The sequence below is a fragment of the Emys orbicularis genome, chromosome 3 (assembly GCF_028017835.1).
Source record: "Emys orbicularis isolate rEmyOrb1 chromosome 3, rEmyOrb1.hap1, whole genome shotgun sequence".
Taxonomy (NCBI): Eukaryota; Metazoa; Chordata; order Testudines; family Emydidae; genus Emys; species Emys orbicularis.
The window spans coordinates 111,708,828-112,862,260 of NC_088685.1; the positions used below are offsets into that span (position 1 = coordinate 111,708,828).

Genomic DNA, 1,153,433 nt, shown 5'->3' on the forward strand with positions numbered 1-1,153,433 from the left:
TGCACCGATTTTCTCAGCCACTCCAGGACGGACCGAACGGGCATACCACTCCATTGACACAGGTAATGCTCACCCAATTAGAACCCCACCCTACCGGGAGTCACCTCATGCCCAAACCCCTATACAAAGGGAGATCCAGGACATGCTACAGATGGGTATAATCCGCCCCTCTAATAGTGCATGGGCATCTCCAGTGGTTCTAGTTCCCAAACCAGATGGGGAAATACACTTTTGCGTGGACTACCGTAAGCTAAATGCTGTAACTCGTCCTGACAACTATCCAATGCCACGCACAGATGAGCTATTGGAAAAATTGGGACATGCCCAATTCATCTCTACTTTAGACTTAACAAAAGGGTACTGGCAAGTACCACTAGATGAACCCGCTAAGGAAAGGTCAGCCTTCATCACCCAGGCAGGGGTGTATGAATTCAATGTACTCTCTGGGGCCACCTTCCAAAGATTTGTAGATGGTCTCCTACCGGGATTGGGAGAATCTGCAGTTGCCTACCTCGATGATGTGGCCATTTTTTCTGATTCGTGGACAGAATACCTGGCGCACCAGGTGGGTCAAGGTGGGCCAAAAGTGGCCGGTTCCAAAGTCAAAGAAACAGGTCCAATCCTTCTTAGGCTTGGCCGGATATTATAGGCGATTTGTACCACACTACAGCCAAATCGCCGCCCCGCTGACAGACCTAACCAGAAAGAAACAGCCAAATGCAGTTCAGTGGACTGATGAGTGTCAAAAGGCCTTTAACCAGCTTAAGGCAACACTCATGTCTGACCCTGTGCTAAGGGCCCCAGACTTTGACAAACCGTTCCTAGTAACCACAGATGCGTCCGAGCGAGACGTGGGAGCAGTTTTAATGCAGGAAGGACCGGATCAAGAATTCCATCCTGTCGTGTTTCTCAGCAAGAAACTGTCTGAGAGGGAAAGCCACTGGTCAATCAGCGAAAAGGAATGCTACGCCATTGTGTACGCGCTGGAAAAGCTACGCCCATATGTTTGGGGACGGCGTTTCCAACTACAAACAGACCATGCTGCGCTACAGTGGCTTCATACCGCCAAGGGGAATAACAAAAAACTTCTTCGGTGGAGTTTAGCTCTCCAAGATTTTGATTTTGAAATACAACACATTTCAGGAGCTTCTAACAAAGTGGCTGATGCACTCTCCCGGGAAAGTTTCCCAGAGTCAACTGGTTAAAAATTGTTCTTGCACTGGAACATATTGTTAGTTTTTATATAATCAGTAGTATGTCTAAAGGTACATGTGTCTTATTAACTCTGTTTTCTCCTAGAGCTCCAGGAAGAAATCACAGCCAGTGTGGAACCGGACGTCCAACACTATCCGTGATTTGGGGGGCGTGTCATAACTATAAAGGGAAGGGTAACAGCTCTCCTGTGTACAGTACTATAAAATCCCTCCTGGCCAGAGACTCCAAAATCCTTTTACCTGTAAAGGGTTAAGAAGCTCGGGTAACCTGGCTGACACCTGACCCAAAGTACCAATAAGGGGACAAGATACTTTCAAATCTTGGGGGGGGGAAAGGCTTTTGGTTGTGCTCTTTGTTTAAGGGGTCGTTCGCTCTTGGGACTGAGAGGGACCAGACATCAATCCAGGTTCTCCCCATCTTTCTAAACAAGTCTCTCTCATTTCAAACTTGTAAGTAAAAAGCCAGGCAAGGCGTCTTAGTATTACTTTGTTTTCTCAACTTGTAAATGTACCTTTTACTAGAGTGTTTATCTTTGTTTGCTGTACTTTGAACCTGAGACTAGAGGGGGGTCCTCTGAGCTCTTTAAGTTTGATTACCCTGTAAAGTTATTTTCCATACTGATTTTACAGAGACGATTTTTACCTTTTTCTTTAATTAAAAGCCTTCTTTTTAAGAACCTGATTGATTTTTCCTTGTTTTTAGATCCAAGGGAGTTGGATCTGTATTCACCAGGAGTTGGTGAAAGGAAGGAGGGGGGAAGGGTCAATTTCTCCTTGTTTTAAGATCCAAGGGGTTTGGATCTGTATTCACCAGGGAATTGGTGAAAGGTTTCTCAAAGCTTCCCAGGGAAGGGAATTAGCTTGTGGGAATGGTGGCAGCGGACCAGATCTAAGCTGGTAGTTAAGCTTGGAAGTCCTCATGCAGGCCCCCACACTTGTACCCTAAAGTTCAAAGTGGGGATACAGCCTTGACAGCTGCTTTCAGCAATTACAGGTGCTTAATAACAGTTCAGTCCCTCCAAACTGTGGCCTTGATTCAAAAGCAGCATTCAACCCTCTAAAGACCATCCCCAAGAATGTACTTGGGCACACAGCCATTGCATCGTGAACTCCATGTACTGCTGCTCTCACTCTGTTTCTCTGAAGGTAGAGGTAGGACATATGTAGTCACTTCTTGACTGTTTTAAAAACTCCAGCAGAAACCATTTTTAACTGAGCAAGACCTGAGGTTGAGAGCTGAATGTTCACCCTTCATTTTAAGACAGTCTAGGAAATGGAGGTACCAGGACTTCTGGGATTTTTACTGGGGTATTGTGGGAGTTTGCTATATTCTCAGAAAATGTCTAGTTTCCCAGGTCTTTGAAATCTCCCAAAACCCACTGTTTTAGGGCGCTGAATCAGGAAATGAGATTGCAACTGCACAGACATGGGACAAAAACTGAAACTGAAAAAACAGCCTGGCCAGTGTGAGCATACTGCCCTGTTGATAACTTACATCGGTGGCGTCCCACCAGTTCAATTATTAGTGATTCATTTTGTTTAGACAAAATAGGAGAGGTTCATTAGTTTAATAACTTGGGTGTGAACTGTGAATCCAATTCATATTCTTAATAGTCTCATTCTTCTTCCAATAAAGAGAGAGAAAGGTGTAAACTCAATTTTGTCTCTCAACTTCAATGCTCTTCATGTTCCCTGATTAATTCTCAAGTTGATTTCTTTTCCTGGATACACAAACTTTACACTTTTTTTTATGAAGGAGGAGTTATTACAAATTGTTTGATAGGATACAATATATAGGAAAAGGAGGGTACCTTCCATCATTCTGTTCGTAATACACTAATTTCAGCCCAGTGATTTCTAATAGTTGTCCTTAATTAAAAAAAAAACCGACAACCTGAAGGTGCTGCTGCTTCCATATAAAATGTTTATACAGTAAATGAAAGACCAGAAATAATTCTCAAATAATACCTAGTAGGATACAACAATGATAGAGTAATAGACTATATACAGTTTAAGTAAACTAGTCAGAGTTAAGTTTGTCAGTTATGACAGGTTAAAATAAGACACATGGCCAAATTCAAACTAGTGTAACTCCATTGACTTTCAGGGGTATGCAGCAAGGATAAATTTAGCTGTTACATTAGAAAACTACATTTAAAATAAAATTCCCTGTTAACAAAAAATGAATAAAGCAGTAACATATGAAACTTGTCAAAATATTTCAGACTGACTTCAAAAAACTCTCTCAAGAATTAGCAGCAGTAAGTTGGTTAAGAAGAGAGAGAATCAAAACAAGAACAGGCCATGAAATGAAACCAGAAAAAATGATAGAGAAACAAACCTCTTGGAGTGCTAAGGTTCTTCTGAATTTTAGCTTTTTATATATGGGATGGACGGTGCATTCTAGTTACATGTTTAAATGTAGGTGTAACCTTTGCTTCCTATAGCAAATCTTCTCTTGCTGTGAGTGATGTAATATGAGCCTCTTAGTGTTATTTTGCTGGGGTTGCATAGTTTCCATCATACCTTTCCAAGAGTACACCTGTGATATATGGCAATTAATTCACCCAGCTTTCTCCATTATATTTTCTAATCTCTGCCTGTTGGTGGTTAGTCTATTCATTAGCTGTTATATAGCACGTTTTATCTATAGTGTGCATAGGAGGGAAGTATTATCATTCCTGTGTTATAGATAGAAGTGCTGAAAGGTGAAATAACTTGTTCAAGATCACAAAGTCAATGGCAGAGCTGAGCCTAGAACTCAAGTCCTACTGTTGTCTAGCCCAAGGCCCTGTCCAGTGGGCCACGCTGCCTCTGAAAAGGTTCTACCCCTGCCCCACTCAATGAGTGAATAGAATACTGTTGTGCTAATTTTATATAAATATAACATACAGTATTTCATCCTGCCTGATTCGCACACATTGATTTCAAATGCAAAACTCCCACTGCTTTCCACGCAGCAGGCTCCAAGAGACCCACTTTCCATGCCTGATAGCTATAGTCCTGATTTGCACTCAAATCTTTGTTAGAAAGAGTCAAAACCATCACGTCATGTAAGATCTGAGGTTCTACCACTTGCCTGGTCTCTCTCATGCTGTCACCACAGGCTTTCAGTTAGTAGCCCCTGATTAACATAGTAAGCATTACATATTAAAATAATTCTGCTCTACATAGCTTATTTTATTACAATAAAAAGTTGTTTATAAACTACATGGAAATATTACACAGAGAAACTATTTTAGACTTTAGGTCTCAAATGGGATTGTGAGAATTGACAGACGTTATGAGGTATTTTGCCCTGTTGTACTGTATTGCTTTAAAGTGACATGTAGGTTCATATTAGAGATAGAAAAGAGTGATTAGATCATTGTCTACTCCAAGCACAAAAACTAGTCTTGCAGTAGAGGACATATTAGATATTAAAGTGATATGATGGTGTAACCCACTGATCACTGTGTGGTGTCTCTCCCTATATGCTCATTCCACAGAGGACATGGGTTTGCTACAGAGCCTGCCTCTTTAACTCTAGTTGTAGGGATGAATGTAATCAGCACTTGAGGTCACTAGTTCAATCCTAAGTGTCAGCTGTGATAGAGGTTATCTCCAGGAAACAAGATGGATTCACCAAACCAGCAAGAAAATGCCCAGGCCTGAAGAAGAGCATTGTGTAGCTCGAAAACTTGTCTCATTCACCACCAGAAGTTGGTCCAATAGAAGATATTCCCTCACCCACCTTGTCTCTCAGGCCTAATTAGGTAACTTATCCTGCCTGTTCCTGAAAAAAGAGCAGGATATGTAAAACTTAGTGTACATCTACTTTGCAACCATGAGGTGTGATTGCAGCTTGAGTAGACATACCTGAGCTAACTTTAATCTAGCTAGGGTCCACAAGTAGTGAAGTTGCAGCAGTGCGCGCCAGCTCCATGAGCAATTAGGGTGCTGGGCGAGCTGGCACAGCCCACGCTAAAGCACACCCTGCCACAGCTTCATTGCTCCAGTACCCAAACTAACTAGATTTAAGCTAGCTCACGTGTGTCTATTTGAGCTGTAACCACACCCCATGATTGCAGTACTGATGTACCCTTTGTGGTTTTGGTTTACGCGAAGGATAAACATCAGCAGCACCGCCATGTTGGGAAGCTGACAATATAAGAGTGATGCACATAAATACTACAAGAAAAATCAGCTGCTTCAGTACTCAAGTTGGGGAGAAGAACAGTTACATGATGCTGAGCTCTGATTTTAAGATCATCCTTGTTCTAATGTGTGTCATCCCCAGCTGTCTCCCTCTCTTTCCTTCCCATTAACCCCCGCCATTGGAAGCACGGTTTATGGTGTGCTAACACTGGCTGTGTATTAACCAGACTAGTGACAATGTGTATGTAACTCATGCTCAGTTATTGAACCAGAGGAGTTCTGTGAGATGCATTACTGTAGTGATAAGTGTAACTTCACTTTTCTGTTCTAAATTTGTTTGAGACTTTATTACAGACTCCACCAAGATAAAGGATATAAGGAGTGGTGGTGTGAAGTGAAATGACAAAATTGTGTTGGGAAACTGTCATAGAGGTAGCTTGATTTGTATGCTGAGGTAGCTTAATGTGATTTAAATCAACTCCCTTTGTTAAGAGTCTACCTGGGGCAGAGTAGCTTTTCAAAAGTGCATTGGTGATTTAGGAGCTTAAGTCCTCTTGATTTTTCCCATCAATCATTTAGGCACTTTTGAAAATTTTGCCCAGGATGCTATTATAACTTGATCATCTTGTTGAGTTTACAAAGTGCCCCGACTTGAAGTGAAATAATATTAATACTCACAATGGGGGCACCCAAATTTACAACTGTGCAAAACCAAATGCATAAATGTATACATGACTTATGCAACTTTGTATTAAGGTAAGCAATTTTGCTGTGCTGGTATAGGATAATCTACACTAATCCATACTTCTGTTTTGCATTTAGGCATAAATGAAACCCTCGCAATGGAGTTGTGTCCGATAATCTAGAAAAAGAATAATCCTGTTTACAGAAAAAATACACAGGTATGGGGCTATATACTGTACAGAATACTGCTTCACACTTATATAGTACTTTACATATTCAAAGCTATCTAGAGATTAATGTTCACACAAACCTGTGAAGTAGGTAAGTATCACTATCCTCATTTTACAGATTGGGAAATGGAGCTAGGTAGGTGAAATGACACCGCTGGGATAAGAATTTGGGAGTTCTTGGTTTCCAGACTGGTCTCCCAAGCTCAGATATTTCAAACACACCCCCAGCATAATAACGTCACTTCACATATCAACATTTTCCTTCCACTGACATGACGGCTCGCTCCTAAAGCAGCTCAGTCACTGAAATCTTTGCATAAAAGAGATGGTCTGTTGAGGCAAATGGGCAATGTGGAGGAAGCTATTGTGTGCGTTGTTCTTGTCCTATGGATGAACACACCTCAATCTCCAGGGCTCTCAGTGGAGGCCTTCTTAACAACACTAAATTTACAGAAAAGAAAATCTCCCCCTGCCCCAAACTCCTACTTTAAAATAAATGACACAAATCTTTAGTTTTTGTAGTGTTCTGAGATTCTAAAGATAAAAGTTCTTACTGGATACATGGCGTGTGGTGCCCTTAATGATTCAATACAAAACAGGGCCTGTGTTCAGGCTTCCCCTACATTTAAGCTTTCAGGAATGTTAGAAGCTAATTTTGAATTTATTGACAGGATTAAAATAACCAATTACCTTTTTCATTAGAATGTTTTAATCACCATTACCTCATGCTATCTAGAAGCTCTAGTAACACAGGTGATTCATGCTACTTTTTATTTGAATTTGAAGCACTCTTCATTAATTACAGAAGACTAGCACCCCTCTAGAAGACACAATGCTGTATTTCAGAATAGCTTGAAAGCAGGTATGGGGACAGGTTCTCTTGATGGATCGTAAATCTGAACATTTCCATACAGAGCATGATCATGATTCTAGCTCATGTGTTGCATTTTCTTTTAACCGTGACCTTTAAGTGAAGGAAAATTATTAAATATTTAGTTACACCTCTTTGCAGAAGTTCAAACCAAGCTGATAAAATGCTCATTAATATTATATGTTTAGATAATGCCTATAAACATCCATATTGTTAAAGAGAGACAATAGTGGATGAAGCAAAGTGAATACAATATGCAAGATTAGAAAGGACAACACAGTAAATGAATTAATCTAAATCTACACCCACACAACAAATTTTTAAAGCTTTATCCATAACGTCCTAGAATAATTTAAAATGCACGACAGGCATACACTATCATTCTCGAATTTTTCAGAGAAGGGCTTTTTTTAGTAGTTCATTAATAAATCAATCTCTTTTTAAACAATGGGACTTGAGGGCAGAGAGCACCTAGTGGGATTTAGACTTTACATTTCTATGTTTTCTTTTGATCCAGAAGAACATAATCAGCAACAGCAGCAAACTAAAAACACAGGATCTTTGTGAAGTGGTTTACGGGAGATGGATGGACCCTGAAGGTTTTCTTTAAAAAAAAAAAAAAAAAAAGTTTGTAGTGTGGTATCTTTTGCAATTTGCATGAGTTCACCATACCTTGTCAGTTGATGGCACTTTGACACCTGAAGACATTTAGAAAGGAAATATATACAGACAACTTACAAAAACAAAAAAGAGCATATTTCTGTTTTGGTTTATACATATGAATGTAACTTAATGGCCAGATATAACCTGTTAAATACTACTGTGCTGAAACCATAAATATAAAATTACTTAACATTTTCATACCTGCTATATATTTATCCAACTTTAGTGGGGGTTAGACATTGTATGTAGCTGTGGAAGAGACACCGTGGGACCTTGTCTGATCTTGCAGTCCTTCTGGATGCAGACCAGTCATTGACTGCAACAAAAGCTACCATGCATATGTTGAGGACTGTAACATCAAGCTTATGTTGCTAGTGTAGTTTAGCTGCCAAGGAACATTTATGCTACAGATTGTTACACTGAATAAGTATCAGAGGGGTAGCGTGTTAGTCTGTATGCCACCAGACTCCTTGTTTTTACAATGAATCACTTTTCTGGATGAAACAAAGGCCATCATCAACCAAAAGTGAACAGAGCTTGCTTGGATGGGGAACATAATCTTTACTGAGGCTATGTCTACACTACGGACTGTACAGTAGCACAGCTGCACTGCTGTAAGGTCTCCTGTGTAGTCACTCTATGCCAGAGGGGGAGAGCTCTCCGGCCGGCATAATTAAAACACCTCCAACAAGCAATGGTAGATAAGTCAGCGGGAGAGCATCTCCCGCTGACATAGTGCTGTCCACACCGGCGTTTTTGTCAGTGAAACTTTTGTTAGTCGGGGTGTAGTTTTGCCGACAAAAGTGCTAGTGTAGACATAGCCTGAGAGTTAGATTGTGCAAGGGGCTGAGTGTGCTGGAGTCAATGGGACTACTTGCGCTTAAAGCTAAGTATAGGCTTAAGTGCTTTCTTGGATTAGGCCCAGAATGCCTAGCATCTTGCAGGATCAAGGTCTAAATTAAAATCAATGTATTGTCTTAACCACGTATTGCCTCTTCAGAAAAAGCCGTTTATACAAGACATCTATTCTTAGGCTACGACGGTGGTAGTTATTTCCAGCCCTGGAGAAAACACCGTATCTCCACACACAGCAGAAGTGCACTTCAAAAAAACAAATTCTAGTTCAACTTAGTCACCACAGCCATATTTTGTTTTCAAAAAAGTGAGAGGAGATAAAATAAGTGAAGGAAGTCACAACTTAAATTAAAAATTCTTAAAGCTCAGTGATTAAGTGCTTGCCATAAAAACCTACTGGACCCTCCTAGATTCTACATATGAACAATGTTCAAGTCATTTGTATAAAATTACTGCAAGTCATGGCTCATTTAAAAAGTTATGTTTCCCACCCTCACCCCCATAGCAGCCATCATGTTTTGTGCCTGTTATAGATACATTTGTATTTCCACTGGAGAACACTAGTTCAACTATTTGGTTTAAGTGTAAAAACATGGAGGGTATTGAGGGGAAAATATGGCATTGTTGCAAGTGTCATATGCTACGAAACTAGTAAGTATTATATAAAATACATCTATTCATTCTGTTACTTCCTGGAACATTCTACAATGTTTATAATGTCCTTTTTAAAAGTTCTTAAGATGGCTTAGGGCTTTTCTCCTTTGCAAATCTGGGTATGAAAAGGAGCCCTAAAAAAGGTGGTAGTTATCTGAATGCATGGTGAAAATGAGGCAATGTTGCAGAATTTGTACTGGATGGAAAAGAATGTGGGACATGATGAAGCTGGTTTAAGGCCACTCCACCCAGAGCTAGCTGTGCACCTTGCTGTTGGCTGAGGCAGCTCAGCCTGTGTGGTGCTTCCTCCTGACCAAATGCCATTGTGATGTCCCCACTGTTATTCTGGTTATCACTCTGAGGGAACTGCCAGAAACCCAGTATATGAGTAAGATCCATGGAGGGCATGCTAATAGATTCAACTGTTGTCACAGCCTCCTTGTGCAATATGTACTTGCCAGCATCGCCTGCAGCCCCCGAGGAGGCTTCTTCCAGATTGACTTTGTGAGGTTCTGGTAAAGGCAGGTCCTCGAGCAAATTCACATTATGAGCTTTACCATCCACTTCGATGGGTAGAGTTTTGAGGGATGTTGGTGCAAATGAGGTAGTACTCAGTTCATATTTGTTGTGCCGATGAAGATTCTGGTTGGTAGGAATTGATGGTGGAGATGGTTTAGAATGAGTGGCTGAGAGACTATCTACACAGCTCATCCTTAGCAAATGAGGAGGTTCAAAGGGATGAGTAGACTGTAGGCTTTGTTGACAGTGAATATGTGGGCTGCTATACTCTTCTGCTTCTAATGTGTTCGGAAGCCCATGCTGCATAGAAGCCCTCTCAGGAAAAGAGGACAGGATACTGGCATCTTCCTTCAGTCTGAATGGAGAAAAAGGGGCAAAGAGACCCTGCAAGTCACCATTCTGCAACCTGCCCTTCAGCAGCTCTTGTGGATGTGTTTTCTTCATGTGGCGAGTCAAGTGGTCCTTGCGCCCAAATCTCTGGGCACAAAACTGGCACAAGAAGTCCTTGCAGCCTGTGTGAACCACCATGTGACGCCGCACATCTTTGCGGGTATAGAAATAGTGTTCACAATGGTCACACTTATGTTTCTTTTCCTTGGTGCTGCTGCCTGGCTTCCCTGCATGAGTTTTGAGGTGTTCTAACAACATTTCAGTGCCTCCAAACTCTTGGGAACACACCCTGCAGGTAAGGTCCCCACTGGTGGCTGCATGAAGAGCCAGGTGTCGTTTGTAACCCAGCTTGGTGTTGTACTTCTTGTCACACTCTTCACACTTGAAGGCCATTTTGTTGGGGTCATGAGTCTGAAGGTGATTTTTCAGATGGTCCTTTCTGTGGAAGGTCTTTTCACAGTAACCACATTGGTGAGATTTCTGTGGAGAGTGGGTGGCCGAGTGCCTAAGACAGAAGAATAACAACATGTTTACAGAACTCATGCACACAAGTGGGATACAGCTTCACAATATGAAGGCACTTACGCTCTCTAGGGTAACAGTTTTCAAAAAGCCAGACTCTGTTAAATAGTAAACTGGTGGGTTTTTTATAGTCTGTAGAGCTAGATGAACATTACTGCAAGGAACACCTTTTGAATAGCAATTATAATTGTACTTGAGAGGCAGAGGCTAGCTAGTGCCTAAAACAGAGGACTGGGAGTTGGAATACCTATTGTCCTGCCACTGACTTGTTGGAATACAATGGAAAACTCATTTATCCTCCCTGTGCCTGTTCTCTCATCTGTAAAAGGGGTATAACACTTACTCTCAGAAGTGAGGTGTGACGTAATCAATTTAATGTTTGTGAAGTGCTCAAGTTCCTTAGAAGAAAGGAGCCATATATAAGCCCACCTGACTTGGGGCTCAGGTGTATGCACATGCTATCAGAATGGATACTTATAAGCAACAGATGGCGGTGAATCTGTTTTATTCACGCACCTTGAACAGCATTTATTTAAATCTTAACATTCTATATAGAAATATGACCAATGGAGTTTAGTGAGTAGTTGTCACTAGTGCATGCCAAGAAAATACATATTTTCCTCCCCAGACCCCCACTGGGAAGGGCTGCTATCCCTTCAGGAGATGTACCTTATCAGTTTGTATTTGGAAATGAAAGCTTTCGTGCATCCCTGCTGGGAACACCTGTAGGGACGCTCTCCTGTGTGGGCATAAGTGTGGGCTGTGAGCTTTTCAACAGAAACAAATATCTTCCCGCAGAGGCGGCAGCGATAACTGTCTGGCTGCTTCGCTTCTCTTTCCTTTAGTAGTGAAGACTGACCATTTCTCCATGTAGGCACAAATCTCACAATGGAACCGCAAACACTTCCTGAGCTGGCACAGGTAGACTTTGCACTAGGGGAACAGGAAATGGCCCCATAGCACTGGACAATGCTTGCGCCCATGCCAGTTTCACTCAGTTTGCCTTTGGTTTTGCCCTTTGCTTTTAGAGGTTCTAATTTATTTGCTGGTCTGAAGCTGGTGAGAAGTGCTTTGTCTTTACTGATGCATTGGTGAGATTCCAGCAGAGCTAAAGTCCCAAAAACGTTACTACAATTGGAGCATATCCAGGCGTCGGCACACTCTCTCTGCAATGAGAACAGAAACAGTTCCCTCAGATTAACCATTACAAAGAGAGAGAGGTCACATTCTTCTCACCAGCCCTATGTTGTCTTTGGTCTTCCCAAGGCCTCTCACTTCCCTTGGTGACAGGCGCAGGCACAGCACGTAACTGTGCCGCCCAGACTGCTGTTCAGTTGGAGACATATTAATCTTAGCTGTGTACAAGCATGAAAACAAATGATTGGGTAAATGATTATTTCCATGTTGTTGTCTGGTGTTTATTGCTATTCTAGCTCTTGTTGAGCCTTTGGTGATTTTTTTTTTTTTCCTCTGCATAGTAAATTTCAGTGTCTCTGTGCTTGTTCTTATTATGGAAGCGATAGTCACAGTTCCATAGTTAAGACTGAGTCAAGTTTTCCACTTAATTTTAGACTGAGAGCAAACTGTGATACTGCAGCTGTACAGAAGCCATGGGCCTGTGGGATTATTCTGCCAACAATGCAGGGTGTCTGTCTGTCTGTCTGTCTGTCTGTGTCTCTCTCTCTCTCTCCATAGAGACATGGAGAAAGAAGAAAATAATGAGATGTAATAGCTTTTGTGCTTTAACACGGGGGGGGGGGGGGGGGGGTAGGGGGCGGGCGCTGTAACATGCAGCACATGTATGCCAAAGAATTAGGACATGACATAAGCTAGAGCAGTGAACGGGTGAAAGGAGAATTTTAAGGACTGGTGTACTCAGTTTCCCAAGAATATATGCCAGCATGCTAGTCTTTCCAGAGTTTACCATTACATGCCAACACTGTATCGTGCCCTGTTTAGAGTACAAGTACAGTACACAAAGTAATAGAGCTGCAGGTAATACTTTTCTTTTGCTATTTGATTGAAACTGTTAATTCAGTGTTAGACTAGTTGACAATCATTTTCTGTCATGTGAACTGAGGCAAGGTGAGCAGGTAGGTTTTCTGAGATGAGGTCAGGTGTTGGCTTGGATGCAGTCCTTGGACACTTACTGTTGTTAAAACTGGTGATAAAGCACAGATATCAGATTCTTCTTTGATGACAACTGCAGAAGCTTCCATAAACTTGGCGTAATCTGCAGCATACCACACTTTTAATTCTGTGTGGGGTTCAATTGGCTGTGAATGGAAAAAAATCCCCAGTATTTACTTGTATTGTCTTTGTTTCTATAGGAAACTTTTACATCTTATTTAAAACAGGTGGTAGTCTAGTTGTTACCTTTACAGCAACTGTTTTCTTCATATCTGTTTAAACCATTGATAGCTTATGTGATGCTGTATGGAATATGCCCATTTATAATATTATTGATACCAATATTATAAAATTGCAATGAATTTTACAAGATGTGCCATGTAAGGTATCAGTGGAAAAGTTCTGATTTGCTAAGTTTGATGGCCTTGTTTATATGTGTGTATCATCTTTGTATCGTGAGTTATAAATATGTATGATATATCTGCATCTCCAACCTGTGCTGTTTCTGGATGACATTGCTGAGGCCAATCTGTCTGGGACTATCTAGCCTGTTGGATGGCCAATCAAGGCCAATCAGCTCTACAATTAACCCATTGAGAGAAGGCAGGAGCTATGCCTATGAGTCAGCAAGACATGTAGGGACATGCCTGTGGACAGGGGATTACAAGAGCTCTTTCTTGCCCGTGAGCTTGGGTTTGGGACAGAAGATGTACAGGCCACATGGCAAAGGATATTGAAAGGCAGCTGCATCTTCTCCATTTTGTCTTCAATCCTGCTTCTCACCTCTGGAGTAACTTCTCTACGAACTGAAGCTTTGAACAAAGGACTGATAGACCCATCCAAGCTTTGGATGTGTTCCAGAGGGACTCCATAAGCCAGCAAACTCACCAGTGCTGCTAAGAACCTGATATATGGACTCTGAAATCTTATGTATGTATATAATTGCTTTCACCATTTAATGACTCTCTTCTCATTCTTTTCTAATAAACCTTTGGTTTTAGATACTAAAGGATTGGCTGGCAGCGTGGTATTTTGGGTACGATCCAACCTAATATTGAGCTGGTTATGTGGGTGGCCCTTTGGGGGATCAGAAGAACATTTTGTATAGTGACTAGAGTTTTAAATAACTTCTCACGTTACTGGACCTATTTGCTGATTGGGAGCCAGAGACTGGAATTCAAAGGGAGCTGAGTGATTTCTTTTTTTTTAAGCTTCCTGATAACCAGTGTGGGGTCAGGAGCACAGTTTTGGGAGAATCTGCTCTCCTTTTAGCAGCCTGCCCTGGCCTTGGCATTTTCAATGTGGGCTACCCTAGGCACCGTGGTTCACAGCTTAGTTTCAAAATTCAACCTTTTTTTTTTTTTTAAGTACTGTTCAGTGTGAGTTGAAAAATCAGTTATTTATTTGTACAATTCCTAAAGACAGGGAGGAGGAAATTTAACAAAGGTCACTGAGGTTAAGACTAATGTAATCATAATATATTTAGCCAATAATAATGCAATTACAGAAAAATACAGAGTGGGCAGCACTGAATACATTAGCATTTCACTCTTATATACTTCGTTAAATTATTTCCATGCTGCTGTGCAGGAAACAGCAAAGATGATCAATGGCTGGGTCTTGTGCTACAATGTGTGACTTCTTTACATCAATATTTTTGTTTTTCTCTTGCATCAGTGTTTAACATGGGAATGATGGGGTAATACACAGAAATTCTTAAATGGCCAGACTGACTTTGAGCATGGATGATGCTTACTCACTTGTATACTGTGGGATTTTTGTTTTTAAAATATGTGTTGTAGCGATTTGTCATTCGCAGTAGTATTCCACCAAATTCTCTAACAGTGTCTTCTAGTCACTCAATAGGCAAGTGAAAGCTAAAGAAGTGTCACAAACAAAAATGACATACATGTACATATACACATTTTGTAGCAGCAGTTTTGTCTCATTGCAGTTTCCTTTCTTTGTTCCAAACTGAATCTTAAGGATCTTCATCTCTGTATTATAAAGGGGAGGGGAGGTGTCACCACTTTTTACCACTATTAACAGATGTTATTTATGGTGTTCTTTCTCCTGCCTATAGGAAATATCTTCCTCTGTGACAACTCCATGGCTACTCTATGAAGCAAACAGCAGGATGTGCTTTAGTATAGCAAGTGGTCCTCTCTCTCTCTCCCAGGAACAGTTCATTACACTCCCACAATACAATGAGCAATGCTTTTCCTCAGGAGTGAGAGGAGCAAGGTCACTATTGAACCAGCCTCTCATATGATGCAGAATACACCCAGGCTAGTAAGACTCGATCCACCATACCCTGTTCTTCATGTTAGATGTGTGTGTGACCAAATTTTCTGCTGGAATAAATGAGCACAGCTCCATAGAACAGCGCTCATTTACTACCTGCAAAGAATTTGGCCTGTAACATTTAAATTATGCAAGAAAATATAGCTTGACTAACTCATTATCACAACCTTGAAGGGAAAGCATTAGGGCTGTTGATTAATCACAGTTAACTGATGTGATTAACTAAAAAAAATTAATTGTGATTAAAAAAATAAATTGTGATGAATCGCACTGTTAAACAATAGAATACCAATTGAAATTTATTTAATTTTTTGGATGTTTTTTTACATTTTCAAATATATTGATTTCTATTACAATACAAAGTGTACAATGCTCACTTTATATAATTTTTATTACAAATATTTGCACTGTAAAAATGATAAACAAAAGAAATAGTATTTCTCAATTCACCTCATACAAGTACTGTAGTGCAATCTCTTTTTTGTGAAAGTGTAAATTACAAATGTAGATTTGTTTGTTTGTTACATAACTGCACTCAGAAACCAAACAATGTAAAACATTAGAGCCCATAAGTCCACTTAGTCCTACTTCTTGTTCAGCCAATTGCTAAGACAAACAAGTTTGTTTACATTTACAGGAGATACTGCTGACTGCTTCTTATTTACGTCACCTGAAAGTGAGACCAGGCATTCGCATGGCACTTTTGTAGCCGGCGTTGCAAGGTATTTACATGCCAGATATGCTGAACATTTGTATGCTCCTTCATGCATCAGCCACCATTTCAGAGGACATGATGCTCGTTAAAAAAATAATGTGGACTGAACTCCTTGGGGGAGAATTGTATGTCTCCTGTTCTGTTTAACATACATTCTGCCATATATTTCATGTTATAACAGCCTTGGATGATGACCCAGCTCATGTTTGTTTAAGAACACTTTCACAGCAGATTTGACAAAACACAAAGAAGGTACCAATGTAAGATTTCTAAGGATAGATACAGCACTCGACCCAAGGTTTAAGAATCTGAAGTGCCTTCCAAAATCTGAGAGGGACAAGGTGTGGCGAATGCTTTCAGATGTATTAAAAGAGCAACACTCAGATGCAGAAACTACAGAACCCGAACCACCAAAAAAGAAAATCAACTTTCTGCTAGTGACATCTAACTCAGATGATGAAAATGAACATGCGTCGATCCGCTCTGCTTTGGATCGTTATCGAGCAGAACCCGTCATCAGCATGGACGCATGTCTGCTGCAATGAAGGTTGAAGCATGAAGGGACATATGAATCTTTAGCACATCTGGTACATAACTATCTTGCGATGCTGGCTACAACAATGCCATGTGAACGCCTGTTCTCACTTTCAGATGACATTGTAAACAAGACGTGGGCAGCATTATCTCCTGCAAATTGTAACCATACTTGTTTGAGCAATTGGGTGAAGTAGGACTGAGTGGACTTGTAGGCTCTACAGTTTTACATTGTTTTATTTTTGAATGCAGTTATATTTTGTACATAATTCTACATTTGTAAGTTCAACTTTCATTATAAAGAGATTGCACTACAGTACTTGTATTAGGTGAACTGAAAAATACTATTTCTTCTGTTTTTTACAATGCAAATATTTGTAATTAAAAATAAATATAAAGTGAGCACTGTACACTTTGTATTCTGTGTTGTAACTGAAATCAGTATATTTGAAAATGTAGAAAACATGCAAAAATATTTAAATAAGTGGTATTCTATTATTGTTTAACAGTGCGATTAACGCAATTAATTTTTTTAATCGCTTGACAGTCCTAAAAAGCATTTGTTTGTGCTTTCCAAATAATGATAATACTACTGGTTTTACTTGTATAGCATAGATGTAATCATATTTTGTATAAAATCACAAAAGTACTGCGGATTGCTCCAGAATCCTGAATACAGATCTATTATTCACCTCTACAAGACAATGTGACAATCTGTTACATGTTACCACCTGTCACTTTTTACACTAACTTTCTTACGTAGCCCAATACTAATACTACTTCTATAGCACTGTATATCTTAAAAGCACTTTACAACCATTAACTAATTCTTGCAACACTCCTGTGAAGTAGGTAAGTATTATTCCCATTTTACAGATGGAGAAATGGAGAGAAATCAGTTAAATAACTTGCCTAAAGTCGCACAGAAAATATGGGGCAGAGCTGGTATTAGATATTGTGAGTTCCTAACTCCTAGGCCTCTAAAGTATGACTTCTTTAGACATGATATACAGTAGCTCAAGTAAAATATGGTTAATAAAAAAAGCAAAACAAGAAAAATATGGCACATTTACTCCATTACTAGAAAAGCTTCAGCTTTGTGAGATGGTAAGAGAATAAAATTGCATAGTCTTATAGTAAACTAAGATTTACAGCTGCTGTAGTCTTTATAGTGGTCAAAACAACAAACAAACCCAAGAAGCAAGTTGCTATATATGAAGTGGGCATTCACCCACGAAAGCTTATGCTCCAATACATCTGTTGGTCTTAAAGGTGCCACCGGACTCTCTGTTGCTTTTTACAGATCCAGACTAACACGGCTACACCTCTGATACTTATAAATACAGAGTTTCTCTCAGAAAAATAATAATCCAGAGAATCTATCAGAAACTGGTCACCTTGCAACAGGATCACAGTGCTAGAAATTCTGAAAAGTAAGTCTCCAACTAAATCACTGTTCTCGAGTATAGTATTCAGTACTGCAGAGCTTTCAAAGTTTTCTGTTTAGTATCCAGTTTCTAAGCAACTGGTCTCCAAAAAGTTGTTTCATTATATAAGTAAGAAAAGAAAGGTACTGTTTGTCCTTTCCAGAGCAAAGCTGTGCTGGATATAATACTGCTAGAGCAAGCTCCTCACAAACCAATTCAGATTAAAAAAAAAAAATTATAACAGCCATGCTTAAACTACAATTATCAACCATGCTATTTGAGTTGTTTTTTTTTTTTTTACCACCACTATCCTTTTCTTTCCCAGCCCTTGCAGCAGATTCCATGACACATTAGGTCTAGTCCAGTGGTTCTCAAACTTTTGTACTAGTGACCCCTTTCACATAGCAAGCCTCTGAGTGAGACGCCCCTTAAATATATAAAAATGTGTTTTTAATTTATAACACCATTATAAATGCTGGAGGCAAAGCAGGGTTTGGGATGGAGACTGACAGCTTGTGACCCCCCCATATAATAACCTCCCGACCCCCAGTTTGAGAACACCTGGTCTAGTCAGAAGGCCCAGTAAGCAGCGTGTTTGATTGACTGAACATTAAGTGTTATGAAGAGATGTATGTAATGGAGAGGAGGTTACTTAACTATAATCAGCCTCTCATCTGTAATGAGGTGAGCCAGTCTCCTCAGTTTTTGGTTACAGTAAGCTATCATTTGAATAGTAGTCATGTGAGGTGGTGTAGCCCTAACTACCTTAACAGTTGTGAAGTAGACTTCTCCAGCGTACTGATAGGCTACAAGGGTCTGTTCTTCCTGGTTCCGGGCCAGTCGGACAAACATCATCCAGTTACCACAGTCTTCATTGGGAGCATCCAGAAAGTACTTTCCGCCGTCCTTCAATATCTGAAGAAAAAGGAGAGAGGTTATGGGAGAAGGGATGAGTTACAACAGAGCTGTGGAAAGGAACACACTAACCTTTTTTTGTTGAATTTGAGTCAGGGACAATGCTTTTTATATATTTTTTTCATACAAAGATGTTTTTAAAAACAAAATAAGTGACACTTAAATGAGCCAACTGAAAAAAAAAGTTAAGACTGTACAATTTCTGAGGGGCCCAGGTATAGAAATAACCAGGTATTTGTTTGAAATATGTAATTACAGGTTATATTATTTGACAATTTTTAGAATGATGTAAAAAGATATTTTAAGGTTTAAGCCTAAGCAGACAGGGAGAAAGATAAGTTTTGAACTGTAATGCATTTCTTAAGTGCTTGATATCTCAACCTTCAATGCTGTACTGAAGTTCTGTTTTGCATGGAACAATAATATAATTCACATAAGTCTAATGGGATAACATCCAGTATACTGATATGTCAACACTCATCCCTCTTGACTGACCACATGCTGTATTCCCATAACAATAAGGACATCATACTAATGAATGACAATGCCTGGAAAGTGTCTCATTCTCTCTGCTTTACTTTATTCCTTCTGGATTCCTTTTAGATGGAAAAAGAAAGGAATGTGTTGGGCAAGAGGCTTCAGATCTGCTGCCAGGATGTCACCCTTCAGTGACATACACTGAAAGATGGATTGTCTTGCTGTAGCGGTATGTCCATTTTCAGTATGTTGACATTTCATGCACAAATATGCCATTTATCTGCTCCACTGGTCATTTGAAAGCTCTTGAGAGTTAAGCAGCAATTATGTGAAACACTCTACATTTCCATTGCCTTTGGGAGCTTTCCATCTAACATTGTAGTTGCTGATGAAAATACATTTCTGCTGCATAAATGCTGGTCTCAGTCACAGTCAGGGTTCTGGCAGACAGAAGGCAAAGCTCCTGCTGTTGTGCTGAAAGAAATTCAGGGTAAAGTCTCACGCCATTCTCTCCATCTCATGAGGTAACTCATCAGCCATTTAGAATATAAATCTTAAGATAATTAAGGGGATAGAGGGACTGACAGAGGAATTGTGTAAAGCTTGGTTAAAAGGCAGCTAAGAGGAGGAAACTAATGAGTGTTTGATTCACTCAAACTGGCATAGTTGTTATAAATTATACTCCCTGCCCCAGTACAAGTTGCTGTGCCTGGAGGGGGGCAAAGGTGGGTATTCACCCCCAGAAGACGGGTGGGTGTTGTTTGCACTGTCAACCTCCCAAAGGGGTTCCATCGGAGGACAGCTTTAACTTGCTGGCAGAGGCTATAGGCAGCCTTTGCTAGTGGGGTTCCTACGAGGTGCATTGTATCAGCTACTGCTGGTCACTTTCAGGGTGGCACTGGTTGTCCATGGGCCTGCCTGCAGATGGCTAGGCTAGCAGTGGATAGTGTAATCCAGAAGGGATTCAAGGCTAATAACTGTAAACAAGTATTTTTTAAATTTAAACAAAGGTGTGCTTGACTAGGATGGTACATGCATACCTAGATACAACTGTACACAACTTTAAGATGTATATTATTTATTTGCATTGTGGAAGTGCCCAAAAGCTCTCATCATTGTGCTGGGCACTGTACAAACTCATAGGAAGACATGGCTAAATAGCTTACAACCAAAATAAACAAAACAACAACAAATGCTATAAGCAATATGTCAAAGGTTGTCTCTCTTGTGGTTTACAATAAAAAATATTTGCCCCCTATTATCCTGTTTTCCTCAATGAACAGGTGCCTTAACCAGTTGCTGCCACTATTGCTGACTCACCCACAGAAAAAGATTAATCTTTGGTGTGAGTGGGTTGGTTTTTTTTTTATAAAGTCAAATGGTGCCTGGATTACTGGTTAGTGAAAATATAAAAGGACAGACTTTGCCAAAGCTCTGCCTGCTCTTTCAAACCCTCTGGAAAAATTTCCTAACAGCAATGACTGAGGAATAACACTCCCATTGAACTAGTGGAAACCCCTGGCTATAGACATTTTAAAAATAGATTGGACAAATTCTAGATTGGGCAAATACAAGCCAGCACCTCAGCATTACACTAGAGGATCAACTTGGTCTGCATCATATATTATGTTTGTATCAAATTATGCATCACTAGATCAAAATTGGAAAACCAGTTGGCAATTAAAGTTACACTGACCTGAAAATCATGAAACTTTGGACATGACTGCATGTGCAGTATGAATACTCTTGCATATGAAACTTGAATAGGAAAGAGAGAGATGGTTATGCCACTTGAAATATTACAAACCCTGGTGCAATAGTTTAGAACCCAGCAAAGAAAATCCTCCAAAGCCCAGCTGAACCTCTGAGTTCATTACCTGTAAAACTAGCCTGTTGTCATCATAGTGGGTAAGTTTTGTAGATAGTTTCCCAACATAAGGACCAAATTGTGTTCTCTTCTGTATAACTTTCTTAGCAAACACTCCAAGGACTGTGAATAAAAATAAGACCAGTCTAAGAAGAATATGCACATCATGATCTAAATCCCAAATAGCTTCAACTGAGGGAAATGAACAAGTGTAAAATAGGATGGACACATGGAATTCCTCTCCTAGATTCAGGCTGAGGAATAAATCAGGCAAGTACCTCTAATGCAGAGGTTCTCAAATTGGGGGTCGTGACCTTTCAGGGGATTGCAAGGTTATTACATGGGGGGTCTTGAGCTGTCAGTCTCCATCCTAAAACATCACTTCAGCTCCAGCATTTTTAATAATATTAAATATAAAAAGTGTTTTTACTTTATAAATGGGGTCAAACGCAGAGGCTTTCTGTGAGAAAGGGGTCACCACTACAAAAGTTTGAGAACCACTGCTCTAATGGGTAAAATTTTCAGTCACTTTTTAAAATGGGACTTTGGGTAACATTTCCAAAACCACCTAATTCACGGTGAATTGCCGATTTTCCATATTAAACTGTGGGGCTAGAAGCATGGAACAGTCAAAATGACATGAGCATCAGCAGGGCTATTGTAAGCTACTAAATATCACTTCCCCAGGGTTCTGCACTTTGGCATGTTTGACAAGGCTGTCCTCTCCAGCAATCAGTGTGTATAGCTATGAAAGTACAAAGTAAGCTCTCTTACATGTTCCATTATTCCCCCATATTAACACTGATAGTTCTGCACAGAAGACCTTCATTTTCTGCAGTACTATCCAGGCAGAATTAGAGTTATATAACAATCATTGGGGAATATCTGTAAATTAGCAAGGAGTTTGTAATTCCCCCTCTCTCTCCAAACTCCAACAAACTACCATGTGGCCTGAAAGAAACAATACAATCTTTCTACAATGCTGACAAGGTGAATTGTACTGAACCTTCATATGCCATCTGAATTTTGTTTCTTTCATTGCTACTTTGTTTATTGAACCTCTTTCCCCCTTTGCACGCCTATGTCATAATTAACTGAAGTATCTATAGGTAGGACTACAATTTTGTCATGGAGGTCACAAATCATGAATTTGAATAAAATCAATGAAATCTTAGAAATACATTTTGATGAGGCCCCCAAACCAAGTGACGTTGTCACCAGGTGCATGGGGTCACAGCACTGCTCAGGTTTGGCCTGTCTGCCCCTCCGTCTCCATCAGTGGTGGGTTCTAGGATTTAGCTGTGCTCAACCGAAAATTAAAATAGGCTGTTTAGAACTATCTGAACAAAATGCCACCTCTAAGTTACTTCTGAAAACAAGCAGTGTTAGTACCTTTTTGTCACTTCTTTCCCAAGCCATAGCCGGAAGAGCTACGATACTTACTCTGTTGGTTCCCAGCTCGCAGTTCCAGCACTCGCAAAGTGAGGTAGTGAGGTAGGGTAAGGCGGGCTCGACTGGGAATAACCCGGTCTTTAACCCTGATGAGTGGTCCATGGAGTTTGCATTCTCCTATAAGGCTTTTGCTGCAGTCCTCACACCCTATAAGCCAAGAAGAAAGTTCCCAATTACAAAAGTAATGTACTATCCCCCTATTCCCAAGAAGTTGAGAATGAAAAGGAGACTGCAAAATAATATCTTACACTTATAGCACCCTTCATACTGGAGGATCCCAAAGCCCTTTGCAGACTTAAACTGATACACTAGGTAAATACACGGCTCACTTCACCCTCAAATGAAATACAGCCACCTCAGGAGAGGCACACCGCAAAAAAAATTCTGCATTTCCATGGACACAGAATTTGCCCCTTGCTGCAGAATTTTCTGCTGCCATGAAACTTGTCACATCTATCCCCTCCTTTCACTCTCAGCATACATCTACACTGCAATAAAACACCCGTGGCTGGCCATGCCAGCTGACTCAGGTTCAGGCTGTGAGGTTATAAAATTGCAATGTCCATGTTCAGGCTCAGGCTGGAGCCCAGGTGACCGGTTTTTTTTTTTTATTGCAGTGTAGACACACCCTCACATGCCAAAGCAGAGCAGGGAAATTGTGCTAATCAGTGCTACACTCCCGCTACCTGAGCTCATGCAAAAGGAGTACAGGCCAGCACTGATCAAATGACTGCTCCTAACCCAGCGGTCCCCAAACTTTTGAGGTCCACGCCCCCCACCACCCCTGAGCTAGGCTCAGGAGTGGGGCCGTGGCTTGGGGGAGTGGGGGCGGAATGCGGACAGGGTTAAGGAGGCCCAGGCTGGGGCTGCAGATGGGGGTGGGGCAGGGGCCAGAGCCAGGGCTGTGGCTGGAGGTGGGGGCCAGCAGTCCGGCCCTGCAGCCAAGTGCGGCTCCACTCCCGGCCTTGCCCCCAGCCTCAGCCCCGGTTTGGGAATGGAGCCGTGCCCAGTGGCTGACGATTGGGACAGGGAGAGGCGCGCACAGGGCCAGGAGTCGGGGACGCGGCTGGGGGCCGAAACGGAGCAGAGCAGGGGGCAGGGAGGGGCTGTGTGGTGCTCCTTTCCCGACCCCATTGGGGCAGGCCCGGGCCCTGCAGCACCTCCCCAATGGTTCTTCATGCCCCCCAGGGGGTTGCGCCCCACACTTTGGGGATCTCTGTCCCAACCTCTAATGCTGCAGGGTCCTATCTCATCACAAATACATTTTCTCTGCATTAGCAGCTGCCTAGAAAAACTGGGAGAGAATTTCACCCATCCCCTTACCTGCCCAACCTGTGTGTGCATATAAGGATTCTTCACCCTGCTGGCTCTTTCGGTCACGACTAAGAAGGAAATGTGCCACCTGCTGCATCACCAACAAATTTCCCTGAAGCACTTGGCTTCAGGACCCAGCCTGACCACTTGCTTGGCTTGATAGATCTTAGCACAAAATAGTTATACTGCGTATTAACATAATACAGCTTCACATCTCCTCCTTACCGCTCATAAAAACCATACCTAAAATGGAGAACTAATTAAATCAAACTATTTTGGAAAATGTTGTGCTATTTTTGGATTTTTTATGCATGTACCTTTATGGATATGATTGTTTCCCCTGTTTAGGGTGTCTTAGGGGGTACTTTGGAACATATGTCCCCTCAAAAGATTGGGTATTTTGAGTACTCAACTTCATCAGAAACAGGTAACTGACATCAAAAAATCAAAGCAGATTAATCAAGACATTTATTTAGACCTGTTTAGCACTTATCTGCCTTTGTTTATGTTGTTTTCCACAGAGAGAGAATTAAAATGATAAATCTATTATTCTAGAACATGAATGCAGTTTGATGTGAAAAACAATTAGTTTCTCCAAGTGCTGAGATTAAACAGACATTAGCAAAGACACTTGATACAGGGTTCAAATAATTGTCTGTGCATGGGTTTAAGTGGGTATACAATTTTATTTGCCAAAGTATTTGAAAAAAATGTAGGTGTTGCATGTTGATGGGAAATATATATGCACACAAAATTCTCAAAAAATGTGTTTACATGTTTTGAATGCCAAACTTCAAAGGAACTGCACAAAAACTATATATACACATGTTCTTAAAATTTGTAAGTGAGGTACATGTTTAATAGTTTATACTACTGAGTGTAAATCAAATTTTCAGTTCAGTGTATAGCTGTTAAGCTCTAACATGTCAAGATCAGCAGGAAATGTGTGGCTGAATGACTGCGCACCACTTTAGAAATGGGCCCTTAGTTAATACCATAGAAACATGCTTACTACCAAGGACTCTAGAATTCAGGTGAGAACTATTCCTACAATGAATAAAACTGTCCTTTTTTAAGGAGCTACAAAATCCTATTGAGGCACAAATGCTCAAATCAGTATAATGCCTGTGTTCTTATGCAGCACAAAAGACTATTTTCACTCTTTTTTTGCCCCCAGACAGCATTATCTTTAAAACAAATCCTGCTACATTAACCTTTCACTTTAGTCCATTTTAAAAGACTGATTAACAGTATTTAGGCAGTTATACTCAAACCTTAAACTTTTCAATTTTAAAATCACTTTGTTTACCAATATTTAATATAGTCCCCTTAAAGAGTATAGTTAACATCAAAGTGATACAGTATGTTGTTCAAGAAGATCCAGAAAACGAGCTATGACCTTTTGTTCAAATTCTCCAGATACTCACTTTCTATATGCAATGCAAATCACCTATCAGGGTTATAAACAAACCAGTTGCAAGAGATTAGTTAACTCCACACAAGTTTTTAGGATTTGGTTAACTTTCAACTAAACTATGCTGGTGGACTATGCAACTGTGTTCAGTAGAGAACTCTGCATACCAAAGGTGAAAGTACATCCCAAGATGGTGGGGAGGAATCAGAATATTTTAAGATGCTGAATAGTACAATAAAAGTGAGCACTTGCATAGTTAAAAATTCCAGTGCATCTTGGCTATGTGTCGAAAGAGATTTTTAAATCGTATGCAGGTTCTGGCCAAATCTGAACTTCATTAATATTTATTTCTTTAACACTTAGAACACTTACCAGACTTCTTAGGAGGATGTGTCTATAATATATGCAGTATTAAATAAAAACTCCAGAGTAATTACATGAGTTTGAAATCAATCAAATTGTGCCCTCTGGTAATTCCTGCATAGTTCCTTTTGAAATCGAATGGAACCACACGTGCCTTCAAAAGCAGAATCAGGCCCAATAACTAACTAAAATGGAAAGCTTAGGCCAAAATTCATATTTAGGCACCTAAATAATAGTGTCCTGACTTTTTTGTGGTGCTGAGTCCCCAAAACTCCAATTTATTTCTGTGGGAATTGTGGGAGTTCAATATCTCTGAAATTTACAGTATTGCCAATCCCAAGCATTCAAAAACCATAAACCATTACTGGCTAAAAAAAATCATTAGACTTTAATAAATAACAAATTGGGATCTTTTTAAATTTCCCCTCATGATGTTGACCTTTAAAGGTTCGTGTTTTCCAGTTAATTTTGGCATTATTGAAGGCTAGAAACCTACTTTTGTTTTGTATGTTAAATGAAAGCTGAGATTCTCACATAGTAAATTATTCCAGAAGCTTGAGCTACAGAAAAATTACCAGTTTCAGAGTAGCAGCTGTGTTAGTCTGTATCCGCAAAAAGAACAGGAGTACTTGTGGCACCTTAGAGACTAACAAATTTATTTGAGCATAAGCTTTCGTGGGCTACAGCCTACTTCATCGGATGCATGTAGTGGAAAATACAGTAGGAAGATATAGATATAGATATATACACAGAGAACATGAAACAATGGGTGTTACTATACACACTATAAGGAGAGTGATCAGTTAAGGTGAGCTTTTATCAGCAGGAGAGAAAAAAAAACTGTAGTGGTAATGAAAATGGCCCATTTCCAGCAATTGACAAGGAGATATGAGGAACTGTAGGGGGAGGGGGGAATAAGCATGGGGAAATAGTTTTACTTTGTGTAATGGCCCAGCCACTCCCAGTCTTTGTTCAAGCCTAATTTAATGGTGTCTAATTTGCAAATTAATTCCAATTCAGCAGTCTCTCGTTGGAGTCTGTTTTTGAAGTTTTTTTGTTGTAATATTGTGACTTTTAGGTCTGTAATCGAGTGGCCAGGGAGACTGAATTATTCTCCAACTAGTTTTTGAATGTTATAATTCTTGACGTCTGATTTGTGTCCATTTATTCTTTTACGTAGAGACTGCCAAACCGGACAGGTAACATTGCCCAGATTCATCAATCTTGATTGATAAATAAATGTAAAATATTTTTAGCAAAGTTAGGAAACCAGCGAGAGTTTGAAGCACTGCAGTGGCTCAGGTTCTACAAAAAATTTGGGAACTATTTCCATAGGGCAAAAAGTTATTTTTTTTTTGTTATTACTCCTTGGCTGTGCAGTCACACTGCCAATAGTTGAAATTGATTTTTTTTTTTTGTTAGTGATACTGATCAAGTACATTTCATTCCAAAGGCATACAAATTAACCTCACTTAAAAAGCCCACAAAATTTAGCTGCAAAACAAATTTTTTCTTGCTATATATTGTTTTACGTATTTGAAACTTCCATATAGCTGGGCTTCAAGAAAGCATCCATCTCTTTGTGATTTAACTTTAGAGGCATTAAAATAAATCACCAACAATCTGTATGTCTTCTGAGGCCAGCAAAAGTGTTAGGGGTCCTAGTTTGGCTTCCTGAGCTAAGGTGGAATAATGGTGGCTTTTGTTTCAGATTGTAATGCCACTGCTAGAAAAGAGACTGTGGGCTTTGTTTTGTGCAAACCACTGAAAAACACTGCCAAAAGCAGAAAGGAGACAAAGAACTGCTATTATAGGGAGGATGTATCTAATCACAGAGTCAGTGACCTTATCAATCCATGCCATTCCTCTGTGATTCATCAAAACTGTGAACTCTTGAACAACCCTTTTAACAGTCCCCAGGTATTTGCCCTTTAAAGAGTTAGCTGCTATGTAAATGGCCTTGCTGACTCCTCCCCCTGTAGGACTGTAGGTGTCAGGAAGATTCTGGAAGAATCGCAGCAGAGTGCAACTTTTAATAGTGTCAGGGGTACAACCGCCAGAGCAGGAAGCTGACCCCTCTAGGGCTAGTGAGAAGGCAGCGGTGGGAGGGAGGTCCTGGGAAGGGAGAAACGGGAGAAGGTGGAAAGACGAGAGCAATTTATCTCCTTTGAATGCCTCCTCAAATTCATTACTCCTAACTAACTAGCAACATATCACATCATAATCTCCACTCAGGCACCCCCACTGCCAGACTTTATTTTAACCAACAAGTGAATGTAGCGTAACTAAAATGTTTGCAGCCTAAAATTTTCTCTCTCTCACACACACACACACACACACACACACACACACACACACACACACACACACACACACCCCATCGATGGTCACTTTATAAAGGGCTTTCCTAAGCACTTCTTTCTCTCTTCTCCTGTTTGATCACCCCACTAATATTAATGTGGTGCTGATCATTACTCATGTTTCTATATAAATTAGATTGTAAAATCCATGGGGGTTTTATTTGTCTGTCCTGAGATCGCCATGTATCTGAGCATGTTACTAAAATCTGTTGGCCTGAATTTCAAAATTGAGTTACCAGAACTCTAGTTGAAGTCAGTAGGAGCTGCTGATACTCAGCACTTCTGAAAATTCAGCCCCTGTAAATTCTACAAGAAATCTAAACAAAGTTTCGTCTTTGGTTCTCTTTCCCAACCACCATTCCAACATAGATAGAGGTTGATCATTGTGTGTGTGTTACTGTTCTATATACTACCATAAATATCTTTGACAGTATGCAAATAAAGCGTCTTCCCTACAAGCAGACTAAAAGTGCCTAAAGTCTATATGGAACTAGAAACTTCACTTCACAGGCAATTTATTTGTGTGTGTAATCACAGTAAGCAACTTTTTATCACTTTTAACTTCACTATTTCTTAATGAAACATTTTCTAATGTAGTATCTTAGTAAAGATTATGTTTCTCCTTGAAGACTTATGAACACGCCAAATTTGAATGCTTAAAGTAAGACACCAAAAAAAAAAAAAAAAAAAACACCATCTTAAGCAAAACATTCAAACCTGTAAAGCATTTTTCTTGCTCCTACATAGTATCTTAAAAAAAATCCACTTGGCTTCACCCAAAAGTCTCAACAACAACGACAAAAATCACCTTTAGGCTCTCTGAAAACAAGCATGAGAAATTTCAGACCAAACTTTGGAAAGTTAGAAGAACTTAAAATAGGGAGGAAAACTGCATAACGCTATCTTAGGCCTAGTCTACACTACAAAGTTAGGTTGACATAAGCTGCCTTGTATCAACCTGGCTGTGCATGTCTACACTTAAATTTATCTCCCACCAATGAAAGCTCTCCATTATGCCAACATAGTAACACCATCTCCTTGATCAGTGTTGAGCCATGGTCTATGTACTGAGGTCAGTGCAGTATGAATGTAAACACTGTGTTACCTATATCGACCCTAAAGCCATGTCTACACTACACAGTTTTGTCAACCTAAGGCAGCTAACTATGGAGGTGTACACACTGCAATGCTCCTCCTGCCACTTTAACTCACCTGCTATGCCGACATTAAACTGCCTCGGTGAAAGGAGTAGAGCTTAGGGCAACAAAATTAGAGCAACGCAGTGTCATTGTAAACACTGTATTGCTTACATCACCCTAAGTGGCCTCCAGGAGGTATCCCACAATGCCCACCATGACTGCTTTGGTCACCATTTTGAACTCCAGATACACAGGTGAACGCCCCTCCCCTGTTAAAACCCCAGGAAGTTTTGAACTTGCTCTTCCTGTTTGCTCGGTGGGGAGAGCTCACATAGCAACTGCCCAGCTGAGCAGGCCAGTTCCATGCAGCAAACGTGCTCCTGCCTGGAGTACACGGGAGGTGGTGGATCTCCTGGGTCTGTGGGGAAAGGCTGTGCAGGCACAGCTCCAGTCAGCTGCAGGAATTTGCTTGGGGCATGGAGGGGAAGGGCTATGATAGAGACACGCAGCGGTGCTGGGTAAAATTCAGAGCTGTGGCAAGCATAGCAGAAGGCGAGGGAGGCAAATATCTCTGGTGTGCAGCCACAGACATGCAACTTGTAACAAGGAATAGTCTGGGGTCAGGGTTGTGGTGGTGAATAGCCCTCCCCCCGCCCTTCCCCATTGAGCTCCTCTTACAGCCTTGTGTTCATAACGCACAGCATGATACTGAAGAGCAGTGCAGGACCCATGCTTTCTGACACAGATGGCTGGCTCGCTGGTTACCAGGGCAGTTGAAAAGCAGCTGGGAAACCTAGTAGGATGCCCATGGAACCTGCATCATGTGATGCTGAACCTACCCCCATGAGGCATTGCAAACCCTTCTCAAAGCACCCTGCGGCCATTTGCACAGTGGGATAGCTACCCACAGTGCACTGCTCTCTGTGTTGATGCAAGAGCTGCTTCTGTGGATGCGCTCCGCTGAAATAGGAGCATAGCGTGGACATGCAACAGCAGTTTAATTACAGCAGTGGCTGTACGTCAATGTAACTTAAGTCACCTTAACTTTCTAGTGTAGACATAGCGAACAATGCTCCAGCTGCTGTCCCACAATGCCTGACACTGACCGCTCTAGGCACAATTGTGAACTCCACCGCCCAGGGGACACAAACACCTGACTCACCCCCTTTGAAGCCCTGCGAATTTTTGAAATGGCTTTTCCTGATTGCCCAGCTTGGCACGTATACCCAGCAGCTCTCCATTGTTGTGTGCAACTGCCCTGCTGACCCTGCCAGCTACATGCGCCAGACGCACTCCTGCCTGGAGTAGACAGAAGATATTGGAGCTCCTGGGCCTGTGGGAAGAAGAGGATGTGCAAGCACAGCTACGAACCAGCCACAGAAACATGAACATCTATAAGCAGATTGCACAGGGGATGCAGGAGGTGGTGTACGTCAGGGATCAGCAGCAATGCCCCGTAAAAACAAAGGAACTACAGCAGGCATATTAGAAGGCCAGGGAGGCCAACAATTGATCCAGTGCTGAGCTGCAGACCTGCTGCTTTTACAAAGAGCTGCATGCCATACTTGGCAGAGACCCACCACCACCCTGTGCATCACTGTGGATACCTCTAAGGAGCCCAAGTCACAGGACCGTGGTGTGAGCAGTGAGGAAGAGTAGGAGGATGGGGGACATGCGACTGTCAGTCCTAACAGTCAAGCACATGTGAGCCTAATGCAGGGGAAGGAACCTCAGGTAAAGTGTGCACATTTATTTTCCATTACAGTGATGATGCCTCCAACTTATCAGGACACAACTATCAACTTTTTATTAATTTACTCCTACTAGAAGATGTAGCAATACAACGAAGAGAGGTAGAGTTTATCTGCTTTTCATTCCCCTGTACTGTTAGCGGGGGGTGAGGGGAAGGCAGGCAAAACAATTTGTTTATGTACACAGGTATGTCCCTTGAATCTTCCTGAGAGATCTTGATGAAATTTTTATGGAAGTACTCTGCAATCCACTTCTGAATAGTTGTAGGGATAACAGCCTTATTTCTTTCTCCATGATTTTGTTACAGAATAAAATTATATTATTTGGAACGTAATTCACCTTTATTATTTCACTAAATATGCTGTGAGGGCTCAGCAGTTCTGAAAGCAACCCATTACCTGTTACTGCACAATGTCACACAACTAATAGGGTAATTCACAAACTAAATTAATTGGTGCATTGACAATGCTGTATTTCTACATGTACATCAATCACCACACGATTCCTACCAGGTCACAAAAGAGCAGGACCAGATAAAGCACACCACAACAATATACACACTACTCTGGTTCACTGTTAAAATTATCTTTCAAAGGCTCCCTGAGCCGTATAGTTCTGTGTTGAGCTCTTCTAATAGGCTTTGTATCTGGATATCCAAATTCAGCATACTACCTCCGCTCTCCACCCCAGTGGAAACTTTTGCATCACGTATATTATGCAGGACACATCAGGCAGCTATAACCATTGGGATATTTTTCTCACTAAGGTCCAATCTTGCGAGTAAACAGCACCAGCGACCCTTCAAACCACCAAAAGCACATTCAACTGTCATTCTGCATCTGCTGAGCTGGTAGTGCAATCGTTCCTTGGTGCTGTCAAGATGGCTTGTGTATGGCTTCATAAGCCAGGGGAGCAATGGGTAGGCTGGGTCCTACAGGATCACTATTGGCATTTCAACATTCTCAATGGTAATTAAAGTCCCTGCTTGTAGCTTTCTGAACAGTCTTGTGCTCTTAAAAATGTGAGCGTCATGCATCCTCCCTGACAAGCTCACACTGATGTCATTGAAACATCCTGGTGATCCACCAGTGATTGCATAACCATAGAAAAGCAACCCTTTCTATTGATGTACTCTGTAGCAAGGTGGTCTGGTGCCAAAATTGGGATATGCATGCTGTCCGTTGCTCCTCTGCAGTTTGGAAACCCCGTTGTTGAAAATTCATCCATTATGTCCTGCACACTGCCATGAGAGCTCATAACTTACTGCAAGTAGGTGTGCACTGAATTAAAAACATTGCCAGGAAAGAAACATGTAAGTTACGCAGTCCCAATATGGCACCAACTTCCTGGTGACAATTTACACCAGTTCTATATATCCTTTTAACTGTGCTGTTCAAGTAAAAAATGGATAATTCAGTTGTTTCTGCAATACAGAACATTTTGTTATAGGAAACAGACATGGACATGCTTTGTTCTTTACAGAGTGTTAGTTGTTGGGAGTGAGAAGGAAATGTGTTTTGACAGAAAAAAATATTCTGCCAAAACATTATTTCCCAATTTTAATAGTAACTTTAACATATTGTTCCATGCCATTATCCCCTTAAATTATTAAGTGTATCTAAACAAGATTAATGGATTCCATTTCAAGTTTACGGGACTATTTGACAATGTGTAAGCATGTAAGAAAAAGCACAGAAACTGCAGAGACTTGCCATGTCACTTAGTATATCCCTGCACTGGTTAGTACAAGATTGTCCCGCTGCATTTTTGTTAGTGCTTTGTCCACTCTATTTTTAAATGTCCCAGATGATGTGGCTTCTGTGTGTTCCCTTGGAAGCTAATAAATAGTCCAACAGATCTTGCCCCTAGGAAGAATTTTCTGATATTTTGCTAAATTCAGCATTGGCCAGGGTGAGGGATAGAAGTGAAGCCAAACATATCAGTTCATACTTCTGACATCCAAACAGAAAAACTGTTTCTGGCCATTGTTGTTATCTTTTGGCTACCAAAAAAATGGGGTCTTTTCCTATCAAAGGATTTAGCAATGGTACATCACTCTATGCTGGACTCCTACAATCCACTACTAAGGGCTGACCACAAAGGCATGTACAACTTTTAGCTGATCCAAAATACAACAGCTAAGTTCCCAAATGGGACGGATCATTGAGAGTACAGCTCACCTGTAGGGTTTTCACTACAGTGGCTCCCTCATCCAGTTTTGGATCTGGGTTAAGGTCCCAGAGCTCTCCTTTTGTAAACACTCAATGGACTTAAGCTGACTACCTCAGGGACTGTCACTTTCTTTTTGCACCCCACTGTGAATACTATAATTACTTGCACTTTTTCAGCTGACTGAGCCCTGGGTAAAACTGTCAGGCATCAAATACCTAGCATTTTCAGCAACAGGCCTACAGCTGTGGAATTCCCTAACACAAGAGATCAGGATGAGTTTGTGGCTTGTCTCTTTGCAAGCACAACACAAGATACACCTCTTTGGGGAGGCCTTCCCTCAATAAAAGAACCTACAAATGGCCAGTAAATTTTTTCTCCCCTTAAGGGATCTTTGTCTTAGAATGACCCAAAGGTCTACCACCTAACAGGAGTAGAAAAGAAGGTCCATAATTGGATATGGTTAGGAGAGAATGTGAACCATAGTTAGCCAAAAGCATAAAAACAAAAGCAATTATTTAAGTATAGCAGAAGCAGAAAGCCTACATGAGAATCAATGGATCTACCCAATCACGAAGGCCCAATTGAGGAAGGGCAGAACACTGCAGAGAAGCTAAATTATTTCTCAGCATCACTCATAATTGGAGATGATGTTGGGGAGGTCTGACTTAACCATGAGATGCTGGCCTATTCCAGTGCCTAATTTCCTGCTGAAAGGAGAGTCTGGAACCCAGTTTAGTGAAATAGCAAAAATTCACCCCTTCTCACCAAATAAATGACTGGAGGGAAGTTGCATAGGCAGATGACTCCATGAGGTCCACTCAGGCTTCTTAGCTTTGTCCTCTGACTTATCCATTTTGAAAGCCTGGCTGTCTGCTTTTGAAGTATAAGCCAAACTAAATCCATGTGTTGCCTAGAAATATTATACAATACAACTGACAGCAAAAACCCTTTGAACAAATTCATTTCAACTACCATAAGACAGGAAATTCTACTATAGCCATGTGTGACGGGTTGGATCACAGAAACCCCCTTGGGAGCTGCCATCCAATGTACCAAGACTACTTCTGCTCCTGTTTTCCCTGCCAGCTCAGGACTCCAGCACCCTGTCTTGCTGAGTCAGACACTCCTGTCTGGCTCCAACACAGACCAAGGGTCTGAATCACTTGTCCTAAAGCTGCAAGTTTACCCAAAAACAGCTCACAGGAGTGTGCTTGTCTTTAGCACTCAGATGCCCAACTCCCAATGGGGTCTAAACCCAGATAGATCCATTTTACCCTGCATAAAGCTTATGCAAGGCAAACTCATAAATTGTTCGCCCTCTATAACACTGATAGAGAGATATGCACAGCTGTTTGCCCCCCCAGGTATTAATACATACTCTGAGTAAATTACTAAATAAAAAGTGATTTTATTAAATACAGACAGTAGGATTTAAGTGGTTCAAAGTAGTAACAGACAGAACAAAGTAAGTCACCAAGTAAAGTAAAATAAAATGCGCAAATCTATGTCTAATCAAACTAAATACAGATAAGTTCCTCACCAGTTCCAGAATGCTCCCTTTTACAGGCTAATCTCCCTTTAGCCTGGGTCCAGCAATCTCTCACAACCCCTGTAGTCACTGTCTTTTGTTTCAGTTTCTTTCAAGTATTCTGGGGGGGTGGAGAGGCTCCTTCTTTAGCCAGCTGAAGACAAAATGGAGGGGCCTCCCCCAGGTTTAAATAGACTCTCTCTTGTGGGTGGAGACCTCCCTCCTCCCTCCTATGCAAAGTCCAGCTCCAAGATGGAGTTCTGGAGTCACCTGGGCAAGTCACATGTCCCTGCATGACTCAGTCTTTACAGGCTGAAGCCATTGTCCAGATGGTATCTTGCATGTCTACAGGAAGACTTCTTATGTGGATTGGAGCATTCCAAGATGCATTGTTCCCCAAGTGTTTCCTGATCAGGTACTTAACCTGGCGAATTCCTTTCTAAAGAAGCTGACCAAAGGCCTCCCAAAGCTTACTTAGAAACCAAGCAAGCATACAGCCCATATTCTTAACCTCAAGTAGAAAATGATACATATATATGTACAAATAGGATGAATAGATATAGTAGACCATAACCTTTACGGAGATATGTTACCTGGCACAGGCAGCACAAAACATATTCCAGTTATGTCATACATACATTTATAAGCACCCCCTCCCCATAAAGCCTTATGGGGTACACCGTCACACCATGTCTTTTTACATTTTCTGTGTCCTCCACCTTCAAGTGACCAGTTCAATTCTTTGAAAGGCCAACACCAATTGTTCACACAATTATTACAAAATAATTTATGAGCACATTGAATGTAGAGAAAAAGCACTCCTTTTAGAATGTCTAACTGCAATAATCTAACCTCTAAATAGGTTTCTGTGGCAAAATGTTGTCCAGATGAGCTGTATTTAAACTTTTACTTTGTTCTGCAGGTGAAAAGGCTAGAAGTAGATGTTAAATGTAACCAATGAACAAAGATCAAGATATACAGTACTCCCAATCTTGGTCTAACTGCAATTGTAAGATTTGCATAACAAACAAGTAATTTATCCCAGAGTAAACTGTTCTGTCCTATTATTGTTTAGTTTTTATGTAGTGGAAGGCTTTTTGATGGCTGAAGAAAAACATCCTGGGAGAATTTATTTGTCTAACATACACTATAATTGCAGTACATATTACATCATATTTGTTTTCTATTATACTGTGACCCACAATATTTCATCTGATGGAACGTAATAGTATGAACAAATCCTATTCTAAAATTACAAGATACTTAAGAAGAATACAGCAGCAACACTAATGGATGCAAGTCTTGGCTCTCCTTACTTAAGAGTACACGAGGTTTTCTCGCTTTGTGTTTGCTCTGAAGAGTTCACTGTTGGAGAGCTTGAAAAGCTTGTTTCAGAATGTAATTTCCTTGGCAGAAATTCAAAGTACTCAATTAGTGAACAGTTAATCCCAAGTAGTTTTCCCTTTACCTTGGCCCACATCCACACATTTCCATTGTAGAAAATGTGTTTGTGAAAGAAACATTCAATATTCTAAGCTTTGCGTGCACAGTGCATTTATATGTAAAGTATCTGAAGCTCTGAATTGATTAATAACTAATTCAGTTTATATTGTGGTAGAATAGCTCATCAACTACAATTATAGAATTATGAGGCAAAGAACTTTATTTGAAGTATTTTAATTTGTCTAATTTTTTAGTCTCACTAAAATTTCTTGTAATTATTGAATTTCAATGTTTAGCTTTAGTAACTGATTCCTTATCTAACAAGAAGAATGCAGAATGTTTTTTCAAATTCTCCATGACTTCATTCCTTATTTTAGTCTTATGTAGCCTTAATTTTTCTATGCCATACAAATAGTCTTACATTGAAAGAGCATTATGTTTGGGCTCATGAAAAGTGCTACATAAGAGCTAAGTACTGTTATTATTATTGTACAGTTAAGCACTTAAGTCAGGAAATGACAAAATGAAGGTTGTGAATGCATAACCTTAACTCTGCCCACTTGTGTGAATGCACTAAGCTACAATCTTTAATATACATCACACATTGTATTATTAGATAAATGGTATGGCACACTATTTTCCATAATCGTAGATCCAGAAAAACATATAGAAAGAAAGAGGTTAAGTCTTCAGCACTTTAAAACTCAGATGCCTTTCAATAAATTTCAAATAGTGAATGCAAATTCCATAATTTGGAACTAATTAACTAAACATCTCACATCCATGTAGTCCTCATGTCTGCCACATCCTGCAGGGGAAGGCACAAAGACTTTCTTCCCCAGTTGTGAAACCTTTAAGGCAGTGGTTCTCAACCAGCGGCATGCATACCCCGGGGGGTATGCAGAGGTCTTCTGGGGGTACGTCACCTCATCTAGATATTTGCCTAGTTTTACAACAGGCTACATAAAAAGCACTAGCAAAATCCATACAAACTAAAATTTCATACACACAATGACTTTTTATATTGCTCTATATATTAAATGGTAAAGTAAAGTGCATATAAGTCCAGTATTACGCATGTGTTTTATGTCATTTACTGATGCATGCAAGCACGTTAATGATGTTGCAGTTATCATGATGTGCATGCAGTTGCGATGTAAAAATGGATAGATGTTTAAAACGAAGCGGTAGTGGCAACAGTGAAAATTTTAAGAAATTGAAAATGACTGGAAAAAAAACAACAACCCATTGTCAGTTCTGCAAGGAATATATTGCTTTTGAATTCACATCTACAAATAGTGATCCACCTCAAGCTTTGTGTTTCTTTTGCAGAGAAACTCTATCAAATAATAGTATAAAGCTGGCGCATTTGCAATGACATTTGAAGATAAAACACCTTGTGCATAAGGGTAAGCCAGTAGAATTTTTTCAAAGAAAGTTTTATGAGTTCCAGACTTGCCAGCTTAAAATGAAAAAGCTTAAACTATTTCTGCAAAAGCACTTGAAGTTTCAAATAAAGATCATTTGGCCCATTTGACATCTGAGTTCAAGTCACATTTCCCCAACATTCAACACTACTCAGCTCAGCTCGACTGAGTAAGAAACCCATTCATTTTGTTAGATGTTAGCAGCATTCTGCCAATCAGCAAGAAAATCTTCTTAAGCTGTCCTCAGACCGTAGTTTGCAAATGAAGTTTAATGACTCCACACTAACCCAGTTCTGGTGTTTAGTACAGAAAGAGTACACTGACCTTGGGAACCATGTTTTGGATGTTGTTACACCTTTTGGGTCAATATCTCTTTGTGAAGTCTCATTTTCTGCTATGACTGCCATCAAAAACAAAGAGTAGAAGTAGACTCAATGTGGAGAAAAACTTAATTGTTGCTGTTGTTTCACTGCCTCCCAGAAAGACAAAGCTCACAAGTGAAAAACAGGCTCGGGTATCACACTGAAATGTAAGTACAATATTTATATTCCAATCGATTTTATTTTATAATTATATGGTAAAAATGAGAAAGTAAGCAATTTTTCAGTAATAGTGTGCAGTGACATTTTTGTGTCTGATTTTGTAAGCAAGTAATTTTTAAGTGAGGTGAAACTTGGGGGTATGCAAGACAAATCAGACACCAGAAAGGGGGTACAGTAGTCTGGAAAGGTTGAGAGCCACTGCCTTAAGGTGTTCCTGAGTGGGTGTCTTCTAATAGATTCTCCTAAAATATGTAGGAGAATGGCTCCCTCTGCTGAACTCCTAAAACACACAAGAAATGGGTCTTCCAGTTGCGTCTAATAATCTGTAGGAAGGAGCTCTACTCTGGCACATTTTAGGAGATTCACAGCTGAGGAAAAGCCATGAAACCTACCTTCAGTTTTGGAGCTCCTAAGGTGCACTGGAGTGGGGTTCACTTCTGAACATTTTAGGAGGTGTTCAGAATGGAACCACTCACTTATATACAACAGTTTAAATTCTGTTTTAAAATTTAATCAAATTTAGGTGGCAGGGAGGGTGTGTGCGTACACGTAATTGACCTGCACACACATCCCACCTGCCACATAATTCTAAAGTCATTCCTAAAAAAGACAAAAGACTGCGCTTGTATTTTACACTTAGGAGTTTAGCAGCTTGGAAGTCACCAAGACTTCCCAGCCATGCCGCTTTGCCCCAGCTATGCCCTCTACATTGGGGGCTGGCATAGGAACTGCTACGGCAACCCTGCACTAACAGAGGATTTAGGGAGCTGGTTCTGCTGCCTTCCTAGCTGCTTTTCAGCAGCCAGAGTGAGGGCTGGGACCGGACCCAGCGTGAGCCTCTGATTTAGGAGGGCCATGAGAAATAACCTTTGATTTTAAGGTTTTGTCTCTTTAATTGCATAAGTTAACACATTTATATTACTAATAATGCTTTACTTTATTAAAAGTCAGTGATCTTAAAATTCCAATTTGTTATTTATGCACTACATCCAAGCTGAGAGACACAAAAAGTAATCAATGGAAATAAATGAAATCCCTTTTTTTAAATGGACACTTTCATTTTCAGGTCATTCTTGCTTCTGTGTTTAGATTTCAAACACTGCAAGGGAATGTTTTCTTAAAACAATTGTTCTCATTTGTTTTTAAATACAGTAATATTTATTAGTTTTTATTTTTTTAATAAAATATTGATTTTTCCAATATTTAAATCTGGGGACAGCTTACTTCACAATTGTAATCAAAAACTTGAAGTGTTCACTTTATGAAAAAAGTTATCAAATCAAACTCTATGAAGTTGTTCTTTCAGATTGCTTTGGATATCTGTTATACATAGGCTTCGCAGAATTTGCCTTTTTTTTTTAAATATAATTTCAACAGATAATATGGACATTAAAGAGTTTTTCATCTATTTAAATTTTCACCAATGTGCAAAATTATGGGTTTTAAGCATATTTTTGATTTTATCTATTTCAATTTTCACCATTATTATGAGGGAAGGGTCAGACAATTATTTAATAGCAGTAGACAATGACATTCAAAAAGTTAACGCTTTTTAAAGCAAATCTTTCCGTTGATATATCTTGTAAGTACCTTTTTCAATTCAACAAGTATAATTCTGCGGTTTCTCTTTTCATATATATACATGCAGTATAGGAATAAAAACAAAAACATGTATCAAAAATAATAATTAAAAAAAAAATCAATTTTCCCTCTCGCCACTCATTCACTCACCCACCAATTTTACAATGGTGAAATCATCCTAGATGGTGAATGCAGCAAATTTTCCATTTTTATGAAAAATACAGAAATAGCATATCGTGGTAACATTTATAAAAAGAGAGGTGATTTCAGACACTGGAAGGCATATCAAGTTTAATTTTTCTCTGCTTCTTTCAAACCAAATAGTTTATCCAAATTTTCAGCATTTTTCTCCTGTTGAAAATTAATTGAAATCTAACTTTCGGTTGTTTGAAGGGTAAGTAAAAAACTATCCTTTTCTGATTATTCTCAAGGCTAAAATATATGTGTCACACTTATGATGGGCTACAATGTTTTTTGGTTGCTATCAGAATTCATATGCATAATAGGTATAGTTCAAATGAACTCAATTCCTGTAGTCTACATGTAATAGTTTCTAATAAGCATGAACAAAGATACTTCCCTCATTGCTGAAAGTTGAACCCGTTTCAAAAAAATCAAATTGAAAAATAGTTTGACTTGTTTTCAGCTTTTCTCCTTCCTTCTCACAATGGTTTGGCATGAAGTCACATAAAATTACTTCCAGAAATAGTGGGGGAAGTTAGCAGCAGAGTCAGAAAAATGATTGCCAATTTTGTTGAAAAAAACAGTTTATTGCCTTATTGCATAGGTAATCTTCTGCTGGTCTCAGACACTATGCAATTCCCTTTAGGGAGACTTTTTGCAGATTGATTGTTTTTCTTGCCAAATCTCCTAGTGAATGATACTTACATGAAACAACCCCTACAGAACACTGGCATTTTCCAGCTTTGACCCAGCCAAATGTGCACTTAGGAGTACACAGGCATATGTGCACAGCATCCAAAGGTTTAACAAAGCTGGCAGTTTTACTTATGGATAGTCCATGATTTTGGTGTCAACACTCTGAGTTCAAGCCTGCATGCTGAAAAGTGAGGTGCAGAGACACAAAACACCAGTGTTAGCCACCCAGGATTTGCTTAGCACCTGACTTTTTAGGGGGCTGGTGGAGGGTTGTTGGGGTATATGTTGTCTTCCCCTCCAAAAAAATTCTGAACTGGAACCACTTGGTGGAGAGGGTCTGGGGCGAGGAGAGGTGGGGCACAGATGGGGAGAAGGGAGTGCGGGGCAGGGGATCCTCTGGAGTAGGGGGAAGACAGCAGAAGTGGGGTGGGAAGGGCTATTGAAGAAGGGTGGAAGGTCTGAAGCAGGCAGCAGGACAGGGGGTGGGAGTGGGAGTCAGGACAGCCCTGCCTAGTTTTGGGCAGAGAAGTGTGTGAGGGGGAGGGGGAAGGGGTCAGAGAAACATTGCTTCTTGCAAAAGGCTAACCCAATCCCACATTATTTTTTACAATGTGATATCACATATATGAATAATTTGTATAGGTTATTTAATATGTATATCTGTAACTCCTCAACCCTAAAAAATAATACAAGCTCTATGTGCGGGTGTGAATCATGTGCATTAATTAGGTCAGTGGCTTTCAAACTATTCACCAACACACCCCTCTTTTATCAAAGGAAATAAACCAGGAGGGGGGTAGAGTCAAGGCAGTAATAGAAAACGGATGACAGTTTCCCTATCTTCCGGGTGAGAGGAGGGTAAGCAGAGTCTCCATCTGAGCAGCCAGGGAGAGGCATGCATTTTTATGTAGATTAAAAGTTGACTTTTTAACCTAAAATTCTCGCACGCGCACACACTGGCAGAGAAGAAGTGGGGAGTTTAAAAGTCAAGAGACAGACTGAAAAACATTCAATGTTTTTATTTTTAAACTCATGATTTTCCAGGGTCTGACGCATGACTTTTGATTTCTTAAGGTTGGCAATACTGGAAATGGGGCCAGATCCTCTACCTCAGTGCTAAGATGCATGGGAGTCAGAGTCCAGGGGTAGCCAGAACTTTACGCTTCAGTGATCCTGAGATCATGGAATGGCCCTTCAAAATAGCTAGAACAGCCTGTTGTAACATACTGGGGCTGAATTAGCTCCTGGCCACCCCTGGGACTGGGGGAGTTTGATTAGGACTCTCCACCTCCCCTCAGGTCCCACACTGAGCAAGGACCTGGCCCAGGGTTCTTTTGGTGGTACAGCAATTTAAGTACAATCTTGAACGTGCTGAACATAGCTGTAATTGTTGTTTTCCATTTCTCTCTCAGCATAAGGCACAGAAATACAGGTTCAAAAGTTTTGGCGAAGATTTGCAAAAATAACTAGTGCTTCAGTGAGTGCTTTAATTTTTGGGTGCTTAATTTCATACCTCCAAACATTTAAAATTACTAAAACGGGACACAGCACCACTCAAATTTAGAGCAGGCACCCCTCCTTCTACAGAGGGGCAGCCAGGTCAAACATGCGTGGCGCTGCGACCCCATGTGCCAGGTTGCAACACTACTGGGTTTGGGAGCCCTCTCAAATGAGGTCCCTGGAGCAAACTTGTCCCTCTTTCTCTCCCCCTCCTCCTCCCCCCCCCCCCCCCCCGCAAATGTGGGAAATGTTCTCCTTTAACTGGGACGGGCAGTCAAAGTGAGACATTTTCTGCAAACCCCAAGACTGTTGGGAGGTCTGCAATCTTATTAGGTCCACTCTGGGCATATGCTGTCGTAAGATGCCTCAGAATTACACCAATAAATTTCCTAGACACAGAGACAGAACAAATAAATATTAATATCAGCATTTAATAATGACACTGGGAAGAAGTTGGCAAAATAACAGTTAGAAGCAGGGCCTTAGGTATTCTATATCCCCCAAATTTGCTATGGAATCCTCCGCTTGCTACAAAATTATGTTGTAGAATCAAAACGCCCATTTAAAAAAAAATGTTTCATGCTTTTCTTTGTGAAGAAACTTTTATAATGGGGAATACTGAAGCTCTCTCTTCTGGGTCAAAACAATAGATCATTAGTGACTGAAAATTATTACCAGCTGACAACCAGATGACCTAAATGAAATTAAGTTGGTGATCTCACTCCACTTCCTAGTATACAGGTCTCCACAGTATATTTTTAAAAAGCCAACCATCCCAATTGGCACATGTTGGCAGGCTCAGCAGAAGGGTAAAGGACTGAGTGGGTGTGGAGAGTGAACTATCCTCTCTATAGTGGTGATTCAGGGAGTTGGCATGATGACATGAGGAGAAGATTGTATTTATTTTCTGATTAGAAAACTTCAGCCTCCGGAGTAGAAAGTCTGACACCTGCTACCAGCACTAAATTCACTCAAAAGAAAAAAACAGACATGTTTGTAATGAGTTCCAAAGTGTATGTTTGGATAGGATACTCACACATGGACAATCTTGATCAGACAGAGCCTCTTTTCATAAAGTTCTTCTTATAAGTGAAGGTCATTACTTGGCCCAACAGTGTAGCTTTGACCTTTATTACATCATAAGTGATGTCAAAGAGGCTATAACTAATGGATAAAACAAAAACATTCCCTCCCAACAGATATTTTCAGTTAGACTAAGAAATGTCTAATTTATATAACAAGCAGGGTCTTTTTACTATGTGTTTTAGTTTTAACTCAGACGTGGCATCTCTCAGCTCTATCCTGGATAAGTCTGTTTTCTGTTTATTCCTATTGCATGCCTTGTTTCACTGATCAGCTCCCTAAGATACCAGCCCTGCAAACATTTACACGTGTATTTTACTTTCTCCACAAGAACTTTAAACATTTGCTGTACATCCGAAGGGAAGCATAGGCAGAGTTTTTTATTTTAGTTTTGGAGTGGAGAAGTTGTGTTATACATTAAATAAAATTGAGAAGTCCAGTTCATAAATAAAGCAGCAATCCTGTCTTTCCAACCAAGGTGCTGTGTTTCCATTTACTTGTCTTATTGTACTTCTAGACAGTCATCATTACAGGTCCAGAATAAACTTCTAAGGAATTACATTTCTGACAGCTTCCCAGATCTTAGCAGGTTCATAAGACAATACTCTAAATCTAATGCCTTGCCAGCTAGGTTGCTAAAAAACTGGCAACCAGTTTTTCTAATAAATAGCATGATTGGTTGGGAGACCAAAACAAAATTAGCAGTGACTGAATTCCTCAGGGCTTGGATTTGGTCATAATCTGTGAAGACTCCATACAAGAATGATCCTTTTTGAGTAGAAGGGGATTTTTGAGTAGATGTCTGTGAGTTTGAGAGTCACATACGCATACACCTTTGGTTTTAATAAAGACTTTGTTTTCTCCTTCCCGTAGTTATACTGTAATCTGAGTTTAGAGTGCCATTTCACTATAAAGCCCTGTTAATTCTCTCATTAGGAAACATCTGCAAATGAAATAAAACTAAAAGTGAAGAATACAGTATCTGGTTAGTGAAAAGATATAGCTTTCTAGTCACTTTGGCCCAGATCCTCAAAGGTGTTTGGGCACCTAAATTCCAGTGGGAATTAGGCACTTAAATACCTTTGAGGATGTTTGCCTTTGTTCCCAATGTCCCATTCCTGCCTAGCGTATTGCTATACTTGCTTCCACTGTACTAATAGAGTTAGAGCAAGTGGTGATCTGGGTGCATTTTTTTTTTAAATAAATGTTGGGTCAACAAACATAGCAACCACTCTGCTTGAGGTGCAGATTTTTACTTCTCTGCCTAAATCATGTACAGAGGTGTTTGGGTTTTTGTTTTTGTTTTTTTTTTGGGGGGGGAGGGTTGGGAAGGTGGGGGTCCTGAAAATGTTGGGGATATAAAAGCAAAACCTGCAAACTTACATACATATACTCTGCAATACCACCATTTCATTCACAAGATCTCAAAGCATTTTACAAGCATTAGTAAATTAAGTCTCAACACCTCTGAGAGATAAGTAGGTAAGAGTTATCTGTTCTACAGAAGAGGATACTGAGGCAAAAAACAATAAAGTTACTTGCTCAAGGTCCTACAGCAAACCAGTGCCAGAGATGGGACTATAGGCCCAGATTGAACAAGTTCCTTAAGCATATTCATAACTTTAAATATGTGAGCAGTTCCATCAAAGTCTATGGGATTATTCATGTGCACTAAAGTTACACTCATATTTAAGTACCGTACACTGCTGAATCAGGGCCATAATGCAAGAATCCTGACTGCCGCTTCCCACTGTAACTAGTAGGCATCGTGACAACTATCATTTCATCTCAAGTTTGCACTTGGATTTAAGTTGGTATATAAGGAAACTACTGGTAGGTTGTATAGCTTTTTGTCTTCAGTCAGTCCATCTGTCATATCTGAAAGGTGTAGTTTCATGAGCCAAAAGCCTTTTACTTTGATCACCACTGAAACTAATACAAATACGGTCAGGTTTTGTTTTTTACTGTTTTTATTAGTAAATGTACATTCCAGTTACTTGGGGGATTCCTTTCCTCTGACAACTTTGAACATGTAAACAGAAAAACATTGGTCCTTGGTTATCTTCTTCTCTATATTTTTACAGAAAACAATTGGCACCCCAAAGTCATCAAAAATTATCAGTGATGGCAAACCCTACTCCTGCCTTTGGTGCACCTAAATGGAAAAGCAAAGGTAGAGAGGTTTCTTTACAAACAATACTTACGTTCTGAGGATTCTAGGTTTCCTGCTAAATAGGGCTATTAATCAACTGTCCTATCTGTGAATATTAAGGTGGTGATATACACTGGTCACTGAAAGATCCAATGCAATTCAATTAATTCTCATACATGTAAAGAACTGCATATAAATACTACAGCCTACAGAAATGAATGAAGGGTAGGGACTTAATTTAGAAAGAGAGCCTTACATGTCAATCAAAGGAAAATCTTTCATTCTATTTCTAGTTATTACCTTTTTACTTTCATTAAAAGTCCTCGTTATTTCTGTTTTTGTTTAAAAGAAAAGCTAAGAAACAAGCTAGTGTCATTTATATGTTTCACGGGAAAGAATACAGTGAGATCAAACTTTTTGCATTTAAAAATAATACAGTATAAATACTTCACAAGCCTATTATGTGTAGTAAAACTGAAACAGCTCTTACCAGATTGCAAATTCTATTTTTAGACAGAATTACTCTAGTGCGAGATGGCAGGAAACATGTCATCCTCCTTCAGCACTATTTTCCAACTACCCCCATGTTAAACTAAAGTCTAACTTTGCTCTGCCTTGTTTTTACAAGAGGACCCATTCAGTACCATGTGCTCCTTTCAGCTGTCAATAAACAGAAGCAGCGAATTCCCCAGGGCTTCACAAAGCTAGTTAGGCATAGCCATTCGGTTTTTCAGGAAAACAGGGCATTCATTTCAGAGTGTTCCCGAGGAGCCAATACAACAAAGAGATCAAAGACCCACCTCCTCTCCTTCATTGTTTTCACTAGGCCTGGCCGAGATGAACAGCGACAGGTTTCCTCAAGACAAGGAAAGGGCCCTGCAGACCACCTCAGGGTTCATTCAAATTCATCTGCTTCCTACATTCCAGTGACAGTGCAGAATGCTAACCGTGACAAACTCACACATTCAGACAGCATAATATACTGCCCACTAGTTCATCCAAGGTAAGAAAGAAAAACAAGCTCCAAGGGAAGTTACTTACTTCCCTGGTCAGTCAAGCTTCAATAACTGTCTGACATTTCATAAATAAACTTCATCTCTTTTCTTAATTTCCCAGGTTCAAGGCTACTAGTCAGAGTTATTTGCTGTCTCATTAATTTATCATATTAAAATTTCATTATGACCTTGGTTTTCAGTTTACTTCCCAAAGTTTGTTGACACTGCTACTGATGTTCGAGCTGTGGGCATGTTCGTCTGTATTATGTGTCTGTGAAATTTCCTGTAGAATCCACCCCTTGCAGCAGAATTGTATTCTTAAAATTTCTAAGAACTTAAGATTTCTTCTTTATTATTATGTTTCTAGTCCTCATGTTTAGGAAGATAACCTTGAAAATGTGACTGGACTCTGCACACAACATGAAACAAGCCCCGAGAGATATGAACTGTGTCATTCATGTCAATGGAGTGTTAACTCTGGAACCTAAAGGAAACATCTTAAAACGTCAACTGAACTATTTTTACTGCTAATTATTTTAGCAGAACCATCCAGCTAATTCACTTAACCCAAAATGCCTCCATTGAAGCCTCAAACCCCAAATTGTCCTCTGGCCAGCGGCCAAATCCTCCTGTCTCCCCACTGATAAATGCCAGTGCTGCCAATGTTATGATGTCAATAAAAACATCAGTATCATATCAAAATCTGAAAATGTAAAATACACGTAATTTAATATCAAAATACATGAGGCTACTGCACTGTTTGTCTTATTCATTTTCATATTTAATATTTCAAGAAATCTCTAGTTTTTATTTAAGCTGCTGCAGAACTTTCAGTTCACTGCACCAGAGTGTTGCAGAACTCAGGGGACTGTGCAGCAGAATTTGGATCCAACTTGATGCACCATATACATATTGGTGTAATGAATGAAGTTACCCATACCCATTGGCATCACCTTCTGTTCTGTATACCTTTTATTTAAAAAGATGTTATCAATGTACTGTCACTGGGTCCTTCAACTACTCTCTTTCTTATAGCATTCCCTACATGTGGCAAGATTCATCCTGATCTTTGCTGCCAGAGAGCTGCAGGGGCAAGCATCCAACCCTGAAAATGCAGTGTTCCCAGTAGAAATTGCCCTGGTTCTTGATAGTCTCCCTGCAGCCCCTAGGGTGTCAAATAACAGCGATGAAATTGATTCCTCTTGTTAATTTCACTCTGCTGCAGTATGTGAAAGACAGGAGCACAAGAAGAGCACTGTCAGTCAGCAGGCTTAGGAAGACAGCAGAGCATTGTTTTATATTCAGTTCTCTCTAAGACAGTTATCTTCGCAACCATTTTAATTAAAACTTAGATTCTGCGAACGCTGATGGCTCTCACTCAGGGAAGCTTCCTACTCATCATGGGGGGGTAGATTTTTTCAAGTTCAAATATATATCGGTCTAGATTCTTATGCTATGCCCATCACTGTGTCATCTGAGTGTCTCACAAACTTATTAAAGTGAATACAAGAAGAATGTGTCTCCCTCTTTGCACCCCATTGTTTTAGGGGATGTGTGTATGTGCGCGTGCACATGTATTTAATGTGAATTTTGTTGAGTTACATAAGAGAGGCTTGGTGTGAGGTTCACGATCTTCCTGATCTCTTTTGGAGATAACTCCATAGAGGTGAACCAGCAGCAGAGAAAGCTTTCTCCTGCACATGCAAGTTTCACTGCTGAAGTTGACAGTTCCATTGCCCAGAGGACGGTGAAAGTAAGCTGGCTTCTCCGGCGGTGATTTAAAGGGCCCAGGGCTCCAGCCACTGCAGGGAGCCCCGGGCCCTTTAAATCACCGCCGAAGCTCCGGCAGCTGGGCTCGGGCGGGCATTTAAAGGTCCCGGAGCTCCGGCCCCTGCGGGGAGCCCCGGGCCCTTTAAAGCACCGCCCAAGCCCCGCTGCTGGAGCTCCGGCAGCGCTTTAAAGGGCCCGGGGCTCCGCACAGTGGCCGGAGCCCCAGGCCCTTTAAATCGCCTCTGGAGCCCTGCCGCCATTACCCCAGCCCTAGCCCGAGCCCTGCTGCAGTGGCGGCAGGGCTCCCACGGTGATTTAAAAGGCCCAGAGCTCCGCAGCGGCCGGAGCCCCAGGCCCTTTAATTCACCCCTGAGCCCCGGGGCTCCCAGCCGCCTCTGCAGCTGGTAGCTCCAGGGTGATTTAAAGGCCCTCAGGCTCCCAGCCACAGCCGGAGCCCCAGGGCCTTTAAATCTTGAAAGGCCCCGCCCTCTTCCGGTTAGGGTGACCAGATGTCCTGATTTTATAGGGACAGTCCCGATTTTTGGGTCTTTTTCTTATATAGGCTCCTATTACCCCCCACCCCCGGTCCCGATTTTTCACATTTGCTGTTTGGTCACCCTACTTCCGGTTGAGGCCCCGCCCCGCTCAGGACTCCGGCCTACCGGTAAGTCCTTCAAGTTACTTTCACCCCTGCCATTGCCCCAATGGACTGGAGCCCTATGATCATGTAGAGTAGCCACACCCTCAGACAGCTGGGGCCAGTCCCATAATGAGCTTAGAAAAAGAGGAAAGGAACCTTGAATTTGACCTGATACTCACTAAGGGCTTGTCTACACTGGCACTTTACAGTGCTGCAACTTTCTCGCTCAGGGGTGTGAAAAAACACCCCCTGAGCGCTGCAAGTTTCAGCGCTGTAACGTGGCAGTGTAGACAGTGCTACAGCGCTGGTAGCTGCTCCCCTCAGTGGAGTGGGTGGTTTTTTTACAGCACTGGGAAAGCTCTCTCCCAGTGCTCTCTCCCAGTGCTGGTGCCGGGACTACACAGGCACGTTTAACCTGGCTAGTGAAGACATGTTCTAAGAAGCTAGGAAACGATGGCCTAGGGTTAAGCAGGGTGGGCCTAGAACACCAAAGACCCAGGTTCTAGTCCCTGCTCTGTCATAAAAGTCCTGAATGATCTTGGGCAAGCCACTTAGTGTCTGTGTGCCTCAATTCCCCATCTACAAACTGGGGAGAATAGCACTTCCCTACCTCACAGAGGTGTTGGGAGGATAACTACCTTAATGACAGAGAGGCATTTAGATATTACGGTAATGAAGGTCATATAAATACACAGAAAAGAGTAGAGAACTGAAGTAATGTGCATGTGCTGCTGAGAAAGAATCTGTTGTGTTCTGAACCAGATGAAACTTTCTAAGTTAGCTATTACAGGAATGAGGCCTGGAGATCATGAATGTATGGATCACCATGGCCAAGTCTAATCCAGGAGGTTTCTTGAGTAAACCTTCCAATTTTGTTCATTAGAAGACTAGGGTTCTTAGGAGCTATGGCGATATAATTACATTATTATTATTTGTAATACATATGATAATGTTTAGCACAGTTGAATTGGGGGAAAACAGATTAGTCATGCTTTTATTACTCATTACACTTAGATGTGATTGGGAACTGTGTGTCAAGAATTGAGCAATACATGCTGGCAAGCTCCCTGCCACATGGCAGATCTGGTTTAGAACTAATGCTCCAAACACGGACCACTATTTGTGCCAGCCTATCATGACACAAAAAAAAGTCTCTGCTTCCAGGAAAACACTCTCTGGAGCAGAAACAAAAGCAGCAGCATTATGATGTCAATTACAAATCAGAAAAACAAGATGCTAGGAGTCCAAAACCGGGAGTTTTCCTTGTTACACACGATATCGCCAAGTATATACATACATTATAAATCTTTACGTCTGAAGTTTTCCTATACTTGCTAAACAGCACTAATTCATCCACCAGTCTCCAATTAGTTGCTGCATGCATAAAATGTACTTTCTCAAATAACTGTGTTAAAGCAGGTATATCACCTCCAAGATTAGTTGCTATCTGCCAACTATTAGCCTATATACATCTATTATCTGGTTTCAATTTGCAAGAAAAATCTAAATTTTCCTTTATTCTTTTTATGGAAATCACTCACATCTGATACAATACATTTCTGATATTTCCCTCCCCTACAGGTCACATCCCCTCTTTTCCACAGTTCACTTCTTTAGTGACCGTGTTTCACCTAAATATGGAAAGGCAGATAACTAAGCACACACAGACAGACAGACACACGGTAGTTTATTGTTTGCGTGAGATAAATGGATAGAATATAAAAAATAAGTAGAAATTAATTGGCAAGAGTTTATCATAGGCATCACAGATGAAGTGGGTTTGCAGGAAAATGTAAAGGAGAGAAGAGTGATTTTGCATACCACCTCAGAAAGGGCTTTGTGGAAGAAAAAGTAGATGTTTACTGGAGATGTAGACAGCCCACCACTGGTAGAGTGAGATGGCAGGGTGCATCACAATAAAAGTAGTCTAATACTTGGACAAGTCAAAAAAGTCAGGCCGGAATGGAGTTGTGTAGGGACTTGAAGGCAATGCCAAGAAGCTTGAACTTGATGCAGTGGAGCGATTCAAAGAGAAGGTAGTTTTTAAGTGAGATAAATCTTGGGGTACGCAAAACAAATCAGCCTCCTGAAAGGGGTACAGTAGTCTGGAAAGATTGAGAGCTACTGCTGTATATAGCACAAAATAGAACAGTTTTGCTTTAACCATGTTAACAGACAAGTGTAATGTAATCACATGCCCCAACACTCCCACACTCGTACAGCTCAGTCCTCAGCAGATAATTCTGTGATCTTCAGGAATATGTACCGTATATACTCGATCATAAGCTGGTTCGCTTATAAGCCGACCCCCCCCCACACACACACACACAAGATGGATAAGTAAAAATGGAAATTTTTTATGACCTGTTCATAAGCCGACCCTATAATTCAGGGGTCAGCAAACTTTGGCTCCCAGGCCATCAGGATAAGCCGCTGGCGGGCCGAGATGGCTTGTTTACCTCGAGCGTCCACAGGCATGGAGGTAAACCTAAGTAACAAAGTGTCCCGGCGCGCCAGCTGCTAACCCTGACGGGCCGGGACAGCAACCGGTGGGGAAATGTTTTGGGGGGGAGAAGCTGGGGGTCAGGGAAGTAACCCCTGTGACCACCCCCCACATGACCCCACCCCTAGCCCGGGAACCCCACTCTCTCCCCATCCCATCCCTTCCCACCTTATCTGGGGAGGGCCAGGGGAGGATGTCTCTGGCCTGGCTGGAGCTGCTCCGGCAGGCTGGGCAGCACGGCTGCAGCATGTTCCAGTGCACTGGGCCGGGCGGCGTGGCCACAGCCTGCTCTGGGGGGTGGGGCCGAGCGGCATGGCTGCAGCCTGCCAGCCCTGGAGCTGCAGCTGCTTCGGAGGCCGGGAGGAGAGCAGAGTGGCCAGAAGTGGAGAGACTCTGGCCATGCCTCTTCCCTTCTGGCTCTGCTGCCTCTCCTTGCTCCCTCTGTTGGGGGGAGGGGCTGTGTCCCACCTCTCCCTCTCTATACCCATTCCTAAGCCGATCCCCTTCTCTGGTGCTTCCCTTTTTTACTAAAAAAATTTGGCTTATGAACGAGTATATACGGTAAGTACTAGCTTGTTTGCCGCCAGGCAATGTCCTTCCCTTTGAATCAAGTAAAGGGACACCATCAACTTGAAATCTAGTCAGCCTAAAAAAATGTACTTAAAAAAATAGTCTCAGTTGCCACACCTTCCTTGAGCTTCTCTGACAATTATTGTGGTTTTACAATTCTATTTTTCTTCTTGTCTCCCCTCTGTCGCTGTGTGAAAGGCAGGTATACAACAAAGAAAACTGACAATAGTGAAATAACTAATATAGAACATGCTGTCAAATAAAGAAAGAAAGAAAGAAAGAAAGAAAGAGATTATTGTAATCGTAGGTTCACTTGCAACAAAGGCAGATAAAACACTTTTAGACAGAAGTGTGATTTTTAAGTTGATGGTGTCTCAATGAATTTGTGTCTGTTCTTCAACTGATTTTCACAACTTTAATCACGGCGAGTAGTACCTTATTCCAAGAGTAGTCTCACTCACTAACAATAGTGTTCCGCAGATGTCTCACAAAATACACCAACATAAAAATAGTTCTTCAATTTAAAATGAAACATCAGTCCTGAGCACACCTGACCATTCTAATAAAGCCATGTGGTACTAACATTTATTAGGAGGGAAGTTTACTTACATAGCAGATCCATGGATATGTTTACAGATCAGGCAAAGGAAACCTAAAATAAAGGAAATGGAAAAGTTTAGTTTTCTATAGTGGAAGTATCAGAGGGGTAGCTGTGTTAGTCTGGATCTGTAAACAGCAACAAAGAGTCCTGTGGCACCTTATAGACTAACGGGTGCCACAGGACTCTCTGTTGCTGTTTATAGTGGAAGTGTTCATGTTTAACCCTGAAAAAGACAATCATATAGAGCTAACTACAGAATCATAATATTATAAGCTACAGACACACAGATACATCCTCATGTGTTAATTTTGTTGTAGTTGAAAGAGTCTTACAATGCAAGGATCAGCACGGGCAATTTGAAGTGACCCTTAAATAGTTGTTCAGTTCCTTTATAAGTCAGAGGGATCTTATCTGCAGAGGTTTAATAAGGAAAGAATATCATACTTTGGAGAGCAAAAAAAGAGTAAAAATCTTTATTCAGTAGAAAGGATTCCCTCTTTAATTCACAAACACTCCCAAAAGGTCAGCAAAGTGTTTATTTTTAATGAACCCAATGCTATTCAAAATAAGCCATCCTTTGTTAATATTTGGCATAAAAAGAGCACGTCCTGATGCCTCAACTTTTATGTCCTTAACTGCCATTTTTGTCTCTGAATCTGTTATTTCTGGGCCTGATCTTGGAGTCCTTTTCACTGGCTAAGCCAAAAGGAGTTTTGACTGAGTCAAGGACAGCAGAATCAGGTTCTCTGTTAGCAATTTTGTAAGTCTTCTGGGGACTTCTGTTTTTCTGCTAAACTCTATTCATGTTATTTCATACTCCCACCCACCCTAATTATTTGTTTCATCCACCTGCTGTATCCTAACACCTAGATTGCAAGCACTCTGGGGCACAGGCTGTTTCCTTTGTTATTTGTCTGTACGGTGCCTAGCACAATGGGTCCCTGATGCTTGGATGGAATGCCTAGAGCTGTGTAATACAAATAATAAGAAGACAACACTACACAGCAATGAAACAGCCCCACAGCCAGAGCCCCGCGAGCCCGAGTCGGCTGGTACGGGCCAGCCACAGGTGTCTAGTTGCTGTGTAGACCTACCCTTAAAGGCTTCAGGTGGTGGATGAGAGTACAGAGACACAATTGTTAAAAATCAAGCGTGAAATCCTGCCCCCACTGAAATCAGTAGGATTATGCCATTGAATTAAATTGATCCAGGATTTCATCCTCACTTTTAAAAATAAATGAGCTATTAATAAGATGCTTCTAACGGAGACATTTTGGGGTTGGGTATGGGGACCGATGACATTGGTTTGAGACAGAGGAAGTGACAGAGGAAGAGGATGTTTGGAAGGATGGATGGAAAAAGAGCATGAGCAGGGGGACAGGCATTAGGCCCAAGGGGAGAGAAAGAAGTGGTAAATTCAGTAGCTGCAAGGCATGGTGAGGCAGGAAAATCAGTAACATGTCAGTGGTATTAAAACTAGCACAGAAAGATTGTGGTTGGCAGTCATTACACTGTTGTTGGAAGCCCATGGCTCTGCCTCTTACCCCTGGCTGCCAGGGAACTGAGGGTGGTGCCAGACAAGGCAGTGTTCTCCTGACATCTTGGGAAAAGTATCAGAGGGGTAGCCGTGTTAGTCTGAATCTGTAAAAAGCAACAGAGGGTCCTGTGGCACCTTTAAGACTAACAGAAGTATTGGGAGCATAAGCTTTCGTGGGTAAGAACCTCACTTCTTGCATCTGAAGAAGTGAGGTTCTTACCCACGAAAGCTTATGCTCCCAATACTTCTGTTAGTCTTAAAGGTGCCACAGGACCCTCTGATCTTGGGAAAAGGCATTTCTCCCAGGTTGGCTGACAACAGCAGAGATTTCTGGCTGAAGCAAGCATCCCCTGCTGACAGCCCTGAAATTATGTGAGGACAAGTCATCATCTGGGTAAAAAACCCCTCCACATGCCGATTGGAGGTGGTGGGTAAGAAAAGAGGAAATGTGTCTTCCTTTCCCCCATACACACACATCATCTCTGCAAAAAGGTAGCATTTAATAATTCTACTCACCCTACCATTTCCCATGTAGGGCAACTACATGAGGGATAACTGCAGACTTAGGGTAGGCAGCAAAGGAAGAGAAGAGGAACAGGATCCACTGGCCGGTGCTAAAATTGGCACAAGAACTTCATTTACAGGAGGTCTCCACCCCACTAAGCAGGACTGCATCCCCCACAGAATAGGTGACCTCTGCATCCCCTTCTGCCTGCACCCTGCTGAACAGCCAGTGGGAGCTTACACACTTCTTACAGACTGTGTAAGCAGGCCACAGATTAGTTTGTATTGTTTCATATAATGGTCAGAATAATCAAAAGTGTATAATAACACACATGCTGTGTAGCTAGACCCCAACTCTCTCCTCAGCAACAAAACATATTTGATTTTGTTCTCGTAAGGATTATGGTGTCCCAACTTCCCTTATCTTCCTTCCATATTGTAGGTATTTGTTGATTGTCCTAAGCCATATGATTCTCCATGCTTGTTTTTTTCTCTTTTAACTATCACTGACACTTTTGTATTTGCTTGTCTGTATTTCTTCTTATACAGTTCCTGCTCTCTTTAATTCATAAAAGGGGAGGTATATCATAGTAAAGTAGAAATTGTTTAAGTATTAACAGAGTCCTAATGGGTAGAGACTAATATACAAGACCAAATTTTAACTTTGGAGGCACATGCACAGCTCCACTGAAGTTAAAGGAAGCTTCACATGTGTGTCCAAGGTTAGGATTTGGCCCAAGTTAAGAATAATACATCAGCATTTTCTGAGTGAATCTTGCTGAATATTTGTGTGTATTTTGGGTCTATCGTATATAGCGTAGAACAGCAAACACTAAACATGGAATTGTAAGTTACTGGAAGAGGCTATTATATTTGCTATAGGATTTTTCTTCAGTATATGGGACTACAAAATATTTTAAAAAACAGATTGCAATTTCCTTTGGTTATGCAAAGAACTTGATCCTTAGCAGACAGAAAACCTTGTATCCAATTTTAGAGGGTTGGCTTGTTGACATAGCAGAAGTTGCCTGATGTGGAAATCTTATTTATAAGCAACAAAGCTAAAGAATTTCAAATGTCATGGGAGGAATGTATCTCTTCCATACAGGATCGCGCAGATATACAACAAAGGAAAACATGAAATCACTAGGTAGATGATGTGGGTGGAAAGTAGTGAAGCAGTTCAGGATTCAGTTTCTCTAATGTGTTGTGCATAGTTTTTTTATAGTTTTGTGGTATTGTTTTAAAACAAATAACATGGCTGCTGAGGAATACTTTTCTTTATAACTTATTTTTAAAGGCACCTCTAAAGGTTATAATGGCTTGATTTTCAAATAGTGTTGAGCACCCTCATTATTCACTGATCTCAAAGATCAATCAGACTAGGAAACTCCCATTGACTTCAGTGAGCTTAGATCAATGGCCTATGTTTTGCCCAAGCTTACATAGAGTGGCAGAGTTGGAAATAAAACCCAGCCATCCCCTGCACTAACCAGTACACATATCCACAAATTCGCAATAATCTCAAAATACTGACAAATATATTCTGCTTCTGAGCAAGCTCTATCAAAGTCTTATTTTAGCTAAAAATTACGAAACTCAATGGCCAAGGTCCTGTCCATTACTGCACTCTTGTCACACACACAAGCTTCCCCGTTCTGAGATGCAGCATTGGGACTCTCACCATGGTTTTCCCACCATTATGTCCTTTGGATTGCTTAATGGTATTCTGCCCTGACCAGCAAGGTCTCCATGGCAGTAGATGTACCAAGCAGGGTCCTTGCTCATCCTTACTGCATTAAGGAAGGCAGAAGCTCTATAGAATAAATTTTAAAAAGTTACATTAAAATCCAATTAAATTGCAAGTACATCTGAGAGAACCTCAATATAAAGTTATAATCTAGCAGCCAGGAAGCCAAAGGAAAAAAAGGAAGTGTTCAAATCTGACTGACAAAACAAAAAACTATCAGTTTGATTATTTCCCTCCAACTTTTAAGCTTCTATGCTAAAAACATCAGCTGCCTAAATTCATAAGATATTAAAAGAAGCACGGACTTGTGGTTAAGGGCCAGGACTAGGACTCAGGATATCTGGGTCCAATTCCCACTTTTGCCACAGACCTTAGGCAAGCTCTCTGTGCCTCAGTTCCCCACTTGTAAAAGGGTAACAACAACACTTCATTTCTCCCATCCTTTGTCTGTCTTGTTTATTTAATCTGTAAATTCATTGGGGCAGCGGCTGTGTCTATTTATGTATGTGCGTACAGCACCTAGCGCAGTGGGGCCCTGATCTTGGATGAAGCCTCTAGCTGCTACTGTAATAGTAATAATAATGTTTTTAAGTTGATAATATACTGGGTAACGAATAATAGGATACAGCGGGAGGAGAGTCTCTGCAATAATCATAAGACCATTTTAAATTTTGTATTTGGACAGTAAAAACATAACTTCATGAAATTGCTGTTAAGGATAGCATACAAAGACAATTAGGGTGTGGTTATATGCAGCTGGGAGCATGGCTCCCAGCACAGGTAGACAGACACATGCTAGCTCAGCTTGAGTTAGCGTGCTAAAAACAGCAGTATGGCCACTGCAACGCGGGCAGTAGCCACCCGAGTACATACCCAAGCCACCACCCGTGCTGTTGCAGCCACACTGCTATTTTTAGCATGCTAGCTTGAGCAGAGCTAGCGTCTGTCTATTTGCACCGGGAAACATGCTCCCAGTTTTTGTATAGACATACCCATAGGGACTGACCCCACATGCCTTACTCAGACAAAACTGCAGGAACAGTCCCAGGGTTTGATCCTGCAAGGTACTGAGCCCTCTGATCCTGATCCAGCAAAGCATTTATGCACATTATTAATTTAACCAGTAACCTGTGATCATTTACTTCAGTGGGACTACTTTGTGTTTAAAGTTAAGCATGTGCTGGATCAGGGCCAGGATGCTCATCACCTTGCAGGACCTAGTCCCACAGAGGGGGTATTATATGCAGATAGTTGTTATAGGAATCAATGAAACTAAAACTAAAAACAATTCCTAAAAGTGTGAGTTTTTAAATGACAAGTGACCTAGAACACTTGAAGAGCTCTATGTAGCTCAAAAGCTTGTCTCTCTCACCAACAGAAGTTGGTCCAATAAAAGATATCCCCTCACCCACCTTGTCTCTCTAAAAGACCCAGACACATTTCTAAAATAATATATATTCCAAAGCAGAGGGTAAGGAAATCTCCATTTCAGTGTGCCTGCATAAACAACATTGGATCACCAGTTCAAATTCTGGATTTAACTAGAATAAAGCAAATGAGAAACCCATTCATATGAAATCATGTGAAAAAGGATTTTCTCAGGTTACGTCCTTCCGCAGCACATCAACTAAACTATTTTCAGTGTTTTGGATTTGAAGCTGAATACGCATTTTAGGATAGCAGGAGGGACACTCATCACAACTTTACTCAACTTATTTGACAACACAGGGGAAAGGGGGGAGGGGGGCGGGTTTTTGTTTTGTCTCTCTGAAGCATTGTGCTCCCTTGCAACAAACTATCAGAAAAGGCCAACAAGCTTTCTGGAGCTAAACAGTGGTTTTACAAAAGACTTGGCTCTAACACTGTGTTCTTTCATTTTCCTACACAGCTCACTATGAAGAAATCAAACACTACAGGCTGCCAAGTTTCCAAACATGAGGATTCAAGATATAGTAAAGAAGAGAGACATATGCCTGCATCCTACCACATAGACCAATCATGCCTTGAAACTCCCCCTACACCCCACCCCACCCAAAAAAAGGGTGGGGTGGGAATCTGGTCATATGTAACAACTATTTCTGTAGCAGAAATAAATCATAAAAATAGATTTGCCTTATGTAAACCAACATGTTAATTTAACATCTTGCTTAAATTATTTTAGAATCCCTCAGTTTCATATACTCGCTACTGATATTGCAAATACCTAGCACAGCGCACATAAATGCATTTCCTGCCCTGTTTTATGTACTTGTTTTGTCATTGTTAAGTATAAAAAAGAGGAGTCTAAAGTTACTGAGCTATGCCATAAGATTTTGTTAAAATTACAATAGTTTGTCATTTTTAAACCTACACACATCTTTTTACTGATTTAGGCTCCAGTTCTGCAAAGGGACTATTCACTTCCTATGGAAGTTTTGCCCAAATAAGGACTTCAGGATCAGAGTCTTGATATCTTCACAGGTTATTTGTATATATATTTTTAAGATCTGTCATACACTCTTAAAGGTGACCTGTAGGGGTTGAGGAGAAGGCTGTGTCTCTTCGGCCTCTTACAAGACTGTTACATAAAAGAGAGGTCTGTATATAGCAGGGTAGGCAAACTTTTTGGCCCGAGGGCCACATCTGGGTATGGAATTTGTATGGCGGGCCATGAACACTCACAAAATTGGGGTTGGGGTGTGGGAGGGGGTGAGGGCTCTGGCTGGGGGTGCGTGCTCTGGGGTGGGGCCAGAAAGGAGCTCAGGGTGTGGGAGGGGGTTCCAGGCTGGGACAGGGTGTTGGGGTGCCGGGGGCGAGGGCTCTGGCTGGAGATGCAGGCTCTGGGGTGTGGCTGGGGATGAGGAGTTTAGGGTGCAGGAGGGTGCTCCGGGCTAGGATTGAGGGGTTTGGAAGGCAGAAGGGGGATCAGGACTGGGGCCAGGGCATGGGAGGGGCTCAGGGGTGCAAGCTCTGGGCGGCACTTACCTCAAGCAGCTCCCGGAAGCAGCAGTATGTCCCCCCTCTGGCTCCTACACAGAGGTGCAGCCAGGTGGCTCTGTGCACTGCCCTGCCCACAGCCGCCTCTGCAGCTCCCATTGGCCACAGTTCCCGGCCAATGGGAACTGCAGGGGCAGTGCTTGGGGCGGGGGCAGTGTGCGGAGTCCTCTGGATGCCCCTATGCGTAGGAGCCAGAGGGGGGACATGCCGCTGCTTCTGGGAGCCTTGCAGAGCCGAGGCACGTGTGCACAGAGCGGCCCCCAACCCCGCTGCCAGACTGGAGCGCAAGAGTGGGTCAAGCCCCAGACTCTGCTCCCTAGTGGGAGCTCGAGGGCCAGATTAAATCAGCTGGCGGGCCGGATGTGGCCTGTGGGCCGTAGTTTGCCCACAACCTCCCTAGGCAATTCCAGTGCTGAACCACCCTGACAGTTAGGAAGTTTTTCCTAATGTCCAACCTAAACCTCCCTTGCTGTGATTTCAGCCCATTGCTTCTTGTCTTATCCTCAGAGGTTAAGAAAAACAATTTTTCTCCCTCCTCCTTGTAACAACCTTTTATGTACTTGAAAACTGTTATCATGTCCCCTCTCAGTCTTCTCTTTTCCAGACTAAACAAACCCATTTTTTTTTTCCAATCTTCCCTCATAGGTCATGTTTTCTAGACCTTTAATCATTTTTGTTGCTCTTCTCTGGACTTTTTCCAATTTGTCCATATCTTTCCAGAAATGTGGTGCCCAGAACTGGGACTAATCCAGGACTATTGCTAAGCAAAGACTTCTAGCTAGACATAAAGAATTTAACATCTAGAAATGAGGAGCAACAGGACTGTTGATTTATTATTAAATATTGGGATCCTTAACAGTGGATCCTAATTAAGGTAACTGGTTTCCATGATATGTCTCAGTGCTTTTCTGAGTCTTTCCATTTTCCCCACAATTCCCAGAGGTATTAAGGCTTCTGCTTTTAATCATGCCTGTGCTGATACATTGACTATTGAAGGGGATATGTTTCAGTACATAAATTCTTCAACACCTGTCGGACTGACTTTCAGGAGAGGCTTACTTAGTTTCCCAGTTCCACTACTAATTAGGGTGTTATATGATGGGGTGTGTACCCCACACAGGCTCTGAAAGCATTAGTTGGGCCTGAGAGGCCAATTAACATACTGAGCTGCACCTGGAGGGTAGGTCAAGCTTCACTTGAGGCAGCTGAGAGCAGAAGGGTGCTGCAGAGAGAGTGTGAAGAACTTTCCAGTCACTCTCTGGGATTAGAAAGTGTAGTCACCAGGAGGGTTAAGGAGGAAGCCCAAGGGCAAGAGAGTTGGTTTTGGGATCCTCTCCTAAGTAGAGAGGTCTGGTAGGCGGCTAGGAGAGACGTGGAGCAGGCTTTGGTAGGAAGCCCTGACAAAAGGATCAGGAACTGAAACTGTAGGGAGAGAGCCCTGGGAGGCATTCCATTAGGGAACAGAGCAAGAAAAAGTGGAGAGGGATGTAAAGTTGAGCCCAAGGTAGGGTGACCAGATTAGTAGTATAAAATATCGGGATGCGGGCGGAGCAAAAAAAAAAAAAAGAGTTTTAAAGGGGCCTGGGGCATTAGCAGGCCCCGGCCCCGCGCGCTGTTCTCCCAGCGGAGCCTCCCGCCCCCCGGCCTGCCACGGGCATATGCGGGGCACGGTGGGTCCGGGCGGGGGCAGCGCGGAGCGGGCAGGAGCCGGGTGGGCGGCAGGGGCCGAATCCCCGCTGCTGCCAGGGAGCCCCGCGCCTCTCCCTCCCGCTCGCGGCTGTGGCTCCTTCCTGGCGGGACGCGCCTCCCGCTGCCCCGGCCACATGCGGCGCGCGTCCCCCGCGCCTAGTCTCCCTCCCGCCGGGAAGGAGCAGCTGGACGCGCGCCGCATGTGCGCGGGGCAGGCCGGGGGGCGCGTCCCGCCGGGAAGGAGCCGCAGCCGCGAGCGGGAGGGAGACATTTAATGTGGCAGATATCCTGTCTCCTAGAACTGGAAGGGACCTTGAAAGATCATCGAGTCCAGCCCCCTGCCTTCACTAGCAGGACCAAGTACTGATTTTGCCCCAGATCCCTAAGTGGCCCCCTCAAGGATTGAACTCACAACCCTGGGTTTAGCAGGCCAATGCTCAAACCACTGAGCTAGAGGCGCGGGGCTCCCTGGCAGCAGCAGGGATTCGGCCCACGCCCCCGCGCCGCCCACCTGGCCCTTGCCCGCTCCGCGCTGCCCCCGACCGGACCCACTGCGCTGCCCCGCGGGCTGCAGGGCTGGAGCAGCCTCCAGGCTGCGCTCCCGGCCCCGGGTGCAGCAGCCCGGGCAGAAGCCCTCTGGCGCGGCGGGGGGGTTCACAGCTGAGCCCCCCGTCTCCCTCCCTTGCCAGCCCCCCTTTGCCCGCCCGGTGCCCGGGTGCCGGAGCTGACTCACCAGCTCCAGGATCCAGGCACCACCGCCACCCCCTCCCTCCCAGGCTTGCGCCGCCATGCTGCAAGTCTGGGAGGGAGGAGGAATGCTGCGTGGTTGGGGAAGAGGCGGGGCCAGGGCGGGGATTTGGGGAGGGAGCCAATGGGGGAAGGAGGGAGCGGAGCCGGGGCGGGGGGGGGGGGGCGCGAGCGCCAGAGCGGAGGGCAAAATTTCTTTTTTGTCCAGTGTCCCGACCAAACATTGGTCGGGACACGGGACAAAGAAACAAATATCGGGACAGTCCCGATAAAATCAGGACGTCTGGTCACCCTAGCCCAAGGAGGAATGAGAAGTGGGTTATGTTTATATTTTATGGTTTGGGAGTTTGTTTTGAGTGTGAAAACCCTGGCCCTGAATGAAGGTTTAGCCTAGGAAGGGGAGATCCTGAAAAATGCTGGATGGGGAGCAGTCTAAGGATGCAACAACAAGATGTTGTGCAGAGCAGTCCATGAGCTAGAACCTGGTGTAGTGGGAAGGCCTGGGTTCCCCTACCAGCCACCAGAGAAGTGATCTGAAGACCCAGACATGGGGATAAGGATGACTGGGAGCTCTAAGAGAAGGGTGTGAGGACCATGCAGCCCAGAGGTAGGGCTGAAGACCTTTTTTTGTAGGAACACTGGGACTCTTGTTCCGTTGGACTTTCTATTACCTTGAAAGCAGTGAACTTAAACCATGATCTGATTGGAGGGCCAGGTTATGGAAAGAGAGACCACTGTCAGGTGGGAGAGACCGTCGGCAGGGGGTGCAAGAGAAAAGAGAGTGTATTACATCTAGCTACAAGGGGGGTTGTCAGTGATGAAACACTTTTTCACATATAGTACTATCATACACAAATGTTCGGATCCTTCATGTCCTTTCCTCAGATCCTTCATGTCCTTTGGTCCCAGATGTTAAAAGACCAATTTAAGATCACAGTAAATACCCATTTGAATGTGCCATGGATCAGGTGTTAACATTTAACTCTCTCTAGCCTTATCTATGCTAGCATTTTTCAGGAAGTCTCCAATCACTGCACTAACACTGATTAAGTTGCCCTGGTGCTAGCAACTGTAGAAGTACTAGTGTAGGAATGGGGCATGTATTGTTACCACCATGTCATCTAGTCTTGCAGTGAGCCATGGTGGCCAACCCAGCAGTGAAAACACTGTCTAAACCAACATTCTCACAAATGTCGCCACGAGTGGAACTGCAACAGTGGGAGACTTCCTGAAAAATGCTAATGGAGACCCAGCCTGTCACTGAACTTATATGTCACGGAAGCAGGGGACATATGTTAAAACTACTTTATTGAACTTGTAGAATCAGTCCCTGTAAGTTTAAATAATAGTTCAAGAGTTGAATTACAATTTGTGGAGTGAGTTTATTTTTCTTCTAAGCAAAAAGAATTAGAATACAATTTCTAATTTTAGGGACATCCTTTCTGGGGAGTATTTGGTGTGACAGAAAAATCCTCATTTCCCAAGATTGCATATTTCCCTGACCATCAAGAATATTACACATTTACCAAAGTCCTTTGGCTATTTTCTTCCCTTTCTTCTTGTTTCTCCTATTAGATAAATCAACCACGCAGCACTATGATAACAGAATGAGAAGTATGGCTCATGAGTAACTGCTGAACAGATACTGGCACTGGGTGAAGAGTCAGTATAATTATCTGTTTCTCAGATAGAGGAGAGAGAGTTCAAATTGGGGAGTTTGCAAACATCTAGAGTTTGGGTTGATGTCCCTCCTCCCTGACTTGAAGACTAGTAATAGAGACATAACGAGACCCTTTCTCATCTTGAGTGCTGGTTGGAATTGTTACTTAGAGACTGTTAGTAATGTCCACATTCTGCCTGGCTCTTGAACTGGTAAGGAGAGGCTCCTTGAACCTTTGTTCAAACAGGAAGCCAAAATGTAGCACTAAGTCTACAATACTCATCATGCTAGTTTGATTACGTAAAATATTAGCCCTTGCTATTTCATCTTTCAAAGTAAGATAGCTCTTCTCTTGACTGATGCAAACAAACCTGAAGCTCGGTTAGATAAAAGAAGGTTGGCTCTTTTCTGTGCAAGGTTCTCTTAAGGACTGGGGAATGCGGAAGGAATAATGAAATCTGAGTCACCCTGTATTAGAATAACAAGGCCCATGGCTCAAGAGCTCTATAGGGAGGCAGAAGGGGAAGGAAATACCTTCACAGAATGAAGGAGCTCTGAGAAATAAGAGTACAAGCGACAGACAGTTATTTTCCATGTCTCTGTTGAGCTAGAATGTTGAAATTTGGTTCACTCATTCATTATTCAAATGTCAACTACAGCAGAATCTCAACTATGACCATTCCTTCAGAGGTCACTGAAAGATCAAAAGTCATTCTTATGGGATTCACCTATTTATATACCCCTTTTCAGGTATAATCTTGAACTTTATTTAATTCACATGCTACTTTTCCAGCATTGGAGAGAGAAAGAACCCAGGATTTATGTAAATTCATAATGGAAAAGAGACTCCAGAAGAGGAAAAGCTTGCAAAAAGAATCCAAAAAAATCCTAAATTTGAACTTTGACCTTTCAATAAGAGGTCACCAAAAGATCATCAGTCTTTCTTATTACATTTCAACCAATCATGTGCCCTTTTTAGCTCCCAACTTGACATTTGATACATTCAGTATGGGTCACTGTGTCATGAAAGAACTGGCATTTGACATTTCTATCCCTAGTCACCAAAAGGTCACTCTAATTTACAACATTCCCTCTGTGAGGTGGTCATGTTTGGTTTGAGGTCTCCAATTTGGAGAAATTAAGGTCATTTAAGGGCAACAGCTGTAGAGCATTTAAGAGATTTAAGCTAAGAAAATTGTCAGCAGTGAGCAAGTGTGTGATGTTGATTGTTAAATCCACTCAAAAAATGGACTTCTATCAACTAATTAATAACATGCACAGGAAACTATCCATTGTGTAATGTTTTTATATTGGCTTTCTAAAATGTTATGCTGCTACCAAACTTTGAATCTGCTGCAGATGGTTGCTTTGGAAATATGTAACTACACTGTAGAACTTACCAAGAGGAAAGCTGAAGATTGTTCCCTAACCAATTGTTACAATTGGGGATGCTGGCATGCAGTAAGGTGTGGAATCAGCTTTGGTGTTTTGGTACCTAGAAGGTAATTGAGGCTTTTGGAACTGGAGAGAGAATGTCGTATCCTTCCCTCCCCTTCTTGGGCAAGGACAAAGATCAAGTTAAATTTGAAAGTTCTGTGAGGAATTCCTTGTTCTCCACCCTAACAATCTTTGATAGCTGCTGGCTGCTCTACTACACCCTCTGATGGGGTATATACCTCACAGGCTCCGAAAGAGTTAATGTAGGCCTGAAATGCCAATTAGGGTACAAGGTTGCACCTTGAGAGTGGGACAGCCTTAATTAGAGATGAAGCCCAGCTGCATTGTGACTATAAATGCAGGAAGTCTAGAGCAGAAAAGGCTGTAGGGAGGAGAAGAAGAAATTCTGTATTCACTCTGCGGGACTAAAGTGAGCTTTATTCTCCTTGTTTCCCCAGGGGAAGAGCAAATGCTGAGATCCTCACCTGAGCAGAGATGGCTGGCAGGAAGCCAGGAGCAAGACAGAGAGGCCACTAGGTGGCACAGGCTCTGATGGTGCATACACCCTGAAAGAAGGACAAGAAGCAGACTTCCAGACAGTGAGCCCTGGGAGGCATTTGCTTGGGAAATAAAGCAAGAGAAACAAGACAGGGACCCAAGTCAATACCAGGCAGGGTGGAAGTGGGTTTAAGTTTATATTTGTTGGTTTGGGATTTTGTTGGGGATTCCAGGGGAGGGCCCTGGGTGTCCTAGCCTTGAAAGTAGGGTGAATTTAGAAAAGCTGTAGGGGAGAAGTCCTGAGGAAGGCTATGGTAGGAAAGAGTCCAGGAAGGCAGCAGCAAGCAGTTGAATAGAGCAGACCTTGGCTGCTGGTCACAGATTCCCTGGACTAGAGCCCAGTGGAGTGAGAGGGTGTGGGTTCACTTACTGGCATGAGGCTGAGGAAGGAGATAAGAATGGCTGAGAGGAGGGGGTTGAGGACCTTTTGTAAGAACATAGCCTTTTATTTTATTGGATTTAGTACCCCAAGAGGGGTGGGTCTAAATTGTTGCCGGTCTGGAGGGCTGAGTTATGGGAAGAGAGAAGATCACAGGGTCACAGCGAGCTTTGGCAGGGGCACTAGAGAGGCGAGAGCCTGCTACACCACATTCAGCTACGAGGAGGCACTCTAGCAGTGAGTTCTCTCTCTCACCCACTTTCATCTCCAATATCTGCTACTATATAACAAAAGTTAGCTGGATGTTTCCATTCAAATAGTCAACAGTGAAATACTTAATCATGTTAGCAATAATGTAAATGTCAGTTTCAGAATTCCCACTCCTTTGAGAGAAATGAGAGATGCAATTCAAGCTTATCTCAATGCTATTGTTTCAGGTTCTCTGCAAACTCCAGCAGAGATTATTGAATGGGTTCATATTTGGAAGGTTATCTTCCCTGAAAATAAAGGGCTGAAGAATTATTTCATAAAAATCAGATTCTAGATCACAGTTATGTTCAGGGCTTTTGTGAGGATCTGCTGGTCTGGAACCTGGATCTGCAAGCTCCTGGGCAGTTGCTGTGTTCACACTGCCACCTCTGTTGAAATAGAAAACAGCAGCCTATGATCCCTACAGGTTCAAGCAACATGGGATGGCCTGCCCATAGAAGTCCTGACTGGTAGAGCCTACTGTGTTTCCTGATTTCCCAAGGTCTTAAATAGAGTGCCTGGGCCAAACACCTGCAGCCTGTCTGTGCAATTAGGCAGATACCTGGCTTGCTGCTGCAAACAGACCTTGCTCTGCACTCCTGATGCCTTGCCTTGCTCTTGGTATCTGGCCTACTCCTGATCCTGGTTCCTGATCCTTGCCCCTTAGCTCTACTCCTGATGCCTTGCCTTCCCTTCCCTCAGTTCCTAGCCCCCATCTCCACTTCTGACTTTTTGCTATGCCTCTGTTCCTACTTCAGCTGGTTCACTTGGCTCTGACCTGGTACAGCTCATCAACCTCGACTATGACTTGATTCTGTGGCACAACACTGGGATTGACTGCTGCTTCTGGCCATGACCCTGTAGACTGAACACATTCAGACCACATTCTCATGTCTGCTCCAGCCAGCCCCTGGCCTTGATCTGCTGCTCCTCCCTCCCCCCAGTAGCTGGGGTCCTGACAGCTTCCAATTTTTTACTTTTAATCAATAAACATTGATTAAATACCCCAAAACAAAACAAAAATGGTGTTTATCCAATGAACACCAGAAATGGTTACTTACCCAAAGTCTTGTCTACATGGAGCAGTAATGCAGACTATGTTTTTAAGCTAACAAATGTGTGTGAGAGCAGGACCAATTTAACTTAAATGTATTCTATCATATAGGACCTGAAAGCTACATTGATTTGGGAGTTGCTAGCTGTACCAAAATAGCTCCTAGGAACCAATAGGGAGTTTTAGGCCAAGGTTTTCAAAACTGTCTAAGGGATTTTTGGAAGCTCGATTCCCATTAAAACAAAAGAGAGATAAGCATCAAACCCCCTATGCACCTTTTGAAAGTGCTGTGTTTAAGGCACGGTAGCTGGTGAAGCAGGACTCAAATTGAAGAACATGGTGGTATGTTCAAGCTCTGCCCAAATGAGATACCAGCACTACTGATGGTGCAGATGTTCAAAATCTAATATGCAAGCTCTGCTGGTCCCTTCACAGTGGGAGGGAGCAAGCTCAGATATGACTTTGGGCTGTATTAGGATGGAGGCAACTTAGACCAGCTACCAGAATCATGTTATGGTGTCAGAATCTAAGCATTTATTAACAAAAAAGTATGCTTCTAGCCCTTGCGGCAGTAAACAAAAGTATGAAAACGTGAATTAAGTACACCTCTACCCCGATATAACGTGACCCGATATAACACGAATTCGGGTATAACGCAGTAAAGCAGTGCTCTGGGGGGGGCAGGGCTGCGCATTCCGGTGGATCAAAGCAAGTTCGATATAACGCAGTTTCGCCTATAACGTGGTAAGATTTTTGGCTCCTGAGGACAGCGTCCTATTGGGGTAGAGGTGTATAACTAATGTCTTCCTGAGTCTGCAGCGCTGTACATGTAGACAAGCCCACAGAGTTTTCTCTCTCCACTTGAAATTCCTGGATACAATCTGGCAATAAAATAAAATTGGAAACAAAATATTTACCTGAATTTTTTTTTTTTTGTTATGTATGTTGTTAAATTTAGTAGCTGAACTCCAGGGCTACCTGTACTGATTTCAAAGCAGACTAACCTTCCTCCTGTCTTAACAAGCAGCAAGTAAGAAAAGTTATCAGGAAAATAGCAGCATCCTTGAGATAGCTTTCAAGAGGTGTTTCCTGGACTACTATTTTTGGTACATTTATCTACCCCAGCGAAGTTGAAAAGCACTTTTTTTTTTTTTTTTTTGCACTGGCAAAATAGAACCAAAATTGTCTTTGCTATTTTAGTGACTTGACTAAACTATATTTTGTACTACGCTGCCATATGCTGGAGTATGAGTGTAAGACTGCTGTCCATTTAAAACTCTTGTGAAAATTAGAGGTGAATCAAATGAGGCTATTCCAAATGAGAACATCTTAATATAAATAAAATTGATGTGGGACCACTAGGGAATTACCTGACAATGTGTGCTTTAATAAATATGGCCCTGATCCCACAAACATTTCATGCACAGGAGTAGCTCTAGTGAAGTCACGGATACTACTTATATCTGTAAAGCTAAACATGGGGGACATGGATCAGCATTCACATTGCACTTCCCCTCAGTACCCAGCCCAAGCTGGGGAAGCTAATGATCCAACCAGCGGACAAAATTCGGTGATGAATCCAGGTCACGTGCCACCTGAGGCATGTTGCACATACACTAAGAAGAAGCCGCAAACATGTGCATAAGTGTTTTCAGGATTGGGGGCCTATATCTACCACTGTAAAGTATTTGAGACAGTAATTGTCTTTTTTTTTTTTAATGGGGGGTTGGATTCTACCCCTATTACTACCTATAATCCATTTTGGCGGTGTAAAGATGTCATAAAAGGCTGGGAGTGGATTCTCCCAATCCCCCCATGCAGCAGCAGTGTAAGACTGACATAAGCAACCTTACATTGCTTCCCCTCTCAGAGGCTGTGGTGTAGAGGGTGGGCTGGAATGTGTGTGCTTGTGACACTCAATGCTTGGGGGATTCAGGACTACAGAGAAGATTACTGAATTCAAAGAGAGCTAAAGATTGTCTTTAGTTCGGAAGAATGGATCTGTGCACTATTGGTGGGTTAGGGTGTATTTTTGAAAAATAAGGTGCAAATGAAACATCTCCCTACTAAAAATGTTAGTTTATAAATAGATAATAGAGAGAGGACATATTAACCTTCCATCACTGATTTTAAAAAAATTCAAACTCAGTATTATTTAAAACTACACAGTTATTATGTGGGCTCTATGGACACTCTACCTGGTCAAACTCTGAGGTTCAATTAGATTGGGGTTCTAAATTATGTTTTGTTAAGGTCCAAATTTCTTGGCCAAGATATAGTTAAGGTCCAGACTCCAGAGAAAATAATTTAAAAAAAAAAAAAAGGAAATAAAAGATTTTGGGGTCCATTCAAGAGCATCTGGCAATCTAGATTTAGCCCACAGTCTGCCTGTTGACTACCCCAGGATTCCTTAAAAACCTATTTGGAAAAACTACATACCTCTCATTTTTGCTGTCAGTTGTGGCCCTAAGTTTATTTTATATATTTATATATATTTATTTTTATATATATGGTCTAAGAACTAGTTCTGGTTTAAAAGCTAGAGCAAGACCTTGAGACCACTAATATGGCAACTGACGTATTAAGTGGAGTTTCATGACAAAAGCGTGCTGTGGGATCTACAGTGGCTTCCAATAGGTTTTCAAGTGGAATTCTAGCAGCCTAAATCAAGATGCAGGACAAGTGACTGTAGCCATTTACAACAGTGCAAAGTAGGTGTCAAATGCTGCCATTCTGACTTGATAGCATTGCACACTCACTTTACAAATGGTACAAGTGACTACACAAGCATTGGAGTAACTGAAAATCAGGCTCAAAGTGTTATTAACTTTGCAACTAATGAGTTGGGACTTGGAGTTTGTCTTCACGTACGCTGATGCAGCTGCACCGCTGCACTTCTTTAGTGAAGACACTACTACACCCATGGGAGAGCTTCTCCCGTCAAGACAATTAATCTGCCTCTGCGAGTAGTGGTGGCTACATCAATGGGAGAAGCTCTCCCACTGACACAGCGCTGTCTACACCAGGGGCTAGGTCAGCATAATTACGTCAATCAAGGGTGTGGATTTTTCACACCCCGAGTGACATAGTAATAATTTACACTTATAGTGTCTTTCACCAAATGATTTCAAAGCACTCTACAAAAGTTATTTGCATTATTTGCCCCCTTTGAAAATGGAGAAATTGAGATACACAGGTGATATACACATGGCATGCAGGAAGCAGCAGTATTTGGACTAGAAATTAGGTCTCCTGACTGCACCTTCCCAGAAAACTTAACTTTTTGTTTGCTGTCTTTGTAACAGAGCTTAAATTCTAACTGAACAGTTTAAAAAAAACCCAGAATATCATGAGGCAAATTCTCCCCTAAGATACGTGCACAGGGCTCCCTTAGAAGTCAGTGAGAGCCAAAGACATTCAGGATCAAAACTGACTCCCCTATCTGAAGTGAGATGTTCGTCTCTATACAGTATTTTTATAGAAGGATAATTCCACATTCCTTAAATTGTAGTACGACTGCATTAGTCAATGGGAATGTTTTGAGTGGTGGTTGCAATAGTTGGCCCACAGAAGGGTTTTTTTAAGGAAAACATAAAGCTCTCATGTCGAAACATGAAATTTCACACTGCATAGATGCTATAGAATGTGTCAAAACACAGTTAGCTACTTCACGTCCACAGACTATCTTACAACACATTTACCACGGCAAAATATAAACTGGCAAGAACTGGGTATAGATGAACAAAAAAACAAAACAAAAAATCTGTAGCCTTTTTGTTCATAAAGTCAATAGAAGTTGTATCGGGCCCAAACACATCAGCCCATCCTCAGGCTTTTGTAAAAAGCAAAGAAGAAAGACAAGTGGGAAAACCTGGCTTGTGGTTGGATTTGCATTCCACTGAGGGCAGAGGTTGAGGCTTGTGGATAAAAACATTTGGAGAAGAAGAAAAAAAAAATTTTGGAGGCAGATGCATGTGCAGTAATTTGCTTTCCTGTTACTCAATGGAGTTTCCTATTCCTCAGAAGGCATTTGTGATTACACAGAAAGTGGTACTACTGCCTGGAAAAGGAAGGAGGCTGTATATGTCCGTAGCTGCACAGCACTCAATGGTGCTCCAGGACCCTGGTAAGGGTATATCACATATAACATGAAGATATCTCACACTTTGTCCCCCATACCTCTTAACTGCCCCCAAATTTTGAAGCACATCATTTGTTTTAGCCTTAATGTTACCTATGTTCTACACCAGTGGTTCTCAACCAGGGGTACATGTACCCCTGGGGGTACACAGAGATCTTCCAGGGAGTACATCAACTCATCTAGATATTTGCTTAGTTTTACAACAGGCTACATAAAAAGCATTAGCCAAGTCAGTACAAACTAAAATTTCATACAGAGAATGGCTTGTTTATACTGCTCTCTATGCTATACTGAAATGTAAGTACAATATTTATACTCCAATTGATTTATTTTATAATTATATGGTAAAAATGAGAAAGTAAGCCATTTTTCAGTACTAGTGTGCTATGACACTTGTATTTTTTATGTCTGAGTTTGTAAGCAAGTAGCTTTTTAAGTGAGGTGTAACTTGGGGGTACACAAGTCAAATCAGACTCCTGAAAGGGGTACAGTAGTCTGGAAAGGTTGAGAGCCACTGTTCTACACAAATGTATAGTGTCCCCTACTTTTTAATGTTGAAAAATATTTACATCAGAAATATGAAATCATTAACTGAAGTTACAGAAAGTTATTTACATGGAAGGAAGGATTCCCCAGTATTCTAAATTTCCTGCATGAATAATTCTTGTCTTTGTCATACACTGCATCCCCCATTTGGACCTTTGTAGGTTTTGAGGAATGTCACTTTGTCCAATCCTTTGTATTTCTTTATTCTAATAGTGGGCATATGTTGTTCTTCCCCTCTGCATCCCCTGCCCCTCACTCTGAAACTTGATCTGATTGTGCAGCTCTTTACTCATTTCAAGACTAACAAGGAAATGCCAGTGCGTATAAAAATCAAAATCACCACCCCTTACACACACCTTGCAATCCCTTCCCACCTCTCACTTCAGTCAACAAGGGAGAATCTACTTTCCCAGAATACTTTGCAGGAGAAGAAAAAAAAAAGGTGTACATCATTGTCCTCAGTTGAGTTCAATACACAATACTTTACAAATGGCAGCAGCAGCTTCCGCTTTAGCCCAAGAAGGTGGTAATAGAGAAAGGAGGGGTGGGGGAGAATAAAGTCTCAGGGAAAGCAATAAGAAACAGAACTATCATGTGTGTCTCCTTTAAATCTGTGAGGATAACAGGTCCTGACAATAGAGCATCTTTCCCCTCCTGCACTCAAAGTAAGTTGCTAACTAGCTATCAATAAACATGCTGTCACCCATATGCATCTCACAAGGCCCCAAGGATACGCCTGCAGTGCAATAAAACACTTGTGGCTGGATGTGTTGACTGATGGGCTCAGGCTGCAGGGCAATAACATTGCAATGTCGATGCTCAAACTGGAACCCTGATGGGGTCCCAGAGCCTGGGCTCCAGCCCAAGTCCAAATGTATACAGTGCAATTTTATAGCCCCACACCCCAAGACCCACGGGCCTGAGTCAACTGACAGGGGCCAGCCCTGAGTGTTTTATTGCAGTGTAGACAAACCCTAAAGCCTATATGTCTACACTGCAATGTAAGCACAGGGTTTGAACTCAGGCTCAAGTGTAACCTCTCTTTTGTCCACACACAAATAATGCCAACCCAGGGCTTAGACCCATGGTCTAGGGTTGCCAACTGTCCAGGATTGTCCTGGAGTCTCCAAGAACTAAAGATTAATCTTTAATTAAGGATAATGTCATGTGATGAAACCTCCAGGAATTCATCCAATTGAAGTTGGCAACCATACCAGGGTCCCAGGAGTCCATGGAGGAGTGAGGGGGACAAGCCGGGACACTTCAAGCCTTATTGCTTTGTACTGTAGATGTAACCCTATTGTACTCACCAAAAGTATCCCACAATTCCACAGCTTGTCATTCTTTGTCCTTGGGACAGTCAAGTGTTCCCACACTGCACCATGAACAAAGGGCTAGAGCAGCCCCATTTTGGGAGTGCGCTAGGAAGTCTGGGATAAGGGTGGTTGAACTCAGCTCACCCCTCCCCCCCATGCAGTGCAGATGCTGGCGCTGCTGGTTGGGACCAATGGTTCAACAAGTCATAACCTGGGGTTACAAATGAATGTAGACACTCAAGCCCTAGGTTAACAAACCCAGGGTCTGCTAACTCCAGATCTACTAACCCTGGCCTGAATGCAGCACAGACATAAGACTCCCAATCCCTATGCGGGTCCCATTCTTGCCACCTGGCTATTTAGCCTGTAAGCGCCTAGGGACAGGGAGTGTGTCCTGGGCACCCGGTAACAACACTGGGGGAGCAGGGGCGAGGAAATCTCTCTACCCACGCGCGTCTCACACTTTGCCCCCAGCCCAGGCAGCCCCTCCAGGGGAGCAAGAGGGCAGCGCCCCCGCTCGGCTCACCTGGCGCTGGCCCGCAAACAGCCGCCTCACTCCGCCCCAGGCTCCCCAGCAGCGGCTGCCACTCACCCGCAACTCTCGCTCATCTCCCGGCTCCGCTGGGGCCGGCCGCCGGCTCCAGGCGCTGGGGCTGCCGTCTCCCGGCGCGGCTGCCGCTTCCCCGCCGCCGCTGCCTCCTCTGCCCTGGGCTAGCGCGCGATGCAAATCCCGGGGAAGGCTGCGGCGGGGAGCTCAACTGCGGGCGGGCGGCCGCCGGGACAGCTGCTGCAGCTGCGGCGGGCGGGGGACTTGCCCAGGCACGGTGGGCGGGCGCCCCTGCGTTGTTTGGCCGCTCGGCCGGCCGGCCCTGCCCCCGCCTCCCACTCTCTGCCCGGGCGGAGCAGCCCCCGCTCTGCGCTCAGGACAAGCCGCAGGGCTGGTTTGGGGGCGAGGTGGGTGGCGAAGCAGCCGGGGGGTGAATCGGTTCTGTCTCCTCGCGGTGTAACTGCGGAGTCACTTCCTGGCGGAGCCGGAGTGAGTGCGGGCGGACGCTTGCCGGCCCCGGGAGAGGGTTGCGCCTGGAGCACAGCGCTACAAAGCCCCGTAGTGCTTCTCCAAACCAACACAGCTTTGGGCCAGTGAGCAGCCCCGCTGAAGTCCTGGTGCACAGCTCGGTAGGTATTGGTAGGATCGGGACCTCAGACTGTTGACACAACGGTGGTTAATGCTGGTCTACTGCTCTAGCTGGCCCCAGCCCTAGTTCTTCAGTGCCTCTTGTTTCAACTCCAAAATTACCCATGTGGTTTCACCAACTCCAAGCCTTCAAAATCGTGAGATTGGCTTTGATTGTGAAAGAATCATGAGATTTAAGAAATAACTAGAGGATTCTTTTCCATTTGTCTTGATGTTGGAGGTTTTTCCAGCTTTTCTCTGCCGGCTAGAAACTGACTTTATTAGGAAAGGACAACTGAGACTTTCAGCTCCAGCAGTTGGGAACTTTAAGAAAACCTCCAAAATCACTAGACATGATAAAATTGCAAGAATTGGTAATGCAGCCTATGTTCACCACAGATGTGGTGTTCCCTCGCTCTTATTGCAGAAAATGATTTAACAGAAATTCAAAATCATGAAAACGAGATTGGAGAAGGGTTTCTTTGCACTAAAGGAAGGAATCACACAACATTTTAAGTATCAGAGGGGTAGCCGTGTTAGTCTGGATCTGTCACAGGACTCTTTGTTGCTTTTTACAACATTTTAAGTTTCCTGAATGAATCCTTGTTTTGTGTCCCTTATTTTGGGTCTTTGTCACACATTATGGCACACTTTTGGGCCTTGGCTGGTTAAGAGTTGTTATTACAATATTAACCTTAATCTATATAAAATCTTCAAATTCTATATACATAAACAGGGCTTCAAGCAGTTAGAGGTATTTTAAGCACTGTGTTCACAGAAGAATCATAGAAGATTAGGGTTGGAAGAGACCTCAGCAGGTCATCTAGTCCAACCCCCTGCTCAAAGTAGGACCAACACTAACTAGGGTGTTGTCTACCACTGCTTGAAACAGAGCTACATTATACCATGATTAAAATGGTGGCACCTAGTCTACTAATGGCTTCCACACATTTAAACAAGTTCTTTGTGGTTCTCTGTAACCTGTTGCACTCTGTACCCTCCAACACTACCATACTAAAATGAAATGTTTAAAATGCAAATAATTTTACTTCCCAATATGGGTTCCAATAATGCTTCCCACTGAGCCAAATTTTGCCATCAGTTGATTTTTAATGGTAAATTTTGTCTGAATAGGGATTGCAGGATCAAATTAAGTCCCATTGCAGCAATTTCTTTACATTTCTCTCTCTTTCTCTCTCTCATACAATTTCAGCCCCATGCTTACATCTACATTTTCTGTCAATTAGGGTGAGAGAAACTACCATACCACAATATTGAAAAAACAAACATTTTAACCACTTAAACCTTGAGATATTTTCATTTATGATTGCCAATGGCATATTATTATATAGTAGGCAGCTGTAAAAAGCAACACGATTATTTTCAAACCATTTTTGTATCCAAAATAATCTGAATTATTTTAAACTCAAATGATCAATTTAATCTTTGTCTCAAGAAGATCTTTAGTAGCCCAATCCTGCAGTCTTCTGGGTAAGCAAAGCTCCCACTGAGGTTTAAGTTATTTATTCTAGTTTTGAAACAAGACTGCATGAAACTCATTTGTAGTATTTCTCAAATTCTTATTTCTAAAATCCATCTTTTCATGTGAGATTTAGCTATTTCTATTAATCTTATGCCACTGTGTCTTTTTATGTGTTCAACGTGAAGGACTGCCAATCTAGGAAAATTTTAAAACTACTTAAAACTCCATTTTTAATTTCTCATAGCCTTGCCAGTTATACAGCTTACCAAAATATTTATATTTAATGTTTATTTCCTTAACAGTCCTCACCTGCTGTAATTGAAACTTCTGCAAAGTCACAATTATGATGAATTTTCATATCACTGTAATTCTCCTGGCAACAGACTAATCTAAATTCAGGATTTAAGGATCAAACAGAGAAAGAGTTGGAGAGTAGTTGGTTGTGAAAGGAAAGGAAATAATAATAGCACTGGGAATATCTAAATTACTGTCAATTTCTTCTTGCATTAAAATTCTTTTGTCAAATATGCCATGGAATGAAAGTCTCTTTTTGAAACATTGCCAGGAAAAGTAATTAGTTCCTGTTACTGCTGGTCCATAGATATTTTGCTGAACTCCTGCTGTGCAGGCTAATCCTAATTTTGTAGGAAAAATGGATTTTCCCCCTGATCTTTGAAAATCATGCAACACTGCTTTAACATTGTCCATTACCCCACCCCAGTACCTGATTCCATTCACCATACAGTATTACAATCAAGTGCTGGACCATGTGTCAAAGGGAATCCATTGAAAATGCTCACAGTGGCCCCAAACATTTTAACTAAAGTGCTGAGGTTAAAGTAAGGAGAATGTGGAAATGGCAGAGGAGTGCAGCTTCCTGTGCTAAAATGAAAGGGGAGGTTCCCCTCAACCTGTTTTGGGTAAACAGGGCTCCTCCACAGCTCCCCCTCTTCCTTGGCTGGGGCAGAAAGAGCTGCCCGTCATTGTTAAATCTACTTTAACCACTGTTAAGATGCATGTTCTTCCCTAACTTCATGGGAAGAGGGTAGCATTGATGAAGTAATGGCAAAATTTAGTCCCTGGCTAATGAATGGATGGAAGGTCAATCAGCCAGGAAATAATCTTAAAGCCAAGGAACCGTAGTCCAAAGTTGTAGTGTGTGGTGGTGGCGTTTGGGGGGAATTGTTGGGTTTTGGTTCCTTTTTTTCCCCGTGGGTAGGCAGTATCATCAATGAGAGCAATAGATGTAATCATTTGTATGTATATGTTCTATTAACCATTTATAACTCTCTTCTTTTCTTTTATTAATAAATCTTTAGGTAGGTTACTAAGGATTGGCTGACAGTGTAATATTTGGGTAAAATCTGAGATTCATATTGACCTGGGGGTACGTATCTGATCCTTTGGGATTAGAAAGAATCTCACATATGGTGACATGGGTTTTCAATAACCTCTCACTATACTAGATTGGGTTGTCTGGATGGGAGCCAAGGGCTGGAATACCTAAAGAGGACTGTGTTTGGCTTCTAGTTAACCAGTGTGGTGCTGCAGAAGCTCTTGTTACTGGATTGGTAAATCTAATTATAGAATAAACCACCAGTTTTGGGGAGATTGCAAGAAATATGGCAGACAGTCTGCTCTGAGTGTGGTATTCTCAGTGTTGCCCATCTCAGGCACCTGGACACAGTATTATCTCTGTATTTGGCACTGATGTGACATCTGCAGGAATACTGTATCCAGTTCTGGTGTCCACCATTCAATAAGGATGTTGATTAATTGGAGAGGGTACCGAGAAGAGCCATGAGAATGATTAAAGAATTGTAAAACATGCCTTATAGTGATAGACTCAAGGAGCTAATTTTATTTATCAAAGAGAAGGTGAAGGGGTGACTTGATCACTGCCAGTAAGTACCTACCTGGGGAACTAAAATTTTATAATAAAGGTCTTTTCATTCAAAAAGGCAAAGTCATAACAAGATCCAGTGGCAGGAAGAAGCAGCTAGACAAATTCATACAGGAGGTCAGACTAAATGATCAAAGTGGTCCCTTCTTGGGCTTATCTCTGAATCTAATATTGTAAATTCTGTAGCTCAAGTAATAAGTGGTATAAGTTTGTGCTGCAACACTGAAGGTTCAGGGTTCAAAATGAGCTGAGAATGCATGATTTATTTGTTGGGGAGGGGAACAGAATTTTTTTAAACTTTTTTCTGTTAAAAAAAACCCTAGGAAATTACATTTTAAAATAACCCTTATATTAAAAGAACATTATTTGAATTGGAAAGTCAAGTACTTGAAAGTTGGGAAATGCCAGATTTATGATTTCATGTCCAATCTTAATTCTGCCTTCTCATGTGTATGCATTAAGGTAAGTGTTTAATAACTTGATCACATACCATTTTTTTTCACATGACCCTACCTGTAAATAGGTAGACGAGAGGGCAGCATTAATGTTACATGGGCAGCTGTACACATGTAATTTCCTAACTTTTAAGTATGTGACTTTGCTATCTAAATGTTATTTTAACTTTTTATTGGTAATTTATATTTATTTTATATATTGCTGTACATATATAATGAAAGGTAGAAATGCATTACTTAACTTTTCAAGTAAGTGTTATATGAGTGTCATGTATGGGCTTTTCAAACAATTAAGCTTCATCACTGCGAACAAGGCATTCTGACCAATTTTACAATTAGGGATACTGTGTCACAGAGTGATTCCTGGCTGAACCAATGTCAGCTCTGTTGCAATACAACTTAGTAATATAGTTAAAACACGACTTACTGTCATTTTTATAGCCAAGATTAAGCTATGTTATAATACAGTAAGGAGATCACCGAGGTATGTGTCCTCTAAGTCAGTGTTTCTCAACAACCGGTCCATGGACCGGCACCAGTCCCTGAGATCTCCCTGACAGTTTAGGAATGCAGCAAGTCAGTCCCTGGTATCAAAAAGGTTGAGAAACACTGCTCTAAGTGACATGCTCCAGGACGCACAAGTCAGTGGTAAAACCAGGAATAGAACCTAAACATTTTGGCTCACACACAGTTACCTGCTCTAACTTCTGAAATAGCACTCTGTCGCATTACCAGTAAAAGAACATAGAAGGAATAAGACAGCCCCATAATACTGGACCAACATCTGCTGGTGAAAGAGACTAGTTTTTACGCTACAGAGTTCTTCTTAAATTCTGGGAAAGGTACTAAATACAAGGTGGAACAGATTGTTTAGCATAAGTAGTATGAAGAGGTGTGCCTGGCCCTTCAAGACCTCCAGCTGGAGGCTCTGTGGTCATTCCACACTCCACCCCAGGAAAGGAGCAGCAGAGGTGGGTCCTCCAGTCCCAGCCAATCAGTGTCCAGCAGGCTCAGATAAAAGGAGCTGCAGACCTAAACAGGTCAGTTCCTAGCTGGGACCAGAAAAGCAAGGAAGGGTGCTTATTGCTGGTTACAGGTACTCAAGAGGAGAAACAAAAGATGGGTTCTGGTGGTACTTGCATTTAGCAAGGAGGAATAGGCTTTGAGAACTTCAGCCTTGAGGTAAGGGTGAAGAGAAAGAGGGTATGTGGGAAAAGGCCCAGGAAATAGCAGAAGGAAACTGAAAGCAGCAGTATGTGGTTGCTGTGTATAGGATCCCTGGGCTTTGACCTGGAGTAGAGGGTGAGCCTGGGTTCTACCAACCTACTAGCAAAGTGGCCTAAGCCCCAAGAAGGGGTGGCTTTGATGGGGAAATAAAAATGAAGAGCAGGACTTAAAGGGGCCCAGAGATGGGGCTGAGGACCCTAGTGAGGACAAAGAGTGTAGCAAATGCATTGCTACCCCATTGCTATCCATTTTAGACTATGTGACTTGGCCAGGGGGCTAAGGCACTGAAGACCTGCCTAGTGAGTTTGGCAACCTACAAGGGGTGCCAGAAGAAAAAAGATTTCAGCACCACACCCAGCTAACAGGAGGCATTCATGAGAGGTGAGTGTCCCGTCCCTCCACCCCGCCATCACAAGTAGTTAACACATTCTAACTTTCAAGGTGGAGTGCTCCTTAACACCTCTGCAGTCATAGGACAAAAAAGGGAGATTAGTGGGTTACAGATTGTTGTAATAAACCCTAAATCCAGTGTCTTTATTAAGACCATGATGTTTAGTGTCTAGCAAAGTAATGAATTTAAGCTCCTAGGTGCCTCTTTTGAAGGCATTATGCAGGTTTCTTTTTAGGATGAGGACTGAGTGGGTCAGATATAGAGAGATCATTTTGTGAAAAATGTTTGTCTACAGGTGATAGTGTTTTTGTCTCATTTTTCTGTGTGTGCTCATTTAAGAGTACTATATAGTAATTGTCTGGATTCACCCACATAGTTGTTACTGGGTTATTTAATGCACTGGATGAGGGACACCACATGGATCTTAAAAGATGTTTGTGGGAGGGAGGTATTGATCACTGTGGCAGTGGAGATATGTCTACAGGTTTTGCATCTGTTGTTCTGGTGCAGCTCGGAGTTGGTGGGACCTGGTCTGTGAGGACCTTGCGTCTGATGATGTTGGGCATTGTTTGAAGGCCAGAAAGGGGTGAGGGGGAGATTTCTTTCAGGATGCAGTCCCCATCAAATATGGGTTATAATTGTTTATTGATACCCCCTCTGGAATGCTAGGTGACAGCTAGAGGTGTGCATTGGAAGACATCAGGGAGGGGGGGCTTTTTGTTTGTTCTTTGTTTTGAAGAAGGTTCTCTCAGGGGTATTTAGGTGGCCTGTTCCATGATGTGACCTACTTCTCTGGAGTGTCCTTATTTGGTGAAGGCAGTTTAACATTTGTTAAAGCGTGTATCCTGGACTTCCTCCTCTGAGGACATTCTGTAGTATCTGAGGGCCTGGCTATAAATAAAGGATTTTGTGTGTGTGTGTGGGGGGGGGGGTTTACTGGATCTGTGAGGGTAGGTGGTGTGATCCATGGATTTTTTTTGTACATAGTTGTCTGTAGGGTTCCATTGTTGAAGCTGGAAGATTGTGGTGGCCAGGAAGCTGATGCTGGTGCGGGAGTATTGTAGAGAGCCTTTGATGGTTGGGTGGTGGTTGAACTTGTGGTGGAAATCTATGAGGGAGTTTAGGTCGCCCATCCAGAACATGAAAATATTGCTGTATCTCAAGTTTATCATTGGGTTTATGGTGCATTTTTCCAGAAATTCATCCTCAGGGTGGCCCATGAAGAGATTGGCATAATGGGGAGCCATCCTATGTCAGCCAGTCCAACACGAGAAACTTAAAATATTGGCTTCTGCAGCTAACTCAGTCGTCTTCACCTTCATTTTCCTGTTTGTTCATAATCTGGAAAAGAAAAACAAGCTTTCCTGCTTTTTCAGGTCCCAAACAATTTCTCAATTTGGAACGAATTAGTCCAAAGGAAGAAAATATTTTCTACACCGGCAGAACTACTGCTGTTAAAAGTGAGATTATCACTTGAACAGTCTCTGAATCCAAGTCAATAGGAGTTTTTTGTCCCTAAAGACTACAGAATTAAGTCAGAAGTTAGTAAATGTCAAGGGCTTGTATTAGATTATATGCAGTGTACATAATTTATCACCCTTTTTAAAAGCTCCTTTATAATTTTTAAACAAACTATTTTGACATCAAATGTTTCACAAGTAGAGCAAAAATACCTACTAAAACCCCTTTGCTTTTATTTATCCTTTTTGACAGAAAAAAAGGATAACACTGCAAATTTGCATCACTTATTCCTTGTTTTGTAATCCTTACCCACATGAGAAGTCCCACTTGTTTCAATGGGAATACTTGAGTAGGAATTCTCATGTGAATGAAGGTTTGCAGGGTTGGGCCTTCAATTTATAACAAATTTGAGCTTGCGCAAAATGAGATGTTACTTCTGGAGTATTCATAGCCTTAGCAGTCCAGTATTTTTCATAATACCCTTACAGACCTTTAAACAAAGGGGTGGCTTTTGGACAAGAGGCATTTTTAATTAGCCTCTGGCAAATTAGGTGTCGTAGCATCACTGTTCACTAGCTATTCAAACCTTCATATCAAAGCATATCCCTTATAATGTGAGACCTGAATATTGAGTGGTCAAACAAAAATGAGTTAGGATAACCTGAGCCCTAATTTCTCTGGTGCATTTGTTTTATAATAGCTTAAGTAGTTTTGAACCCTATCAAAGATCTGAGGTGTGTGGTGGTGGTGTTTTAATTCAAACCTTTAAGTTGTCTAGAGTATATGAATTCAAATTATATTTTTTGTCTTTTAAAGCAAATCCTTGTAGCATTATAAAATAGAATGTTGTATTAAATTTAGGGCCGTTGATTAATCTCAGTTAACTCCTGTGATTAACTCAAATTAATTGCAATAAAAAAATTAATTGCAGTTTTAATCACACTGGTAAACAATAGAATACTAGTGGTGAACCACGGTCACTAGAAGCTGCAGGGAGCCATCCTGTGGACGATCAACATCAGCAAAATGTCTCACGGCCCGCAATCAGATTACCCTGATAGACTGCATGCAGCCAGCAGGTTGCCCACCACTGATGTAGACCCTGCTGATGCACATTAAGTTCCCTACTGCACTGCCCTAAATAGCATTTTTAATGTAATATGGACAAGAACATCATTGTTACACTAGATAAGCCAATTGTTAAAGCTTCCCCATAAAACACTTCATAATGTTTCTTCAGGAATGGATTTAATAGTGGGCAAGGTGGAGCCTTTGGATTCTTCTTTCATTTTAAGAGATTCAACCTACCTGCCATTTTCAGCCCAAAGGATTACAGGACTTTCCTGGCTTCCTGTCTGCCCATGCAGGGGCCTCCTCACCCTCACTCTACCCCAACCACTCCCCGTTGAGTCTTGCCATTGAAGGTCCAAGTTACCAACAGTGCTTTTATCCTTCAAACTGTGGACTTCACATATTTGCGCATCATCTGGCACAAATAACCACACTTTCAAGAACACCATCAATTTTAAAAAAAATAAACTATTTTAAACTTAGTCACTTGTTACACCGTGTACTTTGTCTTCAGATAGGAACTGGAAGCATTATTTGTGTAAAGCTATATCCGCCTCAAACACCATTTTTACCTCTATACATTCAACGTACTGTAAGTCAAATGCTAACAGAACAAATATTGGCTAATCACGGCTACTTCTAGAACAGGGTCTCTATTTAAGGCCTTTTCTACATGGGGAAAGGTTCAGTATAACCTAAAGGTGTGACTTTAAAAGTGATGGAGTTATACAAAAACCTCCTCCCCACTGTGGCCACTTATAGTATTAAAAGCTGGTGGTGTGTGTGTGTTTGTTTGTGGTTTTTGTTTTGTTTGTGGTTTTTGTTTTGTTTTTGTTTAGCTTGTTACGGGAGAAAGGATTTAAGCTAAACCAAAGTCACTCATATGGTATCAACACAGGGGAGTTCAGTGATATAACTGGTAACTCATGAAAGCAAGGCCTTAACTGTTGGTTTAAAAAGACAAACTTTATATCCAGATATATTGAATTGTAATGAAATGCATTTCTGTATCTACCCTGTGTTAGATAAAACAGATTTGCTGAAGCTTTATTTTTAGCTTCTGCCTGTGTCCAGCCTACATATGATAATGGTGTATGCCCTATTAAATAGTTGAATTAACAGATTCTCCTTCATCTCATATGGAAAGGGTCATTTTGGAAACACTTTTGCCGGAGGGAAGTGACAATGCAGCTCCGAGCTGCACACAGTACTGAACCTCCGCTTCCTGAACTAGAAAGACAAACCAACACTTCAATTTGGAACTAAAAAATAAAGGAGAGTGGCCATTAGCATCAAGTTCCCAAAATAAGAGCTCCATAAATGTTATAAGGTTCTACCTCCCAAAATTCAAACTATTTGTTTTTGCTGTTGCAAGCAGTATGATCGTCAACATAAGAACATAAGAAAGGCCGTACTGGGTCAGACCAAAGGTCCATCTAGCCCAGTATCTGTCTACCGACAGTGGCCAATGCCAGGTGCCCCAGAGGGAGTGAACCTAACAGGCAATGATCAAGTGATCTCTCTCCTGCCATCCATCTCCATCCTCTGACGAACAGAGGCTAGGGACACCATTCTTACCCATCCTGGCTAATAGCCATTTATGGACTTAGCCACCATGAATTTATCCAGTCCCCTTTTAAACATTGTTATAGTCCTAGCCTCACAACCTCCTCAGGTAAGGAGTTCCACAAGCTGACTGTGCGCTGCGTGAAGAACTTCCTTTTATTTGTTTTAAACCTGCTGCCTATTAATTTCATTTGGTGACCCCTAGTTCTTGTATTATGGGAATAAGTAAATAACTTTTCCTTATCCACTTTCTCAACATCACTCATGATTTTATATACCTCTATCATGTCCCCCCTTAGTCTTCTCTTTTCCAAACTGAAGAGTCCTAGCCTCTTTAATCTTTCCTCATATGGGACCCTCTCTAAACCCTTAATCATTTTAGTTGCTCTTTTCTGAACCTTTTCTAGTGCTAGAATATCTTTTTTGAGGTGAGGAGACCACATCTGTACACAGTATTCGAGATGTGGGCGAACCATGGATTTATATAAGGGCAATAATATATTCTCAGTCTTATTCTCTATCCCCTTTTTAATGATTCCTAACATCCTGTTTGCTTTTTTGACCGCCTCTGCACACTGCGTGGACATCTTTAGAGAACTATCCACGATGACGCCAAGATCTTTTTCCTGACTCGTTGTAGCTAAATTAGCCCCCATCATGTTGTATGTATAGTTGGGGTTATTTTTTCCAATGTGCATTACTTTACATTTATCCACATTAAATTTCATTTGCCATTTTGTTGCCCAATCACTTAGTTTTGTGAGATCTTTTTGAAGTTCTTCACAATCTGCTTTGGTCTTAACTATCTTGAGTAGTTTAGTATCATCTGCAAACTTTGCCACCTCACTGTTTACCCCTTTCTCCAGATCATTTATGAATAAATTGAATAGGATAGGTCCTAGGACTGACCCTTGGGGAACACCACTAGTTACCCCTCTCCATTCTGAGAATTTACCATTAATTCCTACCCTTTGTTCCCTGTCCTTTAACCAGTTCTCAATCCATGAAAGGACCTTCCCTTTTATCCCATGACAGCTTAATTTACGTAAGAGCCTTTGGTGAGGGACCTTGTCAAAGGCTTTCTGGAAATCTAAGTACACTATGTCCACCGGATCCCCCTTGTCCACATGTTTGTTGACCCCTTCAAAGAACTCTAATAGATTAGTAAGACACGATTTCCCTTTACAGAAACCATGTTGACTATTGCTCAAGAGTTTATGTTTTTCTATGTGTCTGACAATTTTGTTCTTTACTATTGTTTCAACTAATTTGCCCGGTACCGACGTTAGACTTACCGGTCTGTAATTGCCGGGATCACCCCTAGAGCCCTTTTTAAATATTGGCGTTACATTAGCTAACTTCCAGTCATTGGGTACCGAAGCCGATTTAAAGGACAGGTTACAAACCTTAGTTAATAGTTCCGCAACTTCACATTTGAGTACTTTCAGAACTCTTGGGTGAATGCCATCTGGTCCCGGTGACTTGTTAATGTTGAGTTTATCAATTAATTCCAAAACCTCCTCTAGTGATACTTCAATCTGTGACAGTTCCTCAGATTTGTCACCTACAAAAGCCAGCTCAGGTTTGGGAATCTCCCTAACATCCTCAGCCGTGAAGACTGAAGCAAAGAATCCATTTAGTTTCTCCGCAATGACTTTATCATCTTTAAGCGCTCCTTTTGTATTTTCATCGTCAAGGGGCCCCACTGGTTGTTTAGCAGGCTTCCTGCTTCTGATGTACTTAAAAAACATTTTGTTATTACCTTTGGAGTTTTTGGCTAGCCGTTCTTCAAACTCCTCTTTGGCTTTTCTTATTACACTCTTGCACTTAAGTTGGCAGTGTTTGTGCTCCTTTCTATTTGCCTCACTAGGATTTGACTTCCACTTTTTAAAGGAAGTCTTTTTATCTCTCACTGCTTCTTTTACATGGTTGTTAAGCCACGGTGGCTCTTTTTTAGTTCTTTTACTGTTTTTCTTAATTTGGGGTCTACATTGAAGTTGAGCCTCTATTATGGTGTCTTTAAAAAGGGCCCACGCAACTTGCAGGGATTTCACTTTAGTCACTGAACCTTTTAACTTTTGTCTAACTAACCCCCTCATTTTTGTATAGTTCCCCCTTTTGAAATTAAAGGCCACAGTGTTGGGCAGTTGAGGTGTTCTTCCCACCACAGGGATGTTGAATGCTATTGTATTATGGTCACTATTTCCAAGCGGTCCCGCTACAGTTACCTCTTGGACCAGCTCCTGCGCTCCACTCAGGATTAAATCTAGAGTCGCCTCTCCCCTTGTGGGTTCCCGTACCAGCTGCTCCATGAAGCAGTCATTTAAAGTATCGAGAAATTTTATCTCTGCATTTTGTCCTGAAGTGAAATGTTCCCAGTCAATATGGGGATAATTGAAATCCCCCACTATTATTGGGTTCTTAATTTTGATAGCCTCTCTAATTTCCCTTAGCATTTCATCATCACTATTACTGTCCTGGTCAGGTGGTCGATAATAGATCCCTAATGTTATATTTTTACTAGAGCATGAAATTTCTATCCATAGAGACTCTATGGAACCTGTGGATTCGCTTAAGATTTTTACTTCATTTGAATCTACACTTTCTTTAACATATAGTGCCACTCCTCCCCCTGCACGGCCTGTTCTGTCCTTCCGATATATTTTGTACCCCGGAATGATTGTGTCCCATTGATTGCTCTCAGTCCACCAGGTTTCTGTGATGCCTATTATATCTATATCCTCCTTTATCACAAGGCACTCTAGTTCACCCATCTTATTATTTAGACTTCTGGCATTTGTGTACAAGCACTTTAAAAACTTGTCCCTGTTTATTAGCCTGCCTTTTTCTGATGTGCCAGATTCTTTTTTATGTGGCTGTTTATCATCTGATCTGGCCCTTACATTATACTTTTCAGTCCTCTGCTCCTGACTATAACCTGGAGATTCTCTAATATCAGACTCTCCCCTAAGAGAAGTCTGTGTCCGATCCACACGCTCCTCTGCAGCAGTCAGCTTTCCCCCATCTCCTAGTTTAAAAACTGCTCTACAACCTTTTTAATGTTTAGTGCCAGCAGTCTGGTTCCACTTTGGTTTAGGTGGAGCCCATCTCTCCTGTATAGGCTCCTCCCATCCCAGAAGTTTCCCCAGTTCCTAATGAACATGAACCCCTCCTCTCTACACCATCGTCTCATCCACGCATTGAGACTCTGAAGCTCTGCCTGCCTACCTGGCCCTGTGCGTGGAACTGGGAGCATTTCTGAAAATGCCACCATAGAGGTCCTGGATTTCAGTCTCTTCCCTAGCAGCCTAAATTTGGCTTCCAGGACATCTCTCCTACCCTTCCCTATGTCATTGGTACCTACATGTACCACGACCACCGGCTCCTCCCCAGCACTACACATAAGTCTATCTAGATGCCTCGAGAGATCCGCAACCTTCGCACCAGGCAGGCAAGTCACCATACGGTTCTCCCGGTCATCACAGACCCAGCTATCTACATTTCTAATAATCGAATCTCCCATTACTAACACCTGCCTTTTCCTAGAAACTGGAGTTCCCTCCCCCGGAGAGGCAACCTCAGTGCGAGAGGCAACCCCAGAACCATCTGGAAGGAGGGTCCCAACTACGGGAAAGTTTCCCTCTGCTCCCATTGACTGCTCTACTTCCCTGGGCCCTTCTTCCTCCTTAACAGCACAGGTGCTGTCTAAGCGGAGGTGGGACAATTCTACAGTGTCCCGGAAAGCCTCATCAACATACCTCTCTGCCTCTCTCAGCTCCTCCAGTTCCGCCACCCTGGCCTCCAAAGTCCGTACATGGTCTCTGAGGGCCAGGAGCTCCTTGCACCGACTGCACACATACGCCACCCGCCCACAGGGCAGGTAATCATACATGCAACAGTCGGTGCAATAAACTGGATAGCCCCCACTCTGCTGCTGGGCTTCTGCCTGCATTGTATCCTAGTTAGTGAAAGGGTGGTTTACAAGTTAGAAATAAGCCAAAAGCAGCACAATCCCCTCTGCCAGTCAAGTTAACTCTAGTTGCAAGTTGTTGCCCCAGCATTTCATCACTCTGCCCAACACTCCTACACTAGGGTTTTCCATACATTACTCATCCAGGATAGAAACATGAACATTATTAAAAGGAGATCTGCACAGAAAAAAATTTTTTTTGCTTGTTGTTGAAATGGGTAAATTACTAACATAAGTCTTTCAGCAAAAAGTTATTTTATCTTTCCCAGACTCCCTGCAGTGTTTTACTCTGTTGCTGTATGCATTCAAGCATTTAGGAAATGAAGTTTCACTTTGCTGTTAGTACAATGGTCAAAATAGAAGAGGCAACAGAACTATATACCCAGTAAGGGAAGAAAAGAGAGAAAGCGACAAAAAGAGGAAAAACCAGAGGAAGAAGACACACACCACAAAAAATGGGGTGAGGTTTAGAGAACCCAACAGTGCCTAGAGGAAAGGGAGATGAGCAAACAGGATACTAGAGAAAATAATTAGTGAACAGTATCCCACATAGTAATTCAAGGCCAGGCAGTATCACATTACTTATTGTATAAGGTGGCAGTGTGGTGCATTTTACTAGCACAATACACTGATGACTCAAATTAATCCCTTGGAGCACCATCAAATCTACAGGTTGTTTGAATTTTGGTAAGCAAATGCCTGGAATGCGGGATGGGGAAATAGCTGCAATTATGGAAGCCACAATTCATGCTTCAGAAACAAACGCACCAGAAAACCCTGCAAACACACATAGTTATGTAGAAACAATGAGGAGTCCTGTGGCACCTTAAAGACTAACTGATTTATTTGGGCATAAGCTTTTGTGGGTAAAAACCCCACTTCTTCAGATGCATGGAGTGAAAATTACAGATGAAGGCATTATAGGTCAGTATAATAATGCCTGCATCTGTAATTTTCACTCCATGCATCTGAAGAAGTGGGGTTTTTACCCACAAAAGCTTTAACTGATTTATTTGGGCATATCTTTAAGGTACCACTGGACTCCTTGTTGTTTTTGTGGATACAGACTAACACTACTACCCCTCTGATACTTGACACCATGTATAGTTATATAGGTGACTGGTCCCTGGTTTTCCTACTGAGCCATTCCTTACCCCACGGGCAGATCACCAGGAGCAACATTTGAAAGCACTCAACGCATTTTTATTTCACATTTTAAAAAATCCAAAAACGTACACCTAAACAAAGTGTGGTGGGGGGCTGCAACCAGCTGCCCCAGAGGAAAGGGCTAGCGCGCCAAGTCCCTCCAGTCCAGGCCAAGTCCCCTCAGGAGCAGCGGGCCACACAGTGGCTGATCCCGAAGACACGTGCTTTCCTCGTAATTAGGCCCCATATCAGGAAGCGGCGGCTCCAGGTTCCCCCGCCCGGGGACGGACACAGTCCCGGCTCCTTCCCGGGCCACGGCCGCTGCTGGAGGCGGGGCGGCGGATCAATGCGTCTGCCGGGCTCGGTGGTGATCGGGGGGGGGGGGGGGTAACAGGGTCCAGCGCGGCCAGCCCAGGCTCCCACCCCCGGCGGCGGCGAGGCAGCTTCTTCTCGCTCCTCCCGAGAGCCGCTCCCGCCCCGAGTCCATCCCGGCTTCGGTCCCCTGCGGGCGGGCGAGTTCTGAGGAAACCGGGCCGGGTCCAAAAGTTTGGGGGGAGGGGTGTCCCCTGGCAGGCAGAGGGAGGGGCGGCCCTAGGACTCCTCGGGCTTGTCGGCGGGCGGGCCGCAGGGCTGCAGCATCTTCTCCATAAGGTTGAAGCGCACGCGCGCCTTGCTCTCGTTCTCGGCGATGGCGAAGTAGTTGAGCAGGTCGAAGTGGCCCATGTAGGAGCAGTACGAGTCGCGGTGCTGGTTCACCAGCCACTCCCACTTGGTGGTGTCCGCGTGGCCCGTGCCGATGTACTTGGACTGCAGGTGCTCCAGCTGGCTGTGGATGGTGTAACGATCCGTCATGGCGGCAGCAGCGGAGGACACTCTCGACACCACCGAGCCCCAGGCGCTTCCAGACTTCACCCGGCTCAGGCACAAAATGGCGACCGGAAGTGACGTTTGGGAGGAAATGCGTAGATGTACGCCGCTCCCAGCCCTTCCTCCCCTCGAGCAATACTGCGTCGATGAGTCACCGGACCAGTTTTACCATCCGTCACAAAACCTCGCATTGTAAGGAGAAAAACGAAATTGTGGTTCGCGTCGCTCAGAGGTATGACGGGATCGCGCCCGGCTGGAGAACGAAGTAAATTCACCCGTCTCTGGGCGGCGCATGCGCTGACTGCACTAGCACGGTCCCAATTGCATGCTGGGAGCTGTAGTTCCGGGGTGGGGGGGAGGGGGTTGGCTCCGTTGCCGGGCGCTAGCTGTGTTTTTCTTTTCACCAATGGCCACTGGGCGTGACGCGCGCTGCCCTCCCCCCCAGCTCCGGGGTCTCGGGGAGCCTCGTGCAGCGCCCGCTGGCGCCGGGGTCTGAGCCCAGCTCGGGCACGTCGTGGCGGGGCGGTGTGAGTGGGGCGGGCTGTCAGACGGGCACGGGGGGAGTGGAGCGCTGCCCGCCCGCCCTGTGTGCCACAGAAACGCCCAGCCTAGGACCGGCCACCCCGGCCCCTCACTTCGTTCCTGGGCAGCCCCGAGGCTGGGGCGCGTCTGTAACGGTTTTAACTGTTCGGGCCAGCGCCCATTGGCCGGTCAAACGGGTTCCCCGCAGCCAAGTGCGAACAACGCTTCAGTGCAGCGGGGCGCCGGGCAGAGCGCCCGCAGCCCCCGTGCAAAAGTCCCGCCCCGGCTCTGCTCCGTGCGGCTTCGTCCTGAGCCCCAGCCTAAGCCTTCGCTGCGTGTCTGAGCCCTGCGCCGGGACCGCGTAGAGCTAAGCGGGATCCCTGCAGCGGGAGTGGCGCTGCTGGCAGAGTGAGACCTAGTCCTAGTGACAGAGTTGAACATGTGGTTGTTTTTCGGATTGCTTTTGGAGTGCATCGATCTGCTGCTGTGCACGTGACTGTCGTTTTACTCACGTCTTGGGCAGGGCCGGCTCCAGGCTCCAGCTTGGCAAGCAGGTGCTTGGGGCGGCCACTCCGGAGAGGGGCTGCAGGCCCAGCTATTCGGCGGACGGTCCCTCACTCCCGATCGGAGCAAAGGACCTCCCGCCGAATTGCCGCCGCAGATCACGATCACGGCTTTTTTTTTTTTTTTTTTTTTTTTTTGGCTGCTTGGGGCGGCCATAACCCTGGAGCCGGTCCTGGTCTTGGGGTTACTAGCGCAGAATGGCGTCGTGCCCCTGAACAGAGGAAATGGTTAGAAAACAGAACACTTTAGAAAAGAGGTTTTACTTCCCTCCCAGCTGCACCACAGCCTGGCTATTTTCGGTACAGTTCTGGCTCTCCAATGTGAGACTTCCTGGGGTGCTTATTTATAGAGCAGGAATGAGATTCTGCTTATCTAAAGATAACCTCAGGAGCTGGAATAGGCTGTGCTCTATAGCACTAGCTTTAAGGTAGTGTGGGAGCAAAACCACACTCATTACACAACTATGTTTAAATAGTTTGCCTGATAAAAGTAGACAGGTGGGTTTTTTGTTTGTTTGTTGGGGGAGGGGAGGACCCATGGTTGTGAAACCAACCTATCCTATGCAATTCCCCAGATATTCTCTAGCCTGGTTTTATAAAATGGTGCTTATCTGGTTTTCAGATAGGTGAATTATGTAATAACTGCATTATCAAATCCACATCTTCACTTTACAGAACTACTTGATGCTTGAGCTTACACCCATGGAGATCAAGGAGAGCTTTGTTATTGACTTGAAAGAGAATAGATGTGGTTTAGATATATGAGATCCTGAATTACTGACATTAATCTTCAGCATCTATTTCACAATAATAATGTATTAAAGGTATTGACCTATACTTGTAACTGTCAGTTGGCTCATTATTAGAATTTTCAATTAAAGTAATTAAAGCTTCAGTAAATGATTTTATACAATATTTATTATGAATATTGAATAATTAAGGGACTACAGTTTCTCCATACTTGGATTCTCTGAAGTAACTAGTGTTTTTACTTGCAAAAATATGTTGATGTAAACAATAAAAACACTTGGAAATTGTTTTATTTGCTGAAATTCATAAAGAGTAAAAATTGTATCATTCCAAGTTGTTAGGAGATGCAGTAACCAGAAGAAATCTACACTTGCAGTGACTCTAACTGGCCATTGGATGTCAGAGTTGTCCTGTACTTGAATACAATAATAGTCTGGCTATGTAGACTCTCTCCTCAGGACGTACGCTACCAGCACTCCCAGCTATCTTCGAGACACCACTGACTTCCTGAGGAAATTACAATCCATTGGTGGTCTTCCAGAAAATACCATCCTAGCCACTATGGATGTAGAAGCCCTCTACACCAACATTCCACACAAAGATGTAATACAAGCCGTCAGGAACAGTATCCCCGATAATGTCACGGCATACCTGGTGACTGAACTTTATGACTTTGTCCTCACCCACAGGTTCGGGAACAATGTATACCTTCAAGTCAGTGGCACTGCTATGGGTACCCACATAGCCCCATAGTATGCCAACATTTTTATGGCTGACTTAGAACAACGCTTCCTCAGCTCTCGTCCCCTAATGCCCCTACTCTACTTGCGCTACATTGATGACATCTTCATCATCTGGACCCATGGGAAAGAGGTCCTTGAGGAATTCCACCAGGATTTCAACAATTTCCACCCCACCATCAACTTCAGCCTGGACCAGTCCACACAAGAGATCCACTTCATGGACACTACAGTGCAAATAAGCGATGGTCACATAACCACCCTATACCGGAAACCTACTGACTGCTATACTTACCTACATGCCTCCAGCTTTCATCCAGACCACATCCCACGATCCATTGTCTACAACCAAGCTCTAAGATACAACCGCATTTGCTCTAATCCCTCAGACAGAGACAAACACCTACAGGATCTCTCTCAAGCGTTCTTAAAACTACAATACCCACCTGCTGAAGTGAAGAAACAGATTGACAGAGCCAGAAGGGTACCCAGAAGTCACCTACTACAGGACAGGCCCAACAAAGAAAGTAACAGAACGCCACTAGCCATCACCTTCAGCCCCCAACTAAAACCTCTCTGGCGCATCATCAAAGATTTACAACCTATCCTGAAGGACGATCCCTCACTCTCACAGACCTTGGGAGACAGGCCAGTCCTCGCTTACAGACAGCCCCCCAACTTGAAACAAATACTCACCAGCAACTATGCACCACACAACAAAAACACTAACCCAGAAAACTAGCCCTGCAACAAATCCCATTGCCAACTCTGTCCACAGATCTATTCAAGGGACACCATCATAGGAGCTAACCACATCAGCCAGACCATCAGGGGCTTGCTCACCTGCACATCTACCATTGTGATTTATGCCATCATGTGCCAGCAATGTCCCTCTGCCATGTATGTTGGCCAACCCGGATAGTCTCTACGCAAAAGAATAAATGGACACAAATCAGACATCAAGAATTATAACATTCAAAAACCAGTCGGAGAACACTTCAACCTCCTTGGACACTCAATAACAGACTTAAAAGTGGCAATTCTTCAACAAAAAAACTTCAAAAACAGACTCCAACGAGAAACTGCAGAAGTGGAATTAATTTGCAAACTGGACACTATCAAATTAGACCTGAATAAAGACTGGGAGTGGATGGGTCACTACAAAAACTAAAAACTAATTTCCCCATGCTTATTTCCTCCTATTATTACTCACACCTTCTTGTCAACTGTTTGAAATGGGCCACCCTGATTACCACCACAAAAGTGATTTCTCCTCCTATTGATAATTGCCCACTTCCACTTTAATTGAATTGTCTCATTAGAACTGACCCCCCCCCACACTTGGTAAGGCAACTCCCATCTTTTCATGTACTGTGTATATATATCTGCCTACTGTATTTTCCACTCCATGCATCTGATGAAGTGGGTTTTAGCCCACGAAAGCTTATGCCCAAATAAATTTGTTAGTCTCTAAGGTGCCACAAGTACTCCTCGTTGTTTTTGATAATAATCAGTATGAGTGGTTGCTGCTGCAAAAGTCAGTGGGCCTGTTCTCATGTGAGACAGATAGGTTAATGGAGAAAGACAGACACTGTGATTTTCTACCTCAGGGTTTACCTGAGCTTTTAAGCCTCCCATTGGTCCTGCATGTAACAGGAGAGCCCACACATGCTATGTTTGACCGTACAATTCAAACATAGGGACAAATCAACCCAGAAAGAAGGGCTTTGTTATGTGAGTATTGTTATATTTGGCATTCACCTGGAAACATTACAAAATGCACTTTGCTAATTTTCTGACACTTACTAGAAATCACAGCATCCCTCACTATTTTGGTTTGTTGTCCTGCTGATACAGTATCACAGAGATCTCCCTGATAATAAATTGCTTGAGCTTTCTCCAGAGACCAGCCTGAAAAGAATGGAAATATGTAAGAATAATGTGGGGCTAGGGTAGAAAAGAATTCTCATTCCTGGATGGAAAATACATTGCATGGGAAAAGATTATGCATTTTCCTTATAAGCAGGCCTCTCTGGCTCCTGACTAACAGGATTCTTGGACAATTACTTGCACAGATCCTATCACCTCTGTCATGCTAGGCTAATAAAACCTATCTCTTGTTAATTCTGTGGTCTTTTTTTCCCTGAGATGTCCCATGGTGTCATATACGTTGTACATACCTTTTTATATGCACATAATTGGCCAAGTACTGTGATGACTTACAATTCATGTAACTGCAGAATGTGCATAAATTGGCCCAGTGAGTATCAGCTGGAAGATCTCTTTTCTTCTTTGCTGAACAATCCTGTGTAAAGCTCTTTCCACAAACTAGACCTCTTCTTCCCTCTCTCCCCATTTCTCATCCTTGCTATCCAAATCTTGCTCAGATTTCTCATCCTTGCTATCCAAATCTTGATTCCTTTCCAATAAGTGAATTGCTCATGATATATCTTAGCATAAAAACAAGGAAGCCATGGTAAAAAACTGTTAAATTATTTCCTAGAAATTTTGCTTTATTTAATGTTTTGAATCTGTGATTTAATGGTGTGTAAAACAAACAAAAAACAAAAACAAAAAAACACTTCATAGAACAGGATTGTGCCAATGGATCCTAGCCAAAGCTGTACATACAGTAGTAAGAAAATGATTAAAAACGAGTGATAAAAGCAATAAAATACCATGTCCTACCACTTCCAGGCATATGCTTCGAGTATGTGTCGCTTTTTAAATCAACCTGCAACTAAAATGTTTTCTCCTTTGTCTAAATCTAGCATCCACTCCCAAAATATTACATTGGCCTGAGGCCCAGGGCAAGCACTATCCAGAACTGGGCCAGTGACATGTTTAAGGTTTGATATTTAGCAATGCATCCCAACTAGCGACAGAAGCTTTGTACAGTAGAATGGAGAGATTCCCAGCTTATAACCCTGGAAGGGCCTGAAATATTAGATTTTAAAATTATGAGCTTTTTAAAGGAAATGTGTAGCGAGGTTTAACATGTTATTTCAATGTTTAATTTTCCTCTGCAGCATGTACTGCTGGATGTACACACCTGCCCTTATCAAAACTCTCTGAAGCATTTTTAGAGTAGTTTTTCTATAACATATGTGGCATGTATATGATGGCATAGAGGGGGATAAAGGCCCTGACAGGGCCGTCCTCAGGATTTATGGGGCCCTATGCAGTATTATTAAACTGGTGCCCTATGCCCGATGGCAGCCTGGGCTCGCATGTGTATTTTAGATAAGGGTGGTCTTTTGAAGGATTTATTTAAAAAACTATATGTCTGAAGATCCAAGCATTTAACGCTAAAGATGAATACTCAGATTGTGCATCTAGAAATCTATGCAAGGATTTTTTTAGAGATGTGATTTTTTTATAATCTTCAGCAACACACTGAGATATTTTTAAAGCAAATTTTAAAATAAGGTCCTGTAGACTAACATGTTCTCAATAAATATTACAGTAATGCACAACTGTTTTTGTCAATAAATTTAGAAACTGACAGTATATACCTGGGGATTGGCAAATGCCTGTTAAATGGCTTCATTACCCCTTGAATGGCTCTTTAACAGTTTCAATGTTGTGCTAATAGGGCTGGCAGGCTGGAAGACTTTTTCACTTTTAAGTACTAGATCCCTTCCGGAGGAAGACTCACCAGGCTGCAGCAGCCAGCTGTGGTGGGAGCCTGCAGGAAGGGTCAGAACAAGGATAGGAAGAGGTGGGAGGGTGGACACTAAGACCTGGGGGTGCCCCAAATTTTTGGGTCCCCTACGCAGCTGGGTTTGCTGCATATGCCTAGGGACGTGTTACCAGATTTGGCTGTTACTTTGGGGTATGCTCATTTATTTGGGTTACTCTTCGGGGGGTGGGGGGAAGTGTGTTTTCATATGGAGCTCTACTTCTCCCTGCTGCAAGTCCCCCTCCCCCCCCCCCCAATGGAACTATCCTGCAGGACCTAGGTTCCCTGGGGCTGGGTTTCTCCAGCCCCAGAACCGGATGAACACACCCACACATACATTAACAGAGCAAGTCTGAGCGGACCGGGTCAATCAGCACTTTCAAGCTGACCCCTTCTATGTCTCTGGACTCACTGGGCTGGATGAAGCAGCACTTTCAAGCTGCTCCCCCTTATATGCCCCTGGGCTCCATGGACTGGGTCAAGTAGCACTTTTAAGCTGTCACCCTTATGTGTCCCAGATTCAGCACGGCCCTATCCCCATTCTCACATCACAATTGTACTGGCAGTAACCTATTTGATGAGCAAACCCCACAGTATTTGGGGCGCTGCAGGGATCTTTAGCTTAGGTAAAAGAAGCGTTGCTGTAGAGTGAATGGGGGAAGCTAAAAACACAAAAGAGTAAAGTTAAGCAAGAGAGAGAGAGAGAAGCAACCAGCTTAACCATACAAGTTATTTATTGAATAATAGTGATAACTACACAAGGAGGGCCTAAACCAACATAACATACATTATTAAAGGTTAATACCTAAGGTAGAAAGGAAAACAGAGAGAGAGAAAGAAGGGGATCTACCCACTCCATGAGGCTTGAACTGGTCGGGGTTCCCAGGTGATAGTGGTAGCTCAGAGCCCCCAGCACGATCAGTCAGGAGAAGATGGAGTCCCAGTGGAACTGATGCATAGTTTGGATCTAAGCATCAGAACATTGACTGGAGGGTGATTAGGGATTTTTGCAGAGAAAATACAATGGCTCATGGGACAACATTAGATTTGTTTATGGGTAAACTGATGACTCAAGGGTTTTCTTTAGGCTAGACAATAAGAGCTGATCACTCTTGGCTATGGGTGGTGTTTTCTTCCAGGGAGCTCACAATGCAACTAAGCTGCTTCAGTATTTTGGATATCAGTCAAGGATTCATTACTAGAATTGGTCTGATAACTGTTGAGCTGGGTGTGGGCAGGCATAGGTTCATTAACATCTGGAGCAGAGATTCCCATGATGCAGTGCTTCCCTGCTTTTTCTGGTCCCAGAGTTCAGTGCGGTTCTCTGTTCTTCATTCTGTATGCAAATTGAGATGTCTCCCTGTCCCATCTTTCATGCAGATGAGGCTAGGGGAGTTGTCTCTGTTCTTCATTCTGTATGCTAATGGAGATGTCTTAATCTTGTCACCCATGTCAGGAGGGGTCTAGGTGTGTCTCCCATCCACCCTTCATTGCTCTCTGCAAGTCTTTTCTCTGATGGGTTTTGCTTTAAGCAGAGGCTGGTGTGGGGGATCTTTCATGAGTCAGACAGGCTGGATACTGCACCCTGGTTCCCCAAGAGCTGACTGGTATCAGATGGCCCTGGGCCCTGATCCTGCAGACTGCCTTCCACAGGCCCCTACACCAATGCTGAGCCCCATTGATTTCACTACGGCTCTGCATAGACAGAAGGATCCACTCAGGTGGAGCAGTTTACAAAACAGAGGCTAAAGGTTATCTGCAATGACCTGGGTAATGCAGTCATAGTTTCACAAAATGTGACTAATACAGTTAGTAATACACTCTCATACTGATGACACCTTTATTCCAGTTCCCAGCATTACGTAATACATATGTAATGGATTATGTAGTAATAATAAATAAATACCCTAAATCAATATTTAACACTAGGTTAGTTTAGTTTAATTTAGAAAGTGATTGATAATCTATTCCATAGCATTCAGGTGCATTTAAAGGAAGTTTCACACTAGAGTTTCACTAGCACAGCATCTATGGACAAAAGCTTGAAATAGAGCAGTTTAAGAAATGTGAGACAAACAGAGAGAGAGAGAGCATCTGTTTAAAGAACACATCAAATGTCTCAGAAAGAGATAACTATCACCTGATAGTTGGAGAGGAGCTCTGTATTCCTTTATTTTGAAAATAAAAGCCTCTCTAAACAAATGTGCTGAGTTTCTGCTAAAGCTAAAAATAGAGCAGTCAGTCTGTCAGGTGAATTTAAACTGCTTATAATTACTGAAGGATAATTTTTAAAAATTCACAAATTGTAAATAAAATGGATCTTAAAATCAAGAACCAGTAATCAGCAGTTATGTAGGCAACTGTACTCTGATTTCTCCTTTCCTTCATCTGTCTCACCTTTCTTACGGGACCTTTTTATGTCATTAATCCCAGGTAAAGTATCACAGCTAATACAGAGCTGAGGGATACAACAGTCTGCCCTGAATAAGTGAGCTTATATGGTAGCATAAACACATTTAAATCACCCTTAACAGAAACCCCCAGTTTAACTTTTTATGGTCAGCCTAAGATAGAAGGAGCTGATCAGAACAATGACCAATATTCTGTATCCACTACAATGTTTTGGTGCAATAGGGCAAGTTAGGACAGAGAAGAAGACAACTCTCATTTGCCCTTCTTTAAGTCTGACCCTTAAAAACTGCTTAATACAGCAGTCTTCTTGTTCATGTTTTTTAAAGATGTATTAATTTTTTAAGAGAAACTATTTTAAAATTAATGTCCACAAAGAAGCCTATCTACTTAAAAAACAGTAATATTTATCATTTCAATTGGATACTAGAACAGTGGTGTCATAATCCTTATCTTGACAGAACTCTAACGTTTCTATTCCGCACAAGTCTAAAACTCATCTGTAAAAACACTGAGTCAATAGATAAGACATTTGAGAAAGTACAAAAAATACTTTCAGTAGAAGTGCGGAGATGTTGATATTTCTGAATCGCTAACATGACTGACAAAAATGGTTCATTTGATGCTGTTGTAAATGCATTGTACTAATTTATTTTATGGAGTTTTGATCTGAGGATTACTGACATGACAGACAATAATGGATACACAGAAATCATTGTGGTTGATCATGGCAATAGATATTTAGGAAAGTTTAACCTCAGGATAAGTTGAACAATACAATAGAACTGGTTCATCTTTGTGTTACTGAGTTCTGGGGTATCAATAACAGAAGAGACTGTTAACCAAACCAGTGCTTTTCAACCTTCTCAGGTTGGCAACCTCTTATTCAAAAGCAAAAATTTTCATTACCCCCTTACATTTTTAGCTTACTTTTATAGTAAATGTATCAATGATAACAATGATAAGCCTGTATAAGTTAATACTCGTGCGCACACACACACACAAACTACATTAAAAGAACATTTTTAAGGTTGCAAAGTCAAGCACTCAAAAGTTAGGATATGCCAAATTAAAGTGGAACCTTAGTTTGGCCTCCCCTTTGCTTTATGTATCAGGCAGATTCCTTGTCCATGCCACGTGGGCCCCGCCAGGCGACATTTGAGACCACAGGAAAGACAGTCTTCTTGCTGTCCGTTGAAGTGCCTGAACCCAGACCTGGCCCAGCCAGTATCGGCCCAGAGCTGCAATTGCTGGGAAAATCCTGCTCAGTCCCAGGCTGGATTGGGCAAACAGAATCTTCAGAGATTTCAGTAGCTACAATCTCTGAAGTCTGTACTGAGCATGTGCGATCTGCAATTTTTGAAAAGGCTTTTAAATTGGCCAAGTTTGGGTGAATTATAATAGGGGACAGCACAAGTCACCGACCTGCCAAATTTCACATCATTGCTCCAAACCTGGGGGCTCTAGAGCTGTTCAAAGAAAAGGTCACCAGATATTTTTTTTAACATTAGTAAAGCAAAGTATTTTTTCCTAATCTCATTCTTGGAAATGGCTATATTGTTTTGGCTGAAACTTCAGCCTGAAGAAGACACCAGCATAGAAAATTTCCTCCCAAATGTTTAAACTATGGCAAAGTTATAAGCAATTGAAAACAGGGTTTTATAATGTGAAGTGTCAGGCAACCTTAATAATAATACGCAGTGCTAGCAGCCCTGCCTATAGTTTTTGTGTGTGCTTCGAGAGCTTGTCAGAGAATACTTGACTTTAAAGGGTAAGGGCGGGCAGGGAGTGGGGTAGTGAGAATTTCTATGCTTTAGATCAGCAGTTCTCAAACTGTGGGTCGGGACTCTGTTTTAATGGGGTCACCAGGACTGGAGTTAGACTTCCCAGGGTCTGGGGCTGAAGCCTGACCCCAGTCTAGGGTGACCAGATGTCCCGATTTTATAGGGACAATCCCAATTTTGGGGTCTTTTTCTTATATAGGATCCTATTACCCCCCACCTCCTGTCCCGATTTTTCACACTTGCTGTCTGGTCACCCTAGACCCCACTGCCTGGGGCTGAAGCCCGAGTCCAAAGGCTTAAACCCTGGGTGGCAGGGCTCAGGTTACAGGCCCTCCCGTCTGGGACTGAAGGCCTCGGGCTTTGCACTCCCCCCCTCCCCGCCCCTGCCCCCGCCCTGGGCGGCAGGGCTTGGGCGGGTTCAGGCTTCGATTCTCCCCTCCTGGGATCCTGTAGTAGTTTTTATTGTCAGAAGGGGGTCGCGGTGCAGTAGTGTTTGAGAACCCCTGCTTTAGATTGTAATCATAATTTCAGTTCTGCAAGGGGTCATCATGACCTGTTGGTTGAGAAACACTGCACTAGACTATATGGTATAGACTACTGTATACAGTATTTGCCAACCCCAAACATTCATCTTTCAAATCCTAACAATCGTAAATTGGGTTAAAAATAATGAGGTTTTTAAAAATTGCGATTCTTTTTGTCTTCTGTATTTTGAGCCATTAGATTTCACTGTATCACATTTGTTTTTTTCCATGAGGGCTAGAAACTTACATTTTTGGAAAAAATGAAAGCTGAGCTTCTCATTTATTCAGATGACTCCAGGAGCTCAAGCTTGAAGAAAAACACCAATTATTGTGAGTGTTGGCAACACTGTCATAAGACCTATATGCAGACTGCCTTCTATAGTGCGCATACACTACCAGTAAGGCAGTCAAAAAATTCACGTGAAAAATAGTTTCCTTGCATATTCATGTACAGCAGCTGCTTCATCCACCTTGCTATTTAAGCCATTTTGTGGCTTGGGAAAAGCCCAGAGGTGAAAGTAAGCCGGTATGGTCCGGTACGGCATACCGGCAAGAGCCAGTACGCCGTGCTGGACCGGACCAGCTTCCATGGCGGTGATTTAAAGGGCCTGGGGCTCCTGCCGCTGCAGGGAGCCCCAGGCCCTTTAAATCCCCGACGGAGCTCCGGCAGCCAGGCTCAGGCGGGGATTTAAAGGGCCCAGAGCTCCGGCCGCTGTGGGGAGCCCCGGGCCCTTTAAATCCCCGCCAGAGCTCCGGCAGCCGGACTCGGGCAGTGATTTAAAGGGCCTGGAGCTCCGCGGCGGCTGGAGCCCCAGGCGCTTTAATTCGCCCTGGGGCTCCCAGCCGCCTCTGCAGCTGGTAGCGCCGGGGTGATTTAAAGGCCCTGGGGCTCCCAGCCACAGCCGGAGCCCCAGGGCCTTTAAATCCCGAAAGGCCCCGCCTCTTCTGGTTGAGGCCACGCCCCCGCTCAGGACTCCGGCGTACCGGTAAGTCCTTTAAGTTACTTTCACCCCTGGAAAAGCCCCTACAGAACTGATTCATGGTGATTGTAAACTATCATTCTCCTTATGTGCTCTTTCCTTTTTCACTAACTTTGTCTGTCTTATACATTTTGATTTCAATCTCTCAGGGACAAGGACTGGCTCTAATTCTGTTTTGTACGGAGCCTACCACAATGAGGCCCCTAGGCACTACTGCAATAAAAATAATAATGTGGATATTGGTAAAATTTACCTCTGTGCAGAGGGCCAGCACAGGCATCTGTCAACACTACCCAGATACCTTTAATTTTTTAATCAAATAGGAATGTATATTTTTGTAGATAGGGAGAAGGAAGGAATGGAAAATTATCACAAGCGTCTTTCTAGGGTGTTCTCCAGTTTTCTACTCTAGATTGGGCCTAAACATGTGGTCACTATTCACTAAGGGCTCGATATCGCAGGATGCTCAGCACATTGTAAAGAAGGTTGAAATGTTATTCCCCGATGTGCCAGAAGCAAAATCACTATTGCAAGAACAGAATGATAGCTATTCCAATTGACGCTCACACATGGTATAACATTGACATTTGAATCCACGTGGCACACTAAAAGATGTGAAATTATTTCCTGCCTTTTGGGGAAAAAACACAAAGACAATTAAAGAACTTACTTTCAGGGTGATCTTTACAGTCATATGCCACTCACTCTATATAAGAAAGGGACAAGTGCACAACAGCAGCAGTAGGAAATGGCTTTATAAAAGTATATTTAATCCATATATCACATACAGCACAAGCACTGATCAGTCCAATCAAATTCTGTTACAGTTCCTTTCTTTCCATACATAACAATTACAATTATTTGGAAGGGTGAGGGTGGCAGGGGGCAGGTGAGGAGGTTACCATTCTCTAAAAAGTATTTGTCCTGTCCTATGCTAGTTAACTACTCAGTTACATCAGCCACAGTTGTTTCCATCCCTTGGCTCTCTTGTACATGCATCACCGTTAAAAGGTTCTTTCTGAATGACTCTTTACTGCAGAATTGATTTATATTGTAAATGGAGAATGGAATCTTGCACAGATTTCTGAGTCAAACTTACTTACATAATTTAATAGAAGAAAACAAGCTAGTCCAGTGACTCAGCTGGATATCACAGTCTTTCACACATGCACACACACCTGTAACCTGGAGTGGAGATCAGATTTAATTACAACATGAACCATTGCAGTGACACATCTACTTCAGATATGCTCTTCTGTCCAAATTCTGCTAAACAAGGCATGACTTATGGCTTTAGGTACACAGTATGATCATGCAGTCGGGAAAATAGGACTTGTGATACTGGATCAGACCCAATGTCCTTCTTGTCTGGTTTTCTGTCTCCAACAGTGACCAGCACTAGATGTTTCAGAGGAAGGTGCAAGAAGTAACCCCATGTGCCCAGTGTCCCTAAACCTCCACCTGCTAGAAGTTGGGACTGGATGACAGGAATAGATCACTCGAAATTGCCTTGTCCTCTAGGCAGCAGCGTCCCAAGCAGGTGCTTGGGGCGTCACTTTTCAAGGGGCGGCACTCCGCCCCCCCCTTTTATTTTTTTGCTTGGGGCGGCAAAAAACCTGGAGCCAGCCCTGCTGTTCATTCCCTCTGAAGCATCTGGCATTGGCCACTGTTGCAGACGATACAGGGCTAGATGGACCATTGGTCTAACTTAGTATGGCCATTCTTCTGCCTATTGCAAGGCTTAGAACATATGTGGGGTAATCTGGTCCCCAAATCCATCAAATATAGATTGTGATTACTGGACTACCCTAAGCATTTGCTTTTTCAATAAGATACTGTTACATATTTTAGGAGTAGCTGAGAAACTAATGTTTTCATGGTGACTCTTTGTAGAAAGAAAATGGTAATTGGAAAATGTCTTTAATAAAAACCACCCACTTCTCATTTGCATTTGTTTGCTGCATTTTTGGACTTTCTGAACGGGAGTAGGAATACTAAACTTATACTTCATTAGAAAAGAATAAATATAAAAGGGCACAGACAGAACCATATGTTCACTCATAAGTAAGATCTAGAAAATAGGATGGAATATCTGAGTTGGTGTAAGGTTTTTAAATGATGGGATGGAAACCGAGAGCCAAATTCTTCCCTAAGATACATGAGCACAACTTCCATTGGTTTTAGTGGGAGTTGGTATGAATACCTGAAAGCAGAATCTAGCTTCCTGAATACCTCAAAGCAGAATCAGAAGGTCTAGAGGGCAAAGGAAAATTAGGGAGAAACTTCTTTTCACTAAGGAAAATTAGTATGTGGAATGTTTCTCCAAACAAAGAAACAAATAGCAACTACAGTATGATTAAAGAGTAATGGAGTCTTACATCTAGCAAAAAACTTATGAAGGGTAACCGCCAGCCAGGCAATTACACATCACTTCCTTATAATGCAAATGAATAACTTTAATAGTACTTTTCATCCAATGATCTCAAAATGCTTTACAAACATTAGTTCATTAACACTCCCAACCCCTGTGTGAGGCAAGGAAGTATTATTAGCCCAGTTTTATGAAATAGGAAACTAAGGTAGAGAGCATTTAAGTGACTTGCCTAAAGTGAGTTAGTGACAAGATCAGGAATAGAACCCAGACCCTCTGATTCCCATGCTACTGTGCTAACCATCTGACTATGCTTCCCCAGTCTAGCCCATCTATTTTCTTGTGAGTCACAAAAGCTAAATGCCCACGCACAGTACATAATGTCCAGATAAGCTTTTCTTATGACTACAAGCAAAAACATGACCACAAAATATAACTGCTTGCTGTTTGTAAATTAGCCCTATGGAAAATTTCATTATCAGTTAAGATTCTGTTTCCTCTTACATTCTCAAGTAGTCATTAAGCTGAACCCACACTGTCACTGACACATTTCTAACACTTCACACTTTTAAGCATTACAACTTCTTTGCAACCTAAGATAAGTATGCAAAGCCAGTCAAGTGTTTAACCCCAGTAAGTTCTAACACTTCTACAGCAAAATGAAAAACTGTCACTTCCTTGTCAGAACCTCAGTTAGTCAGCATCAAGCCCATATGAATTCACTTTTAAAGCAGTACCATCAATGTACCTTGTACAAACACATGTATATCTTAAAATACTGAAGAGAGTATGTACATTGAATGCTAAAATGCTTTGAGTTGCTTGGGTGAAGATGCTCTTTAAGTGCAAAATATTATTATTACTTATTTATTCTACTAGTACTGTATTTGTTTATCTGGCAGTGGTGGGAGTCACTAAGTTTGGATTCAGATCTGAACTGAAATTTCTTCAAAATTTGGGTGCATTAGAGCTGGGATTTTGGTTTAACTGGTTATGAAATATGGGCGCCAACCACAACGTTCAGATATGGTTGTGAACTTCTAAAATGCTCCGTGGGTGGTTGGATCTAGGGTAAGGGAGGCTACTCAGCTACTTACTCCCTCCCCAGAGGAAGTGGGTGGGAGAGAGAGAGCAAAGAATGGGCACAATCGTGGCTTCACCCCTGTTTCCTCTCCGCAATGTGCATATACACTCTCACTGGCCAGAGTAGCTGAGCCATTGTGCAGTAGGTGCTGGTATAACCCAGCAGTAAATTACTTTTCCTCAGGAATAAGGTTGACGCAGTGGAGCAATTCTGACTCAGAGGTGAACCTACCCCACCATGAAAAATATTGCAAAGCTTGCCTCAAAACCTGGTGAATTCCCAGGAATCCTCTCTCTGTCTAGAGGCTCCAGCCCCCAGGGCGGGGCTCTGGAGAAAAGATAATACAGCCTTAGGATAGGCTCCACAGAGCTGGAAGGGAGAAAGTGAGGATTTCCCTAATGCTGTCCAGTCTCTGTTCCTGATGTCCTCCACAGGGTCTGAATGAGGGGGAAGGCAGTGCTGCCAAGGCAGCTGAACCTCATTCTTTGGTGAAGAAGGAAGATCTGCGTATGAAGGGGTGATCTATGTGTCTGTTGGGTGTCCAAGTATTTGATGCATTATTTTTAACAGGACTAAGTATACACTTAGCATCTCTAGCTGAACAGTGAGCATTGTTTACCCATGAAAGTAACATTTAAAGCACTTTTCTATTTACATTTTAGATTAACACCTGGTCTACACTAGAAAATTAGGTTAGCATAACTACATCACTCAGGGGGTGTGAAAAATCCACACTCTGAGTGGTGTAGCTAAGATGACCTAAGTCCCCGTGTAGAGAGCACTAGGTCAATAGAAGAATCCTTATGTTGACCTAGCTACTGCCTGTCGGGGAGGCAGATTATCTACACTGACTGGCGAACGCCTCCCATCAGTGTAGGTAGTGTCTACACTGAAACACTATAGCAGCACCGCTGTCGCGTTTTTAAGTGTACACAAGCCCTAAGAAATCATGTTTTGGGTTTCTACATCAATGAACTGTGTTTATCTGCTCCTGAATGCTTTTATAAAAGTGTTTGGGGGTGGAGGTGATGTTTTACGGGGAAGGGTCAGTGGGGGGAGGGATAGCTCAGTGATTTGAGCATTGGCCTGCTAAACCCAGGGTTATGAGTTCAATCCTTGAGGGGGCCATTTAGGGATCTGGGCTGGGGCTTGGTCCTGCTTTGAGCAGGGGGTTGGACTAGATGATTTCCTGAGGTCCCTTCCAAGCCTGATATTCTATGAAAGACTCCAATGACATGATAAATTATGAAAAACATAGAGCACATCCACTCTGACTCTAGGAATGGTGTTCACATGCTAAATTTGAACATAGTATATTAAAATATTATTTACATAAACTCATCCATCTTGTATAGAGTTGCCTATTTCCATAACTGCAAAGAAATAATTGTTAATTTTTTGTCAGTCCTTACAAGCATTATTCCATAAGGAGGAAAGTTTATTTCACAAACTTTGTATAGCTTTTTTCCTACCAATGTGTCACAAAACACTTTTATTGTATTCTCTATTTGTTTGGAATTACTCTGGATGACTCTGCATAGTTAGTTTAGACTGTATTGCATTTTGTCTTGTGGTGGATGTTTCTTGTGTACAGTAACTTCCCACTTAAGGTCCTCTCGCTTAACATTGTTTTGATCTTACATCTCTGCTAAATTACAGAACATGCTCCATTTAAAGTTGTGCAATGCTTTGCTATAATGTCGTTTGGCTGCCTGCTTTGTCCACAGCTGGCAGCCTCCCCCCATCAGCTCTCCTACGCCCCCCCCCCCCCACAGCGCCTTCTGCCCTCCAGCAGACCCCGTGGATCAACGCCTTCCCCCTCCTCCCCCCGCGGGAATCAGCTGGCTTGCGGCGTTTTGGAGGCAGGAGGGAGGGGGAGGAGCGAGGACTCGGCGCACAGGCTCCCCCTCCCTCCCCTGCCTCCCGAAAGCCGCAAACCAACTGATTGGCATGGGCAGGAGGCAGGGGAGGGAGGGGGAGCCTGTGCGCCTAGTACTCGCTCCTCCCTCCTGCCCCCTGAACGTCGCAAACCAGCTGATTGCCGCGGGCAGGAGGGAGGGGGGAGGAGCGAGGATGCGGCGCACCTCCCCCCTCCGTCCCCTGCTTCCTGCCCACAGCAATCAGCTGGCTTGCAGTGTTCAGGGGGCAGGGGAGGGAGGGGGAGCATGCGCGCCATGTCCTCCCCCCTCCCTCCTGCCTCCTGAACGCTGCAAGCCAGCTGATTGCCGTGGGCAGGAGGGAGGGGAAGGAGAGAGGACGCCACGTGCAGAGTAAAGGGGGAGGGGAGGGGAGAAGAGGCGGGTTAATAGTGGGGGCTTTGGGGAAGGGGTGGCGTGGGTGGGCCAAGGGTTGAGCCCCCCGCCCCTGGTGCTTGCAGAGTAGGGGAAGCAGCCACTGCTGCTGCGCAACATGCTTCTCCTAGCCTACAGCACCTTCAGCCTCCTTGTCTGCCTCATTGTCTCCAGTGCCAGTGGGCTGTGCCTGTGTGGGGTAAGGCGGGGGCACCTCCCAACTATAGTACTGTACTGTATGGCAAAAAATTTTTCCCCTGGAACCTAACCCCTCCCATTTACATTCATTCTTATGGGGAAATTGGATTCGCTTAACATCGTTTCACTTAAAGTCACATTTTTCAGGAACGTAACTACAACGTTAAGTGAGAAGTTACTGTGTTATTTACACTATTGTAGTGCCTCGACCAAGAAGGGAGGCTCAGTGTGCTGGCCACTGGCAGTTCCTGCCCCCAAGAGCTTCCTTTGAGTAAAGGAAACAAGTAAGAGTAAAAAGATTGTACAAAAACGCTCCCCAGAAACAAAGTTCAGTCATTTGAATTTTCTGTTGTAGCTCTAATATGTAGCTTTATATTAATAATGTGAAATTCATTGCCTCTAAAAATAGCCTTTTCTCGTCATGCACAGATTAACATTTAGTAGAACTACATAAATGATTAAAAGAAATTGTATGATTAAGAATACCATAATTGGATGGAGCATGATGATCCAAGCAGCATGAGCTTCACCCGCATTGGTGGTAAAAATACCTTCCCACCAATGTAGAGATGTGGTTTCATCCTTTACTTTCTTAAGGATTCGTTTGATTTTATCCACCGAATGGTGGACCGTGAGAAGAGTCTTAAGACCTTCCGTTTTTAAGTTGTTGATATAATAGGTGAGCTGTTTACGGTGTCGTAATTTCTTGATAGCCTTTAAGTCAGCTCCAATATGTATAGGCTCTATGTAGTCGTATAGTCGATATTCAGACTGAATGACTTCTGACTCTAGGTCATGCAACGTCACATTTATATCATATCCCCTTAGACTAGATACTTGACACAAACAAATATTTGCAGTAAAATTGTTGATTATATGGTAAAACTTATTTACAGTAAACATTGGACACAGACTTCTTACACATACACAGTGTCTATCTACCTGCACTATGGCCGATTGGTTACCAAGGGAATGGTGGTGCAGCTCGTAATTACATGTTCCTGACAAAGAGTTTAGGCACACATGGGCCTCCTCCCATAGGCAGAGGTGCAAGTATATCCCAACCCTTTCTGCTCAGTACAGGCTTGTACATTAATGGGTTTATACTCTTTTCCCCTTAAGATGCACCCATTTACTTTCTTCCACAAAGGCACCATTAGGGATTGGTTGGCAAAAATTCCTAGCGGAACGAGATGATAGATGTTTTCCTCAACAGCTAACCTTAAGATGAGTACAAGGGCTATAATAGTCTCAATATGGTGAAATTAATGAGTCTCCACCATTCATGATGCCTTTTCTCAAATTCATTGGAGTTATTTCCGATTATTCTTTTTAACTCCAAAAGCACGTTTCCATTTAGGCCATCTCTTACAATTGATTTTGCAACACTTAATAACCATTGCTGGGCTTCCATACAGATAAGTGCCTCAGACAGATTTGATTGCAGGATGCCAAGAGCTCCCAATACCTGTAGGTGATCTTGTTCCTGAATATCCAACCAATAAGGGAGGATATTTACAATATTGAATTTGGTGGGTCCTAATCCCATCAGCACCGACGATAGTGGCTCAGAGAAGGTTGACATGTCATGACCTAGATCACCTATTCTTTTGGCAAGGAAGTTTTGATCGATGGTATTAATTACCCCAAGTCCAGCTCCTACTCCTCCAAGCACCTTTACTATCACATCCCTTTTCTTCCTTTGTTGTAAGGAGGATGGCAAGATTCCTTGTAGCCATGCTCTCCATCCCATTAATAAGGGCATCACAAAGGGTGCACACAGAAGATGTAGTGGAATGATAAAGATTTGAATGATAAAGGTATTATGATCTTCTTTAGGGCGAATTGAGGTTCAATAATCATAATTCTTGATACATCCTTTTTGACAACAAAAGGTCCCATGTAACTAGTTTGCGGTGGTGGAGCAATGGTCAATTTGAACGATGTTTTCAGTTCAAACAGGCCCTTAACAATCCACACCCCAGAGTGCAAAATACTAGTATTAACCATGAGAATTCCTGTGCAGGTGAGGTTGTATCATTTTACTGAGTCATCCAATTTGCAAAACTTAGATGAAACATAGTTAGTCAAAGAGAGAGAACACTGATTTCTGCATACTTGACAGGATAGATTCATGATTAAATGTTCGTTGGTATAAGGGGGTGCCCATGTAATTTAATTGAGGTGGATTGAAAATTATGGTGATGTAGGCTAGAAGTAATATTTATAAAGCCTGGTGTTGTGGTAGAAGGTGCATTGGTTTTAAAATTGATACACTTGGATGAGTCCCAGTCCTTTATGTCCTGTGAACAACCTGTGAAAGGGGAAGGGTCCAACATCCATGCACATCCATTAGATAACTTTTTAATATATTTTAGCTTTCCAGTTGGATTTAACACTGGGTCGTGTGTTCGATTGTTGTGTAGGGTGAATGACACCAGTGAGTTGTTGCCTTTATTCTCCTTTATAACTAAATAACAATACCTTTCCATTACGTAGGAGTAAATGCTGGATAATCCAGTCATTACATCCTCAGGGACGACCCAATAAGCAGGAGTGAGAGGGATTCGAGTTGCTGGCAGATCTTGTTTTCTCTGTTTAAATCCAAAAGTGCGTATTTTAAACGGTGCCCTAGGCAGTGCTTCTGTCCTAACTTCCTCCTGGAAAGGGTTTTGTTGGGGCTTTAGGTGGTGCCTTGGCATCATTTGAATTCTAGCTCCTTTGTTTTCCTTCTCGTAATTCTCGTCATACTCCTCATCATATTCCTCATTTTCAAAGTCCTCTTGTGTATATACCTCTTTTTCTGAATCCTCATCCTGGTCATACTCAAAAACAGGAATCTTTCATTTGTAGAGTAGACTCTCATTCACTTTACAAAACCAATGCTCGTTTTCTTGAACTATTGGACCTTGACAAATCCATAACCATGCCATAACTATAGACATCAGATATTTTCCAAGAGTGTTCATGCTTTCTTCAGTACCCTGTAAAAGAAAACATGAAAATATTAATTTTACCTAAGGTGGTTTATGATTATTTTTCCTCTCTTTTTCCTTTACAGTGTTGTCTGGGCAGATGTTTCCCTTCCACGCTCTGAGTTGTGTGCTGTGAAACCATTTCTTCCCAGACTTTAATTCCAGCTGGTAAGTAGTCTGACTTGCTTTGTTTATAATGGTAACAGGACCAACCCATCTAGGACTGAGTAGATGTTTTTTTTTCTGAATAATACTTGAATAGAACTTGATCACTCACATTCTATTCAATGAATTTAAGGTTATTATTGAGCCTTTGGTCCATCTTCCTACAATTGGCTTTTAGGGTGACAGCTACTGCCCTTTGCACACCAGTGATGACCCTTAGCATGGATTTTATATATTGGTCTGTTATTGCTCTTGGTCGATATTCATCAGGGGGTACCCCTCCTGGCACCCACCATTGTTCCGGCGTTACCATAGGTTGTCCGAATAACAACCCGTGAGGAGTGAAACCGTGGGGTCCTATGGTGGATCTCATTGCCATGAGAATTAATGGGAGGAATCAATCCCAGTTTTTGCCTGAGGAATCGATGACTTTCCAGAGTGCAGTCTTCAGAGATCTATTTGATCTTTCTACAAGGCCAGATGCTTGAGGGCTGCCTGCTACATGGTATCTTTGATGCACCGCCAGGGCTATACAGAGTTGTTTGGTTATTTCCCCGGTGAAATGAGGACCCTGATCGGAATCGATGACTCTTGGTAGACCAAACTGACTGAATGCATTTTCCAGCAATAACTTGACTGTAGTTTGAGCTGTACAATTACGTGCTGGATAAGCCTCAATCCACTTTGAGAAGGGGTCAATGCACACTAAACAATATTGATTTCCCCTATTTGTTGGAGGTAGGAGGCCAATATAATCATTTGCCCCCTTAGCCATGGACCATCCACTGGTTGATAGAGAAGAGGTCCTTTGATGATTTTGGTATCTGGGTTATTTTGAGCACATCTCAGGCAGTTGTTGATATAATGCTCCATATCTCTTGCAATCTCTGGCCACCAGGCCACAGTAGCCAACTTACATAGTGTTTTCTGGACTCCAAAATGACCCTGTCTATGTGCCAGTTGTATCAGTTCTTGTTGAAGCACAGTTGGGATTACAATCAATGGAATACCACCCTCTGTAGATTCCTGGTCTCCAACCTTGTTTTTAGTTGCCATAATTAAACCAGATGAATGATGTTTAATGGTATAGGATTTGTATTTGCCATCCTTTACTAGCTGCTTAATTTCTGGGTCTTGTGATTGCAACCTTATGATGTCCTGGTGATCAGTGGGGTCTGTTGATGTTAAGGCATCAATGGTTGCTTTTACCTTATCCTATCTGAACTCTGGTCCCAAGCATGCATCTTGTTTTGTCAGTCGATCCACCTTGCTATTCAGGAGAGTGATTTCTGATTTATTCTTTCGGTGGGCCTTAACCTTAAACACGAAAGTGTCACCCTCCTGGACTCAGCTAACTGCCAGGCATATTTCAGATATCGGGCATAAGCAACTGGCTGGTTATCTGCTGATCTCATTTCTCTTGTTTTCCAAATAACCATCCAGTCCAGCAATGCCCTCATTGCCCAATCAGAATCTGTGCAGATGGTAATATCTGTGGAAGATTCAGCATTTTCCAAGGCTACAATGATTGCCACTATTTCTGCAGCCTGGGCTGAGTTGTGTGCGATGGCTCCTTGGAATGCTTCGTCAGATGCAACATGTAAAGCCGCAAACCCTCTGGCTGCTTTTCCATTGATGTACATGCTGCTTCCATCCACAACCCACAGGTCTCGGTTATAAGTTTTAGCTTCTTCAAACACTGATTCTAATTTGAAAGGTGATATGATCTCAGGATTCATATTCTCGGGAAGAGGACACTCATGATTTATCAGGGGCTCTTTTGGTGCAGGAACGCAAAGTGCGAATGGTGCCAGGCTGGGACGTGCAACCTTTTCTACCTGTATTTCTTTGTTGATCAAAGCTAAGGTCCAGTTAGCTAGATAAGGGTGGCTTACTCTTCCAGAGTTGGCTCTCTCAGTCAGCACATACTTCACAGGAGTGTGTGGGGTCTTTAACACTATAGGAGCCATGCCCACTATATACTCCCAATGAGCCAGCGCCCATACAAGAGCCAATACCGCTCGTTCACAGTCAGTGAATTGCTGTTCCACTGCTGATAACACTATGGACCCATATGCTATGGGCTTCAAGGAAGTTCCATGATGTTGCAGTAGGATAGCGGTGATTGCTGTGTTAGTGGTTGCTAGTTAGAGGTGGAAGGGTTTGTTTACCTGCGGGAATGCCAGTGCAGATGCTTCCATTAAGGCTTGCTTCAGCTGTTGTAAGGCTCTTTGCTCTTCCTTTACCCACTTCCATAGTTGGCCTTTCCTAAGTAGCTGGTAAAGTGGCTTGCCTTCTCACTATAACCTTCCCTGGAAAAACCAACCAGGCCTAGGAAGGACCTGAGTGTGCCAACATCTGTTGGAGCAGGCAGTTTAGATATTAGCTCTATTCGACTGGTATCAGGTTTCCTCCTGGCAGGGTCCAGTTGCACCCCTAAGTAGACTACTTGTTGTTGAACTAGCTGGGCTTTGGTTGGGTTTACTAGGAACCTGCTGTTTTCAGAATTCCTAGTACTTCATCTAGAGCTTTGATGTTGTCTTGCTTGGTTTTGGTAGCTATCAGTATCATCTACATAACTGACAATGTTGTCACGGTAGGAGGCGGTTTTCCATAATGCTGCTACGATGCAATGACATAAACTCGGAGCATTGTGATACCCTTGGGGAACCCTTGTAAAGGTGACTTGTTGTTCTTCATAAGTGAAGGCAAATTTATAATAGTAGGAGGGATGGAGTTGTATGGAGAAGAAGGCATTAGAGATGTCTAGGACGCTGTACCAGCACGCACCTTCAGTGATTAAATTCATCACCTCTGGAAATTTAGCAACAACGGGGGCCAACCTGGGTGTCACCTTGTTTAATCCCCTATAGTCCACGGTTAACCTCCAGGAGCTTCCATCAACCTTTCTAACTGGCCAGATAGGAGAGTTTCAGACACTTTGACAAGGTATCAGCACTTCTTGATTCAATAATGCCTCTATTGTGGGTCGAATCCCCTCCTTCGCCTCTGCAGAATACCGGTATTGACGTATAGGCTTTGGATCAGGACCTTCTACCTTTATTGAGGCTTGAACCTTTCCGCAAATTAGTTTGTTAGGAGAAAACACCTCCTTGTAACTTGTTGGATTTTTTTGGTAACTTGTTGGATTTCTGTCTCCCATACAGGAAGCTGCAATTCTTCTGGAGCCTTGGCAGCACAGATGCTGTGTGTTGCAGGGATTAGAATACCTGCTTCTACGTGTTCGGCTTGAATCAACATCCTATCAGGTAAGTCAATAGTTATATCCAATTGCTGCAACAGATTTATTCCTAATATGCCTGTACCATCCAGTTTTTGCAGTCCAAATGAGGCCTGTGTAGATAGAGACCCAATATGGCATGTAACTTCATAAGTAAAAGGAATGACATTTTCTTTACCATTATATGAGACCAAAGATTTCAGTTCTCTTACTGGCAAGTTCTTAGCTGTAGGACTTCCTCAGAAAATATTTTTCTGGCCTTTCATCTACACTCTGCTTTTCTGAATATGCCTTGCCCATTACATTATCATGTGGATAAAACAATCAAAATACAAATGACTAGATAGTAGATGGTTCATTATTTGCATCAATTAATACATTATAAGGAAGAGTTGCAAAATCATCATTAGACATACATTCCCTTAGTATACATATCACATCATCTTGAGACAAATGTGGTGTAACAGATAATTTGGCTAACCAGTTAAGCACTGTCTCTCGGTCACAAGGGCCCACGTGCTTTCCCATGGCTCTAGCCTGCTCTGGTGTAAGAGCTTTACTTTCACGTTTTACCAAGGGGGGTTGCCCAGTGTGCCAATGGGCATCCTTTCTGTGCCGCTTCCACCTCCTCCCAGCTTGGAGGTGCAGAGCATAGCTGCTCTTTCCCACACCAATTTTCTGGTGGATGTTCCTCACACTGACCATTCAGATTGCTTGTTTAGTTCCCTCTGAAATTCCGCACTGTCTTCTTTAGTATTAACTAATTTAAATGATTTTATTTTCTGCAAATTATGGCATCTCACTGTTCATTCCCTTTTCTAAAACATTAATTAGTAACAGTAATACAGCATTGCAGCAAATCTACTGAGGAGATAATAAAAATTGCATAGATCATGAGAGAGACAAGAGCCCAGGAGGAGCCTCAGTCCTGACCCATCTGATCTTCCATACCGTCTCTGTAAGGCTAAGGCCTTCGTCTGCAGCCAGATTAAAAGAGCAGCTGAGCAGCAGCCATTAGCTGAGAAGCAGGAAGTCACATCCTCACATTCCATCTAAATTACATTAAAACAATGTAATATCAGGCTGTTAAGAAGGAGACCCTGTCCTAATAACACCCACTATCACCAGATAAAGAAACAGATATTAAGATGGTTAAAGAAAACTTAGTTTGACATCATTCTGTCTGCCAAGAAATCACTAATCAATAGTTGTGAAATCCTCATTTCTTTATTGTTTTGTCATTATGGTCCCCACTTCCCTATTGTTCATCTGTATGGTCTCTGTATGGTTCTTTAATTGTTTCTGTCTGCTACATAATTAATTTTGCTAGGTGTAAATTAATTAAGGTGGTGGGGTAGAATTGATTAGAGAATTTTGTTACACTATGTTAGGATTGGTTAGATAGATTTCAGTATAAGGATTGGTTAAGGTACTGCTAAGCAGGACTCAAGTTTCACTATATAAACTGGGGTCCAAAAGGAAGTTCTCCTCCAGGACACAGCCCCAAAGATCAGAGCTGCCAGACCTCAACACTCTACCAATGACACTGTGCAGAAACTGGAGTCTCCTAGATAGACCTGATCCTGACTAGCCATCAAGAAAAGTTCATCTGGCTTATTGGGAGTGGTGAGCACTGTGTGTGTAGCGTGTGCAGTCTGGTTTTGGTGATTGTTAATAAATAGAGGTTACGTAGTATATTACTGTGCAAGGCTCTTTCACTGGTAAAAGGTCCTCCAAACCTGCAGTAGTAGTATACACCCGGAGCCCTATGTACTGGGAAAGGGTGTGGGTACTTAAATTGACCAGGTTAGTTACACCCTGAGCCCTACGAATTGGGTACGGGTAGGTGCTTTTTGCCTGGAGTCCTACCAATTGGGAAAAGGTGGGGGTGCCTAAATTAACCAGGTTACGCCTGGAGCCCTATGGACTGGGAAAAAGTGGGGTGCCCTAATGTGTGCAGCTAACAGATTTGGTGGAGAATGCCTGGGCAGCCTAAGGTCTTTTGGACTGAACTGATAAGAGTCTAACACAGTAAATAATAAAGTACCTGTGCCTTCCTTCAGAAAGGGTCGCTACCTATCTGGCAGAATGAGCACCCCAGAATAGGGTGACCAGACGTCCCGATTTCATCGGGACTGTCCCAATATTTCCTTGTTTGTCCCGCGTCCCGACCAACGTTAGGTCGGGACACTGGACAAACAAGCAAATACTCCAGAGCCCGGAAGTGCTCGCGCCCCCCCCCCCCCGACTCCGCCCCCTCCTTCCCCCATTGGCTCCCTCCCCGAATCTCCACCTCTTCCCCAGGCTCGCCATTCCTCCTCCCTCCAGCGCTTGTGGAGGGAGGCCCCGGAGACGCAGGGGGAGCGCGAGGCCGGGGTGAGTGAGAGTCCGGCCTGGCCCCGAGTGCAGGCAGGACTCAGTTGGGCGGTAGGAAGAATAGGGGGGCGGCCTGCGGGGCCAGGCGGCGGCTCTTCTCCCCCCCTGGGCAGCGGGACTCGGGAGCAGCCGCTGCTGCAGCTCCCACTGCTGCGGGGGGAGGAAGCGGCTGATGGCCAAGCTCGGCGGCTGCAGCTCTGGCACCCCCGAACCTCCCGAGCCTGGGCCTGCTGCGGGGACCCAGCAGCGCGCACACTGCGCCCAACCCCTGGCCAGTCGCGTGCCCAGTTGGTGCTATCCCGCGGCGGCCCCGGGGCGGAGGCATCGGCAGCCCAGCCCCATTCGTTCCCCTGCAGGACCCGAGTGGGACGGGGGGGCTGGGGCCTGCTGCCCCCACTTCGGGGCCGCCGCGGGATTGCACCAGCTGGGCAGCAGCCCAGACACGACTGGCCAGGGGCTGGGCGCAGCGTGCGCGCTGCTGGGTCCCGGCAACAGGCCCAGGCTCGGGGGATTCGGGGGCGCCAGAGCCGCAGCCGCCGAGCTCCATGGCCGCTTCCTCCCCCTGCGGCAGTGGGAGCTGCAGCAGCAGCTGCTCCTGAGTCCCGCTGCCCGGGGGGGAGAACAGCCGCCGCCTGGCCCCGCGGGCCGCCCCCCTAGTCTCCCTACTGCCCGACTGAGTCCTGCCTGCACTCGGGGCCAGGCCGGACTCTCACTCACCCCGGCCCCGCACTTCCCCTGCGTCTCCCGGGCCTCCCTCCAGCACTTGTGGAGGAAGGGTGTGTGTGTGTGTGTGTGGTTTTTTTTGTTTTATTTTTGCCCTGCCCCCTCCCGCCACGCCCCCCCCCGCCCCCCGCATCCCGATATTTGACTTGGGTGATCTGGTCACCCTACCCCAGAACAACAAGAGAGAAAGGGAACGAAGAAAAGGGACCAGGAGGGATGGGGCTAGTTGAGGACCCCACCCTCCTTGCTAAATGGTTAGTGGGACAAAGCCTGTGCTCGTGGGAAGGGATGGTTCAGTGAGAAAAGCAGAATCAAGCCCAAGCAAGCAGGCAGGCAACAGATAAAAAGATTGGAAAACAGGTTGGAAGCCCTGAGGGGCATAGTGGCAGGAGTAAAGGGAGGAGTAAGTAGAGGCCTGGAGATTTCAGATCCCTGGGACAATACTTGGAATCCTGATATCTGGGCTGATGGAGGTGTCATTTTGGGAGATAAGCAAGGAAAGAGTGTGAGAAGTTAACTCTGCATTGGCTGTTGGGAATTAAGCAGTTGAACCTTGTAAAAATGTTAACAATAAAAAGTGTTATAGAAAAAGAATTCTTGGTTTCTTTGCAGCCATTCTGAAGGAAAAATGGGCCCTTTTCCAAATGAATGTCTGTAAATAAGCCAGGAAAAGAGACAATCTGATTTAAATCATTTAACTATGAACAACTTAGTCAGATTTGCTAAAAGAACATAAGGGGTTTCTATTGGAACTTAACTGCCCCCAAATGTATACAAATGTAATTTATGTACAGCTGTGAAAAAATTAAAGCAGTGTAAGGGATGTTAAGCAAAAGAGTATGTATGTACCTCTGTGTGTGTGTGTGTAAGTAAATATATTGTGTAAATATGTGGAGTGATTAGGACCTAAACCCAGGGCCAGCTCTAGGTTTTTTGCCACCCCAAGCTCCGAGAGCGCAACTGCCCAAGCAAAAAAAAAAAAAAAAAAAATGGCCGGAATGCCGCCCCTGGAATTGTGCTGCCCCAAGTTTGTAAAACTCTGTTTTGTAGGTTTAAGATACATTGGTTTTTGTTTTGTTTTTAAATAATACCACTAAAAATCCATTTGAATCTTTCATTCAAAGTTGCAAACCTGACAGACACCTTTTGCCAATCACAGGTAACTAGTGTTGTTTGGCTTTGGTATTTAGCATTTAACCCTTAAGGCACCTCATATGCTTTATAACATTCAAGATCAAAGTTGTGGCTGCAGAAGGGCAGTCAAAACCAGGAGAATGGGAAGAGAATCTGGATTTGTTTTTTGGTAACAAAATAGCAGATAAGAGCTGTAGTAAAAGAATAAGAAATTAAAAAAGACAGTGCCCCTCTGGAGAAACAGCAGGGGTGAGGCACAGAAAAAAGCAATGTTAGAAACACTGAGCCTTAAGGTGGCTCTGAATAATCAGACTATCACTTTGATAAGGTGTAATGAAGCCGGGACACTACTGAGAGTATCAATTCAGGACAAATTGCTTAGAGCAGGGCAGTCACAGCCGAAGGCTGGGGTTCCTTTATTACTAAGGCACACCAAACCAGCCAAACTGAGATGACTTCGGTTTTACCCCACTGGCTAACCAGAAGTCATATAAGCAATTCCCTCAGATACTCCAGTTCCCTTGTATCACCACCAGCACCACTCCTTATGGGGATGAATGGTTATGAAAACCAATACCCCAGTAAAAGAAAAAAGGTTCTCCCAATCCCAAAGGACCAAGCCCCAGACCCAAGTCAATATACAAGTCAGATCTTACCCACAAATCACACTGTTGACAATCCTTTAGAATCTAAAATCTAAAGGTTTATTCATAAAAAGAAAGAAACATAGATGAGAGCTAAAATTGGTTAAATGGAATCAAATACATACAACCATTGCAAAGTTCTTGGTTCAGGCTTATAGCAGTGGTGGGATAAACTGCAGCCTCAAATCAAGTCTCTGGAGTACACCCACAGCTTGGATGGTCATTCAATCCTTTGTTCAGAGCTTTAGTATAGCAAAGTTCCTCCAGAGGTTAGAAGCAGGATTGAAGACAAAATGGGGGGTTTTCCAGGGCCTTTTATATCCTCTGTCATGTGGCCTGTGCTTCCTTTGTTTCACACACAAGCTGCCCAGCACATGGCTTGGAAGCCTTAGAGTTCTCTTCATAGGCATGTCCCTGCATGCATTGCTGAGTCATAAGGTGTATCTGCCTTCTCTCTGTCGGTCACTTGTATAGCTGATGGCCCTTAATGGGCCATCAAGCAGGCTAGGCAGTGCTGATGCCAAATTGTCTGGGGTGTCACTCAGAAGCATAGCACAAGTTTGAAATACAGACAGTATAGCACCAGTACTTATAACTTTAAATACAAAAATGATACATGCATACAGATAGCATAATCATAACCAGCAAATCATAACATTTTCCTAGACACCTTACTTGACCTCCTTTGTACAAGATTTGGTGCCACTACAGGACCTTGGTTGCAACAATAATGATCTATACGGTCACAGTTCATGTCAATAACGTCACATAAGGGTACATGAAAACTCTGTGAGCACAAAAAAAAAGTTACACCTTATGTAAAAATTGATATGGCTAACATAATGTTATAGAAGTTAAACTATGAAAGGAATGTGCATTTTTCCCAGGACATGTGCGGTGTATATTGTAGAAGGGGTAAAAGAAATGCAAACAAAACATGCTACTTAATTAAAATCCCATTAGGGCTCCAAAGGGAGCCACAATAGGTTGTGGGGGGTTTTTTTGTTTGGTTGGTTTTTTGTTTTTTTCCAGATTGCTGTGTGTTTTGGAAGCAGGAGTTGAAAGTGAAAAGAAATCAAAACTCTGGTGGAAGTTGATTGTGTCCCTTTTAAAACAGAGTCTCTGAGTTCTGCTGATGGCTTTGGATCCAAAAGCAAGCCAGAAAGCATCTGTGTTGATGCAAATTACCTAGCTGATAGTGGAAGGAGAGAGCTGCCCATAAATGGCAGCAATTAACATACCTGCTCAGCAAACAAACTACACCTCTACCACGATATAACGCGACCCGATATAACACGAATTCGAATATAACGCTGTAAAGCAGTGCTCCGGGGGGGCAGGGCTGCGCACTCCAGCGGATCAAAGCAAGTTCGATATAACGCAGTTTCACCTATAACACGGTAAGATTTTTTGGCTCCTGAGGACAGCGTTATATTGAGGTAGAGGTATACCTGAAACCAAAAGGCTCAAATTATGACCCTCCCCCCCCCCCTGAAGAAGGTGGAAAAAGAAGTCAACCCTAAGAATAAGAGGAACAGGTTAACCCTAAATAGAAAAAATATACTTTTTTGCGTGTATGCACAGTGCTAAAATCTGAAGATGAATAAAAAAGAGGTCTGCTTATATGCATGACACCCCTACCTTTTAATTCACCAAAACCCCAAGGATATAATTCATGGTATAACAAGATACCTTTAATAGATTTGATGCTAATGTTATTGTTAATATTAAACATTAGGATAAATTTAATGTTAATAAGTACCCCTGTAACAATGTATAGTGTGTATGATTTTTGGAAATGTCCTTTAAGGTCATAGGGTGATGCTTTTTAGCTATTACCTGTGAATAAACGTAAAGCTTAGCACAGTAGAAAAAACATTACAAACCTGGTCTGCTGTATAAAAAGGGAAACGGAGGTACACCACCTCATGAATTTAATGACTGAACAGTGGGATAATTTCCCCTAAACCCTTACAGGGTAAAAGCCATTAAACCTGGCCTGCCTATGGAACAAAAACACAGGAAAGTATGGGGGTAATTCCTCTGTTTTGTCTGCAATCAGCAAGGATATCTGTAAAAGGAAGGGGTATTTTAAGCAATAATCTGCCACCCTGTTCCAAATATGCTTCCAAATATGCCACAAAAGAGGTAGAAAAATGTTCTTTTTGTCTTTCAGAACTTTAGGAAAAGCTGGTGCCAGCTAAAGAGCAACTCAGAATACCATGGATCTACTGGGGGGAGGGAGGGGGATCAGTAATAATTGGCAAGTTTTAATCAACTTCCAGCATGCAAGCCCAACTGAATGCACCTGGGTGTTGTATAAAATTGGATGTAAGGAAAGGAAGGCCATTGCAACACCTTCCCTAATTACTATAAGGGGCAGTACAGTAAAGGCCCAGTGAAGGTATAGCTGCCCTAATACTATCAGTGTGAACTACTGAAGGTTATTGGATTTGCCTGGCAGCCAGGAGGGGTGGGTAGCCTAAAGAAAAGGCTCCCAAGAAGTGTATTGGAAACTGCTTTGGGTGGAAGTGGATTAGGAGTTGGAATACTGGATGCTACTAACATAGAGGTATTGGCAAAAAAAACTAAGTTATGTCACAGCTGAAATACAAGAAAGGCCATCTCGGAAAGCCCATCTGTGTTTCCTTGTCAGAATTAGGAATGGCACAACAATTATTTTCTAAAATACTGCCAGTATGGCAACAGCAAGGATGTTATTTTTAGCAGGAACTATGGATACAATACAAGAAAATGTGTCCATAACATTAGCCTGTACACAGGCCCAGGAAATAAGTCAGCAATTGGTCATTCAAATAATCTGGGAAGGCATGCAAGGAAATTTGCCTTTGGAAATAAAAAGTTTTGAGGGAAAATGTTACAGAAGGGGAGAAGGAATTAATGGCATGGTGGAAATTGGTAAACTTTACATTGAATACAGATCAAACGGTCCTACGGGCGTATGTAGTAACTGTACACCCTGCCTGACTATTGATATATATACCCGGTGGTACCTGTGGGAATCCAGCTAATGAAAAATTTGGTTATGTATTCTGCTGATCATCACTCCTGGGCATATAAAGAAAACCAACAATGGAAAACCATTGACATTTTCAGTGTGTGGCCCATGAAAATTTGGGATAGGTGTGTGAGGATCAAAACTTACAAGAAAGAGATGAATGTTTTTATGTAAAAGACAAAGGAACCCAAAGATGTATGTTTGATATATTCATTGAACAAAAGTCATCTGTTGTGTATGCGGGAAAGGGACGTGTTTGTGTTAGACGTCATTGTCCTATGGTAGTAGTAGACGATAATGAACTGTATTTTATGACTTATTTAGTTAATAGATGTTTCTGCAATATTAGGAAAATTGTAAGTTATAATGTTGAATACTATGTACCTGTATGGACTGTAAACTACTTGAAGTTTAAACCACAGTGGTATCATAATGTAATGCCTGTAACTTTAGGCATGAATATGACCATGATAAGAAAATTGTTGGTCCATCCTATGTCATATTCCCATTTACAATATACATTGCACAGACAGCAGAACAAATACATATTGAAGTACAACATGATAATACAAAAATCAGCCAAGTGCTGAAAACTATTGCAGATGCAGGACATCACTTCTGGTGGGAAACACTATTAGGGTGGTCATCTTCTGCAACTGGTATGCTAAATATAATGGTTCACCCCATTTTGGTGATCATTGGAATCCAACTGGCTTTATTAGTGAGCATAATAGCTTTGGCTTGCTGCATGAAGAGAACTGTTTGAAGACTACAGAAAGCTGGTATACAAAGTCAAATAAGGCCCTTGTTGGTCCTACCAAGGAGGCAAGCCCAAGCTCATCAGCTCCGAGTATTGGACTCCTTTGATAGTAATACTTGTGGCACCTTAGAGACTAACAAATTTATTAGAGCATAAGCTTTCGTGGGCTACAGCCCACTTCTTCGGATGCATATAGAGTGAAACATATATTGAGGAGATATATATACACACATACAGAGAGCATGAACAGGTGGGAGTTGTCTTACCAACTCTGAGAGGCCAATTAAGTAAGAGAAAAAAACTTTTGAAGTGATAATCAAGATTATCACTTCAAAAGTTTTTTTTTTTTTTTCCTCTTACTTACTTGGCCTCTCAGAGTTGGTAAGACAACTCCCACCTGTTCATGCTCTCTGTATGTGTGTGTGTGTATATATATCTCCTCAATATATGTTTCACTCTATATGCATCCGAAGAAGTGGGCTGTAGCCCACGAAAGCTTATGCTCTAATAAATTTGTTAGTCTCTAAAGTGCCACAAGTACTCCTGTTCTTTTTGCGGATACAGACTAACACGGCTGCTACTCTGAAACCTTTGATAGTAATGACAGCTTTGGTAAAAGTGTCATTAAGGAGGGGACTGTAAGGATAAGGCCTTTGTCTGCAGCCATATTGTAAGGCCTAAGGCCTGCGTCTGCAGCCAGATTAAAAGAGCAGCCGAGCAGCAGCCATTAGCTGAGAAGCAGGAAGTCACATCCTCACATTCCATCTAAATTACATTAAAACAATGTAATATCAGGCTGTTAAGAAGGAGACCCTGTCCTAATAACACCCACTATCACCAGATAAAGAAACAGATCTTAAGATGGCTAAAGAAAACTTAGTTTGACATCATTCTGTCTGCCAAGAAATCACTTATCAATAGTTGTGGTTGTGAAATCCTCATTTCTTTATTGTTTTGTCATTATGATCCCCACTTCCCTATTGTTTATCTGTATGGTCTCTGTATGGTTCTTTAATTGTTTCTATCTGTTACATAATTAATTTTGCTAGGTGTAAATTAATTAAGGTGGTGGGGTAGAATTGATTAGAGAATTTTGTTACACTATGTTAGGATTGGTTAGATAGATTTCAGTATAATGATTGGTTAAGGTACAGCTAAGCAGGACTCAAATTTCACTATATAAACTGGGGTCCAAAAGGAAGTTCTTTTGGAACCAACTTCAGGACACAGCCCCAAAGATCAGAGCTGCCAGACCTCAACACTCTGCCAATGACACCGTGCAGAAACTGTAGGCCCCCAGATGGACCTGATCCTGACTGACCATCAAGAAAAGTTCATCTGGCTTATTGGGAGTGGTGAGCACTGTGTGTGTAGCGTGTGCAGTCTGGTTTCGGTGGTTGTTAATAAATAGAGGTTATGTAGTATATTACTGTGCAAGGCTCTTTCACTGGTAAAAGGTCCTGCAAACCTGCAGTAGTAGTATATGCCTGGAGCCCTACGAATTGGGAAAAGGTGGGGGTGCCTAAATTTACCGGAAAAAGCAACAGAGAGTCCTGTGGCACCTTTAAGACTAACAGATGTATTGGAGCATAAGCTTTCGTGGGTGAATGCCCACTTTGTCAGATGCATGTAATGGAAATTTCCAGGGGCAGGTAAAAATATGCTGGCAAGAATCAGTCTGGAGATAACGAGGTTAGTTCAATCAGGGAGGGTGAGGTCCTCTGCTAGCAGTTGAAGTGTGAACACCAAGGGAGGAGATTTACCAGGTTACGCCTGGAGCCCTACAGACTGGGAAAAGATGGGGTGCCCTAATGTGTGCAGGTAACAGTCCCCACCAATGATGTTGCAGGCAGCAAATGTTTCTGGATGAGCATTTCATTCCTCTCTCGGTCAACTGGCCTGTCACACAGTGCATTGTTAACTGCAGTTTTGCTGGAACAACCTATGGGTTTACTTAATTCTCAATCAATGTTTTATGTTATACCAGCCAGAATATATCCTTGATTACCCATGCAGTTACATTAACAAGCAATTTTATTTCTAGATGTTTGCTATATTGGTTTTTATTTTCTAAATTGTTTCATTTAGTTTCTTCAGTCCAGTGTAAAGGAGAAAGCTGTGTCCCTGAAATCTTGTGTTGTAGTCAGCCTTATGAAGAGGGAAAGCAAGAAAGTATCCAATCCTGTGATCCTGCAGATAGCCTTAAATGGATGCTGGGATCCAGCCCTAACTGATCAATACTACCAAAGAGATGGATCCAGATGGATGTGAAAAAGAGAGGGAAGAGGAGGAACAAATCTTGCACTCAGAAATGTAGGGTTTTCTTTTATGGCTGGTTAATATTATTTATAGAATGCTTTTAAAGTGTACGCTTTGCTTTACATGCAATAAACCTATGGTCCCTCCCACTCTGATTCAGAAAAATATAATGGGTCTTTGGAAGTTTTCTCATTGACCTCACTTGGACCAGGATTTCACCCAATAAATGGGATACTCTACCAGGGGTCCTCAAATTTCAATGCACTGCGATCTCTTCTGACAACAAAAATTACTACAGGACTCCAGGAGCGGGGGCCAAGCCTGAGCCAGCCTGAGCCCCACCACTCCAGGCCAGGGGACCGAAGCCCTGGGGCTTCAGCCCTGGGCCCCAGCAAGTCTAACGCCAGCCCTGGCAACTCACTAAAACGGGGTCACGACCCACTTTAGAGTCCCAACCCATAGTCTGAGAACTGCTGCAGAAAGATTTCATGAATAGGGAGGGAGATTAACATAGGAAGGTTATATAAAAGCAGTAATTTTGGAGAGAGATTTAGAGGATAAGAGAAGAGGTCATATAATGTATAAAGTAACTTCTTTAATATAAACTTTTAAAGAAATTTTAGTTAAAATTATTTGTTTGTGAAATCAGAACAAAGCCCCAACTACATCATGTCAAATGGAAAGTAATTCTCTCCAAGAGTGAATAATATATATATATATTGTTATAATGTGTGTGAGAGAGAGAGAGAGAGCTTTAACTAGGCCTTTGAACATCTCTGGAAAAATCTTCCTCAATAAAACGCTGTTTGTTTCTTTCACAGCTTGATTCTGGCTTTGACTTCAAGTTGTTCTTATTGCACTTCATTCTTTCATCAGTTCCTTATCTGAAACTGTCACATGGTGTAAAAAAGGGTTTTGAGAACTAGATATTGAGTAAATGTACCAATTTACATAGGGTCAGCATTGGAACATATTACATAAGATTACTGATGCAATATATACACATTGTGCTGTCAGTTATGTGACTAAGAGGGCCAAAGATCCAATTCTATAGCTTGTACTCATATTGAATGTGATTAAGGGCTGCAGGATCTGGCCCCAAATCTTTAAGTCTTTATTCAGTCAAAACTCCTGTTAACAATTTTTGTGTCTGTGAACCGACTTGGCTTTCAGTTCTGTTGGTAGGTATGTGTGTCAAGGAATGAACAGCCAAGGGAAGGTATTTAAATATTCAAATTCAGTCATAGTTTATATCTTCAAATTATATTACATACATCAAAAATATGACCCCCTTATTTACTATAAAAGTAAGCATAAAAATATCAATTATAAGCCTATATCAGTTATTACGCACACAAAGCTACATTAAAAGAACATTAATGTTGCAAAGTAAAGCACTCAAACATTAGAAAATGATAGAACTAAGGTTGCCTGTTCAATCTTAATTTGGCCTCTGGTGGATAGCATAACAATAGTCTTTAATTACATGATCATATAGTATTTCCTAGGGTTTTTTAAAAAGCTAACTGAAAAACAGAAATTCCATCCTGTGGCATCATGTGGACACCCAAATGGTGCAGCCATGTGTCTGGAACCTTTAGATCCACTGCACATACCTCAATCACTTGAGCTAAGGTAGTAACGGATAGCAGTAGTAAATTGTCATCATCCATGTGGACCAGCACTTAAGGGAGAGGAGACACACACTTTGCCAGTGGGTTTTCTGACAGCAGAAGAAGGGTGAGTCTTGGGTTCCAGTCCAGGCTCTGCAAGGGAGTGTGCTGTAGTGGGCACAGGCTCTTCTGCCTGTTTCCTCCAAAGCCTGACCCCTTCTGCCCATCTCCTGCAATCTATTTCTCTCCCAGTCCTGTCTGTTCCCTACCCTGGCTCTTGTTGCAGTGTCATTCTCATCACCTGCTGCAGGGGTGGCCAACCTGAGCCTGAGAAGGAGCCAGAATTTACCAATAGACATTGCCAAAGAGCCACAGTAATAAATCAGCAGCCCCCCACCAACTCCCCGCCCCCACCACTCCCAGCACCTCCCACCCACTGGCAGCCCTGCCAATCAGCGCCTTCCCCTCCCTCTCCGCACCTCCCAATCAGCTGTTTCGAGGCGGGGGGGGGGGGGGAGAAGATAGGAAGGGGTGGAGTGGGGTCAGGGTCTGTGGCAGAGCCAGGGGTTGAGCAGTGAGCACCCTCCAGTACTTTGGAAAGTTGGCGTCTGTAGCTCCAGTCCCAGAGTCGGTGCCTATACAAGGAGCCACATATTAACTTCTGAAGAGCCACAGGTTGGCCACCCCGGCCTACTGTGATGGGGTGTCTACCCACACAAGACTGGAACGGATTAAGATGACCAGGCAAGCCAATTAACTCCACTGGCTGCATCTGGAGGAGGAGCCAGAGAGTAGGGGGTTTATTGGGAGCAGGCTCAGCAGGGCAGGAACAAGCAGGACTTCCATAGAGCGAGGGAGCAGACAACAGAAGGGTACTGCAGGAAAGCAGGCTGCAGTCACTCCCGGGGAGGAGGGTGGTGTGTTAAGACTATAGAGGGTGATCCACAGTTTCTCCCTGGGAGGAGGGAGTTGGGATGCTGGCAAGCCCAGAGAGTGGGGAGACACGAAGGTAGGAGAAGGCTCTGGGCAGAGCAGCAAAGAACAGCAGTGCATGCCTTGGCTGCTAACTGGAGGGCCCCTGAGCTGGAACCCAGAGTAGAGGATGGGCCCAGGTTCCCCTACCAGTCACTGAAGACGTGGCAAATACCAACAGTGTTTAGCTTAACGAGTTTTTAAAACTGGTTAGAATTTGGGGGAAGTTTTCTTCAGTAAAGACCCAATTTAAGGCAGAGTATGTTAGTACAACTCCTCTGACTGAGTAAATTACACTAATCGACTCACAACTGAATTTGGCCCCAACTCTTTGGGGCACTGTCATAGATTCTAAGACTGGAAGGGACCTCAAGAGGTCATCGAGTCCAGTCCCCTGCCCTCATGGCAGGACCAAATACTGTCTAGACCATCCCTGATAGACATTTATCTAACCTACTCTTAAATATCTCCAGAGATGGAGATTCCACAACCTCCCTAGGCAATTTATTCCAGTGTTTAACCACCCTGACAGTTAGGAACTTTTTCCTAATGTCCAACCTAAACCTCCCTTGCTGCAGTTTAAGCCCATTGCTTCTTGTTCTATCCTTAGAGGCTAAGGTGAACAAGTTTTCTCCCTTCTCCTTATGACACCCTTTTAGATACCTGAAAACTGCTATCATGTCCCCTCTCAGTCTTCTCTTTTCCAAACTAAACAAACCCAATTCTTTCAGCCTTCCTTCATAGGTCATGTTCTCAAGACCTTTAATCATTCTTGTTGCTCTTCTCTGGACCCTCTCCAGTTTCTCCAGATCTTTCTTGAAATGCGGTGCCCAGAACTGGACACAATACTCCAGTTGAGGCCTAACCAGCGCAGAGTAGAGCAGAAGAATGACTTCTCATGTCTTGCTCACAACACACCTGTTAATACATCCCAGAATCATGTTTGCTTTTTTTGCAACAGCATCACACTGTTGACTCATATTTAGCTTGTGGTCCACTATAACCCCTTTATAAAGCCCTGGCCTGTGTGAATGCCCCGCCCACTGATTAAGGCTCAGCCAATTACCAGAGGCTTCTAGCTTTCAGACCTTCCTTTGAAGCTCACAGCTTCCAACTGCCAGCCACAGCACACGGTCCTTCAAACAACCAAACAGACTGACAAACACAAGCTCAGCACACAGCAAGTAACCCCCAAACACAAACTACAGACATTGTCCATGCAATACTTATTCATCTTTATTTGATAAATGGTTACAAGTAATGGGGTTCAGTTTGTATTCCCAGCAGTTTTTCTGCCATCATACTGTGTTTGCATATCTGCCCTACCATGTTTGTATTAGTGAATTCTGGGAAAATCTGGACATAGTGCCTGAGGCCCCTGTTCAGTAAGGTATTCAAGCACGTCTGGTGTTAAGCACCCGAGTTGTCCCATTGAAGCCAATGACACTATTACATTTAAATATCTTTCTGAATCAGGACTCAGTAAGGGAAAAAGCAACTGGAGGACATGCACACTGACTGATTAGTATCAGCAAAATGTGGGGCAATGTGTGGGCTTTATACTTCACACAGAGCAGTGAAGAAGGACTAGCCAAACTGGTTATACAAATTTAGTTAGGGTGTCTAGTCCACACTGCAAAAAAGCTAAACTTGTTACAACATGATGCTTTGTCTACCCCTAGGCCTCTGGCATAGCAAAATACAGTTAGCTCAACACAGTTAGTATACTTACCACAGACACAAATGGAGTTTTAACCTTGTTGTATTCAAACACAAGCCATGTGTACAGCCAAACATGCCAGCAACTGATTACAAGTTATAACATGAACAGGGCCCAAAAAACTGTATTCTGACTTTCTGCCACTTCTGTTGCTACTGGTGGTTGTTGACATTCACTGAGGCAGCGTCTGTTCCATCCACAATTCTCAGTCTATCACTTACCTCCCTTCTCCTGTATCATTCTGCGCAGTGCCTCCTACTCCCGATCAGGGGCATAGCCATCGGTGGGCCGCGGCCCACCCACTTAGCATCCAGGCCCACCCCCCAGCCCCAGTTCTGCTTTAGCTCCAGCTTATCTCACTCTGTCCGCCCGGCGCTCCAGCTGGGGAGCGGGGTTGTGATGTGGGGGTTTTCTCTGCCTGCCTGGTGCTCCAGTTGGGGAGCAGGGTTGGGGCGCAGGGGCTTGCCCTGCTCTCCAGCCAGGGAGCAGGTGGAGCAAGGCAAGCTCTCGTGCCCTGACCCCGCTCCCTGGCAGGAGCACCAGGCGGGGAGGTAGAGCAGGCAGGGTGCCCATTTTTCCAGGGGCCCACAATTGGCTGGGGGCCCTGGGCACGCCTCTTTGGCCCAGTGACTAATCTTCCACTGGGAGGAGGGTAAGCTTCAGGTGAACCAGTGGCGGCAGAGGAATCCTCAAAAAAGGTAGTCCTGCCACTTGGGGAGCCAGGACCGGCATGGGACTGGGATGGGAGCCATTGCTGCTGGAGAGTGGCTTCTCCTCCCGGAGCTGGGTGTGTGTGTGGGGCCCCAGGAGGCCCAGGCCAGAGCATCCATTGCCCCCCGCAAGGCTGGCTGGAGGGAGTGTGGGGCTCCCCCATCATTGCCCACCCACCGTCAAGGCCCACCCAAATGTCCCATCCTAGCTACGTCACTGTTCCCGATATCCCATGCTCTGATCCATCCCCACCCACTCTGGTCCCCAGGAACTCCTGTTCCTCTACCCTGCCCGTAACTTTACTCTTCACCCCCTCACTCCTTCATACCTCCCCCCACTCACACTGCTGCTTCTCTGCTCTGATACTCCATTCTCAATTATCTCCTCCCCCGCACACTCCGCTCCCCACACGCTTATTTAGCTCCCCCGACCTGCTCTAACTGCACTAACAACAAGGAGTCCTTGTGCCACTTTAGAGACTAACAAATTTATTTGGGCATAAGCTTTTGTGGGCTAGAACCCACTTCATCAGATGCATGGAGTGGAAAATACAAGTAGGCAGGTATAATTACACAGCACATGAAAAGATGGGAGTTGCCTTACCAAGTGAGGGGGTCAGTGCTAACGAGACCATTCAATTAAGGTGGAAGTGGCCTATTCTCAACTGTTGCCAAGAAGGGGTGAATACCAAGGGAAGGAAAATCACTTTTGTAGTGCTAAAGAGGCCAAAGCAATCAAGGTGGCCCATTTCAAACAGCTGACAAGCAGGTGTGAGTATCAGCAGAACAGGGTTAAAAGAGCCACTTAAGCGAAGTTGTGCTACCCCTTGCACTAGGTGCCCATCTGCTGCAAAGGCCCCTTCTGAACCAGAGCACCAGGAAGGGGGTAGCAAGGTGCAGTCGGGCCCAGCAGCTGGCTACAGCCAGAGCCACCCACACTTCCTAGCAGCTGGGGAAACCCCCTCAGCCTGTTCTCAGAAGTGACCCACCACCAACCTCTCCCCCGAAGCAGGCCTGGGGAGAGTAGGAGGGGACTGTACCAGTCGCTCCCCAAATCATCCATGGCTCTCGCAGCAGACCCTGGGACAGCCCCGCGCACCTCCCCAATTTCCACCTCCAGACCCCCGGGCTTCCCCACCATGCCGCGGCAGCCACTGGGAGACCCCTTCCCCCGCTGGCTCCCAGGCTCTGGAAGCCCCCAGCGCCCTGGCTCTCCTCGCCCCGCAGCGCAGCATCCCGCGGCCGGTCACTGCCGCGGCCTGGAACTGCGGCCAATGGGCCCGGACGGGGGAGGAGCCTGGGCGGGGCGCGTGAGGGGCTGGGGAAACTCCCTGAGCCCAGCCCGGTTTGACAGGCTCCCTCGAGGAAGCGGCACGTTTCTGCGGGAGGACGCGACTGGAGCAAGCAGCGGGGACTCAGCTTCTCGCCCATCTTCCTGGAGCGGTGAGTTCCGCCGGGGCCCTTTGCCTTGCGGCTCGGGCAGAGCGAGCCTCTCCCCGGCCGAGGGCTGCCCGGGCCCCTGTGGGGATGGAGGGTTTGGCGGCGTGCGCCCTTCTCAGCTCTAAAGCCCCCCGTCTCTTTCGGCTGCTCGTGGGAGCTCGGAGTCTTCCTGTCTCCTCTCAGCCTCCCGGGTAGGGGCGCGCTCCTCTCGGCTGGGTGGGGTGGGCGTGAGTTGAGCCGCCCGCCGCTCGCTTCGGGGGAAGTTGTAGCATCTGAACTTTGCCGAATAGGCCGATGCGGTACCTGCTCGAGAGGGGCGGAGGGGTGGCAGTGGACTAAGGGAACAATCCCGGGCTAGGAAGGGGGCTTGGGGCGCCTGAGACAGATGGTTGTTTTAATTGGAAGATCATCAGCCAGTAAGAAACTAGACAAGTTCAGGTTCCCTTCAAATTGTACCACATTTGGAAAGCTCCGGGGAAATATTAAAACTAACTCCTTTCCATCGTGCTTGAGACGCAGGTAAAGTACCATGGCCCTTTCAAACAGAAGCAAAAGAGAACAATATTATGGTGTAGTAACGAGCTAGTGTTCTGAGTCTAGGTGTGCTTTGAAATAGTCTCTCTCTCTCTTTTTTTTTTTTTTTTTTTTTTAAATCTCAGGGAAAAGAGATGCAGTGTGTCTGTTTTTCAAGAAAGTACCTGGTTTAGAAGGTGAAAGGAGAATTTATGATATCTGGCTGAAAGCTATTTTAAATCCCTTTTTTAAAAAAAAATACATATTCAGCTGTAATTTCTTAATCCGGTGACTAAGAAGAACAAAATCAGGATCTCCCTACTCCTCCAATCTATGTAACCTAACAAATGCTAACTTCATTAACGATTCTGGTTGTGTATTACAGTCCAAACCCAGCTAATATGTGTATTTGCCTTTAGAACCAGAATATAAAAGTCATTTTGCTCTCTCCTTAGCCACCCCAGAATGACCCACGATTAACTGACTGAACAAGTTACCTTTCTTTGACTCTTCCTACTAACTGATTGGAATTGACATTCCTGCTAAAATGAATGAATACCTCCATATATTTGAGATGGCCTTTTGTAATACAAACTGAATGATAGTGGGACAGGAAGTGACTAGAGGACTGGCATTGGCCTGAAAATGGTAATTTAAACTTCCTGTTCCTACTCTTGAACTGTGAGAGTAGGAATTAGAATTGTGAGGCTTTCTTTTTTTTAATGTGTTCAGACATTGAAGAAGGAAAATCAGTGGCTTTTATACATGGCCTCACAATTTGAGGAGAACTTAAACTGCGTCATGATTTTCTGATAATATTGTTACTTAGCACTTTAAATTTTCAAAGGGCTGTGCAAGTGTGATGCTCCTGTATGATAGGTAACACAGTATTCTTCTTATGCTGATTGAGAGGCTGAGCCTTTGGTTACTCTTTCTTATGGTGCCCTCCACCCATGAATAATTGTCACTTTTCTTCAGTTTAAGGCTTGAGATTAGCTACTGTTCACAGACTATTGAGTGCCCAGTTAAATATGGCAGTTGTATTTATGAACCAAACAATGGATTTAGCCAGCTGGTCTCCATGTTTTGTTTTGTTTTCCTTTAGTCTAAAATGGTAAGATAACAAGTGTTAGGGTTAGGTTTCGATTAAGAATAGAGGGGTGAGACACAACCTCTTCTTGTGAATAATGTGTCTAACATTTCAGATTATTATTTTCTGTGGTAATAGTAGCTTCTGATCATTGCAAATAACTGCAACACAATAGCATACAAAATCACATGCCATGCCATACCATACCACACTGTCACGAAGGTTCACCATGTAATTTGGTTAGGTTTACTGCTATAGTTTTAATGGTAAATAGTAAACTGTTAAGTTATTATTTTTATAATGTTGGGAAGTCTAGACCTATACTTATATGTCTGGGGGGCAGAATGTGAGAAGGAGAGTACCTCTATTTGACAGAAATGTAAAATTAATTTAACATTAGTCAAAGTCACTAATTGCTTTACTGTAGTAGTTTCTTTGCATGTTTATGGGGCAAACTAGTGTGTGGGGAGTGGTGGGGAGACAGTAGTATAGTACATTACAACTGTAGATGGGCAGATGTGTTGTACCTGACTCAGAATGAAGGGGGGGCGGGGCGGAGAGAGCAAGAGGAATTTCCTGTGGGTTTGTGGTGTTGGAGCAGCACGAATAGGGTTCCACGCTGCAGGCAGGATCTAGTAGGAGATTTAAAGCCATGTTCTGTACCAGGGTACAGAGTAATAGAGTGGCATCCTGGTAACTTAACATGCTTAAGTTCATTACAACTTTCCATCAGAAACATTTTCAACTATTAAAAAAATGCAGTGTCTGCTTTCCTCAACTTTTTTTTTTAAAATTGAAAATGGTTGCCTAAAAAATTTCCATATTTCCATTTGCAATTGCCAAACTTTTTTTTTTTTTTTTTTTTAATGAAAAAAGTCAAAATGTTTTCAGGATGATTCCAGCCATTTCTCTCACTACCACTGAGTACTGGATTGTTTCACTGAATGTTTGTATTTGAGAGAAAAGTTTGCAAACTGAGACCACACAGAAATGGGGGGAAAGTAGCCCTGGTCACTAATGGTATTTGATTGTCTGGAAATCTGACCAGCCTCTCAATTTGTGAACTTCTTTTAACAAACAGACATATGGCCTCCCTGAATGAAAGCAGAACTAATGGTGACTTTCCCCCATGCACCATAATCATCTGAGTCTTATTTGGCTCAAGTCTGAACCAGCTCACTGTTCTCCATTCCTCAATCTCACCTGAACCACAAGAGACACTCAACTACACTCTCCAGGCCCGCGATAAAGCTGATGAATGTTGCCGTCATTCTGAAAACACTTCAGCCCATGCCTCCTTGCTAAGTCTTTCATACATCTAGAACAGGAAAGTACCCAAAATAACCCTCTAGAATCTATTGGAAGGAAGAAAAGAAAGAAAGAAACAAAAATTACCGAGGGCAGCCCCATATACTTCTACAAATCAGCACCTCATTATCCATAGATCAATGACTGCTAATAGATCTAACAACATCAGCGCTGCAGAGCCTTTTATGATACTGACTTGTGTGGCTGCAGTTGTGCATTAGAAGTCAATTTGTAAATACAAACAAGAAAAACACCTTGTGAGGTTATATATGCTTGATCAGGAAAGGACACTCTAAGCGCCATATGCGATAATATTCCTGGTTAGGCTTTTGCACCATTGTCAACATTGCTGGTGTCCCAGGAGTATAACAGAGAATTCATCCCCCCCCTCTATTTAGGGAAATCTTACTTGTGCAGGTTGATCTCATTAATCAGTGCTGGTGACTTTAATCTTTGACTTGCCTTTACACAACTCTGTATATGACAAGTGGCCAAGGCAGATTACAAGCTACTGCTTTAAATGTACAAGAAGATGTTGAGGTCAACTTCCTCATGACGGTGGCTTTCTGTTTTAACTCAAATTGCAGGCTGGGGGGATAAAGAGGGGGGTGACTGTGGGTCTTGCACATGGCTGGACTGAAATGAACTAGAGTGCAAGATCGACCCTCTGCTTCAAATTAGTTTCAGTTTACTTCTCGAAAAATATCTACTCTAGAAGAGTATATATGCATTGAAGACACAAATGAGATAGGGGCAACATGATCCTGCCACAGAAAAAGAGCAATTTATGGACCCACTCCTGGGCTCTCGGGCATGATTCCCGTTAATTTTAGTCAGGGGCTTGCCTTGGGAAGAAGTGCAGAATTGGACCCAGTGGCACAAAGCAAGAGTGGTTACGTTTTCTGTATTTGGAGTGGAATGCTTGTCAATATTTTGCAGCTATAGACTAAAGGTCAGGATCTGTGCTCTCTCTCCAAGTCTAATAGGGCGTGTGTAGAAAAGGGTGGAGTGGGAAGGGAAGGCTAGCATTGCAAAAGTGGATTTTCACTTCCAGGATTCTCTCTTGTTACAGGGGCTGATCCAGTCCCTGGCATGGATTGGTATGCACTACAGAATAATCAGTACAAAGCATTCCAGCTATTGGCATGTCCCTGTGCTGAGTTCGCAGGGTGTGGGTGTAACTGCCGGGGGTATCTCCTGGGGCCAGTTAAGCTGGCTTTTTGGACCCTTTATAGCTTTTGAGCTGCTGTAGAGGTTGCAGTAAACACCAAAATTGGCCCCTAACTGTATCAAAGCACTAATTTAGATTAATAATACTATTGAACAATAATCTGTTGTAACACAATATGTTGGTTGGAGATAGTTTTAAAAATGCTGTCACATCAGCAGCATAACTATATGAGAATGCAAACCTCCCCATTGCCCCCCCCCCATGATATTCCAATATGTGCATTCTACATTCTGTGTTGATTTATTTGAAACTTAAAAATTTTCTCCACTCTTACCCCATAAACTTACATCCTGGTGTAATGAGTATGGTCTATGAGCTTAGACTGTTCAGAATTGTCTATCTTTAGAATTCTCGGTATAAATGGGTTTATCTGACTGGTAACAACTGACAACCTCATTTTACTACTCCGATGTATGTTTAATGTCCTCTTGCTTGTTTATTTATAAATTCTATTTCATAATAGAAATAGCATTTCTATGATCCTATTGTACTTATGTGGTGTGATGTTTGGGGGATCACCCAGACCAATAAAGGATTCTGCCTTGTAAGTTTGGGCATCTTAATACTGTGCTGCTATGTCAGTGCTCTGGCACCAGTAGCCAACTTACAAGCATAAGGGTCCCACTCTGGCTTCCACCAGCCTCGTTACTTCTTGCATGGTGACCTCAACAATCCCTTTGGTCCGAGTTCCTCCCCTCCAAATCCATCTCCCCAAGTTGTCAATTATCAGACACTCAGAATTTCCCCCTCTGGTTCATCACCCTCAAAGACGCGAAACCTGCCCCCAATTATTAGTTCACTTTGGTGCACACACTCCATACAGTTTGCACAATAGAGATCTGCTTGGGGTAAAAATAAACAAAATTTATTTAGTAGAAAAATCCTTGGATTCAAAGATGAAATAATAAGGAAAAGCAAATGCATCCGAGTTACACAGAAAATAAAGATGTAATCTCAGGCTTTACACTTTCCTATTGGAAAAGGGAATATAGGTTACCTATTGCCTCAGAAGAGTTTCCCAGTATGTCCTTGGTCCTAGAGGGGATCCAGTGCTTCCCAGACAGCATCCCACTTTCTTGCTGGCCCTCAGTTTCTGGATAGCCTTTACTTCAAATCCCTTCCCTTTTAACAGGGTTTGCAGTTCGTTCGTTCGTTCGTTCTTTTCCCCCCCCCTTCCCTTTTTCTCAGAGTGTGGTAATTCATGATGACACAGAGCAGGGGGGTTTCCGAGACTGGGATTTTCTTTTCAGGTTTTAAATTGTTTGTGTTTTCCCATAATGGTCCACCATTGTCTCTTACTGGCTGGACAGCGTAGGTGGTTGGAGCTGGTTTTGTATAAACACCTGGCCTGGGAGATGTCTTTCCTGCCTGATTGCCTCACCACACTGCTGTGAGATGATCTAGATGTACTATAGTTACAATTACAATTTTCTGCATACATTTATAACAATAACCTGTGTGTGAGCGTGTATCCTAATGACCACTGAGTTCAGGACATTACAAGCTTTCATAAAAGATCTTACTTGACATTTTTTATACAAACAGTTGATTCAATTGCTTATTCTTTGGGATCCATTTTCTCCTTGGTGTGTCAGGACCCTGATTCTTACATATGGGCACAGTCACTCGATCCTGTCTTCCATACAGGGATATCATGGTGATTATATGTTCAAAGCATTGCAGCAACATTACATTATGTGCATTACAGTATGAGTAAGTGCTTAGTAATATTAATACCTTGCCTACTGACTCATAGTGAGGCCCAAGAAGTATAGTAATTGCCTAGAAATGCATGGATGGCTGTGTCTTACTGCTTGTATTTGTGGTATGTATGTAAGTGTTACTCTATGATTTGCATAATGTATGATTTCTGTGACTCTCTTCAAGTCACTTAACTCCTCTGCTCTATTTTACCTAATTGCCAAAGTGGATATAAAGATATATTTGTTTTATCTTGTGAGATTTTTTTTTTTTTTAATAATGTGTAGGGTAAGGGCCCAGAACACTGGATGGGTAGCTATAGTTGTATTTTTAAAAAATTGAAGAAATAAATATTTTCTCAGGAGTTTTGTGATGAATAGATGTTGTTTATAAAGTGCCGTACAAATGCTAAAATTCACTAGAATGGGCCACTAGCCCCAAGCCTTCAGTATTTCTGATAATTGCCTCTTGCAAAACCATTTTAAAAGTTGGTAGACATGCACAGTCTCCAGTACAAGCCTGTAGAATTACTTTCCTGTACACCCAAGGGCACCCAATTAATTTATCCTCTCCCCAACCTCATCCAAATCCTTAGAATGCTTTTGGCATAGACGTATTGTCTTCAGTCGAAAGGAATCCGCAATATTGGGGGGGGGGCAAAACAAAAATGCTAAGGTTAACTCTGTTTCATGGGCCTTATAGTGGGGGTGAATAAAACTTTTTTTTTTTTTTTTTTTTTTCCCTCTCAATCATCACAGCCCTGGTATAAGACACTCAAAAACCAAACTTACTTAGCTGTAATCAGTCAAATTCAGAGAGTGACTTCCAGCACGCTAGACTCCACTATTCATACCTTCTTTCCCATATTTGTATACCAAGATGACCAAGGGACTCATTACTAATCCACAAAAATAACAGGAGTACTTGTGGCACCTTAGAGACTAACAAATTTATTAGAGCATAAGCTTTCGTGGGCTACAACCCACTTCTTCGGATGCATCCGAAGAAGTGGGTTGTAGCCCACGAAAGCTTATGCTCTAATAAATTTGTTAGTCTCTAAGGTGCCACAAGTACTCCTGTTATTTTTGCGGATACAGACTAACACGGCTGCTACTCTGAAACCCATTACTAATCCAGGTCAGAAGACTGTCATAGGATGCTGGAAACTGGTCAGTAGTGATACATGAGCTGTACAGAATTCTCCCACAGAGAACTTGGAAAACTAATTTATGGTCTCATTAACTCTTGAAGAGATTTGAATCCTAGCTGAGTACCATAAAACAGGCTTTCTACTTTGACTAGCCGGGAACCATAGGCGCTGACTCCGTGGGTGCTCTGGGGCTGAAGCCCCCCCGGAAAAAAATTGGTGGGTGCTCAGCACCCACTGGCAGCTCCCCGCCCCGCCGCACCCTGCTCCAGCTTGCCTCCGCCTCCTCTGCGAGTGCACCGCCGCATCCTGCTTCTCCCCCTCCCTCCCAGCGCTTGCACCGCGAAACAGCTGATTCGCGGGGTAGGGAGGGTGGGGGAATGCGACGCACTGGGGGAAGAGGCGGGGCCGGAGTGGGGATTTGGGGAAGGGATCCAATAGGGGCAGGGGGTGGAGTTAGGGTGGGGACTTTGGGGATGGGGTTGGAATGGGGGCGGGGCCAGGGGCGGGGGGCACGGGCACCCACCGGCGCTGGAGAAAGTTGGCGCCTATGTTGATTTGCATGTTGTGGTGCTACTAGAATACACACAATACAAAATTATTTAATTTCAAATTCTTGCCCACTGCTGGCATATAAATACATCAAGGAAGGAAACAAAGCAATTATACATGTATCTATATCCTCACCTGTTCCCAACCCCCATTTACCGCAAGCCTTCTGGATAAAATGTCCAATAAAACTTGTTCCTTGCAAAAGATGGCTGGTACCACCGGTAAGGGACTCATTAATATTGGCATCCAGATAACATGATAAATGGTATGTTGGAAATAACAAGATAGACAGGTTCATGGAATAAGCCTGGGAAATATGAGATATGAATAGAAAGACCTGGAAAGTGTTACTCAGGAGGTGCAATACAACCTTACTCTGTGTTGAAGTTGTTGAACACTATTACAGAAATGTGGACTAGTCAAACAGGACACTCAAAGGCAATTAACATTCAAGTGGTTAGTGCCTCATTTCATAGTGCTAGAGGCACCAACTATTTGAATGTTAATTGTTTTTATTCCTAGTTCTTCTTGTCACCTGGGGAAGACAATAGACATCCTGAAGATTGAGACTACTGGATAAACAAAGCCATCAAAGGTTGGAAGCATCATTAAAAGCTAACATGTCCAGGGAATTAGATATGGCATTAGACATGGGTAATTAACTTGTCCTGGGATGACATCATCCTCTGAGATGGGACTCAGTATTCAAGAACTTTGCTATTTAGCTATTCAAATAAATGATGGGGTGGGGGGAAGCAAGCTTATCCTGAAAAACTTAATTAAATGTTAAGAAAGGGAAAAGAGAAGTGTGTAAGCAAGTCTTTAAAAGAGAACTGGCCTATGACCTCGTCAACTGGACACACTCCCACATAGAGTAACTTAAAACATAGGGTGGATAGGCAGAGAGAGAGAGAGCTCATCCTATCAGAGAGGAAAGGAAGCAGGTCTTAGCTGTAACCTGAAATGCATAACCTGCAGTATTCTGTTGATGAATTTTTGATAGTTGTATGAGATTTCTGTAGGTCTCTAAATGTTACAGTTAGTGTTAAAGGATGACTTTTTTCCCCCCACCCCAAGGTACACTTACATCTCTAAATTTGGGGAGAATGAGATGATTAAAGTTTTCTTAAAATTCTCAATGTTTAGATAAAATCCTCCACTTCCTGGTTTTAGAGACTGTATGTTCTACTCTGATGTTATGAGCAAGAGACCTTAGAATCACTCCGGGGCAGACAGGCAGAGTTCCAATTACTAGGGTATGACTTTGCCTATGTATATGTAGCATTGTCCAGAGCTAGTTTTGGGGAGAGAGGAAAAACAGATAAGTGACTTGAGGGATGGGAGTCTGTAGTTCCACAAGCTTCTGGCTATGGTGGAGAAATTGCTTCTCTAGACTGTCAGGGAGTGATGTTTTGGGAGCTGACAGGCTTGTGATTAACTTCAGAAGTACAGGATGCTTTCCCTAAGCAGCCCTTGCTTCCCTGCTTACATCCCCTTCCTTTCCCTGCTAGTGTTAAGTTCTAAAAATGCTAAAGAAATAGTTCAATAGCTAGTGATCTTCTTTTATTCCTATAATTCAAAGGCCATAATTTCAAAACATTTGATTTAGTGTGTACTGTGATCTCAAGAACTAACTTCAATATCAGCTACTACTTACTGTGCACAGTGACTTTTTAAAATATACAATATGCACTCGACTCAACATTGTGATACCTTTGGAGAGATGACTGATCATCATTTTCCTATGAAAGCCGTCTTGTTAACAGATAGCTTTTACAACATGGATTTGTTCTCCAAGTTACTGTTGTATCACACTATGGCATTAACATCCACCAGACAAATTATTAAATCTACTGTACAATAAGTACTATTTTCATAACAGAAATAAGTCACTAGAAAATTGTCACGAGATCAATGTCAACATCTTTTTAAATGAACATTTCAGTTGTATTTTAATGTTTCTCTTACATAAAATCAGAATAATTTAAGGAACAGTGAGAGACTGTTGTCTTGTGACTGCATTCTAATCTACTGCCAGACCAAGGAAAGCTCATCTCTCTCACCAACAGAAGTTGGTCCAATAAAAGATATTACTTCACCCACCTTGTCTCTCTAATATCCTGGGACCAACACAGCTACAGAAACAGTGCATATGTATATAAAGGAATGCTTGGACAATCAAATGATCTAACTGGGTGAAAGCCCATCAGCACTGAATTGTCCACAAACAGTGTGGGAAAACTACTGAGATGGATTATAAAAGAAACTTCCCTTATGGCCAGATTATTTCATAATTGTCCACTGAAGGGTTTCTTGTATCTTACTCTGACATATTGGATACTGGCTATTGCTAGAGACAGGATACTAAAGTAAACAGACCACTGGTCTGATCTAATATGGCAATTCTTATGTATTTTATATTACGATATGTATTAGCTCTTAGCTTCTTTGAAGAAGTTACAGATGAAAGAAGAATGTATATTGTGGCTCAAAATGCATTTTACAAATGTTTGTATTTTATCTTCTTACATGGCAACTGACACTTTATTGTTTCCATATATCATGTTGCTATATCCACATCCATTTTAGTATTAAGATTTTCACCAGTACTTGAGGAAGTAAATGCTATTAACCAATTCTCATTAACTAATATTACTCTGTGGATTAATTTATTAATGCTACAAAAAAGGAACAAACATGCACTGAATTTCCCCAGTGCTGTTTGTGATATATGGAGCATTGAAGGCTCTGGAAATTTCACTAATTTTCCTTCTCAAAAGTCAAGGGCACTGGACATGTACATCTTAAAACTTAAAGGTGTTTTTTGTTTGCATGTGTAAGTTCTGGTTATCAATTAACCTTTTGGTGCTATCTACCATCCAAGATCTGGTCTGCTATGGTACGCATCAGGGTTTAGTTGACTGCCTGAATCAAGCAGTAATAACTCTGCCTAAACGAAACTAGTCCTTTGCAGTTACAGAGACAATTGTTTGGTTTTTGCCTTTTTAAATTTGGAGGGTGAATGCTGCTTGGAGGTGGGATAATTAGTGAAGCAGCATGATGTGTAACACTGGAGCAATAGTAGAAATGAATGCTTGCAGCACTGTGAATAATAGGTCACCTGTGCCGCTGAATTCTGTTGTTGCAAATATCTTGTTTTGACAGGTATTTTAAATTGCATCAATTCAGAGTCCTCATTATCTGACACAGCTTCTGCTTGTACGTAAAGTGTGCTCTGCCCAAGCCACTCAGTAACCAGGCATTTCAGAGAGCTAAACGTAGTTGCAATCTTATTGCAACACATACCACATCAAGAATTTGTAACTCTCCTGTGCATCATGGGAAAACTGTTCGTGGTTGTTGTTAATAGACAGAAGTTTCATTCTGTCTTGGGAAGATCACTATGGGACAGATTCTCAGCTGGCTAAATTTAAAAATTACACCAGGAAAGGATCTAGCTTCAGGCACCTAACCTGACTGTTGCAGACATTAGGTAGCCTACATTCCGGATGTGTGTCTGAGAATAGTTGAATTGCAAAAGGAAAATACTCCTTACAGGGACAGAGTTCCTGAAAGTGTACATTTCAAAATGAATATTAAAAATTGCATATGAAAAAAATGAAGGCTAAACCAGGACATTTTCAGTCAGGTTTTTATAGAATCATAGAATTGGAAGGGACCTCGAGAGGTCATCTAGTCCAGTCCCCTGCACTCGTGGCAGGACTAAGGATTATCTAGACCATTCCTGACAGGTGTTTGTCTAACCCGCTATTAAAAATCTCCAGTGATGGAGATTCCACCACCTCCCTAGGCAATTTATTCCAGTGCTTGCTTAATCACCCTGACAGTTACGAAGTTTTTCCTAATGTCCAACCTAAACCTCCCTTGCTGCGATTTAAGCCCATTGCTTCTTGTCCTATCCTCAGAGGTTAAGAGAATTTTTCTTCCTTCTTGTAACAACATTTTATGTACTTGAAAACTGTTATCATGTCCCCCCAAATTCTTCTCTTTTTCCAGACTAAACAAACTAGGGTTACCATACGTCCGGATTTTCCCGGACATGTCCGGCTTTTTGGTCCTCAAATCCCTGTCCGGGAGGAAATTCCAAAAAGCTGGGCATGTCCGGGAAAATAGGGAGGGGTCATGGGGCTTGCAGCCGGGGCCACGGGACCCGAGCCACTGGGACTGGGGCCGGGGGTGCTCAGCCGGGGCCGCGGGGGCCGGGGGTGCTCGGCCAGCGCCCGACCCGCGGGGCCGGGACCCAAGCTGCTGGGACCGGGGTTCGGGGTGCTCGGCCGCTGGCTGGCGCCGCTTGGCCGCCGGGCCGGGCCGGAGACACCGGGGCCAGAGCCGCTCGGCTTGGGGGGCTGGACTGGGCCGCGCGCCACTGCCCCAGCTTACCTGCTGCCTGCCTGTTTCAGGCTTCCCGTGAACATTTGATTCGCGGGAAGCAGGGGAGGGGGAGGAGCAGTGGGGTGGAGCGTTCAGGGGAGGGGGCGGAGTTGGGGCGGGGACTTTGGGAAAGGGGCGGAGTTGGGGTGGGACCGGGGTGGGGAAGGGGCGGAGTTGGGGCAAGGCTGGGGGCGGAGCTGGGGCGGGGCCGGGGCCCCGTGGAGTGCCCTCTTTTTGTTTTTTTAAAATATGGTAACCCTAAAACAAACCCAATTTTTTCAATCTTCCCTCATAGGTCATGTTTTCTAGACCTTTAATAATTTTTGTTGCTCTTTTCCGGACTGCAATTTGTCCACATCCTTCCTGAAATGTGGCGCCCAGAACTGGACACAATACTCCAGTTGAGGCATGGGTAGAGCGGAAGAATTACTACTTGTGTCTTGCTTACAACACACCGCTAATACATCCAGAAGGATGTTTGCTTTTTTTGGACCAGCGTTACACTGTTGACTCGTATTTAGCTTGTGGTCCACTATGACCCTCAGATCCCTTTCCACAGTACTCCTTCCTAGGCAGTCATTTCCCATTTTGTATGTGTGCAACTGATTGTTCCTTCCTAAATTGAGTACTTCGCATTTGTCCTTATTGAATTTCATCCTATTTACTTCAGACCATTTCTCTGGTTTGTTCAGATAATTTTGAATTTTAATCTTATCCTCCAAAGCACTTGCAACCCCTCCCAGCTTGGTATCGTCCACAAACTTTATAAAAGTACTCTGTATGCCATTATCTAAATCATTGAAGAAGATATTGAACAGAACTGGACCCAGAACTGATCCCTGTGGGACCCCACTCGTTATGTCTTTCCAGCATGACTGTGAACCACTGATAACTACTTTGGGAACGGTTTTCCAGCCAGTTTTGCACCCACCTTATAGTAGCTCGATCTAGGTTGCGTTTTCGTAGTTTGTTTATGAGAAGGCCATGCGAGACAGTATCAAAAACTTAACTAAAGTCAAGATATACCATGTCTACCACTTCTCCCTCCCTGCCCTCCATCCACAAGGCTCATTACCCTGTCAAAGAAAGCTATCAGGGTTGGTTTGACATGATTTGTTTTTGACAAATCCATGCTGACTGTTACTTATCACCTTATTATCTTCTAGATGTTTGCAAATTGCTTGCTTGCTTATTTGCTTCATTATCTTTCTGGGTACAGAAGTTAAGCTGACTGGTCTGTAATTCCCTGGGTTGTCCTTATTTCCCTTTTTTATAGATTGGCACTATATTTGCCCGTTTCCAGTCTTCTGGAATCTCTCCCCCATTGTGCTTGGTCCTCACAATATCACCGCATTGGACAGTACTGCATATCCCTAAGTGAGTCTTTATGCTAGTGTGCAAAATATTCACACCTGTTCACATAGGGCTCAATGAAATCAGTTGGAGTGGTACCACTGATTTCAAAGGGTGAATGTTTAGGCCAATACTTATGTATGCAGAGTGACTGTAGCTCTGTCGATCCCAGGATATTAGAGAGACAAGTTGGGTGAGGTAATACCTTTTACTGGACCAAATTCTATTGCCTGTACTTGTCAAAGAATAATATTTTATGCCCTAGTGCTATTTAATTATAATAACGCCACCCATAGCTAAGGTTGCCCGATACTCTCCATTTTAAGACCCTGCTTTCAGTTGCTTATAATTTGCTAAAATGGTTCGACTATTTTGGAGAGTGAGATTGGGGGAAATGCATTGGTAAAACTATGTTGAAACATTTATACCCATTTTGCTGAGAAGCACTAGTGCCTCTGTGCCTTGGAGCAGGAATTTGAAATATGGCAGCTGGGTTGCCCTGGTATTGGGGATGTGCCTTTTGCAATTGATGTGAAAATCCACCCAACTTTGACCAAGTTGCAAGCCTCTGAAAATAGTAATTTACACATACATGCTTAGTAGAGATTTGTTAGATTCTGGTGGCAAAATTTCCTCAAAATTCCAGCTGCAGTGTGCATGCTCCAGCCCGACATCTCTTGTGTGCTGATTAGACTCTGCATGTGCCAGCCATACAGAGTGACTGAGAATGTTCCATCCCAGAGCCGTTGGGGCCAAGCAGGACTTTTCCTGCAGGCTGGTGTGGTTTCAGGTACCAGAACTGAGAGCAGGAATACTGTGTCTGTCTTGTGCTCTGTATACCTCCTGGTGGTGCCCAGGTAGTGTGGTGAAAAGGGAACATCCTGATGTGCTTGAACGTATAGGGGTGAAGTGGGGGAGGCAGACAGGCAGGATGGAGGATGCGTTCTGGGAACAGAGGGAGAAAAGGGGTAGGCTCTGGGAGGATGGGAGCAGAGGAAGGTGGACAGAAGGGCTCGGATGGGGAAGGAATGGCAGGGTCAGACTGGGTGATATGGGGCAGCTGTCTGCAACCCATAGAACATACTCTTTCAGAATCTGGAATAGAACCCAGAATTCCCTACTCCCAACAGTTCTTTGTTGTCAGTCAGTTGCAGTAAAGTGGCAAAGTGTGTGTCCTCCTCCTCTAGTGGCTTGCCCAATCAGAGCATAACAGCCTCATAACAGCTACCCGTTGACCCATTAACTCAAGTGGAAGAGGTCTGTTCTGTGGATCTGTAGCGGATCTGCTGATGACCTATGAAATTGCAAAAAAACCAAAATTATATTCAAAGAACATTACGGTTGCGAAGTCAAGCATTCAAAAGTTAGGAAATGCCAGGATTGAGGTTGCCTGTGCAGCCTTAATTCAGCTCCTTTGTGCATGTGTATTATGATTCAGTCTTTAATTACATGATCACATATTATTCAGAACTGGATTCTGTTCCTGCCTCTGCCAGAGAGTTGCTCTGAGATGCTGGGCAAATCTCTTAAACTAAACTTTGCATGTGTAGCCACTAATTGTGTGTTCCTTGCTAACTTGTACCCAACTTGAGACCTTGGGGTCAGATTCGCAGAAGTATTGAAGGCGCACTGCTGCATCTGAAGTCAGTGGGAGCTGTACTTCACATATTTGAAGCTCTACAAAAGCGATTATCTGAAAAATCAGGCCCTAGGCATCTCAAATTGGGCACCCAAAACTAGTGGACCAATGACAGTTTTGCCCTTAATCTCTCTGTGCCTTAAATCCCCATCTATAAACGGGCAATAACACCTTTCCCCCCAGAGTTATTCTGAAGATAATTTATTAATGTTTTTGAACACTCAGATATTACAGTGAGTACCATGGAAAAGCTCATGAGGAAATTAATACAATATTCAGTGCATGGCTCAAATGGTGTGCAATAAATAAAACCTGAGGTCATACATTGAGTATAAAATATTGAATAGCTGCTCGTTCGGTGAGTACAGTCCATCCTATTAGTGAATGTGGCAGGGGCACTGTGTGTGGGGGAGGAAATATTATGTGATCATATAATTAAAGACTGAATCACAATGCTATATGCACAAGAGGGGAGCAAACGAAAGTTGCACAGACAACCATCATCTTGGCATTTCCCAGTTTTTTTTTTTTTAATGCTTGACTTTGCCACTTTAACATTCTGTGAATATAGTTTTTTCTGTATGTTAACATGACAATGCCACTTTAACCAGGCTTGCTAGGAAGGAGTAGTGGTACAATAATTTCATATTACGTTGTCTCCTCCATAAGTGTGAATTGGCATCAACCACTCTGATGACATGATATTCCAAGTCATCTTCAGTCGACTGTGGCGTTACAGTAAGTGTAGAATTATGAACTATATCTCTTGCCTGCTCAGCTGTTTTTCACACTCAACTTTTAGTAAATATTTTTTCCCTTCTTAAATTGATAACACTAGTTACTGGGCTGTAACAGGAGGTTTTGACCACCACCAGGTAGGGGTTTTGTTTGTTTGTTTTGTTTTGTTTGTTGGTCTGTTAATCAGCATGTGAACATCAGATTTAGGGAAGTTAGGTACAGTACTTTTGGAAAAAAAAAAAAAAAAAATCTCACTAGGCACCTATCTGCATCTTTAGGCACCTAAATAGGCACTGAAAATCTTGCCCTAGACTAATTGTTGAGCTGTACAATTATGATGATCCGCCTGTGCGTATAGACCCATATCCACTTCTCTTTGCCTCTTTTGCATCTAGAATTTGGATTTGATTAGCTTTCCTCTTATTTACCTAATTTGGGGAGCACTCACTATATGGACCAGAACTGCAACTCTCTATCAAACACTGTGTGTGTGTGTGTGTGTGTGTGTGTGTGTGTGTGTGTGTGTGTGTGTGTGTGTGTGTGTGACAGAGAGAGAGAGAGAGAAGAGTTGGCTAGTCACATAGTGCAGGCTTTCCTAACTTCCAACTGCTAAATCATATTAAAAGACTACTAAAAATACACTCCTTGCTTGACTTATTTTTTAATGTAAGTACAGTAACTTCTCTAGTTACTACAGGGATGTGTCATGATGACGACTGATTGTGAATGGGAGGGAGGTGATCCACAAGGCAGTCTCTCTAAAATTGTGGTCCACACTATAAACAAATGTGAGAATCTTGATGTAAATAGATCTAGCTATATAATCCTCTTTGCTCTCTTTAAAGGAATTAATTCTTGGAGCATTTCTTGAAGATACTTTGATAGCAATGCTGAAGACATATTGATGGTTGTGAAGTGAAAACTTTCAGAAACAGTGCCCTTGTAGAGAATGTGTGTGTATTAGCTTTCTAATATATAAAATGATGATGACCCTTCCTTATCTCAAAAGGGTGTTGTTAAGCTAATTCATTACAGTTGGAGCAATGCTCCGATTGAAGCCACTATGTCTGCATGTGCTTCAAATTGCCTCTTATTCACTACTAAGGGATTTTAAATGGGGACATCTTTCTCAACTGACACTGGTTTAGTACCTTTGCATCTCACCCAGAGAATTGGCTTACCATTAATATTGCTTGTATTTATTTTAGATCTAGTGAAAGCAAACTAGCATCACTATGTATTTATATAACATTTGAAATTGAGTATGGGCTAGGTGACCTGCAGTAAAAGATTTTTTGCATCACTGGACTCCAATATACAACCATACTGGAATTATTGCTGCTAAAATGACAGCATAGTTAATTAGGTTACAGTGATGACACTTGATAGATAGAGGTGAAAACGAACCACATTCATCTCATTCAGGCTGTCTGCACTCTCAATAAGACAGCATAGCTTTGGGTTTTGTCAGGTTACCTTTGCACCCCTAAGAAGTACCAACTAACTTTAAATAAAAGTCCAACGGAGATGTCATTTTTGACCGACTACAGCTCACCTAGCCTTCACCACTAGTTTCACACCTTAGTATGTAGAATGGACTTAAAGGAACGTTGTCAACTTATGACCAGACTTCTTTACCTATGTTACTAATATCTAAAATCACTAGAAGTGTGTGTTTGTCACTACTTGTTGGAGGGTGTGTGTGTTTGCGCGTGTATGTATGTATGTATTTAAGTTCTCTCAGTTTTGACAATGAAAATCAACATGTTTGTTTAGACTTTCATTTTTGGGTCCTCCATGCTGCAATAGTTGCATTCCCAATATTGCTGGGGGATGATTATTTTAATTAAAATGTAATTGGATTTATTTGTTTTTGTTTGTTTTTTTTTAAGGTGGAAATGCTTCCCTTGGTCCTAGGTTTTATATAAGCTGTTCTTGCAAAATGTAAATCTTGAACCAAACTTAAGCAGTTTCCCTTTCATCCTCTATGGAGAGGATGAGTTTGAACTTTAAAGAGAGACACATTTTTAGGGGTTAGTTGTCATTAAAGAGAGAAGTGGGTATAGCTATTTATATTTCTCGAACACAAATGTTTTTGTTTTACTTTTTATGTATTTATTTTTAACTTCAGTGGCTATCTGTGGGTTTTTGTTTTTTGTTGTTGAATAGTCTCCTGTAGTGGCTATCCCCAAACACTTTAACATTGTGCTAGTGCATGATAACTGAAAAAGGAAACTAATTTATAAGCAAAACTGTCTAAACTGTCCTGTTTGTGTGTGTTTCCTCTAAACTGAATGAAATATAGAAAATAAACAAATGGTGCACACGGTGAAGCATAGTTTAGATTCTCTAAAAATATTCTTGGAGTTTAAAAAACTTCAGATACTGTTAAGAGTAAGGAATTCATTTTCAATTATTTTTATCTTGGATTTAGACTACTGTAGTACTCCATGGCCAGTTTGATCCTTTAGTGTGGCTGAATCCATAGTCTGCCTCTCCAGTACTTTCACAACAGTGCCCAAATCAATTTCATATTATTTCACATCTTCCATTTCATTAACGGTGGCATGTAAAACTTGGTTATAAAACCTGACCATGAGAACAGGAAGACAAACATCTTCTTTGAAATTGTTAGGAGTAAATCATTCTGTTTCATGAGAAGGTGCTCTGGGCCTGCTTTTAAAGCAGAAAGAGACAAAAAATATCCCAGCAACAAAATCTCGTGCTAGGTCCCCATTCTTAATTTGTCACAAGCTTTTTGTGGAAGACTGAATTCTATGTCTTAACAGGACCAAAACCATCTTTCCCTTTTTCTTTTTGGTGTGTGTGGAGGAGAGGGGGGGAAGATGTCTCATGCAACACCGCATTTAAATTAACAAATTAAAAACCATTTTGGCCTCAAAAAATGACAGAGGTTTATGTGCCTTAGCTCATTTCTGCTACTGTAGGGTGTATTTTGAAATCACCACAAACACCTTGATGCTATTAGCTTTCTGTAGTATAGAAAAGTTGTGCAGTGTAGCTGCTGTTTGTCAGTTCTCCTGCTGACAAAAAACTTCCACCCCCAATGAGTGACGTTTGCGTTGTTGACAGGATAGCGCTCCTGCCAACAACACGCTGTTCACACTGGCGCTTGTCGCAGCAAAACTTTTGCCTTTTTGGGGGTGGGGGCGGGCGGTTAACACCTCTGAAAGACAGACGTTTTGTCGCTCAATTGCCAGTGTAGACATAGCCTTGTACTGGTGTAAAGAATGTGGTGGTTGTTTGTTTTTTGGTTTAGCTTTATTGCCTGGAAGGGAATAAAGCTAAACCAAAAAAGCCACTATTATGCCAAGGTAAGAGTGTCTACCCTGGGGCTATACTACTATAATCTTGTTGGTTTCACTGGTAAATTTTGCCTTGGGGACAAGCCCCAAGGCCCCAATCCTGCAAACACTTGCATGTATCCAGTGTCTATAAGTGGGATTATTCATGTCCATAAAAGTAAGTGTATGCGTGAGCATTTGCAGAATTGTGGCTTAAAAGCTCTTTAAAATCCCTAGCAAGAGTCCTGCTAAGCCTGTTCTACAAAACTTTAAGGTATGTGTGTCAAAGAGGGTAGTTACTGTGTGAGGGGGCTGCAATTAGGATTTTGTTTTTGTTCCTTAACTTTTAAAAACTATGCAACAGATAATAAATCTGCATTTTTGACTGTCACTGTCTTCACTGGGTCCACACCTATACCCCTTGGCCATGTCTGCACTAAGCTGTTTTTTTTTTTTTTTTTTTTAAACTTTGAAATAATTTAGTGTCAACTAATTCATGGTAGTTAACACCTTTGTAAAGGCTAGTGTGGACACGCCCTTGAAAAATGAAAATGTAAGGCAGAGTAATATTCAGTTTAATGTCAAAGCATAGAACACTAGAGGTAGCATGCTTATTGTATTATTCCTGTACGTATTTAATTCAGTAATCACTCTTTAATTTAAATGGCTCTGTCATGGAATTCCAGCTTCTAAATTGCAGTGCCACAGAAACCTTGCTTTAGTAAATTTGATCTCTTGTATTTGCTGTTGATAGTTTTATGTCTCAAGTACCAAGAATTTGAAAATAAACATACAGTGCTCCAATAATGGAAGAGACGTGCCACTAGGATAATCTGATGTTTAGTTTTAGTTTTTATTTAGCTCTATGAAGAGTTGGTTCTGCGTCTGCTCCACATTTAGCGCTCGCTGAATTTAACAGAAATTCAGTGCGCTGAATGACACCAGAATTGGGCTTTAACTGACATGGATCCCCTTAGGTGCTCTGCTCCTTTCCTAAAATCCCAGCCTGAACCTTTCCATATCAATCCTTGTAACCAGTTCTTTCCCTGCTACATTTTTTTGTGCATGTGTTTGTACTCTGCAAACATGTTGACAGGTTTTACTGAGGCAAAAACTGCAAAGGCAGAATTCTAAGGTTTCTGATCGTTGGAGTTAGTGATTCAGTAAAGGGTCAGGGTCTAGAAGGCATCTAGGTGCAGAGAAATCTTGATTTTTTTTTTTTTCAATTAGATGTGTGCTGTTCTACACACAGCAGTAATGACTGCAAGCTTCTTATTAAACCTTAATTATTTGTTTACAAGAATCATGGCAATGTTTTTTTTATTTTAACTATTGACAGGTTTTTGGATGTACAGCTTTCAATAATGCATGATTAAAAAAGAGGGGAAAAATATTACTGAGCCCTATTGCTACCACAAGGGAACTCAAGTGCCAGTGTCATAGCACCTCTAATCCAGTGACCTGTGTCAAGCGATGCAGGGAAGTTAAGAGAGGGTGGTATTTTGTGGTGTGTTTTATGCAAAGATACTTTAAATGTGAAACTTAAAAAATATATATTTTATTTAATACATTCTTTAATTTTTCTGTTTTTGTTTGTTTTTTCCCTTCTCCTCAACCCTCTTTGCCTACAGGCAGGATGAAAGACCGGTTATGTGAACTGTATGAGCTAGCTAGGCTTTATAACCAACAGTTTCCTAACAATGAAGATGATGAGAGTTTACCTCATGAAACCCTCCTGTTTGAGACTGATTATGCCCTCGCAGCTCTTTACAAAGATATCCAGAGTATCCGAACAGACAACCTGCACCTGAAAGAGGACGTCAAACGGCTAGGTAAACAAAGTAATCGCTTTCTTACCTCCATGCGCCGTCTTAGTAGTATCAAACGAGATACTAACAGCATCGCCAAAGACATCAAGGCCCGCGGAGAAGGCATCCACAGGAAACTCCAGACAATGAAAGACTTCAATGAAGATGCAGAAACAAAACATGGCACGATGTCTGTCATAACCCGTGTATCAAAGAATCACTATGTTGACCTCATGCATGCCTTTCAGGAAGCCATGTTTGAGTACAATGAGGCAGAGATGAACCAGCGGGAGAACTGCAAGATTCGGATCCAGAGACAGCTGGAGATCATGGGCAAGGATGTTTCCGGAAACCAGATTGAAGACATGATTGAGCAAGGCAAGTGGGATGTTTTCTCAGAAAATCTCCTGTCTGATGTCAGAGGGGCTCGTGCAGCATTGAATGAGATAGAGACGCGACACAAAGAGTTGATGAAGTTGGAGAGTCGCATCCGGGAGGTTCATGAGCTCTTTCTGCAGGTGGCACTACTGGTGGAGCAACAGGCCGACACCTTTGACATCATTCAACTGAATGTGGAAAAAGTTGAGGACTATGTAGGAGAAGCTAAATGTCAGGTGAGGAAAGCTTTGGAATACAGGAGGAAACACCCTTGTCGAACACTCCTCTGCTGTTGCTTTTCATGCTGCAAAAGCTGATTCTCCTACTCAAGCCATTACAGACCAACTTGAATGTGCCCTAAGAATGTACAGTTGAAATAGTGCTTTTTAAAATGGGCTACTCTTTGGAACAGGGTTGCTTTTGGTTTTTTGGGGTTGGGGTGATTACCCCTTAGACTGAGATGCCTTAAGCACATTCATGTGCTAATAAAAGCCAAATGTTGCTGGCAAATCATTTTTATTATCTTTAACAAAAAAAAAAAAATTCAAGCCTAACCAATTTGGCTGTAATCAAGGCTAGAGTGCTTAAGAGAGCCTCATAAAATGATACATGCTCCAATCTGACACCACCTAATTTAAAGAATGAATGAAAGTCTCATAGCTTAATCGATGAAGGATGAGTGTTGGTGTACCACGAGGTGGCTATTTTCTATCTTCCACAGTGAGACTGCATGGGGTACAGCTCTATTGCTGTAGTGATGTAATTCTGTGGTTCTTTGTAAGTTTGCCTGCCTTTAGGAAACTTGGAGCCCACATGATGCAATCCTTGAACAATTCATTGCCACATTCATTTGAAGAAACAGTAAGTCTGTTACACTATTAACAGAAAATATAGAATTAGTTTCTTAAACCTTTTTACACAAGGAGCTTGATTCTGATCTCACACTGGTTTTACACCAGTGGAACTCCATTGAAATGAATGAAGTGAATTTTGATCTATTCCAGTGTAGATAAGATCAAAGTCTCAAGAAGTGGTCATTCCTCTCTCTTCCTCTCCCCCCAATCCCTTTCATCATTGTGAACACATCAGAATTTTGACCAGGTCACAGGAAACACTGAAAAATTAAGACCTCTCTTCAACTGATTCTTTACTTGAGTCATTTAAATACTCTGTTTAATGTTGTTGTTCTTTAAGTTTGTAATGTAGTCTGCTGGAGGACTGAAAATGGTCATGGCAAACTTTTCAAAGATTTTTAGCCCTGTAAATGAAATTAATGCAACTATCTCCTCTCAAATGTGACTTTTAACACCCATAAATGGACATTTGTCTGGAGGGCAAATGCAACATTTTAGAGATTCACACACAAATTTGAAGTTGTAGTGACAGATTTACCTTGTAAATAGATGCTTATTTTTGTAAGAAAATGTATTGATATATTGTGTTTGTATATGTTAACATGAAGGTATTAATAACAATGTTTACTCTGGTTAGTATATGAAGACTGATGGGGCTGTCTTGTGCCTCTGTGACAACTGCACATTGAAAAGAGACTAGACCCCTTTATTCAATACTCCTGTATGAGCCAACATTTTGGAGTCAAAATGACACTTCCTTTTATTGGGTTTGAAAAGTTTTCCCTCCTCCCTCTAAAACCTTCTCTGATTGACCGTATTAGGTTTGGACAAAAAGGGAGGAAGAGAAATTTAAGGCCAAATTTTGCAGTCCTTAATTGATTACAGTTCCCATTGGTTTCACTTGATTGAGAGCTGAAGAATTTGGCCCTTCCTTTTAAAGACCTTTGTGCTCTTTGTTAGTCCTACTGAGAACAGAGGGCAATGCCAAAAGTATGCACAATATTCCAACTACAGTATTTCTAAGCAGCTTTCTGCTACATTGTGACTTATTGGTACTTTGAACTCCTACAAGACTTTTTTTTTTCTCCAGAAGTTAGTGACTTCAAGGATCTTCTGTTTGGTTAACTTTTTCCCCTCTTTTGTCCTTTTTAATAATATATTATTTTAACATTTCACATTTGTATTTTGGTGATTTCCTGCCGAGATGCACCCAGCTATCCTTCTGCACCCTTCACAATGAAAGGTTCCTCTTTCTGTCTTTTGCACACTAAATGTCTATTGTAACAAATTATTTTAAATTACTTATAAAACAATAAGGCCTTGCAAAAACAAATTGATACTCACTTCTAAGCTTTCTTTGCCTAGCAAGAAAATGTTTCTTGCTGGGCAGGCTTGCCACATGGAGGATGAGGAAGTTAGATGAAGAACTGTGGACAAGAACTTTTTTTTTTTTTTTCTCAAGATGAAAGTCACTTTGCTTTGAACTAAATATTATATGAAGCACCCGTGTCTGTATTTGCATGTGTTCATTAGCTAGAATTTATGTAGGGTACGAATGAGCCTCAAACAAGAGGGTGTTTGTGGTATACAGTGAAGTCTTGAAGCCATCAGTGTTAGATTTGCTTGGGGAAATTCAAACAATTCAAATCTGAACTGTAAGGGGGAAGAGAATGGGTGTAAAAGGCACTGGCTGGCACCCATTACTAATATTTAAGAGGCGTTGTCATGTTGAGTAGCACCTTACTCCATAAGTAGTCCCAATCAAGTCAGTGAGGCTGTTCCTGAAGAAAGGTACATGTGCATGAGGATATCAGAATCTGGACTTAGATTCAGGTTTTCTGTGGCCTGATTTATTTGCTGTGTATATTGTAGCTTTTTCCTCCCCTTTTATGATAAAGTTATGTAAGTGTGCAAATTGTATTTTTTTTTTTTTTTTTTTTTTGTACATGTGTGTATCTAGAAATGCAATAAAAGTATTTCAGCATAATGGTAAAGATACAGAGAGTCACACCTTGAATCAGCAGATCCAAATAGTTCCTTGCACATTGATATTCTGTGGAACTTGGAAAAAGTCACATTACCAAACTGTCTATTCTTCTTTCATCAACTCACACATGTGCCTGAAACATTAATGGGAAAAAATGTTCTGCTATTGTTCCCTGCCAATGTAACTCACACTTCATGTTTTTTCAGAAAATCTTAAACATTCCTCCATTGCAAGAAGGGGAACAAATTAAATCCAACCGTTCTGAGAGATCCTTAAGATCACATTTAAAACATCACATTGATAATTTCCATTCTAATGCTGCATCCTCACTGGCACACAGGAAAAGGAACTGAGGTAAGCAAGAAGAAGAAACCTATTTTGAAACAAGAAAAATACAGTTATGTTGTGAAAATAGTTAAGGCTTGCATGCATCCAAACAGGCTGTGATTAGCAATCCCCCCATTAGAGAGTTTTTCCACCTTGGATAGTATATAATGGAGAGGTACATTATATACTATAAAATTATCTTGTCAAATATATTCTTAAGAAAGCTTGCGAAGTTGCTTTTTAAACTCAACTGCTCCAGCAACAAACAATATTTAAATCTCTTTTGCGTACTGTAGTCTGTTTGAATGTGCATTGCAGAGTCAATACAGCTCTGGGAGAGTGAGCTAGCATCTATTCTAGCTTGTGCATCATCAATAAAACTCTTAACTAACTACTAATTGGAGGGCCAGGTTTGGCCATTAACACTCATACAAGCACTACAGAAATCAATGGAGTTGCACAGGTGTAACTGATGTCCAAATTTCTGCAAAACACTATGTATCGTGGTGGTGATTGAGCCAAAAAGAATTTGGGTACAAAACCCATACAGAGAGCTTGACCTTCAAATCTTGGAGAGTTGGGGTGAGGCAGAGAAGAGAACATGGTTCACCTTCCAGATGGTGGGAACGAGAGCTGGAAGTTATAGAAACACCAGTGTGGAATGCCTCAAAGTTAACTTCAGTTCCATTTTTGTTGTAGAACCACATGTTAAATAGTGAACTACTTTCAGGATTTACGAGTTCTGTTTCCTCTAACTAGGTATTGCTTAATGCTGTGCTTTTTGACTTTACCCGTCTGTGACCCTGCCTTGTCATCATTATGTAGTGTTTTGGAAAGGATGGATTTCACTGTAGTTACAGAGAAAGAAACACAATGTCATGTCCCTGTAGGATGAGTGGGGGAAGAAGATAAAAGGGGCTTGATAGCGTGTCAGTGCATTTATAAAACAAGCTAGGCAATGGAAGCAATCATGGGGAAAAATGAGCTGCTAGTAAATCTAGAGCCATGCTTAGGGAGATGCAAACTGTTTGATTGCATGTACCTTCCTTTTGCCTATGACACGGCACTACCTTCTAAGCCACAGGATTGGAGCCAGGAGCAATGGCATTAAAGAAAGAGGGTGTTTTGATTTGTTTTGGTTTTGGGTGGTGGGGAGGAGGCAGTTAATGTGAAAGAGGAAGTGATGGGAATGGCAGGAGCTTCATGAGGAAATTGGTGACAGTGGCAGTATCCTCCTGATACTAGCAGAGGGGAACTGAAAACCAGATGAGCCCTAACACGGTCCCACACTTCCTCTAAAATTATACACTTGGCATTGAAGAAAAAATTGTATTACTCATACCACGCACTCACTAATAGATGAGGAATATTCAATGCTATATGTTAGTGGTTACTCCATAGCACCTTTTGGGGGTTCAATGTTTGTTGCACTGTTTAAAATTTGCTTTGAGTTATTGGGGTAGAATTCGTAAATTGTAACTTCAACATGGAGGGTTCCGGCCCTCCCAAGAACTGCAGCAGTCTAGGGGGCATCTCTATGGCACTTGTTTTGAGAGAATCTTCTAGAAAAAAAATGTTGTACAGCTTCTAGGCACTGCCCCCTCTCCTCCAACCCCCATTTAAGCAATAAAAATAGTCATTGGCCCAAACTTCTTTCCTCTTTTCTCTAAAGCTACTGAGGAGGGGTTGGGCTGAATGGAATATATTTATTGGCAGCCCTCTATTTACTTTGTGATATTTAATTTATGGGATTTGTGGCCAGCACACCAGACTGTTACATTAATTTTACATATAGTTACATTTTAGAAATTTGAATAAACTTTCCAGCCCTGTCAGAAACAGGGCCGGCACCAGGCAACCAAGCACATGCTTGGGGCGGCACCTGGTAAGGGGCGGCCAATCTTGGGGTGGCGGGGGGCGGCACGGCGCGGCATTCTGCGGGGGGGGGGGGCGCTCCGGCGGTGCGGCGCTCAGTGGGGGGGCGGGCTCTGGCGGCGCTCGGCGGGGGGGGGCGGCGCGGGGCGCGGCTCGGGGGGGGGGGGGGGAGCTTTTTTTTGCTGCTTGGGGCAGCAAAAAAGTTAGAGCCGGCCCTGGTCAGAAAGCCAGTAACAATTGGAAGATAAATGAGATGGGCACAGTTGCAAGACTTGATGCTTCATATCTCTCTAAAAATGAAAAGGATATGACCATGACAGGAAATGAACTATCATTTTATAGACAGTTTACATGACTACCTCTAAAGCAGATAAAACACAATGTGATTTTCATGTGAACCTAATACTTTTTTTCTTCAGAAATGTAATAAACAAGTAGCCATTATGCCCTATTCTCAAGTACTACCCTGTTTTTGAAATGTGCTGACAAAATTCAGATATTTAACTTTAGCGCTATAGGTGCACACTGCACAAATAGGATGGTTTTGCAAACACACTGGGAAATATACAATGATGAGAGAGTACTGAAGAGACAGTTTTACACATTCCATTTACCAGTTTCATTGTAGGTCCTGTATATATTGGACCTATGCTGTGGAAGAGCAGGGATATTTCAGTGGTCGATGGGGCATTCAGTACCACCTTTACAGAGTTGAGGGGCCTCTGCAAAGCCATTCAAGTGGGTTCCCCAGTTATAAGCCCCAAATTTCACTATTGTGCTACTGTTTTACCACCAGCAGCAATGGAGACTTCTATTAAAGATGCCAGAAAGTTGCAACAGTATCAAGAAAACTGAGCAACACAGATTGGGGTCAAGCAAAAAGCCCAACATGGAGAACACTCAAACGTGTTTTAATTGTGGGAAACAGTCCCACCATGCAAATAATCGTTGGTTCAAGAAGAGAACCTGCAAGAAATTGGAGCCCACACACAAAAGACAAAGGTCAACACAAAACACTCAATCTTAAAAGGGCCATGCCAGCAAATTTCAGATTCACCAGTTTGCAGGTGCCAACATGGAGTCCCCACAGAATACTGAAGCATCTCTAGAACTGTATAACTTAGATGACAATAAATGTAGTAGTATTTGGTTTCATTTACAAATAGAAGGAACTTAAAATGGAGCTTGCTGTCTGCTGTTTCTGTAATTTCAGAGCAGGGTTAGCAGAGGCTACTTAACAGTGTGAAGTTGCAGAAAACTTCAGTGCTTCTAAAACCACACACAGGCAAAATCCTCACTCCCTTGAATGTTATTACAGAGAAGGTGATATGTAATTGTAAGCAGCTGTGAAGTGCAGTGCTTGGGTACACATCTGTAGGGAAGCTGTTCAGCATTCAGGTTCTTGTAGATGCTGCTGATCTGAAATGCTTAAAAGATCTTATCTTGTCAGGAAATTGCAGAAGAGTGAAAATGTTCTTAAAAATATTTATCTTGTAGCCTCTCAACTTTTATTCTCATCAGTCATTTTCTGTTAGCTAAAGAGGTTACTTTTAAGGGTTGGAATTTATACATACAATATGTGTTGCTGTGGCACAAACTGTAAAATACACAGTTTCCCTTCAATAATAGACAGCTATAAACATTCACTATAATTCAGTTCTTGAGAAGGGAGAGGTAATTTTAGTCTGATAAAATGAGTGATCTTAATTAAAATAGTAATGAAGGGGAGAGGTGGAAAATAATTAATTGGATATTTTAGATTAAGAATTACAATTTAAATACTGTTGGATTGGGGTGGTCTAATGACTGAAATATTTATTTTTATCAATTAACAAATTAAAATATTAATACCCCATTGTTCAAATAGTGACTGAATGTTACTTAATGAGAGACATTGTATTCAGTGCATACATATTCACATGTGCACACACCCAGCTGTTTCAATCCTAGTTTTGCATAGGCCTGTGATTTGTTCATCTAGGAGCAAAATGTCTCTGAAAGGTGTCAGCATTTCATTGCACTATAAGGAAGAACCACTCCTTCTTAGGAAACAGTTGTATGTCACTTTTAACCTGGCCACATATCCATAATGCTAAGGAAATCTTAATTATATTACTTATCCAGCTCCTCACTTCTCTCATAACCATTATCTTAATGATTTTGCAATTTGTAAAAGAAAGACAATTATCAAGATTAGTTCTGTTGCCTAGCAACCAAGAACACTTATTTTTAACCAAAAAAGAAGATGGACAGTGATTATTGGATCTAGCCATATTAACACTTTTTTGTTACAAAGTCCTGTACATTCCTATTGAAGTCAGTGACGGTTCCATCCTGATATATTTATGGGGGAAGAGCCCAAATTTGGGTGACTCAAACTGAGGCTATGTCTACACTACAAAGTTGTGCTGATGCAAGTTACATCAGCATATAGCTGCCACATTTAGCATATCACTTGTGCGCATTCATACTTGATTCCTTGCATCAGTGCTGCATGTACTCACTAGGAGGGCTTGCGTTGATGCACAGTGTGGTGCACCATAGGTAGGTATTTCAGTTTGCAACAAGCCACCATAAGCACACTGACTTTTGGAAAGTTGTGGCAATGATTGTTGGGGCAGAAACGAGTCGCCCCGGAGATAACTGGGGAAAAGGGGTCAACTTCCCATAATGCATTGTTCTTCATCTCATTATATCATCTCTATCCCATAATTTTTGTGCCTATTTTCAATTTCCCATGAGCCCACGTGGGACTTGTAGCTGTTCACCATACAGTCTGCACATCTCTGCGCTATTGTCATGAGCATTGCAAGCACAGGACGCATGAGCCTCTGGTATTTGCAGAGCTGCAAGAAGAACTGTGGGGAACGTGATGATTTCCTGGTGGTCAGTTTGCTGTGGGTCATTGCGAGAACCAATTCAAGGTTCTTGGTGGCATTCACTGAGGAGCTGCAAATAGCGGAGCGCTGCTTCTGGGCTCAAGAAACAAGCACTGACTGGTGGGTTTGCAATGTAATGCAGGCTTGGGATGATGAGCAGCAGCTGCAGAACTTTCAGATGCACAAGGCCACATTCCTGGATCAGTGTGCCGAGCTTTCCCCAGCCCTCCAACACAGGGACACCAAACTGAGAGCTGCACTGGCAGTGGAGAAGCAAGTGGCTATCATGCTGTGGAAACTTACACGCCATGTTGCTACCAGTCAGTGAGACATCATTTTGGAGTGGGAAGATCCACGGTGGAGGCCATTTTCATGCAAGTGCCCGTGGCCATTAACTATCTCCCACCACACAGGACTTCAGCTCTCGGCAACATGCAGGACACAGTGGATAGCTTTGCAGCTATGGGGTTCCCAAACCGCGGTGGTGCAATAGAGGCACGCACATCCCTATTTTGGCCCCAGAGTACATCAGCAGAAGGGGCTACATGGTCGTGCAAGCACTTCGCCAACATCAGTGTGCACTGCTCATGGAAGGTATATGACACGTGCATCTTTAAGAACAAAGGACTGTTCAGAAAGCTACAAGCAGGGACATTCTTTCCTGACCAGCGGATTACCATTGGCAATGTTGAAATGCCAATAGTGATCCTGGGGGACCCAGCCTATCCCTTAGTCCCTGTCTCATGAAGCCATACACTGGTCACCTCGACAGCACGAATGAGAGATTCAACTACAGGCTCAGCAGGTGCAGAATGACAGTTGAAAGTGCTTTTGGTAGATTGAAGGGACAGTGGTGGTGTTTCCTCACCAGATCGGATCTCAGTGTGAAATAATATTGCAATGGGTATAGTTTCCTGTTGTGTCCTGCATAATATTTGTTAAGAAAGGGAGGAAAACTTGTTGCAGGGTTGGCGAGTGAGCGGTTGTCTGCTGAGTTTGAACAGCCAGACACAAGGGCTATCAGATGAACTCAGCGAGGAGCTACACAGCTCAGGGAGGCTTTGAAAGAGCACTTTACTGTGGCTCACTGTTAATGTGCTGTGGTGTATTAGGCTCAACGTGGCGCTGCAGTGCATATATCACTGACAGTGCACTTATTAATGGTGGGGGCTTGCTATACATTTATGACTACACTGTTTGTCATTGATCCTATGGGTTGTGAGTATACAAGACCATTACTTTCACTGCCAGCAGGCATTATACACCATGTGCTGTAAACTAATAAAGATGACTCACTTTCAAAACAAACGAGTTTTTATTCACTTCTGAAAACAGCTCAAAAATTTCCTGAAGAATTTAAAGGTAAATACATTTTAACTTAATTTTTTTTAGGAACCTTAATAAATAAAGCAGAAGAAGGAACACTGATGTCCATTGTAGCTACACATACATCAACTGTGGTTCTCACAAGTCAGTGTAGATGAAGCGGGGGTTGTCCATGCTTTCTCCCAGCAGATGTGAAGGCCCTGAGGCCATGTGGAATACTGGGTGGGGGTGGGGGAGTGCTGTAGGGAACTGCTATGCTTCAGTTCTCCACAGACTGCAATGGGATTGTTGAACCTGGAGGTCCATAGGAGTCTACACTACAGCATCTGAGTTTGCTGATGGAGAAGACCCATTAGGTATGTCCTGGTGTATCCCTCTCTCCTTTTCCTGTTTCTTTCTCCTGTCTTCTCTTTCCCTCTCCATACAGTCTGCAATATTCACCCTCCATGCCCTCTTTCGAGGTCTGATGCTGCACTGGCATCCAGAATCTCAGAGAACATGTCCTATCATGTCCTCTTTTTTCCCCTCCTTATCTGGGTTAGTTGTTCCAATGGTGTGGAAGGTGTGGCAAAGTACCGTCTCCTCCGCAGCAGGCTCAGTCCTTTTTAGCCTTGGAGACACAGGCTTGGGCAAGGCAAATCCCTGCAGGTAGCGCAGGGTCTGGCTATTCCTTTTCTCAGTCAGCCCTTTGTGCTTGTTTATCTTCCCTTCTGGGGACAGAGTGCAGCCTTCCTTGCAGGAAGGGTTCAGAGTCTTGCTGCTCCTAACTTACTGGCAGCTTCCCTGGTTCTCTCATTCTCTCTCTCCCCTCCTTCCACACTGGGGAGGGTTTAAAAAGGTCCCAAGCAGTTGGAGCCAGCTGACCCTAATTAGTTCCCTAGTAACCCCTTGCCCAGCTGAACCTTATTTCCCCATGGTTCTCTCTCTTCAGTGGCTTGGGAGAGGCCTTTTTAACCCCCTGGGACTGATTACTACCCCCTTTGTAGCTGTTTGTCCTGGGTTTGCCACATATCCCCCCCCCCTGCTCAACACTACGGGGTTGGGCTACTTGGGTCGGAAAGCAGTGCACTCTCGACAGGCCATCCGCATTGCCATGTCGGGTCCCAGACCTATGTCGTACCGTGAAGTGGAAGGGTTGAAGCGACAGGAACCACCTTGTTACTCTCGCGTTTTTGTCCTTGTTTTGGTGCATCCACTGCAAAGGGGCATGGTCCGTGACAAGGGTAAATCTCCGTCCAAGTAGATAGTAGCGGAGGCTCTCTATGGCCCATTTCACAGCCAGGCACTCCTTCTCCACCACGGCGTATTTCCGTTCCCTAGGTAGGAGCTTCCTACTGAGGAAGAGGACGGGGTGTTCATCATCTCCGACCATTTGGGAAAGCACCGCTCCCAGCCCTACTTCAGAGGCGTCGGTTTGTAGGATAAACTCCTTCCCCCAGTCTGGGGCTACTAGTACGGGGTCTGTGCAGAGGGCCGTCCTCAGATCCGCAAAAGCGCCCTCGGCCGCCGTGGACCATTTTACTATGTCAGGGCCCCGAGCTTTTGTTAGGTCCGTTAATGGGCATGCCCTGGTGGCGAAGTGGGGAATGAACCGCCTATAGTACCCCACTAGTCCCAGGAATGCTCTGACCTGTTTCTTCCGGAGTGGTCGGGGCCACTTCTGTATAGCTTCTAACTTGTTGAGCTGGGGCTTCACCACGCCCCTCCCCACTATATACCCAAGGTACTTAGCCTCAGCTAACCCAATCGAACATTTGGAGGGATTGGCAGTCAGCCCTGCCTTCCTGAGGGTGTCCAGGACCGCTTCTACCTTCTCCACATGAGTCTCCCAGTCGGGGCTATATATGATGACGTCATCGAGATAGGCTGCCGCGTACTTCCCATGGGGTCGCAACAGTTTGTCCATTAGCCGTTGGAAAGTAGCGGGGGCCCCATGCAACCCAAAGGGGAGAACAGTGTACTGATATAGACCTTCTGGCGTTGCAAAGGCGGTCTTCTCCTTGTCGGCCTTGGCCAGGGGGATCTGCCAATAGCCCTTGGTAAGGTCAAGGGTAGACATAAACCGTGCCTTTCCCAATCTGTCAATCAGCTCATCTATCCTGGGTATAGGGTAGGCATCAAATTGGGACACCTCATTGAGTTTGCGGAAGTCATTGCAGAACCTCATACTGCCGTCCGGCTTAGGCACTAAAACCACGGGGCTGGACCATTGGCTATGAGATTCTTCAATGACTCCTAAGGCCAGCATTTTCCTGACCTCTGTCCTAATCTCTTCTCTCTTGGCCTCTGGGATCCGGTATGGCTTAACGTTCACTTTCACTCCAGGCTCCGTGAGGATGTGATGGTGAACCTCCGTAGTCCTGCCCGGCTTTTCGGAGAACACATCCTGGTTGCGTTTGATCAGGCTGATCACTTCTGATCGTTGTTCCGGAGTCAACTCCGGGGATATCCCCACCAGGTCAGGCTGGTTGCTTTTAGGGGATGGCACCCCCAGTGCAGCCACCAGAGCTTCTCTATCGTGCCAAGGTTTCAGCAGATTTATATGGTAGATCTGCTCCAGCTTCCGGCGGCCCGGCTGTCGTACCTTATAGTCGACTTCTCCTATCGCTTCTATTACCTCGTATGGCCCCTGCCACCTGGCCAGGAGCTTGCTCTCGGCCGTGGGTATGAGCACCATCACCCGGTCCCCCACCTGGAACTTCCGGGTCGTTGCTCGGCGATCGTAGTTTGTCCGTTGTGCCCCTTGGGCCTTCTCCATGTGTTCGCGCACAAGGGGGGTGACTTGGGCTATTCTGTCTTTCATCTGCAACACATGTTCAACAACGTTTCTCCCAGGGTTCGGCTGTTCTTCCCAGTCTTCTTTAGCCAGGTCCAGTATGCCCCTGGGGTGGCGACCGTATAACAGCTCGAAGGGGGAGAATCCAGTGGAAGCCTGAGGTACCTCCCGTACGGCAAACAGCAAGTAAGGCAGCAGGGCGTCCCAGTCTTTCCCGTCACGACTAATCACTTTACGTAACAGGTTCTTCAATGTCCTATTAAAGCGTTCGACCAGGCCATCGGTCTGGGGATGGTAGACCGATGTTCTAAGGGTCCGTATGTGGAGCATTGTACACAGGTCCTTCATCAGCTTAGACACAAAGGGGGTCCCTTGGTCCGTCAGGATCTCCTTAGGTATTCCTACTCTGGAAAAAATCTGGACTAATTCTTTGGCTATGGTCTTGGACGTGGTATTCCGTAGGGGTATGGCCTCGGGGTATCGGGTGGCATAATCTAGTACTACCAGAATGTATTGATGGCCCCGGGCTGACTTTTCCAATGGCCCTACTATGTCCATAGCTATACGCTCAAATGGGACCTCGATAATTGGCAGAGGTACCAGAGGGGCCCTTAAGTGGGGTCGGGGCCCATGTATCTGGCATTCTGGACAGGATGTGCAATATCGTCGGACCGCTGCATAAACGCCAGGCCAAAAAAACCTCTGTAGAATCCGATCCAGGGTCTTATCTACCCCTAGATGGCCCCCGAACAGATGGCTGTGGGCCAGCTCCATTACGGCTCTTTGATGCTTCCGTGGGACCAAGAGTTGTTGTATGACTTGCTCTTGGACCCGGACTACTCTGTATAGCAGGTCATTCTTAATCATATAATATGGCCCCGCGCCCTTAACTCTCCCCTCCACGGGTACCCCATTTACCTCGACTACTTCTTTGAGAATATTGTGGTATATGGGATCATTGGCCTGATCCTGACCAAAATTCCCGCGTGCGGTCCCCATTTGTCTAAACTCGGGGGGGTCTACCTCCGTCTCCCCCTCGGGGAAAGCCCCTGGGGAACCAGGTCCGGCGATAGGGTTGTTGATCGCCGACCCAGTCCCACTGTCAGTCGAGCCCCTTCTTTCCCCTACAAGCGTAGACTTCTGGCACTGGGTCAGGACCCTTGTCCCCCTCCTTTTATCCGCCCTCCGTTCCCTCCTAGTCTTCCTGGGCTTCCCCGGCGGGGAGAACAAATCCTGGCTAAATTCATGGAAGGTTGGGGGAGGGTTAACGATCTGGGCCACGCCCTGGGTCCCAGGGTCATTATTTTCTTCTACCTTCTCCCCAGGGAGTAGGCTATCAAACCCCGGGAAGTCTCGTCCGATAAGGACAGGGTAGGGGAGTTTTGGAACTACTCCCACCGTCAACCTCGTGGGGCTTCCGAAAACTTCTATTTTTACGGGGATGGTTGGATAATAGTTGACATCCCCATGCACACAGGTTATTCCCGAGCGTTTGGCCCGGGATAGTTGGTCTTGTCCGACCAGCTTCCCCGAGACTAACGTGATTGCACTTCCCGAGTCTACTAAGGCTGTGGTCTTTATACCATTCATCTTAACTGGCCTAGTGTATCTATGAGGGACCATCGCAACCCCGACTAGACTTATTAGATCACATGGTCCCCCTATATCTCCCAGTTCGCATTGCATAGGCTCTCCTAGATTCGGGCATTGGGCAGCGATATGCCCCATTTCGCCACAGGCATAACATCGGTACCCCGCTCGGGGCAGCCCCCTATTTTTCGGGCTGCTGGGCTTTATCTCTCGAGTCTTTCTCCCCCAGTCCTCAAGTCTCTCCGGGACCACGGGCTGCTCTTCTGCCTCCTTCCTCCCCTCCATTGTCCGGCCTGGCGCTAGGGCAAACCGGGGCCTCGGTGCAGAGACTGGTCTCCGATTCTGGCGCCTTCCTTCCCCGGGGGTCCGAGAAAGTTCTTGGGCTGCTAAGTGTCTCTCTACAAGGGCAACTAGCTCATCATACGAGGAGGGATCATTTTGGCGGACCCACCCTCGTACGCCCGGCGGCAACCCCCTCATGTACCTGTCCAACACCAGGATTTCCACCACCTTCTCCGGCCCATGGGTCTCAGGGCGGAGCCACTTCCGGGCGAGGTGGATCAAGTCAAATAGCTGGGACCTCGGCGCTTTGTCGTCCCGGTACTTCCACTCGTGGAAGCGCTGGGCCCTTATGGCCGGCGTCACCCCTGACCTCGCCAGGATTTCCGCCTTCAGCTGGGGGTAATCCATAGCTGCTTCTATGGTCATATCGAAATAGGCCTTCTGAGCCTCCCCACACAGAAATGGAGCCAGGAGGCCTGCCCACTGATCTTGGGGCCAAGCCTCCCGCAGTGCCGTCCTCTCGAATGCAAGGAGATACGCCTCTATATCGTCATCCGTTGTCATCTTCTGTAAATAGTTGCTTGCGCGTAGCGGCCGGGTCCCCTGGGGCCCATGCGTCAGCGCGGTCAGGGCTTTCAACTGGTTCACTACATCATTCAGGGTGGCTCGATCTTGGGCCGCCTGGTTCATCAGCAATTGGTTTGTCTCCTGTTGGACACGTACTGACTCTTGCTGGGCTGTCATCTGTACTCTGGTAGCCTCTTGTTGGGCCGCAGTGGCCTGAATCAAGGCCTTCACTACGTCCTCCATTTTTGTGCGTGCGTGTGCGTGCGTGTGCGTGTGCGTGCGTGTGCGTGTGCGTGCGTGTGCGTGTGCGATTTACCTTGCCCTGAGATGGCTTGCCACAACGCCTCACTCCATCCCACTTCTGACACCAAGTGTGGCAAAGTACCGTCTCCTCCGCAGCAGGCTCAGTCCTTTTTAGCCTTGGAGACACAGGCTTGGGCAAGGCAAATCCCTGCAGGTAGCGCAGGGTCTGGCTATTCCTTTTCTCAGTCAGCCCTTTGTGCTTGTTTATCTTCCCTTCTGGGGACAGAGTGCAGCCTTCCTTGCAGGAAGGGTTCAGAGTCTTGCTGCTCCTAACTTACTGGCAGCTTCCCTGGTTCTCTCATTCTCTCTCTCCCCTCCTTCCACACTGGGGAGGGTTTAAAAAGGTCCCAAGCAGTTGGAGCCAGCTGACCCTAATTAGTTCCCTAGTAACCCCTTGCCCAGCTGAACCTTATTTCCCCATGGTTCTCTCTCTTCAGTGGCTTGGGAGAGGCCTTTTTAACCCCCTGGGACTGATTACTACCCCCTTTGTAGCTGTTTGTCCTGGGTTTGCCACAAAGGGGACCCTCTCAAGGCCACAGCTACAGATAAAACTCACAGAAGTACTATTGTTAAGAACATAAAAATATTAGAACATAAGAACAGCCATCATACTGGGTCAAACCAAAGATCCATCTAGCCCAGTATCCTGTCTTCCGACAATGGCCAATGCCAGGTGCCCCATTGTTAGTATAACCATGGAAAGCAAAACATAACATTCAGAACTTCCCCCTTCCCTTGCTCCCCTAAAGTGTTAAACAAGACGTGCTTATTGACACTTCTAGTTTGAGTGCTTGTGCTGGTACCACTCTCATCTCAAGCCATGGTGAGTATGACCCACCAGGGGTAAGGGAATTGAGGATGGAATTGCTTAGTTCCATGAAACTATTAGTATAGGACACTGGCCATGAATACTGGCACCGTTTTCCACAGGCAGTGGTTCTAGCTGATATCTAACTCCTGAGTGTAACAATGGCAGAGAGAGCACAGCTGCTGCTGGCATCCTAAAATCAACGAGGTCCGTATGCCATTAGCTTGTTTACTGCAATGGTGCCTGCTGGAGTTATCACTGACTGGCATGGGAAAGTGTCCTACTGTGGAGGAAGAAATAAGGCTGCCATCCCCAGAAACCTTCAGGAAAGGATTATAGAGTGTACCTCCAGGGAAGTTTCATTGAGATCTCTCAGGAGGATTCAAGCGACATCCGTATTTACAGAAACAAACTGCTATGCATGCCCCTCCCGCCTAACTCTAGAGGGGAATGAAAAGCAGATAACAACTAAGTTGGGGCGGGAGGGGGGCACCATCACCATAATGAGAAATGTATTTACACATTTACCCAAAGTTCCTTCCCCTCTATTAGGATCATCCATGCTCGACTGCAGGGACTGGCTGAATCTGGTGCAGTCAAAAACAGGTCCTGGCTCACAGCTGGATTCCCTGGTCACCCAGCCCCCAAACTCCTACTCCTCCTCCTTGCGGTCCATGGCGGGGGCCTGTGACTCAAGCTCCTTGGAGGTATTCACGGTGGTCTGCAAGGTGGTGGTAGTCTTCTCCAAGTATGGCATACAGCTCTTTGTAAAAGTGGCAGGTCTGTGGCTTGGCACTGGATCAATTGTTGGCCTCCTTGGCCTTCTGCTGTACCTGCTGCAGTTTCTTGGCTTTCATGTGACACTGCTGCTAGTCCCCGTCATACCCCATCTGCTGCACTCCCCAAGCAATCTGCTCAGAGATGTCAACATTTCTACAGCTGGTTTGAAACTGTGCTTGCACAGCTTCTCCTCCCCACAGGCCCAGGAGATCTAAAATCTCCTGTCTACTCCAAGCCAGAGCATGTCTGGAGAGTGTAGCTGGTACGGTCAGCTGGGCAGTTGCTCAGAACAACAGAGAGCAGATAGAGGTGTGCTCACCATGCTCGACAACCAGAAAAAGATATTTCAAACATTTGTGGGGGTTTTAAGGATGGAGGGAGGCGCTCCAAGTATGTGAGACACCTGGGCAGTGGAATTCACAATTGTGAACAGAGTGGTCAGCTGGGCATTGTGGAACAGCAGCTGGAGGGCTGTTAGGGTTGACATAGGTAACATAGGGTCTACACTTGTGTTGTGTCGATCTCCGTACATTGACCATGGCTCAGTGCTGCTCAGGGAGCTGATGTTACTATGACAGCATAATGGGGCACATACATTGGTGGGAGAAAAATTTAAGTATAGCCATATGCACAACTAGGTTAACGCAAGGTGTTACGTCAACCTAACTTTGTAGTGTAGACCAGACCTGAGTGAGTCTCTCTCTCTCTCTCTCTCTCTCTTATGTATAATATAAACGGGGGTGTGTGTTTTTGTTTGTTTCTAAGGGGGGGGCAGGGCAGGAAGAGGTGAAGCGAGCATGGGGGGCGCTCAGGGGAGGGTGCGGAATGGGGCAGGAAGAGGCAGGGTGGGGCCTTGGGGGAAAGGGTACAGTGGGGGCAGGGCCAGGGGGAAGAGCAGGGGTCAAGCACCCCCAGGGAAATCAGAAAGTCGACACCTCTGCAACACCCTCCTGACTCCCTATGGCCAGAGCCCCCTGGACCCACTATGCCCAGCATCCCCCCCCCTCACACAAATGCACAGCACCCTGCACACCACCCCTGCACAGGGCCCCCCAGCCCACAGCCCCACCACAACTGCCCAGCACCCCACACAGAACCCCCACTCCCTAGTGCCCCAACACACACAGATCTTCTCTGCCCCCTCACAGCCCAGAACACCCCCCAGAGATCAACTCCCCCACTCCCTGCTGCCTGGCCGCATTCACTGGCTCAGCCTGGCCGGGCTGAGCCACCAGTGCAGCCAGGGCTGGTTCTGGGGTGGGTAATCGCTCCATCTCTTGGGAGTGGCGCAATCAGCCAGGCTCCCTCAGGACCCACATGCCTGGAGGGGCCCAGCCAAGCCCCCCACACTATCCCCTCACCCCCCCAACTGGCCAAGACTGGCCAGGCTTCTGCACCAGTCCCAGGTGGCTCAGCTCCGGGGAGACAGGTAGGGCCCCACAGGTGGTGGGAAGCAGAGACTGCCTGGAGCCTGAGGTGCACTGGGGTTCGTCCAGGGGGCGGAGAGGAGCTGGTAGGTGGGGCCAGAGGGTGGAGAGGAGCAAGTGGTGGGCGTGGGGTGGGGGAGCAGGCTGGTGGGGTCTCGGGGCACAGTGTAAACAGAGCAGGGCGGGGCCCCTTCTGAGCATGGGCCCGGCTCAATGGTGCCACAGGCGCCATTGTAAATCCAGCACTGCTGACCTTAGGATCCATTAATATAAATAGCATATGTTATAGAATTCTAAGAACATCAGCTAAAGGAGTTATAGATGGTTAGAAGCAATGTATTGACCTGTGCGATACTAGCAACTGATTAATGATTTGTTAAAGAGTTAATAAATGCTATTTATAAATGGAACCTCAATATAAAGTGACCTATATATTTACAGAAAAAGAGAAACTGAAAGACATGAAACATTTTTAATGGTCAAATCCTGCTTTTGCCTTTAGTTATTACATACAGAAAATATGTAACTATTTGCCTGATTTCATGTGTCATACATAGTGCTGAGATTTCTGTGGGACTGAACATGCCTTTGAAGGGAAAGGTGTGGCGACACTGTACAATTCCAGGAGTAACATTTCCCCCCCTAAAGAAACCCGTTTAACTAGAGAAGCCTGTCTCTATCAGCCAAGGCAGGTATGTTCCAGCATACAATTAAATGGGAATAAGTAAAATGTCAGTAAATAATAAAGTTAGTGTCTGATTTCTATTCTTTCTTTCCTTTTTGGTAGGCTGATGCTCTTTTCATTATCACAATTGATTGGGACTTTTTCTAAACAGTTCTTCATTTCCTTAAGGAAACCACAGTTTTGCCAGGAAATGCTTTGCACCATAGGGTTTCACTGCCTTAGAATGTGACTGTTTTGCCAACTTAATCTCGTTTTCAGAGCATTAATTAAAGGCCAAAGAACAAACAAAATGTCATTTGTTCCATAAGTGTGAAATAGAGCAAGGAAGGATTTGTTTTCAGTTTCATGTAGGCCCAAGGGCGAGTTTCACATGCAGGACTGTGGGGAAAGGGGAGACCTCTAAAACTGCTTTTATTACATAAATTAAACAGAAAACGAGGGGCAGCATTTCAGCCATGATACCTGCTTCTTGCTGGCTTTGGGCAAAATGGAGCAAGTCAGTAGCCTGTTATGGTTATTAAGAGTGGCACTTTCATGACACAGCACCACAAGAACATAAGAATGGCCATACGGGTCAGACCAAAGGTCCATTTAACTCAGTATCCTGTCTTCCGACAGTGGCCAGTGCCAGGTGCCCCAGAGGGAATGAACAGAACAGGTGATCATCAAGTGATCCATCCCCTATTGCTCATTCCCAGCTTCTGGCAAACAGAGGCTAGGGACACCATCCTTGCCCATCCTGGCTAATAGCCATTGATGGACCTATACTCCATGAATTTATCTAGTTCCTTTTTGAACCCTGTTATGGTCTTGGCCTTCACAACATCCTCTGGCAAAGAGTTCCACAGGTTGATTGTGCGTTGTGTGAAGAAATACTTCCTTTTATTTGTTTTAAACCTGCTATTAATTTCATTTGATGACCCAACAAGGGCACTGGAATGATGGGGGTGGAAGCACTTCTAAACTCCAGAAGTTGCAACTTTTCAGAAAAATTTACCCTTTAGCCAGGCAGAAGTTTCCATGTTCTCTGTCTGGCTGTTTGTGAGGGAGGGGAGTGTGTTTGTGAATTTGGAGGAGGCAGGGTACAGTAGTGCAAGTGTTTGTGTATGGAGAATGTAATGGTGTGTATGGGGTGCAGATGTACGGGGAGGGGCAGTGAGGGGTACAGTAGTGGGTGCACTGAGGCATGTGGGATGTGATGTGGGGGTGGGGGGTGGCGTGTAAGCGGGCCTGCATATAGGGGTGCAATGGGTATGGATTCATTTAGTGAAGGAGTGCAGGAGGTAGGTTACAGTGTGGGGTGTGCAGCTGGAGGGTGCAGTATGTGGGGAAACAGTGTGGAGTGGGAGTGCGCAGTGGGGAGTGGATTGGAGATGGAGTGTGGGGTGTGCAGGGGAGGGGTGGAGCAGAGGGTACAGTGTGGGGGGTGTAGCTGGAGGGTGCAGTATGGGGGGGAACAGTGTGGAGTGGGGTGCGCAGTGGGGTGTGGATTGGGCGGATGCAAGGGGGTGTGTGGGGGGGGGGGCGCTGCGGGGGCACCGAGGCTCAGCCTGGATGTGGGGCCCGGGGCGGAGCTGGGCGCTGCGGGGGGAGGGGGGCAGGTCCAGGCGCTCCCCTCTCGCGCGGGGGGTGAGGACGTGACCTGGCGCTGCCAGGCGGAGGGAGCGAGCCCCGCTGTGCTCACACTAAATCCCCCGCCCACTTCTCCCCGCGCGGCCGCGGCCCGCCCGCCTCCCGGCGGGTCCCGCCCGCTGCTCCGGGTTCTGCGCCCTCCCGCGCTGACGATGACAAGATGCGGGGGCCCCGCTGGGGGGTCATGGCCCAGTTCTCCTCCCATAGATGGGGCAGGCAGGCTTGGCGGCGGCATGAGCTATGTACTAGTGTCTGCGTGCAGTTCTTGCACCTGCACCAGGATGGCCGAGTGGTTAAGGCGTTGGACTTAAGATCCAATGGACGCATGTCCGCGTGGGTTCGAACCCCACTCCTGGTAGCTGCTTTTTTTTTTTTCCCCCGGTCCGTTAAATTAACAAGGAGGGAACGTAACAGACGCCGAAACCCCAGTCATGCCCAAGGGAGACTCCCAGCCTCTGCCTGTCACCCAACTAACACCAGGAGGAGTGGCATGTAACTGAGCTGTGGCTAGTGCTTGCACACTGGGACAGGGACTGTGCAGAACCGTCTAAAGAAAAATCTGCGATCACAGCACCCCCAGTGTCACCACAGAGTAAACATGGCTTCAGACCTGGTCTCTGCACACAAACAGGGGCAGATATGCCAGATGCAGACATACAGGGACTGATACATGGGGATAGGTACACAGACACTGAGACTGAAACACACACATACACGCAGAGACTGACAGACATGCACACACAGAGACGCATGCAAAAACTGACACACAGACACATGGACAGGCAGAGAGACGTGCAGAGGCTGACACCCAGTGTCATATACTTGGGGGCAGCAGGTTTAGGAAGAAATCACTTGAGACCAGAGAGCAGCAAGCTTACAAAGCAACCATTTATTTACAGACACTCACTGACCTGGCCAGCCAACTGGCTGGCTATCCCCTAATAATCTAACTCAGTTGCCATAGGAACAAAAACCATGATAACCAAATACACAACATATTCCTCCCCCCTTAAATAAGAACATCCCCTAAATCAGGGGTCTCAAACTCAAATGACCATGAGGGCCATATGAGGACTAGTACATTGGCCCGAGGGCCGCATTACTGACACCTACCTCCGCACCCCCTGCCGCCCTCGGCCCCACCCCCACTCCACCCCTTCCATGAGGCCCCACCCCTGCCCAGCCTCTTCCCACCCCTTCCCTGCCCCCATTCCAACCCCTTCCCCGAAATCCCCACCCCAACTCTGCCCTCTTCCTGCCCCCAGAGGGTGCAGGAGGGGTGTGGGGTGTGGTGGGGGCTCAGGGCAGGGAGTTGGGGTGTGGGGTGCAGGAGGGGTGAGGGGTACAGCAAGGGGGCAGGGGGCAGGGTACGGCAGGGGGCTCAGGGCAGGGGTCAGGGTGCAGGAGGGGTGCAGGGTATGGCAGGGGGTCAGGGTGAAGGAGGGGTGCGGCAGGGGGCTCAGGGCAGTGGGTTGGGATGCAGGAGAGGTGCGGGGTGAGGCAGGGCGTCGGGGTGCAGAGGGGTGCAGGGTATGACGGGGTCGGGGTGCAGGGTGCGGCAGGGGGTTCAGCTGCAGGAGGGGTTTGGGGGGCAGAATCTGGCCCGGCGCGTACTGGGGGCAGGGCAAGCTCCCTGCCTGCCTGCCTGTCTGCCCGCCTGTCTGCCCTGCCCCCGCAAGAGGCTGGAACGTGGGGAAGGGGGGGCGGAGGGGCTGTGTGTTTCTGTTGCTTGAGGCACCACCTCCAGCAGCTCCCATTGGCCGCGGTTCCCCGTTCTCAGCCAATGGGAGCTGCTGGGGGCACTGCCTGAAGCAACAGCCACACACAGCCCCTCCGCCCCCCCTTCCCCACGTTCCAGCCTCTTGCGGGGGCAGGGCAGACAGGCAGGCAGGCAGGGAGCAGCCAGTTCAGCTGAATTTTCCCAAGCCAAGACCATTAAGGCTGGGTAATTACCTCTCACCACAAACAGTGGCAATTTAGCAGCCTGTCCATTGAGCTCCACCTTAACATCAATAGTGCCCAACATGGGCACAGCTTCTCCCGTATACGTCTTCAGAACTGTTTTTGTTGCCTTAAGCGGAAGATGCTGTAGCTTTTCTTTATACACAGTCTCGGAGACCAGCGAGATGGCTGCACCGGTGTCCAGTTCCATGCGTATAGGTTTGCCATCCAACAACGGGGTTACCCAGTATTCATGTGAGCCCACTGCCAAAGACAAAACGTGCAGTGGCACTTCTTCTTGCGATGAGGTGTCACCTTGGTCATCCTGGGTCTGCTCTAGGGTATGCAGGGTTCCCCTTTTGGTCAGCCAGACCACAGACCTCTTTTTCTTTTGTTTACAGGCACACTCAGTGTGTCCCTTTTTGCCACAGTGTCGACACACCAGGTCCTTACACCAGCATTCTGATGCCTGATGACCCGACTATGTGTGTGTGTGTCTCTCTCACTCTTGCTGTGTGTTTGTGGCTGCCTGTGTGTGGCTTTTGCTAAAGCCGGCCCTGCTTCCAGAGACACAGACATGCAGGGACAAGCATGCAAACACATAGGGAGAGATGCATGGAGATGCACAGACATGCAGAAACAGATACACATAGATACATAGGCATGCCACGACAGAAGTAAAGACCTGCACACACAGGCAGCCACAAACACACAGCAAGAGTGAGAGAGACACACACACACATAGTCTGAAAATGCAGGGAAACATACAGCGACAGACTGGCGGACACTGACACAGGTATGCATATAAAGACTTACATACGCAGAGGGACAGAGACACAAGAACATGCAGTAATATGCACACGTAGAGACAGAAAAATACAGGGACAGACACAGGAGTTCAAATGGAGACAGAGACTCAGTCGGAAACATATTTATTGAAACATGAAAGACATGCGGAGAGGAGATTCCAGGCCCAAAGCAGCTGGGGAGGCAGCATCAGAAAGGCTGTTAAAGCCAAAAGTAACACTTGTGGCACCTTAGAGACTAACAAATTTATTTCAGCATAAGTTTTGTGGGCTACAGCTCACTTCTTCAGATGCATAGAGTGGAACACACAGACAGAAGATATTTATACATACAGAGAACATGAAAAGGTGGAAGTACGCATACCAATTGTAAGAGGCCAATCAATTGAGATGAGCTATCAGTAGCAGCAGAAGAAAAAACTTTGAAGTGATAATCGAGATGACCCATAGAAGGTGTGAGGAGAACTTAACATGGGGGAAAAAAAATTCAATTAGTGTAATGACCCAACCATTCCCCATCTCTGTTTAGACCTAAGTTAATTGTGTCTAATTTGCATATTCATTCGAGTTCAGCAGTCTCTCTTTGGAGTCTGTTTTTGAAGTTTTTTTGTTGCAAAACTGACACCTTCAAGTCTGTCACTGAGTGATTAGAGAGGTTGAAGTGTTCTCCCACTGGTTTTTGAATGTTATGATTCCTGATGTCAGATTTGTGTCCATTTATTCTTTTGCGTAGAGACAGTAGTGTCTAGGAAATGGACCGCTTGTGTGGATTGTTAGTCTCTAAGGTGCCACAAGTACTCCTGTTCTTTTTGCGGATACAGACTAACACAGCTGCTACTTTGAAACCTGTCAAAGCCAAAAGTGTGGAAGAAATGGCCCAAGAAGGGGGCCCCCACCCAGTTCAGAGGAGCCAGTGGGTGGCATGTTTTTCCCAAGGTTGGGGGATCTAGAAGAACATATAATGATGTTCCTTAAGAAATGCAGGGCAAGGAACATAGCCAGAGCCTAGCAGGCTCAGATAAAAGGAGCTGCAGGGCCTAAGCTGCTCAGTTTGTGGCTGGGATTGGGAGGGTGGGGGTGGGAGGGAAGCTGCTCTCTGGCCTGGCAATTGAGTAGAACCTGGGGACCCTGCCCCTGAGATAGGCTTGGAGATAAAAGGGGCCTGGTAAAAAGAGACTCAGGGATACAGCAGCAACAGATTGGAGTCAGCAGAGCATGACTGCTGTGTAGAGGGTCCCTGGGTTGGACACTGAAGTAGTGGGCAGGCCCAGGTTTCCCCACTGGCCACAGGTAAAGGGGCATAAACTCTTAGAAGGGAACAGGCCTTATTTGGGAGTAGGGTGACCAGATGTCCTGATTTTATAGGGACAGACACGATTTTTGGATCTTTTCTTATATAGGCTCCTATTACCTCCCACCCAGGGCCGGCTTTAGCAAGAGCGGGGCCCGATTTCTGGGGGCGGGATTTTTCATATTTGCTGTCTGGTCACCTTATTTGGGAGCCTGAACAAGTGGCTGAATTTAAAGGACCCAGAGCTGAAGACCCTAAGGAGGGCAAATAGTCTGTTTGCTAGACTCCTGCCCTGGTGGGAATGCATTTGGACTTTCTGATGTGGCCAGAGGGTCAAGCTGCTGAAGACACACCAAGGTTGGCTGGCAACCTGCAGGGGGGTGCCAGAGTTGAGAAAAAGACAGCAGAAAAAGGCTGCACAGTCCTCCATTAGGAGGCACTCAAGAAATATGTTCCCCCCTTACAGAAGTCAATGGGAGTTTTGCCACTGACTTCAACAGGAGCAGGAACTGACCTTTTATTTTAATTTATTCCTTAGATTTAGAGATCTACTATATACAAGCTATATGTGCCCTCGACATAACTTTAAACTACATCAGAAAGAATACTGTAAAAGTGCAGCGGTACAATTCAGCATAACCCACTGTGATTCCAGTCATTGTGCCATGATTTTTGAGGTGTTTGAATTGCCACATCATGATATTGCTTTATGATGTGGGGGCATAAAAATCACGGAATGACAATATTATGCCAGCCCCAAAGAATATGTCTGGATAGCCAAATGCAAATCAAGAATGCCCCACTATAACTGGGATGGGCAACCTTTACTATGAGTTTAGCCAGAATATTCAGGTCTAATTCCAGTTGAGGTAATTACAGTTGATCCTGTCGAAATTTTCCCCAATAGTTTGAATTGGATATGTGATTTTAAGCATTCAGTCTAAAACTGTTGTGTAGAGTTGAAAATTTTTAAAAAACTCAACTTGGTCAGCACTGAAACTCAAAGGACAACGAAAGACTCAATGTAGTATAAAAATAAAGATAATTTATTTCATACAGTCATTCTTTATTCTGTACCATACAACGTGCTCAGATATCACAGACATGACTACATATGTTTGATTGCTTAGATGAAATTAAGGAGGCGAACATATCCTGTTGGTAAACTTCTAGGAAATATGAGTATCTACCTACATGGTTTAATTATTCATCAACTTGCCGGCAAGTTAAAGAAGTATGAACTGGATGAATGGACTATAAGGTGGATAGAAAGCTGGCTAGATTGTCGGACTCAACGGGTAGTGATCAATGGCTCCATGTCTAGTTGGCAGCCGTTTTCAAGCGGAGTGCCCCAAGGGTCGGTCCTGGGGCCGGTTTTGTTCAATATCTTCATTAATGATCTGGAGGATGGCGTGGACTGCACTCTCAGCAAGTTTGCAGATGATACTAAACTGGGAGGAGTGGTAGATACGCTGGAGGATAGGGATAGGATACAGAGGGACCTAGACAAATTAGAGGATTGGGCCAAAAGAAATCTGATGAGGTTCAACAAGGACAAGTGCAGAGTCCTGCACTTAGGACGGAAGAATCCCATTCACTGTTACAGACTAGGGACCGAATGGCTAGGAAGCAGTTCTGCAGAAAAAGACCTAGGGGTTACAGTGGACGAGAAGCTGGATATGAGTCGACAGTGTGCCCTTGTTGCCAAGAAGGCCAACGGCATTTTGGGCTGTATTAGTAGGAGCATTGCCAGCAGATCGAGGGACGTGATCATTCCCCTCTATTCGACATTGGTGAGGCCTCATCTGGAGTACTGTGTCCAGTTTTGGGCCCCACACTACAAGAAGGATGTGGAAAAATTGGAAAGAGTCCAGCGGAGGGCAACAAAAATGATTAGGGGGCTGGAGCACATGATTTATGAGGAGAGGCTGAGGGAACTGGGATTGTTTAGTCTGCAGAAGAGAAGAATGAGGCGGGATTTGATAGCTGCTTTCAACTACCTGAAAGGGGGTTCCAAAGAGGATGGATCTAGACTGTTCTCAGTGGTAGCAGACGACAGAACAAGGAGTAATGGTCTCAAGTTTCAGTGGGGGAGGTTTAGGTTGAATACTAGGAAAAACTTTTTCACTAGGAGGGTGGTGAAGCACTGGAATGGGTTACCTAGGGAGGTGGTGGAATCTCCTTCCTTAGAGGTTTTTAAGGTCAGGCTTGACTAAGCCCTGGTTGGGATGATTTAGTTGGGAATTGGTCCTGCTTTGAGCAGGGGGTTGGACTAGATGACCTCCTGAGGTCCCTTCCAACCCTGATATTCTATGATTCTATGATCATTTGACCTTCATTGAGGTCAAACTCCAAATGCAAAAAGCAGTTAATTTAAAAACACAACGGCAGTTCTTACAGGTTAAAACTGTGCCAGGCTGACAATATCCTGAACAAACCTTATGGAATTAAGATAAACTGTATTGAATTAAGTTAAACCTCATTGAATTAGGTTAATATCTTTGAGGGTCTATTGTATTAAAAAATGCAACTGTGTATGTGTTGTGGCATTGTATGTACCTTCTCAAGTAGGGAGGGGAGATGCTAATGAATGTCCTTAGTTATCCGCCTTTGAAACCCCCCTCCTGGGAAGATATGCCTATACTAGTTCAAACTTGATTCTACAGAGACCAACAAACAAATGAAAAGACTTTTGGGTAAAAGCCTGGGTTTTAAGCTGACTCAGGGCCTTCTTCCTGATCCAGTAAATGGACAGGACCTCTGATCTATGGAGATCTCCAATCCTTAGGTGTTGATTGGAAGGACTTGGCCTACCAAGACCTCATAAGACTGTGTGCTTGTTCTGAGCTGAAGCTCTGATGAATTTATAACTGCAACTGTCTATGCTGCAATTTTTAGCAGCTCAGGCCTCACAAGCTTGAGTCAGTTGACATGGGCTCTGAGACTTGGTGCTGTGGGTTTCTTATTGAAGTATAGCTGTACCCCTGGTTACCAATATTTGATACTAAAATGAAAGGTACAAAAAAAAAAAAAAAAGCTTATGAGATATCTGGTCAGTTGTGTAATGGGAGGAAAAATAATTCCTCCTGACTCTGCGACCCTAGAGCTGCAACGAACTTTACAGACTGACTGCACAATGTGTAAAGAAGTACAGTAACTCCTCACTTAAAGTCGTCCCGCTTAACGTTGTTTTGTTGTTACGTTGCTGATCAGTTAGGGAACATACTCATTTAAAGTTCTGCAATGCTCCACTCTTACGTTATTTGGCTGCCTGCTTTCTCCACAGCTGGCAGCCTCCCTATGCCCCCCTCCCCCCAGCGCCTCCCGCCCACCAGCAGACCCTGCAGATCAGCGCCTTCCCCCTCCTCCCCCACCTCCTGCCCGCGGCAATCAGCTGGCTTGCGGCATTTTGGAGGCAGGAGGGAGGGGGGAGGAGCGAGGACTCGACGCGCAGGCTCCCCCCCCCCGCCTCCTGCCGGCGGCAATCAGCTGGCTTGAGGCGTTCGGGAGGCAGGGGAGGGAGGGGTGAGGCGTGCCGAGTCCTTGCTCCTCCCCCCTCCCTCCTGCCCGGGGCAATCAGCTGGCTTCCCACGTTCAGGAGGCAGGGGAGGGACGGGGAGCCTGCGCACTGAGTCCTCGCTCCTTCCTCCTCCCTCCTGCCTCCAAAATGCCGCAAGCCAGCTGATTGCCCTGGGCAGGATGGAGGAGGGAGGACTCGGCGCACCTCCCCGCTCCCTCCCCTGCCTTCTGCCGGTGGCAATCAGCTGGCGTGCGGCGTTTTGGAGGCGGGGGGGAGCGAGGACTTGGTGGGCAGGCTCCCCTTTCCTCCCCTGCCTCCTGAACGTGGCAAGCCCGCTGATTGCCCTGGCAGGAGGGAGGGGGGAGGAGCGAGGACTCGGCGCGCCTCCCCCCTCCTTCCCCTATGCGGCAATCAGCTGGCTTGCGGCGTTTAGAAGGGAAGGGAGGGAGGGGGAAGAGGCAGGACGCAGCAAGTGAAGTAAAGGGGGAGGAGGTGGGGGGGGAAGAGGCGGGTCAAGGGTGGGGGCTTGGGGGAAGGAGTGGAGTGGGCGGGCTGAAGGTTGAACCCGCCTCTGGTGCTTGCAGAGTAGGGGAAGCTGCCCTGGAACCTAACCCCCCCTATTTACATTAATTCTTATGGGGAAATTGGATTAGCTTAACATCGTTTCACTTAAAGTTGCATTTTTCAGGAACATAACTACAACGTTAAGTGAGGAGTTACTGTATTTCCTATAATTTCTTTTAAATTTACCTTCATTCAATTGTTCTCATATTATGGGACTGTTTTAAAAGAAAAAAAGGGACTGATCAATTTTTACACTATTCAAAATGTTCAATACATTTATCATATCCCATGGAACTCTTCCCTTTTCATTGCAAACTAATCCTTCTTTGGATCACTTCCCGTTGTGTGTGAACCCTGCTTTAACGATAATCACTGCCAGTTCCCTTCTCTGGATCTCTTCATTATCACTTGACTAAACTCAAACTCACAACTCGAAAGGGATGCATACCATTGTTATTAGCATATGCATTAGTTTCTATCATTGAAATGCACCCTAGCCTCCTATTTTCATTTTTCTGCTGCTGCACAAAGAACTGAGGTCTTCAATAAGCTACCAATACTGATGCCTAATTCTTTCCCTTGCAGGATACCTGTGCAGAGACCACCGGTACTCAAGTTTAGACTATTTTTTGCCAGTGTATATAATCTTGCAATTATCTAAGGTCCATTTTAATATCTGTAGTGTTACTCAATCCCTCCAATGCAGTGGCGGATTAATAATTTTGCCGCCCCTAGGCCGGGAAATAATTGCCGCCCTGGCCCCGCCCTGACTCCGCCCTTTTCCCGCCCCCATTCCAACCCCCTCCCCAAAGTCCCTGCCCCAACTCCGCCCCCTCCCTTACCCTATTGGATCCCTTCCCCAAATCCCCGCCCCCGGCCCCGCCTCTTCCCCCAGCGCGCGGCGTTCCCCCTCCTCCCTCTCCCTGCCCCGCGAAACAGCTGTTTCGTGGCGCAAGCGCTGGGAGGGGAGAGAAACAGGACACGGCAGCGCGCTTGCAGAGGAGGCGGAGGTGAGCTGAAGCAGGGGGGCAGGGCGCGGAGGGGAGCTTCCGCCCCTGCAAATTTGCCGCCCTAGGCCTAGGCCTTGTCGGCCTAGGCAATAATACGGCGCTGCTCCAATGTGTCTAATTCTATGTGAAAAGAACAGGAGTACTTGTGGGCATATATATCTCCTTACTATATGTTCCATTCTGTGCATCTAAAAAATTGGGCTGTAGCCCACGAAAGCTTATGCTCAAATAAATTTGTTAGTCTCTAAGGTGCCACAAGTACTCCTGTTCTTTTTGGGGATACAGACTAACACGGCTGCTACTCTGAAACCTGTCATACTTCTATGTGGAGTTTCCCCAATCATCTATGGGATTTAATAGCTGCAACAATTGAGTGTTGTCAACCAGACTTCATTAATTCTTTGTCTACTTCCTACTCCAAATCCATATATAACACTAGTCTCTAAACAGACCTTTTAAGAATTTTACTACTTAATCCCATTACTCTTTGGCCTGTCTTGAGAGGCAAAAAAGGATGTGTTTTTTTTTCAATCACATTGGGTCAATGTCTTTAGCTTAACAGGGTTGAAAAACTTCTGTAAGAAGCAGGCTAAGAAATGTGAAAACATAGCTAGCTGTATTGTTGCCTAGACTCCAACAGGATCAGACAACATGGCTTCAAACAGGTTAGCCTGCATCTTACTGGGCCTTTTCAGTTGTGTTAAAGTAACCTGACTGAGCTAAAAGGATTGAAAAAAACACTCTTTTTGCCTCTCAAGATAGGGCTTTTGTCCGGAGGCAGCAGACAAATGTAATATCTGCTGCAGTTTGTTTTCTTCAATAGGAATTTGTTAAACTGTCTTCCTTTCTCTTAAATGGGGTGTAACTATCACGGCATTTTTAGGAGTAGAGTACATCCTACAGGATTCCATTGTTTTCCTGGATTCCTTCTTCGCCACCCTCAAGAATTCTGTGTTATGATGACCTTCCCTCTGGCTGTGGAGGGCTATATGCTCTTCCCATCAGAATTTATCAACCCCACTCCTAGGTGTTGGCCAAAGTGGATCAGCAGATTATAGGCAAGAGGTCCTCCCTCATTCTAGTTATTGACTCAGCTGGTATCTCTGGACATTAGGCCACTTTGGGGTTTGATTTCTATTTAAACCTTATCCACCATCTTAGGCCTGGTCTACATACACTGTTTATACGGATATAACTGTGACTTAGGCTAGGTCTACACTACCCGCCTGAATCGGCGGGTAGAAATCGACCTCTCGGGGATCGGGACGCGACAATCGATCCCCGAATCGACGCTCTTACTCCACCAGCGAAGGTGGGAGTAAGAGCCGTCGACAGGAAGCCGCGGAGGTCGATTTTGCCACCGTCCTTACAGCGGGGTAAGTCGGCTGCGATACGTCGAATTCAGCTACGCTATTCGCGTAGCTGAATTTGCGTATGTTAAATCGACCCCCCCCTGTAGTGAAGCCGTAGCCTAAGTGGGCTCTATTTGTGTCAAAGTATGAACTCTGGCCTTGGCTACACTCGCGGATTCACAGCGCTGCCGCGGCAGCGCTGTGAAGCGCGAGTGTAGTCGTGCCGCCAGCGCTGCGAGAGCTCTCTTGCAGCGCTGCAAGTACTCCACCTCTCCAAGGGGAATAGCTTGCAGCGCTGCAAGGGAGCGTGCAGCGCTGCAGGCGCTGATTACACTGGCGCTTTACAGCGCTGCACTCGCTGCGCTCAGGGGGGGTGTTTTTTCACACCCCTGAGCGCAGCAAGTGCAGCGCTGTGAATTGCCAGTGTAGCCAAGGCCTCTGTGTTGTACTCTGAGTGAAATCAACCAAAGACAACCTACTGTACTGCATTCAGACAGCTGCCCTGGCCAGTTAAGGTGTTTCACCCCTCACTGAAGGACTAGCATTGAAGAGCCATTATTATTATTAATTATTTATTTATTCTACAATGTCTAGGAGCACTAGTCACGGACCAGAGCCCCATTTGCCTCTCCAACTACTGTGCCATCTCCCTTTAATCTTCTAATCTCATTGTGTGCTGTTTACAACCACTCTCTGAAATTCCTCTCCTCAAATTCCATCCTAGACCCTCTCCAGTCTAGCTTCTGACCCTTGCACTCAATTGAAACTGCTCTCGCCAAAGTCTCTAGTGACCTCTTTTTTGGCAAATGTCAGAACCAATACTCCAGCTTCATCCTCCTTATTCTGTCAGCCAGCTTTGACACAGTTGACCATGCTCTTCTTCTTGAAGTCATGTCTTCACTTGATAACTGTTTCTGTATATCACTAAAAATGGAAGTTTCTCAAGTTACTGCTTTTGCTATGTTATCCATTTTCTGTGTGTAGAGCACACATTTTAAAAAAGTTTCAGGGATTACAACTTTTCGGAATTGAGGCAAATGTATTTAATTCTGCTCTGAAGAATATTTTATTTATTTCCCAGACAAATCTCGTTTAAATATATTTGAAACAGTGATAACCCAGGGCTGGCTTTGACAATAACTGTCAGAACGTTTTTAGAAATATTTCCTAACATGCTGCAGAGGTAACTGACAAAGCTATTTAAAAGGGAGTGTCTGAGCTTGTGTCTAATATTAGCAAAATCCTGTAATCCTGAATTACTTGCATGAAATGGAGACTTAAGTGGGTTATTCACTACAGAGTCTATCAGGTATGCCATGATATTTTCCTGTTGCTTTTATCCCCAATAGTTTGTCTTGGGGAAGTATTTATTTTATTGTTTGTGTTCTTATAGTGAACACAAAAGATCTTGGGTCAGATTATGGCCCCTTCTCCAGGCCCTATACACTGCTCTGCTCATAAAGGGAAGGCAATGGTCTGAGAGTAGCATAGGGTTCATGTGAACAGCCTCATGCTGCACTCCTTTGCTGTCCCTGATGTAGTGGCATGTATAGAGGGGCAAGGAAAGAAGTTGGAGGGGGTCAACCTGTAATACTTAATGCTATGGCAGTTCTGGATTGCAGAGCCGCCCATAGGCAATCAGGTTGCTGCTCAAATGTATACTCATCTGGGTCATTTTGATTCCTGCAGCATCCCAGAATCCAGGCAATGCAGGATGGTGTAAAACCTGCTTTGCCTCCCCTGCTTCTGGGCCTCACCTTCTATATTGTGTCTCCCAGGAAATGCAGCACAGACTTGATCAACCTGATCCCTATCAAGGAAAGAAATAAACTGAAAAAAACAGATGGGCTGTACAGTAGCAAGACAGCTGCATCCTACCCTGACAGCTGAAATCCCAAAATAGTGACAACTATTTAAAAGTTCTTCTCAAGAAACCTCCAGTCAAGAAAAGCACAGGAAGTGGCATTTGTGAGCCAGTAGGTGGTGCGCTTCCCTCTGAATTAATTACAGAATCTATGCAGTTTGACGCATGTGTACAGAGACAAATATTAGTAATTAGAGGACTGACTAAAATCAGTAAGAACAAGTTCAGAGCATAATGTAAAACGAAGATGCACACAGTATGTAGCATTTTCATAGCCTCTAACATTTTTAAATAAATGCACTTCACCTTTGATCCCAGATTTCTGCTTTCAGTCCGTCCAGTGATAGATCTATCCTTCCTGATACCCTGGGCTAAGACTAAAATTGCTGCTCCCTAACCCCCTTCACCTGATGAAAGAAACTAATCAATTTGCTACCAACTATTTTTCTTGCTCCTCAGATCTGGCCAACTCCTGTCCTTGGGACAACACCACTATGCACAAGGTCAGTCTGAGGATCCTGGGGTGGGCTAAGGGAGGTGATTGATTGTATGTTTGCTTGTTCTGCCCATCAGACATCACCAGCTCCTCCTCCCCCAAACCTGAGTTATTTTATATAAAAAGGAGGCAGCTAATCTTCAGGTTACCACCAGCCTCTGGCTGTATGAGAAGTAGAACCCAGCTGCTTGTGCCAGGGTCAATGCATAGTTCTCAACACCTAAACTGGAGGTCTGGGACCCTCTAGTAGATGCAGGAGGGTTTGTGTGTATTTGGTGAATGTTAGCAGTTACATAGTGCTTTACAACCATTAACTAATTCATTATCACTACACCCCACCAGGTAGAGCTGGTTGGGAATTTGACTGAATGGTTTTCTGTCAGGACATACTGATTTGCAAAACCAAACTTTTTTCAGGAAAGGGTTGTGTGCTTAGTGGACTGACATGGGAGACTTGGGTTCAAGTCCCTGATCTGGAGCAGGGACATTAACTAGGGTCTTCTACATCACAAGTGAGTGCTCTGACTACAAGCCTATTGTGTGTGCATGCGCGTGTGCATGCATGTGTATGCGAAAACATTTAAAAGATCTGTTTTGTCCCATAATGGAATGGGAAATGTTTTGAAATCTGAAACATTTTCACAGAATGCCCACCTCTAATTCTCAAGAGGGCGCAGGATCAAGACTTTGATAATTATTTACCTGTTATTTTCTGAACACCCAAAATATGCTATGCACCTCACATAAACAAACGAAAACAGCCCCTGGCCAGAAGTGTGTATGGTCTAAACTTGACAAGAGACAACAAAGTGAAGGTCATAAGTGGACAAAAAAGGGGGCAAGGGGAAAAGACAGACAGGCCTGAGGATACTAAGATCCCATGGTTACGCATCTCAGTAAGCTATGTACACATCTGGAGGGTTATAGTATCTTTTTTTGTTTTTGATTAACATTTCCACCATCTCACTTCTTGTGAGTTAAAAGGCAGAAGCGAGTTTTTAGGAGGATGTGAGTCTTCTTAGCATATGTGCAACATGCCTCAGCTGGCACATGACTAGGATTCCTCACCAAATTTGGTCTGCTCATTGGCTCATTAGCTTCCCTGGTTTGGGCCAGGTACTGACAGGGAGTGTGACATGAACGCTGATCCATACCCCCCAGGATATTAGTGAGGGCTTGGCCAGCAGGTTTGGGGAGAGCTTTCCAGTAGGGCTGTCGATTAATTGCAGTTAACCCACACGATTAACTAAAAAAAATTAATCATGATTTTAAAAAGTAATCGCTGTTTTAATCGCATTGTTAAACAATAGAATACCAATTGAAATTTATGAAATATTTTGGATGTTTTTCTACATTTTCATACATATTGTATTTTGTGTTGTAATTAAAATCAAAGTGTATACTATTTTTTATTACAAATATTTGCACTGTAAAATGATAAACAAAAGAAATAGTATTTTTCAATTAATCTCATACAAGTACTGTGGTGCAATGTCTTTATCATGAAAGTGTAACTTACAAATGTAGATGTTTTTGTTACATAACTGCACTCAAAAATAAAAGAATGTAAAACTTCAGAGCCTACAAGTCCACTCAGTCCTACTTCTTGTTCAGTCAATCGCTCAGACAAACAAGTTTGTTTACATTTACAGGAGATAATGTTGCCCTCTTCTTATTTATAATGTCACCAGAAAGTGAGAACAGGCATTTGCATGGCACTTGTATAGCCAGCATTGCAAGGTATTTACATGCCAGATACGCTAAACATTCATATGCCTCTTCATGCTTCGGCCATCATTCCAGAGGACATGCTTCCATGCTGATGACGCTTGTTAAAAAAATGTGTTAACTACATTTTTGACTGAACTCCTTGGGGGAGAATTGTATGTCTCCTGTTCTGTTTTACCCGCATTCTGCCATATATTTCATGTTATAGCAGTCTCGGATGATGACCCAGCATATGTTGTTCGTTTTAAGAACACTTTCACTGCAGATTTGACAAAACGCAAAGAAGATACCAATGTGAGATTTCTAAAGATAGCTACAGCACTCGACCCAAAGTTTAAGAATCTGAAGTGCCTTCCAAAATCTGAGAGGGACGAGGTGTGGAGCATGCTTTCAGAAGTCTTAAAAGAACAACACTTCGATGTGGAAACTACAGAACCCGAACCACCAAAAAAGAAAATCAACCTTCTGCTGGTGGCATCTGACTCAGATAATGAAACTGAACATGCATCCATCTGCACTGCTTTGGATTGTTATCGAGCAGAACCCGTCATCAGTAGGGACGCATGTCCCCTGGAATAGTGGATGAAGCATGAAGGGACATATAAATCTTTAGTGCATCTGGCATGTAAATATCTTGCGATGCCGGCTACAACAGTGCCATGAGAATGCCTGTTCTCACTTTCAGGTGACATTGTAAACAAGAAGCGGGCAGCATTATCTTCTGCAAATATAAACAAGCTTGTTTGTCTGAGCAATTGGCTGAACAAGAAGTAGGACTGGGTGGACTTTCAGGCTCTAAAATTTTACATTGTTTTCTTTTTGAATGCAGGTTTATTTTTACATAATTATACATTTGTAAGTTCAACTTTCATGATAAGAAGATTGCACTACAGTACTTGTATGAGGTGAATTGAAAAATACTATTTCTTTTGGTTTTTTACAGTGCAAATATTTGTAATAAAAAATAAATATAAAGTGAGCACTGTACACTTTGCATTCTGTGTTGTAATTGAAATCAATATATTTGAAAATGTAGAAAACATCCAAAAATATTTACATAAATGGTATCCTATTATTAACAGTGTGATTAATCGTGCGATTAATCATGATTAATTTTTTAAATTGCTTGACAGCCCTACTTTCCAGACAAGGCAGCATCAGAGCTGGGGTTAGAACACAGATGTCCCTTGCTACCAGTTCTACATATAGAGGTTGATCCTGCTCCTATTGAAGTAAATAGCAGAGTCCCATTGATTTCAGTGGTGCAGAATCAGGACTTCATTTACTGCACCATGTTGCTTCTCGTGCTGTTGAGCTGCTCCTTCTTGTGGTCAGAAGCTATGCTGGCTAATCAGTAGAGGAGGTAGTTGACTGAGAAGGAGCTTAATGTGTTCCTTCTGCACACAGCCACAAAAGTTAGTCTGGACTGCTCTCAAAAATGGAGGGACCTAAGAGCATGGTTCTTAACAAAACCATTCATGGCTGTAAGAGGGACTCCAAATAAACACACATTAGAAGAAATCAATGACAGCCTTTCAGTCCTAGTGATCAGTTTACATTTTCAAGATACTTCACAAGGAGAAAGGCTAGATTTTTTTTTAAATTGAGATTAGTCCTGACATTTCCTATTACCCAAGATTAAGCGGGGACAGGGGGTATGGGCATGCTTCACAGGTTCCAAAGGCTCTGCATTGGCTCTGTATTGAGATTACTGATGCTGCATTCAGTGAACATTCCACGCTTCAGGCATGCATAAGAATGCATGAGATAGCGTCCACATGACCAGAGAGCGATCCAGTGGGCTGGAACGAACCATGAGACCCAATCCAAACAAAAATGGAAACATTTGTGGAAAATTTTCTGTTTTCATTTTTGATTGGTGGACATTGTGTCTTGTTCACTGCGGCCCCAGGCCTTGCTCCATTGGACCACAATTAAATACTGCTCTCTCAGTTCCACTGTCCCATTGTTTTCCCTCAGGGGATTTTCTGTATCTTTCTGGAGCTCTGCCCTTAGGGTGACCAGACAGCAAGTGTGAAAAATTGGGACAGGGGGTGGGGGGTAATAGGAGCCTATATAAGAAAAAGCCCCAAATATTGGGACTGTTCCTATAAAATTGGGACATCTGGTCACCCTATCTGCCCTCCTTCTCTCTCAACCCACTATAGGGCTCTGTGCTGCTCTGGGAGTTGAGTCCACGCAGGAGCAAGCTACAGGTGGGTGAACCACAGAGCTGTCTGCTATATCCCTTGCTTTCTGGCATGAGCGGGAAGTGGAGGCAGACCCAGGGCATGACAGCGCCATTGTTCTCACCTCCTTTAGTGCTCTCTGCCCCTTGTTTTCTGTTTCTTGGACCCTGCCACTCTCCTGAGGCATCTGGTCAATCAGAGAAAGTGGGAGGATAAGGAACAGAGCTGCCCTTTCCTTTACATTCTGTAATTAATGGCACTATGGGCCAGGTAGTACCAGTCGCCAAAGAAGCCAGGGCTTGTTTGTTTGTCTATTTATATTTTAGATTTATAAAATATGATCTCTTTTATCTCAGTGTGCTGCAGCACCCATTGCAGTCTACCTAGAATGTGCATACCTAATGCACCCAGCATGTCAAGAATGGGTGCCGTATTGTATTTGCTCGTCAAATGATTTTTAGTACTGCAGTCCCACTAAATAGTACCTTAAACATACATATGTAACACTGTATTACTTCATAAAAATTACTGTTTAAGGGCAGATCATGTAAAAAACCAAAAGGCTTTCTTGTAGTGCATATGCAAAAAGAGGAAAAGTTAAATTTGCTGTGGGACCCACCACTGAATATCCTGACTGCTGTGCAATTAAAATCTCAAACCTAACCTTGTACTTGCCTAGCTTTTTGCATAGCTTGTAATATCTCAAGTGTTCTGTTGCTAGAGACATTTTACTGTTGCCTCTTGAGGTCAGAATAAGGTCAAAGGCCTGGTGTTTTAGGGTATTTGGCATTCTTAGATAAAGCCTTTTGTATTCCATTCATGTGCATACACTACAGATGGGGATGGGGTATAGGGAAAGACCCTGCTGTCTGTGTTAAAGGGACAGACTTTCATTTGCATTTCAATACATTGCATGGCTCTACTTTGCATTCTTCAACTTACTGCCCCCTCCCTCTTTATAACACTTTTTTGCCTTTTTTTGTACTGCTACTGTTGTCATTTGGTGCCTGTTGCTGTGAAGAATCTGTCATCAAAACATTCGCTTCTTGAGCCAAAATGTATTTCAGTTCTTCCAGCACATTCATATCAATATGATTACAGCTTTCAGGGTTTTAAAGTGAAATTATTTTAACATATGGTAAGAGTATTTACTGGTTTCCTTTGGGAATTCCACCCACTGCGTTAGTTGCACACAGCTATATTAAGAATACTGTTCTCATGTTTTAAACACTTGTAACACTGTTCCACCCAGTTCAACCTCAGTTTCAGAATGACTTCTAATCTGTAAACTAAATGAGCTGTGGAACTATCAGCAACTCTGCCTTGGATTTTTGAATTATTTCCCCCTTCCAAAATACTAACAATCTCTATTTTATTAGGACAAAAACAAAGTTTGTGTAATTATAATAAAAGCCAGGTGCTCAGGCCTTCATTAAGCAGAGGAGATTTGTTATTTTGATTTGCTGTGAAAACGTAATACATAATTCCGTCACTACAATAAAATCAAATCTAGCATACAAAGGTATACTTTATCTTAAGTAAAATAGAAATTTGACTTGCATTAGGCAAAATGGTCTCTTAATTACAATTTAAGTCAAATGAAGAATAAATTTCTTTAGTGCAATTTTTAATTTTGTATATATAAATTTTAATTTAAGGCTTACAATCACAGCTACAAATAATCCTGGCATGATAACAGCACTGCTCTAAAATAGTATCAATATGATAATAAATTTGACTGTATTATATTCCATAAAAGCACTGGACTATCCATCAGGATAATGTGGGACATTTTTTGTTTGATCATAATCTCCAGATAGCTTTTCTCACTCTAAAACGAATGGATGTTATTATTTTTTGCTTTAATGGGATCCTATTCTTTTGCCTCCCCAATGTGGTAGAATAATTGGGATAGGTGACATGGAATCAATGTTGTTCTATTAATTTGGTATCTTCATCTCCTGCCGAGTTTAGTTGTTTTGGTAATAATGTCTCAAAAATCAGTGAAAGTGGATGAAGTTGTATGATGGAGTGGCTAGACCCAGTGCTGAGTCTAGTGGAGAGATCAAGGAAATGACCGGTATCTGCCTTCTCTGTAGCAAATGGACAGAACCCTTTCTGTGGTGTGGAGCGACAAAATGAGGCTGGTCTCAGCTAATAAGCATTCTCCTCCATCAGGAAGGGGCAAGGGAAAGACTTGCTTATGAGCTGAAGTGAAAAATAAGCAGACTGTACTTGAGACAATGGATCCTGAGAGATTCTGGTGACAGAAGCTTTTCTTAACTTGGTACGATTCTGTCTGCACAAAGCTTTATAACCTTTTGGTTGCTCAATGTGAATGCCATTTGCGAGAAGCAGTTTATTTTGTATTGGACTTTGACTTCTAGAGGACTGATATTGTTTTGTGGTAGCTGAGTCAGACAAGTCCCGTTGAGCCGCTGAACAGTAGGCTAGTTCTGCTATAACAGGAACTAGAGTGATGGCTTAGACGAAACATATTGTATATGGTCACATGCACAAGCTTGTGGGCCAGAAAGGCCCTATGATGCAACCTTATGTTGCACCAACATTTCTTTCATGCCCACTCTTTGTAAACGTCTGCTTTAAAAAGCAATGCAAGCTCAAACAAAATCCAAGTTCTGTGTCTGCAGTAGGGGGCTCTCAGCATGATACAACAAACGAGTCAGACTTTTTTCCTTGACAGTCTTTTACTTTCTTTCCCCCTGAATCCACACATCCATGGTAGGGGTGGCAATAATACTCGCGGCAATAGAGGTTCCTTGGTTATTGTTCCTTGACAAGTAGAGATTCCTTCCCCCACCCAGCATCACCCATGCTGGCACTGAGCCTAGGATGATCAGGTAGTGTCAGAAAGTACCTTAATCCATCTCTTGCTTACTAGAAAGATTTGCCCCTTCATTCTGGATGAGGGCCTGGCCCTTGTAATCCATATATAAGGATCCATAGGATTAGAAGCTGGATCTACAGAGCCTGGGCCAGCTGACATTCCCACATCTCCACACCACAGGAAGTATCACCCAAAGGGTCCAGCGTGATACTCTGATTGGTCTGTGCTCACAATTTAACTCTAGATGGCGGCCCAGGAAGTTGTGTGAGAAACCACACAGACTTCTGGCCTGCTGTGAGTCCAGACCTCATATCATTTTCTGAAACTGCATGTGAAAACAATGCAAAGGCATGAGAAGAATGCAGCCTCCTCAGTTGGGTTACCTGTTCTGATCACATTACCCCTCTGCTCTGGACAGTCCTCTAGCTCCCACTCCACATCTAAATTGACCTTCAAAGCCATTAATTGATAAGGTCCCAGCTACATTAGAGACTGAATCTTCATCTTGAAATGCCTGAACAATTGTATCCTTCTGAGGCAATGCAGATCACAAAGCCCAGGTCAAAGCAAATAAGATAGGAGACAAAGCATTCTCAGTCAAGTGGATGCACTGCAGAATAAATTCCCAGAGGAGATTAGACTAATCAAGAATATACCACTTTTAGGCTGTGCTGCAAGACCTTCCTCTTTGATAAAACTTTTCTATCATTATCCTCTCACCACTATGAAACTCCCTAAACCAAACCAAAAACACACCTCAAACAGAGCTTCCAAATACCAAAAGGGAGAAGAGCTGAAGATCACATGAACCCTACTGAGGACTTCTCTATGCCAATCCAAGTAACCCAGAGAGTGCTCAGATAGCAGAATTATGGGTGCTATTATAAACAAACCCCTCAGCTGGTTAGAAATAGTGTGGGTAGAAGCCTTTGCCACTTTCCCATTAAGGGATTGCCTGCTTCACTGGTAATTCTGAGACCTCATCCTATTCCAAAGCTTAGGGGTGTTGGGAAATTTGCAAGACTATGTGGACAGCACTTTGAAATATAATGCACTACATAAATGTTTGGGGCTCCAATCTGTTCTAGCCATTTTGTGCCAGTCGGGTGTAACAAAGAGCATGGATTCCAGCTGGAAAAGGTTAGTGGAAAATTCTCCTTGCAGAGTGGAACTCCCTGCTGGCAAAAAGCCAGCAGAGCCGGTGGAGCAGGCCCTCCCTCCACTCTGGTGTATGAGATGTGGGGTGGGATAGAGCCTGACACAGCATGGTGCGCTGGAGATGTGGCAGAGTTGGGCTCCATTATGCCCATTCCTCACTACTGCAAGATAAAGTAACCCCTCAGTTGCTCTAAGTAATGCTGGGAGGCTGCTTAATGAAAACATAGGGAGCTGCAGAAAGGTGTTGGTGGCACTTTTCTCTCTTAGGTTACAGCCAGACTGCAATCACTGGGTGATTAAAAGTCCAGATCCTGGACCAGTGAAGCTGTTGCAGCACAGGCTGTACAGACCTACCTGGAATCTTGGGTAATTACTCGTGGGGCTAGCTCACGGTGCTGAAGCTTTATTGTTCTGGTACCCGAGCAAACTAGATTAAAGCTAGCGTGGGTGTGTTAGCTCAAGCTGCAGTCCTATTCCATGAGCTCAGTCTACACATACCCTTAGTCATTACTTAGCCCTACAGTGGTATTAGAAAATTGCTTTGCTCTTAGAGGTCCCATTCTTTGGCTGGGAATTAAAATGGAGGTGGCAACATCCTACATCTCTTCTGAGAAGAGTACAGGTGTTAACCCTGATTTCCTGGCTAAATGCTCACATGTGTAATTACATTCCATTTACCTATATTCTATTTTATTTCAAATTGACAGAGTAGCCTTTGCCTTTTGTGTTGAAATGTGCAGTTTTCCTGTGTAGTCTTAGGCCCGAGTTACACATGCAAGTAACTTTACCCTCCTTAGTCACTGGCATGACTATTGCAGGCTCAGGGCCTCGAACAGTTGTTACTCATCAGAGAGGTAGCTGTGTTGCAGTGGTGGGTAAAATGATCCTATTATACGTACATATTATTATACAGTAGGTGGTATGGCCTAGTGGCTAGCGCACTGGCCTGGCCCTCAGGTGACCTGGTTCTATTCCTGGCTCCTCTACTAACCTGTTGAGTGTTCTTGGGTAACTCTTTGTTTTCCCCATTGTAAAATGGGGATAATGATACTGACCTCCTTCGTAAAGCGCTTTGAGATCTACAGGTCAAAAATGCTGTATAAAAGCTAGATATTATTAGAGTCTGTGTGACAAATCAAAGTGACTGATTGTATAATAAGATCATTTTGCCCACCAATGAAATAATGATTTAAATAAAATGGAGGAATTTAATTATTAAATAAATGCAGGATCATTCTTCTTATTATTTCAAATAGGTGAGGCTGCCAAAAAGCCATTATTATGTTACTGAAATGTTCAGTCAGTGACAACTTTGGCTGAATTTGAATTTGTGTCTTGGAGGTGTAAGGCTTTGGATTAGCAAAATGCTTGAGCCAACTCTAGGGATTTGGAGGCTTACTCAAAAGCACTGAAAGGATTTTTTATTTTATTTTCATATTCTAACTTGTTAACATTTCTTTCTTGTTGCTGCTGTTACTCTGCTTCTGTTTATTTGTTGCTATCCTTCCAGAAAAATCCAGATTTAAATAGACATTCATGGGAAAAGATATTCAGTGGGAAAAGAGAAAGTCCTCTGGAAGATTTGTAGCATTTGATAATGTTATGAATGGGGCAAACAGCTATTTTTAAAATAGTTATTCAGTGATTTATTTGTAATAGGAATGGAGGAAGCCAAAGAAAATCCTCTATATTATCTGTTCTGAAACTCAAAATAGTCAGCCAGTTGTATTTATCCTTCTGCTGCATTCTATATCTTTTGGTGGTGGTGGTGGTGGTTGCATGATCATTTGCACAACACATTATTTATTTCAGTCTACTGCTCTGAGACCTTTGGCCCACTAGGAATGTAATAAATAATTTCTTTTCACAAATAAATAATCTATTATTTGAGTTGGGCAGAAAATTAAAAAAAAAAAAAAACCCAAACAGCAATTTTAAAAATGTTTTTGTATGTTTCTTTGATCAGCTATACCAACTATTTATATCCAAGGAGGTATAAACAAGAAGCACAACTAACCAGTAATCTAAACTTCTATATGTGCTTCTTCTGGCCATCCTGCTTTATATTTTAGAAACCTGTTACTGTGTGCCCATAACACCTCCTCTGCAGATTACTGTACATTGTTTTAATAACACATAATTAAGGCTTCAGTGATTATTTTTGCAAAGCTATTTGGACCCTATTCTCCAAAAAGAACCATATGAGCAGACCCAGGCACCCACTGAAGACATTACTGCGGTTCCTTGGAGGCAGAGGGATATGTCTGCATGATTCTCTTGGCAGCACTGGGGCCTAGAGGAGGAGAGATGCTCATAACCCAACCACCTAAATCTTCCTCTCTGTTCAAAAGAAAAATCCCCCCTTTACTTTACATAGGCTGCAAACAGAATAGGTAAATCACCCTTGACCTTTAATAGAAAGAGTCCTGTTGTAAAATCCTATGTTCCAAATTAACCAATCAACAATGCCTGCAACAAAATGACCATCTAATTGCTAACCTACATTTCCCAAAAGGCCATGGTCCCAAGGTCTACGTTCACTGCATCCTCCCAGGCCTAAGAAGCTCCATTTCCAGCCACATCGGCAATGTTTATTCTCTTGAATTATCTTCACTATCAGAAAGGTGAATTCCTCCAGTGAAGCCTCTAGGCCATCACCCGAACTAAGAATAAATGGCAGAGGGCAATCGGAGGGAGAACACATGAACACATGAACACATGAAACTCTAATCCCATGGTTGTGGTGGCATAGTTGAGAAACCTCATGAATGGTGCTGAATATTTTTGTTTTCTGCCTGTAAAGCAGCGTTTCTCAAACTTTTCTATTGGTGACCCCTTTCACACAGCAAACCTATAAGTGCGACCCCCCCCCCCCCTTATACATTTAAAAACACTTTTTTTGTATTTAACACTATTATAAATGTTGGAGGCAAAGCAGGGTTCGGGGGTGGAGGCTGACAGCTCGTGACCCCCCATGTAATAACCTTGTGACCCCCTGAGGGGTCATGACCCCCAGTTTGAGAACCCCTGCTGTAAAGGCTTATGTCCTTCAAATACTAGGAATTGATTTTTTTTTTTTTAAATTCAACAGCAAAACAATAAACACATTGGGCTTTATTCTTCACTCCCTCCGAGTGCAGCTTGGATGGAATAAAGAGGGTTTGTAAGAAGACATTTGCAGCACCCTGATTCAGGGCTGTCTGTCCCCCAGTGCAAGTTAAGGCTTCAGATGGGCCGCCCCAACTTAAGTCAGTGGAGGACTAGGCAGAGTAGAGCTGAGCTCTGCCCTGATCCCTCCTATATTCATCCTGCCCACTCTCAGACCCTGGCACAGTCCCGACTCCCAACATGCTCCCCCCTCTCATTATACTGAAGTAAAGGTGGTGGCCACTGAGGTAGCGGGATGGTTGGCATAGGAGATAGTTGAGCCATCTCTGCCAGCTGAGCGTTCCCCTGTGGAGGAAGCGATTCTTCATGAGCCTGCTGTTGCTTGAAAGTTGTAAGTGGTGGTGCAAAGTAGCCTTAACTACCTGGAAAACTCCAGCCCATTGCTGATCCCAAATATGGTTTTACATTAGCTTTTATTTATTTAACACTAACAACAACAAATGGTAATAGAGCCATGAAAATAATAGTTCATTGTAGATATTTCATACAACGACACGCTTAGACAGCGAGGATCCATATCACCAAATGTCTCTGGCCTCATTATACAGCTTTATTCCAGGCATCCAAAAGCTCCACAGGATTATTACTGAATCTGGTGCTGACAGGTTAATCACAGATGAGTGCATTCGTGGCCATTCCCAGTCCATGGCCAGGCAATGTTCCCTGCTGACCTAAAGTCTGATCTTCAGGGCTAGATGTGCAGGGACTTTATCTCTGAGGCAAGCTATGTAACCAAAAAGTACCAGCCAGCGGTGACCAATGATGACTTTAATCCTCTTGAGGCCAGTTTTCAATAATACATCCCCATTACTGATAAAATCAAACCATCTTATGCCCAGTAGTTGCTTCTGGCAAGGCAACACATATGAAATGCCTCCAGCCTCCTGCTCTCTTGTTTAAGCAGCATCCATGTTTCAGATCTGCATAAGAGGATCGGAAGTACACAGGTTTGATAAATCTGTACTTTTGTATATAATTTCACCTTTTTTGGGCTCTAGACTCTATACAGATCCTTCATGTCTGAGGCTGCTAAACTGATACTCCTTAGGATGTCTCACTGGCTGCTTCCATTTGATGACAATTTGTTGCCTAGATAGATGAAATCTTCCACTACTTCCATGGTTTGTCCATCAGCACAGAGGTCTTGTATCACAACTTTTGAGCTGACACTCTGGATTTTTGGTTTTGCCCAAGAAACCCTTAGCCCAAGGGCAGCTACCATGTGCTAGAAGCTCTCTATTACATCTTTAAGGTCATTTGCGTTCTGGCTGAAGAGGATGACATCATCCATATATTCCCAGTCAGTAAAATAAATTGAACCTACAGTTATACCGGTATTTGTGGAGATCTCTTCAGTGAGCCAATCTGTTGTGTGGCAGAACAGGGCTGGGATACATCATCCCTGCTTCACCCCGGGTCTAGTATAAAACCTATTGGGTCTATGGGTCCTCCATCGCACCCTGCCCCTGAGTCATTATGTACATTTTGAATTAACCTCAGAAGGGTGTTGGGAATGCCTTCCACAGGGCAGCTCTATTGACAGAATTGAAGGCTACCTTTAGGTCTACATATGCTGCTGTCAAAAGATGATTGAATTCATGACAGGTCTCAGATAAAAGACAAAGATCAAGTATAGCATCCATTGCAAATCACCCAGCAGCAAAGCCCAATTGGTCTAGGTGATAGGGTGACCAGATGTCCCATTTTATAGGGACAGTCCTGATACTTGGGGATTTTTCTTATATAGGTGCCTATTACCCCACACACTCTGTCCTGATTTTTTCATACTTGCTATCCGGTCACCCTACTGGGTGATGGCATTTCACAAGGATAGGCTGGAGCTGGGTGAGAAGGACATGTGTAAATGCTTTTCTGGAATAGAAAGCAGAGCTATTGGACTACAGCAGCTACCCTCAGTGCGTGGGCCTTTCCCCTTATAAAGTGGGCTGATGATCCCTTCCTTCCACTCTGCTGGTGTCTTCCCAGTAGTCCAACCTCGGACAAAAAGCTGGTGTAATGCTACACTTATGGGGTCTATGGTAGACCGGAAAAGTTGGGTCAAGCAGCGCGCTGCTTCATAGTTTCTTTATGACAGAGTGAACCTTTTTCAATGTAGGTATGTCTACACAGGTGTCATCCAGATCTGGACATGGAGTCACTTCAGGATGGTTATGTGCAGTTTCATAATATTCTTTTCATCTTTGCAGGACTTCTTCTTAGGTTGAACATGTTTGCCCATCAGCCTTATTTATTGTCACAAACCCCACGTAAAGTCCAGTTTTGGATCAAAGTGACAGAATAGCTTTGAATGCAGGCCGTGATTTATTAGATCTGATTCCCTCTGCTGCCTCTTTTGCCAAGTTCCCAAATTAAGCTTCATCATCCACTTTTGCTCTTGCCCAAAAAATACCTTGTAAACGTTTACATTCAGTGTCATCATGGTGCTGTCTCACCTCAGATTTCTTTTGCAGAATTTGAAATGTCTCATCAGATAACCAAGGATGTCTCTTGTAGCATTTCAGTTTGGGAATGGCTTCTGCATCTTCTCAGATGACTGTGCTTATGGCTGTCCAAAAGCGATTCTACATCATCCGGGACATTGCCACGTGTGTCACATTTGTTATGCGCTGTGACAGAGTACTTGTTAGCAAGTGCTAAATTTTCACAGATGCATTGTGCCTAATGTATCATAACAGATGCACTTGTCTAGAAATTGGGGGTTAATTGCCATTTTAGCAACAAGGAGAGGATGGTCAGTATTTTCCAGGGCTTCTGCACTTCTGTAGACCCAATATGACCTTGCTATACTATGATTCCAGTATATGATCCAGCTCTTTCTTCGTCCAGCCATCATTGGATATCCAGGTTTCCCAAAGAATATCTAAGCGCCTGAACCAACTGCCAGTGATGGTAGTATTATCAGAAGTGCAAAAGGAGAGAAATCTCACAGAGTTGTCATTTATGGTTCTCGAGCAGAAGGACCCAAGTATAGTCTCAAAGCCATTTCTGGGACAACTTGGTGTAGCATTCATATCTCCAAATATAATAAGATTGTCTTGCAGTGGAACAGAGTACGTCACTGCTGCGAGCTGCTGACAGAATTCATCTTTATTAGTATCTGTAGCTTCCTTGGTGGGCACGTAGGCTATCATGAGGGACAGCTGCCCATGGCGATGTACCAATTCGGCATATAGCAGTCAATCAGAAATAGGGTGCCACATTGTAAGTGATTTAGTAGAGGGTGGACAGAGGACAAGTGCTACCCCATTTGTATGGCTGGTTCCTCCAGAGTACAGTAGACTTGCATCCTCCACAGAATGTTAACCACTTTTCATGAGTCTCACCTTGGTTATCCCAGTGACTGCAACATTGTATCTTTTCAACTCTTGGACTAACAAAACCTGGTTCCCAACCTTATTTAGAGTTGGTACATTCCAGGGGGCAAACCTGGTGTATTTTCTCAAATCAGTCAGGGACACCATAGGCATTATGGAGTTCGGCCTAAAGTGTGGACCATGTTTTATCAGATGCCTCTTGATTCACTCTATCTCCTTGGGATAGGGGAGATGGAGAGTGGTGATTTTGTTTAGGAAAACCAGGAAGCAGATGGTTCTGAGGTCATAGCTCATCTGCCTTCACCATCACTTGGGAAGTATTTTGCCTTCTCTGCTGGGTCTGTCATTGGCCTTTGCTTATAACCCTGAACAGGGGCCCTTATCAGATGCTACTGGCTGGAGCCTGCTGGAACTGAGGTTCGCATTGGCAGGGGCAACCACACCCTGAAGTAGCGCAGCAAATACTGATGTCCTACCCTCTACCCAGTGGGTACTTCATAGGCATCTTATTAATATTTATTGGCTATTGGGTGGGATTTGCTGCTGTTCTCCTGCTGATGTTGTTGGGTTGTTTTTTTTTTTTTTGCTTTGCTTTGTTTGTTTCTTGTTAAGGATTGTGGTTTTAATTATTGTCAAGGCACCTGGAGTCTGGAGAAGATTAAGTGAATTAAATCAATACAATTAAGAAACAAGTATCATGGTGAAGATTAGGGTTTGATCCCACTTACTACTGAGCATTGTTCTTATTACTTGAGTGACCTCAGGGACCTCAGCGAAGCTGCTCCCACAAATATCTCTCTGCTTTGCTTATCAATGGAACACCCTCCCTGAGCCCTGTGATGCCACTACCTTTTCCTCATTCAAGTCTCTCCTTCAAACCATTTCTGCTGTGATACCTACAAAAAACTGTTGATTGCTCGATTGTGTAAGGATAGCTGATTTTATTATTATTTTTTTAAATTTCAAATGATTAAAAACCTCAAATTCTACCCAAAGCTAAACTTTATAACCCTATGATTTATTATTGTTATCCTCGTCTTCTCTTTCTCCTATTGTTTATCCTATCCTACTTCACTTATTGTTTATTACACTTATTGCATCATGTTTCTGATTAGATTATAAACTCTTTGGGTTTGTCTTGACTAGGATTAAAAAGTGTATTTTTAAAACACGATAGCTAAAATGTTTTAACTTGCCCTGTCTACACTTCAGTTTTAAAATACAGCTTTTATTCTAGTCTCAACAAGCTCTTTGGGGCGGGGACTGTCTTCCTACGTGTCTTTGCGCTGTCTAGCATGATGGCACGCACATCTCAGTTGGAGCTTTCAGCACTACTGTACTGTACTAAGCACTACTCTTGGTAGTTAATGTTCGCAGGATCAGTCCCTAAGTTTGTACAGTGTTTGAATATTATATTATGAATGAATAATGTGCTAGCATACTAGTTCCTCTAGGAAGAATCTGATCCCTGTATGCTCGGCAAAACCCTCTCTCTGTTCAGTGGCAAACTTATTTTCTGAAATGAGGAATATTGCTATGACTTTTTTGCTAGCAAGAACTAATTATAACATTTCATTTTCACTTGCGCATCAGCATCCAACTCCAGTTTGCAGACTTCACTGATTTTTTAAGTGTGTCTTTTTCCATTTCCCCCTCCTCTTCTCAGTCTGTCCAATAATACCTTCAAAAAGGCGTAACTGTTTTTTTCCCTTGAACATCAAAATGGCTTCAATAATCTTTTCAGATGGTTCTGTGGTCTCTGTCACTTTGCATTACAATGATAAAGTACTTGGCAGGGCTGGACTTATTTAAGTTCCTGTCTGGATTGGAAGATCATTTTTGGCTTTGGTTTAAAATGTCCCAAAGTAAATGATGTTCAAAAGTTCCCTCTCTGTCTGCTGTGATTTCAAGGCAGTTTGCCTGGCAGGGGTTCAGGTCTGCTTCATGGAAGAAAATGGAGTAGGAATGATTACATGCAGAAATTCTAGCACAGCAGTTAAATAACTGGCTTCAAAATTATTTAAATAGCCAGCAAAAAAAAAAAATGTCTTATTGGAAAATGTCTCATTTCCTAAGGAATTACATACATTGGGCAAAATTCTTCTCTCACACGCATGCATGCAATTCCCATTGGAGTCTGAATGCAGAATTTTTCCCATTACGCCAAGTATATAAAGACCAAGAATACAATTCATAGCCCTGATTTGCAGAGGTGCTAAACTCACACAGGTTCCATTGATTTTGTCTGGAATTGTGGGTGCTCATCACTACTGAAAATCCAGCCCTGCATGCACATTGAAAATAGTCCCAAGAATATAAATTAGACTTATACATTGTTCAAAACCACAACATCTGCTGGGCTCAGTTCTCAGTCTTGGTTCCAGCAACACAAAAGCAGCTGGAAAGCTGCCTTAAAGGGGCAGCCAAGATTTTCCTCTGACACAGAGGAATCCTCAGAAGCCGCAAAACTGGCATGGCCAGATCTATACCACCCACCTCAGCATAGGGAGGGAGGAAGGGAGGAGAGCAGAGCAGAGCACGTGGCATTCCACCAGATCTTGCTGTAGGCAGGGCTAGCCTAAAGGCTGCTGAAAGGGGATGTCTGCACTGCAACTGGAAGGTGTGACTGACTGCAGCATGTGTAGCAGTGGTGAGCAACCTGCGGCCTGTCAGGGTAATCTGCTGGCGGGCTGTGAGACATTTGTTTACATTGACCATCCGCAGGCACGGATTAAACGGTGGCCGCGGTTCACCGTTTCCAGCCAATGGGAGCTGCGGGAAGGGTGCAGGCCGCACAGATGTGCATAAATGTTTGCAACATTAGGGACTAAAATTGTAATTTTATTACAAGGTTTTCACTTAGAAGCATCAAATCTTTGTCACTTTAAAACACAATTGATTCAGTGTTGACAATGAAAAGTGATTTAGACTTTCAATACATTAATAACGTTACTGAACGTTTTAATACACACAGGCCAAATTCTTCAAAGCTCGGAGCCTAAAGTTAGGCACCTATGGATCGGGCTTCAAAAACATCTCAGAGTATGTCTGTCTTGCAATCGAAGGTGTAATCACAGAGAGCTAGTGCGACTCAAAGGAGCAGTGAAGACATTGCAGCACATACTTCAGCGTGGCCTAGCAACACAAGTACAAACTCAGGGTCCTAGGCAGCCTCATACAGCCATCGCTGAAGCCTGCGCTGCTGTCTTCATTGATATTTTTAGCTAGATTAAAGCCAGCACAGGTGTACTTATCCAAGCTGCAGTGATAATGCTGATTGCAGTGAGGGCACCCTACATGTGACCTAGGAGCCCAAGTCCCATTGACTTCAGACTGTAGACCCTGGTGGAGGAGTATAGTGGAAGTGTTCAATATAGGGGAAGTGGAGCATGTTGTAATGAGAGCGCTGTCTGTTTGCTTGTTGATTTTATGTTTACATTTGTGGTGTTCTCCCGGTAAGGATGGTAATGAGGCCCTCGGCTTGTCTTTTTCATCATAGATGTACATTTTAAGAGTCTACAAAATTCTATATGAAATCTGAAATTCTAACAATTAGGAAACTATATAAAGGAACAAGTACAAAACATCCACTTGAGCCATTTAAGACTCTACAGTGGGAAGAAAATAAAGAACTAGCAAGTTTACATAAAAATCTGATTTAAATTTTCCAACATTGATCTAAATTAAAGAAATCACAGTTTAATTTAAATGGATTTTGTTTGATTAATTTTTAAAATCATGCTTATAATTCATCCTGTGCTGGGGGCATTTGGTTGACTCAGGATCAGGGGAGTAAAAAGGTGGGTTTGGGGACTGAGCCCATTAAGTGTTGCACCCTCCCCCCCAAAACAAAACAGACCCCCCCAAAAGCCCACCTATATTTCAGACCCTCTAGAGTATAAATATTTTCAGCAATGTGGGACCATTCATTTGTAAAATACATTTCTGTATCATCTTTCAGTCAGTGTGCTTTATTTTACAAACATGAGTAATTGAAGCTTCTCTGAAGGAATTCTTATCCCTATTTTACTGATGAGTTAACTGAGCCACAGAGAGGTTCAGGGAATTTTTGAAATTTATATAGTAAGCCAGTGGAAGAACCTAGTTCCCTGTTCTAACTACTGAATGACACTCTCTTTAAAAAGAAAGAAGTTACAATTTGTCTGCCCAACCATTGTGTGTTATGTCTAGACACCAATCAAGCCCAAGCCAATTCTATAACTCAGACTGATAAAATAAGAACAACTTGGAAACAAATGGAATAAAAATAAATAAATAAAATGGAAAACAATCTGTATCAAACATGACTTTGAGTAACAATTTACATCTGCCCATAATATGAACACACCCGTTTTATTAACCTAAAGCTTCCTGTCTTGCAAAGATACTTTGTTGTTGTTGTTGCTGTTTTTAATTGTCTAGTTCAGTTAAGAAAATCAAACCAGGAAGGTAAATTGATGGCTATAATTGTTCATTAACATAACATTTATGTAATGTTCTTAAGGTGGTTATCTTCTAAATGATGATAAATTATAGTAGCTTTGACTGGTGTCATAGTTAAGGGAATGTCAGCATCTCTATTATAAACACAATTTCCTGGGTTCTATAACTAAGCCATAAAAATTTGCTGCAGGCTGAAACTTTATAGACAAGGTTCCAACACAGACACAAACACACAAATATATATATAATAGAGATAATATATATATTTGTGTGTTTGTGTCTGTTTTGGAAGAGTGTGTGTATATATGTATTTTATATATATATAATTCCACTGAATCTAATGAGATAAAAGTTTCTGAGTGAAGATAACCATGTTGATTGAGATCAAAGAAGCAACCAAATCTAATAAAGCTGTAATAGGTGATGAGCATGTTGTTTTTGCTGCTCACTGTATTCAATATGATTGTTTCACTGTTCACTTGTCCTCCCACTCCATCTCTCTGTTTTTCTCCACCTGTTGTCTCTTGTCATATGTTTAGAGTGTAAACTCTGTGGGGCAAGGACAGTCTTGTGTATTATGTTTTACAGTGCCTAGCCCAGTGTTCTTCACTGCTAGGCCCGTGAGCCAGTGGCGGCTCCTATCGACCCTAAGTGCGGCTCCCTGTTGATCGTGATCTCCGGCGATCTCTGTTGGTGCCGCTAAGGCAGGCTCCTTGCCTGTCCCAGCCCCACACCGCTCCTGGAAGCGGCCAGCATGTCCCCATGGCCCTTGGGGGGTAAGGAAGGGGAGCAGAGGTCTCAGCGCACTGCTCCTGCCTGCAAGCACCGGCCCCGCAGCTCCCATTGGCCGGGAACGGGGAACTGTGGCTAATGGGAGTTGCGGAGGTAGTGCCTGCAGAGAGGGCAGCACGCAGAGCCACATGCCCCCCCAGAGGCCACAGGGGTGCATTGGCCCCTTCCGGAAGCGGTGTGGGGCCGGGGCTGCCTGAAGTAAGTGCCGCCCCCTTCAATGGGCAGTTTCTGAATAGTTCTGCAGCATTAAGACCAGGAGTAGCATGAGTACAGCAGTTCCAGCTATGCTGGACCAGCATTTCTCTTCCACCATCCAACCTGCAGCCTCCCGGGGCCAGCCTCCCATATTCCCTCTTGCACTCCAAGCCCCTGCCCCAGCCCTGAGCCCCCTCCCAGAGCCAGCCAAAAAAAAGAGAAAGGTATGTGCTCTGGAAGATGTAAACTGAAAGTTTCAAGAAAAGTGGACTGATGAGTTTTTCTTTGTGCTTAATGAAACATGCATGAAACCTGTTTGTTTAATTTGTCAGCAGACGTGTTCTGCTTTTAAGTGCAGCAATTTAGAATGCCATTACACAACAGTACATGCAAGTTTCAGTGAAAATTACCCACCTAGAAGTAACCTAAGAAAAAGTAAAATTGAACAACTTGCTGCTTCACTAAAAGGCCAGCAAAAAATAATATAGAGATCGAGGTCCGTTGCAGAATGTTTGACAGAGGCATTTTTTGAAATCGCATGGATTTTAGCAAGACATAAAAAGGCATTTACTGACACAGAGATCGTTAAAGAGTGTTTTCTGGCTTCTGCAGAAATCCTGTATGCTGATTTCAATAAAAAAATTGCAATCCTTAAGCAAATAAAAGGGCTGCAACTGTCTGACACAACCATAATGAGAAGGGTGGAGGAAATCGGAAAAGAAATCTGACAACAGTTAACTGCAGATATTTTGGCAGCACCGTGTTTTAGCATAGCGGTGGATGAAAGTACAGATATATGTGACATCTCACAATTGTGTGTCTGGGTTCGTTTCCCCAAAGAAGAATTATTCCAGGAAGAAGTGCTGTGTTTAATACCTTTGAAAGGTGAAACAAAAGGGGAAAACATTTTGACTGCCCTACTCGATTTTTTTTGCTGAGAATAACTTGGACTGGACAAAGCTAACTTCTGTGTGTACAGACAATGCTCCAAATATCCGAGGGAAGGAAAGGAAATACCCAAATTTGCCGTGTTTCATTGCATTATACACCAAGAAGCAATTGTGGGTAAACTAAAAAATAGTGAAATGCAAAGTGTTATGCAGTTGGTTGTAAAGGTGGTCAATTTTATTGTTTCAAGAGCGCTGAATCACCGACAGTTTCGAGCATTACTGGAAGAATACAAGACAGAGTATGACGACCTAGTGATGCACAATCAAGTGAGATGGTTATCTCATGGCAAGGTCCTTGAAAGATTTTTGGGTCTCCTTCCTCAGATTCGTGAATTCCTTGAAAGCAAGGGGAAGAAGGAGAAAGGCTTAGGAAATCCAGAGTGGATAATTAAGCCGGCATTTTTGACTGACATCACTTGCCATTTGAATGCACTAAATCTCCAGTTGAAAGGGAAACAGAAACTTCCTAGTAACAAGTTGCATGTCGTAACTGCTTTTCAAAACAAGATTATGACATTATTCATTCCCGACACTCAGTTTGTTCACTTTCCAAAACTCAAAGCAGTCACCTCAGAAAATCCCAAGCTTTTGAAACATTTAGAACATAAGAACAGCTGTACTGGGTCAGACCAAAGGTCCATCCAGCCCAGTATCCTGTCTACCAACAGTGGCCAATGCCAGGTGCCCCAGAGGGAGTGAACCTAACAGGTAAATATCAAGTGATCTCTCTCCTGCCGTCCAGCACTACCCTCTGACAAACAGAGGCTAGGGACACCATTCCTTACCCATCCTGGCTAATAGCCATTAATGGACTTAACCTCCATGAATTTATCCAGTTCTCTTTTAAGCCCTGTAATAGTCCTAGCATTCACAACCTTCTCAGGCAAGGAGTTCCACAAGTTGACTGTGTGCTGTGTGAAGAAGAACTTCCTTTTATTTGTTTTAAACCTGCTGCCCATTAATTTCATTTGGTGGCCCCTAGCTCTTATATTATGGGAACTTTTCTTTATTCACTTTCTCCACATCACTCATGATTTTATATACCTCTATCATATTCCCCCTTAGTCTCCTCTTTTCCAAGCTGAAAAGTCCTAGCCTCTTTTAATCTCTCCTTCAATTACAATTCATTTGTACAAGTATTGGGAGAATTGAGGGTGGAATTCAAGTCTTGATTCAAAGACGTAATGGAGTACAAGGAGTTTTTAAATTTAATTGAGAACCCCTTCCATGTATCAGTGACATCTCTGTCACCAGTTATCACAGACATTTGTAATAACTGTGCTAAACTGGAGAGTGAAATTGTGGAACTTCAGACAAATTTCAAGAAGTCTGAACTTAAGACAGGTGTTTATCATTTCTGGAACATGTTCCCTGATACACAATACCCATCTCTGAAACATTGTGTGCAAAAATGCTGTCATTTTTTGTCAGTGCGAATACCTGCAAATCTATATTTTCAACAATGAATATTGTGAAAAGAAAACAGAGGAATAAATTGACTAACGAACATTTGGACTGCCTTACTAGGATTGTGATGACAGATTACAAATACTACATGAACAAAGTCAAGGAGGAACAGACACACTTTCGCTCATCCAGTTTTTAAAGTAAGTTTTGCATTATTCTTCTCTTAAAAAGTTTATTTGCATAGGTGCCTTTTTAATTCCATATATTTTCCTGATTATTACACCTCTACCTTGATATAACGCTGTCCTCGGGAGCCAAAAAATCTTATCGCGTTATAGGTGAAACCGCGTTATATTGAACTTGCTTTGATCCACCGGAGTGTGCAGCCCCGCCCCCCGGGAGCACTGCTTTACCGCGTTATATCCGAATTCGTGTTATATCGGGTCGCGTTATATTGAGGTAGCGGTGTATTTTATAAAAGGAGTATTGTTTTATTGTACAAGTAGATGTTGTTTTAGTTACACGAGTGGCTCTGTAACATTACATCATTAAGTAGTAGTAAGCAATGTGTTAATTTAGTAGTTGATGTGGCTCTCACATTGAAGGTTTTTTGCCAAAGTGGGCCCCACTTCAAAAATAGTGAAGAGCGCTGGCCTAGCCTACTGGGACCCTGATTGGGGCCTGTAGAAGCTACATCAATGCAGATAATAAATCATCATAATTAAATAATGTGTAACTTTAGTTCCAGAGGTGGTCATATGTTATTGTGGAACAAGATTCTATACAGACCTTTGTTGATCCACAGAAGAAGGCCAAGATCATCTCTGCAGAGGCCTTGCACCCTTGTAGCAGTTCTGGTCTCTGGTGCTTCTTCTACTCTTGCTCTCCAGAACTTCCAGCGGAGACAGGCTGCTCTTGCTGTACTGCCTCCAGGTTCCTTGGAGGAAGAGGGACCTGTGGAAAAATCAGAGCAGTATGAGTCTATATTTGTTTTTGGAGGCAACTTTTGTCAGATGAGAGAGGACAAAGTGCAACCCCCCCAGCCCTACCCTTGCTCCAACCTATCTACAGACCTGGGGATGGTGATAGATGGTACTGCAGACACACCTGAATCTCTACTTCCATGCAAAAGAGGCAAGATCTGTGTGTGAGAGTGGTTCTAAAGGTGGCCTGATCTTGGCCATTACAGTTTGAAGTACATCAGAAGCAGAAAGCCTGTGAGAGAGCCTGCTGTGCTAATAACATGTGAAGGGAACAATGAAGGAGAATAAGGACATTGCAGAGAAGCTAGATAATTTCTTTGCATCAGTCTCCACTGCAGAAGATGTTGTTGAGGTTCCTACCTTGGACCTCCTTTTTTCTGGTAATAAGGGTGAGGCACTGTCAGGAAATGAGGAAGAGGTGCTGGAACAAAATATAAATTAAATAGCAACAAGTCATCAGGATTGGATGATATACATGTAAGAGTTCTGAAGGAATTTAAGCACAGAAATAGCTGAGCTATTAACAAAAATATGCAGTCTCTCATTAAATTCAGCTACTCTACCGGAGAGCTGGAGGGTAGCAAATGTTGTAGTACCTATTTTTAAAAATGGTGCTAGAGCTTCTCCTAGTTATTGCAGACCAGTGAGCTGTGTTTCAGTACTGGGTAACTGGTTGAAAAATAATGAAAGGGAAAAAAGCTACAAAACACTTAGATGAAATAATATGATAGGGTAAAGAAAAACTGTGCCTGTGCAAGCTACTAGAATTCTTTGAGCATGTCCCTAAAGGAGTAAATAAAGATGAACTAGTAGATATCATTGTCCTGGACTTTTCAACGACCTTTGATCAAGTCCCTCACAAGAGGTTATTATGAAAAAGTTAAGTAAAGTTTTGTCATAGTTCAGAAACTGGCTAAGAGAGACAAAAACAAACAGTGGAAATAAATGGTGAATTTTCAAAATGGCAAACAGTAAACAGGAGGTACCCCTAATGCTCCTACAAGAACCAGGATTATTTAATGTATTTCTGAAACCATGAAAATGGATGGCCAATGAGGAGCAAAATGTACAGATAAACCAAAATAATCTGGCTAGTCGAGATTAGAAACAACTGTAAATACCTTCCGAGGGACTTGACAAGGGTTTGTGAACGGACAGCATGATTGCACATAATATTGATACTCCTGTGTTCATATATATATATACAATGGAATATATTTCTAAGTTTACAGATAATGTTTGTTGTTTATGTATTGTCTTGTCTTCTGAGAAAATGAAGTACAAAAATAATAAGAGGCTTGTACCTACAGATTTGTATAATATATCAACATGGAAGCACTGTATAACTATTATCTGAGCTAAAGATACAAGTGCTGAAGAATAAATGCCTGCCAAGTTACAGTCCACCTAATACATTAACTGAGAATGACAACATGATGTGATCTGCAGGTAGGGACAATGAAGCTGTTCTATTTACACAGCAATCCATACAGTATCTTATGTCTTTCTTAATATAGAATGGTTTTCTGAAATCATGAGAAAACATTGATGAATGGGTACATATATTATTATAGCAGTCTATCACCAGCTACTGACACATAAAATTCTTCGTTATATTGTAATCTTATCAATCATGAGTGCATCCTAAAAATAGCGGTAATGAGAGCAAAGGAAAAAAAGAAGAAAAGGTAAGACTAGCTGAGGGCAGAACAGTTACATTGTTTTAGTGGGTAGGAAAAAAGTATTTACTGATGTGGGCCAAAATTGGAGGGATACATTTCATTTCAGCCAATTTCTTCATGCTTTCTGTTGCTTTCCCCCTTGCTTTTCCTTCCTTCCCTTTCCCTGGAGGCTTTCTCAGCTTTTCATGTATTTTTCTTCATTTCTTTTACATTGTACAGAAATTTAGACCATGTCACATGATGTAATCTTAAAGTCCCACAGCAATCAAGGGGTCTTGTTGAAGTATTTTAGACAAATACTCTTGTGGAGCCCTTTTTTATGCTTGAATGAATACACTGTTGTGCTATACATTACTTTCCCAATTGTGCTGACCATTACAATCCAAAGCCCTAAAATATACATATGTGTAGAATATACATTATTATAATTATTTACATTACAGAAGTACCTAGAAACCCCAATAAGATTGGCACTGCATTGTGCAAGGCGCTGTATAAACACATTGTAAAAAGAAATTCTCTGCTTTTGCCTTATTTACAGTCTAAATAAACTAAAGGATGAATGCACAGAGTTTGATAACTTGTCTCACAGAGGCATGTTTAAAACCTTAGGACAAAATTATCTTCCCACATCCACATGGCAATACTTATCTTAGGTATTCTACTCACCTTCCATTGGCACTGTGCAGTTCAGAGAAGAAAATGTTACTGTGTTTATTACAGTGCGGCATAAGGAGCAACCAAGAATCAGAACCCCCATTGTGCTAGGCACTGTACAAACAGAGTAGTAGACAGTCCTGCCCCGGAATGATGCCCCTTCTTTGTAAAACATTAAAAATAGTTCTTAAAATGTAAAGAGGAAAAAGATCCCACCTGATTAAAACAAAATTAATTTATTTACAGGAAAGGTTTAATGCTTTAACCTCTTTTTAAGTAACTGTCAGAATCAGTTTATTAGAGAGAGAAGGTGGGTGAGGTAATATCTTTTATTGGACCAACTTCTGTTGGTGAGAAAGAAAAGCTTTCGAGCTACACAGGGCTCTTCTCTGGGTCTGGGAAATGTACTTAGGCCGGGTCTACACTAGAAATTTACTCTGGTATACCTACGTCTCTCAGGGGTGTGAAAAATCCACACCCCCTGAGAGACATAGTTATACCATCCTAACCCCTGGAGTAGATCAGAGCTAGGTCAATGGAAGAATTTTTTGCATGTGTTCTTCTGGCAGGATCTGGTGTCACTTTGAGTTCGTGTGTCCTGGTCTGTGGGGAACTTGCGTCTGATGATTAGGTTGGCAAGGTTGGGGAGGGGGTTGTTTGAAGGCCAGAAGGGGAGGTTCAGGAAAGATATTGTTCAGGCTGGGGTCCCATCGAATTATAGGTTATTTAATGATACCCCTTATGGATTCCAGTGTGGAAGGACAACTATAGGTGTGTGATCAGAGAGGGTTTTAAGTGTAGACAAACCCTCAGAGTATCATAGCTAAATACAAGGTGGAACACATAGTTTAGCATAAGGAGTTAACACATATTTCAAGGGATCACTCAAGGTGAAGTTGCCTGTTAACACCCCTCCAGTCATAGGGGGCAATGGGGGGGGGGGGGAAGGGTTAGAGATTGTTGTAATAAGCTATAAATCCAGTGTCTCTGTTCAGTCCATGATTTTTAACGTCCAGTAAAGTTATGAATTTAAGCTCTAGGCTCATCTTTTGAAAGTGTTGTTCAGATTGCCTTTGAGGATAAGGACTGACAGGTCAGATACAGAGTGATCACTTTGTGAAAAGTGTTCACCCATCGGTGATTGGGTGCTTTTGTCTTTTATCATTTTCCTGTGTGAGTTCGTTCAAAAGAGTAGTGATCTGGTTTCATTCACATAGTTGTTATTGGGACACTTAGTGTACTGGATGAGATACATCACATGTTGTAATAAGCATATGTAGGACCCATGGATTTTGAAAGGTGTGTTGTGGGCAGAGATTCTGGGGTCCTGGGCTAGACCAAGTAGGAGGCCCCTCCCACACCCCTTTTGCCTGCAGCCCCAGCCCCATCTCTTTCTGCCCCTTCTCTGGGGGCAGGACCTGTTCCTCTTCCACCCAGGTTCCCCCCCATTCTGCCCCCTATTGCAGCCCTGCAACCCCCTTTGCTCCTTTCTGCCACCCCCCACTGTGGCCCCAAGACTGGAGAAGCTCTGTCCTCATGCCACAGCCCTGGGGCACAGTGGGGAGTGACAGCTCCTCCAGTCCCAGGGCCGCAATGGGGGTTTGGCTTCCCCTCTGCACCTTCCGTGCTTCTGTGAGGGACCAGGGTCGGGGCACTGGGGCTTCTCCCACTCCACCTGCCCAGCACTTCTGCGAAAGAGTAGGGTTGGGCGCCCGGGTTTCCCCTGCCATCCTGTGGCTTCTGCTGTGGACGTGTGAGAGACACTGGGGCTTCCCCTGTCTGGGGGCTTCTGCTGTGGAAGGAGGCTGTTGGGCGGGAGGTTCCCCCATCCCATGGCTTCTGCTGGGGCCTGGGGCCACTGGAGGGGGGCTTCCCCCATCCCGCTGCCCAGTGCTGCTGCCAGGGAGCCTGGTCGGGGCTTGTGGGTTTCCCCGACTCTGCCCACCTGGCAGCCAGGGCTCCAGGCTTCCGCCGCCAGGTCACAGATTTTTTCCGGGGGCCCTTTAGTTGGCTGGTGCCCCTGGGCATTGGCCCTGTTAGCCCAGTGGCTGATCGGACACTGGTTGTGTGTGTGTGGGGGTGTTGATCATTGGAGCAGTGGAGATATGTCTGCAGGTTTTGCATCTATTGTTCTGGCAGGGTCTGGTGCTGCTTTGAGTTGGTGAGTCCTGGCCTGTGGGGAGCTTGCTTCTGATGATGAGTTTGGAGAGGCTGGGTGGTTGTTTGAAGGCTAGAAGAGGATGTTCAGTAAAGATTTCTTTCAGGATGTGGTCCCCTTTGAGTATGGGTTGTAACTATTTAATGATACCCTATATGGGTGTGCAGTTGGAGGGGAGTTTATTTCCATACTGAAGCAGATTCTCTTGGGATATTTGGTTGGCCTGTTCAATGATGCAATCTACTTCTCTGGTGGAGTGTTCTTGTTTGGTGAAGGTGGTTTTAAATGTTAAAGTGTATATCCCAGACGTTCTACTTGGAGCATATTCTGTAGTATCTGAATGCCTGGCTATAGATTTCTTGGTGCGTTTGGGGTGGTTACTGGATCTGTGAAGATACCGTGGTGATCTGTGGGTATCAGTTTATGAAAGTCAGGATTTTGTAACTGGATGCTGAGAGACTTTGTAATGGGATATAGAGCCTTTGAATCGAGACCAGAGCGTAATGACTGAAAGTTATTACCATCCCATGGCTCTTTGGTAACCTGTGTGAAACGATTCTGATCATGTCACTCCAGTTTCCAAAAGACAGACCTCTTTTTCCATCCTTTCACTGAAGATTCCCCTACATACATTAAGGCAGACTCAAGAATTGCTAGACTCATTGCTAATCCTAGACCTCTAGGTAGCAACAGCAGTGAGAAATTACTTCTTTTTCATCCCCAGCTTGCTAGGATACTCCTTGCTCTTGGATAAGTATCGAGTCATAGAGATCCATGTGTTTGTCATCTTCAGCTATTATATTTATGGAAGTCTATTAGCAGGATTCTGGAATTTTACGGTTGTGTTATTTCATGCTATTGTTCAGGCACTGAAGCATAGATATTCAGTATGCACTGGGAATTTCTGGGATAATAGTGGAATTACAATACAATATTTATGTGAACAGTTGTTCATTTAGGAACAGTAAAGCAGAATGCAAGCAGCAAAATGTGTTTCTGTATATATGCAAGTTATTTGTTATTACTCAGCTATTGGGGTAACATATAATAGACAACAAACAAACAAAAAACCCAAACAAGTTATCAAATAACACATATAGAGGTGTGTTATATATTACATAATTAGATTTTAATATAAATAATACGTTGCATTTCTATAGTGCCTGTAATTTGAGATCTGAGGCTATCAAAGTGCTTCAATATGAATTATCATAAAACTGTAGGGATGTAGTTTAGTATTCTTATCTCTGTTTTAGAGGTAGGGATACTGGAGCACAGAGAGATTAAGTAAGTCGCCCAAGTCTATGGCAGACTCAGGAATAAAAGTCAGTTCTTCTGTTATGATTGTTATTATTTATATTGCAGTAGTGTGTAGGGGCCCCAATCATAGGTCAGGGTGCTAGGTTGTACACTATTAACAAAACTCTGTACTGTACAAACTCAGAACAAAAAGACTGACTCCCTGTTCTGAAAGATTATTTTTCTTAAATTACCTTCTGCCTCTGAGTCCTGTGTGCTAACTGTAAGACTAGTACAATATTTCTTTGACATGTAAGTTCTGAGCCTTCACTGTCTGAGATTTTATGTACATCACTGATGAAGATGATAGAACCAGTGCTCTCAATTTCTGCACTATTCCCTGCTGTGTCCAGTGATCTTCCAGTATTGTGGACAGACTCATTTTAATCATTCTAGGTGTATGTGTGTGCGCATGTCTTGTTTGATCTGCCTAAGAAATGTTTCACATGCAAGAAAACATTGTGTCTCACTTCATTGTCTAGGGATGAAGGGTCAAAGAGACTTTGCTACATTGGTGCCAATAGACACGTTCACCGTGGTGGCAAAGTACCTAACTCGTCCTTCTGGCCTGAAAACTACCACTGTTATTTAGTGTTTTTGCTTTTGGCAATGAGTCTCTACCAGGGTAAGTATGAATTTATCCAATTTCTTGGTGTCAACTAGCATTTATATCATTTTTTAAAATTATTTGTATTACATTAGTACCTAAAGGCCCCAAATCAGGACACCCTTGTACTAGATGCTCAACAAACATAGTAAGACACAGTCCTTGTCCTATACATTCTAAACAGGCAAGATAGTCAAGGGAGATGGTATATCAATATTTTGATTAATAATGTCACAACCTCTGTGCCTTCATGTTCTGTCAATACCCTATGAGCTGAGGTTCTCTATTTATGGGGTAATGTCATTGTATATGGAAGTAATGTTATAATGGTGTGAGACCCAAAACAATCTGAGATTTTAACTGTTCTGCAAATGTATGAGACATGCCCAGGAGAATTAGCCCCCTGTTTGGAAATTTTCAGGACAGCAAACTCCTGCTCTTGATACACAAATCTGCATGAGTTTAATCATTCTGATATTTTTAAAAATCCCTCAACATACAACTTTAAAATTAACTGTAAATGTGATTGTGCTCACAATAGCAAATCATATCAAAGTGAACTCAGGGCATTGTTTGTGTTGCAGTTGTTAACATCCGTTCACATTATTTACAAACTCATTCCACTTGAAGCTAAATTATATATTTATAGCATCTCCCTTGCATTTTATTTTGCCCCTCAGTAGTGTTATTCCACAGAACAAATGTCCAATGCAAACTCCTCCAGCCTCCTCTCCAACTGGCAGAGATTTATTTGTTAAATTTCAAGAGAAAAGGAATCCACAGAAAGATCTTGAGGTGGAAGAATGAGGTAAATAGAGAATTTATATATATTTAGCAAAGGATAATGAGAAGTGTCAGCAAATATATAGAGGAGGAGAAAACCCCTAGACTGGAAAATTCTTGACTAGACTACAGAGAGGACCACCTTTTTAAAGCTAGACACATCTGGTGTGCCCACAAAGTCTTGCATTTCTACACTGCCTGTCAGTTGCATGTACAAACTGGCAAAATTGTGTGCACCATTATCCCATTTGTACATGCAAATATGTGGTTTGGATGGGCGTCTCTGAATATTCAGGTTGCTGGAGCTCATTCCTTTAGTGCAGGGTCCTTTTCCTGCCTTCCTCTTCCTTCAAGTAACTCAGTCCCAGCTAGGGAACAACTTGGAGCTGGGCTGGGGCAATGTAGAGACTGGAAAGGTCTCCCTGAACCACCCAGAGAGCACAGCCTTCCCTGCTAGCAAACACGGCCTCTAATCTTCACCCACACTGCAGGGGGAGAGCGGCCACCCCAAACAGAAGAGCAACCTGAGGCTGGGGAGCTGGGTCTGGCGTCCTGTGCCGAGGTTCTCCGAGGGTTGATTGACAGGGCAGGCGGTCACATGATGCTGCCACGCCACTTTCCCATAGCCAGCGTGCAGCAGCAGCCACTGCTCTAGCCGGAGGGCGGGGAGGGGGAGCTGGGAACAAACAAAGTTCCAGGCGCAGGAGCAGCTGGGAGCACTCGCAGCCCGGGCGCTGCCTGTCCCGCCACCTCTTGCTCGCTTGGCCGGAGGGAAGCAGGCGCGCGGTTAGCGCCAGCCCTGCCCAGAGCCTCAGCCCTGTCCTGTCTCACCTACAAACAAAGGGGAAATCCCAGGGGCAAACGCAGCAGCAGGAGCAGCAACAGCTTGTACAAAAAGTTGCTGAGAGCCCGCCTGCAAAGGGGGCAGCTGGAGCCGCTTCCTACTCCCGAAGGACCCGGCGAGAGGGCGGAGGAAGGTGTTCGGGGGCAGGAAGATTAAGCAGGAATTCTTCAGCTGGAAAAGCTTTTTTTTTTTTTTTTTAATCGATTGATTGTTTTGCACCCGCTGCCGCTTGTTTGGGGCGGCTTCTGCAGCCGCTTGTCCCGGTCCCGGCGGTGGGAAAGCCGGCCGGGCGCAAGGGAGAGGAGCTGCAGCCCGGGGCGCTTCACGTGAAGCTCGAGCTCTCTGGCCCCGGGGTGCAGCGGGGCCGGGCTCGCAGCGCAGTAGGTAAGCCGGTGAGTAAGCGCTAGCCTGGGGGCGGGACGCCGGCGCCTCCGCAAGGAAGGGGACAGGGGTGTTGTGCCCTGCTCCGGAGGGGTCCTGGCTGAGAGCTCCCCCTGCGGGACTTGCTTCCTCTCTCCCCGCGTGGGGAGCCGACAGCCGCCAACCCCGGGTGGAGGAGCCCCCGGCACGAACGGGGCGGGGGGTTCAACATCAGCCAGACCCTTCCGAGGGGAGCCAGGGCTCCCACCCGCGTGTGGGGCCGCGGGCGGCTCGTTCGGGGCTGCAGGTGCCTTTCCCGCCCCTCGCACGGGTTGGGGCGCGCGTGGGAAGAGCAATGTCCATAACGTGGTGTCTGCCTGCTGCTGGTAACCGCCTTTGGGGTTGGCAGCAGGTCCCGAGGGACGGCCAGGGCGACGCCTGGACCCAAGGGGGTGCAGCCCCTCGCGGCTTGGGGGACTTGCGGGCTGTGTCCGGGGAAGATACAGATTGAGACCATAGGTGCAAAGGTTGCTCTGGGTCACTCGGGGGCGGGGAAGGGGGAGATGGTGGTGTGCCAGCTGAATCCAACTTGCAGCCCGCGTTGTTATTGCTCTAGTGATTGGACCTCTTGTTTGGTCACTTTCCTCTTTCCCCTTCTCCCACCCAATTTGTTAGAGTTGTTTCTCAGCCCATAGCATCTTGAGGCGACTTCTTTCTCTCTCTTCCCCCCGGCTCTCCCTTTCTGCAGGTGTCATTTAGATGAAAACAGGTATGTGTGTGTGTGTCGGGGGTGGGGAAAGATGTGATGATTAAGAAGAAAAAGTCACGCTCTTCTTTCATGTTATGTGACTAAACTCCGTAGGAGACAAGTAACTGAACCCCCTAGATAACTTTGTGAGGAGTGTATATGTAAAGTTTGGGAACTGATCCAGGCTCTGGGGTAGTGGGCAAACTGCTTCCTTCATAATTTGCGCACTAGTAAGGGTTAATCCTGCCAGTCCGAGTTTGTTTCTGTTCTGTGGAGCGTGACTAGCAAGTGGTGAGGATAATGTTCTTAATAGTGGTTTGATTAGTGTTGCACTGGAAGAAATGTGGAACTGATTTCCAGATACCTAAGATTTAAAGTTAGGTATACAATGTTGATATTCCAGTTATGACAAGCTTCATAATTCTTGATCTTTGCCCCAAAGTCTTTCTTTGATGTCCCATGGAAATTTAAAATGTAATGACTTCACTTTCATTTCACTTGTATATTTTGCACTTCCCAGTATACTAACATTAAGCAGTTTCCTTGGCTGTGTTTTTTTCTTTGTGACTTGTAATCAGAGTAGAAAAGAAATTTTAATCTTTTTTTCTTTGTGAGTTATGTTAAAATGCTCTTTAATTGGAAGAGGAACAGAACTTTTTAATGACAGTGATATTTATAACACTTGATAGGCACTGAAAATATGTATGATGTCAAGCATATACCATTGTTCACATGTATAGATTTTAATAATTTCTGATTTAATACATGGAATGATCAGTCTTTAACTACTTTTTTCCTTCTATATTATTTTAGGTATTATTGCTGAAACAGTCCTGTACATAGAAACTGTTTTTGGAAGGATTTGTATTATACCAGAGAAGAATTTCAAGGCTGTACAAGGATGGCCAAGGTTTCAGATCAAGAGGAAGGACCTGGTGGAGGACACAATGAATTCAGTGATATCATTAAGTCCAGATCTGGTAGGTTGCAGAAAAACAAAGTTGTATATCTCCTTCTTTATATATCACTGATTATGAAAATGTCTCAAATTATGTGATGCAAACTGCCATTTAATTGACAAGTTCCTAGCCTCTGTTTGCCAGAAGCTGGGAGTTGGCCACAGGGAATGGATCACTTGATGATTACCTGTTCTGTTCATTTCGTCTGGGGCACCAGGCCACTGCTGGGCTAGATGGACCTTTGATCTGACCCAGTATGGCCCGTTCTTAAGTTCTTGCAACTTTTTTGTCTTTTTATATGTTTGTGTAGTATCTAGCATTAGGAGGCCCTGATTCTAACTGGGGCTTCCTGATACAACTAAAATGTGTGTGCATATGTATAAAAAATAATAATTGGATATCTCTACATTGGTAACCAAATCTTTTTATTTAAGATCCACCTTCTGCATTATAATTACCTCAGGTTTTGTAAATAAGCATGTGTTTAAATAAGTGCTCTTACGCAACCAAGTTTTGGCGGCTGCTTCTGTGTTTATTTCGAGCTGTGGAAAATGGTTATTACAGATTGCAACACTGTAAGGTGCTTTATCTGTTTAATAGTACGCTGTAAAATGAATCTACTTTTTTGACATGCTACTGTCTGACTTTAGCACCACAGACATGTCCTGTACCAAAAACACTTGTGTCAAAGAAACAGTTTCTGGATAATGTTCTTTTCAGAATTATTTTTAACTTTTAACTTTCTGTAGTTCCTATCGCTGTTGTATGTGAGTGCTTCACAAACATTAATGAAGTTATTCTTACAATAAGTAGGGAACTGTCTATTACCCCGTTTTACAGATCAGTCGCACAAAAAGGTGAAATGACTTGCTTAAGGGCACCCAGGAAATCTTTTTGCAGAGACAAAAACTGAACAAAAATAACAGGAGTACTTGTGGCACCTTAGAGACTAACAAATTTATTAGAGCATAAGCTTTCGTGGGCTACAACCCACTCTATATGCATCCGAAGAAGTGGGTTGTAGCCCACGAAAGCTTATGCTCTAATAAATTTGTTAGTCTCTAAGGTGCCACAAGTACTCCTGTTATTTTTGCGGATACAGACTAACACGGCTGCTACTCTAAAAACTGAACACACTCCGTTTCCTAATTCAGTGTTTTATCCTAAAGGCAGACTATATTTGATATCCACAATGTAACAAACTGGAACTTTTCCAATCATTTACTACAATAGTAACAAAATGGCTTTGTAACTACAAAATATATTTGTGTCCTAGTGTAAATGCAGGTAGATAAGACTCAAAATTATGTATATGCAATTAGTGTACATATAACAAGATACGATGGGCGGGCCACATAGCACGGTTCACGGACAATAGGTGGACCGCAATCATTACTGAGTGGTACCCGCGCGAACAGAAAAGACCACTTGGTCAGCCTCCAAAAAGGTGGGAAGATGATATTGTAAAACGTTTCGGCCGAACGTGGAGGAGAAAGGCAAGAATGCGAGAAGAATGGCGGATGTGTTGTGATCGGCGCAGTCTTAACGACAGCTGAAGACCGATCGATCCAGGTGATGTATCAAATAAGTAGGATACAAATTTGGGACCAGATCCAAAGCCCATTGAAATCAGTGGCAATCTTTCAATTGATTTTCGGATGTCTTTGCATCAGGCCTTTGAACACAGCTTAGTTTTAGGAATCTCCATTTCCCCTCTCCCCCCCCCCCCCCTTTTTTTTTTTTTTTTTTTAGTGCATGAGTTAGAAGGTGGAAAGCTTTTTCTTAACTTCTGGAAGTACAGTTTGTGAAACAATATTTGTGGTTTCATTCATATATATTTTTTTTTCAAAGTTCTGGACCATATTCGACCTGGTTGGAAATGTCTCCTATAGGCCAAGGATTCTGGGTTGGTGAGCACCCGTTTTTTGTGTGTGACAAATACTGTAATTTTTACAGGCATTTTGCAGAATCATTGCTGTATTTGATAAGTCCTCTGTATAAATAGAATGTGCTGTAGTTTCCATTGTTCTGATATGGACCTACACCTATCTATAGTAGTCCTTTTTACTTCTTTCAGAGTAGCAGCTGTGTTAGTCTGTATCCGCAAAAAGAACAGGAGTACTTGTGGTACCTTAGAGACTAACAAATGTATTTGAGCATAAGCTTTCGTGGGCTAAAACCCACTTGATCGGATCTCATAAATTAATTATATATTTGATATGAGTTAATTCAGGAATGACTTAATTAAACTTTTTAGCCTAAATTGAAAATGGGATTTTTTTTTTTTTTTTTTTTTAAATCCCATTTTCAAAACCCCTAAGCACTAAATTTGGATCTCAGGTATGCAGCGTGCATTGCTACATACTTTAAAGTTAATTATTACACTACATAGCTGAGATCTGAACCAGCCCCTATAACTAAGCCTGTGGGAGGGATTTTTTTTAATGAAAGGGACATAATGTATCCAAGTATAGACAGCAACAAATTTAAAGGCTAATTGCCAGGTCTAAAATATATATATATTTTGCATACTTTCCCCCTCCTCTTAACCCACTGAAAGCTACCCCCCCACCCCACCCCGTTAAAGGGATATTCATGTTGGCACTTTAATGGGAAGCAACCCAGTGTTCCATTTATCATTTGTATTTTCAGTTTGGATTGCTGTTCATGCTAGAGATACAAATGGTCAGAGTCCAACAAAAATATTAACATAAAATAATTCACTTCTCATAAAATGCTCCCAAATTATTTTTAATAGCTGATTTCACAAATATATTTTTGGGATGATAGGGGATGGGACAAGATAAGGAGCCTTTATTTTGATTTTCTTGTATGGTGAGGGAAGGGTCTTTTTATTTTTATTGTTTTTGCTTCTCATGATTCTGAGATGTAAGTATGCATGCACAACTTTTCATTATTAGTGGAAGTAAGAAAACAGCTGCTTGTCAGAATTTTATTTACACGTCAATTTAAATTGTCAAAATATTTGTCTAAAATGTCTCATTACTGTGGTGCAGTTTTTGTTTTTTTTTTGTTTTTTTTTTGTTTTTGTTTTTATAGTAGGGATTTTAAAAAAGCTAATTTGAGTCCTCTGTGGGAGGGTAATATAGTGCCACATAGAAAGATTGAATTCAGCCAAGCCTATTTATATTTTTTATAATTTTGACAAATATCAGTGTGTATTTTAAAGCATTTTTATCAATTTACATTTTCACTGTTATGGAAAAGTGTTGGGGGAATCACACAACGGGTAGGAGCCAGACAATAATAAATAACCGTAGACCCTGAGATTCAAAAAGTTTAACTTTTTTCCAACTTTCCTTCCATTCATTATTTGTTCTTTTTCTAAATAAAGAAATCTGCCAAACAAGATGTTATGTAGGATGTCTGGATTATTTTAATAATTTAGGGAGCAAAATTCAGCAGTAAAATAGTAACTTGCGTTCAGTAGAATGTCAGAATTTCAAAAAGGGGGCAGCAGGGAAAGAATGTATAATATAAACCTAAGAAGACAATCAAACTGAGTGCATGACCAATCTTTGTAAGATTTGCTGCTTTAATTAGCTGGCTTTGGAAAATTCAGTAGCAGATAGTATGAATGCATAGAAAATTATAGAAATAGCTATTTTAATTGATGAAACCATTGATAGAAACTTGTTTTGAGCTAAAATGGTATTTACTCATGGTAATTTATTAAAATATATCAGGCCTTACAGATCTCCTAGGATGTTTAGCAGTGCATTTGTCTTCTGGTATTTCTCAATTTTATGGAATTAAAAATGAACTATAACTTAATTTAAAAATGCCATTAATTTTAAAGAAAAACTTGAAAAATAAGTGCAGTATACAGTTGGAGGATGGGAAGAATGAATAGTCTGTAGAAATACATTTCATCATACGGTATTTGCTATAAAAGTACAAAAAACACACACACACACACACAAAAAAAAGTTGGAACAACTTAAAAACATCATTTACACAAAGAAAAAGAATCCTGGGTTACACAATTTCATGACCAATTTGCAGGGGGATGGATCTTTTATATGCCTACCTTTTTTAAAATAGAACATTAATGCTGTCATAACTATAAAGGGAAGGGTAACAGCTCTCCTGTGTACAGTACTATAAAATCCCTCCTGGCCAGAGAGTCCAAAATCCTTTTACCTGTAAAGGGTTAAGAAGCTCGGGTAACCTGGCTGACACCTGACCCGAAGGACCAATAAGGGGACAAGATACTTTCAAATCTTGGGGGGGGGGAAGGCTTTTGTTTGTGCTCTTTGTTTTGGTTGTTGTTCGCTTTTGGGACTGAGAGGGACCAGACATCAATCCAGGTTCTCCACATCTTTCTAAACAAATCTCTCCTATTTCAAACTTGTAAGTAAACAGCCAGGCAAGGCGTATTAGTTTTCCTTTGTTTTCTCAACTTGTAAATGTACCTTTTACTAGAGTGTTTATCTCTGTTTGCTGTACTTTGAACCTGAGGCTAGAGGGGAATCCTCTGAGCTCTTTAAGTTTGATTACCCTGTAAAGCTATTTTCCATACTGATTTTACAGAGATGATTTTTACCTTTTTCTTTAATTAAAAGCCTTCTTTTTAAGAACCTGATTGATTTTTCCTTGTTTTAGATCCAAGGGGGTTGGATCTGTACTCACCAGGAGTTGGTGGGGGAAAGGAGGGGGATGGTTAATTTCTCCTTGTCTTAAGATCCAAGGGGTTTGGATCTGTATTCACCAGGGAATTGGTGAAAGGTTTCTCAAGGCTTCCCAGGGAAGGGAATTAGCTTTGGGAATGGTGGCAGCGGACCAGATCTAAGCTGGTAGTTAAGCTTAGAAGTCTTCATGCAGGCCCCCACATTTGTACCCTAAAGTTCAAAGTGGGGAAGCAGCCTTGACAAATGCCTTCAAAACTGCATCTTAAGAATATTTGGAAAAATATTAACGTTTATAGAAAAGTTTTAGTTCAAGATCTAGTTCTGTCATTCAAAGATTAAATTTGCTGTGCGTGGGAGTTCTTGTATGTTCAGATTGTGAGGGTGGTGCATCATATTTTTGAATTAGTAAGACCTATCCAGTACATAAATGGTTCTAAACCAGGGGCAGGCAAACATTTTGGCCTCAGGGCTGCATTGGGTTTTGGAAATTGTATGGAGGACCGGTTGGTGGACCGGTCCAACCCCCCCTGTTTCCTGACCGCCCCCGAAACTCCTGCCCCTGACTGCCCTCCGCCGCCCCATCCAACCCCTCCTCTCATTCTTGACAGCCCCCCTCTCCCCCGGGACCCCTGCCCCATCTCTGTTCTAAACACATTATTGAATGCGTTACCAATTCTGTCGTCTTCAGCGATCAGTAAGAAAGCATATTCCAAGACAGTGATGCACTTCTGTGGACTTCGTAAGTCATAAATGCTTGAGAATACCCTGTTTGTTTGACTAACTATAAACACATTTAGTTTCATTCCATAACCTTTCTTGTAAAGCATAGCTCTAAAGAAGAGTCTCTTGAGGGTGTGAGGTTTTCTTTTTAAGTATGTCTGATTAGGATTTATTAGTTATCAAATTTTGGGAGATACTCTACTTATACTAGACAAATATAGGCACATACTCTGATTAGATAGTGTATTAAAGCTGTATTGCATAATGATGTATTTTGTTTTAAAAAAATCTGTTGATGTTTAGAATAACATATGATTGTGACCAAAACTATATTGTGTAATAACTTTTAATCCTGGCAATTACATGGAAGCCAACCCAAGGTTTGCAGAAGAACTGTATTTACTGTTAGCCTCGCTTCTTAGTGCACAAATATTAGTGTGTTTTTGTTTTTTGTTTTGCTTGAAAAACTATAGCATATCTGTCAATTGAATGGTTATATTCTGTTTAAGTAAAATAATTACCATCTTATATAGGGTATTCCACGCATCTGGAGACATTAAATGGTATAGGTCAAACTTTACACATGTCTGTATTATTCCTTAAAACAAAAATCATTTTAATGGATATGTTTTCCATAACAAAAACTATTTTTATATGTAATCTAGAATGTACCTTTTTTTTAAAAAAAAAGATCCATTTGGGGAAATAAGTGCTTTTGTGTTTGGTTTTGAAAAGAAGCTTTCAAGAAGGAATGCAGGGGGATGTTTGCTTTATAGTTGGTGAGAAAAACAGTGCTGTCAGCAGTGTGTTTTGAAGAACAGATGAACTTTTGCTGTGAAACACTGAGGAAAAAGCCCCACTTGAAATCTGTCATGATAGTTTCAATGGCAATGTATATAATTAAACAGTAAGACATGACAGGCAAAACATTTCTGGAATATTACTGAGTGCCTCAGGTGCATTTTAAGGTACAAGAGTAGATTGGTAGGAGCTTAATTCTCCTGATCTAGCTTTCATTTTTAATTAAATTAAATGTGGTTGACAGGGTCTTGGAAGAACTGATCTAAAAATTGTACTTTATTTTGAGAGGTCTTTGGTGAGGATCACTTTTGGGAGTTGACGCTGTTGTTTGTAGAGAAGTATGACTGCTTCGTGAGGATATTTAGATAGTCAACAGCTCTGTTTGGCTGAGATATCTCCCTGCCTTGGGACATGCTTTGAGAAGACTTGTTCATTCCATAGTTCTTGGATGATGGCCCATAAAACAGTGAGTGTTAAATATATTGTATGCAACACCTGTCCTAATCTTTTTTTTTTTTTTTTTTTAAGTGCAAAAATTGCCAGGTGAAGCAGCTATTAACTAACTGGTGATGTAGAGAAACCAGCTGGTGATGGTATCACTTTGAGCATTTGTACATATGTGCCATTGTAGCAATCAGAAACTTGTTAAACATTAATAAAAAAATTTGAACTAGAAGGGATTGGCCTGAATCCAAAGGTTACTGAAGTCAACAGAAAGACTCTCATTGATTTCAAATGGGCTTTGGATGAGGCCTTTTTCTCACTGGGGCTTCTGGGTGTTTCCTTAAATAAATTTTTTGCTTGTCAAATTCAAGCTGTGTGTCTCTAGCAAATTGTGCCTTGTGAATTTGAAAATCACATCTGAAAATTTTGCAGTTATTACTATTATAAGTAACCCCTGAGATTGCTAAAACTTAAAAGTTAGCAGGTTTTTCTCTTTTGTGTATGTATTCACTTTGTATATATTCACTTTGTATATAGTTATATAGCTAGGGAGAAAATGGCTAACTGAAACAGACCTTATAAACATAAACGGGAGCAGAAATACTTTTGTTACCTGTCTTGGTAGCTGTCATGACCTGTCACTAATATCATCTCATTGTTTCGTGTTACTCCCCTGTATCCATCTGTTGTGATTTGCCTTATATTTAGATTGTAAACTCCTTGGGGAAGGGACAGTCTTTTTGTTCTGGGTTTTGTAGAAAAATCTGGTCTGATTTCACCTCTCTGAGCAGGACTTCCTATTTCCAAACCTGACCTGATTGCCTGGAATGAGCGGAAGAGCCATGGGCACTGGGTATCTTGGGCTTTATGGTAATACAAATAAATAACTGTCAGTGCACTAACAAATTGAACTCCCCATGCAGGAGTGCTGTGATGGAGAGACAACCACCAAACAAGTCCCACGCTATCATTGCACTAGAATTGCAGCCACTGAGAGGTTTGAGGTGGGAACAGGGGGGGTCCCTCTTCCTCAAATTCTTAACCTATTTTTGTTTCCCATCAATATGATTGCAGTATCTTCACATCTTCATCTGCCTTTCATGGCTACAGTGTTTTTACCACTGTTTGCAAGCTGTGAATCTTCATGTCTAGCTTCTTTAGTTCCTGGAATCGTATAAGTAATAGATTTTAAGCAAACATATTTCCCATATTTATGACAGACAGATTCAGAGGAAAGTGAAAACACAAGTATAGGTAACATGCTTGGACAGACCGCTGACATTCTTTGTCAACCCTACCCCCTAACACACACACACACACGCATTCTTTTGGGGAAGATTTTAGCATTCACAAGTTTGAGTGGGGGGGGAGGGGATGAGTCGAATCTAGTGTGGAAACCTCTTAATTCTACTCTATCCTATATATAATGTTCTTAAAGATTGCAGTACTGTACTTAGTATATATTCAAGCCATTTAGCAAGGCTTAGCTATGTCATTACTGGCATCTTTCATAAAATTACTTAATTACCTTTCCTCTCACTGCAAACTCCTCCTAGTAGAGCAAACACTCTTGGTTATACCATGCACAGTGTGTCACACGCCTATGAAAAGGGAGGAGCAAGGCAATATTTAATTAACATTTTTGGGTTTGGAGGACTGGCAAAGAGCCTGGGAAAATATAATTCAGAGTGTGTTGGGGGGGTGGGGAACAGAGGCAGAACAAATTGACTGTGACCATCCTCCAGCTGATACAGATGCTCTGCTGTGACATATCTATAGCTGTAAAGATTATGCATGTTTTGAATATGTTGTTCTGCCTTCATTGTGATGGACAGTACCCCTCCCTTGATGGAAATTCAAAAGTCAGAAGAGAGCAGCTGTTCTCCCTCCTGCATACTGAAATGCTCCCAGCACAGTGTAGGGGAGAGTTGCACTTCCCCCCCCCCTTCGGTGTGGGGCTGTGGTTTCCATTGGTGGATTTGTGTTGGTGGAAGGATAACTTCATGGTCAGCGCATGTCAGGAGTCTGGTTTTCTCTGTTAAATTTCTGGAATTAAGAAGGGACACAAATGAGCTAGAATTTCAGAAAGTGATTATTTTATTCAAAGTGAAGGGAGGGAATTTTAAAAGTATCTGCAAAAGTAACTGGGCAGATGAATAAATAAACCTCTGTGGGACTAGAGAGAGAATAATGGAAATGGTTCCACACAAGTCAAGACCATGGGATTATTCAAGAAACTGCAGATTTATAAATGCCAGCAGCTGCAAAATGCAGTGTAGTTGTAACTGTATTGGGCCCAGGATATTAAAGAGACAAGGTGGCTGAGGTAATATCTTTTATTGGACGAACTTCTGTTGGTAAGAGAGACAAGCTTTCAGACTTGCACAGAGCTCTTCTTTGGCCTGGCAAACGTACTGTCACAGCTAAATACAAGGCGGAATAGCTGTGGAGTCAGTGGAAACTCTGAATGGAGACAGAATAAAGGAACACTTAGAAAACACTTTGCAGAGAAAGGTATAACATGATCCGATGGCTGAAAGTTGAACCTAGACACATTCAGGCTCAAAATAAGGGGTAAATTTTTGACAGTGCGAGTAAAGAACCATTGGAACAATTTATGAAGGATCATGGTGGATTCTTCATCACTAACCATTTTTAAATTGAGGTTGACTTTTTTTTCTAAAAGATCTCTAGGAATTATTTTGGGGGAAGTTCTATGGCCTGTGATACACAGGAGGTCAGACTAGATCATGCTGATCCTTTCTGGCCTTGGAATCTATGAATGTGAAAACTGCGATTTGTTTAGGATATGTCTGAGTTATTTTTAAGGGACGGTCAAGAAATCTGATACAGTGATTGACCTGAGGAAGTCATATGCATAACTGACTTGGACTTGAGGAAGGCATATACAGAAGCTTAGCTAACGTTGAGGGGTGTGTGTATGTGTGTGTGTGTGTGTGTGCAGGGGGAACAAAAGTCAAAAAACAAGCCAAAATGAGGAAATGCCAAACAGATTTACGCAAAGCAATAAAGTGCGGGGAGGGGAGAGAAGAAGCACACCTCCCACTTCCTCAGCAACACTTACTGGGTCAATTACCTTGTGCATTTGCTAGGCTTGGCAGAATGAGGGGCTGTTGGGGAGCTGATTACTGTCCTCAGGGCACCCCCTCCCCCTGGGGTTAGAGTAGCTAGGGAGCTCCAGCTGAACTCTGGTCCCTTCTGCAACACACCTCTCCCCACTCCCTGAGGTAGAGGCTGCAAAGTAGAAGGTGTCAGAGCCAGTTCTATGCCGGTGGGGCCTCTCCCACTCTGGAGTAGAGGTATGGATAGTCTCCGCTGACTACAGGCAGTTTCTATTCCATTTTCTCTGCCTGTGCAATACAAAGGGAACAGTGCGGGTTTGAGAATCTAACTCATTGTACCTAGAAAAGGATATTCCAAAACTGGAAATCATGGCAGAAGAATATCTACAGAAAGTGTACTGTAGCTCCAGTTTCCTCTAGTGTCCAGAAATCCTATTAGTGTGAGGTTCAGAGTACTCCTGCACAATATACTCCTTCTTTCTGATTGGCTGAGCAATTCTGAATGTGGGCCTCAGTAGCATGAGAGGGGCTGTTAAGTAAAAGGCATAGCATGGACTAGAGTAGTGATGTTATTAGAAAGTATTCACTATACAGTCTAGAAAAAGCTTTACACTTCCACCCCCTTTATTATTATTATTTATTATTTTATTAGGATTTTAAAATCTAAATCCTTCCTAAAAACTCCCCTTCAGTTACGCATACAAAAAAACTTCATAACGCCAAGGCTGCTGATGTGCTGAGATCAGTTTGTTGTGCTGACCAATATTGTCTCATTGTTTCCTTGTACAGTAATATTATTGCTAACTAATACCTTCATCCCATTTAGCACATTTGTCTGAGTTCAGAGGTCCGGCCAACTCGTATATCTATGACTTCATTTGGAGCAGGTGCTGAGCACCTCTGAAAATTAAGCAATATACCTGTTGTGCTCTAGGTTTTCTTTCAGGTTTGAGAGGGTTAAAATTTGTTTTCTTGCCTGAGGAAGAGCTGTGGGAAAACTGCTGATAGAATGTGGCATATTTATGCGGACAAAGTAGTAACTTGTTTGTTTAAAAATGTTGGGTACTTGTGAGTGAAAGAAATTGTGACTGAGTGACACGTGGATTGGCATTTAGGATGTATATAGTTGGAAAAAAATATTTTTTCTATTGGATACTGAGAAGGAACATGTGACAATTTGGTCTAATCACCCAAAAGTTATGGCCTGTGTTGTGCAGGAAGTTAGAATAGGCAGTCCAAGTATTTCTTTCTGGCCTTAAAAATTTGCTAGTGATACGAAACCTGGTGGAGGTGGAACAAAGTAATTCAGTTAAGAATGATATGGAATTTGACAGGTATACCGGTAAGGGCAGATGCTGGCTTATGCAGTTAGCTTGGGAGAGATGTGAGGTTTTGAGTCTTGGAACAAAATATTTTGGAAAAATGTTCACAATTCATTTAACAAATAGTTTTTGTTAATCTCTCTGTACTGGTTACATTTGATTAAAAAAAAAAAAAAAAGTGTGTAGTTCCCTCCTCCTCCACCCCATTTGAAGTGTCAAAGGAGGGAATTTTAAGAAGGAATACGCCCCTAAAATATTATGTCACAAATTATTGAGAAGGAAAAAGTGTTACGGATAAAATGCTAAATATTTTGGATGGTATTTAATAGAAAGAAAACGAAAAGCAAACAATTTTGGATGAACAAAGGAAAGTACTGCATAGATGAATTTATTTGGGCAGTTAAGTGCGTGTTGGGAATAGCATGCATATCTCTGGTCTCGAACTAAAATACGGCTATGTAAAAGCTGTTACATAAAATGAGTTTGAGTGAAGTGGTATTTAAATGCCACAACAGGTCCACCCTTTTTATCTTAAATTCTTCTGAGACATCTATCTGATATAACCTGGCATTGAGCAACAACTAGGGTTAGCATAAATCACTCTCAAAGGGAGCCCCAACTCTGTCTTGACTTTCCATAAAGATGTGCTGCTGCTCTTTTCCTCTTGGGAGTCCATGAGAACAGATTTCAGTAGTGGGGGGAAGGCCCTTTGCTGGGGAAAGGCTGTCTTGAAGTGATGGAACTTACAGTTATATTCTGAAAACTCTCTGGTTTGGTTTGATGGCTTCTGGGATGGCATTACATGTTCAGATTTCTCCTGCTTTCACTGTGTTGCACCTGTGCTCAGGAATTTTTATATGGGGCTTAGCTATAGTGTCCCTTTAGAGTGTCCCCAACTTGTTTGCTTGGGGATTGATAAGTGGTCTCTTCAGGCTTGTATATATGAACATTTAGGCTATGTCTACACTACAGCTTATGTTGGCATAATTTGTGTTGCTCAGGGGTGTGAATAAATCACCGCCCCCCCCCCCAAGTGACATAAGTTACACTGACATAAGTGCCAGTGTGAACAGTGCTATGTTGGTGGGGGAATAGTTAAGTAAATGCTTTAATGTAGCCATGCCTTTAATCCATGGCAAGCTGGGATGTGTCTGTTGCGGACTGTCTGTGTGGACCCTGCTAATGCCCATTAATAGTTTGTTAATGTGCTTTGCTCTAGTTTTATTTCAAGGAGGACTAGATCAAAGCACATTAACAAACTGTTAATGCACGTTAGCAGGGTCAACATGGATGATTGGTCCCCGGCAGGCTAGTGTGGGGTAAATTTTCACCCCAACTTTCCAGGAACTAAATGCTCATGTAGACAAGTCCTTATATAGCCTGGTTGTAGCCCATTCAAAGCGTTGTAGATTAGGAGTAAAACTTTAAATTCAATCGGTGAATGAATATGGAGTCATCAGGAGTCAGAGCATAGGAGTGATGTGTTCTCTCTGGCCTTTGTTGCTCAATAAATCAGCTGCTGGGTGATGTGAGAGTCTGTCTTCAGCCCTGGACAGAAGGAATTGCAGCTGTCTAGCCTGGTCAGTAAATGAAGGCTAGACTATCTCAGTACCAAGGACTTCATTGGAGAAGAAGGGATGTGCTCTCTGGGCTCATGAAGGTAGTAGAGAATGTTCTATTAATTAATTAATGGAGATATCCTATCTCCTAGAACTGGAAGGGACCTTGAAAGGTCATCGAGTCCAGCCCCCTGCCTTCACTAGCAGGACCAAGTACTGATTTTGCCCCAGATCCCTAAGTGGCTCCCTCAAGGATTGAACTCACAACCCTGGGCTTAACAGGCCAATGCATTCTGCTACTTTTTGTGTCCAGGAGCAATGAGGAATCCTTCTGATTAGTGGTTTGGTATCTCAGTTGTCGTCAGCGTTCCAGTAAGTGCTTCAAAGTATTTTTTTCTCCTTCCGGTTGTCACCATTTTTGTTGTCTTCCTTTTACTCAAGTTTGAAGAGTTTGCATTATTTTATTAAGATCATTTGGGACAAAAGGATGGCCTGATGCAAGGTAATAAATTTCTTAGAGGAGCCATTTCTAATTCATTCTAACTCCTAAACTAACTAATGGATTCACTTATAAATTCTCAGAAAATTCATTTTGTCCTAAAAGAGAAAGTGCTGTAATTTTGGGGAGGATGCACTGTAATCTTGATATATAACAGTGGTTGAATCCCTGTTTGAAATACAAAACTCAACTCCACTTTAATTATAGAACCACAACCGGGGCTTCCATAATTGAGCGGAGGGAAGGGAGAATAAGAGTACATAATGGCACTTCTTAGACTCACTAGTAGCTGCTGTCACACTAGTTCATCCCCCCCCCCCCCCCGCCCCCCGTTCTTTGAAGTCAGTGCATCTTATACAAGTTCAAACGCTTCATTAACTTTCAGCAAGAAAACAGAGTTGTTTCATAATTAGCCATGTACAAATTATTGGGCTACTGGAAAATAAATTTAATTTTAAAGAAAACTGTGACCAGTGGCTGCTCCTGATTGTTGTTGGTGCCTCCAGCCCTTCTTTGCTACACTTACGCCTACCTTTTCAGAGTTCCTCTCAATCTTCCACTGCAGTTGCTGGGCTCCTTGATGAAATGCAGGCCGTTTGACTGATGTCGTCTTCTGCTGCTTGGGGTGTCTGGAGTAGGTTCCCTTCCCCCCATGAAGATGATCTGTGCTGTTAACAATTGTGAAAGTTGAATAGAATTGGGATCATGGAACATATACTCTGTCTTGCTCTACACTTAAGTTAGAGCAGTTTTTAAACTAAGGGCTGGGGGAAAGCCGACAGGTGTGGAGGAGCACGTGGTTTGGACATCCCTTAGGGGAAGATCTATAAATGGAGATTCCCTATGTCCTAATAAGGAGGAGAGGATGGAGGATGATAAAATACAGGTAGGATCTGATGAGAAACAGTCAAATGAAAAAAAAGTCTCATTCAATTATGTCCTGTAATGGCAGGCAGCTAAAAAGTGACAAGTTTTTAAAGTGCTTATATAGACATCTAGCACTGGTAAATAATAAGATGGGTGAAGTAGAGTGCCTCGTATTAAATGAGAATATTAATATAATAGGCATCACAGAAACTTGGTGGAATGAGGATAATCAATGGGACACAGTAATACCAGGGTACAAAATATATCTGAAGGTCATAACAGGTTGTGCTGCTGGGGGAGTGGCACTATATGTGAAAGAAAGTGTAGAATCAAATGAAGTAAAAATCTTAAATGAACCAAACTGTACCATGGAATTGCTATCCATGGCGATTCTATGCTTTAATAAGAAGAATATAGCAGTAGAGATATATTGCAGACCACCTGACCAGGATGATGATAGTGACTGTGAAATGCTCAGGGAGATTATAGAGGCGATTTAAAAAAACTCAATAATAATTAATAATGGGGGATTTCAACTATCCCTATACTGACTGGGTACATATCACTTCAGGAAGGGATGCAGAGATAAAGTTTCTTGCCACATTAAATGACTGCTTCTTGGAGCAGCTAGCCCTGGAGCCCACAAGAGGAGAGGCAATTCTTGATTTAGTCCTAAGTGGAGCACAGGATCTGGTCCAAGAGGTCAGTATAGCTGGACCACTTGGTAATAGTGACCATAATATAATTAAATTTAACATCCCTGTGGCGGAGAAAACACCACAGCAGACCAACACTGTAGCACAGGGGTCGGCAACCTTTCAGAAGTGGTGTGCCGAGTCTTCATTTATTCACTCTGATTTAAGGTTTTGTGTGCCACTAATACATTTTAAGGTTTTTAGAAGGTCTCTTTCTGTAAGTCTATAAAATAAAATTAAAATGCAGAGCCCTCTCCCCCGACTGTTGGCCAGGACCCGGGCAGTGAGAGTGCCTCCTTTGGCACACGTGCCATAGGTTACCTACCCCTGTTGTAGCATTTAATTTCAGAAAGGGGAACTACACAAAAATGAGGAGGTTAGTTAAACAGACATTTAAAAGGTACAGCACCAAAAGTAAAATCTCTGCCAGCTGCATGGAAACTTTTAAAAGACACCATAATAGAGACTCAACTTATATGTATATCCCAAATTAACAAACATAGTAGGAGAACCAAAAAAGAGCCACCATGGCTAAACAACAAAGTAAAAGAAGCAGTGAGAGGCAAAAAAGCATCCTTTAAAAAGTGGAAGTTAAATCCTAGTGAGGAAAATAGAAAGGAGCATAAACTCTAGCAAATGAAGTGTAAAAATAGAATTAAGAAGGCCAAAAAAGAATTTGAAGAACAGCTAACCAAAGACTCAAAAAATAATAGCAAACTTTTTTTAAGTACATCAGAAGCAGGAAGCCTGCTACTGGGTGATTGAGATGCTCAAGGGCAATAAGGCCATTGTGGAGAAACTAAATGAATTCTGTGCATCGGTCTTCGTGGTTGAGGATGTGAGGGAGATTCCTAAACCTGAGCCATTCTTTTTAAGTGAAAAATCTGAGGAACTGTCCCAGATTGAGGTGTCATTAGAGGAGGTTTTGGAACAAATTGATAAACTAAACACTAATAATTCACCAGGACTAGATGGTATTCACCCAAGAGTTCTGAAGGAACTCAAATGTGAAATTGCAGGACTACTAACTGTCGTCTGTAACCTATCATTTAAATCAGCTTCTGTACCAAATGACTGGAAGATAGCTAATATGCCACCAATTTTTAAAAAGGGCTCCAGAGGAGACCCTGGCAATTATAGGCCGGTAAGCCTGACTTCGGTACTGGGTAACTTGGTTGAAACTGTAGTAAAGAATAAAATTGTCAGACACATAGATGAACATAATTTGTTGGGGAATAGTCAACATGGTTTTTGTAAAGGGAAATCATGCCTCACCAATCTACTAGAATTCTTTGAGGGGATCAACAAGCATGTGGACAAGAGGAATCCAGTGGATACAGTGTATTTAGATTTTCAGAAAGCCTTTGACAGGGTCCCTCACCAAAGGCTCCTAAGCAAAGTAAGCAGTCTTGGGATAAGAGGGAAGATTCTCTCCTGGATTGATAACTGGTTAAGAGATAGGAAACAAAGGGTAGGAATTAATGGTCAGAACTTTAGAGTGGTAAATAGTGGTGTCCCCCAGGGGTGTGTACTGGGCCCAGTCCTATTCAACATATTTATAAATGATCTGGAAAAAGGGGTAACAGTGAGGTGGCAAAATTTGCAGATGATACAAAACTACTCAAGATAGTTAAGTCCCAGACAGACTGCAAAGAGCTACAAAAGGATCTCTCAAAACTGTGTGACTGGGCAACAAAATGGCAGATGAAATTCAGTGTTGATAAATACAAAGTAATGCAAATTGGAAAACATAATCCCAACTATACATATAAAATGATGGGGTCTAAATTAGCTGTTACCACTCAAGGAAGAAATCTTGGAGTCATTGTGGATAGTTCTCTGAAAACATCCACTCAATGTGCAGCAGCAGTCAAAAAAGCAAACAGAATGTTGGGAATCATTAAGAAAGGGATAGATATGACAGAAAATATCATATTGCCCCTATATAAATCCATGGTATGCCCACATCTTGAATACTGTGTGCAGATGTCGTCTCCCCATCTCAAAAAGTTATATTGGACTTGGAAAAGGTACAGAAAAGGGGAACAAAAATGAGTAGGGGTATGGTACGGCTTCCGTATGAGGAGAGTTTAATAAGATTGGGACTTTTCAGCTTGAAAAAGAGACGACTAAGGGGGATATGATAGAGGTCTATCAAATCATGACTGGTGCGGAGAAAGTAAACAAGGAAGTGTTGTTTACTCCTTCTCATAACAGAAAAACTAGGGGCCACCAAATGAAATAAAGCGGCAGCAGGTTTAAAACAAAAGGGAAATATTTTTTTCACACAACGCACAGTCAACCTGTAGAACTCTTTGCCAGAGTATGTTGTGAAGGCCAAGACTGTAACACGGTTCAAAAAAGAACTAGATAAGTTCATGGAGGATAGGTCCATCAATGGGTATTAGCCAGGATGGGCAGGGATGGTGTCCCTAGCCTCTGTTTGCCATAAGCTGGGAATGGGTGACACGGGATGGATCACTTGATGATTATCTGTTCTGTTCATTCCCTCTGGGGGCACCTGGCATTGGCCACTGTTGGAAGACAGGATACTGGGCGGGCTAGATGGACCTTTGGTCTGACCCAGTATGGCTGTACTTATGTTCTTAAGTTAGATCAACATAGCTACGGTGCTCAGTTGTGTGTGTAAAAAAAAAAAAAAAAAAAAAAAAAAAAAAAAATTCACGCCCCGAGAACCAAAGCTATCCAGACCTAACGCCTGGACCTACCTACTGCCATTTGGTGTGGGGGATTACCAACAGCAATGAAAAACCCTCCTATTGCTGTAGGAAACATCTACGTTATGGGTGCTACAGCAGCACAGAGCCAGAGCTGTGCTGCTGTAGTGGCAGTAGTATAAACACGGCCTCTATCAATTCTCTCTCTCCTCCCCAGCTGCTCAAGTGTAGGAACTGCTGCTGAGATTTACTCTTGTTCGCATACTTGGAAGAGTAAAGGTCAGAAAACTAGTTACATTTATAGTGTGTTTTTTATTACATGTGACTCTCCTTGCTCCTAATAAGAAGGTTGGTCTTCCTCAACATCCTATCCATTATTCTTTTTATTCCCCCTCTATTCTCTCCAAAGCCTCATACACTCTGTGTGTGTGTGTGTGTGTGTGTGTGTGTGTGTGTGTGTGTGTGTGTTAAAAAAGCCACAACAAAAAAAGTGGTAGTTTTGCCCTGGGGCTGAGGTGGGCTAGACATGTCTCCCTTTGGAGACCAGCCATTAGTTAGCTAGAGGTGGCCACTTCATAGTTGAGTGAAATCTTTTATTCCCCTAGCTTCAATACAGTGCCTGCCACAGTCTCCTTTCTTATGACCTGAGGAGGAGAATTGAACTCTGATGTCCCTCCCAACTTCCTTTACACATGGCAGTGCCTTCCCTTACACAAGAATGCTGGACAGGCCCCTCACACAACTTTATACAGTCACTATTTTTTTCCTTTTTCCAGAGGGAGCATGAGGGTGTGGACACAATTAAAGCTGAGAACAGCTAAGCTTCAGACTTCGTTTGCCTGGATCAGCCGTTGAGAAATGTGCTTATTTAGTTGTGAAATATTGAAGGAAATGGGTTTAGAAGTTTGGAAGCATAATGTTAATGAATTCCATGTGAACTGTAGGTTTCTTTTTTTCTTCTTCTTCGAAATAATATCCATGATAAACAGCCCCAATGTGACCTATCTTTCCAGATCTTTGCGAGCAAAGATTTCTCAGCAGTTCTTTGACCTCTTTTCTCCCAATAATTTGAGAGAGAGGGTTTTATGTTAATATATTCTTATCACTCCTTTTATCAGGAGGCAGAGCTGTATAGTTATCACTTTATATAGGGCAATAATACTAAACAAGGGTACTAATGTGGATTTTCATCTCCATAAAGAAGACACAAGGACGAGATCTGTTCTTTGCTTTCTTTGACTTGAAAAATTTCCAGCTAATGAAAAATCCCAAATGGCTTTCACTTAAACCATCCAGTCAAAACCAGTCAGTTTTTGAATAAATGTATGACACAGTTGCGCATGACCGAACCCTGTAGCAGCTCCATGCCAATGAGTTCCAGAATTGTAAAGAATGAATATGTTGATTAAAATAAATATTGGTATTCTTATCAAAGGCGATAATGTAAAGAGTAGGGCAAGTATCACTTGCTAATGGACTTGTTTGGACTATCACCACCGACAACTTCCCCTGTATCTACAAATCTGAATTAGCACTTTACTCTCTCTAAGATAAGTTGTAGGGAGGAGCAACAAACTTGGTGCCAGAGGCAAACGGAGGGAAAATAAAGAGACTTAGGCTATGTCTATACTGGAAATTGAGCAACAAAACTTTTGTCGTTCAGAGGTCCTAACCCCTCCCCGCACCCTGCCTGAAAGACAAAAGTTTTGCCGCAGCAAGTGTCAGTGTGAACAGCGCGTTGTCGGCAGGAGTGTTCTCCTGTCGGCAGTGTGAATACCACTTGTTGGGGGTGAAAGTATTTTGTCCGCAAAAGTGCCGACAAACAGCGGCCACACTGCCCGACTTTTAGCAACACGTCTGTGTCGCTAAAAGCTGTGTAATGTAGACAAAGCCTTAGTCCTGTGGTCTAAATGATGAGATTCATCAAGTGAAATGTAATATTAGCAGTAATATATACCATATGGGGGGAAAAAAAAATCAAGGATTGAACTAAAGCAGAAACCTCCTCCCCTCCCCCCAGAATTCTAAGACTCCTTGCTAGTGGTATGTCCCTCCAGCTCGTATTGCAGTGAGGCCAGCTGACTGCCAAGTTGTGGAGTGGAATGAAGCTGGGGTATAATATAAAATGTTTCAGTTCCAATCACTGGGTTATAAAAACACATTATAAGCACTTGAGGTACAGAGCAGAATAGCAATGCTAATCCTAGCACTGGGTATATTCAGTGTGTTACGACAGACTGACAAAATCTATATTGGAACTAAGCCTACAAGTTCAGAGGAACTTCAGTTGAAACCTGTCATCTTGAATGCGATACGGTGTAGTGGACAAATGCTGTTAGCCCATGTTGCTAATTTCAGTTTTGCACAGAAAGTAAATGCAATATAAATGAAAATTGTGAAGCACTTTATCAGGCTTCCTGTCCTTTTACTCAATAGGGGAGGGAAAAGGATTAGAGAACCTTCCTCCCATCCACCTTCAAATGTCTGTTTTATTCTAATCTCACTACTTTCCCCCTTAAACGGTTCAACTTCATGGCAACGCTTTGGGCTTAGAGGAGGCTTTATTGTGGCTATCTTGGTAACTGTCACTGTGGGCTGGGTAGGATCATTCAAGCCACAGGAGGTGCCCTTTCCCCACTGTTCTTTCCCCTCCCTCACCTCAGGATGAGAAAAAATAAATTACATAGCAGTTCTCTTCTCTGCTGGTACAGGGGAGCAAGGATCCAAACTCTGCCCCTCTGTATGACATAGCAATGCTTGGGCCGCTTGGGACATGAAATTATATTCTCCGTGCAGTGGATCTTCCATGCTGTGGACAGACAAACAGGTCAATCCGGTAACTACATTCAGAAATCCAGTGAAGCCTTGTGGACAACTTAGTAAAGCTTTTTTTAGTCTGAAACAATATTGCCAGCCTCACTGTAAAAATTGTTTTTGTATTACCATAGTGCCCCAGATCCCCCCTATTGGACCTGGAACCCATTGTGCTAGGAACTGTACAAACACACAACAGAAAGACAGTCCCTCTCCCCAGGTTCTTATGTTTCTTCCCCTGTCAGATAGGCTTGGCAGAATTCAGTTTGTATATATATCTATATCTACATATATCAGTTTATTTTTAAGCAATTTTTATTTTTATCTTTTAAATTTTTACAATTGTGGAAAATTATGGGGCAGGGATCAGATGATGATTATTTAATGACAGTGGACATTGAGATTCAAAAGGTTAAAGCTTTATAACTATTAAAACACAAATTGTCAGCATCAGATGTCAAAAATACAAAGTAAATATCTGTAAATCAAATTCTAATTTTCTAGCAGCATTTTTCTTTCTTTCTTAGCTGTAAATTTTGATAGAGATTTTTTTCATTGGTTTGTGTGTGTATGGTGAAATTGGGATTTACTAACACTTACAGATTTAAAAATCTAATCCTTAGAACATAAGAGAGGCCGTACCGGGTCAGACCAAAGGTCCATCTAGCCCAGTATCCTGTCTATCGACAGTGGCCAATGCCAGGTGCCCCAGAGGGAGTGAACCTAACAGGCAATGATCAAGTGATCTCTCTCCTGCCATCCATCTCCACCCTCTGACAGACAGAGGTTAGGGACACCATTCCTTACCCGTCCTGGCTAATAGCCATTAATGGACTTAACCACCATGAATTTATCCAGTTCTCTTTTAAACTCTGTAATAGTCCTAGCCTTCACAACCTTCTCAGGCAAGGAGTTCCACAAGTTGACTGTGCGCTGCGTGAAGAACTTCCTTGTATTTGTTTTAAACCTGCTGCCTATTAATTTCATTTGATGACCCCTAGTTCTTGTATTATGGGAATAAGTAAATAACTTTTTCTTATCCACATCACTCATGATTTTATATACCTCTGTCATATCCCCCCTTAGTCTCCTCTTTTCCAAGCTGAAGAGTCCTAGCCTCTTTAATCTCTCCTCATATGGGACCCGTTCCAAACCCTTAATCATTTTAGTTGCCCTTTTCTGAACCTGCCCTTTTCTGAATCCTTCCAAGTTTAGTATTAAGCACTTGTATGAAATCATAATTTTTGTTTCTCAAGGGTTTGCCTGCTCCTCCTGCTCCCCCCCCCCCCCGGAAGTCACCTTCTGTTAGTGATGTTGCAGTTTGTTGCTGCAGGTGTTCATATGATTACACATACAGAACATGTGACCTTCAGTGGCCAATGCCAGGTGATTACTGCAAGTGCAAGTAGACATTTAAACTAAAATTCTAGGTTCATGAAATAAGTGGATAAAAGGGTTGTTGGTGGCGGGGGAAGGGGGAAGAAGACATGAAGACAGAGTTGTTTCCAAAGAGAGTGGTGTCTTTCTCTCTCTTCTCCCCCGCCCCCCCACTTTGTTTTCCCAGAGGCATCAGGAGGTAGGAGATATCCAAGCAGTATCAAAGAGGGGATATGTCCATGATCTTCCCCCATTTTTACCATTTTGTTGGTCACTTTCTCTCTTTGGGTGTAGGACTTGGTTGGTTGGGACTGAAGCTTCAATTGTTCTAATCTGCCTCTTTGCAGTTTTCTGTTCCATAGCCATGGTTGCTATGCCTTGAGTGAATTTACACCAAAGACGATGGATGTGACTTACAGACAGCAGCAGGAAGCGTCACTGTTTTAAGACTGGTGGCTTATGGGCTGTAATTTGAGACATTTTGTATTAGAAGCTAATTGGAGACATGAAATGCACAAAAGCTGGCATGTGCCGCTAGACTCTGCTCTGACAGCTTTGGAAAGAGTATGATACTAGTTGAATGCCAGGCTGTTACCACCTCCTGGCCTGGAAACAGCCGGGTCAGAGGGGTTGAAGCTGGCAAACATCAGATATATCTAAACTTGTGTAAAGTTCAAGCCCTTATCCGTGTCTAACTTTTCCTCCGATTTTTGACCTTTATTCCCCAGCTTGCTGAAAGTTAGTAACTTTTTTGTTTTTGAATGATGATCCTCCTGCAGGATTGGCATTTTAAAGCTGTTGCAGTAGTGAGAGGTAAGGTCATAACTGACCTTCTCATTTGTTTTTGTGTAATGCACTTGCTGTTCACAGGCCCAGTGAAAAGGAATGCCCCAGATTGTTCCTACCTTCATGTGTTCCACATAGCAACACCTGTTGAAGTGCTTTTAAAGTCTTGTGTAATCAAAGGATAGTTATGTTTTTGAAGGAAGGAATATGTTGGTCTTAGTGCCATGCTGGTTTAAATTAATCTGACCACTCCTTCTGCTTCTATATCCCACACCCTGTCAGTTTATGTTAGCATTATGCCTTTGGGCTGCAGCGTGGGGTATTTTTAAATGCATTGACCACCGTACACTGCAATTTAAAACGACTTTGAGTCCACCACAGACTTGTATTTCATACACAAGTTTACTGTAGCAGTGAATGCATATGCCTGTTTGCTTTTTCTCACAGTTCTTGTGTAGATTTTTCAAATAATGTCTGACTGGGTTAAGAACTTGGTGACATTTTTTAAAATAAATGTTTAGCTATGAAAGGCTAAGTTTGAAAACTTGAATCAATTAAAAAAAACAAAACAGTTGTGGTTGGCAAGTATTCTTACCTATCTCATAACTTATAAAATCCTAGCACTGAAAAGCAAAGAAATAGAATAAGGATGTCCTTAACTATTTTACACTGCCTACATAAATGGGAGCAGAAAATTGGGCCCATAATTCCCACTGAGAGTAACAGACATAAAGCTGAGCCCCAAAATCATCCACAACAAAAAAATTGGAGTGCTGCAATACAAATGAATATAGCTAGCATGAGAGTTTCCAGGGGGATTTAGTTACTTGCAAAGTTTGAGGGAGTAATAGAGAACTTTTTAGAGCTAAAGGGAGACTTAGGGTATGTCCAGACTACCCACCGTATCGGCGGGTAGCGATCGACTTATCAGGAATCGATATATCGCATCTCGTTAAGACGCGATATATCGATCCCCGAACGCGCTCCCCGTCGACTCCAGAACTCCACCGGAGCGAGTGGCGGAGCGGAGTCGACGGGGGAGCCGCGGCCGTCGATCCCGCGCCATGAGGACGGGAGGTAAGTCGGAATAAGATATGTCGACTTCAGCTACGGTATTCCCATAGCTGAAGTTGCGTATCTTACATCGACACCCCCTTCCCCCAGTGTAGACCAGGCCAAAGAAACAGACAAAAGTCAAAGCTCCAAACTGGAGTAATTTTTAAACTAATTGCAGCTCAGAAATGGTTTGTCATTTCTTCTAACTTTACAAGAACATTATCTTTTTCACAGAGAATGTAAAAAAAAAAAAAAAAAAAAAAAAAAAAATTTTTTTTCATTCCAAATTGAAACAAAATCAAGTTCTGAATATCAAAACCTCCCCAAAATTGAATTGCCTTTCTCTGCCCAGCTCTAGTGGTGAGGTTTGTGATTGTCCTTAGTTCAAGTTCATTCTCAGTCTCCGGACTGGCCTCCAAGAAAGCTGTTGTTTCCTGTACAGAGGATCTTTATCTTTATGACGAAGTTCCATTGTGCCTAAGAAGTGGAGTTGTTTACCATGGTCTCTAGCCCAGAGCTTTAGGTGATGTTTTAGATTCCACAGAGCACTCAGAAGGTAAGGACCAACCCCTTGAATCTGACTCAAAATTTTATGAGAGCCCTGTGTAGGAAGCAGAGGACAGGTTTAATGTGTTTGCAGTAACCGGTGTTGCTGAAGAAATATGTTGTAGCACTCTGTACTACTTAGAGTTTCCGAAGCACTGAAAGCTTCAGGCCCAGGTATTTTGCTGCAGTCCAGAGTACTACACCCGGACAGTATTTGCAGAATGAAGGCGATAAATTGGAGTTGGAGTACACAGCAGAATTCACAAAACCTCAATCAGTCTCTTAAAGAACCCCACATAGTATGCAATACATAGACAACAAGCCCCTCACCTTCTCTTTCATGATTCATGTTGCTGAAAGGCAATTAATTCTGCCTCAAAACTGGGAATTTTGCTACAGTGATCGTTGATTACTGAATAATTCAGTAACAAGTGCAGCTCCTGAGAAAATGGGAATGGAGCAGTGGCTCTGGGGTGCCCTGGCGTGTTGACCCAGAGCCATGGACTATGGGAGTCCTGGGTCCCCTGTGCCAGGCAGTCTGCATGGTGGGCTGCCCCAGAGCTGTGGACTGCTCTAGGATATCCTACCTGGCAAAGCACCTGAGGGGTTGGGTGGATGACCACGTAGATGTAGAAATACTGCCTGAGTTCTGTTGAAACATCGTTGAAATTGAACAGTCTCTGCAAAATGTTTTGATTTTGATGAATCTGTAAATTGTGACAAAAGATATGCTTCCCTGGAATGTTTCCAATCAACTCTATTCACCACCTTATGCTGCAAACATACAGCAATATGTGTGTTGTTTGGGATTTTTTCCCTCTAAAACAAAACAGACATCCTACTGTTCTTCTCCCATAGGGGAGAGGAGGAGACAACAAACATGACCAGTGTTGATCATGCTGCCTAATGCACTGTTGGAAGGTGCTCAGATACTACAGTTCTGAGCGCAGTATATGAACCTATAAAGTAGCAGTTCTCAACTGGGTGTTTGGGGGGGCCCCAAACAGGTTTTAGGGGTCTGCCAAGCAGGGCCAGGGTTAGACTTGCTGGGGCCCAAGGTTGAAGCCCCGGATTCCTGCTGCCCGATGGGGATTGAAGTCCCAGAGCCCGGCTGCCCTGCTGCCTGGGGCTGAAGCCTGGCCAACTGAGCTTTGCAGGACCCCAGGCAATTGCCCTCCTTGCTACCCCTTAACACTGGCCCTGGCTTTTATATGCAGGAATACAGTTGTTATAACACAGGTGGGCCATGGAGTTTTTATAGCATGTTGGGGCGGTGTGGGGCTCAGAAAGAAAAAGGTTGAGAACCTCTGCATAATAGGTGTAACCTGATTGATCTTTCCAGTGCTTCAGCATACTGTGATGAACTATAAAGGGAATTATAATAATTCATACTCATTACTCTTTTAATCATTATAAACAAAAATGTGTATTTTCTCATGGATTCAGGAAACCCGCCATAATAAATAGAAATGAAAACAATTTCCTTCTTCCACTCAGGTTTTTGAAATGATTACAGAAGTATTTTGACTGTTGTTACTATTTGTGTGACAAATCCTGCTCACCCTGGAAAGAGGTGCAGAATTTGCTTAGTTGCCCTCCTCCAGATTGGAGGGGAGAAAGAAGAAGAGATCTTGTGTGTGTAATTCAGATTATGTTTTGCCTGTATTCTCAGTTACAGTAAAGCCCCTTTACACTGTTCTAGCACTGTAATGGGATCTTTAAATTTAAGACCTCTTTACATGGCCAGAACAGTGTAGGAGGCTTTGCTGTAACTGGGAATCAAGCCCTTAAGTGTATACGGTGGAAAAGAATGAGTGAAGTCCTGGCTTTATTGAAATCAAATGCAAAACTCTGATTGATTTCACCCATTGAGGATCTGGATGAGTTCTGTTTTTTTTTTTTTTTTTTTTTTATGGTAGTATTTTGAGTAATGATGTTTTAGTACTCTCTGGTATTAAGAGTTGAGTTAATTCTGTTTAATCTGGTTATACTCGATGGCTGATGTGTCTGATTTTGGTCTGGATTTGTGTAGGTAGAATATAGCTGAACTCAAATAATTTTTGTTACTAAAACATTGTGTAACTTATTTTTTTTCTTGTGGAACGCTTAGAAAAATATTCATTGTGTCATTTCTTTTCTTTGTGAATGAAGAAATTGCATATATCAAACTTGGGTGGAGCCATCTGGGCGTACAGTCGACGTACTTTACTATAGAAGGACTCCAAGTCTTGTCAAGGCTTAATTAAAGCCCCACCAGTTCTGAAGCCTCATTTCTATGGAAATGACTTTGAGGTACGGCATTTGTAGTTGATACACAAGATGGGCATATTGTAAAATGGCTACAAAATCTATTTGACTGACCATAGTGACTTGCTTTTGAAAGACAACGAAACTAGAATATTAGGACAAGGATGTGGATGTAATAGACATGGAAGTGTATGGGGATCTTCAGTTGTCTCTACAATAGCTTGAGTTTTGGCTTTCTTAACCACTATATTGTTGTGGGGTCCCCTCATCCATCAGAGGAATAATACAAAGTATTCAGATTAAAATGTATGCAATGGTTAGTATAAACTTCAAAAGGCTGCCAAATCAAAATAATTATCTCTGGTTAACCAATGTACCTTTATTAAAAGGAAATGCCTCTAACTTACTATACAAACACTATATTTTCTAATAGTCTTTGATTCTTTTATTTCCCCCCCACTCTTTCCGTTTGGGGTGTGGGGGTGTCAAATCTCAAATTTTCCAAATCTGTCGTCTCATTTTACAAATAATTAGCTCTTATTTGTCCAAATGTCAGTATTTCAGCGTCTTAACCTACTGCTATACAATTGCAATACAAAAAGCTTTGCAATCTCATTACAAAATAATTATACTTCATAATGGAGAGTGTTTGGTGGTGGAAAAAGGTGAATGGGTTTTTCTTTTCTAATAGTTTAACGAGAGCTGATCCTGTAATTACAATTTACCTTTTTCCATAATAACATATAACTAGTTTGACAAGTCTGCTCAGGTTTAAGTAATTTCTAATAAGTCCATTTCAGGGTTCCCTTTATGTGTGGAATAAATAACTAAGTGTAATTTGCATAACCACACATTTAATTTTGAAAAAGATCAATATTTTCAATATGTCTTCAAATAAGAATACAGATGTAGCAGAGATTTTATGCAAGATTTTAAAATGGCATTCTTTAAAGGGAATAAATAAATTGAATGTAGAGCAAGATGAAATAATGGTGGAAAGAAATGGGATGGGCTAAGAACTTTGCCTCTGTTTTCCCCATCTGTAAAATGGAAATAATAGCCTCTCAAGGGGGTTGAGAGGCATAACTAATCTTTGGATGAAAGATGCTGCTGACCACAAAAGAGTTCTTATCTGATCCTTCCATTTTCCTGTGCCCCCCCAAACCACAATGATTGTACAGAATGCCTCCCCAAATGGAAATGCTTCTTAGTACCCAAACTTTTTAGCTTAATGCAGGGATGTCTAGTGTTTGTGATCTGGCCATCAGCAATGGAGCCTGTAGATGATTATTTCAACCTCACATAGCTTTCCTTGTTTAGCTGAGAGACTTGATGGACACCAGCTGTGTGGAGATAATATTCTGTGCTTTTTGGTCAATTTATTGGTAAATCCAGTAAAGAGTGTTATAGCCGCAATACAAAGTTTTTGTGTAACACCTAAAGCCTTCCAAAGAATAGTGCCAGTTCTCCCCAGGCCCATCACAATTTATTTTTATAGACTATAATTCTGTCTTGGTTTTATTTTTTTAAAAATTTTTTAGGCTTGTTTTTAGCTAAAAAGCATAGCAGACTTGCATGCCCCAGTGCTTATGCATCTCTGTTGCGTCTAGCCTGAGAATTTTGGGGGAATTCTCCAATTGCGCTAGTTACTTAGTTAATATTGGTAAAAATGCTATGGGCTGGCCTACAGTAGTGTTCCTGTTGCTGCTCATACTTACAGAGCTGCACCACTGGTGGGAGAATCTCCTACAATTCTTAGGGCTCAGTCTCCTCAAGTGGATCAGTGTGACTGCACCTGTGTGAAGCCCCAGAGAAATCGATGGGATTTGACATGGCCCTGGGGCCTGCGCCGCGTTGATCCAATTGCAGAATCAGGGCCTGAGTCAAACCTGATCTGTGTTATAAAAATGGCAGAAAATCTTTCAGGGTCTCTCAAGCTGCTCCAGCTGAAGTCAACAGTTTATTTGCAGATAGCATTTTGTGTTTAAAAAAAATCCTTAGAAAATAGATTATTAGTTTAAAAAAAAAAATTGGAATCAAATCTGCCAGTTTGCTACTCCAGAAAGTACAATACATTAACTTTCTGATGGATGGTAATTTTTGTTCATTCAGATTTTTTTTTTTAACTTTGTGTATTTGTGGGGGAAATACCTTGTAGCCTTCCCCCCTCAATAGTTGTCTCAACTTAATTTCAAATTTTAATGGTGATATTTTGTCTGATTTTCTTTTTGAGTGAGTTTTTTAACTTTTACAGAAAATGTCAAATTGGCCTGGGGATTGACACCTCTTCATTGTGCTGTATTCTGGGCTGTTGTACAGTTCATTCTTTGAATAGGGTGGAATTCTTTTTTCCAATAAAATGAGGAATTTCACTTTAGTGGAAAGATTTGAAGAATATTCACTTTCTTTCCTTTAATCTTTTCAAGCTGACTTTCTTTTCAGAATGGCCCTTGTTCTTCTGTGGCAGCCTGCCCAGACTGACGGGAGCCAGAGTTAGGAATGAAAAATATATTCACTTTGAAGAAGAAAGTTTTACAAATCTGGAAGGACAGAGACCATAAAAATCAGAAGAATAGAGCTCGTTGTTAAAATGGCTTGATTTGTGGTGACTGAAATAGTGGTAGACATGAGCTGAGGGGTGAAAAAATTATCTACAAGACAATTCCCTCCTAACATGCACACCCAGTTACACTATGCCTGTGTCACACTTGACCCACCTGCTCTACTTAAACTGGATACAGGATGTGTGGCAGGCAAACAATGGGCAAAACAATAGACTGAATGAAACGGGAGTCACTCTTAGCCTGCCTTATGTAGTGTGGAGAGAGAGAGAATTTATGCAGCTTTGTTCAGGTGGAAAGCTAGGTAAATTTTACTGTCTGTTATAGGTAATGAAAATTCATGATGTAAAAGATCAGGACACTTTACCCTCTGTCAGTAGTTTCTTCATTAACCAGACCTAGACAAAATTTAATTGAAGTAAAAATTTAGCAGATCACTTTAATGACTTGTTACAGACAAGCCTTTCAGTAACCACAAATCAGCCTGGGTCTACGAAAGTGGGCAGTACTTTGGAATACATTAGAAACCTTTTCCAGTTTAATATAGCTAAGGAAACTCAGTATGGCTGATAACTATGCACTAACTTTCTGTATAGTAAACCTTAAGCAAATTACTCAAATGCTGGATCCATGATCAATGACACCGGTTTAACAAATGTTTTGTGTAATCAGTTTATTCACTTCTTCTCTAGTTGTGTCCTAGAAGGTATTGTAGTTAGGTTAAATGTGCTTTGTATGTTTTGCTGTCGTCTTTTTCTTAAAGAGAATGAATTTTAATTAGCTTTGGCAGATCATCTAATATCCCTTTTGGAATTGCCTTTAAGATGCCTTGGAAGAATATAAATTGATAAATTAAGCATCAGGATATTTAAAAATATTCCCTTGTTGTAATCTGTGACTTGGATTGTAGTTACCCTGCCCCTTGGATTCTGATCTCTTTCCTCCTATGCCTGTGGGTTGGTTGGTGTTTTTTTTTTTTTTTTTTTTTGCCACTCACCCTATCTTATCTTTTATCTTTCTTTTCTTCAGACTCCTGAGTTGTTTCTGCTGATAGTGGGATAAGGCTTTTGTGGTTTTCTGTAGCTGGAGACTTTGCCTGTCATATCAAAGGTTTTGTAATTCTTGTAATTTAAAATGTCTATTGATTGCTTGAAACGGAAATCTTTTTAAAGCAGTTCAACAGTCCAAGAAATTTAGATGTAATCTTTCAATATGGCTGACTAACTCCAGTAGTTCACTCTCAAGCACTGGTGTATGTTTGTCTGTGGGAGACACCTATATTAAGGGGGAGGGATAGCTCAGTGGTTTGAGCATTGGCCTGCTAAACCCAGGGTTATGAGTTCAATCCTTGAGGGGGCCACTTAGGAATCTGGGGCAAAATCAGTACTTGGTCCTGCTAGTGAAGGCAGGGGGCTGGACTCAATGACCCTTCAGGGTCCCTTCCAGTTCTAGGAGATAGGTATATCTCCATGTATATTATATATGTTTAGGGCTACTAAGGCCTAGTCTACAATGGGGGAGGGGGGGTCGATCTAAGTTAAACAACTTCAGCTATGTGAACAACGTAGCTGAAGTCAATGTACTTAGATCTACTTACCGTGGTGTCTTCACTGCGGTAAGTCGACGGCTGATGCTCTCCCCTGCATCTCTCGCCCTGGTGGAGTACCAGAGTCGACGGGAGAGCGCTCAGCGATTGATTTATTGCATCTAGACTAGATGCGATAAATCAACCCCCGCTGCCCGTGGATCCAGCGGGTAATGTAGACAAGCCTTAAGATTTTCTTGACTCACTATCTTTAACTTCATTTGTTCTATTTGCTGTCTGTTTCATTAGACAGTCTCTAAATGAGCCATGAAGTGGGAGAGTGTTGATTTTATTCTGGTGAATGAAGGGTATCATTTGTGGTATTAATCCCACTTAAATTTGAATCATCAAAGACCTGTTTATGTTAAGACAATATCTCTGGGGGACACAATTATTCTTTACTAACAGTCATTGATTTATTTTTAAAGAATTGTTTTCAGGTTTCCTGTGCAATGGAGATTTTCTTCTTGTTTATATTGTAGAAAAGCTTTCTTCTCTTAATCGAGAGGTAAAACTGTGAAATGAGTTTCCTTCTCCTACTTCATCTGCTTACAGATAATCACTGGCTGTGGCATGACTAATGTGTAGAAGGCAGGCTCTCTGTAACTCAGGCTTTGTCTACACTAGCACTTTTGTCAATTAAAACTTTTTGTCAGTCAGGGATGTGACCGCTACTGCCGCTGGGGTTGTTTAATTATGCTGGCAGGAGTCATCTCTCCTGCCGGCATACAGCAGCTACATGGGACACCTTACAGCAGCGCAGCTGCAATGGTACGGCTGTGCCGCTGTAAGGTCTGTAGTGTGACATGGTCTCAGATGCCTGACATGAGGAAACCAGCAAAAACAGGGAAGACTAGCCTTGGTGTTTGACACACTTTTTTTAAGGCTACTAGGATGATCCAAGGAATGGAAAACCTGTCTTATGAAAGGAGACTCAAAGAGCTTGCCTTGTTTAGCCTAACCAAAAGAAGGCTGAGGGGAGATATGATTGCTCTCTCTAAATATATCAGAGGGATAAATACCAGGGAGGGAGAGGAATTATTTAAGCTCAGTACCAATGTGGACACAAGAACAAATGGATATAAACTGGCCATCAGGAAGTTTAGACTTGAAAGTTAGACACAGGTTTCTAACCATCCGAGGAGTGACGTTCTGGAATAGCCTTCCAAGGGGAGCAGTGGGGGCAAAAGACACATCTGGCTTCAAGACTAAGCTTGATATGTTTATGGAAGAGATAGTATGATGGGATAGCCTAATTTTGGCAATTAATTGATCTTTGAATATTAGCAGTAAATATGGCCAATGGCCTGTGATGGGACACTAGATAGGGTGGGATCTGAGTTAGTACTGAGAATTCTTTCCTGGGTGTCTGGCTGGTGAGTCTTGCCCACATGCTCAGGGTTTAGCTGATCGCCATATTTGGGGTCGTGAAGGAATTTTCCTCCAGGGCAGATTGGCAGAGGTCCTGGGGGTTTTTCGCCTTCCTCTGCAGCATATGGCACGGGTCACTGGCTGGAGGATTCTCTGCACCTTGAAGTCTTTAAACCGTGATTTGAGGACTTCAGTAGCTCAGACATAGGTCAGGGGTTTGTTACAGGAGTGGGTGGGTGAGATTCTGTGGCCTGCATTGTGCAGGAGGTCAGACTAAGGTCAGAAGAGACCATTATGATCTTCTAAAGTCTGAGTCTAAAAAGTAAAGCATTTTTCCCTAACAAGAACAAAACAAAAAGAACCCACTCCCTTTCCTCCTGTATTAGTAAACAAACAAAATATCTTCAGAGCTTTTTTGTACACCTAGAGAAATGAAGTAAAAAGGGGGCACAAACACCATTTCCCCTTTCTTTCTAGATCACTATTACGAAGTAAAAGGAATATTTTTTTTGGTGGGGGGGGGAGACAGGGGAATCCCATTCAGAAGATGTGAGAGTCCATTGAGTTAGCTGATCGGTTAAAGTTAATAATCTCTTTACAACACGGTGAGTACAGAGTGATGGATCTTGGAGACTTTCATCAGAAGTCCTCTCTTAAAATGGCCTTTCCTAATGCTTGAAAAGGAGAGTGGAGTATTACAAGTTCTTCCGTTCACAGCTCTTTTTGCCTTGAAAATCCTCACACTCTTCATTTGTGTAAATGGACTCTAGGATCTGGCTTCTGCCTCTCTTCATATTGGCTGTCTGCGGCTTAGGGCTGTTGGTTGGGGGTTCCACTGGCTGCCCCGCGGAGCTGCAAGCTGGTATTAGGGAGGCATGTTTTGGTGATGACAGCTCTACTATTGTGAATGGTAGTACTCACATTTGGCAGTGGCACCATTTCTTGTCCACAACTGTGAATTATTCAGGGATTTCTCCTTAGACTTTGTGGATCACTGAGACAAACTCCAAATCCCATCAGCTAGTTTAAATTTTCAGTACTACCTCCACAATCAAAAACAAGTCTTAAACTTAATTAACGTAAAAACTGACTATTAAGAGTTAAAAGGGATTTCACAGCTGGGCGACAAAATGGCAGATGAAATTCAATGTTGATAAATGCAAAGTAAGGCACACTGAAAAACATAATCCCAACTATACATACAAAATGATGGGGTCTAAATTAGCTGTCATCACTTAAGAAAAAAGTACAGAAGAGGGTAAGAAAAATGATTAGGGGATATGGAACAGCTTCTTTCTGAAGAGAGAGTAAAAAGACGGGGACTTTTCGTTTTAGAAGAGAAACAATGGGAGGAGGAGGAATATGATAGTGGTCCATAAAATCATGAATGGTGTGGCAGAAGTGTTTACTCTTCCAAAAAATACAAGAACCAGGGCTCACCCAATGAAATTAATAGGCAGCAGATTTAAAACAAACATAAGGAAGTACTACTTCACACAACGCACAGTCAGCCTGTGGAATTCATTGCCATGGGATATTGTGAAGTTCAGAAATATAAGTGGGTTCAGAAAAGAACTGGATAAGTTCATGGAGGATAAGTCCATCAATGACTATTAGCCAAGATGGTCAGGGATGCAACCCTATGCTCTGAGTATCCCTAAACCTCTAAATGCCAGAAGCTGGGACTGGAAGACGGGATGGATCACTCGATAATTGCCCTGTTCTTTTCATTCCCTCTGAAGCATCTGGCAGTGTTAACTGTTGGAAGACGGGATAGTGGGCTAGATGAACAATTGGTGTGACCCAATATGGCTATTCTTATATTTTTTAGTATTTAATATCTGAAAAGTCAGGGGACCTGTGATTTTTGCAGGACCTAAAGGCTCTCCTTGCCCAAATAAATTGCATGGATTACTATCTATGGCCTTGAATAGCAGATGTCTTGATTGTAAACAGAATTCATTCTCAAGAATGAATGAAATACCAGGCAGGGAAAATACATAAACTTTTCTTGTCATTCCGTATTTGTTTAAAAAGTCAAAATATAGCTAGACTAAATCTACGTGCATAAGATAAATGGGGATGAGAGCGAGAGAGTGCATCTTGGACAAATGACTAAGGGTCATCAGCCTACTACCTCTTGCCCTCCTTTATGGTATTTCTATGACACATTTAATACACACACATCTCTTCTTGGGCTCTGGATCTGACTCTGAATTTGAAAATCCCTGCTTGGGTTTGCTAGCTGCTCTTTCTATAGCCCCTGTACATTTCTCTTTCCTACCTCCTTTCTACCTTCTCCAGGGTTTGTTTACATATCTTTGTCTGGTTTATATTTGTAAGTGTTTTATATTTAAAAAAAAAAAAAAAAAATGAAAACTGTGGTTGAGCTGTTAAAATGAACAAGTAGGGGGAGGCTTGCAATTTCATGAATATGCTGGAAAATCTTACAATTGTGCATCAACATGAAAAGGTCCCCACCCAGTTGGGCAGCCACAAATAAGCATGCACAGTTCTGTGGGGCTAGCAGCAGTTGGCTAGCTTTCTTGAGCTTGACTTATTTAAAATGAAAACCTAATTTCACTTCCAGATGGACTGTATATGGCTTTCTTTTTGTTCTTCAACTTTATTTGCTATCTGAACCTTATGTGCTCCTTCTCAGTCAAGGGAGGAATTGCTTTGTGTTTTTATTTTAGGCTGGTCTACGCTGGAAACTTATATTGGCATAGCGACATCGCTTTTGTGGATTTTTTTTTTTTTTTTTTTTAACCCCAAGAGATGTAGGGTGACCAGATGTCCCATTTTTAAAGAGACAGTTACGTATTTAAGTTCTCCTGCAGGTGTTCTGACTTTTTCTTAACAACGGGCAAATTGTCCAGTATTTTTTTTCTGTCCCGTCCCCCCGCTTCCCCTGGTCAGTACCGATGGGTCCTGCTGCTGACCGGATTCCTGCTTGTCAGCTGCCTGCCCACCAGCAGCACTGGGGGTGTCCAGTGGCAAACAATGGGGGTGGATGTGCAAGGTTGGTGGCAGGGCGAAGATGCAGTGCATGGGGCCAGCTGTTTCCCCCGCTGGTCCGTCAGCGCAGCCCCCACTGTGTGCCAGCTCTCAGCCAGCAGGGTCTCACCCCCCGTCCCATTTCTGGTGGGCACTGGCTGCGAGCTGCGGAGGTTGGTGAGTGCGGTCAGGCACCACACAGTTGTCACCTCTGCTGCCCACCCATTGGTTCTTTACATGCTTCCCCTCTTGCTGTCCTGTTCCTGCTTTGCACCTTCGCCCCTCCACCCACGCCCCGCTGCTCTCCATATCCCCTCCCAGTGGGGCGTGTCCTGCTCCCAGCGCTGTGTGGAGAACCAGCCCCTGGTTGGAGCACTGAGCTCACCAGCAGGCTCCATCCTTCCCCCGCTGCCTCTGGCTGGGCTGGCACCCCAGGAAAGTCCAAGCCCCTCTGGCCTGGGGCGCTGGCCAGGAAGAGCCGAGCCCTGCATGAGCCAAAGTCCTGCACAGCACTGGCATGGGGAAGCCTCTCTGCTCCTCAGCTAAGCTCTGGAGTGGTGGTGGTGAGTGATTTCCAGCCTGTTCACACCCCGAACCTGCAGGCTCCACAGCAGCCCCCCGGGCAGGGGTTTAGCACCCTCTTCACCCATCCCCACCAGCCCTGGGTCCAGCCCCCAGGGAGCGCGGGGCTGCTCTGTCCCCTAGACACCCTCCTCTGCTGAGCCACTTCTCTGGCCCAGTTTGTTGAAGCCCCCGCAGTCAGGTTCCCTGGGTCCTGGTGCACAAACACACACTCCCGTACACCTCTCTCACATGCCCCCAGGACAGACCTGCCTCCTCTGGTACCTGGCACCACGTCTTCCCGAGGCAACATAGGGGAGCATGCAGGGTCCCCAGATTTCTGCCAGGGTTCACACTAGAATGTGGCCAGTAGCAGCCTTTCGGCACTGTGTGGGAGAGAAGGGATGGGAGCTGTTTCAAGCTGCGGGGGGGGGGGGGGGGGGGAAGAGGGCCTGGCCTGTGACTTTACACAGCTCATCTCTTCCACCCATAACCCCCGTGTGGCTAGAAGCAGTTTGTCCCTTCCTGCCCGCACAGTGTCAAAAGGCAGCCAACGCCTCCAGGCTGCTGCTGGCCACCGTCATAACCCAGCCGCCTCCTGTCCCCCAGCTACAGCACAGGCAGGAAGGGGTTAAGCCCTGTGTGTCACCCCTCCCTGTGTGTGTGTGTGTGTGTGTCACTCCTCCCCATGTGAACCCTAAAGCCTTAAAGATAAGGTAAATAAAAAGAATCCAACTATGCAGTATTTCTTTTTAACGGGCTCAGTCAACTTGATGTTAATTTGAACGTTAGTACAATTGATTACTGTTGAACTCGCTTGAATATGAGTAATTTTACCAGGTGTCCTGTATTCAGCATAGGGAAATATGGTCACTCTAGAGAGGTGCAACTATTACGACTTAACCCCTAGTGTAGACAGTGCTAGGTCAATGGAAGAATTTGTCTTTCAACCTAGCTACTGCCTCTTGGGGAGATGGATTATCTATGCCGATGGGAGAACCCCTCCCATCGGCATAGGTAGTGTCTAGACTGAAGTGCTACAGCTTGTGTGTTCTGCATTTTGTTGTTCATAAGCCCTACTCATGGGTTGGGGAATCACTTTTTAGTATAAAAATTAGGTTTGTTCTAGTTTACATATCTACCTAGCCTAGGATGATCAGATGTCCCAGTAATATGGGGCTGTCTTTATATATGCAACTATATCCCCTTACCTCCTGAAAAAGTGTTCCGTTTTTTCACACTTGCTATCAGGCTAGGCAAGGGTGACCAGTCTCTCAATAAGTGCATGTATGTTTCCACATATGCATGTGTACACTGAGTGGTTTCTGCTCTTTTTGTTGCATGTGCTGCTGCTAGTAGCAAGGAAGGGAGACGAACGGAAGACTTTATGGAGTCCAATAGGGTCCTCAGTTTGCAGATCTTGCTTACTTGGGAAGTGCTTAGATTCGTGTTGTGCATTATAGATTTGCAAGTAAAGCATGTGTGTTTGTATGCTCATTTTATTTGTGTGTGTGTGTGTGTGTGTGTGTGTATATATGTATGTGTGTGTGTGTGTGTGTGTGTATATATATATTAAAAAAACCCAAAACCCTAGATACTCAGGCTGTTACAGAACCATCCTGGGGACTTTTTTAAACTGACAATGTTGGCAGACGGTATGGTTTAATTACATCTTATGTGGATTATTGTAACTAATTTGTTCATAAGAACAATAGTTTGCACTATAACATCTTTCATTTGATTGATGGAAAAGTTATAAAAACTAAGGCTCTGGCTACACTACAAAGCTTTAAGCAACATGGCTGTGCTGCTAAAGCCGTGCCGCTAAAAGGCACATAGTGTAGCTGCTGTTTGTCGGTCAAGATGTACTTCTGGATCTTACCCAAACACCATGCTGGTAGCCAGTCTTTAGTAAACTAACTTAAATTTCTATTAAAAAAAGACAAGAAGAGAATTATTAAATGGTTAAAGTGAATCATATACATTACAGTTGATTTCAGAGCCTATAGATCAGGATAATAGCAATGCTGTTAAATCTGCTAGCTTGCAACAAGTCTCTGGATCACCCAAAAAATTGGGGGTCCTCAGTCCATTGTTCAAAGCTTCCCTGCTAGAAATTATAGTCCAGAGATGTGGAAAAAGCAAGAGGCAAGAAGGCATTGTTACAGTCTCCAATTTATACCTCCCAGTCTATGTGCATAGAAAGTTAGTGTCTCAAAAATGGAGTCAGGGATCACATATTCTATATGTCCTGCTGAGTCATTGGGCCTCCATTGTCTATATGCTCTCTGAGATGTCCGCAGGAGGGTTCCACTGGAAGTTGGCTCTCCTTAATGGCCCATTGACCCTGTCTGGTCTTGATGTAAACCTGTCTTGTGGGTGGAACACAACATGTTTGGGATACAAACACATAGCAAAGATCCATAACTTCATATACAGTGATAATACACACACATAAACAGGATATTGTTCAACAGATAACTTTTCCAGTCATACCTTTCAAGACATACTTTCTACAAGATTTATCAAGATTTATTTGTACAAGCATGGTCATCTTTTTTTCTACACAGTACTGACTATACATTTAAATTACGGAATGAAATAAGGGAGGCAAAATTAATTACAGTGGAGCGGCTAGTGTTGTAGTGACAGTGACTGATGAAGGATTATGTGGTGAGATATTGGCTGGATTCCTTAACTGTTCGCTTCCAGACCTGTCAGCATTTTAAAAAAAATGTAGAATTTATGTAAACAGAGAATGATCTCGTGTGTGTGTGTGGGGGGGGGGGGAATGGGGATAGACAGGAAGGAGCTGTTAGCTGAACTTCGTTGAAACACCTTTGAACCTGAATTCTTTTTTTGCATGGGAATCTCTTGTCATATTCCTTCTGTGCTCTTTTGGCTGTGTGCTCCCTAGAACTCTGCCACCACTGCCTCTGGCCTTGTCTACACAAAATTGTACCAGTTTACCTCTGTGTGTGGTTTTAAAAAAACAACAACCTCTAATTTTAACTAAAATTATATTTCAGGTTAAGTCGATTAGGAATCAGTTTACGCTAAACTGAAATATGCTACTTTTAAACTGAAATAAGAGTGTCAACAAAGAGGTTTGCACTGGTTTAATTACACTGGTTTAAAAATAACACCTTTTAGTTAAGCCGGTGTAACTTTCTCATTCATGCAAGGCTTAAGCCTCACTCAGGCAGAAAAAGTTTGCTCTGCAGCTTGAACCTGGGTTTCAGCTACCATCCCAGACTATAACCCACCATAAATAGGGCATTGGGGAGACAGTGTTTCTAATGGATAATGAGCACTGGACTGCTCCCAGCATTGCCACAGATTAGGTTTGTCCTTGAGAAAGTCTTATTTCCTCTTCCACCCCATGGGTTGTCCTATCTGTTTAAATCAGTGGTTCTCAACCCATGGCCCAATCAGCACACAGCTGCGGCCCATGTGACATCCTCAGGGCCATACAGGTAGTATATATATTGTGTGGATGCAGCCCACATAACACACACACAGCTGCATATGCAGCCCACAGTGGTAAATCGGTTGAGAATCACTGGTTTAGACAGTAAGGTCTTTGTGGCAGGGACTCTCTCACTATGTTTTGTTCAGTGCTTAGCACAATGGGGCTTTGAGCTTGGTTGGGGCCTTTAGGCATTCCTCTAATACAAATAATAAATAGTTATTTTAAACAGTAACATCCCTTTAGTGGGATGTTAATGTGCTGAAAGGTCAAAAGCGCTGTGATGACGAAGAAACAAACAAATTAAAAAACAACTTCAGAGTAATGCTGTGGTTGTGACAGAACCTGAAAAAAGCAAAGCAGTACAGTGCAATACAATTCTGTAACTTATCATTCATACAACTCTTACAGTGTACTTCAGTTAGAATATATGGAACTGTATATGAATGAGTATATAAGTTATATGAAAGAGTCATGGTCCTACAGGATATGCTGTGCCTTTGACCTTTTAAACAGTCTTTCAGAGAGTGTATCCCTGCTACTGATAATCCCTGGCCCTCCATTTTTCTGAAGGGGGAGCCCCATGACTCCCTTACTCCGAGATGAGGTCCCTGGCTTCAGTACCTCTGTTTCTCAGTGAGGCTCTTCCGCAGGTCCAAAGGAGCTTGGACCCCCATTGGATGCATTCTCCGCTTGATAGCTATGCAACAGGAAAATGTTGGCAGTGACAAAGGGACAGCCTTTTCAAAAGAGGGCACCGTTCTGAGACAACAGGGATACCGTATAGTGGGTTAAAAAGGTAAAGCAAAGCATAATATTCTCACCCCTGTCTTGGACCATGGACTTCAGGCTTGTAGGAAACATCCCTCTAACTTTGTCTCTTGGTCAGTCCCAGTCTTTCAGCTTTTGACTGACATCCCTTGGGCAGCTGCTCCCAAATTGGCCAAAACCACTCTTTTTCCCCCCCCCCCATTTCTTTTCTGAGCCCCCGGTGTATAATTTTTGTTTGCTTTGCCCTCTATCTTCCTGTCATGGCTAGAAACCTGGCCATTGTGTTTGAATGTTTTGCAGGAATACTTCTTATCTGGGCCTTTGTTTTGCCTTTTGTGATAAATGAAGCGGGGGGAGCTCCCTTTTATGAACACCCAGCTATCCAGTTAGCTATAAAATCCCTGTTAGTAGCTGTTCTCTACTTGCTTTACCTGTAAAGGGTTAAAAAGTCCATAGGTAAAAGGGAGGGAGTGGGCACCTGACCAAAAGAGCCAATAGGAAGGTTAGAATTTTTTAAAATTGGGGAAAAAATTTCCCCTTTGTCGGTCGTTCTCCCAGAGAGAGGGGCTGCAGCTATGCTGTAAGAGCTTGGGCTAGGTATAAAAATCAGATCATACCTAGAAACTATTCATTTGAAACCCCAGATATGTAAGTAGATCAGGAAATGTCTAGGAAGACGTGATTAGGGTTATCTCTTTTATTTCTTTATGGCTTGTGGAATCCTCTGTGCTAACCCCAGGTGCTTTTGTTTTGCTTGTAACCTTTAAGCTGGACCTTAAGAGAGCTATCTTGATGCTTAATCCTTTGTAATTGTTTTTTTTTTTTTTAAATCTAGCAAAAAGCCTAAGTTCCAGATGTATTTTCTTTCTTTTTTGTTTTTGATAAAATTTTACCTTTTTAAAGAACAGGATTGGATTGTTGTGTCCCTAAGAGGTTTGTGCGTGTTCTTTAATTAGCTGGTGGCAAATGCTGATTTCCTTTGTTTTCTTTCTCAGCTCTTCCCTGGAGGGGGTGTGAAAGGGCTTGAGGGTACCCCACAGGAAGGAAGGAAGGAATTTCCAAGTGCGTCTTCCTGGGTCCTCAAAGGGGTTTTTGCACTTGGGTGGGGGCAGCATCTACCCATCCAAGGTCAGAAAAAAGCTGTAACCTTGGGAGTTTAATACAAGCCTGGAGTGGCCAGTATTAATTTTTAGAATCCTTGTGGGCTGCCACCTTCTGCACTCAAAGTGCCAGAGTGGGGAATCAGCCTTGACACCCTTCTTGCTTGGTTTCTTTAACAATCCCCTTTGATCTAACTCCCTAGCAAGTAACTCACCATAAACACAGAGGCATGTACTATATTCATAAATAAGAATACACATATTTCCCAGTTCATTAGCGTATAAAGGGGGTTAGGAACCACAGACAAAGAGGGGTAGGGAATAGATAGTAATAGGCAGTGCTGGTGCGAGATGTTGGTTGACATTTTACTGAATTAGATAGTATATAAAAAAAATTCAGAGTTAGAGCAAATCAGTGACATAGCTCTATGTGCCTTGTTAATGAAGAACCCGGATATATTTGCATTTATATGCAAGGTGTTAAATTAAGGACCGCAAGAGATCCTTTGGCTCCAATTTTGCCCTCTGGTTTTGTAACAAAACAGCTAATCCTAAAAACTACACTAGAATTTTTTGCCAGTATAGCAATGTTGATTAGGGGTGTGATTTTTTAAATTTATTTATTTTAAACACTTCTATGCTGTCAATAGCCCTAGTGTATGTGCAGTTATATTGGCAAGAGTGTTTTTGCCATTATAACTTAATTTGTTTGGAGAACCAGTGTCAGCTATGCTGACAAAGGCATACTCTTTTTGGTGTCAGTGGCATCTACCCTAGGAGAATTTGCTGGGATAGCTGTACTGGAGCCTTTTCTAGTATAGACAAGGCTGTAAACTCTTGTCTCTCTTCTGGTTTACTGGCCAAGTGAATTTGCCTGGCCTTGAGTGCAAGGTTGCTTATAGCCAGCATTTGGAGGATAAGCATTTTTATGCGTATATGAAATGCATATAATTTAAAGGATTATTGAAATGTTCATTTTAAGTTTAGATATAACTTACTACTTAGCTGTCAGACACCTCTGTTTTCACTCACTAATGTTGGAGTATCTCAACATGTGGCTGTGTTGCCACTTCCTTGAATCAGTATAGATTGAAAGAATCATGACAGCATGAATAAGAGTAGTGGCTCAGTAGATAACACCAAGATATTATCTCTGTCATTCATGCAGCATGTTATGTCAGCCAATATTGTGGAGACATTAGTAAATTAGGTCTTTTGATTTGATTGTACTGTATTAATATGTACTTAGGGTCCTGTTAATACTTGTATGGAAATGTGTATTTGAAAAATATTATAAATACATTTACTGGGCATGGAAATAAGGAGAGTGTCAAATGTATTTTAGCATAGAAGGAATTTTGACAGAGTAGTTCTAAACCACTAGGTTCTTAATGCAAATACTTATGCAATTGCAGCCAGGCTATTGGATTCAACTACATATGGACACCTTCCATTTTATTTCAGATTTATGTATGGTTTTATGAGACCTCAAGACTAGGGTTACCATATATAACAAATAAAAAAAGAGGACCCTCCACGGGGCCCTGGCCCCGCCCATTTCCCACCCCCAGCCCCGCCCCAACTCCGCCCCTTCCCCGCCCTAACTCCGCCCCCTCCTCCCTCCCACTCCCAGCCACGCGAAAAGGGCTGCCCGAGCTCTACCGGCTTCACGGTTTGCCGGGCAGCCCCCAGACCCTGCGCCCCCGGCCGGCGCTTCCCCAGCGCAGCTGGAGCCCGGGAGGGGAAGCGCCCAGCCGGGGGCGCAGGGTCTGGAGGCTGCCCGGCAAACCGTGAAGCCGGTAGCGCTCGGGCTTCGGGCAGCCCCCATGCCTCCGGACCCTGTGCCCCCGGCCGGGCACTTCCCCTCCCGGGCTCCGGCGGCGCAGGGTCCGGAGGCATGGGGGCTGCCCGAAGCCCGTAGCACTCGGCTCTTAAACAGAGCTGAAGAGTCACGGGAGGAGCAGAGCCGCCGCGGGAGGGGAAGTGCCCGGCCGGCATTTTCTCGGACATGTTCGGCCTTTTGGCAATTCCCCTCGGACGGGGGTTTGATTGCCGAAAAGCCGGACATGTCCGGGAAAAACCGGACGTATGGTAACCCTACTCAAGACCTATACAACCATACATCTTGAGGATGCTGTTTATGAGCAGACGTTGCTTTAGTGGTTAGATTTTTTTTCACAAAAATCTGTATCTTTTGATGACCTATAATTCTACTAGACTAAGAAGGCTCATTTTATGCATAAGTCAATTAAAGCACGTTACTATGCATACTACAGAGATGTGCTGTTGCAAACCCATTAACCAAATGCAATGAGAGTGCTGAAATATCAGAAGGTAGATATTTAGAATCTGAAATGAATTCACGTATGAGCACGCGTGCTCTCATATATAAAATAAATATTTAAAAATATATTATGGCCAGCATATTCCAGTCAGATAGTGGATGGATGAAATATTTGGCTTCAACACCTGCAGTTGGGTGGGAAGTGCTTCACCTCTTCTATAAAACTTAATTTCATATTTTCTGTAGTCTGTTGTAAGGATATTACACACAGGCCTGGCACTCGCTTCAGTGGGTGTCGGATTGAACCCATAGATATCTTAGTAAATACAGACAGAGAGAATATGTTTGTGTGGGGGAGAAAAGGGTGTTGCCTAGAATACTGTAATGAGAAACTATGGGGTGTGTGTGTGTGGTGGATGGGCTGGTGTTTAGATACCTGGTAGCCTACTCACATCTCAGTGTAGGTGGAGTCTGATGCTCCAACGGGTTAGTGGGTAGTGGTGCAAGTAGAGAATGTCTTTTAGTATGATAGGGATTAAAATAGCCTATTTAAAATATATATGTAATGTCGCCACCATTAAATATCTGCTTAAGGATTTTATATTGCACCTATCACAGTGGTATCTAATCCATCAAACAAAAAATGTTTTGGGGTTCCATTCCTCCAGGGTGAAACAGCTAACTATATATGTATGACTTAATAACAGTCCCTTGCAAAGATTTTAGAGCTCCGTATCCCTATTGTGATGAAACCCACATCAGTGATAGCTACATTAAAGCACATTTGCTGTAAGCACAGCTCTAACATGGTCTCTGACCTGTGTGGATAGAGATTCCCCCTCCATCATCCCTCGAAAATAGTGTTAACTAGAAATAGGTTTGGTAGAGTTAGATTTTTATTTTTATAATTTTGACAGATAAGATCAATGTTTATTTTAAGCATTTTTAGACTTTTATTGATTTTAAATTATCACAATTTTGTGAAACATGGGGTCTTAAGCATTTTTTTTTTTTTTTTTTTAATTTTATCCATTTTAAAATTTCACAGTTGGGTGAAATTAAGGGAAAGGGCTGACAGACTAATTAATGACGAGATGTTGAGATTCAAAACGTTAAAGCTTTTTATAACCATTAAAATACAAATTGTGAGCATCACATCAAAATATACCCATCAATATTCTTAAATCAAACTCTAATATGTTCTCAAGCAGCATGTTTCTTATTTTGTCTTTCTGTAAATTTTATCATTGATGGTATTATTTTATGGTCAGTTTGTCTGTGTACAGTGAAGAGCATCTCAGTACCGCATGCGGATCAAGGTTCTTGGGCTCAGTGAAGCAGCTCCACATATATATATATTTTGGAATGAAGGGCAAGGAGTACGTGTGTGTGTGTGTGTGTGTGTGTGTGTGTGTGCTTGGTCTTTTAAAAATAAAAAATGTAACACCTACATAAAGTACAATTAGAGAGGATACATAAAACTATTTTTATATAAAATTTAAGCTGCCTAAGTATACTTATCCAGCAACAACACATGTCTATGGCCATAACTTTAACTTTAGAAAGCTGTTTACTGGACTTCAGTTATATGGGAAGGAGTTAAATTCTGTTGTTTCTGGAGGTGGATACTCTTTCAGTGAGACTCAGACTCCTACGTCACTTAAACATTTTTGAAAGTTTTACCCAATATGACTGAACTGTAGGAACTGTCTGATATAAGTGATACTTTCTGTTCTTAGATTTGTGTATAGTCTCAGGTCTCTTTCTTTCTGTAATTGATTCTTAGATTTTTATATACAATATGTCATGATGATATACGTGTGTTTGGCTAGAGATTCAATTAGCTCATGCCTCTGCAGATTTAACAAATATAAATTTGATAGAATAGCTCTGTGAACCAAGTCCAAATCAGGTTTTGTCACATCACTGTTTTTCACATCTGAGTCAGGCGAGTAGAAACTAAAGGAATTTCATATTTGTTTTTCTCAAGGTGGGTCTGCCTATGCAGAGTGCTCTCATCACCAGAGATATGTATCTAGGTGGTAATGGAATGGTTTTCCTATTACTCATCTAATAGCTATATAACAGTGACAGTATTAATGTTCCTTAATAGTGACACTGCTGCAAGGTTTAGCTAGCAGCCACTGTTTGGGGAAAACCCACCACTTCTGACACAGTCAGTCTGCTGATGGATCAGTCTCAGACTCCTGAATCTGTCCTCCATCGTCAGCATAGTACACACTACTAAGGCAGATTAGATTTTTAAATTTATAAACAACCCAGCAAGAGCAGCTGGTCTTCAGATCAGTTACAAACCCAACCCACTATCCCCCAAGGATATGGACTTGGAGAGGAAAGAGGAAGTATATAGTAGCTGCTCCTATCTTGTAGAAGTCACGTATACTGTACAGTGAGAAGCCAACAGCAGGTGCAGGACTCCAATGGAAATAAAACTGGAACAACATCATATCCCCAGTTTGCTTTATCCACCTTTACAGAGGTGACATTGGGGGGGAGGGGTGGAGACACAGGGGGCAGTGACCCCACATGAGATTTCTGCCAGGGTGTGTGTGTGTGTGTGTATGTGTGTGTGTATATATACACAAATATTTGTGGGGAGTGGTTTCATAATATGTGCCCCCTCCACTATCAACAGTTGCGAGTCGCCTCTAGGGTAAAGTAATGCAATGCCACTCCTTTTTCCCCCCCCCCACATCTGTAGCAGCTTCATTAATATTTCATAGACTCACTCTAACCCATTTATGGGGTTGGGAATACCATTTTTTGATAACACACTTTAGCTTTCTCGATTCAGGTAAAGAGTCTGTACCTATTCTGTACTAAAAGCAGTTTATCTTATTTGTTCAAGTTTATTTTTAAGCTTTGTCTTAGTGTGATTCTGTTCAGAGAAGGGACTTTGTGAAGATGGTATTGTTGTGTTCCATGTTTATAGTGTCTCACCATTTACAAAATAGTTTTTCTCTCCCCATAAAAATGTATGTGTGTTCTCCTCTCGGTAAGTATTTTCTTCCAAGCATCATGCCACAAAACTCCAGCCAGCTGCCCACCCACAATAACTGGCTACCTCCTGCACCATCTAAAAATAAGTCTCTATCCCTGCTTCTTGAAAAGAGTTATCTCCAACCCTAGGTCCCATGTTCCAGCTGGGAGATGGTGTTGAGGTGGCCTAAACCATAATAGAATGGCAGATCTGGATAAGAATGTGTTTGAGAAAAATCTTCACAGGAAAGAAGACCTGGACAAACTTCTGATGGTTTTTTGGTCGTCTTTCCATTTAAACTTAATTTAGGAGTTATTTCAACAATAAGCAAACATACTGTAAATCCTACACTTACACCTGTGATGATTTAAAATTTTTTTTTTTGACATAGCTTTCTTTATCAATGTTAGTGATAAACTCTTGTGTTCTAAATGAAAGCATTGACTCATAACCGTAAGGATAAGTATTATGTAAATGTCTATGCTAGTGTCTGAACGAACCTGGGAGCATCCTTGTGTGAACTATAGCAGTGGTTCTCAAACTGTGGGTCGGGACCCTGTTTTAATGGGGTCACTGGGGCTGGCATTAGACTTGTTGGGCTTGAGGCCAAAGCCTGAGCCCCACCACCTGGTGCTGAAGCTGAAGGGCTTCACCCCTGGGCGGCAGGGCTCAGACTTTGGTGTGAGCCCTGGGCAGCGGGGCTCAGGTTTCAGGTCCCCAACCCGGGGCTGAAGTCCTTGGGCTTCGGCTTTAGCCCCCCTGCCTGCGGTGACGGGGCTCAGGCTTCAGTCCCCCCTCCTGGGGTCATGTAGTAATTTTTTTGGTCAGAAGGAGGTTGCAGTAGAATGAAGTTTGAGAAGCCGTGAACTAGAGGCTTCCAGAAGCTTGAAGAGTCTCTCATAGAGCTGGCCGCTCATGCGGTTAATGTGGGTGTTGTGGATGCTCTCCTGATGAGCCTGACTGAGTGCTTACTAAGCACTCACTGTTAAGCTACACCCAGAAGCTATTGAGATGTCCACTCCCGTCTCCAGTCTGACGATGTCAGTCTTCGTCACCCATTTGGTAAAATTTCAAACATGCTTTTTGTGCTTTCTCCCATGCTGCCACTCACACGTGAGGGCTCCTCATAAACGTCTGCAAAGCGAATTTATTGGCCTTCCTCAAATCCCTCCTTAAAATTCTATTCTGTCGTGATGCCTAGAAAAAACTTAATCATGGTTGGGCAGTTGGTGTGCTGAAACAACTGTCATGGTAATTACTATTGTCTTATTGTCATCTTGTGTTCCTCCTGTTTGTTGTCCCTTGCCTTGTACTTAGGCTGAAAACTCTTAGGGGCAGAGATTGTCCTTTTTATACAGTGCTTTGTACAGTGGAGGCCCTGATCAGTGACTGGGTCCAACTTATTCCTAAATATTTACGGTTTTCCAGATGTTCTGTGATACTGTCTCTGAAATATTTTTCTCTCTGCTATTTGAAAAGGACCAAAATATGTCTTCTCTTAATGTCATCAGTTAGGAACACTTTTCAGAAAGAAGTGAACGAAACTGTGGATTCTTGAAAGAGTTAAGATTTTGTAATCTATAATTACCTCTTATTTTGCAAAATGAGTCAGTTGACTAGTTGTTATTGAACAGCCAGATCGGTGCTGTTATTAATAAAAACTGAATCAGTCGGCAGAAGCATACTTTTATTAGAGCTCTATGGTTTCTAAAAATGATTGATACCATCTCTTCTCTTTGCATCTCTTCTCTTTGCATAGTAGAAGCTATTTGTCCTTTTAGTGCCCATGAAAATAATAAATTTCTTCCAGGTTGACTACCCAGTGACATACCGTACCTCCAAAGTAGAGCCCTGTAACCCCCATAGTCATCATTCATAAATGATTGTAATATTTCATACAAAGCATTCCATGTGAGAGGTCATAATCTGCTCAAACCCATTGTTCTGTCAAAATATGTATATCGTTAGCGTGTATGAAGTTATGAGACTTTGCTGTATGGTTATTGTTGAAATGTGTGAGTTTGGGAGTCGTCCACTGCTAGTTCTCCAGTGACAACAAAGGAGGTGATCCACAGCCAGGCGGCCGTTAAATGACCATTAATCAGCAGGAAAGTTATATACAAGAGATTTACTATTTTGTAAGAGAGTTGTGCAAGCATCACACAATGGGGGTCGCTCAACTCTGGGACACAGCAAAGCACACTAGGACATGTCTGGGCTAGTGTTTTCCAGGCACATGGACTAAGGATATAAAATAGATAAAAGTATGATGCCACTGTCCCTTTTCCCCTCCCCCAACTACACTGGAAGCCACAAGAATGCTGGGAAGACAAACTTGAACCGAGGAGACTGGTTCCGGGCTTAAAGGGGAAACCTGTGTATTAAGGACTGTAACCTACCTGCAACATCCAGTAGGGTGAGAGAAACTGCTTGATCCACATATTGGACTGTACAGTAGGGTTTAGGATTTAGACTCTGTGCTTGCCTTTTATTTTCTTTGGTAACTATCTCTTACCTTTTGTGCCTACCTCCTTATAATCACTTAAAATCTATCTGTCGTTAATAAATCGGTTCTATATTTTATCTAAAACCATGTGTATTGGTTGAAGTGCTTGTGGAAATCTCCACTCAGGTTACAAAGGCTAGCGTGGGTCCTCTCAACATCATGGGAGGGGCGGACTGGGTAACGAACTTACACACTGGTTAGGTTTCTGACCAGGGCAAGATGGTACAGTTCTGGGATGCAAGGCTGGGGGCTTGAGGGGAATTGGCTGGAGCTTCTCTATTGTTGGTTCATGAGTGCAAAATGTCACTCAGTTGGGTGTGTCCCAGACTGTGGATGGTTGTGTAAGTGCAGTACCTGCCAGAGGTTTGTAGCTTGCCAACAGCATCACAGTGTGAGAGGCAGCCCAGGTTGGTGGACAGAGGGCTCAGTGGTCCCACAGTACAGGTTGCACCTGGGGAATCCCATCACATATCCTCTCTGCAATGCTGTTCTGAGCAAAAAAAGTGAAGTTGTTTCTTTTACCTGTGCACCTGAACATCGTATTGCCTGATTCATTTTATTTTAGTGTCGAGCAGGGTATTTTATATTGGCCCAAAATTCTGGTGTTTGAATAAAAGTTTCAAAAGAGACATTAGAAATCCTCTTACTATGCAGTGGAATTAACAGTTCTATAATTTAAAGGTGAGCTTGCTTCCCACTTTAAACCTTATTATGAATTCTCAACGTCCTCCAAAACGAAACCAGTTCCCCTGAAACATCACGTGTTCCATTTCAGACCGGGGTAGAATTTTTATGTAAGTTGTGTTTTTGGGGGATGGGCAGGAGATTTAAAGTTAAGGTGTTTAAAATAATTAAATTCCTCGCCATCCATTTCCCCTAACTTTTTTTTCTGGCTCATCGCAGTTCCAAAATTGCTTAGCCTAGTTATTCAATGTCTTGTTTGGCCTTGTTGACCAAGGTTGGTCTTAGTATTGTGGTGAATTAAAATGGTATAATAAAAAGGGCTTGTGATGGATGCCATGTTAATACCACACAGAAAAACGGGACAGGGAAGGAAGGGGTTAACGAGGAGTTCATTAGAGCGGGGACATAAAATGGAGGCAAAGGAAGGCTGGGACAGTGACCACAGGGAACGAGTAAAATGCTCACTCCTACCCGAGCAAGAAATTTCTGACCCCACATCACCAAAAAAGGAAGAATTGGCTACCTAGCCATTTAGCTGTATTGCTTATAAGTCAAGTTGTTCCTCTTTCTCCCCACCCACCACCCCTTCCATCCCACCCCACAGATAAAGCAAGCCATCCTTTACTGACTTGCTTTTTGATGTGGAAGAGAAGGCAGTGTTAATGTGGGCAACTGCAATGATAAATGTAAAGTGCTTGTGATCAGGTGTATGTATCCCGCAATAAGATAGATAGGAAATGGTAGAACAGGGCTAAAAAGAAGTGCCAGGAGAGAGAATGGAACTCCCTCCTCCTAGCCCAGGCAGCAAACAGATTCCGGAAGCTCCCAGAGCCAGAAGGCCAGGATCTAGAAAATGGTCTTAAAGAAGACGGTGGTGCTTTGAAGAGACTGTGTAAGTTAAGGACTCTGTTCTCCTGCACACCCATCCTCTTAGTCTGTAGTTTTTCACTTTTAATTTTATTTTTGGACCAGGCGGAAGAACCCCCTGTCCTGACTCCATAGATGTTGGAGCCAGAATGGAGATTGGTGATGGTGCTTAGAGTCATAGACTTTAAGGTCAGAAGGGACCATTATGATCTTCTGTGTTGTGCAGGAGGTCAGACTAGGCCACAGAATCTCACTCACCCACTCCTGTAATAAACCCCTAACCTATGTCTGAGCTGTTGAAGTCCTCAAATCATGGTTTAAAGACTTCAAGGTGCAGAGAATCCTCCAGCAAGTGACCCGTGCCCCATGCTGCAGAGGAAGGCGAAAAACCCCCAGGCCCTCTGCCAATCTGCCCTGGAGGAAATTCCTTCATGACCCCAAATATGGCGATCAGCTAAACCCTGAGCATGTGGGCAAGACTCACCAGCCAGATAACCAGGAAAGAATTCTCTGTAGTAACTCCGATTCCACCCCATCTAACATCCCATCACAGGCCATTGGCCATATTTACCAATAAAACATCAATTAATTGTCAAAATTAGGCTATCCCATCATACCATCCTCTCCATAAACTTATCAAGCTTAGTCTTGAAGCCAGATATGTATTTTGCCCCCACTGCTCTCCTTGGAAGGCTGTTGCAGAACTTCACTCCTCGGACGATTCGAAACCTTCATCTAATTCCAAGTCTAAATGTCCTGATAGCCAGTTTATATCCATTTGTTCCTGTGTCCACATTGGTACTGAGCTTAAATAATTCCTCTCCCTCCCTGATATTTATCCCTCTGATATATTTATAGAGAGCAATCGTATCTCCTCTCAGCCTTCTTTTGGTTAGGCTAAACAAGCCAAGCTCTTTGAGTCTCCTTTCATAAGATAGGTTTTCCATTCCTCTGATCATCCTAGTAACCCTTCTCTGTACCTGTTCCAGTTTGAATTCATTCTTCTTAAACATGGGAGACCAGAACTGCACATGGTATTCCAGATGAGGTCTCACCAGTGCCTTGTATAACGGTACTAACGCCTCCTTATCTCTACTGGAAATACCTCACCTGATGCACCCAAGACCGCATTAGCTTTTTTTCACAGCCATATCACATTGGCGGCTCATAGTCATCCTGTGATCAACCAATACTCCGAGGTCCTTTTCCCCCTCTGTTACTTCCAACTGATGAGTGCCCAACTTATAACAAAAATTCTTGTTATTAATCCCTAAATGCATGACCTTGCCCTCTTCACTATTAAATTTCATCCTATTTTTAAATGCTTGTGTGCCTTCGAACAGTGCTGCCCATCCTTATTACCCAGGAGGGCCACATTGGCCCACACAAGGTTGTGCTTAGGTTTAACAGATTCTGCATATTTCAATAAGATTTAAAGTCACCTGTATTGATTTATATTTAAGTTCAGCTTGTTTCATATGCCTTTAGATAGGTTGTTTCTAAGTACAGCATTGTCTACGTACACACTTGTGTAAACTAAAATGATGTAAACATGACAAAACGCTAAGGAATTGGCTGTTAGCATACTGTGTTGAGGCAGGCTGCGGGCCTTATGAAATGCTCTGGTGGACCAAGTATGGGCCGTGGGTCATAGTTTGGGCACCCCTGCCTTAGAATAACAGGATGCAGTATGTTTTTTTCTTTTTTTTTTTTCCTCTGTCATCCTCTTCTCCTCCTCTTTTTTTTTTTTTTTTCTTAAACAACCCTTTCTCCCCTCCCCCGTCCTTTTCTGTTTCCTGCGGCTGTGGTCCGAGCTGGTGGATGTAGACTCTGTTTAAGTGTGGAGTTGAGGTTTCCTAAAGGAAAATAATCCCTACTAAAATGTGTCTCAAGACTATATTCCTGTCAAAACTATTTATTAAAGGTGATTTGCTTTGTGCTGGTGTCGGTCTGGCCTTGTTTGAATATCATCTTGCCTGGTAATAGGTAGCTGTATGTTAAAGACTTTTAGTTTCTGCTTGTGGGAGAACCAAATGCCTTTGCTCCATTTCTTACACCCTCACTCTCTGTAGTTTCAGCTGGTCTCTTTGGGCTTTTTTTTTTTTTTTTTTTTTTTTTTTTTTTTTAAATCTTGTGGGATGATAAGAAAACTAGGCAGCCAGCCAGTGACCGTTGGGCTATAATAGAGCCAGTGGTATGTACAAAATTTGATTACTGCTGTCAGCACCAGAATGAATAAAAGAGACTGCATACCCTAGACAGATAGCTGTTAAATAAATGGTCTATTGAATTCTGTAGTAGTAGGAATGAGACCATCTTATTAGAATGAATGAAGTAGTTTGTAGCTAGAATGCATGTGTTGAACACTTAGGATTTTGTTTTTAAACAATCCCCTAGCTCTAGTATTAAGGCTACTTCCCAAAACAGCATGTCCCTCTCTTGATTACCAACTCTTGCAGTTGATGTATGTGTTTCACATCAAGTATGTTATATTTTGGCAGAGGTTCTAGCTTCATTTTGACTTTAGATTATTTTAATGCCTTATTGTTCCTGCAACCTATTAATTCTATAAGTGACTCCTTTGCAAATCACATCTAACACAATATAGTTTTACATCAGTGAGCGTCATTACTTAAATTCAAATTTAGGGCCTGACTTTGCAAACATTTAACTCTGTCAATATCTTGATGAATGGGAGCTGATTGGGCCTACACCTGTGTGTAATCGTTAGCAGTAATGGACCTTGAGTTTTAAGTAGGGCTGTCAAGCGATTAAACAAATTAATCACGATTAATCGTGCTGTTAATAATAGAATACCATTTTATTTAAATTTTCGGATATTTTCTACATTTTCAAATATATTTATTTCAATTACAGCACAGAATACAAAGTGTACAGTGCTCACTTTATATTTTTTTTATTACAAATATTTGCACTGTAAACGAGATTTTTCAATTCATCTCATACAAGTACTGTAGTGAAATCTTTATTGTGAAAGTGTAAGTTTTTTTGTTGCATAACTTTACTCAAACAAAACAATGTAAAACTTTAGAGCCTACAAGTCCACTCAGTCCTACTTCTTGTTCAGCCAATCGCTAAGACAAACAAGTTTGCTTACATTTACAGGAGATAATGCTGCCAGCTTCTCATTTATGTCACCTGAAAGTGAGAACAGGCGTTCGCATGGCACTTTTATAGCCGGCGTTGCAAGGTATTTACGTGCCAGATATGCTAAATATTCCTATGCCCCTTCATGCTTGGGTCACTGTTCCAGAGGATATGCTTCCATGCTGATGATGCTCGTTTAAAAAACAAACAAAAAAAAAAAAAGTTAATTAAATTTGTGACTGAACTCCTTGGGGGAGAATTGTATGTCTCCTGTTCTATTTTACCCACATTCTGGCATATATTTCATGTTATAGCGGTCTCGGATTATGACCCAGCACATGTTCGTTTTAAGAACACTTTCACTGCAGATTTGACAAAACTCAAAGAAGGTACAAATGTGAGATTTCTAAGGATAGCTACAGCACTCGACCCAAGGTTTAAGAATCTGAAGTGTCTTCCAAAATCTGAGAGGGACAAGGGGTAGGAGAATACTTTCAGAAGTCTTAATAGAGCAACACTCTGATGCGGAAACTACAGAACCCGAACCACCAAAAAAGAAAATCAACCTTCTGCTGGTGGCATCTGACTTAGATAATGAAAATGAACATGTGTCGGTCCACTCTGCTTTGGATCATTATCGAGCAGAACCAGTCATCAGCATGGATGCATGTCCTCTGGAATGGTGGTTGAAGTCTGAAGGGACATATGAATCTGTAGCGCATTTTGGCGTGTAAATATCTTGCGATGCCGGCTACAACGGTGCCGTGCGAATGTCTTTTCTCACTTTCAGGTGACATTGTAAACAAGAAGCGGGCAGCATTATTTCCTGCAAATTGTAACCAAACTTGTTTGTCTGAGTGATTGGCTGAAGTAGTACTGAGTGGCAGTGTAGGCTCTAAAGTTTTACATTCAAAAATAAAAGAATGCGGTTATTTTTTGTACATAATTCTACATTTGTAAGTTCAACTTTCATGATAAAGAGATTGCACTACAGTACTTGTATGAGGTGAATTGAAAAATACTATTTCTTTTGTTTATCATTTTTACAGTGCAAATATTTCTATTATTACAAAGTGAGCACTGTACACTTTGTATTCTGTGTTGTAATAGAAATCAATATATTTGAAAATGTAGAAAAATATCCAAAAATATTTAAATTTCAATAGGTATTCTATGTTTAACAGTGCGATTAATTGCGATTAATTTTTTAATCACGATTAATTTTTTTGAGTTAATCGCGTGAGTTAACTGCAATTAATCGACAGCCCTAGTTTTAAGTAATTTTTCTTTTATTAAAAAATTGATCAGGATGGATATGTCTTTGTAAAATTTGTTTGGGAGAAGCTAATCAGTCTGACATAATATTAAAGAAATCCACTACATTGCTGTGTGAGCACCATTCCTAAAATATACTTTAATACAAGTACCCTAGAGTAAGTTTCATGGCATCCCTTTTTGGCATCTCTTTCTTTTCTGTACAGAGATTTCCCTCTGGCTCCTCATCTTTATACTCCTCATGTTACATCACTTACCTGTTGTTACCTTCCCTGTGAATACATAAACACAGATTAATATCCTAAAATATGTAGCCTTGAATTAAAAATATATTTTGTAATTTAAACGGAAAGACATTTAATTAGCTAATTCCAGAGTTCAGAGCTCTTTTGCTTGTTGATTTCAGAACACTAAAGGGAGGACAGGGAGTTGTGTGCCCTGTGCTTCTTGAAGGGACACCCTGGGGTATTTGTGTATACGAATATGATTTTTAACTTATTGTTAACTGTGGCGCTAATATTACTTTGCATTATTAAAACTGAACATTACTATTCTTGCCTACGTCTTACTTGACGTTTCTACATATTGAGGATTTCAACTTTTGTTTATGCCTACATTACAGAGGTGATTTTCAGATCAGTTTAGCTGTACATCTTCTATTAATTTTAATGGAAGATTTATGCCTAAATCTCCTGCACTGCTTTGAAATACGTGATGAAAGTACTTACTGGTACTTGCCTTACAGGAGTGTTGCTATAAAGAATTAAGAAGAAAAGTGCTATGTCCATGATAAGTATTATTTTATTATTATTATTATTATTATTTATTATTACAGCTGTTTGCAAATTAATGCTAAAAATATTTGTATAGCCTTTAAAGGATGTTCCATGAAATTTCAACAGTCTAGAACAGCATAGGAGAATTGCCACAGATTTTTTGCTACTTTCAGTATGTAGAACTGCTGCTTTGAAAACAGAAAGACAAAGTTTATTTTTGTCAAGAACACAAACACTGTATTGGTAAATTGTTACACGGGGGCACCTTTAATTAGTTCGTCTACATTGTTTGTGTACGTTCTTCAACTGTAAAAGGCTTACGTGTTTCCTGAGTGGTTCACGTTGTGGTTGAGTTTAAGTCCAGTTCTTTCATAGAAAAACCAATTCTCTCCTCTACTCCCCCTCCAAAAATCCCGGCATGCAGTTCTCATGCTGTTATTGGTGTGCACTTCCTCTGCATCTTCACTTTTCCTGTTTTTAAAACATTAAGCTTGATCATGAGCATTCAGACAGTCAAAAGAGTTCAGTGGAAAAAGTATACGTTTGCTTTTCTTGGGCATACAGATATCCAGGCTTGTTCTCTTCCACCAGGTGAGTGCATATTTAAGTTTCAAATATATTTCCAAGAGTGGAGATAATACAAAAATTTTCTAGTCATCTTTTTTTTTATCACAGTTTGTTTTCTTAGTCTAATAGCATTGTGTCATTAAAGGCATGGCAGGAAACAGTCCAAGGGAAGGATAGTTTACAATTTGCTGTTTTTGTGGCACAACTCCGCTGCAAGCACTATGTGAATTGTGGCTGGTTAACATTTGCTGCTAGACGTTTGTCACATAACACCTTTTGGTTGTTCAATATATATATATTTTAATTTAAAGTGTTAACTTGGTGAAGAAAGTTATTAAAATTATGTCTACTCTTTCACTGATTTCACCGACTGACTTCCTTGAAAATACATTTTAAAGTATGAAAAATGAGTATAGACAAGATTGGAAAGTCTTGCTGACATTTCCTGTTAGCTGAGAGACAGACACTAGATCTTTAGGATTTGATTATCCAATTGGGCATATATAATAAAGTTCTGCTTATTGTGATTTGAGTATATTGGATTGTACATACTTTATCCCCCTTCACATTTCAGCACAGTTGCTAAAATGATTTTTTTAAAATCAAAGTTGAAAAAAGGCACCTTTCATGTTTTGAGACAAACGAATGAGATTTGCTGCAACTGATGAAAATAACCCAGATGGGTTTTTTGGGGGAGAGAAAACTGGGCACATGTTCTTTTCCTGTTTTAAACCCCTTTAGGAATTGAAAATTCTAGTGCTCTGAGGGGGATGGAATCAGGACTAAAAAAGCTAGAGCAGGAACAGATTAAAGACTCCCATATCTCTGAATTCCAGTTTTTTGGATAGTACTCTAGCTATGGCAAGGTATCAGATCTGAGATAGTTGCCTCACGCTGATTACCTGCTGGATGTAAATTGGCACAGGTCCATTGACTTCAAACCAGCAAAACCAGCCGAACAGCAGAGAGTTTGACCCATTGCTTTTATTTAATTTCAGTTTTGACCCAATTTTTTGCTGCGGAATTGTGAACTGCTAAAGCAAGAAACCAATGTTCCTGTGCTGTTTTAGAAGAGGAATCCCCCATTTCCAGTAGAATAAAGTAGTGGGATCAGATTCTTGATTTTGCTTACGTCAGCGTAAATTTGGAGCAATGGAGTTGGTCTGCATTTATACTAGTTAAATAAGATCTGCATCTGGCCCTTAATCTTTAAAGGATCAATCCACTCCCATTTAAATCAATAGAAATTTCTGGGCATACTTGTTGATTTCAGTAGGAGTTGGATCTAGGGGTTTGGCTAACAATGCTCCACAGACTTTGGAGAGCTGAAGACTTACTAAAGCTGAAGTGAAATAAAAAACAAAATGTTAATCAGAAGTAGGTCATGTCTAAGGTCAGATCTCTTGATCTGCCAGGGCTAGAAAAACTTCGGGAGGTTTGTCTTGAGCCTGGACTGTTAATCAGAAGGAACATTTTGAGCTCTGCTTTTCTACATCTTGAATGAAAAGCTGTTTTTGAGGACTCGTTTGTATCTGTTTTTCCTAGAGTACAGGCTTGGGGGAAGAAGACATTGTAAGTAGTGTGTTTTGTTAATTGATGAACGCTGCCTTTGTGAAAGCTCTCAAGAGTTTAGTTCATCCACAGATTAGCTGTGAGTTTCATTCCTTTAGATCTTCTCAGGGGAAACACTGAAGATCGAGAAAAGAAGCTAAATTAAAAAAGGAAACATTTCTTTAAACAAAGAATGAGGGAGTTTTAGTGAAACAGTAAACGGAAACATTGAAAGGGTGAAAAAGAGAGAGAGAAAGGTTAGAGAGGAAAAGACCTTTCAGGATATAGATGGATAATCAAAGGACCGGAAGTGAAACAGGATAGAAGATGGGAAAAATGAGGGAGAGATCTTCTTTTTAGCAGAAATTCATAGATTCCAAGGCCAGTAAGGACCATTGTGATCAACTAATCTGACTTCCTGTATAACACAGGCCACAGAACTATCCCTGCTTCCCCCCCCCTTCCCCCACATGCTAGACTATATTTTTTAGAAAAACATCCAATCTTGATTTTAATCATTCTTGTTGCTCTCCTCTGAGACATCCCCAATTTCTCAACATCCTTCTTGAATTGTGGGCACCAGGACTAGACACAGTATTCCAGCAGCAGTGCCAAATACAGAGGTAAAATCATCTCTCTACCCCACTCATGATTCATCTGCTTATGCATTCAAGGATTGCATTAGTCCTTTTGGTCACAGCGTTGCATTGGAAGCTCATGTTCAGATGATTATCCACCACAACCCCCAAATCTTTTTCAGAGTCATGTATAGAAAGCTGCAGTTTGTAATGCTTTGACTATGTGGTTTAATGGTGCTTTGACTGTAGCAAATGCACAGATCTGTAAATTTTCCAGGCTTTGACTCCCTTTTGGGTGCTATAGATCAGTGGCTCTCAACCCCTCCAGACTACTATACCCCAAGTTACACCGCACTTAGGAACTACGTGCTTACAAAATCAGACATAAAAATACAAAAGTGTCACAGCACACTATTACTAAAAATTGTTTACTTTCTCATTTTTACCATATCATTATAAAATCAATTGGAATATAAATATTGTACGTACATTTCAGTATATAGAGCAAGGGTTCTCAAACGTCACTTCACCGCGACCCCCTTCTTACAACAAAAATTACTACATGAGCCCAGGAAGGGGGGGGACTGAAGCCTGAGTCTGCCTGATTCCCACTGCCCTGGGTGGGGTAGGGGGCTTCAGCCCCAGCCAGGGGGCTTGTAACCGGAGCCCCGCCCGCTACCCAGGGCTGAATCCCTCAGGCTTCGGCCCCGGGCAGTGGGGCTTGGGCTTCAACCTCGAGCCCCAGCAAGTCTAGGTGACCCCATTAAAATGGGGTCGTGACCCACTTTGGGGTCCCGACCCACAGTTTGAGAACCACTGATATAGAGCAATATAAACAAGTCATTGTCTGTGTGACGGGTTGGATCACAGAAACCCTCTTGGGAGCTGCCACCTGATGTGCCAAGACTACCTCTGCCCCTGCCTTCCTGCCCCGTCAGCTTAGGACTTCAGTGCCCTGCCTGGTTTGAGCCAGACTTGCTAGCCTGCTGCAAACCCAGACCCAGGTCTGAATCACATCCCCTAACAGCTGTAGGCTTACCTGAAAGCAGCTTACAGAAGTGTTTTTGTCTTTAACACTCAGATGCCCAACTCCCAGTGGGGTCTAAATCCAAATAAATCCATTTTACTCTGTTTAAAGCTTATATAGGGTAAACTCATAAATTGTTCGCCCTCTCTAACACTGATAGAGAGAGATGCACAGCTGTTTGCCCCCCCCCCCCGGTATTAATACATACTCTGGGTTAATTAATAAGTAAAAAGTGATTTTATTAAATACAGAAAGTAGGATTTAAGTGGTTCCAAGTAGTGACAGACAGAACAAAGTGAATTACCCAGTAAAATAAAATAAAACACGCAAGTCTGTCTAATACAGTAAGAAACCGAATACAGATAAGATCCTCACCAGTTCCAGAATGCTTCCTTTTACAGACTAATCTCCTTTTAGTCTGGGTCCAGCAATCACTCACACCCCTTGCAATCGCTGTCCTTTGTCCTTTGTCTTTCTTTCAGGTGGTGGAGAGGCTATCCTTTTAGCCAGCTGAAGACAAAATGGAGGGATCTCCCAGGGGTTTAAATAGACTTCCTCTTGTGGGTGGAGACCTCCTCCTCTCTCCTATGCAAAGTCTAGCTACAAAATGGAGTATTGGAGTCACCTGGGCAAGTCACATGTCCATGCATGACTGAGTTCCTTACCAGCCAAGCCACATTCCTGGGAAAGCCCAGATGTGGATTGGTGTCTCCAAGTTCATTGTTGGCTGAAGTGTTTCTTGATGGGGCACTTACTGAGAATAGTCTTTTCTCAGGAAGCTGACCAACTGCTTCACTACAGCCTACTTAGAATCAAACAAGTATGCAGCCAATATTCATAACTTCAGATACATGTATACACATAGGATTAATAGATTCAGTAGATCATAACCTTTACGGAGATATGTTACATGGCATATGTAGCATAAAACACTTTCTAGTTATGTTATATATGTACATACAGAAGCATATTTCCATAAAGCCTTATGGGTAGCACCGTCATAGTCTGTATTAAATTTTAGTTTGTACTGAGTTTGCTACTGCTTTTCATGTAGCCTGTTGTAAAACTAGGCAAATATCTAGATGAGTTGATATACCCCCTGGAAGACCTTGGTGTACTCCCCAGGGGTATGTGTGCCCCTGATTGAGAGCCACTTCTATAGATCACCCTAATTTTTTTCTGAAAAAAGATATTTGACAGTATGAGCTAGGACTGGATTAAACTGTTCTAGGCAAAAAAACCCCAAACAAACTAGACTAAACCCTTGTATTAAACACAAATATTAAAAAAAAACCAAACTGTTAGGAAGACTCTTCTTTCTCTAAGGACATGTCTACAACTGCACCTGGGAGTGTGCTTCTCAGTGTGGCTAGACAGACGCGTGCTACTTGTGCTCAAGCTAGCATGCTAAAAATAGCAATGTGGTCACAGTGGCACAGGTGGTGGCTTGGGTTAGCCATAAAAGTGCATTTGTGCACTTGTTGCAAGGCCCAGCTGAGTCTGACCTATGCTCTAGAGCGCACATGCTACATGCCTGTGTGATCCACTACATACAACAGTATGTAAAAATTCAAACCAGACATGTGTCTAGTCCAGTGCCCCATGTCTGAAAAGAGCCAGTACTAGATGTTTCAGAAAAGCGTAAGGAAACCCTATAGTGGGCAGTTATGGAATAACTTCTCTATAGTGGATGTTTCTAATTAGAGGCCATCTTATGCCTTGAAACATGGGGGTTTATTGCCATACTAATTTTTTTTAAATCTGATTGAATGGGATAGTCTTATTACATTTCTGAAGATCGAATCTTCTTTTGAATCTTTCTAAGCTCTTGGATTCTCATAGACTCATAGACTCATAGACTTTAAGGTCAGAAGGGACCATTATGATCATCTAGTCTGACCTCCCGCATGATGCAGGCCACAAAAGCTGACCCACCCACTCCTGGAATAATTCTCTCCCTTGACTCAGCTGTTGAAGTCCCCAAATCATGATTTAAAGACTTCAAATCGCAGAGAATCCTCTAGCCAGCGACCCCTGCCCCATGCTGCGGAGGAAGGCGAAAAACCTCCAGGGCCTCTGCCAATCTACCCTGGAGGAAAATTCCTTCCCGACCCCAAATATGGCGATCAGCTGAACCCCGAGCATGCGGGCAAGATTCTCCAGCCAGACCCTCCGGAAAAAGTTCTCTGTAGTAACTTTTAATATCCCATCATTGACCATTGTTACTAATTACCAGCGATGGCACGTTATTGACCTTTTGACTAAAATCACGTTATCCCATCAAACCATCCCCTCCATAAACTTATCAAGCTTAATCTTAAAGCCAGAGAGGTCTTTTGCCCCCACTGTTTCCCTCGGAAGGCTGTTCCAGAACTTTACCCCTCTGACGGTTAGAAACCGTTGTCTAATTTCAAGCCTAAACTTCCCGACGGCCAGTTTATATCCATTTGTTCTCGTGTCCACATTAGTACTGAGCTGAAATAATTCCTCTCCCTCCCTGGTATTTATCCCTCTGATATATTTAAAGAGAGCAATCATATCTCCCCTCAGCCTTCTGTGATATCTACTGGTAGGGTGGTACACGGGTAAGTCGGGTTGTGTAAAATATTTCATTTTTCTACAGTCAGGGCCGGCTCCAGCTTATTTGCCGCCCCAAGCGGCGAAAAAACCAAAAAAACCCATAAAGCCGTGATTGGCGGCACTTCGGCGGCAGCTCTACCGCGCCGCTTCATTCCTCGGCGGGAATTCGGCGTCTGGTCCTTCCCTCCGAGAGGGACGGAGGGACCCGCTGCCGAATTGCCACTGAAGACCCAGACGTGCCGCCCCTTTCCATTGGCCGCCCCAAGCACCTGCTTCCTGTGCTGGTGCCTGGAGCCAGCCCTGTCTACAGTTCCTTTTGCATTCTACTTATCCAAAACCCTTGTAGGAGCGATGAGTTATGTACTGGCTGTTCAGGCAAATGCACAAACTGTTTCTCTGTGTAAGGAGTTTTCAGTTGAGTGTATAAATAGAATCTATTGGGTATGAGATGGTCTTGCATCAGGGAAATCAGAAATAAACATTCTTCCCTGAGTGGGTTTAATCTTGCAATGTCTTTCTTGTGTCTCTTTTTCTTAACATCTTGATGCTAAATGGGATCATGGAGTACAAGCTCTGTATACTTAGGAATAGGTTTGTTGCCTCGTTCAAAGGTCTGGATGTGGTGCTCAATGATACAATTTGACCTCCTTCAATTCAGCTGGTTTGATTCCAGTGACTTGGTCCAGCTAGAGAGGCCTTGGATTTTCTAAGTTTGGACCTCAACTGGGAGAAAGAATGGGGGTCCTGCCTCCTCCAACTGTTCAAACACAGTTTTCTGCTCTGTGCTATCCCATGACATTGGTAGCCTTTTATAAGTGTGTGACTTGATGGTTTCAATCATTTAATTTTTTGTTTTCTGCTATTTAGAAACAGGTAAAAATTGTATACATTTAGTTATTTCCTTTTGGCAACAACTCTGCTGTTTAACCTTTTATCTTGAAATACATTAAAGGGATACAGTCAACTTGATACCTAATCGATTTGTAAGAATAAGTTGTAAGTAGTTTCAGGTTGTATGCTTCCCCTAGAGCCCTTCTGTCAATTTTCATGGCTTTTCAAGGAATTTTTTCTAACTCTTTTCTGTCTACCATTGTATAAAAGGACCCACATGAGCAACATGGGAAACTGACTAATAATGATGGCAGGTGTTGATGCTGACTATCCCTTCCAGAGTAACCAACTGAAAAATAAAGAAATATTTTTCTCTATACTCAGAGTAATTTTTGTAACCATGAGAGGTAAAAAGATAAACAATCTCCCTCCCCCCGCAAAAAATAAAGAACAACCCTTTTGTACTTGCAGCATTGTGGGAAACTGGGATCCTCCCTAGACTGACCATGAATTTGATGTTGTCACTTTCATGTATTTCCACTGAAATGCTCTGACCCTTAATTGAAGGGCACCATATGCTTCCTGTTCTAGTCAGCTATGAGTACAAGAATGGCTGAAATACAGTCTGTTATGTGACCTGGTTTGTGAATTGTATTGCTGGATGGAGTGTATTGTAAATCTTACTAAGCAAGTAATTCAAAAAATAAGTTGGTCTAACTCCCGGACTATCCTTCCATTGAATTAAAAGCATAATTGTTTTGGAGGGGAAGTAGATGAGTCATGGTTCAACCCTCAAGATTTGGTGAAATGTAATAAATTTTTATATATTAATCTTAAAGGAGTGATGGAGAAAGTGATTGAAGTATCTGCTTCAAAATGTAGGTTGTAACAAATGAGTTGGTTTGGTGTCCATATGGATTAGATTATGGAAACACCTCCACAAAATTAAATAATTTATAACATATTATGTTGGGTATAAACCTCTGTATAGTTTTGGAAACTGAATTTTCTTGAAGTTTATTCAAATGTTTGACAAAAATATTTTTTTAAATTCTAAGATGAGATTTAGCTGAGTGGAGGGGAAAATACCTTTGAGTAAAGTAACTTTCATATGATAACAAATAAATGCAGTGGGGATGTGTGTGTGTGTGTGTGTTTGAATGCTGGGAGGAAGGTAGATTAATTTCTCAAGTTGGTTCCTTTACAGAATGGATTCTGTTTTCTGTTCAAGTAGACATCCATCCACTCTTCAGTCTTGTCTGCACTAGTAAAATCTATGATGTAAGCAAGACCAGTGTGATAACTTGGTAATGCTTGACAGTTAAAACATTGTGTAGGATTGCCTGTGCAGATGGGCCCAGTTATGTTTTAACCATCTTACTGAACCACAGAAAAGTGTTGGAGTGCAAGGCTGTAGAAGCCTTCAGTAAGATGCAGTTCAGTTACTCTAGACAAGTGAGACTAAACTGCTTTTTAACCATTTTGAGCACTACCAATTTGTAATCCGTTACTGGAGCATGCTAGGTTTTAATACTGTAGATAGAATGTTAGGCTGTGTTCTGTGTTGGTACAAAATGGCATAGGTTAGAGCAAACATGAAAACGGTGAACATATTGCTAAAGATGGCTTCATATAACTGAAATTTATGAAGTAGATTTCAAGCATTTATACATGCCCTAGTAAACTCTGTGAAAGAGAGAGTTCATCTGTTCTCATCCATGACACTATAACTTTGAGAAGAAATAGTTAATGTGCCTTAACTGCATGCATCGTATATAATGGGATAGATAACTAATGTGGCTTCATCATCCTTTCTTGATTTGTTGATCAATGCATTTCATACAAGAGAATCAGGCTGGAATTACGTTTGGGATTCAAAAGTGAGTCGTTCACCTCTCAGCCAGTGACTGGTGGCAAGCACAGCACTGCTGTGAGAGAGCTTGCCGCTGTAGTGCAGCTGAGGGTAACTGTGGGAAGATGCTGAAAACTAGCCAGTCTGTACAGTTCATTTTCAGCCTGGGTCGGGAGACTGATAGCAATCAGGTAAAACTAGCAAAGGTAAATTACATTTGCCACCCAAAAAGGGTAGATTTTCTTTTCTTCTCCAGGAAAAATGTCATATATTATACCTTGTATTTCCTTATGTGATGTGATGCTTCATAAAAATGTCACACAGTAGAAATATTTGGATTCTGCAGAAAATGCATGCTCTACACACCAGCAAATGCCTTAGTCCAAGCAGCTTTTCAGATTGTGAGTGAGAGAGCATGTTAGATTCCAAGCAGAAAGTGGCTGGCAACCTGCCACACACACACACACCAGACTTCAGAAATGCTCCTGAGGTCTGTCCTACAGGAGTAACAGAAGATATCTAGACAAAAGGATAGAGGACCCAGTAGAACCCTTTTATTTATTTTTTTTATTTTTTCCTCTTGAGGGCATCCCATGTTACTGACAATGCTTGTGGGCTGACAGAAGTAACATATTGCCCACCAGTTGACTGACATTAAAACACATGACGAGCAGCAAACACAGGGTTCAGGTGGTAGATTCACCCCAGCAGATGAACAGATCACAGCAGTCAAAACTATTTTCAGAACAAAATTGGCAGTTTGATCAGAAGGTTCTAGAGATTCAGGGATAGTAATTATTGACAGATAGGAGATAGAATAGCCCTCTCTTCTGTCAGGGATCTGATTTTCATCCTAGATATATTTGTGTATCTTATTAATTGGCTGTGTTAGTTTGTGGTGCTTATTTTTGGTTATTTTTGTTTGCATTTGGTTTTTTAATAAGGAAGATATAAGAGCAGCTCCTGGGTCATTGGATATTCTGCCCCTGTCATGTGGCAGGGTTATAACTGCTTATAATCCTGATCCGTGTCATGTGACTGTTGCTAGGAAGTACAAGCTAGTCTCTTCTGAGTGCTTTTTTTCACCCACATGAGCCCTGGTCCTACAAAAGGCTCCATGCAGGCCCAGAGGTTGTGGTAGACTTGGGGGTTAGAAGAAGGAAAGAGAAGAAAGAGTGTCATGATAAGATATAAGTTGTTGATATTGGATGAACTTCCAAGGAAGAGAAAAACTGGGCTTATGCCCATTTTTGCTTCTTTATGATTTACAAAGAATACAGGATTCTGTCTCTCTTCCCCCCCCCCCCCCCCACTTGAATTTCTAGAGTAAAAAATTAGGTCCTCTCTAGGCTGGAAGACTCTCTGGGTTATGTCTACACCACCAGTGAAGGTACAATTGCTGTGCAGGTAGGTATACTTGTGCTAGCTTTCATTGAGCTAGTGCAGGAAATAATAGCACCCTGGTGAAGGCCAGCAACCAGAGTACATACCCTGAGTTCCTGGCGGGTTTGTACCAGGACAGCTAGGCTCCGCCACCACATCCTCACTGCCATGATTATCCATGCTGCCCAAGTTAGTGTGGGGTGGGTATACCTACCAGCGTGGCAATTGCACCTTCATCTGTGGTGTAGATGTACCCAAGGAAAAGTATTCAAGGTTAGGTAGGGCTTAGCGAATACTTTTTAATTAACCTTACCTTAACCCTAAATTGCATTTAGACTAGGGAAAGAGGTCAACACATTTTACCTCTATGATCTCAGGCTCCCTTCTAGGGTAAACCTCAACTGGTTACATCAAGGTAAAAGTGGTTAAACCTGCACCTGTTGGGGCTGGGTAGGGGTTAGGGTAAGTTTAAACGTGTTAGTTAACCCTGACCTAACCTCAACCACTTTTCCAAGTTTAGCTAAGCCCTTTGACTGTAGAACTAGTGAAATGATGGTATCACAAGAATCAAGTGAGTGAAGGCTGAGCAGTTGAGAATGGCAGAGATTTTTAGGCAGACTGCAAAGGGGGATGGGAGATGTTACATTTCTATAACTTCCATGGTGAGTAATGATGTAGGCTACATGTGGATAAAAAGTTTGAGAGCTCACATGACATGTTGTCTGTCACCTGGTGTATACTACATAGTTAAGTCAATTTAAAGTAGCTTACATTGACCTAATTACATCAGTGTACAGACGATATAGTCTTGTCCCGCTGATGTAAGTGCCCTACTACACTGACTAATAACACCACCTCCACGAGAGGTGTAGCACGTGTCGGTGTAGTTAGGGTGATGCAGTGCCTGTGCATACACTACATTACTTTCTTGGGCTGTTGGCTGTCTTGTCAATTTCAGGGCTCCATGCTGAGCTGTGAAATTGACAAGAAAGCCTGGCAGCTAGACCAGGGGTGCTCCTGGCTCTCCACTCCCAGCTGGGCTGCTACGCAGAGGCTCCCCACTCCCGGAGGTGAGAAGCCCCGGTGGCTGCCCCCCACACTGCCCCTCTTCAGTTGGCGGAAGCGCTCCTGGTGAGGACATGTACCACCAACAGAAGGGAGGCTGACTTACATTACACCCTAACGTAGGTTGACTTAGGGCTGTAGTGGAGACATGTCTTGTGACACCCAGAAGGATCACCAGCAAAAGAAGGGAAGACAAGACTTGACACTGCTGATGTTTCTAAGGTAAAACTAGTTTCCAAAAAAACCAAAACCACCCTCAAAGAAAACCAAAATTTTCAGGACTTCTTCATATGGTATAAAGGAGTAAACAATAGTACAAGCACAATTTTTTGTTTTAAAAAGTCCTTTTCAGATCTAAGTATCAAAGGTATTTACATTGAAGCTTGAGTGAATCATAATGTGCGAAATGTAGAGGATGTGGCTTCCAGGTCAAAGTATCCATTTAGCATCCTGATCTAATCCTGGAATGTGATTCACATACTCTTTTACAGCTAAGTGAATTAAAACAAAGGCCCTTTTCCTATTCTAGGTCTGTGCTTGAGCCTAAATTCTAAATATAAATAAATCTGTGTTGCTGGTGTTGCAGACTTCTAGTGGTGTGATTGTTTTGTTTTTTGGTGACTTTTGATGTTCTGTAAAAGAAGCTAATCATAAATAGCAATGTGGGCTTGTAAGTGGGTTTTGCTCATTTGGTTTATTCTCTCTTAGAAATAACTTGAGAGAGAAGAATGTTTTACAAGGTCTTCCTATAATGTGTTTTGGAATGTTTTAGATCAGCTGGAGGGAAAAGGTCCTGCTAATTTGAATTATTTGTTAAAAAAGATCCTTTTTATTGTTTAGACATTTAAAAAGCGATTTTTTAAAAATTGTTATGGCAACTTCTTTAAGAAAATCAACAAAAAGGCATTGGTTGATGCTTGAAGTTTTGCCTTGCTGCTTTGTACATTAAGAAAAGGCACAAGCTAGCTAACAGACCTCAAACCCAGAAATTGCCAGATGCAGTTATACTGATATATGGATCATTCCTTTACTGTGAACGTAAACAGTAGTGTCAAAAATAATGCAGATAAAATCCAGGGTTGCTAAATAATATAGGACAAAACTAGTAGAGAAAATGTTTTGTAGCTTCTCAGAGGATATAAGCAAAAGTTGAGTTTATTATGTACTGGGACATAATTTTTAAACGCATGTAGTGGGTTTTTTAAACTAAAACAGCAGCTACTGATCTACAATTTTTCCACATCTTTCTGTTTATTTTATCCAGAAGAATGGAAACAAAGGAGTTCTTTGAGAAGTCATTTAGATTATATATAATTTGCATCTTGTGAGACATCACAAGTTGTAAATGGAAGGGGGAAAAAAAATCAAAATGCAGTTTGTAAAAGTAGGTTGTCATGAGACAGTTAATCATATGATACAAGATTCTTGAATCCATGACCATACTAATTAAGGACTCAATCCACCAAAGGTATTCATGTGGGCGCATCCTAACACCCACATATGGTTGCATAAAGTTGAATGGGGCTCTGTTGCAGGATTGGGGTGCAAAATACTAAAAGAAAATCATGGAATCCATAAAATGAGGATTTGCAGTCTAATGCTGAGAAAAACCTTTAAAAAGTAAAATCCACCTTGCATAATCAAGGTTCTGAAGGAATCCATAGAGTTGCTTATGTATTGAAGACTTGGACCCTGACCCTGCAAGCTGCTCAGTGAGAGGAGACCCCGCTCAGTGGAGCCTCGCTGAAATCACCAAGAATACTCCACAGTGAGTAAAATTCAGCAAGTTTGTCTTTGCAGAATTGGGGCCTATACTACTAAATGATGGTGAAAGTTTGGACAACTTTTTTCAGACCTTGACTTCCAGGGAAATCTGTATAAAACTTTTGTTCTGCAGCTAAGACAGGAATGTCATCAAGAATTGCAGAGCTGTTCTGCTATTGATATTACAGAAATGCTATTATGAATTATTGTTTGTTTCTAGTAGTGACCACAATGCACTAGGAACTGCACAAACACAAAAAGAGGGCTATGTCCCAGCCCCTAAAGTGCTTACTGATAAGAGTGGTAAGCTTAATCTTAAGAACTGGTATTTGTGTTGGAACAATTATAAGAATGTTCTAAATTGAGCTGATTAAGTTTCATTGATTGAATTGTATGCTTACCTTAAGGAACTGTACTGCCATTCCCATCCCCCTGAATGAGACTCTCCTATCCAGATGAAGATAGGGCCTTGAAAGGGAGGTTCTATTTCTGACTATGGGATTCAGGGGCTGGTTAGGTCTCTGGGGGTCCCATGGGATGATTAGAAGATGTAATTCTTCATATAGATTTTGTCATGTTTGCTTGTCATAAATGGAGAGAGATTGAGAAGAAAGGGGGAGGGGACAGCTGACGAGACTGTGATGCAAGAGTTTTGAGGGGCTCGACAAAATTACCTGAAATAAGGAGGAAATTGAGGGCCCTGGTTGAACTGTCTCATAGAGTTTAAGGCCAAAAGGGACCTTCATGATCATCTAGTCTGACGTTCTGCACATTACAGTTCACAGAATCTCACCCACTCACTCCTGTAGTAGTCCCATGACCTCTGGCTGAAGTCCTCAAATCTTGATTTAAAGACTTAAAGTTACAGAGAATCCACCATTTACTCTAGTTCAAACCAGCAAGTGATCAGTTCCCCATACTGCAGAGGAAGGTGACCTCTTCTCTCTTCCCCCCCCCCCCCCCCCCCGGTCTCTGTCAATCTGACCTGTGAGAAAATTCCTTCCAAGCTCCAAATATGGCGATCAGTTAGACCCTGAGCATGTGAGCATGACCCACCAGCCAGATACCTGAGAGAGAATTCTCAGAGCTCTTCCCATCTAGAGTCCAATCTCTGGCTGTTGGAGATATTTGCTAATAGCAGTCGCAGATGGGCCATATGCTGTTGTAGGCAATATCATACTATCCCCTCCCTAAACATATCAAGCTCAGTCTTGAAACAAGTTATTTTTTTTGCCCCTCTACTCCCCTTGGAAGGCTGTTCCAGAACTTCACTCCTCTGATGGCTAGGAACCTTCATCTAATTTCAAGCCTAAACTTATGGATGGCCAGTTTATATCCATTTTTTTCCTTGCGCCCACATTGGCCCTTAACTTTAAATAACTCGTCTCCTTGCCTAGCATTCATCCCTCTGACGTATTTAGAGAGACGATCAGATCTCCCCTCCTCCTTTGGCTTGTTTAGCCTAACAAAACAAACTCCTTAAATCTCCTCTCATAAGACCGATTCTTTTGATCATCCTATTAGCCTTTCTCTATACCTGTTCCATCTTTTTTAAACATGGGAGATCAGCACTGCATGTAGTATTCCAGATGAGGTCTTGCCAGTGCCTTATCCAATAGTAATTATACTTGCCTATTGGCACTATCCCATTGCCATTGAAGACTATGTGGAGTTGGGTGCCTGTGGAGATGCTGAAGGAGCATTGAGGGATAGTCCTGGACCAAGAAGGTTTAAAGCTAGTTGCTTATAGGTGACCAGTGTAGTGCAGGATAATTGACTTCTTGCTAGCCCTATTAGTTTGGACAGTAGTCTAGGAGATAGAAATATGGAATTTCCTGATTTTGCTGGGTAACGTAACTAGGAATTTACATTACTATGCAAATTTAGGTGAGACTTTATTAGGAATTAACTTAAAAGTCTCACATTTAAAATGGTAATATTTGGGCCTGAATCTTGAGGAATCACACTCAAAGCTTAGGATCTTTTTGAAGCAGTTTAGAACAGATTTCATTTTGAAGGGACCTAGTACCAGGGTTCCACTGAAGTCAAGGAAGAATTAACCTTGTGGAGAGACTGTATTAACAGTATAAAGCTATTAGCCCTGTGAATGCTGGGTAGCCCTTAAATTTTGTGAGTTTTAGCAAGAGTTGTGTTTACCAGTCTTTAAGGATATTTGAATCTGGATCTTAAATTTGAGTGTGTGAACAAGGCTTGAGAGTGTATTCGCCTGCTTGCCACAGCCTCTTGATATTGGCCAGCAGGCAAATGCAGCCCTGTTTGACAGTTCAGTGTCCTAAGTGCGAGGAGCACCAGGAGCTGGGAGTCCGGGTGCCGCAGATCAGGTCGGACGACAACACCATCGTCACCCCGACGGCCAGGGGCTTGCTGGAGAGGACTCTGAAGGCCGCCATCCGCTCGCTGTACGTGGAAACCCTGAAGCGTAAACCGGACCAGGGTAAAGCCTTTGAGTTGACCAGCAAGTGGGACGCCAGCAGCCACTTCCTCGCCGGGGGCGGCTTCACCCGTTTCGCCGACTGGCGGTTCATCCACCGTGCCCGGCTCAACTTCGTCCCGCTCAACGGAGCCGTCCGCCACGGGAACCGAGACAAGCGTTGCAGGAAGTGCGGCTACCCCACGTCCTGTGCAGCTGCAAACCCCACTCCAGAGCCTGGCAGCTGCGCCACAACGCCATCCAGAACCGCCTGGTGAAAGCCATCGCGCCACGCCTAGGGGAGATCTCCGTGAACTGCACCATCGCCGGTACTAACAGCCAGTTACGACCTGACGTGGTCGTCACCGACGAGGCCCAGAAAAAGATCATTCTCGTCGACGTCATGGTCTCCTTTGAGAACAGGACCCCGGCATTTCGCGAAGCCCGAGCTCGTAAGCTGGAAAAGTACGCCCCCCCCGGCTGACACCCTGAGAGCGAAGGGCTATGAGGTGCAGATGGATGCCCTGATTGTCGGAGCCCTGGGCGCCGCCTGGGACCCCTGCAACGAGTGTGTGCTGCGGACCTGCGGGATTGGTCGACGCTACGCACGTCTCATGCGGCGCTTCATGGTCTCAGACGCCATCCGATGGTCCAGGGACATCTACATCGAGCACATCACCGGCCACCGACAGTACCAGGAGGCGTGAGCCAGAGTGACATCGTTCTCCCACTACAAGAAAGGGACCAAGTGACCTTCTCCGTTGGATCATATGAACTGGAACCATAAACTCCCTGAACATTAAATCTCACCAAATGAGGGTCAATCCATCCTCATCATCATATCCACTCATTATTATCCACACCCGAACATAGCCACTTTATGAACTTCATACCCTCATATCTCAATGTCTGTACTTTGACCCATCAACCTTTTACCCCCAATCGGGGATATTGCAGATTATGTATTCCTCATGCCACCTTCTCTTAAACCAAACTTTGCACCCTCGATAATCTGTATGTTATTCCCTGATAACCAGAAACTTCTATGCTTAAACTCTGTTCACTATTTTTTTTAACATCATCTTAATAAAATTTTTAAATTTGCTCTGTATAAGCCTGTAAGAGCATATCTTGTGCTGATCACTGGAGCGTTCTGCTTGGTGCTCATGTGATGTAAGAATGAAAGTTAGCAACAAAAAACAAAACAACCTCCCCTTTCACTAATGCACAGATTAAGAATAGTAATAAAGTATGCACATATTTTACAATATCAGATTAACCCATTGCTTTGATTCTGACATATGAAGGGTTAGCCTCACGAAATGTCAGTGGAAATCCTGCTTTCAGGGCAGCCTATGAAAAGTGAGAAATGTAACAGTGAGCCTATGTATCCCTTTTGGAAGGAACAATTAAATACCTGAATTTAATAATGAGACTGCAAGTGAGAGTACTGGGGCGTGGGGATAGATGATTATCAACTGCATTAGAAACAAAGGAAAAGTTTATCAGGTGTTGCAAAAATTATCTTAGCATCTAATTCTTAGCTTTTGTCTGATTAACAATTGTTTCTATTGTGAACTTTAGTGAAAGTTTTCAGAGTAGCAGCCGTGTTAGTCTGTATCCGCAAAAAGAACAGGAGTACTTGTGGCACCTTAGAGACTAACAAATTTATTAGAGCATAAGCTTTCGTGGGCTACAACCCACTTCTTCGGATGCATATAGAGTGAAACATATATTGAGGATATATATATATATATATACACACATACAGAGAGCATGAACAGGTGGGAGTTGTCTTACCAACTCTGAGAGGCCAATTAAGTAAGAGGAAAAAAAACTTTTGAAGTGATAATCAAGATAGCTCAGTACAGACAGTTTGATAAGAAGCAAGTGTGAAAATACTTACAAGGGGAGATAGATTCAATGTTTGTAATGGCTCAGCCATTCCCAGTCTTTATTTAATCCTGAGTTGATTGTGTCTAGTTTGCATATCAATTCCAGCTCAGCAGTCTCTCCTTGGAGTCTGTTTTTGAAGTTTTTCTGTTTTAAGCTAGCCACCCGCAGGTCTGTCATAGAATGGCCAGACAGGTTAAAGTGTTCTCCCACTGGTTTTTGAGTATTAGGATTCCTGATGTCAGATTTGTGTCCATTAATTCTTTTGCGTAGAGACTGTCCGGTTTGGCCAATGTACATGGCAGAGGGGCATTGCTGGCACATGATGGCATATATCACATTGGTAGATGTGCAGGTGAACGAGCCCCTGATGGTATGGCTGATGTGATTAGGCCCTATGATGATGTCACTTGACTAGATATGTGGACAGAGTTGGCATCGGGCTTTGTTACAAGGATAGGTTCCTGGGTCAGTGTTTTTGTTCAGTGATGTGTGGTTGCTGGTGAGTATTTGCTTTAGGTTGGGGGGTTGTCTGTAAGCGAGGACAGGTCTGTCTCCCAAGATCTGTGAGAGTAAAGGATCATCTTTCAGGATAGGTTGTAGATCTCTGATGATGCGCTGGAGAGGTTTTAGTTGGGGGCTGAAGGTGACAGCTAGTGGTGTTCTGTTATTTTCTTTGTTGGCCCTGTCTTGTAAGAGGTGACTTCTTGGTACTCGTCTGGCTCTGTCAATCTGTTTTTTCACTTCAGCAGGTGGGTATTGTAGTTTTAAGAATGCTTGATAGAGATCTTGTAGGTGCTTGTCTCTATCTGAGGGATTGGAGCAAATGCGGTTATATCTTAGAGCTTGGCTGTAGACAATGGATCGTGTGGTGTGTCCTGGATGGAAGCTGGAGGCATGTAGGTAAGTGTAGCGGTCAGTAGGTTTCCGGTATAGGGTGGTATTTATGTGACCATTGCTTATTAGTACAGTAGTGTCCAGGAAATGGACCGCTTGTGTGGATTGATCTAGGCTGAGGTTGATGGTGGGATGGAAATTATTGAAATCATGGAGGAATTCCTCAAGGGCTTCTTTTCCATGGGTCCAGATGATGATGTCATCAATGTAGCGCAAGTAGAGTAGGGGCGTTATGGGACGAGAGCTAAGGAAGCATTGTTCTAAGTCAGCCATAAAAATGTTGGCATACTGTGGGGCCATGCGGGTACCCATAGCAGTGCCGCTGACTTGAAGGTATATATTGTCCCCAAATGTGAAATAGTTATGGGTGAGGACAAAGTCACAGAGTTCAGCCACCAGGTTAGCTGTGACATTATCGGGGATACTGTTCCTGATAGCTTGTAGTCCATCTTTGTGTGGAATATTGGTGTAGAGGGCTTCTACGTCCATAGTGGCCAGGATGGTGTTTTCTGGAAGATCACCGATGGATTGTAGTTTCCTCAGGAAGTCAGTGGTGTCTCGAAGATAGCTAGGAGTGCTGGTAGCGTAGGGTCTGAGGAGAGAGTCCACATAACCAGACAAGCCTGATGTTAGGGTGCCAATGCCTGAGATGATGGGGCGTCCAGGATTTCCAGGTTTATGGATCTTGGGTAGCAAATAGAATGTCCCTGGTCGGGGTTCTAGGCATGTGTCTGTACAGATTTGTTCCTGTGCTTTGTCAGGGAGTTTTTTTAGCAGATGGTGTAGTTTCTTTAGGTAATCCGCAGTGGGATTAGAGGATAATGGCCTGTAGAATGTGGTGTTAGAGAGCTGTCTAGCAGCCTCTTGGTCATATTCCAATTGATAAATATCAATTCCATGTGATATATGCCATCATGTGCCAGCAATGCCCCTCTGCCATGTACATTGGCCAAACCGGACAGTCTCTACGCAAAAGAATTAATGGACACAAATCTGACATCAGGAATCCTAATACTCAAAAACCAGTGGGAGAACACTTTAACCTGTCTGGCCATTCTATGACAGACCTGCGGGTGGCTAGCTTAAAACAGAAAAACTTCAAAAACAGACTCCAAGGAGAGACTGCTGAGCTGGAATTGATATGCAAACTAGACACAATCAACTCAGGATTAAATAAAGACTGGGAATGGCTGAGCCATTACAAACATTGAATCTATCTCCCCTTGTAAGTATTTTCACACTTGCTTCTTATCAAACTGTCTGTACTGAGCTATCTTGATTATCACTTCAAAAGTTTTTTTTCTCTTACTTAATTGGCCTCTCAGAGTTGGTAAGACAACTCCCACCTGTTCATGCTCTCTGTATGTGTGTATATATATCTCCTCAATATATGTTTCACTCTATATGCATCCGAAGAAGTGGGTTGTAGCCCACGAAAGCTTATGCTCTAATAAATTTGTTAGTCTCTAAGGTGCCACAAGTACTCCTGTTCTTTTTAGTGAAAGTTGTGAGAGCTTCCTGGAAAGAAGAGTAACCGTTGCCTCTTTGTGTATTTTACGCTGTACAGAATGGCCAAGTTTCATGCAGCTTCATATGTGACATTTTATGCCAAATATTTGCTACTATGCAACTTATTTGCAAATGACCACAAACCTCAGGTTAAGTTCCGTATGCCTTGCCTCAAGCAGTGGCAGGGGTAAGAAATGGAGCAGCACAAAACTTGGTAGCTGTGACAAGTTAGTGTGTGCTCAAGGGTATTTGGGAAGTAGGAGGCAGCTGTCGGGGGTTGGGAGTAGGGAGAAACAAGAGCAGCTGTCTTTGTGGGGCTGTCTGAGTGAAAAGTGAGGGGTGAGGGGGCTGAGGGAGTGACTGAGGGAAGTTGGGTTTGGGATGTCCAGAAAGGAGGATAGTTGGAGAAGATGTGAGGCTGAAGGATAGTTAGGTTTGGGGGGAGAGGGTATCCAGGAGGCATAGCTGGATAACCTGGAGAAGAGAAGTATAGCTGGGTTTGTGGGGGAATTTGAGGGCAACTGGGTGGAAGCTGGGACCTGACTGGACGTTCTAACTCGTTGCTGAGGGGGGAGATGGGATAGCATTTGGTCCTCCTTACCTTCAGTCCCTGCTCTTGAGGCTGCTGCCTGTTTGCTCCCCACTGATGGATCCCTGCGGGAAAGGACCTGCCAGGAGGAACAATGAGACAGAGGCCATATGGCTGCTTGGGAGGCACCACAGAGGCCTCTGGCTCTTCCTTTTTTCACACCACTGCCCAATGTAGCTAATCAAATAAAACATTTCAGTCCAGACCAAGCCAGGGGGGTATGTCTGTTTAAACTACTACTGCCTATGCCACTGGGAGGCATTCGGCTGTCGGCATAGGTAATTCACCTCCCCAAGAGGTGGTAACTAGGTTGACAGAAAAAGTGTTCTGTTGATCTACCGCGGGTCTACACGGGGGATGGGTGGGGGCTGGTTAGGTTGGGATAACTGTCTTTCAGGGGTGTGGATTTCTCACACCCTGAGACATGTAGCTATGCCTATGTAAGTTGCCAGTGTAGACCAGCCCCTGGGCTTTGATTTGTGTTCAGTATTTGAATTTCCATTACTGAGGTCAGCAAAGTTTCCTAAATTGTCTGAAGGAGCTTGAAAAATTGCATGGCTGTTTTCTCTGCTAAATGTAGAGAGTATTCCAACAGTGCAGTCCTTCTGTGGTTAAATTGGTGTGTGTGTGTGTGTGTGTGTGTGTGTGTGTGTGTGTGTGTGTATTTTACTGGCTTATACCAAGGTAACATAAAGGAGAAATAACACTGATTTAACCATAAGTTATAGTCACTTGGTATACGATTACTCAGAGGAAGGAGTCAGACATTTTCCAAGTGTTTTGTTGAAGTCTAACTACTTGGCTTCTCTTACCTCTTCAGACCATCACATCACACACAAACCCATGTACACGTGAACAACTGCATTCAAATATGATAGGAAGCAAATCAAGGCAAGTTTACCAGAGCTTCTTGTTCCAAATGATAACACTGTCCTATTAAGTATCCTCAAGCATTTTACAGAGCAGAAGCATGCACCAGTAAATAATCAGCTACTACTTGAGGGTCTCCATCTGTGAAATAAGGAAACCCTGAGCCAGTGTGATGAGTTTGATTATTTAAGGAGCCATTTAAATTGTTGGTTTTTATGCATAAAAACAAAACATTAGTATTTAAAGGGTTTTGATAAATACTTTTATTCCTTCTGCTGACTTCTTCATCAATTGAGAGTTCTGTTTACACAAAACCCCTTCAATCAATCACTGATCCTATATCGGTTACTAATTTAATGCTACAGTAGGAGTGATTCTTGGTGGTATGTTATTTTCCATACTGAAATCCATTAGAGCGTGGCAGAGATAACACTGACAATAAACTGTCTGCAAGATTACCTCCAGCATTTGGGAGACACTGGACTTCCAATAGAAACTATGTGACAGCCTTGTGTTCCCCCACAAGCAAGATTAGGAACCATTGCTTCAGGAGGAGGTGGGCAAGGGGGAACCGCTATATCACCAGGCTGACATGTGCTCTATTATTATTACTGGTAATAATAACCATAATATGTAGCATTGTACTTTTACATGGTGCTTTGCCTTCTGTTCAGTTAAGTGTGCAGGCAATAGACTGCAGATTGTTAGTAGCCCGACTTCTATTAAAATGAACAGCAGATAGTGCAGCACAGAAGTTCAGAATTTAATTGGAGACGGCTCTCCTGAATCTTAGGCCTTGTCTACACTACTACTTTACAGCGCTGCAACTTTCTTGCTCAGGGGTGTGAACTCCTCCCCCCATCCCTCCCAATGCTGCAAGTTTCAGCGCTATAAAGTTTCAGCGCTCCCAGCGCTGGTAGCTACTCCCCTCATGGAGGTGTGGATTTTTTTTTTTATTTAAATGTATATAGCGTTTGGAGAGCTCTCTCCCAGTGCTGGTGCAGCGCTTTAACGTTGCTAGTGAAGACATACCCGTTGTCATGCAAGGCCATTTTCTGTGTTTAGGAGGCATTATTTCAGAGCTTTGTCATCTTTCTTTATATTCTCATTTAAGACCTTATCCTGCAAATGGATCTGCATACACGGATTCTTACTTCTGTTAACAATCCCAAACCAAATAGTACAGAAACATTCGGGATGTAATGTTCTGAAATAGGTGAACAAACTTCTTATATGCGTTCAGGGAGATTGAAAAACAAGAAGTGGCTAGGCTGAGTGTTTGTTTTATTATCTTCTTTCTCAAGTATCACTTTGTTTATCTTTAGGTTAGCAGGGACTACTCCCTGTGGTTAGCCTTTTCTTTTTATCACATGGAGCCACCGTTCCCACGTCCTTTGATTTCTTCTTTGAATTTCTGCTGTTCCCCAGCAGACTTTTAATACCCTTTCACAGGTAGTGTCTCGGGGCTGGCCTTAGGGTTGCCAACCCTCCAGGATTGTCCTGGAGTCTCCAGGAATTTAAGAGTGACCTTTAATTAAAGATTATGCCATATGATGAAATCTCCAGGAATACAGCCAACCAAAATTGGCAACCATAGCTGGCCTATGCTGAAAAACTAGGGCTACTCAGTTACATTACTTGGGGGTGTAAAAAATCCGTGCCACTGAGCAACGTAGTTAAGTTGACCTAATACCCTGGTTAGACAGCAGTAGGTTGACAGAAGAAGTCTTCCCTCAACCGAGCTACCACCTCTTGGGAAAATGGCTTAGCTACAGCAATGGGAAAACTCCTCCCGACTGTAGCGGTAGTGAGTGTTTAAACTGAAGAGCTACAGTGACACAGCTGCACTGCCAGAGCTGAGCGGCTGTTGCGTTTTAAGTGTAGGCATACCCTTGGTTTGTGTGGGATTTCATCTTTTTGTTCCTAAATAAGTCTTCCTCAAAACTTGTATAACTTCCACAAACTTATAATGCAGGATTCTTAATTGATTTAACATTTAACAAAACCTGACTGCTTTTCCTTGCTACCAGGCTTATTCAATGGGCAAAACTAATTGAAAATGTATGTCACGCTGTGACCTTTGTTGCTGTTTTCCTTAAGATTTCTCCCTCTTTCCCTTTTGTCACTTGTGTATTAACACAAGTGTGAAGAAAATCATAATGTGATGAGGGGGTGGATATGTATAGGAAGATGTTTAAGGACCCGGACAGACACTAATCCCGACAATTTTCATCTCTGTTGATGAAATTTTGTTTTGTTTCAATACTGTCAGACATCTAAGTTCATATTAACAATAGAAGAGAATTTTTTAAAGGAAATGTAGACCATGGGCCAGATCCCTGGCCCCACTTCACTTTACAGTTAACCTGAGTTTGAGCACCTGGGTTAGCTTACTGGATGTGCGCATTCCTTCAGCAAAGCCCTACCTGTTTTACTGTGTCCTCACGGTTTCTGCATTTACCCATGTGTGTCTGGGGGTGTACCCCATTGTTCTTTGTGCTGAGATGCTGTAGGTATCTTTTCCGGTCAGTTGTGTCAACTGTGAGAGAACTAGTGTGCCCTTTGGGGCAATTGTGGGAAGAGTATTTGAGGACTCTCAGCACTCGTGATTTTTTTGCTTATGTTCTCACTGCAAAGTGAGCAGATTCCAAACTGAGTTAAAGCAGATACTGGACTCTAACCTGCCCTCTCAACTGTGTAAACTAGCCTGGTCTTAACTCCTCTCCAAACACAGGGCAGATGATTTTGTGTGAGGAGAGCCTGGTTAAGAGCCCAGGTTAACAGTGCAGTGAACACATACCCTTGGATCCCTTTGTGTTGTGTAGAGAAAGTAGTGCCTGAAATGGGTGGCTGAGGATTCCTCTGACTGCCAGGGATGACAGCTCTGTCATCTGGCAATCGCTTTTAGTCCACTGGCTGAGAGTCCCTTTCTGCTGTGCCCACTGCTATGCCACAGTATCAGCCCTCCTCCCGAATAGCTACCTTTGCTTGTGTCAAAGTCGGACTCAGGACTCACAATTTGTCAAACCACTCTGTTTATTAGCAAAGCGCTCTGCTAATACACCCAGATAATGTGAGCACCATGCAAGACTCAAACTATCTTATTTATACAGATAAAAGGGCACGAACTTAACAAGATAACAAAAGGAAGCAGAACTGATAAGTTTACCTGGGGCTAGACATACATATCTTATTTCCTTACTAACTATTACCGATCTCCTGTTAATGTCTCACCATTAGCTTAAGTGGACCCATTGTTTCATACCTTAATGTTTCTCTTCCTGACAACTATATTTCAACATTCCTTATTCTTGCTTAAAGGAACATACAGCATTTCTTTAATCCATTCTATTTTTACAATATAATTCATTCTACTTTCACACCTGTTTGACTGGCATGAGTGACAAGTTGAGTAACAGTTTCTTTGAAAGGTGAACTGTAAATTATTTAAAAAAAAATCCACTTTCTTCAGGAGTAGCTCCTGAGTTGCCCCACTGTCCAGTCAATGAGGAACAGTCAATACATGAGCAACAGAATGTTTGTTTGTTTTCTGGTTCTTTGAAGCAAGGAATTCCAAAAGTAGTATTTGAACTGATTCATTTGCAAGATGGGTGGGAGTGCATAAGTCCATGATCCAGGGATATCTTCTCCCAAGACACTATTTGCATGTCATTTTTCTTCTTTTCTCTTTATTCTCCTGCACCTTCAAGTGCATAGGGTGTCCAGCTGTTTCCACCACTTATTTTGTTCTTGTGCTGGTGTGTTCAGACTTCTGAGTGTCATGTTGAGGTATTTGGCTTCTTTCTCTATTGTTCAATGTAATGTTTCTCTACATTGCCCTCTTTTTTTTTTTTTCATTTCTCAGGTGGTGTCCATATTATCACTTGAACTAGAAGTTGTGGTGGTGGCATCCTTATAGCATGTCCTAAATATATCCATCATCCTCTTCTCTCTATGTTTGATGCTTTAGGTTGGTTTGCTCTATTTAGACTTTCTAATGTTGCAAGAAAGTCTAATTAACTCTGAGGATCTTCTGCAGGCATTTACTTTGGAATGATCTAGCTATCAATTTCTGTCATAGATTTTCATGACTCTTCTCCATAAATGAAGACCGGCATGATGCTGGTGTTAAAAATTTGTATTTTTGTATCCGTTCCAGTCATGCTACTTTCATAAACTTGAAAAGATTGGGAAAAGTTGTTAGCTGCTTTTGATGTTCGTTGGTTGACATCTAACATGTCACCATCATTGCACATCTCACTCTGTAAATAGGTAAGATAACTTGCTACTTCTAGTATTTTTCTATTTTCCCTTGTTGTTTCTTCCATTAGGAGCTATACTGATCTAAGCAGAACAATGTCATCAGCAAAAATTAGGTCATTTGTTACAGTCCAAAGATAAAATTTGCTCTTCAAGAGCACCTTCATGAGCCATGGCTGCGTTAGCAATGTCTAGAAAAAGGGATAGATTGAGCTAGAATCAGGGAATAGTCACTTCCCCAACTGTTTGAACACTATCCAAAAGAATATAAAATTACTCTACCCCCAAAAAATAAAATGGGAAGCATGCAGTATACAAAACTACTACCTCGTATCAGTTCTCCCCTGCCGCCTAAATGCTTCATGGTAGGTACATAGAGCTTGTGACATTGCAGAATGTTGCTTTCTTGGGAGCCAGACGATGCAACTGAATATGTATTGGTAATGTAAAGAAATATGATTATTTATGATGTCAGTTCACCTTTATTCCAAACTTTGTTCTGAATGAGAATCGCTCCTCAGTTGCATTGGTTTATTCCATGACTACTATTCAAGTATACACAAGTAAGAGTAGAACAGATAAAAACACACTTCTATTAGGCAGATGTCACAATCTATCTTTGCTTTTTACATAGCACTTACTGCCATGAAATCTAGGTACACCTCTCCCCGATATAATGCTGTCCTCGGGAGCCAAAAAATCTTACCGCGTTATAGGTGAAACCGCATTATATCGAACTTGCTTTGATCCACCGGAGTGCGCAGCCCTGCCCCCCTAGAGCACTGCTTTACTAAGTTATATCCGAATTCGTGTTATATCGGGTCAAGTTATATCGAGGTAGAGGTGTACTACAGTTTGGCAGCTGGAACCTGTGTGTGTTATCTTTTAATGCTCACTTAATGAACCCAAATTAGTTTCTAGATTTTAAGGATAAAAAGCTTAGTAGTCATCCTTTATTCTTTCTCTTCTTCCACAGCCACATAAAGGCTTGAGGAGTAATAATGGACCAGAGTGACATGAATTGAAAGAGTAGAACAACTCTGATTATAGACACAACTGAGGCTTTGGAGCTCTTATTTATTTTTTCCTTTGGCAAGTTCTTTTTTTCTTCCCCCCCCCCCCCCCCATTGTGTTGCTCTCTGTATGATTGAAAGCAAACCTCTTTCATGGAAAAGGTTGTAATTAAATACAAACAAATTGCTAACCAATATAATCTGCTAGAGACAATGCTTGGGCACACTAATGCTTTCTAGAGCAAAAGTATTTGTGAATGCATTCCTCCTCCTACAAACTGCCTTAGGATCTTCTCTTCTCTTTGGGTATTTGCAGAGTTTTCTTCCCCATTTCTTTTTCTGACTTTGACTGTCATCTTAAGGTATGTCTACACTGCAATAAAAAACCATGGGCACCAAGTCTCAGCACCTGGATCAGCTGACTTGAGCTGGGGCTGCTGGGCTGTCAAATTTCAGCTGGAGCCTGGGCTCTGAAACCCTGCCTGAACCGGAGTCAGCTGACCCAGGTCAGCTGTGACTGCGCCATGAGTCTTTTATTGCAGTCCCAAAGGCTGGGGGTCTCTCTTCTTCAGCAGAGGTTTTCCAGTCTCCATGTGAAGCCAGTCATTGTCTGCTGCCAGTCTGCCTTCTGAATACACTGCCTTTGTAGCCTTCCCAAAGCCCCAGTGGCCTCGGCAATGAGATTCTGACAGGAAATTGAACCAGAGTTTTCTACATAAGTGCAGTAAATGAAGGATTACTTCGGTTACTTGCCACTGAGGGACTTTTCAAACAGAGTTCTGCTCTTTGGGTATGTCTACACTTGGAGCTGGGGTTATGATTACCAGCTCAAGGACACATAACTGTGCTAGCTCAATCAGAGCTAGGGTACTAAAAATAGTGCATAGCCATGGCAGTGCAGGTGGTGGTGGGGGCTAGCCACCCTGACTGTGGGCCTGTCAGAAATGCCCATCAGACATGGTGCAGTAGCTCCTCCTGTCACTTGTGCTGCCATGGGTATGCTATCTTTAGCATGCTAGCTCAGTCGGAGGTGGTGCGGGTATTTTGTTCCTCTGCTGGGAATCACACCCCCCAGCTCCAAGTATAAACATGCCCTTAGATTTCCAGAAGTACTGAACTGCGAATGACTGATATCAGAAGTATTTTCCTACTTGAATATGAATTAAAAAAAAAGCAGCCAAGTGACTGATTTTAACATGTCTTCTAGCCAGCTGTGCAAGCACATAAAGATTAAAAGTGCAGTCACAAGAATTCCTTCCTCAGTGACCATAAAGTGGTAAGTCCCATGGACATTACAGAATCTTGCCAAGTGTGTCACAGGTCTCTCACATTTGTCAAGACTAGTGAGTGTTGCTGCTTGCATTCATGATGTTTTAAACAACAGGGTGCAAATGATTTAGTATGCTCCTTCATACATCATTGTATGTTCCCCCCTTTTAGCTGTTTAAGTTTTTTCTGCTTTGTGTAATGCATGTTACGCATAATGTACAATTTTAGAAGAACAGGTTTGGAAAGCAGTAATGCTATGGAAAGATCTAAGGGGTGGTAGATAACAGCAAATTGGGTAGAAGCTTTCAATTTGATATGGTGGTAAATATTATTCATGCAGGGGCATCGTATCACGGACCAAGGAGGTGACAGTCCCTTTCTAAATGGCTTTGATTGGATCTCGTCTATAATTCTGTGATTTCTTCTGTGCTACTCAGTACCAGAAAGATGACTAAAAACTGCAGCGAAATTGTAGAAGAATTATTAAGGGACTTGAGTGATTTATTTAAGTGGGAAGATTTAAGAGCTACATATGGAAAATGGAGTTGACTAAATTCTGACTAAGGAGGATGTGATAAATCTCCTAAGTATTTGGCAGACAGGAGGCAGTTGAGGATTTTGTTGTTTACACTTTTCAAACACCAAAACTTCCTCCCATGTTGTCCTGAGTACCAGAAGCTCCATCTGTTCCCTGCTCAGCTGCCAAACCTGGACAACTTCCACAATTCAGGTCTGTGTTGCAATGCAAAAATATGTAGTGCTCTGAAAACTTTGACAAAGTGAAATAAGTTTAATTTAATGCCAAATGAAATATGACACACAGTATTCATTGTACTGTACTAGACTTGGAGAGAGGAGACTACTTGATAGGGAAAAAAAGTAGTTTTACAAGGGTCCCTGCTGCACAGCTTGGGTGTAATGTAGAACACAGGACATTGGATGGAGTAACCATTATTACCACAATACCATATAGAATATAAATAGAGCCACATATTAAGACTTTCATATTTTTAAAAAAGTATAGTGATTCAATAATTTTTGTGTATAAACTGCAGTGACCAGCCAACAATTTGGTGAGCTACTACAAGAAGGAAAGTGATTTTATTTTATATAGCCTGTTGGCAAAATTTAGCAGACAGTTAAAATGTTCCTAGTTTTGCCTTGCATGACACAGAGATGATTGACAATAGGGCTGGAGTTGCTTATAATAGCTCTGGATATGTAATGTTTTATTTTAAACTGTTTTGCCTTCCTAAATTATATCAGTGGAGCCATGAAGACAAGTAAAAATACCATTTAAATCCTAGGTCAGATACGCTATGCCTTTATTATAGCTATGTTGTTTCTTTTTAAGGTAGTGAACAAAACTAAGCTAAGTATTTCTATCAAGGTCTGTGCTGGCCAAATAATGTTGTTTCAGCAGATTGTCCTGTGGCTATTATGGTACAGTCATGTTTCAGCATATTGCTAACATTTTGAGACCTTTCTCTAGAGATGTGCAGTGATATTCTAGTGCTTTAGAAATAATAATGTTCTTGCTTTAGTTTTATTTCTATTCATTTGATTCTTCTATTTATATACTTCAGCCAACGAGGAGTATGGTGTATGGTATGGTATGGATTAATTTTTTTTTTTTTTTACCATTGAACTTCATAGCCTGCCCAGAGTTTGTACAAATCACTTCATATTTATTGCTCCTGGAAATGTGTGTAAAATGAATTCAACTAATTTTTAGTAGGTTTCTCCATCTTGCTGGTTTATAGAGTCAGTGTGAGAGAAAAAAGTAAATCTTCAGTGACCCCCGAGGGACCTCACTTAATAGTATTTCCCATTTTTGAAGCACAGTCGTTCTCTCTGTATGATGTCTTATGTTTAAGCAAACACAATTTTAGTACCCATTGCTATATTTTAGTATGGGGCTTTCCTGCTTCACTGCAAAAGGAATTGTCAAAATGTAATAAACTTCAGCAGTGTGAGTGCTGAATGGCTCCAGTACCTAGATGAAAGGATCATTAGGTAAATTACCTAAGTATGAGGAAACACGTTTTTAAGTTCAACAGTGTTCAGGCACTACTCAGATCACTGCCTGCTTCTCCAGTGTGCTGCTCTGTATTGTGATGTCACATCAACCACCGGAGTATTCTGGAGCATGGAGCCAGCATATAGCACTTTCCCCCACCATGAGGGTAGTTTACTAGTGTTTTAATAAGCTAATCTTCAAATGGTTCAGAGTGGCTTTTTGAGTTAGAAAACTGCACAATGCAGGGTTTTTTGTTTTTCTGTGAGGTTTTTTTTTAATGCTGCACTTCCCAGAATAAATGCAGGTATCTGATTTTTACTTTAGTTCCTCATTTCTTTAGCCTTGTAGATTACCCTGTCTCAATTCTGGGTAGGGTGACCAGATAGCAAGTGGAAAAAATGGGGGGCGGGGGGGTAATAGGTGCCTTTATAAGACAAAGCCCCCAAAATCTGGACATCTGGTCACCCTAATTCTGGGCAAGCAGACAATGGCCAATGTTGTTGCCGACTCTTTTGCCATGTGTCAAAGTTGACATGTTGATTCTGCAGTTCCTGACGTACCTATTTCTCATAAAGACACAACCCTTAAAAATTAACTACTCTTTAAGCCATATTTGTCTTTTGTCAAAGAGGGAGGGAAGCCAGTAGTACAAGATCGGTTCTAATTATGTTTGGTAAGAGCCTTTGATCCTCATTGCTTACAACTAGATTTGTCATTCTCAAAGGGAAAGATGCGGATACCGCATAACCTCCCTCTGCCCTGTCAAAGGAGCAGATGTGTGACCCATCAATGATGGTATTGTCCAGTGATCCTTCAGTTTATTTGAATTCCATCACCATGTTAATTTAGCCCAGTACTGCACCTGACGGACATCAATAGTTATTCATCAGCATTTCAGGGTGAACATCCTACATCCACAGCAAGGGCTGGGGAGTTGGAAAACTTTTAACATGTTGTATTACACTTCCATTCAGTGATCTCAGAACTCTACGGAACAATCTTCACAGTGCTCCTGTGAGGCAGTTAGTATTAATTTTTAAAAGCAGTGCATGCCAAAGTACATAGAGCTTGTCCCCTACTGGAGAAACATTGTAAACAGTTTTAAAATTGTACTATTCAGTTTTATATCTAGTTAAAGCCATAGTGCGGACCTAGGGTATGTCTACACTATGATTTTACTTAAATCGAATATGTGGAATCGATATTACAAAGTCGAACGTGTGTGTCCACACTAAGGACAGTAATTCGACTTTGTGAGTCCACACTAACGGGGCAAGCGTCGACATTGGAAGCGGTGCACTGTGGGCAGCTATCCCACAGTTCCCGCAGTCCCCGCTGCCCATTGGAATTCTGGGTCGAGCCCCCAATGCCTTCTGGGGGAAAAAATGTGTCGAGGGTGGTTTTGGGTAACTGTCGTCATCCAACAGTCACTCCCGCCCTCCCTCCCTGAAAGCGCCGGCGGGAAATCAGTTGGCGCACTTTTCTGGTCAGTGACAGCGCGGACGCCACAGCACTTTGAGCATGGAGCCCGCTGCGACTATCGCTGCAGTTATGGCCGTTATCAACACCTCGCACCTTATCATCCACCTTTCCCAGAGGCAGATGCTGAGAAATCGGGCGAGGAGGCTACGGCAGCGCGGTGAGGACCTGAAGTCTGAGAGTGGCACAGACCTGTCACAAAGCACAGGACCCCGCGCCGAGGACATAATGGTGGCAATGGGTCATGTTGATGTTGTGGAACGGCGATTCTGGGCCCGGGAAACAAGCACGGACTGGTGGGACCGCATAGTGCTGCAGGTCTGGGATGAATCCCAGTGGCTGCGAAACTTTCGCATGCGGAAGGGGACTTTCCTGGAACTTTGTGAGTTGCTGTCCCCTGCCCTGAAGCGCAAGGACACCCGGATGCGAGCAGCCCCGAGTGTCCAGAAGCGAGTGGCCATAGCCCTCTGGAAGCTTGCAACGCTGGACAGCTACCGGTCAGTCGCGAACCACTTTGGCGTGGGCAAATCTACCGTGGGGGTTGTTGTGATGCAAGTAGCCAACGCAATCGTTGAGCTACTGCTCTCAAAGGTAGTGACCCTGGGAAACGTGGAGGTCATCATAGATGGCTTCGCCGCGATGAGATTCCCAAACTGCGGTGGGGCTATAGATGGAACTCACATCCCTATCCTGGGACCGGAGCACCAGGCCAGCCAGTACATTAACCAAAAGGGCTACTTTTCAATGGTGCTGCAAGCACTGGTGGACCATAGGGGACGTTTTACAAACATCAACGTCGGATGGCCGGGCAAGGTTCATGACGCTCGTGTTTTCAGGAACTCTGGTCTGTTTAGACGGCTGCAGGAAGGTATTTACTTCCCGGACCACAAAATAACTCTTGGGGATGTGGAGATGCCTATAGTCATCCTCGGGGACCCAGCCTACCCGCTAATGCCCTGGCTCATGAAGCCCTATACAGGCGCCCTGGACACTGAAAAAGAACTCTTCAACTACCGGCTGAGCAAGTGCAGAATGGTGGTGGAGTGTGCTTTTGGCCGTCTGAAGGGGAGATGGAGAAGCTTACTGACTCGCTCTGATCTCAGCGAAACCAATATCCCCATTGTTATTGCAGCTTGCTGTGTGCTCCACAATCTGTGTGAGAGCAAGGGGGAGACCTTTATGGCGGGGTGGGAGGTTGAGGCAAATAGCCTGGCTGCTGATTACGCCCAGCCAGACAGCCGGGCGATTAGAAGAGCCCAGCGGGACGCGCTGTGCATCCGGGAGGCTTTGAAAGCTAGGTTCCTGAGTGAGCAGGGTAACCTGTGACTATTAAGTTTGTTTACAGAGAAGCTGAACCTGCCCCCGTTTCTTTACCCAGTAAATGTTCACTATCCTCTCCAGTTACATACCCCGTTCCCCCCCTTCCAACACACGTTTAAAAATAAAATCACTTGAAATTTGTTAATGAACACCGTTTTCTTTATTACTGTTTTCGCGGGAAAGTGTTGAACCTGGGACGCAGACTGTGGTGGGGAGCGGGTGTAGTGTAGAGATGCAAAGGACGCTTCTAAACTCCAGGAATGACAGGCTCCGCACTGGTGGACTGGTTGTTTCAACGGAGCCTGCCACCCCTCCTGTTCGGGACTCTGTGTGTGGGGGCTATGTGACTTTGTGGCAGGGGGAGGACGGTTACAGATCCCCTGCTGCGTGGCTCTGTGATCCAGAATAAGGACCGCTGCATAAGATCTCTAACCACCCTCCCCCGCCACAAAGTCACAGTGTCCCCCCCCCCCCCCCCCACGAACATGAAAACCACCTCCCAGACTGACCAGGGTAACTAGTGAATGCAATGTGTGTGTTCCCTGCTGCTGAACCTGCCCCCGCGTCTGTACCCTGGTAAAGGTGACTGTCCTGTCCAATTACCAACCCCCTTCCCCCCCCCCTTCAAACAGACTCTCCTCTAAAAGAACATGATGGAAACAGTAATTAACAGAAACGTATTTTTTATTAGCAACTACACATGAAACTGGGGGATGAAACTGGGACGGGGGCTTGGGTGAGGCGGGAAGGAAAGGACTTATCAAATTTTGGGGAATGAGAGCCTTCTGGTACTTGAGCAGTCTGCAGGGGTGGAGTGAGAGTTTTCACGGACTCTGCCGCCCCTCCTTCTTGGGACTTTGGGTGAGGGGGGTATGGGACTTTGTGGCGGGGGAGGGCGGTTAGAGATAGACTGCAGCGGGGCTCTGTCCTCCTGCCTCCGGTCCTGCAGAAGATCCACAAGGCGCCGGAGCGTGTCCGTTTGCTCCCTCATTAGTCCAAGCAGCGTTTGAGTCGCCTGCTGGTCTTCCTGCCGCCACCTCTCCTTCCGTTCAATGTGTGATCGGTGGATTTGGGACAAGTTCTCCCTCCACTGGGTCTGCTGGGCTGCCTGGGCTCGGGAGCAGCCCATAAGTTCCGAGAACATGTCCTCCCGTGTCCTCTTCTTCCTACGCCTAATCTGCGCTAGCCTCTGGGAGTGTGATGCCAGGGTAGTTCGGGAGACAGTCGCAGCTGTGGGAATGGGAAAAAGGGAGTGAATTCCTCAGAAAGATAAATTTAGTTGTGAACAAAGAACATAGTCTTTCTCTGTGAACAAGACCGTGCACAGCACCTATCACATGCGCACTCAGGACAAGGTCGAATTTTCGGCCTTCGCATTCAGTGCCTGGAGTCTTGCAGTGCAGATCAGAGAAGTGGGGCAGGACAGCGGAATTTGTGTAGCAGGCCGACATGGTAAGCCGTAGACTTGTGGCTGCTTAAAACTTTAATAGTAGCACTGGCCTCCTTTCACATTGAAAGCAATGCCAGTCCCTGCTGCCAGCAATCCGGCAAGCATGAACTCTGCCCCTGTCCCACCCCTTCGCGGCTGTCCCAGGGAAAGATCCCTGTATGCTGCCCCTCTCCCGCCTCCACTGCGTGGCTCTAAACCGCCGGTTACAGTTCTGTAAAGGAACAGGCAAGTAGTCCCAATACTAACATTCCCCTACCTAATTCAAAGCAGGTCACCATGAGCGATATCACTCTGAGGATTTCAGAGACGGAGAAAGAAAGGATGCTTCGGGAAAGCCTGCAAAGACCAGGGCCGTATGCCGCCATGCTCTGCAAGGCAATGATACCCGAGTACTTGATTGTCTCCTGGCGCGGAAACGTCTCCTACCACGGAGGACCCAATAAGGCCGCTCTCCCCAGGAACCTGATGCAAAGGCTTTCCAATTACCTCCAGGAGAGCTTCGTGGAGATGTCCCAGGAGGATTTCTGCTCTATCCCCGGACATATAGACCGGATTTTACTGTAGCTGCACTTGCAGAGACTAAACAGTAGATCGCCTAGGGCAAAACAATCATGCTAAACCGGACATTGTTAGATTTTTCTTCAGTAGTTGCACTGCCAAGGACTGAAACGTTAAGCGCCTAGGGCAAAGTAATCATGAAAAAGCCATTGTTAATATTGTTAATATTCCTGTTCTGTTAAAAATAAATGTTTACATGTTTAAAACACTTACTGACTGATCCTTCCCCTGATTCTGTGTCCGGGTTAATGCCTGGGGACGGTTGGTAGGGGATCTCTGTAAGGGTGATGAAGAGATCCTGGCTGTCAGGGAAATCAGCGTTGTAAGCGCTGTCGACTGCCTCGTCCTCCTCATCTCCTTCCTCATCTTCCCCGTCCGCTAACATGTCCGAGGAACCGGCCGTCGACAATATCCCATCCTCAGAGTCCACGGTCAGTGGTGGGGTAGTGGTGGCAGCCGCACCTAGGATGGAATGCAGTGCCTCGTAGAAACGGGATGTGTGGGGCTGGGATCCGGATCGTCCGTTTGCCTCTTTGGTCTTCTGGTAGCCTTGTCTCAGCTCCTTGATTTTCACGCGGCACTGCGTTGCATCCCGGCTGTATCCTCTCTCTGCCATGGCTTTAGAGATCTTCTCGTAGATCTTTGCATTCCGTCTTTTCGATCGCAGCTCGGAAAGCACGGACTCATCGCCCCACACAGCGATCAGATCCAAGACTTCCCGATCAGTCCATGCTGGGGCCCTCTTTCTATTCTGAGATTGCACGGCCATCTCTGCTGGAGAGCTCTGCATCGTTGCCAGTGCTGCTGAGCTCGCCACGATGTCCAAACAGGAAATGAGATTCAAACTGCCCAGACAGGAAAAGGAATTCAAATTTTCCCAGGGCTTTTCCTGTGTGGCTGGTCAGAGCATCCGAGCTCGGACTGCTGTCCAGAGCGTCAACAGAGTGGTGCACTGTGGGATAGCTCCCGGAGCTATTACCGTCCATTTCCATCCACACCTAGCCTAATTCAACATGGCCATTTCAAATTTAGCGCTACTCCCCTCGTTGGGGAGGAGTACAGAAGTCGAATTTAAGAGACCTCTATGTCGAACTAAATAGCTTCGTTGTGTGGACGGGTGCAGGGTTAATTCGATGTAACGCTGCTAAATTCGACATAAACGCCTAGTGTAGACCAGGCCCTAATTTTAGGCCATTTAATGTGGCCTTGACTCTTTTTTTTTTTTTTTAAACTGAACTAGTTTCAAGTCAGCTTTTACTTTAGTCACTTACCGGTACACCTGCACAGCCTGTGGCAGCCTGCAGCAGTGAGCCTCCTAACCTGGGTCAGCAGACTCCGGCTCATGTTATTGCACTGAAAATAGCTGTGTAGGCAGAGCTTTGAAGTTGTGGCTTGGGCTCTGGAGCCCACCCCCTTCTCTAGGCTTCAGAACCAGCCTGAGCTTCTATGTCTACACAGCTGTTTTTAGCATGGTAGTGCGAAACCCGCAAGCCTGAGTCTGTCAACCCAGGTTGGAGACTTACTGTAGACATTCCCTTAGTTTTCAAACTGGTTCAGTAGAAGTGTTTCAGGCATCCTTAAACCACCTAAAACTGAATCTACACTATGGTTTTAACTGGTTTTAAAATTTCTGAAGATGTTTTAAAACTGCTCAGAAAATTTCTCCAGTGTGCACTGTCTTTGTTGACCTAACTTACTTAGACAAGGTGTCATCAGAAGCTGCAGAAGAGTTGTCCGACTTCCAGTCTTCTGCATTAATTAGATAACCCCTTTTTTCTATATGGACAAAATGGGATGCTGATTTCCATATTCCCAATGCTGCAGTTCATCAGAAAAACCTTTAGTATGTGAGAATAACAGTGTTTGAAATTCAGATCATACTGAGGCCTGGTCCCCACTAAGCCCCCACTTCGGACTAAGGTACGCAAATTCAGCTACGTTAATAACGTAGCTGAATTCGAAGTACCTTAGTCCGAACTTACCGCGGGTCCAGACGCGGCAGGCAGGCTCCCCCGTCGATGCCGCGTACTCCTCTCGCCGAGCTGGAGTACCGGCGTCGACGGCGAGCACTTCCGGGATCGATTTATCGCGTCTAAACCAGACGCGATAAATCGATCCCAGAACATCGATTGCGTGCCGCCGGACCCTCCGGTAAGTGTAGACGTACCCTGACTTATCTTTACCACAGTCCCATTAAATAACTAAGTAAAGCATGGGGAGTGGAATGTGTGTACAAAATTACTTACCTGAGCAACTGTCTGCTGAAATCCTTTGGCTTGGAGTTCTTTGAAAGTCCTGATATGCTCTGACAATCTAGGATTGGCTTCCCTTGGACTACAAATTCAATTTCTGTATTCTCTTATTTCTTTTGATACTCCGTTTAGGTTGAGTTTATCCTGGGGAACATTTTATAGTATCATAGAAATGTAGGGCTGGAAGGGGCCTTGAGGTCATCTAGTCCAGACTCCTGCACCGAGGGAGGATCAAGTGTACCTAGACCATCGCTGACAGGTTTGTCTAATCTGTTTTTAAAAACTTCCATTGATGATGATTCCACAGCCTCCCTATTCCAGTGCTTAACTATCCTGATAGCTAGAAAGTTTTTCCTAATATCTATCCTAAATTTTCCTTGCTACAGATTAAACCCATTACTGCTTGTCCACTTTCTGTGGAGATGAAGGACTGATCAGTCCTTAACATATATGAAGACTTTTATCCGATCATCCCTCATTCTTCTTTTCTCAAGACTTACCATGCCCAGTTATTTAACCTTTCCTCCTTAGGTCATGGTTTCTAAACCTTCTCTCATTTTTGTTGCTGTCCTCTGGATTCTCTCCAGTTTGTCCATCTCTTTCAGAAAGTGTGGCGCCTGGAATTGGACACAGTACTCTAGCTGAGGCCTTACCAGTGCTGAGTAGAGTAGGACCATTACCTCCTGTGTCTTGCCTATGACAATCTTGTTAATACACCCCAGAATGATGTTAGCCTTTTTTGCAATGGCATCACATTGTTGGCTCATATTCAGTATGTGATCCGCTATAACCCCCAGATCCTTTTCAACAGTACTACAGCTGTTCTCCATTTTGTAGTTGTGCATTTGATTTTTTTTTTCTTTTTGATTGTAGTATTTGGCACTTTATTTAATTTCATCTTGTTGATTTCAGACCAATTTTTCAGTTTATTACGATCATTTTGAATTTTAATCCTGTCCTCCAAAGTGCTTGCAACCTCGCTCACCTTGGTGTCATCTGCAAGTTTTACAAGCATACTCTCCACTCATTATCCAATTAATTAATAAAAATATTGATTAGTACTGGACCCAGGACTGACTGCTGTGGGACCCTTCTACATGCATCTTCCCAGTTTGACAGCGAACCATTGATAACTAGCAAGAAGTTATCCTGGTGAGCTACACTAAGCTCTGCAAAGTATAGGGTTATCTGTATATAACGTGGGTCATACCAATTTGATATTCAGTGGTGGTGTTAATTGTATAAAAACCAGTGTTTCAGTGGGTGCTAGATAGTTACTCTTTCCTTTAGTAGGTAGGACTGAATTTACGAACCCTCAAGGCCGTTAATCAGGCAGGGTAATCAACATCGGGGGTAAATTGGCTTAGATGACAATTATTCTGTTGAAGGTAATGGGCGCTTAATTAGGATATAGGGCAGAGGTTTTCATGCAGTGGGGCACACTCCCTCTAGAAGGGCGCGGAGGAATGTTTGGGGGGGCATGGCGACGCCAGGTGGCTTGGGCTTCAGTCCAGTGCAGCGGGGCTTGGGGAGAGAGTACCACCTCCAGCCGAGACTCACCTTTATTTGTCTGGGTTGGGGGGCAAAACCAAAAATTGTAACTCTGAAGGGGAGGGGGTGAGGGGGCTCAGCTCAAAAAGTTTGAAAACTAGTTCTGTAGGGCCAGCCATGTGTAGGCCTGTTATCCTGTTCAAACTGCAAGAAACAAAAATTTTGTAACATGTGCCAGGAGCCATAAGAAGGGACCCTTTATGAGAGATGGCATTTTACTCCAATGCCCCATTTATCCTCTCCTCATTCCTCCTCAGGTTGCAGCAGTAAAGAAATATTGGATAAAAAGCTGCTATATTCCCATTCAGAAAGGTAGTTTTTGCATATGCTCAACCATTCAAACTTTATGTAATCAGACGTTATTGTGCAAGGGCCCGTTGCTCATGACCGCACAGAACACCTTTCCCAGGCAGCGAGGCAAGTGAAAGGGCATTACTAAAGAGAGTAGTATGCCTTTTTGTCTAAGGAAGTGGATTCCTTTCGCCCACTTCAGATGTTTCTTGGCTCAAACTATAGTGTGCAGGGATACTTTTGATAACTTCGTTTTTTGTGGGGTTTTTTGTACTGGCTTTCCTAGAGCATTGCGTGGTCTGAAATTAAGATTTTTGACCCAGTCTCTTTCAACTAATGGGATTTTAATTGCCCTGTGCCCCACTAATGCTAGCCTCTGTCACCTACTTGTCCCACAATCATCTTTATGCATTTCTTTCTTAAAAGGGTAAACAGAACAACGCGGTTAATTATAGGTGTATCCCCTTGATGCTGATCCTAGGTAAAATAATGAAATGGCTGATATGCGTCTCAATAAAGGATTAAAGGAATGTGATACAATTAATGGCAATCAACATGGATTATGGAAAAATATCTCTTGGCAAACTAACTGCATATCTTTTTTTCATGAGATTACAAGTTTGGTTGATACAGGTAATAGCGTTGAGGTAATAGACTTAGACTTCTGTAAGGTATTTGTCGGTATCACACGACATTTTGATTAAGATACAAAATAAACATTGCACACCTTGAATGGATTTAAAACTGGTTGATGTATTTCAAAATGTGATACTAAATGGGGAATCATTGAGTGCGAGTGTTTCCAGCGGAGTTCCTCAGGGTTCTGTTCTTGGCCATAGGCTATTTTATCAATAGCCTGGAAGAAACCATAAAATCCTCACTGATAAAGTTTGCAGATGATCCAAAAATTGGGAGAGGGGTAAATAATGAAGGTGACCATCATTAATTCAGAGTCATCTGTGTCGCTTGGTAAGCTTGGGACAAGCAAATAATCTGGGTTTCAATACAGGCAAAGGTACAGTAGAACCTCAGTTATGAACACCTCGGTAATGGAGGTTATTCATAACTCTGAACTAAACGTTACGGTTGTTCTTTCGGAAGTTTACAACTGAACATTGACTTAATACAGCTTTGAAACTTTACTATGCAGAAGAAAAATGCTGCTTGTAACCATCTTAATTTAAACGAAACAAGCACAGAAACAGTTTCCTTACTTTGTCAAATCTTTTTTTAAACTTTACCTTTATTTTTGGAGTAGTGTACTTTATAACACAGTAGTGTATTGTATTTGATTTTTTGTCTGAGCTGCTGCCCAGTTGTGTACTTCCGATTCCAAATGACGTGTGTGGTTGACCAGTCAGTTTGTAACTCTGGTGTTCGTAACTTTGAGGTTCTACTAGTGCAAATATTGAATGGTGGGGAAAATTAAGCATTGGAACAACTTAACAAGGTTTGTGGTGAACTCTCCATCACTGGCAATTTTTAAATCAAGACTGGATGTTTTTCTAAAACATATGCTTTAATTCAGTCAGGAATTAAGGGCCCTGTGGTCTGTGTAATATAGGAGATCAGACTAGCCAATCACAATGGTCCTGTTTGACCTTAAAATTTGTGAATAATCACTTCTCGCAGGTGTAAGGAGGCTTTTAAGTCATATAGTTTACACTGGTAAATTGTGAGTTTATTCTTCCATGGTGTTGGCTACTTTCTTGACAGAGTGTATTTGGAGGACAAAAGAAGGAAAAAAACAACCATGAGGTGGCCATGTGAAAATCCATCCATTTGATTGTAAACCATTTTAGGTTAGAAGTTGGACTTTCTTCTGTTGCTGGGTTTGGTGACAGGATTTGGATTACAGTAGATTGAGCTAAAGGGTAGGTTGCATCCAAAGTTTGCGGGTTTGTTTCTTTTTCCAATCTCATAGGACTGACACTGCTCTGAATCAATCAGACTGGAGATGTGGTCCTTAAGATCGGTAAAGGTAATTTGTATTGTTTTGTGTGTATTTTAGACTGCTTATAGCAGAGTATGATTAGTACTTAAACATCTTGCAGGTTATATTTTAGTAATATATCCTGTCTGGTCAAGTGGAAGGGTCCATTATTTCACTCTCTTTTTGTGAGTGGAAAATGTGAGAGATATGTCATTTGGTGAACAAGAACTGATGTCAGCCACACGATAATGGAATGAAAATCTGGGATCTCGATTAGTAACCTTTGTGACTTAATAAAAAGAAGGAAAGATGATTTGTCAGTGAATGAGGTCCGATTTGTTTTTGTTTTAGTGAATAGGGATGAGGCGGTGTGTGTGTGTGTGTTGGGGGGGGGACCCGCGGGAGAGAAGTGCGTTGCTCAATCATGCTCCCCTGGCTCACTGGGTCTTTTTTTATTTGTGATGTGGTCAACAGGGTTCTCTGATCTTGTAATGTGCTACAGCAGTTCCCATTGATAGGTTAGTTAAATGGGAATCAAAGAGCTTTTGGGCACCCAACAGCACAATATGTATGTTTTTAGGGATATTTTCGAGAAAACAGAACAGAGGACTGGCAGGCTGGACTCCTGGGTTCTGTTCCTGTATCTGCTACTGACTAGCTGTATGACCTTGCACAAATCTCTTAACCCAGTGATTTATAAACTTGGCCAATGGGAAAGTGATCATAATACCAACTTCAGATGGGTAGCGATGCTTGCTTAAATGTTTATAGCATGCTCTGAGGTGTTCAAATGAAAGTGCTAAGGAAAACCAATACTTTATTGTTAATGTTTTTGACATTTATGAAGTTTACTATTTTGAAGTAAAATCTCTAAATCCCATCTCTATCATTATCTACACAAGTGTGACTTAAGTGGTTTAAAAAAAAATAATGGAGAGGTTCGTCACAATTTTCTGCCCCCCTCACCCCCCTCCCCCCAAAAAAGGAAAACTCTGTATACAGTTCTCTTTTCTCAATCTGTGGGTTAATTACTGCTTTATAAAAGAATGTTTTCCATTACCTTTTATGGAAATGACCCAATAAATATCCTGTTTGTTGGCTTACGTCTGTTCCTCTAAATACTTTCAGAAATGTAAGGCAACCAAACATAGCAAAACTATACCTATACTTAAGTTTAACAGACTCACTACAGTAGGTTGTAACTTACTTCAAGTCTTTCCTGACAGCCTAGTATAAATTCCATTTGTTTTTAAATAACCCTAGTTAATTTGCTGATGAAATAAACTGGAATGGTGGCTACAGTGCCTGTGTTGTATGGTATTTAGTTAACCCTCTTTGTAGGCATGTCTAAGCAGCAATAATTTATTTAAATACAGTTAAATATTTTTATTTTACACCCCCCTCAATTTTTTTCATCTATTGGAGTCTATTTTTGTTTGTGTATGAAAGGTTAGTGCCCTGACTTCAGCACAAATGTGATTATAAAGTTCACACATGACTGGAGAAGTGGGGGGAGGGGGAGAGGGAGATGTCATTGGTTGCATAGGGTTATGATGATAGGATCCAATCGTGTGAAGTACTCAGCATCTCCTGTGAGTTCCCTCAACACTCGATAAAGTCAACACTCAGGAGAAACCAAGCACTTTGCAGGATTAGGTTGTTACTAAAGAGTTCAGCAGAGGGATACAAATAGTTGCATGGCTTTTAGTATTACACTAACATTTACTTCTGTACTATTACATTAAACGTTATCCATGCTAATCTAGACTGGAGCATGTTTAACCTCCATGACATCTTTTTAACTTCTGAATTATCCGTAGTGTTCATAGCACTTTCACCTTCTTTCCTTTTATCTTACTGAAATACCCCTGTCAACATGAATATCTTGGCAGGTGAGAAGAATATTTTTGTTTGTTTGACGCGTTTTCTAATATTTGTTGCGTGATGTTCTCTTGAGAAACTTTTAGTCTCTGAGACACATAGAAAATAATTATGGTAAGTTCTAGACAGACTGTAGGTTGTTTTATCACTGGTATTCTGATCTGTCTCAAATTTGTAGCTATTAAATGTCAGTCGTGTGATAGTGTTTCTCCTTGGATATTTAACACAAATTACTATTCAGGAAAGTTTTCTCTCTAGTCTTTCATGCTAAATTAAAGTTCTTTACTATCAACAGTTCTCCCACATACATCAAGATTTGCAATAATAAATATAAATTGGCTGTGGGTTCACAAATGAATTATAAACTGACAATTGGGACACTTTAAAATAGTGAACCCTCTTTGGACTCTTTCTAGTTTGACTATAATCTCTTCTGAACTAAACTAGTGAGTTTTATGCCAAGAGCGATCGGTGTGGTCCAAGAATTTGAATCTATCCTATCATTGCATTCCAACTGGGATAGTAGACTAATTTTCCTAATTAATTGCTTGCTTTTAATTCAGAACTCAAAGTTGGTCAGTTTTACCTTAATCCCAGCATTGTGAACGAAAAGTACGGTGATTTGCTTCTTAAGACTCTGAATCCTAGTTGTAAGATCTTGAAATGAACCCAGGCATTTTGGCTTCTGTAGTAAGCTAAATGGAAGAAGGATGTATGTAGCTTCCTCTCTGCATACAGTAGTCTAGTACTACTTGCCATGCTCTTGAAGCTTAGTTATTGCTTAAATCTGGTGTTCAAGTTGTTTGACTCCAGTTGTTGTGTGCATTTAGCCTGGTGCCTTTCTCGGCACAACTCTCTCGAGCAGGAAATTGCACCTCTGCTATGGAATACCAAAATGTCTCCTTCCACCTTGTATCAATTCTGTTTTACAAGTCAGCAGTTATAGCCTTTACAAAATTTACTTTAAAAAAAGAAATACAAGATGTAGTAAAGATAACAGAATATTGCAGAATAATTGGAGATGTGTGGATTCCCACGTCCTTTTCTCCCTTGAAATGTTGAACAGTCTATCGAGTGCCTGGATCATTGGTTGTTCTTGATATTGTCCACTGGATTTGTAACTTTTTTGTTGCCATAACTGATAGTTTTTCACCTGGACGTCTTACTGACAGTTGAGATATATCTGGAAATCTACAAATTATAGTCCTCATTTGCCTATCTGGCTTTCCTCTGCCCCTTAACAATATCTCTACTGCTATATTTTTCTCAGCTCTTAGTCAACATCCGTAGGATGTCTTCTCATTCTGGTATACAGATGGGCTTTATGTGGGAGTTACATAGTGAAATGTTATGGCTTGTGTTATGTGGGAGAGTAGACTAGGTGATTATAATCATCCCTTCTGGTCTTAAAACTGGTGAGTCACCTCCATGAATGCAAGTGAGCCAAATAATTCCTAGATTAGAGAGATTAAAAAGGGAAAATGGGAGCACATGGCCCACCTGAATATGTGGAAAACAATTATATTATTAATGTAACCTCCCTCTGAAATGCAAATACCTACTCTGTCCGTTATGCAAATCTAGTTCATAGTTACCTTTTTCATATCCCTGTAGCCAGTTAATTGGCCCTTTCTCAACCTCAGCACTGAGAGGGTCCAGTGACTTGCCCAAGATCACACAGGAAGTCAGTGATAGATCAACAACTTTAGCCCAGCTCTCCCAACTCTTAGCCTAGTGCCCTAACCACTGGACCTTCCTTGTACTCTAACCTTCATCTATGTCTCCTGCTTGCTCTCTCTGCTCCTCTTTGTACCTATGTAACTATCTGGAATCGTAATGCAGGATTTTAGCACCAGGCCCTATATGAGTCAACAGAACAGCCCTGGATTCCTAACCATAACCCTTGAGACTGCCACCTACAGTAGGTACTTTGTTGGTGTTATGACACTGTGCCTGGCATTTTTTGTTCTGCATTGTCATTGTGTAAAAACAGTGCAGTAACTGACTGATATGGGTAGGTCACGGTATCATTGGTGTGTCTGCGAGCCTTGCACTCTCTTCAGATTCTTTTTAAATTTCATTTTTATGTGTGGAGACTGGCAACATGGCGTGTCAGAATATTTTTGCTGGGAGGTATTGAAACAGCTATTTTAGTATCTCTTTAGCAGTTGGGACACCAGTTTCCAGATAAGCTTTGTATATTGTCAAGCAAATACTATTAGCTCCGAGACTTGCAGCATGCTCTCATGAGAGTCCACGGGGTCCTTGATTACTCCTCTTGGGTGTTTTTTCTGATGTCCTCTATCCCAAGAAATAGTTAACAAGTGAGGTGTAATTTTTTTTAAAGAGGATGTATCCATAGGCGTACGCAGCCCATTTCATTAGTGTGTGCACCCAGGGAGCCCTGCCCTAGCCCTGCCCCCATCCACTCCCTCCTACTTCCCGCCCGCTGACTCCCCCCTCAGAACCTCCAACCCCCCTGCTCCTTGACCCCTGACTGCCCACCCCCATCTAAGCCTCCCTGCTCCTTGTCCCCTGACTATCCCCCCCCCCTAGGACCTTAGCCCCTACCTGTCCCCTGACTGCCCCGACCCTTATCCACACCCCCGCCCCCAGACAGACCCCCGGGACTCCCACGCCTATCCAACCGCTCCCCGCCCCCTGACAGGACCCCCAGAACTCCCGACCCCTACAAACCCCCCTGCTCCCTGCCTGCCCCAACCCCTGCCCCCTGACAGGCCCCCCCCAGAACTCCCAACTCATCCACCCCCCCAGCTCCTTGTCCCCTGACCACCCCCTCCAGAGACCCCCCCCCCACCCTAACTGCCCACCCAGGACCCTCCTTGCTCCCTGTCCCCTGACTGCCCTGACCCCTATCCACCCCCTGCTCCCTGACAGACCCCGGGACTCCCATGCCCCATCCAACCCCCCCTGCTCCCTGACTGCTCCCTCCAGAGACCCCCCACCCCTAACCACCCCCCCGGGATCCCACCCCCTATCCAACCCACCCTGCTCCCTGTCCCCTGACTACCCCCACCCCTTAGCCAACCCCCCTGGCCCCGGACTCCTTACCATGAGATGAGGCTCCTACCCTCCCCACGGAGCCAAACACTGCCCCGCGGGAGCGCACAGCCCCAGCCCCCAGAGCGCTGCGTGCGCGGCGGCATGGCTCCAGGGGAGGGGGGAGCGTGTCTGCCTCCCCGCGCAGCCCTGGCCCCCAGAGCACTGCGTGCGCATCGGCATGGCTCCAGGGGAGGGGGGAGCGTGTCTGCCTCCCCGCAGAGCCCCACCCCCCAGAGTGCTGCACGCACGGCGGCATAGCTCCAGGGGAGGGGGGGGGGGGAGCGTGTCTGCCTCCCCGCGGAGCCAAATACTGCCTTGTGGGAGCACGCAGACCCGGCCCCTAGAGCGCTGCACATGCGGTGGCATGGCTCCGGGGGGGGGCTGGCGGCTTGTTGCGCTTGGCCGAGCACTCCGGCCCAGGAGCGCAGACCCCGCGGCTTGCCGCGCCGGGAGGGGGGGGCCATTTGCCTATCCCTGCATTAGGGTGTGCCTGGGCACACCCGGCACACCCCGTGCGCACGCCTATGGATGTATCTGGTATTCCTTAGCCTTGCCTACACGGAGGTTTTACCACAATTACGGTCATTGATGTAGCTGTGTTGGTGCAAGCCCCAGTGCAGACAGGCACCGTCGTTACTTGCACTGGCACCCTACCTTTTAGTTTTGCCTTACTTCAGTAGTAGTGTACCAGTGCAACTACATTAGTGGCTAGCCACTGGTGACTGAATTTTGGGGCAAATTCCCAATATAGACAAGGCCTTACGGAGAGATAAGGGGCCAGACACAGGTCCTATTGAAGTCAATGACCAAAGTTTGTCTTCATTGTGAAGTGGGATTTGGCCCATGATACTAAAGAACCACAGTCCTGGCTGACCTTTTAAAAATTTAAATTGTTGTCAATTAACCATTACTTCCTCCTTTCCTATCAGCCTCCTCCCCTCGTGCCCCAACCATTTTTCTCTACCCTAACCTGCACTGACCACCTCAAAGTGTTGGGGGTTAGTATTCATCCTCAACTGATTCTTGGCTTCTCTAATGACATTGCCAACAAGGATGCCAGTTTTTGCATGTAGATACTTGTACCTTAAGACCTGGGCTGAGACCCCCAGCTCTTTTCACATGGACAATCAAAGTGTCAGAAGGTGGTAAGACTTGTGGTCATTGACCTGGGTGAAATGCAGACTTGCAATATGGAGGTGAAAGGTTACAAATACTATATTACATATCCCTTCAGCCATTCACTCCTCCCAGATTCCTGTTAATGTCGGTCATATTTGAGAAGGGAGGGGATCTGCTTAACAATCTTAAGTTTATCTTTTTAAACAGTGACAGCCATTAAGATGATTATTTAGTAATTATATTATGGTAATGCCCAGAGGCCTTCATCAGCATCAGGGTTGTTAGTGCTAGCCACTGTATGAAATCCTACTGTACTTACAGCATTTTTATTTTGACTTTTATTACTCCATTAATTGGAAGTAAACACTTAAGTGGTGTCTGTAAATAATATACACAGATTTTATGATGACATGTGAGTAAATCTCTATTTTTAAGTACACTTAATAAATTATAAATGCTAAATGCTTTTCCCGCCCAGAAAAACGGAGCACTTTCCCCCTTTCTTCTGTAAACTCATACTAGTGTGATGTGGGGAGATATTTATCATAAATACAGTATACATACCCCAAGGCTAGACAAGTAGGCATTTCTAATTTTGTTACATTCCTAGTACCATAATTGAAAACCCAGAGGCTAATTCCTTATTTTATTTCTAAATTCCTTCTTTGTAGAAAATTAGAAGCTTAAACAAAGGGGCAAGGCAAATTTAAGGCTGACTTAGATGAACGTTGACCCTCGTTCACTCTTGCTGGACTGGTTGACACAAAAGGCAGTGGGACTGTCTGATCTGGCCCATAAAACCTCTCCATTGCCCTTTTCATAACAAAAATGTGCTTTTCCAACTATCCCTTAACAAATACCTTTTGTCTTTCAGGATTTAAGTAAAAAAACCCTGTATAGTGCAAATGTAATGTAAATGGTAAAATGAGGAGGCTGGTTTTAAAGATGACTACTAAAAGCAGAGCTTAAGCGAAGGGCAAACCACAACTCAGTGAGGTCTCCCCCTATATGTATATCAGTATGAATAGTGTGTTCAGGAACAAAAAGGAGGCATAAAGCTGAAAACTGGAATAGAACTGGAGTATGAAAAAGTCCTTATCAACTGAAAGGATAATGTTCGTGGTAGAGGAATACGCAAGGCTGCCAGTGATTTCTGTAGGTGATTAAACGCCAGAATGAAGCTCTGGCATTTGATCTCAAGAGCCATTTGTTATGAGTGCACTCCAGTGACACAAACATACTCTTGTTACACAACGTGGTACAAGGGACAACAAACAACCTGCTAGAAAGTCCTTTTTTCTTTTCTCTTTGTTGTTGTGAGAGTTTGAAAATGTTTATTACTATTGTTAACGGCAGGGGTTTTCAACCTTTTTCTTTCTCCCCCCGCCCCCTCCAGGGCGGGCACAGACTTGGGGCCCTATGCTGGGGAGAGTTCCCTCTGGCAGAGGCATAGTTTTACTTCTGTTTGGGTGGGGCAGGAGCTGTCAGGGCTCGGGCCAGCTCTGCACAGTGGTGTCCAGGGAGAGTGTGCCATCTCCACACTCTGACTCACCTCAGCAGGCCACCCAGCCTGTCTGGGTTGTCGGAGATGTGGGTCAGAAGCAAAAATTATAACTGAAAGGGGGAGGAGGGGACTCAGCTCAAGAAGTTTGGAAACCACGCAGGGTGCAGGCAGGGGGTAGTTAGGGGCTGTGCGCAGGCAGGGAGGTAGCTCAGAGTGCAGGATAGCTGCGGCTGTGTGCAGGCGGGAGGGTAGCTCAGTGTGCAGGCAGAGGGTAACTTGGTGCAGGGAGAGGGGTATCTAGGACTGTGTGCTGGCAGGCGGGTAGATCAGTGTGCAGTGAGGTAGTAGCTAGGGGCTGTGTGCTGGGAGGGGCTCCCCGCTGTGGTCGCTGCTCCCCGCTGTGGTCGCTGCTCCCCGCTGTGGTCGCTGCTCCCCGCTGTGGTCGCTGCTCCCCGCTGTGGTCGCTGCTCCCTGAGGGCTCTGCCGGCCCTGGGGCCAGGGCTGCTGCCTGGGCAGCTCTCCTCTTACTAAAAAAATAACAGGAGTACTTGTGGCACCTTAGAGACTAACAAATTTATTAGAGCATAAGCTTTCGTGGGCTACAACCCACTTCTTCGGATGCATAAAGAGTGAACCATATATTGAGGAGATATATATACACACACATACAGAGAGCATGAACAGGTGGGAGTTGTCTTACCAACTCTGAGAGGCCAATTAAGTAAGAGAAAAAAAAAAAAAAAAAAAAAACTTTTGAAGTGATAATCAAGATGGTTCAGTACAGACAGTTTGATAAGAAGCAAGTGTGGTTGTAGCCCACGAAAGCTTATGCTCTAATAAATTTGTTAGTCTCTAAGGTGCCACAAGTACTCCTGTTATTTTTGCGGATACAGACTAACACGGCTGCTACTCTGAAACATCTCCTCTTACTGGCTACATGAGCAGTCAAAGGGGGCTGGGAGCTGAGGAGGAGCTGCAAGCCCGGGCACCAGCAGGAGATGGGGGAACGCTGCGGCTACCCACTCCATGGCACCAGCAGAGCAGCAGCTGCCCGCACTTCCCAGCTCCCCACCTCCGACCTGGCCAGGGGGCAGGGCTTTGGGGGCAGAGGAGAGGAGGAGGTATGTGGGTGGAACTGCTCCTCTATGGGTAAGGCACTGCAGTTTGGGGAGTCAGCTCTCCCTGTGTCCCCTGAACGCCACCCTGTGGGCTCAGGGCTTCTGCCCCGCAGGGAGCATCGGGGCTCGGGGCTCCAGGATTCAGCCTTGCAGCTCCTGCTTATAGCCCTGTGGGGGTGCTGTGGGTTTCAGTCACAGGGTCCCATGGACCCCTGAAAGGGCTGGGTGGGCTGCGGACCCCCCGTTGAGAGCCTCTGGTTAACGTCAGCCACTAACTGTTCAAAGGAAAGTTCATTAAATGACTGAGGGTAGGGCTAACAAGTAAGAAACTAACTGAGGGATTGGTTTGTGTAATAATGGAGTGAGTTATGTGCCAGATTCTGTACTGTCATTATGCAACCCCATTGACTTTGGGGTTGCGCATGTATAACTGAGAACATCATTTTGGTTCATAATGTTTGCTTATTTCAGTGTCTTTTTGAGAGAGAATTTTATTGGTCTGTGGCTGAAAATCTTAACTTTGTCATGCACTTCACTGAATGGTAATATTTTATATGGTCAAACATAGACAGTTTGTCATCTGTGTCATAATGTCAGTCTCTGGTAGTTACCTTTACAGACAGGTAGAAATCCACATAAAATTAACTGGGCATTGTGTATGTTGCTCTAGTTCAGGGGTAGGCAACTATGGCATGCAAGCTGAAGGTGGCACAAGAGCTGATTTTTCGGCGGCACTCTCACTGCCTGGGTCCTGGCCACCGGTCTGGGGGGCTCTGTATTTTAATTTAATTTTAAATGAAGCTTCTTAAACATTTTAAAAACCTTATTTACTTTACATACAACAATGGTTTAGTTATATATTATAGACTTATAGAAAGAGACTTTCTAAAAATGTTAAAATGTATTACTGGCACGCGAAACCTTAAATTAGAATGAATAAATGAAGACTCGGCACACCACTCTTGAAAGGTTGCCGACCCCTGCTCTAGTTAATAGTACATCAGACTTTCAGATATGAAATTCTCTTCCTGGGGATTTATAACTGAACGGTAGACGCAACCTCATATTAACTATAATCCCTAGTTACTAAAACGCTAATTTCCGAGCTTTATAAATCAAATATAAAAGTGTGGCCTGGATGGGAAAGTAACATCCACAAGTTCTGAAATTGAGCAGAATGCTTTGGAAAAATCTTAAAGTAAATGTGACTTTTTGTGTTGCAAGAATGCATAGTATTTAAATTGATGGGGTCACATAAATTCCTTGATGGGTAGGTAGAAAATATCTAAAACAAAGGATTGGAGTGAGTGTGTGCATTTTTGGCACTTTGTCAGAGGCTGAAAAAATAAGGGGTTCCCATTTAAAGTAAAATGAGAGTCTGCTAGTCCAGTAGCTTGCACTGACAGATGCCCACACAATCCTTGCCCCAGATACCGCAGTGATGAATGTGGTATAAATGCCTAGATAGTACTTCAGCCCTTGGGTCTGAAAACTGTGGGGGAGGGAGGGAAACAAAAAACTATAGAGCAAAGCTTTGCTGGGATAGCACTAATTGTAAACTCTTCGTGAGGTGTTGGACTGTGCCCATGCGCGCATGGGGTTATGGTGGTGAAGGTCAGATCACTGTTCACTGCAAATGCAGTTCCATTTGTTTCTTAATCATTGTTGGTTTACATGATCATTGAGACATTTATTTTTGCAAACATTATTAATAAACCTGCTTTATTTTTCAGTGGTAACCAAATTAACATAAAACCACAAATATTGGTTTAAATTACTGGTGTTGGTTCTCTCAAAGGCTTAGGAATGCAAAAAGACAGATCAAGCCCATAAAAAGATGTGTTTTACGTGCATATCGAGGGGGTCTTGGTAGGGGGATGGAGATTAGCGAATGATGCTCAATATTTCAGTCTTCATCTAATCTATTATTTATCTATTTATTTTTGTGTTATTAAACACAGGTAATAGAAGTGTCCATCCCAATATCTTGGCGCCCCTACAAGGCTTTACATTCATGTTAATCCCCAAAATTAATATGAAATGCTTAAACCCATACAGTCACTATCCGTTCCGGCCCCCAAACTTAATTATCTCATGCTAATAAATAACCTCATCTAACCCTTATTCTGTCCTCTCAGCAAATGTCTGAAAAAGAGATAAGCTTTGTCAGTATGTCTGGGCCTTGGAGGACCATAGGGGAAAGGTGTTTGAGTCAAGGGACCCTGGTGAAGAATGCCAGGCTGGCAGCTCCCTCTTCTCTGTAATGTCCCGGGAGTGCCATTTCAAGTGGCTGTATTAACCAGAACTGTGGCATGGGGAGAGGGATGGTGTTTTAAGTAATTGGGTCCCCAAACATTTAAGGCTTTAACGGATCAAAACCAACACCTTCAACTCCACTCAGATGTCGATAGGCAGCCAGTGCAGCTTTTGCATCATCAGGGTTCTGTGTCCTGTGTGAGACTGTTATATTTAAAAGGCTGCTATGCTTTGGATGAATTTAATCTTCTGAATAGGCTCAATGTGTAGCTCAAAATAGTGTGGTGTTAGTCTGAACTTGTGGTGACAAAGACATGAATAAGTGTAAAAAGTCTGAATCTGAAACACAAGGTTCCTAGCAGCCAGGAGGGATGTGAGTTAAATGCATAGATAGAGGCCCAAAGTGCCCCCACCACTTCCAGAAATACACTGTCACTGGTTGTAACTTGAACACAGTAGATTCCACAATTGCTGTCTTGGAGTCATGACATTGCCCTGTATCCTGGATGCAGGAGGTTTGGTGTGAATCTGAGCAATTCTATCCGCAAAGTAGCCAGCAAGTTCTTCACAGTGAGGCTGGGATTGTTTAGGTTGAAATGCTGTCTTTCAAACACCCCTGGATTGAGGTGGTATTCTTATTTGGGGAATTTAAAGAATAAATTTCACTCATTGTCTTTCCCCCTCCCCTCTTTTCTCTCTAGATGAACACAATGATGTACAGAAGAAGACCTTTACAAAATGGATAAATGCTCGCTTTTCCAAGGTAGAAATAATTTTCAAAAATTCCAATAGGAACCAAATAAATTTCAGTTTATGGTACCAGTTCCAATAGGTACCATATTTTGTTTCAGGGCTTTTAGCATTTACTGAATGTACTTGGATCAAAATTTGGAAGAACTGTCTCAAAAACATAGTAAAGTGTATAATGGCAGAATATATGTTTTAAGTAAAATATTGGTAATGTGTCTCCCCTCACCCCCCGTGCAACTAAACACACTGTATCCCCATAAAAATATTGCACCAATGTACTCTTGTTAGTTTGTGAGAGACAATTATATTCAACAGGTGTTAAGAACGACAGTTTTCTGCATGGCAGTGTCTGTTTGGTTCATAGTTGTCCTGCTGGAGTTTAACTCTGCATACAATATCCTGAGTGCATTAGAGTGGATTCTAATAACTAGCCTCCACTATGTTGATGATGCGAAGTAAATTCTGTTCATACACAATATTCAGTGAACCTTCACTCTGGTCCACAAAGTGCTTCCAGTTTGAGTCTTGGTTATAAACTGGTGGATAACTGTTCACTCATTTTTGCACACTCCTTTGCTTTCACACTCTAACTTTCCTGTGACTTAAAACCTATTGAGGACATTGCTTCTTATTTTGGGCTGGGAAAGGAAGTTGTAGCATCCCACAGGGAAGAAAAGTAGCTATTTTAAATCTCCCTTTATGCCACTCTGCTGATTTACTGAAGATGGAACCTTGTCAATAAACACAATGGCCATGGGATTATTTCCTAGTTAATAGCATGAGAGAGGAACCCTGGTTAGCCTCAAGTGAAGAACATATCTTTCCGGGCCAGAAAGGCTACTGAAAATAGAACAACTAGTGTGGGTGCCTCACTTAATGGAAAGGTACATGCATTTGAAGTCCAATGTTTGAGGACGAATACGAGGAGACAGATTTAAAAACCTTTGTGACACTGTTGTGGGAAATGATAATATCATAGACTTCTCAAAGCTATAGCTTGGTCTGCAGAATGTAGAGGTTTGATTACCCTCCCCATGGCTCTCCAAATTACAGTATATTGTTTAAATGCAAGGTTGGCATGATTTTATTTATTTTGACCTGTCAGTTCATTTTGCCGGATAGCTGAGATTCTTAGCTTTTAGCCAAGATAGTCTTGGCCAGTGTTTTAGTTTGGGGAGAAGAGTGTGTAAGTTGATCATGCCAGACACATCCTTCTCAATGCTGCTTAATGAATAAAGGGAAAAATGTTCTGAAAAAGCAAAAACAAAATGAGAGAAACTTGAAGCATGATGATATTTTTCTCCCTACTTTGGGCCCCAATCAGCATGTAAATTGTCAGTTTTTCTATGTTATTGCATTAACATATCACAATGCAAGTGGAAAGGTCAAGAGTTTTCTATTTATTCATCTCGAGGTGCAATTTTTGTTGTGACATTGGCAAGTGCAACTTAAAATTTCAAGCAATGAAATTAAGGGCTGGCTTTTATTTATTTATATATATATATATATATATATATATAGGCACAACACACATTCTACCTATTGGATTCTCTTTCACAGGAAGTAGAGTCTAATACTATGGCTAGATTTAGAAAGATCTGGGCAATTTTGTGACCCATTAATAACACATGAAGTTATGCAAGCTAAATTAATGGTTATAAGATTTGTACTCTAGGGCGTAAAGTGATCACCCGTATGATGCACTTCTAATTTTTTTTCATGTTCAGCTCAAGCACTACTTTGCACAGGAAGGGCACTGGCTTAGGAAGATTAATGCACTTGGATACAGTGGTGATGAGCATGATAAAAGGTGTAGGTAGAAAGATAATAGGCTTTCTAATATATATCTTCTCATATTTTTTAAAACCTAAGGAAATGAAACCGGAATACTTAGTAGTTTGAAAGCAGTCTCCTCAAAACGTTGTGTTTATGAAATCATTTTGGCTGCTTAAAATGTAATTTCTACAAGTCACAGTTGGGTTAATTGGGACACCTCTCACGATAGAGAAATGTGAAGATGAGAGAAATTGGGTAGGTTTATGTAGCTTATGCCACAGAAAATAAGCAATTTCTTAGTTTTATATCCATTTATAAGGAATTTCTAAGTTCAGGCTCTAGGAACTTGAACATTAATTTTACTGTAATTGCCCTTCATTTGAATGTATAAATGAGTGGAAAATAGTTTTGCTGTACTTGCTGTATGACACAATTTAATGTACAGAGAAACAGAAAATATTATATCTCTCCATTTCATAGCCTCTGTAATTTCATGCACTTTAAAAATTGCTTGAACTTTAATTAAACCAATTGGACATTGTTCTATACTGTACAGAAGATTTTTAGACTGTCGTTCTCTTGTCTCGTCAGTCACTCTAAGAATTACATTGGCAGTTTAATTATACCCCCATTGCACATAAACTATTTTAAATTAACTCGCCTTTTTATAAAAAAATTTTAAGTGGTAAAGAAGGCAGTTAATTTACTTTGCTAAGTCTCAAACTACTGAAAGTTGTAGTATGCTCAGCTTCATCTGATTTCAGCAAGTCTATGAAGCTGGCACCATAGGAAGATCATCCAGCTAATTTTAAAAATCTATATACTTTTAAAATTGTACACTTACCGGTATTGTAAGAAAAATGGGCAGAAAAATACCCCACCTTATTAGTATGTACCCAATATAAAAGCTAAATATGCAAACAATTATAAATTGCAAAAATGCTGGAAAGCTACAAACCAACACAACTAAGCCAGGGGAATTTGCCTCTTAATATTCACTTTCTATTGTGTTGTCCAATCTACTGTTAAGAGACAGGTTATAGGACTTCTGCCACTTTCCTAAAGAGACTATTCCACAAAATAATGTAACTAATTGTCAGGAAGGTTTACAGTGAATATCTGGAAAATGTTTCTTTTTTTAATTGCATACTGCTACTTAGAGTTATACTCATGTGTAAATGTTTATTCTTGAAATGTGTGCTCTTCAAACAATTGTTACTTCCTATCCTGTCCTTACCCCTTCTCCCTCTGTCACCTCTAATTTAATCTATACTTATAATTAACACACGAAAAAACTACATTAAAAGAATATTATAAGGGTTGCAAAGTGAAGCACTCAGAAATTAGGAAATGCCAGAATTAAGATTACCTGTGGCACATTAATTCCCCCTCCCCTGTGTGTATGCATTATGATGCAGTCTTTAATTACATGATCACATACTGTTTTTTTCCACAGGATCCCTGCCTCATGCAGTACGCAAAATGAATGATGCTCAATTAATGAGCAGCTATTGAATATTTTGTTCCGTGTGTGGCCCCAGTTGTTTACTGCACCCTATTCAAACCCTACTCTGAAGACTAAATTATTAATTTCCTCATGGACTTTTCTCTGGCATTCATTAGAGTCTGAGTGCTTCACACATGTTAATGAATTTATTTTCACTATACCCCTGTGAGGTAGGGGTGTGTGTGTGTGTGTGTGTGAGATGATATCCCCATTTCATAGATGGGGAAACAGACTCAGATCTTAGGTCAAAAATTTGGGGTTCCCAACTTGAGACATGTAGGACCTGATTTTTCATAGTACTTATAGCACTTTATACATTCAAAGCCCAACTCCCATAGATTTCAGTTGCAGCTGTGAGTGTTCAACACTCATAGTTTGGAGCCCCCTGTTTTGCATGGTCTCAGTTTTCCCTGCAGCTCACTGCTCTCCCTGTCTCATGTGGTCGTCCTCCTCTCTGAAGCTCGCTCTACCCCCCCCACCCCCATTTCACATGGGGACTTGCTTGTTACCTGACCCCCCCCGCCCCCCCCTTACCTCTTTGCTGTTTGCTATATACTTCCCCTGCCCTGCTTGGTCTTTCCTGCTTTTTTGCTGTTCGTTTGCTTACCTCCCCTGTCCCGCCCAGTGCCCTCTTTGCTTTCTCTTTGCCTGCCTCCCCTGGCCCTCCTGGGCCCACCTTGTTGTTTGTTTACCTGCCTTCCTTAGCTCGCCCAAGCCAGTTTTTGTTGTTTGTGCCCTACCCAGATCCCTTCTGCTTACTGTTTTGTCTCCTGCCCTGCCTGGCGCCGTTTGCCCCATGCACTTGCGCACTTTCTGCACTTTAATTTCATCCCCCCTTCACTGCTGCCTCTCTCTTGAAGGAGCTGGTGCTCCCTGCCTATTGTGCCCCACGCCCTCCTTCCTTTATTTTGTTAACCCTTCCTGTTTTATTTGTGCCCTCCCGCATCCTATATTGCCTAGTGGGGAGGAGCGGTCAGCCTCTATTTTCCCTACCCCCATGATTCCCTTTATTATTTCTTTCTCTCCCCTAGTTGGCTGTTCCCATCATCTGACTTTGAAGGTGGACTCTGAGCAGGCATGTGCGAGTCGACCTTTCTAGCAGCTTTGCCTTGGGTGGGGTGGGGGGCTGAGGGAGAGGGATCCCTGACCTTTGTTGCCCCATCTTGGCTATCCCAGGGTGGATAAAAATCAATGATTTTAAAAAAATAAAAAAATTGGATTTTTTTATATAAATCGGATTTTTTTTTATTTAAATGCTTTTTTACCTCAAAAAGCATTTTATCAAAACAATCGATCTAAAGATTGTTTGTTTTAATTAAGATACATTATAGCTCAAAGATATCTCATCATGGAATAGGGATTATAAATTCTAATTCTATAGTTTGAGATAATATATCCATGTAATGTTTAAGAAAAGTTATGTAAATAAGTTCCAATAGTTTATGGATTAGGGACCCAATCTTATGGGGTTTCAGGGGCTTCTGTATAGATTATTTAGGTTAATCTTTCTATCTACCCAATGGGACTCCGTGCTCAGTATAGAAGATACCATCAGAGATGCTTAGTTTTGCAGTTCTCAAACGGTGGATTTGTGTTTCCAGAGATAACATGCATATTAACAGCAAAAATGTTTTTAAATAAATAATATATAGAGGTGAGAAATAACAGACAACCCTATTGTCCCTCTGCAAATTTGTGTACACAGTCAATCCCTTACCTCTCTCTAAAAGTGCATGGTTTCAAAAAGTTTAATGAATAGAAGATTGTTGGGGACAGAATAGATCTGGACAAGGAGAAGTCTGGAGCTAAATGTGAGAAGGGAGGGTCAGGCAGTAGAAACAAAAGTGAAACTGTTTGAGCAGCATATTCCAGAATGCACTTTTATGTAGAAATCCATGATTAATTCGAGTCTTCCTGACTAGTGATTTAAATCAAATCCATGGTGCTTTCTCCCCTATCTGCCCCTGTGGCAACCACCACTAGCACCACTGCTGATACCATCAGCACTGCCACTGGGCAGTGGCAGCAGCAGGCAGAAGGGACAGTACTGCCAAAACTCCCGTTGCCATCAAGGGAGCCCCCATAGCTGGCAGAAAGGGCCAGGGCAGGAAAAAGGGCAAGAACCCCGCCCAGAAGGCTCCTTCCGTGGTGGCAGCCACTACTGCCATCTCACCCGCCAGCTCTAGGGGCATTGGCTACTCAGCACCCAGGGCCAACGCGCAGGTGGCTGTGGGTCCACCTGCCGTCCCAATGCCATCTGCTGTGGTCCCCGCACCTGCTACTGCTGCCACCGCCGCCTCTTCCCCACCGTGACCAGGAGGCATGGCTTCTCTTCTGCCGGCAAGTCCCCATTCAGTTACTGGCGGCGGTGCGTGGGGAGCTTGGAACTTCCTTCCTGGTTCCCAACTAGGATGCCCTGTTGGGTCCACTTCTCATCAGGGAAAGGCGCAGTGCTCCCCCCTGCTGGGCTTTGGGGCATGTCTGGAGGGTTGCTGGCCTTGCCTTCGCTGGCGAGCCTACCTGCCCAGTTCCCCCTCCTCCACCAGCACCAGCTGACAGTCTTGCTTGGGTGCCGGGGATGGTCACATCCAGCCGAGCAGACAGATCCCGCTGCTGATAAAAGCCATTGGGGGTGTCTGTAGAAGAGGAGGCTGCTGTGACATCTGGGGCCTATCTCAGGGGAAGAACAGCCCTGTCTCTGTTGCCCATCTTCACCCCCTTCCCCCTCAGTCCTGATCCCATTGCCCCCTGGACCCAACTCCACTGGCTAGCCCTCCATCAACACCATGGAGGACTGCATACTGGTTACCAGGGGAAAGCACCTGTAACTAGGGGGAAAGCCTCAGCAAATCGTGGGCCCAGCATCTCTCCCTCCTCGAAGTAGGCCTCCTGTAAAAGGCACCTAGGGGGACTGCTGCTAGGGCTGCTTCTGCACCCCCTGAGAAAGTCCAGTGGGTGGAGCTGCCTGAGCAGCCTCTGGCAGCAGTGGGGGTTGGTCCTGCCCCCCTCACAGAGTCCCTTACGAATGAGGCCTGAGAGGGAGCCTGCCCACTTTTCTGCCATCTGTCCCCTCGGCTGGTGCCAAGGTGGAATGCTGGTGGGGAGGAGACCCCTTATGGCAGGTGGGGGCCTCTGAGCGATCTTGCAAGAGATCAAGGCCCTGGATTTGAACCCTGTAGGTGGGGAAGGGGGATGGATTTTCACATGCATAGCAAAAGGCACATCCTGGATGCAAAGGTAATTGTCTTGGCAAATTTCAAGTTCCTGCTCCAAAGCATACGGGTGTTACAGCTTCTAAAAGAGAATGTTTCCAGAATTGTTTAACATGGATGACACACATTTTCCTTAGTCTTGTTCTCAGAAATGGCAGAAATATTCAACCTGAGACAGACACAGAATTCAGCTCAAATGGTCAAAGTTTGGCTAAGTTATAAGTAACTGAAACCCCATGTTCTTACAATCAAAAGTGGCAGGCAGCTGTAATAGGTGGTGCTATCAGCCCTGCCTATAATAACGTTATCAACTATTATTATTTTTATATATTTGTATTAACATCCAGTTGTTTTAAACACTGAAAAAAAATACACAAATTAGTCCCTCTCCTAAAGAGCTGTTTATATGCTAAAGTATTTTGCTGAATTGGGGTTATTAGAGAAGGACTGTTTAGATCCCAGTTTTGTGAGATTATTCCCTTGTGTATGCATCTTAAAATCACACTGGCCTTTTAAATTTTTTTCTGCCATACTTATCAGACATTAATTTTGTTTTGCGACTGAAAAGTCACGTGAAATCTTCTTTCTGCAGCCACTTCTAGGTCTCTTTCAGCATTACTGCTTTGTGGTTTTCTCCCTTCCAATCTAAGGTTTGTTTTACCACACAACAAACCCTGGGCCCCTTACCTTTTTGACATTTTGCCAAATGCACTGCAGTGTCTTGGCAAGTCTGATAAATCTGTGTAATTATGTTGCCTGGGCCTGCTGTTGTCTACAATTTCACATGATTTGGGGATTCTCCAGGCCAAAGACATTGCAAAAGGGATTACCTGTGTCTGATTCAGGGAGATCATGGAATGTGCAGTGTATGGATCAGGCAAAAATAGAGATCATAACGAGCTGTTAAGTCATGTTGTCTGTCCAAGGAAATATCATCCAAGATATCTGTAGTACTTACTCAAGTTTAATTTTTGAGTGGCTCAAGTGAAGAAGCTTCTTTCATTGCATTTGTAGAATATTCTATAATCTAATTATTGTTATTGCAGTAGGAAACATTTTTCAAAATTCAGTCTAGATTTTCCTTTGCTAAATTGCATTCCATTTACCCTGAAAGGTGTAACCTGGCCCAGCAAGATAGCTAGAGCCTGGCAGATTGGTGGAATATCAGCATCAATTTGGGGACAGAACATTTCTTGTATTGGCATAAACAGTATTTATCTATCTGAACTGATCTAAACCTTTGAAAACATTTGGGTTCAGTGTTTGGGTCTGTTCTTATTTCTTCTACTACTTCTACCTACTTCTTAACAGAGCTCAGAATAGTGCTCTAATCTGATTTTTTGTAACGTAATCCTGATATGCAAACATATCCTAATTTTTAATTTTAATATGTTGTATGATATAGTCTGAGGCTAAATGGCACTTGGCATAAAAGTAATGTGAATCAATTAGTTTGCCTCTAAGTTAGGAGCTAGAAATGAAAGTAATAGTCTGCCCTTCAATATGCTTTTAATATGTTTAATTTTGAACTGAAATATTCTCACCTAGTTAAGAAAAAAAATCAAAAGAATAGAGATTCAAAATGTAGGTGGTGTAGCAAGTTGTAGACGTTGGTGTAGGGAGGAGGGGTTTAGATTTATTAGGAACTGGGGACTCTTTTGGGAAAGGGGAGCCTATACAGGAAGCATGGGCTTCACCTAAACCGAAATGGAACCAGATTGCTGGCACTTAACATTAAAAAGGTCGTAGATCAGTTTTTAAACTAAGGGCCAGGGGAAAGCCGACAGGTCGGAGGAGCACATGGTTCGGACATACATCCCTTAGGGGAGGATCTATTAATAGAGAATCTCTATGTCCTAGTGAGGACGAGAAGATGGAAAATGATAAAATACAGGCAGGGTCCGATCAGAAACGGTCAAATAAAGAATCCCATTCAATTGTATAATGGCAGATAGCTAAAAGGAGACAAGTTTTTAAAGTGCTTATATACCAATGCTAGAAGTCCAAATAATAAAATGGGTGAACTAGAGTGCCTCGTATTAAACGAGGATATTGACATAATAGGCATCACAGAAACTTGGTGGAATGAGGATAATCAATGGGATATATGGTGTACCCTGGTATTACTGTATCGGAAGGACAGAACAGGTCATGTTGGTGGGGGAGTGGCATTATATGTGAAAGAAAGCGTAGAATCAAATGAAGTAAAAATCGTTAATGAATCAAACTGTACCATAGAATCTCTATGGATAGAGATTCCGTGCTCTAATAATAAGAATATAGCGGTAGGGATATATTACCGACCACCTGACCAGGTTGGTGATAGTGACTGTGAAATGCTCAGGGAGATTAGAGAGGCTATTAAAATAAAAAATTCAATAATAATAATAATAATAATTTGGGAGTTCAATTGTCCCCATATTGACTGAATACATGTCACCTAAGGGCGGGATGCAGAGATAGTTACTTGACACCTTAAATGACTTCTTCTTGGAGCAGCTGGTCCTGGAACCCACCAGAGGAGAGGCAATTCTTGATTTAGTCCTAAGTGGAGCAGAGGATCTGGTCCAAGAGGTGGATATAGCTGGACTGCTTGGTAATAGTGACAATAATATAATTAAATTTAATATCCCCATGGCAGGAAAAACACCACATCGGCCCAACGCTGTTGCATTTAATTTCAGAAAGGGCAACTACACAAAAATGAGAAGGTTAGTTAAACAGAAATTAAAGGGTACAATACCAAAAGTGAAATCTCTGCAAGCTGCGTGGAAACTTTTTAAAGACACCATAATAGAGGCTCAACTTAAATATATACACCAAATTAAAAAACATAGTAAGAGAACCAAAAAAGAGCCACCATGACTAAACAACAAAGTAAAAGAAGCAGTGAGAGGCAAAAAGGCATCCTTTAAAAAGTGGAAGTTAAATCCTAGTGAGGAAAATAGAATGGAGCATAAACACTGGCAAATGAAGTGTAAAAATAGAATTAGGAAGGCCAAAAAAGAATTTGAGGAACAATTAGCCAAAGACTGAAAAAGTAATAGCAAAAAAAAATTTTTTTTTAAAGTACATCAGAAGCAGGAAGCCTGCTAAACAACCAGTGGGGCCACTGAACGATCGAGGTGCTAAAGGAGCACTCAAGGACAATAAGGCCATTGTGGAGAAACTAAATTAATTCTTTGCATCAGTCTTCATGGTTGAGGATGTGAGGGAGATTCCTAAACCTGAGCCATTCTTTTTAGGTGACAGATCTGAGGAACTGTCTCAGATTGAGGTGTCATTAGGTTTTGGAACAAATTGATAAAGTAAACAGTAATAAGTCACCAGGTCCAGATGGTATTCACCCAAGAGTTCTGAAGGAACTCAAATGTGAAATTGCAGAACTACTAACTGTCATTTGTAACCTATCATTTAAGTCAGCTTCTGTACCAGATGACTGGACGATAGCTAATGTGATGCCAATTTTTAAAAAGGGCTCCAGAGGTGATCGTGACAATGACAGGCCTATAAGCCTGACTTCAGTACTGGGCAAACTGGTTGAAACTATAATAAAGAACAATATTGTCAGACACATAGATGAACATAATTTGTTGAGGAAGAGTCAGCATGGTTTTAGTAAAGGGAAATCATGCCTCACCGATCTACTAGAATTCTTTGAGGGGGTCAACAAGCATGTGGACCAAGGAGATCCAGTGGATATAGTGTACTTACATTTTCAAGGTCCCTCACCAAAGGCTCTTATGCAATGTAACCTGCCACGGAAGAGGGAAGGTACGCTCATGGATTGGTAACTGGTTAAAAGATGGGAAACAAAGGGGTAGGTATAAATGGTCAGTTTTCAGAATAGAGAGAGGTAAATAGTGGTGTCCCCCAGGAGTCTGTTCTGGGACCAGTCCTATTCAACATATTCATAAATGATTTGGAAAAAGGGGTAAACAAGGAGGCGGCAAAATTTGCAGATGATACAAAATTACTAAAGATAGTTGAGACCCAGGCAGACTGCGAAGAGCTACAAAAGGATCTCTCAAAACTGGGTGACAGGGTAACAAAATGGCAGATGAAATTCAGTGTTGATAAATGCAAAGTAATGCATATTGTAAAGCATAATCCCAACTATACATATAAAATGATGGGGTCTAAATTAGCTCTTACCACTCAAGAAAGAGATCTTGGAGTCATTGTGGATAGTTCTCTGAAAACATCCACTCAGTGTGCAGCAGCAGTCAAAAAAGCGAACAGAATGCTGGGAATAATTAAGAAAGGGATAGATAATAGGACAGAAAATATCATATTGCCTCTATATAAATTCATGGTATGCCCACATCTTGAATACTGTGTGCAGATGTGGTCGCCCATCTCAAGAAAGATGTATTGGAATTGGAAAAGCTTCGGAAAAGGACAGCAAAAATTATTAGGGGTATGGAACGGCTTTCGTATGAGGAGAGATTGATAAGACTGGGACTTTTTAGCTTGGAAAAGAGACAGCTAAGGTGAGATATGATAGAGGTCTATAAAATCATGACTGGTGTAGAGAAAGTAGATAAGGAAGTGTTGTTTACTACTTCTCATAACACAAGAACTAGGGGTCACCAAATGAAATTAATAGGCAGCATGTTTAAAACAAATAAAATGAAGTATTTCTTCACACAACGCACAGTCAACCTGTGGAACTCCTTGCCAGAGGATGTTGTGAAGGCCAAGACCATAACAGGATTAAAAAAAGAACTAGATAAATTCAGGGAGGATAGGTCCATCAATGGCTATTAGCCAGGATGGGCAGGAATGGTGGCCCTAGTCTCTGTTTGCCAGAAGCTGGGAATGAGCAACAGGGGATGGATCACTTGATGATTATCTGTTCTGTTCATTCCCTCTGGGGAACCTGGTACTGGCCACTGTTGGAAGACAGGATACTGGGCTAGATGGACCTTTGGTGTGACCCAGGAGGGCCGTTCTTATGTACTCTTTAAAAATCCAGTTCAAGAGGATGAAGAAAGGAAGGGTCTTTGTCCGTAGCATACATGCATGAACCCAGGCAAGAAAAATGAGCAAGAATTAATAAGGTATCTTTATCACTTTCAGTGGGACCAGGCTCAGTAAATTTGCAGGTGTCCAGATAAATCATCGATTTTCTGATGCAACATGTTTGTCTTACCTGCTTGTTAGGTCTGAGGTTTGCTTTCATATTTTGTTTGCTTTTTTTTTTCTTTTCAACATACAGAACACTAGAAACACTATTAACAGCGAGTACAGTGGTGGTATCTTTATCTTTTATGAGTGGTGGTCACTATTGTATTCTACTCAGAGTTATGCATGCGCCCCATGCGTCCAGAGATGGCGAATTTGAAAAGTGTCCGTTGGTCCACGCATGCGCCCTGGCTCACCTTGTGCCTTTGTCCAAGGGGATGAAGGGCAAGGTTGACTGGCTGCCTTTCCAGTTCCTTCTCACTGCTGTATAGTTTGGGTTGGAACCTTTAGTGTCCACAACTTTTGGCTTCGCTCTACAAAATAAAAATGATCTAGTTTGTAAATAGTTTTAGCAGTTTTAATAGTTTTAAAAGTTCAGTGTTCTTCTCAAAACCGCATGCTTCAGCAGAGAAACGAAGACTCCATTCCCTCAGTGTTCGACAGGCCTTCTTGGCCTTTAACTGCAGAGAACAAAACCAATTAGAAATCCCTGAGACTATTCATCGCTGTAGCGGAAAGAGTGAGAGGGCACTTCATCTCTCCGCAGAGAATCTCCAAATGGATCTCGGGCTTCATTCTACTCTATCAGCAAGCAATCTGTAAAGCAGCCACATGGCACTTTGTTTGTATGTTTCCAAGACACTATGCCCTGGTTCAGGACTCTTCTGCTGATGCCTCCTTTGGGATGGTGATACTCCACTCTGCCCTACCATCTATATCGGGGTGGCTAAACTTACTGACTCTCTGAGCCGCATACGATAATTTTCAGCAGTTCAAGAGCTGGGCGCGTCACCCAGAGCTGGGGGCTTTAGCCCCACTCCTGCCGAAGCCCCAAGCCCGGGCAGCTGCTTCTTACAGGGCAGAAGCCCCAAGACCCTCTTCCCTGCAGAGCAGAAGCCCCTAGCCCGACTATCCTGCTTCAGGGCAGAAGCCCTGAGCTCCCTCCACCTCAGTCTGGTAGGTGAAGAATGGAGTGGCAGTGTACGAGGCTCCGTGAGCTACATTTTAATTGTAAGAGTTGCATGAGGCTTACAAGCCGCAGTTTGGCCACCCTGATCATAGAATATCACGGTTGGAAGGGACCTCAGGAGGTCATCTAGTCCAACCCCCTGCTCAAAGCAGGACCAATTCCCAACTAAATCATCCCAGCCAGGGCTTTGTCAAGCCTGCCCTTAAAAACCTCTAAGGAAGCAGATTCCACCACCTCCCTAGGTAACCCATTCCAGTGCTTCACCACCCTCCTAGTGAAAAAGTTTTTCCTAATATCCAACCTAAACCTCCCCCACTGCAACTTGAGACCATTACTCCTTCTTCTGTCATGAGGTACCACTTTGGAACCCCCTTTCAGGTAGTTGAAAGCTGCTATCAAATTCCCCCTCGTTCTTCTCTTCTGGAGACTAAACAATCCCAGTTCCCTCAGCCTCTCCTCATAAGTCATGTGCTCCAGCCCCCTAATCATTTTTGTTGCCCTCCGCTGGACTCTTTCCAATTTTTCCACATCCTTCATGTAGTGTGGGGCCCAAAACTGGACACAGTACTCCAGATGAGGCCTCACCAATGTCGAATAGAGGGGAACGATCACATCCCTCGATCTGCTGGCAATGCCCCTACTTATACAGCCCAAAATGCCATTAGCCTTCTTGGCAACAAGAGCACACTGTTGACTCATATCCAGCTTCTCGTCCACTGTAACCCCTAGGTCCTTTTCTGCAGAACTGCTTCCTAGCCATTCGGTCCCTAGTCTGTAACAGTGCATGGGATTCTTCCATCCTAAGTGCAGGACTCTGCACTTGTCCTTGTTGAACCTCATCAGGTTTCTTTTGGTCCAATCGTCTAATTTGTCTAGATCCCTCTGTATCCTATCCCTACCCTCCAGCATATCTACCACTCCTCCGAGTTTAGTGTCCTCTGCAAACTTGCTGAGGGTGCAATCCACGCCATCCTCCAGATCATTAATGAAGATATTGAACAAAACCGGCCCCAGGACCGACCCTTGGGGCACTCCGCTTGAAACCGGCTGCCAACTAGACATGGAGCCGTTGATCACTACCCATTGAGCCCAACGATCTAGCCAGCTTTCTATCCACCTTACAGTCCATTCATCCAGCCCATACTTCTTTAACTTGGTGGCAAGAATACTGTGGGAGACCGTATCAAAAGCTTTGCTAAAGTCAAGGAATAACACATCCACTGCTTTCCCCTCATCCCCGATCTATATCCTCACACCCTCTTCCTACTTAGGTACTGCTTGTCAGTGGAATACAATAGGGAAGATCACTCAAAGAAGAAGGGGTGGTAACTGGAGGCTCTCCGAAATGTGAGATCCTTATCTGTATTCCACTGCCTGCCTTCTTCCCCCTCCGCTTTGGATCTTACCTGATTCGCGGTACAGAAGGAACTGTGGAGAGGTGGTTGGTCTGCCCCCACCCTTTATTCCCTCCGACTGAGGCACGAGGTGAGCCAGTGTGCACACGTGGGCCAACTGACGCTACTTTCAACTTCTCCAGCTCCAGATGCATGGTGCGCATGCGTAACCCTCAGTGAAATACAAATAGGGATCACACATCTTATAGAACCTCCAATTACAGGTAACTAACCTCCCTATTTCAGTTCTACAAATAGTTTAACTTATATCTGTCATCTATATCTTGTTTAATTAAACTTTGCACTGTAGCTCAATGATGAATCTTCTTGCTTTTCTCTTCACCTGTCTTCTGGAGACTTAGTTGGTTATTTGATTGTTTTCATTTTTAAAAAATCATCAGCATTAATGTTTAATTCTATTAGTTGATTTTTGGTAAGAAGATCAGAAGATTTTGGCTGCTGGCAATGAGTTGCCAGTTCCACAAAGGGCTTACGTATATTTAACAGAGGACTTAAGCATGGGCTTATGTCCTTTTAAAGAGAATAAGACTTAAGCATATGCTTAAATGAATCACATGCATACATACTTTGCTAAATTGGGGCCTGAAAAATGTATTCTGTTTTTGTTCATGTATGTTGGGCCCTATTGTCCATTCGTATATTTGGAGGACTAATAGAAAGGAGAAAAGTTCTTTTTCCTATCTTAAAAATATTTCTGTAAATTAAAGTTGTGGTCTAAACTTAGAAATTGGGAAGCTGCAACAGATTTTATTTGTTGACGCAATAGTTTACGTTGTACAATGACCTTTTCACTTTCTGAACTGTTTCCCACATCAAGTTCCCATGTACTGGGCTCATGATTTGGCATTGGGCATGATCAAGTTATCTTTGCTTTTCATTTGGTGCCTATATTATTGAGGAGTGCAACTAAATTGCAAAGTTCATTAGCATAAACTCTTTGGGAAAAACATAACGTTAAAACATAATAAATAGTTTGTGTTCTAGTTACTTAAATTAACTACATTGATCTCTTTCCCCCTGATTTAACTTCCATGCCTCCAAGACTAGAGTTGACACATGGCCATAATTTTATGGGAATGTCCCAATTTTGACTTAACTACTTAGCATCTTATAGGGTGCTCAAACTTGACAATATTGCAGGTTAAAAAATCCCCAACCTTTTCACAATGTAACTTAGGATATCTGGGAAAATGACTAAATGACTGGTCTTCATGAGGGTGTGGATGACCTAATGCTTATTATAGTTCTTGCCAGCACTGCTTTAAACAGTGGAACCTGTTTTGAGTCTCCCCCACATTGCTAGTGGAGAATTATACCTTTGCTTTTCTAGCACATACCATTTCCCTGGTGCCCCCTAAGGTGCATCAGTGTGAAGCTGACAGGGATCATGACTCTTTCATTCTGTTGCTGCTATTCTTGCTAATGTTTCTGTAAGCATAGGATTTTAATAGAGGCTGGATTTCTGCAGGCCTCCTTACCCCCCATTTTGACACACTCTTACTAAAATAGTTTTATTACAAGCTATCCTCAATTCATTTAATGAGAAAGGGAGAGCATGTTAAGTTCTCTCCTACAAGTAATTCTGCTAAAAGTGACCAGGCACTACTTATCCAATATATTACAGTGGCTTTTGTTTACAGATTTTTATGATTCTGGGTTGATTTTGTTTATAAACTAACATGCATTACAAGTAAAACACAGAGTGCAAACAGTTGAGGTTGTAAAAACAGAATAAATTGCACAGTGCCTGTAACATAAAATAAACTAAGCAAGAACCAAGAAAAAGGAAATCTCTTAATGAGAATTCGTGAACCTTCTTATTTCATCATAATTGAATTTGAAATATTTCTCTATTAGTAATAAATGGAAACTTAAGGATATTTAATTGCAAAATACAACAAAAGTCACTTGTTCTAATAAAACTGCACAGATTTGCAAGCTAACAGTAGAAGCTTATGGGTGTAAGTGGATTATCTGAGAGCTGTTAGTAGTATAAGATGACTTAACTTTCAGTGGGCCAGATCTTATTTTATATCCTATAAATTTCAGGGGTGAGGAACACTTAGCATAGCTCCACACTGATCTAATGGTGCAGCACCCTCCTTTAGAAAATTCAACCCATTTGCACAACAAGTAATCCTAGATACACTGAAGGAAATTTGATTCACTATCTGACACTGACCCACATCCGCTCTGGCTGGTGAATGATGGCCAAGAGCATCTGGGCTTGCTGCTCACAGAGAGAGAGGGCTTCTTTTAAAGACTGCTGCCTACTTCCCTCCTCTAAACAGGGAACAGTCTCACTGGTATGCATGAAACTGATGCTTGAGGTAACTGACCTTGCAATTACTGACTTGTGTCCAGTCACTCAGTTCTAAGAAGGTAATTGAGAAACTAGTTAAAAGTTGTCTCAAGCTACATGTGTTCTCAGCTAACCTGGTTATATGTCATATGGCTCAAAACAATATGAGTGGTGCTTCTTTATATGATTAACTAGCAAACTTCCATCCTTGTTCTGCTCTATTTCTCTGTAGCACTTAACACTGGCTACTGTGAAGTTCTGCTCAGAAACCTGGCAGGAGTAAACACAGCATGGTGGTTCTGCTCCTTATTGATGAATAGTACCCAGGGCGTTTGTGGTAGGCAGCAGCACCTTTGCTTGTGGAGCTTTCCTCTGTAGAGTTCTGCAAAGCCTCATTCTTTCCCTGTATTCTTCAACATCTATCTCTAAACCAGCAATGCATGTTTTGAAATGCAGGAAAGAGATAGCTGGGTATCTCTTATTACTGTTGCAGCACCTGAATGAGATCAACTCCTGGATGAAAAGTAGATGCCTAATCTGAGGCAAGATGGCAATGATGCTTGTGCATAAAGGGAAACACTTTTTAAAAATCAGCCAATAAAACATCACCTTCAAGAGAGCGTGTCTGAACCACCATTCTCCAAGTGGTTTGTAGCCTAGAAAAAAATCCTGCTGAATTTTAGATACCCAGAGAGCAACAGCACCCAAAATGACTTCCAGCTTTCCAAGAGACTTTGGCCTATCGTGTCAGAGGTAAGATGAGTCCGTGACGCATGCATTTACGACCTCCAGGTTTGACCAATATGCAATACCTTAAAATGCAGCTAGTGACTGTAAAGCAAACTCCACCTGATGAAGCGTGCAGCCCTCAACTTGTCTGCTGAACAGCACACTTCATTCAGAACAGATCCTTCTGGTGCGTCCATCACTTCACTGGCTGCCCGTTGAGTATCCTATCAAGTTTAGAAACCATGGGGTGAAATTCTGGGGAGAGCTACAAGGAGGCACAGCATCAAACTTGCAGCCTGAGGGAGTGGGATTAAGGTGGCATTGATGTGAAATTATTATAGTACAGTTAAGATAGAAAATGTCCATTCTTGTTCGTTAAAGTAGGGATAAAAGAAATATCTAGGTCAGTTTTTGGGTCTCTGATCTAGAGCAGAATAAACGTTTTAAGATGTTCCACTGCAGTAGTGATGAACCCGGTAGCAATATCTGATGGGATAGATGTAATCAATGAGACTTCTCACTAGGCCATATTCCAGACTGGTTTTGTCTTTTATTTCAGTCAACAGAGAGAACTTGAATGGTTCAGAGATGTAACATGAGAAGGGGAAATGTGTGTCAGTTCAATGTTTTCAGCACACAGTGGGCCTAAATTTTCATATTTCATTAGTGTTTTTGGTTGCCTCAATTTTTGGATGCTTAAACTGACACCTTAAAGAAGCCAGGTTTTCAGAATTGCTGAGTGCTTGCACTTTAAAAATCAGGCTCCTTTATGTGTCTCAAGTTGGGCACCCAATATGAGTCATATTTTCTCCCTCTCTTGCACCTGCACTGTTCCTTCACTAATTTTTGCTGTTTTGATAGTGTCTACTGTTTAAAAGGACATTATTGACTTAAAGTGATATGCATTTACTTGCTATTATTATGTGTTACATAATGAGAGATTAGAGGAAAAATCTTTATTTTTTCTGTTTGTGACTTTGTGCCTCTTGTGTACAGTCAGCTTAATCTTTCCCCTTGTACAGCCATTCTGTTAGTTTCCCTTGTGTGTGTGTGTGTCTTTCACTCAGCAATAAGGAGAGAGAAAAAGAATAAAAATGTGTTTGTAAAGCCACAACAATTGTCAGGAGGATTTGGGGCCAATGTAATTAGGGTGACCAGATTGCAACAGTAAAATATCGGGACACATTGGGGCTCTGTCAGCCCTGCTCCCATTCTTCTGGGGCCTCCTTGCCCCCACATCCCACCTCCCCCTCCCTCCCCCCCGCCTGCTGCTGGCTTGCTGTGTCCCTGCCTGCCTGCCGCTCACGTCCTCACTCCCCTGCCACGCCGCCCCCCGCAAGGAGACAATACAAGTGATTAATGATGATCCCTTGAATGGGTTTTGGGGCAGGCCCATAGAGAGTCCTGGCTTTCCCTTAATACACCCTTTCCTTCCCCTTCCCCTTAGCCATGTCCCCTCTTGGTGTCCTTGAGCTGTGCATGGATTTGAGCAGGCTATATTGCTGGGGTGGCCAAACTTACTGACCTCCGAGCTGCATATGACAATCTTCAGAAACTTGAGAGACGGGGCGTGCCTGTCGGGGTTTCAGCAGGTGCGCCCCATGGGGTAGAAGCCCCAAGACCCTCCTCCCTGATGGGCAGAAGCCCCTACCCCACCACCCCGCTGCAGACTGAGGTCCTGAGCACCACCCTGAGTCTGGTAGGTGGAGAATGGCGGAGAGGAGCTGTTGGGGGCTCTGAGAGCTACACTTTAATGTTAAAAGAGCCACAGGTGGCTCGCGAGCCACAGTTTGGCCACCTCTGCTATATTGTTTCCAAATCACAGTATACTCTGGGAACCTAATCATGGTGGCAGGTTACTACCCAAGGGAAGATTGTGTATCAGGATTTGGCCCTAAATATCTTGAGTCAGTTGCACAAGCCAAACCCACAGAGCAAATCCCTACTGCCGACAGTCACACCCCAGAGGTCCGGGCAGTGTGTTAGAAATATTTACCTTCACTGGGGAGGACTTTCTAGGAGTCGGTAAGGACCCCTCCACTTGTAACTTCTGATCTCACCTCTTCAGTGTGGTGATTTGTCTTTCATCACAAACCCCGCGCTCTGCCTAGGCTGGGGAATCAACTAGAGGCTGAGGCAGCATCCACCTCTGAAACTTCAGATTCTACCCTCGTTTACACCAGTGCACAACTGGAGTGACTCCACTGAGGCCAGGGCAGTAACTGAAGCACCCTTGGAGCCCTCCCTCTGGAATGGAGCATTCAGAAGGAGACAGCAGGAGTTTGCTTGTCAGTTGTGAGTATGGAGTCTCCTGTTGCAGTAAAATAATTCTAGGGAAGGGGCTGATTTCTGAAAACTCTGGCTCCCTTTAGAGCAGCCCCATGTGCCCAGAGAGGCAGCGTCTGGATTCCCATTGGAGGAGTTAAGGCCATGCGATTTGTGCACCTTAGGAATGGCTGGGGTCGGGGAGTTGGACCTAGCAGCAAGGCTGTTGTGTGCGGGGCGCTCACACTGTGCTGAGTCAGGTGCACGCCCCCCCAGGTGCAGCCTCTGCTTGCCAGTGTGGGTAAGTGACCTGGGCAGCAGCTTGCGGCCTGCCCTGGGTGGAATAAGCACATGTAGGGCTGCAGCAGCAGCCTCTGCAGCCCTGCCCCCGGTGTGGTTGGGCGCCTCTTCTACCAGGCTCCGCGGTGAGTTAGGTGGGCCAGTCTGCGCATGCCCTGCCAGTAGGGATGCAGCTATTACCTCTGTGGGGCATCTCTCCCCCCCCACCCCCCCTCGGTGCAAAAACAGTGGGGATGCCTTTCCCGTGTCTCCAGCTTTGCTCAGCGATAGCCAGGAGTCGGGATTCGGGGGGTATGCTGGGTGGGGGGACGGAGACCCCCGCCAGCCTCCTCATCCCGCACACCTGCCTGCTCCTTGCCTCCTCACTCCCTTGCCCCAGCCCCACACCTGCCGTGCGACCCCCATGCCCCGCCTGTCTCCTCACCCCCTCTGCCCCGCCTGCCTGCCACTCGCCTCCTTAACCCGCACCTGCTGCTGGCTCGCCGCTCGCCTCCTCACCTGACTATCAGAACAAACGGCATCCTGAGTGTACATTGATCGGGACGCTGGACAAAGGGTTAAATTTTGGGACGTCTGGTCACCCTAAATGTAGTAGTTGAATCTACTAATTTTTGTCTGTTAAGTAGCTTTCAAATGATAGTGTCCCTTAAAACTTCTCATCTGATTCTGTTATTTGGTGAGTAACCATTTTTCATTTTATAACCTATTAAATTTGTTTCTTCTGGTCTCCTTTTCCTCCTTTCATTTTCTCTCACTTCCTGGCTGATGGCCTGATGTGTTTGCCCTTGCCTCTTGCTTCAGGTCCTGGTATAATTTGTCTGATTGTCACTTTAATAGTGTTTAGTACCTCAGTTTTGATCAGATCTCTTCAGTGATAAAATGACTGTTTTGTGGGATATCAGTAGACACTGGGCCTCCATTGCTTTGCCCTTGTGTAGTTACTTACACCCGAGAAAAGTGAATTTAAAATACATCAGTTCAGAATGGTAAGATTGCAGATTTTTTATTTTTATTTTTTTTAAAGTCCTGATCTGAAGTCTATTGGAGTAATTGGGAGACAGTTATTCTATTGATTTCCTGGGGCTTTGTATCTGGCCATTAACACATTGCCATAAAAATAACATTTATGTAGTCTTTCCTACAAGGATCCAAAGTGCTCAGCAAAATTTACAAAATAGTGAATTATATCAGAAACTTGGACCTATGACTATATATTTTGGGGGGGAAAAAGGAAAAAATAATTCCCAAGGCATATTGGATGGCAACCTAACAAAGTACTTACAAACCTTTATTATTTTATAATCTGACCCTAACTCTCATCCCAGTACTGTGCATTGTTTTCTCTGGAAGTTTTCTACAAAATCTAGAGTTTTTAACATTGCTTTATCTGTCTGTTTGTTTTTAGGATAATGAATGCTGTAATAAAGTAGAAATGAGTAGTTTAAATTTCAGAAATAATCTAAAGCTCTTTTGATGGCTGTTTAAACTGGCAGAAGAAAGTGTTGCTCTGATGCCAGTGAAATAAAACCATTCTCTTGAGAAAGCAGATCGAAACTTTTTCCAGCAGTACAGTACGTGGAATGTTACTTGTAGATTGAACATATCATGACCTGCACAACAAAATGTCTCAGAGCAGGAAATCATCAGGTTTATTTTCTTAAAATGAGAAATAAAACATCCAAGTGGGAAAAAATCAGATGGTATATGTCCCAAACCTCCTAAATGTAATATAGCACAATGAAGATCTTTTTATCCTTTCCAACAAAACTGCTACAATCCCACAGCAGAGACAGAAAAGTTGCTTGTGGTCTATTTATCAAAATCCATGTCAGGATATTTGATATTGGTATTTCAGTCTCTGCACATTTTATAGATCTCTGTGAATCTCTATGTGTTTGGTAGCCACTAATATGAAGAGGAATGCATATTCTTGGGTGATGCACACATAGCTCAAGCCTATAACTGTGGACACAAAATAGAATACTTGTTCTCCTTTCTGTAAGACATTTGGCAAGGTTGTAGGAAACTTTTATCAGTGCATCAAACTAACGACAACAGATTCCTGAGGGAAATAAATCCTTGGACTTTTGGAATATGAACTTCCCTACTCTCTTCCTTTCCCCATGGCCACAAATCTGGCACCTTAGGTTCTGCCGTTTAGCACCTGGGCAGGGGTAGACTCTGTAGTAGCCCCTAGCCCAACCATTTACACACACATCAGCAGGTACTTGCTTTTATACTGAGGACTTGAGGCTTCCTCCAAATAGTCAAGCTTCCTTTGGCCCCTCATGGTCAGGTGACTCGTGCACCTTAATTGCCATGACCCCATCACCTATCCCTTGATCCAATCCCAAATTAAGTTGGCTTACATGCTGGTATTTGTGAGAGAGGTAATTTGTGATGGCTCAGCTGCTCCCATGGCATACCACATGGTGTGGGAGTACCCAAGAAATTCCAGCTTCTCCGTTCTCCCATTCTGCCATCCCAGGCCAGGTTTAAAGATTGGGGTTGAACTGTAGGATATCTACATCACCTGAAAAGCATATGCAAATAGTGTGCATATGTGCTATTCTTACCATGCTTGGAAGGATATTGTTACACTTATTAAATAGTGATATGTAATGTTCCTGCTCATAAACTCTAATTTGTGCACCTTATCTCATACTTACTCTGTTTGGAATTATAGTCTGTCAATTGCATTGCTCTCTCTATCCTAGACTTGTGTGTACATATACACTCTCTACACGCTTTTTTTATAGATTGTGACAGTAATTGACTAGTAACCCTTCTGCCAGAAAAGTTTATTGCATTAATTTAATGTCAGAAACCTTGGATGGTTGCTACTTTATTCTTAAAAAAAAAAAAAAAAAAAAAAAAAAAAGAAAGACCATTGAGCGGTGTCAGTTACATGAGCATCCTTACCATTTTTGTTCAGATGGTTTCAGTTAAAATTGGGGGCTGCAATTTGATTCCAATTATGCTGATGTAAATGAGATCACAATGTGGTTCAGTGACTGAAATAGCTTAACTTTGATTCTATATTAATTCTTTTAATAGTATCCGACCTTTCTGGCAGCTGTTGCTCTAACTAAGGTTTTAAGTTTTGAAACCAAAAGGTAGCTTTGAAACAATAAACATTATTAAAAAAAAAAAATGGCTGCATTGGGTCACATGGAAATAATCCCATTTTGCGATTGTGTTGACGTTACAAAATGTGAGTTCTGCTTTTTCTGGTTTAATATATTAGCAGAACTCTGCAATTCTTGTCTCTTTATAAAACTGTCATTAGAGAAAGAGGAGCCAGGATAGTGAAGGTTGTAATAGCACAACTACTTGACATAACTGTGTAAATTAACCAGTTTTGCTTTCTGAAAAAGAGTGGCATATAATTAAGGGGATAGTGTAGTGAAATTCTGAAATGCTATGGACATTAGGAACCTTTTGGAATTATTTTGTTCTCCAGTCTGGCACTCAACTGCGTATCACACAGCCAGTAGATGAATGTAACCCACTAATCTGGCTACTGGCTGCCTGTGTTTTTTCCAGTCCCATTTCCATAGACTCTGAGATTGGATCCATGGATAATAAGACTAAAGGAAGGTATAGGAAAAGTTTGATATTACCATACTGCTATGTAACTTGCACCAATTATGGGCCCATTTCAATAGAAATGGTTACTGGGAGTCTGTAGTTGAGCTTGGGCAATTCTGTTCCTGTACTTTTTTCCATGAAAATGAATACATGGCTGGGGAAAATAAGGGAGCAGTTTCAAAATATTAATGGAAATCTCAATTTCTGCATGTTCTAGTCCACTACTCTGGACAGAAGTGTTGTTCCTTCCTAAGGACTCAATTCAAAGCCCATTGAAGACAACAGTAAGACTCCCAGTGACTTCAGTGAGCTTTAGATCAGCCCCAGAATGAAAAGCAACACCACCAAGAGAATTTAGCCAAGAATCTTGTTGAGAATCTGTTTCCCTCTCTCCTTTAATGTGTCCATAATCTTGGTTCTGACGTAGGTATAGCCAGAACAGAACATTCCTTCTCAAAGAAATCGCCAAAAGTATAGCATGTGTCCCTCTTCCCCCCCACCCCCACGGGACGTTAAAGCACCTACATTAAAGTTAGGAGGAGCTGGAGGTGCTCAGAGAGTATTGATATTAGGCTGTTGATTTACAGTGAAGGAGAAAGCAAAAAGGTAAGGAAAGAATTTTCATCTGTGGAGGATGGTCACAACTCAGAATTGTGGGACTCTCCTTTTTTCCTTTATTACAATAACCATGAATTGAAAATATGATGCAAAATTAAAATTTCTCTAATTTTAAAGAGGCTTTTGTTGCTGAAATAAACCCTCATTTTGTTTCCATTTTATTTTTTTCCTGTAGAGTCGGAAGCCACCAATTAAGGATATGTTCACAGAGCTCAAGGATGGAAGGAAGCTCTTGGATCTTCTAGAAGGGCTCACAGGAAATCCATTGGTAAGAAAAGTATTAATTAGTGATTGTGAAGGAAGCTAATCATCTGACCTCTGCTTGCTAAATACAAACATCCCCCCCACATGTAGTGCATGTAACTTTGGCCCTGATCTAAAGCCCATTGAAGTTGTAAGGCATCACAAAAGGGAGAGTCTTTCATGCTTTGATACCCATTTGTGGCACTACACGTTAAGCTTTATGATCCTGCAATTGGATCCTCGCACCAATAGCCCCACAGGCCTTGAATTTTAAGTTCTCTCTGCCCCTACCCAAAGTAGCGTGTGAAAAAAGAGAAAGTGCGGCCTATCCCCAGTGCTCAAGGCCTCATTTGACTTCTGGGTGCCAAAACAACAAATTGCCTCTTGTTCCTTTCCAGGAGCCAATAACCCCAGCTGCTCTGTCAAATTTCCAAAAGGTTCACCTTTCCCCTTGGGAACTTCCACAAGGCAGTTACGTTGCCACTACAAAATTCTGCAGCACACTGAAAATTTAAAAATTGTGAAATTTGTGTAAAATAAATTTGAAACAGTCTGAAACTGAGGTTTGTTTCAACATATAAGAAATATTGTATTGAGTGTTACTCTTTTACATAGTTAATTCAGTAAAAAAACCTCTTTAATTTCTGTAGTTTTCCTTATTTTTCTGTTTTTCTTTATAAAAATAACACTATAAAATGACAAATTTCCTTTTTTCTGTTTGTTTTGTTTTCAACTGTAGTCAAGTGTTTTGACATGAACAAAATGTAACTTTGTATTTTTATTTTTAGCCCAAAGAACGTGGTTCTACAAGAGTACATGCCCTAAATAATGTCAACAGAGTACTGCAAGTTTTACATCAGAACAGCGTAAGCTTATATTGTTACTTAAAATATTTTTTGAGGTCAGTTTGGTTTACTAAGTCTTCTAAGATAAGTGGCTTGGAATTGCAGATCATAAACCTACTGCACACAGCAAATAAAAATGCCAGCAGACAGTGAAAACTATGAGCAATTGATGTGGTCCGTGTTTTCAACTGTCTCATGTTCTTGTGAAATAATTAAATGCAAGCAATATGTTACCAAAATGATATAGTTTTGGATGAGATTTTGATGAAGAGTAACTGAATGCTTTGGTTATAGGCATTTGTTCTCTGTGTGGGTTAATCTGTTTTGCATTTTCACCTCTCATTATTTGCCACTTGTAAGTCACTATCACTTCTAGTCGATGTATGTTATTAAATCAATATTATTTAATCTAATATAGTTTCTTAGATGCACTCATGATAGTAGTATTTGAGCACTACTTCACCAGACCTTTGGCATATAAGCCATATATGGCACATATGGCTCCTTTAGAAATCTCTATGATTCAGCCAGTAGAAATGTTCTGAAGAGTAGTTTGATCAGTCCTCAATTGGTCTAATGCCATCAGGCCTTAGAAAGAACACATGGTAGATATTATTTAAAATTAAAAATACAATATATTTAAATTTAAGCATATGCTTGAATGTTCGTGGGATTGGAGCCTTTGATTGTTAATTCTCTGGAGCAGGGAGTATGTTTCTATAATTTGTGCAGTTCCTAGCACAGTTCGGCTCTGCTCTTTTCATTGCTGCAATACATACAATACTTTTAGATAGTAATTTTAGAAAACATCTGTTAAAACATTTGTTGCAAAACTTCCTAACTCAACAAACCAAAGGATAAATAGAAGGCTCCTCAGATGAAGATGCAGCAGGAATCTATATATATTCCTTTAGGGCAGAGATTCTCAGGGTTGAGGGGGTGTCAAACTTTTTTTTGGGGGGGGGGCAGGGGAGCACAGCAAGCCTTCCGGTAAATTAGTACTTACAGTAAAAGGGGTAGAGGAGGGCAAGTGCCAAGTCACAATGCCACTCATGACGAAGGGGTGTACAGGCCAAATTTGAGTGAGTGGCGTTGTGACCTTATGCGTGGGGTTGCAGTACCACTCACTCACATTTGGCCTGGAGGGTCAAATTTTAGTGGCATTGTGACCCTGTGCACCAGGTTGCAATGCCACCCACTCAGATTTTTTGGGGTGGGGCCTTCAACTTTACAAAACCCCAAAAACTTCCTAAGTGGGCCTTGATTTGGAAAAGGTTGAGAACCCCTGCTTTAAGGCCTGACCCAAAGTGCCCATTAGGAGTCTTTTCATTGACTACATGAGTTTTGGTTCAGGTCTTTAATGAGTTGTCCCAGGCTTTTAAATCTTCAGTAGCTGATCAAAAATGAACAGTACAGCTTTAAGGAAAACAAGATTTTTAAAAAAAATTTTTGACAACTGTTTACATTATATTGTAATCTTCTAGTGAAGCAATTGTATTTTTTTTCTTCACAGAACAGTTTCATAAGCATACATTTTTTTTTTCTAATCAGAATTGCTGTTTTGCATGTGGCAGGATTGAAATAATTCAGGAATAACCGTCAGCTTCAGTGTGTTTTACTACAGTGTGTCTGAGTTTATTGTAATTAAGTTCCAGTGTATTTATATACTGCTGATCAAACGATGTTGTGAAACTGCTGTATATTACTGAGCACTTTCCCCTTTTGTATTGCTGGACTAAAATCCTATTACTAGGAAGTGACTTGAAGCAAGCAAGGATTTATTCTTCTCTGACTTACTGTGCACACACTTATTTGCTTTTCTAAGGATAAGTAATGAGCCTTTCTAGCCTGAAATTAATTTGGTTTATTTTATGAAAGTAATGGGATTGAGTTAAACTACTGAGTGATTTATTGGTTCTTCCTTGATCTGCCAAGATCTGTAGTTTTGGAAATGTGTGGATAGCATTAGTCTGCTGACTGCTATGAAGATTCTGCACATGGTTTACACCAGGTGCTCAGAAATATTAAGAGTTTTTTAAGATAAAGGAGGAAGGAGTGCTATTGAATGTGATTACTTCCCTTTTACCTGGGAGCTTAGGGGCTATAAAATATCAATAACTTTTGAAAGAATTAGTATTGAGCATTTAAAAAAATATGTTCTAAGGAACAAGTGAGTACTAGGTGTCAAAATTTACAGTGATTGCTGTGACGTCAGTTCACTTATGTGAGCATAATAGTTTAGATTATGATGATAAAAAAAAGCTATTTGAAGATCAGAACATGGAGTGGTTTTCATAAAGTGTAGTTACAGGGTTGGACGTAGGATTTGGTACAGATACAGAGAGGATATAGAAAGAGTTGTCTATAATCACACAGGTTCCAAAACCATAAGCATTTCTGTTATGTGTTCTCAGGGCCTTTCCTTCTCCACTCAGATTAAATCACACCTTTTGCAAAATAATTGTCAGCAGACTGCATTTGGAGTACTTCCATTATAATGTGTTTTCATCCTACTTTTCTTTCCAGTGTTATGGTTAAATGATCTGTGTTGGTGACTATTTTCTCTCTCTTCCTGTGTAACTTTTGTGAGTCTCGAGGGAGCATGTGCCCAGCATTTACAGACTGGGCCATAAGAATATTCTGTATGTTTTAATGTAGAGATTGGAAGAGGATCCTTTCCCATCCCATTGCCTTCCTCACTGTCTCTCCAAAAACATAAGTTTCTGCTGCTTTAAAATGTGTGTCTACGTGAAAAGTGACTCTGGATTGTGGGGTTCCATGTCTGCCCCAGTGATTCCATGTCAGTTTCATTCTTCTAACAAATAAAAAGATCGGTTGAAAGGGTGACACTCGGCACTAGTTGAATTCAGTGGAGTTACACGGGGGCAGACTGCAGAATCTTTATTATTGGTGATTATTCAGAGATTGCAAGGACAGAAGGGACTATTCTGATAATTTAGTTTGACCTCCTGTGTAACATAGGCCATAGAGCTTCTCCAAAATAATTCCTAGAACATATCTTTTAGGAAAACATCCATTCTTGATTTAAAAATTTCCAGTGATAGAGAATCTGTCATGGCCCTTAGTAAATTGTTCCAATGATTAATTACCCCCACCTTTAAAAATGTACACCTTATTTCCATCCTGAATTTGTCTAGCTTCAACTTCCAGCCATTGGATTGGGTTATATCTTTCTCTGGTAGATTGAAGAGCCTGTTATCAAATTTGTTTCCCAAATAGGTAGTTATACGCTGTAATCAAATCATCCCTTTAACCTTCTCTTTATTAAGATAAATAGATTGAGCTCATTGAGTCTGTCACTATAAATCATGTTCTCTAATCCTTTAATCATTGGCATAAATTATATTACCTTCCAGCACGTGTCACTTAACTTGAAGTCCCGTCTCACATGTTCATGCAGCTTTTTATTCCCTACACATTATAGATAGGAGCATAAGGAGCTGGTTCCCTAGTGTGATTTATAGCAGACACCAACTAGTACCCCATCTTATCATAGAAGATTAGGGTTGGAAGAGACCTCAGGAGGTCATCTAGAACAACCACCTGCTCAAAGCAGGACAAAACACCAACTAAATAATCCCAGCCAGGGCTTTGTCAAGCTGGGCCTTAAAAACCTCTAAGGATGGCGATTCCACCACCTCCCTAGGTAACCCATTCCAGTGCTTCACCACCCTCCTAGTGAAATAGTGTTTCCTAATATCCAACCTAAACTTCCCCCACTGCAACTTGAGACCATTACTCCTTGTTCTGTCATCTGCCACCACTGAGAACCAGCTGAACTCCATCCTCTTTGGAACCCTCCTTCAGGTAGTTGAAGACTGCTGATCCCCTCCTCATTCTTCTCTTCTGCAGACTAAACAATCCCAGTTCCCTCAGCCTCCCCTCATAAGTCATGTGCCCCAGCCCCCTGATCATGTTTGTTGCCCTCCGCTGGGCTTTCTCCAATTTGTCCACATCCTTTCTGTAGCGGGGGCCCCAGAACTGGACGCAATATTCCAGATGTGGCCTATAATAATCACTTCCCTTGATCTGCTGGCAATGCTCCTACTAATGCAGCTCAATATGCCGTTAGCCTTCTTGGCAACAAGGGCACACTGCTGACTCATACCCAGCTTCTTATCCACTGTAATCCCCAGGTCCTTTTCTGCAGAACTGCTGCTTAGCCAGTCGGTCCCCAGCCTGTAGCGGTGCATCGGATTCTTCCATCCTAAGTGAAGGACTCTCCACTTGTCCTTGTTGAACCTCATCAGATTTCTTTTGGCCCAATGCTCCAATTTGTCTAGGTCACTCTGGACCCTATCCCTACCCTCCAGTGTATCTACCTCTTCCCCCCAGCTTAGTGTCATCTGCGAACTTGCTGAGGGTGCAATCCATCCCATCATCCAGATCATTAATAAAGATGTTGAACAAAACATGCTTTATCTGATGAGATAGTAGGAAAGAGATTCACTGTTGTATCAGAATAACCATGTAAGGCAGAATGGAGTTTGTTTTCCTTCTCTGTTCACATTCATTCTGCCAGCTTAATGACCCCCATTCTGCATTGAGGAAAAAATTGCTGCTGCACCTGACATATATGTATATGTGCTTTATGAAGTGCCTCAACCCAGGCATAATCTGAGTTCTTCCACCGAGTGCTTGATATTGCAGTGGATGTGGTGTTGCCTTTGGGAATAGCACCATAGTCATCTTAATTGCCTTTCTTCTATAGCCTCTAGATTTGCTGCTGTAGGTATGGCTATCTCATTGTCCATTTTGGATTTGGAGAGCTCGTAACCCAAAACAAAAATTTCCAGTCTCTAGTTCTGGCTTCCCTACATTAGTTATCAATTCAGATTTCTTCCCATTAAGACATCTTACAGACCTCGTTTATGGACTGCTTAACTTTAAAAGATAATGCTACCTTGGCATTACACAAAGCTTTCTAGGTCTGAGGCAGTTGGCTCTTTTCATTGCTCCATCCCTTTATTCAACCCTCTGAGGAAAAACTGTGGAATCTGACTCACTTTTGTACTCTCTTGTGAAAAAAGGAGTAAGAGCTGAGTTTGTTTCAAAAGCTTTACGTTTCATAGTGTAAAATAGAAATGAAGATGAGTTCAAAAGCTTCCATAAGTGATGAGGTCAAGTTAAAATAAGAGGGGAAATTTCAAGAAAAAGCAGAGCTCATTAGTGAATAAGGAAATTTAAAAAGAAAGATGAAACCAATGTCATTTTCCCCCTGGCAGCCCCTCCTGAAAAATTAAATAAATCCTCACCAACACGCCATACATATAATTTTTGTTGAGTTGAGCCCTCATTAAACTTCTTCAGTTAAAACGAATCCAAACTGATTCTCCCCTGGACTCTTGTACCACATACAAAGCTTGTCATGTGTGGCTCCTGGGTCAATCTGAAAACTAAAGTTGTTTGTAATTATGACACTTTCATGGCTCTGTAATGCCCTATAGTATTTAGGATTACCTCTTACCTTGCAAAGCAGACCAGTTACTGCATGTTTGCCTGTGTATTGGTTGATTTTTGTATCCCCATATATTGCTGGTTGGGATTGAACCCTTACTCTGTTGCCTATGTATTTTGCTTCTAATTGCCTTCATGACAAATTCGAGTAAATTGCTCTCTGCAAAAATCTCTGCTTACATTTAATTTTGTGGAAATTTCCATCTGTTCATTTGCTAGTGGCTGGTTGGTAGATAAGAAAATGGGAGGATACTCAAATCCTTGGTGAGAAATGTTGATTGACTTAGTTGATTTAATGTCTCCAGGTGGAATTGGTGAATATAGGAGGGACTGACATTGTTGATGGAAATCACAAACTGACGCTGGGATTACTGTGGAGTATCATCTTGCACTGGCAGGTAAGGAAGCTTTGGGGAGGTCGGTCTCTTTCCAGGAATTTCCACATTGATCTTTTTGAATTCTTACAAACCTTTCTTTATCCTCTAGTGTGGAAAACATCGCTTCTTTTGAGTTTGTAATTGGTGTAGGCCGGAGTTTAGTTTCTGACCTCTTCTGTTGGCTGAATCCCACAATGCACTTTCTAATTGTGTGTCCAGTTGTGCTCAGTCAATTGGTTCTGTTCTTAGTGTTACCACACAGAAACATTTTAAAGGAAGACTAAAGAATTACATTTTTATTCTTTTCACAAGCTTTCTGTACAGATCTACTTGCAAGGTATTTTTAAAGTGTTCTAGCAGAATGGCCATGATACTGTAATTGTGGCCTGGTTTTAGTGTCTCACCAAAGTAGTTCCACTGACTTTAATGCAGTTACTCATGATTTACACCAACATGAGTGAGAGGAGAATTGGATACTTTGGGAGGGACTTTAGCCCCTGCTTAGGCATCCTATAAAAGCAGCAAATGGCGTGCAAGAGGCTCAGGAGAATTCCCCATGTGGAATGATTGCCCCCCTACAAGGCCCAGTATAGGGAGATATGCTTGGGGTAGAACCAAGGACAGGAGGAGGCGGAGCCATAGTGTATGCCCTGTCATGCAAGCCTGGGCAGCACTGGGGATGCTGTTGTAATTTAGCAGTCCTGGAATGTTACACTAGGGTCCCATTCTGCCCACACAGCTGCCCTTGATCAGGAGGGTGCAAAGTGCCTTAAAGGCTCCCTTCCTCAGCTGCACCGTCTGCAGCTGACCTGTTGTGTTTAGTGAAAACAGTGTTTTGAACTCCGATACCAGTTTGTGCAACAACTCAGCTTAAATGGTGGTTTGGCAGATCAACAGTTAACACATATGTAAAATTGTAGTTGTTACTGATTATTTGCTTTCTGCAGGTGAAAGATGTCATGAAGGACATAATGTCAAACTTGCAGCAGACAAACAGTGAGAAAATCCTACTGAGCTGGGTTCGGCAATCCACAAGGCCTTACAGTCAGGTCAATGTTCTGAACTTTACCACAAGCTGGACCGATGGGCTTGCCTTTAATGCTGTGATCCACAGACACAAGTAAGTGACCTATTAGATCGTTAGACAGCTGCACAATTAAGCAGCTTGTTGCCTCTGCATCTTGGAGTGTTCAACAGCTTTTAGACTGTTTAAATGATTCGCTGGTGGTGGGTTTTTGGGATTTCTTTTTTGTTGTTGATGTGGTTACATTAACAATGGAGGGAAATTTGCCAATCCAGCATTTACTTGCAGAGGGCAAAGCCAGGGCTACATTGTAACTCCCACTATTCCTTTGCTCGCTTTTCAATTACCAAAAAATAAAAATACTTGAGATTGTTTTAAATTGCAATTGACATGCATTAACTACAAAGTAAGCTGAATACATCTTTACAGAGAGGATATCTTGGCGGTTAGACCATCTTGCTCCTTTCCCCCCCAAACTGAAAACACTTGGAAAAAAAGGCTCCAGTCCAGCTTGTTTTTTGTAGCATCTCTAGTGAGTAGATAAAGGAACACTTTGAAACAAATCAACAAGTAATACAGGCACCATGGCTCCCTCTTAGTTTTGAATAAGTGTGATTTGAGACACAAAGTAATTATTCTCACAGAGTTGGCATACATTACTTAACAGAAGAATCAAAGGATAATACAATTCTTTATGTTTTTATAGTGTGGTGTTTTTCTCTCCCTTGGCCCTTTTTCTAAGAGGTATTGTTTAAGCTGCTCTTGGCAAAGATCACATATTCTTTGTTTTGGGAGGTGTGTTTGGTAGTCTGTAGATATAATCATTACTAATTTAAAAAAATGACTTTCATCAGATATTTCTGCTTTTGGTCAGTTCAGTGTAATTTTAAACTTCACAAATGTTTCTGGATCCATCATTTCCCAGAATGGGCTATTCCACAGTATAATTTATAATTATTCATTTAAAATTTATAGTTCTAGCACCTGCGGGCCAACCAGAACACAGCTCCACTGTGCCAGGTGCTGTACAGACCTATAGAAAATGACAGTCCTTGCCTCAGCGATCTTCTAATCCAAAACACAAGACATAACATTTGGATGTGATGAGCAAACAGGTTGGGATCGGGTTCAGGGGAGACAGGGTAACAAAAATAATAGGTGGTGTGAAATTCTTATCAGCAAAAATTGCAGCTTCCTAGCTGCCTAATGGATGGTGTGGGTGTTTTTTGTTTTTGTTTTTTTGTTTTTAAACCCACACACACTATCCATTAGGCAGCTAGGAATATTTTATTTTAAATATTCCTTCTCTTTTTACTTTATTCCATTAAACGTAGGGGTATCATTTTGTAAATCCTTTCTAACCCTTCTTGTTTAAACCCTTCAAATATTTGTAGTCAATTATTAAAATCCTATTAGTTGCAACTTATCCTATTTATGTTAATGTTAGAACTTTTTAACCTTTTCCTACATGTCAGAACCTTTAACTCCCTATTCAGTCTTGTTCCCCAGCTCTATATTCATTCCAGTTGCATGCAAGTACCTACCCAGTCCCTCCTCCACCAAGTTTTAGAAATCTTACAAATAGCCATTTTTTCCATGACTTCTGTATTTAAAATGGAAAATGATTATTCATGTCCCTGTGATGTTTGCAGTTCAAACACTGCATCACTGTGCTAATCATAGTGCTCTGAACTTGGAAGCAGAATGACTAGAAAGAAAAGTGAAACTGACTTTTTTCCCTTCATTATCCAAACTGAGTGCAATACAAAAAGTAAATACTCAGCAGTAATGTTGAAAAATAAATATTTTAATAATAGATTTGTACATTTTTAAAGTTGACTATATCTCTTCAAATGTTACTACAAAAATAGTAGTTGTAGCATATATTATGTGGCATGGGATGAGACTATAACTGCAGTCATGTAGATATAAAGATAGTGAGTCAAATATGTTCAGAATTTTGTTAGTATTAGTGTGCACATACTATAGTTTTCTGCTTGGAATCTGTTACACTTTTTAAAATCTGTAATTGCATTGTAACACTATCTGATGTGTGATTTTGTTTTCCTTATTCTTTCAGACCTGAGCTCTTCAGTTGGGATAAAGTTACGAAGTTGACCCCAACTGAGAGACTAGAACATGCTTTCACCATAGCCAAAAACCACCTGGGAATAGAAAAATTGTTAGATCCTGAAGGTAAAATGTTTGTTTTGCTCTTGCTTATAAATTCATTTTTGAGATAAGTGTTAAGAATTTACTTCATTTACTTTTAATGTAAATACAACTGGAAAACAACTTGACTGTAACTTCTTGTTGTCTTCAGCTATTGTCTTTGAAGAGAGATCTACTTATAAAGGGGGGTGTGTGTGTGTGTGTGTGTGTGTATATATATATATATATATATATATATATATATATATATATGTGACATCTGTCTTCACTGATTTTTTTAAATTTAAAATTAAGTGATGCAACAAAGGATCCTTGGTTAAGGAAGAGAAAGAAGCAAAAACTGGTTAGCAATCTTTTTTTTTTTTTTGTAATGAAGTATGAGTTGATTATAATTGTACATGTCAAAAAGTGTAGGAGTTAAAACTATAAATAATGAAGCGTTTTTCAGGCTGATGTAAAACGTTAAGTACCATATACTGGGTAGTTCTTCTCGTACACAAACCTGCTTTGCTTTCTATGCCCACTGAACAGCAGTAGCCACTTATTAACTGCTTAAGTGCTTCACCTGTGGGAGCACTTGCCAGCAAGTTTCTATGACTTCTGTTGAACCCCCTCCCCTCTGAGTGGACTCTGGGCTTCCCAAAGGTATGTCCTGCATAATAGATCAGCAGATGGCCTCTACAGCATTAGGTGATCAGTCCTAGAGGTGCAGGTACAAGGTAAGATTCAGTCTAGAGAAAGCTTTTAAAACCCATCACCCAGTGTATCTGTCACAAGTGAGGATAATGGGGCCTGACTCTCCATTGGGAAAGGATTGGACTGTACAGTTTTGGTGCAGCTCTGAGGAAACTGGTATGTTCATTTACAAGATTTGGTAGCTTCTGCTGCTGTCTATACTGCATAGGGACTGACAGAAGGTGGACTTTCCGTTTTTGTTCTCTGCTCAGCTTTTGTAAACACTGAGTTTCCCAAGACTTTCCAAACTAAAATCCTTGATTTCAGGAGCCTCTTTGCTCTGAAAAGTTAGGGATCAGCTTTAAAACATGAAGTTAAAAGTTGGGGCAGAATCTCTCCAACCTCTTACCAAAAATATTCTAGCATTCCAAGAAGTAAAGGGGGTTGTTCCATTATTATTAATTATTTGCATTTTCCATTGCTGGTGCTGCTCTGATCTATTAACCATTCCAGATGCATTGGGGAAGGAAGGCCTGACCTTTTGGCATAAAACTTTTTGATAATATTTGAGACCCCTGACCCTTTCTGGTATACAGACCACACTGTAGCTATCTAGGAGGTTTTCTAGAAAAGCAATCTCAAACTTCATTTCTTTTAAATTTCCTGTGTAGATGTTGCTGTACAGCTGCCTGACAAGAAATCTATCATCATGTATTTGACCTCTTTGTTTGAAGTCCTTCCTCAACAAGTCACCATGGAAGACATCCGCGAGGTGGAGACTCTTCCAAGGAGATACAAAAAGGAATGTGAAGAAGGAGCGTTTAATGTACAACAAGTACGTTTCTGTCCATCCAGGTTTGGAAGCCTCTTGGCTATAATTTTCACCTGTTTAAGTATACTGGTAGCCCTCCCCACCCCCTGCAAAATCCATGGGAGGATACTAAAATCACACCCTGACAATCCTCTTCCTGGTTTCAGACTCTTTAAGCTTCCTGCTTCTGCCCATCTTTCTCATTCATCTTGGTGTGCTGGACAGGCTGGCTCCTGATCCTGAATTGAATTTGCGTTGGGAGAGTTTTTGTTCTTCTGTGGTACTCCTCCGCTCTACTTCAGCGTCACCTGCTGACTTCATTTAATAAACACTACTGAGGGTGATTTTATTTCTTAGCAATGACCTCTAGATTCTATATTTGCCAGGGGGGAGGGGAGGAAGGAAGGAAAATAATCAGATCTGACAGTTGTCCCCTCTAGTCTACAAAATAACCAACTATCATATTTTAATATGTTAAAAGTTGGCATAACAGACACATTGTCACATCACTGAAGTACTCAAGGGATCTTAAACAATCTGTTTGGTGCCAATTACGGAAATAACATCTCTGCGTTTCTAAGAAATGTTACGTTCCTCTTTGCTATGTAGAGTGCAACACCTGAAGAGGAGCATGAAGGTTCTAGAGCAGAAACCCCTAGCACTGTGACTGAGGTGGATATGGATTTGGACAGCTACCAAGAAGCTCTGGAAGAGGTCCTCACGTGGTTGCTTTCAGCTGAAGATACATATCAGCAGGATAACATATCTGGTGATGTTGAAGAAGTCAAGGAGCAGTTTGCTACCCATGAAGTAAGTTTGTGTTGGCAGATCTTTTTCCAGCCTGTTCTTAAAATTGTTAGTTCTTGATACTATAAAAACATCATTCTGTTTCATTTGTGTTGCTTTTGCTAAATGTATACTGAAAGTTTGTAGGATATTTTAAGGCTTGTGACGTTTGCATCATGCTTCGTTTTGCACATTAGATTTTGAGTTTTAACCATTTGGGGTTTTTTGTTTTGTTTTTTTAATAAGAGAAATAATTGATTATTAGAATGTTACTGTTAGTGCACAATTTGTCCTCATTCCTTAACTTCTACATTGTTTGATGGGAATTTTATAGACTTTATGGGCCAGATCCAATGGTGCTATGCTGATGTACACCAGTGGAGGAGCTGGTCCTGTTGTTTGCCAATTTATTAGTGGGAGGTTTCTGGTTGTAAGTGTAATGTTGCTAAAAGCTGTAGGTGCTAGAGTTGGAAAAATTCTGTTCGATACTTTGACAGAAAGACAGATTAATGTAAAATATACAATCACATCTAATCAGAAAATAGAGCTACCTTCACAATAGTTGCTCTTCTCCATGTGTAAGAGCTGTATGACCATAGGTAGAGAAGAGAAAAGACCCCTCCCATGTGCACATTTTTGGACTTTTTGTTAAAAAAAACAAATAATTTTTATTTCCATAGTTGAAAACATATCTGCTTTCTTTGCAGTATGTTTTTGTTTTTGGTTTTCAGTGTTTCCAATTTATGTTTTTTAGTGCACTTATTTGTAAGGGTTGTCTCCTAACCAGCAACCTCTTCTCTTAGGAAAGGTCTATTTTTATTCCTTACCACCTCTTTTGTTTTACCGAAACAAATACTTACAGTTCCTTTGAAATTTTCTGATGTAGAGACCAATGGGTTAAAGCAGGGGTCTCAAACACGCGGGCCGCATGCGGCCCACGGGGCTATTTCCTGCGGCCCGCCGAGCGGCCGGCGCCCACCCTCCAGGCCAGGGGTGGGCAATCTACACTTGCGGGATTGTCCCCCTCGAGCCCCGCGCCGGCTGGCATCACGTCCCTGCGGCCGAGAGGGGGGGAGGAAGCAGAGGGCTCCGTCCGTGTGTTGCCCTGGCTTCCAGGCACGCGCCCCCCCGCCCCCCCCCCCCAGCTCCCATTGACCGGGAACGGGGAACCGCAGCCAATCGGAGCTTCGGGGGAGGTACCTGGAGGAGTGGCAAGCAGCGTGCAGAGTCCTGCGTCCCCCTCCCCCAGGGGCCGCAGGGACATGGTTCCAGCTATTTCCCAGAGCGGGGCCGGCTGCCGGCCCTGGCCCCGGTGTGCACCACTGTCACGCTGGAGCCTGAAGCCCTCCTGCACCCCACCCCCCAACTCCCTGCCCTGAGCCCCCTGCCTGCACCCCAACCCCCTGTCCTGAGCCCCCTGCTGTACCCCACACCCCAACCCCCTGCCCTGACCCCCCTGCTGCATCCCACACTCCTTCTGCACCTCAATCCCCTGCCCTGAGCCCCCTGCCTGCACCCCAACCCCCTGCCCTGAGCCCCCTGCTGCACCTCAACTCCCTGCCCTACCTCATCTCCCTGCCCTGAGCCCCCACCAGACCCCTTATGCACCCTCTGGGGGCAGGGAGGGGGCAGAGTTGGGGTGGGGAGTTCAGGGAAGGGGTTGAATGGGGGCAGGGAAGGGGTGGGAAGAGGCGGAGCCTCATGGAAGGGGTGGAGTGGGGGCAGGGCCGGGGGCAGCGAGGGGGTGTATGTCAGTGATGCGGCCCTCGAGCCAATGAACTAACCCTCATGTGGCCCTCGTGGTCATTTGAGTTTGAGACCCCTGGGTTAAAGTCTGCTGTGCTTGTGCTTTTGATGATGCCAGCTTTATTCTGCAGCACTGTGGTTTGAACGTTATCAGTTTACTAAGACTGTTACAAATTCATAAACTCCTGATGGCAGCTCACAAATCAAGATGGTTCGTTGTACCTTTTCCAGGCTTTTATGATGGAGCTGACTGCGCACCAGAGTAGTGTGGGTAGTGTACTGCAGGCTGGGAACCAATTGATAGCACAGGGCAATCTATCAGAGGAAGAGGAGAATGAGATCCAGGAACAAATGAAACTGCTAAACTCTCGATGGGAAGCTCTCAGAGTGGACAGCATGGACAGGCAAGCTCGGTGAGTTGTGCTCTAAAACTTCTTGTATAGCTGGAGAACTAGTTAATGGAAATCTGTGTGTCTTTAGCCTGATTTTGAGGCCTAATATCAGATTTTTCAGAATGAACTTGTCATTTTGTAGCATTAAATCCATCCTGTTTGTGGCTCAGTAACCCATCTGGAGCAAAGCAAGAAGGAGGGGGAAAAAAATCTGTGTTCTTGGCTACTTTAATGCAAATATTTATATGTATATAATATAGAAGGTGCCAGACTGAAAATGCAGTGTACTGCTTCTCCTAGCAGCAAATAGTCTTAAAATTGTTGTAATAATTTAAGTTCTTAAACAAATAAAAGCCTTCAATCATTGTAAAGAGTGGTATTTATATAATACAAAGGACTATCTGAAGGATTTTTTCCTGCTATGTTTTATTACAGTCATTAAGGGAGAAACTGCATTTCATTGCTGCTCTTGACATTGTTGTTGTTAAGAAGGAACATCTGATGCAAGAAACAATTAAGCTGTTAGAAATTGTGAGCGTATTTCTATGTATGCTGGTGGCATATTTCACTAACTTTTGAGGAGTAAACAGATATTTAACTGTTTTCTTTAGTTTAGAATTAAATGCTGAACAATTTATTTAGACCATAAATGGCTTAGATATGGCTATATGGCTTTCCTCTTATTTATAACTAGATCTTATGCTTTTTACTTGCAAAAGCCTTTCTGGAATTATTCTGCTTTTGTGTTTTCCGATGTGCAGCCTGCATGATGTGTTGATGGAACTGCAGAAGAAGCAATTGCAGCAGTTGTCTGACTGGCTGACTGTCACAGAAGAGCGCATTCAAAAGATGGAATCTCAGGCCTTAGCTGAAGATTTAGAGTCACTTCAAAAACAGATGGAAGTACATAAAGTAAATGCCTTTTGCCTGTTCCGTAATACACATGATATGGGAAAAAATACTCAGACGCTCTAATAACTTAGTGACTGCTACAATGGAGAAACTCAGTTGTGGCAGCCACGTCACGGTCCTCTTTTTTCTTTCTTTCATTTTTTTTTTCTTAGGCAAGATTCAGATCTGGTTGTACACTGAGAGGACATGCTTGATAATTTTGATGTGGCAGGGGATAGTAATGGAAACTAAGAGACTGGACAGTTTTGAAAGCACTTTGTTTACTAACTGAGTAAAGCACCTTTAGTGGAAGTTGCATTGTGACAGGTTGGATCGCATTGGGAACTGCCAACTGATGTGCCAAGACTACTACTGCCCCTGCTTTCCTGCCCTGGCAGCTTAAGACTCCAGCACCCTGTCTTGTTGAGTCAGACACACCAGTCTGCTCCAACACAGACCCAGGGTCTGAACCACGTGCCCCAAAGCTGCAGACTTAACCTGAAAGCAGTTTACAGAAGTGTTCTTATCTTTAACACTCAGATGCCCAACTCCCAGTGGGGTCTGAACCCAAATAAATCCATTTTACCCTGTATAAAGCTTATGCCGGGTAAACTCAAATTGTTCGCCCTCTATAACACTAATAGAGAGATATGCACAGCTGTTTATCCCCCCCCCCCCCTTCCAGGTATTAATGCATACTCTGGGTTAATTAATAAGTAAAAAGTGATTTTATTAAATACAGAAAGTAGGATTTAAGTGGTTCCAAGTAGTAACAGACAGAACAAAGTGAATTATCAAGTAAAATAAAATAAAACACGCGAATCTAAGCTTACTACAGTAATAAAACTGAATACAGATAAAACCTCACCAGTTCCAGTAAGCTTCCTTTTACAGACTAGTCTCCTGCTAGTCTGGGTCCAGCAATCACTCTCACCCACTGTAGTTACTGTCCTTTGTTTCAGTTTCTTTCAGGTGTCCTTGGGGGTGGAGAGGCTGTCCCTTTAGCCAGCTGAAGACAAAATGGAGGGGTCTCCCAGGGGTTTAAATAAACTTTCTCTTGTGGGTGGAGACCCCCTCCCCTCCCCTCTCCTATGCAAAGTCCAGCTCCAAGATGGAGTTTTGGAGTCACATGGGCTAGCCACATGACCATGCATGACTCAGTTTTTACCAGCCAAGCCACATTTCTGGGAAAACTCCAATGTGGATTGGTGTCTTCCAGTTCATTGTTGGCTTACGTGGTTCTTGATTGGGCATTTAATTTGCACATTCCTTTTTCAATATTCCAATATTCCTGACTTCAAGTACAAAAATGATACATGCATACAAATAGGATTAATAGATTCAGTAGATCATAACCTTTACAGAGATGACATAGCATATGTAGCATAAAACATATTCTAGTTATGTCATATACACATTCATAAGCCTACTCCATAAAGCCTTATGGGGGGGGACGGGACCGTCACATGCATATCTTGCCTTGTTTGCTGCATAAAAAATTCTTCATTAAGTTGCCCATGTAGGGGAGGGGCTGAAAAATAACAAATAATTTACCCATAATGAAGAGAAGAGTGCGCTCAAGTGCACTGTACCTCTTGCCACTTACAAAATAAACAACCTCCCCCCCACGTCCCCCCCCCCCCCAAAAAAAACCAAAACCAAAAACAAACCAACAACAAACCACTAAGCCAAGAAGAAATTGCTCTTTTATTTGCATAGCACTCCTGTAGTGGTGTGGCTCTCAGCCAAGTTTCTGGATCTGAGTCTTGCCTTCTGCCCCAGGTGCTTTTAGAGGGGAGAGGGCTTTTGGATGCTCATCACTCTTACAGAATTCTGTGGTAAGTGTTAAAAAGAACATTCATTCTGATGTGGCGGCAGCTTATTGACCACCTTCCCATTTCCCAGTAAGGTACGTATCTTAAGTGAAAAGGGCATTAGAGATCCTATACAGACTGCCACAAGAGTAGGCTTTGCCCTTGACTCATTGGTCAAAATTTCCCCTCCCCTCACAGTTTTGTGAGTTGAGTGCAGTGTTCGTTTCCTTCCTCCATCTTGAGCAGGGGCTACATTTCAGTGGGGCTTGAGGTATATAGATTTTGAATAATAATGCGTAGCTCTTATAGTTGTGACGTGCAGTCTATATGGTTTTATAAAAATATGATAAGTGAATATAATGTAACTGGGATATGCTTCATGCAAAAGGTCTCTTGTAAGGTATCATTACAAAGCTTATAATCTACTGAGTGTGATCATCCTATTTGTATAAATGTAGCACTATTGTATCTAAAACGAGAAATATAAAATGTTCCACCCCTTTATTTATTTATTTATTTATTTATTTATTTTATTTATTTATATATATATATATAAAATATATATATATAAATTTAATTAATTTAAATTTATATATATATATAAATTTAATTAATTATATATATATATATATTAATTAAATTTTTTTTATATATATATATATATATATATATATATATATATATATATATATATATATATATATATATATTAATTAAATAAAAAAAGGGGTGGAACAGAACAAAGGGGGAGAGAGGAGCCATCATGAAGAATCCCCTACCTACCACCTGAGCTGGAACAAGAGCTGTACCAGGGGAAAGAATTGTGCCCAGGCTTGGAAGGTGTCCAGTCTGAGGGAAAAACTTACTGAAGCATCTCTGAGGGTGAGATTATCTGTATTCAGTTTGATTGGACATAGATTTGCGCATTTTATTTTATTTTGCTTGGTGATTTACCTTGTTCTGTCTGTTACTACTTGGAACCACTTAAATCCTACTTTCTGTATTTAATAAAATCACTTTTTACTTATTAATTAACTCAGAGTATGTATTAATACCTGGGGGAGCAAACAACTGTGCATATCTCTCTATCAGTGCTATAGAGGGCGAACAATTTGAGTTTACCCTGTACAAGCTTTATACAGGGTAAAACGAATTTATTTGGGTTTGGACCCCATTGGGAGTTGGGCATCTGAGTGCTAAAGACAAGCACACTTCTGTGAGCTGTTTTCAGGTAAACCTGCAGCTTTGGGGCACGTGGTTCAGACCCTGGGTCTGTGTTGGAGCAGACTGGTGTGTCTGGCTCAACAAGACAGGGTGCTGGAGTCCTGAGCTGGCAGGGGAAAACAGGGATAGAAGTAGTCTTGGCACATCAGGTGGCAGCTCCCAAAGGGGTTTCTGTGATCCAACCCATCACAATAGTGTTCTTCATTAGTGGAACTCAGAGTAAGTTGCAGAGGACAGTATCATATCCTCATTTTGAAGATTGGGTAAGTGAGGCACAGAGAGATGAAGTGACTAGCTCAAGGTCACCCAGCAGGCCAATGGCAGAGCTGGGAATAGAACCGAGGTCTCCCAAGTCCTACTCTGATGTTGTATCTACTGGTCCAAGGATCCTTTGGGATAAAAGATGCTATAGAAAATGTAAAACTATATTTCTGGGGCAGAGGTACTCTGGTGATAAGTGTTATGTAATACCTAGATACTTCTATGTTGCTAAATAACAGGAGTATCTCTCCTCTCCTGCATGTTCTTTGTAGTTGTTGTGTAGTCTTTTGTCAGTATTGTCTCTGAACATAGTGTACAATATATATCATCAAAACTGTATAGTTCGTTGTCATTATTGTTCCATCAAAACCTATTAAAAGACGTGTGCATAGTAAGTAATTTAATCTGCTGTTATACTCGAAATGTGGTACTTTATTATGTATAGCAACACATTTTATAGAAACCCTTAGCTTTCTTACATGCATTATTACAGGTTCAGAATGTCATTTGCTGTTCAGAGCCAAACATTTGAATTTTCAGACATCCCTTTTTATTTGTTAAAGAGCACAAAGTACATTTTTTTTTTTTTTTTTTTGTAAATGAAAACAGAAAGCTGGTAAAATCTAAATAATAGAACGCTGTCCTCGGGAGTCAAAAAATCTTACCGTGTTATAGGTGAAACCGCGTTATATTGAACTTGCTTTGATCCACCGCAGTGCTCAGCCCTGCCCCCCCGGAGCACTGCTTTACCGCGTTATATCCGAATTCGTGTTATATCGGGTCGCGTTATATCGAGGTAGCGGTGTATATAACTTTTCTTATTGCCTGGTATCTTCCATCATCTGAAATCATGTATTTTAGGTTCATTACACTTTCTAGTTGCCTTTTCCTAGTACTTAGTTACATTATAGATGTGTCTCCCCTTAATAAAACATTTGCTTAATTGTTGAGTCTTTAGCACTTTGCCACAGCAACAGTTTTAACTGCTATGGCCAAAAAGCTGGCATCTTACCCATATCTAGTTTCTGTAACCATTGATTTGTTCTTCCAGGGGCTGCAGAATGATCTTGAGATAGAGCAGGTTAAGGTAAACTCACTGACCCACATGGTGGTGATTGTCGATGAAAACAGTGGTGAGAGTGCCACAGCTGTACTGGAGGAACAACTGCAGGTAAATGTTTTGTACTGTTGTTTATTTTACTACATTACATAGTTTATATGTAGGATGGCTTGGTTTTCGTACATTTGTTATCTGATAGTTAATTGTGAAGCTGCTGTAAATATAGTACCTCTTAATGGTAAATTTCAGAGTAGCAGCCGTGTTAGTCTGTATCCGCAAAAATAACAGGAGTACTTGTGGCACCTTAGAGACTAACAAATTTATTAGAGCATAAGCTTTCGTGGGCTACAACCCACTTCTTCGGATGCATATAGAGTGAACCATATATTGAGGAGATATATATGTACACACATTGTGTGTGTATATATATCTCCTCAATATATGGTTCACTCTATATGCATCCGAAGAAGTGGGTTGTAGCCCACGAAAGCTTATGCTCTAATAAATTTGTTAGTCTCTAAGGTGCCACAAGTACTCCTGTTATTTTTATCTTAATGGTAAACTAGCTTAATTCACAATTTTTCTCCAAGTTTAGTCACTAGTGTATTTTGACACCTATGATTTGTTGTCATATGCTTTATTCCTCTGAAATAAAATATTAGAATTGAAGTATAGAAAGGTGTTTGCTGAAAAACCTGGCTCACAGGCCCAAAAATAAGAAGTTAATTTGTCATTGCCTGAATACAGATACTACCACACACATCAGTTTTAATGGAATTTTAAAAATGGACACATTTTTGAGCTGTAAACAAATTATTATTAAATCATTATCTCTGAGAGATTGCTCTTGGTTTCTTATAACATAAAGAATTAATAAAATTGCTTAAGGTCAAATTTTCTAAAGTCCTAATTCCCATTTTTAAGAGTGCCGAAGTCACTTTGGAGGACACATCCAGTTACAGAGGATAATTGATAGCCTGGTGGACTTGTACTCTTAAGAGACATAGACACTTTTTTGAAAATGTTACCCTTAATGCAATTTTATTTGTGGAACTATACAAAAGTAATGGGATGATTTACAGTAGAGCTTTTTTTACCTTCTCTTTTGTATAAATAATTTTGATTGAGATGTACATGTGAAATTTGGTTGTAAAGTATATTGCTGTTTGAAGAGTTGACCTTTTTATGTTCTGCCTAAATAACTTCTTGTAGTTTTAAAGTATTTCCCCCAAAATGTTCTACATTAAAAAGACTACTACTCAGCTTAAAACAAGAGATGATAAAGTGTGGGGTTTTCAAAAACAAATTGGAATTAGGCCACCTGTTGAGGACTCTTAAAAGTTCCCTCCTTTGACTTTCTGCAAAACAATAATTGCAATTCTACATTTGGATAATTTTTATTTTAGAAAGAGGTTATAGTGATTTAGAGAAAATAATCATGTGTTTGAATATCTGGCTTTTTATGCATTTCAGAGTGACTGTGAATGTTCATTAACTTTTCTTGCTGTTGTAGAGACTTGGTGAGCGTTGGACAGCAGTTTGTCATTGGACTGAGGAACGTTGGATGAAGCTGCAAGACATTCAGATACTGTGGCAGGAGCTGGTGGAAGAGCAGGTAGGAAGCTGTGCAACTATCCAAAAACTCCGATTTTACCTCATTACAATTGTAACTACCAAAAACATTTGTCAAACTGTAAAATTTTCATCTGTAAAATTATTTGCCACAAGATGCAAAATTAATCTCTTCTCCTTGGGACCTGCCAACCTGTACATGAAAGTAATATAGGAATAACTGTAGTGCATCAGACCAATGTTGTCCGGTACCCTATCTTTACCATGCTCCTGAGGAAACTTTAAAACCCTTATAATGTACAATTATGCAATAATGTGATGTGGTAGGATGCAATACCCTGTTGGCAGCTGAATCATGAAGTAATTAAATGCCTTTGCTCTGTTGAGATCAAAAGTCCAAGTAGTAGGAACTGCCTGAGGTTTCAGAACTAAATAAAGGGGCCTGGGAACTAATAAGAAGTTGAAGATTGGAGGAAAGAGCTGTGCCTTACGAAAGAGAAGCCATTAAGTATCTCAGATTTTCAATGAGTCAGGGTGGAGAGGGGTTGCTAGTGAGAGATGAGTGGAGCTTCATCTCCAATGCAGAGGATTGGACCGGGGCCTGGTGAAAGGGACCAGGTTGCTCTTCTTCCTCCACTTGATACAAAGGAGGATTTGGGCTATGTGGCAACCCTGCAGCAGCTTGTTTTTTTTTCTTGTTTTGTTTTTCTGATGAAGGACTTCTGTGAGAGACTACCTGCTGTCAGGGAGAAAACAGCCCTGTGGAGCTGGATTTTGTTGTCATTCTGGTTTGGGTTCCTGAGCATAGTGACCCTTTTATTCAAGCCCCTGAGGAAGAAGTTTCTTAAGCCTAGGCATGAGAGCTTGCACATTTTTATCCTGTCCAATGTAGTGGTATTCATAACTGTAAAAATACCGTATATACTCGTTCATAAGCCGAATATTTTTGGTAAAAAAGTGACACATCAAAGAGCGGGGTCGGCTTATAAACGGGTCTACACCAAAATTTGATGATTTTAAACTCTATGGAATCATTGAATTGAATATCTAATACATTGTTGTTTTGTTTACCTGGAGCGTCTGCAGGCACGGAGCCCCTCAGCTCCATGCCTGCAGACGCTTCAAGTAAACAAAATGTCCCGACCCGCCAGCTGCTTATCCTGATGGCCGGAAGCCAAAGTTTGCCAACCCCTGAAATATAGGTTCGGCTTATGAAAGGGTCATACAGTTTTTGCTATTTTTACCTAACCATAGGTGGGGGGGGTCGGCTTATAAACGAACGGGCTAATGAACGAGTATATATGGTATATAATCCTTTAAAAAATCCTAATTGTTTTTCCTTAGTAATATATTGTGCCAGTGTGTTCCACAGGTGAAGTGTTGTAGAAAATAAAATTATCAGTTGCATGTTTTTGCATTCCAGTTTCATTTTTCTTGCATTATTAAAATAAATAATCCTTACTCCTTATTCATAATAATATCAGTGTGCATTCCCAGTGACTTTAATATAAAAGTAATTGCATCACAATGCAGTTCTGAGCATCTCATCTTGCAGGATCAATATCTGTGGAGTGTTGAGGATAATTTATCAACTTTGGACCCCATGTTCATTGGACTCTCCTTTCTTGTTAGTTAACCATGTATGCATGGGTGGCGCGTGAAACCCCCTTCGGGGAGGCTAGCCACACCCCTTCTGCCACTCCTCCCCCCATTACGGCTGGAGGAGCCGAGCTGAGCCATGGTCCACCCGCACCAGCTGTCCTGGGTTGCTGGCCGGCCAGAGGACTCAGGCAAACCGGTATACCCTGGGCCAGCCTGAGCCTGCTGCTGGCGAGCCAAGCCCCAAGCTCCAGGCCACTGGCCTGAGCTGAGCCCCCACCAGCTTTGGGGAAGTGGGGCAGCGAGGGAGAGGGCGTGGCCTGGGTTTTGGGAGGGTAAGCCTGCCAAACCATCCAACCATCGGTAGGAACTACACTTTAGTGTAGATGCTTACAGAGCTAGGTTGACATAAACTGCCTTACGTTGACCTAACCTCTATAGTGTATACCAGGCCTGAGGTTTTTCATCTGAGAACCATGTTATAGTAATGTTTTCTATAGACTACCAGTAATCCTGGTTGTAGTTAGCATGGCTCTGCTGCTAGTGTGGACCAGGTTTTAGAAACTGGTCTCTCAAATGTCATACATATATTCTTGTATAATCAGAGAAATGTACAGCAAAATGTTATGGCAGTTTGTGTAGTGTAGGATTATATCTGAGTCAAGGAGATGAACAGAGGAGCCACTAATCCCATTCTAGGTCAGGGTACAGGCCCTCAACTACTCCCATGTCAAAGTAGCTTATGTGCTTCTGGTCCTTGCAGAACTGCAAGTGCAGTTCTTATCAGATGTGCATTCAGGAGGACTGCTTGCTAACCAGGAAATGGGGACAGCTTAATCAATGGAAATGAGTGCGTTTTACACAGGAGTCTCCTCATGTGCACGTATTTTACATAATGTACATGAACTGTGTGGCTCTGAAAATAAAAATCCTTGAAGGTTTTTTACTGTGTATTTAAAATATAGTGAGTGTGATGATGTGGAAATTTCAGTGTTTTACCGAAATGTCCTTTCAACTGAAAAAATAATTAAATGGTTTAAAGCAACCATTGTTTCAGTTTGAGGTACTGGCTCAGGATCAATCGTCTATACTACCAAGCTTAATTGATCAGTCTCTATGTTCCAGGAAAACTAAGTTAACTAGAAATTCTGAAGTTAGAATTAATTTCAAGTTCTAGGAAAATATTTGTCATTGAGAAAAATATTTTAGATCATTCAGCTGCTGTCACTTCTGCCATTTCACCAGTCAACTGGAAGAATGAGCAGAGATGCATCAGTCTTTTTATGACTGCCTAAAGAATTTTTGGAAGCCTAACTGCCCAGTCAGCATAATTCTTACCACTCAGGAAACAAATTAGTCAGTCATTGCCATTTATTTCTTAGCACTGTAATAATTATAATGTTTCAGTTTCCTGGGGAGGGTTATCATTGTCAGCTAAATTAGCAGAGATTAATCATTCACGTTGAAGAGTTTCTTAACTCAGCTATATAAAATGTGTTGGCTGGAACGTCAGCTTAATTTTTTCAATGAATATGTGGTGTTGTGGCCTTGTTCTTTCATACTTTATGGCATTTTCATCATCCTTATATTTTCCTGTCTATACATTTATGTACTCAGGTTATTTGGGAAGGGAAAACTAAAGTAGTCTTAGGTCCAGGAATTGCTAATCAGTCCTGGGCCAATGCCAAAACTGCACAGCTAGACTGAGGATCTAGTGACAGTTTTATAGTCTAATGTCCAGTGAACTACTAGGGCTCCTTTCAAACAAACAAAAAAACCCCTATGTCCCTGTGGTTCTTAAACTGTGCTCCATGGAGTGTTGGATGGGACATGGGCAGCTTCTCATTGCTTCCAGCTGTTAAATTATATTAAAAGAAGCTACTATACATTCCTAACATTTTTTTCACATAAGGCATTGTTGTGGTTGCCACAACAATGGTATTTGACCACTAATGAGGAAGGACAGTGGTCTTCACAGTTCCAGATGAGATGGGTGGAGAAGCCATGAGACAGTTTCTCCTTAAAGATGTGCTCCACACTATGAAAAAGTTAGACCACTCCTCATTTGTTTTATTTGACAGTAGTGTATCCTTACAGTGTCAGTTTCTGTCTCTAGCAGTTTGTGAGGCATTGCCTGCTAAAGCTGTGTTGCAGTTGAAGTTGAGAAAGATTCAAGGATGGTAATTAGAATGTCGTGATTTGAAAGTTGGTTGTGACAAACTGCCAAGGCTAGAAACACTGACAGGTCCTGAGAGAGAGATTTTTGGAGCACTAGGCCTGCTAGTGATGAGAAGGAAAATTGATTATTCTAAATATTTCACTGCGTTTAACTCTGGTATAATAATTTGTAAATTTAGGCTGAATTTCTGGCAGATATCTAATCTGGTATTCTTTTATCCCTGTATGTGTGCTACTCCCATTAATGCCAATAGGAGTTTGATGCATGTAAGGATTGCAGAACAGTGGTGGTGTGATCTTTCAGATCTTCCTGTTAGGAGAAATTTGCCATTAGTTGTTTGACACTGTCGTGTGTTTCAGAAGTGCTGTATTCTTTTTCCTCTGCAGTGCTTGTTGAAAGCTTGGTTAACTGACAAAGAGGAGGCTTTAAATAAAGTCCAAACAAGGAACTTCAAAGATCAAACAGAGCTGAGTGTGAATGTTCGAAAACTGGCTGTGAGTATTGCTATCCTGGTCTTCCCTGTCAATTTAAAAAACATGAGTAAGTAATATGTTATTGGCCTGACTTCATTTGACGTCAGTAGGAGCTGTGAACATTCGGCATCTTTGAAAATCAGGCCACACATTCCCTCCTTATGTTTGTCAAAGTCCTTCATGGAGTTCTTTCTTTGTAAAATGACATCTGTTTTGAGTATTTAACTTATTGTGGCAAACTCTGGTTCTCTGTGCTGCATTATGACTAGTTGCCTCTGTGGTCAACAGTTCCCATTGTTTCACTGAAAACTGTCAGTAAAAGACACTTTCCATAGTTCCCAGTGCTAGTTAAGATCTATGCTAAATTTTGTAGTAAACGTATTCTTGAATTCTCTATAATATAATAGCTGATTCTGGGGCTGATTCTTTTAAAACAATTCTTTCTCTCTTGTTGCATGATAAAGAATTGTGTTTTTAAAACACAGTTTGTCTAGATCATGGAATTAAGAGAAAATTTGAGTAAAATCTGGAAAGTGGTGTGGAAGTATTTGGGATCTTTAAGTGAAAACAGTTAATGGATTTTTTTTGTTTTAAATGACAGATTTTGAAGGAAGATATGGGAATGAAGCGTCAAATGCTAGATCAGTTAAGTGAGGTTGGTCAGGATGTGGCACAGCTCCTTGGGAATAAAAGGGCTTCAAAGAAAATTGACAGTGATCTGGAGGAACTAACTCAGAGGTGGGACAGCTTAGTTCAGAAGCTTGAGGACTTCTCTAATCAGGTAAGCAAACAATATTAAATTGTCTTTCAATCCTTGAGATGTGTCCTTTGGCACCAGCTTTGGTAAAGGAAGGTTCATGCAATTACTTATGCCTAAATTAATCCATGATGTAATTCTGTGGACTTCCCTTGGTCTGACAGAACTCAAATTTGTTAACCTTTTGAACACAGCTGTGTGAGGCCCGATTTCTTCCACTCAGGATGAGAGAGAGGGGGGCCTTATTAATATATTTATCTTTATCTTTTACTGGTGGGCAAAATAGTTTATTTTATATTGCTTGGCATTTTATTGATTATGTGAATTTGTAAATGTTGTTGTAATGGTGCTGAGATTGGCTGAATTGGTGATACTTTAGAAGTCAGAATAAATAAGTACATGGAGTCATACCAAGGTTGAATTTAGACCAGTGTGATTTTTCTCAATATGGTACAGATTTACCATGATATATTGAAATTAAAGACATAAACATTTATTTTGGCATGCAAGAATAAGAGCAAAGCTTGTGTGTTTACACCATATCTTGCTATTTAGGGCTTAGTTAGTATTTCTTACTTGCACAAAACTCCCATTCAGTAAGGAGTGCTGAGTAAGCTAGGCCACATTTCTGAAAAAGACTTAATCATGTGCTTGACTTTGACTGTCTAGAGCACTCCCATGAGTCCAGTTCAAAGCCCTGTAAAGTCAATAGATTCCCGTTGACTGTAATGGGCCTTTGGATTGCATGTCAATTTTTGCATAGTTGGAGTCTAGTTGTGATGAACTGGCAGCATAAGCGTTTATAAAGTTTTGTTATACTTCAAAAAAAAAACCCAACTCCTTCAATTCTCTCCCTTTCCCTCCCCCGAATGTTGGTTTTTACTGGTGAATGAAAATCTGTCATTGGCTTTGTTGATTATATTTACTCAATCTGCTACAAACTTTCAGTCAATTTGAGAATTTTGATGCTTAGTTTCCCCATCTGGAAAAATTAGAATAATGTTACTTAACTCTTTTTTGTTGAAGTGCTTTGAGATCTACAGATGAGAAGGGCTAAATGAGTGAGGAGCTGTTTTTATTATTAAATGGGTTTGAATGACATGTAAATATAATTGATTGAAAAAAGCACACAGAATTTGTCCCGTAAAGAATAAACTCTTTGCTAAATCGTTTTGTGTAGGTAACACAGTCTGTGGGAAATATAGGAGTGTCCCAAGTTTCACAGAAGACAGATACAGAAATGATTTCTGTAAAGGAGCAGATAACGGTAAAACAATCCAGACAGGAACTACCCCCACCTCCACCACCAAAGAAAAGGCAGATACCTGTGGATATTGCAGCCAAAAAAAGGTAAGAATATATTATTGGTATTTGTTACTCACTAGATAATATTTTAAACTTATTTTCCTTAGTCTTTATATATGAAATTGTCTTAATGCAAGTAAGAAATATCTATAACCTCTAGTGCTGGGTGAAATTTTTTCAGCCAAAACTTATTTTTAAACAAAAAATGCAAGTTTGGGTTGACCAAAACATTTTGCATACTTGTAGAATTGTTTGTCGGGGAGGTGGAACCTTAAAAACTAAAACAAAACAGGTTTTGAATTTTTGATTCAGAATGACTTAGTTTTGAAATTCACTTTAAATTTTTTTAAGTCTTAAAAAATCTTGAGGTTTTTAAAAATCATCTGTCCTCCCGTCCCCCCCAACTTTTTGATTTGCCAAAAATTTTGTTTCAGGTTGACACAACTATTATTTTTTGACATCCCCCTACCCCGCCGCTCCCAGAACAGCCAGTGTTTCAAAAAAAAAAAAAAAAAAAAAATCTGTTCTCTTCACATAGTGTCTCTTAATTGTCACATAACTGGGGGCTCCAATTATGCTTGGTTGGTCCCCTCCTCTGACAGTGACATGTGCTCTGCATTGTGCCTCTACTTGTGCAAAGGTTTAAAGATGTTACACAAAATCTTCTGGAAATTGGTGTGCAACAAATAATCTTGAATTTTTCCACCAGTCAAAAAGTGGAGGAGAGGCTGAGGGGGAGGGAGGAGAAGCTGAGAAGGAGGAGGGGAGGCTGAGGGAACTGGGGTTAATTAATCTGCAGAAGAGAAGAGTGAGGGGGGATTTGATAGCAGCCTTCAACTACCTGAAGAGGGATTCCAAAGAGCATGTTAGGAAACACTATTTCACTAGGAGGGTGGTGAAGCACTGGAATGGGTTACCTAGGGAGGTGGTGGAATCTACATCGTTCGAGGTTTTTAAGGCCCAGCTTGACAGAGCCCTGGCTGGGATGATTTAGTTGGTGTTTTGTCCTGATTTGAGCAGGTGGTTGTTCTAGATGACCTCCAGGTCTCTTCTACCCCTAATATTCTATGATTCTATATATCTCCATATTATTATTAAGGTGGCATTTTCTCATAGACCTGAGTTCAGTTTGTGGCTCTGTCACTGCTTCACTGTGTGGTTTTTGTGGAAGTCATTCACTATCTGGTTTTCAGAGCTACAGAATACCTGCAGATCCCATTAACTTCAAATGGAGTTCTGGGTGCTCAAGACTGCTGAAAAATGTGGTGCTCAGCCTCTCTGTGCCTCAGTTTTGCCATTGAAAAATTGAGAGAATTTCCTTTGTAAGCACTTTTAGATCTTTAGGTGAAAAGCAGCATCCAAGTGCCAAGTAATATTTATTTTATTTAGTAATATATAACATATTAATTATTTACTTCTAATTGTGTTAAAATACATTGTTGCAATTATCTGTACAGAAAAACTGGTGGTCTGCCCCCAGCCTTCCCATATATTTAATAGCAGAGACCGTAATGTATTGAGGTCTCATTGCTAGGAACACACTGGGTGGTGGGGTTTTTTTTTAAGCAAAATGTACTTTAGTGTCCTTTATAAAATATTGTAACTAAAACTATGGTCAAGGTAAATGAACAGAGTAAATGCTGTGCATGCATTTCTTACCCTTTCCATTTTCTGTTTACTCTCCATTTTGAAAAATTCAGTAATTTATTTGACCAGCCGTTTGGCTTCTGTACTTTATTAATATTAGAGGCCTGAGCCAAGAGCAGGGCTTTACTGTGCTAGATGCTGTTCATTCACGTAGTAAGACATAGCTGTATCTTTTATAGCTTAAAATATCCCCATTTTAAAGATGGAGAACTAAAGCACAGAGAGATAAAGGAACTTGCCTGAAGTCACCTGACAAGTCTGTAGCACAGTGTCTGATTGAACCCAGAGCATCTTAGTTCCAGTCTGATGCCGTAACCATAATATCATCATTCTCTGTTTACAGTTCTTGAATTAGAGGTTTATGATGCTGTATAAACATTTTTTTTTTTTTTTTGCATTTTAAGAAAGTGATTGATCCTGCCTCAATTTACCATCTCCCTTTACTAGTGTTAAAGCTGTATCAGAGAATGGAGTTGGAAAAAACAGGTTAAACTTTCAGTTGCTGTTTTTGCCACTTCCCTATAACACAAGTTTGAGCCAATAAACGAACAATGGCAGGAAACCTGCAAATTCTCCCACGAACAGTTTGACTGACTTAACAGTAACTTGCTGGAATTAGTTTCTCACTGGGTTAATTACAGGCTGTTATGCATTAGGGTTTGTCTGCATGGGAAAGTAATAAGTGTGACTTTAAACCAATATAGTTAAACTGGTATAGTCCTCATACATAGCCTTAAAGAGTGTTTGTTTATTTTTTCTTGTTTAATTTGTCACTTTGGAAATGGTTTAAACTAAAAAAGCCACTCTCATGGTGAGCTATTCTGGTATAAAAATGTTGGCTTAAATTCACACCTTAGCTGATACTGGCTTAGCTTTCCTGTGTACACCAGCCCTTAGTGTAGCCGAAGAGCCTGATTTTAAGCTATTTCTCAATCAGCTGATCATTTCTAATGCCTTTGCCAGCTGCTCTGAGTTATTGTTATGTAATTCTTTAGCAGCTGGTTCTTCATTTAAGCTAATGTGTTTTTTACATATATTTACAGAGTTTGGAACAAAAATATAGTCCTTAGTTGTCTATCATTCATATTTTTAATTTTGTTTTTTTTAGGGAAACCTATTCTTATGCTTATAGCATTGTAAGATGCATCCTATAGGACCGTATGTTAATAGAAATAGTAATCATGTGTTGTAAGCTATCTGTAAAATGAGAAAACAAAAGGTACCATTGCATCAAAGTTCATGCAAGGGAAGTTGATGATAATGAAATGGTTTTCACTGTGGCAGTTTAATGAAGAGTCTGTAAGCAGTGAGATTTGTCGCTACTCACTTGTGGTAGGGCAGTAATGTGAAAATACATGAATGCACGTGTGCACCTTGGTTTCTCAGTGTTGATGGAGGAACGTGCGGAACTTAATAAAAGACACAATGACCGAATGGGGAGAAAAAAGTGATGAAAAATTTTATCATCTGACCTTTTAAACCAGGTTTGATGCTGAAAATGCTGAGCTGTTGAACTGGATTTTGAAATCAAAAGCTGCCATTCAGGCCATAGAAATCAAAGAATACAAGAAGATGAGAGAGACTGCAAACATGAAAGAAAAGTTGAAGGTAAACTAAGAAGATGGAAGGATGTTCCAGTGAATAGTTTGTCAGTTTTCGCTTGCTATCAGCTAGAGGTACAGTCTGATCTGAGAGCTTTCTGTGGATTAAGTTCCATTGTTAAATGGCTCTGTAATGCTGGACAAACGTGGAACTATCTGATTGGCTGTAAGCAATATTGTGGCTGCTGGGTCATGCTTACTGATTTACTGGGAGGAGGTTTTTTTTTTCCTTTTCTTGCTAATATCCGTCTTCAGTGTAGTAATAGGAAGTACATTTCTTGAGGATTATTGTGTTTTCTAGCTAGCTACTTATTTTAACCTAATGGCTGACAACTGGAGATGGGGACCGATTGAAAACACTCAAGTAACCTTGGGAAAGTATAGAGCTGTGGGCAGTCTCTACACACAATCCCCTGGAGGCATATATTGACCCTCAGCCCACCCTGTCCCTCAGAAGATCCTGAAGTGTTTTATTGCTAAAGTAATTGGAATCTTACTACTTAGAATCTTAGCATAGGTCAGAGTCCCTGTAATTATACCCTTTATACAATACTGTTGCTATAAAACTGTCACCAAGCTGTGAGACAGTGTAGAATTGACAAGACCCTGTGAGAGCTATGCCTACTCTGTCTTGGATTCATGCCACTGGAGGAGTGAATCCTGTGACCATTTTTTTTTTTTTTTTTTTTTAAGCATTGTCTTTGCAAAAGCTTGCTGGAATATTAGCAGTACACCTCTACCTCGATATAACGCTGTCCTCGGGAGCCAAAAAATCTTACCATGTTATAGGTGAAACCGCGTTATATCGAACTTGCTTTGATCCGCCGGAGTGCGCAGCCCCGCCCCTCCGGAGCACTGCTTTACCGTGTTATATCCGAATTCGTGTTATATCGGGTCGCGTTATATCGGGGTAGAGGTGTACTTGAATCTGCTTGTGGAATCTTAATGTGCATATTTAAGTCTCCAGAAGGAGGCTCACTTCTGAGTAGGCTCCAGTGCAAAAAGATGACATTAAGGCTATATAGAAGGACATTGTAGCTGCTATTATTATTATTATTATTATTTATTATTATTATTTATAAAGCTCCATAAATGTGCAAGGCTCTTCACAAAACAGAGTCCTTGCCCAGAAGAGTTTACAGTCTGATCCCAGTTCTGCAATTTACAACACACAGACAGCATGCTCCTCTGTGGAGCCCCATTTAAGTAAGTAAGGGTTCCGGGGAAGTATAGCAGTTCACCTGTCTGTTGTCAATTGCAGGCTTAGAGCCCGTGTTAAGACGAGTAGAAGAGGGTGACAAACACAGAGAAGAGTTGTTGGAGAAAAGGATGAGTGTGCAAACGATAAGTTCATGAGGTCACTGGCATGTATCAAGAGGGCTTATAGTTAAAAAATTAATTAAACTTTAGACTGTGGCTTGTAAATCTCCTTGAAGAGATGCATTTTGAGGGGGAACTGGAAGGAGGGGTAGATGCATGGCAGAAGAGGGAGTAGCCAGGGGGTTCCTGGCGTGTGTGTGATTTTAAAAATTAAAAAAAAAACAAAACAGTGAAATGTGGGTAAAGGATGTGAAGGGTTATTCATCTGAGCTGCTTGACCTGAGCAAAATGGATATGTTGGGGAATGAAAAGGAGAGAAGAGCTAAGAAGGAAGATGGAGCCACTCCAGTTTCAAAATGACGGCCCTATATTTACTAATAAGTTAAAGAAGCCAATCTGAACCAATAATTTCCCCCCGGCCCCCAAATAAAAAGGAAGGGAGAAGGGAAATGATTTTGACGGTTTTGATTAAGAAATTAAATTCAAGGTTGGGGTGTTAGTATTCAAGGCTCTCCACAGGGCTGGCACAGGTTATCTGAGGAACCATCTCCCTCTACACAATCACACTGGAGCAATACACCCATTAGTACAGAGGACAGGTTTCTAGGCCTCCAGCCCACTGTTACATTCTGGGAGTGAAGTTTGCATCAAAATGACCGTGAATCTCACTGCCTTCACACCACATTTGAAAGCTCGTTAATTCGACTCAGATTTCCCTCATTACTCAATTATTTTTTTAAAAAGTTTTTTGTGGGGAAATGGTAGGAGGGAAAAGAAACTTCAGTTATTTGAAAGAATTAACACTTCCACTTCTCATGATGAGTGTAGTATGAAGAAAAAAAAAAAATGCCTGGAGCCTTGATCTTGCAAGCATCAGAGCATACCCAAAAGAACAAACTAAAAACATAGGCAGGGCAAGCTGGAGAAGCTTGCATCTGCAATATCTGCTTTCTAGGCAAATTGGAAGCTTCAGATTTCACAGGATTCGATGCATTCTTTAACAGAATTACATACACCTGCAGGGCCAGCTTCTGCAGCTCACAATGTAAATTACTGCAGTTAGCTCTACTCAGCGGATAACACTCTCCACTTACTGTTAATTTGGGGCCCAATCCTACTCCTGTGAATTTATGAAAGTTTGCCAGTGACATTTAGGAGACCAAAATGAGGCCCTTTAAGGCACACACAATTAACTGGAAAGAACATGGGAGTCAAGCATTCAAGAATAAAAGGCCAGGAAATTTTACCCGTTAGCTGAATTTGACTTGGACTAAACATAATAAACATGGATCAAACAAAAAACCAAGAGTGCTACAATAACACTAGGAATAAAATTGCAGTGTTTTATCAACTTGCAACCAGCACTGGGAGAAAATGCTTGTGTTGGCTTTAAATGCAGGGAACAAAATATTCCATGGGGAGCCAATACAGAGAGTGTAGTGTGGTGTGCCCTTGCTGGCCCATGTTGCTGAGTAAGTGGGATGTTACCTTCACCCCATTGTTCTCTTCTGAGATTTCCAATGAAGGTGGTTATTTTTACTGTATTTTTTTAATACGAATTTAACTGAAAAGTCACTTTCCCATGGGACACTGAATGACTGCCGAATAGTTAGTCACATGCAGCATGTTTCAGGTTTGAATTGGAATTTATATATGAAAGGTTCCACATCTCATCATCACTGGCCAACCAGACTGTTTTGGTCACCTTTTATTTTTGGTATCATGATACTATGATTAACCTTTTTTTGTGACCAGTAAGTATTACTGTGTAATACAGCTTGGCATTTGTTTCTGAAGCAAACATGACTAACAAACACTCAAAGATGTGTTGCTGTTTGCAACTGGAATCTCCTGCAAGAGATCTTGAATTATCTGGGGAGTGGTAAAGAAGTATGTATTATGTGCTGTACTGAAAAAGTTTGTGTCAATTGAAATGCCCATCTTTGAAACAATGTTCTTTGTTGGGATTTGATTCGCAGGCCCTAGAAAATGAAATGGCGGAGAAAAGCCAGAGGTTAGATGATCTGAGCCAAAGTGGACAGAATCTGTTGGATCAAATGGGAAAAGGTAAGAGATCTTTAAAGTTCTTTCATTTTGTTTTGGTGGAGGCAAGTGATTTAAGCACTTAACTGAGTGGAAGCAGAGGCATTTATTGAAGATACTTTTCCAGATTAAGTCTTTCTTCAACTCTTATCTTCTAGAGAGAGCTGAATGGGTCTTAATTGGTGTTGATGAACACAATGCATGTGAATGTTAACCAAACTTTTGAAAGATCAGCTCTGAAAACATCTCGAAAGTAGCATGTGTCCATTCACTTCCTCTTAGGGTTTCTGTTTTATTTCCATTGATCTGAAGATGTTGAAAAAGGCAACGTTAAAATTACGTATTGTTCTTTTGGAATCTTAAACAAAGAATTTGTCTTCAAGACTTTCATATGTTACTGGCCTGCTGTTTTAGAGCAAAGTTTGAATTGGACAAATATCAGTGTATCTATCTTTGAATATTTGTCTGCTTTATGCATGTTTGTGATTCTGTGTAAAAATTCTTGTCAGTGAGTTTTGGTAATACAGTCACTACCCATGGTACAAAGGCAAAAGAGATGATCATAGCTTGAGACGTAATCTGACTGACTGATTGTTAAAACCCTAACTTCCGAAAACTTACAATTAACATCAGTGAAAACAGAATCTTTCAGCCATGCCAAAGGATTGCTAGATAATAATTCCAATAAATACAATGAAATGCTGTCAGTAAAGCATGTCTCATTCTCCTGTAAAGCAGCTCTTCACATACTCTGGAGACCGAATGTTTGTTGCTCTGAGGTCTAGTCCACAATTGCACCCTGGTACCATAGTTATGATTATCAGTGTCCTCAGCTAGTCAAAGCGGTGATGCATACCACCATCAGTGTGTTGACAGTGGTGTCTGTGTATGCCACACGTGCATGGCATGCCCCAAGATTGGCTGTGCCCACAGGATGATTCTGTCTTGTCCCTGAACACTCATGGAGGACATCATTTTGTAGAACCAGATGGCATCCTCCACACCATGTGACCTCACACACGAGACCTCATGCCACATGTTCTACAAAATGGGATCCTTCACACATACAAGGTCATGACCTCACATACACGTGTAGAGTTGCATGCCTTACTAAGTGTCATGGGGCACACCGCTGGTGTTGACCATTTTTTCTGATAGACTTTGTAAAACGTCTGCCAGGCTACCCAACAGTTGGGCTTTTCCCATTCAGAAAGTCCTCATTTGCTAGGAGTCTCTAGCCAGATGATTCTTTTCCTGCTAGGGGTGAAATCTCTAATTTTGTCAGTTACCTGGTGTCACATTCTGGGGTGCAGTCCAGACCAGTGAGGGGATGTCATTGTCTGTCCCCGTACCTTAGGTGTCTCACAATGCTTTGCTGTTGTAGCTCCCAACCTGGGCTGTTCGCAACCAGCCTGCAGGTTGCACCCTGAATGTCTGTGTGCTAGACAGCCCTGGTTCAGCAGCACTGACCCCAGCAGCTGGTCCACGTTCCTACTCTAACTTCCACTAGCCATGGTTGCTACTTGCAGGGTGACTCCAACACACTCCCAGTCCCAGATTTTCCCAAAACCATGTGTTCTGCAATGTCCAACCCTCTCCTGGGTAGTTCAGAGAAATAATATGGTTCATTTAAAGACACACAAACACATCACAGCTTATTAATTGGGGTGAATACACCTTTTTCTTTAAATACAGCACTGAGTTGGTTTATGGTAAAGTGAAATAAATTTTTAAACAAAATTAGGATTAATAGAGACAAGGTGGGTGGGGTTATATCTTTTATTGGATCAACTTCTGATAGTGAGAGAGACAAGCTTTGAAACCACACAGAGCTCTTCTTCAGGTCTAGGAAAGGTACTCGGAGCATCATGGCTAAATGCAAGATGGAACAGATTGTTTAGCATAAGTAGTTAGCGCACGTTCTAAGGGACCATTCAAGGTTGAGTAGCTCATTAATGTCTCTGCAGTCACAGGACAAAAAGAGGGGTCCACGATTTTTAGTATCTAGCAGAGCTATGAATTTAAGCTGCCAGGCTCATCTTTTGAAAGTGTTGTGTAGGTTTCTTTGAGGATGAGGATTAATAGGTCAGAAATAGGTTGATCACTTTATGAAAAGTGTTCATCCACATGTGATAGGATGTTTTTGTCTTTATCATTTTCCCTGTGTGTTCATTCAAGAGCATACTGCTTGTCTGGTTTCATCCACATAGTTGTTGGGGCATTTAGTGCACTGACTGAGGTATACCACATCTTGTGATAGGCATGCATAGGATCTGTGGATCTTGAAAAGTGTGTTATGGGGAGTGTGACGTTGTGCAGTCTATATGGTTTTATAAAAACATGATAATAAGTGAATATAATGGAACTGGGATAGTTTTAGAAAAATATGGTAAGTGAATATAACGTAACTGGGATATGCTTCATGCAAAAGGTCTCTTGTAAGGTATCATTACAAAGCTTATATATAAAGGGGTGGAACAGAACAAAGGGGAGAGATTTCAGAGTAGCAGCCGTGTTAGTCTGTATCCGCAAAAAGAACAGGAGTACTTGTGGCACCTTAGAGACTAACAAATTTATTAGAGCATAAGCATAAGCTCTAATAAATTTGTTAGTCTCTAAGGTGCCACAAGTACTCCTGTTCTTTTTAAAGGGGAGAGAGGAGCCATCATGAAGAATCCCCTAGCTACCACCTGAGCTGGAACAAGAGCTGTACCAGGGGAAAGAATTGTGCCCAGGCCTGGAAGGTGTCCAGTCTGAGAAAAAGCTTACTGAAGCATCTCTGAGGGTGAGATTATCTGTATTCAGTTTGATTAGACATAGATTTGCACATTTTATTTTATTTTGCTTGGTGACTTACTTTGTTCTGTCTGTTACTACTTGGAACCACTTAAATCCTACTGTCTGTATTTAATAAAATCACTTTCTACTTAGTAATTTAGTCAGAGTATGTATTAATACCTGGGGGTCTATCAGTGTTATAGAGGGCGAACAATTTATGAGTTTACTCTGCATAAGCTTTATGCAGGGTAAAACGGATTTATCTGGGTTTAGACCCCATTGGGAGTTGGGCATCTGAGTGCTAAAGACAAGCACACTTCTGTGAGCTGTTTTCAGGTAAACTTGCAGCTTTGGGGCAAGTGATTCAGACCCTGGGTCTGTGTTGGAGCAGACGGGAGTGTCTGGCTCAGCAAGACAGGGTGCTGGAGTCCTGAGCTGGCAGGGAAAACAGGAGCAGAGGTAGTCTTTGCACATCAAGTGGCAGCTCCCAAGGGGGTTTCTGTGATCCAACCATGTCAGGGAGTTTTGATCTTTGGGGTGGTGAAGATATGTCTGCAAATTTTGCGTCTGGTGCCACTTTGAGTTAGTGTGTCCTGGTCTGTGGGGAGCTTGCTTTTGATGAGGAGCTTGGAGAGGCTGGGGGTGGTGTTTGAAGGCCAGAAGTGGAATTCAGGAAAGATTTTCTTCGGGATGGGGTCCTCATTGCGTATGGGTTATTGTTTGATACCCCATATTGGTTCAAGTGTGGGGTGGCAGGTGATAACTAGGGGTGTGCGGTTGGATGGTGGTTCTGGGGTATTTGGGTGGCTTGTTCCATGATTTGATATACTTCTCTGGTGGAGTGTCCTTGTTTGGAGAAAGCGGCTTTAAGTGTATTAAGGTGTGTATCCCGGACTTTAAGTGAGTTTAAATATAAGGAATGAAGATAGAAAGTTGTAAGTAAAACAAAATAAAATACGCTTCTAAAAGTCTAAATCTTAATCTAGCAAGGTACAAGCTTTGTTCAAGATGATTTCTCTTGCCAGCCATTCTTCTTCCCAGCCATGGCTGACTTTCCCTCAGTAAGGACCTTCCACAAAAGTACAAGGTGCTAGCTTCCCTTGTCGTCTTAGGTGAAAGATCTTTGCCTAAGCAGGTTACTCACCTATATTTGGTTCCAGAGATTTCAACCACCTCTTGGTTGAAGGACATCCTTTCAGCTTGCAAGAATTCTGGCCTCTTGTGTTTGTCTAGTGATGGATGACAAAGACCGTTTCTGTACTTGCTTATATGTTCCAAAATTCAATGACTTTGGGCAGGTCTATACTTAAAATGCTGCATTTGCACAACTGCAGTGCTTAAGTGAAGATGCTCGTATGCCAATGGGAGAGCTTCTCCTGTCGGTGTAGTTAATCCACCTCCGTGAGAGGCGGTAGCTGTGTTGCTGGGAAAAGCTCTCCTGTTGGCGTAGGGGGTTAGCTCAGTATAACCATGTTGCGCAGGGGTGTGAAAAATCCACACCTCTGAGCAACGTAATTCTACCAATATAGGTCTGTAAGTTAGATGTGGCCTTTGTTTCAAGAGGCAGGATGACTTCATGCTCTTCTTCCCTTCCTGTGGGCTTCCCATTCCCAGTATAATTTCGGTGTAATGGAGCTTCTGTTGTTTCTGATTCCACCATGCTTAATTTACATAGGAGACAGGTAGATAGCTGTGACATCCTCTCCTGTCTCAGCAGACAGTACAGCCTAATATCAATGAGTATCTGTAATTCCTTATGTAGTGTTAATACATACATCTTACAATGATGTTAGTCACCAGTGTGTCATTAGCTTTCAGAGAAGACCTCACTTTATACACTTTTATAATACAGTAATATTGTATACAATCAATTGATTCAGTTGAGTTGTTAGTTTTCAAATGATACCTCACAAGACACATTTTGTACAAAGATTATTACAATAGTGTATAGTGTAAGAATACAGGGGTGCTTAATGTCGCACCCGGGTCTCTGTTACAATGGGTCATAATCTCTCACAAGCTTATGAGCCAACTAATTCAGTGTAAAGCTAGACAGTAAAAACTTATGCTGCTTTGTAATTGTTTTTAGGTTTCAAACCTCTTTTGGGGAGGAATCTATTCTTCTCTAATTATGAAGGTCTTTGGCCTTAACAAGCATTACATACTGATTATAATGCAAAACACATGTTTCAAAATTTGGCTAGTGCCACTTAACAATAGGATATTATAGAAGTATTGTTTAACTTTTCTGTCAAGGGGGAAATATATAATGTCAAGCAAGACAAAATATGTAGATTTCTCTTTTAAAATTTTTGACGACTTCACCCAGTGAATATACTTCATAAGACCGCATCCAAATACACTTTGTATAAAGAATTGGCAACTTGAAACAGAAATAGCAACACAAACATGCAACTGCAAGATATAAAGAGTACTTTTAAGAATCTGAATTATTGATTACTTTAGGCTGTAATTCAGAGTGCCTCAATCATTATACTAGAGTATTAGATATTATAGCCTTGCTAATTAAAGTTACAAATTCTTCATATTCCTGAATATCCAGATACCTTATCAATAATGCTGCAGGAATGAAAGTTATGAATCTGGAAAGTATCTATAAGATCACTGTATTACGTTATGTTGTCACAAGCCACAGTTTCTACTACAAATTGTGGTGTTACCAGCACTGAAAGTGATTGCAAGTTTCAAGGCAGTGTGATGGAGAAGCATATATAGAACTTTTTAGTGTAGACAAAATCCCCAATTACTTACCCACCACAAGGGGGAAAAAATACAAACACAGCGAGAAAACTGTGTGTGTGGGTGAAGTCTGTTCGTCTTACAACGTTACATCTTCAAGGCATATATTGTACTGGTTATTCAAATTTATTCAGTCTCTTTTTTAAGAAAATGTGTGTGAGCTAGTATAGAAAGAAAAATGCTTCATGCAGTCTCTGTGGGCTGGCAATGTTGTGTTTTGCAGCTATTATTCATATTACTATCTAGTTGTTAATCACATCTATCTGCAATGTAACATTGTTTGGTATTGTTCCTCCTCTTTCCCAGCCTGACATCCACCCTTTCGACAAATTTACTGACCCCAGCGTGCAGTTAGGGACTGATGCTTGGTAGTTTGCTGCTTGTCTTTTTCAACAGTAACTCTAGAGCGCTGCAAGGAAAACTTCATAAAAAAGCCCATTGTTTAATGAAGTTAATTTTATTTAATGATTTAAGATGTTTAAATGTTGACTTCCAAAATATAATTCAGTATTTAAAATAAAAAACGGGTGACCACTCATCATTGTAAACTGTGAATTTGTTTGTCAGAGGGAGTGAAAAGAATGAGGAGTACTTGTGGCACCTTAGAGACAAACAAATTTGCTTGGGCTTAAGCTTTCTTGGGCTAAAACCCAGTTCATTGGATGCATGCAGTGGACAATACAGTAGGAACACACACACACACACACACACACACACACACACACACACACACACACACACACACACACACACACACACACACACACAAAATGGGTGTTGCCATACCAACTCTAACCAGACTAATCAATTAAGGTGGGCTATTATCAGCAGGTGCTAATCAGGATGGCCCATTTCAAACAGTTGAGAAGAAGATGTGAGTAACAGTAGGAGAAAAATTAGCATGGGGAAATATTTTTTTCCTTCGTGTAATGACCCATCCATTCCCAGTCTTTATTCAAGCCTAATTTAATGGTATCCAATTTGCAAATTAATTCCAGTTCTGCAGTTTCTCATTGGAGTCTGTTTTTGAAGTTTTTTTGTTGGAGAATTGTGACTTTTAGGTCTGTAACTGAGTGACCAGGGAGGTTGAAGTGTGGCGCACTCGGCTGTGGTTGGCCTGGGCCAACTGATTTGGGCTTGTGGGGCTCAGGCTGCAGGGCTAAAAATTGCTGTGTAGACATACGGGGTGTGATGGACTGGATCACAGAACCCCCCTTGGGAGCTGCCACTTGATGTGCCAAGACTACTTCTGCCCCTGCTTTCCCTGCCAGTTCGGGACCCCAGCACCCTGTCTTGCTGAGCCAGACACGCCCGTCTGCTCCAACACAGACCCAGTGTCTGAATTACTTGCCCCCAAAGCTGCAGACTTGACTGAAAGCAGCTAACAGAAGTGTTCTTGTCTTTAACACCCAAATACGGTAAATCCCTTTTACCCTGTATAAGGCTTCTTTGCCTTTTATAACACTGATAGAGAGGTATGCACAGCTGTTCTCTCTCCCCCCCTCCCCCCCGGTATTAATACATACTCTGGGTTAATTAATAAGTAAAAGGTGATTTTATTAAATACAGAAAGTAGGATTTAAGTGGTTCCAAGTAGTAACACAGAACAAAGTGAATTACCAAGCAAAATAAAATAAAACATGCAAATCTATGTCTAATACAGTAAGAAACTGAATACAGATAAGATCTCACCCTCAGAGATGTTTCAATACGTTTCCTTCACAGACTGGATGCCTTCCTAGTCTGGGCACAATCCTTTCCCCTGGTACAGCCCTTGTTCCAGCTCAGGTGGTAGCTAGGGGATTCTTCATGATGGCTCCTCTCTTTGTTCTGTTCCACCCATTTATATATCTTTTGCATAAGGTGGGAATCCTTTGTCCCTCTCTGGGTTCCCATCCCCTCCTTCTCAATGGAAAGACACGAGGTTAAAGATGGATTCCAGTTCCGGTGACATGATCACATGTCACTGTAAGACTTCATTACCCACTTGCCAGCACACAGGTATACAGGAAGACTTACAGGTAAAACAGACCCATCTGCAGTCAATTGTCCTGGTTAATGGGAGTCATCAAGATTCCAAACCACCATTAATAGCCCACACTTTGCATAATTACAATAGGCCCTCAGAGTTATATTTCATATTTCTAGTTTCAGACACAAGAGTGGTACATTTAGACAAATCGGATGATCACACTCAGTAGATTATAAGCTTTGTAATGATACCTTATAAGAGACCTTTTGCATAAAGCATATTTCAGTTACATTAGCATATTTTCATAAAATCATATAGAGTGCAACATCACACGGGGGACCATGCGAGGGTGGAGGATCCTGGAGCTTGGGCTGGAGCCCAAGCCAGAACATGTACACAGTGATTTTTGGACTCTGTGAGCCCGAATCAGCTGACTTAGTTTTTTTTATCCCTGTGTAGACATACCCTAAGTTTTACCTATAATATTAATATAAGCTTGAAATTAAAAGCCAAAATGCTTGTTGCCACTATTAGACATAGTTTCAAGGAAGACTGACTTGGAAGTAAAAAAAACAAAACAAAACACCTGTGTGATTATAGATGAAACATATATATGTTTGCATTAGTATATCTGAAGAATGGAATGATTAGATATTTGTAAATCAAGATGTGTTGCAGTTTCTGTTTATTTCCTTCATTGACTCAGAGGGACTTTTTACTGAGGATGTGAAAAATGCCCTGGAGAAGATATTGACAGAGTGGAAAGAGGTGATCAGGCACCTGGAAGAACTGGCAAGAAAGATACAATACCAGGATGAAATAAACACATATTTAAGAGAAATGGGTGAACTTGAGAAGATTGTAAATGAGAAGGAGGTGTGGCTAAAAAATGTCACTTCAGCATTGCAACAGCCACCTTTAACAGCCCTAAAAGAGTCATGTCAGGTAAGGTTGGCAACCTTGTTTACTTTGATATTAAACTTATAGAAGAACGGAATACCCCAGTTTTGTTTAGCCTGTTTCAACAGTGTAAGGGTAATTGTCTCAAAAGCACTCAAGTCTTATTTAAAATTAATGGGCTTTAGATGCTTTTGAAAACTTTATCCTAAATCTGTTGAATAGTCATAGCACAAGTATTTATACAAATGGTTTAAATGTATATCTTGGTTTTGTTTTTGTTGTTAATTTTTCACAGCGGGAGCTCACTCATCTGTTAAGTCTGTGCCCTCAAATTGAACATCAGACTGCTACCTGTAAGGTGCTCACATCCCAATCTGCTGCTCCAAATTTCATCCAAGACATCTTGAGCAGTATTACTGATCGCTTCAGATTTGTCCGACACAAATTGGAAGAACGACATCAGCAGCTGAAGAAAGGTAAATATTCCATTTCTTCTATTTAAATCACATTGATGCCTCTTTTGATTCTGTCCTTCTTAAAAATCAGATTTTGATACATACTCTTTTGGTGCATAATCTGATGATCTCAGCGCCTGCAAAGAACTACTGCTGCACTGTATAATATGCATGATTGTCTTGTGTCTTCATTGACATACTGCAAGTGCCACGTAGAATTTGTAGTTGTGTAGAAATATAAAAGTAGCTTTTCCATTTTCCTCTTTTATCCACAATATAACAGTCTGTGCTAAAAAAGTTTCCAGTTCTTCGTGTAGGTTACATTATAAGTCAGTGATATCCAGAGAGCGTTTCAGAAAAAGATAGAAAGTGCTGAAAGGAATGATTAGAATGTCTGAAAAGTAATATAAGGACAGATTATTTCTCTTGATATATTTATAATAGTGCTCAGTATAATATGTAACATTTAAAGAAACCTCTTGCAACTATTCTTGTCAAGGACAGTTCACCCCTTATGAAGATGCATAGTACACTGTTGGAACGATATATAATAAATTAAAAAAGTGATACATTTATCAGTCTGGTTCTGTAATCCTTCACTGTGGCACTATTCCTATTGACTACAGTGGGAATTTTTCTGACATACAGATTGTAGGACCAGGCCCAGCACCAGCCAATTATAGTCTAAGAAAGGAAAAAATGTATGCTTTTATGAATTGTATATGTTAAAATTATGGGATAAATTGCTGTGCTGCCAAGAAACTTAGTTCTCTTATGATTGTTGGCTGGTTGTTTAGGCCACAGTTCTCAAACTTTCCTATTTTGTGGACCATGTCTAAAATACATTTCTCTTCTAAAAGTTCATAAAGTGCCTTCGTAAGGTTATCTATGTCTCAGTATTACCTTGTATTTCTGTTGTCTGTTTTTGTATCTACCTGTTGTCTCTTGTCTTATACTTAAATTGTCAGCTTTCTGGGACAGGACCCATCTCACATGATTCTTGGGTGCCTAGCATAATGGAGCCCTGATTGCTGCCCTTTGGCACTACAGCAATCAAAATAATTAATAATACATATAATAATAGTAAGGTTCCATGTTTATTGTGTCTCTGATTTCCTTATCAAATGTGTTCAATTTACACGTTTAAAAAACAAGTCCTAATTGCTAGCTCTGCTAGCCTTTGATCTATTATTAATCATGTTTATGATGTTAGTTGTGACTAAGGACCAACCTACTGTGGAAGCCCCATTGTGCTAGGCACCGAACAAACGCATGGACCCTGCTCTGAAGAGCTTATAAGTAAGGCTATGATTTGGTCACAGAAGTCACAGAATCACAGACCTCCGTGACTTCACTCCGCAGCTGCTGGGAGCTGCAGGGTACCCCCACATCCCCTGGTTGCCAGGAGCTGCGGGGTACCCCTACTGGCAGTTGTGCGGGGGGGAGGGAATCCACAGCAGGGTAGAGTGCTGGACCCTCCTCCCTTCCCATTTTGTCATGGATATTTTTAGTAAAAGTCAGGGACAGGTCACACCTTCCATGAATTTTTAATTGCCTGTGACCTGTCCCTGACTTTTACTAAAAATGTCTGACAAAATTGTAGCCTTACTTACAAGCCAAATAGATGAGACAGACACAGTGTCTTAACAAACAAAGAACTGCGTGATGGCAGCAAACGACATATTAGTACCACGTTTTTTTTGTGGGTGGATTTTGTTAGGAAGGGGATAAGTTAAATAGAAAATGAAGGGGGCAGGGCAGAGGAGGAGCAGGTTTGGTGTGAAGCTTAAGGGGAAGAGGCTGTGAGGGAAGGGGGTGAATGGAGTGAACAGCCAATCAGCACCAGTTAAAACTGTAAAAAGTTCTGATTGTCCAGAGGTCCCTGCTTTGGCTACTTCTGCCCCTACCAGCTGCAGTCTCTGGCTGGCTCCTCTCTGTAGTTTCCCCCTGTGCCCCATGAAGGTCAAGATAGCTGCTTACATATCTATAGTAATTAGGCTTGCAGTGTCCTCTGTGCTCACTGCCCTCCATGCGGGTGTAACTGATGGAAAATTAATAAACATTTCTCTTGATGCACAAGAAGCTGTGTTGGTTTTCTGGTGCCAATTGGAGCAAAAAGTAGTGAAAACTGATTTAGTTGCTGAGCATATAGGCTTCTAAATAGACACAAATAACTGATCTGCTGTGTCCTATTTATACACAGGCCCTTTTCAGAATAGAACCACACTTCAAGTAACTCTTGAGGAAACTTCCATTTTGAATTCCAAATCTGATCTCCCACATTTCTTGCCATAACTATATGGCTGTATATGTTAAAAATTAATATCAGGATTGTATTAAGGAGATACAGACACTATGAAAATAACAGTGACATAGCGGTGCAACTGGTTAGGTACATCTTTTCATCTCGTGCCTGCTATTTATTTATTTCTTCCTCGGTGTACAACTTTTTTTAACATTAAGTCTCCTCCTCTTGTTGCCTGCTCTCACCTTTTGCTGGTTACTTTGCAGTTAGGTTCTGGTCTATATGTTGTTTACCTCTATGATTTTGGTGGTGTCTGCAAATTTGGTTGACATTACACAGAAGAAATGTTAAGCAAAGAGAGTTTCTAACAGACTTCAGTTCCGGTATACCAGTGTTTCTCAATGACTGGTCTGTGGACCAGCGCCAGTTGCTGAGGTCTCCCTGACACAATTTAGGAAGGCAACAAGCCTGTCCATGATAACAAAAAGATTGAGAAACACTGCTGTATAGCAGATACACGAGGGAACTCTGGAGGAATGGCTGGTAAGGGAACGTGATTAAAATTAATTTTGAGGGAAAGAATAATATTTGACAAAAAAGGGAGATGGGAAACCTGTAAAATACATAAAAATGTCTTTAAAGATAGGTTACAAAGCAGGTTTCAGTCCTGTCTGCTGCTGTGTTGTATATGATCCATGAGAGATTTGGTATTGCAGAAAGGCTATGACTGTAAGACCTCATTAGTTATGACTGTCTAGAGAGTTTCTAGAGCAGGGGTTCTCAGACTTCATTGCACTGCAATCCCCTTCTGACAACAAAAATTATTACACTACCCCGGGGAGGGGGACGGAAGCCTGAGCCTGGCCAGTCCCGATGCCCCTGGTGGGGGGTGGGCTGAATCCAAAGCCCAAGCCCGGCTGTGGGTGGGAGCAAACCTGAAGCCCCATCAGCCAGGGCTGATAGCCTTGGTCTGAAGGCTTTTGTCCCGGGCGATGGGGCTCGGGCTTGGGCTTTTGACCTGGGCCCCAGCAAGTCTAACATCAGCCTGGGTGACCCCAGTTTGAGAACCACTGTTCTAGAGTATTCATCTGACCAACTAAATCTCACAAAATCCCAATATCTTTTTTGCACCCTTCATGACTACTTAAATAGAAGTGTGGTGTGTAGCAGGATGATGTGAAATCACATACTCTTTTTTTATGTGGGTGCATGGATCAGTACTTGAATATTGGCTTCTATATAGGGCTGAAATGGCCTTTTAGTTCACCTATGCAACCACTGTAATAGAAGTAGCTCTGGGTACCACAAGTAGCCTCTGTGCTGTTGAATTGATCTTCTGAATCTCAGTAACTGATTCTGTCAAGCAGAAAAAATAGGTGATAGTAACAGTTATTGTTTAGGCCACAGATGTAGGGGGATCTTATCCGGCCATGGGCTTTATCTTGCAAGGCTGTGAGTGCCCTCAGCTGCCATTGTGAAGTGAAGGGGAGTTGAAGGTACTCCATGTATTGCAGTCCCACAGTACACTTATATGCAAGGTTTCAGTGAAATATGATATTTGTTTCATGGAGTCAATCAGTAACTTCATGTAGTACCATAACCTCTTAATGGAGCTATTTTTGTAATTAACTGCAGCCAAATATATAAATGGTAAACGCACAAACACATATATGGTAATGATCTGTTAGGGAATCTCATTTAAGTCTTTTATTAACATCTTTCATATACTTCTAGCATTTCCGCTGATGCAGAGTTTTTGAATAGACTCCTGCCAGACTGACCTATATCTGTATTACCATATATGCCTGTAAACCAAAGATGTCCATACTTTTCCACTAAGCGAAACTATTAAAATTTCTAATATATTTTTAATTTTTAGCCAATTTTAAATTTAGTAAATGATAATATGGGGATATATGTACCTTTATTTACAAAGAAGTAGCATTCTTCTGCATGAAATAAATCATAAGTAATGTGAACTGTTTCAGTATCTGCTTGAACTATATTTAAATGTAATGTGATATATGTGCTGTTTGATATTTCATAGTCTGTTGGATCATGGACCTTCAGTGCTATGAGTTTAGGCTACATTGAAACATATTGAACATCTACCTCATTTTCTGCGCACAAACCATTTTGTGAGTTGAACAAGGCAGTGATCCTGTGGAGAAAAACGGGATGTGACCATATCATTCAAGACTATAACATAATACAGCTAAAGTTGGTATTGGTAGCAAAGAGTTAAGATTCCACAGACATTCTTAACTTTGGAATTTTTTGACTGCTAAATGCTTCACTTTACAACGTTTTAAACCTCATGCAGTGCACATCCTCCTCACTGAATGAGGTAAGGGGCCTCTAGTCTCATTCACCATTCACTCTGCCATGAAATAAGGCAGGGGCCGTTCAGAATAAATAGTATTACTCTTGGGGGGATTCTGCGCCACTGTGCAATGCAGAATTTTGCAGAAATTAATATTGTGCATGCAGAATTTCCTCCCCCCCCCTACAGAAATGTTGCAGAGATGTTGGCTGCCACTAGGGGCTGCTGGACCCAGCAGAGCCTAGCTCACAAATAGAAGACAAGGCTGGGGGGAGTTCCCAGCTGTAGTTCCCAGCATGCCCTGAAGGAAGGAGGAAGTGTGCAGGAAACTCTGTGCAAGCCTGGGACGCAGCATCAGGATGTTTCTCCCTCTGGATCCCTGGGCTGTAGGAGAGTAGGGGGTGAGAGTGTCTGGTCTGGAGGGGCCCCGCAGCTGGCCTCTGGGAGTAGGGGTGAGAGTGTCTGGGCTGGGGAGGCCATAGCTGGGCTTGGGGGAGGGGGGAGGAGAGAACCACATCTGGCCTCTGGGGGGGTAGGTGTGTCAGGTTTTTGGGCTGGGGGGGGCCCCATGGCTGGGCTCTGTGCGGGAGGGGATGTCTGGCCCCCCAGCTGGGTTCTGTAGGGGAGGGGGCAGAGAAACAGGAACTGAGTTGTCATAGAGGTTTCTTTAACTCTCTACTTCTGGGGGATATGTTTTGTGTGTGAATGTATTGTTACAGACATACTTGCTCACAGGTATTTTGAAATAAATTACCAAACTATTTGAAACTGGTGTGATTATATAGTGTTGTTTTAACAAATAAAATTTGCAGAATTTTTAAATTTTTGGTGCAGAATTTTTAAATTTTTGTCACAGAATTCCCCCCAGGAGTGTAATATGTAACTGCATAGACTAAAGTGTAAGGTGTACACGCAAAGCCTTAACTTCGGCATTTCTGGGCAGGGGCCTGATTCAAAGTCCACTCATGTTAGTGGAAACGCTTGCATTGTCGTCAGTGGGCTTTGGATCAGGCCCTCAAGCATTAATTCAAAAAAAACATTTTTTTTTTTTAATCAGTGTAGCTACCTAAAACTCATACATGGAAGAACAACTTTTAAAAATACTGAAAGGTCATGGTGTGTAATTACTTTAGCAGATTAAAATGGTGGGCTTCTACTACCGTTACCATGTCTAAAATGGGAGCGCAGAACCCCTTGAAACAGCTACTTACTGTTTACTTGGTAGAAAGGTGCAAGCAGGATAGTTCATAATTGGATTAAAGAATTGCTTTTCTATGTACTGACTATTAAATTTAAATAGTTATTTGTATAGGGCCTGATTCAGAGCCTACTGAATTTCCCAGGAGTCTTTCCATTGACATCAGTGGGTGTTTGATCAGGCCTGTAGAATGTAACAGAAAATTGGAGTGCCAGATTACCTCCTCCATGCGCCTTGCTAAATATGTTCTTCCCTAATGTGAAAAGTGATTATGCAAGGATGCTGCATTCCTGAAATTAAATTTAATTAATTAGCAAAACATATTTGAAGTATATGATACAGGATAAAGAACTAGGTATGCCTATGGCACTATAGAAATAAATAATACTTTGGTGCAGGGTAAATTAGCCAACCACATGCCACTGAAGAATGGAAGATAGAGTTCTGTGAAATTGAAATGTGCATAAGAAATTTATTCTCTTTCAGCTTTGTCGAGCATATTAGTCATACATAATTCTTTTTGGAAATACTTGTCTGAAGACGAATTCCATCTTTGAAGCTTTTAGGAGTTTGACCTGCTTCTCAGGAACATTCTCTGTGCCTCTCTGTATCATTAAAGCTTCACTATTAACATTCAAGCCAGGCATACTGGCTTCTGAGAGATTTTAAATGTAGTGCACAAATATGTGGCTTTTAATATTTTACAGCCCAATATCAAGTTCACTGATCTATAAGTAGATTCCTCACCCCTATAGTCTTTTGTTTTATGCATCGAAGAGGTTGGATGAAGTGTTTTATGCTGGCTCCAGTTGGGGGAGGAGAAAAGCTGTCTTTCCAGTGCAATAAAAATAAGATTAAAATGCTCTGCTATTAGGGCAACTATTTAATGCATCACATAAGGAACGAGCTCTTCAACTCACATTGTCAGAAAACTTTCCCACGGATCATGCTTAAATTATAGGTTTTTATCATGCTCATTATGACGAAGAATTATTTTCTAATTGTTATGATTTAGTTCACGTGCGTATGAACAGATATATGGGTAATGTGCATTGCAGTAGATCATGGCAAGATGTGACTGGAATATGCTTGATTTTTTTAATATCTAGAAAATCATTTGAAGTAAGCTTGTTTGTGTATGAATGACAATATATTTTAACCATTTATTACCTAGTAAACACATCCTAATTAAAGGGGTCAGATAATATATTCAATGTAGATTATAGTTTTTGAAAGTGTCGTTTGTCTGCAGATTGGAGGGCATGGTATTTGCCCCCAAGGTACTCTCCAAACTTTTATAAAAGAACCTATTGTTTGTTTGAGACTTTCTTATATAGTGGAAACTGCGTATAGTGCAGTATAATGTGTTTTTTGTCATTTAACATAAGTTGAATTGCTTACAAATAGAAGGAACCTTCGGGATTTATAAGCTCCTACAATGGCGAGAAGTACTGGTGCTGGGAGTCTGCAGAGTTTATAAGCTTGTACAGCTCCATAGGAATGTTGTTGAGAATTGCAACTTGAATTTTATTTCAAATAGGGATGGAATTTCATTGCAAGTTCCTCATCAGCAGGTTTCACTGATTAAAACTGTGCTCCTACTTGCTATACCATGAAAGCTTTCCTCTTAAAACTGATATGGCTTCCTTTGAGAAATGGTGCTGCTGAATAGGTCTAATTGTCTCCAGAAGTGTTCACTCATTATTCAATTAGAAATGGTATGAAGTAGCACTGATAGTTTTAACAATCCATTGTTGAAAGTGAGCCTTTTGATTAATTTTTGGTGGTGGCAGTGAAGAATTTGCATATGTATCCAAGGCCAGAGAATACACATACTGCAGTACTATTTTGATAGCCACCATCGTGTTCAGTGCTGATTTTAAATTAAATATTTTGTTGATAGTTTCTGAAACACACAAACTAATGTGCCAAACAAATCCTTTGAGATTCCAAAGAAGTCAGAAGCAGGAAACCTAATTAAAAATAAATAGGCTTGCAAGGATTAGTTTTTTATCAGTAAATGTTAATAAACGTTGATTTCACCTCACACACACAAACTGATGAAAAAATATTTCCTTTGATGACTGAAATTTTGAGACAGGGAAATTTAGAAAAATGCTACTTTGAGAGCTTATTAGAGTTTGACTTAAGACTATATACTTTGTTTATTTTTGATATACAAATTATCCACATAATGTTTTAACCATTATAAAACTTTTACTTTTTGAATCTCAACATCTACTGTCCTTTAAATAATTGTCTGATGCCCCCTGATTTTCCACAACTGAAAATTTAAATCAATAAAAAATGAAAAAAAAATTGCTTAAAATAACCGATATTATCCATCAAAATGATATAAAAAAGAATTCTGCCAAGCCTAAAAACAAATGAACATGTGCAAACAGTCCACAACACATACTAACCTGCTGATTCATAGGTCCCAAGGTCCCTAGTTTTAGGCTGCTCCTCAATGTTTCCAAGTAGCATTTGATGTATTGCCAGAATGAATTCACGCCCTGTCATTACTTCAGAAATCTTAGATGTAGGCTAAATTTTTCAGAACTAAGTTCCATGTTCAAAAAGGGTCTTAAGTGTCTAAGTCCTTTTGGCTTTCAATGAGACTCAGGCTCCTAAGTGCCTAAGTCACTTTTGAAACTGGGATTTCAACTCTTGAGTCACTTAGGCATTTTTGGAAATGTTACCTATATTCCTTTCAAGGCTCTACTGTATGCTATAGATATTAAAGATGCTGTATAATTAAAAACAGCAGCAAGAAAGAGGCCTTCTCCTCCCTACTGATTCTTCATTATGTAAATTTTTTTCATTATGTCTCCATGCATCTGAAGAAGTGAGTTTTTTACCCACGAAAGCTTATGCCCAAATAAATCTGTTAGTCTTTAAGGTACCACCAGACTCCTCATTGTTTTTGTGGACACAGACTAACACGGCTACCCCTCTGATATTTCATTATGTAAAAACACCAACAACTACACCTACAGAAAAACTAACACCACCATGAAGTCCTAGCACTTTGCATATTTTGGCCTGTATTGCTAGCACGATAATCAGTATTATGGCTCCAGGAGTTTGTGTTGTAGCATTCGTTCAAATATATGAAATACAGCTTAATTCCTTTTAGAAATAAAAGCACTGTGTGCCCATTTCCTCCCTCTTTTAAAAATAGCAACCTTTTTATCAAAAACAGAGCTAGAATGCCAGCCTAGCCAGGATTACTTGGACACTTTGAAGAGACTGAAGGATACATTGAATGAATTGGAGAGTAAAGTACAATCCATCATGAGTGCTGTGAGTGACCCGAGTAAGGTTGAGAGAGCCTTGCAGCAGACAAAGGTAAGTTTATTTTCACTTTTGCATCTAGAAACTTGGCTGTCTTGATAATTTAATTACCCCAAAGAAGCATTAATGCAGCTGGCAGCTGCTTTTTCCCATCCTACATCCCAATGTTTTAGCCAGATTATCTGTGACAAGAGGTGCTTGGTGTACCCTAGCCAAATCCAATGGGATAATTTAAACTTTTTCCCTGCATCACCTTGGAATTTCAGTTGAGTAAGGGATGTATCTTTTTTTTTATCCTAAACCGTAAAGTATAGCTGTGAGCTATTGAAAGACCTGCCTTTCAGGCGGCTTTTCAGAAGCAAAGAGTACTGGCCCTTCGGTACCATGGAGAGAATGGCTTTAAAACATCTGTAGCTAGAGAGAAGTGAGACTTCACTTACTTTATATACGTGCAATAGTAAGTAGATATCTTTGTCAAAAGCTGTTATATAAATGTACGAACTTCCCACTTCATATTTGTGTGTGTGTGTGTATATACACACACATGTATGTGTGTGTGTGTGTGTATATACATCCAAATATACCTCTACCCCGATATAACACGAATTCGGATATAATCCGGTAACGCAGTGCTTCAGGAGGGTGGGGCTGCGCACTCCGGTGGATCAAAGCAAGTTCGATATAACGTGGTTTCACCTATAACACGGTAAGATTTTTTGGCTCCCGAGGACAGTGTTATATCGGGGTAGAGGTGTAGTTAAATATATACACATATCTCCAAATAGTTAATTTTTTAAAAAAAGTCCCCATAAATTAACTGTTCTCTCCTCCTCACCCCTTTTTGTAACCACGCTGTGTAATGGAGAAACCTTTTTCTATGCATTAGTGTAGGAGTGCGGGGATGAAGCTGGAGGAACTCTGCTGAAGACTAATTACTGGTTAATTTTTTTCCTTTTTTGGGTTTATTTTTTTTGAGGGGGGGTTAGTTTTGGTTGTTAAAGTCCTAGTAAGTGAGGATATCCGTGCTTTACTTTATAGACAGCCGATTACGATATGGCAGGAATTCTGTAGCTTGCTCTTCTGATACTGCTGCTGTGTAATTTAAAGTTGGCAGAAGCCTTTAGTACATGAGCTGTTGGAAATCATGAACATGACATTTTTTAAGTCTCTGGGGATCTGTCTGACTGGACTTCTGTTTAAGAATTCCACTCCACCTCTGTGACTAATTGACCTGAAGGGACATACTGTGCAGATGTATGATAGTATAAGAATGAGAGACATGAGAGTTATAGTGGAGGGCAACAAAGATCTCAGAATGATGTTGAGTAGGAGGAACCTGAGTCTGTCTGCTCTCTTCCCTCACACTTACAAAGAGCCATAAGTGCCTGTGGCATAGACCTTGCGCTAGGATTGAGTTAGGCATCATTATACCACTCAGTGACCCTCTTTACAGAAAGTGAATCTTTTTTCCAGAAACAGCCTGAAAAAAGACTTATCAGATGGACACTTTGCAGTTTGTACAGACTGATAAGCAAGTCCCAGTCATAAGAGGAAGCACAAAATAAGTTTCCTGTGTCTCTCTTTTCACTAACTACATGGTGAATTTGAAAATGTTAAAATGTTCATAGAGGAGAAAACTTCCCCATTACAGTACGTGTAATCAGACAGAGATAATCACAAGTTAGCAATGGGTGCAAATATTCGTATTTTTGTGGGGTTCTTTTAAAAAACGAAACTTCAGAACACTAACAAAAATGATTGATTTAAGTAAAACTGTGGTGATCTTGGTTCTTATTTTAGATTTCTGTCTCAAAGGATGTGAGGTTTTTCTTTGTCATTAATATTTGAAAATTAGGTATTTGGCCTATCCTGTGACTCTTTAGAACTTTAAAAATGCATGATGCCTATTGTTATTACTATAATCTTCCTATATTACAGCTAGTATAGCAGCACTAAGAGCCAAGGTAGCCATTGCTTCCATTGTGCTTACTGTAACGTACTTTGATTTATGTGATACATGCGATATATATGGAACACTGAAGATGAAGGGAGAGTTTAGCTCCATTTTCTGCCTCTTTTGACTCAAATGTCTTAATGTAGACTATTTGCATGTGTGCACATATTGTGTATATCACAGTATTTAGGGTTACCATAGTCTGGGTTTTCCTGGACATGACATCTTTTTTGGTTTTCCAGTCTCCATCTGGGCCGATTTTTGAAATATGACCAAGTGTCCATGATTTGGTACTGCCACCCTCTTCCCCCCACAACCCTCCCCTTCTGGCAGTGTCCTCTATTTGGGAACTTGAAATATGGTAACCCTAAAAGTACTACCCATATGTACATTTTTTCCCCTGTTTTTTCCCTGCAGACTGTTTGTGAAACAATAGAAGACCAGAAACCTACACTAGATAAACTTGCAGCAGAAACAAAAGCTTTGGAAAAACATGCTTCCTCTGATATAGCAAAGATCTACAAGCAAGAGTTCAAGCGTATACAGGAGCAATGGGACAAGTTTTCTAAAGATGTTCACCTACTGGAGGAAATTGTCTCTAAACTGAGGCTATTTGAGGTAAAGTGAAAAATATTTGGGTTTATATTGGTTTACATACCTATTAAGAGTCTGTTTTCTTCTCCCTGTGCAAGCATGAATCCAGCTGATGTTTGACTTTAACATTAAATATGTATTGGCCACAGATTTAAGTAGAATATAAAAATCTTATCACAGGGAATGCTGAAGTATAGTGTAGTGTTGTCATGAGTGTCTCCATTTTAAAACCTCTGATGATTTACTTTTTGATCATCTGATAGAATTGTTTTTACTTTAAAAAAAAAATAAAAAAAAAAAATCCTCCTTTTTACTCTGTTCCTGGAATGGTAAGAGTCAAGTGTATCATTAAGAATTTACTCCTGCTAGATGCTGAATGCCCTCAACTCTCATTGCTGTCAGTGAAAGCTGAGAGCATTCAGCGCCTCTAAGGGATGTTAAGCACCTTACAGGATACAGCTCTAAATGCTTTGCTTTTCTGTGTCTGAAAAGTAAGAATCCCATTTCTGCTCCTGAACCTGAGTCCCTTGAAGTTGAGTTTGTATTAAGTGTAATACTGGATTGGCACAGTGCCTTCAAAGAGTAAGGTTAAAAGGAGGGTGATATATAGGAATGGTTTTCCAGTTCCAAAAATTAGTCTTTGAAATGTCAGGAAGGTGGGTAATGGTTATTAAGAATAATTAGCATTTACAGTGTATGGTACTTCATCCTTTTAAAAAACATTATACAAACAATCCTCACCAACAGTCTTCTGAGGCAGGAAAGGAAATATCCTTACTTTAGAATGGGAGGGATTACTTGCTCTGTGTCGCACAGATTCATTGTGTAAAATGGATTTAAATTAACTTCTGGGTCGCCATCCCATTCTCAGTTCATTAATCTGTGATATCTCTATGGGGAGGCAAAAACATGTGAAAATTCAGTGCATCATAACTTGCTTTCAAAATGTAGCTCAAAAAATATAGTACTACCCATCATTTGTAATTATGAAGTGGAGAGTGTGTGCCAATCAGAGCAGATTAAAAACCAGTCTGTCTGTTAATATGGAGTCATTGGTGTGTCTAATGTGATTAGTGTAGTGCTTAAGCAGACATTTTGAATACATTTCAGATCTGGGTTTCCCCTTCCTTTTTTATTTTAAAATCTAGAAAGTAAAAAATGTGAGTCTGGGAGATCTAATCATTTATCCCTCATTAGACCATTTATGGTAGTTCCAGATTCTGAATATAAAGTTTCCTTTACCATGTTTTGCAGCTAGAAATTGCTGACAAAGGAGATGCTGAGCTCTCAAATTGAACTGCTGTCTGAATTATATTTCCACTTCAAGAATCTGCCTTATTTGGGGATTTTTTTTATATGCATTAAACATCTTTGAATACATTGAATTATCTCTATATTCTCTTCCATTTGAAGAATGTATGTTTTATACAGTCCACATACATGCTAATTTTCTTATTGAACCTCATCTTTTGGGGGCATAAGATTCAGAGGAAGGGGAGAGGGGAAACCAGTGTGTGGTTTTTGATTTAAAAAAAAAAGCTTTCCTCTTCTGATTCCACTACTTTTGGGGTGGGGGGGGGCTGGGGGTAGAATGTACATTTTACTTGGAGAACACATACAGGCTTAAAAATAAATTTTGATCCGGACAAGGATGTAACAGGGTGGTTTGTTCCATGGGCTGCTGAGCCTCTGGCTAAATCAGCGCTGATTACAGGATGAGCTTCACCGTAGTGGGATCAGGAAATTCCCTATAAATGGCAGCAGATGGCTGCAGTTAGCTGGGGAATGCTCAGGAAACACAAGTCAGAGGAGCTAGCTTGCCGTAGCGAGAAAGATTTGACTCTTGCAGAGACATTGAACTGTGCCCAGCTCTGGGAAAAAGGAGTTGTTAGCCCTGTAACGGAGGGGAGAGAGATGCTGAACTGGGGTTGGGGCCTGGAGGACCCTGGTATACCTGAGGACTGAATAAAATGGACCTCAGGCTAGGAATGTTTTAATTTCTTTTGGACTGTCTTGATTTTGAGGACCCATGTGAAGGAGACTGCAGGAGCGGAGTACTGCAAAGCCACCTCTGGGGCACAAGGGGGCGCTTGGGTGGTGGCCAACCCTGATACTAAGAACTCGTCAAGTGGAGACCTACATTTGTCTAAGTTGAGGCTGTTAATATGGCTAAGTAACATAGGCCTCGCTTGCAGAGTTTTAGTTAAAGCTGGACAAGCTGATTAAGATTGGTAAATGGAAAAAATGGTTGCGATTTGCTACCATAAGCTTGGAAAAACATACTTGTGGTGCTAAATCTAGCTCCACTCCTCCACAGGGGCGGAGCATACACCCACATGCTCGTGTGAGTATTTGGCTAGGTTATTTACTAATTATTAGTCCTAGATCTGGGGCTGGCTTCCAGTTTACTGCTGAGTAACTGGCAGGGCAAGCTCTCTGGGTATTGGAGAGTAGGCGTAGTATTGGTATGACAATCACTGAAATATGGCCCTAATTAATAAACTTGTAAATAGAATCCACAGGGAAGTGAAGGGAGTTCTCAGAAAGAAGATATCTGATGCTTTCTATTTATTACTGGTAGGTCCTGTTACCTGTAGTACTGAGATGAGTATGAGCTGTCTATATACTTGGTCAGAAATACCTGGTTTGTTTAAAAAATAGTTGCTGCTTAATTATTTATGCAGCCCAGGATCAGGTGGAAATCCATTTCTGCCAAGATATGTTCACTCTGTTTAATCAAAACTCTCACTTTTTTGCTACTTTCATGGCACCGATCTGAGGGATCTTAAAAAGTAGGGAAGGTCTGAATTCAGGGGGTGGCCTTATCCTACTTTTGTTGAAGTCAATGACAATCTTTTCCATTGATTTCAGTGAGTTGGATAAGGTCTAAGGTGAGCAAGTCTGTGTTAGAGTCTAGAGCTGGAAATGACCCTTTAAGTCATCTACTCATTTTCTCTACCTGGGCAGGATTATTCCCCGTGGTAAATTTACCAGGATTTCCCCCAGGCTAGTTTTAAACGTGCCAAGTGATGGAATTTCAGCCAAAACCTTTGGTGGTTATTCTTTTAAGAGGTTTATCTTGATATTAAGCCTACAATTGTCCTTTCTTAATCTCACCCCATTCTTCCTAGTTATATTGCCCTTCATCATGCTAAATAACTCCTCTTCTTCCATGTGTTCACATCGTTCAAATACTAGTAGACTTATAATGGTTCCCTCTTAGTTCTTACTTTGCTGAGCTATATATCCTTAACTTTTTAAATATTGCCTCAGCTCATTCAGTTTTGCAGTTCTTTTCAGAACTCTCTCTAATTTCTTGTAATTGCAATATCTTTCTTGTAACTAGTTGCACATCAAATTCAGCATCTACTGCAGTCATTTGAATAATCCCCATGTTCACCCACTTAAACATGCTTATCCTGTGCAGGATTGGGCCCTGAAAATGGAAATGCTCCCTTTTGCATATACATGAGAGCGAGAGAACAAGATAGTGTACTCCGTTATTGTAACAGCATTATCTCAGTGATGTGATACAGCTACAAGCTGAGGGCAAAATTCTCCTTTCTGATCTTCACAGTAGTACTCAATGTTAGTGTACTGCTCTCCCTGTGTGTGTGTTTGGGTACCCATTAATGTCAAGGCTACTGATATTCCACTGATGTCTCCGGAACTCCTATTGACATAGGGAGAACAGAATGCTGAAGCTGAGTTCTGCTGTGCAGATCTAAGAACAGAATTTTTTTCCCCAGTGGGGAACTAGGTACCAGTACATAGTTTTAGTGGAGGGGAAAAGCTTAAGAAAACTGCAGGAGGAGACCGTACTGAAGTATTCTGAAATTTGCAGTGGTGGTGCCTGAGGAGACATACTTCAAAGGGCTTAAATGTGGGTGTTTTTTAATACACCCACATTTTTTCCAATAGTTTTTCCCAGCATTTCCTGAATGCTTTGTAAAGCTATCAATAAATGAACAAACCTACATAAAGCTTCATATTTGTAGCTTCCTATTTCCTTTGAGGAGCTTTGTTACAACATGCATTGGTGGTGATATCCTGGGATGCTGTAGTTTAAAAACCATCATAGTTTGAACATGAAGATTGAAACAAAAACTTCATGGTTAGGACTGGGCAGATCAGAGTGAAGTTTGCATTGCAGGCGGAGGGAGGATCTAATCTGTAAACTAGTTGTATTTGCATAGATATTCTATACTACTCAGCGGCTGCTGGCTACTGTTGGAGACATGATACCAAACTGGATGGGTTGATTGTATTTTACAGCCATACCCAGACTTAGTAAAACAGATAGATGAGTGGGTAGGCAAGAGACATGGGAAGCAACATGAGTTGAAGCAAGTGAGATCCCTGATGAAGATGTGATCACACATAGGAAGTTAGTTTGCATTTACGTAAGGATTTTTGTTTTGTTTTTAATCAATTTTCTCATGTTTTTAAATGTACATTTTGCAGTAATATGAACACTTAGTTCTGAGATCTACACCTGCCAAATATCATTATCCCCATTTTACATATAGGCAACAGAGACAAAGAGAGTGAAGTGACTTATCAAAGGTCTTACAGTAGGTCAGTGGCAGAGCCACTTATAGAAATCCTGACTCCCAGACTGTGATACAAGGGACCATGGAATGTCCCCTTAATTGTGGGAAGCGAATTCTGTGTGTCATCAGTGGCACATGGACTAAAATGTGTTTTTAGATTTCACTTTGGGAAATGAGAGAGGAAAGGTATTCATTTTATTCAGCTTTGTTAAATGGTGCACAGCTTTACAAATTTTAGTTGAAAATATTGTGGAAAATACTATTGGGCAAATGATCCCACTCTAAAGAGACCATCACACTTGCACATCCTCTGGATTGATAGCTGTGGGAGGGAGTGTTGTGTGGAAATATCCAGAAGGATTCCTCCTCAGCGTCTTGTCCGTGCACGGCAGGGTTTGCCTCCCTGTCATGAAGGCACCAAAATCTGACAGATCTCCTCGGCTTCCTGCAGTGGCTCTGGCCTTTTATGTCTCCCAGGCAGCACAGCTAGTAATGGAAAAGAATGGCCAGGGATCTCTCCTGCTCTATGGTTGCAGCTGCCCCTGGGTTCCTCCTTGCAGGGACTCACCAGGGAGAAAGAATACAGACAAGTTTGTCCTATTTTTTTAGGTAGAGTTCTGAAGGGGCTTCTAAGGGTCTTACGATATACGTTCCCCCTGGCCTTCACCATCTCCACTCCTTTTCTCCACATGGAAAGTGGACAGCAGAGAGGCCCTCGGCGGGGGTGGGGGCAGTGCCAAATAAGTGTGTGAGCTCCCGTTTTGTGCAGAATGTCTCATATCTGCATTGAGAGGACCACCCCACATGTGAGAGCATAAGTGGTGTGATCTGGCCCCAAGTTTTAATATATGTTGTATTATATGTCTTTGTCCCATGAGTTGTTTTAAAAGGAATGCTGATAAGTATCTTCCCTCCTCAAATTCTTTTCTAGATTATCATACCTCCACCATATTGTAATATTTGGTTCTCTTGTTTGCATACTCTTGTTTTCATTTTTCTTTAACCTACTGCAAAGAAATATTGCACATGCTTCTTATAGGGGCTCATGTTGATATTCAGTATATGTAATCTTTGTTTCCAGCTGGGATGAAATTGCTCATCCCAAATTTAGGGTAACATTTAAAAAAAACACCCCTTGCCTTATGCATTTGACTGACTCATTCTCTCTCTCTCTGCATGATGTGTAAGTATTTACTTCATTAAACCTAGAACATAAGACCCATACTGGGTCAGACCAAATGGTCCATCTAGCCCAGTATCCTGTCTTCCAACAGTGGTCAGTGCCAGATGCTTCAGAGGGAATGAACAGAACAGGGCAATTATCAAGTGATCCATCCCCTGTCATCCAGTTGCAGCATCTGGCAGTCAGAGGTTTAGGGACCCAGAGCATGGGGTTTCATCTTAATTAAATTTCATCTCAACTGTCTGAGACACAAGGGTAGGTGAAGTAATATCTCCTATTGGACCAACTCCTGTTGGTGAAACACAAGCCTTTGAGCCCATGCAGAGCTCCCTGTCAGGTGTAAGAGAGGTACTCAGCGTCACATCTCCAAGACCTGAAGAAGAGCTCTGCTTAAGCTCAGAAGACTGGCTCTCTCACTGACAGGAGTTGGTCCAGTCAAAGACACTACCTCACCCACTGTATCTCTATGTTCCGGGACCAACATGTCTACAACAACAACTGCAAACAGTCTTAATTTACTGTTTTTTTCGAATAAGAACATCCGAAAGCAAGGTACTTAAGCACATACCTAACTCTAAAGCATGTGAATAATCCAATTGCATTTGGTTTGACTAGTTATGTGCTTAAAGTTAAGCACATGCTTAAGTAAATTGTCAAATCTTAGTCTCAATGAATAAATATTTCACACTGAACTGTTGTTTCACTGTTGGAGCTTCCTATGGTCTGTTTAGACTGGTTTGTGAAATCAGTTTTGAAATCAGCTGCAGAAAATTCCAAAAGCTGGAGGAGGAACAAAACAATGTAAAGAATATAACCATAAATCTTTCCAATAGTAGGTTTGGGACAAAAATAAGTACTGCAGTGCTTTAATGGGCTTCCAGTACAGAGATTTTTTTAGAAATTGGCAGTGTAATATTTGGATCCTGAAAGTATTATTGTTACAAGGCTCCAGTGAAGTAAGGTATATGTTTCTTCAGCTTTGGAATGCAGTATGGAATATATACTTTATAAGGCTCAATTGTAGCTTTTAAGGCACGGCTCTGTATTGGGATGGTTGCGTCAGCATAAAGTGAAACTGAAGGACAACAAATTGAAGAATGAGAAAATGAATACTTTTTTCCTGCAAAGTGTAGCTAACCCAAGGACCTCTTTATCCCACATATAATCGAAGCAGAGAGTATAGGAGGGGTTTTAAAATATTAGGCTTAAATAACAATATTGCACATCACAATTACATTAGACAGGATGAAACTTTTTTGTTAGATGGGATACAAATCTTCATTCTTCAGGGTATAAGCTAACTGATAAGAGTTAAAAGAGACTTCCCTATATCTGGTAACGGCCACTGTCCGAGATAGGCTATTGGATTTAGTGGATCATTTTTGTAATCAAGTATGGCATTTTCTACACATCTGTGTTCCTCAGAAAGGCAAAATGCCTCCCAGTGGTCCCCAGCAGGCATGGAGGAGAAGCATCCTTGCTACTGCACCTTTTAAAGAGATAGTGTGCACCCTTCCTACCTGTGTCAGTGCAGTGCAATGGGGAGGGAAAGGATTCGTGACTGTACCTCCTTGGGCACAGTGCATTCCTGGGGAATATGGTGGGGGCAGTCCCTGCACTCCTGTCTAAAAAGTGGCCTATAGTTGTGCCTGGTCTTCACAGAGGCCATACAGTAGGGTGTGGGCAGAAACTCCTTAACCCTATACTCACCCCCTTCCTCCGTGCACCTGTTTAGTGGCCAGGAACAGTGCAGTCTGTATTTAGAAGTTCTGTTACTTGCATGTAATACTTTACAATCATTCATATAAGTCTGAGGGTGGGAAACAAATCTCTCAAACAGAACAGAAATTAAAGCCATGCTAGCAGCTTTTAAAATTGTCCTCCCTTGTTACTGATAACTGTTGAAATGCTGTAGTTATTGGCTGTTCATCATGGAGTTACTGTGTTCAATTCAGGCGGATTCAAAAATCATTCAGAAGTGGATGGATGGTGTGAAGGACTTCTTAATGAAAGAACAGGCTATCCAAGGAGATTCTGAAGGGCTTCAAAGACAGCTTGACCAATGCACAGTGAGTTCTGCTGATATAAGGAATCTTCTGCAATAGTGGTTTTTCTCATCTTTATTATTTTGCTGCTATTATTAAACAGAGTGTGTGACACATACAGTAAAGCATGCCAAAAAATTCTTTCCCTTTGTCTTCATCTTTTTTTGTCCAGGTAGTATTTTTCAATTAGCCCTTCAATCCATTTGACCCTAATAATACATTGCAGTTCAGAGAGCTTCTTCCAAACCTCCTAGCATGCTTACAAATTTCTAGTATAATTTAGCTTCACAACTGCCATGATAGATAGGTAAGTGTTTCCTACATTTTATGGATGAGGGAACTGGGACAGAGGAAAAAGTGACTTTCCTTGGTAATAAAGGAAGTGTGTGTATATATATCTCCTCAATATATGTTGCACTCTATATGCATCCGAAGAAGTGGGTTGTAGCCCACGAAAGCTTATGCTCTAATAAATTTGTTAGTCTCTAAGGTGCCACAAGTACTCCTGTTATTTTTGCGGATACAGACTAACACGGCTGCTACTCTGAAAGGAAGTCCTGCGCAGAGTCAAGAATCACATTCAAATCTCCCAACTCCCCAGTCCTGAAATTACTCAACCTTTCTTCCCAACCAATGGGTTGTAGTGTTATCCCCCAATGGTTATGAATTTTGGCTGAGAGCATGTGAATAAACCCTGAAATGTAGTCAGTTTGTTTGTGGCTTTCCCTGGTTGCTGGAAATTTGGAAATGTCCAAAACACTTGTGCATCCTCTTCAAACCCATGGCATTCCAAGGGGATAATATAGGCATTTGACATTTTTGGAATAGTAATTTGTATGATGTAATGACTGAGTCAGGTGGGCTATAGTTATGTTGTGTATATTATGCCTTAAGCACATTGGTTTGGTACACACTCTGCTGACTAAATATCAATCCTATCCATATATCATCTTGGTGTCTCATTGCCTTTAATACAAATGTATTTGGGAAAATTAAAGTGACAAGAATGCATATCATACAGATGTCTTACAAAAAATGAACGCATAAGTAGTGTACTCCCATAATAGAGATTAACATGTTCTTTCTCTGATACATGTTCAGATGTTTGTTAATGAAATGGAAAAGACTGAGCTGTCTTTGAAAGAGATGAAAGAAGTAGAGTCCACTTTAAGAAGCCAGCCTGTTGTAGGAGTTGATACCTGGATAAAATCTAGGCTATTAGACTGCCAGGCACAATGGGAGAAACTGAGCAAACAGGTCAGTAACTGATAGCATTACTACTTATTTGTTTTATCTTATCTGGTACTGTAATAGTTAACTGCTTTTTCACACTATGGGTGTTAATGGGCTAGATGGGTAGTAGCGTAACAATAGAATAGTCAAGCCTTTAGATGTAACATCCCATTTATAAAATCTGTTTAAAAAGGAAATTTGTAGTTTTAAGATATTGTAGCCTGCTAGGAAAAAATGGTATGATGAGCTTGTTCAAGGAATCAATGCTTTACTTTGGCACTGTACTTTTTGAGGTAAATGTCTGTTTCTAATTTTTAAATTTTTATAATTTCAAAAAGTTGTTGATACAATGGTAAATCAAAAGAAAAGATGACTGATCAAGAATAATTCTTTTACCAGCGCATGTGTTTCATTTTATTAAGTATGTTTAAGTCACATTTTTACATCTTGTGATGTGCCCTTTTGGTTCTGTTGAGCAGAACAGCCTGCAGCGCACATGCTCTGACTTCTGACAATAGAACACCCTCCCATTGACTTCATTTGGAGTTGCATTTGTGGCTCCGGGAGATAGATGACCCTTAGTTTACATTTTAAAAGTAATATATTGAGATCCTTTTTAATGAGAACAATGGAAGAAACAGGTATGTGACAGGGTCCCATTGCTCTTGTCCTCTTTTTGTTTTGCACAGACTGCACAGAGACCTTCCCTTCTGTAGATACCACTATGCGGTTTATTTACAGTGTGTCACTCCACCAGTTTTTACATACTAGTGCAGTCACAGTGTTTACAATATTATATAGCTTTACTACTACTCGTTTTCCAAAGCGTGTGGGAGGAGAAACTTCCCCCGCACAGAGAACTGCCTTTTGTCAGGTCCTGCTAGCCTTGTCTGTCTCCTTCTGTCACCTGTATTTCCTTCCTGTGTTCTTTTATACAGTCTCCTTGTTAATGGGCTCATTAGCTTCACAACCCCAATCTGAACTAATAATCAGAAACTCCTCTTCTTAATCAGGCCCTGCCCAGGGCCTAACTGGCTAAACAGTGACCAGACTGCTGGTTAAATTGCTGATTCCAAGCACTCTGTCACAGGGCAATATAGTTTTAATATTGTACTTTGTCAAATCAGTATTTCATTTTACAATAAATGATCAAAGATCCAGTTAATTTAAATTATGGTTGATTTTAGTTTAGTGCATTGTTCAAACTGGTCCATTGGTTTTCCACTCAATGCAGTTGAGTGCCATATTAGGAAGTGTTATTTCAGGCATGTCTGGAAAGTGGCTTACAAAAGGGAAGAGGTTTGAGATTGACAAGCCCAAATTTAAAATTTTATCCTAAAAGGAAAATAGTACCATTCTTTTGTGTTATGATGTCCCCCTAATGGAGTTTAAAAAAATCTGTTCTCTAGAGTGACTGGTAATTCCTCGCTGCTGGTAAAAATAACGTTTTTGTTTCCTAAAACAAAACTTGTGTTCTAAATTACAGTACACCTTATATATTTCACTGTTAAAATGGTTGAAAGCTCAACCTTGGCCCAGTAAATCCTCTGACAAATACACTAAAAGTTCAAATGCATTATTCCCATATCTAATGGGTATCGTTGCTTTAGATCTTTTTCCTGTTCACTTTTTAATTGTTTGTAGTTAAAGATTATCTGATTTACCAAGTCAGCTTGCCTGTTGCTCATCTTCTCTTTCCTTAACAGGCAGTTGTAGGCCTTTTCTCAAGTTGCCTGTGAGGTCTGGAATGTTATTCCTGACACTGTGTGGCACCCAACTTTTGACCCATCCTTCAAAACCCTCCTGAAAACAGTTTTTCCCCCTGTTAGTTTTCCAGTCCTGACCTTCCCTCTCCAGTCTTTGGTCTGCGCATTAATCAGAATGTGTGTTTCTATCCAGAAGAGGTACAAAAAGAACTACACATCCATGTGCCATATGCCCCGTACTGCTTGCTTCTAGTGACTTTCCTTTAACTAAAATGGCAGGAGCATGTACTTTTGGAGCAGGAGAATCTGTGTCTTGAGTGGCTATGGTGAGCAACAAAGGGACACCTGTGAAGTTCTTAAGTGACTGCTTATTTATTCACCCACGAAAGCTTATGCTCCAATACGTCTGTTAGTCTATAAGGTGCCACAGGACTCTTTGTCGCTTTTTACAGATCCAGACTAACACGGATACCCCTCTGATACTTATAAACTAAAAAGATAAGTATTAATAAATATGATACCGAAGGGCACTTGATACTCTCTAGTATCTCAGGGAGTGTCACCAGCCTATACTCAGAGAGGAAAGACGTACCTTTTGTCCCCTCCAGATCTTGGTCTTCCTCCATGGAAGCAGGTGGCTTGGTCTGCTTAAAATAGCTCAAATGATTAGTTTTGAATTTCTGAATCTTTTTATCTAAAAAGAGAACTGTAAAAAATGTTTTGGTTGAGGGCATTTAATTAGCTGCACTTGACTTTGAGCCTATGTTAAAATGGTTTTCAAATGATGTGAGCAACTTCAAATAGTGAAACCACCTTAACTTTTCTTGTTGGCATTTCTAGATTGTTAGTCAGAAAAATCGGTTGTCTGAAAGTCAGGAAAAAACTGTAAACTTGAAGAAGGATTTGGCAGAGATGCAAGAATGGATGACGCAGGCTGAAGAGGAGTACTTGGAGAGAGATTTTGAGTACAAATCTCCAGAAGAACTAGAGAATGCTGTAGAGGAAATGAAGGTCAGAAATACTAGATCATTACAAAGACCTGGTTACGCACAAACAAATAAAACACAACACTTAAAACTTTTTGTCTGGGGGCTTACCTTGAGTTTTATATGATGATTACTTACATGGAAGGGAGTCCTGCTCATGATAAGATTAGTGCTATTCTTCAACTACACTTTATGGAATTTTAATTTTTAAAGCACAGACTGAATAAGCAGATTTTCTCATTGGGCAAAGAGCAGCAAGAGTTCCATAACAAAAGGCTACCCACCCTGACCGACAAGCAGGGTTGGTGTCTGTAGGAAATTGGGTTTGGGGTGGGGGTGGGGAGAAGGAAAGATGTGAAAAGTGAGAACAATAGAAATTTATTGCGGGAGCCGAAAATTGAGGGGGGGGGGAGAAAATGTGGTATTATACTTAGTAAATTAACAATTCTAGAAACTGATCCATCCGCTTACAGCAATTGGGTCAGAGTCCTATATGTCCTTGAATAAATATAGTGTCTCCATGTGGGGAAAAAAACTGAAACAAATTTGCTTTGTATTTTGGAACCAAGACAAATTTGTGACTTTAATAGTTCTAAAAGCAGCCGTGTCCCTGCTCCTTTCAACTTTCAGGCCAGTAGTCCCAAATTTAAAATATCTATTCTAGTTGAATATAGATAATTGAGCCAACAGATGGCTATATGATCTAATCTTTTTGGTGAAGGTACAGAACTGACAAGAGCATTTTTGTCTGGATTAAAACAATTATAGACCCAGGTTATCCAGTGGAATACTAAATATAGGGTCTATTTTTACTTTCTACTATACTGACAAATCTACATTCAGAGTTGTAAATTGCTCTTCTCAAGGGGTCTTCGTGAAGCAGTTTTCAGCAAGGGTTTTTCATAGATGTCAAGGCCACAAGAGACTATAATGATCTTCTAATCTGACATCCTGAATAACACAGGCCAGAGGACCTCCTCACATCTTTTCAGTAGAATAAATATCTGAGAAATCTGAGTACAGTCTGTGTCGGTTTAGTCCAGGTTCATACCCTATACTACTTAATGTGATAAGGACATTGTAGTAATCTAGATGGTTAACCATAGTTTCAGCAGATACCCTTTATCAAAAACAGAAGAGTTTAGTTAGATATGAAGTATTATTTTGGGATTGAATTTAATATTTGAAAGGAAAAGAAATCTCTATCTTTTCAAGGATTTTCAAAAGCCTAATTCCATTGTCATTGAAATTGATAGTAAAACTCCCATTGCCTTCAGTGGGAGAAGAATTAAACCAATGATGAGCACTTTTGAAAATCCCATCCTAAAAGAATTCATGAATAGAACCGTGTGCATATTGTCCAAACTGGGGAGGTGAGGGCCTACAGAGAAAGATGAGAAAAGGACCCCAAGAGCACCTATCTCTACCTTTTCTGGTAAGTTTCAGAGTAGCAGCTGTGTTAGTCTGTATCCGCAAAAAGAACAGGAGTACTTGTGGCACCTTAGAGACTAACAAATTTATTAGAGCATAAGCATATATGCATCCGAAGAAGTGGGCTGTAGCCCACGAAAGCTTATGCTCTAATAAATTTGTTAGTCTCTAAGGTGCCACAAGTACTCCTGTTCTTTTTTCTGGTAAGGAGGCTGTCACTTCATGTTGTCATTCTCTTATGGACCAAATTGCCTCAGTCCTTGGCTTGATGTGTGTGCTGCCTTCCTGCCCTTTGCTGCCACTTAACTTCTATTTAGCATGCTACTCTGCTTGCATTATGTCGTGTCTTCTGATACATAATATTGCAGTGTGGTAAATTTCAGCACAAGACGTAATATAAGATAGCTTGGGCCAACAATCCATTTCCCACCTGAATCTCCACTGACTTCACTTTGTGTTTCTCTCTCATATCCCTTATTGCCCATGGGTCTTTTGGGGTCTAAGTTCTGTTGGAATTAAGTTCTGCCAGCCAAGATTCAAATCCTCATATCAACAGCATATGTCTTAATCTTCCACTGCTCAGAAGTCTTGGGAAGCTCCCTACTCTCTCAATAGACCATTCTGTGTGTATTTGTTTACCATCCGTGTGTGTATGTAAAATATGCACAAACACACACAGACACATGGCCTTCAGTCAAAATGTGTACAAGTCAGAATTTGGTCCATTCATACGTAAGCATAGCAATATAAGGATGAGCCTTTTAAGCCTATAATTAGAATTATGTTTAATGGTTAGTTATCAGATTAGTTAATTGTTTTGGTTTGTTTTATGTTAACTATTAGTGGGGAACACTGAGTTAAGCAGAGGCTGATCAAGTAATACATCTTTTTGACTAGAGAGCGAAAGAGGATGTGTTGCAGAAAGAAGTGCGCGTGAAGATTTTGAAAGACAATATCAAGGTGTTAGCTGCAAAAGTGCCATCTGGTGGTCAGCACTTGACATCCGAACTTAACATTGTGTTAGAGAACTACCAACTACTGTGTAATCGGATCCGGGGGAAATGCCACACTTTAGAGGTATGATTCATAGCTCTCAAATTTATAACTCAGGAAAAAGGCACAAGAAAAAGATGGTGATGGACACTTAAAATGTGAGGTTTCATCATTAAATCCAGTATCCTTTGTGTACACAGAGTTTGCTATCGCTTTTTTTCTTCAGGGGTAGGTTACTGGAATCCACACGGAACCACCTAGTTTTGCTTTTATACTCTGTCCAGTAACTAGGCCCACAGAAGATTGTATTACAATAAACATTTCTCTAGCCAAGGAGTGCTGTCACACATCTCTGTTATCTATCGCCACTGCTTCCAAAATAGCAAAAAGAATCTCCAGAGCAACATTATTATTTATCCTTTTTCATGTAACTCTAATAATAAAACTGAAATAAGTATAGGTTTGTGTGGGATAGGAGTAAATGTGGTCATTTTTACAAAGGAAAGATGAGTGGAATGGTGTGATAATCTGAGTGTACATAGTAATTCTGCAGGTAAATTTCATATGTTGGATTATGTGATTTGCAGATATCTAGATTCTTTACATTATGAAACACTTTTTTTTTTTTTTTTTTAATATTCTTGTGTCCAGGAGCCAATTAAAAAAAAATCCAACTCCAGAACCTAACCTACAGAACCTGTAATGTGTGTCTGAATTTTGTTGCATTTATGAATAATAGTGCTCATTGTTCTAGTATCGTAGGCAAATCTGTTCACACTTAGAACACTCATAGGCATCTGAATAAATGCTCTTCAGGCTAATTTCAGTTTTTCTATTACCTTTAGGAGGTATGGTCCTGTTGGGTTGAGCTGCTTCAGTATCTGGACCTAGAAACCGCTTGGCTAAACTCTTTGGAGGAAAGGGTACAAAGCACAGAAAATCTGCCTGATAAATTGAATTCTGTCAATGAAGCTCTTGAGGTATTAGTCATCCTATTGGGTTGGTGACTTTTCATATAGCTCTGTTAAGAAATGTCTAAATAAACCTCAGTTGAAGACAAAAATGTATATTGAACTTTTCATTTCCTATATCAAACGAATATATTATTTATTTAAATCTACAGTACAGATAATTGTAAAGATAACCAGTGAAAAGAAAAACTTTAGCCTTCCTGGTAATTGTATTGTACTTTGTATCATTTAGAGATACAGTTGCATGTTATTTTCTGCCCCCTATAAATTGCTAAGTCTTTCCAGTAGCCTTCATTTTGGAATAGTTGTGAATAGAAAATAAGTGCTGTGACTTATCAGTTGAAAAAATGATTGTTGAACTTGCCCTCTACAGTCACTGCACTAGCAGTACCTAACTCATTCTGTTAGAGGACATTTGGAGTATAAAAGGTGCTGTGCATACAATCAAAATTTGAATTCTAAAAACAAAGCAGAATTCAGCATCCTAACAGTTGTTTTTCTCCATTGTTTAGTCCCTGGAATCTGTCCTGCGTCATCCAGCTGATAATCGAACCCAGATTCGGGAGCTTGGTCAGACGTTGATTGATGGAGGGATTCTTGATGACATCATCAGTGAAAAATTGGAGGCTTTCAATGCCCGCTATGAAGAATTGAGTCACTTGGTAAGAATTTGGGGGTGTGGTGGGAGGAAGCCTTTAAGTGTCACAGTCAGCTTAGTGCACTCAAATGGGTTTGAACAAAAGCTAAAATTATTATGGTTAGGCCATTCAAATCATGGACACAAGACTGAAAGGCAGTAATACAGAAAAGTGTTCACAATGGAGTCAGGAATACTTGATTTAGAAAATCGCCATAAGACTCAGATACAAGATCATTTATGTTTCTATTAATTCATTATTATTTGGAAAAGCTACCTCATTTTCCAAATAGTTGTGACAAAATGGAAGACATTTCATCCTCAAAACTTAAAATGCTCTTTGAAATGGAGTTCATCCCAGTACTCCAGATTAATTTTCCTCTTCCACTATCCTATATTCTAGCAAAAGAGAGATGCTTCTGGCACTACAATGCACATTTTCCTCAACACTGAAAGAACATGAATGGTTGCCATTTTTATTCTTGAATATGATTAGAACAAAGTCAAACTGAAATAAAGTATGTGAGGAAGCCATTGCAGGAGGTCAGACTGATCTTAAAGTCTGAGTCTCTTTTTCTCCTCCTTGTCTTTTGTGACATGTGACCAAAAGGGCTAATGCAGTCTTTGGATGCGTAAACAGGTGACTGTTGTGTAGGAGTAGAGAGGTTATTTTACCTCTGTATTTTGCACTAGTGTGACCACTGCTTGAATACTGTGTCCAGTTCTTGTGTCCACAATTCAAAAATGATGTTGGTAAGTTGGAGAAGAGCCATGAGGATAACTAAAGGGTTAGAAAACATGCCTTATAGTATTAGACTTAAGGAGCTCAATCTCTTTATCAAAGAGAAGGTTAAGGGGTGACTTGGTTACCTAAAAGTATCTTACATGGGGAACTAATATTTGATAATATTGGCTCTTCAGTCTTGCAGAGAAAGGTATAAAACAAGCCAATGGCTGAAAGTTGAAGCTAGATAAATTCAGACTGGATAAGGTGTAAATTTTTAACAATGAAGGTAATTAACTATTGGGACAATTTGCCGAGTGTTGTGGTAGATTCTCCTTCACTGGCAATTTTTAAATCAAGACTGGATGCTTTTTTAAAATATATGCTTATAGGAATTATGTTGGTGAAGCTCTGTGTTATAAAGGCCTGTGTTATAGAAGTGATCAGACTAGATGATCACAATGGTCCCTTCTAGTCTTGAAATATGTGATATAGATATAATGGGCAGTGAAATGGTAGCTGCATCTCAGGTTATTAAATTTACTCATCATAATCACATAACCCAGTAACCCAGGCTCCTACTTGAAGGGTGAGGACAGAGAAGCATAGTCTATGTCCAGTGTATTTGGATAATTGGCTGCCCTATTTTGGAATGGTGTGTAGGGATGTGCTTTTTCTTTTTTAAATTTATATGTCAATAATATTCTTAGATTTTTTTTCTTTCACTTTGGTAATTGGTTTCCAAATAACCCTCTTTCCTGGTAGTTGCATTGACGATACTTTCTAGTGTGGTCATTTGGAAGTTAGGTAGGTGTGTGTTTCTTGTGTGCATGGATGCTGGTGGTAGGGGAACCAGCACTGCCATTCGTTTCTGAGGAGTGATTCTACAGGTAACATTCCCTTTTTGTTCTTGAACAGATGGAAAAAGAATTGGGAAGAGAGTTTATTATTCACAAAGGAAATATATGTTTGTATACTAGTCAAGGAGAAATGTTTTTTGATGCATGTTAGAAACTCCCCAAATCCTGTACTATCCAATTCATGAAACACAGCTGTATGAAACTACTTTGCTTCTGTTTACTGAGATGATTAAAAAAGGACTTTCTCAATAACTCAGACCTAACATGAGTTTCCCTTCTGTGTTACTCTTTTTGTTTATCATCAATTTAGTGGTATAAATCGCACACCAGGTTTCAGAAGGCAGTGCTGTGTAGAGTTCCTTTTCATGACTATTTTGTGTGTGAATTTATTTTTCATATTCTGAGTCAAAGCTTAAAAATATTGATGCAGAACATCTCCTCCTTATACTTCTCTCCCCTTTAGGCAGTGAGCAGGCAGATTGCCTTGGAACAGCAGCTTCAGGCCATGCGGGAAAATGACCACATGCTGCAGGTCTTGCAGGAAAACTTAGCAGAGCTGGATAGACAGTTGGCCTCATACTTGACTGATAGAATAGATGCCTTCCAGATGCCACAGGAGGCCCAGGTATTCTAGCAGAGCTTTTTCACTGCATAAGATTTTCTGATGTATGATGATGGTAGATTACTCCTTGGAGTAGCATATTCTGTTTGTGTGGGAAGGATGCATTAGAATAGCTGCTGTAATGGACATAATGGCATTCAACCTAGCAAGCAGTCATCAAAGTCAGCATAGACTTCATAGTATTTACGATACACTTCTTCAGAGTGGATTTATTGTTTGATATCTGACATACCCTAAGGGTTTAGTATCCTTTATCTCCCCCATGCTTTTACATATTGGCAGAAAATTCAAGCAGAAATCACAGTTCATGAATCCACCTTGGAGGAGCTCAAGAAAAATGCACGGTCACTGCCCGCAGCTTCCGCTGAATGCAGGTCCCCTCGTGGTGGAACTCAGCTGGATGCCCTGCAGGTAAAGAAATCCCAGCCATGAATTTAGGCTCAGTCAGCTTCCAGTTGTAAACCACTTTTGTCCACCTGCAAATCACTTTGTGCAATCAACCAGGTTTTAAAAATAAATGGTGGATGCATTTACATGGTCTAAATGGGGAGCTGAAAGTACCAGGGGGAGGATTAACAATAAGTTAATTCCTTAAGTTTCATAGACTGGAATGCGCAGAGCCAGAAGGGATTTTTTTTCTTTTAATTGCAATGGTTACTTTGGAAGTATGTGTGGTAGAATCTGAGGTCTGTTGTGCTGCAGAAGAAAGATAATTAAGGATGGATAATGTAATGTTGTTAAATTGTACTCAGAAAATGTCATACTCATGCAAAGAATTGTTTAATTATGATAAAAGAAAAATGAAATGGAATCTGAAGGGAGAAGCTTTAAACATTGTTTCAAACCTCCGATATTAATGTAAAATGATCCTTTTTGGTGCTCTTCTAAACAGAGGAAACTCCGGGAGGTATCCACAAAGTATCAACTTTTCCAGAAACCAGCCAATTTTGAGCAGCGCATGTTGGACTGTAAGCGGGTACTGGATAGTGTAAAGGCAGAACTCCATGTTTTGGATGTGAAGGATACTGACCCCGATGTAATCCAGGGTCACTTGGACAAGTGTATGGTAAAGCACTTTTATTGGTGGATTTTTTTCCAAATCTTTATTTTTAACCCATATATAACATTCTCTTTCTCTAAAATGACGTGCTTAGGATTTTTTGCTTAGTTCTGTATCCTGATTAAAGTAAATGCTAGTATAACTTGCCACAGTATACAAACAGAACTGTTACTAGGTAAAGGCTTGGATAAAAGTTGTAATACTTTTGAGTGGAAAATATGTAGTCATAAGGGTAATGCACTGTTAATTACAGGATATAAGTGGTACAACACTTATCAAAATTCCCCACCCTGGCTATTGCTCATGTTCTGGAGGCAACATGCACTTTAGAGACAAGTATTCATTTTAGCTTAATTCTAATACCTTATGTAAAAAAGAGCATGGATCATAGGAAATCTTTGCCAACTCCTTTGGTGGCGATATACAGTAAATTTTGCTTCTTACTACTTGACGTGAAGAAGATGATACACAGCATTTATATGCATTGTGATGTCCAAGTTCTTAACAATCCCAGGGAACAGTTACCTACAAAACCTAAAATGTCGCTAAAATGTATTTTTCTCTGGTTTCAGAAACTGTATAAAACTCTAAGTGAAGTGAAGCTTGAGGTGGAGACTGTAATCAAGACAGGAAGGCAAATTGTACAGAAACAGCAAACAGACAATCCCAAAGGAATGGATGAACATCTCACAGCGCTAAAATTTCTTTATAATGATCTGGGTGCACAGGTAAGAAGAGTGACAAATATATACCATATAATCTAGAGCATATATCTTCTTCCTTTTCTTAAATACTCATGTAGGAGCAGTGGTAGTTTTGATTTCAGATTTTCAAATTAAGGTCTTGCAACTGGCTAATGCAATCCTAGGCTGCATCAGCCAAGGTGTTTTCAGTAGACAGGGAAGTCTTAGTACCGTTGTACAAGGTACTGGTGAGACTTCATCTGGAATACTGTGTCCAGTTCTGGTCTCCCATGTTTAAGGCTAGGTCTACACTGCAGCGGGGGTCCGACCTAAGATACGCAACTTCAGCTACGTGAATACCGTAGCTGAAGTTGCGTATTTTAGGTCGGCTTACCTGGCGGTGAGGACGCGGGAAAGTCGACCGCTGCCGCCGACTCCGCTGCCGCCTCTTGCCGAGGTGGATTTCTGGAGTCGACGGCAGACCGATCAGGGATCGATTTTACCGCGGCTTCACTAGACGTGGTAAGTCGATCCCCGAAAAACCGATTGCTACCCGCCGGATCGGCGGGTAGTGAAGACAAAGCCTTAGAAAGATGAATTCAGACTGCACAAATGCAGAGAAGGGCTACTAGGATGGTCAGAGAAATGGAAAACCTACCAGGTTCCAACTGACCATTATATTTGGGGTCAGGAAGGAATTTCCCCCCAGGTCAGATTGTCAGAGACCTGTTTTTTAATTTTTTTTGCCTTCCTCTGGAGCTCGGGGCATGGGTCACTTGCAGGTTTAAACTAGTGTAAATGGCAGATTCTATGTAACTTGAAATCTTTAAAACATGATTTGAGGAATTCAGATGTTATGGATCTGATCGGAGTGGGTGGGCAAGGTTTTGTGGCCTGCAGTGTGCTGGAGATCAGATTAGATGATCATGATGGTCCCTTCTGGCCTTAAAGTCTCTGAGTCTATGAACTGACAGTGTGTAGGCAAACTGCTGCACCCATTCATAATCAGTTGCAGGATCATGAAAGCTTATGCCCAAATAAATTTGTTAGCCTCTAAGGTGCCACAAGGACTCCTTGGTTTTTTTTGCTGATACAGACTAACACAGCTACCACTGAAACCTATTACATTGGAGTTCATTTAGCTTTAAGTTTCAGTCTGTTAGTGATCACCTAGTCAGTGGTTATATTTGTCAGTTAGTAGCTATAAAGAAGTGACATGCACATTTCTTTATTCTGATCTTTTTGTAAGTGTATTATGTAGTTTCAACTGTTGATCAGTTAGCGAGAGGAAATTGGTTATTTTGTTCTTTCTAGTAAGTTGTAACAGTTGTAAAGAACTTAATAATCTTTTCAGGGCACTTTGTAATACAAGACAACTTTACAATGCCATGATTTTGTGTGTTCAAGTGAGTTTTAATTGCTGGCTTCTTTCTGCAGGTGACTGAAGGGAAACAAGACCTGGAACATGCATTGCAGCTGGCATGCAAAATGAAGAAAGAAACTGCCTCTTTGTCAGAATGGCTAGCCCTTACAGAGACTGAATTAGTACAGAAGTCTACTTCAGAGAGTTCGCTTGCTGATCTGGATACAGAAATTGGCTGGGCTAAAGTAAGCAAGCTATATTATAATAGGGTTTTCCAACAATTAAAAAAGTTAATTACAATTAATTGGGACATTAAAAAAATCACAATTGCAGTTTTAATCGCACTGCTAATAATAGAATTCCATTTATTTAAATATTTTTGGATGTTTTCTACATTTTCAAATATATTGATTCACTTGTATGAGGTGAATTGAAAAATACTTTCTTTTGTTTCTTTCTTATAGTGCAAATATTTGTAATAAAAATAATATAAAGTGAGCAGTGTATACTTTGTATTCTGTGTTGTAATTTAAATCAATATATTTGAAAATGTAGAAAAACATCCAAAAATGTTTATAATTGTTTAACAGTGCGATTTAAACTCTGATTAATCGTGATTAATTTTTAATCAAGTTAATTTGTTTTGAGTGAATTGCTTGTCAACAGCAATTGACAGCCATAATTATAATTCCTAGATTAATTATTATTTTTATTGCATTAACACTGTAGTGACTCTGTCTGGGAATAACTAAGAATTTGGCATCCATTTATTCTCAAGCCTGTTAGATGCTTAGTTCTTACTGGAGTTGACCATTGCAGAATCAAATCTGTGGTATCACAAATGTCTTAAACTATGAGCGTATTTATTCTGTATAAATGCCAGTACAATATTAAAGATATTAAGAATTAGCTGTTTAATAATGTCTAACTATCTTATAATGTCTCCTACATAGTTCTTAATCCTTAATAAATAAGGTGTTAATCAATGCACACACTAATATTACTATCATAGCAACAGGTCTGTTCAGAAATTTTCCATCAAAACTGTTTTAGGTGGAAAATTGGGGTTTCAATGGAAAGGGATTTTTTTTGGTCTGCTTTCTGTGGAAAATTTTGATTTTTGTTGGAAAAACTGAAGAATTTTGGGTTTTGGTTTTTCAATGATAAATTGAAATTTTCCACAAAGGGGGAAAAATTTTCTGACAAGCTCAATTTATTCTAAATTAAAGGATTTATAGCATCACACTGAGACATGGAAATTTATTTGGGGTTCCCTGATTTGTTCGTAACTGCAGTATTGCATTGGCAAGAATACAGTCATGTTATATCTGATGCAATAGTTATTCAGCAGTCAGGTTTTCCATTAACTCAACACATTTTTCTAACGTAATTGCTTATTTGTGTTTCATTATTTGTTGCTGTAGTTAAAGAACAGAGAGTTTAATCAATAAATAATTATTCACCTAATGAACTGAAGGAAGGCTGAGTGCCTCAAAGTACTACACTCTGTGTGTGTGTGTGTGTGTGTGTGTGTGTGTGTGTGTGTGTGTGTGTGTGAAGTGCAATAATATTTTATTTATATATTTTATATAAAGTTATATTATATATATGGAAATATACTGGTACGCTCAATTTGTAAGCCCCTAGAAGATAATAGGTTGGTTTGGCATGATTTGCCTTCACAAATCCCTGCTGGATATTTCTTTATAACCCAAAGTTCCTTCTTTGACAGTGTTACTGACCTAGTGGATGGGGGAAGCAGTAGATGTGAGATACCTTGATTTTTAGTAAGGCTTTTGACACTGTCCCACATGACATTCTCATAAGCAAACTAGGGAAATATGTTCTAGATGAAATTATTATAAGGTGGGTGCACAACTGGCTAAAAGACGATAGTCAAAGAGTAGTCATCAATGATTCACTGTCAAACTGGGAGAGTGTATCTAATGGGATCGCACAAGGGTCAGTCTGAGGTTCAGTACTGTTTAATATTTTCATTAGTGACTTGGTAATGGAATGGAGAGTATCTTATAAAATTTGCAGATGACACCAACTGGGATGGGTTGCAAGCAATTTGGAGGACAGAATTAGCATTTAAAATATCCTTGACAAATTGGAGAATTTGGTCTGAATTCAACAAGTTGAAATCTTCATAAGGATGAGCGCCAAGTACTTTGGAATGAAAAATCAAATGCACAAATATAGTATGTGTAATAGCTTGCTAGGGAGTAGTACTGCTGAAAAGGATCTGGGTGTTAGTTAGAATATGAGCCAAAAATGTGATAAATTTGCAAAAAAGGCTAATATCATTCTGGGGTGTATTAACCGGAGTGTTGTATGTAAGATGTGGGAGTTAATTCCCACTCTACTTGGCACTGGAGTACTGAGTCAAGTTCTGGGCCCCACACTTTAGGAAAGATGTGTACAACTTGAAGAGAATCCAGAGGACAACAACAAAAATGAGGGAAGGTTTAGAAAATCTGACCTATGAGGATCTGGGTGTGTTTAGTCTTGAGAAAAGAAGACTGGGGGGAGGACACCTGACAGTCTTCCAATATGTTATCAAGAGGATGATGCTTAGTTGTTCTCCATGCCCACTGAAGGTAGGACAAGAAGAAAATGGGCGTAATCTGCAGCAAGGTAGATTTAGGTTAGATATTAAGAAAAACGTTCTAACGAGGATAGTAGTTAAGCTCTGGAACTGGCCTCCAGAATGCGCATCCTTTCTTGGGTGAAAAGCAATAAACCATTAAAAAAAAAAAAATTAACTGCCACCTTGCTTTTGTGATCCACCGGAGGTGGTGGGTGTGCTATTAAGTGTTTCTCTTGTTTCAGAATGTACTGAGAGAGCTGGAAAGAAGGAAAGCTGATCTGAACACCATCACAGAGAGCAGTGCAGCTCTCCAGGCCTTGGTGGAAGGCAGTGAGGTTTCCCTGGAGGAGAAGCTCTGTGTTCTTAATGCAGGCTGGAGTCGAGTTCGGACCTGGACTGAAGACTGGTGCAACACCTTGTTGGTAAATTGTGAATAAAATATTTCATGTGTGTGGTTCTCTCACCCCCTGGAAACATTTGCAGTTTAGAGTCCTCTTTCTACTTTGACAGTAAAGCTTCCACCGTGCAAATTGTCTTAAAGGAAGTGGGGGATAGATTTTTGGCAGCCCACTTGCTGTGCAGACAGAGAGAGCGAAGTTATGAAGATCTATGAAATGAGAAAGCTGGGAAATTCTTTTGAGGCGGTATGTGTTTCAGACTAGCTGACAGACATTGGCCCCCACAAGGTCTTTGGGAATGGAATGCACATTGCTAGTCCCTACTTGTTACAGTGATGGAGCTACATAAATTCCTGAGGCAGACAGACAAGTTGTCATTTTTAACTCACTACATTGGAAGCGATGCTTAGTCATAATGAATAAAAACAGTGATACACCTCTACCCCAATATAACGCTGTCCTCGGGAGCCAAAAAATCTTACCATGTTATAGGCGAAACCGCGTTCTATCGAACTTGCTTTGATCTGCCGGAGTGCACAGCCTCCCCTGCCCCCCGGAGCACTACTTTACCGCGTTATATCCAAATTCGTGTTATATCGGGTGTATATCTTTATTTCAACATTCAGGCTTTTCTTTCTGGCTGCTGCAACTTCTTTCTTGCTAGTCACCCTATCTCACATGCCACTCCACTCCAATACATTCAAAATGCACCTTGCCAGCATCATCATGTTTGATTATGGCGCGGATCTCATTACTTCATTTTTAAAGCCTACTCTGGCATCTTCTATTTCACCACTTAAGTTCTAGCTTTTTGTCTTTACTTTCATGGTCTACCGTAGCTCTGCTCTGCCCTACTTGTCCTCTCTAGTCCCTTATCGTGACACCTCCCTGCCTCTTCTGATCCACCAGTGATGCCAGTCTTGTCCACCCATTTGTTAGCTTATCCCATAACTGTCTCCATACCATCCTCTACAGCCCTCCTTATACATGCAGCGCTCTCCCCTGAATTAATCTGGATGGAAGGTCACTACCCTCTTCTCATCAAAATGTCACCTCAAGACACATCTCTGTTGTGACACCTATAAGAAATCATGTATCCTGTAATGGTTTAGGCATTAGTTGGGGATAGTTGATTTTATGGAATAGAATAAAATAAAACCAAAATAACAAAGCAACCCCCGCCTCACCCCCCCACCCCCCACAACTAGTTTTGGTACTTTCAGGTACCTTCCCTCATCCTTTTTTTGTCCTCATTACGATCATACTCATCTGTGACCAGCTCAGATTAGTCTGCAAGTCTTTTGGGACAAAGACTTTGTCTTATGCTTTTCTACAGCTCTTGCCACAATGTGCTCCCAATTCTGATTGGGGCCCTTTCGGTGCTATCACAATACAAATAAATAGCAACATTGTTAATGAATCATTGATTTGATGACTTCCAGGGTGGTATATAGTTCCATGTAACCTTTTCGAAGTAAGTTGCTATATTGCTTGTGATTAGCATCATTGCATTGTAAAGAAAAGAAACAAGCAAAGATAGATCGATTGCTCGCCCTATGAAGTCTGCCAGTGCCGCTTCTTAATCAGCTTACAACAATCTTCGTTGAGCAATACAAAATACTGCTTTCTCCGCACCCTGTGGGAGGCTGAATGCAATGGGTGGGTGGCACCCCCAGCTCCTGGTGGCTTAGCTTGTGATTGTGTAATATATTGATACTTTGAGGGTGGTTTCTGTTTCCAGTTCAGGAAAGCACATAGGAACCTGCTTAAGTCCATCTCTACTCAGGACAGCTCTTAAACACATGCTTAAATTTAAGTGCTGTCCTGAATAGAGATGCTTTCCTGAATTGGGGCCAATATCTGTATCTTAAATTTAAAAAGAAATCCCTTTTGGCCCCCTCTCTTGCTTATCTGTCCCCTTTCGCCCCTTTCCTCACCTGTTCTTTCTTTATAATGTGCAAGCCTCTTCTGTGAAAATAACTATCCTATGTTTCTCCAGTGGGAATTTTGGAGCATCAGACAAAGGGAGTGCAGAGATGCATGTGTCTCTGTTGCTAGCACACAGTTTAAAAATTCTGAATATGTGAGCCAATCAGAGGAGAAGGATTAGGATATTCATTGCATGACTTTCTCTGTGAAGTGAGAAATGCATATGATATGTGATGAATCAGAGTACAGGAATTGAATAAATGGCGACAAAATATCAAAACCACACCAAACACTGATAGCTATAAACAAAAAGGTATTTCTTCAACTTCAGACTAAAATGTGATTTTTGTTTGTAATTGTTATTACCTAGTATTGTTATATGAAACATCTAAGATTACTATAATTGATAGAGGTTAGAGGAAATATTCTGTTTTTGTCATGTGTTTTCTTTGTGAATCTGACAATCCATTTCAGTATTTCTCCTGTAGAATCGGTCACTTTCTTTTTTTGTTTGTGTAGGTCTCTTACACAGCTACAGGGGGAGAAAAATATCCTTTTAAAAAGGGAAAATGCACCACTTTCCGATAGTCATGGTGGACTAGTGATGAAATTGTGATGTAAAACAGGAATTCTTGAATTCTAATCCTGTTTATGCTACAGAATTGTGTGGTCTTGTGGAAAACACCTTACTTTCCTTTGTCCATTTCCTTGTCTGTAAAACTGGGACACTAACTCTTACCTACATCATCAGAGTGTAGAGTCACTGGTTAATGTTTATAAAGTTGATTGAAACTTGTGAAAAGTGCTATAAAATGTTCAGTGTTTTTCCTCCTAAAGTGTGTGTAGCATTTTTATATTTCATTAGGCTTTCCCTACCTGGGACATTTAAAAATATTTTTGTGTTTCTTACTTGGATATATTTTTTGCTTCCCTTTCCAGAATCATCAGAGCCAGCTGGAGATCTTTGATGAGAATGTTGCCCACATAAGTACTTGGCTCTATCAAGCTGAGGCCCTGCTGGATGAGACTGAGAAAAAGCCGGCGAGCAAAAAGGAAGAAACAGTGAAGGTTGCAAACTTAATCTTTTAAAGCAGGGAGTTATAAAAGAATAGCACTTTTTGATTCCATGTGAGATTGAGTTAGCTTTTCTGGTTGATTTTTCTTTACACTGCAGTAACTTTCTGCTGCTTTTGCTTCTCAGCGTTTGACATCAGAATTAGATAGTGTGAGTCTCCGAGTGGATAACGTGCGGGACCAAGCCGTTATCTTAATGAACAGTCGTGGCGTGTCATGCCGTGAACTCGTCGAACCGAAGCTGTCTGAACTGAACCGGAACTTTGAGAAGGTATCACAGCACATCAAAAGTGCTAAGGTGAGCAAGAAAGAGTCACAAAACCAGGAAGTTAATTTATATTACACACACATTATTCAAATGGTTTTTTATATGTATACTACTAATAATGGCTTCATAGGGATAACTTCATTTTAATATACAAAGATACTTCTTTTTCTATGTAAATCTATGTAAATCATTTCTCTATATGCGAAAATTAATGGATTCAGTAAGTAGCCAGTCACACCTACCGATCAGCAGGGTATGAATCCTGATTTGGATCATAGGTGAAAGGGTGTAGTGGCACTAGGGTGACCAGATGTCACAATTTTATAGGGACAGTCCCAATATTTGGGGCTTTTTCTTATTTAGGTGCCTATTACCTCTTACCCTCTGTCCTGATTTTTCACACTTTCTATCTGGTCACCCTAAGTGGCACCAATCTATTATCCAATAGTCATTTATGTAGACCATAAGGTAAATCCATATCTTGGCATGATTGTCAGTCTCTGTTAGAGAGAGGCCACAGGACTAGGCTAGCCAGAGGCCTGCAGGCTGGAATTCATTGGCAGAAACTCTCTGGCGTGTACCATTCTACCTAGCTATCTCTAGTTATTGTAGCGAGGCAACTCCTGCGATTTCATTGCAAGTCCTGTGATATTTTGGTGTTTTTCTATCATGGTCATGTATATAATGAGAATCTCACTTTTTTCTTTTTAAAGAAAGCTAAGCTTCTTGCCCTTTTGGTTGTGGAAAATAGCTTGAAATTATGAACCTTAAAGGCTCAAATAACAGAATGCAAATGAAAACACTCCAAATTAATTATTTTTAAAATCTCATGATTTTGGGGAAACCTCATTCAGGATTTTTGAATCCTGGGATGAGCAATACTGTTTGTTTGGGCAGGGAGTGAGTTAGCTTTCTTTTCTGAAAATAAATAGTTCAATATACAGTTTTATGGCCTGATCCTGCAGACAGGCATGTGTATTGATAACTACTTACACAGAGAGTCACATTTACATGAGTTACTTCAGTACTTGCAGGATTGATCCCTTAATTTGTGTGGTTTTTGTTTTGCTTTTGTGCTACAGATACTTGTTGGTCAGGAGCCCTTGCCTTATAAATTTCCTGTTGAGCCAGAACCCCAGGAACCTGAAGTGGCTTCTGCAGATCTCGACAAATTTGAGAGTGATTTACAAAATATGTTAAAAGTTGTGGAAAAGCACATGGAATCAAGTGATGAAGATGAAAAGGTTTGTGAGGAATGGATGAATTAAACAGCTTCATCACCTCTTTGTTTCTGTAATTCAGCAGTGTCTTTTAACTGAACTGATCTCTGTGAAAAGGAAATTGTTGATATCTCTATGAATATGTAATATCAACAGTTTTACTGAAAACCACTTTAAATCGGCAGTAAAGTAGAGCAGCTGGTGCAGAATGAGGGGATGAGTAGAATAGCTTCTCCTCCTCACCCTAGCATGGATAAGCTGTGCTCTCTACCTAGCTCAGTCTGCTCTTTGGCTGGTGCAGTGAGTACTCCCCATCCTATCTCAATCTATTTTAACGATGGCTTTATATGTCCTTTAGTCTTTGATGCTTATGGAGAATTGGAATTTCTCAGCTCCAATTTATTTTGGGTGACAGTGGGATGCTTAGCAGTACTGAAGTGTTAATTTTGTTAGCATTCAGGCAGTCAGCAAATCCATTTTGAATACTCTAACATGACTTTCTGTAAATGACCATCAGCTTCTATAATTTTAGATGGATGAAGAGAGAGCCCAGATTGAGGAGGTTTTACAGAGTGGAGAGCAATTGTTACAGCGGCCCATGGAGGACAACAAGAGGGAGAAGATCCGCTTGCAGCTGTTGCTTCTGCAGACAAGGCACAACAATGTAAAGGTGTGACTTCAGAGTTTTAAAATGACTGACTTCTGGTGCAGTCTACGTGGTGGACTTCTGGAAGCTTATTTGAAATCTGATTGTGACCACTTAAAATAGCATGGTTTAGGGGATGAAAGCCTTCAGGATATTTAATGTACATACAGAAAAAATGACTGACTGAACCTCAGTGATCCCAAATTCAAAAATATTCCCCAAAGTTCGTTTTGTTTTTCTGCAGTTTGATTTTGTGAATTTTTAAATCTGTCCCCCAAGCCAATCAGAACTTGCTATAATTAGTTAATCCCCACATCCCACTAAACAGAATCTGAGCTTGATTTAAAATAAATAAGTAAAATCCATCTCCCAATTTATTTTTCTCAAACTGCGTATCCCCCATGCCTATTTTGTTATAGGAACTGAAGTCTTTTCAAAGGAGGCAGGTGATGGAGCTCTCCCCTGCTTTTTCACAATATAAGAGAGAACAGGACAGTCTATTGAACTGGCTGAACGAGACAGAGCGCCGTCTGTCAGGACTGCATGGAGAGGAAGATGAACAAAAACTACAGGTAAATACAGATGTTCAAAAATTAAGAGTGGAAGTAATAAATGACTTCATATTAGAATTGTGTGCTGGGGCTCAGGGATATTCTTTTGATGCTACCATGGTAAGGAATGTGTCCAGAAGGGTTGTATTAATTTTTCCATTGTGTTTCATCAGCTTGTGTCAGTCTTGGATTAGTCTGGAGTATTGCCTTATTATTGGGGGAGCCGTAGCAACCCCTGTCTAACTTTCTTTTAAATCTGTTATTTTGTATATAAATATTTATTATAGGCAAGTGTTTAGTGCTGCCTCTAGTTAAGGTTCTCAGCTTCCTCTAATCTTGATGCCAAACTTTGCAAATTAGCTTGATGTATACTAGTAATATTTTTGATCTGTTATATTTTCAGATATTTTTCTCAAGATAGTTTGTTCACTTGCGACTTACTTTTAGCCAGTCCATAATTTCATCTAGTCTCAGAAGGGAAGCCTTTCCCTGGTTGGCCATCTTGGCTCCTAAGAGGGCGATCTGACAGCTTCTGCCTTTTAGGATTTCTTAGAATGTCTGGAGATGGCGCAACCTCCATAATCGTATTAAAAGAGTTGCAGAATAATATCTGTTGAATGTTAGATGGGGAAAAGAAAGCAATCCAGTTGCTGATGATTGTGGATTGTAGGAAGTGGAGAAGAGAGCTGTAAAGCTATGTATCCACCATACTTCAGTGGTGCCCATTAGTTCAAATTGCATTCAATTTTAATATACACATACAAATGTATCTCTTAAAACTTGAAATATATGTATTTAAAGAGATTTTTGTATTACCTTATCATTTTTTAATTATATTTTATTATGGTCATCTTCATAGATTTGAATTATACTCTGTATACCAGAGCTACTGAATTGATTGGGTTTGTGTGGTCCTGTTTAAATCCTATTACAGTGTAATAGCTTTATTGTATATGGGGGAGAGGGATAGCTCAGTGGTTTGAGCATTGGCCTGCTAAACCCAGGGTTGTGAGTTCAGTCCTTGAGGGGGCCACTTAGGGTTCTGGGGCAAAATCAGTACTTGGTCCTGCTAGTAAAGGCAAGGGGGCTGGACTCGACTCAATGACCTTTTGGGGTCCCTTCCAGTTCTATGAGATAGGTATATCTCCATATATTATTTATTATTATTATAAAATGTAAATGTAGTCTCAATTCTCCAATGAGCTGCATATCAATGGCTCACTGAAGTTAATGGGGCTGCTGGCATGGGGAACACTGTGCCATAGAGAACTCTTTGCAGTATCAGGATTCTATGCAGCCATGTATAAATGGTGTTAAAAATGTGTGCATGTAACATAAATAGAATATGAAGGGTACATTCACGCCAAATACTGAACTCACAACATTCACGCCAAATACTGGAAAAAGGAAACAAACCATTAAAAGTACAGGTTTGTACACCAATTGAACACCAATTTTTTTGGGGGGAAAACACATTTGTACACAATTAAGAATAAATTTCTGTCTAAAGAAGTAATTACATACTAAATCCTCATAAATTCATTTTCTGTTAATTTTAACTTGGAAATATGAATAAGATTTTTCTTAGGTTTCTCCTCTTTTTTTTAAACAAATGTTAATATGTCAGGTCCTGATCATGCAAAGACTTACACGTGTGCTTAACTTTACACAATATAAAGTCTCATTGAAGTTTGTGGGGCTACTTAATGTGTGTAAAGTTAAACATGTGCATAAATCTTTCCTGGATTGTGTGCTAGTTTTCTAAAGAAAAATGATATATTCTGTAATTCAGTGGAATATAAAAATTAAACATAGATATTAAGCATATGAAATCATTTCTCTTAAACTTTGAGAATACTAATTTTGTTTACATTATGCATAAAGTTATACACACGTGTACTCAAGGTAGTATAAAATAGTATGATTCTGATGCCTTGTATTATTTGAATACTAGTATGTGATCATGTAAAAAACCCGGACTATCAAGGCACATGCAAAAGAGGACGCAGTTAAAGTTTCATAAGCAACTTTCACTTTGTCATGTCCAAACTTCCGAGTACTTCACTTTGTAAACCTCATAATTCTTTAAAGATACTTTGTCTGAGAATTAATATTTAACTACAAACGGTGAAATATTACTTATGAGAGTTACATTGTGTGTCATAGTTAGAGTCCCAAACAGCTAGAACTTCCCAACTAATTTGAAAGGACTTTCTGCTCAAACACTATTTATTGATTTAGTTTCTGTCCAGAAATCCATGTTTTTAGATGCTGAGGATACGAATTCCTTACTTTCTTTTTTTATTTCTCCTTTTCATCCTACCAAGATAGATTGGCTGCCATGACAATTAGTTTAATATTTTATGCAATAACAATGAAAAGCCCTGTGAAGCAGTAAGTAATTTCTTGGACAAGCTTGGGGGTTAGGCAATCTATGAAGTTAGTTCTGAATTTCTGGTTATGAAGCTTCATAATTAAAACCAATCAATCTCTTTATAACTGTTCTGTAACTTTTTAAACCCAGGACCAATTAAAGAGGGGGATGGGGAATGTTCATGCTCCGAATGAGACCTATATAGCATGAAATATTTGTGATACATGTCATTTAGAGTTACAGTGCCCCATGGTTGTCATAGGTGGCTGATGCAATAAGATTATAAGAGCTGGTCTGCTGTCCTTAGCTACTTTGTATATCCTGATAGCTACATTAAGGCTTCAGGTTCACATTAATGGTAATCCCCTTTAGATGGACATTTTAAATCATTAAGCTTCTATTGTGTACCTGCGGGATCAGTGGGATGTTAATGATGGACTCTGAGTTTGCCGAACCTGTATCTGGTTGCTCTATCGGGTACTTCATTAATCACTCCTACCTATGTGCATAACCCATCTGGGTTTACTGCTGCACCGGGAGGCAGGCATCCTGAGACAAGCCATCTTAAAATGGGACTATATTTACTTCATAGTGTGCTTGAGATCTCCCTGCATATCAGACAGTAGCTTATTCCCAAGGGGATCAATCTCCTCCGCTCATACTCTACAAAGAGCCTCTTAAGGCTTCCCATCAAACAAAGGACAAATTTCATAGCTAAAGGGAACTCCTGAGGTTGTCTAATCTAGAGGTGAGCCATCATAATCTTTCACCTTGCCCATATCCCTTTCGGACACTGAGTCCAAATGGGTTTGGACAGGAAAGACAGTAGGGGCCTCTCAGCACAGATTTCAGATCTTCACCATTCACCCAAGAGTTCCTTCCAGTTCTCTGGATTCTTCTATACTGTGCATTCCTGACACAGAATCTCTGAGAGGAAGCAAGCCCCAAAAGAGTAAACCAACAGAGTCTCATGTCTCCTTGTAGGATGAAGAACTGCTTCCACTCAGTGCCGGGAAATGTAATTTCCCACAAAATCTCAAGACATTATACAGACAAACAAGGCTGCATTTTAATGTACTTCAAAACAAATCCAGTCTGGCTTCCCTTCCAGAGATCATAGAAATGTAGGGCTGGAAGGGACCTTGAGACATCATCAAGTCTAGCACCCGCGCTGCGGTAGGACCAAGTAAACATAGTTCTCAAACTAGTTACTCCCCTCCCCCACCCCAAGTTTTAGAAAATTATTTGACATGAACAAATGTTCATTTTACAGATTGGAAGGGAATTTGCTGCTGGTACCCATGCTGTTCTCTTCCTGATAAACTGGTGTTGACATTTAATTGGGTCAGAACACAACCACTAGAGGCTCTTAAGTAATATTCTCTCATAGTTAAGTAAAGCTCTCCATTTTTCCTCTTATTCTGTATTTGTTATTCATCTTACTTAAAAAGACCTCAGGATTTCCTAATTGTGAGCAATTTCTTTTGCAGTAGTTAAGTAGCAAATTTGTGCACTTACTGACTGCATTGATTTAACTCAAATGAGCTGGTAAAACTGACACAGCAATCTCAATACTCAAATGAAAAAGTCTGTTTCCAGAATTCAGTGTGTATGGCAAGAGTGGTTTGAAATGCTGGATTTTCCTGAACAACAGGATGTTTATTTGCAAAGATGGGAATACAGTGGAAGCTTGATGAACGGAGGTACCTTATTGTATAAAATATATGCTCTGTGTGCGTATTCCCCATTCATATTGAAGATGTGTATTTTGTAAAGAGAGATGCCCAGATCCTCAAAGGTATTTAGGTGCTTATCTCCCTTGATAGCAATAAGGGTTAGACTCCTTAGATATCTTTGAGGATATGGGTCAAAATGTTTAATAAACCTGCCCTTTCAGCAGTGAAATTAGTGATGGAAAAGGCAATTAGCTTATCCAGTCACGTCTCCCAAGGCAATAGCTCTACCATTTGGTGTTTGATTTGCTTTTTATCTTTTGGTGCTTAAGATACAAAAGTTGGGCGCCAAAATTCCATGCGTACGATTTTTTTAAAAAGAAAAACACCAGGCTTATATGAGATTTAGTTGGAGTGAGCCAAGTAGCAAGGGATATAATTATGTGAGGCAGAAATTACTGTTCTTCCCCAGGCCTTGTTTGTTCTGCATCTCCACATTTAAGGAGGGGAAAAGCTGAATTTACAAAGCAGTACTGTAGTAATATACGTACACCACTCTGGCGTGCTTACCCATTGAATGATGTGTGAAAAGGGGGAAATAACTTTTCAGTGATTGCAGACAGCTGTAATTAGGTGTACTCTGCAGGAACTGCTTCAGGAGCTTGAACAGCACCGTGAGGAATTCACTGCTTTGCAGAAGAAGAGCAGCAACCTGTCCCAATATGGTCCAGTTGGGGAAGCAGAGCACACCAATGTGTGTCAGCGCTGGCAACAAGTTGAAACCCAGTTTGCTGCATGTCAACAGATGCAGTTCAAACCCCAGGTAAGTGTTGGTCTCTCTCCCCCCGCTCCCCCCCCCGACGGTAAACAATTGTATGTTATAATGCAGCAGGACAGGAAGATAAATCAAAAGAACTATCCATTTGAATGAAATCCAGAGTCTTGCATTTGGCCAGTGCATACTGGCATGCGGCTGCAATAATTTGTAGCATCCTTCATCCTCTGCCATGGAGGTAGCTGCAGAACCACAACATGGGGGTTACTGCACCTTAGTGGTCCTACATGACTTTTAGGCATTTGTCCATTCCCAGTCTTCTCCCACCCTTTGTGCACTGCTGAGGAAAGAGCCTGCAGAGAGCAAGGCTCTGAGTTTTGCAGATGATGCAAAGAGACTGCCTCTCCTTCTGCAGCAGAAACACACTGGTTCCAAGGCCAGGGAGGCTTTCATGGCTGCAGAAGAGAGCTGGATTTATGTCTTCAGAATTAAATCACTAAAATTGGTGAAGTAATAAAGCATGTGAACAAAATGAACATATAGGGACACCCTGAAAATAGTAGCATGCACATGTACTGGTTATAAATTTTCTAGATCTGTCTGTCATGACAGACAGAATTGCACAATCAGCATATGCACAATTGTTGTGAAGTTTTTTCTAATAGTGCCTATGCACTATTGTAATATTGCATCAAAGGTCATTATTGATATATGATAGAGGTCTATAAAATCATGATTGGTGTGGAGAAAGTAAAAAAGGAAGTGTTATTTACTCCTTCTCATAACACAAGAACTAGGGTCACCAAATGAAATTAATAGGCAGCAGGTTTAAAACAAACGAAAGGAAGTATTTCTTCACACAATGCACAGTCAACCTGTGGAACTCTTTGCCAGAGGATGTTGTGAAGGCCAAGACTACAACAGAGTTAAAAAAAGAACTAGATAAATTCATGGAGTATAGGTCCATCAATGGCAATAGCCAGGATGGGCATCCCTAGCCTCTGTTTGCCAGAAGCTGGGAATGAGCGACAGGGGATGGGTCCCTTGATGATTACCTGTTTTGTTCATTCCCTCTGGAGCACCTGGCATTGGCCACTGTCGGAAGACAAGATATTGGGCTAGATGGACCTTTGGTCTGACCAAGTATGGCCGTTCTTATGATTATTTTAAGCCCTTTGGCTCTAATGCAATTGAGAGCATAATTAGAACATATTTTATGCTTGTACATCATGATTTTTGTGTGTGCATGATAAATGGCTGAGACATAACATGAATTAGTAGTCTCATGGCAGCACCCAGATGTTTGCAGTTTCAGTACAGTGCTAGCACTGCAGTTTGGCATCCTTCCTTAGAAGTGTTCAGTACCTGAGATAAACTTCATTCAACAGCTAGATGCCCTGACTTGAGCTTCTTCTGTGGTTTTTACTCTTGACCACACAAATTATGCCCACTGGATTCTAGTTAATTTGAACAACATGTTTAAGGTGCCCAGAAACATCCAGACATTGAATACAACTTTAAGCTTAACAAGCTCATAGAGTGAAAGACCCAAGTGTGTTTTCTTAGCCACTGCTATTGATCAAACACCGAATTATTATATCAAGGGAGAAGGAGAGCTGTTTGTCTCACTGACAATTGAAGTACATTTGGGTAGTGTATGATGACTAGGCCAGATGTTGCTTGAGTGATTTGGGCAACTGTAAGAGGTTTAGCAGCACAATGGGAGGAAGAAAATGCAGAATATCACAGATGAACAGCAGCTATTAAGAAATCAATTGCAAAAGTTGCCAATTTCCCTTCAGTCTTCCTGAGATTGAAGAACTGGGCTGTCCATTTGCAGTGGAGCACAAAAAGCTGATCTTCCTCAATACTGTTCTAAGGATTGCAGACCCAACTGCAGAAGAGACCTTTTGTAAATAGAGGCATTTTAAAAAAATCTCTTTTAATAGCTTAACGAAAGAAAAAATGCCACTTCATGCTGTTACCGATGTAGTTAATTACCCTGCTTTGGTAGCTGAACACCAGAAGTGAGCTTACCAAAAAACCCAATCATGAATTTTAGAGTAACTTTGAATTTTTCTCATGGTTTCTATATAGAGTGGTAGACACAGGATGAAAATTTAGATGAATTCTTCTGATATGTGTTTCTACCATCATGCTAACTGGCAGCAACACTTAATGTTGGTACTAAGAGTGATCTATTCACTGTCTACAAAATTCAGCGGAGATGATTAATTGAAGTCATTGAAGTTACTAATGTTCTTGCTGCTGTCATTAAAAAGAACACTTTTTAGAAGATAACACTCAGCATCACTTCACCCTCTATCCCCCCAACTGCTCCCAAAGTACAGTGTGGGACTGTTCTATATTTTAAAAGGTACAAGTAGATTTGGCATCGAATTGGAGTCCAAATAGGACACTGGTTCTGTAGGCACTTCAGTAAACTGGTACAACCTCTTACCTATAAGAGAGAACTCTTCCATTTCCTCTCCAATTTCCTTACTAAGCCATTTGCTCAAAACACAAAGGAACTTGCAAATAATATAGAGTTCTGATACTCATTGTGCCATCATGCAGTGTTGTCAACTCATTTGCTTCTTGTAACCATGATAGTGTGTTATACATACACCAGGTGAAGCAGAGAATGTTCATTGCAAGATTTTAATTTTTACGGTTGTTGTTAAAGCTCTGGTGTTTTCAGTGATGGCAACACAGTGTCCTCTGTCCATTAACAAGCTTTTGAAACAGGAAACTATTTCCAGATGTTTCAGCCCACAGAAAATCTGTTTTATATACCTGTGACTACTGTCTTTGCCAGACATGGCAACAATGCAACTTAGGCTACCTGGAGCTAATTTCCAGGAACTCTCCAGGGCACTTATGTCATCTATATCATGCCATAGAAGAGAGCCACATTTTACCACCTCCAGTACTTCCCTATCTACTAACTGGGAACTCACCCATATAGATTGTGGTCTATAGGAACCACATCAGATGATTCCAGAGGCCCCAGAAGTTGCTAATCTCTTGTGGCTGCAAAATGGATACAGTGGATGCTGTATGCATACAAACATGGCACTCAGTTTCACAGTTTTTTGTCATTATGAGGGAAAGTGAGGCACCAACTGTGACGCTGGAAACCATGTAAGTACCTTTCAGCAAGAATATTGCTGGAAAAGTACTCACATGCTTTTAAATCTTTGTAGGGTCTTAGTCATCCCATGCAAAGCTTAAGGCCTAGTGAGAGGATATTTAAAAATACTTTTGGGAGCAAAAAGTGCTAAGAGGACTGGGGGAGGAAAAATGGTGGGATGTTCTGGAGTAAATTTACAACTCTGTTTTGTCTTCAGTGAAGTGCTGACAACCAGGAAAGCAGACTATCTTTTGTTTCCATTTGTTTCCTGTAAATATGAGTCCAGGGAGAAAAAGTGTTATAACTTTTGGCATGAGGTATAAAAATGAAGGTGGGAGAACTAAAAGATTTTTTTTTTTTTAAAGGATTTAAAAAATAAATAAATTAATTGCTGGTATAATCCTGATGGCCCTCTGTGGGATTGGGTAATTTTGAAAAGGATAGAAAGAACTCTGGTGTTTTTTGTTTTTAATTTAGAAAATGCCTACTCTGAATATAGTAGAAATTTTTTATTTGTAACAGTAGCCTTTTGTTTAGGATTTTCCTTTTTCCAAAATGTATTAAATTGAGGAGAATAAATAATTAAATGACTTTTTATGTTTCTTTAGGCAATCCCACTCCTGAGGTTAAAAGGAAACTATCCATCAGGAATTAGGGCCTCTCCCTTCCCTACTGAATACCTTGTTGAAATTAACAGAGTTTTGCTGGCCATGGCTGATGTTGAACTGTTGCTGAATGCACCAGAGCTGAATACTGGTGTCTATGAGGACTTCTCTACGCAGGAAGATTCATTGAAGGTATTGCAAATCGAAGTGTTGTATTGGTAAAAGAGCAACAAAAAGGGATGAAAACCATGAAATGATTCAGTGGTTACATTTTCAGCGTGTGTAGTATACTGGGTCAATATATATCTTGTGGAAAATAATAAATAAATCCTACTTGTGTCCTTTTCACTGTAGCTGTTATTGGTAACTGTCACGTGTCAGTGCATATTTTCTTTCTCTCTCAATTTGGAACACTCAAGTTTGAAATGGAAAGTAGAGATGTGAGAAGTGGTTGTTTCAGTGAAATCTAATAGTTGTCTGTTTAAAATGTTGACTGCTACAGGGATTCCAATTTTTTTCATAGTGTGATCAACACCTTATTTAAAGAGAGAGAGCCTAATGGGTCAACTTCCCTTCCACTGTCTCAACCATGATTTCATACACGTATCCCTGTAGTAACCGCAGCCGTTACTTATTTGGAAAAGTATTAGGAAAGTATTTGTTCATAGCTGAGCTTACTACAAATAAGGTTTGAGTAAGCAAACCACATGTTTAACTTTAAGCATGAAAATACTCCTGTCCCAATTCAGCACCTAAGCACATAACTCATCCCAATTGAAGTCAATGGGACTATTCACATACTTCATTAATTTTTGTTTTTGAAAAAGTAACTTGCTGGGTAAAATTTTCCAAAGCACCTAAGTCCATTGTCAGAAGTGAATTAGATACTCAGGGGGTCTAAGTCCCATTTACTTTGAAAGTTTTTGAAACTTATACCTGGTCTCCTTTTATTTTTCATTTCATTCCTCATCCCACATATATGTCTCTGTTCCATGCATGTTTTTTTGCCTTCTGATGTTTCCCATTAACTGCACAAGCTTCCCTTTGTAGCGATGTCCCCTAACAGAGGTGGCTAGGCTGACTGCTACTTTTGCTTGTTGCCTGCTGCTTGTATACATGTCTCGGTGCTTCTTTGTAATTTCTTTGCAAAGTGCTATAAAAGCAGCTGGAAACAAGGAGAAAGAGCTAACAACATGTGACTCACCAGCTCTCTACAGACCACAATCTGAGGACTCCTGGACTAGTACTATTTATTAGTTTTTGGAGCAAGGGAGAATTAAAATAGCTGAACTGTTTCACTGAGAAAAGCAATTACTATTGCTCACCCAAAGGTTTTCAAAAGCACACATAACTATAACATCATGCCTTGTCAGGGTGGGGTGTTTTGATCCATTTTGATGATCATGCTGTTTTCAGTCCCTATTCCCTCCTTGCTGTATATGTGCACCCACAGAGGAGGAATTCCAGTGATGATAGTAATACTGCATGGGTTTAAAAAGACTCATCATAGTTTTAGGTAATAGTGTCCCACACATTTTTCTTTTTGACAATCTCACATTATTTAAAATACATTTTGGAAGAAAAATAGCATGCAGAAGTGTATGGAATTTATGGAAATGATGAAACTACAATTGATAAATTCTGCTATTTCATCCATATTCCATTGTATCTAGATCATGGAGAAGTCTCAGAATAGTGCCAGAACTCTGTAAGGTTCTGGAACATCTAGACACAATACTGCAATATGTTTTGGAATTGGCAGTATTAACTCTGAAATCTTTTTGTCCTTTAAAGTTAAAATGTTCACATTACTTTAATGCAGTTCTGGGTATGTCAGAAATTGTGCGGGGAGTAATTTAAACTACCCCTTTTCTTATGAGACTTCAAAGGAAGTTTTGATGAGATGAGGAAGAAAGAGGAAAAATTAACCTTCAGTGTATTGCAAGTGCAATCTTTGCTCAAAAGAAGAGAAAAAGTGAAGTTCATTCTAATACTACTTGTTCCTTTAACTTAAAAACTGCTTGGCTGTAAATATATATGTTGTCCTCTTATAAGCTTGTGGAAAGGATAGAAGATTAAAAAGGTGCAACTGAAAACCGTTTTTCTCTGTTGATTTATCAACTGTTGGTGCTCTTCCCATGATAGCCAGTGTCTTCCATTTCTGAGTGTTCAACTGGCAATATTCACAATGTTTTTTGAAGGGGCTATTGACTATTCTTGTTTCCTGCTGGTGTCGACTTTACTAATGGGTTGGTGCCATCATTGTGCTTGTAGAATATAAAAGATGTTTTGGACAAACTTGGGGACCAGATTGCAGTCATTCATGAGAAACAACCTGATGTTATACTGGAAGCATCTGGACTTGAAGCAATTCAAATAGGAGATGCACTAACACAGCTGAATGCAGAGTGGGACAGAATTAATAGGATGTACAATGATCAGAAGTGGTAAGTCTGTTTGATTTTATAGGAATATTTTAATGTGAGTGCAAAGGAGTTCCATTTCTCTCCCCAGAATCAGCTATGACTCTGGTAACAGATGTATCTACCAAAGGCTGGGGGTCCATCTTGGTCAGCTTCAGGCACAAGCTTATTGGTCACGCTGGGAACAAAGTCCAGTAATTTGTCATCTTTTTGTGCATTCCGCTAGTTCCTCTCATTCCAAGGATACTCAGGAAACTGAAAAGAGACAAAGTAACATTAAACCTCATGGTCCAGGCGTGGCCAAGACAATATTGGTTCATGGACCTACATCAGCTCTCCGTTTGGTCACTGATAACTTATCTCTGGTCAAGGATCTCCTGTCTGAGAATCAGGTCAAATCTTTGCATCCCAACTTTCAATCTCTCTACCTCATGGCATGGGGTTGAATTCTCAGAAAAAATGGTTACTAGTACAGTAACTGCAGTTCTTTGAGATGCGTTGTGCACATATACATTCCACAACCCTCCCACTTTCCCTTCTACTACGCACATTGCAGTGGGCTGAAGGAACAGAAAGGGAGGAGGCAGACATGCCTTAAACTTGGAGCATGAGGAGAGCAGGGGCGCATCAGGCACTGCTTAGTGGTACTGCTGTCAAAAGTCTCCAATGTGTATTAGGCACATGAAAACCTGCAGTGGGAATGCATATGTACGCAACACATCTTGAAGAACAATAGCTATTGTATAGGTAACTGGGTTTTTTTCTGCAGGGAAACTTAGCAACAGCCAAGTTTAGTGAGAAAGCCTCGACTTGGACTTAAGTTGTTTCAACTACCTGCAAAAGCAAATTCCGTTAGACTAGGTTTGGACTATATACTAGCTATATGTATTCTGTTCAGAGCAGGGTGAAAATGTTGGTGTGCTCACAAAGCTCTGTAAACCTTTTTCTGGACAGTCCAAATGTTGGTGTAACTGAAGAGTTCATACAAAAGGAGAATGTTAAAATGCGGGAGCTCATTAAATTCTTATTTATATAGAAGCATTAAGTGTGTTCTTTTACAGAACAGTTTATGTAAATCTCTGGTCTGCCCATGAGTTATAGATAGGTGTAATTTTTGCAATGGAAGGAGAATAAAAGCAAAACTGGTTACTCATGAGACAGATTATATTCATTAACGGAAGTCTTAAAGGTTGATAAGGTTTTAAAAAAGTCATGCAAACAAATAATGAATGTCACTTATTTATGAGGCAAAAAGGTATTTTAAAATAACACTGTATTGTTTGAATAACCATTTAAATATTAAGTTAACTAAGTATTACATGAGGTAATAATATCCCCTGACAAATGTGTTCATTTTCTAAGCCTCCAAAAAGCACATTGGCAATAAAAGAGAACTAGTTTGCCCATTTAGTTGTAGGGATCATTTTACTGGGTTAATTTCTTAAGGTGTGTGGGGGAAGTCAAAGCAGGTATTGGAAATTAGTGAAAAAAGAAACTTTCCCAATGTGTTTCTTCTTTGATTTTTTGGGTTTTTTTTTTAATGATGAATAAATTTAAATGTAAAATTAACTATATATGCTAATGTGAAGGAGCCATTTGAAGAAGCTGACCAGGCCCATGGTTCTTAAAATGTTACTGTCGGGATATTATAACAGTTTATTTGAAGAAATCAGAAGGTGTTGCATTCTCATTCATTGGCTTTTAAAAGATGAACAATAAACAGTGATCTCTGAAGAAAAAACGCTTGTACCTAGTTCAATGGTTCATAAACCTGCAGGCTGCTTGCGGCCCAATTAGCACAGAGCCGTGGCCCATGTGACAGCCTCAGGGCCATACAGGTAGTATATATATTATGTAGATGCTGCCCACATAACACACAGAAAGCTGCATATGCATCCCACAAGGGTAAATAGGTTGAGAACCACTGATCTAATCTAAAGCATACTCAGTTTGCAAAACTTTTTAGATTAAAGTTGTATGTAAATTAAATGCTGCTCATTTTCTAAATGGGTTGCATTACAAGCTACAGATTTCAGTTTGGGGGAATAATTCATGTTTACAAGTTGAAGCCCAGATAAGTCCCTCCTTCCACCATTGTAAGATGTAAGCCAACTCAATTTAACTGACCTCGATAGTTAAAACTAAGCCAAACAAACATTTTAAAAAATAAATCTAGGCCAGGAAACATGCACGAGTCTTGGCAAAGATTAGATCTATCTCAATCAGCAACAATTGAAATTGAAACTTTTTAAATCCCTGCAAGTAAATAACTGAAGCACAGTGGTCATGAGATTTGGTATTTCCTGATGGGATACAATTAAATCAACCTATATCTGAACTTATACAGGAACTCCAAATCTGTCTACACAGATGGCCAATCAGAATCAATGAATTCAAAACTATAAGGATGAATTAAACATATATTAGTGTGTGAAACCAAAGAAAAATTTGAGATTGGTAAAAAGATGCTATGTGTTCGCAGTTTAAAATTGATTCACATTTGTAGGGTTTGGTATCTCATGACTTAAAGACAAGTATACATAAGCATTATGAGGTTTTCCTCTTTCGTGGAACTCCAGATCCAACTCCTATTGAAGTTTATGGAAAAATGGTTCACGCTCCTACTGTGCAAACTAGTACCATGTCTTAATTTCTCTCTTTAAAAATGAACTGCCTTCTTAAACTCATACCAGATCTTCAACTTCAACTTCAGATCCATTAATGTAGCTATGCAGATTTACATCAGCTCAGGATATCTGCCCTCTATTTTATATTTTATAAAGGCAAACAAAAGGCACGATTTTGAAATGGGACATGATCTAGTCCATCAGTGTGTTGTGTCTCTTCTCTATTGTCTGTCTTACATGGACTGTAAATCCTTTGGGGTCAGAGATCTTATCTACTACACAGTGCAGAAATACTGTCAGCACTCAACAAATTATAAAAGTCACGTGCCTGGCTAAGATGCTTTTCCGAAGAGTATATTCTTGGTTTTGTTAAAAAAATTAAAAAAATTCCTTTGTTTGTCAGCCTACTGTCCCTGTCCATTTAGCTAGTATGAAAACATATACTACTACTGTACTTGACCTTTTGCATGCCAGAGAAAATGTTTGCCTATTAAGTTAAACTTAACACTAATATGATGCTGCAAAAGTAAAATGTATTGAAACTTATTGTGTAATAAATTCTGTGGGACCTACTGCATGCAGGCCTTTTTATGATCCAGTTGAAGTGGAGTGGTAACACTCTCAATCTGTGCAGTGTGATGAAGATTAGCTTCACTCTTTTAAGTCTTCTGGCAGCAGGAAATCATGGTTTTGTGAGCAAAAAACCCAAGCTGAGCAATTAATCATATTTAATTTTTCATGCCCTCTGATGTATGAACCATTTAAAAAAATTGTTCTGCAGACCAGTTTTGCTGCAGCTAATTAATCTTTATTTCCCCAGTAATGGAAACCAAATATTCCTCAGCCCTGCCCTCACCTCCTTCAATTTAGAAGGCAGTGATGGTTTGTGTGGTTGGCTTTTGCAGTCAGTGCAATGACAGGAACTGTTCAGTGTACAAGACTTACTTAACTGTAATATATCAGGCCTTTCTATTTTGCAGGACAAGTTGTTATGAATTAACTAGTCTTAATATTAAATATAAACAGGTCAGCCCATCTCTTTTCCCTGAAACAGTCTATGTAATTTTGAAACCCTTTCTTGTTCCCCAACAGTTGTTTTGACAGAGCAGTTGAAGACTGGAGGCAGTTCCACTGCGATCTCAATGACCTCACACAGTGGATAACAGAAGCTGAAGGGTTATTGGCGGATGCCCACGCTCCAGATGGTAGCCTGGATTTGGAGACCGCTGGGATGCATCAGCAGGTACGTGGCGTTCAGTCAGAGGACAGGAAAACTGACAAAAGTTTAGCATGGATTTGAGCCAAAAATTCAAATCTGTACATGAATAAAAATATATGCTTGAAATTGTGGTGGTCCTCTAAAGTTTTGCAGGAAAATGTGTCTGTGTGTAACTTGAAATTGTTTTTCTGGTTGTAATTTCAGCTGTTTTTTTTTTTTTTTTTAATTAGATTATAAATGTAAAAGTTTTAATCAGGAGTTAGGGACATAAGCCCTATTTTCTGTCTTCTATTGATTTCCCTCCTCTCTCTCCCCCCCCCCCCATATAGGTTCAGTTGGCTACATTTTAAAATATATTAGAATTAATGTGTACTGTACTCCTTAATCGGGTATACTTTTTAAAATAATTAGTATATCTATAATTGGCCATTGCAGGGTTTAGTTTTCCATTCTGAGTAGAAAGCAAGCACAAATGTTTTGTTTTTATAAAACTGTTTTGTATAAAGACTCCAGAAAAAAAGAAAAATGTAACATTATTTGCTTTAGTTTTGCCTCTTCAAATTATGTTTTCCTGGTTCTTCTCATGTATCATCAGAAAGGGGAAGCAATTTTTCTGTTTAGCTAAAATCTTAATTTAATTTTGTAAAAGCAAGAGGCTAAAGCATAACTTTTTAAAATAAACCCAAAACAAAAAAATACCCTTAGCAATGTGCACGTATCTATATTTTAGAAATCCAAATGTTAAATACCTGTGTTTTACAGGAGAAATTTATGATCCACTGAGTATTGCTTGTATTTTATTCTTGTTCTTAGTGCTGTTGGGAATTTTCTTCTAGGGCATTTCCTTTCTCTTCCTTGAATCATCATCAGTTCTGTTCTAGTTGCAAAGAGATCTGTACTAATAATGTAAGCTTTTTATAGCTGATAGGGATATGTTAAGGTTTGAACCTGACTTTTTCTGACTTCTCTCAGTTGCCTGGATTTTTTGTGATATCTGCAGATCATGGCAGCATTGCCAAAATTATCCTAGCTAAAGTGTTGTAAGGTTACAACTACAGTGTGCACACAAGTTCGGAGAAGAACTGGTGAAAAGTCACAATCTGTGGGCAATCTTAAAAAAGAAAAGAAAAATGTAGCACTTAAAAACATCAGGCATGAATGTAGATGCTAATGCTAACCATTTAAAAGTCAGTTCCTTTATATTCAGTTGTATTCAATAGCAAATTGTGCATGAGTCTTTTTTAAATTAGATTTATTTGTAAGTTGGCCTAGACTTAATAACAAGCATTTAATCATTCTTTTAAAGCTGCAGAGTGTTGATGTAAAGTAGTTTAAAATGCTCTTTTTGGTAAAATAATATGCAGCCAGGATGCATTCTCAATGTTATAAGCCATAAATCAAAGTCAGTTTAGGTCAGTAATAAAATTCTGCATGGTTTTCATACTTGTGACAGGAACTTGAAGAAGGAGTCAGCAGTCATCAGACCAGCTTTTCAACACTGAACAGAACTGGGGAAGGAATCATACAGAAACTCTCCACTACAGATGGGAGCTTCCTGCAGGAAAAACTGGCGGGGTTAAATAAACGCTGGAAAGCAATTACTGCTGAGATCATGGATAGACAACAGAGGTAATAAGTTAATCAGAAATTTGGGTGTCTGAGCAGATATGATGGGGAGAATCTCATTTAGAAGACTCCAGAGGAGGTATAGGATTCTATTGCACACTATCATTAGACTGAATTTTCCTGACATTTAGACCCCGTTTTCAAACTGCCTCATAGAACCACTTTCTCATAAAAGCATCAGCAATTGACTAGTCAGATTGCTGTTAACACGAACAAACACAAGCCCACCTCTTCCCCCTTCCTACAGTTTTCTTTATTTAAAATGGCTTCACTGCAAAATCAGATTATTTGGAGGGACCACTGCTACATTCAGTTCAACCTCACCCAGAGGAATTAGCTGTAAGTACATTTCTGCTGATCTTTAAATTGCAATAACCTGAACATATTGTCTGAAATCCAAAAATGAAGTAATAGAGGACACAAAGAGAAAATATATTGTTTGTAAGAGTTGAAAGCCTCATACACAATCGTTTGTTTATCTGAATGGACAGTTTATAAATAAGATCAGAATCCATTTTGAAGGAGAGAATATAATGATCAGAGAATATAAAGATCAGAATCCATTTACTACTGTAAATTTTGTGTAAAAGATCAAAGTTCAAGGGCAGTCTGAGCTAAATGTGCACATTTTCAGTATTTCTATGTGGGATATGAAATCCCCATGTATCATTAATTTTAATGGAAATTGTGAAGCTAAATCCTCATTATTAATACTATTTTTGAGTTTTCTGAAACAAATCTAATTTTAAGTCTTCGCTGCTGCATATAGAAAATAAATAAAATCTTCGTGATTAATTTATTAGGCAAAACCTGAGTAAGTTTTCATGTGCTACAAAAAAAAGTTTTTTCCTAATGTTTGCATGTTTAGAGGCTCTCCTGAATATTTTCACAAACAATGGTCTTTTAGTGGCTTATAGCAATTAGGCCCTAGTAATTTCTGAAACTTGGCTTTCTGATGTCTTGGTACATGTGCACTTTTTAATTTAATATTTTATACAGATTTTTGGAAAAACCTATTTGGAGATTTTTAAAGTAAAGTTTAAGCCATAGTTATTTGAATGTGATTTGCTTTTTTATGGCTGAGGAAAGAATCCTTTGATCAGCAAAACCAACTCTTTTGGTAACTGTCATTAGTGTAAAACAGAGAGCTGCATGTCATATTGGAGTTAGTGTGGGAATGGTACATACTGTTAGCAGCTATGGCAGTATATCTCACACCGCAACAGGCTTTAGTATTTGAACATGAAATTTTGCAAACATTAGATTTGCTGCAAGCGTCTTTCTCAATAAATATGTATTTTCTTCCACTTTTAATCAAGTTGTCTCCATTTGATCACGTATATTGATTTGCTTCATTTTGGTCTGTTATCTGCTGTCGGATTTGTGTGTTTTAGACTGAAAGGAGAGAATCAGCAGCTAATGGACTACAGGAAGAAGCTGGATGAGTTTAGTTGCTGGTTGGAAAATGTAGAAAATTCCCTGGAAATGAGACCTACATTCAACCATGAAGAAAACCTGCGAGAATTAAAGGCAAGATAGATTAAAATGTGTCTGAGTGCATGTGTGTCTTTCACTAATTCTGAATCTGCCACGGTCCAAATGTGGGACAAATATCCAAAATGAGGAGAGGCACAAGAAAAATAATATTGCATAAAGAGACATGGGATTAATTACCAAAATAAGGGACAGCTTTTACTGAGGGCCAGTTGAGAGTTGTGTATGAGGTAGGAGAAGATGCCATTGGATGCAGTAAGTCAGCACACACTTATGCTGTGGAACATTAGTGTTTTTATTATATTCTCAGTTCAAAAACAACAGTTGGCACTTCAGAAAAAGAACTTGTGGCACATGAAATGTAGTAAGGGCAATTGCAGAACATCATATATCTTCATGTGACTAAACAGACTGAATACCATCAAAAATTATAACAAGGGCATGAAATTATAATTTGTTTAATGTGGTGTTTTTACTTATCAAAGTGAGTTGTATTAACATTTTTGAGATTGAAATGTAGGAAGTTATAATTAATATCACAATGCATTTGAGTACTATAAAGTTATCCAATGTGTGTCAATTTTTTATTGTACTTTAAGGAAAATAAGCAAGTAAATAGCCAACTAAAATACTTGTAAATAATGACACCTGTGTCCTGTTACTGGGAAGCTGAATATTTCTTTAATTGTCCTTTAGTCAGCATGGAATACTTTTGGTTGTCTTTTAAATTTTATCAGTGTTGAACATCGAGAACATAATACTGTTGTATCTGTGAGCATGATAATGAGAGAATGCTATCAGGACCTGAATAGAATGGAACAGATCAGTCTGTCTGGCAATGCTACTTGGTTGAAATTTCAGCTAATAGCCCCAAATAGAATACAAAAATCAAACTTCCTCCAAATCTGTTTAAATGGGGTATATTGGTTAAAATTACATCAATTGTTCATTCAAGTGCAGTTTATTGTATAGTGCCCAACCAGCAGTTATCAAAGGTAATCTTATCATTTCCTGATCATTATATTCTTCCTGCCCACACTTGGAGCCAGAAGCCGGCTAGGAAAGTATTACTAATGATTATTATAGGCACTCAGATATTCTGATGATGGGCGTCGATATATAAAAATGTGGATGGATAAATGATTGCGTACATGTTCTCCTTGTTGTTAACAATGTAATTATTTATTTAGTTGTGCTAGGTGCTTTGCAGACAAATAGAAGACCCGTTCCCTGTTGTGCAGTGCTCACAGTTTAAGGCCCTGAACACAGACAGTTTTTCCCATGTATAATCCCATTGAAGTCAGTTGGGGACTACACGCAGGACAAACTTTTTGCTGGATCTGCCCTGCCATGTAACATTAACACAGGCAAGAGTGAATAAGGGGGGAAGATTCAGGGATCAAAATAAAATATGAGGTTTTTTAAAGGGTAACTTCAAAATTTCCTCTTAACCTCTATTCCCCCCCTTCCCGCCGTGTCTGCCTGTATGGAGCTTGTTGCAGGATTGGGGCCTTAGTTTTTAAAGACTTGAAAACTGGTACAGACTAGTTTTAACTGAGGTGGGGAGACAGGTAATCAGTGCTTTATAATTTGAATATATTGGCCACACCAAAAGGTAACCAAACCAAAGTATGCATATAGCAGTTGAGTAGCTTTCATGAGTAATGTATAAAAGCAGATCCCTTCGCTATTCTCTGTTAGTTTCAGTTCCTCAGATTTTTCTGTTTCATGCAGGAAGAAAATAAACTCTGATAGTCAAGTAAAGCTTTTAAATACTCTGAATGTTTTCTGTTGTTTGGGATGTTGTTAGTAGAGCCCTGCAAATCTGTGGATATCTGTAGACCATGTTTGTGGATTGTAGATTGGATGCGGATACAAATTTTGTATCCACGCAGGGCTTTAGTTACTAGATCTCTAGTTTATATGCTGTTTGATTTGGTTAATTTTTCCTAATCAACTCTCCAAATGTCAAATTCTTTAGTTAACTAAAACGTGTGTGTGTGTGTGTGTGTGTGTGTGTGTGTGTGTGTGTGTGTGTGTGTGTGTACGCACACTCACACGCACAGTCAGCTTCAAACTAAAGTTCTCTCTTGCTCCCTGTAGGGCTTAACTGAGGAAATGGAAGTACAAGGAGAAAAATGGAAATGGTTGAACAGAACTGAATCTGAGGTACTTTCAGATAAAATCGTTGGTTTTCAGGAAAAAGAGAGAATTTCTGACACCTTAAGGACTATCAATATGAAGTGGAACAAGGTGTGTATTTTCTCCATATTAATTATGTATAGTCAGCATGTCTAGTAGTTTATTAGGTAGAGGTCTGTCCTCCTTTCCATACACGTGTGACTCCCACTAATGCTTTCGGAAGCTGTCCATGCACATCAAGGGAAGGCTAGACTCCATAGTGTAGAGCATAAGTACTGTTCCATGTCTAAGTGCTAAGCTCATGTAAAAATTGTTCAATCAGTATGAATTCTCCTTTGGTTTGGATCTTTCTGGTTGAACTGGTTTTCCTTCAAAGAGCTAGAATGAGACAGGTGTTTTTTTTTTTTTTAACAAGCTGTAAAGTATCAATTAGAAATTGACATTTCAAAAGCTCTTTTTAATAATGTTTGCAATTATCATAGCAAATATTAAATAAAACCAAACTGAAGTTACATGGGGAAGTGTGGTGGGTCATGTCCTACCTGGATTCTCTTTCCTTTTAGATAGTAGGAATTAGAAATTCTAATGAAATGTGACCTCTTTGGCTTGATGACCTGATGAACATAGGAGAATACCAGAGACTCTGGAGTAGTGTGAATGAGGTTCTGTGTGAAGATTGATGGGACAGTTTGATTGTGGGTCAGGAATCTTAATATTTGCTAGGGGGAAGAGAGATTTGGTAGCTGTGGGAAGGAAAAAAAGATGCCTGTATCGCTCGTGCTGCCTCCTCAAGCCAAGTAACCCTCTTCCTTTTCCTTTCCTTTCCCCCAAAATAATAGTGTAACTAAATTTGGTTGGCTCTAGTAGTTGGATAATTTTTATACATTTTTAAAAAACCTCACCTCACATTTTGGTACATCTTGTGTGCCTCTGCTAATATCTCAACTAGTAGGGAATGTGTCACAGCTTGGGTACTTGGGCAGAAAAGAATGGAAAAGATTGTCTCTGACCTGTGTCTAAATTCTGTTCTGTTTGACGCAAACTTAACTCAGGCGCGCGCGCGCACACACACATATAAAAAACTACACTGTGTATAGATATAAAAACTCTTATCTGAGCACAAGGTGACATTGCTTGCAGTTATTAAATTATAGGTGTTTATGGTGCTTTGTTTGCTGTCTAAAGAAATCTTCATTGTAAACATAGTGTTAGTATTTTAGTATATTTTGTGATCAACATTTTAGCTATGTTAATGAGTGTTTCTTTGTAGCTGTTAAAAAGCAAACATCCTTCTGATGTTTTTTTTTTTTTTTTTTTTTGCCCTTCCGTGCTGTGCTGTAGTTGTTCAAAGAGGTACCTGACAGAGTGAGAGAACTCGAGGCATATGTTCAGCAGCTCCATCTTGTGACACAGGCAAAGCCTTCTGGTGAGTGATGAGCAGAAAACATATTTTACAGTCATGTCTAATTCAATTGAGTTTAATCCTGTTTGCAGTAAAAAAAAATAATTGTACTAACTTGGGTGAAGTGGAGATTATAATATGAAGATTTTGCATCCATGTATTTAGGACTGCTTTTGTATTATTGGCAACACTGGAGCACTTAATGGGGGAAAAGGACAAGTTATAGTTTTTTGTTGTTGCTTGAGAATTGAATATTGATGAATAAAACCACTAGTTCTTTATTATTTGTATTACCATAGTGCTTAGGCACCCCAATCATGGACCAGAAACTCAGGTGCTGTACAAACACAGAACAAATACAGTCCCTGCCTGAAAGAGATTACAATCTGAAATTAAGTAAATGGATTCATAATGTTTTTCAAAATTCCTCACCCAGGAAAACTTAAATGGAGCAAATCATTCTGTGTTATAATTTCAGCCTGTCAAGGGTCTGTATTGACTTGAGTTGAAATCAAGATGGTTAAGTGAACAATGGTTCATATTTTTTATTACTGGAAGGCAAATGTCCATGATTTGAACTCCTGCTTGATTAACTTGTTATCTGTGCAGTTGTAATTTGTGGCATTTTTGGAAGGTGATCTGGTGATGCGTTGAAATGTGTGTTTGTTTTAAAATATGCACATCCCAAGCCACCTGACTGTAAGCTTGGGAGCCCTCAGCGTAACCAGGTTTGAGTGTTGAAGGAAGGGATAGGGACCAGACTAGAAGTGGTGTTGTTCCTGCTCCATCCAACCAGACATCAGGCCAAGCTGTGAATTGCTAAATCTGTGCAAGGCCTTAAGCCGTAGCTTAAGTTGTTTGTGTCTGAGGTGAGCTCTGTGTTGAGAATTTTAAAGATCTTGTGGTTTTTCCACCAATAGTATTAGTTTTGGACCTAGTCATAATGGAAGAAATACTTCAGTTCTTCTTTGAGTGCTGGTATGTATGTGTATTCCACTGTGGGTACACACATGGGTCTGGAGCCAGAGAATTTTGAAAGCAGTGTCTGTGGTCCGCACATGCACCCTGGCACATCTGGTGCCTCTGTCTGAAGAGACAAAGGGCAGGGTAGACTGACCGCCTCTCCAGTTCCTTCTCACTGCTGCGTGGTCTGGGTTGGATACTAGGCCATGCCCAGGACTCCGGGCTTCAAAACTTGCTTCCTGCCTGCGATCCTTCTCGGTCAGCGACGACCTCCAATGCTCCTTGTACAACTTGAGGAAACCCACATTGCTGCAAGGTGGGAAGGGTGGGAACTTTGCCTCCTGTTGCACCTGATGGAAAAGGCCATGAGGCCCAATATGACCACGGCTAGGGAACCCCCAACCCCACTTTCCTATGCATCAGCCAGGCTAAGCAAAGAGTGTGCCAAATCAGGAGTGAAGGAGTGTGCTTCCACAGAGCCTTTGGTAGGGTCTTGTTGAGAGAGGAGGGAGCATTCTCATAAACTTGAGGCTAAATCTTCCTTCAAATCCACTTAGAAGAAGTCAGATCCAATCTCGCCTAAACTGAGTATTAGCTCAGCCCAAGAGAACTTAGAACGTACTAAGTCTCAGAGGCTTGATAAGAAAGCTCACAAATCTAGGGCTTCACTGGCAGTGGATCACGGTCTGGTGGTACTGGTGTCTCCAGTACCACCCAAGCACAAACTCTGGATCCTCCAGCACTGATGAAGACCGATTGCTGAGAGCATTGGTCACCCACAGTACCATCTGCAACGGTTGTGGCATAGACTTTCTTTATTGCGGCTCCAGTGGTTCAGACAGACAGGAATCCTCTCACTCTGGGAAGAGCTGAGGCCTACTCTCCTCCTGAGGATATATTTGCTCTCCCAGACCCAGAGTCTCCTACTTCTTTGGATCCCTCCTTTTTGAGAGAGGTTACAACTCCACCACAGAAGCTGGCCTTTGGAAGGAGTTTGTCTCCCATTTCTGGGCTATGATTTCCCTCCAGCAGCACCATGGGCACTGCTTTTGGAACTGGAATAGATTTTTTTCTTCATTGGGCGATTCTGAACCGCCCAATGAACCTATATGTCCTCCTCCTCCAAGACAAACCTTCCCAGTCAGAAGACCCTGTGCCAACTTGTGACCAACCTTCACCTTACCATCCACCTCAGAATTGTTGACCACCGTGACCCCCATTTGACCCATCCTTTTGGCCATACTGGGGGTCATTGGACCAGTGCCATCCTGTTGGTATGGTCTGTTAGGGAGTCATCCCATCCCTTCCCTCCTCTTTGAGGGGACAACTGGAGCTGCCCCTGAGCCCTACTGAGGAGGAGGAGTATGCGCCAGATCCAGTGTTTCCATCAGATCTGATGAGATTGCCATCTTAAGTGCCAGACATGGTGGCGAGACTGATATTTCCATCTACCCCCGATGACTATAATCAATTCCAGGAGCTGCAGATTCCTGTTGAGGAGGTTCAGGATCCTTAACCCAAGCTCTTGGACATGCTCCAGTACAGTAGCCCTCCCAGTTAATTAAGCCATCCTGGAACCAGCTTGGGTGGTCTGGAATATCCCAGCTACCTGCATCCCCATCCCTAAAGGGGCAGAAAAACGGTACTATGTCCTTGTCAAAGAGACAGAATTCCTGTTCTCTCACCCTACTCCTAGTTCTTCAGCCACTGCAGAGCGGTCTAGGCAACAACCCTGATCTACCCCAACTGATAAGGAGGGCAAATGTCTCAACTTATTGGGAAGGAAAGTTTTTTCTTCTTCTAGCCTCTGGTTCAGGATAGCCAGTTACCAAGCACTACAGGGTAAGTGTGTCTTCCTGAATTGTTCAAAATTTGTGGATTTTACTGACAGTCTCCCATAGCAGGACAGAGCTGTTTCAGGCTATGAACTTTATCATAGACTAGATCAGGGTGGCCAACCTGAGAAGGAGCCAGAATTTACCAATGTACATCGCCAAAGCGCCACAGTAATACGTCAACAGCCCTCCATTTGCTCCCCACTGCCTCCCGCCTGCCGGCAGCCCCCACCAATCAGCTCCTAATCCCCCCTTCCCATGAAATCAGCTGTTTCACGTGCGCAGGAGGCTATGTGTGGGGGTGGGGGAGGAGCGAGGGCATGGCAAGCTTGGGGGAAGAGGTGGAGTGGGGGCAGGGCTTGGGGCAGAGCAGGGGGTTGAGCAGTGAGCACCCCCCAGCACATAGGAAAGTTAGCATCTATAGCTCCAGCCCCGGAATCAGTGCCTAGATAAGGAGCTGCATATTAACCTCTGAAGAGCTGCATGGGGCTCAGGAGCCACAGGTTGGCCACCCCTGGACTAGATCATAACTAAGGCTATGATTTTGTCATGGGTATTTTTATTAAAAGTCACGGACAGGACACAGGCAATAAACAGTAAATCACAGATTTGTTGAAGGCGGAGTCCAAGCCCTGCCGCCCCAGATTGAATTATTGGAATTTTCAAGAAGTCACGGAGATCTCATAAAATCGCAGAATCCGTGGCTTCAGTGACCGGTTCATAGCCTCAATCATAACCAGCCACAGAGTGCCTGTCAAGACCTCTCTCTCTCTGCGCCCCCCCCCCCCCCAAGACTTATGGTCTCATGCACGTACGTGACACCTTTTTCTAGACTCCACCTTTGTTTTGCCTACAAGCGTGGCTTCAAACTATGTACTTGCCAAATCAACAGTCCGTGAACACCATAGTGACTGTTCCCAGCAAAGTGATGTAATCCTTGTCATGGTGGAAGAATCCCCTCCAGCTATGCGTTGGCATTCCTTCCTTGCCTCCACATGGGACAGGACAATCATTAACAACACATCCCTAATGGGAGCGCACATGAACAACAGTGCAGTGCGAGGCACCTGGATGTTTCAAGAGTCCATGAGCTACAAGCAGTTTGAAACTTTCCCCCGTTTGTTCAAGGTCACCATCCCCTCATAATGTCAGACAGCATCACAACTGTCTTTTACATCAACAAAAAGTTGGAGCGAGATCCACCCTTCTGTGCACAGAATCGGTTAGTCTGTGGAACTGGTGTATTGATAATCAGATTGCCTTGTTGGCAGTCCTCCTCCCAGGAACCCAAAATGTGCTGGCGGACTCTCAGCTGACACTTTGTGGTCGATCATGAATGGGTGCTTCACAACTCTGTGGTAAATAATATTTTTGCTCTGGGGGGGTCCCCCACCAATCTGCCTCCCAAATAAATAGGAAATGCAACATATACTGTTTTAGAAGAACCCTGGGTTGCCACTCACAGGACAGTGCTCTACATCTTCCATGGTCAGATCATATGAACTGTGCCTTCCCTCCACTACAGCATCAAGTTTTGTGCAAGATTTGGCAGGACAGGGCATGAGTTATTCTTATTGCCCTCAACTGGCCCAGACAGTTTTGGTACCCAAACATTCCTACACATGTCATCTCAGGCACTGATCATTATTCCTATGTTTCCCAATCTCCTTACTCAGTGGAATGGCAAGATCAGGCAACCCGACTTGTGTCCACTACATCTCAGAGCCTGGATGAGCATTGTCCTTAGAGTCGTGCACTGAAGCTGTACAGAACATCCTTTCTAATAGTAGGAAGGATTCCACTAGCAGATTCTGGAAAGACCAAATTAGAACTCCTCCACCTATTTAAAAAAAAAAAAAAGTCTCTTCCTCAATGGAACTTGAATCTTGTTCTCTCAGTACGCCCTAAGCCTCCTTTAGAACCATTAGCTTTCTTGCTCCATGTCTCTACTACCAGGAACGAGACCTTCATGGACAGGAATCACCTGAGCCAGGAGGGTTGGTGATCAGGGCGTGTTGATGGCCAATCCTGCCATAAGGATGAGGTTTCATTATGTTTCCCCCCTAAATTCAACCCCAGAGTAGTCTGAGTTTCATCTGAACCAGTCTATCCATTTACCTGTATTCTTCCTGAAACCTCATGCATCCTTAGAAGAAAGGAGGCTCCATTCCCTCAACGTTTGGCAAGCCTTAGCCTTTTAACAGCAGAGAATGAAAAGAATCAGGAAATCCCCTAAACTTTTTGTCACCATAGTGGAAAGGGTCAGGCTGTATCCTGTCAAGCAATCTCAGAATGGATCTCTGGCCATATTTTTCTCTGTTATCAGTTGTTTAATCTTCCTCCTCCTCATGGGATAAGAGCTCATTCCCCAAGAATTTAAGCAACATTTATGGCGTGGATTCAAGAAGTGCCTCTACTTGATATTTGTAAGACAGCTTTGTGAAGCTCAGTCCACATGTTTGTTAGACGCTATGCCTTGGTAACAGGCTCCTCTGCTGATGCATCTTTTGGAACAGCAATCCTTCATTTGGCTCTGCCATCTGCAACCTCACACCCTCCTTCTGTTTGAGTACTACTTGTCAGTCATCCACAGTGGAATACACACAGGGACCAGCACTCGAAGCAGAAGAGAAAGTTACCTACCTTATAGTAACTGGAGGTTCTTCAAGATGTGTGGACCATATCGCCATTCCACTACCCACCCTCCTTCCCCTTTGCTGCAGATCATCTCTGATTCATGGTGGAGAAGGAACTTGAGGTAGTTGGTCTGCTCGAGTCAGAGTGTATGTGTCGACCAATGGCCACTGCTTTCAAAGTTCTCAACTCCAGATGCATGGAGTGCATGCCTATCTACAGTGGAATACAGATAGGGCCTAAACTTCCAGTTACTATAAGGTAAGTAACTTTTCTCTTTCAGAGAGTGCGTCAGTAGTTCCCTTTCCCACCCCACTGGAAACAAGATCTATATGTCCAGGGCATATGCACTCTTCTTTGGACCTGATATTTTTAGTTCAGCAAGTTATTATATTTCTAGAAATCATGATTCAAGTTTTATTTTTGTAACGTTTTCTTCTTTGGGAGCCATTGTTGTTTTCTAATGAATGTGAATCATTGGGTCACTCTTTATTGGCATAAAATCAAGTGACATGCATTTTGTTTTCTGTGTGTGTGTGTGTGTGTGTGTGTGTGTGTGTGTGCGTGCGCTGTTGTCAAGGTGCTTCAAATATCATTGTTGCTATTCTTTCGCTGTAGACACTGGCATGAATTTGTAGATCTTACAGAAAATGCCATGTTTTTTTTTTAGTTCTCACCAGTGTCACTTTGGACTTGATTTTTTTAAATATTAGGGAAAGAATATTTTTAAAAATGCTGACTATATTTATCGTTTCAGCGTATCCTGCTGTCCAAAACGTGGTGTTAGTATCATCTCCCTTTGAAGCTCCTGTACAGACTCAGCAGGCTTTGGAACTTTCTGCACCTGCTGATCTGGATAAAACTACAACTGAACTGGCTGATTGGCTGGTGTTGATTGACCAGATGCTCAAGTCAAACATAGTCACTGTGGGAAATGCAGAAGAGATCAATCGGACAATTGCACGAATGAAAGTATGTCTCACTGGAGAAGCTAGTAATCTTGATGTGCCACAACAACTTTAATATTTTTTTTTCAAATTTCTTTATATTCTGTGAGGGAAGAAACAAAGAGAAAATCATTGTACCTTACTGCAGCTAGTACAGAATTATTTGAAAATGACTGTTTGAAAAATAAAAATCATAGTTCTAAAATTGTTCTTCTTCTTTCCCCTTTTAAGCCCTTGGTCCTACATCTCCAGGCCCATGCTGTTTTTACGCCTAGACCTTTTGATTTGGAGAAAAAGTGCTATATGCAGAGCGTATATGTGTAGGGGCATTACCAATATCCTTTGCTGGTATATGCCTTTTGTTGAAAGTCAGTACATCAGCTTTTGGTCAGTTTAGAAAGCTATGCTTATTATCTATGCAATATAAGGGTATTTTAGACTGTATTATAATGCAAGTTAATTTATTTCCATTTAATTCTAAATTAGAAAAATGATTGTAAATGCTAATGTTAGACACTCACAAATGTTTGCTCCTGATCATAGACCATCTGAAGCTGAGCCAGGACTAGGCATAGATGTCTGTGAGTGTCTACATTAGCGTTTATGATCATTTTACTTATGTTAATTGTAAATTAATCAATGCGAGTTACAACATGACCAAAAACGGTAGTCTAGGCAAACCCTAAGCAACTCTTTGTATTGTGACTTCTAATGTCAGAATTTTTCGAAGAAGAGTTCAATGTTTGGTAGCTTTAGAGAAGTTTTTTTTTTTTTTAACTTCATAGCATTCATTACATGTGGGTATAGTAATTAGTCAGCACTTTGCCAAAATCATGTGATACTCACATTTTTGGATACAAGACATTTTTGATTGCATCAAACAGGCTGATTTTCTTTTTCTCCTTTAATAATGATTACTGTTTAGTAATAGCCTTGTTAGGTTTTATAGTGAGAAACTAATTTACAAAAGAGAAAAAAGAGGCAGCCAAAAATATTGTGCAGCACTTCCAATTAATGTGTAGTTCACATAGATTAATCTGCACTTCAGAATCTTCCATAATAGCCAATCAAAATAAAGTAGCTTTATGATACTGTGACACCGAAAGTATGTTATACTTGTAATATAGAGATGGTAACACCTGTCTACAAGCACAATCTGTCTTAGGTTCATAACTACACGTAGTCCAGAAAATGTTTTTATAATGTTAAAATTTGCATTTTCTAATTTTAAAAAAATCTAATATTGATTCTTACAGATAACAAAGGAGGATTTAGAACAGCGCCATCCTCAGCTGGATTCTGTTTTTACTTTGGCTCAAAATTTGAAAAATAAAACTTCCAGTTCAGATGTTAGGACAGTGATCACAGAAAAATGTAAGTTCTCCCTTTTTTTGCAAGCATAATCAGTTTTTCATTGTACTAAAATAAACTATTATTTTTCTTTCCTGATAAACTATGAACATTTCCCCTAATTATAGCAGACTAGCTTGTACGCATCTAGGACTTAGCAGTCAAAACAGTCAAGTGACTTTCAGTTTCCCAGTGTTGTTTAAAAACACTCTTCACTAATTAAATTGTTGCTGCTTCTTCACTGTCCATTTCTTAAGTATGGGGGGAGGAGGGGCAATATCTTGGGTAGTACAGTACAGAGTAGCTCATGAAAGGCTTGAGAACTGCTTGCAAAATCCTTCCTGCTTATTCTGTTCATCATATTCAGTGGTATAAAAGAAATAACGTATTGTTTATTTCATTGTGAACTGCTGTGTTCTCAACACTTTGTAATTGAGGGCAATAAAGACTTTGCTAGTGTTTGTCCCTGTTTGTTGGGTTTGGGGAATAGGAGGGAAAAAAGAAAAAGCCAAGATAATTGAGTTGTGTGTTGAAAGTGGAAAAAAACTTTGATAGAGATGAAGAGTGGAGGGTTAAATTGAGCATATAATTAATGGGGGTGGGGGGAAAGGTTATTTCTTATCTGTAATAATAATACACCTTTACCCCGATATAACATGACCCGATATAACATGAATTCGGATATAACGCGGTAAAGCAGCACTCCGCGGCGGGGGTGTGTGTGCGCGCGCGCTCCGGTGGATCAAAGCAAGTTCGATATAACGCGGTTTCACCTATAACGCAATAAGATTTTTTGGCTCCCGAGGACAGCGTTATATCAGGGTAGAGGTGTATGCCATAAAAACTTCAGAGATAGTGAGTTGGATTTTTAAAGCTATTTAGGCATTGCTGCACTCAGTGTTTCAATGCTTAACTGACAAAAGGGAGTTAGGCACTTAGTAACCTAAATCCCATTGGCAGTCCTTTTTGAAAATGAGATTTAGTTGTCTAAGTCAGTTAAGCATTGCACCGATAAGCGCCACAATGCCTAAATAATTTTAAAAATCTGAGTCCTGGTTTAAATGGACAGCCAATGTAGGTAGTTGTCTCAGGAGTTTTTTTTCATCCAGCTTTGCAGAGGAGACCAGAATGCTCTGGAGATTCTCCTCTTCAGGTCATTAGCCAGTGCAGAATGTTACACCATTTTCACTCCTGTTGTTTTCACTTTTGCCGTTTCAAGGAAATCACTGATTTTTCACCAGCAACTGCTGTTTGCTTTTGAACCTAACATTTATCCGATATAGTAACATTTTTCTGTTTTCTGTTAGGAGTGCTGGAGCTCTTTCTTCATAGCTCTAATTTAGCACTACTGAAGTCATGCCTGAAATCATCCTGAAACTACTCTCAGGTTGCAGTTGATGACTCTAGTATATTTTATATACCAATACAATAACTTTTCTGGTATAAGTCATTGTCAACATTCTTCAGTGAGAGAGTTGTGAAGCTGAGTGTAGCATTTCTTACTGGCGAAGGATGAGTAAAGAGGCCCTCATGCAGATAAGAGAACTCTTATGGCTTAGAATACTTTGAAATCATTTATAAGGGATTGGAATTCATATAAGTGCCATTAAATTAAATATGGCCCTTTTCTTTGCCTTTGTTCAGATGTGGAAAATAAAATGACTTGAGTACCCAAGTGTATTTGATACCCACTTATATCTGTTTAACAGCAAAATAAATACCCCTGGAGCTGATAAATATAAATTAGAATCAAGCATACTTAGTATTATTTATTATCTGTATTGAACACAGGCCATTTTCCACAGATCAGAACAAAGGTGATCGAGGTATTGTAAGGTAAATACAGTAAAGATTGTGAGTTTCTCAGATACTATGGTAGCTGGGGTCATGTAAGTACCTAAAATAGACAGATAGCATTAGAAATAGAAAGGAAATAAGTACACAAGATTTTTCTGTTTAAAAAAAACCCCTGTCCTATGTACATGAGGCACTATTAGTATAAGTGAGAATCTTTTCTATAAAAGCCGTGCTCAGGATGTGCTCCGGAGTGTGATATATAATAGAACAATGTAATCCATACTATCCATAGGTGATGGAAGTAACAGTACGGAAGGAAAACGGCAAGGGACGTAATAGAATTACCATGTCATTTAGAATTCATGCTGATACTGTCAAACTTTAAGTAATCTGTTTGGTTGGCTTTGACAGTAGTTTTCTTATCCATGCACAGAATGTTTCTAAATCTGTCCATAGAAGCCCTAATCGATTTGAAAGAAATTTGATTTTTAAAATAATAATAAAATATGCCTCATGTAGATAAATAAGAGACCCATATCATACCATCAATATAGAAGTGAAACTCTCCATAGATTTCTTTGCAAAATTCTACTTAAAAATTCAGTGGAGCACTATGTTCCTGACTAAAGGCTTTATTTACATAACTTGCTGGTAATTATTACTTTGAGAGTTATTTGTGTGAGCAAGGTGGGCAGGATTTAAATCTGTTCAGGAGAGATGGGTCTCCTCATTGTTAAGGCTGCAACCAAGTTCTGTATGAACCTTATGATGAGCCACTTCTGTAACTTAGGCTGGTATAATTGGCTAGTGCTGAACATTGCCTAGCTTTACTCTAAATGGAAAGGAAAATATTTCTTCAAAGTATGATGAAAATTGGTCAAAATTCTAGAGTAATAGGACATTTTATAATTCCACAGTCGGAAAATCTGACATCTTAAGTTTCTTTGTTTACCTCTAGTTCTAGTAACAGAATGGTTTGTTACTACCACTTCTAACTTTCAACATAGCTAAGTCTTCTTGACACCTCTTGAACTGGTAATATTTGAAGGAAATACATTGTAATGAATGATTATTGTATATTATTGTAAAAGCTACTTAGGCCAGGTCTACACTAGAAACTGTTTTTGGTATAGTAATGTAGATTAGGGATGTGATTATTTTTTCTTTTGGGTGACATTTCTATACTGGAAAAAGCCCTAGTGTAGAGGCAGTTATACCAGCATAAAAATATGTTGACTGGTGTAGCTTATTGCAGTCAAGCGGCCAGTATAAGCTATACTGGCACAAGCACTTTTCTGCTGTTGTAAGCTGTGTTTTAGCTGGCTAACCCTCCTAGCGATCAGTGGCTATCCTGGCAAACCTTTTCTAGTGTAGATGTGGCCTTATACCCACACTTTATTATTTTGCATATCGCTGTAATTGAACTGTGGTGGACTAACTATATACGCATTAATAAAAACAGTCTTCCTAACCCTATTCACTATTGTTTATCCATTGGCTAATCTGTATAACCACTTGCCCTTTTTTCTTGCCTCTGCGAGTATGAATACTGATATGCAGCAGAAATATTTTTATGGGTCTTGCAGCAGCTCTGTATACAGATGGTTTTGCTCTATTTCTGGTGGTCACAGGAAACAATAGATAATGAAGTCATAGCTAGTGGATGTGAACTTCAAGTTATAACTTCCTGCATTCTCCTCTGCAGTAGAGAAGGTCAAGAACCAGTGGGACAATACTCAGCATGGTGTGGAAGTACGGCAGCAGCAGCTAAAATACATGCTTTCTGACAGCATGCAGTGGGATCAGCAGAGGCAAGAAATGGAACAGCTTATAGGGCAGTATGATATCCGTCTGCACATGCTTCTGCAGGCTCCTAAAGAGACACTTATCAAACAGATTTCTGAAAACAAAGTAAGATTTGTTCGTGCTTTCTAATTCCTTCCTCCAGCTGTATGACTTCATTGGGTCAGCATAGGGTCTTCTCTGACTTAGAAGTGTATGATTCAGTATTGATAACATCCTTTGACAGGTTCTCTGTGCTTGTTTGAATATATACTCTTGTTTGTATGTAATTATATATTCTAAATAGCCACGTTTATTTTTGTTCAGAATTCCTGAGCCTCATGTTTGGTGAAAAGTAGTGAGTTTATGGTGCGTACACGAGTGTCTGTATATGTTTATATAACCGATATATTTATATCACATTCACTTAATATCTCCATCAAATAAATTCCCTTACTTAAGCACAGGATTAATGCAATGTGCTGACGCAAGTCTATCATACAGTCACTGAACATAGTGCATGTTACTTCACAGCAACTTATTAGCCCTACTGGAGACAGTGGAAGTAATTATTAGAGATGGGCCAACTGATTCCAAAATTGACCTGAATTGTCACCCCAAATGCAGAGTGCAAGGCCCTTTAAGGACCTCTTATTATGAACCACTTTGAATAAATGTATCCTCCATCCCTCATGAGGCTCCCAGCTTTTGATATTTCAATAAATCCATTGTAGTACATCAGTAAGTCCAACAGCAAGTACAACTGCAAGTCCAGGGCTGGCTGCTGCCTTCCTAGGACATGAGAGATTCTCAGAGATGGGCCATGCCTCTCTGATGCAAGGAAGGATAGAGTGGGCTAGGGGAGGAGTAGGACAAGATGAACTAAAGCTACACAATGATTGAATTTCCTCCTCACTTTTGAATGTGGATTGTTCTTGAGGGGGGTGGGGTGGAGGAGTGAAGGGATAGAGGCAGTATGTAATTTTAGAAAAAAGAATCTAAGGGGAGGGGATCAGGATAAGAGTTGCGTTGGAGAGGGTGAGGAAATGTGATGGTGAGAATTCATCAAAAGTTCCAAAAAGCATTCAAATATTCTTCCTCGAGGGCTGGTCCCTATGTGTATTCCACATGTGGGTACTCATGCACGCCACGTGCCAGAGTCCAGAAATTCTCCAGAACAGTGTCCGTTGACCTGCACATGTGCAATAGTGTTCCTCGTGCTTCTGGCCGAGGGCGGTGCGGCTTGACATCTCTCCAGTTCCTTCTTACTGCTGCATGGCCTGAGTTGGGATTGTGTCCTCCTTCAGTGCATAATCTGTAAAGTAAGCTCGTAAATAGTTTGTATATATTTAGTTTAATTAGAATAAATCTATAGTTAGTAAGCTTATAATTAGTATAGGATAAGTTCAACCCCTGCACCGTTTGGGGGACAATCCCCGAGTCCTGGGACTATGCTGTCAGTGACGAGCATCAACAGTGCCTGTACTGCTTGGGTGAAGCACATATAATGTATACGTGCAGTATCTGCCAATCCTTTCCACCCAGAACTAGGGAGGCACAAGAGCTCTGTCTGAGGAAGTTTTTGATGGAGGAGGCTATAACTTTAACCTGGGCCCTGGAGCCCCTGGTACATCAGCCTCAACTGACTAGCAGGGACCACCCTCTGTCCCCTCTCCCCACCCCTTCCCCCCCAATCATGAGCCTCAGAGTAGAGCCTTTACTGCCAAAGACCTTAACTGTAGGACAGTCTTCCCAACCTCCCATTGCAAAAATATGGGAAAAGTCTAAGGGGAAGGAAGATTCCATTAGGATCCCTTCATGATATTTCCTCAAAATGTTCCACCAAGTGGGTGTGGTGTCCTACCCTCTGAAATGATCTGTGAGGGGTTCAGGGTTAGCTGTATCTCTGACACATCCCAGCCTCTCTGAGTGCATCCCCCCTCAGGTGTTAGGCCTCTTGCCTCCACCTGTCCTGGTATGGAATCCCATGCCTCTCTCACTCTTTAGACTGAATCTCTGGGGCTCAGCACCCTGGGTATCAACTGCAATTGCTCATCAGCCCATCTGGGTACAGCTACTTGCAAGCCTTCCCGTTGGGAGCTGTGACCCAGTAAGTGAATAGAGTGACACAAACCAGTCATTTCTAAACAAAGTATAGTTTAATCTCAACAGTAGGAACACAGCCTAACAAGAAAAGGGTTTTCAGTGCAATAAATCTGCTTCTGTCTTACCTAAAACTATCCCAGGTTCTCCTTCACTGGAGTCTGGAGGTTCAGTCTGTTTCCCTGCAGTCCATGCTCTCCCACCTGACATGCTGCCCCCCCCCCCCACTTCTTCAGGGTCTCAGGTTTTTAACCACTTTCAGGTTCTTTCATTTTCCTACCTTGAGGCTTTTTGAGGTTACAGCTTCTGACCCTTCACCTGGTGGGACCAGCCAGACAGCTGAGCCCAGCCTAGTGAAGATAAACTTAATAGGAATTGACACCTGCTTTGTCCTTCTAAGCATCAGTAAATGGAGGGCTATCAGAAATGTACATCAGTTTTCGTGACTGTGTGCAATCTAACCCTTGCCTGAATTAACCCCTAGTAGTCAATAGCAAACAATACTATAGCAATCGAACAGCTGGACACAGAAGTTCGTAAAATATTACTGACCTCTTCTACATTTGTCACACAGCCAAATCTGGAGAGTCCATAGTGATCCAATGAAGATCCTGTGCTGCTTCACTGACTGTCCCTGGCAACAACCCTTAGCTTTCCCCTGGCCACAGTGCCCTGGGAGCCCCTTTTAAAGCAATAGCTACAGGGCCAGAAGGTGTCCATCACCACTGACCATCAGCCTACCCACTTTCTGTATCCCGCCTGCCCAGTCAGTCATTGCTCTTCACCACAAAAAGGATCCCAATGTGGTGGCTAACTCTCATTTTGTATGTGAGGGCTGAGATCCTGCCCTGACCTTCTCTAATTATAAGTTACTACTGTATAACTGGTTATTAAGCTGAACACAACACTGACCATGTAACACTCCCCCCCACCCCCCACCCCCCACCCCCCCGCGTTCTGGAAGCAAGCAGTTTTAAAGCTTTAAGAGGACATCTGCGTAGGCAGTGATCTAGTACCTTCAGTATTCCCCTTTAACTTTTGTTCTGCCACCTAAACCCACTCTCTGGATTAGAGTTAGTGCCCAACAGATACGATAGAACAGTGGACCAGAGTTAAACCCTTCTGCAGTGGGAGTAAAATGGTTCACTATTTATTAGAGGGCATAATTTAAATGTTTATGTTAATAAATACTCCATGATGATGATGTATCATTGAACCATGCAAAATGAAGAGTTTAGACTAAATATGTTTAGATTATAGAAATATATTTAATTTATTTACTCATTGTGGATAACCATGCATAACGTACTTGTCTCTCATATGCTCTGCAGTTTGAGCTTTGAGTCTTCTTTACGTTAAATTTTTTTTTATTTAATTGCCTCATGTTCTCTATGCTGTTAATATGTAATGTACAGCTGCATATTATTTGTTGGTTTGTAAACAGACATGCACTTCTGATCTTTGTTTACCAAGTATGGCATATTATTCCCTGTAAAGAGAGCAGGCCTACAGATCCTGAAGAAAAATTCCAACTCCTCCCATTTTTAATGGCAGGAGGTTCATGTCTCATAATATTTTAGAGGTTTTACTTGGAACACTGTGCTAGCAAAATTGTGTGAAACAAACTTTTTGAAAAATATTTCTATTTTGAAGTTCGCTTTTATTTTTACTCTGTATTTTGCTTGCCATCTAGCAAGATGGGCAATGAAATGCAGAACAGAATTTGTGTAGTCCCTTGTTCTTTTGGGCAAGTTTTTTCTCTCTCATTTCTATTTGAATAGTTCATTAGCATCTATTGAAATTTATAGTGCCTTAATAATAGGGGATTTACATCAGACAAGAAAATATGCATATAAACATGTTTTATAGTCCGTGTGCAATAATTTAACAAAATTCAAAATATGAGAAATCAGACTTTGATTTTAAGTTTGCGCTGATGCCTTGTTTATTTTCATTGACTTGACTTGTTCTGAAATTTCTCCTTAGCTGCTAATACAAGAACTGCTTAAAGGGGACATAACTGTGGCTGCATTCAATAACCTCTCTAATAAACTTCTTCTGGACTACAGTGATGATGACACAAGGAAGGTGAAAGAAATCACTGACCACTTAAACACATCTTGGATAAACCTGAATCAAAGGTAACTTCAAGGCTCGGTTGAGTGTAAATATTGTACATGGTAAATCTAATCTTGCTGTTTTAAATAGTCAAATTATTGATTATAAACTTGTGGAAATGAGAGGCCCTCAGAGGTCATTCATTTTCTGTAGCATGCAGGGTTATCACTGTTCAGTAGTCACATATATCAGAGTGAGTCTATTTTTGAGTATTTCTCATAATGGGAACTCCCATAACTAACCCTAGAAGACTTTTTCCATACACGTACTGATCATCGTGTTAAATAAATAAATAAATCTGATGTTGAATCACAATTTTTCCTTGGTTCAGTCTTATTTCTTTGCCCCTAGCCATTTCTCTCTGCAACATTTGGAACAATTCTTTCCCTTCTTTGAAATCATCACCTTTGGATATTTGTAGATTGTTTCCAAGTTTCCTTTTTGTGAGTCTATACGTATTCAGTTCACTCTGCTGACATATGTTAATTCCTATGAGCCTCTTCGTATCTTGGCGATCCTTTTCCTGAAGTGCCTCCAGTTTGTCATTTTTTGTGGGTCCCCTATGTGGTACCTTTTATTTTCAACCTGAGTATCTAACTTGAGGAGCTGTAAGAACAGTAAATTATTCTCTGCTAGAAATTTACTTATTTACACTAATTGAAAAAGATGTGGTTACTTGAGTGCTGAAAGTCTTTCAATAAAAATATGGTCCCACACATGTATATATGCATAGTACTGTTGCCTGGAAGGTAATCAAATCTCCATTCAAATCCTGTTTTATATTTTTTTTTAGTAGCTGACAAACAAATGATACAAGAATAGTATATGACTGATATTTTTTTTGAATATCAAAAGCTTTAAAAGACAATAGTTGTCTTGTCCAATAATTTAATGATGATTCAGAAGAGAGAAACATTATTATTAGGGGGAAAATTCAGTGTGTTTAAAAAGTCTTTTTAAATAACGACAACCAATGAAACTGCTTTTGTAGCTGAAAGTGAATGAGAAGAGAGAGATGGATAATGAAAGTTGTGTAAGTGGCATTATGTCCTGGGGAGGAGAGGAGGAGGTTACTGCAGTGGCATGCAGTAAGTATCCGAGGTAATTAAGGAAGCCGTGTATAGAATCTTATTACTCTTCCTGGGAGGGAAAACTCTACCTTAGTAGTAGTTTTCACTTTTGATGTGGCAAGGAGTATATACAAATGCTTTCCTGGTTATTTCCAGAGATGACAACTGAAATGGCATAAAACTTTGTAGCTCATCCTATGTGATGCTTTGAGAGAGAGAGAGAGAGAGAGAGAGAGAGAGAGAACAAAAATATATCCCTCTTTAGATGTGTCTTGAGACATAGGGTGGGATTTTCAAAGGAGTTTGAAAACCTATTGAAGTTCACTGGGATTTGGGCACCTAACTCCCTGTGGCTCCGGGCACGCTGTGGGAAAAGGCTTTGGTTTATGATAGATTCCCAGTTTTTTCCATAGTGTGGGCCACTTCATAGTGTTGAGGACGTCTCATGGATCAGTTCCTTTCTTGATCATCCATTCTCGTTCAGATATGTGGTTTCGGGTCATCCCTATAACCATTACTGTAATTGCCTAAATGAAAAAAGAATGGAAGTAAAAATCTGAATTTGTGTATGTGATTGGCAACCTAGGCCATATATACCATACAATCTGAGACTTATTTCACATGGGGTAAGAGATTGTTTGGTGCACAAAGTTCAGTTCTATCGCTTATGCTTTAAATAAAGATTTATGCTTATAATATCATTTTAGAAGTGCTACATCATCTGTTCTGGCAGTATCCATGCATGGAGAAACCAGGAAGACTCTCTTAAGTTACTTTAGCTGGAAGACTCACGGTTCTGAATAGCATCACAATATAGCTATAAAACATAATTCCAGCAGAACTTTAAATTTTCAACAGCTCATTTTAAAGCCATTGACATTAAAGAGATTTAGCCCTCCAGTTTGATGTGGTGTAAATTGGATATGCTGTACAGTGGCTAATAACATTTTTATACTCAAAGGCTAAAACTATATGGTAATTCATCAATATCGTCACAGCCTCAATAATGGATTACATTTCATGTCTTCAGCATCCCAGTTGTTTCTTCCTGACACATTCTCCCCCCTGCGCTCGCATTTCTTGGTACTGCAGAGTATAGATTTTTAGTTTGAATCTGAAAAACAAGTTGATGGAATTTAATGTTCAGACTGGGCTAGGAAGAGCCTAAAATTAAAAGGGGAATGATTTTCTTGTTCTTGATCGTGGCTTTACTAATAGAATTCACATATTTCTTTCCTATGCACTCCCTGAGTCCAGCATCACTTCTGCAGTTTTGTGGAAGTCTGAAGCTCATTCAGATACGGACTCCACAACCTTGGAAGACCCTGGTCAGAGCCTCTATCCTTTCATGACTGGATTTGGACTCCTCTTGGAGTCTGATTGCACTTGCTTTATTGTCATGAAAGGTGGTTACGGTACAGTGTAGTGTTCTCTCTTTTCCTTAGTTTTGGATTTGCAGTCTCTATGAGAATGAAATGAAAGTATCTAAGTCTTTTCTATAACAATGTGGATCACCACTAGGCCATCACATAAGGCCTAGTTTTTCTTCTAACTGAAAAATGGAAAATTCCCAGGTTACCCACATCAGTCTCAAACCAGCCTAGCTCCATTCTCTTTGGAACCCCCCTTCAGGTAGTTGAAGGCTGCTATCAAATCCCTCCCCACCCCCCACTCTTCTCTTCTGCAGACTAAATAAGCCCAGTTCCCTCAGCCTCTCCTCATAAGTCATGTGCCCCAGCCCCCCCAATCATTTTCGTTGCCCTCTGCTGGACTCTCTCCAATTTGTCCACCTCCTTTCTGTAGTGGGGGGACCAAAACGGGACACAATACTCCAGGTGTGGCCTCACCAGTGTCGAATAGAGGGGAATAATCACTTCCCTTGATCTGCTGGCAATGCACCTACTGATGCAGCCCAATATGCTGTTGGCCTTCTTGGCAACAAGGGCACACTGTTGACTTATATCCAACTTCTTGTCCACTGTAATCCCCAGGTCCTTTTCTGCAGAACTGCCGCTTAGCCAGTCAGTCCCTAGCCTGTGGCGGTACATGGGATTCTTCCACCTTAAGGGCAGGACTTTGCACTTGTCCTTGTTGAACCTCATCAGATTTCTTTTGGCCCCATCCTCCAATTTGTATACGTCATGCTTGAGGGTAGGGATAGGGTCCAGAGTATCTGCCTCTCCCCCCAGCTTAGTGTCATCCGTGAACTTGCTGAGGGTGCAATCCATCCCATCATCCAGATCATTAATGAAGATGTTGAACAAAACTGGCCCAAGGACTGATCCCTGGGGCACTCCACTTGATACCGGCTGTCAGCTAGACATCGAGCCGTTGATCATTACCTGTTGAGCCCAACGATCTAGCCAGCTTTCTATCCACCTTATAGTCCATTCGTCCAATCTATACTACTTTAACTTGCTGTCAAGTATACTGTGCGAGACTGTATCAAAAGCTTTGCTAAAGTCAAGGTATACTTTGAAGCTTGTTTCTTTGAAAGCCACCTTTATTTCCAGCCTGTTCTTTCTGTTCTCATTGCTGTTTCACCTTTAAACTTACTCCCTTGCTTGTGAAGGGAATCCTTACAGAGGGAAATGATTTTGAAGTCAAGACTTCCTAGCTGCTTTGACGTCTTTATTTCGTACTCTTTGCTAAGTTACATTGCTTTAATTTTAGAGAGTGTTTTATGTGGTTATTAGACAACATATTTATCAAGCGCCCTATCCTTCGAATTAACATTCCATTATTATTTCCTCAATAGGAGGATAAATGTTCAGGCATGTTCCCACCAAATCTAAAGCCAGAATCAAGCCATAGAGGCAGTGATAAATTAAAGGGTTCTGCTCTGTCAGTAGTTTATATGGCAGTAGCCAGAATTTGGAGTGTGTAGGAACCACTTAGTTTCTAAAAGATGGGAATTACTCAAGCAATATTTCTTTGAACAGAATAGTTATAAAGATATGACATTAGACTTATTGCGCTTGAATGACCGTTATTTTGCACTTATACAATGCTTTTCCAGAGTGCCAATAAACTAATGTACAAACCATGGGCTTGATCCTGAAGGGAGCTGGTCACCTGCAACTTCTTTTGTTTCTGAAATCAGGTCTTGCATCTATGGATCATTTCAGCCACTACTGAAATTGAGCCACCTGTAGCTTCAAACACAACAACTGTTTAATACTATTGAGCAAACGCTGCACAGCACAGTACGACAGGAAGGGAGGAAAGAAAATTAATTCCTTCATTTAAAATGTAAGGAGGTTGAATGTAAATGTACAAGGTTAGAATATTGGCCAAAATTCCCGGGACGCTCCTACACATACAAAAATGACAAGTGGTGAGGATTTTGCTTTTTTGTCTCCTCTAAACAGCAGCATCTTCATAAACACTTTGCCATTGACACCATATGAGAGTGTTACTTTAGTTCTGACTTGTAGGGAAGAGACAGTTTACTGAATTAGTAGCAGCATTTCGGATAGCAGCTACTGGTAGATGTGCCTATACAATGAAAGACTGCTACTGAAAGTACTCACTTTTATTTTGTCCATATTTTTGAAAAAAAAAATCAAATTCAGTTTCATACTGTGCAGAGTCCTGTGCTTCGGAAGGAAGAATCCCATGCACCGCTATAGGCTGGGGACCAACTGGCTAAGCAGCAGTTCTTCAGAAAAGGACCTGGGCATTAGAGTAGATAAGAAGCAGGATATGAGTCAGCAGTGTGCCCTTGTTGCCAAGAAGACCAACGGCATATTGGACTGTATTAGTAGGAGCATTGCCAGCAGATCAAGGAAAGTGATTATTCCCCTCTACTCGACACTGGTGAGGCCACACCTGGAGTATTGCGTCCTGTTTTGGTCCCCCCACTACAGAAAGGAGGTGGACAAATTGGAGAGAGTCCAGCAGAGGGCAACGGAAATGATCAGGGGGCTGGGGCACATGACTTATGAGGAGAGGCTGAGGGAACTGGGCTTATTTAGTCTGCAGAAGAGAAGAGTGGGGGGAGGGGGGATTTGATAGCAACCTTCAACTACCTGAAGGGGGGTTCCAAAGAGGATCGAGCTAGGCTGTTCTCAGTGGTGGCAGATGACAGAAGAAACAGTAATGGTCTCAAGTTGCAGTGGGGGAGGTCTAGGTTGGATATTAGGAAACACTATTTCACTAGGAGGGTGGTGAAGCACTGGAATGGATTACCTAGGAAGGTGGTGGAGTCTCGATCCTTAGAGGTCTTTAAGGCCCAGCTTGACACAGCCCTGGCCGGGATGATTTAGTTGGTGTTGGTCCTGCTCTGAGCAGGGGATTGGACTAGATGACCTCCTGAGGTCTCTTCCAATCCTAATATTCTATGATTCTGTGTATAACTGGTAATGGTTAAATGAGATTTTTTTTAAATGTTAACTGTAACAATTTTGAATTGTTACATTTCTGTAATAAAGTTGTTCTATCACACACAGTTTTATTCTGATCCTTTTGTAGGAATAATGTGAATGAGATTACTTAAACATGTTATAGCAATCTCTACAGCAGTGGTTCTCAAACTTTTTTTTTCACGGACCACTTGAAAATTGCTAAGGGTCTCAGTGGACCATTTAATGATTTTTCCAAATGTTGTTTGTACTGTTAGCTAACTATTGTAAAGCGCTTTGGATAAAAGCACTATATATATAAAAAAGTACCCCATGTGCCCTCTCTCCCCCGTCGTGGCAGCCTCGGAGCTGGGGCTGGGAAGGAGGGGGGGGAGAGAGGTGTCTCTCCCCCGCTACGGCAGCCCCCGAGCTGGGGCTGGGAAGGAGGGCCGTCTCTCCTTGGCAGCTGCAGCCCTGGAGCTGGGGAAAGTCACCTCTTTCTCTGGCCTCCGCAGCTCTGCACGTCCCAAATTCCCCCCCACTCCTCCTCACCCCACTACCCCCTCCCACCTACCACCTAACCTCTCCCCCCCCCCCCCCCCCCCCCCAAGGCCACCACCTCACCTTACATGTGCGTCTTTTCCAGGGTCCAGGCACCTAATTAATTGGGTGGCCCTTCATTCTCTCGTATGCGGCTGCCCAGGCGCGCACCTTAGAGCGAACTATCCGCGGACCACCTGAATGGAGCTCACGGACCACTAGTGGTCCTCAGAGAACCTCTGGCCGAGAGCATTTTGAAACTATCCCTTGTGATTTATTATGATGTTGCCAGAGCACATCAGTATAAGCTCACAAGTGTGTGTGGTTATACAGTTGGAAACCACACACTGGAATTCCCCTTTCTGTATGTCTGTTTTGGACTAGATTCTGCCAGCCTTACTCAGGTATCCTACAACTTGAGTTTACTCTTTGATACAAAGCTACTATTCAGGATGAGTTAGGCTGGCAAAATCTTGCTGTTTATCAGATATGGGCCTGAGCCAGTTCCCCCAAATTTGACTTTTTGATCTGTCCACTGAATGTTAGCAAAACTTCAAGTCTATTTAATGCAATTTCAGTCATTTGTGTCTTTTTGAATCATAATATTTAAATTTGGCTTATTACTTACGAGCTGCTATATACGGGAAAATCTCAGATTTGACCATTGACATTTCTGTCAAATATCACCAGAAAGTTATCAGTGGATTTACTGTTCACATGGCCTTTTGAGCTAGAATCTTGTAACCAGTGTTTTTTTGGGGTTATAGTTTTGAAATATGGCACATTCTTTAGGCATGGACTCTTGACTTATAGGAGAAAAGAAAAACCCATAGATGTTAAATATGACACTTCTTTCCTAGGGTACCAAAAGGTCATCATTATAGGGAATTGCAAACATTATTTTAGCTTCCAGTGTGAGGCGGACATGTTGGGCATAAGGCCACCAACTTGGAGAAATTAAGGTAATCAGTGGTAACTGGTTTTGCAACATTTCAATGATTTTCACCAAGAAAATTATCAAAGGCAAGAGGGGTCAATACAGCTAGATGTTTCCACCCTAATGGGGGCTGTTGTCAGCTAGTGTTAAGTAAACACTGTCACATAAAGGCAGATCCCTTTTATGTTTGTGGAAGCCCTGTATTTTTAGGCTCTGGAAGTCATTTGGCTCTCCTAAACAAATGCAAATGAAGTACATCTCTTCCGTTTTCCACAATGCTGTAATGTGTAAAGTATATACAATTTTAGGGAAATGGTTTCCCTTCACAGCAACAGGCTACTGCTCTCTCTTCAGATGGTGGTTGCTGATAACAGCAGTGAGAAAAACATTCAAAGTGTGGAAATAACAGCTTCTCACACCTGAAATGTCACAAACCCATTATGGTAACACATAGAGGGAAATGCTAGGTTTTATTGAATAATTTGTATCCTGCTCACACTCCTCAGAGGTTTGGGTGTAATACATATATCCAGTACAGAATGATAGATACAGATGCAACGTTCCAGGAACCAATGACCTAACATACAAGAAAACAAGTGAGACCAGACTACACAGTTTTCTCAGTGTTTTATCATAATGAATCTTCAGATCATCTTACAGTATCTTCATTTATGATTCACACAATATGGTATGTCATAATGGGGGGGAAAAATTGAGCTGCCTGTCTCATTTGTACTTTCAGAGCTGGTGATAGGCAGAACGCCTTGGAGGTTGAACTGAAGATAGTGCAAGCCTTACTCAAGGATCTAGAGGGCTTCCTCAAATGGATGCAAGAGGCAGAAACTACAGTTAATGTCCTTGCAGATGCATCCCAGCGGGAGAATGCTCTGGAGGACAGTGCCTGTATTGGGGAACTGAAAAAACAGATGCAGGTAAGAGCATGAGAGAATATTGTTTGTTGTTTTGTTTTCTGCTTCTCCACTATTGTAAACCTGACCAGGAAAAGGTGCTTAATAAACTGGAAATCCTGCATCTTATTCACGAAAACAATATTTTAAAATGGCAATGGGCATGGAGGGAGATATTGATTTAATGAAATATAAGAATCCTTTCTCGGGATTAAAGCAAGAGTGTCCAGCCTGTGTCCTGGGCAACTGTATCCCTCAGGTTCTAAATTGTGACCCTTGTGGGTAGCTGTGTTAAGAAGAAAATGTACATTATGAATTGAAAATGTGCTCCCTGAGCTACACCCAGTTATTATTTAACTTAAGTGCTTACTCTGCCCTGCCGCTAGGGATAGGGTGACCAGACAGCAAATGTGAAAAATCGGGACAGGGGTGGGGGGTAATAGGAGCCTATATAAGAAAAAGACCCCAAAACCGGGACTGTCCCTATAAAATCGGGACATCTGGTCACCCTAGCTAGGGAGCACCAAGTATGCCTCCTCAGCTGCCTCCCACACTCCCCCTCCTCCTAGGCACTTTCCCTGCAGCCACAGCCGGGAGTGCTTTGAGCAGTTGCTATCCCTTTATTGTTGCTCAGCAGTTCCCCTGCTGGTAACCAGCTGCATTACATGGGAGTGAGAAGAGAAAGTGGCTCTGCTTGCCCCATTGCCTACTTCCTTGCCAGACTGTGAAAGCTAGGTATTCCCCTCCCTGGGCCTGGGGAAATACCTAGTAAAGAAAGGCTCCTCCTCCCTCACACAGCCACTCAGGAAAGGCCAAAAAGAGGATGGGGGAGGAGAGGAGACTCCCCCTAGGGTTAGCACACTCCAGCTACTGCCCCTCTCCATACCCAACATGCCTCTTTACTGGGATATGTGGGAAGGGCGACACAGGCTCTGCCTCATGGGTACAATTGGAGGAGAGCAGGGCAGAGAGTATGTACCAAAGGGTTGATTGGAGACACTTGACCTCTCTGTTAATGCTATGTTTGGGCCTCAGGCTGCAAAGATTGGAGTCCACTAGATTAAAATAAGTTTCCATTTTTTTGGATTTGTGCTGGAAGATAAATGGTTAAAATGATTTCTGAAGAAATATGGATTCTTTGGTTGCCCTGTTGACATCATGTGAATTCCCTTCCCAGCTAGCCCTCTTTCTTCCTAATTTTTTTAATATGTTGTAACTGAAGGAGAAAGTTTACTTCATCATCTAATATAATGTATTTTCTTTCTATGGGGAAAGAAAGCACAATAGGTAGGTCAGCCACACAATCCAGCCCCAAGTTTGTAGTAATAGCTTTTCATGGTCTTAAGTTGATGATGCTCAAGTAGTTTTTAATGAGCAAGAGCTTGTTAGAATCAATTGTGCAGTTGATCTAAGCATATCTACATTGAATTTAAATGAAACTAACTAATCTAAAATCTGTGATAATTACAAAAGTCTAGGGAAAGAGCAGTTTATTGTATGGCAGACATAATATGGCCAATGCTTTAATGTGGCCAGTCAGAATACTCCTCTCTAGATATGTGGCTGTCCACGTAACTATTGTACCATGATAGTATAGTAGTTTGTAATTATCTTCCACGAATTACCATTTTCTCCTTTTTTTTAAGCCTCCCATGGGTAAATAATCACAAGAGCAGGAGATAAATTCAGCATAGATTGGAAATACTGTAACAACACTTTATGTACCAACAGGAGATGTAAGGGATCTGAAATGGGACAACAGAGTTCATGATCTGAGGCAGTGTGGTGTGTGGAAGGCTTGAGTCTCCATTGGCTTGTAGTCATTTACACCTGTGCAAAGGCTAAATCAGAATGTTAGTGTGTTATACCCCCTCTGCACAGGTGAAAAGGAGTATACAAGGGGTAAGACAGTGGAGAAGGAAACCCTTATTTTGGCTCCGTATCATGAGGCGTGATCAGCTCTCCGTAGTTGTACAAAGTTTCCATTTTTAAAATAACAGAGATCTTCTTTTGTGGGGGAGCGCTGATATGACTTTTTTGCATGCTAGTGGAGAGGCTGTACACTAGCTCTTCCTGCTACCTGTGGCTACAAACCATCCGCAAGGAGCAGAGTTCTTTGTGGCCACAAAACAAGAAGCTAGAGGTGACTGCTTGGGGCTAAGAAAGCTAAAGCACAGCCACCTGACCACCTCCTTTAGTTTAGCACCCTTTACTGTTGTTTTCTGTCTTTCCCATGGCTGTGCTCTGTTCTGCACTGCACAGCAGAGGAAGCATGGTCTCCTAACCTGCCCATGAGTCAACACACAATTTTAAGTTCCCTTTCAAATATGAAAGGTTTAGCTATAGCACATATCAAAGGCTTTCATAACTCAGTGACTTTTGAAATAAATTCCCTCCCCCCCCAACTTTCAAGGTCACTTTAACTTTCTGATGAGCATTAGTCTTCTAAAAGTATAGATGTTCATATTATTGTATTGATGTAATAATTCCAAGTGTATTCCTGTGTTTTCAGACATTTGTTTTTTGTCTTGTGTTGATTTCAGTACTATGCAGTTAGTCTTTCTTGTTAGACCTACAGGAAAGAGAAATAAAATTACTCCAGATTCAGACCCACAATATCTGTTCACGTTAAAAAAATTTTTCCCCATGGTGCTGTGGTATATACAGTAACATGAAACTGTGTTTATCTCACCATTTCATGTGTTTAAATGTACAAAAAATTGTACTTCCTAAATCAAATTGATTACAAAACATGTGCTGTGCTCATACTGTCCTTGCTCTTATGAGAAACTATAGGAGAACTACACACTGATTGAATAGCACTTTACAAGGGGTTCAGATTGTGACTCATCTAATTTGAAACAAGACACAAGTAAGGGTTTAACAAATAATAGAAGAGAGGACTATAGTGACATGACTCGATTCTGACAGGTTAGCTGTTGCATAATTTGATGGTTCCAAATCATTAGTAATTTTTTTTTGAATAGGTAAAATGAATTCAACTAGTCATCAACCTTGTTATTATTGGTGGTCTAATTCCTTGTGTGTATTGGATGAAATGGGTGACAAAGAAAATGGCACAGTTGAAAGAGGAGAGGGCAGATTTGCGGTGGAGGAAATCTATTTGGCCATGGGAACACCAGAAGTGTTCAGTGGCATGGGAAGGAAAGTGGCGGCATCATATAGTTAATGTAAGACAGGGTAGGGGGTTGAAGGAACAGACTTTGTGGTGGATGAGAGGGGCAAAAGAGTCAAAATGGAGTGAGTAGAATGCGCTACTATAATCCTGCTTTGGGGAAGGACTGAATGGAGGCAGAGAAGGTGAGAGAAGGGGACAGAGAGTGGTGTGGAAATCAAGGGTACTTGATGGCTGGGAGATTACAAAAAGACTGGATGGAAGGGTAGGTGGGCTATGCCCTGGAAATGAAGTGGTGATTGGTGAGAAGGAAATTTCCATTGTCAGTGTTTAGTGAAGATGAGTTTGAGGAGTGACCATTTTGGTGAGTAGAAGAGTTGATTCAGTAGTGAATGTCAAATGAGGTGGGAAGCAAAAAGGCCAGCTGGGAAATCTATTTGTAAATTGTTCAAGGAGGAAGAACCTACGGTCGGGGGACAACCCAATCCAATGCATAGGCTGTGGTAGAGGAAGCTGGTGTTGGGCAGAAGAATCTGCTTAAATGAAGAAGGCTGGCTCTGGTCAGACTCCATGCAGAAGGGATTATCCCATCCCGAACACGGGTGCAGAAGAGCAGGCCAGCATTAGCACAGGTATAAGGAGGGGGAAGTGTGCATAGGAGACCTGGAAGAGGGGGACGTGAGCTAGGGATAGAGCCTGGGAATGGGAATATGAAGAGCAGACAAGAAGAGGAGAGAAAATAATTACAGAGATGGAGAAAATGTATACTATTAAATTTGGAGATAAAAGAATGAAATGGGGAGAGAGTGAGAGTGTGAGCAGAGAATAAAGAAATGGAAAAACACCAAAGCAAGTAAAGCCAGTTTAAGGACGGTAAGTGTTTAGTTTTCCCATATTCCTATGTGCTGTCGTATTTCTCAGAAAGGGGAGTATTCAGAAGGGGGGAGAACTGAGAGAACCAAGGCAGAGGACATAGAATCGTCTTCAAGCTGATCACATCTGTTTGAAAGGGGAGTACGCCAGCACTTGAAATATTTAAAATTGAACAAAGTATAAAGCGTATGCTTCAAAGCTATGCAATACCTGAGTTTCTGTGAATTCATCAGAGCGTTAATGTTACTTTTAATTGGTGCCTCTGACTGATGCACTAGAAAGATGTATGGAGATGTTCACATAGATAATATGCAGATTAATAGCAGATGTATTAATTCTTTCAGATTTTTCAAACTAAACCTGAAATCAGCCATTGGCTATCCATTCAGGCTAGACATTGAAAAAAAGTATGCATCTTCTAGGTGAACAGGTAAATTGTATTCTAGCTCTGTAGAATATATCTAACTCTGCAGTCTTAAAAAACAAAACAAAAAAACTTGAACAGTTGTAGTCTCTTGTACCAGTTGCAGTCTCCATTCTCATCTTCATCCTGTGCTGTGTACCAGGTCTCATATCCTAATTCAGTGGCTCAAACCTCTTGTATGCTGTGACCCCACATTACAAAGAAAAGTTTTAATCCTTTAATTTGGGATATAAATGTATACCCCATATCAAAAAAGACAGTAAGAGGACCAAAAGAATGCCACCTCGGCTAAACAGCAGATTAATGGATGCCATTAGAGCCAAAAAGGCATCCATTAAAAATTTGAAAGAAAAATCCTAATGCAGGAAATAGGAAAGAGCACAAACTCTGGCGAGTAAAATGTAAAAATATGATGAGGCAGGCCAAGAAAAAATTTGAGAAGCAACTTGCTAAAGATGCAAAAACTAACAGGAAAAAAAAATTATTTAAGTACATCAGAAGCACAAAGCTTGCCAAACAGACAGTGGGGCCAATAATGACAAAGGAGCACTTGCAGGAAAGCTAAATTAATACTTTGCATTGGTCTTCACTACAGAGCAGATCCCTACATCAGAGAGATTCTCGTTGGGCAACCAAATTGATGTGTCAGTAGAAGAGGTTTTAGAACAAATTGACAAATTCAACACTAATAAGTCACCATGAGTGGATAGTATTCACTCCCAGAGTTCTGAAGGAACTTGAATTGCAGAACTACTGACTGTGGTATGTAACCTAACACTGAAATCAGCCTCTGTACCAGATGACTGGAGGGTAGATAATGTAATGCTGATTTTTATAAAGGGCTTCAGAGGAGATCCTGTAAATTACTGTCCAGTGAGCCTAACTTCAGTACTGGGCAAATTGGTAGAAACTATAGTCAAGAACAGAATTATCTGACACCTAGCAGATAAACATGATTGGTGGGGTAAGAGTCAACACTGCTTTTATAAAGGGAAGTCATGCCTCACTAATCTGTTAGAATTCTTTGAGGGAGTCCACAAGCATGTGGATAAGGGTGATCCAGTTGATATAGTTATACTTGGATTTTCAGAAAGCCTTTGACTTGCTCTCGTCATCAAAGGCTATTAAGGAAACTAAGTAGCCATAGGATGAAGAGGGTGGGTCCTCCCATGGATCAGTAACTGGTTGAAAGATGGGAAACAAAGGATCGGAATAAATGGTCATTTTCACAATGGAGAGAAGTGAACTGCGGGGACCCCTATGGATCTGTACCGAAATCAGTGCTGTTCAACATAAATTCATTCATGATCTAGAAAAAGAGGTGAACTCTGAAGTGGAAAAGTTTGCAGATGATATAAAATTGTTCAAGATGGTTAAGTCCAAAGCAGACTGTGAGGAGTTAGAGGGATCTCACAAAACTGGGTGACTGAGTAACTAAATGGCAGATGAAATTCATCATTATTAAGTGGAAAGTAATGCACATTGGAAAAAATAATCCCAATTATAATGATACAGTGATGGGTTCTAAATTAGCTGTTACCATCCAAGAAAGAGATCTTGAAATTGCCATGAATAGTTCTCTGAAAACATCCACTCAATGCACAGCAGCAGTCAAAAAGGCTAACTATGTTAGGAACTATTAGGAAAGGGATAGAAAATATCATAATGTCCCTATATCAGACCTATGGGGCACCCGCAGCTTGAATGTTACGTGTAGTTCTGATTGCCCCATCTCAAAAAAGATATGGTGGAACTTGTAAAGATTCAGAGAAGGGCAACACATATAATCAAGGATATGAAACATCTTTCATACAACACGAGAGTAAAAAGATTAGGGCTGTTCATCTTAGAAAAGAGACAACTAATGAGGGATATGATGTCAGTAAAATCATGAATGGTGTAAAAAAAAAATGAATAGAGAAGTGTTACCCTTTCACACAATACAAGAACCAGGGGTCACCCAATTAAATTAATAGTCAGCAGGTGGAATATAAACAAGACGAAATACTTTTTCACATAATGCAAAACTAACCTGTGGAACTCATTGCTAGGGGATGTTGAGATGGCCAAAAGCATAACGGGGTTAAAAAAAGAACTAGGTAAGTTCATGGAGGATAGGTCCATCAATGTCTGTTAGCCAGGCTGGGCAGGGATGCAACCCCCTGCTCAGGTGAACCTAAACTTCTGACTGCCATAAACTGGGAGTAAAAGACCGAGGTGGGTCACTCCATAGTTGTCCTTTTCTCTATACTCCCCCTGAATCTCTGGCATGGGTCACTGCTGGAGTCAGGACAGTGGGCAAGGTGGACTATAGTCTGATTCAGTATGGAAGCTCTTATGTTCTTAATTCCCATAGGAGAGCAGAGGGATGTCCAAAACTATCTATCCATAAAGAAAGAAAAGGTGGTCAAGAGCCCCTGAACATGTTGGTAACTCCCCTTGGGGACTTGACCCCCCAGGTTGAGACCCAACATTCTAATTAATATGTTAATTTAATATTTTTTCTGTTCTGTTTTGATATGTATTGTAGTTGTATAAGTGCATTTCCTTTTCTTTCAGAGATGTGGTTATCATCAGCTATGTGTGTTTTCCCTCTCTTAATTTGGAGAATTTTTAGGATGCCATGATAGTGGAAGCCATGTACATGAATGTAAAAATAATTCAAAAGGGCTTTGCTCATTGGGTGTTCTTTCCTCCTTGTGCACTGTTTTTCGATGGGTTTGTAGAACACTGTATTTTTTTTTTTTTACCAGTTTGCATTGATTGCCTCACCTGTTATAATCAAAGTTGGATCTCTCTCTGTTTTGAGCCAGTGATGTCGTCCAGTGTTGTCCAAAACTCTAGCTGTTTTGCTTCCTGCTGTGTTGATGGTTTTGGATGTTTGTTCTGGCAGCACCTCTAATAAAAATGAAAATGTCTTTATTGACTCACCTCTCTAAGGAATAAGACATGGCTGGATGTGGTGGTGCTGTAATATGGCTACGTATGTTGGTTGGATTACACCCGGAGTATGTTATAGGTATTAAAAAAATTCCCACATTGTAGTGTCTTATTTCTGCTGTTAGATAGCTTGCTTAAATAATACTGCTTTATGGTGAATATACATCAATGTGTTGCCTCTGAGGATTCAAGGCAGTGGAGACCCTGTCTAGGGATCTTGATTGTGACTTGAAATGTTCAGTTTGCCAAAATCATATTCTCACTCTTATTGTTTCCATTTCTTAATGAGTCATTCAGGAAAGGGTTCTAATTGGAAATGGCATCTTAAAAATATTCATGCTTGCTGGCGTGGAAATTATTCGTTTGGGAGCCCTTTGGATGAATTAGCTTTAGAAGAGTTTTCACAGGAAAGAGATTTGTCCCCAGCAGTTTTTCCTTTTGTATTAATAATCTAGCTTTGAGATGTGCCTGTATGTGATTTATTAGCCCTTAACATATGGCTGATATAATTAGGGCAGGTATCCCTCTGCTCTTCTCTCAAGATTGATAACACGGTCTGTTATTCACTCACTCCACAGCTCTGCCAGAGCTGCATTTAGTCTGAGAGGGAGAACACCCTTCTCCAGAGTGAGGGAGTGAATGCCGTTCTCTCTCTTTTTCTCAATATAAAACAGCTATAAGGGAAGAACTATTGGGATATGTTGGAGCTGTCTTCCTAAGGGAATTCTGTTTTGTTTCTGCAGCTTTAATGTTTCAGTTAATAATCTTCTCTGCTATTCAGTGCATTCCAGTATGGTAGCAGACATTCGGCTGCTCAACAACTTCATTCTTTCTCTGTGCATGCTGAGCTGAGCAAATACTGGCTAGGAGGATCTGTGAAGGGTTTTATTTTCTTGGTTTTTATTTTTAATTGAGAGAAACTTATGCTGTATCAACCTCCTTTGCCTTTGAGACATATAAAGCTTTGTAGCTCTCAGACGCAATCCTGGAAGCGAGCATGCTCAGAGAGCTGGCAAATCGTTGTCCAGTGACCAGGAGGAAATCATAGTTGCTCTTCATTTATAATGCAAATTCTGAGGTGTCTTCAGAAGTGTGGCAAACTTAAAATGATGGCTGTGGTGAGAACATCTCTGCAGAAAGTTGTGGTCTTGTTGCATCGCTTGCAGAGGATGGCAGTTTCTTCCCCACGTTACCAAAAGCTTTGTAAGGTGAGTAAAAAATCGGAAAAAACAGACCTTTGGGAGTCTGTAGACTTTACTTTTATCTCAAAAAGCCAACAAATAGGATGGGTGACAAGAAGGCACCCTACTCTAGAAAGTAAATTTTGAAAGCCTGTTATATTCTGTTGTATGTACATACATATGAGTTACTCAAGAATGTGAAATATGTTGCTTTAAATGCACTTGCCGAGGTGGTGGCTTCTTTTTGATAAAATGTTTTTGGCTAACATTTAAGGATTTTTGTGAAGAAACTGTTAACATTCAATTATCTTCCCTAGAAGTCTATTTTTTGGGGACGATGGTTAGGTTCTGGCAAATGTCTTATAGTTCTTTAACTCCTATTTAGTCATTATCCAGGATACTTACGCTTTCTTAAATTCCTATTTTTGTTGGTTTGTTTTTGAGTTGAAACAAACTTTAAGCAAGCATATGTTTTCAGCAGGTTAGTAAACAGTGTTAACATTTCTATTTTCCTATTCTATTTTTTTTAGTGTTCTACAAAATTAAAAAAAAAGTTAGATGAAAATCATGTTGACAGATTTGACAACTTTTTGTTTGACTAGAACTATTATCTCATTCCTTGAGACTGAATGTTCAGATTCCAGCAGGAGTGTAGTATTGTTCCATACATTGCACAGGTACAGCTGGACAACTTTGTTGCTGTGAAAGTATCCCAAGCAGCCCACTTGAAGTCAGCTTTTTTTAAAAGGATGGTCACTTCATGGATGTGAGACTTTTGAATGCAAGTTTGTGCTGTATTTCGGAAGCCATTGCTTAGACAGTTAACATAGCCTAACGTAAAGCAACATGTTATCATGGATTATTGGAGCCTAACAGGTGGATTCTCTTTCATGACTTTTGACAGTACAATTATTGGGAGAGGTGCATGCCCATGAGAAAAAGGGTATTTTTGACATTACCATGAAGTCCATTGGCTGTTTTTGAAGCAATTGTTGGTTATTGGTGCTTATGATGTTTTTAAACCTTTTTGTTTCATACTGAAAGTACACACAAATTGCATATGAGATATGTAAACCAATGCACGCCTGAAGGTAAACTGAAAAGTTCTCAGTGTTCATTTCTGGTTAGATTGGAAAATGGCATGCTGCTAGCTAATCATGACGTTTTGCATCAATGTGAGATAGTTTCTGTTGGGAGAAATTTGGAGGTGAAATAAGCTACAAAAGGCATTGCCCAAATGCTTTATATTCTTTCATTTTCTTTTTCGTTACTTCTAAACTTGACCATAAAGTGATAGTTGTTTAATAGAATGTAAGTTAGCACGGCTAGAGTTTTGGCATGTCAGGATGATTGTACTCCCTTTGTATATACATTTGAAATTGTCCCGTTTACCTAATGCAGTTAAATGGTGTTTCAATTCACAGAAATGAATAATTGAGAATAGCTAGTTTGTTGTGTAAATGCAAGTTATTTAAGCATGTCTGCTTCAGTACTTTTGTTTGTCATTTTAACAATGAATAATTTGCTTTGGTAAAGAACATTTGTCATGCAAATAAAGCAATTTTTTATTAATGGAGAAGAAAACATTCATTCTCGCTTTCTCACATTCTCACTTTCTTTTGCAAAATTACTAGTAATTATGAATACATAAAAGCATCTTTTTATGTTTGTAGATAAATTACCTTGTAACAGAATGTTTGTCAACCTGGTAGTAAGTACTCAATGAATCCTATAGATGGGAGTTAATAGCAGCAGTAATTGTCTACTAAGTGGAAGTCTAGACACTAATCATGTATGTAGTTTTGACTTTAAATCTACCCAAGGGATACTAAAAATCTTAAAGAAACTGTTACTTAAAACATATTTTCTGACTGAATGGTAGGCTCTGGGACATTTGTGATTATATATTGTATGTTTTTCTTTAAAAGCTTTGCTTTAGTGCTCCTAAAGATACCCTGGTGATTAAACTGGAGTTTGAATTGTCCTGCCCTGCTAAATCAGCTACTGATAGAAAAGGAAATATTTACAAACCCAGCCACTTCCAGCAGGTGGCAGTGTAAGGCAGTGATATGTGAGACTGATGATGGAATGTTTCATTCCTTTTTTGCTTCTGAGAATTTAAATTACAAATTGAAAACAGCTTTTAAGGAAATCTTTATTTACACTCTTAAGTTGTTGTGTCCACCTCCTCAAACCTTTGAAAAAAATGCAGTATGTACTTCTCTTGTTTATTTGTGGAAATATAGAGTTAACAGTTAAATTCTGCATGAGAAGTTACATAATCATTATTAGGGTTTTGAATGAACAAATTGGTGCCTCGCTATTTTTTTTCCTTGTTGCATAACCTAGCCAAATACTAATTACATTCCATGTAAAAGAAGCCCCCTCTGAGGTTAGTGGGAAAGTCAGCAACGGCAAAGAAATTAGCATCAACAATATGAATGCTCAGATGAACAGGGTGCTTATCTAATTAAGAGCATCATAAACAAAAACAGGCATTATTCTCAAATTGTAATCAAAATTGCTTTTCTTCTAATTTAGTAGCGTGGTAAAGTAATAACTTAAAACTCAGAGTCTTCAGGCTGTAAATTTGTTAAAAGCAGAAACAAAACCCAGCCCTTCCTTGAACTACATTTAGAATGTTGCTGAAATGGAAGATCAGAGGAAATTCTAAGTTCAGGTTAATATTTCATATGTGAGGTATTCCTTTTTCCTCCTCGGACTTCTCCAGACGAACACAATGATGAATGCTTAACTCTTTTTCTGATAATCCTCCACTGAACCTGCTACATAACTGTTGTACGTTGAAATCACTTGAGGACATAACTAGTATTTGTAGCAGCACAACAGTTACGTTGTACCAGAACATACTAGAATGTCATCCTTCAATGGTTAACTTTGCCTTATTTGTCGGACACAATTTTTAAAAAATAGTTTATTGCATCATAATATTCAGAAATAAGAGATGGAATAACCTAAAAGGCCAATTATCCAATGAAAAGAGCACACTTTCTACTGTTACGTCCAAATGGGTTTCAGGTATTTTGGGAGTGGATGAGCTTATCACTGAAGACCAGAAAAATTGCTTCATGAGAAGGTATAAAACTGATAGATGTTTCCCCTAAAGCTAAAACTGCAACATTACTTATGAAAACACTATATGAAATTAGAAAGCTTTTATGAATGCTTGTAACAAAAATGATAAAATGTTTTATAGCTCAAGCAGGTAAATGTAGGGAACATTTTGAATATGAATTATCTTGTTGGAGAATTACAACACACTATTAGCACGTATGCAGACCAATTGAAAGAGAGAATGGGAAAGAGCTGGTATTTGAGAGAGAGAGAATATTCTTCTGAAAAAATGTGTTCATTAAAAAAGAATTAAAACATTATAAAATATGTATAAATTCATATTTTAAAGATGCTGTTCGTCCTTTTCTGCTATTTATTTTCTCTACTGTTATTGAATATACTAAGACATAGTAATATGAAAAGTTTTGAACCATACAAATGTAGGACTGAAAGGACCTTGCTAGCATTTAATCCAGTCCCCTGCACTGAGGCAGGACTAGGTATTATGTATTATCTTCACAGGGGTCGGCAACCTTTCAGAAGTGGTGTGCTGAGTCTTCATTTATTCACTCTAATTTAAGGTTTCGCGTGCTAGTAATACATTTTAACGTTTTTAGAAGGTCTCTCTCTATAAGTCTATAATCTATAACTAAACTACTGTTGTATGTAAAGTAAATAAGGTTTTTAAAACGTTTAAGAAGCTTCATTTAAAATTAAATTAAAATGCAGAGCCCCCCAGACTGGTGGCCAGGACCCGGGCAGTGTGAGTGCCACTGAAAATCAGCTTGCGTGCTGCCTTCGGCTCGCGTGCCATAGGTTGCCTACCCCTGATATAGACCATCCTTGATAGGTATTTGTCTAACCTGTTCTTGAAAATTTCTAACAGTGGAGAGTCCACAACCTCCCTAAGTAATTTGCTTAACTACCTTTACAGTTAGGAAGTTTTTCCTAATGTCTAACCTAAATCTCCCTTACTGCAATATAAGCCCATTATTACTTGTCCTGTCCTCAGTGGTTAAAGAGGACAGCTTGTCACCCTTTTCTTTATAACAGCCTTTTACATACTTGAAGAGTGTTATCATGTCATCCCTCTGTTTTCTTCTCCAGACTAAGCAAACCCACTTTTTTCAATCTTTCCTCCTTGGTCATGTATTCTAGACCTTTAATCAATTTTGTTTCTCTCCTCTAGACTTTCTCCAATTTGTCCACATTTTTTCTGAAGTGTGGTCCCAAAACTGGATACAATACTCCAGTTGAGGCCTTATCAGTGTTGAGTAGAGTGGAAGAATTACTTCTCGTGTTTTGCTTACAATACTCCTGCTAGTACATCCCAAATGATGTTCACTTTTTTTTATGACTGTGTTACATTGTTGGCTCATATTTAGTTTGTGATCCACTATAACCCCCAGATCGTTTTCTGCAGTACTCCTTCCTAGGCAGTAATTTCCCATTTTGTATTTGTGCAACTGATTAATCCTTCCTAATTGTAGTAGTTCACATTTGTCCTTATTGAATTTCATCCTATTTAATTCAGACCATTTCTCCTGTTTGTCAAGATCATTTTGAATTTGCAACCCTCCAAGTTTGGTATCATCTGCAGACTTTATAAGTGTACTCTGTATGCCATTATCCAAAACATGTAAGAAGATATTGAATAAAATGGGTATAATGAACACTAAGGTAGCTCAAAGTCACCTTTCACGTGACGGTGATGTCCTCAAATTTTGAAAGTAGCAATAACTAGAGGTCTTTGTGATGGGAAACACATCACAACTGGGGTTGTGGAACTGGGGTACTGCTGTGCCCCCTTAACTCTCCAGCCTGAGCTGTCTCTCACAATGCTTTGCTACTGACAAGCACCAAACTCCTCCAGTCCCTGTTATCACTCAGTATAACAGCATGTGGGGTCCCACGCCCAGCTAGATTGCATGAATGCTCCCTGAGCCACTCATGAATCACACTGAAAAAGGCACCAGCCAAATGCTCCCAGCCTGGTACCCCAGAACTGTGCAGTCTTGCCCTGGTCAGAAGCCTGACCAGTGTAAGTTTATTACCCAGTCCGACCCCCCCTCGATGTGGAGAGGATACACACTAGCCTTTATAAACTGAGCTAAGATTTCCCACGCATTTCAACCGAAATATAGTTTTAGCTAAAATATAAAATAAATTTATTAACCACAGAAAGTTAGATTTTAAGTGATTATAAGTGGTTGCACAAAAGGTCAGAGATAGTTACCAAAGAAAATAAAAGGTAAGCACACGGTCTAAATCTTAAACCTTATTAGACTAGGCAGTATTTGGATCAAGCAGTTCTTCTTACCTCACTGGATGTTGCAGCCAGGTTACTGTTTTAATACACAGCCTGTCTCCTCTAGCAGTAGAGTCTCTTAAGCTTACAACATATTTCAGTAACAACCATACAGCAAAATCTCATAACTTCATACACACTAATGCAATACATATTTTGATAGAAGAATCTGTTTCAGCAGATTGACCTTTCATATGAAATCTTACATGGCATGTTTTGTATGAAATATATCATAATTATATGACGGGTGAATATGGGGGCTCCAGGGTGTTGCTTTGAGGTACAGAGTGCTACAGTCTTCTTATGGAAGTTTGAAAAACATGACTGGGAATAAGGCCAAAAAAAAAAAAAAAAATCAGTACAGGAATAGTTGTGGCAAAAGGCTAGAGTAAAATTATGGCCCACTTCAGTGGAACAAGGATTTCACCCTTAATATTTAAATGGTCTGAACTTGGTAAAGTATTGACATCTGTTCAAGCTGATGAAGTAGTGGCAATCAATTGGGGGCAAAAAGGAGAAACAATAGCATAGTAAAAGGACACTAGGAGAGAGAGTGAACAAGAATTTCCTGAAGCAACTCTTGGCGTGGTCAAAACCACAGGATACTGTAGCTGTGGCATTGTTTACCTACCTAATATTTGATGAGTGACAAGTACAGCCATACGTACATCATCAGGGACATTCCTGAACTATGTATAAGACAAATTTATGATCTCAATAGTAGAAACTCTAGAGCTAATTCTCATTTATACTACGTCTGCTTTATATTGCTCTGTCGGTGTGAAGAGACCTTAAAGTGAGAGTAAATGTAATTTATACCCTCTTTAAGGTCCCTTCACAATCCCAGAGCTGCCTAGTCGCATTAACAACACAGTGAAAGTCCCAGAGTATGGTTGCTGCACTTGGGAATTTTACTGTGCTGTAGCAGTGTCCACACTGGACAAACAGCAAGCTGGTGTGCTGTAGGTTCACACCCTCGCTTGCTGCTCAGTAACTTGCCATGCAAACAATCCACGAGACTCCGATTCTCCATCTACGAAGATCTGCCACTAGAGAACTTGTTGACAAATATAAGAACAAAAGCAAACCTTGGAAACATGAGCTATTTGAATAAGGAATGAGCTTAAAGAATGCTCTAGCACAGGGGTCGGCAACCTTTCAGAAGTGGTGTGCCGAGTCTTCATTTATTCACTCTAATTTAAGGTTTCACGTGCCAGCAATACATTTTAATGTTTTTAGAAGGTCTCTTTCTATAAGTCTCTAATATATAACTAAGCTATTGTTGTATGTAAAGTAAATAAGGTTTTTAAAATGTTTAAGAAGCTTCATTTAAAATTAAATTAAAATGCAGAGCCCCCCGGACCAGTGGCCAGGACCCGGGCAATGTGAGCGCCACTGAAAATCAGCTCGCGTGCCGCCTTTGGCACCTGTGCCATAGGTTGCCTACCCCTGCTCTAGCATAAGGATATTAGATTTCAGGAGAGTGAATTTTGAGGAATTGAGGAATCAAGTGAGTAATATCTGATGAGAGGCAGTATTAAGATCCCCCTTTCTGGAAGAAGCCTGATGGAAGTATATGAAGGCAAAGAACAAGTAGTGGCCAGTATGCTTTTATAAAGTACCACTCAAAGATCTGAAGGTTGTTTTTAAAAAATCTGCACTGTAAATTGAAGGCAACCCAAAGAGGAATGGTTTACATGGGGCAATTAAGAGCAGCAAAAGTAGGTTGGTGGAATACTAGTGAGAGAGACTAAAGGATTTATAAGAATTGAGAGGAAAGTATTGCTAGAGAGAAATTAATTAATAAATTAAGAGTGGGATTAAATGAATGATTATTGAAAATGAACACTGAAGTCCTATCTGGAGTCTGTCTCCAACAAGCAAAATAAAGAAATGTAGACAACTATGAAGTCTGAAAGGTCCTATAAAAACCATTGTTGCCCCCCCCCCCCCCAAAAAAAAACCAGGCAGTGTAATACTTGGAAATATGAACATCTGCAACTCAACTGGCTCAGGTTTCAGAGGGGTAGCCGTGTTAATCTGTATCAGCAAAAACAATGAGGAGTCCTTGTGGCACCTTAGAGACAAACAGATTTATTTGGGCATAAGCTTTTGTGGGCTAGAACCCACTTCAGATGATGAAGTGGATTCTAGCCCATGAAAGCTTATGCCCAAATAAATTTGTTAGTCTCTAAGGTGCCACAAGGACTCCTCGTTGTTTCAACTGGCTCAGTTTACATGCAATATAGAGTATTTAAGGAACTAATAACAATTTACATTTAAAAAGCCATGGAAAACTTAATGAGCTACTGGGAAAAACTTGGGGAAAAAAGCATATAGTACTGATCTTCAAAGAAAGAAAGTCATCTTGGAGACTACTGTCCTCTGTCTATCCCCTCTCCCTAATAAAATTATGGAAGGACTATTGAGAGAGAAAATAATTAAAAATCTATAGAAAAACAGAGATGAGAAATAAGAGAGAAGAGTTTATAAATAGATACTGACAAAGAGTAATTGATTGCTTTTTGTTAGAATTATGAAATTTGTGGATGAAGGGAAAACAATGGAATCAATCTATTTGGATTTCAGCAAAACATTTGATATTGTATATCTCAGTCTGATTCTGAAAAAAATAACTGATATTGCTTTGGAATGAGCCCTGTCTTGGTTGGATTGAAAACTGGCTCCAGTGTATTATACTGCAATTCATCATAAGCCTGTGTGTATTTAGTTAGGACATAGTGGTTAGTGTGGTTCCATCAGTGTCTGCATTAGGTCTGGTTGGTCTTAATATTATTTTAAGTTGATGATCTAGAGGTGAGGTAAACAGCACATTAATTCTAAATTAGGAGGTGTTTTGAACATCATTGAGAACAGGGAAATAACTCAGAGACAGAAAGATTAAAAATGTAGGCAAAAATATAAATCATAGGACTGGAAGGGACCTCGAGAGGTCCTCTAGTCCAGTCCCCTGCACTCATGGCAGGACTATATTATCTAGACCATTCCTGACAGGTGTTTGTCTAAGTTGCTCTTAAAAATCTCCAATTATGGAGATTCCACAACCTCTCTAGGCCATTTATTTCAGTTCTTAACCACCCTGACAGTTAGGAAGCTTTTCCTAATGTCCAACCTAAACCTCCCTTGCTGCAATTTAAGCCCATTGCTTCTTGTCCTATCCTCAGAGGTTAAGGAAAACAATTTTTCTCCTTCCTCCTTGTAACAACCTTTTATGTACTTGAAAACTGTTATCGTGTCCCCTCTGTCTTCTCTTTTCCAGACTAAAGAAACCCAATTTTTTCAACCTTCCCTCATAGGTCATGTTTTCTAGACTTTTAATCATTTTTGTTGCTCTTCTCTGGACTTTCTCCAATTTGTCCACATCTTTCCTGAAATGAAATAGAAGTTTGAAAAATGAAGGTAGGGAAAAATAACCTGAAACACTAATACTCGATGGGAGGGAAAAATGTAGAAAGCAGTAATGTCTGCTGTCACACGTTAAATCTTTATTGACATCAAATTAAACTTGATTTGGGGTGTGTGTGTGTGTGGTGGTGGATGGGTGGTAGATAAAAGGCCAGGACAACTAGGGCTGCATTTACACAGGCATTATGTCCTGGGACTGGGAGATAACCATCCACATGTCAAATGTTATGTTGGGGTTTGAGCATCTGTAGCAAAAGAGAGAGTGATAAATTGGAGGAAGATCAGAGAAGAGCATAAAATGGTTGGGGACTAGAGGAATTTATTTATAAAGACAGATGAAAAGTGCTAAAGATGTAGAATTCGGCCAGTATTTGGGTGTTCGGATGTTATGTAGCCATTTCCAAATATTTGAAGAGTGTAACCACTAACCAAAGATGTACATTATTTAGTATAATAAGGGGGTAATAATTCAGAGTACTAGAATGAAATAAAATAAAAGTTATCTAGACTTAATATACGGAAAAGTTTTTGACAGTAAGATCTAGTACCCTGTGACTTCCCAAGGGGTGTAGTTCGTTAGAGCCCTCAACATCTGACCCATTTTGAGACTAAACTAGACAAAATCCTTGTGGATCTATAATAGGGAACAATTGTGTGAAACCTGATGTTAAGACTGGATGACTTGAGACATTTTGTTCTTTTAGGGCTAGTCTACACTATTGCGCTACATCGGTGCCAGTGCACTGACGCGGCTGTGTTGCTGTAGCAGGGTGAAGATGTGCTATGCCAACATGAGAGTGCTTTCCCATTGGCATAATTACTCCACCTCAATGAGAGGCGGAAGCTATGTCTGTGGGAGAAGCTTCTCCTGCCGACTTAGCGCTGGTGTGGGTCAATGTAACTTGTGTCGCTCAGAGGGGTGGCTTTTTCACACCCCAACTGAAGTAAGTTACATCGACTTAATTGGTACTGTAGACAAGCCTTCAGTCTCTAAATTCTGATTCTAATAGGAAGACAGTTTAATATTCTGTATAACTTACCTGTGATCTGAGATTCTGCTTTTTCTCAACTTGTTCTTTATTTTTTGGTATTCCTGGTGCATTTTCAGGCCTGGCTTTTAATCCTCTAAAAGGAGGTACGTTATATGTCACCCGCTTTCTATGGCTAGGAGCTTCTTTTCAAGTGAAGGTTGCTCATCCTCTTGGAAATTATTATGAGCAGGAGCTCAAATAATTGAAAATGAAGATAGGCTGAAACAAACCACTTTGTTTCTTTTCATAGCCCCTTCTCTAATTTTAATTTCTTGGAGGTCTGTAAAATAATTTATAAACAGGATTTGTGTATTAAAGTAGATCATGCTCGCTAGCGCTCAGTACATAACATGGACATCTGGAGGTGCCAGTTTTTTGTTTGAAAAAGAGAATGAGGAGAAACAAAATGGGAGCAAGCACAAAGAAATTCAGGTTTAATATTTTAACTTCCCCATCAGTCATTCTTTTTAGCAAGTAGAATAAACTTAAGCAAAATGGAAACAAGACAAGCCCAGATACTCTGTATTTTTTTTAAATTATGTTTTAAAAGCAGTACTTTAAAAAAAAGTATTTCAGTACATTCTTTAGAAATCACATCAGGTTTAGTTGTGTGTCTGGCTTGTTGAACTCAAAACAACTTTGCCAATGCAGAAAGAACGAAAATGAAGACAGAATATAGGGTAGATTTATTAAGGACTGAGCATGGGATTAATGGGAAAATTGACTTCCTTGAACTTCATGTGTTCACAGGAACTGGATCAATATTTGATATATGATATCCTCTATAATAGTATTTTACACAGTGCTTTTTGATTGCTACTCTTTTTGCAGTGCAAGAACTCTTTTTCTGTCCCACTAGCATCCAACTGTGAGCTTGCCTCAGCCCAAATCCCATACTCCTGCATAAAAGTCATATGTGATGTACTGTTTCATAATGTCTCCCTCAAGCAGTACTTAGCGTTTCTGAATGGCTCCAAGGAAGGATTATAATGATTCACCAACTCTTTCCTCCAAAACTGCCTGTCTTCTCCAAATATAACCTAATTCTGTTTCACACAGATCACCAGAACTAATAGCATGGATACTGCACTCACTGAACAACTAGAAAAGTAAGCAACCTCTTTTGAAGTTGTAGTGCCATCCCAGCCATTAGGAACTCTGAAAGAATGATGCAATGTGAACTCCTGTCACCTCTTACCCTCCCTTTCTTGACTGGTGCAGAGAGTGAGGAGACCAAATGTCCTCAGGTCACATGTGAAACTGAATATCTCACATTAAAGTTTGCTGAGCTAATAACTGCAGACTTGCCTTGGTTTTATGCTGCACTGTCCCATATTCACTTAACATACAACTCGTGTCATAGTCTGCTACGAAGCTTTTCACCAGAAAACAAATAATTTTTGCTATATGGTGTGTGAGTGTAAAGTTACTGTTGGTGAAAGGTGAGGGTTACCGTCCTGTAGACTGACGTATGTTCATATTGGTTGTCACTAAAGAAAATAATTTGTGGTGCCATTGGTACCTTATGGTGGTATTTTCTATTCTACAGTAAGTATATGTATTATTGCAAATACAGTGACAAATACAAATACTAGGATGCTGTAAATGTTAATTGTGCAGTGGTGACCACTGAATCTGCAGACTAGGTACTGCACTGGCAGGGGAGTACAAGCTTTTCCACATTGTCCCAGCAGCGTGCCAAATCCCTGACCTGGAAGCACCATGGTCTAATGGAGGGACGGGTACTTCAGTCTCAATGCTTGTTCAGTTCTTGCCTTTTCGGCTGAGGCTGACAACTAATGTGCCAATTAGTGCTGATTGTGGTGGGCTTTGTGGTTTGATCCCTGAACAGTCACCTGAGGTCACTACTTTCTATCACTGCCATCTTGGTCTCAGTTTGAACCATGTTTGAGAGGAAGGACACAGTATTAGCCCACTGAGCCAACCAGTCATCTTTCATGTTCTGTTTCAAATGTTCCAGTTCAACCACTCTCACTCTGGTTCACTCTGTGATGCAAAAGAATTACTCAGTGACTACAGCATCCAACATTAAAGAATAGAGAGAGCCTGCACCCCCCACCCCCAAAACAAAAACTGACAGACCTTCCAAAAAAACTCCCCATGTCCCACACTTACCCTTCCCTATTTCTCTGTTAGGAGACAACACTTTTCCCCCCCTTGTCCATAAAAAGATCTTTATGGTTCCTAATGGTATTTGCTGGGCCACTATGTATTTGCCAGACACTGGCAGCTGAACAGCAGAAACATGCAGACTCCCTCAGGTATTTTCACTAAAAAGAAAATCTGCTTTCAGTCTGATCTTTCACTGTGTATAGCCTAATAGTGTCACAAAACAATCAGCTCTGAATTGCTTCCTTTTCTTTCTTTAAAAAATTAATACAGTCTGAGAGAAGTGTGGTGATTTGTCTTGAGGCAAATAATATGGATTTTGTCAGAGTTGTGATTCTTTAAAATAAAGTGATAAAATCTCTCCTTTTGGTAGGAGCATGTGTAAAAAGAAATAGAAACCTAGTAAAAGAGAGATTTGATTAGTAATGGGCCTGTGCTGTAAAATTTGGAACTGTACCTCAGTGAAAAGCAAGGTTTTAGAGTCCTTAAATTAACCTGTTTCCTGGAATCTGATTATTTTCTCGAACTTTTTGTCCCTACATACAATTCTAATTTTGTCAACTTTTTAAAAAAAATGCATGCGTACACTGTAGGATCATTTCCCCCTTATCCTCCCTGGTGCCTAAACTGTAGTTCTATGCTATAGGGCAAAACTCTTTGGTAGTGACAGAAATGATGAGCTTCAGGATTCCACGGCACTCAACACAGCATGTAATGTTCAGAGCATGACATTCATGTATTTTTTGCAATGCAGACTTATTTTTCTTCTTTCCTTCCCAGGGGCAGGAAACCAGCCTCCCTAATAGAACAGAGACTTTTACCCAACCAGCAAAATCAAGATCTGATTATATTGTTTGAAATGCTTAGAAAAAATGCGGCTGTATGACTTAAATTGAGGTTTTGCAGCAGAGAATGAGCCTTGAAAGTGTGGGCATTAGTTCTTTGAATGACAGTGCCAGCAATTGTAGCTCACCTGTTCAGCTGAAAAATGATGCATTGTTTTTCTAGTGGCTAGAACAAATGTCCTGAGTTCTGTTCCCAACTACTCCACTGCACTCTTGAGCAAATCACTCTCTTGGAGAATCACAAGGATAAAAAGAGAGCACTTAAGCTTCTGAGATGAAAGGTGTGCAATTTAAGAGCAAACTATTATTATATACTCCAATAAGCTATTTTTTATGCCACTCATAGCTGATTTTTAGAGGATCCGTTATTATTAGTCTCAGCTGTTGATTGGTTAGATTTGGAAAATGAAAAAATATCAGAGGGAACCAAATTGTCAGACTGCTAGTGCTCTACCCATAAAAAAACTACTGGATTCCCTACTGATCAAAAATAAACAATATACAAGCTTCTCCTGTGGTAAAGGTAAATTACCAAGAGTGGGACTAGACAGAGTAAAAACAGATGGATGTTATGGAATTTTTGGATTGCAAAAGAAGGGGAAACAGAGCACCCTCCTCCCCGCACAACTTTGCCAGAACAATATGCAGCTATTGAAATGAGGCCATAACTTGTAAAATTAGCCATGCTGATGAAACAGAAAAACTTCCTGTCAGGAAGGATAATGGTAACGTGAAATGTGTAGATGGAATTATGCTAAAACCTTTGGAATTTACCAAAATGGAAGACCACATAGATATCAAATGTTTGTATCGCATCCACATGAGGACCAAAAAGAGAAAATAAATCTGCTCATTAACTTCTGTTGTGAAACTGTCTGAAACACAACTCTGGGACAGAATACAACAGGCAGCTAAATAGAAAACTGGTATAGGAAGGCTTTAAACTTTATTCTTTCCAGACCTAAGTCCAATTACCCACAGAATGTGGAAGACTGTGATTTAGAGTCCCTTAAAAAGCCTATGGCATAAAGCTATATATGATGATTTGTCTTGTTTAGCACTGTTTAACCTGATTTTAATATGTTTAGACATCCATTTCTGTTTAGTACTGCCCCAACATCTGTGCAGAAGATGATTCTTTGTCAGTTTTATTTATATTTACACACCCACACACACCAGTTTTTGATTTTCCATAACCTCTCTTCCACCTGCTGGTTTGGTATTTAATTTCTTGACGCTTATATTTATTACTTTTACACACTTAATTCTGGGGTGGGATGAGTTAGGGAAGTGAAAAGCAACTCTCTAATCTAGATGTCTACCCAGCTGTGTAGACAGACTTGTGCTAGCTTCGTGTGAGCTAGCGCACTAAAAATAGCAGGGTCGATGTTGTGGCACAGGCTGTGGTTCATTCTAGCTGCTTGAGTCCCACCCACCCTGCCCCCTGGATCCAAGCTTAGATGGCTATCTCAAGTTGCTGTCTGTCCCGCAATGTCTACACTGCTGTTTTTAGTGCACTAGTTAGAGCTGTTTACCCAAAATGGGAGGCATGATTCCAGCTGCAGTGTAAGCGTACACCTATGTAGCAGTTTGTGCACTTCATTCTCCTGGGTGCTCCCTGAAGGGATTTACCATGATCTTTGCCCAAGGGCCCCTTACATGGAGCAATTGAGCATTACCACACCAAGTCCAGGAAGTACCCAGTTTTGGAGGCAGCTTTGTTACCTGTCACAGGAGGGGAATTTTGCCATGCCTGCTGGCAGCATTCAACCATCATTCAAACATGATGCTCTGAGTCTTAGGAGGATGAAGATGAAGTAGAGACTCCTTAGGAAAACACTAGAACTCCTAACAACAGACCGTATCCAGCAGAGGCCCAGTCTGCAGTATAATCCTCCAGTATCTCCCCACCTGAAGACTCTGCCATTGTAAGTCAGGAGTTAGTTCTCAAATTAAAAAAATATTCTGCCAGCTCCTGAAAATCCCACAAGTACAATTTGAAACCTGCATTCAAGGGCAAGCAATCCCCAAGCCAGCAGAGAGACTTCCACAGATATCTCTAATTCAGGAATCACTCCTCACATAGCAGATAAAGCCTGAGTCATTGTTCTCCATCGGGTTATCCAGTCATGCAGATGGTGGAAAAACAGGAGTTCTGTGATGGAATGAACTTTGCTGCAAATTCTGGATTTACAAGCTCTTTACAATGGATATCAGCCAACTCAGCTGGGAAACGCATGTGGACCAGCAAACTGCTCTTATGGGACTAAAGTCCACGTATCATCAGCATATTTGAACATCAGTTTCCTAATTAGTCTACTTTATTTGGGAGGTTTTTATTTCTTATGGTGTATATGGCTATGTGAGAAAAGTTCTCTGACTGTTCAAGAGGAAGTTAAGGGGTGACTTGATTACAGTCTACATGGACAACAAATATTTAATCATGGACTCTTCAGTCTAGCAAAGAAAGGTATAACATGATGCAGTGGTTGGAAGTTGAATCTAGACGAAATCAGACTGTAAATGAAGCATAATTTTTTAACGGGGAGAGTAATTAAGCATTGGAACAATTTACCAAAGGTCATAATGGATTCTCCATCACTGACCATATTTAAATTAAGATTGGATGTTTTTCTAAAATATATGGTCTTGGAATTATTTTGGGGAAATTCTATGGCTTGTATTGTACAGGATCCCAATGGATCCTTTTGGCTTTGAATCTATAAATCCATAGAAATACAAGGCTAGAAGGGACCTGAAATCTATCGCCATGCTTTGAGGCAGGATTAAGTATACCTAGACCATCTCTGACAGGTGTTTGTCTAACTTGTTATTAAACTTCTACAATGATAAGTATTCTACAACCTTTCTGGGTAATCTGATGCAGAATTAAATTGGACAACAGAAAACTTGAGATTTCTAGAGTAACTAGATTTCTTGCAAGAGATATCTGCTCACAAATCTCTGGTTAGGTAAGCAGAATCTATAATGCCAATCATTCATGGTCCTACTCCTTTCTTTTTGAGCTCCCCAAAGGCACCATACTTCTGAGATGATCATGGTTAGCCATGCCAGCAGTCTGTCATTTTCTTATCTGAGAGTTCAACTGTCTGTATGTTTACTTTTATTCAAGCCTGCTTTCTAACGCTCTCCCTAGCCAAGGTTATGGGTTAGTGGAAAATGCTGCTTCTGTATTCAAAAACCATATTGTCTTCTAAATTGACAAAATTGCTTTATGTACCTTAGAGCAGAGGATCCCAAATGGCTGTACTTGTGTTTGATGTCCCATCAATTCACTTCACAACAATTTTTCAGCAAGTGGTGCATGAACTTACAAAGTTTGGGAACTGCTGCTGGAATAAAACCACCTTGAGCACTTCCCAGAACACCCTTACTATCCTTCAGTCCCAGCCAGAAGCACCATGAGGAAATGTGGATGTCAGCAGTCTGAAATTTAATGAATCATTTAGAAAATCATCCAAGCTTTTTCTTTCTTTCTTTTCTCCATAGTAGCCAAATCCTTCAAATTTTCCATAGCCAGCTTGATCAAATGCTGTTTTAGAAAAGATTGCTGTACATAATGCTAGTCACTACTATAATTAAAGCTTATTCTACTCCATTGGGCCAAAATGGCCTCTGCAACAGAGATCTATATAGTAGCCGCCTGGCGATCAATTACATTTGTTTAAGTACTACGTACTGGATCTCTTGGCCTCTGCCCATGCCTCCTCTGTCTTGTGCCAGGTAGTGATTCCAAGATAGTCCAATATGAAATATATATTTTATAGTCCTCTATCCAATCTTGCCTCCTTTTTCTCACTGCTTGCTATTTCCTGAAGATGTGGTGTTATTGCTTAGAAAGGAAAATTTGTTTTTGCCAGATTGTTTTCTCTCTGGAAAGATCATCTCCTCCAACTCAGCTGGATATTCTAATTGAGAGGATGCTTGGTCTGGAAGGAGGTGATACCAAGTGCTACTATGTGCTGTTGCTAAAGTTGTTAAATGTATTCTGGTCTTGCTAGTAGTGTTTTTGAGTTTCTGCTAAGCCGGTTGAATACGCCATAATGTTTTCCTCCAGTCTCCCTGATCATTTTCTTGTTCTTCTAAAAACTCAGTTTGTCAATACTTTTCATGGGCACCCAGAACTGAACTACAGGATTTCCAGTGTGATCACAGTGGAGCTGTGCATAGTCTGTTACTTACCTGTGCTATCTATCTTATGATGTCCACTTTTGTGGGCATGTGGATAAGGTCAGCTACATATTTCAGCTTGAGTGATGTAAATAGACTTGGTTTAAAATAAGAGAGAGAGACTGTAGTTCTCTTGAGATAAATCATTTGTCCTGCAGATGCGGAAGGAATTTCAAAGTTGCAAACAGAACTCAATGAGGAGTTTGCTAAGAAGGCAGATGTTACTGAAGATAGGAAAATGTGTTCTAAGATTTGCCATCTGGGTTTAGAAAGGAGGATAAAAAGATGGCTTGGTGTGATTCCACCTACTGCATTTCTTCCATTAAAATTTAAATATGTTAAGTATAATCTTAATTAAAAATGAGAACCAACATTACTAACTAGTATGTGGAGAGCTGAAGCAGCTGGGCATGCATAGAATAGGCATTCATAGAAGTTGCTAAGTACACTATCATCCTTTTTATGTTCTTCTCATCAAGTACCTTCTAGTAGAACTTGCATGCAGCTCTTCTTGTGACTTAGTCTATAGCATGTGGATTTTATATTGTTGTACACTCAGATGTTCCTTCCCCTTTTTGCTGAAATTTTGGATCATTTTGTTCACCCTAAAAATATTGTGTGTGTGTGTGTGTGTGTGTGTGTGTGTGTGTGTGTTCCTGCATTTAAAAGGTCTCGTATGGTTGACAACCACAAGATTCATATGTAGGACTCAGTCGACAATTAGAGCTGTTTGGGCAGACCTCCAGCCAGTACAGCTCTGCACAGTTGTAGTGGTCCACCCAGGGGATCCAAGTGCATGATCAGGTCGCAACAAGTTTCTTCTTCATCACAGTATTTAATAATGAAGTGTACAATATTTGTTATAGGCATTATTATTAACCAGGACATGAGAAGTCAATAGAGTTATTTTTTAAAGTTAGAAGATTTCCTCTTCCAGTGAGTTTTATATGCAGGAATGAACTGTATATCAGGGTGGCCAAATTTATATGCAGGAATGAACTGTATATCAGGGTGGCCCTCTGAGCCACATAGGACAAATCTTCAGAAGTTTGAGAGCCAGGACACACCTGCTGGGGGTCAGGGCTCAGGGCTTCAGCACTGCGAGAAGAGCCTGATGGGGCTCAGGGCTTCAGCCTGAGCCCCTCCTCCCCTCGGGGCAGAAACCCTGAGACCTCCCCCCCGCTGGGCAGAAGCTCCTACCCTACCACCCCGCTGCAAAGCAGAGATCCTGAGCTCTACCCGCCCAGTCCGGTAGGTGGAGAATTGGGTGGGAGTGTGGGGCTAAGTTCCCTCTAAGCTGCTGCATGGCCACGCAGCAGCCTGTTAAGCGCCGTGCAGCCACTCAGGGCTGTGGTCTTATTGGAAACCTGGGAAGTGGGCGGGCGCAAGCCAGCCTGGCCTGGACCTACCATGGCCATGGGAGAGGCGCCTCAGCCCCGGCCTGGCCCAGCCATGGGAGAGGCACCTCTCCCACGTCCCCAACCCAGCCCTGGCCTGGACCTGCTGCAGCCATGGGAGAGGTTGCCTATCCCGCAGCCCGAGTCCCGGAGCTGCCGTGGGGGGGAGAGGCACTCCTCTCTCCCCGCCATAGCCCCGGAGCAGCCTGCACCCCAAACCGCTCATCCCTGGCCCCACTCCAGAGCCCTCCCCACCCCAACCCTCTGCCCCAGCCCTGAGCCCTCTCCCACACCCCAAACCCCTCATCCCTCGCCCGACTCCAGAGCCCTCCCCCCCCCAGCCGGAGCCCTCCCCATCTCAACCCTAGCCCTGAGCCCTCTCCCACCCCCAAATCCCTCATCCCTCGCCCCACTCCAGAGCCCTCCCCACCTCAACCCTCTGCCCTAGCCCTGAACCCTCTCCCACCCCCAAACCCCTCATTCCCAGCCCCACCCCAGAGCCCACACCTCCAGCCGGAGCCCTAACCCCCCCGTACCCCAATCCCCAGCCCCAGCCCTGCGCCCCCTCCCCTGTCACATGAATTTTGTTATATGCACCAATATGGAGGTGATGTGTTACCTCCATATTGGTGCACATAACAAAATTCATTCCCCACATGGGTGGGAAAAATTAGAGGGAACACTGATGTGGGGACTCCGCGAGCAGCACTTTAACGGTAAAAGAGCTGCAGGTGGCTCGTGAGCCACAGTTTGGCCACCCCGCTGTGTGTGTGTGTGTGTGTGTGTGCGCATGTGCAGATATAAATATTTATTTTAAAGTATGCTTGGAAAAATCCTCCATATATCTTTGAATTCCTCCAAACAAGGTACAGGGGCAGAAAGTGGGTAGGAAGAGGAGATAAGGAATGGGAGCAGAATATCTTAGTTTACTACTTTCATGGTGTGACTTAGTCTAACATTCTAATGATTAAGAATGTTCTTGTTTGGTTTAAATTCCTTCTTGCCATATAAGACACCACAAGAAATAAAAATTATTTTATTAAATTGCATAAAACCACCAAACAGTTCAACTTGATTTAGTTGCTAAGCAGTGCACATGTCCTGCTGTCATACTGTAGCATATAAAATTTTTCACTGATGGTAGGACTGGAGAATATGTGAAACACTTGTATTGAAATGTATCACTCTTTGAAGTATCTGCTTTAAAAAGAATTACTTGGTAGGAGCCAGAAAGCAGAAACCTACTGAAACAAAAAACACCTGTGTTTTATGCCCAAATGCCTTCATTAAAACATTGGCAGTGTCATTTTACTTGTAAATAAACTAGAGATTAATTATCATTAATGGGAATGAGACTTAATCTGTTGCCCTTTGAAGAAAGGTTGATGGGTACTAGCACTGTTGCATAGACCTCATTACACAGAAATTATTATGCAATTTCCCGTGGGCACTGGAAAGTAAATAGGCATTATATGTATGTATTCCATCAACAAAGGGACTACAAATTTAGAAGGACGATTTTAGAACCTTCTAGGAGCTCATTGTTTTCTTCTGGTTTATCGGAAATGGAGCAAACTACAGATAGTACGTAGAAGCCAGTGGTTCTCTACCAGAGGTATGCGTACCCTTGGGGGTACGCAGAGGTCTTCTAGGGGTTACATCAACTCATCTAGATATTTGCCTAATTTTACAATAGGCTACATAAAAAGCACTAGCAAAGCCAGTGCAAACTAAAATTTCATACAGACAGTGATTTGTTTATATTGCTTTGTATACTATACACTGAAATGTAAGTACAATATTTATATTCCAGTTGATTTATTTTATATGGTAAAAATGAGAAAGTAAGCATCTTTTCAGTAATAGTGTGCTATGAAACTTTTGTATTTTTATGTCTGATTTTGTAAGCAGGTAGTTTTTAAGTGAGGTGAAACTTAGGGTATGCGACAGATCAGACTCCTAAAAGTCTGGAAAGGTTAGAGCCACGGGTCTAAGCAGTGAATGCTTTATGGAAAATAAAGTAGTATGCAAAATAATAACTCCAGGCTGATCACTTAAAGCACAGCAAATTAAACTGGTGGGAATTACAAAGGGTTAGTGAACGGCATCATTTATGTGTGCCTTGCTTACATTTTTTGTCTAAAGGCTGTGACAGAGTTAAAAACGTGTTGCTTTAAGCAGTGATAAAATATTCACAGGGGTTGAATGTTTGATTCTCTTAGCTTAGTTTAAAGACTTGGAGTTGTCATTTTATCTTTAAAATAAGCTGCATGTTAAGGCCTTTAGTATTGCCAGTTCCTTTACGGACAAAATCTGTCTTTGCACATTTCAAACCCATACATTCTAGTACGAGTTTATCAGGATCAGTGCTGTAGTAAAACTATGGCAATATTCATATTGCAGGAGGGCAGTTCTTATTTACCAGAAGCAAAGTAGATTTTACTCTTAAGAAATTACTGAACCATATGTGCTTATACCTTAATTGCATTTGCTGCAAAAGACTGCTGTGCCATTTTTTATTTTTTCTATTGTGTTTCTTTACTTTATGCCAGGCAATAAGTTGCAAATTCCTCTTAACAAAATGGTAGACTGGTACTTTCTTGTCTTTCAATACAGATACAGATCTTTTGTTTATAGAGCAACCTAACACTTGAAGAAATTTTGTTAGGGTTTATTGACACATTTGTTTAATGAAGCTGCTGGCTCAGAAAGCTTAGCGTACTGTGGTAAAAGTTTTTGGATTCCAAGAAATTAGTGGTACCAGACAAATCTATAAATGTCTCCTCTCCTTGACTCCTCAGAAAGCTGCCTTTCTTGTCAGTGTCCCATCCTGGTCTTCATGGGATTACCCTCCTCTGAAAGCTACTGTTTGTTATGTGTGCACATGCATGTGTGCATATACTGGCATATTCTTCTGGATGGTTGAAAAGGGTTGTGGGTTTCTGCAAACCCACATTGGGACAAATACTATTTCTTCCCAACTCCTGCTGAAAATCAGCTGTCCCCTCCACCAAATTTTCTAAGATGGTTTTGGCACTTCCAGTTGACTTGAAATTCAGCACTGTTAACTCTTCTGATTAACTTAACTAAACCAACATGTAATAATAATGACCCCAGTATGGAAAGTTACAGAAATGATCAGCTCTTATTTTCCCAATAGAAGTCTTTCCCACAGCACATATAAAAATTAAAATGGTTAAACAACAAAAGAGAAGTGATTGTAATTTATCTCTTAAGTAACATTATTTGCGTGTAGTAACACAGCTTGTCAAAAACAACAGAGTATCCTTTGGCATGCCGTATACCTTGAAAATCTGTTATATGATAAATATATGGAGAGAGAACTTCCTAGGCAAGTGCTTGGTTTATTTCTATTTGAGATGTTCCTGAATTACAGCAGAGGTCAACAATTTAGTATCTGGTTAGTCAAATGTACCTTATATAAAATTGTTCAATGTCCCATAGGGTAGAGATGTGTGTTCTTTTGTTTAATAACTAATAAAAATGTAACCTAAATCTTTCAGAAGTTAGGGTTCATTTTTTTCATAAATGAAAAACGTGGCGGTCCATAGGAAATAAACAGTTCAGTTTAAAAATATTAATTGGATTTTTTTCCCCCCAGTTGGCTCCAACCATAATACATCAGGCCTTTTGGCTCAGAGGAAGTGTTTTAATATTTGACATGTTTTCTCAGTAGAGTATATCCTCTTAAGGAAGGGGACACCATCATTTTAATAGTTCTTTAAAGTCAATAGGATTCCTATGAAACTATAATAATTCTAAAATTATCAGTCAAGAAAAATAAACAAAGATAGTTGACCAGATTAAAAAACAGTAGTTGGCACATCAGTCTGAAAATTAGTATTGTTCAGCCATTTTCTCATGCAGGTTTTAGAATCCTAGATGGAGTTAAAGACAGATATTCAGCAAAACCTATCCACACATGCCACACCCACATACAGAAATCAGTTATCATAAAAAGTATTGTAATTAAAACAGGCAGGATAAAATTCTTAAATTTCTCATATATTTCCTACCTTTTCCCCACTTTTAGCTATTTTGTTATAGGCAACCTTTTCTGTATTACTGAATATATTTAGATAGCCACTTTACACTTTAAACACTGTTCAACTGCTTGTTCTTACTACTTAGGTCTCACTAATTAGGATAATTTATAAACTACTTTTCAATCTTTGAAAACTATCTTTTTGGCTATTCATGGTATCTGCATAAAGGGAATTCCCTCCAAAAGTTGCAGTGACAACAGTGGTAATCATATTGGGTCAAAGTAGACCGTGAATTGAAAGTGTTCAGTTAGAAGTACTGATCCCCTGGAGAGCTGTAGAACTAGTGTCTGGCACATCTTCAAAATAAAAGGGATTCCGTGATTTTTATAGGGCTAACATATATATTGAATGTTTACACTCCCATTTCTGATGTTTAGTTTGATGTTTGGATATTGGCAGTGGGGAATCCTATGAACTTTGAATAGAAAGCTGTACAGCTGTTTTGGATTCCCCCCCCCCCCCCCCCCCCCAGAACCTCTGTGTACATAATAGGTTTGTTTGTTTAAAATCGGTTACACTGTTATCAGGACTTGGAATTTTTAATGCAGTGTGAATCATTTAATTTCTCTATTGACCTACTACTGAAATAGTTCCACTGTTAAAAGAAATATATTTCAATCAACATAAAAATAACGTATCAGAGGGGTAGCCGTGTTAGTCTGAATCTGTAAAAAGCAACAGAGGGTCCTGTGGCACCTTTAAGACTAACAGAAGTATTGGAGCATAAGCTTTCGTGGGTGAATGCCCACTTGCGTCTGATGAAGTGGGCATTCACCCACGAAAGCTTATGCTCCAATACTTCTGTTAGTCTTAAAGGTGCCACAGGACCCTCTGTTACTTTTTATAAAAATAATGTTATTTCCAGAGTGAAAGGAATGTGTTTTGGAAAGATAAATATGTAGGCACACAGTATTTTTGTTGGTACACAAGGCTGAGTTAAAAATACGATATGAGACTAAGTGACAAAAGCAAGGCAATTCAATGTCTATTTGTCCCATTAGGCCTATGCGGTGCAGATCATTTAAGGCATAACTTCAGACAGTGATAAAACGTATTCTGTAAGCTTTACAACCCCAATTTTCTTAAACGGTTTTGTTCTGCTGTTTTTGTTTATTTTCTTTCCTTAAAGTGTTCTTCCTCCCCAAATACTAAAAATAAAAAAAATGAGGAACTCTGCTCACCATCAACTTCTCCCAATTATTAAATGCCATCCCTCTTAAATCTACAATCCCACCCAGTTCTTGAGAGCCTTGGAATACAAAGAGGCTGTTAGGAGGGAGTTGAATGAGGAACATAAAATGGCTAGGCATGTTGAATCAAGGAGGCTGTTTGGGGCATAGTGGGCAGCATGAAAAATTGTCCAAAGAAGCAAATTGGAGAAATTAAGGCTGCCGTTTAACTGATGTCTGTTTCTTCATGGTTCTGTCATATATATTGTTCCACGTGCTGAATTCTTTATTTGTGATGCTAAATTTTAAAGAGGGGTGGGATGGGAGGAAAATGTGAGCGTCATGTAATGAACAAACTTAAATAAAATACAATGTTGTTGCTAGTCACCAGAGTGGTTCAGGTTCTGGTTTAACCAAATATGGTTGATGCTGAGTGTTCTTTGCCTCCCTCTGAACCGTGTATCCCTTTTGTTCTTTCGTTGTAGATGCATAATGTAAACATTTGCTGTTAGACCAGGTCTGGCTACATTGTAAACCATTTTATTCCCATCCAGCATTTAGTTAATACTGTTGGTTTCCAAACAAATGACCAAAGTAGTATTTATTATGCCTTAAGTAATATTACTTATTTATATGGCATCATTTGCAAGCCTTTCCAGAATTACAGACCATACATTCCAAATGGGAGGAAAGGTGGAATGTGGTAGCTGTTCTGTCTCAGCAACATAGCAAAGCTATTTAGGGAGAAGAAGTCTTGATCACCTTGACCCGTTAAAGCAATAGGTGAAATTGGGTAAGTGAAATGCACTAGCTCAGGTTAGAATTAGATCAAAGCACTGAGGTAGTTCCTATTACTGAGAAAATGACATGGAATCTTTGACCGCTTGCATTAGGTTTTTTTTTTTTTTAACCTGTCATCTGAAAGTTGAGTCTTTTGATAGCACAATATCTTTTAATACCATGCTGATGCTTCTATTCAGATTCAGAGAATCACCTATTGAATCACAGACTCTCTAGAGGAAATAGAAGTTTATAATGAAGATGCTGATACAATCTTAGTCAACCTCTTTGTAATTTGAAGTACTTGCATTGCACCAAAAGTGTACTAGTTATTTTAGGCAAGTAAGAGGAGAATGTCCCTGCTTAGGGGAGTTTACAAGTAAAATAATTCCATAATAATTTCATCAATAACTCCACAATTGTTTTTATTTTCCATATAGCCTTTACTCCCCCCCCCCCAAATGCTAAGAATGAGCCTGTCCATTATTTGGCTCACAGGAGTTTCTTGGAAACTAATTGTTGGAGTCAGGTCATTGTATCAGTGCTCGTTTAAAAGGTTGCAGTCTTAAGATTTCTACAACATTGATCCAGGAATCCTCCAACTTTAAATTGCAGTTTCCTTGTCCCTCTGTTTTTATCATTGTTTTAAATCAGTATGACTTTACATTAAGAAACATGTTTGGTCTCCCACCAGCATGCCCTTGTTTGGTTGAGCAGTATGCAACCAGTTTAAAGTGTGTTAATTAAAAGTTAAAAAAAAATCACTTAAACTACATTTAAAATAATCCCAACATTATTAGCATTAATGATAGTCTTTGTATTCAGGCAATCCTCTTGCTGCAGGGGAAAGTAGTTTATCTGATTTGTCTTCTCTCCTCCCACATTTTTGGGGAAAAGAGGATGCACGGTGCTTTTTAAAGTTCTTTGTTCATGACTTTTGGCTTTCAAATTGTTTGAAAATAATTTATTCTACATGCATAGGGACCATTTTCACAATTGCTTTGTATAGATTTTGCACTGTATCTGTTAACACTACAGTTCTTATGAGTCAGCTCTGAAGGTGCTGCTATGATGATGTGCAGTGCTTTCCACTGTAGTGTTTTATTTCAAGCTGTGCTGTGTGGATGCAGTGGGGAGGCACTTAGGCATAGCTGGGGTGGAACGTAAGAATGACACCCTTGGTGTGTGTTTTGCCTTCTTACAAAGAGAATATTGCCACAAAATCAGTTGAAATATCATTACATTTCTAACATAAAATAACACAAGGAAATAAATTCCAAGCTTAAATTTACTGTCTCCCTGATTTTTCAGAGTGGTTAGGACTTTTGAATTATGTCATTCTTATACCACATCAAAGGCTCAGCATTTCTTCTTGTGATGAACTCTAATTTCCATCTTTGTCAACTCATGGCATATTCCGTCTTTTCCTTTTCCACCCTTTACTTTAAAGAAAATCTGAAAAAAAAAAAGGTGCAGTGCTTAAATACCTGTAGAATTACCAGTAAGAATGGTGTGCTGTGGGATGACTGCAATATGGATTGGGGGCCCTGCCAAAAATCTTTTTGGTGGAAGGGGCTAAGCTTAACTAGCATTTTTTTGCCCAACTCAGTCATGCTGCCAGCATGATCCTTGACTCTCTTGCCAGGTTGTCTTGGAACATAGAACAATATATAACACACATTATGTGTGCCATAACCAATAAGTACAGGGACGATGATTTAAGGTTGGGGTAAGAGTTATTATTGTATAATTGTTTTTCTATATTATTAGAACTTATGGCATAGATTGATCTTAGTGTAGGTGTTGTCATTATTAGAATTAATATTTTTTTATTATGGAAGTGCCCAAAATGTGATAGAAAGAAGGTGGTTAAGGTAATATCTTTTATTGGACCAACTTCTGCTGGTGAGAGAGACAGGCTGGCAAGTTGCACAGAACTCTTCCTTTGGTCTGAGAAAGGAATTCAGAGTGTCATAGCCAAATACAAGGTCAAACAGATTGATTAGCATAAGTAGGTAAGGGACATTCTAAGGGACCATTCAAGGAGAAGTGGCCTGTTAACACCCTGTCATAGGGCAAAAATGGGGGTTAATGGATTATAGATTGTTGTAATAAGTTATAAATCCAGTGTCTTTATTAGGACCAGGATTTTTTAGTGTCTAGCAAAATTATGAATTTAACCTACCAGGCTTGACTTCTGAAAGTGCTGTGCTAGGTTTCCTTTGAGAATGAGGGCTGAGAGGTCAGATATAGAGTGATCTCCTGTGAAAAGTGTTCAACATGCAATATGATGTTTTTGTCTTTTAGCATTTTCCTGTGTGAGTTCATTTGAGAGCATAGTGATTGTCTGGTTTCACCCACATAGTTGCTATTGAGGTATTTATGTTGTGCTAGGCATGTGTAGGACCCATGGATCTTGAAAGGTGTGTTGTGGGGAGTGTTGATCATTGTAGCAGTGGAAATATGTTTGCAGGTTTTGTATTTGTTGCTCTGGCAGACTCCGGTGCTGCTTTGAGTTGGTTTGTCCTGATCTGTGGGTAGCTTGCTTCTGATGATGAGATTGGAGAGGCTGGGGGGGGGGGTGTTTGAAGCCAGAAGAGGGGGTTCAGGAAAGATTTCTGTCAGGATGTGGTCCCCATGCAGTATGGGTTGTAGTTGTTTGATGCCCCATATGGATTCCAGTGTGGGGTTGTAGGTGACAACTCAGGATGTGTGGTGGGAGGTATTGAAGCAGGTTCTCTCGGTGTAGTTGGGTGGCCCATTCCATGATGCAGACTTCTTCTCTGGTGGAGTGTTCTTGTTTGGTGAAGGCAGTTTTGAGTGTGTTGAGGCATATATCCTAGACTTTCTCCTTGGAACATATTCTGTGGTATCTGAGTGTCTGGCTTTAGATAACTGATTTCTTGGTGTGTTTGGGGTGGTTACTGGATCTACAAAGATAGGGTGTGTGATCTTTGGGTTTCTTGTAGATAGTTGTCTTTAGGGTTCTCTTGTTGAAGCCAATATTGGCGTTTAGGAAGTTGATGTTAGAGTGGGAGTGTTACAGAGAGAGTTTAATGGATGGGTTGAAGTTGTGGTGGAAATCTATGAGGGAGTTTAAGTTCTCTGTCCAGAAGACCATGTTAACAGGCCACTTCACCTTGAATGATCCATTAAAATATGTGCTAACTGCTTATGCTAATCTATCTGTTCGACTTTGTATTTGGGTGTGACACTCTGAGGGCTTGTCTTCACTATGGGGGTAAGTCAACCTAAGTTATGCTACTCCAGCTATGTGAGCAGCACCCCTGGCTGTAAGGAGAACCTCAGATAATTCAGCATTTTTGCCATGGAATCCACCATTTTGCTGCAGCCAGGCACTCAGCATTTTGTCTTGTCTCCCTGCCCTTAGGTAGCTTAGCTCGACTTACCCTGGTGTCTTCACAGTGCTGAGTGAACGGGAGACGCTCTCCAGTCGACTTCCTTTACTGTTCTCTGAGAGCTGGAGTACCTGGGTTGACCGGAGAGCGCTCTGCCATCGATTTAGCAGGTCTTCACTAGACCCGCTAAATCAATCCCTGCTACATTGATTGCTGCAGCGTTGATCTCCCTGTAGTGGAGACCAGACCTGAGGAAGAGCTCCCTATGGCTCGAAAATTTCTCTCACCAACAGAAGTTGGTCCAATAAAAGATATTACCTCACCCACCTTGTCTCTCTAATATCCTGGGACTGACTCAGCTATAACCACATTGCATACAAAATGTGCTTAGGCATTTTCCAAATACAGGACTCATAGCAGTGAATGCACTTTTAATATTTCCATATCTTGTCCTGGAAATAGTAGACTAGCCTGGTGTCTCTTATGCTAACTCCCTCCATCTCTTACACTTCCTGTAGCTCACAGTAATGATCTGGTTCTACAGCTCAGTGAGCTGGATACAGTTGGAACCACATAATGATTTATTCATTTACCGTCATTTCTTGAAAGGCTTGCAGCAGCACCAGTGTGTCTTCAAACAAAAGCTTGTTTGCTCTCAGTTCAGTAAAGTTACATTTTTAAATGAAAAATGCTGTTGGTAAATCTTATTTTCTCCTGTTTTATTTTGGTCAGTTACATTGTGTTTATTAATTCTGCTCCTGCGCTTGACCTGTTGTTGCTTCTAAGTAATGTGGGTGCTAATGCACTCTTAGGAATCAGGTGGATTTTCTGCATCTCCTATAAATGTTCTGGAAAAAACATGAATTTGTTCCTGAGTAGTATGTGTCTTAGATCAAGGATTCTCAATCTGTTTCCTTTTTATTTAAAATAAATGTTTCTAATCCTAATGGCTGTAGGCAGTGATGTTGGAACAATTTTTATAGTGTGGGTGCTAAAAGCTTTTGAACAAAACTGTAAACCCTGTATATGATTGAAACTACTTCAAGCCCAGGGTAATGCTGTATCCCAGAGCCCCTAGTTTCAGCACCCCTAGCTGTAAGGAGAACCTCAGATAATTATAATTATAATTCAGCATTTTTGCCATGGAATCCACCATTTTATTGCAGCCAGGCACTCAGCATTTTGTCTTGTATCCCTGCCCTGCTGGGACCAGCCTGCAGCTGCCTCTTGCTCTCTAGCTTTCTTCTAAATTGGAGTACAATGCATTTCCCTGCACTGTCCCATGGAGCCAAGCAGCAAAGTGGCTGCAACCTCCCTTCAAAGGAGTTGTCATTGGTAGCTGGCAAAGGATACTAGGGCATGCATATGCCTTTTAAAGGAGGGAGCGGTGAGCCATTTGGAGACCTAACATCCACCTTTACAGAAGAAACCAATGGAATTTCTCAAGCATATGCCTATGGGTTTAAAAAATCAGAAGGCTGTTTCATTAAATGGCAATGCTGTAAACATGAAATCATACTTGGTGTCACTGTTTACTGAAAAGCATTTCATTACTAGGGAAACATTGACTGCATGTGTGCGCCCCTCCACCCATGTGCCATGGATGATGATAAAGTTAAGGTGGGATCTGCTGCTGTCAATGGCTCAGCAATTCCTGCAGTCAGCTAACAAATTCACAACATGGCTACAGATGTTTGGGATCAGCCATTCAGAAGTGTTAAAGGGAGGTAGTACTTCTCAACACAACTGAGTGAAACTACAGATGTATATTCTTCTGTCAAATTTTTATTATTGGATCAATATGAAGGGGAAGGAACCATGTTTTGCTCTCCACTGACAGGACATGCCACAGGGGAGCGGGAAAAAAATCTTTGAAGCTTCCTGACAATAATGTTGCAGCTGTGTTGGATTGACATTGCTGTATTGATATTTGCACTGAATTGCCTGACCAAAAAAAACAGCAGCCTTCTGACTAGAATCCAGTGTGTTGTACCAAGCTATTATGACACATTGTTTAGTTCACCGGGAGGCTGTGGCAGCAAAGAGGATGTTCATGAACAAATGTTAGGAAGTCATGACCACCTTGCCTTCCCACATTGCCAAATGGGAAAAGGGGTCCCAACCAAGCTGGGGGAAGGTGGTTGCGTATGGAAAAGGGGCTTGTGATATGGGAAATGCTTGAGAACCATTGGCTTAGATAATGTTTTGGTTTGCATGACTTAGTGTACTGTTCTGCCCCAGCAAAACAATAGATTTCTCAAGCCAATTTCTCTTCCTGGATGCATTCTGACAACTCTCATTGATTTCAGTGGCATTTGTTTGTGAGAATCCAAGCAGTAATTAGCCCACTGACCCAGAGAAAACCTGTTTTAATACAGAAATAAAATTGCCTTTGACTGTCCATCCTGAATTGTCACCTACCACACCACACTGGAACCCATATGGGGTGTCAAACAAGTACAACCCATACTCAATGGGGACCCATCTTGAAAGTAATCTTTCCTGAACTCACTGTTCTTGCCTTCAAACAACGCCCCAACCTCTCCAAGCTCATCATCAGAAGCAAGCTGCCCACAGACCAGGACACACCAACAAGTGGCACCGGACCCTGCCAGAACAGCAGATGCAAAATCGGTAGACGTATCTTCACTGTTGCAATGATCAACACGCCTTTCAAGATCCATGGTGTGATGGGGTCCCTGGGGTGCAACCTGGATTGTGGGCTCGCTGAGACCTCTAAATCCACCAACCTGGGCTGCCTCTCTCACTGTGCTGCTGATGTCAAGTTACAAACCTCTGATAGCCACTGCACTTAAACAGAGATTCATGGGCAGGGACATGAATGATCTCCCAGCCACTTAGCCATCAATGGAGAGGCTCCAGCCAGTTCCCCCCAGCTTCCCAGTCTTGCACCCCTGAACTGTACCGTATTGCACTGGTCAGAAGCCAGACCAGTGTAAGTTCGTTACTTAGTTCACCTCTTCTTCATAGGAAAGTGGACACGCACCAACCTTTGTAACCTGAGCAGATTTCCCAAGCACTTTATCCAAACTTGGTAAGGATAAAACATTAAAATAAGTTTAACTACTACAGAAAGATAGAGATTTTAAGTAATTATAAGTGGTATTCATAAAGGTCATAGATAGCTACCTTAAGAAATAAAAATAGAAACACGCATTCTAAATCCTAAACTTTTAGTCTAAGCAATTGTTGAATCAAACCGCTTTTCTCACCCTGACAGATGGTATAAGCAGGTTACAGTTCCTCAGGACACTGACTGGGACTAACTTTCAGCCTGGGACCAAACTTCCCTAGTTCAAAATCTTTGTCCCCCAGATGTTCTTCTAGATGTTGAGTTGGGGGCAGAGAGAGGCTAAGCGATGATGTCACTATCTCTTTTTATATCTTCTTCCATCTGCTAGAAAGATCCTTGCTGTGACGGGGTCAGACAGTCCTTGTTGGTCAAGCAGTTTACTTTGTGTATGTGCCTTCTCTTAAGGAGAATAGTGGATAGTGTGTTAATGAGCCATTAATGACCATCTGGCTATCAATGGTTACTCCTTTGTTGTAACTGAAAGGCTGGTTGTGGGTGTTCCAATCTCACAACATATTTCAGTAACACATATAGCAATACTTAATAACTCCACATATAAAGATAACACATACAATCCAACAGGATATTAATGTTCAACAGATTAAGATTTTTAAAGTGAAACCTCACGAGGCATACTTTGTACAACACATCTTAATTTATGACAGTGGTGAATGTGGAGGTTCCAAGGTGCTACTTTGAGGTACAGAGTGCAACACATAGGTCCTACACATGCCTATCACAATGTGTTGTATTTCAACCAGTACGCTAAATCCCCCAGTAGCAATTATGTTGGTGAAATCAAACAATCACTACGCTCTCGAATGAACTCACATAGGGAAATAAAAGACAAAATCGCCACATCACCTTTTCACAAAGCGATCACTCTTTATCTGACCTCTGTCCTCATTCTCAAAGGAAACCTGCACAGCACTTTCAAAAAACAAGCCTGGGAGCTTAAATTCATAACTTTGCTAGACACTAATAATTATGTACTGAATAGAGATACTGGATTTATTGCTTATTAAAATGATCTGTAACCCACTAACAACCTCATCTCCCTCTTCCATTCCGCCCTATGACTGGAGGGGTGTCAATGGGCCACCTCACCTTGAATTGTCTGTTGAAATGTGTGGTGAATACTTAAACTAAGCAATCTGTTCGACCTTGTATTTAGCTGTAACACTGTAATTATTTTTCCAGACCTGAGGAAGAAGCTCTGTGTGAGCTTGAAAGCATGTCTTTCTCCCCGACAAAAGTTGGTCCAATAAAAGATATAATCTCATCCATCTTTTGTCTCATTGAATTGTCGGCTGTTATTGTATACCCACCTGAGATTAAACATGGGATTTATCATGGAGTTAAAACAAAGAGAAATTCTGTTTAATGTATGAAATATTTAATGTTACTTCCTCATTCTAGACCTCTCTCTTATCTCCCAGGAAGTTAACAATATATTTTTAGGATTCTATGCCACTAGGTAAATCTGCTTGTCTATGGCAAGTATTTTATTTTAATGGTCAAGTAAAATTGATTTGCTCTTCATTATTGTTTAGTTTTTGTGACTGCGTTGTTAAGTTTTCATGTCGGGCTGAGTTAAATGTACAATTAAAATAAAATTCAGTCTTTTCAGTTAGAGGTAAATAAAGATAGTGAAGTTTGTACATATGTTGGTGTGAAGATAAATGTAAGCAAGCACACCTGGGAACTGGCGAGTTCAACAGTCAAACGGTGCAATTGGTCTCTCTGTCTTCTTCCTTCTGGCTCTTTGGTAGCTTGTCACTAAAGGGATTAAAAGTTTTCTGTACAGAATTTGACAGGTTTGAATGAAAAATGACTCAATAAGAGTCTGCCATGAAGTTTGTTATAACAGGTTTAATGACTGGCAGCAGCAACAAAATATTATTGTCATCCTCAGGGCTTGTTGGCTTTTTGTTTGTGGTTGTGACTTTTGCTGCTGATTCTCCAGGCAATGAGTGCAATCGAAGCAATGAGTGCAGTCCTTTGGGCTGCACCTGTGCTTGGGTAGCCAACATGGTGTGCTGCTATTGAGCCTCTGGGTCTGGCGGGCACTCACTTTTGAAGCTGGACAGGGACTGTTAAAATCAGACAATTTTTAAAATTGAGCTTTTGAAGCCTTTACCAATAGAATTATTCATCTGTAGAGAAATTGCTATTGCCCAAAAGTACTGGTGTTGCCATTAGATCTCCAGACACTCAGGTATCAAAAACATTGAGGTGTATATACAAGCATGTTTTGTTAATGAGGCAGCTGCACCAGATGATATTGGTGTTTTTGTGCTTATACAAATCTGTTTTTACAGAAAATTGCACGAGAAAACACTTTTGTTTGAAGATATTTTGCTTAATCCACCGGTTTGTATTTCTCTGTCATAAAGTTGTCCCTCAAAGATATTTCCGTTTTGGAAATATTGATTGATCATGATGAGGAACAAAGTGCTGAGAACGTTCAGTCTGTGGGGATAAGCAAACCAAATCCATAAATACCACAGGCATCTTAAATATTACCATGTTCCAGCAAAATCCACAGATGAAGCTATTTAGAAAACATTATTTAATTTAATTCAGCTGCAATTTTCTGTTGGCAGCAGATTATTTTAATTATTATTGCATAATATTTATACAGTACTATATGTAAGCATGGCATTTTACACAAATAATAAAAAAAAAAAAAGCCCAGTGGAACTCTCAACCTAAATTAGACAAAAGGAGGAAATAATTATAAAAATAGAGGAAAGACAGAGGGGATGAGCGTTAGAGAGAGTAATTCTTTTTTGCTAGATGCAGCTTGTTAGCTGAATTTTTTTCTGCTGTGAACAAGAGGACAGAAGTAGATGGCACTAATAGAAAAGTAACAAGTAGAAAAAAGTGAATCTCTTTCTTACTATCTCATCAGATAAAGTATGTTTTGTTCAACATCTTTATTAATGATCTGGATGATGGAATGGATTGCACCCTCAGCAAGTTCGCGGATGACACTAAGCTGAGGGGAGAGTGTAGGGATAGGGTCCAGAGTGACCTAGACAAATTGGAGGATTGGGCCAAAAGAAATCTGATGAGGTTCAACAAGGACAAGTGGAGAGTCCTGCACTTAGGATGGAAGAATCCCATGCACTGCTACAGGCTGGGAACCGACTGGCTAAGTAGCAGTTCTGCAGAAAAGGACCTGGGGATTACAGTGGATAAGAAGCTGGGTATGAGTCAGCAGTGTGCCCTTGTTGCCAAGAAGGCTAACGGCATATTGAGCTGCATTAGTAGGAGCATTGCCAGCAGATCGAGGGAAGTGATTATTATAGGCCACATCTGGAATATTACGTCCAGTTCTGGTGCCCCCACTACAGAAAGGATGTGGACAAATTGGAGAGAGCCCAGCGGAGGGCAACAAACATGATCAGGGGGCTGGGGCACATGACTTATGAGGAGAGGCTGAGGGAACTGGGTTTATTTGGTCTGCAGTAGAGAAGAGTGAGGGGGGATTTGATAGCAGCCTTCAACTACCTGAAGAGGGGTTCCAAAGAGGATGGAGCTAGGCTGTTCTCAGTGGTGGCAGGTGACAGAATAAGGAGCAATGGTCTCAAGTTGCAGTGGGAGAGGTCTAGGTTGGATATTAGGAAACGCTATTTCACTAGGAGGGTGGTGAAGCATTGGAATGGGTTACCTAGGGAGGTGGTGGAATCTCCATCCTTAGAGGTTTTTAAGGCCTGGCTTGACAAAGTGCTGGCTGGGATGATTTAGTTGGTGTTCGTCCTGCTTTGAGCAGGGGGTTGGACTAGATGACCTCCTGAGGTCTCTTCCAACCCTAATCTTCTATGAATCTCTCTCTCCCTCACTGCCTGTTTCTCCCCTTTTTACTTCTTTCCTGTGCCTATTTGTGGGCTCTGGCTAATGGCTTAATTAGTCTTTCTGCCCTGCCCCACCCACCAATTAGGCACAGCTCTGTTTAGTCAGCCCAATCTGCATTGCCTGATTGGAGCTGCTGTGAACAGAATGCTGATTTAGGCTTTCATACTTACCACTGTCACAGCCATCTAATCAGTATCAGGTGAGATGGCATATGCCAGTTCTTTCAAAGGAAACAACTTTATTCCAAGGGTAAAATCTTGGCCCCTTTGAACTCAATGGCAGAACACCCATTGACTTAAATAGGGCAAGGCTTTCACTCACTCTCTCTTCATTCCAATTTCTGATTATGTACTCAGTTTTCTCACATGGGGCAATAGAGAAACTAGTATTAGCTGGAGGTCGTGAGCCATTGTCCTGCTGTTTATCTTGCTAAGCCTCATACTGAATATTTACCTGACTACTAGGTACAGAATTTTCTTGCATGGTATATCAGAATAATTGAATACCAAAAAGCCTTTGTGGTAACATCTAAGAAATTATTAGTCGCTTATTGCTGTCACTTAAAAACCAACCAGAGAAGAAAAGTTATTGGCTAGTATGCACGCTAATGGCTTAAAGGACATTGTATGATCAATAACAATTACCGTGTGAATAGGCAGAGAATGTATAGCAGTCAGTGTATACATGACCTGGAACATTCTCTGGATGCAGAGAATGGACTGGAAACTTTGGAATTTTAAATTATAGGAAAAAACCTATAATTATAGCAAACATAGGTAACTGTAACAAATAGTGTGATATTAGTAAATATTCACTAAAGCATTCTTAACTCATTTTTTGTATGCATTTTGCTTTTGTAAGTTTCTAAAATTGTACAAAAGGAATTTGAATAATCATGAAGAGTTTTAACTTAATATTATTCAGGTGTTTCAGTGTTGTACTTCATCAGCCAAATAACCATCTTTTATATTAATTAGCAACTAACAGACACAAACTTCATTTTTTAAATGTGTATATACATATTACCATATAAAAAGCCAGAGCACTGAAGAAAGTTCAGGGAGGGGTGTATTGGGCAATTAAAAATGTGGATCATGGAAACTAGTTGTAACTCATGCAATGTCTGAAAGATGATACTTTGGAATGCTTATTACAGTGGAATTTTTTGTTTTGGTTGGTTTTGTTTGAAACAGTCAGGTGCTTCCAGGAATCATTTGCGCTGGACACACATTGAATTTTTAAAATAAGTAAAACGTGTTTGGAAGCAGTTCAGCAATCTGTAGCAGGGACTGCTGGGTAGTGTAAGAACATTAGCAGCATTCAAAGGTTCCATGCAACTAACCAAGTAAAGTTCCTTTTGGAAAATGGCTCCTTTATCTTTATCATCGGGAGATGCAGAAGACATTTACTGCATGTCAAGTTATCACCAATATGAACTGTTTTTAGAGCTGTAGCACTCTAGGTACTTCAGTCATTTTAAAAAAGGTTTTTCTTAGCACCCTGGAGTCCAAGAGCAATGACTAGTTGTCTAGTAATAAAATTTCTATATTCAGCATTCTACAGATTTCATATTGTCTGTTAACAAAATAATTTTTTTTTTTATTTGAGACGAAAACTTTTACCTTGGAACAGGGGGAAATCTAACAAGCTCACAGCTTTAATTAAACCTGTCTGTCACTTCAAATAGAGTTGTTTGATTTTGTCGACATTTAGAAAATAGCCCATTATATCAGTGACCAGAGTGGTTTGTGACTGTAATTGCTGGGTCTACATATATAAAAAGTACTCTCAAAGGTTGTAGTACTGCAGTTTGATTAAAAGTTTATTTGTGCTGAAAGAGGGAAAATTACACTATTTTTGTGTGTGGGAAATTTTGTATTTTAATATAGTCACAAGCTACAGCATGGTGTCTTTTAGCAGGCTGCTGATATATACATATATTATATTGTGAACATAAGGCCAAAAAACGATTTTCAAAAGTGACATGATTTTGTGTCTCAATTTTTGGATGTCCAACTTGAGACATCTTAAAAGGGCCTGGTTTTCAGAGTGCAGGTGTCCCAGTACTTTTTGAAAATTAAGCCTTTTTTTAAGAGTCTTAAGTTGAGCACTCACAAATTGAATCATGCAAAATTATTAGTCCCGTTTTAAAAACTTAGACCAAGTGTTGTCAGCCACCTGAGAAGCACAATAAATTATCCAGTGTAATGGTACAGCTTATTGACTTTAGAATCTGGCTCAACATTTTAAATTATCTTTTTAATAAATCAATTAATTAAGTGGTTCATACAACATATCTTTATGCTACACTCTTAACTAAACTTTAACTTTGGAACCAGAAGTTAAACACTACTTAGTTTGAAACTTGCCGTTCATTTAAAAGCTATCCCTGGGCCTGGGGGGTGGTACTAAGAAGAGGCAGCAGAGGGACTGGGCCAAGAGGAGGAGACGGGTAGAATCATTCAGTGTTGGTCATCTTGTACAGCTAAAGCTTGTAACACTTAGAATTAAAAAGTAGTAGCCACAGTTTCTCTGTATTTTTCATTTATTATTTTTCCTCTTTATCTTCATGATTGTTGTAGGAATTTTCATACTCTTTTTGCTTCTTTTTTGCAATTAGATTGAAAATTTAGGGGTGTCCTATTCAGGAAAGAGCTCCTTATGATTAGTGGTTTATCTGTTAGATGAAATAGTGTAAAATTGTATTTTATTAGCGTAGTTTAGATAACTGGTTGCCCAATCAATTGTATATGCTCTTTCAAGAACTAGATAAGTTCATGGAGGACAGGTCCATCAATGGCTGTTAGCCAGGATGGGGAGGGATGGTGTCCCTAGCCTGTGTTTGCCAGATGCTGGGCGATGGGATGGATCACTTGATGATTACCTGTTCTGTTCATTCCCTCTTGGGCACCTGGCTTTGGCCACAGTCGGAAGAGAGGATGCCGGGCTAGATGGGCTTTTGGCCTCACCAAATATGGCCATTCTTATATTCTAAGGTGTCGGAGAGCCCAAGCTTCATTATGGGTTGGAAGAATCATAAATGAATGAGAAATATAGAGTAGCACACTGGCAGAAAGATTAGCTGTTACAGTGAAGGTTTTATGGCCAAATCCTGCTTATCTTATTCACACAAGCAGTCCCACTGAATGTGACAGTATATTTGCTTACCTGAGTAGGATGAGCAGGATTTGGCCCTTAGTGTATGAAACTGGTACAGTTGCTCAAAAGGTTTGGGCACTTGTGACCTAAGCAAATAAGACAAACCTTCTATTGCCTTCATTCCGTGCAGGGTCTTGCCGCTGGCTTTTATGGGAGCAGACTCAATCTCTAATGTAGAGAGGGAAAACTTACAATACCATTCCAAAAAGCTTAAAATACCACTATTATTGCTGCTATTTTTTTAACATCATCAAGGCACTGAGACTTTTTTGAATAAAAACCTGAAATATTTTAAAAGAAAAAGAAACATGTTTTCGCTAATTGATGAATTAGCGTCTTTAAAATCAAATACTGTGCTTCTTTTATTTTACCCCCCTCCCCCCAGAACTAATGGTGGATCAAATATAATAGAAAGGGATAATGAGTATGTTAACCTATAAATGGACTAGAGATTGCTTATAAAGATATTTCATGTTATATTTGACAGTAGCCTGCAATTAATTTTTATAAATGATTCTAAAGAAGCTTTTGCTAAAGGGTAAATAACAATGGTCACTTTGCAGACATGTTCTCTTGCAAGAAAGCAGTTCATTATTTGTTCTATTTAAAAAAAAAAAAAAAATAGATGGCGTGACCTTGTAAATCCTGTTAAGAAAACATATATTCTGCTGATATACTTTATGCAATAGTAGGAAATCATGTCGACATCATATTTTGCCAGTTACAAAATGACTGGGAACTATATTAAGTGCTATATGAAGTATGCTAATTTACAGGATAGTATTTATAATACTTTATGTATATAAAATACATATTTTACATGTGTAAAGTGTGTATGTGTATGTATACAATTTAAAAAAAATGGGAATTCAACTTAAAAATATAGGACTATATGTTGTTAGCTCGTCTTACATATGCTATGGAATGTAAATCTGCTTATATATCCAGCCCATGATTTGAGATGTTAATGTAGTAATTCTAAATTGTTTTCTTTAATGTGAAACTGATTAATATGACAGAAGGATATTTACAGGTTAATGAGTATGAGTACATCAAGTCGGTATCTTACGTCTGAAATACTGATATGAATACCTATAGCTGAAATTCAGAATCAAGGCTGAGCTCTACACAAACGCCTGTAACACAATAGATTTTTGCTACAGCAAGTAGAAGAGCACAATCCCTCTTGAATTACCAGTGTCCTCATATAGCACAAACCAGGAAGGATGTCACTGGAGTCATTAAAAACCTAGAACTGCAGAACAGTTATTTCATTGTGTAGCAGCTAGAATATTAGAGTTGTACAGTAGGTACAGTAGTTTTCATTGACCGTGCAATTGTGTTTTGTCCTTCGAGCTATTCAGGGGTCAACAGAAAAAAAGGAGTTGAATGTTTAATTACTGCAGTAAGAAATTGCATGTCTTGCACTGTAGACTCCTAAATTATTAAATGACTTCAGCTGACATTAATCATCGCTACTAGACTGTGACAATGATTATAAGTAAAGAGACATCCCCTCCAGGGGCTTTCTCCATTTAATTTCATTATGACTATACAGGGACCAGTGTGGGAAAGGCTTCAAGGAATATGATTAAACCTTGAATATTTGAAATCTTGTAATATACATCTGGGTGAAACACAAAGCTTTAAAAAATACATAGTAGTAAAGAACTAATTGTTATCTTATTTGGCTATTGTTATTTTGAGCCTCTTAAAATGCTGTGATTTTCATATCCTGTTCCTGACTTTGTTGGCTTTGTTGTTCACCGTTGCTAATATTGGAAAATTGAGCTTTCATAATAAACTGAATCACAAGAACATTTATCTTTAGACTGATAACACTTTTGCAAGACTCCAGTGAGGTGATACCTTTGTTGGCAATAATTCAGGAATTGTCTGACAGGTGCTTCATATATATATATATATATATATGAAGCACCTGTCAGACAATATACATATAACTTGCCCTAATACGATACTTTCAATAAGAAGGGTCAAAACTATGATACTATAGAACAGCGGTTCTCAAACTGTGGGTCGCGAGGTTATTACATGGAGGGTTGCAAGCTGTCAGCCTCCACCCCAAACCCCGCTTTGCCTCCAGCATTTATAATGGTGTTAAATATATTTTAAAGTTTTTAATTTATAAGGGGGATCGCACTCAGCAGCTTGCTGTGTGAAAGGGGTCACCAGTACAGAAGTTTGAGAACCACTGCTATAGAATGTATTGTGTTCTAAAAAGCATCTCCCAATAGTCTTTGTTAGCATGTTTCCTCTATTCTGTCTTTTCCTCAATGGAAACAGCAGACTGCTATCAGCAGCAATAGAAGCATAGAATATCAGGGTTGGAAGGGACCTCAGGAGGTCATCTAGTCCAACCCCCTGCTCAAAGCAGGACCAAGCCCCAACTAAAACATCCCAGCCAGCACTTTGTCAAGCCTGACCTTAAAAACCTCTAAGGAAGGAGATTCCACCACCTCCCTAGGTAACCCATTCCAGTGCTTCAACACCCTCCTAGTGAAAAAGTTTTTCCTAATATCCAACCTAAACCGCCCCCACTGCAAATTGAGACCATTACTCCTTGTTCTTCTTCGAGTGCTTGTTCACGTCCATTCCACATTAGGTGTGCGCATGCCGTGTGCACGAGCGTCGGAAACTTTTCCCTTAGCGGTACCCGTCGGGCCGGTGGGGCCCCCGCCTGAGCGGTGCCACTGCGCCGTGCATATATACCCCCGCTCGCCCGACCCCCTCCAGTTTCTTCTTACCGTCCGTGGCAGGGAGGAGAACTGCAGCCTATAACCGCTTTGCACCGTGCGTAACACACAGCGGTCCGACGTAATACTGGACCACACACGGGAGAAGCGGGACAGGCGGTCCAGGAAACAAGGGGATGGATACGGTGATTGGTCTGGTACGCTGTCCTTGAGCACACCTTCAAAAGCCTGGTTTAGGGTCGGGCTGAGACTTATGTTGGCCTTGGCTCCGGCCTGGCCTTTTGGAGCTATTGTTGTTGTTATTGCGCCACCTCCTGTTATCCCCATTTCGCCTGCGGTAGGACTCCTGCCTAGGACGAGGTTGGTAGTGACGCTGAGGAGGCGGCTGCGGCTTGAAGGGCTTTCTTTGGGTCGCCGGGATGTGCATACCCAGCGACTTGAATGTGGCCCTCGAGTCCTTGAGGCTATGCAGCTTTGCGTCCGTCTGGTCCAAAAAGAGCCCAGACTCTTCAAAGGGGAGGTCCTGGTACCTACCTTTTCGTAACTGTTCTTCGAGATGTGGTGTTCATATCCATTCCACCACCTGCCCTCCTACTCCTCTGTCGGAGTCGCCGGCAAGAAGGAACTGGAGGGGGTCGGGCCAGCGGGGATATATATGCACGGCGCAGTGGCGCCGCTCAGGCGGGGGTACCGCTAAGAGAAAAGTTTCTGACGCTCGTGCCTGCAGCGCGGGCACACCTAATGTAGAATGGACGTGAACAACACATCTCGAAGAACAACAGTTACGAAAAGGTAGGTAACTGTTTTTTCCGTCATCTGGTACCACTGAGAACAGTCTAGATCCATCCTCTTTGGAACCCCCTTTTAGGTAGTTGAAAGCAGCTATCAAATTCCCCTCATTCTTCTCTTCTACAGACTAAATCTGAGGAACTGTCCCAGATTGAGGTGTTAGTACAGGAGGTGTTGGAACAAATTGATACCATTGCCATGAAGTTAGTATTTTGTAAATGCGGTGCTATTGGCCTCTGGTGGTGGTGGTGGTGTTTTTCTAGAATCAATGGATTTCATTTCTCCTTTACACTAAGATGTTTCTGAAGTATCTGAAAAACAATTACCAGTGAGAGAATATTCAGTTATTGCTAATGATTTTGAAAATCCTGACATGCATAATTGATACTTTTTCAAACCTAAGTCTGAGACTGTATGCTGCAGAAAATCAGTTATTGACTAAAGGGGAGGGAAGAGATGGATGCCTCTGTGAAAAGAGTCACTGAAGCAGCAATGTAACAGAAAGCAATAAATATACAGTTATCCTTCAAACAGACCTATGTTTTTCCTGTCTTTAATGGTGTCCTGAGACAAGATTGTCATTACTCTACGGAGTAATGATTAAACTTCCAGGACCTGAATAAAAGGACCTTTGTGGCTCAAAAGCTTATCTATAGTGTCTGCATTAATACAAATATGGACGTCCCAAAGCGACTATCTAAAGCACATTTCAAGTGATGGTTGCCTATTCAGAGCGCTTTCCAAAGTAAAACAGTTTCAGCATCTGTTTAAGCCATGACAGCTCCTTGGCTATGTTACCATGGAGGCTGATCCTATTTTATTCTTAAGAGTGGCCATATAATGCCTAAAGACTAGACTGTGCATATACAATGTTAGCCTGTGTAACGGACAGCCTCCAGCTGAGATTCCTTCTCTAATTTCCCCTTGGTCCAAAGGAAAAATAATCTGCTACTGGCCCTGGCCAGTTGTGATTGATTATTATCCCTTCCATCATCTGCACTGGCTCAGTTGCTGTGGCTGGAATGGTGGGAAAACGGGTCCCACCCACTCTTTGCCCCTCTTGCATGCTGCAGTCTGAGGCAAAAAGTAGCAGAGACCCTGTCTGTTTACTTCTGTGCACTCACATTCAAAGTCTAGGGAAGTTTTGTTCTAGTCTATTCTATATCGGTTCTTACCTACAAACTTGATTCGATATTCTATGGGAAGCCAGTATAGCGAGCAGAAGACAGGTTTGATGTATTTGTGGTAACCTATGTTGCTGAGAAAATGCTGAGGAGACATGGTGCAGGATTCTGTACCAGCTGAAGTTCCCTAAGTGGTGAAAGCTTCATGCCTAGATATATTGCATTGCTGCATTCTGACTGAGCCGTGACGAAGATGTGGCAGGGGTTTGTGTTTAATCTCACTTATGTCCTGCATGGTCACATGATCAGCACTATGTGGTTGCTTAAACCCGCCTGCTTCTCGGGGAGGGTGGAAGGGGCGGAGCCATAGAGTCTAGGAATAATACTGGGTGACTTGGTGCGGGATTCAGTGAGTATACCCGAAATCCTAAAGGAGAGAGGTTTGATGAGTCAGACAGGAAAGTATTCTGAAACTTTGCCTCCCTGGATGACTGCTCCAAAAACTCTAGGGGAACAGCAGAATGAAGAGATGAACAGGCACAGAATAGGAAATTGTGGAACATGGCAGTTGGGAATTGTGCTTTCTCTCTTTAGTCTTGTGAAACAACTTGCTCCTTGGATTTGGATGAGCTGCTAGACTTACAGGCACTTTCAGCTGGATAAGAGCCCATGAGTGTGCATTTAATTAGGCTTGGAAGGATTGGATTTTTATCGATAAATGTCAGAAAAACATATAGGTTTTATTGTACACACAAACTGATGAAAAAATATTTCCATCAATGATAACTGAAATCCACAGACAGGCAAAGTTAGAAAAATGCAGTTTGGGAATTTATTGGAGTCAAAATCCAGTGATTTAGACTTCTGAATTAGGCCTGTTACAAATGGACTAGCGAATGAATAGTACAAACAGGTACGATTTGTTGATTTAAGAATATTTACTTCGTATATTTTGACATGTGCTGTTGACAGTTTGTGTTTTAACAGTATATAAAGCTTTAACTTGTAGAGTAATGTCGCTATGAGTGTTCCACTTCAGGTCCACATGCTTCCCAGCACCTTTGATTGGAGATTTTTGGTAGCAATGTCCCTTTGGCCTGCACGTGCACTCTATATATCCTTGTGCCCTGTACTGAGGGTAATATAGGGCTGCATGGGTGAACTGTCCTTAGTTCCTTCTCAAGTGCCTTCCACCTGAGATGGAGCCTCTAGCATGTCTGCTTCTACTGAGTGCCTTAGTGAAGTTAAATAGTATATAATTGTAAATAGTTCCTTTTTACTTCATTTGTGGGGTCATTTTGGATTTTTTATTTCTGGGATATGTGAGGATCTCCGGCTTTAAACGTTTTTCCTGCCAGGAATCTGTCGCAGTTAGTGAGATCCACTTTTGTTTGAAGTTTTTGGGGGTACACGTATTTCCTCAAAGTGTAAGATCTGACTTCGTTTTAAAGCAGATCTCATAAGAACAGGTTGATGAAGTTCAGGCTCCTCGTGATGGAGCAAGCCTTAAAACCAGCTTCAGAGTAGGGCTCTAAGAACCCCCCTGTACATATTACCCCATCTCCCTCTGGATCTTGGTCTCCCGGAGTTTCAAGGGGCAAAAGAGAACCTGATAACCCATCTACCTTCAGGTCCAGGTCATTGAGAGCTTCAAGGGGTAAGATTTCAGATACCCAGTTATGTCAGGATCTCAGTCACCAAGGACTTTTAGGTCAATATAAGTTGTCTCTCTCAGGGTTGTGAAAAAATCACCCTCCCAAGCGACTTAGCTTACATAGACTTAATGTGGTGTTCACACTACACTATGTCATCAGGAGGTGCTGTCCCGCAGACTTACCTTCCCCCCCTCAGGGAGGTGGAGTACTGAAGTCGACGGGAGAGTGCTCTGCCATCGACTTATTGCATCTTCATCAACCCTGCTAAATCAGTGCTGCTGCATTGATCACAGCGGCCCAATTTAGTGTGCCAATGGAGACCAGCCCTAAGAGAGAAGATGGTCTACCTTAGCCACTTCGAGATCTCAGTCACTGAAAGCCTTCGGGGAGGGGTCTCCATGTGTGTCTGTGGTACCAAGAGCCTCACGCTCCATGCCGATGGCTATGGATAAGAAAAGCAGGAGAGTTGAATCTCCTTCTAAGAGGCCTCGATCACCAGATACCTCAAGCCCCAGAAGGAGCACTACTGAAGTTCCAAGCGTTTCTGGTACCATGAAGATGTCTGCTTCTAAATTTCATGCCTCTACTAAAAATGACCTGGTACTGAAGACCACCTCTGCTTTCGGTGGTCATGTCCACTCTAGCAGGAGATCAGTGCAATTAGATTCTTCAGTATCCTCAATACCTATTTTGACCTCCTGGATTGCTACATCTGAATCTGCACCTCCTCTTATGAGTCTGCCCAACATTCAGCTTCCTCCTAGGGTGCTAGTCCATTCTACAGGGTTGCATTCTATTTAAATGACATTACTTAAGAATGTTCCAGTTGCTGAAATTTGCAGAGCTGCAACCTGCTCTTCAGTATATATTTTCTCCAACCAATATGCTTAGGTTCATGCCTATAGAATGGATGCTGCATTTGGCAATGAAATTCTGCCTTCAGTATTGGATTCTGAAGCTGCCTCCTCTCTGTGGGGATATTACTTGGCTATCACCTGAAGTCCAACACCCATAAGGACACTCAAAGGAGAGGTTACTCACCTTGTGCAGTAACTAGTTCTCAGAAATGTGTCCCTGTGGATTTTCTCCTGACTTCATTCTCCTCTGCTTCAGTGTTTCCTCTGCAGGACTTTGTGGTAGAGAAGAAACTGAGGGCTGTTTGCCTGTGCAGCCCTGCATAGCCTCAGTACAGGGCACGAGGTTGTGTAAGGCACATGCACAGGTCGAATAGGCACTGCTACCAAAAATTTCTGATTAAAAAATGCAGGGGCACGTACACACTTGAAGTGGAACACTCATGGGGCCACATCTTGAAAAATGCCAGTTACTGCACTAAGTGGCAACCTCTCCTTTTTGAGTCTGTGTCTACTGTCCTTCAGTAACTACCTGACCCTCCCTCCCCCCCATAATTTCCTGCAACTGTGAAAATGTAAACAGATAGAAATAGGAAAAAACACTTAAAATAAACATTGATATTATCTGTTAAAATTATTTAAAAAAAATCAAATTCTGCTAAACCTACTTATAAGACAAAATTTAATATATTCTATTCATTCCTCAAAGAGAGAAGGAAAAAGAAATGAGAGAGTATTGTCTGAGCTCCTGATGACTATGAATAGGAACTGGTGAAAGAAATATTTTAAAGGACCACCCGTCCCTGAATTTCTTTTGTTGCTTCCAAATCTAAATCATAGAATACCAGGGTTGGAAGGGACCTCAGGAGGTCGTCTAGTCCAACCCCCTGCTCAAAGCAGGACCAATCCCCAGACAGATTTTTACCCCAGTTCCCTAAATGGCCCCCTCACGGATTGAACTCACAACCCGGGGTTTAGCAGGCCAATGCTAAAACCACTGAGCTATCCCAAGTGTTGAGGGTTTTAAGTCATTAATGATGAATTGGAATGTTTATTCAAATTTAAATATTTTTGCCAAATTTAATTTACCTTTTTAGGAAGGTAAAGGCCAGATGACTCAGTGAGGGTAGCACGGTGCATAATGGTTTCATTATAGAAATCCATGTAAATTTCTATCTGCAGAAAATTATTAATGTTGCTATAATCAGGAGGTCGGTATCATGTTGGGGAACAGATGCCTAATGGATGGAGTATTAATTACAACTCTCTAAGGGCTAGTTTGGAACATAGTCACATTTGCATTTATTTTTATTAGAAAACTGATGCAATATGAATGTTTCAAGCAGTGGTCCAATTAAACAATATAAAGACTTTTCACACATTCCTTTAATGTACTGTGAAAGGACAGGTTTTTACCACTGATCAAAGACATTTCTCTTCTTCCAAAGATAATTAGGACTGATTTCATTGGGACTCAGGCTATGGCTACGCTACGTGGCTTTTAGTGACATGGCTGTGCCGCTATGGCTGTGCTGCTACAGCTGTGCTGCGTGCCCTGCCGGTCCCTGCGAGGGTGGCAGTCAGGGAGCCTTCGGTGGCTTGCCTGCGGGAGGTCCGCCGGTCCCGCGGTTTCGGCGGCAATTCAGCGGCGGGTACGCCGAAGCTGCGGGACTGGTGGACCTCCTGCAGGCATGCCGCCGAATCTGTGGGACCGGGGACCTCCCGCAGGCATGCCGCTGAAGGCAGCCTGCCTGCCGTGCTTGGGCCGGCAAAAAAGCTAGAGCCACCCCTGAGTGTAGCTGCTGTTTCTCTTCTACCGAGAAAAAACTTCCATCCCCACCTCCCCCACAAATGGCAGTGGCTTTGTTGGCAGGAGAGTGTAGACAAAGCCTCAGAGAGTTTTATTAAGGAAGGGGGAATAAAACAACCCTGAGTGGACACCATTCATTTTAATTCTGTGTCCAAGTAAATCAAGTCAGAAGGGACTGATCTAGAAAAAGATTTGCTAATATAGTTGAAGGAAAGAAAGGAATAACCAATATGAGAATGACATATGTTAATGAAACGAGGTGGATCAGGTAATACCTTTTATGGGACCAACTTCTGTTGGTGAGAGAGACAAGCATTTGAGCTTACACAGCTCTTCTTCAGTTCTGGGAAACTTATTCAGAATGTCACATCTAAATACCGGTGGAACAAATTGTTTAGCATAAGTAGTTAACTCGTCTCAAGGGACCATTCAAGAAGTGGGTTGTAGCCCACGAAAGCTTATGCTCTAATAAATTTGTTAGTCTCTAAGGTGCCACAAGTACTCCTGTTATTCAAGGTGAAGTGGCCCATTAACACTCCTGCAGTCATAGGGAGAAAAGAAAGAGGGAGTGTGGTGAGAAGGCGGCAGGGGCTTCTTAGTGAATTCTAGATTGTTGTAATAAGCATAAATCCAGTGTCTCTGTTCAGTCCATGATTTTTAGTGTCTAGCAATGTTATGAATTTAAGCTCATAGGCTTGTCTTTTGACAGTGTTGTGCCAGGTTTCCTTTGAAGATGAGGACTGATAGGTCAGATATAGGTTGATCGCTTTGTGAAAAGTGTTCCCCCACAAGTGATGTGGTGTTTTGTCTTCTAATTTGGAGGTTTTTTTTGGAGTGGGGAGAGACTGTAGCTGAGTAGCCCTTTAAAGTCTGGAGCTATGCTGAGGCGGGTAGATAGGTGGAGGCTCCTTTCTTTAGTGATTTCCCTTCTGTGGATATCAAGTTATGATATCCCTCCAGAGCATAGTCTGATGAAGTGGCAAGAGCTACTGATCATGTTTGTCCTATGAGGAGAAAAGAAGGATACTTTATCAAGAAGAAATTTGAAAATTAAAATAGCCGTTTGGTCTCTGTTCTCTTGCATGTGCTTGTTTCTTGCACTGAAAATAATTTTAGTTTAGTTGTCAGAGTAATATAACCCAGTCTCATCCAGTGAGTAGGCATCCAATATACCTTTTGATACCAAAAACTATTGATATCTGGGAGAATGTGTGTGTAGGTTTTTCCTCAGAGGTATAAGTAGGGTGACCAGATAGCAACTGTGGAAAAACGGGACAGGGGGTGGGGGATAATAGGCATCTATATATGAGAAAATTCCAAAAAATGGGACTGTCCCTTTAAAAATGGGACATCTGGTCACCCTAGGGTATAAGGGAAATAAGTGGCCCAAATCCATAGAAGCCAAGTTTTCTTTTTATACACTATATAATACTCTGCTTTGTTGAGCCAACACTGAGTGCTTTCAAAAATCCTGCCCTAATGATGAATGGGTCCAGGTAACTATAGTACATGGACAACCTGTGACAGATGAGACTGGAGGTGATTCATGATGCATTCAAAATGTGGGTTGATGCACTATAGAAATTTTTACATTCCAGCTCAGGATCTGTGTTCCTGCACCTTCATTTTGGTGAAGATTTAACCTGTAGTTCAGAGTGGTGGGCGATCTAGTGCACTCAGACTTCTTGCTCTTAACAGCTACAAGTTTTCCTTGCTGTGGAGTTTTCCCTCCCTGATCCGGTCTGCCATTGCCATCATTTTTCTCCTCCTTCAAATTTCTCCTTTAAACAAACTTCTTTTGCCAAATCTTCAAATAGTAATCTTCTCGTCAGGGCCGTGTTCACAAACCTTGTGTTAAAAAACAATGTGAAACTAACAAGAGATGTGCCATGCTTCTTTTTATTGATTCCTTCTTTCACTCTTTTGTTTGTATGTTGCTTAATTAGATAAGCTCTTCACCACCACATAAAAATAAAAATAATGAATGCATGTGGACCATTTATTGTACTTGCACCCAAAAAGACTTTGTAAGAAGCTGAAAGATCTTGGGTTTTTAATTTCTAATGTAATATAGGACAGGATCATGATTCCACTCTGCTTTATAATTCCACAGGAGAGAGGTTGAGGGGAAGAGGTAATTTCTTCAGAATTATTTACTCATAATTTAAAAGTCTGAATTTCTTTTCAAACTAACTGTTTAATAAAATATATAATGTACAATTGAGAATTAATTAGTTTCCATTTGATTTTATTGTTGCCTAGAGAGCTGACCAAGGCTTGGTCTTATATAGTGCTTATAAGACCAAGTCTTGGTCAGTTCTCTAGGCAACAATTTTATATATAAAAATCAAGAAGTCTATGTTATATGAAAAGCACTATATAAGACAAAGTATATATCATAAATAAGTTGATGCTTGTTCTGATTCATGTCCATTGGTGGCTTTTGCCACCTAATTCTAAGAGGAAAAAGTCATGTAGTGAGTAGTGCAGATACAATTACGGTTCACTGGGGAATATCTTTCATTGCAAAACCCTATATATAAATATTTTATTGTTCTTTAGAAAAACAAATTCCATTTAATTAAGAGTTAATGAAAATTATTTTCTCAGATACTAAACCACAATTATTCTTAAATGTAATGAACTGGTTTTTAATTTGCTGCAAATACCAGATTATTATACATTTAAATTGTTTGCAATCCCTCTTCCAAGATGTAAAGTCACCTAATTTGCAGTTTAATAAATTGTTACTATGCACTTGAAAAGATATGGTTTGTACAGTTTTGAATTTTTAAGAAGACAAGCCAAGACATGCAGGATTCACAAAGTGAGCAATTTCCCCCCACATTGGCAATTACAAAAAGTGAGGATACTGTATTAGTGCAGAGTTCCAAGCTACAGGTAATTTTCTTTTTAGCTGACTTGCACAGGACATATATTTTTGGTAGAAGATAGCATATCTTTTAAATGCCATGTTCCATGACTTTCGCTTGTCGACACTTGTTAATGGTACAGTACTTGCTGTAATAAACACTGCTACAGCAGCTTGATAGAACATATTGGAAGATGAGGTACTGTTTTCAGAGACATTTTCTGTTCAATTTTTGATTGAATTATTTTGAGTTTGTGTTTACCTAATGAGCACCGGTGTCTAGACACCTGAGTCCACACAGTCTACATAGAAACCAAAACACAGAAATTATATAATAAAACCCACCTTTGATACAATATATTTATAAACTACAACTAGCAGCTAATGGCCAGTGCTGCTTGTGTGTGTAAAAAGAACAGGAGTAAAGTACTCCTTAGAGCACCTTAGAGACTAACAAATTTATTTGAGCATAAGCTTTCGTGGGCTACAGCCCACTTCTTCGGATGCATAGAATGGAACATATATTGAGGAGATATATATACATACAGAGAGCATGAAAAGGTGGGAGTTGTCTTACCAACTCTGAGAGGCCAATTAAGTAAGATAAACTTGTACCATGTACATTGGCCAAACCGGACAGTCTCTACGCAAAAGAATAAATGGACACAAATCTGACATCAGGAATCATAACATTCAAAAACCAGTAGGAGAACACTTTAACCTGTCTGGTCACTCAATAACAGACCTCAGGGTGCAATTTTGCAACAGAAAAGCTTCGAAAACAGACTCCAACGAGAAACTGCTGAACTTGAATTGATATGCAAACTAGATACAATCAACTTGGGCTTGAATAGAGACTGGGAATGGCTGAGCCATTACAAACATGGCTGTAGCCCACGAAAGCTTACGCTCAAATAAATTTGTTAGTCTCCTGTTCTTATTACAAACATTGAATCTATCTCCCCATGTAAGTATTCTCACACTTCTGATCAAACTGTCTGTACTGGGCTATCTTGTCCCAGATACCTGTAGGAAATGCAAAATATCCAAGGCCTCTTTCATATACATGATATGGGACCACTGAATGGTTAAAAAAAAAAATTGGAAAACCATCTCGAAAGAAATTTTAAAAAATAGATATAGAACTTGAACAGGACTCAAAGACTTCTGTTGGGAGTTAGCCTGTTAAAGAGATTCAAACTTGACTAAGGAATCTCCTATTTTCTCTCTTTATAGCAAAAAAAAAAAAAAAGCCGTTTGAAATTTGTGGACCCAGGCAGTGATTCGTACCGTACATGTAAAAATATTAATAATCTTATAATGAAAGACTTTAATTTAATAACAGTACCAGGCAGATTCACAGAAAAATGGATTAAAATAATAGTATACCTTGCACAGGAAAACAGTACAATAGAAATACTGACATGATTAAGATGTTTTGATATAGACACAGTAATCCTATACTAATAGGACGGTAAAGAAGAATATACACAGAGGATAATATAATTGGCTTGCATTCCCCTTAGCTTTTCTTTCTTTTTGTTCTCCTGAAATGCTTCTCCCTTCCACCCAGAAAACATTGTTTCCAAACAAACAAGAAAAAAGTTGACTTGAACATTTTTATATAACCCCCCCTCCACCTACCCCTTCCCCCCCCCACACACAAGTACACTCTCACTAATATGTTTGTTTAAATAATTTTCAAAAAAAGGGAAATGTTAATACAGAATTAACAGTATTAAGCAACATCTTGAATACTGATCATATATTTTGATATCAAGGTATATACCCTATGTGCATCCAGAAAATATAATTGTACTATCTTATTGTAAATTATCCAAAATATCAATAATGAAAATCAGCCCTACACTCTCAAAAAGGGCAATGGCAATTTACACCAGCTATGGATATGCCTCCCAGCTTTATTCTTTTATTCAGTATATGTATGGACCTAGAAGGCTGTGTTATTGATTTCAATTTTTAAAAAAAACCAAATTATACTGTATAGATGAGGTTGGGGTATCTTACAATTAAGTCAAATGGGCAGAGCCAAGAAGATGATACAACTCCTGCTTCCTGTCCAGTCAGGCATGAGTGAGAAGGCAGAGCTGTATACAGCTCCTGTGTAAGCCTACTTGCAAAACATCATTGTTAATCAGTGCCTTTGTGCCATATAGAGTAGGTTATTTGTTATTCCCTCAGCCATCTATACTTCCACTCATACTGTGAGATGTGGGGGGAAAAGTAGTATTTCACCACAAGTATTTCACCAAATATCATAAGTTTGGATTCTAGTTTCAAAGCACAGTAAGGAACTGAGACTGTATTCATATCAATGGTGGATGATTTCTTCTAGACAGTGGACCAGTATATGGCATCTATACTGTGGATTTTCTTTTGTTTAGTTTTTTAAACATCTTTCTTTAATCTGACACGGTAGATCCAGAGGTCATAGCTTACTTACAGGAGTGGCTGATTGGCCATCCATTGGTTCACTCCTTCCATTCAGAGAGCACAAAAGCTAGAGGTTACACTTGGTTCAACAGGGTGTTCTCTTTTTATTACCACTCCTGTCCAGTGTGTGGGGCCAGCAGGCCAATGTGTCTAGCAATCACTGTGCAAGTGACATTCATCTCCATCTTTTTTTCATCAAACCCAGATTCTACAGGTTTGTTTACATTAGAGATCTAGATGAGGAAAGCCAAGTTACAACTTTATCCACACAAAGTGAAATACTGCTTGTGAGCAGAAGGAAGTACCTAAAAGCGTGTGCTGTGGACAGTTTTTTGCAAAATGGTTCACAGCCTCCGAGCCCTCCTAGACTCATTGCAGCTCTTGGATACCCAGGTGGTGGCAGCAGCAGTGACTTGTACTGCATTTTGTCTCCTTGTAACTGGCTAGGAGACTGCTAATTCTCCTCTTCTCTCATTTGGACCAGGTGACCATGCCCCATGATTCTCTCATTTCACACTATGCTAATATAACAAGACTTTATTTAGAGCTATAACCGGAGCTCCATCTGGTGCAGTATACGCCTGCCCACTTCCTGAGTGGAACAGTCTATTATAAGAACACTCCACCTCTCTTGTTGCTGCTGCTGTTTATTTTAGAGCAAGCAAGTGTTGAAATCTCTAATCTAGCTTCCTATTTACCTATGGATACAATTTAAATTGTCATCAATTATTATCTTTAAAGCCCTGCAGAGTGTAGTATATGGTTCCAGGAGTGACTACTACTAGTCTTATACACCATTGGGGCAGTGAGGTGCTTTTTGGTTGGTTCCTAGAGTAAGATTTTCTAAAAACCAAGACAGGGCTCTCTCAGTCATGGACCTCTGCCCTTGAAATGCATTTCCCTTGGGAGTCCGCAAGAGCTCACATTTGACAAGCTTCAGGTCACAGAGCGTAAGGTCCGTTTACTTGCAAGATCAATTTGCATAGTTGTTTTTATTTGTTTTAATTATTACTTTGAGTGACTGGATTGACATTTAATCTTACAACACATAGGCAATATTCAGGATAACAATCCATTTTAAAAGGCTTTATCCAGATGCTCATGAAATGTTTTTGTATTTAGTGTGCCTTATGCTGCCATAGCAATAAGCACTACCATAACTATACAAAAAAAAAAGTCTCATTGGGCTGCTGACTGATCTAATTCTCAGACTTTGGGGGTAGAGTCACAAAGTCAATGCACTACTCTACAATTTCACCTTTTACTTTGTGGCTTATCAATTAAAGTGTACCGGTCCTGAGGCCATAAGGAATCACAAGAATAATGGACACACCATAGAAATCCAAACAAGGCTGCTTTTACTTTACTTATGGCTACAAAACAATACATGGAATTAGAGTCCAGATACCACTATGGTGGGCACTAGATGCGTAAGAGAGGGGAGAATTAATTTGCCCATGACCAATGGTCAGATTTTCCTTCACTGTAGCAGGCGGAATGCTGCACAAAAGCTTAATGGTGTGAACTGTACTGTTAACAGGAGAGGAGAGAAACAATTACTCACAGAACAATTCAATGACTTTTTCTACTAGAAGTAAAAGCTACCTTGTTTATGGATTAAAAAGTCAGTCAGCAAGTCATTTTAAAATAATTCCAGAACCCAAAATTGTCTGCATTTCGGAGTTCACAAAACCCACCCAGTTGGGATTTATCCCTATGGTTACGTACATTGTAAACACTGCTACAGAAACATTCTTCACACCAATAAAGTGCAAGGAATCTGCCCAGCATCCCACACCACTTTGCCATCTCTCAATTTTAAGAGATGTATTTAAGGCTGTCACACATCACCTCCATATTAGTGCACATTAATTTTTTCATCCATGTGTGGAATTAATTTTGAGGGAACACTGCACACAGCCCACACATATTCGAACCCATATAATGTGAGAAAACTTCTGGTGAAACTTCTACAAGCCTGCAGAGAACCTGCTGCTTTTTAGGATTCTGTGTGTTCTATTTTCTTCTGTTCCCTCAGTCCTCCTGCCATACAGGCATTCCTGTCCAGGTTCTAATTGGCAAATTCATAAAATTTTCTCTTTCATGCTTACACAGCCTGGTGGGGCTTTCTAAATTATGATGGGAGCCATAGCCTTTACAGCAGTAATACTGAGACCTCATAGGTTCAGGAGCCAAATTAGCAAGCAACATTACCCGAAAGAGCCACAGTAGTGTGAATTCATTATTTCTCTCTCTCTCTCTCCTGTGTGTATATACAATTATTCTCTCAGCAAATGACTGACCAAGTATTATTTTATTAACTACAATTGGTTAATAACATAGTAAAAGCATCCTGATTGGTTAATAATTAAATCACTCAGTGTTTTAATATTGTGCTGCAAAGAGCCGCAGGAGGCATGTTACAGAGCCACTTGTGCCTCGCAAGTCTCAGTCTGAATATTGCTGCCTTAGAACATCTCAGGACTGGGAGGGCACAACTCCCCTCCCCCCCCAGGCTGAGTTCTGTGGCACAGTACAGAATCTCACCCCTGGCCTTCTGGCTACATCTGTCTGCCTTGATGTTTTTAGAGGGAGGGCCTACTTATTTTCAGATTATGCAGAATATAAGCATTTGTTTCTTTCAAAAATTTAAATTTCTAGCCCTCATGGTTCTGAAGAAAACCTTCCAAATATTAACATAGTGTAACCTATGCAGTGTATACTACCTGAGCCTACAAACAGCATGAAGCAGACATCCTGAGAGATGTGAATGCTTCCTTTCCCAGTAATTTGTAGTGGGTGTTAACTCTCAAATCTAACGATGACACTTTAAATGTCAGTATTCACTATTAGTTGCTGATCAGTTTAGCATAAGAGATGGGAGTAAAACGTACAGTGGAAGTTACTGAAGGGAAGGAAATGCAGAGGAATGAACATGCAGATGAGAGAGACAAAGACGGAAGAGTGAAAGAAAGGTAGAAAGCAGGATTAGGATATAAGAGAAACAAAGGGGTGAAATAGCAATACTCTTAAAGGTGACCAAATTTTCCCATTGAATGATGCTGAGTATGAGAAATTACTGAATAAATAATAAGCAGAAAACAATGATTAAATAATAATTGTAATTACTACTTACAGGCAATATTCTTTCCCTGGAAATCGCTTGTTATCATTAGAAGTTCTTCTATGGATTAAGGGTATTATTACATAATCCAAAATACTTTTCTGAGACCACTGACCATAAATAAATATGGACTTCCCTGTCCACAGAATGAGTTTGATACTCCAGAACAAATAGGACAAACAGCATATGAACAGTAGTGGAGAAAGAGACTATCAAAATATTCATAATCTTTATAGTTTCCCAATTTGTAAATTGCAGGTAATGATCCAGATTTCCTTTGTAAAGCATTCGACAAAGAATGCAAATATGAAAAATGCTATATAAACGCTAGATATTCTTATTCCATTCATATGTAATACTTTGATTTCTTTTAACACTAAATCATTGCATACGTATCGCTATATCAATTTATCAAACTAGCCAACTTCTAAAGAGATTGTAGGGTTAAGTGTCAAATAATAGCTTACGAATTTCAGAAGGTATCATCATATCTCAAAAGAAATAATGTTTCAGGTACTGTCTGAAGTAATATTGTACAGCAGGGAATGCGTCTTTGTATTATTCAGTGGTATGTATTTTACATACTCAAGGAATTCTCTTTTTAATATTATTTATAGGCTTGTGAAAGGAATTTCCATATAAGAATAGTGTTCATTCAGTTTTTCCTGATTAGATGTATTAGAAACTTTCAAAATGTTCTCTTTTACTTCTCTGTATTGCTGTCTCTGGAGAAGTAATATACTTTCCCCCCTCATTAGTTTAGACTATTTCTGGTTGGCAAAAATTGCATTCCTGCCTTGCTCCTCTACTTGTTGCTTTTTAGGGAAGAGCCAATACAATCTTTATTGGTTACATTCTTATTGGTTCCCTTGATATTATCAGCAATGTCAGCACAACTTCAGAAGCATACGCCAAAAATGAGCCGGTACTCCTTTGGGCTGGATGGCTGCTTCTGCAGCAGCAGGGCGTTCTCCTTTGTAGGCTTACTTAAGTAGTAACATTTGTTTCTGTTTTCATAATATTTCAGTGACAGAGTGGTTAATTTTCAAATTTGAAAGGCCTTTTTCACTGCCCCACAAGGCTGGGTTATGGGCAGCGATACCTAATGGTCAGAGCTGGAATCCACAGTCAGGAGTCGAGAGTCAGCTGGGTCAGGGTACTGGGAGATCAGAAGCAGTAGACAAACTTGGGATCGGAACCACGAGTGGGTAACCAGAGTCAGGCTGGGTCAGGATACGAGGGGGTTAGAGGCAGGAGACAAACCAGAGATCAGAACTGAAGGTCAGAGATCAGGTGCCAAGCCAGGTTGGGATGCCAGGAAGTCAAGCTGGAAGAGCAGGAAGCACAAGGTATGCAGTCTAGAGCAGTTGGATCCCAGTTGTTCAGACAGCTTGCTGTTTCGGGCTTAAGTAGAGCCAGCGGGCCAATCAGCTGCTGTGGGAGTCACCGCTAGGATATCAGGGGTGGAGCCTTAAACTGGGGCAGGGCTTCATGGGTCCTGGACAGGGCCAGCCTTAGGGAAAATGGCACTCTGGGCAAACTTGTATTTTGGCACCCCTGTGTGCCCCCCCATTTCCCCTAATCCCTGCACTGTGCCCACTTCACCCCAACCCCTGCACCCCCTCCTGCCCCTCTCCTGTGCCCCCTTCTCCCCAATCCCTGTGCCCCCTTCCTGTGCCCATATGGGAAAACTGACCTGGATGCACAGAGCAGCTGGCATTGCTGCTCGTTACCCTCTCCCCCCCGTGCCTCTGGAACACTGCCCCTCTGTGCCCCCTAGGGGGCTGGAGGTTGGAGCAACATCAGGGCTCCCTGGATCGAGGTCACTTTCCCCACCGGGGCTGCGTAAGGGGAGGGCAGGAGAGCAGCAGCTCCTGATGCTCACCTCATAGCACAGCCCAGGTGGGGAAAGTGACCTGGACACATGGAGTGCTTGGTGTTGCTCCTCATAGCCCCCCTAAGGGGGTGCAGAGGAATGTTGAGAGGGGAGCAGTATTTGTGTGTCACCGCTTGCCTTCCCCATATTCCTCTGCCAGGAGGGAGCGGGGAGAAATCTGGATGCCCCCCATGCGGTGCTCCCCTGCCAGCTGGGGGCGGTTTCTGACTCTACGCAGGCAGCGCGCACCTCTGCACAGCACCCCCTTGACTATAGTGTCCCTGAGCTGTCACCCGGGTGGCCCACCCCTAAGGCTGGCCCTGGTCCTGGTCCTGGGTCAGCAGTTGTCAGCAGACTACCAAGTGGAGAGTTGAAGCGTGGCTGTTCCTGTGAACCCAGGTTTAAGGTCTGTGCGTCATGACACTGCCTTTATGTAACAGTTTGCAGGAATGTCAAATATTCAGTCTAAATTAGTTGACTATGTCTGTAACAACTGATTTTCTTTGGTACTCACTTCAGAAAGAACATCACTCAAAGGTTGGGCTGATTTCCTCACAATAATTAACTTCTCCTTAGCACATATTAAAGGGAAACCTTTTAAATCTAGTCAATTTTTTTGAGGGTGGGGAGGGGGAGAAAGTTAAAAGTACTTTCAGGTACCACGCCTGCCTCTTCATCCCCCAGCCACTCTGGAATTTTACAGCCAGTTTCTCCTATATTTAAATTTCTCTCTCTCCCCTTTTTGGTGTGTGAAAGGCCCACACATACAGTTAGGGTAAGTAAGGACTCTACAAGACTAACAATGACATTGACTACACTACAAGGTTGCCAAATGCACAAAGTAAACTGGGAATATATTTCTCTCCTCTTTTTAGTTAGTGATTGTATGTACTGTAACAATAACAGTTTAAAAAAGTTAGACGTGTTTAAGTTGATTGTATTCCTTTTAACCTATCATACGTGGATGGTTCTTTAAATTTCCATAAGAAATGTACATGGGCAGACTTGCCCGTTAAGATAGCCAGCCCCCTTTGGGACTACAGTAATTATTTGATCTGATTTTGTCTTGCCCTGGTGATTATCTTGCACTTTTGTGTTTTTGCTTTTAATTTGTATAGTTGTATAATTTCAAATGCTGATGTGGCTACAGAGTTGCTCTTGCTTTGGCTACTGGAAATTGACAAGATTCACTACCTCTAACCAGGCTCTATAACAAAACTTTCCAGTAATGATAAGGGTAATAAAAGGGAAAAAAAAAAAATATGCTACAGCGGGAATGTATTTTTTCTTCATATTTCTAGCCATTTTGATGATACATTTTTATAGCCTCCCCAACACAATAACTTGGGCTCATAGTCATTTGTAATATAACATTTTATGATAGCTTGTGTATTTTTTCTTAACTAGCTAGAAAATAAACAGAACTCTCTCACTTTTTTACCTCTCCTATATTTTTTGGATTCTCTCCTTCCTCTGTCTCATTGGCCCTTAATCCAAAAAGTGTTGTTTTAGCTGTGTTCTGTTTTGTTTGCTTTGCATCTCTTCCTTTGTACTGTTCCCATTTTGTCCTTTCTTTTCCCCTTCCCTATGTATTGGCTGGACTGCCTTGATGGCACGCTGGAAAGTATCAGTTCTATGAAAGAAGAGGCTGTAGTTCTTTGTCCACATGCCACAGAGTGAAGGAACTCTAGACATCAGTCATCAGTAGTCCCTGTGAGGTCTTGGTATCTCACGCCTTATGGCTTTGACTAGAAAACATAACCGGATTAAATATGAATTTCATAAAAAAGGGGGAGTTTTTAATAGATTTGTGTTTCATACAACCCTAATATTAACAACAATGCAAAAAGTCAGACTAGATAGTAACTAGATGTGTAATACTGAAGAATCAGTTGCTAAAATGGAGTTGTCTCCACATTCTTCCCTGACTTGTCTATGTATTGTCTCTTAAATGTATTTATTTTAAAATTGCAGATAAGGTTTACATAACTTGTTTTAAAATTTTTCTTTAACAAGCATCACAGCTCTTCTTTAATTGCTTTGTTGTTTACTTCTGCCATCATCATGCACATCAATTACTCAGGCTAAGAGGCTTATCTGCAAAAGCAAACAATATATTCTTCCTGTAGCCCCTCATTTGTAATTGCAAAATTTTAAAGTCGCTCCTGTTTCTATTGTTTACCAATGAATTTCGTGGGGAAATTACTTGTGCAGTAGAATTTTCATCACAATGCCTTGCAGATACTGAAGCAATAATAGCAAAAATCCCAGTGGTGTTCACTGTACTATACATATTTGAGTAAGTAAGTAATGTTAATAATTTATATAGTTGAGACGTAGATTGCAGTCTTGTTCTTTTTGGATGAAAATATAGATCTGGAGTTTATATTAAACAATCAGTTCTTTAGTAAGTCATTGTTTATATTTGTCATACTGAGACTGTTGTGTGGCTGGGAGCTGTCAGATGGAAATGTTTTTCCCCTTCTGTGAATTAGCATGAATTGCTTCTTCCCCTCCTCCCCCAAACCTACTTCACATGTCCCCAAAGGGTACTGTTGATTCCAGGGAGTAATATTTATTGTGTGAGGCTTTCTTGTTTTATAACATTACGGACTTAAATCCTATTGAAATGTAATGGGATATGGGTGCCGCACTCTTTGTAGCCTCCTTTGAAAAAGTTTGTTACTTCAGTACATGAATAATTCTTTTCCCCCAATTTCACAATTGTACGTTCCCTTCCTTAATTTTGTTTTTGTTCACCATAGTAACTGGAGTGCTGGCAAAGCCATCTCTTCAGTTTGGAATCTGTGACTTTTCCCCCCTCTATCATAACCCTTCTCCAAACAATTTCAGATGGCCCTTTCCTCTAGTTGAAAGAGTGGAACATTATTCTTCAGAAAATAGTGTTGCTGTTAATGACACTAGGCCCTTCGCTTAGATTAGGCTGTTGCTTCCTCCTGTGTAATATTGATTTCATTCCATCGTCATTGTTCTTTGTCCGTATCAGCCCCAAACTGTGGGAGTTTAGGTCACTTTTTGAATCCATGCTGCAAGATGGCACTGCAATGAACTACAGTAGATCCACTCAATTGTGATTCTGACTCAGTTTAAATATGACTCATGTTGTTACTGCTAAAGAGGTATTTGTGCTCCAGCATGGGATCAATTATAACATTCCAGTATTGCCAACTCTAAATGTTCAAAAATTATGAGTTAGGCTCACCAAAAATCATAAGATTGGCTTTAAAATCATGACATTATGTAAAAATAACAGATTTGGTGGTTTTGTTTGCCTTCTGCTTTTTGAGCCTTTAAGGTGCACTGGGGTCATATTTTGAAGCTTTCTCCATAGCCGCAAGGGCTAGAAACTTACTTTTTCTTTAAGAATGAAGGCTGAAATAATCACATATCCACTTGACTCCAGGAGCTGGGGCTTTAAAGAAAACAATAATTATCCTGAAACTCATGACAAAATCATGAGAGTTGGCAACACTATTGTTCCTCAAATTCTGTTTGGTCTCTGTTCCCCACATCACCAATCACTGAATGACAAAACAATGAAAAAGTCAAGTGTACCTAGGTGATTAAGACTTTGAACCTGAAAAACAAGGCTTTAATTAGAAGCTGGTGAGAGAGGCAAGTGTTTCTCATTTTGTTAATAGTTCTGAGCTTAAGAGAACTGATTCGTATGTACCATTTAATCAGCTCTATATCCTTCAGTCATTACAAGAAATCATTCCCCATGGCATTGTGAGGAGTCCAGGAGGGGTTTAAACTAATAGCAGGAGATGAGATTAAAAAGAGGAAAAAAGATCAGAGCACTCAGCACAAAATCGAGATGTTGAGAACAAAATTAATCAAGGAACCAAAGGACATGAAGAGGAGAAATTCTTTAATTTCCTATAACACCAATGCTAGGAGCCTGAGTAACGAATAAGAGGAATTGGAATTGCTCATATGTGAGTATAAACTCAATCTAGTTGGTATTACTGAAATCTGGTGGGATGATTTGCACAATTGGTATGTTAAAGTCAATGGTTATAACCTATTTAGAAATCCATTGAATGGGCAAAAAAGAATTAAGTTGAGTGGGACTCTGTCAAAAATGGCATTACCTGTTTCTGAGTCAGTGATAACTCGGAAGAAAATGATCTTGAATGCTTATAGATCAGTGTCCTAACAGATAAAGCACAATATGAGTACTAGTTGGTGTCTGCTATAGACCACCAAATCACACCAGGAAACAGGATGACCACTTCCTTATGCACCTATCTGCAAGTATAGGGAAAAAACCTCTGTGTTATCAAGGGGGACTTCAATTTGAGCTACATATGCTGGAGCTCTCATGCTTCCAGTACTAAAACACCATTGAAATTTGTAAACATTTTAGCTGACAATTTCCTACTTCAAAAAGTCTTGCAGCCAATGTGGGAGAATTTTGTATTGGACCTTGCCCTAACAAATAAAGAGGAACTGATCACAGAACTAAAAGTTAATGGTAGGTTAGGTAAGTGATTGTGACTTTATTTTGCTTGCACATTGCAAATGTGATTAAGTCTAGACCAGTAATAGATATTGGGTGCTTTAATAGGTCAATTTCACAAAGCTGAAAACAATTATGAGCCAGATCAGCTGGGAGGAAGAATTGAATCAGAAAAATGTGAATGATAATTGGCAATAATTTAAGAATACTTTGCTAGGTGCTCCAAAAGCCACAATCTCACAACTGTGAAAGAAGGTGGTGCTGGTTAAAAAAATAACCTGCTTTAGAAAGGAAATGAAGGCAGCCATAATTAATATATATAATGTGCATAAAGCAAATGGAAGAAAGAGGAAGTTGTTAATGAATATAAATCAGAAGTTAAGAATTGTAGAAAATTGATCAGGGAAACCAAGGGACACATGGAGGTATCTATAGCCAGCAGATGTAAGGACAATAAGGAAGAGTTTTTAAAATATGTTAGAAACAAAAAGTATCTTGTCAATGGTATTGGTCCATTACTGGATTAAAATGGTAGCATTCTAAATAATAAAGCAGAAAAGGCAGAGGCGTTCAATAAAAAATTCTGATGCCATCTCATCATATGGTGATAACACTTTAAATTTCACTAGTATCTCTAGTTAAACAGAAGCTGCTAAAGTTAGATATTTTTAAATCAGCAAGTTCAGATAATTTGCTTCTAAGAATTTTAATAAAGCTGGCTGAGGAGTTTGCTGGATCACTTATGTTGATTTTCAATGTCTTGGAGCACTAGAGAAGTTGCAAACAACTAGAAAGAAGCTAATGTTGTGCAAACTTTTAAAAAGGGTAAATGGGATGACCCAGGTAATTATAGGCCTGTGAGTCTGACATTGATCCTGGACAAGATAATGAAGCAGCTGATACGGGACTCCTTTAATAAAGAATTAACGGAGGATAATGTAATTAATGTCAATCAACATGGTTTTATGAAAAGTAGATTTTGTCAAACTAACTTGATTTTTTGATGAGATTACAAATTTGGTTGATAAAGTTAATGTTTATATAATAGACTTTTGTAAGGCGTTTGACTTGGTGCACATGACATTTTGATTAAAAAACTATAGAATTAACATGGCACACATTAAATGGATTTAATTCAATAAGGTCTTGAAATGTAATTGTAAATGTGGAACTGTCATTGAGCGGGGTCTGTTTCAGAGGAGTCCTGCAGGGATCGGTTCTTGGCCCTATGCTATTTAACATCTTTATCAGTGACCTGGAAGAAAACATGAAATCATCACGGATAAAGTTTGCAGTTGACACACAAATTGGGGGAGTGATAAATAATGAAGAGGACAGGTCATGGATTCAGAGTGAGCTAGATCATTTGGTAAACTGGGCGCAAGCAAACAGTATGTTTTTAAATAGAACTCAATGTAAATGTATGCGTTTAGGAACAAAGAATGTAGGTCATACTTACAGGATAGGAGATCCTGGAAAAAATATGGGGATCATGGTGAATAATCAGCTGAATATGAGCTCCCAGTGTGACGCTGCGATCCTGGGGTGTATAAACAGGAATCTCAAGTAGGAGCAAAGAGGTTATTTTACCTCTGTATTTCTAACTGCTGCTGGAATATTAAGTCCAATTCTGCTGCCCACAATTCAAGAAGGATGTTAATAAATTGAAGAGGGCTAAGAGAAGATCACTGAGAATGATTAAAGGATTAAAAATATGCCTTTTAGTGCTAGACTGAAGGAGCTCAATCTATTTAGCTTAAAAAAAAGGTTAAGTGGTGATTTGTTTACAGTTTATAAGTACCTACATAGAGAACAGATATTTAGTAATGGGCTCTTCAGTCTGTCAAGGAAAGGTATAACACAATCCAATGTCTGGAAGTTAGATAGGCAAATTAAGAAATAAGGGTCAGAGTAATTAATCATTGGAACAGTTTACCAAGGATTTTTGTGGATTCTCCATCACTGACCATTTTAAAGTCAAGATTGGATGTTTTTCTAAAAAATACAGGGTAGAAATTATTTTGGGGAAGTTCTATGGCCTGTGCTATACCGAAGGTCAGACTAGATGCTCACTTCTGGCCTTAGAATCTCTGAATCTGTATCTCCTCAACCTTTACTCAGTTGTTTTATTCTCAAATTTATTCTAGTTCTGACCTGCTGCTATTCCACACAGATGCCCTCAAAATACTGTGAATTTTGCCATTAGTTGGAATATGAATGTGGAAACATCATAGATTTCATCCAGGTTAAAAACATTTTTTTCTCCTTTGCTTCAAATAACTTTTTCAGTTATAAGAATACATTTTGTTCAACATCTTGATTAATGATCTGGATGATGGGATTAATTGCACCCTCAGCAAGTTCGCAGATGACACTACGCTGGGGGGAGAGGTAGATACGCTGGAGGGTAGGGATAGGGTCCAGAGTGACCTAGACAAATTGGAGGATTGGGCCAAAAGAAATCTGATGAGGTTCAACAAAGACAAGTGCAGAGTCCTGCACTTAGGAAGAAAGAATCCCATGCACAACGACAGTCTGGGGACTGACTGGCTAAGCAGCAGTTCTGCAGAAAAGGACCTGGGGATTACAGTGGACGAGAAGCTGGATATGAGTCAGCAGCATGCTGTCGTTGCCAAGAAGGCGGTATTAGTAGGAACATTGCCAGCAGATCGAGGGAAGTGAATATTGGTCATGCCACACCTGGAGTATTGTGTCCAGTTTTGGCCTCTCCCCCACCCCCCACTACAGAAGGGATGTGGACAAATTAGAGAGAGTCCAGCAGAGGGCAACGAAAATGATTAGGGGGCTGGGGCACATGACTTACGAGGAGAGGCTGAGGGAACTGGGTTTATTTAATCTGCAGAAGAGAAGAGTGAGTGGGGATTTGATAGTAGCCTTCAACTACCTGAAGGGGGGTTCCAAAGAGGATGGAGCTAGGCTGTTCTCAGTGGTGGCAGATGACAGAACAAGAAGCAATGGTCTCAAGTTGCAGTGGGGGAGGTCTAGGTTGGATATTAGGAAACACTATTTCACTAGGAGGGTGGTGAAGCATTGGAATGGGTTACCTAGGGAGGTGGTGGAATCTCGATCCTTAAAGGTGTTTAAGGCCCGGCTTGACAAAGCCTTGGCTGGGATGATTTAGTTGGTGTTGGTCCTGCTTTGAGCAGGGGATTGGACTAGATGACTTCCTGAGGTCTCTTCCAACCCTAATCTTCTATGATTTTAAAGGACCAGTGTCTCACATTTATCCTTTACCAGGGTAAGAGTAATCTAGAAAAGAGTACCAGCAAATGTTTCAGTGCCTTTTTAAGCTCTTTAAAGTGCCTTTATAAGACTGATATAGCTTTTATGGACTAAAATATGGAGATACCAATTGTGGCTGCATAGTTAAGGTTGGCTTGAGTTTCGCACTTATTCCGAGTATGAATGAGTTTGAGTATTTACAAGTAAATATATTGTGTAGCTGAGGAGTTAAAATTAGTTCAAAATTAAGTATTTAGGACATTTAGTATCTGGTTTCACACTTTAATTTTGTTCTGAATTATTTTAATAGCAGAATAATGCAGAAGCTTCAAACTCATTTAAACTTTCTACATAGATTACATTCGAAGATTTTTTTTTTTTTTAAGATCAATGGGTTTTTTCAGTTATTCACATCTTAAAGGTTTCAGAGTAGCAGCTGTGTTAGTCTGTATCTGCAAAAAGAACAGGAGTACTTGTGGCACCCTACAGCCCACATCATCGGATGCTTGTAGTGGAAAATACAGTAGGAAGATGCACACACTCACCCACCATGAAACAATGGGTGTTACCATATACACTATAAGGAGAGTGATCAGTTAAGGTGAGCTTTTATCAGCAGGAGAGAAAAAGAACAGTTTTTGGTAATGAAAATGTCCCATTTCCAGCAATTGACAAGGAGATATGAGGAACTGTGTGTGTGTGTGGGGGGGGAATTAGCATGGGGAAATAGTTTTACTTTGTGTAATGGCCCATCCACTCCCAGTCTTTATTCAAGCCTAATTTAATGGTGTCCAATTTGCAAATTAATTCCAATTCAGCAGTCTCTCCTTAAAGTTAAACATCTTAAAGTTTATTTTTTAGTAGAAGCTGAAGAGTAATGTTCTTCTACAGAGATTTCTTTCAAAATGGCAGGCATCTCCAATCCTTCTTAATGGAACTGAAGGTGCCCACTTTGAGAAAAACGTTTCTCTCTCATTGCTTTCAGTAGGACTGTATGTTCATCTCTCATATGTTCAGCACAAGCCCCACCACATTCCTTGGTTTCACTCTCTTTGGGAACAATGGGAGGTGGTGGCCATTCACAGAGCGCTGTTCTTCATGAGTATTTCTGAAAGAGAAAGTTTTAGGCACCAGCCTCTGCTGACAAGACAGATTTTTCAGATATTCAAACCTGTATTTTGTATATATTCTCCGGCATGCTACGTTAAAATAGAGTTAAAACTGAAGAGCACATGTCAGTAATTTAGGGTTGTGACCCGAGGTGCCTTGGGTAGCCCTCACTGAAAATGCCAAGGTCAGGGCAAGGCTGCAAAAGGGAGAGCAGATACTCCCAAAACTGGTGGAAGTTAAACTCACCAACCGGTCACAAACTTGCTTCTGATCTCCCACACTGGTTATCAAGAAGTTTAAAACAAACAAACAAAAAACAACCACCACAGCCCCCTTATTGTATTCCAGTTCTCTGGCTCCCAGTCAGCACCTAGGTCCAGTACAGTGAGAAGTTATTTAAAAAAACTCTGCTCACTATGCATAGGGCCAGCCACATTGCCAGGTCAATATTAGGTTGGATCTTACCCAAAATACCATGCTGCCAGCCAATTCTTTAGTGTCTAAAATGAAAGGTTTATTATAAAGAAAAAAGAATGAGTGTTGTTAAATGGTAAGGCAGTCAGATACATACAGAGCCTTCAAAGTCCATGTATCAGGTTCTTAGGAGTATTGGTGAGTTTGCTGGCTTGTAAAGTCCCTCTGGAACACATCCACAGCTTGGATGAGTCATTCATTCCTTTGTTCAGAGCAGGGGTTGGCAACCTTTCAGAAGTGGTGTGCCGAGTCTTCATTTATTCACTCTAATTTAAGGTTTTGCGTGCCACTAATACATTTTAACGTTTTTAGAAGGTCTCTTTCTATAAGTCTATAATATATAACTAAACTATTGTTGTATGTAAAGTAAATAAGTGTGCATTACCCCACCATGTAGATAATCCCTAAGTTTAACCTTAACTTGGAATTTTTTGGTTTAAATAACGTTTGGTTTGGGACATTTACAACACCCCAAGCTTAACTTCATTTTAACAAAGATTTTGCCTGGGTGTATATATACAAAATACAGGCAAGGTCCAAAAGAGGCAGCTTCTCTCAATGATGGATGTTAAGTCCAGAGAGTAAACGAAGGCAGGAATGATGGTGGGGTCAGCCAGGTAATATTTGCAACTTTCTATTAAGCCAGGGCTTAGCTTGCATTGTTTTGTTGACAGTATGTTGACAGGGCTGTGTATATGTGGCTAACTGTTACCAGGGAGTCTTGTGGGTTGCTGAGTATAAAGGAGGTTTTTCATTTACTCATTTTTATAAGGATTTGGAAAGCATATGTGGTTGTCTGTAATGGGGTGCACTCACCTCTCGCAAGTGCCTCCCCTTGGCCGAGTGCATATGCCTGCACTTTCTCTCTGCTTTGTGATGAGTCTTCAGCGACCCAGCCCTATGGCTGAGTCGCACACAGTCTGTATGTGAGATAAATCAAACCCCTTCCAGGATATAAATCCAACAGGGTCCTTTATCTGTAGCACTATCCCTGGGCTTGCTCCTCAATCAGTCTATCAAGGCCGACCACAGTATCCTGGTCCGAACTGTCTCTCAGTCCCTTCTGGGCTCCCTTGAATTGTCCTTGCTCTTCAAGCAGTCCTGGGCCTGGTGTGGGGCCATGTCCTCCAGGACTCCCTCCCTGGAGACTCTTTGCCTCTCTGGGGCTTTCTGGATGCAACTCTTCAGCTGGGCCACTAAGAGTTCCGTTCCCCTTCTAGGGTGTATCAAAGTCCAGGCCACTTTCCCAGATGTAGGTGGGACTAAGGTTGCCAACCCTCCAGGATTGGCTTGGAGTCTCCTGGAATCAGCATTGATCTCCCGGTGCCTATTGAAAGCAAGCTGGGAGATTTTAATAGGATATTTTAAGAAAATGATATTGTCATGTTGGGGGGGAAAAAAATCTCCCGTAATAGCTTCAGTCAGAGTTGGCAACCCTAGGGGGACCCAGGCCTGCCCTCTACTCTGGGTCCCAGCCCAGGGACCCTGCAGTTAGCAGCTGTCTACCCGTTCCCTTTAACTAAACTGCGTTTCTGCGATGATTCCCTGGGCCACTTCCCTGCTCCCCCAGCTCATTCTTCACCCTTACCTCAGGGTTCTGTCTTGGTTGAGTTCCAGCAGCCAGCTCAGAGCTCCTTCGCATTCCCCCGGTCTCTGGTGTGGCGGGACTAGTCCACCCCATCACATGGTCACTGAAGAGAGACAGGTTTGTTAGCATAAACATGGAAATAAGCAATTTGCTCAACAAGAGAGAGAACAGTCACTTAATAAGGGTTGGTCTTAATTTTTCATAGATTCAAGGACTGGAAGGGACCTCGAGAGGTCATCGAGTCCAGTCCCCTGCCCTTATGGCAGGACCAAATACTTTCTTTTCTTTGAGTCTAACTTGTTTTTCTCTCTCCTTCCCACCCTTACTTTTTCTTTAGTTTGAGATGTGATTTAAGGAGCTGTTCTTCACTCAACCTCTTCCTCACTGAAGGAGTTGTTCAGTCTCTTTTGTTATGAAAAATTTTGTGCATGCCATCAGTGCAATAATTGTGCTCCTTAGAGGTGCAAGGTCTTATAGCTAGTTTATTACCAAAATAGCAGACTTGTGTTGGTTGAATACTTTTCTTATTTTAGTATTCAGTTACCCAACTCTGGTGTTGAAAAAAGACTGGAAGATGCATTTTCCTGAGGATTTGAGATACTTGCAATTTTGGCCTCATTCCCATATAATTCCAGTTGCTGAAATCCCAAGATGGATGAGTTTCATACAGGTTTTCCACACAACAGGTTAACCTTTAATCAAGGAATCCTCATACCATGCATGCTGTTTTTCTTCAGATGAATCCAGGGAAAATTAGGTCTGGATAATTTTGAGCTGAGTTAGCTTAACATTGTGAACATATTCACGACAGGCTATGCTTGGTACTACTTTCCATTTTCATATTTGTGTGTGTGTGTGTGTGTGTGTGTGTGTGTGTATATATATATATATATTGATTGCAGACTTTATCTTTGTTGCTGTTGTTCCCAAAGACCTTTTTCTAGTTGATGATTTTTGAGGGCTGCTTTTAAAAATATTGTTTTTGAAAATGCCAAATGCTTATCTATAGCCACTGGATGCTTTCCTCCATCCATTAGTTCAACAGGTGGTGACATATGGAATATGATGTTTACTGAATGAAGTTTATGTAGTGTGGGTGTGGTGCTTGTTTGGTGTTTTTCACCATTTTCACACTGGCGTGACAGCTGCGTATTATATAAACCTGCCTTTCCATCCCAAAAATAAACTGTTCAATAATAATCCACAGAAACCTGATCAGTAATGGCTAATAGTCTATCTGTGATTAAACACAGCTATTGATATTTAACAGTTCAGTTAATAGCTATTTTTATGATGCTTGGGTTAGCTAAAGCATTTCTTTATAACCTATAAGAAAATAGCAGAACTTTGAATTAAATGAAAGAGCTTCCCACAGCTAAGGCTGGTTAGGCATGTGATGAATACTGGGAACAATTAAAACACTGAAGTACTAAATGTTTGGATTTGTTGGTATCTCCCGCCCTCAAAACAGGAATATCTGATAATAAATTAAGATTTCAATATATGAGAATTGCATCAATCCAAGCTTCCTATATTCAGTACTGTACATCTAGGATTTTCTAAATCACATAGTATTGGGAGTTTTTAGATAGACTTAATTGGAGCAGAATTAGGACAAAACTAGTGCTTTGGAAAAATCCCTTCTCTTATATAGATAAAATAGTCAGAAAGACCAGAGTTAAATTCTCATGCACACCAAACCCCTCCTCATTTCCCTCAAAAAAAGAAAAAAAAAAATCCTATAAAGCCACTGTACCCACTAGGAATGCTAAACAGTCTGGATACACTCAATGTTCTTGGGTTATGGATGCATTTTGGTCCCCTTGCTTCCCATCTTCTAATATTAATATATATATTTATATTTAACTTGGAGGTAGTATGCTGCAGGTGAGCTGTGAGGTGAATTGTAGGTGATCTGAGAAGTCTGCTCCAGTGTGCTTATAAACATCTATGTCAAGCTTGGCACACTGCAGCACTTTGTATTCTTGGTGTCTTCTTCATTCACTCATTCTCCAAATCCAATATGCAGTCTTTCTGGTAGAATTGGCGTTCTGGAAGATCAGCAGTTATGGAGTATGTGGTTGTCTGGTTGCAGCTTTTTATAATATCTCTCCCTGGCAGCATTCTGGGATGGGGTTGTCTCTCTCTGTCAGGAGGGGAAAGCACAGGGGCACTTCAGGCATTTGAAGTATTGCTGTATTAAGGACGATCCTATCTTTAGAGTGAAGTGGCTTGTGGAGACTGAACAAGTATAACTTACTACAGAATTAACCTTATCAAATGGATATTAATACTTTACTTTTACTTGGCAATATTTGTGCTAGGGACAAGTTCTGGACTTAATCTAGGCAGACCAATTTATTGAGCTGTCTATTATGCTTGGCATTTCTATTTATAACAGTAGCTAACGTGGTAGTCTGTGTAAGACATTATGTTAGTATGAGCTACGGTTAACAATTGCAGCACAGGAATATCTCTAGCTATCTGAAGCTGAATCCACTTTCTGATGGAAATGATATGTATGTCCTGCTTTTAGGGGGGGGAAAGAAAAAAAATAGTCACATTCCTACTTTAGAATGAACCATGTGCTATTGTTAACTTAGTTGATAACCATAGGCTCCTGTTTGAATATTTGATAATTTGCTATTTGAGTATTTGCTCCACTGCAATAGTTCTCCTAGCTTCAATATATCTAAATGGATGTAAGTTGTTTTTTCCTTTAAGTTACATGCAAATAAAAAAATCTCAGATCAGAATAAGGGTTTGATTTAAGGAATTAACTGAAACAATTTTGGAACCATTAGTGATTATCTCTGAGACCTCATGGAGGATGGGTGAGGTCCTAGAGACTGGAGAAGGGCAAATGTACCTATCTTTAAAAAGGGGAACAAAGAGGACCCTAGGAATTATAGACTAGTCAGCCTAACTTCGATACCTGGAAAGATACTGGTACAAATTGTTAAACAATCGGTTTGTAACCATCTGGAGGATACTAGAATAATAAGTAATAGCCAACGTGGTTTTGTCAAAAAAAATCATGCCAGTCCAAACTGAATTTCCTCCTTTGTGACAGAGTTACTGGCTAGTGGATAGGGGGAAGCTCTAGACACAGTGTCTTGGTTTTAGTAAGGCTTGTATTAATTTAGATTGGATATATGGGCAAAAGGTGTTAACATAAGTTAGTCAACGTCCAACATCATACACTGTTAAGGTTTAGGGTTTGCTATACAGGGACCTCAGCCTGCTTAGTACCATGGCAAAGACATCATTACAAATCCTTTTAACCTTTTATTACAGATAAAGAAAAAAGAAGGAAAAACAGTTACAGCTTTTGAAATGTAAAGTATTAAAAAAGGCTGTTCCTTTTCCCTTTAGCTAGAGAGAGTTTTTAGAAGGAAAACCCCCTTTGTTTGAGAATCTCTTTGATACTATTAAAGATGGTCATAACTGTCCTTTTGGGAAGAAGAGATGTTAGTTGAGATGGGCTGAACCTGCTGTTGCTGTTAGGATGAAACAGGATCAGACTTTGTGATGGTTGAGCTTCAGCTGCAGCTGGTAGAGGTGAATATCTGGATTTGTGTCTCGTCAGAACATTTCTCAGGATCAGGATGACAAAGGCCTGGGGTTCCCAGAGTCAGTGGGGATAGCAGCCATAGGTTGCTCCCGTAGCCACAAAGCCCATTCCACCTACAATTCCCTCATTATCTTGTCCAACAATTAGGCCTAGTTTTTGACATACCAATTTGGGGTCACTGATTTCTGGTTCCACACATTTCTTGTTTACCAAACATGATCTTAATACAGGTTTTGAATTATATCAATAGGCCTTTTTGTTTGGACTGATTCAGACTATCTTCCTATCATATCTTTTCCTATCAACATTTGTTATTATAGGTTATTGTGACATTTTATGGACTTTCACATACACCTCTACCTCGATATAACGCTGTCCTCGGGAGCCAAAAAATCTTACCGTGTTATAGGTGAAACCACCTTATATCGAACTTGCTTTGATCCACCGGAGTGCGCAGCCTCTCTCTTCCCCCCCCCCCCCCCCCCCGGAGCGCTGCTTTACCGTGTTATATCGGGTCGCGTTATATCGGGGTAGAGGTGTACTTTTTACAGTTCAGCTTGCAATTAGGGTAAATTTGAAGGCCCAGTTGCCACAATAGGCTTTTGACACAGACCCACATGACATTCTTATAAGCAAACTAGGGAAATGTGGCCTAAATGAGGTGCACAACTGGTTGCAAAACCTTACTCAGAGTAGCTAGGATGTATCTAGTGGGTGCTGCGGGGGTCTGACCTGGGTGTGGTACTATCCAATATTTTCATTAATGATTTGAATAATGAAGTAGCGCATATGCTTACAAAATTTGCAGGGTTGCAAGCTCTTCGTGAGACTGGATTAGAATCCAAAGTAACCTTGACAAATGGAGAATTGGTCTGAAATCAACAAGATGATATTCAATAAAGACTAGTACTTAGGAAGAAAAAATCAAATGCGCAACTAGAAAATGGGGACTAACTGGCTGTGTGGTAGCACTGCTACACAGGATGCGGGGGGCGGGGGGGGAGGGGTGATAGTGAATCACAAATTGAATGAGAGTCATCTATGGGATACACTTGTGAAAATGGCTAATATTGTTCTGGGGTGTATTAACAGGAGTGTTGCACATAAGATGTGGGAGGTAATGTCCCACGCTACTTGGCACTGTAGAGGCCCCACCTGGAGTACTGTGTTCAATTCTGGGCTTTAGGAAACATGTGGACAAATTGGAGAGAGTCCAGAGGAGAGCAACAAAAATGATTAAAGATTTAGAAAACCTGACCTAAGAGGAAAGGTTAAAAAATTGGGAATGTTTAGTCTTTAGAAAAGACGACAGAGGTGTAAGGGTGGGTGATAATGGTCTTTAAATAACTTAAGGGCTGTTATGAAGAGGACTGTGATCACTTGTTCTCCATGTCCACTGGAAGTAGGTGAAGAGTAATGGAGCTAATCTGCAGCAAGGGAGATTTAGGTTAGATATTAGGAAAAGCTTTCTAACTATAAATTCAGTTTTGGGTTAGGCTTCCAGAGGACATTGTGGAATTCCCCCCACTGAAGGTTTTGAAGAACAGGTTGGACAAACACCTGTCAGGGATGGTTTATGTTTACTTGACCCTGCCTCAGCCCAAGGGGCTGGACTTGAGGACCTTTTAAGGTCCCTTCCATCCCAATATTTCTATGATTTATACTCCAAAAAAGCAAGGAAATAGAATTAAGCCTTCAACTCTTTTCTTAAGTCACTCATGGCTCTCTCATTATTTACAGATACTCTAGTATCAGTGTGTGTGAGAGGGAGGCGCATAGTAGAATTCTAATAGTTCTCTTCTATGCTATAATTTATACGGTGATCAGCATTAGCATTTTCAGGGATTTGTCCAGCGCTGTGTTATGTCAATGTATAGCCTTCTTTTGTTTTGTTTTTTTAACCCTTTGCCTCAGTGTTAGATTTCTCTGAGCCCCATACTGCTGCCTTTGGCACTACTTCTCAAATTATAAACCTCCAGAATATAGGGGAACCTTTTCAGATACAAGGAGGATCCAGTTTGGTGAAACTCCTGAGCGTGGCACCAGATTGAGCTTTAGCCTTTGTGAACATCTTGCTCGTCCCCTTTTTTGCCTCCCTCTAAAGTAACAGAGTAATATCTTATTTGCTAACACCTTCCCTCCCTGATCTCAAAGTGTTTTGTAAACATTAATTAATTAAAATCTTACAGCCAAGTGTTCTTATTTGTCATTTGGCCTAGAGGGTGCCTGAGGTCACACACTAATACATTGGCAGAATTAGAAACTGAATGGAGCTCTGTCTATTCAAGCTTGCAACACCTCTTTTGCTTTTAAACCAAAGCCATCTTAAAGACTAATTTGTATTTCTTACTATTGTGATTATTTTATTTCTTGAACTGGTCAGAGAAGTCTGAAATCAGTACAATCATGCCCCCTTTGCTTTTTTGAACTTTTGTAGAATTTTAAGGAAAGAGAGAAATTAAAATCTGAATATAACTGGTGCCATTTGACACCAACCAAGCTCTAACTACATGAAGAAAGGTGGTGTTCTACGGAAAGCTTAAACTGATCTCTAACTGCACTACAATAAAAACTCTGAAAGCTTTTCTTAAAATGGTGCTGGTTGTCACTGTGACGGGTTGGATCACAGAAACCCCCTTGGGAGCTGCCACCCAATGTACCAAGACTACCCCTGCTCCTGTTTTCCTTGCCAGCTCAGGACTCCAGCACCCTGTCTTGCTGAGCCAGACACTCCAGTCTGCTCTAACACAGACCCAGGGTCTGAATCACTTGTCCCAAAGCTGCAAGTTTACCTGAAAACAGCTCCCAGAAATGTGCTTGTCTTTAGCACTCAGATGCCCAACTCCCAATGGCGTCTAAACCCAAATAAATCCGTTTTACCCTGCATAAAGCTTATGCAGGGCAAACTCATAAATTGTTCGCCCTCTATAGCACTGATAGAGAGAGATGCACAGTTGTTTGCTCCCCCAGGTATTAATACATACTCTGAGTAAATTACTAAATAAAAAGTGATTTTATTAAATACAGACCGTAGGATTTAAATGGGTCCAAGTAGTAACAGACAGAACAAAGTAAGTCACCAAGCAAAATAAAAGAAAATGCGCAAATCTATGCCTAATCAAACTGAATACAGATAATCTCACCCTCAGAGATGCTTCAGTAAGTTTTTCTCAGACTGGACACCTTCCAGGCCTGGGCACAATTCTTTCCCCTGGTACAGCTCTTGTTCCAGCTCAGGTGATAGCTAGGGGATTCTTCATGATGGCTCCTCTCTCACTCTCTGTTCTCTTCCACCCCTTTATATATCTTTTGCATAAGGCGGGAACCCTTTGTCCCTCTGGGTTTCCACCCCCCCTCACTGGAAAAGCACCAGGTTAAAGATGGATTCCAGTTCAGGTGACATGATCACATGTCACTGCAAGACTTCATTACTCACTTGCCAGCACACACATATACAGGAAGACTCACAGGTAAACACAGTCATCTGCAGACAATGGTTCTTGTTAATGGGAGTCATCAAGATTCCAAACCATCATTAATGGCCCACACTTTACATAATTACAATAGGCCCTCAGAGTTATGTTTTATATTTCTAGTTTTAGATACAAGAGTGGTACATTTCTACAAATAGGATGATCACACTCAGTAGATTATGAGCTTTGTAATGATACCTTACAAGAGACCTTTTGCACAAAGCATACCCCAGTTGCATTATATTCACTTATTGTCAATTTTTTCTAAAACTATCCCAGTTACATTATATTGACTTATTATCAAGTTTTTATAAAACCATATAGATTGCACAACGTCACAGTCACTACACTTACTTTATCTCCGACAGGAATCAGTGTTGCTATATTAAGTAAAACAATTCAAAACTAACTTTTAGTGTATTAATGCCACAGCTACCATTTTCCTCACAGGTAGTGATGTACTTAATGAGTTGGAAGCAATTTTGTGGATTTTCATTGAGCTCAGCTAAGCAAAACCCAGCTACTTTTTTAAAAAAACATATTTTTTATGATTATGGTCCTTTGTGAGTGGTGGCTGACGTGATGTAGATTCATTGAGAATCTGATTGCCCAGGGACTGTGATAGTAGAAATTCAGGTGTTAATCTGCAGAGAGAGAAAATTGGCAACAACTTTTTATTCTGTTGCACGTGTGTTTAGGAAAAACTAGTTTGCCATTGAGTGAGAGTTAAGTCAAGTTAAGATGTCAGATCTGGCTGTGGGGAAAAAATGACTTGCAAGCTGTAAGAGGGCTACGATAAGAAATAGTGCTTATGATATATTTCTTTAGCGGACTATTTTTTTCCTTGCATAGTGCTGTCTGTGTGCATTGGGAACCATGGTATTCTCATTTTGTCAAACTAAGGGCCACATTAAGAACTTTCCACAAGGTTGAGGGAGGAACTTAATTTGGAGAATACAGAATATATCCTCTCCACCCTCCTTTTAATATTGAGTCCAAGCATGCAGAAACAGGTGCTCGTATAACCCACTGGTGAGTATGTTTTACAGGTCCCCCTCTCTGCCCAGCTCAGAGGATGAGAGTTGTTATAGCTCCCAGTTACATAGGTTTGACCTTTTAGCTTTGGAGGTTCCCAGTTCAATCCCCCGCCTGTCAGCCAAGAGGGCAGCCATCACACTAGCATGGAAATGTGGCAGATCAAAGGGATGGAAGATTAAAGACAATTTTGGTCAAGGTTACTGTGGCAAGCTCCTGTTTTCATGACAAATGCCATTGGAACATTAATGTCCATGCAGCACAGAGTAGTTCTGTGGTTTGGTATTTTAAAAATGGTCATATCTGTAAACTACATGGAACTTAATACAGCTTGTCTGGAAGGATGAAGGGCTTAGTCAACCTTGTAGGAATTCAGAGGAATTCTAAACTGATGGTTAGACCACTAAGCCATCCTTTTTTCATTGATAGATGATTGTGGCTACAGGTTGCATTGTAGCACAGAGTGAGTTGCTATATGTATAATAGCTCAAAAGAACTGACATTGGTCCATTTCCCATCTACTCTTCTCTCTACTCAAGGTGATTTTAAATGCCTTTCAGGATGCACATATAAGGGACAATGCAGCAATTGTTCCTTGTCAAATTTATGGTTACTTGATTATTTACATCAGCTGAAAGAGGCCAAAATCAATGGGAGTTTTTTTGTTCTAAGAGTGCAACTTCATTTTATTCCTGTCAGAGACCTCATTTGCCTCAGTGGCTGCTATTGTCAAAGTAGGGCACAGGCACCTTCCGCAAAGACCTGAGTCTAGAATTGCTATTGCTGCTCTCCTCTTTAACCAGACATACAGTTTCACAAAGGAAATAAACTTAAAAATATACTAGCCATGAGTGATGCCTCTTATTCTGCCCTCTAGTTCTGTGTGTGGGATTCTTAAAACTCGTACACTTTCTGGGAAACATTTTAGATCAGTGGCTTCCATTCCCCAGTCCCCAGTATGAAAAAATGTTTGTTTTTCTTGGTTTGAACATCATTCAGCTTCTTTCTGTCTGCCATAGTCTCGAACTCTGCTGAACAGTCAAAAAGATCTATCTTGAGGCTATCTTGCAATATGTACTGATGGAGTTATTTTATACTTTTTGTAGTATGCCAGTTTTGACAGCATTTTAATGCAGATCTCAGAGGCTGAGGACTGAATGAATAAGTGTTAATGAGAATGTCTAGCCATATGGTCTACCTCTTTATTTACCAGAATAATAATATTTTAAAAAATAGCAGTCAAACTATTGTGCTGGTTCATTTTCCTGTGAAGCTAAGTGTGAATCATGCCATATTGCTGTCATTATTTTAGAAGGATAGTAATAGTAACTTTGATTTTTTTAAATAAATATATGGTATTTGCATATGTTCCTTAAAATATAACATAAATGAAACACTGCTTCTTCACTTCCCTCAGTGAAGATACAACATGATTTTGCCAGTTGCTTCAGAAACATGTTAAATGTACAACCTAATACCATTATGGGAAGTATGTTCCTTAAACAGGTGCTTTCTTACAAAAATAATAATAATGACTCTCTTGTTTTCTGAAGTACGTTTGACACAGTGAAAAGAGTAATTTCATCTATTGGTAATGCCTTTTGGTGCCCTGCCATCTTTTGATTGACTTTATTTCCTCACAAGCTGGCTTTTACTGTATTTCAGTTGATCTTAATGATTAAAACATATAAAACCTCATTTTTCAGAGGTTCTGAGTATCTGCAGCTTCAATTGTCCTCAACAGAAGCTTCAACTACTCAGCCTCTCTGAAAATAGGTCCAATGTTATTTTAACAAGTATGTTCCTTTTACTTTAAGTCTTCTATATAATCTTCTTTATATCTCTTTATGTTGAGAGAGAAGGTTGTGGGAAAGAAAAAACACAAATATGAAAATGTGGCCATCTTTTACTGCTCAATGTAGTGGAGGTGTCAGAGAAAAGTGCTGGAATAGGTCAGTGCCAAGAATAAACTTGCTGGCCAAACCAATGATCATAAGAGCATGTTCAGAACCACTGTATATAAAATCTATTCATCATTTCATTATTTCTCTGTGTGAGTAAAGATTAAGTGTGGGCAAACTAAATTTTTGAATTTGGAACCAAAAGGATATTTGCATTAGTGACGAATAAAATACAGCCTCTGATTAACCAAATGATCAGCCTTATCACCTCAGATCAAAAAACACCAGGCATTGTGCATCCATTAAAGAGGGGTGTGTGTGTGTGTGATCATCCCTCTTATAAGAAAGATTTATGTAAAAGCACCCAGGTATGCTGACGAGTGCTTTAGGCATGTGTATAATAATTGTTTCAGGTTTATCCCAAATCCCATTTTTTCCCCCAATAGCTTTTCAGTTCCCTTTTTACACAGGAACTGAAAAGAGCACTTTACTTTTGTTTGGTTGAATGTGTATTTAATTTGCGCAGTTTCCTCTCTTTGCCATTTCTTTCTTTATATATGTTACAGTGAAAGTTATATTTTGTCATGTTTATCTTAATTAGGTATCTCACTGGGCACAGACCAGAAACAAAATCCTTAAATAGAACACACAGCCCAAGAAAGCAAACAGGCTGCCATGTCAGGGAAATGTATCTGGGGATATAAAATTAAATTGTGAGTCTGCATCTGTAGTAGCCCATGTGGAGCCACTCCATGACTCCTACTGCAGACTATGCATAGGAGAAGCTGAAACTCTCTTCCCTAGTTGCTGTTTGGGTCAGGGGATCCGTATTATACATGATCTCACTAGCCACGCCTTCGTGGCTCACTCACCTCTGGCCACCTTCAGTGTTCTTGCTTAGATAAGCCATCATAGTGCTTATTCCTTCTTGTACACAGAAGGTGAGGCGTCATTCTGTTTCCTGCTGAGTGGAACACTGAATTTTTCCTGCTTTGGGCTTTGCACATGCATGAAGGGGTCCTCAGAATTTGACCCAAAATGCTTGAAGCATGTATAATGCAGCAGAAGCACTTTCACTATCATAAATACATTTACGCATTGGAAACTCAGATGCTTGTCATTTGCAAGAAATAGTCACCTATTTTAACCTAATTTTTCCAGTGTTTTTAAGGGAGGCTATGAGTAGTCTTTTCTGTCACTTTCTCTCATTCATTTACTTGTTCAGAATTACATCACTCAACCCCCTTGTGCTCCTCCCCGCCCCAAAAATCCCCCAAAACAGAACCTAAAACGGTCCTCTGAATTTTAAGTTTAGTTGACTAAATCCAATAAGATTAAAGCATTATTTAATTTAAAATGTTTTAAATCAGGGCACATGTTATTTACTTTTCCTTATAATTTAATTGTAGTTTTTTTCACTTCGTGAACTGCAAAATGCCTAGACATATTTGAGACTATGCTGGCAGTTGAACTGAAAAGGAGATGTCAGAATATTATAACATAAAGTTCATTATGTTACCTGACTAATGCATGGAAACCTGCTAATCTCAATATAGAGAAATACAAGAGATTAAGAATAAAGAGGTGTGCTAGGAAGATTGTTACATTTAGAAGATGCAAGGGCTTCATAAGAAAAGCTTATACAATTCAACTGTTTTCTGTTTCATTTATAGTGGATGCCAACAACATGTTCAGGGCAGTATATACAATATAGACACTGCTTATTAAAATTCCGTTCAAACTAAGAACAAATAACTGTTTTTGAAAATGGTTTAATGTATTTTCAGCTGCATAACCATGTTATGTTAAAATGATTTAATTCTTGTGTTAGAAATCCCACCTTATATTTCTGAGGAATGAAGTGTGTTAGGTATACCTTAAAGTACTCTTTTTAAAAGAAATGATTATGAACTATAAAAATAACTTTTTATTAAAATGATCTATAGAGGATCTGATTAGGGCAGATTTTACAGTACACATGGTCCTGCCTAAACTATGATCAGCTGCCTCAGATAACTAAATCCAGTTCATAGTATTCTGTAAAAGGATCTCTACATACTGCAAAAAACGGAAGTGCTATCTTTATCACAAAATTTGAAAGGTTTTAAATGCAGCCACTGCACTCTGTTGTAAAAGCAAGTATAAAATGAATGTTTATCAGAAACTATGCAAACTCTCCAAAGCGTAGTTTTGCAGTGACTGGTTCAGGTATGCTTTGGAATGCATTAAATCAGGCCAGATAAAGTAGTATCTCATCATGATCAGCCCCTGGCACTTGTACTCTGACTCTGACTCTCACATCCCCCCCACCCACCTTTCAGTATTGCTTTTCTTGATGTGTTTTTGATGTTTACTGTGTAGGGTAAGAGCAGGCACTCACATTCACTTAACTGGTTGACATTATGCTGTCAGTTGTGGGAGCATCTAGGAGGAACAAATAACTCGTGGGAAGAGCTTGCTGCATATGTGAGATTCAGTAACTTTAAACTGAGCCCTTCTCAACAGTCAACTGGTGTACTACTTCTTTTGCAAGGTTCAGACATTGCTCCTTAATGTAACAGTTAATGTCTTTAAAAATGAACAAATGTGAATGCAAACTGATATTTTTCTTACGCTGCTGTGCTACTTTCCTTAAGTTGTACTGTTGGGTACCAGTCATAAATGGTCCCTATTTGGTGCTAGCAGTTTCTTGAAGCTTTTTTAAAGAAAGTTTCCAGTACTTCTATTATTAAAGCTGTTCATTACATCTTATGTTGGTTGAGTTGTAAATAATGTAAGATGACCTAACATGCTCGTGGAGAAACCAACTCTTTCTTCATGTTGCCTTTTTATCTGCAAATGTTCAGCCTTTGTCTCCCAACACACCAGATTTGACATTTTAGGGCAATGGATCTCAACCTTTCCAGACTACTGTACCCCTTTCAGGAGTATGATTTGTCTTGCGTACCCCCCCCCCCAAGTTTCACCTCCCTTAGAAACCACTTGCCTACAAAATCAGACCTAAAAATACAAAAGTCACAGCACCACTATTACTGAAAAATGGCTTACTTTCTCATTTTTACAATATTATAAAATAAATCAATTGGAATATCAATATTTTACTTACATTTCAGTGTATAGTATATAGAGCAGTATGAACAAGTATTACTGAGTTCGCTAGTGCTTTTTTATGTAGCCTGTTGTAAAACTAGGCAGATATCTAGATGAGTTGATGTACGCCCTGGAAGACCTTGGTGTACCCCCAGGAGTATTAGTACCCCTGGTTGAGAACCACTGTTTTAGAGGAGTGAGTTGTTTTCTTGACTTCAACTGAGGTTCTGAAAAGATGTTACAGTGGGAATGTATCTCCTGCCCTAATGTTATAAAAAGTTATTCATGTTAATCTATTTGTTCCCAGAAAGATAACTGGAAATATCATTGGGAAGGACGGAGAACTATGCTCCCTCTATTTAAATAAGCTCTTTGTTCAGGTCAGTGCTGGATTCACAGTTATAGATAATGCAGCTTACGTTTTATTCCAAGAGTAAAGATGATGTATTCATAATTTCAAATGTAGATGTTCTGTTTTCAACAGACCAATGCTAAAATCTGCATGTGAACCACTTAGCTGACACAATAGCTCTGCATACTGAAAGCTAATAAGAAACATGCTCCCATGACGATCTTTAGCTCAGTGTGTAATAACTTCACTCGGGTTGGGTGGTTGCTGTCTGGGTATTTACAAATCACGTGACAAGTGCTGCTTTAAAATATATATATATATATATGTATATATGTATATATATATATATATATATATATATATATATATATATATATATATATATATAAACAAACCTGAAAGGGAATCTGATTTCTGGCTTGACTGATCTTAAGGAGGATTTTATCGGATGGAATCTTATTTTATATATTAACAGCTCAAGACAACCTCTCTTTTTATATTGATGACTTGCCCTGTGGACAGCTCAACAGAGACCCATTTCCTAGTTTTTGCCTATCTCTAACTAAGGATTCCCAACCGTCTGTAAGATGAAAGCAGACAAGATTGGGAACATTTATTAACACATTATTTTGAGCCAGCCTAGAGACCCACAAAATGCACAGTTGCGGCACTATATGGGCATTTCTGCTTCACTGTAGTTTTGGGGACAAGGAAGAGGTTAATTTCAGCTGTTATACACTTATGTTTTCAAAACAGAAAAAAGAAAAAAAAAGTTTCTAACCCTTTTCTTTGTGGAAATAGCCTTGAAAACATTTATCAATGTAAACAAGTTGTTGAAGTGAATGTCACTGATTTTTGTTCAGGATCACAGGTTCTTCATGGTCTTCCTTCCCCACCACATAAAGCTGCAAACTCCTGGGAATTAGCCTTGGGGATCTGTCAAACCCAAGGCAAAAGGGGCTGGAAGTTGGCATTTCTTCTTGGGCTGACACTGATGGTACTGCAACCACCAGAATCTTCCAGGAAGCTGCCTGCAGTTGTCCTGGGTTCTTTGTGGAATAACCTCTGGCCTGAGTTTGAGTCCAATAAATTGATTAGAATATATGTCTAGTGGACTAAGTATAGGACTGAGAGCGCTGTTCTAATCTGAGCATTGACACTGACTGCCTCTGCCATCTTGATCAAGTTCCTTAGTGTGAGATTCTGTGCTCTGGCATATCCATTCAACCCCTTCTGAGTTTATTAGTGTCTTATTGGTGTAACTGGGAGTGGAGTTTGGTCCTTACCCTTTCTGTGTGTTTCCTTATATATTACAGAAAAATGAGACAGAAGGAGTACACACTGAAAGATGAATGAATAGATGCTAAGTTATACTGTAGAAGAAGATAGAAGAAGGAAGAACAAATGCTTAGTTATTACTTTTCCATTTAATATTACAATTTAGTACCTAAATGCTAATATTGTAATAGCATCATTCTATATTATCTGCACAAAAATACAGTATAAACACTTACACTATAGGAAAGTGTATGCGGGCTTCATAGTGGCGTGGCTTTGGGAGCTGTGGCTAAATAGGCATTTATCACTGGCTACAAGGTTCAGTTTTCAGCCTTAATAATTTCCACACCCTTAATAATTGAACAAACATTTTTATTTTAAAATCCCTGCTCCTGAGTAGTGCCCACAGAACAGCCTTTTGGGCATCCCATTGCATAATAAACCAGCTCTTTCTGTAAGAGTTGTCAGAATGATCTTGAAGACATCAAAGGCTGATCTTGACCGGGTACTATATATTAAGGGGCATACCGTTAATCCACTAGTTACCATTAGTTACTGCTATTGGAAGGTTACTGTATAGAGATAAGTTTTAAAAAAGAACAATAATATAATGTAGTGCACTGATTCATACCACCTTCTGAAATGCATGGAGGAACTTTTTTACTTGCTGTGCTTGCATTTACATTTTAGGGATTTTATCGACAATAAACGCTAAGTAAATTTCATTTATCTACATTGCACTGATTTTCCTTTAAGATCAAAAACACTTGGAAAGCCATTATGGAACTTGAACTCTCACTTTTTAATTTCAGATGATTTTTGTGAATTATCTAGTGTTTGTTTTGTTTTCTTATTTCAGGGATGATTTACCTCTGACTACAGTTATAGCTAGTTTTCTTTGGTAAGTGGGGTTACAAGATATTAATAATAGAACTTCCATTTGTGCCTTTGAAAAATCATAGAATCATAGAATAACAGGGTTGGAAGGGACCTCAGGAGGTCATCTAGTCCAACCCCCTGCTCAAAGCAGGACCAATTCCCAACTAAATCATCCCAGCCAGGGCTTTGTCAAGCCTGACCGTAAAAACCTCTAAGGAAGGAGATTCCACCACCTCCCTAGGTAACCCATTCCAGTGCTTCACCTCCTAGTGAAAAAGTTTTTCCTAATATCCAACCTAAACCTCCCCCACTGCAACTTGAGACCATTACTCCTTGTTCTGTCATCTGCTACCACTGAGAACAGTCTAGCTCCATCCTCTTTGGAACCTCCTTTCAGGTAGTTGAAAGCAGCTATCAAATCCCCTCTCATTCTTCTCTTCTGCAGACTAAACAATCCCAGTTCCCTCAGCCTCTCCTCATAAGTCATGTGCTCCAGCCCCCTAATCATTTTTGTTGCCCTCCGCTGGACTCTTTCCAATTTTTCCACATCCTTCTTGTAGTGTGGGGACCAAAACGGGACTCAGTACTCCAGGTGTGGCCTCACCAGTGTCGAATAGAGGGGAATAATCACTTCCCTTGATCTGCTGGCAATGCTCCTACTAATACAGTCCAATATGCTGTTGGCCTTCTTGGCAACAAGGGCACACTGTCGACTCATATCCAGCTTCTCGTCCACTGTAACCCCTAGGTCCTTTTCTGCAGAACTGTTGCCTAGCCATCCGGTCCCTAGTCTGTAGCAGTGCATGGGATTCTTCCGTCCTAAGTGCAGGGCTCTACACTTGTCCTTGTTGAACCTCATCAGATTTCTTTTAGTGCAATACTCTAATTTGTCTAGGTCCCTCTGTATCCTATCCCTACCCTCCAGCGTATCTACCACTCCTCCCAGTTTAGTGTCATCTGCAAACTTGCTGAGAGTGCAGTCCACGCCATCCTCCAGATCATTAATGAAGATATTGAACAAAACTGGCCCCAGGACTGACCCTTGGGGCACTCCGCTTGATACCGGCTGCCAACTAGACGTGGAGCCATTGATCACTACCTGTTGAGCCCGACGATCTAGCCAGCTTTCTATCCACCTTACAGTCCATTCATCCAGCCCATACTTCTTTAACTTGGCGGCAAGAATACTGTGGGAGACAGTATCAAAACTTTGCTAAAGTCAAGGAATAACACATCCACTGCTTTCCCCTCATCCACAGACCTAGTTATCTGCTCATAGAAGGCAGTTAGGTTAGTCAGGCATGACTTGCCCTTATTGAATCCATGCTGACTGTTCCTGCCCTTCTTCCTTAAATTTGTGTGTTCTAATCAGTGAACATAAAAGAAGTTGTGCCATCTTTTTGTATGAATTATAAAGTAGACTAGTTTAGGAACTACCAATGTCTCAACAGTTTTTAATTAATTTGTTTTGTGTGTTTTAAATTTAACTGAGACGTTTTAGGTTTTTTACATTATAATAACTGGAAATACATGCCTTCATATTGTATATTTATGCACTTATAATCTTATATTTAAATAAATCATTAACTAAGAAGCAAGAAGTAGATGAAACCTTCATCTTTCATGGGTAATAGAGGGATGGATGTGAAGAAATGACATAAAATAGAAAAGTACAACAGGAAAATAAGAGATTTTAAATACAACTTTCAGAAGAACCTGGTAATTATTTTTCCTCCTATTGCTCAAGGTAATTGACAGAGTTCTTCTGCCTGTCAGCAGATCAAAAACATTTTTAAGCTTGGTTCCTTTGCCAGTTAGCTATATGACAAACTTGAAAATTACTTGTTGCAAAGCTTAGCTGACAGAGAAAAATGCTGTTCTTATTATTGAGCTGGTAATTTAGGATTGCTTTCACTCCTTAATCTTGGCGAGTTATCAGAAATTATTCCTGTAATAGTATTTATGGCTATTAATTATATTTTAGTTAATAAAGGACATCCATTTCATGTGTGACTTTTAATTCTTCTATTGACCGGCATGTTTCTTTTAGAGATGGCTTCTGACTTTTCAACTTTTTGTTTTTATGAATCTCTGATTTCAGGGTTCAGGTAGCTGATTTGTAAATAAAAGGTATGTGGCAGCAAATGAACCAGAAAATAATTGACAGGTTAAAAATAAAAGCACAGGTTTGGGCTACAAGATCACCTTCAATTTCTTGAGCTAGAGATAGAAGAAAAGATTTGAATTAGCACTTCTCCTTAAGTGCTTGTTCCTGCAGAAGGCTTCATGATCAAAATGGCAATGTGAATGTCCTAAAATTCATAAACCATGTGTTTCTCAGTCAAGTCTTTGTTTTTGGGAGCATATTTGAAGTGTTATTGATCTGGTGTGTTATGTAACTAGAGCCAAATGTTATTGCCTTGTACAATACATCAATAGAGCCAAATCTAATTTGAAGACCTTTTAACCTAGGTTCAGCAACAGTCTGGAGGTGTTTTGATCCATTAGAATGAAACAGTTTTTAGTGCATCAGCAAAAAGAATAAAACAAAGTTACCAAGAAAAAAAGAAGAGTTCTTTTCTGAGTAATTAAGTCCTATCATAGTAACTTCAGTTTCTGGCCACTAAGGAAAGGAAAGCTTGATGCTCTAGTTACTAGATGGCAACTTCATTAATGAAGGCCAAATATTAACTTGCCTCTTTGTCCTTGTTATGGAGATAATTATTGCTCTCAGTGGTGACCATGTTTGTGACCTTCTGCATTGGATGTGTGATATGAAAGTGAAAGAGTTTCTTTTTTGACATAAGCATGTTCTGTGGATCAGGGACAGAATAGGCCCACTGCTCCTCCTGCATGTCGTAAGAGGCGACTAAAAGGGGGCTGCCTGAAGAAAGATGGGCTCCGCCAGGTTAGAAATTTACCCAAGACATACCATATGATGAGCAAGTCAACGATGTCCATACCAGATTGATCGCAGCCCGGGTTAATAATGACCGTGCCATCCATCTCCCACCAGGGCAGACGCAACAAGTATACTATTGGTGTAACCCCAACAAAGAGATATCACCATAGCCACATGGAATGTAAGGACATTGAGACAAATAGGGAGGTTGAAAGAACTCACATATGAAATGGAACAATACATCTGGCACCTCCTAAGAGTCTCTGAGGTCAGATGGAAGAACTTTGGAGAGGTACTAACAGAAGACGGCCATGTACTTTATTACAGTGGAGAGGACAAACATGTCAACAGCGTAGGATTTCTTGTGCATAAAGATATTAAGTATTCTGTATTAGGATGCCGCCCAATGTCCAGCAGGCTTATTTCCATCTGTCTAAAGGCAGTAAAATTTAATATCACAGTGGTACAAGTCTACGCCCCTACAACAGACTATGACGATGACCAAATTGAAGATATTAAGAATCAGCTCCAAGACATCATTGATAAGGTACACAAGAAAGATATCCTGATTGAACAAGGAGATTGGAATGCTAAAGTGGGTACTGATGCACAGGCAAATTGGTGAGATTTATTGTGGCCCTTTCTGTAATGCTGTAACCAATAAGAGAGGATTGAGACTTTTGGAGTTTGCCAGCTATAACAATCTGGTTCTTTCAAACATATTAGGAGCACATAAAGCATCCAGACAACCAACATGGCACGCACCTAATGGTCTACATCACAGCCAGATCGACTACATCATGGTGCAAAACCGAATTCATTCTGGGATTAACAGAGCTAAAACAAGGCGCTTCTCTGGTGCTGATATTGGAAGTGATCATGACTTTGTGATGCTAAATTGTTGGCTGTGGCTAAGAAAAAGCGTCAGGCCGAAGTTCACCAGAACCAAGTTTGACTTAAAAAGATTCAGAGACCGAAACATTGCAGAGTCATTCTGAGCAATGATTGGTGGAAAATTTGCCCCACTGCTTGCTCTAGAGGAAGACGTAGAAACAATGACTAACCATTTCAATGCTGTACTGAATGAGGCAGCAATGGACATCCTTGGGAAACATCATAAGAAGACAAAACCATGGGTCACAAATGAAATACTACAAATGTGTGACATTAGAAGAGAACTTGAGAGACAAGAACAGCACTGAGGGAGCTGATAAATACAAAACGATTGGCAGAAAGATCAAGAAAGGAATGAAGGTGGCGAAGGAGATATGGATTGAAAAACAATGCTCTAAAATTGAAGAGTGTATCAGTAATAAAAATAGCAAACGAGTCTTCCAGGTTGTAAAAGATCTGACGAGGGAAAGATGGACCAAAACTAACACAATTCAAGACAAAGAGAACAATCTTACAGAAGAAAGGGACATCATCAATAGGTGGACAAACTACTGCTCTGATCTATACAACCACCAGACTAGTGGAGATCCTATTGTCTTAGCCCAGATTCAACAGAGGAGGAGGACTTTCCAATACTACATGAAGAAGTGGAGACAACTATGAAATCACTCAAGAACGGAAAGGCTACAGGTATTGACAACATCCCAGCCGAATTGATGAAATTCGGAGGAGAAATAGTAATAGATGTACTCACAAAGATCTGGCAGACCGGTGAGGGCCCCTCCACGTGGACACAGTCACTAATCATCGCTTTGCCGAAGAAAGGCAACCTGCAGTTGTGTCAAAATTACTGGACCATAAGCTTAATTAGTCATCCCAGCAAAGTAATGTTGAAAGTCGTATTGAACAGATTGAAGCCACAAGCAGACAATATCATCGCTGAAGAACAGGCTGGCTTTTGTGCTGGAAGAAATACCACAGAACAGATTTTCAACCTTCGTGTTCTATATGAGAAGTACTTACAACACCAGCAGGACATCTACCACATCTTTGTTAACTTCAAGAAGGCATTTGACAGAGTATGGCATGAAGGTCTCTGGGCAACGATGAAGAAGTACAATGTTGGTCGTAAGCTTATTCTTATCATTAAACAACTGTATGCCAAGGCCAGCAGTCCAGTTCTCATCAATGGCACAATAAAAGAATGGTTTTGCTCCACTGTTGGAGTCCAGCAAGGCTGCCTTCTTTCACCCACGCTGTTCAACATCTACTTGGAGCGCATAATGACTGATGCCCTAGGAGATCACATATGCACAGTCAGCATTGGGGGGCGAACAATCTCAAATCTTTGGTTCACTGTTGATATTGATGGCCAGGCAGTCAGTGAAGATGAACTTGCCAACCTTGTGAAATGATTGGATGAAACCGCCATAAAATATGGCATGGAAATCAGTGCAGAGATAACCAAGCTGATGACAAACAAGTGTGATGGGATCAGCTCAGATATAACCGTCAGTGGACAAGAGCTGGAGACAGTGAAACCGTTCAAGTATTTGGGAGCAATCATCACTGATGAAGGATCCAATGGAGAAATTCGGGCAAGAACTGCTCAAAACAGCAGTGGCAAAGCTAAAGCCAATTTGGAGGAATAAGAACATCTCCCTGGAATCCAAACTGCTGCACACATTGGTCATCTCCATTTTTCTGTATGCGTGCGAGACATGGACCCTTACGGCAGAACTGGAACGAAAAATACAGGTAGTAGAGATGAGATGCTTCTGTAACATCCTGGGCATCTCCTACTTCGACCACATCACTAATGAAGAGGTCCGCAACATCATTACCCAATGCTCTGGGTCATATGAAGACCTCCTGATGACCGTGACAAGATCTGGCCTATCCAAGATCATCCTCCAAGGGACAGTACAGGGGAAGAGAAAAAGAAATAGACAGAAAAAGAGATGGATTGACAACGTAAGAGTGGACAGAAATGGACTTTGCAGAGACTCAAGCACTGACACACAATCGTCAGGGGTGGAGACAATTGGTTGATTGCTTATCCAGTGATGGTGCCCCAACGACCGATGCGGTTATGGGAGTTATGATGATTGATTAAGAGTATTCATCTAACTCCAACACATGTTTAATGGATAGAGCATAGGTGTAAACATAAACTGAGTCAGATATCTGCCAGGTAGGAAACACTGTGGAATAAGTTCGTTAGCTGGTGAAAAATGTTTGAGTAATTTATCTTTTCTAGTTTTCTAATGGTATTTCTCTATAATCCTTGAAAGCTATGCAAATTAGAAAGTTCACAGTTTATTCATTTATTAATGCATCCAAATTCTTTCCAGGACAACGTAGAGATAATGAGTGTCAATTGCCTGACCAGTAGCTGGAAGCTTACTCTGAGGAAAAGATGTATGAAAAATATAACAGGTATAAAGGTGCTGGGCTCAGTTAGGCCTCTCCTGAGGTGAACTCTGATATCTCTCAGCTGATGAAGTGGATGGCCTTTTTTGTCTTCATAGAAGTGTTCAGTAGATGTCCACTGATTATATAAAAGAGATTAATTATGCTCTTGGTGGAATATTTCTTTGACTATTCTAGTAGGGATATAGTCTGCCTTAAGGTTTTTAAAAAATACCCTAAAATTTAAGACTAACTTCAAAAGAAAAAAACACGGGTTATAATAAATCAATACATATTGAGTCCCTTTTTAAAAAGGAAAGATCATCTTATGAATGGTTATGGGTGCCAGGATGGCTGATCTGAAACTACAATCTTTTGACATTAAAAAAGCCTTCTTAGCCAAAGTTTCAGTTCTGAGCAGAATCAACTCTCTTGCTTCTTATGTGGCTTGAGTTCACAGTAAATTGAGAGAATAATCCCTGTTTGAAAAGTGACTAGAGCCAATGCGATCTTCACTGAAAAGTGTTCTTCCTGAGATATGACCATTTAATTGATTGAAAATATAAGACAAAATATAGCAAGTTCTAAAATACAGAAAGACCCAGTCAATAGTATGTATCAGGCCATGTACCCTTGGAATGTGGCAATATGATGAATGATGCTGTACGGAAAGAATGGCTCTGTCTCCTTGTCAGGGACTTGAATATAAATGCCATTGCTTGAAAGTAAACTCAGAGAAAACTACAGTATGTTATTTGAATGAATTATAGATCCATAGGTATTGAGCTGGCCAGAAGTCAACACCAGTGTCAAGGAATTTAAGGTAGTATTTTAGTGATTTATGAAGACCATTGTAATTTAAGTATGATGTTTCATATTCTTCATACTGGAGGGATTGGGAACTTGTCAACAAAACAACATTTTGCTAAATTGCTAATCATCTTTTTATGGGTCAGTTCTAATTCTTGAGAGATTGGTAATCCTCTGCAGTTTAATAAAATAGAAATCAATTGCCACTTTTTGCAGATTTGCTAATCTTTTTAAAGACAGATATTTCATTTTTTGTTAGATGGTATGTCTTTAATCTGCCAGGAGGATAGAAAATATCTTTAGTTATGGCAGGAAAATGTGAGATGTTAAACTCTATTTTCAGTGTAGGCTTGGAATTAAAAATCCCATGTTTTAATTAAGGTAACTTATTCTGGGGATCGGGGAACAGGAACTATGAGAACCATAGATTTGTCCTCCTCTTCCCCTATGCCCCAAAAGGTTTCACGATGCAGAAACCTTGCCTCCAAATGAGAGGCTTAAAACAGCCCCATCCAGAGTTTGTCAAACATCTCTTTCAGTCAGGTGAAGGAGTAGCTGGAAAACAGCCTGCGACACTTGAGAGCTGCAGAGATACCACAATGTCAGTTTTGTGTTTGGAGTGCCACTGTGGTTAGGACCAAATCTTGTTTCAGTCCCACTAGACTGTCACCTTGGTTCATTTTAAACATTTTGATTAGAGTGGGAAACTTAGATGCATACAAGTGTAAACGCTTTCCATGCAAAGAGAAAGAGAGCATAGCTAAATATAGTATTGGTGGACTTGCATACAAACTGCTTTGTTTAGCTCCTGATAATTTCCAGTGGGATCTGTGCATGTGAACTCAAGTGTTTCACAACTCCTAGTTCTGTGCCAAGACCAGGAGAGGATAAGCGTATATAATCAAATAATATATTCTTAAAGAAGTACTATTTTCTTACTTAACCTTTAGAGCCTGCAGACTGTTGGACTAGGGAACTTCTAGTGCTCACCAGCAAGATCTACATGAACCAATTAATGTGCAACATATTAGTTTGCTTTAGAAATCACACCTCCACAGAGGGCATTACCCTGCCCTGAGTGGCAATAAAGCCAGCTGTTCCTTACCCACTTTCACTTCCTCCCATGTAGAACAGAGAGGGGATAGGAAGGAAATGGAAGGGGTGGAGACAGAGTGCATGGTTCTCTGGCTAGTCCTCCAGAATGCACAATTTAGAGCAGCCATTAGGCTGCTCCAAGTTACCTTGAGGTGTGCTTTGGCCATCACTGGCTCTAGGGTGGAATAAGCACAATGGTGGCTTAAAACCAATTTCCCCCCACCCCATCCCTTTTCTCAGTTGTACCAAGCCAGTCTTCTCTTTTGGGTTCTTGTGGTCTGTGTATATTTGAAATGGATACAACAACCAAGAGCCATTGGGGATAGGTGCTTCTAAGAAGTCAAAAGAAATAAAAATAACTTGAAAGTTCCATATCCAATACCAATAATATTTTAATATGGATATATAGATTTGAAAAGTATGGGTGATTTAGAGAATTGGAAAAAAACACCCCCCACTTCCCCCAAAAAACTTTACTGTTGGTGACATTTTATTGCGTTTCCCAAAGACTTGTATTTTCAGTGTCCCATCTGGAATTTTCACATATTGTCCTCTTGAGATTTTATGTCTTGTCTGATGCTTCATTTTCTGAAGAAGGTCACCATTATGAAACATTAACTTATCTTTGTTATCAGTACTCATGTTCTCTCTACTCACCTAATAAAGATCTGTCTTTGTTGTTAGATTCTTCAGAGGTTGCACAGGGTTGGTCTCTGCACCTGGCTGGTTGATTCATCAAGTAGCAAAGGGGAACGAGAGCTTTTTTGTGTCTCGTTTGAAAAAAAAAACCACTACAGAATTTTTTGGCTCTAAGCTGCTGATGTGTGAAAGGGACCTGTAAACCTTTCCATGCAGCTTGTTGCAATTTAAATATTCCCATCGTTTCTCTATTAGAGCAGTTATCAAAATAAGAGTTTATTGAGGCTATTACATTTTAAAGTATTTTTTTGACTCATCCCCACCGTGGGGGAGTTTCCCCCCATTTATTGGCAGATTCTCAATGACCTTTTGGGATGTATATCCCTTCAAATGTTGCAGCTGACTCGGCTGCTGGCTGAGGTTAGCTGCGAGACATATTTTGTACTGGCAGAGCCTTGTTAATGGAACTAGGTATTTTAGTTAATACATAATGAATTTAATGGCACATAATAAGGGCCTTCTTGGAGCTATTTAATTTCATACTGTAAATTCCGATCTAACAGAGGAGTTAGAGGGGAGTATAGATTTGACTCTTTCAGTTTGGATCAAATTGCCATCACAAATTGTTTTACATGGGGAGAAAAATACCAGGATGGCTTTTGAACAAGTGAATCTTCCTACCCCTGCCCAAAGCCATACATTCTGAGCAAAGCCATGATGTATTGATTTGCTGTAACCACCTATTGACCTCCATATGGTTTACGTCTGTTTCTTCTGAGAAACACTGTTAGTTTTATCTCTTATCTTTTTTTTATTGTTGCTCTTTGTTGTGAATCATACAGGTAGGAACTCTGTATAAACCTGCTTCATAAATTCTTGGACTTTAGCTTTTGTTGGAAAAAAAAATAGTAGTTGAATTTCTCTTGGAAGACATTTTTTGTTGTTAGGTTTTGAAGTAGGTGCTGTTAGTGTTTTTGACATTGTTCATTGTTTTGCACATGGCCTTGAATACTAAGCAAACTGTTTTGAGTGTATTGATATGTCCCAACACTTACTTTATTATTGTGTACAAAGAGAAGTTCAGTGCACACAGTCTTATCTGAAAGATATTCCTGTAAATTTAAGGCTGCAACTGTACTTTGAATCAGCCTCAGTGTTGTAGGATCATGTGAAAGTCAATGAGACATTTTTCCTTCTTGTGGCAATGGAATGTGCAAATTTATTGATTCCACTGGTTCACTTGCACTAGTTATCTGTAGTTGTCCAGCTTTCAGTTACTTGTGGCTGCTGCATGCTTTGTTTGATAAAATTGACTCTCTTTTTAGAGCACTAAACATTCAGACATTCCATTCTGCTATTATCCATAGAATTCCTGCATTAGATCTTACCAAATTTAAACTATGGTAGAAATAGTGGGTTTTTCCCCCCTCTCTTTTGTTTTTGTTTCCCAGCATACAATTTTGGGCTAAATCCTGCAGATTTAAATCTAACATGGACTTAATGGGATTCTGCATGTGATTATGGATATGCACTGTAATAACTATTTGCAGTGTTGGCCACTTTATTTAGACCAAGGAATAAATGCTTTGGAACTGATTGTCCTTTCAGATACAGAATAAATCATTAGTAATTCCAGTCCAAAAAGTTAGACCAGTTCTAATCAATAAAGCATTTATAAGGCCATACTGACCTTTATACCACTCTGGCAATGTAAAGGACCCTTAAAACTTTTACACCTGTTTTATACTTCTGGGGGAATTCACAAAGACAATGGGAACAATTCACTAAGCAGGCAGGCTGCTACATTCTGCTCTGCTTGAGGGGAAAAAGCCTGTCCCATGCCTTCCTCCTCAGAAACACTCTGAAGCCCCGCCCCTCCACGCCGAGCGTGCCGCAATAGCAAGCGAGAGGGACAGAGGTTTTTTTTCTTTCTCATATATATATATATATATATATATATATATATATACACACACACACACATTCTCTCTCTACTAGCTTCCCCGCCCCAGTGATTTAGTCTCTACTGGCTGCTCCGGGCACCTGAACCAACCTGCCTTCACTGCTGGGGAGGGGCGTGTGACTGCTCTTGCAGCTTCCCTTTGCTTCTCTTTCAGAAGTCATTTTTCTGCAAGGAAGCAAAGAAATCTGCGGGGCACATGAATTCTGCGCAAGTGCGGTGACGCAGAATTCCTCCAGCAGTAAGTTACTGTACTGTTGTGGTAAGCTTGTTTCATCCCTAGAAGATTAGCCCAGAGGTATTTGCATGAAGGTTTAAACTGGCAGAATGTCAGCTTCTTAGAACTCTGGTATTGAATTATTAAAACTTTTGTGAGAGCTGTACCTTTCATTATAATATTCCATTTTTGTTATCAACAATAGATGTATTGTTTCTTTTATGTAAAATTATGATAATGCTGATCATGAAAATTTAAACAGTAATATGTAATAAATAGCGTAACTTTTTATGGTATATTTAGCATCCATGGTTGGCACCTCTCATACCCAACACCACCATTCAATGTCTACAGAATTATTTTCCCACAAAGGCTATAGTAAGTATTTGGCAAAATAGAATTTAGCTAAATGAGTGAGGATTTTTTTTTTTTACAAATGGAGACTTTTGTGAATACTAGTCTATTTTCATTTCATGTGAAGAAGCATCAAGAACACTTCTTTGCTACTTTTACAGTTCAGATTGAAGAGCCAATTTACAGAAAATGTTAATCTAATAGTATATTGTGTATTGGAACATTTTCCACAGAATTCTACAGAACAATTCAATACATTTCCACCTCACTCTACTTACCTTTCTACATCTCATGTAAGATATACAATAGATCTTGTTTTGGAATGTATGATTTTTGAATGATAGGATAGGTAACTGGGAGCTGCCCATTACTGTCTCCAACTATGCAACATAAGATTATTCCTATCAAACAGAAATTGACACATGCACTTTGTGTACAGGCCTGGGGTCATAGGCCTTATTCTCATTTACACTAAAACTCCCCTAGTGTAAAGACACCTCTAAAGTGGGTATAAATGTAATTTATGCCAACTTTAAAGCCAACCCCTTTACGCTGCCAGTGCAATGGAAAGGGACCTTAGTGTTAATAAGAATCAGACCTAAAATGTCTGTGTCCTGCAGGAAAGAAGTGGGGTTTTGTTTAAACAGGAATTCAATGGAATCCCCGTGCAGGGCAGATACAGTCTTAAGGCTCTGACACTCTATATTTATTTTCAGATTTTTCAGTAAATTGTTAATTTAGAAAAGAAAATTGGTTTTAGACATATTAGCTGTGCTCAATCAGACTAGTCTATATTTTAGATCTTGGCAGGATCCATTATAGAAGATTAGAAAGTTTAAAATGAGCCTTTATATGAAAAGGGGAAAACTCCTAGTATAATTTAAAAAAAAAGACTTAGTAGCTTAACACTTTAACGCATGCTTTTTTCACTGACTTTGATGGGGCACTATCAAAACTAATGGGCCTTTAACAAGACTTTACATGTTGTGAGTTGGTTGGAGGGTGCCCAACCCCCTTACTTTACCTATCTGTTCTGGTGAGCAAGTAAAGAATCCTATTCTCTGAACTGCTCATAGGGGGCAGGTCTTCAGCTGTTGTAAATTTTATGTCTCCCTTGACTTCAATGGAGCTATGTCAATTTTGCCAGCTGAGGATTTGCCCAAAGATCCTTGTATGTTTAAATCCAGTGCCTGATGGTCACCCTTGGAAATAAACTCATTTTGTTTAAAATTTATGTTCTAAAAGTGCATTTTTAGTGCTGGTAAAAGGTGATGGATGGACAGCTTTAGTGATTGAATTCCTCTGTCATTGGAGCACAACAACACTGCAGCAGCCTTGCATATAACCCCAAAACGTTGTGCCAGTGTGAGTGAACCTTGAGCAAGTAGTTCAGTCTCCATGTCCGTTTATTCCTTAATGTATCTGCTTAAATGTCAATGGGGCCAATAAGTGCCAATGTGTTTGTCTTATGGTGTGGATACCTGCTCATTAGAACTGCACAGAGACCACCAGCAAGTCTGTTGGAGAATAACAACTATTTAGTAACTCTCCTTATGCAAATCTGAAACCAGCCACCTCAGGTGAAAGCTCTATGTGAACTACCAATTCCACAAGCCATCTGGCAGCCTTTGTTATGGAGGTAAAATCCAGAAGGTTTTCAAGGATCAGGATTCAATCTGAGTCATGTTTATTTAACTATTTAGGAGTTTTATAGAGTTTATGAAAAAAAATGTAATGTAAGGGAAATACAGACTACCAAAGGGGAGAAGAGTCTTTGCAAAATACAGATATAGTCAGAAGTAGTTGAACTCACTTTTCACTAGTAATGTGTTGATAGCTATTGCTTTCCATAAAAAAAAAATTGAATATAAACAATTCCTGATTCACTGTTTATGAATTTGGTTAGCTAAATAGGGTTGTCAGGTGTCTGATTTTCGACCACAACACCCGGTCGAAAAAGGACCCTGACGGCTCTGGTCAGCACTGCTGACCAGGCCATGAAAAGTCTGGCTGGCGTCTCAGCAAGGCAGGCAGACTTCCTGCCTGGCTCCGCATGAATCCCGGGAAGCGGCGACATGTCCCCCCGGCTCCTAGGCGAAGGGGCGGCCAGGGAGGCTCTACGCGCTGCCCCTGCCTGCAGGTGCTGCCCCAAACGCCGGCTCTGCAGCTCCTATTGGCTGGGAACCACAGCCAATGGGAGCTGCAGGGACAATGCCTGCGGGCGCATGCAGAGTCCCCTGGCTACCCTTCCACCTAGAAGCTGGAAGGACATGTCGCCCCTTCCCGGGAGCCGCCTGAAGTCAGCGCCTCCTGGATCCTGGGCCCACTCCTGCACCTCAACCACTTGCCTCAGCCGTTCCTCACTCCGAACCCCTCATTTCTGGCTCCAGCCCGGAGACCCCTTCCGCACTCCAAACCCCAGAGCCCATAGCCCCTCTTGCACATATGCTCCAGCCTTGAGCCCTCTCCCACACTCAACCCCATTCCCCAGCCTGGAGCCCCCTCCCACACTCTGAACCCCTCAGCCTCACCTCCCAGCCCAGAGCCCCCTGCTGCACTGCAAACCCCTCATCCCCAGCCTCACCCTAGAACCCATACCCCCAGCCAGAGCCCTTGCCCCCTCTTCACCCCCACCCCATTCCTCAACCCAATGAAAATGAGCGAGGGTGGGGGAGAGCAAGTGATGGAGGGAGGGGGGATGGACTGCGTGAGCGGTGGTGTAGGGCAAGGGTGTTTGGTTTTCTGCCATTAGGAAATTGGCAACCCTACAGCTAAATTATTCTAATTTTATCACATAATATTATAAATATAATTTTATTTCTGTAGAACATTTGTCTAGTTTGTTTGGGTGTGTTCATGTGTGTAACATATTTATACATATACATGTAAACAAAGTAAAGACCAATAATTGCAGTAAAATCCTGCTCATGTTAATGTATTTTACAAAACATGTTCATCTTAAAAACATCCCCCAGTCCCCAGAGAATATACCACAGACAGTGAACAATCTGTCTCTTAAACAGTTTTGTCATATAATAATTTTCTTGGCACTCTAAATAGTGACATAATGAATAAGAAAGAAGTGAAACCATCACATGGCTCACAGAAGGGTACCGTGAGTGATAGCCGTAACAGAGATATTTTGTGAGTGTTAGGTTTGTTTTTTAAACTTGAGATTTGTTTTTTAAACTATTACTATATTTTTCACTTGCTGGAAAGCATATTGCAGCATTTGCCAATTGAATAATAAGTGATGTACAGAAAACATTGATAGCTACAACAGGGCGCCACGCACATGTTTACTGTTTCAAGTGGAAATTGTTTTAAATTGAGATTTTCTAGTATTCAAACTTTAGGTGTCAGGTTTCTTGCTGAAATGAGAGCAAAGGCCTCAAGTGAAAACAATCTGCATATGAAGTAATAAGACATACATGCGTGTTGTGTGTGTAGGCTTTTCTTGCAATATTACAGTTACTTTAACAGTTTAAAAAAAAAACCTATTTAACGGTTAAATATCCCAGTTTCCTCTTGAGGAGAGGGAAGTGTGATGACTAAGTAGAGAAGTGGGGGGCTGGTGGTCCAGAAGTTTTGCACTTCTTAGAGTTATTAATGTTTTGCAGCAAGGGAGGCCTCCAGGAAGTGGGAGTGAGCTTAGCTGCTGAGCAGCATGAGGGGTGGTGGAAGGGAGGATGCTGAGTAAAACAATAAACAAATGCTGGGGAATAGATTAGCACACTGCTGTCAGAGCAGCAAGGGAATCTATGGATGAGATCCCCAGCAAAGGTTTCAGAGATTACAGTGTGATCCTTTGTTGTTGGTTTTGCTTAACTAGGGGAAGCAATTTTTTTTTTCCTTCTTAAACTGGGCCTTAATTCTGTTGCTCTACAGCATCCCCTACGCTAGGCCAACAGAAGAAAATTGACTGAAACTAGCTTGGTCATTACCATAGCAACACATCTGCTGGTGGCCGAAAGAGAGTGAGAGAAGGGGTGCCTCCTGTCCAGCGTTTTGGTGATATCTCTTCTTTTTCTTCAGACTGAAGTTTACTTCACCCTATTTTAATTCCTCTAAAGAAGATGGCTTTTGGTTTCTCTACCCAAAAATGTCTTTTTGGGAAAAATCTCCTGAATGGAGCGAGATTGGAATAGTTTGCTTTTTTCTTTCTGCACACCACGAGGATATAGCTCCTTATGCTGTGTGTAATTGAGACCAAACGTTGAGCTTGGGGCCCAGCAGAAAACAGTTGGGACCTGCAGGTCATTAGAGGGGTGAACAAAAGGGAATCCTGGGTCGTCTAGAGAGACAAGGAGAACATGCCAGCATCATGGAACCTGGTTAACAGAACAAATAGCATCGACTCCATTCACTCTGAACTGCCCAGCCCATAAGAACAAGTGGGTACAGTGGGAACACTAAAATGTTGATACAATGTAAGCTGCCATCGAAGGAGTACAGTGCAAGGGAGGTACGTGCTCAGGATTTTCCTAAGGGTTTAAAGGAGGTATAATTGGAAAAAAAACAAAACTTTTTGGCGGCTATAGACTTGACTGGAGGATCTTTATCAGAAAGATGTAGGCTCGAAGGAACACTTAACCATGATTGGCCTGAACTTCAGCTTCCGGGAGTTGCTGACAAAATTTGAAAAGGTACGAGGAGACAAGTTTCAAGTATTTATTATTTTTTCAAACAAATAAAGAAACAAAAGGGCAGGTCATTCTAATTTTACCAACTTCATTTTCTGTTTGTCTAGGTCCTTAAATGTCAACTCCCAAATATTTAAAAGTAGTACTCCCTCTCTCTTTCTTCCTTCACAGCATGTAGAGGTATTGTTGTAGCATTTACTCTGCCAATCACCTTTCTCTTTCTTAAAATAAGTCACAGAAGTATTCAGCATCGCTCAGCCTTGAGTACAAGGGTGCTTTTCATGGTACTTGTGATTTCATGTAATTTTGACATCAGGAGAGAGTGCTCCATCACTTGCTGTTAATTTAACTGAAAATTATTTTTGTGAAACTAAAAGATCTGAGTGAATTTAACAGTAGAATGACTTCATCAAATAGGAATTCTACTCTCCCCACACCTTCATCACCTCTTCTTCATCCCAAGCTAGTCAGTCTTTCCCTTACCTAAACCCTGATAACAGTAATGTTGTGAGGCAGGATGCTTGGTTGTGTAGCAATTACACTGATTAGAGTTTATGGTACTTGGACTCATCTAAAATGAATCACTTTCACCTAAGTGTCAGCACTTTTGAGACCAGTAGTGTGTGTTCATGTAACAGAATCTTTAGCTTGGCTCCACTTACTGTGTTTTCATGCAGTCTTTTTTTCCATGGAAAATACACAGTAAATCTGCTGGTGTTATACAGAGCCACAGCTGGGAGGGCAAATAAATGGTATTTTTCCTAAGCGTTCAGCTTTAAAAATAATTGTAGGTTATTGCAAGATTTGGTAGGAAAGGGAGAAAGTCACACACCCATACCCTAAAATCCTAAAAACTGTTCACACACTGTATGCAATTTTTGTTACAAATAAACACTTGTCACCTAAACAACTCTAAAAGAGACATTACCAATGTAGTCCCTGATGGAAACTGAACTCAGACTATTTGTTGAATACAGTGAAGGTTTTTTATTCTTCTCACGGGAGGAATGGTTTGTTTAATGAATTCATTTTATTTCAAAATCAGTAGAACCAGTGTTCTGAAAAGATTGATAGGTGTTAGCTTTCTGCAGTATCTTCAACTGCAGTTTCATCTGCGACTGAGCAGCTAGTTTGCAGAGAGAGTGAGCTGGGTACTGTACCGCTGGTCCACCATTATGAATGAAAAAGTGTCTTCCAGTGACAGCTGGTAACAGCAGGTGACAAAGTTTATGACAACAAAAGGGTCTGTTAGTTTGTGTACATGTGCTTTTTCTTAATAAGTATGTAGTACATGTAACACGAGTCATTTGCTACACTTAACCTCTCCGAGAGTCGGTAATTGTAGGCAATATCTGGACATTTGTGCTGTAATTGCTGCTGTTAGTCTTAAAAGCTTAGGTCAGACACCAGATGTTAGTAAGCTTCATTCTTCTAGGTGCCTTTGGGCCATTTAATGACATGTTTAGAAAGTAGCTGTGGTACTAGTACTAGTGTATTTCTTTTGTACCACATAGAGCCCTGGTTTCTGCACATTTGACATCCTCCCTTGGGTTTTTGAATATGCCAGTGAAAGACATCCAGTGTCTTATTCCTGTTTGTAGCCGTTTTAGACAAAAGGCATGATTTACAAATCTCGGTCTTTCTATGCTTTTTTGCCTAAAGCTTGCTGTATCCTTTTATCTTTTGTGTTGGGTTTTCTAATATGGTATAGGAGAATAACTAAGTACTGCAGAAGAATGTTAATATCCGTGCAACATTCACTACTTGAACTGTGATCAGAAATTTGAACATGTATTTTCAGAACAACTTTTCCTCATGTGCCCTTTCCCCCATGACACCAATAAACACATGCACACGTCATGTTTATCCTTTGGCAGAATGGTTTGTTGCCAGGAATACTAGCATCATGAGAGGTCCTGCTTTGCAGCTACTCCTAACTTTCTGGAAGCATGAATACATGTTGTAAAGAGAGAATTACAAGTGCTATTACTGTAATGCAGAAGCCAGATAGCATTCCCAAAGCTTGAGCAACCCATATGCAAAAGCAGAGTCACATTACACTGAAGAGGGTTGTGCTGCTTTGGCTTTATTCAGTCCCAAAGATGTAACTGCTGGAATTAGTAGAACTAGATTTATGCTGCCCTTCAGACGTTCTGCAGCCCAGTTATGTGGCAGTGACTGAAGTTTTCCAATATCAAGTAAATTAAAATGTGTCAACACTCTTTGAAATCTCAAGCTTAGAAAACAAATAATTGTTCGTTATTAAAAGAATCCTTAACCATGTGGCATGTCCCGTTAAGCTTTTCTACAGGTTTGATTGAGAGTTGAGTCAGCTTCTTGCAAACCCAAAGCAACAGTGCAAGACTTTTGATAATATGAGCATGGAAAATAAAGACACGAAAAAAATTATCCAGAGGGTTTTTTCCTTTGAAACTCTTTTTTAGAAATTATCTGAGTTTAAACAGTAATTAAGTTACTGTCATACTGGAGTCAATTGCTTTTGTATACTGCTTTGACCTACTTACACAGTAATCACAATAGATATAATGATAGGCAGTGCTGTCTGTGTGACACTTTAGAAGGTTTAATGTCTTTCTTTATATGTAGTTCTGCCAGTACTGGATTTATGATAGTGGCAGTTCTACCTAAGGGTTTGTGTGTACATTTGTGCTGCTCTTCTCTGTGTGAATTCCTTCTGAATTGATTGCCTAAAAGCAGACAACTGCAGGCTTCTCTGGCATGAGAGATGGGAGGAATCCTTCAAAAGTCAGAATTCTCTTCTGAGGCCAGAAGAAAGTCCCTCTTGAGGCTATCCTCCTCTATTTCTTAATTGTCTCTTTTTGGTGGCAGCTTTTTTTTTTCTTTGGGGGAGACAAGCACATAATCAATGTGTATTCTTCCCCGTAAGAAATGCGAAGCCCTTGCTGCAGTGGAGGCTAGTGAACGTTGAATCTGACATACAAGTGCACTCACAGGCAATTTACAGCAGTAGTAGGTAAATATAATAATGTATCTGATTCAAAACAGAGCAAGTAGTCTGCCCTAAGGAGCCTCCACTGCCTTGCTAACCACTGTGGGCCCTCCTTAGTAGTGACCAAATAGAGATGTCCTGGCTGATGTCTGTCTGGCCTGATGCTGTTCCATTTGGTTGCAATTGACACGCATGGGTTATTCCAATTGAAAGAGCTTTCCATGGCATTTGAGTTCTCATGTGGAGCACTCATAACCCTCAGAGGTCAGGAGTTAGAGGGTGGCAGATGGAGAGAGTGACAAAATAAAGCCACAATGGCGAAATAGCCTGGGGTATCGTCCTCTGGGGATTTTCACTCTTAAAACTTTATTACAGTCTCTGCTTTATGGGAAAGTCTTATTGAGTTTGCTGGGAATGAAACCAATAGCTTTTTATAGAAATTTAGTGGAGTTCTATAGATATTTTTTAATTTTAATTTAATTTAATTTAATTTAATATTAATTTACAGGAGAAGAAAAATATGTATTAAATTATATGCAGTTGTTACAAAGAAACCTATAGAAAGATTATAATTTTGTATTAAATTGTATAGGACTCCTCCATAATGGATTTCAACTATTAAACTATATTATTGTTTAATATGGTTTTGTATACCTTTAACAAGCTATTTAGGGAAGCCTGACATACATCTTTTTATCCACAGTGGCTAATAAAATAACTTCTGTGCATTAGTACTTATTACCAAATAACTGCAATATTCTGGGGTTCCAGTTTCTTAAGAACAGAAAAGAGTGAGATTTTACCTTATACTTAAAAGTTCATTCTGTTTGTTCTGCTTAAACCACAGGCTGGGAATAAGGAGTTTTCTCCAACCTGTCATATTTTTACCATTAGTGGAGGGCGGGCGCTGAAGACCTTTTTCAGAGGAAAATATTGTAGCTCTGCATGTAACATTGTAGAAACATGTATATAAATAAACAAGCAAAATCTAAACAAAAACATTAGTGGCAGTAATTATAGTGGCACAGTCTGTGCTACTGCAGTCTGAATTGAGGGTCTTATGGTGTTTCTATTCTGAAAAAGCCATTTCAAACACGACTGCTACAGGATATGGTTGTGTAGTTTAGGCTCAGAATTTCACTCTGTAATAGGGTTGCCAGGTGTCTGGTCGAAAAGGGACCATGGCAGCGCCGGTCAGCAGGATCGGGCTGTTAAAGTCCTGTTGGCACGGGGCTGGCAGGCAGGCTCCCTACCCTGCTCCGTGCAGCTCCCGGAAGTGTCCAGCATGTCCCTCCGGCTCCTAGGCACAGGGTAGCCAGGCGGGCTCCACGCGCTGTCCCCGCCCCGAGTGCCGGCTCTGCAGCTCCCAGTGGCCAGGAACTGTGGCTAATAGGAGCTGCAGGTGCAGCGCCTGCAGGCGCGGGCAGTGCATGGAGCCCCCTGGTCCCTCCACCTAGGAGCTGGACATGCCAGCCGCTTCCGGGAGCCACCTGAGGTAAGTGCTGCCCAGAGCCCACACCCCGAACCTCCTCCTACACCCCAACTCCCAGCCTTGAGCCCCCTCCTACACCCAAACTCCCTCCCAGAGCCGGCACCCCCTCTTGCACCCTTGCCTCAGCCCCCTCCTGCACCCAAACTCCCTCCCAGAGCCCACATCCATCACCCCCTTCTGCACCCTAGCCCCCTGCTCCAGCCCTGAGCCCCCGCCCGCACCCAAACTCCCTCCCAGAACCGGGACCCCGGCTAGAACCCCCTGGTCCCTCCACCTAGGAGCTGGACATGCTGGTCGCTTCCGGGAGCCACCTGAGGTAAGTGCCGCCCAGAGCCCACACCCTGAGCCCCCTCCTGCACCCAAACTCCCTCCCAGAGCTCACATCCATCACCGCCTTCTGCACCCTAACCCCCTGAGCCCCTTCCCACACCCAGACTCCCTCCCGGAGCCCACAGCCCTAACCAATCCCTCCGGTGCCCCAACTCCCTGCCCTAGCCCGCTACCTCCTTTCTCCACCCCAACCCCCTCATCTCCAGCCCCACCCCAGAGCTCGCACCCCCAGCTGTATCCCTCACCCTCTCTGCGCCCCAGCCCGAAGCCCCCTCCTGCACCCCCAGCCCTGAGCCCCCTCCCACACCCAAACTTTCTCCCGGAGCCCATGCCCCAACTCCCTGCCCTAGCCCGCTACCTCCTTACTGCACCCCAAACTCCTCATCTCCAGCCTTACCCCAGAGCTCACACCCCCAACTTGGAGCTCCATCCTGCACCCCAAACCCCTCGGCCCCAGCCCAGAGCCCCTTCCTGCACCCCAAACCCTTCATCTCCGGCCGCAACCAGAGTCCTCACCCTCTCCTGTACCCTAATCCTCTGCCCCAGCCCAGTGAAAGTGAGTGGGGGAGAGTGAGCGATGGGGGGGGGGGTTGGAGTGAGCAGGGGGTGGGGCCTCGGAGAAGGGGTGGGGAAGGAGGTGGCTTTAAACCATGCGATCGTTGTAAGTGGCCCATGCCCATCAGCGATCCGCACGTTAGCTGTTTACGGCGTCTAGAAGGACACATAAGCGACAAGTGTCGCATATGTAAGTCGTTCAAACCCAGAACAAAAAAGGAAAGAGACATCTGTCTCAGGGCACTCTTGATGGAGTCGGCGCTGACCCCTGCACCAGAGCACAGGTCCGACTCCGCCCCGAGCACTGCAACATCAGTACGGAGCGCCCCGCCAGTGCTGTCTATGAGCCAGCACTGATCCCCCTCCCAAGAGGTCCACAAGGGGAAGATCAAACTTGTTTGACAGAACAAGGAGTAATGGTCTCAAGTTGCAGTGTGTGAGGTTTAGGTTGTATATTAGGAAAAACTTTTTCACTGGGAGGGTGGTGAAGCATTGGAATGGGTTACCTAGGGAGGTGGTGGAATCTCCTTCCTTAGAGGTTTTTAAGGTCAGGCTTGACAGCGCCCTGGCTGGGATGATTTAGTTGGGAATTGGTCCTGCTTTGAGCAGGGGGTTGGACTAGATGACCTCCTGAGGTCCCTTCCAACCCTGAGGTCCCTTCCAACTCTGATATTCTATGATTCTATGACCCAGGGTATGTGGTCCCCGGAGGAGATGACATTACACATAAATGTCAAAGAACTCAGAGCGGTCTGCTTGGCATGTGGAGTCTTCCTACCTCACCTTTAAGGCAAGGTGGTGAGAGTCCTGATGGACAACACGACCTCAATGTTCTACATCAATGGGGGAGCATGTACGTCGAGACTCTGCCAAGAGGCACTCCGTTTCTGGGACTTCTGCACCAGCCACAAAATCCATCTGTAAGCTTGTCACCTCCCTGGCGTCAAGAACAGGCTAGTGGATCACCTCAGCAGGGACTTCTCCTCTCACCACAAGTGGTTGCTACACCCGGAGGTAGCCTGCATGATCTTCCAGAGATGCGGAACTCCCCTTGTAGACCTGTTCGCCACCAGGCTAAACAGGAAATGCCACCGATTTTGTTCATGGCAAGGCCTTGGCAAGGACTCCATCTCTGATGCCTTTCTCCTGTCATGGTCAGGGAACCTGATGTACGTGTTCTCTCCGATTTTTCTCATCAGCAGAGTCCTAGCAAAGATCAAGAGGGACAAGGCACAGGTTAACATGATTGCCCCGGCGTGGCCTTGCCAGTGCTGGTTTGGCATGCTCGTGAACCTGGTAGTGGACTCCCTGGCCCCTGCCCAACCAACCAAACCTGCTGTCACAGGACCACGGTCGGCTCCTGCACTCCAACCTCATGTCCCTCCACTTCGCTGCGTGGCTGAACCCAGAGGAGAAGACCTGCTCAGATGAGGTCCAACAGGTCCTCCTGGGAAGCAGGAAGCCCTCAACCAGACTGACTTATCTGGCCAAGTGGACGAGGTTTTCCCGCTGGGCGTCTGAGCATGGCATCTCTCCCTCGCGCTCTTCCATACAGTCTTTACCGGCTTCATCTAAGGAACCAGGGCCTGGCACACTTCCAAGTCTACATGGTCACGGCACATTATTCCATCACTCAGCAGCCCAGAGACGATGCTGGGTTTGGCAGAGCTGTGTTGCAATCTACATGTCCTTGAACTCCTACTCGCCTCGAGGGGTACTGCTTGGGAGTCACCTAATATGGAATGGACATGAGAAAGCACTCGAAGAAGAAAAGATGGTTACCTTTTCCATAACTGGTGTTCTTTGAGATGTGTTGCTCATGTCCATTCCACGTTCTGCCCTCCTTCCCCACTGTCGGAGTTTCCAGCAAGGAGGAACTGAGGGTGGGGGGAGCCGGCGGCACCCCTTGTACCGTGCCATGTGGGCACCACTCTAGAGGGTGCCAGAGCCGGTCCCCTATGGATACTGCTACGGGAAAAACTTCTGGCACTGGTGTATGTGACAAGTACACACACCTAATATGGAATGGACATGAGCAACAGAACTTGAAGAACACCAGTTACAGAAAAGGTAACAGTCTTTTCTTTTATATTTCCAGTACAGATAAATGGCTCTTCTTATGTTCATCCGTTACCTTCCACCATCCACCCTGCCCACACCTGCCATCTGTGCCAGGGGCTTGCTGATGTCTGTAGTAGGGGAGCCCCTGTTCTGATTGTCTTCATAAACTCTGTTGAGGCAGGTCCCTGCTCTTGTGGAAACTCATACACCATACACTTTGTGTTTATTTATGTAGCAAGTGGTAGTATTTGTTTCTGTCTAACCAGAGAAGGTCAACAATAGGAAGACAAGTTAATTAATAAAGCTTATTCACTGAACTGTGCTGTCAGTAGAATGGGCATCATAGATGCATCATGTCAACAGGAACGCAAACACCACAAATTCATAGTGCCTTGTTCAACATAACATGGCATTTTTCAAATACAAGAATCAAAACCGTTTTGAAAGAAACATTATTTTTGACCTTCTAAGCGTACAGAATAACCAGTATCCCTTTTAAATGAAATCAAGGCTGAAATTTTGCATTGAGGTTCTAAATGTCCGAAAATAAATATTGTTGTCGTAAAATTAGAAATCAGTTTGGCTACCCTGGATTTGCAATTTAGGTGAGGGAGAGGTAAGATTGGAAATGGAGGTATGGCTAGGTCTGTGAAATACATAGTTCAATGTCAACCCCACTCTATTAGCTATGAACATCTTACCCAGTCTCCTATTCTTACAAGATCAGCCCTTTGCAACTGTGCAGAGTCTAGCTGATGTTAAGGTGTCTGCACATTTGCAGGGATCTGTCTGCATGTATGAACTTGAAGGATCAGAACCACAGAAGGTTGTTGGAATTTGATGACGTTGCTGCCTAATTCAGGTTCCAGTACTGCAGTGCACGTTCTTTCCCGTAATACCCCTTTCATAAGGTTTGTTCTCTGCATGATGAGAAATATAATATGATCTAGCTCTTCAAAGCAGAACAAGTATCATTGTCCCTATTTTACATGGGTGAAAGTGAGGCACAGAATAGCAAAGTGATTTTCCCCAAAGCCACACGGCAGTTCAGTGGCAGTGCCAGGCAGAGTTACTGTGCCATGTTCACTGGCACAGGGAGTAATTTACTTGCCTTGCCCTATGAAGGAACAGATATATACATGTTTTTGCAGTCTATGATTTCTGCCTCCCCCAAATATTTCATTTTTCAGCTGTTCATCTGATTTTTTTGAAGGAGTATAATTATAAGTTTCACAGCATCCCAAGTGAACATCAACACTCAGTGCATTCCCAAATGTCTGTTATATGCGTAGCAGCCATTTTTAGCTGCAGCACCACCCACTTGGCGGTGTGTTTAAAAGCCCACTGGGGAAGGACGGCCTGTGTTGAAGAGAGTTTGGAAGAATTAAACCTTTAAGGGATTTCATACTTGCTGAACTTGTTCCCCCTGAAAAAGGAAGTTTTTGTTTGTATCTGTACCAGGTTTCTGTAATGATCTTTGTTGATTGATCTCGTTGAGATTTGCAGCGCATCCCAGGGCTCTTTCATTCATTTACATTTGTCTATTTATACATTCATACACAGATGTTACAAAACAGTCGCCGATCACACTGGAGCTTCTTTCGATGTCAGTCAGTGCTGTTGCATTTTATTTTAATGAAGGCTGGGATGTGCTTGGTTTGATGGACTACAGTAATGTCTTTTGGGGCAGATGTGAGATCAGTGAATATACTCCATTTCATTTGGAGGGTTGGGAAATGAGGAACTTTTACTTTAAATGGTTCCCCCCCCCCCAGTGGTAGTATCTACTGCAGAGTATAACATGCCCTCTCATGTATACTGTACCATATATAGCAAAAGCTAGTGTACAGTAATTGAACTGGAAAAAGATTTTTAGTGATTGCTGTAGTAGAGACAGTAAAATTAGGTCCAATTTGCAGAAATACACTGTGAATGTTTCTAACTAGAATATATAGCCTAAAGCACTGTAGGGTGAGTGGATCTCATTGGATACAGACATGAAATTCCTGCTGTATTTTATTTTAAAGAGCTAAGGGGCAAGTGAGTGTGACAAAGCTTGAGATCACATACTTTTTGCCTGTGAAGATTTGGGAGTGCATTTGTAAATGTTGTATAGTGCAGGAAAAAGAGGGTAGTGGTAGTCACCTTAAAGGACATCTGAAGAGGTCGGGGACTTCATTTCTGCTGCCACATATAGACAGGTGTCAGGTGGGGGAGATTTTCAAAGGCATAAAGGACAGTGAGGAACCTAACTGCTATTTTTATTATTTATTAATATTAATAATAGCAATGTCAATGGGAGTTGAGTTCTTTGCTCCCTTTGGCTCTTTTGAAAGTGCCAGCCAGAAAGGTCAAGTCACCTGCTTTGGGGGATGCTGGTCTGAAGGCTTTAGGCATAGGATTAGGATTAGGATTCAGGAGATTTAGTTCCCACATTGGCTTGCTGTGTGGTCTTGAACAACCCACTTAATATCTATAACTCACATTTCCCCAGTTGTAAAATAGGGATAATGATCGTTACCTATATGTTTTGAGGATTAATGGTGGTAAAGTGCTATACAATTACAAAGTACTATTAAGGCCAATCGGTGGTGGAAACAGAGCTCCTAGCACTGTGGTCAGTCCTCTAGACAGCCTGGGCTTGAGTTACTTCCTCCTTTGGCAACTCTCTGAAATTTCACAAGTACAAATTTCATGCAAATATGGCTCTCTTTTCTGTAAACATCCAGATAGTGGGAAAATTTCTATTTAGTAGAAAATGTTGCAAAATAGCTCCAATGTTGTAATCTTGATAACTGGCAAATTTCATTGGGGCGGGGCTCATAACAAATATATCCCTTCTGCTCTAGTTACAGAACTAACATGCCTGAGTTTTTCTCTTTGTTTTTCCAGGACATCCAGGCTGAGATTGATGCCCACAATGACATCTTCAAGAGCATTGATGGAAACAGACAGAAAATGGTAAAAGCCTTGGGAAACTCTGAGGAAGCGGCACTGCTTCAGCACCGACTTGATGACATGAACCAGCGCTGGAATGACCTGAAAGCAAAGTCAGCTGGCATCAGGTTAGTAACAGAAGCATCAAAGTAAGAATGGGACAATGTCTCACTTTCATTGCTATTCTAAAATATTGCTGTACTGTAAAAGAGAGAATTAAATTCTCTTTTTTAAAAGACTTTTGGGCTCAGATATAAGAACTCTGGGCACTTGCTAACCATGGAGGTTTAACTACTTAAGTAACTCTCTTTAGTGGTGTACAAACTGGCAGGTTACAACTGCACATGCTATTAAGGTCTGCTGAAAGTGGGCCCGGTTCTCCTCTCTGTGTTGCAAATCAGAAGCTCTCTGTAAGTTACATCTGGTGTGAGGAGAATCTATATTTTTAACTGAAGTTAGTACTTTTATAGGGTTCATATCCTGGATATGTGGATTTGTATTTTTGTGTGAGAGTTGAGGAAGATCTTTGCAGATGATGGTTTATGAAAAATTGTTTAAAAGTGAGTAGATAGGCAAAAGGAGTGTTTGTTTATTTTATTTTGAACCTAATAACGGAAAAAAAACCTGCCTTTTCAAATGTTCAGAGTCATAGATTCCAAGGCCAGAAGGGACCATTGTGATCATGTAGTCGGACCTCCTATTTAATATAGGCCATAGAACTTCCCCACAATAATTCCCAAAGTATATCTTTTAGAACGTCCAATCCAGTGTTGTACAATAGTCTCCATTAAAGTCTTTAAAATATTGTTTGTAAGAAGATAATATCTTATAGTTGTTGTAGGGAGTAAACTGAATCCCATATTAAAGTTAATTAGTTGTAAATGCCTTTCCAGCGGTTTTAATAGCTGTTACTTTGCTATTGATTAAAGCAAACTATACTGTGTTCTATTCCAGTAACGTTAAGTATCCGTATTAATTCTCCAAAGGCCAGAGAATTCAATCAAGACTTGAATTTTGGCACAACAGTTTAAATTATAAACTAAGGGTAGAAATGACTGAGTCATTTAATTTTAGACTCCACTTAACCATATCGCTGAACTGCTGCACAGACAAGCCCAAGGGGCAGCCTCTGCTCAGCCCACATCCAGAATAGCATATTTTGAAATTTGAGGGCTCCAGCAGAGTTTGGAAGGGAGCTTGCAGAGACTGACCTGCTCTATGATTAGTTGAGGCAAGTCTCTTTAAACTTGGACTTCGGTGAGCTTCACTCACCAAATAAATTAATAAAACCAAAAGAGGGAGATTAAAAGATGTTCGTATGTTACAGTTTAATCAACAGCTGAAGAGTTCCAGCAATAACAGCTGAGTTACTTGACCTTTACTGGGGATTAATGATCATTTGGGAGAAAATTAATGGTCCAAATTGCCCTCGAGCTTTTTACCCCAGTCAGTCATTAATTCCCAGACAAGAGGCTATGCACAAAACTGTTATTGCTATTATAAAAGGAAGGTTTGTGGAAATACTCTCTTTTTGAATATAAAACTATTTTTAATTTCTATACATGGAACATGCTGTCCACAGAACATCATTAATGTTAGCAGTGTGGGTGTGATTATTATTGATTACTGATGAACAGTGTGTTGCTCTGAATATGAACTACAACTAAAAAACAGTCTGGGAAGAGTTTGCTGACAAACTGGAGTAACAGTTTAATCTTTTCTGATATCCATTGAAACTGAAATGTTTGTGATTCTGCCCATTCAGCCCCATGCTTCTCTTATAGTTCTATTGTCTAAATCCAGGAATAAAATAATAATGAAAAAATCTGAGAGACAGAAATGATAAATATTGTTAGCGTGAAGACTGTGTTTCTCTAATTGTTTGCCTTTAATGCTTCTGTTTTCTTGTTGTGCCTGGATTGAGAGGTGAACTATAAGTGAAATGTAGGATAGGTCTGGGAAGAACCACAAATCATATTTTATAGGCTAGTATTGATGTTTGAAAAGTCTGATTTTGCTGTGATTTTGTGTTCAGTTTTTGGATTAGGATTATTCCATTTCTTTTACAGAATAAAATTTCCAATCATGCGCAGTTTCATATCTGGGCTTTAGTCCTTGCTGAAATAAGCACTCCGAGTATAATTCACCCTATGCAAATGGCTAGCACAAGACCTCATGCACCACTTAAATCCAATTTAAACCCTTAACATCAAGCTGAAGTGAGATTCAAATGGTACATCAAGCCTAGTGCTAGCCCTGTTTACAGGAGTCGATTTTATCCAGAATGATTAATTTCCTTGCTTGTTGCCATGCATAAAGGTGCTATAGTTTGAAAAGGCTGCCCGCATTTAGAGATGTACTTTCAGATACAATCCAAAATCTACTTCAAAATTTACATTCTGGCAATTGTGTCTTCACCCACAATCTCAGATACCTGGATTTGCATCTCTCTTCTTGCTAATACCAGAGGAATTTTAGAGTTGACCACACCTATTTCACTTTCACTCCGGATTCTCTGCCGTCTACAACACAAACGGCAGCAGCTCAGCATTTTCCTGTCTTGTACATTAGAGGCCTGTCTTTTAAAGCAAAATTTTGGGGCATCAGTGATTGGTGTTTTTTCCCCTTCTGCCCTTTTCATGTAGGGGACAAAAGGTTTTTTGTGGGGTGAGAGGAGGAAGTGTGGGAGAGGAAGAGTGATTCCCTGAATGAGACCACCCACTGAACTTCTTTCCTCCATTTGTTTCATTGTCCCCTAGTGTGATGGAGTTATCAAAACAGCTCAAGCCAAAAGGCCAAGAGGTGGTCCAGCTGTGAGGAGAACCTCTCAGGGTCCATAGAAAGGGAGTTCTGTCACAGTTGCGCTCAGCCTGCAGTCTGGCTCTGCCAGGTGAAGGGACTCTGTGTCTGGCTTGCTTTTTGGAGCCTCTGCCTTCCTCCCTTCCAGCCAAGAATCCGATAGGGACATCTCCAGACAGGATATCCACCTAGTTCAATGCTTGGGATCCAGCAGGGACATCCTTCCTCACCAACATGTGATGCTTTTGGAATAAATCCCTCAGTGACTGCTGCCCCTACCCCCAAATCCCTTGACCCAGTCCGCTTCAAATGGCCTCCTTAGGGAAGTTCTCTTGTATGAATCCAGTGTCCAGGGGCACAGAGAGTCAAAGCTTTCCTTGCAGACTAAGTTCCCAAAGAAAGCACTATCTAGGGTGGGACCAGTCTCCAAACAGGGACAAAAATCTTTTCTCCATGAGGCACAAAAGAAAAGCAAAAAGTCCCCAAAACTCAAGATGCCTTCCAGACCCACATAGTTTCCCCCTAGTTCTAGCTCTTCCCCTACTGGATGCCTGTGTCTCAAATACAGATGAGGTTACAAAATGGATTCACTGAACCTTGTGACTGAAACCCAAACCTGACACTGTTTCCCCCCCCCCCCCCATTTCTGCTTAGCACATACCCTGAGCAGAATTCCATCAAAAGCCTAATTGTTCCTTTGTAGATTTGAGCAGGTGTCCACTCATCTGCGGCAGATATATATCACATAATATTGAAAATAAAAGCAGGAATGTTGGGTTAAAATAAACAATGATACTCACATTAAGTGTGCATTTCTTTTATATCTCTTTATATCTCTGAGATACTTCCTCATTTTCATTACTAAGCAGAAGGTACTTTTGTATTACTTAACTGGCTTTTTCTGAGCATCAGGATTCCACCAGACTTTGAAACCATATGCTGGTAATGTTCTGCTACTGTCATTAATCTAGTACACAAGTGGACACTCATTAATGGTAAATTATAGTGAATTTAATCTAGTATTGTATACCACAAAATTCACATTAATACCAAATGAGTTCATTTATGATTAATGTTATTGCAGGGAATGTTAAATTAACAGTGAACCACTGTTAAAGTTTCCTTTAATTATCTGACTAGTGATATATTTTTTCCTCTCAAAGTTCCAATTCATTTTGCATATGGGAAGTCTGCTAAATCACTGGAACAGAATTGTAAAACCTCAGGCAATACCAGCTTTTAGAGGTGAGAGCAACTTAGATGGATAGTGGGGTTGTTGTTTTTTTAAATCTAATTGTTGGTTGTCCTAAAAATCTCCACAAATGTCTCATTTCAGTACACGTAAATCAATTGGGGTTAGAGATATTTCTTTTATTTATAAAAAGGCCAGTATGTTGATTCAACAGCAAAGCCGTGAACTCAAAGCATGGTGGTCTTTCCTAAAAGGTGCAAAAGAGAGCAATAACACATGCAGTAGAAAGCATAATACAATTTCCATCTACTGTAAGGAGGGCTGGTGCAATGCAGTGATTAAGGGGAAGGCAGAGTGTTGAGAATCCTGGAGTTCCCTGAATTTATTACTTTTAAGAGGGACTTATGGTCAAAAAGTCAGTTTAAATTAAAATATGTAAATACAAACTGTGCACATGAATCTCTTCATATTGCTTTGAAACAGTCACCTCTAGGGTGAAATGTTTTGAGTAGATACAGTTGAAGTTTGTAGGCAAGTGCAGTATCTTGATATAAGGGGACATAATCTTTATTAGATTTAAAACAGTGGACACTGAAAATGTATCATTTGGCACTGATTTTGCATGTGGTTTACTGGATGGCAGTGGATGCTTATTTACGAGATTATCTTGCGTTAGCAGTCCTGGGGTCTCAGACCTTTCTGCTGAAACTAGGGTTTTGCCATTCAACTGAAGTCCCTTGTTTTCCCTCTCTACCTTAAAGCTGGGTTCAGGCCTTAATAGGTTCAAGTGTGCCATTTACCTGTCTGTTGGCTTTCTCCCTTTTGAATTAGAAGATTCTGTGGAGCAAGGCACTATGTGGATCCCAATGTCATGCTCTGTTGCAGTACCTCATTCACAAGTCAGTGTGGGCCCGCAGCAAGCTGGCTGTATGTTCAGTCTCAGCATATAGACAGCTGGCTTGAATTCAGCATTAACAGAGGAATGGTGGGGAAGCTGGGAGCTTAGGAGCACCAATTTAGGAAATCACCTGCTTAAGTGCATCTCTGCTAGGAAAACATTTAAGTACTTCCTAAAAACAAAGTAGGTGCTTAAGTGTTTTCATGGATCAGGGTGAAGGGAGAACAGATTCCTCTCCCTAAATCCTCCTAGCTCAACCTTTATGGAGACACCTTCCCTCTACAAATTAATCTTGCTTCCATCTAATCCCAAGTGCTTCCCAATTCATCCACCTCGTATCCCTCGCTTCAGAACCACACCCCTCCTAAGTATCACAACCCCACCAAAATGATCCTCTTGAAGTAGACCTTCCAGCATATTTCATATGCACCTCCAAGTACTGCCAGATTAGTAACTGTTAGTATTGGGCATTCATTGGAACTGCTATTTAAGATGACAGCACAGAAGAAGGCAGGTGAAATAGTGTAGCTTTGAAAGAGTTAAGGTTTGAGTAACAGCTAACATGGATTTAAAAAATTGAAATAGCAGGTATTTAAAAAAAAAAAGAGGCAGAAACCAAATATATATAATACTGCTTGTTGATAACAGAAAAGCAGAGACCATGGAGCTAGCAGCAAGTTAAATTGAAAAGGATTTAGTTCTGCTCTGTAACCTGGCTGACATGTGGCAAGTGAAATTATTGTTTACAAGTGTAAGTAATTATATGTTGGGTTCAAAATTAATTGACAAAAGCACAGAATGACCGGAATTAAAGTGGAGCAGCGGGATGTCACTACAATTGTCTAGACAATGTAGGGAAGCCAGCTAGAGAATAGAAAATACTAGGTATATTTGTGATACAGTAGAAAGTCAGTGGTATGAGATTACACAACTGCCTGTTAGTGAGGGCATGCTTTAATTGCATTACTGCACAATACTGCAGTAACTAATCACTGACAGACTTAATGTAGTAAATAACCTGTGCCACCACTGTGTTTTCAGTAGGGCTGTCGATTAATTGCAATTAACTCACGTGATTAACTAAAAAAAAAAATTAATCGTGATAAATTGCGGTTTTAATCGCACTGTTAAACAATAGAATACCAACTGATATTTATTAAATATTTTGGATGCTTTTCTACATTTTCAAATATATTGATTTAGGTTACAGCACAGAATACGAAGTGTTCAGTGCCCAATTCATATTATTTTTATTACAAATATTTGCACTGTAAAAATTATAAAAGAAATAGTATTTTTCAATTCACCTCATACAAGTACCATAGTGCAATCTCTTTATCATGAAACCGCAACTTACAAATGAAGCTTTTTTTGGGAATCTAACTGCACTTAAAAAGAAAACAATGTAAAACTTTAGAGCCTACATGTCCACTCAGTCCTACTTCTTGTTCAGTCAATCGTTAAGAGAAATAAGTTTGTTTACATTTATGGGAGATAACGCTGCCTGCTTCTTATTTACAATGTCATCTGAAAGTGAGAACAGACATTCACATGGCACTTTTGTAGCCGGCATCACAAGGTATTTACGTGCCAGATATGCTAAGCATTTGTATGCTGCTTCATGCTTTAGCCACCATTCTAGAGGACATGCTTTTATGCTGATGACGCTTGTTAAAAAAATGTGTTAATTAAACTTGTGACTGAACTCCTTGGGGGAGTGTTTTACCCACTTTTTGCCATATATTTCATATTATAGCAGTCTTAGATGATGACTCAGCGTGTTCATTTTAAGAACACTTTCACTGCAGATTTGAAGGTACCAATGTGAGTTTTCTAAAAATAGCTGCAGCACTTGACCCAAGGTTTAAGAATCTGAAATGCCTTCCAAAATCTGAGGGAGACGGGGTGTGGAGCATGCTTTCAGAAGTCTTAAAAGAGCAACACTCCAATGCAGAAACTACAGAACCTGAACCACCAAAAAAGAAAATCAACCTTCTGCCGGTGGCATCTAACTGAGGTGATGAAAGTGAACATGCATTGGTCTGCGCTGCTTTGGATCATTATCGAGCAGAACCCATCATCAACATGGACGCATGTCCTCTGGAATGAAGGTTGAAGCATGAGGGGACATATGAATCTTTAGTGCATCTGGCATGTAAATATCTTGCAACGCCGGCTACAACGGTGCTATGTGAACACCTGTTCTCACTTTCAGGTGACATTGTAAACAAGAAGCGGGCAGAATTATCTCGTGCAAATGTAAACAAACTTGTTTGTGTGAGTAATTGGCTGAACAAGAAGTAAGTCTGAGTGGATTTGTAGGCTTTAAAGTTTTACATTGTTTTATTTTTGAATGCAGTTATTTTTTGTACATAATTCTACATTTGTAAGTTCAACTTTCATTATAAAGAGATTGCACTACAGTACTTGTATTAAGTGACTTGAAAAATACTATTTTTATTTTTACAGTGCAAGTATTTATAATTAAAAATAAATATAAAGTGAGCACTGTACACTTTGTATTCTGTGTTGTAATTGAAATCAGTATATTTGAAAATGTAGAAAACATCCAAAAATATTTAAATAAATGGTATTCTATTATTGTTTAACAGCATGATTAATCACGATTAATTTTTTTAAATCGCTTGACAGCCCTAGTTTTCAGCCATTCAGAATTAATCCCTTAGTTCTGATGATTGCTGGTGTGCATCATTTCTTTCAGCCTTGGAGATTCGTGCTCCTGGCATCAAAGATTTAAGTTTGCCTCAAAAGTCCAGAAATAGAGTATTTCAGTGCAAAGATTAGATGTATGTAATTTGTACACTACAAGTTCAGATTCATAACAGAGAGTGGGGATTTTCTTTCATTCCTCTCAAATGTGCACTCTGCATTGTTTGAGACAGGTTCACACATCAGACAGACATTCATCCACATTCTGTTGTCTCAGACTAATTTGCTTTTGCAGTGCAAAATTATTTGAAGTGGTGACTTTTAGTGCACATTTGAGCAGTTATTTTGCATTTAGGTGTTAGGGAAGTGTTCCTGTTCTAACAGGGACAAGTTTCTTCAAATAAAATGTAGTAGATTTTGAATGTAGGGCAAGCCTCTGAGTAGGACACTGTTTTATCTTTTTGCAGGGCCCACTTGGAGGCAAGTGCAGAAAAATGGAGCAGACTGCTGACATCACTGGAGGAGCTAATCAAATGGCTGAATGTGAAAGATGAAGAGCTGAAAAAGCGGATGCCCATTGGAGGGGATGTTCCAACTTTACAGCAACAGTATGACCACTGTAAAGTGAGTTGGCTGCATTTAGCAAATAAGTATATTAAAATAAAGGAGAATAATAAATAAGCAGAAATAGATTTGAATTTCCCCTAATGCTAAATCTTGAGAAGTGTACCTTTTTTAATCATGGCCACATTTTCTTACCAGATCAGAGTAATTTAGAAACTCTCTTTAAAATTACACCAGAATGGTTTCTGATTTATATATTTTTAGTGAAGAAAAATTTGGTCCATTTCCTGGTGTTCTTCACCTTCTAACAGGTAAGTCTATCATTCTGTGAGCGGAACTGATCAAAACCCTATAAAAATAAGAGCTAAGCAAGAACTATAAAACAATGTTGATTCTAAATTTAGTAGAATTATCTTAAGGGTTCTCCACATACTGTTAAATGGCCATTATTGTTTTTTTCTGTTTAGTGGATAGTTTTGTTTACAAAGACTCAGAATTGCTTACAAGCACACAAACAAAACTAGTTAGGCCTCACATTTTGTCATCTAGCTCTTCTAACTGTGTTGTTTAGTGAATCCTAAAATATCTTGGTGTACATTAAAATATAGACAAACAAAAGCCCCCAAGTAAGGTAAATATACTTATTAAACCAAATGTATCCTGGTAGTGAGCATTATAACTTTAATCATAATGTATATAACTTGTCACATTGAGTAGTTCTGCACAATAACACACTGGTTTATTTTCTATGACTGTTTAGTGGGGATGTTAATATTTTTCACATTCAATTTTTTGATCAATAGAAAGATGCTCTGCCTTAGTTTTTTTTCGGTGGCTTTGAGTTGCTAAGTCCTAATAGGAAAACTTAAAAAAAATCTGCTTTGGTACCATATATTTCTCTTCATTCATTCATTTTTAATAAGGCTATTTCCATAAATACAGGATCTTTGTTTCATAACCGTTCATCTTCTCTCCCCCCACCACCTGGCCAAAAAAAGAAATAGAAATAAATAATCATACTCTGTTGCAGACATAACTTCTCTGAATACTTTATGGTGATCAAACAGGGTTTTTTAAGCAGGGCTTTGGAGCGGAGCCTGGAGCTGGAGCACAGACCAGTAGGTTTTTGCCCGGAGCTGGAGCAGAGCTGGAGCGGAGCAATTCAAAAATTTGATTGCTACAAATCCCTGTTTTTAAGATCAGATAGGCAATAAAAGACGGAGCAGATAAATAAGTCGGGAACATGTCTCCAACAATTGCGCCCCTCCCCTCTTCTCCCCCCCCCAAAAAAGCTTACGTAATGTAGGGAACTTTTTCCATAAATCCGGATTTCCGTAAGTTGGGTTTGCGTAACCTGGGGAGCATCTGTATTTTAAAGTCTCTGTCAAACAGGTGTTAATTGGTCTTCAAATGAACTTCAGCACATACTGTATGCTAGTGCTACATAGAAAGCAACCCTTTAATATGACATTTAAAGATCTTAAGTGCTTTACAAAAATAGGTGTTATACCCAAAGATAGGAAAACTGAGGAACAAAGAAGTTAAGTGATTCATCCCAGGTACTAGTGAGATAGTGGCAACATGAAGGAGAAAACATCAAGACTCCATATTCCCTATCCTCTGCTTAAGGAGTAACTCTTTCAGATTATGGGAGAGGGTGAAGCTAGGTTTAGACTATGGAGCAAACCAAGTACATCTGTATAGAGATGGGGTTTTGGAGCTTCCTTACAGATTATTACACGATTGTTCATTTTCCAGAATTTAAATTATCATTTAAAATGACAACAAACCCCCACTGTGGTCCAAATACCATTTTTAAATGCAGATGTGCAGCTTCTGAGGGCATGTCTAGATGAACAGTTAGTATATGGTAAGATTTGGTGTAAACCTGCAGTGCTCCAGCAAGCCGTGCACTAACTGTCCATGTGTACCCTGTTGTCATGCACTGTCTGGGTGGACACAGCTGCTGTGCAGTAAAAGTTCCCTAGTATACTGTGTTAAATAGGAGTCCCAGGCACAGATATACATGTAGAATTTGACCCTGTCAGCTGAAATATAATGTCCAAGAACAATGTCTGGTTTTAGATTTGATTCTGAACATTTTATCACACCACCCAACAAAATGAAATGAACAGATTTCTTGTGTGTGTATGTATGATGTGTATATGTATAAATAAATAATTTTGAGTTGTAGGTTGAACCACAGTTTTCTAACATTTATCTTAGCTGGAATGAAGAGATCCTTTACTTACCATCCTCTCTTCTCATCCTACATGTATGTCATTGCACCTACCCAAGTGTGAACTATTTGGATATGATGTTTCATCTTCCTTTGTAGCATTGTCGATTGGTTACTGCCAGAGGGAGAAACCTAGACGAGACGCACCAAGTGATTTGATCCTCTATGGCAACACTTACGTTCCTATATTTAATAGGCACTGTATATTACTTCACTTGATATGTAGTTTATCAGTATTACATCAAACAGAGCAATTGCTGTCTTTTCTATGAAAATTGAAAAACATCTTTTTGCTGATTCTCTTCCTCCAATATATTTGAATTGTCCCTACTTAGGATGTGGAATGAAGAGAATCCCTTTTGATCAACTCTAAAAGGCTTATGCAGGTGGTATTTCTCCTTTCTTCCTCAAGTAGTGTCCCTACGGGTCCACTTCAGGTGCACTTCAGTACTACACACCGGGATGCAACATCTTTGGTAGCAGTGCCCTCATGGGCTGCACATGCGAGCAGCGACTGCATAGCGCTGGGCAGTCAAACTGCCCTCAGCTCCTTCTCAATTGCCCTTGATGTGGGATGGAATCTCTAGCAGAGCCCTTGATGGGAGAGTCTTTACTTCCTTTAGCAATGTCACTGTTTCTGTTAAAGGTTTATAGTTGATAGTTGTTTCCGTTTCTTACATTTTCCTGCCCCGCCTTTTAATTTTTTCCCCCTCTCTGTTACTCCTTAGGCTAGGATAATATATTTTTTTTTCTTCATCACATGGGGTTATGCCTGGATCCCCCGGGTTTAAGAGGTGCTAATCCTGCCCTGAGGCCATCCCTGTAAGCAACCGGCATTCACGGTGCATTCGTTGCTTGGGAGAGGGGCATATACCACAGAAGTGCACCGACTGCCTCAACTTAAAGACTTGGACCCAAAAGAACCAGGAGCTGAAATTAAAAATTTTAATGCTGGCGAGTGCACTGCGGTCAGATTCAGACTGTGGCCCCAATATCTCTCCTTCACAGGGGTCACTGCCGGCACTATCATCTGCTGCTCCACACTCGACGTGCACTGTAAAAAGAAAAGCCACAGACTCTCATAAAGATGGCAGGAAATGGACCTTGAGCTCGCCTATCAAGGAGCCATCCCAGGAAATAAGGTCCCCCCAGAAGGTCGGTAGCCTCAACATCTTCCATAGTGTGACTCAGCTCTAGTGACCACCTGGGGACTTCCGGTACAGTCACTACTGATAAGTCCAAGAACCCTAAGAGTGCAGGACCCCGGAAGACAGTACTAGCAAAGACAGGCCCAAAGCTGCATAGTTGGCACTGGCTGCTCCAACTAAACATGTGGCACCAAGTGCTTTGGCACAATGAAGCCATTGGTGCCACCTACTGGTGAATTGGGAGAATGCAGACTAAGTTTGGCACCATCTGCATTGTCCTCACCAATGCCTAGATCAGGGGTGGCCAAACTTACTGTGCCTCCAAGCCACATACAACAGTCTTCAGAAGTTCGAGAGCCTGGTGTGCCTGCTGGGGCTCGGGGCTTCAGCCCTGCAAGATGCGTTTGCTGGGGCCTTGAGCCCCAGCAAGCACCTCCCATGGGGCTGAAGCCCTGAGACCGCCCCTTCCCACAGGCAGAAGACCTAGCCCCCCACCGCCCTGCTGTAGGGCAAAAGCCCAGAACTCCTCCTGCCCCAGTCTGGTAGATGGAGAATGGGGGGGCTGCGCGAGCCGCACTTTAACTGTAAAAGAACCACAGTTTGGCCATCCCTGGACTAGACCGTCCATGGCACCAATGCAAGCACAATCCATGGTACTGCTGCTGCTGTCGATACCACGAGAATTCCGATCCTGAGAGACCCGATTGTCTCTGGAACCCCAGAGTTGCCACTCCTCCTTACCGAGCTGCCAGCGGTACACATCTCTCCCCCCGGAGAGGCAACTGGTATCGCACTGATCTCCTTCACCATCTAGGCCCTCCTCCCCCTTCTCCAGTGAGGAGGAAGAGGAGGGTGAAGAGGCTTACACCATGCACTCCCCCAATCTCCCCAGGGGACTGCACAACACGAACCTTATACGTGCCCTCAGTATCGGGAAACCAGAACCAACCCAGGATCTTGGTACAGGCACCCTGTGGATGCCACCCTACATGCCTATCCCTCCACACTGGCCCTATTGGGACACTTGTGCTATGTACAGGCAACACTTTCACAAACCACCCATTAATCAGAGGGATCGACACCGGCACTCTCCATATTCATCTTTATCCAGGCCTCCCAAACCTGAGGTAGAACCTTTAGAGGAGCATGAGGAAAAACTGCATGAAGAAGTTACACCACCATCCAACATCTTTTCATCCTCGCCAGAAGGGGCAATTATGCCACCACCTCCAACATCTGGTGGTGATTTTAAACTCTTTCAAGAACCGTTTAGTAGAATAGCAGACTCTTTCCAAATCCCCCTGGAGGAAGTGCAAGAATTACAGCACAAGCTGCTGGATATATTACAGACTTCCACGTCGACTATAATCGCACTCCCGGTCAATGAGGCCTTATTGGACTCAGCCAAGGTGATCTGGCAGACCCCAGCATTGATACCTCCTTTGTGTAAGCAAGTGGACAAGAAGTACTATGTTCCCAGCGTAGACAGATCTCAACCTAGTCATCCACACCTTACCCATCTACCTCAAATCAGTTTTGAAAATTTGGTTGAGGCCCCGAGATGCCTCCCCCTGGACCATGTGCTGCAACCATTGAAAATACTCCATTAGTTTGATAACCATATGACCCACTTCTACCCAATGTGGCAGAAGATCACCTCTGACAAGTGGGTGTTGGAGATCATCAGCAATGGGTACTCGATTCTGTTCCTCTCCCTCCTGCCTACCCACCTCCCCTCCTGCTCCGTCTTCCCATGAGCACCATCTGCGAGACTAAATAAATTGCCATCTATGGTTGGGTGCCGTAGAACCAGTCCCATTTTGACACAGAGGGAAAGGATTTTATTTCAAACGCTTCATAATGCAAAAGAAAAATGGCAGGTGGAGATTGATCCTAGATTTGAGAAACCTCAACAAGTTTGTGAAACAACCACGGTTCAGGATGGTCATGTTTATTAACAATAATCCCAGCAGTGGAACAGGGGGACTGGTTCTCGGCCCTCAACCTCCAAGGCGCATATTTCCCCATCACCATGCACCCTTCTCATAGGAGATTGCTAAAATTTGTCCTGGGGTTGGAACATTATCAGTACAAAGTGCTACTCTTTAGCCTTTCCATAGCACCCGAGTGTTCTCTAAGCTTTTAATAGTGGCAGCAGCACACCTCTTTAAACAGGGAATTATAATATTCCTATACCTACACAATTGTCTAATCAAAGCTCCCTCTCGAGCCAACACGCTTGAAGACATATGAAGAACAATGGACCTTTTCACAAGACTAGGCCTTGAAATAAACACATTAAAATCAACATTGACACCAGTACAACAACTGGGCGTCAATGGACATGTTCGTACAACGTTACACAATCACCCAGAACTCGGCGTTGGATACTATACTAGGAGGAACCATCCTATGCTCTTTAACAAATCCAACCCTGAAGCCCCAGCCTATCAACTCGGGGTTTTGTCCTACAGTCACCTGAAGCGGAGCACCCATAGGGACACTACTGAATGAAGAAGAAAAAGTTACTCGCCCTGTGCAGTAACTGATGTTCCCACCTCTTACACCAAATGTCTGCCTTTGTAAATGAACACCAAGGGTTTCCATTTTATCACTAATCCTCAAGCCCTAATGTTGGGATCACTTGCCTTCCAGTTAAGGATGACATGATGGGTCTCCTTTTAGATTCCATCAGCGCCAATCCTTAATTGGCTAGAGGGTTCTCAATGCAGAGGTGTGTGGCATGCTTTCCCCTTTCTCTGGGGCTAAGTATCTTTCCACAGTACCACTTTCAGCCCTCTCCCGACTTACAGAGCAAAACACCCAGGATTTGAACCTTGTTCTTCCAGATGCCAGGTATTTGATATTTATATTCTCTGACATATGTTCAGTGATTGGTTCTGCTTATTGTGATATAGTGAGGGTCATGGGCATTTAGTTTAGAATTATGCTTTAGTTGTCACCATAAATATTGTAAATGTACAATTAGAGTAAATATTTGTTTATTAGAAATCTTTAAATGAAACCATTCAACTAGATTTCCCCATATTTATTGATGTGTGCATGCATGCTACAGAACAATTGATTTCCTTCAGCTCCTCTTTTGATTTTCTTTTCTCTTTGGTGAAACAAGCCAATCAAATTTCGCTAAATCTGACCAAGAGAGAATTTTTTTTTCAAAGATACTCCCTTCATGCCACTTGTAAGCACTGGGAACCGTCACATTATTTTTGACCCCCTACCTCTCAGATTGTTAAATCTTCTAAACATTTCACATATCTGCAAGATTTACTTTTAATACTACTAAAATCCTCAACCTCATGTCTTGCGTCTGATGAAGTGGGCATTCACCCACGAAAGCGTATGCTCCAATACTTCTGTTAGTCTTAAAGGTGCCACAGGACCCTCTGTAACCTCATAGTTGTTGTTCCATGCCCTGCTATTTGCAATGCTCTCCTTGCTGGTCTTCCAAAAGTCTCTCTTCAGCAACTGCAGATCAGCCCAATATCATACAGCAGTCTAGTTTTTGCTTTGCCTTATTTTCATGTGCTACCTCTCTTTTCACTTCATTAGCTTCTTCTGTTGAGGTTGTTGATTTGAAATTGTCATTCTAGCATTAATGCCATCGTCCAAACTGGTCAGTATTTCCTCCCGTTTTTTATTCCCACTTCTCCCTGCCTTCCTGTTTGCTTCTTTCATTCATATTCACTCAGCCAGTTTACCAAAACTCATTCTGACACTGCCATTTAAAAACTACCAGGAAGTTAGAGGGAGTTTTGCCAATTAATTTAATGGGGACAGGATTTCATCCCAGACTTTATCCACATTTAGCTCTTTGTAAAGATCATCTTCTCTCACTTCATTTTAATAAGTCCTGAATCTTTTCCTCATTTTAGTGTTGCTACTTCTAATGATTTGATACCCCTCTTCCTCCTTGTAAACCTAATATTTTGTTCTCATTCCAAAATGCCTGTTGTTGATTTGTTTGTTCCTGTTTAATGCAATTTGCTTTATTGCTCTCTCCTTCTGTTAGCATTCCCCAGTGCTCAGGTTCAAGGGCACTATATATACGTACAATATAATGTAATTTTAAATGTTTGTTCGCTTGATTTATTTGTGTGCTACTGAGAAGTGTTAGGGTGGGAGGAAAGAAACTGATTGCAAATTAATTATAAAATTGGCTTTTTATTTTGATAACAGTGATCATGTTAATTTTTCTGAAGAAGGTTTACATTCAAAGAGAATACATACTGGTATCACTACCAGGAGTAAGGGCTGCAAAATCAAGACCAAATTACTTGAATGAACAGTAACCTTTTACAAGTGTAGTAATGTGTTGCCCCAGTGTCCAGAAGTTCATTTTGCTTCTTTCAGAATAGCCCCAGGTGAATATTCCCAAAAATACTTTAAATTCTTTTATATTAAAGAAATATGTATTAGTAATTTGAGAGGAATTCAAAGTAAAAACAAATGAGCAGTATAAAATATACCTAGGACAAAGATTACATTCAGCCTCACATACTATTGAAAACTCAGATGTAACTTAACGCTTCTCTTAGGGGGTTATTTGCTGTGCCAGAAAGAAGTGTCGGAATGAAGGCAACTCCCTTTTTAATCCCTATTTTACTACTCCATATTTCCATATTTCTCATTAATGCCAATCTGTTTCAAGTCTGATTTCTCTTTCACTCTCTTCGCTCTTTCCCAGGCTTCCTTGTCACAGTTCATTTTAGGTTTTCAAAGAGTTATATGATAATAGCACTTTTGTATAAAAATTCTGATAAATTACAGTGATCGCATCAGAAGATGCTCCTAGTTCCTGATGTAGGCTCCATCTATGGCCTGGGACAAATCACTGTACTTTTCTGCATCAGTTTCCCAATCTATAAAAGGAGGTTAATACTTATCAGTCTCATAAGGCTGTCTTATGGAATAGCTACTTAATTTGTGCAAAGAGCTTTGAAGATGGAGTACTTTATAAATTTATAAATTATACATTTTTGATTACACCTATATATGTAGCTGAACAAAGGTCTAGCTAGTGCTGAACAAAACATTTTGATTCACAGAAATGATAAAATCTTGTCTCATTCAAGTTCAAACTGGATGGGGGAAAAACCAGTAAATGTTTCATTAAAACCACACACTAAGATTTTCTGCAATTTTTTCTTCTTCTTTTGGATACACCAAACTTTTTTCAGACTGCTTTCAGCATATTTCTTGTTCAAATTGGTTTTTGGAAGTGGGTCATATGGTGAAAGTTGTAAGCAATTTTTTCCCCTGAGTTCCTGATTGGTTGGTTGAGCCATTCCCAGATGATCAAGAATGATAGCTCAGCCCACCAAAAACTTTGCAGCTAATTTCTCACAGGGAGGCTGCAGTTCCATTTGAGCTTTCTTAACCAGCAGGAAAAAATTTGGAGAAAATGTTCTTCTAATCCTAGCTCCTGTGTCCTTCTGACTGGCAGCCAATGGGCTACTGTGTTTAGCAGTTTATGTAATTTCTCTTGGAGCTGTCTTATTTTGCAGTATTTTATCTCCGTTTTTACAAAGGGAAATTTATAGAATTCAGTGGTATTGGAGTTCTTGAACCATCGGACTGAGGCCTATAATTATAATGCATCACTCCTAGACAGAGATTGAGTGTTCTCCTAGGCATGAATTGCTACCTTCCTGAATGCCTTCAATTATTCTCTACAAGTGCTTTATTACTTTGTATTTGCTCTGTGTCAAATGTCACCAAATGTGCCCTATAGTATTAAGAGGGTTAGACTCAGAATCCGTTTCAGTGTCTTTATTCACAAAGAGACCCAAGATGCAGCATTATCAAGGTAAGGGGGAGCCATAGCAAAACACAGGAGCTAAGGGGAAGCACAGCACTGGCAGTTCTTTAGTCAGGCAGTTGTACTGTGGGGAGCTGTTTCCCAGGAAGTGTTAGAGCCAGGCTTACGCAGGCTAAAGAGTGCTGAAATTAAAAAAAGACAATGCTGTAGAAGCTGCTCATAGAGAACATTCCCTGTCAGTTCCTACATATAATGAGGATGCTGAAATGATGGCCATGAGTGAGGCTTATGGGCTAAGTGTGGGGGAAACAGAAAATCAGGAAGGTCAGCAGACTGATGGAGAAGGGCAACAACATCTTTGATTTGGAGAAAGAACTACAATCTGATCCCTTAGCCTGTGGTCGCTATAGAGTAAAGGCCTGTTCCTCACTACAGCACATGCTAAGTAGCTTTTAAAAGCAAGGTTGCTCCTTAAAAAAAATTGTACATTCAATCAGGAGGAAAAATGGCCTCTTCACTAGTCAGTCAGCATTCCCAAGCATTCTGAGAGCTGCTTAAGAGACTCTTACAGCATTAGTGTTTCTGAGTGTTGGCTGGTGAGAAAGTAACAACATATTCAGAAGAAAGTGCAATTTTTTTTAGTTTTAACTGAGGTGAAGCCTAAACTTTTTTTGTGCTGTGGTTAGAAAGGGGAGGAAGGGGCTTTGTGCGGATATTTTGGTCAGGGAGAAGGAAAGGGAGTGTCTGGTAACCCCTATTCTACTCTACTATTGTGAGAGTGGAGTGGACCCGTCTGATATAAAAAGCTTAGAACCACTGTTCATTGGGAACTACTTGAATTGATTTGTGTGTTACTTGTAATGATTTAAGTTTATATTTTTCCTCTTAATGTTCATTATTTTCCTCTTTCATTAACAATTTCTCCAAAAGGATGGTGTAAAAATAAGTGTCACAAAGAATAACATTTTAAATTTAGGATTTCAGTGAAGTGTATTTTTAACTTTAAAAGGAAAATTTGCCTTTGACTGTTCCCAAAAAAGCAGTTTCTTATGATAAGTGTGGAAAATTGCTTGGGTTTAGTACTTAAAATAATACACCACTGGGACAGAAACAAGCATGCTATTAACAGTGCGAAGTACAATAGCTTGTTTTGCAATGCTGAGAGCAATAGCTATAATCATCCCTTATTCATACGCATCTCAGCAGAAAAATCCTTTCAATACAATAAAAAAGAAAGACTTCAGGAAAATTGTCGTTTAAATATTTACCTGTTGCCATAGACATTTGTCTAAAATTTCTTTTCTCAAGGTCCAGTATCCATTTTATTTGTATCCAGGGCTCCATTATTAAGCTGGTCTATTTGAACCCACTGAATAAAACCTGTTTTGGAGAGTCTTCATTGTCAGAATGCCCTTTTTGCTGTTTTAGGCCATTATTACCCTGGAGGAAAATGTATGTGACTGAAGACCAGTTTACAGTGCAGAAATAGCATATTAAAAAATGTCACATCTGTCCCAGAACCCTGTGAACACAGTATGAGCATTACCTCCCTCTCAGCTCCTTATCTCCCGTCCCGAACACCACAGTGCACACACCTTGTCTTCTCTAGAAAATGAGGTTATGCCAAACCCTTGCCTTGGCTCACTCCAAATATCTGCTTCGTGCACTCCTACTTTCTAACTGCGGAGTGTCTCTAGCGGAAATCCCATGACCAGTCTGACTTTCCTCCACTGCAAATTTGTTCTCTTTCTTCAGTTCTGCCATCTCCCTAGATTCTGCTTCCAACTTAATTGAATCCCGTTCCTGCAATTTCAGCTTCCTTTTTGCTATCTTTTACTCACCGCTCAAAACCTCTCTTCCTCCTGCCTCCACATCCCACTCTGTAGATATCTTCCCAAAAAAAAAGATAAAATATCATGACCTCTTCCCTCAGCTTGCCTTTCCCTCCCCTCTCCTCTTTCTGCCCTATCATAGACGCAGAAGTTTCTCATCTGCTCTTGTCTTAAAACCCCCTGCACTTGCTCCAGTGACCCCATCCCATCCCTTGATCTCCCTTGTGTCCATTCTCATTCCCTTCCTTACTCTTCTCCTTAACATCTCAGTCTCCTAAGTATCTTTCCTCAACAATGCAAATATACTTGGTTCTCTCCCATTTTTTAAAAAACCTGACCTTTGCCTTTCCAAATACCAGCCTTTCTCTCTTTCATCTCTAAGATCGTTGAACACCCTGTCTACAATCTGTCTGGAGTTTCTCTTCCCCAATTGCATCCATCTAAGTTAATGCTCTATCTGTTCACGAGAGGGAAAGGTCCCATAGAGTATGAGGAGGAGAGTGTGGAAAGCTTGGAAGATTACCAATTTGAGCATGAGCTGACAGCCAGATAATCACAAGGAGATGGCAAAGAGACAGACAAAGGTTTTAGTTTGGACAGGAGGAGACAGGTCTGGAGTAGAGAGGTAGATCTGTGAGTCACCCACATGCAGATAGTAATGGAATTTGAGTTTGCAGATGACATTACCCGAGAAAAGTGTCAAGGGAAAAGAGAAGGGGAGCAAGGACAGAGCTCTGAGGAATTCGCAGAAAACTGGAGGTGGGATGAGGCAGACTCTCCAAAGGATTAGATATTAGAGGGGTAGAAGGAGACCCAGGAGAAAACAGTCCATGGAAGCCAAGGGAGGACAAGATTTCAAGGAAAGCATGGTTGAATGTGTCAAAGACAGCTGACAGGTCAAGGGGGATGAGGGTGGAATAGTGGTTCTGAACTTTTGGATAGGAAGAGGCAGTAGAGACTTTGGCGAGTGCAGTTTCAATGGATGTAAGGCATGAAAACCATACATTACTACCTGAATACCTGAGTTTAATTCTTTTGATATTTTTGGTGGAATTTATGTGGAAGTAAGGAAAGAATTATTTATTCTAAACTTGTCCAATGTAAGATTGTATCAATAAATTGATTCCATAAGGTTCATAGCATTGTGGTTAACAAATTTACTTTTCTAAATAAATGTATACGATTTAAATAGGGAAATAAACCATTCAGTAGGGATTCAAATAACAAGATTGTTTTATAAAATTAATTAACCTCGAATAGGATTATACATTGCTAAAATTATGACCTCTTGGAAACCTATAGATACTAATATGAAGAAATAGTTCTCCTATATTCTTAAAAAATAGAGGAATATAGAGCTGACTCATCATTTTACATGGTTGAAGGAGGTTTCCAAAAGAACAAAGTTACAGACCTTTTGATTTATGAAAGCGCTATGTTACTACTTCACAAATAGTAGTGAAAAAGTAACTATGCTCACATACTGATCTGTTACACATTTAGCTGTAAATTGGATTTCCTACACAACCAAGAGCTTTGGACATTGAATTAAATCCTCATAGTTAACAGTAAATTCTCTTTAAGTCAATAGAGTGGATCAGTGGGAATGTCATATTAGCATTAGAGAGCGAGAATACCAAATGACATGGTTTAAAGGAAGTTATTAGAAAGAATAAATCATTTTTCAGATATCAGTTCTTTTCTCATTTTTGTTCTTTTCCTTCAAAATGTCTAGTTCATATTTTATACATAGATCCCTGATCCACATCCAATCAGTGATCTACAAACATGGTCCTCAGATTTGCAGGCCTCTAGATATAAAATTTCAATCTGCATCCATCTGTGATCCGCAAACATGGTCTGCCAATATTTGCAGATATAAAGCGGATATCCACAGATTTGCAAGGCTCTATTCATACACTTTATACTCGTTCACCTGGGTATTAATCAGGCAGTTTTTTAATTAGTATGTTTCCTCCTTTTTCTTGGTATCCCTTATTTTTTGAGCAATGAGCTGTTCTCAAAGATAGACTGGAAGATTACAGCTAAGCCCTCAAAAGCATAGAAGATCCAGATTCCAGCTATTAAACAATATCATCACTTGACAGGTGTAATAGTGGTAATATTCTCATGTTCTGAAGGAGAGGGAAGATGAGAAAAACTGATCCGCCAAAGTGATAGTTTTAGGGATCAAATAATACATGTTCTAGGGCTTGATCCTGCATGCTCTATGCTCTTAACAGCCAAATAAGAAGTGGAATTTGAGCTACATTTTTTTCTGCTTCAGTAAATAAAGAGTGCACTTTAAATCAGGAATAGAAATCTGTTATTACTGAAAAGCTATAATTTAATACTGTATCTATTTTATTAGATTTTTCTAGGTTTGGTGTTTGATAGTCCTGGCTGTTTTGCTGTATGAATAAAGATAAATGGGAACTTGGGACAATATATATATTTTTTAATATTGGATCTAGAGGGCTATTGAGCTTTAGAAATTAAAACAGGCAATGCCAGGGACTTTGGTAAAAAGAACTATTGATCTGCTCATTTGACAATTCATTTCTTAGACAGCTTTTTGTACTTATAAACACAGAACAGGGAAACTAGTAAATTCATCATAGTTGACTCAACAAGTACAATTTTAATGTTTAAACTACAAAATCTATCATGCTTTGGTGAAAATGCGTAGCTGAAAACCACTAATGATTTTAGGTTTGTACTGAGAAATTTAGTAGGCAATAACACTGCACAGCAACTTGCCAATACTATAGAAGTTAGAACACTTGAGTTTACTCGGTGTGCCTTTGTAACCTGGGCCAACTAATCTGAGGCTGAAGCCTGAGGGTTTGTCCACACATAGAGCACTGCAGTGGCGCAGCTGTGCCATTGTAGCACTTTAGTGAAGACGCTGCTTTTTCCGTCAGTGCATGTAATCCACCTCCATGAGAGGCGATAGCTATGTCAACAGAAACTCTCCGTCCACACAGCGCTGTTTACACCAGGGGTTAGGTTGGTATAACTACATCGCTCGGGGTGTGGATTTTTCACATCTCTGAGCGACATAGCTATACTGATGTAAATTTGTAGTGTAGACCTGGCCTGAGTGTTTTAGCCCAAGTGGGTGTTAAAACCCCGCCTTACAGGGCCCTGGAGCCCAGGCTTCAGCCTGAGTCCGAATGTCTAAACAGCAGTTAAGTAGCTCCTTATCCTAAGTCCCGCAGGCCTGAGTCAGCTGGCATTGGCCTGCTGCAGGATTTTAATGGCAGTGTAGGCATTCCCACTCAGGCTCTGAAACCTGGAGAGGAGGGTGGGTAGCAGGAATGTCTACATGGCTATTTTTAGTGCTGTAGCATGACCCCAGCAAGTCTTTAGAGCCAGACTCTGAGACTCGCTGCTTTTATTTATTTATGTATTTATTGCAATGTAGACATACCCTGCAAAATTAAGTCAACCTAAGTTATGTTGACGTACAGCCACTGCAGTAATTAAATCGCTTTTGCATGTCCACACTTCACTCCTTGTGTCGGCGGTGCACGTCCTCACCAGGAGACCTTGCATTGGTTCAAGTGCCACTGTGCGGCTTTGTGGGACGGCTTCTGAAAGGCAGCAACGGTCAATGTAAGCAATGCAGTGTTCACACTGACACTGTGTCATCCTAACTACATCAGCATTGACTTTATGCCTCTCATGGAGGTGGAGTTAAGTCTGTGTAGTGGGCAAATTACTGTAGTGGGAGCTACATTTTAATGTGGATGTTTACAGAGTTAGGTCTATGTAAACTGCCTTACGTCAACCTAACTCTGTAATGTAGACCAGGGCTCAGAGGGTGCGGGTTGAAGTTTGAGTGCTGTTGAAACTCAGTCTAGTATTGCAGGGAGGATGCAACAGTTTGAGTTACAACACTTCATTATCAGATTATCCAATCACTCGCCTAATCCAATAACTGTGTGCTTCTAATCAAATCATTCTGTGTAACTGGAATGTTTTGGAATGTCGTCACTCTTACTCGAGCTAGGCTAGCTCCAGTGCTGTAACTCAAGTTTATTTAGATCCCATCCTATTGTGGCAGTGAAGACAAGCCCTTAGTAGCAAGGCCCGAACAAAGGAGAAAACTGAATAGACCTTAGGGTTTGTCTTCACATGCAGCACTACAGCTGGTGTAGCGTTTTAGGGAAAACGTTCCTATGCCGATGGGAGAGCTTCTCTCGTCGGCATACTTACTCCACCTCCCCAAGAAGCAGTAGCTATGTCAGCAGGAGAAGCTCTCCTGTTGATATAGCACTTCTACACCGGGGGCAAGGTTGGTATAATTATGTCATTCAGGGGTGTGGTATGTAGTGTAGAACTGGCATTAGAGTTCGATTAGGATTTTTAGCTGTGATCTAGTAGTAGCAGCATCTGAAGCACCATCAATCTGCAAGGTCTCAGTCTCATGTGCTGCTTCTGTAGAAGCTTTCAGAGCCAGGAAGATACCCATGGTGCCATGCTTTTACACACACAGCAGACTCTCTGAGAGGGGTGCAGGACTAACAGGTAAAAAACACAAAGGCTGAGAATCAATTCAATTGCAAGGTCAGTAGAGAGCCTGCTAATTTTCTCAGCTGCTCCTGCCTTCCTTCCATACACACACAAGGTCACATTATTTTTTCTGACCTATGCAGTTTGCACATTGGACAGAGAAAGAAGCCAGGCTGTGTGCTGAGTTGGTCTGAGATTTAGAGCAGCCATATCTCTTTGACCACTGAAGTTGTATGGTGTGTTGTGAATGACGCAGGAGTCTACTTAAAGAAGAATGCTCTGTGGTTAAGGCTCTAGGCCAGTCGTCTCCAATCTTTTTATGCCCAAAATCACTTTTTGAATTTAAGGGGAACCCAGGATCTACCCCACCCCTTCCCCAAAGTCCCGCCCCACTCACACCACTCCCCCGCCCCCAAACTCCGTTGTTCGCTCTCCCCTACCCTCACACTCACTTTCACAGGGCTGGGGTTGGGATTTGGGAGGGGGTGCGGGCCCAGGGCTGGGGCCAAGGGGTTTGCAGTGTGGGAGGGGGCTCTGGGATGAACCTGGGACTGGGGATTGGGGTGCATGAGGGGGTGAGGGGTGCAAGGTCTGGAGGGAGTTGGGGGCAGGAGGGGGCTCCGGGCTGGGGCAGAGTGTTGGGGTGCAGGAGAGGGTATGGGTGCTGGCTCCAGGAGAGGACTGGGAGTTGGGGTGTGGCCTCCCGCCGGGCAGCACTTACCTTGGGCAGCTCCCTGTCAGCAGCACAGCAAGGCTAAGGCAGGCTCCCTGCCTGCCCCGGTGCGTGGCTCCGCATGCTGCCCCTTTCTGCAAGCACCGCCTCTGCAGCTCCCATTGGCCACAGCTCCCCGTTCCTGGCCAATAGGAGCTGCGGGGGCGGTGCTTGCAAGCAGGAACAGCACGCGGAGGGAGACCCCCACCCCCAGGGCCATGGGGCCAAACTGGCCACTTCTGGGAGTGGCTTGGGGCTGAGGTAGGTACTTGCCTTAGTGGCAGCCAAGCTGCGCTGCCAGAGATAATGATCGACTGGGAGATTGTCTAGGATCGACCAGTCGATTGCGATCGACCGCTTGGCAACCACTGCTCTAGGCTTTGTCACAGACTGTGACCTTGGGGGGAAAAAATCACCTAATCACTCATGGTCTTAGTTCCCCGTTTGTAACATGGAGAATAGCATTATTTCTCAACTTCACAGGAGTGTTTTGAGGATAAATTCATTAATATGTTTGAGGCACTCAGATACTAAATTGGTGAGCCTGTGGAAAAGTCTATAGGGAAGAAAAAAGTTCCTTATTTAGGGCAAAACTTAAATGGCACTCACTGTTTGAGGCATGGACCGGCACTCACTGTTTGAGTCATGGATCCACACTCTGAACAACGAAGGAAGAAATACTGAACAGTGGCCTTGTTCATTGACCAGTGTTGGTGAGGGGCCCTGTGGAAAAAGTAAAATACGACCATGTAATGCAAGGCAGTGTTGCGAAACGGGCAGAGCTAAGGGGTGTGTGTGTGTGTGTGTGTATGTGTATATATATAATATGCTTGCTACGCTCCAAATTCTTATAATATATTACCTTAAAAAGAACAGCCTCATTTAAATTACATTATAGGTGCACTGTGGAAAAGATGCTGGTTTGCTGCCTGAGTAATTACAAAAATAAATAAATAACCTTTGCACACTTTACAAACAAAGCAGGGAAAGGAAATGAAGTACACCTCTACCTCGATATAACGCTGTCCTCGGGAGCCAAAAAATCTTACCACGTTATAGGTGAAACCGCGTTATATTGAACTTGCTTTGATCTGCCGGAGTGTGCAGCCCCGCCTCCCCGGAGCACTGCTTTACTGCGTTATATCCGAATTCATGTTATATTGGGTCGCGTTATATTGAGCTAGAGGTGTATATAAACTTACATAATAAATGCATTGCAAGACTGTCTGATGGAGCAACCTCTTGTGCAAATGTACCTGAACAGTCAAGCCCACTTAGTATCAGCTTACTTAATGGAAATGTGTTTTCCAAGCACCAACCCGTTTCACACTATTTCAGTACAACGGAGCCAATTTCATATCAGTTCATGTTACATGATTTCCTGTTATACGTCAATAGAAAATCATTGTGTTGTACTTCAAACAGCAGTTAATGCTAATTACTCCAGGATGGTGCAAGTGGGTTTTTTCCTTCAAGTTTACAGTGAACTACATTATATGATTGCATGTTTTTGATCTAGGTGCATGGTTTGTGTGAACAGCTGTTATGGGAAACAAAGACATGGGGCAAAATGGGAAGATGATTTCACTTAGCATTAAAATGTTTTTTAAATGTCTCTCCCGGGGCTAATTAATTTTCATTTTTTTCCCCTTAGAAAATCCCAGGTAAAGTAAAATAATCAAGTGACAAACTTATTTGTGTGTATGAAATCTGATGATTTACCACAGTCAATTTACAATTTAATTTAGTGTCTTCACCCTGGTTTAACCAGTGTTTATAAAATAAATATGTTCTGTGGCCGCTAGTGTTTTATTCCTGTTGCTATGGCTGAGTGAAACTGGCGTAAATTACATGTGTAATTTCACACATTTTGTTTTTGCTTATCCATTTTGTGTGGTTTTCAGACTCTTCCTGTTTTGTTGTTTGTGAAATGTAATTTTTTCAGACATTGAAAATTTTATGTACATGGTACCAAGGCCACTGTCTTTGGCAAGTTTGGGTTCTGGGTAGAACTGGAAGTAATAAAGCAAGATTTCAGAGGATTTCACACAGGCAGTTATATATTTTACACACAGACATATGCCAGGAAGGGACAGAAAAATGCAGGGATGCGTGAACTCTGGTTCTGCCAGAATTGTTATAGGTGCAGTTACCAATAAGGAAAGAGGGGGACAAGACCCAATTGTTTACTCCCCAGATTTTTTTTAACTATCCCATTGATGTCTCCTGCAGCACTGATGTAGAATATGTGAGTTTTCACTCCCAGTTTTTCCCAACTTATTTTTTTATGTGATTGGGCCATCTGGCCACTGGGCTCTATACCAAATCCTTTATCTCCAAGATCTCACAACCTATGGTGCAACTAGGGTGGAGGATCAACTAAGATGATGATACAGGAATCACGTGCTGTATCCTATTTGAAAGGGGAGATTTCCATCTCCCTAATGGTCTTTCCAGATCTGATGGTGCTTGAAATATTGGAATTTAAACTTATGAGTTGCCTATGTAAGACAATTTATAATCCTTGTATAATTTTGGGAGGAAATTCTACATTGCAATGAAAGAAGGAAACACATTTATGACAATTTTTTGTTTTAAAACCGATCAGATGTTTGAAATATTAGCAGTAGTTCTGGCAGAGAGAGATTAATAGGTGAGGTAGTCAGAGGTGTAAAATAAATATAATTAATCACATTGACATCACCTCTATATGTGGTCTAAGTGTATTTATTAGATTCCTTAGATTTTTGTCAGCTATAAGAATGTTTGAAAAACTTTGCTAGACACTAAAAATCAAACTGAATAGAGACAGCAGATTTATGGTTTATTACAATAATCTACAACCCAATAACCGCTCCCTCTCCCAACTGCCTCCCCGCACCCGACTTCCTTCCCTCCAAGACTGGAGGGGTGTTAATTGGTCACTTCACCTGGAATGTGTATTAACTGCTTATGCTAAACAATCTGTTTCACCTTGTATTTAGCTGTGACACACTGTTTCCTAGACCTGAAGAAGAGCTCTGTATAAACTCGAAAGCATGTCCCTCTCACCAACAGAAGTTGGTCCCATAAAAGAGATTCTCACCCACTTTGTCTCTGAAAAAACAAGAGGCTGCTGAGAGATTGGGGTAAAGAAGGGGGAGAAAGAGAGACAGACTGATCTTGGGGAGCTAGGAATGATGGGGGAAAGATGATTGTAGTAGTGATCAGAGAGATAAAAATCAGGTGTGTAGAAAAATAAACATTGAATGGCTGCTGAGGCAAATGCAATTGAATTGCCCCATAACAGGTAAAAATAGTTCTTCTTCGAGTGCTTGTTCACGTCCATTCCACATTAGGTGTGCGCGCGCTGCGTGCACGAGCGTCGGAAACTTTTCCCTTAGTGGTACCCGTCGGGTCGGCGGGGCCCCCGTCTGAGTGGCGCCACTGCGCCGTGCATATATACCCCCGCTGGCCCGACCCCCTCCAGTTCCTTCTTGCCGTCCGTGGTGGCGTTGGAACAACCTCTTGCTCTCATATGAGAAGCAATCCCTTAGCTTTAGAGTACTTAGCTGCTATCAGTTCGTTAGCATTCCCTTGTTGTGGACACTTAATAGATTAGGTGCTTGGAGGCTTCCAGCACCCACCCTGGGCCGCGGGGCATGCCGCAGGCCCATGGGTTTAAGGCTTGCGCCAAGTGCCGCAAGCTTATGCCGGTTAATGACCCCCACGATTCCTGTCTACGTTGCCTGGGGAAAGCACACCAAACCCAGAGGTGTAAGATTTGCAAGGCGTTTAAGCCTAGAACAAAAAAAGAGAGAGACTTTCGCTTGAAGCAGTTGTTTATGGAGGCCGCGCTGCAGCCATCAGGCCTGGAGCACCCAACGCCGGTTCCAGCCTCCTTGGTGCGGAGTTCCCCGGAGTCGTCAAGAGACCCGGTGCCAGGAGAAGGCGAGCTGGTCATCGCCGAAGGCTTCCAGAAGTCACCGGTCCCGGTCCAGGTCTCGGGAGCACTGATACCAGTCCCGGTCCCGATCGGCAAGAAGCTGCTCGTCGACCTCCCGCCTGCACATATCGATGGCACCACCATGGCCTTTATGTTTGGCATCGCCAGAGTCCGGCGCCGACTCGGGCCGATACAGTTACCCACACCCGGCACCGGACAACAGAGAAAACCTGGCTGGGTGGCAACCCCAGTGGGGACCGCCAGTACACTGGCCGTTCTGGATCCCTTGGGCCTACCACCAGCGGCAGGGGGCTCCCTCCAAGGCCAGCTATTTGGTGCACCGGTCCCAGTCCCCGCACCGACGCTCCTCTGTGCGTGAAGCTACGGTGTACAGACCACCTGAACCTTCGCCGAGTGAGAGACCGGAGAAACCAGCACCGAGTCCGGTGCCGTCCCAAGGTCAGCTATCCTGGCCCGAGCTGGAAGCCCCTCCCTTGGGGGAGGTGGACCAAGGGGATCAGCAGGAGGAAGCTGAGCAGCTGCTGACCTCGTCATCCCCGGATGAAGCGGTGGCAGGCACAGCGGTATCAGGGCCTCCACCAATAGACCACAGAGCCCACCAAGAGCTGCTGTGTAAGGTTGCTCATAACTTGGGGTTGCAGGCCGAGGAGACGGTTGAGCAGGAGGACCCCATGGTGGACATTCTGAGCCCAGAAGGTCCATCCAGAATAGCACTTCCGCTCATTAAGACCATACAGTCGAACTATAAGACTATATGTGAGACCCCAGCCTCCAGCGCTCCAACAGCCAAGGGTGTGGAGCGCAAGTACTTCGCCCCGTCAAAGGGGTACGACTTCTTGTTTTGCCACCCAAGCCCATGTTCCCTGGTAGTCTCGGCAGTAAATGAGAGAGAGCACCATGGGCAGCAGGCCCCGGCCCCTAAGGCCAAGGAAGCAAAGCGCCTGGACCTGTTTGGCAGAAAGGTGTATTCCTCAGGGGGCCTCCAATTGAGGATTGCTAATCAACAGGCCATCCTCAACAGGTATAACTTCAACTCCTGGGCGGCAATGAGGAAGTTTAAGGACAGCCTCCTGCAGAGTTCCCAACAGGAGTTCATGGTGCTGGTGGACGAAGGCAAGGCCATAGCAAAGACCTCTCTCCAGGCATCCTTTGATTCGGCGGATGCGGCGGCCAGGACAATCGCGTCTGGCGTGGTCATGCAATGTTCGGCGTGGCTTCAGGAGTCAGGTCTGCCGCCTGAGGTCCAGAACTCGCTCCAGGACCTCCCCTTCGAAGGGCCCGGGTTCTTTTCGGACCAGACAGACGCAAAGCTACATAGCCTCAAGGCCTCGAGGGCTACACTCAAGTCGCTGGGTAGGCACACCCCGGCGACTCAGAGGAAGCCCTTCAAGCCGCAGCCGCCGCCTCAGCGTCACTACCAGCCACGTCCTAGGCATGAGCCCTACCGCAGGCGAATCAGGGATAACAGGAAGCGATATAATAATAACAATAGCTCCAATAGGCCAGGCCAGAGCCAAGGCCAACATAAGTCACAGCCTGGCCCTAAACCAGGCTTTTGAAGGTGCGCTCGAGGACAGCGTACCAGACCAATCACAGGATCCATCCGCTTGTTTCCTGAACCGCCTGTCCCGTTTCTCCCGTGCGTGGTCCAGCATTACGTCAGACCGTTGGGTGTTCCGCATGGTGCGAAGCGGATACATGCTGCAGTTCTCCTCCCTGCCTACCCCTCATCCCCCTTCCCCGTCCCTCTTCAGGGACCCCCTCACGAGCACCTCCTGGAAAAGGAGGTTCGCACGCTCCTAGAGGTGGGGGTGGTAGAGATGGTACCGAAAGACCTAAGGGGGAAAAGGTTCTACTCCCTATGCTTCCTCATTCCCAAGGCCAAAGGAGGCCTTCGACCCATTCTAGACCTGCGAGGGCTCAACAAGTTCCTGGTCAAGGCCCCATTTCCGCACCATCATCCCTTCCCTGGATCCGGGGGACTCATACGCTGCCCTCGACATGAAGGACACATACTTTCATATCGCCATCTACCCGGCGCATCGCCGATTCCTGCGCTTCACTGTGAACCAAGAACATTACCAGTTCACGGTTCTCCCATTTGGCCTAGCTGCGGCCCCACGGGTGTTCACAAAATGCATGGCGGTAGTGGTGGCCTTCTTATGGAGGCAGAGGATTCGAGTTTACCAGTACCACGACGACTGGCTCCTGGCGGGCCGGACCGAAGAGGAGGTTTGGTCCCACGTGCAGGTGGTCCTAAGACTATTCTGCACGCTGGGGCTCCTGGTCAACGTCCCCAAGTCCACCCTCATTCCAACGCAGAGAGTGGAATTCATAGGGGCAGTCCTAGATGCGGTACAGGCAAAGGCGAGCCTCCCAGTATCATGATTCCTGGCCATCCAGCAAGCAGTGAACTCCCTGTGCCAGTTTCCCACTACAACGGCCAGATGCTGCCTGAGGCTGCTGGGCCACATGACAGCATGCACGCATGTGGTCAAGCATGCCAGACTGAAACTCAGAACGCTGCAGGCTTGGCTCACCCGTGTATATGGCCCAGGCAGGGACCCCCTGGACTTGGTAGTGACAGCCCCGGGGGATGTGCTAGACTCCTTGCGGTGGAGGCGGTCCCAGACCATGGTTTGCGACGGCATCCCCTTTGCTGCACAACAGCCGGACCTGACGCTTGTGACGGACGCATCAGACCTCAGATGGGGTGCTCACCTAGGGGACCTCAGAACTCAGGGCTTGTGGTCGGGAGCGGAGCGGTCGCTCCATATCAATGTGAAGGCGCTCAGGGCGGTTCATTTAGCCTGCTAGACTTTTTATGCCACCTTGAGTGGTCACAGCGTGATAGTTCCGACGGACAACACGACTGTCATGTTTTATATAAACAAGCAGGGCGGAGCCCGCTCCTCACCGCTCTGCCCTGAGTCTCTCCTCCTCTGGAACTTTTGCATAGCCCACGCCATTCACCTCAAGGCGTCATATCTCCCAGGGGTGCAGAACGAACTGGCGGACCACCTCAGCAGGTCGTACCGCATGCACGAGCGGACGCTCAGAGTGGACGTCGTGTTTTTGCTCTTCCGCAAGTGGGGGTTTCCCTGGGTAGTCCTGTTTGCCACCAGGGGCAACGCCCAGTGCCTGCAGTTCTGCTTGTTCCAGGACCGCAGCCCGGGCTCAGTAGCAGACACATGTGCGATCCCGTGGGGAGGGGAATTGAAATACGCCTTTCCCCCGCTTCCTCTGGTGCACAAGGTCCTGCTGAAGGTGCGCAGGGTCAGGGCGGCAGTCATCCTCATCGCCCGGCCTGGCCCCGCCAGCACTGGTTCACCATGCTCCTGGAGCTGTCGGTGGAAGCCCCGGTAACCCTGCCCCTACACTGGGACCTCATCACACAGGACGGAGGGCGGCTCCTCCACCCCGACCTGCAATCACTGCATCTGACGACGTGGAAGCTCTGTGGCTGAATGCTTTGGAGAGCCAGTGCTCCCTTCCTGTGCAGCAGGTTCTACTTGGTAGTAGGAAGCCCTCTACCGGGGCGACTTACCTGGCCAAGTGGAAGAGGTTCTCGTGCTGGTGTGGGCCCCAACAGGTTCAGCCATGCCAGGCTCCGGTGCCGACCATTCTAGAGTACCTACTGCACCTCAAGCAGCAGGGGCTGGCCCTGTCCTCGATCAGAGTGCATCTGGCGGCCATCTCCGCCTTCCACCCAAGGTTTTCAGGGGGCTCGGTGTTCTCCTACCCAATGGTGGGGCGGTTCCTTACAGGACTGGAGAGGGTGTTCCCTTACTCACGCCCCCCCCCCCCCAGTCCCTCCATGGAATCTCAACTTAGTCCTTTCTAAGCTCATGGGGCCCCCGTTCGAGCCCCTCGCTACCTGCTCCCTCCTCCACCTTTCCTGGAAAGTGGCATTCCTGGTAGCCATCACCTCGGCCAGAAGGGTATCTGAGCTGAGGGCACTTACCTCGGAGCCACCATATACAGTGTTTCATAAAGACAAGGTGTAGCTCCGTCCGCACCCCAAGTTCCTCCCAAAGGTGGTCTCACAATTCCATCTAGGCCAGGGCACTTGTCTGCCGGTGTTTTTTCCCAAACCCCATGCAGACCCGAGTCACTGCAGCCTGCACACCCTGGATGTCCGTCGAGTGTTAGCGTTCTACTTGGAGTGTATGAAGCCCTTTCGTAAATCCACACAGCTGTTCGTGGCCGTGGCTGAGAGGATGAGAGGCCTCCCGGTGTCGGCGCAGCAAATCTCCTCCTGGATTACAGACTGCATTCGGGCGTGTTATGACCTCGCAGGTGTTCCAGCCCCGGCGGTCATGGCCCATTCGACCAGGGTGCAAGCAGCTTCAGTGGCTTTCCTGGCACAGGTCCTGATCCAGGAGATCTGCAGAGCAGCCACCTGGTCGTCGGTGCATACCTTTATGACCCACTATGCGGTCAACCAGCAGCCCCGAGAGGACGCGGCGGTTAGAGGGGCGGTCCTCCGATCAATTGTTCCATGACTCCTATCCTCCTCCAAAGGTAAACTTGTAATTCACGTAATGTGGAATGGACGTGAACAAGCACTCGAAGAAGAAAAAACAGTCATCTACCTTTTCGTAACTGTTGTTCTTCAAGATGTGTTGTTCGCGTCCATTCCACCACCCGCCCTCCTATCCCTCTGTCGGAGTTGCCGGCAAGAAGGAACTGGAGGGGGTCGGGCCAGCGGGGATATATATGCACTGCGCAGGGGCCCCGATGGGTGCCGCTAAGGGAAAAGTTTCCGACGCTCGTGTACGCAGCGCGTGCACACCTAAGGTGGTATGGATGTGAACAACACATCTCGAAGAACAACAGTTACAAAAAGGTAGGTAACCGTTTTTTCCCTGGATTGTGCATGTTGTACCAATGCTACAATCTTAGGGTTTTCTCTTAGGGTAGTATTTTACTGCTGTTGCCTTTGCAGTCCATTGTTGTTTGTATTGTCCTGGTTTGTCACTGCAGAGAAAAAGATGATTTAGCTACTCTTTCCATCTTAAAACCAAAGTATACATAATAATCTTATATATCTTTCAAATACTCTTAAATATTTCCAATATGCATCATGTTCTCTAAAGATTATTCCAAATTTTACAGTAGTATAATATGTATCACATAGGTAATGCAGTGACTGTGAAGGCAAACTCAGTAACTCCTTATACCCTCAACAGGAGCTCACACATTTATTTAAAACCTGTTTTATGTTTTCATTTAATGAGTTTGTTGTTTGAATGGTGTTTTTTTGGTTGGTTTTTTTAATATGGTACTTTTAACTTCCACCATCAATACAACCTCAAAGAAAGAGTAGAAAGAAGCAGGAGTTTAATATATCATCAGAATGACAATGCAACATCCTTGCATTACTGCACTCCATTGTCAGCACTAGATATGAGGCTAAATCTTGGGATTTGAAACCACATCCTTCTAGCCCACTACTCTTACTCATACCAACACTCCCACTCTTTTATACTCCACAATCATTAAAAAAAAAAAACTAAGATGGCAAACAAGGAATAGAGAGAGGCAATTGTTTGAAGGTTGATCCTTGAGGATGTCATCTCTTGAAATACTTTTGAGAGACACACAGCATTTTGATGTTTCACTACTATTCATCATAATGTGTTGCCTTTTTCCCAGAGGACAGAATTTTAAGTCCTATATTGCTGTTTTCTTGATCATCTGAATTTAAGCTGGAACAGGTACAAAGAACTACTAGGATGATTAGGAGTATGGAGGGCCTACCTTATGAAAGGAGACTGGAAGAGCGAGGCTTGTTTAGTCTAGCAGAGAGAAAGCTGAGAAGAGACATGATTGCTCTCCATAAATACATCAGGGGAGTAAATACCAGAGAGGGTGAAGAACTGTTTAAGCTAAAGGACAGTGTTGGTCTAAGAATGGATGGTATAAATGGGACATGAACAAATTCAGGTTGTAATTTAGAAGCAAGTTCCTAACCATCAGAGGACTGAGGTTCTGGAACAGCCTTCCAAAAGAAGTTGTGGAGGCAAACAACTTAAGGAGTTATAAGAGAGAGCTGGGCAAATTTGAGTGCATGTGTATGACAGGGTTGCTTGTGATGGTAAGCGGCAGAGCTCAGCAGTCTGGGGGCACACTTCCGGTTTAAGTCTTATGTTCCTAAAAGCTCATGCTTCATGGTTGCAGCTGGCCACCAGCAGGGGTCAGGAAGGGGTTCCCCCCCCAAATATATTCTGGGAGTGTGTTTTGTTTTTAATTCCCTTTCTTTGGAGCATCAGGGATGGCCATGGCTGGAGATGGGACACTGGGTTTGCCAGGGCTCTGAAGTGGCATTCTCTCACTCTCATGCTTAGGATCTAATTGATCACCATATGTGAAATCAGGAATGAATTTCCCAGGTCAGACTGGCAGTGACCTAACGGGTTTTTCACCTTCCTCTGCAGTGTGTGGGTGTGGGTCACTTGCTAGGATTATATGGATATATCTCACAATCATTTCCCTGCCATGGTGGGGGCGTCGGGCATTGGTACTCCTTGTTCCCGCCTATTCTCTGCCTGTGGCACATCATAGTCTAGTCTCCTGTGGGCTGTTAAACTTTGGTCTAATTTCAGTTTTTGGGTTTAACGTGCGTGCTGAGAGGTGGCATTGGCCTGTGATATACAGGAGGTCAGACTAAATGGTTTTGTGTTCTGTTCTGGCCTTAAACTCTATGACTTCATTATATCAGGACTTTTCTTCACTCGGAGCGGTACAGCAGCACAGCTGCGGCACTGAAGGTGTGCCACTGTAGCGCTTTAGCATAGACACTACCTATGCTGACGGGAGGAGTTCTCCATCAATCCTCATAGGTAATACATCTCCCAGAGAGATAGTAGTTAGGTCTACAGAAGAATTCTTCCCTTGATCTAGCACTGTCTCGATGGGGACTTAGACTACATTGCTTGGGGGGGGTGGATTTTTCATACCTTTGAGCAACATAGGTGGGTTGATTCAATTTTCTAGTGTAGACTAGCCCTCAGTCTGTTATGTCTGGACAGCTGTTCCCATGTAAATACAGATCAAATTATTACAGTGCTATATTTGAAGCGTCCTTTGCAGAAAGTGAATCTTCTAGTTTGAAGGATACTTAATTAAAACAATGATCTGTTTGATCTGCAGTGCCATACTTGGTGGAGTTATTCAAATACCACATATCTAGAGATGTGAAATAATTGGCAGTATAATTAATTCTCATGGCAATTATATAGGTATTATCAAATCACTTTTGCTTTCTGCTATTTTGGAAGATGTCTTTGGTTTATATAGTCTGGCAGTGCTCAACACAAACAAGATATTTTATAATATCAGAAATTATAGAAGTTTTTCATTCTTCTGAGGAAATGTTTAAGAACCATGGATTGTCCTTCATTATTTCTTTTTGACATATATATCAAATGTGCTCCATTTGGCTGATCAATTTTTTCCATTAAGTTACATTTAATCAAAACTGTTTTAAAACCTTTCACATACAGTTGGGTCATAGGAGGGCAATGACAAGTTTCTTATGCTTCTAGAACATAATTTTTTTTTAAATAAATAAAAAGGGCAAGCTGTGGAATACTTCGCCCTTTTTAGACAAACTGTTGTTTTTAGGGTCCGTTATAATTTCCTGTTGGAAATTCCCTTTGGGGAACATAGGAAAGGAGCAACCTTTTCTAGAGACAGACACTCCTGTTTGAAAGATGGAGGAATGTGGTGCTAGCTGGGATTTGTAGGACATGTCATTACTCCATGGGTAAAATTTTCCAAAGTGCTTTCAATGGGGCTTAGGCTCTTAAGTCATGTAGGTACTTTTAAGGATTTTTCTCAACCGGATTCTATTGTCTGAAGCTTGGGTCAGATTATTAGGTGATTTCTGAGTTTTCATTTTAGATCTCTTTATAATAAACCCCCTTCTTCCTCTACTAGTAGTAGAAGTTCTGTACACCCACACCTTGAATACTGCATGCAGTTCTGGTCACTTCATCTCAAAAAAGATATATTAGAATTAGAAAAGGAACAGAAAAAGGCAACAAAAATAATTAAGGATATAGAACAGCTTCCATATGAGGAGAGATTAAAAAGACTGGGACCTTTCAGCTTGGAAAAGAGAGGACGAAAAGAGAATATGATTGTAGTCTATACAATTGTGAATGGTGTGTAGAAAGTGAATAAGGAAGTGTTATTTACTTCTTCACATAACACAAGAACCTGGGGTCACCCAATGAAATCAATAGGCAGCAGATTTAAAACAAACAAAAAGGAAGTATTTCTTCACACAACGCACAATCAACCTGTGGAACTTGTTGCCAGGGGATGTTGTGAAGACCAAAACTATAATGGGGTTCAGAAAATAATTAGACAAGTTCTTGGAGGATAGGTCCATGAATGGCTATTAGCCAAGATGGTCAGGGATGCAACTTAGCTTGTCTCTAGCCTCTGATTGCCAGAAGCTGGGACTGCACAACAGGGGATGGATCACTCAATGATTGCCTGTTCTGTTCATTCCCTCTGAAGCACCTTGCATTGGCCACTGTTGGAAGATGGGATATTGGACTAGATGGACTATTGATCTGACCCAGTATGTTATTCTCATGTTGTTATGTTATTGTCTAAGTGCATTTGACAATCGAGTTCCTCGGCTGTCCACATTTCTATCTAGGATAGAGACACTGGTATCCATTCTTGTTGAAATTTTTTTTAAAGTGGTCCCTGCATCATCCAGTGGCTCATCAATGAGAAAGAAACCCCCTTTACAAGTGTTCACAGATCCTGCTCAAACTACTGAGTTGGGTTTAGCTCATAATCTGGTCCAGTCAATTAATCTAGTAGTAAAAGTATGTAAATTACTAAATAATTTTAAAATATAATAAAAATGACTAAAGAACTTGCCTTCTTCCCAGTCTCCTGATATATAGGGTATGTCTTCACTTTGAGCTGCGGGTGAAATTTCCTGCTCGAGGAAACATATATACACTAGTTTTGATTGAGATAGCAAGCTAAACATAGAGACCAGCCACAGCAGAGTGAGCAGCAGGAGGGGCAAAAACATATCTAGCACTTTGGATGGGTACGTGTTTTGGGGGTTGCAAGCCCCTCCCACCACTTGCGCTGCTGTGGTTACACTCTGTTTTTAGTGGGCTAGCACTAGCGCAGGTATGTCTCTTCAAGCTGGAAATTATAACTCTAGCTCAAAGTGTAGTCGTACCCATAGTTTATGACAAAAGCATGAACTATGTAAGAATAAATGCATGTAAGAAGTTGGAAACTTAATTATTATGGGTTTGTTTTGCTACTTTTTATTATTTTTGTGTGTTAAATTAACATTAATTTACTGTGAACAATACATTGTGTTCATATGGGAATGTTTCTAGTAAGCAGCTTCTCAAAACCAATATTGAAACTTCCAGTCTTATTCAGACTTTCAGCAGCTGATGTCAGTAGCACTTACTTGCTGCTACCTGAATCTTGGATGAACCATAGAGTACATCAATACATTAAATATGTTATTTCTCTACTGATGCAGACTATTAACTTCCTGAAATGCACAAGCGTGCTTAAAACTTATCTCCAGTGTATTAGAGAGAAAAGGTGGGTGAGGTAATATCTTTTATTGGACCAACTTCTGTTGGTGAAACAGAAGCAGTTGGACCAACAGAAGTTGGTCTAATAAAAAATATTAACTCACCCACTTTGTATCTCTAATATCCTGGGACCGACATAGCTACAACAACACTGCATATTTCCAGTGTGTATGTAATGAGTTTGGAAAGGGGGAATCATAAGGGATATATAGTTTTCTTACTTTATCAATTGTATTATAACATATAACTCATGGGGATTCAGAGACAGCCTGGATCTGTTTTACATAACTACACACGTGTGTGTACTTATTAGAAAGCCCAAGGAAAACCTAGTTTCTACAGGCCATAGTGGTGATGGTTCAGTAGATGGCACTCTTCTCTTGAGTCTGTGTTTAATCAATGTTTTTGGCATGGCGTTAGCGGATGTTATGCTTTGGAAGTGCTCTCCTTTTAGTGTGATGTAAAACAGTGGGTCTGATCACCTCTGGTTATTGACGTTTTCTTCTGCAAGAATCCTTGGTTAGCTCCCAAGTACTGGTTGTACTTTCAAGTGTAAACTATTTAATCTTGTGTTCCAGATTTTCCGAGGGGAAGTTACTCTGTGTCCTATCCCCAATCAGATCCCTCCACAAAAAATAAAAATAAAAATAAAAAAGTCCAGCCTTTGTAGTATTGCTAGTAGAGGATGGTTGCTATGTTTCTACTCCAGAGGGTGGCTGCATTCCAGGATAATAGGGTTAATTCTCCTTCCAATAAAACACATTGTAATCTTTCAGCATAAAAGCATCTGTATAATTGGAAGGAGTTTATATAGCTATTTTAAAATAAGTACTAAAGCTAGCACCACTGTAAAGTGCCACCTTGAAAGTTGAGAACAATACTGGGTCTCTTTTCTCCATCTAAGAGAGAAGCATCAGACACTGGCCTGTTTACAGTCTAATGAAGATAGAACAGTACTAAGAGATGGAAGAAGCAGAAGTCATCATGGCTCTTCTTCCCTTCCTCTGTGTGTGTTTTTCAAAATCCCACTGGGAACATGATTTACTACCTGCTGAGAGACAGTAGAGGTCTCTTTCCCAGTCGTTAGCATGCACATGACGCACTCTAACTCAGACACATCATTTTTGCTGTTACTGGGGTGGAACCAATATGAATTTTCATATTAAATGTTCATTTAGGGATCTTAACCAGATGATTTTTTTAAAGCACTATAAGAAAGATTTTTTTTGGTTATAGCCCATGCATACCAATCTAAAGTAAGTCTGCGTTCATCCACTTCTTTTGTGTAGTTTTATTAGTGCTATCAAATATAATGATTCTTCTGCCCTTTTTTAGCTGTCATATTGTAACGGCCTTAAAATAGTATAAGCTGATTTAGCTTTGAAACCAGGGGATGAGCAAAAAAGAATTGTATTCTAATAGATCTTGTTACATTATCTTTTTTTAATTTCATTCTGTTTGCTCTCTCCATTAAAGAATAGGCACATATTTCATTGAAGGAAAACATGCTTGCTGCCCCATTTACTGTTCTATGCCAAAAGTGTCATTGATAAGAGAGTGAGGCTTAAGCAAGGGAGAGTCAGGAAGGAGGAGCCCTGGCTTGACTCAAACTTGCTGTCAATATAAAGCAGATATTGAATATTAGATGATTCTCTTGAAGACAAAAATACAAACTCCCCAAATGCAGTGAATACACAAGATGCACAGTGGACCTGCCAAAACTGGGGCCCTGAATATCTGCAAAATTGAGTGGATGGAACCCTGAGGGCCAGAGACAGGGCACTGCTGCAGTGCAGTCTTAATCTTTCAGGTTACTTTTATGTGACAACAAAGATCCTTAATGTTTAACAAAACTGGCCCCAAGACAGTGGGCACTCTGGCACCAGCTAGCCTTTTAGGGTCATACGTGTAACATTTTAGCAGGGTTTTTCCTCTCAAAACCTAATTTCATAATCATTCAAACTTTCCAGTGGCTGAGGAGAAGACTGTGTGTTCTTCAGGGCCCTTCAAATTTTGTTGGCAACATAACCCAGGCCCTTTCCTCAGCTGAAACAATCATTGACCTAGAAGTGCAAACAATAAAAGTCTCATTTCAGAGGACTCAGAAATATGAGGTCCAATTATGTAAAATTACTGTCAGTGGAAGACTTATTAATGAACATCATTATGCCTCCTACTTAGTAGCCTTTACTCAATTAAGCAGTGCTTTGGCTCATTCCTAGACATACTGAGACTTTGTCATGTTCATGGGGGTGGAAAGGCTTACTGCAACACTTCTTCAGTAAGGGACAGACTGTTCCCTTTTGCTGAGTGGTTAACTACAGGTTTAAATCTTTTTCTCAAAAATGTTAACCCTATATTAATTTTTCCAGTATAGATGTAAGAATGCAATACAGTTGTGTCAATGCCATCCATATTAAAAGTGTGCCTTTATCTATAATTATGATGTAATAAATATCAGGTTCCTTTTAGTCCCTGAAAGAAATAATACATAGTTTCTGGAGTCTTTCAAGATCTCTGTAGGTGAACATTGTTAATTGTGGCTCCAAAATTCTTATGTTAAGAAGAAGAAGATGATGATGATATTATTATTATTATTATTATTATTATTATTATTATTATTATTATTAACTTTCCATCTTAGAAGCTACCCCGTACAGGTGAAGAAGGAAGGGGTGAGGAATGAGAGCCTCTTTACTTTTTTAATTAGTTGTGAGGCATCACAAAAGTACCCCGATAGGTATAGGTGGAGAATTTCAATGTACTGTATTTATAAAGATATTAATATTTATTCTATTGTATAGTTCTTTATAACTTCATGGCTCTTTACATACTTTGACTGACTGATCTATAGATGTTAAGGAGTAATTATAAGCACCAGCCATGTGTGATTCTAAACTACAAGACTGCAAAGAGTATTAGAAGCCTCAGATGAGTTGTATATACAGCATGCAAAAAGTATGAATACTGAGGTGAAAGCCAGTAGTTGCGTGGGCTGTAACCATAGATATTCCAATGACAAAAATGTCATTAAGGGACTGATGTTTTCCATGAAGAATACCCCTAGTCTCAGATTTCATATAATAAATCTAATGTGCGTACCAGACAAATTAATGGCACTTACAGGAAACAAATTCAGAGTCAGAAATAGAATATTATTGCCTTTTCTTTTTTATGTCTGTACTGTCATCACTTTTCGAGGTGCTTCACAAACATATCTGAAGACAGTGCCTCTGCTTCAATGAGCTTATGTTCTAATAGCCTTCTTCTGTACACACTTACTCTCAGATATTATGCTTAATATTATAAGTAGTCATGTTAAACTGAATAGGATTTGTCATGTCAGGAAGCACCATACTTGGTATTATTTTCAGGATGGATGGGGAACAAGAAAGGCCTCAGGGCCGGCTCTAGGCACCAGCAAAACAAGCTGGTGCTTGGGGCGGCACACTTTTAGGGGCGGCATGGCCGGCGCCAGAATGCCGCCCCTAAAAATGTGCCCTGGCCGCCCTAGCTCACCTCCGCTGCTGCTGGCGCGCGAAACAGCTGTTTCGCGCGCCGCGGCCGCTCGGGGTCTCCCCCTCCCTCCCAGGCTCTCAAACCTGGGAGGGAGGGAGGGGGAGATCCCGAGCGGCCGCGGCGCTGCTCCCCCTCCCTCCCAGGCTTGAGAGCCTGGGAGGGAGGGGGAGACTCCAAGTGGCCGCGGCGCGGGCGCCGCTTCTCCCCCTCCCTCCCTCCCTCCTAGGCTTGAGAGCCTGGGGGGAGGAGGCAGGGCTGGGGATTTGGGGAAGGGGTGGAGTTGAGGCGGGGCCGGGGGTGGGGTAATTAAAAAACGGGGGGTGGGGGGCGGCCAAAATTGTTTTTGCTTTGGGCGGCAAAAATCCTAGAGCTGGCCCTGAAAGGCCTGCAAAGTAATCTAACAGAATTATGATGTTTAGCATGCTTTTTGTTAATTCCATACCTTTTGTACTTGGTGTGAATATCATTATCAATAAATTAAAGGGAAAGGCTTAGTTAAGGTAACATTTATGGCCTTCTAGTAAGAGATCATCAGCATACATAGTCTAATTCTCTCCCTTTCTCAGAATTATGATCATAAATTCTGACTGACCTTCTCTATAAGTCAGAGAAAGTTCTGCAGGGCTGTTGTACTGCATAGCACTTGTGGCTCACGAGCAACTCCTATCCCCCCTCTCATGTTACGTGAGCTAAGGGTTATCACTCTAATTTTGTATATAGTATTAGTTATCCAGGCAGCATATGGTAAACTAAAAGAGACTAGATTGCCATTTTTCTGAATCTTACCGTGTGTGTGTGTGTGTGTGTATTTTGGATAAATGTGTTACTTTTACCCCCTTTACCACATTCCCCACTCCAGAGGTTTATCACCATCTCTTATGTCTTATCTGAGGCCATGTCTACACTACTGGTAGATGGGTGCTTCTGCAATCGATGCAGCGAAGACCCGCTAATTGACGGCAGAGTGCCCTCCAGTACTCCACCAGAGTGGAGTAGAGTAAGGCATGAGAAGTGTAAGGCAAGTTGATGGGAGAGCATCTCCCGTCGACACAGCGCAGTGTAGACCTAAGCTATGTCGACTCCAGTTAACGTTATTCACATAGTATAACTTAGGTTGACTTACCACAGTAGTGTAGACAAGGCCTTAGTTTAGATTCTTAGTAGGGATACTGTCTTATATTTTAATGTGAAGCACCATGCATGCTTTCAGGGATGTATAAATGAGAATAAATATCAGTGGTCCTATGTCGATGAAATCTGAAGTAACAACTGAATGCAGTAGTTAAACATAGAATAAAATGTATCATTTAGAATATGTCAGAGTTGTTTATTGTTTTGTTGATGAGTGCTGATGTTTGAGAGAGAATGTAATATGAAACCTGCCTCTTACGACAAAAATATTATTTTTGGCTTGCGAGCATAGTTTTATCACCTGGGGGTAATTGTTTTATATCTGGTTTTTCTCACACACAGACTAGAATTTTTGTTTCTAGGGACTTCATATGAAATAGCAAGAAGATGCATTGACTGACATGGAGGAACAGTCACTACACATTATTACATTTACCTTTTCTATTATTTTTATTTGATCAAGTTCATGCTTTGATGATGCAGACATATTTAGTATTATACCACAGCTACCAGTGACAAACTTGATTTCTCTGTGATCTATAGAGGCAGCTTCTCCCCAACACTTCTCAGTGCTCAATTATTTTTTATTTCCATTCAAAACATAAAAGAAAGTGTAGTTTCTCCAACACCTGGTGAAGAATGACTAGGTAATTAAACACCAGCGGAGCTGATTGTTACATAAAGCCACAATGTGGCAAAGAGTTTTGAGTTCCAGTAATGTGTGTCTTTATTTCACTGAAAGCAGTGCATAATGAATCCTGATTTAAATGTGTTCTGTTTTTAAGAAATATCTCATTTGTTGTCATTGAAATTAGCTTTGTCTTCAGAGCTCTAAGCAGACCTGCTCTTTGAGTTATTCTATGCAAGCCTGTGCAACAAAAAAAGAATGAAGGACTATAAATCAGTAGCACCTAATTTCAGAAGCCCACTCATTATGCTAGAAATTTTAAGAAGTTAACTCTGAAAGAAGTTTGTGCTACCAAATAGCATAAAAATCATTAATAGTGAAAGTTTTCATGGCAATGTAATTCCTCAAGAGAGGAAACACTTCTGGTATAAAGCATTCCCATCAGAAATCTTGGAAGTCCTCAGTTCAATACATTCCTTTGTTTGAAGGAGGTTTTAGAAAATGTTCGCTTTCAAATAGTGTTATTTAATATGAGAAGTCACATTTAGTCATAAATAGCTCTGTGATGGGGTGCGACTCACCACTGCTTTGCCCCCTGCTGGCTGTCCCAGGGATAAGCTCTGCTAGCCAGTGAACCCTCTTCTGGTGGCATCTCGCCGCCATCGCTTCTGATCCAGGGACCCACCTCACTCCCAGGACCGCAGCATCCTCTCCATGACTGAGCCCTCCGGCTGTGCTGCACTATGTGCTCCCCCCTTCCAGGGGAATGTCGCAGTTTCTTAGTCCAGCCACTTCCTCAGTGGCGGCAGGGGAGGACCCGGGCCCGCCCACTACTCCGGGTCCCGGACCAGAGACCCTGTAGATGGCAGCCATGTGCTGTGTCCCCTCCAACCCCTCAGTCTACTTCCCTGGGCCACTTCCCCGCAGCCCTAGCACCTTCTCCGCCCTTGTCTCAGGGCCTCAGCATGCCAGCAGTCAGCCAGGAGCTCGTGTTCGCTCCCTGGATCCTGCCCAGCACTGCTCTGTCCAAGTTCCTCCTGAAAGGCAGCCAGTCCTTCCTCCTTGAGCTCCAGGGAGCAACTGAAACTGCTTTGCTTTGCAGCCCTTCTTATATGGGCCAGCCCGGCCCTGACTGCTGCTCCTTGCAGCCCTTCTCTAATTGGCTGCCTCCTGCGCAGCCTCCCTAGGGCTCTATTAACACCTTATGGAGCCGTGTGGGGCGGAAGCCTCATCACAATTTCCCTTGAAGAGATGCCACATATACTCTTAGATTGTCCTGGTATAATGGAATAGACGTGAAATCCCAAATTAGAATTGGTCAATCATACCCTTCAGAGTTATTGAAGGAAGAACGAATAAAAATAGACAGCAAATCATAGGATAATGATTTTACTAAATCGGGTGTCTAATGTTTTGGTTTATTCCATGACCTCAGAGAACCAATGTTAGAAGACAGAAGACTTGTGTATAGTAGGTTAGGGATTACCATGTCATTTTCAAGCCATCAGAAAGATGTCCCTCATCCCTGTGAAATGAATGCTGCCATTGGTCTATTGTTGCTTTCCGAGAGTTTGCATAAAATGTAATCGTAAACGGCAATGTTGCATTGTGGTAGGTCTTTAAAGACTAAGTGGAGAACGGTTGTGTTATTGATCAATGCTGTTTAAACTCAGGATTAAAGAGTGGGTTATTTTTACTAGACTGTGACAGTCCGATCTTGTGCTCTTGTTTCCCCTTCCCCTTGTCCTTTGTAATATTCAGTGGAATCTTTAACCTGATGACTTTTACTACAGGAGCCTTTAAAATATGAAACTTGGTTTACCATATCCCATTAGAGAAAAATGAGTTTAGGTTCAGTACGTCTCCTATCCAAAAGACTCAGGACTGGAACAAAATGTAGTAAATGCCTCTAGCTGCCACTTCAGTTAGCAAAACTGTAACCTATAAGTAAAACTATTACGAAGTAGTCCAAATTCCTTCAGCACAGTCCCAGTCCCTGCACCAGTATGCTTGTAATATGAACTTCAGAAGGCTTATTTATCACGCTCCAAGTTTTATCTGGTTTTATCCCATGGGAAATAATAAAACATTCTGAAAGGAGTTTCATAGTTACATTCATTAAGCCGTGGTGACAGTTGTCTTTGCCCTTCATTCCTGTTCTGGGATCAGACTTAGCGGAGTATTTAAAGCCAGAAGGGACCATTATATCATAGAATCGTAGGACGAGAAGTGATCTTGAGAGGTCTAGTCCAGTCCCCTGCTGGACTGAGTATTTTGTGGGCCATCCATGAGAGGTGTTTGTCTAGCCTACTCTTAAAAATCTCCGATGATGGAGATTCCACAACCTCCCTAGGCAATACATTCCAGTACTTAACTACCCTTGCTGCAAGTTAAGCCCATTGCTTCTTGTCCTATCTTCAGAGGTAAAGGAGTACAATTTTTCTCCCTCCTCCTTGTAACAACCTTTTATGTACTTGAAAACTGTTATCATGTCCCCTCTCTGTCTTCTCTTCTCCAGACTAAGCAAACCCATGTTTTTCAGTCTTCCCTCATAGGTCATGTTTTCTAGACCTTTAATAAATTTTGTTGCTCTTCTTTGGACTTTCTCCAATTTGTCCACATCTTTCCTGAAATGTGGTGTCCAGAACTGGACACAATACTCCAGTTGAGGCCTAATCAGCTTCGAGTATTGCTTACTGCTAATAGATCCCAGAATAATGGGGGAGGGGGGTTTTCAACAGTGTTACCCTGTTGACTCGTATTTAGCTTGTGATCCACTGTAACCCCCCCAGATCCCTTTCTGCGGTACTCCTTTCTTGATAGTCATTTCCCATTTTGTATATGTGTAACTGATTGTTCCTTCCGAAGTGGAGTGCTTTGCATTTGTCCTTATTGAATTTCATCCTGTTTACTTCAGCCCATTTCTCCAGTTTGTCCAGCTCATTTGGAATTTAAATCCTATCCTTCAAAGCACTTGCAACCCCTCCCATCTTGGTATCATCTGCAAACTTTATAAGTGTACTTTCTGTGCCATTACGTAAATCACTGATGAAGATAATGAACAGAACCAGACCCAGAACTGATTCCTGCAGGATCCCACTCGATATGCCCTTCCAGCTTGACTGTGAATCACTGATAACGACTCTCTGTCATCAGTGCAACTCTCTGTTTCCAACCAGTTATGCACTCACCTTTATAGTAGGTCCATCTAGGTTGTATTTCCCTAGTTTGTTTATGAGACTGTCATGTGAGACAAGCAACAAATGCATCTGACGAAGTGGGTATTCACCCACGAAAGCTTATGCTTCAATACATCTGTTAGTCTTTAAGGTGCCACAGGACTCTTTGTTGCTTTTTACAGATCCAGACTAACACGGCTACCCCTCTGATACCTGACATCATGTGAGACAGTATCAAAAGCCTTACTAAAGTCAAGATATACCACATCTACCACTTTGCCCCTCCCTCCCCCCCCCCCCGCCCGCCCGCCCGCCATCCACAAGGCTTGTTACCCTGTCAAAAAAAAAAAAAAAAAAAAAAAAAAAAAAAGCTGTCAGGTTGGTTTGTGTCTGGTTGGTTTGACATGATTTCTTCTTGACAAATCCATGTTGACTGTTACTTATCACGTTATTATCTAGGTGTTCGCAAATTGATTGCTTAATTATCTTTCCAAGTACTGAAATTAAGCTGACTGGTCTGTAATTCCCCAGATTGTCTTTATTTCCCTTTTTATAGATTGGCACTAGTCCCGTCGTCTGATTTCTTTCCCGTCTTCCATGATTTTTTGAAGATAATCGCTAATGGCTCAGATATCTCCTCAGTCCGTTCCTTGAGTATTCTAGGAGGAATTTTATCACGCCCAGGTGACTTGAAGACATCTAACTTGTCTAAGTAATTTTTAACTTGTTCTTTCCCTATTATAGCCTCTGATCCTACCTCATTTTCACTGGTATTCACTATGTTGGATGTCTAACACAGTGAGTGCCAGTGAAAATGAGGTACGATCAGACATTTAGTCTGATGTCCTGCATATTGCAGGCCATTAAATTCACCCAAATTCCCTGTGTTGAGCCCAGCGACTTCAGTTAAACCGAAGTGTTTCAGTCCTCAGGACAATAAATTGTGGTGTCCCACAGGCAGAGAAGAGGAGAGGCCCCTGCAATGGCAGGCAATAGTTTAGGTGAGATGTGCCCGGATGATCCTAGCAGGCAATCTTCACCCCATGCTTCAGAGGAGATGGGGGAAAAAATACCCAAACTCCCATACTGAGATTCATTTGGCGAATGGTCCCACATTTTCTGTGCTGGTCTTGTACTCCTGGGGACAGTTCTTTATACCTGTGTCCAGTGCTGAAAGTCCTCCCATCCAGTGAAGTTAGTAGCTTATCTCAGTTATACCAGTCTGATCCCAGAACAGGGCAGAGACAACTGCCATAAAGTTTCAACAATATAAATGTGACCACTGCTTAAGGAATGCAACTTTAGCTTAACAACGTAATTGCTGTATAGTGACCATAGATATGCACAGGGTGAGCCAAAATTTCCCCATATCTCTGCAGCATCACCTAGTCAGCCACAGTAAACTGCAACCCAGACTGCATTCAAAGCTGCCAGTTATGGGCCAGCACTGTGTGTGCATGCCTTAACTAATTTAGTCCATGAGGCCATGGCAAAACTAAATAAAACCTAGAAATGTGTTCATGCATTTTGCAAGTATTATACCAAAATCTTTAATATAGTAGTAAAATTTATTATTACAGCCTTCTTTATGATTCTCAATAGGTTTTTTATGTCTTATTTTTATTCTCCATAGTGTTCTTATAGATCTGAATTTCCAATCAAATCCTGTCCTCAATCCACTCCAGACTAATGAAATTTGAGCAAAGGAGTAGACTTACAAGTGGATTTTTGTTTCTCATTATCTGTACACTGCAGAAAAGTTTGTCTGGAAGGAAATGTAGGATATTACTGATAGGTTTGGTTATTACTGCATCATATATTCTCTTTGCTATTCCTTTTTACTGGCACAAAAACAGACTAGGAAATTAAGTACTGCTAAAGAAATAAGGAATAAGGAGGCTGGGTTAGAGCAGCTATTTTTGAAGTAGATTTTGGTATATGTAAACTACTAGGCCAAGTTGCACGAATAAGATACTAATTTTTACTCTCAAATTTTTGCTATTTTAATATTAATTTTTCATCTGTAAAGTACCTTTCATGCTGAAGGATCTCTCAGTAGGGGGGAATTAATTATGAGGAATTCCACTGATGATGTGGAAGTAAGGAAGTATACATGCCCCTATGCATAATTAATGCCCATATGTTCCTCATCCTCTAAATAAAACCCTCCGTTAAATGGAGTCTCAATTCAGACAGCTACAAGGGAGGGCATGGTAGGCAGAAAACCAAAGGAGGAGCCATGGAGAGAATTTAAATGAGAGCTATGAGGGAAGAGTCTCATTAGTGTTTGAGATTGTAAACTGGAGGCAGGCAAGGAGGAGACAGGAAGATGGGGAGATCCATCCCTATAGATTTCAGAGTAGCAGCCGTGTTAGTCTGTATCCGCAAAAATAACAGGAGTACTTGTGGCACCTTAGAGACTAACAAATTTATTAGAGCATAAGCTTTCATGGGCTACAACCCACTTCTTCGGATGCATATAGAGTTTCAAAGCTTAGCTGGAATTTCTGGACAGATTCCACAGGGACTCCTTTCTCTGAACACTTCTGAAAAATTCAGGGATTGAAAAATCCTATGGAAACCCTTATGTGAAAATCTTCATTAATTTGGAGTTAACATTGAAGGAATCTCACTTCAGAGGGTAAAAAAACAAACCAACCCACAAACCTTTTAAAATAATATATTTTTTGCACAAAAATATTATCCTGTAAATTTTAAAGCTAAGGTTCTATTTTAATGATACGCAAACAACAAACTTTCAGAAGTAGAGACTTGCATCTAAGGCTCACTCAAGGAAACTTGTGCATATGCCAGTGATACTGGCCTCCTGCCTTACTTCCTTATCTAGACTCAGTTCCTGCATACAGAGTGCTTTCAGGACTGGTCTCTTACTTGGTAATGTGTAGGTGATTCCTAAGAGGTTTATTGTAATCTGTTCTGTGTGTAATTTAAATATTGATATGGACTGACTTGATCTGTAAGGCTTAAATAGTTACGGTTCATCGCCTGCCTAAGTCAGGAGGCTGGGTTTTGCATGCATTATAACGGATGCATCTGAAGAAGGATAAGGAGAGTCAGTATGGAATTTTATGGAGAGTATATTTGGTGCATAAGGGTTGGTTTGAGTGTGCGCTAGAGGTGCTTGAGGCAGAAGCAGCATGGTGTGGAATAAAGTCTGGGGAAGCTGATGGAGCATTGTCAGTGGTAAACAAGAGGTTAACTTACACGATCAGTTAACTGGAGCGGAGCAAGGCAGAGCTGTGAATGTCCATAAGGATAAAGATACAAAGCTTTGATGAAGAGCTAGAGGGGGAGGCAGCAGAGAGATTCAAAGAGCACGTTGACGTGGTCAGAGCAACAAGCCAAGAAGATGATTATAGCAGCAGAATTTTGAATGGACTTGGGGAAACTAAGTTTTCAGGAATCAATACATGACAGTTTTAATGGAATGGCCAGAAGGAGGACTGAATCCTGGAGAGGTCATGTAAGAAGAAGCCATGAGATTTCTGCTTGGATGTATGTCTCTAGAGCTAGGGCTGACTCAATGATGGCACCCAGATTATAGGCGTGAGTGACTGAGAAGAAGATATTGTTATCCATGGTGATGAAGCAAGGGAAAGAGGAGCGACCAAGAGGTCATGTTTGGCCATGTTGACTTTAATGGCATGTCTACACTTACCTCCGGAGCGATCGATCCAGCAGGGATCGATTTATCTTGTCTAGTGAAGACATGATAAATCGACCACCGAGCGCTCTCCCGTCGACTCTGGTACTCCGCAGTGAGAATAGCAGGCAGAGTCGACGGGAGCATCAGCAGTCGACCTACCTCAGTGAAGACACCACGGTAAGTAAATCTAAGTACATCGACTTCAGCTACGTTATTCATGTAGTTGAAGTTGCATAACTTAAATCAATCCCTCCCACCCCAGTGTAGACCAGGCCTAAGTTGATGGCTGGACATCTATCCATGGAGAGATTTCAGAAAGATGGATAGAGATGTGGGTTTGCATGGAGGAAAGCAGGTCTGGAATGGAGAGAGAGATTTGAGAGTCATCAGCAAAAAGACAACCAGGAAAGTTGTGCAAGTAAATAAGATTATTTAGTGATGTGTGATATATAGGGAGAAAAGAAAGGACAGAGCCCTGTGTGACCCATACCAAAAGTTGGAAAGAAGAAAAGGATGACCACTAACTGTATCGCTAAAGATACAATTTGGCAGGAGGAGGAGGAGAAACTGGAAAGGCTACGGGAGGATAGAAGAAGAGCATGGTTGACAGTGTCAAGGAAGAGGAAGATGGAGTACAGACTCTGTGAGTTGACCTTGAAGAAGTCATTAATGACTTTGACAAGAACAATTTCAGTGGAGTGTGGAAGACAGAATTCAGACTGGGGGGTTGGGGGCTGGGGAGAGGTGGGAATGGGATCGAACTGGAGGAAAGGAATTCCAGACAGCAGTTGGTGATATACAAGTTTTATATTTTAGCTTTGTGCTCTATATTGAAATGTTACGGGCCAGTTAGTTTAAAAAATATTGAGAAATTTTCTGACTTTGTACTAGTTGTCATGTGATCTTGTATATCCATATTGATGTTTTTATTTTAGTTACTTATGTAGAATCTACTTGACTAGGTGGTGATAAAAGAAATATTGTATTATAAAAGACTCTTTTAATTTACTGTGTTTCATGCTGAAGTTAATTGCTTAATGGAACTGCTTTGATGTACTACGAATATCTAATAACAATGGAAGGGCTGTGAAATGAGTACAGTATCATTCCCCTCTGCCTCACTACTGCTAAAATGTACATGTAGTCTTTGTGTGCAAGTAAGGAATTAGAAAGTAAACTGGGCGGAAAATCAATGAGAGATTATCCGGCTTTAATAGTCTTTCAGACTTTTAAAATAACATATCCAGTATACTGTACTATCTCTAATGAAAATGCCCTCTAAACTGAGGGGTAGAGTTTTAAATCAGGGTAAGCTGCTCAGTAAGGCTTATTTAAAGTTTGGGATCTGATGCACAAATATATGCATTATTGTCTTTGCTCATATGAGTAGTCCTATTGGGGTCAAGCCTTGGTGTTGGGAATGTTGTGTTTTTGACACGTCCTCCCTATGTCAAATGTGCACGAGAATTTCAGTATGATGCTCTATACCCTGTGTTTGTTCTGAGGAATGGCCATGTGTGTTCTCAAAGGAAAAACTGTTAGTTTCACATGTTCGTTGCTGTGAAGAAAATTTGGGGAGAGAATGGGGAGGAAGATTAGAATTAAAATTTAGCTGCAAAACAAAATCGAGCCTGATTCCACAATCAGATCCATGCAGCAGACCATTGTGTCCATATGGAGTCCCATTGGGTCTTCCCACATGTAGATCCAGTTGCATAATTGAGGCCTTAGTGTGCATCACCCCCTATGTAAATATCTGGAGAAAAGATAGTAAGACACTTTCCTACTTTCTGCTCTTATCCTTCCACTAGGAACTCTTTTCTATAAGGAACAGATGTGTGTTCTGTTATACAGTGCCTGGAGTACTATGCTGTTTCTCGTGGGCAGTGGGGAGTGACTGGACTTTTTCAGTAAAATTAACATTTATTTTTAATTAGAGATGTTTAAAATATTCATTTAAAAGCAGAAAACCATAATACATAGCATTAAAAGTATGTTATTGTGAATTTACAGTGGTAGTAACAGGCAAATGTTTCATGAAAAATTATTTCTGAGAAGGATCTTCTAAAAAACATTTAGTTCCATATAAACTTTTAAAAGAGAATATTGGAGCAGACTGTGCTCATAAACACAAGGCTCCAAAGGAGGAAGGTTAAATTCCCCTCCCCCCCCGCCTTTATAAATAAAAGAACAAAAGCACTATAGAGTAAAGTTTGTTGAGATTCATTTTCATTTGCATGAAAAACCTCTCAAAGAAAAATTGCAATTGCCTTGGCGTAACAGGCTGAAAATATTTTAGGCTAATTGGAGACTGTCTTTTCATAATATGTTCTCTTTGGTTGAGTTTTGATTCTGTGTTGTTGAATTTGTTTCTGCTTCTTAATTTTCATATTTTTTTAACTTAACATATTCTGAAGAATTTAAAATACTTCTGCAGTTCTCATTACCAGTAGTGAAATTATCTTCTTGTGTTCCATTGAATGTATCCCCCCCCCCCCACACACACACACTCTGACTAACACACACACACACAAAAGTCAGAGCAATCTATTATATCCTATGAATCCTTCAGATAGTAATGAAGGCTTCAAAGTGTGTTTTTATGTAAGTTCAAGTATAATAATTTCCTTTTCGTGAATATTTTAAACACATCATCATATTTCTTGTATTCACATATTTAAGTTAGTTCTGCAAAAATCACCTCTGCAGTCTAAATTCATTTTCTTCCCATCTCTTTTGCAAAATTTACATTTTGTCTTGCAACATGAATTAAATGTTGACTATTAGTCACTCATGATACAGGTCAGAGGGATGAAAATGGAGCGGTTGCTACGTTGCCTGTTGTACAAAACATTAAGTTACAAATGCAGCTCTCATTTTCCCTTGCATAAGGCACTGAGGCGTGAACTGAAGGATAAAGAGCAAACCATTCTGAATGCCGTAGACCAGGCACGAGTTTTCCTTGCCGACCAACCAATTGAGGGCCCTGAAGAACCAAGAAAAAACCTGCACTCGAAAACGGGTCAGTTACTGTTTTCTTCATATTTGGAACATGTAAAATGAATGTTGCAACATCAATAGTTAGGTCCCAGTATACATTTTATAGCTCATTATTTATGTAGCCTTCTAGAATTTCTAAAGCAATTGAGCATTTCACATCCTTTAAATTGATCAAGTATAACCATCATTGCTTTGTAAATATCCAGTGTTCAATGATGGAAGGAGGAAATGTACAAATAAATCACAGAAAGCTATATTTTATATTAAAAACATTTTGAGGAGGCACATCTGGAATTTTTCACCTTTCATTATAAACTCAGAATATGGATAACATCAGTGCAATTTTGTAAATTCTTGCTTCAATAACAAAGCTATGCACCTGAAATATGATTGTGAAGAATATTGGAACATAAGCCATTATCTGCATATATTACTCTTTTTGTAAAATATTAACCAAATTAGATTCTGGAATTGCCTGATGAATAATGCAACACATCTGTTCTAGATCAGTAGTCTTTTAACTCTTAGCGACTGCAAGAGTTGACTCATATTTAGCTATTTTCAGGAACCTGAGAAAAAGTAGTAAGTCTATTCATAATTGCTCAAAGGAAAAAAATATAATAATTGTATAAGTACATACAGTAAGTATAATGTAGCTGTAGAGTAAATTCATAATTGTATCTCTTCTGTTATCATGAAATCTTACTGCTGAAAATTGCATGGTAATTGTACTAGAAATAAACTGGTAATTTAAATTATTATGGAGTAATCTTCAGAAATCTGAATTACTGTGCAGATGCATTTCATTTAGTACTCTATATAATTTGCAAAGTCATTATATGATTATTTCTGTCTGTGTTAATATTCATTCTCCTGATTTCATACATCCTGTAGAGCCTTCTTGACTACTTTTCAACTTAATGTTAATTAAAAACAACTAATGTTATAGCAATCTGACATTACTTTTGTGTAATTTTCTACCACAAAGAGTTTTTTATTTTCCTCGTTTCTGATTCCCTTCTTTGGCTTTGCATTGCATAGTTTAACCTGCTGGTTAAAACAAATGAACTTACTTCTTGGTTGTTGTATTAGATCTTATCTCCTGCTATTTTGAAAAATCAAGAGTATGTTATGCAAAATTCAGTAGTTTTGCATCTTATTTGATATGTTGTGTATATATAATAAATGTGCTGTTTGTCCAACATTGCATGAAGTATCATGAAGATGAAAATAATATATTCTGCTTTTAGCTTTGCTCATTCAGCCAGTCATGACCTCAGCAAATTTTATAACTTACATCTCAAAATGTGTAAAAGCACCCAAATCAATCTGTGCCAAATCATAACACACTACTAGTGCCAAGCGTTTTTTATTCAGCAATATTTGTCAGGACTTGATTTTTGTAAGCTGGTCAGTATTGAATGAAAACACGAGAGTGATCTTTAGATGACGATACATATGTTAAATTCTCGCAGTGCAATGTTATGAAAACATAGTATCTTGTAATATTCAAAAGGTGGTGGGGACAGACTAAGAGGGTGGGTGACCATGGTAAACTGCCAAATGATAATTGGCAGGCAGGTGGTCTGTGAGTGTTTTATGAATATCTCCTGTCCACATAGCATATTGCAAAAACAGTACCTTACTGTACATAGATTCATAGAGTGTGAGTCCAGAAAGGGACCATTTCTTCGTCTAGTTTGACCTCCTGTATGTCATAGACAGTTTGGTTCTCCCAGGTTACCCCTGTATGGAGACCAATAACTTGTGTTCGGCTAAAACATATCTTCCAGAAAGCCACCCAGTCTTGATGTGAAGACATGAAGTGGTGGATTCTCCATCTCTTGCCTTGGGAGTTTATTCCCCTGCTTAATCACCCTCACTTAAATTTCTGCCTTATTTCTAATTTGAATTTGTCTGGCTTCAGTTTCCAGACACAGGTTTTTGTTATGCCTGTCTCCGTTTTATTAAAGATGCAAATAATCCCATTGATTAAAGTACTATTCTACAGGGGTAGGTGTGGCAGAATCTGGCCTTTAGATCATAGTTTTCTTGGTGCAGTGACTTTCTTTCAGTCTATGCTTATCTAGCACAATGATATCTAGAAGTAGATTGAAGCCTCTAGGCTTATACAGATAATAACAAAATAAGAGTTAGAGTTTTCATCTTTCTTAATGAGAACATGTCTGGTAACCTGCCTCTTGCACTGGGGGCAACACCAGATGTTTCAGAGTAAGGAGGAAAAAAAACCCTCTATCCAAAACACACAATTCTAATGCATCATAGCCAATTGTGCAAGGATATACCTGGGGTTGCACTGGGATAAATACCCTTATGGTCTGTGCAATATCTACATGCAATGAATGAGAATTCCAGAGTAATGCAAAATGATGACCAACTAATTCTAATATGAGACCAATTCAGTGTCTTAAGTAAATAGTAAAGTACTTGGTAATCTCACTGATCTCTTTCTACACCTGAAAATACACAATAACTACTCAATTAACTATATTTCAAGAATATGTCATAGATGCTGATAGAATTTTAAAATAGATCCTGTCAGACTTTTTCCTTTCAGACATTGTCTTTGAAGCGTTCTCTGTTGCTCTTTTATGAAAGGCACTTTACAAAGATGAATTGAATTAAGCGTTTAAAACAGAACTGGATAAATTCATGGAGGTTAAGTCCATTAATGGCTATTAGCCACAATGGGTAAGGAATTGTGTCCCTAGACTCTGTTTGTCAGAGGGTGGAGATGGATGGCAGGAGAGAGATCACTTGATCATTGCCTGTTAGGTTCCCTCCCTCTGGGGCACCTGGCATTGGCCACTGTCGGTAGACAGGATACTTGGCTAGATGGACCTTTGGTCTGACCCAGTACGGCCGTTCTTATGTTCTTATACTATAATTTAGTTTTTGTATTAGATTATTTAGCTTGATATTAGCTAATTTATGCTCAGTTTTATGTAAAATGTAATTTCTGTCCAGGCATAAAGTATTCAACAGTATCTTAGGGCTTGTCTGCAATAGAACACTCAGGCCAGCTAAGCTGAATCAACTAAAGAGGAGAATTTAAAGCATGTTAGTTAATCCCCATTAAACCCATGTAGACACTTTTGAAGTAAATTAAGGCAAACTGAGGCTACATCTACACTACGGGGGGGGATCGATTTAAGATACGCAAATTCAGCTACGCAAATAGCGTAGCTGAATTCGACGTATCGCAGCCGACTTACCCCGCTGTGAGGACGGTGGCAAAATCGACCTCCGCGGCTTCCCGTCGACGGCTCTTACTCCCACCTTCGCTGGTGGAGTAAGAGCGTCGATTCGGGGATCGATTGTCGCGTCCTGACGGGACGCGATAAATCGATCCCCGAGAGGTCGATTTCTACCCGCCGATTCAGGCGGGTAGTGTAGACCTAGCCTGAATTAATGGTAATTTCATTCTGTATGAGTATGTCCACACAAGGATTTAATAAGGTTTAACTAATGCAGTGTGAATTCATACCCTTAGTAGAGCCAAACTGACTTTCCTCTGTTCCTGTGTAAACAAGACCTCAGATTGCAATATAGTAAGGGTGTACGGAACATATGGAAAGGTCATGAGGAAATGCATGTGGAATAACAATATGAGTAACTTGCTAGGCTTGTGGCTTAGATGAGGACCGAACCTGCACAAGACTGAGGTTATGTTATATGAGGTTATGAATAATGACTGTGTTATTCCTTGACTTTAGCAAAGCTTTTGATACGGTCTCCCACAGTATTCTTGCCGCCAAGTTAAAGAAGTATGGGCTGGATGAATGGACTGTAAGGTGGATAGAAAGCTGGCTAGATCGTCGGGCTCAACGGGTAGTGATCAATGGCTCCATGTCTAGTTGGCAGCCAGTTTCAAGCGGAGTGCCCCAAGGGTCGGTCCTGGGGCCGGTTTTGTTTAATATCTTTATTAATGATCTGGAGGATGGTGTGGACTGCACTCTCAGCAAGTTTGCCGATGACACTAAACTAGGAGGCGTGGTAGATACACTAGAGGGTAGGGATCGGATACAGAGGGACCTAGACAAATTAGAGGATTGGGCCAAAAGAAACCTGATAAGGTTCAACAAGGACAAGTGCAGAGTCCTGCACTTAGGACGGAAGAATCCCATGCACTGTTACAGACTAGGGACCGAATGGCTAGGTAGCAGTTCTGCAGAAAAGGACCTAGGGGTCACAGTGGACGAGAAGCCGGATATGAGTCAACAGTGTGCTCTTGTTGCCAAGAAGGCTAACGGCATTTTGGGCTGTATAAGTAGGGGCATTGCCAGCAGATCGAGGGACGTGATCGTTCCCCTTTATTCGACATTGGTGAGGCCTCATCTGGAGTACTGTGTCCAGTTTTGGGCCCCACACTACAAGAAGGATGTGGAAAAATTGGAAAGAGTCCAGCGGCGGGCAACAAAAATGATTAGGGGTCTGGAGCGCATGACTTATGAGGAGAGGCTGAGGGAACTGGGATTGTTTAGTCTCCAGAAGGGAAGAATGAGGGGGGATTTGATAGCAGCTTTCAACTAACTGAAGGGGGGTTCCAAAGAGGATGGAACTCGGCTGTTCTCAATGGTGGCAGATGACAGAACAAGGAGCAATGGTCTCAAGTTGCAGTGGGGGAGGTCTAGGTTGGATATTAGGAAAAACTTTTTCACTGGGAGGGTGGTGAAGCATTGGAATGGGTTACCTAGGGAGGTGGAGTCTCCTTCCTTGGAGGTTTTTAAGGCCCGGCTTGACAAAGCCCTGGCTGGGATGATTTAGTTGGGAATTGGTCCTGCTTTGAGCAGGGGGTTGGACTAGATGACCTCCTGAGGTCCCTTCCAACCCTGATATTCTATGATTCTATGATTCTATGCTGGTAGAGGTGAGAAATTGGTGGAGAGGATACCAGCTACCTAGTTGGAAAAGTTTCCTTTTCATTGTTACTCAGGTGCACAGCCTGTTGGTTCCAGAACTAGTTCTGAGCGTTAGGTATAGTGGAAGTGGTCAATACTGTTTCTTATTTCTGACACCAACAAAAGGGTTGTGTCCACTCATTTACACGTGGACCTCGCCACAGTATCCACACCTTTTTCAGCACAAGATTTGATTATGACAGTGCACTTTATGTGGGACTGTACTGTAAAACCACTCTGAAACTTGCTGGCTGTAAGTATGCAGGGGGTCTGTTTAAGATGTACAGGTCTGTCGCATCTTACACGCATTTAACATGCGCGATTTCTGCTTTACACGGTCAGCAAAAACAAAAAAATACCAAAAAAATTGAGAAAAATAACAATTTTAATACTGTACCTGTAGTGCAGGCGATTTTGCCCGCCATTCAACTCGATGTAATTTTGACTATACGTGGTTTTCGCTTTAAGCGCTAACCGCGGAACGGAACCCCCGCGTAAGATGAGACTCGCCTGTATTCTTTATAGGAACCACCTCAATACCAGTGCTCCAACTTCTTTCCTGGCTTCTATTTATTTCCAGATCCAATTTAAGATTTTTCACATACAGCCTTCAGCGGATTGGGTCCAAGTTACTTCAGTGACTGCCTCTTATCCTTTTGTAGTACTACGATAGTTGAAATTGTCCAAGGTTCATGGTCTAATACCCTGTGGCTTAAGTGCAAGGAGAACAGAAATGGGGCATTCTCTGCGCTGGGTCCTCAACTGAGAAAGTCACTTCCCTTTTCAGTTTACGAGAGCCTGATTCTGTTAACCTTATAGCCACCTAAGCAAGGCCTGTTTGCTCCTCTGCACTTTTTGTGGAAGGGAAGGAATACGTTGTTTGAGGGTATTGGGCAAAATCTGGAGGTGAGCCCACACTAATCAGTGTGGGGTTTGCTCAAAGAAAAGACACTTTAAAAAATCTTTATTGTTGGGTGATACATTGTAAGAGGGAGTATAATACCTGCTCATGCATTACAAGATACCTTATATTAACTCCATTGCTGCATTACATGTAATAAGATCTTGTTATATGCCCTACGATAACAAGTACATTAACTTAGGTTACGACATTAGCTCTGATGCTGTTCCCTTTGAGCGTGTTGGCCTTATGTTGCAACTGTGCAGTAACTGGCACTTCTGAACACTGAACCTCCATAATCCAGGAAATTTTCTTTTTGAGTTCTTTCTTATCCCATCTGTTTTTTCTTATGATTTCATCTTCATCTCCCTAGGGATCACATCATCACAAAAAAACAAGCCCTTTTCTTGCTTTTGAACTTCTGGCTTCTAAATACGGTATACTGATAAACCACCATGCTAGCTGCTAGATTTTATAAATCAACAAGATAAGGGCCCTGTGAAAATGTTTATATTTTTAGCTTTGTTGTCACTTGTCCATGATGTATAGTAAGAAAATTTAGAGGAGTATAATTAACTGCTTGCAGACATTTAGATCAAGAACATAGCTCCAATTAGTTTCTCAGATCCAAGAATTATTAGTGAAGTTACAGGCCATGAAAAACAGACAAACAGAATATTATTTTGTTTCCCTTGGGTTCTTAACTGCAGATAAGCCATATGACCTTCTTGATATGGTAAGCATTCCTGTCCTTAAAATGAAGTGTACTATAAAATAAAGTCCTGGCAGATCAGGATGATACAGTGAAATTGCGAACATTTCCAGAAGTCTTCAGTCATATCAATGTGCTTTGCTAGTGTAGAAGCTGGTTAAAGTGATCAAATCCCCACTTAAAGTGGGCAATTACTTAGTAGCAAAGGTTATTTTAATGGACACATCACTTCAAATTAATTTAATGTTCACCATCTGTTCTACCTTTAAATTATAAATGCAAAAATATATCACAGTTGCATCAGAACAATATTATATATCAGTAATTTACATGCATATACTTTAGTTATTCTAGCAGGCATCTGGCATGTGTTCATGTTTCATACATAAATGAAGGGGAACCTCTTTTTTTTTCTTTTCCTGCTGCCCAATGCAATGAGATAAATTCCCTGATGTAATATTTTTATCCATAGCAAGGAAAAATAAATAAAGAACTTAAGTTTTTAAAAACTTTGCTTGGCATTTTGTCTGATGGGTGGGAATTGAACTGGTGCCTGCAACACCTATTTCTGCCAAAGTACCAGTCCAGCTAGTAACCATACACCTACCAAGATACTAAACCAGCCGGTTGTTAGAAGGCCTGAAAAGTCACTCCCTTCAATCTCTCCCTATATTACAATTTCTGATCTCATCCATCTTTGTCTTTTCTGAAAGTTTCTGTGGAAGAGTGGAGACGTACTAAGATTACAACATTATAACTATGGAGAAGGGATATTTAGCCAGACTTATGGGTCACCAGTTCAAGTTCAGTCCATGGTGGTAAAGCCCAACATTTTTTACTATATGTTGGCTCTTTGGTGTCCTAGGTGAAGTGGTCTCAAACTCACTAGTGGACAGGTGTGTGACAGATCAACAAGCACAAGAAGTGGCCAGGGATGTAAACACCCTCTTTCCCTCTCCAGAGGTGGCATTGGAATCCTGCACATGGCCAAAGAGGAGATTTTAAAACAGAATTTTGGGCAGCTGGAGTAAGGGAAGTGAGATTGAACCTGAGGACATAATGGTTATTTTTAGTGTTGTAATGTGGCAGCAAACGGACCAATTTGTTTACCAGAACAACCCCAGAATGTTCCCAGAGCAGTATTGATTCTTACAATATGTACACTGTGCCATGGATACACTAGGAGATGTTACCCAAAAATCCTACCAGTGCCATCAACAGCACCAACGGGAACCTTAAGATATATCTGTACTGCAGTTAGAAACCCAGGGCTCAACCATGCCAGCTGACTTGGCCTCATGAGGCTCGGGCTAAGTGTCTCTTTGATTGTGGTGTAGACATTTGGGCTCAGGCTGCAGATCAAGCTCAGAGACCCTCCCACCTCACAGGGCCCTAAAACCCAGGCTCCAGCCCGAGTCTGAATGTCTACACCACAATTAAAGAGCCCCTTAGCCCAAGTCACCTGGCCCGGGCCAGTTGCTGGCGTTTAACTGCAGTGTAGATATACTTTTAGTGATCATGTTTAATTGACACATGCTTGTAAAGACTCCAGAAGCCACCAGAGCTGTGTCTGTACTAGGTCTCCCACTGCTGCTTCTAATAATGCAGCTGATTAACAGGCTGATTGATGAGAAGGCTTGTGATCATAAGCTTTTTATTTTATTCCCCTTTTAACATACCAGTGAGGTGTCTTTAGTGGATGGATAGCTGTCTCCTCCATCATCTTCCGGGAACTGCCAGGTATGGCCTCTGCGCCACTAAAATCATAGATGGTCTTTGTTGGGGGAACATTAGGCCCTCACACCATTCACCCCCAGTACATCAGGAAGCAGAACCACATACTGGGCTGTCCAGAATCAGCACCACAGCAGAGGGGTTCCTCTATCGTGCCTCTTTTCTCTAGAGGAATGTCTCCTTCACCAGGGACTGCAGGAAGTGAGGGGTGGCTTAGAGATGCTACCCCAGCTCTGTATCACCCAAGGTTTCCTCTTACACAGTGGAGAGTCATCAGGGAGCCAGTTAAAGTTGGCTTTTCAGCCACTCGGCATTGATGAGAGAGTTGGGCCCTACACTTCCATTAATTTACTTCCATTTTGCAAAAATATTGTGGCCTGATTTGAGGTCACAACGCTCTTGCAAAATGGAAGCAATTTTTGGTTTAAAAAAAAAAAAAAAGTTGAGTATCCTGTGCTGGTAACGTGTATGTGCTCTCACATGCTCTCTCCTCTGCATCACATGACTCTTCTTGGCCTACAGGAGAGGTGGAACACCTGTCAAAGTCTGTGACCAAAGGAATGCTGCAGAGCAACTGAAGTGCTGCTTCTCTGTAGGGGCGAAGCACTCTGCCTCTACACTACTTCCATTGTGCTTGGGAGCCAAGGGACTGTCCCATGAAATTAATCACTTACCAGGCTGGCCCATATATTTTTAAATTTAAATAATTTTATAGTGCAAATAATAAAAAGGATAAATAGCTATTTTTTCTGAATTTCCCTTTTAAAAATAGAAAAGCTTAGGAATAAGCGTTAATATGCTTTTCTGACAAGCTCAAAAATAGTTTTGCTGTGTGTGAGTTTTCAGCTTAATCTCTAATAGAGAAACCCTCTTTTTCCTGTCGTAGTACAGTTATCTTTCTGATTTACCTGTTGGTGTATTAATGCAATGGCTGCTGAAGAAGAAAAGCTCTGTGTGGCTCGAAATCTTGTCTCCCTCACCAACAGAAGTTGGTCCAATAAAAGATATTACCTCACCCACTTTCTCTCTCAAATACCCTGCGACCGACACGGCTTCAACTACACTGCATTTAATATTAAGGGGACACATGTAATACTAGCATCCCTCTTCTTTCCCTTTATTGATGTCTTTATACTGGTCTTCCCAGAAATATCAACTATATACAAACTCACACTTCAGATATTCAGTGTTCTTTGCTCCTAGTAATTCATTCATCTGCAGATTAAAAGTAATTTGTCTTTTTTCCTGCAGCCATTTTCTCATTCTTTATCATTTTTTAATTTTCTTTGATTTCAAGAACCTTCAGTGTTAATTGGAGAAAAACCAAAGGGTTAAGATGAAAATGATCAACTATCTTTTTCCCCCCAACTATATGCACAGTAGATATATGAATTATGAGGAACTAGTGGCATGCCGTGTTATGCCTGCATGGATGGCTGCTTTGAATTTGCCTAATTGCTACATTTTGTGGTACCCAGTTGCTTCTTATTATCTAAACTTCTTGTTCCTGTAGTACTTTTCATTGTAAGCAAGTTTTCTGCCAGGGTTATTAGAACTCGAAGAATACTTTTCATTGGAGTGATGCTAAAGACACAATTTTGTGATGACAATACTGTTGGATTCTTCCGATTATGAGCTTGACAGTATCCCATTATGCCTGTTTAAATGCTCTGAAAGTGCTCATAATGATGACAGTGTCATTTGCACCCATCACTTTCTGCTCCAAAGATTCACTGAACCGTGGAAAAGAGACCATGTTCTGTATAATTGGGGGAATGAACATTAAATCAGCTCCAGTTCTTCTTTGCTGTTTAAAGAGCATAGTAAAGGTAAGGGAAAATAAATTTAACTATGGCTAGGCAGAGAGAGCACTAGCTGCTGTCAGGCCCTAAAATGAGCACTTTTTCTATAGATTGAGGAATGAACAAAAATAAGTGCTTAAAAAACCAAGAACTGGTGGAACTAGGAGCAGCTTAAGTTATCTAAAATCAATTTGTAAACAAGCAACACACTGTTCATACATAATATTTTCCTTTTTACGTATTGTCCACTCCTTGAAATCTGTTTGCTTAGTGTTCTAAACCTCAGTTGTAAAAGTTCACATCCCATTGCAGTTTACCTCCACTAGACATTGAGAAATTTTTTTGCTATTTTCGTCACTTTGTGACAAAAGACGCTTATTGAAATGAAGCAGTTGCAACCAGAGCAGTGGATTTTTTTTCTCTCCCTGATTCCAAGGTCAGTTAATATTTTTCCTCTCTGGTAACCAGATGGTCTGATTATAGAGCTTTTCTTACTTTCTGAGCAGCTGCTGAAGTGGAGATAATGTAATAAGTACCATAAAAAAGAGACTGATCAATCAGAAGATTTCATACTAAGGGAAGACAAAAAAAGCAACAGCTAGTTTATGGTGTTTTTGTCAAAATATAAAGGAGTTGTGTATCTCTGTGCCAGCTTGTTTAATGATGGACTGATGAAAAGATTTCCTAACCCAAGGAAAATTGTCACTGTTAAATCATCTTTTGTGAAATCAGGTCTACAGTTCTATACTATTCAACCAAAGTCACTGCAAATGTGTTCTCTGCTTTAAAAAATAAGAGGTTTCTTGTTAACGACAATGGCAAACATAGTTATGCAAGATGAATTTGTCTCTTAAGTGAATAGAAGTTAAATGATTTTATACTCATAAAACTAATTATCTTGCTTTATTTCCATAGTAAATGTCTTTTTTAAAGCAAGTTGATAAGCACTCCCAAGGGTTCTATAAAGTTAAATAAAACAATCTCAACACATTAATGCAATTAGTATTTTTTCAAATGACATGCAATAGTCATGTTTGCACAATGACAGTGAATTAACAAATAACTTTCATATGCCTTTCAACAGCTTCAAGAGAATGTTTCTATTTTTATTTCTGTTCAGTTCTGATTCTTATGCCACACCTGTCACCATGGACTCTAGGTGCCTTCCACACAGTAAGGGATGTGACTAACATCTGTCACATGTGCTTCTGTTTGGTGTTAGCTAGCAGGACAAACCAAGTAAAAGAATCTTCCTCCTTCTCTTCCCCAACACTTGCCATCGCTGCCATCTTCTCAGGGTCACCTTATTTTTTCCCCCCTTTCAGTGTAGAATACTTTTCTGATTTCTGTACCCAATACGGTCATCAAGTGCTGTCATACTTGCTTTCCAATCAGGTTGGAGAATGAGGCCTTTCTTGAGCCTACTGTCAATACCGATCAGCCAACAGCTCTCAGAGGGATTTCCCATTCTTCCAGAGTTAAAGCTAGCTAGCTGGTGGCTTGTGTAGTTTAAATTACAGTGGAACCCCGCTATAACGCGATCATTGGGGTCCAAAAAATTCAATTGCGGTAAATGCGGGGTCGCGTTATAGCGGGGTTCCACTGTACTTGTGTTCAGCTTCCGCGCCCTACCTAGGGGGAGGGGGAGGGGGGAAGAGAGAAGGGGGGCGGCCAGGGCTTCCTTCAGCTGGGGCGCTGGCCACTCGGCCCCTCCTGCCGCCAGGGCCGGCGGGGCCCGATTCCTGGGGCGGCACTTGGAGGTCCCGCCGGGAGAGCGGGGCTGGCCGCGCTCCGGCCGGCCGGGGTCCCGCCGGGAGAGCGGGGCTGGCCGCGCTCCGGCCGGCCGGAGTCCCGCCGGGAGAGCGGGGCTGGCCGCGCTCCGGCCGGCCGGAGTCCCGCCGGGAGAGCGGGGCTGGCTGCGCTCCGGCCGGTGCTCTGGCCAGGGGAGCGGGGCCCCCGAAGACTACTGCCGCCGGCCTGCCGCGTTGACTGCTGGGAGGGCTCCGCGCCACTCTGCAGCCCGCTCCCAGCAGGGCGCTTCCCTCCTCCGCGCTGCGGCCCCCTACATCGGTCCACGGACGGAAGGACGCGGGCTGGAGCCGGCCCTGCCGGGGACAGAGGTGAGAACCCCAGGGGCGGGCTGGGGCTGCAGGGAGAGTCGCTCCTGCTGCCGCCGCTGGGGCCTGGATCCCAAATGCCCCGCGCCTGCCAGACTCGCCCCGCGCCTTCTGCAGCCGCCGGGGCCAGACTCGCTCCGCGTTATAAACGAATTCGCGTTATCACGGGGCGCGTTATAGCGGGGTTCCAGTGTATCACTAGCCACCTGACCAAGATAATTAAGTCCCTGTATCTGACCACCATTTTATGCAGAGATGCCAGATTATCTCTTATTTAGTTTTTAAATCCTCCAAAAAGGATCATTCTCTTTTATCATAAACAATTTAGTTTTCAACAGTATTGAATTTCCAAAATAAAACCTGCAAGTTGTTATACTGTACAGAAAAGTAACTATTTGCAAGTGGAAATGGAAAGCATTTATTACATTTTGTTTTTTATCGCAGCATCAGTATATTTGGTACACAAGAAATTATTTTGAAATCGTCCCAGGACTTTACAATCAGTAAATTGACTCTTTGTCACTGGATGATTTTAGTCAATTCAGATTATTTTAGAAAAGCTCATGGCAGTTTTAAACTCTTAACATGAATAATTCCCAAATGAATTAAAATGAAAACTCCATTGCTATCCCCAAGTAATCAAATCCTCTGTTATTGTCCTTCCTATATAATTTATTACTTTAATAGTTGATTTTGTCTAAAATCTTTTAAATGACAGTTCTCTCTCTCCCCTTTGCAGAAATCTGTTGCAAAGGCTGGGTTAAAAGGTCATCTCAAAACTGAGCGTAATGTACAAGGTAAACTGTGTTGCAGAATCCTGTGGTGGTGATGTTCAGGTGGCAGGGTAGAGTCTGAGATTTTCATGTTAACTATAGCAAATAAAATTGTACCAAAAAAGCAAACAAACCCAGAACAACATCGAATATTTGCCTCTCATAGGTTTCCAAGTGGTTCTTAACATCCCTATTCATAATTCCTCTCAAAGCATCTCTCGGATGATCTCCAGCTTTCCTCCATTCCCTCCTCTCAGTGTCACAAATATTGGGTCTTCTTCATGCCTAGGTTACCAGTGCCTGGGACTCTACATACAATTTATACCTCATAGCCTGTTGACTAGTCATATCTACCTATGCAGCCCCAGCTTTCTGTTACAAGTGTCCCTGGAAGTCCGCTCCGTAAACATCCTTGGTATCACCAAGTGTGGTCAGCATCTGGATCAGTTATGGCTCTGCAGGCTAAAATGTACACAGATGGAAGTTTCCCTTAATAGTTTGTGGCATTCTGGGAATTGCTTGGAATATTTCCCTGAAACATTTGGTAAGCGTGAGTGCTCAAAACTTCCCTCTGCCTTTTTCTCAGACTTTCTCCAAAACAGTTTTTCATTTTCCAGAGGTTTTTTCCCCCAGTTCTAGAACTCAAACATGCTCTGAAATTGACAGTCATAGATTCCAAGACCAGAAAGGACTACTGTGATCATCTAGTTTGACCTTCTGTATAGTACAGTCCACGGAATTTACCAAAAATTCCTAGAATATATCTTTTAGAAAAACATCTAATCTTGTTTTTAAAATGGTCAGTGATGGAGAATCCACCACCACCCTTGGTAAATTGGTCTAATGGTTAATTAGCCTCTGTGACATACCCAGGGTACAATCTGGGCTAGTGAGTAGCTGTCATCCCTGCCCTTTAGTCTGCAGTGCTTTGCTGCTATTATCTCCACTCCTGGACTGCTCACAAACAGCCTCCAGCATATAAATCACTCCCAGTTATGTCTGTGTGCATTTGCAACCTGCCAGTCACACTCAGGCTTTTACCAACCTGAATTATACTGCAGGGTGACTCCAGCACACTCCCAGTCCCCAATTTTTCCTCAGAAATGTATGTCTTGTACTTCCCAGCTCATATAAAGTCCATCATTTTATTAATAGAAATGATCTGCACAAATCCTGTTATCCCAAACACACTAGTTTAGATAAAAACAATAAAACAAGTTTATTAACTACAAAGTAATAGATTTTAAGTAAATACAAGTAATGAGGCATAGAAGTCAGAAATAGTTACAAGAAAAATAAATTTAATACACAACTAGTGCCTAACTTAACAAACTATGTTAAATTCAATGCAAAGTTTTTCTCACCACAAGTTCTTAACAGGATTACTGGCCAAACTTCTTAGGCCAGGACCCATAAGATTGGCCATACTGGGTCAGACCAATGGTCTATTTAGCCCATTCATAGTATCCTGTTTGCCAACAGTGGCCAATGCTAGGTGCTTCAGAGGAATGAACAAAACAGGCAATCAAGTGATCCATCCAGTACCTGTGTAATGGCAGTGCCCTCCCTCTGCTGCAGTGATTAGATGGATAGAGAGACAGAGGAGGAAGAGGGGCTCTTGTGGCGTCTCCTTTTTATAGTCCTCCCTCTCCTTTGAGAGGCATTTCCAGATGAGATTCAGGAGACAAAAAGTCTGTGTGGACAGGAACCCCATGCTGTTTCTTTGCTAAAATGCAAATTCTCGCCCACACCCCCTTTCCTGCCAAAGAATGGCACTTTAGCAGGTAATGGCCCATTGACCTTCTTTAGACCTGGCTGAGGCGTCAGCTTGCCCTTTGTCTGAGGAACTGGTTTGGCCACTCCCCAGAATTGGAAAATGTTTAAGTAACACCACACAGTGAAATCTTATAACTTTACATCTAATGTTACCACACATAATTTACCAAGATGATAATGGTCAAAAAACTATAGTTTTCAAATGATACCTCACAAGGGATACTTTGTACAAAAATTATTACAATAGTGTACAAGGGATGAATACAGGGGTACAGTCTGTCACACCCTTCCTGTTAAAAATTTACACCTTATTTCCAGTCTACATATTAGCCTCTGGCTCCGCTGTTGTGCATGTTCTGTTAAATTTTTTTAGGTCACTTCCTTGTTTGGTTTACATAGTCAGCAATAAAATTTCTTGCAAGCTGCTTTGCAGTTTCCAACAAGGCTTTGTCATGGCATTTTATTAAAAAAAAATCATGGGAAAACAGGGGTTTTCATGAAACGTAAAGTACTTCTGCCTTCAGCTGTCATCAAATAGATTCTGATAGTATTTCCATTCTTGTGTGTACCAAAAGCAGAAGGGCAGGGGCTCACAATAAATAAATAAGTTTTTCAAACTTCACACAATGGGCTAATAGCAATTCTTTTTTTTTAATTTAAACCAGGTCCTTCCATCCATACTTACCCGTAGTTAAGGATGTCTGATTTTCTCAGCTAAAATATGAATAGTACAAACTTGAATATTTTTACAAGTTCCTTTTGTGTTAATTATCCCCAGCAAGGTTGCTGGGGTTGCAGTGTTAGAGACCAGGGGTTAACAAACTGATTAGTATTCACCTTCATTAGAGGCATATTAATAGCATATATTTTTGCCATCACGATAATATACTTTTGACTATAACATTATGTCCTCCAAAGAAGGAAAAACTTGTTCCCTTTGTTTCTTTTTTATAGCTGGCTGATTGATAAGCCAAGTCAGTTATAAAGATATTTTTAATGACTACCCACCACTGGATGGAAGGTTATTTGACTCATTTGATCTCTTCCAATAAAAATGCTGCTTTCATCTTTTTTCATTAATGTAATTCTTATATTTATAGACAACATTCACTTCTAATGGTTAAAACTGCATAAATGAAATGTTCCTAAAATGCTGCTGCTTTTCTGTACATAGAAATGAGTGTAATACCATTTAGCTTATTTTTATGTGCATGCAACATAAGAAAGGCCATACCGGGTCAGACCAAAGGTCCATCTAGCCCAGTATCCTGTCTACCGACAGTGGCCAATGCCAGGTGCCCCAGAGGGAGTGGACCTAACAGGCAATGATCAAGTGATCTCTCTCCTGCCATCCATCTCCATCCTCTGACAAACAGAGGCTAGGGACACCATTCCTTACCCATCCTGGCTAATAGCCATTAATGGACTTAACCACCATGAATTTATCCAGTTCTCTTTTAAACACTGTTATAGTCCTAGCCTTCACAACCTCCTCAGGTAAGGAGTTCCACAAGTTGACTGTGCGCTGGGTGAAGAAGAACTTCCTTGTATTTGTTTTAAACCTGCTGCCTATTAATTTCATTTGGTGACCCCTAGTTCTTGTATTATGGGAATAAGTAAATAACTTTTCCTTATCCATTTTCTCCACATCACTCATGATTTTATATACCTCTATCATATCCCCCCTTAGTCTCCTCTTTTCCAAGCTGAAGAGTCCTAGCCTCTTAAATCTCTCCTCATATGGGACCCATTCCAAACCCCTAATCATTTTAGTTGCCCTTTTCTGAACCTTTTCTAGTGCCAGTATATCTTTTTTGAGATGAGGAGACCACATCTGTACGCAGTATTCGAGATGTGGGCGTACCATCGATTTATATAAGGGCAATAATATATTCTCAGTCTTATTCTCTATCCCCTTTTTAATGATTCCTAACATCCTGTTTGCTTTTTTGACCGCCTCTGCACACTGCGTGGACATCTTCAGAGAACTATCCACGATGACTCCAAGATCTTTTTCCTGACTTGTTGTAGCTAAATTAACCCCCATCATATTGTGTGTGTGTGTGTGTGTGTGTTTTGGTTTATGCACCATAAGTTTCTTCTGCTGTTCCAAGTATTTCTGTGTCTGCAAAAATTGTGTGTGTGTGTGTGTGTGTAGGGAGGGTCTCTTGCATGAAAGAGGAGCCCTCTGGGAGTTACTTTATTTGTTTCAGTCACTGTGACAGCAACGTTCCCTCAGAAGAAATAGGCTGGATGAAGCTGTTTCCAGAGCTCATTGAGGCCACTCTGAGTGCCAAAAGGGCTTGCTTGAGTGTGAAATGGAGCTTTCCCTTCTCTTTACAAGATGAGTGGACTCTCGGTCCCTGTTCTAGAAAATGAGAGCCATTGCTCAGTCCCAAGTCTGGAACTCCTGTATGTCAGCACATCATGCTGCTAGTAGACCACCATTCTTCTTTGAGTGATTGCTCATGTGTATTCCACAACAGGTGTGTGTGCTCGCCATGTGCACTGGTGCCAGAAGTTTTCCCCCTAGCAACCCCTGGAGTGGCGACTCCATGGCGCGGTATAAGGGGCGCTGCATGCTCCCCCCACCCTCAGTTCCTTTTTCTGCCAGTGAAGGTGCTTCGGAACTGCTCTGTTCCAGCTTTGCTGTAGCTCATTCCCAAAACTGCTTGTTCGTTCAGTGTATGGTACCTGTAGTTAGTTAGTTTAATTAGTTTAGTTTAGCTAGAGCGCCTGGGCAGGGACATGCCCCGTGCCCCGGGTTTTAAGTCGCGCGACACTTGTAGGCGATCTATGCCAGTGAGTGATCCGCACACGGACTGTTTACGCTGTTTGGGGGGAACCCATCTCAGCGATCGCTGCGAGATTTGCAAGTCGTTTAAGCCTCGGATCAAGAGAGAAAGGGACATTAGGCTCAGAGCTATTCTGATGGAGTTGGCACTGACCCCGGCTCTGGCGCGCCACTCCGAGTCAGCACTGGGCACCGCAGTGTCAGTGCATGGTGACCCTTCGGCACAATCGACTAATCAGCGCCACTCCCTGTCCACGGGGCATGTCAAGAAGGCTAGGAGGAAGCCTTCTTCGCCGCGGCACCGGAGTAAACCTGGGACAGAGGCTAGACCCATGTTGGGCAATCATCGATCCCCACCGGCCTCTAGGCCTCTGACTCAAGTCCAGCGGAGTAGCCCGGCCCATTCGTAGCAGGCCTCCCCAGATGTCCAGATGCCCTCCACACCGGAAGCCCTGCTGGCGGCCTGGGATGTTATGTCCATGCCGGTACCAGGAGCACTGCCGATGTCGGCCCCGCACTCCAGAGGCAAGCCGCCGCTGGGATCTCCGCGGCACTTCACCTCATGGCATGGCTCAAGGGTTAGGTAGGGAGGAAAGGACGTGCTCGGAAGGGGTTCAGCGTGTCCTCCTAGAAAGCAGGCGGCCCTCCATGCGCCGAGCCTACTTGGCAAAGTGGTCTAGGTTTTCCAGATGGGCGGATGAGCAGGGCGGTTCCCTGGTGGCCACCCCGATCCAGCTTATTCTGGACTACCTCCTTCACCTTATAGCCCAGGGCCTGGCGGCCTCATCAGTCAAGGTGCACCTGGCGGCCATATCAGCCTTTCATCTGCCGATGCAGGGCCACATGGTATTCTCCCATGCTATGGCTGGCCGATTCCTTAAGGGGTTGGATCATCTCTTCCCGAATGTTAGGCCCCCAGTCCCGCAGTGGGACCTAAACCTGGTGTTGGCCCGTCTCACAGGGCCCCCGTTTGAACAGCTAGCCCTGTTCCCCTGGTCACACCTCTCGTGGAAGGTGGCCTTCCTGGTTGTGATCGCATCAGCTAGGCGAGTCTCGGAACTCAGGACCCTGACCTCCGAGCCCCTGTACATGGTGTTTCATAAAGATAAGGTCCAGCTCTGCCCGCATCCTTTGTTCCTCCCGAAGGTGGTCTCCGCCTATCACATGGGTCAGCCGGTCCTCTGCCCCAAGCCCCATGTGTCCAGTGAGGAGCACACGCTAGATGTGAGACGGGTTCTGGCTTGTTACCTGGAGTGGACTAAGCCGTTCAGAAAGTCCTCGCAACTGTTCATTGCCTCGGCCAAGAGCATGAAAGGTCGGCCGATCTCCACTCAACAGCTCTCCAACTGGATCACCTCGTGCATCCGTACCTGTTATGACCTGGCGGGAATCCCTCCGCCACCAATTGTGAAGGCACTCGACTAGGGCGCAGGCTTCGTCGGCTGCCTTTTTGGCCCATGTCCCCATTCATGACATTTGTAGGGCTGCCACATGGTCTTCAGTTCACACGTTCACCTCACATTATGCGATTGTCTCTCAGACCAGAGAGGACGCCGGGGGGAATAGCTCAGTGGTTTGAGCATTGGCCTGCTAAACCCAGGGTTGTGAGTTCAATCCTTGAGGGGGGCATTTAGGGATTTGGGGCAAAAATCTGTCTGGGGATTGGTCCTGCTTTGAGCAGGGGGTTGGACTAGATAACCTCCTGAGGTCCCTTCCAACCCTGAGATTCTATGATTCGGTAGGGCCATTCTCCATCCCAAGAATTTGTGAACTCCTTCCCATCTCCAACAGGTATAGCTTGGAATCACCTGTTGTAGAATACACATGAGCAATCACTTGAAGAAGAAAAGATAGTTACCTTTTCCGTAACTGGTGTTCTTCGAGATGTGTTGCACATCCTGCCCTCCTTCCCCTCTGTCGGAGTTGTCTGGCAAGAAGGAACTGAGGGTGGGGGGAGCGCGCAGCGCCCCATATACCATGCCATTGAGGTGCCACTCCAGGGATCGCTAAGGGGAAAAACTTCCGGCACCGGTGCACGTGGTGAGCACGCACACCTATTGTGGAATAGACATGAGCAACACATCTCAAAGAACACCAGTTATGGAAAAGGTAACTATCTTATCAGGCTCCCACCAATTGTTTATAACAAGGAAGAGATCCGGCAGAGTGAAACTTTAGACAGTGTGTTTGTAAGTTACAGTAATGTCAAATAATACTATGCATGCTCAGGTCTTGACTCTAAGTGGGATTTAAACAAAAACTTCCAGACATAATCAGTGTCATCATCCATTTTATCTCCTTAAAACTAAGGCACCCATCCTTGCCATATTTATCCTACCTTCAGCTTTGTTTGCTCAGTTGTAACAGCTCTCCATTGACATAAATGGGATTTTTCTGGGGATCCCAGGTGCAATTTTCAAAGCCGCTTAGGGGATTTTGACATACAGCATTGAAATTAATGAGGAATGTGCATCTAAATCTCAACTCTGTCATTTTGGTTAGCAATCCTGGTTTTGTTTTTGTTGTGCAGTTCTAGCTTTGCAGTACTCCATTTATATGACTGTTTAAGTGGGACATTAACATTAAAATCACTATTGCGGAGCTGCAGAAATATTTAAGGTGTGGTACTGAGAAAACGTGATTCACTTTAACGTGAATTAAAGAGAGTTAAAAGAGAGAAAAAAAATGTGGGTTGGGGCAGAGGTTCATGAACTGGGAAAGTGAGGTGGCACACCTTGCAGATTACTCTTGCAGATTCCAGAGGTACCACAAACACCAATAGCCAGTCCTAGGCTCTTGCTTTTTGTAATGCATGGAATTGAGGATGAATTTCTTAGCAATTATCCTAGCCATGTTGTTCTTTAAGAATAAAGTTTTGTTTTTCATTTTTTTAACATGGACTTTTCTTGTTGATTTATTTAAAGAAAAATCTGCTGAGTTATGATGAGCTCTGAATTGGCTGGATGACTTATCAGATAGTCTTATTGAATGTGCTCCTCGTACAGAATTAAATCTGTTCAACCAAAAATGAACAGCAGCTTTTTAAAAAAAAACAAAAAAAAAACTAAACCCTGAAACCACCTTTTCACTGCAGAGTTGACCCCAGAGGAGAAAGCACAGAGAATTGCCAAAGCTATGCGCAAGCAGTCTTCAGAGGTGAAAGAGAAATGGGAGAGCCTGAATGCCAGTGCCAACCACTGGCAGAAGCAAGTAGACAAAGCGTTAGAGAAACTGAAAGACTTGCAGTGTGCCATGGACGACCTTGATGCTGACTTGAAAGAGGCTGAGAATGTGCGAAATGGCTGGAAACCAGTAGGAGATTTACTGATTGACTCATTGCAGGAACACATTGAGAAAACTACAGTAAGCATGACATTCTTTGTGACTATAACAACTGTTTTTAGCAGTGTAGTGACATACTGCCCCCCCAGAGCCAGAACCTTTCCCTACTATAGGGAAAGGCTCCAGCAGTAAAGAAAGGCTCTGGCAGTGGGTTGGCAGCAGGGAAACGCTCCGGCAGCTCCTCACGGCTAAAGCCCTTCCTCGCTGCCTTCCCTCTGCCAGAGTCTTTTCTTACTGCAGTGAAAGGTTCTAGTAGCGGGGAGCTGTCGAAGCCTTTCCTTGCTGTCTCCCCCTGCCAGAGCCTTTCATTGCCGCATGTAGCTACATGCTGCAGTGTGGACGCAGGTTGCTTTTCACTAGTTACGCATACCCTTCATGCCGCCTACAGGCCTTATAGTTAAGTTTGCTCCAGGGCATTTCCTATCAACACAATTATTAAACTTCAAGGAAATTGCTAATTAAGGCAACATCTATAATTGTCACTAACTTCATTTTATATTCCTTAGTACCCAAATGATGTCATACCCAGAAACACTCAGACTCCACAGCAAAATCTCTTTCAGTTCCAACATACAAGCATGCACAATACACACTGATCAAAGCCATGCTCAAATGCACAGGTTTACCTCTGACCTTAGCATGTAAAGTTACTCATGAAAAGATCAACCGTCTTGGATTGTAAACATTTGCAAGAAAGATTCCATCTTTATATGTATTGCAAATAATTATGTGCATGTATGGTACTATGTAAGTAGTATATCTGACTGCTTCACTTAACTGGTGTTCATACATAAATGAGTAGGGCTTTACACCTCCGTCCTCTGAAGTTTTGCTCAGTCTATTCAGGTTCAATGGAACCTAAAAACTTTGAGTCAAACATAGTCAAAGCTGATTTATATCCAGACCGCAGTTGATTTAAGAGTAATGCATACATTCCTCCCCCTTTCCCATTTTAGTATAGACAGTAAACCAAGCTCTTGCATGCTGCAGGGAATAGCTCTTTGTTCTTGTGCTAAGAAACAGTTTGTCATATCTTGATGTCATTTCTGCAAAGGAGGGTAAAGCAAAGTCTATTAAATTTTTATTGCTGTGGAAAGCAGAAAGATCTGCTAGAGTTGTGGGGGACTGTTGGCAGCCCACAAACCAAAATTTCCCCTCTTGCCAGTAGATGTCTCCTGTGAATGGGACTGATTAGGGATAGTTTCAAGGAAGGTAGGGAATAGTTGGATTGTCCAAAAAAAAAAAAAAAAAAAAAGTATTTTTCTAGTTGTTGTTGGCTTGTTGAATGATATTTAGTCAAGCTCTTCACAGCATCAAACAATTATCTTTACCTGCTCACAGCAAGAAAGACATTTAGTGCATATTTTCAACCATAACTACAACTTTTACTTTTTAATGTTATATTTAGTTTCGTTTGAGTCAGAAAACCTCTTTCTTCTTTTTTGATCATAATAGTTTTAACTGTACAGTCAGAATCCCATAAAGTATTCTATTCCTTTTCCTTGGAAGATGCATTGCCTCATGTTTGCTAATTCAGTAACGAGGTATTTGAATAAAGATTTTGCCAGCAGCTTTTGATCAGGGAACAATAGTCAGCCTTATTCAATAAATTTGGTTTAAGAATCCTTAATGTGAACCAGTATTACTAAAACTCACTGTAGAATATTGCAGTATTGGATGAAATCCACCCCTGTACAGAATGACCACACAAGCCCTATGCACCCCTAAAAACATATTTAAGGCTTATTTTGATAGCTTAAGTGGGATGTAAGTAGGCTTTATATGGGCCCTGTGTACAGAAGTGGATTTAAAGTCAAATAATACAACTGGGTAGAATCCTTTACAGTCAAAAACTATAAGTAAATAGGCTTTCCTCCATAGAGAATGCTGATTACCTCCTTTGTATGCTCTTGTTTAGCATATCTATACTGCCGTGTCAGTGTCAACCAAATGTAACTGTTTTTTGTTTGGCATGCAAGCTTTCATTCTGTTCTGTAACATGGTGGTCAAGCCAAGTGTGTGTTTTCTTTTTCTCATCAGGCTTTCAGAGAAGAGATTGCACCAATCAACTTGAAAGTTAAAACAGTGAATGATTTATCTAGTCAGCTGTCTCCACTTGACCTTCATCCATCTTTAAAGATGTCTCGCCAGCTGGATGACCTTAATATGCGCTGGAAACTTTTACAGGTATGCACTCCTCCTTTCCCTGAAGGAGGAAGTGCTTCAGCAGTACTCTTCTTTTTCTCTTACAAAACAAATTATTACTATTTTTCCCTTATTGCTCTCTTGACTCTGTTACCATAGTGGCAAAAAGCAATGAAAGGAGCTGTCTTTCCTTTACTGTCTTGACTGATAGCCTCCCTTTTCTGCTCTCTCAGCAGTTCACTCACTCAAGGGACTGCGTTAATCTTTACAGACTAGATCTTATTTTCGTTTCACCTGTGTGACAGCAATATTTGTACCAATTTGTAAGCACTGAAATAACTCCATAAATCATAGTTATTGAAACTTTTGAAAGTGTAAACATATATTTCTGCTGTGTTGCCACCCGTATAGAAGTTGATTTTTTTTTTTAAATGTCCAATTTCCATAGGGAATTTTTCATGAATAATGTGAATACTGATAGGTCTGGGACCATGGGGTGGGGGGCAGGAAGTGAAGGTTTAGGAGCAGAAAACATGCTTGAGGGGTCTGGAGTGGATTCATATGGCTTATATTTGACTAGTGCTTCAGTGGTCTAGGACTGATAAGGCAGAACCTGTGTATCTATTTAGTTGATTTACAGTTTCATGCTGAATGAAATAATGAGGATTCTTAATTTATTTATCAGTTTACCAATCTTTTCATTCCCCCCCCCCTCTGAACCACTATCTTTTATGGTATTTTTTTTGTCAATCCACTTCTATTAATTTTGATTTCCCCAAATCTCAGACTCTCTCTCCTGCCACATACAGAAGGAATTGGGGAAAGCAAAATGTTTTGAAAGAGGGGAAAAAATATGTCTCCTTTATCTTTGTTGCTGGGAACCTGCCGAGTTTGGATTTAAGCTGCTGGGCTACAAGGCTCAAAACAAGCTGGGAGGCAAAGTTATAAACATTTCTGAAGCATCCCTCCTTGTCTCTCAAAATGTAATTTGGTGTTGGAATGATTTTCTGCCTTAAAGAGAATTAGCTAAGCAGCCAAGCCACTGCTGCACGTGCTTAGTGCAGTTTAATTAGTAAACCAGAAGGAAGTCTGGTCATCCTGTCAGCCAGTGAAGCAGCATGCTCCAGAATGGTCCCATCTTGTAAAGGCAGCTGTAAGATTGATATGATCAAAGTGAGGCCTGCTGACTACAGACAGTTGGACAAGAGAAATGGGGAGAAATAAAACAGAAATTTCAAGGAACAGCTTTAGTCACCATGAAACTTCTGTTGTTCATTATTGATCTGCATTGCTTATACAAGCGCAACATTAGCTTGAATTGAAAAAGAAAAACAGTGGGTGTAAATGAACTGAGAGTAAATAAATGTAGAAGATACATGAAATTTATTTGGAATTGAATGCAAACCAATGTTTTTATTGTGACTCCTGCTTTAGAAAATAAATAAGAATCCTTGTTATTTTTTGTTTGTTTGTGTATAGGTATCTGTAGAGGATCGCCTTAAACTGCTACAGGAAGCACACCAGGATTTTGGCCCTGAATCTCAACATTTTCTCTCCAGTAAGTGCTAGTAATAAATTGATAAATTTGAGACAGTAGCCTTCTCTCCAGTCACCTCTCACATAATGATCCCCTTAACTGACCCATAACATCAGGAAGTTTCTCTTCCTTGTAATTAACTACATCGTTCTTTCAGCTGGGTTGATTCCCTCTTCTTCCTCATTCTTCTTCATTTCACTTCATCACTCTATAGTATTCTATCCTCATGGATCACCTAGGTGTCTCCATGCACAATGGTTCTACTCCTACCTACCTATGGGATTTTCAGATCAATGGCCTTCATTTGACCCATTATAGAAACATAATGGAACTGTGGAATAAAGATCCATGTTCAATTTCTGAATCTTTCTCTCACCCACTAGCACCCCCAAAGTTCAAGTATGTTCAGATACAAGGTGTTAATTCAGGCCTGTCTCTAGTTTTTAGATGAATACTGCAATAATAATCATAGCTCTTTGTCATGTATTCTCCTCGGGTGCTTTGAGATGGGTGGATAGTGTCATATAAATGACTTAACTCTTGTATTCCACTTTTGATTCCATATATCTCAATGTATTGTATGCATAATGCTCAGAGCATCTTGCCAGCTGACAAGCCAAATACCCTAAAATAATTTCAAAAGCCCCAGATATCTAGTGTCCCCTTTTCAGGAAATGTAACAGCCATATTCTCATTTCAAACCCACAAGTATGTTCGAAATAAAGAGCCTGGTGAAAGAGGTGCAGCATCATACATTCAATTCAAAAATACAGGTCATACATAGTACAAAGTTTTTTAGAGCAATTCCTCCAAAATGGGACCTATTTGCAGACCAGCTGGAACCTCTGAGTCCTGCCAGTTACTTCAACAGTGACCCTGAGAACAGAGCCACTTATCGCCTTTTTTGCACAAATAAGTAAATAAAATGCATCAATAGTATCGGGGAATGCCTGGGAAACTTGAGGGCTCTGTTTAGTCTTAGAATTAGTACAGCTGAAGAAGCATCCTCATGCTGCCCTACCAGCATGCCTCAGCTTTGTTCTTGAGGAACGTCCCTTACGGGGGATTGGCAGTCAATCCTGAAACACTAGTCACTCCTATTCTACAAAGAACAACCGGACACAGAGGACAGCTTGAAGCAATGTCAATCGATTGCCACAACCCATGCTCCAGGTCTTCCCTGATCTATTTCTGTCATCCCACCAACATTTTACTAGAGGGAAGACAGCTGCAATCTAATTGCATCCTTTCTCAACTTGGAAACCTTGGGCTCCTTACAGCTTACCCTCATGTTGGCAAAGTTTAGCCATCCCTAATGTAGATGGATACAAAATAATCCAACCTCAGAATATTTTATAATCCATAATTCCCCTAAAAGAAACCCATGCTACTGTCTCAAAGCTTTCAGAAATACTAGCTTGATTTTTTGCTAATTTTAATTTATTTTACATGTCCACAGTTCCACAACTCTGCAGTTCATGTTTTGTATTCTTAGAAGAATAGATTAATGTCAATCAGTTGTTATCTTCATATGCTCTGTCTCTCAGCCTGCTGTACTCTTCAACCAAAGCCTTCAGCCCCCCTCTTCAATGCCTCCCTCAACTGCATCCAACCTTTTATTAATATCTGCAGTATTCGTACTGGGTGCCAGAATCAATAATTACTCTGTTCATCTTCCACACATAAATAACGATTTTTTAAAAAAGAATTTCATCTTTGCACAGGTTCATGCAGCACAGAAAATGGACAATGTTTTTATTGAGTATGGTTCTAAATAAGTTCGGTATCACTTGATCCACAGAAATTAGAGATAGTCTTGATGACATAATAATAGATTTATCTACGTGCCAGTGCAGAATATCTGCAATCACTCATAACTAATAAGTCAAATCTGAGCAAAACTCAGAGGGAGCTAATCTTCTTAGTTAGTTAACATCATTCAAATAATAGTACCACAGAAACCAATGGCAATGGCTAACACTATTAGGAAATGAAGGTCTGAAAGCAGCATATTTCTAAAATTGTCTGCTATCTTGGCCCATCTGTGGATTTCACTCTTTCTCTAAAATACAAGCCCTACTATTCTCTTTGTTTCAAATTATGGGAAAATAAAATGATTGTTTGGTCATGGAACTTTTTTTCTTACACATTAGCAACGCTTATTAAAATATGGATACCTTTTTTCTCCTTGAAGGGTGGCACAACATTTTTGCTTAATTCTTTCAACACCATATAAAAATGTAGACCTTTTTTCATAAATTCATATATTTTTCCCCAAAGTACTAATCTGTTGTTTAGCAAATTAATTTATTAACTCTGTACAATGTGGACAGAATTTTCATCCCACTTGCCTAGATGTTTAAATATGGCGTTTGATGCCTAACTTTCGTGGTCTAACTGGCTTGTGTGTTGAATATAAATTCGTCTCATGGTGCTGGTTAATTATTCCTGCTTATTCTTTCAAGAACAAATATCATTTGCTTCCACAGTGAATATGATGAAGTGAATTTCCTATACAGTAGAAACTGTTTAACCAAACACCAATTTGGTTATGTCCTCTGGGGAGGTATAAAGCATGTGGCATGGGAAGGTATAGAATATGTATACAGGGACGCCCAGCATGTGGCCACTTCAAAGATAATCTGTCAGATATCCTCTTCACTCTTCATCTAAAGATTTCTTGTGTCTTCCAAGATTTTTAGATAAACAGAGTTATACTGTATTGTAAGTTTTGCATCTCTTGTGTGGATGTGTTATAGGGCAACCTGACTTTACAGATTATCTTTTTTGCTGTCAGATTTACATAAATTTTGCATATATTACTATCTCCAGGAGCATGGGAATGGGGTCTAATTAATCAATATTAATTTGGATTGCAAATAGGAGCTGAGGAAAATAACTAATAGTGTGGTATTATTTTTATTTTTCATTATATTGTAGTGTATTGATTATGGTAGTGGAGGCCCATATTTCCAAAGCTTAAATTGCTTGTATTTTCTGGAACCCATTGCTGGAGATAGGAAAAAGTTTTTAAATACCCCCTTAGCCTGCCTCTGAGTGGATGGCTTACTAAGCTACAATTTATTATCCTTCTTTGAAATGGAATTACCATATTTGTGTATTTTATTTCTTGCTTGGCATCAAATAGATGGATAACACCACCCTGATATATTACCATGGTTTTCTCCAGCTGAATTACTGAAAGCCTGACTGGAAAATTAGAGCCGTTTCCACTTAATTTATTATAAGTGGGTTTAATTGTAAAAAGGAATCTTGTTTTTAAGACAGGTGCTGTCTAATCACCACCTCCTGTGTTTTTCCCTCCCCCAGCTTCAGTTCAGCTTCCGTGGCAGCGATCTGTTTCACATAACAAAGTGCCCTATTACATCAAGTAAGTTGGCCTTGATTCTCATTTAGCTGCACTAAAGAAAGCGAAGGGTTTTGTGAGCTAAGCCTGATATGTACCTAATGTTACAATATTAGTAGAAATGTTACCAGCATACTCACTGCTTAGTCTATCATGCTATATGTGCTATATATTTTTTTTCTACAATATGAGCACTCATTTATAAATATATACAAATCATCCAGCATAGAAGCTCTGATTCAGCAAGGTTATTTAAGCACATGAGTAGTGCCATTGAAGCCAATAGGGCTACTCATGTGCTTAAAGTTAGGCACATATTTAAGAACCTTGTTCATTCAAAGCCTAACGCATAGAAAAAAGGGAAAAAAACAGATTTTCTGTAAAAGCCTGAATACATTGTATATCAACTCTCAATCATTTAATGACAAAGTCCATAGTTGAGAAGCATTTTTGTAGTGACTAATTTTTACAAAGAAAAAGTAAATGATTTACAGTTGAAAATCTGTTGTTTTTCTTTTTGTTCAGAGCTCCTGTATGCATAGCCATCTGGCTGATCCTTCTGCTTTTCCTGTTCTCCTAATTTTTTTCTTTGCTTTTGAAATACCGACCTGGCATAAAATTAACCATTTGCTGAATAAATTGTAAATAATGGAAATAGTTCTTCGTGGAGATATTCAATGTGTTCTGATGGAAAAAATCATCCACAATCATTACCTGTATCAGTTTTCTTATATAATTATGTTTATAAACCTGTACTTTCTCCCTTACATTAGAAGGACAAAGATCACGGCTCTATCAGGAAACCAGCAGCTGTTTGCAAAAGGGATAAATGCTATTTTGGAATATCCAATGCACAGTCATTTTAAACCAAACCTGTATTAGTTTGTTTTAGTTCTGAGGGGGGAAAGTCCATTTAAAATGTTGTCAGCATCTGTTTGGAAGGGCCATATTACTCCTCAATGTAGCATATCTACCAGTGAGCATCGTAGGTCATCCCAAACCAGTGCCATCAAAACCATTATGCTATAGTACATGACACTGTCGTTTATCTGTAGAGCTCACGTTCAGTGACTCACTAAAAACTATTTTAGAAATATTTGGGGTTCTAAATATGAAGTTAATGATACTATTTCTTTGTCTCTATGCCTGTGTTTGCCCAGCATTTCCTTAGAGTAGGGGATTCCTTCCTTCATGCTCAGGATGGGGGAGAGGAGCTGAGGTGAGACGGAGGGGACTGAAAAAACATAGTCTATAGCTCTTCTTCCTTCCTGCAGTGCTTCAAAACGCCACCCTGCTTCAGGCAGCTGCAACCATGTCTGCAGTGGTGGGTATGCAGGGAAGTTAAATGCTTGAGGAAGTGAGTTTGGCTGCTACTGTCCTTGCTCACACTGACTCATCCTCCGATAGCTGGAGCCTTTGGGGGTAAAGAGGTATTAGTACTGATAGAGGTTCTGCCAAGCTACGCATATTTTGGGGGGAGGAGGGGAAGACTGGGGAACGGGAAGGGATCCCTTCCTCCCCCAGCACCTCCCAAATCGCCTCTCTCATTCTGGGTGTGCTTGCTCCCTTCTTCACTGCTTTGTATCCCTGGGGAGGAGGGGGAGAAGTCACTGGTGCATCTTCTTCCAACCTACAATTAATGCCTGATTTTGTGGCGCTTGATCCTCTGCAACACCAGCAGCTATGAGAGCCCTGTAGAGGCTCCTTGTACCTCACAGCTACATCATATGGGCTGCTTTGTAAGCCTCACCCCCTTCTCTTGACAGAAAGGAGCTCTGTGGGGCTCACTCTCAATCATTATAGCAACATCATGGGTCTCCCCCTCATGAAAATGAACATAATGTCCCTATGGCTGCTCCACATCAGGATGTCCGCGAACCCATGCACCCTTAATTGGAGATTTTCATCACCAGTTCTGCAGGTCCACGCCTGCACCCTCGACCCCATTGTACTCTGGGGCAAAGGTATACCCGTTGCCTCTCCAGTTCCTTCTCAACACGTCTGCAGTCTGTGACAGAGCATAGTGGTGTCTGTTAGCTAAATACACAGCTTGCTACCTCTCTCCCTTAATCTTTTCTTTTCTTTTTTTGTTATTTAGTACACTCTGTGCATTTTGGAGGTTCCCCTCTCCTTCTGTTGCCTGATTTGGACCTTTGGGGGGGACCTGGATCCATGGCCTCAGGTATGGGTCATGGTCACCACCCAGGTTTCAAATCCTGCCAGACCTGCCATTAGTCTTCCCCTCGCAGTTACGGACATTCAGGTTGCCTCCACAGCCTGGAAAAGTCGCATATCCCCTTCAAATGTAAGATCTGCTCATGTATTAAAAGCAGATCTAAGCAACTGAGGGGAAACAGGCTAAAATTCCTGTTGCTGGAACACTCCCTGAGACCTGCAGGATCAAGTCACACACCTGTACCTTGGATCCAGTTGATCTGAGAGCCTTGGCAACAGTCTCTGCTGTGACAGTAAGCAAAGACCTTGGGGGCCCTTCAGAGCCATCTAGACCCTCAAAAAAGAAAAGACCCCTTTCTCCAGAATGGGTCTCAGGAGACTGCATGTCCCCATAGGGATAGCAAGTTCCCATCCCCTCCAAAACTGAGACCATGGAACTAGCTTAGAAGACTATAGTGCATACTAAAAAGCCATTAGGTAAAGAACCTAGAGTAGCACTGGCATCAGCATCAGATTCAGAGCCTCCAAAACACAGGGACTCAGAGCCAGGCCAAAATCATTTTCAGTGCCATCTTCTGTAGCCAGATATGAAGGGCACACCAATTGCACTTCAGTACCATCTCCAGTAACACCCAACATACTGACTCCTGAGTGTCCCTACTCGTAGTCCCCCATACTTTCCAGGCTCCTATTCCATTAGAACCTTTGAATCCTGGAAAAAGTCTGAATCATGATTGCTGAGGGACTACAGAGGAGCAAGAGTCAGCTGAGGAAGAAAGACAACACATCCAGCCTGCTCGCTGAATGAAGCAGGCGTCTCATGTGAAAGCTTATATTATAGTTAATGTAAAATAAGGCATACATACCGGGGGGTGAGAGCAGCAAGATACAGTTGCATTGGCAACGTGATCTTTGCCATTTCCTGCCTTTGAGTGCATCACTTTGCAATTTTAATGCACTTTTTTGATTGGCAAAGAGAAACAATTTAAACATATGTAGCATATATATTGCAAAAGTAGGCTATAAGTTATTTGAGACTGGGCCAACTATGTAGATCCTTGCTTAAGAAATTCAGAGGAGTATTGAGTCTTTCTGGTCATATCTTGTTAATGACCTTAGTGGAAAACAACATAAAAAGAGAATAAAATTATCAGAGCTGGCCAAAGAGAAGAGTTTGCTAACAAGATTTAGCTGAAATACTTAAAACACATGATTTTATGTAATAAAGCAGAGGATTTTTTTTTTTTTAAATTCAACAAGGATGCTAGCAAAGCAGGCAAAACAGTTATTTTAATCTGGCAGCCCCACAGATCTGTGGACATAATTGGAGTTGTGAATGTGGCCAGTCAGGATTTTTAGACAGTGCACTAGCAACATTCAATAATCATTAAGATACCATTATAAAAGGGGAATGGTCAAGTGTAGGCAATGAGTGGAAGAGTCTTTTGATGGCCCCACTAGTTTTTATTCATCATTTGTCTATTTTTATAAAGGTTGGTTTTAATAAACAAGGCCAAAGCAATTGAAGTAGAAAATTCACCCACTGCCCCCACAAGAAGGCTTTTACAGAGCTTTTTCCTATACTATCAACTTTGATGCAGACTGCCTTGATATTTATGCCTTGAAAAGTAGAACGATCTGATATTTAATCGGCAGATTTTATTTATTTTTTAAAAGCAGGCTGAAGAATGCTAAATATTTATAGCTTCACAATCTGCCAGGCCAGCTTTCCTTGGCAGTTGCCTTATTTTCTTGTTGCATACTGTCTCCAAACTTCACACTTGCCAGCAGCAGGTAAGGGAAGTGTACTGAGTTATGGAAAATAGAACCAAAAAAATGTCAGAAAAAAGCTGATTCTTAATTTTGTCTTTTGGGGCATTATCAGGCTGAGGCATGTATATATTTTTGTAAACTATGTCTATTCCCTACCTTCAGACCTAGTTAGGAGAAGAGAGGATAATGCCATAATTAAAAACATATTTAATTGAACAATTAGTGTGCTTTGACAGTACAATTCAAGAGAGAAATCATACGTCTGCAATATTTACCCTTTATACAAGGAACCAGTTCTTGGACAGATGTACAGATTAGCTTGTCACTTAATTTTCCTAATGATTTTTCTGGTTTCAACATAAGAACGGCCATACTGGGTCAGACCAAAGGTCCATCTAGCCCAGTATCCTGTCTTCCAACAGTGGCCAATGCCAGGTGCCCCAAAGGGAATGAACAGAGCAGGTAATCATCTAGTGATCCATCCCCTGTTGCCTTTTCCCAGCTTCTGGCAAACAGGCTAGGGGCACCATCCCTGCCCATCCTGGCTAATAGCCATTGATGGACCTATCCTCCATGAATATATCTAGTTCTTTTTTAAACCCTGTTATAGACTTGGCCTTCACAACATCCTCTGTCAAAGAGTTCCGCAGGTTGACACTGCATTCGGTGAAGAAATACTTCCTTTTGTTTGTTTTAAACCTGCTGCCTATTAATTTCATTTGGTGACCCCCAGTTCGTGTGTTATGAGAAGGAGTAAATAACACTTCCTTTTTTACTTTCTCCACACCAGTCATGATTTTATAGATCTCTATCATATTCCCCCTTAGTCGTCTCTTTTCCAAGCTGAAAAGTCCCAATCTTATTAATCTCTCCTCATGTGGAAGCCGTTCCATACTCCTAATCATTTTTGTTGCCCTTTTCTGAACCTATTCCAATTTCAATATCTCTTTTTTGAGATGGGGTGACCACATCTGCATGCAGTATGCAAGATGTGGGCGTACCATGGATTTATATAGAGGCAATATGATATTTTCTGTCTTTCTTAATGATTCCCAACATTCTGTTAGCTTTTTTGACTGCCGCTGCACATTCAATGGATGTTTTCAGAGAACTATCCACAGTGATGCCAAGATCTCTTTCTTGAGTGGTAACAGCTAATTTAGACCCCATCATTTTATGTGTATAGTTGAGATTATGTTTTCCAATTTGCATTACTTTGCATTTATCAACATTAAATTTCATCTGCCATTTTGTTGCCCAGTTACCTAGTTTTGAGAGATCCTTTTGAAGCTCTTCACAGTCTGCTTTGGTCTTAACTATCTTGAGTAGTTTTGTATCATCTGTAATTTTTGCCACCTCACTGTTTACCCCTTTATCCAGATCATTTACGAATATGTTGAATAGTACTGGTCCCAGTACAGATCCCTGGGGGTCACCACTATTTACCTCTCTCCATTCTGAAAACTGACCATTTATTCTTACCCATTGTTTCCATGGTGAGGGATAGCTCAGTGGTTTGAGCATTGGCCTGCTAAACCTAGGGTTGTGAGTTCAATCCTTGAGGGGGCCACTAAGGGATCTGGGGCAAAATCAGTACTTGGTCCTGCTAGGGAAGGCAGGGGGCTGGACTCGATGACTCTTCAGGGTCCCTTCCAGTTCTAGGAGATAGGTATATCTCCATATATATATTTTTTCTATCTTTTAACCAGTTGCCAGTCCATGAGAGGACCTTCCCTCTTATCCCATGACAGCTTACTTTGCTTAAGAGCCTTTGGTGAGGAACCTTGTCAAAGGCTTTCTGAAAATCTAAGTACACTATATCCACTGGATCACTCTTGTCCACATGCTTGTTGACTCCCTCAAAGAATTCTAGTAGATTGATGAGGCATGATATCCCTTTACAAAACCCATGTTGATTCTTCCCCAACAACTCGTGTCCATCTATGTGTCTGACAATTCTGTTCTTTACTATAGTTTCAACCAATTTGCCAGGTACTGAAGTCAGGCTTACTGGCCTGTAATTGCCGGGATCACCTCTGGACCCCTTTTTAAAAATTGGCATTACATTAGCTATCCACCAGTCATTTGGTACAGAAGCTGATTTATATGATAGGTTACAAACCACAGTTAGTATTTCTGCAATTTCACATTTGAGTTCCTTCAGAATTCTTTTGGGTGACTTATTACTGTTTAATTTATCAGTTTGTTCTAAAACCTCCTCTAATGACACCTCAATCTGGTACAGTTCCTCAGATTTTTCACCTAAAAAGAATGCTCAGGTTTGGGAATTTTCCTCATACTCTCAGCCGTGAAGACTGATGCAAAGAATTCATTTAGTTTCTCCGCAATGGCCTTATCATCCTTGAGTGCTCCTTTAGCATCTCGATCATCGAGTCGCCCCACTAGCTGTTTAGCAGGCTTCCTGTTTCTGATGTACTTTAAACATCTTTTGCTATTACTTTTTGAGTCTTTGGCTAGCTATTCTTTAAATTCTTTTTTGGCCTTCCTAATTATGTTTTTACACTTGTGAGAATTTATGCTCCTTTCTATTTTCCTCACTAGGATTTAACTTCCACTTTTTAAAGGATGCCTTTTTGCCTTTCACTGCTTCTTTTACTGTGTTGTTTAGCCGTGGTGGCTCTTTTTTGGTTCTCTTACTATGTTTGTTAATTTGGGGTATACATTTAAGTTGAGCCTCTATTATGGTGTCTTTAAAAAGCTTCCATGCAGCTTTCAGGGATTTCACTTTTGGCATTGTACCTTTTAATTTCTGTTTAACTTCCTAATTTTTGTGTAGTTCCCCTTTCTGAAATTAAATGCTACCGTGTTGGGCCGCTGTGGTGTTTTCCCTGCCACAGGGATGTTAAATTTAATTATATTATGGTCACTATTACCAAGCGGACCAGCTATATTCACCTCTTGGACCAGACTGTGTACTCCACTTAGGACTTAATCAAGAATTGCCTCTTCTGTTGTAGGTTCCAGGACTAGCTGCTCCAAGAAGCAGTCATTTAAGGTGTCAAGAAACTTTATCTTTGCATCCCATCCTGAGGTGACATGTACTCATTCAATATGGGGATAGTTGAAGTACCGCATTATTGAGTTTTTTATTTTTATAGCCTCTCTAATCTCCCTGAGCATTTCGCAATCACTATCTCCATCCTGGTCAGGTGGCCGGTAATATATCCCTACTGTTATATTCGTATTTTTCAAGCGTGGAATTACTATCCATAGAGATTGGTACAGTTTGGTTCATTTAAGATTTTTATGTCATTTGATTCTACACTTTCTTTCACATATAGTGCCACTCCCCCACCAATATGACTTGTTCTGGCTTTCCAATATATTTTGTACCCTGGTATTCCTGTGTCCCATTGATTATCCTCATTCCACCAAGTTTCTGTGATGCCTATTATATCAATATCCTCATTTAATACGAGGCACTCTAGTTCATCCATCTTATTATTTATAATAACTGGAGTTCCCTCCCCTGGAGAGGTATCCTCAGTGTGAGAGAATACCATGACATCGTCTGGAAGGAGGGTTCCAAATATGGGATTGTTTTCCTCTGCTCCAGTTGGATGTTCTCCTTCCCTGAGACTTTCATGGTCCTCAACAGCACAGAGGCTGTCAGATGGGGGTGGGACCATTCTGCTGTGTCCCAGAAAGTCTCATCCATGTACCTCTATGTGTCCCTTAGCTCTTCCAGTTCAGCCACTCTGGTCTCTAAAGCCCATACACGGTCTATGAGGGCCAGGAACTCCTTGCACATATACGCCACCTGCCCATAGAGCAGGTAATTAAACATGCTGCATTGAGTGCATTAAACTGGAAAGCCCCCAGTCTGTTGCTGGGCTACTGCCTGCATTCTCTTTTTTACTCCTGCAGCTCATTCCTTTGTTGATGTTTTCTTTTTATCAGGGGGTAGTTTTGGCGTTCAGTTTAAGGAAATTTAAAAAACGTTAAGTGTGTCTAGCCCCCCACACACACACTCTCCCTCCAAACTCCCTTGCAAAACTCCCTTTTAGCTGCTTCTGTTCGCTGGCTCCTCTGGTTGCTTAGGCCAAGGTCTGGTCTTTAAATGAAGTGTAAACCTGGAGGTGATATAAGGCATAACTTAAGCTGAAAGAGAAGCAGGGCTGCCCTGGAATCTAGGCAGTGATGTCTTTCAGCATCCCACGTCTTCCAAGAATAGTTATATTTAAGATTAATGGTCTCAAGGAGATATCCTAAGGCATGCTGCTTCTGCCATTTTTACAGTTGGGGTTTTATGTAGAGAGGTGGGGCTTAATAAACTGGATATTCTTTTGTCTGAGTTGAGGGATAAAAATGAACTGGAAAAGGAGGAGAATAAGAGCATCAATGAATTGCCACCTCCTGGTGTCCCCTGGTGGCCTTAGGACAGCCTGTAAGTGTCTCCTTGCCTCAGTTTCCCGCTCAAAGGGCTTCTTAAATATACACTACACATCCTTTTGGGGGCCCATTCATAATACCCCTTCTTGGGGTCTGGGTTTATTCATAGAAAATAAAACTCAGCGTCCCAAAACATAGTCCATCTCTTTACTCTCTCACTGGGTCACTCCTAGGCCATTCCTGCCTATAGTCTCATTTTCCATTCCCAAGGTCTTCTGCTGGAGCCTACTCACTCCCAGCAGCCTATGTCCAATTTTCTCTGCTCTGGTCTCCCTAAACAGACCCTCTCCACTGCAGTGACCTGCTGCTCCTTTATAGAGGAATCACCTGATCTCTCTCAGGTGTGCCTCTTCAGTTATCAGGGTTGTCTGGCCCCAGGCATTCAGCCCTTAAGAGCAAGTCACCCTCTTACAAAGAGTAAGATACAATGTTTGACATCTGTCCGAGGTATTCAGAGAGTGAGACTGTGCTAGATGCAGATAATCTCACCTTTGAATTGGGATACTGCAGAAGTACACCTGTTAGGATGATGATTTTTTGAAAATATACTACATCCTCAAGTACATATACAAGTTTTATAATACAAATTAGGGAAGTGTTTTTCACAAATTAAGAAACTCTCTCTCAGAAGGTGGGAGGGTGTGTTTTAGCCTTCAACGGATCTGTAAGTAAGGATAGTGTCAAAATGATTTAAACCGTCTGTATTTTGAGATAAGTAGCATTTGTTCTGTCTCCTGCCTGATGCCCACGGTAACAGGCTTTTACGTGCCCAGACAGGAATGTCTCAAAGAAAAAGAGGGTTCTATTGCTGGCTTGTTTCCCCCTACCTGTTTACTAATTTTGATGTGCATTCTGGTTCTGATGTCCTATAGTTAGTTATTCAAGTACATGTAATGTGCCTAAGAGAGGTTTGCACAGAACCCTTTTGGCCCCCTATTACTTGAGCAAGTGGGTAACCAGCGGAGTATTTTGAAGGGGAAAGAAAGTTCTGTTTCCTTGGAAGTGAGATTCATTCTCTAGTCTAGAGCCCAGATTTATGAAGCTGTTTGTGTCTGTGCTCTGCACAGTGAAAATATTTGATTGAATTGAACATACATGTTTGTTTACAAATACAATTTAGTCTGTTACTTTGTTTCCTCCCATTCAAATCTTTTATTATATAAAATAAGTTGCCAAGTGGCTTTTGAGATTTTTCTTGGTCCTATTTAACTTCTATTTTATCTCTTCTTAATGCAAAACATTATCAAATAGTTCTATAGTTCTGTCATTTTGGGTTAATTATTGCAGTAGAATTCAGTGGATGGTGTTTGAAACTGAGGATGTGACTGAGCTCTACATCTGTAGAATCTAAATGCTCTTGAGAAAAGTTGATTCTTTTTGAACTTTTTGACAAGAACGTGTCCAAGAGACTGGGACTAATGAGCCGTATGGAGAAGGATAGAACATAGGTCTCACAGTATTTACTAATCCACTGTTGTTTGTGATAAGTTTGGAGAAATGGTTACGAGAGGCAAAAATTGATTTCTTTGAGCAAGCATTAAATTGAATGCATTTTTCTTTGGCTGTGCTGCAAAGATATGTGGGCTTTAATGGACATTCTCTATAACTTTTTATTTATAACCATTTGACGCAAACAAGGCATGTTTGCCCTCCATACAGATGATGCAAAAATAAAACTTAGGAAAATATATATTCATACAAAAATTTTAAAAAACCACAGAAATTTACGTCCACTTGTTTTTTAAAAAATGACATTGAAATATACAGCCATTAAAATTCACAGTCTGTAAATAAATTTGACGAATATGTCATCAGGTGAAAGGAATGGAGGAAAGAAATAATTACCCTAGCATTTCTCAGTGTTATTCAGTTAACCACAACTAATCATATTACAGTTATGTCTTTCTACATTTATAATGTATTAGGTATTTGTACTGTCCAGAAGAACTCAAAAGGAAATGAGAGAGATCAAAGCAAATTTAATATTGTAGAAGGCATTTTACTTAAGGGCAGTGATGTCTCAGCAATCATCATCATCAAGCTACTCAATTTCAAGATCCATAATCACATACTTCTGAACGCTCTTGAAAAGGACCTAGCATCATCAAAACATTTTAAAAGCTACTTTATCCCCTTCTATATCACATTTAACTCTCCAGGGTAAGAAATCTTGTGGCTGTACTTTTCAAGTCTTCCTTCAGAACAACAATTCTTTCTCTTCTGATCTTAGTTGTACCATTAGTTTGGGGGAGAGAAAAAAATCCACTGACTCTGGAAGTAAATCTTTTTCTTCCTCCTGGCCACATTCATAATACCATCTTCTGTATGAACTGAAGGGAAAATAATAATTAAATTGCCTCCAAATGTGATATAGGTTTTAATTTTGAGATTACTTCTTTAGTTACCACTAACCTTCATTTTCTAATTAAGAATTTCAGGTAGTGCTTTTTGTCCTGAGGGGGTTTAAAGTATACGTACAGAAATTACTCCACCCACTACTGAAATACAGCTCCCCTTACAACAGCATGCCAGCTGTTTTACAGCACACTTTTGCAATAGTTTAAGAAAGGAAGTTAAATATGCTGTATCCAGATGAAACTGTATGAGGAACTTAGACAGGAAAGAAGTAATTCCTCCAATTGGAATTTAGCCAGGACAACAGTGCCAGCTTGTGTAAAGTGCCATGGAATCGTTAATGACTATTAGAGATCACAACTTCAGTTTTACATCCCATCCAAAAGACTTCATCTTCAGAAATACAATGCCGCTTACCACCATGCCAGGGTATATTTTTTATGAGCCAATCAGTATTAGAACTGACTCTCTAGCCTTGTCTATGCTAGGGAATTTTACAAAAATAATTCCCACCTCTAACCTTCATTGTTATGAAGAAAACCTTGATAACATGACTAGAGGGTGTTATCTTCCTGAGGCTGCAATCAGCCTAAAACAAAAGATCTGAAATGTGTGAACTGTCCCATTCAACTCAATTGAGTGGTCAACACTTATACCTATTGATCACAATTTAAATGGCAACACTGTTAACTATTTCACTACTTATCATTTTAACAGACATGTCCAGCAAATGTTAAAAATGTATTAATTGACAAAGGGAATTATTAGAAAGTTTATCATCAAATGGATTTGATAACACATGGGTTATATGATAATACATTTGGCATCTGAAACTTTATTGTCTAAAAGAGTTGAGGACAAAAACTTCGATGTTGCCTCCAGTTTATTCTAAAATCGAAGGCATGGGCTATTTTTTCAGTTTATTAATTTTCAGATTTTTAAGTTGTAACACTATGAGTTGTAACCAGTTCTATTTATTTTTATTTATACATAAATCCATTCATGCTGTGATGTTGGTCCTATTTTGGGGGAGGCGTCAAATTTCTCATGAAATGTATCTTACTGGGAATATTGTAGATTATGATTTTATATTGTCAATAATTTTTGTCAGAGAATGAGATGTACAACATACTTTTGCCGAATGAGTCACATGTGAAACCAACAGAAAATTAATTCAGTATCAAAAATACTGCCTTGTGGCAGCCAGTGAAACAGGTCACTGTTTTTCTGGCTGAGCTATAAGAAAGGACCCACTCCCACACAGATTATCTCTGAGACCTCCTGGAGCTTGGCATGTCTGTAGCAGTAGAATTGCTCTCCTGCAGGCTTCCTATGTTCCACAAGAGAAGAACTCACCTCCTTTTTCCCTCTTATGGTCCGCAGGTTGGGAATGTCTTTCTGGACCCTCCTACAGACCTTGTAAAGCCTACTTGCCCACTGCCCCTCAAACAGACCTGTTTCAGAGGCATATTCAAAATAGGCCTGATTCGCCTCTCTCAACCAAATTGAGTAATGTATTATTCCACAAGTAGTCTCATTGAAATCACTCATCTTCTTGTGGAGTAAGGTGCTATTCAACATGGGTAAGGCAGTAGAATTGGGACTAATAGTTTGCATAATAAATAAAACACAGATTATATTAGGATTGTATGTTGCAATAGCTTTTCAGTTCGTTGAGGTTGATAGCACTGTTGAACTCTGTGTGTGTGTGTGTGTGTGTGTGTGAGAGAGAGAGAGGGAGGGAGGAAGGAAGGAAGAAAAATACATGCTGGTGGAACCTTTGAGTTTTTTGAAGTGGGAGAGTTCAGAGTCAAATGTCTAGATCCAAATCTTCTATTTTGGCTTCAGTTCTGGATCAGATCCTATTTTCTGGTTCTGGTTGGGAAGCTTCTTAAAATCTCCTGGGAGACTGTTGTGAGGTTTCAGTCCAAATTGGTAGACCAGCTGCTCTTATGAAACTCCACCATATCACAGTTGCATCATATTTATGCCATTTTAGTACAATACATCCATTATAGAACAGTTGTCTTTCATCTCCAGGTGGTAATTGAGATATTTGACTCTTGAGTCTTTATTGACTGCCTATCAAGATCTGACTCATAAATGTATTTAGCTATTTCTGTGAACCAATGAAAAGATAAGATGGCTGAGGTAATTTCTTTTATTGGACCAACTTTTGTTGGTGAAAGGGACAAGCTCTTCTTCACCTCTGTGTAAGCCTGAAAGCTTGTCTCTTTCCCCAATAGAAGTTGGTCTAATAAAAGATATTACCTCACCCACCTTGTCTCTCTAACACCCTGGGATCGACACAGCCCCAACAACACTGCAAGTGAAAAGACATTCTTTTTTTTTTATAATTGCACAAAAGAAAAACAAACCACATATAATAAATACATAATAAATATCACATCATACTATAAGAACCGTATTGATGTTTTTGGCTGAGATTTCAGCAGAGTTGAATCTGAAGCCCAGTTGCAGACTAAACATAAATATGATCTTCATACCTCTTGTTAACTCATCTAGATTGTATAGTAGGTTGCTTTATGTTGTGGTTTTTTTTATACAATAATCTAGTTGCAGCAAGTAGGATTCATTACATTATACATACTATAGTGTCTTCCACTATATTTTGAAAACGAAGACAATATTTTTTTCTTCCCCTGCCTCCCACTAACACTGGTATCTCTGTCTAATGAGTCAGCTAGTGGTAACGTCAGAAGGAAAACAGTGGGGAAAAAATAGTTTTCCTCCTTCTATCCAGTTGCCAAATTTGAGTAGGTTCTCCTTACATATACTGCCATTATAGATCACTTTGGCATAGTAACAGGGTTGTTGGATCCGGTATGTCAAACCCCCAATTACTCATTTTTATTTTTTCACCCAAGGATTTATGTGTAATGCAATATTTTAATTAATACAGTTCAAGGTGGTGTGGTATACAGGCTTTGGGATGACTGAGCTATTCATGAGTGCCAAAGCTTCAAGTTAAGTTATTGAGAGAGGTGGCCGTAAATATTTGTTATGCTAGCACTCAAAAGGGATTGGATCTCCATTGTGTTGGGTGTTATACAAAATAGAAAAAACAGACAAACCCTGTTCCAGATTGTTTACAGTTTAAAGTTAACAATTATCCCAAACAATGTCAATTAAACCTTACCTCCATCATGTCTCCATCATAGAATCATAGGACTAGAAGGGACCTGCACTCATTCCAGGACTAAGTATTATCTAGATCACCCTGACAGGTGTTTATCTAACCTGCTCTGAAAAATCTCTTAAGGATTGAGATTCCACAACCTCCCTAGGCAATTTATTCCAGTGATTAACCACTCTGACAGGAAGTTTTTCCTAATGTCCAGCCTAAACTGCCCTTGCTGCAATTTAAGCCCATTGCTTCTTGTCCTATTCTCAGAGGTTAAGGAGAACAGTTTTTCTCCCTCCTCCTTGTAACCCAGTTTTTTCAATCTTCCCTCATAGGTCATGTTTTCTAGACCTTTAATCATTTTATTGCTTCTCTGGACTTTCTCCAATTTGTCCACATTTTTCTTGAAGTGCGGTGCCCAGAAGTGGACCCAATACTCCAGTTGAGACCTAATCAGCTCAGAGTAGAGCAGAAGAATTACTTTTCGTGTCTCAATTACAGCACTCCTGCTAATACGTGTATTCAGCATATGCTGTATATACTAAAGACACACACTTTTAGAAATGTGTCAGAGTTTTAAAAACTTGTATTGAGCAGGGCCGCCCAGAGGGGGGGGGCAAGTGGGGCAATTTGCCCCAGGTCCTGGGCCCCACAGGGGCCCCCACGAGAGTTTTTCGGGGGCCCTGGAGCGGGGTCCTTCACTCGCTCCGGGGGCCCCAGAAAACTCTAGTGGGGCCCGGGCCCCCGGAGCTTCTTTCGCTCCGGGTCTCCGGCGGCAGTTCGGCGGCAGGGGGTCCTTCCGCTCCGGGACCCGCCGCCGAAGTGCCCTGAAAACCCGCGGCGGGGGGTCCTCCCGCCCCGAGACCCGCCGCCGAAGCGCCGGGTCTTCGGCGGCAATTTGGCGGCGGGGGCCCCCTGCCGCCGAAGACCCCAGGCCCCCTGAATCCTCTGGGCGGCCCTGGTATTGAGACAGTTCTACAAATTCAGGCACTGTAATTGCCATGAGTCCAATTGTACAGTGCTCAAACAGGAGCAAAATTTAAAATGAATAAATCTAAAACACCTCTAAAAATACTAAAATAGCTTTTCTATGCCTGAAAATGTCACAAATTTAAAGTGAGCTTTCTTGGGATTTCTAGAGCTAAGATCAAGTGCTGTGCATCCTAAGATGGAAAACTAGAAATCTCCCCTTTCCTATAATATACATTTCCTGTTTCTAGCTCTGCTGTTTGGGAGATAATCAGAGTTTAAATCATTGAGACAGAACTAAATATTGCCCAGTTTGAATTGCCTTTAGACCATAATTTAGCTTCCCCATGTTTACAGCACACACCTTGCTAGTAACTGAATTTTCTAAGGATTGACTGTGGTAGCTGTGCGGTGAAAACCATCATGACACTTTGCCCTAAATGTTATCCTTGCATGGTCTCAGTGGGGGTTGGGGCCTAAATGGGAATGGAGACTGAAATCTCTTCTCCTCTCTTTCTCCCCCTCCCTTCCCAATTTTCACTACCTCTCTGATCAGGGAGAACTTTCAGAAAACGGTTGAAGCCCATTGGCAGGATAGTGAGAAGATTGCACTGTCATTACCCTGCTGTAGCTATTTTTGGTCCCTGAGGCTGTCAGTACAACACCCTTTACAAGTTTTTTTTTTTTTTTTTTTTTAATGTTTTAAGGAAAAAAATATAGTCTTAATTTTACTACAGTTTTTCTTGGTTTTCTTTGTTGTCAAAATAGTTTCTTTTCTGCATGTTTATTCCTGTATTAACCAGGATATCAGAAAAGCAAAGAAGCATCCAGTGGCTCCTTACTGTGCCTGGAAGATATCCCTGCTGGGCAGTCGTAACCAATATTGGTCACTATGGCTTGAGCATGCATAAAAGAGGTATCAGGACACAGCAAGAGAGTTCTACCCCCAGTCTCTGCAAGTCCACGTAATCTGTGCAGGAGTCTATCCAGCATTATGAGCCTCTTTACTTTCTAAGCACAGATTTTATAGGTTGGTCTATTTGCATTAGTCATGCATCAGTAGCACAAAAGCTAATGTGTCTACAGCACAGAAAGATGGGTCTCGTTTCAGAGGGCTGCTTTATAAACCAAATCCACACAAATTGGTGTATCTTGTTTGCCTCCTATTTTGAAACCCTTAAAATGACTCTTTAACTGACATTCTTATTTGTTGCATGTTAAGGTTACCTGCACATGCATTCATTCTTCCTATGAAATTCGATTTGTGTGCACATAAAAAGTCCCTGTGTGTTATGAAATTGTCATCAAACACAATTTTGTAGTGAGAAATAGCAACATTGAGATTGGTTCCTTTTTAACTCCTTATTAATATGAAGCTATCGTAGCGTTTTTACAGCCCTATCCAATATGCCCTCATTTGCAGTTTTCATATAGCTTTTTTGTGTTTGGATATGTGGTGTATGAAAGGTGCCAGCTTTACTGCCCTGGAAACTGCAGTCTGTAATCCACAGAATAGATATAACATGAACAGTGACACCACTAGCAGCAGCAGTGACGATGCACTGCTGCTTTCACCTGAATGGATCACCTCCAATGCTTGGGTCATTCAGGGAATGTCTACATTGTGGCTGGGAGCAAGCCTCTCAGCTAAACCTGCCAACGAGATTGGAACCTGTGAGTGGTGGTTTTATGATGTAAAGCTTTGTCCTCTGGGGATAAGACTTAGACAACCAAATTCATGTCATGTAAACACCTGCCAGCTATCCAATAGTAATAACTTTTTGGTCACTAGCAAACAGAGCTATATTAAATCAGTGACCTAGAGGGAAAAAGTTCTATATCCCATTTTCAATTCTATGGGTCATCGGGTTGCCTTTCTCATACAGTTTACTAACAGATGGAATGACATTTGACCAAAAGCATACCAGTATGAAAGGAGTGAGAGAGAGCTTTAAAAATCCAAGTCTATGAACAGGCATGTTCAGAATGTGCTACTCCAACTGGTGAAAAATAGGGGATCTTTGCAGAGTTATAGGGATAATTGTTGAAAATGGTGGTGTTCTGGGAAGATATTTGCATAAATAGCACAGATCTCATATTGATATTCTTTGTCTTTTCATGTCAAAGGGAAAATTCAGCTGTCCAGGTGGTTATCACATTACAGGGAGGTAGCGAGGTGTAGTGCAAAGTACAGAGCATCGGGAGAGCGTGTTCCTGAATTCTAATCCTTACTCTACCTTTGGGCTATGTCACCATGGGCAGATTCACTTAACCTCTCTCTCTCATTTTTAACCATATGTAAAATAGGAAAATAACACTTCATGTGGCATATGGTTAGGCTAAAATAACACTTGTGAAGCCCTTTGAGATTTTCACTTAGAGTGCCACAGAAAAGTATATATGTAATTTTAATAATAATGATATAATTATTATTATTCATTAAAAGAAAAATTATCCAGGGATCCCAGACTGTTCTTAATACTTAGTTATCCAATTTTGGGGATGTTAATCCTACAGGACCAGGAGTCCAGATTGCCTGTGATTATGCCAGCGAAGATGTCCTGGCATTCCACAGTAAGTGTTAATAAGATGTTCTGAAGTGATTATTTTTTTAATGTAAAAGTTGTTTTAGGTTCCTTCCCCCTTTGTCATAAATATACTGAACTGAATTGTCTATACAGTAGTTCTTAAATAAGGAGAAAAATGCCACTCCTTTGGGCCTTGTAGAATATAACAGTTTTCTGTTCGGGAGGAGAAATTTAGAGCCATCATTGGCAATATAATTTCATCATTATTTTTGATAGGTAATAGGAGCTAATACTAAAATGTTGCACTTTTATAGCACCTTTCAGCTGAGGTTCTCAAAGCACCTCACAAATGGTAGTCAAGTTTCATAATACCTGTTTTACAGATGAGTTGACAGAGGTACAGAGGCCCTGATTCAGCAAAGTACTTAAGCACACGCCTACATTTAAGTGTGTGAATAGTCCCATTGAAGACTGTCAGATTAACAGGGTTTGGGAACCAGAGAGTGATCTATTACATGCACTTCCATCTGGGGATTGGACTATAACAAATATTTGAGCTTTTAAATCATTTGAAATGTTAATTTTTAAAAATCTGATATAAACAGTATTTAAAAGTGTTTCTCAAACTACCATGTTCCACTTATGCTTGTAATTTAGAGATTTGCAGGTCTGTCAGATCAAATCCAGACCCTAATGCAGACTGTGCCAGATGATACTTTTCACTTATGATGTTGACAAGTAAATCACCAGCCACTTTTTTTTGAGAGAGAGACTCATTACTGCTTCAAATGAGCGTTCCTAAATGAGCTTTACTAATGGCCCTTATTTTAGATGTGACCATACGGTTTGATGGCTACAACTGATGCTAGTTATGTAGGCCAGTGATAAACAGTTGAGGCGATAATGACAGCATTTCACTTAACACTGTATTGGAGACACTTGGCAATATCAGCCTCCTACATCCTCAGTGAGAGAGTAGCTGAGGCACTAGTTCTCAGATTACTTAATGGGCTGATCAATGCAGACCATTATATTACATTTTCCATTCTCATTTACTGAAGCTATACAGGCCCCTTACCCTGGCTTAGGAATCTTAATTTATTGCTGCACTAGAATCATTCAGAATGCAGCACAGTAAATCGCCGTAGCCTGTGCCAATAGTGGACCAAGAAACACAGGTTTTCTTTCTTTCTGAGTTGCTTTCACTGCTGATTTATTAGTTTGTCTGACAGGGAATAACTGTCAAGTCTAGAAATGTTACTGTTTTCTTTCAGGTGACTTTGTTGTAGACAAGGACATACATTAGTGACATTTTTAAGGCTTCCTTTTAGAAGTTGTAAAACTTTGATGATTGGATGTGTTTCTTTTGGCATTGGCACTATTTTCTAGTCCAGGATATCAAGGCTTTGACTTTTTTGTGTTCAGTTCACATAATTTTATTATGAAACTGAAACCTTTCTAAGGGTTGCAGTTTAGGAAGTTGTCCCTGTTCAGGAAATTTCACATTTAAGCATATCAGTAACTTTAAGCATTTGTTTAAAGTTAAGAACATGTTTAATTGCTTTCCTGAATAGAGATGGATAGAGTTTAAGCAGATGCTTAATTCTTTCCTGAATTCAGGTCCAACAGACTAATCCGTAGGTTGGGTAGAGTCCTGTCACTTGGGTGTGCTGCTATTTTTTTGCCTTCAAGTGTCTGTCTAGAAATATTTAGTAAAAAAGAACAAATGCTTCCTCTCTCTACAGTAATGGTTGAAGGTATGACTGGGCCAGATCCTCAGTTGCTATCAGTCGGGAGGTACACCCATTTATACCTGCTGAAGATATGGCCCTCTGAGTTCAATGGCAAAATACCATCTTGTAATTCAGTTAAGAACAAAAGTGTCTGTGTATGGGCAAATTAAGTGCCTCCCTCTGCCCAGGAAGCTTTGGCAGCCAGATTTGAAACAAACTTTCTCTTCTTTAAGGTTCTGAAATACTTGGATACTCTTTTATAAGAAACCCAGTTCTTCTGAATGTCAGAAATGTCCCAAGAAAGTTTATTTTCATTAGACTTTCAGTCCAGATTTTTTTTTAAAGAATGTTTGAATCCCTGGATGCTTCTCAAACCTTGACATCTTTCTTGTTTCCCCCCTCACGTCTTTGGTAAATCCTGGTCACAGTATCATCCCACCTCTTTTTGTTATAATATGCTAAATAACTTCTACCAAAAAAAGTACAACAAGCAGAGAACCTTTTAAAAATCAAAACTGTCAAGAGTTAAAATGTAGCCATTTCTGAATATTTATTCTGTACATTTGTTTGTTTATCTGTGTGTCTGCTTGCTGACAAGTTCAAATAAATACCCCCTCCTTTTTGTAAGAGTATGACAAATGTATAGAGTCCTCAAATTACTGTCCTCTCTTAATAAAGCTACAATTAGCACATTTTCTCACACATGGTAACATTTTTATTCATTTAGAAATTAAGTAATTTTATGAAAACATTTGTTTATGCTTATCTCTGTGTCTGCTTGCTGATAAGTTCAAATGAAAACAAAGATTAAAGACAGTAGGTTTTTCTGCTTCATTAAATATTGCTTAATTCGCTAACCTGGGATCATTTCATTTACAGTACTAACTAGTTAATTCTTAGCAGGAATGTTGTGGTCTTTTTAGTATAACATCCAGTATATTAATTGTCTAATTAATCTGATTTAAATTTAAATGCCTGTGTGTGGTATGAATGTATAACCTTTCCAACAATTAATATACAGAAATGGAACCAAAACACAACTGATGAAAAAATTGAGATTTCATTGAGCATGAGATAAGCTGCATTTTATCCACATTGCTGGATACATGATACTTTGATAGATTAACCAGTGCTGTTAAAAGGTGGTGCTCATTGTATCTTTATGTTCTGAGAGCATAAATGCAGAAAGTCATCCTGTGACATTAGGTAGCTACAGATATGCATGTGGGAAAGTTCATTATGCGCTTCATTAAAAGCGTTATGGATAAGTCATAAGATCACTGTTTGTATTCTGATATTGACTAATTGCAAATATATAATGAAGACTATGAAATAAAAGCCTCCCTTTTGTAAAAACACTTCAAACATTTAAAAATGAATTTGGTATGCTGAGACAGGAGGGAATTTGCATCTTTACCTTATTAGTTGTCTTGGTTTCAGAAGCAGAGTCCAACTGATACAGTGAGAAAGAACAGACAAAAGTAGGACTGAAAAAGGATCAGAAATAAATCAGTCTTGTGGATGCTAAATATGGAATGATTATCTTACAAGTTATTATTTGATCAAATGCTTCAAGCAACTGGATGATACAAATCTTGTAATTTGATATAAGAGCTGAGGAATTTTTCTGTTTTGCTTATAACCAAAGAGTTTAATCTGTATGTGCCACAAAATGTTTTTTTTTTTCTTTCTGTTTTTTCCCTCAAACTTTGCTTCTCTCATTCTTCTGTAGTCACCAGACACAAACAACCTGTTGGGATCATCCTAAAATGTCTGAACTCTTCCAGTCCCTAGGTGAGTACACTTCCTTTACATAAACAATTTTATAGAGTTCATCTAACACAGAGGTCCTCAAATTGTGGGGCATGCCCCCCTATGAGGGCACTGAGGACTGTTCACGAGGGTGCGGCTGGGGCCCGAGCCAGCTCCCCTGGGGGGCAGGGAGGGAGCACCACCCTGCTGTGCTCTAGGCTGCTGGCCCCAGCTCCTGGCCTGGGGCCCCGGCTCCTGGCCTCAACCCCCAGCCAGGGCTCTGCTCCTGGCCTCGTCCTCGGCCCCCTTACCCCTGTCCACATCTCCTCTCTTCCCTTCGAGCCGTAGCCCCGCTCCCAGCCCCAGTTGGTGGGCAGTGTGCAGACGGGTAAGGGGGGCGTGAGCCAGAAAAGTTTGGGGACCACTTCTAACAGGTTGACTGAAACTCTGATTGTCTGCTGACCATGACTGAGCTGTCATGAATTTAACTAAGCATACCTTGCTATGTGACTGAAAACTTAGAGCTAGGAAACTTGATATTTTAATCATACAATCTGTATTGTTATTCAGTAAACAACTTTAATTCAATAGAATGTTTTCCGTGACTTTACCTTGTAATGTAGTATTTTATTTATTTATTTAATTTTAAATAGCAATTATATCGCTATCCTCAGGTGATCATAGGACTCAGACTCCCTGTGCATTTAAGCAAGGATGCATAGCCTGTAGAATGCTATGGTTTGCAATGACTCAGAGCAATAAAGCCTAGTTTATGATGTTAGGGGAGGGCTGGTTCAGCAGCATGCCCATGTAAACATCTGCATTTACTCTGAAATGCCCTCTGTCTGAAAAATGCAAGGATAAAATGTTATTAAATAAGAAAAGATATAACTATATTTAACAGTTTGTAAAATTGATAGTATATACACCACTACCTCAATATAACGCAACCCGATATAACGCGGTAAAGCAGTGCTCCGGGGGGGCGGGGCTGCGCACTCCAGTGGATCAAAGCAAGTTCAATATAACGCGGTTTCACCTATAACGCGGTAAGATTTTTTGACTCCCGAGGACAGCGTTATATCGAGGTAGAGGTGTATCTCTTTCTGACTGCCCATCTACCTGTCCATTCATCCATGTTCCCATCTCAGAGTTGTTAACATAATCATGACATTACGGAAATCATAGCTTATAAGACTCTTGCTAAACTTCACCACTCAATCACTATGACATTTGTTGCATCATATCCCCTATCCTTCATCTGTACATTGTCTGTTTTTAGATTGTGAGCTCCTTGGGAGATGGACCTTTTCCTCATCTTGTCTGGAAAATACTTAGCCCACCATTGCCAGTGTAATAATGTCTAAGGGCCTGACCCACTGAAGTCCGGGGAAGTCTTTCTGTTGACTTTAAGGGGTTTTAGATCAGGTCCTAACTCCATGGTTGTCTTTATATTTTGTTTTGAAATATTGTATTCCCTCCTCCTCTCCAGTTTTGTAAAATGAAATTAACCTCAAACTTTACTGATATATGATTATTTAGGAAATTGTGTCAAGGAAGACTTGTGGATTTCTTGGTATTGGTGCTTATTTAGAAACAACTAATATTTCTACTCTGTAATATTTCAGCTGACTTGAACAACGTACGTTTCTCTGCATACCGTACAGCCATCAAAATCCGAAGATTGCAAAAAGCATTATGCTGTAAGTTTATCCTTCAAAATGAATTAATCACTCTGTACAGTTTTCACTTTATATAGTGTTTTTTCTTTGAGGTGTCCAGAAAGCAGGAGTATATTGCACCTGCTCCGTATTAGTGTTTTGAGAAGTCCTTTTGTGTTGTTTCATTATTATAGTGTGGTTTAAAGGCTTGTTTTTACGATTGATATGTACAGATTTGGTAGACTTAGAAGTAGCATATCTGGGGATTCTGTTTGGTTGATTTTTAGAACTGTCCTTCTGATTCAAAACTGTCAATTGCTTCCTCATCCTCAAAACGAGATCCCAAATTCTCATCTGAGTGGCCTGCTCAGGGCCTTAGCTTTCTTTGAGATTCATCCTTTCACTCAGCATTTCCCCTGAATTCTTACGAATAGTCAGGGTCAGGAAAAACAGAAAAATCCTGTTTTGGCAGTTAAGTTGGCCTTGGACTGCTGTCTGTTGCTCTTAGGGAGGTGGGTTTCAGTGGAAAATGAGTAGTGCTTTGATGTTTGTGTATTTTGGTTTTTTTTTTAAATTTATGAGGGAGAAGGCTGAAGGGGAGGGGAGCTGCAGATGGGGAAGAAACAGGGAGGGAAGTGGACGAGGGAAGGAAGAGGAAACTGGAGGAAAAAGGTGGATGAGGAAATGAGGAGGGGCCTGGGGGAGACGCAGCTAAAGGTAAAATAAAGAATAAAATTTGAAAGGAAAAGCCACTAAATACATAGAAAAGGAAGAAAGACAGGAATTAAAAGAGAGATTGGATAAAAACAGGCATGGTATGGGAACCATGCCAGTGTGTGATATTGAGGGGGTTATAGTAGTGCATGAGGGGTCCAAGGCTTGGATCTGTCATAAACTTGGCAACAACTGGCTTAAAATACTGTATGACTTTTGTAGATCCTCTGATTTGAACTCAGGAATCAGTCTCTTGTATTATAAATGGAATGAACAACTGTCATGTGTCTGCAGTACAGTAGCCTGTAGAGTATGTGGGAAGAAGTGAGAGGAAAGCAAAGCCAGCCTGACGTACAAATGGAGCAAACGATTGGTTAGGACTCCTGCTTGCAGATTCACTGCTTGTGGACCGGGCTGGTCTCCCACCTCTGACAACAGGACTGCAAGGCTTGGGGTGTGTATCACACCAGAATGCCTTCATTTCTGGATCTTTTGGAAAGAGGGGTTACAGCAGCCATTTGAAAGGCTATCAGAAGGAAGGAGAAATTAAAATGTGATAGGTGCAAAAAGAATATTCAGACTCTGCTCAGTGGGTTAGTGGTAGCACTTTTATTTTTGTTCCAGCTCTCTAACCTTAGCTGCATGCCCAGGTTCCAGCTGACTGGTTAGTACAAGTCTCCACAGACCTAATGAAGTGCAAAATGACTACAAATGACTCAGCTGAAAAATGTCACTTTACAGAGTTTGTCTCTCAAAATCCAAACGCAGTGCTGACTTTCAGCCTGACCTCTGCAAAATTGAAGTGGAGATACTAACCATCCATCTTAATTCATGGTGCTTGTTTTGGGGAAGAACCACCTTCCCTTTCCCTCCTCCCCCATTGCAAAATGGGAAGATGCAGTAATAACAGTACTTAGCTCCAGGGCTTTGGAGCGGAGCTCGGAGCTGGAGTGCAGAGCAGCTCCGGAGCAGTGGAGCTGCAGGTTTTTGCCTGGAGCTGGAGCAGAGCCAGAGCACAGCTCCAAAGCCCTGCTTAGCTCTTCTATAGACCTCAAAGCGCTTTCCAGAAGAGGTGTAAGTATTATTACCATTTTACAGACGGGGAAACTGAGTCAATGAGAGATGAAGTTATTTTCCCAAGGTCACCAAGCTGACCAGCAACAGATCCATGAATAGAACTCTTATCTCCTGAGTCTCATTGTCTCTTGTGTGAGAATATAGCTATCAAGTTGAAGAAAGGCGAGACAGCCAAAGAAATCTGCTAATTTAATTGTACATGTGTTTTGGAAAATGGATTTATTTAATACAGGAGGAGGACTCAGGAGGCACACGGATCTCTGAGAAACACATTGCTGTTTGCACGTCAAAGCAAACTACTCGGAGGAATTTTCAGCTTCCAAACACACTTTCTTGCCTCCTTTACACAAACTCTATGTTTGCTAGCCTGATTTTATAAACGCTTTCAAAAATCTATGCTATTCTTTCTGTCACTGTTTGCTTACAAATGAATACCTAACATCCAGCCAAAGGTACAGGCTGCAGTTTGATTCCTTGTGACCATAGTAATTAGAACATTTCTGTTCTTAGGATTACTACTGAGATATTCAGAGCACCCTATTAGCATATACTCAGGGTAGCCGTATATAAAGAGAGTCAAAATGAGAAATCTATAATTATGCTTTTGATTTTGGGTTTTTTTAGGAAGAGTGTGGACATGTCTGCTGTGCCTCTTTCTCATTCACCCCTTGGACCAAGTTGTCATTTGCCTTCCATTGAAAAAAGAAAATCATTTCTCATAATTTAAATGTAGAATGTCTCTAAAGGTGTCTGAATGTAGAACACTTCAGAAAGGCTTATGTCTGGCTTATGCACTAAGGCAAAGAAAGTGTCAAATTGAATCACTACAAATAGGGTCATCCTAGATTGTAAAATGTGCCAATTTGCTGTCACAGCTGCAGAGTGTATAACTGAAAAGGCCGTTTTGAGACGAATGCAAGGGCAGAGCTGAAGCAGGAGTGTTAATCCTACTGACACTTGATGGACTTTGACTTTGCAGTGTAAATTGGTAACGCAGTAGTAGAGCTGCATAACCCAATTAATTAATACATAATTTCAGGACCCTGCTGGAATCCAGGTTTTGGGCTGCCGTTTACAGTCTATGTCCACTCAACAGAAAGATAGAATTTTAATGGTAAGAGCAGGTTAGTGGAGATAGGGCTTCCTGGGTTCTATTCCCCTATTCTGCCACTGACTCACTATGCATCTTTGAGCAAGAAACTTAACTTCTCTGTGATATTCATCCATCTCTGAAACTAGTATAATATACTAGTAAAGTGCTTTCAGATCTTTGCATGTAAGGTGCTATTTCAGTGCAAAATATAATTATCAGTAGACATGTACATCAGCCAGAGACCGACCTAGTTCATTTACATGAATCTGATGGGGTACGTCACAAAATTGTCCCCCTAACTTATTTGCTGTTGTGGCGTTTAAAAAGTTGACCTTTTGAGAAGAGAGAATTTTTTTCTTTTACTAGTAAGCAGGCAGAATGATATTTTTTTTTTCATTCTAGTCTATTCTTTGGAAGGTAGATTCTGCCATAGATTGATTTTTGTAGTAAATAAAGAACAGTTTATCATCTGCAAAAGGTTACATGAGGACATGCCCTTTCTCTCTCATATGTTATGTGGGGTGGATGCCAGGGCTGGATTAACCATCACTGGGCCTTTTAATGAATCAAAACATAAGTGGAAAGAAGGGGAAAAATACACTTCAGTGATGTTCCTTCAATGTGCCATTGCAGTAAATTCCCATCCCAGCCTGTTTGGGTAAGGAAACTGCTTCCTTCCCCATGTCGTCCTCTCTCCTTGGCTCTGTTGGGAATGGCGAAGTGAATCCAGCCATGGGGAAAGATGATCTCTGTCCATTCATCCACTGGTGTAGATTTGCACTTGAACTGAAAGAACTTCACTCACGTGAGTGAGTGGTGTTGCGACCTGGTCCACCAGTCTATAGAATTCAGTATACTGTCTCTGACAGAGGACAGTACCTAATGCTTTGCATGATTACCTCCTATGTCCAGATTCAGCTAGCCAGATGAGCAGTGCTGTACATTGGAATAGGGTAAATTCCTTCTTGCCTCCACAAGCAATTAGTCTTACCCAAGACATTACTACACTTACATTGATTTATTAGTTTAATTTACATAACTATAAAATATTTCCTTTAAGTGCTCTAACTCTACTGCCCTTAAAGTGTGTTCTTTCATGTATTGTGAGGTATAAAGCTAAAAGCTGAATTCCTCCAGTATCTTAAGCGCTGCTGTTAATAGAAGATCTTCATAAGCATAACATGTCAAGTCCTACAGTCAATAGAGTAGCTCCATTATTTGCTTGCACAGAGGTTTTCATTGCAAAGGCCACTGTGGTAGGAACATCCAGTTCCAGACACCATTACTTCCTTTTTAGCATTCAAAAGGGGTGGGAAGTTCCCATTGCGTTAATGAAATAAACTAACAAGGATGAAGACATTCTATTTTAATACTGGGGAAGCTGCAGTTACCAACATGGAAAGAATAATAAAACAATTTATAATGACACCAGTTACGACAATCTTACAATTCTGAGTTCTCTCCTGTATTTCACACACATTGGATGTGAAAAAAATGACACACTCTTCAACCTGCTTGGACTTGATATGTTTGAAGATTGATAGTACTTTATATTCTCGCTTCTGACTCCCCAAAATATGAAATAAAAGATTTATTGTACTGTGTATGTTTCAATCTTTGAATTCTAATTTTCTTGTGTGCCATTTTGAGTGTATTTCACTCATTCCAACTACTGTATAATGTTACCCTGATACTGCAAGGGATAGTAGCTTCCATGCCAACAAATGGTTTGCTATAGTTAGAGTCCTCCCCTATCCAGCCTGTGCATGTGTAGTGTTTTTTTCCAAGCCTGAGATATCTGACAATAACTTCTCCTTCAAAAACAACCTATATGGATCAGTGCTGTAAAGTCAGAGTACAATATGCATGTGTTTGGAAAGGGAAAAGCAAGGAATGTACAGGAAATCTTTTATTGCCTTATTCTCATTTTTACAAAGATGTGTAGGAAAATGGATTGGACAAAACGGGGATAGGGAACGTAGGCTTCTTTAAACAATGTATCTCCTTCTGTGTAGTAGAAGAAAACATTGAGGTTCAACTGAATTACTCATAGGCAGAAGAAAGATAGCTAGCCATCTAGTAACATTTTAGTTTTTGCCATTATGGTGTCTGTTTTCTGTGTATCTCATTTTACAGGCCATGCTGAACCAATCTGACGCTGCATCCCCTGCTGCACAAAGACTTAGGCCCTCCTGGGGTCCTTATTTTATACTGATATACAGCAATTTATAACTCATCCTAAAATTGTCAAGACTTATTTCCATTGAGAAATGACATCTATACTGTTAATGCACTACTAACTCTGCCCACAAAGAGACAGTTTTGAATGATGGAGTTTCAAATTCATGCTATAGATACTTACTATGGGAAAAGATGCCAAGAAACTGCCACTACTTCTTGCTAAAATTCCAACTTGTGTAGTTAAAGATGTCACTGAGAATTATGAAACCATTTGGCTTTTACTGTCCTTCCTTTTAGACAAAGATATGCCTCTTTTCATTACATAAAGTGACTTGGAAGAATTCAATAAAAGCCTTCTTTTCTTTCTCATCATCCAGCTGATAATTAGATTTTCATGATCACTATTACATTTGTGTGTGCTTTTTGGTATCCATCAGAAATTCATAGCAGAAGTGTGTTCTTTTATGGAGGGAGCCTGAAGATTTTGCATGACTATGCATGTTATCACCTTGACTAATAGGATAAAAATATAAGTTGAAAATTACATATTTTTCTGGAAAATTACATCAAGCTGCTTCCCCTTAGTTTCTTTTAAATCTTCATAATTCTGCATCTGCTATTCAGTTAATCAGTCCTCATTGCATCCTTAATGCACATTACTGTCAAATATTACTATCAAAGAATTTGCACAGTTTTACACTACTAGAGCCCTTCAATGCTAGTTTGACACCTTAGCAGTCAAGGCCAGATTCTGCCTTCTGAGCTGTGCAGAAGACTCTCAGTAAAGTGAGTGGGAATCCCATCTGAATTCTGCAGCTGAAGGCAGAATTCTCTGATCATACAATTCTCGTAAGCTGTTTTTAAACAGTATGCTGAGTAGTGTAATGTTTTTGTTGTTTGCTTGTAAGATTAAAAAACCCAAATTAACCCAGAAAACAAACAAGAAACAAAAACAGCCAAAGCTGTAGCTTCCTGCTTAATAGGAGTGCTTCACCAGTGTTAATACATCTAAGCCACTGCTTCAGCTAACCTGCCTTAATTAATGCTATAATGACATGAGGATTCAGGAGGCAAACACTGAATCCAGTGATGAGGCATCATTATTATTTGTTTTGTTTTTTATGATGTTATTAGTGGACCTGTTGGATTTGAACAGAACAAATGAAGTTTTCAAAGAGCACAAGTTGAGCCAAAATGACCAGCTCCTCGGTGTCCAGGATGTGATCAGTTGTCTCACTACTACTTACACTGGACTTGAAGAGAAGCACAAGGACATGGTGAATGTTCCTCTCTGTGTAGATATGTGTCTCAACTGGCTGCTCAACGTATATGATACGTAAGTAATGAGTTCTTATTTACAGCATGTAGCTCATTGTTTCAATGTAGTATACACAAAATGTATACCATGTGTACAGTGAGTTCAGTGGGGTTGTACTTGACAGGATGTGTGTAAAAAAGAAAATACTAGAGCATAGCACTCTAGATTTGTCTACCTTTTTTTTTATGATTTTCTTTTTGGGAAGGGTGGTGTGGTGAGAGAGAAGCTATGATAGCAAAACTTTAATACTTCAGTGAAAAACATGCATTTGTTCCTGTTGATAAAGCTTCTGTCTGAGTCACTGGTGACACTATGAGTTTGTTTGATTCACTGGTGATACTATGGGTACTTAAAATGGTCTGTTTCTTATCCCACCTACTCAAAAGCCCTGGAATACAAGCATATATATGTATGTGTGTGTGTGTGTGTGTGTGTGTGTAATATAGCTACATATGCTACCCTAGAAGCATAAAAAGGTTGAAAAAGGTGTGTCCTTCATTTGGCAATTGGTGATACTGTGCTGGTTGCAGAACCAGAGAAGCACTGAGAACATTGCAACCTGCATAGCATCTATTCCAAATTTAAAGATAACAAATGGCCAGAATTACAAAGCAACTGTCAAAAAACTTGATGACGGCCATCCAACACAAAAACAAAAAGGAAACCAACTACAACTCCATAACCAACTGAATACTGCCTCCTGCAGAAACCAAGATATTGGACACTGGACAACATGGACACTGGACAACACCCTAACAACATCAACCTATCAAGACTACCCCTAACCACAGGGGTGGGCAAACTACAGCCCATGGGCCACTTCCCACCCATCAGACATTTTTATCCGGCCCTCGAGCTCCCACTGGGGAGTGGGGTCGGGGGCTTGCTCCGCTCTGCATGCCTGGTGCTCCTGCCAGGGAGTGGGGTCAGGGGCTTGCCCCACCCGGCGCTCCCCAGCCCCAACTCATAATTCCCTTGATGAGCACCATCTTCCGGCACGCAGAGCCACACTGCGCAGGCGTGACCTCATCACATGGTTTCCAGGATTGGAACCCCACCCCTACGCATCAGCGTGCCAGATCTCCTCATGGTCTCCTACGGCCCTACTCTCGAGAGCCTTGAAGCCGCCCAAGGGCTGCACTCATCCCAGCTAGGGTGCCTCCACTCGTGGCGGTGCCTGGTACGGCTGCCTTGGTGTCACTGCCGGCAGAGTTCCTGTAGAGCCGCCCCCCTGCCCTTCTCCACACCCCCTGCCTCCCCGCACCACACCCCATGAGTCCTCTCTTCGCCGCCGCCCCCTCTCGGTAACATCCCTTATAGAGCCCTCCCATGCTACACAACATAGAGTACCCCTCCCTCACTGCCATACAATTTCCATACCCAGATGCAGTCCTCAGGCCAAAAAGTTTGCCCACCCCGCCTAACCAGAACTGAAGTATCTGAACTCTTCAATGGACTGATTCTGCCCAGCCACAGAACCTGATAATATACTAATGAAGAGAACTAAAAGAATTCTTCTGCCGATTCCTCCTTAAGGAATTATTTCACAACAAAGATGACACCATCTACAACTACCACATCCCCACTGACAGAAATAAGAATCATCTGATTCCCAGAGAACAAAACCACACACTGGATCATAACATCAATGCCTCAGGGGAAAAAAATTGCCTGTGAAATCTCAACGGACACTACATCCACCACAATCTCTCTACCACTGAGGGGATAGCTACACAGTCCCTGAAATCCAACCACCAGATTGTGGTGAAACCTGAAGACAAAAGGGGCACTAGTGTAGTCCTTAATTGTGATGACTGTGTCAACGAGGCCAAAGACAACTCTCACACCTCCTACTATGGAATTTAAAGATACCATCAAATCTTTCCCCGAACAACTCTTAAGAAAAACTCTACAACCACATACCCCCACAAACCCATCCCAGGGACCTTCTACGTGCTTCCCAGGACACACAAACAAGGGAACCCAGGCAGACCCATCATGACACTCCTACCAAAGAAGTATCAGGACTCATAGAAACCACCCTTAAACTACTCTCTCGACAAAGGGGCAGCTTCCTCCAAGTCGCTACCAATTTACTCCAGAAACTCCATGATGTTAACATCCTCCCTCAGAACACCATCCTTGCCATGACTATCACTTCCCTATACACCAATATCCCTCACTATGACTGCATCACTGCCTGCCTCAAACACACACAAGATAATGCACAATGCTCAGAAATCCAGCCAAAACACATCACCAAACTCATCCATTTCATTCGCAACCACTTCACGTTTAATAACAAACACTTTGCAGCCATGTGTACTAGGATGGCTTCCCAATTTGTCAACCTCATCATGGGCCACCTTGAGGAAGAATCTCTAGAAAAATGTACCACGAAACCAATGATACATAGATGATATTTTCATCCCCTGGACACATGAACTAAACTCCCTCAGGGACTTGCACCACAACTTCAACAACCACCACCCATCCATCAAAATCTCTTTAGACCACTCCCACACCAGCATCAACTGGACACCATGGCATGGTCAGCTTAAAAATGCTGCAAACGATAATATACAAGAAACCCACCTATCATCACATTTACCTCCTCAGATCCAGCAACCATCCCAGACGCACCAAGAAATACGTTATCTACAGCCAGGCACTCAGATACCACAGAATTTGCTTCAAGGAGAAAGTCCAAGATACATACCTAATACACTTAAAACCTCCTTCACCAAACAAAGATGCTGCACCAGAAGAGTAGATTACATCATGGAAAGGGCCACCCAAATACCCCAGGAGAACTCATTTCACTGTAGGAAAAAGAAACCCACTGACCGCACTGCCCATAATTGTCACCTCCCACTCCATGCTGGAACCCATACGGGTATCATCAGTCAGTTACAACACACATTTCATTGGGACAATATCCCGAAAGAAATCATTCAGGAACCCCTCTTCTGGTCTTTAGACAACCCAAATCTCCCCACTCCCCAAACCTTGCCAAGGTCATCATCAGAAGCAAACTCCCCATAAACCATAAGAACATAAGAAAGGCCGTACCGGGTCAGACCAAAGGTCCATCTAGCCCAGTATCCTGTCTACCGACAGTGGCCAATGCCAGGTGCCCCAGAGGGAGTGAACCTAACAGGCAATGATCAAGTGATCTCTCTCCTGCCATCCATCTCCCCTCTGACAGACAGAGGCTAGGGACACACCAACTCAGAGTGGCACCAGATCCTGCCAGAACAACAGATACAAAACCTGTAGGTATCTCTCCACTGCTACAATGATCAGTATACTCCACAACACACCTTTCAAGATTCATGGGTCTTACACATGCTTATCCTACACGTGGTGTACCTCATTCAGTGCATCAAATGCCCCAATAGCAACTAAGTAGGTGAAACAAGACAATCACTACGTTCTTGAATGAACTCTCACAGGAAAATGATAAAAGACAAAAACACCATATCAACCATGGGTGAACACTTTTCACAAAGTGATCACTCTATTCAATACTTGACCTCAAGGGAAACTTGCAAAACACTTTCAAAAGGCAAGTCTGGGAACTTAAATTCAGAACTCTGCTAGACATCAAAAGCTATGGCCTTCACCAGGGTTTTATGGCTCATTACAACAATTTGTAACATGCCACACTGCCTTCTACCCTTAATTGCCCACTTCAAACCCTTTATGAGTAGCAATCTAAACCACTATTGCCCATTTCATTTCAAGTGACTGCCTACCGTATGTTACCCCTTCTTCTTAACAATCTTATCTCAACTTGTGTTTAGCTCAGACACTCTGCTTCCTTCCCCAACCTGAAGAACAATTCTGGGTAGCTCGAAAGCTTGTACCTTCCACCAATAGAAGTTGGTCTGATAAAAGATATTGCCTCACTCACCTTGTGTCTCAGAATTTTTTTAATCAGTTACTCTATCTAAATAACTCCACAATTCTAGGGCTACAACAGGGAACATCTGTTATGTATTTATTTATTGTATAACGAGTTATGTATCTGTAGGCTTATCAGAATCTGAGGGTATGTCTACACTACGAGAGTAGTTCGATTTCACTTAAATCGAATATGTGGAATCGATATTGCAAAGTCGAACGTGTGTGTCCACACTAAGGACAGTAATTCGACTTTGTGAGTCCACACTAATGGGGAAAGCGTCGACATTGGAAGCAGTGCACTGTGGGCAGCTATCCCACAGTTCCCGCAGTCCCCGCTGCCCATTGGAATTCTGGGTCGAGCCGCCAATGCCTTCTGGGTAAAAAAATGTGTCGAGGGTGCTTTTGGGTAACTGTCGTCATCTGTCCGTCACTACCGCCCCCCCTCCCTCCCTGAAAGCGCCGGCGGGAAATCAGTTCGCGCACTTTTCTGGTCAGTGACAGCGCGGACGCCACAGCACTGCGAGCATGGATCCCGCTGCGACCATCGCTGCAGTTGTGGCCGTTGTCAACGCCTCGCAGCTTATCATCCACCTTTCCCAGAGGCAGATGCAGATAAATCAGGCGAGGAGGCTACGGCACCGCGGTGAGGGCCTGAAGTCTGAGAGTAGCACAGGCCTGTCAGAAAGCACGGGACCCAGCGCCGAGGACATCACGGTGACAATGGGTCATGTGGATGTTGTGGAACGGCAATTCTGGGTCCGGGAAACAAGCACGGACTGGTGGGACCGCATAGTGCTGCAGGTCTGGGATGAATCCCAGTGGCTGCGAAACTTTCGCATGCGGAAGGGGACTTTCCTTGAACTTTGTGAGTTGCTGTCCCCTGCCCTGAAGCGCAATGACACCTGGATGCGAGCAGCCCTGACTGTCCAGAAACGAGTGGCCATAGCCCTCTGGAAGCTTGCAACGCCGGACAGCTACCGGTCAGTCGCAAACCACTTTGGCGTGGGCAAATCTACCGTGGGGGTTGTTGTGATGCAAGTAGCCAACGCAATCGTTGAGGTACTGCTCTCAAAGGTAGTGACCCTGGGAAACGCGCAGGCCATCATAGATGGCTTCGCCGCGATGGGATTCCCAAACTGCGGTGGGGCTATAGATGGAACTCACATCCCTATCCTGGGACCGGACCACCAGGCCAGCCAGTACATTAACAGAAAGGGCTACTTTTCAATGGTGCTGCAAGCACTGGTGGACCATCGGGGACGTTTTACAAACATCAACGTCGGATGGCCGGGCAAGGTTCATGACGCTCGTGTTTTCAGAAACTCTGGTCTGTTTAGACGGCTGCAGGAAGGTATTTACTTCCCGGACCACAAAATAACTGTTGGGGATGTGGAGATGCCTACAGTGATCCTCGGGGACCCAGCCTACCCGCTAATGCCCTGGCTCATGAAGCCCTATACTGGCGCCCTGGACACTGAAAAAGAACTGTTCAGCTACCGGCTGAGCAAGTGCAGAATGGTGGTGGAGTGTGCTTTTGGCCGTCTCAAGGGGAGATGGAGAAGCTTACTGACTCGCTGTGATCTCAGCGAAACCAATATCCCCATTGTTATAGCAGCTTGCTGTGTGCTCCACAATCTCTGTGAGAGCAAGGGGGAGACCTTTATGGCGGGGTGGGAGGTTGAGGCAAATAGCCTGGCTTCTGATTACGCCCAGCCAGACAGCCGGGCGATTAAAAGAGCCCAGCGGGACGCGCTGTGCATCCGGGAGGCTTTGAAAGCTAGGTTCCTGAGTGAGCAGGGTAACCAGTGACTTTTAAGTTTCTGTACAGAGAAGCTGAACCTGCCCCCGTTTCTTTACCCAGTTAATGTTGACTATCCTCTCCAGTTACATACCCCCTTCACCCCCTTCCAAAAAAATAAAATCAGTTCTATTTTGTTAATGAACACCGTTGTCTTTATTACTGTTTTCGCGGGAATGTTTTAAACCTGGGACGCAGACTGTGGTGGGGAGCGGGTGTAGTGTACTGATGCAAATGACGCTTCTAAACTCCAGGAATGACAGGCTCCGCAGTGGTGGACTGGTTGTTTCAACGGAGCCTGCCAGCCCTCCTGATCGGGACTGCGTGTATGTGGGGGCTATGTGACTTTGTGGCAGGGGGAGGAGGGTTACAGATCCCTCTGGCTCTGTGATCCAGGATAAGGACCGCTGTAACTGCCTTCCCCCGCCACAAAGTCACAGAGCAACCCCCCCTCCCCCAACAGAACATGAAAACCACCTCCCAGACTGACCAGGGTAACTAGTCACTGCACTGTGTATAAAGCAACAGAGGGTCCTGTGGCACCTTTAAGACTAACAGAAGTATTGGGAGCATAAGCTTTCGTGGGTAAGAACCTCACTTCTTCAGATGCAAGTACGCATCTGAAGAAGTGAGGTTCTTACCCACGAAAGCTTATGCTCCCAATACTTCTGTTAGTCTTAAAGGTGCCACAGGACCCTCTGTTGCTTTTTACAGATTCAGACTAACACGGCTACCCCTCTGATACTTGCACTGTGTATGTGCCCTGCTGCTGGACCTGCCCCCGCCTCTGTACCCTGCTAAAGCTGACTGTCCTGTCCAATTACCAACCCCCTTCCCCCCCTTCAGACAGACTCTCCTCCAAAAGAACATGATGGAAACAGTAATTAACAGAAACGTATATTTTATTAGCAACTACACATGAAACGGGGGGGTGAAACTTGGACGGGGGCTTGTGTGAGGCGGGAAGGAAAGGACTTGTCAAATTTTGGGGAATGAGAGCCTTCTAGTAGTAGAGCAGTCTGCAGGGGTGGAGTGAGAGTTTTCACGGACTCTGCCGCCCCTCCTTCTTTGGACTTTGGGTGAGGGGGGTATGGGACTTGGTGGCGGGGGAGGGCGGTTAGAGATAGACTGCAGCGGGGCTCTGTCCTCCTGCCTCCGTTCCTGCAGAACATCCACAAGGCGCCGGAGCGTGTCCGTTTGCTCCCTCATTAGTCCAAGCAGCGTTTGAGTCGCCTGCTGGTCTTCCTGCCGCCACCTCTCCTCCCGTTCCATGTGTGAACGGTGCATTTGGGACAAGTTCTCCCTCCACTGGGTCTGCTGGGCTGCCTGGGCTCGGAAGCAGCCCATGAGTTCCGAGAACATGTCTTCCCATGTCCTCTTCTTCCTCCGCCTAATCTGCGCTAGCCTCTGGGAGTGTGATGCCAGGCTGGGTTGGGAGACAGTTGCAGATGTGGCTGTGGGAATGGGAAAAAGGGAGTGAATTCCTCAGAAAGATAAATGTCCCAGGAGGATTACTGCTCTATCCCCGGACATGTAGACCGCATTTTACTGTAGCTGCACTGGCAGGGACTAAACAGTAGAGCGGCTTGGGCAGAACAATCATGCAAAACCGCACATTGTTAGATTTTTTTTCAATAGTTGCACTGCCCAGCACTGAAACGTTAAGCGCCTAGGGCAAACTAATCATGAAAAACCCATTGTTGTTATTGTTAATATTCCAGTTCTGTTAAAAATAAATGTTTAGATGTTTAAAACACTTACTGGTTGATCCTTCCCCTGATTCTGTGTCCGGGTTAACGGCTGGGGACGGTTGGTAGGGGATCTCTGTAAGGGTGATGAAGAGATCCTGGCTGTTGGGGAAATCAGCGTTGTAAGCGCTGTCAACTGCCTCGTCCTCCTCATCTCTTTCCTCATCTTCCCCGTCCGCTAACATGTCCGAGGAACCGGCCGTCGACAATATCCCATCCTCAGAGTCCACGGTCAGTGGTGGGGTAGTGGTGGCGGCCGCACCTAGGATGGAATGCAGTGCCTCGTAGAAACGGGATGTCTGGGGCTGGGATCCGGATCGTCCGTTTGCCTCTTTGGTCTTCTGGTAGCCTTGTCTCAGCTCCTTGATTTTCACGCGGCACTGCGTTGCATCCCGGCTGTATCCTCTCTCTGCCATGGCTTTAGAGATCTTCTCGTAGATCTTTGCATTCCGTCTTTTGGAGCGCAGCTCGGAAAGCACGGACTCATCGCCCCACACAGCGATCAGATCCAAGACTTCCCGATCAGTCCATGCTGGGGCCCTCTTTCTATTAGATTGCACGGCCATCTCTGCTGGAGAGCTCTGCATCGTTGCCAGTGCTGCTGAGCTCGCCACGATGTCCAAACAGGAAATGAGATTCAAACTGCCCAGATAGGAAAAGGAATTCAAATTTTCCCGGGGCTTTTCCTGTGTGGCTGGTCAGAGCATCCGAGCTCGGACTGCTGTCCAGAGCGTCAACAGAGTGGTGCACTGTGGGATAGCTCCCAGAGCTATTAGCGTCGATTTCCATCCACACCTAGCCTAATTCGATATGGCCATTTCGAATTTACCGCTACTCCCCTCGTTGGGGAGGAGTACAGAAGTCGAATTTAAGAGACCTCTATGTCGAACTAAATAGCTTCGTGGTGTGGATGGGTGCAGGGTTAATTCGATGTAACGGCGCTAAATTCGACATAAACGCCTAGTGTAGACCAGGCCTGAGTCTCATTTTTTTTTATAATTTTGATTTATTATTTTTAACCACTTTTTGAATTATCATCATTTTAATGTTCACAATTGCAGAAAATTCAGGGAAGAGGGGTCAGACCATAATTATTTTTAACAGAATTGTAAATACGTGCTTTATGCAGCCTTCATTACAACAGGTTTTATACACATTAAGGTGGGACTCTAAGTTCTTAAGCAGCAGTTTCTCACTTTGTCCATCTGTAAATTTTGCTTTTTATCAATGGAAATATTTTTCTATGGTTTGTGTTTATACAGTGAAATGTTTACTCTCCCTTAAATCAAATTCTTCCAAGCTTATATTTCTGTCACAGCCTTGGTTGAGCTCCCCCTGCTGGACACTCACCTGTTTGGATCCTAACACTGATCCCAGGTGTTTCTCATTCAGCGCACTGAGTCTGAGCAGCATCCAGGCCGTGTCTCTGGCTCTAGCCTCTCAGGCTCACTCCCAGGGTGCAGACTCCCTCTCCTAGTACCCCTTCTCAGAAGTGGAGCCCCGTGATTTAGCTTCCCTAGGCCCCAAGACCAGTGCTGAACCCCAAGCCTCCCCAGTAGGTTAAGCACACCCTTTCCCAGAGCTCCACCCTCGTGGGTACACATTTAACCCTCCAGGGACATATGCCAGTTTTAGTAGGGAGCCCAGAGTCTTTGCAAAGTATGTTCTCTCTCTCTCTCTCTCTCTCTCTCTCACACACACTCACACTCACACACACACGCTCTCACTCACTCACTCATTCACTCACGCACTTCATTCATAAAGAAAGCAAGGATCCATACAAAAATAACAAAATCTGCCCACAAAATCCCTCCTTCCAGTGTCCTGAGTGCTCATTGAGTGGTTTGTTCAGTTGTTTCAGGGTCCCCAGACCCTCCTCTCCTCCTGATTAGCTTTCAGGTTCATTCTCTCAGCCCCTGTAACAAACTCCCTCTAGCTTGTTCAGATCTGATGATCAAAAGGTTCCTTCTAGCTTGGAAAGTACGTCTCTGTGTTCCTCACAGAGTTTGAATTTTTCGAAGTCAGTTCCAACACATTATTTCTTTGTTGCTTTTTTGCTGCTGCAGCATTTCCACTTCTCCAACCCTCTTCCCTGCAAATAAACTGGACAGAAAACCAGTTTCCTGCAGCTTGGCCAAATTTCACTATATTGCCAGGCAGAGTCATTCCGTGTAAATGACTGCTTTGATTGTCCTGTAGCTGTTTCCAGATAGGGTATGTGATATCTGATATGATCCCTGTCAGCACATGGCTGATTTTAATACACACTGTAGGTTAATTTGTAGATTTCATAAAATCAGTCAGAATTCATATGTTGTACATAGATTCCCCAAGTCGTCACATATCTCTTACCACTTCAAGATGAACAGAGCAGAGGCATCTCCCAAGTACTCCAGGGAGGTTCTTGTCTCCCTTCCCCGCAACCCCACATACACTGCAAGATAGAGCATCTGCTGTTACATCTTATTGATTTAAACTTCATACAGTAAAACAGTCCCAAAATCACACCAATATACAGTTTTCATTAAAACATTACTAATCAGTTTCTATGTACGTCGTTACAGATCTCCTCCCTCATGATCCCCCAGGAAGGGGCACATGAACTCTCCCCATATGCTCTTGTCACCCAAATACTTATGATTAGTTGGGGTGGGCCCAGAAGGATTGCCCCCCAGCAGAGTGGGCCTCTGAGAGATGAGGGATTCCCATCTTCCCCAGTGCCAACTTCCCTTCTTCCGACCTACTGAGGAGAATTTCCTCCCTCACCCCTCTTATGTTCATTTACATTTTGATTGACCAACCAGCAGTTATAAATTAGGGAGGGACTTTACCTACCATGTATTTATCTTGTGAAGTTCTTAGGGGAAGGGGAGCCACAGAAGGATCTGAAAGCTGTGCCCTAAGATAACGAATGTGACTGTTACCAGCCTAGGTGCAATAATGGTCTTTCTGAGTGCACCTCCTCAAACTTCAAGCCTCAGGCCTTTTCCTCTCCTGGGGTGGCATCCACAGTTTGCCCAGCCTCAGATCAGGTCTTTGGTTGCAGCCCGATGGGTACCATGGGCCAAGATTATGCGGACAACGCTGCCTTGCTTGTGGAGAAATAAGAGAATTTCAGTCCTGCCTTCCAAGGTCTCTAAGACACCACCCACACCATGGGGTTTCTCTTTGGGAGTCTGTGACAGCATACATTTGCAGTAAGAGACAGCTTCTTTAAAACAAAGCATGATTTATTTTGCACAAAAGATACACAGTGCTTAGAGAAGTGGATTTAAAATAACAGAGACCTATGTGCATGTTCTCTTACCTAAGTTTAACCTATCTATTCATCACTGGGGCAAGTCTGGTTTATTCTCCATCTCTGAGCTGGGAGAAAAAGCCCAGGCTCCTTGCAGCCTTCTCTTGTCTCTGAGGGTATGTCTACACTGCAATTAGACACCTGTGGCTGGCCTGTGACAGCTGACTCAGCTTCACAAGGCTTGGGCTTAAGGGGGTTGTTTAATTGCGGTACAGACGTTTGGGCTCAGGCTTGAGCCTGGGCTCTAGGACTCTGCAAAGTGGAATAATCCCACAGCTCCAGAGTCATCCATAGGATATCCTAGCCTGGATGGACCCAGCTAGGTAACTTCTCCCCTCAACTGATGGCCCAGCCATTGTTATTTTAACTCCCTTGAAGCTGGGTACCTGGCTATCTTATCATGACACTAGTTAACTTTCCTTCTGGGCCTCTCATCAGCCCCTTAACAGCTTCCTTCGATTTAACTCTATGCATTCAGGCAGGCAGTAATACACAATTGAACAGGGAAACTGAGACACACACACAATAGTCATAAGAAACAGTGCAGACATTTTTTCCAGTTCATCACAAATGTAGCAGTGGAAAACAGAGAGGGGGGCGGGTTCAGATACATTCCTTGACTTGGAAGCTGTTGCATGCTTAGTATCAGAAAATGGATAGTGTCAAAGGAGAATATTAGCTTCTGATTCCTACATATTTATCATTGGAACATTATTTGGTTATTGTGTTGAAAGTGTTGCTATGATGTCTGAAACTAAACTCTTTAGACTGATTAAAGAAGTCTTAGGGTACAAATATGAAAAATATTAGATTTCTTACTCTCAAAGTTAGAGAGTAAATATTCTCTCTCTCTTTCCATCTTCACCCCCTCACTCTCCACCCCCAAAAATATTAAAGATTGGGAAATCATTTTAAATTGCCATTTTTGAAATGTCCTTTAGAAAGGAAATAATTTGTCTCCTGACATTTCCTTTGTTTATTGCATTGGTGTTATACGTATACAGTGTTTCAAATCATTAAACTTCCTCCAAAAGCATCTGTTTGTCATCTGCTATCAACCTGAGATTTAATTAGTGGTTTGCAGATTGAACAACTTCCCAGTTTGTAATAAAACTCACCTACTGATGTATGTGGCCATTTAAAAAGCAATTTATTTTTAGAGACAGTTGACAACAATGAAGTCTGTTGTGTTTGGTATTTTCTGACACACTGAGAATTATTAATTCTTCAAGCTAGATAGAAAAAAGAAGCGGACTCCCTGCAACCTTTACATTCTCAAGGACCCAAAAGGTTATTTTGTTGATTAGCATCTGCCCGTAAATATGTTTCAGCCTTAAACTTGATTTCTTAAGATAATTTTGGCTAGTCCAGAACACCTTTAAAAATACAGTATTGAAAATATAACTTGTAGGTACAATGTGAAATAGTCTTAAATGTCTTATTGAGGGAAGATAAGTGTGTGTGTGTGTGAGAAGTCAAGTACTTTGTATGGGTTTTTTAATAAATCTCACAGGTAGATTATTACACTAGGACACTTGCATAAATTTAATTAATCTGAAAGCACATGTAAATAAATAAATAGATTTTCTCTTATGGATATCATATATTGTCCAATCTTAGGAAATATGTGTGTTACTTGTATGGAAACGGACTAATAAGCTATAGAACCCCCTGAAGCAGTTGCTTCACATGTGTTAAGGGTACACAATACCTGGTGTATAGTATGTTTCCCTATGGTGGTCAATGACCCATTCTTATTATCTGAAAGTAATTCAAAGAACCCTAAATGAACCACATAGTATCCATAAGGAAACTTGTATGGATTTTCTGCTGGTTTTGTAACTACTTTATCAGGTTGTTGTATTTTGGAGGGAAATTTAATCTTTTCAAATGTCTAGGTCTCCTGAAGTGAGCGGTCCTTTCTGTATGAATGCCTGTTTGAAAGGCTGGGTGTGCTTTTTTCTTGCATTCTGTATGTCCAGTTGTCTGGGATGTGTATGCTAGGCAATGTTCTATACCCAAGCTTTTCTGTAAGACTCAAAGCTGTTCTCCTAGAGCCACCTCATTATCTTTCTTTTGTGGTTCGCTCTTCCTACAAAGAATCATGGCTTTGTTGTAAAATTATTAGTGATCCATTCATAGATGTTGTATTTACTGTAATTTTTTTTCTTGTCCCATTTTTTTTTACTTGAAATTAGGTCAGATGGCAGCGAATTCCAGTCTTCCTGCTGGCTCACATATTGTGCTCTTTTAATCAAGAACTGGCAACTTTGCCCCAACATATCTTATAGTGGTTTTATGGACTCTTTTCCATTAGGATCCCACAGTGATGTAACAAAAAATCATAACTTTGAGTTGCTACAGTGATAGGTGCACAATAAATTACATTGCCTTGTCCATGTAATCTTTATGATGATTCATCTGAGTTGTGTCATACCAAATGTCGTTAGATCAACATAGTGACGTTGGACTCGGGAGTGTTGGGTTCAAATTATAGGTCAAGCTGGTAGTACTGCACCTTATTAAGATTCTTTCATGAGTATCTTATTATTAAATTAAATTAATGGGGATATCCTATCTCCTAGAACTGGAAGGGACCTTGAAAGGTCATTGAGTCTAGCCCCCTGCCTTCACTAGCAGGACCAAGTACTGATTTTGCCCCAGATCTCCTTTGGAGCAGGGAGGTGGTGAGGAGAGGTGTGGCCTTGGTGTTAGGGATGTTTGTTTTCCTGTTCCTGTAAAAATACACCCAAATATGGCCAATTTATAGGCCTTTGCAAAATTGCATTTTGCACATGCTCAGTGCAGACTTTTTATATTTTAACAGCTAAATTCCCCAAAGATGCTCAGTGTACTGGGCATTCTTCATCCTAGGCTGAGCGGGACTTAACCTGTAGTTGCAGCTGTGGGCTAATATGTGCTGTGTCGGATCCAGGTCCCAGCAGCTTAGAGGAGGAAGCTGCCTGATTCAAATGCAGAGGAGGAAGAGAGGTTCTTTCTCCCTCTGCATTCAAATCAGGCAGCTTCCTCTTCCATCCTGTCTGTGAGGGGCTCTGTGAGTAGATTAAGGCAATGAGCATGTTTGGGGTTTGGAAGGAGTAGATTGAGACAAGGAGCCCAGATAGGGGGACTAGGATTGGAGGCTGGCAAGACAAAGGGAGAGAGAAACTGGTCTTGGGGATTTGGGTTGGCAGAGATTAAGATTAACAGCAGGAAGGAAGATTAGGACTGGTTGGTCAAGGGGACCGGGATCTGGGGAGGAAAATGCACTGTATGGGAATGTGAGCCAGTAGGTGGCGAGGAGACTGAGACTGGATGAGGAGCCAAGAGAAACATTTGATCTGGCTGGGCAAAGAGGCTGGGACAGAGAACCAGTAGGGCAGGAGGGAAGGAATTGATAGGGAAGGGAAGGTAGGTCTGACAAGGAGCTGGGATATAGGGGGAAGAACTAGCATTGGTTAGCAACAGGGGTGAGGACAAGGAATCAGGGGTGGATGGGGGATTCTGAAATTGGACTAGGAGCCTGGAATGAGAGATTGAGACTGGAACTAGTCCAGAATTTTTTGACAACATTTTTTGAAGTAGAAAGTGACAATTTATCAAAATAAGAACTGTTCATGGGAAAGGAAAGGATCAGTTTTGACAAATTTCCCATTTGTTTCACTTTTTGTTTCAAAACAAGGTTTTGTTTTCAAATAAACAAACAAAAAGTGTGTGTAGTGTGTGTTGCTTTAACACCTCCTCTCATGCACACCATGTCAAAAATGAAGGAAAAGCATGTGCATATTTTTCAGTCTTGGAAGGGTCATTAGTAAAGGCAAAAATCAGCAAGTCCTTAATTAGTGCAGTTTTTGCAATGAGCTTTTGAATTTTCTTAATTATGGTGCTTTCTCTCCATTTCCTGATTTTATCACATTAGTATCAATTATGAACTGTATTTTGCTTATGGGTTTAAAATTGTATCATTTGGAACCCCGTGTGTATCCTGATATTTTTTTTAAATGTCAGACAGCATGAGTCTGAAGTCATATTGCGAACAGCTCCACATTCTCTAATTAGCATATACATTCAGCTGTTTATGTACTGGTGCACCTATACACCAAAATGTTTTAAAAAGAGAGATGCAGCACAGTGGGTGAAAAACATTAATGAATCTGTACAGTATCAGAGCTCGGCTTCATTTTACAGATCCCATCTCTCACTGTGCAGTGTGCTTCCCAGCTGTCTGCTGGTGTGTACTTTTTGTTGTGTAAATCACAGTTAGCAAATAATGCTATGATTTTGTAGTGCTAAATTTCATCATTTTGGGGGTAATGTGAAATGTTAAGATGACGCGTACCCAAGTTGAGGAGTTTTTGTGAAGGAGAATTCCCTTAATGTGATTATCAGTTCTAAAGACCTGAAGTATCTTGTTTAAATAATTTAGGTATAGTTTGTATAACTTGCCAGGTGTTTTGAATTTGGAATGAACCTATATTATAATATTAACTGTATTTAAGCTCTCTAATAGCTTTGTGCAATTTCAGGGGTCGGACTGGAAAAATCAGAGTGCAGTCCCTGAAGATTGGGTTGATGTCTCTTTCCAAGGGTCTTCTAGAAGAAAAGTACAGATGTAAGTAAGAACTTATTCCATAAAATGTGTGAATCTGTACTTTTTATATTAAAAGACAGTCATGATTTAAACAAAAATCATAATTATCCTCTTGTCCAGGATAAGAAATATTTTTTGATGCGGATGCGATAGTAGATTAACATTAGCTTTTGCACTGTCATCAGTCATAGTGGTAAAGTGTGGGCAAGTAGATTTTATGCCGTGACTTGTAAATTATGCAGTTACAACATATGGTAAAGTGGGATTAAGTGGTTGTACATGGTTTCTATGGAGAAGCCAGAAAAATGTCTTGTTTTACGTATATTTGGAATGATCCTTTGCCCATTTAACAAAATAGTGCAACATTCATATGTTCAGTTTATGGAAAAATCAAACAAGTCAGAGTTGGTAGGAACAGGTGCATAGGTTTGATAAACTACTGCAAGGAAATATACCAAAATACAGCAGCTGCATTAAATGGGTCTGTTTGAGGAAGGATGACTGCCAGTTTGCAGATACTGCTCCATCATCTGAACTTCCTGCCAAAACCTTGCCCAATGTAATACAACAAAGGCATGAAGTTATATTGATTTAGATATTTTGAAATTTTTGAGGATGTTGAACATTTTGAAAACATTTAGTAAAATAGCAACATTTAGCAAAAATAGTTGCAGAAACATGGAGTGACATTCTTTTGTACAGTACTTATGAGTAATTCAGAACAAAGGACTAGTGCAATCCTAGGGAAAGGCTAATAATACAGTATGGACTTATGGAACTTAAAATTAGTTTTTATGGGAGTAGCGGTCCGACACATTTCACAGAAGCAGAAGTAAGTAAAAGTATATCGAGAGAATATTTGTTATACATTTCACAGAAAACTGTGGAGCTCTTTGGGAATATATTCCTGGCTTTTTTAAAGAGCACTTTCTTGTAAACTGTTGATTACCATGTCTACATTAGCAAAAATCTTGTGCATTGGGGCCAATTTCAATATCTATGATTTTGTACAGTCATAGTCTCTCCCCAGCATGTTGTACATTTTTTTTTTAATTCCCTAGCATAGTTTAGTTCATATGAATTGGTCTTTGTTTTCATGAACAAGGGGGAGGGCTGAGTCCCTATACAACAAATCAAAATTCATAATAAGGCAGCAGAATGGGATTTGTGAAAAATGAAAAGCTGATTGTAGGGTCTAAGGGTTAGATTCCCTTGATAAAATGGTAAGAGCTAACCAAAAGATTAGAAAAACTTCATAGAGGTTGATTTTTTTTTTCAAACTCAAAATTGCCCTCAACAATGTAAAATAGACCTTGTTGATCAAATATTCCCGTAGAGACTAAATACAAACATTTAAGTTGAATAGTAAATTGGCTAGGTGAAGGTAAATTTCAGCAATTATTTCTAATATAAAACAAAAGTGGCAATTGACCACCAGTACACATTTGCATAATTGACTTACACGTTTACAGCATTCTTCAGAAACAAATTAAAGTGAAGAGTTCTGGTATTTTGGGGGCACAAAAGGTTAACTTGTCTCAGAAGATTTGTGTACTAAGACAATCACAAGTTCAATTCTAAAACTCATCATATCATAGAGACTTTAGATATCTAAATAGCTTCCTGATCTGTTTTTTTAGGTCTTCAACAGTTACTCTGTCACTTAACATAAAATATCTTTTTATATTTTAATTTCCATATCCAGTTCTTTTTCAGTATGTCGGGTTTTGACAATTTATAATTGTCAACTTTAGTGTCCGCTTCCTGATGAACCTCCAGAGCTTGTCACAATACAAGACTTTTCTTTAGAGGGGTGGGAGCATTATCTAATGTGGTCAAATTGTCTCAAAGCAACTGATCCACACAGATTGTTGGTAGCATCTTCCTCTGTTGCTCTGTTTTTGGGAAGTTGGTTTTATGGGAAATGAAGAACAATTTCCCCCTGGGCTACTCTTCCATTTACATTATTAGTTTATTATTTGTTTATCAACCACATAGAGCCAAGTTCATGTCCCACAGAGTTAGGAATGCTTTGACTCAGATGCATTCTGAAAATATGTTTTGGTGTAGCAATTCCTGATATAATTAAACTGCTTCCCAGTCTTCTTTGCAAGACTGGATTTGTGTAGGTGATATAAGGAAGAAGCTTTATCAAATAAAATTCCTAGTTGTATTAAGAAAAAAGAGTACACAATTAAAGCCCCAGTTCAAGAAAGCATCCCTATTCAGGAAAATCCTTATGCTTAACTTTAAGCACTTGCCTGTGTGTTTTCTTGAATAGAGGTAGAGTTAAGAACATGCTTAAGTGCTTTCCTGAGCTGGAGACTAGAGGTATACAGCAAACAAAGAGTTAATGAATGTGTTAAAATGTTTATTAGTTGCTTTAATAACTATATAACCTAGTCTAATTCTGAAATATTAAGAACAGAATAAACAAAATGCCTGTTATTCATTGCTATTATTACTATCGGTTATTTTATATAGTATCATTACTATTATTACTATCAGTTATTTACATAACATCATTTATACTGCAGAAAAAATAGGCCATTTATGAGTTATTTAGTTCTACTGGCACAAATACTCTTGGAAAGCAAATTTCAAAGTCGTATGTAAGTATTCACAGAAACCAAAGCTTAAATTCACACGTGATTATTTATGACTGAGTTCTTTCACACTCATCCAGACAGGAAACAGAAGCAACACTACGTGACTTATCTGACCTGTCACAACTAAGAAACATAACTTGAAGACTGATTATCAGGTAGTCACAGAAAATGGTTTGCAATCAATCCACAATTGAAAACAACTGGCAAAATTCAAATAACAAATACATTAAAAAAAAGCACATTCTGCTTGCTTATAATTCATGAGCAGAAAACAAATGTAAATTTACTTGAATAAATGATATGTTATTAATTATTTTTTGAACTCTGGCACTGAATCTGGAACTCATCCCCAGGATATGAGGCTAAATGTGAATGGCAATTAAAACAAGCTTAGAGACTGACAGAAAAATCTGAAAATTACTGTTTCCTTGGCTTTTGGGACGATGCCATGCAGTGCTCAGGAACTGTAGGATTTGGGATGCCACGAGGAAGGCTGTTCATTGAAAGATCTCTACTTTTGGTTCAGTAACTCAGTTTTTAAGAAATGTACAAGATCCAGGAAAACTGACTTTCCAGTTCAACTGTGGGAGAAGCAACCCATGGCCTCTCATTCTTTGTAAGGCTTGGAACTGCTAGTGCTGCATTTTATTTTTTGGGGGGGAAATGGACCCCATTTCTAAGACAATCAGAATAAACAAATTAAATTAGTCTTAAATACATTTTTCTCTGTTTATGCTTCTAATGAAGGCCATATTTCATTGTAATTATGGAGTCTCTGTCACTGGGCTCTTTGCAGCTGCTTGAATGGCTGAAATTTGACACTGCTAAATATGTAATTTGATGGCTCAGCAATCTTTGCCAGCAAAAGACGCAGACAACACGCTTGTGGTGGAATTTTTACTGGGAATGATAAACTGTTGAACAAACTTTCCTGCACTGTAGTTACCAACCTGTGGTCATATTTCTTCAAAGGTCTGAGTGACACAGAATTGTATTCATCAGAACATCGTGTGTGCATTCTCAGGAATTTGGGAGTATTAGATTAGGTTCCCCCATACCTCTAATATGTGTAAGCTCTCAGATCCCCCATCTCACCTTTCCTTTCATCTTGATGAAGGGGAACCTTTTTTTCCCCCTGTTTCTAGGCTAGCTGAAGTCAGTTGGTCAGAAAGTGCTAGAGCTTTGGCTTATTGTATTCTTGATTCAGGAGGTTCCTTTCCCTGGCAGAACACAGACAAGCTGCTGGTGCTGGGTGCCCCTGACTTCTCTCTACACTTGGCCCCAGCAATGTCAGTCTCCCTGGATTAGTCATTCACAGGGAGGGATTGTGAATGATTTAAACAAATCCCTTTTGCAAAAAATTAATCTCCTACCTATATCACCATCATCTGATCACTTTTCTCTCCCCCTACCCCCTCTTAATTCATCTTTTTACCCCCCATCAATGGAAGGGTTAGAATTTGGGAAGATGTACTATTCCACCTTTCTCCCAGTCACTGCCGAGTCCTTGTGCCTGCCTTTGCGTCAGCTTCTAGTATGCACAGAGACCAGCAGAAACACTTCAAAGGGGGCTGAGATAGCTGTCCTCCCATCAGCTCTGCAAAGCTGACCCGTAGTTGCTACAAAAATGACTCCAACTGCTGTTCCCTAGAAAACTGGCCAGGACTCTGAAAGCCTAGGACGAGGCTGCCAGAACCAGCAAGAAATGCATCAAAATTCCCAAAATGCAGTTGATAATCCAGATGTCCCTTTTGTGAAATTCCTCTTACGACCCCCAACCACCATACCAAAAGACATCTGTGCCCAATTTTTATGAAAAGTGCTTACACCTGCTAACAGATTCTTCCTGCTTCTCCATCAGAAATGTAGTCAGATGGGATTTTTAACTATACTCATTCTTAAACAACATGTGTGTTATAAGAGAGGTGCAATATATGGAAAACTGTACAAATAGATTATTTTTTTAATGAAAAAGTATGAAAGACCTCGTTTGGGAACAGAGGAAAATTTGGGAACAGAGAGGCAAAACCTCCATCGACTTCACGAGGTCCATGATTTCACCCTTCAATTTCTTAGCTGTGAAAAAAACCTTTTGAGTGAATATGAATTGCTGCATTGCTCTCTTTCTGAGACTGTTCAGCACCCTGGAAAAACAGCTCTGAGATTTTTTTTTCACTGCTCCATTAATCTCAACAGCTAAAGTTTTAAGTAATAGTTTAAATGGTCACCCTGTTAACTATTTACTTGCTGATCATTTAAGCAGAAACATCCAACTAATGCAATTATCTCCTGAGTGGTCGGAATTTATATAAATGAGATACGGAAGAGACCTGTTCGATTTGCATCTAAACCATATTCAGTAGTCAGTGCAAACTTGTTGCCGACAAACTATTCTACAAAGCTTGTCTTGCCTGATTTTAAATGATTCAAGTGGCTTCCAACATTTCCCTTGAAAAACTGTTCCAATGTCCAATAGGTCTCACTATCAGGAACTATTTTCCTGACCTTTTTCAGCCTCAATTTTTCTTTTCTTAATATCATCCCAATACCCTAGTTATGCCCCAGGGGTTGACGTGCCGCAGGGAAAAAGGGACCAGTGAAAGGAAAGTGCGTGGAAGGATGTGGTTATCAGGGGTGTAACATAAGTAGCTGTAGATAGATCAGTGACCAGTTGGCTGGTTCTCAAATCTTTCAACTTTTGTATGTACCATGTCTGACCGCTCCCAGTTCAGATGCAAATTTTCTTCTTTCGCATTCTCACCTGCTGATAGCTCAAGTTTTAGCATAAAATGTTGTTGTCAGATGTATGGAATCATTCCTGTGATGATAACAGAAATCTTTATAAGTGTTGCAAAAATAAATAGGTCTTATTTTAATCGTATATTATTTTGTTTTGTGGTATTTCCCACATTTTTATCAGATAGTTGATTGATTGTAAGTCGGGAGCTACAATACGGTAGTGCTTATTCCACTTCTTGTTGTAAAGAATGTTAAAATAAGCAGCATAAACTACACTTAGTGGGTCTGATTCTATCCTGATTTACACCAGTGTAAATCAGGAAAAATACTATTGAAGTTAATTGATTTACACTAGGATAAAATGGTTGTAAGCCATGGGAGAATCAGACCCATTGTAATTACATTTGGAATAGGAAATATTATTAAACCCATAGAGCTGAAGTGCTGACAAATAAATTAGAAAAAGAAAAAAGAGCAGACTGAGACTAAAATGACTTTCCCATATGAGCCATCAACTATTGTCTGTATTGCAGATCTCTTTAAGGAAGTGGCAGGGCCTACAGAAATGTGTGACCAGAGGCAGCTTGGCCTTCTGCTTCATGATGCCATCCAGATCCCTCGGCAGTTTGGAGAAGTAGCAGCTTTTGGTGGCAGTAATATTGAACCCAGTGTCCGTAGTTGCTTCCAGCAGGTAAGATCAACAACCTTTCTTTATATATGAAATGTGTCTGTTGTATCTTTTTGTTTTATACCTCTTTATATATTCACAAACTTTATTTAAGTCAAAATCAACTGTGGAATTAGCAGACAGTCTCTTCATAGTAAAGTTTAAAAATAATAAAAGGCACACCGTATATTTCATCCAAATATGTAATTAGAATGAGTATTAAATGCAGCTCTTTCATGGAAGACCAACAGAAGGAAGATCAAGAGTTAAAATATGTCAATGGTTTCAAGGTATAGACTGGACCACCCTGGAAAACAAAAAAGAATTATGCATTAGAGCTATATTAAGAAACACCTATTGCAGATGTGAAAAAATAATTTTACACATTTTTATTTACTCTAAAGTAATTCAGCTATAGGCCAAAAATTTTAAACTTGGATTTGTAAAGGCAGACACCTGAATCCACAGTTACATACTTTAATAAGTGGTGTGATTTTCAGTGACACCTGTAGCTCTCATTAATGGCAAAACAACAATGTAAGGATTGTTTTTCTTGTTTTTGTAGTAAAGAAAAAAGACAGAATAAGCCCAGTCCATAATGATAAAACATTTAAAACCTGTTTTAAGGTGGTAACCATGACTCTTCTCTGTCTGTCTTTCGCACAAATCATAGAACAACAGAGTTAGAAGAGATCACGAGTGTCAACTAGTCTAACCCCCTGCCAAGATGCAGGATTTGTTGTGTCAAAACCATCTAAGACATCTGAAATTTCTTTAAAAGGTTTTTGTTTTCTCTTCATGGGTTGTATGGAAAATGAGAGTCAAATTATTGACTGAGGCTGTCTTTGGATGATGGCCATACTGAAAATAATAATACCTCTTATATAGCAATTTTCATCAGTAGATCTCAAAGCACTTATGTCTTTAATGTATTTATCCTCACACCACCCTTCAGAGGTAGGGAAGTACTATTATCCCAGTTTTGCAGATGGGGAATTGAGGCATAGAGAAGCTAAGTCACACACCCAGAATCACAGAGTCTGTGGCAGAGAAGGGCATTGAACTCTGGCTCCCAAGTCCTAGCTAGTGCCCTGACCACTGGACAGTCCTTCCTCTCAGAAGTACAGTATGCTCCTGATCTCCACTTTTAAAAGGCATATACAAAATAGACAGATGGTTGTTTAAAAACATAATGCATCAGTTAAGTTTTATTCAGAGACCTGCATGCTCTAGAAAAAAAGAAGCTGAGGATTTTGTTAAAAGGTAACTCCAGTGAATGACTTATCAGTGCAGGAAAAGATCCACAAAATTATTCTGAGTGCATCTGAAAATATCTTAAAATCCTTAGGCTTACGGCAGTCTTGGCAGCCTTCAGCCCTGTTAAAACTTATGGTAGCAGTTACATTTTTGGGGCAGCCTTATATTGTGGGATCAACACGCTTTCTTCTGCTGGAACAAGGCTTCATCTCAGCAGTTCAGGGGAGTGATGTTATTAGTAATTTTGACCCTACACATCAGGAGATGACTTAGTGTTAGCTTTTTGACAAGGGAATTGGCAATTTCACAATGTTTGCAACATAGTCATTTATATGTCTGGAGTCTTTGTACAACAGACAGATCATAGTACAGGACTGCAGTTCAGCTGCATGCAGGATGTTGATGAGGCTGCAGGGGATGTCTGTCTTTTTAGGGAAGATAGGAGGAAAGAGAAGACGTTCTAATGGAACACAACCAAATTTTGAATTTGTAAAGGATGCCCAAGGCTCTAGCTGTTTTGTAGTGATAATTACATTGGTTGCATTTATTATTTTTGTGAATGTGGCTGCCTTTGAGCAATGCTAAGACTCAGATAGGGATTAAAAAGTCACTATGCTGTATATAAATCAATCTCCATAAGTGAAATGTCAGACATTTAATAGTATTGTGACTTTATTAAATCCTACAAAAGAGAATGTTAGAAGACTTCTGTGGAAGAGAGGCAATATCTCTTCTTTTACCTTTCCCTATTGCAGCTTCTGGGATTTTTTTTTCAAGTGATTTTTTGTGCTTTATTCCCTTGTTACTAGTTCAGAGCTTGGAAAGATTGAGTGGTATAAACTGTTTTATAAGAGATAAGTGGTAGATTCCAATGTGGGTTCTGGTCTTCCTTTGGAATTAAGACCATGTTTATTAGGAATTATTTTGGGGAGGTTCTATCGCCTGTGTTATACAGGTCAGACTAGATGATAGCAATGGTCCCTTCTGGCTTTGGAATCTATGAATTAGTTTCATGAGTAATCTGCTGGATTAAGATCAAGATCAGTTTGCAGGTTGGCCCCCCTGGACCTCTCCTAAGCTTTCATACTACTGCTTCAGTAAATAGGAGATATTGCTAGTGTGTCTGTTACTGGCCTCAAGTGGTTCAAGTCCTCTCTAGAAGAGAGGATTCAATTGGTGGTGATGGACTTTCTGTGTGTCACCACTAAGGGATTTGATGTGCTGTCCCTCAAGGTTCAATCTCATATCCCATAATTTTCAGTGTATGCATAATACCTCCTGGCAAGCTAATCTTTAAACACACACTAGGGTATCATTATATTGTTGATGATAGAGTTACATCTCTCTTGTCACGTGGACCCTGCCAGTTAAGCCTCTGCTCTAGAGGAGTGCTTGGATGATATTTTCAGCTGAATGTGTCAGAGCTATCCTGTCCTTAGTCCTGTGAAAACAAATGTCTTACTGATGGGTAGAGCTCATTATTACTGTCTTCCTTAGTGTTCCCACTTACTGAGAGGGATTCATTTGGGCAATGAGTAGGTTAAGAATCTTGGAGTCACTTTTGGTCATGCATTATTACTTAGCATTGATGTTTTTTAGGCTGTGTCTGATTTATCTTGCCATGAACTCAGAACAGCAGCACAGGTCCTTATGATCATAAAATATGATTAATATATTTCCATTTTATCAAGGTTTCTCCACTGATTTCAACATATTCAGACTGAGCAAGCATGTTTGCTTGCCACCTGGAAGAAGTGTGATAATATTTTGGCTGCCTATAGATTTACTTTAAATTGTTATTTATATTAGATTTTTTACGTTTGTTTAAATTAACAACGTTGGCTATTTTTTTTAAAAGTCCTAAATATTGTAGATCACTTCCTTTAGCCTCACCACGTTGAGTAATTACACTCAAATACTTTATGCTTTTTAGGTGGCCTGTCGCCACATCTTACATCAGCAGGCAAGTGTGCCTTTTCTAAAGGTAGCCTTTCAGTGCAGATCTTGCTTTCCTTTGATTTTCCAATTCCTTCTAAAAAAACTTTTATTTCAAAGCCCTGGTCTACACTACAAGTTTAGGTCGAATTTAGCAGTGTTAGATCAATTTAACCCTGCACCTGTCCACACGACGAAGCCATTTTTGTCGACTTAAAGGGCTCTTAAAATCGATTTCTGTACTCCTCCCCGACAAGGGGATTAGCACTGAAATTGACCGTGCTAGGTTAAATTTGAGGTAGTGTGGATGCAATTCGACAGCATTGGCCTCCGGGAGCTATCCCAGAGTGCTCAATTGTGACCGCTCTGGACAGCACTCTCAACTCAGATGCACTGGCCAGGTAGACAGGAAAAGCCCTGCGAACTTTTGAATTTCATTTCCTGTTTGGCCAGCGTGGCGAGCTGATCAGCACAGGTGACCATGCAGAGCTCATCAGCAGAGGTGACCATGGAGTCCGAGAATCGCAAAAGAGCTCCAGCATGGACCGAACGGGAGGTACTGCATCTGATCGCTGTATGAGGAGACAAATCCGTGCTATACGAACTCCGTTCCAAAAGACGAAATGCCGGAATATTTGAAAAAATCTCCAAGGGCATGAAGGACAGAGGTTATAACAGGGACTCGCAGCAGTGCCGCATGAAACTTAAGGAGCTCAGGCAAGCCTACCAGAGAGGCAAACGGCCGCTCCGGATCAGAACCCCAGACATGCTGCTTCTATGATGAGCTGCATGCCATTCTAGGGGGTGCCCCTACAACTACCCCACCCCTGTGCTTCCCTCCTCCCCCACCCCTCCCGGGCTACCTTGGCAGTTATCTCCCCATTTGTGTGATGAATTAATAAAGAATTCATGAATTTGAAACAACAATGACTGTATTGCCTCTGCAAGCGGAGAGCAAAGTGGGGAGGGGAGAGGAGGGCGGTTGGCTTACAGGGAAGTAGAGTGAACCAAGGAGGCGGGTTTTCATCAAGGAGAAACAAACAGAACTTTCACACCGTAGCCTGGCCAGTCATGAAACTGGTTTTCAAAGCTTCTCTGATGCACAGCGCGCCCTGCTGCGCTCTTCTAACTGCCCTGGTGTCTGGCTGCGCGTAATCAGTGGCCAGGCAATTTGCCTCAACGTCTCCCCCTTACTTTCTCAGATATTGTGGAGCACACAGCAAGCGGTAATAATGATGGGAATATTGGTTTAGCTGAGGTCTAACCGAGACAGTAAACTGCGCCAGCGAGCTTTTAAACATCCAAAGGCACATTCTACCACCGTTATGCACTTGCTCAGGCTATAGTTGAACTGCTCCTTATTACTGTCCAGGCTTCATGAGCCCTGGGAGCAAGGGGTAGGTGCGACCGCGGAAGGCAGAAGCCTCCAGCTGGCATGATATTCCAGGCAGGACTGAATCTCCATTAGACAAAACTTAAAGAAGAGAATGACCTGGAGTCATTCCCATTTTTGTCCAGGCACCCCCGACCGACCTCACCAAGGCCGGCCAGGAGTACCCACGGGACGACAATGGCGGTTAGCAGTTGTATTGCACCGTCTGCCGACAGCAAGACAAGGGGATGCTGCTGTCTAGCACTGCAGTACCGCGTCTGCCAGCAGCACCCAGGAGACATACGGTGACAGTGAGCTGAGTGGGCTCCATGCTTGCCATGGTATGTCGTCTGCACGGGTAACCCAGGAAAAAAGGCAAGAAACGATTTTTTGCCGTTGCTTTCACAGAGGGAGGGGGGCCTGACGACATGTACCCAGAACCACCCGTGGCAATGTTTTTGCCCCATCAGGCATTGGGAGCTCAATCCAGAATTGTAATGGGCAGCGGAGACTGCGGAAACTGTGGGATAGCTACCACAGTGCAACACTCTGAAAGTCAACGCTTGCCTCGGTACTGTGGACGCACACCACCGACTTAATGCGCTTAGTGGGGATACACACAATCGACTGTATCAAATCGATTTCTAAAAAATCGACTTCTATTAAATCAACCTAATTTTGTAGTGTAGACATACCCAAAGATAATTTTTAGCATGGATTACTGGTAGCTTCGTATTTATTACCTTCTCGGCTTTCTTCCTCCTTTTTTACAGGCTCACCTTATTAGTTTGTCTTTGCTTGAAATTTAAGGAAGACTGTGTCTTACATCTCATATTTATAATTATATTGTTGGTTTTTTTGTGCAGTGCCTACAGCTGGGTTGATTTTTGGTTTTAAAATAGAGTGATGGGGGGAAAAAATCTTGTGTTTATTGTTATGTTTTGGTTTTTCCTTCACCAGAATCACAATAAGCCGGAAATTAGCGTAAATCAGTTTATAGACTGGATGCGTTTGGAGCCGCAGTCTATGGTATGGCTACCAGTTCTGCACCGAGTGGCAGCTGCAGAAACAGCAAAACACCAGGCCAAGTGCAACATCTGCAAGGAATGTCCAATTGTTGGCTTTAGGTAAGAAGAGTGGAATTGGTACAGAGTTTTATGGATAGAGCCCTACCAATTTCATGGCCATGAAAGGACCGTGAAATAAGCCCTTCCCCAAGAAATCCGATGTCCGCTTGTTCCTAAGAGCACCCCAGCAAAGGGAGCTCCTAGCTCTGGCTGGGCTGGGGAGGGACATCCCCCTGCACAGCTGCTCGGGAAGGTGGGGGAGACTAGACCTACCTCCGGGTGCCTCCACCTGCTGCAGGACGCTCTGGGACTGGGAAGCAGCCCCAGAGTTTCCTGCAGCTGGAGGAGGTGTGTGGAGTTGGATCTGATCTTCCCTGTGCTGCTGGGAGCGCCCCAGGAAAGGGGCTCCTAGCTGCTAGTCTGGACAGGGCTGGGGCAGGACAGGACTTACCCAAGAGCAGCCCTGCAGGGAAAGAGCATCTCTCCTGGCTACCGATAGCTCTGCATCCCATCATCCCCACTCTGTCCAGGTCTGAAGGTAGCACAGAAGTGAGGGTGGCAATCTCATGACCCCCCTACAACAGGTTTGTGACACCCCCTCCCCCCATCTCCTTTTGGGTTGGGACCCCCATGGTTACAACACCGTGAAATTTCATATTTAAGCATCTGAAAACGTGAAATTTATCAATTTTCAAATCCTATGGCCGTGAAATTTACCATAATGGACCGTGAATTTGGTAGGGACTAGATATGGGTTTTTCTTAATAATATAATAGATCATATCTTCTGGCCAATTTACTTGTCCTTCTTTGTTTTGCCACTGCCCTCCCTTCTGGCTATTGAGTTCCTCTTGCTCTCCTCAGCTGCTCAGAATCTAGATTTCATTGCTGTGTCCCCAGAGCTAGTTTTTTCCCCTACCTTCTGCAAATGGTGCTGATAGACTCTAAAGGGCTCTGTGATTGACCGGTGTACCAGAAATGCTATCACAGAGGTGTCTTTGCATCAGTGGAGGCAAATAGGCAGTGAATGAAGTATAAATAAGCTTATGTGCTCTGTAGACATCAGAAATAGAACTGGGCAGCAGGAAAGTTTTATATATATATTTATTCATGTTTATACTTTACACCGAGTCTGGCATTATGCTCTCCAGCAAATCATGCCAAAGTAATGGACACTAGACAATATTAAAATACCCTAAAGCTGCAGTCTCGCTTCGTTTTGGCTCTAGCATTAATACATTGCTATGATGAGTCTTCTGCACAATCTCTCTCCAAAAGTACTAAACACAATCTAACTTGGGTCTCTCTTCCCACGTCTGTCCAAAAGAAGCCTGGGAAATTTTAAAAGAAAAAGACAGTGAACATTCTCCAACTTAGTCCCAAAAATATGATTTGGATAGGCTGGTGACCACACTTGAAACCTCTGTTACAACTAATTAATGAATACATATATGCTGATCCCATATAAAAGCATACTAGAGCAGAGCAAAGTTTAGGATCTTCATATCACTTCCTCTTAACCTTGCTGTGCGCATGAAGGTAACCTGTGACATTTAAGAGCTACAGAAGGCAGGTTCTGCCTCTTACAACTCTCCCTCATGTCCCCTTTAAGACAATTCAGCCCATTCTGAGAGTAGGTCTAGTGGGACAGGTGATTCTTGTGCTCATTTGAACTATAAAGAATCTCCTCTTTTTGCCCCTCCCTCTATCCTTTTAAGGGCAACAATAAAGGGCCCAAACGCAGGAATCTTACTCAACTCCCTCTATGGGAAAAGCACAGAAAAAACACAGAGATGGAAAAGAAAGACAGACAATCTGAGAGCAGGAAGATGGCAGGAAAATAGCTATTTTTATGCAACACAGCCAGAGGTTTATATAACATCATGGCAAAGAGTGATTTAACTGGCCATCTTTTATGTGAGGCCCTGCATAAATCGTATAAACAGCTGCATCAGTGTACCTTAAAAGTAAATCTATAAATTATACACACAAACATTCTTATGCATCACAAAACAAAAAACACGTAGGTTTTTGTCTCCATTCAATATTGCCAAAACAAGCAGGATTAAAATCTCTGTAAGGTGACTAAAGCAATCACTCAGTTGCAGATTCAAATCTGACATGTTTTAGAACTGTCCAGCTTTAGGAAAAGTTATACTATGACTATACTATACTATAGATATATATACTATGAGTATACTTACACTACTCTGAGATCGAAATGATTGAAATGAGGTAGTGGCTCAATAGTTGAAGTTTGAAATTCCCTTTATGAGCCCAGTTTTCAGCACCACCCCACAACTTTCTCAAAATAGAAACCAATTCCTCATAAGTTTCACATCACATCTCATCCCAGCATACCTTTATTTTTTCCCTTAGGAAGTTTGGAAAAAATCAGAATAGAAGCTTTTAAATTTTGTGGCCAGGATGCATAAGGAGGTGTTCTTTTAAAATTTCTTGTTGTTGACTTTCTGAAAAAATCCCTGGCTTGGCCTATTAACCCTAAATTTATTGAACTTCATTGGTCTTGCTGAGGGCAAGTGCCTTTTAGTCTTTCTGAGCTGTTAGTTGTAACAAAGGTATATACTGTTCAAAGGCAAAAAAAAAAAAAACTACATTAATGCAGCATTAAGGTCACTTGGTGAACGTTGAGTTGAGCAAAATTCAAATGCCTGAAAACCAGGAAATGCCATTCGCCCCCTTTCAGCAGTGCCCCAGTATGCCCCATTACCACACATACCTTTATTCTGCCAACCTGACAGTTTCTGAAATGTACGAGACATTCACCTTCTTTTACAGCCCCTTCACGCTCCCCATAGGAGTCCATTCTAACGCTAATAATAAAAAAGCAAAGGTTGCCTACGCCACCTTCCCTCTGTTCACCTGAATCTGGTGGTAGCCAGTGGGCATTATTTGTACACATTCCGGGGCAGTCATTGTGTTAGGTGTTCCAGACACCCCCAGCGGTGCAAAGCAAGGCCCCATATCACACCTCATATGAGGGAGGTAGCTCAGACTCCCTTAGAGGGGCAAGAGCCCCTCCCTCCCAAAGACCTGGACAAACGCATGGGAGCGGAGTCAGAGTCATAGAGTTTAAGGCCAGAAGGAACCACCAGATCTCCTAGTCTGACTCCTGTATATCACAGGCCACCAACACCACCTGCGCACTAAACCCAGCAACTGAAATTAGACGTAAGTATTACAGGCCAAAGGAGACTAGGCTGTAATGTGCCGCCGAAAGAGAATAGGAGGCACTGAGGTGCACCAATGCCTGAGCCCCTTGCAATGGCAGGGGAATGATTAAGTGCAATGCACCCAGATAATCTTGGCAAGTGACCTGCACACTCACACTGCAGAAGAAGGCAAAAAAATCCCCAAGGTCCCTGCCAATCTGACCTGGGGGGAAATTCCTTCCCAAACCCTCATATGGTGATCAGACAGACCTTGAGCATGTGAGCAAGAAACAGCTAGCCAAGCATCTGAGAGAGAGGATGCTCGGTGCCTCCTCAGAGCCCTGGCCACCCCCATCCCATGTTCCATCTCCAGCCATGCTTCAGAGGAAGGAGAGCAAAACCTTTCCCCACCAGAATACATGGGATGTAAGGGGAGAATCCCTTCCTGACCCATGTAGGTGTTTGGCTAAAGCCCTGAAGCATGAGCTTTCAGGAGCATAAGATGTAAACCAGAAGGTGAGCTCTAGTGCTGTTGAGCCCTACCCCACAAGCAACCCCATCATAAACTCATAAAACTCTAATTAATTAATAAATAAATAAACAAACTCCAGGGAAAAGTTAGCTAAGCTATTTTTTTTTTTTTTAACTAGAAATTTTCATTCTCCATTCCATCTAGGTCTCTGAGCTATTGCAGAAGCCACTCGAGGCAGCTTGTTTATAACACCTTTTTATCATTGATCAGCATCAGCACCCAGGTGTCACTGCACACTGTCAGTCATTCTAGTTTCTACTGCATAAAGTTTCTTAGAGGATAATTCTGTTTTTCTCTCGTGTTGGTACACAGTAACTTGACATTTTTAGTTAAATCTGCTTAGCTACTGGAAGTCACTAACCTAAAATGATAACAGCGCAGATACCAGCTCCACTGCTCCCTTTAATTTCTTGGAACCTGGGCCAAAAGATCAGGCAACCTTTGCTGCTATAGGCTTAACTTCTGGCAAATTGTGGGGCTGGAAGTCTTCCGAGAATTGAGATAGAAGTAAAAAAGAAAACAATGATAAATCCCTCCAACAAAACATCATGGCTTCTTTAGACCAAAGCCACACAAAGCAAGCCTGAATTGGCTCACTCATAAGCAGCCCCTGTCTGCTGAGTTCTGATAGCTGAAATCAAGACATACCAGATCATATGTGCAAGTGCAGTTTAGAAACATGCAACATATTTTAGGGGGGTTGTTTTTATTTGCTTTCTCTAACTGGGGCTAGATCTGAGCCAGGCTGCACACCTGCACAGAGGTGTAAGGGTAAGAACCCCCTTACACTCCTATGTGGGCTACCTGGATCTTAGGTCTAGGCATGCAGGAGTGAGTGCATGCTGTGCACCCTGAGTTTCACCGCCACATTTTCTGGGCAGTGCAGCTGAGTTGGTATCAGGTGGAGGGGGGCTTTGCAATTCGCTGCTAGTATAGGTCAATAGCAAATATGATCCCCTTAAGAAAGGAGACAGCGGGGGAGAAATTGTGGGTCAGAGGTGTCTTCCTGTATTCTAGAGTGGTGCAGTTTACACATCAGTCCTTGCATGGGGCTTTACACAGATCCTAAATCAACCCTGCGATACTGCTCTTTTTTTCTGTCTCTACTAACTGTTGTTTTTATGCTATGCTGCTACATAGGTGAAGATCTCTACTATGCAAAGGAAGGGGGTAAATTGTGGATGTTCGCAGAAGGGTTGCTGGGGCATATTTTTTGTAAACATGTGTTGTTACTAAAAGAAACAAAGCAACAAAGAGTTTTAAAAGTGGATTTAAATGGTAGAATTATAAACTCTGTTTTTTCACATTATACCTCCCGAGCCAACCCCTACTCCCCGCATATGAATTCATGCTCTGCAAGGTTTTCTGTTCCGAAGTGTCACAGATACACAGACATGGGGCTACATCCTGCAGCAGATGCTGAAACATGCTTCTTAGATCAGGTACTATTCTGGAGATGCAGTGGCTCAGTGGTAGGCGCTTGACTACGGTCCTGAAGATCGTGGATTCAAGGCTTGCTTGATCTCACACAGAAAGGCCACCTCCAGTTCATCCAGCTGCACAATGGGTACCTGATCTATCAGGTTAGGGCAATCAAAGGCAGTTGGATGTGATGCTGGCAGCATCACTCCCTGGTCTGCTGTTGGCTATGAAACTGATGTGCCTTAACCACATCAGGCAGATGATCCATGCTCCCACAATTTAATATATAAAGACAAACACGGTGGTTTCTAAGCTTAGCTTCACAAACTCAGTGTCCCCCTTGCATTGCTGTTGCTGCAGAGCATCCGAGTCAAATGAGCTGTCACCATTTCAAAGAGCAACTTCCTCTCCACTTTTTTAAGAACACAAGAGAGAGCGAAAGTAAGCTAATTTACCTTGTGAGATTTAATAGCAAGCAAATAATAGAACTTACATTTAGGAAGCTCTGGTAAATGACTTAATCTCTCTGCTTAATGTCTCCACAGGTACCGGAGCCTGAAACATTTCAACTATGATGTCTGCCAGAGCTGTTTCTTTTCTGGCCGTACAGCTAAGGGCCATAAATTAAATTACCCAATGGTGGAGTATTGTATACCTGTGAGTGCTGATTTACTAACTGTTTCCAGTAGATTATTTTTGCATTAGTCTATTTTTTCTTTCACAGTCTTTAACACCTAAATAGGCTGCCTCTTTTTGGTATAGACTCTACCATGGCTTGTGTTGCTGCATTTCTCCATGAAATCCACTAGGGACTTTGTCTTGCTATTGATTTTACATGGAAGGCGCTCAGATAGAGGGCGGCAATATATAGCTCTAATATAGATAGATTTCTCTTTTGTAAAACAAATGTACTGTATTGAAGAAACCTAAAATATACATATAGCATTTGCATCGAAGAGGCGTTGTTAGATTAGATTGATACACTTTGCTACTACTGCATTATAAACATTTGTGTACTCATAATAAACTTCAGTATTTTTCAAAGTACATGATAAATTTGTCCAGGCCCAGTAGTTGGCCTACTTTACTTTATCAAAATCTGGTTTGAAAATATGCCAGCCGTTCCCCTGAATTAATAATATTTATTTGGATTTTTTAATTAGATCATTGCTGAGAAATGAAAACAAAATAGCTTATTTTTTATAAGGACACCCCAAAAAGCAATGTGAAAAGTCCCCTTGCAGTAGCTAACAACCATTAATTTCCACAACTGTGCATCTTCTTGCTGATGTAAGTAGTCATGGTATTCTCAAGTCAGACTGTTTCTAAGAGGTGTTTTCTGTGAAACTTAACTAAAGTAACTGGTAATTCTTCGCATAGTGTCCCTGTAGGTGCTCCACTTCAGGTGTGCATGTGCCTCTTGAGCCCTTGATCAGAGATTTTGTTAGCAGTGTCTGTTCAGCCCATGCATGAGCTCTGTGCCTTTGTGCTGAATGCCAAGGCTATATAGGGATGCACAGGTGAACTGCCCTTCTCAACCACCTCGGCGTGAGACAGAGCCTTAACATGTTCACCTTGAGCATGCCTTAGCTATCTTGTTTACAGTTTCTACAATAGTTTGTTTAGGGTTATCCAGTCCATCATTTCAGAGAGCCAGTTATTGGCCAGAGCCACTCTTCAAGCACCCTTGGATGCTGCTGCCAAGTCCATCTCCACCGCTGTAGTTACGCGCAAGGTGTCATGACTCCAACTCTCAAGGTTTTTGAAAGAAGACTAGAACACTGTTGAGGACCCGCCTTCAGTGGTCATAAGCTTTTCCTGGCGACCACCGATGGATTCTTGTACACACTAAAGGACTCTAAGGCTACTTTACAATCCCTGGTGGGGGCAAGGTATATACACCTTCAACTGCTGTTTCCTGGGTTGGCTCAGAACAACCTATTTTACAAACAGAGGCTCCATGGACAGGCCTATGTCAGCTCCTCTCCGAGTGAGGAACTCCCCAGACTGGTGGAAAGATCAACTCAGTGTCTGTGAAGGCATTTCTTTCTGTCACTCTGCTCCATGAGTAACTGACAACAAACACATCACTGTTGGGATGGGGCGCTCACCTCAATGACCTCATGACTCAGGACAGATGGATACCTCAGGAAAAGAGTTTCCACATCAATCTGTTAGAACTCAGGGAAGTCAGGAACGTCTGCTTTCATTTCCTACCTCTCATCAGTGGAAATCAGTCTGGGTCATGACAGACGATATATCCTGCATGTTCTGTATCAGTTTGAGCATTGGCCTGCTAAACCCAGGGTTGTGAGTTCAATCCTTGAGGGGGCCACTTAGGGATCTGGGGCAAAATCAGTACTTGGTCCTGCTAGTGAAGGCAGGGGGCTGGACTCGATGACCTTTCAAGATCCCTTCCAGTTCTAGGAGATAGGATATCTCCATTAAAAAAAAAACAACTGGTGCGTTAGCTCATCAGATCCAAATTTCAGGTAGTCGGAACACCACAGCCGATATTCTCAGCAGTGGCTTCTTGCAGGACTATAAATGGAAGCTAGACTCTCAAATTCTCCACAGTATATTTCAGAGAGGGATACTTCCAGAAGTGGATCTCTTCACCACCTCCAAGAACAAGAAGTGCCCTCTGTTCTTCTCAGGAGGGGTCTGGGACACCACTCTTTGGGAAACGTCTATCTTGGAAGAAGGGTCTGTTTTATACATTTCCCCCAACACCGCTAATGCTAAGGGAGATAAACAAATTCAGAGAGGACAAGACCAAAGTTATCCTTATAGTGCCAATCTGGCTGGTACCCTTGGTACATGCTTGGTACCCTTACCTGCTTCCTCTGTGCGTTCAACTGCTGTTCAAACTTCTGACCACTCCTTATCTCCTCTCCCAGGATGCGGGTCATGTGCTTCACCCCCACTTACAGGTTCTCCGCCTTAGGTTGTGGTTCCTCCATGGTTCACAGGATTAGGATCCTACTGGTCTGAATAGCGGAAAGGAGTCAACCCATATTATTTACCTGCAGAAATGGAAAGATTCTTCCATCGCTGGTGTCTGCCTGAATCTGTGCCACTCTGTCATCCTGGATTACCTGTTGGCTCTAAAGAAATAAGGTTGTCAGTTCAATTTGGCCACAATATCAGCCTTTCATTCCCTAGTAAAGGGTTCTCCATATTTGCTCACCCATTGTCATCTTGGTTTATTAAGTGTTTGGGGACTCTCTTTCCCCAGATTAGAGACCCCAACCTGCTATTAAAATACCTAATGAGAGCTCCATTCGAACCAATGGCAACCTGCTCTCTGCTCCATTTATCTATTAAGATGGCCTTTTTAGTAGCCATCACATCGGCCTGCAGGGTCGGGGAGTTTGGAACCTTGATGGCAGATCCCACCCCCTTTACACTGTTCTTCAACAACAAACTCTCTTTACGCCTGCACCCTAAATTCTTACCTAAGGGACTATTAGAGTTTCCTCTTAACCAATCTATTCATCTACCAGTGTTTTTTCCAGAACCACATAACTGTCTGCAGGAGACCTATTTTCATATCTTGGATGTTAGAAGGGCATTTGCTTTGTACTTAGAATGAAACAATTTTGAAAGTTCACCTAAACTTTTTATCTCCTTCGCAGATAGCTCCAAAGGGGCCGCAATCTCTGCTCAGAGACCACTGAGATGGATATCTGGGTGTATTACACTTGTTATGATGCAGCCAGTGTTCATCCACCCAAAGGGCAATAGCACATTGTACTTGTTCACAAGTAACATTTGTAGCATTACTCAAGAACATGGCAGTATCTGAGATATGTAGGGCTGCTATATGGACATCAATACATGCATTTTCTAAACATTGTGCATTGATCCATGCTGCCAGGTCTGATAGTACTGCAGTACCAAGCACTTATCTTCAGTTCTAGACTCAATTATGAAGTTCCCTCCTCCCACGGATACTGCTCGGAAGCCACATGTAGTGGAGCACCCATAGGGACACTACTCAAAAAAGAAGAGGTTACGCATCTCATGCAGAAACTGCAGGTTTTTTTAGATGTGTGCCTGGATGGGTACTCCATTACCCACCCTTCTTCCCCTGTGCTTTGGACAATTCTCTATGGGATGTTCGGGTGGAGAAGGAACTGAGAGCAGTTTGCCTATGCATCCCTATATAATTTCGGTGTCCAGCATGAGGAGTTATAGGGCGCATGTGTGGGCCAAATGGACACTGCTAATGGAAAGTCTCCAATCAAGTGCTCAAGAGGCATATGTACACCTGAAGGGGTGTACCCATAGGGGAAAATACATCTAAAAGAATCAGTTTTTTCACAAGGTGAGTAACCTCTTATTTTCCTGGTATGAGGATGTTAGTATCATTTTTGGTGTTTTTGTTTTCTAGTTTGCTTTTTTATTTGATGATATGTGAACTCTCAACTAACCAAAAATAAAGGATATAGTGTTTTGATTTGCATTTTAAGTACAACTGTTCAAACATCTATACCTTGAATATACAGCCCAAAGAACAAAATTCAGGTTTGAATCTGACCTTCTTTCATTAATTTCTTATATTGGTGCATGAACCCTATGGAGAATCCTCAGAGTGAGAAAGCATTAGAGAAGTTATTTGGTTGTTTTCCATTACTGCAGTAGGTGGGCTTATTAGTATAACATTCTCTTGCATGTTGCACATCTGTATTAGCAGAATTCAAACGATAATGAGTAGCATTAGTGGTTCATTATAATCCGGTATAGCCATGAGTTGCATTACATTTCAGTTCATTAATTTTGTAAACTTGAATGGTAGGATTGGGCAGGTAAATTAGCATGCCAGATACTGCAGCTGTATAAATGAAACTACTCTGAGGAAAGCTGATATTCATGTTATATCACAGTTTTGTTGTAAAGTCAGTTCTAGTTTTTTCCATATTCTGTAATTCGTTTTCTTTTTACATTCTCATTTTTCCTCTCTCATCTTCCCTAGCAGTTAATTGGCTGACTGAGACCTATATTTTGAAAATTCTATCTGTGATTCAGAAAAACATGTTGCATATACAAAATAAGTAACTGTGCACAGAACTGCAAAGTAAACCAACAGAAATTGCATGTGCAGTTATGCATTTTGTGTTCACAACTGCATGTTTTACGTACCAAACCTCAAAACATTTTAAAAGAAAATCAACATTTAAACTCAGAAAACTGAAGCCAGCACTGCAGTAATGACTTTCAAATGGCTTCATTCCCTGCGTTTTAACAACTTCTATTAAATATTAAAATGTAAATATTTCAAAATGTTTAAACTATTTAATCTTTATTTTACCTCCTGTTTCTTTCCTTTCTGCTGTTGAATGGGTGCATCTATTAATTCTATGACTGTTGCCATTAATATTCTCCAGGGTATTCCATATGGAGGTGGGTTTCCTTTCCAGTGCTCAACAAATGAGTTTCTGTTTACTAACCTTTAAACAAGTTATAATAATAACTTGTCCTTCTGCTGGTATTTTATATCCCAGATATGAAACAAGGTTTCCTTTATATTTCAATACCCTTTCCTTAACTATCACTTTTATATTTTCCTTGTGATAACATTGGATTATACTGCACTATCCAATTTACAGGCCAGAACTCTGACACTAACGAATAGCTATATTTGCCAAAGTGAAGCAGTTTGTGCTGCAGACACTGAACCTACAGAGAGAGAGGTGATATTTCTGTGCTGTTCTCCAGTCATGTAGATGCTCTTGGCTTTAGCTGTATGACATTGTTTGGGGGGGGGAAGTTGCATTTTGGCATATTCAGCCAACTTCTTGGCTTATGTGACCTCATCTAATCAATAATCTCTTTTAACCTTCCATTTTTATTTTAATTGCTCATTGTTTCCTTTTACATCTAGTTTCAACCTTTTTGAAATGATGCCATATAGACTAGCTTTTCTTTCTCTGTCAAGTCACTTGAAATCTGAGCCTACATTTCAACTCTTTGATTGGTTCTTCATATATCGATGTGGCTTGGGTCAACACTAAATCAACTTTCTGCAACGGCGTCTGCCTCTATGGCCATTTTATGTTTCACATAGAAGTCATTAAGGAATTGTATAGTCCCCAAATTCGTCTGAGCTTTGTCAGTTTCATAAGAGTAAAATATCCCCGCTCATAATTAACATCCTTGTATTAGCATATCTTTCACATTTATCTATAATCTGTGCCAAAACCTTTTTTCTCCCTCCTCCTCCCATATACAAGCAATTTGCAGTGCCCATCATGTGGGAAAGCACCATCACCTGATTTAGGTGTTTTCTCTGCAGCCCCCATGGCAATTAGAAAAATTTCAACTTTTGCTTAAATTGGCAGAATTTTCCTATAAGATTCATTTGCAAATTGAGAGGAACTGAAGGAAGTAATTGTTCCTCCTTTGGTGTGATATAACTTCTAACACAATAAAACATTCGATGAAACCTCAGGAGTCACATTTCCCAAGATCTGGCCTGATACTTTTATGAAGTGCTGCTGTGTGTGTTACAGGTCCCCCCTCTGTGCCCAGTCCTCTGAGGGCTTGAGTCTGTTACAACTCCAGCTAAAGTGTCTTGGTTTATTATCTCAAGCTGTAGCATGTTTTTAGCTCTGGAACTTGGAAGTCCCCTGTTCTGTGCTCAGGATGTCAGCCAAGGTAACAGCCGTCACACCAGTACTTAGATCAGTTGACATCAGCTCTATTTCTTGCTGGGCATACTCCGATGTTTAATCATAAGTCTTGGTGTAGTCAAGCTCATCCTAACATTGCATTGTTTTATTTGCGGTCACCCCATACTAGTAACAGGAATCCAGATCCTCAACGGTATTTTAGGCATCTAACTTTCATTGAAATCAGTGGTAGTTAGCATCTTAGTTCCCTGGAGGATCTGGTTTAAGATGCCTTCCTTTAGCCATCCATATCGTTAAGTCCTAGCAGTTGCAGGATTAATTTGCAAATACATAATGTAAGAAAAGTTCCTTCCTCTTCACCAGGGATCCCTAAAATTGGAACATTTTGGATATGCATTTTCTTCTCCTGAATTTCTAATTTTTGCTCTAAAAAACAATCTTGTTTTAAAATCTGTTTGGTTACAGTCTCATTTTCTTCTATCATATTTTCACATACCTCAGTTCTTGGTTTTCTCTCTACTGTGTTCCAGGTCTGACATAAGCCAACTTGTGTTAAGTTTGCCTAGTTTCAAGGAAAGACTTTTTACCTTACACTGTAATGAGGACAAGGAGCTCTGCATTCTTCTTCGAGAGATGTCCCTGTGGGTGCTCCACTCCAAGTGTTGGTGTGTTCCTGCACCTTCGCTCGGAGGTTTTGACAGCAGTACTCATAGCGGTCGCGCCAACCTCTGGTGCCGAGGCTTCAGGCTTTCAGTTGCCTGTCTCTCACACGGAACTGTTCGGCGCCGCAATGGAAGTGGTGCCAACGCATACTAGCCTGCCTGACTCCCCGCAGGCTCCTCTCACTGTCCCGGCACCGTCAGCCTTTGAGCTAGCCAGCAGTGACAGAAGGCTCAGGACTCTGGGGCAGAGGAACCCCTCTTAACAACAAATTCCTCTCGTGCAGCCCTCGCCTCACAGAGGCACTGCGGTACCGCAATTCACACAGTCAAGGGACCTGCTGGTGTCACCTATCTTGCAGTCACCCCTACTTAACACCTACTTCTCTCCAGACACAGACAGGGTCCGCACAGCTTTCCTCCAGTGATGAGGAATCTGGGCTGCAGGGAGAATTTTCACCTTAGCAGATCTCCCGTACACAGACGCCAATCAAGAGGTCATAGAAAAGCTACCTCGTCCGAGCGTCCTGCCCCATGGTGCATGAACCCCTGGATGACACCACCCATGCCCTTCCCACCACAGTGGCAATATTGGGCTCCATGAGCTCCTTATACTCAGGACCACACACATTATACCACTGCAGCCAGGTGTGAGACCTGCTCGGTACCGCCAGCTGACGACCCTGCTACTGGCTCCAAACACCAGGCAGCCCTGTCACAACCGCAAGAGTAATCATGGCCTGCCTCTAACCCAGTAGAACCAGTTGTTCTGCCTGATGAAGCATTGCTTCCTCCTACCCCAATGTCTTTGAACGACTTCTCAAAATTTCAGGACCTCTTTAAAAGAGTTGCCAATGAGCTATGAATTAACCTGGAGGAAGTCCCTGAACAGCAGCATGAGCTAACCGACATCCTGCAGCCCTCTTCTTCTTCTAGAATTGCATTACCTATCAACGCAGCCCTTCTAGAACCTGCCACGGCCATCTGGCAAACTCCGGCTGCAAGCCTGCCGACCTGTAAATGAGCGGACCGGAAGTACTTTATTCCTTCCAAGGGCTCAGAATTCCTTTTCACTCACCCAGCGCCAAACTTGCTGGTAGTAGACGCAGTCAACCAAAAGAACAAACACCAGTTTCCCCACTCCAGCCCTTCCGACAAGGACAGTAAGCGATTAGATCTGCTCAGATGTAAGGTATACGCTTCTTTCACGTTGCAATTTCACATTGCTAATTATATGGCCATTCTAGCAAAATATGACCCCCAAAATTACAATAAATTCATGGACTTTATTGATCACATTCCAGAAGAGTAGAAACGACAATTTACAGCCATAGTTTCCGAGGGACAAATCATCTCCCGCACTGCTCTTCAAGCTGCCCTTGATGCGGCCAATACTGTGACACGGTCCACTGTCACAGCAGTTGTGATGCGCCGAGGTTTATGGCTCTCGTTCTCTTCCTTTCCCCAGGAGGTCCAGAGTACCATTGAGGATCTCCCCTTCGACGGTGAGAAACTATTCGCCTCCACTACGAATGACGTACTCTACTCCATGAAAGACTCCAGGGTAACTCTCCGGTCTCTGAGAATTCAAACCCCTACGACCAGAAGGCGACAAAATAGATACCAGCCTTACCAGCGACCACGCTACCCCACATACACCCTGCAATTCCATAGATCTCACAAGCAACAGCAACAACAGCAATGCCAGAGACCCAGATACTAATGCCACCGTTCCAACTCCTCGGCAGCGTCTCAACCTCCTCTGACCAATAAACAAATTTGAAGCCTTGGTCGAGGGTACAGAAAACAATATTCCCACTTCAGCGCTTACACCGCTTCCCCCTATTTTTGGTCACTGCCTATGCCCATTTTCCCATCAATGGTGAAATATTACCACTGACAAGGGGACTTTAGAGGTTGTCACAGTTGGCTATTCTATCCCTTTCCTCTCCCACCCTCCACGTTCCTCTCACGAGGAACCACTCCTCCAAGAAGTACATCATCTCCTTCAATTGGGGGCAGTGGAAGTCATGCCCGAACAATACAGAGGGAAAGGTTTCTATTCCCATTACTTCTTAACAGAAAGAAAACCAGGGGATGGCGACTGATCCTCATCTTCAGGTGGCAAAACTAATTTATCAAAAAGCAAAAGTTCAAAATGGTTACCCTCACCACCATAATCCCAGCGCTGGAGCTGGGTGATTGGTTTTCAGCCCTCGACCTACAGGATGCCTATTTTCATGTGACTATTCACTCAGCCCACAGACGTTTTCTTCGTTTTACCCTTGGTTTGACACATTTTCAATACAAAGTGTTGCCCTTCAGCCTATTTTCCACCCCCTGAGTTTTCTCCAAACTCCTAGCGGTGGTCACTGCCCACCTCAGGAAATGGGGGGGTTATAATATTTCCTTACCTTGACCATTGTCTCATCAAAGCCTCAATGCTCGATGAAGCTCTTCGATCCACGCAGCTTACCATCACTTGCTTCCTTTCCCTTGGCCTACAAATAAACAAAAACAAATCCACCTTATCTCCTACCCAATTACTGGAGTTCATAGGAGCACATCTCAATTCCCAAACGGGAATAGCATCTCTCCCGCTTGATCGTTTCAACACCATAAAACTCCTGGTTACAAAACTTTGCAACAGTCCCCAGGTTACTCCACGAGACTGCCTGCAACTATTAGGCCACATGGCCTCGTGTACTTTCATGGTCGAAAATGCATGCCTATACATGAGGTGCTTCCAAGCTTGGTTGGCCTCGGTTTACAGACCGAACGTACATGCTCTAAACAAGCCTCTATCCATACCCTTCAGAGTCAGACTCCCTCCGATGGTTCCCTCCAACCTCTGCTCAGGAGTCCCTTTTCTCCAGGATGCTCCATCACTCATAATGACTACCGATGTATCCCTCATGGGCTGGGGAGCACACATGTCCCACCACACAGCCCAGGGGCTATGGTCTGCCACCGAAACCTCCCTACACATAAACATCCTAGAACTGCGAGCCATACGCAACACCTGCCGTCACTTCCTCCCATTCATTCGGAACCAACATGTTCGGATAATAACAGACAACATCGCATGCATGTTCTATGTCAGCAGGCGGGGGGGGGGGGGGGGGGGCTCGATCTCACTCGCTTTGCACAGAAGCCATGAAGCTCTGGAATTGGTGCCTCACGAACATCCGGATATCAGCCAACTATCTTCCCAGGGCCCTGAATACCACCGCGGATGAACTAAGCAGATGTTTTCCCTGGGATCACGAATGGGAGATAAACGACACGCTCATACACAACATATTCCACATTTGGGGCTATCCAACCCTGGACCTCTTCACGACGGCGAAGAACAAGAAATGTCCCGAATTTTGCTACAGAGTGGGGTTGGGCAAACATTCCCTATGAGATGCGTTCCTGACCTTATGGGCTCAACACTTTATGTATGCTTTTCCCCCGATACCGATTTTCCACAGAGTTCTGACAAAGATATGAACAGATTGTGCCACGGTAATTTTGATTGTCCCGTCGTGGCCCAGACAACCATGGTATCCGTTCCTCACCAGAATGTCAATTCGTCCACCAATTTCATTGCCTCTCACTCCAAACCTCCTATCACTGATTTCTTCACTCCAGTCTAACCATGCTTCACCTCAAAGTTTGGTTCCTCCATGTTTCTCACAAAGCAAACTAGCATGCTCTGAACAGGCTCAAAGAGTACTCTTACATAGCAGAACACAATTTACTCGCACCACATATCTCCAAAAGTGGAAACGATTTACACATTGGTGCTCAAACAACCAAATTCTTCCCATTTCCGCACCTCTTCCAGCCATATTTGATTACCTAGTAGACCTTAAGCAATCCAGCCTTTCTTTCAGCTCCATCAAAGTCTACTTAGCTGCTATTCCATTTTTTCACAACATCGACGATACTTCTGTTTTTGCTCATCCAATCACCAAGCACTTTCTTAAAGGGCTCCAATCCTTATACCCAGACATTAAACCTCCTACTCCTCCATGGGACCTTCACTTAATACTAACCTATTTAACGCAATCCTTTTGAGCCCCTAGCCACTTGCTCCCTCTTACACCTCTCTATGAAAACAGCATTCTTAGTGGCAATCACCTCTGCCAGACATGCAGGAGAAATAGCGGCTCTCATGGCGGACCCACCCTACACAATATTTTTTAAGGACAAGATTACCCTCTGACTACACCCCAAATTTCTTCCAAAGGTACATTCGTCATTCCACATCAACGAACCTATACACCTACCAACCGTCTTTCCTAAACCGCATGCAAACTCCTTTGAATCCACAATGAATACATTGGATGTATGCAGGGCTTTGTCCTTTTATTTGGATAGAACCAGACCCTTTAGAACCTCTTCCAGACTCTGTCTCCATTGCAGAACGATCCAAGGGGATGCCTGTTTCCACCCAGAGACTTTCCAACTGGATCTCTGCTTGTATCCGTCTGTGCTATCAATTAAGGGAGACAATTCCTCCAGCCTGCATCAGGACTCACTCCACTAGATCTGTAGCTACCTCCTGTGGCTTTTCTACGCCGAGTTCCCCTGGCTGACATCTGTAAAGCGGCCACTTGAACCTCCGAACACACCATGAGTCAATGGTGTGATGCTGTTGCAAAAAAAGCAAACAGGATTCTGGGATGCATTAACAGGTGTGTTGTGAGCAAGACACGAGAAGTCTTTCTTCCGCTCTACTCTGTGCTGGTTAGGCCTCAACTGGAGTATTGTGTTCAGTTCTGGGCACCACATTTCAAGAAAGATGTGGAGAAATTGGAGAGGGTCCAGAGAAGAGCAACAAGAATGATTAAAGGTTTTGAGAACATGACCTATGAAGGAAGGCTGCAAGAACTGGGTTTGTTTAGTTTGGAAAAGAGAAGACTGAGAGGGGACATGATAGCAGTTTTCAGGTATCTAAGAGGGTGTCATAAGGAGGAGGGAGAAAACTTGTTCATCTTAGCCCCTAAGGATAGAACAAGAAGCACTGGGCTTAAACTGCAGCAAGGGAGGTTTAGGTTGGACATTAGGAAAAAGTTCCTAACTGTCTGGGTGGTTAAACACTGGAATAAACTGCCTAGGGAGGTTGTGGAATCTCCATCTCTGGGGATATTTAAGAGTAGGTTAGATAAATGTCTATCTGGGATGGTCTAGACAGTATTTGGACCTGCCATGAGGGCAGGGGACTGGACTCGATGACCTCTCGAGGTCCCTTACAGTCCTAGAATCTATGAATCTATCATGAATCTACTCAAGGCTCTCTCACTGATACACGATTGGGCAGAGCTGTATTATCTACCAGATCCAAAGTCCCTAGCTCCTTGAGATACACTGCTTTTAAGTCTCCTGGAGTGGAGCACCCACAGGGACATCTCTCTCAAAGAAGAGGAGGTTACTCACCTGTGAAGTAACTTGACGTTCTTCGAGATGAGTGTCCCTGTGGGTGCTCCACTACCCATTCTCCTCCCCTCTACTTCGGAGTTGGGGTAGACTCTATGGTAGAGAAAGAATGAGGAGACCGGTCGTGCACACGTACTATTAAAGCACACTCAGCACGTGGGGCAGGCTCTGCGCGTGCGCGACCGGTACGAGTACTGCTGTCAAAATCTCCGAGCGAAGGCGCAGGGATGCACTAACACCTGAAATGGAGAGGTTCTCCAATTCCTCCTCTTCAGCTTCTAACATGGTAACCTTTGTATTTGTTAATATTTGAAATATGTGGAAAATTCAAATGTAAGAACAAAACACATTGTTTGCCATACCAGATGGGACCACTGATCCATGTAATAAGATATCCTTTCCTGCTGTGCTAGTCAAATATATGTTGGGGAGGCAAGGGAAAAAACATAGTGCACTTAGCTAGGTATATGCAGTACTCTAAATACGGGCTGTGAAAAATTCCTGCCTGACATCTTAAAGTTTTAGCCTGAAGCAAGAAATTTGATATGTGACAGAAACAAATATTTGTGGTATTCACATTAGAAGTAATCGTCACAGTGTTTACACTGATGCCGCATGGTCCCAGTTGGGATCAGGATCATGTTGTGCTACATGCTATGCAAACATGTAGAAAGATAGTTTCCACTCCCACCCCAAAGAGCTTACTGTCTAAAAAGCACAAACATTAAAAAAAAAAAATAGGGAAAAGAGGTACAGCATATAAACAAGAGGTCAGGGTGAAAGTTTGTATGCAAATTCATCCTGTGCAATTTTGGTGGGGATGATAGGGTGAAAAGAGAGAATGAGAAAAAGGAGATGAGGTTGCTGGAGTAGGGAAGGTGAAGTTAGGAAAGAGAGAGTTGGGAGAATGGAGAGGAGGAGGAAGTTGGACAGGCCAGGAGGTGGGATGGACTTGTGATTGTCACAGTCTCAAAATGTGCAAGCAGAAATACTACTTAATATGATTCATACTTAAATAATTTTGCTGGAACAGGTAACAGTTTTCAAGGCCTTTTCCACAGTTCAGAACATAAGCCCGATTCAGGAAAGCACTTAAATACATGCTTAAGGGTTTGTGGAGTTAGGGCCACAGACCTCTCTCAAAAGTCATGTGTGTCAACTGCTCTACAGAGGTTGCTTTTGCTTCTGTGTCTCTTTGTGTTCCTACCTTGGTTCTAAGAGGTAGGATATACTGTATTAAGTGTTAAGTATCCAAAAATAAATCTGTAAAGCTGTTGCTCCTTTCGAGTGAGCAACCATCATATGCGTCTAGAAAACTCTCAAGCAGCTTTATCTTCTGTGCAGTATGATAAAGGTGCTGTATAGTCTGTATATGAAACTCAACCACAGCAGTGTTTGAAAATAACTCCCCTTAGCAAGACGAGATGGCTGAGGGTAATATCTTTTATTGGACCAACTTTTGGTGGTGAGACAGAGAAGTTTTTGAGCTTATACAGAGCTCTTCTTCAGGTTTGGGAAATGTACTCAATGTGTCACAGCTAAATACAAGGTGGAACAGATTGTTTAGCATAAGTAGTTAACACACATTTCAAGGGACCATTCAAGATGAAGTGGCCCATTAATACCTCACCAGTCATAGGATGAGGGGGGAAAGAGGTGTTTAAAAAAAAAAAAAAAAAAGTTGGTGGGTTATAGATTGTTGTAATAAGCTATAAATCCAGTGTGTCTATTCACTCCATGATTTTTAGTGTCTAATAAAGTTATGAATTTAAGCTCGTCTTTTGAAAGCAGTATACAGGTTTCCTTTGAGGACGAGTATTGAAAGATCAGAAATGGAGTGATCACTTTGTGAAAAGTGTTCACCCATCCAGGGTGTGGTGTTTTTGTCTTTTATCATTTTTCTGTGTGAGTTCATTCGAGAGCATAATGAGTGTCTTGTTTCATCCCCACCATTGTTGTTGGGGGCATTTAGTGCATTGGATGAGGTACACCACAAGTTGTGATAGGCATGTGTAGGACCCATGAATCTTGAAAGGTGTGTTGAACATTGTAGCTGTGAAGATATGTCTACTATTTTTGCATCTGTTGTTCTGGCAGGGTCTGGTGCCACTTTGAATTGGTGGGTTCTGGTCTGGGGGGAGCTTCCTTCTGATGATGAGGTTGGCGAGGTTGGGGGTTATTTGAAGGCCAGAAGAGGGCCATCCCCATCAAGTATGGGTTGTAATTGTTATAATACCTGTATAGGTTCCAGTGTGGGATGGTAGGTGACAACTAGGGGCGTGTGGTCGGAGGGGGTTTTATTTCTGTATTGAAGCAAGTTTGGGATATTTGAGTGGCCTGTTTCATGATGCGATCTACTTCTCTGATGGAGTGTCCTTGTTTGATGAAGGCAGTTTTAAGTGTGTTATGATGTATATCCAGGACTTTCTCCATGGAGTATATTCTGTGGTACCCGAGTGCCTGGCTGTAGATAACAGATTTCTTGGTGTGTTTCAAAAGATGAGCCTGGGAGCCAGGGCTGGCTCCAAGGTTTTGGCTGCCCCAAGCAGCCAAAAAAAAAAAAAGCCGCGATCTCAATCTGCGGCGGCAATTCGGCGGAAGGTCTTTCGCTCCGAGTGGGAGTGAGGGACCGTACGCCGAATTGCCACCGAATAGCTGGACCTGCCGCCCCTCTCCGGAGTGGCCGCCCCAAGCACCTGCTTGCCAAGCTGGTGCCTGGAGCCGGCCCTGCTGGGAGATTAAATTCATAACTCTATTAGATATTAAAAATCATGGACTGAATAGAGACACTGGAGTTATAGCTTATTACAACAATCTATTCCCCACTTAAACCACCAAGCCTTTTTTTTTTTTTAACCTCTTTTCCCCCCACTCACCCTAAGACTGGGCCACTTCACCTTGAATGGTCCCTTGAAATACATGTTAACTCCTTATGCTATACAATCTGTTCCACCTTGTATTTAGCTGTGACACTCTGAGTACATTTCCCAGACCTGAAGAAGAACTCTGTGTAAGCTTGAAAGCTTGTCTCTCTCAGCAACAAAAGCTGGGGCAATAAAAGATATTACCTAACCCACCGTGTCTCTCTAAAGCAAGATGGACATTATTGTTGAGGCAGATTAATGGATAATGCTTGGGGTCTCTTACTATTATTGAGATCCTTTTGTCCTTTCCTTCAGCTCATGGTACCTCCTGCCATCCTGCTATCCTGCTCCTGTTAGGGCACTACTAATTTCTTTACTCTTTCATTACTCGGTCTACAATATATGATTTGCAACTTCTATCACTGGTCAGCTTCTTCGTGGTAAGCTGAGCTGTCAGAAGTGATGCAAGAAATAGGAAGGGTTGTCTCCTTTCTAGAATTTCTTGTGGTAATGTTTCAAATCTGAAATGCAAATTTCCCTGAGGATTGCTCCTTTGTTGTTATAATTCTTCTTGACACCTTACCTTGGAAGGAAGCTGACCAATATTGTATTTCCCTGAAGAAGTTCATAACATGATAGTCAAGATGTCAGAAATTATTAGTCCGACTGATGGTTTGACCTCAGGGAAAAATATGCTTCAGACACAATAAAGCTTACTTGCAACTATGCCTCTTAAGAACCCTCCTGTAGGGCAACACCCCAAAAACGTAATTATTGCTGACATTTTGAGAAGGCAGTTGCTTTCTTGAGCATTTAAGCAGCATGTTTGAGTATTTTGTAAGCAACAAATTGGCACATGGAAGCGCCACTTTACGATGCCTTCACCCCTTCAAGCTTATCACTTATCACTTTGTTTTTATCAGAATTACTTTGTTCTATGAAGAAGAGGGAAAACAAGTGTGCTGAAAGAAGATGAATCTGGCTATTTCAAATGCAGAATGTTATTTTCAGCTGTAGAGTTCAGAGATTAATCCATGCCCTTAGAAGATTGGACAGCTGATCAGAATAGTCTGAATCCAAACAGTTGTATCAAAGTGAATATTGCTTTCTGTCTCTAGCACTGCTTGTATAATAGTTGTTCTGACATTTGGCAGGCTAGTACCCATTTTCCCTCCAGTTTGCTAAATTCTAAAATCAGATCATTACTCTTGAAATTGCAAAAAGATCAATTTCTGTGTGATCTATTTTTTTTAAATATTATTTTTCCAAAGGTACAAGATGTAATGAACTCTTGGGTTTGTACTCTTACTGTGGGACAGGCAAAGAATTCCTGTAGCTTAGAATTCCAAAATCATCATCTCCAGGAGAGGAATCTTCATAGTGCTTCTGCAGTGGCATGCAAACTCCACTTACTTGTTAGTGATAGCCATACAATAAGTTCATTTGTGATGCACTTTGGAAACATCATTTATACTCTGCCTACTAACCAATCTTACTACTTACTAACAGAAAAAAATTACTTAATTTAAACATGTGCCTAAGTGTTTTGCTGGATAGGGATGGATTTAAACAGATCCTTAAAGTTAAGCACATACTTAAGTGCTTTGCTGAATCAGGGTCTTAATCGCCAACGTATTATGAATTTTCAGGGCAAGGAACTGACACATTTTGTATCATTGGATTGGAGAGTTTCCCAGCTTTCCGAAAGGTAGCTTATAGCCATTTAAGATCCAGAGTTGTCTCACCTTAAAACTACAACACCCATGTATATGTAAAATCTATTTTAGATAACTTTTCTAGTACTTATGAATTTTCTTCATACAGTACAGTTGGACTCATGATACAGAGTCATCCTGACTTTACAGGCAGAGTGATACAAAACTCACTAAACATTTAAAACTCACTAAAACATTTCTAAAACATTTTCTGTAGAATGTATGAATTGTTGGAGAATAATTGATGGTATGGTGTGTTGCAAAGGCTTTCTTGGCACTTCTTTAGGGTTGCCTGCGTAATTCAATAATAGCTTCACCATTTGTGAGTAATAATAAGGCCATCCTAACTAATATAAAACTTTGTTTCATGTGCATATGCATTACAATACAGTCTCTGATTACAATCTTTTACTCTGTACGACGCTTAGCACAGTCAGGTGTTTGGAGTCTTGGGTACTACTTTAATGTAAATAACTTGTAGCTGAAAGCCTTTTGCTGTCACCTGAGTATAATTCATAAAATTGTGCCTTTATTAAAAAAAAAAAAAAGGAGGGGGGGGGAGAGGTGAAGATGGCTTCAGAATTGGATGCTAACAGACCACAAATGCCAGTGATAATTGAACTTGGTGATAGTCTAAACAAAAAGAGCTCTCAACCATGTTTGTAGCTGTTTCTATCGGTTCAACATTATAGTCTTCAGAGTGATGTTTGGGGTTATTTTGTGTATGCTGGTTGTGTTGTTGTGTGGGTAGTTGTATTGATTTCAGTGTGTTAGGGTGTACTGTCAGGAGGAGCTGTGTATGTTTAGGGTTGTTGTGTGTGCTTGTTGTATTGTTGTGCTGGGACAGTTGTGTGAATTAGTGCAGGTGGTGAATGAGGGGTATGTACCTTGGTGAGGAGTTATTTGTTTTTGGGGTTATTTGTAGATTCCAAGGCCAGAAGGGACTGTTCTGATCATCTAGTCTGATCTCCTGTATAGCACAGGCCATAGAACATCCCCAGAATAATTCCTAGAGAATATCTTTTTTAGAAGAACATCCAGTCTTGATTTAAAAATTGCCAGTAATGGAGAATCCACCATGGCCCTTGATAAATTGCTCCAATGGTTAATTACTCTCACCATTAAAAAATGTATGTCTTATTTCCAATCTGAACTTGTATAGCTTCATATTCCATACATTAGATCATATTATACCTTTCTCTGCTAGACTGAAGAGCTCACTATCAAATATTTGTTCCCCATGTTGTTGTTGTTATCCTTCATAATCAAAGATGGCACACTGATAATGGTTTTACATTTTGTGAGTACAGTTGTGACTAAAAAGACCAATGCACGTGTGGCAATCTTTTCCTCATGAAGTTAATAGATAGTTGGATGTCAAGAAAGGAATTATGAACTGTAACTGCTGAGGCCATGTCTACACTTATCGGGGATCAACGCTACTGCAGGCATCGGGGATTGATTTAGCGGTATAGTGAAGACCCGATTTAGCAGTCTAGTGAAGACCCGCTAAATCGACCACAGAGCACTCTCTGGTCAACTCCGGTACTCCATCGGAATGAGAAAAGTAAGGTAGGTCGATTGGAGAGTGTCTCCCATTGACGCAGTACAGTGTAGACACTGTGGTAAGTTGACCTATGCTACGTCGACTCCAGCTACGTTATTCACATAGCTGGAGTACGGTAGTTTAGGTTGACTTACCCCAGTAGTGTAGACAAGGCCTCAGTTTGCTGCTGTTTACGATTCAGCCTCTGTGTCACAAGATCCATACAGTGGTTAATCTCAAACTGGGTAACCATATCATTGACTACTGCTCGTCAACATGATCTGTCTGTCACTGATGACTCTCAGTTGTCAGTGTCAATGTTGCAGTGTTTCAAGTTGTGCTTCAGTGTGTCCTTGAAAGATTTCTTCTGGCTGCCTCATTTGTGGTTGCCCACTTTCAGTTCACCATACAGCAACTGCTTTGGCATTCTGGTGTTGTCCATCCTCAACACATGACCAGCCCAGCATAACTGTGATGCAATAAGCATGGCTTCCGTTCCTGTGAAGTGACTGTGTTCCAGAATCTTATTGGTAACTTTATCCTTCCATTTGATGCAAAGTATGGCACGCAGACCTCATATATGGAACTTATCTAGAAGCCTAATGCGATGCCAGTAGCAGGGCTAGGTCTCACACCCATACGACAAGCATGACTACTTTATTAGTAGCTTGGTTTGAAGCTTACTACCATGTTGCTTCCAGACTCTGCCTAACAGTTTGCCAAATGATGATCTGGCTTTGTTGATATTACCTCTCAGCTCGTTGTGTAGAGTAACATCATTCAACAACATACTATCAAAATGTAACAGCATTCAGTTGTGCTGTTTATGGTGACCTTTGGTTCTTCTTCTAATGCTGGTCCCTAGATGTATTCCACACGTGAGTATGCATGCATACCATGCGCCCAAGTACAGAAATCCTTCACAGCAGTGTCCGTTAAGCCGCACATGTGTAGTAGTTTCCCTCAGGCTTCCAACCGAGGGCAGAAGAGGCAGTTTGGTTTCGACGCCTCTCTGGTTTCTTCTAGCCCCCACATGGCCTAAATTAGAATTTTGTTGTCCTTCTCTCCATGCATAACTTGTAAAATCAAATCTTTGTAAATAGTTTTAAATCTCAGCTTAGTGGTTATCGTTAGTATAGTATGTAGTAGGGCTGTCAAACAATTTTTAAAAAATTAATCACGAGATTTAAAAAAATCATGATTTATCACACTGTTCAACAATAATAGAATAAAATTTATTTAAGTATTTTTGGATGTTTTCTACATTTTTCAAATATATTGATTTCAGTTACAACACAATGCAAAGTGTACAGTGCTCACTTTATGTAATTATTTTTTATTACTAATATTTGCATTGTAAAACAGATAAAGAAATAGTATTTTTCAGTTCACCTCTTACAAGTACTGTAGTGCAATCTCTTAATTGTGAAAGTGGAATTTACAAATGTAGAATTATTTATTTATTTATTTATTTATTACATAACTACACTCAAAAACAAAACAATGTAAAACTTTAGAGCTTACAAGTCCACACAGTCCTACTTCTTGTTCAGCTAATCGCTAAGACAAACAGGTTTGTTTACATTTACGGGAGATAATGCTGCCTGCTTCTGATTTACAATGTCACCTGAAAGTTATACATTCGTATGACTTAATGCTTCGACCACCATTCCAGAGGACATGCTTCCATGCTAATGACTGGTTCTGCTTGATAACGATCCAAAGCAATGCAGGCCGACGATGTTCATTTTCATCATCTGAGTCAGATGCCACCAGGAGAAGTTGATTTTCTTTTTTGATGGTTCAGGTACTGTAGTTTCTGCATTGGAGTGTTGCTCGTTAAGACTCCTGATGACATGTTCCACACCTCGTCCCTCTCAGATTTTGAAAGGCACTTCAGCTTCTTAAACCTTGGATTGAGTGCTGTAGTTATCTTTAGAAATCTCACATTGGTACTTTCTTTGCGTTTTGTCAGATCTGCAATGAAAGTGTTATTAAATCGAACAACATGTGCTGGATCATCATTCGAGACTGCCACAACATGAAATGTATGGCAGAATGCAGGTAAAACCACTGAGCAGGAGACATACAATTCTCCCCCAAGGAGTTCAGTCAAAAATTTAATTAATACATTATTTTTTAACGAGCATCATCAACATGGAATCATGTCCTCTGTAATGGTGGCTGAAGCATGAAGAGGCATACGAATGTTTAGCATATCTGGCACATATGCTAAAGGGTTGCCAGGCGTCAAACCAGAATGCCCGGTCGAAAAGAGACCTGGGCGGCTCCAATCATCACTGCTGACCAGGCCGTTAAAAGTCCGGTTGACCACCCGCAGCAGGGCAGGTAGGGTGCCAGCCTGGCTCCTCACGGCTCCTGGGAAGTGGCCAGCATCTCCTTCTGGCTTCTAGGCATAGGGATGGCCAGGGGGGCCTCTGCGCGCTGCCTCTGCCCCAAGCGCCGGCTCCATAGTTCCCGTTGGTGGGGAACCACGGTCAATGGGAGCTGCGGGGGTAGCACCTGCAGGCAGGGGCAGCATGCAGAGCCGCCTGGCCGCGCCTCTGTGTAGGAGCCAGAGGGAAATGTTGCCACTTCCGGGAGCCACCTGGAGCCCGCACACCTCATCTCCTCCTATGCCCCAGCCCTGAGCCCCTTCCCACACTCACACTCACTCTGTCCCAGAGACCACACCCCCACCCTCTGCCCCAGCCCAGAGCCTCATCCCACACCCTGAACCCCTCACCTCCAGCCTCATCTGAGAGCCTGCATCCCCAATCAGAGCCCTCATCCCTCTTGCACCCCAACCTCCTGCCCCAGCCCAGTGAAAATAAATGAGTGAGCGAGAGTGGGGGAGAAGGAGTGAGTGGGGAGGCCAGGGGAATGGAGAAGGGGGATGGAGTGAGTGCGGGGCCAGGGCTTCGGAGAAAGGACGGGGCAGAGGCCTGACCTCGGGGAAGGGACAGGGCCAGGGATTTCTCTACACCTCTCTTATACCCCCCCCTGAATTTCCCCAACCCCCCCCCCAGTTTTGTTAATTAGTTACATGCAGTGTTGCCAATTTAGTGATTGTTTGGAAATTTGAATTGAAATTGAAATATTAATACATACTTTAAAAGCATATAAAGTGTATGATAAAATACATGTATCTGAAAAAGTATAATAGATTTGAAAAGTATGAACATAGACTAGCTTCCTTATACAGCGTTTGTTTTTATGACGATGTCAGTGCATTCATTTCAGTGATGTTGGCCAAATGATGATTTGTAAGCAAAGTCTAAATGAGCTGTCCCTGACAGCTAATAATAAGCTGGGGGCTGGGGGGAAAGGCTTCAGGACCAGATTGTATTTACAGTCACACCTAATCTACCTCGGTATCCAGCAAACAGAGCTGTGTTGCCCAAGTGACAGATTTTGGCTGGGGTTGGGTTACAAATCACTTGAATGCGGGGGGGGGGGAGAGAGGGAGGAATGAAATGTTTTTATTCTTATTGTATGAGTAAAGGACAGTAGAACTGTACTTTGCCTGTGCTGATTGAGGGCATCGAGAGAGGGTGGGGACAGGTGTTTTGCTTGATGGTCTGCCTGAGTCACAAGTATTATTTGACCTGCCCCTCTCCACTGTTTAAAGACAGAGCTGATTAGGCTCCACAGATAACAAAACAAAAGACTAAGTGACCGCTACAGCTGAAATCACTGATAATCAGGTCTAAGTGGAAGAGAGGGCCCAGTCTGCACTAGCAGCACGGTTCCCCCACTGAGAGCTCAGCTGAAATCACTGTGAGCTGGGTGGAACCTCAAGAGACATGCGAACAAACATGGGTGTGGCATCATACTTTCTATTTAAGCAAGAGATACCACACAATACAAACTGGAGGCCAATATTAAGTGCATTGTCACTTGTTCATCCTGAAGTTGAACACTGGTTCCGAACAAGACCAGCAAATGCTCACTATCTTTCTGCAAGAAACTCAACTGACTGGCTAGAAACATATGGTGGAACAGTGAAAGACTCAACAGTTGAAAAAGTGAAGACCTCTCTCACCACATTCAAAAAATTTGCATACATGGCTGATGAATGCACCAATGCAAATAGGCAAGTATTACGTCATTGTGTAAATTATCTTGATGTCAGTGGTAGGCCAGTAGATGCATTTCTAGATGTTCAAGTTATAGAAGACACATCAGCTGCACGTGTGACAACCCACATCTTAGAAGAGTTAAATGCTTGTCAATGGGACCCCAATCAGATGGCTGCTTGTGCATTTGATGGAGCTGCTAACTTCTCTGGAAGACATGGTGGGAGTACAAGCTATGCTCAGAGAAAAGTGTAACCCTAATCTCTCCTATACACACTGCAGAGGCCATCTACTCCAACTAGCGCTAGTACAAGCTGCAGACTCTTCAAAAGACATTTAAAAAGCTATAAATTTAATGTCTTCATTATATTCTTTTTTCAGCAAGAGTCCAAAAAGACTGAATATCTTGGAAAATATAGAAGATACACTGGGACTGAAGTTCAAATTAGTCCAACCTGGGAAAATCCGCTGGCTTTCTCATGAGCGATCCTTGGCTGTTGTCTTAAAATTACTCCAGCCATTATTACTGACTTTGGAAAGTATCTACCAAGATGGGATGGATCTAAGTAGTGAGACTGGTGGTTACTTTTGCTACTACGTTCAGAGAAGAATATTGCCATTCTCTCTCTTGTAAGTCTACTGTTGAAACCACTTGGGTCATTAAACAATGCCAACCAGGCATCTGCTACAACATTAGTAGATCTTTGTCCAGCAATAGAAGCTACATTTGGATCAATCAGAGAACTATCCATTGAAAAAGTACTGGAAGAAGCAAAGACTTCAGTCCAGAAGTTGACTAATGAAGGCATTTATATTGAATCCTTAAGTGAAGAGGACAAGAAGTGTTTAAGACAACTGAAAAAGTACACAGACTTTATTCTTAAAAATCTACAACAGTGACTTCTAGATTCTACTCAACCTCTACGTAGCTTTTATAGATCCCTGTCCTATAAAACACTGACAGTTGAGTGAAGTGAGGCACTACCAGCCATGGGGCTGCCATGTGCTCAGGACAGAATAGAAAATTTGAACACAGAGTGGAATATTATACGATGAATGAATGAAGATTTGACTTCAACTTCTTTTTTATCATCACTAGTGGCTCAACCCGATCTTTGCGCTGTTTCCTGGGACGAAAGAAGTAGGAATTCATCTCTTGCTACTCCCAGTCACAACTGCTACAGTTGAGTGTTCTTTTTCATCATTGAATAGAATTTTGTGTTCTGAAAGAAGTTGCCTTCTGCCTGATCATGTGAATGAACTAATGAGCATATCAATTGAAGGAATGGAAGTACTGGACACACGAGAAGCCACCAAAGATGAACGCATTGCATTCAAGAAGTTTATTAACAGAGTTGTGCAAAATTATAACAAGAAACCAAGAAGGATGTAGATGTTGTGCTTCATAAAATGCTTGAGTAGCCAACTTTAATTTGTGTGATGATTTCAAAACATGAGTTAAATCCAATAAAATGGTCATGAAACAGTTTTCAGTTTTTACTATGGTGCCATACAGCCCACCTTCACCCTCACGGTCTCACCCCTCATCGGCCCTGATTCTCCCCCCTCTCCCCCATTTCAATTCCTGGGGGAAACACTGGGCAGGGCAAGGGTGTTTCAATTCGAACACCCTCTCCCCTCCCCCCCATTTCAATTCCTGGGGGAAACACTGGGCAGGGCAAGGGTGTTTGGTTTTCTGCAAATGGAATGTTGGCAACCCTAGAATACCTTGCAACACCAGCTACATGCACACCCATGACTAGCACTTGACTTGTAATTACATGATGATTTGTTTGGGTGCACTCCTTTCTCCTTCGATTCTTGCAAGCTCTGACTTATACACATTTAACATAGATAAAATATTCACCCCGATATTAATATATCAGTGCTTAGTGTGTTCTATTTCTCCTTCCTTAATCAAATTGGTCCTTTTAAGCAGTTAGGTCAGGTTGTCATACCACGTAAACTGTACCCCAGAGAAACATTTTGGCAGATTAAAAGGCATTTGTTTTTATAGTTTGCAAGAATTAGAAGTTTAGTTTATTGGCCTTGTGGCAGAGTTCCATCTATTCAGGTTATTTTGCATGAAAGTAGGCAACCCCATTGGGCTCCATGTTCATTTTTTTGATCATCTGAGAGTCTAATAGATGTTTTCTGGGACTGATCTTGTGAGGCTGTTCCCTGGGAGCCCACCTGGTTATATTTTCTGGAGCTTAAAGGACCCGTGAAGTCCATTCTAGCTTTTCTACCTTGTTGCTCATTGTATTCTACATTGCTCTTCAAACGCTTCTCAACCAGATTTAAGAAACTGTTTCCAACAGACAGTGATCACATAAATTTAATCATTTACTGTTACTGAAGGCAGTTCAGTTTGCATAAAAAGATATAATGAAATACTCAGGTGTATTTACATTAAATACTTAAACATGTGGGATGAGAGATCTATTTTCACAATAGGAAATAAAAGGCAGGAAAGGCTTGACTTATTCAGTCTGAGGTTGTTATAGTAGGTAATGGGGAAAAAAATTTACAACTCTGAAAAATGTTAATAGCTCTGCTTTCACTATGGATTTCCACCTAGCTTTAGCAGCACTTTATGTAGATGAGCTGCTCCAAAAATAGAATTTTCTGTAATTCAGCGACACCATATCATATGAAACAGGAGTACTTGTGGCACCTTAGAGACTAACTAATTTATTTGAGCATAAGCTTTCGTGGGCTACAGCCCACTTCATCAGATGCATAGAATGGAACATATAGTAAGGATATATATATATACATACAGAACATGAAAAGGTGGAAGTAGCCATATCAACTCTAAGAGGCTAATTAATTAAGATGAGCAATTATCAGCAGGAGAAAAAAAACTTTTGTAGTGATAATCAAGATGGCCCATTTTAGACAGTTGACAAGAGGGGTGAGGATACTTAACATGGGGAAATAGATTCAATCTGTGTAATGACTCAGCCATTCCCAGTCTCTATTCAAGCCTAAGTTAATGGTATCTAGTTTGCATATTAATTCAAGTTCAGCACGGCTGCTACTCTGAAACATAACATATATGGTGTTTCATGTATCAAGTATCAGAGGGGTAGCCGTGTTAGTCTGAATCTGTAAAAAGCAACAGAGGGTCCTGTGGCACCTTTAAGACTAACAGAAGTATTGGAGCATAAGCTTTCGTGGGTGAATGCCCACTTCATCAGACGCAAGCTTATGCTCCAATACTTCTGTTAGTCTTAAAGGTGCCACAGGACCCTCTGTTGCTTTTTACATGGTGTTCCATGTAATTTTATAACTTGTAGTGAGGAGAAAACACCTAGAACCATTTGGAAAGAGTACTTTTGTATGTAAACCAATGGATTCCACTGTAATATTCAATGAACAGCTGCTTTTGGAAGGAAATAGTCTTTTTTTGTTAGGTTGGTTTTGGTTTTTGGTACAGCAATTAGAAGCATGCTGAAAATGTTATAGCTAGAACAGATGGGAACAGTTCTATTCATTTAAGTATAAGTTTAAAAAAAATTACAACTCCCTTTCTGAGGTTTTTTAAAATAGTCACTTTCATGTAAGACTCATCAACATGTTTTATACTCTTTCTGCTGTTTCTTTAGCAGAAGTTACTGAACTCTATGATGAAAGAGATGTTGCCATCATCATTCAAATTAAAATCGATCTAGATAATGTTGTTAAAAGCAGTCATTCCAAACACAGATGCAAAATGAATGTGTGCCAGTTTGAAAAGGACAGCACGAACAGGGAAAAATAAAAAGCTTCTGAGAGTATTGATGGCTGTAATCTTGTATGTTTAGGCTCTTGGGGTCTGGTGAATAGGGCACTAGACTGGAAGTCATAAGACACCAGGGTTATATTCCTGGTTCAGACCTATCGTGTGACCTTGGGCAAATCACTTCACTGTTCTGTCTTTTTCCTGTCCACCCTTTGCCTGTCTTTCTATTTTGGGTATGTCTACACTGCAATAACACAGCTGTAGTTGGCCCATGTCAACTGACTTGGGCTTGTGGAGCTTCTGTAAATTGCATAAAGTTGCAGTATAGACTTCTGGGCTCGGGCTGGAGCCTGGGACCCTCCCACCTCATGAGGTCTCAGAGTCTGGGCTCTATCCAGCCTGAGCTTCAGAATCTTCACTGCAGTTTTATAGCCCCTCAGCCCAAGCTCCGCTGGCCCGAGTCAGCTGATGTGGGCCATCCACGGCTGTTATACTGCAGTGTGGACATATGCTTAGAATGTAAGCTCTTCAGGTCAGGGACTGCCTCTTACTAGGTCTTTATACAGCCTCGTATAATGAAGCCTTAGTTTTAGTTTGGGCCTCTAGGAGCTACTGTTATACAAATAAGGAGAAGTAGGATAAGTTCTGGTAACTTGACTAGGAAGCATCCAAGGAAAACTCAGGTGTTGCAGGCAGGGGAGTTCTTATGATTGAGCAGATAGTACCTATTTTTTTTAAAGGCAGTATTAAATCAGTGACCCAGCATGGAATCTGAATGGGCAATCTACTGCTTGTGTTGCTCTCTTCAGTTCAATCATACAATGGAGAGGTCATTCAATACTCTATGGCACTTTTGCAAAAGTAGAGTGTGTTAGCATATACACCTCTACCCTGATATAACGCTGTCCTCGGGAGCCAAAAAATCTTACCACGTTATAGGTGAAACCGCATTATATCGAACTTGCTTTGATCCACCAGAGTGCGCAGCCCCGCCCCCCTGGAGCACTGCTTTACCACGTTATATCCGAATTCGTGTTATATCAGGTCGCGTTATATCGGGGTAGAGGTGTACTTTATCAACAGGGTCACATAAGAGACTTTCCTACTCTACCAGCATTCAGACATGTAAATGGGGAGAAGGGTTAGAGAAGCAAGTGCTATAGAATACATCATCATAACTGCTTTATATAATTAAAAGAACACAATACTTTTTTGTGAGTAGAATTGACTTTAATTGTTTCTATACAAAATAGCTTGTTACTTTTTATAGTTTTGATTATAATTTGATGCCTTTTTAGGCTTGTAACTATTCTAGTTTTTATTATCCATCATTTCATAAAATATAAAGAAACCTTGTGTATTCATTGTTAACAGGTTTAAGCACTGTGGGTTTTCAAGCCAGCATAACAAATCTTGGAGATGCATTTTTTCACTGTTGCAAATGTACATTTCAGGCCATTCATAGAGTATAAAATCACCAGCTTTTAGAAGTTCCCCCATGTGTCCTCTTCCAGCGTTCTTTAAGATATAAACCAGTGCCAATTAGAAATGTTTAATTTTATTTCTCTACTGTTCTAGACAACATCTGGAGAAGATGTACGCGACTTCACTAAGGTGCTGAAGAACAAGTTCCGGTCAAAGAAGTATTTTGCTAAGCACCCACGACTTGGCTACCTTCCTGTGCAAACAGTTCTTGAAGGCGATAACTTGGAGGCGTAAGTTTGAATGAAGCATGATCTCTGCCATGTGGTTCACAAGCCTCTTCCACCCTTAAAAAAAAATCAAAAACAAAAATAATGTGAAGCAACAGTAGCAGAACCTCAGTGAGGGAATATTTTCTGTGAACCCTTTTTAGTTTTATTTTAATTTCCTTGCTTGTTTTCTAGAAATAATTTTAAACTTTGGTTGTATAAATATGTTGCCATAAAGTCATGGAATTCAGCAAATAGTGATGTTGGAATTCTTTTTTCTCATGGAGAACAGTTTTTGTTTTTGTTTGTTTTTAACTGCTTATCAGGAGAGGCCCCTTTCAGTAGAACAAAATTAAGATGCATTAGAGAGGCAATGAGAGTAGTTCCATTAATTGACTTTCCTTTATTTCCTGGAATTTCAAGTGCTATAAACCGAATACTTGTCTTAAAGTAAATGAAACCATTCTGTATCGCGAAACATATATGCATGGTTTGCCTGAATATTGTGGCTGTAGCCATTATCGGTCATTCACTTACATAACCAGTACAGTACCTCTGTATTTTTAACACATAATAATAATTAATAAAAGACCTGAGCATAAGAGGTTAAGAAACAAGATCAAATGGCCAGATTTCAAGGTTGCTGAGGGCCTGAAATATACATCAGGGTTTAATCTGGTCCCTGGTTTCAAATGTGAATATATTGCCTGTTTAAAATAGTCTCTCAGTAGTCCATATTTTAAAAACAAAATATGTTTTTGTTTGTGGCATATCATCTGGCACGATTGGTAGTCCATGGTCAGGAGTGGCCAAGGATTAGAATAGCAGGGATATTTCAGCAGGTCAGGATAAAGGTGTATTGTCAAACTATGAGGGAAGCATACATATAGTCTCTCTGTAAAGGGTGGTTGTAGCCCATGTTATCAGTGCTTCCCTTCCATAAGCAATAAAACAGCCCTAAGTATTTTCTCTTTTAAAAAAAACCTCTCCCTTATAGCATTTTTGTTTATTATTTGCTATGTAATAGAAAAATATTGTAGTAATGACCTTGATTTTAGCCTTTTAATTTTTCTACAAATAAGTTGTTATAAGTTCAGTTTCACAGGTGACTTTAAAGAAAAGTTGCAGCAATTAAATGGAAGAAATTCCAAATTTAAACAAGCCAGACATGGTTTTAGATGATTAATTCAATGTGTGATGTGTTTGTGTATTTTTTAAAACTCCCTTTTTTAAAAAAATGCTTCAGTTACTGTCCTATCTTCCATATGGCACACTGCAGTCTCTGTTGCTACTGCTTTTCTGTGTCATAGATGTTGCTAATGTAAATCGTCTGGGCGGGCTGATAGGTAGATAGTTTGTGCTTTTACACCTTATTCTTGCTTAATTGCACTAAAGTTTTTGTTCTGTGGTTTTCTTCTCTTTTTTTTTTTTTTTTTTTTTTTTCTTCTTTGCAGTCCTATCACACTCATCAGTATGTGGCCAGAGCAATATGAGTGAGTATGCACAACTCTTGTGTCTAGAAAGCTGAATATGCTGATTGTTTTCTTAATGTTGACTAGTTGCTTACCTATTTGTATGACCTGTTATACACACCTGTCCAAAAGCCCACATAACAGCCTATTTTTTGACAATTTCATCAGTCTTAACTTTTTTTAAAAAACCTATCTTGTCTCTGTAATTATATTACATTAGATACTACTAACATTTTTGTGCTTATTTTCTTTTAATAGTCCCTCCCAGTCTCCACAGCTATTTCATGATGACACACACTCCAGGATAGAGCAGTATGCCACCAGGTAAGAAACACACAGACTCTGCATTTTGGGATAGATTCCTGCAGCGTGAAATGTATGTTATATTGAATGGACAGTATTTATTAAAAAGGCATGACTAAGTCACATGACTTTTTAATACCCAGAGGTAAGTTAAATCTTTCCAGCCCAAGAGTTGGGGAGTTATCCTAACTAAAATTTAATGATATTGAATGAAATACATAGATCAGAATTGTCGTTGATCAGTATAGAATGGATAGTGTTGCAGAATTACTGTGGGATGTTTCTGCAAATGTTAGTTTCTTTCCCCTCTGCTCTCCATCTCTTACCTTTTAATATGTCTAGTCTTCATAAATAAAGACCCATCATGGAAACAGAGATCATTTCTCCTTCAGGTTTTTGAGATACTGATATTACTCATTTTGTCATCACTGCTAATTGCAAATATCAATTTAACCACTGAACTTCAGTGGAGGGTAAAATAAGTAAGGAATAAACTGCCATTTAATTTGCTTCTGAAACTAACTGAGGAAGTATTGCATTTACTTCCATCCACTTTTAGGATAGGATAGAATAGTATATTTGATTGTAGAATAGTCTCCCAAGAAATACGGTGGAAGCTCTGTGATTTGAGTCATAACAGTAAAAAAGTAGATGGGACAAAACTCTTTGACAGTTCCTTAGGGAACAATCGTGTATCATCTGGGAAGAAGGACTAGGGACTGGTTAGGTCTTTTTCATCTCTGGCATCTTGAAATTCTAAGAGATTTCTGCGTTGTGCATACTAACTCTTTTGGGAAAGAGTTGCTGACCTAACATAACATTTTCTTGTTTAGTTACTATACAATATATTCTTTTCTGAAAGAAAATTTTCATTGAATAAGTCATAATTCTTGGAGCATAAATGATTTTCTGCGAAGTAACCTCAGAGCCATTTTGTAAACCTCCCCTCCTTTCACTTGAGGCTACAGCTGTATTTGCAAATTTGTATTTGGAGCTCCAGTTGTAAATAGTGAATTTTCATTCTACATCAGATGAACAAATTGTTAAAATAGACTGTCGGGTGTCTCAACCTTTTTCTTTCTGAGGTTCCCCCCAACATACTATAAAAACTTCACGACCCACGTGTGCCACAGTAACTGGTTTTCTGCATATAAAAGCCAGACTGGCGTTAGGGGTAGCAAGCAGGACAATTGCCTGGGGCCCCACGCCACAAGGGCCACCACAAAACGACATTGCTCAGGCTTCGGCTTCAGCCCTGGGTGGTGGGGCTCAGGGCTCCGGGCTTCAGATTCATGTAGTGGGGCTTCAGCTTTCTGCCTTGGGACCCAGCAAGTCTAACACTGGCCCTACTTGGTGGACACCCTGAAACCTGCTTGCGGCCCCTAGCTGGCCCTAGACCCCTGGTTAAGAACCATTGGACTATGTGACAGATTCTCTGAGCCAGTACCCCAGTGTGTTTTGCTAGGGCAGAGTTGCTATACTGCCAAGATCTGCTGAGTGCTGCAGTGACTTTGTGGGCGGTTCAACTCTTTCCGCCCAGGAGAGTGGGAAGTTAAGCACTGGTCCGGAGCAACCCTAGAGGTATGTGCTTACAGTTCACCTTCAGACAACAAAGAAGCTGATTTGTATCTAAAACAGGAGCTTACCAGTTTTGCTTTATGCACTGCAACAGAAATACCTAGTCTCCTCACATTTCATTTCTTTTGTTTTTAAAGGCAATGCAGAGCTTATATTTGCAAGTCAAAATCAAATAATTTGGGATAACTTGACATTGAATTTGTTATCTAAATGCACCACAAAGAAACACAGCTTCAAAACCATCTTAAAAAACATTGTAGCAATAAAGGAAAATGCAATCAGAAAAGGACCAATTATACATACAAGGGGGGGAAGTAACACTTAAGTGCTACCTATTACCAGCCACATCTTCCTCATTTTGATTTGATAATTAACGTTTTTGTCCTTCCCCTCTAGCCATTAACAGTACAGTACATTATCATAAGCAAACTAGGGAAATGTGATCTAGATGAAATTACTGTAAGTGGATGCATAACTGGTTGAAAGCCTATACTCAAAGAGTAGTTATCAATGGGCCACTGTCAAACTGGGATGACTTATCTGGTAGGGTGCCTTAGGGGGTCTGTCCTGGCTCCAGTACTTTTCAACATTTTCATTAATGACTTGCAATGGAGTGAAGAGTAGCTTATAAAATGTATGGATGACACCAAGCTGGGAGGGGTTGTGAACATTTTCAAGGAGAGGATTAGAATTCAAAATGACCTTAATAAGTTGATCTGAAATGAACAATAAAGATATGTGCCACATGCTACACTTAGGAAAGAAAAATCAAATGTACAAATACTAAATGGGGAATAACTGCCTAGAAAATAAGTACTGTTGAAAAAGCAGTGGATCACAAATTAAATATGAGCCAACAATGTAATGCAGTTGCAAAAAAGGCTAATATCATTTTGGTATGCATTTCCAGGAGACATGGGGGGTAATTGTCTTGCTATGCTCAGCACTGGGGAGACATCTGCTGGAATACTATGTACAGTTTTGGGTGCCACACTTCAAGGAAGATGTGAACAAATTGGAGAGAGTGCAGAGGAGAGCTACAAAAATGATAAAAAGTTTAGAAAACCTGACCTAGGAGGAAAGGTTTTAAAAAAAAAAAAAAACTGGGCATGATTAGTGTTGAAAAAAGAAGACTGAGTGGGGACCTGATAAGTCTTCAAATATATTAAGGGCAGTAACAAACAGGACTGTGATCAATTGTTCTCCATGCCCATTGAAGGTAGGACAAGAAGTAACGGGCTTAATTTACAGCAAGGGAGATTTAGGAAAAACTTTCTAACTCTAAGATACAGTTAAGTTCTGGAATAGGATTGCAAGGGAGATTGTAGAATCCCCATCACTGGAGGTGTTTAAGAACAGGTCAGACAAACACGCGACAGGGTTGATCTTAATATGCTTGGTCCAGCCTCAGCACTGGGAGCTGGACTAGATGATCTCTTCAGGTCCCTTCCAGCCTTACATTTCTATGTTTATTAAAGGCTAAAATCATAGCACTTTAGTTGCTCAGAAATGTGCCATTCATGTGGAAAAATGTAGCACCAATATCCGTGTGACAATAAAAAATAGGTCAGTGATATAATTACACACAAAAACATGCACAACTTCATTGAGCTCAGCTTGAAACCAGACAAAAGCAAAGAAACTTGGATTTAAGAAATAAGTTGGCCTCCATCAGAGTGATGTGTCGGTACTTTTAGTCTGTCCTTTATTCATCCTGTTGCACTTCGATTTTATGATTCATAGAGCCCAGGTGAAAACCACACTTTAAGCTTATATTGTAGAGCAGTAAGTGGTACCCTACAAAAGATAATCCCATTAGTCCCATTTGAGATGACTCCACACTAGTCTAACCAATCCTGATTATGGTCATATTGCTGTAGAAAGTAGAACTGGAAGTTTTCTGAACCACATATTACTGATGGATGGGTCCTTGATGATTACAGAACTATAACTGTACCTAGCATGTTCAGAAACTAAAACAAAATGCTAATTACTTATATAACTGGACCGTCTTAAATTCACGAAACTATTTTTCTTCTATTAATATATGCTTAAGAGAAGTGAAATTATTTTAGTGACACAGTAGGTCACCTTATATGCTGCATGTCAGTTTTATATGTCTGCATATTAAAACTGGGTTGTTTTTATGTTATTGATCCAACTGGTATTTCTCTTTCAAAATACAGAACATTTATCATTGACCTGAGCTCTTGTGCTGAATTCCCACTTTCAGTTACTTCGGGAAGGAGTCGAGTGTTTTAAAATATTATTCAACAAAAATGTTCATACTGTAAATAGTAACATATTTTGTATGAGTGGCTGGCAGTGACTATTCTGTGTAGGTTGCCTAATCTTTCCATTCTAGGAGTTTGCCAGAAAGATACCTCACAAGCAAAGGCGCAGTTCAGGGCACAATGCTTACAACCTTATTAAATCAATAAGAATGTAAACAAATGAAGGAGAGGAATGAAGGTGGTCTTTGCAGCAAATCTGCAAAAGCAAAATTGGCTGTAGCTGCTCAATCTCGAGCCTTTTATTCTGATTGGCAGACCCCAAAATCAAAATGGGGTACCTAGTCAGATATATTGGCTGGACCACAAGCCATGCTCCATTCCTGTAGTCCAACCGTTAGAGCTGCCTCTGAGGCAGACTTCAGGTGACCTCTGCTGATTGGTCTCTCTGTCCCAGCTACATACTGAGTCCCACAGGTCTGGGGGATACACCCCTCCTTGCCTACTGTCCCAGCCCAAGCTGAATCAATTTAACCCCTAAGAAAGACGACACTCTCCTCAAAAATACAATATAAATGAAAAATGGGGCAACCTGAGCATAATTCTGGTTTACCTGAACAGAAAAGAAAACTCAGAGTTTAATAAACATAACATACATTCAGCAATTAAGGACCAACACAATATCCCAAGGATAAGGGCTAAGAATTTCTGGAGCAGAGAAGCATACAAATAATAAATAGCAACCAAGAGAGCATAATTCTAGACCAGGAGTCGGCAACCTGTGACACGCATGCCAAAGGCAGCATGCGAGCTGATTTTTAGTGGCACTCTGCTGCCAGCCGGGGTCCTGGATGAACGGAACCCCAGGCCGGCACTGGGCTGAACAGGGCCGGCGGCCGGGACCTTGGCTGGCAGGAGCCGGGGGACGGAACCCCAGACCGACAGCGGGCTGAGCCGCTCAACCCGCTGCCGGTTTGGGATTCCGTCTGCCGGCCCCGCTCAACCCGCTGCCGGTTTGGGGTTCCGTCTGCCGGCCCCGCTCAACCCGCTGCCGGTTTGGGGTTCCGTCTGCCGGCCCCGCTCAGCCCGCTGCCGGTTTGGGGTTCTGTCTGCCGGCCCTGCTCAGCCTGCTGCCGGCCCTGCTCAGCCTGCTGCCGCCTGGGATACCAGCCGCCGGCCCCACTCACCTCGCTGCCGGCCTAGGGTACCGGCAGCCAGCCCAGGGCTCTGCTCCTGGCCTTGGCCCAGCGCTCTGCAGCCGCCCCCAGCCGTGGCCCACTGGCCCCAGCCTGGGGCAGTGAGGGGTGCAGACAGGGGCAAGAGAGTGTGTGACTCAGCACCCCCCACATTAAAAATAGGCTACTGGGATATTTTTAAGTCCTGGTTTGCTGCTTATATCAGACTACATCTGCATTTGACCTTGTGCATGCCCTCTGTTGCCATTTTTTTACCCACTGACAGCTGAGGGGAACATTTGATAAAATGGCAGCTTCTAAGAAAACAAAGTTAGATGTCCGTTCATTTCAGCCTTCTTGGACAGACACATTTGGATTTATTCAAAAGAAGGGCCGTGGTGTTTGTGCTTTCTGTTGTGAAAGTGTTTTGTCGCACATCAAGTGTTCAACATTTTGAAACAAAGTATGAGAAAACCTTTCTTGATGAAGCAGACAAGACTGAATCGATCAAAAAGGCAGTAGCAGGATATGAGAAGCAAAGCAGTGTTTTTAAAAGCTTAAGTGTAAGTAAAAATCAAGCTACAGAAGGAAGTTACAAGATTGCACAGTGCATTGCAAAAAACGGAAAGCCGTTTTCAGATGGGAAATATATAAAAGAATGCTTCTTTCATTATTGTCAGTCAGTTATTGGATTTGAAAATGTTAAGAGACATCCTTACAGTTTTGTAGACTCCAAGAGGGTGGTTCTATAGAAATATTCAGTAGAGTAATAAGTGGAGTTGTCTGTGTCACCCATTGATATACACACACGATTACATGTTTCTAGAATGTCTTGTATTCCTTTTATGCAGTGACAACTACTGCATAGACGTGAAAGAATTTCTAACACATCTTTAAAGAAACAAATTACCAAGATGATGTTTGCTTCATGAGCGTTCAATTTAAATGATTCATTCTGTGTTCTTTGTCTTATTCTTTCCATAACGCTGTGCAAACTATAGAATAACAAGATAACATATCTGCAAGATAGCATGACAAAAACATTTATATTCATAATTTATAAAAATGTAATACCCAAACCTTTTAGATTAATTCCATTAAAATGGGAAATACAGGCAATGGCTCCGCACAATTATTCTATATTAATTTATGATTTTTCCAGGAATATGTCTGTTAATACTTTATAGGTCAGTTTGTCCATTGTGCAATAGTATTTATTTGAGCATAGTTTCAGAGGTTGCACGATGATTGTGATAATGCTAATGAAAATCTAATGGTCTTCTACTGGATTACCAAAAAATGTACTTGCTGCAGATGAATGGGCAGGTAGAATTTGTTAATTCTCATAAAGTTTTCTCATAAAAGTCCATCTGTATCAGTGGTTCAGACCACTGAGCGCTCTTTTCTGTGGATAAACCTATCATGTCACCATATTTTCTAGTTATGTTAAAATACTTGGAACACCTTAGTAATTAGAGTATGTTTTTGTTATCCATCCATCCATATTGTCTTTTCTATGAACTGCCAGCAGTTTAGGGGCTCAACCCTCATCACCTGCAAGAATTGGCATATCTGGAATACTCCCAAATAGAATGATCCCAGTCTGATTTCTCCACATGGTCTCCCAAAGGCACATTTCTCTTTTCTTTCAGGCTGGCTCAAATGGAAAGGACCAATGGCTCCTTGTTGACGGACAGCAGCTCCACCACAGGAAGTGTGTAAGTAAATCATGGAATTAGAGCTACTGGGAAAGGCCAACTCATTTGATTATAAATGTCTAATTAATATAATCTTCATTGGTTGCAGTGCTGAATTTTAGTCCCAATCAAAGTAGATAATAAATGGGACCCAGAAAAGCCTGCATAAATTTCATGCTTCCAAGCAGTAATGGTATAAATTGGCAGTGTTTGTTTAGCTTGATGTGTCATTTAGTGAAGTGGTTCTGCCTCAAGAAATTGGGTCATTTCAGCTGAAAGACGCATATAAATTCATTCTAGTTTGTCTCTTTCCTAGCTTGGCCCATTAATTTAAAAGAAAAAAGTTATTCACTAAAGGAATATACAGTTCTAGAACAGTGTTGTTACCTATGCAGAACAATTATATTGATTTTGCCGGCTATTGGCTCATCTACATGTAGACATGCTTATTAAAAAGACCACGTTGTTGTTAACACTATGGGATATTTTGCTTGTGAAATGTTTTAATTGAGATGAACTGATGTGCTGAATAAAAAAGAAAGATATCAAATTCCTGATAGATTAAGTATGAATAATTTTTCATCGTTAAGCAAAAATATTTGAAAAATGTGTTGTGTCTTTGCCAAGACCCAAATTGTGAGCTTTGTGAACTATCCAAGCATTGGAAGATAGATCCTGGCTCTTTTTAGGTAATTGTTATATTATGAGCTCTTGCAGGGGAAAAACACAGATCTTTGTTGTTCGACTTTCATTAGGTAGAAAGCGCTTTCATTTTTAAAATGAATTTATTTATTATTATTTTAAAACCTAATCATGTATTAAGTTTAAGTATGAATTTCATTAGTGATTTGAGATTGCAAAAAGTTTGTTTCAAAGAAACATTTAAGTTTACCTTGAAGTCTTCTCCATACTCCTGCACACTTGGCGCTCTCTCGCTCTCATTATTTTTAAGCTACTAAATCTGTTTTCACATATTTCCTTACTAGTGAATTCATCAGTGATTGGAATGCAGAGAGCTATCCTTTCTTGGTTCACTTGAAAAACTTGCAAACTCACTGCCTTTTGGCATGTATTCATAAAAGGAAAAATTGAAAGCTGCTAAATGGCTATACATTTGGTTGAGTAGTTTATTTCCCAATTAATGAGTCTAATCAGGTTAGAATACAGAGACACCATGTATTCTTACTTTAAAACATAATTTGTGCATGTAATATTTTATTAGTAATTCATCTATTGACTGTTATAAATCTCCCTCTTTTGCCGTAAGCTTTTGAACGTTTAAAACCCTTGGGTCTGAAATTGGTCACAAGCCTCATAACAAAGGTTAATTCAATAGATTCTGTATATTATGATGCTGGGATGACTTCCAAATTTAGGTCCCGATCCTGTAGAGAAAAGTTACCCGTTATTAAGTATTTGTATTTGTAAGAGCAGAGTCATAGGGGTCAAGGAGGGCAGTTTTTTCCAGTTGCGCCCTGGTTCTGTTTGCAGGTATTTTTCAGGCTTTATTTGAGATGTGCTTGAACTGAAATAGTTGGATCCAGATTTCAACCCACATAAAATTCAAAAGTGTTGTGATTAAAATTTTGATTTGGCCCTGTGAAAGTCTGCTGGGGTTTCCAGAATTGTGAGTTGCTGTTACTCCTCTCAGCCTCAGCAAGTGAAAGTTTTGCTACTGCTAAGCTGTGTGACAGCTCCCTGACACCCCAGCTTGTCTGTCCTGCCAGCAAACTCTTCATGACTCTGCCAGTCCAGACCTTGTCTTACAGGTAACAAACAGTGAACCCCAACTCCTGAGTTCCCCAGAGATGTCTCCCTGCCGTGTCCAGCCCCCTTACAGAATGCTCACAGAAGTTAAGTTCGCTGCTCTTTAAAGAGGCAGTAAGCAACAGCTCATTAATTTAGCTGGGATTTGACAAACACTCTTATTTCAATCACAGCACTGTGTTGGTTTATATTATTAGTAAAACAAGTTTATCTAATGAAAGGACATAAGATTAAGTGATACCAAGTATAAGGAAGAAAGATAGAAAGGGGTGCAAGCAAACAAAAGTAAAAATACACTTCTAAGACCAAAACCTGATTTAATAAATTAGAGTCTCTTGTTCAAAGAAGTGTTTTTCACCAAGTCTCTTTTCCAACATAGGTCCTGGCCAGAGAGTCTGGTCAGCTTTCACAGAGCTCAGTTCCTTTACCTCTTCAGGTGAAGAATACCAAAGTGCCTTTCTGTTTTCATTTATATCTCCCAAAGTTTATTGACCCTGTTACAAGAAGCAGGAAGTCTTCCTGCTGTTCTTCTCTTCCTGTTGACTTCCCATCCTCCCCCACTGATTCATATGTAAATAGGGCTTCCATTGTTTTGATTCCATAATGCTTAATTTTACATTGGAGGCAGCTGCCCTCCTTCCTGTCTGGGAGAAAACCTGTTTCTCCATGTGTTTGGTCACACTTTAAAGCATAATATCCGCGAGTATCCATAATTCCTTATATAATGTTACTGCATATATTTCATAATGGTATTAATCAACAGTGTGTCACAGGTTTACTGAATACACTTTTATAATACAGTAATATAGTATACAATTAGTTGATTCAATTGCTTATCATTTGAGATTCAGACCCCCTTTGTATAGCCCTGTAAACCTGTGAAATGTATTGTTCTGTAGCATTTCCCCAGATAAAGTTTCTCTCTTCTGCTGGGGTATGGGCAGCATGCTGTCTTCTTCCCCGCTTGCTAGCTTTATTTACCTTCTATGTAAATGTACCTTCATTGTCTCCGCTTGACAAGCAAGTGCACATTCTTTATCAAAGACAGATTGGGCTTGTGCATTGCTTTCCAAACACATTTTAAGAACATAATTCTAGTACATATTTATTACTCTTTGTACACACCCCATACATATACCACTCAATGATTATCAGTATCAGCATCTTACCAGTGTATATGATACCTTACATGAAAACTTTTAGATTCAGATTATGACAATAGTGTGTTGGGTATAGTGAGTATGTCAGGCTTGACAGGACTTGATGACACAGAGTGGTGAACCATCAATGGGCCTCTGTCACAGGCCCATTGTAGATATAGAAGACATCTGTGAAATTCAACTCCAGATCCCAGTTCATGTCCTGAACTTCTGTAATACCTGGGATTTTGGTTCAGGCCCATCTGTAGGTTTTTTAGATACAATATACCATAGAAACGAAATCTCTGGATGTGAATAACCTGAACTTTATGGGGTGACTGAAATTTAGGTCAAAAATTTTCATCTCAGGCTCATCTAATATAAACATAGCTGGGCAAAATCCCTCTATCTTAGTGCATTCTGCTGGGCCTCAGGAGATAATTACTGATTTGTAAATCAAGTTCTGTACTTAGCAGAGCTCTGTTCTTTGATATTATTTTATTGGTCCCTGAGAGTCCTTCAGTTTATTGCAAACTTGTAATAGGGGCAAAGTCACTTTTAACATTGGAAAATTCTGGAACATGTTGTATGGTTCAGAGGTCATTTTTCAGAGAATTTGCTTTTTCTTCTCTGTCTTATCCTGGACTACACTATAATTTCTCTTTTGCCTGAAACTCAGTTCTCATAACCTGACAATATAACATGAAGTTCACTAAAATATAAACATTTTCCTCATTTAAAGCCATATTAGCAAGTTTTAGAAAGCATGGAAAGTGTCCAGTGCAGAGCGTCCAAAATGTCCCTAAAACAATATATTAGGATCTTCCTGATGTAAATATGTTAAAGGAGAGGAGAATTTTTTTCCTTCATAGCCTTTGCTACAGTACATTCTGGTCCTGTTAATTTTTCTTCTAGGTTAATTTGGTTTTAGCTAGGGCTGTTGATTAATCACAGTTAATTCATGTGATTAACTAAAAAAAATTAATTGCAATGAAAAAAATTAATTACAATTAATCACACTGTTAAACAATAGAATACCAATTGAAATTTATTACATATTTTTGGATGTTTTTCTACATTTTCAAATATATTGATTTCAATTACAACACAGAATACAAAGTGTACAGTACTCACTTTATATTTTTATTACAAATTTTTGCACTGTAAAAATGATAAATTGTATCAAATTTCAGTTCACCTCATATGAGTACTGTAGTGCAATCTCTTTATCACGAAAGTGAAACTTACAAATATTTTTTGTTACATAACTGCACTCAAAAACAAAACAATGTAAAACTTTAGAGCCTACAAGACCATTGAGTCCTACTTCTTGTTAAGCCAATAGCTAAGCGAACAAGTTTGTTTACATTTACGGGAGATAATGCTGCCCACTTCTTAATTAGAATGTCACCTGAAAGTGAGAACAGGCGTTCACGTGGCACCGTTGTAGCTGATGTCCCAAGTTATTTACGTGCCAGATGCGCTAAAGATTCATATGCATCTTCATGCTTTGAACATCGCTCCAGAGGACATGCTTCCATGCTGAAGACACTCATTAAAAAAATAATGTGTTATTAAATTTGTGACTGAACTCCTTAGGGGAGAATTGTATGTCTCCTGCTCTGTTTTACCCACATTCTGCCATATATTTCATGTTATATCAGTCTCGGATGGTGACCCAGTACATAGATTCATAGATTCTAGGACTGGAAGGGACCTCGAGAGGTCATCGAGTCCAGTCCCCTGCCCGCATGGCAGGCCCAAATACTGTCTAGACCATCCCTGATAGACATTTATCTAACCTACTCTTAAATATCTCCAGAGATGGAGATTCCACAACCTCCCTAGGCAATTTATTCCAGTGTTTAACCACCCTGACAGTTAGGAACTTTTTCCTAATGTCCAACCTAGACCTCCCTTGCTGCAGTTTAAGCCCATTGCTTCTTGTTCTATCCATAGAGGCTAAGGTGAACAAGTTTTCTCCCTCCTCCTTATGACACCCTTTTAGATACCTGAAAACTGCTATCATGTCCCCTCTCAGTCTTCTCTTTTCCAAACTAAACAAACCCAATTCCTTCAGCCTTCCTTCATAGGTCATGTTCTCAAGACCTTTAATCATTCTTGTTGCTCTTCTCTGGACCCTTTCCAATTTCTCCACATCTTTCTTGAAATGCGGTGCCCAGAACTGGACACAATACTCCAGCTGAGGCCTAACCAGCGCAGAGTAGAGCGGAAGAATGACTTCTCGTGTCTTGCTCACAACACACCTGTTAATACATCCCAGAATCATGTTTGCTTTTTTTGCAACAGCATCACACTGTTGACTCATATTTAGCTTGTGGTCCACTATAACCCCTAGATCCCTTTCTGCCGTACTCCTTCCTAGACCGTCTCTTCCCATTCTGTATGTGTGAAACTGATTTTTTCTTCCTAAGTGGAGCACTTTGCATTTGTCTTTGTTAAACTTCATCCTGTTTAACTCAGACCATTTCTCCAATTTGTCCAGATCATTTTGAATTATGACCCTGTCCTCCAAAGCAGTTGCAATCCCTCCCAGTTTGGTATCATCCGCAAACTTAATAAGCGTACTTTCTATGCCAATATCTAAGTCGTTAATGAAGATATTGAACAGAGCCGGTCCCAAAACAGACCCCTGCGGAACCCCACTCGTTATGCCTTTCCAGCAGGATTGGGAACCATTAATAACAACTCTCTGAGTACGGTTATCCAGCCAGTTATGCACCCACCTTATAGTAGCCCCATCTAAATTGTATTTGCCTAGTTTATCGATAAGAATATCATGCGAGACCGTATCAAATGCCTTACTAAAGTCTAGTAATCCACCGCTTCTCCCTTATCCACAAGACTCGTTATCCTATCGAAGAAAGCTATCAGATTGGTTTGACATGATTTGTTCTTTACAAATCCATGCTGGCTGTTCCCTATCACCTTACCACCTTCCAAGTGTTTGCAGGTGATTTCCTTAATTACTTGCTCCATTATCTTCCCTGGCACAGAAGTTAAACTAACTGGTCTGTAGTTTCCTGGGTTGTTTTTATTTCCCTTTTTATAGATGGGCACTATATTTGCCCTTTTCCAGTCTTCTGGAATCTCTCCCGTCTCCCATGATTTTCCAAAGATAATAGCTAGAGGCTCAGATACCTCCTCTATTAGCTCCTTGAGTATTCTAGGATGCATTTCATCAGGCCCTGGTGACTTGCAGGCATCTAACTTTTCTAAGTGATTTTTAACTTGTTCTTTTTTTATTTTATCTGCTAAACCTACCCCCTTCCCATTAGCATTCACTATGTTAGGCATTCCTTCAGACTTCTCGGTGAAGACCGAAACAAAGAAGTCATTAAGCATCTCTGCCATTTCCAAGTTTCCTGTTACTGTTTCTCCCTCTTCACTAAGCAGTGGGCCTACCCTGTCTTTGGTCTTCCTCTTGCTTCTAATGTATTGATAAAAAGTCTTCTTGTTTCCCTTTATTCCTGTAGCTAGTTTGAGCTCATTTTGTGCCTTTGCCTTTCTAATCTTGCCCCTGCATTCCTGTGTTGTTTGCCTATATTCATCCTTTGTAATCTGTCCTAGTTTCCATTTTTTATGAGACTCCTTTTTATTTTTTAGATCATGCAAGATCTCGTGGTTAAGCCAAGGTGGTCTTTTGCCACATTTTCTATCTTTCCTAACCAGCGGAATAGCTTGCTTTTGGGCCCTTAATAGTGTCCCTTTGAAAAACTGCCAACTCTCCTCAGTTGTTTTTCCCCTCAGTCTTGATTCCCATGGGACCTTACCTATCAGCTCTCTGAGCTTACCAAAATCCGCCTTCCTGAAATCCATTGTCTCTATTTTGCTGTTCTCCCTTCTACCCTTCCTTAGAATTGCAAACTCGATGATTTCATGGTCACTTTCACCCAAGCTGCCTTCTACTTTCAAATTCTCAACGAGTTCCTCCCTATTTGTTAAAATCAAGTCTAGAACAGCTTCCCCCTAGTAGCTTTTTCAACCTTCTGAAATAAAAAGTTGTCTGCAATGCAGTCCAAGAATTTGTTGGATAGTCTGTGCCCCGCTGTGTTATTTTCCCAACATATATCTGGATAGTTGAAGTCCCCCATCACCACCAAATCTTGTTTGTTTTAAGAACATTTTCACTGTAAATTTGACAAAATGCAAAGAAGATACCAATGTGAAATTTCAAACGATAGCTACAGCACTTGACCCAAGAGTTAAGAATCTGAGGTGCCATCCAAAATCTGAGAGGGATGAGGTGTGGAGCATGCTTTCAGAAGTCTTAAAAGAGCAACACTCTGATGCAGAAACTACAGAACCCAAACTGCCAAAAAAAGAACATCAACCTTCTGCTGGTGGCATCTGACTCAGATAATGAAAATGAACATGCGTCAGTCCACACTGCTTTGGATCGTTATCTAGCAGAACCCGTCATCAGCATGGACACACGTCCTCTGGAATGGTGGAAGCATCAAGAGACATATGGATCTTTAGCGCATCTGGCATGTAAATATCTTGCGACGCCCGCTACAAATGCCTGTTCTCACTTTCAGGTGCCATTGTAAACAAGTAGCAGGCAGCATTATCTTCTGGAAATGCAAACTAACTTGTTTGTCTGCGCGATTGGCTGAACAAAGAAGTAGGACTGATTGGACTTGTAGGCTCTAAAGTTTTACATAGTTTTATTTTTGAATGTAGAATTATATAAAACTTTAGAGCCTACAAGTCCAATCAGTCCTACTTCTTTGTTCAGGCAATCACTCAAACAGTGAAAGAGGGAGAGAAAATTTTTGACAATGCTGTTGAACCTTCAGGATTTTGCTATTTCTCACAGCAACGCGCGGACAAGGGGGGAAATATAATTATCACCAGCACATTCAGGTTAGTACATAAGATTTAATTTATTATCTGGTTTTCTCAATCAAAGAGAATCATGAATACACCAGAGCTCAGAATGATTCTGTCAGAAAGACTTGATCTTTTTTTAGAGCTTAGACTGAATGCTCTGAAAGACGTGGGAAACTACACCCATTTGCCCCTTATTCTCCATATACTTATGCATACAATATATACACACCTATTTAAAGACATTGATACACACACACACACACACACACTAGCATGTTTCAAGTGCAGATTTCCATGGCTTGTTACGTGAGATGCACCTCTCTTAAGTTTGACCTTCCTGCAGCTCATTTTTACATCTTAATGCTGTCATTCTGCTAAATGGCGCAGGCACTAAACATTACAGTGCAGTCTGATAACTTCTCCATCTTCATGATCCTGATTTTGAATCAAACTAAGCTGAAAATCTTCAGTGGAATAACTACTGAAAAAGGCTGAGGAGTTAATTTTTATGCTTTGCTTTTATTCTGGTTGTTGCCTACCATCCCCTATCAGTTCTGGAGAGGAAAGTGGAATGGATTCTCAGTATCAAAAGGTTTGTTTGCCAGAGTGCATTTGCTGCTTCCTTGTCTTGTAGGCCATTCTGTCATCATGAAACCCTGAATTAAAACTCCAGTGCCACTAATAGATCTATCTTAATTACTGTCATGAGATTTGTTAGTGCAGACACAAGGTCCTGCCTTTCAGACCAATAATTTAGCAAGGCAGACAGAAGGTTGACGGAGAGATACATAGCAAAGATTCATCTTTTCCTTAAATAGATTTCTTCCTTTATCTGGTGTTCATTGAACAGGAATGTTATCTGTAAGAGTATGCTGCTTATAATGGACAAATCAATACTTCCAATCTTTGTCCTCTATATTCCGTGTGGGGTAGCCACAGTGAGAGAGAAGTGGAGCAAATCTCCTCTGTTCTGAATGAATATGATTGTGGAGTTTGAAATAAAAAAACTACTACATTTTTTTTTTTTTTTTTTTTGGTGAGGTTGTATTTATCTGTTGCAGTCACACCAGCTAGTAGCAGTACCGTGAGGGTTCTGTCAGCAATTATCGTTTGTAAATTTCATTTTTCAGTGTCTTATAAATGTTATGTAAAAATTCACAGATTACACAGATTATCAAATCAGACCAAAAATGACAGAACAGGACTTTAACATATAAAAATTCAGCTTTGGGAGCACTTTTTAAAAAAGTTCTATTTTAGATGTCAGTGCTTAATGAATAAACTTGTAATTTAAACAGTGCCTTTTTGGTATCTATTTAAAAACTAATTAAAGTAGCCAAATGGAAATATTTGACTTCGTGTATCACCTGAACTTTTCACAAAAACGTGTCTCTCTTACCATAAGGATATCTCTGCACTTCAAAATGATGCCATTTGTTCACACTTATGAGTTACATGTTGCACTTATCAGTTAAATGAATACTTTAGACAATTTTTCTAAAAAAAAACCAAACCTGCTTTCACAATGTTCTGTCTCTTCGGTCTGGTTCAGTGCTGTGTTGTGGCACTCACTGCTCACTTGAGATCTGAGGCTAGAATTGCCAATATTTCTCAGTATGTCCAAGAACATGCTGTTTTGAGTGGGGTGATTCTGTATGGCTTCCAGGATTTTAAGAAGCCCTACAAATATTCTAGGGCTTTATGCAACATCATAATTTGAAATACACTTAAGCAATAATCTTAATTATAACTAGAGAATATTTTTAAGGTGGATAAAGGAAGAACATGGGCAAGTTACTGCAGTTTTTCACTAATGTTTTAGGATCTGATCCAAAGTCCATTGAGGTCAATAGAAAGATTCCCACTGGGCTTTGAATCAGGCCTTTAGTTTGTAACTAGGCTACTGGAAAACAACAGTTATGAGTTTCACTGAGATAGGAGAGTAGCTGGGAGCAGAAAGGAGCAAGGGGCTTGTTTTTGTAGGTATAAGAAGAAAGAAAAAACAACCTGCACATTGATCTCTTTCTACACCTGACAGTACTGTTCATCAATAAGGCTAAGTCACGGACAATACAGGTCATGGGCAATAAAGAAAAATTCACTGGACCCTAGCCGTGACTTTTACTAAAAATATGGGGGACAAAATGGAGACCTGCAGGGTCCCCACACCACCCCGGGGGGCCCGGCTCTGAGCTTGCAGGGTCCCCCCACCTCCCGAGGGTCGAGCTCAGGGCACCGCCACCACCCATGGTGGCTCCAAGTTCCGGGGTGCCGCCGCCTGCAGCAGCCAGGAGCTCCTGGGGGCCCCGCTGCCCACAATGTCCAAGAGCTCTGGGGCACCCCTGCACCTGCTGAGAGATTATTACACAAAACCGGAGCGTAGAGGAGCTTCTCATCTCTACTCAGTTTTTAATTCTTGTAAGGTAAATGAATGCATGTGGACTGAAACAGCATGAATTGAAACAATGGCCAGGACTGTCGCATGATATAGGTGGAATTGGTGGGTTTTCACTTTGTGTTACGTAACATATAAGTATTTGATTAAAACCCCCAAACTTTCATATCTTAATAACAAGGAGTAAATCAAGCTAGAGTCAAGAAGTGGAAGCCCATGTAATGGGGTTTACAGTGAGTAGTTTACTTATACTCAAGCAGAGAAATATCAGAGATATTTCCATTTTACTCTAACATGGGAACTAGTGTACAGGAAGACGTACTGGAAGCAACTACTTCATGAGCTTACACCAGTTAGTTCTTGGTAGAAGCGATCCTCTAATAAACTACTGCATACATTTGTGAATATTTTGGCATTGTCTCTTGGAGGTTACCTAATAGCAATGGTCTTTTGTACAGATTTTGCTGCGTATGCAGCGAGCGATCAAGAAATGCCCTTGCCTCAGCGGTGTACCCAGTTGAAAAAGGTTTAACATACATACACACTCAATCTATGTTCGTAATTCTCATTAGCACTTATATACATTACCAAAATGCATTGGTGAGAATAGAGGATGCCCTTCATGATAATGGCTCAATGTATCTTTGAGAAGTCATTGCCATCCATAAAGGTGGCTTGTAATTCGCATATATGAGTGTTTAACTCCTCTTGGTTACCAACCACCACAACTGTGGTTTGTCTCTCATCAAAGGAGTCTGCTTTTAAGCAGCTGTTTTTTCAAATCATTAAAATGTGACTGTGCGAGCCTTTTTTAAAAAGACATACTTAGCAAAGCTGTTAGATCATTGGCTAATTTATATTTTCAGTGGTATCAAGTACATTTACATGAGCTATTTCCATCTGTGTTGCTTTGTTACTCTAGAGAGGATGAACATGCCCTCATCCAGCAGTACTGTCAAACTCTGGGAGGAGAATCACCTGTGAGTCAACCGCAGAGTCCTGCACAAATCCTGAAGTCAGTGGAAAAGGAAGAACGGGGAGAGTTGGAGCGCATCATTGCCGACCTCGAGGAAGAGCAAAGGTTTTGTCATCTTCCTGTGCAGCGTCTGAACTGGCATTTCATTAACTCTGTTTTAATCATGCACACATTGCATAATCATTGTTTGGACAAAATGAGAGAAGGGCCTAAAATGGGCACTGGAGTCAGTTTCTGGTGAAAACCGGATCAGAGCGTTAGCTCTTCACAATGGCCCTTTGTAAGTTAAGTTGTTGTGCCTGTGATCAGACAGTCTAACAAAGTCGCAATTTCACTCCTACTTGTTTGTGCTGCAGCTGTCTAATTTATCATACACTTGGAGCATAGACTTTATCTTGGTATAAGGTACTTAGGCTCCACAGATCTAGATAATGAAAAGATTCACTGAATTAGGGGAAATATATTAAATTATGTTGTCATGTATGCTGTCATGAAATGTAATCTCCTTTTTCTCTTTATAATTGTATTAGGAGCCTCCAGGTGGAATATGAGCAGCTAAAGGAACAGCATCTTCGGAGAGGAATAAACCCTCTTGCCTCCCCTCCAGACTCCATTGTGTCTCCCCAGCACACTTCTGAAGATGCTGAGCTCATTGCTGAGGCCAAACTCCTAAGGCAGCACAAAGGTCGTTTGGAGGCCAGAATGCAAATATTGGAAGATCACAATAAACAGCTGGAGTCTCAGCTTCACCGGCTCCGACAGCTGCTTGAGCAGGTACAATAAGTAGCAGTGCCCTCCCGCAACTCTCATGCCTGTGAGATGGCATTTATGTCAGCATTGAATTTTTTGGCATTCAATGCAAATGCATTGAATGTTTTGTGGACATTTCTCCCTTAATTATCTTACTCTGTTGCCTTCAGTTTTATTGATGGGATGGAAAAGGGTGTGTATTTTTCTACCTTCAGTTATAAATATATTTGCTATAGCAAAAAAACAAAACTTGAAGCAAAATGATGCTTCAAAAATCCCCCATTAGTGAAGCCTGTCACATGAGGCAAATAAAACATTTTCTATCCCTAAAACAGCCAGTTTTGGCACCCTCCTGCCAAAAACCACATAATTATCCGGCATGTTCAACGTGCTGCTAATATGGCTGGCTGGCTGGCTTGATTGATTTACAATGTCTTTCCAAGAGCTCAAGGCATTTTTGACATCTATGAAAGTTTCAGTACTACTTAAATAACAAAAATAAGTGCAGCAATTTTCTCAAAACAAATAAAAAGTGAGGAAAAAATATCCTTCTCCCCCTCCAGCCAGTGGGCCCCAGCCACACAATACACTTGTCTAGCCCTTATCTCTCTTCTCCTTATCACTCCTTTCCCCAATGCTTGGTCTGGCTGTTAAAGTTGGCATTTCAGCATTGCTCAGAATTACAATGATAGAGAGGACCAAGAGATTTGTCTCACAGGCAGTGAAGAAATTAATTCCTAAGGAAAGTGGGGAAAACTAGACAATTCCTTCAGTAGCTCTTTTGAGTAGCACATATATACATCTGGTATGGCAGTAAAATGATGGTGTAGCTACAACTGAATGTTGCAGTAGAGAAACCTACCACTTTCTTGAAAGTGCCAGTAACTATGGGATGGGTTTTTTAATTATTGAAATGTGCACACACAGCTTCTATAGATTGCAAGTCCTGTCTAGGTACAGAAAAAGCTGTAAAAGCTTTTAAGCATTGTTTTGATTGCACTGTTTTGGATCTGGGGACTTAAGAAATTTGCAGAGATGATACATCACCTTTCCCTTCTAGATCACCAGTTCAGATCAATCCTAGTTGAATGTGACAAATATTCCCTGGCCTAGGTGGGCCTAGTGAGTGGTCTTAGTCCAGTTCCGAATGAACTAGTTGGCCACATCAGATAAAACAGACATCACACTTGGCATTCTATTCTATTCTATTGTTGGCACCTAAGCACTAATTCGTACCCTTGTTGGCAGTCCTGGAAGAAAGGTCAAGAAATAAACAGTTCCAAAGACTGAACGACTCTCTCATCTCTTCAGGTAGTCCTGGCAGAACAGTATTAGGATGCACCTGCCACAGTGGTGTATCTATTCTGCTAACAGAGGACTTCAGTTCAGTGGTGTAGTGTTAAAAAAAGTGGGTAAACTAAACTTTTTGGTATTCCAGGCTGGACAGTGGCATATTCCCCAAATGAGAAGTGGGTAACCTCCATTTACTGTTACAGCTTCATTCGCTGCTGTTGTTGTTTGAGCATTTTTCACCAAGACTCAAGTGGCTTAAATATTTAGATAGGAAAATGGGAATTGACGCAGTGGTTCTTCTTCAAGTGATTGCTCATATCGATTCCAGTTAGGTGTGTGCGCACTGCGGGCACTGTCGTCGGAAAGCTTTTTCCCCTAGCAGCACCCGTCAGGTCGGCTGTGGAGCCCCCTGCAGTGGTGCCTCTATGGCACTCAATATATGACCCTGCTGATCCGGCGCTGCCTCAGTTACTTCTTGCTGCCAGTGATGGTCATTAGAACTGTGGTGGCTTGCTTAGCAAGTTCTCCTCTCATTCTCCTAGCCTTTCAGTTCGCTGTAGTTTTAGTGTTAGTCGTAGTTCTAGTTAGTTATTGGCGTTAATAGAGGTTAGCTGTTGGGAATGGGGGTTTATCTCCCCTTGGGGACTCGGGGCAGGCCTCAGTCCCAAGGGTTCAAACCCTGCAAGTCCTGCAGTAAGCCCAAGCCACTGGGCGACCCCCACGACGCTTGTCTAAAGTGTCTGGGGGAGGTGCACCAAGCCAATAGGTGCAGGATTTGTAAAGGGTTTCGTCCTAGAACAAAAAAGGAACCGGACTTCCATTTAAAGCAACTCCTTATGGAGGCGGAGCTGAGACCGCAATCCACCTTGGCGCAGCAAGACCCAGCACAAAGTTAATTGGCGCAGAGCGGTCTGGCATCCGTGGCAGAAGCAGCACTGCGGAAAGATGCTGGGCACAGAGACCAGCGCCACCGCCATTCCCCAGTGCTGAAGTCGGTGGGAACTGTCTGACCACGGTCCCATTCCCTGGCACCATGGAAGCAGGGTAGGAGCAGATTTCCGCCTTCGAGACTCACTCCTTCGGAGCTGGCCAATGGGGCGTGTCCCAGGGAGGAGCACCCGGCATCGAGAGCTTTGAAACCAGTACCGTCGACATCGGCCCCAAAAAGGGGACCGTTGAGTCTGGTGCCATTGGACTCCCCAAGCCATGTGGTGGAAGAGGTGGGGCTACCATCCACCCCAGACGCCTTTGAGGCCGCAAGGGATCTCATTGCCATGATGGCACCACGGTCCCTGGCCCTCCGCGACAAGCCTCCAACGCTGCCAAAGGCAGCACCATCCCAAGGCAAGCCAGCAATGTTGCGTCCGCCTGCATCTCCAAGGCACTGCTCGCCGGTATCGACAAGGAGGCACCAATCTGAGTCGCGGCACCGATCCATCTCACCACGCTGATTGGACTCGCAGCACCAGTTGGACTCGTGGCACCGCTCACCATCCCAGCACCAATCCCTGTCTTGGCAGCGGTCCTGTTCTCGGCACCGGTCAGGGTCTCAACCTTTTCGACAGGAAGGTCTATTCCACCAGGGGCTTACAGCTCTAGGATTGCTAATCAGTAGGCATCCTGAGCAGGTATAGCTTCAACTCCTGGAACTCCATGCTAAAATTTAGGGAGCTATTACCCTCATAAGAATGGCCATACTGGGTCAGACCAAAGGTCCATCAAGCCCAGTATCCTGTCTACCGACTGTGGCCAATGCCAGGTGCCCCAGAGGGAATGAACCTAACAGGTAATGATCAAGTGATCTCTCTCCTGCCATCCATCTCCACCCTCTGACAAACAGAGGCTAGGGACACCATTCCTTACCCATCCTGGCTAATAGCCATTAATGGCCTTAACCTCCATGAATGTATCTAGTTCTCTTTCTCGGAGTCCAGGAGGAGTTTGGGACTATTGTTGAGGAGGGCAAGGCGGTGGCGTGGACCTCTTTACAGGCCTCACTGGACGCTGCAGACTCAGCGGCGCGCACCTTGTCCTCCAGCATAACCATGAGGAGGAGCTCATGGCTGCAGGCCTCGGGTCTGCCGCCCGAGGTTCAGCAGACCCTCCAGGACCTGCCCTTTGATGGGGTGGGATTATTTGAGGCACAAACTGACTCCAGGCTACATAGCCTAAAAGACTCAAGGGCTACGCTGAAGTCGCTGCGGGTGCACACCCCGGCTACTCAGAGGAAATATTTTAAACTACAGCCCCCTCAATGTCCCTACCAACCTTGTCCTAGACAGGATTTTTCTAGGAAGTGCGGTAGGAATGGCAGGCGGAAGCCATCCCAGCCCTCGTCCACTCAGGGCCAGGTGTGCACCTCTTCGGGCTCCAAGCAGGCCTTTTGAAGGTGCGCCCAGGGACAGCATGTCAGACTATGGACCCGATCCTCAACTCTGTTTTCTGAACCGTCTATCCCACTTCTAGTGTGCTTGGTCCCAAATAACATCAGACCGCTGGGTTCTTCACACGGTAGAAGTGGACTATTCTCTCCAATTTTGCTTCTCCCCTCCCTTCTTACCCTCCCTTCCCCATCCATCTTCAGGGACCCTTCTCACGAGCAACTCCTTATCCAGGAGATGCGGGCGCTCCTCGACGCAGGGGCAGTGGAGGAGGTTCCTCAGGAGTTAAGGGACAAAGGATTCTACTCCCGTTATTTCCTAATCCCCAAAGCCAAAGGGGGTTTCAGACCCATTCTAGATCTGCGGGGTCTCAACAGATTCATGGTGAAGCTGAAGTTCCGCATGGTCTCCCTGAACTCAATCATCCCTTCTCTGGATCCGGGAGACTGGTTCGCCGCCTTCGATCTCCAGGACACACACTTTCATATATCCTGCTCACAGACGATACCTCAGGTTTGTGGACAATAACAACCACTTCCTGTTTATGCTTCTCCCCTTCGGCCTGTCCACAGCCCCTCGGGTATTCACCAAGTGCATATCAGTCGTTGCCGCCTTCCTTCGCCGGAGGCAGGTGCAGGTGTATCCGTAACTCAACGACTGGCTGCTCTGGGGGCACTCCAGGGACCAGGTAGAAGTGCAGATACATATCGTGAGGTCCATGTTCATCAGGCTGGGCCTTCTTCTCAACGAGAGCAAGTCGAATCCGATACCAACTCAAAGGGTAGAGTTTATCAGGGCAGTGCTGGACTCGGGTTGTGCCAGAGCATTCCTGCCAGAGACCCATTTTCTAACTATCTCGGACTCCATTCAAGGTCTCCGACGGTACCCTACCACCACAGCAAGAGCCTGCCTGAGACTATTCAGTCACATGACATCTTGTACATACATGGTACAACATGCCAGGATGCATCTCAGACCTCTCCAGATTTGGTTTGTGTCAGCGTACCGCCCGGGATGTGACAGTCTGGACTCTGTGGTCACTCTTCTGGGTCACGTCCTCCAGTTCATGGGCTGGTGGCTCAACTAACAAGACATGTCCCTGGTAATGGACGTGTCGGCGCTGGGGTGGGGCCCTCACCTGGGGGACCTTCAGACGCAGGGCCTCTGGTCTCAAGATGAGCTCTCACTCCACATCAACATCAAGGAGCTGAGAGTGGTTCAATTAGCGTGACAGACCTTCCAGGTCCACTTGAGTGGTTAATGTGCAGGAGTCATGACGGACAACACAACTGCAATGTTTTGCATAAACAAGCAGAGTGACACCCATTCCTTTCCCCTCTGTTAGGAAGCCCTTCAGCTGTGGGGGTTCTGCATTGTGCCAATTCAAGAAATTTGCAGGGTGGCGATGTGGTCCTCGGTGCACACATTTGCCACTCACTACACCATAACCCAGCATGCTAGAGACGATGCAGCCTTTGGCAGAGCAGTGCTCCAGTCTGTCGTTCCATAACTATGACCCCACCTCCGAGGTAGGGCTTAGGAGTCACCTAACTGGAATTGATATGAGCTAGCACTCAAAGAAGAAACGGTTACTCATCTTCTGTTGTTCTTGGAGATGTATTGCTCATATCCATTCCAGACCCACCCGCCTTCCCCTCTGTCAGAATAGCCGGCAAGAAAGAACTGAGGAAGCGCCAGGTCGGCAGGGTCATATATTGAGTTCCATAGAGGTGCCACTGCAGGGGGCTCCACAGCTGACCCGATGGGTGCTGCCAGTGGAAAAACTTTCAGACGACTGTGCACATGGCACACACACCTAATTGGAATGGATATGAACAACGCATCTCAAAGAACAACAGTTACAAGAAGGTGAGTAACCGTTTCTTCCTATCAGTGATCCATCTAGTCCAGTATCTTGAGATGACAGTGGCCATTACCTGGTGCTTCAGGGGAAGATTTTTTAAACTTCCTTTATAGATGGTTGTGCAGTAACATGCTTATCAGGGAAGTTTCTATTGAACTGCAGATAGTTAATAATTAGCCTGCATCCTAAAGTATGAGGTTTACATTCCTTAAAACTCTTTATTCTGTCCAATATAACTGTGGATATTCTTATTGTTCATATAATTATGTAATCCTTTTGGAATCCTCATAAGCTCTTTTTCTCAATAATATCATTTGGCAGTTAAGGTGAATTCTGTGTCGTGCAACAACAAAATTACTTGTAGCAGGTTTGCCTTTTAATTTTATTGTGTGTCCCCTGTTTCTTTCTGACTGGGTAAATGGAAGAGCACAATTCACCTTCACTCTACAATTCATTATTTTAAACTCATCTATCGTGTCACCTCTTCTCTGACCTAAATAGATCTAATTTCCCTTTGTCTTCATATGGGAGTCATTTGATGCTTCTAATCATCATGGCTGCCCTTTTCCAAGCCATTTCTCTTTCTGCTCTTGCCCTTCTTGAGGTGGGGTGGTCAGAACTGAGTGCCATATTCAAGGTGAAGGTGTACCACTGGTTTACATAACATTTTCCATAGTTTTGGTATGCCTTTCTAAACAAACGCCTAATATCTTCTTTGCTTTTTTACCCGCTACTACACACTAAACAGATGTTTTTAGTGAGTTGTCTACAATGACATCTTGGTCTTTTTCTTCAATGATTCACTTAGAACACATCCGTGTTTATGAATAATTCCAGTTGTACTTTCAAGAGTGCATTACTTTGCTTTGTTTTATGTGAAAGATCATTAATGCATTTATTATCACCACTGGTCCTAGTGTGGATCCTTGTTCCTATTAACCTTCTTCCATACTGACCATTTATTCCTACTTTGTTTTCTGTCTCTTAGCCAGTTTCTAATCCATGACAAACCTTTACCTTCAACGCTGTCCCTTCTTTCTTTTCTTGTGAGGGATTTTATCAAAGCTTTTTGAAAGTCCAAATAAATTTTATTTATTGCTTTTCCTTTAATTTTATTGACTTCCTTAAAGAAATCTGTTTTTAAAATATATGATTTAAGAGATCGTTTTTCACCGCTGATGAGATGGATGGTTAGCTGACTGTCACAATGTTTCTTTAAAATAATCACTAGTATTAGTCTGAAAATAGACTGTCCTATTTACAGTAATATTTTTTTTTTTTTGCCATCACTGCCATTTCTCATGATCTGTATGTTCCTGTCTTCTGTCAGCTGCAAGACCGTCTTTTCTTACTCAGCTGCCTGGTTACAGCGGGTAGCCTCATGATCGTTGTTTGGGTTAATAACCTGTCAATGAAAGCACTGATACTTTTTTCTCCAGTAGATGCAGAGTGGGTATCTCTACACACAGATGTGTGGGGAGAAAACTAATGAAACTTAAAAACTGTCCTGCCATAACCGTCTGATCTGTATTTGAGAGTGTTGAAGGAAATTCTTTAGGGAACAAATGTAGCAGAAATATGCATCACTCTCACATATATATTCACCTATTCCAGGCCACAATTCAGAGGTGAGCGTGCTATTTTTATTTTAGCAAGCCCAAAGGATTGGTAGCTATCACACAACGTTGTCATGTTTGTCTGTCTGATTATAGTGCCAAACATGGAGGTGAAACAGAACTGGCATGTGACAGGTTTGACACCGACATGCTAATTGTAAAGAAGAGAAATAAAAAGGCTATTTTCTTTTCCTTCTTCATCTCCTTTAGAAACTACAGCTTCCATGCCACACAAAAACAAGAGCCTGTTACTAGCGACATTACAAATCTGTGGTGGTTCTTTACTACTTGACTAATCTACTGAAGAGAGGTTTCATACAGGGCCTGATTCTGCACTATTGAAGTCAATGGGAGCTTGCCAGTTACTTCACTGGGCACAGGATTAGACCATAAGGAGGAACAGGGGTAGAGTACAGCTCCCCCTCTTTTTGCTAAAAGCAGAGAGATAGCTTCCCTTATTCTCTGACTAGTGGAGTAAGGATGTACCTAGCAGAGATATCTGAGGTGGGTGCAGGAGAAGGAAGTTGATGCCTGGCTGAGGTTTCCTGTGGCTCCTTGTCTTTCCCACCAGTAGGTGGACAAGCAACAGCAGCTGACAAGGGAAGAAGAGAGAGTTTCTTATCCACGTCCTAGCCTCTAAACCCTGCCAACTCACTCTGGAGGGAAGACAGTTGCATGGGGCATCTAATACAGAGGCCTATTTTAAGCGATAGGTTACATACCACAGTTGTTAGTTGTGCAATTTCATATTCGAGTTCCTTCAGAACTCTTGGGTGAATATCATCTGGTGCTGGTGATTTATTACTGTTTAATGTATCAATTTGTTCCAAGACCACCTATATTGACCCCTCAGTCTGGGACAGTTCTTCAGATTTGTCCTCTAAAAAGAATGGCTCAGGTATGGGGAATCTCCCTGACAGCCTCTGCATTGAAGACCGATGCAAAGACTTCATTTAACTTCTCCAAATGGTCTTGTCTTCTTTTAGTGCTCCTTTAGCAGCACCTCAGTTGTCCTGTGCCACCACTGATTGCTTGGCAGGCTCCCTGCTTCTGAAGTACTTCAAAACACTTTTGCTGTTAGTTTTTGTCTCTTTTGCTAGTTGCTCTTCAAATTCTTTTTTGGCCTGTCTAATTATACTTTTACACTTGCCGGAGATTTGTGCTTCTTTCTATTTTCCTCACTAGGATATGACTTCCAATTTTAAAGGATGTCTCTTTGTCTCTAACTGCTTCATTTACTCTTCTGTTTAGCCATGGTGGCATTTTTTTGGTCCTCCTAATGTTGTTGTATTTTTAATTTGGAGTATACCTTTAGTTTGAGCCTCTATGATGATGTTTTAAAAATGTTTCCCTGCAACTTGCAGGCCTTTCACTCTTGTGACTGTTCCTTTTAATTTCCATTTAGCTTGCTTCTTATTTTTGAGTGATTCCCCTTTTTGATGTTAAATGCTACTGTTTTGAATTTCTTTGGTATTTCTCCCCCTACAGAGAGGTTACATTTAACTACATTATGGTCGCTATTACCAAGCAGTTCAGCTATATTCATATCTACACACACGCGCGCACACATTTTTAAAAATGCACACTCCATGCATTTTAGAACAGGATATAACAAGCAGCTGAAGTTTGAAACTTCATTTGGACATAATTCTTATTGAAAACTAGTGTTTGCTTGACTTGGTGTATGGGGAGAATTTTATAAAGTTATAAGAGACTGAACAGTCCTAAGGTTTCCAAGATAATCTAATGGAAGACCCAAACCTCTTTGTAAGATCCCTTCCTGGCCTGACCTACGGGTTTGGGCAAGAAGAGTGGACTGTTTTGTGAAATGGCGATTGTTTCTCTATGGAACACATGCACGGCCAAACACTGCCTTAACGTGAGGGAGCTAATTGGAGGCTGATTATGACAACATTGAAAGGTCAAATCTTTTTTTATAAATTATTTTCCTAGAAGCTATATCTTCCTAAGATCAACCCACGTTTGAACAGAGGTGAGTGGGGGAGAATTAAAAGGAAACAAGAAATAACATGAGAAGAGAAAAGGAAGAAAAATGGATGACAATGATTAAAAAGGGAGCAACATACACACACACACGCAACTTGGTATATGTAATTTACATAAATTTCTGCATTACTATAATGATGGAATTTTTGTTTCTTAAACCTCTTTCAGCCTGAATCGGATTCCAGAGTTAATGGAGTCTCTTCCTGTGCTTCACCCCAGTATTCTGCTCACAGCTACTCACTTGATCAGGACGCCAGCTCACAGTTTCATCAGACAGGTTAGTACTTTGGTGGAATATTGTGCCATGTTTGTCTACAAATGGTTGCAATCAGTTTTACTGATGTGTGCCTGAAGTAGCAATATCAGTCCCATTATAAATTTGTAGCTAACACTGCTGGGTGCAAAGCTCACTGCAATTGATACTAAGAGTTTTCAGAACTGGGCATCATGAGAAGAAAAATATAGTGTGATTTGGGGAAAGAGGACTTGGTTTTTTTATCAGTAATGGATGACAGTCTATACTACTTGGTATAGAAGGGGAATTACTGACACAATCCCTTAATGCACCGAGGGAAGAATTAAATCCCATCGGACTGAAGGAACCTATAGCAGTGGTGTGCATCTCACATTATATGGATAGGCTGCAAAGCACTCTTTCTTTAAAGACAGCAAGTAGTATCATTTCCTGGTTCTAAATGCAATTCTGGGCATAATGAACCTCTTCAGCTTATAGTGACATTCTGATGAAAAAAGACTTTTATTTGTTAGGACTTCAGTGAGACTTAAGTTATGCAGGCCCTCTGCACATGGGTGAATCTTACCCTAAATGGGTATTTTAAACCTTACTCTATTGGAACCTCAATAATTTGCACGAATGACTGGGAAAACCTTCGCAGATAAACACTAAAAAAACAAGACTAATGCATCATACTTTATTCATTTATTTTAACAGTTGATGTACATTTTAATTACCATAGTATTATATAGATGTAGTACTACGTAGTGTTTTGTAAAAGTAACGGAGATATACTACTACAGGACTCTGGGTCCAATTTAGGACAGCACTGAAGCACGTGCTTAAATCCATCCCTACCAGGACAGCACTTAATTCAAATTCGCATTGACTTCAGTTGAACTTAAGCACGGGCTTAAAGCCCTTAATAGGGTTAAACTCCTGACTCAAGGCCTCAGTGATTAAATCTTTGCTAAGAGGGGAGAAACCACCACTCCTTGTGTGCAAATCATTGAACTATAGATAATCTGATTCCAATGCAGTGGAAACAATTAAAAAAAAATATTGACTTTTGTTTTTCATATTAAGGCATTTTCTTTCAGTATTAGCATAAAAAATGTAAATGTGACATGGAACTTTTGTCATGCTGTTTTCATAAATTGATAGATTTATATATGATGCTTTGTAATAACACTGCTAAAGTGAAGCAAACAGATTTCCCTAATCATTTCATTGGCTAAATTTAACAAGCCCTTTAAGAAACAAGCAAATGGCCTGAAAAACATTTGCACTGATGGGCTTGCTGATGCATATTGAACAAAGACTATCTGGAAGATAAATGTTTTTTGAAAAATCTCAGATTTGTTTGTTTTGGAAATGACATGACAAATTGTTTGAAAATAGAGCAGAATATCAAATGTGCAGCTGCCAAATATGCTTAACAAGATGAGAGAATAATTTATTTATTTTAACAGTAAGTTCTTACATTCTGCTTCATGTGGGCAATTTCCTTTGGTTAAATCTCAGGCACAGTGGTTAAGCCTTAATAATAGAAAAATGATATCAGTTGTAAATTGATAATTGAACTTCCACCTCCCCTCCTAATTCTCGCAATTATCAATGAGCAATTCCTGCACATTACATTACAAATGCTTCAAGTAGGGGGTTTCAGTTTAAATATAAAAGAGCATTTAGCTGGTAGGTTAGATGGGAATGACTTTCAGAATCTATTGTCTCTTTTTTTTTTCCCCCTTATTAAATTCATTGCTCATCTTGTTTTCATATCTGCAGATGACTTGTTAGGCCCACCTCATGATACCAGCACAGATCTAACAGATGTCATGGAACAAATCAACAACACATTTCCTACTTGCTGCTGTAAGTGTTAAGTATAGTGAAATCTGTCTCCCTCGTCCGTCCGTCCCCCCCCATTGTGTCTTTCTCCTTGTCATTCTCTGGAAACTTAACGCAGAGCAGTATAGATATGAGACCAAAGCTTATTTGCAAATAAGTCATATGCAGAATATTAACCAAAAAAAATGAAGCTTAACCTTGATAAGAACGTTTGCCAAGATGTGATGGCTGTGTAATCCTGTTCTTTGAAACTCTTTAACATACATAGCGAGTGATAAAATGAAGCCAAATGAAATCAGCCATCCTGTGTTTAAAAAAGAAAAAATATTCACTCTAATGTGGCCTACTTTAAGAAAAGCAGATTGCTTCAAACAGGATCTTCATTTGTGTCTAGAAGAAGAAATGGAGATTCTCTGCTGATGTAAATAGATAGTAAGAAATGGAGATTCTCTGCTGATGTAAATAGAGTTATGCTCACTCACACCAGCAGTAAATGTAGCCCCTGGAATTCTGGGTGCCAGAGATCTCTCTTGAATTTAGTGAGAGTTGGGGGGAAAATAGGAGCTGCAGGATTGGGTCCTTCACTGCACCACTGACCTCGCAGATCAGGAATCTGTGCAATTTTCTAGGCAGTGACTCCTCCTGATCAGGGGAACACCAACCTTAGATTGTACTTGCCCACAAGAAATGAACATGTTGTGACAAAGTTCCTCCTCTATCTTGGTGGGTCCTGCGCTTATTGGCAGATTTTCTTGCCTCAGAGATTCACCATGTGGGTTGGGGAACAGCCCAGAGACCTTCCCCTCTGGAAGAACCCACAGTCCAGGTCAATTGGGAGGTTTGAGGGGAACCCGGGCCCGCCCTCTACTCCGGGTTCCAGCCCAGGGCCCTGTGGACTGCAGCTGTCTATAGTGCCTCCTGTAACAGCTGCATGACAGCTACAACTCCCTGGGCTACTTCCCCATGGCCTCCTCCAAACACCTTCCTTATTCTCACCACAGGACCTTCCTCCTGGTGTCTGATAACGCTTGTGCTCCTCAGTCCTCCAGCAGCACACCCTCTCACTCTCAGCTCTTTGCGCCTCTTGCTCCCAGCTCCTCACACTCTCGTGCTACAAACTGAAGTGAGCTCCTTTTAAAACCCAGGTGCCCTGATTAGCCTGCCTTAATTGATTCTAGCAGCTTCTTCTTAATTGGCTCCAGGTGTCCTAATTAGCCTGCCTGCCTTAACTGGTTCTAGCAGGTTCCTGATTACTCTAGTGCAGCCCCTGCTGTGGTCACTCAGGGAACAGAAAACTACTCATCCAGTGACCAGTATATTTGCCCTCTACCAGACTCCTGTACCCCACTGGTCTGGGTCTGTCACAATGTTAATACACAGCACCTCCCTGCTTTAATTCACAGGCAATTAAAATATCTTCAAATAGATCAAATATAACCATATAAAATATTGAGAGACAGACATCAGGCATTGCCTCCTGAGCCTGACCAGATTGAGCCACGTAACTTCACCCAGGGAGAGCACCCTCTTTGGGTGGCGTTCCAGCATCGAGGGGTGAGGCTCAGTTGCCTTCCTTGGAAATCCTTCCCCCATGCCCCATGGAAAAGACACTCTGTTGACACGAAGGAAAGGCCTGGAGACTGGACCAGCCATGGGGAGAAGTAGGAAGGCTGGGGGTGGGGATGGAGAGAGAATCATGGTCTCTCTTTCAGTGCTGTGAAGGCTGTGAAGGCTCCCTAGAAAAGATGATACAGCTGGAGGCTCCTCAGACATCTGTGAGCGCTTTACAGCAGTTAATACATGTGTCTGCTGACCTCTCTTCCTATTGAGTGTCAATACATTCTCTGTTCACACAAGATTGAATACCTTTAGTTCTGCCAGCATTTTGTATATGCTATTGTTCTTAGCAGTGGGATGTTGCAGGGAGCTTGTGTTTATAATATGTAACAAATTTGTTTTCAGTATTAGCTAAGCAAGAGCAAAAACATCCATAAACGCTCGAAAAATCTTTGTAAAAACGCATCTTTGTAAAGCTTTGTTTTAAATGTCCACAAAGTAATCAGGATGGCCACTTAAAAAACCCTCAACTTTTTTTTTTTTTTATCTCTTATCCCTGCCAAAGAAGTCAGCTATTTGCTCACTGTTGTATTCCATTTCCCAAACTCTACTGAACCCTATTAAAACACTCCCTTTATCTCTCCTACACACTTTGCGTGTCTTTGAAGAATTGCATCAGAGAAAATGTATTTTACACGTTTTGAGAAAGCAAATTAGTATCTTGCAAAACATGGCTTGTTTCAACAGTCCCCTGAGGTCCTGAGTTAGTGCTAGATTACTGGCCACTATAGTGCATGTTAAGGGCCTAATTCTGAGAGGTGCTGTGCTCCAGGAACTCTCACTGAAGTCAGTTGGTAGTGCTGGTGCTCAGCGCTGCTCAGATTTGGCCAGAAGACTGTTTCTTTGTCACTGCAGTGAATGGAAAATGCAAAGAAAAAGTATCCCCTCCTCCCATGTTTTTTATTTTGCTTTTGTGAAGGCCTGTAATGCAATGGTGAAAGCAATATGGGGTTAGATCATGGTTGGACGTGTTCAGATCTACAGGGAATGGAAGGTTCTTTAGCTCCCTTGCATTCCTGTTCAAGAGACAGCCATAATCCCAGTCTGTGCTTTGCCTGAACAGGAGTGGAAAAATCTACTGCCCACAGCAACTCTAAACTCCATGTTCTTTCTACATTGGGGAGTAGTGGAGCTAAGCTTGTAATAGTGGTTCTGCATCCTATTAAAGGGTGCTCTCAGCCCCCACTCTGATATGAGTTTCCCTAGCACCACCAGAGCATTCCTCACAGAGTTAGTCACAGTCCTTCCAGCTGATGTGATACCTTCCTGTTGTCCCCCACATCTCTTCCCCCCGCACCGCCGCAGGATGCTGTTAGCCACAATATAACTCCTGGGGTTTACTAGTGGTAATGTCAGCCACTTTTGCCAAAGTCTCACCAGTAACCATTGCAAAGATCTTATTTGCTAACTAGTGCTGTTTGTTCAAAATAGAATTTCCTTTGAGAAATTCACTTTGAGAAATTCCTTCACTGCAGCCCAATCAGCTGTGCTTTTTTATGTTTCCCTTTCATGAAGCTAGAGTAGCCCCACTTAGATTAAACTTTACACCTGCTGTTTTATTTATAAACCTTATTTTAGGTCTCTCATTTAAAAGTACATCAGGCTAAGATTTGGTTTGTGAGCAGTAGGTCCAAAGGCTAATTCTTTTGCTCAACAGTGGTGCAAAATGGTTATGTTGTGGTTCTTACATACTGAGTAATCAAAAAGTCTGGAGCAGATTCAAATAAGTCGTGGGAGAGGGAGGTTTAAGACCATTCTAACTGTAAAGTAGTGTTCAGTTTTAAAAATTGAAGCATAGTAAAATATTCATCCTCATTAAGGAGTTTGGTTTCTTCTGCTATTTGGGGGAGAAGGGGTCAGATCAAGAGGGCAGGTAATTTAATGGTGAAACGCATCTAATGTGTATTATTCAGTGCGTGTTCCAGAATAACTTCTGCTATAAATGTTGGATGATGAGTTCTACTTATGATAAAAGTGTATGGGGGCTGTGTGCACATTTGATGAGTTGCATTGTCTCTTACAGCCACTAATGACAGCAATGGGTGAAGTGTAATGGCTTACTTTGCTGTTCTGTTGGGATGTCAGTTGTGAAACCGTCTATGAATCATAACCATTCAATTGATTATGGACCGATGCCCTCCTTTCCTCCCCTTGCTAATCCCGGTGAAGGAGGACCCAAGGAAGAGAGGGAACACTCGCCCTGCTCCCTTGCATCCAAATGAGCGAAGTGGTGGTTCTTCCAGCACCCCTCTGTCTTTCCTCCTACACCTTAATGAGCCTTAATTGTGCTCTTCAACTGCCCAGCAATTAATATAATTAGTTATTTATAGTGCTTTGAACTTTGCAATCAAAACATATAAATGCTAATTATTTCTTATTCATTATTGTTATGGCAATTTCTAAGAATCCCAAACATGGATTAGGGCTCCATTGTGGTAAGCATTGTACAGACAACTAGCACAGAAGCAGTACCTCCCTCAGGGATCTTACTTTCTAGGATTAAGATTAAGGGCTATCAAGCGATTAAAAAAATTAATCAAGATTAATCGAGCTATTAAACAATAAGAGAATACTATTTATTTAAATATTTTTGGATGTTTTCTACATTTTCAAATATATTGATTTCAGTTACAAAACAGAATACAAAGTGTACAGCACTCGCGTTATATTTTTATTACAAATATTTGCACTGTAAAAACCAAAAGAAATAATATTTTTCAATTCAGCTAGTACAAGTACTGTAGTGCATTCTCTTTATCATGAACGTTGAAATTACAAATGTAGAATTATGTACAAAAAACACTGCATTCAAAAATAAAACAATGTAAAACTTTAGAGCCTACAAGTCCACTCAGTCCTACTTCTTGTTCAGCCAATCACTCAGACAAACAGGTTTGTTTACATTTGCAGAAGATAATGCTGCCTACTTCTTGTTTACAATGTCACCTGAAAGTGAGAACAGGCTTTTGCATGGCACGGTTGTAGCCGGCATCGCAAGATATTTACATGCCAGATGCACTAAAGATTCATATGTCCCTTGATGCTTCAACCACCATTCCAGAGGACATGCGTCCATGCTGATGACGGGTTCTGCTTGATAATGATCCAAAGCAGTGCAGACTGACGTATATTCATTTTCATCATCTGAGTCAGATGCCACCAACAGAAGGTTGATTTTTCTTTTTTGGTAGTTCGGGTTCTCAACTTCGGAGTGTTGCTCTTCTAGGACTTCTGAAAGCATGCTCCACACCCCGTCCCTCTCAGATTTTGGAAGGCACTTCAGATTTTTAGAGCTACAGCACTCAACCCAAAGTATCTTTAGAAATCTCACATTGGTACCTGTTTTGTGTTTTGTCAGATCTGCAGCGAAAGTGTTCTTAAATCGAACAACATGTGGTGGGTCATCATCTGCGACTGCTATAACATGAAATATATGGCAGAATGCGGGTAAAATAGAGTCGGAGACATACAATTCTCCCCCAATGAGTTCAGTCACAAATTTATTAATGTATTATTTTTTTAACGAGCATCATCACCATAGAAGCATGTCCTCTGGAATGGTGACTGAAGCATGAAGGGGCTTATGAATGTTTAACATATCTGGCACGTAAATACCTTGCAATGCTGGCTACAAAAGTGCCAGGCAAAAGCCTGTTCTCACTTTCAGGTGACATTGTAAATAAGAAGTGGGCAGCATTATCTCTTATAAATGTAAACAAACTTGTTTGTCTTAGCAATTTGGCTGAACAAGAAGTAGGACTGAGTGGACTTGTAGGCTCTAAAGTTTTACATTGTTTTGTTTTTGAGTGCAGTTATGTAACCAAAAAAAATCTACATTTGTAAGTTGCACTTTTGTGATAGAGATTGCACTACAGTACTTGCATGAGCTGAATTGAAAAATACTATTTCTTTTATTTATCATTTTTACAGTGCAAATATTTGTAATAAAAATAATATAAAGTGAGCACTGTACACTTTGTATTCTGTGTTACAATTGAAATCCATATATTTGAAAATGTAGAACAGCATCCACAAATATTTAATAAATTTCAATTAGTATTCTATTAACAGTGCGATTAAAACTGTGATTGATTTTTTTTAATCTCAATTATTATTTTTAATTAATTGTGTGAGTTAACTGTGATTAATCGACAGCCCCGAATAAGATATTTAGTAATAGTACAGGTATTGTAATTATTTCTTAACTCAATTTGTTGTGGCTGAGTATTTCAGCATGTGTGACATGTGAGATGAGGCATTCTACAACTCATTGTAGAATGAGATAAGGACAAAGTGCCCTCTGTCATTTTGTAAGAGTGTAATGTGAGAGTACAGCCGGTTTTTAATAAGTAATTTCCCTGAGTTAAAGATTCAGTGAGGAGCCTGGGAGCAAACTCATGATAGCTGCAGTTTCAAAAAAATAAAACCTAATGGAAGCACAGTCCCTCAGAAGGCCTTCTGTAGTGAAATCTTACAATCCAAAATACAAAGCTTTCCCAACAGATTATATGTTGTAATGACATTAACTTGTCCATGGGACAATGATAAGGGTCCATTATCCTCAACAGATATGATGCTTTTGACCTTTTTCTGGAGTCAGGAAAACATTTGTTTTGTTTTTTTCCCCAGACTAGCTGTAAAGGAGGAAAATTAACTATGAAAAATAAGAATTCTTCTTTGAGTGTTGTATTCTACCACCATTTTTTTCCCTTTTGTCTCCTGGATCAGGTTTCATATAATTAGAGCTCAAGTTAAGGGCTTTTTATGACAAAAGAATGTCAGGTAACATACTTCAATAGCCATTTCATAAAGGTATATAGACCGTGACCACTACTGGAGGATTTATTGCAGCAAACAAGAATTGAGTTCCTCCAGACTAAAGCAGATTCCCCAAGCTACTATAATTAATGGGAGCCTTGTAATAGTGTGTTACTAGCCCAGCTCAAAGTCCTTTGTGCTTTACAAAGTTGAATCGACGTTGCTTATGTGGACTGAATGTACACGATGCTTCAGCAATCCCATCTTTTCAGTAATGTGGGGTATTAAATATCTTCTGCACTAACTGCCCCCAAGTCTGCTTCTATGAGCTACTGAGCATCTCCTACAAGTTGCTCAATCCCACCACTTTCCTGTAACTTCACTGGGAATTGAGGGCACTTAGGCCCAGAACCACAGGATTTAGGGGCCTAACTCTCACTTTAGGCATCTAGATGCAAAGTCTAGACACCTTGACATGCTCAAAACCCCTGCTAAGCTGCTGTCCCTAGATGTTCCTAAAATCCCATGGTCCCTAAATTTACACTGGTAAAGTCCTCTACGTGCCTACATTTCCACTGCTGGGCATGCGCACTGCTGCCTCACCCACCAGCACAGGTTCAGTTGTGCTGCTGTAAGCTCTCTAGCATAGATATAGCATTTATTTTCACAAAACCTCTGTGAGATAGTAAAGTTGTATTATCCTAATGTTACAAATGGGGAGCTGAGGCACAGAGAGCCTAAGCAACTAGCCCAAGATCACCAGGAAGTCTGTAGCAGATTAGGGAATTGAACTCAGGTCTCCCAAGTCCTAGGCTAGTGCCATAACCACTGGACTATCCTCACTCTTGGTAGAGCATTCTGTTTTTATTGGCTATCTGGTTTTGTGAAATGTCCACATTGGTATGAAATGTGCTCTGTACTAGTACACTGATGTGTTACACAGGAGCACAGGCCTGTACATACAGCTGTAATAGACTGGTATCTTTAAAATAGATAGATAAATACAAAGAGACCAAAAAGGGTGCAGTTTAGCCACAACCTCTGTCTTAACACTTGAGTTTACCAGCATGTACCAAAGGGGGGAAGTTGGTGAATACAATCTGTTCCAATTTGTTACAGACAAAGGGGTAGCTAGAGATTTTAATGACACTGACTTATTAACCTGTGACCTGTAACCTTATTAATGTGCTGCTAAACGGTTATTTTGTGAAAACACCGCTGACTGAGATTCCCCCCCCCCCCATTTCATTTTGGCTGTTTGTTCTCTAGCAATTTCTAAAAGACTTCCTGAAATGCATTCAGTTTAATACCTGGGGTTAGCTGTGGAATATAGCTCACTGCATATTTGCCAAGGATATTTCACAGACTCCTGTGTGTTTATTTGCGTGCTTCTTTCCCTCCCACACCCTGACCTTTACTCTTGCTCCTACGTTGTTGAGTCTCTCACTAACCTTCATTAATATGCTTTGTAAATCTTGCTAAATAGAGCACTGGCTCTTCTGTTAAAATGTATCCAAAGAAAATCAATTGGAAACAATTATTGTGGAACTTAACAGAGAGAGCATTATTGGGGTCCGGTCCTTTAGCATAACCCTAAGGAAGTTAGTGTACAAGTCCATATAGCCTTTGATTCCTAAGGGATCATCAGTTGTTGTTATGGTTGCACTCATTGTTAACTATTTGGATAGTTCACTCAGTATTTATAATATTTATATTATTACTCTTAACTGAATCCAGATTGCTCTAGAATGACTCACATTTATTGTTCACACTACCGTAATGCAGCAATCTTAAATATTGTACAGATATATAAGACACAAAGTGTTAACTGTCAGCAACTCAGATGCTCATTGTTTACAATGATGTGATAAATTAGAGTAATTATGATGCTAAGAAAATTATGCCTTGGCCCTCAAAGCACCATTCAGCTCTTTTACATTTTATGAAGTTCAAATATGAAATTTTCCTCTCCTTGTGTTGCAAATATTCTCTGAATACAATAATATTTAACTCACGCACTATTCTGTACTTTTGCATTTTAACTTTTTTTTTTTTTTTTTTTTTTTTTTTTTTTTTTACAGCAAGTCTCGCTGGCAGACCGCAGGTATGGTACATGTTGCATGGTGCAGTCTTTCAGTAGTGTTAATGTAATACAGGCAGAAGAGCTCCTTTCGTTTTGTAACAAATTATTGGCTTTCAGGTATACACATTCGGCTGACAAAAAGAAAGCAAACTAATTTGATTTAAATGCTACTGATTTTTTGTATCAGTAATTCAAAAACAGATGCCACTTTTTTTCTTTGATGGAATGTTTGCTAATAAAACTTCAGTAATTCCTGTTATAAATTGCAGAAACATAACAAAAATAGCATATGCTGTAAATATATATACTAATTACATGAGAAAGTAATACCATATGTCTATAAATAACAGAAATAGTCTAATTTTCATGGCTTCTTCCAAATTAGCATAATTTCTGAAGGGGATAAATTAAATAGTGATTTACAGTCAATGACTAAATAACTTGGGGCTGTAGTCCCTTTAATTTTCTCGCCCCCCCTCCCCCCCTTAGTTTAACTTGCATTGTTTTCCAGAGAAGAACCTTACTTTTTAACAGGCTTTCGGAGGACTTTAAACATGCCCCGTGAGTTCTCTGGTGTAAGTTCCACACCCCCAGTTTTTGTAGATATACAGTTTGGTAAGAAGATGGCCAGTCTTACAAATCTGTCAGTCCACAATTTCCGCACCCATTGGAGAAGGGGTGCTATTCCCTGAGTACAGGAAGCAGCCTGGCTCCAGAACTTGGAAGCAAGTATCCCGGCCTAGTGGATTGAGCATGAAGCTAGAAGCTCTGTATTAATTCCAGCCCCGCCACTGACTCACTATGAGGCTTGGGCAAGGCACGTCCCTGTATAAATGCTAAGCATTATCGTCTATGGTTGTAATACCCAGGAGGCCCACAAGTTTTCTGTGGCCCATCTTTGGCCCAGATTCAGAGATTCAGCAAGAACTTAAATGGTAAATTGCTAAAATTGTTAAAGCACTTAGCACAAAGCACTTTAAAAGGCTTATTTTTAGCATGTGCTTATAGTTAAGCCAGGACAAGTGTTTTGCTGAATCCAGTGCCTATAAGCCTAAAACTTGGAATACCCCATTTATTTTAAATTACCTCAATATTTCATATTTGCACTCTGTCATGGGTGTTCAGGGCACTGCACAGAGGACTGTGTATGTAAATATTGTTGTGACATTGTTATTTCTCATCACTATAGGCAATGTGAAGTATTCATTTCGAAGGCAACCAACACTTCCTGACCTGCAGTATGGCCCTTTTCTACAAATGCCAATCACAAGTTCTGCTTAGTCAGAAGACTGCATGGGACCTTGGAACATGCTGTTCAGCTCTGATTGTGTGTTCTACTTGAAATAGTAAAACACTGAATACCCAAAGATGAGGAAGTTGTGTTTTTATGATATGTTCTTTTTTTTCTTCTTCTTCCCTTTCTATGCAACTGTAAATTAATGAATAGTGGAGTATTTGGAAATGATTATACATTTGTCATTGATTTGTATAAATATATAGCATTGGGAAAGGGGGCGGGGGCTTTATATACATTCTTTTTAATAACAGTAAAGAGAACTGCATAGAGTTTGGAGCAAAATGTTACATTTATACATTCCTTTCAGTTCTTTGCATTTACATTGCAGAAACATTTATTTTCTGACACATTTGCTGTTCTGTACAGGTTATTTATAATTGTGTCAGTCATCTAACCAGATAGATTTCTGAAGACCCTTCAGTTGTCTCCAAGATTGGCAAAATAACAAGTTCACATAACTTGCACAATTATTATTTAACAAAAAAATCACATTGGTAATGTGTGAAGGCTAAGCTCCATTTAACAATTGTAGACCCTCTTTTAAAACTACAATAATAAGTGCTATGCACCAAAAGGGCATTTCTAGATTTTATGTTGTCTAATAGGTTGTTTTTGTTTTTAAGATTTATTTCAACTCAGAAATCAGGCGATAGCTACTTAGAGACTTAACAATATTTTAAGTTGTTTTAATAAGATCTCTCTAACTAAATGCAATTTTATTTTCCCCCAGAGACAAAGCTTTGTGGTTCCAAGTTGTGCCAAACATTTTTTTAAAGCCTTGATTCTCCAGTTTGGAAAGTAAAGATCAGTTACCAGGGATCTTATACATAAGATCTGAACATACACACATTTTTTTTTATTCCTTTTGGAAATGTCTAATAAATTAAGAAGCCTTCTCCAATAATATCAGGGCTGGAGCATTTTCTTTAAACCAGTTCAGGGCACCTGGGCGTTTTCCTTCAGTCTTGCTCTTTATTTTTGAAAAGCTAATTTGTTGTTCATTTATTTGTGCTTAAGGTAGGGATAATTTTGGGAAGGTTGTGTCACTGATTTATGATACAAATATTCAAATTAGCAATCAGGTGATGGGTTCTTCTGCCTTCACTGTTGAGTTTACAGTGTTGCATGGACACTTGCTTTAATTTCAGAACACATATTTGATTGGTAAATGGCATGCAATAATCAATATTCAGATATAATGAGAGGAAACAAATTCATATCCTAAAATGTTATTGAAGAAAAATCTCTGGTCTTGGAAAAACCTACAAATTGGGTAATTCTATTGATACTGATTCTAGAGGCTATGCAGGTAAAACATCAGGATTTGTTAATAGCTGATTATCTTCACTGAGGTGGTGCCTACCAGAATGTCCTACGTTCATAATTTTCACTCACCAGTGTATGCTTAAGGCATGGTCTGAGCACAGGTTCTAATCCCGATTCTGATGCGGATTCCATCTGAAGCCATGGGCAAGGAATTTAACCATTCTGCCTCAGTTTTCCCCATCTGTAAAATGGGATGGTAATACTTACCTACCTCTCAGAGGTGTTGTGAGGCTTAATTAGCTAGTGTCTGTAAAGTGCTTTGAAGATTAAAAGTGCTATATAAATAAGTATTATTATTTTTGGATGGGGGAATGGAGGAATTGTCAAGGTGGGAAGGGGAGAGACTGGCTGTTATAGGATTCCTTCATCTAGGAAAAAATATATTTTAGTAGAGTTATTTTTGAGAAGGAAAATAGTTTTACAGAAGAGGAAAAGCCATGACCGCCTTTCTACCTCAGACCCATCTTCATGAGTAGTATTGGAAATAGCTTTATGCTCTGTTCTCTCCAAGGTATTTTGTTTTTACCAGGCCATATCAAATCAAAGCAAGAAATCCTTTTAAAAAATTCCCTGAATTGAAAAGGTCTCAGTAGTCAATTTGGTGGCTTTTTTGTTCTGACTGTGAAAGGTTATGTATACAATTGTTTTTCTGCCTGTGTTTGTATGCAAGCTATGTCCTCTACTCTGCTGCCAAGTAAAAGCTACTTAAAACACTACATTGTAACATTCTTCCTCTGAGACAATAATAAATAAAAGGAATATATTGCAGTAACATTGAGAAAAGGTATGGCATTCTTTTGAGTTTTGTCGTAGAGAATGATCACACTTCTCCCTTCTCATCTGGATACCTATTATAAGTTTCATTTGGAATAAAATTAATTTTTAACACAAGATTGTTTTGATATTCCTCAGCTCAGAAGTAAACCACATTTTAAAAACTATTCCCGTGGGATAGCTTCAAGGTACATTTATGAAAACAACATATGGGGGGGAAATAACAAATCTGTGCATATTCTTCTGCAATTTTCCTTCCTTGGTGACATAGACACTATGCAATCCTTCTCTGCTGTGTGACAGATTTAAATTTAAACAACCAAGCAATTAACTGCTTGCTTTAATAATTAAAAAAAAAAAAAGTGTACTGTATGTATTACAAATAACAGTATGTGAATACCCTGTTGAACATTGGAGTCACAAATAAATTTCCCAGTTTCATTGGAATTCAGTCCTTCAGTTCAAATACATCCTTGTTTATTCAATCAAAAAACATATATTTTGTAACTGGTATTATTTCATCATTTTCCGGTTTTAAATGTGCTGTTATACAGTCATGTTAACCAGTTCCTAGGCGATATGACTCTTTTAAAAACATATTTTAAACAATTTGCTGTAGTTTCCAAACAAGGTGGGTTGATACTACTTATATACATTTTTTTTATTTAGAAAACAAGCTATGGGGAAAATCAACTTATTTGCAAATGATTCAATACTCAATAAAAATTTTGATTGTTTGAAATAGGAATTGAACTGCTTTGAAATTGCTACAGTTACTAGAAAATTTTAAAGGAAGGAACACAATCAAGCATAGCCTTTATAACGTATGCTTGTAGAGTGGAAGGGGAATAGGAGAGATGTGGAGCAGTGGTCTAGGACATGATTTACAGATGCACTTAGCACCTCTGAAAATCAGACCCATAGTGTACTCAGTTACACTTTGGAGATCACACTTAACCCTTAAAACTTTAAAGACAATTGTATTCATTTTTATGTATCTCCTGCTTAGCCCTTTAGTGCCTCTCTCTCCATAGCCCTTCCAGCAAGAGCTCCGCCTTTTTTCCACTGTCTTCAGCAAAAGGATCCCTTTGCTAAACTACTAAACTACCCTACAATCTCCTGCTGAGCTCTGGAACGTGCACCACAGATGGGCTGGCTTCATGTTCCCAATCTGCCTTCTCTTATGCTGCTTTTTTGCTTCCCTGTGGGGAGCCACTCTGGAGTCCAAGTCAGTTCTTATACCCCACAGTGCCCAGTGCAGCCTGGCTTTCCTATGCTGGCTCCTGGCCCTTTCTCATTAAACCCAAACTTTCTTTGGGGGGTTTCTCAGAAGACGGGAACAGCTTTTCACATTTTTTTTTCATCCCCATATGCAAAATGCTGGCAAATATAAGACCAACCCTACTGGGTGAGACCAATGGTCCATCTAGTCCCATATCTTGTCTTCTTACAGTGGCCAGTGACATGAACCGAACAGAGCAATTTTGAGTGACCCAGTTTCTCATAGAGGTTTAGGGACAACCAGAGCATGGGGTTGCATCCCTGACCATTTTAGCTAATAGCCAGAGATAGGTCTATCTTCCATGAACTTATCTAATTCTTTTTTTAAACCTGGCTATACTTTTGGCCTCCACAACATCCACAGGTTAAGTGTGAGTTGTGTGAAGAAGTCCTTATGTTTGTTTTAAATCTGCTTTTTTGTTTTAATGTCATCAGGTGACCGCTAGTTCATGTGTTAGGTGGAGGGGTAAATAATACTTTCTTCACACCATTCATAATTTTATAGACCTCTATCATATTCCCCCTTAGTCATCGCTTTTCTAAGCGGAACGGTCCCAGGCTTTTTAACTGCTCCATATATGGAAGCTGTTCCATACCCCCTAATAATTTCTGTTGCCCTTCTCTGCATCTTTTCCAATTCTAATCTTTTTTTTTACATGGGGAGATCCGAACTGCACACATTATTCAGGGTATGGCCATAGCATCGATTTATATAGTGGCATTATTATCTATCCCTTTCTTAATGGTTTCTAATTGCACATTGAGTGGATGTTTTCAAGAGCTATCCATGATGGCTCTGAGATCACTTCCTTGAGGGGTAACAGCTAATTTAGACTCCCATCATTTTGTGTATATAGTTGGAATTATGTTTCCCAATGTGCTGTACACTTTGCACTTGGCAGATGAAATTCAATGTTGATATTTTGTTGCCCTCTTTTGTGAGATCCCTTTGTAACTCTTCAGAGTCAGCTTTGAACTTAACTATCTTGTTTAATTTTGTATTGTTTGCAAACATTGTCACCTAACTGTTTATTCCTTTTTCCAGATCGTTTATCAATTTGTTGAGCAGCACAAGTCCCTGTACAGAACTCTGGGGAACCCCAGCTATTTCCCCCTTTCCATTGTGACAACTGACCATTTGTTCTGATCCTTTTTTCCTATCTTTTAACCAGTTGATGATCTATGAGAGGGCCTTCCCTCTTATCCCAGGACTGCTTACTTTATTTAAGAGCCTGTGAGGGGACCTTGTCAAAGGCTTCCTGAAAGTCCAAGTGTACTATATCTACAGGATCACCCCTGACCAGATGCTTGGTGACCCCCTCAAAGAACTGTACTTGGTGAGATGTGATTTCCCTTTATAAAAGCTGGGTTGACTCTTCCCCAAAATATTGTTTTTATCTGTGTCTCTGATCATTCCATTCTTTACTATGGTTTCATCCCATTTGCCTGGTCTGAAGTTAGGCTTACTGGCTTGTAATTGCCAGGATTGTCTCTGGAGCCTTTTTTTAAAAATTGGTGTTACTTTAGCTACCCTCTAGTCGTCTTGTACAGAGACTTATTTAAGCAATAGATTATATAGCATAGTTAATAGTTTTGCAATTTCATATTTGAGTTCCTTCAGAACTCTTGGGTGAATACCGTCTGGTCCTGGTGATTTATTGTTTAATTTGTTCGAAAACCACCTCTACTGATACCTCAATCTGAGACAAAACAGATGCCATGAATCTGAAGTAGTGAGGTTTTTTACCCACGAAAGCTTATGCTCAAATAAATCTGTTAGTCTTTAAGGTGCCACCGGACTCTTTGTTGTTTTTGTGGATACAGACTAACATGGCTACCCCCTGATACCGAACACCAATGTGGGACAGTTTCTCAGACTAACACGGCTACCCCCTGATACCTAACACCAATGTTGGACAGTTTCTCAGATTGTCATCTAAAAAGAATGGCTGCGGTCTGTGGGTCTCCCTCATAATCTCTGCAGTGAAGACCGATACAAAGTATTCATTTATCTTCTCCGCAATGGCGTTGTCATCCTTGAGTGCTCCTTTAGCATCGTACAGTGCCCCTACTGACTGTTTGGCAGGCTTCCTTCAGATTACATAAACATTTATTTTGCTATTAGTTTTTGTGTCTCTTGCTAGTTGCTCTTCACATTCTTTCTTGGTCTTTCTAATTATACTTTTACACTTAACTTGCCAGAATTTATACTCCTTTTTATTTTCCTCAGTAGTATTTGACTTCCAATTTTTAAAGGATGCCTTTTTTGCCTCTAACCACCTCTTTTAATCTGATGTTTAGCCCTAGTGCCTTTTGGGGGGGGGGGGGGGTCTTACTATTTTTTACTTTTCATGTGGGTCAGGGCCGGCTCCAGGCACCAGCGAAGGAAGCAGGTGCTTGGGGCAGCCCATAGAAAGGGGCGGCATGTCCGGGTCTTTGGCGGCAATTTGGCGGCGGGTCTCTCAGTCCCTCTCGGAGCGAAGGACCAGCTGCCAAATTGCTGCCGAAGAATGAAGCGGCGTGGTAGAGCTGCTGCCAATCGCAGCTTTATCTTTTTTTTTTTTTTTTTCTCACTTAGCCACTTGGGGCGGCAGAAAAGCTGGAGCTGGCCCTGATGTGGGTACCCAAATAGTTTGAGCCTCTATTATGGTGTTTTTACACAGTCCCCATGCAGTTTGCAGGCATTTCACCCTTGTGACTTCTTTTTAATTTCCATTTAACTAGCTTCCTCATTTGTATGTAGTTCCCATTTTTAAAGTTAAATGCTACAGTGGTGGATTTCTTTGGCATTTCCCCCCCTACAGAGATGATGCATTGAATTACATTATGGTCTCTACTACCAAGTGGTTCAGCTATATTCAGCTCTTGGACCAGATCCCGTGCTCCACTTATGACTAAATCAAGGATTGCCTCTCCCCTTGTGGGTTCCAGGACAACCTGCTCCAAGAAGCAGTCATTGTCTAAGCATTTTATCTCTGCATCCCTTCCTGAGGTGAGATATACCCAGTCAATATGAGAATATTTGAAATCTCCCATTATTATAGTGTTTTCTGCCTTTGTACCCTCTCTAATCATCCTGAGCATTTTACAATCACCATCATCATCCCAGTCAGGTAATTGGTAGTATATTCCTACTGCTATACTCATTGTTCAAGCAGAGAATTTCTATCCATAGAGATTCCATGTTACAGTTTGGTTCATTTAAGATTTTTACTGTATTTGCCACTATGCATTCTTTCACATATAGTGCCACTTCCCCACCAGCACAATCTACTCTGTTATGTCTATATATTTGTACTCTGGTATTACCGTGTCCAATTGATTATCTGCATTCCAACAAGTTTCTGTAATGCCTATTATATCAATTTCCTCATGTAATGCCAGGCACTCTAGTTCACCCATGTTAGTATTAAGACTTCAAGCATTTGTATTTGTAATAATTGAATCTCCCACCATTATTACCTTTCTCCTCCTAGTAACTGGTGTTCCCTCTTTAAGAGGGGTATCCTCAGTGTGAGAGGATACCATGACATTATCTGGAAGGAGGGTCTCAACTATGGGACTGTATCACTACGATCCAGCTTGATGTTCTCCTTCTTTGAGATGTTCATCCTCCTTAACAGCACAGAGGCTGTCAGACTGGGGGTGGGACTGCTCTATTGTGCCCCTATGTACTTTTCTGTCTCCCTTAGCTCCTCCAATTCAGCCACTCTGGCCTCAAGAACCCATACTCTGTCTCGGAGGGCCATGAGCTACTAGCACTGAATGTATACATACATCATAATCATATGTGCTGCATTCAGTACAATAAACTGGATCACCCCCACTCTGCTGCTGGCCTTCTGCCTGCATTATATTTACTCTTGCAGAGGTTTGTTTGTTTGGGTATTTTTTTTTTTTTTTTTTTTTTTTTTGAGGGGGTGAGGTATGTTCACTGGCCTAAGTTTAGAGAACGTTTGCAGCTTCTCACGCTCCCTCTCTAAACTCTGTTGCAAAATGTCTCTGTTGATCCACTTGTTGTTTAGGATCTGGCTTTTTAACACCCCCTCTTCTCCCTGAGTTAGCCCTGCCCTCTTGTCAGGAGATCCTAAAGGGGTTAGGGATCGAGGAATAGCAGGCGAGAGCCTTGATAGCAAGCTCTCAGCCTAGCCTGCTAGGCCACTTGGCTCAGTACATAGCCCCCAAAACAGACCACACTGTAATCTTCAAGCAAGCACACAATGGACAAACTCACTCAAACTTTCACACACACACACACACACACACACACACACACACACACGTTACCTGGGGTTCTTTCAACCCAAAGCTCTTGGTAACTTTGACTCTGTGCGAGGAGGTGTCAGGAAATAAATCAGGGGAGACATGGCCGTCCGACCGATAGATGGCTGGCACAAACAGGACAACACAAGAGTGCTTTCACTTAAAGCTAAACTTTACTTAATCTCAAGCATTTACACGTCCGCAACAAGATTAGTGAAACACCCCCAACCCTTGATAATTACCAAAGCTGAGTTTGGCTTTCGAGTGACACAGCGGCAGCCCATCTGCAGCTGGGGAGCACAAGATGCATCCAGAGGGAGAGGCCAGTCCCGAAGAGTCCCACCTATCTCAAGCTTTTTCCCCTTATTTATACATTAGTAATAGAATGCCATATCCCTTAAAGAAAACTTGTCAAGCAAGCAGTTCCAATGGGCAAGCAAGAGGCTCCTTCTGATTATTGATTAACCAGGTGTGGGTCTTTCCAGAGTTTGCAGCCTTGAGACCCCAATAGACATTCCTGAGGGTACATCCTGCTCTTTTAAAATGCATTTATCAGCAACTTCAACACCATTCTTATCAGGAAGGACACGGGGTCAAGCTGCCCTTTTGTGGCACCCAAAACCCCCCCTCCTGCCTTGGTCAAGCTGAGTCTTGCTTTTAACAGCTTGCTGACTAGGTTGCTTTTTAACAATAAGCCATAGTGGTTTTAGGCACTTTACTGGTTTGCCAAAATCCCCCCCCCCCCCACACACACCCCCCCCCCAATTTATGAACCTTTAAACCTGTTACAGCCTCCAGCTAGTGGACCTGGTGCTTTAGTTCAAGCTGGTGGTTTATAAGTGAGAAGCAGTTTTGCATTTGAGTCCTTTCTTATCTCCTGGGGGTACCTGCTTGAAATCATCCAACCCCTTCCCAGGATAGTTGTCTCCCCTTTCCTCAGGCTAGAACACACCATTTTCTGTAAACATGGTGACTTGCATTGGAGACCTCCATATTGGCTTACTGGAATGTGTTCTCTCTGGGGCCCCCCTAGAGCCTCTGGTGGTACTGGCTGCCAACAGTATATCACAACAGAAAAACTCTGGATTACTTCTCAGTTACATGTTCAGTTCAAGGTTTTGATTTTAATGGGTCTTGGCTATTTAAGAGACCACGTCTTTCCTCATGTACTGCCAGGACATTTGAGATCAGATGGTTAGAGCTCTGCGTGGCTACAAATATACATCTGTGGATATAAATCGGTATCCGCGGAACCTCAGGGCTTTCACGCTGGTAACTCCTCCAGTGCAGCCCTCTCTCCTGTACCGCCTGTAGCCCCACCTCCAGTCCCCCCCTCCGTCCCTTTCACGCAGCTGTCTGCATCTCCTGTCTGGGGGCGTGTGTGCCACTTGAACACGAGCATGCAACCAGGGACAGCTGCCGGTGGGGCGGGGCTGGGGGCGGTACAGCTGCGCCAGAGGAGCTGCTGACATGGAGCGCTGGCCCCACATTCTGCTCCTTTCATTGCTGCAGTTCTGGGAGAACCCTGCTATTCTGCAGATACCAATTTATATCCGCGGATATCCGCATCTGCGGATATAAATTTTTATTGGCGCAGGGCTCTACAGATGGTGCCCTCAAGCAATTCCATTCCCAGAGCTAAGTATAAGAGCTAAGTATAAGGACGCAGGTGATTGGATGCTATTAGTGGAGGCTGCTCAACTCTGGAATTTATTTTCCTGACCTTGTAGGCATGGTGGATCTCTTCTTGCCCCCAGGTTGTGCCTGAGGAAGGTGCAGGCAGGTTTAGCAGGATGTACAACTGTGTTTGTAAATTGAGAGAGATGGAATCTTGTGATTTTAAACAGTAATTGTTTTCAATTGTGTACGTTTACCCTGAGGCTTCTTGTAATAGGACACATTTTATAAATTAAGATATAAAATAAATGTTTTGTTCTCTTACCTACTTGGCATACCCATTGTCGCGCGCGTGAGAGAGAGCTAGGATATGGACTATTGAATTCATTGAAAGACTGTGGCGTTTTTCAACTGAACATTTCAATTTTTCCAGGAGCAAGATCCTTGATCCTATACATGTGCATTTAGGACAAGCTAAGCATGAAAAACCCTATTATGGATGGGGCGGCTGATGGCTTGTCTGCTTAAAACATTTTGACAAAAGCTCTGTGAGCTGAAACATTACCAGTAAATCAGTGTTCGTATTAAACGGTATAATATTGATTTATATGACCGGTCCTGGAGCACAGAAGCATTTCTGCTTTGGATTAAAAAGGAGAATTCCTAAAGCTATGGGTGATGAAGTTGGTGGTGATGTTTTGGGGCCTTTTTTTGGACAAAGTTTTTTCTGATTCCTAACTTTCAACTTACTGAGATTGTAACCCTACAGGATGGCATTGACATGAGGTCATCGGAGACATGGCAACTAAGGGTGAACGCTATATATACACACCTCAGAAATCCCCATCCTCTATGACCTGATGGGCACTAAATTCTTCTTGAATCAGTAATTGGAAGCCTCTCTAGTTTTGTTTGTGTCAATAATAGAAATAGGTATATTTATAAACCCCTTGTAGTTTATAGAGTACAGCATGACCCCTTTAAAACCTTGTCCTAAGGGGAAGGACGTGCTAATTGTTCTGGGAAGAGGAAACGCTGGTTGTTCCAGGGATGTGGAGAGAAGGAGTGTGACGGGGTGTGTCTCTGAGCTCCAGACAAGAGGGCTAGAGCGAGCAGACCCTCACATAGTGAAGCAGCCGAGAACCTGCCCAAGCCTGGGAGGGACAGAGTGGCCGACTGGGGCTGCAGCAGGACAGGAGCCAGGAGGAGCTATAGTTACATATCCTTGATGTGTTGTGATTAATGACAGTTCAGAGCTGGAGGTATATGATGCCTGAAGCAGGCATCATATACCTCTTCACAAGCAGCCAGTTGGCAGCAGGTGAGGTTTCGCAGGTGATAGCTATTTGTTTTATACCTTAACACTGAGCGGCCCTAGAACAGAGAGGACTACTACATAAGGGATATGTAGCTAAAGCTAATGAATATATCCTGACTCTATCACCGTCAAAAGATGAAAGGGCGAAATCACAAAGCAGGGAATTTGCATATGTTCATTCCTAATAACAAAAGCAATGTTTATGGCATCAGTTTACAAGCTTGGCTGGATTTGTAACCTTGGTGTACGTGGTGATGTTTCACTGTATGGTTTTAGTTTTTGTAAAGCACCCTGGAGTGAAGAGCTTGAAAAGGTTTCAGAGGCAAAGAGCTCCCAGGAATCATCAGCTCTATGAAAAGTTCCTCGGCAAAGAAAATCACGCACACGAAGCACAGTGACGGAGTCTACCAGAGCTGAAAACTGTCTTGGCTTCTGCATTCTGGGTGGCAGGGATGAGCTTCTCATATTTGGTGCTACTAGCAATTCCCTGGTGTTGGGGCAGAGCTTAGAGACTTGGCTAGCTTCCAGTTACAACCCATGCACCAGCTGGGGCAGATTCACAAACGGAGATTCAGTCTTGGGTTCTGGCTACACTACAGAACTTACAGTAGCATAGCTGCATCGATGCATCCACAGTTTGAAGGGAGACTCCCATTCTCCCTGCAGTTCTTTGCATTTGACAGTACCCACCATACAGGAATGAGTCTTGCCCAGCTTTCAGAGCACTAAGACATGATTAGTCATTCTGCTGAATGTTGGAAATGAAACAAGATAGAAGTTATCATCTCTTGGTTGTTTTCACTGGGGAGACCCGGTGGTGTGTTGAACAGCGTTCTAGGGAATAGACTGTCTAATCTTTTATCAAACAGCTAAAACAAACAACAGAAAACTACAACGCTTTGATATTTCATTTTAAGAACCATACTAGCTTAGGGCAAAAAATTTTTAAAGTGATGAGCAAGGCCTTGCAAGGAGAAGTAGCATGGGCTTCTTAGATGCTAACTCCTGCAATTTGATCTGAAAACACATTGCCTAAGGTCTAAAGCAATGTAAGATGGCAATAATGGAGGGAGGTTTTTAGAGTTCAGGGTCAGCTAGAATCATTACATATATGGCTATTGAAAGAATAAGTGATGATGAAATATAAAGGTTTTATCAGCCTTAGTTTAGGATTTTATTCTATTCACCTACTTATACCACACCCATCAGTGTAACATCTGAGCATCTTCCAACACTGAATTAAACAAAGTGGCCGGCACCTCTCGCCTATGACTCTCTTTCCACACTTTTACCAATATTTATTTTGAGATACTCTGATATCCAGCAAGCTAGGCTTGCTGGACTTGAAAGAGGCCACAATAAAATTAGGATGACCATTTAAAAATGCAACAGATAGGCATCTTAACATGCTCTTGATGAGATAATGTTCCCCAATTATCCCTATACGAAGAGGAAGGAAGCATGGCCTAGTGGATAGCTCATGGGTCCGAGTCAGGAGATTTGGGATGAAATCCAGGCCTCACTGAAGTCAATGGCAAAACTCCCTCTGACATCAATGGATCCAGGATTTCATCCGTGGTTTCTAATCCTAGTCTGAAAGTCACTCCCTATCTAACCTTGAGTGATTTATATCATTTCTCTTGCTTCACTTTACATATCTACAAAATGAGGATAATGCCTGCTTCACCAGGGTGTTGAGGCTCCATCAATTGTTTAAGAACTTTGAGATTCTTAGATAAAAGACTCTGCAGAAGTGTCATATATTATCAATATCTCCAGCTTCTCCTCCTGTTGTTTACCTTTATAAAAGTCATTAGGTTTGAAGTTACTAATACAGAATCAGTCTGTCAAAGATAGATGGATCACATCAAGCCATCACGCTTCCAGACGCTGTATGCCAAGGTACTTCAGTAAAAAGTAAATTAGCACTTCATTGTGCTTTGGAATATGGCAAGTCAAACAGGTACAGTCTGAGATGAAACTTGAAAGCTGAAACTGAGATAGTGTCAGGAGGAGAAAGACCGGGCAATTCCCAATTTGAAGGGTTACACTTAGATCACTGTGCCTGATAGTTTTACACCTGTAAGTGTGAATCACCGGGCAGCTTCTTAGCTGGACCTCAATGCAATGAATAAATCACAAGGAAATTGCTAAAATAAGCCACGCCAGATAGGATAAATATTCTGTTTTACAGAAAATTTATCCTATCTGTATGAGATCTGATCAGTAGTCAGTTCAAAGACTGACAGGGGGACATGTTGAAAATGCTTAGGGTGGGCAATATTTCTGCTTTAATAATCGGCAGTTTTTAATCTGGACAGAGCTCTGTCTGGGAGTGTGTGAAACCATCCACTAGGGCAATTAAGTGTCACAGTAAGCAATAAGAACATGACTCACTACTTAAGTTTTATGCCAGATTCTGGCCCATCTTCCAAAGCCATGAGGTTTAGAAATTCCTTTGGACTTTCTTGGGTTTTTTAACCCATGGCACTTTAAAGATCCATTTTAACTTTGTCTTGAATCCACTAACACTTGATAAATGGAAAGCCAAGAATTCATCATGCCACATTCACACATGAGCTGGTGAATTCCAAGTGTTTGTGACAGTGTCAGTTCCATTGAGGACTATAAACTATGCATGCGCTAGGGCAGGCAGCTTTTCTAGCCTTCTTTTCTTCCTCTCAGTCGCCCTTGTTACAGCTATACAAACTATCACAACACACTTGTTTAAAAATATTTGAACAACTGATGGACATGCAAACAATTCTTCTTCGAGTGATTGAAGCAGGATGAAGTTTAACAAAGACAAATGCAAAGTGCTCCACTTAGGAAGAAAAAATCAGTTTCACACATACAGAATGGGAAGAGACTGTCTAGGAAGGAGTACGGCAGAAAGGGATCTAGGGGTTATAGTGGACCACAAGCTAAATATGAGTCAACAGTGTGATGCTGTTGCAAAAAAAGCAAACATGATTCTGGGATGTATTAACAGGTGTGTTGTGAGCAAGACACGAGAAGTCATTCTTCCGCTCTACTCTGCTCTGGTTAGGCCTCAGCTGGAGTACTGTGTCCAGTTCTGGGCACCGCATTTCAAAAAAGATGTGGAGAAATTGGAAAGGGTCCAGAGAAGACCAACAAGAATGATTAAAGGTCTTGAGAACATGACCTATGAAGGAAGGCTGAAAGAATTGGGTTTGTTTAGTTTGGAAAAGAGAAGACTGAGAGGGGACATGATAGCAGTTTTCAGGTATTTAAAAGGGTGTCATAAGGAGGAGGGAGAAAACTTGTTCACCTTAGCCTCTAAGGATAGAACAAGAAGCAATGGGTTTAAACTGCAGCAAGGGAGGTCTAGGTTGGACATTAGGAAAAAGTTCCTAACTGTCAGGGTGGTTAAACACTGGAATAAATTGCCTAGGGAGGTTGTGGAATCTCCATCTCTGGAGATATTTAAGAGTAGGTTAGATAAATGTCTATCAGGGATGGTCTAGACAGTATTTGGTCCTGCCATGCGGGCAGGGGACTGGACTCGATGACCTCTCGAGGTCCCTTCCAGTCCTAGAATCTATGAATCTATGAATTGCACATGTCCATGCCATTCAGGTGTGTATGCACTCAGTGCACAGTTGGTGGAGATTTTTTCCTTCTGCACTACCAGCTGGGTTGGTGCATGTGCCCACCTCGTGCCACTGCACAATGGTATAAATGACAGAGCATCTCCACTCAATTCCTTCTTAGCACCCATGACATTTGTTATAGCATCTTGTCCTGCCTTCTCAAGTTTTCCCAGTTTGCCTATTCTGTACATAGTTGGTACTGCTTTAGCCATAGTTTTAGTGTTGGGTGGTTTTTAGTATTGTCTCCTTTTCAGAGTGTTGTTATGCACTTTGGTTCCCTTTGTTGGGTTTTGATACCAGGGCTGAAGCATGCCCTGGTCACTGGGCTTCAAACTCTGTCATTCATGCCGAAAGCCAATGCCGGTAAGCGACCCTCACTGCAGTGGCCTAAAGTGTTTCTGAGAGTCTCTGATCAGGGATTGGTGTCAATTTGTAGGGATTTTACACCATGGACCGAAAGAGACATGGAGGCCAGACTTTAAATTTCTACAGATGGAGGCAGCTCTGTGTCCACGTTCAGAGTCTTCCCGCTCAGAATGGCTGCCAAGCACTCCTGCTTCTGTCAGGAGCACTTCTCCTGTGTTGGCTGGATCCTAGCACTGGTCTCCTTCTCCAGTGCTGAGAAAGAAGTGCTACAAGTTGTCCTGGAAGGACTCAGCTTCTGGGAGAGGGAGATCCCTGTAACCAAAGTCCAGCAAGCATGTGGACAAAGGAAGTAGAGTGCACTAAAGTTGAGGCACTTCCTGTAGCAGTCATCTGCTCATGTGAGACTGTTGATGCCAGCACCAGCACAGGCCCCATTGCAACAGGCCCCTGAAGTTGTACCACTGTGTTTAATGGCGCCATGTTGTCACACCAGCAAGCGGCTATCCTGGTGCCATCAACTCATCACTACCACCCAGCTTTCGGTACCATGGTCACCTCCAGATCTTTAATTGCTTCATCATTTGGTGCCATCCAGAGGGAAACCAGCAACAATCTTTCCCGAGCCGTCTTTTCTGGGCTTTCAGAACTGTTCACTGGTACTGATAGGCACAGCCCTTCCATTGATCAGAGGAAGCTGATTCGTCTTTGGACTCAGAGGTTGGGCCATATGTATAGTAGTCATGTCTTGTACCTCACCATTCCCCTCCAAGGGCTTACTCCAATGGTACCTACTGATGGGCCCATCTTGGCTTGCCATTATGGATCTATAGTCTCGAAGGAATTGGGCTCTGGGTCCTTACCAATGACTATTTTGGAACCTTTTGGGAGTTTCTGCCTTCCAACAGGTCGTCTTCTTCATGTTGTCCTACCAGTTCTGCTTCCTCAAGTAGGTGTCAAGACCCATCCTGCCAAGTACAGTGGGAAGCCCTTGCCCAGTACTGCACTTAGTACTGAACAGGAGGATGTTGCTCTGGTAAATCCCCTCCTTGGTTGTGCCAAAGGAGGCTCCACCATGCCTAATCCTCCTCTTCACCTGACAAGGCAGTGGTGTCAGAAGGTTACTCTGCCCCCGTCCCCCTTCCCTCCCCATGAGGGTGACTTCTACCTTGGATATCCAGGTGGAAGAGATTTGCGAGTCTGATTAACATTTTGGCTGCTGTAGGACCTTCTTGGATGGCACTTCCAATTAATAAAGCTATTCTGGAGCCCACCATAGAACTATAGCAGACTCTGGCTTCCCTTCCACCCACATTAAAGTGGGCTGAATTCAGGTATTTTGTACCCTCTCAGAGGGTATGAGCATTTTTACACCCCTCCTGCTGTTGTTGTTGGTCTCAGCTGCTAAGCAGAGAGTGTGTGTGTGGGGGGGGGGGGGGGCAGCAGGCATCTGCCCAAAATCAAAGGATGCTAAAAAACTGTCTGGCAGAAAGCTTTATTCGATGGCTGGCCTGCAGCTCAGGATTGCTAACCAGCAGGCATTGCTGGGACGCTATGACTTTAACCTCTAACCTTTAACCTCTAGTACAGTATATTAAAATTTAAGGACAGATTGCCAGAGGGCATGAGACAAAAATTTCTCACAGTGGTGGATGAGGGTAAATTAGTGGCTAGAACCTCACTTCAGACAGGTCTGGATGCTGCTGACTCTGCAGCATGGCATCTTGCATAGATGTTCATGGCTCCAGTCATCAGGTTTCCCTCAAGATGTCCAACAGACCATACAGGATCTGCCCGTTGAGGGGTCTGCTCTGACAAACTGCATAGGCTGAAGGGGTTCAGGGTAATGCCAAAATCACGGGGCATTTATACACCTGCCCCAAAGGAAAAAGCAGTTCTGTCCTCAGCAGCCACCCTGCTTTCCTACTTTCATGCCTTGCCACCAGGACCTAGCAAGGAAAAAGAGTAGAGGTTATAGAAGAAGACCACCCCTCCTTCTTTTGCAACTCCTAGTTCATGTAGCCAATCTGGGAGTGCAAAGCAAATATTCTGATGTGTTTATCAAGGATAGCATACCGGCTTCCATGGTGCCAGCCTCTCCTACTCCTCTGTTTGCCAGCTGGCTATCCCACTGCCTAAATGGTTGGTCCTGCTTCACTTCAGACCAGTTGGCCCTAAAGCACAGTGGAATTGGAATACACCCTTCAATTTATTTTGATCCCTCCTTCACACTCCTCCTTCCTCATCCCTTTCAGGGACCACTCTCACAATGAAGTTCTTCTTTGGGAGGTGCAATCTCTCCTCCGGCAGGGAGCCATGGAGAAAGTTCCTCAGTTATTCAGGGGGAAGGAGTTTTACTCCCACTATTTCCTAATCCCGAAAGCAAAAGGAGCTCTCAGTCCTTATACTAGACCTGTGACAGCTAAATAAACATCTGAAGAATTCCTCATATTCATGGTCCATCAATTCCATTACCAGTTCATAATGCTACCATTTGGCCTGTCCATAACTTCCTGAGTTTTCACAAAGTAGATGGGAGTGGTAGCGATGTTCTTGAGGAGGTCAGGAATACACGTGTTTACCTACTTGGATGACTGGCTGGTGAAAAGCCAATCCAAGCTCAAGTGCTGTCCAGCCTGTCTCTCCTCCAATCCATCTTCAATGCATTAGAACTTATCAACACAGAGACGTCTCTCCTGTCTCTCCTGTACAAAACACAGAGTTTATAGGAGTGGTCCTAGACTCTACAGAAGCCAAGACTTTTATTCCTCGGTCAGGATTTCAGACAATACTTGCCATTGCTGTAGACCTGAAGGCTTAACCTACCATGATAGTACAACATTGACTCAGGCTTCTGGCGCATATGGCTTCATGCACTTATGTTGTCTGATATGCCAGGCACCATCTCAGGAAACTGTACAGGTGGCTTGCTTTGGTGTACTCTCTAGTTCATTATCCTCTAGACATGGTGGTGCTAGTGCCCACTCAGATCTTGGCCTCTCTAAACTGGTGGACAAATCCTTCCTGTGTGTGTGTGTGTGTGTGTGTGTGTGTTTCCATTTGCTCCTCCTCAGCCCGCTTTAACTCTGCTTACAGACACTTCTGCCCTAGGTTGGGGGGCTCACCTGGGTTTCCTACAGACACAAGGTTTATGGTCTACACAGTATTTAAATATCAGGAGGTAGCCGTGTTAGTCTGTATCCACAAAAACAACAAGGAGTACTCCCTTCTCTTCATGTGTCATTATATAATGCCTGCATCTGTAACTTTCACTCCATGCATCTGAAGAAGTGAGGTTTTTTTACCCATGAAAGCTTATGCCCAAATAAATCTGTTAAGTCTTTAAGGTGCCACCACCGGACTCCTTGTTTTTACAGTATTTGAATGTGGATAAATGTAATGGAGTTGAGGACTAGTTGACTGGCTTGTCAAGAGAAGAAATATGCTTGTATTTACAGACAATACAGCAGCCATGTTCTATGTGAACAGGCAAGGAGGAGCCCGGTCGACTCTGCTATGCAGAGAGCCATTCAGGCTATGGGACTTTTGCATCACCAGTTCAATCAACCTCAACGCCTCTCACTTTATGGGCATACAGAACAATTTAGCAGATCTTTCACCAGTCACCATGAGTGGTCTCTCCTTCCAGACATGGCCTGATGCATTTTCCAGTTCTGGGGGACTCCCAATGTAGACCTGTTTGCAATGAAAGTCAACAGAAAGTGTCATCAGTTTTGTTCTTGAACAGGTCACAGCCCAGGACCTCTCTCCAATGCTTTCCTGTTGCCCTAGACAGACAAGTTCCTATATGTATTTCCTTCAGTTCCACTCCTAACCAGATTGTTGTTGAAAATCAAGCACTGCCACTGCCACCGGACCCAGCCCTCATCTCACAGGATCATGATCACCTCCTCCACCCCAACCTGCAGGGCCTCCACCTGACAGCTGGATGCTCCATGGCTAACCTCTCAGGAAGAGGTTTGTTCAAAGGGAGTTCATGATGTATTTTTAAGTAGTAGAAATACTACTAGATATACTGACCTGGTGAAGTAGAAGAGGTTTTCCATCTGGTCCCAGGGTTTCCCTGGTCTAGGCTCTAATGCACTGTATTCTGGACTATCTCTTATTCCTAAAACAACAGAGTCTGTCCATTAGTTCCATCAAGGTCCATCTGGCAGCTATCTTAGCTTCTCCCCACCCTCTGATTGATAATTGTTCTATTTATCTTTATCTACCTGTTCCTTGCTAAATCTTTCAATGAAGGTAGACTTTACGGTGGCAATCACCTCAGCCAGGAAAGCAGGTGAACTACTTGCTCAATTGTATCGACTTCTATATACAGCCTTCTTCAATGACAAGATTCACCTGTGGCCCCTCTGACATGTCTCACAAAAGTGGTCTCACTTCCATGTCAAGCAGGCAGCATATCTACCTTCTTTCTACCCAAAGCCTCATGCTCATAAGGATTAAGAGAGACTCCACACTTTGGATGTCAGGAGAGCATTAGCATTCTGCTTGTTCAGGTAGACTCTGATCCCACCTCGAGACCAAACTGCTCCCGAGTCCCCTGAAGTGGAATGGGCATGTGCTAGCACTCAAAGAAGAAGGAACGGTTACTGACCTGTTTGAGATGTGGTTCCACGTGTCCATTCCACAACCCACCCTCCTTCCCCTGGGTGTAGAAGTCTGTTTGGTAAGAAGGGACTGGGGGTGGGCCAGGGTTGGCTTTGCCCTTTATCCCATCGTGCAGCAGTGTGAGGTAGCAGAGGGCACATACGCCACCCTGATGGGTACCAGTGAGGGAAAAATCTCCAATTGGGCACTGGTCACACCTGAATTGGAATGGACATGGGCAACACCTCTCGAAGAACAACAGTTAGGGAACAGGTTAGTAATTCTTTCTTATCACTGGGGGAAAACGAATGCTTTATATCCATCATAATATTTCCTATGGCCAAACTTGTGGCAAGAATTAAATTAGTATGAGTGAAGCTTTGAAAGAACTAGCTACTACAGAAAGGTCAGGTTATTTCTATCAGACAAATGATTCCTTGTTGCACTGCTAATAGAGCTTTCTCATTTATAAGGTGCTCATCCCTGTGGTATCTTGTTTCAGTAAGGAATTCAAGCTGTAGAAAAGGAAGTGATGGTGGCAGGAAAGCCTGTGAAATCATCCGTCTCTGAACCCAAGACCTAGCAGCCTGAAGGGAGCATCCATGTCAAGTCAGTAGTAAATCCTGCTGTGGTCCCCATTGTAACACCACCCAACTAGAGCACTAACCATGATGACATCACAGCCCAAAATACAAGAACCAAAACCCAGCCTGTCTCAGGCTACATCTACACTACAGGGGGGGTCAATTTAAGATACGCAAATTCAGCTACGCGAATAGCGTAGCTGAATTCGACGTATCGCAGCCGACTTACCCCGCTGTGAGGACGGCGGCAAAATCGACCTCCGCGGCTTCCCGTCGACGGCTCTTACTCCCACCTTCGCTGGTGGAGTAAGAGCGTCGATTCGGGGATCGATTGTCGCGTCCTGACGGGACGCGATAAATCGATCCCCGAGAGGTCGATTTCTACCCGCCGATTCAGGCGGGTAGTGTAGACCAGGCCTCAGTAACCTGTCTGTATACTGGAGTGTAGTGTGCACAGCTGGCATGTTATCTTATGTTACAAATAAGTCAAACAACTCCCCCCCCCTCCCCCTCCCCTCACTTTCCTAGAACATGAAGAGACTCGAGTGCTTCTCTGTAGCCACTGGGGAAACTTTCCTTCCTAACACGGCAGAGTTAAAATATTAGTGTAACACTCAGTCAAGGCAGTTCTTTGAAAGAGAAGATAGCCCTCTCCTACTCATCTGTTGCCCTTTTCTTGACAGAAGCCTTGAGGCACATGAGAGGCGTCAGTTGATTTTGCTAGATGCCTCTTAGTGTGTATTGGTGGGTGATGGTGATGAGGTTTTAATAGATGGCAGAGAGAGAGGCAAAAAGAATCTCTGCCCAGATGTCTATCCCTCTCGCTAATCCCAGTGGCCCCTCGGTAATGAAAAGTATGGTTCTTACCTACTTGCTTCCAACAGGCTGTAATTACAGCCCCTATCAATTTTCCATAAAGACAGATGTGAACAAATGAAACCTTGACTGGATAAAACATGGACTTGAATAAGAATGTCACTTCCTCCCCCAAATCCTAGGCCCCGTTCCTGTAATGAATTCACTCAGTCAGAGGTTGAACACTAAGACTTGTTGAAATGAAACATCAACCCGTGTTTCATTTTGTTATGAAAAATTGTGAATCAGGCTTTGTAGACAAACAAGAGGTATCCTGGGATCCATCTGTTTGACAGTCTCTCTCTCCACAGATCAGTAAGCCTGCTTGATTAAGAACAGAAATTAACATTAGCCTTACTGGAATGAAGGACGCTTTTGATTTTGTACGTTCATTTTGTTTCCCGAATTGCAATCACGAGACCGCAGGCTGTGCTGGCTTGGGGCTGTGTTCCGTGAATTGAGGACCTGTGGCAGGGCCCTGAAACAAAGCTGGTCAGAAACAGCATTTAAAATCAAAGAGAGAACAGTTTTATTCCATCTTGCACAGGGAAATCTCTAGCACTGAGCTCCAAGAGGCCGAAGTGGGGAATTTATAGAAGCCGACTCTCCTTCGCTTATGCAAGAGTAAATCAGGATTAACTTCATTGAAGGCAATGGAGTCACACCAGAGGGAAATCAGTTCCATGTCCTCAGAAAGCTCCCCACCCACATTGCCATTTCTTAATTAAACAGGAACCCCTGACCATAGCCAGCCTGTCGAAAAGCCACCCTTTAAGGACCCAGCCCTGCAAATCCTTACTGAGGTGAACGGTCTCTACTCATGGTTGAACAACTACCCTCGTTGAATTAGTGTCACCATGTTGCAATGTAACTAGAATACAAACCTGTCACACATTCATACTAAGCACTATCTAACAACTCTGCTAAATTACCCTCTGCCCTGTGGCCACTTGCAATGTGTTTGCATTCAATGTGTGGTATCGTGATGCTTGTGAGCATTAGGAGGGTAGATGAAGGGGGCATCTCTTCATAATCCTGGAGGAATCAAGGGATCATCCCTCCCCAAACACACCAAAAAAGCCTTAATGAATCAAGTACATTTGGTAAAAATGTTAAACTACTGATCACGTTACTACGTTACTATGCCTTATTACAGGGGTCGGCAACCTTTCAGAAGTGGTGTGCCGAGTCTTCATTTATTCACTCTAATTTAAGGTTTCACTTGCCAGTCATACATTTTAACGTTTTTAGAAGGTCTCTTTCTATAAGTCTGTAATATATAACTAAACTATTGTTGTATGTAAAGTAAATAAGGTTTTTAAAATGTTTAAGAAGCTTCATTTAAAATTAAATTAAAATGCGGAGCCCCCCGGACCGGTGGCCAGGACCCGGGCAGTGTGAGTGCCACTGAAAATCAGCTCACCTTATTAGATATTTCTATAGAGATTCAGCATCTCTTTCCCGTCTTTTCACAGCAGTAACATAAAAGACAATAGACAATTGAGGCTTGTACGACTCAGCACTTCCCCCCCCCCCCCCCCCCCTGCCCAGGTTCAGCACTCAGAAGCTACTGGAATAATCAGGGCAGATATCGATTTGCAAATACATCACCTATTTTCAGTAGTTATTTCACCAAGTTTTATATTTACATGGCTGTACCCCTAAAAAGTGTACAATGAAATACAGCAGATGCATTCCTCAGGGGGGGTAAACATCACATGTGTGAATTGCTTTTTGGAGTGGAAAAATACCAGAAGAAAGTAATGAGGCTCACATAGCTCTCCCCACTGCACACAGGCTGCAGCTAGTCACTGAGAAGACTGGGATATGTTTGCAGCGGTGTGTGTCTTGTTCAAAGATTATTCCGCAGCATAGACTCAGACATATCAGAGCTCTGCCTAATGAAAACAATCTGAAATGTGAACTGTTCTAGGCACACTGCTGTGACATAGATGTTCACCTCCCAGAGGCAGCTTTTTTAAGTTTATAAGGGAAAAGACACGGTGTAGTATTTGAAATGCTTTAATGAAGTGTTGAGAGTCACAATGGGTTTATTGTTTTATCAGTCAGGCAGCCACCGGAGTTGATTTGCCCAGTTAGTGAATCTTCGATGCAGGATTTGGGGCGTGAGGAACCTGTGCATTGTCACAGCAAAAGCATGAACCAATACCCTCACAGTCAGAGGCAGCAGAGTTCTCTGGCTTCATGCTTAACACTTATCCAAGATATTTCTCTCTCCTTTTCTGGATAACATTAGAGCTTCAGGATTATTAAATTCTCTGATGAAGCTCAATATTGGTTATAAATTCATTAATACCCAGTACTTTCCTAAGGGATTTGCTTTTGAAGGCATTTAAATGACTGTATAAACATTTGGTGGATTTCCAGCTTTCCCATCCATATGTTAAAATGGAAATAACAGTTAAATTGAAGTTTCATAATTTGGTCTTTAAGCTGTAGATTTTCAATGACTAAATCTTGTTTAAGATGGTCAGTGCAGCTGCTGCCTTGCCAATTAGTGACATTGTTTCCTTCTGGACATTCCCATTGGCTTGCATGTGACTACCATGGTATGTAAATTGACTCACTTCTAGTATTCCTTTGCCTTATAAAGTAATGTTTGAGTGGGAAGTTGCTAGCAAAAGATTGTTTTAAAGAATAACTTTGCCAGATGAAGAAGTATCAACATTTTCTTCTTCGAGTGATTGCTCATGTGTATTCCACAGTAGGTGTGCGTGCTCGCCACATGCACTGGTGCCGGAAGTTTTTTCCCTTAGCAGTATCCGTACTGGGGGAGCGCCGCTGCGACCCCTAGAGTGGCGCCTCTATACCGCGCTATAAGGGGAGCTGCGCACTCCCCCCACCCTCAGTTCCTTCTTGCCACCAGTGAAGGTAGTCGGAACGTTGTGCTCCAGCTCTGCTGCAGCCTTCTCTTCTCGACCTTAGTGGTACCGTTCGTGGATTGTTTCTTCAGTTGTTAGAGTGGGCTTGGGACATGCCCCATGCCACAGGCTTCAAGTCGTGCGACTCCTGTCGCCGTTCTATGCCTAGGAGTGACCCACACGCTGAGTGTCTCCGCTGTCTGGGTGAGACTCACATTAGCGACCCCGTACAAAAGGCCCAGAGACCAGAAGCGTCGGTCTCAGCGGCAGTCCCACTCTGACCCGCAGCCTGGTCCCTCTAAGGGCAAGAGGCAGGGAAAGAGGTGGTTTTGACTATTTGTAGGGAGGCACCGGGCCTGTTGCCAGGGAGACCCCCCGTTTAATAGCCAGAAGCAGTTTGGCCCTGCAAGCGGCGTTGGATGCAGCTGACACTGCGGCCCGCTGGATGGCTTCCGCAATTTCCATGCGCAGGGCGTCGTGGCCCCCCGTTTAATAAAGTTTGTATTCTGCAACCGATTGTCTGCCTTCCACAGGGCGTGGTCCCACATAACATCGGATCAGTGGATCCTCAGTACCATTTCCAAGGGCTACATGTTGCAGTTCACCTCAACCCCACCAAATCACCCGCCCTCCATGATGACCCCGGGGGACCAGGAGCATGTCCGCCTCCTGGGGCAGGAGGTGGACCGGCTTCTGCACCTGGGGGCGTTGGAAAGGGTACCCGTGGAATTCCAGGGCAAAGGGTTCTACGCCCGATACTTCCTGATCCTGAAGGTCAAAGGGGGCCTCAGGCCCATCCTCGACCTGCAGGACCTAAACCAGTTTCTAGTCCATTCCAAGTTCCGCATGGTGTCCCTGGCCTCTATTATCCCCTCCCTGGACCCAGGGGACTGGTACGCGGCCCTGGACCTTTCATATCCATATTTTCAAGGGGCACAGGCACTTCCTCCGCTTTCTGGTGGGGATGGACCACTACCAGTTTGCGGTCCTCCCGTTTGGCCTATCCATGGCACCCAGAGTTTTTATGAAATGTATGGCTGTGGTAGCGGCCTACCTCAGACGGGAGGGGGTACAGATTTTTCCTTACCTGGATGACTTGCTCCTCAAGGGGGAGTCCCGTTCCGTGGTAAAGACCCACGTGGAGCTGCTCCTATCGACATGCGCCGGTCTCGGCCTAGTGGTGAATGAGACCAAATCAACATTAGTTCCCGTTCAGCACATAGAGTTCATTGGGGCCCTGCTGGACTCCTCGAGGGCCACAGCCTCTCTCCCCCTGGACAGGTTTGAGACCCTAAGGGATCTCATCACCTCAGTCATGACTTTCCCGGTGACCACAGCGAGGGCATGCCTTCGAATCCTGGGGCACATGGCGTGTATACACACGTGGTCCGCCATGCCAGACTCCGTATGAGGCCCCTCCAGAGCTGGCTAGCCTCCCAATTCTCCCAAGCTTGGGACGGCCTAGACAAGGTGCTCACGGTTCCGTCCCCGACACTGGGTTCCCTTCAGTAGTGAACTTCCCCGAGCAATATGCTGCTAGGAGTTCCTTTCCGGGATGCCAGCCCGTCCATAGACCTGGTGTCCGATGCTTCGGACCTCAGCTGGGGAGCCCACACAGGGAACGTGCAGACCCAGGGATCGTGGTTGACTCCAGACTTGTCCCTTCACATAAATGTCAAGGAGCTCAGGGCGGTGCGGTTGGCATGCATGGCTTTCCTCACACACCTCCGCGGCAGGGTCCTCACGGACACCGCTGCCATGTACTACATCAACAGGCAAGGCGGGACTCACTCTCTAGTCCTCTGCCGGGAAGCCCTGAACCTAGGGGAGTTCTCTCCCTGAGGGCGGCCCACCTCCTGGGCGTCTGCAATATGCAAACGGACCGCCTCAGCAGGGTCTTCTCCCCCCAGTACGAGTGGTCGCTCCACTCAGAGGTCACTCACTGGCTCTTCCAAGAGTGGGGAGTTCCCCAGATCGACCTGTTCGCAACCCGCCAGAACCGGCATTGCCCCCAGTTCTGCTCGAGTGGAGGAGTGGGGAAGGGCACAATCTCTGATGTGTTCCTCCTACGGTGGTCAGGCCAGCTCCTCTGTGCCTTTCCCCCGTTCCCCCTCATCACCAAGGTCCTTCAGAAGGTGAAAGCGGACAAGGCGAGAGTCATTCTCATAGCCCCGGCGTGGGCCCATCAACACTGGTACAGGCCCCTCCTACGCCTCTTAGCGGCCCCCCCCGAGGGCGCTACCGCTCTGCCCGGACCTCCTCTCCCAGGATGGGGGGTGCCTCCTCCATCCCAATTTGGCAGTGCTCCATCTCACAGTGTGGCTGCTTCATGGCTAAACGAGGAGAAAAACTGGTGTTCGGAGCAGGTAAGGCGAGTCCTCCTAGAAAGCAGGAAGCCGTCCACGCGTCGGACGGATGTGGCTAAGTGGTCCAGGTTCGCCAGGTGGGCGAGTGAGCGGGGAGTGTCCCCCTCCGCCACACCTCTCCAGCTTATCCTGGAGTACCTCTTATCCCTGAAGGCCCAAGGACTGGCACCTGCCTCAGTCAGGGTGCACCTGGCGGCCATATCGACCTTCCACCCGCCGGTGCAAGGGTACTCGGTCTTCTCCCACTCGATGACCTCCCGTTTCCTGAAGGGCCTCGACCATTCATTCCCGTTCGCCAGACCCCCTGTGCCGCAATGGGACCTCAACCTGGTCTTGTCCCGACTTACGGGGCCCCCTTTTGTACCCTTGGCCACGTGTTCCTGGTCTCACCTCTCTTGAAAGGTGGCCTTCCTTGTAGCAATCACATCGGCCTGACGCGTTTCGGAATTTAGGGCCCTAACCTCGGAACCCCCCTACACGGTTTTCCACAGGGATAAAGTCCAGCTCCGCCCACACCTGGCGTTCCTCCCAAAGGTGGTCTCCGCCTTCCATATGGAACAGAGCATCTTTTTTCCCATGCTTCTTCCCCCATTCTTCTAACGAGGAACGCTGCCTCCACACACTCAATGTGCGTAGGGCGCTGGCTTTTTATCTGGATCGGACCAAGCCATTCCGGAAATCCTCACAACTCTTTATTGCCTCGGCCGAGCGGGTAAAAGGGCAGCCTATATCCACCCAACGGCTTTCCCGCTGGATAACTTCTTTCTATGCTATGTCAATTAGAAGCATACCTCCATAGATTATTATACCACCAATGACACAATTGTCAGTAAATTTTCTGATCAAATTTCAATCTCTGAACACTGAGTCCTTACTCAAAGTGATAACATTTTTCTTCCAAAGTATATTTTAGACATTTTAAGTATTGTGGAGTACTGGATAGAAGAAAGCATTGAGCAAAGAGGTGAACTTTAGGAATAGCCACTTCTTTTGCTTTTTGAAATTAGCAATTAAACATTTTAAAGCTACGTCACCAAGACACAAGCTACAAAAGCTGTTTTTAAAAATCAAACTTATTTTTACTTTGAGTCAAGCTTTGAACTTCTATACAAAGCCATAATATGTAGAAAAATCTGTGATAACCCCAAATGAGATTTTTCCCTAGGCTGGCAGGAAGGGGAGTATTAATAATACCTCATGCTTACATAGTGCTTAAAATGGCTTCACTCAGTCCCACAGGTTAAACAACCAGTAAAGGACCTTTCATCCAGAAAGATTGTGAAGTGCTATATAGATCATATATAGACTGCTTCATCCACCATTGAAAGGCAGTCACCTCTCAGACAGAATGCATCAGCCAGTTAACAGCCCCAGCAACACTTTTCCAAGAATAATTGCCTTAGTTGGAAAAGGACCAGGAAACCGCAGCTCACAACCCTACCCTGCACAGGGAGAGAAACCCTAGGGAAAAAATGGGGTAGTTGTCTTGTGATATAACTCCATGGATTTCAGTGCAGGATAGCTCAGTGTGTGTGTGTGTGGGTTTGTGTGAGAGAGATTTAAGCCAGAGCTTAAGCCCTCTCTGGATTTGGTCAGTTATATTTTGTTGCATCCCTATTGAAATTTCAGGAGGTTGGGGATGATGAAGATTTATTACTGTCCTTCAGGTTAATTTAGAGAGTGCCGCTATGTTCATTTATGGATCACTTCTTAGCCCAGCATAGCAAACTATTTCTTAATATTGATACTGGCCTTTTGAATTCATGTCTTCATGCACATGACCTAAAAAAGTTTTTGTATATATGGAATTTGTTGTTAATGTATTGAATGCTGTTAAGATAGTAGATGCCAAATTAACAACTTAATTGCTGTCTAAGGCTCTGATCCCAAAATTGACCCCATGAACCCTGAGCCTGCGTGGAGATCCAGACTGTTTTCACCAGCTGAGGATCTGCCCCACTGATGATCAGGTTTCATGTAGGTAGTGGGGTCTGCACATGAGGAGCCAATTACAGAATCAGGGCCTACATGTTCAGACAGGTTATCATAGTTAGAAAAAATGATTATTTTTTTCCATTCTCTAAGGCCTGGTCTACACTAACCCCCAACTTCGAACTAAGGTACGCAACTTCAGCTACGTGAATAACGTAGCTGAAGTCGACATACCTTAGTTCGAACTTACCGCGGTTCAGACACGGTCCACACGCGGCAGGCAGGCTCCCTGTTGACTCCGCGGTACTCCTCTCGCCGAGCTGGAGTACCGCAGTCGACGGCGAGTGCTTCTGGGATCGATATATCGCGTCCAGACCAGACGCGATAAATCGAACCCGGGACTTCGATTCCCAGCCGCCGAACTAGTGGCTGGGTGTAGACATACCCTAAGTTTGTAGTTCTGTTAATGGCCACTAAGCGGTAATCATGCTGTCTATGTGCATTGCACTGTGAACACTACTCAGTAGAGCAGGTAGGATATTGAAAGAAATAATTTATGAATACATTATTTGCTAATAGGCCAGAGAAGAGAATAGTTGTATTTGCTGATGTATTTATCTAGCGAGCTGCTTGAATAGTGGGAATAATACTTTATTGAATAATCTATTTGGCAGCTGATGGGAAAACATTATTAAATACACTGTATTATTCTACCAGCTCTGCTAGGTTCCAGCCCTGCAATCAGGTCTGCATTGGCAGACCTTTCAATGGAGTTTTGCCTGGGCATAAGGAATTGTCTACATGGACCCAATTAGAAGATTGGGATTTTAGTAAACCGAATGTTTGTTCAGCATAGCTTCAGACAGGCCTGCTCAGATTATATCCTTTGATTGCTGCATGGTAATGTCAGGAGTCAGCTTCCATGTTTTTCTTATGTTCAACACTAGTTCATTGCTTTTTTTCATACTTCCTTGGAAAATCTATTCTGTTTGCAATTTACCCTACAAAGAGCCTGTAGTAATGTTATATGCATCGTTGGGTGTATACTTTTTTTTTTTCTGAGCATGAAAGGCAGCATGGCAGATGGTCGAGCAAATCAGTGAATGTTCCCACTAGGAAATCTCATAATAGATAAATTGCATATTTTAGCAGGGGTTTTTTATTTTGTATTATGAATCAAGCCATAGATTCTGAAACCTCTGCCCTACTCCTATGTGCTTTACATCTGTGTAAACCTAATGAAACTAATGGAGTTTCACAGTGAAGGCAGAATTTGAAGAAATGCAGTGAAGGATACAGATGTGTAACTTCGGGCATTATCTGGCCTTTGTTGTTGTTGGCAATATACAAGAAGGAAAGAACTCAGGTTGATTTTTAAAGCCAATAATAAGTTTCTTGTATTTGTAAACTAAACACATTTGATCAGGCATCATTGAGAGACAACAAATGTAAATCTTCATAATCTACACTTAGTCTCTTTAAAGAGTAGAACCACAGTTTATTTGTATCTTAATCCTGCTAGTCCATCTATAGATTTTAAGAACCTGCAATCTGTGGCTGCAAATGTCCTATGGTTAAGGCTACGTTTTAGTGATGGGTATTTTTAGTAAAAGTCATGGACAGGTCATGGGCAGTAAACAAAAATTCACGGCCCATGATCTGTCCATGACTTTTACTGTATACCCCTGACTAAAACTTGTGGAAGGACTCGGGAGATAGCTGCGGGGGGGGGGGGGGGGAAACGGCCCAGGGGAGACCCTGCGGGGGGGGGGGGGGAGGGTTGGGGGGGCTGGGGCAGGCTCCCTACCTGGCTCCTGAGTGCCACATACTGCCTCCACTCCGTCCCAAGCCCCAGTTCTGCGGCTCCCATTGGCTGGGAACTGCGGCCAATGGGAGCTGCGGGGCAGTGCCTGCCGGCAGAGGCAGCGCGTGGAACTAGGAGCTGAGGAAGGAGAGCCCCCCCACATATAAGCACCGCCCCACACCCCAATCCCCAGCCCTGAGCTCCCCCACACCCAAACTCCTGCTGCTGCTGGGGGGCAGGGTGGGGCGAGACTGCCCCAGAAGCAGTTGGTGTGTCTGGCCCGGGGACGGCCCGAGCTGCTCAGGTGGCCCCCGGGCCAGGCACACCAGCTGCTGCAGAAGTCACAGAGGTCATGGAAAGTCACAGAATCCGTGACGTCCGTGACAAACACGGAGCCTTACCTATAGTACATCAACCTGAGAGCAGTGGTGTTCATAATGCAGAGTTAGAGAGAAGTATTTGGGAAATTAACCACTAACCCTTTCTTAAAATTCTCAAAGGCACTGTCTTTATTGCAGACAAAGGAATCAAACAAAACTGGAGTTTCTACACAAATCTGTTTTAAAATATACATGAAAGATGTAAAACTGAAAAAACAAAACTAAGTAAAATTCTCCCATCTCTGCTATGCCTTCCTTGTTCAAATAATCTCAGTTTTTTTACACACATGATCTCTGGCAGGAAGACCACACATGGAAAAAATAAAGTGGAACAGATTTCTTAAAAGAAGTTGGTATATGCATAAATATTGTACTTATAATGGAAAGCTAGTAGCAGCCTTAGGCATTGATCCTGCAAACAGTTACATGTGTGGGTATTTCCATTGAGTTCAATGGGACTATTCACCTGGGCAGTGTTGTCAACTTTTGTGATATTGGGTGGTGGTCTTAAAGCTCCAGCTCCTGGAGTCACAGGAATCAATCTCTTCTTTCATTTTTAAAATAAGTAAGTTTCTAGGCTTCATGGTTGCAGAGAAAAGCTGGAAAATGTAAACTCTAAAGGCTGAAAAAACAAAAGGCAAGTAACCTCCCCACAATTTATTATTTTAAAATATCTTATTTTTAAGCCATTCTCGTTACATTTTGAGATCTGACTCATGATTTTTGAACATTTGGGGTAGGCAATACAATGTGCCTAAGTGTTTGCAGGACAAAAGCATTTGTATGGAGTGAGTCACTATTATGGCTCTATAGTGACTTAAACAACTTAGTGGAGGTTTAACTCAAACTTAAAGGTTCAGCTTTAATTTCTTTGAGTCAGACTTTGTAAGATAATTTAAATGTAATTTCTGGTTTAATATTGTAATGGAGGTTAAATTGATTTCCTGTCATGTAACTAGCAGATAATAGGGAACTTCACCAATCTGCATTATGTGTGTACGTGTCAGTAGCTATCAGGGATCTGCTTCAGCAGAAATATCTGCCTATGAAGGGAATAGAGCAGCACCAGTTCATTAAGAACACTTCACTAAAGAGCCAAGGCCAAGGAATATTCATAGAATCAGAGAGTCAAAAAGGGGACTTGGCTAGGAGTTTTTGATAATGTCTGTGAGGGATTCTTGGAGTAATAGATGCCATTTCAACTAGGAGACTTTGTAGTGTTCACAATATAATTACTTGTTTTTTGTAAGGTAAATTATATAGTTCTTCACGTTAGTTCTGCACTTGTCCTCAGTAGAATTTTTTGCCTTGCATTAATTGCTTATCAATTTTGTGGTTTACATCCATAGCCTGTTTCAAACATGTTGGAACACACTAGCTTTTTACAAGTGTGGTAAGTACCTTGAGTGAATTGACAGATCCGTTAACCTGAGGTAAAAATGTCTTGTTCAGACAAATGAAGGTCTTGTTCCCACAAATGAGTGCTTTAATGTAATGTCCCCCATCATCAGAAACCAGAACAAGCTTCCCTCTCATGTTCTGAGTCATGGTACCAGTTGTGTTGACAGCCTAGTACCATGATTGCTTTACACAACAGGATTAATTGTCCTCTCCCCGTTTGATTCATCAAACACAGCACAGCAACATACACAAACAGAGCAAATTCCTAGTTCTCCGTCTCCTGGCTGTCTCCTTTCAGCAGGGCCTCACCTTCCTGTTTCTTTATTCCCAATGAGGTCTTCTCCTCTTTTACCTGTTATATAAATCCCAAACATCAGTACAGACAAGATGAACATAACCCATGGGTTCACAAATACCATGCTGAATTGTAACAATATTGCCAGCATTCTATATAACTATTAAGCCATGTGAAGAATACACACCAGCAAGCAAAGACTTCTGGGTCACTTGATTCTTCTCCCTTTTTGAAAACTGCCGAGATAAATGGCGGTGTGTCATGATCAGTCCTTCACTCTTTGTCCAAGAGGAGTGCTGGGGGAGGCAGCGTGTTCTGTCCCTGAAGTGCAGAAGGTACCTTGGGTCACTCCATAGTTTCTCATCTAGCCATTTTTGATTCAGCAGTTACACTGAAGTGACTGCACATCCTCTGCAGAGATAGTTACTGTGATGTAGGGAGACTGAGGATAAGTAGGAGTAAAAACTAGGGCTGTCAAGCGATTAAAAAAATTAATTGTGATTAATCACGCTGCTAAACAATAAGAGAATACCATTTATTTAAATATTTTTGGATGTTTTCTACATTTTCAAATATATTGATTTCAATTACAACACAGAATACAAAGTGTACAGTGCTTACTTTATATTTATTTTTGATTACAAATATTTGCACTGTAAAAAACAAACGTAGTATTTTTCAATTCACCTAATACAAGTACTGTAGTGCAATCTCTTTATCATGAAAGTTGAACCATACAAATGGAGAATTATGTACCAAAAAAACCTGCATTCAAAAATAAAACAATGTAAAACTTTAGAGCCTACAATTCCAAACAGTCCTCCTACTTGTTCAGCCAATTGCTCAGATAAACAAGTTTGTTTACATTTGCAGAAGATAATGCTGCCTACTTCTTGTTTACAATGTCACCTGAAAGTGAGAACAGGCTTTTGCATGGCACTGTTGTAGCCGGCATCACAAGATATTTACATGCCAGATGCACTAAAGATTCATACGTCCCTTGATGCTTCAACCACCATTCCAGAGGACATGCGTCCATGCTGATGATGGGTTCTGCTCAATAACTATCCAAAGCAGTGTAGACCGACTCATGTTAGTTTTCATCATCTGAGTCAGATGCCACCAGCAGAAGTTTGATTCTTTTTTGGTGGTTTGAGTTCTGTAGTTTTCGCATCAGAATGTTGCTCTTTTAAGACTTCTGAAACCATGCTCCTCCACTCCTCATCCCTCTCAGATTTTGGATATTAGGTGCTGTATAAATAATGAGTAAGTGTCAGGCTTCAGGAAATTCATTTGATTGTCATTTTGTGTTTCACTTACTACGTGGGGCCAAGGAAAGTTTTATTTTGCAGTCGACTATCTGCCCTAGGCTTTTAGACTTCAAAAGAAGCAGGGATTAAAGTGGCTGTAGTATACTTTAGTTTATGGAGGGAGAAAATGCCCTGATGTTTGCAGGGAGTTCCTTGTGAGTTCCTCAGGGGGAGGGATAGCTCAGTGGTTTGAGCATTGGCCTGCTAAACTCAGGGTTGTGAGTTCAATCCTTGAGGAGGCCATTTAGGGATCTGGGGCAAAAATCTGTCAGGGGATTGGTCCTGCTTTGAGCAGGGGGTTGGACTAGATGACCTCCTGAGATCCCTTCCAACCCTGATATTCTAAATTTCAGAGTAGCTCTGTTAGAGTCTCAGAAGAGTGGGAGACATGGACAATTAGGGACAAGTTAAGGAGTAATTGTCTTGTCTTTATTTGGTTTAAGTAATGCCCTTAACATAGTATTTGGTATTTGATTTTGTTATTTTTAATTGCATTGTAAAAAACAAAGGGGAGGAAAATCACTCCATGACTTCATAATGAGACGTACACAAAGTAACCACTTCCCACAGTCAATATTGCTGCTTTGGACACCAGCACTGTGAAAAACAATTGACACTGTCTGCTGTGCTGCTTCTCCAGATTCACTGTTATATCAGTGGAACTCTTTTGATGCAAACACCCAGTGAAATAAACTGTGTTTTGCATAATATCGAGTTGCCGAGAACAGTACATTGGCGTGACGCTCCCCTTCCCTCCATCCTGGCTTCATGCAGTCAGTGGGACAGTTATGAAGTAAACCTTACTGTGAAAACTCGCTCTGGCTCTGCTGGAATTTAATGTCCTATCAATAATCTGTGACTAATGTGCAGTTTGGAACATAACTCCCATTAAAACAGCATGGAAAGTACTGTAACTACATTGCATGTCGAGTTATTATTTTTCTGAAGATTAGAACAACATGCCCTTATCACAGGATGGTACAGGTGAACAGCCGGGATGCAATTAATCTATTATAAGGACTGATTGTCTTCACACTTCCCCTCAACCGCCTCCCCAGTTGTCCCTGGGCCAGGTCCTTTCAGCTGCATTGCATTTTCCAGCCACAAAGGATTGTTAACATTTGGTCCATAAGATTGTATCTATGTATTGCTGTTGGGGAAACTAGAACCTTAACATACCCTTACAGCATGCCAATTTCTTAAATATTCTTAAATATAAACTGCAATGTTCACTTAATAGATAAAGTTCCCAAATAAGTAAAAGGATATGTGAAAAAAATGCAGCTCCCATTGACGTTAATGGGAGCTGTGGGCATGCATCTGATGGCATATACAGCAACTGTAAACTTAAAAATTGCAAATAATTTTGGCCTGAGATTGGCCAAAATTGCATCTCCTAATCCACCCCCCTTCCTATTTCAAGGAAGACCTAGGTTCAAGTCCTTGGATCTGAATTTGCTTCTTCAGTGTTGTAGGTTAGTTTCAGATCTGGAAGGAAAGTATTATATATGGTTCTGGTTTGTATGCAGCCAAAAATTTGCAGGAACAGATATTCTCACTAGTCTTCAGCCCAAGAACACGGGACTCTTGGGAGAACAGCTGGTCTCAGGAGATTGTCATTTTGAACCAAAATTTCCCCAAAACAAATTTCCGTGTCCTCACCCCCTGATTTGTCATCAAATCCCCACACCTAAATCTAATATGATTTTGATCAAAACACTGCCTCTTCAGCCTGGTTCTATGAACTGCCTAGACCTGAGTTCAGGAACTGGTGTTTGTCCTGCAACAGCAGATGAACTCTTCAAGACACAACATTGCAACCTTCTTGCACTTTTATGGACTTATCCTGAACAATGCGGTGTGACTGGTAAAAGGTGCTGAGCACCCGCAGCATCCATCAACATTAATGCACCTCACAGGCTGGTTTCTGAAACCTCTAAATATCACTAAAAGGTGCTATGACAAATAGTGGTTTAATTTGTGTTTCTCTGAATGAATAGGAACTCAGCCTGACAGAATTACTTACCATTGGCTTTGATGCCCTTCCTTTCAGATACTGAGCATGAGTAACCTCTGTCTTCCCCTGAATCTTTTTCTCTCTCCCTCTGACTAAAAATCATTAGGTGCAGCTGCTGCTGCCTATACATTAATTTATAACCCACCCAAGCAAACAGAACGTTACAAAGCTTTGCAATTGTGATATCATCAGCTGTTGGAGGACAAACACAACACTCAGGCCTTGGCAAGTACAGTGAAGCAACAGATTTTCAACTGTTTTACATATTTGAAATCTATGGATGTACAGATTTATCAGGTCTCTGATTTAGAACACAGTTCTGAAAAATATTTGCAGTACAAAATCTTTGCAATTAACTCATAATTTTACTTGCAATCACAGATCTCTCTCTCCCTCTCTTCAGCATTTCTATTCTATATAGGTTTTTACACCGCCCTCATCACTGTAGTATCTGAGCACCTTCCAGTAGCGCATTAAGTTATGTGACTACCATTATTCATTTGTGGTTCATTCTCTCTCTTCGCTTCTCTCCCGAGGGAGAACTGTGTGCGCAATTGAGTGTTTTGTTCTAGTAGGCTTTTTGATTTTTTTTTAAATACATGGTTTTTAAAAAAAAATATATGTTTATTGTAGAGACGGCAAGGTAAAAAAAAAAGTCCATCTTGCACTTGGAATGGAAGGTGGTGAGGATTGTGATGGTCCATAGCTCCTGGGCGTTCATTCTGCATTCTTGGACCAGTCCCCAAGAAAGCTCTGTCTCCTGCACAGATGAGCTTTGTCCTCATTGTAGAGAATTCCATTGTGCCAGAGGAGAGGAGTTATCAACCATGGTCTTCATCCTGAGCTTTAGATGATCTTTTAGGTATTTTTGTCCCAGGCCATTGAACTCTGTGAAGATAAATAGAGCCATGCAAACCCGTGGATAACTGCTTTATATCCACAGAAATCTGCATCCACGGATGCCGTTGTATTGTTTACCATCTTTGCGGCTCGCGGTTTAGATGCAGATCCAAATTTTTGTATCCGCGCAGGGCTCTTACAGTGCTGGTGCAGATGTGGATACATATAAAAGGTGGAGTACGGATCATGGGTCGGATACAAGTTAATTATCGCGGATGTGGTTCAGATGCGGATCCAATTTTTTGCATCTGCGGAGGGTTCTAAAGATAAGGACCAAGATTTTGAGTTGATTCAGTATTCTATGAGAAGGTGGTATAGAGATCAGAGGACAGGTTTTTGGGGGGCTTGTGGTAGCCTGTGTTGCTGAGGAGATGCACTGCAGCAGACTACTGTGCCCCTTTCAGGAGTCTGATTTGTCTTGCGTGCCCCAAGTTCCACCTCACCTAAAACTCAGTCTTTGGCTTCAGCACTGCACAGCAGGGCTCGGGGTTCAGCTTTCTCCCCTGGGCCCTAGAGAATCTAATGCTGGCTCTGGTGACTGCATTAAAACAAACTCTCCCACAGTTTGAGAACTGCTGGTATAGTATATAGCACAGTATAAGCAAGTCATTGTCTGCACAAAATTTTAGTTTGTACTGACTTTGCTAGTGCTTTTTATGTAGCCTGTTGTAAAACTAGGCAAATATCTAGATGAGTTGATATACCCCCTGGAAGCCCTCTGCATACCCCCAGGGGCACACGTACCCTGGTTGAGAACCCCTGCACCACAGCATTCTATACTAGTTGGAGTTTCTTAAGGGATGGTATCTTCATACCCAGGTATATCACATTGCCAAAAACCAGATGGGAGATGAAGAAACCTGGTACTGCTGAGGCTGGGTCATTGTCCACCGGGATGGGACAGTGTCTCCTCGTACTACTTGCAGTTGCTGCTATGTGAGAGCTTAGCATTCAAGAGGTATCTGGGAGCACTTGTACCACAGACCTAACTGACCAATTGTGAGTGAGTGTCTTCAATCCCATGAGACTGCCTTGTGACTGCAAACTCTTCAGATTTCTTTCCTCTGACCACCAGCATCACCTCTGTCCATAGGTGGATGGTGAAAATATTCTTGGGAGGGACTGAGTAAAACTGTCCCTGGGGTCAGGCATATGTGTGAGGATTGCTGTTTCTATCTCAGCCTGCTGTAGAGGGAAGGACTGGGGGACTTGGAAAGTGAGTCCATCCTGCACTCACCCCACAGTTGCTGCATAACTCTCCAAAGTGAAGAGGGGATGGCAGGGTGTTCCAGGGTGAGCCATAGGAGACTGAAGCAATTGAAGAAGAGTGAGGGGGGTTGGTGCAAGTTCTGGCCAGATGCTTTTCTTTGAATGCTGAATGATCATCCTTTATCCCAGTATTAAATAATAGAGCACTAAGGTAGTTGATGAGGAGCTCACTTTAGCTATTTAAGTTTTAGTTCAATGACCCTAGAGATCAGTGTCACTACCACTTATTCTCATACTATCAGCTGTCCTGACTGTGATCAGATAGGGTACTAGTTCTCCACTAGCTCTGTGTGAGTGATGTTAGAAGAAGGTGATGGTGGAGTTGAATTTCAATCAAAGGTTGAATTCACTCCTTACACTCACCTGCCCGTGCCCTGCCTTATTCCCCTGGCCCCCAAACCCCCAGTGCAGGAGGTATAAGAGCATAGTGATGATAGTTTAATCATGTAGGAGGTAGTGTAACTCACACACCTTTTGGGTGTGGTGTTCTGTCCCATCTAGTAGCACCAAGACCACTTCGAGAGAGAGATAAAATGAGTCTGCTCTATAGCCTTAACTAACAGCAATTTGGCTTTTAGCTCATGCAGTAGAGGCTCATGCACTAAGCTCCAGGGGCCCCAGGTTCAATCCTGTCCGCTGACAACTGGGGTCTGTCAGCTTTACAGTAGCATGGCATCAGGCTTGATTACCTAAAGCACTGCAAGGGTGTGTGCTTTTTTTAATGATAATGGATTTGGGCAAAAGTCTCATGACCATTCATAGAGTGGCTTAAATGGTTCCAAATCTTGCACACCAGCTCCAGCATGGTTGTTGTCTTCTGTTCACTGTCAAGAAAATCCTGCATGATCAAATGAAATTAGCAGCAGATGTGTGAACCAGAATTCCCAAGTATTTTTTACATTGGCTAACATTGCCTCCAGTGAAGTAGCCAGGTGTGTTACTTTGTGACTGGACAATCCAGCTGTTTTTGTATGGTCTGTGCATGTATGAGGGAAATAAGCAATTTGGAGCACAGCTGTTTTCTTGTGTGTTTGCTTGCTGCTGCCTCTATGTATTGGTAACAGCAGAAGTGCAATGCCCAGTGGCAATGCAGGAAATAGGAATCCCACCTGCTCACTGAGTCTCAAAGCTATCCCAATATCCTGTTAGAAAAAAAAAGTCTTCATTTGTCTGCTTGTTCACATACCACTGGTAAGGTGTAAGAGACATAGTGTACTCATCCAAGAGCCTGGCTTACTTTGATCAGTAAGCTGTCATAAATACAACACAGACTGCTCTTTCTGCATCAGAGAGAATAACTTGGTGCATTATGCTGCAGTAGCATTTGAGACCAATATTTTTTTCTGGAATGCAGTGTAGCTGTAGATCAAAGTCTGTTATTACTACTGTTTTCTGGGCTGTGGATAGTGTGGGTGGATAATTTTGGGAATGCTTAGCTTTCTTCTGGGAAAACCTAGTGGAAATAAGTTCTCCCTTTTTGCCACCCCCGGATGGTAGACATAACTGCCAAATGGCCAGTAGGTCCATTCTTGAGCCAGCCAAAGTGAGCTGCTGCATATGCCAACCATTGCCACCCTCTATGTTCCCTAGTACTGATGAGTAGGTAGAAAGTAAAACATGTCATAAACAGCATTTCTCTCTGGCTGGCCTATGGAGTCAACCTGCCAGCCAATGGAAAGCCATGAAGGAATTATGCATTATTATTACTATTATTACATCCTTCTCAAGCCAGTTGTGGTGCACAGGTGGAAACTAATCTCTTCCATCCCTCTCTGTCATTTGCTGCTGCTTCCATTACTCTGTGCTGTGGAGATTGACTGTTCTGCCCTTTCTGCTATGGGTTCTTTTTAAGGTTTCTCTTAGACACCCAGTTGATTTCCATATGACAGCTTCATGTGGGAGTCAGTGTTTGCATCTGGAGTACATATTCCAAATATGTCCAATGCTTCCTTCTAATTCGAGTGGAAATGAGCTGCTGGTTGGTGATTTATCAAGGTTAATATGAGTATTAAAATCAGAGATAGTTGGAGGTTGTACTTAAAGTTGATGACTTCATTTTCAGTTTCATACAAGTAACTCTTAGGTATAGTATAGCAGCCATTGGTGGATAGGTTAAATGTAGAGTGAATGGCACATTGTGGGCTGGAAGGGTGGGGTGGGGAGAGAGAAGGCACCTCCTGTGTGGTTCTATGGGTTTTGGCGTTAGTTTCTTTCAGTTTTTAAATCTACTATTGCTCCCATGGCAGGCCAACAATACTAGGGAATAGTATTGAATGATCACTTGACATATACATTTTTGTTTAGCTTTTCTTCAGTAGAGCTTTAAAATGGATTTTCTGGCCTATATAATAAAGATCCCTGCTTTAGATAGTGCTTTCATGCGGATTTATTGGATTGAGTGGGATAGCTGGGGGACTATTAATGGATGGGCAATTACTGGGCATACAAAATAATGTGGTTGTCCTTAGGTCAGAGTCTAACTGGTAAACAAAATGCTTATAATATTAATCTGAAATGATCTGGGTCTAAGTACTGGTATGTGTTTACCAGAGACAGTAGAACAGCTCCCATCACTACAGCTGCTTTAGTCTTTTGGGTCAACTCTCAGGCACTTTCCCTGACAGATTATTTTATTATTTTAACATGTTTTATTGTTAAAACGAACAAATCCAAGCTATAAATGAGATTTTGACACACAGTGATGGGAGTAGGAGAATTCAGAGTTTAGAGCTTACATTGGAGGTTTGCTGCATCCTGAACTTGTGCCTATATATTTGCGGTGTTCATGGTATGTAACCTTATACTTTGATCTCCGATCCATGCTCTGCCTAGCCCCAGGGCCAATCTTAGGGACAGGTGAAATAGGCAGTTGCCTAAGGTGCCATGAAAATATAATGCCACAATGTGGGACATACTAAATCAGAAGATTAGTGACAATGAGGGATGCTGATCCTGAAATGAAGGGCATCATTAGAGACATCACACAGCAGCCTGAACTCTGAAGTCATATGTGACGGGTTCAGTCACAGAGACTCCCTTGGGACTGTCACCTGACGTGCTGAGATTACCTCTGAGCCCGTTTTCCCTGCCAGCTTGGGACTCCAGAACCCTGCCTTGTTGAGCCAGACACACTAGCCTGCTGCAACACTTACCCCCAAAGCTGCAGGCTTAAACCAAAAACTGCTCAGCAGGTCTCCTATCTCCACCACCCAGACACCCAGCTCCCAATGGGATCCAAACCCCCAATAAATCCGTTTTACTCTGTATAAAGCTTATACAGGGTAAACTCATAAATTGTCCGCCCTCTATAACAGAGAGACATGCACAGCTGTTTGCTCCCCCAGGTATTAATCACTTACTTTGGGTTCAATAATAAACAAAAGTGATTTTATTAAGAATAAAAAGTAGGATTTAAGTGGTTTCAAGTAATAACAGACAGAACAAAGTAAGTCACCAAGCAAAATAAAGCAAAAACATGCAAGTCTAAGCCTAATACATTAAGAAACTGTTTACAGGTAAAATCTCACCCTCAGAGATGTTCCAATACACTACTTTCACAGACTAGACTCTTTCCTAGTCTGGACCCAATCCTTTCTCCTGGTACAGTCCTTGTTAGTTCCAGCAGACATCTTAGGTGGAAAGCAGGGATGTTCTCATGATTGGCAGCCCCCTTTGTTATGTTCCACACCCTTTTATAGCTTTGGCACAAGGCGGGAATCTTTTGTCTCTCTGGGTCCTCACACCTCCTTCTAAATGGAAAAGTACTAGGTTTAAGATGGATTCCAGTATGAGGTGACATGTTCACATGTCCTGTGAGACCCCAGCCTCCATTCTTCCTGGGCTGGCTCACCCGAGCACAAGAAGACTTGCAGGTAAATAAACCATTTACAAGCAATTGTTCTAGTCAATGGGAGCCATCAAGATTCTAAACCACCATAAATGGCCCACACTTTGCATAATTACAATAGGACCTCATATTTATACTTCATATTTCTAGCTTCAAATACAAGAATGATACATGCATACAAATAGGATGAACACAGTAGATTATAAGCTTTGTAATGATACCTTACAAGAGACCTTTTGCATAAAGCATATTCTAGTTACATTATATTCACATTCATAAGCATATTTCCATAAAACATGGAGTGCAATGTCACAATAGGGGGAGAGGCAAATGTGGGAGATCTTGGGGGGGGTGAAATCATAATAATGCAGGACACGAGGTATGGCCCGCAGGCTCTTCAAGGATGGTTCCTCCTTCATTGTAGTAAGGTGTCCAGCTCTCTGTTCTTCTGCATGCTGTTTTTTTTAGCTGGCCTCATGGGCTGGCCCTCTCTAGTTCACCAGATTTGATGGCATAGACGTTTTAAGCTGGGGGGTATGTGGTCATTTTTTCTTTTATCCCAAGAAGGGTGGCAGGACCTCTGGAACTAATAATGCATGGGCCCAGTGGAGTGTGAGTAACTTAACTTCCAGACACAGGGTTCAGCCTGATCACCGAATATCCTTTTGTTTTTTTCTGATCACAGAATGATATTTGGGGAGGAATTTTTTTGTCTGTGTTGCAAAAGAGGTTACATTGTGAAAGTTTGTATGTGCCTGTGAATGTTCCTCTGATCTTGGAGAGAAGAGTCTCCCTTGAGTAAGAAGGAAAATTTTACTCTTGAAAAAAATGATAGGACATTCAAAGGATGGGGAGATTAGCTTATTCCTGATGGTGCTGGGAGGTGGTGTAAGAATGAGTGAAACTAAATTAATAACAGAACTGAAAGTTTCCTTGTGCTGCTCTTCATCTTACTTCCAATTTCTACAGCCTCCAACATTCTGTCCACCACTCCAGTTTCATTTAGACACTCAAAAGGAAAGCAAAGTAGGGTTCTTTTTTCCCTTTAATTTCTTTCCTGATCTCAATGCATATGTGGTGGTATAGCTCAAATTTCATATTAAGTGACGCTTTCACGTCTTGCATGACTACAACACAACATTAATAATGCCACTAGCTATCAGAAAATTGCACTCGCTACTGTAATATGATACTGTAATGTGATCTTCGTATGACTGAGATAATTACTGAAACCATACACTGGGGTCTCACAATAAAACATTCCACGCTTGCTGCTGGTTTCGATTAATTTGGCTACACCTATGAGTGTGCACAAAGACATTAATTCCTTCTCCATTACATGGGAGCATTTATTTGTTAGAAGAAGTAGGGACAACAGAAGAAATATGGGGCTAGGTTCTAGCCATAAAGTTCAACCAACTCAATCCCGATTTCATACTCCCCTCCCATCGCTCTGTTACCTTTGTAAATGAGATGTAACTGGCAATGAAATTTAAATAGTGTTGCATCTGAAACATCAATGAAACAGAGGAAGTTGTTGTGAGGGAGGGAGGTTCTTTCCGATAAAAGCAATCAAGCATTAACTTATGTTTGGATTCCTGCAACTTTTGCAGCTGCACTAAACAGCAGATGATAATGATTAAACACATAAAAATTAATGTAGCAAGTTATGCACTTTAAAATCTAGTTACAGCTACGCATCAAAGTTGTGTGTCGTTTTTAAACTCAGGCTGCACCTGCATGGCTGTACAAGGAGCTGGAGGAAAACGCATAAGGTGTCTCAGCACGTTCCCAGAGCCTGCAGTCTTGCCCTGCAGATGCCCAATCAGAGTTCAGTGGAGAGAGACAGGTGAGGTAAGATTTCTGTCTGTGGGAGGAATATTCATCACCAGGGGCTGGTTAGTCTGTTGGATGCCAGTTTTCCGAACAAGAAAAAAGTACAGGTGTTGGGGTTTATTTTTAGCTTTAACGTTCTCTCTCTTGTATCTAGGAAGAAAATAATGAACAAACTGGTATATTTGCCATTGCTATGTGGTTTAGGTTGGAAATGGCTCTGACTGACCCGGCCCCAGTCTGCTATAGGCTGGATGTCACTAATATCTGTACTTCGGTGTATTTGTCAATATCCAGTTTCAGAAGGCCAATTTTGGATTGGGGTAAAGAACAAATGACTTAGTAAAAACTATAAATGCACTCTTCATGCAATGGAATAAGTACAGCCCCAAGAATACTACCCAGCAGATTTGTTGCCTATGGGAAGGGAAGGAGATGAGGGAAAACATTTAAGGTCAAATTCTGGCATTGTGGAAATTGGTTGCCAGTCTTCAGAGTTTCCACTGGCCTTCCAACACTGAAGCCATGCAGGAGCGTACTGGGGCAGGGTCTGTTATCAGGGAATGAGATCTGCATGCTTTCTGACCTAACCATGTAGAGTTCCACTATACAAATACACACTGCTCTGGAGTATATTGTATGTAGTGGGTGGGGCAAAGGCCCAGGAGAAGGGAATTGCTATCACTCAGAATACAAGTGTGTTCTTCATTTGCAGCATAAAAGTGTGTGTGTTCCGGGACCGTTTAGAATTGTTAAATGAATATGGCCTTTAAAATGTTAAATATAATTTAATTTAAAAGTAAAAACCTCTTAATTTTTTTGTAGACATTTCTGAGGCGCTGTTTGTATAAGAGAGTACACTGTGGATGTTAAAATAGCCAGAGATCTGGACAGCTGACAAGAAATCTTCTAGTGCAAACAGAGAACCTGCAAGCCCCCAATAATGAATCTACATCCTCTATGGATTCCCATATTCCACTCCTAATTCCAAAGCAGCCTGGTTGTTTCCTGCAGTACAATCTCAATGCATATTCAGTGGCACATTTGAAACATCACATTAAATGATGCTATCAAGTCTCATATGTCAACATATATCACTACTAGGGTAACCAGACAGCAAGTGTGAAAAATCGGGACAGAGGGCTGGGGGGTAATAGGAGCCTATATAAGAAAAAGACCCAAAAATCGGGACTGTCCCTATAAAATCGGGACATCTGGTCAGACCTAATCACTACTAACATAGAATCCTCTCAGAACAGAATTAACCCACTGTGATGGTGGGAAGGAATAAACTGTTTTTTTCAAAGCAGAGAACACTTTGAAATGAAAAAAAAAAAAAAAAAAGCTGCTGGATCTGAAGAAAGATGGGAGAAAAGCAAAGGGTGCCTGAAGGGAATAATTGGCGTGTTTGAAGATGAGCTACCTACTAACCATGCATGTTATGTTGTGGATGTAGCCTATCTATTTGCATACTCCCACAAACTTGGCATGGCAGTGACCCTAGTGATAGAGAGAGCTCTCTGTATACTGGACACAAAACGATGCTAAGAAAGAGTTAAGGCTGAGGGTACCTATCAGTATCTAAAACGTTTTTTAAAAAATCACAAGAACATTATATTTATTCCCCAAACCAAGTATTATAGAGCCAGGAAATTCAGCATTATGGTTTAAATAAAAATAAATCTAAGCATGTTGAGGTGTGAAAATACACAGTGAAAGCACTCAAATAACTTTAACTCTGTTTGTAGTGATTCCATGGAGAGGAGAGGAAATAGAATGAAAACGATATAGTTTTAAAAATCTGTTTAAACTGGGACCACAATCACTAAGATGCACTAATTTTAATCATATGATTATTGCATGGCCTCACCACAGTTTTTTGATCAAGTAGCTTCTTTCATCTGTCTTGCCCATTGCTCCAGGGCTGGACCAAATTTCAGAGTGTCACTAACTGCCTTGCTACAGGAGTCACCTGAGATACCAGAATACCATTTAGCTTATGGATTCTCCTGTGGTCTCCAGCTTGATCCTTACTGCCTAACTTCCCACCATGGTCCTTGCTCTACCATTCATTCACCACAATAAAAGGCTGCAAGCCTGCTTTACAACTGACGTGGCATGTAATGTAGAGATGAGTTTGGATGTTTCTCTAAGAGCTCTGATAAAATAATCAATTTGTTTCATCAAGTGGAACATTCATTTTTATTTGTATAATGGGCCTTTTAATGGTTACAGTAAAAGCAGTGTTCCTGGATCCAGTGGTATTACAGCAGTTGATGTCTCTGTTTACCATAATCTCCAATGGAAATAGACTTCTGGTTACCACACACAAACACTCCTTGGGCTCTAAACTGGTACACTCACCCCATTGAGCTGATTCAGGAGACTGAGGCCCTGAATTTTAATGTGAGACTCAACTTGGTACTTTTCAAATTGGGCTGAATCTTTGTATCCACAAATAACTGCAGGTATAGTTTTGTAGGTACTAATCAATCTGGGTGCATTTTATATCACTTAGGGCTAGTCTACACTTACCGGGTATTTCGACGGCTGCGGATCGAAGTTCCGAGTTCGATTTATCGCGTCTGGTGTGGACGCGATAAATCGAACCAGGAAGTGCTCGCCGTCGACTGCGGTACTCCAGCTAGACGAGAGGAGTACCGCGAAGTCGACGGGGGAGCCTGCCTGCCGCGTGTGGACCGCGTCTGAACCGCGGTAAGTTCGAAGTAAGGTATGTCGAATTCAGCTACGTTATTCACGTAGCTGAATTTGCGTACCTTACTTCGACTTGGGGGGTAAGTGTAGACCAGGCCTTAGACATCTAAGTGCTAGATATACAATTGAAACTCCTATAGTTAGACATCTACAATATGTTTTAGAAAATGTATTTACAGTTATGTGCTCCTGAAAATCTGTGTCTAGAGCTGGTCACAATTCAGAATCTCCATTTTGTGGGAAGTTTCCACATTTCAAAGTGTGTTTTTATTCTGATTTGGATCAAAAACAAATATTTTTGAAATTTCCCATCCAATGGAAATTCCAAAATATTTCATTTCAGAAATGTTGTCTTGGTAACCTTTTGAATTTTTATTTTAAAACTAAACTTTTGTTTTCAAATTTATTTTTTTATATTTTTGCAGTTTCATATTTTATTATTTTTACATTTTCATGACGTGCATGGATCACTTGATGATTGCCCTGTTCTGTTCATTCCCTTTGAAGCATCTGTGATTGGCCAGTGTGACAGGATACTGGGATAGATGGGCCATTGGTATGACCTGGTATGCTGTTCTTATGTCAGTAATAATAGCGCATAATATGACATATGTCATCATGCCATGATATCTCATCTTCACTACTACCACTCATGATATATATTATGATCTGAGGTATCATATTATGACATAACATAATAGGCATCACATGAACCAATGGCTGGAACCTGAAGCTTGGCACATTCTAATTGGAAATAAGGTACAACTTTTTAAAAGTGAGGTTGATTAATCATTGAAAGTAAGTGCCAAGGAAAGTGATGGATTCTCCATCACTTGATGTCTTCAGATCAAGGTGGAATGCCTTTCTGGAAGATGTGTTTTTGCCAAACACGAGTTATGTTTAGTCAAATACAAGTTATTGGTCTCAATATAGGAGTGACTGGGTGGAATTTAATGGTCTGTGATATACAGGAGGTCAGACTAGGCAATCTAATGGTCCCTTCTGGCCTTGGAATCTATAAATCTAGAAACATCATTCTTGAGTGATGTGGGGGAGTTATTACTGTTGAAAGAAGCTCCTTTCTCTGTTTTCCCAGGCACTGAGTAACATGCCTGCATAGCAAACACGGACACTGCCAGCCTGTGGATGAAAGGACCAGGACCAAGGAAAGCCCAGAATGTGATGTTACATGTCTTGCTTCTAATGTTAAAATATATCCATAAATAGTTAAATACTATCCCCCAGTGTGTATAGAGTTTGGGGAAGGGGCTGGGACTCTGCTGTTTCTCTGGATAGCCACTTGTTACAACAAAGAGGAAATTGAAGGTGCTGTTTCTCCTGGCTCCCCATCACTTTTTTTAAGAGGATTAACTGGACAGCAAAGCATGACTTGTTTGCTGTGAAACCTGTCCAGGAAAACATGTGTAGAGCATGAATGCTGTGCAAGCTTCATAATATTGTACTGCAAATTAAATTTCCAGCATTGCTTGGAGAACACGAGATTAATTGAAGCTGGGAGTGGAAGTGGTGAAAGTTCAGGTGAGTTAAAGAAATGATCCAAACTCAAGGTGTAAGCAACCAATTTAAATTACCTCAAATGATTTGCTGTTAATCTAGTTTGGCCAAAATCACTTTCTTTAAATGTGCTTTGGAGTTAACAGACTCTTTTCTTTTGCTTTGTTTGCTGCAAGAACAGCACATCCAGGATAGAGGACTATCAATGTCATTGATTCTAGGCCCTTTGCCCCAGATTTCTTTAATCCTCTCCCTATATTATTTCAGGATCCTGGTGTCAGAACACTCTCCCTTTAGCTGAGTCCTCTAAAAGGCTGACATCGTTGTTGTGCAATATGCAAGTTTCTAGCCCTGAGTGTTGAAGAGAGAGCCCTGAAAATGTGACCCATGTGTACCCTAACTACTAAAAAACCCCAAAAGCAAATAAAACCTAGAATGTATCCTTTGAAAAAACTTGGATTCTTTAAGCCAATTTTATTATATGTTGGGACCTGAGTCATGATTTTTGACCATTTGAGACTGGAAACACTTTCAATTATACTGAACCATACAGCAAGCAAATCTCATGTCCTGATATTTAAGTAGAGACTGAGTAGGGCAAGAGAGGAAATAGACAGCAGAGGAATGGAAGTCAAACAAGTGGAAAACAAGAAAAACTAAGTGAGGAAGTCTATGGACTGAATCTCTGGTCTTCTTTAGCAGGCTCAGCATGTGAGGCAAGGTGGCAAACAGCTCAATAGGATTTGGTTTTACTGTCAACCCAGTTTGGGCTTTATAAGTTGAATTTAAAACAGGCTTTTAAAAAAATTGGATATGTCTGTCTTCCTGAGCTCTGTTTGCAATAGCTCCCATCATCCCTGAATGCACAATATACCATTAATGACACCCATTTCTTTTTCAATAGCTAATTTCCTCATATCAGCCACAGGTGCTGTTAAGAAAATCTTCATTTAAACAGCATCCATGGTGGAGGTGCAGTAAGCAATGCTATAGCTATAGAGAGCGTTGGCGTTTTATTAGGGATGAATCAATTTCTTTGGAGGAAAAAATTCCTGAACCTTATCCCTCATCAAATGTGTATCATAGATACAATGTCTATAGGTTCATAGTATGACATTATCATGATGTTTATTAGTTTATTAATTCATATTTGCTTGTATTGCAGCCCTACAGGCTGACTCAGGTAAGTATTGTACACACACAACAATAATAAAAAAAAAGACATTCCCTAGTTTAAAACCTAATAGTTATGACTCCTCAAGATATACAGAATTTATTTTTTGTATTAGAGCTAGTAGATATTTTTAATACAACTACTATAGCTGGAACTGGAACTGCTGACTGTAGTTAAGGTTGCCTGACACTTCCCACTATAAGGCCCTGCTTTGACTTTGTCAAACTTAAGCTGGTTGGGCTGAAATTTCCTATGTTGAGAGTCTGCCTTGTACCGAAGGCTTTTTTTGGAAAGATTCAGCAAAAATGGTTCAGCCATTTCTGATAATGAGATTAGGGAAAATAGGTTGTTTCTCCAATATTAAATTTGTACAACCACTTTGAGAAGCTCTTGCTCCTTTATACTTTGGAGCAGGGACTTGAAATTTGCTGGAATATGGGGAGGAATGAGAGGAAGGTGTTGCCCTGGTGTCAGAGATGTGCTTTTTGCTGTCCTCATGAAAATACACCTAAATTTGACCAAGTTACAAGTCATTGAATTTGCAGTTTGCACATGCTTAATAGAGGCTTGTTAGAGTTTGGCATCTTAATGCTCCAAAGAGTCCATCTGCACTGAGCATGCTCCATTCCCTCACTGCTCCTATGTGCACCCAAAGTGCATACACACCATGCACACAGAGTTACTGAGCGCACTTCAGACAAGGGGTACAAGGTCTGAGCATGACGTTTCCTACAATTGCTCCTCTGGTTGCCAGGGGCCACTATGGCTCCAGGCAGGGAAATGTCTCCTGTCCGCTCAATGACTCCCTGCTGATACCCGGGTAGCAAGGACTCAAGGAGGAAGACTCAGCAGCCTGATTGGAATGCAAAGTGGTGAGAAATAGAAGGGGAGGGAAGAGGGGTTCCATGAGCCAGAGGATGGGGAGGAGCAGAGGTGGAGGGTGATGGGAACTGGAGGAGGGAGATGAGGGACAGTAGTGTGCCACCTGTCCAAGTTTTCTCATGATCATCCCTTTTTTGAGGTAGCTGTCCCAGGAAATCTGTACGAGTGCTCAGAACACACTACCAGCTGTCCAGGTTTATGGGCTCAGGGTCATCCTGGATATCTGGGTTTTTTTTGTACCTCAGAGGTGGCAACCCTAGGGGGACAGGAGCCACTGGTGGGATTGATAGGCACAGAAAAGAAGGGGGATAAGAGGAATGGGATGGGGAAGTTGGAGCAGAGGGGGCAGGAGCCAAGCAGTTGGACAGGAGCAGTGAAGGAAAGGAGGAAGTTCATGATAGGGATCATGTCCCTAAGAGGCAGAGATAGGATCCATGTGTGGTTTTCATCTCTGGGGGCAGGAAACTGTTACTTTCTTCACGATCAAAACCGTGCTGTGTGCGAACTGATTGCAGATGATCATTGGCCCATTCCATTCCATTGAAGCCAATGGGAATTCTTCTATTAGCTTCAGTGGCAATTGGTTCTCAAATATACTTTGTCCGCAACCAAAGAGGATGTCCCCTGCTCCAACCAATAAGCCCTTATTCATCATTCTGATTTGTTCCTAGGAATAAATAACTGTCATTTACTATACTTCTGGGATGATGTCTGATGTTAGAATCGAAAAGCACTAACTAAAGGGTTGGTTTGGGCAAATCTGGGCTTGCTTAAGGTTTGTCGTCTCTCAGGCATAACAGTGACAGCGTTGGGAGGAGCTTATTTGTGTGATACAACTGCACTCATACTCTATTTAGTTTTTATCATTTAAACCAGCTGCTGGAGCTACTGACCCATGCCTTGTCTTTTTATAGAGGACTAACGTGATGCTGACAGTGAATCAGCACTCCAGTATTCCAAGTAAGAAAGATATACTTAAAGTCAGGAGTCAGAGTAAGGAGGAGTAGGAAGGAATGCAAATCCCTCTCATATTCAGAAAGCAATGGGAGAGGCAGAGCACCCCCTCTACTTTCACTTGCTATCTCTATTCATAGCTGGTTTAATGACTGCTCTCTCTATTGCTTCAATCTACATTAAGCATGGCTTAAAATAGCCTTCCAATTGAATCTTAGGGGCAACTCAGAGCAAACCCTGGACTGGAGTCATCAAAAGGATTAAAGGGTAGATTTTGCTTCACTTTTGAAATATTCATGTATAAAAGGCATTGCCTATTTGTCCTTTTTTGTTTTGTTTTGTTTTTTGTTTTTTGAAATGCAAAGAAGGGCTAGTGATCATCAGATTTCTATAGCTGTGGAAAACTAAAAGTTTATAAATATTGATTTCCCCCCACACTCCCACACTGTATACAGTGCTGAAATACTGTGACAGAAGCTTAGTCTCCCTCATGATCTTGCCTCATGGAAGTCATAAGCTCCTGTGATGCTAGACTCATTCCCCAAATGGTGGTTATGACGCCTTCAACTGAGCCAATCAGAGGCATTAAATATAATGGTTTGTTTTGTAAAAGCAGCAGTAAATATGGATACCTGCCAGAGGGGCTCTCTCTTTTCAATGTAAACCTTTTTTAATGGTTCTGATTAGCTCAATCAGAGAAGCTCCCACCAGCATTTTTTAAAATGCTTTTTAAGGACTGAAAAGACCTGCTGGCTTTTTAAAACTCCCTACTTTTTCTCCCTCTCAACCCTCAGTCAGAATCTGCTAAAAGTGCCCTCCTACAGTGGTTCCACCAGCGAAGCAGCTTTACGCTCTGGCTGTGTCTCTCTAGCAGCCCTGGGAGCAGATTTTATAGGTAGGCTGAGCCAAATCAGTGCATCTTATGGGTGTCCCTGTCCCATCCCCATTTCCCAGGCCAGGCTCACCTATGCTGTGGTGATCAGCTCTTCAGTTTGTGTTCTGCCAACTTGAACTGGCAGAAACTGGCCAGTGAATGTAGCTTGTGAGACTAAGATGTTCTCAGCGTCTCATACTGAGATTTAGCCACGTGCTATTAGCTGCAGCCTCACTTCTGGCCCTGACTGAGAGTTCTTTTTTTGAGTTAGCCTTAATCATGCGATTTATAAGACCTTGTTTTCTCCTCTCTGTGCTAATACCTTTTTAAGCATCTGACCACAACCCATGGCAACTAGATGTTTCCAGACCCTAAGCAATCTCAGGCAGTTAATAAATAATAATGATCCCTAACTCTGATATGGTCCTCTATATCAGTAAATCTCTACAAAGGAACAAAGTATCATTAGCCCCATTTTACAGATAGAGAAATGGAGGCACAAAGTAGTGATGTGACTTGCTCTAAGTCAGCCAGCAGCAGAGCTGGTAATAGAACCCAGGTTTCCTGAGTCCCAGGCCAACATGCTATCCACTAGAGGCCACACTACCTTCCTGAGTGCTGTGGCTTCTCTACAACCTCCTGCATACTTACTAAACATCACAGCTTGAGTGGGCAGAATCCCATTGTTTGTTTTTAATCATGGTTGCTTCTTCAGGTTGGAATGTCTGGGGATTTTTCTGTGGGCACCATGTGGGTGAGGATGGACTTCAGTTTCCAGCCCAAACGTAGCAAAGCACCAACTCTGCCAGTGTTCCATGTGTTTGCCTTTGGTTCAATGGTCCTTCCAGATAAATGGAAATAAAAATAAAGACTTGATTCCCAAACTAATGTTTACGATTTGAAGCAATTTATGTAATGGGCTTAATAATCAAAACATGTCCCCTCCATTTGTGTGAATTCCTTTTTTTCCCTTCATTGTCTTCTGCTATTGTTAGTGGAAGGGTCATAACCTCACTGGGATCTCAGGGAAAGTGAGCCAAAGCAGAGCTATTGGGGTTCTGTCTCTGTTCAAATGCAGAACCCCCTCAACCATAGGAAATAACCTGAATTGTGCATATATACTACTTTTTGTTTTCTTCTATAAATAATCCTGGTCCCACAGAAGTCATTGACAAAATTCCGATTGACTTAATTAGGGCCAAAATTTCACCCCGTATCTTTGCAGCAAACACTAATATTCATCTGTACTTATCTATTATTTTAACCAGTAGAAGGTGCCCATATTTTTCCACTAATGCTGTAGAAATGTGGTTCTACAATGAAATGTGACTCTATAACAATGACCTTGTGATGCTCTGTGTTTGTCTCTGAGTCTCCATATAAAATTTGCTCAATTTACAAGTCAAAAAATGCTGTTATTTTTCTAACTGATGGTCCTGTAAACTTTACCCAGAAACTGTAAGTCAGTCTGTGTTCTTTCTACCTCACACTTCATCACCAGTGGTAACTATTTTGCAGGTGGAAGTTACGTAACAATTCTGCTGATGATGCATAAGCCAAAAGAGAATTTAGCTTACTCTCCCAGAGCTAAATTAGCTTTGCAGTGCTAACATAAGTGAAAAGCAGTACACTTTATTTATTTTTCATAGAATCATAGAATATTAGGATTGGAAGAGACCTCAGGAAGTCATCTGGTCCAATCCCCTGCTCAAAGCAGGACCAACACCAACTAAATCATCCCAGCCAAGGCTTTGTCAAGCTGGGCCTTAAAAACCTCTAAGGATGGAGATTCCACCACCTCCCTAGGTAACCCATTCCAGTGCTTCACCACCCTCCTAGTGAAATAATGTTTCCTAATATCCAACCTAGACCTCCCCCACTACAACTTGAGACCATTGCTTTTTGTTCTGTCATCCGCTACCACTGAGAACAGCCTAGCTCCATCCTCTTTGGAACCCCCCTTCAGGTAGTTGAAGGCTGCTATCAAATCCCCCCTCGCTCTTCTCTACTGCAGACTAAATAAGCCCAGTTCCCTCAGCCTCTCCTCGTAAGTCATGTGCCCCAGCCCCCTAATAATTTTCGTTGCCCTCCGCTGGACTCTCTCCAATTTGTCCACATCCCTTCTGTAGTGGGGTGGGGGGACCAAAACGAGATGTGGCTTCACCAGTGTCGAATAGAGGGGAATAATTACTTCCCTCGATCTGCTGGCAATGTTCCTACTAATACAGCCCAATATGCCGTTGGCCTTCTTGGCAACAAGGGCACACTGCTGACTCATATCCAACTTCTCGTCCACTGTAATCCCCAGGTCCTTTTCTACAGAACTGTTGCTTAGCCAGTCGGTCCCCAGCCTGTAGCGGTGCATGGGATTCTTCCGTCCTAAGTGCAGGACTCTGATCTCCAATTTGTCTAGGTTACTCTGGACCCTATCCCTACCCTCCAGCATATCTACCTCTCCCCCCATTTTAGTGTCATCTGCGAACTTGCTGAGGGTGCAATTAATCCCATCATCCAGATCATTAATAAAGATGTTGAACAAAACCGGCCCCAGGACTGACCCCTGGGGCACTCCGCTTGATACCAGCTGCCAGCTAGACATCGAGCCGTTGATTACTACCCGTTGAGCCCGACAATCTAGCCAGATTTCTATCCATTTGTATAGTAATAAGATACATCTTTGGAGCCAATCTGCTGAGTAAGAAGATGCCATTTTTACATGACCTCTTTCTGACCATATCAATATTTTAATAATACAATTTAAAAAAAACTCTAAAAGAGCCCTAAAAGCACGTTTTTTAGTTAATTCTAAAAGCTGCCTTAGGGAACAGCTAATAACAATAAACCAAATTTAGATGGCAACTATTACTTGAAAGATAAAACTCATTAATGGTATAATTTTTAGTAATTTAATTCTGAGAGAAAATGTCTGATTAATATTTCATAAAAATTACAACCCTTATAGGATTTGAACTCCATGGCTTTGAAATATGAGGCACTTTATTCAATAAATGAAATAGTCTTTGGTAAGAAGTCATGAAAACATACTAGTGTTAAATTACCCACTGGAGGGCTCCCATATTGTTTTCTGAATGCATTAGTAAGATATTGAAAATTACAAGACACTTACAAATATAAGGGATTTAAAGGAGGGTTTTTTTAAACCCTGTATTTAGATCATGGGACATTTATCTGGAAAACTATATGTAAATAATTTATACTGTGTATTTTTTTAAAGAAAACACACATAACCATTGATGTTAGACAGATAATGATTTTTAATTCACGGGAATAGCTGGTTATATGACAGTGATAGAGAATCACAAATAGTTTTTCTTTTAACACTGAAAAAGGAACTTTATTAGAATAAGGAGAACAGTAGAGCTGGCTGAAATCTTTCATTCAGTTTATTATTTATAAAGGAAAATTACCTTTTTCAAAACCAAAATTTTTTTCAAAAAGCTTTGTTGTTTTTTTCCAGAAGTTTTCTGGGTTTTCTTTGGTTGAAATAGAAATTTTCAAAATGTGTGTCTTGTTTTGGAACCCCCAACCCACAAATATAGCAAAATGAATGATCCCCAGGTCATTTCTCATTTCCCAATTTTAATTTTTCCTTTTGCCACTCTAACTTTCCAAAATTTCTTTAACTTTTGAAAAGTTAGAGTAGGGGGAAAAAAGTGAAAAACAAACCTCTGGACATCATTCTTTCTATTGAATTCAGTGGCAAAAAGAAGAAAAAAGAAAAACAATGACATTTGAAAAAAAATTTAAATTCAAAATTGTGAAATATCAAAAAATGTATTTTGCATGAAACTGAAAATCATTCTGTTTTGAACCCTGAGAAATTGAAACAACTTTAGAAATTTTAATTATTTTTGCAACATTCCTTTCCAATTTTTGACCAGCTCTAGAAAACATTATTATTTGTGAAGATATACTGCCTCTTTCTGCCTCTCTCTCTGATTCAGTTTAGATCTTCTGCATAGAACTGTCCCCAACGCCCCTCTGTCTGGCTACATGCGCTATAGAATTGTCAAAGTTCTTTGAGTTGTGTCTTTCTGCTTACTCTGAAAGACTTGCATGATTTCACATTGTGGTTTAGGTTCTGCCCTAATCTGCCACCAAACTGACTTTTGGCCTCAATCCTGATATTCTGTGAGGCCCTTGTGTCTTTCCTGCATGATCTGAGTATATCATACTACAAGAATTGCTAGGGTACAATATGACTGCCAGAGGTTATTGGGCCTTCAGTGTCCGTGAATTCCCTTTCATTGCAGTAGAAGGCGGGGTGCTGGAACAATCTATATAGTGGGGTGCTGAGAGGCATTGAACCAAACTGTAAACCCTGTATATAATGGAAACCACTTCAAGCCAAGGGGTTTGGCAGCACCCCCCAACACCCCTAATTCCTGCATCTATGAAGGCACAGGCAAGGTGTTGGGACCCTGATAAGTAAATGGGCCCAACCATGCTTTATTAACTTGGTACAGTTTGCAGTTTTGTATCAGCACTGTATGCTATTTTTCATGCTGCCTTCTATGCCTGGAACATCCTCCCTGGTCCTGTATGGCATGCAATTTCTCCTACCGCCTTCAAAACCCTTTGCAAGTGTGGCAAATGGCCAGAAAGGGTTAAACGTCCTGCAAAATAAATAACCCTCAAAAGACATGTGGGGAGATAATGTTTGTGTTTTTGTGTATTTACATATGTATGAGTAGGGTCGACAATGTAATCAACAGTCCCTGTCTATGCTGTATTCTGTTAATTCAGAGGTCAAAAGAACATCCTAGCATTAAAATGAATTGTAAACACAGGATATCTCTGTATTCATCTCTCTTTGAAATGTATAGCAAATAATCTGTGAATGGTGGAGGAACAAGCAAATTGCCTTATGTTAATTCTATAGCTAAGTACCGGTGATGGACCTCCTTCAAAGTCATACTAATTACCTTTTGAACCCCAACTTGTCAAAAGACATGAAATTGTGTAAAAGATCCTGGAGTCCTGATTCTGTCATCTCAGATCTGCTTAGGCTTCATCAGGGGAAGTTTGAGTCGCAAGACTGAGGTTCCAGTTATGCTGGTACACGGAGAATATGATACTTGGACATTGGACTATAACCTATGAACTGAATTCTAAAGGAACTCTTTGCAACTACAAAGCTCACCATCTCTGCTATGAATCTGAGCCTCAATGGATTGTACTCATGTCTGTATGTATATTGATCTTTTAACCATACTCTCTTTTGTTTTGTAATAAATTTTAGTTTAGTTAATAAGAACGGGCTGTAGCGTGTATTTGGGTAAGATCTGAAACATTCATTAACCTGGGAGGTATTGTGTCTGATCCTTTGGCATTGGTAGAACCTTTACTTTTATATGATGAAATAAGATTTACAGAAATTTTCATCATATTTGACGTGGGTAGGCTGACATGGAGGCCTGAGGCTGGATCGCTTTAAGGGAACTGTGTTGTTTGGACTTCTGAGTAACCAGTAAAGTAATAAAGAAGCTGTTTTATGCTGGTTTGGTGAATCTAAGTAGTGGAATATCCACCAGCTTTATGGGGATTGTCTGTCCCATTCTTTGCAGTTCACCCTAATTGAGTGATCATAGCTGGCTCCCCACTAGGACCCCGGTCACAGCAAGAATTTTGACAAGCCTTCCATTGCTGCTGAATCAACAAGCTTGAGAGATGAAGTATATGCAACAGAAACATATCTCATGATCACTCCGTAATATCCCATGTCCTCCTGATTCTTTCCCCACCCACATACTTGTTCATCGTTATTTATTGCTCTCTTTAGTCTAAATTAGGGATTTGGTCCTTTTATTTGTCTATAAAGCCTCTAGTACACATATGGTATTGTTTTATTATATGTTAACTATTATTTATAGGAGCATTTTTCATTTGTTTGGGATAATTGGGTTCACACTTCAGTCTATTGAAATTACTGTCAAGTTGTCACATATCTTCATGTTATGTGACTCTCTATTTAATTCCTAAAAAGACTAACAATCTCCTCCTCTGTATTTTGGTAAAACTGACATCTTCAGCCTTACTTAGGTAATCTGAAATGCCTTCTCACACTAAGAGAATATCTTTTTAAATTAGTCCAATTTCCTTTATTATCATATTTTCTAGAACTATAGGTTAATCCGTTGTATGTCTCAATTGAAGGGTATGAGTTCACTGCAGGGAAAACTTTACTCTGCAGACCCTATAATCTTTCCCTCTCTCTGAGGAGCTATCAACTTCTTTGTCCTGACCACATGGATTAATAGTGCAAAAAACTCTTTAGTCTGATTTTCCTAAATACGTTGAAATAGTTGAATTTCAGTTTTAAATTAATTAAATGGAATTGCTGATACAAAAGGATCCACCATTTCTAGAATATTCCCACCCTTTTGTTTCTCAAAATCCAGTTAGACTAATTAGGGTATGTCTACACTGCAATTAAACACCTGCAGATGGCCTGTGGCAGCTGACTCGGGCTCATGGGGCTTGGGCTGCAGGGCTGTAAAATTGTGGTGTAGATGTTCGGGCTCAGGCTGGAGCCTCCTAATAGTCTTTAGTCATGAAGTGTGTGACTACACTGCTATTAAATTCTCTTATGTTGATTGTCTCGTGGAGTCTTTCTCCTCCATCTACCTCCTCTTTAGGTCTTTTGAAATCGTTGCTCTTCTTCGTTCAGAGATGGGGCGGGGAGTTAAAGACTGAATTGAACTGATTGTAGAGTATAAGCATTTTGTGTGTGTTTAGTTTGAATGTTAATTGTTGGTGTATAATCTATGCATCTATATAGACCTTCCTAACACTCTTAACAATCCAGCTATATTTACTTTTCTCTTTGCCATCCTTAGTATTAGTTTTACATTTACTAAGCTTTATCTTTCTACAGACTAACTGGAAATAAGAATCCCACAATTCATGAAAAATCTTTCCTCTTCTCATCTGTTTTCTCTCTTAATTCATTGTTACACGTGTTTGTTGCGTCGTGTATTTACAATTTAATAAAAAGCCCCTCTTCCATCAGAAGGTAATTTTACCTCAGTACTATCATAAAAGCAGGTAGAAGAGTGGATTGTTGTACCTCGTTTCTTTGGTAAAGACCTTCAGACTGTAATGTAATGATTTCTGAAACTTTTTAATTTTTTCTTTAATGTTTATGGTGTAAATCTAGTACCTGGTGAAAATGTGAGATTGACAATTCTGGACACAGAAATTCCCTGTTTATCAACAAAATAGGTACATTTAGAGGACTGGCAGAGCAAGCTCTTCCAACTACACTAGCTGTCTGCCTCCATCCTGGCCTTCTAGATGTGATAGTTCAATCTTTATGCCAGGCAAGTCCTTGGCCTTCCTGCTGAGACTGGCTATAAGGGCACTATTTAGGTTGGTGGGTTTTTTTTTTATGCTGCAGGCACCTATCCACTGTGAAAAGATTTGTGACAAATAGGTCATTTCTCAGAGGCCACCAAACATCTTATGGGTCAACATGGTATCCCTTTTAATGTGTATTTATCTGATCCATAACCTCTGGATGGTGACCATGTCAGTCTGATAATGCTTGATTTATCTTTACAACTTAAGCAGAATTATTATGGGGGCTCTGCTCATGGTAAATTGTCTTGTGATATGCTGATATGCAAGAAACAATCTCTTTTGATGACTAAACTGGGTCATCACTGCAAACATGTCCTGATTAACTTCTGAATAGATACGGAAACTAGTCTAAGTAACAGCAATCTTTCTGATTACCACTTAGTTACACACAAACACCAACCATCTGGCTGCCACTGATGACTCCCTATGCTATAATAGTTCAGGTTTCTTATCTCTCTTGCACTATTAATCAGGAGTAAGTCTTATAGTCAATGGAGTTACACTGATATAAAACTCTTGTAAGTGTGACCACAGCCAGACTCTTGGTGAGGTATGCTGACTTGTCATCCGGGGTCTTCAGTCTCCATTCTCAAGCACGCAAGATGGGAGGCTTCACAATTCTGGTTTTATTAACCTGAAATAAACATGTTTTATTGTTCTCTGTATTCCACAGGGGAAACAATCGATTTTCTTTAGCTCCCACAAATAGTGTTTTAAAAACACTTAGGGGAATGGATGCAGCTTTTAGTAAATCACTACTGGTTTTGTTGTTGTAATGGTATTTATTATTATTATCCATCAGTATTACATCATGGGGATTTTTTTAAACAAATAGTCTTCACAGTGTACAAGATCTTTAGGCATAAAAAGGGGAAAAGCTACTCTCCAAAATTTATTCCCATGATGATGATGATGATTAATGTATATTGCGGTAGTGCCCAAAACATGCGAGGTGTTTTTTAAACACAGAAGATAATGTAATCCCTGCTCCAAACAGCCTACAATTTACAAACAAAGGATCACATCTTCAGTTGGTATAAATTGTCATAGCTCCGCTGACTGTCATGAAGCTACATTGATTGACACCAGCTGAGAATCTGACGCAAAATATCCATATTTGAACAATGAAGTGATGGGGGAAATTTGGGTATGAAATAATTAGTGACACTGTCTTTTGTGAAGAATTTGAAATCGGCTTCTTAGTTCATTACAAGGGAATCAAGGGCTTGGGTTATCACAGAAACTAAGTTTTCACTGAGACAGGAGGTTCCTGTTGCAGGCATCTTTACTTAAAGCTATTTATCAAAAGTGACATCTGAGATGGGACCATTCTCCTTGGCAATTTTTGGTTCCTCATTAGTAATCTGTGATATGCTGCTAAATCTGCTGGGAAGTTTTTTCTTTTTCTAACTGATGTTCACTTTTAGGAGATGTGAGTCATTATTTGAAGTAATCATGTAAAAATAGCTTTAAAAAAACACAGTGGCCAGATGGCTGCGTACACCTCCATTGAGCACTGAGTGACTAGCTTTGCCAGCACAGGTTGTATGTGATCCCATCAGGGAGACAGGACATTTTTAGCAATTTCCTTTGTATGTCATTTATATTTCCTCACAAAACCTTACATTTTAACTTGAGGGATGGGAGAATTAGTTGGTCAAACTACAACCATTATGGAAAAGTCCTCTAGAATATAATACAAAATAACTATTCTATAGAATTTTTGAGATAGCCTATTGATTTTAATAAAGAATTATATCCACACTATGAAATTCTATAGGATGGTTAAAAACACCTAGAGAAAGGTAAGGATCCAAAATTCTGGGTGCTTAGCAGAACAGAACTCAACTTTTTGAGACTTGTCTTTTGCTAGCTGACATACAGCATTGGAAAAGTTTGCCCCCTAATTGGAAAACCATACACATTTTATAAAATACTCATTTTCATTCATTCATAGCGTCCAAGGCCAGAAGGTACCATTCTGATCACCTAGTCTGACCTCCTGTACAACATACAGAACTTCCCCATAATAATCCCTAGTGCATATCTTTTAGAAAAGTATCCAATTGTAATTTAAAAAGTGTCCGTGGAGAATCCACCATGACCTTTGGTAAATTGTTCCAATGGTTAATTACTCTGACCGTAAAAAATGTACACCCCAGTAAGAATTCATCCAGCTTCACATTCCAGACATTGTCATGTAATAACTTTCTCTGCTAGACTGAAGAGCCCATTATTAAATATTTGTTCCCCACATAGATAGTTGTAGGCTGTAATCAAGTTACCCTCCTTTAATTCTTTATTGAGTTCCATATCAGCTACTCCATTTATCTTGCTGAGATCAATGTCAAGTTTACCGGCCTATAATTACCTAGGTAATCCCATTTACTCTTTTAAAAATTGGCACATTCGTTTTCTTCCAGTCTTCTGGATTTTCCACAGTGCTCCAAGACTGATTGAAAACCAGCAATAATGGTCCAGCAAGCTCCTCAGACAGCTCTTTTAAAGCTCTTGGATGCAAGTTAACTGGACCTCCTGATTTAAAAAATGTGTAACTTTAGTAGCTTCCTTTTAACATCCCCCAGAGATACGAGCAGAATGGAAAGAGTGTTGTCATCACCGTATGATAAGACTCTCTCATGTTTTCCCTAAATACAGAACAGAAATATTTATTGAATACTTCTGCATTATTCTTGATAATTCTACCATTTCCATCTAGCACTGGAACAATAGCATTGTCAAGATTCTTTTTGTTCCTAATATATTTTTTAAACCTCCTTATTGTCCTTAACTCCACTGGCTATAGAGTTCTCGTTGTGTCCCCTTGCAATTTTCTACAATCCCTAGCTTCTGATTTATATTCATTACTATCATCTTCCACTTTCTTCCATTTGTTATATATTATTTTTTTAATAGCTGTCTTCACTTGCCCTCTAAGCCAGGTTGGTTTCTCGATTGTGGCTTTTTGGGCATCTAGTAAAGTGTTCTTAAATGATTCCTCTATTAGAGAAACTAACTGATGTAAAATGTTTCCAATCAATACATTTATTTAATGTTTGTTTGCTGTGGTATCACTTGTGAATGAAGATGAGCTTTGGTTTTGAAACATAAGTTACTTTGGTGAAGTGGGAACATGCTAATGGCCATGAATCTTTTTGTGTACTTTCTTGCTGAGGCACAGAAATATCAACATGCTGTAATTAAGATTTAAAAGGGCCGATCTTTTAAGTAATGTTGGGTTCATAGCCTGACTGCTGCTGCTGCTTTTTTCCCTCTCTCAGAGTGAGACATTTAAACTGCAGCTGGGGAGCTGTGATGATTCCATGACAAATTACTTCTTACAGCTGAATCTGTTTTTTTCTTTATGAAAATGTGTCAGTGAATTTCTTGCTCAGGAAAGAGAGTGAGTGTGAGAGCATTGGCTGGAACCATACATAATATTTGAGCAAGTACTTTACAAGATTTGACCCCCTACAACTCTCACTGCAGTGGAGTCCATTACTGCAGTCCTTTGCCTCTCTGGAGCAGAGTGTGTTGTGTCTGTGTTTATTATATTATTTATTATATATTATAGGGTGGGTGTGATCTTTACCTCGGGGAACCTCCAACACCCCCATGTTTATCCTTAGCACACAATCATATTATATCTTATTCAAAGTTTGTCATGTCGGGTGTCTTTGGAAGGCTCATGAGGTACTGAGCATTGTTGTTATGGTAATGTTATAGTAATTGTTGTTATAGTAATGTTATAGGTTGTAATTTCATGTATATAGTTATGAGGCTGAAAATGTGTCCTCATGGCTTAAAGCAAGCCCAGGCAAAAACTCTCCAGATGCAGAGGGGCAGTTCACACCTCATCAGGGCAGGTATGGGACAAAACCAGCCCAGCCTCACAGGAACAAAGGACACTGGCCTAGGCAGCAACAAAGGATCTGTTGGACACTTGAGTGAGTCACCCCCATTCTTTTGGTCAGTTTGGGACTGCAATGAGGTAATGCTCACCTGACTCTGAAGGTGGGGGCAAAGCCAAAAGGGAAGAAAGGACACGATAAAAGGGAGAATCATTTGCCATGCTCTCTCTCTCTCTCTCTCTCTCCCACCTACATCTACAGACATCACCACCAAGCGACTAAAGCGCAGATCAAAGGGGAAAGCCTGGATGAAGGGCAACCAGCCAGCCTGTGGTGAGAAGCATCTAAGTCTGTAAGGGCATTGAAAGTGTTAAGATCAGCTTAGAATGCATTTTGCTTTTATTTCATTTGACCAAATCCAACTTGTTGTACTTTGACTTATAATTACTTAAAATCTATCTTTGTAGTTAATAAATCTGTTTGTTTATTCTACCTGAAGCAGTGCGTTTGGTTTGGAGCATGTCAGAGACTCCCTTTGGGATAACAAGCCTAGTGCATATCAATTTCACTGTTAAATTGACAAACTCATATAAGCTTGCAGCGTCCAGCAGGCACAACTGGATACAGCAAGATGGAGGTTCCTGGAACCGGAGATATTGGCTAGTATCATTCGGTTGCAAGTAGCTGGGAGCAGCTTACATGCTAGAGGCTGTGCGTGAACAGTCCAAGAGTGGGGGTTCTCACAGCAGAGCAGGGTAAGACTGGCTCCCAGAGTCAAGGATTGCAGTGACCTAGCAGATCGTCGGTCCAGATAACACCAGAGGGGAACGTCACAGCGGAACAATCAAATACATTTTCACTTATGACCTTAAAGAGTTGCTGTATCCTAAGCCCTCATGACTACAGCAAGGAGGAAGGCTGGAGAATGTAGCGTGGCTGATGAAGAGTGACATTCTTCAGCAACTATCAGGCAGAGGAATAGCACCAGGAATTCCTACAGGCAGCTGGAGATCGGGAACAGTATCCAAGCTATGCTTCATTCCAAGTCACATTAGTAATTGGGGGGCAGGACAGGCTCACTACAGAGGTAGGCAGGTAGGAAAGCAGATAACGGCTCTTCCCCAGAGAGATCTTTCTGGCTAGGGGCAGAGAGAGCTGAGGGGGAGCAGCACCATCCCAAAATTCCACAGATGCAGGGAGTTGAGGCAGGGGAGCAGGAAGAGCCAATGTCACTGCCTGCAAAAACAAGCTCCTTGTGTTCTGATCTGCTCTACAAACTCTATTTTGTACTAGAGCTGCTGCCAAGCTACCTGCTCAGTGCTCCCTGACATGACAACCTTTTATATAATATCCTGGAGGGTAGTGGAAATGAAGCTCACTCCTCGGCCCATCCCAGAGCAAAGGATTAAGCGCCAGAGTTGCTAACTCTCGTGTGTTTATTGTGACTCTCATGATATTTGATGTATTTCTTTAATCCCCAGCTCTTGCATATCTGTGATTAGCTGAGAAGCTCAGCTTTCTATATAAATGTAAGTTTCTAGCATCACTGTTGTAAGGAAAAACTTGCACATGGAAACTCCAAATGCTCCAGTGCTAAAAGGCAAAGAAAAAGGGTCCCAAATTTATTTATTTATTTAAAATCCCAGCTAATTCTTAATTTTGGGACCAGGCTCGTGATTTTTGAATTCTTCGGGGATGGCAATACTGCAGCTCACCCAGATCCAGAAAGGGTAGAGAGGGACTGACCTGAAACAGCTCCAGTTTCCTCACCTGCTCTTGGTAGTTCAAAAGGCTTTCTGAGCATTGAGAAGAATAATGGTGGCAGTCCTGCTTATAATGAAGAAGGTTGTGGAGGAGATCAGACCCAAGTAGTCATTTTGCAGAGGCAATGAAACCAACTGTACCTCTCCCTGTTCCTTCTCCGCAACTCTGGCATTTGGGAGGGTGACTGTCCCGACTGCATCCACCTAGAGATGCAAATCCCTAATTGCTGGTCCCTAGCCCCCCTGCCTGCCTTTCTTCAAGGGAGGGCCATTTTTTTAAACAAAAGAGGCTCAAAGAACTGACAGGGCAACCACCCTTTTAAATTGGATTTGAACACAGGACTCAAAATATTAACTCAATGCTTAGTTATGATAAAAGGGGGAGGGAACAGTCTTTTAAGAAAAACCTGTGTTGATGGCCTATTTAAAATATATCCGCAGAGACAGGGTGAGTGCAACATGAAATGTCCTTCACAGTTAGAGCTGGAATTCTGATTTGTATTTCTGCACTTTCTTCTCCTCAGTGTGTTTCATAACTTATTCATCGATTCTCAGTTCTCTAACATTTCAACCTTTGAATCGATGTGATTTAAAAAATAAGAGCAAAACAAGTGAGAGTTTTTAAAGCCCCTCGTAATAAAACATTTATGCCTAATTTAAGCCTCTTAGTGAGATAATTTAATTGGAGCCTATTGGATCCAAATAGAAAATGGCACTTTCTGCAAAGTTCAGAACTGGATCTAGATTCCAACTTTCCCAAAGTTTCAGGTGTTCCGATATGGGCTTCTGATTTCACCTATTGTACAGAGAGGCCAGATGCAAAATTTGGATCCTCATCCAGTAAGAATTTCCCAGTGGTTTGGAATGTTCAGGTCTGGGTTCAGGCATAGACTCATCCCTACTTGTAATTTATCCATAGAACAAAGCACTCATTGGTAAGTCCTCCCTGATGTATTATGCATTCCATAGATAGGTACAGGAACTTCAGGATCTCCATAAACTCTCGCTCCACAATAACTATGAGTGTATTTGTTTGGGATTAAATGGGTAATGCGGTATGCATAATGAAAGAGAAAATTGAATACAATGACTGTTTAATGCTGATAAAAATATCTTGAATATTTGCTGATCTCTTCATTTTTTATAAGAGGATGAGCTTGAGATCAACATAAAAATGAGGCAAATGAACACTGTAGGTATTACAGTGCCAGGAATTCAACGTGATGTTCATTGCTATGTAAGATTAGATTGCAGCTTTCCACTGAAAACCATGATAATGCTCTTCAGGGCATACAGAACCTCCCTTCCCCCAACCCCCACCCCACACAAAAAGGCAAAATGACAGAACAGTGCCAGGGCACAATTCAGTAAACTGTTAGGAGATAAAGCAAATTCATGGTGGGATCTACATGGCTTAAAATGATGAAAAGCAGTTCAAGAAAAATACTACGTTCAAAGGACAGTCTTTTACTGAGAATTAATTTTAACCCATAGTAAACAAGCTAATTGGCAGATATGTCACCACTGTAGGCTGTGTAGCATATTTAATGTATGCCACTTCTATTATTTTCTACGCTGCGGTACAGTGTTCTATTAGATACTATTTTTTGCACTGATTTTAATGCTTGTGAAAATGTCACAACATCCACGGAATGAATACAGTGTGGGCAGCAGGAATGCAAGCTTCTTTCATCCACCCACCAGTATGCCTTAAACCTTACATGAAGGCAGCACTTCTAGGTAGTGACAGAGTAGTTTAATTTCCATACTGGTCAAAAAGACACAGAATAGATGTGTTCCTTTTTGAGTGAATGAGTGAGGGTGTGAGATCAATCTGTTTCCTAAAGACTTTTTCATTGACTTTTCTCTTTGAGCATGCTGTGTCCGTCAATAGTATAAACTTCCATGGAGTGAAGAGATGCATCACTTTGTGATTTCTGTTAGTCTTGGCAGTGAATGTAAACATACCTGGAGTGAAGAGACTTTAGGTTCTTCAGTTATTGGACCCTTGCCCAAGGCTGTTGAATAGACCCTGATTGCTCATGGAGATTAATTTGTTCAGTCCTAATAGAGCTTTTTAGCTTTAAAATCTCCTGTGCCTAGTGGCAATGAGACAACCCATTTTTCCCATTGCTCCCTGTCCAGAGCAAGACGTTGGACTTCATCATAAGTTATCTTCATAATGGCAACATCCTTTTTGATTAGGTCATATTTTGTCCTCTGGGCTTTCTGTTCCCTCCAGGTGGGATCCAGTCTTAGATCTACTTTTGTTACAGATTTTTTACCATCTGCCTGGGCCCACAGTTGGTTAGGTTGGGACCACAGGATCTTTCTGGGGAGGAGATGATGAGGCACACCACGTGTCTGAATTTTAAAGCTTTATTGATAAAATAATAAAATAACAGCAGAGAGTGCTGGGAACAGTCCCACGTCACTCAGGGGAAGAAAGAAAGCAATAGAGCCCCAAGCCCTAACCCAGTTTCATACTTACACATGCCTGACCCACAGCTGGCCAGGCCTGGGTGTAACGTAAGAAGAAGAGTGGGGGAGGGGTGGATGGGAGTTCTTGCCCTGGGCCCAGATTGTCTGGGGGATCCACTGTAATCTCCGAATTGCTTTAGCTTTCAGGAGGATTTTAAGTCCTGGGCTCCTTTGGGAGTGGTTTCGTCCAGGACCCTCTGTTCCTGGTGCTTTTTGTACTAGTCCAAACATGCTTGCTGCAGTCTTTTTCCTTTTCCCAAAACATCCCAACTTTAGGGATGCCTGGCTGGCTCCTACTCTTGTTGTTTTGTTTGTGTTTTCAGCCTCTGCAGCTCTGGGCTTTGTTTTCCTCTCGGCTGGTTTTGCTGTCCTGCAGGTGCAGGTCTGTGTACTTGGTTTTTCATGGCCGCTTGAGCAACTTTCAGGCCCCTGTCTTTCTTGGCTGTTAGCCAGTTTCGGCTGCGAGCGGTGTTCTTGGGCAGTGGCCAGCGTCTTAGCTTTGAACTGATCTTGTTATCTGCAGCGTTGAGTTACCCGTTCCTGCTCTTTTTTTTTTCTTCTCCCCCCCCTTTCGGCCTCTTGTGACCTACAAAGAAACCCTCCACTCACACACCTTTGACCCTCCCTAAAATGCTTTGCGATGCTTGCAACAGCATTAGCAATATACAATGCTGATCTACCTTCCCGGGGGATTCCCTACGGGGAGGGGGCCATTGGGGTGTGACACCTTGGGCTGCCTTTATGTGGTAGCCTGATGACATGGCCAAACCATAATAGCTGTCTCTGTCCGATTATTGAGTCTGCAGTCTGCTGACCTTTGCAGCGCAACACTTTCACACTGGTTACACGTTCTCTCCAATGAATTCCCACAATTATTCTTAAACAATGCTGTTGGAGTGCATTCAGCTTTCTGTTGTGTGCTTCCACCATCTGCCACATTTCTGAGCTGTCAAATAGTGTTGGGAGGACAATAGGGTTGTGCAATCTCATTTTAGTGTATAGATGTATGTTTTTACTCTTCCAAATGTCTGACAAATGGGAAAATGATCCACTGGCTCTGCCGATGCTTGTCTTCACTTTTTTTTTTCATGTGCTGGCCATTAGCATTTATTGTATTTCCAAGATAGATGAAGTCTGCAGCTCTTTCATACTCTTCTCCATCAATCAAGATATTCACCAGTATGGACAGAATTCTCTCCTGTCTCCATGATCTTAGTCTTCTGTGTACTGAAATGAAGTCCCACTTTGGCCACTTCTGCTTTTTTGCTCAAGTATCCAGTATGACTATATCATCTGCAAAAGGTAAATCTCAAAGCTTAGCTCTTGCCCAAATAATACCAGTGTCCTCTGCAGCAGCTGTCACTCTTCTCATCACACTGTCTATTGCAATGCAGAAGAGAAGCGGGGAGATAATACTCAACCTTGCCTTACACCAATAACAATCTTAAACTCTTCGGTGTCTCCACTCGCTGTCCTAATGCAGCACACAGACTTGCCGTATAAAGCTTTTATCAAATTGACAGTCTTTGCTGGAATTCCATAGTGTCTCAAGATTGTCCAGAGGGCTTCTCTGTGGACACTATCAAATGCTTTTGTAAAATCAAGGAAGTTAAAAACCATCTTCTGCTGGTATTTTAAGCCTGTCTCAAAAAGTCTTCTCAAGGTGAAAATCTGGTCAGAATATGATCTACCAGATTGAAATCCAGCCTGTCCTTCCCGGAGTACTTTATGAATAGCAGTTTTCATCCTATTCAAAATGAGAATGCGAAGCACTTTTCCAGGCAGAGGTAGTGATATGAGAGAACTGGACCTGATGTAACCTGGACTTGACATAACTGCAGCCATTTTGTGTACTCTGCCACCATAAGCTGGAAGCGAGGACACTACATAGTCAGGAATGATTTGGTCTTTGCTTAGGCAGACAAAATAGCTGCACAGTGTTGCTAATAAGAATAGATAAAGTGACATATTCATGTGAATGGAAGGGAAGGTAGATAGCTGATCTTGGATCTGGGTAGCTGGGTCTGTGAGTTTCTTGCTTGGAGTTGCTGTACTGATAAGTAGAGTTGTGTTTTGCTGTTGCTAGGGAAATTGTTAATCCACTAGGGGTATTGTGAGTTGTGTGCTTTGTTTTGAGAAATTTATAAAAGAGATTGTGTAATTTGGGGAAGCTTAGAAGAAATTGGAGAGGAGCTAGGAGACCGGCATCCAACTCCCCAGTGGTTAGGAGGAAGGCAGGCCACTGGAAACCTGCTGCTGACCACTCAACACCATCTCAAACTTTGGGTAACTATATATGGGGTGTTGTATACTATTGCTATTTTGGATGTGTGCTGTAGACTCAATAAAAACAAGGATTTTTGGTGATTGGTACACACGAGTGCTTTCATTCATCAGATGGAGGAGCTGTGTCCCCATTGATTTATGTCCTGATACTGCCTGGAACACAAAGACTAGTTACCATAGTTTCGGGTTCAGAAAACCCTGAGTAACAATAGCAGTGTCGCACCTCTCCAGTTATCACAAATAATTGGTTCCCCATTTTTTAGGGATTTTGCAAATAACACTTCTTTTCTAATCTTTAGGACAGATCTTTCCACAAACCATTCTGTACTACCTGCATATGTAACTAGGGTGACCAGACAGCAAGTGTGAAAAATCAGGACAGGGGGTGGGGGTAATAGGAGCCTATATAAGAAAAAGACCCAAAAATCGGGACTGTCCCTATAAAATCGGGACATCTGGTCACCCTATATGTAACTCACCATCACTTCCTCCCCAGCTTTAACATTTCAACATCTATCTTATCATAGCCTGGTCCTTTACCTCACTTCAGATGGCTTATAGCCTTATTATTTCCTCAAAGGCAATTAGTTCTAGTGATGTAGGCAAGTCTATTTCTTCACAACTCTCAATGTGTTGTTAATGGCTCTGGCTGGTTAAGCACAGCCTGGAAATTCTCCATCCAATGCGCTCTCTGTCCTGCCTCTGTGGTTAAAATAATACCATATCAAGCCTGCACAATGCCACAGCAGTTTAAGAATTGTGATGTCAGTTGTTTAGACACTAGAAAAAGCTTTTTAGAATCCCTTGTCTTACATACCTCGTCAACTTCTCTTTTTTTATTTTCCATCCATTCTCTCTTATCTGTTCTGGCTGATCTTTTAACTTCCTTGTCTTTGTCTGCAGAATAGCTTTTTTACTGCTATCTTGTTCTTGTTGAATTCTCTTCTTTAATTCCTTCCTCTCTTCCACAATTCTCCATATGTTTGGTTGGAGCCATTTTTCTTTCTTAGATATTCTTGCGCCCACTGTAATCTGGGCTGCATCCACACTTGCTTCTTTGAAAAACTGCCATTGTTCTTCGATGTCATCCATCAATGTCTTTAATTTTTCACATCTATTGATTAATTGAAGTTTGAAGTGCACCTTCACTGCTGGATCTTTTATGATCTTTCTGTAACCCTTCTGCCCCTCTGAGTTGGCAGCAACAAGGGCCGGGTTCAGTATCTAGGGGTTCCGTTTTAATAACGCAATGCAACACTGGCTCGAGCCCCCACCCAGTGACCTGGGACAATTACATACCACCCCCCGGGCGCCTCTAGGAGGCAATACTTCCCCTCTCGCAAGCACGGAGTCTGAGTGTAGCAAAAAGTCTTTTAATAAAAGAGGGAAACAATGCGGCATTATGTTGGGGAAACACCACAAACAGGATTCATAACACAAACCATGAGCAAAAGACCCACCTCCAAGTAAGTTTGGCAGTGTCCTTTTCCCCTCAGGGTCTTAAGTCCAATCACCCCAAAGTCCAACAAATCCAAAAGTCTCTGTCCCTGGTCAGTGCTGCCCCAGAGTTCAAAAGTTTATCTGCAGAGTCTTACCCCTGCCAGCCTGGTGGAAATGGGGGGGCGCGCACACGGGGTGTTAGGGGGCACCTTACGTGGTCCGGGGCCGACTGCCCCGCCTCTCCGTGGAGTTCTGCTGCAGCCTTCACCATGAATGGCTCCACTCCACCAGCCGTCCCGTGAGCCGCTCCAGCCGTCCCCGCAAACTGCTTCGCTCCGCTCGCTGTTCCGTGGGCCACTCCAACCGTCCCACAAACTGCTCCGCACTGCCAGCCGCTCCACTCCACCAGCCATCCCATGAACCGCTCTAGCTGTCCCCGCAAACTGCTCCACTCCACGTTCCGCTCCAACCGTCCCACAAACTGCTCTGCTCTGCCAGCCGCTTAGCAATATATCTTCAGGCTCCCCCACTAGTTAACACAGCACTCAGTGACCTCAGCTCAGTAATTTTAGCTCTTTTAGTGATTTCAGTTTGTAGTAGGGGAGCCCCAGTGCTGGTGCACCATTGGCCCAAAGTGAATTCAGCTCAGCAGTCTCTAGCTAGACTCTTAATGGAATCAAAATTAGCTCTGCTATTCAACAGTGGAGAGAGAAGGCAGTGCAATTGGTGTTCCAGGCCCTCAAAAGGGGCCTATACCATCACGTACACATACCTGTCCCCAACCTCTCTCAATTCACTGGGTTTTGGAACCCATGTCCCTTGTCTAGCGAGTGCTACTTAGTTGATGGTGAGATCCTCTGTCATAAAACAGTTTCATTGTCCTTGATTCACATAATCAGGGTAACAACACTTTATTCCTCCTGCCCCAATAACAGAGAAACTGGGGATCACACAGCAGCCAAAGTGACCATTTTGGGCTGCCCTGGGCTTATGCTAGGCAGGGTGGGTGTGCTTATGCAAACAAGATCAGCCCTTGATCAGTTCATTTGCAAATTTGACACCATCAGATCAGGATTAAACAAAGACTGTGAATGGCTATCCAACTACAGAAGCAGTTTCTCCTCCCTTGGTGTTCACACCTCAACTGCTAGCAGAGCACCTCACCCTCCCTGATTGAAATAACCTCGTTATCTCCATACTGATTTATACCTGCCTCTGGAGATTTCCATTACTTGCATCTGAAGAAGTGAGGTTCTTACCCACGAAAGCTTATGCTCCCAATACTTCTGTTAGTCTTAAAGGTGCCACAGGACCCTCTGTTGCTTTTTAAAGATCAGCCCTTGAAGTTCTTTTCCACACTCGCCACAATTCACCACCAGATGTCAGGGTAGAGCTCATCCTGACTCTGCTTACATCCTCCCCCCAGCCGAGAATTTGTGGTCCGCTTAATTTATACTGATTACAGTCTAATGTTGCCCCTTCTTTACTATCACAAGATATTCACATTCTCTCTGAATGTGAAAGCAATGACAAAGAAACTAGTATAATTTATGAAGAGCTAAAGAAAGACTTGGACTCTGGTTTTTTTTTTAATTGAAAGGCTGTGTTCATTAATGTGGGCTTTCATTGTTCACTAAGCTTTCAGGCACAAATTGGGAAATGGTATTAAAAGTGTCCATATCTTGGAGATGTTAATACCAGTGATCATTTTCAGGCACTTCAAAGGCAATGCAATTTGTTTCTCTTGATTGTTAACAGCTTTAAGGGAAATCGAGCTGCTTATTAAAAAAATAAAGGTAGACAGGCAATAGATACTGGAGTTTTGAAAATTTTCATGCTTTATATTGATCCTATTGTCAAAGGCTATAAGTCTGAACTTCAGCTAACTGATATGTCAGATAAAAAAAAATTACATTGCAATCTCAGTAGCTCGACATCTCAGTATGCCCCCAATAGGGTATCTAATTCCCATTATATTAAAGCTGTCAGTACATCTCTTTGGCTTATGATTAGATTTGGCCTGGGTTTGAAATCCTTACATTGATAGCCAAGGTACCAGTATATTGGGGTAACCCAACCTTCCTTGTATGCTGCCCAAAAAATTATATCTCCAAAAAACAAACAATAACACCAACAACCAAATTTAGTGGACTTGATTTTCCACTGCCGTGCCTTTTGTGCAGTCATGTATTTACAACTGTGCAAAGTGGATGTAAAATACTACCAAATCAGAATTCTTCATTCCCTTGTGATGGTGGTAGCATTTTATACCCACTCTGCACATAAGTAAATGGCCACACAATATGCAAGGCAATGGAGAATCAGACCTTAGGTATTCAGTAGCTGGAAAAATCATTCAGAAACGTCTGTCTAGGAATACATCTGGTGTTGGCTAGTAGCATACAACATCATTGCCATAGCGTGACGGATAAACATGGAAAGAAAGCAATGAAAAGAGAGCAGAGGGGTAAATATTTCTTAGCTGAGCTGTGGACTTTTTCTTTTCTTCCATCCTTTCCTGGACATCCCTCTGTGTGCAGCTTAATTCAGGAAACTGGTATTTGACGCTTGCTGCAGCTAGAAAGTTTCAGCTTTCGTAGCAGATGCAGCGTTATTATACTATAGGCTGCAACTAACTACCACTGGCTCCAGCAGTTGTTCCTTTCATGGTTCTGCTTTCTTTCACTCTAACCATTTTAGGTCTAAAGAGACCTTGATGCCATTTTCTGGAATCCTCCAGTATTGCTTTATATCAGTGCAGTAAAAAACATTCACTCACTTAACAATGAGGATCAAGTCTTCAAGGAGAGTTCAGTATGTCCTCTACCTTTGATCCCTAATTTTGTGTGTGCAATCATTTGCATGTTTAGATAAACTGGAATACATACATGCAAGAAACATTTTCTTATGCAAATCAGGTAGACCTCTTATCAATTGATTTTATGAGTGGAGCTGGATCCACTTACTGTACCATCCAAGGTGGGCAGGGCAAAGATTGCTTTAAGTCATCCTCGCAGCCCCGGATTCTTGCTTCAGCCATGGCATAGTTTGGAGCAACCTCAGGGCTGCTCTAAACTACATTTGGCTGCAACAGCCTCGAAGGGGCCATCTGGCAGCTGAGAATAGCTGTTACACAGCCACATTCCACTCCCTCCAGCCATACTGTTGTTACACACACCCTGTACTGGAGTCTATGAGAGGGAGGGTACGGAGTCATTCCTGACACTCTACACCAACTGGAGAACTTACGTTCCTGGGGGACCAGATTGAGCCAGTTACAGCTCTTTTATGCCACCAGACCAGGGCCTTGAATCCATTTCCATTCCTTGGTTGTATTTGGGGTTTTGTGGTTATGCCACTTCACATGCAAATTGAGATGCTCTTTTGAATGAAGATATCTACTATTTGGCAATGTATACTTAAAAGAATTAGCATTCTCCCTAAGTCTACAGATGTACACAGTCTTTGGTCTTTACTATTTTAAACCGAAAGCAGAAAGAAAAAGATTTTTCTTAGAAGCAAAGTAAATAACCATATACCCTTCCCCCTTCATTTAGGCCAAAGCTTGAGAAAAAGGCCTTGTACCAAGCTAAAAGTGAGCCATTTTGAGCTGTCATACCAGTCAGGAAAATAAATTCCAGAGTTGTGGGCACTCCATTTGGCTCAAGCACCTCTTGAGCACCTTTTAGCTCAAGCGGCTCTGATGAACTACCAAAGTGATGCACGAAATTAAGTGAAGTAATTCTTAATGGGGGAACAGATATCCAGAACCCAAACAATTTGGTGGTTTAGAGATCTCAATCAGATATCCAGCACCAAGAGAATATAGTGGTTTGTAGATCTAAATGAATCTGGGGCTTTTAGAGATTTGTGAGGTAAAATACATTCTATGCTATTACTGTAAATTACTCCAAGAGATTTCCATGAGTGATTGATACACTAAAGGTCATTTGACAACTGGTCCACAGAGATTTTGATACCAGCTTGCTTTTGATCTTACATTCTTTTGTGCCAAGCTTCATTTTCTTTTCTAAGCATAAGCAGGAACCTGATGATGGAAATTAGCAGCAGATGTCACATTTTATGAACTGAATGTTAGTGTAGTGAGGCAGATTGGCCTCCCTCTGAGCCTGATGGGGAGGAGCCACCTCAGACCCCCTAGTTGGTGGAGCCAAGCCAGCCCAGCCCTCTGTGCCAGAAACAGAGGAGACCAGAGGACTCTGTCTAAGATCCTTAAGGGTTCTTCTTTGCTCTGGGTTTCCTTCCCATAGGTTGTGAACCCTATGTACAGATTACTTTGTGGATTGGACCAGTGGTGGAGGAGTTGAGTTCCTCATCTGGAGTAGGCAGCAGCTGAGCTAGTGGAGCCAGACCAAGTAGATGCATGTGTGGGCTTTGATGTTGGACTGGAGAAGACAAGTGGAGAGAAGCCACCCTTGACACACCTGACCACCACTTAGTCTGTTTGGCTTTGTGAATGAGTCTGTAAGTGGGTGGGAACTTTCTTGTGCATAAGAGTTCTAGGCCTCAATAAACAGAACAACTAATAATTGTGACGGTGGGGGTCAGCCATTCTTGTGATATATTGGGATTTGCTTATTTTTATATTTATGTAAGTATATGGTTATTTTGTGTTTCCCAGATAAAAGGTGTTTGTGGTTTCATATTCCCAAGGACTCCTGTGCACTTGTGAATGGGGAAGAGACACCTGGAAAGGATGCCATATTTTTAAATTCCTAAATCTTGGGAGTGGATAACATTTTAGGTGAGTACTTGAGCCATACACTATATTTATTTGAAGAGAGGTCCCTGAGACCTGTTGCTGAACTGGGCCCCAGGGACTGACACCAGGTAGAAGAGTTACACTTTAGTGTTTGGAGGTATCCAAACTTCTCTGAAACAGTTCTGCCCACTTCTCATTTTGAAAAACAGATCACCTCACCATACACCTGGGCTGCAGTGTGTTGATACATGCCAGGAACCATCCCTCCAGACTGTTGGGATCTTGGGTACATTTATATTAATGGTTGATTTCCAGTAAATCTTTGTGGGCTGCATAATATGCAGTTCAGAGCCTGCCATTCAGAGAATGATGGTAGCCATTAAAGCATTCAGCTGAATTTTCATTTATCATTCCAGGACATGCAAAGTACAACATAGGCTTATGGGGTGAATGGGAGGGGAATTTAAACAGCATAATTGATTGTTACCAGCTTTTAATGCCATTTGCATTTAATCTTGGCTAGTCTCAGAACTGAGAAAATTTTTTGATTATTCATTATTTATTTTGACTCATTAGTTCTTTAGCTGTCTACCCATTCCCACTCTCTACCTATGGTCTGCATATACTGTCCATTAACTGTAATGGAGAATTTGTCCTCTGCTGCTTACCTTTACAACACTCATCCATCAAAGAATAGTAAATAAAAAGAAAAATGTAGATTCAGTTTATGCCAAATTAATGATGAATCATCTTTATTTTTAGTGCTCTTAAAGCCCAAATCTTTGCATTTTAAACTCCAATTTTTTAAATTATTTGACCAACTATGTTTTAAACAGTTGTGGAACTGGAATGATATCTCAGAACTGAACTGACTATGAGGAGGTTTAAAAATAAAACTTTAAAGGCACTTTAGAGTCCTTTCTTTTAGAACAGAAGGTGCCCGGGCTGTCAGCCGCACGCGGTGGGGCTCCGCAGACTGTCAGTGCCCCACACTGACAGTTAAATCGGTGGAAGCATTCCTTTTGAGGACGTGCTTTGCCAACAGAAGGAATGTAGTGTGGACATAAAAAAATCAATTTAATTACTACAGTGGCTGTATGTCAAAATAACTTACGTAGACTTAATTTTGAAGTGTGGACTTGCCTGAGATGTACGGGATCAGATTCTCCACTGCCTTGCAATTTTGTAATCATTTACATCTGTGCCCAGTGAGCGAAAAAGAGGTGTAAAAATGCTACCAAATCTGAATAGTTATGTTTTACAGCCATTTTGCAGAGGTGCAAGTGACTTCCCAAAGTGCAAGGCAGTGAAGATTCAGGCCCTCTGAAAGGAAGTGCAGAAAGCTCCATTTTGAATTCTTCAGTTGGCGTTACTCCCCAAAAAAGGTGTCATCACTAGCATGCAGAGTTTATCATTTAAAGTTAAAGCATAAGCCATGCCTCAGGCAAAGGTCAGTAGTACTGAAGTTGATTTTAACTGGGGATAATGACATATCTTATATTGTATTAGGACAGGTTTCAGAGTAGCAGCCGTGTTAGTCTGTATCCGCAAAAAGAACAGGAGTACTTGTGGCACCTTAGAGACTAACAAATTTATTAGAGCATAAGCTTTCGTGGGCTACAGCCCACTTCTTCTATATGCATCCGAAGAAGTGGGCTGTAGCCCACGAAAGCTTATGCTCTAATAAATTTGTTAGTCTCTAAGGTGCCACAAGTACTCCTGTTCTTTTTATTGTATTAGGAGTTTCTCATGTTAATTCTAATTAATGGAGATATCCCATCTCCTAGAACTGGAAGGGACCTTGAAAGGTCATCGAGTCCAGCCCCCTGCCTTCACTAGCAGGACCAAGTACTGATTTTGCCCCAGATCCCCAAGTGGCCCCCTCAAGGATTGAACTCACAACCCTGGGTTTAGCAGGCCAATGCTCAAACCACTGAGCTATCCCTCCCCCCCTTTAATTAACATTAAAGAATGTTAATTCTTTAACATTATTCATGTTCCTGGTGAGCAAACAAGGAGATCACTTAGGTCCTGGTGATTCTCAACTTTTTCCATAATGAGACTCCCTTTTCCATACCCAAATCCTGGTGTGACTCTTCTTTCATTTTGGACTATGAGAAGGGATGGTTGGAAATGACCCCTTGACACCTGCTTGTGTCCTTCTAGGTGTCAATATGCCTAACTTGAGAACCCCTGGTTTAGCTAAAACAGATTTTGTGGGATTTAACTTGAATTTGACTCTTGATTTCTGTTTACCAGCCTTTTGAAAACCAGTCTTTAAGCAACTCTATGGGTTAAAAAATACATGCTGAGATCTTAAGTGAATACTCTTTAAATATTTTCTTCAAGAAATAGAATTAAAGTATTCTTCCACTTGTACAATTCTTGATAATAGTATGGATAGTGTGACAGGTGGTAATCATACGGGCATGGGACTTAAGATTGACTTTGGGGAACACAACATCCTTGGCCCATTAGTAAATTGCCTGGATTGTTTGTCATAAACAGACGGGATCAACCTGTTGATTCTGGATAATCAGCATCTATTTCAGCTTCTCTTCTAGTGAGCATGCCCCAACAGGAAGAGGATCTCTTTCTGCCAGAAAGTGTAACTTCAGATGGAAGTTCTCAAAGAGAGACACGGAGTGATTGTAATTGGGCTGAATTTCCATACTGTTTTTCATTGATTCTTCTTATTTATTATTCTTTTTGTAGCCCATTGGCTTCTATGTGGCTACTTGTGGTGTAAAGTTACTTCCCAACATGAGGAAGAGTATCTCAATCCTGGACCTAAATTACTGGCTGGAGTTTTTTTGGTTTTCTGAATCATAGACTCCCTTTTGTGACAATTTGGATCACACTTCTGAATATAAAGCACAGGAAAAATTATTATTAATTTAGCCAACAAAGGCCTCTGTTTCTCCAGTCATGATGTTTAGTCACTTAGAGATAACATTACTTGGCATTCAGCACCTTCACTCATTTATAAAAACACCCTTGTTCACACCCATTTGCATTAGCTCACCTTCATCAAAGCTGATTTTTTTCTTTCTTCCCTGCTATGCTATGGAGCATCTATATGCAAGGCCCTTGTTTCAACCACCTGTATTCAATATAATACCAGAAACTGAAAAAAATCTTTTACATCTAACAATTTTTCATTTTTAAATAACCATTGGTTTTAAAGTTGAGTTTTTCAGGGGGTGGGGAGTGAGAGGAATTTCAGGAAAATTCCAGCAACATTCAAAGGAGGAAGGAAGAATTTGTAACATTAGCTAAAATAGGGGTGCAGTTTCACCATTGAGATGCTGGAGTGGATAACAATAAGATTTTGTAACAGTGGTTAGGTTTTCTATAAACGTTCCAGAATGCGACCCTTATAGTTTGAACTATTTTTGCGGGAGACAAAAAGCACAGTTCTTAAAAGAAATTCCTTGTAGAGCCTTATTTAATGGGCAGGATACACCCTACAAGAAAGTGGGCACTTGGGAATTTAATACAGACTTTTTTTTTTTTTTTGGTAAATGTCTTGCTGTTGAGAGAGGGCGTACATTTTTTGGAAAAGAGACACTCTCCGACTAACTACCTAAACATAATAAACAAAAGCCTTTCTTAAATCCTTTAGTTAGTCCAGTAGCCCAGGAGAGGTAATTGTGGACAGATTTTGTAAACTAGAAATAAATCTCTATTGAAAAAGTACCCATACCTACAGGACTTTCTGTAGAAACCTGTAGGGGTGGAGGGAATCTTCAGGAAGCTTGCAAGACTAGCCATAAAAGCTTTGGCTATAATTACAACTTTCTGTACTAAAATAATTCAAAATGAGAGAGGCAGGAATAATCACAAGTAGTTCTAGAAACCTGACACATCATTTTGGGCTTCTATCAAGAGAAATCTTAAATGTTATGTGCCAAGTCGATCTCAATTGCCTGCTTACAATTTGAGCTGGCTGAATTCCTTTGTTTTTGTTTACCAACGGTTCATGAGGCAATCCTGATTTCTGAAAATGCTTTTGTTAATTTTAAGTATGCACAATGACTGACTAGACTGGATGAGTTGTTCATGGATTGGTCATTTTAACTGATTACTAGCCATTAAATATGGTTTATGGTTGGTCCTCTACGTCACATGGTCATTTTTCCTGTTCCATCATTTTCTGGTTGTTACCTTATAAATTGGAAAATAAGTCAAGATGAAAGAAGAAGAATATGAAATAACACACTTCAAGCACGAATTTGCCACTGACCATTTGTTCCTGCCAAAATCTGGGAAACTTCTAGGACTGACAATGTTATTTCCACTAAAGTACTATGCTTACTTTGTTCAGACTGACTTGCTTATTATGTTAAATGCTTGTGTGCATTTGGATGAAATTCAATTTAAGAAAAAAGTGCATTAGTAAGAGATCGATTGACCTTCAACACACAGTGAGGGGGGAAAAGGGGGAACTGTGGGAAATATAGATTAATTTTTATTTTAAAATTTGTATTACACCAAAGGGGTCTGTTAGGATCAGGGCCCCATTGTGGTAAGTTTTACAGACATGGAGAAAGAGAGAGACTGTAAGCTCTTTGGGGCAGGGACCAATACCTCAATCCTTCAGTGACTTCAGTGGGTGTCTGCCAGTACAGAACTCATTGCAGGAGCAGGGCAAGGGAGACAAGCACTAAGACAAAAAGCAACCAAAGAAATAAGTTATGTTGGATAAAAGGAAGTGTTGTTTCTAACCAGAACTTCACTAAGATCCAGAAACAAACAGAAGCCCAGTCTAATTTCTTCAGAGGATTTGTCGTGACTCACTTGGCTGTGCGTGAGTTTCTTGAGTGGTTTTTGCTGAATGTGACTGAACCTATGTAATGAACAGAAGTTGCCTAGAAATAGGGTCACTATTTAGCTGATTTACTCCTCCACTGGGCTCCTCTCTGTGATACTACATGGGTTTTTTTTGTTCTGTTGAGTTAGTCCATAAATCAAAGGGGAGCCACAAAGAGCAAGCAGGTGTGTATAAAAGGTTATGCGAAGTGTTCCATTTATTAATAAATAATAAGATACTTATACAAATATGTAGATTCTGAATTAAAACAGTATGTTTTAGTACGTTTCTCAATGTTACTAAAATATAAATGGGAGTATTTTTGATGCAGCAAGTGTCTCAAGGACATTTAATGCAACGTGGTTTGTTACTAAGTGATTGTGACCAGGCATCCCTATATTCACACCCTATACACTACCACAATAATATTTGTACAAAATATGCCTTGTGAGGTATCACATGAAAGCTAATAACATTCTGGTTACTAATATCACTGTAAAATGCATATGTTAATGTTGTGTGAAATTATTAGTTATGTATGATGTTACTAGAACATGTTTGAGACCAGACAACCTAGCCTAGGTGAAAGAGAGAAACTGTTCTGTCCTAGACAGAGGAATCTGGGTTTACCTAGGGTTACCATATTTAACAAATAAAAAAAGAGGACCCTCCACGGGGCCCTGGCCCCGCCCATTTCCCACCCCCAGCCCCGCCCCAACTCCGCCCCTTCCCCAGCCCAACCCCGCCCCCTCCTCCCTCCCACTCCCAGCCACGCGAAAAGGGCTGCCCGAGCGCTACCGGCTTCACGGTTTGCCGGGCAGCCCCCAGACCCTGCGCCCCTGGCCGGCGCTTCCCCAGCGCAGCTGGAGCCCGGGAGGGGAAGCGCCCAGCCGGGGGCGCAGGGTCTGGAGGCTGCCCGGCAAACCGTGAAGCCGGTAGCGCTCGGGCTTCGGGCAGCCCCCATGCCTCCGGACCCTGCGCCCCCGGCCGGGCACTTCCCCTCCCGGGCTCCGGCGGCGCAGGGTCCGGAGGCATGGGGGCTGCCCGAAGCCCGTAGCGCTCAGCTCTTAAACAGAGCCGAAGAGTCAGGGGAGGAGCAGAGCCGCCGCGGCCGGAGGCTCTGCTCCTCCCCTGACTCTTCGGCTCTGTTTAAGAGCCGAGCTGCCCGAGCGCTACCGGCTTCGGGCAGCCCCCTTGCCTCCGGACCCTGCGCCGCCGCCGGCTGGGCACTTCTCCTCCCCGGCTCCAGCTGCCTCTGTTCCTCCCCTCTCAGACTTCGGCTCTGTTTAAGAGCCAAGCTGCCTGAGCCAGCACTACCGGCTTCGGGCAGCCCCCCTTGCCTCCGGACCCCAGCCGCCGGAGCAGAGCAGCTGGAGCCGTGGAGGAGAAGTGCCCGGCCGGCGGCTGGGGTCCGGAGGCAAGGGGGCTGCCCGAAGCCGGTAGGGCTGGCTCGGGCAGCTTGGCTCTTAAACAGAGCCGAAGTCTGAGAGGGGAGGACTCGCAGAGCAGCCGCGGGAGGGGAAGTGCCCGGACGGTATTTTTCCCGGACATGTTCGGCTTTTTGGCAATTCCCCCCGGACGGGGGTTTGATTGCCGAAAAGCCGGACATGTCCGGGAAAAGCCGGACATGTCCGGGAAAAACCGGACGTATGGTAACCCTAGTTTACCTTAATTTATGTATTATTGGTAAACAAAGCCACTGAGCTAAACTGGTGGGGTGGGGGTGGGGGGAGCTGGGTGAGAGACAGAGAATTAACATGGCTCCTGCATCTGAGAGAGAGGAGACAGAATCCTCAGGGGCCTTCCTGACTGGTAAGACAAAGACATCCCTTTGGGGATATAAGGAACAGAAAGAGACTTCATCTTTATCCTTCACCTTCGGAAACAAAGAAATCAAGTGATTTGATCTCTGTGATGGGTCCTGGCCACGCCTGCCAGAAAAAGCTGGAAAGGAGACTGGGAATAGGAGAAACCAACTTGAACAAAGACTGCATCTTGCTAGATTCAATTTGACGCACATTTTCACTTGTATTTGCTTATAACCAGCTCTACCTTTATCTTTTTTTCTTGGTATCACTTAATCCATGTTCTTGTGTTAATAAACTTGTTTTGCATTCATTATTGATCATCAGCGCTGGGTAAATTCAGTAAAGTGTGTGATTCTAGAAGGCTTAGAGTATTTTTCTGTCTCTGTAAAGGCAGCCAACCTAACACTTTCTGTATGAGGGTCCAGGGAGAGGGACTGCTCACCGCAGTAGGATGATTTGGGGGTGAATTCAGGGCTGGATGGGCACTAAGGTCAGCCTGCAAGCAATACCCAGGTTGGGCAAAGCCAGGGTAAGGCATGTGGGCTGCTGGTAGGCTGTTGGGTCAGAGCTCTGGACCAAAGCTTCACAGCCACAAGAATCCTAAGGTTATAGGTCAGACAGTGACTGAATCCATTACTAGCCTGGGTGAACCCCAGAATGTCACAGTAAATCTGTATCACCTTCCTTCCACAAGTTAGGCAAGTTTATGGAGAAACAGTGGCTGCAAGCAGGAATTTCAGCAGACAAAGTACGGAACCTGGAGGTCTGCCAGCTGTTTCCTCCCTTTTCTCCTTTATACTTTAATGAGTATTTTCTTTTCTGAAAGTCCTTCCCCCAGAGACCCTTTTCTAATCATTTCTTATTTAGTAGGTGATTTTCTGCAGCACTGATGTGATGTGAGAAATATTAATATTAAAGTGCTGACATATATTATCATAAAAGTAATGGTGGAAGCCATTATGTCTTCAGCTTGTCACAAACTGCCAGTCCATTAATACTAAGATAACATATTAATTAATCACAGCCCTTAATTGAAATGTAAAAATCTTAGTCACTGTAATCTTTTACTACTAAGGCCACTTAGCATCACCTGAAGGAAAAAAGACTAATGGAACACAACTAAAGTACACACCATTAAGTTCCTTGGGACTTTCCGCTCTTCTTTTTGTGTGTGTGTATAGAATAACTTATTTTTATTAGGCAAAATTACATGCCTGCCAAGAATATGTCCAAGTAGATAATATTAATTTTAATTATATTGCTTAGTTTCCAAAGGTCTGGGGAGTGATTTTCTTTTCCACTGTTTTGGCTTGTTTTTAGACAGACTGGAAAAGGCCCATTCAGTGAGGATTACAAGGGGTTTTCCCTGCCTGAATTGCATGACAAGGGGAAGAAGAAAAGATCCTTGGAATGAAGCTGACAAAAGTAATTTCAGCCAGAGGGAAGTAAATAAACAAATAAATAATATAGGCCCTGCCCAGGAACTTGAAACCAAGCTAGCGATAACTGTTTCAGCTGTGGTTGAAGAGAGACTAGTTATGCAGTTGACTTAGAAAGCTGGTGTGCTGTGACTGCTACTTGTATTAGACATGATTGTTTCATGGTTGTGGGAACTGTGACTTTAAGGGCTGAAATTCGCAGACAATGAAACTCTTGTTGTTCTAATAAAGGCAGTTGGAATCAGATGCAGAATAAACACCTTAAACAATTAGTCATCACAGAACACAAGAACAGTTACCTTATCTTTCCTCCCTCCCTCATTTGTTTGTTTTATCTACTTCTTGTTTCTCATCATGCATATGGATTATAAACTCTTTTGAGTTTATTACATGTGAATACAGTGCCTTGCACTATGTGGCCCTGATTCTTATTGAGGTCTCTTGGCACTACCATAAAACAAATAAATAATACTGTTGCTAGCCCAGTTTCCACCTACATTTCATGAAAAAGAGCTTTTCCTCTGAGCTGTGCAGAATGTGTGTCAAAGCCCATTGAAACTGGAATGATGTCAAACCGAACTCACATATCAGTTCAAAACCATCTTAAGGTAGAAATTAAACTGCATTGCCTAGAATATCATTTGTGCTTGTAAAAACTGCAGGGGCAATACCATTCTTCAACAAAGGGCTGTGGCTTTAAACAACAATCATGTAAGAAGGAAGGCGCAAACTCCAAGTAGAAAGTACATATGCAGTTAAAAGCATATGGTTGCTCTCCAGTCAGTTTGCTAAGTCAGTCCCCATTGGAAAAAGACTCAACCAGGGATAACAGTTTTATTTAAAAGTTCGTGTGCTTTAAAAAAAAACAACATTCCTTAAAGGCCTTTTTTATTTATTGGCCTATGAATCCTGATTTATTTAATGATATTTTATCTTTTCACGTATTAATTACATTCGTTCTTTAAATCTTCCCCCCCCCCCAGTATTTCTTCCTAATTTGAAAAGCAAATTGATTTCTAAGCTGCTAGACAATTTGAAAAAGAAATTGCCCCTTTGCCCCCTATTTGGGGCTTCTCTGTCTCACCTTATTTATTATTTTCCCACTGTGGCAGCCCTGGCAGTGTCATTGGGGTTCAGACGACGTTGTAGTTCGAACAATGATGCATACCTTCATTGTAGGTCTTAAATAGAGTTTTATTTCAGTTCCACTGGCGAGGTTAACACTCAGCCAAATGTCCCTGGCTCGCCTGGGAACGCTACAACAAGAATCCCATGCGTCTCAAGACAGCCTAAGCTCCACTCAGTGCTGCGTGGCACCAAACCTTCAGGAATGAGTTCTCTCAGCCTGGAGCCCCGTGTGTTACTTTCTGAAAGCGCACGGGTGTTTCTCATGCTCCAAAACCTTCATTTTAAAAATCTTACTTCCTAATGAAGCCCAGCAATCAGCCCCTTCCTCCAGAACTGATGGTATGTACATTCCTTTTTGGAACAGGAAACATGCGTACACCTCCAAGTCTTCCTAGACATGCTTCAAGGAGACTCCTATAAATCCAGCATAAGAATGGACCAGTAAACCTTGAAAGATAGAACTTGAGACTCTGATCACTGGGACTCAGTGGCAGCATCATTCATGTCAATAAAGACCTGGCCCCACACTCAATCCCAGCAGCATGATTAGTAAAATAGGGGGCTCCACCAAACAATGGCTCCTTGATGCACTGGGAGCTTTGGTACTTGAAAGACAATGGTATTGAACTCTGAGCCACCACACAAGAGGCTGAGGCAGTATGTGCTAAGAGACATAGTTAAGCAGCTTCCCAACATGCCTGCCTCCTCCTGCCTCCTAGCAGCTTAGAAATGAGGCCAGTAGATTTCCTCATCCCTGTATGTGTGTGCTCGAAGAGGACAGGGAGATGGTGATTCTGAATATCAGTAGGTGCTCATCAGTCTGATTCTTGCTAGGTTACCATTGAAGCCCAATGTACCAGCTTTGATGCATTCGTTTCATCCTGTATCAGCAGGCACAGGATGTTTTGGCACAGTTGGAGAGCTTTTTGCATCAAGGCTGATGTTAGCACTCTGAGAGCCAGCACTCCTGGCACAGGGAGCTGTGGCCTCAGTGCACACTACACCCCTGACATCATGGGCTCTAGCACAACTGTATCTATGCTTTCCAGGGCACTTACAATGCTCCTGACCCTCATAACTTGGACAATTCCAGCTGCTTGAATGAGGGAGGCTAAGGATCAGGGATTGATGAAGGCTGTTGCTTGGCACAGATGACTCTTTTGAGGACAAATGTCTTTCCACTACAGAGGAGACCAGGGCAGTGACTCCTACCTTTCTCTGTTTTTACATAAGGTTTCCCTCTGTTAAAACCAACCTGGGAATCTTATAGGGGTCATAATCAAAAGGTACCTGGCCAATAGGGTTGCCATGTCCTGGAACCCCTATTTTGGATCAGAAGGTGAAGAAGGTGTGGCAGGCCCCTCACACCTCTGTGCTAGTCTTATGGGCAGTTGAAAAATAGTACATCTTGCCCAAGGATGCCACTGAGCAAATCCCCCACTTTCCCCGCAATCCCCTGGAGGAGGAAGCAGCTATGGCAAGAGGGAAGAGAGGTCACACTTATGGCACTGTGCTCCAGAATCCTGAACTTTCTGGGTTTCATTTGGCTGAAGGGATTTTCCATTCGCAGTTACGAGCTGTCCCATTGTGGATTACCAGGTCTTCATGGCCAAAGCTCAGATGGAGCTTTGAAAGCAGAAGAATCCACTCAGAGTAATTTGTTTCTGCAAGAGAAACGATGGGCACATAAGAAGTTCATCCAAAGGGTGTAGACATGGCCTGGCATGAAGTTCATGTGCCCAAGATCTAAGAAATATTATGCCCCAGTGGTGGATGGCTCAGGGGCTAATTATTCCCTTAGATTGTCAATTAACCACCTCTTTAGGAGCTAGTCTCACAACAGCCACACCTATGACTGTAATTATCAGATTTTAACTGGACTCAATTTAATTCCCATCACAAGTACCATGGGAAAAGAGGTTTGGCAATAGCTTCTTTGCCTTATTCCTTCTTACAGAGATAATGGGAATTTCTTACATTTTTTAATCTCCCTCCTCGCTGACACAGCTAATTAATTAGTTTTTCCATTTTGGTTTGTTTTACTTTATCTTTCTGATTTTTCAGAGCCCTTTCTTCTTTCTATGTATTACTTGTCCATTGCCTCGGTGGAGCTAATTGGCTGCACTCAGGAATTAGAATATAATAGAAAGTGGAAGAATTTTAAGAAGCTGATGGGACTTCTGACAGACCTTCTTTCCATGCCTACCTTATTCATTGTCATCATAGTCTCTGGTGATAGCACAGGTATCACTGCGGTCCTGAGCAAATATCAATGCAAGCTGCATAGGTGTAGACTCCATGGGTGCTCCAGGGCTGGAGCACCCACAGAAAAAAAAACCTCAGTACCCACCAGCCACAGCTGTTTGGCAGCTTGGGAGAGGGTGGCGAACGGCGGGGAGGGTGTGGAGTCGGGTGGGAAGTGGCAGAGTGAGGGAAGGACCTTGGGGGAGAGTGGGCAGAGTAAGGGCGGGGCCTTGGGGAAGGGCGTAGAGCGGGGACGGCAAGAGGCAGAGCCAGGACAGAGCTGTGGGGGCAGAGCCTCAGGGCAGAGCCGGGGTGGAGAACCCCTGGGGAAAACTAAAAGTTGACACCTATGGCAAGCTGAATTTCACTTTTGTTCCTTGCTTTTGTTTTTACCATGATGTATATTTCTTTTTTTTTTTTTTTTCCAGGAAGCCAAGAGCAGATTTTCCTTTGTAAAAAAAAAACAACAAAAAAAACCTGCCTCTCTCTCTGAGTGAACTGTACAAAACTGTTTATGCCAGAAACTAATATTCCGCCCCCCCCCTTGAACTTAAAATAGCAAAGTGTTACAGTCAGGCCTTTTGTACACAGCTGTGTAATCTTTTCACAATTATAATTTGATCAGTGAAAAGGTCAGGTGTTTTTGACACTTCTACCGTTCTATGTCCTCAGAGTATGATCTCATACTTCTTTCTGTCACTCCTGGAAGCACTAGATCCTAGTGGAGGCTCTCCCAGAAATAACATTACTTATAGGTCAGCAGTTTCCCATGTGGAAGTTTTTTGGAGCAGTTCACCAGGCAATCAGATACTGACACAACTGCATTTCAAACAGCTGTGTGAGTCAGAAAGAGTGACAGCAAGTCTTAGAAACTATAGATCGTTTTTAATCTTTAGTGCATTACCTGCCTGATTATCTCTGAAAGTTTGAGCAGCTTTGTGACCTTCAATGATTTTAATCTCCAAGCATCAACCCTACACATTCATGGAAGCTCACACACGTAGCAGCTCATCATCAGCTTTACTGTCCTCAAAGGTTAAAGAGTCAAACAAAAAGGTGCCTTTCTTTTTTGACAGCAGGGTGGTCCAGACTCTGTTATCTTGGTGTAACCCTGGAATAGTTTCATTGAAGTCATAAGGCTAGACTCACAGCATACTAGGCCAAGAGCAGGGGTTCTCAAACTGGGGGTCGGGACCCCTCAAGGGGTCGTGAGGTTATTACATGGGCGGTCATGAGCTGTCAACCTCCACCCCAAACCCCGCTTTGCCTCCAGCATTTATAATGGTGTTAAATATATAAAAATCATGCTTTTAATTTATAAGGGGGGGGTCGCACTCAGAGGCTTGCTATGTGAAAGGGGTCACCAGTACAAAAGTTTGAGAACCACTGGCCAAGAGGAACACAGGACATTGTTATTATGCAGCACTGTCACTGCAGTAAGTGAATCATTACTCAGGTAATTATTCTGTAGTTTAAAGGGCACAACCTTCATGCAATAGCACATCAAGGTCTCAGGAAAATTACTGTGCATTTAACTGTTTTTAACTCTTCCAGGTGCTAGCTAGGGAAAAGAAATGAATGGATTTCATATCCATGTCTTCCTCCCCATCTCACCCCCTCTACAAGGTTAAATACACAGGGACAAATTATGCTATGTTACCCTGGCACAAATCTGGAGTAAGTCCAATAAGGCAATATCAAGTGAAGAGACTGCTGTGGGACTAGCACAATGATTACCTGATAAATCACTGACTTACCTTTACTGTACCTACAGCACTGGGGTAATGTAGTGTATAAAATGTTCTAGATCAGGGGTCTCAAACATGCGGGCCGCATGCAGCCCGCGGAGCTATTTCCTGCGGCCTGCCATAGGTGCTGACTCCCCTCAACACCCCCCACCCCCACTCCTCCTCCCCAGCATGCCGCGTCCCTGCTCCTCCGCCTACCTCCCAGTGTTTCCTGCTGCCAAACAGCTATTCTGGCTTATGCATCATCAACAGAACTTTTGACTATGAGTCCAATCCAACCCCCACTGAAGTCAATGACATTCTTTCCATTGATTTCAATGGGAGTTAGACAAGACCTAAATTCCAGTTGCAGAATATAGTACTGGTGAAGAAGCATAAGTCAGAAAACACACTGCTAGACTGAAATTACAAGGTACATTTGCAGACCTGTGTAAAGGGGTCCACTCACCGCAGGCGCACCTCCTTGTGGGTACGCCACCCTTTCAGGCCTCTTGTAAGAATCCCTAATTCAGGACAGAACCACAGGGTTTACTCTCCTCCTGACCGCCTCCTTGTCTCTAGTCAACTTCCTTTCCCTCTAGGGTGTGGTTGCAGACCTCCTTCCTGCTGTCACTTCCTGGCTTTGTCATCCTAGCCCAGGTCTTCACCCTGCTGGGCTTCATCTCCCATTAGTTCTTATCAATCCCTGGCTTCCCTCCAGGTGCAACATATAAGGTTAATTGGCCCTTTCTGGCCCACATTTACCCACTCAGGGCTTGTGTGGGATGGACAGCCCATCACAGACTGACAGAATTTTTTTTTAACTCATACAATTAACAAATTAATGCTGCAAGCTAAGTGGCCAAAAATGAAATGACTGTCAAAATTTGCACTGACTTTTCGCATTACAGTTTTAAAAAAGTTAACACATTGACTTTTAATAGCATACTATATTACTCTTCATTTTTGACTATACTTTTGTATCGTTGTATGAAAAGGGTTCAGTGATGCAGCCCTCGGGCCAATGTACTAGTCCTCATGTGGCTCTCGTGGTGATTTGAGTTTGAGATCCCTGTTCTAGATTCTTGTCAGGCTAGGGTACTATATGTTATGGATGAGTGGTCTTATGATGCTATTTGGGATGCAGGGTGGAATAAAAAACACTAATTAAATAATGTGAAGCTTCAAATAAACTTGTAATAAACTACAAATAACCCCTAGTCATGCAGTATTGCTTTAATTACATTATATAAATAAATAGATATTACTCTGGTTGCTTCCAAAGCCAAGTCAGCATTAGTAACAGGAACCCTGTATGAATTCATTTCTGCTTTTTAATGATTTTTAGAATATCTTTATGAAGATAAATTGTGTAATTTCTTATTCTTTCCAGTTTTCTTCTATCTTTTATGCATACTGATCATTTGTAAGTGCAGTGCAGTAAGCAAATAATTGTGTTTAACCAGAAGTCTTCCTTCAATTTAATATTTCATTTCCTTATCCACGGGGGCCACAGGCAAGGCAGCAGCCACGTGCACTTGCAATAATATTGTATAGCATGATGAAGTGCAGCATTCATGTGGCACAATATAGTAATCAGAAGGAAATTACACTATTCAAAAATACCATGCCCAGTCACAATACCTGCAACTATGAGATAATTGCTATCATAGGAATACAGCGAAAAAATGGCAAACCAGTCATTAAACATATACTGTGGCCATCAATAATAAGTATCATATAAAAGAGACAATTTTCTACTAAACATTATACTGTCATTGCAGTGCAGACTGCAGGTTCCTTTTCATAGGGTAGGCTGTTTGTATAGATCTAAAAACAGCACATACATACAAAAATGTTTGGCCTGTTGCAGTATTCAGATATGAGGTGAACAACTTGTGTGGTGTTTTATACATTGTATATGAATGTGTATGTTTCTATATACAGCACCTCTCTCTCTATATATATATAAAATTAACCCCACTTTGAATACTGTACCTCCATTGGCTTCCTGTTCCTAACAACATTTCAAATTCAAGCTCCTTGTTTTGTAATCGTGTCCCTCCTACCGCTCGGTTCTCATTTCCCAATACACCTGCTCCCACCTCGGATGCTGGTGTATTGGTAATCTCAATCAACTTGCCTTATTCCTGACCTCATTTCTCCCTCATTCTAGATATATGCTGTCTAAAACACTGCCTCTTCTTCCTGGAATTATCATCCTATCCTCATCAACCAAGCACGCACACTCTTTTTCAAACCCATGCAATCCTTCCACACTTCCTCTCCTCATCAATTCTCCCCACATCCTCCCTCTACTGAAATGTTACTGTGTGTGTTGTGCTTCTTTATATAAGCTGCTTGGGACAAGGGCTATAGCTCATCGCTATGGGCTATATTGTCTCATTGTTGCTTTTATGTGGCTGTGCGAGGGACATCACAATGAGTACTGTTCTGCTGCCCCTTCTTGACCCGAGTGGCTAGTCAAAGTTTGGGGCCCTGAGGATGTTCCAGTTGGAAGTAGAAATTGATGGAGTCTGTTTTTTTTCTTTGATGCAGCCTTTTTATTTTGATGCACTTCTTGGTTTTCTTGTTTTTTGCCTCTGCCTCTCTCTCTTTCTCAGCTTCTGTGTGTTTTGCCCTCCCCTTCCCAAAACACTAACAATACTCAGCAAAAGCCCTCTGCTCACTCAGTCCAAACTCCTGGGCAGATAGACAACTCCCTTTTGTCCTAAGTGGGCGGGTTTCTGATTACCTCATCCTGACAGTAATGTTAATTGAGTGTGAACATACCCTTCCATCTCAAAGAAGTTTGTGATCTAAAAGAAACCTTTAATTGTGTGTGTGTCTCTACACTAAAATTTGTCTCTGACAGACATAAGCACCTGTAATGAGGAGATATGCTCCCCCACCTCAGAGAGTGACTGGGAGGGCCCACAACAAGCCCCCTGGTGGGCGGAACCAGGAGAGCCACACCTGCCCTGCTGGAGGCGGACGGACGAGACGGGAAGCAGAAGTACAAAAGGCAGGCCCTGCAGCTCAGTTAGGGTGGAGCTGCCACAGGAGACAGATGCATCCCATCTGCTGCTGGAGCCTGCAGAAGAGCTGTCGGGACTGCCTCCTGAGGACTGGCCAGAGATCCCCGAGATGACAGACGACCCTCACAGTATAGAGATACCAAACCCCAGGGAGGTAGGAAGTAGCCCAGGGGAACTAGATGACTGTCTGGTTGAATGTTGGCCTGATAAAAGGTCAGCGTGTTGCGGGTGGATCCCCGCTGACCCAGTGACAGATCCCTGCTGACCTAGTGGCGGACCACTCCTCCACTGTTAGGGCCCTGAGCCGGGACGAGGTGGAGTTGGATGGGCCTGTGTTCCCCTGCCACCCCACCCTAGGCCAGGAAGCCTATGGTACCCTTCCACTCACCCTTACCTGAGCCCCTAGACTTTGCTGGTGCTCACCCCTGCCTGAGCCCCTAGTCTCTGTGGGTGCTCACCCTTACCTGGGGCCCTGCTTAACCGGTCTACCCTGATTGCAGGCCAGAGCCTACTCACTGTTTGTGGCCCCCCCTGACTGGGGCCTGGTGGTCATAGACTGCTTAGCCGCTCTGCCCTGATTGCAGGCCAGAGCCTACTACCTGTTTGCCGCCCCGGGGCTCATAGACTGTTGTATTGTTCTGCCCGGCTGTAGGGCTGGAGCGCTAGGTGCAGCTAATTCCCCCCTTTGAGCTCACCTGTACAGGTACACGACAGTGAGGAGGCATGCCCCCCCCGCAAAGAGTGACCAGGAGGGATGGCCACGCAGCCTACAGTGCCCCATTACAATGACACAGTAAAACCATCTCCCTGAATGGCATAGAGCCATGGTCAACCTATTGAGGTTAACACAGTAGACATTGCATGATCTGTGTTGAATCTAACATTCCTCCAGCAGCTTTCTCATAATGCCCTGTTCCCTGTGACAACGCTCTGGTCATCATTTTAAATTCCACTGCCCAGGGATCACAGAGAATGGAAGCCACCTGCTCCTTTAAATCTCCTGCATGTTTTTGAAATAGCTTTTCCTGATTGCCTACCTTGCTGAGCACACTTAGCAGCTCACCCTTGTTGTGTGCAACTGCCTAGTTGACCATTTTGGCTCCAAACGCTAGATTTGCTCCTGCCTGGAGTAGACAGGAATTATTGGTTGTCCTGGACCTGTGAAGAGAAGAGGCTGAGGAATCGCAGCTACAGACCAGCTGTACAAACATGGATATCCATGAGCAGATTGCATGGGGGATGCAGGCCACAGGATATGACAGGGATCAGAAGCTGTGCCATGTGAAGGAATTTTTCTAGGAATACTACAAGGCCAAGGAGTGCAACAATAGATCCAGTGCTTTGCCACAGACCTGCTGCTTGTATAAGGAGCTCTGTGCCATACTTGGTGAAGACCCCACCAGCACCTTTTAGGCCACTTTGGATACCTCAGAGGAGTCTAAGACAGACTCTCTCACCCCCCACCCCCAAGAACAGGAGGGGAAGAAAGACATGGCAAGGGACTGCAGCCCGGCAGAGAGTCAGGACCTGTGTAAGACTGCCACAGTCCAGCCAGTCCCAGATGAGCCTGACGAAGGGGAAGGGAACTTGGATAAGTGTGTGCATGCATTTTTCCTTACACTGTTTAAGTTTAAAGATGGTGCCTGGACCATCCCTAAGTTAACAAGAGAGAGGTTTCAACTGTTCATTGTTTTACTCATATGAGAAGAAGTAGAGATACAACAAACAGAGGTGGAGCTGGCACCTGCTTTTCATTCCCCTGTTGGGTTAGGACAGGGAACGGGCAGCATACAGAACAGTTTGTTTGTGTGTGTAGGGATGTCCCTTTTATCCTGCTGAGAGATGAAACTTTCATGGAGGTACTCCACAATCCTCTCCTGAATGTTTATAGGAATTGCTGCCTTTTTTCTTCCTCCATGGTAGGACACTTTCCCATTCTACTCAGCAATGAGTTCAGCTGGCACCATTGCAGTAAATAGGCTGGCAATGTAGAAAAGTAACCATAGAAAAAGCCTTTCTGTTGATGCTATCTGTGGCAAGGTGGTCTGGTGCCAAAATAGGGATATGCGTACTGTGTCTCTGCCCCCTCCCCAGTTTGGGAAACCCAGTGCTCCAAATCCATCCACTGCACATTGCTGAGACTCACAGTCCTGCATAGCAGAAGATGATTAATGGCCCTATGCACTTAAAGACAACAGCTCCCACTGTGGATTTGCCAACTCCAAAATGATTTCCCACTCACCAGTAGCCATCCAGCATTGCAAGCTTCCACAGTGCGATTGCCATTTATTTCTTCACTGTCAATGCAGCTCTTATTCTGGTTCCCTTGCTTGAGGGCTGGGGTGAGCTCAGCACACAGATTCAGCAATGTGGCCTTTTGCATGTGAAAGTTCCGCAGCTGCTGCTCATTCTCCCAGACCTGCATTATGATACGATCCCACCAGTCAGTGCTTGTTTCTTCGGCCCAGAAGTGGTGCCCCACCATTTGCAGCTGCTCTGTGAATGCCACCAGCGACCTGGAATTGTTTTCCCCTGTGTCCCACAGCAAACTTTCCTTTAAGAATCAGAGGGGTAGCCGTGTTAGTCTGAATCTGTAAAAAGCAACAGAGGGTCCTGTGGCATCCTGATCTGATGGTGTCAAATTCAGGACACATATCAGGAATGGCAATATACAAAAACCTGTAGGAGAACACTTTAACCTCCCTGGCCACACAATAGCAGATGTTAAGGTAGCCATCTTACAGCAAAAAAACTTCAGGACCAGACTCCAAAGAGAAACTGCTGAGCTCCAGTTCATTTGCAAATTTGACACCATCAGATCAGGATTAAACAAAGACTGTGAATGGCTATCCAACTACAGAAGCAGTTTCTCCTCCCTTGGTGTTCACACCTCTACTGCTAGCAGAGCACCTCACCCTCCCTGATTGAACTAACCTCGTTATCTCCACACTGATTTATACCTGCCTCTGGAGATTTCCATTACTTGCATCTGAAGAAGTGAGGTTCTTACCCACGAAAGCTTATGCTCCCAATACTTCTGTTAGTCTTAAAGGTGCCACAGGACCCTCTGTTGCTTTTTCCTTTAAGAAACTGTCATTGTCCCCTGTTGTTGTGCTACTTCCTGGGGGTTTGCAAATACAGGAGAACCATGTGTCCTGTATTTTCAACGTTCTTGAGAATAGTGCATAGCTCTGCAGGCTCCAGGCTTCTGTCAGAGAGGGTAGGTGTTGAAAAGCACCACACAGGTTTATGGGTTTTTTTAAAAAGGCATGAAAATTATGGGATATGAATGGCATTATGGGATGGAGAAAGTTGACCTCTAGTTTCCAGTCATTTCGATCCCACAGCACATTGCACAAATTTCCCAAAAGACACTGTGCTAGACAACGGCGCATGGCACATTGGGATCGCTACCCGTGGTGCACCTCACTTTACATTGACACAAGCAGACCTGGTGAATACACGCAGCACTGACGCAATCAGACAAGTCTGCGCCTGCCTGAATGACATAATTGCGGCAGCGGTATGCTGATGTAACTTGTGTCACCAGAACCGCTCAGAATAACGGTATAAGTAGGAACTATGTATCCTAGAAGACACTACTTTTGGCTGAAATTTCCTCCTCCCGCCCCTGTTTGGTAATTCACTTAGATCCTCTCATAAATTGGGTCTCTTTTAGAATAAGGAGGATTTCCATTTTGTAATATTAATTGCTTACTTACTAAAACAGATCTCAATTTAAATTCTTCTTCTTCTAACTTGGGTTCTTTTGTGAGAGTTAAATATCTTTGATAGGATGTCACTTTTTTGTTTGTTTGTTCATTGTAGAAAGCTGGAATAACTAAGAGAAAATGATTAATTCATCCATATCCTACTGAACCCCTTCTCAAACTATTAATCACAATCTGAATGAAAACACACAGATTTTGAAAGCATTTCTGTCACTTACATTGTCACAACATCATTGATTTTGAAAAAGGAGCCCCATGCAGTGAAATAAAGTCAGATTGAAAATGACGGAGAAAATGTAATTGATATTTTTTGTACTGGCACCTCAGGGTTTAAACAAAGTAAATACCAGATTCTCTGCTTTTTCTTGAATGTAGCGGGGCCTACCCTGACAGCTAAGGCCAGAATGCACTGAGTGCTGCGTGCTCTGGTGCATGCTACCTCCACTCTGCAGACACAGTGGAAGATCCTCTGCCAGAGTTCTATGAGATTGAACCTTAAGACTCTGACTGCCAGTTGGTGATGGGAGAGGGAAAGGCCCAACGGGGGAAGGGCTGTGTGGATGCCCTGGGTCTCACTAGATGTTCCAAATATTCAATTTAGGGGCTTGAAACCCCTGCCTGCTCCCCTGTGGGGAAAACTGTATCCTGATGTGATGGTAGTGAGGAAATTAATGATCCTTCCTGCCTCCTACATGCATTTTCCCCTAAATAGGAAGCCTTAGCTCCTAGTTCACATCTAGTTACATAGACACAGATCTCTCTAAATCACAATTCTCCCATACTTTACACCAATGGTAGCATTTCACACTCACTTTCTGCAGATGTAAATAACTACACAAAGTGCACAACAGTAGAGAACTAGACCCGTTATATCACGAGGTTAATTTTAATACACAGTACAGCTTTGGTGATTTGTACATCATTTTTTGCTGATTGTAGTTTGGTTGGTGGCTAACAATTTGGGTTTTGTCATTTCTGTAGATTCATAGATTCCAAGCCCAATGGGACTATTGTGATAATCTAGTCTGTCCTTCTGTATAACACAAGCCAGAGAACTTTCCCAAGATAATTCCTAGAGTATAACTATTAGAAATACATCCAATATTGATTTAAAAATTGTCAATGATGGAGAATCCACCACGACCTTTGGTAAGTTATTTCAATGGTTAATTACTATACTGGGAAGCTCAACACTATCTGCCCTACAAAGAACAGTCCTCATTTGGGTCCTGTTATTTCTATTTCTCCTTCCTTTTGGTGATTCCCTGAGCTACACACAAGTTTGATAGCTGTTTTTCATCTTTATAGCTACATTTTTTAAAATATTCAAACTGGGTAATTTTTTCCATGAGCTGCAACTCAGAAACCGTTCAATCGATGTGTTTCATAATCTATTTGAAAAATTCTCCTTAGTCTTCAGGGTAAACCTTGCAATTTTCAGGCCAGACTACTTTTATTAGTCAAAGTGCATTTTATGTGTGTGTGTGTGGGAGGGGAGGGGAGGATGTGGGGGAGAGTGAGTGAATGCCAAAAACAGGGCTTGAAATGATCCTTTGATTATTAGCGGTAAATATGCCCAATGGCCTGTGGTGGGGTGGGATCTGAGTTACTACAGAGAATTCTTTCCTGGGTGTCTGGCTGGTGAGTCTTGCCCACATGCTCAGGGTTTAGCTGATCGCCATATTTCGGGTCAGGAAGGAATTTTCCTCCAGGGCAGATTGGCAGAGGCCCTGGGAGTTTTTCGCCTTCCTCTGCAGCATGGGGCACGGGTCACTTGCTGGAGGATTCTCTGTACCTTGAAGTCTTTAAACCATGATTTGAGGACTTCAATAGCTCAGACATAGGTTAGGGGTTTATTACAGGGGTGGTTGGGTGAGATTCTGTGGTCTGCGTTGTGCAGGTCAGACTCATAATGGTCCCTTCTGACCTTAAAGTCTATGATTCTATGATTATTTGTGGAACTTTATCTTTAATAGCATTGGGGCTGATTTTTAGCTACCTGGCAGTTTCTGTAACCATTCGTACCAGTGCAAAGTAGGTATGAAATGCTCCTAAATCAGAAATCTCCTATCATTTACACCAATGGTAGCATTCTACCATACACTTTGTGGAGATGTAAATAACTACACAAAATGTAAGACAATGGTGAATTAGATCCATTATGCTGGGAAATTAGTTTTACTGTACTGTACAGCTTCAGTTATCCAAAATTTCCTATTTTTGAAAAGTTATGTCCCACAATATCTCTTATGTAAGTCCTGTGGCCTGACGCTGTAGAGGGTAAGGAGCTATCTGCTGTCATCTGTTGGTAAACAGGGGGTAAGAACAACCATGGAGCTGCTTCATTTGCATATCCAGAATTCCAGATGAATGGATGCTCCAAAGTGGAAGGAGCTCTATGACCCCATCTATTGGAGAATAGGGTGAAGTATGGTTACAAAGAGAGCTTTGTTAGGGCATTTGTGTAGCCAAATTTGTATATTTTTGTCATATTTGAATAAAAATGTCTTACCCTTACCTTTATCCTTCACTAATTGTTCATTTTTGACAGGCGGGAGGCCAGGGCTGAGAAAAAATGATAATTGCTCTTGTAAAATTAGTATTTCTACGAGTAAGTCTGCTATCAGCCTCCTAAAGCAGCGTTTTGTTGGCCAGCTGCTACTCGTAAAATTCTGACCATGCCTTCGTAACTTATTTAAATACATAAATAATCTCACTGCCGATAAAATTGGGAATAATGTGAGGTCGGAGATGGCAGTGTTGTGAAGCAATTCTGCCAAGCTCATACTCGTAGGGGACTCATCCTAGGAGTGATGTCATGTATAGCATCTGCCTTGGCTGGTAATAGCTGGAAGGCCACCATCTTCGTTTATGGTCCAGCAGGCTCAGTTGTATAGTGCCTTCACTCCTGTTTTTCTTCGTTGTCTTAAGTGTTAGTGTTCTTTCTTCTTTTGATTTATACATTGTGTATTTTAGTGCCCACACTGCTTTCTGCTTCATGCGCTATCCATGTTTCACATGATTGAGTATGCAGGTGATTGTCTTATGGACTTGGGCAAATGGATCTTGAGGAGGAGAAATTTGTGTTGGCTTCCTTCCATCAGTTTCTGGAACTTTCACAGTAAATATCAGAGTGCTAACGAAAGGATAAATAGAGGGTTTAGAGAGAATTGAAGGAAGATATACATATATATCAAAATATTCTGAGTACTTGGTGACCAAGCTATTTCAAACGATGTACATATATGATTTATAGGCTATTAAAGCTTATAATATTCATTATATTTGCTTGAATATAGGTTAGTTTTTCTCACTTTCTCAATGCTTGTCTAGAGATTACCAGTCTTTTTTCTGGTAAATTCTTTTTCTCTTTTGCACATATAGCTTGTTGTCACTTTGCATGTCCAAGGTGTTTACTTGAGATTAATTATGGTCCTGGGGGAGACAGACGATAGAGAAGAGAATGCCACTATGCTTTCTTTCACATACAGTGGCACTCCCTCACAAGCATGACCTACTCTGTCATTCCTATATATTTTGTACCCTGTTAATTTTACATGCCAGCAATCTGGATCCATTTTGGTTTAGGTGGACCCCATCCTTCCTGCACAGGCTTCTCCTTTCCCTTAAAGGTTCCCTAGTACCTAATAAACCTAAATCTCTCCTCCAAACACCATTGGCTCATCCAATTGAGACCCTCAGACATACCTTCAGAGACCTGGCAAACCTGTACCTCATCAGGCTGTTTAGGACATTACTTTCATCTGCCTACTTGGTCACAGGGTTACAAACATACGGTGTTGCAAAACACAGTCTTGGCTGGTTAAGCCATACCTCTGTTAGACAGAAGGAAAAAGGAGAGGGATAGGAAAAAGAAATAAGGTAGGAAAGCGAAAAGACCCACTGTGGGATAGGGAAATAGTAAAATCTCTGAATATTCAGTTCTGCCTGTCTAACTGACCCTGCATGTGGAACTGGAAGCATTTCAGAGAATGATACCATGGAGACCCTGAACTTTAAACTCATACCTAGCAGCCTCAATTTGGTCTACAGGACCTCTCTCCTACCTTTCCCTGTCATTGGTACCTACCTACAGCACAACCACAGAGCTGCATATATGTCTATCTAGATCAGCGGTTCTCAAACTGTGGATTGGGACCCCAAAGTGGGTCGCACCCCCAATTTAATGGGGTCTTCAGAGCTGGCTTAGACTTGCTGGGTCCTGGGGCCAAAGCTGAAGCCTGAGCTCCACCATCTGGGGCCAAAGCCTGAAGGCTTCAGCCCTGGGTGGCAGGGCTCAGGTTACAGGTCCCCTGCCTGGGGCTGAAGCCCTTGGGCTTCAGCTTTGGCCCCCCTGCCTGGGGCATTGGGGCTCTGGCGGGTTCAGGCTTCGGTCCCCTTCTTGGGGTCGTGTAGTAATTTTTGTTGTCAGAAGGGGGTTGTGGTGCAATGAAGTTTGAAAACCCCTGATCTAGATGTCTCAAGAGGTCCACTATCTTTGCACTCAGCAGGCAATTCACCACACGGTTCTCCTGGTCATCACCTACCAAACTATCTATATATCTAATAGTTGAATCCTCCATTGCTATTTCCGGTCTCTTCCTAATAACTGGAGCTCCCTCCCTCAGAAAGGTATCCTCAGTGCAAGAGAATACCATGTCATCTGGAAGGAGCGTCCCAGCTATAGGATTATTTCTCACCACTGCTGACTGGGAGATGGGTAAACTGAAGGCATGAGTATCACCATAATGGCTGCCACTTCCACAAACGCTTGCAATCCCATAGTGACCCTCATTGGTCAGGACATCTTTTGGAATTAGAACAATCTGGGCCAAAGAGAGGGACCCAGATAACTTCACCACTTCCAATGGTTCTAGCTAAATCCCATACACCACCTCAAATGTAAGATTTTGTTATCTCCTTATCCCACAGTTGGTCTTTTCCCTTCCCCACCTTATTTCTTTTTCCTATCCTTCTCCTTTTTCCTTCTGTCTAATAAAAGTATGGCTTAACCAGCCAAGACTGTATATTTTGCAACACCCTATGTTTGTAACCATATGAACAAAGTGACAGATGAAAATAATGTCCTAAACAGCTTGATGTGGGTACAGGTTTGCCAGGTCTCTGTGATGTAAGCCCAGGGTTAGTGGAACTCAAGTCGGCAGACCCTGGGTTAGAGAACCCAGGACTTGAGTATCTATACTGACTGTCAACTCTAGATTAAGAGTTTTCTAACCCAGGCCTGAACCCAGGGCTCCAGCATCCACACAGCAGTATGCAGACCCTACTCCAACCAACCATATCCCTGACTTCCTAGCACCCTCCTGAAATGTGACCATTCTAGACTTTTATTCATGGGACAGTGTGGGAAAACTTGACTGTCCATCCCTGCACATTATAGCAAATTTCAACAGCCTGCTGAGCTGTTATTTTGGTCTGTGAGTGCCCAGTGACTGGAGTCAGCCACATGGAGGAGGCACCATTTGGAGAACTTCTCTCACTTGCACTTTCACTCCTGTGCCAGGAAACGGGCAGCGCTTCTGGGAGACACCAGTGGACATTTCAGTGGTGTTTTCTGGCCTACCGAAAGCAACTGGTACATCTAATGATGAAGCAGGAGGATACAGACATGGCATGCTCGAATAGGCAGATACTGTTTATGGAACTTGGTATAGCTGCTGATACCTCTATGTAGACCAGTGCTTCTGGAGCAGGGCCACAAGCACAGACTGGTGGGACCACATCATCTTGCAGACTTGGGATGACCAGCAGTGAGTCCAGAACTTTCACATGAAGAAACCTACATTTCTGGAGCTTTGTGAGAAACTGACCCAGACCCTCAAGCATGAAGACACATGCATGAAGGTGGCCATGCCAGTCCAGAAGTGGGTGGCTATAACCATCTGCGAGCTGGCTAACTCAGACTGCCATTGCCAACCAACCAGGGACCAGAGATTAACCAAAATCTGGCTGTACACCTGCAACCATGAAACAGAGCACTTAGCAAAGGGCTTTGTCTGGTCTGTGTCCATTGCAGAAAGTTCACTAAAGGTGTGTTTGTGGCTTGGCAGTCAGAATAAAATGGAAGGGTTAAACACCAACTTGCTGGTCTGCTGTACTAGAACAAGGGGTTGCTTTTGTTTCCCTAGAGTTGATTGGTGATTCTTGGGAGAGAGAGGACAAAGAAATTGGCCCATGAGATTGTGGGATACTTTTGGCGGAAGAGTCTGAGGAACTGCGTCTACACTGTTTGAACACTGGGTCCTTGCTTGACTTGGGCTCAAACCCTTCACCATCAGGGGTGCTTGGATCCTGGGTCTGAGTTTGAGTCTGAGAGATTTGTGTGTAGATGGAAGTGGGATTTGGGCTGAAGCCTGAAGCTGAGTCTGGACTTACATTGCTGTGTAGACATAGCTAGAGAGGAGCAGTCAGGTTGCAAGTCAGAGTCAATACCAGAGACAAAAGCTGCATGTTCTATCTTTGCTGTTCTGTTCTGTTCTGTTCTGTTCTGTTCTTTCCCCTGTTGTGTGTGTTTGTCTTGTTTTGTCTTTTGGGAAAAGGGATTGGACTTTAACAATGATCTCAGCTAACGTTCCTCCGCCCCCCCCCCAAAAGACAGTTAATACCATGTAAAAGATTGTCTAAAAACTCTACAGCTAAAGGAAAGAAGGAATCTTGAAAGCCTTACCTAGTACTTCACATTTCAAATGCTTTAACTGGTTCCCCTTCTTTTTCTGTATCTTTAATAAATGGTTAAAATGATTGTTAATGGTGTGTTTGCCATGGTATTAAGCTGGCCAATGTCTCTGTATTCCAGAACCCCAAACCTTGTTTAAAACTGTTACATGTGTGCTGTGACAGGGTCATGTTAACACTTTTGACTCTCTGGGCCCATTTATTCCATTGAAATTAAGATACCACCACATACTTCCCTATATGATGTAAGGTAAGACTATCAGACATATGCCCAAAGGGACCAAATTAAGGTTGCATGGATGACCTATGTTCTGGCAATTCCTAACTATTTAGTATTTGATTTTGTAACTTTGAAGGTCTTTAATATATTTTTGTATATAACGTATAGAGCTACCTAGAGCACTGCAGAATTCATGTCCCGTACATATATTATATGTAGGACTATCTGATAAGATCCTGCAAACCATGTCATCAGCAAGACCAGTATTTCAGTTTAGTTCTATTCTATTCTATATAGGTTCTTACACTGCCTTTATCACCAGAGTATCTAAAGTAGCATAGCGACCATTTGTATAAGAGCCACATCTAGGTTTTATAGATAAGGCATAAATATTATAATAACGCCAGACCTCCAGGCCTCAGGCCTATCTGACAATTAGCTTAAAATAACCCAGGCCTAGCTTGACATGAGTAGTTTGCAATAAGGATCTAACTGACTCATGACCTTAAGTCTCAAGATAAGTATGACAGTAAACAAAAGTGTTATGTGCTGGGAAAAGGTGAAGTACAAAACCACAAGAATATACTGTTGGAATTTTAGGGAAAACGTAATGGATGTTGAGTTTAACTGAAACTTTCATGTACTAACTGCTGGTATACCATGGCAACTAATTGACATAAATGCTAATGAATATAACATAAATGGCTAATTGACCTTTCTACGTTTGGGATCCCAATATTATTGAGGTGTTGAAGTATGTATTAGGAAAAGAGGCTGAAACCATTATTGAATACATATTGAGGTATAGTGGGCAATAGTGTAACCCCCTTTTAAAAGCCTGTGTGCTCTGGCATACAATGGAACACGCTGACCTGATGACCATGCCTGGAGCACCTACTTTGGGGGCCCCCGCAAAGGATGACATGAGGAGGGGGCGGGATAGCTCAGTGGTTTGAGCATTGGCCTGCTAAACCCAGGGTTGAGCTCAATCCTTGAGGGGGCCATTTAGGGATCTGGGGCAAAATAATCTGTGAGGGACGGTACTTGGTCCTGCTAGTGAAGTCAGGGGGCAGGACTTAATGACCTTTCAGAGTCCCTTCCAGTTCTATGAGATAGATATATCTCCATATATAAAGCACTGGACAGTCTGTATTGGCTCTATCTCCTTTGCTACATTATAGTGTTTGGGATTATTTGAAAAGTATATGAGAAACAATTCACTACCTTTTTTCTGACTAGTAACGTTATACATTTTATTAGCTAAACAAAGTCCTCAGTCTAATGACAGTTTCACTACTATAGCTGATCTAGAGGCTGAATTCTCTCAAACCACTGTAAGGTAGAGAGAATCAAATTCCCACTGACAGATTAGCCTACAGTAACTTTGTTACATATTTGCTATATGTTGTGAACAGAACTGCTGTGTTGTGAGGTTATATTTCTTTTAAGTCCTTAGAGATGCATAAGTGAACTATGCCAAGTTTTTGATGTGAAAAATAAAACAGGGCTTGGGGTATTGAGATATATCCAGATGGAACTAAACTAGATACTCTATCTCACCACCTGTTTTGCTTGTGCAAAATCTTCTAATTTAAGTCGGCACCGCAATGTGAGTAGAAAACTTCCACCCACTGAGGAAAAAACTAAGTAGTAGCAACATGAAAAATATTTGCATAAGTATTATCAGAAAATATGTGGATAGATTTAATATGCTGAGATCCCAAATAATTATAGTTCTACAACCCAAGCGGGAGGTGACTCAGACAGTTGGCATGTAGTTTGTTTTATATAAAGCATGATGTTATTCATTTAACTAAATGATTTGAAAAATGTATAGCAGATATCTCAAAATATCCACAAAGAGGTCCTCAATTTCCCACAAATAAAGTCACCAATATTGTAAATAAAGTTGGTCAAAAAATTTCAAACTAAGCATTTTTATCTGAAAAATTACCTTTTTAAAATATTGAAATTTTTGTTTTTCACAAAAAGATTTGTGCCTTTAAAATTATTTTATTGCAAATATTATTGAAAATGTTATCAGAATGGCTATTGAAATTTTTCAGTAAAAGCTTAGATAAAAAAAGATCATGACAAGTTATAGAAAAATAACCCTTCTGAAATTTCACTTTTGTGAATAATCTTTTCATTGTTTTATTAGAATATATCTTTGATTGAATTAACAATAGAATACATAATTTCCCTCCCTCACTTATTTCTTGTCTTCCTGAATGAAAATAGAAGACTCAACTTCAAATCACCAGTCACCATGACATGAGTCTGAGACTGAGTTTCTGATCTTTAGGTGAGATTTGTGAGGGACAACAACTAATCTGCTACTCTCTGAGAGCACCTGGCAAAAGCCACGCAATCATTAGTGTTAAATGAACTAATTCCAGCAGATCTTAGCAGTATAGAGATTAAATATATAATAATATTGAAAAGCTTGTTGTTTGTATGTCTGGGCCCTGAGGCCAAAGATGACTGTGAGGAGTTACCAAGGGATCTCACAAAACTGGGTGACTGGGCAACAAAATGAAATTCAATGATGATAAATGGAAAGTAATGCATATTGGAAAACATTATTCCAATTATACATACAAAATGATGGTCTCTAAATTGGCTGCTACCACTCAAGAAGGAGACCTTGAGGTCATCGTGGATAGTTCTCTGAAAACATCTGCTCAATGTGCAGTGGCAGTCAAAAAAGCTAGCAGAATGTTGGGAACCCTTAGGAAAGGATAGATAATAAGAGAGAGAATATCATAACACCGCTATATAAATGCATGGTATACCCACATCCCTGAATACTGTATGCAGTTATAGTTGTCCTATCTCAAGGAAGAATTGGAAAAAGTACAGAGAAGGACTACAAAAATGATTAGGGATATGGAATAGCTTACATGTGAGGAGAGATTAAAAAGCCTTGGACTGTTCAGCTTTGAACAAAGATGACTAAGGGGCAATATGATAGAGGTCTATAAAATCATGAATGGTGTAGAAAAAGTGAATAAGGAAGTGTTATTTACCCCTTCACATAGCACAAGAATCAGGGGTCACCCAATGGAATTAAGGGGGGGGGAGAGATAGCTCAGTGGTTTGAGCATTGGCCTGCTAAACCCAGGGTTGTGAGTTCAATCCATGAGGGGGCCACTTAGGGATCTGGGGCAAAATCAGTACTTGGTCCTGCTAGTGAAGGCAGGGGGCTGGACTTGATGACCTTTCGGGGTCCCTTCCAGTTCTATGAAATAGATATATCTCCATATATTAAAAGAGGCAGCAGGTTTAAATCAAGCATAAGGAAGTACTTCTTTACACAATGCACAGTCAACCTGTGGAACTTGTTGCCAGGGGATGTTGTGAAGGCCAAAAGTATAAATGGGTTAAAAAGAGAATTGGATAAGTTCATGGAGGATCAGTCCATCAATGGTCAAAGACACAACCACATGCTCTGGGTGTCCCTAAACCTCTGATTGCTAGAAACTGGGACTGGATGACAGGGGATTCATAGATTCTAGGACTGGAAGGGACCTCGAGAGGTCATCGAGTCCAGTCCCCTGCCTGCATGGCAGGACCAAATACTGTCTAGACTCTAGACCATCCCTGATAGACATTTATCTAACCTACTCTTAAATATCTCCAGAGATGGAGATTGTGGAATCTCCCTAGGCAATTTATTCCAGTGTTTAACCACCCTGACAGTTAGGAACTTTTTCCTAATGTCCAACCTAGACCTCCCTTGCTGCAGTTTAAGCCCATTGCTTCTTGTTCTATCCTTAGAGGCTAAGGTGAACAAGTTTTCTCCCTCCTCCTTATGACACCCTTTTAGATACCTGAAAACTGCTATTATGTCCCCGCTCAGTCTTCTTTTTTCCAAACTAAACAAACCCAATTCTTTCAGCCTTCCTTCATAGGTCATGTTCTCGAGACCTTTAATCATTCTTGTTGCTCTTCTCTGTACCCTCTCCAATTTCTCCACCTCTTTCTTGAAATGCGGTGCCCAGAACTGGACACAATACTCCAGCTGAGGCCTAACCAGAGCAGAGTAGAGCGGAAGAATGACTTCTCGTGTCTTGCTCACAACACACCTGTTAATACATCCCAGAATCATGTTTGCTTTTTTTGCAACCGCATCACACTGTTGACTCATGGATCACTTGATAATTGCCCTGTCCTGTTCATGCCTTCTGACGCATTGTGCGCCAGCCATTGTTGGAAGACAGGATACTGGACTAGATGGATCAATGATCTGACCCAGTACGGCCATTCTTATGGCATATACAATTATGCTTTACCATAGATACTTATTAGCTATAGTGCAGTAATAGTATAAATAAAGACAATCCCAAATATCCTCTCTACTTCCACAGACTATAACATTTTGTTTTGCAGAGCATAGAAATGCAGTACATAAGCTTTATTTACATAATCTTTATCATAGAATTACATGAGGCAAAATCTTACTGTCCTAACACAGAAGTTGACTTATATGGAATGGCTGTCTGTGTGAAGTTTGCCCATGATAATTACATAGGTATAATACACAGTGATTTAACACCCATTATAGCAGTTATCATGAGATGTTGCAGTATAGCTGCCTTTATGCTCAACAGGTCAAAATTAGGTCCACATGAGACTAGAAATGATTGCTGTGGACATTGAAAACTGTCAGCTCATCATTTGGCAAAGATCAGCAAAGCAAACAAATCTCAGGTATACATCAAGAGAGTAATAAAGCACAAATTGAAAGCAGTCATTATAGTAGCATACAAAGAGATTGTGAGTTTTCGACATAAATCTTTCAAGATCTTTTGTAGTAAATGTGAAAGACCAGTTTCAACATAATTAGCTGGGGCACTAGACTGTCCTTCTAATCCAGGACATCTGGTGACCCTATGCTCGGTGGAATACCCTAGTACAGCACAGAACATGCAGTTACTATAAACATTGCCATTATGTCAAAAAGGACCTGCATGGTGGAACTAATGAAACCCTGCTGTATCACTCAGAGACATCAATTAGATTTGCTCCTTTGAGAAGTGAGCCCTTCACTTACTTTTCTAGCTTTAAAGCTATCACTTCCAGCAGAGAATATTTGACCACGGTCTGTTTTCAAGGACACTGCCACAACTGAAAACAAAGCTTTTAAAGATCGGTAATCCAAAATGGTGCCTAAGATGTTGAGGCTCATTTGAGTCCTGCAAAACACTGCACTTTATACTGCAAGGTTACACAGTGCTTTATAGTAATAGTGCTACAATTACCAAATGCCCAAGTCCTTACTCATTTCCTACCCCTTACTCAAGCAAGAATCCCTATGAAGTCTTTCAGTCTGGCATCTATACCATGCTTGTTATCTTGGTATCTGAGCGCCTACAATGTTATGTATAAAATGGTAGTCTGGATATCAGTTCTGGTTTTATTAGGCCTGTCTGAAATTTTTCTATCAAAACCGTTTTTGACAGAAAACCGGGTTTTCAACTAACCACAATTTTTTGCAAATAATGTCTGCTTCTGCAGAAAATGTCATTTTTTGTGTAAAGAAAAAAAAAAAAAAGAAAAACACAGGGGCAGGGACCCCTCCAGTCTACATCTCCCATGGTACATACACTATGTCAAGGGACTGCCATGATGTGCTGCCTCCCCTTTCCAGGAGGGGGAGACCTTGGTACACCCTGGGAAATGTAGTCTGACCAGGGATCCAAACCGACAGAGGAGAATGGGAAAATGTCCCAGAGCAACATTTCCAAATCAAAATATTTCAGCTTTTGGCTAAAATATTTGGGTATTCACATTTTTGTCAACAAATCAATTTTTCTGTGGAAAATTTAGAAGAAAACATTTTTTCATTTTTACTGAAACTTTCCACAGTAAAAAGCCCTGTTTTCTGACCTGCTGCAGGTTGTACCTATAGTTTTCTCTTTGATTCTCTCTTCCTTCTCTGCATATACATAGATGGGCTCTCTACCCCTCACCCCCGGACTGGTATTTTTATTATAGGTGAAGAGGTGGATCTTATATCTATCTTGCCTGGATGTAATAGGATTCATGACCATTCTGATATCCTTGTGAAAGGGAATTCCACGCCCATGGGTCAGGTCACTGGTAGTTTTGTCTGACTAATGACTTGAAGGTTTAGTCTGTCACGCTTGACATATATCATTAGGATTAATGAGTCAGTTCAGGTAATAAGAATTCACTTGAACCTTCACCCCCCAGACTCAAACTAAACCCAGAGCAAATGTTTCAGGGCATTTGAAAAATGTCAATTAACTTTTTTCCCTATAATTTTTCTCTTTTCATTATCTTCTCTACTTCCTAGTTCCAGCTGGTACCTGGCACAGAAACGACAAAATTCCACAAGAGTTGCTATTTTCTCCTGAGCTGAAATGACTAAAAATCGCTGAAACATGCCTACTCTTCTGAAATTTCTAGAACAAATTTTTTGACTGCTGCTTCACATTAAGGGGATGTTTTCAGAAAACTATCCACGATGACTCCAAGATCTCCTTCTTGAGTGGTAACAGCTAATTTACAGCCCATCATTTTGTATGTATAGTTGGGATTATGTTTTCCAATGCGCATTACTTTGCATTTATCAACACTGAATTTCATATGCCGTTTTGTTGTCCGGTAACCCAGTTTTGTGATATCCCATTTTAAATCTTTCCAATTAGCTTTATACTTAACTATCTTGAGTAATTTTGTATCGTCTGCAAACATTGCCACCTCACTGTGTACGTGTTTTTCCAGATAATTTATGAATACATTGAACAGCACTGGTCCCAGTTATGGCATTTTTAAACAGTTGCAGACAGCTTGCAGGCATTTCGTTTTTGTGACTGTTCCTTTTAATTTCCACTTAACTAGCTTCTGCATTTTTGTGTAGTTCCATTATAGTCGCTATTACCGAGCTGTTCCGCTATGTTCATGTCTTGGGCAGATGCTCGGCTCCACTTAGAACCAAATCTAGAATTGTCTCTCCCCTTTTGGGTCCAGGACTAGGTGCTCCAAGAAGCAGTCACTAATGGTGTCTAGAAATTTTATTTCTGTATCCCATCCTGAAGTGGCACGTACCCTGTCAGTATGGGGATAGTTGAAATCCCTCCATTATTTTGGGTTTTCTGTTTTTTAGCCTCTCTAATGTCCCTGAGCATTTCACAATCCCTGTCACCATCCTGGTCAGGTGGTCTGTAGTATATTCCTACTCTTATGTTTCAAGCATGGAATTTCTATCCATTGAAATTCTATTGTACTGTTTGAGTCATTTAAGATTTTTTTTACTAAATTTGTCTCTATGCTTTCATTCTGTCATTCCTATATATTTTGTACCCTGGAATTAGTGTGTCCCACTAATCATAGTTCCACCAACTTTTTGTGTTACCTATTATATCCAATATTCTCATTTAATATCAGGCACTCAAGTTCACCCATCTTAGTATTTAGACATCTGGCATTTGTATATGAGCACGTATAAAATTTGTCAATATTTAGTTGTCTGTCTTCAAGTGATGCAATTGAATGGGACTCTTTTTCTTTTCAGTTCCTGCCTGTACTTTATCAATTTAGATTCCCTCATCATCAGTTATTACTGTCAGTATGGAATATTTCACATGATCTACACTTAATAATTAACAGCAATAATAATGTTAGTACTTGATGTAACAAAATATGATCAGCTACCTTTCAGTGGGACTATTCCCTGTGAGCGAGCGAATCTAGTCTTATAATAGCTAAAAATACAAAAGTATAAGTAATGATAATATTATTTATTAGGCATTTCAAAGGAAAAAGCCAACTTGTAATAATAGACCCTGGGAACTTATAATTATTGTGTCACTACGCCCCATATTCTTGGAGATATTGTTATGATATGATAATAACATATCTAAGATGTATTCTATGCAAGATGAGTCATGTGAGATATCATTGGAAAGGTTATGATTCACTGAATATGATTAGCATATTTGTATGCATGTATAATTTTTGTATCTTAAGTTAGGAATATTGTCTATGCACTTATTACAAATGTGTTTACACCTGGGGAACTCCCACTAGACAGAATGCAATCAGTCTAGCTGGCTGGCTGGAAAGGGCCATTAGGAAAAACAATAGGTCTTTGAAGATGCAAATCTCCCACCTTCCTGGAAAGCCTTCCTTAAGAGCTGCAAATAGATTTTGAGTTATGGCTGCAGGGTCATGTGATCATGTCACCTGATACTGGACTCCATCATAAAATTAGCAAAGAGTCCTGTGGCACCTTATAGACTAACAGACGTATTGGAGCATGAGCTTTCGTGGGTGTACACGCATCCGACGAAGTGGGTATTCACCCACGAAAGCTCATGCTCCAATACATCTGTTAGTCTATAAGGTGCCACAGGACTCTTTGCTGCTTTTACAGATCCAGACTAACACGGCTACCCCTCTGATACATGATAAAATTAGTACATTTCCACTGACGGGGGGTGGGAATTATACTGGAAGACAAAGGATTCCCGCCATATGTAAAACCTATTTAAGGCAGGGGAGTGACATAATAGTGGTTCGTTCTTCACTGAATCCCTGCCCAAGATGACTGCAGTAAAAATCTAAGAAAAAGACTGGAGGCGGGGAGAAGGACTGAGCACAGGCTGGAAGGTTGTCTAGCCTGTGAATGAAATATCTGAAGTTTTAAGCTGCAGGCAAGTGCAGCTGGCCTTCCAGAATCTCTGCAATCTGCCTAAAACAACATTTAGGGTGAGAAATTACTACTTGTAACCAGTTTCTTTGGTATCTTAAGCTTAGATTGTGCTTTTGCTTTATTTGCTAGGTAATCTGCTTTGATCTATTTGCTATCCCTTATAATCACTTAAAATCTATCTTTTGTAGTTAATAAACTTGCTTTTGTTTTGTCTAAAACCCAGTGTGTGGAACTCATAACTGGGGGGCTAAGAACTGTTGCATATCTCGCTCCACATTGAGGGAGAGGGCAAATTTCATGAGCTTATACTGTACAATTCTCTGTGCAGTGCAGTAGAATTTTGGGTCTACCCACTTGAGTAATTCCTTAGCTGAAGCTATGACTACACTACAGCCGGGATCGACGCTCTGAGACCCGCCAAATCGACAGCAGATCGCTCTCCAGTTGACCCCTGTACTCTACCCCCGACGAGAAGAGTAAGGTAAGTCAACGGGAGAGTTTCTCCCGTCAATGCCCCACGGTAACTCGACCTAAAGTACGTCAACTCCAGCTATGTTATTCATGTTGCTGGAGTTGTGTAGCGTAGGTCGACTTACTGTGGTAGTATAGACATAGCCTGAGTCTTCCCATGCAGAGCTGATCTCAGCATCTGTGTGCAAAGTTGCAGCTGGGCATGTCCCTACCTGTCTGTGTGCTGGTAAAGTGCAGTCTGAAGCCAAAGGGAGGGCTTGGCTGGCTTGCCTCAGAAATACAGTGTGAAGGGAGCCCAGGCTGGTGGGTCAGGCAGGCTCAATGATACCCCAGTTCCAAGTGGCACCCGGGGGGGGGGACCCATCACAGGTATGTCTGACCTATTTACAGTTTCTTCCTCTATTCTTTAAAAGCAGATATTTAATAGAAAAGCAACATAATGAAATCCAGCTTGCTGTGGAGAATTCAGTTTCAGGGACTTCTGTCCCTGCTAGCAAGTGACTCAGATGATAAATTGCAAGTACTAATAATCAGAGTGATGCCTGGCAGGAACTGGAGCTGGTCTTGTTCAGTACATTTTAATTAAAAAGAAAAGTATAAACTTTTTTATATTTTTAATGGAAGACTGCTGTAGGAGGAAGCAGGAAGAGGGCAGAGAGGAGGGGGAAAGATTTCTTAAAGGTCATGAGGCTCTTTCATCTTTCAATCACAATAAAAAAAAGTCTTAATGGAGACAAGATGATTTAAAAAAAAAAAAAAAAAAGAAAAGAAGCAGAACCTGAACACTCATCAGGCTGATCATTTTAATATAATATGCTAGGACTTGCCGGGCTCAGGTGGATTTGCCTTTCAGCACTACATTTATGCTTCACTTTCAAGACCTTTATGCAGCAAGTGTATAAACCATATGAATGTATTACCTAATATGGTGGAATTAGGGGATGGGAAGGCTGTATGGCATGCGAGATTGGTAAGGGGAAATAAAGTTCTAGTTGACATTTGTTTGAACCAAAAGTCAGCCACTACCATCTGCATTTTATATACTTGTTGGAAAAGAGGCAGAGGTCTTGATCCAGCATTAAGGCATCCACATAACAAAAATGAGACATACTTAGCGCCACTGTAGGTAGAGATGCCAAGGAGCAAATGAGTGTAGAGACCGAACAAACTTTCTACCTCCGACTCTTTCACCACAATGTATGTCCAAGTCAGTGATGCACATTGGCAGGATTGTGTGGGGGCATCTCTCTGTTTACAGTATACCGCTGTCACTGAGTCCCCGGGCGATGCTCTGGAACTGCTCCCCACAAAGCCAGTCAGGACTTTGGGGAGCCTCCTCTCCCATGGAGCAAACTGTCTTCAGGGCAAGAAGCTCACACGGCTTCACCTCCTGGGTCTGACCTTGGAGCATTCAGCATATGCCCCTCCGTGTGCTTCCCACAGCGAGTCCGCCAGGCGGGGTCCTGGGGAAGCCAGAGGGTCCTGCGCACACCCACAACTTCACAGTCAGACATGACTCTCAGCAGCCAGTAAAACAGAGGTTTATTAGATGACAGGAACACGGTCTAAAACAGAGCTTGTAGGTACAGAGAACGGGATCCCTCAGCCGGGTCCATTCTGGGGCCCAGTGAGCCAGACAACCCCATCTGCCCTCACTTCCCATCCCCAGCCAGCTCCAAACTGAAAACCCCCTCCAGCCCCTCCTTTCTGGCCTTTGTCTCTTTCCTGAGCCAGGAGGTCACCTGATGTCTTTGTTCACCTTTAGCTATCCCCTTGCAAGGGGGGAAGGGCCCTGGCCATTTGTTGCTAGGAGACAGATTGTCAGCCATTTATGCACACTGGAGACTTAAGAAATGCATAGGGGAAACTGAGGTACACACACAGTATTCAGAGGAAACATTAAGAACAGTCCCACTTCATCACAACCCCTTCTGTGAATAAACACGGGACTTCAGTCTGTCAGGGCTGATTGAGAGAAGATACCAAACCTGTGAGCAAAGGATGCCCAACCAAATGGGTATGAGATGAAAGTCCTGGCATGGGCCAGTCAGGGTACACTAACAGAAAGCTGGTCTATAGATGGCTGTTGACCTTCATATAGAATAAAATTTATTTAAAGATAAAAATACATAAAATAATACTATGGAAATCTAAATTCTAAGAGACATATATTGCAACAATAACAGCCACGAGCCCAATCCTGCAAACTGCTCCACACAAGCAATCCCTTCCTCTCATTTTAAGGGATAAGGGCCTTATTAGGAGGATAAGGGCCTAAATGTACATGAAGATCAATATTTTTAAAAATGGGTGAGGCTCGTATCTTGTTTTTAGGTGCTTAAATAAATATCCTGCTCTTCGAAAGTGCTGAGTCAATGGGAGCTGTTGCAATTTGAAAATCAGGCAACGAAGAGAAGCCGAGTGACAGTCCAGAGGTTAGGAAACTAGCTCAAGTAGTTCGATTCCATGCTTTGCTACTAACATCCTGTGTGACCTTGGTCAAACCACTGAGTGTTTCAGTTCTCCATTTTTAAAATGGGGATAATAGCACTTCCCTACCTCAAGGTTTTTTTGTGATGATAACACATTAGATTTTGAGGGCTAGGATACTATGGTGTGTGGGAGGATGGGTGGGAGGGAGAGAGGCATATACGTACCTAAGATTTACACAAGTAGTTAAAATATTACCTCACTTATCTTATCTCTCAGATTATTAATGATATTTGTGGTATCCAGTTGTATTTTCATTTATTTAACATGTGTATTACCATAGTGCCTAGAAGCCCCACTCATGGATCAGGACCCCATTGTGCTAGTATAGACGCGATAAATTGACTGCTGAGTGCTCTCCCGTCGACTCCGGTACTCCACCAGAACAAGGAGCGCAAGCAGAGTTGACGGGAGAGCATCAGCTGTCAACTTACTGCAGTGAAGACACCACGATAAGTAGCTCTAAGTGTGTCGACTTCAGCTACGCTATTCACATAGCTGAAGTTGCATATCTTAGATCGACCCCACGTGGTAGTGTAGACATGCCCTGAGGCCCTGAAGGTGCTAGGGCTGTGGGGAAGTGGCCCAGAGAAACAGATGGTGGAGTAGGAGGAGGGGCAGTATGTGGCTGCCAGCTATAGGGTCCCTGGGCCGGGACCCGGAGTAGCGGGCAGGCCTGGGTCCCCCCCCTCGTGCCTTCCCACTTGCCACCGAGGGGAGTGACCAGTGCATGGACTGAAGTTTGCAAGTGAGGTGAGTGGCTAGACCAGAGACTGCAGTTTGCCACCGTGGCAAGTGGCTGGACTGAGGACTTTCAGGTCCCCCGGAAGGGGGGAGAGAACCGAGTGGGGCACAGCCGGAGGGCTGTGTCCAGAGGAGGACGCCGTGGTCTGGGGAGTGACATGGGTCCTGGAGGCAAGAGCGATGATGGGTGAGACACCACTAGACGAGGGCGTTCTGGCGAAAGGAGAACTAATTCCCAGGATGGCCAGCAGGAGGCGCCGCACTGGTGAGTCGAGCCCCATTACATATGGCATGTGAAATTATAAGATTCCCATGTATGATATTATTAACAGATGTTCCAAACCCCACAGCCCTTTAGCTTTTGCTAGATTCCTTCTCCGTATTTGACAGCAGAGGGCAATGATATGAAAAAAGAGTATCAGCAGTGCTGGCCACTTCATTCGTTCCTGAAAAATAGACAGCTGTGATACATCGTTGGAGACTCTAGCAAAGTATCACAAGTGATTTGCAAAAATGAGGTGTCTGCTGCCACTGTTGTGCTCTGTAGTTTGAACCCAAGACAAGGCAGAGCCTCGTCGCCATGACAAGTGATCACATGGACAATTGTTTAACACTGCTAGATGACATTTTCTAATTCCACTCTTTGCCTTAGTTATAGTATAAATTTAGCCATTGAACTAGATACTGCCCCTGTTCTGCAAACATCTTAAATTGCTCCCTTTAAAACCATGCAATTATATGTAAGGTTAGTTGCACTCTTGGGTGGATGATTGGACTCATTTATCAGGTAAATAATATCTAAACCTATCTAGACTTAATGGTTCACAACTGCCAAGAGAGTAGTAACACATTTAAATATAACCGAGGATGAGTTTAAAGTGCTAGGATGAGGCTAATGTATATCAAAGAGGATAATGAAAAGATTGAAAATACATAAGGGGAATGGTACACATTGTTAAATGGTGCTCTCGCTTTAAATATTTTGCTATGAGGCTGCCAAATGCTATTGAAACACTTTTTTCCTATTACCTTCTTTTAGGGGGGAGGCATAGCTCAGTGATTTGAGCATTGGCCTGCTAAATACAGGGTTGTGAGTTCAATCCTTGAGGGGGCCACTTGGGGATCTGGGGCAAAATCAGTACTTGGTCCTGCCAGTGAAGGCAGGGGGCTGGATTCAATGAACTTTCAGGGTCCCTTCCAGTTCTAGGAGATAGGTATATCTCCATTTATTATTATTATATTAGACCATCCCTGTTCATTTCACTCTGTCCCCATATTCAGTTAAATGATGCAACCAGTGAAACAAAGGTCTTGTGATAGAATGTTCCCTGTTGGCATCCATGGAACTGCATGACATGAATCTTACAAACACAGTTGTGCAAAAAATTGTGCTTGTGAAGAGGAAACTACCTAAATTTGCTTTTCTTTTTTTCAGTAAAGCACCCCAAGTGAAAAAAGTAATTGATTCTTCTTTGAGTACTAGTCCCTATGTGTATTCCACACGTGGGTACACATGTGCACCATACGCCTGAGAGCAGAGATTTCTAGAAAGTAGGTTTTTGTTGGTCTGTACCTGCACAGTTGCTCTCCTTGTCCTCTGAACCAAGGGTGAAAGGGCCGGTGTGGACTGATGTCTCTCCAGTTCCTTCCATCCCTCTGTTATCACAAGTTCTGCAGGAGATTTGATATGATAAAGCTCAAGTCATTTTTATAGCACCCAACTGGCTCAGACAATTCTGGTTTCTGGACCTTCAGCTAACCCATCTGCCCATCACCATCCAACACTTCCTGGGTCTACTATCTCTGGAGAATGGCAAGACCAGACATCCCAACACAGGCCCCCTTCACTTCATGGCCTGTTATTTGGACGGGCACCATATCTAAAATGTTCATGCTGGGAGGCCGTTCAATCTATTCACCATCGAAGACTTCACCAGAAAAATGTTATCTGGCTAAATGGAGTTGTTTCTCTTCCTTGGCGCAAAGTAACCAGTCATCTCCAGAATCTGTAGAAATCCCTGCTATTTTAAACTTACACCCTTGGTTCGGAGCATGAGGAAAGCAACATGCAGGTGCAGACCAATGAACACTAAATACCAGTGTCAGGTGCATGATGTGCTTGTGTACCCACATGTGGAATATACACAGGGACCACACATCTTAAAGAACTTCCAGCTTACAGGTATGTAACCTACATTTTTCTTCCCCTCACCCTACAATGTAGTTTCAACTACTTTTGCAATAGTAAAGAAAGTTGTTTGCTAAAGTTGAAGAACAAAGTGATGCCAATTACACTTTAGAATACAGTGACTATAAGGACACTGTAGTACAGGAGCCGGGGTGGATGGATAGGAATGGGAAGGAGGGGATAGGGGCAGGAACTGAGGAGCTGGATAGGAACAAAGGTCAGGCAGGAGCTGGGGGAGAGAGATAATAAGGGCCCAGAGACAAGGTATGGGCACAGGGAAGATAGCAGCAAAAAGGGACAGAGACAGAGACATGGGGCAGAGAGTCTATAACTACTAGAAAAAATAACAGGAGTACTTGTGGCACCTTAGAGACTAACAAATTTATTAGAGCATAAGCTTTCGTGGGCTACAACCCACTTCTTCGGATGCATATAGAGTGAACCATATATTGAGGAGATATATATACACACACATACAGAGAGCATGAACAGGTGGGAGTTGTCTTACCAACTCTGAGAGGCCAATTAAGTAAGAGAAAAAAATCTTTTGAAGTGATAATCAAGATGGCTCAGTACAGACAGTTTGATAAGAAGCAAGTGTGAAAATACTTACAAGGGGAGATAGATTCAATGTTTGTAATGGCTCAGCCACTCCCAATCCCTATTTAGCCCTGAGTTGATTGTGTCTAGTTTGCATATCAATTCCAGCTCAGCAGTCTCTCGTTGGAGTCTGTTTTTGAAGTTTTTCTGTTTTAAGATAGCCACCCGCAGGTCTGTCAAAGAATGGCCAGACAGGTTAAAGTGTTCTCCCACTGGTTTTTGAGTATTATGATTCCTGATGTCAGATTTGTGTCCATTAATTCTTTTGCGTAGAGACTGTCCGGTTTGGCCAATGTACATGGCAGAGGGGCATTGCTGGCACATGATGGCATATATCACATTGGTAGATGTGCAGGTGAACGAGCCACCGATGGTATGGCTGATGTGATTAGGCCCTATGATGGTGTCACTTGAATAGATATGTGGACAGAGTTGGCATCGGGCTTTGTTACAAGGATAGGTTCCTGGGTCAGTGTTTTTGTTCAGTGATGTGTGGTTGCTGGTGAGTATTTGCTTTAGGTTGGGGGGTTGTCTGTAAGCGAGGACAGGTCTGTCTCCCAAGATCTGTGAGAGTAAAGGATCATCTTTCAGGATAGGTTGTAGATCTCTGATGATGCGCTGGAGAGGTTTTAGTTGGGGGCTGAAGGTGACAGCTAGTGGTGTTCTGTTATTCTCTTTGTTGGCCCTGTCTTGTAGGAGGTGACTTCTGGGTACTCGTCTGGCTCTGTCAATCTGTTTTTTCACTTCAGCAGGTGGGTATTGTAGTTTTAAGAATGCTTGATAGAGATCTTGTAGGTGCTTGTCTCTATCTGAGGGATTGGAGCAGATGCGGTTATATCTTAGAGCTTGGCTGTAGACAATGGATCGTGTGGTGTGTCCTGGATGGAAGCTGGAGGCATGTAGGTAAGTGTAGCGGTCAGTAGGTTTCCGGTACAGGGTGGTATTTATGTGACCATCGCTTATTAGCACAGTAGTGTCCAGGAAATGGACCGCTTGTGTGGATTGATCTAGGCTGAGGTTGATGGTGGGATGGAAATTATTGAAATCATGGTGGAATTCCTCAAGGGCTTCTTTTCCATGGGTCCAGATGATGAAGATGTCATCAATGTAGCGCAAGTAGAGTAGGGGCGTTAGGGGACGAGAGCTAAGGAAGCGTTGTTCTAAGTCAGCCATAAAAATGTTGGCATACTGTGGGGCCATGCGGGTACCCATAGCAGTGCCGCTGACTTGAAGGTATATATTGTCCCCAAATGTGAAATAGTTGTGGGTGAGGACAAAGTCACAGAGTTCAGCCACCAGGTTAGCTGTGACATTATCGGGGATACTGTTCCTGATAGCTTGTAGTCCATCTGTGTGTGGAATATTGGTGGAGAGGGCTTCTACGTCCATAGTGGCCAGGATGGTGTTTTCTGGAAGATCACCGATGGATTCTAGTTTCCTCAGGAAGTCAGTAGTATCTCGAAGATAGCTAGGAGTGCTGGTAGCGTAGGGTCTGAGGAGAGAGTCCACATAACCAGACAAGCCTGATGTTAGGGTGCCAATGCCTGAGATGATGGGGCGTCCAGGATTTCCAGGTTTATGGATCTTGGGTAGCAAATAGAATGTCCCTGGTCGGGGTTCTAGGCATGTGTCTGTACAGATTTGTTCCTGTGCTTTGTCAGGGAGTTTTTTTAGCAGATGGTGTAGTTTCTTTAGGTAATCCTCAGTGGGATCAGAGGATAATGGCCTGTAGAATGTGGTGTTAGAGAGCTGTCTAGCAGCCTCTTGGTCATATTCCAATTTATTCATGATGACGACAGCACCTCCTTTGTCAGCCTTTTTGATAATGATGTCAGGGTTGTTTCTGAGGCTGTAGATGGCGTTGTGTTCAGCATGGCTGAGGTTATGGGGCAAGTGATGTTGCTTATCCACAATTTCAGCCTTTGCACGTTGACGGAAGCAATCTATGTAGAAATCCAGTCTGTTGTTTCGACCGTCCGGAGGAGTCCACGCAGAATCCTTTTGTTTGTAGTGCTGGTAGGGGGGATTCTGTGGGTTAGTATGCTGTTCAGAGGTATGTTGGAAATATTCTTTGAGTCGGAGACGTCGAAAGTAGGATTCTAGGTCACCGCAGAACTGTATCATGTTCGTGGGTCTGGAGGGACAAAAGGAGAGGCCCCGAGATAGGACAGACTCTTCTGCTGGGCCAAGAGTATAGCTGGAAAGGTTAACAATATTGCTGGGTGGGTTAAGGGAACTACTGTTGTGGCTCCTTGTGGCATGTAGCAGTTTAGATAGTTTAGTGTCCTTTTTCTTTTGTAGAGAGGCAAAGTTTGTCTTGTAAATGGCTTGTCTAGTTTTTGTAAAGTCTATCCATGAGGAAGTTTGTGTGGAAGGTTGGTTTCTTATGAGAGTATCCAGTTTTGAGAGCTCATTCTTAATCTTTCCCTGTTTGTTGTATAGGATGCTGATCAGGTGGTTTCGCAGTTTCTTTGAGAGTGTGTGACACAGTCTCTCAGCATAGTCTGTGTGATATGTAGATTGTAATGGATTTTTTACCTTTAGTCCTTTTGGTATGATGTCCATCTGCTTGCATTTGGAAAGGAAGATGATGTCTGTCTGTATCTGTACGAGTTTTTTCATGAAGTTGACGAGAGACTGCTGAGCTGGAATTGATATGCAAACTAGACACAATCAACTCAGGGCTAAATAGGGATTGGGAGTGGCTGAGCCATTACAAACATTGAATCTATCTCCCCTTGTAAGTATTTTCACACTTGCTTCTTATCAAACTGTCTGTACTGAGCCATCTTGATTATCACTTCAAAAGATTTTTTTCTCTTACTTAATTGGCCTCTCAGAGTTGGTAAGACAACTCCCACCTGTTCATGCTCTCTGTATGTGTGTGTATATATATCTCCTCAATATATGGTTCACTCTATATGCATCCGAAGAAGTGGGTTGTAGCCCACGAAAGCTTATGCTCTAATAAATTTGTTAGTCTCTAAGGTGCCACAAGTACTCCTGTTCTTTTTGCGGATACAGACTAACACGGCTGCTACTCTGAAACCTATAACTACTAGTGCACATTCCCCTACAGAACCTGGAATTGAACCCAGGAGTCCGTAGACTCTACAGTCCTCTGTCCACTGGCAAAGTGTTTGTCTCTCCTTCCCATCTAGTGACTATTTTACAGAGAAGATAACAGCCTACTACTGCTACCAGTTACTAGCTCAAGTGATAGAGTTCTGGACTGTTGCTCTAATGGGCCAGACCTTGCTGATGACCCCTGTTGCAGGTCAATATGGTTCCTATCTTTCAGTCTGTATTTTTAAGAAATTACATCCATCTATGTTAAAGGAATGTTAAAGTTGCAAAGTCAAGCACTGAAAACTGAGAAAAAGTCAGAATTAAGGTTGCCTGTGCAGTCTTAATTAAGCCCTGTGACAGGGTGCTGAGTGAGAAGCACTTAATCAGCCCTTGCCAATGGATTGGGGCTGTTGAATAGCCCTGTGTCTGCCTGGTAGCGGGCAGCACCTGCCAGCCTCATTAGTCTGGGCTATAAAGGTTGGGAGGAAGCCACAGGAAGCGGGGAAGAGAAAGGCCAGGCACAGATGCAGGTGGGAGCCTTCTGGTCTGTTGCTGGCCAGGCCTGCACTTTGCAAAGTTGGCTGCGAAACCTGTACATAGGTGGAAAGTGGTGGCAGGAAAACAACTGTAAATAAAGAACACTGGTGTTGCATCAAGCTGAGGTGTTCCCACTGAAACAAGAGGGGCCCAACAAGTGCCTCACTATAAACCCCCTTATGAGTATGCATTATGATGCAATCTATAATTAATTACATGATCACATACTTTTTTTCCCAAATGAATCAGGTTTGTGTGATGAAGACTTGTCTGTACTCAGCGTGCCTCAGTTGTTTCAGAAGTTGGAAGGTGTGCAGTGAATGAGGCAGGGCACTGAGGAAAAAGAAAGGATCTCATGGATAAGGAAAATGACTGCTGCCCTGGAGAACTGGATTCTATCCCTGCCTCTGCCACAGAATTCCTGTGTGATGTCAGTCAAGATTCACTTAAACCAGACTTTTCAAAGATGTTCACTAATTGTGTGTTCCTCATTTTCTGGATGCCCAACCTGAGACACATGGAGCCAGATTTGCAAAAGGGCTCAGCACTTGTAACTATAACTGAATTCAAAAAGCTTTTTGCACAAGCTTACCAAAGCTTAGGACTCTCACTTAATATTGAGAAGACTAAAGTGCTCTATCAGCCTGCCTCAGGCCTTGCACATGACCCACCACAAATTGCCATCAAGGGACAGACTTTGGAGACTGTCGAGCACTTCTGCCAACTCTCTCAAAATGCAAAAATCGACAGTGAGATCCAGCACAGAATCCAGTGTGCAAGTGCTTCCTTTGGGAAACTGCTCCAACACATTTTCACGGACCGTGACCTACAGAAGGACATCAAGATTCAGGTCTATAAGACAGTTGTCATCCCTACGCTCCTCTATGGATGCGAACCTGGGTGACGTATCGATAGCACCTCGAGTCTGGAGAGGTACCACCAATGATACCTCCAGAAGATCCTTCGCATCAAGTGGGAAGATTGCTGCACTAATGCCAGCATCCTCACTTAAGCCAATGTCACCAACATTGAAGCGATGATCCTTATGCACCAACTCCGCTGGGTTGGACATTGTGTGCGGATGCCAGATTCTCACCTCCCAAAACAAGCCCTCTACTCAGAGTTCCCATGGTGATCAGAGGAAACACTACAAAGACACACTGAAAGCATATCTCAAGAAAACTGATGTGGACATCACAAGCTGGGAGGAGTAAGCCACCAACTGACCTCAATGGCACCACATCCTCCATCTGGCAGTGGCTCACTTCGAGGACAAGCACCTTGTCCTCGAAGCTGAAAAAGAGTGGGAAGGAAGGAAACAGAAAGAACTTTCTCCCAGCAGGCAGCTGCCCCGCCAGGAAATATCTATAACTACTGTTGGTGGATCTGTGGTTCCAGGATTGGACTCCTGAGTCATCTTGGGACGAATATGTAAATCCATGGTAGAGATCATTCTCGAATTGAGGGATTTCCACCACTGACAACTGAAGTCAATAGGAGCTGTGCTTTGAACATTTAAAGCACTAAAAAATGCTGTTAAGTACTCTGAAAAATCAAGCCCTATGTGTTTCAGTTTGGGCACACAAAATTAGAGGATTTTTTCCCACAATTTAGATGTTAATAATAATAATCTCTCTGTGCCTCAGTTCCCTTGCTGTAAAATGAGAATAATACCACCTATTTCCACAGAGGTGTTGTGAAGATAAATTCATTACTGTTTGTGAAGCACTCAGCTATTATGGTGAGAGCACAATAGAAATGCCCATGAGGAAATTTAGTAATTCTGTAATCAGTGCATGGTTTGGTTGGTGTGTGGTAAATAAGGCATGGGGCCACACACAGAATGATGAAGATAAAAAGAGATATTAAATTCACTTAATAAGGCTGGATCCTGTGGAAAAATCATATGAGGTCATGTAATTAAAGACTGTAGCAAAATGCTCAAGAGGAGGTGAGAGGAGCAAATTAAGATTGCACAGGCAACCTAAATTCTGGCATTTCTTAACTTTTGAGTGCTGGTCTTGGCAACCGTAATGTTCTTTTAACATAGTTTGGGGGGTAGGGGTTGGATGTAATCTCTTATAGCATAAATACCATTCTAAAAGTACTTATATGAGCTCTGAAACCAAAGGTGCACTGAGTAATTAACCTTCTGATTATATTAATTACTGGAAAATTTTCATCAAAAAGCATAATCACCAAAATTGCAATCATTTTATTATAAAGTGTGACCATGGCTTTCTGCATCATTGGGTCTTGACCTGAACTATATCTTCAGGAGCAGGAGTACTCACTATGATGAAAGAAAAACAGTATGAGAGGTGGGAGATTGTGGGGAAATAGAAAGTCCAGAAACATCAGTCCAAAATGATTTGTCTCTTCTCTAGTTCTTAGTGATGATGGGGAGAATGTCAAAAGGTTAGATTCAAAATTTGTTTAGTTCAGGGTGGAAATCTCACAAGGCCGTGTGATATTTTAATTCCCTTTTAGTTTCATACAGATTGAAAATATCTGTATCAGATGAACAACAACTCTTCCAGGATAATTTGGTGATGCTTGTGATCCACGTCAAATCAAGGAGGAGCAGGACAATTTGCACATCTCTATTTGTTAATTACTATGTATCATTGAGCTTTTGAGGGGTGGGGGGCGGAGGAAATCTATTCTCTCACTGAGAGAGAGAAAAATAAGTCAGAAATAAGGCAACAAGATAAAAGGGACTACACAGGGAGGGGGGGAAAGACCAATAAAGCTCTCCTTGCTTCTTCTGTACAAGGAAAAGAACAAGGCAGGGGGTGAAGCAACCTCCTTTCCATTTTGTATCTGAACCTTGTGTCCTACTCTGAGTCATTGGCTTCATGATGAGCAGATATGGGGAGGGGTAATGAACAATTCAGCTTTCTCTCTTCTTCACGAAAAAGCAACTGAGAAGATTCTGGCATGGCTTCCTGACTTTCTCAGTACGGTAACTCCTCACTTAAAGTCATCCCAGTTAATGTTGTTTCGTTGTTACGTTGCTGTTCAATTAGGGAACATGCTCGTTTAAAGTTGTGTAATGCTCCCTTCTAACGTCGTTTGGCAGCCGCCTGCTTTGTCTACTACTTGCAGGAAGAGCAGCCCCTTGCAGCTAGCTGGTGGGGGCTTGGAACCAGGGTGGTCTGGCAGCCCCCTATCAGCTCCCCCTATCAGCTTCCCGCTCCCCTAAGTTCCCTGTGCAGCAGCTGCCTGCAGTTCAGCTGTCCCTCCCCCCACTGCCATGTGCTGCTCCTGCCCTCTGCCTTGGAGTTGCTCCCCAAGACTCCTGCTTGCTGTGCTGCGGGGGAGGGAAGGAAGAGGGGGGCTAATGTCAGGGTGTCCACCTCTCCTCTGCTCCTGCACCCTGCTTACCCCATCTTCCATAGAGCAGGGCTCAGGATGGAGGGAGCTTGCAGCAAGCTGATCTAATTAACAAGGCAGTGTACTTAAGGGAAATGCGCATATCTCCTTCCATTCCTGCTGCCTTGCAGAGTGAGAGAGTTAACCCTTGAGGGCTCAGCCAATTGCTAGTTCATCATTTAGCAGTAAGGGAAATATCCCACCCTCTGACTCCTCCACCTCAACCAAGCTTCACAATCATCATCACTGTGTACCAGTATTAAATTGTTTGTTTAAAACTTATACCGTGTGTGTGTGTATATATATATATATATATAATATAGTCTTTTGTCTGGTGAAAAAAATTTCCCTGGAACCTAACCCCCTCATTTACATTAATTCTTATGGGGAAATTGGATTCGCTTAACATCGTTTCTCTTAAAGTTGCATTTTTCAGGAACATAACTACAATGTTAAGTGAGGAGTTCCTGCAGTCTTCTACACTGTTAAATAAAAGGCCAGATTCTGCCCTCAATTTACCCACAAGACCATACTGACTACAATTAGTTAAATTTGGTTGCTCAGGTACACTGAGGGCAGACTGTATCCAGTTTATTCTTCTTGTATTATTATTATTATTATTATTTGTATTGTAGTAGTGCTAATCATGGACCAGACCCCATCGTGTGAGGGGCTGTACAAACACAAAACAAAAAAACAGTTACTGCCTCAAAGAACTTACAACCTAAGTCAAACAGTTATAGTCATCACCTGAGTGACTTTTCCTTATACCCTACTCAAATCTGAAGCATCATCAATAAGCAGTTGCTACTGGAACAGCTGCATGCAGTGAGAATTTTCAGGCAGTCATAGCATGGTATTTTGCAGCAAGGATCTTAAATTAAAAGATGCTTAATGAGAACATTTTACTATAAATGGTGGGTTAGTGTTCAGTTGTATTCAGCCACTTTGTGGTACATTTATCTGTGGTAGGATACCATTTCTATAAGAGACACCATGCATTGTAATAGAAAAAATAGATTGCCTGAAGGATTCTCTAGACTGTGTAAGACTCTTGTTGCCTGCCCTACAGGGGAAAAGAATTTGCTTTAAAATTTAAGAACAGGTAGTTCTGGTTACTTCAGGGGAATAATTACACATTATTTTCATCACTGGTAATCAACTGTGACTTTAAATTCTAGTGTCAGTTGAGCACTCTAAATCCTTCATGTGAAACATTCTACTGCTTCCCTGATCCTATTTAAGCAGGATTTACCTCCTGTAATTAATTATTTTGAACCAGCTCTTAAGATATAAAGATTAAGGCACATGTGGAACATAAGTTGAAACTTTAATAGCATAAACAGGTTGTACAGAAACATAGTACAAGTTTAACTAGGCTTAACATCATTAATATTGAAGGAAGCTACCTCTTTCCCATAACTTAGTGAGGTATAAATAGAAGAAAATATACAGAATGTAATGAAATATGTTGTGACAGACCCAGACCAGTGGGGTACAGGAGTCTGGTAGAGGGCAAATATACTGGTCACTGGATGAGTAGTTTTCTGTTCCCTGAGTGACCAGACCTATTGGGATCCAGGAAGTGGGCGGGCGAATCCCCCCCAGCCTAAGGGGGGGTCCACAGGACCTGGAGACCAAAAAATTACGGGGGGACAACTAATAAAAGAACAGGGACAGGAGTGAGGTCAAAGGGTCAAACGAAGCGAACCAGACGGGGACACCGAGCAGAGAACCCCGGACAGCGCCCATTGCTCCTCAAAGGCGTCAAGGGAGCCAGTGGACGCCGCCCAGAGGAACTCTGCCCGGATACGTGAAAGAACGGAGGACCTGAAATACGCCCCACAGTCACAGGAAACTCCATCGGCCAACCTCCTCACTCTGGTTTTATAGATGGCCAGTTTCGCTAGGGCCAGAAGGAGGTTGACCAGGAGGTCCCGCGACTTTGTGGGGCGACGGATAGGGAGTGCATAAATAAAAAGGTGAGGAGAAAAGTGCAACCAAAATCTTAACAAAATATCCGTGAGGAGCCGGAATAGGGGCTGCAGCCTGGCGCACTCCAGGTAAACATGCGCCAGGGTCTCCCTCACGCCGCAAAAGGGGCAGGTGTCTGGGATAGGGGTAAACCGCGCCAAGTACACGCCCGTGCTCATGGCTCCGTGAAGGAGCCGCCAACTGATGTCCCCGGTGGGCTTCGGGATTAGAGCAGAATAAAGGCTGGCCCACCGGGGCTCCTCACCCTCCAGAGGTGGCAGAAGGTCCCGCCACTTCGTATCGGGGCGGGACGCGAGGGTGAGGACATGAAGAACATGGAGCACGAGCGTGTATAGATGTTTCCTTGGCGCGGTCCGGAACAGAACCGGCTGCAGATGGTGCAGCCGGCTCATGGCAAATGGACGGGGAGGGGGCTGGTTGGGTCCACGGGGCAGGGGCCCGATGAAAAAGTCTGGAGGGCTCGGAGTGGAGGGTGGGCGGGGCGTGCCCTCTCGCAGGACCCGGTCGAGATAGTCCTGAGCAGCGGGCGGCAAAGCGGCCCTCACCTCCTGAAGTACGCGCCGGGGAGTACGAGGTCTGGAGAGCCCCATGCGCTGAGCGAGCGTCAGGGGATCCAGCCAGTCTCCCCGGTCGTAGTCCAGGAGGTCTCAGACTTTGGTGACTTCTGCCAGGACCAACCTCTGGCGCACCATGGGGGACATTGCCACCTGCACACGAAGCTGGGGGTTGTGTAGCAGGGGCTCCACGAGGAGATCTGCCCCCACGGTGGCCGCCACGGACCTGGTCACTGAAAACAGTTTCTAGGTCCGGAGGAGGTCCTGGTAGAAGACCGGCAGCTCGGAGAGGCCTCGCGGAAGACCTCTCGGATGGAGACAAAGGAGCTGCCGGTCATATCGGAGCCCTCGGAAGCGGCGCAGGAAGGCGTGCGCCAATACGCTCCATGCCGGACTACCTGCACCATAAAGGAGCCTCTGCAGGGCCTGGAGGCGGAAGACGTGGACCTGAGCGTGCAGACACTTCAGGCCCTGCCCTCCCTCCTCCAGGGGTAGATGGAGAACCCCCACAGAGACTCAGTGCAGTCCTGACCAAAAGAACTCCAGAATCAACGTCCGGAGGGTGGTCAGGAAGCCCGGGGCCGGGACCAGGGTGTTGAGCTGGTACCAGAGCATGGACAGGACTAGTTGATTGAGCACCAGTGCTCTCCCTCGAAGGGAGAGACACCGGAGCAGTCCTGTCCATTTCCGGAGCCGCTCCGACACCCTGCCCTCTAAACCTAGCCAGTTCTCCGGCGGAGACGGATGCGTGGCAGAAAGGTAAACGCCGAGATAGAGCAGCGGACCCGCGCTCCACCGGATGGCCTGAAGCGCGGGTGGGAGGGAGCTCGCCTGCCACCCGTCCCCTACCACAGGCCAGAGCTCTTGACCCAGTTGACCCGGGCAGAGGAGGCCGCCGAATAGATGGTCTGGCAAGCCTCCACCCGCACCAAGTCGCCCGGGTCCTGGACCACGAGGAGCACGTCGTCAGCGTACGCCGACAGGACCAGCCGCAGCTCCGGCTCCCGCAGCACCAACCCTGCCAACTTCCTACGGAGGAGACAGAGGAAGGGCTCGATCGCCAGAGCATACAGCTGGCCCGAGAGGGGGCACCCTTGACGTACTCCTCGCCCTAAGCTGACCGGTTCGGTCAGGGTCCAGTTGAGCCTGACCAAACACTCTGCGGAGGCGTACAGTACCTGGAGAAAACCCACAAACTGGGGCCCGAAGCCAAACGCTCGCAGAGTGCCCAGGAGATACCCGTGGTCCACCCTGTCGAACGCCTTCTCCTGATCCAGGGACAGGAGGGCGAACGACAGACCATCCCTACACCCGAGTTCCAAGAGGTCCTGGACCAGATACAAGTTGTCGAAGATGGTGCGGCCCGGGACGGTGTAGGTCTGGTCTGGGTGGATCACGTCCGCCAGCACGGACCCTAGCCGCAGCGAGATGGCCTTCGCTACGATTTTATAGTCCGTGCTGAGGAGCGAGATGGGACGCCAATTCCGTAAATCGCAGAGGTCCCCCTTCTTCGGCAATAAGGCGAGCACGGCTCGCCTGCACGAAAGAGGGAGGACCCCGCCCTGTAAGGACTCGGCCCAGACGGTGACAAGGTCCGTGCCGAGGACGTCCCAAAACACGCGGTAGAACTCCACGGTCAGCCCGTCCATGCCCGGAGATTTATTGGTGGGCATGCGGCGGAGGGCTTCTGAGAACTCGGCCAGAGTGAGAGGCAGCTCCAGCCGGTCTTGGTCGCCCGCGCTGACCGTCGGGAGTTCATCCCAGAGCATTCTGCAAGCGTTAGGATCGGTCGGATCCGGGGAGAAAAGGCCTGCGTAGAAGGCCCTGGCCCTCCCGCACATTTCCGCCGGATCCGTGAGGGGGGTGCCGTCCTCTGCTAGAAGGCAGGTGACGTGCTTCTTGGCCCCCCTCTTTTTCTCCAGGGCGTAGAAGAAGCGGGAGCCGCGATCCATCTCCCGAAGGAGGCGGATGCGGGATCGAACAAAGGCACCTCGGGCCCGATGGTCCTCGAGGGTCCGGAGCTCTTCCCGCTTCTCCCGGCACGCTCCGCAGAGGGATGGATCACCGGGGCTGAGGGCCAGATGCCTCTCCAGCTCTAAGACCTCCCGTTCCAACTGCCCTATCACCGCATCCCTCCGTCGGCTGGCGCCCCGGGTGTAGTCACGGCAGAAGAGCCGGGCACGCACCTTCCCCAGGTCCCACCACCGCCGCGCCGAGGGAAAGGCACGCCGCTGCCCTCGCCAGGCCAGCCAGAACTCCCGGAAGGATGCCACGAAGCCCACATCCTCCAACAAGCTATTATTAAAGTGCCAATAGGCCGGCCCCGGCCTCTCCGCGCAGAGAGAGGCTGTCACGGTGGCTAGATGGTGATCTGAAAAAGGGGCCGGCCGGACGCTGGAGGAGTGGGCCCGGGAAAGATGGAAGCGTGACATATAGATGCGGTCCAACCGGGAGTGGTACGACCGATGGACCTCCACCCAGACAAAAGTGAATGTCGAAACGTCATCCGGGTGGTGGTCGCACCAGACGTCCACCAGGGAGTGATGTTCGACGATCTCCCGGAGGACATCCGCGGCGGCCGGGTGCTGCTCGGTCCCCGAGCGGTCCCGTTCCTCAAGGGTGGCGTTAAAGTCCCCGCCCAGGACCAGGCACTCGCGAGGATCCAAGGTGCCGAGGAAGGCGGACGCCTGCTGATAAAAACACAACCTCTCCAGGCCCAATGTCGGGGCGTAAACGTTGACGAGATTAACCACAAGCCCCTCCATGCGGACCCGGAGGTGCAGCAGGCGGCCTGGCACAGCCTCGGCGACCCCCAGCACCTCGGGCCATAGGTCGGGGGAGAACAGGGTCGCCACTCCAGCCATACGAACTGTGAGGTGGCTAAAATAGACCCTGTCCCCCCACTCCAGCCGCCAGCTAGCTTCAGCGGCCAGATCCGTATGGGTCTCCTGCAGGAAAATCACAGAGTACCCCCCCTCCCGAAGGAAGGAGAGCACCTGGCTCCTGCGGAGACCCATCCTACAGCCCCGGGTGTTCAATGTTGCGAAGATGATCGGGGCCATGAGGAGGGCTGGGGGGGATCCTCGCCGGCAGAGACGCCCACGGCCTCCGTCGGGCCGCGCAACAATCCGTGACCTACCCCGTAGGCAATTAAGGAGTCACGGAAGAGGCGGACCCGTTGGTAGGCCGCGGCGGCCTGCCTCCCGGTCCTCTTACCCTCCCCCATGAGGGCCCTCGCGGCCCGGAGGATCTGATGAAAATCCCCCCATCGCTGGAGTGCAAGCTGTACCTTGTTGCGGGAGCCACGGACGTCCTCAAGGAACTCTCGTAGCTCCTCTCTCAGCGTATGGGGGGGTGGGGTTACCGATCTATGGCTATCCCCCAGCGGGGCCCCTGTCACAGCCCCGTGGCCCACTGAGACGGGCAAGCAGGGGGCAGACCCTCGACGTGGCGTCCGATGGGCTGGCGCCACGTGGCCTGCCTCAGACCCTGGCTCAATGGGGGGCGGCGGAGGGAAAATAGCAGCCCCTGGTGGGTTGGGACAGGGAAAAACAAAGGCCGCTCCTTGGGGGTCGTCCTCTGGGATATGGAAGGAGACAGCCCCAGGGGTGGCAATAGCATCACAGGAAGTGGATGGGATAGAGACTGGGTCGGTGTCAGGGGCAGGGTCGGAGTCAGGAATAGGGACAGGGGAAGGGGCGATATTGGGATCGGGGGTCCCAGTAGCCAGGCCACTGGGTGGGGGGGGTAACACCCCGCAAATGGGCTCAGGGATTTGCGGGGAGGGAGGTGGGCCCTCGGCGATGCCGGACTCGTGCTCCAAGGCAGATGGTAAGGCCCCGGCATCTGTAGGTGGAAAATCAATGATGGGGCCCCCACCCGGGAAGGAGGTTGGCTGCCCCTCAGCCACGAGGGAGTCCCCTGGCGACTCGGGTCCCAGCTGCGTGGCACTGGCCGTCGCCTCAAGAGGCTCGGCGGCTGCTAGCGGGGTGCCATCAGCAGCCTGGTTGGTGGAAGAGTCCAGGGGCTCTTCGGAGGCGGGAACGGAGGCAGTGGATAAGGGGACGGAACACGGGGAAAGGGGGGCCAAGGCGAGGTCGTTCAAATCGAGGCCCACTGGCAGAGGGTCGTCCTCCCCATGGGTAACCGGGGTCAGACCCAGGGCCTCCATCTCTTCATAAATGGAGGGGAGATCACCTTCCACCACCCCAGGGTTCTCCCCGCCAGCACCCAAAGCGACGCTCGCCTTGGTGCTTGCAGGGGCTTCAGATTGTATGGGGGCGAGAGGGGCCTCAGCAGGGGCTTCCATAGGAAGGGACTCTGGAGGAGGGGCGATATTACCTTCCAGTGCTGCCATGGCATCCCCAGCCGGCACCATTGAATTGGAATCGGCAGGGGGCAAAGCGGAAGGCTCGGCATCGGTGCCCCCCTTCCTGGTCTTCCGGGGGGCTACCGCATCAGGTGGGAGGAGCGGAGCTCGAGCCTTCCGCTTGCCACGCTTCCCCTGTACTAAGGACCAGCCCTCCATGGCATCATCCGGGGGTTGGCTAACAGGGGTCGGGTCAGGGAGCAAGGACGAAGGCTCAGGGACTCGGGGAGGCAATGGTGGGGCAGCATGTAGGAGGGAGGAGCCACCCTGGGGCATGCCCTTTTCTATGCCCGGCGGTATCCCTACCTCACCCTCCTCCACAGGCCCCGCCAGATCGCAGGCGGCAGAGGCGGGGCCCTCCCGCTCGTCTGGGCACACTAGGGGAGATACCCCTTGGGCCCGAGCGGGAGCGTTGTTGGGCTGGAAAGGAGGAGGGGAGGCTTCGGGCGCCGGGCAGCCAGGGGCGCCGGCGATGACGGGGCCGGCGCCCTGCCGGGGCTCGGGGGTCCCGGATGCCCCTCCGTGCCGGGCCAAGGGGCAGTCCCTCCGGACGTGCCCCATCGCCCGGCAGAGGTAGCACCGGGCCTCCCCCGTTGAATAATGCACCCGGTAGCGGGCCCCCTGGTAGGGGACCAAGAAGGACCCCTCGAGCGCCTCACCGTCACGTGCCGCCGGCGGCAGTTGTAACTGTACCTGCCGGCGGAACGAGAGGACATGACGGAGGGCGGGGTCTTTGCAGCCCAATGGGAGAGGGCTGACCACGGAGATCGGCCTCCCCAGGGTAGAGAGAGCTGGTGGAGGGAACAGCGGGGAGGGATGTGTTATCAGACACCAGGAGGAAGGTCCTGTGGTGAGAATAAGGAAGGTGTTTGGAGGAGGCCATGGGGAAGTAGTCCAGGGAGTTGTAGCTGTCATGTAGCTGTTACAGGAGGCACTATAGACAGCTGCAGTCCACAGGGCCCTGGGCTGGAACCCGGAGTAGAGGGCGGGCCCAGGTCCCCCCCAAACCTCCCAATTGACCTGGCCTGTGGGCTCTTCCAGAGGGGAAGGTCTCTGGGCTGTTCCCCATCCCACATGGTGAATCTCTGAGGCAAGAAAATCCACCAATAAGTGCAGGACCCACCAAGATAGAGGAGGAACTTTGTCACAATGTATATTACGCAGATATTTGGGAATTCCAGGAACAAATGCAATTGGGTACTGAAGTAGATATGGCAGCAATAATTATACACTTCCACTTGCCAGGCACCCTAGGAAAAGCTCCATGTGACAGGGTGTACCTACCCCGCTCCAGCCCTGAAAGGGTTAACTGTGCTTTGCAGGCTGAGGAAGCCCCATCCCTCTGACTCTGCTGGGCATGCTCAGCCTGGAGGCAGAGTATAAAAGGAAGCAGCCCAACTTTGTCAGGGCAGGCTGCTGAAACGGGGAGGATGCAGACTGCAGGCTCTCTCCAGGGAGCTGCTACAGACTCTGACTACAGAGCCACAGCACGTAGAGCTCCAGATGGATTCCAGGCTGCCTGCCGAGCCCAGAGAAGAGACCACGCCAGCAGGAGCTATGCCACTTGAGGACCCCAGAGACCCAGGGGGACCGTGGAGCATCACTGAGGGAGAAAAGGTAGGAAGCTGCCCAGGGGACTTTGACTTTTCTCTGGTGAGTGAACCAGGGAACCAGTCAGTGTGTTTTGGGAGGATCCCTGCTGACTTGGTGGTGAGCACCCCCACCACTGCCAGGGCCCTGGACTGGGAATTGGAGGAATAGGAAGGGCCAGAGTCCCCCTACCCTGGGTGCCACACACCCCTAGGTGGTGCACCACCTCCCCATTGAGCCAATAGGCCACACAATACCCTAGAAGTGGGCAACTTTATTGACTCTGGCCATTGGGTCATGCTGCCCTGTGGGGAAGGGCGACTTTATTGACTCCAGTCACTAGGCAATACTACAATGCTTTATAACAAGGGTCATCAGCATAGGACCTAACCAGCTGTGGTACCGCCTCTGCCTTTTCTTTTGACCACATGTGACCTGACACCCCAGGACAGGGTTTACCTACCCTGCGACACTCCAACTGATAGAAAACATAGCCTGCCTGCTCAGCAGTACAGGACACTGGGAACCCTCAGCCTGGTGCTCCACTCATAGCATTGGCTCCCCATTGAACATAAAATCCAATTTAAAGTCCAGATACTCAAAACCTTCTAGGGGATTGGGCCTATGTCTACACTATGAGCTGGGGGTGTGATCCCCTGCTAGTATAAGCATACTTGCACTAGCTCTCATCAAGCTAGCATGAGTATAAACAACGGTATAGCCATGGTAACATGGATGGCAGTGGAGGCATGGCTGAGTCATGCTGAGTTTAGGAGCAGGGGAATCACATCCCTAGTTCATAATGTAGATGTGGCCTTGGAGATTTCCTCTGTCATGGGAGAAGAAATATACCGTATATACTTGTTCATAAGCTGAATTTTTTTAGTAAAAAAGGGAAGCACCAGAGAAGGGGGTTGGCTTATGAACGGGTATAGAGAGGGAGAGGTGGGACACAGACCCTCCCCCCAATAGAGGGAGCAAGGAGAGGCAGCACAGCCAGCAGAGACAGACGGGAAGAGGTGGGGCCAGAGTCTCTCCGCTTCTGGCCACGCTGCTCTCCCCTCAGCCTCCAAAGCAGCTGCAGCTCCGGGGCTGGCAGGCTGCAGCCGTGCCACTCGGCCCCACCCCCCAGAGTAGGCTGTGGCCGCGCTGCAGCACGCTGCGGCCACGCTGCCTGGCCCAGTCTGCTGGAACATGCTGCAGCCGCGCCGCCCGGTCTGGCCCTCTGGAGCAGGCTGCGGCTGCGCCGCCCAGCCTGCCGGAGCAGCTCCAGCCAGGTCAGAGACATCCTCCCCAGATAAGGTGGGAAGGGATGGGATGGGGAGAGTGTGGGGGTCCCAGGCTAGGGGTGGGGTCATGTGCGGGGGGTGGTCACAGGGGTTACTCCCCTGACTCCCAGCTTCTCCCCCCCAAAAATTTCCCCACCAGTTGCTGTCCCGGCCTGTCAGGGTAAGCAGCTGGCGCGCCGGGACACTTTGTTTACTTAGGTTTACCTCCGTGCCTGCAGACGCTCGAGGTAAACAAACCATCTCGGCCCGCCAGCGGCTTATCCTGGTGGCCTGGGAGCCAAAGTTTGCTGACCCCTGAATTATAGGGTTGGCTTATACTTATCCATCTGGGGGGGGGGGGTCGGCTTATAAACGAACCGGCTTATGATTGAGTATATACGGTAGCTTTAAGTCACTTTCACATTCCCTTCCCTCCACTCCATGCTACCTCAAGCATTCCTCATCTGCAGCTCAGTGGCCGGGTCTTTGGCCTGGTCTACACTACACCTTTAATTCGGATTTAGTGGCTTTAATTCGAATTAACTCTGGAACCGTGCACACAACGAAGCCATTTAATTCGAATTAAAGAGCCCTTTAATTCGATTTCTGTACTCCTCCTCGACGAGAGGAGTAGCGTCAAAATCGGTATTGTTAATCCGAATTAAGGTTAGTGTGGCCGCAATTCGATGTTATTGGCAATTAGATGTTATTGGCTACCCACAATGCAACGCTCTGGAAATCGATGCTACTACGGTAGCTTGGACGCACACCACCGAATTAATGGTGCCTAGTGTGGCCGAATACATTCGAATTTATAAAATCGGTTTCCTAAATTCGAATTATATAAATTCGGATTAATCCTGTAGTGTAGACATACCCTTTGAGAACAAACCCTCAAAGGTACTTAGGCATTTAACCTAGCTCCCATTGAAATCAATGGGAGTTAGGTATCTAAATATCTTTGAGGAACTGGGCTTTGCTAATTGCAATGGTTTCAAATCATAGCAGATTGTTGAGAGAGGCATTGCTCTAAGTGGGTAAATACGTTTTCCATCTCTCCTTTTCTGCATAGAGAATCCCAAAATGTGGTTTGGAAGCATAATGCAGTAAAATCTCACTGTGTTGACGAGTTAGTGCTAGAAAAGCTCTAGGATGATTGAGCACATTCAAAACTACCCCCCCCACACACACCCAGCCCAATCAGGCCTGGATGGGTCTTGGAGGATGGACTGATCACACCAGTTATGTGTGAAATACCTTGCACTCCTGAATCAACCCTCCAGCTAATCAAATGCTTGCGTGCAAAGACTAGATGTTCACCACCCTGCAAATGTTTGGCTAGCAGCCTGCCTCGTACAGAGATGTGTGAATGCAGCACAGATGAGGATCAGTGTCTAGCAATGGTGTCCTAGATGGAGATGACACTGAGGATGACTTTGATAAATAAATGTTTTCAGTCCTACATGTGAAGGCTAACTTCCCTAGGAATACCAAAGATCAATATCTTTTTGTGTGTAAGCAATGCATCCCTGTGTTTATAGTATAATTAATAGGGCTGTCGATTAACCACAGTTAACTCACGCGATTAACTAAAAAAAAATTAATCATGATTAATTGCAGTTTTAATTGCACCGTTAAACAATAGAATACCAACTGAAATTTATTAAATATTTTTGGATGTTTTTCCACATTTTCAAAAATATTGATTTCAATTACAATACAGAATACGAAGTGCACAATGCTCACTTTATATTATTTTTTATTACAAATATTTGCACTGTAAAATGATAAACAAAAGACGTAGTATTTTTCAATTCGCCTCATACAAGTACTATAGTGCCATCTCTTTTTTGTGAAAGTACAATTTACAAATGTAGATTTGTTTTTGTTTGTTACATAACTGCACTCAAAAATAAAGCAATGCAAAACTTTAGAGCCTATAAGTCCTCTCAGTCCTCCTTATTCAGTCAATCGCTAAGGCAAACAAGTTTGTTTACATTTACAGGAGATAATGCTGACCTCTTCTTATTTACAATGTCACCTGAAAGTGAGAACAGGTGTATGTGTGGCAATTTTGTAGCCGGCATTGCAAAGTATTTACGTGCCAAATATGCTAAACATTCATATGCCCCTTCATGCTTCGGCCACTATTCCAGGGGACATGCTTCCATGCTGATGACACTCTTTAAAAAAAATAATGTGTTAATTAAATTTGTGACTGAACTCCTTGGGGGAGAATTGTATGTCTCCTGCTCAGTTTTACCCACATTCTGCCATATATTTCATGTTATAGCTGTCTTGGATGATGACCCAGCACATGTTCTTCATTTTAAGAACACCTTCCCTGCAGATTTGACAAAACGCAAAGAAGCTACCAATGTGAGATTTCTAAAGATAGCAACAGCACTTGACCCAAGGTTTAAGAATCTGAAGTGCCTTCCAAAATCTGAGACGTATGAGGTGTGGAGCATGCTTTCAGAAGTCTGAAAAGAGCAACACTTCAATGTGGAAACTACAGAACCGGAACCACCAAAAAACAAAATCAACCTTCTGTTGGTGGCATCTGACTGAGATGATGAAAATGAACATGCGTCGGTCTGCATTGCTTTGGATTGTTATCAAGCAAAACCTGTCATCAGCATGGACTCATGTCCTCTAGAATGGTGGTTGAAACATGAAGGGTCATATGAATCTTTATCACATCTGGCACATAAATATCTTTTGACACTGGCTACAACAGTGCCATGCGAATGCCTATTCTCACTTTCAGGTGACATTGTAAACATGAAGCAGGCAGCATTATCTCCTGTAAATGTAACAAATTTGTTTGTCTTAGCGATTGGCTGAACAAGAAGTAGGACTGAGTAGACTCATAGTCTCTAAAGTTTTCCATTGTTTTATTTTTGAATACAGTTTTTTGTACATAATTCTACATTTGTAAGTTCAACTTTCATGATAAATTGATTGCACTACAGTACTTGTATTTCACAGTGCAAGTATTTGTAATAAAAATAAACATAAAATGAGTACTGTACACTTTGTATTCTGTATTGTAACTGAAATCATTATATTTGAAAATGTAGAAAACATCCAAAAATATTTAAATAAATGGTATTCTATTATTGTTTAACAGCACAATTAATTGTGTGATTAATCAAGATTAATTTTTTAATCACTTGACAGCTCTAATAATTAACCAAACATTGATTTGTAAACTATATACTCCTGAGGGAATTCTGTGCCACTGCGCATGTGCATAACTTAATTTTTTGTGCAGAAAACAGCTTCAGCTGGAAAGTTGGTGCAGTTCTGCCTTTTGTACACCAGAGGATGCTGTGGCAATAGAACAGAGCAGCAGCTCCCAGCCAGCTAAGGAAGAGGAAGAACCTGCAGTGCCTTCTTCACAGTGGCTGTTGGGCCAGGTCAGGAGACAGGGGATATTGGGAGACAGACAGTGTAGGGCTGCTTGGGGGGGGGTCAGACAGGGGCTCATAAGGGCTAGTGGGGGAGGACAGATGGGGTCAGGCGCTGAATGGGAGTGGAGGCACAGGGTCACGGGGGGAGGGAAATACAGTTCTGTATTGTATTTTAAATGAACGATTACTCAGAGTTTTCTATTAATATGCCTAGTAAGGAATCTATTTGTCAAAAAACATTTCCTGAATCTTTTGTTGTCTGTGTTATTACAGACATAATTACTAACAGGTATTTTGCAATAAATTACTAAAAATAATTGAAACTGGTGTGATTATATCATGTCATTTTGAGAAATAAAATATGCAGAATTTTAAAATATTGTGCGCAGAATTTTATTTTTTTTGTTGCAGAATTTTTAATTTGTTAGATAGAATTCTATGCCATCATCTACTAGGTTTGTCATGTTTGGTACCATTGTGTTCATGGAAGAAAGGGCTTTCAAACGATACCCAACTTGACTCATTTATGATGACGTATAATGAAAATTTCCAGCAATCAGAGGACCTAAACCTGGGAGTGAATCCCCTTGCTCCACCTCAGAGGATGACATAATTGAAATTATGATTCTGTCAATTTTTATGAATCAAATGCCAGCTCCCTTACCTTTCTAGCACTAATATGCCCAAGGAATTACATATGCTTCCAGACTAATGTCTCTCTTTCATGTCAGCTGTTTGCATGGAGCTAACTGCTGCAGTGGTAGAGGCTGCCTCATTTGGAAAGTTCTTGGTGGGTTAAAATCTCTTCTCTCACCCCAAGGCAACAGCTATTTGTTTCCAATCTCTTTTATTTGAAATTTAATCCTTGTTCATATCGTGACAGTGGTTGGTCACATCTTAAAGGAAGTTTTACAAAAAACACTCCCCAATATTTTTGTGCAGCAATCACTCATACACATAAAGATGTCATTAACTACCCAAAGCAGGCAGGAGTACTATCTGACCAATGCCTGTGTACCAGGATGCAACTGGTTATGTTAATTTTAACTTCTTTCTCTTGCACCTTCACACTACTAGCAGCCCTCACATCCCCTCTGGGAGGAATCATTTCTGTCTTGAACTGAACTCCCACTTCGTCATACAGTTTATCAGTGTCAACATCTTGCAAAACTGAACAGAGCTGAAAAGTTATTTCAATATTTAATCTTTAGATATGGGACATCTTTAGCTCAGCTTTATCTGAAATAAATTCTCCTGGGCCATTTAAATTTCCCAATATGATTTTGATCTATATGGAGTGTGTGTGTGTGGGGGGGGTCTGGTTGTGAAGAATATTGATATGTTTTGACTTCTTAAAGGAAAAGTCCTCCCGACTATGTTCCAGTGTGTTCTCCAGACAGATCCAGACTTTCTCTGGTGTTGGCAAAGATTCTCTACCTCAGGATTCCCTTGTAATGAAACAGATATATACATTCTTTGGAAATGTAAGGATTCTGCAGACCTGCTTGATTTCATATTTAGTGAGGAAAAATAATGAATGCAGGGGAATTTTCCTTTACAGACACCGGGGTGTTTTTTATAAGAACTATAGTTATGTTATACTGCCTATTTTTGGAAAACCAAATCACTCTTCATTTCATGCTAGATTTTCATCTTTCTCACTTCCCATCCATCACCACCACTTGGATATCTCCAGTGTCTATTGATGGATATTTTAGAATTCAGAATGTTTGGCCAGCCATACTGGCAGTCCTTGCATTCTTTAGGGATGACACTGTAGTCCATATGCTAGTAATTTTTTTTTTTTTTTTTTTTTTACTGTGAGAAGAAAGCATCCCTTTCTGTGAAACTCTTCCATTGTTTCATGATCCAACAGGAGTACCTTGTACCCAACTACCATGCACACATGCTTAGAGCCAACCATAGTCTGGCAACAAATTGTTAAAATATATACCTTAGAAAGGCAAGAATTTACCATCTCAAAAGTATCTATCTAGCTAAACAATGAAATTAGTGCAAGCATAAAAGAATGAAAAAAGTATTATGTTATACATGTATCTTAGCTTGCAGGAAAACATATTATTGTTGAATTAGTTGAGAAATAGTGTGCAATCATGTATTTAATTAAAAACTGTTGTAATGCATGCACACAAGGGGACGGAGAGCGTTAAGGTTGTACATGCAGCATTTAGCTTTACCATTTTCTGGCTCTGCTTAACCATGTTGCAAACATTCATAATCTGACTCATCCCTGCCAAAGGATTTGTGTGCATTGATAGAAAACACAATTGCAAGGACCTGAGATGCATTTTACAGAGACGAGGTGGGTGAGGTAATATATTTTTATTGAACCAACTTCCACTGGTGAGAGAGACAAGCTTTCCTGGAACCTACATGGCTACAACACTGCATCAACAATGTGCAAAGTATGTCACTTGAATTATATTGTTGTCTGTGTTTTTTTTTTTTTTGTTACATTGTCAGCAGTTAATCTCCCTGTTACAAAACCCTTCTTACTTCCCCACTTCTCAGGGCCTAAGTGCATTTTATGTAGGGTTTGTTCCAGTCTGGCTGATTTTTCTTTTTCAAGGATTTTTTTGAATCCATCTCTATCAGTGACATTAGTCAGTTCTGTGCAAGATGAAGGCCATTTCCTGACCTTGTTTGGGCGCACAAGTTATTAGAGCATTCCTTATCATATAAAACAGGTACCTGAAAAGAGACACTCATTTTACAATTGCTGTTGAAACAGTCCAATGTCTTCCTGGATTGTAGTGTAAAGTTCAAGAACAAGCCACTCTCCCCTAGAGGTTTCCCTTCATTGGGTTTTAAATAGCAATTTCCATTTCCTCTCCCATTATGGCAGCATTTAGCATATTGTTTTGTCTAATGTGAGTTGTACTAATGGGACTCTGTCCATGTATTCTCTCCTTCCTACCGCATCTGAGCATAAATGGCTGATAGAAATGGTAAGAATCCCATTTTTATTTGGTTTGACGAGGTAGTTATTATTCCTGCAGGCATCATCTTTATGAGGAACAATAATTACTTCCTTTAGCTGCTGCTTTGTTGTTTTGCAGTTAATATCCTTCCAGCCAAATTCCCTATTTTGTAAAATGCAAAGTCTCCTTTATTATCATATATTTTTCAATTACAGGGTAGTTGGCAAATTTGGGGATATAATTTAGGTGACTGGGGTCTCTTGTTTCGTTTCAGGGCTTTTTAATTGGCAGACAAGTTTTCATTTCCTTCTGTGTAACCATAACTTAGTTTTTTGCCAATGCATAACTTATTACCCTGCCTCTCATTGTGGCTTTGAAGAATGCCCGTAATTTTTTATGTTAACGTGACTGGAAAGAAGAAAATAAATATAGAAAATAAAAATCCTAAATATGAATCTGCATATGTTTTAGAATGAGAAATCTTTTAATCGGGGGGGGGGGGGGGGGGGTTAAACTGCCATCTCATATTTCACCCCAACTGCTCTCTTACCATTTATTCCATAGCATGAGGTGCATGGTATTGTGTAGAGGACTGGGACTATGCACAGTGCATAAGATTAAGCATGTGTGATAGAAAAGGCCTAAAGATTTGATGGAAAAAGCCTAAAGGCCTAAGTAGAATTAAGGATATGCATTTAACCATGTTAGCTATTTCCCAATCAATTTAATTGGCTCATTTGGCTCACAAGTATATGCAGCTGCTTCCCCATGTCTCCTCAAGGTTTTTAGTGCAAAGGGTCAGCAAATGTACCTTGTTTTCCCTTCAAAATGACAAATGTATCCGCCACAGATATCTCTTGTATCCCCCTCCCCAAAAAGTAAGATATGTATCCTGTGTAACCTATTATCCATAAGTCAGCGTAATGACGCAAAAGGATGAAGGCTAAGTTGTTTGTTACTGGTTATAAAAAGGGCCTGTTCGGCCATGTAAGGTGTGTCTCTCCTCTGGCATGAGCCGATGAGAGCGCCCGCTCAGCTGATCGATCAATAAAGAACTTGGTACCCGTCTTCCTGGCTCTCTGTGCCTCCTTGGTGTAATTGGGTAAGCTCCAGGGAGAACGGGCCCTATTTGGCCAACATGTGCACAAGTGTTGGCAGGGCTGGGGCGGTAGAAGAAATGTTATAACTAGAGGTGATGAACACACATACATTAGTGTTCAGGTTCCAGTCACTAAGGCCCTGATGTTAAGAGGTGCTCAGCACCCATAGCTCCCATTGGACTTCTGGGTTTTCAGCACCTCTCAAAATCAGGCCCTAAGGGCCTCATCTTGTTGCCACTGAAGCCAAGGGTGCAAGGCTTCCAAAACCTTCCTCTTTAAAAAGCCTACCCATCCCAAGAATGACATTCACAATACTGACATGCCCTCTACTCCAAACCCAACCAACCCAAAATCCCAAACAGAGTTTTAACCTGAAAAGGGAGACATGCCGGAGACTCCATGAAGGCCATTAGGCACTTCATTATTGCTATTGATTTTCTGCTGAAGATGATCAGATACTGTGGTGATGGGTAGAAGTATAAAACCCAGAGATACATAGGTAGAACAGCTCCTCTCATCTTTTTCGGTAGGAAATATAGGGCTGGTGAAAATGTTGGAATGGCAGCTCTGAAGAGTGAAGTCTTCTCATCCTGAGGCAGCCTCAGTGCAAGCTTTCCCCCACACTTGCCTGCTAATGTTCCCCAATCCTGGACTGAAGGGATTGTTTCACAATTCAGCCCCTCTGCCCACTCAATAGCACACCACTGAGAGTGCTAAGAAAGATTCCAAGCTAATCCCACAGAGCTTGCTTGTTTGTTTGTGATGTGGACACCTGCACATTAGGAACTGGACTAACACAATAATTCATTTCATACTAAATCAGATAGTCACCATTTTGGAATGAATGCCTGATTGATAGTGACTGGAAATTGTTACTATCTCATTTCCAGTTCCCTGGACCATGCAGTTCCTTTGATGCATACTTTCTTGCACAAATTCAGTACATGGCTTTTGTCACTATTTAGCTGCAGCAAGGCCCCAAGAGACATCAACTTTCCATTCAAATTATATGCAACATCTGCTTTCCTCCCTTGGCTTTATTTTATGACTAAAGAAATCAGTAATAACTCCTATGCAAAAATTAGTTTTTATTGTTTAAAGTAGAGTCTTTAATACAACCTTTAGACATATCTTTGTTTAAAAAAGTGGCCATGTAAAATAAATTACACCCAGCGACCTGTCAGTCAGAGCATGTCTAGTTAAAAGGAATAATGTAGGTCTGACTCTAACAATTAGTCAGCCAGCCAATTAAGGGATTATGCAGTTGCAGTGGGGAAGGGTTAAAAAAATCCCCAAACTCCAGGGGAACATAATCCTTTTTGATTTAAAGGGGTTCTAACATTAATCACAAAGGGCACATCTGTCATTAGTTGTGCCATATAAAACTGCTCTTATTGTTTCCTTTCACTCACTGTGGAAGTGGAGCACAAAACAGTCACTTGGTTTCTTCATCAACATTTTGAGATGACTGATTAAACTGAAGAGATACTAGACACTGTCTTTTATCTATGTTCTGACACTCTTGGCTGTGCTGTTCTCTCAGCTTTCTCAGCACTGTGTTTCCAGGTCTCCCTTCAAATATTGTTCTGCGTTTCAAGAAATAAAGGAGATATAATGTCAAGTACAGCATGATTATTTACTGTCACTATATTGTTTGAAATCTGCTTAGTGCAGACGTTAAAGAAATGCTGGGAGACTGGTCATTCAAGTACAAAGAAAGCTATTTCCAAACAATCAAGGGAAGGAAGAAAATATCAGAGAGCAAGAATATTTTTCATAGTCATTTATGATATGGTGAGTTCTCCACAAAAGAAATACAGCCTTGTTTGACATCTAATTTCCCATTCAGCCTTCATTATAGCATGAGTGATTAACAGTGCAAAGACATATTTCCAATAATATATCTGCACGGTAAATGGCCATGCCACACTTTGAACTGTACCTACTTAATTTGCTGCCTCACATGCAGTAAACAACATCTGAGAGAGTGGTGCTAAATTTTCATAAGTTTGTGTAGGCAAGACTATGTGGTATGAGAAGTATAGTCCCACATCACACTTTTCTGTGCATGAAGAAAATTGGCTCTGCTCTCTAAGACTGCAACAGCTGATGCAATTGTTTCCAAAAACAGACTGCAGAGCTGTAATTTTTGTGGTAAAAATCCCTTAATGGTTTTTTTTGAAAGGCTGAGCATGGATAAAAAAAATAATTGGACACTTAAAATAATCTGTCTAAAAAAAAAAGTGTGTGTGAGAGAGAGAGAGAGAGAGAGAGACAGAAGAAAAAAATCCCTATTGGAGCTAACCTACAGATATTGAACAAGTGGGGGGAAGGGCAGGGGAAGTGGGGGCACTTTCTGAGAGATACTCTGCAATCCTCTCCTGGAGAGTTCTAGGGATGGCTTCCTTATTTCTGCCTCCAAGGACACTTTCCCATGCCACTCTGTGATGAATTTGGCCGGTGTTGCAGTAAACATATGGGCCTGGGCAGCTTGGTGACACCAATAGCAGCTGTGTTCTCTGTGCCCTTGTGAACCTCAGAAGTGAGAGATCAGCTAAAAATCACCACCGCCTGTGGAAATAGTGCCAATAGTTATAGCCATTGCCCTGTGTGCATACCCAAGGAATAGGTACTGAAATTGTATAGCTGAATGCAACAGAAAATCCTTCCTTCCCTCATCCCTGGCAGGAGGTCCTCACCATAGCTGGGGCTGAAGAGCGGTGCTGTGCTGAGGCCCTCCAAAGTTGAAGTGTCAATAAATATTTCTTGTTAAAAGTGTTCATGGGAATAAGGGAAGGGTATTAAATGCATCTTTCCCTTTCCATTGTGACTTAATTTCAATGGTACATCTGTCTGTTTTTATGCACAACTTCTGGCATGGTGGCCTTGCTCACAGGAAGCCTGACCGGGATGAGGAGGAAAAAGAAGAGGGCAAGGGAGGACGTTGTCTGTGAGATCCTGCAAGTCAGTGCTGCATTGGACCATGAACAAAGGACTTGGAGGGCCAATATGACTGATAGCATGGTGAAAGACAGAGAGGACAGGAAGAACGCCCAGGAGTCACAGCAGGACAAGTAGAGGGAAATGCACCAGGACACAAAGGGTCTTCTCAGGCAGTAAACAAAATACTGCAGACCCTAGTTGGCCTACAGGTCAAAAAAACCCCAGACTTTCCACCCTTTGCAGTCCTTGGTCTCTCTTTCCTACACTCACCCATGGTCCCTGTGGCAGGGTGCTGGACGCTTCCCGCAGCTCCCATTGGCTGGGAACGGTAAACCACGGCCACTGGGAGCTGGGGCAGCTGTACAAATGTAAACAAACTGTCTCGCGTCCCGCCAGCAGATTACCCTGATGGGCTGCATGCAGCCCACAGGTTGCCCACCAATGCTGGAGGGGGAGGAAGTTCCCGCGCTTCTGTGGGGGCCCCCCAAATTGGTTGGGGTCCCTGGGCACAGGCCCTGTCGGCCCATGTGGTAATCCACCACTGGGGCTAGGGCAAGCCTGGCACACTGATCCAATAATGTGGTCTTTTGCAGCCTCTGCTCGTCATCCCAAACCTGCATTACAATGTAATCCCCAGAGTCAGTGCTCGGTCCTCAGGCCCAGAAGCGGCGTTTCGCCTTCTGCAGCTGCTCCATAAAATGTCACGAACAACCTTGAATTGTTTTTCGCTATGTCCCTCAGCAACCTTTCCTCAAAGAAATCATCATGTCCCCTTTTGCTGCAATACTTCCTGTGGGTTTGCAAATACAGGAGAATTGTGTGTCCTGTATCGGCAACATTCATGAGAATAATGCAAGGCTCTGTGAGCTCCCTTCTTCTGTCAGAGCTGGCGGACACTGAAAAATGCAACATGGGTTTCTGGGATTTTTTAAAAAAAATATGGGATATGGATGGCATTATGGGATGGAGAAAGTTGCATGCTGGGTACTTGACCCCTAAATCCTGAAGATTCCTGAGCAAGTAATTGCTATCTCACAATACATTGCAAAAATTTCCCACAAGTCATTGTGTAGGATAATGGTGTGTGGCACATGGGGCTACCTGCTAATGGTGCACTGCACCTTACATTAATGCAAGCACTCCTGGTAATTATGCACAGTGTTAACACAATGAGTCAAGTATGCACCCACCCAAGCCATATACAAACTTCGACAGCTGTATGCTGAAATACCTTGCATCGACCACTGTTTGTAGTGTAGACATGGCCTTAGTGAAAAATTGGAAGGAGGATGAGGTACTTTTGCACCTCCTGGATCCAATGTGCACTGTCTTGAATGCCCAGTGCAAACTGATGCAGTCTGAAGGCAGTGCTAGCATACAGCAGCTGCTCATGGCCTATTCAAACTGCCAGAAATTGCTGGAGCACAAGAACACCCCAGACACACTCCCTACACCAAGAGTGGGACGTGGTGGCCTAGGAACTGCTTCAGTGGCTTTGTGCCACTTAAGGGGAGGCCTTCAGTGCAGGAGGTATCCTTAGGAAGTTGATTAAGCTGACTTTAAGTTGCCTCACCTCAGTGGCACAAAGCAGTCATAGTTGGGTTTGGCCCTATAGGTAAAATAATCTGTACCTGGTCTGTGTAGGATCAAGTCCCTAGGGCACTCATTGCTACAGCATCTGGATACATTAGAGATAAAAGAAAACAATTTTGAATTTTCAACTCAAAAGTCAGCACAGAGAGAAAAGTTCACCTCTCCCATCTCCTTTCAGCGTGCTAGATGAGATGTGGCATGAAAAGTTTTGAAGATTTAGCCCACAGTGTTAATGAGATGGAAACAATGCAGCCAAGAGGATAGGAAGGCACTCACTGGTCTCTCTTCATTTTAATCACCTCATCACGTTTTTGAAGAAGAAGCCAAAGTGACTATTTTGTGCTCTACTTGTACAGTGGCTGAAGGGAACTAAAAAGAGCCATTTTACATTATACAGCTAATGACAGATGTGCCTTTCATGATTAAAGTTAAAACCACTTTAAATCAAAATGATTGTGCTCCCCCTTCATTGATTTTGTAATCTCCCTATGAAATTGCTGCTTCCCCTAATTGGCTGATGACATGATTAGTCGACTCTGACATGCAGTTGGTCTCCTTTTAATTAGGTGCTCGATTTCTTTAGCAAAGATATTATGTTGAAACAGCTCTCTCTAAGTGTTTTCAGGAGTAGTTTGTTTAATGTGTGGATGTTTTAATATTGTCTATCGTCATTGTCAATAAAAAAATCTTTAAACTTTTTATTCTTGCACGCACTAAGAGCCAATTAGCTGGTACAGATTTGGGTCTCCAATTATGTTACTATTGTATCTTATGCAATTCTGTAGTTTTTTTGTTTATCTCCAAAGTAAGTCACTAATTTCAATTTTTAAATCCATGCTCAACTAACAGATAGACTAGGTGTAATATATAAAGGAAAATGCAGGCTTGATTTGCTGTGAAGATAATTTACTTCCCCAGTCAAGACATTCTATCTAGCTAAGCTCCTTAAAGAGTAGTTAAAAATGACCACAACAAGACCAAAATAAAATAATTAATAAAATCATATAAAAATATGTAGTTTACCTTTTGGGGCAGAATTGTCAACATATGGCCTCAATTGGTGCATCTGTTGCTTTGTGTCGCTTGCTCAATATCATTTTGCACATGAATGGTAGATTTTACTACATGCACAAAACCCTATTCACCCATGTAAATAGGCTACACTCATGTAAATCTGTCATTGGTGTGTGAAGAGAGAGTACACCAAAGGTATATGTATGTCAGGGACAGTTGGGGGAAGGGAGGAGGCAGGGCCAGAAGACAAGGGTTAACAGGTAAAGGCCAAGGGGCAATTAAGGGTAGCAGAGGAGGCAAAGGCAGAGGGCAGAAGACAGTCTTGCTGCAGCGGGGCTCAGCTCAGTTCAGCAATACGGAGGCTGCCAGTACAGAAGCTGGCCAAGAGGTATGGTGGCCTCCAGGACCATCTGCATTCAATAAGGGCCCTCTAATTTCCCCCCATAATTCAAGCACTGGGTGTACGACACAAATTTTCAGCTGGGGCTGAAGATCGAGCCCACCCTGAACTCACCCAGCAGCAGTAACTTGTTTCCCATGGAGCTGGCCCTGGCTTCCCACTATGGGCGTTGTGACATGGCGCATGGGGTTGTGTGGCACTGAGACCTTGTGCACTGAGTTGCAATGGGACTCACTGAAATTTGGCCTGTCTGACCCTCCATTGGCTGGGCCAAATCTGAAAGGTGTTGCAACTAAATGAGAGAGGAGCTGCTGCTGCCAAGTGTATGCTGGGAGGACTTGCTTTCCAACCCCTTCTCCCCCAGGACTGCCCCTTGAAACCAGGCTGAGATTGGTGTTGCAGTGCCAGGTATAATAACGTGTAAAATACACAGGCATGATAAGGTGTGAAATTAACAAGCCGATAGCTATAACAATATGTGCTTTAATATAGCTAAATATAAATGTATATATTTAGGAACAAAGAATAGAGGGCCATACTTACAGGATGGGGACTCTATCCTGGAAAGCAGTGACTCTGAAAAAGATTTGAGGGTTGTGGTGGATAATCAGCTGAACATGAGCTCTCAGTGTAACACTGTGGCCAAAAGAGCTAATGCGATCCTGGGATGTATAAACGGGAATATCAAATAGGAGCAGAGACATCATTTTACCTCTGTATTTGGTAGTGGTGCGACCGTTGCTGCTGGAATACTGTGTCCAATTCTGGTGCCCAAAATTCAAGCAGGATGTTGATAAATTGGAGAGCATTCAGAGAAGAGCCATGAGAATGTTTAAAGGATTAGACAACATGCCTTATAGTGATAGACTCAAGGAGCTAAATCTATTTAGCTTTTAACCAAATAAAGGTTAGGGAGCGATTGCTCACAATCTATCAGTACCTACGTGGGGAACAAATATTTAATAATGGACTCTTCATTGTAGCAAAGAAATGTATAACCTGATCCAAAGGCTAGAAGTTAAAGCTAGACAAATTAGACTGAAATAGGGTGTACTTTTTTTAATAGAGTAATTAGAACAATGTAACAAGTGTTGTGGTGGAGACTCCATCACTGACCATTTAAAAATCAAGATTGGCTGTTTTTCTAAAAGATCTGGTCTAGGAATTATTTTGGGGAAATTCTATGGCCTGTGATCTGCAGAAAGTCAGACTAGATGATCATAATGGTCCCTTCAGGCCTTAGAATCTATGAATAATTGAAAGTGGCACCACCAATGACTTGCCACCCTCCCTGTTTGCAAAACCTGGCTCTACCACTGTGTACAATGATTTGTGTGAACTAAGCTGCATGCATACAAATGGATGGTGAATTGACACCTTGCTGAAATAATTCTCCATAATTTGGAGTTCCAGTCTATAGTCAGAATCTCAAGGAAGCAATATGTTTTACAGTTTCAGTGATAACAAATACATGCCTCAAAATATTTCTCAAGGCAATGCTGATTGTTCACAAACATAAGGGGACATGTTAAATTAATTACCTTACTGAATACAAACAAGCCTGGAAATATTTGTGTTCTGTAAAGTTATAGTCAGGGTTAACTACAATAGTAGACCAATTCTATCAGGCAGTGAAACATTTGGTATCATATAAAGAAGAAAGAAAATAATTGTAGTAGCATTATAGATTTGATAATAATGCCTCGTCTTATTACATATGCTGCATTTCAGCAAAATTTTGTTAGCATATATGTGCTAGTATGTAAAACTATTTTAAATATCATGAAGAGTTGTTGAAAAGTACATGAAACATATATTTTCCCATCTGATGTATTTTATTGCTTGTAGCCAACAAGAACTTGTGGGAGAAACTGATATAGGACCAAGAAATTAATTTTCGGGCAGGATTGAAGCTGGTGTGATGATGTACTGTTACCTCCTAATGCTGAAGGTATGGATTGTGCTTATTCTAATAACTGGGACTGATGGCAGATGCTCTTTATAGAAGCAATGGTTCTTTGATGTGTCTCTGCAGAAGCTGCTGCCAAGAGATGGTGGCAGGTGTTTGAGAAGCAGCTTTTTGCTCAGAAAAGACAGAGGCAGCAGCTTACAGGAAGTACAACCGTGCATTGGTGCTGGAACTAGAGGTGCGGGGGTTCTGCCGCACCCCCTGACTTGATGTGGTTTCCATTATATACAGGTTTACAGTTTGGTTCAATGGCTCTCAGCACCCCCACAGTATTCTTGCCGGCAAGTTAAAGAAGTATGGGCTGGATGAATGGACTATAAGGTGGCTAGAAAGCTGGCTAGATCATTGGGCTCAACGGGTAGTGATCAATGGCTCCATGTCTAGTTGGCAGCCGGTATCAAGCGGAGTGCCCCAAGGGTCGGTCCTGGGGCCGGTTTTGTTCAATATCTTCATTAATGATCTGGAGGATGGCATGGATTGCACCCTCAGCAAGTTTGCAGATGACACTAAACTGGGAGGAGTGGTAGATACGCTGGAGGGTAGAGATAGGATACAGAGGGACCTAGACAAATTAGAGGATTGGGCCAAAAGAAATCTGATGAGGTTCAACAAGGACAAGTGCAGAGTCCTGCACTTAGGACGGAAGAATCCCATGCACTGCTACAGACTAGAGACCAAATGGCTAGGCAGCAGTTCTGCAGAAAAGGACCTAGGGGTTACAGTGGACGAGAAGCTGGATATGAGTCAACAGTGTGCCCTTGTTGCCAAGAAGGTTAATGGCATTTTGGGCTGTATAAGTAGGGGCATTGCCAGCAGATCAAGGGACGTGATCATTCCCCTCAATTCGGCATTGGTGAGGCCTCATCTGGAGTACTGTGTCCAGTTTTGGGCCCCACACTACAAGAAGGATGTGGAAAAATTGGAAAGAGTCCAGTGGAGGGTAACAAAAATGATTAGGGGACTGGAGCACATGACTTATGAGGAGAGGCTGAGGGAACTGGGGTTGTTTAGTCTTCAGAAGAGAAGAATTAGGGGGGATTTGATAGCTGCTTTCAACTACCTGAAAGGGGGTTCCAAAGAGGGTGGATCTAGACTGTTCTCAGTGCTGGCAGATGACAGAACAAGGAGTAATGGTCTCAAGTTGCAGTGGGGGAGGTTTAGGTTGGATATTAGGAACAACTTTTTCACTAGGAGGGTGGTGAAGCACTGGAATGGGTTACCTAGGGAGGTGGTGGAATCTCCTTCCTTCGAGGTTTTTAAGGTCAGGCTTGACAAAGCCCTGGCTGGGATGATTTAGTTGGAGATTGGTCCTGCTTTGAGCAGGGGGTTGGACTAGATGACCTCCTGAGGTCCCTTCCAACCCTGATATTCTATGATTCATTCTATACAACTTGTTACAGCACCCCTACAACAGTGGGTCAGGACATGGTGGAGTGGACAGAGCTGATGCTATTTTTTACGGTAGTCTCTCCCTACCCCCGCCATGCAGAACACAGTGTCATTATGGAAACGTGGAATGACTTCAAAGTGGGTTTGCTACAGAAAAAAACTGTCAAATGTGGAAAGCCACATTCCTGGAGCTGTGTGAGGAGCTTGGCCAGCTTGTGAGCATCAGAACACCCAGATGAGAAAGACAAGTCCACTACAGATGCATGTTGCTATCACCCTGTGCTGTTACCAATCTGTTGGCAATCAGCCTGGAACTGGCAAATCCACAGCTGGTTCGGTTGTAATGGAGGACTGGAAGACAATTAATGCTGCGCTAGCCATCAGGGCTGTAACAAATGGAAAAATCCCTGAAATAATTGTAGGGTTTGCACAGATGGGGTTTTTAAGCTGTGCAGGTGTGATTGATAGCACACATATACCCATCTTGTGCCTGCCATTTGAAGCAAGCAAACACGTTAAAGGCAAAGCTACTACTCCATCATTATGCAGATCCTTTTGGATCACCATGGCATATTCATGGATACCTGCATTGGATGCACTGGCGGGGTGCATGATGCCAGGGTGCTCTGGAGGTCTGGCCTGCTTTAACATGGACAAGCTGGTACATCGTGTCCTCTAATGACACAGTTCTCTCCACTATAATTTTAGGCAACCCAGCTCTAATCTCTGGTGCCCTGGATTATGAAGGCATTTCCTGATTTATGACAACTGGGCAGGAGACTGTTCAGATATATGATCTCATTTTCCCACATGGGCACAGCTGTGGAGTGCACTGGATATTGCTTATGGTGTCTGGTTCCATGGCTAATTGTTTGGTCTCCCTGTGCATTTTTGTTCGTAGTTTGTAGGACATGATGATAATGTCAAAATGAAGCCACAGGACTGGGAACCAATGGGCTGATGGTTTGGGTAGGAGAACTTGATGGTGGCTAGTTCATAAGCATGAATAGTCTCTTGAACATATCCCTCTAAAACGCCATATCTTGCTCCCTTGTTACCTGCACACACTCTAGGAGCACCCAACTTTACCCTTCCGTGGGCTCAAGGTGTAACCCTGTTAATTTAGGCACCCACCCGTACCTTTCTGAGGAGTCAGGGTGTAACCTTACACTCTGTGGGTTTGCGTGGTCTTTTACCAGAAAGAGGCTTACACAGTAATATCCTTAACCTCTGTTTATTAACAATCACTGAAACAGAATGGAAACGCTAAACATACAATGCTCATACAAGGCAGACAAACTTTTCCGGGTGGCCAATCAGGATCAGGTAATCCGGGGACTCCAGCCTCTGCAGGATATAGTTAGCTGGGTGTTGAGGTTTGGCAACTCTGATCTTGGGGCTGTGTCCGGGAGTTGGTTCCAAAGAACTTCCTTTTGGACCCGAGTTTATATAGTGAAACCTGAGTTCTGCTTAGCTATACCTTAACCAATCATTTTACTAAAGTATTACAAAATAATTCTTTAACCAATCCTAACATATTGCAAAACAATTCTTTACCCAATCGTTCCCACCACCTTAGTTGATTTAAATCTTGCAAAATTAGTTATGCAACAGACAGAAACAATCAAAGAACCAGACAGAAACCATACAGATAAACAATAGAGAAATAGGGACCATAAAGGCAAAACAATAAAGAAGTAGATATTTCACAGCCACAACTGTTGATAAGCGATTCTTTGCCAGACAGAATGCTATCAAATAATGTTTTCTTTAAACATCTTAAGATCTGTTTCTTTATCTGGTGGTGGTGGTTACTATTAGTACAGGAATGCCTTCTTAACAGACTGATATTTCATTGTTGTAATGTAATTTAGATGGAATGTGAGCATGTGACTTTCTGCTTCTTGGCTCATGGCTGCTGGTGTCCTAATGTGACTGCAGAAAAAGGCCTCAGACCTTACACCCTCATCTCCCAAACATGGTGAAAATACTTGTTATGTTCATAAGGTCATAGGAGTAACAAGAGGGAAAACTGTGTTGAGAGTCTCCTCAACATCTTAGATGTTGAAACAAAAATACAAGGAGTATGGGGTATAAACAGGAAGAACTAGAAGTCTTAGTACACAAGAAAAATTCTGACATAATTGACATCTTTGAGACTTGGTGGGATAAATGTTCTGACTGGAATATTGGTAAAGAAAGGCATAGCTGGTTCAGAAAGGACAGGCAGGGAAAAAAGGAGGAGGTGTTGCATTGCACATCAAGAAGGTACACACTTGCACAGAAGTACAGAAGGAAGTGAGAGGCAGAGCAATTGAAAGTCTCTGGGTTAAGATAAAAAGTGAAAAAAAAACAACCAGGGGGATGTCATGGTAGAGTCTACTATAGACCCTCAGTTCAGGAAGAAGATGTGGATGAGGCATTTCTAGAACAAATGACAGAAATATCCAAAACACAAGGGCTGGGGGGTGGGGATTCATCTACCCAGATATTGGTTGGAAAAGTAATACAGCAAAACACAAAATGTCTAGTAAGTTATTGGAATGTGTTGCGGACAATTTCTTGTTTAAAAAAAATAGAGGAAGTAGCCATGGGGGGGCTGCCATTTTAGATTTGATTCTGACTAACAGGGAGTAATTGGTTGTGAATCTGAAGATGGAAGGGAACTTGGGTGAAAGTGAACATGAAACAATAGGCTTCATGATTTTAAGGTGTCAGCAACTGAGTTGTGGGCAGTCTGGCTTAGTGGTTGAAGCAAGAGTCTAGTTAGACCTGCATCCACATGGGACAGGTCTAGGACCAAGGGTCATAGGTGGAGTTAGAGACCAAAGTCTAAGCTGAATAGTTAGCCACAGCTGCAGTCAGAAGGTGGAGCCGAGGGTCTGAGCTGGGAGTCAGAGGTCAAAACCTAAACCAAAGGGTTAACCTGAGTCGCAGTCAGAGGATGGAGTTGGGGGTTCTGAATCAGAGTCAGGAAGGAGATAGGGACTGGAGCAAGTACAGGCTGGGGATAAGGTAGAGCAAGGCTAGCAGGGGTGAAAGTAACTTAAAGGACTTACCGGTACTCCAGAGTCCTGCACAGGGAGAGGGGCCTCAACCAGAAGAGGCGTGGCCTCTGCCGGAAGAGGTGGGACCTTTAAATCCCGGGACTTTTAAATCAGGATTTAAAGGGCTCGGGGATCCAGCTGAAGCTAGGAGCCCCGGGCCCTTTAAATCACCCCCGGAGCTACCAGCTGCAGAGGCAGCTGGGAGCCCTGGGGTTTGGGCAGGGGTGAAAGTAATTTACATTTACATTTTCTTACATGACACATCTTTCCACCATGTTCTCCATGTTTTTTGTGTGTTTTTTTTTTTTAAACAGTAACATTTCAAAGAGGATCTGCAAGCAGTTTGGACATCACAACCATGATCCTCTGCTGGGGAGGGAATGGAATAGATTTGAACTTGGAAATGTTTCCTGATTTTGATTGTATTTTTTGTGTATAGGAGATCCCTTCATCCTGGGGGCAGAAAAGAACTGCCCCTGCCATGGTCACACACACCCTCCCCCCCCCCCCCCCCCCAACACCTGGGAGTGAAATTAACAAGGATGCCAGAAACGGCTCCTAACCCCTGGGGCTGAACTGTGCAGGGAACAGCTGAGTTTAAACTGTTCTTATGCAGGCAGCAGCAGCAGGCATCTCAGCTAGTCTACCTACTGCAAGCTAGAGCCTAGAGGAGAGCCCCTGCTGAGTTGGGGGTGGGGTGGAATGCAGAGCCTTACTGTCTGCAGCCTGGCTGGAGGAGGAGGGAGGAGAGGAGAAACCAATGTGACAGTGAGTTTTCCCCTTCCACCTGCTTTTATTAGCTCTGGATTTAAGCTGTGCAGACAAATGCTTGCATTTGTTGTGTATATTAGTATTGGAGAGATCCCCTCATCCCGGGGGCAGAAAAGGACTGCCCCTGCCATGGTCAAACACACCCTCCTCCCTACCCCCAGCTACTGTGAGTGAAATTAACAAGGATGCCAGAAACCGCTCCTAACCCCGGGGGCTAAACCGCGCAGGGAACAGCTGAGTTTAAACTATTCTTATGCAGGGGGCAGGCTTCTCCCTTCCTCAGGCAGTCTCCTTTTCTTACCTGTCCTCTGTACCGGCCCATACTGGCTTACTTTCACCTCTGAAGGCTAGAGACAGTGGAGGGCTAGAGCCAGGGACAGGACCAAGTGCAGCTGTAAGCTAGGGATGCATTGAGCAGCCATTGGACTGCTGCTGTTCCTGAGCTTAAGTATTTGTCTGCAGACTCCTGCAGACAGTCAGGTGGTACAATCAATCAGACAGCTTCTATGCACTCATTGGGTTGCCAGGAGACTGGCTCTGCTGTAGGTTGGCCCCTGACATAAAGAAAGAAAGGAGTAAGAGCAGCAGAATAAGGACAATGGACTTAAAAAAGCAGACTTTAACAAACTCAGAGCACTAGTAGGTAAAGTCCCATGGGAAGAAAATCTATGGGAAAAAAAGAGTTCAGGAGACTTAGCAGTTTCTTAGAGACACTATTATAGGCACAACAGCAAACTATCCCAATGTGAAGAAAAGATAAGAAAAATAGTAAGAGGGCAATATGGCTGCATCAGGATCTCTTAAGTGATCTGAAAATCAAAAGGAATCTTACAAAAAGTGGACAAATTGCTAAGGAGAAGTAAAAAAAAAAAAGCAAGCATGTAGGGACAAAATCAGCAAGGGTAAGGCATAAAATGACTTAGGGTACGTCTATACCCAGCCGCTAGTTCGGCAGCTGGCAATCGAACTTCTGGGTTCGACTTATCGCGTCTTGTCTGGACGCGATAAGTCGAACCCGGAAGTGCTCGCCGTCGACTGCAGTACTCCTGCTCGGCGAGAGGAGTACTGCGGAGTCGACGGGGGAGCCTGCCTGCTGCGTCTGGACCGAGGTAAGTTCGAACTAAGGTACTTCGAACTTCAGCTACGTTATTCACATAGCTGAAGTTGCGTACCTTAGTTCGATTTGGGGGGTTAGTGTAGACCAAGCCTTACACTTAGCAAGGAATATAAAGACAATAAGGAGAGGTTCTATAAACACAGTAGGAGCAAAAGAAAGAGGGAAAGTGTGGGTCCACTACTTAGTGGGGAAGGAGAGGTAATAAATGGATGACAACAAGAATACTGAGATAATTAATGCCTATTTTGCTTTAGTCTTCCCTAAAGCAGATAACTGTGCCAGATGGCTAATACAACTAATATTAACAACAAGAAGGAAGAAACAGAAACCAGAATAGAGAAAGAACAGGTTAAAGAATATTTAAATAAATTAGATGTATTCAAATCAGAAGGGCCTCATAAAATTCACTGTAGGATACTTAAGGAAGTAGCTGAAGCAATCTCAGAACTATTAGCGATTTGAGAACTCCCAGAGGTTAGGTGAGATCCCAAAAGACTGGAGAAGGGCAAACATAATACCTATCTTTAAAAAGGGGAACAAAAGGTGACTCAGGGAATTATAGACCAGTCAGCCTAACTTAGATATCAGTAAAAATATATTAAACAATCAATTTGTAAGCACCCAGAGGATAATCAGGTGATAAATAATAGACAACATGGATTTGTCAAGAACAAATCATGCCACACCAAACTAATTTACTTCTTTGACAAGGTTGCTGGTCTAGTGGATGGCGGGGGGGAAGTGATTTACCTTGATTTTAATAAACATGTTGACACAATCCCACATTCTTATAAGCACACTAGGGAAATGTAGTCTAGATGAAATTACTCTAATGTGGGTGAACTATACAGTGATTGAAAAACTACTCAAAAAGTAGTTATCAGTGGGTTGCTTTCATACTGTATCTAGTGGAGTGTCACAGGGTTCTGTCTGACATCCACTAATATTCAATATTTTAATGATTTACATAATGGAGTAGAAAGTAAGCTTATAACATTTGTGGATGACAACACACTGGGAGCACTTTGGAGGACAGGATTAGAATTCAAAATGATCTTTACAAATTAGAGAATTGGTCTGAAATCAGCAAGATGAAGTTCAATAAAGACAAGTGCAAAGTACTACACTTAGGAAGGAAAAATCAAATGAACATCTACAAAAGGCGGAATAACTGGGTAAGCTATAGTACAGCCGAAAAGGATCTGGGCGTTATAGTGAATCACAAATTGAATATGAGCCAACAAAGTTGCAAAAAGGGCTAATATTCTGCAGTGTATTAATAGGAGTGTCATATGTAAGACACGGGAAGTAACTCTTCAGCTTTATTTGGTGCAGGTGAGGCCTCAGCTGGAGTATTGTGTCTAGTTTTGGGCAGCGCCCTTTAGGAAAGATGTGGACAATGCAGAAAATGAGAGGAGAGCAACAAAAATGATAAACAGCTTAGAAAACCTGATCTACAAGGAAAGGTTAAATATACTGGGCATATTTTGTCTTGAGAAAAGAAAACTGAAGGGGGACCTGATAATAGTCTTCAAATATGGTATGGGCTGTTATAAAGAGGATGGTGATCAATTGTTCTCCAATCCACCAAAGATAGGGCAAAAAGTAATGGGCTTAGTCTGCAGCAACGGGAATTTAGGTTAGATAGTAGGGGAAAAAATCTAACTATAAGAATAGTTAAGCTCTGGAATAGGGAGGTTGTGGAATCCCTGCCATTAGAGGCTTTTAAGACAAACCCCTGTTAGGGATGGTCTAGGTTTACTTTGTCCTACCTCAGCACAGGGGGCTGGACTAGATGAACGCTTGATGTCCTTTCCAGCCCTACATTTCTGAGAGTCCAGTGGCACTGGAATGCTTTTTATAGTGGGGGTGCTGTAAGTCAGCAAAACTATCCCCAAACTTTTTACCTCACGCCCCCTCCCCACCCCAGAGCTGAGGCTGGGAGCAGGGCCATGTCTCCAGTGGGGGTGGGGGGGGGAGAAGGGGGAAGACACTGACAGGGGTAAGAGGGCTGAGGCTGGGCCATGGCTGGGGGCAAGTGTGGAGCCCTGCATGTGGGACTGGCAGCTGGGACTCCCGGGCGCGGTGCAGGCAGCCAGGACTCCGGGTGTGGGGCTGGGCATGGGACCGGCAGCTGGGACCCATGTGCAGGGTGGGGACCCCGCATGCGCAGCCAGCAGCCGGGACCCTGCATAAAACATGGGGTGCTGCAGCACCCCCCAGCACCTCTACTTCCTGCGCCTATGTGTGAGTCTGTTTTTGGCACACACACAAGGAAGTTAGATAAATACATAAAATACTCTTGCTGGAAGGTTGCAGTGTAACACTTCCTTATTTCTTAGAATTCAAAATGATAACACACAAGAACCCAAAACTCAGAAAGAGACGAAGCAAATTAGAAATTTTACTTTACATATGACTTTAGCTCCTGTTCTCATTTTCAAAGCCGAATGATGAATTGATAATAATAATTTCTATAACGTTCTCAAGAATGCACCAAATTATTTACTTTCAAATTTTTTGTTTTGTCAAGGGGCAGGTGATTTATATTGTTATATTAAGATTTCCACCCCTGATCTGAAGATAGTCCAGTTCAGTAGTGACTAGAAATGAGCAGATTCTAAAACACTGAAAAATGAACTAAAACTTTGTACAAACTTAAACTAACCCTGAAATGCCCATGAATTGAAAAAGAGGTAAACATCTTCTAATCTAGATAGTGACTGAACTGGATCAGGTGTTCCAGAACCAATCTCCTGGCTTGTCGAACTATATTCAAAACTCACCAAAGGAAATTTCTGCTTCTGGGGTTTGGAAAAAAAGGAGGCAACTTTGGTCCAAATTTTCAGAGTGCTTAAAGATTATGGATTTACACACTTCCCTTGCACCAGCAAAAACTTGCATTTGCATGCACAAAGTGATATTTGTGTTCATAATTTGGGTAATTGGCACATGTAAATAATTAAGTGCACAGTTACCCAATGTTTGTGCAAAAATATTGGTTTGTGTATGCAAGAACAGAGTTTTCAGAGTACAACAAGAATGCAGTGTGTGTCTTCTTTTAAAAATCTGAATTTTTTAGAATGTTTTTCTTTGTTTTCTTTCGAATCACAGCTATATTATGGTTACTCTCATTGTGAATGTATTCCAGAGAAACTATTTTTAAATGGGCAAATACAGGAGGGAACAAAGGAGAGAAAGCAGAAGAGGGAATTTAAGAAGCCTGTTGACAAATAAGGTAGAAATTCCAAAATAATTGCCATTGTCCCTCAGTTTGTACTCAGGAAATTAGCCTTCATTATGTTGCTTCATCCCAGAATGGATGTCTCAACTATTTATAGCCCCTAGTACAACTTAACGGAAAATCATGGGGACTTTAACCTCAACCTCACCAGAGAAGACTCAGCAGTAGCCTTTTGCAGCTGACATTGAAACTGGGTAAGACATCAACTAAGCAAAGCAGCCCAGCCACGTTTTCCAAGTTCCACTTGCACCTGGTGCAGAGGGAATCAAAATGAAGACTGGGATTCAATGGGAATTGTGTGTCCAAGGCAGCTTTGCAAAGCTCACCAAAGACTTCAGGTAAATCCTCTATCTTCTTCTCAGAACGTTTGTATAGGAAGGCAAGCACATGCTGTCAGTAGTTGCTCTGCCCACAAGACAGCTAAAAAACTGACCAGGAAGATTTGTAAAACCTGTTGTCCTGTGTGGGGATGTAGGGAATGGATTTCAAACTCCCAGAGAGATGGGTCCAGGCTTTTGATTTAGAGGTATATGTTGAGCTCAGGGTTGGATGGAAAAAGAAGCATCTTTTGATTGCTGAATCAGGATGTGCTCAGGCAAGCAAGATCTCTAGGGTTCCGCAGTTATTTCTACAGCAACAGAACATTTTGGTAGGTATAGGCCTAATAACATCAATAAAACCTCATATCCCAGGGTCAAAAATCGGACCTCTGTTAATGGTAACAAACATTTAGAAGTTTTCAGTATTCTAAAAAAGACTGGTGTGCCCAGATGTCATTTTAAGCACAAGCTGCAGTCAATTACCTCTTCAGTCAATTATGAAGATTCAGAAAAATAATGCAAATGAACAGTATTTGAATTCTTTCCCAGCAGCCTTTATAGTCAAAAATACAGTAATTCCCACTCAAGTGAGAATATCTGATAAAAACGAAGAAGTTAAAATCTACAGGAATAGGATTTTGTGATATATGACTGACTTCAAGCTGAGAAAATTCATGTCTGCTCTGACTGACTTGGCCATTGGGAAGTTTCTCTTTAGCTCACCTGTTAGAAAAGTTATTCTAATTCACGAACGGTGGTGAGAGGGTAACACTCACAGCTATTTCATACTAGAGATGTAGGACTCGCCTAGTGGGCTAAGTCTGGTTTAACTGCCAGTTGGTATCATGACAGAGCATAGTACTGTTTAATTTAGACAAATGTTTGTTTGCCACACAGAAACTGCAGGGATGCTTCCTTGTTATTGAACACAAATCACATCATTATATAATTCAATGGAAAAAAATCTGTCAGCCAGACCATGTGATATGTCTTAGACTATTCTTGGGTGTTGAACCATATACCTGTTTGGCTGAGAAAAGATGTTGGTTGTACATCTGCTGCTATCTTGTCACTGTAGATGGGTGAACCCAGGGCTGGCGCAACTCATTAGGCGACCTAGGCGGTCGCCTAGGGTGCTACAATTTGGGGGGTGGCGACCGCGGCGGTATTTCGGCGGCGGGACCTTCCGCCACCTCTGTGGGGGGCGGCATTTCGGGGCGGGACCTTCCACCGCCTAGGGCGGCAGAAAAGCTGGCGGCGCTCCTGGGTGAACCGTAAAAGGTTCAGTGTTTTAAATAAGCATCCAGAATTTTGGATGACTATCCAAACATTTTTGGTTTGCAATTTGGACTAGTGACCTCACTAAGTCATGAAGTCATGTGACATCCCATTACTTCCTGGTTTGGGATAAGAAGTGGCAGAAGAATAAATTTAACTCTCTGAATAAGATTAACATACTTATGGTTATGAATTCAAAACACACCTTCAGGAAATATTCTGAATACACTTAAATTTTGCTATGTCATCGGGTATTCCTTCCAGTAAACTCAGTTAAAAATTTGTAATGAATTTGCTTCATAGGGTTATTAATGTAAAACTTTTTGCAGTATTAGCCAACCACTGATTATAAACACATGAAAATACCAGAGTCCTGTAGCAATGTGTGCAGTAGCAGCAGCAGCAGCATTTTTGTTACTAATGGTCCTTTTTGTATTAGAAAAAGCTGTCACTACTTTACTATTATTTTCATTAGTCATTGTTACTCAGATAATATGCTCTGGTTTTCCTCACATCCTTTTGGGCACAAGAAGGGCAAATTATAGTGTAAAAACTATGGAGAAGAATTTTCATTCTCATTTTCTTTTCTCTCTTGAAATTGAATTTTCTTTTATTCTCTTTAAAATAGCTAATACATATACAGCTGATATCTGTTTGAACCCAAGTGCTATTTTCTGTCATTAATCATAATTTGCCACCTAGTCTCACAGTTAAATATGGGATTATGCAGTGTTTTATTCAACTAAATCAGGACCCAAATTATGCAATATTACAAAACAAACAACATAACATAAGTGGATTAATTGCACTTCATTGTTATGAAATTGACTGATTGTCTTGTCGTGTGTGTGTGTGTGTGTGTGTGTGTGTGTGTGTGTGTGTAAAAAAGGATAATATGGAGATAGAAATGATATAACAGATAATCAGATTACAATTTTGTCGTCGTAATTGGGCCTACAAATTTCCGCTAATTGTGAGCTCATGTAAAATGTATTTGAAAATTTTTAATACGATACAATAACTTAATATAACAAATGTTGCTGGGTAAAGGTACAAAAGGGAGACAGACTGAGTTACAACAAACAAGAAGGCCTACTAATATAACCCAATACAGTCGTATTAAGATCATGCTAATAAACAAGGAAAGTTTGGAACCAGAAATAAGTGAACCAAAATCGGTGTGTTGAAAACTAGGCCTAATTTGTAGACAAAATGCTATTCTGCCTACCCTCTGTGTGTACTTAAGGAAAGAGACTTTATGGAGAAAAATGATCTAACTTCACATTATGGCTATCCCCGCACCACCTCCTGGGATCCTGGGCCTTCATCATCTCGATCCTGAGAAATGTTCTGACCAGACTTGGGCAAAAAGGGACCCAGATGTCATTGGTACCTAACCGGATGTGACGAAGTGGGACTGTTCTTAATGTTTCCTCTGAATACTGTGTGTGTGCCTCAGTTTCCCCTATGCATTTCTTAAGTCTCCAGTGTGCATAAATGGCTGACACCCTGTATCCTGGCAACAAACGGCTGGGGCCCTTCCCCCTGCAAGGGAATAGCTAAAGGTGAACAAAGAGATCAGGTGACTTCCTGGCCCAGGAAAGAGACAAAGGCCAGAAAGGAGGGGCTGGAGGGGGTTTCAGTTTGGAGCTGGCTGGGGACGGGGAGTGAGTGCAGACGGGGTTGTCTGGCTTGCTGGGCCCCAGAATGGACCTGGCTAAGGAGCCCCATTCTCTGGACCTACAAGCTCTGTTTTAGACCGTGTTCCTGTCATCTAACAAACCTCTGTTTTACTGGCTGGCTGAGAGTCACGTCTGACTGCGAAGTGGGGGTGCGTGCAGTACCCTCTGGCTGCCCCAGGATCCCGCCTAGGCGGACTCACTGTGGGAAGCGCACGGAGGGGCATATACTGAATGCTCCAAGGTCAGACCCAGGAAGGTGAAGCCATGTGAGCTTCTTGCCCTGAAGACAGTCTGCTCCAAGGGACAGGAGGCTCCCCAAAGTCCTGACTGGCTTTGTGGGAAGCAGTTCCAGAGCATCGCCCGGGGACTCCGTGACACCGGGCTTCAGTTGAATCCCAAAAACCACCTGGATGAAATGGGATTGGAGTTTAATAATAGTAGCAACAACAGCTCTAGGCCATCTCAGCTGACTTTTCTCTTCTTTCCAAAAGGACAGTTATTACTATCTCAGATGCCATCTAAGAGATTGTCAAACAAGGGGGGGTTCCTTCTAAATCCTATCTCCAACTAAAGGAAAAGGGAATAAGGGATGTTTTTAAACTGAAAGTGTGACACTGACCCAGAAATGTTTAGGTGACTAGAGGGCTAAATGACCCAAATTCAACCTTTAAAGACATATTAGAAAAGTATATAAATGGTAATTAGGGCCATTCCTTATGGGCCAGCTAACAAAACCATGTTAGATAGATTAGTGCTTTGAAATGTAAACCTATATTGTTAGAGAAGTAGAGGTAAATTCTAATGGTATCTGTTTACTTATATCTTGTTAGATGTTAATCATGTAACCAGAGGGTTCCTGTCTGTTACTATATTCTATTGATTCAGAGATCAAAAGGGAATATTAACATTTAGATGAAACTTGGGTGCAATATTCTAATATTTATTAGAATAATCACCAATTTGGGGGATCATTTGCCCCATTTTTTGCGGTTTGCCCTGACTGAGCAATCTCAGTGTGGCCTCTCCATGCAGCAATGGTCACACAAAACCTTATTTAATACCTTACATTTCAAATGCTTCAACTGTTTTTCCTTCTTTTTTTGTATTTTAATAAAAGGTAAAAGGATTTTTAATTGTGTGTTGGTGCCATGGTACTAAGCAAGCTGAGGTCTCTGTAGACCAAACACCTAATCTTGTTTAACAATGTTTAATGTTGGACAGTGACTGGGTTATGTTAAAATCTTTGGCCCATATACTATATTTAAATTAATACAGCAGTGACGGCCAGAAAAGTAATGGTTTTTAAAATGCTGGGCTTGTGGGTAAAGCTATGAAATTTGCTATCACCACTACTTGATCTGAGCAGTTTTTATAGACACATATTGAGTTTTCTTAGGGAAATTCCATTGAGGCTGGATAAAAATGCTTATTTTTAATACTGTTTGTAATTTTTGGTAGGAATTTTTTCTGTCACTTGTTGAAGAATCATTAAAACTGGCAAAAAACTGATGCCTAAAACCCAAAGAACCTAAAATTTTGTAATAGGAAAAATACTGATGAGATTTAGCTATACAAAAATACCAAGTTTTTTCGACTTTGAGTAAAAATCCCCTGACAAATTTGTGTTTGTAGAACATAAGAAATGTTGACATTAAAGAATCAATCATAGTATGCTCTCCAAAATCCCACTTCTAATTTTGAGGGGGATTGAGGGGCAGGGAGGATAATATACTTATAAAAACATGTACTGATCTATAACATTAAAATGGAGGATTGCTAATGCTAAGATTACAAGCTTTGTTAACTATATTTTTAATAAATTGTAATTATGGATATTGAGTAAGTATAGCTAAGATAACATGCAGGGCAAGGTTTGCCTGGCATAAGTGTATTTTCATTAATTTCTCTTTGATATAATTTGCTGATTTGTTTAAAATGATATTGTTGGCAAGATAAATAATGTGAAGTGTTAGAAGATGTAAGTAAGAGGTACAGACATGTAATGATTAAAAAAAACCCTCCCCTGTTTCTGGGAAACTTAGACACAGGGTGACCCGGGCAATACAACCCAGAAACTGTAAATTTGGCAGGAAAATTGTAGACATTAGGTGATTAACACTTGTACATGGGTCATGTATGGGTATGTAAAAATCAATGGGTGGTAATGTGTTGAATGGTGATTTGAGGAAAATTAGGTAATGGAGAATTAGGGCTGTCGATTAATCGCAGTTAACTCATGTGATTAACAAAAAAATGAATCGCGATTAATCGCAGTTTTAATAGCACTGTTAAACAATAGAATCCCAATTGAAATTTATTAAATATTTTGATGTTTTTCTACATTTTCAAATATATTGACTTCAATTACAACACAGAATACAAAGTGTACAGTGCTCACTTTATATTATTATTATTTTTTATTACAAATGAAATAGTATTTTTCAGTTCACCTCATACAAATACTATAGTGCAATCTCTTTATTGTGAAAGTGCAACTTACAAATGTAGATTTTTTTTGTTACATAACTGCAAAAAAGTCTTAAAAGAGCAACACTCCGATGCAGAAACTACAGAACCCGAAACGTCAAAAAAGAAAATCAGTCTTCTGTTGGTGGCATCTGACTCAGATGAGGACAATGAACATGCGTTGGTCCGCACTGTTTTGAATCATTATTGAGCAGAACCCATCATCAGCATGGACACACATCCTCAGAAATGGTGGTTGAAGCATGAGGGGACATGAATCTTTAACGCATCTGGCACGTAAATATCTTGTGACACCAGCTACAACAGTGCCGTGTGAATGCTTGTTCTCTCTTTCAGTGACATTGTAAACAAGAAGCGGACAGCATTATCTCCTGCAAATGTAAACAAACTTGTTTGTCTCAGCGATTGGCTGAACAAGAAGTAGGAGTGAGTGGACTTGCAGGCTCTAAAGTTTTACATGGTTTTTTTTAATTCAGTTTTTTTTTTTTTTTTACATAATTCTACATTTGTAAGTTCAACTTTCATGATATAGAGATTGCACTACAGTACTTGTAATGGGGGAATTTAAAAATACTATTTTTTTGTTTATTTACAGGGCAAATATTTGTAATAAAAATAAATATAAAGTGAGCACTGTACATTTTGTATTCTGTGTTGTAATTGAAATCAATATATTTGAAAATGTAGAAAATATCCAAAATATTTAAATAAATGGTATTCTAATGTTTAACAGCATGATTAATCACGATTCATTTTTTTAATCGCTTGACAGCCCTATGGAGAATGTGAAAATGTATTAGAATACATGTGAAAATGGGCCCTAAATTGGAGAAATCCCAGATCAGAAACTGAAGAACAAGACTGAAGACCAGACCAGGAGCTGAGGGAGGTGATGACCACGGTGGAAGAAAAAAGAACTTCTTGGCACCTCGGAATGCAGTAATTTGGGCCCATTTACCTAATCCGTCTTGTGTGTTACTACTCATCTGTCATAAATATGTGTCCAGACACTCTAAATGACAATAATTCTGTCTGAAAAGTATTAAACAAAGACAAAAACTGATTAACCCTAAATTGGGTGGAAATATGGCTCAGTTTCCCACGCTACACTCCCAACAGATTCTTTTTTATCTTTTGTTTTTATTGGAAACACCTCTGTTTAAATGCTCCTTCACTCTTCATGCCTTTCTTAACTGTGAGTAACAGAGTTCTCTTTTTTATTGTTAGCTTTATTATAGAGTTCTTAATTGGTTTTCATTTTTTTCTAGGTGTGGGTTGACTGATATGAAAAAATAATGTGTGGCTGGTGGATGTGACAGTCATTTCAGGTGTAAGGTTTTTGAATAGTGGTATTCATGTTTATATTCCTCAGTCTGATTATTGTAGACTTTCCTCACTAATCTGTGCTTTGATTTGGTTTCCCTTAAACATATGATTTTTCAATTTCAGATCTGTGTGTGTGCATGTTTTGATTCTAGGCAGTTTAGTTTTATGATGCTGATTTATTTCAAATGTACTTTTTTCTGGAATTATACTTTCATCTCATGCTTACAGGGTTGATTGTTTTGTTTTCTGATTGTAATACACCTCTACCTCGATATAACGCTACCCGATATAACACGAATTCGGATATAACGCGGTAAAGCAGTGCTCCGGGGGGGCAGGGCTGCGCACTCCGGTGGATCAAAGCAAGTTCAATATAACGCGGTTTCACCTATAACGCGGTAAGATTTTTTCCTGAGGACAGCGTTATATCGAGGTAGAGGTGTAGTATGCAGAATGAAAATGTCCAGGGAGATTTTTTTTTCCTTGTGTGGAAAGCTTGTCTAATGGTGATAGGCAATGTGTTTATTTTCACAGGTTGTTTCTCAGTAAATGTACAGTTCCTTTCTCCTGCCTACTGGAAAGTTTCCTAGAGCTACTGAGAAAAGTTTTGCACTGCTCCTTCTGGTTAGTCAGAGTTGAAGATTTCTATTGGTTCTTCTAAAAAAGTTGATTCTTGGTTTGATGTCCATACCATGAGTATAGTCAACTGGTGGTCCACTTTAGAATTTGGCTGCCAGTGGCACAGAAATTGGCGAACATATTTTAGGTGGTCAGGTAGCTGATTGCACCCTTTGCAGTGACAGTCAGGATCATTACCATGATCTAGTAGACTACTGCTTGGATTTAGTAGACTACTGCTCGGACAATCCTTCAAAACTCCTCCACTATTACTTGTTCAAGGTTTTATATACATTTGCTTCAGCCATGTCTGTGTCCTGTTTGTGTTTTGCTTTCCATCAATATTTGATCAAATTAGTTTAGCATTCACCAAAACAGTGAATTTTAGAAGAACATTGTAGACTAGTTAACAAAGAGCAAATTCCAAACTCACATTCATAAGGATTAATACTGGGAAACAGATTTTAACATTTATTCTCATCCAATTAGAGAACAGCAACATACTGTATGATTTTGTGTCCAATCTAAACAGCTCAAATTTCAAACAAAGTATTGACAACCTCAGATGTTCAAAGCTCAGGAGTCAGCCCCTCTCCCAATCATGAGATTTAAAAACAACAGCAAATGTGGGGTTCTTTTTATTTGCCTTCTGGGTTTTGAGCTTTTTGGGTGCACCCAGTCACATTTTCAAGCTTTCCACTGCAATCACGAGGACTAGAAATGTACTTTTTTCAGAAAATAAAAGCTGAGATTTCTATATAATCACTTGTTTCCAGGAACTGGGACTTTAAGTAAAATATGATATATTGCCAGACTCTCAATAAAATAGCATGATTTGGCTGCACTGTATGAAGTGCACATAAACAATGTGTCATTTTGTAGTGCAAGGAATGTAGAAAGGCACATATGCTTACAGCAGAGCTTATTTTTCTCTGCTCTGGTTGCTTTTCTCTTTGCCTTCTCATCTGGCTGTTGCTTCTCCTGCCCTCCACAGTTTTAATTGCTCTCTCTCCACTATCTGTCTTTCAATGTAGCCTAGCAGCACACCCTCTTCTTTCAGCTACGCCGGTGTTTTAGAGTGATGGAAACAAAGCCTCTTCTTACTTACCCTTTCTGCCTTTATTCCTGTCCCTTTGTTTTCTCTCTGTGGGATCCAGCCAGTCCTGACACAATGTCACGGTTGCGGGGCAGGCAGGATCAAAAAGCACAAGAACAGCTGCAAAAGCGGTAATTGCTTTATCACCAAAAACTGGACTTGACAGCGGCAATCAACACTACTTCTGGTTTTGTATTAACTCTTTAAGTGTCTTCCAGAACACAATGTACAGTCCAAGAATTACCCATTAATTATGAGCATCACTATTAGCATCAACAGTGAGGCCAAGAATTGAATGGGCATGGATGTTGCAGTGCCCTCAAATCTTTGTAAGTTAGAACCCCAGGCAAAGGTTGAAGCAGTTTTTCAGGGTACTGTTGGAGGAAAACACGTACTCCTGCTCCCCATGCTGTAACTCCATAGATAAAATTAGAGGAATTAGTTTCTAGGGCTGTCAATCTGGCACTTTTCACCCACACTGAGTTCACTTAAAATTTTAATAAAACAGTAGCTAATTCTTTGATAGTGACAGTGAAATGGGACATTAAAAACACTAGATATATACAAGAAACTAAGTGAAGGAAGAACAAAATAATGGTAGGGCTAGATCTTCAACTTTTGTAAATCACTGTAGCTCTGTTGAAGTCAATGAAGCAATGCTATTTTACACCAGTTGAACATCTGGCCAATAAGGAAAAAAGGATACCCCACCTTCCTGTCAAGGTGAATAGAGGAGACATATTTATCTTATGGTGAGCTGCCATACTAGATATTAGAGCAAGACCTACAGTAAATTATATTGACATAACACTTCAGACAGTACAGACTTTCTTGTCTTTTGTTCCTGTGCATTCCATAGCCTCCCAGGAATGCCAATGTGCAAGTTCGTCTTGAAGACTAATGCACTGACTCGATTAGAGTGATAAGTAGTGGACCTTTGCTAGGGCAGAGAAAGTACATAGCACCATTTCATATAAAATTCCCTTGAAGTCTTTCATTACTCATAAACTCATGACATACTGTTCCCAATGCCCTGTAAAAGTAGCTACCTGTGTGTGTGCCATTATTAGGGATGGACGGTCAGATTGCTGCTGGTAGGCTAGCCACTGCTCTCTCAGAGCAATAAAGCATTTCAGTAATAAGAGTGTTTTCCTTCTTGCTATAGTCACCACTAAACCTGACTGGAAATAAGGTGTGCATTTTAAACAGTGAGGGTAATTGACCATTGGAACAACTTAGGTTCGTGATGGATTCTCTCCATCGCTGACAACTTTTAAATCAAGGTTGGATGATTTTCTAAAAACTCTGTCTAGGAATTATTTTGGGGAAGTTCTATGGCCTATGTTATACAGGAAGTCAGGTTAAATGATCACAGTGGTCCCTTCTGGCCTTGGAATCTATGAATCTATATTTTGGCTATTATTTATCACCCTATTGTCCTCTGGGTGCTTACCAATTGATTATTTAGTAATTTGTTCCAGTGTCTTTCCAGATATTGAAGTTAGGCTGACTGATCTATAATTCCCTGGGTCCTCTTTGTTCCCCATTTTAAAGACAGGTACTATGTTTGCCCTTCTCTGGGACCTCCTGAGTTCTCAAAGAGAATTGTTAATGGTTTTGAGATTTCCTCAGCTAGTTTCTTACATACCCCAGCATGAATTTTGTCAGGCCCTGTCAACTTGAATACATCTTACCTATCTAAATATTCTTTAACCTGTTCTTTCCCAATTTTGGTTTGTGTTCTTTCCCCCTTGTTGTTAATATTAATTGTATTAAGCATCTGGCATACTTATCTCTTTTAGGGAAGACTGAAGCAAAATGGATATTAATACCTCAGGTTTCTTGGTGTTGTCAGTTATTAGCTCTCCTTCCCAGTGGGCCTACACTTTCTCTTGCTCCTAAACTATTTATAGAGCCCTTTTTTATTGCCTTTATATCCCTTGTTAAGTGTAAGTCATTTTGTGCCTTATCCTTTGAGTTTGTCCATGCTTGAGCTATTCTTTAGTACTCATCCTTAATAATTTGTCCATGTTTCCACTTTTTGTAGGATTCCTTTTTGATTTTCAGGTAATTAAAGAGCTCCTTATGCAGCCATATTGGCCTCTTCCTATCTTTTCTTCACATCAGGATAGTTTGCTGATAATGCCTTTAATATTGTCTCTTTGAGAACCTGCTAGCTCTCCTGAACTTCTTTTTCCCTTAGATTTCCTTCCCATGGGACCTTACCTACCAGTTCTCTGAGTCTGCTTTTTTAAAGTCCATTGTCCTTATTCTGCTACTGTCATTCATTCCTTTCCTTTGGATCATGAAGCTGTAATTAGGTACATCTTGAAAGCCCTCTGTTTCACAAGAAGTGAGTTTGTCGTTAAACATTAAGTTTTCCCCATTTGTGGAATTTCCAGTGCATCCTGTCTGCTATGGATCTGCTAAGGCACAAAATGAGCTCAAACTAGCTACAGGAATAATGGGAAACAAGAAGACTTTTTATCAATACATTAAAAGCAAGAGGAAGACCAAGGACAGGGTAGGCCCACTGCTCAGTGAGGAGGGAGAAACAGTAACAGGAAACTTGGAAATGGCGGAGATGCTCAATGACTTCTTTGTTTTGGTCTTCACCTAGAAGTCTGAAGGGATGCCTAATATAGTGAATGCTAATGGGAAGGGGGTAGGTTTGGAAGATAAAATAAAAAAAGAACAAGTTAAAATTCACTTAGAAAAGTTAGATGCCTGCAAGTCACCAGGGCCTGATGAAATGCATCCTAGAATACTCAAGGAGCTAATAGAGGAGGTATCTGAGCCTCCAGCTATTATCTTTGGAAAATCATGGGAGACAGGAGAGATTCCAGAAGACTGGAAAAGGGCAAATATAGTGCCCATCTATAAAAAAGGGAAATAAAAACAACCCAGGAAACTACAGACCAGTTAGTTTAACTTCTGTGCCAGGGAAGATAATGGAGCAAGTAATTAAGGAAATCATCTGCAAACACTTGGAAGGTGGTAAGGTGATAGGGAATAGCCAGAATGGATTTGTAAAGAACAAATCATGTCAAACCAATCTGATAGCTTTCTTTGATAGGATAATGAGTCTTGTAGATAAGGGCGAAGCGGTGGATGTGGTATACCTAGACTTTAGTAAGGCATTTGATACGGTCTCGCATGATATTCTTATAAATAAACTAGGCAAATACAACTTAGATGGGGCTACTATAAGGTGAATGCATAACTGGCTGGATAACCGACTCAGAGAGTAGTTATTAATGGTTCCCAATCCTGCTGGAAAGGTATAACAAGTGGGGTTCCGCAGGGGTCTGTTTTGAGACCGGCTCTGTTCAATATCTTCATCAACGACTTAGATATTGGCATAGAAAGTACGCTTATTAAGTTTGCAGATGATACCAAACTGGGAGGGATTGCAACTGCTGTGGAGGATAGGGTCATAATTCAAAACGATCTGGACAAATTGGAGAAATGGTCTGAGGTAAACAGGATGAAGTTTAATAAACACAAATGCAAAGTGCTCCACTTAGGAAGGAACAATCAGTTTCACGCATAAAGAATGGGAAGAGACTATCTAGGAAGGAGCAGGGCCACCCGGGGGGGGGGGGGGGGGGGGAAGTGGGGCAATTTGCCCCAGGCCCCGCAGGGGCCCCCACAAGAATATACTATTCTATAGTATTGCAACTTTTTTTATGGAAGGGGCCCCCGAAATTGCTTTGCCCCAGGCCCCCTGAATCCTCTGGGCGGCCCTGGGAAGGACTACGACAGAAAGGGATCTAGGGGTTATAGTGGACCACAAGCTAAATATGAGTCAACAGTGTGATGCTGTTGCAAAAAAAGCAAACATGATTCTGGGATGCATTAACAGGTGTGTTGTGAGCAAGACACGAGAAGTCATTCTTCCGCTCTACTCTGCACTGGTTAGGCCTCAACTGGAATATTGTGTCCAGTTCTGGGCACCGCATTTCAAGAAAGATGTGGAGAAATTGGAGAGGGTCCAGAGAAGAGCAACAAGAATGATTAAAGATCTAGAGAACATGACCTATGAAGGAAGGCTGAAAGAATTGGGTTTGTTTAGTTTGGAAAAGAGAAGACTGAGAGGGGACATGATAGCAGTTTTCAGGTATCTAAAAGGGTGTCATAAGGAGGAGGAGGAGGGAGAAAACTTGTTCATCTTAGCCTCTAAGGATAGAACAAGAAGCAATGGGCTTAAACTGCAGCAAGGGAGGTTTAGGTTGGACATTAGGAAAAAGTTCCTAACTGTCAGGGTGGTTAAACACTGGAATAAACTGCCTAGGTAGGTTGTGGAATATCCATCTCTGGAGATATTTAAGAGTAGGTTAGATAAATGTCTATCAGGGATGGTCTAGACAGTATTTGGTCCTGCCATGAGGGCGGGGACTGGACTCGATGACCTCTCGAGGTCCCTTTCAGCCCTAGAATCTATGAATCTTTTAGTCTATGCTATACACTCTTTGAGGCAAGCAGACTATTTTTGTCTATTACATAGTGCTGATCAGATTGTCAGTATTAAATAATGAAGACTAGTAATACAGTCTTGTCAATAAAATTAAAACTGAAAAATGCATCTTTTCTATCCTCTTCCAGCTGACTGTTACTGCTGACCAGCAGATGAAAAAAGGCATTCCCTATTTCAATTGAACTATTGGCTTTTATGTCAGCTAGCCACTAGTTCAAATCCTAAATATACCAGCAATAGTATTATACATAGACCTGGCCTTGCAAATGATGCCTTTGTGCTTATGTCAGTGACTGTGGATTCACTTTCATATTCTTAGCTTTAAATATTTGCTGCTCTTGCCACTACCAATCTAATATCTTATTCTATTTCAGTCCTCTGCCACTGCCAGCAGGATGCATTCTCTGATTATTCTAAAGCTTTGGTAGACTAGGAGAAGACATATTTTGACAACTTGTGTTGTCTAGTGTTGACATTTATGCATTTCTTAAAAATGTCACATATTCTGTGCAGTGCCCATTGCTGTGATGTCTGGGAAACTTAGAAGCAGATTAAAATAACGAAGAAGTTTATGAACCTGTTTAAATTAAAAACTTGTAAAGTCTAACATAATAGTTAGATAAAGGTCTTCATTGTGCCCTGAAACTCTAAACCCATTCTCTTGTGGATTTTATGACAGGGTAAGTTTCAGACATGAGGGGCTCTCACCTGAAAATTCTCTTGATCTGAGCCTTGGTCAGTCAAACAACAGGAACTTGCAGAGGCAACAAGTCAGGATAGCAAACAACAGGAGGTAAGGTGGCGGGGAGAACAGCAGTAGCAATAATAAGATCAAATCATTCAAATCTGTGGATATTTTTAATTATCATAATAAAGTTCCTATGAAACGAAAACTCCTGCTCTCTGCTAATATTTGCTTCTCCTACCTCACTCTGTTTCCCACCCCAAGAAAGTGAACCTGGACATACTGTCTCTTATTGTTTATATCTTTATTTGTGTGATAAAGTAAGACTCAGAGAGATACCTGGGTGCAAATTCTGCTTTCCTCAAGTGACCTCTGCAGTGGTAGTTCAGCAAAGGCCCTTTCAAAGCCCTATTTAAAGCCCTCTTTCTTTCGGGTGAGCAGTATCACTAGCCTTCTCCAAAACTTGGCATTGTATCCCTCTGGTATAGCATTTAGCTCAGTATGGTGAAAAATCACTTTCTGTCTTTCCTAATGGCAGACCTAATTACCTTTAAATCTTCAGTGAGTCAACAGACTCATGTAGTGAAGTGAAGCAATTTGGGAGCAATGGAGAACTATTTAAGGTATAAAATAGTATCTTCTGTTAGTTGAGAATTTAACTTAATGGGGAAGAATGGCCATTGATTGGGACATTAATTCTTATTAAGTGGATTCCAATGTATTTTCCTCTGAAAAGGGGATCTTAAAATGGACATTCTGGTAGACAGTTGACAACATCCTAAATACAATGCTGAAAAGCAAGAATTCCTCACAAAAAATTTGTAGTGTGGACCACAAGGTAATAGATTTGTATTGTTGATTCACACCCCCTTTCATTTTCAATCACATAGGCTACCTCCTAGCTCATTCGCAACTGTGAGGAGCATTTCCTCTCCCCTTCATTACATCCCTACAGCAATTGCTTATGTAGACAGGTAATATTAGGAAAAGTAATTAATACATATTCTAGCTGTCTTTTCATTAAATTTATCAGCTAGAAAAAAAGGAAAAGTTAGCACCAGCCAGACAGACAGCTGTGACCAGCCAGCTTTTTGTTGTCCACTAGTAGCCCACGGACCAGTTTAGCAACCACTGCTAGAAAGAAACTACTGCAGGAATGTTGTTCTGCTTCAAGGCTTCTTTGGCCAATCATGTCAAATTGTCTAACAGTTTTGTCCTGGGTGGACAAACACCCACTAAAGGCTAGGAGGAAACCACCTCACTCATTTCCACTATAACCTTAATTGCATTTGATCGTATGGCTATGCTTATGCTGTAGTTTTCTACGCTATCTATCTCTGCTCCCTTTGATGTGTGTTTGTGCTTTATCTTATTCATTTGATTTATCTTTCACTCTTTAAACCTTCTGTGAAAACTATGGTCTATTTTACTTACTTTACTTGTCTTCCTCTATATCCTCTAGTATTGTTTATTATGTTGTTTTTCTGTTTTTATAGACCTTTATAAAGAGGAGTTTTTAACTGCATGATACAATTCCTTTCTCTATATGATGTTGAATTTTATCCTGAATAGAGTTATTTTTAGCCTGCCTCATTCTGCCAAGTCCTTTAAATCTTACTTTTGTTTTAACATTTGCTTGGTTACTGTAAAATTTACTGATCCCATGTAAACCTTTTACATTTACTAAAATATCCTTGGTGTTTAGCATGTATTTTATTCTGCCATTTAGTGGTCAGTCAGAACGAGATGTACTGCTATTCTTTTTCTGAGAGGCATCCTTAAAGAGGATCCCCTGCTTTAACTCACAACTAGAACTAGTCAACCCAATCTTTGTGTAAAATATTAATGGCAAATTTTGGATTTTGGAATAATTATTCACAAATATATTTCCCCCCATTATTTGATTAGCTCTACCCATTTAGGAAAAAAGGCCTTTGTTTCTGGTAGTTCACCCAGGGGTGTTGTGTGGACTACTTACTTAATAGCTTTACATACTTTTATAGACATTGTGACAGACCCAGACCAGTGGGGTACAGGAGTCTGGTAGAGGGCAAATATACTGGTCACCGGATGAGTAGTTTTCTGTTCCCTGAGTGACCAGAGCAGGGGTTGCACTAGAGTAATCAGGAACCTGCTAGAACCAGTTAAGGCAGGCAGGCTAATTAGGACACCTGGAGCCAATTAAGAAGAAGCTGCTAGAATCAATGAAGGCAGGCTAATCAGGGCACCTGGGTTTTAAAAAGGAGCTCACTTCAGTTTGTGGTGTGAGTGTGAGGAGCTGGAGCAAGAGGCGCAAGGAGCTGAGAGTGTGTGCTGCTGGAGGACTGAGGAGCACAAGTGTTATCAGACACCATGAGGAAGGTCCTGTGGTGAGAATAAGGAAGGTGTTTGGAGGAGGCCATGGGGAAGTAGCCCAGGGAGTTGTAGCTGTCATGCAGCTGTTACAGGAGGCACTATAGACAGCTGCAGTCCACAGGGCCCTGGGCTGGAACCCGGAGTAGAGGGCGGGCCTGGGTTCCCCCCAAACCTCCCAATTGACCTGGCCTGTGGGTTCTTCCAGAGGGGAAGGTCTCTGGGCTGTTCCCCAACCCACATGGTGAATCTCTGAGACAAGAAAATCCGCCAATAAGCGCAGGACCCACCAAGATAGAGGAGGAACTTTGTCACAACATGTAGCAACACAGCCTGCAAATAAACAGCTCAGTTTATGTTGATTGTACCAGTGTGTATCAACTGACTCAGTCAGTAGATAGTCAGAATGTCTTTGGACATTGATGGAGACAGTTTTAAGACAATTTATGTGAACGTGCTGCAATTTTGTAGCAGAATATTTCTGAGAAAGGTTAGAGTGCATAAGAAGTCCTCTTCAAAAAGAGAAAAATAACAGATTATGCTTTTTTTATAGCAACTTCTGGGGTAGGTTTAGGTGAACTTAGTGCTGTGCATTAAAAGTTTTAAGGTCGACTAAAGCATAGTTTACACAAATATATGCATTTGTTTTAACCATGTGCAATACCCCACAAATTTGAATGTGGATGTGATGTGGTATATAGACCCCCACACTGGAAAGAGGGTCCCAGAGAGATGCTGGGGACAAAGCTATCCCTCCAGATATGTCAGGCATTCATGGCAAGGAGGCCTTTAAAAGGGAGGAAACCGCAGTCAGCGGTGGGGTTGGAGAGGGAGGATGAGGATTGTTCTAAGCAGTGAGGAGACTGAAGGAGTGACTCCTGAAGCCATGGAGGGAACTCCCAGCCAGGAGCTCTTTACTTTTACCCTATGGAGAATGCAGCAAACTCCCAGGGTAAACCAGCTAGATTTAAGAGAGCCTGCAAAGAGCAAGGGCCCCTTGGAAGATGTGAAGACACCCGGAGTAAATAACTGGGTATGTCAGGTTCTCCCACCATCTGGGCAAGAAGCCTCAGGGGACTCTTTGGGGTATGGGTGTAACTTAATTAAGGTCCAGTCCGGCAAGTGCTGATGCATGTGAGTAACTTTACTAATGTGGGTAGTTCTACTTGCACAAATCTTTATAGGGCAGGCTTTTAAGTTATTTAGGTGCCTAAAGATGCCGATAGGCACCTACTGGCATTTTCAAAAGTGCCTGGGCACCTATCTCCCATATTGTCACCTTCTCTTTTAACTTGCTTGAGAACTTTGCCCTGCTCTCTGGAATGAGCAGCACTGGGATTAAGCTCTTCCTCTGTTTTACCCTAAATCTTATGTCCAATGATCTTTAATTGGGAGACCTGGCCATGAGTGAGGACTACCAGACTGTTCCAACAGAAGGTGTGATTTTTGTTTCCTCCCTTTTCCAGGTTATTTGAGCAGCCATATTTATGTTCCGGTAGTTTATTTGCAAGTTATCATCCTTTTCCTTAACTTCCTGTCTGACAGTAACATATTGTGCTCATATATGTGTGTGTGTGTATAAATATAGAGGCCCCCAGTCCTGGAGCTCTGGGCAGGTAACCCCAATGCTGGGTGGCCCAAGCACTGGCCCCAGCTGCCCTGAGTCCCCAGCCATAGGCTGGATGCCCTAGCCCCACTCCCACCCTGGGCCAAGGGGGACGAGCGGGAAGCAGGAGGGGACCTTGGGGTGGAGTGTGGGTGGCGTCACACCTGACTGTTTGGGGAGGCTCAGTCTCCCTTGGCCTGCAATGCCTACTGCCCATGAGATTGGAAGTGTGTAAACATTTACCCAATGTGCCATGCAGTGGAGGATCAGGCCTTGCATTTTTAGACTATTTAGAAATCTCTCTTGATACTAATCAGCTAGATAAAGAGAGAGCTTCATAGAGCTAGAACAGATGTGAATTCCACACTCACACCATCATATATTCCCTCTGGGCAAGGTTGGGTCTCTTAGTCACAGTGCTGTTTTGAGGGCAATTCAGAGCCATGCTGCCTCAGGGTGAGCTTTCTGCCTCCTTTAGACAAAAAATGTCTCCTGGAGATCCTCAGAGCATGGAGGAGCAAGCAAATTGTTACAGTCTATTAAAGTGTGCAGCATATTCCTTCCTCCAGCCACACACACCCTACTGCATGTGTGGAGCAAGGGCTCTGCCTGGTCCTCACTCCTCTTATACTCCTCAGAGAATAATTAGGGAGCAGCTTCTGTGTAAGCAGGTCACACAAGATGGGACGAGGCTCTTTACTCCCTTCCTGCAACTGCTCATGCATGTAAGGGCTAGGTAAAATCCAGACCTATATATCATCCTATATATTCACTTAGCTAGCAGTGTGAAAAATGCCAGCATTCTGGGTGTTAAAGCACTTCTTCCTTCAGTCAGGAGATGCAAAGAGCTATTGTTGCTGCTTTTTTTTTCTTTTCTCCTTTTCATTTAATCACCCCTGCAGCCTCTAAAGAACAATTTTCATTTTCTTGGGCTTCTCCCTCACCCCCACCGTTTCTGCTTTTCTCTTATTTTTTTGGATTATCTATCCTGGTTATGGAGGTCTGGCTCTGCTTCACTGAGCATCCTATTTCCTTTCTTCATCTATTGACAGTAACCAGTACAATTTAGGATTCATCCTCTTGCTGTTTTCAACAACATTCTTTACTAGCGAGCATTTCTTGGCACTGATGGTGGGTTGTTTTTTTCATGTCTGAAGCTTTTCTCCTACTGTACTTTGCACAGGTCCTCTGGTTGTGCAAAACTTCTTAAAATGTAGCTGAACTCAGGAGTATTCCCTAGGGAACAGGTGATGTGGTGGTTGGAAGAAAGAAGAAGTAATCTTGAGGGTTAGGGAGATGAACCCAGGCTACTTCTTGTCAGGAGCCCACATGCCAGCAACCCATTTTAGTGGTTAGAACTGGACTGAGGGAGCCAGGAGCCAGAGGCAGAAACTTAGGGACCAGAGCCAAAGGTCTGAACCAGGATCAGAAACCAGGAAGGGAACACAGAACTGGAGCAAGACAGGAACAGGGTGGGAACAATCAGCAACATTGTTGCTGCTGAGCTTAAAAAGCGGGTCTGCAGGCTCCCATCAGCCAGGCTGTCCAATTAGGCCATCCTAATGCAACCGAGTTCATTAACCAGCCTGGAGGATTAACCAGCCTGGCTAGTCATCAAGCTCAGCTGACAGAACCAGTTGTGACACTCTGTAGGTACAAGGCCTGAGAGTAGAATTCCAAGGTGACCTGGTGGGCTAGAACTATTGAGGAAGACAACTGCATGACATGTGCACTTAAGATGTGCAATGCTGGCCACTAAGCTGCCAAGACCTGCAATTTGGTATTGCAGAAGGGTCTACAAGCCCCACTTAGCATTGGGGGCCCCCTTTGCTAGGTGCTGTACAAATACAGAGGAAGACCTAATTCCTGCCGGGGAGAGCTGCCAATGTAATTTAAGACAAGAGAGAACAAGTGAGCATCACACATGATAGATGGGAAGAGGGAGAAAAGAGGCCAAGAGTAACAGTATTAAGTTCATACAGATACATGGGTTAGCCATGTGCACAATAAATGACTCCAAGTCATAACCCTGAACATACCCAGGGTTAGTTGGCTGACTTCTTAGCTCACTAGAGAGGCCAAAGACTGAAGGGGGTATAGAAGTTGAACTACTGTTCTAGGGAGTTCCTCCAAATCAGGCTATGGTCCACTGGGCTGGGAACTGTAGGAAAGCTTTCACTGCCTCTGCTTGTTTTGTGAAAAAGCAGAAGGCTTCAGTCTCCGGGGCTGCCAGTCAGACGCTTTTCACCAGGACTAAACTGACATCATTAAAAAAAGAAATGTAGTTAAACTTGCATTTGAGTACTCAGCCAAATTTTCATCTCTCACGTAAAACCAGGGTTCCTGGGATTCATGCAGGGACCTACTCGATTGGGCAACTAAATCTTCCTCTCCCAGCAGGCATATAGCTGCTATGCAGCCACTGCTGCAGCCTCTGGTCTGTACAGTAGTAGTAGCAATGGCCTGGTACAGACCCTCTGTGTAGACCCACCAGCCACGCCACTGACTCTGCCTTCACACCCTTTATGCTGCCAGAGACAGCTGAGCAGGTTGTGCAAAGTCCATTGTGGACAGAGGTTCAGCCATCCTTCTACATGCTCCTATACAGCAGAACAAAAGGGGATCCACTGTTTTTCAGTCCCTTTGAACCTGGGAAGATAAGGAGTCGCTGAAAAGAGCTTGGGTATTATTGCAAATGTTTGGCCCTCTCTGCCTTTCCAAAGGTGGTGACTTCCACTCCCTCCCTCATCTATTCTTCAGAAGATTCAGACAGGGGTGGTGTGGGAAGGAGGGGGTGGGGGAAGGGATTGTGGGAGCTATAGCCAGTCTAAAATTTGCCTTAGCCCTTCTGTAGCCGCCCCTCACAGTGCAAACGTCGAACATTACACAGAAGTAAAGCTGTCATGGCATGGTATTGCCAGCCTTACTTCTGCGCTGCCTTCAGAGCTGGGCAGCTCACGCTCCCCACCCCGAATACGTTTTACACCCAGTTTGAGATGAATAGCACAGCCCTCCCGATTTTCTGTCTAGCCCACCTCAGCCCCCCTTCCTCTCCCCCCCCCCCCCCCCGGGAAGAGGCTGGCACTGCCCCTGGATTCAAATATCAATACCTCAACTTAATTCTCTTGTGAGAATTAAAGAAAAAAATGTTAAAAGGGAGCTTTTTCTGGTGAACCAGTTTTCTCACACTTTCTATTCACCCCCATTATTTATCAAAGCATTTTTTTGGGGACACTGGAGGAAGCTGCATTAGATAGTTGCACTTTAATATGCCATTCCCATTAAGAAGAGTGTGGCTAAAGTTTTGATACTTTTGTTTCTCTATAGGAGGTAGTAACCTGGGAGAACTTTTTGTGAAAATCAAGTGAAGTGCAAATCAAAGTTATGGCAGGCCTGGCGTACTGGTTAATGCGTGGAAATGGGAGTGAGAACATTTGGGACTGTGCCCTGGACTCATTGGGTACCCTAGAGAAGGCCAATTAAATCTCTCTGGGCTTTGGTGTCATCATCTATAAAATGGAGAAAGTAACATCTCACTGGGGTTTTAAGAGGCTTAATTCATTGTTAGTAAACTGCTTTGAGATTATTGCTGGGCTTCTAGCAATAGTCATTTATTTTCATAGAAGCCATTTAAATAGCTACCAGTTTACCACAATTTAATCCTGGACATCCATCAGTGACTTAAACTATTCAGATTTAGGGCTGGAAAATGATGTATCCCACACAGTGAAAAATATAGCAATGGATTTGCTGTAGCAACACAGTAGAAGTGATAAGGTAAGGCTTGAACAATAAGGTTGTCTTATGTAAAGTCCTAAACTGATCCATGTTTCTCACACCCTGTAGGGACTGGTCTGACTTCCAATGGTAATGCATATACAAAATGCATATTTTGGCCCTGCTAGCCTATTAACTCGTGTCAGTTGTCCCTTTACATTTAATGAGATTGGGGGCCTGAATTTGCACCCTTTGACTTCCTAGCCATGCTCCTCCCTGAGTATAGTCTGTCTGGGGATTCAGTGGTCTTTGAGACTCAGGAGTGAAAAGTCCATTGCCCCATTTCTCTATTACAATCACAGATTATTGATTTCACAGGCACACTCAATGTATTTCTCAGAGGAAAGAAGCATAACTATTTTGGTTTTTTTCCCCTCTGTCTCTGCTGCTAAGGTTTCCAGTTTCCTGCTGAGGTGTCAGAAAGAGAGAAAATAATTGGAGCTGAAGATTTAAAATTCTACCCCATACTGAGATTTGTAAGGACCTTGTTTACAGGGAGTAAAAATGGAGGGCAACAGCAGGGAGAGGGCATCACAGATGAGGATTTATGATTAGAATTTCTAATTATATGTATACAATCAAATATAGAAATTCTTCCCCCACTAGACCCTTTCCTTATCACACAGCAGAGGGATCCTCCTCAATATGGCTCTTGATGTTAACGTCTCCTTGATCAAAATGACACGTGTAATCTTTACGCTTGTGACACTCGTTCCAATCTATGAAAGTATGCATGTCAAAAGGGTACATGTGTGCCATTGCTGCAAACTGATGGGTAAGTCATATCCTCCTAGGCTTTCTTAGTGGAAATGGCCATGTGCAAAGAATTGAAAAATTAATCTCACAGCTGTCAGTAGCAACTAGGCTATTGATAGCCTCTCATTGTAAAAAGAAAAATAGCCCCAAATTAGAGGAATGGTCCAAAAAATATGGGGGGGGGTGGTTATGGAAAAATTAAAGCACCAATTACCTCCCCAGCAAAATAGGCAGAAGACAAATAGATACTTAGATATTTGGTTATTATTTATTCAATATTCAAAAGTACCTTCACTTGCAAAACAGAATCCAGCTCACCTGCCCAATTTTGTTGAATATTAATGGTTCAATAAACATACCTTTTTTTTTTTTTTTAATTTGTACAGAGTCAGTAGTTCCATTCAATTTAATAAAATCCCCTGAAAGAACACCTCCTGGGTGGTGTAAAGAGGCTCGCTCTGTAATATGGTAACACCCTGTTAGGCAGAGAAATTTGATGATTACTGCATAATGTTTCTCTAAACAACAAAAAAAAATAAGCTCAGTGTTGTAATGATTGATGTTTTATTTCTGATGTTTACATATTAATGATTTGTAAGCCTGTTAAAGTTTCCTAAATAGATAGATATTAAAAATAGAAATGGAAGAATTGCCCCAATAGGACAGTCTGAAGAATTCTTAATATTGTATTGCAATCATCACAAATCACTATCAATCATGTATACACTGATTTGTTTGTTCTAGTTCTATATTGTAAATTTTGACTTTTTTCTCCGATGCAGTTGAGACATGGGAAACACCAGAGATTTTTCTGGTGAAAAGTGATTTTTCTCTTTCTTAGCACTATGGACAGATGGCCACCAAATGTCACTATCACTCTTTAGTGGGGAGACCAAATCACCATGCCATTTTATTTAAAGAAGTTCATTTATATGAGCAATACTTCAAAACATCTGACAGAGTAATGAATAATGTCAGTTTCCTATTAGTGTCTGCCTTTTTTCTCTGGTGTTTGTTATGGGCTTTAGCTGCATAGTTAGGATCTGAACTTTCCCAAAGTTTGGGAATGTTTGGATTTGAGGTTTTGGTTTTGACCTTTATAAAGGGGCCAGATGCAAAATTCATATATTGACCCAGAGCTGAAAAAGGGGTGTCTAGATCCAGTGATTAGGGGGTCAGTACAAATTACTTGCTGCATAACTCTGTCTCAAACACTTCAGTTTGTTAGACCTCTTCAATGTTCTGTCACTCAAGGCTGGATTGGATTGGCCATGATTAGTTGTATGTTTCTTATATTATTGAAAGCATTAGTAAAATATTCATTAAAAATATATCAAAAAAATTGAAATTTGTTTCCATTTTAGGATTCATTCATCTGGCTTCCTCTCTCAAACAAAAACAAAAATACTCTGAATAGATTTAGCATGCTAATAGTTGCTAACAGCAGGGGTTTCATGGTAGGAGATCAATATACATTACGAAATATTGTGGCAAATCAATATTCTGTTATTGTAAAATACTTTATTTTTACAACACTGTTGTTTGTCCACTGATGCTACAGCTAACCAATATCATTTGCTGCTTTTCCTTTTTTTTTTTTTTTTTTTTAATAACTGAATCCCAATTGATGTCAGAACTTTCTTAGTAGACGTCTAAATACCGTAGAACGTACAGTCTGAGGTATGTAAGGACTAGGATGGCTCTGCTAATCAATATACCAAAAGAAACAAACAAGGGAAATTGAACTTCTGGTACCATCTCAAGTAAAACATTAGAAGACCCAAACTAGAAATTACATTAGATTAAAAGAACATTCCACTCCCAAAAAGCCTCACTCCCATTTATTTGGTAAAAATAGCACCATCCAATATTCAAGATAGAAGATGCAATTATGTTTTATAATGGGTAATGCCAAATGGGTTAAACCACACTCTTAAAGAAATTAGTATGCATCATACTGGAACAGACATGAGCACAATACATGGACCAAGCCAAGAAAAGTCCTGTGGGATGTTTGTAGTGGGAGGCTGGCTCTGAATTGCAAAGACTTATTGAGAAGGCCATAGAGACAGCTGCAAATAAGAAGTCTAGATATTTGTATTAGGGGCCTTTGCTACAAAGGAGAGGAAGAAGAAATAGGAACAACCCATGGGTTGCCAGCCATCCGTTAAAGAGGAATGTCCAGGTAAGCAGGGAAAAAGGGAATAAAGCCTGCTAGGCAGTATGCCCAGCAGGGAAAAGGGAACAGGTGGGAAGCACGTGCACGGGGAGAGAAGGAGAAAGGCAGGAGTTAGCAGAGAAGTTACAGGGGACTGACTGGTACAGAACAGATGAAAGGAGAAATGAATTAATTTTTTTCACAAGAATAAGTCACATTAAAGATATTTGCAAATGAATAAATCTTTTCCCGGTTTTGCTTTTTCATGTAAACAATCACTGTAGTTTCCCCAGGATGTTAGGCATTTCTGAATTTGGAGGATTGAAGTCAAATGCCACATGACAGTCCTATATTAAAATGTGAACTGCACTATGAAAGTGCTTTGGAACCCCTGGCATTGAACCTGCATGTTTTCTGAATGGTAGGGTGAGGGAGGTATTTAGTGGCTTTTATTTATTAGTGAATAGGATGTCTGCATTGGTGTGGTTCCATTTCAGCATCACAGAACAGCCAGTATTAAAGGCTTGGCTTGAACTGCAACATCAGCACAGGTTCTGAATAGGACAGTGCTTGGCACTCTTCCCTAAATACTCCTATTAAACACACCACTTCTTCAGAATCTCACGTAACTCACTGGTAGCATCATTATTTTGGAAATAAAAATAAACTTGTCATTTTAAAGTCTTTTAATTCCCAAGTGAATATAGATTATGGGCATGGCTACACTTGCAGATGTAGAGCGCTTTGAGTTAAACCAGCCTTCATAGAGCGCAGTAGGGAAAGCGCTGCAGTCTGTCCACACTGGCAGCTGCAAGCACACTGGCGTGGCCACATTTGTGGCACTGCAGTGGCATTGGGAGCGGTGCACTATGGGCAGCTATCCCACAGAGCACCTCTTCCCATTCTGGCGCTGTGGCTTGTGTGAAGTGGGTGGAGGATGCGGGGCATTCTGGGTCCTGTTCCAACAACCCGTGATGTATCGGTTCACATCCCAGCAATCCCTGTGCTTCCGTCCACATTTGGTGCCACCTTTCAACGTTTTTTTTGTACTGCGCACTCTGTCTTCCCTTTCGGTCTGCGGGAATGGAGCCCAAACTGCTGAGGAATATGCTGACGAGTCTTGCCAGCACGTCACGTTTGGCAGTCGAGTTACTCCTTAAGATCCAAACTGACCGTGAGGACTCCGACGATGTTATGGACTTGAGAAACGCATACATCACAAGATTGCATGCGGCATTCACGGACATGCTCACCACCATGGAACGCCGCTTTTGGGCTCGGGAAACAAGCACTGAGTGGTGGGATCACATCAGCCTGCAAGTCTGGGATGATGAGCAGTGGCTGCAGAACTTTCAGATGAGAAAAGCCACTTTCATGGGACTGTGAGGAGCAAGGACATGAGATTGAGAGTTTCCAAGATGGTGGAGAAGTGGGTGGTTATTGCAATCTGGAAGTTGGCAACTCCAGACAGCTACCGATCGGTTGCTAACCAGTTTGGAGTGGGACAGTCAACCGTTGGAATCGTGTTGATGCAAGTTTGCAGGCCCATTAATTGCATCCTGCTCAGAAGAACCGTAACTCTGGGTAACATGCATGATATTGTGGCTGGCTTTGCACAAATAGGTTTCCCTAACTATGGAGGGGCGATAGATGGGACGCATATTCCAATTCTGGCACCAGCCCACCTAGCCTCCGAGTATGTTAATCGGAAGGGGTATTTCTCCAACGGAGGGCAACAAAAATGATTAGGGGGCTGGAGCACATGACTTATGAGGAGAGGCTGAGGGAACTGGGATTTAGTCTGCAGAAGAGAAGAATGGGGGGGCAGGATTTGATAGCTGCTTTCAACTACCAAACAGGATAGTTCCAAAGAGGATGGATCTAGACTGTTCTCAGTGGTACCAGATGACAGAACAAGGAGTAATGGTCTCAAGTTGCAGTGGGGGAGGTTTAGGTTAGATATTAGGAAAAACTTTTTCACTAAGAGGGTGGTGAAGCACTGGAATGGGTTACCTATGGAGGTGGTGGAATCTCCTTCCTTAGAGGTTTTTAAGGTCAGGTTTGACAAAGCCCTGGCTGGGATGATTTAGTTGGGGATTGGTCCTGCTTTGAGCAGGGGGTTGGACTAGATGACCTCCTGAGGTACCTTCCAACCCTGATATCTATGATTCTATGGTTCTCCAGGCGCTTGTGGATCTCCGAGGACATTTCATTAACATTAATGCAGGCTGGCCCGGAAAGGTGCATGACGCATGCATCTTCCGGAACACTGGCCTGTTCAGGAAGCTGCAAGCCAAGACTTTTTTCCCAGACCAGAAGATCACCGTAGGGGAAGTCGAAATACCCATTGTGATCCTTGGAGACCCCACTTACCCTTTAATGCCGTGGCTCATGGAAACCCTACACAGGGAGCCTTGACAGCAGCAGGGAGCAGTTCAACAACAGGCTGAGCCGGTGCAGAATGACCGAGGAGTGTGCTTTTGGCTGTTTAAAGGGCCACTGGCGCTCTCTGTATGAGAAGCTGGAACTGGCCGATAACATCCCTGCGGCTATATCCGCGCGCTGTACCCTCCATAACATTTGTGAAGGGAAGGGTGAAAGTTTCACTCAGGCATGAAACTCGGAGGTTCAACACCTGGAGGCTGAATTTGAACAGACAGAGAGCAGGGCTATTAGAGGGGCCCAGCATGGGGCTGCAAGGATTAGGGATACCTTGGAGGAGCAATTTGAGGCTGAAAGCCACCAGTAATGTCTGGTGCCCTGCACGGGAGTGAAGTGCAGTGGTTCCAATGTTAGTAGGAATCTGTGTTTGCTACGCTGACTTGCAGTTCCTGTTGCTTTCCTGGGCTAAGGTATCTTTTACTTTATGCAATAATAAAGAATGTTTTCAAAGCCAAAAAATCCATTTATTGAAAAGAGACAACTGCTTGGGAAACAGGGCAAGGAGGTGGGGTGGTGATTGGTACAATCACAGATTTGTGTATGTCCTGTTATCATACTCACCTTCCTGTCTCGAGTGCTGTGCAATGAGTTCTGCACTTTAGGATGGCTATAATGCATGCATGGAGGTTGAGTGCAGTGGGTAAGGGTCATAGTTTTCAGGGCTGGGTGGTGAAGCTGGAGGCACCTGGTGGCGATAAGAACCTGGATGTTGGGGAAAGTGGGATGGAGGTGACATGGGGGCACAAGGAAACGAGTTTTGGGACAAGAGCTGTGGGGGGGGGGCAGGCGTGGTAGTGCTCCACCTGCATGGCTGCGAGCATCTGGATCAAGTCCATTTGGCGCTCCATGATGCTTATCCGCCAATCCGTGCTTTGCTGCTGGAGCTCCACGCTTTTGTGCCGGCGATGCGCAATCTGCTGACAGATCCTCCTTTCACTCTCCCTCCACTCCTGCACTTTTAGATTCTCGTTAAGGGGCTGCTGCATTACTTCATGCAGCATGTCTTCTTTGCTTCTACGTGGCCTCTTCCTAATTCTTTCGGCTGGTGATAACACGGACGGCTGAGATCTCAAGGTTGCATCTGTAAAGGCAAAATGCAACACTTAACAGAGGCAGCATTGTTCACACCAGACAGAACAATGATTCCCCCATACTTAAGGGCAAGCACAGTCTACACAATAGCATAATTTGCCATCCCAAAGTGAGCGCGCATAACCCACAGGAGCCCCAAAATGGTGAGTAAGCACAGGGTCAAGGGGGCCTGATTGTTTCACGGCCGTACTGTCCTCTGGGTTTCTGTGCCTTGGGGAGAGCCAGCAGCTGCAGGGGGCCCCTATACTGAACACTGTCCCCACATTTTCCACAGGAGTTTGCCCTGGAAGATATCTTGCTGCTGAGGGTGACCTGGGAAGCAAGGGAGGGTCTTCTGCTGCAATGCGGCTTCCGCCCTGACCCATATGCAGCTTGCCTGTGTGCAGCAATGGTCCCCCTGCCCCTCATGGCACAGTGGCGTGGACATGTTAGCCTGACTGGGACAAGGACCACAGTGGCTCTCCCAAGAAACCTGCACAAGCGCATTGCCCAAGTTCTGGATGAGACCTTTGAAGAGATCACTGAGGCCGATTACTGCGATGTGTGAGAGCACATCAATGCCCTATTCTGCATCTAGGCATGCATGCAGCCCTAACCCTCCTCACCCCAAGAGCCCGCACTGAATAACTTCCTTCCCAAAATAAAAGTCGCTTACCGGGAACCTCCTCTGGTGTTTGTCCTTCCCCAAGCACCAGTTGCCGCGACTGGCTACCTTCCTCCTGGCTTGAGAACAGCTCCTGGCTGCATGCACCTAGGGATTCTGGGGTGTCTTCCTCCTTCTCAGTACCCTCGCTCCCGCTTTCTTCCTCCTCCTCCTCCTCCTGCCTTGTTGCACTGGGCTCTGAAGTGTCCATGGTGGTCCTCGGAGTGGAGGTGGGGTTGCCCCCAAGTATCGCGTCCAGCTCTTTGTAGAAACGGCAGGTCACAGGGTCAGAACCGGAGCGGCAGTTTGCCTCGCAGGCTTTGTGGTAGGCATTCCGCAGCTCTTTCACTTTAATCCTGCACTGCAGTGCATCCCGGTCATGGCCACTTTCGGTCATGTCCCTTGATATCTGCCCGAAGGTATCGTAATTCCTACAGCTGGAGCGCAGCTGGGACTGGATGGCTTCCTCCCCCCCAAACACTGATGAGGTCTAGCCCCTTGCCATTGCTCCATACTGTGGATCGCCTGGTGCGTGGAGGCATGATCACCTAGAAAGATTCGCTGAGAGCACTCCATGCCTGGCTGAGCAAACAGGAAGGGATTTTTCAAAATTCCCAGAGATTTTAAAGTGAGGGTCTGACAGTTGGTCACCTGAGGGCAGTTCAAAGTGATGACCAGAGTGGCTAGAACAGGCATTGTGGGACACTTCTGGAGGCCGATCAGAGTGCATTAACAGACCAGGGCGTCTACACTGGCGTTGTGGCGCTCCAGCGGGGATGCATCAAACGTTATTCCACTCACCGAGGTGGAGTACCAGGAGCGCTCTAGCCATGGAGTCCAGGCGCTCTATGTGCCTTGCCAGTGTGGATGCGTCGTGAGTTAGAGCGCACTGGGCTGCTTTAATGCACTCTAACTTGCAAGTGTAGCCATGCCCTATGTAAGGGGCTAACTACCTGAAAAATGTATAGTGAAAGGTGCTCAGGTGTGGGGCATTAGCCAAAATAGTCCTAGGGTAAGAGACTTGACTATTAAGCAAAATCTAGGAAAGGCAGCTTTTAACCAAAGAAATGTCCAGTTAGTTCAGCCATTCAGGTTCCAACCTTCTAGACTGCCCACTTCCATGACTGACAATGCAGGGGACAGTAGGACCAGATTCTTCTCATACACCCATGTAAACTGTGACTAGCTGCATTGAAGTCAGCTGGTTTACAATGATATAAACCAGTGTAAGTGAGAGGAGAAATAGGCTTTGATCCATAACAAATAAATACAAATATTTCCAGTCCCTACTAGTGTGATCATGCACTATCAAGTTTGATACAAGCCGAAAATTTTCTATGTTGAACTCAGAGTTTAGAGATTCTGATTAAAATGGTACCAGAACTTTAAGCATAAACATGCAAACCAGGATGCTATAATCCTTATTTAAATGTTCAGATCATGATAAGAATTTGAATTATACACACAAAAGTAAGGAAGTTTAGAGTTAAGGCAGCCATTTCCCTGCTTCTCCTGCCAGATTATGCCTAAGTAGTATTGTTAGGTATTTAAAATCTCTCACCTTTAAGACTTCACAATACTTATAGACAGTGGGCTGAGTTAAAGATGGAGTTTTGGGATTTGCTTGGAAATGGTGGGCTTTTGTGGTGTTAGCTGAGTCCTAACATTATTTAAATTTCATCTTTTGTGAAAGATGACAGCAGACAATTGAACAATGGGGAAGGATAGGTCCTGAATTCCAATTTCAGATCTATTACTGACTCACACTGTGACCTTGGGCAATTCACTTGGCTTTCTCCTGTCTCAATTCCCATGTAAGTAGGCAGATGCACGAGTAAGATGTTGCATCTCAAATGATAAAGACCTTTCATGCATACAGGAAAGGTATGCGTGCCAAGGGGCCAGTTGTTCAATACAAAACTATGATCATTAAGGTCTGTGCACACTATTCTGCATGATGCTTGGAAGGTGTCCTCAAATAAAGCATTAGGCATGCAGTTAATGTCATGGTCATTCAGGATTTTCTGTACATTCATTAAAAAAAAAGGAAAATAATTACCTTACATTCTGCAAATTAGCTGTGGCTCTTTGTTATATGGAAAGAGTTTGCTAGTTTTTTAATGTTATAACAGATGTCTTTGTATGATTAAATGACAATAAATATAACATTCATATCTGTGCATAATTTAAAGCTAATATTCAATGACCATGATATAATTAATTCATGAACTCTATTAAGTTGCTACAAGATCAGTATTTATATTTAATTTCATATGAACTTTTCTTGCGGAGGCAATCTCTTATAGTATAGAAATACAAGTCATGAAGCTGGTCATGTTTGCCAAGGGGAGTCAAAGCTACTCTTGGGAACCTGCCACTGTTTAAAAACACAATATATTAATAAATACATCCGACAACACTTCTCTTACAATTAGCATCATTGTCAATTGACTGACAACAAAACACAAGTGAAGAGAGTGGTTCTCTATCATCCAAAGTAAAACTTTGATGGTGTTCTAACACGTGCGGAGATGTCAGCAGTGTTACATCGTCCCTCTATAGGGCTTGGAAGCTGTTTATGCACCTTCAGGGTTCCAGTTCAAGTGGTATATGTAGAACTGTGATGGACACACACTGCAAGTCCAGATGCCAGGTGGTGGAGGGGTTCTGTTGACTGGTTAAATCTATTCTTGCGTGGGGTCACCAGTTGTCAAACACAAGCCAGGTGCATCCCTTCAGACTGTCCTGACTTTCCAAATGGTCAAGGAGAGTTTGGGCTCCAAAGTAGGTTAGTCCTTGTTGGGAGATAAATGAGTTGAAAAAGGCAAAAGATATTGAAGTCCTAGTCCAGTTTAATGACAAGTTATTGAAGTGGGATATCAATGGCAAATGCAAATGACAGTTTATAACCAACAGATGTAGCAACCCTTTCAGAGCTTAGGAAAACAGCTTTGGCTTCAAGTGTAAAAAATCCTTCAAGATGGCTCAGAATAACCTCAGTTGCCAAAACAAGACTAATCTATCAGAGGTTCCTTTTTTGACAAAAAGGGAGCCATTTTGTCCTATGACACTTGAAAAGAACTCCTGTCTTTAAGATAATAGTGGTAATGAGTATGTTGAGGACAGAAGTCATTAAGCCTGAACCATGAAGGGATGGACCATCTCAAACATAACAGGAGTACTTGTGGCACCTTAGAGACTAACAAATTTATTAGAGCATAAGCTTTCGTGGGCTACAGCCCACTTCTTCGGATGCATATAGAGTGAAACATATATTGAGGAGATATATATACACACATACAGAGAGCATGAACAGGTGGGAGTTGTCTTACCAACTCTGAGAGGCCAATTAAGAGGCCTCTCAGATTTGGTAAGACAACTCCCACCTGTTCATGCTCTCTGTATGTGTGTATATATATCTCCTCAATATATGTTTCACTCTATATGCATCCGAAGAAGTGGGCTGTAGCCCACGAAAGCTTATGCTCTAATAAATTTGTTAGTCTTTAAGGTGCCACAAGTACTCCTGTTCTTTTTGCGGATACAGACTAACACGGCTGCTACTCTGAAACATCTCAAACATGACACATTTCAGTTAATTTATTTTCACATCTTTATCACTTTTCTTATGCAACATACTCTGCTTTATTGTAACTTGAGATGGACCCAAGCACCAACATTTGGATATAGGTTTTTAATCCTGAAAAATACTGGGGTGTTTCTAATCCCAGGTTTTCATGCATCCTATCAGAAAAAGAGAGGCTAACTGAAGTTCTGAGCTGGGTTCAGATTCCACATTCCCATCCAATGTTTTGGGATATTCAAGCTGCATATAATGCAGTGTGCTAACCTCATGAAGATGATACAAGCATTTACTCAGTTCATCAGGGCTTCTCCCCTTCAGACACAATTGCCCAGCGATCAGTTTGGTAACAAACCCATAATCAACTCACCCTAGTCTGAATTTTTGTGTTTTGAATGAAACCCCGGGGCTATTTTTTTGGGTGCTTTTATGTACTGGCAGGAACATTTTGCACAGCTCTAATTACAACATCTTTTTCCCAGATGTAAATCTGGCTACCCTCTGATGGGAATCCCAGGAAGATTTTTTTTTTTTTTTTATAAAGACCACCATATTCTCTTCCTTACTTTCCTAATCTCAAAGCAATCTGAGAGCAGAAAGATTGTTTCTGAGAAGGTTATACCAAAACCAGCAGTAGCTTGTAAAAAGCAGTTTGTATAGTTCAGAGGTAGGCAACCTATGGCACACGTGCCAAAGGCAGCACACAAGCTGATTTTCAGTGGCATGCACATTGGTCCTGGGCCACCAGTCCAGGTGGCTCTGAATCTTAATTTAATTTTAAATGAAGCTTCTTAAACATTTTAAAAATCTTATTTACTTTACATACTACAATAGTTTAGTTATATATTATAGACTTATAAAAAGAGACCTTCTAAAAACGTTAAAATGTATTACTGGCACGCAAAACCTTAAATTAGAGTGAATAAATGAAAACCTTCTGAAAGGTTGCCAACCCATGGTATTGTTGATTGTCTGACGGTGAATTGCTAGACCGTGGAGTAGTCTCTCAAGGGAAGTGGTGGAGTATTAAACTGTCTGGGACAAATAAAACTAAACTGGATAAAGTCTTGGAGAAAGAATACGCTGTAGGGAACCTGCGGGTAGACGAACTAGAGCAATAAGTCAAACTGCATGGTATGGCCTACAAGCAGGTGGTGAGCAAATGTCTGTTAGGTTACATCCCACAAGTTTGGGTCAGCGAGGGGTGGTGAGGAAGAGACAGAATACTACAGACACTAGAACCTAGAGGGATTGGGCAAGAGCAGGTTAAGCGCAAACTGCCGCTTGAACAGGTGCTACCTGCAGCACTGAGAGCCGTGAAGGCAGGGAGGAGAAGGAAGAACTCCCCGCCCCCCCCAGCCATTATCCCACCAAACATCAGTCCCCACAGCCAAACCCAGCTGAATAATGTGACCCTAGCTGAATAATCCTTGTTGCCACAAAGGATTGTGGGCTTTTGATGGGTCATGGTGAAGCCAGGAGTGCTTTTTGTGTTCTGTGAAAAATGAGTGAGAGCTAGATGAATAAACAGGTCTTTTCAATCTTTAATTTATATGATTTTTAAAACTTAAACTGAAAGATGTCTGAGTTTATAAACCAGAATAGAAGCTGCAGAGGGACTCCACTCAGGTGCATCTTTCTGAAACTATATCTGATAAACCTCTTGTCTCTTGCTCAGTCTTGTGCACTGATGCACTGGCTTAAGGTCTCATATAGAGAGAATGGATGCAGTGCTTGACTCCATTTACTTTTATTTTTAATCACTCAGGCATTCCTAGTGTTCACCATAATTGAAATGTCAAGTGCTTATGAATATTGTTCCTCAGACTGTCATGATATAAGATCATGACTTTGAGTTCCTTTTGCAAGGTGACCCTGTCTCCTGTCACTTTTCTTTGTGAGGCCTTTCTACTCTTGCCTGTCCTATTTATGGAAGTTGTGCATAGTTCTCTGAGGCAAGAAGTGCAAAGGAAAGCTTTACTTCCCTAGGATGTTGGCACCATACCATGGTATATTGTACCATGTCCTGACATTGCCAACCAGCTGCAATAATCATTGCTTGGTGTTTAACCACTGCTTTTCACGTTTAGGAACAGCTTTTCAAATGGTCTTTGTTTTGTGTGTGCAACATATGCACACCCAGATCCCTCACTTGTGTTTGCAGAACAGGTGACTGTGTGTCTAATTATGGTAGTGAGCAAGCGACAGGTTGAGTGTAATAATTGTACATATGCACAAAGTAAAGTTTTTGAAAAATTGGCCTTAATTCATTAGGTCCTTGTGTGATAATGGGATGGGCAAAGCTGGTTTAGATAAAATAGGAACTAACTCAAACCAAACCTAGACCTCAGTTTGACTTCTGAAATTGTTCACCTGTTTTGATTTTCCATCTACACATCCTGGAATCAGACAGGACAGAAAACAGAAGTGTCAATACACTGCAGGAGAGGGGCATTTCTAATCTGCATGGCACAACATAATACCAGAAATCTAAAAACAGAGCATGTTTTAGTGAGATTTCCAGGCATAATGTGACAGATAAAGAAGTGTGGGCCAGTTTCAAATAAGCATTTGCAGTTTTCAAAGGTATTTGAGCCACTAAACCATATCAAGTTCACCCAATGGCTATAAACAATTATGTTGTTCTGGCTCTGGATATTTTTTGTTTGTGTCAGCCAATTATGTTTCTATCTGTTGTAGCAAAGCTGTTGCAAGCCTGGTCTCCAAGCTAAGAAGTACGTTATTGTACTTCATACACACTGCGGGCCTTAATTTGCCTTCTCTCTCTCTCTCTCTCTTTTTTTTTTGCCTGTAAATAATTGTGGACAAAATAGGAAGCAGACAGACATCTAACTACATAATCCACAGGTGAAAGTGGGGAGGCTGATTTTAAGGATCAGGCCTTCCAGCATGTGTTTTTAAGGGTCCTTGTGGTGGGGTGGCTGCCGCACACAGAGAGAAGAAGGGGTTAAAAGCAGCACCAGGGAGACTGTGCAGAATCCACGAATCAGGAAAAGGCTTATTGAGCCCACCAATAGGGGGAAGGCTTGCTGGAGCAGCCAATCAGGGCCGGCAAGGGCCATATACAAAGGGCTGCTCAGCAGCACAGAAGGGAGTCTCTCCCTGGAAGGCAAGGGAGGAGGATTGGTTGCCTGAATATGCACCATAGATAGAGCAGTGCTGGGCAGGAGCAGCAGATTGTGAGGGTGAGCTGCTGGCTGACCACTGCCAGGCTGGGGCCTTGCTACAAGGGCTGAGAGGGTGCTAGGGCTACAGGGGAAGTGGCCTAGGGAAAATAGGCAGCAGGTTGGAGGAGGGCAGTAGGTGGCTGCTGGCTATAGGGTCCCAGGGTAGGGACTCAGAGTAGCGGGTGGGCCTGGGTCCACCCCGTCCCCTTGCACCCCACTTGCCAATGAGGAGAGCGGCTGGTATCCAGACTGAAGTTTGCCCCTGAGATGAGGGGCTGGACCTTGGACTGCAGTTGGCTGCTGAGGCAAGTGGCGGGACTAAGGATTGCCGGTCCCCCGGAAGGGGGGAGATACTGGAAGGGGGGAGATACTGGAGTGGGGCACGGCCAGAGGACTGTGCCCAGAAGAGGACGCTGCGGTCTGGGGAGCGACGTGGGTCCAAAGAGTGAAGATGCAGGTGTGACACCACTAGTTGAAGGTGGACTGGAAGGGCTGATAGCTAATTCCCAAGACAGCCAGCAGGCGGCGCCGTGGTGGTGAGTCGTGTGCCCTGCTTTGTCACAGTCCTATATATTTAATTTTACAGTGAAGACCGTTTGCTCTTATGTAAATGCAAATACACATTTAGTTTTCAGAGTCGCGTGCAGATTTTGGAGATTGCTGACTTGATTGGTAATGCATCTCACATCCTATTGATCTCCTTCTAATGATCTGAACATGGCCATCGAGAACTGACTTCAAAGCTCTTCATTTCTCATAGTTTACATGTTTCTATTAATACTTAACATTCATGCTGCACCACAGCTGTGATTAATGCTGCCACCTTTGTTTCATTTGAGCTGCTGGTCTCCTCCTCCTCCATCCCATTAAAATTAGATAGCGCAACAACTTCTTAATGTAGAGAGTCTCTCTGAGTACACAAGCCCTGTTGGAGATTGGTTTTTCCTGTCAGCAAAAGTGCTCAGCATTGAGACTCAGGTATGTAACATTGCACTCACTGGTATAGAATTGATATAGTTTGCCACTGAACATGTCCCTTGTCAGCATGTAGAGGATTGTACCAGCAGTCTGTAAATGCAGTCAGAAGGGGGGACAAGTAGGATATATATCTATATCTATCTTTCCATTGTATGGTGGACAGATATGGCAGTTTTCTGCAGCATCCTTAAATGAGCTTGAGCTCATTAAAATACAAGTACATGTTCACAATTACACAATTAAAATAAGGTTCACAATATCGCATCTGGGCTCTCACTTCACTTAAATTCATTCTTATATCTCACTGACTGACTGGCGATGCCCTGCCCCTTATATTTCCATGAGGGAATGGCTGACAACATTCTAGGAGATTTGAGGAAAATGTAGTTCTCACAAAGTCTGGAAGGTTCCATGAGATTCTACAAAAGGTCGGAACATTCTAGGCGGTTAGTGAAAAATGAATCCGCATACGGAATACCTGAAACATTATTCTATTTTTCCTTTTGTCACTCAAAACAAAAAATAGCCCCCTGAGCCTGGCACCTCCCCCCCGAGCCCTGCACTCCAGGCAGTTGCCGGAGTTGCCTGCCCCTTAATACAGCCCTATTCAGCTGTTCATAGCCTTCAGCAAGAAAGCAAAGCTCAGACAGTGGCCTGTTTAGGCAGCCCGGCTTGCTGGGGATATCACAGTGTAGTCAGGGAACTGTGCAGCCTGGAAAAACCCTGATCAGGAGGGATAGAGACATGTGTATCTACCCAAGAGAGGTGATGGCTATGGAGCTGGAGCCTAGAGTGTGTGCCCTTGAGGGATCATGGGGGGGGGGGAGGCGGGGGCGGGGAATACAGGTGTAGTTGTCATTCCACTTCGTATGAAATACTTAAATCATCATTGGGCCAGTGAATGACTATAGCCTTCTGGGTAGAATACACCTACTCCAATGACTACTTAATTATTTATACAATGTGGAACAGCTTCAACTGGACAGATTGAAGGAGACCCTCACCAGAATAGCCCCTGGGTTAGAGCACTCCGCTAGGTGACCAGGGTTCACGTTCCTGCTCCACATCAGGCAGAGTGGGGATTTTAATTTGGCTCTCCCACATCCTGGGTGAGTGCTCTAATCACTGGCTATTGTACACAGGGGAAAGGAAAGTGGGGTACTATTGTTATCTTTCACGTGGAGTTAAGCATTTTCAGAGCTCACCTACTAGATTGGGTCCTGCAGGCATGATAGGCACGGGAATGTCTAGTCTGTGAATCCTGCTGGGGATGAGGCATGAGCTAGGCACTGAACAGCCCTGCATCATCAGGATTTAGGGAACTTTTCACATGTGCAAAAGTTTAGTCAGGTGGTAGAAATTTAGTCGCTATAGGAACTTTGCCAGTAGAAATTTAGTTGCCAAGTGAATTTAGGCATCTACGGAGTTGATGAACAAGGGGTTTTGAGGATTGAAATTTTGGACTTAGGTGCCTGAAATGGCAGTAGGTGCCTAAATCCCTTTGTAGATCTAGCGCTAAGAGACTTGCCCAAGGTCACACAGGAAATCCATGCCAGAGCATGGAATTAAGCCCATGTATTATCATAGAATCCTAGGACTGGAAGGGACCTCGAGAGGTCATCTAGTCCAGTCCCCTGCACTCATGGCAGGACTAAGTATTATCTAGACCAGTGGTGGGCTGCCCATGGCCCGTCGAGGTAATCCGCTGGCAGGCTGCGAGACAGTGTTTACATTGATCGCCCACAGGCACGGCCACCTGCAGCTCCCAGTAGCCACGGTTCGCCGTTCCCGCAGCTTCCCATTGGCTGGGAATGGTGAACTGTGGCTACTGGGAGCTGCAGGAAGCTGTGCCTGTGGACAGTCAATGTAAACACTGTCTCATGGCCTGCCAGCAGATTACCCTGATGGACTGCCTGCGGCCCATAGGCCGCAGGTTGCCCACCACTGATCTAGACCATTCCTGACAGTGTTTGTCTAAACTGCTCTTAAAAATCTCCAGAGATGGAGATTCCACAACCTCCCTAGGCAATTTATTCCTGTGCTTAACCACCCTGACAGTTAGGAAGCTTTTCCCAATGTCCAACCTAAGCCTTCATTGCTGCAATTTAAGCCGAGTGCTTCTTGTCCTATCCTCAGAGGTTAAGAACAATTTTTCTCCCTCCTCCTTGTAACAACCTTTTATGTACTTGAAAACTGTTATCATATCCCCTCTCAGCCTTCTCTTTTTTTAATCTTCCCTCATAGGTCATGTTTTCTAGACCTTTAGTCATTTTTGTTGCTCTTCTCTGGACTTTCTTTTATTTGTCCACATGTTTCCTGAAATATGGCACCCAAACTGGACACAATATTCCAGTTGAGGCCTAATCAGCACGGAGTAGAGCGGAAGAATTACTTCTTGTGTCTTGCTTACAATACTCCTGCTAATATATCCCAGAATGATGTTTGCTTTTTTTGCAACAGCGTTACATTGTTGACTCATTTAGTTTGTGATCCACTATGACCCCCAGATCTCTTTCCGCAGTACTCCTACCTAGGCAGTCATTTCCCATTTTGTATGTGTGCAAAGTGATTGTTCCTTCCTAAATGGAGTACTTTGCATTTGTCCTCATTTAATTTCATCCTATTTACTTCAGACCATTTCTCCAGTTTGTCCAGATCATTTTGAATTTTAATCCTATCCTCCAAAGCACTTGCAACCTCTCTCAGCTTGGTATCATCCGCAAACTTTATATGTGTACTTTCTATGGCATTATCTAAATAATTGATGAAGATACTGAACAGAACCGGACCCAGGACTGATCCCTGTGGGACCCCACTCGTTATGTCCTTCCAGCATGATTGTGAACCACTAACTACTCTTCGGGAATGGTTTTCCAACCAGTTTCGCACCCACCTTATAGTAGCTCCATCCAGGTTGTATTTCCCTAGTTTGTTTATGAGAAGGCCATGCATGACAGTATCAAAAGCTTCACTAAAGTCAAGATACACCACATCTACCATTCACAAGACTTATTCTGAGTCCTGATTTAGAATGTTAATTTTCTAGCCCCTCTAGTTAGGTTTGGAACCAAGTGAAAGATCTAATATTTATATACTTAGCATGGATTTATAAGAACCTCAAATTCATTTAAAAAATGACCAATATACACTGAATAGAACCAGCTGCCACCCCACAAAATAACTAATTCAATAGATGCAGATAAAGAAATTCTCCCCATCTCCTCTGAAGCATAATCTCTCTCTCTCTCTCTCTCCCCCCTTAACAGCTTCTGTGGAAAAACATATAAACACAAATGGAGATACAAGCTACTAATATTGAATGCCTAAGCAAATAAGATGAAACATCTACAGACACACCAGTTTCAGAGCCTTGACTTGGTCCTTGGTATCTAGTGATATTATTTTCTAAGAAGCTCAGTTGCTTGATTCTCAGTTGCCCTGTGCCTTGTACAGTCATTTATACCAGTGCTAAGGGGGTGTCAAATGCTATCAAACCAGAATGGTACTATTTTACATCCACTTTACACTCATGGAAATGACTACACAAGGTTCAAGGCAGTGATGATGTAATATTCAAGATGACTAGACCAAAATATCTGCGTCTCAGGATGAAGCACAATCCAGATTATTCCACCAAACTGTCAGGAATATTTACACATAATCAACTACAGTGGGTACAAATTTGATGTTTGGAAGGGGACTTTTAATTTTTTTATTATCCCCTGAATGACTCAATACATATGGATCACATTTCAGACAGTCCAGCATGATTACAGATAAAAGGAGATATGAAGGGATGCTTCCAGCTTGGAGCATGGCTCCTTCCTCTGAGCTCATGTGACATGGGCTGTAGCTATTGTGCGAATGGCAGCTTCTGTCTGAAGTGACCTGTGGCAAGGTGCTTCTCTCTTTTTTCTCTTAGATAGCAAAGGGGGTTATTTTATTATTCAGTTTCAAAGGTGATGTTTTCCAGTGTGAATGATTTTGATTGGGCTTAAAGTTTCACTTGGGATGAAATTCACTCCTCTGGGGAGGGCCAGCATGAAGCCACGTAAGCTTATTTTGAGATTTTAAGAGGTGCATTGGCCTTATGCTGGCTCTTGGCACAGGGGTGAATTTCACCCTTCTGTTTATATTTTGATTTGGATTTGTAAGTTGCTTTCTTCAGTTATTGTACAGCACCTAGAGCTATGGACAGGAGTCTTGTAATTTATTTAAAAATTAATAGTAGGATGAGCTACTAAACAAATCACTTGAGCTAAATTTTCTTTCCAAAGTGCTGAAAAAGTTACATTTCAATAATTGAATGTTTTATTTTTGGTTGTGGCAACACCTACGCAAACCCATCATCAAAGACATGTATCTTAAGATAGACATTTTGTAGAAAGGAGTGTTGGCACCTATTCTTTATCTCCCTTAACAGAACTCAAATGAGATGGTAGGAAGAATTTCTTTTATCTCATTAGGATGAAGCAAAATATGATTCAACACAGAGCTGGATTCTCTTATCACACTGGTTTTACACCACAATAGCTTCATTGACTTCAATGGGGTTACTCCTGATTTACACCAATTTACATTAGAGGAGAATAGGCCCACAATCTTCAGGGAATGTAAGAAATGCCTGTTTCCTTGCTCATAATTACCCTGCACATTTGAGTGTGCTAGAAAAGATTATTTTTTTTTTAAATTGCCAGTGAAAAGTCAGGACTCTTGGAGCTCTACCACTCACAGAGGCTTCTGAGGCCTTACTTTTTTTTCTTCCTTAGTTGTACCAGTGTAAATCCAGAGTGACTCTGGAATTCAGAGTTACTCCAGTGTGCAGTGCAACAGAGAGCAGAATTTGGCTCTCAGGGTATGAAATTACACAGTTTAATTCCCATACCAGTGCAGCCGGCAAGTGCTGCACCCCAGGCAAACTTTCCCTGTTGCTGGGAATATGATGTCACCTTGAGTAGTAAAGAGAAATAAGGGGAAAAAAATGAGCAGATTGAAAAAAGCAACACTGGATATAGTCTAATCTTTTCAGGACATACTCTGTAACATTGCAAGTGGGGAATTCTGCTCACAAATCCTGTTAGCAAACAACAGGATTTGTGTTTGTAGCTCCCAAGGCACCACTTTCCAAATGGCTTTCTTTATGATTTTGCTCCTGCTATCAATTCACAGTTTATAAAATTACCCATAGAAACAAATCCCTTGGGAATATCTGTATTATTCCACCACCAGTGGTTTGCAGCCCTTTTTCAGACAATACCTAAAAACAAAATACTTCCTTTCCCAACAGATCATAGACATTCTTGTGCCTGTTGCTTACTACCTTTTCCTGAGCAAGCACCTTTTTTTCTTATTTCTCTAGATGTATGTTTTTTTTTCTCAAATTGATTCATCCCCCTCCATTCCTCTTTTCTGTAAATAAATCTGTTTTTATTTATATATTTTTACTGAAAAACGGAACACACAAAAGTCATGGGGGGGAGGGGTTTGAAATCTGACAACAAAATCAGCTTTAAATTTTTCATTGCAAAAACCCTGGTTTTGGAAGGGGGGGTTAACCAAAAAATTCTTCCAATTTCAATTAAAATTAACAATTTATGTTCTTTGAAATTTATCATGGAAAATGAATCACTTTTTTGACCAGCTCTACTAATTTACAACCTTATTTATTAGTTTCCCACAAACATTAATGCAAGTAACATACCTTTACATTTGCAAGAATGTCCCATGAAAAAATCCCTCGAATATTCATACAAATATATATCTGTGCAAATATTCACAACAGAAGCACTTACAAGGCCATCTTGAAAAAGCTGTCAGGGAACAGACACAATGCCATGTGACTTAGATGAGCAATTAGACAGCTTCACTATTGATACTTGTAGCAAATGAGCCAACTTGTAGCAAATCCATCGGATGGAATTTGTTTGCGCACAACTTTTGTCAAACATTTCAAGTGGTGAACAAATTAGTAAAAATCACAATCTAGGGAATGCAGGAAAGAGTGCTAATTTAGACAAATTGCTTGCTGAGAACTGTTGGCCCTTCAGTATCTTTCATCACTAACCAGTGGACTGACAGCAACACTGCTGTGCATTGGCTGTTTGAATATAGAATGATGATCAATGTGGGCTACTGAGTGGTGATTCATTAATCATGCTGAGGGAAATGGTATATGTTAGGTATGGCCAACAGATGGCACTGCTCCTGCTCAATTTTCCAGGTTCCTGTTACTTCCCTTAACTGCCTCAATGCTGTGGTGTGGCAGCATTTTACCAGCCCAGCCCTGCCTGCGTTCTAGGACCCTTGCTTTACGAAGACAGCTCCGCCTAGTTCTCCATTCTTCACCTACATCTTTGTGCTTATAACATATGTCAGGGCCCAAATTTCCATGCTTTAAATCCCCAGGAAAGAGCAAGACCCTGAATATGATTTCTATAAAATGACAGTTTTCTGTAATTCAGTCCTGGTGGTTTGTAAAAAAATAGTGCTCGGCAAACTGTTTGGGAGTAAATCAGAACATAATGTAACCTTCTGCAGCAAACCTGAATGTGGGGAGCTGATTTTGCCAGACACTACTTAGACATTTCTGTGGCAACATCCTATTATGAAAACAATTATATACACCCCAGATCCACAGAACAAGGAATAGTTCATCTCTGGGGAAAAAGTGTTCAGTTGATTCTGAACCACTCTGAACCCAGCCCTAAAAGCAAACCAGATTGTGGAATGGTACTCTAAAATAGCTTATCCTCTGTTCATTATTATAATGGCTACCATTTCATTCTGTATTACGGGCAATCAGAAGGGCATCACTAGGGGCCTGTGAAAGCCAAGGTTGCAGTGATTCTCTGAGTCAATGGGCCTCCACCTCAAAAGATAAGATAACTTTTGTTTTTCTGACACAGGAAATGCAAACTTCTCTTTCATCCTTCTGCTCACCTCAATTTAATCCAGTCTGTGAAGGGGTAGGAGAATCCTCAGCACAGGGTTCCATGGAAGAATGCTTCCTCTTAATCCATTCCTTGTGAGCTTCCACTGAACCAAGATGGCTGCATATCTGCAGTTCTGATTTATATAGTGCAATAACCATGGAGCTGGCTCTCAGTAAGTACCACAATAATTGGGTACATTAGAAATTGGTAGAGGGAGTGCTCACCATCAAAGTCAGCACTTGCAAACAGTCACTATATAAGAGTAACTTCGGTGAATAGGAATACGCATGGGTTAGACAGTCAAGAACTCTTGAGTTTTAAGCACAGTGTTACCTCTAGGTAAGTCATTTTTACGTATGCTATGACTATTTTATAAATGGGCCAACTGAGGCACAGTTACTTCCTTTATAAGAGGTGTTATACGGCTTAATTAGTTATTGTTAGTATAGCACTTTCTTCATGTAAAGTGCTGTAGAAGAGATAAGTACATACATCATGAAAACATCTAGCAAGTGTTGAAATCTTCTATAGAGACACATTTCCCTCTTACAAAGGAATCCCGACAGTACTTCAGGCAACATCTCCAGGCAGTGAGTAGGAAAACTTAGTAACTTTGGTCAAATAAAAGGCTTCATGTGTCTCCTGCTGAATCGGGGTGTGTGGAATTGAAAACCGAAGGTTTTTACAACAGTGTTGAGATAGCTCTGAGCCATTACCATGGGTCTGGGGGACGTGTTTGTAAATATAGGCATCAGTATTAGTACTTTACTAATCACAGAGTGAAGTCCACTTTAAACAAACGAATGTTAGAGGTACTAGCTTGTATTTTAGTTGAAAATAAACCCATGGCAACTTTAGGAAAACTTTAGGAAAACAAGCTGGAGAAGTGAATTGTAGAGGATCTCATAAATGTATATGTAATGCCTGAAGGCTTAGCAATTACTTGTTCTCCCTGCTTTTTTATTTTGCTGCTCCATGCAACACTTCATGTGACACTTCACAGCACATCATAAATTTTATTCCAACTAACAATTAACTTACCTCTGTGTAATATATCTCGCAGAATGACAGCATGGAGCTGCTAACAATATCTTAGGAGGACACATTAACGGCATACCACAGGTGTTGAGGGGGCCAGAAGAGAGTGACTGAGTTTGAGTACCCTCCAAAATTAAATACATTAAAAGCTTGCTTATAAGCAAACAAGTGCGAATATTTAAATAAACACATTGCTGAATATATTTAGAGACCCATTGTGAAAATCAGGACACCCATCAGATGTCCCACCATTGAGCACATTCTTTGAGCTTGTAGCTACTGTAGTTTGATTGATCGTGAGCCCTTTAAATAAGCATTTTAAGACAGAGGCAGAATTTTTTTATTAAGGAAAAGGCATACAATATTTATTGTTTTTGTTGGCTGGATTCACAAAGGCTTTCACAGTAAAAGAAAAAGGCTCTGATAAAGAGAGGCGGCACTGAAGGTGGGCAATACTTGACGATCAGACAGACTACTTGATTCACATTAGAGATGATGCTTTCAGCAGGGGGTTGGACTAGATGACCTCCTGAGGTCCCTTCCAACCCTGATATTCTATGATTCTATTCTATGATTGTCTTGAATGATAAAAGGTGGTTTTTTTAAAGATGTAAAATGCTTCCTCTGCTTGTGGCTTCTACAGTGAAGGCAAAGTCCACTTCTTCACTAGAATTTTTTCACAGGGCTTGGAAAACAGGAACTTCTGGGTCTCCTACTCCATCCTCCCTGTACTAGAGCAGCAGTATCCTCCCCTTATCTCTGCCCTCATGGCTTTCATACAAATCCAGTGATTTCCTCCACTGGTCCCCCTAAAAGCAGGGCCGGCTCCAGGCACCAGCGTAGGAAGCAGGTGCTTGGGGCGGCCAATTCAAAGGGGCAGCACTCCGTCCGGTATCGGGGCAGCACGTCTGGGTCTTCGGCGGTGGGTCCCTCATTCCCTCTCTTCCTCTTTGAGCTGCCGCCGAAGTGCCGCTGCTCGTCTTTTTTTTGGCCACTTGGGGCGGCAGAAAAGCTGGAGCCGGTCCTGCCTAAAAGATCCCTTTCCAGTATAGGATCTGGGGAGCTGCCTATGCCCTACAACAGGCCCTTGGGAATCTCCTCCCCACCCCCAAACCACCTCTGATCATCCTCCATTTCCCATGCAAACCCTACCCCACAGCAGACTTTGACCTCCCCTGCAGTTACCATTAGGCATCTCCTCTAAAAACAGTGCAGTTTCTTTTACCTCACTCACTCCACTAAATTCTCAGATGTAAAGACTGGCCTGTTCTCCCATTCCAGGATATTCCAGATTGGCTAATGTCTCTTTGACAGAGTTGGCAAGGAAGGCCCCTGCCCTCTTGTATCCATAGGTCTTTATGTAGGAAGTTGGCAACCTGTCCATCATGTAACACTAGAGCAGGAAATAAAATGCTGCTGGGTGCTCTGAGTCTGGAAACAGAGCCTCTTACGGGCTTCTTATTGACAGCAACAAGATTGGAAACAGAGCACAGGTCTGCTCACTAGCAGTCTCTTACTCTAACCACTTGACATTGTGCCTCCCCGTCAACCTATGACATATTAAGTCTGATAGCCTTTGTTTGGGAAAATAAAAGACATGGGGTCATAAGCACCCAGGTCCCATTTTTAACAGCACCTAAATCAATGACTTTCAATGGAACTTGGGCTCCTAAGTGTCTTTGGCACTTTTGAAAGTTTTATGCATGGACTTAATTTTTCCAAAGTGATTCATTGTTTGCGGTGCCTCTGTTTTTGGATCCCCAATTTGAGATACTGCAAGGAGGACTGATTTTTAGAAAGTTCTGAGCATCCTGCCCTCAGAAAATCAGACCCTTTAAGATGCCAGAAACTGAGAATGGGCAGCAGGGGATGGATCATTTGATTATCTGTTCTGTTCTTTCCCTCTGATGTATCTAGCATTGGCCACTGTCAGAAGACTGGATACTGGGCTAGATGGACCATTAGTCTGACCCAGTCTGGCCGTTCTGATGTGACATCAATTTATACTAGTTGAGGATCAAGATATTTACGTGCCAAATGCGCTAGATTCATATGTCCCTTCATGCTTCATCCACCATTCCAGAGGACATGCATCCATGCTGATGATGGATTCTGCTCGATAACAATCCAAAGCAGAGCAGACCAACGCATGTTCATTTTCATCATCTGAGTCAGATGCCACCAACAGAAGGTTGATTTTCTTTTTTGGTGGTTCCGGTTCTGTAGTTTCCGTATCTGAGTGTTGCTCATTTAAGTCTTCTGAAATCATGCTCCACACCTTGTCCCTCTCAGATTTTGGACAGCACTTCAGATTCTTAAACCTTGGGTTGAGTGCTGTAGCTATCTTTAGAAATCTCACTTTGGTACCTTCTTTGCATTTAGTCAAATCTGCAGTGAAAATGTTCTTAAAATGAACATGTTCTGGATCATCATCCAAGACTGCTATGACATGAAATATATGGCAGAATGCAGATAAAACAGAACAGGAGACATACAATTCTCCCCCAAGGAGTTCAGTCACAAATGTATTTAACACATTTTTTTTTTAATTTTATTTTTTTCAGGAGCATCACCTGTATGGAAACGTGTCCTCTGGAATAGTGGTCAAAGAATGAAGGGGCATACGAATGTTTAGCATATCTGGCACGTAAATACCTTGCAACGCCGGTTACAAAAGTGCCATGTGAACGCCTGTTCTCACTTTCGGGTGACCATTGTAAACAAGAAGCGGGCAGCATTATCTCCTGCAAATTTTAACCAAACTTGTTTGTCTGAGTGATTGGCTGAAGTAGGACTGAGTGGACTAGTAGGCTCTAAAGTTTTACATTGTTTTATTTTTGAATGCAGGTTTTTTAACATAATTCTACATTTGTAAGTTCAACTTTCATGATAAAGAGATTGCACTCGCCTGGGGGGAGGGATAGCTCAGTGGTTTGAGCATTGGCCTGCTAAACCCAGGCTTGTGAGTTCAATCGTTGAGGGGGCCATTTAGGGTTCTGGGGCAAAAATCTGTTTGGAGATTAGTCCTGCTTTGAGCAGGGGGTTGGACTAGATGACCTCCTGAGGACCCTTCCAACCCTGATATTCTATGATTCTGCTTGTATTAGGTGAACTGAAAATACTATTTATTTTGTTTTTTACAGTGCAAATACTTATAATAAAAATAAATATAAAGTGAGCACTGTACACTTTGTATTCTGTGTTGTAATTGAAATCAATATATTTGAAAATGTAGAAAACATCCAAAAATATTTAAATAAATAGTATTCTATTATTGTTTAACAGTGCAATTAATCGCCCAATTAATTTGAGTTAATTGCATGAGTTAACTACGATTAATTGACAGCTCTAATTTAAATCCTAGATTTTTTTTTAAGGCCATCAGAGTTAGAAATGGAAGCTTCATACTTGGAGATAGCCAGAATTCCTCCTCTGTAATAGCATTAGGCATCTGATTCTAATCTAGGTACATAGTGAGATATTAGATTTTAAATGTAGAACATTATTTTATAAGGAAAAGCAATTTTAGGCATTTTTAGAGGTTTCTAAATATATTAGTTATAATTTCTCTCCCTCCAAGGTCGGTTCTATTGCCATGTAAAAGTGTTTGGTTTTTTCCTCTCCTGTCACTGTCTTCTATCCTTAATTCTAGGAAATTTAAATTTCTTCCATCCTTTCCAAGAATACAAGCAGCATCATGTGCAGATAGAAACTTGACTGCAATCAGAATGATATATGGAAATATAAAATGTGAGAAATGGACAGAACAATGGCAAAATGGTTTGTAAATCTATGTAGAGTATCTGTCTGCACAAGCTGCGAGACATATCTTCACTTGTAACTTGATTAAAACAATAAAGGCAAAATTCTTCTCTCAGATCTACACAGCATACTGCTCTGCTTTGGTATTATGCTTTCATTCCATGTGAAGCTCTCCCATTGACATCAAGGAGAGAGCCACAGATTTAGGGAGAGTGGGAGATCAAAGTTGAATACTGCCATAGAGATCTGAGAGCAACAAATTTGCTCTGTGAATGAATCTGAAAGTATGTAGTAAAATGAAGACATTAAAGAGCACCTTGAAGTAGGTGTGTGTTTGTGCATGTGCATAACTGCCCACTACTGAAATAAATAAATAAATATATATATGGAACTTTGTCAGAGCTATTTATATGATAGTTCTCTAGTACTGGATTTTCTGCTTTAGCTCATAAGGGAGAGCTGGTGGTTTAGTAGCAAAAGATGGTGCATTTGATTCTTGATAGTGTTTCGGAGGTTGAAAGAGCAGAGGAGGTGCTTTGGCATCCATGATCATAGAATCATAGAATATCAGGGTTGGAAGGGACCTCAGGAGGTCATCTAGTCCAACCCCCTGCTCAAAGCAGGACCAATTCCCAACTAAATCATCCCAGCCAGGGCTTTGTCAAGCCGGGCCTTAAAAACCTCCAAGGAAGGAGATTCCACCACCTCCCTAGGTAACGCATTCCAGTGCTTCACCACCCTCCTAGTGAAATAGTGTTTCCTAATATCCAACCTAGACCTCCCCCACTGCAACTTGAGACCATTGCTCCTTGTTCTGTCATCTGCCACCACTGAGAACAGCCGAACTCCATCCTCTTTGGAACCCCCCTTCAGGTAGTTGAAAGCAGCTATCAAATCCCCCCCCATTCTTCTCTTCTGGAGACTAAACAATCCCAGTTCCCTCAGCCTCTCCTCAAGTCATGTGCTCCAGACCCCTAATCATTTTTGTTGCCCTCTGCTGGACTCTTTCCAATTTTTCCACATCCTTCTTGTAGTGTGGGGCCCAAAACTGGACACAGTATTCCAGATGAGGCCTCACCAATGTCGAATAAAGGGGAACGATCACGTTCCTTGATCTGCTGGCAATGCCCCTACTTATACAGCCCAAAATGCCGTTAGCCTTCTTGGCAACAAGAGCACACTGTTGACTCATATCCAGCTTCTCGTCCACTGTGACCCCCTAGGTCCTTTTCTGCAGAACTGCTACCCAGCCATTCGGTCCCTAGTCTGTAGCAGTGCATGGGATTCTTCCGTCCTAAGTGCAGGACTCTGCCCTTGTCCTTGTTGAACCTCATCAGGTTTTTTTTGGCCCAATCCTCTAATTTGTCTAGGTCCCTCTGTATCCGATCCCTACCCTCCAGTGTATCTATCACGCCTCCCAGTTTAGTGTCATCTGCAAACTTGCTGAGAGCGCAGTCCACACCATCCTCCAGATAATTAATAAAGATATTAAACAAAACCGGCCCCAGGACCGACCCTTGGGGCACTCCGCTTGAAACCGGCTGCCAACTAGACATGGAGCCATTGATCACTACCCGTTGAGCCCGATGATCTAGCCAGCTTTCTATCCACCTTACAGTCCATTCATCCAGCCCATACTTCTTTAACTTGGCGGCAAGAATACTGTGGGAGACCGTATCAAAAGCTTTGCTAAAGTCAAGGAATAACACATCCACTGCTTTCCCCTCATCTACAGAGCCAGTTATCTCATCGTAGAAGGCAATTAGGTTAGTCAGGCACGACTTCCCCTTGGTGAATCCATGCTGACTGTTCCTGATCACTTTCCTCTCCTCTAAGTGTTTCATAATTGATTCCTTGAGGACCTGCTCCATGATTTTTCCAGGGACTGAGGTGAGGCTGACTGGCCTGTAGTTCCCCGGATTCTCCTTCTTCCCTTTTTGAAAGATGGGCACTACATTAGCCTTTTTCCAGTCATCCGGGACCTCCCCCGATCGCCATGAGTTTTCAAAGATGATGGCCAATGGCTCTGGAATCACATCCGCCAACTCCTTTAGCACCCTCGGATGCAGCGCATCCGGCCCCATGGATTTGTGCTCATCCAGTTTTTCTAAATAGTCCCGAACCACTTCTTTCTCCACGGAGGGCTGGTCACCTCCTCCCCATACTGTGCTGCCCAGTCCAGCAGTCTGGGAGCTGACCTTGTTCGTGAAGACAGAGGCAAAAAAAGCATTGAGTACATTAGCTTTTTCCACATCCTCTGTCACTAGGTTGCCTCGATCATTCAGTAAGGGGCCCACACTTTCCTTGACTTTCTTCTTGTTACTAACATACCCGAAGAAACCCTTCTTGTTACTCTTAACATCTCTTGCTAGCTGCAACTCCAAGTGCGATTTGGCCTTCCTCATTTCACTCTTGCATGCCTGAGTGATATTTTTTATACTCCTCCCTGGTCATTTGTCCAATCTTCCACTTCTTGTAAGCTTCTTTTTTGCGTTTAAGGTCAGCAAGGATTTCACTGTTAAGCCAAGCTGGTCGCCTGCCATATTTACTATTCTTTCTACACATGGGGATGGTTTGTTCCTGCAACCGCAATAAGGATTCTTTAAAATACAGCCAGCTCTCCTGGACCCCTTTGCCCTTCATGTTATTCTCCCAGGGGATCCTGCCCATCAGTTCCCTGAGGGAGTCAAAGTCTGCTTTTCTGAAATCCAGGGTCTGTATTCTGCTGCTCTCCTTTCTTCCTTGTGTCAGGATCCTGAACTCGACCATCTCATGGTCACTGCCTCCCAGGTTCCCATCCACTTTTGCTTCCCCTACTTATTCTTCCCTGTTTGTGAGCAGCAGGTCAAGAAGAGCTCTGCCCCTAGTTGGTTCCTCCAGCACTTGCACCAGGAAATTGTCCCCTACACTTTCCAAAAACTTCCTGGATTGTCTGTGCACCGCTGTATTGCTCTCCCAGCAGATATCAGGGTGATTAAAGTCTCCCATGAGAACCAGGGCCTGCGATCTAGCAACTTCTGTTAGTTGCCGGAAGAAAGCCTCGTCCACCTCATCCCCCTGGTCTGGTGGTCTATAGCAGACTCTGACCACGACATCACCCTTGTTGCTCACACTTCTCAACTTTATCCAGAGACTCTCAGGTTTTTCTGCAGTTTCATACTGGAGCTCTGAGCAGTCATACTCCTCTCTTACATACAACGCAACTCCCCCACCTTTTCTGCCCTGCCTGTCCTTCCTGAACAGTTTATATCCATCCATGATAGTACTCCAGTCATGTGAGTTATCCCACCAAGTCTCTGTTATTCCAATCGCATCATAGTTCCCTGACTGTGCCAGGACTTCCAGTTCTCCCTGCTTGTTTCCCAGGCTTCTTGCATTTGTGTATAGGCACTTAAGAGAACTCATCGATCGTCCCGCTTTCTCAGTATGAGACAGGAGTCCTCCCCTCTTACGCTCTCCTGCTCGTGCTTCCTCCCAGGATCCCATTTCCCCACTTACCTCAGGGCTTTGGTCTCCTTCCCCCGGTGAACCTAGTTTAAAGCCCTCCTCACTAGGTTAGCCAGCCTGCTTGCAAAGATGCTCTTCCCTCTCTTCGTTAGGTGGAGCCCATCTTTGCCTAGCACTCCTCCTTCTTGGAACACCATCCCATGGTCGAAGAATCCAAAGCCTTCTCTCAGACACCAACTGCGTAGCTATTCGTTGACTTCCACGATTCGACGGTCTCTACCCAGGCCTTTTCCTTGCACAGGGAGGATGGACGAGAACACCACTTGCATCTCAAACTCCTTTATCCTTCTTCCCAGAGCCACGTAGTCTGCAGTGATCCACTCAAGGTCATTCTTGGCAGTATCATTGGTTCCCACGTGGAGAAGCAGGAAGGGGTAGCGATCCGAGGGCTTGATGAGTCTCGGCAGTCTCTCCGTCACATCGTGTATCCTAGCTCCTGGCAAGCAGCAGACCTCTCGGTTTTCCCGGTCGGAGCGGCAGATAAATGACTCAGTCCCCCTGAGGAGGGAGTCCCTGACCACCACCACCCTCCCCTTGGGAGTGGTGGTTGTGGAACCCTCATCCCTAGGACAGTGCAACTTTTGCCTTCCAATCGGTGGAGTCTCCTTCTGCTCCCTTCCCTCAGATGTGTCATCTAGTCCACTCTCCGCATTAGTACCTGTAGAGAGAACATGGAAACAATTGCTCACCTGTATCTCCATTGCTGGTACATGGATGCTCCTCTTTCTCCTTCTGGAGGTCACATGCTGCCAAACTTCTTCACCATCCTTCTGTCCCTGCTGCACCTGCTCTGAATCTTCAGAAAGTTGTGGCCGTAGAAGCATCTCCTCACGTCTGTCCAGGAAATCTTCATTTTCCCTTATGCAACGCAGAGTCGATACTTGTTTCTCCATATATTTGCATGTATTATATCAGAGAGGCTCTGTTATGGTCCAGGTTGAGAATCACTTACTGTAAAGGACAACTAGTCTAAGCGCTCTAAAATCCATATGCTGATTCAGATAGTCTTGCAATTTGCTGTGTCTCATGGGGGTGAAGGGTACAGTTGGTTGGCTCAATGTGGGGTCACTTGTGCAAGAGGTTCCTGACAAACCACCCCTCATAAAAATCATATATTTACAAAATCACTTCGTTCTTATAACTTTTTGTGCACATACTATCACTGTAAGCTACACACTTGGGATTGATCTCAGCTAATGCACAGCCCCATTGCTCCTTTGAGGAAGTAATATACAAAAAGATATTGAGAGTAAAGTTGGGAACTCCAGGTAAGAACAAGTTAAACTGATGCAACTAAGAGAATGAATTGTAGACATGCAGCAAAGATTAGGGCTCTGATGAAGCCAAAAAGTTTGCAGACGGTCTGTCGTAACTATGACTGGGGTGGCTCAAGCAGACATGCTGTGGTCATTGAACCTGAGCTACATTCATGTGCCTTCCCCTTGGCAGCTTTCAGAGAACATGTGTTCTGCATGGTCCTTACATTCTACAGGGGCTGCTTTTGAAAATTGTTTCCTATGACCAAAAGTATTGTCATGGAAATCAGCATTAATGAAATAAAGGGAAGATGACCGACTGTATTAAGTAGTTAGAGTATATGAAGAGCATGAGTCATAATTATTATAGTAATTTCCTGAACAATGGAACTGAGTGTGATCAGATGAAAGCAAATGGCTGGATCATTTGGTCAAGGGGCTCCTGATACCCAATGTACCCTTTCAGGAGCTGCTCATAACACTTTCAGATTCATATAACTTTTCTGGAGCAGATCTAGGGAATGTGGGGAGTGTGTTACAGCAGTGAGGGTGAAATGGGGTGGGGAAGACATGTTGGAGCAATTCAGAGTGTGGGGGCTGCAAGGGTGCAGAGTGGGACCTCTGCCTTTTTGCCAACCTTCATCCCTTAAGACTGTGCTCCGGCACAGCTGCTAAGGTGTCAGCACACCCCTGGATGACAGATCATCCCATTGCTGTTTTGAAAGCCTGGTTTGATGACTAGGGCTTTCATGAAGAGTTGGGTTTCCAAAATAAGTAGTTTTCTGTGATCCCTCTGCAAATATGAGTCAATCCCAAAGGGACTTTTGCTGGCTGGGAGCTCAAAAGCGCTGACAGAGCAGAGCCATAAAGGGGGAAAGTTGGGCATCTCCCCTTTCAGGAAAGGGAAGTGGGCTTACCCTTCCCCCAATTGGTGCTACTTCTCGGATAAGAGGGGAGGCCAGAGCAGTGCAGGAGTGTGGAAAGGAAGGGGTCAGAACTGTGCAGTGGGGGAATGTAGGGAGCTTCATCTCTGCCCCCCAAACCCAACCACTTCTATACCCCCATTTCTGTCTCCATGTCAAAACGTGTTTCCAGAGTGCTAAGACTGGGATGTGGATGAACAGGTCTAGTGGATGTCACAGGCACCAGTGCTGAGCTGGGTGGGGAGCTGAAAGCAAGGGTGCTCAGTACATGGCACTGGCATACAAGCAAAGACTGGAGTGAGGAGATGGGAATGGGTATGACAGGAAGAGATGGGGTCCACCTGACCAAGAAGGAGAAGAGCATCTTCAGACACTGACTCTTCAACCTACTGAGAAGGGCTTTAAACTAGGTTCAAAGAGGCTGACAAAAGCCCACAGGTGGTTATAGGAAAGGGTGACCTTAGTTCTCTGTATGTGTATATATATCTCCTTACTATATGTTCCATTCTATGCATCCGATGAAGTGGGCTGAAGCCCACGAAAGCTTATGCTCAAATAAATTTGTTAGTCTCTAAGGTGCCACAAGTACTCCTGTTCTTTTTGCGGAGACAGACTAACACGGCTGCTACTCTGAAACTTAACAGAGGGCTACATGTTAGGAGGGCAATTACAATAGGGTTGTGATGCTGCCTTGCAGGCTGCTAGCTCAGGCATCACGCTAATTCACTCGCACGCTAATAGAAATCAAAAAAGCATTGTAATGTGATCAGGCCACTTCACTTTTGTGTTGGCATAGTTCAAAGGAAATGTGATGGTATTGTCTTCATTTATCTGTAACCTGTTGGATGCTATTGCATTACAATTTGTTATATATGTATACCCTGTAATTAGATAACCCCAGATCAAAAGTGTGTGATCGTGTTGGGATGAGAATTTACTTAATGTGTAAAACTGCATGGAAACTAATGAAAGATAGTTTCTGGCTATCACATTGTTCATGAAAAGTAATGAACGATTATTTGGATTACTGTAACTAAATGAATTATGCATATATCTGTAATCTAATTGCCCATGAAATGGGATTGATGCCTTAGAACTGTAAACGGAGAAGCATGCTAACTGCAAACATAGGTTATTGTGTTCAACGATGGGATATCTAGAGACTCATGCTGTGGTGGGAACCTTTGCCAGACTGCTTTCCGGGAAAAAACGCTATAAGAATGAACCCTGGGAGTGATCCTGTATCTCTGGACTGATGGATTCTGACAGGATGAAACAATGAGCGATTGGATAGAACTCCAAAATTATATTGGGTGTCCCTGAGAGACTTATGGAAAACTAGCAGATCATTACTCTATCACTTTGGACCTACAAACTTGGATTCACCAGTTAATGTATTTTACCTGGTTTAATGTCTCGGTATCTCTCATTTCTTTTTCTTAGCATTGTCTCTGGGGTGAGATCCAGAGTATCCACTGACCTGGGGGTAAGTGACTCACCTCTTGGTTGGGAGTAACCTATGGTGAGATTATTTTTGGTTTTAATAACCTTTCATCACAAAGTTCAGTTTGTCTGGGCAGTAAAGAGGAGCTGGAGAGCCTAAGAGGACTGTCTGTGACTCCCTGATAAGACTAATACAGTGACCTAGGCGTACATATTTGTTACTGGCTTGGTGAAATCTAATTACAGAAATACCACCAATTTAGAGTGTCTGCCCTGTTTTCTGACAGTTTGACCTGATTTTGGCACACTCCGTTATAATAAGCCATGCCAGACAGCATGACAAGGGTCACAGAAGCAACAAGAGGCAAAAATGGGGAAATCATAGATGTCCATACACAAATACAAGGATCATGGGGAATAAATAGGAAGAACTGGAAGTGTTAGTACACAAGCTAAATTGTGACTTAATTGACATCACTGAGACTTGATGAGCTAAATTTCATGGGTGGAATATTGGTATAAAGGGGTATAGCTTGCTCAGGAAGGACTGTCAGGGTCCTGGAACAGGTGTCAGGGCATGAGCTACTCAGGGTGAGATTTCTGGGCTGAGGTCAGTACCAGAGGTTAGAACTTGTGTCAAGATTTCAGGTCCAGAGAGAGGGTCAGAGACCAAGTCAAAGTTGATGCCAGATGTTTGGGAGCAGAATTGGTTGTGACAGTTCAGCATGGATCCACATTGTTGCCTAGACATTTCCTGGTATGCCCCATGAGCTTATGAGGTCAAGGGGCCAATCGGGAGCCTACAAGGCAGCTGCTAATCAGGTCTCCGGGGAGGGACTTCCTGTAGTGTACATCTGCAGTGGTTTGTGCATTGCTGCTGTCAAGTAGTGGTGTGGAGGTGCCTGTTGCTTGGTAGCTCTGCTGACCTGGGTTTGAGTCCTGCCATTCCTTATGTGACTCTTTTCTCCAGGGGCACCCCACATACATACCAGGCCAGGTTTAACTGGGGGGAATGCATGGAAGGCTATTACAAAGTCAGGTGCATGAACCTGGATGACCATTCTCAGAAGTGCTCCTTGGGGCTGTAACCTTCCCAATCAATGAGGTAGCAGAGGGAACCATGTTTGATTTTTTTAGAATCCAAAAATTTCATGGACCTCATATTCATGATGACCTTGGGCCTGTACTGGAGGAGGTAGCAGTTGTTTTCAGTGAGCAAAGGAGTTATTGACATGCGGTTTCAGTAGTGATACATGGAACACTGAGTGAACCCTGCTGGATCTGGACAGTCAGAGCCTGATGGTTACTAGGTTGATCACCTGGCTAGTTTGCAACAAAACCAGTCCATGTGTTGTGCTGAGAGCCAGACCTTTTGTACAACTGCAAACATTGGGCCTTTCTGGTCAGTGTATCACTAGTACTTCCTCTGTGCATTTTCAAGCTGCATCTTAAGCTCCACCTGGACTTTGTGGATGTGCCAGACCCAGCTGATGGCTGCAGGGTTTGTGGAGATGGCACGTACAGCCAGATGGAAACGGGGATGGAACCTGAAGTTCAAAGAGAATGGACTCTGCCTGCTGGAAACATGGTCAGCATTATTGTAGCAAATTCTGCCTGGAGCAGGAAAGCTAACCAGTCATTCTGGTGACAATTTGTAAAGCACCATAGTTACTGTTCTAAGACCTGATTCACTGTCTTGGACTGGCTGATGATCTGGGGTAATAGGTGGAGCATGTGTAGGCACAGACCCCGAGCAACCACAGGGTTTTGCACAAGAATTGCAAAACAAACTGCAGACCTCAGTCAGATGTGTCCAGTTTGGGGAGTCCATGGAGACAATGTGCACCACCAGGAGTTGAGCCATCTCTTCTCTGGTGGGCAGGTATGCAACAGGGGCAAAGTGGGCCATTTTGGTTAACTGTTTGACCATGGTGAAGATGATGGTACACCTCTACCTCGATATAGAGCTGTCCTCGGGAGCCAAAGAATCTTACCGCGTTATAGGTGAAACCGCGTTATATCGAACTTGCTTTGATCCACCAGAGTGTGCAGCCCCAACCCCCAAGGCAATGCTTTACCGCGTTATATCTGAATTTGTGTTATATTGGGTCGCGTTATATCGGGGTAGAGGTGTATAATTGTCAGATACAGGGAGCTCCACTATAAAATTGAAGATGGCCTCCCAAGGTCTAGCAGGGGTCTTGCAGAGTGCCAAGGGATCTCATGTGCAGCCTCTTGGTATGACTGCATATCTTGCAAGAATCTACCTAAGAGTGCACAGTTTCACCTATCCAGGGGCACCAATCTGGAGAAGGGTCTTGAGGTAGCTGAAGCCTGCTAGCAGGAGTTGTGGCTGAGTCTCAGTACCTCCAGTTGGGAGCGTCCCACAGAACATACAGGTGACTGGAGGCTGAGATGAAGCCATCCCATATCTGATGTTACCTCTTGCTTCCTATCTCGAATTCCTGGGAGGATGCTCCTCCCCCTTCACTGATCAGATTAAAGATGTGAGGGCTTGGGAAATAGTGCTGTCCAGAAAATTGCGAGGCATAAGTATACATGGCGGTTCTGTACAAGAGTTACCCTGAGTGACCCTTGGCAGCCTTGTTCTGTGTTCTGGTGTGGTAAGTGATGGTGAAGTTAAAACACGTGCATGATAGGGCCCAGAGTTGTTTGTGGTTTAGTATGTTAGTCTTGTGAAGATATCATAAATGTTTATGATCCATGTACACCTTTATTGGGTATTGGGGCCGTTTCAGGTAGTGGCGTCACTTCAAAGGCAGGCATTTGTGAGACCAGCTGGTATTACCAAGTATTCATAATGGCCATGCCTGGTTTGAAAAGCCATCTTCCATTCCTGCTACTATCCTGACCAGTTGTAGGCTCCTTGCAAGTCAAGCTTAGTGAATACCTGGGCTGTTTGCACATAGTCAAACAATTCCAAGTTGAGCAAGAGGGGTTCTGGTTTCTGACAGTTACTTGATTGAGAGTCCCATAATCCAAGCATAGGTGCAAGATCCCCCTATTTTTGGCAAAAAGAACAGGGGCTAAACCCATTGCCCAGGTTCTCCTGAAGACAGGAATGTAGAGCAGTTAGTTCTGGTTCCAACATTGCGTAGATGCAGCCAGAGTATCTTGGCTTCAGGTTGTAGCTCAGTCAAACAGTCATTGTTCCAGTGCTGTAGTAGAACATCCATGTTTTTTCCATAGACATCTGTGTATTCACAGTACTTAGTGGGAAAAGCAGGAGTTGATTTGGGTGCAAATCACTCTGCAAAGTAGCTGCAAAAATAGCCTTTTTGAATTCCATGTTTACTGGCTGAGGCCCAGGTCCACAAAGGGACTTAGGGGTTGCGGTGCTCAGCATTGTGGTGCCTAACTTCTAGGCAACCAGAAATCACTGGAACAGCAGTGTGATCCACAAAGCCTCAGTTAGGCACCTAGGCTCTATCGGTGAGATACCTCAATATTGATGCACAATTGTATTAATAAAATTATAATTTTAATATCAGCTCATTAAACATGACTTTGCCTTTATTGAAGCTCACAATATATTTATCATGACTGTCATTTATATATGTGTGTGTGTGTGTGTGCTTGGAGGAAACTGTTATTTTTTCAAATGCTGAAGATAGCATAAATGTCTTTTAAAATTTATATTTTTATCTAAATGCAAGTCTTCATATAGTAACTGTCTGATATCATTGTTATGTGAATAGTAAGATGTTTTATGTACAATGTTTCATTAGAAACGTAGATAGCTGGGTTTGTGATGACCGGGAGAACCGCATGGTGACTTGCCTGCCTGGTGCGAAGGTTGTGGATCTCTCGAGGCATCTAGACAGACTTATGTGTAGTGCTGGGGAGGAGCCGGTGGTCGTGGTACATGTAGGTACCAGTGACATAGGGAAGGGTAGGAGAGACGTCCGGGAGGCCAAATTTAGGCTGCTAGGGAAGAGACTGAAATCCAGGACCTCTATGGTGGCATTCTCAGAAATGCTCCCAGTTCCACACACAGGGCCAGGTAGGCAGGCAGAGCTTCTGCTGCAGAGGAGCATGTGGATCGGACAGAGACTTCTCTTAGGGGAGAGTCTAATGATAGAGAATCTCCAGGTTCTAGTCAGGAGCAGAGGATGGAGGAGGATAATGTAAGGGCCAGATCAGATGATAGATTCTTTTTTATGTGAATGTTTAACACATCAGAAAAGGGCAGACAAATAAACAGTGACAAGTTTTTAAAGTGCTTGTAAACAAATGCTAGAAGTCTAAATAATAAGATGGGTGAACTAGAGTGCCTCGTGATAAAGGAGGATATTGATATAATAGGCATCACAGAAACCTGGTGGACTGAGAGCAATCAATGGGACACAATCATTCCGGGGTACAAAATATATCGGAAGGACAGAACAGGTCGTGCGGGGGGGGGGGGAGTGGCACTATATGTGAAAGAAAATGTAGAATCAAATGAAGTAAAAATCTTAAGTGAATCCACATGTTCCATAGAATCTCTATGGATAGAAATTTCATGCTCTAATAAGAATATAACATTAGGGATCTATTATAGACCACCTGACCAGGACAGTGATAGTGATGATGAAATGCTAAGGGAAATTAGAGAGGCTATCAAAATTAAGAATCCAATAATAGTGGGGGATTTCAATTATCCCCATATTGACTGGGAACATTTCACTTCTGACGAAATGCAGAGATAAAATTTCTCGATACTTTAAATGACTGCTTCATGGAGCAGCTGGTACGGGAACCCACAAGGGGAGAGGCAACTCTAGATTTAGTCCTGAGTGGAGCACAGGAGCTGGTCCAAGAGGTAACTATAACAGGACCGCTTGGAAATAGTGACCATAATACAATAGCATTCAACATCCCTGTGGTGGGAAGAACATCTCAACAGCCCAACACTGTGGAATTTAATTTCAAAAGGGGGAACTATGCAAAAATGAGGGGGTTAGTTAAACAGAAGTTAAAAAGTACAGTGACTAAAGTGAAATCCCTGCAAACTGCATGGGCGCTTTTTAAAGACACCATAATAGAGGCCCAACTTCAATGTATACCCCAAATTAAGAAACACAGTAAAAGAACTAAAAAAGAGCCACCGTGGCTTAACAACCATGTAAAAGAAGCAGTGAGAGATAAAAAAGACTTCCTTTAAAAAGTAGAAGTCAAATCCTAGTGAGGCAAATAGAAAGGAGCATAAACGCTGCCAAATTAAGTGCAAGAATGTAATAAGAAAAGCCAAAGAGGAGTTTGAAGAACGGCTAGCCAAAAACTCCAAAGGTAATAACAAAATGTTTTTTAAGTACATCAGAAGCAGGAAGCCTGCTAAACAACCAGTGGGGCCCCTTGATGATCGAGATACAAAAGGAGCGCTTAAAGACGATAAAGTCATTGCGGAGAAACTAAATGGATTCTTTGCTTCAGTCTTCACGGCTGAGGATGTTAGGGAGATTCCCAAACCTGAGCCGGCTTTTGTAGGTGACAAATCTGAGGAACTGTCACAGATTGAAGTGTCACTAGAGGAGGTTTTGGAATTAATTGATAAACTTAACATTAACAAGTCACCGGGACCAGATGGCATTCACCCAAGAGTTCTGAAAGAACTCAAATGTGAAGTTGCTGAACTATTAATTAAGGTTTGTAACCTGTCCTTTAAATCGGCTTCTGTACCCAATGACTGGAAGTTAGCTAATGTAATGCCAATATTTAAAAAGGGCTCTAGAGGTGATCCCGGCAATTACAGACCGGTAAGTCTAACGTCGGTACCGGGCAAATTAGTCGAAACAATAGTTAAGAATAAAATTGTCAGACACATAGAAAAATATAAACTGTTGAGCAATAGTCAACATGGTTTCTGTAAAGGGAAATCGTGTCTTACTAATCTATTAAAGTTCTTTGAAGGGGTCAACAAACATGTGGACAAGGGGGATCCAGTGGACATAGTGTATTTAGATTTCCAGAAAGCCTTTGACAAGGTCCCTCATCAAAGGCTCTTACGTAAATTAAGCTGTCATGGGATAAAAGGGAAGGTCCTTTCATGGATTGAGAACTGGTTAAAAGACCGGGAACAAAGGGTAGGAATTAATGGTAAATTCTCAGAATGGAGAGGGGTAACTAGTGGTGTTCCACAAGGGTCAGTCCTCGGACCAATCCTATTCAACTTATTTATAAATGATCTGGAGAAAGGGGTAAACAGTGAGGTGGCAAAGTTTGCAGATGATACTAAACTGTTCAAGATAGTTAAGACCAAAGCAGACTGTGACGAACTTCAAAAAGATCTCACAAAACTAAGTGATTGGGCAACAAAATGGCAAATGAAATTTAATGTGGATAAATGTAAAGTAATGCACATTGGAAAAAATAACCCCAACTATACATACAATATGATGGGGGCTAATTTAGCTACAACAAGTCAGGAAAAAGATCTTGGAGTCATCGTGGATAGTTCTCTGAAGATGTCCATGCAGTGTGCAGAGGCGGTCAAAAAAGCAAACAGGATGTTAGGGATCATTAAAAAGGGGATAGAGAATAAGACTGAGAATATATTATTGCCCTTATATAAATCGATGGTACGCCCACATCTCGAATACTACGTACAGATGTGGTCTCCTCATCTCAAAAAAGATATACTGGCACTAGAAAAGGTTCAGAAAGGGGCAACTAAAATGATTAGGGGTTTGGAACGGTTCCCATATAAGGAGAGATTAAAGAGGCTAGGACTCTTCAGCTTGGAAAAGAGGAGACTAAGGGGGGATATGATGGAGGTATATAAAATCATGAGTGATGTGGAGAAAGTGGATAAGGAAAAGTTATTTACTTATTCCCATAATACAAAAACTAGGGGCCACCAAATGAAATTAATAGGCAGCAGGTTTAAAACAAATACAAGGAAGTTCTTCTTCACGCAGCGCACAGTCAACTTGTGGAACTCCTTACCTGAGGAGGTTGTGAAGGCTAGGACTATAACAGCATTTAAAAGAGAACTGGATAAATTCATGGTGGTTAAGTCCATTAATGGCTATTAGCCAGGATGGGTAAGAATGGTGTCCCTAGCCTCTGTTTGTCAGAGGATGGAGATGGATGGCAGGAGAGAGATCACTTGATCATTGCCTGTTAGGTCCACTCCCTCTGGGGCACCTGGCATTGGCCACTGTCGGTAGACAGGATACTGGGCTAGATGGACCTTTGGTCTGACCCGGTACGGCCATTCTTATGTTCTAAATATTACAAGGTCATTTGATGCTAAACTAATTACTAGTGTAAGTAGCCATTTAATTATAGAAAATGTATATTAATAGGAAATTGATTAATTACTGGCAGTGCTCATGCTAGCCCTAAACCAACTCCAAAAGGCAAGAATCATCTCTCCAAAAATTGTTATAAGATTTTAATTATTTAAGCTAAAGGCTTTGTAAGAGTTATTTAGTTTTAAAAGACTGTTCTGAGAACTAAGAACTTTTCTCTAAAGAACAGGACTGTTTGGACTCTTTGAAAACAGAATTTCATTTCCTGTCAAACTCTAATAAATTGAAAGAATATCTCGGAGAATGGATGAACAAAAGAACTTTCAAAGTTATTTTTAGCTCTTTATCTCATGCTTTCCTGCCCCCCAAGAAAAAACAAAGGCAATTAAAGAAATGTTGCATATTCATTAAACAGACTTCTTATTCAGAAGTCGCCTAAGCCAACCCTGAAGGCATAAAGCCAATGAAAGGGTGACAGAAACCAATTCTGAATCTAAACAAGCCGGAAGGAGGTGTGTTTTTCTTTAATTTCATGACACTAGGAAGGAGAGGGCATAAAAACTCTGAAGTGAGCACTGCTTCCCTCCCATCCTCTACCTTGCTTAAACACAGCACTCTAGAAGCAAGCTGCCTCAAACAGCTAAGAAAACAGAAGTCTTCAGAAGAAACCATCCCAAGTAAAACCTCCCCTAAGCTTCAACATGGATTGGTGAGAGAAAATTAACTAACACTGCCAGGGAATTAGGTTTAAAACTCCTGTAATGATTTTATTGGAATATTGAAAGGCTGTTGTAACTTAATTTACTAAATGTTTCTGCTGTTAATCACCAAGTGGTCAGACCACGTATTTCTGGAGAGGAGACAGAGCTAAACTCCGGGAAACAGAAAGATAGTAGGATTTTACTTGGATTTAGGATTATTAATATTCATAATTAGCCTGTTTTTTAAAACAGTTCTGGAAATGGCTTTTTCTAAGAAACTGGTTTAAATATTTTCTTTGATTCCATTGGATTTAGTTAAGATAGCCAGGCAAAGTGGGCAATCAACTGTTTAGATTATTATTAATAATAAACAGACTTTACTTGCCCGTAAATAAATTGTTTTGCCCATACTTAAAGGAGTTTCAATTGTCTGATAAGATTCTAAAACTGAATTCACAATAATTTGGGAAACAATATACTTTAGTCTTGATTTACCAAGAGAAAAGTGCCCCCCACCTCAAGGCAGTTCACTCTCTCAGGGGTATAATCCCCGTTAAAAGCTCTCTCCATAGAGACATGTATAGAAGAGATTGTAATGTAAGTAACCAGTTTATCGTTTGTGTTCAGTCATTTGCATTTGTTTAATGTTTTCTTTCTTTAATAATAAAATAGCCGTGGTTAGTAATTGTGATTTGTTGCTTGGTTTTGATCATGGTGTCCTCTGAGGTATGTAAGAAAATCCCCGTGACTAAATAAAATTATTTGGCATCCCACAATTTTAAACTAGCCCTTTGAACCCCATTACTCCCTATAGAATACATGGGGAGAGATAGGTGCCCAAAAGTGCAATCCACAAAAGCCAGCATGCTAGGCAGGGAGTCGCCTAAGCTAGGCAAAGGGAGATGCCAACAAGAGGGGTGTATCCTAAGCCCTGCCTCTCTGACAGAGTTGGGTACCTAAATCTAGGCTGAGAGGATGAGCCTAATCCTGCTTAATGATCCACCACTGGGAATCTGCCATCTGCAGTTAAGGCAGCTTAGGCATCTAAGTTGTTTCTTGTAAGAGTGAGTTAGGCACCTTGCCCCATTCCATGCAAAGTGGCCAGTAGTGGTGCCCTCCTTAACTTTTAGCCCAGTGGTTAGATCACTCACCAGGGATGTGGGAGAGCCAGGTTCAATTCTCCCCTGCTTGATGGGGAGAGAGGATTTGAACAGGGATCTCCCACCTCTACAGGGGAGTGCTCTAACTATTGAGCTATGATGTGGGCTCTGTCAGTGTTTCCTGTTGAAGCTGTTCTACTTTGTATAACTAATTAGAGAGCCATTGAAGCACAGGGACTGCACCCTGTGTCTCCCCCATCCCAGGTGGGAGCCTTAACCATCAGGCCATAGAGTGATTCTTTTCTCTGGCTATTCAAGTATTCATCCAAAGTGGAACAACTTCAACAGGAGTGACAGAGGGAACCTCACATGAGAATATCACATATCCCAAAGGTTATGGCACTCTCCTGAGAGGTGGCAAGACTCCTTTCTCCCCATCAGACAGAGGGGAGAATTAAACCTGGCTTTCCCATATGCCAGGTGAGTGCTCGAACCATAAGGCTAAAAGTTATAAGGTGGGCACCATCACCACCATCTCTTCCACAGGCAGATTTTGAATGGAGTCTGAGGCAGTAGGCAGCCTCTGAGCATGCCTACTAGATCAGGCCCGGCAGGTGAGAGAGGTGCTTCTCTGCCTATCTTCTCCCAGTTTGTGGATTGTGCTGGGTCTAAGGCAGAAGATGGGCATCTGGGTGCCTAGAGAGAGGCAGCAGTGCGCATGCCCAGAGTCAGAAACATGGGCACTTAAGGAACTTATACCTGAAAATTTATCTGCTGAGTGAGTTTAGGTGCCTACAAGATGAGACAGCAGCTGAACAGAAGTTCTGTAGACCACAGTGAAGCCTAAAACTGGGACTTAGGCGCCTAAGTACCTTTGTGGATCTGGGCCTGAATGATTTCCATATCAAATGTACAGGGACACAAACCAGCTAGCCCTGCAAACACAAGCAATGGAAAACTTTTCGGAAGTGCCTACATGTCTCTTAAGCACTTTTGAAAATGTTGCTGTTTGCAGGGGTCAAGCCAGTCTTGTTCTTACAAGTTTCTCTACCCACCCTGACAGTGTGACTGAATCCTGAACTGGAGAGACAGAGGGGCTCACATCTAAGAATGAAATGGTAGTTTGTCTCCTTAGATATGTAGCCTTCAATTTCTCCACTGAAACTGCTATGAAGAATGATAATTAGTGTTGATTTTGACGATCATTCAGACATGTAGATTGCTGTCTCTTGATATTTGGACCAAGACCATCCATTTGTCACACCTAGACAAACAACGAAAGATGTAGCTTTTTACTAACATAATGGAAAAGGAAAATAGTTGGTGACAGAGATAATAGTCTCTTTTAGGGCCCAATCCTCAACCGTAGAACCAGTTCTCACTTATATTAATCCTTGATTTCAATGGACCTATTCAGGTGATTTAAGACTATGCATGTGAGTGAGGGCTGAAGGATCCAGTCTTAAGGCCTTTGCTTGTTAAGTGATCAGTTTGACTTGGCACTCATCGTGTGTTTCACTGTGTCGTGATCACTGGGTCCATAATCACTGACAAAGCCTATTTAGGAGGGGTTGTCTTCCCTGATCAAGGAAAATAGCCAAACATGTCCTTTAAAAAACAAAATGTTATACTTTAGAGATTACCACCCAATCTCATTGCTCAGACGTTTAACTCTTCTCATTTTCATGGAGAGAAAAAATCCAAAAAGCAAGAAAGGATTTTTAATATGGGATTGCAAAGCAGTTTTTATTTCTCACAAGCTCTTGTTTCTGCATAATAATCTCCATGACAAACTCTGCCTTATGCTGCTCCTATTGATGTACATGGAAGAACTGCCATTAATTTCAATGGGAGCAGCAGCTACTCTATATTTGCTGCTGGTTTGGGGGTGGGGGGCAGGAGAGGGGGAAATCATATTTTCTCATAAGTTTTAAATCAAATTTCTATGCCCCACTCTCCTGCAGCCTCTGTCTGGAGGCACAGAGACCTTGCAGTAGCTTAATTTATTATATCACTGTCATTGTCATGGCAACAAATTACAATGTCAGAGTACCAAGGACTGTATTGTTACTGCTCACCAGCAGAGGAAAAATGTTACTAAAATTTCACTGAAGGCATATGACAAAATGTGAGGAATGGCAGAAAGAAAAACACATAAGTCTGTCTCTGTGCATATGGTGCCTGTCCCTCCCTCATCTGTTCAAGTAACCTTTGGCTTTTGGGAAGCCTTGCTAAAAGTAATTGTAATATATCTAAGACTTTCTCTTTGGGAAATATCCCAGCATGCTGCCCCTAAGGAGCTGGTTCTGGGAAAGGCCAGAAAACTTTTTTTACATGGGTGTCAGCTTGTAGCTAGTGTTTTCACATCCTTGTTTTCCAAATCCATCATGGATCCTGTAGGGAATCTAGCTTCAACCTTAAGTACTATATGGAACAGCTAGGGTCCATAGAGAAGGAAACTAACACAGAATTAATATTTCTTATGACAGCAATATCCCAACTACCACTGCTGTGTGGATTGCTTTCAGGAGAAGTCTTAAGAAACTGAAGAAAATTCCTATCACATGTATATAAACGGTGTGTGTCTGTACAATTATGTATAACTTTGGGGAAATAGTCCCATGTTTTAACACTGCAACAACACCTGTAATCTCTGAAGCAGCCTCCAAAGAACAGTTTGCATCATACTGAGTGCAGGGGTTGGTGTGTAAATTCCTAGGCAAGGATTGTCTACATGGAGAGTTATTCCAGAATAGCTGTTCCTAATTAACTATTCCTGATTATCTCCCTGTGTGGACATTCTTATTCTGGGATAAAAGTGCCTTATTCTGAATGAGTTTAATCCATTTTGGAAGTCGATTAAGCTAATTCAGGACAATGTACTCTTATTTTGGAATAAGAACATGTACACAGGGAGCTAATCAAGGGTGACTATTCTGCTTTAATGTCACACCCTACTTAATTCCAAATTAATTCCCCTGTGTAGACAAATCCTTAGTTTTTGAAGGAGTGTTATATTTTGATAACAGCTTTTCTTTTCCTTCTGTGCTGAATAGACTGGCAGGTGAAATTGTGAAGGGTCACTGGCCCAGAAGAGGATCTGTAAAATGAGGTAATTAGAATTTAAGTGTGGTTTTTCCTGTGGAGAGGACGTTCTCTAAGATTTTTGTAAGTCTCCCTTTCTCCTGATTGTTTGAATGAGTCAACATTTGCATAGCTGGTTCTGGGGATGAAGTTGTCAGAGTAAACATTCTCCAGCTGTGAGGATAGATATTCTGCAACTATTTCAATTGACAACTGTAGACTTCAGTTAATAAATGTAACAGATGCTTCCTCCACCCTGCACGAAAAAAAAAAATCCTTCTTTATTTCAAGATTAACTTCTCCCCCTCCACATCAGATCTAAAGAAAATTCTGAGCTTTATAGTTGGAAAGAGAGCCATGGCAGGTTAGCTGAAGGTCCTTGCAAAACCACAGCTCACTTTAGCTAGAGATTGTAAATAATGGGAGTGATTCCCAGTGGCTAATCTTTAATTTAGTTAGAGATGGTTTCCAACTCCAGTTGGTTATAAAATAATTCTGTATTCTTTGTCAGTCTTACCTGTGCTATTTTTCTGAATGATGGATAGAGGAAAGTGCTGAGAGTCTTTAATGCAGGAGTTGGAAGGAGCAGTACAAAGAAGTGCGCTCCAAATGAAAAGTATACATTGATTGTGTTGTTCCATACTGCAACGACAACGCCCACATTCTTGTTGCCTTCCCAGAAATCAAACGAGGGAATAGGATTTATTATAATTGTTTGTTTGCTAAGCATAGACAATGTGCTTTGCTTTGTACATGGCACAAAATTAACACTGTCCCTGACCTGGAGTCCCTACCCTTATGGCTAATGGAAATAGAGAAGGCAGTGCATATTTTTGGAAGGGCTAAAAATGTGAAGGAAATTAGTTTGCATACATAGGAAAAACTCCAAGCTAACTGGATTGTCCAGAAATACACATTTTAATTAAAAGTAAATTGTTACAGGGGGAAAAAATCTTCCTATATCTACCACTCCGAGAGAGCAAAGAATCATCCTCTACATGGGATGGAGCTGAAGAGCTGACAAAACACCACTCTTCATTCTTAAGAGAAGGGTCATGAAGGACAGCTTGACGCTACAGAGAGAAACAACAATGCTTTAAAGATTTTTCCTAGAAGTCTAATTCGGTGCTTGCAATATGTGCACTACAGGATTTCAGCAAGCAAGGGGCATTATATCCAGTTATAATTTAGTACTGTGATTGACAGTTTCTTTTCTTTTAATGTTTTCCCCCCTTGTAAAGAGATGTGTTCTGGAGGCTATTAAATGGTTATCTGGTTACTTTTTGAGAAGGATTTTGTGTTCCGGTTGCGAGGGTGGGGTGGGATTATCACATTTCCTCATTTCTGAGGAAGATGACATGATGTGTCTAACAGGACACCCTCCTCATTGGTCTTGGATCTACTTCCACAAAGAGGATGGCATTTGGTGGATTTATACATCTGTGAAATCAGTGTGAGAGAAGAGTTGGGCTGAGGGCAAATATTTGTTGAAGCAGACTGGCAACATGATTATAGTATAAAAGGTGGCCATGCAGCTGGTGATCTCAATCAGGAAATAATTATATTCTATATCTAAATTTCCACTGCAGTTTCAATGGCATGTAATATTTTTCTTAATATCCTACTCTAAACTATTTTGTAACATTACTGTGAGCTGTGAAACAACTGCCAGATCCTGCCCCAGAGGTGATTGTGTTTTAGTGGTGGAAAAGTGATTCTTGCCCATCTAAAGGATCCACAGTGCTATGTAAGGTCCAAAGGTCAGGTCCTCAGCTGGTGTAAATCAGCATTCTTCCATTAAAATCTATGGAACTGTGCCAGAATACATCATCTGAGGATCTGACTTTTATTATTACGAATGGTTAGTCTCTCTCTCACACACCACACACACAAATTGTTCCCAGAAGTGAGTCTATAATAGCCATGGGTCTTTCAGTCTCTCCCTTCTTCTACAAAGCCCAAATATACAGTGACAGTCTATACTATTATGGCCATCCCTTATACAAGTCTATGATACATATTTTGTACAAAATATGCCTTATTGAAGTATCATTTGAAAAATCAGAATCTGCTGAATATCATTATCCTGTTAAAATATGTGTAGCAACACTGTATGTGAAGTTATAAGACTCTACTGTATGATTATTACTGAAATATGTTGTAATTCTGGATAATACCCACAAACCAGTTTTTCAGAGACAAAGACATACTAGCATCCCAGACAGGTGTTAACAGGCCATTACCTATTTAAGTGGCCATCCTCCAGCAGGGGGAAGGTGTAAACAAGAAATTTACATTTAATCACAGGGGCAGTTCAAACCTCACGTTCACAATGGACTGTGTGTCACCATGACTCAGCAAGGATGTTTCTAGCACAAGGAATTGAATTATAAAGAGGGAGGAAAACATTTGATTTCCCTTCTCTCTGCTCATGACATCAAGGTCTCTGAAAGAACTTGAACTAAGGGGACTGGTGCCAGGCTGAAAGGAGAGCCAGCCTATGAAATTTACAGCAGCATATGGTGAGACAAAACCTTTGCTTTTAAGTTCACTTAGCTTGTTACATTAGGTATTAGCATGTGTATTACTCTTTTTTTATTTTCTTTTGTAACCAATCCTGACTTTCATGCATCACTTGTAATCACTTAAAATCTATCTTTCTGTAGTTAATACACTTCTTATTGTTTTATCTTAACCAGTGTATTTGGATTAAAGTGTGTGAGGAAACTCCATTTGGGATAACAAATCTAGTGCATTATCATTTTCCTCTAAATGATGGACTTTTTATGAGCTTGCATTGTACTGTCCAGCACACTACTGAACAAGACACACATTTCTGGGGGAACAAGGCTGGAACTATGAATTTGTGGGTGTCATTTTGTATGTAATTCATGAGTGACTGGTCAGAGATCTTATGTTTTTAGCTGGGAGTTAATTTGCATGCTGAAAGCTGAGCAAGCCAGGAATGGATATTCTGACAGCATAGCAGTGCAAAAGGCACCTCAGGCTAGAGAATTAAGGGGGCATAGCTGTTCAACAGTCCAGATTGTACCCTGAGTAATGTCACAATACACTGCATTCCTAACATTCAGCACTGCTCACTTCCAAAATTGGCACTGGAGGACCTGATAAGATCATCTTCAGGCTGCTGCAGTTGATACATTTGATTTACTTGTCCACTTTTTCAATTACTTTTTGTTTCAGTGGCATATTTTACAGTGAAGCATTGTGCTGTGTCTTCACAACCTCTTGTCCCTTTCTGAGTTGGGCAAACTTATGGGGGAAAATAGTGACTTGTACAGTATGTAGGGAGAAAGGGGGGGTTCTGAATAATTGAAGTGCAGCATCTACTTGGCTACTGTACATGTAATGCTAACCAGACATTAAAGGGGCATACTTATTTTATGGAATGGGTTTTTACATGGACAGACTGATTCAGAATTTTAACAAAAGCTGAACACCTGTACTGAGTAAAGTTGCTGTGGCATAAAATTGAGCTGAACTGCTGTGCCTGAACACTGTAAATAGAAGTTAAATCCTTGGGAAATGGCCCTACACATGTGATGCTAAAAGTTGGGCTCTCCGTTTTCAACTCTACTTTTTGATATGAATTTTTCAGAAAATTTTATAGTATATTCAGGTATTTATTCCCAAGGAAGCAGCCTTGTTTTCCCTCAGGTCCCCTGCTGGATTCTGTAAGTGTTCGGGCCACAGTTTCCATCAGAATGTACCAGAAGCATCCCTATGGATGAGCACATTTCCTGGATGTACTGGGACTGCATGGAAAATATTAAGCACCCTAGGGAGGGAGAAAAATGGAACTCCCTCCAACCCAATGTAAAAGAGAGGATTGGTAGGCCAGAAGGAACCATTGTGGTCATCTAGTCTGACCTCCTGTAAACACAGGCCATAGAACACCCCAAAAATAATTCCTAGAGCAGATCTGTTAGAGAAACATCCAAGAACACAAAAGGCTCTGTATTAGGGTGCACTTCACCATTTTGTAAAAGATCCTGGATAAAATCGGACTCCATCTTTCAATAAGTGTCAGAACCCATCCCTAGCTTTGAATGCCACTGAGATACAGGAACACTTTTAGTTATTCCTTCAATTCATTAATGTGGAATTAAAGTAAGCTGGAAAAGGTCATTTTATTTCCATATGACTGACAGATCATCTGGGTAAGATAACTACCCTTTCGGGGAATCTCTGTGTGTGTGTGTGTGTGTGTGTGTGTGTGTGTGTGTGTGTGTAAAATAATTGGGCCCCATTGCTCTTTGGGAGGTAGAACATGTTTTTTTCAATGGTGCTCAGTAGTGAGGAAATATTTCTGAAAACAGGAGAGGAGTGAGCTGAGGGAAGATTATAGACAGCACCTGATTTTTATAATATATATAGTAAACCCTAAAAAAAGAGCTGATGTGCTATCAGCTCCCAACTCCAGGCCCCTGTCCCTCGATTCCTTAATAACTTATTGTTAAATAAGTACAGAATGCATTTTGACACATTAAATTCTATGTATTCTTTCATCCCATCTGCTATATGTAGACATACTGATGAGGAGTTCTACATAATATTGGTCCTCTTTACATAAGAGCATAAGAATGGCCCTACTGGGTCAGACAAAAGGTCCATCTAGCCCAGTATCCTGTCTTCCGATAGTGGCCTGTGCCAGGTGCCCCAGAGGGAATGAAGAGAACAGGTAATCATCAAGTGATCCATCCCCTGTCGCTCATTCCCAGCTTCTGGCAAACAGAGGCTAGGGACACCATTCCTGCCCATCCTGGCTAATAGCCCTTGAGGGACCTATCCTCCATGAATTTATCTAGTTCTTTTTTGAACCCTGTTGTGGTCTTGGGCTTCACAACATCCTCTGGCAAGGAGTTCCACAGGTTGACTATGCATTGTGTGAGGAAATACTTCCTTTTATTTGTTTTGAACCTGCTGCCTATTAATTTCATTTGGTGACCCCTAGTTCTTGTGTTATCAGAAGTAAACAACACCCTCTTATCTACTTTCTCTACAGCAGTCATGATTTTATAGCCCTCAATCATATCTCCACTTAGCCATCTCTTTTCCAAGCTGAAAAGTCCCAGCCTTATTAATCTCTCCTCATACAGAAGCCATTCCATACCCCTAATCATTTTTGTTACATAGTGTAGATCCCAGCACTGGAGGGATCTTGTAAATACACTTAATGTAGGGACATAGTACAATGGCATGGATATGGGGTAAAACACCACAGTCAAGGATACAGAGATAACACCATGCATATGCATGGTGCTAGATATGTAATAAGTAAGAGGAAATTTACAAAAGTCTGATAAGGTTGCCAAAAGTCCATTATGATTGTGCTCAAGTGCAGGTAATCTGGGTGTACTAATACACAGTAAATTTTCTGTTAAACTCTGGTAAAAGGCCTGGTAATGCGAAGTGCTGAGCACCTCCTTCAAGTCTGAGTGCCCTCACCTCCTACTCACTTTTTTAAAACTCTCCATGCAGCTGTATTTTCTCCTTAATCTAAGCTTCCACTATTATTTCTAAAGTGCTTATCGCTCTTGTGTTTAAGTGCCAAATGCACTGTCCTGAGCTCTCGGGATTTTTGAGTCAGTCCCAGCTGGTGAAGAGGTATCGGTTCATAAAAGAAATTATACAACTGTGGCACTAGGAAATGAATCTTGTCGATGTTAAGAGTCAAACTTTCAAAATGTGGCCTCTCTTGCTGTATCCATGCATATCTGTTGCACACAAACATTTTTGTAGGCAAGGCACCCGTGCTTTTTAGAATAATAATATTTAGCTTTTATATAGCACTTCTCATCAGTAGCTCTCAGAGCACATTACACCACAGGCCTAGCTGGGAGTGGGAATTCATACATTGTTATTTGTGTGCAAGGGATAGCACACAACAGCTGCTTGGGCATAATTGACTGCCCCTTGGACAATGTGACCCTAAAACCTGGGAGCTCAGCTGGAAGTGGTAGGAGGGTCCCGGTCTCTTCTTCTCCTGCCCCGAGATTGGCAGGGAGCTGGGAATATCAAAGGAAAACTAAAACTTCAGTTTACTGGAATATTGTCTGGGAGCCAACAAACAGGAACCGTAGGAAAATAATCTCCTGCATTCCCTGTGTGTAGAACACAGCTGCAGGAGTGGAACGCCTCCAGAGGTTATTGGCACAGTTTCTTTTGCTAACTGGAAAGGTAGATGAGGAAAAAGCCAGAGACACCTAGGCTCCCCACATTGCAAAAGGTTAAAACACTTGTACATAGTACTTATCACAAGTGCCATTTACAGGGAAAACAGTGACCAAACATAGAAGCCCGAAGTTGGGCTTCTAAATAAGGGGTCTGGTTTTCCAAAGTGCCCAGTACTTCCAACACCTATTGAGTTCAATGGGAGCTCTAGGGTACAACACTTTTGAAAATCAGGCCACTTAGGAGCCTAATGTGGGATTTTCAGAAGTGCCTAAAGGAGGTAGGCACCCAATTTTCATTGAAAGCTAATATGAGCTAGGTGCCTTTGTGTGTGTGTGTGTGTGTGTGTGCGCGTGCGCACATGTGTTAAGATCCCACCCCTAAATATGGATATCAGGGGTGATTTTTAGATGTGTCTAATGAATTGAGGCATGCAATTCATCCCAGTGGATCTTGGGTTCCTAACACAGAACTGGGTGGGAAGAGGTGGTGCCGGGGTGAGGGCTTGGGGGAAGGAGTGGAGCGGGGGCGTGGCCTGGGTGGAGCAGGGGCTGAGCACCCTCGGGGCAAGGAGGAAGCTGGCACCTGTGGTTCCTAAATCCCTTAGGTGTTTTGAAGATTTCCCTTTTTGGAGCCCAACTTTAAGCTTCTAGTTTTAAAAAACAAAACTTGACTAATGGGGATTTTTGAATAGCAATTTTTTTTTGGCAAGGCAGAGTGTGGGCCTAATTAAAAGATTACTAAAATATATGTTTTTTTCTAAAAGCGATGCTTTAGCTCAACCAGAAGTTATGCTCTCCATGCAGGAATTACTGGCTGAAAGTCTATGGACTGGCCTGGGTTATGCAGGAAGTCAGGGTAGATAATTGTAATGGCCTCTTTTGACCTTAATATCTTTGACTCTATGAAAATTCACTGACTCAGAATTCTGCAATAATTCTGTGATCTCTTCCTATAACTAGAGCAGGAGACACCTGTAGTACTATGATCACAGGGCAGTGGCATGTGTTTCTATTCTTTCTCTGATCTTTTGGCCTTTTGGGGGGGGAGGGGTCCTGTACAAAATGAAAAAGCCGCACTATCATGGCAGTACAATAAAAAAATATATATATACAAAGAAACATCTCAGTATTAATTTTGACAGGGATGATCTAAATAGACTCAATCTTGCCTCAGCATGAGGGTGGGGTGGGAAAGGACTAGAGGTCCCTTCCAGCCTTACATTCCTATGGTTCTGCTATGATGTGATTTTGATTTGAAGTTTCTCTTCTTCCATTTGGCAGTAGTGACATCACATACCGTAAATCAGTCTTATGGGCTCATGAGTTAGCGGGCCTCCAAACATATACTGACAGGCTAATTAAATGGTCCAGAGAAAACTGCTTTCAATCCCACACCAGAAGAAAAGAAAAGGGAGACAAAGAATTTATGAATACTTTGCGTCAACTAGATGTTCTTCATAGCACTTTCTGTCAGTGCCTAATAATAATTCTGCACCCAGTCATGGGGACCATCACTTCTAATAACATGAATCTCATCTAACATGCCCTGGTTATATCACATCAGCTCAGTCAGTGAGATGCACAGAACCAGACCTCAGAAACTCCAGTGTCTGAGTGAGCTATTGCTTGCACCAGGTTTCAGTTTAAGTGGATGGGTCTGATAGTCCTGCCAGCATTAGCAAAATTAGGCATTTCACCCTTATAGGAAGTATTCTCTGAAGACAAAAAGAGTTTCTCTTTCTAGAATCAGAGGGGTAGCTGTGTTGGTCTGTATCCACAAAAACAACGAGGAGTCCGGTGGCACCTTAAAGACTAACAGATTTATTTGGGCATAAGCTTTCGTGGGTAAAACCCCACTTCTTCAGATTCATGGAATGAAAATTACAGATGCAGGCATGATTATACTCTTTCTAGAATTTTATTCCTGCCCTTTTCCTCTCGATATTCCTTTTGGACATAAGAACGGCCATACTGGGTCAGACCAATCGTCTATTTAGCCCAGTATCCTCTCTCTGACAGTGGCCAGTGCCGGATGCTTCAGAGTGAGTGTACAGAACAGGGCAATTTTGAGTGATCCATCCCCTGTCATCCCATCCCAGCTTCTGGCAGTTGGAAGTTTAGGGATACCTGGAGCATGTTGCATCCCTGACCAAACAGCTATCGATGGACTTATCCTCCAAATTCCTTTTTGATCCCAGTGATACCTTTTAGTGCCTGCTGTAAGTACTGACAATCAATCTAAACCAAAGAGACTGCTGTGGAAGTGAACACCACTTTTGTCCTACTGTGTCATACTGACATTATTGCTTGGAAACTAGAGGCACACTTGCTTAGACTGGAATTAGGTTGTACTTAACTACAGTGCTAGTAAACGTTGAAGGGTTTAAATAAGATTCTATTAATTTTTTGGACAACAAACAGGTTGTACAAGTAAGAACTAGCTACACATGAACATTTTTTTCCAGCCCACACGTTTGCTGTCTGATTGTCAATGGAATCCCTATGCACACACATCCCTCCCCCTTAAAAAAAACTCATACCACAAAACCACATACAAAAAAACATGACTTGATCTAAGAGTGGATATTAAAAGATGGAACCATCCGCATGGGCTACCTTTTCAAAGAGCTTGGTGCACTACATCAGGCTTTAGCATATGCAGTAACAGGCATAAGTGGTGTGTGTGACATTTTGTGGCAGGCCAGCGGTCTGCTGGGAGAAAGTTATTTCTTTTTCCTCTCTCTCTTTTCAGCTTCGAGGGCAAGGCATTTCTCCTCGAAGCGAGCCACTGGCTGATGGAGGATGTGGTGCCATTGAGGTCAGTTGGTGGCTTGCTCCTCCCAGCTTGTGATATCCACATCAGTTTTCTTAAGATGCACTTTCAGTGTGTCTTTGTAGTGTTTCCTCTGACCACCACAGGAACTCTGACCATGGGTGAGCTGAATAGAGGAGGCGAGAGTCTGGCATCCGCACACAATGTCCAGCCCAGCGAAGTTGGTGCACGAGGATCATTGCTTCAATGCTGGTGACATTGGCTTCAGCGATCTTGCCACTTGACACGAAGGCATCATTGGTGGTACCTCTCCAAACTCTTCAGGTGCTGTCGATAGGTCACCCAGGTTTCACATCCATAGAGGAGTGTAGGAACAACAATTGTCTTATAGACCTGGATCTTGATGTCCTGCTGTAGGTCACGGTCCATGAAAATGCATTGGAGCAATTTTCCAAAGGAAGCACTTGCGCACTGGATCCTGTGCTGGATCTTACTATCTATTTTTGCATTTTGAGAAAGTTGGCACCAAGGTAGCAAAAGTGCTCAACTGTCTCCAAAGTCTGACCCTCAATGGTGATTTGTGGTTGGTCATGTGCAAGGCCTGAAGCAGGTTGATAGAGCACTCTAGTCTTCTCAATATTGAGTGAGTCCTAGGCTTCAGTAAGCTTGTGCAAAAAAATCCAGTGTGGACTGAAGGTCATTCTCAGTGTGCGTGAGGATGACATAATCATCAGCATAATGAAGCTCAGTAATGGATGCCCTGAGGACTTTAGACTTCGAGCGTAGATGTTTAAGATTAAAGAGCCGCCCATCCATTCTGTATTGAATGTTAACTGCATTGGGGAGGTGATCTTTAACAGGGACCAAAATGACTGCTAAATCGATGGAGAATATGGTTGGGGCAATAACGCATCCTTGCTTAACTCCAGTTTTGATAATGAAAGGTTCTGTCTCAAGGCCATTACAGAGAACCGTGGCCGTCATCTGATCATGGAGAAGACTTAAGACCTTAATAAATTTTGGAGGGCAACCAAATCTGGCCAGCACCTTCCACAGGGCTTCGCGATTGACAGAATCAAAGGCCTTTGTCAAATCGATGAAAGCCATGTACAGGGCCTGATTTTGCTCCCGAGACTTTTCCTAGATTTGGTGGGCAATGAAGATCATATTGGTTGTCCCATGGGATAGTCTAAAACCGCATTGAGATTTCAGCAATATTTCCTCAGCAAGGGGAAGTAATTGCTTTAAGGGGATACGGGCAATAATTTTCCCTGCTGTAGATCGCAAGACACTGCCTCGATAGTTTCCACACTCTGACTTATCTCCTTTCTTAAAGATTGTAACAATGTAAGTGTTTCTCAAGTCTTCTGGAATCTTCTCATTATACCAGAAATGAAGAAAAAGTTTGTGGAGCTTCCCTACCAGTTCTTCACCTCCAAACTTCACCTCCTTTCTGGAGGTAAAAAGTAATGGACAGGTAGTGTCCTAGGGTCTGTCCTTCCTTCCCTTAGAACAGAATTTATCAGTGAATTAATTCTGACCAAGAAAGAAACCTTCAAACTATATTCAGTCACATACAGACAAAATTAGTGTAGTGGAATACATGTTTGCACCCATACGTTTCCAACCCCTTTTGCCACACTGCCTGTGTTACAGTTGCAGGCAGATGAGAAACTAAGCACCAGGCAGGGAAAAATATGACCACATGCTTACTCTGGCTATACACAATAGATGACAGGCTCACACAGTTTAGCATGCTGTTGTGGGACGAACGAGAACTAATGTGCCCTATAACTTTTTGGATGGCAAGGATCAAGAGCAGCATAAAGTTTCTCCTTTCACTTTTGACCCTTGGCAAAAAATAGTTATTTGAAATTCAGCAGAATAGAAAAATACATATTTTAAAAACTCCTCTAAGATCCATAACTGCAGCACGAAGGACAGAATGGTATTAAATATACCGAAAAGCTGCAGTAGTGAAACCCTGATTTGTTACCAGAGACAATTTGATTCTGCTTTCCAATGTCATTCAGGCCTTGTGTACAATGTAAGTTGTATCTTTTTAACTGTACCAGTAGAGTACACTACAGTTTCCCTAGTTACACTGTTATACTGCTACAAAGGTACTTAGCCCAGTATAACTTCTTCCTTTATGGGCAGAGGGATAAAGCTGCATGGATACAAGGCAAATTTGTACTTATATAATTCTACCGACACTAGGACTTGTCGTGGTATAACATTTTGATGAAAAATCACATCCCTTGCAGATATAGCTATATTAGTACAAAATCTGTGGGTAGACCAGACCTAATGTTATCTTTTTCAGGAATGAAGTGATGCACTTGTTTAGTTTGTAATTAAATTTCTGTTTTAAGACCCACGGGTAATATTTTCTATTCTCATTGTATAGAAATAATTGTTGCTCTCTAAGCTATGAAATAGTTACAACTATTAAAGTGTTAAAAAGAAGCTCTTTAGGAACTAAAGATTTACTAATTATCCATGGATAATGGTATATACTGTACAATGTGTCAAAGGAGATTATGCCATAGCTGTATTGCTGACTCTGCTGTTAAGCAGTTGCATAAGTGCTGACTCGTATCTGTACATCTTTTCAATAAATCTTTCTCTTTTTAATTTAAATGGTTCCTCTAGAAAGCTTGGAATCTTCATATTGAGTCTCTTCAGATGCTAAATGGTGGGGAGCACTCTTTACCTCTCTGTTCATGGATACACTGACTGGTAAATACAGTGGTCATCTAGGTAACATTTTCTAAAGTGCCTAAGGGCCAGATCTGAAAAGGTTTCAGAAATATTCCTTGTAGTTAAAATGGAGAATAACGCTAGAACTGATAATCTCTCTAGCACCAAAGTAAACATTTTGAGTGTGCCCACTATATGCTGTACCTGTGGGTTCCAGCAACTGATCCAAAAGGATATAGCTACATGGCAAAAAAAAAAAAAAAAAAAACCCCGCATGGCAGCGAGTCCCAGAGCCTGGATCTACAGAGCCGGGCTTTGGGGTTTGTGCTATGGCACTAAAAGCAGCTATGTAGACATTTGTGATTAGACTGGAGCTTGGGATCTGAAACCTCCCACCTTCCTCAGGCTTCAGAGCCCAAGTCTGGGTGTCTATGGATATGTCTACATGGGGATAAAAAAAAAACCATGGCTGGCCTGGGACAGCTGACTTGGGCTCGCAGGGCTTGGGCTGCGGGGCTGAAAAATTGCTGTGTAGATGTTTAGGCTCAGGCTGGAGCCCAAGCTCTGGGACCCTCAAGCGTGGAGGGTCTCAGAGCCCAGGCTCCATCCCGAGCCCGAACATCTACACAGCAATGTTTAGCCCTGTGAGCCTGAGTCAGCTGACCAAGGCCAGCTGCAGTCATGCCACTGGGCTCTTATCCCTGAATAGATGTACCCTCCATGGCTATTTTTAGCACTGTAGTGTGAGCCCAAGTCTGTAGACCCAGGCTCTAGACTCCCTCTCACACGTTTTTTTTTGTTTTTTTTTTTGCCATGTAGACATACCCAGATGCTCCTTTGCCTTGCCTCACTTGTGATTTACATTTGGGGTAAACATTTAAAAAGCACTGAAGTGTCTTAAGTTGCCCAGTCCTAACTGCCTAAGTCACTTTTGAGAATGGGGCTTAGGCTGCTAAGTCACATAGGTGCTTTAAAAAATGTCATCCTTAGGGCTTTATAGGTCAAAGCCAACAGCTTGAGCTGCAGATGAAGCTGACGAATGTGCCCTGCCATGCTCACAGCTTCCTGCCTCACTCTAAGGAAGTTGCCACGTGCTCCCCGAAAAGCTATGTTCAACTTAACAACTCATGAATAATTTCCAATGGCCCATATTTGCACGCTTTCTCTCAGCCTAGGAACATTGTAGTCCGTTACTAAAACAATACTATACCCTAATCAGTCCTCGTCCTTTAGGCTAAACTCAGTTTGCATCTTTTCTTTGGTTTGGTTCCGTGCTTTCTTTCAACAGGAGTTTTGCTTTATGGTTTTGTTGGTTAAAATGACCTTCCTGTCACCTTTCGGCCGCTTGAGACTTCACCCCAGGATAGGATTCTGTACAATAATTGCCCCTCTCCACAGTGTATGCACTCACGTTACTCTCCCATCTCACCCATGCTGCTGTTCCTGTCGCCATCAGCACCTGTTCTGGCTTGTAGCCAGTTGTCTCTCTCGCCCCAGGTGCGCACTCCCATTTTCTGCCCTGCTGGTCACCGGCTTGTGGGTCATATTGATAACTGACAGTGGAGAGGTGGGCATACTGCCAAGAGATCCAATGTGTCTAATATCACTGCTTCAGGAAACTCTCCTCAACTGCTCATCAAGTGGCCCCAGCCAGGCTCCTGAAAACCCAGATAGCCACTTGCCAACTGTCAGCTCTCTGAGGGTTAATGGAAATGAGGAACCCCTACACAAAAATCATAGTCAGCCACTACCTCAGCAATGGATGTTTGAATTGATGTTTGTTCTTGTGTTGAGGGAAGAGATGTGTCCTTAGAACCACTGGAGCTGTGCCTGAATGAGACATATTGCAAAAAATTATAGATCCATGGACTCAATTCATAAGTCAGACAATGTAACGAATACTTGTGCTCTTCCCTTTTGACTCACGTTGTTTTTCATTTTGATTAGTGGTTTTAAATAGGTCATTACTTACTTTCCTATTTTACCTCTAGAAAGCTTATCCATTAGAGATGCTTTGTAATCGCATTCAGATGGAGATCACAATATATTTACCTAAAGCCATAACTTTTTTCCTTTCAGAATTAAATAATACTGCTGAGATAAACAGCTGAAAATATTTTACTGAAGTATTAACAGCCTCCAGATCTGTAGTTAATGAAGGATTTGTTAGAGTGTGACATGCCTCCCAGCTTCTCCTCAGGGTGCCTTAACTAAAACATTCCTGTGAACAACTGGCATAATTCTCCTTTCACTTTCACCATTATCACATCATTGACTTCAGTGAAGTCAGTCCTTATTTCCACCAATGCAAGTGAGAGAATAATCAGCCCCAATTTTTTTAAATATCACCTGTTTTAAAGGGTAAGTTGGCAGCAATGTCATTGACCAAAACAATTTTATAAATTATGTACAAGCTATGCTATATCACACTCGCATTAATGCACCCTAAGCTTAGAACAAGGGACAGGGAGACAGGACTTCTGAGGCAAGAATGTTTAAAAAATAGGGTTGGGGTTTTCAAAGGAGCCTAGGGGAGTGAGGCACACAAATCCCCAAACCCAGCCCAGGAGGCTAAAGTTGCTGTCTTATTTAGGCACCTGCCTGAGTTTTCAAAAGTGCTGAGTGCCCAACAGCTCCCATTTAAATCAATGGGAGCAGTTGCACCTCAGCAGCACCTCTGAAAATCAGGTCATTTATTTAGGTGCCAAAATACAGAATTAACCCCTTAATTTTAGTCTCCTGTTTTTTAAACTCTAGTCGTTGTGTTGTATGATTAGTTCTGCTGCTGATTTGCTGTTTGAATGACCTTCCTCAAGTCTCTGAACCTTGTCATTTCTCAGTTTTCACAGTTGTAGAACGGGCTTAACAATATTTACCTACCAATCAGGGGTGCTGTGGAGCTTCATTAATTACTGTAAAGCAGTTTGCAACAGCAACTGAAAGCAGTTCTATCAATGGAACTTTTCATATAACCTACCTGCCCACTCCTGGTGACAGGAGGGAGGCTAATGGTGGATCTGTTCTCTGCCAGCCTGCAAGAATACCTAAATGGGGAACAAACAGCTCCTGATCCAACAAAGGTATTAACATGGAGCTTAGCAGAGGTTGAGAAGTAAATTTTCACTTTCTTGGGTAGAGCATGGTTTTCTGGAGCACACAATGGTCCACTTTCTGTTACCTGTGGGAACTTCTGAAAGTGTGTTGTGTAAGACTGGTGTTCATTTAGCAGTAGCCTGAACAGCAAATGAATAAGATCAAAACTATATTGTCGTGCAGTTGAGTAGATATACAAAGGCAGTGGAGCACTCAACAATTTGTCAGCTATATACCAGGCTTTACTTCAGGCAGCCAACTTCCCATTCTCCAGGCATTTTCAAATGACAGTCCCCTAACTACAGGATGAAACTTATTGTAGGTGCCTGTTGATTTGTAGGTCATGTGTGTAAACCTGATCTGGGCATTACTCAGCCCTGATTAGTTTCAGAAGTGTATTTGGAATGAACTCATTTAAAACTGACTAAATGAAGAATAATTTTGATATTCATATGTTCTCCCTAGTCATGCTTGAATTTATCTTCCCAATTATTTTTATCAATAAACATTTCCAGATTGCTTTTGACTTGTCTATTAAAATATTCTTGGTGCTAATCAAGTCTGTGCATAACCTACTAATCACTCTGTCAGCTGGTACTAGATCTGTAGAGGTGGCATGCATCAGGGAAAAAATAAAGATTCACTCACTTACTTATCTATCCAGCTATTGGCTTTGGAGCAGATTATGTACTTTCGGGGGGGAGGGGAGGGGGAATCTAAATCAGGAAAGTTGGATGGAGTTTGCCATATAGTACTTGACATCAATCAGATTACTAAATACTTGCAGGAAAGGACCAGCAAAGATACCCAATGAAACATGCTCTAGTGCAATTTTCTAAATAGCATTGAACAAATTATCTTCAGTTCAATCTAATGAACCAACTCATGAAAATCAAAGTGAATCAAACCAGAATATTTGTGCAGTTTGAAAAAGTTTTATTACCTTTATTAAAAAAAAGTTTAATACATTTCTGGATTCTCTATTTTAGCTTATTATTTTATTACTTCATTATTATTTGTATTAAAGTAACACCTAGAGAACCCCATGAAAACTTGAGCCTTCTTTGGCTAGGTATTGTGTATATACACCTAGTAAAACACAGTCCTGGTCCCAAAGAATTTACAGTCTAAGTAGTCACAGCAGACAAAGGAAGTAGTATTATCTGGATTTTACAGACCGGGAACTAAGATAGAGAGATTACACTCCTGGTTCTGTTATTCATTGTGCATAGGTGGATTGCTGCACTTACATGAAGCCCCAGTGACTTGCATGGGACTCCTGTGTGAACACAACAGTTGGCCCACACACCAAGAATTGCAGAATAAGGACCTACATGATTTGCCCATGATTGCACATGAAGTCTTTGGAAGAGCAAGGAATCAACTCAGATCTATCAAGTCCCAGTCCATTCATCACATGACTATCCTTCCTCCCAGAAGCAGAAACACTGTTCTTGTGCAATCTGCTCTAAACCAGCAAAGGAAGCAGGTGCTTAGGGCGGCCAATGGAAAGAGGTGGCACGTCCGGGTCTTCAGCGGCAATTCGGTGGCAGGTCCCTCACTCCCTCTCGGAGGGAAGGACCCGCCGCCGAATGGCCGCCAAAGAATGAAGCGGCGCGGTAGAGCTGCCACCGAAGTGCCGTCGATCGCAGCTTTTTTGGGGGGGGGAGGGGGCAGCAAAAAAGCTGGAGCCGGCCTCGACTTCATCCCTCACAAGATCGTCTAATGGATGAAACTCCTAGCCCAGTTTCTAGGACAAATGCCACATAAGTTTCTTTAAAAAGCTGAACTCTGACCATGGGTGACCATATGATCCAAACATTTTCAGAATCACTGATATCTCTTTTTGAAGACAGCTGCACAGAGAGAGATTCAAGACAATATTTCAGGTCCTGATGTAGCAATTTAAGAAGAGTGACTGCATGTTTCTACTATTTGCTAATTATAGCAAAGGGTACTTTATATCTGGGTACAGATTCTGATCTTGCTTTACTCTGCTTTATATCAGAGTTACAGGTGCTGTGTATTTACATAGGTTTCTCTTATTCTTCAAGTTAGACAGTCACACAATGGGCCCGGTTCTGCTCAGGGGAACAATCAATAGGAGTTTTGCCATGAATTTCAGTGGGAACAGGACTGAGCCCAATGTTAAAGTCTCCCCAAAATACTCCTGAAAATCTACTAACTAAAAAGTGATGGCATAAAAACTGAGCATTGCAATGGATGGCAACATACTTCACTATTTCTCATGTCACAAATTAAGCTTTTTCAACAAAAAATTAATAATAGAAACTACCACCGGCAGGTTTCATTTACCCATATCTTAAAGGCACAATATCCTACAACTATTTTCTATTGTGAGTAAGTCCTACTACCATGAGGAGTCTGCTCCCAGTAGTAACTGTTTGCAAGACTAGACCCTAAGTTTGTATCTCTCCTGTTCCTAAAAAGCAGGATACAGATGTATGAAGTATTACATCAGCTTTTTTCATTGCTATGAAAGGTACCATTCTGATTCCAAAGTCTGACAGACACGACCTCAAGTATTCATAATAAATCGTGGCACTTGTGATCTTTAGAAGCAATAGTCCATGCTGATACAGTAAGTGAAAGGGCTTTCCCTAGTCATAATGAAATACTTTAATTTTGCTTCATTTCAGGCTCAGTGTCTCATAGCACGGATTAGAAGAGAACATCAAAAGACAGACCACAACAGATGCAAGAAACATGATCATCATGATCTCTCTGTTCTCTTTTCCATCATCCCCAAACCCACAATGGAGTTTTGCCTGTGCAAAGATACAGCAATGGGCTACTTGGACTAAATTCACCCCTATGTAATACCATCAATTTCAGCAGAAGTACATAAAAGATGAATTTGCCCTTCCCTGAAGTTCATATTCTTTTTGTTTCAGAGTGGTAGCCGTGTTAATCTGTATCAGCAAAAACAATGAGGAGTCCTTGTGGCACCTTAGAGACTAACAAATTTATTTGGGCATAAGCTTTCGTGGGCTAGAACCCACTTCATCAGATGCATGGAGTGAAAAATACAGGAGCAGGTATAAATACATGAAAAGATGGGAGTTGCCTTACCAAGTATGAGGTCAGTCTAACAAGACAATTAATTAACAGCAGGATACTAAGGGAGGAAAAATAACTTTTGTAGTGGTAATGAGAGTGGCCCATTTCAGACAGTTGACGAGAAGGTGTGAGTAACTGTAGGGGGAAATTAGTATGGGGTTTTTGTGGTTCCTAAGGCAATTGATAAGAAACTATTCACCACTAGTATATTCAGATTCTGGTTTGCTGCTTTGCAAGGAAACTGTTGAAAATACGAGTGTGCCATCTATAGATATAAACCTACTTCTTCAAACCAATTTGTTTAATCACTTTTTTGTTAATTGATGAGGACATAGGATTTCAGATTTATTAAAGAATCATAGTCACTAAGAAAAGACAAAGTATCTAGGGAAACATTTAAATTCATACCTGCATGTCACTCTTTTAGCCATGACATTAAAAAGAAAAACCTACCAAGATTATATGCAAGTGAGGCTGAACAATCCACTTATATAGGACTAAGCATATGTAGCTGCCCCTATGAAACAGATCCCTTATAACTTTTCAAACACAGAAAGAGCTGAAAAAGAGAATCAGTCTCATGAACAGTAATTTGAAGAACACACTAAAAATCTGAAGAGGGATACAACATTGTAACAGGTTGCCGACTCACCACCACAGCACCTCCTGCTGGTTTCTCTGGGAATTAGCTCCATTCTAGCCATGGAGCACCCTCTGAGCAGGGCCGGCTCCATAGTTTTTGCCGCCCCAAGCAAAAAAAAAAAAAAAAGCCGTGAATCTTTGGCGGCCGGTCCTTCCCTCTGACAGAGACTGAGGGACCCACCTCCGAATTGCCACTGAAGAGCCGGACGTGCCGCCCCCTTCCAGGGGCCGCCCCAAGCACCTGCTTGCTGGGCTGGTGCCTGGAGCTGGCCCTGCCTCTGAGGGTGGTGTCCTGCCCATTGCCTGCTCTGCTGTGCTGTCTGAGGCCCGCGTTGCTCCCTGGTTTGCAGTGTCCTCTTCTGGACACAGCCCTCCTGCTGTGCCCCACTTGGTTCCCTCCCCTTCTGGGGCTGTCCTCAGTCTACACCTGCCCTCGTGGCCAACTGCAGCCTCAAAGTCTAGCCCCTTGCCTCAGGGGCAAGCCACAGTCTGTATCGGGCCACATTCCTTCACGTCCAGGTGCAGTATAAGGGGGGAACCCGGGCCCACACACTACTTTGGGTCCCAGCCCAGTGGCCCTCTGGTGGCAGCCATGTCCTGCCCTCCTTCTCTTCCATCTACTGCTCACGCTCCCTGGGCCACATCCCTTTGGCCCTTGCACCTTCTCAGCCCTTTCTTTCAGGGGTCTCAGCCTGGCAGGTATCAGGCTGGAGCTTTCCCTCTGCTCCCCTGAGCCTGCCCAGTGCTGCTCTATTTATAGTGCTATCCCTGGGAGCCAGGCCTCCTATATGCCATCATGTGCCAGCAAAGCCCCTCTGCCATGTACATTGGCCAAACCGGACAGTCTCTATGTAAAAGAATAAATGGACACAAATCAGACATCAAGCATTATAACATTCAAAAACAGTTGAACACTTCAATCTCTCTGGCCACTCGATTACAGACCTAAAAGTCGCAATATTACAACAAAAAAACTTCAAAAACAGACTCCAACGAGAGACTGCTGAATTGGAATTAATTTGCAAATTAGACACCATTAAATTAGGCTTGAACAAAGACTGGGAGTGGCTGGGCCATTACACAAAGTAAAACTATTTCCCCATGCTTATTCCCCCCTCCCCCCCATACACACTTCCTCATATCTCCTTGTCAATTGCTGGAAACGGGCCATTTTCATTACCACTACAAACAGTTTTTTTTCTTTCCTGCTGATAAAAGCTCAACTTAACTGATCACTCTCCTTATACTGTGCATAGTAACACCCATTGTTTCATGTTCTCTGTGTATATATATATCTTCCTACTGTATTTTCCACTACATGCATCCAATGAAGTGGGCTGTAGCCCATGAAAGCTTATGCTCAAATAAATTTGTTAGTCTCTAAGGTGCCACAAGTACTCCTGTTCTTTTTGCGGATACAGACTAACACAGCTGCTACTCTGAAACTTGTCAGGAAGAGATTCCGCTCCTCTCTGCCCTGCAGCTCTTCTTATAGGACCCAGCCGACCCTAATTGACTGCTTCTAAGCCTTCTCTGATTGGCTGGGTTCTGCGCAGCTGCGCCAAGGGCTGCTATTAACCCTTTGTGTGCCAAAGTGGGGCAGCTGCCCCACTACAAACATCCATATGGATGGTAACAGTTTATGAGGAATATAGCTAAAGATTGTCCTCATGTAACACTGCTCTACAGCCAAAATGCTTCTGAAATAAATGTAGTCAAACTTTACTAATTCTGGGTCACTGAGAACGAAAATGATGCTTAAAATTGTTGCTTGGCTCTAGTTTTCAAGATATGCTATTGGGTCAGTATATACGACCCTTGACTTGGGAATGGCGGAGGATAAGTGAGTTATAAAGGGAAGGGATCTCAATTTAAACCAGAAATGACTAAAATACATCTTTGACTGGATCTATGAATAAATCTATGACTGGGTTTGGACAGTACTTGCTTTTTAGGCAAAACAATGAATGATGCAATCTGAAGCTGGTATTGTGTCATACATGATATGAATTGCATCATGTTATTCCTAGAAGTCATGGATGATGCAATCATAACGAAGCTTACATCACTCTGCTGAACAAATTGCCCTATATCAGCTCTAGAAATCATACAGTGTCGTGCTCTCTTATTTGTCAGTGTTTGATTTTGCAAAGGGACACATTTCTGTTTAGCCAAAGTGAGCAGAGATGCCTCGTACTTGTGTGAACAGTGCAGATAACTTCTGCTATGTTTGTGGTGAAGTGACTTTTGCATCACAAAAGCGCAGTATAACCACTATGGTTAAGAAAGCCTATCACCTTTATTTTGGCTGCAAAATTGGAGATCAGGACAAGAGGTGGGCCCCACACATATGCTGCAACACTTGTGCAACAAATCTTCGCCAGTGGTTGAACAGGAAAAGGAAATCTATGCCTTTTGCAGTGCCAATGATTTGGAGAGAGCCAACAGATCATACCAGCAATTGTTACTTCTGCATGGTGCCTCCAGTTGGGAAAGGTGTGTCAAAGAAGAAAAAGTGGACTGTGCATTATCCAAACATTCCATCAGCTATACGCCCAGTACCCCACGGAGAAGGACTGCCGGTTCCTGATGCACCAGAATCATTCTCACTTGAGTCAGACGAGGAAGAGGATGAAACTTCTGGTCCTGAACCATCAATGTCACAGGACCCACATTTTCTCCCATCCTCCTCCTCTGAACCACACCTCATAACACAAGGTGAACTGAATGACCTTGTCAGGGATTTGGAACTACCCAAGAGTAAGGCAGAGCTGTTGGGCTCCAGACTACAGCAGTGGAATCTCCTGGCAGGTGATGTTAGGGTTTCCATGTTCCGTGACCGTCAAAAGGATCTTGTCCCATTCTTCTTCATGGAAGGTGATCTTGTAGCCTGCAACAACATCCATGGTGTGATGGCAGCCCTCAACATCGTTCACGATCCAGATGAGTGGAGACTGTTCATTGATTCATCGAAGACGAATCTTAAAGCTGTTTTACTGCATAATGGCAATGTTTTGCCATCAATTCCAGTTGGTCATGCAGTCCATATGAAGGAAACCTATGGCAACATGAAACAACTTTTGAGGTGCATAAACTATGACCAACATCAGTGGCAGCTTTGTGGCAATTTGAAGGTTGTTGCTCTCTTGCTTGGTCTGCAGACTGGATACACAAAGTACTGCTGTTTTCTCTGCGAATGGGATAGTCGTGCAAGAGATTCCCACTACATCAAGAAAGATTGGCCACTCCGACAGTCATTGGAGCCTGGGAGGAAAAGTGTTCAGCATCCACCACTTGTTGAATCAAGGAAGATTTTGTTACCCCCCTTACACATCAAGCTGGGTCTGATGAAGAACTTTGTCAAGGCCATTGACAAAACACAAGCAGCTTTCAAGTACCTCCGTGGAAAATTTCCAAGGTTAAGTGAAGCTAAGATAAAGGAAGGTGTCTTTGTTGGTCCTCAGATTCGTGAACTTCTTCGAGATGATGCATTTGACCATGCACTGCGTGGCAAGGAAAAGACGGCATGGAAAGCCTTCCAGTTAGTGGCAATAAATTTTCTCGGAAACAACAAGGCAGACAACTACAGGTTGTTGGTGGAAAACCTCCTCAAGGCATACAAAAGCCTTGGTTGCAACAGGTCACTAAAGATACATTTTTTGCACTCTCATCTAGATTTTTTTCCACCGAACTGCGGAGCAGTGAGCGACGAGCACGGCGAGCGATTTCACCAGGACATTGCAACAATGGAGAAACGCTATCAGGGCAAATGGAGCCCATCAATGCTTGCAGACTATTGCTGGACAGTGACAAGAGAAGCTCCATTTAATGAATACAAGAGACAAGCCAAGAAGCACCGAGTAGACATTGAATAGGACTAAACTATGTACAGAATAGTTTTTTGCCTTTTGTTTCATAATAAATTTTATTTCTATAACCCTTTTGCTGATTTTTAAAGTGTTACATAAACAGGACAGGTGAAATATTATCATGTAAAGCAACCATAAACACATGAAAAGACCTAGGTTTACAATTTATGATTAAAACTCTACTATCTACACAATATACATAGACATAAAATGTAAAAACTTAATTATCTTAGAAACAGTAGCCAATCAGTTGTTTTAATTGTCGTATTTGAATTGAGCACATGAAAATACATAATAAATAGCACATTTTATCTCTGAAGCAGACGACTTCTCAAAAATTGTAGACCAGTGTAATTTATGGTCACTTTTACCCTTATAGACAGTTCCAGTGCCTTACTTCCAGTGCGGTTACTGTTTAGGGTGACCAGATGTCCCTATTTTATAGGGACAGTCCTGATATTTGGGGCTTTTTCTTCTATAGGTGCCTATTACTCCCCACCCCCGTCCCGATTTTTCACACTTGCTGTCTGGTCACCCTGTTATGGTTAGACAGTTACCTAAAACTGACATGTGTGAGCCAGGGTCTGAATGAGTGCTCCCCTGCCAGCTATTGATGAACTGGGGCAGAGGGGCGGGGGAAGACATCAGGAGCTGACCGTAGTTGCATAGACACACATAATTTGCCTAGGTGATCAGGGGACAGAGCTGCTTTGTGAAAGTAATCGATCTTGGCTGTTTGGGGTTAAAATTCACTTTAGTCTTGGCTGCAGGGGTAATGGAATGTTGTTATCCTTATCGTCTGACTAAAGGGCAGCTGAACTATACTTAACATACCCCAATTGAGCAGGGTAACCCTAAATTCAACCTCACTCGCTAAGCAGGGGGGTAGTAATGCCATGTCCAAGTGAAAGCCAGAGGGGGTGGGGACATGTACACTTATGTGGTGGTGTGGCTGCTATTTAAAGGGCTGGTCTACACTAGGCGGGGGGATCGATCTAAGATACGCAACTTCAGCTACGCAAATAGCGTAGCTGAAGTCGAAGTATCTTAGATCGAATTACCTGGGGTCCACACAGCGCGGGATCGACGGCCGCGGCTCCCCCGTCGACTGCGCTACCGCTGCTCACTCTGGTGGAGTTCCGGAGTCGACGGTGAGCGCGTTCTGGGATCGATATATCGCGTCTTAACGAGACACGATATATCGATCCCGGATAAATCGATTGCTACCCGCCGATACAGCGGGTAGTGAAGACGTACCCAAAGAGACTGACATACTATGTCACCTTCCTCTTTTTAGTGTTTAAAGACAAAGCAGATCAGACTCAATTAAGAACTCTCCTTTCTTCTCAGTGATTACAGGAGCTGAAATCACTAGTCCAGGGGCTGAAGTTTAGAACTGGTGTAGGGACAGATTGCAATGACAGATGCCTGAGTCCAAATGTCTACACAGCAATTTTTCAGCCCTGGTGCCTAAACCCTGTGAACTCGAGTCTGCTGACCCGGGACAGCTGTGGGTTTTTATCCCCATGTAGACGTACCCAGGGGTGGTGTTTAGTTTTCCCAGATTTCTGGGTGGGGGCATGAGCTGGTTCTGTTTTGTACTGTTAAGAGCAGGGCTGGCCCAAGGGAAAATGGCACCCTAGATGAACTTTCCTTGGCCCCCTTTAAGTACTGCTCCCCGAGCAGCGGGAGGCCACTCAGCAGGCAGAACAGCAGCAGGTGGAGCAGCGATGGCGCTGCAGGCGTCATACTGCCAGGAGGGTGGAGTGGAGATGTGTGTTTGTGTGTGGCTCCCGCACTGCAGCCCCGTTTATCCCCTCCCGCTGCCTTCCGGGTGGGCACAACCTTCTGCAGCCTCCTGACCAGAGCGCCCAGGGCGGTCGCCCACCTGTAAGGCCGGTCCTGGTTAAGAGGAACCCCTGCATATTAAACCTCTTGTTGCTGCCAATACCATCTGGCAGAAGGGTTACACATGTTAGAGTTGCATATTCAATGTACACTAATAATGTTCATAACTCATCTGCAGCATTTATTTTATTATTATTTCTGTAGCTCGATAAATTATGCATTACAGATAAATAAAAGATGTGTCCTCTGTCCCAACAACAGCTTCATATTTAATGTACTTCAGTAATTACCATAACACATCTACCAAGCCTACAGAGTCAAGATGCATGAAGGATGTGAACAAACATTGGGGGGAGAGAAGGAGAAAAGCAACAGTAATAAGGTAATGTGGGGGTGTCGAAGATGTTGGTGCACACATCTTGAGGATTAACTCTTTTTCTTTGCTATGTTACTTATACCATCCTCCATACACTGGAGCGTACAAGAGCAGAGAGGTAAGAGGAAGCTATAGTGTGTAGCTGGCAAATTTGTTCCTTGCACGACCTTGAGTAAGTTACTCAGTTTCTTTGTGCCTCAATTTGCCATCTGTAAAATGGGCTAACACTATTAGCCTACCTCACAGGGATGCTGTAAGGATATATACATTATAGATGGTGAGGTGCTCAGACACTACAGTACTGTGGGGGACATATGAGCTTAAAAAAGAAAAGATACACACCAGAAGATGCATAAGAAGTAAATGGAGTGCCATTTTTTCAGTCTGCCTATTACCACCCAGAGCTTACCCAGAGCCTCTTTCTGTGTTGATAGATGTAGGAGGAGATTATGGTGTCCATCCTAGTGATGAGCATGTCATCCTAGGAGAGGTATATTTATAAAAAACAGTTACTGTGGCAAATGGTTCTGCTTTAATAATTTACGGCTCACCAACATTAGAGTCAAAGTTGAGGGCTCACACTTGCAAATCTTTACTCATGAGAGCAGTTCTTACTCACATGATGAGTCCCTTTGCTGACCCCTCCCCCCACCCCAACTGAGCTCATTCAAGAGCATAGTGAGTGTCTTGTTTCATCCACATAGTTGTTATAGGGGCATTTAGTGCACTAGAGATACACCACATGTTGTGATAGGCATGTGTAGGACCCAGGGATCTTTACAGGTGTGTTGTGGGGATATTGATCATCATAGCATTTGCATCTGTTGTTCTGGCAGGGTCTGGTGCTGCTTTGTGTTGGTACATCCTAGTCTGTGGGTAATTTGCTTCTGATGTTTGGCTTGGCAAGGTTGGAGGGTTGTTTAAAGGCCAGAAGAGGGGGTCTGGAAAAGATTTCTTTCAGGCTGTGGTCCTCACTGATTATACATTGTGGGATGGTAGGTGACAACTAGGCATGTGTGGTTGGTGGTTCTCTTTCCCCCCCCCCCCCCCCCCCCCGCAATTGAAGCAGCTTCTCTCAGGGTATTTGGGTGGCCCAGTCCATGAGGCAATCTATTTCTCTGGCGGAGTGTACTTATTTGGTGAAGGCGGTTTTAAGTGTTTTAAGTTATGTATACCAGACTTTGCAGCTTCTCTCACAGCCAGTAGAGGCCACTGTGGAGCCTCACTTCAGACAGCCACCGGCCTCTCTTCCAGCTATGCTCAAGGCACTGCTGGATCTGAATGGGGAAGCAGCAGCAGCTGCTGCAGCTGTGACAAAAGGTGCCTGCAGCTGTGTACACATTATGTACCATTGGCAGTAGGGGTGCGCAGAGTGGGGAGGGGAACAAAAGGGGCACTTTGCCCCAAGCCCCGTTTGAGAGGCTCGCACACCAAGTGGCATTGGAACCTGGTGCATGGGGGTTGCAGTGTCACTCAGGTTGGCCTGGTCACGCCTCTGTCTCCAGGAGCTCCCACTGCAAGATGTGTGCGTGGCGGGCTTGCTCTCCAACCCAACAGGAGCTGAGCATGGCACGGACTTGGCAGGTGAGGCGCTGGGGCAAGTGGATGCTGTGGGGATGGCTCCACAGGGATTGGTGGTGACTTGTGGGATCTCCCCGGCTCATGTGCTACATGTATGTACCATGTGAAAAATTTCTGGGGGCACCCCTGGCTGCTGCAGAGAGGCATGATGGAGTGGGGAGGCTGTGTCGATGGTGGCAGCAGGAACAGGAGTGGGTGTGCTGGCAGAGACAGAAAGTGACAGGCTCAGTACCAGTCCTGGGCTCCCCCAGCCAGACTCTGCCTAACCCAGGCCTCCAGGTGCTTTGGGATCCTGTGACCTAAGAAGCACTTGTATTATAATGAACCTGCACTGTGCTATGCCCCAGTTTAACAGCCAGTAGAGGATTGCATAATCCCCAGAGTACAGGAAAGGGAAGTACACCTTGAGGTCAGAAGGGACCAGGCCCAAGAGAGCCAGAGGCTGCATTGGAGGAGGAGCATCAGCCAGAGACTTGAGAAGCTGGCTGTGGAGGAAAGACTAGGCAGTCTAAGAACTTGGCAGACATCCCCCCCACTCTCCATAGCTTGCCATAGCTGCAGCAAGAGGATATAGTGGAGTGGGTTGGTGGCAAGAGGATAGCGAGATGTTTGTCATTAGCTCCCTGTACTGGGCTGTCCTTAGGGATGGATTATGATCTGTGTTGATCTTTTTTGTTGTAACTGTTAAAAGCAGTTGGGCCTATGGTGTTTGCACTTTATGTTTCTGGAAGCTGTAGTAAAGAAGTTCTCAATTACTCAAAGTGTGTATTTATAGGAGGCCTAGAGCCTGTAGAGCCTAGTGCTTGCAACATCTACAGCGTTTGCCTTCAAGCTCATAATACATGGAGCACACCACCAGACATCTAGGATATGTCTACATGTGAGCTGAGGGTATAATTCCCAGCTCAGGTGACCATACACATGCTAGCTTTCATCGAGCAAGTGCGCTAAACATAGAAGTGCAGCAGCATGGGCAGTGGGACAGGCTAACCAACTTGAGTATATGCCTAGAGTACTGGTGGGATTGTACTTGGGGTGGCTAGTCAGTTCCTCCACCTGCACCACTGTGGCTAACACTACTATTTTATCATGCTGTCTATTATCAAAGCTAGTATATGTCTGGCTGGAAATTACACCCCTAGCTCTAATGTTGATGTACCCTTACAGCGGACTAGTATACCACAGCACTTACACTGATATTCTGCCATGGGGTGGTTACAATATGTAAAGCATCTCCAGGCATTATAATATTATCTATTAGAATCACTGGAAATTGTTATTCAAACCTATTTGTCTGAGCTTTCTACAGCACTGTCCTTTCCTCTAGGTTTGTGGATGTTAAACAGTTTGTTTTTTCATTTATAGTGCATGTATTCAACACAGAAAATTAATAGTGGACATCAGCAGTGACTAGTATTGATGTAACTGTAATTTTGCTTTTGAAAAATCCCACCCCAGGGACCCAATTCTCCACTCTATCACTGAGTGTCAGAGCCTTGGTCAACTAAGTTGAGCTTGTGGGGCTTGGGCTGCAGAGCTAAAAATAACATTGGAGAGGTGGAGTGGAGAATCAGGCCCCATCAATGTTTGGAAGAGTAAAACCAGACTTAAGTACATAAACGTTAAGCATACGATAACAAAGCACTCATTTACAACCTTAAAAATTTACTTAGAAAACTTTGTTTAAAGAAAAGAATGTACAATAACTGCAGTGCCCGTAGTGTGATATTCACCAAGTTATACAATCTGGATCTGTAGAAACAGATGCATATTTTAAACCAAACTTTTCCATGCTCTGCCTTACTCCAGAAACCACTTCTTCCCGTAAGTGCGCCTGCAAAAGACAAATTACTTTCTAGGACATGCGGTGCATAATCTTCAGCTTCATTTTTTAAATCAGTCTCTTGGATCCAGGCAAACGGTGAAGAACATCGTGCAGGAAGCCGTACAGGCCGTGGTCAGGAAACGCATCGCCAGGGCCCCCTCCGAGCAGGACATCGCCACTTACCTCAGCGGCTCCCTGGAGGCTGAGTTTGGGAGAGAGGGGGGAGACCTATCCTCTCTCTGGTCCCACGCCCGCAACGCCTCGAGATGCCTGGGTAAGAAGATCGGCTGCTGTGGGAAGTGGTGCGAGGAGTGCCGGGAGCTGGGAATACTGGTACCACGCTTAAAGACTTCGGACCACACCATCGTCACCCTGACCGCCAGAGCTATGCTGGAAAAGACCCTGAAGGACACCATCCGCTGCCACTATGCCGAGAACCTCAAGCGGAAGCCGGACCAGGGCAAGGTGTTCGAGGTGTCCAGCAAGTGGGACGCTAGCAACCACTTCCTCCCCGGGGGCAGCTTCACCAGGTTCGCCGACTGGCGGTTCGTCCACGGGGCCCGACTCAACTGCGTTCCCCTCAACGGAGCCATCCGCCACAGCAACCGAGACAAGCGCTGCAGGAAGTGCGGCTATGCAAACGAGACCCTGCCCCACGTCCTGTGTGGATGCAAACAGCACTCCGGAGCCTGGCGGCACCACCACAATGCCATCCAGAACAGGCTGGTGAAAGCCATCCCGCCATCCCTGGGGAAGATCACCCTCGACTCCGCCATCCCCAGGACAGACAGCAGACTGTGACCCAACATCGTCGTGATGGATGCAGAAAAGAAGAAAGGTCCTCATCGTAGACGTCATGGTGCCTTTTGAAAACCAGTCACCAGCCCTCCACGAGGCCCGAGCACGGAAGGCATCGACGTACACCCCGCTGGCCGAGACCTTGAGAGCCCAGGGCTACGAGGTCCAGATACACGCCCTGATCGTGGGAGCCCTAGGCTTGTGGGACCCCACACAACGAGCCGGTTCTGAGAGCGTGCGGAGTCGGTCGACGCTATGCCCGGCTCAAGAGACAGCTCATGGTGTCTGACACCATCAGGTGGTCCAGAGACATTTATACGGAACACATCACAGGACACCGTCAATACCACGTTGAGTAACCAAGACCGCCGACCAGGGAAATAACCCACTTCCTTCCCTGAAGGACCAAGGGATGCACCCCACCCATGTACTTATCCGCTACACCGATACAGACTTGGATTCCTTATTCATTCCATGGGTGGCGTACCCGAGCCCACTTATCCACTGACACTTTAAAAACCCTTGCACCCCAATCTTGGTCTATGCAGGTTATGCGATATGTATGTATCTTCTCATCCTTGCAAACGATACCTGTAATCCCCCATAACCCAAGCCTGACCCCAGATGTACAGTACCTTGCCTCTTAACTCGTGTATATTTCATTTTAAACATTAACTTTAATAAAAATTTTAAATTTGTATCTTCTGCCATTTGGCAATCCAAACTGAAGAGTCCAGTCAAACAAAAGCTGTTACTCACATGAAAATTTTGAAGAGTGAGGATCATCTTCATTCAGTCTTTGTGTTTATACAGAATACTCCTGTCAAGGGAATGGCACATTACTGAAATAACAGAGGTGATATGGTCACATTGCTAATGTAAAATACATATTCAATTTTATTTATAACTGCTAGATTTTAATAATTTTGGAATAAGCAGGAAAAGATCAAGAATTGAAGCATCCTGGGTTCTATTCCATTTCTCCCACTCACTATGTAGGCTGGGATAAGTGCTTTAACCTTTTAAGCTAAAATCTGATTGAGGTTTAATTTACTTTGGGAGACAATGTATATGTTATTGTATATATTTATTATTACATTCATTCAAGCACCTAGCTTAGACATCCATCTAGATATGTAAATCTCCGGAAAGTGCTGTTATTTTTAAACTAATGATCTAAGGGGGTGATGAAACTGGAGCTCCAGAAAAAGTTTACAGACTGATTTTGTTTGGCACTATGATTAATGAGGAATAGCTCCAAATAAGTCAGTGGAGCTACACCAACATAAAACCATGATCAATGTTAGGTTCTAAGTTTTCGCAAAATTCTTTGAAGCCAATTGTTTGCAACCATTTGGATATGAAATTTAACTGGTTAACATTGTTCCACACTTTAGGATTATGGACTTTCTACAGACTCATCACATGGCTGTTTTCAGCCAATCATTAGCCAGGATTCGTCCTTAATGTGACATTTTTTCATTAAAATATTGAGACTGAACTCCTGCATTCCCACTGGTACTTATATGGTCATTAACTGCTAGAGAAATGCCAGTATGGTAAATGTAAAAAAATGCAACAGTGGCTGCACACAGAGCTTGAGACAACAGGTTTCCTACTTAGACATAATAATACTAACTACTACAGCTGCTTGCTCCGAGGTGTAATTAATGTTTGTCAAGTGCTTTGAGATGCTTGATTGAAAGGCAGGGAAGGGCAAATAATGATTACTTATGATTTTATTCTGTGAAGGTAACAGAAACAGCAAATGTAAACTTCAAGTCCATTAATAGCCAAAAGGTATTTAAAACAGAGTATTGGTGCCCTGCTGCAATGTGATTTTAACCTTATTTAGATTAGGGACTTGTTGCATAAGGAAGCAAAAGAATAATAAAAAAATCTTTCAATTTCTATATTTCTAAGCATCGTTTGTCTCCATTGTGAAGAATGACATATACTACAGTTGCAAAATGATTTCTAAGTACAGATGTGACAAGCAGTAAATGAAGTTTCTGTTTGCCACTCACTAGCACAAAAAATCAATGTAACAACATTTATCAAAAGATAATATGATGTCACTAACCCTTCAAAAGCAGACTCTGCCCTCTTCCATATACAAAAAAAAAGCTAACAAAGGAGGCTGTGCCTGAGAGAGGGACATTTACAGGACATGTAGATATTGCACAGAGACAAATGTGTTATTTTTTGACTAGAAATAAACTATGAAACATTATGCGTATATATATATATATATATATAAGGCTTTAAGAGTAAAAGTAAGGAACATTAGTATGCCTTGTTCAGAAGAGATCTTGATTGCAACAACCATGATCTTAAAATACCTATGTGAGATGGGGGGTGGGATAGCTTAGTGGTTTGCACATTGGCCTGCTAAACCTAGGGTTGTGAGTTCAATCCTTGAGGGGGCCACTTAGGGATCTGGGGCAAAATCAGTACTTGGTCCTGCTAGTGAAGGCAGGGGACTGGACTTGATGACCTTTCAAGGTCCCTTCCAGTTCTACGAGATAGGATATCTCCATTACTTCATAATTCACAAAATGACAGTGTATGGTGAGATAGCCATGTGCCTCTTTCAATGGGATTTGTGGGTGCTCAGCAATTCTGAACATCAGGTCACTTGCATTTAGCAACCTAACTTCAGGCATCCAGGTGTGAAAATTTTGACCCTAACTAACTATTTACTCCTCTTCGTATTGGAGAGCCAACAAAGGTATACAACTGTGAACTGGAGTCTAGACTATCTCGTGAATCATCCAGGAAACTTTCAGTTAAATTATGATTGCAAAAGTTTTGATGTAAGAAACAGAAAACCTTTTGAGCTTCAGGTCTCTGTTTGAATTTGTTAGGCTGATGTGTTACAAAAATTAAGACTTTGCAAGCATTGTAAACTAAGCATACAGTACCTGATAGGGAAGTCAGCACCAGAATAAGTATAGAATTTCACAATGTCCTTTTTAGTCACCTTTCTAACTATAATTTCACTTTAACGATTCGTAGATTGAGGACAGATGTATGTGTTCAATATATCCATATATAAAAAACACTACACTGTGTATCAGCTAAGATAGGTTGCACAAAACAGGTCAGAGCCTCAGATGATGTAAATCATCATAGATCCTTTGTAAATAGCTGACTATCCATTCCACGAGATCTAATGCAAAGGAAACAAACCAGTTCAGCTTCCTATCTCTGCATATCCTCTACTCTTCCACCCAGAGATGCACAACCATCATCTACTACAGACCACACATCAGTAGAGGCATCAGAAACAAAGTCTCAGCTTTGCACCTGTTTCATTACACAGAACAGTCATCAAAGGTAGCTAAAGAGTTTGCAATGCTACTGGCTCTGTTAAACGTAACTTCTCAATGCATTCCATTACAAATTCAGTTTTCATTCAGTATTCCAAAAACAAGGTTTATATTGTCATAGTGGTCATAGGGGAAACCTTTTTCAAAAAGACAAATGCTTTGTTGCTTTTTAAAGAGTTGGATGTTCAAAGGATGCTTATGCATCCTTTTTTAATATATGGCAGATTGAATTATCACAATTAAAGTTATCTTAATGAATACGCTTTTACAACTTCAAAGAAAATACACTTTCTGAACCTAACTATAAAAAATAAAATAGTACAGTACTTTCTGCTTCTTGCTGAGAATACTACAAGGTTACCAGTATAATGAAGACAAGCTAGGTGTGCAGTTGTTATTTGAGTGTGACTGTCTTGTTGTGGAAGTACACCTTAAACCTGAGTTGCTTGGATTTGTAACATTTTTATTTATGTATGTTTTTAACTTGCTCATCATGCAATATGCTGGTATTTGCTCAAAACCTTAACTTCACCTTAATACATTTCGTTGTATGGGCTTATATATTATACAGCATCTCCTCTTGTTTAAATCTACTTTTTAAAGCATTCATTCAGTTGGCAACCTGGAATATTCTAGCATTCTAATGGAAGGCACATAGATTATATATAAACTCACCCAGTGACCCCTTATCTCTAAAATCAGACTGTCTATTTCTTTAAATCTGATTTGAGTTGTAGAGAGCTTTGAAGATTTCAAAAAAGGACTTTGGGGGCAAAGTTCCGGAAAAGTCTGTTAAATTAATATCATAGCAAAACCCTCTGGGAAGAGATAATACCTTAAAGCAATTCAGTGTTATAGATGTCCTCAGAAGACGATGATGTGACTCCCTACATTACTGTTTGTTTAACGTCCTTAAGTCTTTCTAAAACTTAAGCCCCTAAAACTCTGCTTCAGTGATATCCCCACCCCTACCCCCTGAATGCTTATTTTGAGATGTCATGGAGGTATGGGAAAGTGATGAGATCTCTGCATTAAAAAACTAAAAAAACGGGACTTGTCCCCTCTAGTGTTTCTGTACCCGTAATCCCTTAGGACTACTTAGTAAAAAACTGCCCTAAAATTTGACCTACATGAATGTGCTGAAGGCTTTTACCTGAGTGAAATCCCAGTAGCATTTACAATGTTGCAGACCTTGAGCAAACATACAGAAATTCAGAAGGATGCCTAAGGTGCTCTTCAATATTTGATGCCCCTGCTGCTTTTTATAGCTGAACAAAAAGCTGAAAGGCACCACTGCAGCTACATTACCCCAGTATCATTGGCTTCAAGAACAACAACATTGAGAAAACATTCTGTCTGTTATTGATATCCCTGCATTTAAAGCAAAGCCAAGTTATTTTAAGGTAATTGGTCCTTAAAACCTTTCCTGAAACCCCATTTCACATGGCTACAGATTCTCTTCAGTCCACTATAAATGAAGCCAAGCTGAGCTTTTGTTTTTTTATAAAGAAAAATGAGTTGCAAGCATTTTTCAGACAGCCATCTATTTCAATATTTCACTAACCCTTTTTATTTATGGAAATTCAGTTTCTGAGTCACAAGTAAAGAATTGAATATCTAGTGCCATAAATCAATACAGCTCAGAGCGGGAAAAAACTCGAATTTTGCTCTGAAGCCAAAACTCATCTTGAAAACAATTTAACAGTAGTAGACTGAGTTGCTCAGGGGATTGATAATGGGGTATAGAGCTCTTCTCCTCTAAGTTGCTGGTGTGAATCCACTAAACCTGGGTAGTGACAGAAAGTCATTACCATCTGATGGCTGTTGGATATCATATGTAAAATGGGTTGATTTCAATCTATTTTCTATTTGACAGGACTCCACTTCACTGAATCCACCAACATGATTAGCTCTATTTGACATAGAAGCCAAGGACTGAAGGAATACAGAGAATGCGTTATTTACATGCCCAGAACCCAAGTTGTGGTTTCTGCGCTGCACAAGGATTCGGTATAAGGAATCTTGCACTGCCATTTCCCAGGCTGCACCTGTTCTGTAGATAAACAGAGCTCATCGCTTTTAGCCTATTAATCTATCTTAGTCTCTTGGACATTGGTTTTTCAGTCAATCTGTAGGCACACATTGCCATGTGTGTACAGTAATTCCTCACTTAAAGTTGTCCCAGTTAACGTTGTTTCATTGTTACGTTGCTGATCAATTAGGGAACATGCTCGTTTAAAGTTGTGCAATGCTCCCTTCTAGTCATTTGGCAGCTGCCTGCTTTGTCTACTGCTTGCAGCAAGAGCAGCCCATTGCAGCTAGCTGGTGGGGGCTTGTAACCAGGGTGGACCGGCAGCCCCCCTATCAGCTCCCTGCTCCCCTAAGTTCCCTGTGCTGTGGCCACCCAGCAGGCTAGCAATTGCATCTGTCCCTCCCCCCACTGCCATGTGCTGCTCCTGCCCTCTGCCTTGCAGCTGCTCCCCGAGACTCCTGCTTGCTGTGCGGGGGGGAGGGAAGGAAGAGGGAGGCTAATGTCACGGTGTCCCCCTCCCCCCTGCGCCTGCACCCTGATTACCCCATCTTCCATAGAGCAGGGGGAACACACCAGGGCTGCGGTCTCAGCAAGCTGATCTAATTCACAAGGCAGTGTACTTAAAGGGGAAATGCGCATATCTCCCTCCATTCCGGCTGCCTTGTAGAGTGAGAGAGTTAACCCTTGAGGGCTCAGCCAATTGCTAGTTCATCATTTAGCAGTAAGGGAAATATCCCACCCTCTGACTCCTCCACCTCAACCAAGCTTCACAATCATCATCACTGTTTACCAGTATTAAATTGTTTGTTTAAAACTTATACTGTGTGTGTGTGTGTGTGTGTGTATATATGTAATATAGTCTTTTGTCTAGTGAAAAAAATTTCCCTGAAACCTAACCCCCTCATTTACATTAATTCTTATGGGGAAATTGGATTCGCTTAACATCGTTTCGCTTAAAGTCACATTTTTTCAGGAACATAACTACAACGTTAAGTGAGGAGTTACTGTATATGCAGTCCTGTGTGGTGCACACACTTCTAGAAGTGTACACCCACTTCTTCTGCCTGCCCAGGCACATGGTTAGCTAGACACCTATCTAGTCACGTGCGTATGCAACTCAATCGGGCACTTGTGCACACACATCCAGTACTGTGCAAGGCCATAGGCACATTTATGTGATTTTGCTAACAGACTAGGCAGCAGCTTCCTTAGAGATAGAACAGTTTGAAATTTCAGGTGCAATATGTAGCTTTTTAGAACATTTAAAAACATTTCAAGACTCAACATTTATGGCAACAACAACAAAAATGTCCACTTCATGTTTATTTGGAATTCTCTACTTGCCAGGCAAGTTACATTTTGTTAAAATACCAATAAGGGGCAAATCCACTCCGCAGTGACCAACTCAAGCATTTGAGCTGGGACTAGGAGGATAAGTGGGGACAGGAATCCTTTGATCCTATGTCATGGAGTGTGCAGAGACCTGTTCTACAGTCTTAGCTGCGGTAGCTACCATGGCTCTAACATCACCCCATGCAGGAGGCAGAGCTGCATAGCAGCATATTTTCCAGCCCTGCCTTCTCCCACACATGCTCTACCCAGACCTGCCCTCATGGTGTGCAGTGAGCCATTGCAAAGCAAATCCCTGCATCTCACTGCAGATGCATACCCACTCTGCATTCCCCTAAATCAGGTGCTCCCTTACTATGATGCATCATTTTCCACTGCCAGAAGATCTTCCACAGCCAATGAGACAGGAACATTATTTGCCATAAATCTGCATCAAAACAATAAGACCTTGTGTCTTCATCTTGCATCTCCCATCACACGTCTATGGAAGATTGAGCCCGAGTCACCCTTCAGACACTCTCTTGTAAATCAGCAAAAACTCCAATGAGTTACACCCATGAAAAACTGGTGTTTGCATCATTACTACCATTTTAAATGCAGAAGTTCTTGCAACAATGCTAAGAGGAAGGCAGGATGTGGGAAGCTGCAGCAGGAGGGTTATGGTGGGAGTCGTGGGGCATCTTCCCCACTCTATCCCTCAGAGAGCCTCCATACCTTTCTCCTGTTCATCTGTATCATGAGATTTGGGAAGGTTTTGGGTTTTCCCCCATCTCTTTGGGTCCCTTCCTTCTTTGTCTCCCCATCCCTGGTGAACCTTTGGGTTCTCCCTGCCCACCCACCACCATGTTCCTGTGTGTTCAACATTTCCACATAATCAACCCCCCTCCCCCGATTAATTCTGTCTTTTCCTTTCCCAAAACCCATTATAGACAGAAATCCTGAGTAACAATGTCCTTCCATTGATAGATTGTTCCCAGCTCCATACAGAGAAATCCTGTGCATCTCTCATTCACAGACCTGGCAATACCCATTCACCTTCCTTCTCCCCTTTCTCCCCCATATGTTTAAAGTTAGGCATGTACTTAAGCACCTTGCTGCCTCAGGGCCTTGCCCTCCTTCCATTTCCCACTCCTTCCCTTCTTGCTTTGCTACTGCTTCACTTTCCCTCCTTCTGCTGCTTTTTTCCCTCTTTCTTTCTTCATCCCACCCCATTTTCCCTCTTCCTAACTTCCCTTTCCCAGCCATTCCTCTGTAAAGGTTGTTCCTATCTCTCCATTCCACTATCCCTTTTGCCTCTTTTCTTTCAGTAAGTTATCACTGCAAATACCCTTAATTCATAAATTACATTCTATGCTCACTGCCCTGAGTATTAAATCAGCCCTGAACCTCTCTGTGCATAATTTCCAACTTTGCTGTAATTAAACACAATCATAATGTAAATGCTATTCCCACAGGATTACTTATTTAACATATTTTTCCTCCCACCTTAAAATATTATTTTCAGAGGCAGAATACATAAAAGTTTAATAGCATTTATTCAATGAAACTACCTTAATTTAAGCCATTTTAGTCATGAGAACTGGTAAATGTTTATTCAGTTTTCAAGTAAATTTAACTTCATAGCTATCCCTAAATATTGTTCCTTCATCTCACTAGGCTGTTTACTGTTTTTCTTTCCTAATAGCTGGTTATTTGAGAAATTCTCCTGTTTGCACTCATGTTTATTGTTGAACTGTTGCTGTTATTGTTGTTGAACTGTTTGTTCATGTTTATTGAAATGAAAACTTAAAATAAAAAACCAGAAATTACAGTCACAATCAGAATAAATCCCAGATACAAGAAGAAATCATCCAAACCCTCCCACCCAGACTCTTTCTTTGTCCTGAAAACTAGAAGATGAATCTAGTATCATAAATTGCCCTATACTGTTCATTCCCTTTGAAGCAGCTGGCATTGGCCACTATCAGAACACAGAATATTGGGTTAGATGGACCATTCGTCTGACCAAGTATGGCTGTTCTTATATTCTTATTCCTTAAGCACACTCTGATATAGCGCTCTCTAAACTGTGAGCCACAGTGCTAGAATGTTGTTGCCTGAACTTACCAATGGGAAATGCATCTTAAAGTTGTATGTAAGCCCTGGTCTACACTATGAGTTTAGGTCCAATTTAGCAACATTAGATCGATTTAACCCTGCACCCGTCCACACGACAAAGCCATTTTTGTCGACTTAAGGGCTCTTAAAATCGATTTCTGTACTCCTCCCCGACAAGAGGATTAGCACTGAAATCGACCTTGCTGGGTCAAATTTGGGGTAGTGTGGATGCAATTCGACGGTATTGGCCTCCAGGAGCTATCCCAGAGTGCTCCATTGTGACCACTCTTGACAGCACTCTCAACTCAAATGCACTGGCCAGGTAGACAGGAAAAGCTCCGTGAACTTTTGAATTTCATTTCCTGTTTGGCCAGTGTGGCAAGCTCAGAGGTGACCGTGCAGATCTCATCAGCAGAGGTGACCATGGAGTCCCAGAATCGCAAAAGAGCTCCAGCATGGACTGAACGGGAGGTATTGGATCTAATCGCTGTACGGGGAGAGGAATCTGTGCTATCAGAACCCCACTCCACCCCAGAGGACTGCCCAAGCAACAAAAAGCTGGCATTCAGTAAGTTTTGAAGTGCAGTGTGGCCTTGTCCTTTCCTCCTCAACCACCCCCACCCGGTGCTTCCCTCCTCCCCCACTCCTCCCGGGCTACCTTGGCAGTTATCTCCCCATTTGTATGACGAATTAATAAAGAATGCATGAATTTGAAACAACAATGACTTTATTGCCTCTGCAAGCGGTGATCAAAGGGAGGAGGGAAGGGCGGTTGGCTTACAGGGAAGTAGAGTGAACCAAGGGGGTGGGTTTTCATCAAACAGAACTTTCACACCGTAGCCTGACCAATCATGAAACTGGTTTTCAAAGCTTCTCTGATGCGCAGCGCACCCTGCTGTGCTTTTCTAACCGCCCTGGTGTCTGGCTGAGCGTAATCAGTGGCCAAGTGATTTGCCTCAACCTCCCAACCCGTCATAAATGTCTCCCCCTTACTCTCACGGATATTGTGGAGCACACAGCAAGCAGTAATAACAGTGAGAATATTGGTTTTGCTGAGGTCTAACCGAGTCAGTAAACTGCGCCAGCACGCTTTTAAACGTCCAAATGCACATTCTACCACCATTCTGCAGTTGCTCAGCCTATAGTTGAACTGCTCCTTACTACTGTCCAGGCTTCATGAGCCATGGGAGCAAGGGGTAGGCTGGGGTAGGTGCAACCGCGCGCTGCTGCTGGCTAGGAGAGCAGCCTGAGGCAGAAGCCTCAAGCTTGCTTGATATGTCAGGCAGGACTGAATCTCCAGGAGACGAAACTTAAAGAGAATGTCCTGGAGTCACTCCCATTTATGTCCAGGCACCCCTGACCAACCTCACCGAGGTCTGCCAGGAGCACCCATGTCTGCCCAGGCGCCCCTGACCGACCTCACCGAGGTTGGCCAGGAGCACCCAGGAGATGACGACGACGGCTAGCAGTCGTACTGCACCATTTGCTGCCGCGAAGGCAAGGAGCTGCTGCTGTGTAGCAATGCAGTACCGTGTCTGCCAGCAGCACCCAGGAGACGTACGGTGATGGTGAGCTGAGTGGGCTCCATGCTTGCCGTGGTATGTCGTCTGCATGGGTAACCCAGGAAAAAAGGCAAGAAACGATTGTTTGCCATTGCTTTCACAGAGGGAGGGAGGGAGGGGGGGCCTGACGACATGTACCCAAAACCACCCGCGACAATGTTTTTGCCCCATCGGGCATTGGGAGCTCAACCCAGAATTCCAATGGGCGACAGAGACTGCGGGAACTGTGGGATAGCTACCCACAGTGCAACGCTCCAAAAGTCAACGCTAGCCTCGGTAATGTGGACGCACTCCGCCGACTTAATGCGCTTAGTGGGGACACACACAATCGACTGTATAAAATCGATTTCTAAAAAATCGACTTCTATAAAATCGACCTAATTTCCTAGTGTAGACATACCCTAAGAGAGAGTCTGCTGGGCTGTTGCAGAAATAAATATATTTATTTATTTTTAGGGGCCTCATCTCCTTTTTCTCACCAGTACTCTATTTCTTCCCTTGTGACATTTCCCAGTAAGACTGAAATATGAGTGGCCACGCGTGTGAACTCTATGAAAATTAAAAAACAAAAAACAACACCATCAAGAAATCTTCAGGGCAAACCATCTCAAAACTCCCTTCTTTAACTGGCAGGTAGATTATACTTCTCTTCACATTTATTAACCCAGAACGTCTGTAAAAATAACCCTGTCAATTTCACCAATGGTTTTCCTGGGGAAGGATACTCATATGCTACATAAATGCTAAGGGGTACCCGGAATGTTTTAATTAACCTCACCCTTTTTGCCAATGTCATGATCCATCTCTTCCACCTCAGTACCGTAACCTGGTAGGAGGCAAACCACTTCTCCCAGTTCAGCTTAGTTACTGAATCACCACCAAAGAAGAATCCCAAAATATCTATAACCTTGAGAGGACTCGTCACAGTCATCAGCTCTGGAAGAGAGAAAGAGCACTCTGAAATCCCCACCCACAAAGCCTTGCTCTTCATGTTAATCATGGCTGCAGCTGCAGCTGAATAATTATGTGAAGTGCCAAAGAATGTGTCCGTACCTTCTGCACTGCCCACCAGCACTGAGACATCATCTGCATGGGTGAGGCTTTTCATTCATAGAGTGAAATTCCTCTCCCCCTTAATCCCTGACATCTCCTGTTGCCATACACTGCCCACAGCAAATGGTTCAAAGAAAAACCATACAACAGTGAACTCAAGGGAGACCCTGGCCTTACCCCCAAATGTGTCTATATTGCCTTTCCCCGCCACCCATTTACTAAAGAGATGCTTCGTGCATGAACATGCAGGCGCCTCAGGCAGTTAATAAACGGTGGGGGAATACCATACTATCCTGTAGGAGACCAGACCAACCATAAGGAAGGAAGGTTCACGCTATCAAAAGCTAACCCTGCTATTCTCTCTGTGGCCCAATTTCAATTACTTTTCATAAACCACACAAAATGTCACCATGTGATGTTTAACTGCATTACACTGACCAGGATGCAATAATTTCCCTGCTATTTCCCCCAAACTCTTGGCTAGAATGGAAGCCAAAATTTTGTAATCTGTGTTCAAAAGAGGAATATCTCCCAAATCCAATTAAAAAAAAATTAAAAAGCCTTCATAAAAGGAAGATCCCAGTGTGCCTTTAGTCAAGGTATCATTGATAGCACGAGAGCATCATTGAGAGGGGATCCATAAACTCTGATAAAATTTCACTGTCAAACTGTTAGCCCCCAGGATGTTCCTTTCTTCAGTGACAAGCTAGCTGCACAAACCTCCATTTCCTCTATTGGTCTCACAAGTGAATCCTGTTCCTTATCTGCCAGTGTTGGAAAACCTGCAATACTGTCCAACTCCTGCTGCGGCTGGGAAGGAGAAATGGTTTGTTCCTGAAATAATTTACTGTAATATTCCTGAACTAGCCTCGACCTGCTAACATCCCATATCCTGCTGCAATCTCTTTTCCTTACATCCTGCAAGTATATCAGAAGAGGCTGCCCCACCTTCTGTCCTAAAGTGCTTTGTAAATTTAGCTGATGCCAGTTTTCTCCTTTGGTATGGAACCATTTCCTTCTTAACTTCCTTTAAGACACTTATTTCTAGGTGTTTGCAGTTGACTATGAAGATCTCTCAAAGAGCTCTGCAATGCTTAATAGCGCTTGTAATCAGATGTATACAAACGTCCTGAAAAGGAATGTAGAGAGGTCACCAGGCACCCCAAGTCAGTTCCCACTATTCCATCTGGGATGCATAAAACTCATGAACTATTCCATAAGGGTGTTTTGAACCTTTCTAGCTGTCATTGCATTACTAAGTAACTATGGCCATCGGTCACTGTTGCATACTCCCCAAGTTCAACTCAGACCAAGCACTGGACAGAAAACTCTGCAGTTTGCACTGTATATCATCCGATCACTCAAGTAGCTTTTGCATACACCCAGTCTCTCCACCTTTGGAAATATCACTCAAAATTCAATCATGGGAGAGTCTCTGATATTACATTTAGTCTTCTTGAGTTATTATTGTTAGAATTTCTGTGCTTTACTGTCATTAGTCAGTCAGAACAGCATTATGTCTGTCAATTGTTATCACCATCTCTTCTGTTTTCCCCAGAGCCCCCTGCTTTCTGGAACCAAAGCTTTCAAACTGTGCAGCCATTGCAATCTGAATTGCATAGATACCCCTTGATAGGTGAGATTTGTATTAGCCATCGAAGATAAACACAAACAGACAAATCCTGCGACTAGGCAGTCTTTCACTAGACCTGCTAACTTGTGTGAAAATTACTAACTGCCTTGTCTTCACAAAGATTTTACCTCATATCAAAAACACGCCTTTCTTCTTAGTGAAGATACAGACTTAGAAATGCAGCTGTTCAGCATCTTTCAGGATTTGACCCTTAGCATTTTCCAAACCTGAATAACCATAAGAATTCACTAATAATGAACATGGTCCTTTGTGTTCGACTTGCTTAATTTTAAAGATTCTAAGATCAATTACACATTCCAGGTAGGATTTTTCAAAAGTATGTTTTGCCTAGTCTAGTTTTAAATGACTCAAGCAATGAGATACCCTTTGGGTGATTTTTCTACAATCTAATACATTTTGAGATTAGGATGTTTCCTGATATTCACCCTAAATTTTCCTTTGCTGCTGATGTTAAACAACACCTCTTGTTCCTTAATATTCACACTCTTCAAATACTTGCAAATGGATATCTTATTCCTTCCCACATACACAATTGGCCATGATTTGATCAATTCTTATTATCTTTCTCATATCTCAAACCATTATATAACAATTATTTCTGTTGCTGTTCTCCAAATGGAATTATCTCCAATTTATTGACATCTTTCTGGTACTGAGTTGACAAACTGAAGTCGTTTATTTAGGTATGGTCTATGCTTTGGCACATAAAGAAGGGTTATCAGTTCCTTGGTGTTAGGATGAGGAGGGGATGCCTTTGCATGTTTAGCTCAAAATCACATATTAATTTTTTTCTGCCATATTGCATCCTATCTACTGTGCTGTCCGCGGTCATTTCTAGGCCACTTTTGGCATTGCTGCGTTCCAAATATTTCCAGTCTGTTAAATTTTGAATTTTCACAATGGCTTTAATATGAAATTATTTAGCACAAATTTATTTTGCAATTCTGATATATGTTGGAAAGTTCAACATGCCCTTCGGGTCTAATACTCCAGTTTAGTACATTACATACCCTGCTGGCTAATATTATAGTCATATGGAATGCTCAAAGCTTAGTAAAATATTATTGTCATAATTTACTTTAGGTTTCTCCCTGCCACAACCCACTGTCACTTCCTGCTGCAGAAATAAAGTGTCCAGATGCTTGATCCTTTCAAGCCTAGCAATTAGTTCACATAGGCTGTCCTCAAAAGGAACAGGACTAGCCATTTTACTTCTTTTTATTTTTAAGAAGATGAAAGCTAAGATCCTCATTTACATTTCTGCATCTTCCAAATCAAGGGCCCAAATGCCAGTTCTGGAAAGGGTGAAGTAGCTCTGCAGTGCCCATAGGTGAGAACTTCCATCTGTACTTCACATGTCCTGAGAAGAGAGAGAATTACCTTCACAGGACTTCTAATACAAGACTCCTTGATTTTAGTGCAGTGCAGCCAGATCTCTATGGCTAGTGGGAAGTCCCAGTCATCTCAGGAGGTCTACAAAGTGGGAAAAGACTGGATTGACCTGTGCAGCAAGACAGCAAGAGAACAAAAAACCTCTTAAGTAAGTGTTATTTGGCCTTGTTGCGGTTTTCTCCCCATCAAGATTTCTTAGGGTACTCTAGACAAGTAACTAAGGGAAAGCTGGGCATCCAATTGCAGCAGGTTTTAAAACAAAAATAAAAAGAGAACAGACCACGAAGCAGTTTGGAAATGTAAACTGTTCAATGTTTATCTTGCCTAAGATGTAAATATAATTTATAAAGCTTGTTGGCCACAAGTTCAGAATTTAGAAAAGGACAGTGATGAACATCTTCAACACTGAACCACTAAATTAAATATGACATTAATGAGACCCATTTAATGCATTCAGCTCTGCTTTGATGGCCATTTAAATTGGATTGCTGCTGCGCTGAACTGAAAAGCTGCTGACAACATCAGAAAACCACAGCTTGCATAAGATGTTGCTGGATCTCAATTTGCAAGTATTGTTTATAACTCGGGTCTCTTGGCATGTATCTCTTCCAGAAATGTAATTTGATTTAGAGGTTGGACAAACACATGGGGATTCATTGTCAACCCTTTGCCTACAAGAGCCTTTTCTCCACATGGGCTCATACGGTGGAACTTCATGATTGATGTGACTCTGGTATTGTGTCTTGATTGCAAGGCTATAGGTAGTTGGTCTATTGATTTAAGGGTGAGATGTTTTTCATTGAGGGATGTATGCCAACAAGAAGCCTAAGCTTAATTTTGATAGGAAGCAGGTGTTCAGCCTTTATTGTAGCACCCACACACTAAAAGAAGTACAATTTTAAGTGACTTCTTTAAAATTTGAACCTACACATTTTCCCAGTGGGTCATCACATAATTGTTTTGCACAAGTATTTCTGTCACTGGGATAAAACAATATGCCAGAAAAATATCAGGGTGGTCAGTGATACTCAAATTTATACGCCTTTCCCCTGAGGGATGGTAGTTTACTCAACCCCCAGATAACACATGTAGAAAAGTGGCTGGCTGAGGCCTTGGTAAAGGGCTTCCTTGCACTGCATGTGCCTTTAAGCTACAGTCCTTGTTAGGCCCATTGCTACATGTCCCCTGTCCATTGGCTGAGCTGGCTGTAGCTCAATGGCAGCACTACGAGTTTCCAAACAATGCTGCTCTGAGCGCTCAGCCCCACAGCACTTCCTCCTACCCACCTCCTGCAGCCCAGGAACGCCATCCGTCCCCAAACAAACAAGCTGTTAGGATGCTTAAGGAAAAGGATACAAAAAAATACTGCAAATATTAGAGGGGTTCACCTTCTCCTAAGATATTGTTCCTGTCACCTTATCTCAAAAAGGATGCAGCAGAAATCATTGTTGAAAATATTTGTTAACCGAATTTTTCAGTAAATGAAAATGTTCAATAATGATTTTGAACACAATTTCAGTAAAATATCAATAAAAATGTCATGCTAACTTACCCAAAAAGGAAAATGGGTCCGTTCTGAACCCTGCAAATTGGAAAGAGCTTCAAAATTTCCTTCAGAACTATTTCTATATTTTGACCAGCTCTAACTGGGATATTTCCCTTATGGAGAAGATCTGATTGAAGCATACAAAATAATGAATGGAATAGAGAGGGGAAATCGAGATCTTCTGGTCACACAGGCCAATAACGTAAGAACAAGGGGACACTCCATGAAATTGAAAGGCAGCAAATTAAAACTACCGAAAGGAAGTATTTTTCCACACAATACATAATTAAATCATGGAATTCATTGCCACAAGATATCATTGAGGCCAAGAGCTTATCAGTATGAAAAAAGGATTGAATTTTCATATGAATAACAAAAATGTCCAGTTACAACCATGAGGATTTAAATAAATAAATAAATAAAAAGCATAAAAACTTTGTAAAGGATATAAAACCTCATGCATCAGGACATAAATCAATCTACAATGTACGGTAGTGATCCCCAAAATTTTTACCTCGCACCCCTCCTTAACACCATTCCCCACCCTTTGCATTACAGATTGGTTTATGCCCTGATGCATGAGGTTTTATATCTTTTACAAAACTCTTGATGTTTTTGTGTTTTTAAATCTTTATGATTGTAACTGGATGTTCTTGTTATCCAGAAGCTCCACCCCTATAGCAACCAGCAGCTCCTCCTCCTCTTATGGAACTGCACCCACTGCCTACCACCTGCACTCCACCTCATGCCCCGCTTCCAGCAGCTCTTCTTTCTCCTGTGGCCCCCACACACCAAGTGCCTGAGAATCCCCTCCTCCAGAACCCCACTCTCCACCTCATCCCTGCACAATCCTCTGCCCCCTCCCACCTTCCACTCCTTCCCACCCCTCCCCCACTCCCTGCCCTGTGCCTCTCACACATGCTGCCTCACGGGCAGGGCCGGCTCCAGGAACCAGCCCAGCAAGCAGGTGCTTGGGGCAGCCCCTGGAAGGGGGCGGCATGTCCGGCTCTTCGGTGGCAATTCGGCGGCAGGTCCCTCAGTCTGTGTCAGAGGGAAGCACTGGCCGCCGAAGAATGAAGCAGCGGCGTTAGAGTTCCCGATCGCAGCTTTTTTTTTTCTTTTTTGTTGCTTTTTTGCTTGTGGCAGCAAAAACTATGGCGCCGGCCCTGCTCACGGGACCCCACCCTCTACTCTCCCCCACTTTCTGCCCCCTCCCTCCCAGCCGAGAGAGCATGAGAGTGCATATGTTTGTGTGATAGAGAAATGAGAGAGAGGGAACAGGCATAACTGAGTGCATGAGAGAATGGCTAATGCCTGGAGATGGTGATGCATGAGTGTGTGTACGAGGAAGAGGGTGTTTGATAGGTCCAGTGAGCATGATTATTGTCAGATGAGTTTAACTGGCGTGAGAGGCTGAATTGCCTTAAATTAGTCTAAAATGAAGGAATTTGTACCTGGCATTTCAAATTTCCCTGGGAGAAAGTGCTCAGATTCTCCATTTCTGTTTTTTGCTGCCTCCCCTCAGCTCTCCAATGCCTCCCAACTTCTGTTTCACTGGCTATAAGCCTCGGGTGTGCGAATGCCAGCGGAACAGTTAAAAGTATTATTTATTTAGTTATAACGTTTATTTTTTTAACCTATAAACACCTTGTCCTGAGGGGCCTGCTGGTCGAGACAAACAAAATTGGCAGCAGCAGTGAACAAATTCTTAAATTATTTAGAATGAGACATGACAGGTTTGAAATAATGTCAGTTTCTTTAAAAAAAAGAGAAGTAGAGAAAGTAGAATGCAAAGCTCATGTTGGCTCATTTCAGAGTCCTTCAGCGTGAGGGGTCGGCTATTTCAAATGAAACTCTATCACATTTTCTTTTCATTTCCTCAGTTTAAGTAACAGTCCGTACATGTAAGAGGAATTTAAGATTGGTGTTTGAAAGAAATATTTCTGCTCTTTGTACATTTTTCTTTTTCTATCTGTATTTGTGATTTTCTTCCTTTTTCCCCATGGGAGAGAGAATGCTGCCACTGTTCAGGGCAGCTGTACCTGTATTACCCCTCCATGGTCCACCAAGGGCAACCACTTTAGCTTTCTAGCTCTCAGCCATCACTGCTTTCGGGCAGAGACCCATGTCTCTGTCCTTCCTGACCAGGGTTTTCAAGGCTGCACAGTTCCCTGTCTTACACGATGATCTCCCCAGTGAGCCAGACTGTCCAAACAGGCCAGCACCTGCACTTTGCTTTCTCTCCAAAGGCTATGAACAGCACAATTGCCCGCAGTTACCACACAGTCCCTGATACTCAAGCACATTCATTCATAAGGTGAAAGCATTGCAAGAGAAAACTTTAAAAACAATAAAAGAACTTATACGCATACTCATCGCTTACCAGAGGTCACCCTTCTGTCTAATAGGTCAAGTCTTTCTAACACTTCTGCAAGGATTGGGAGTCCCCCTTGTACATAAGGCCCTTTCTGTTTGCTGGATCAGACAGAAGGCCCTGAGCCAGTGTAAACTCAGGCTATCTATCCAAAAGTCCTCTCTTTGTCTGTTGGTCTCCAGAGAGTACATGTGAGCCTCTCCAGAAGGTGATACCTCAGGGGGGCGGGAGAGGAGTGTAACCAGGTTAATTTGCCTTAATCATCACCCACTGTTTTTAGTTCCTGGAGGAGCTGTGGTAGTTGTCCCCCATGGAGTAGAACACAATCATATATAAGCCATTCATTTAGAGCAATGAATCCGAAAGATACTGCATGGGGTTGCAATATCTGTCACATCTCCCCTCTGGAGAGGTTACGTACAATCCTGGCCCACAATGATACATACATTTAATACAACAATGCCTTCCAAGGATATTGCAGGAAGTTGCCATATCGGTCATGAGTGCCATGTTTTGGGGTAGGGGGTGAAGAGGCAAGTGATGGGAATAGTAGATTTTACAGAAAGTTGGAAGAGAGCGGGGTGTCTGGAGGGGTGTTGAAGGCAAAGAAGAGACACTAATACTGAGTCCAGAGGAGGATGTTATAGGAGAACATAAGCAAGAGCAGAGTTTACAGGGCTGTAGAAAGGAATAGTGTCTGGGGGTGCAAATAATTGGAATGGAGAGGCAGAATGAGAACAGCAGACATCATTGGAGCGTGAGGAAGCATCAGTGGTGTGCAGTCTATGTATGTAAGGCATGCATTGCATGCCCTGCATACCTGACTGGCTGTGCATTGTCCAAATGGCACAAATCCGGCCACAGGATGATTCTGTCTGGCCCTCACGCAAAATGACATTCTCTGCACTGTGTGACCTTGCACTACATGGAGCACCCTAGGTTGAACCACCTACTTACTTACTAAAACTGTCATGGCATGCCACTGGGAAGCATGTTTGTGAAAAGGGGAATAGAAGTTCTGCATGCTAAAACTGGTGTGTCTTGGCAGAGATTTCTGGAAAAAATTTCAGCAAATAAACCCTGTTTTGGCTCTAGTCTGAGTTTAGCAGGCCTTCATCTTCACAAATAACATAATTTACCTAAATTTAAAAAGAAAAAAAAGGATAGTGTTACTGACATAAATGGTGAGGTGTATTCTAAATTGCACTCTGATGAAGTGTAATGTATAAATCTAGCAGCACAATGTAGCTGGCAGCAGTTTGTGAATTAAGACTTGCTTAAAACATTTAGCTTAATCAGGTCAGTTTTGGGCATTTGCAATACATTAGGAAAAGTACCTGTCTGTAGCAAAATATGATCTAATTGCATAACTAAGAACTTTTCTCAGAAACTGAATACCTTTGGTGTAATCAATGCATATTTTATATACTTTGGATATATTTTAGTAGGGTTATTTTGTCACAATGACATAATGAGGGCAAGCTATAAAAGCCCTACACCAGCAATGTGTATTTGCTGTAAATCCTATGCAAAATGTGAGTAAATCACAGGCTTCCCAGTAATTGTGGTGAATTATGAGCATTTCAAATCTGGGAAATGCAACACAAGCTAAAATACTAGTTTAGAATATCATCTAAATTATGTCTTTAAATGTTTTCCTTTGACAAAGGTTACTATGTCAATAGATTGAATGCATAAGATTAAATTACACAAATACACAAATGTACAGACACTTATTTATGTTTGTATGTATACACACATACACACACGCATATATGTACGTACATCTATCAGTACAAAACCACACATTTTCATACACTAATGAAGTTATTATGTAAAACTCAAAGGACAGGACATATAGCCATTACGTGTGCAGATAACACTAGCACAGACTGCAGACCATTTCCAACATGCTTATGCAATTTCTGCTGGAGGCTGTTATCTAGCAATAATTGATAGCATGTGCATTGGGAGGTTTAGCTAGAGAGACACAGACTACTAGATGGATGGCTGTCTTTGGCTACCACCTACAGATTATTAGAGAACTAATTTTCCAATAGGCCTGAGAAAAAGGCAGTTGATTACTTGAGGCGTCTTTTAATGAATCCCACTGGAGGTCCCTTCAGCCAGCTTTTGTTTCTTCTTTGATATAAGGCTTCTGTGATACAAGTAATGTCCTCCATTTATACAGTAAAACATTAGACACATGAAAGGCACTGACAGCAGCTGAAGAACTATAATCCTATTCGCCCTTGCCCTTCATTTGTCCTTTATTCTCTCTTCCCCCACCCCCCACCCCTGCTGGGTGTCACGCAGAAACACAGCATCATGGTGTGAAGCTTCTTTTCACTAACAGTGTTCCTCCTAACAGAGTCAGTGAGAGAGAAGTCAAAGCATTATACTGGATCAATGCTGGCTCAGCAGGGACCCCATATATTCTGGCTTTGACAAAGTGAGCCCTACCAAGTGGGGCCTAGGGTGGTGATGTTAGGCCACTCTCTCTTTTTGATTCTCTACTTGTTTATGAAACTGCATGAAGGAGCGAATTCGACTCTGATGGTTGTCTATTCTTGTGCACGCAATTGCTAGAAAATAAAATAAAATAAATGAAACATTTATAGCCTAGGTTATGCCACCCCTTGCTCCCAGGATAAGGCTTACAGAAGATTCTGTACATACCATGTGCATACACCGGGTGAAAAACAACACAGTCACTTTGCACTGCTATAGCACTTCAAGAGTGTCACAGCATTCTACAGGTATTAATTAACTAAGCCTCATAATACTCCCAAAGAGAGAGAGGTATTTTTATTCCCATATTACAAATGGGAAACCTGAGACACAGAGATATCGTGCCTAAAGTTACAGACTGAGTCATTGAGAGGGTTGGAAATAGATCTTAACAGTGTGACTCAAGTCCCCTTACCTAAATACTAGAAGCAATGCCTCCCAAGGAAAAGAACAGAGTGCTTACATGGCAATTGTGTTTTAAATTTTCCATAGCTTTCCTATATAACATGTGCTATGAGAACATGCAGAGGGTAGTGGGCAATATAATACAGAAGCACTTTATGAGATTGTGAAAGAGTTTCTGGAGCAATCATTTATTCCCTTTATGTGAGTGAGAAAAATCAATAAAAAGAATGAAAAAACAAATACTCAAGCCCAGTACTGTTATAGCCAATAGAGGACGGTGAAAACTGGGAAGTGCTATTGTCAATCTCATCCCCAGGACTTTCCTTTTAATAGTCCAGCATCTTACACAGGGAAATGTGAATGATATACCTCATTTTGGTCATGACAAAACTACTTTGGCTTTTTACCAGATAACCAGTTAAGGCTGACCAACTTGTTTTGAATATTTTTTTAAAAGTCCATGAAAAAATATTTTCAAAATGTTCCAATTAAAATAAAACAATGTAGCCTTTTAAAATAATATTTAAGTTTTGGATTTTTTATTTAATCAGTTTTTTTTTTTTTACTCTTCCATCCCCTACCCCTTTTCTAGTTGCAACACAGAAAGGGGGAGAAAAAAGTACAGGGAAAGGGGAGAAGGAAGAAAAATGGAGGGAGGAGATACTGAAACATTAAAAAGATAAAAAAATAGAAAATGAAAATGTGGAAAGAATAATAAATATACTGTTCTTATTTTTTCCACACAATCTTCCCAAGAGAAGACTGATTTCTGTCGAACAGTAGTGCACTGAAAACTCCTGCTACATCCAATCCACTAATGGAGTATTGACAGCCATAACAGCTTGAAGATTTCTCCCTCAAATGCAAACATTGGGCCAGATCCTGCAGACACTTTAAAAGTGGTTAAAATGTACACACTATGGAGTAGTTCACTGAAGTCAATGGGACTACTCACTGTGCATAAAGTTACACATGTGCATAAGTCTTTGCGGGATCAAAGCCTTACATTTTAAAGTTAGATCATTGACAGAAAAGTTTCTGTGAAAATGGCACCATTGCAGAGATCAGCTTCCTATTTATATTTTCAACCATATCTACTTTGCAACAAAAATAAGTGTTCACTACTTTTACATCCCTGAGCACTACAGAGCTATCACAATTCTAGGAAAACAAAGCGGATTCTATTCCAGTTTGTGCATCATCATCAGAATTTTTAACTAAATTCCTGTTGCAAAATCCTTACTCCCAGTGATAGTGCACAAGCCTGAAATGGAATAGCTTGACTCTTCAATTCCAGAGTTAGGTTGCAGCACTGATGGAACAGACTTATTTTAACTAGAAAAGTGAGGACATTTTGTCTGAAGTCATTGAGACATAATTTACATAGTATCCTACTATACTTTTTTAATATAGAGAATACAACTGGAGCTTAAATATTAACCAGCTGTTACTCATTTGTGGTATTCCTTTTAGTAATGATGATCTCTCATGCTACGTTAGATGCACCTATACTGGAATTTTTGTTCAATACCATCCCACAAACAGATTGATCCAAATATCAGAAGTGGCTGTTAAATAAAAATTATCCCCAAACTGTATAAAACTAAAGTCATGCTGTAATTCTCAGCTGAAAATCTTATTTGCACAGTGCAGTCTCAATTTAGAATCAGTTCATAATGTTGAAGAAACTCAAGAAGCTGCTGTGATGAATTTGGAGCTGCTCTGTAATAATTTATGAATCATGTTTGTTGACCTGTTTATTCAAATGTTTAAATATATTGGCTTTGTTTAATAGGAGGCTGTCAAGATAAACAAACAGGAAAAAAAAAAGAGTGGCTCAGTATCAATGAAGTAAACAATGAAGTGTTGATAAGAGACAAAGCCAGGACAGGAAAAGGCCAGGAAATCAAAAGAACTGTGGCAGGTTAAAAAAGGAACATTCTCTCAAGGAAGAGAGGTAGTCATTCAGGGGAACCAGACTGAGACACAAGACCCCAATTGAGAAGTGGGGCATAGGAGGACCTGAAGAAGTTAGGCCTGCTTTGGTTACCATCAGGGAATGGTGATTCTTTCAGGAAGACGGACGTTTGTAGACTGTTGGTTGTTTTAAAATCCTTTTTCTCTAAATGCTTTGCTGGTATTGCAAAATAAACAGTACTTTGTCGTGAGAAGGCTGTATAATCAATGGATATCACTAGTCACACATTCCCAAAGGGAAGAACTGCAGGTATCTGAACTCAGTCGTACCTTCTGGGTAAGCATGGTTTATAACACGACTACTGTAAGCCCAGGGCCCAGGCTAAGAGTGGGAGAATTGTGGAATTCCGCCCCAGGATCGGTAAAGGTACAAGGCCTGACACTTGAGAGGGTGAACTCAGAGAGACCACAAAGGCAGCAGAAGTACAGCTAGCCCTGTAATCGTGACAGCTGCATCTGGGATTTGCACCTTCTGATCTTAGTTATATTTTGCAGAAGGAAATCAACATCTTGAACTTGCATGTGCTGGACACAAATGTCCTGTAGCAGAGAAGACATGTGATCATGCATTTCTAACAGAGGGCTTGGAGTTAGTATTCCTGGATCCTGTTCCTGGCTTTACACGGAAATGCTAGATAAGTAACTTTATATCACTGTAAAATGGCTATAATACTACATAATACCACCATTTTTATGCTGGGATAACTGCACAGTTTCTGTCTCTAAGTCAGTAGCATATGGTGTCTTGGTCTCCAAGTTCTCAAAGCACTTTACAAACATTGGATGTGAGTCACCACTCTATTAAACTGCTGTAATAGAGTGGTGAATGTTTGTAAAGTGCTTTGAGATGTTTAAAGGCAGGATGCCGCATCCAGTGAGTAATTTGTTTGTACCACACATTGTACATTTAAAAGTATTATTATTGTAAGTGCAAAGCATTCTTTCTGTTGGTTTTAGATTGGCATAAACTGTCGCAATCTGCTTGTGGCCTGTTATAATATTTGTGTGATTTTAAAGAAAGTTGTGCAAATGCATTGCAAAATCAGTAGCCTCTAATGGCAGCCTACTGACTCAGGATCGGAGAACCACACCTCTCATTTTACAGGCTGCTGTCAACAATTAGTTGAAATTAATTTTTAAAAAATCTGTGTGGTAATGCATCTGGGCAGGATATTGAACCTGAAGACAAATAAAGGTAAATGATTGTGTACAACCCTCTGTTTTCCAGTTATGTCAGAGGGTACAATTCCCAGCAAAGAGCAAAGACAGCAAGACAAGTTATTTTCAAACGTGTCCAGGGGAACAATAAAGATTTGGCAGGACCTGTATCTTACGGAGACCTAAAAGTTTAATGTTTGAAGATGGAGATCCACAAAGCAAAAAACACTGCCATTTTGAAACTTCTCTTGACTACAATCTCATTTCACTTCTTATAAAACTGAGAAGCTTATTGTTAACAGCAAGAGGGTAGAAGAATCCTCATGTACACTATAGTGCAAGCAGGAGTTAATTAGAAAAGGAAAAGGTGAAAACGTAAAGCTGTCCGTATTGAAACCCACAGCTGTGGCTCTGTAAATGAGGGCTTCAGAAGTATCACAGTTTGGGGTATCAGCTAAGAAGTACATTGATTTTTAATTGCTGCAAAAGCTGTGGTTAGAGGGGCTGAAAATGTGATGAGTGGCAAGTCTGAACAGAGAATGTTCTGGAGCTTTGCAGGATAGGAAGAAAATTAAGAATTAGAGTAATTGAGCAACTATATGTCAGTGGGTATTAATGAGGACAGACAGAGGGACTCTACCACAGGCTTTTCCCTTCACTCAGGGAGTGAGTTCCATGGCAACCACTTGTGTGGGAGAATTTACTTTTGTTTTATCTTTTTAGAATCACCACTTTATTCCCATGGCTCAAAGTGGCAAATGGGGGGTTGTGGGGAATGCTGAGATCATGAGGAAACTGAGATTAGAATGAAAGACAAACCACAGTGAAATAAGCTGCAGAAGAGTAATGAGAATGAGATCACAGTAGCATTCTTTTGCAGGGTATGCCAATAGAAAGCAATCACTGTCCCTTATCCTAAGCAGTTTCTGAGGGAGAGAAGTACCTTGTGGGTGCGGAATAACATTTGTTTGGGTACATAACCGTTTCAACCATAGTATAAACCACCCATCCCTCACTCTCTTGCCCCTAAACCTAGGACCAAGGGGGATGTAAAAGATAATCTAGTTCTAAAGAGAATGTATACAGATCCCTTTCCCTCAGGAACACACTATGTTACTCTATAGTAATAGCTAGGATATCAATGCAGGAGGCCAAGTCTAACTTAGGGATTTTAGATAAATAGAAATGTAAGAAGAAATACACAGGAGATTTCTGTGAACCAAAATTAATGAAATCTGCTTAGTTACCTTGATTTATCTCCTAACTAATAGTACATAACCTCAGTTAGCCTAGAGTGTACAGATAACCTTAAGATACTTAGGATGAGTCTCCCCCTCACACTGTTACACCAATGTGTCTCCATCAACATCAATGGACTTACCTCTGTATTATTCCCTTATCTGCTGTGGTAAGAGAACCAAGTCCAACTTTGTACAAATGCCCTCTAGCAGATCTCTATTACATCCTCTTTTCTAGGTGAGGCAGGAGGACAGTTTACATTACATCTTCATTTCTGCAAGGGGACAGTGGCAAGGCAGGGGAGAAGGACACATGAAATAGTTTTGTGTGTGGGCAGAGGCTTCTAGCCCTTGTGGGTGTAGACCACTTGCCCTTTGTTAGTAAATGTTTTAGTCATGAGGGTTGCTGTGTGTTTTTTTTAGGTTGTGTGCTATTTATTTGTGGTTCCATAGGTGCTGGAACTAGGGGTGCTGAGTGTGCAGCAGCACCCCCTGGCTTGAAGAGGTTTCCATCAGACACAGGGTTTACAGTTTGGTTCAATGGCTCTCAGCACCCTCAATGTACAAATTGTTCCAGCACCTCTGGTTCTCATCAACTCCCTATCCCAACTGACAACACTGTTTGAATGTACTTGGCATTTCACCAGGAGGGCCTCTGTCTGTGTAGCAGCCCAGCCAAACCATGAAATGACCAGCTCAGGCACAAAATCTACTCAGCTCCTCTTTACCAGGATAATTGATTACTGTCATCATTAAGTACATAGCATCAAGAGTGTGCTGGGCATTTGACAGACATGTAAGGAAACAAAGTTTTTTTTGCCCCTGAGATATTACAGTCTGATGATTGATGATGAAAAAAGCAAATATTTTACTAATTTATATTTTAAACTTTTTATATATTTATATGCATGACATGCATGTATGTATATTTACATAAATTTGCAGACACAATGTCTTTTTGTCGTACTCACACCTAATCAATGCATTCATTCCATACATCTGTACCATCATTTACTCTACGCACTCTTTCATTTGTCCTCGGTGAATCAATGAGAAGGATTTTGCAAGGCCAGTATACAGTTACATTCCTAACAAGAACATCAGATTTTACCTGGGACTCTGTCATTTTAGCTAGGAGATAAATACCGTAGAACCTCAGAGTTACGAACATCTCGAGAATGGAGGTTGTTCGTAAATCTGAAATGTCTGAACAAAACATTGTGGCTGTTCTTTCAAGAGTTTACAAGTGAACAATGACTTAATACAGCCTTGAAACTTTACCATGCAGAAGAAAAATGCTGCTTTCTCTTTATTTTTTAGTAGTTCACAGTACTGTACTATTTTTTTGGGGGGGGGGTGTCTCTGCTGCTGCTTGAGTGTGTACTTCTGGTTCCAAATGAGGAATGTAGTTGACTGGTCAGTTTGTAACTCTGGTGTTCATAACTCTGAGGTTCTACTGTAAAGGAAAGTGGGCCTATCTAAGTGTTTTTAAATGATAGCATCTTCTTGTTTAATGCATCATACATCTTCTTCCTTAGTTTTTCTAACATCTGCCAGTTGTCCCCTGGCTTCTATGAACAGACAGTGTTTACCAGCTAAAGACAAGGCAATGCTGCCTTGGTATGGTCACCATAACTTGGCTGCTTTATGAACCGTCTGCAGCTTGCACTTCAGATAAGATTTCCCAGAGGTTTTAGTCTTTCTTCACTTACTTCAAATTGGCTTAATTTATCAAGTTCCTCATGTTCTTATTATAAGTAACGCCAATGGCTGCAACAAAGTATTGTTTTGTTACATTGTGTTTGCATTTTGTTTACTAGAACATTCATTTATGCTAATGATAAGGGTCTTATCTTGATACAAAGGCACAGACATTGGACCAAATTTAGCAGTGGTGTAAATGGGGGCAGACTAATGCGTACTTTTATACCAACATCAAAATTTAGCCCAAATAATCTATTATTGTGTTAGAGTATATATTCATACATAAAGTATAAGTACCACCTATTAATAAGGTTCTTCGACACTTCCCATTAGAAGACCCTGTTTCAGTTCCTTATAGCTTTGCCAAACTTTATCCATTTGAGCTAACATTTTCCATACCAGGTGTCTGCTTGAGTATGAAGAATTTTTTGGAAAACTTCAGCCAAAACAGTTCAGCCATTTTCAAGAACAAGACTAGGGAAAATATGGGGTTTTGCCCATTAAAAAAAATTCTGGTGACCTTTTTGTGACAAGCTCTAGTGCTCCCATGCTTTGGAGCAAGGACTTGAAATCTGGCAGGGATGATTTAGCATTTTCTAATGGCATTCGTAATTTGTAACTTTTTAATTACATCATCAAGACAGCTGGGATATTGTTAAACAAGTAAGTAGCATTAGACCACCTTTTAATTGGCCTTCTGTTCTCTAAGAATCCAAAGAGAACTCTGCGCCATGGAAAGCAATAAAAGAGCAAAGATGAAAGGGAAAGAACAATTAGAGGAACTGGAGACTATATACTAGCCAACATATAGGACATTTTTAAAAAAAAACCTAATGGAGAATTCTTTGATAACTGCCTTGGCCAATCTCGAGAACGCTGCGTTAGATACATTTTAGCCATTTTAATAGAATCCACAGTCCACAAAGCAAGTATCTGAGTTTTCCATCAGTGATAATTTTGGTCTACTATATTTAACAATATTTCTCATATTCAGGGCTGCCCAGAGGATTCAGGAATCCTGGGGCAAAGCAATTTCAGGGGCCCCTTCCATAAAAAAAAGTTGCAATACTATAGAATCCTATATTCTCATGGGGGCCCCTGCATGGCCCGGAGCCTGGGGCAAATTGCCCCACTTGCCCCCCCTCTGGGCGGCCCTGCTCATATTTCCTTATTCCTCTGGGAAATAGAGAAGCCTGTGCACCCCTCTCCTTCCATAGGAATAAGGAAATATGAAAAATATTGCTAAATACAGTAGACCAAAATGATCACTGATGGAAATAGTGAGATAAGTCACTTTTTGGCTCAGATTCTCAGCTGCACGCAGGAAGGGAGGAGACACAAAGCAATCAGTTGTGCCACCACTGGGCAGGCAAACTGATAGCATAGAGCTACTGCTAGCATCATGATTTAAACTTAAGTACAGACTGGACCGTCTTTGCTATCCTCTCTTACATCTCCCTGTTTGCTTTTCTGCCCCTTCTTATTCCCTTTCCCAAAGAGGCTTAAGGGTTTGTAGGCTCAGCATCATAACTAGTAAACAGGCAAGCGGGTTAAGTAAGAAGAGCTACGAAACATGAACTGTGCCGTACAAAAAATAGCTTGCTGTGCCTCCCTGATCTCCAAAGTTATTCTGGGATGATGGCCATAGCTTAAAAAATCCACTAAAATGCTTTTAATATCAAGAAGGATGGTGATAATTGGAGAGGGGTCACAGAAGAGCCGTGAGAACTACTAAAGGATTAGAAAACATGCCTTATAGTGATACAGTCAGAGATCAATCTATTTATCTTAACAAAGAGAAGGTTGATTACAGTCTATTAAGTGTCTAGATGGGAAACAAACATTTAATAGTGGACTTTTCAAAATGTAGCAGAGAAAGTTATAACATGATCCAATGGCTGGAAGTTGAAACTAGACACATTCAGACAGGAAATAAGGTGTACATTTTTGACAGTGAGAGTAATTAATTATTGGAATAATTTACGAATGGTCATGGTGGATTCTCCATCACTGGCAATTTTAAAATCAAAACTGGTGTTTTTCAGAAAGAGCTGCTCTGGGAATTACAGGAAGGAAGTTCTATGCTTCGTGTTATACAATAGGTCAGACTAGATGGTCACAATGGTCCTTCCTGGCCTTGGAATCTATGAAAACAAAAAAACAAAAAATTGAAACTTGTAATGAAGGAAAAGGGGCATTTGAGGACTTCTTTAGCAAACTAGCTAAGCCATTAAAATATGGCTATCTCTTCTTTTCATGAGTTTCTTTATTCCTCCATTCTCCTTCACTTATCCCGCTCTTCCCTTTCCTCTGATAGTTCATTTTAAGATTCTCATTAAAGAATTGTTTAGCTGATGGCAAGCATTAATCAGCAACTCCAGAACAAACACAGGCAAACAAATTGAAACAAGATCATTGGAGGGTAAGAGAAATGATGAAAACATGGACAGTGAGAACTTTCAAAAAAGATTTCGAGAACTAGACATGTTCAGTCTGGAGAAAAGATGACAGAGTAAACATAATGTTGACAAATATCTAAAGGGATGTTACAAAGAGAACAGGAATCAATTATTCTGCACAGCCAGTGAGGTCAGAACTGAGGTTGCCAGTTAAGCTAGTGCAGAGAAAGCGAAGGTTAAATATTAGTACCCAAATAAAAAAAAAATCAGATGTTAACTTCACTAATGTTCAGAACCAATAAGTCACCAATCAGAACTACAAATTTGTTACATGAACTCCCTTTCTGGAAAGTGGGGGTAACTATTACAAGGGTCATTTCAACTTAGGCATGGTCTACACTGGGGGGGGAGGCAACTTCAGCTATGAGAATAGCGTAGCTGAAGTCAACATATCTTAGGTCGACTTACCTCACGTCCTCACGGTGCGGGGTCGACTGCTGCTGCTCCCCCATCGACTCCGCTTCCGCCTCTCGCCGCGGTGGAGTACAGGAGTCGACAGCAGAGCAATCGGGGATCGATTTATCGCATCTCCGCTAGACGCGATAAATCGATCCCCGATAGATCGATCACTACCCGCCGATCTGGCGGGTAGTGTAGACATACCCTAGTGGATAGAGCATTATGGAATGTATTGTAGTGAAGAATCCTACATTGGGATGGGGTTGGACTTTTCAACAGCCTCTTCTGGGTACCTAATTATACTCCCAATGGAATATATAGAAATCCCATTTACTTCAGTGAGAGTTATTCTATCCTGCATAGTGAAAACAGTGTCCCAAGATAGAGGAAGGAGAAAGCCTAAAATTAATTAATAAAAACTCCAATACAGCACAAGAAGAGTGATGAGCTGTGTTGCACCAACTAAAGATTAGATCATAAGCACACTAGGAATCACTGAAGTGAATTTCAGAACTTTGTAAGTCTCTTTTCTTCTCTATCTCAAGCAGTTTTTAGAAAGGAGGGGTTTTAAAAGGTTAGAAGAAACTGTTCACTGAAGTTCCAATCTCTGATGAGGAGCTCACAGACGCTTTTATTTTAGGGTAATATATTTTAGCTAAACATGGATTTAGCAATCCTATATTGCTTGCCGTACCGGGAAAACATCACCAAACTGGCTGGTTTTCCATACATTTTAATCAACGAGAAAGGAACAGAAACCCCAAGACTGACTAGTAATCAAACACAACATGTCTGTTCTCCCACTAATAAGCAGGGGAGTCCAATGACCTCATCTCTATATCTCAAGGAGTGAATGCCAAGTCCTTTTTATTTTAATGCTATAGTTGTAAATCATCTACCTATAGATTGAGTCTTATAGAGAGAATTACAGTAAAAAAGGATTTAATATTCACTGTGCTCTAGATTTAATTCCATATTCCTTATATATGTTTGATATTTGGGGCATAAAACTAGTTACTATTGGGAGGGGGGCTTTTTTCTCTCATCAACAGTTGTGTGACTTCCCTGTTCTTTAATGATAGAACATGACAAGTAATGTTTGATTACTTGTCAGCCTTGGGATGTTTGTCCCTTTTTTGCTATTTGAAACTAGTGAACTATTGGACTGGAGGGAGGTTACTAGTGTAGTTTCTCAAGGATCAATCACAAGCCTGATTTTATTTAGTATTTTGATTAATGACCTGGTGTGATGGGGCACACTCACCCCACACTGGATGGGGAAGGGTTAACCCTACATTGTGGGTTGAGGAAGCCACACCCCCATTACTCTACTGGGCATGCTCCAGGTGCACTGATATAAAAGGGAGCAGCTCAGCTCAGTTGGGACTGACTGCTGGGGAGGAAGGAAGTGCTCTGCTGGTTCTAGTTGAGGATCAGCCAAAACCTGAGGCTGTGGAAGCCAGAGACACTGCAACCCAAGCAGACACTACCGAGACCCCGCTGCATCAGGAGTCACTGGGGCAGCGCAGACTGGGGAACCCAGAGACAGCAGAGACGCCCAGACCGCAGCAATGGGAACTACAGTATGAAGCAGCCCAGGGGGATTAGATAGTGGCTTGGTTAGTGAACCAGAATTTTGAGTCAGCGTGTCTTGGTCGGTACCCCCTGCTGACTCTGTGGCACACACCCCTGCTACTACCAGGGCCCTGGGTTGGGGTCCAGTGGAGAGGAAGGGCCTGGACCCCCCTACTAGGGCTGCCACTCCCCTCCTTGTGTGTGATGGCCCCCTTCCCGACTGACTTTGGCCACTAGGCCTCCCTGCCCTGCCAAGAAGGGCGAATCTATGGACTCTGGCCACTAAGCCTTACTGCCCTGTCTTCCTGCGGCAAATGTACTGATTGTGGCTACTGGGCCTCACTGCCCCGCTAAGAGGGGCAAACCTATTGACTTTGGCCATTGGGCCACACTGCCCAGCTATTAGCGGTGAATACATGGGCTCTAGGCATTAGGCCTCACTACCCCCTGAGAAGACAAATCTATGGACTTTGGCTGCTAGGCCTTACAGCCCCGCTAACTGGGGCAGATCTATTGACATTGGCCAGTGGACCACACGGCCCTGCAAACCGGGCTGAATTTACTGACTTTGGCCACTAGGCCTCATTGCCCTGCTGAGGAGGGTGAATCTATGAACTCTGGCCGTTAGGCCTTACTGCCTTGTCTTCCTGAGGTGAATGTACTGATTAACTACTAGGCCTACTAAGAGGGGTGAGTCTATTGTTGCTGGCCATTGGGCCGCATTGCCCTGTCTCATTAGGGCGAACTTATTGACTGTAGCCGCTGAGCCTTACTGCCCTGCTGACTGGGGCCAATTTATTGACTCTGGCCATTGGGCCGCACTCCCCTGCTAAGAAGGGTGATTATATAGACTGGGGTTAGGAGTGTGACGGGGCGCACTCGCCCCGCGCTGGACAGTGTTTTCCCCAACCCTGTCACTCCTGGACACAAAAAGTAGGAATGTGCTAATGAAGTTTGCTGATGATACAAAGTTGAGAGGCATTGTCAATACAAAGAAGAATCAAAATATTCTAGAGGACGATCTAGATGACTTTCAAGCCTGGCGTGACAGAAATGGGATGAAATTCAGTAGTACAAAGTTATCCATGTAGTGTCTCATTATAAGAATTTCTGCTACAATCTCAGGTCGCATCAGTTGGAAGCAACAGAGGAGGAGCGAGATGAGGATGTGTTTGTCAATAACAGGATGACTGAGCCATCAATGTGATGCAGCTGTTGAAAAGGCAAATGCAAACCTAAGATGCATCAGGCAAGGCATTTCCAGTAAAGACAGAGAACAGTGTTCAATTCTGTTCAAGAAAGATGAATTTCAACTGGAACGGGTGCAGAGAAGAGCTACTAGGATGATCAAGGGAATGGAGGGCCTGTCTTATGAGAGGAGACTGGAAGAGCTTAGCTTGATTAGTCTAGCAAAAAGAAGGTTGAGAGGGAATATGATTGTGCACTATAAATACACCACAGAGGCAAATACACCTCTACCCCGATATAACGCTGTCCTCAGGAGCCAAAAAATCTTACCACATTATAGGTGAAACCGCGTTATATCGAACTTGCTTTGATCCGCTGGAGTGCGCAGCCCCACCCCCCTGGAGCACCGCTTTACCGCATTATATCCGAATTCGTGTTATATCGGGTCGCGTTATATCGGGGTAGAGGTGTACTAGGGAGAAAGAGGAGCTATTTAATGTTGTCCCAAGAACAGATAGGTATAAGCACGAACAAATTCAGGCTGGAAATTAGAAGACGGTTTCTAACCTTTGGGGTGGGGTGAGTGGGTGAGGTTCTGGAACAGTCTCCCAATAGAAGTTGTGGGGGCAAACAATTAATTTTAAGAGAGAGAGCTGGATAAATTCATGAGTGTGATTGTATGACAAGGTTGCTTGCGATAGTAGGGGCCAGGGCTCAACAGCCCTGGGGCTCACTTCTGGTTTATGTCTTATGTTCTTAAAAGCTCACCTGCAGGGTCAGGAAGGGATTCCACCTTTATCCCCCATGTATCCTGGGTGGGGAAGGGGTTAGTCTTCTTCCCCTGAAGCATCAGAGATGGCTATGGCTGGAGATGGGACATTGGAACGGGGTGGGTCTGGGCTCTGAGGTGGCACTGAGCATTCTCTCTTGGGTGCGTGGCTAGCTGGTTGTTGCTCACACGCTCAGGGTCTAACTGTTGCCATATGTGGGGTTAGGAAGGAATTTTCCCCCAGATCATATTGGCAGTCATCTTGGGGATCTTTTGCCTTCCTATGCAGCATGGGGTGCAGGCTGCTTGCCAGGATCATCTGCGTATATGTCCCTTAATTAATACTCTGCCATTACAAGGGCCTGAGGCACTGGTGCACCTCAACTCTGTCTATTCTCTCCCCAGGGCACATAATAGGTGAGTCTCCTGTGAGCTGTAACACCTTGGTCTAATTTCAGTTGTTGGCTTTAGTGTAGGGGTGGAGTTGGTGGCCAGTGATATAGAGGAGGTCAGACTAAATTATGAGCCAGTCCCATCTGGCCTTAAATTCTATGACATTAAAATGTGTAGAGAACTAGCCCATTTTCATTTTTCTGGTGCAGATATTGATGTTCTTTAAAAATATGTAGTGGGATAAAGAACCTTTCATTTCTACTTCACCAGTTCAAATGCAGGCAGGTTGGCAGTGACAAAGTCATTACCATATGGTTACTATATTGAATTACCGTCCACATTGCAAAAAACCCATCACCACTATCAGCACCTTGTCAATAGAGGCCTTGTGTATAGAAGGAGTTTCACCTGTATTAGACAAGTAATCTAAAACATGGGTTCCCCTATCCATGTTAGAGTGAGAGGCTGTCCAGCATTTGTTAAAGTGTATGTGGAACTTGGTAGACCCTACCCATATCACCAGGACAACATTTAACATGAGCTGAGTCAGTAGGTAGGGACAGCTGAAAATGATAGTGAAGACATAGACAGAGAAGTCAGTGGACATGAAAACGGAGCTATCCTCCCACAACTATAGTGATGTCTGCACTAGAGACGTTTTCCAAAAAATTCCCATTGCTGCTAACACCTGCTCTGCTCCACCAGAATTAGCATGATTGGGAACCATAATGTAGATAGGCCAAGAATGTTTTTTATATTCTCATGCTAACTACTTGGAATTGCAGATTGATTTTTCAGTTTGCAGAACCCAAAAAAGGTTCATTTTGAACCCAAACTGATTTTTTTTCAGCTTCTTACTGAAACAAACAAAACAAAAAATATCACTCAGCTCTACTCTGAGCAAGGTCACATGACACAGTTGTTAACAATGCCAATGGCATCTGGAAGCCCATCTACACTAGGACTCCCCATGTTGGTAATGCTGGTGGAGGTGGGCCAGTGTGTGAATCTTTAGAAAGTTTCCCTTGTGTAGACATGGCCTAGAAGTAGAAATTTGGTTGGAGAAAAAGATTGCCCTACTACTGAAAAAGTAATTGTGGATCACGTTCTCTCAACACGAATAGAGAAATCAAATATCTCCTAGGGATCAATTCACAAACCCCCAGCCTCATCTTAACATGTAGATAAAACTGGCATTATATTTTAGATTCCACATTATTAAAATATCCAAATTATTTTTGATGGACCAAAAATTTTCAATAAGTGAAACGTTCTTGACACTTACTTTATAGTTTATTCACATTGCCTGAAATAACACCAGGCACCTTGTTTCTCTGTTCTTAAATCTTTTGATTTGGAAAAAAAATATAAGCAGTTCTATCCTAATTAACTCAAATACTTTATAAGCCCCTCTAGCTGTGACAAGGGGTTTCATTGTTCTAATGGGTTTCATTAGTGGTTCTGCATCATTCTATGCAACACAATCATTGATGCTTCTTGCATAAAAAAATATTGCCAGAGTAAATAGATCCAAAATTGAACTTCTTTGCCTGTTTACTCTTGGGAATATTTTCTTTTAAAATAATGAGGAAAATTACTAATTTACACACTAATGAGGAAAATTATTCAGTGGTTTTTTCCCCCAAATTTTTTGCCTTGCACAAAAAGCTCCCGTGATAGTTCTATTACAATCCTGCATACAGACCAACCTGATTGCTTACCTAAAGAGGGAGGCAGCAAGTGGAATGGAAACAATGCATTGGAACTGGCTTACACAGACACATCATGAATAATATCCCAGGGAGAGTAGTAAGGAAGAGCAAGCACTAATATTAGAAAAGGTAGGCCATTAAATACAATACAATCTCATTTATCCACCCTCCATTTCGGCCTTATCCAAAGTCCATTGAAATCTAAGGGGAGTCTTTCCATTTAATTCAATAGCCGGTGAACACGTTCTCAACCAGAAATGCCTCTTATCTCAGTCCCAGTTATGTCCCTTTATATGAGTTGCTCTGTTTCTACCCAGTTATCTGGTTGAATGTGTGTATCCACACAAACAAAAAAAGACTAGGACTTCCTAGAGTTATACAATATGCCAGTTTTAACCTAATGGCATGCTTTTAGTTTGCTTTCTCAGTGTGCATTTAGTTCTAGTAAAAGGTGCCAGATGGAGACCAGTGGAGGCTGACGTTCTCTACTCACAGCACAGATATAACCAAGGCAACCACTCTTAAGCTTCCTCACTTTGTCTTACCAATACATCATAAATCTAGACTTCTTGGAGCACCTCTAGGGGTGAGTGTTTCTGTGTTAATAGCCCTTTGGTCCTTAGGGCCTCTGAGGCTGCTGATCAGGATGTCAGGTAGTAGCAGTTGTGATATAGGTGTTTGCGATATAGACTCCTGTCCACTAGGAGGCACTAGACTGAGCTAAACAACGTTTCCCATGAACCACTGAGCTGTCATTAGATAGTAAAGAATTTCATTCGGTGACAAATTGGACTGAATTTGAACCAGTGATCTCAAAATGAAATGCTGATGACCCCATTCTCAATTCCCAGAGCCATCTAGTCTGAGTTAATTTCCATTTTATTGTCAAAATCCACTCAGATGGAATCTTCTTGGTTTTATCTTCCTCCTTTTCCTGACTAAGTTTTAAAGGGTTTAGAGCATAGGCTTTTGGAGACATTAGGACTCAAGGTGGTAATTCAGAAGCTGAGCCCAATGTAGCATATTATTTATTATATGTATCACAGGAGTTCCCAGATGCCCTAGGTACCCATTGTGCGAGGTGTTGTACAAATCATAGAAGTGTAGGAATGAAAAGAACCTCAGTAGGTCATCTAGTCCAGTCCCCTGCACTCAAGGCAGGACTATGTAATAACTAGACCATTTCTGACAGGTGTTTGTCTTAAAAACCTCCAGTGACGGAGATTCCACAACCTCCTTAGGCAATGTGTTCCAGCGCTTAAATAAATGCAGAACAAAAAGACAGTCCTTGCCTCAAAGAGCTTGCAATTGAAGTAATCTGCTTCTAGGCATTAATGTATGTTTAGGAAAGGCTATAACAGAGCACAATAATGTCAAAAGAGAGAGGCTGCAGAAACTAGGTGCAGATATGCTGAATGGGAACTGGGGAAGGCCCAGCAACAACATGAGGAGGCACTTGATGAGCATCAGAACAGCAAGTTGAGCAGCTGTTCACAATTGGTGAAATTCATCCAGGAGCAGGAGGCCAACTTAAGGCCTGATGGAGTTACATCGTTAAAAATGGACACCAATAGAACCAGGAGAGGAAAGATCACAGTAAGAGGGACGGGGAGACAAAGTTGCGTTAACTTGGATGGGCTAAATGGGCCCAGAGGATCAAAGGTATTAACATGACCCTGTCACCATGCAACGCTCAACAGTTAAACTAGGTTCAAGGTTTTGAGCGCTGAGATCTTGGTCTGGTTAGTTCCAAGGCACAAACACAAAAATTCATGCCAAAATTTGAACATATATTGACTGGGATACACAAGTGGAAAAGAATCAACAATAAAACAAAGCATTCTGAAACTTAAATTGTCCTACAAAGCAAACAATCAAAACTGATCAAGTCCCTTTTTGAGAGAGAGGATATCAGTTAGACCTCCCATTCTGTCACGCAATCCTTCTGAGTGGGGAAGAAAGGATTAACCCTGTTGGATTTTAAATTGATCACTGAGAACAGTGTTTACTTTTTCTGCCTTTTGACAAAACAGACAGACGCAAGAGGGAAAAGAGAGAAGACAGTACAGGTGGGGGAAACAGAGCTTTTGTTGATGTTCTCGGGATATAAGGTCGCTGGTCAATCATGGATGGATACTGTGAGCTGGAAATTTGGTGATAACAGTTGTTCTGGATCCTGGCTTAATTACTTGCTGTGAGATGCTACCTGACTGATCTGGTCGGGTCCCGTGCTTTCACTGGTCCTTCTCAGACAGGGCAGAGCTGAATGGGCAGCCTCATTCCGGTTTGCTGTGTGGTGCCGTTGGTCTTAGGATAAGATGAAAAGCTGAGAGAGAGAACGAGAACACAGGAGAAAACTAGTGGGGGACAGAAAGGAACACGTGAAGAAATGGAAGACACAACAGGATCTCACATGTATCAGGCTGGCGTACTCACTGGTTATTTAATGATTTTCAGGCATCCTCACCAGTGTGGGTCAGGAGCAGCCAAAGCAGGGACCTTTGGACATTCAGGGAACTTTTTACAGTCTGGACTGGATTTTCTCTGCCTTGTGCTGATTGACTGTTTGCTCCAACCCTTTCTCTCTCTGTCTCTTCACCTCAGCTTCACTCCACACCTGTACCTCTTATGCTCTTCTCCCCTGCCCATCACTGTCCCCACTCCTTTCACTTTTCTCTCCTTTTAGTTTATCACCTAACTAGCCCCCCTACCCCTTCAAAAATGGGGCATTAATATGCAGTTAGCTGCCACCACATTGTTCATTCTTTGCATTATACCCCTTCCCTGTCTGTGTTGTCTATTTGGATTGCAAGCTCTTCGGGGCACATGGACCATCTACCACTGTTTGTTCAGCACATAGCACAATGGGCTCCCTATTCTGGTTGGTCCTTAGGTTCTACCATAATAAACATGTTCAATAATAATTCAGAACCACAAGCTCTATGTACCACTTAAGCATTCAAAATAGGGCCTAAGTGTCGCTTAGACCTTGCAGTGGCTCTCTACCCAGGGTTGAATTTCACCCTCTCTGAGCAAAAACTAACTCTGAAATCCTCTTGGGACAGATATGCTCCAAAAATATTTTCTTTGAGAAAGTTACAAAGACATTCATAGAGAAAACAGCGGTGTAGGGCTTGGAAGAGATGGTGGGACTGTGATTGCACGATACACTGATTCATTGACAAAAGCACAAGCATGTCTAACAATGACAGAGGAAGTTTGAAGATATTTAAACAGATTTTTGGGGTGACCATTCAATGGAAGTTTGGAGCCAGAAGTATAACAGTAGAGAATATCTTGTTCAAGGGAGGGATGGGAAGAGATATAGACACATCCTCATTTCCTATTCCAGGAATGGTTCCCTCTTCTTTCTCCCCAGTTCATAAATAGGTGAAATCTTATATGACCATGCATCAGAAAACCTCATTCAGCAACAGACAAACCTGGTCTTCAAAAGTTAACAGATAAATATTGCAAAAATCCAGGAGCCTAGGAATATAAAAGTTTTTTCAACCTACATGGATTGAGAAGACGGAGAAAGGAATCCCATCGACCCTGCTGCGGGAAATGATTAAGGTGGTTTTCAGGAGGAGGAGAATAGCACATGTAAAAGAGCCCAAAAGGAGCAATATACTAAAAATAAAGAACTGGAGTTACAAAAAACAAAGTTAGAAAGGTGGGTGGTAAAGAAAGACAGAGAAAATTAGATTGTTTGAAAAGAAATGAATCAGTTATCGAGTAGCCCAACAGAGAAACAAGCAACTCAGAATGATGAAACAAAAAATACTAAGAATACAGTAACATCAAGTCCAAGGTGAGGATGCCAGTGGAGGGGGGAGGAAAAAAAGCAGGTAGACAGAACTGTGATAAGATGTTAAGGGGAGGTAGAAATCACACAAGCATTTATAGTCTTCCATAGATAATTGTATTCAGGGCAAAAAAGGAACCTAAAGACTTTCTAAAAGCTCCAGGTCTTAGAGACAAACCACCAAAAAAGCATTAGACCTACTATAGCAAATAAAACATGGAAACTGATTTAATTCCTTAAGAATAACAGAGAAGAGATAGAATGCAGAATTTTTATATATCTAAAAGCTATTTTTAAACGCTTTGAAGCTCTACAAAGTGAATTCAATGTCATTTAGAGGGATTTCTCCTTATATGTCTGACATTTTTACTTACAGGTCTGACATTTTCTGATTACTGGAAGGATTGGGAACACAGTTAAGTGAGGTAGAAAAAGTATTTGGAAAGCACTTCAGAACAAAATAACTTTTCAAGATAAATACCAGCCAAGCAAAATGCCATGGGAGAAGAAAATTTAACACAAGGGGGACTTGAAGGTGTGTTTGTGTGGAGAAATACTACAAAGTTTCTTAGCAGCAGTTTTTCCACTGTTGTTAATGTTACAAGATAATTAGGCTTGTTGTTCCATCCCGGGGTACCAGTCAATGAAAACCCTCAGCATAAGCAGTCCAATGGCTAATTATTTTTACATTTTAATTTTATATATATAATGCTATTATATGTATGATCAAAAATATGGGTCAGATTCTGCCCTCAGATGTGCTCCTACTGAAATCAATGAGAGCCAGATATCTGATGGTAGATTCTAGCTCTGTAAACTTAAGAGTGTCTCACTAGTTCCTTTCTAAACAAGGTTTGGTCTGTCTCAGACGGACACCAGAGTAGCTTCCATTGCAATGACTTTGAATCCAGGCTTATAAGGAGTGGGAATCTCATAAAGTAACTGCATTGCAAACCCGGATCTGTGGGACCCAGGCTTGTGGACTTGCAAATGTATGTTTAAAAGTATACACGTTTGCTTGCAAAAGAATCAAATAATCTCTTTAGGGGCAAGGACTGTATCTTGTGTGTTTTTATACAGCACCTAGCACAATGGGGCCTGATCCTGATTGAGCCTTCTGGATGCTACTGTAATATAAATAAAACCAATATATTAACTGTGTATGTATATATAAACTGTGTATGTAAAATATATATACACACACACACACACACAATACATATTTATTAGGGGGAAATGATAGCCCTGACATTCAAACAAAGGAATGGAAATGAGGACTTGAATTTTATTGCAATCACTGCCATTTGTCAGGGGCAAGCCACTTGATGTTCTCTAAATTTGAGACGATATAATTTACCTACCTCACTGGAGCATTGTGAGGTTTAATTTACTAATGTTTGTAAACCACTTCAAAATCCTGAACTGGAACATGCTATAGAAGTCAAAAGTATAAGATACAAAGAGGTGTTTATAACATTAATGATCATACAAAACATATTTCAGAAAATGTTCAATTACTTATGAAGTAGCAATCACCCAAGAGTCTATTAAATATACTACACATGGCTACTTTATCATTCTCGGTATGCTTTTGCCTTGAAGAAACAACTAGCACATGATATTGTTGGAAGAGGGTTTGGCAGAGAAACAAATGGGTCAGACCCTTAGCCACTATAAGTCAGCACAGCTCCCTCGACATCAGTGTTGATTTACATCGGTTGAGGGCCTGGCCAAATTTTGCTTGGTGTGACCAAAAGGAAATGCCGGTGAATCATTTAGCAGGCAAAGCATTTTAGGTTCTGCACTGAAACTTCCAGGGATAGTGCTTCAAAAGGAAGATGATGAAGCTATTAGCTGGGCTATGATTCCCCAGATACATTTACTTACTCAGTTTTAGTTGGGAAGATTATGCCGCATGTAATCTTTGGCAGAATCTCTTAATTCCAAAAGACACCCCTTGGGAATCCAGGTCATAATGATATTGTGATAGCTTGGAGAATAAATATAATTACTTTTTCTATAAAAAGAAACTTCATAAATATATTCAGCACAACATATTGTAAGTGTGTACACAAAAGTTTACTGAATGCATTCAGGTGGAGTTATAGAAGCTTTTCACTGAGAGGAGGAAATGTATAGCTGATTTAAATGAGTTTTATTCTTGTTATGCAAAATGTTTAATTGTAGCAGTGCTTTGCTTATGCAGCATATTAGAAAATTCTGAGTTTGATGTTTAGAGATGGTTTCCTTGGGCTGTTAATGCATACTAACATGTGCAAATGATGAAATCCAATTCAGCCATGTTGTGGTATGATGAGAGGTCAAAAATAATCAGAAGTATTTTCTGATTCATGCCCAACTAATATGGCAGGCAGTCACCCTAAAAACTATGTAATCATTTTGCCCTCAAAAATGAAAGTGAAGAGACTTCATGCCAATTAGCATGAGATATTCCTTCCATAACTTAGTGATTTCCTATCTTCCCTTATTTTCCATTTTATCGGGTCTCTATTGATTTCAAACTACACTTAAAAATAAACTATAGGTAAACAAAACTCTTAAAAATAGGCCTCAAACCTGAAAAGACTCATGCACATGCTTAAGTTTATGCATTATGAGGAGACCCAATGAAGTGACTTCAAGTTTAGCAAGCACGTAAGTCTTTGCAGGATCAGAGACATGTCGAGAAAAACGTCCGCCTTCCTTCTCTTCCCACAACAGCTATCAGCCTCATGTACCTCTTCCTTGAACATCTGTTTTCTCCGTTGTATGAGACAAACTCCTCTCATATTACATGAAATTCTTCAATGTCATTAATCTTATACAATAAATAAGATAATTATGAAGCAATTTCCACCATGTCAATGTACCAGTCTCTTAAAACAGGAACACAAGAGCTTATTTTTATCTCTGTCATTTGAATCACAGTAGCTTCTACAGGCATCCACCAAGATGCGGGTCCCATTGTGCTAGGTACTGTACATACCTAAAGTAAAAGACAGTCCCTGCCCTGAAGAGCTTATAATCTAAATAGACAAGATGTTATCTTTATTTCACTGATGGTCTTGTTAAAAGTCACATAGGAAGTAAGTAGCGGAGCCAGGAATTGAAGCCAGATTAGGACTCTCAGGCCACTGCTTTAACAACAAGACTATCTACAGAGGTACAAACAGTATATGCAAAAGGAGCTTCAAAATAGGTTGTGAACTAATGTGTCATATTCAATATTTATATCTTTTTTAGAAGATATGAAATTTAATAGAATCTAATTTTCACATAATCTATTTGTATATTTTATGATTTGACATGATATCATTCTGAAGGTGTGAAGCTTGATTCTGATCTCACACTGCCGTAAATCATGAACAACTCCACTGAAGTCATAGTGCACAAGGAGTACAGTTCCATTTCCTATCCAGTGACATTGCAGCACACCCCACTTCTCTCAGTTCTGCCTTTTCATATTGTGCCATATCACAATGGCCCTGGAGTTGTTCAGAATCAGGGCCATTGTTCAGACACAGATAGGGTCCTAAAGTCTAATTAGCCCATCACACCAGTTTTTACAATCTCCCTCCCTCTGGGAATTGTACATTTGCTTCTGAAAAAGCTCATTTTTATGGCCATACCCTGACAAAATGTGGGGGGGTGGGGGGTTGGTGGAATACACAGTAAAGAGGAAAAGACCCTTTCCCTGAATCCTCTAAAGCCTGGTCTACACTACACAGTTAGGTCAATGTAAGGCAGTACACTCTGCTCCCACTGATGTAAGTGCCCTACTACATTGACATAATAACTCCACCTCCATGAGAGGCGTAGGGCTTATGTCGGTGTAGTTTGAGTGACCTAGTATCTGTGTAGACACTGCATTATTTACGTTGGCTTTTGGCTGTCTTGTCAATTTCACGGCTCCATCCAGGAGTGGGGAGCCGAGAGCCCAGAGGGCAGCTGGGCTCCCAGCCGGGAGATGCATGGAGCTGAGAGCCGTGACTCTCAGCCCTCCACATTGCCCCTCTTCAGTTGATGTAGGCACTGTTGGTGAAGATGCACACCACCAACAGAAGGAGGGCAGTGTGGACATCAGCCACCCCACTAATTACTGCACTAGCTGTAAGTTGACCTAGCATAGTTCAATGTAAGTTTGTAGTGTAGACATGCCCTAAATATCCTTGCTCACTGAGCAAATGAACAGACTGTCATTTAACCTGTGAAGCAGTGAATACAGCTGTACATAGAGTATGAATGCTCAGCTGATGTACATGATGACAACAGGCAATATATGTTGTATTATATTTTGGAGGAGGAAAAAAAATACAAACATGAGCAGAAGGGAAAAGAAGGAAAGAGAGAGCCTTTTATCCTCCTAATTTAATTTTTCTTGCCTTACCTCCCAAATTAAGGTTATAAAGGAAGGATCAGGGCCACACCACACAATAGTGATCCCTATACAAACAAAGAATTCAATTTGAAATCTTACAACGAGCAATAACTGTATCTTAAAGCATCAATGTCATGAAATGCCAATGACAGAAACTGCAAGACAGCGAAGAGTTGCATGACAAGAGGTCACCACTACAAACTGCCTATGAAAAAACGATGTTATACAATGAACTTATTTCTCATGTTACTGTAACTTTATCCAAGTTTCTTGTGCTAATTTATAGAGAAGAATAACTAGTCTGGGTCATTTAAATGGGAAAGTCACATAAATGTATCTTTCTCCACATAAAAGGAAGTAGAAGGTAAATTTGATTACTGGCCACTTAGGCATCAGCAGAACAAGCACATAAACATTTCATGGTTTTTTCTTCCTTTTTAAAGTATTATCTATTAAATTCAGGTCATTTAGTAAGGTTATTAGAAATGTAATGTACAAAAAAGTAACATAAAAAGGAAAAGAAGATTAAAAAGGTCATTCACATTTGTGTTATTTATTATAGGTAGAGAATCAGTAGTAAGAACAGTGAGCAGGAGAAAAACCTCAAATGACAAAGTCAAAACACAGTGATCATCAGAACACATCACAGTACGGCATTTGTTGTCTCTTTAGTGAGCAATCCCACACTTGTTTAATGAAGTTGGTTGCAGATGGAGTCTGCACTGAAGACTTACAGGGAGCCTATAGCAAATCATTCTCAAAAAAAGCAACTGTGGCAGGCATGTCACTTTGGGACAAAATTTCACACCAGAACCCAGAAGGGTGAACAACACACTGAGAGGATAGAAGGACCCACACAGAAGTTTGTTGTATTTTGTCTAAGCAGAATGGTTGGGGGACCGTAACAGAGTTCCCTGCAGTTCTTTCCCCAGATAGTGGAAGAACCTGATTGCACCCCATTATTTACACTGGGTGGCTCCAGAACGGGGCCCTAGTTCCTTACTACTTGCAAGGGGGTCCTGCCCTTTGTGGGCCTTCTTAAGTCTCCCCAGATGGGGGATCAAAACGATTATCACAAACCCCAACACAGAGCCCCTCAAAGTGGGGGAAAGTCCACAGTGCTGCCCACACATAGTGGGTTTCAAGAAATCTCCCTGGCTAGGCTTCTGGGTCAGGCTTAATCTGTCCAGCTTACCCTGGGAGTTCACTGAACTCTCCTTAAGGTTGGGATGAAGGTCTCCTGCTGGGAGTTCCCTCCATGTGAGGTCTATATGCCCCATCACAGGGAGGGAGTGGATAACTCAAGTGAAACATCACTCCTTTTTATTTTCTAGTCATGTATTGGATTTTTAAAATCCATATATTAGGACAAAGTCTCATGTGCAGCCCTACAATGTGCCTGACCAGCAATGACGGAAACAGAAACTAATTGGGTTAAGTTCCCTTCTTCCTCACAATGTAACAGCATTCTGTTCAAAACCTTCTTTAAAACCATAGACTTCCAAGAGGAAGAGTGCTGCTACCAGTGCACCCAATAATATGCAGTGCCCAAAGTTCAGCAACAAGACTTGGTTTGCGTTTGGGGTTGAGATAGGTCTGAGATGTGGTTCTTAAGTCTCTCTGAGGCTTGCTCCAGACTTTCCCTATACTTATCGTAGACGTCTGAGGCCACACTCCCTGTGTGTTGCATGCACCCCACCTTAGGAAAAAAAAGTTTGTTGTAAATAGCATTTATTATTTATACTACAGTAACAGCTAAAGACCCTGTGGTGGGGTGACGACTCACCGGCGCGCGCCTCCTGCTGGCCATCTCGGGAATTAGCTCTTCCAGCCCAGAGCGCCCTCTGTAGGCCGGTGTCTCACCTGCCGCTGGCCCCTTGTCCTTCCCAGACCCTGGTGCCCTTTGCCCAGGGGTTCTGCCCACCACAGTACCCCCTCTGTCTGGATCTCCCCTCCCAGGGGAACCCCCAATCCTCTATACCCACCTTGCCTCAGTGGCTACTGCCAGTCATCATCTAGCCCCCGCTCCCTGGGTCTGACTGCAGTCTGTAAACCACTCATCATCGGCAAGGGGTTTAGGACCTGCTGCCTTTGCCTATCTCTGGGCTGTCCCTCTGCAGCCTCAGTACCTATTTGGCCCTTTTAGCAGGGCCTGCAACCTGGGGTTTTTCCTGGCTAGAGCTCCCCAGCTCCCTCTGCCCTGCCCCAGCACTGCTCCACCTCAGGTACCCTTCCCAACTCCCAGGCAGCCAGGTCCCTCTCTCTCAAGAAGCTAGAGAGAGAGTGTGGGTGTTAGCTTCTGGCCCACTGCCCTCTTACAAGGTAAGCTGGGCCCTGCTTAAGCGGGCCACAGCTGTGGCTGCTTTCCCCATCAGCCTACCTTTTCCCAGCTGTGGACCTCTCCAGGGCTGCTTTAACCCCTTCAGGGCCGGAGCGGGGTGACCACCCCGCTACAGACCCCAACTGAGATCAGAGCCCCATTGCTATAAGCACCGTACAGACTAAGAGATGGTACCTGCCACAAAAATCTTACAGTTTAGATAGACAAGACAAAGAGTGAGAAAAATTAAGTATGATTAGACCCATTCTATAGATTTGTGAATTGCAGAGATTATGTGACTTGCCCATGGTTACACAGGAGCTCTATCACAGAGCTAGAAACTGGACTTCCTGAGTCCCCAGCTAGTGTTTTAACCACAAACATCCATAGCCTTCCTTGCTAATGAATTTCAAGTCCTTCTGTTGGATTTTTATTTGGAGGGTCTAATTTGCTCCTCAACCCTAGCTATTTTTGAAACGTTTCACCATGGCTCAATATCTGTATTTTTCTTAAGCAGGGAAATTGTGGAGTTTTGTTTTGTATTGCCTGAATACATTAGGAGAATGAGGATCATAAAATATGTATTTTATTAATAATAATGTTATGCATATCACTGGTGATTGCAGGCCTGAAGCCCTGATGCTGCAACCAGAAATAGTTTCAAGGCTTCATGGAAAATAAATTTTCAGATTAAGAAACAATTTGCCAAAACATAAGCATGCCACTAAGATTCCTTTTTCTGTGGTTGGCTAAAATGAAGTAATTTTCTCCTGTTAAGAGAAAATATGGAATAAGTGATTTAGTTATTTTATTTTGAAATGATATTTTATATGATGCAGTCATCAGGAGATTTAGAAGCTAGGCTAAACTTTTTTTATGCATGAAGAAAGGAATTGAGTGAAAGTTTCTCTCTCACTAAGAGGATCTATTTGAAGTTCTACATCACTCTTGAAATCATAAGGGCCAGTGTTAGAGGAAGTTCTATTACATATTCACATACTTGTAATAATATGTGTTTTAAATAGGAAATGCTGCTTAATGAACATACTTAACAGATCATGCATAAAGGTACCTATGTAATTTCAAAAAGTGAGTGGGAAATGTATAGGGGAATTTTCAAAGGGGATGATCTGTGTGCACCGCAGGGAATTTGCGTGTTCTATTTTGGTAGCTCTGGACACCAGTGAAATTTTTTTTAAAAATAAGGTGGGCAGTGCTGGAGTTTTGAAAATATGGGACACCGGCTCTAGCTGCACACTCATGAGACAGGATTTTCAAAATCAGCTGTCACGTGAGGCTATGCTACCCAGCCACCACTCAGAACACTTGTTACCAAATATTCCATCACTTCCATCCTGTGTGGGGACCTCAGATACTCGGCAGGAAGCCATGTCACACCTATGTGGTGACCACTGGGTAAAGGAAGAACCCACAAACCCAGGAAACCTATGACATCAGAAGTGCAAATGCTACTCAGATGTGTATGGACAAACCTTCCCTCCACTCATATTATGCAAGCTCAGGCTGGGTGCAGAAGAAATGTTGCAGGAAAGAAATAAGCGGCTACTTTCATATCACATCAGGAACCAGTCATTTGCCTGAAATACAGTAGAGGAGTGAATACCATACAGATCCAGGGAAACCACAATATGATTGCTAAGTGCTGCTCTGTGATCTCCAAAAGGGGTCATATGACAGGGCACAGGGGATTGAGGGCACAGGGGATGCTTTCTATGTAATAAGGACATCCTTTTGTGGTTGCAAGCACCAAGAGACAGGAACCACAAAAACCGGGATGCTACCTGTAGAGAACTCTTATTGAACATTCCTATGGCCAGAAGATATCATTTGTATGTGATGTCACCAGCCACCTTTCCTCTCACATTGTTCAAAGGATGGTAGCAGCCCCTATCATAGCAGAATATAAGCAGGAGTCTAAATTCAGTGGAGAAGGGGGACAAAGGTTTGTATCTCATATAGTAAAAAATCTATTGACCATCTTGATACGCTATACATTTATTGCTCAGCAGCAAGGACTGGGTAGAGAGTAGTTTTGTTATGATTATTGCTATATACCCAGAGTATATGAAGGGAACCACAACACCCTCTCATTTGCTAAGCAGAAATCAACCCTTGAGGCTGACCTTTGGCTCATTTGCCAGCTTTGTACATTTTGAAGGATGGGGTCTAGGCAACTAATCCAAGAGGCTGCAATCTCCTCTAATTTCAGAATCCAAACTTTATGAAGGAATCAAATAAGCACAGGGGTGGTATTGGCACAGCTTTTAAAAGCAAAGAATAAAAGCAAGCTGTCATCCTTCAAAATGAAAAGGAGTAATTATTTCAGACAGACTGATCTAATTTTATCAAAATTGATTTAAATGGCAGGTCAGGGTGAGAGCCCTTTGAAATGTACATGTTAGAGCAGAAGAGATTTACCAGTCAATAAAGAAATAAACTCTACCCAAGATTTATGCACTCTGACAGAGTGTTAGACTGTGGAATCACTGGGTGAAATTTTATAACTGTGTGATGCAGGAGGTCCCTTCTGGCTTCAGAAGTCTATGAATGTTCTTTCAGGGGAGAACTGTACTATTTAAAATTGAATAAACCACTGGTGAAGATAGTGTAAGGAAGAATTCTGTACTAATAATGGAAGATGATGTAAGAATGTTTCTCAACCTTTCCCAAGTTTTGGTCCATGCCATAAAAAACAAAACAAAACAAAACAAAAAAGCTCAGGATCTTCTCATACATTTCAGGACCCCCTTCCATCAAACCATAAAGAAAAGAACAATGGGTATAAACTGCCATGAATAAATGTAATCTGGAAATTGAAAGGTTTCTAAGCATCAGAGTGAGGCGCTGGAACAACCTCACACTAGGAATAATGAGGTAAACCATTTAACTAGTTTTTAAATGGCTGGAACTTAATACGTTTATGAATGGGATTATATGCCTGAAATACCAGGGGTTTAGACTTGATGACCTAAGAGGCCCTCCAGTCCTATATTCTTAAAAGAAGGATGGTCATGACCCCTGGAAACCTATTTGCAATCCCCTAGTAGAAGTTCAGGATCCCAAGGCTGAGAACCTGTGAGCTAATAAATCTTTTCCAACTCTAATGTATATGGGGGAAAGAAGGAAAGATTTGCACAGCAACATACATTTTTAAACAAGTACACATATTTTTTCAAATACTAATGTTGATCAAATAATAAAGGATAAATATATTTGATCAATTTCTCCTGATTCTATAAATTTTCCACAAACTAATGGGAAAAATTCTCTGATTTTATTTATTGTTTGAAATTATTTGGAAATTTCCTTAGCGTATAATTCTTGGTCTTCAAATCACGTGCAAGCAGCTCATTGCTAAGGGTTAAGATATATGCTGTGTTGGCTAATTACGTAAACCATAAGTATTGTTTCCCTTCCCTAAGTGGAGGAGTAGAAGACACATTATGACTGTCCTTTCCATACCCATGCAATTGTGGGCAGGAAGTAAGGACATTCTCTCAGTAGCACAGCCAGTGTAAGAATCACAACCCATGCACTTGGAGGAGGAATAGTGAAGGGACTGCTTTTGAGTTGTTTCTCCAGTCTCCACAGCCCATGGAGTAACTTGCCAAGAAGGGGAGGAACTAGGCAGAACCATGGCTCCATCCTGTGGAACTGGCTCACCATGCAGGGGGCAGCATGCTACAGCATGCGTCCCTTAGTTTCTTATTCCCACCTCGCCAAGCACAGCCAGGGGGCTCCTCAGGCAGCCAACTTTCTGACCCAGAATGCCTCCCATTACAATGGGCTGTGTCTAATAAACACTATTTAGCCTTGTGTAACTAACCGAGGGGGTCAAAAATGTATTTTATTTTCTGCAAAAATATTTTGAACAAAACAAAACATTTTATTTTTGTCCACATTGTCTGTGGAGTTTTTTGGGGTTTTCAACAACAAAAACCCCAGACCTGAAACCCAAATTTTTTTGATTTTCAGTTGTCAAAAAACCCCCAAAATTAATTTCAGTTTTTGATGAAAACCCACAAAATTTTGACAAAAATGTAAATTCTCATTAAAGTTTCTGTTACTTCAAAAGGCCAATTTTCATCAGTGAAAAATTTTCATCCATTTCGAGCAACTAACCAACAACTGTGAAAACATTCAATCACAAATTTGAGTACAAACTTTGAAATTCACCATTTGCTTTGTTGGTTAATTTTACTATTTGAAATTTGCTCTTTGCAAATGTTTGAGAATTCGAGCTTAAAACGAGAACACAAAAGGGGCACGGACAATTAAAGCTAGTTTCTTTAAGGATACAAATCAGTATTTGCAGATTTTATTTTAAAATTTAAAAGCTTGAAGGTTAAATCAAAATACCCCTTTCTAGGGAATATGAACTCATATTCATAGGTCTCCTCAGCAACATGGGCTACCAGAAGCATATCAGACCTGTCCTCTGCCCTCTCCTCTGGCTTCCCATGGAATATCAAGGCAAGTTTAAAGTCTGAGTGCTTATCTTGAAGGTGCTCAATGGCCTAGGTCAAGCATATCTATAATATCACCTGGGATAAGGACCAGGGTCAACAACTCTGCTCCTCAGGCACAATAGAATTTTTACTATAAGGATAAAGCTTGTCTGTGCAGAAGACAGAACTTTGTCAGGACCAGTCTGAGACTGTGGAACATATAACTAAAGAAACTAAAGACTGTCACAAAATCACACCACCTCCTGCTCCAAGTGCCGGGCATACTTCTTCAACCTTTCTTCTCTATCAAACATACAACAATGTGTATATTTTAATAAAATCCCCCTAATCAAAACCTTACCAAAAATAACAATACACTACACACACACACACAGAGTTTTCCCCCTGGGGAGAGGGTGAGAGAGAGAATGAACCACATGATAGATGTTAGTCATGTTGCTTAATGCGCTACTGGAAGGAGCTCAGATATATTCTCAGATTGCAGCTGTAGCCAAAGTTAGGCACCTCACCCTCCCTGACTGAACTAACCTCGTTATCTCCATACTGATTTATACCTGCCTCTGGAGATTTCCATTACTTGCATCTGAAGAAGTGAGGTTCTTACCCACGAAAGCTTATGCTCCCAATACTTCTGTTAGTCTTAAAGGTGCCACAGGACCCTCTGTTGCTTTTTACAGATTCAGACTAACATGGCTACCCCTCTGATACAGGGCAGAGAGAGTACATTACTTCTCTCTCTAGTTCTTCATTCAAGTCCTATATTCGCTACCCACCTATAGAAGAAGTTTCAGATTCTGAGACAGGCAGACAGAGTAACAAAGTTCACTCTCCTTACCAGTTCTAATTTGTGTTACTGAAGATGGGTGATGAAAAGGCCTTTTAAAAAGCAACAGATATAAAAAGACTGCAGGCCTGTTGAAAGAGGAGCTATCTATGTAAATGAGAGCAATTGTAACTACTGCAGGACAGACACTCTCATACAGAACAAAATCAGAGCCAGTCCCAGAATGAGGAGCCCAATGCCAATTTTGTGAGCATAACTCATAAATGCGTCCAGTGCAGTGATGAAAAGGCTTTTGCAGCACGATGGAAATTGGCAGCTGCTCAGGAGTTTAGCAATTCTAGAGAGGGCATTTTGTGAAGGAATATGCAGGCGTCCTGAGCAGGAGCTGCTCATTTTTATGTGTCCTGTCTGCACTACCTCCTTGATTAGGTGGAGAATAACAACAACTGCTTCAATCTGAAGGTACATATTTTAGCTAGAAGATGTATTGCTTCATCACAGCAAGGGATCGTTTTCTTTAGGAGAGTTAAGTATCCTAGTTTCCTGAAGTAGAGGAGACAGCTGCTTATTTACCCTGGTGCCATTAGAGTCTTTAAGGAAGTTGGGTGCCAATTTCTTTTTAAAAGATGTAGTAAAAGTTATCACTGACATCACAACCCTGTGCTCCCATTTGTTTCAAGAAACCACTTGGCTTCACAGTCTGTGACAGAGAGAGAAGCATCTGAACACACTTCATTTTAGTTAGAGTGGGGAGGCTGCTTTCTGAAAAACAAGAGATAAATGTTAGCTCATTAAAATTGGAAGAAGAATCATAGGGCAAACTGAGAGAAGCTCATATCTCTCCCTGGCATTCAGAAGTTGCAAAGTCAGCTATTTTAAAAACTTGAACAACAGGATAGATGCTAATTCTTGATCCCTATAGCTCCCAAGAAGCTTATTTTATTTCCAGATTACTCATATTTTAGACAGTTTCTATCAAGGCAGGTTCAACGTTGTCTCTTAGCAGCTTGTCATCAAGGATTGTGATCAAAATCAGAGCTTTTGTTAAAACTTTCAAATGTGTTATGTATTTGCAAGATCCTTGGAATAATCCCTCCAAACTCCAGACCAGGACTTTGGAACTGCCAAAGAAGAGTGTCCTCAGAGAAGCCATTCCTGGTTTTACACTGAACCCAAAGCATGTTGGGACAAGACCTTGGGAGCCCTATACAAATACTCATACAGTGCAGACATGTTCAACAAAATTTAGTTTATGCTTCACTATGTTTTCATTATGATGTAAGGCCCTTTCTAACACCACATCTGGGATCAAAAGTCAGACCTAATGTGGGTACTAGCCACAGCTACAATTCCACTTAAAACACAAAAATCATAGCCTCCCGTTTTTTTGGGTTTTTTTGGAACAAGTAACATTTTAATTATATTTGTTAGGTGAAAATATGGTGATGGATGCTGTTAAAGACAGGGTTTATATATAGGTATGTGCTCCTGGGCATAGGAAATCTGTAAATAAAAATGTGTCACTCACAGGAGGGACAGAGTCATAATTACTGTCTTAGAGGTAATTTCTCCTTTATTTCTCTTCTTCTTTCACTGAAACTGTGGGTTTTTAAGTAGATGATAGCAAAGGAGTTAATCCAACTTTTCTCTTAGGTAGGAATATCCAAGAGATTCTGATGGATTAAGTGACTCCCTTCGTGTCAAAGTTGATGAAGGACCTGTGTGCAAGGCTTCAAATGCAGACCCTATGAACCTTGGTTTACCAGCCACAGACTGGTGGCCTGGTTGAAAGTTTTAACAGAATGCTGAAGGGTGTGATATGGAAAGTAGTGAGTCGAAATGGGAAGAATTGGGATACCTTGCTACCCTACCTGATGTTTGCTATAAGGGATATTTCCCAGGCTTCCATGGTTTCCCCCTTTGAGTAGCTATATAGTCGCCACTCTGGCAGCATATGGGACATTGCCAAGGAGGGCTGGAAGGAACAGCCTAGTCAAGGAATGAATGTCATTGAGTATGTGACACAGATGCAGGATAGAGTCATCCAAGTAACCCTCATAGTGCAGGAACATCTGAAAAAAGCACAACAGGCCCAACAGGCCTATTATAATAATCAAGTGAAGGTTTGGGAACTCCAGTCAGGGGATTGGGTAACGGTGCTGGTGTCCATGGCAGAAAACAAGTTCTTGGACAGATGTCAGGGACCATATGAAGTAATAGAGGCCATTGGATAAATTCACTATAAGAACTGACAACTTGATCATTGAAAGCAGAAGCAAATCTACCACATCAACCCATTACTGGCAAGACAGAGGAGCTTATATGGTCACCCTAGAGACACCACTCCAGGAAGATAAACTAGGGACAAGTAAAAATTCCCAAATTGACCCCTGAACAATATACAAAAGTCTTCAAGATGATCGAGCAAAATCACAATGTGTTGTCAGAGAAGCCAGGCAGAGCCACAGAAGCTTGTCACCACATCATCACAAATCCAGGAGTAAAGGTGAAGGTTAAACCATACCGGATCCCTGAGGCCAAAAGAGAAGGGATCAGTATAGAAGTTAAGAGGATGCTGGAGCTGGGAGTCATCAAAGAGTCCCAGAATCAACAGTCCAGTCCAGTCGCTCTGATACCTGACTAGATTCTGCCATGAGGTTCTGCAATCACTTCCGATTTATGAGAGGTCCCAGTTTGATGCTGCCCCATACCTCAAATAGACAAGCTAACTGACAATCAGGGAAGAGCAAGATTATTGTCAGCTCTTAGGCCTGGTCCACACTAACCCCCCCACTTCTTACCGCGGGTCCAGACGCGGCAGGCAGGCTCCCCCGTCGATGCCGCGTACTCCTCTCGCTGAGCTGGAGTACCGGTGTCGACGGCGAGCACTTCCGGGATCGATCCGGGATCGATTTATCGCATCTAGACAAGACGCGATAAATCGATCCCAGAAGATCGATTGCCTGCCGCTGAACCAGGAAGTAAGTGTAGACGTACCCTTAACCTGATCAGGGGTATTGGCAAATGCCTCTGGCAGAGGTGGCCACAGAGAAAACTGCCTTTTGGGGCCTATACCAGTACATGGTCCTCCCTTTTGGATTGCATGGAGCACCAGCAATCTTCCAACAACTTATTGATAAGCTATTGCATCTACATGCCAAATATGCAGCCGCTTACTTGGATGATGTGGTCATACACAGCCAAGACTGGGAGACTCACCTGGAAAAGGTGGATGCAGTACTAGAAACCACAAGGAAAGTGCGTGTCACCGCTAACCCATCCAAATGTACAATTGGGCTAATGGAAGCCAAATACCTCAAGTACATTATGGCAAGAGCCATAGTGAAACCCCAGATGAAGAAGTTAGATGTAATACAAAGTTGGACTCGACCAATCAGGAAGAAACAGGTCAGAGCATTTCTGGGGACAGTGGGGTATTACAGGCTATTCATTCTCCACTTTGCCACCAGGGCGTACCCTTTGATGGATCTGACAAAGGCCAGAGGCCCAGATGTAGCAAAATGTACTGCTGAGGAAGCTTTTGTGGGTCTGAGGAAAGCTCTCTGGAGTATTCCAGTGCTAGTAGCCCCAGACTTTGATAAGGAGTTCGTGCTATAAACAGATGCCTTCGAAGTAGGGTTGGGAGCCATACTCTCTCAAATGGTAGGAAAGGAAGAAGAACCAGTCTTGTACCTCAGTAGAAAACTCCTCCCCAAAGAACAAAAGTATTCCATAGTGGCTCATGGTAAAATGAGGCCATGGAAACCCTCCACATTACCTGCTCGGACAGAGGTTTACCCTAGTTATAGACCATGCTCCCCTGAAGTGGGTGCACTAGAACAAAGGGGAAAATGCAAGAATAACACAAGATGGTCCCTGTCACTACAACCCTTCCACTTCAACATAGGGCAGGAATCAGGCATGGCAATGCTGATGCTCTGTCCAGGGTATACTGTTTCTTGGCCCACATAGTCCAACCCTACAGTACTGAGCAGGGTGGAAGTGGGGATATGTGACAAAGTTGGACACATTGGTCCCTCGTATAAGACTTTTGGACAGGAACAGGCCTCTGACCCTATATGCCAAAATATTAGAAAAGAAGTAGTCAAGCTAAATGGGGTCCCAGTAGCGGAGAAAACCAAACATCCTGGACCTTACTTTGTGATTAAAAAGGACCTATTATATAGAATAGTCTGACTCCAAAGCAAGAACTGGACCAGCTTTTAGTACCCTGAGGACACAGAAAGGCAATATTAGACCTTGCCCCATAGTCATTTGTTGAAGAGATATTTTAGGGGTGGGTAAAACACTAGATAGACTCCTACAAAGGTTCTTTTGGCCAGGAATCTATCTGGAGGTTCAGAGCTATTGCACCTCCTGGCCTGAATGCCAGTTGCACAGCCCATGACCTCACTTAAAGATCCATATAGTACCCCTACCTATTATCAAAGTCCTGTTTGAGAGGATAGCAATGGACCTGATATGGGAAGTCAGCCCAGGTCATCATTGTGTGCTTGTGGTTCTGGATTACCCTTCCTGGTACCCAGAAGCTGTACCCCTGTCAGAGCTGTATCTGTGCCTTCCACTATGTTTCATAGCACATGTCCTCTCTAATTTTTTCACATCAGTTTAATTAGTGGATCACATCTCCTGGGTAGTTCTACATCACTCAGAAGTTGCCTGTAATGACAGGTAACATTTCCATGGCACACCTTAAATAGAGACCATCCTACAGGCAACAGAGCTTTAATCGACTTCTTTGCTCTCATTTAAACTTCCTGCCCTTCCAGCTTGCATCATGATCAATCAACCACTTACAAACTTCTATTGTGCTTATGTCCAGTAATAGCTTTCTTCATAGAACTTCCTTCTAGGCACTACTGCAACTGTAGTTCTAAGATGTGATTGAGACCCAGAGGAAGCATGGGGGAAGCTGAGGAAAAGAGAGAAAGAGATCTTTTGCATTTATTTTCAAAGAAGCAGACTCTGTGCTAAAGGGCATTAGACCAAATGTGTGAGTTCATTCATTACTTTCACCTGACATCTCTTTGAACATCATACCTTCACTCATTTCCTTTTCATGAGCTTACATTGAAAGAAGTTGCCCTTCAACATTCAAATTTCTACATGGTGAGAGAACAGATCAACACCGAAAAATCAATGGCCATTTCTAATATGTAAAACTTTCTAGTCACTTCATCCTGCCAAACACATAATGGGAAAAGTTCAAAAAGCCCCTGATTTCAAAGCCCCCTTTTAAACAGGAAAAAAATGACATTGTTAAAGAATACTCCATAGAGCATTGGGAAGAGTTGGAAGGTTTAGATAACATTTGGAATTGTTAGAATGGCAAAACTATTAAAATGCACAAGACAAAAATTGTTCATCCCATTCATGCTGCCAGGCTCCCCAAGTCAGGGCACTATTCTTCGATAGATGGGCATACTTGTAACTTCCATGTGGTAAATGTGGGTGTTTGGTATGATCAGAGCTCTGTCAAACCATTGTTTTTCAAAGGATTTGAATTTCCAAGATGGATTGCCTAAGACAGTGTGGCCAGCCTGCAGTTCCACCTTGGTGGAAGGACAGAAATTGGCCCGAATATTTACCTCTGTCCAGAAAGGATGGATCACAGGGCAATCCCAAAGGCTGTAAGTTAGCCCCGGCAGCACTCCAGTGCCAGTACTTGTCAGACCTGGCTGCTCCAGACTTGAAAAGAATTTTCTGCTGGATCAATCTTAACCCCAAATTGAGTGTGCAATGCTATGTCTTGGAACAAATTTGATTTCACTGAATGTTGGTAAGTGAAATTGACAGCTCATGTTCCCATTTCTTTCTAATATTGTCACTGCTGATTGCCAGTTTGCCTGATAGGTAGGAATACAGACTAGACAACGGCCTACGCAGAAATATCATGAGGCTCTGGTGCTGCAAAGGCATCCGGACCAAATTTTTGTTGCAGACCACGTTTAAAATGATCCTTCTTTGGGTCTATTTGAAATTTCTCCCTAAAGTGAGGAAAGGGTTTGAAGGAATCATTTTCAGTTATATAGTTTATGCTCAAAATATCTGTCTTAATCCAGCTGGTCCATAGAACAGGTCTATGTGCAATTGAAATTTGCATTATCCCAAATTGAAGACTCCGAATGTAATGAGGGATAAAATTTAACTTAGAAGCAACCAGATAGCAGGCTTTTCTAGTAGAAGTCTGGGTTTAGGACTGATTCTAGTGGTAGTAGGGCAACAATTCCTTCCTCCATGTACAGCCAGCACGGAAAGCTTGAGTGCTGGGGGGTCAACCACTGTGTCACTTGGCTCTAGATTAAGGATAATCTAATGTTGGGTAGACCAATACCTCCTGATTTGATAGGCAGCTGCATTTTTTCAAGGGATAATCTGGGCTTGTCACCCACACCCTAGAAGGTAGTCTGAAAAATGTTGTTAATTCTGAAGAAACACCCCCCCACCCCCGAAGTGGGAATATAAAGTGGCAAGGAGTTAAGGATAAAGAGATACTTGGGAGGACATTTGTATTTGATATATTAACTCTGCCCCAAAGGGACAAAGGGAGGGCCTGCCGGCTATGTAAATCCAAAACTATCTGTGTGAGAAGAGGATTGAAATAAATCTTGACTATTTATTTTATATTCCTAGGAAAGAAGACTATCAAGTACCTGATTTCCACCTGCTGCCAACGAAAAGCATTATCTAAGAGGGTGACATTATGCACACCTTGAGAGAAACTAAGATCCTCTGACTTGTGCCAATTAATTTGTACCCTGAGATTTTTCCAAACAATTCAATAGTTTGTAATATGTTGGGAATGGCCTGAAGGGGGCAGGCGATGAATAAAAGTATATCAGCAGCATGTAAGCATATTATCATCTCTTGGGACCCTATTTTTGCACCCTGGATCAGTCTGATTTGTACTGACAGTTTCTCTAAGGCCAGATCAAATAGGAGGGGGGTGGGGATAGCCTTGTATAGTACCATGATGAAGACTGAAAGGAGGGGAGATTTAGTTATTAGTGACAACACAGGCGCTAGGATTGGAGTACAAAAGCCTAATCCAGGAAATGAAAAGAGGGACCAAATCCAAATTTTTGTAGAATGAGGAATAAATACTTCCAATTAACTCTGTCAAAGGCTTTTTCCATGTCCAGTGACAAAATAGCCATTGGTTCTGAGGAGTTTTGATAGTAGGACAGCACACTAATAAGCTGACAAGTGTAGTCTGACCCATGTCTCTTTTGTATAAAACCCACCTGGTCTGGGTGTATTGTATTACTCATTACTTTTTCTAATGGCCCAGCTAGGATTTTAGACAATACTTTAATATCAGAGTTGATACTGGTTGTTAACACAATCTTGGGCAATTTTGTCTGATTTAAGCATGACTGAGATTAGGGCTTCATTCACTGAAGCAGGCATAGTATCTCTACCCCTGTCTACTTCAGAAGCCAGGGTGTCTGAATTGGGCATAAAATTTAGCAGGAAAACAGTCTATGCCTGCGGCTTTACCCAATGTCATGTCACCTAAGGCAGCCATAATTTCAGAGCTATGTAACAAGGAATCCAGCCAAATTGTTGTTCTTCTGTTAGCTGAGGGAGATGCAGATTTTGGCTGTATTCCTCAAGAAATTGATAATCGGGGAGGGGAGAAGGGGAGATCTTACTCTAAATACAAGCATTGGCAGAATTTAGAGAATTATTCATTAATCGGTTTTTGGTCAGTGAGTTTCCAGCCTTGGCTTGAGTGGTGCCATGTGCCCTGTGCAGAGCTGACAGAGAACCTCTGCTTCTTTGTGATTTTTGGGGAGTCTAGAGATGCAGGGGAGTTCAAAACCAGATCCATCTGCTACTAACATGTTAAGGAGCAGGACGAGCATCCAGAAACAAAACCTGTTGCCTCAGTATAGCAGATGTTGGTGGATTTTAGTAGGGTCAGCGGGAGCTCCAGATCAGCCATTGACCCCTGCTGGCTGTGCCCTTTCCTAAGGGGTTTTAAATTTTTTGCTGGGAATGGCCCAGACCCAATGGCTCACTCATGATCTTACTTGATAAGGCAGCAGCTTTCTTTGGAAAAAGTCTCTGAGCCTGCCAGTGCCGTGACACAAAGAGGCCTGAATATTTATATCAGTGTGTTTGGCTGAATAGACCACAATGAGCAGTAATTACCTCTTGAAATGGATCTCACATGAAAACCATAAAAGTTTTGTGGTCAAATCTAATAAAGTATATGGTGCTGCATAAACACGGCCCAGTGCCGAGCTCGTTTCAGAACCACTTAATGCACCGGGTACTTTGAACTAGGTCATTCAGATGCCAGAGAAACTCATCTGCACTGATGAGCAGACCTTCACAGAGGGTGTTTGTTTAGGGTGGGGACTCAGGGTGGGGTAGGGGGAGGAACAGGAGAGTTTGGTTCCTGAGAGGAAAAGGGAATTTCAGAATTTTAAAGAAAATAAACACGGAATATCCAGACCCTCCACTGCTTTATTGGCAGTGGCCGCTTACCAGATGACACAGACCCTTACTCCCCACACCTGCACCCCAGACAGAACTGTTAAGAACTGCATGCCATCTCTTGCCAGAAATGAAATCTCTTCTTTTTAAAAGTGAAATAAACCAGAATCTGCCAATATGGAAATCTAACTCCACCGTGTGCAGTATCCGGTCAGTACATTGACACCACTACAGATGAATCCACAGTGAATATTTTAACAAAAGGCTCTCATCTAAGGTTGCCTCTTAGCTTGCAATAAACCCTCAAGACCCAGGGGTATGCACAGTCACAGGGAGACGGGAGAGAGTGGGGGAAATGAAAACTTTTGTTTTCCCATTTAAAGAAAAATGTTTCCTCCTAAACAGAACCAAGGAGGGAGGCAACCGCACTTCATAGTCAAACAGCTTCTGATCTTGCAATTCACTGCACTCACACCCAACCCCATTGACTACAAGCCGGTGCCTGATTGTTCTCGCTTGCAAGAGTGACATCTAGTGGTCAAAGCTCAGAACTGGGAGCCAGCACTTACCTGCTCCTGCCTCATCCATTGACTTAAGCAAACCAGAAACTCCTCAGTGTCTCACTTTACCCATCTATAAAATGGATAATATAGAAACTACAAGTTGAAGAAGGCTATGAGATTATACAGCTCATCCTCTTGTCGATTCTGATTTGCATGATAATACTTACCTCCTTACCGAAGGGGGTTGGGGGGAGTTGAGACAACAAATATTAATTGGACATGCACATAAAAAGGCATCCAGAGATACTCAGATGAAAAGCACCATGGAAGTGCAGGGTATGATAAGAAATTATTTTTACTGTATGTTTTGGCTTTTGACTATAAATATAAAATGTTGTGTAAGGAAATGTGTTCATTGTTGTTTGCTTGTTTTTCTAAAGGAATCAAACATATTACAGGGACTTTAGATCCAGGTGCATTTTTCTTAGTTTGATAAGCACTGGTGTTTAGTTCTACACTTGGCAACAATTCGGTCGTTACATCCTCCCCACTCAACGGAACACCTGTACTAATTAAGTAACAAGTAGCGATATGATTAGAAAACACCTGGGAGCTCTCCCATTAACATATAGTTTAGAGTGTTTTTACTGCATTTCATTGAGAGGCTTCGGCAGTTCTGCACTTTTAGGTTAAGGAGGTATTTTAAATGGGATTTTTCCCCCTCCTGTTTGCTTCCATTAGTTGTTTTGCAATGTTTCACAAGCAAAGCTTTTGTCTTTCTCCTGCTGGTTAAACAGGAGGTGGCAGGTACAGTACAGTAGCTTAGTCTGGCATATAAACAGAGCCTGCTCGGCAGTCTGAGCAGTGAAACCAAAATGTCTGATCCCAAGAGGTCACTACAGACTCTTGCACTAAGCAGCCTCCTTTGATAATTTGGCCACCATTCCATTTTTCTACCAAAAAACCCATTGTTTAGGGGACTTCCTGTCTCTTCTGCACCCATGCAGAAAGAAAAGCTAAGATAACCTATCTTGGTGCCCCCAGAACAATAAGAGTAATGTTACAGCCAGGCTGAGCTTTTGTTGCACCAGCAAAATGAATTGGAAGCCCATTGCAAATTATTTGCACTTCTAGCAACATGAAATGTGCCTGAAATCAGGAAGTTAGACATATAAGTATTCAGGTATGCAGCTGGCATTCAATTGTGGGCAGAAATTTAAAGGCTGAAAACATGGCTCTTAACATGTAGTATTGAGTGACTCCCACCCCACCCCCCCATAACATCTCTACACCAATTGCACCATCAAGTGTGCTGCCTATGCTGCATAGATAGAGGGAAAATTACTTGAGAAATGTGTTTGAGAGAGTTTTTAAACATTTATATTGGGGCTATTTGTCTTATCTGCCTTCAAAGAGATGAGTCACTTAGCACCATGAGCCCACATGAACGAGACTCTGAAGAAGAGAAAATCAAAGCTAATAAATTTAAACCACCTCTAAATGACCTAAATATCTTCTTTTTTTTTATAAACAATAATGTGGTGAATTTAAGGTACAATATCATGGCACCTGTCCCATGGGGAAGCACTAAGTGGTGTGTATCTGACTGGAAAATCCCTTTTCCAATGGTATAAAGAGCTTCCATTTCCCCAGTTCTGCAGAGCTGTGAAATATAAGACCTTCAACACATCCTTGGGGCTGCACTCCATACTGCCCATCCTCGGTCCTGGCCCAATGCAGTTTGAGAAGGGGAGTGGGGTAAAGAGACTTTTTTATGGTAGTAGGTTGATTTTTCATTCATTTTTGACAATAGCTGTTTAAAGCAGTGCAGAGGTTTGGAATGTTGAAGTGGAAAGATGAGGCAGTGGGTCGAATGCCAGTGAGTAGGTGAAGGGCACATGATAAAAGGATTTTATTAAATGGATCTACACTTTATCACATGGACCTCACTTATGGGGTGCACGCACCCACACTAATAAAAACTGACCATTGCTTGCCCCTCAGACCTGCAGTGTCACTAGAATCATGGCAGAGTGACAAAAGTTGAACTTTTTAAGTCACGCATTCTGTGAGGGTGAGGTCATAGACAGGGAAAATATTCATCCTAACCAGGGACAGGCCACTACTGTAGCCTATGATACAGCAGCTGCTACCTCTACGCACGTGTATGATGGTCCCCATCCTATGGATCTATGTAAGTATAAATGTAGTGGTCCCTGCAGCCACATTCCCCACCCCCCAAAATGCAACACTCCATGCCAATGTATTTGGGGCAAAGTGAGAGACTGCTTTGCTAGCACATCATGGGTTTTGAAGCCCTGTTACAAGTCCACTCTAACCATGCCTTCCCTCCCTCAGCACAAGGCTACCAATGCATTTCTTTTGTGTGAAGAAGCCTTGAATTGAAGCAAAGGGGTTAATTTATCCTGTGAACACTCACACCCTGTTCTTCAGAGGGCTACTTTGATTTGCTGGAGAGAGGTTATGGTTATTGGCAACTAGTGTTTCCTCTTGATTGTCTACAGTCAATGCTTGTATGAGTGCCCAGAGATGTACCATGGATGGAATAAGGCTTTACAAAAATAATGCAATAAACCCACAGTTATGTTTGAAAGATAATCACAGCCATGCAATTAATAAAATAAACCAATTGAGTGGTAAAATAATATGCAAGATATTTCCCTTTGCATGAAAGAACCTTTTATAGAAATCTAAAGATTCTTGTAAGTCTCCTCTTCCGTGTGTGTAAGTCAACAGGTTAGGTGGTGCTGTGGCTAGAACACCAGCAACCTGTCTCCACTAGCACCCCCAGCATCAGTGGAGTGGCACCAATATTAGTGCAATGGCTGGAAATTTGAAAATAAATGCAAGCACAGAGACCGACAAGGGCTGATAATGTTTCGCTTTCACGAGCACTAAGATCAGGGAAGATGGGGGGGGGGGTTTAAACCACAACACAGGGATAAAATTATATATCAGTTACTAGAAGGATAAGTGTCTCGTTATACCCTCCTATTACTTTATTCAAGGCCATTAATTTGTGGTGCATCTGTACTGAGCTATTTTGTTTGCTATAAGCCAAGGGGAAACTGGGTGATGACAGAAGAATAATTTCTCTGCTGTTAGGCGTGATTTACAATTTGTACTTTAATTTCTTCCCTCATCCCTGCCCTTCTATTTCAAAATGGACTTATCTTGTCATTTAACAACATCCAGCTCTCGAGCTGCTCACTGGACTCTGAAGAAGGATTAACCCATTTTGGTGTCAGCATCAGCAACTTCAAGCAGGTGTCGGGAAGCAGATGTGCACTGTTCTCTGTAATTAATTTCAGCTCTGGCTTTGCCCTTCACTGTCTATTTGAAATTTAACCTTAATAGAATCAGAATGGCATTTACCATGGGATCATCTCCAGAATATGTGAAACTCACAGCAATAAAGGTGATGACACTGTAACTCCTCCACCTTATTTTGTTTGTTTGTTTGTTACTTGAAACTTTTTCGAGTTGTTTCTAGACAAGAAAGATTAGGAGAGCTGCGTATTTATAGTACAGGAGTTGGGAAAGGACGAAGGGTGCTTGAAGGAGGCCATGACAACACAGTTACATTTCAGTACGCTGCTTCACAGCGAAGGGGTCTGTGTACTTGGGCAGAATGCCGGAGCACTGACAGTATACTGTGACATCACTGCTTTGTCTTCATTTCCTGCTTCACATCACTTTACCACACTAATGTCAAGAACAACAACAAGACTTTCATGTAAGCTACAATGAACCTGTTTCCCTTCTATTCAGGATGGAATTATACAGCAAATACAAAAGTGCTGCGTTACTTGGCAGCTCACAATAGACTGTAGTCTCATCAGCTTTTTCTTCATTTGGGAAATATGCTTTCCTAGTAAACATTGCAAGGAAAGAAAGATGTCATAGGTATGATCATAGTGAATGATAAAGCAATGCTGAAATTAGATCCTCCTACATCATTCCTGCAATGAATGTGATTTTAAGGTTGTCATGATTGTGGTGCTGTATGAGAAGGAAGATGACTATTTACATCATTGTTGCTACCTTTGTTGCACAATTGCAACAAAGCTTGTACAAAGTGTATCATGTAAGGTGTTAATGGAAAAGGTACAATCCTGGTTAAATCCGTGTATCATCACTGTATCTGAGGTTATGAATATTGGCTATGTATTTGTATCTCAAACATGTGCTGTGGTCCCAGGTGACACCCTCCAGATAGGATTTACATTAGGGCTAGGCAGCTATGCATTGGTAGTCCATTAAGGACACTCCACTCTCACAATCAGCCATTGCAGAAACTCATCCCACCCAATCGGCCTTTCCTGTAGATGCCTCAGACAGCGAGGAGCCAATGGCCATGATTCAGCAAACCATGTAAGGACATGTGATGAGGACATGTGACCTAAGACTCCATCTTTTACTTTTCATGCAGACTTCAAAGAGAAACAGCAGAACTAAAATTCATTTGCAAATTTAACACTGTTAATTTGGGCTTGAATAGGGACTGGGAGTGGCTGGCTCATTACAAAACCAGCTTTGCCTCTCCTGGAATTGACACCTCCTCATCTATTATTGGGAGTGGACTACATCCACCCTGATCGAATTGGCCCTGTCAACACTGGTTCTCCACTTGTGAGGTAACGCCCTTTTCTTCATGTGTCATTATATAATGCCTGCATCTGTAACTTTCACTCCATGCATCTGAAGAAGTGAGGTTTTTTACCCACGAAAGTTTATGCCCAAATAAATGTGTTAGTCTTTAAGGTGCCACCGGACTCCTTGTTGCTTTCATGCTCATGTGACCCTGGACTCTACCTTGGGCCAGTATCTTTCCATGCACCTGGGCTGGGCTATAAATTGCAGGCTGTGACATCCCTGCTTTGTCTTCATTTCCTGCTTCACATCTCTTGACTGGATTTCTAATAAGGAAGCTTAAAAGAGGGAACTGAATGACCCCCCAATTTGTTTGGGTGAATTTAGAGACTTTTTACAAGCTAGCAAATTTATATCACTGCTATGATCCTGACTTGCATCTCTGAAAATCAGTTGTAATCTATATGATCCCTTTTAACCATTTAATAATGCTCTTCTTTTCTTTTATATTAATAAGCCTTTAGTTTTTAGATACTAAAGGATTGGCTACCAGCATAATTTTGGGGTAGGATCTGAGTTAGATATTGGCCTGGCTAAGTGGCTGGTCCCTTAGGATTGGAAGAACTTTATGTATGATTAATCTGGTTTTCAGTAACCTCTCATCATAATGTCCAGTTGTCTGGGTGGTGAGCCAAGAGCCTAAGGGGACTGTGTTTGGGCTTCTTGTTAACCAGCGTGGTAATACAGAAGCTCATTTTGTTACTGGCTTGGTAAATTCTAATGACAGAATAACCACCAGTTTGGGGTGGGTCTCCCCTGTTTCATACCGTCTGTCCTGAATTTGGCATTCTCAGCTGTGATCCACTGAGGCACAGTGACAATGATCACATGCTGGATGCTATAAAGTGCCATGGAAAGTGCATGCTATCTGCTAAGGTCCATTTGGCTGCATGCCAACTATTTCACCTTGAGAACAAACGTTTACACTTTCCTGACTCTCATGGGACTCAGATTTCTTCAGTATTCCAGACTACGAATGGACATCCCTCATGGGCCACAGTTCAAATGCCAACAAACCCTGTCATGTTCTATACCAAAGATTTAGCAATCAGGAGAAATTCCTTGCAATTGAAGATCATACAGCCAGAGATAATATTGCTAGCTTAGAATTCATCAGGTTTAAAAAAAAAGGCCTTTTCAGGAAAAGGCATGGTCTCTTGAAGGTCCTTTTTAAACTCAGGGACCCTTATCTGTCACCTTAAGGAAACTGAAAATTCTGATTATTGTGTTTAAGGGGTTTCTCAGTTTTCCTTCAGGTCTGTATATTATCCCTAACCACAGAATCTACAGATTGAATTGTGTCTAAGTCAGTTGCATAGCTTGTCAGTTTTCTAGTTCCTCTGTACATATGTCCATTATATCTAAATGTTGATCTAATTAATTGAAAGATTTGTGTAAATTATTCAGTTTATTAACTGAACCCTCCTCCATTTTTTGAATGGTTTTAACTTAAGAGAGCAATGAAATAATAATAAATAATTAAATAATTAAATACTAGTAGTTTCCTTAACAAATATTAAGGCAATGTTGCTAGTTTTCATAATGCCTAAAGTTTCACCAGATCCTCCGCCTAAGCTAGAGGCCTGAGAGGTTGGCTGGGAAGATCCTAGGAGACAGTCCATTGGGTTGGAATTAAATGAAAAAAAATCTTGCTTTTTTTTTCTTTATATCCCTGTGCTAGCTAATAACATGACAAGTCCATCTATTAAAATTCAAACACAACAGATGTAATTCTCAGGTGGAATCCCGGCCCCACTGAAGACAATGGGAGATTTGCTATTGTCTTCAATGGTGCCAATATTTTACTCCTGTGGTTTAAAATTATAACAGAGAAGATCAATGTTTCAGCCTGCAATTAGCAGGGTATCTCCAAAAGAAAAGAAAACTTAAAGGGAAATACTGGGGACTGTAAATAGTTTCTGTCTATTCATTTGAAAATGCTGTTTCAGATTTGCCTGCATCAAAACCCACCACCATTGGTGAATGAAGCCATTGATCACTCCAGAGCTCTCTTTTTATGGTTAGGAATCTGGGATCCCAGGAGATCAGACCACTTTAAGGCTTACAGTTTGTCTCCCCAAGAAAGAGCAATTTTATTTATTTAAAATAGAGGAGGACAATTTTGGAATTAATAGTAACAATTAAAAATGTTTCACTTTCATAAAGGGTAGCAGATCTCAAATCACTTTGTAAAAGAGGTTGAACGCTATACGAGGTAGAGAGAGGTGAAAAGACTTGCTCACGGTCACACAGCAGGTTAGTGTCAGAACAGAAAATAGAACTGGGGTCTCATGACTGCTAGCCCAGTGCCTTACCCATGAGACCATGCTGTCTCATATCTGGGTTAAGTACTTAAATTTGAAACAGTAGCTTTGAAGTGGGAGAAGAGTCCATATTGATGGGAACATCCCCAGCATAGAAAAAACACTGGGTACACTGAAAGCAAATATAACCATGATTTTAAATCATGTAAACCATTTAAAAATGATTGGTTTATTTTAGAATATGTTAAACCCAATAATAAACTCGTCCTGCTTGCTTTACCACTTAAGTAGTCCCACTGACTCCAGAAGGGCAAGGGCTTGTCTACATGGGAATTTATTCTGGAATAGCTATTCCTAATTAACTAGTCCCTATTAACTTCATGTGTCGATGCTCTTATTTTGGAATGAGTGCTTTATTCCAAACTGGATTAAGCTAATTTAAAATAAAGCACTCTTGTTCTGGAATAATAGTGTCCACACACGGAGTTAATCAAGCAGAGTTAATTGGCTTTAAATTCATACCCCACCATAATCTGGATTGATTTTCATGTATAGACAAGCCCTAAAACTTGGCCCTAAAATAGTAGCTCAGGATTCTTTGATTTTTTTAAACTAAAATAATTCACTATGTGTGGGCTGTTCCGACCCTTCCCACCCCCCATTTTCATACCAGACAAGAAGTATTCAATTTGCCTGATACTGTTGATCACAAATGGATAATTAACCTCATTAAAATGTTGTGCACAGATAAGTGTTCCAGCACACATTGAGTGATGCAAGCACTCATCTATTGACTGATGAGTATTTATTTTCAAGTATTCCTCCTCCATTTTAACAAAGGCGCACTGTATCCGAATAAAGCTTTTCTTCAAAGTGTAACCGTACAAACAAAATGTCTCTATGTGCTCTTTGGGTGTTGGGTTGGGGTTTTGTTTGTTTGTTACTTTATTTTTAGGATTAAGTTGTGCATTGAAGTATCCACACAGAGATTTAGATAAATAGAAGCTGAAGTTTTTTTAAAAAATGGACATTGTTTTGTTCCTCCCCTGCTCAAATTCAATTATATTTGCCTTTGCAAGTTTGTTATTGTTATTACAGACATTTCTAAAGCCCCTTTCACTGCTGTATTTGGGTGTTCATCATAGTCCGAGCACTCACTAATAACACACCTTGTTTCTCACCTAACTCAGTGATTCTCTCTCCTTTATTTTTAGCAAGTGCTTCAAGTCAAGGGCCTGATCCAAAACTCACTGGAGTCAATGAAAAGATTCCCATTGACTGTAGAGGGCTTTGGCTCAGGCTCCAAGCGCACAGTACCATCACCGCATGCTGGAGAATACCTCAGGATATGGTAGTGTGTGAATTTAAAACAGATTAACTCTCCTTGATTAGTTCCCTATGTGGACACTATTATTCCAGAATAAGAATGCTTCATTCCAAATTAGCTTAATCCAGTTTGGAATAATGCACTCTTTGAAATATTCAAAACACAGGGAGGGTCAAATTCTGCCTTCTTTACAGACATGCAGCTCTGAATGTCTTCACTGCAAACTGCACACGGGTTCAGGTATGTTTTGTGGACTGACTGAGGACTTAGTAAGAGATTTCCTTTTTTATGGTTGAGTTAGAGATTTAAACAACTGAGCAAACTCATCTGATTTTGATAGTTTTTTGGTGAATATAAATAGTAAAAAAATTTAATTATAATGTTCTTAGATTTTTTTAAGCTTTTGATCTCAAGGATTCCCTGAACAGAAAGATTGTAACAGCAGCATAATGACATCACACCTAAGGTGTGGCTTACACCAGCATCATAGTCACCTTTTATGTAATGTGTAGATGCTGTGGGTAAATGTTCTTATACAGTATTAGATCTGTTTGGTCAGTTCTACAACTCTGCAAGCACCAAAAGGGATACAATAGCACCACCACCAAACACTATACAGAATATCACAGACCCCTGGCTACCCCAGAATGGACTCCTGATTACCATCAGTCCTATGGAGTGCTGGTATATAAGATGAGTTTTCCATAGCAGAATGCAAATGCTCAGTGGAATACACATGAAATATCCCACTACGCATGATACATGAGATAAAACAAAAAAACTAAGGATGAGAAATGAATGCAAAAGTTGGACAACTTCTACTAGCCAGGTGAAGATTTTATACAATAATGGGCTGATTTTCAGAAGTTATGAGCACTCAGAAATCTGAAGTCTATGGGAACTTGACTCTGAAGGGGTTGGGGCCCTGTCTACCTCTTACAGGCTCCACAATGGACAATGTGGCAACTCAGGTTCACCAGGGATTAATTAACTCATTGAGTTACTGGGAGGCAGTTCATTAGGTAGGGAAGGACCCTGGCAAGATAAAAGGAGGCAGCTCCCAGTGTGATGGAGCTGGGAGAACAGAGGTGGCTAGTAAGAGGAACAGTTCCTAGTGTGCAGGAACAGAAAGCTTCTAAAGAGAAGGCTTCTTGGATGTGGGGGGATCACTAGCAAAGGAAACCTAGGGAGAATGCTCCTGGGTAGAAGAGTTTCCAGAAGGAAAGGACTATGCTAAATCTCAGAGAAACCTGTCTACTATGACAGGATCTATCAGGCAACAGCAGAAACCCTAGATTAGAAGAATTATGCACTGTTCTGAGGAAGGCTCCTTGTGGTATGGCATCCATGTGGGGTAACCTTGACCCAAGAAGAGGGACCCTTACACTGCTAGAACCAAGAAGCCCCTGACTCCTCAGAAGGATTCTGGATCATAAAGGCCACACTGGTAAGGGACCTTGGACATAACCTTAGTCTGCCAACCCCCCATTTCACTCTGCCCCTCCTCTCTTCAGCTAGCGATGATGATGGAGAGGCCTTTTCATGTGATGGTCTGCCTTAGTGGACTTATTAAACCTTTCATTTTGGGGAAATTGAGGCAGAGATGAAATGGCAGGGCTGCACTGGGCTGCCAGGGAGTGCTCCAGGACTGAGGATCCCCATTACAGAGCTGCGGATGCTGAGGATACTGGGCTAGAAGACCTGGTTTCTAGACCTGGCTCAGCCACCAACTGTATGATTTTGGGGAAATTGTTTCACCTTTCTGTGCCTCTGTTTTCCCTCCTACATTCTGTCTGTCTTGTCTGTTTGGACAGTAAGTTCTTTGGGACAGGGACTGTCTCTCACTATGTACGTGTGTATAGTTCCTAGCACAGTAGGCCCCTGATCATGGTTGGGGCCTGCACACTACCATGATGCAAATAATTAATGCAGCAATATGTGAAGCCCAGAGAGAAAGAAGACATTTGAGAGAAACAGTGAGCATTCATTCCCCTGTGCTGTCTGCCAAATGCTGAGACCTGAAGCTAGGATTTGCTTTCCTATTCTCTCTCCCAGCCCCTTTTGAATAGAAGAATTATGACTATGGAGCATTAAAAAATAAAGCAGCAAAGGGGAATCTTACAGGCAGTATTAAACCAAAACCATTTAAGAGGTCATAAAAAGCAGTGGGTCCCTATCTGCTGTATGTTCTTGGCCACATGACCACAGCTAAGCAATTAAGAATGATGATTGCTATTGAACACTGTAAATCTTCACCTTGGTTAAGCACAGCACAATTTAGCACATGTTTCCATAATTGTTATATATTTGAAAAATTGAGTGTGCTCAATCGCCCTCAAAATCACACCTCCACCAGTGTGGTGTGGAGAACAGTTGAAAATACACTGGTTGTAATATACACAAGTAGTCAGAGTAAACAGCTAAAGACCTAGTAAATCTAATAATGATTGCCCTCTAAGGGGGCTATGCTATCTTTTTTCCAATGGCTGAGCACTCTCCTTCTACAGATGGGAAATATGTCCAGGAAACAACTTGGTTTTATATTTTTACTTAAAGAAGAAGTCAGCTGATGTATGGAGCACTGTTTAAAAGCAGAAAGCCAGCATTGGGGTCTGATCTAAAGCTGATGGAAGTGAATCGAGGTCTTTCCATTGCTTTCAATGGGTTTGGGTTTCTCTCTGCACCAATGCCCTGTTATGTTGCTCTAGCAGCGTATAGGTGCAGTAAAAGGGCAAAAACGGCCCCCACGTAATACACCAAGCATAAGCGGACTCTCCCCTATGAGTTCAGAAGAGCTGAAGTGGTGCTCCACCAGTTATGCTCCCAGATCCTGGTGCAGGAGATATGCCAAGGGCAATAAAGGGAGGGACTTCGTCAGAACACTGCCATGCTCCTGTTTTTCTCTATTTCCCACCTCCTGTAGAGGGCCCTGGGAAGCAGAGCACACACTACAGCGACTCTGAGGCTATACTACCTAACAATGAGGGCTGTGCAGTCCACTGGTAGGCTCCAAAATACAATAAAAGGTAGAAAGGTGACTGTAAAGGGGTAGAGACCTGGGTCTGACCAACCCCTCCAATTAGCCCTGCCTGCCTCGACTGGGGTGGGGCTTAATTCCTAGAACCAGCTGTGTATGGAAAATCTGATTCCCTTATAAAAAGCAGCAGGAAGCTGTGGGATGAGGAGGTACCTAGAGTTGGAAACACCTAATTAGCAGCACACAGCAACAATACGGAGTCACAGAGTTTAGGAGAGAGAGTGAAGTAGAATGCTATATCTAGCTGAAATTGTAGAGGGAGGTCAAATTTAATTAGACAAGCTGGAATTTGGCCATAACTGTAGGGCTAAAACTTAACTTGAAGGAAGTGTCACAGGATCTTTAATGATTAAAAGAAGCCAGGATTTGGGGTTTTTCTATTTCTTAAAAGACAGATTATATACAAACATTCAGAGATGGTGATTATACCTATATGCAAAATTCTACTGTGCTCACAATAAATTTTAAAAGCCTGTCAGTTACTTCCCCCCATGCCCTTTTAGAGTGCTGATTTCTGTCAATCTATCAAATGTAGAGATGACAGAAAGCAATTATATTCCAAATTCAATCCTTATTTCTTGTTAAAATTTACAAGCTTGTTTGTCATAAAATTTTTAAAAATGGTCCTCTTTTTGCAGAGTTAGAAACAAAATGATTTTATACCCTCGGTGTTCTATTCTTTCTGGGATGGGAACTGTTTTATGTAGGGAGTTTATTTAAATCCAGTAGGGTTCTGCCTGAAATAATTGGAAGAGCACATTCAGGAAGCCAAACTGTGAATTGATTTAACATCTCAGGCGTATGGGTATATTGCATCATTTAAACTCAAAGCTGCTAAATTGATAACCTTAGTAAAATCAGGCACCAGAGCAGTGCAGCAGGCTGGGGGAAGAGGAGAGAGAAGGATTGTGCTTCCTACCCCCCACAACCCTCCCAACAAAGAGAGTTGATATGGGGACAATATTTTATCAATTAAAAAAAAGTAACCCACAGGTTGGGGTATTTAACAAACTCTGGCCCTCATATTGCAAACATTTGAACTTGGTGGCCCTGATTCACCATGCTCCTGTCATCGTGTTGTCATTTACGCTGGTGTAAAGTGAATGCAAGATTCCACTGCTCTGATTTGGCAGCGTTTTACACCTATTTTGCACTGGTGTAAATGACTACACGTGGTGCAGGGCAATGGTGAATTGGGCTCAGTGAGACAGCTCACATGCGGAAAGATATTCAGGGGTGTGAGTGTTTGCAAAGTCAGGGCCTAGATCTCTCTCTCCATATGTGATCACTGTACTAGACAGACTACTACTACTATTTCTAATAATGATGTTTGTAGAACACAGGCCTGAACAGAACACAGTAACTCCTGAACACAAAATTAAGCAGTAGGAAACCTGGCTACATAACTGTAACTTCAGGTAATTTCAAATGGACTTGTTTAGTTTTTCTCTAAGTTTGAGTCTTGATTTCCAAGACAGAAGCAACTGACAGAAGTGGAGGCAGCACGTTCAGCCTCTGAGGAGTAGAAAACGCCTCCTATCTTTCTGCAGCAACGGGAACACATGGTGGAAGGTGTAATCTGCTAAAGATTAAAATGGTTTATTTAAAAAAAAAAAAGTATCTTAGAAATTTACCTCTAACACATTTGCTAGGACTAATGAAAGTTGGCTATGGAAATGAGAGGATTTTGTGAGATTTACTGGGCATTGAGGGTTTTCCCCCCTAGGTAATTGTTGGCAACAAAACCAGATCAAGGATTGATCACTTAGGGCCCAATCCTGCAGCTCTTATGCACATGAGACTCTGAGGCCACTGCCAACTTTATAGATGCTAACGCAGCCCAAACCCTCCAGATTCCTCTCTGGCCAAAATCCACATCGGACCTAGTGGAGACGATTGATGGGTAGCACCTATCATCAGGCCCGATGACCCAAGAGACTGTCCCAAGAGACCGTAGTGGAAGGGCACTTGGAAATAACATGCTTTGATGTGATCCACTCTCTATTCTTCCTGGTAATTCTTGGCATTCCTTGGTTGAAGCAGCATGACCCATGTATCTCCTGGTAGCAGAGGAGCATTAGCTTCTCCTCCTAATATTGCCAGTGTAAGCAGGGTCTGAATGAGCACTCCCCTGACATCCAGTGATGAGCTACAGAGAAGACTTCAGGAATCAACCTTGTTTGCATAAACACACCCATTATACATAGATGTGCAGCATGATGGAGCTGTTTTGCCCAAATAATCACTTTTGGCTGGTGTTGGATTGTAAGTCACTTTGTCATTTGGGGGGAGGGGGCAGGGGTAATAAAGTGTTGTTACTCTTGTGTGAATAAATGGCAGCAGAACTGTACTTGGCAATGGCATGCCCTGATTGAGGGACTCGCCCTCAACTGAACTGCACTCACTAGGCAGGATTTTCAAAGCCCCCAGTGGGGAAAGAGAGAGGGTGGGGACAGGTATTTGTACCTTGGAGGGGGGGGAGAGAAGAGGTTCTGCCTAAGGATCCTAGATGCCATTTGATTTTCCCCTCTCCACCGTCTAATGATAGAGCTGATTAAGACTAAATGGAGAGTCTTTTGTTATGGATCAATAGAGGTGAAATCACTGATAACCAGGTCTAAGCATTAGACCTGCTATGGGACAGTGTCTCTAGTGAAAGACTGCCCAGCCTGCACTAGTAGTGAGGATCCCCCACTAACAGCTGAAATCAGTGAGAGCTAAAAGCTGTGTCAAGTGGTAGGACTTCAAGACATCCAAGAGGTTGCGGCAGAGTGGCCGGCCAACTGTCGGGAGCAACTGGCAGAGTGAGCCAGGTGCCTTTCTCTCCGCTCTCCAGGGTGGAGGTAAATTCATGCAAATGTACCTCTGAACTCTGGGTCTTCACTGATCAAGGACAACAACTGTGAGTTGAGGGAGAGGCATGTTAAAGGAATTTTTGTTTGTTGGACTTTCTCACCACAAGGTGAGAACCTGAGGCAAAGGATGCTGCCCAATGTTCTCTGGGGTGGGTATTTTGCTCATGGTCTTATGCTTATGAATCATGCTTGTGGTATTTTCCCAAATTAATACTGGGTTACTTTCCACATTTTATTAAAAGTTTGTTTTCTACACACAGACTCGATGCTTTCTGAGGGCCCCGAACAGCACTACCATCATGTCTGGTCTGTCCTGGAAAGGCTATGGAAGCATGAGTTGTATGCCAAACTAGGGAAGGGCTCCTTTGACCAGGCCACCATTGAATTTTTATATTACATCATCACCCTGGAGGGTATTCAGATGGACCCACAGAAGGTGAAAGCCATCCATAAGTGGACAGCACCTTGGACTCTCCAAGAACTTCAGCACTTCCTGGGCTTTGTGAATTTTCATAAGTGATTTATTGCCAACTTCTCTGAACAAATAATCCCTGGTTTCCCTCCTTCATAACACTGTTTTGTTCACTTGGTCACCAGAAGCCCAGCCTGCTTTTGCCCAGCTCAAGTCTGCCTTCACCACAGCCTCAATTCTGGCACATCCCGACCCAACTCACCCATTTATAATGGAAGTGGATGAGTCCAACCTGGCCTGCAGGGCTATTCTCTCACAGCAACTCGGATTCCAGTCAGTTCTGCATCTTTGTGCATACTTCTCTCAAAAACTTACTCCTGCACAAATGAACTCAAGTGTAAAAGTATAATTAAGGATGCCGAAAAGAAATTTGAAGAGCAACCAGCCAAATACTCAAAACTAACAGCAAAAAAATTTTTTTTAAGTATATCAGAAGAAGGAAGCCTGCCAATCAATCAGTGGGGCCATTGGACAATCGAGATGCTAAAGGAGCACTAAAGGAAGATAAGGCCTTTGCGGAGAAGCTAAATTAATTCTTTGCCTCAGTCTTCACTGCAGAGGATGTGAGGGAGATTCCCACATCTGCACCATACTGTTTAGATGATAAATCTGAGGAACTGTCCCAGAATGAGATGTCATTAGAGGAGGTTTTGGAACAAATTGATAAATGAAACAATAATAAGTCACCAGGACCAGATAAAAAGAACAGGAGTACTTGTGGCACCTTAGAGACTAACAAATTTATTTCAGCATAAGCTTTTGTGGGCTACAGCTCACTTCTTCAGATGCATAGAGTGGAACACACAGACAGAAGATATTTATACATACAGAGAACATGAAAAGGTGGAAGTACGCATACCAATTGTAAGAGGCCAATCAATTGAGATGAGCTATTGTAGCAGCAGAAGAAAAAACTTTGAAGTGATAATCGAGATGACCCATAGAAGGTGTGAGGAGAACTTAACATGGGGGGAGGGGGAATTCAATTAGTGTAATGACCCAACCATTCCCAGTCTCTGTTTAGGCCTAAGTTAATTGTGTCTAATTTGCATATTAATTCGAGTTCAGCAGTCTCTCTTTGGAGTCTGTTTTTGAAGTTTTTTTGTTGCAAAACTGACACCTTCAAGTCTGTCACTGAGTGATTAAAGAGGTTGAAGTGTTCTCCCACTGGTTACACGATACAGTTCTGCGGTGACCTAGAATCCTACTTTTGCCGTCTCCGACTCAAAGAATACTTCTAACACACCTCTGAACAACATACTAACCCACAGAATCCTTCCTACCAACACTATAAAAAGAAGGATTCTGCATGGACTCCTCCTGAAGGTCGAAACAACAGACTGGACTTCTACATAGATTGCTTCCGTCAACGTGCACGGGCTGAAATTATGGAAAAGCAGCATCACTTGCCCCATAACCTAAGCCGTGCTGAACACAATGCCATCAACAGCCTCAGGAACAACTCTGACATCATAATCAAAAAGGCTGACAAAGGAGGTTCTGTTGTCATCATGAATAAGTTGGAATATGAACAAGAGGCTGCTAGGCAGCTCTCTAACTCCACATTCTACAAGCCATTATCCTCTGATCCCACTGATGATTACCAAAAGAAACTACACCATCTGCTCAAGAAACTCCCGGAGAAAGCACAGGAACAGATCTGTACAGACACATGCCTAGAACCCCGACCAGGTGTATTCTATTTGCTACCCAAGATCCATAAACCTGGAAATCCTGGCTGCCCCATCATCTCAAGCATTGGCACCTTAACAGCAGGATTGTCTGGCTATGTGGACTCTCTCCTCAGGCCCTACGCTACCAGCACTCCCAGCTATCTTCGAGACATCACTGACTTCCTGAGGAAACTACAATCCATCGGTGATCTTCCAGAAAAAACCATCCTGGCCACTATGGATGTAGAATCCCTCTACACCAACATTCCACACAAAGATGGACTACAAGCCATCAGGAATAGTATCCCCGATACCATCACGGCAAACCTGATGACTGAACTTTGTGACTTTGTCCTCACCCACAACTATTTCACATTTGGGGACAATATATACCTTCAAGTCAGCAGCACTGCTATGGGTACCCGCATGGCCCCACAGTATGCCAACATCTTTATGGCTGACTTAGAACAACGCTTCCTTAGCTCTTGTTCCCTAACGCCCCTACTCTACTTGCGCTACATTGGTGATATCTTCATCATCTGGACCCATGGAAAAGAAGCCCTCAATGAATTCCATCATGATTTTAACAATTTCCATCCCACCATCAACCTCAGCCTAAACCAATCCACACAAGCAGTCCATTTCCTAGACACTACTGTGCTAATAAGCGATGGGCACATAAACACCACCCTATACCGGAAACCCACTGACTGCTATACTTACCTACATGCCTCCAGCTTCCATCCAGGACACACCACATGATCCATTGTCTACAGCCAAGCTCTAAGATACAACCGCATTTGCTCCAATCTCTCAGACAGAGATAAACACCTACAGGATCTCTATCAAGCATTCTTAAAACTACAATACCCACCTGCTGAAGTGAAAAAACAGATTGACAGAGCCAGAAGAGTACCCAGAAGCCACCTACTACAGGACAGGCCCAACAAAGAAAATAACAGAACACCACTAGCCGCCACCTTCAGCCCCCAACTGAAACCTCTCCAGCGCATCATCAAAGATCTACAACCTATCCTGAAAGATGATCCCTCACTCCCACAAATCTTGGGAGACAGACCAGTCCTCACTTACAGACAGCCTCCCAACCTTAAGCAAATACTCACCAGCAACCGCACACCATACAACAAAAACACTAACCCAGGAGCCTATCCTTGCAACAAAGCCCGATGCAGCTCTGTCCACATATCTATTCAAGTGACACCATCATAGGACCTAACCACGTCAGCCAAACCATCAGGGGCTCGTTCACCTGCACATCTACCAACGTGATATATGCCATCATGTGCCAGCAATGCCCTTCTGCCATGTACATTGGCCAAACTGGACAGTCTCTACGCAAAAGAATAAATGGACACAAATCTGACATCAGGAATCATAACATTCAAAAACCAGTGGGAGAACACTTCAACCTCTCTAATCACTCAGTGACAGACTTGAAGGTGTCAGTTTTGCAACAAAAAAACTTCAAAAACAGACTCCAAAGAGAGACTGCTGAACTCGAATTAATATGCAAATTAGACACAATTAACTTAGGCCTAAACAGAGACTGGGAATGGTTGGGTCATTACACTAATTGAATTTCCCCCTCCCCCCCCCATGTTAAGTTCTCCTCACACCTTCTATGGGTCATCTCGATTATCACTTCAAAGTTTTTTCTTCTGCTGCTACTGATAGCTCATCTCAATTGATTGGCCTCTTACAATTGGTATGAGTACTTCCACCTTTTCATGTTCTCTGTCTGTGTGTTCCACTCTATGCATCTGAAGAAGTGAGCTGTAGCCCACGAAAGCTTATGCTGAAATAAATTTGTTAGTTTCTAAGGTGCCACAAGTACTCCTGTTCTTTTTGCTGATACAGACTAACTTGGCTGCTACTTTGTAACCAGGACCAGATGGTATTCACACAAGAGTTCTGGAGGAACTCAAATATGAAATTGCAGAACTACTAACTGTAGTCTGTAACCTATCATTTAAGTTGGCTTCTGTACCAAATGGCTGTAGGATAGCTAATGTGACACCAATTTTTAAAAAGGGCTCCAGAGGTGATCCTGGCAATTACAGGCTGGTACATTGCCTAACTTCAGTACCAGGCAAATTGGTTGAAACGATAATAAAGAACAGAATTATCAGACACATAGATGAACTCAATTTATTGGGGAAGTTCACATACATGGCTTTTATAAAGGGAATTCATGCCTCACCAATCTATTAGAATTCTCTGAGGGGGTCAACAAACATGTGGACAAAGATGATCCAGTAGATATAGTGTACTTGGACTTCCAGAAACCTTTGACAAGGTCCCTCACCAAAAAGCTCTTAAGCAAAGTAAGGGATAAGAGGGAAGGTCCTCTCATGGATCAGTAACTGACTAAAAAACAGAACACAAAGGATAGAAATAAATGGTCAGTTTTCAGAATGGAGGGAGGTAAATAGTAGTGTCCCGCAGGGCTCTGTACTGGGACCAATGCTGTTCAACAAATTCATAAATGAGCTGGAAAAGGGGTAAACAGTAAGGTGGCAAAATTTGCAAATGATACAAAATTACTCAAGATAGATAAGTCCAAAGTAGACTGCAACGAGTTACAAAGGGATTTCACAGAACTGGTTGACTGGGCAACAACATGGCAGATGAAATTCAGTGTTGATAAATGCAAAGTAATGCCCCTGGGAAAACAATCTATACATTCAAAATGATGGGCTGTAAATTAGCTGTTATCACTCAAGAAAGAGATCTTGAAGTCATTGTGGATAAGTCTCTGAAAACATCTGCTCAATGTGCAGTGGCAGTCAAAATATCTAACAGAATGTTAGGAATCAATTAACGAATAGATAATTCAGAAAATATCATAAATGCCCCTATATAAATCCATGGTTTGCCCACACCTTGAAAGAGATATCTAAGATCTTGGTCACCCCATCTACGAAAGATGTATTAGAATTGGAAAAGGGACAGAGAAGGGCAACAAAAATGATTAAGCCTATGAAACAGCTTCCATCTGAAAAGAGATTAAAAAGACTGGGATTTTTCATCCTGAAAAAGAGATGACTAAGAGGGAATATGATAGAGGTCTATAAAATTGTGAATGGTGTGGAGAAAATGAATAAGGAAATGCTATTTACTATTTCACATAACACAAGAACTAGGTGTCACCTGATGAAATTAATAGGCACCAGGTTTTAAACCACCACAAGGAAGTACTTCTTCACACAATGCACAGTCAACCTGTGGAACGAGTTGCCAGGGGATGTTGTGAAGGCCAAAATTATAACAGGGTTCAAAAAAGAATTAGATAAGTTCTGGAGGATAGGTCCATCAATGGTTATTAGCCAAGATGTTCAGGGATGCAACCCCATGCTCTGTGTTTCCCTAGCCTCTGATTGCCAGAAGCTGGGAATGGATGATAGGGGATGGGTCACTTGATGATTGCCCTGTTCTGTTCATTCCCTCTGAAGCACCTGGCTCTAGCCACTGTTGGAAGACAGGATACGGGGCTAGATGGACCATTGGTCTGACACAATATGGCCATTCTTATGTTCTTAACTACGAAATACTGGCCAAGGAGCTCCTCATAATAAAAATTGCTTTTGAAGAATGGCCTCACCATTGCCACCTAGCACAGGTTTTTACTGACCATAAGAACCTCTGGTACCTCCACAAGGCCCAAGCTTTGAACCAGAGACTGTTACGGTGGGCCTTGTTCTTCTCTTGATTTGAAATTATGATCACCTACTGCCTGGGAAGCCAAAATGTGAAAGTCAAAACTCTATCATGAAAGGGGGAATACTACTGGGAAAACGAGGAACCTACCTCCAAGCCCCTCACCTCCCCAAGGCTAGTTACTTTATCAGTGTTGCACACATACCAACATCTGCTTCTTGTTTTAGGTCTGCAGTTTGCCAAAGTCTTTGCAGAAGGAAGAACATGTCAGTCTCTGCTGTGTGTTATTTGTAATCAGCAACTTTCTGTATTGATGTCTAACAGTAAAACATACTCTTTTCATGGCAGGCTTTGAAATTTAGTGCAGGACAGGCAAACCTAATACTGTAGGCATGTATATAAAGGAGAGTAGAAGTCTTAATTAATGCTATTGCCCTGCAGCCCTGTGCTTCCTTTTATTTAAGTGGTGCCTTATACACACTAAGTATGAAGATGAGGGATTATGAACATTCTCCTTCAATTGTATTTGGTATTAAATATTTATGTAAGGCAAGCCCTTGGGCCATTAAAACACCTTCAAATGGAGAGGCTTTAATAGAGGGCAGATTGGAACAAATCATTAAATAGCCAAGCTAAATACTGCATTATTAAAAGGACAAAGACAAGCACTTATTTCTAGTTTTAAAAGTATGTCATCGTTTTTCAGAAGCCCAAAGATTCAAACCCTTTCCTCCTGATTTTATCCTTTTTGTATTTGTAACACTGATTCTACATCTCCATTCTCCGATTATCATTGTTTATGTAAGGGATCACTGGTAGCCAGTACAACGTCCAGTATCTCTCACATTCATCTTTTATTACATTGCAGAGTTTGTGCAATTCCTGAGTCAGAATCTAAAGGCTTCCACAGAAATGAACAGTTCTTCAAAGACCTACAGTCAGACTGTTTAATTGTGCGGTATAGTAGGAAAGCAGCAGTGTGAAAATTAGAATGTTCTCAATTTCAAAGTGAAATTTTATAAAAATTGTGGATTTTGCAGTACTCTTGTATAAGTACTGTAGTATTTTGTAGTCACTGGCATAAATAGATATTTTTGTTACATAATTATTGTGTTAGTTTTGCCCAATTCCTATAACAGGGGTTCTCAGCCTAAGCTGTTTTCTGTGGGGAAGCATGGAGGATCACAACATTTTCTGCAGAGTAAGTTTATTATTTTATATATATATATACATATATATATATAAAATAATCTTCTTGTTGCCACGATCATCTTCCAAATATAAACAGATGCAGCAAGTAGATTTATTGAATATATATCACCTCATGGCATATGCAATTCATGATTTTTTAACAACAATGTAAAAATGCCGTGTTGTAAATGTGAAATTGTTTGTGCATCACATGGCTGCCATATTCTGAATTCTTGTCACCAAGCCCCTACAAAACAGATTTTACTTAATTGATCCTAACCCCAAAGCATCTAGGGTGCTCTAAAAGGTTTCAAAGCTCACAAGGAGATCAAAAAATTCCTCTCACATATCTCAGCGCAAAGTCTGCTGAAAAAGTAGAGACAAATAGTGCCCTCTGCATTGAGAATGGAATCTCAGCTGGCCAGGCATGAGACAAGAGGGTGAGAAGCAAATATTCTCAGGGCTTAAAGTATGTCAGAAGACATGGTTAACTTGAAACCAACTCTGGGGGCAGGTCTGTGCCTGCAGTGACTGACTGCTGGATGGCAGGGTGGAAGACTAGATATAGCTTTGGAGGACTAATCTTGGGCTGCACAGGTGACAAAGGGGCCTGAGCAAAGACCCACAGGAAAAAGTGCTGGACCTGCAGGACAAATGGCAGGGCTGCAATCTGAGGATCCTAGTCAGCCCAAGGTGGCAAAGGGAGGTAATCCAGCTGCATTCCTGTAGTACATACTGAAAATATCCTTGGAGACTGAATGCGTACACCAATCACCGTCACCTAATGATCAATCGTTGCATGCTGCAAGCCTCTATTACCCTTCCACTTCACATGCTCTTTATTCACTGAACACCCTATGGACTACCTCTCTTCCCTTTTCCTCTTTCTCCCACGGCCAGTAGTTTCCTTCTTTCTGGGGAGCTGCATTCCCTCTTCTCTGGATTGAATGCATAGCTGTACACTTAACCTACAATCCAATATATTCTATTAATCTATTCTATTTTTAAAAAGAGAAATTATCCAGTGTATGTGCACTGAATATAAATGCCTACTCTGGCTATATATGGTCAGATAATAGATCTCAGGTAACAATGAAAACAGTGGGTGTCTTTGGGTTGCAAGTGAAAAAAATATTGATAACACCAGCCTCTAAAAGGAACCTTTACATAAAAAAATGTAGGTGATTATTGAATAAGGATGTCTAAGCAGAATTCCTTATTCTGTTACCTGAATGGGAGTTATCATCTATCCTGAAGCAGAACAAGACCACTTTCATCTGGTGCTTAGATATTATAGTGATATCACAGTGGTACATTATAGAAAAGATTAGAAGGGGAGAGAGGGAGAGGTTTTTTCCCCCCTTGGAAAACATCTAAATAGATTGATAGTCCAGTACAGAATTTTGTCCTGCTCATCCTGTCCATAAACCTGAGCAGTGCTTGAAAACTGTGACATGAAGCATGATATAGATATTTCCCATTAAACTTCATGCATTTCTGGAAGGAAGTGAAACTCTTCTTATTGACTAGGGAGCTGTGTCAAACAATTCTCCTGCTATGATGGTGCTGGCCCCTTTTCATGCTTCTTGTCAGAAGCAGAGAATCTGCAGGGAAGAACGAACTAGTTTGAACATTATAATAAATTATCTGAACCGCCTGTAAAACCTGAAACCCAATCCAAATGTCTTTGAGCTTGAAACATGCACTTAAATTCTTTTATAATCATTTTAAAAAATGCCAATGTGTCTCTGTACTTTCTAGTTTGGGCTGGGTCCAGAGGCAGACACAGACCCCAGTAATGTGAGGTGCTGAACACCCTTAATTTCCACTGACTTCAACGGGGGTAAGGGTGCTCAGCTCCTTGGAAAGTCAGGCTACTATTGAACTAGGTAAAAGCTATTGTGATATTTCCAACCTGAGAGAAACCAAGAAGCCCTAAAATTTGGCGGGAAAGACTTTGCATTACATTTCCAGGCTGTTTTTTCAACCAATGTGTTTTGGATATGTCTGTATACACTTTGAATATGCTACCAAACTTCTTGTGCTTTTGACGTTGCCTATTACTAACCCATCCCAAATTTATTTGCTACCAGTTAATTACCTGTTGCAAAAACTGCTTTTCATTCCTATTAACAAAGTCAGTCCAGCTCAGTGTACATAAACTACATATAAATTACTATAATAATAATTCTGGGAGATGAAAACTGTGACCAATTAAAATAATTTTGTCCTGCTTGGAATTTATACATGACTAGATAAACTAGCAAGCTTTTGAAACTACACTTTCATTGTACCTTCATGTGAAAGTAGCACTACATTCTTTAATATTTGCCTGGATTTATTGCCTACAAATCTGAACACGTGTGAGACACTTATAATCTGGTACGTTTCTTTTAGCGTTTGGTGCAATATTAATTGACCTTAAGGAAATAAACATTTGTTTCAAAGCAGAGCTGTGATATATCATATTATATTTGTAAACACTTAATTTACTATTTTGTCCGGTTATTAATATTCCCTTTGTAACCCTTCTGCCCAGTGGAGTCAGCAGCAGCAAGGGCCAAGTTCAATACCTCGGGGTTCCTCTTAACAGTACAAAACAGAACTGGCTTGAGTCCCCACCCAGTAATCTGGAAAAATTTAACACCACCTGGGGGCACCTCTCAGAGGCAATACTTCCCTTCTCGCAAGTACTGAGTCTGTGTATAGCAAAGAAAACTTTTAAAGGGGAAAAAGAACCCAGCATTCATTTGGGAACCATGATTTGAAAGCATATGACCATGAGCAAACACCCTCCCCAGAGTATGCTGGGCAGTGCCCGTTGCCTCAGTTTCTGACCTTGAGTTGTGAAAGTCCAACAACAAATGTTCCTTTAACACATCTCTCCCCTCTCACTCCACTCAGAGTTGCTGTTCTTGGTCAGCGAAGACCCACAATTCTGAGGGGCATTCACGTGAGCTCACCTCCCACGCGAGGGGTGGGGGCGTTGGAAGCGTCAAGCAACACCTCGGCTGATGCTGCACTGCAACTGCCTCTGCCTCACAGTTGCCACCATTCACTCTGCTGTCACTGCCCACTTCTCTTGCTGTTCATGCTGCTGCTGCCATTGGCCACTGTGCCAGCCTTCATTCACTCTGCTGCCACCGGCACTGCACTCTGCTGTCTCTCTGCTGCGACATCAAGTACCGAGGTCTGACCACTTCACCCAGCTCTCAGTGATTTCAGCTCTTGGTAATTTCAGAGGATAGTGGGGAACCTCACTACTAGGGCAGGTTTTGCCGTCTCTTTCACTGGCAGGGCCGGCTCCAGGCACCAGCGCAGGAAGCAGGTGCTTGGGGCGGCCAATGGAAAGGGGCAGCATGTCCGAGTCTTCGGTGGCGGGTCCCTCAGTCCCTCTCGAAGGGAAGGACCGGCTGCCGAATTGCAGCCAAAGAATGAAGCGGCACGGTAGAGCTGCCGCTGATCATGGCTTTTTTTTTTTTTTTTTTGCCGCCTGGGGCGTCAAAAAATCTGGAGCCGGCCCTGTTCACTGCAACACTGTCCCACCCCAGATCTCAGGCTCAGTACCTGCTTATCAGTGATTTCAGCTCTAGTGATCACTGAACAATACAAAAAATCTGAACTGAGTCTAATCAGCTCCATCTATAAACTGTGGAGAGGGAGAGTCAAATGATGTCTAGCATTCCCTAGGCGGAGCCCACACCACCAGGTAGGAATACCCATCCCTACTCTCTCACTTTCTTTCACTGAGCTGTGACATTCCTACCCCCTGCTTAGGGAGTGAGGTTGTTTAGGGGGAACCTCTCAATGAGGGCAGCCTAAGCACAGCTCTGTTGCCCTTTCCTCATACAACAGGGATAACAATGATTCATTACCCCTGCACTCAATACTAAAGTGATTTGTAACCCAACACAGACACAATTGATCACTTTGGCAAAGCAGCTCCCTCTGCTGAGTACCTCGGCAGAGTAGGTGTGTTTATGCAAATATGGTTTGTTCCTGAAGTATTTCCCCCCAGCTCATCACTAGATGTCAGGGGAGAGCTCATTCAGACCCTGTTTATATCTTCAGATCAAATATTTAGGGCTAGTTTCTGACCCTTTACCCTTGTTGAAGTCAATGGGACTACTTGTGGAATAAGGGTGCTACTTAATGTAAGTAAGGATATCAAAATCTAGCCTTAATGACTACTCTATCTAGTTAATATTTTTTGCAAAATATCAATCAGATCCTACAACCCTCACTTATCAGAAAACTCCCACTGACATCAATGGAAAGAATAACTGAAGCATGAGGCTAGAATCCAAGTCATTTAAATCTTTTGTCCTCAGTGTGCAAACTCTTCCTGCCAAAAATAATAGGCTATGCCTTGTACCCATATAGACCCCAATCCTGCATTCCTGGCAAATCCAAAGTGTCCACTGAGGTAAATGAGAGTTCTGAGTGTGCAAGAAATGCCCTAATTATAGGCACAGCTACAGCTGGCAGCGCTGCTTATAACTCAGGTTGCCTGAAACTTCCCATTATACTTCAGCTCCTTTATGGGGAGTTATGAGCGTAATGCGTGCACGTCCGAAGAACTGACCTCTAAGTGTACAATCATGCCCCAGTTGTAAAAAAAGGTCTGAGAATATCAACTTAATATCGTTCAGAACTTGGAAACAGAAGTTCAGATGTTCTTCAAGAACTACACCCAGCAAGTCAGTGCGATATAACTAACAGATACTGGCAAATACATGTTTAAATCATACAGAAATTAATGGCATGATGAGGACAATAAGAGCCCTCTGATGGAATAATTGCTTCACCATAGGGAACTCATGCTGTTAAAGTTTGTTTGTGTCTGGACTACAAATGAGTTCTCAATGCTGGTGACAATGCAGCACAATGGCAATGACAGACAGTGTCTGCCAGGGAAGAAGAGCCTTCAAAGTCACACAGTATGTTAATGTTGATAAATGAAGTTGGAAGAAATTTGTGTTTTAAAAACGTTAACAAAAAAGAGAGAGAGGTAAAACATCAAAATCCTCCACGTCTCAGTTCTTTTACAGCAGATGTTAAAAAAGCCATTTTACCCCCCTGAGAATGATTAAATATACTACACCAATGCCTCATTATCAAATCTCTCTGAGATACTGGTGTGAACGACACATTCAAATTAAACTGTATTCATAAGAATCCTGAACTACTTCTCTACCAATAGTTCAAGACATATAAGCTTGGCAGGGATAGACACTCAGTTGAAGTGTGGAATTAGACAAGGTGACTCTCTACAGCATCCGAAGAAGTGGGTTGTAGTCCACGAAAGCTTATGCTCTAATAAATTTGTTAGTCTCTAAGGTGCCACAAGTACTCCTGTTATCTCTACAGCACCAAAGCCTCAATCCTGAAATACAGAAATGAATCAGCATGGGAACACAGAGATCTGCCAGTATGTGGATGGGGTTTTTTAATGTTTTTTTTGCTTCTATCTGGGAGAGTGGTGTAACCTTAAGCGTACGGGCTTTTAGGAAATGTAATTTAGTAACCAAGTGGCGGTTTTGCTGCAGGCCTTGTCATTTTGTTGGTTTAATTAAAATGTATTTTAAATAAAGGAATTATTGAATTAAAAGGAAGAGATGAATTACTGGATCTGTGTGCAACATGTAGGAGGTTTTGGAGTTTTTCTTTAAATAGAGAAGACTTTAATTCTTTTTTTTTTAAGGATCTGAATGATTTTTGCTTCTTGGTCAGCAGCCTTTTTATTAATCTTTTGACATGTCCTAAAGTAACCCAGACATATGCAAGTCTTTCCCTGTAGCAAGGAGTGTATTGCGTAAAAGATGTATTTAAAGAGCTCTGAACCCTTAAGAAGATTTTATACATAGACACAGTTTTGTTCTTTCTGGGGAAAAGTAAATAAAAATACTAACTTTGTAATTACCATAGTCTATTATGCAACCAAGAAGGAGGTGTTGTATAATGCAGAGATTTACACTGTTAAAGGTACCTCATTTTGTTTGTAAATTGTAGGATTTCTTCTGCAACAAAAGGACTAAGGATATAAAAAAGCTGCTACTTTCCCATGGTGTTCTTGTTGAAGTAATATGCAGTTTCTAATACAGACACAGGCAGAAGCTGAAACATTTTATACTCAGGAAAGTGGTGTGACCTTTTGACCTTAAGCATATTGGCTTTTTAGGAAATGTAGTTTAGTAACTGAGTGGCTGTTTTGCTGCGGGTCTTGTTATTCTGCTAGTTGAATTAAAATGTATTTTTAATAAAGGAATTATTGCATTAAAGGGGGAGATGAATTAGCAGATCTGCTTGCAACATGTAGGAATTCAATGGAGATTTTTTTTTTTTTTTAAATAGAGAAGATTTTAATTCAGTTGTCTGAGGATTGGGGGTATTTCTACTCCTATAAAGAGGACTGAGCTCACCACCCACAGGAAATCTCTCAGGCCAGGTCTACACTACCGCGGTAGTTTGACAGCTGGCAATCGAACTTCCGGATTCGATTTATCGCGTCTGGTCTGGACGCGATAAATCGATCCCGGAAGCGCTTGCCGTCGACTGTGGTACTCCAGCTCGGCGAGAGGAGTACCGCGGAGTCGACGGGGAGCCTGCCTGCCGTGTGTGGACCGCGTCTGAACCGCGGTAAGTTCGAACTAAGGTATGTCGACTTCAGCTACGTTATTCACATAGCTGAAGTTGCGTACCTTAGTTCGAATTTGGGGGTTAGTGTAGACCAGGCCTCAGAGTAAAGCTTAGGTACTGCTAACTACAGTGCAACTACAACAAACAGGCTCGGTTTCACAACAGAGGTTCTAGCCAGGAATTTTATTGATTGTGCTGTAAATTAGCAGATAACTCGCTGGATTGAGGGTGAGTGTTAAAATTATAATTGTGAGGGTTTCAAACATTTGCTAGATTTTCAAATGCCTTGCTGAAACCAGGTGGGTGAAAGGTAACAGATGATCATCTTGTCCGGTAAAGATGTCATATAAAATTGTTTATAAAAATCAAGATGAAGTACAAGATGAAGCCAACGTAATTACAAGAAATGAGTATGTTTAGGCTGAAATGCAATGGTGAAATAGACCTCCAAGGACTATTGAGGTCACAACACAACATAGCACAACAATGGAGCAGAAATTCCTTGAATTGTAAAGAAATCATGATGTTAGAGGGGCATCTGAAACGTTGACTGTACAAGTTGAGAAGATGTTGATTGACCATGTTTTTTCTGGACATTGTAGAGAGAGAAACATGGCAAAGGGAGTTCCTAGGGATCCT

General features: G+C 42.0%; 4 protein-coding genes and 1 non-coding gene across 5 annotated transcripts; 3 read left to right on the forward strand and 2 right to left on the reverse strand.

Annotated features, from left to right (window-relative positions):
- Positions 1–9,458: 9,458 nt before the first annotated feature.
- PLAGL1 (PLAG1 like zinc finger 1) lies at positions 9,459–23,971 on the reverse strand. Its single transcript, XM_065401440.1, has 7 exons — positions 23,884–23,971; positions 22,552–22,707; positions 21,119–21,231; positions 18,615–18,764; positions 12,890–13,015; positions 11,409–11,905; positions 9,459–10,722 (listed from the first exon to the last, which is right to left on the reverse strand). Exons 1-7 carry the CDS (start codon positions 23,969–23,971, stop codon positions 9,459–9,461), a joined length of 2,394 nt encoding a protein of 797 aa, XP_065257512.1.
- Positions 23,972–89,166: 65,195 nt separating this feature from the next.
- SF3B5 (splicing factor 3b subunit 5) lies at positions 89,167–89,601 on the reverse strand. Its single transcript, XM_065401778.1, has one exon. It carries the CDS (start codon positions 89,528–89,530, stop codon positions 89,270–89,272), a length of 261 nt encoding a protein of 86 aa, XP_065257850.1. The 5' UTR covers positions 89,531–89,601; the 3' UTR covers positions 89,167–89,269.
- A 41,508-nt stretch (positions 89,602–131,109) lies between these two features.
- Positions 131,110–153,038, forward strand: STX11 (syntaxin 11). Its single transcript, XM_065401349.1, has 2 exons — positions 131,110–131,197; positions 151,795–153,038. Exon 2 carries the CDS (start codon positions 151,800–151,802, stop codon positions 152,664–152,666), a length of 867 nt encoding a protein of 288 aa, XP_065257421.1. The 5' UTR covers positions 131,110–131,197; positions 151,795–151,799; the 3' UTR covers positions 152,667–153,038.
- A 19,684-nt stretch (positions 153,039–172,722) lies between these two features.
- TRNAL-UAA (transfer RNA leucine (anticodon UAA)) lies at positions 172,723–172,805 on the forward strand. Its single transcript has one exon. It is a non-coding gene; the product is annotated as a tRNA-Leu (tRNA).
- A 101,338-nt stretch (positions 172,806–274,143) lies between these two features.
- UTRN (utrophin) lies at positions 274,144–808,175 on the forward strand. Its single transcript, XM_065401441.1, has 75 exons — positions 274,144–274,237; positions 326,072–326,133; positions 350,168–350,260; positions 351,024–351,101; positions 356,864–356,956; positions 357,883–358,055; positions 360,040–360,155; positions 361,478–361,641; positions 362,227–362,427; positions 364,381–364,562; positions 365,303–365,453; positions 369,783–369,902; positions 371,305–371,406; positions 375,528–375,635; positions 376,216–376,395; positions 377,552–377,721; positions 380,808–380,931; positions 384,224–384,311; positions 392,504–392,742; positions 392,993–393,173; positions 402,124–402,269; positions 404,587–404,787; positions 412,455–412,568; positions 413,646–413,801; positions 416,324–416,494; positions 418,798–418,977; positions 419,739–419,873; positions 420,377–420,526; positions 422,549–422,710; positions 422,990–423,118; positions 423,600–423,773; positions 424,340–424,495; positions 425,888–426,058; positions 428,649–428,828; positions 431,673–431,801; positions 431,935–432,105; positions 433,158–433,319; positions 433,828–433,965; positions 434,361–434,513; positions 439,186–439,362; positions 443,056–443,244; positions 445,327–445,499; positions 449,195–449,345; positions 450,775–450,950; positions 452,342–452,477; positions 454,545–454,694; positions 455,925–456,009; positions 462,175–462,389; positions 463,621–463,738; positions 467,217–467,422; positions 471,383–471,537; positions 479,147–479,336; positions 597,738–597,910; positions 605,809–605,965; positions 650,698–650,827; positions 671,431–671,699; positions 673,719–673,865; positions 675,303–675,381; positions 678,691–678,751; positions 699,551–699,612; positions 701,199–701,273; positions 707,431–707,632; positions 722,894–722,979; positions 728,840–728,997; positions 734,498–734,664; positions 740,276–740,387; positions 767,961–768,097; positions 769,528–769,566; positions 769,804–769,869; positions 776,485–776,550; positions 787,610–787,768; positions 788,194–788,437; positions 797,743–797,851; positions 799,598–799,684; positions 808,117–808,175. Exons 1-75 carry the CDS (start codon positions 274,144–274,146, stop codon positions 808,173–808,175), a joined length of 10,662 nt encoding a protein of 3,553 aa, XP_065257513.1.
- Positions 808,176–1,153,433: the final 345,258 nt, after the last annotated feature.

Bases quoted from the DNA above. Each gene is read 5' to 3' on its own strand.
- PLAGL1 (XM_065401440.1), bottom strand. From the start codon at position 23,971: ATGCAGCAGGTGGCACATTTCCTTCTTAGTCGTGACCGAAAGAGCCAG. The intron at 21,232-22,551 runs GTAAGTATCGTA...TTTTATTCACAG, and splicing joins GCGAGCTGGGAACCAACAGA to TCCTTGGAGTGTTTGCTAAG. The intron at 13,016-18,614 runs GTAGTTAGGGCT...TTCCATTCACAG, and splicing joins TCTACTTCACAACTGTTAAG to CCAATTGAACCCCACACAGA.
- SF3B5 (XM_065401778.1), bottom strand. From the start codon at position 89,530: ATGACGGATCGTTACACCATCCACAGCCAGCTGGAGCACCTGCAGTCC.
- STX11 (XM_065401349.1), top strand. From the start codon at position 151,800: ATGAAAGACCGGTTATGTGAACTGTATGAGCTAGCTAGGCTTTATAAC.
- UTRN (XM_065401441.1), top strand. From the start codon at position 274,144: ATGAGCATTCAGACAGTCAAAAGAGTTCAGTGGAAAAAGTATACGTTT. The intron at 380,932-384,223 runs GTAAACTAAGAA...TTTGATTCGCAG, and splicing joins ACATGAAAGAAAAGTTGAAG to GCCCTAGAAAATGAAATGGC. The intron at 424,496-425,887 runs GTAAGAAGAGTG...TTCTTTCTGCAG, and splicing joins ATAATGATCTGGGTGCACAG to GTGACTGAAGGGAAACAAGA.